The sequence below is a fragment of the Diceros bicornis genome, chromosome 5 (assembly GCF_020826845.1).
Source record: "Diceros bicornis minor isolate mBicDic1 chromosome 5, mDicBic1.mat.cur, whole genome shotgun sequence".
Classification (NCBI taxonomy): Eukaryota; Metazoa; Chordata; class Mammalia; order Perissodactyla; family Rhinocerotidae; genus Diceros; species Diceros bicornis.
In genome coordinates this window covers 72,442,532-73,417,706 of record NC_080744.1, presented here as the reverse complement: position 1 = coordinate 73,417,706, position 975,175 = coordinate 72,442,532, and the positions used below count along the sequence as shown (strand labels likewise).

At 41.5% G+C, this 975,175-nt stretch overlaps 6 protein-coding genes and 1 long non-coding RNA gene across 23 annotated transcripts; 3 read left to right on the top strand and 4 right to left on the bottom strand.

Moving 5' to 3' along the window:
- Nucleotides 1-11,287: 11,287 nt before the first annotated feature.
- OCA2 (OCA2 melanosomal transmembrane protein) lies at nt 11,288-353,254 on the bottom strand. Of its 2 annotated transcripts, XM_058542240.1 has the most exons (24): nt 353,161-353,254; nt 346,251-346,519; nt 284,791-284,889; nt 281,173-281,361; nt 278,547-278,604; nt 276,460-276,532; nt 262,610-262,770; nt 260,742-260,824; nt 259,306-259,459; nt 241,518-241,589; nt 239,980-240,045; nt 237,311-237,367; nt 236,095-236,219; nt 233,144-233,282; nt 222,966-223,098; nt 218,093-218,240; nt 215,689-215,746; nt 212,935-213,043; nt 184,436-184,563; nt 147,600-147,659; nt 146,865-146,969; nt 119,425-119,518; nt 107,997-108,090; nt 11,288-11,963 (listed from the first exon to the last, which is right to left on the bottom strand). In XM_058542240.1, exons 2-24 carry the CDS (start codon nt 346,496-346,498, stop codon nt 11,879-11,881), a joined length of 2,538 nt encoding a protein of 845 aa, XP_058398223.1. In that variant the 5' UTR covers nt 346,499-346,519; nt 353,161-353,254; the 3' UTR covers nt 11,288-11,878. The 2 variants fall into 2 exon arrangements, with proteins under 2 accessions (XP_058398223.1, XP_058398225.1); XM_058542242.1 differs by lacking the exons at nt 239,980-240,045; nt 241,518-241,589.
- A 9,657-nt stretch (nt 353,255-362,911) lies between these two features.
- Nucleotides 362,912-592,438, bottom strand: HERC2 (HECT and RLD domain containing E3 ubiquitin protein ligase 2). 10 transcript variants are annotated; one of them, XM_058542234.1, is made up of 93 exons: nt 592,383-592,438; nt 591,616-591,718; nt 580,588-580,702; nt 549,998-550,135; nt 537,756-537,975; nt 533,124-533,224; nt 532,448-532,604; nt 531,000-531,110; nt 530,309-530,480; nt 524,617-524,790; nt 522,020-522,208; nt 521,242-521,393; nt 518,974-519,131; nt 518,771-518,884; nt 516,131-516,382; nt 509,845-510,038; nt 504,675-504,875; nt 500,830-501,058; nt 500,589-500,713; nt 496,968-497,146; nt 492,833-493,017; nt 491,209-491,364; nt 490,351-490,536; nt 487,620-487,775; nt 487,145-487,248; nt 485,934-486,084; nt 483,548-483,762; nt 483,130-483,262; nt 482,903-483,030; nt 482,619-482,814; nt 480,699-480,832; nt 479,967-480,140; nt 479,752-479,888; nt 479,483-479,634; nt 478,627-478,818; nt 471,623-471,810; nt 470,310-470,502; nt 468,489-468,671; nt 466,320-466,501; nt 465,624-465,771; nt 465,346-465,542; nt 464,889-465,119; nt 463,852-463,990; nt 462,192-462,335; nt 458,923-459,065; nt 455,367-455,634; nt 455,083-455,219; nt 454,505-454,603; nt 452,554-452,722; nt 452,335-452,475; nt 450,661-450,769; nt 450,403-450,542; nt 444,110-444,300; nt 443,248-443,353; nt 443,068-443,159; nt 439,958-440,133; nt 438,174-438,285; nt 436,607-436,688; nt 436,361-436,504; nt 434,778-434,868; nt 434,297-434,474; nt 434,031-434,112; nt 433,772-433,943; nt 432,841-432,985; nt 431,991-432,216; nt 425,981-426,152; nt 424,896-425,127; nt 424,183-424,323; nt 419,981-420,172; nt 417,211-417,364; nt 407,862-407,969; nt 406,227-406,358; nt 405,070-405,228; nt 404,866-404,984; nt 404,143-404,268; nt 403,543-403,698; nt 403,047-403,162; nt 402,749-402,947; nt 398,385-398,599; nt 383,869-384,046; nt 383,169-383,330; nt 380,941-381,032; nt 380,617-380,756; nt 376,393-376,580; nt 375,390-375,587; nt 372,867-372,950; nt 368,726-368,867; nt 368,379-368,573; nt 367,592-367,704; nt 366,726-366,916; nt 365,345-365,450; nt 364,771-364,983; nt 362,912-363,645 (listed from the first exon to the last, which is right to left on the bottom strand). In XM_058542234.1, the coding sequence occupies exons 2-93, from the start codon at nt 591,685-591,687 to the stop codon at nt 363,373-363,375; spliced, it is 14,556 nt and encodes a 4,851-aa protein (XP_058398217.1). In that variant the 5' UTR covers nt 591,688-591,718; nt 592,383-592,438; the 3' UTR covers nt 362,912-363,372. The 10 variants fall into 10 exon arrangements, with proteins under 10 accessions (XP_058398217.1, XP_058398213.1, XP_058398218.1 ...); XM_058542230.1 differs by having other exon boundaries at nt 487,620-487,790; nt 592,383-592,432; XM_058542235.1 differs by having other exon boundaries at nt 424,896-425,082; nt 487,620-487,790; nt 592,383-592,432.
- Nucleotides 592,439-623,555: 31,117 nt separating this feature from the next.
- Nucleotides 623,556-668,827, top strand: NIPA1 (NIPA magnesium transporter 1). The gene is made up of 5 exons (XM_058542229.1): nt 623,556-623,718; nt 638,682-638,729; nt 639,690-639,780; nt 661,435-661,595; nt 665,083-668,827. The coding sequence occupies exons 1-5, from the start codon at nt 623,556-623,558 to the stop codon at nt 665,592-665,594; spliced, it is 975 nt and encodes a 324-aa protein (XP_058398212.1). The 3' UTR covers nt 665,595-668,827.
- A 6,821-nt stretch (nt 668,828-675,648) lies between these two features.
- Nucleotides 675,649-703,346, top strand: NIPA2 (NIPA magnesium transporter 2). 3 transcript variants are annotated; one of them, XM_058542225.1, is made up of 6 exons: nt 675,649-675,892; nt 684,532-684,763; nt 686,243-686,299; nt 696,570-696,660; nt 697,815-697,975; nt 701,867-703,346. In XM_058542225.1, the coding sequence occupies exons 2-6, from the start codon at nt 684,625-684,627 to the stop codon at nt 702,496-702,498; spliced, it is 1,080 nt and encodes a 359-aa protein (XP_058398208.1). In that variant the 5' UTR covers nt 675,649-675,892; nt 684,532-684,624; the 3' UTR covers nt 702,499-703,346. The 3 variants fall into 3 exon arrangements, with proteins under 3 accessions (XP_058398208.1, XP_058398209.1, XP_058398210.1); XM_058542226.1 differs by lacking the exon at nt 675,649-675,892 and adding an exon at nt 675,900-676,052; XM_058542227.1 differs by lacking the exon at nt 675,649-675,892 and adding an exon at nt 676,103-676,121.
- A 1,313-nt stretch (nt 703,347-704,659) lies between these two features.
- CYFIP1 (cytoplasmic FMR1 interacting protein 1) lies at nt 704,660-790,552 on the bottom strand. Its single transcript, XM_058542224.1, is given in 33 exon segments — nt 704,660-705,702; nt 708,168-708,315; nt 708,796-709,034; nt 709,851-709,945; nt 710,485-710,557; nt 716,125-716,255; nt 718,304-718,394; nt 721,307-721,450; nt 730,259-730,346; nt 736,958-737,157; nt 739,183-739,302; nt 740,284-740,392; nt 740,501-740,577; nt 742,514-742,610; nt 743,842-743,998; nt 745,036-745,233; nt 745,236-745,302; nt 745,305-745,601; nt 746,410-746,557; nt 747,851-748,017; nt 753,921-754,046; nt 755,377-755,499; nt 761,641-761,758; nt 764,460-764,551; nt 766,838-766,942; nt 767,931-768,059; nt 768,169-768,265; nt 771,372-771,553; nt 772,634-772,735; nt 773,006-773,083; nt 774,630-774,719; nt 774,793-774,915; nt 790,454-790,552. Coding segments are annotated over 32 exon segments (4,170 nt in total). The 5' UTR covers nt 774,910-774,915; nt 790,454-790,552; the 3' UTR covers nt 704,660-705,537.
- On the top strand, nt 707,711-714,766 carry LOC131406340 (uncharacterized). Its single transcript, XR_009220092.1, has 3 exons — nt 707,711-708,671; nt 710,882-711,121; nt 711,480-714,766. It is a non-coding gene; the product is annotated as an uncharacterized LOC131406340 (long non-coding RNA).
- A 71,444-nt stretch (nt 790,553-861,996) lies between the features above and the next one.
- Nucleotides 861,997-911,777, bottom strand: TUBGCP5 (tubulin gamma complex component 5). 5 transcript variants are annotated; one of them, XM_058542220.1, is made up of 23 exons: nt 911,612-911,777; nt 909,405-909,458; nt 909,182-909,290; nt 894,801-894,897; nt 894,296-894,375; nt 893,775-893,910; nt 885,992-886,109; nt 885,340-885,429; nt 884,230-884,323; nt 883,469-883,715; nt 881,765-881,967; nt 880,587-880,702; nt 878,889-879,157; nt 877,726-877,924; nt 876,889-877,077; nt 875,575-875,757; nt 869,402-869,486; nt 869,189-869,309; nt 868,539-868,717; nt 866,905-867,030; nt 866,238-866,326; nt 863,296-863,396; nt 861,997-862,279 (listed from the first exon to the last, which is right to left on the bottom strand). In XM_058542220.1, exons 1-23 carry the CDS (start codon nt 911,755-911,757, stop codon nt 862,233-862,235), a joined length of 3,078 nt encoding a protein of 1,025 aa, XP_058398203.1. In that variant the 5' UTR covers nt 911,758-911,777; the 3' UTR covers nt 861,997-862,232. The 5 variants fall into 5 exon arrangements, 4 of the variants coding, with proteins under 4 accessions (XP_058398203.1, XP_058398205.1, XP_058398204.1 ...); XM_058542222.1 differs by having other exon boundaries at nt 868,626-868,717; XM_058542221.1 differs by having other exon boundaries at nt 885,992-886,106.
- Between the last annotated feature and the right edge of the window lie 63,398 nt (nt 911,778-975,175).

Here is a 975,175-nt window from a genome sequence, read left to right as displayed (position 1 = left end):
TACAGGAGAGATTTGCATTTCAGGGAGTTTTCCTTAGCACATTAACTGTTAAGGTATATGTTTAATTATAACCTCATTATCTTTGGTGGCTGAGTAATAAGACTGTGAATTGGACACTGTCTTCTACTTTCGTATCTTGAGAACTGCTCTGTTCAAAGATAGCATTTCTATTCACATCTGCTTTTATGAATGTGAGTCACACCACCTGATCTGCTGTGCCCTCAGGTTCTTCTCAGTGTGTTCTTTAGAACAAAATGTCGGTAAGGGTGGAGTTTACTGAACTCTGTGCGCAGCCCTCTGTTTGGGTGTGGCTCATCATGTTTCCAGCAGAGCCAGCTGGGAGTGTTCTTGGGCTCAGAGGACAGAACAGGACAAGGAGCTCCAGCCCCTCCCACCAGATTCCAGCCCCGTGCCCACCCTCCCAGTGCAGAAGCGCCCAAGAGGCAGAGGACACAGTCCTGACCACTAGTCCAGCTGTTCATTTCTCCTCTCACAAGGCCACACAACATAACCAGGCTGCAACCTTGGTACCTTCTCTCTGAGGAGAGGAGAAGTGGAGGGTAATTCAATCTAATTCATCCAACTGAGTCAACAAAAACATATTCAGTGCCAACTACAGACTGGGCATTTCACCAAGTGCAGGAGATGCAAAGTTGAGTTAAACATGGTCCTTGCTTTCTAGGCCCACGGCTCATGGAGAGGACAAATAGGGCAACAAGGGCTTAACAAATCATTAATCATGATGAGTGGAGCCAACAGATTAATTCAGATCCTTCCTGAAGATGCGTGAGCCCTCCCCCGGAGTGCAGCCGAGCCCGGGACAGAGCAGAGGCTGGTGCGAGACCTTGTCAGCCATCTTCTTCCCAGGCTGGCATGCACCCCTTGCTCTCTGCCCTCCGCATGGGGTCATCCACACTGAGCCTGAAGACACTTCTGCGGTGAGCAGGTCAGAGACAAGCTCCCATCCTCATTCCTCGGATCCCCAACCTCCTGAAATGGGCTCTATTTCTCACCCATCCCCACAGCAATCCCAGAGTAGAGGACCTATAGGCAGCCTAGGTGCTCACCAAGTCACATGACCTGAGCAAGGGAGGAAATAGGCCTCTGGAAGCTAAAGGACAGTTCCACAACAGTGGTTACCATCAGGGTTGGGGTGAGAAGTGAGGGTTTCCACCCCACGTCATTTGCAGCACAGCTGTTATCATCTCATACCTATTTATGTCTGAGGCCTCTGACCCTCACCAAGATAAAAACTCTCTGTTAGGAAAAATGGAATTACCACCTCATCAGCTGGACCCTTCAAAAGGGAGATGTTTGAGAAACACATTCCGTACATGGCACATAAGATTTCTATTGTCAAATAAGAAAACAAACCCGCACTTAGGTGAGAAGAGACTTTATTCAAAAGGATTATTGCAACCAGGGGGAGGTGACTTTGCAATAGAGGAGGGGGCTAGTGCAATCGCAGGAACGCTTTGACCGTCAGATCTGCAAGTCTCTCAAAGGTCAGGCTGAAAGGGACTTTCTGTTACAGGGAGGGGTGAACAAGGCTAGAAAAAACGGGGGGGGGGGGGAGGCTGAGAGGGTCAGTCATGATCCCACAGTTGAGCAGGAAATGTTCCCAGCAGGCATTGAGGAGGGTTGTTCTGCTTTGCCTGTTCATGGGTGGGCCCACGTTGAGGGGTCTGGGGGAAGGCATTTTGTTCAGATTGGTGAGTGGGGACAACCAGTTCAGCTAATCACTTATAAGGCAAAGAATAGGACTTTGGAGTGCCTGTTTCTGGCCTTACCCTAGAAAAAGAAGGAGGGCATCCGTGAGTCTTATCTAAGTCACATGGGGGAGGTGGGTTTTTGCAGTAGTAAGTCATTTCCAGAAACACAAGGGGTATGGGGTTTCTTAACTTGTACTCTCCCCTGAGCACAGACTCAGGGAAAGTTTAACAACATCACTCTGAATTGCTTCAAATGACTTTTATTCAAATATCTTATACAAGTTGTTTTGAATAGCACTTTGGTCATTATTGTTACATGAGAAACATTTACCATCATATGGAACAGCTCAGAGCCACAGCAACAGCATCTTAACCAAGCTGCCTTTTCCAATGGACTGGACATTTCGACAACGATTTAAATGTCTCCTTATTGATGATTTCTTTTGTGGAAAATGCTGATTTTAATAAATACACATGGAAGACTTACCTGGACTGTTGACGATACAGGCAGGTGATGTGCATCTCACCAGCACATACTGAACACCCACTAGGTCAAGAGCACCGAGCAAGGCGTGGGGGAAGATGGGAGAGGAGAGCCCCTCTCCTGTCTCTGCTTTAGCTCTAGATGGTGGAGGAGAGATGTGAGGTGGGCTTTGCAAAATCAGAGAGGAGATGGAAATGAGAGGCGCTTGCCTTTCTGGCTGCAGATTGCTAGTTAAATGGTGTTCTCAACTGTTCTAAAGAATGATGTTGACAAATCTGCAAAGCAGCTATGAAGCTGTGAACCAAAGAACATGCCTGGGGAGGGGCCAGCCTTCAAAACGTTTGTCCCAAAGTGGGACCAGATCAGCCCCTACTGTGCATGTGCTGGAGAGGGCATGGGCAGGGCCACGCAGGATGGGGACAAGAGCCGGTGTCTTCTCACCCCAAGAGTTCTGGATGCCACTTTCAAAGGCTGGACCCGGACTTTCAGAGGAAGTGAGTGCAATGGGGTGGCTGGGGCCAAAACGATTTACATGTGATGCATGATGCAGAACTGGGCCATGTTACCTTTAAGGCTTACGGCCCAGTCTGCAAAAGAAGGCTGGGCAAAAACACAGGAAGAGAACCGGCCTTGGAACGCAGAATAGGGAGCACAGCTTGAACCTGGTTTTGTCACTAAGAGAATTCTTGCAGGCTTCCAAGGCTCTCCTTCTATGTATAATAGACAATGCAATGTTGTATTAATCCACAAACATTTTTATTGAGGTCTGGCCACACGCAAGGCACTCTGAGGAGTCTGGATTAATGAGCATGCCAGCATGTGGTCTCCATCTCAGGGAGGGATTGAGTTGGGAAGAAAATGATGAAATATGGAATGCTTCGTGAAAGCTCCTGGAGGGCAGGGGCTGGCTGTCTCCTGTCTCTTCTGTACACACCTCGTGAAGCTGTGTATTAGATCAGGCACTTAATTAGAAAGCTTGTTTTTAATTCATCCACAGTGTAAAATGTCATCAAGGCAGACATTCAAAGAAGGTTCATTTTCCCACCTCTCAGTTCTGTTTCTTCCTGCTCTATCCTGGGAAGGGAGTGCCCTGGCACTGCCCATGCCAGTGAGAGGAAATTGCTAGGGTGCACGCACGTGCGTGCGTGCGCACGCACACACATGGGTCTGGAGGGGCTGACAGTGGTGTGAGGTGGAGATTGCACTGCTGGTTGCTACAGAGACTAATGAGAAAACCTGTGACATTCTGCCATGCTCCCGAGAAAGAGGCAGGGACAGGCTTTGTTCCAGTTGACTTCAGGCTTCCCTGAGGAACATGAGCTATCACCCAACAAAATAACATGCTTATCAATCGTCCCTGCTCCCTGTTTCCTGAACACCAGGCAGAGAGCCTCCTGAAGGCCTTAGGTCGGAGTTTCAGCTTTCTCCCTTCGCTGTCTTTCCGCGAAGCTTATTCCAGAGCCGCAGCTATGGGTCTGGGACACCCCGGACACAAGTCGGCACGTGTCACAGATGGTCTGCCTTACGTCAGGTGTACGAGCACTGTGGGGGCCCAGGGGGCTGTGAATTGGTGAGTTCAGCTGCTAGAAGCCTGCTGTCCGTAGGGTGACGGCCAGGAGTCCCACCACCGCACAGTACGTGAATTTCCATCAAAAACTCTTGTTCTGCAGGCGCAACCTATGTCCTGGCAGCACCTAGTAAGTTAATTTCATTCTGGTAGCAGGGAGGAGGCCTACTTCCCCACACCAGCAGCCTCTGCGCCCCTTCTACATCCATCTGCTTTCCTCTCTCCAGGCAGCCCACAGACTCCGCGGCCTCTCTGCCTTCGCGCTGGCGACGCCTCTGCTTTTCATCTTTTACCAGCTGCTGCTTCCTTTTAACAAACGCTCCCCTAAAATCCATTTCTCCTCGTGAATCTACCACTGCAGGATCCATAAAAGAGTGTGAGCAAGAGCCTGAAGGTCAGTGAAAGGCCAACCCTCGCAGCGGGTTCATGTCTGTGCCTTATTTTAGGTCCCTCGGGACTGAAGAAAGGCTGGTATAATGGGAAGAAAACACTAAAAACAACGATTAAGGTCTGGGTGTTGTAGCCTCTCCCCACCTCACCCTGGGCCTGTGAGACTGTTTGCATCCCTGAGAGAGGCACCACCCAGGCAGGAGAAGGTGGTCTTTTTATAAGTTCATAAGTCACTTAAAATAAGGAGTGAAAAAGAGCTGCAGAGTTTAAAGGAAGCAAAGGCAGGATTGTGGGGATTTTACATTGAAAATGAAGATGGGAGGGCAGGGGTAGAGGATACATCCAGACAGGTAGGAGGTGGTGGGGAAGGAATGGGCACTTTGGGGCTTGAGAGGAAGAGAGCTCAAGGGAAGGCCAGTGTGGTGACCGGGAGAGGGACGGAGAAAAAGGACTTGCTTCACACTGATGTGCTGTGGGTTCTGCACTGGCTCTTTGGTTTTCTCTTAAGATGTCTGTTGGAGAAGCAGCCATCATGCAACCTGTCACACCTCCCTGGGATTCCCACTCCCATCCCCCTCCCTGCTGCCCACCCCACCCCCCACCCCATCCCCATGCCCTGGGCCTCTTGTTCTGGGAACGCAGTGAACTTCCTTGTTCTTCTTAATCATGTGGGTTGTGTGGCACCTGGCCAGCCCTCTAGCACATCTGCCCCTTGGGAGAAGGGAACCGGGTCTTCGCCTGCAGTAGGAGAGGGGAGCGGCAGCCTGGCACCCTGCATCGCCCTGCATGGCTACATGGAGCGTCCCGCTGATCGTTCAAGTCTCTCCTCTCTGAGGGAAGCGTTGCTCCAACCAGTACCTTGCATGTTGAGTTCTGCTTGGCGACTCCAATCCCATAGGTGATGTGGTAGGCAGGCCACTGTTGGGGGTGGGCTGTGTTGTGCTCTTCACTGTCCTCCATATAGTGGGCACCCTCACTTGGGCTTGGTAGCTGGAGCTTCCCGCTCAACAATGCAGGCAAGGATTTACGTTTCCTATTCAGTTATTCTCAGTTGCTGGTGAGTTTTACTCGAATGTTGCTCTATTGAAACAGGATGACCTGGGGCCCTTGATTACACAATTGCTGCTGCCAAGGCCAAACACAGATCCTCCAACTTCCTGTGCTTCATCTCATGATTAATTAGCAAAGATTAAAACTGGTTCTCTTGATTGATTGGCTAAGATGAGAACTGTTTGTCCCCTGAAACTAGCTAACTGCAGAGAAAAGCCTTCTCTGTTCAGATAACTGACTGAGACTTCCCTTTTTGCAAAACAACCTGCCAATTGCCCCATCTGAAGCTTGTTTACTCCTCCCTAAAAAAGGCACAGCCACTCCTCTCAGCCACTCATCTTTGGATCTGGGGTGTTCCCCCCATTGCAATAAAATCGATCTCCTTACTTGTCTGACTTTTGTCTTCGACAGGGCAATGGAGACAGTTTCCAGGACAGCTGAGATGGGACTCCAAAGTCCTCCCCTTGGCCGACAGTCCTACAGGGTCAGACCCCAGGGTCCTCTTCCCCCAGCTCCTGCTGGGACAAGAACATGCCCACAGGCCCCTACCTGGGGTTGTACTCCCTGAGCGCTCTGCTGTGCTCCTTCTTTCTCCAGGTGTCTCCATGGCTGCCCCTCACTTTCCCCTTCTGCTCAGATGTTACCTCCCCAACTGACCTATCTACAACTGCTCACCATTTTTCCTCCCAGAACACCACTGCCTGATGTGTTTATCTAACTTACTGTCTCCTCCACTTGAAGATAAACACTGTTACGGCAGGTACCTAGAAAACTGTCTGGCACAAAGGACAGACTCAGGAGGTGCCCCTCACTCACCTGCAGTGAGGAAGGGCCCCCAGCATGGCTTGGGCACCAGCATAGGTAAGGCACAGCTGTGATAATGACACAGGAGCCCAGGACCCCTGCTGGGGAGTAATGACGTGGGAGATTTTTGATTATATAAAGTAGAACAAAAACATCAAATCTACGATTGTAGTTACCTGTGGGTGGGGGAGGATGTTATTGGGAGAAAATAGAGCAGTCTTGGGTTATATTTAGAATTTTTTTCAAGTAAGCTGGGTAGTGCATACACAGACATTCATTATATTTTCTTATTTTTGTATGCCTGAATTATTTATAGTAATAAAAAGAGAGTAAATTGGAGAAGAAAAAGTATAAATGGTACAGAAGAAAACTGTAGAAATGAGGTGGTAGCTGGAAGAAGATGATGATTTTTAAGATGAGATTGAATGTAAGTTTTAGGAAGTTAGAGATTTTTATTTATTTTTTACTGTCCCATCTCTAGCATCTGGAACAGTTGCCTGGAACATCAAAACCATTAAGTAAATATCTTCTAATGAATGGGTGAGTGAATGAACGAAGTCTACAAAACCATGTTTGAATGTGGGTGGTACTGATATTGTAGATGGTGCAGAGGAGAGCAGTTTCTTACTGGAAAGAGTAAAATTCCTGAGAAAATGAGGGCTTAAGGTTCAGAGTGCACATGAGGAACTTGTCTTTGACAAGGCCAGAGGCACTGCTTTTATTTTATAAGATAAAAGACAGAACATTTGGGTCCAAATGCAGGTAAATTTGTAAAGTTACTGATGACAAAGTTTTTCTTTGAGGGCTTCTGTGTTCTCAGTGAAGTTGGGAGTGGGGGCGGATAAGGTGTGAGAGCTTGGAGGAGAGGAGGCATGAAATCCTCCCAGAGCAGAGGAAACTTAACTTCCTAGGTGAGCTGCATATCCTCCCTCTGACCCACAGGCCCATCCCTGCTTTCTCCACCTTGCTCCGTTCTTGACTGAGAACTCAGAACCACAAAACCCCTCCTGAGCCTTCCTCAGTAGGACTGAGGAGAGCAGCCTTCCCTGCATAATAGCCATTTCATGGCTGCACCTGGGCCAGTTGCCTCCCAAGCTGATATGAATTTGTCTCAAGACTCATCCCAAATACCTCTCATTTTCTCAATGGATGTAACAAGATACCAGAATATCCTGGATAGAGAAGTAGAAAGTCTACTTCAAGACAAACTATCTTGTCTACTGAAAAAGTTAAAGAACTCCACCACTCTGTTTGGGGGGCACATAGGGGAGGGGAGTCCATGGAAACCACACCAGGGAGGATGAAATGTAAGGCTTGATGGGCCAAATTCTTGGGTTGGTGCACTCACCTGGAATTTGAGATTTCATGTGTTGGCTTCAGCACTTGGAAGAGGTGTTAATTCTATGCACAGCTGGTTAATCCTTGGCATACAGACAAAGGAGTCCAAAGGCTCAGAGTGATCGTGCGTAACCACCCAGCTGCCCCCATGCATTCCCTGCAAGAGAATCCAGCGGCCACTTCCTTCATCAAGGCCTTAATCAGTGCAGGCTGTGGAGGAGGAAACCTCTGGGATAGCTGTCCTCTGGAGACTGTTGATGACAGTAGGGGACACAGTAATAGAACCAAGTCGTCTTTTCCTAATGAGAATAATGGGATCCCAAGGTGGGAAAGGCCAGGGAAGGGCTTCATTGTCGCAGTCAAGGTGGTCACAGTTACCACAGTAAGCTTCAGAGACCTATGCCGCAAGGCAAATTGATCATAGAGTTCATAGTAGTAAATTATATGGGCAGCTTCACTTATCAAACTGGAAAAAAATCTGGATCTGGTGAGAAGAAACCTAACTCAAGGATCATAAGAAAGATTAAGGACCTCAGTCACTTCTCAGACCTAAGCCTGTTCCTTGAAGGGAGGCCACGTCCCTTTGAGAAAGAATCCTGCAACAAAGCCTGCCTGCGTTTAGTGCTTTCCCCTCACACCTTCTTCAGAGTAAGGCTGCAGTGAAGTAGCAGAAGCCATTTGTAGCCAATTAACAAGGGACTTGTGCATTTGTTAAAAGAAATACCTTGACTTCCCAGGTGTTAATTTTCTGCAATCCTCAGTGACCCAGAATGCCCTCTAGCTCACTAGACAGAGGAGAGGCCCATGGAGGTCAAGTGGTGGGTGCATTCTTGGGCTACGTCCATACAACAGTTGACCCTGTGGAATGGTGACCCATCCTATGGGTCTTCCCCAGCTCCAGCATGAGTCCTGGGATAGATAACGCATCAAACAGCTGTCAGATCCCCAAGTTGGTTCCCTGTATGTTAGGAAGTTTCCCCATGCCACATCAAGATAGTAAAACAAAAGAAATAGAACATCCTGATGGAAATTTTAGAGACGAGTGCCAAGCTGCTATGACTGACTCCAGGTAGCCACCTGATGCTGCAGGGAATGAGGGGACCAAAGCAAGCAGAGGCCCCTCAGCAGGCCTGGGTTGTCATGCAGCTACCCTGCCACGTGGGCCTTCTGTAGCAGCCAGCACACTGAAGGCGTCCCAAGTGTCTGTGGCAGACCTTTGCGGAAGAATCACAGTGCAGACTCTGAGGATTTGGATAAAGTCCACGCCCTCCTGTTCCAACTATTAGTCTCTACCTGAAAAGCAGCTCCTGGCTGCCACTGGGCCCTGGTGCAGATTGAGGACCAGACTGTGGGAAAGGGTGTGACCAGGCAAGTGGAGCTGTGCACCACACACCAAGTGCCGTCTGACCAACTGATTCATGAAGTTAGACATGAACACTGGTCTTCCATTATGTGGCATTTAGGAGACTGGGCCCAATCTGGTCTGGAAGGCACACACACACTGCAGGAGGAAGTGGCTCGGATTCCCATGGCAGCTGTGTCTGCTGCGTTGCCACCCCTTCCTTCACCCGTCCCTGCGTGTGGCCTTGCAGGGGCTCATCCGAGGCGAGGTACCTGTCAAAGGTGACACACAGCTACTGATGCAGCTCAGAATCCTCATGTGCAGCAAAAGAGCAAATGGACTCTTCCTCTTGATTTTCACAGTGATCTCAGACTATAAACATGTGTCCTTATGGTCTTTGTGATCTTCAGGGGTCATGAGATGTTGGAATGATGCCTAGGAGCATAAGTGACCTGTGGTAGTCCAACATTCATAGCAAAGCCACCATATGTTCCTTCAAGGTTATCTTTTTCTATTGTCACAGAACAGGGTTTAATAAGCATTGGGTTGGGTTGTTTGCTTACTCATTCTGGAGACAATATCAGGAGGGAGCAGAGACAGACTTGATAGGAAAGGTGACGGCACTTTCAATGTTTCCTTTGTTGCAGACATGAACTTGTCATCTGCTGAGGAGCAAAACTGGTGGACAGAGCTGTCTTCCATCCACTCCTCCAGACCCACTCTCACCCTGCTTATCCTGCCCTGTGTCCATAGGAGCTGACCCATGTGGACAGTGTCAGTTCCACTTGACCTCTGGTTTCTGGCTGGCTTTAGCCAATGGGAAGGATGATGGAACTCACAGTGAGGAAAGGGAGTGAAATCAAGGTGATTCCCACAGCCCCTCCCTGTGAAGTGACTCTTGCTGGCTGCAACCCTTCACAGGAGCTCCTGTCAGGGGCCCCTTTCCAAACAGCCCCCTGCATCTCCATGTTCTGGTGACCATTTCCTTCCCTCACCCTCGGAGGCCTACAGGTGCCTCCTCTCATTAGTCCGAAGGATTGCACCATCCCTGATCAAATTCCCTTTAAGTTACCCAATTTGAGCAGCCATCTGTTCTCAGCCAGGACTCTGCCTACTCAAGAGGGAAATACAATAAATGAGCCAGGCAGCACTGAGTGCCCACTTGATGTTTGTGATCTTTATTTTAAAGTGAAACTAGTCATCCCAGCCGAACGATTACCTCAGCAACATTCAGGTGCTTAGATGCAGGGCCAGAAAAGGTAGAGCAGGCCCAGTTTATTGACAGAGCTTTGAATTTAAGAGCAGAAATAGGAGGGAACTGATGTGGGAAGTTAGCAAAAGGGAGAGGCCGAGGAATCAGAGGTGTCAGGGGGATCCGTTTAGGTGGTAATCTGGAGTAAATGCCCGGAAGTGTCAGAAGTTTCAGAGAGAGACACTGAGATGAGGAATTCAAGGTGCAGTTACAGAGGTCAACTATGGGTGTAACAAGCCGAACTGTCAGATCCCAGGGAATGCTGAGAGGGCTGATGGGGTAAGGGGGAGAGGAAGCAAGGAGTCAGGAGCCAAAGGTATTGAAGAATGAGAAGGGGTGACTGAGGAGCTGAGGGTGGCATCTATGAGGAGAGGTGGGAGGTGGAGAGATGGAGGCTGGAGCATCACAGGGAGGAGACACTGAAGGAGGAGAGAACAGATGTGAGTTAGAAGAGGCAGCTGGGCACAAGGAAGGCACCAATGCCACCTCCATGCATGGAAATATGAGGGGGAAGAGAAAACAATGCCTTTTGGTGAAAGAATTCAGGAGAATTTGGGTTGAGTAAGGCAACATGAAAAGGGAGCAGAGCTCGAGTGGCTGGCAGGGCTCCTTCCCTGGAAAGACTGGGGAGGAGGCTCCTCTGGAGCATAGAGTCAGTGCACACAGAGGATCCTGTGACGTTCGCCAAGATTAGATTTTAAAACAAAAATGGGGCTTTGTGTCACCTTTGCTGTCAAGGAATTCAAAGATGGCTCATGAATCCAAAGGGCATAGTCTCATAAACTCTCTCTCGACCTTTCAGGAGGGAAACAGGTTGCCATTTTGCAAATATAGATTCTAAACTGTAGAAAGGGCACAGCCACCCTGAGGGTGCCAGGAAAGAAATGGGACTAGAAAGGTCTCCTACTTTCCTGGGGATCTTAAACCTTTTGAAATCAGACGTTTTGTACAGCTACCACTTCTGAGCAGGGTCCACAGTAAACATCTTCATCTCAAGGCATCAAGCACAGTAGACCGAGAACTGAAGAAGAGGTCCGTTGTCTGGGGCACAGCCATGGTACTGACCAAGCACAGCAGACGAGACCTGAGCTGAAGCACAGCGCTCCCTCCTGTTCTTTGCTCTCGTTATCCTTGCCTCATGCGTCGAGTTCCACAAAAGAATAGCATTTAATAAACGCTGATGGAACCCCCAGAGTTCTGCGGGGTGCGCAGGGCTGAGTGTATCGACGACCACACTTTTGTGTAATTGACGGAAATAGCATGCATCACCTTCAAAACTGAAGATTATTCTAGGCTGTTAGCTATGTAAAATATTATTTTAAAAAAGCACTTACAACCTTCTGCAAGTCAAATTTCTGGACTTTTAATTGATGACTTAAAAACTCTAGAGAAAAACATAAATGGATAAAATGCAATTTTACATAATGTAAACTACTGAAAAACTAATTGACTAACAAATTCTAAGACATTTTGTCAGGGGATAGTTTTTTTTTTTTTTTAATACATAAAATGTTTCCTTACAAACTGTCTGCCTTTTCCCAGGAAAAGAATATATTCAGAGAGTATACAATTTAAATGCTGATTATTTTAACATGAAAAGTGATAACATGAAGAAAAAGTGTGGATAGCCTCAGGAAAGTGACAGTTAATCAGCACAAGCCAATTGGGGTAGAATACTGCATTTGTGTCTTTTCTTACAGCGCATAGTAAGACATGTTTTGAAATACACATATTTTCCTGTAGAAGAGTCTTGGGTAAGTTATCTTGTATTTGCCACGACTGCCCAGCATTCACCTGAATAAGAATGGGGTGCCAAAGGTCTCCTTCCAGACACCCCATGGTAAGCACCTTTTCTTCTCCAAGAGTGGTCTTGGGGGAGTTTTCTACTGATGTTGGTGATGGGTCAAGTTTCCCTTAGTCTTCACATGATGTATATGTATTAATTCCATCCTATCACGACATGAGCAACAAGGAGGTAACACATCCCAACCGTGCAGGAGACGACCATCATGGGGAAGCCCAACCTGAAACACAAAGAGAAGTGCATTGTGGGGTCTGGTGTCTGGTGAGTATTGTAAGATCTGAACTCATTATAATATTATGTTATTGCAAAAGAATATGGCCTTGGGAGCTATATATTTCCACAATGTTAATTACCTCTTATTATTAGAAATCAAAAAGTTGGTTTTAGCCTAGATGATCTGGAGGCATGCCTCCATTAGATATCCCCCATGGTATGCCATTTTACTTGAGACCTGCTTAAAGTTTTTGAAAAATTTTAATTGACGTTTTAGAGTCTCAATTTGCTCATCCATAACATTAGAAGGGTGGTCTTGATGATGACACTTACACTGTCAATGTCATGTAACTGGGCCATTACTTAAATTTCTGGATGATTCCTATGACTGCATGATCTTCCAATTGTCCTTCCAGGAGAACTGGTTTCCCAGAAACGTCATATTCCCCTAGGCCCCTAACGTTCCTCACACTTACATCTTGGGAGAGCTTGAGAGGTAGGATTAGAAAATAATCTCTTGTCTAAGGAAAAGAAGAGGGAAGAACAAGATTTTCTTCTGTATTCAGTGAGGTGCAAGATGTGTGGATAGGTACACACAAATACAAAAGAAGTCAGGAGAAGATGAAAATCTCCCTCATTATATGCTTCCCATAATGTACTTGTGTTTCCACAATTTCCTATGCTAACCAACAAATCCCAGTAGATTCCCACTGGCATTTGGAATTCATGCTTTGAAGCCATTGCTTAGTGCTGCATTGTCACTGAGACAGGTCCCTGCAAAGGTTATAGGTTTTGTTCCAAAAGGCTTAAAAATTCAGTGGTGGGAGCCTAGTGTGTGATAATGATAATAATAAGGATTATGACATTCTTCCCATGGCCATGGACGTGGGGAGTAGCTACTCAGGAGAAAGAGCTACAGCAAGGTTCTCTCTACAAGCTGTAATTTAAACACAAAAACTGCATCCAAGAGTGAAACAGCTCCTTAATTCTAGAGCAGAATTGGACATTTCAAGAAGGTAAAGCAAAAAACAAAGCACAATAGATTTCAGTAAAAATATGTAAATTTCTTGACATTGGTAAACTTTGTTTTGTTTTGTTTTGTTTTTTAAAATAGCTGAACATGTTTGAAACTTGTCAGCCCTGATCATTGAATTCACGGACAGTTTCTGGTCAACTCTAGGCATCAAAGACATCACGGCAAGCCTTCATTTGAACGCAAAGCCTTCCTTGCACTATGACAGATTACGTAGAATGAGTTGGTGTCAGGTAAGATGCTGAATACCTCAACCTGGGTGCTGCAATACCTGGCCGTGTTTCAGAAGCAAATCTGCCTTGCCAAGGGATGGATCCCACAAAAAGCAGAACTTGCTCTTGGGGAGCCCAAGCCCAGAGAAAGTTCCTCATAGATGGTTCTGCCATGCTCCCCAGTGAGAGCTGCTGGCATCTCAGGGATGGCACCATCCCTGAGAAGAAGCATCACCTGAGACTGGTGCAAGCCTTCAGACTTCATCAGAAACATGACTGCTCACTCAGTGTCGAGACACTGAAGATCTTCACACAGATGACCTCATCAACTGCTCATAGCACCTTTTGAGATTGGTATCATCACACCCAGTGTATAGATGGGATTTGGAGGAGTAAGCAGATTTGTCCAGGTTACTCAGCTAACTTGCTATGGTGCAGAAATTCAAACCCCATCAGTCTAACTCTAGAGAACACACTCTTAATCACTACATGTACTGCTTCCCTATGGGTATGAGTAAGTCATACAATGATGATACGCCACTCAAAAATAAGTAATTTACTGAACATCTGCTGTATTCCAAAGACCACAGAGACACAGAAATAGATGTTATCTATCATTTCCCAAACACAATAAGGCAGGTCATATTATCCCTATTTAAGAAACTGAGGCCTCAATATATTAGGGAATTTGATAAAGTCTGCCACCACTAAGAGGCAGAGATGACGTTTTGGCATATTTTCCTGGCTTCAAAACCCACATGCATTCCCCTACTAGACAGGCACCCTGACACAATAGTTCAAGGCTCTGCTCTTGTCCAGCTACATGATCTTGGGAAAGTATTAAATATCTCCATGACCCAATTTCTTCATCTGTAAAATGGGAGTAATAACAATACCTACTTATTAAGGTTGTCATGAGAATTACATGAGTTCATCCCTATAAATCCCTTAGACCAGTGTCTGGACTCATAATGAGCACTCAGCAAATGTTAGCCACCGGCCGGTGCTCCTCAAAGCAGGCACCTGCCCCTGAGTACATGCTGACTGGGATTAGAAAGTGCACAAAACCAAAGGGTAAAGCACGGAGTGACTCCTTGGAGCATGAGTTTTGTTTGATGGTAAGAAATTTAACCACACACATGAGGGTATATTGGAAAAGAAAATATACCTGTTTTACAAACTCAAAACTATAGATCAGGCTTTTGGTTCTGAAGCAAGATGGAGTGGATGCATTTCTTCCTATCCCTCCCACTAAGCCTAGCTAAAGAGCCTGGGCATTACATACAAACAAACATAAGAGACTCTGAAGGTGAAGAGAAGAAAGCAGGCCAGCTGGAGACTTTGATCCTGAAGAATGGCATTGCAATGAGTTTCCTTTTTGTTTCCTCATATATCCCAGACTAAGTACTGGGAAGCTGACAACTGGGAAACATTAATGGATGGTAGAAAAAAAAATCCCAGAGAAGTCTGCTCTCTTTAGCCAAAGGATGAGGAAAGGAGCAGCATAGCAAGACAGAAAACTTTTACATAACTGCCCCATTCCATCCAAACACCATAGAAAAAAAAAACTTACAGCCCACCCTCAACCCCACTGGCAAAGGCCCAGTAGGGAGTCAGAACTTCCACCCTTACCAGAATATAACAAGGCACTCTTCCTATGGTGTCAGTGGAGACCACACAGGGATCCTGGACTTTCACCCCATCTGGAGCTAAGAGGCCCTCTCTCCTCTCGTTGGGGTGGTTTCAGAGAGACCCAGTGGTAAGCCAAGACTTTCACCACCTTCCAGCAGCAATAAGACCTCACTCCCACAAAGTCAGCAAGTTGTTGGTGGTCACATGGGGAGGAAAATGAGGCACCCGTCCACACACCAGCCAGGTGGTAACAGGACAGACCTAGTGGGAGCCGAACTCCCAACCCCACTCAGCAGTAAAGAGGCTCCCCTCCCCCACTGGAGTGTTAACAGGGCTTGAGTGAGAAACCTGGACTTCCACCTCCACCTGGGGGTAATGAGGTGACACCTGCTTACCCCCACCAGTGTGGGGTTAGAGGGGGCATGCTAAAGCAGAAGATTTAAACAACATCCAGAATCTCATAACACAATGCCCAAAATGCCCAGGATATAATAGAAAATCACTCATCATCCTAAGAACCAGGAATGTTTCAACTTGCACGAGAAAAGGCAACCAGCGGATGTCAACACTGAGATGAAACAGATGTTGAAATTACCTGACAAGGACTTCAAAGCAGCTATCATAAAAATTCTTCAACAAGCAATTACAAACACACTTGAAACAAATGAAAAACAGAAAGTCTCAGAAAAGAAATACACATAAAGGAGAACCAAACAGCAATTTTAGAACTGAAAATGTAACAACTGAAATAAAAGTCTAACTGGAGGGGCACAATAACAGACTGGAAAGTACAAAGGAAAAAGTCAGTGAACTTGAAGATACAATAGAAATCACCGATCTGAACAACAGAGAAAAAATAGGAAAAAAATGAACAAAGTCTCAGAGACTTGTAGGACATGAACAAAAGATCTACCATTTATGTCATTGGTGCCCCAGAAAGAGAGTAGGGATGAAAAAATATTCAAATAAATAATAGCTGAACATCTGGTAAAAGATATAAACCTACAGATTTAAGAAACTGAGAAAACCCTCAAAAGGATAGACCCCCAAAAATCTACGCTAAGGCACAACATTATCAGCTCTTAAAAACTAAAGAAAAGAAAAATTCTTGAAAGTAATGAGAGATAAACGACAATTCACCTATAGGGAAAAACAGCAATTTTCTCCTCAGAAACCACGGAGGCCAGAAGGAAGTAGCATAACATTTTTCAACTGCTGAAAGAGAAGAATAACCAACCTAGATCTCTATATCCATCAAAAATAACCTTCAAGACTGAAGGGGAAATCACGATATTCTCTGGTGAAGACAAACTAATGGAGCAGCAGACTTACCCTAAAAGAACTGCTAAAAGAAGGTCTTCAGAGAGGAAATGATAAAAGAAGGAATCTTGAAGCATCAGGAAGAAAGAAAGAACAAAAGAAAAGGCAAAAATATGGTTAAATACAATAAACTTTCTTTCTCTCCTTGCATTTTTAAATTATGTTTGATGGTTGAAGCAAAAATTATAACATTGTCTGATGTGATTCTCAAAGAATGTAGAGGAATATTTAAGACAATTATATTGTAAACTGGTAAGCACAAACAGACTTAAAGGGAAGCAAGGTTTCTACATTTGACTTGAACTAGTAAAATGTCAGTAAACTGTATTAAATTATGTATTTATAATATAATAACTAGAGCAAACACCAAAAAATCTATACAAGGAAGTATATTCAAAAACACAGATACACCAAAATGGAATTCTGAGAAGTGATCAAGTAACCCACAGAAGGCATAAAGAAGAAACAGAGAAACTAGAAAGAGAGGTAATCAACAGAAAACAAAAATAAAATAGCAGATATAAGATATCAAGAAAAATAAGAGAGACAGAAAGTGGCAGAGAGAGAGAAAGACAGGAGAGAGAGACAGAGACTGAGAGAGAGAGAGAGAAGGAATTGATTTCAAACGCCAGCTCTAGTACTTTAGATTCCAGCCTCATCCTCCACTAGTTGGGTCATGATATGCCAACAAAGAATAATAAAAAGATATTTGCATGTACTGTAAGATCCCTGAAAAAGCCCTTAACCCGTAAAGATGCACACAGTACGGATTCCATGAATGAAAAATGTGTTTTTACAATCAAAAGAGAATTCATCCAGGTAAACTGCCCCTTTTTATAGACCAGAAGCCAACAAACTACAGCCCCTAAGCCAAAGGCTGTTTTTATATATGAAGTTTTACTGGAACACAGCCACTCGCATACATTTACTTATGGTCTTTGGCTGCTCTAGAGCTGCCACAGCACAGGAGAGTTGAGTAGTTGCAACAGAGACCATGTGCTCCACAAAGACTGAAAGATTTACTTCTGCTCCTTTACAGAAGATGTTTGCCACCCCTTGTTATGGAGAAAAGCATCCAGTCCTCCAGTCTGGAAGGCGAAGAAACGTGTCAATTTCTTATCAGCTCCCACTCAAAATGCAAGGAAGTCCCAGACCACCAGCCAACAGAAATATATACTGTGAGCCTCTATGTAATTTCAAATTTTACATTACCATATCCTTGAAAAAGTAAAAGAAAATAGGTGAAAGGAAGTTTAATAATATATTTTATTTAACCCAACATATCCAAAACATTACTTTAACATATAATCAACATAAAATTTTAATGAAATATATTACATTCGTTTTTTATACTAAATCTCCAAAATCCAGTATGGGTTTTCTCCTCACAGCACACCTCACATGGACGTGCCATGTTTCAAGCCTCAATAGCTTGAATAGGCTGGGGGCTGTCATGATATCCAGTGCAGCTCTAGGAGGCCCACAACTTGCAGCTGCAAGTACCTGAAAAGGCGGGTTTATGGCTGTGAGTTGATGCAGGGACTGCTGGCTCCGGATGGAGCTTTGGCAGGGGATCTGCTGGAGTGAGGCCCTTTCGGAGAAAGCACGTTGAGACAGGTCTGCAGGGGCTCTGCCACCCTCAGGACACATCTCCACCAGGCAACCAAGCTCATCAGGGCAGCCTTTTCCTCATACATTTTGGAAGTCACATACACACAAAAAGAATCCTCCAATGTTAGGGTCAAGACAAGTGATGAAGCTGTTTATTGGGCAATTTGATGGCAGCACTGCCAATGGTTGCCACACACACCTGAGTACCTGATGAGTAAAGACCAGGATGGGGCAGCTTTTCCCAGCAGAACTAAGGTTGGCGTGTTCCTTCTTGGGGCAAGCCCTTGCTGCTTCTTCCTGTGGGAGTGTGGTTAGCTTTACTGTGTTTCAATGCTTCACTCACTGCCCAGCCAGGAGTCCGCTGGAAGGACATTATTTGAAGAGAGGACAGTAATGACTTCCTGTCACTGCCAGCAGGACTCCGAATACACACATTTATGCTCCACGTTTACCAGGAGCCATTCCATTTCCCAGAAGATCCATTTGTCTTGCTCTCCAGGCCTCTCAGCAAAGCAATAACTTCACCAAAAGGCCAAGGGAGAGCATATTTGCTCAACATCCAGCATCACATTATGCTTTCATTTCCCTCTGGGATTATTTTCAATCCATTCTGGCTCCAAACATCACATTCTGTTACAGAAGACAAAAACACTTGAATGTCAAAGCACAAATAAGATGCAAAACGTCAGATGGGCGCCCATACAAACCCTGCATTAGATGTATTCAGTTTTAGGTTAAAAACATGCCTGTGATGACACAGAGTACTCCAAGGAACCAAGGCTTCCAGATTGCTGGGAAATGAGCTGCCCTGGAACCCTGCCATTTCCAGTGGAGGTCAGCAGGATGCTGAGAGCAGTGCCCTGCACACTGAAAAGAGACCTGGTTTTCAAAAAGAAATGTTTGCTAATGAAGTCTCCTACTTGAGTTCTAGACTGAAACCATTCTTCCCATTTATTTTTCCTTTCCAAAAGGCTTTATAACACACTATGACTATAGTCCTTAATCAAAAAGCAATTTCACTGTTGCCTTTCCGTAAAAGTAATGAAGCACAGCTTCTGCTTCTACAGGCCCATGGAGGTGCACGCAGCTCACACAGCTTGCCCCACCTTTGGTAGACAATGGACTCTTGAGAGCTGTACTCTTCAGCCCCTTGGCCTGTTGGGGGCCCCAGGACAGAGATCACTTTCTTATCCTCAGCCCCAATTTGGAATTTGAAGAGCCTCATGCCTCATCTCCTGGGTCTCCCAGGGTGACAATTAGCTAACCCTCTTCCTGAAGAAAGGCTGAGGAAGTTTCCTGTCTCTTAGAAATAAAGCCCCATCATTGTGTTTCCCACAGAAAGAGGGGTTCTAGGTGGGGGAGATGGTGGTGAACCGGAGGGAGGGCTACAGAAGAGAGAAGGCACATCTGAGGGGTAGGGGGCCTTGCAGTGTGTGCAGTGCCCTCTCCATCACATTGCCCTGGTGCCAGCTGCCAGCAGTAGAGTTCACAAGGCTAAGGACTGGGGAGGGTGACAGAGAAACAGTACAGAAAGCATGGCAAGGAGCAATGCATCAAAGTGAAGAGGCATAGGAAAAGCCACATGAGGATGAATTCTAATAATTTGCTTTTGTTCCACCAAAACAGACTCCAGTTTGGGTGGTTTCTTTCTCATGCATTCAACCTTATGAAATGTATCTACCATCTTTAGCAAACAAAAGAGAAAGAATTCAAGAAAATCATGTCTCAGTCTTTCTCTTTGTGAGAAAAGGCATTTTCATTGCACACTTTGTGCCCCCCTCAGCCAGCTCCCTCTGTGAGGTGCCCCCACCACGCCTGGTCTCTTGACCAGCACCAGTGCTCTCAGCCATCCGTAGGGCTGGGATTCTCACCTCTCCCTCTGTCAGACCTGCAATCAGCCAGCCTCTCGCTTCTTCAAACTTCCCTCCATGTTGTAGAAGCCCTTTTACTCTGAGCGCCCCCACTGAAGACGAGTGGAGAGCCAGACAGCCCTGTGGACATTTGGCATCACATGGAGACTCACTATAAGGTTCTGTCCAACACCTCTTGTGAAACTTCCTGGCTCCTTCTCCCATATTCAGAATACGACCTTCCTTCTGACTTTTTAAAGAACATTACGTTTATCCAAGTTGAGCAGTGGCAATGTTCCTCATCTCTACCCAGCAAGCCTTTGTCTTTTCCTTTCTTTCTTCCCTCTTTTGAGTGTTGAACTCAAACTCTGGACTGCATCTCTTTGCCTCTCCTCTAAGAACTTTCTCCATCAAGTGTCTTCTTCTCCCATACTTTTCATGTCTCTTTTTTTGACTGGCATCTTCTAGTGGCCTATAAACATCTCCAGAGCTTCCTTTATCACAGTAAATTGTGCTCCTCTCCACTCCAAACCCTCTTAAATTACTCAATGCCTTTGTCATTTACATTGCACTCTGTGTTGGATAACATGTTGATCATATAAAGAAAAATAACATGCGGTCCCTATCTACAAGTAGCCCACAGTCAAAAGGGCAGATAGAAAGTCGAATTTGCAATACAATATAGCAAGTATTATGCAGAGGCGTGTACTCAGTACTCTGCAGGGAAGCACCAAAAGCAACTCCTCCACGGGGCGGCAGCCGCCGGTGAATTTGGTGTTCAGCAGTGAGTAGGAATTTAGCAGGCAAAGAAGAATGGGCATGGGGAATCTCAAAGAGAATACCCATTTGTTCCTCCACTTCCTACAATAACTTTGAGAACATATATTTTTCCAGAAAAACATTCATTTTATAAAAATTCTAATTTTTATTAGACATATATATAATATTCTAATATAACTTTAACCTTTACCTCTGCTGCTGTGTTCTTTTTCTAATATCTAATTTTGTTAATTTTTGCTTTTTCATTCTTTCTTGATCGATGCCAAGGCTTAATCTATAATACCAATAGTGTTTACCAAAAAAAAAAAAAAAAAAAAAATCATCTCTTTACATACCAGGTCTACCATTTTTCGTCTTCTAATTCATTCAGTTTGAATTTCCATTGTTGGTTCTTTCCTGTGTTATTTCATTCATAATTATTTTTCCTCAATTTAAAAACAATTAAAATAACTAAGGCTGACTAAAGCCAGAGTTGACTCCCAATTTCCGAGTTTCTTTCTTCTTTGGAGCAGAATAAGCTGTTGGTGTACTATGGGGGCGGGCAGAGCAAAGCCTGGTGGTGTGAATTGAATTTGCTGTGTAACTTCAACAGGCGGCCAACTTCCCTGAGCCTAATATTCCTATCAAATAATATTTTCTGCAAAGAAATTTAAAATATAGTGCATAAAGCAGCTATTAAAAGGTCTAGTACTTTATAAATGCTCTCGAAATGGTGTACATTTCATATTATTATTGTTTTTGTTACTACTACTGCAAATTCTATTAGTACCACAATTACTATTCTACTGTTTTTATTATTACTTCCTTTGATTTATTTTTTGGGAAGTGCATCACTTTTTTTTTCTCTTATTTTTAATTTGCAATTAATGTATTGTGGTCAGAGACTATGGCTTGAAAATATCCAGTTATTAAATCATTGAGATTGTCGTCACAGCATAATATATGATGAGTTTTTGTAGCTGTTTTGTAAACTCTTGAAAAGAAGGCATATTCTCCATGGAAGATATCTCATACTTCAGTTCTCAGAAATGGATAGTATCATATGAAAGTCTTCATCACCAATGAAGTTTACGTTAACTTCTCATTTTATTTCTGACTGAATTTATTTTATACATTTTGATGCGATATTTTTAGCAATTAAAAACGATTATATTGACTGCTGCATTGAATTTTTAACGTGACTTCTATATTCCATATTATATTTGTTTTGTTTCTACCTTTATCTTTTCAATTGTAGTAGCCAGACTTATTTTATTCATAGTTTTATTTTTAACCTTTCTATATGACTCTGATCTCTGTTTTTAAAGCAGAAATCCAGCTAGAAATGGATTTTTATTCACTATTTCTGATTCTTCACTTTTTTTTTTTTTTTTTTTTTTTTTTTTTTTTTTTTTGGTGAGGAGATCAGCCCTGAGCTAACATCCGCCAATCCTCCTCTTTTTTCGCTGAGGAAGACGGCCCTGGGCTAACATCTGTGCCTATCTTCCTCCACTTTATATGGGACGCCGCCACAGCATGGCTCACCAAGCAGTGCGTCGGTGCGCGCCCGGGATCCGAACCAGCGAACCCCGGGCCGCCGCAGCGGAGCGCGCGCACTTAACCGCTTGCGCCACCAGGCCGGCCCCCTGATTCTTCACTTTTAAGGCTACGTCTGGCTTTCCTTATATAATCTTCGCTTATGCTTTGTGTTTTCACATTTTTCCTTTGTTTCCTTTCTTTTGTTTATTCACTTATACTTTTAGCTATATAAATTCTGTTGACTTGCCTTTATCAATACAGTCATTTAAAATTTTTTAATTCTATCAATAGTTCAAATGTTTAATAATAAAAATAAATCTGTATGCCTCAATTACAAAAGCTAAATAGATAAACCAATATCCTTTGACCCTCCTATGCAAGACAAAGAAAACAGGAATTTTAATTTATCTCAATAACACCTCAGCACATTCTGTGGTCTTCATTAATTCAATATGAGATTGTAGACTCAGGTTATATTTGTTAAACTCTTATTATTTACAATATATATCTTCTGTTTAGATACATTTTGATTATCTAATTTAGTTTGATTTAATAGTCTATTTATAAACATTATCTTATTTCTATAAGTACGTGTTTAATTGATCTTAGTGTTTATGACTGATCATTTTCTCACTACAAATTGCACAGCTTGAGTCCTTAATTCTGGAATACATATTTAAGTAATCACTTCCAGGAAATGATAGCAGTGGTGTTTTTCCGGAATCGTTACTCACCTGATATATTGATGATGAGGAGGAAAAGGATGACAAGCTGATAATTATAATAACAGCAGATGACATCTGTGACTGATAATGTATCAGGCAGATAGGTTTACATGTATTAGCTCAGTTAATCCTCACAAAATACTATGAGACAGGTAGTATTATTCTCTCACTTTTAAAGATAACAAAACTAAGGCCCAGAGAGGTTACGTAACTACCTGAGGTTACACAGCTGGTTAGGAACCGAGCCAGTGTTCTGTAACTTTACAGAAAGTTTTCTGCAACTTTAATAAATAGATGGAACTTGATTGGATCTGAAACTAGAACCTCGGGATCACAGCCATTTCCTATCAAAACTTTGTCATTGGGCATTTAATAACGTCCAGGAGTTGGAGGTTCTCTTAATTTTGTTTCTCTTTGTACGTACAAGGTTCTTAGACTCTTGTAGAAACGTGATCTTTCTTTGTTATCAAAAATACTGACAGGCTGTGTCGTGGCTTGAATATCATTCAATTAATTTTATCTGGGACATAGCGAGCATATTTTAATGTACATTCCAAAATCAGTTTTTGTGTTTGTTTTTTTAATACACAAGTATATTTTCTTCAGTTGTGTTTTGATTATTGCTGCTGTTTATTTCCTGTTTAATTTGATCATCTTTTATCTAAGAAAGTCCACTCGGAGCTTGTTTCCCAATAGACAGGCTTATAGATTGTCACTGAACCCCTAAAATCTGCTTGACGAATGCTGGTGTGGTTCCATCTCCAGGTGAAAACACGGAAGTCTCCCTGACGTGCCCAGCCAGGGCTCCCATTTAGTGCCTATTCGCAGACAAGATGAGATCTTTGCTGCCCACACAGGTCTGGCAGCAAGGAAGAGGGTCCATGTTCTAAACACAAATTCAAAGGCCCATGGATGAGGCCTACACATCCCCTCACACTCTGTGCCAGAACTTCCTGCCTTGCTTCCAGAGGGGACCCGGTCACCCAGCATCGTCGAGTGGGGACAGGTGTAGCCTCTGAACCATGACTCCTTTGGCCTCTAGCACCGTGCCTTCATGCATGGTGGGTGGCTCCAGGGTTTTCTTGTCCAGACAGTCTCCACTTCTCTATCTTTGAGCAAACAGTTCTTCTGGCAAGAGATTCAGCCATTGAAGCACATATGGGACCAATTATGTTTCTCAATTGTTATGTCTTCTACTAGTCAGGGTTCTCTAGAGAAACAGAACCAGTAGGAGATACATATATTTATTTTTATATTTTTAAAATTTATCTATCAATTAATACATATATACATGGAGATTTATTAGGAGGAATTGGCTTACAGGATTATGGAAGCTAAGAAGTCCCAAAGTCTGCCATCTGGCAATTGGAGACCCAGGAAAGCTGGTGGTTTAATTCCAGTCCAATTCCAAAGGTCTGAGAACCAGAGGAGCTGATGGTGTAAATCCCAGTCCAAGGTCAGAAGAAGATGAGGTAAGATGTCCCAGCTCAAACAGGAATGCAGGAAGGGAAATCCTCCCTTCCTCCACCATTTGTTCTATTCAGGCCCTCAACAGATTGCATGACGCCCACTCACATTGGGGAGGGCAATCTACTTTATGGAGTCTACCGATTCAAACGCTAATCTCAGCCAGAAACCCCCTCACAGACACACTCAGAAATAATGTTTAATCTGGTCATCCCATGGCCCAGTCAAGTTGACACATAAACTTAACCATCACATGAACTAAATTGTGTTCCTCAAAATTCATACGTTGAAGCCCTAACCTCCAGTGCCTCAGAATGTGACTGTACTTGGAGATAGTGCATTTAAGGGGATAATTAAGTTAAAATGAGATAATTAGGGTGGGCCCTAAACCAGTCTGACTGGTTCTATAAGAAGAGGAGATTAGGACACACAAAGAGACAGGAGGGATGTGCACCCAGAAGGAAGACCGTGTGAGGACACAAGGAGAAGACGGCCATATACCAGCCACGGAGAGAGGCTTCAGAAGAAATCAACCCTGCCAACACCTTGATCTCAGACTTCTAGCTTCCAGAACTGTGAGACAATAAATTTTTGCTGTTTAAGCCACCCAATCTGTGATACTTTGTTATGGCAACCCTAGCAGACTAACACATCAATCCAGTCTTCTTTGTTTTGTGGTTTGTAGAAATTCCTTCCAGACACTTGCTAAACTTAGTTTGTAGAACTTCTATGTATTTATTTTTTTTCTTTGCATCTATTAATAAGAAGCTGGGCTCACAGGGATTGATACTCTGACCCTATGTTAACCTGGAAGCTGACCTGCACTTGCTCTTTGGTTCATTACAGGCAGGGTTGACTCCCCCCACATGTGGAATATGCCGGCTTGAAAGTGGTCTGACAGCCCCACAGTCAGGACTTTTTCTCTCCCTCACCTTCTGCAGTTCCTTTGCTGAAGCTCTCTTTCCACCACCTGCTCTCCTTTCCTTTAATTACAGGGGCTGTGCTGTCCTGCTTGCCCCAATTCTTGGATGACCTTCTCCATGTCATTGGCTCCTCTATTAAAATATATCCCACTATCTATTAAAATATTAACAATTTACTAATAATAGACTTAAATCTATTAAAATAGATCTCCAATATTTTATCCTCAAATCTTCTCTCCTCTTTCTCTGTGCCTTATCCTTTGGCAACCCATTACTCAGATAGTTTTAATCATCTCCTTCCTGCAGAGATGAATACCACTGAGTCCACGGTCACAGGCTCCATCGAGGCCCTGCTGGGCATTGGCCCTGGATGACCCTTTGAAGTCATTATGTCTGTATTAGTTTGCTAGAGCTATTATAACAAAGTACCACAGACCAAGTGACTTAAACAACAGAAATTTATTTTCTCAAAGTTCTGGAGGCTAGAGTCTAAGACCAAGGTATTGGTGGAGTTTGTTTCTTCTGAGGCCTCTCTCCTTCACATGTAGCTGGCTGTCTTCTCCCTGTGTCCTCACATGGTCTTCCCTCTGTGTGTGAGCATGTTATGTACAAATCTCCTCTTCTTATTGGGATGTCAGTCATATTGGTTTAAGGCACACCTTTATGGCCTAATTTCAACTTAATTACCTCTTTAAAGACCTTGTCTCCATATACAGTCAAATTCTGAAGTTAGAGCTTCAACATATGAATTGGTGGGGGAGAGACACAATTTAGTCCATAACAATGTCCAGCACCAAAGCCTTCATATCCACCTTTGAACCAGGGCTACCTCCTGGCATTTCTTTTGGGCATGACTCTTGTTTCAGCATTTAATTTTAATCCTTGAAGTCACAATTTGCTACATAGCCTTTGTAGTCTGTCAGTTATGAAATCCTAAATTTCTGTTTCTTTAAATATTTCAGATCATTTTCCATTAAAAAAAATTCCTCTGCTATAACTATAGCTCTGGTCCATATTTCTGGCTGTATGGGTTATTGCATTCATTTTATTAATGGTGTTTACGTGGTCTGCCTCTTTTTCCTGCAATCCATTCTACACATTGCTCCTTTCTCTCTTCAATTTATCCCCTCACCCCCTTCTTTCCCTCCATTCTACCTCCCTACCCTCTCTCCCACCTTCCCTCTCTTTAATAGATATTGAGACTTTTCTGTACCAGGAACTGTGCTAAATTCACACTCCAGCCAACACATGAGAGCTTTGGCGGTGATGGCCCTCCAGAGTGCCTTACCACTTGCTCTTCTGAATTTTCTCTGCAGCGAAGAGGTAGCCAGCTCTAACTGGAAAATACACAGGGGTCTTTGTCATCCTTTCTCAGAGAAGAAGAGTCTGGAATAATGAATGCGGAGAAGCTTTCTTTAACAAGCCCTGAGGGACTACATTCCACATTATTTTGAGGCCTATTAAATTGGCATTTCAACCTTAATGAAACAAAAATAAATAATTTACCTGATAAAGAGTTCAAAATAATTATCATAAAGATGGTCACTGAGCTCAGGAGAAGAATGGATGAACAAGGTGAGAATTTCAACAAAAAGATAGAAAATATAAGAAAGTACCAAATAGAAGTCACAGAGATGAAGAATTCAACAACTGAACTGAAAAATATAATAGAAAGCTTCAATAGCAAACTAGATGAAGCAAAAGAAAGGATAAGTGAACTCAAAGACAAGGCAGTGGAATTCACCCAATCAGAGCAGCAAAAAGAAAAAGAATGAAAAAGAGTTAAAATAGCTTAAGGGACTTATGGGAAAACATCAAGTGGACTAACATTCATATTATTGGGGTCCCAGAAGGAGAAGAGAGAGAGAAAGGGGCAGAAAATTTATTTTAAGAAATAACTGAAAACTTCCCTACCCTGGGGAAGGAACCAGACATCCAGATCCAGGAAGCCCAGAAAGTTCCAAATAAGATGAACCCAAAGGGACCCACACCAAGACATATTATAATTAAAGTGAAAAAGTTAAAGACAAGGAGAGACTCTTAAAAGCAGCAAGAGAAAAACATCTTATCACGTACAAGGGAACCTCCATAAGACTATAAGCATATTTTTCAATGGAAACTTTGCAGGCCAGAAGCAAGTGCCAGAATATATTCAAAGTGCTGAAAGAAAAAAACTTCCAACCAAGAAGACTCTACCCAGCAAAGCTGTCCTTCAGAATTGAAAGAGAAATAAAAAGTTTTCCAGATAAGCAAAAACCTTTAGCTTGTCGTCCTCACTGAACTGTCCTTACAAGAAATGTTAAAGAGACTTCTTTAAGCTGTAATGAAAGGGCACTAATCAGTAACAAGAAAACATACAAAAGTATTAATCTCACTATATATAATATATGGTAAATAATATAAATAAGATAAATACATAGTAAAATTCAGAATAATCTAATTTTGTAAAGGCGGTAGGTTAATACTTATAAAGGTAGTATGAAGGTTAAAAAATAAAAGTAGTAAAAATAACTATAACTACAATAATTTGTTATTGGAGTCACAAGATGAAATCTAAAACATGACATCAAAAACATAAAATGTTGCAGGGGGGAGTAAAATGTAGAGCTTTAGAATGCGTTGGAACAGAAGTTGTTATCAACTTAAAATAGACTGCTATAAACATAATTTGTTTTATGTAAGTCTCATGGTAACCAAAAAGCAAAAAACTATAGTAGATAAACAGAAGATAAAGAGAAAGGAATCTAAGTATACCACTACAGAAAATCATCAAATCACAAAGGAAAAGAGCAAGAGCAGAAGAAAGGAAGAAAGAAATTGCAAAACAACCAGAAATCAATTAACAAAATGGCAATAAGTATCATAACTATCAATAATTACTTTAAATGCAAATGGATTAAATTCTCCAATCAAAAGACTGAATGGATAAAAAAACAAGACCCATCTATGCTGCCTACAAGAGACTCACTCCAAATGTAAGGACACACATAGAATGAAAGTGAAGGGATGGAAAAAGATGCTCCATTCAAATGGAAACCACAAGAAAGCCGGGGTAGTTGTACTCATGTCAAACAAAATAGACACTAAGACAAAGACAGTAATAAGAGACAAAGATGGTCATTGTAATGATAAAGTGGTCAATCTAAAAAGAGGATATAACTTTTGTAAATATTTATGTACCCACCATAGGAGCACCTAAATATATAAAGCAAATACTAATAGACCTAAAGGGAGAAATAGAGAACAATACAATAATAGTAAGGGACTCTAATACCCCACTTTCATCAATGAATAGATCATCCAGACAGAAAATCAATATGGAAACATGGGCCTTAAACAACATGTTAGACCAGATGGACTTAACAGATATACAGAACATTTCATCCAAAAGCAACAGAATACACATTCTTCTCAAGTGCACATGGAACATTCTCCTGGATAGATCATATGTTAGACCACAAAACAAATCTTAATAAATTTAAGAAGATTGAAATCATATGAAGCATCTTTTCTGACCACAATAGCATGAAACTAGAAATCAGTTACAAGAAGAATACTAGAAAAGTCACAAATATGTGGAGATTAAACATGCTACTGAACAACCAATGGGTGAAAGAAGAAATCAAAAGAGAAATCAAAAATACCTTAAGACAAATGAAAATGGAAATACAACATACCAAAACTTGAACAGATAAAGAAATTGACAAACTTTTACCTAGACTAAGAAAAAAAGAGAAGACTCAAATAAATAAATCAGAAATGAAATAGGAGACTTTACAACTGATGCTACAGAAATAAAAGGATCATAAGAGACTACTGAGAACAATTATATGCAAACCAACTGGATAACCTAGAAGAAATGGATAAATTTCTAGAAACATACTACCTACCAAGACGGAATCAAGAAGAAATAGAAAATCTGAACAGACAAATAATGAGTAAGGAGGTTGAATCAGTAATCAAATACATCCCAACAAACAAAAGCCCGAGACCAGATGGCTTCACTGGTGAATTCTACCAAACATTTAAAGAAAAATTAATATCAATCCTTCTCAAACTCTTCCAAAAAATAGAAGAGTAGGGAACACTTCCAAACTCATTTTATAAGGCCAGCATTACCCTCATACCAAAACTAAACAAGGAGACCACAAGAAAAGAAAATTACAGGCTAATATTCCTAATGAATATAGATGCAAAAATCCTCAACAAAATATCAGTAAACCAAATTCAACAATATATAAAAAGGATCATACACCATGATCAAACGGGATTGAGTCCAGGGATGGAAGGATGCCTCAACATCCACAAATCAATCAAATGTGATATACCACATTAGCAAAATGAAGGATAAAAAATCATATGATCATCTCAATAGATGCAGAAAAAGCATTTGGCAAAATTCAATGTCCATTTACGATAAAAACTCTCAACAAAGTGTATAGAGAAAAGGTAACTCAACATAATAAAGGCCATATATGACAAGCACAGCTGACAGCATACTCAGTAGTGAAAAGTTGAAAGCTTTTCATCCAAGATCAGGAACAAGACAAGGATGCCCAGTCTCACCACTTTCATTCAACATAGTATTGGAAGTTCTAGCTAGAGAAATTAGGCAAGAAAAGAAATAAAAGGCATCCAAACTGGAAAGGAAGAAGTAAAACTGTGGCTATTTGTAGATGACGTAATATTATATAGAGAAAACCCTAAAAACTCCATCAAAAAAACTGTATAAATGAATTTTATACATTTCAACTAATAAATTAATTCAGTAAAGTTGCAGGATACAAAATCAATATCCAAAAACCTGTTGCATTTCTATATAATAATAAAAAACAATCAGAAAGAGAAAGTAAGAAAACAATCTCATTTACATTTGCATCAAAAAGAATAAATACCTAGGAATAAATTTAACTAAGGAGGTGAAAGACTTGTACACTGAAAACCATAAGACTTTGATGAAAGAAACTGAAGAAGACACAAATAAATGGAAAGATATTCCATGTTCATGGATTAGAAGAATTAATATTGTTAAAATGTCCATTCCACCCAAAGCATCTACAGATTCAATGCAACCCATATCAAAATGCCAACGGCATTTTTCACAGAAATAGAACAAACAAGCCTAAAATTTGTCTTAAACTACAGAAGACCCCAAATAATCAAAGCAAATTTGAGAGAGAAGAACAAAGCAGGAGGAGTTACACTTCCTGATCAAACTATATTACAAAGCTATAGTAATCAAAACAGTATGGTACTGGCATAAAAACTGACACAGACCAGTGGAACAGAATAGAGAGTCCAGAAATAAACCTAGGTATACATAGTCAATTAATTTACAATAAAGGAGCCAAAAATATATACAATGAGGGAAGGACAGTCTCTTCCATACACAGTGTTGGGAAAACTAGACAGCCACATGCAAAAGAATGAAACTAGAACACTTATCTTACACCATACATAAAAACTAACTCAAAATGGATTAAAGAGATGAATGTGAAACTTAAATCCATAAAACTCATAAAAGAAAACACAGGCAATAAGCTCCTTGACCTCGGTCTTGGCAATGACTTTTTGGATTTGATGCCAAAAGCAAAAATAAACAAGTGGGACTCTATTAAACTAAAAAGCTTCTGCACAGAAAAGGAAACCATCAACAAAATGAAAAGGCAACCTGCTGAATGAGAGAAAATATTTGCAAATCATATATCTGATAAGGGATTAATATCCAAAATATATAAAGAACTCATACAACTCAATACCAAAAACATAAACAATCTGATTGAAAAATAGTCAGGGGATCTGAATAGACATTTTTCCAAACAAGACATACATGTGGCCAAAAGGTACATGAAAAGGTGCTCAACATTACTAATCATCAGGGCAATACAAATCACAACCACAATGAGATGTCACCTCATATCCATTAGAATGCTATTATCAAAAAGACAAGAAATAAGCGTTAGTGAGGTGGAGAAAAGGGAACCCTTGTGCACTGTCGGTCGGAATGCAAATTGGTGCAGCTACTATGGACAAAAGTACGGAAGTTCCTCAAAAAATTAAAAATAGAACTACCATATGACTCAGCAATTCCACTTGTGGATATTTATCCAAAGCAAACAAAAATGCTAACTCAAAGAGATATCTGCACCCCCATGTTCATTGCAGCATTATTTACAATAACCAAGACACGGAAGCAACCTGTTTCCATCAATAGATGAATGGATAAAGAAAATGTGGTGTATATATATATACACGAATATTATGAGTATATCAATATTATTCAGCCATAAAAAAGAATAAAACCTTGCCATTTGCGACAACATGGATGGACCTTAAGGGATTATGCTAAGTGAAATAAGTCAGATAGAGCAAGACAATTCCCATATAATCTCACTTATATGTGGAAACTAAAGGAAAAAAAAAGCCAATGAACTCATACATATAGAGAACAGACTGGTGTTTGCCAGAGGCAGGGGGTTGAGGGGGCTGAAATGAGTGAAGGTACAAACTTCTAGTTATAAAGTAAATAAATCATAGGGTGTAATGTAGCCTGGTGACTACAGCTAATACTGTGCTGTATATTTGAAAGTTACTAAGAGAGTGAATCTTAAAAGTTCTCATCACAAGAAAAAAAATTTGTAATTATGTGTGGTGATGGATGTTAAGTAGACTTATTGTGATGATCATTTCGCACTACACACAAATATTGAATCATTATGTTGTACACCTGAAACTAATACAATGTTATATGTCAATTATATCTCAATTTTAAAAATGGTTTTTTAAAAAGTGGCCTCTCAATGTAATATCACAGGTGAGGAAAACTTTAAGCACAATTAATCCTTATTAAGTTGACCCCATTTTAGGAATTCAGATTTCATTTTTAAAAATTTCAGGCATACTATGATTACAGCGGCATTGGGGATACATAATTTCATCAGTTAACTTTAGTTTTTAGCATTAATCTTTTGCTGAATCTGACTCTACTAATGTCTACTGGGCATTTTAAAGTCCAAATGGCTTTTCTTTGCAGTTTTACAACACAATGTTCAGCAGAATTCTCACTCGGCAGTATACATTTTATTGTGTTCTGAATTAAAACATATGCACCAGGAGGATGCAACCATAGAAAGAATGGGAGGGAAGAAAAGGAGGAAAAGCCTGTGTGGGAAGCTTTGTATTTGATGAGGTACCTGAGATGAGGTTTTGGGCTGAGTTGATATTAAATCAGTCACCATATGCACCTTTCTCATGGCACCCTGCACAAAAGGAGAGCCCTAGTGTACCTGTTTTTAGAACTATAACATTCTGCTTATATCTTTTAAAAATTGTATATGATGTAGCAAAAAAGGTGTGGTCATGTCAGAAGTCATGGTGTGGCAGGAGGAGAAAAACCTGAGGGAATTTCCCAGGGCTCTTGCCAAGACACCTTCCCGCGCAGCAGCAAGCAAATGTGGGAGAAGAGGGAAGTCAGGTGGGGGAACCTGCTCTGCCTGGGAAAGGCCAGTCACAAAGACTAGACGCAGAGTGCAGGGCAAGGGGATTCAAGAATTTCTACATTAATAGAAAGCTATAAATTAGGTTCCTTGCAGGAGGAGAAAGGAAAGAAAACATGCAGGAATTTCACTTAAGTATTATTATATCCCAAGCATTGTGCTATGAGCTTTATATGTTTCTTTTATTTAATTTTTACAATAACCTGGATATAGTTAGATAGCATCATCCCTACACTGCAGAAGAGAAAACTGAGGTTGAAATAAATTGCTCTAGAGTGCAGAGACAGAAATGGACTAGAACTGTTAGATACTAAAGTTCTGGGAGTTTCCTTCAATACTTAAAGTGTCATAAGTAAAAGAAAGCATTAAGGTGGAATTAGAGACAACATGCCTGAGTGCTCTTAAAGGGATTTATAAAATGTGCCGGACCATCCTCCCAACTGCTTTCAAAGAAATGTTATATCAAAACAGCAGATCCTCTACTCCCTGAGAAACTGGGAGAAGGTGAACTGTGGCCTCTGCAATCCTCTTTGCCAGGCCACCTCCTGCTTCCTGGTGCCCAGGCAGTCTGTCCTGGACCGTGGGCCGTGCCCTGAGGCTGCTGTTGTTCTCCTCCCTCCCAGCCACAGTCAGCCACCCAAGCATCCTTCTTTCGGTAGTGGGCTCTGGCTTCTGGCAAGAGAGCCCTATTGCCCATCAAGATGCTGCAAGCTACCCATGCAACCTATAAAGGCTCCCTGTGCTGCAGCTCCAAGACCCCCAGAGGCACTTGCCTGACTGCCCTGCTCCCCAACCTGGGCTCCTTTGCATTCCTCTGAGTGTCACTCAAAATGAAATTCCAAGGTCAAATAAATTTGAGAAACACTGGCTAAAGAACAACAGTTTACTCAGATAATTAACTACAGGACTCCTTGGAATCTAATCTAATGTGCACTGTGGTTCTCCAAGGGTTGGATGTATTATGCAGTGTTTCCAAAATGATTTTGACCTGGACACCCTCTTGCTTGAGTTACATTGTGTGAGCAGTGTTCTGGGGGATGTTCTTTAGAGAGGAATGGGGGAAATAAGGTTGCAGGACTAAGAATTAGAGAAGTATCAAGAGCCAAAACCTATTTTAGCTACTTTAGGTATGAAGAAATGGATGAACAAGAGGCCCTGGATCATATTTGTGTCTCTCTACAAAAGTATGAGGAAAAACTGCTTAAGCTCTGATCTAATTCAGAACTATTCTGACATTATATAAAAGTACCTTCTCTGCTTCATTCTAAAGAGAGTGTCTCCTCTCATAAATTTCACTCAAGAAATACCAGATTGTGGCCATCAAGAACTTCGCCATCCTTTTATCAAGGCTCTAATCTCAAAGTGGACATTTCCAGGATGAAAGAGTTAGCTGCCTCATAAGGCATCCCACTGCGAGCTCTGATTGTTACAGGTCCTCCCTTTCATTGAGTCAAAAATCCCGCTTGTACTCGTGGCTCCTGTTTCTATTCCCTGCAGCAATACGGAAATATCATTTCTCTTGGCAGGTATTTGAAGGCAGCTACCAAGCCTCCCTCATAGTCCCCTTTCCAGGTCCAGCTCGTCTAGTTCTCCTTCAACTCCTTTTCAGATGAAAAGGTTTTTAAATCTTTGACCATTCTCATTCTGTGAATGAGGGCTAGTTTCTCAGTGTCCTTCCCACCTCAGATATTCAAAGCAAACTGTCCCACCACCGCGTGTGTAGAGTGCCCTCTGCAGAGGGTTTGCTTCACTATTACTTACTCACTCAAAGATTGCAATCTTTTTTGACTTCTATTTTACTATTGATTAATACCGACTCCCTGAGATCCTCAAATCTCAGGAGATTTAAACTGAGATCCTTAAATCCTTTTATTCCTTTTGTGTAATTTATCATCTCAAATAACTGCTTCATCCTTTCTTGTAAACCATATGAGAGGGTAAAACGATCTTAAAAATAACTTACATATTGGACATTAAAATTATAATAAGTTCTAGAATTATAAAATTAGAAAGAACTTTGGAAGTAATCTTGTCTAAAACCTCATTTTACACATGAAGAAACTGAAGCCTGAGTAGTAAAGTGATTTGCTGCAGTCGATTCCTTTAATGCACATTTTTGAGCATCCACCATGTGCTGGGTGCTATTCCATGCCCTGCAGATACATTGCAAGGGGAAAAAGCATGCAGAGCCTCTGCTCTATTGTGACTTACATGCTATTCTGAAGAGGAATTGAGAATGGAACCCAATTCTTTCCCCTTGCTCAGTCTTTCTTTCTCTCTTTCTCCTTCTGTCTTTTTTAATATCATGATAGCCCTTTAAAATTTTCATATATATGATGTCCAAGATGTTGAAAGAACATTTCTATTTAAATTAAAGCTAAATTATCTCCAATAGGTCCAAAACTCCAATGTTTACTATCTCTCTTTCCCCAGCCTTCTACCTAACCCATTTCATGCCCATAAACTTTGCTTCAAGTGACATCAAGAATTCAGATCTAATCAGGAAATGTTGCTTCCTCTGCAGAGATGAGCGCCCCCACCCCCCTCAAGACTTCAGGCAAGGATGCTGCTCCCTGGGGGTGGCTGTGCTCAAATAACTGTACATCCCTCATGGGAGAGCAAATTAAGGCACATTTGGTAAGTTCATTTCTGGGAGAACCTGAGTCATGATGGTGCAACTTTGATGAGACGAAATGGAAGAAAAGAAGATAGTTTGATCTTCCTGGTTACATGCTTCTGTGACAAAATACAGCTGTCTAAACAGGAAAAAAATGTGGAGCGTGCCCAATAGAACATCACTGAGGGTATTCTCTAATGCAAGTTGAGGGGCAATTCTATCACAAATTTCATTGTCAGGGACATACTAGAACTTTTGTACTTTGTTGGCAAAATTGAAAACCACAGCAAGAAATATCAATTCCCATAAAAGCTGACATTCCTAGGAATAATCAATTTTTTATACATCTGTTGTATATTTTACTGGTAGTTAGCTCTTCCATATAATTCACACAGAAAGCCCCCCAAATTGATTTGCAGGCACTGAGCTACATGTATCTTGAAGAGTCATGCCTCAGCAGAGGGGGACTGGGGGACACTTGGCCCTGGGTGTCCTCATGGGCCCTAATTCAGCATCCTTCCCCTTCTCCTCTAGCTCATTATTCCCTTCCTTCCCTCCCCCTCCTAAAAGTGCCACTGGGTGCTCCATCTTTGAACGCCTTTATTTTTTCATTTAATAATATACAATTGCAAGCCTACTATCCCCATAGGGACTGTAAAGCAAATAAGATAATTCTTGTCTTCAGTAGCTCACAAATTTGTAGAGGAGACAGACCTATAAACCACTACTATAACACAATGTGATTATTTTTAACTGGTTCTCACTAAGCCTTGTTCATTAACTCATTTATCAGACTTTTATTATGTTAGGCTCTGAGCTAGGTCTATGGGGTTACAGGAGAATGCACAGAGTGTTCTAAGTAGTATGAGGCATGGGTAATCGTGTCCCAAATGGGATCGGTCAGACTGCATACTCCCCTGTGATGATCCATGAATGTTTTATTAAGAAGGCATTGTTCAAACCGGACCTTGAAACAGGAGCTGTTACCAGCACTCAGGGATGAGCTGGGAGGGGATTCCAGGTGAGAAGCACAGTATGAGCAGAGGACCCAAAGCATAAACAGAAAATTTACTGTGGAAAACACATGTGAAGGTGAATTACTGAAACATTACAGAGAAAGAGAAGGATTGGATCAGTTTTTGGAATGTGTTTCCCTACACTGCACACTTTGATTTAATGGGTGTATCATATTGACTCCCATCCTGGTGAGTCAAATTCCCACGCAGGACTTCTTGCTAAAAGAAAGCTGCAAAGAGCATCACTCCCAACTTTGTAAAAAAAAGTCCAGACAAACCGCAAATTGAAAACTTTTCCTTAACCCATCACAGAGCTGAGATGTTGGAGCAGCTAACTGACCTGAAATCTAACGAAAGGCAGCACTAGCAAGGAGAAATTGGGTGCAAGCACTTGCGCACCCGGGCAGACGGAGGTGATGCCACCACAAAGAGGTCAGCGGAATCTTCCAACAAATTGGCTAAAGCAGAATGTGAGCTAGCCAGAGAATACAGAATCCTGGGGACTTCAGGTAAAAGAGGATCTGTGGTCACTTGCAGCTTCTTCCCCATGGACCTCACTGGGTGCTTACAGAAAGGACTGGTAAGGGGTCTAAGAAAGCATCCCGCGAGGTACAGGCCTGGCAGAAGGGTCAGCACCTGCCGCTGGAAGGCAAGACAGAGGCCCAGATCATTCTCCATCATCTCCTGATGGACCAGAGCCTAAAACTGCTGGGAGAAGAGCAACAAACACCGTACCCCAGGGCACTGAGGAAAACCTCCCGTGGCCAGGGAAAAGGACAGAAATAAAGCTTTAAGCCCAGGAGGTGAGGCCAGAACTGGGGCTGGATTGAGAAGTACAGCCTGGGAGGGGCAGGAATGTAAAAGGCCACACAGTCAAGACCCAGGGATACAGTGCCTGCCCGAGACAGAAGCTTAATGAGATAACACAGAACACCCTCAGGTAAATGAGTGCTGAGCAACAAATAATAGCCCTTATACATCAACTCTATGGAGAGGGACTCTCACTCTGAAGCTCAGTGCAAAGGGAAGGCGTAAAAATGAGGACAGAAAAGACACGGAGAAAAACCTTTTGGCAAACCAGTCCCCATCTTAAACATAAGGTAACACTAGAGGATGGAAGATTATGGTGCACTGAGAGTGATCACAGCAACAACAAGTCACAAACCAAGTCGACTCCTGAATCAAATGTCCACACTAAAGGACTAACAGAAAGAAAAGTGTATTCATTTCCAGGCATAAACGAATATTTGCCTTAGTTTTTACCACTCATCTTTCAATAAAACTTTTGAGACATATGAATAAACTAGAAAAAAAAAAAAAAAACACACTCTTAAGAAATAACACAACAAATGAAACCAGACTCAGGCATGACATTTACAGATTAGAAATTTTAAATAACTGAGATTAATATATTAAAGAGCCTAACGGAAAATGTGGACAACATACAAAAGCAAATCAGTAATTTGAGCCGAGAGATGAAATTATGAGAAGGAATCAAATGCAAATGATAGAAATGAAAAACATATTAGCAAAGGTGAAAAGTGCCTTTGACAGGCTCACCAGTAGACTGGACAAATCTCAGAAAGTAATTAGTGAACTTGAAGATAGATCAATAAAAATTACCCAAAATGAAACATGAAGAGAAAAAGAAAGAGAAAAAATAACAATGCATCCCAGAATTGTGGGACATATCAAATTATCTAACGTGTGTAACTGGAATCTCATAAGTTGGAAAAAAAATGAGGCAGAAAAAATAATAGCTAAAAATCTTCCAGTTAGTAATAACGAACCACAAATCCAAAGAGCACAGAAAGCACCAAGCAGAATAAATGCCAAAAAACAAACAAACCAAAACCAAACCCAGGTATATCATATTGAAACTGCTAAAAACCAAAGACAGAAAAACTGTTCAAGGTAGCCAGAGAAAACCACCATATGACATACAGGGGAACAATCAACAGAATGAAAAGGCAACCTATAGAATGCGAGAAAATATTTGCAAACCACGTATCTGATAAGGGGTTAACATTCAGAATATATAAATAACTTCTACAACTCAACAACAAAAAGACAAACATTCATATTTTAAAAATGCACAAAATCGGGTTGGCCCTGTGGCCTAGTGGTTAGGTTCAGCATGCTCTGCTTCAGTGGCCCAGGTTTGGTTCCCGGGTGCAGACCTACACCACTCAGCAGCGGGCATGCTGTGGCAGCGACCCACATACAAAATAGAGGAAGACTGGCACAGATGTTAGCTCAGGGCGAATCTTCCTCAAGCAAAAAGGGGAAGATTGGCAACAGATGTTAGCTCAGGGCAAATCTTCCTCAGCACACACACACACACAAAAAGTAAATTTCTCTAAGAAATATGCAAAATAAATTTTGCATTCTGAAATAAAGATGCTCTCCTCCCTGGCAGAGCTCATTCAGGGATCGGACGACGTGCTGTTAGAGACAGTGGAAGGGAGGGGGTTCTTACATTGGCAGGACTTTGCAGCAACCCCCACCTCTGAAAGCATGGCTCCAAGAAGGGTGAACGTGGCGCCTCTGCTTCATCTGCCTCTACCCAGCTCAAGGGATAAACCAGGAGCATATCATCCCAGGTGCATGTATAAAAGGCAGAGTGCTCTCAAGTTTGCACAACTGCATCTGCGATTCTCACTATATTCTCTAGCTAAAGTTAAAAGTTGTTTTCTCTGTTCAATATTTTGGATTAGCTAAATAGTTGGAACAGCTTTCCAACTAGTTAATTTCTGATTTTTTCATTTAAATTTGTGGCTCCTGAGATAGCTTCCTTTTTAGAAATAATGTCATAAAAAACCTTCAAAAACAATGCTATAGTTTTGCTTTTGTATTTTGTTTCAAGTGGTTCTGCCCCAACCCCCACAACTCTGTGGTAGACAACATGGCCACCATGTTGCAGATGAGGAAACGGCATGTGGTGACTACCACAGCCTGGGGACACAGCCCAGAGGCCCTCACGTCAGGGCTCTTTTTATCTTGCCAAGATGCCTTCAGTGCAATTTAGCTTCACATGTTAGAGCAAACCGATTCACTTCCAAAAGTTGTGCGCTTCTCTAATTTGGAAATGGGTCATGGACAGGGAGACTGTCTGGGACAGTTTGCTTTCTTTATTTGGAAAACAAACTCTCTAGGTACCAATGTTGTGATAGCAATGCTGATAAAACAGAGAAATCCAACATTTTGATGCTTGTTATGTCTGCAAATTAGCTAAAGTTTATCAATAAATTGGAATGCAAAGAAAAGAAGATATCTACACTGAAATAGAGGAAGGATGTGAAAATCCGAGAGTGGATAATGAAGGGAAACAGGGAAGATGCAGATGGTCAGTCAGGAGGTGACGCCGGCAGAAGAACTGTTGAGCAGGTTATGAAGAATACCACAGGTTTGTTTTGGAGAACACAGAAAAGAAAAAGTTAAGAATTCATTTATACCTCCATGTTTTTCCCAAAAGGAGCAAATGTTTGCAAATGTCCACCGGTGGTGTGGAATAAACTTCCTAATCTGAAAGTTTCTCGAGTCCACTATGCCCCCTCTCCTTGTGGCTCTGCTTCTATTCTGTTTGAGGGGGAGAAGGGGTGACTAACATAAGCCACGGGGTTGTACCGTGTCAACTTCCTGTTGCCTCATCAGCCTAGGAGAAAGTATCCGTGCTTAGTTCCTGCATCCCTCACCATGTACTGAGTGTTCATTACGGAGGCACTGAGCCAGACACTGACAAACAAGAAGCATAACACCTATCCCACTTTTCGAGGAATTGAAGTGTAGGAGAAGATTCTTTCGGTCAACTAATGCTCATAGTGCACGTAAATGGACCAAGAAATATGACATTTCAAAGAACCACAGAAAAAGCCTCATAGTTGGTCTGCTTGCCCAATCCACCTTTCCTTTTCCAACTTTATCCTTCCCATGGCACTGGAAAGCTAATTGAATTTTATGGATTAAAATCATCTAGTGGTTAGTAGATGGAATTTCTCACCTGCACAGCCCTTCCTGGGTGGCCTCCCCACTACCTAGCCTCATCTCTCAAGAAAGCTGCATGTTCCCACTGTAGCCATCCCTTCCTCTGTGTGGTTCTTCTAGAACCATTCATGGGGTCCACACCTTCCCTTAGACCTGCACCAACCATAGCTGAGTTAGGAGCTTTGGTTTTTCACAACTCTGCACCCCCAGAGATCCCATGCACACCTCTATTGAACACCAGGCTGTAATCACAAGTCTACTTGTCTCCCTCCATCAGAGTGCAAGCTTCCATATGCCAAGGAAAGGACCTAAGTTATCTCTGTGTCCCCCGATGGCCCAATGCAACTTGCCTGAGTTCCCCTGAATTGAGGCAACGAGTAGAGTCCACCTTGGGGACTGGAGGCTGGAGAGGAGGGCAGAGCAGAAGAGAGGTGCCCTGTGTGTGCCCATGACCACACCCAGAGGTCCCCAATGTGTCTGTGGCCAAGTATAACGGTGTCCAATATGGTTCTCGGAGGAAAAGCATCCATGGAATTTGGCCGACTCGGTGCCTGCAGGTCTAGCAGCTCCCTGGACTGTTTACAAAACTGGAAATTTCATTTTTATAATCACTGACAATGCCAATTTATCTCCTTTATCCAACCAGCTTTGAATGAAGCAGAACCCAAATGGAACTAATGGAATGACTAATGTAGCCACAGATCAACAGGGCTCTGCTACTCAACACTGGCATTTTACGTTGCGGGACATTTTTTCCATTTGGACCAGAAATTTATCACACAAGTAGTTCAGCTAGGTTTTGAAAATATAAGCTGAGAGCAAATGAGCTATGTGACATCTTACGAGTGTTTGGTAAACTAATGCTAAAATCTGACAATGATAGTGGTATCTATACTCTTCAGCGATGTTTATAACGTCTACCTGATAAAAACAATGAGCTGGCCTAGCAAAAGATCCTGTGAAAACAGCCTCCCACCGTTTAAAAAAATAATTTCAGATGAATCTTAGCGGGACGTTTTCTCCTGTCAAGATATTCAGGATTTGGTTTTAAAAATAAAATAGTGATTCTTCCTTCAGTTGCTGCATTTATTACTGAAATAACTTCTGTGAGATTTTTTTAGCTATGAAGCTTTGCTTGGAGTCTTGTTTTAATTCTTATGTGCATAGAATCATAGAATCTGAGAGCAGGAAATCATCTCAAAGACCACGTCATTCAGTCCTTTGAGCTCGTCTGCTCATTCATTCATTCATTCTTTCACTCAATACGCTTTCATTGATTACTCTAACCATCATTTCTCCAAGTACTGGGAAAGAAAACTAGATGAGGAGACTGAAGGCCAGGATGGCGGTGAGCTAGGCAGATTTGGTGTGGAGGCAGGCCCCTCCAACTCCACTGTGAAACGGCCCTCCCCATGTTCCCATCTGGCTTCTCGGGGCACACATTCAGATCTTGCTGTGCCGGTGATTTCTGACCCCAGGAAGGGTACTGTACAGTGAATGCAATGGTTTCACTACAGATACACCTTCAACTCAGCAGTGATTATTCCACCTCCATGAAAGGAAGATCCTGGACCACTCCTAAACAGACAGGAGTTTCACTAAACCAGGGCACCCTAAAGTCAAAGGTGGTAAGAACAGAGATAACAGGATCTGTAAGTTTCTAGATCATTCTATAGGATGTATGAGCCTGCATGAGGGGAGACCTGTATAGGAGCAGTTCTGGTTTGCCCTAAGGGAACCTGGTCCTTTGTACAAAGCTTTCTTGTGGACTGTGCTATTGTTGTTGAGACGGGCTAGGAGAGGCCCTTATGGGCTTCATGGGCGGGTGTGCCCACCCATAGACTCTGAGACCCTCTGCAACACTCAGGAAAGAGGACGGACACATTGCCTACCCCTGCCATGCACTCCCTGAGGAGGCCCCTCTTGTATCCCCACCCCACACATGGCCCTGCACACAGTGGGGCTTCGGAATACACTCAGTGCAGGGAGTGCCCTGGCAGGGATAAGGCCCATTGTCGAGGTGTGACTGTGCCCTTTTCCATGCCTGTTGACCCAGTTTCTCAAGCCACAAACGTAGGAGTCTCCTTAAATGCTCTTTTCTTTCCCCTCCCTTGCCCAACTCACTAATACATTCACAAATTAGCTGGCTCCACATCTCTCACCCTCTCTCTTGGCTAACGCCCTGTTCCAGACCAGTACCGTCTCTTCAACAACTGTCTCTCTGCTTCGTCATAGCTTTCAAGGAAATCTTTTAAAAATATGAGCCAGACCAAGTTTCCCAGACCTGAAAGCAGGGTTAGTCATCGGAAGCAGAGCAGGACCCTGCCTGGCAGCATGGCCTCACTGTTCTACTCTCCATTCAGGTTCCAAAGTTGTGTTCTCTCACAGCCACGCTCAGCAGCAGTGTCTCCATCCACAAAGCTATTTGTATAAAAGAAGTAATTTTCACAAATTACAAGGCTATATCCTCCGGATGTGTTTCACTTGTAAAATTTGTAACACTACAGAATGTACTTAAATTCCCTTGAATTTGTCTAAGAAAAACATCAATAGCTGTCCTAAAGCAATATTCTATTGTGCCTTCCGCAGCATCTTAAGTGAGTTCCTTGGTCTTGACTGCTTGTACACTGACCTTAGCCTGACTGTGCACTGGCAGAAGGAACAAAGATGCTGTGGGCCATCAACGGTTTCACAGGACCAGGAGCTCCGCTGATGCACACTTCCGCTCTCTGGGTTGAGGAAGAAGCAGCACTTGCTGTCATATTTGTCAGAACACCACCAAGTCCTGAACATACATGCTAATTATTCTCCACTAAGACATGCACTTCAAAAACATCTATGGGAGGAAGCACAATATGGTAGAAAGGGCTTGGACTTGGGACAGAGAGAGCTGTGAAGACCCCAACCCTGCCTCTTCCCACTGGAGGGGCTGTAAGTGAGCTCATGTTCACTGTGAGCAACAGTGCCCTCACCTGATGATGGGCCAAGGCAATGCCTGGGAGACTTATGGAAACAGCACGTGCTGGGCACTTAATATAGTGCCAGGCAGAGCAGGTCCTCAATGAGCGTCGGTTGCCACAACATTTGTAATAGGGTTAATAAGAGAGGCATGTCAGAACCATCACGTGTCATCATCAACAGCACTTCTCAATTCCATCACATGTCACCTTGGAAGCAATGATTGTTGTGCCAAATTGTATGAAAATTCTGCAGCCAGTAAAGGCTGGGCAAAGTGGGCCTGTGTCCCCTTGCTTCCCCTGTTTCTCATTGAAGGTTCCCCCCATCCCCTTTTGCTCCTGCATGTCCTGTCCAATTTCAAGTCCCAGGGCCAGAGAGTGCTGGGCCCAGTGGTCTCACTGGCACGGCCCAGGGCCTGGACCACGTGGCTGACCCTCTCTGAGAGTCGGGGTGTTTTTCTCCAGAGGATGAGAAGGATTCTCCCACTCTTAGAGGAAGGAGCAAGGGGATAATCCACTTCACACTCAGTAATAATAATTACAAGCCATATTATTATTTGTCTTGAGTCATTCAACAAATATTTACTGAGAGCCAGCTGTGGGCCAAACACCATGCCTCTCTTCTTCTCTTTGTCTCTTCACATTCCCCCAGTGTAGAACAGCCGTGGTCCAAAGGGCCAGCTCTCAAAATGGCATTTCAGGCTTTAGGCAGTTCAGGTGGGTCAACAGAAATTTGGAGCCACGGACCTTGGACATCACTACCCTCGAGAATACCCTGAGAGAGAAGTCAAGATGGCGGCGTAGGCAGACTCTGAACTCACCTCCTCCCGTGGACACAGCCAATTTACAACTACTCGTGGAAAAATTACCCCTGAAACTGGATAAGAGGAACTCCTGCAACAAAGGACAATCCTAATTGTGGTGGAAGAGGCAGAAACTCCCTTCTGGAGAGAAAAAACGCCACCTTCACAAGCCACCAGCTTCACGCCCCCCAGGAGCAGCCCAAAGGTACGCAGCCTCTCTGGAGGCACGGGGCCCCGAGCCGGGGGGCGCCCCCACTGTGGGCATTTCGTGGACCCAGCACAATTGAGACGAGTGGCATAATATCTGACTTTGCCTGCTACTAAAACATTAGGGAGTACCCCCAGAAAACCTGGTTCACAAAGAAATTAAAACCGGCTCTTAAAGGGCCCGCAAGCAAACGCACCCATTTCAGAAAGCATCCTAAAATCACCAGAAAGAAAGGTGCACAGTGCTTTGGTGAAAAGAGACTCACCTGATAGGCCCTGAGTGCATCTCGGTGAGAGGTGAGACCTCTCCAGGGACTGGGACATTGGCAGCAGCCATTGTTGTGGCCTGGTGTGGGCGTGCTGACACAGACGCCATTGGAGTTCTCCCTGGGGCCTGCTAGCCCAGATCTGCCCCACCCACTAAAGCACCAATTTAATCCAGCTCAGCCAGGGCAGGCAGCCCACCCTAGAGACTGGCCCCACCCAACAACAAGCCCTCAGGCAACTTGTGGGCCTGCATAGATTGGTGACTGGATTCTCTGCAGCCTGGCAGCTGAGCCCACAACAGTGGGGCAGGGTGTGCACAAGGAGTGGGTGGAGAGTGTGGGGCAGTGGTGGAGTGTGTGGGGCTCCCACTGTGGAGAGACTAGGTCCACTTCAGGAGGTCGGGGCACACACACAGGGCAGGACTGTGTTGACTGTGTGTGTGGACCTGTGGGCGGCAGGGCTTGTCAGCTGCAGAAGACTTGTGCTTCTCAAAGACCCACGTAGGGGGTTTGCCCCACCTTCCAAAGTCTGAAACAATTGGGTGCTCCTGTGCCTGAGGCCAGCCCCACCCAGCTGCAATCCTCAGAGAGCTGACAAGAGACCTAAAGGCTAGAGGCTTATAGCAATTGTAAGCCCCTGAGCCTAACAACCTGCCACGCTGGGGGCCTACTCACTTAAAAGAAATACTGCAACACAAATGTGGTATTAGAACTTGCAGCCAACTGAGCTGGGGCTCCCCACACCTGATAAAGAGACTGACGGGCCAACAACAACTACAAACAGCTGAGCATTACAACAGCAGGCCAGGAGCATCACTCAGCCTACATGGATGCATACAGGGAGAGCAAACAGGCCACAACAGAAGGACACATGTAGCCCACATAGGGGTCACCCCTGGAACATTGAGAACTGAGGGAAGCACAGTGCAGGACTCCTAAGGCATCACTTGTATAAGGTCACCTACCCAAGAGCAGGAGACATAGCTGACCTACCTAATACGTAGACACAAGCACAGGGAAAGAGGCAAAATGAAGAGGCAAAGGAATACATTCCAAGTAAGGGAACAGGACAAAACTCCAGAAAAGGAACTAAGTAAAACAGAAATGAGCAATCTACCTGACAGGGAGTTCAAACTAAGAGTACTAAGGATGCTCACTGATGTGGGGAGAATAGATGAACTCAGTGAGAATGTCACTCACTGTGTATATCATCAAAGAAATGGAAGATATAAAAAAGAACCAATCAGAAATGAAGAATATGATACTGGAAATGAAAAATTTGCTAGAGGGACTCAAAAGCAGAGTAGAGGATACAGAAGAACGGATCTGCGAGCTGGACGAAAGACTAGAAGAAATTACCCAAGCTGAACGTGTAAAAGAGAAAAGAATTAAAGAGAGTGAGGACAGTTTAAGGGACCTCTGGGACAACATCAAGCACACTAATATCCGTGTTATAGGTGTCCCGGAAGGAGAAGAGCGAGACAAAGGGGCAGAGAATCTATTTCAAGAAATAATAGCTGAAAACTTCCCTAACCTAAGGAAGGAAGCAGACATCCAGGTACAGGAAGCACAGAGAGCCCCAAACAAGATAAACCCAAAGAGGCCCACAACAAGACACATCATAATCAAAATGTCCAGAATTAAAGATAAAGAGAGAATCCTAAAAGCCGCAAGAGAAAGACAAGTTACATACAAAGGAAACTCCGTAAGGCTATCAGCTGACTTCTTGGCAGAAACCTTACAGGCTAGAAGATAATGGCATGATATATTTAAAGTGCTAAAAGGAAAAAACTTACAGCCAAGAATACTCTACCCAGCAAGGTTATCATTCAAAATGGAAGGAGACAGCAAAAATTTCCCAGACAAGCAAAAATTAAAGGAGTTTGTCACCAAGAAACCAGTGCTATAAGAAATGTTAAAGGGACTGATTTGAGGGGAAAAGAGAAGACCACAAATAGGAAAAATGATCTATTTCCAGGATAAGAGGGTAATGGATACAAATGCACAAAAAAGAGGTTAGATATGATATCAAAAACATAAAAGGAGGGAGGAGGGGAGTTAAAGAGTAGAGCTTTCAGACAGAGGTCAAACTAAAGAGACCATCAGTTCTGTATAGAAGGAGAAAGGAACAGAGAAGGACTACTAAAACACTGAGAAAAAAAGTTAAAAAATGCCAGTAAGTACATACTTATCAATAGCTACTTTAAATGTCAATGGATTAAAGGCCCCAATTAAAAGGCATAGGGTGGCTGATTGGATAAAACACCATGACCCATATATATGCTGCATACGAGAGACACACTTCAGACCTAAAGACACTCACAAACTTAAAGTGAAGGGATGGAAAAAGATACTCCACGCAAATGGCAATGAAAAGAAAGCTGAGGTAGCAATACTCATATCAGACAAAATAGACTTTAAAACAAAAACTGTAAAAAGAGACAAAGAAGGGCACTACATAATGATCAAGGGAACAATCCAACAAGAGGATATAACACTTGTAAATATCTATGCACCCAATGTAGGGGCACCTAAATATATAAAGCAATTATTAACAGACATAAAAAGAGAAATAGACAGTAACACAATAATAGTAGGGGACTTAACACTCCACTTACACCAATGGATACATCATCCAAACCAATGATCAATAAGGAAACATTGGCCTTAAATGACAGACTAGAACAGATGGACCTAGTAGATATATACAGAGCATTCCATCCCAAAACCGAAGAATACACGTTCTTTTCAAATGCACATGGAACATTCTCCAGGATTGATCACATATTAGACCACAAAACGAGTCTCCCTAAATTTAAGAAGATTGAAATAATACCAAGCATCCTTTCTGACCACAATGGTATGAAACTGGAAATGAACTATAGGAAGAAAATCAGAAAAGCCACAAATACGTGGAGATTAAACAAAATGCTACTGAACAATGACTAGGTCAACGAAGAAATCAAAGTAGAAATGAAAAAATACCTGGAGACAAATGAAAATGAAAATACGACATGCCAGAATTTATGGGATACAGCAAAAGTGGTTCTAAGAGGGAAGTTTATAGCAATACAGGCCTATCTGAACAAACAAGAAAAATCTCAAATAAACAATCTAACAATGCACCTAAAGGAACTGGAAAAAGAAGAACAAACAAAGCCCAAATTCAGTAGAAGAAGGGAAATAATAAAAATCGGAGCAGAAATAAATGAAATAGAGACTAAAAAAAAAAGAAAAAATTAATAAAACCAAGAGCTGGTTCTTTGAAAAGATCAACAAAATTGACAAACCTTTAGCTAGACTCACCAAGAAAAAAAGAGAGAAGGCTCAAATAAGTAAAATCAGAAACGAAAGAGGAGAAATTACAATGGACACCTCAGAAATACAAAAGATTATAAGAGAACACTATGAAAAGCTTTATGCCAACAAATTCGACAATCTGGAAGAAATGGATAAATTCTTAGAATCATACAACCTTCCCAAACTGGATCAAGAAGAAGTAGAGAATTTGAATAGACCAATCATCAGTAAGGAGATCGAAACAATAATCACAAACCTCCCCAAAAATAAAAGTCCAGGACCAGATGGCTTCCCTGGTGAATTCTATCAAACATTCAAAGAAGACTTAATACCTATCCTTCTCAAACTCTTCCAAAAAATTGAGGAGAGGGGGAAGCTCCCTAACTCATTCTACGAAGCCGACATTACCCTGATACCAAACCCAGACAAGGACAACACAAAAAAAGAAAATTACAGGCCAATATCACTGATGAACATCGATGCAAAAATCCTCAACAAAATACTAGCAAATCGCATACAACAATATGTTAAAAAGATTATACACCATGATCAAGTGGGATTTATTCCAGGGATGCAGGGATGGTTTAACATTCGCAAATCAATCAACGTGATACACCACATTAATAAAATGAATAAAAATCACATGATTATCTCAATAGATGCAGAGAAAGCATTTGACAAGATACAGCATCCATTTATGATAAAAACTCTGAATAAAATGGGTATAGAAGGAAAGTACCTCAACATAATAAAGGCCATATATGACAAACCCACAGCTAATATCATCCTCAATGGTGAAAAACTGAAAGCTATCCCTCTAAGAACAGGAACCAGACAAGGATGTCCACTCTCACCACTCCTATTTAACATAGTACTAGAAGTCCTACCCAGAGCAATCAGGCAAGAGAAAGAAATAAAAGGGACCCAAATTGGAAAGGAAGAAGTGAAACTGTCACTATTTGCAGATGACATGATTTTATATAGAGAGAACCCTAAAGAATCCACCAGAAAACTTTTAGAAGTAATAAACGAATATGGTAAAGTTGCAGGATACAAAATCAACATACAAAAATCAGTTACATTTCTATACACTAACAACGAAGTAGCAGAAAGAGAAATTAAGAATACAATCCCATTTACAATTGCAACAAAAAGAATAAAATACCTAGGAATAAACTTAACCAAAGAGGTGAAAGATCTGTACACTGAAAACTATAAAACATTGCTGAAAGAAACTGAAGAAGACACAAAGAAATGGAAAGATATTCCGTGCTCTTGGATTGGAAGAATTAACATAGTTAAGATGTCCATACTTCCTAAAGCAATCTATAGATTCAATGCAATCCCTATCGCAGTTCCAACAACATTTTTCACAGAAATAGAACAAAGAATCCTAAAATTTATATGGAAGAACAAAAGACGCCGAATAGCTAAAGGAATCCTGAGAAAAAAGAACAAAGCTGGAGGTATCACACTCCCTGATTTCAAACTATACTACAAAGCTATAGTAACCAAAACAGCATGGTATTGGCACAAAAACAGACACACAGATCAATGGAATAGAATCGAAAGCCCAGAAATAAACCCACACATCTATGGACAGCTAATCTTTGACAAAGGAGCCAAGAACATACAATGGAGAAAAGAAAGTCTCTTCAACAAATGGTGTTGGGAAAACTGGAGAGCCATATGCCAAAAAATGAAAGTAGACCCTTACCTTACACCATACACAAAAATTAACTCCAAATGGATTAAAGACTTGAATGTAAGACCTGAAACTACGAAACTTCTAGAAGAAAACATAGGCACTACGCTCTTCGACATTGGTCTTAGCAACATATTTCGAGCACCATGTCTGACCGGGCAAGAGAAACAATAGAAAAAATTAAAAAATGGGACTGCATCAAACTAAAAAGCTTCTGCACAGCAAAGGAAACCATCAACAAAACAAAAAGACAATCTAACAATTGGGAGAAGATATTTGCACACCATACATCTGATAAGGGCTTAATCTCCGAAATATATAAAGAACTCATGCATCTCAACAACAAAAAAACTACCAACCCAATTGAAAAATGGGCAAAAGGCCTGAACAGACATTTCTCCAAAGAAGATATACAGATGGCCAACAGACACATGAAAAGATGTTCAAAATCATTAACAGGGAAACGCAAATCAAAACTACCATGAGATATCACCTCATGCCCTATGGCTATAATTAACAAAATAGGAAACAACATGTGTTGGAGAGGATGTGGAGAGAAGGGAAGTCTCATGCACTGCTGGTTGGAGTGCAAAGTGGTGCAGCCACTGTGGAAAACAGTGTGGAGATTCCTCAAAAAATCAAGGATAGAACTACCATATTATCCAGCTGTTCCACTGCTGGGTATTTATCCAAAGAACTTGAAAACACCAATGCATAAAGATACATGCACCCCTGTGTTCACTGCAGCGTTATTCACAATAGCCAAGACTTGGAAGCAACCTAAGTGCCCATCAAGGGACGAATGGATAAAGAAGATGTGGTATATATACACAATGGAATACTACTCAGCCATAAGAAACGATGAAATCCAGCCACTTGTGACAACATGGATGGACATTGCGAGTATTATGCAAAGTGAAATAAGTGAGAGGGAGAAGGTCAAATACCGTATGATTTCCTTCATTAAGTAGTAGATAATAACAACAATAAACAAACACATAGAGAGGGAAAAAAAGAAAAAGAATCCCCTGTGATCACCCTGTCTTCTAGCTGGTCACCCAGGTTCTCCACGTGTACAACAATCCCTGGAGGCAATGTGGGCTGATTTTATAGAGCACGAACTCTAACACTCCAGACACAGAGAAAGGAATTTAGTATTGAGATTGGCTCTACTAGGACCTTGACCTTAGGAAATGAAAAGCAAGGTTGTGCAACTGTGCACATGAAAGAGTAAGACCCCGCAGCTCTGTTCTAGTGCGTGGGTGCGACGTGCATTCAAAAACTCAAACAAGGGGCTGGCCCAGTGGCATAGCAGTTAAGTTCGCCAGTTCCGCTTCAGCGGCCCGGGATTCGCTGGCTCGGATCCTGGGAGCAGACCTACTCACTGCTCATCAAGGCATGCTGAGGCGGTTGTCCCATATAGAAGAGCTACACCTCTACAACTATGATACAGAACTATGTACTGGGGCTTTGGGGAGAAAAAAGAAAAAGAGGAAGATTGGCAACAGATGTTAGCGCAGGGTCAACCTTCCTTGAAAAAAAAAAAAAACACAAACAGGCAGAGAAACCATTCACATTTATTGAGAAGGTTCTCACCCTTTGGAAAGAGTCCAATATAGATACCCTGGATGATGAAATTTTAGTTTAAGTTGTAGAACAAAAATGGTACAAGTTTCATTTATTATGTTTATTTTATGAACAGGTAATAGTATTTGGAATAAGATTAATTTGATGCTGGTAAAAAATGTTTTTCAGAATAAGAGGGAACAAGCTTCACTAAGAACTGATAAAGAGCAGCTGACAGTGTGACATGTGATGGAGGGACAATAGTGACAGATGGAGATGTGATCAGAAAACAAGGGAGCGCCAAGGAGTGTCCCAAACATCCCCTCAGGGGCACTAAGAGGCCAGAGATAGTTCCCAAACTGGCCACCCTAGAGCCCTTCCTGCCTTTTTGCTCCAGGCCTGACTGAAGCAGGGCCCTACTGGGAAGCCAAGCAGGTGAGCTCCTTACCTGGGCGTTTGCTTGAGGACAGCAGTTTGGTGCCAGGACAAGGAGGGCATGGTAGCACACAGCGGTCCGTGCAGGCACCAAGGTGTGCAGCAGCGGAGGACACGGCAGCAGAGGTCCCGCCATCGCTAGGCCACTGTCACCTTACCAGAGAACAGACTCAAAGTCTGTCACAACCCAGAGAAAAGACTTCAGAAGATTGAGATGTCCCCAGTGAGGGGTGAAAGGCTGTACGGTGATCTCTCTACACTCTTCTTCACCCCTTACCATGACTGTCAGGAATTTTCTAAAGTTATGGAAGTCTTTCTGACCCTTTCTTTCTGATTTGAAAAAAAATTCCTGTCATCAAAATAAACAAACACCCAAAAAGCCCCAGGCACACTGAAGTTGCCCTTCATTAAACACTACACAAACAGTGGGTTTGGGGTTTGGATGCAGGCTCCAACGTTCAAAATAATATCGATGGTTACCGGATTATGTGCCCTTCTTTAAAATTCACAAGACTTTGGATTTACAAAGCATTTCACAGAGTTAGGCCAATAAGTACAGAGTCACAATGTAACTGTGTAGGCAGCTTGATTTTTTTAAAAAGCTGCAGCTTTGAAGAGATCCATTTAGAAGATACTTTCCTTAAGGAGAACCCAGATGGGCTTTTAGATAGACCAGCTGCATGCATTCCCAGATCTGCATTACAATTGGATCTTAAGAAAACCAAACAATGTTTTTCATTAAATGAGAGAGCTCTCAATAAGCAGCTTTAAAAAACATGATTATTTCTCATTATTCTACAAAGTAGAAACCATTTTCTTTGCAGTTGTCAGGGTAACTCTATTGGTGAGGTACAGGAGTGACAGCAGCTTGTGCATTTGCACAGAAGGACCAGGCTGAGCTAAATCTGGAGCAGCCCCTAAGGCAAAGTGGCCGTCATTCACTCATTCACTAAACATGCATTAAACACCTACTGCACACAGGCACTGTTCCAGCCCTGGGCACCTAACAGTGAGTACCTCAGGAGCCCTGCTCTCGGGGACCTTCTACTCTAGTGGAGGAGACAGACAACTGACAAACTCATATGCACTCTATGAGGTGGGAAAGCAGTACGGAGAAAAGGAGGAGAGGGAACAGGTAGGGGCTGTATGGCCCCTCTAAGGAGACATTGAGCAGAGACATGAGAAAGGTGAGGAGTCAGTCATGTGCCTACATACTGGACACGAGTCCCAGAGAGAGGAAATAGCCAGTACAAAGACCCTGGGGCAGCAGTGGGCTTAGAATCTTCACAAAGAAGTAAAAAGGCTGGAGTGAAGAAGGAGAGAGTGGTAGGAGATACAGTCAGAGAGGAGGGAGCCAGAGCACAGGAGACCTCACAGGTTGGTGTAGGATTCAATAATGCGAAGTGTATTTATCAGACCATATGGAATTAAACTAGGTATCATTAACTGAAAAATCCTTAGAAAAATGCCCAAGTATTTGGAAACTAAATAACACACTTCTAAATAACCTGTGTATCAAAGAAAAAATCAAAAGACAAGTAGAAAGTACTGTACTTTGAATTGAAAAAAATGAAAAAACAACATCAGAATTTGTAGAATGGCACTAAAGCAGTCCTAAGGAGGAAATTTCTAGCGTTAATCACTTATATTAGAAAAGTATCAAATCAATGACCTCAGCTTCCACCTTAAGAAACTAGAAAAAAAGAAGAAAAAAAAATAAAGCAAAGTAAGCAGAGGCAAGAAAATAATAAAGATCAAAGCAGAAAGCAATGAAAACAGAAAAACAATACAGAAAATCAACAAAATCAAAAGCAGACTTTTTTCAGACTATCAATAAAATTGATAAACGTCTAGCCAGATTGATAGGAAAAAAAGAGAGAAGACACAAATTATCAATATCAGGGGGATGGCCAAGTGGCGCAGCGGTTAAGTGCACGCGCTCCGCTGCAGCGGCCTGGGGTTTGCAGGTTCGGTCAGATCCTGGGCGTGCACTGATGCACCGCTTGTCAAGCCATGCTGTGGCGGCATTCCACATAAAGTGGAGGAAGATGGACACGGATGCGAGCCCAGGGCCGATCTCCCTCAGCAAAAAGGAGGAGGATTGGCATTGGATGTTAGCTCAGGGCTGATCTTCCTCATCAAGAAAAAAGAAAAAAAAATTATCAATATCAGGAATGAGAGAGGTGACAGTGCTACAGATTCTACAGGTAGTAAAAGTATATTAAGAAAATAATATGAGCTATTTCATGTGAATAAATGTGACAATAGATAAAATGAACAGATTCCTTCAAGATACAAATTATGAAAGTTCACTCAAGAAGAAATAGATAATATAAATAGTTCTGTATCTATTAAAGAAATTGAAATCATAATAAAAATATTCCCATAAGGAATATCCCAGCCCCAGATGGCTTTACCGGTGAATTGTGTCAAACATATAAGGATGAAATTACAGTAATTCTATATAAACTTTTCCAAAAATTGAATAAAAGAGAATAACTTTCCAACTTATTCAATGAGGCCAAAATTACCCTGATACCAAAACCAGACAAAAACATTAAAAGATAAGAAAACTATGGAACAATATCTCTAATAAACATAAAAGTAAAATTTCTCAACATTTTTTGCAAATCTAATCCAATAATATATTCAAAGGAGAATATACCATGACCAAATGGAGTTTATCCAGGAATGCAAGGATAGTTTAACATTTGAAAATCAATCAACACTACATTAACAAACTAAAAATATATACGATCATCTCAATAGACACAGAAAAAGCATTTGAAAAATTCAACATCCATTCATAGTAAAAACTCTTAGCAAACCAGGAATAGAAGGTAAATTCCTCAAACTGAAAAAGGGCATCTCAACACACACACACACATGTACACACACATACACAGAGCCAACATCATACTTAATGGTGAAAGTCTAAGTGCTTCTCCACTAAGATCAGGAACAAGAGAATCTGCTCTCACTTCTGGTTGAATAGAACCATTTCTATTCAACATTTTACTGGAGATTATAGTCAATGCAATCAGGCAAGGAAAAGAAAGAAAAGGCTTATAGATTGGAACAGAAAAAGTAAGTATGTTTATTTGCAGACAACATGATTATCTATGTAATCTACAAAAAGGCTACTAGAATAATAAATAAGTTTAGCAAGGCCACAGGATCTAAGATCAATGTACATAAATCTACTATGTTTATTTATCACAATCAGAAATCGAACAATCAATTGAACAATCAGAAATTGAAATTTTTAAAAATAACATTTATAATAGCATCAAACATATGAAGTACTTCAAGAAAAATCTGACAAAAGACATGAAAGACTTGTACGCTGAAAACTACACAATATCACTGAGAGAAATAAAAAGGACTAAGTAATGACTGAAAGAATTAATAGCGTTAAGAAGTCAATTCTCTCCAAATTGTTCTATAGAGTCAAAGCAATCCCAATAAAAATCTCAGAAGGCTTTTTGTAGAATTCATCAGATTCTAAAATTCACATGGAAATACCAAGAACCTAGACTAACCAAAACCAGGCTGATAAAGAAGAACAAAGATGGAGAAATAACACTGCCTTCTTTCAATAATCATTATAAAACTGCAGTAATCAAAACATTATGGCATTGGTGTAAAGACAGACAAATCAGAGCTTGGAAATACACTCACATATTTATGAACAACTAATTTTTTGAGAAAAGCACAAAGGAAATGCAGTAGAAAAAAGGATGCATTTTCAACAAATGCTGCTGGAACAATTGGATATCCACATGCAAAGCAAAAAAAAAATGAACTTGGATCCATACCTCATAGCATATACAAAAATTGACTCAAAATGAATCGCAGACCTAAAGGTAAAACATAAAACTGTAAAATCTATAGAAGAAAACATAGGAGAAAATCTTTGTGACTCTAGTTAAGCAAAGATTTCTTAAATACAACACCAAAAGCATAAACCATAAAAAAAAATGTTGATTAAGTGGGTTTCATCAAATTAAAAACTTCTCTTCAAAAGACACTCTTAAAAGAATGAACAGACAAGCCACAGACTGGGAGAAAATATTTGCAAAGCATATATCTCATAAAAAACTTGTATCTAGAATATATAAAAAATTTCTAAAAATTCAACAATAAGAAAACAAACAGCACACATACAAATTTGTAAAAACACTTACCAAAGGAGAAATACAAACGGCAAATATCCACATGAAAAGATGCCCAACATCATTAGTCAGTAGGAAAACACAAGTTAAAACCACAATGAGACCATATAATCCAGCAATTCCACTTCTGGGTATATACCCAAAAGAACTGAAACTAGGGACCAGAACAGGTATTTGTACATCAGTGTTCATAACAGCATTATTCAGGCGGAAGCAACGCAAGTGTCCATAGATAGATGAATGGATAAGCAAAATGTGGTATACACATACAATGGAATATCATTCAATGTTCAAAAAGGAAGGAAACTCTGACACGCTACAACATGGATGAACTTTGAGGACATTATGCTAATGTCACAAAATGACAGTCACAAAATGACCAATGCTTTATGATTCCACCTCTGTGATGTACCTAAAGTAGTCAAATTCATAGAGACAGAAGAGTAGAATGGTGGTTGCCAGGGACCGGAGGGATGGGAAAATGGGGAGTTAGTGTTTAATGGGTACAGAGTTTCAGTTTCGCAAGATCAAAAGGGTTCTGGAGATGGATGGTGGTGATGGTTGCAGAACAATGTGAATATACTTAATGCCACTGAACTATACACTTCAAAATGGTTAAGATGGTAAATTTTAGGTTTTGAGTATTTATCACAATAAGAAAACCACAATGAGATAGCATTTCACGCCCACGATAAAGACTATAATAAATAAGCAGACACTAACACCTGTCGGCAAAGGTGTGGAGAAATAGGAATTCTCATACACTGCTAATAGGAATGCAAAATGATGTAACCATTTTAGGAAATGGTTTGGTGATTTCTTAAAAATTTAAACACACACCTACCATATGATCCAATCATTCCACTCCTAGTTATTTACCCAAAAGAACAGACATGTCCACACAAAGACTCATACTTGAATGTTCATAGCAGCTTTATTTGTAATAGCCAAATACAGGAAACAATCCAAATGCTCATCAAGAGATGAACAAATAAACAAATTACGGTAAATGAACAGAAAGAAATACTATTCAGCAATAAAATAGCATGAACTATTGATGTAGACAGACAACATATGCAAAATTCAGGATAATTGTGCTTAGTGTGGGAAACACGACAAAAATAAGCGTACATATTGCATAATTTTATTTATATAAAACTCCAGAAAGTGCAAACTAATCTTTAGTGACAGAAAGCACATTAGCAGCTATTTGGGTACGGGAAGGGGCGGGGGCTGGAGGAAATGTCTGGGAGAAATGATGGGTGTGTTAACTACTGGATTGTGGGAATGGTTTCAGAGGTGCATATAGACCAAAACTTACCAAATCTTACACTTTAAACCTTTTTAGTTTATTGTATGTCAATCACACCTCAACAAAGCTTCTTAAAAAAATAGACTGTGGCAGAATACAGCAAAATGTTAAAAATGACAATGATCAAAAGGATTCCTCATTCAGTCCTAAAAAAAGAATTCACTAACAAACCCACAGATACAATTTTCATTCAGAAATTGTTAAAAGAATAGTAAACTGTTACCTTCTACCTTTATCTACCATAAAGGGTTTGGAAAAATGAATATTGGTATTTTGCTCATTGATTGTGGATTTTCACCCAAGCCACACATAAGCAACATTTACACATAAGAAAGGAAAAATTAACCATATTTCAAATATTGGATTCCTTCTACTTAAATTGTCTTCTTGAAACTTAAAGGAAAAGTTTGAGTGCCCAAAAGTGCCCAGTTTGAGTTTGTGAAGTAGGAAGTCAGAATGGCCCAATTTCACGTGGCTGGAAATAGAACCATTTCGTAGGAGTATGAAAAAGGAATTGCCCACAGCACTTTCACATGGAATGTTCTTTTTTATTTTCATTATTTACACCGCAGTTTTATTTCCTTAGGGGCTTTGACAAAAACAGAGTCATAAAATGCTAGCATCACAAAAGCCTTCAGAACCATCTGGTTCAATCTCCGCTTTTTGCGGGGAGTAAACTAAAGTCCAGGAAACTAAAGACCTGGAAGAAGAGGCCAGGCGTTGGCTGGGCTGGGGGCCTGGGGCTGCACTCCTCCCTTAGCCAAGAAAGACAACAAAGCTACCAGTCCCAGGGAACTGACCAGCTCCTCAGAGTCCTTCATTCATCATTTATTCATTCATTCATTCAATTAATAAATATTTACCGAGCACCCAAGGGACACAAAGCTCTGTGCTAGGTTCTCCTCCCACGACACTTGAGACCCAGAACCTCACTGAGCCTGTGTTCTAGCAAGATACACAGGCATTAAACAACTCACTGCACAATTAGTTAATTGTGTCAGTCATCAATGCCAGGAAGAACACCTGGCAGGGGAGCCCTACCCTGGGGCTGGGGTGGGCCAGGCAGTGAGGAGTTAGAGCAGAGTGTGAGAGCTGGAGGGAGGGCCTGGGCCAAGGAGCTGCGGCTGCAAGCCCAGGGGAAGAGCTCGACTGGAGAGCGCTAGCTCGGCCAACAGAGGGCAGGGCGCCTGAGGCGCAGCTGAGTCCACGGTGCGCTGGAACAGGTTACTGGGTTACACCTGATACTTAATTCAATGCAAAGCTGTTTTTTAAATTGTCATTTTGAAAACAGTGCACATACAGTGAGTAGAGGGAGACAAGAGCAGACTAGCAGCTACTTCTGCGAGCATGCTACAAACGGAGGAGCCTCGGGCACCACTGTGGAGCAGAGACGAGAGAAGTGGGTGAGTGTTCGAGATCCTTCACAGGCAGAACCAGCAGGCAGACTGCTACACAATGAGGAGGCCCAGTGCAAAATGAAACTGTGGGCCCCTGGTTCAAAAAATTAATAAGAATTTCAAGACAGCGCGAGCAGAGCACTGACCCTGGTGCGGAGCTCTTGGAGCGCAGGGCCGTGGACTGCTCTGGCCGCATGCCCGGTTAGCCCCCTGCCCAGGATTTGGCCATTGACTGGGCATGAGGGAGGAGGGAAGAAAGGACAATGTTGCGGTCCAGGGATCTGCCTGTGAATGGCAGGGGTGGGCTGGAGGGGGCCGCTCGGGAGATGCTCTGGACATGTCTGGGAGAAAGGCCTGGGCCATCCATGAGCAGGTGGGGAGTAAGGAGGGAGGTGTACAGTGAGCCCCTGATCAGAAGGGACTCCTGTAGTCAGTGTCCAGATGGGAGTCCTTCCACAGGAGTGCACGGATGACCCAGCAGAGAGAGCAAGACAGAAGCAGCTGGACAAGCCTTGGGCACCTGGATCAAAGGTCTACCAGAGGGGACTGAGCTCGAGGTCCACAGAACCAAGAGGATCCTTGGGGCTCCAGCACCTCCAGCCTCCTCTCTCCATTCTGCCTCTCAGGTTGATGGATGGAGCCTCGTCCCCGCCAGGTAATTACAATGGAAGTTTTCCAAGGCAGTGAGAAAAAGTTTTTTTTTTTTTTTTAATTTTATTTATTTTATTTTTTCCCCCAAAGCCCCAGTAGATAGTTGTACGTCATTGTTGCACATCCTTCTAGTTGCTGTATGTGGGACGCGGCCTCAGCATGGCCGGAGAAGCAGTATGTCAGTTCGCACCCGGGATCCGAACCCAGGTCGCCAGCAGCGGAGCACGCGCACTTAACCGCTAAGCCACGGGGCCGGCCTGAGAAAAAGTTCTTTTAAAGATGCGCTTTCAGAAGATGCCCAGTTTTGCACGCTGCCTGGCTAACATGGCACTGCTGGGTTCTGACTCCTCACTAAGGGGCAGGCTGTTCCACACCTGACCTTCTGCTGGCCCTCCTCAGGGTAGCGATGATACAGCTGACAAATGAGAGCAGAGTGCTCATTTCTAGCTTTTGTCTCCAAAATAAGTCTTATACAATCCTGGACTTCTACTGAAAAAGGCTAGAATTTTTGAGAGAAAAAAGATTTTTGTTTTTATTGTGCTGTGTTTAAAATTTCAAAAGTTTGGGAGCCCGAAAGAGTGTGAAGTTTGCATCATGGTTCATAGACACACAAAGAATGAACAAAACATAAAAACTGGTTTCCCACCCAAAAGGATGAAGTACTATGAGGCGAGAGGGCCGAGTTTGGAGAGAAATCAAGGGAGTCAGTTGTGGGGCTGTGCCAGGCCCCACCTCCTTGGGCTGCACCCCAGTTAGAGAAGAGCAGGACAGAATTCCCCTTGGAGTTTGGAAGGTCTGAGAGGTTGCAGGCCAGATTGTTGCCCTAACTCTCCTTGCCTCTTCCTGCAGCCAGAGCACATGCCTCAACAGAGCTCTGTTCCTTAGCTGGCATAGCTCTACTCCATGCAGTGGACATGGCCTCACCTACATCTGCTTGTGTGTTCATTCCTGTGTCCTACCCGATGATGAAGCTATGAAGGGCTGATTTTACCTGGATGGGCACCACTTTAACACGTTTCTCTGGATAGAGGTATGAGAAAAGCTGTCCCCTTGGGGAAACAGTGTTTGCTACCAAAAAAAAAATGTTTCCACTTCAGTGGTGGCCCAGACTTTGGAGAGGACTTCTGGCCACCTTAATCAAAGCTGACAGATAGCAAACAGGGACCGGATGAAAGGTGTGTGTGTCACCAAGCCTGACTGCCTATTTCACCAGCCTCTTCACACTCACACTTCAGTCTGTGGTCCTGCTCCCACCTAGAATGGCCCAGACTATACCTGGAAATCATCCATGATTCCTACCCATCCTCACACCCCACACTGGACATGTTAGCAAATATCCCCTCAGCTCTACCAGGAACTTATGTCCCAGGGCACGCCTAGCCTGTGCCTTCCCCGGTTCCTGGCCTAGACAACTAGAATCACCCCTAATGACTCTAGCTGCCACTCTGCCCGTCTATACAGCAGCCAGAGTGATGTTGGCGGATGAGAACCCAATCACACTACACTCTGCCCAGACCCCTCTGATGGCTTCCTGTAACACCAAAAAAAGTCCATGCTCCTGGGGCTGGCCCCGTGGCATAGTGATTAAGTGCGCATGCTCCGCTGCTGGCAGCCTGGGATCGGATCCCGGGTGCGCACCAATGCACCGCTTGTCAGGCCATGCTGTGGTGGCGTCCCATACAAAGTAGAGGAAGATGGGCACGGATGTTAGCCCAGGGCCAGTCTTCCTCAGCAAAAAGAGGAGGATTGGCATGGATGTTAGCTCAGAGCTGATCTTCCTCACACACACACAAAAAAACATCCAAGCTCCTAACAGGGTCTCCAAGGCCTTGCCTGGCCTGGGCCTCCTCCTCCCCCTACACCGCAGGCCTTTCCTCCTGGGGCTCCTTCACCCAGGTCCTGCTCCCAAGATGTCTGACTTCAGACCAAACAGCATCTCAGAGAGTCTTTGCTGACCTACTTTTCAAAAGGAGCCCCTCCCTGACCCCTACCAGGCACTCTTAAGCACCTCATTGTGACTTATTTCCTCAACAGCACTTGTCACTACCTAGAAATGTAGATGAATGCACACATGCACGTGTGCACACACTTGTGCAAGCACACATGAATTCATGCAGTGTTGAGTGCTGTGGATGCATATGCAGTGGGGAATAAGAAGGTACAGCCCTGCCCTGAGGGAGGGCACAGACCAGCCTCCCATGGAGAGCAAACACTTCCCTATCCAAGGAGAACCTTGCTTTATATCCTAACCCCCAGTTTATGTAACCAGATCAGAGGAACATTTGAAGAGCTTTGCTGTAGAGAGCCCTTCAGTAAGTTGGATGGCATGAGTGATTTTCTTTCCTGAGAATTTCTTCTTTTTTATGGGAGAGAAGATTATTGTTAAAGTCCATTTTCTTCAGGAAAGTGAAAAAGACCAAGCAATAAATCCACAGCTCTGCCACTTATTTCATTGTAAGTCTCCAATCCACAATTTGTTATACCTCTTCAATCAAAAGAGCAGGTGGTAGGCTGTGTCTACCCAATAAAGGGAAGGACAGGCTGTCTGGCAATGGGATGAAGGAGCCTCCTCTGACGATGGAGGTGATAAGAAGGCGAAGGCTCACTTCTTAACTCACTGAGGTAATTGCTCCACGCCTGTCTTCACTCTGCTCTGAAGACACTGTGAAAGCAGCTGGGCAAAGGGAACGGAAGGCAAACACTCGCCTGATCATTTGCTCCAGGGAACTCCCCATCCTCCCCACTCCATGTAGGGATAAATGCAGAGTGGGTTTCAAGAACAGAGAGATAGAGTGCACTACAAGGGAGGAAACGATTCCTTTCTGCTCTGGCAAGCCCACACTTTACGGAGGAAAGGGAAGAACTCACACTGGCTCAGATGGGATGGGTAAGGATGTGATTATCATTTAGGATTTTAGTTGTAGAAGCTAGAGCTCAGGGAGGATTTGCTGTCTGCCACAGGCTGAATGTTTCCATTCCCCCAAAATTCATACATTAAATCATAACCCCCAGGTGACAGTGTTTGGAGATGGGGCCTTTGGAAAGTGATTAGGTCATGAGGGTGGAGCTCTCATGATTGGGATTAGTGCCCTTATAAAAGGGACCCCGGAGAGCTCTCTTGCTCTCTTTTCACCATGTGAGGACACAGCAAGAAGTTGGCAGTCTAAGACCTGGAAGAGAACCTGACCATGCTGGCTCCCTGATCTCAGACATCCAGTCTCCAGAACTGTGAGAAATAAGTGTCTGTGGTTTATAAGCCACTCAGTCTCTGGTATTTTCTTATAGCAGCCTGAGCTGACTGAGACACTGCCCAGGCGGAAGAACTCATAACCGTCTTCCTTTTGGGCTAAGAGTATTACACTAGGAATTATGGGGCAGAGGAAGTGGGAGAGGATCCCTGGGATGCAGATGTACTTCCTTAGGAGAGAAATTGTGCAACTGCAGAACTGTCAAAACCCCAAGTGGGCTTTCTTAGGAGCTGGAAGCCACATGGTAAAAACTAGGAAACAACGCCTGGGGTGGAGAGAGGGTTGGCGAATGACCTGTACATTCCAGTACAGCACTGACATTCTGACTCAGGTTTCTGGCCTGAATATTTAGAAAAAGGCACCAGACTGACAGAAAAGGGGAGGGGTGTGCCCTGAAGGAAAGGGAGAGAGTGAGCTGTGTATTTGGGACAATGGGGCATCAGGGAGGACGGGTCTTAGAAAATTGCGTCTGGGCGTCAAGTGGGAAACTGGAGCTGGGATTGGTGGAAAGGAGCCCACCAGGAGCCCACATGAGCATTATTCCAAACCCAGACTGGCCTGTGCATCTGTCATGTCCCAGGATAATGGATGTCCTGCTCCTGCCCCAGGCTCTTCTAGACCTACTCTCTCTTGGACTGAACGAATCCTCTTCACCTCAACGCTCTCGTTTCTCCACTAGCTCCCATGGTCACCTCTACAGGGAACCATCATGCCATGCTCTTGCTCCAGCCCCCACGGGGCTCCCCAACCTCGCAGCTCCTTCCTCTAGGGCCTCTTTGTGCCTCAAATGAACCTCCTCCTGCCCATGGATGCCCTTCTTCCTACCTTCCAATTTCCCAGATTTCTTCACTTTCTTGTGGTAATTTCCAGTTTGGATAATGCTGAATCTCACTGTTATGGGGAGTTTCACTTACTTTATGAACAATGGCTTTTTTCCCCTCTCTCTTCTGTTGCTTCCCATTTCAGCAGAACCATTCTAATTCAAAAAGGTACCAACTTTTGCAGCATAGGAAACTCGGATCTATTGTTTTTTTTTTTCAATTTATAAGTCAATCAAGAAAAGAAATGGCCTAGTGCTATTTCAGAGTCTTAGAAATACTGTGATGATAGCTCATCTTTTCTCTCTCTATAGGGAAACAGGACAACTGTGTGTCTGGGGTTGACAGTGTCCACATCACTTGAGCAAAGAGGATGATGTAGCTTTGTCATGATGACCATGTCAGGGAATGCATGTGGGCCTCAGTTTCTTTACCTATAAAATGAAGCTAATAAGACCCAGCCATCTGGGTGACCACGTGACCAAATAAGAAAGGGCACCAAATGCGAAGCCGTGCGCCTGGGCAGAGGCCTCGGCAGATGTGAGCCCCTACCTTGCACTGCCCTTGTAGCCAGAGGGTTGATGGTGATTAAACAGGGTTGATGGTGATTCATTTTTATTTCAAACCACTTTATAAAAATGATCTCAAAGTTGGGTTTGGGCATTCTATAAATGATTATATAAATAATTTTCACAAAAAGTTGAGCATTTGTATTAACTGATATTGCATGTATAATGAAGTTGATGACTCAACCATGAGACAGATGTTGAAGACCCACCATCAATTGGATGAAAGTCTTCATTTATCAAAATTCACTACAACCTTCTGCCCACAGAAATACCCAAACTTGTTTTACCAACTAAATATAGAATAACATACATCTAGACTTTACATATTCAATTATAAAATTCTAAGTGCTTTCAAAAAGAAAAATGCTTGAGAGAAAATATTTTCTCCTGTTGAGTTACTAGCAAAAAGAGGAGAATTACGTTTGATACATAATGTTAAGGTGGGGAAAATGTGCTTGCTTCTCTCATAATCTCACTTAAACTGGTCACCATATAATATAACAGAGCGGCGGCACTTTGCCTGGAAAGAAGTTCATGATAGGTTTTAGTATCGACAGGAAGAATAATAAAACTTTTAAAAAAATCTTTCACTAAGAAAAAAAGATTAAAGACAATTATATGGTAAACTGCATTTTTTTTCCATAGCACTGTCATTTTAAGTGAAGTTACCATTCATTCAGGTTTCAGTGGAGCTTCCAGACTAAGACAGACTAGGAAAAATGACCTGGCCACTCAGTTCCGAAAAAATTGGCCACGAAAACCCTGTGAATAGCAGCGGGGCATTGTCTGATATAGCACTGGAAGGTGAGAGGATGGTGCAAAAAGTCCGGGCAGGGGTCTGCTCTGCTGTACACAGGGTCAGCAGGAGTCGGAATCAACTCGACAGCACTAACAACAACAACTATTCATTCCAAGTCCAGGATACAACTGTCAGCTTGCTTTTCTTTTCCTAAAGTGTCCGAATAATATCCAATTCCAGTAGGAACAAAAGAATAATCCCTCTCTTGCTTAGAGGAAGAAACGTGCAATGTATAAGACTCTCTAGGTACGCACCATCCCCATTAAACAGCATCTGTCTCTCCTACTGCGACTTTCTAAATGTGATTGTCTGTTAACCAGAGGTAAAACACACAAGGCCCTCCCTGTCTGGAGTTGCTTTGCCAAGGCCCTCATTAACGCGGGCCTCGTGGTCACCTCAGCCCGTCTACAACTGCTCCACTGTCATAAACACACTTCTTTCCAAAACACACTTTCCCCACAAGCCCACTATAGATGCTCAGAGGCTCTGTGCCCCATCTCCAGACTGGGTCCTGTGCCAGCGCCTTGGCCCTACACTTACAAGCAAAAGGAGAGCAAGTGTGGGCTCAAGGGGTCAGGAGGGGTGCTCCCGAGAACAAGGGAACAAAGAGAAGGGGCTGGTGTTGCAGCAGGAGTGGAGAGCAGAGGGCGGAGTCCTTCACCTAGCTCTCCTCACATCTGGATAAGAAGTGTGAGGCCAGCGTCTCTCCAGGGTCCCAGCAAGTTAGAAGGGCCTCTCTACTCCCCTGCTCCCTCCTTGCGTCTTCTCCTGAGCTCAGCAGGGGTTGGCCCACTCTCATGTGCTTCTTTACCTGCCCTCCACACCTCCTACACACACTCACAGGCACAGCCCAAGAGGAGAGAGCGTCTCAGTCAGGCTCAAGTGACACAGAAAGTCCTTAGTCTTCCAGGTCCCAACAAACCTTTATTTTAAAAATAGAAAGAAGAGAATAAAAACCATGAGATACGCAAGGTACTTGAGCTCATTAAAGAGAACTATTTCATCTTCGTTCAAGGCTTTTCGATTAGGGAGAAATCTCTATCAGATCACTAAGATTTGTAATTACGGTGGCGTCCAGTACTACAATGAACGCCACGATGTAGAAGAAAGAGACTTCTCACACATATTTCATACTCAAAAGACTTGAAATAACAAATCCAGGGTATCTTCAGAAAGCACTGATCAAAGATGATAACGAAACCTCTTAAACTAGAGATGAAGAAACAAATAACAGTATGTTGCATTTTTAAAAATCTGTAGAGAAAAGGTAAACATAGGAGAAAATGAATTTATTTTGAAAAGATAAAAATAAAAAAGCAAGAAAGAACACAAGAAAGATTTTATAAGTAGAGAAGGATGTGATATTAAATGAGCATGAAAAATGGTGACTAAGACTGCAGAAAATAAATATACAAAATGTACAACAATAAATAAAGAACAGTTAAGAGATATCTAAGACATATAATGATGCATATTGACAAAAGACAGAGAAAGCTAACGTGGAATATTTGACATATTTAGAATAGTAACACAATTACTAAAACATCTACAATCATCCATTGACTATTTGTGGAAAAGCTGAACCACTAAAAGCAGGCATTACAACTTTTAAAACACTAGGTAAATTTGATTTTATCCTCCTTTAAGATCATTGTATCATTATACTAAGTACAGATGTGTTCATATTAAAACAAAAATGTGGATGTACCCTGTGGATAAATGAGGAGATGATTGTGACGTCACAGGAGTGCCCAAGATGCTTGGGGAGCTTGGCCCCTGGAGCAGGGTGTTTGCTGTGCCCTTCAGCCACTGACACGGCAAGGAGAGAGGGGGAAGACCGAACCCCAGCTAGCAATCCAAGAAGATACCACAAAATAAAATAAATTATTTTAGGAAATAATTTTTAACTAAATGAATGGGGGAAAATTCTTCCAATTCACTCAACTTCCTCAGCCCGTGGTGAAATCTGTGAGCATGCAGCGAGGGAGACTTGTCTACGGCTGGTCTTTCCTGGCAGACGTTGGAGCAGGGGCTGGGGGCTCATGGGAAAGGCCTCATGATGGTTGAACCCAGACAGCACATGTATGTAGGCCTGGGTGGTCAGAAATAAACTCCCCCAAAGCAGTGCTTAAAGGAATTACACAACGAGACACCATTGTTTATACACCAAATTGGCAAAGATTTAAAAAGTGTGTACAGTACTGGTGAAGGTTTAGAGAACAGGCTCCCTCCTACTTTGTGGGGGGAGATAATTCAGTGCAACTTATTGAGAGAGTAATCTGGCAATATCTAGCAAATTAAATAACTGAGAACCCCTACCCTAGCAATTTCACTTCTCAGACTGCATTCTAGAGACATGCACATGTCCCAGAGGCATAGGTACAAGGTTAGCAAAATCTAGAAAACACTGACATGTCCACCAACAGACAAAGTGTAAAATAAATAATGGTCCATTATATAATGGAATACAATGCAACCATTAAAGAATGGAAGAGTTATGTGAATGTTGACAAGAGCTGTCTTTTAAGTTTTACTGTTAAGTTAAAAACAACAACAACAAGATGCAGAATAGTGTATACAGTATGCCCTCATTTTTATCTTTTAAAAGGAATACACACACACACACACACACACACACACACACGTTTGCCTACTCATTATACATTATCAATGTCAATTATCTCTGGGAGGGAAATCTACCTTAGAGGAAGGAAGAAAGGGAGGGAGGAAGGGAAAGAGAGAAGAAATGAAGGACCGGAGGAAGGAAGAGAGGGAGGGAGAGAGAGAGGGAGCGAAAACTTTTTAAAAAGACCATGAATCAACGCAAACACTCACAATGTTCATGTAAAATCATTAGAAAATGTAAATTATCATTTTCTCCAACACCCCTAAGAAATCTGCTCACACCCATGTAGAATTTCATAAGTTGTATTTCCAGATCTCTGCTCTTCACATATAATGTAGCTCAGTGGGTCATTGCTTCATTTGTTCAAGAAAGACTAAAACGCCAAGCGTGAGGCACCTTTTCTTGAAGCTATTTCTCATTTCAGGAAAGGAATGTCCTAATGCTTAGGTCATCTCTCTCCACAGTCTTAGCAGATTCAATATTCACAAAATCTACTACTATACCAAATATTGTCAGGTAGTAAAATATTTTTTGAAATATAGTCTCTACTTCCAAGAAGTTTACAATCTAACAGGAAAAAGAAGACATATAAAAGAAGGGAAAATGTGATGAAATGCCACAAAAAGAGTTGTCATTCTAGAGAAATTAACAAACCTTGGAGAACCTTAGAGGCTTCTGAACATGGCAGTGACATAGCAGATATTTAAACATATAACCAGAGGCACCATAACCAGAAGGTGCTTTAGAAAGGGGGGCATTAGTGTGCAGCTGGGCAAACTGAACGAAAGGTTGCTGAAAGACCAGAGAGGAGGCTGTTGGGAGACAAATCTCCACTGGTCTCTTGCATTACTGCATGTGTTGTAAGAGGAATTACTGTCTTTGGGCCAGATGACCTTTTCAAGGATCACTGTATGGCAACTAGCCTTGAAATACAGAGATAGCGCCCTCTGGAGCAAAGGGCAGGGATGCTCACTGTCTTGTGTAACAGAGCTGACTTCCCTAGGCTTATGCATGTGCAAGTATTACCTGACCCCTTTGAGTCGCCCTGTGGGAAGTGAGGTTCCGGTAACTAGCCCAGACGGGCTTGTGCTCCTGCTTCCTGCTGTGCCATGAGTAGCAAAGTGCTTTGTGTCTGATCCCAGAGTCTCATGTCTTCTGTCAGCATCCCTGAGACTGTGTCAGGCTAACTTGTTAGCTTACAGGTAGGGTAAAAATTCAGACCCTCTAAAGTTCCTGACAGAGGCTATTGCAATATTCTTACAAAAGGAAATGAGAATCATTCTGTTTCCTCAGCTGTACATCATGGTTAATAATATAGGGCTTCTGTGAAGGCTAAATAAGGAATTCATGCAAAATATCCATCCAAGAGCAGGTGCTCAACCCTCTATCAACCAGCCATTCACTCCTGCAACAAGTGGATGTAGTAGGAACAGAAACAGAAGCAAGGGGCAGGCCTGAGTGCTGAGTCAGAGGTAGAATGCAGAAAATATCAGACAGATACAGTTATGGAGTGTAAGTGCCTGACATTAAGCTTTTTGATTATAATGTAAGTGCCCGACATTAAGCTTTTGATTGCTGAGACATCCACTTCAAAGACATCCATCTCAAATAAACACATTACCAGCTGTGTGACACAGTTGCCAGCTACACAACTAGATAAGGAGCCAGGCCCCCCCCACCCATGAAGTTCGCCTTTTAGAAAGCCATGGTGACCCAGATAACTGATTGCTTGAGTGACCCTGCACCATAATTCTTGCTGTGATATTTTAAATTTGCTAATAGTGAACTTGCGAAACCCTAGGAACTCCCCCAACCCCAAAGAGGGCAGAACCCCAGGTCTGCGTGCACTTTCTCTCTCTCTCTCTACCTGTGACCTCGCTGTGTGGCCCCAGGTGTGCAGTATACCCTCTGGGATCTATGAGTAATAAACCTTGTTTTTTCCAAGTTCCCTGATGGCTGTTGCTGAGTTGCATCTCACAATCATAATAAGAACCACAAGGGTCAGTCCAGCCACAACGTTGGCTCCTGTCAAGGAAACGCCTGTGGGGGCTGCTCACGTAATATGGGCCCCGGCGAGTGCCCCAGGCATTCCTAGCCAATAGCATCACTATAGACAGGCTGAGACTGACACAAAACAAGATGTCAACTGAAGATGTCTAGGAGAATGGAGGAGTCAGCTACAGAGTCACAGAAGACAGTAGAAAACTTCAAAAGAGGGTTATAACACTCAAAGTTCCCCCAATGCCTCATCTATCTCTGAGATGTGATGAAAGATCTGAGGATAAAGGAAGCACAGACAATGACCTAGCGCTCAGTTATTTTGAGATTAAGTTGCTAGTGAGACATCCAGAATTATTTTTTTTTAAATAGTTTAAGAAAAACTGGGGCTGGCCCCGTGGTGTAGCGGTTAAGTGTGTGCACTCCACTGCTGGCGGCCCAGGTTCGGATCCTGGGCGCGCACCGATGCACCGCTTGTCAGGCTATGCTGTGGCGGCGTGCCATATAAAGTGGAGGAAGACAGGCACAGATGTTAGCCTAGGGCCAGTCCTCCTCAGCAAAATGAGGAGGATTGGCACAGATGTTAGCTCAGGGCTGATCTTCCTCACAAAAAAAAAAAAAAAAGAAAAGAAAAACTAAAGAGAGAGTTAATCAGTTTTCAAGGAACATAAATCTCCCTAGAATGTCCTTTAGGGATCTAGAACTTATAAACCCAAGCAGAAAAATTAAAAGCATTAAGTAAAAAGCAAGTAAAAATTAATGAATTAAAAATATCCAAAAGAGAACAATTTGCTTGTAACCTAAGAACTGAAAAACAATTAAAATCTATTCTATATTATTACTACATTTCTTCCCAACTGCTGACAATACATAAATTATAATACAGTTAATTGATGCTATTGACTTAATTATGTCCCCTCAAAATTCATATCTTGAAGCTCTAATCCCCAATGTGGCTGTTTTTGTACATAGGGCCTTTAGGAGGTAATTAAGGGAAAATGAGGTCATAAGGTGTGGAGCCCTTAATCTGATAGATAGGGCTCGTGTCTTACAAGAAGAAGAAGAGACACCAGAGTGCTCTCTCTCTGCCATGTGAGGACACAGCAAGAAGGTGGCCTTCTGCAAGCCAGGAAGAGAGTCTCACCAGGAACTGAATCAGCCAGCACCTTGATCTTGGACTTCTCAGCCTCTAGAACTGTGAGAAATAAATTTTCTGTTTCAGCCACCCAGTCTATGGTATTTTGTTATGGCAGTCCTTGCTGACTAATACAATTGAGTAAGAATATTTTCAAAGGCTTTCATATTTAGGCCTTTTAGTTCTGAAAGGTTTTAAATACTTAATGGAAAATTTCAAAATAATAACATTAACATTAGTATTCTTGGCCATATATGAAAATTAATAGATGAAACTATGATCCTTTAAATTGATTACTCTCCCTAACATCATGGTCTTAGGGAAATAATAGCAAAATTTCCCATTTATAATATTAATGTTACTGACATACCTAACATTCAGAGCCAAGAATGATAAGGTAATTATTGAATCATGGTTTTCTTTATTATTCAATTCTAAAATCTCAGCATTTAGTCTACACGATTTATGCTTTATGCCTTGATCTCAGGTGATGACAAAACTTAGATTCCTGCCATATAAATTATAAAAGTTAAACATATTTTAATCAACACTTGCAAAAAAGTATAGCTAGTTTGGAAGTTTTGGGCAAGTTTTTACAAAGCTAAACATAGACTCATGACAAAATTCAGCAATCATGCTCCCAGGTATTTACCCAATTGATTTGAAAACTTACACCCACATAAAGAGCTACATGCTATAAACTTGCGTGTTTATAACAGCTTTATTTATAATTTATTCATAATTGCTAATAACTGGAAGCCACCAAAATGCCCTTCAGTAGCTGAATGGATAAACAAACTGTAGTATATCCATACAATGAGATACTATTCAGTGATAATAGGCTATCAAATGAGCTATCAAACCAAGAAAGGACATGCATAAATCTTAAATGTATACTTTTAAGTAAAAAAAAAGCCTGTCTGAAAAGGCTACTTACTAAATGATTCCATTAATATGACATTTTAAAAGGACAAAATTATAGAGACAGTAAAAAGATAACCTAGGGCTGTAGGGGAAGGGGAAGATGAGTTAGATGGTGAAGCACAGAGAATTTTTAAAGAGGTGAAACTATTCTATATAATATTGTACTGGTAGATACATAGCACTATGCATTTGTCCAAAACCACTGAAATGTACAGCACAAATAGTGAACCTTAATGTACGCAAATTTTAAAAAATCATTTAGGAGGTCAGGGGATCCTAGGTGGAAATGCAGACTGTGACAAAATAATGTAACTGCATTATAAATGTATGAATCAGTATGATTAAAGGGGGAGGGGAATGCTGATCTAAATAACTGGAAATGATGGAGGCTGTAAGACTAAAGGGAAAAGGAACTATACAAAAGCACTGTACTCTAGTAGATAAAGTTGTTTCCCGTGCGAGTATAAGCTAAGAATTCTGATATTGCTATGCATGTGTATAGGAATTGAACAATTAAGTACGTGGATGGTGGATGGTAGGAGTTATGTCTCACTGTTGGAGTTGGAGGTTACAGATAAGCAAAGGGAGGATGCTAGAATTATCCATACGTTAATGGATTAGAGTTGGAGACATCAGTGTGAACTCCTGTCTAGCTTAATACAGAAAAAGATGCTCGCATTAGAAATATTTATAAATCTGTGTGTATACACAGGTTAGCATACACACATATTTCCATGCTGTATCAGCTGAGGGGATCTAGAATCAATGACATCCCAGTATCAATGAACACACCTAGAGTTTAGATCTTGATTTCTACCACCATCCTTCGATTGAAAAAAAAAAAAAAAAGAGCTCCTGGGAGAAATGGCTGATACTAGAACTGGAACAGGATATACATAAGATGAGCCTGTGGCATATTATAATGCTAGAAAATAAGGAAGAGCTCAAAGACACACACACACAGAAACACAAGGTTGGGGGTACGTCAATGGGACACGGGAGCCAACAGAAAGAGTTGCCAGTGGCCAAAGCTGGAACAACTTGAGTTAAAAATAAAGTAATATTGGATTATAACTCAAAGCATAAAATAAATATCCATGAGTCCACACTGATATGAATAAATAATTGAATAAGTAAATAACTGGGTGAGAGTAAACAAATCTATGTAGAAGAATTCCAAATATCTTCTGTAGATACTCCACCCTCAAGGAGGGGGAGCATAACTCTCCACGCCTTAAGGAGGTCTACGCAACTGACTTCCTTCCAAAGAGGACAGTATGCAGGAGGAGAAAAGGAGGAACTTTGCAGGGGAGAAAGCTGACAAATGCTACTTCGGCCCAGGGATCAATTAACATCAACAGTGATAAGTCATGTTGGTAGTGTGGCCCCTTGACATGACAAGATGAAAAATGACACTTTAACTCTGTGGTCTTCCTCTCTGAAACCCACAACCCCTGGCCAGTCACAAGAATAATGTCAGAAAAATTCCAGTTGAGTGCTATCCTGCAAAACATCTGACTAATGCACCTCAAAACTGCCAAGGTCATCAAAAACAAGGAGTCTGAGAAACTGTCACAGCCAAGAAGAGACTTAGGAGACATGACGTGGCATCTTGGATGGGGTCTGGGAACAGAAAAGGACATTAGGGAAAAATTAAAGACACCTAAAGTATGGATTGAAGTTAATTAAAAAATCAACACTTTCCTTTATTTTTATTAAAAAATGGCCTCAAGTAAGGCCCACGAATGGAAAAAAAATAAATAGCTTGGATGCGTAAACCATACACAGAATAATTTTTCAGTATTCTGGTTATTCTTCCCCCCATTACAGACTTTAAGTATCAACGTGCCTTTGGGATTAACTACCTACTAAAACATTTCAAGATGTTTTAACATAAGTAAATAAGAAGTGTGTGCATATTTTGTCCTGGGTTGCTAGGTCAGGCAGCACAAGAGAGAAACACACACTGTTGTTGAAGGGGGATCAGACTCCCTCCCTCTGACAGAAAGAAAACAACATCTTGAAACAATGTTGCAAATGATTTGCCTTTGATATGCAGTAAATTATTATTCTTAAAATGTAAAATTCCTTTCAAATGCCATGCCTTACAAAACCCACAACAACACGAGAGAAACAACGTTTTCACATATTTGTTTTGTATTAAAGAGTTTATTTACATTCTTGAGATGGCTATTTATTTTATCCAAGGTGAGCAAGACTAATTAGTTGATTTTCTGGCAATGCTGCTGCAGTCCCTGAAACGTTAATTCAGACAGTACTTGCACAAGACAACAGACAAACTTAACTGACAACCTTCAGTTGGAGCAACACACACACACACATACACACAATACTCATACAAGCACACTCACAAATGCACACATATAAGCTCACATGCATACACGAGCATTTGCCTATGTACACTCATGCATACAACGCACAAACACACCCATGCACATATGCATATTCCCACATACTCATGCACACACAGCACACATGCTCATATACACACACACGTGTATATTTGCAGGTCAGTATCTCCTCGTCTGTGTCTTAACAAAACCTGTTTGCATATGTTGAAGTACTGCGGATCTGACAACTTAACTCTGTTATAGTGTGAAAGCAGCCACAGACAATACATCACTGAATGAGCATCTCTGTGTTCCAAGAAAACTTTAGTTACAAAAACAAGTGATCAGCCCATGGGCAGTTGATCCCTGGATAGAGTATAAAAACAAAAATAAGTGTACATAGCATACATATACATCAATAAATTATTACAAACTGAGCATGCACTGTCATAAAATATAACATTACTAGCACCCCAAGTCCTCTCATGATTCCTTCTCATCGTCTCACTCCCCAAGTGGAATCACTATGCTATTGTCTAATAGCACAAATTTAGTTTCTTTATATTTGTACTTTATGTAACTGAAATCATATAATATAGGTTCTTTTGTGTCTGTCTTCTTTCACTCAACATTATGTTTTTGAGATTCTTCCCTATTGTTACATATTGTATATCTAATTTGACTGGTGCTATGAACATTCTAGCACATTTTTAAATGAAAATAGAGTTGCATTTCTGTTAGATTTACCTAAGAGTGAGACTGAGAGTCCACAGTGTATGCAAAGGTCCAGCTTTAATAGATACAATCAAGCCACTTCCAAAGTAATGGCAGCAATTTACTTTTCCCCAGCAATGAGTATACATGAGTTCCATTTGCTTCATATCCTCATCAACATTTGCTATTTTTCATCTTTTTCAGTTTAGTCATTCAGATGGGGTTATAGTAATATTGTGGTCTTAATTTAAATTTCCCTTATGACTAATGAATTTCAGCATCTTTTCATATGATTATGAAATCATAATTCTCTTCTGGATATCCTCTTCTAGTGAAATGTCAGTCAAATGTTTTGCTCACTTTTCTACTGGATTGTGTGGAGTATTTCTTATTGATTTGTAGGAGCTCATTATATTGTTTAATATGAATCCTTCATTGACTATATGTACTGTAAATATCGTCTCCCACTTTTTGTGTGTGTGTGTGTGTATGTGTGTGTGTGAGGAGATCAGCCCTGTGCTAACATCTGCCAATCCTCCTCTCTTTTTGCCGAGGACGACTGGCCCTGGACTAACATCCATGCCCATCTCCCTCCACTTTATATGGGACGCCGCCACAGCATGGCTTGCCAAGCAGTGCGTTGGTGCACGCCCGGGATCCGAAATGGCGAACCCCGGGCTGTGGCAGCGGAGCGCGCACACTTAACTACTTGCGCCATGGGGCCGGCCCCGATTCTCCCACTTTTTAAGTGGCCGTTTCACTCTGTTATTGGTAACTTCTGATGATCAAAAATTCTTCAATATAGTTTGATTTATCTTTTTTTTTCTTTTATGGTTAGTGCTTTTTGGGTCCTGTTTTATTAATTTTGTTCTCTTACAAGTTCACTAATATCTTTTTGTATGTTTTCCTTTAAAAGATTTACATGTTACTTTTCACATTTAGATCTGCAATCCTTGTAGAAATGATTTTTGTGGGTGGTGTGAGGTGGGGGTCAAGATATGTTTTCTTTCCATATAGACAGCCAATTGGCAGCGCACCATCTATTGAAAATAAAATTATTTCAGTACTGAACTGCAGTGTTACCTTTGTCATAAACCACAGAACTGTACCAATTTGGGTTTGTTTCTGGGTTCTCTAGTCTTTTTCATTGCTGAGTTTTTCTCTTTGCACCCATACCACATTGTTCTAATTATTGGAGTTTTATAATAGTTCTTGATATCCGCTAGTATTAGTCCTTAAGCATTGTTTTACTTATATGATAATAAAAAAAAAGAAGGAAGATAGAAAAGAAGGAAAGAATAAAGGAAGGAGGGAAGGAAGGAAGGAAAGAGGGAAGGAAGGGAGAGAAAAAGACAGGTTGTGGACTTATTTAAGTCATATACTGATTATACTATTTATAGTGATTACTTTATTTGCCATTGTAATGACATTTATTTATTTTTTCCCAAAAATAATAAATCTGTCATAGATAAAAATTGATTTAAGGCCATATTTACCTAATGCCAAAACAACCAAGCAACCCAGGGAAAACTCTACTCATATAGCTAAAGATGAAAAAAAATTTTAACTTGAATTTTTTCACTTTTTAATCAGTTATCTTAACATCTTCTAGATAAAATCTCTACTATAAGCATAGTTAATTTTTTAAATGGTAAAAATAAATAATTGGATAATTTATTAATAAATGGTACTGAGATCTGAAAAGCACCTTTATTCAATTACAAAATTAGCACTTTCTCCACATACACACAAAAATCATCTCTAAATTCTGTATCAGTTCATCATACTGCTAATTATCTTTGAAAATTTTAACTAATTAGTTCTATAGTTACAATAACAAAAATAAAATGTAATGTTGACTAATTTCCTAATCAAGATGTTCACTTAAAAAGCATTTTGAAGTAACAAAATGATTTACAACACTGTAATAAAAGAGAGTGTAGAGTGTATATGAATTTGAATTAGATAGGATAATGAAGTTCATCAATAGCTTTAGACTATAAATAGGAATCCATGCATACTTCTTAAACTCCACAAGCTCAAAGCGTATTGTGGCTATTCCAGCATCAAAATATATTTTGAAACCATTTTACAACTTCTACTTGTATTCGTTCTTTATCTTTAAGGTGCTGGAAAGTATGCAGCCCTCAACATGATGCACAAAATAAGAGAAAATTATCAACAGCCTGAGTTTATAGCAGTAAATGAAGATATGCTGATGTAAAAGGAGGAAATAATTAAAATAGAGTGGCATGCACTAATGTGAAATTAAATTGTCAAAACCTAAGTTTTTGTTGCATATAAAAAATTTCAATGTCAAAAAAATTAGGTTGTCAAAACACCAGTTATTTTCTCATTGGCAATTTTAGGTCCAAACATTAGAACAATGGAGCATCAAATATCTAGCCAACTCTCTCTTTATATGTAAAGTAAACTGCTTTCTGACTTCAAATCATTCTCACTTGAAATACTTTAATGTTTGAAGCAAAAGTATTAGATTGACTGATCCAGATAATTTCTCCTCTATAATTATCTGTACAACCCAATCTCATTAAAAAACACCAGTTATGGGGCAGGTCCAGCAGCACAGTGGTTAAATTCGCACGCTCCGCTTCAGCAGCCCAGGGTTTGAAGGTTCAGATCCTGGGCACAGACCTACGTACCGCTTATCAACCCAGGCTGTGGCGGCATCCCACATATAAAGCAGAGGAAGATGGGCATGGATGTTAGCCCAGGGCCAATCTTCCTCAGCAAAAAGAGGAGGATTGGCAGCAGATCTTAGCTCAGGGCTAGCCTTCCTCAGCAAAAATAAAAAGTAAATAAACTTAAAAACAAAACAAAACAAAAACACGAGTTACAACCACAATGAGATACTACTTCACACCCCTTAGGATGGCTATTATCAAAAACACAGAAAAAACAAGTGTTGGTGAGGATGTACAGAAATGGAACCCTTGTTCATTGCTGGTGGGAATTTAAAATGGTGCAGCTGCTGTAAAAAATAGTATAGCAGTTGCTCAAAAAATTAAACACAGAATTACCATATGATGGAGCAATTCCACATCTGGCTATATATCCAAAAGAAGGGAAAGCAGGGACTCAATCAGATATCACCAATGTTCATAAAAGCATTATTCACAATAGCCAAAAGGTAGAAGCAACCCAAGTGTCCATCAATGGATGAATGGACAAACAAAATGTGGTATATTCATACAATTGGAATATTATTCAGTCTTAAAAAGGAATTGAATTCTGACACATGCTATAATATGGATGAACTTTGAAGACATCATGCTAAGTGAAATATGACAGTCACAAAAGGACAATTACTGTATGACTCCACTTACATGAGGTACCTAGAGTAGTCAAATTCATACTGACAGAAAGTAGAATGGTGGTTGCCGAGGGCTACAGATAGATGAGAAAGAGGAGTTATTATTTAATGGTACAGAGTTTCAGCTTGAGATGTTGAAAAGAGTTCCGTGGATGGATGGTGGTGATGGTTGCACAACATTGTAAACATATTTAACGCCACTGAACTGTCTGCTTAAAAATCATTGAAATGGTAGGGGCCGGCCTGGTGGCATAGTAGTTAAGTTCATGCGTTCCACTTTGGTGGCCCGGGGTTCACAGGTTCAGATCCCAGGCGCGGACTTATGCACTGCTTATCAAGCCATGCTGTGGCAGGTGTCCTACATATAAAGTAGAGGAAGATGGGCACAGATGTTAGCTCAGGGCCAATCTTTCTCAGCAAAAAGAGGAGGATTGGCAACAGATGTTAGCTCAGGGCCAATCTTCTTCACACACACACAAAAAAGATTAAAATGGTAAATTTTATGTTATGTATATTTTAGCACAATAAAAACACACACACAAAAAAAATACCAGTTAGAGGTAATCTCTGAAAATATTATTACTAACTCAAATATTTGAGACTCACACTGTCCCTGAGACTACCTCCCAGGTCTCCCAGGTTCAATGATTTGGTAGGAGGACTCACAGGACTCATGGCTACAACTTATTACAATGAAAGGATACAAAGCAAAATGAGCACCTTCCAAGGGTCCTCTTCCAGTGGAGTCCCACAGGCATGTTTAATTCCTTCAGCAACAGTTGTGACCTCACGTGTGCAGTGTTGTCTACCAGGGAAGCTCATTAGAGACTCGATGCCCAGGGTTTTCCCCGGGGCAGGTCATGTAGGCACCTCTGCCTGGCACGTACCCAAGTTCCAGACCCCAGAAGGAAGCAGGTTTCAGCAGAGACCACATTGTTTGTGCAGACAGTTGAGGTACAGCGAGGCCTCTTGTCAGTTAGGGAATGGTGGGAGCCCTCCAGAAATCCAGAGCCCCAGAGGCCAGCCGAGGGCCACCCTTGCAAGTAGGACTTTCCAAGAACAGCAGTCTCAGGCCTGCTCTGTTGGCTCTTTTCTGCACATACACTCACCTAGAAGGCGACACAATTTTTCTAAAGCCCACTTCACACATGCATCAAGGTCTGCACCGTACTTGAGGTCTGCAACAGGGTGATGCTCACAGCCTCTCCGTTGGCAGTGAGACCTTGATGGACTGTCAACAGCATACCTGGCTCGGGGACATGTGGTCAGTTCACCTGCACACGGTATTAGTCACAGGTGACATGCACAAAAATCTCCACCAGTGAAGATAACAGCTATTCTCTATACTCATGAGTGGCCCTGTTGGGCACCAATTAGAAATTTAAAAGTTTTAATTAAGACCTGATCTGTGACTTGAGTAATGAGCAATCGTTACACTGTCGTTAACATAACATAATCAATTACATCAGACAAAATTGAAAACTGACTTTAGATGATTCTCCTAATTGAGAAGTGATTGCTTGGTGACTCGATTCCTCAAGGAAGGCCAACATCTCTGCAGCCCATGTGGCAGCACCGAGGATGGCAGCACCAAGGATGGCGGCCCCTGCAGCACCTGCCGTGGACTTCTTTCTCCTTTACACATCTGCCTCAGCCCAGCCCGTCATGCACCCACTGTTGCCTAAGCACATTTTTGTGTTCAGGAGAGACAACAAGAGACTCGCTCCTGCCAAGCACAGAAGGAGCTGTCAGCCGCTGGGGGCTTGCTGGGGGCAAGAGGCTGCCCTGGCTTCAAGGCTGAGCAGCAGTGAGGGAGGCAGGGAAGGGCCTGAGGGCTGGGAGTGGAAGGGAGGGGGCTCCAGGGAGATAGACAGATGGGTGCACAGGGGCCTGAGCCGTCCCCACAGGGGAGAGGAGGCCGAGTGACAGACCTGTGAGCACAGGCTGTGACAGAGCCTAGGGGCCCGAGGGAGCATAAGCAGGAAGAGAGCAGCCACAGAGGCGTTCTGGGGAGATGGCGCTGGCCTCTGTGGGCGCCTCCTTGGAGTAGGCCGTGCTCCCTGTAGTGCTCCTGACCTCACCTTTGACCTCAGCTTGCTTCCACTCTCTCCTGAGGAGGCGCCAGCCTCAGCTCCTCTTGGACACGCACAGCCCCCGCCAGGACTGCTCCAGCCAGGACAGCAGGAGATGAGAACCCATTTCTACTCCAGCTTCACAATGCACCACCTGAATTTGTGTAATACATTTGCCTTCTAAATTATATTATATTTAAGGAAATAAAATGATTTTCTGGCTCTCAGTTCCAGACTACCAACCAGGTGTGAGAGCTGAGGCGATTGCAGAGAAAGCCAGTCTGGACTGTGCATGTAAATACATATAATCTGCAAAAGCCATCATCGGAGAAGGTTTTTATATAGGCCTGTAAGAATTTGTGCCAATGTCCACCAAAAATGGCAAGCAGTTACCTGCCTTTTACACAGCTTTTCCCAACTGGTGAGTCACAGTTTTGTGGGAGACAGTGGACACTGTCCCCCAGAGAAAGCATTCTTGTTCCGTAAGGTGTGCTGTGGGACCAGGCAGTTTTCTGAGTGCTTTTACCTAAACCAAAGAGTTATTGCATTTCATGCTTGCAACAGCACGATGAGACAGCAGACAGTTATAGTCCCATTTTTCAAATGAGAAATTATGGCACAGAGAAGTCAAGGAACCTCCTCATGCACACATAGCAATAAACAGTAGAATGGGAGTTCAAGCCCAGAGACAGGGCCTTCAGCAACTACACTGTACCATAGCCAACTGGTGCAGCCTAAGCTCTAAGGGCTATAGTGAAGAGGGTAGCAGGCCATCTCACAGGTTGGGGAGGCAGCTGGCACTCAGTGCAGACTGGAACCCAGGCCTGGACACCACTGGGTGCCTCTGTCTCTCCTCTCAGCCCCTCTCTGCACGACTCATTCCTCCTTTCTCAGCACATTGGAACAAGTGCACGCAGGCCTCCTGCATTCACGGCCCCTCTGTGACTCTCAAAATCCTCAGGCCCAATGTCAATTCCCAGGAAAAGAACTCAGAGGGGCCAAACTGTCCCCTACCAGTCACTTAATACCACCTTGCAAATGGGGTGGCATTGACAGTTACCAGGATGGTGGGGAGACAAATCCGTCAAGATGTACCCCAAGGGGCCTGGCAGCTTTGGATGCTCCACATAGCCCAATGTCCCCTTGGAGACTCACCTGGCGCAGGAGCATATTAAATACTCTAAGAAGCTTGGTGGTAAGAAACCGTTTAGCCAGACATTTCCCAAACTTATTTGAACACTCACTTTGTGACTCTTCTATTAACATCTTACAGGAGAATTCAGTTTGATTCTCATGGGAAGCCCTGTGTGACATATGTTCCCCCAAGAAGATTCCAAGTCCTTGAGGAGAGGGGTCTGCTGGAGGTGGTTCAACAATCATCAGAGTGCAGTTCAATGTAGGTAAGTAAGGCCCCTCTCACAATATTTTCATCAGTATACTAAACTCTGCTCTATTCTCTCTGGATGTGGAGACACATAATAAGACAAGACACCAGGCACACTTGACAATACACAAACCTAGAAATTGAACGTAGCAAGCAATGCAGAAATCGCTGAGAACACTGAAGGAGCTCATAAGTCAAGAACTGGAAAATCAGTCTTAACATGCTGTGGATTTGCTCATAAGACCCAGGTCACTGGAAGGTAGAAACAAAACAATTTAAATTCTGGACAAAGAGAAGAGTTTATTTGAAATATTTTGTTTTAATTAGTTTACTTTAAACTTTGTGAAAAACTCACAAAATATTAAAAGATTGTGAAAGAGCTGAATATACAGATATTTCAAATAAGCATAATCATATTATCGTTTCAATAAGGAGAAAAGTAAATCATCTTAAAAATATGAGTTCGGATTTCTGAAATTTGTTGTCCATTCACTTTTTTGCTTTTTTACAAACTGATAGACTTTTCACAATCTTTGTATATACAGAAACTAAGACACTTGAAAGTGTGGTTGGTCGTGGGATAAGATGAGCTCCAGCACACAGCACTCCTTTTATTGTCAATCCTTAACCATAAATAGACAGATTTTGCTGGGCTTATCTTGTGACTTGAACTTGATTTTTTTCTCATGCCTTCCATATTGCTCTGTGTGAGTGGTGGAGTAGAAAATTAACCTGAATGGGCAGAGTGAGGTTAGAGCAGATAGGAAATTCTGACCCTGGATTGGCATCAGGGCCATTTCTGCCCTTGTCCCCCTGTCTTATTCCATGTCCCACGCCATTCTTTTCACAGCCTTTCTCCACAGGCCAAGCACTGAAGTCCATCCTCCTGTGAAAGGCTGCACCCTCGGCCCACGGTCCCTGTTGAGGACTTCATACCAAGGTTCCCATGCAGTTCTCCTTGCCAGTCCCGAGGCCTCTGCACATGGCTGTGTTGGCTCCGCCCCTTCTAAAGCAGGCTGCTCAGGGCAGCGCAGCCTGTGCATTTCTCATTGCTCTGCTCCAACTTCACAGACCATCTCAGAAAGAGGCAGAGTGAGGAATTTACAGGGAAAAACAATTTCTGCCCAAAACATTCAGCTATGCCTGGTAAGTTCTTGAAGTTCTGCCAAGTGTAGCTAGAGACTTGCATGGCCAGACAAGTGCAGGTTGGTGAAAACCACAGTGCTTTCACACTGAATAGAACATCACAGAATCTACATTATGAAAAATATCCACCAAATTGCAGAAATTAAAGTGATGATTTATCTGGGACAAGCTCCTACTCCAGGTTAGAGAAGACGCTTCTTGGAGCAAACCCACAGTAAGCAGGAGACGTCAGGAGCTCTCAGAAGTTCTGTCTGGGTTGATTGCATTAGGGAGGAGACCTGGTTCTCCGTAGCATCACATAAGAGCAAAAGCCAAGCGCTGGGGCTCTGCCACCCACCAAGTGTGCCAGGAGATCCCCCAGGACATGGAAATCAGAGAAGGGCCACGCTGGCCAACTTGCTGAGTGCTATCTTGAAGACAAGCCCATCCTGCTGACAGGATTATTAATGGAACACAAACCTGGGAAGTGCTCAAGAGAAAGAGCAGCTCACACTTGGAGAGGCAGTAACCTAGGGGGAATGCCCAGGACCACATGCAAACAGGGAGCTCCCATTGACTTAAAGTGAAGGAAGAATAGACAGACCTGCAACAAAGGTGGGAGCATTAGAGCAGACAGACAGACAGACAGATAGAGAGATCAGCACAAATGAAAGACACCTTTAGGAATGCAAGGAATTGGAGCACAGACCTGAGGACCTGGTCACTGCCTCTCATCTAGAATTTGGAGCACCAGATGCTCACTTCCCAGACTGCTTTGCAGCTAAAACAAAGCATATGGCCTAGGCTTTGTCCATTAAATGCACTTGCCCAGAACTTTGATCTTTACATACACAGAGGCAGGGGCCACAGAAGACCCATTCAGGAGCTGGCCTCCTCATTCACAGCAGCAGCAACATGGAGTGTCCAAGGAAAGGTAGGGCATGTGAGCTATAGCTATGGCCAGCCTCGCCTTTGTCCCTACACTCAGATTCCCAGCATCATCCATATTGAAATCAGAGAGCCAATTTCAATGGTAGCATCTTCCATTAGCATCCCTGATCTACACATAATAGGCACTAAAGCACTTGCCTATCACATCCCCACTTAGCTCTCCATTTTGGCTAGCGCAGAAGATAGATAGTTCCTAAAAAAGACAGTATATTATGAGAATCTTAACCAAAGGGTGAATCCAGTTACAGCTGCTCTTCTATATGAGATTTACTTACTGGAAAAAAAAATTGATAGTCTCTGGGATACAGCACACAGTATTGAGCCAGCAAATGTGTTTTGTCTCTCATAAGCAGGGAAGAAATAACTCTCACACCTTTAATTAAAAGGTAAGCATCTCAGCCATGCCACAGTTTAATCCTCAGAGAACTGGAGCAACATGACCCCACAGGACTGCAGGCTTTTAAAAACCCACAGAGCATAAAACAGCAGGACCCTAGAAGCTTTGATATGACATAAGCATAACAGAGGGTGATGAGTAAACAGAGATTTGCAGGTAAATCTCATAAATGTGCAGGAAATAAAGCTTCTGTGTGTGAGGTAGTGAGCAAGGGCATGCACAGTACCAGTGACTATACTTTGCTTCCCTGCATTCTATGAAGAAGGCACAACATTTGGTACAGCTTGCTGGGTTTTGAAGGAAACACACATCAGTTTTCAGTGGCTATGCTTATCTACTTGCCAGGTAACCCAAAAGGCTATCTCTGAGTATGGTGGTAGAGAATCAGAGCATTGTTTTTAGTCATATAAAACTAATTTGCACAACTCTCTACAAATACATTTGAAAACATGGATGAAAACATAATTTAACAAAACTGACTAAGAAAGAGATAGAAAATCTAAAGAGACTAATTTCCAAAGAAGATAGGGGAAAAAGAAATTATAAAAGAGATAACTTCTCCCCAAAAATAGTAGTATCAGATCCAAATAGTTTTATAGGGAAAATTCCACCAAATTTTGAAAAACAGATAAGTTCAATGCAATTCAAATTGTTCCAGAGAAGAAATAAAGAAAGAAAACTCTCAAATTAACATTATGAAATATAACATTGACTCCAAAATCTAACAAAGAGTATAAAATAAAAACTATACATTAACTCACTTATAACTATCAGTACAAAACTGCTATCCGAAATATTAGCAGACTGAATCCAGACTGCATTAAAAAATACATCACGTCAAAATGGTACTTGTTCTAAGAATGCAAGGATGGTTCAGCATTAGACAAACCATTAACATGTCACCATATTACATATAAGGAGAAATATCATATAATCATCTCCATAGATATTAAAGGTAGGTGACAAAATTCCATACCCATTCTTGATGAAAAACACTCTATAGCTTTATAATTAATACAGAAATACAGAAGACAACAGTTACAAATGAGACAAAGATATCCACAAAGATATCCATCATTGCTTTTTTAACCTTGCACTTGAGCTATTAACCAATGCAATCAGATGGAAGAAAAAAATCATAAATATAAAAATTGGAAATAACAGGCAAAACTATCACCAAAAAAGTAAATGGAAAAACTGAAGCATTTAATAAAATATCAGCATATAAAAATCAATAGCTCATAACAAAACCAGACAAGGACAACACAAAAAAAGAAAATTACAGGCCAATATCACTGATGAACATCGATGCAAAAATCCTCAACAAAATACTAGCAAATCGCATACAACAATATGTTAAAAAGATTATACACCATGATCAAGTGGGATTTATTCCAGGGATGCAGGGATGGTTTAACATTCGCAAATCAATCAACGTGATACACCACATTAATAAAATGAAGAATAAAAATCACATGATCATCTCAATAGATGCAGAGAAAGCATTTGACAAGATACAGCATCCATTTATGATAAAAACTCTGAATAAAATGGGTATAGAAGGAAAGTATCTCAAAATAATAAAGACCATATATGAGAAACCCACAGCTAATATCATCCTCAATGGTGAAAAACTGAAAGCCATCCCTCTAAGAACAGGAACCAGACAAGGATGCCCACTGTCACCACTCCTATTTAACACAGTACTGGAAGTCCTAGCCAGAGCAATCAGGCAAGAGAAAGAAATAAAAGGGATCCAAATTGGAAAGGAAGAAGTGAAACTGTCACTATTTGCACATGACATGATTTTATATATAGAAAACCCTAAAGAATCCACCAGAAAACTTTTAGAAGTAATAAACGAATATGGTAAAGCTGCAGGATACAAAATCAACATACAAATATCAGTTGCATTTCTATACACTAACAACGAAGTAGCAGAAAGAGAAATTAAGAATACCATCCCATTTACAATTGCAACAAAAAGAATAAAATACCTAGGAATAAACTTAACCAAAGAGCTGAAAGATCTGTACACCGAAAACTATAAAACATTGCTGAAAGAAACTGAAGAAGACACAAAGAAATGGAAAGATATTCCGTGCTCTTGGATTGGAAGAATTAACATAGTTAAGATGTCCATACTTCCTAAAGCCATCTATAGATTAAATGCAATCCCTATCAAAGTTCCAACAACATTTTTCACAGAAATAGAACAAAGAATCCTAAAATTTATATGGAACAACAAAAGACCCTGAATAGCTAAAGGAATCCTGAGAAAAAAGAACAAAGCTGGAGGTATCACACTCCCTGATTTCAAAATATACTACAAAGCTATAGTAACCAAAACAGCATGGTACTGGCACAAAAACAGACACACAGATCAATGGAATAGAATTGAAAGCCCAGAAATAAACCCACACATCTATGGACAGCTAATCTTTGACAAAGGAGCCAAGAACATACAATGGGGAAAAGAAAGTCTCTTCAACAAATGGTGTTGGGGAAACTGGAGAGCCATATGCAAAAAAATGAAAGTAGACCCTTACCTTACACCATACACAAAAATTAACTCCAAATGGATTAAAGACTTGAACGTAAGACCTGAAACTGTGAAACTTCTAGAAGAAAACATAGGCAGTACGCTCTTCGACATCGGTCTTGGCAACATCTTTTCAAACACCACGTCTGACCGGGCAAGAGAAACAATAGAAAAAATAAACAAATGGGACTACATCAAACTAAAAAGCTTCTGCACAGCAAAGGAAACCATCAACAAAACGAAAAGACAACCTAACAATTGGGAGAAGATATTTGCAAACCATATTTCTGATAAGGGCTTAATCTCCAAAATATATAAAGAACTCATGCATCTCAACAACAAAAAAACTACCAACCCAATTAAAAAATGGGCAAAAGACCTGAACAGACATTTCTCCAAAGAAGATATACAGATGGCCAACAGACACATGAAAAGATGTTCAAAATCACTAACTATCAGGGAAATGCAAATCAAAACTACAATGAGATATCACCTCACACCCGTCAGAATGGCTATAATTAACAAGACAGGAAACAACATGTGTTGGAGAGGATGTGGAGAGAAGGGAACTCTCATACACTGCTGGTGGGAGTGCAAACTGGTGCAGCCACTATGGAAAACAGTATGGAGATTCCTCAAAAAATCAAGGATAGAACTACCATATGATCCAGCTATTCCACTGCTGGGTATTTATCCAAAGAACTTGAAAACACCAATGCATAAGGATACATGCACCCCTGTGTTCATTGCAGCGTTATTCACAATAGCCAAGACTTGGAAGCAACCTAAGTGCCCATCAAGGGACGAATGGATAAAGAAGCTGTGGTATATATACACAATGGAATACTACTCAGCCATAAGAAACGATGAAATCCAGCCATTTGTGACAACATGGATGGACATTGAGGATATAATGCAAAGTGAAATAAGTCAGAGGGAGAAGGTCAAATACCATATGATTTCCTTCATTAAGTAGTAGATAATAACAACAATAAACAAACACATAGGGACAGAGATTGGATTGGTGGTTACCAGAGGGGAAGGGGGGAGGGAGGAGAGTGAAAGGGATAATTCGGTACATGTGTGTGGTGATGAGTTGTAAATAGTATTTTGGTGGTGAAGATGATGTAATCTATGCAGAAATAGAAGTACAATGATGTACACCTGAAATTTTTACAATGTCATAAACCAATGTTACTGCAATAAACAAAAAATTAAAAAAAAATCAATAGCTTCAAAATATGAAAACAACAAGCAGTTAGAAGATACAATGGAAAACAAAATTCCATTTACAATTGATATAGGATAAGCAAATATACCTTGGAATAAACTTATGATGACTATGGAAATTAGACACATGGAAAATTTTTAAATATAAATTATAGTTGAACAACAACATGTTCTTGTATAGGAAGACTTGATATTAAAAATATGTTAATTCTCCTGAAGTTAATTTAAGATTTAGTATAACTCTAATCAAAATAATAATTGTTCTTCAATTACTCTAAAGGAGCTGATTCTACAATTCACGCGAAAAGAATAAATTAACAAGAATACCCAGAAAAACACTGAAAAGGAAAATTAAGAAGAAATACTAGCCCTACCATAAAGTAGAACATTCTATAAGGTCTCAACAATGTGAACATCGTGATATTGGCACACTGACACCATAAAACACAACTGAATGTCTACCGACGTACTCAAAACCCCCCAGGAATTTTTTTTTCCATCATAAAGGTGGTATATGAAATCAGTGAAGTGAAGATAAACATTTTATTAAAGAGTTTTGGGATAACTGGGTGCCCATCTTGTAAAAGACGAGTTGGATCCATTTCTCACACCATACACAAGAATACATTCCAAATGGATGAATAATTGAAATATATAAAATGAAATCACAAGTGTCATAAAGGAAAACAAGGGTAAATTACTTTATAACATCGGAGTAGACAGGCCTTTTTAACTATGACTCAAAACAAAAAAGATTGAGGAATTTAACTGCATGAAGAAATATAAATAACTTTTGCATGACAAATTTGAAAAAGAGGAGGAGGAGGTGGCAGGCAAAAGGCAAAAGAAAAACTAGGAAAAAATATTTGTAACTCAAATCACAAAGGATCCATCTTCCTAATTTACAAAGAGCCTCTAAAAATCAATTTTAAAAAAGTCCAACACTGCCACAGAAAATGGAGGAAAACATGAACAGTTCAAAGGGAAAGAAATAAAACTGTACCATACGTTATAAAAAGGTATTCAACTTCACTAAATTTAGTAGAAAAGCACTCTCATATATTGCTAGTTAGAAAACAAAATGATAAAATCACCATGCAGAACAATTTAACAGTATTTATTAAATTACAAATGTATTACCCATTGATCCTGAAATTCCACTTCTGGGAATTGATATATGTTCAGAGTTACTTATTACAATGCTTCCTTCTTTTTTCTTTCTAAACAGCAAAAGTTTGGAAATGACCTAAACATCCATCAATAGAAAATTATGTAAATGAATTATGTTCTATCCACACAATGTATTACTACATAGCTCTTCAAAACAAACAAAAGAATGAGGAAATTCTCCATGGGGAGGTCTTAGGATATAATAGTAAGAGAAAAGGGCAAGGTGCAGAGGGGCACGTGTAATGTGCTAACTTACATGTAAGAAAGGGGGTGAAACAAGGATATATATTCAGAGTTTCTTGTGTCTACAGAAAGACAGACTGAAAAGGTACATAAGAAAGTAACGGAAGTGGACACAAAAGGTGATGGGGAGAGAAATGAAATAAATGCTGATGGGCTGAGAACACGACTTCTCAATGTGCTACCTTTTCTAATTTGTTTCACCATCTGAATGTATTCCCTATTCAACAAAAAAAGGGAGAGATGGTGTCAAGATGGCAGCATAGGCATACTCTGAACTCACCTCCTCCCATGGACACAACAAATTTACAACTACCCTTGGAACAACTACCCCTAACAGAGAACTGAAAACTGGATAAAAAGAACCCTCAGAACAAGAGACAGTGCTGACTGAGGTGGAAGAGGCAGAAATTCCTTTCTGGATAGAAAAAAGCCACCTTCTAGCCACAATGCTTCATGGCCAGCTGAGAGCAAGCTTAAGGTATGAAGCCTTCCCTGGAACAGTGGGGGATCCGAGCAGGGGGCATTATCACAATAAGCAGCTTTTGGAGTCACTACTACTGAGACAAGTGTCATAATATCTGGCTTCACTGGCTATTAACTACAAGGGGAATACCCCCAGAAAAGCAATCAGACATAAGGGGGAAAAAAGCTTGCTCTTAAAGGGCCCATGCACAAATTCACCCATTTCAGAAAGCAACCTAAAATCAACAGAAAGAAAGGTGCACAGTCCTTTGGTGAAAAGAGACTCACCTGATAGGCTCTGGGTACATCTCAGTGAGAGGTGAGATCTCCCCAGGGACTGACATATTGGAGGTAGCCATTATTGTGACCTAGTACAGGCATGCTGACACAGATGCTGGCAGCCACCATTAGAGTTCTTCTCCTGGCCTGTTGGTGCAGGGGTCTGCCCCACCCACTAGAGCACTGATTTAATCTAGCTGAGACAGGGCTGGCAGCCCACTCTAGGGACTGATCCCACCCAACAGCAAGCCCTCAGGCAACTTGTGGGCCTGCACAGGCGGGGTGTCTGGAACCTCTGTAGTGGGGCAAGGGGATCTGCCTCTGCAGGGCAGGGCATGCACAAAGGGCAGGCCTGCATTGGTGGAGTGTGTGGGGCCTCTGCAGTGGGGCAACTGGGTCTGCTTCAGTGGGTTGGGGCACGCGCATGGGGCAGGACTGTGTTAATGGGGTGTGTGGCCCTAGGGGTGGTGGGGCCTTTCAGCTGCAGCAGACTTGAGCTTCTCAAACAGCCACATAGGAGATCAGCCCCACCTTCCAAAGCCTGAAACAACTGGATGCTCCCATGCCTGGGGCCAGCCCCACCCAGCTGCATTCCTGAGAAAGCTGAAAACAGCCTTGCAGGCCAGAGGCTTCCAGCAATTGTAAGCCCCTGAGCCTAGCAACCAGCCATGCTGGGGGCCTACTCACTTAACAGAAAAACTGCAAAAGGAATGTGCTATCAGACCTTGCAGCCAACTGTGCTGGGGGTCCCCACACCTAATAAAGTGACTGAAAGGACCATAGCAGCAACACACAGCTGAGCATTACAACCAGTTGGCCAGGGGGACAACCTAGCCTCCCCGGGCACCTGCAGCAAGAGCAAACCTGCCATAACAGAAGGACACACATAGCCCACACAGGAGACACTCCTGGAACATTTGGAACTGGTGAAGAGAGAAAAGCACACTGCTGAGCCTCGTAAGGCATCTCTTACATAAGGCCACCTCTCCAAGATGGGAGATGTAGCTGACCTATCTAATACACAGATATAAACACAAAGAAAGAGGCAAAATGAGGAGACAAAGGAATATGTTCCAAGTAAGGGAATAGGACAAAACCCCAGAGAAAGAACTAAACAAAACAGAAATAACAATCTACCTGACAGAGTTAAAACAAAGAGTCATAAAGATGCTCACTGATCTCGGGAGAAAAATGGATAAACTCAGTGAGAACTTCAACAAAGAACTGAAAAATATAAAAAAGAACCAATCAGAAATGAAGAATACAGTACTGGAAATGAAAAATTCACTAGAAGGACTCAATAGCAGAGTAGATGATACAGAACAACAGATCAGCGAGCTGGACGAAAGACTAGAGGAAATCACCCAAGCTGAATAGATGAAAGAAAAAAGAATTAAAAAGAATGAGGACAGTCTAAAGGACCTCTAAGACAACATCAAGTGCACTGACATCCATGTTACAGGAGGAGAAGAGAGAGACAAAGGGGCAGAAAATCTATTTGAGAAATAATAGCTGAAAACTTTCCTAACCTAAGGAAAGAAATAGACATCCAGGCACAGGAATCACAGAGAGTACCAAACAAGATGAACCAAAGGAGGCCCACACCAAGACATATTATAATTAATAAAGGTCAACAATTAAACATAAAGAGAGAATCCTAAAAGCCACAAGAGAAAGGCAACAAGTTACACACAAAGGAAACCCCATAAGGCTATCAGCTGACTTCTCACCAGAACCCTTATAGGCTAGAAGAGAGCGGTACAATATATTTAAAGTGCTGAAAAGAAAAAACCTACAGGCAAGAATACTCTACCCAGCAAGGTTATCATTCCAAATGGAAGGAGAGATAAAGATTTTCCCAGATAAGCAAAAACAAAAGGAGTTTATCACCAAGAAACATGTTTTACTCCAGTGGAATGATAAAGAGACTTACTCCAGTGGAAAAGAGAAGGCCACAAATAGGTATAAGAAAATTATCAAAAAAAAAGCAATAAAATCACTAGTAAAGGCAAATATACAATAAAAGTAGCAGATCAACCAACTACGAAGGTAATATAAAGGTCAAAATACAAAAGTACTAAAATTATCTATTTCCATGATAAGAAGGTAATGGATACACACGCACAAAAAAAGAGGTTAGATATGATAACAAAAACATAAAATGTGGGAGAAGGGGAGTAAAAGAGTAGCGCTTTTAGCAAGAGACCATCAACTTAATATACACTGCTATATAAGTAGGTTATTATATATGAACCTCATGGTAATCAAAAACCAGAAACCTATAATAAATACACAAAAAATTAAAAGAAAGGAACCCAAACATAATACTAAAGAAAGCCATCAAACCACAAGGGAAGAGAGCAAGAGAAGAAGAAAGGAACAGAGAAGAACTACTAAAACACCCAGAAAAAAAGTAACAAAATGGCAATAAGTACATTCTTAACAATAGCTACTTTAAATGTCAATGGACTAAACACTCCAATCAAAAGGCATAGGGTGGCAGATTGGATAAAAAAACAAGACCCATATATATGCTGCATACAAGAGACACACTTCAGACCTAAATAGATAAAAAAACAAGACTCATATATATGCTGCATACAAGAGACACACTTCAGACCTAAATAAACTCACAAACTAAAAGTGAAGGGATGGAAAAAGATACTCCATGCAAATGGCAATGAAAAGAAAGCTAGGGTAGCAACACTTGTCTCAGACAAAATAGACTTGAAAACAAGAACTGTAACAAGAGACAAAGAAGGGTACTACATAATGATAAAGGGAACAATCCAACAAGAGGATATAACACTTGTAAATATCTATGCACCCAACATAGGAGCACCTAAATATATAAAGCAACTATTAACAGACAAAAGGAGAAGTAGATAGCAACACAATAATAGTAGGAGACTTTAACACTCCACCCACACCAACGGATAGATCATGCAAACAGAAGATCAATGAGAAAACATCGGTCTTAAATGATACATTACACCAGTTGGACTTAGTAGATATATACAGAAGATTCCATCCAAAAACTGCAGAATACACATTCTTTTCAAATGCACATGGAACATTCTCCAGGATAGATCACATATTAGGCCACAAAACAAGTCTCAATAAACTTAAGAAGACTGAGTAATACCAAGCATCTTTTCTAACCACAATGGTATGAAACCAGAAATCAACTGCAGGAAGAAAATCCACAAATATGTGGAGATTAAACAAAATGCTACTGAGCAATGACTGGGTCAATGAAGACATCAAAGAACAAATCCAAAAATAGCTGGAAACAAATGAAAATAAAAATACGACATGCCAAAATTTGTGGGATACAGCAAAAGCAGTTCTAAGAGGGAAATTTATAGCAATACATGCCTACCTCAACAAACAAGAAAAATATCAAATAAACAATCTGACAGAGTACCTAAAGGACCTGGAAAAAGAAGAACAAACAAAGACCCAAATCAGGAGAAGGAGGGAAATAATAAAAATCAGAGCAGAAATAAATGAAACAGAGATGAAAAAATCAACGAAATGAAGAGCTGGTTCTTTGAAAAGATAAACAAAATTGAAAAGTCTTTAGTTAGACTCACCAAGAGAAAAAGAGAGAAGGGTCAAATAAATAAAATCAGAAATGAAAGAGAAGAAATTACAACGGACACCTCAGAAATACAAAAGATTATAAGAGAATACTATGAAAAGCTATATGCCAACAAATTGGATAATCTAGAAGAAATGGATAAATTCTTAGAATCATACAAGCTTCCAAAACTGGATCAAGAATAAATAGAGAATTTGAACACACCAATCACCAGTAAGGAGATGGAAACAGTAATCAAAAACCTCCCCCAAAATAAAAGTCCAGGACTAGACAGCTTCCCTGCTGAATTCTACCAAACATTCAAAGAGGATTAATATCTATCCTTCTCAAACTCTTCCAAAAAATTGAGGAGGGGGGGAAGCTCCCTAACTCATTCTATGAAGCCAACATTACCCTGATACCAAAACCAGACAAGGACAACACAAAAAAAGAAAATTGCAGGCCAATATCATTGATGAACATTGATGCAAAAATCCTCATCAAAATACTAGCAAATAGAATACAACAATACACTAAAAAGATCATAGACCATCATCAAGTGGGATTATTCCAGGAAGGGAGGGATGGTTCAACATACACAAATCAATCAATGTGATACAACACATTAACAAAATGAAGAATAAAAATCACATGACCATCTCAATAGATGGAGATAAAGGATTTGACAAGATACAGCACCCATTTATGATAAAAACCATGAATAAAAGGGGTAAAGAAGGAAAGCACCTCAATGCAATAAAGGTCATATATGACAAACCCACAGCTAATATCATTCTTAACGGAGAAAAACTGAAAGCTATCCCTCCAAGAACAGGAACCAGACAAGGTTGCCCACTTTCACCACTCTTATTTAACATAGTATTGGAATTCCTGGTCAGAGCAATCAGGCAAGAAAAAGAAATAAAAGTGATCCAAATTGGAAAAGAAGAAGTGAAACTGTCACTATTTTCAGATGACATGATTTTATATTTGGAAAACTCTAAAGAATCCACCAAAAAACTTTTAGAAATAATAATAGAAATAATAAATGAATATGGTAAATTTGCCAGATACGAAATCAACATGCAAAAATCAGTTACATTTCTACACACTAACAATGAAGTAGCAGAAAGAGAAAATAAGAATACAATCCCATAGGGGCTGGCCCAGTGGCATAGTGGTTAAGTTCACATGCTCTGCTTCAGCGGCCCCGGGTTTGCAGGTTCAGACCCTGGGTGCGGACCTATACACCACTCATCAAGCCATGCTGTGGCAGCATTCCATATACAAAACGTAGAGGAAGACTGGCACAATGTTAGCTCAGAGTCAATCTTCCTCACACACACACAAAAAAAATAAAAAAAAAAAGAATAAAATTCCACTTACAATTGCAACAAAAAGAATAAAATACCTAGGAATAAACTTAACCAAAGAGGTGAAAGACCTGTACATGGAAAACTATAAAACATTGTTGAAAGAAATAGAAGAAGACAGAAAGAAATGGAAAGATATTTCGTGCTCTTGGATTGGAAGAATTAACATAGTTAAAATGTCCATACTCCCTCAAGCAATCTACAGATTCAATGCAATCCCTATCAAAGTTCCAGTGACATTTTTCAGGGATATAGAACAAAGAATCCTAAAATTTATATGGAACAGAAGACCCTGAATAGCCAAAGGAATCCCGAGAAAAAAGAACAAAGCTGGAGGTATCACACTCCCTGACTTCAAAATATACTACAAAGCTATAGTAATCAACACAGCATGGTACTCGCAGAAAAACAGACACACAGATCAATGGAACAGAATCGAGAGCCTAAAATAAACCCACACATCTATGGACAGCTAATTTTCGACAAGGGAGCCAAGAACATACAATGGAGGAAGGAAAGTCTCTTTAATAAATGGTGCTAGGAAAACTGGACAGCCATATGCAAAAAAATGAAAGATCATTACCTTACACCATACACAAAAATTAACTCAAAATGGATTAAAGACTTGAATGTAACACCTGAAACTATGAAACTTCTAGAAGAAAACATAGGCAGTACACTCTTTGACATCACTCTTAGCAGCATATCTTCAAGTACCATGTCTGACCAGGCAAAGGAAACAGGAGAAAAAATAAACAAATGGGACTACATCAAACTAAAAACCTTCTGCACAGCAAAGCAAACCATCAACAAAACGACAAAACAACATAACAATTGGGAGAAGACATTTGCAAACCATATACCTGATAAGGGGGTATTCTCCAAAATATATAAAGAACTCATACAACAAAAAAACTAACAATCCAATTAAAAAATGGGCAAAAGACCTGAACAGACATTTCTCCAAAGAAGATATACAGATGGCCAACAGGCACATGAAAAGATGTTCAACATCACTAATTATCAGGTAAATGCAAATCAAAACTACAATGAGATATCATCTCACGCCCATCAGAATGGCTATAAATAACAAGACAGGAAATAATAATAGTTGGAGAGGATCTGGAGAAAAGGGAACTCTCATATACTGCTGGTGGGAGTGCAAACTTGTGCAGCCACTATGGAAAACAGTACGGAGAGTCCTCAAAAAATTAAGAATAGAACTACCATATGATCCAGCTATTCCACTGCTGGGTATTTATCCAAAGAACATGAAAACATGAATGAGTAAAGACATATGCACCCCTATGTTCATTGCAGCATTATTCACAATAGCCAAGACTTGGAAGCAACCCAAGTGCCCATCAAGGGACGAATGGATAAAGAAGATGGTGTATATATATACAATGGAATACTACTCAGCCATAAAAAAGGATGAAATCTGGCCATCTGTGACAACATGGATGGACCTTGAGGGCTTTATGCTAAGGGAAATAAGTCAGAGAGAGAAAGTCAAATACCGTATGATCTCACTCATAAACAGGAGATAAAAATAACAACAAACAAACACATAGAGACAGAGACTGGATTGGTGGCTACCAGAGGGAAAGAGGGGAGGGAGGAGGGTGAAAGGGGTGATTAGGCACATGTGTATGGTGATGAATTATAATTAGTCTTTGGGTGGTGAACAGGATGTAATCTATACAGAAATCGAAATATAATGATGTACATCTAAAATTTATATAATGTTATAAACCAATGTTACCACAAAAAAAAAAAGAAATCAAATTTAAACAGAAAAAAAAAGGAAAATAAAAATAAAACATAAAGATTAACTAAAATAACTTAAAATTAAGAAACATTCTCCTAAATCAAAAAACAAATCAAAATTGAAATGACAAATAGTACAGAAACTGATAAAATGAAAAAACAATTAATACACTTTATGGGACACAGAAAAGGTATACTGAATGAAATATACAAATCTTTTCATTACTTTTTATCTTTAAAGGGCTGAAAAATAAACATTTAATATAATATAACAAAAGAGCATAGTAAATATTTTTGAAAGAGAAGAGAGGTGTATGTTAATGTATCTAAATTCATCATAAAAATGTTTTATTATTTTTCAAAATCGCATATTCTAAGGAGGGAATGTTTAGACCAAACTTCCTGTGCTCCAAAAACATAGCCAATAAATGTGCTGTCTATCATGAAAGGATACATGCAGAGTGGATAGGTTTCTCCCATCCATAAGCACTGAACTGCACTACCTTGTTGTTTCCAGGAAGTTACTAGACTTGCATTTTGTTTGTAGAGATTGTTTTAGAAAATGACTAAAGCTGTCTTGGGACTAATCTGACCCCCAACTCACCTTATTCCACTTTACCAAGGCATTTACTCTTCAGCCATTTTAAGTCCCTTAAGTCTCTTAAGGCATTTTTAGTCATTTTAAATTATTTTAATTTGCTTATTATTTCTGGGTTCCATAACGGTTGAGATTAAGAATTCTCTGCCATTACATTAATAATATATTAAAAATAAGTTGCATAAAAACAATCATTTAGGCTATAAGTGGTCCCATTAGATTTCTTTCTAGCTGTAGGAAATTTGTTCAATGCAAAGACAGAGAGAAATTTCCCATTAGACAACTCCATGGTACCATATTTCAATTTTATATTTTAGAAAATAAAGTTCTAGAGTATAATGAAACACTGGCAGTGAAAGGCTTCCACAGTAGACATCTCACCCCTGCTTTAGTGGGTGGTCTCTACACGAAGCTGCACTGTCCTCTGTGGACACTCACCATCATACAAAGCAGGCACATCACATGCCCTTTTTCCTAGTGGTGGTACATTCAGAAAAATATTTGGTCTCTCTCTCTGGTTCCAGGAATATAGTTCCTAAATCCTTGGAATTTCCTGAATGATAAAAGTGATGAGTGTCTTCGTTCTAATGAGGTGCTTCTTGGTGGGCCCCTGGATAGCTTCAGGATGGGACTCAGTCACCAGAAAGATCAAGCCTTGATTAGAAACTTGGAATTTTCAGGCCCAACCTACCCAACCTCCGGAGATGGGAGAGGTGCTGGAGATTGAGTTCATCACCAATGGCCACAATCATGCCTATGTAATGGAATCTCCATAAAAACCCCTAGGTGATGGGGTTCTGGGAGCTACTGGGTTGGTGAAGGCATCCAAGCGCCAGGAGGGTGGCTCACCTCAACTCCACAGGTTTCTCCCAAGCACCTTTACTTGGGACCCTTCCAGACCTTGCCCTATGTACCTCCTCATCTGGCTGTTCATTTCTATCCCTTAAAATAAACCAATAAGTAAAGTGCTTTCCTGAGTTCTGTGAGTTATTCTGGCAAATTATTGAACCTGAAGTGGAAACCTCCAATTTTGCAGCCACATCACACAGAGTGTGTATAACCTGGGGACCTGATACTTGCAACTGGCGTCTGAAGTGGGAACAGTCTTATGGGACTGACTCCTTAAACCTGTGGAGTTTGTGCTCACTCCAGGTAGATTGCATCAGAATTGAATTGAATTGCATGATACCCAGCTGGTGCTAGAGAGTTGGAGAATTGGTTGGTGTGAGAAAGAGAAAAAACATTTATTAGTGATGGCAGAATTTCATAGAATCAGCCTCTCTTTACCTTTCTTCCATAGTAGAGACAAAGTCCTGCACAGATATATGCACACTCTTCTGACAAGCACGATCTCCTACACGACTTGGCCATCAGTCCCAGACAGTGAATCATGCCAATAACCCAAAATGAGCAAATCACTACCCAAATCTCAGATCTAGGCAGTTCAAAGGCAGAAGTGCCTGGCTCTTGATAAGGCCTCCTTAATACAAACTTGGGCCTTCTGGACAAATCTGTGATCAAATCACTCACCTGGTTGAGAAAACTATATTAGTATGAGTTCCTGAAAAAGATTGTAAAGTGGTGACACACTTCTTTGGGCCTCTGTACCAGTTGGGACTTTTATAGTTACAGGTGACAGAAAAGCCAACCCCAGAATGGCTAAAGCAAAAGATCACACGAGCGACAAGTCTGGGGGTAGATAAAATGATGTGGCAGGTTGTATTTTCCAAATTTGGCTGCACCAATACAGTCTATCTCACATGCTCTTCTCACCTTGTGACATGGATTCTCCTCCATTAGAAGGTTCCTTTCCCTGAATTTGGGAGGGCCTGTGACATAAAGTTACAGACTGATGCCTAGGAACCCCAGCCATTTCAGCCCTCAGCTCCTTGGGTCTCCATAGCCCAGCCATCAGACATGTAAGTGACCAAGCCTCATACGACTCTAGCCTCTGGTCTTTGAGCAGCCCTGATGATTCCAAGTGAAGCAGAAACAAGCTGGCTCTTTCAAGTCCTACAAAGATGGCAGAGTTAAAAAACAAAATAATTATTGGTGTTGCTTTAACTATATTTTGGGGTGACTTGTTATGCAGCCATAGTAACGGTGCTAGATGATGCTACCAAGATCCTCCCCTTGGCTCTGGCTCCTCTAGGCTCAGGCCCCACTCTCAGGCTCCTAGTAATGGCAGCACCTTGGAATTTCCTCATTACCCTAGTCTACCCTACCCTAGCAATGGAGGAACTTCATTGCTCCAACACCTCAACAACAGTTGGTGCTGGTCATCCATACTTGAACTGTGTGTCATTCTTCAATTGTTTCTTGGCAGTCTTACATCCCTCCCCCAATTCTGAGGTGGTGCAGTGTGACTTCCTGGGAAGTACACAATGGGGGTAGGGTGGTTATTCTAAATCAAAATGAGGCCATTGCTTCCAGAAAAATGGAGAGCAAAATCAATAAATGCTTACCAGAATCTTCTCCACACCACCTCTCCTGGTATCCTCTGAATGGGTATCTAGGGCTGTCACGGCTTTCTTGACTTTCTGGAACTGTTTTGCCTTCAAGGGTCTCAAACAGCCCTTCAATGTTACTAACCTGCCTAACTCCTGCCCCCTTAATAGTAGCCATTCTTGGGACCTCTGCTTAGAAGTGTTCAAGAATATACTACTCTACCCAAGTGGCATCACCCTAAGGCTGAAAACTTTCTGTCTCAGTGCAAACTAACGGTGGTGGGGAGGGGTCCCCTATGTTTGTATGAAGGGTAGGAGAGTGAGGAGTGTGTGGTTTTTGGTGTTCCTTCAGACACAAAAGGATCTGCCTGCTCAGAGAAGTCTGAGGACCACCTCTCTAACCAGGAGAGAGCTGCATGAAAATAGCCTTTTTTCCCTTGGTAAACTTAATGTACGCATGAGACCAACTTTGAGATTTACATTCAGAAAATGTTGATCTCATGTTCATGATTTTAATCCTCATGAGGAAAAAAATTATTTGACTTCTGGTTCAGTGAGTTTATAGCATTGAGATTAATACAGAGATTAACCTTAAAAAAGGTGTCTGATATTGCATTAGCATTGGTTTGACCTTTGAGAAAATATGAATGTCTAGCTACATATCTCTGAAGCAGGAGACAGAATGAGGGCTTTATAAAATCTAGTGGTCAAAGAAGTTTATCCTAATTCAATGTTAATCGATGATACTTCTGAGGCACATAAAACAAAGCCAGGACATTTTCAAATATTATTTCTAGAATGGTAGTTTCTAAACAGTTTATTCTCTGAATATTTTTCTCCCTTTCCTCTAATTTACCAACTTGTTCATTTTTTTAAAGCCTAAAAATAATCAGCTGTGTTCCAGTAAATCTCAAAAGGAAACAAAAGAGCAGATGACAAAAGCTTTACAAATTTCCACAACAATATTCCACTTAATGTGTCTCTAAGTGTAAAGAAACAGTAAAAATCTGTATTATTGATTGATAAAACAACCTTTAGCTGACCCATGTGTACTGCCTGGTAGAGCCCCATGGAGAGGTGCCCCATGGAGGAGCATCCCATGGAGGGGTGTCCCATGGAGAGGTGCCCCATGGAGGGGTGTCACATGAAGGAGTGTTCCACAGAGAAGTGCCCCATGGAGGAGTGCCCCATGGAGTAGTGCCCCATGGAGGAGTGCCCCATAGAGGAGTGCCCCATGGAGTAGTGTCCCATGGAGGAGTGCCCCATGGAGGAGCATCCCATGGAGGGGTGTCCCATGGAGAGGCGCCCCATGGAGAGGTGCCCCATGAAGGAATGTCCCATAGAGAAGTGCCCCATGGAGGAGTGCCCCATGGAGAGGTGTCTCACGAAGGGGTGTCCCATAGAGAAGTGCCCTATGGACGAGTGCCCCATGGAGGGGTGCCCCATGGAGAGGTGCCCCACGGAGGGTTGTCCCATAAAGGAGTGTCCCATAGAGAAGTGCCCCATGGAAGGGTGTCCCATGGAGAGGTGTCCCAAGGAGGGGTGCCTCATGGAGAGGTAACCCATGGAGGGGTGACCCATGGCAGGGTATCCTGGAGACTATGTTTCTGCCCAATGAGGGAATCCAACATTAGCATATGGTCCATCCAGAAAATAAGTCTCTCCAAAGAGAAAAATAAAACCCTATTCTCCCCATGCTGTGCAGCACAGGAGACCCCAACGGAGAAAGGAATGATACCACTATCTTCAGAAGGAGGGCAAGGGGCTTCCAGTGGCCAATGTGATGACAGCCACCAAAATCCAAATCTTCCCACACTGTTCACAATAAACTCTACAGATCAACAAGAAGTACAAATAAAATTGCATACATCCTATCTCTTCAACATAACTAGAAGACAGAGAGCACCATAAGCTTCATATTACTTGTCAGCAAAGAAATAAACACCAATTCCCAGCAGAGCTGTCTCTCAAACTCCTGCCCCAAGCCTTTGCAAAGAGATAGAAGAATCCAGAAAAATTCATGAAAAAGAAAAGAAGCAATAAAGTTTCTAGGGTTGAGGGAAAAATAACAGCCAGAAAAAGAAAGTCCAACCTAAGTGTAAAATTACTAAAATTAATCCTGCTCGATCACAGCACAGACTATAGAAAAAGGATGCAAATGTGCACAGGGCAGTAGGCAGTAGCCTTGGCAAGACTCCTTTCTGGGGAAGAAGACAGCAGAAACCATCAGAGACTGGGAGGTGGAGGGGAAAGGCAGCAAGAGGAGGAAATGTAGAATCTTATAAGACAAAAAGAACCAAAATTTGATGGACACTTCCCCACCTAAAAAAAAAATCATCCATTAAAGAATTGCAGTCCATTGCACTGACCACAGAGGGTGCTCTTGAACTAGGGATCTTCAAAGTGACCTCAACAGCCAAGCCCATCCATGAAGTGCATAGATGTAGATTTCATCTATATAAGGCTTTCATAAGAATAAAACAAGAATATGAGAATCTAAACACTGAATATGGTAAAGATTTATCCAAAAATCCAAACATGAACTCAAAAAAAATAAAGCTGCATGGCAACACTCTATCCTGAATTACACATCCTAAACAAGCCCTTGGTGATAAGAAAAAAACACCTTGAATCAGAAACCCAAGTGCTAAGAATATAAATAGACTAAAACATGAAGAAATAAAATGAGAAAACAAAGAAAAAGACCAAATCATGTCAAAAATAAAGATTAAATTACAAGGTGTTCCAAAAATATAAAGTCAAATGAAAATTTAATAAAAGACATTAAAGAAAGGAGGAAAGCAAACAAGGGAATAAAAATAAAGTAAATTAAGTAGGAAAATCAGTCAGAGAGAAAGCGGTTGAAATAGAAGACAAGCCAGGAAGATCCAACATGAATAGATCCATGAAACAATAAAACATAAGTACACTTAAACCTATGATCCCAGAAACCTTTCTGGAACTAAAAGAAGACATGATTCTACACATTAGAGGGGCCCATGGGCTACGTGGGGAAACTGACATAGAACAATCAACTCCAGGGCATGTCTTAGTAAAACTATTAGACTTGAAAGATAAATTAGAAATTCCCCAGACCTCTAAACAAAATGATCAAATAACTTACAAAAGTAAGAGAATTAGGTCTCCATGAGACTTTCCAAAAACAACATACAAATGAGGCAACAATGGAGGAGAATTTTCAAGAAAGTCAAAGGAAGTATGTGTGAACCAAGGATTTTACTAGATATGAAGCCAAGCTCTCCTTCAAATTTCAAGGCTATAGAAAAACAGTTGTAAAGCTACAAAAACCCAGAGAATACTCTACGCAGGAGCTGTTTCTGAGCTCTTCTAAAAGATTAACTTCACCCATCAAGGGATAACCAGGGACACTTCAGCAAAACGACTAATTGTGACCATTTAATATATTTAACTATAGACCTAAGACAAACAAACATGAAGATGATGGCAGAAGAATAATATATAAATGTTATATGCTTTGAAAGTAGAAATAATTCCATTAGTAAATAGGTGAAGAAATAAGAAGGAAAGAAGAAAGTAGAATAAATGTATCGATTGTTACATAGGCAATACATAGAAGTCAAAGGATACCCATAAAGATAGACAAACCAGATATTCAAAATTAAATAAGAAAACAGAGGACTAAAGGCATTCGATAAGGTATGAGAAAAAAGGTAGTCACTAGAACAAAAATATAACATTTTTAATTACAAAGAGAAATTTTAGACAATAAAAAAGCAAAAATAGAGAAACATAGCAACTAAAACATAATATACATAGCAATGTAATTTAATCATATGGCAAATGTGTGAGTCATATCAATAAATGTGAATGGGCTAAACTCACCTATTAAAAGAAAAAATATTTTTTATTTTGATTCACAAAGCAAGCCCCAACAAGATACTGTATATAAGAGACACACCTAAAAGATAGTCACTTCACTGAAAAGGACATACAGATGGCAAATAACGATACGAAAAGATGTTCAACATAGGGAACCATTAGCCATTAGCTATTAGCCATTAGGGAAATTCACATTAAAACTCCAATGATATATCACTACACACCTATAAGAATGACTGAAATTAAAAATTGTGACAATCCTAAATGCTGGAGAGGATGCAGAGAGAAACCAGATCTCTCATACATTGCTTGTGGGAATACAAAACAATACAGCCACTCTGGAAAATAAATTAGTTTGACAATTCTTTAAAAACTAACTATACACTTACCATATGACTCAGTAATCTCACTCCTGGGCATTTATCTCAGAGAAATGAAAACCTGTGTTCAAAACGTGAACATGAATGCCATAGTAGCTTTATTCATAATAGCCCCAAACTGGAAATACCCTAGATATTCTTCAGTGGATAAATTACTAAAGAAACTGTGATACATCCATGTGGCACATGATACCAACTACGGTACATACCATGGAATGCAATAACAAGTAGCAAAATGCTCATATATGAAATAACTTGGATGAATTGCTAGGCAATTATAGTGAGTGAAAAAAGGCAGTCCAAAAAGGTCACATAATGCATGAGTCCATTTACATAATATTTTTGAAATGACGAAATTTTAGATACGGAAAAGAGATTAGTAGCTGCAGGCTTTAAAGAGGGGTGGAGGTGGGAGGGAAGTGGTGTGGCTATAAAAGGGCAACATGAAAGATCCTGGTGGTGATGGGATTCTTCCATATTTTGACTGGTATGAATGCCAGTATCCTGGTGGTGATGTAGTGCTACAGTTTTGTCAAGAATTTACTCTTGGGAGTATCTGGGTAAAGGATACATGAGATCTCTCTGTATTATTTCTTACAACTGCATGTGAATCTACAATTATCTTGAAAGAAAAAGTTTAAAAATTTTAAATTAGGACCGGCCCCGTGGCTTAGCGGTTAAGTGCGTGCACTCTGCTACTGGCGGCCTGGGTTCGGATCCCGGGCACGCACCGATGCACTGCTTCTCCAGCCATGCTGAGGCCGCGTCCCACATACAGCAACTAGAAGGATGTGCAGCTATGACATACAACTATCTACTGGGGCTTTGGGGGAAAAACAAATAAATAAAATTATTAAAAAAATTTTTTTTAATTAAAACTAGAAAAAAATCTGGAAACAAAATAGAGGTGAAGTTAATCTGTTTGGGGGATAGAAAAGACATTCCTAAACTTGAAAACAAAAGTAAGGTCACATTCAGTATGATTTATAGCTTTGACTACATAATGTACAAAAGACCCTTGTAAAATTTAAAATAAACTAAAAAAAAATAGTCACAACATACATATCAGAACTGATTCCTTTAAATGTAAAGTCAGCTTCCAAAAAATAGGAAAAAATCAAATCTCTCAAAAGAAAGACATAGACAAAGGATGTGAATAGAAAGGTTACAAAATAAGAAATGCAAATATCCAATACTTATATAAAAGAGTTTAATCTCATTGGAATTAATTAAAATAAAACATGAATCTAATGTTAGCATGCCAGATGAACCATGAGTATTTAGAATGTCAGTAATAAGTGTTGGTGAGGATCAATGAAGTGAGTGTCAGAGTAACATTTCTGGAGGTCAGCTTGTTGACATGTATCTAGGTTCTTAAAACATCGTTCACTTAGCCATCAATTGTATGTCAGGAAATTTATCTTCAATTATCAAGAATGAAACAAAGTTTTATCTGTAAAGATAGTCAACACAGCACTGATTATGATAACAAAGAATAGGAAGCAACAGAAATGATCAACCGAGGTAAAATAGTGACGTATCCATACATTGTATGTATAAATATACTCTATTTTGGAAGAATAATTAATGGACTAGTAAAATGCTCACAACATATTATGAAAAATAAAAGTTAGGACACAGTGTGATTAAAAGTTTTTGCTAACAAATACATATATATCATATGATAGTGTGAGAAAATGTAAGAAAACACACCAAATTATGATCAGTGGTCATTTCTGGGTACCAAAATTATGAGTTACTTTTATATTTTATCATTTTACATATTTTCCTTTAAATACATATTTATATAGTCAGAAAAATAGTAATTTTAAAAAATCAAGTAGAAAGTCAACATTTTGCACTGTGTATCACAGGAAGCCACCTTTCATGAAATTAATTTTTTTTTTTTTTTTTTGTGAGGAGATCAGCCCTGTGCTAACATCCGCCAATCCTCCTCTTTTTTTGCCAAGGAAGACGGCCCTGGGCTAACATCCGTGCCCATCCTCCTCCACTTTATATGGGACGCCGCCACAGCATGGCTTGCCAAAGCAGTGCGTCGGTGCGCGCCCGGGATCCGAACCAGCGAACCCCGGGCCGCCACAGCGGAGCGCGCGCACCCAACCGCTTGCGCCACCGGGCCAGCCCCTCATGAAATTAATTTTTATATGAGGTAGGTAAATGTCAATTTAGTACATTTGCAATCACAAAGTAAGAACTTCATGCAAATAAGGGCCCTACAACAATTAGACGACCATTTTTTATGAGAAAACTGCTCTGACTGCCAAGCAGCAAGGACCTGGCAAGAAGAATGGTCAGAGCTGGAAGAAAAACCGGAACCAGACAGAAATGAGACATGGCTCTTGACCACTAACTATAGAGACATTTTTTCTCCATCCAAGAAGATTGATGTGATTCATAAGGCCACCACCAAACGAGCTTTTGGAGGAGACAACTGGCAATCTTGCCCCATGCCTTCTATGGCCACCAAGTTACTGAATATTATCCCAGCTTTCACCACCATAACTTTGCACACAGCTGCACGTATTGCATAGAAGTACAAGGCCTACTTGAAAAGTTCAGTGTGCACATGCATCACCCATGGAGCTGAACCCCGGGCACATGTGCATGTCCAGACACTGGACACCAGACATGGACACCAACCCATCTAGTCGGACAGACATCCTGGTTCTTATTTCAAAGAGACCAACCAGAGTTGCTAAATGGCCATGAGAATCCCTACTATCTGGAGACCAGCCTCTGGTCACCAGCAGGTAGAGAGCCCGTGTATCGCATGCTTGGCCAACGACAGAAGAGGAGACTGGGGCATTTGAATGACAGTCTTCCAGCTCTGCAGAAACTGGGCACCTATTCCAAATGAGGGAGCCCTGGAATTGTTGGGCAAAAGTCTGTATCTCCTGTTGCCACCCTGCGCAGAGCACTCGTCTCTGAACCCCCTTTGTTGGCCGTACTCTGGGTCTGGACCCTCACTGACTCTGGAGCGAAGACGAGATGATGGCAGTGTAAGATGTGTCATTCTGCTAGGGCCGATGATACATTTGCTGTAATGAATCCTGTTCTCATTGAGAATCTTGTTTAAGGGACAGTTTTATTTCTTTTATACTCAGCAGAGGCAGATGAGAGCCTAAACAGGAAGAAGCTGGTTCAGCTTCGGATCCTATCCCTTAGCAGCAGGCCAGCAACGTGCCCAGAAGCCTACTGAGAGATGCATGGTCAGTGTCCCTGCAGCCTGCTCTCCAGCCAAGTGCCTCCTTCCTACACCCACGTCTCCCAGGACTGTTATTCAAATTAACGTCTCAGCAAAACTGCCAAGTATCACTAGTTGTTCATGAACAGACATGGCCAGTATAGTAAGTCTGCAAAAGTCAATGTTCTATTATACACAGAGACTGACGTTGGTCTTCGCCTAGGTATGACAGCCAAGGTTCTGTCCCCAAGTCCAGCCCAGGCAAGCAGTGCCCTGCAGAGGTACAGGGCCCGCGGCAGGGCCCGCTGCCTCTACAGGCTTCAGGTCGTTCTGCCACTCAGCCAGAGCTGCTGTTAAAAGCTTTAGTGAGGCTGGTTCCGAGAACCACAGCTAAGCATATACCCAGCTCTGAACTTACAGTCCAAGCACTTCAACAGAAATCTTGTTCAGCACCAAATGAAAGTTCTTTTTGGCAGCACCATTTTACAGGACAGAGTACAGAACACACCTCTATTCTGTCCACTCGCCTGCTGCGGTGTGCAGTGGCGCCATATACAAGTAGGCATGTAGGTAGTCAGGACCCCAGAGTGGGCCCAACTCCCTTGGAGCAAGTTCTCCTTTGCAGGAGCAGGACACCTTGGGGAGCCTAGGCATCAGCTGTGCTCCCCTACCCTGGGCGTCACCTCTGTGCTGTCCTCCTGAGAGATGCCCACACATAGAATGCCCACTCCCAGGCTGCCCCCAGTCTGTAATATCCCTGGGCCCTTTGTTCGCTGGGCAATTGGTAGGAGGATGTCAGACTCTCGTCATGGACCCTCATCGGGAACAGTCAAGACGCAAGCCCCACTGGAATTTTCAAGAGAACAGCAACATAGAATACCCAGCAAGCTCACAACCATTTCGTGACCCCTAGACTCGATCTGAATTATGCAGAATGTCTGAAACATCCTCTGTGTTACGAAGTTAATCCCAGCAATAAATTTTTAATGTGTTTTTTTCCTGAGCTAACTTCACCCACACCAAAGTCTCTCTAATTGCTAAAAACATGCATATCCTAGTGCTTAACACTATGTGTTGCTCTTTTTTTTTTTTTTTTTTTTTTAAGTAAGTAAGCTTAGGGACTATTTAAACAGAATTAAAATGAGGTTTTTTTTTTTTTTCTCTTGTGAGGAAGATCAGCCCTGAGCTAACATCCATGCCAATCCTCCTCTTTTTGCTGAGGAAGACCGGCCCTGAGCTAACATCTATTGCCAGTCCTCCTCCTTTTATTCCCTTTTCCTCCCCAAAGCCCCAGTAGATAGTTGTATGTCATAGCTGTACATCCTTCTAGTTGCCATATGTGGGACGCCGCCTCAGCATGGCCGGACAAGCGGTGCGTCGGTGCGCGCCCAGGATCCGAACCCGGGCCACCAGTAGCGGAGCACCAGTAGCAGAGTGCGTGCACTTAACCACTAAGCCACAGCGCCAGCTCCCTAAAATGAGTTTTTAAAGTACCTGAAAAATTCCATGAAAGAGAATCCATATCCATGCTGCTCTGCAATTCCTGCACAAACGACATTTGCTGAGGCTCCAATCAGTGTTCCATTACCTGGAAACAAAATTTAAAAAGTAAAATAAAATCTCAGTTTATCTTAGTGTAGGCTTCTGTTCTCTTTTGTTCTGTAATATTCGGATCATCTCACGGGCTCTTGATTTGGTGATTACTTTACAGGCACTATCAAAGTGATTGCTTTGCAAATATCTGTAGGAAAAAAACAAAAAACACTGGCATCCAGAAAATAAATTCACTGCTTGTAAATACAGTAATTCATTTACAGACAGGACTACTAGGGCTGTTGTATGTGATAGAGAAAAGCAAATGGTAAGGAGAATTGGCAAATCCCTGTGGGACACGGCGCCACATATCTTTTAGAGGAAAATGCAAGTAGGGCCAACAACCATTGGAGAGGACATGCATGTTCTGAGTAGTGGAACTGAATCTCAGATGAGCACCACTTTCCTCAGGACTCCAGGCAGGAAACCCTTTCTGTGGATGGAAGGATGGATGCAACAACTGGATTAATGAAATGCCTCTCTGGGTGAGCCTTTTTTGACAGCACACATGATTTGCAGGGGAGACATAATGTGCACATACGTATGTATGAGTGAGGCCTCGTGCGTGGTGAGGGATGTGGCCCAAGCCGGCCCCCAACACAGTGACTGGTTCAGGGAAGGGTGAATTTGCTTAGTGAAGCCCATCAGCATCTTCTATTGCCAACCGCAGAGGTCAGTGTTCAGGGATGGACACACGACCCAGGCTCAGGTAGTTTAGCTCAATTCTGACGTGTCATGTCTGCATAAACCAAGACTCTCTCTGTCTCCTAAGGACTGGTGAACTGTGACACACAAATCTGGAGCTGGCTATGGCATGTCAGCATGAGGGAGCGGCCTTTCTGAGACTGAACAACATTAGTAACAGCAGAGCAGGAGCAAGAGGACCAAAGATGGAGTCTGGTGGCATAATCAAGCCCCTTGATGTTGCCTTTTCAGAGAACCTAGCACTATGTTATCTCTGTGTCCTCTGGAATGCAGAGCATGGAGAAAACTGTGGAATAAATAACCTCAGAGCAAAGTTACCTGCCAGTTTTCTCTACTCGGGGAGGCCCACAGCACCTGCACTGTTCCCTAGGAGAGGCCCTTGCAGGTGAGATGTAAGTGCTAATGACACTCAGCTGAACACACGTTCCCCTCCTTCTACTCAGTCCTCACCTCTCCCTGAAACATACAGGCAGCCAAGGCCATCAGGTCTGCAGCCAGGGTCACCCACACAAAGGCTCGTGAAGACCACAAGCTGGAGCATCATCTCACTCTCTCCGCCTTTCCTCCATATAAGACTTAGACGGGGGGTTTTTTCAGTGAAAACCATTGAAACAACATGCCATGTTGTCCATTTACATGCTTGCTCTAAGGATGGGACATGTTTGATGTATCAACAATATAAGACTTTAGATCTCAAGAGCTCAATAAAAACCTCCATTGCCCACAGCCTGCTGAGCCCAAGTTCTATGCAGGCCCTGCCTGCCTAAGGTCGGCCCCGCTCTGCTTGCGGTCCCTGTGTTTCTGATGTCCCATTCTTATAACAATCCCCTTGTTTCTCAGTGCACTTCAGAGCGCATGGCCCCACCCAGAGTATCAGGAAGGGTGACAGGAGGTGGGAGGTGAGCGAGGGGTGGGCCCATCACCAAAGGAGAGGGACAGCTTCCCCACAGTGGGGGGAAAGGCATGACAGACTGACACCCAGGCTGCTGTGTGCAGGACAGACTTTAGGGCAGCGATAGAGAAAGCAGGGAGCTTGGCTAGGAGACAGCCCAGGCTATAGGTGATGCTGGCTTATTCCAGGTGGTAGAATGATGCTCCTCCATTGCAAAGAAGCCCACATCTTAGTCCACGGGACCTGTGATTATGTCACTCTGTTACCCTGTATGGCAAAGGAGACTTTGCAGATGTAATTCAGGTTATGGACCCTGAAATAGGAGGATTACCCTGGATTATCTGTGTGGGCCCAATTGAGTCACATGAACCGTTAAAAGCATAGAACTTTCTCCAGCTGGAAGCAGAAGAGAATCCCCAGAGGGAGAGTAGCAGAGATTCCAGGGGTTGTCGCAGAGATTGGGGCATAGGTGAGACTCCAGGGGGTAGTTGGAGGGATCCCAGGGTGGGGGATCAGAGGGATCCCAGAGAGAGTCAAAGAGATCCCAGGGAGTCGAAGGGATGGGGGGAGTCAGAGATATAGAGGGAGTTGGAGAGAAGCGGGTGTATCAGAGAGATCTGGGGATTCCCACCATGAGCAGGATTCCATACACTGTTGCTGGCTTTGAGATTTAGGCCCACGTGCAAGGACCAGAGAGGCTTCTATGAGCTACGGGCAGCCCCAGCTGACAGCCAGCTAGGGAACAGGGGCCCAGTCTTACAGCTGCAAGGAACAACCTGAGTTGTTCTGCCAACAACCTGAGTGAGCTTGGAAGCAGACCCAACCCCAGAGCCGCCAGAAGGGAGCACAGCCTGAGGACACCTTGATCTTGGCCTCATGAGACTCTAAGCGGGGACCCAGCTGAGCCACCTTTACCTGGAAGGCAAGAACTGTGACATAATAAATCCTCTAAATTTGCCAACTGAGTCTGGATTTCCATCTTGATTCTGAGATCTGCCTCCGCCCCCTCCCCAGATTTCCATTAGCTTCTTGCTAATGTCTCCACACTAGGCGTGCTCTCACTTCTACCCAGCAGGCCCCTCTCCATGAACATCAGCTCATATTTTCCAGGGGCTCACGGGGAGCCTGTTTTTGGAGAGACAGAACAGAGACATCACGTGGGAGTTGCACAGCAGGCATGAGATCAGAGAGGCAGAAAGAAAATGCTCAGAGGCCCGGGGTCACGGGGCCCTGGCCAGGCAGGGGGCTTCCCTGAGGAAGTGGCAGATGACTGGGGACTTAGGAAGCTCCAAGGAGAAAGAGACGGGACAATTAGTTTCAATAGGGCATGCAGGCACACGCAGGCCTGGGTGTGGGGGGAGTTCTGCTGGAGAAGGAGTTGAAGGAAAAGACCAGATGTCTGCTGAGTGTCTCCTCGGAGCTAGAAGCATTCTAAGGGCTTGGCATGCCTTTAGTCTTCACATCCTCACCACAACCCTTGGGGTCCCCAGTGTCTCCCTGAGGCAACTAAGGCACGGAGAAACTGCACAACATGATGAGTTTTCAGGGCTGTGAAGTGGTAGGCCTAGGACTCGAACCAGATGTTCTGACTCCAGAGGAAGATCAGACAGGGCAGGACTCAGGCTGCAAAACGTAAGCCTAAGGCCTTTCTGTAGACAACCAAGAAGAGCATCTGAAGGGTCCCAAACAGGTGGTACAAATTCCATGGCAGTGCTGGCCCCAGCCAGCCTCCTTTGGGCACTTTCTCACCGATGTGTCCATCCCACCACCTTGCCAGCCAGCTGGCTCCCACTGTGGGTGAGTAGACCTGCCCATGAGATTCCACGCTCTTGCCAAGCCATTCTGTCCGGCGATTATTTCCCAGGGTCTGACAAGTCTGTTCCCACAGGGAAGCCCTTGTTCCTCAGAGGGCCCTGCCCTGCTGGTCTCCATCGCAGAGCACGTACCTCAGTGCCTGGGCAGAGTCTGCCCTGCCCCACCCAAACACTGCTACTCCAGGACTTAACATGGAGAGCTGTGCTTCTGGATGACACAGAGCTTCACTCCTGATCCAGGGTCACACGCAGCAATCTGTGCAAGCTCTAAAAATAAAAGGCAACGCTTTTTATCTCTCCTGTGAGGGATTAATGATCGAAAAATACTGCTCTTTTCAGTTAACATGGCAGGCAGGCACAGCCTGGATGAAGCGTCTCGTCATGCTGCAGTTGGTATGAATTCCTCATCCGCTATGGACCACTTGCCAGAAAACCAGAGGCTCTTTCCATTTCCCGTTTCACGTTGGCAGGGTGAACTGGCTCGGTGGGTTAATGTGTTCCTGAGCACTTCTGGAGTCAGGGAACGGAATGGGGAGACTTTCAAGGATCTGAGGGAAGGGGTAGCAGCTTAATCTCCTGGCTGCACGATGAGGAGGGCTGGGTGGGATCAGGGGGGTAAAGCGAGGAGCCCTGTGACTCGAATTCTTTCCTTGGAGAGTAGAGGAGGCAGAGACACGAGCAATGGCTGGGCTGACTTCCCTCACGTAAGGCGGTTCCTCAGCTTTTTGACTTCTATCCACCTTCTCAGGAATGTAGTATGTATGACACTATGGGGAATGCTATTCCCCAAAGCCCTCTCTGCACTGGAACAGGTCCTCACAGCCTGACCTCCCTCCCCTAGACCCACTGTTCAGTCATCCTTTTGCATGAAGTCATTCCCCTCCTGAAGGCCTCATAACCTGGGAGGTAGAACATTAACTGTTTAAGTCTGACTGAGCCCTGTTTCTTTAAGAATGCTCTCAGCTACAGAAACCTGACTAACAGTAGCTTACACACACAGGAAAATCATCTCCTCCCACGTAACAAGAAGCTTGGAGGCAGAGGTCTGATGGGTAATGTCAGAGACAGGTCTCCACAATTCTCTTGGCCTCTCCCTCCCATCACAGATGGTTTCCTGGCCACATCTAAGGCAGGAGGCACAGACGAGAACTGGTACCAATACGTTTTTATCAGGATGGCAAAAGCTACGTCAAGAGGCTGCCAAACACGTTTCCCTTGTTTCTTATTGGTCAGCAAAGTGAGACAAGCAGAGCAGATGAGCAACCAGTGGGCGTATTACGGTAGAGGGAAGCAAAGAGAAGAGAGTAGGAACGGTGTTGGGTCAGCCAACCAGCAGATCCTGCACAAAAATACCGGAAACAGAGTATGTCAGCAGGTATAGTGGAAAGAATGCTAGGTTCGGATTCTGAAGATCTCAATCAAAGTCTCAAATCTGCTAAGCTCTGTAACCATAAGTGATCACTGACCATTTCTGTCATATTAAGATGTTTTTGGTTGGAAGAAAAGGAAGATGCAAAATAAGATGGTGTTGGCAATACAGAGAGTATATCTCCTGTGACAGACAGTCCAAGGTAGAGCAGGTCAGGACTCAGTGGCATCATCCAGGACCAGTTAGCTCCATCTATGTGCTCTGCCACCAACAGCACGCAGACTTGGCCTCACACTCAGGCTGGAATAGGCTCCAGGCATCTCATTACCACACAACAGTGAAGAGTATCCAGAGAAAGAAGCAGGACCACTCTCTCTCCTAAAGTTTGTTCTCAGGATCAGGGAAATCATTACCAGAAGCCCCTCCCTCCCCCACAGAAGATACTCCCTCATGTCTCTTTGACTCCAAATGGCTTTGGCTTTGGCAAGGGGCAGGAAATCCACCTGCCTGGCCCTGCCTCATCATCAGCAGGGAAGAGATGTAAGGGAATCAGCTACATCTGAATTAAATGAGGACTGTTGCCACCTTCCCTGAGCATCTCACAGGATAGTTGTGGGGTTCACATAAGATTAAGAATGTGAGAGCACTATTCAGATATCAATGGTTGTTGCAGCAATTTAATAAGATGCTAGCAGGCTTCTGATGGCACCCTACACCTGGCATTGGTCCCACATAGTGGGGAGAAAGGGGTCCTAGGTGTCACCACTCTGGTTCAAGCCTCCTTTCCAGTTTCCATTAACAGAGGAGCAAATATGCACATGAACAACTGTTGCCTGTCTTGGCGTGTCTGGGTAATCCTATGTGGAAAGATGATATATGGATCTAGAGACAGAACAAGAACACTTTTCAAAACTATTCTCTGCCTTGTTTTTGATGGACATTTTATCAGTTTATAAAGAATCTCCAATCTAATGTCCTGTGTCAGCCAGTCCAAGTTGGATCAAATACGCTCTGCTCTCAGACCAGTGATAATTTCCCACTTGACAGGGAACACAAAAATTAACTCTATGCACTGGCATTCCCTTTGGTAAGTGGAAGAACCACCTGCCACTCAAGATATGAATATGAGCAAAGGGAAGCAACAGGTTTTAATGCAGCCACATGCTTCCTGGATTGTCCACAGTCTCTAGGGTAACTTTGGCAAAGATGCCACATGTGCTTAGACCTAAAGCAGTCTTCATTTTTATTTGTTCTCTATGTTCTACCAGTAGATATTTACATTATTTTTAAAGTTTATTTTTATCCAACCAATACATGGATATGGCAACAAATAAAATAGAGGAGCTTGATTGTCAAGGAAATTAACAACTATAATGTGTTCTATGAGCAACTGAGGCTTCCAGGGTTGGGCACAGGGACCCTCCAACTGGGAAAACCAGTCAGCAACATTTATACTACCCTGACCATGTAAACGCCACCCCTGCAGGGCCAAGACGTGCACCAGGACCAAGGTCCAATCAAGTCTCATTTCTTATGTTCTATCATCTGCTTAAGAGCATATCTCATTTTAATTTGCTTCCAATTTGGACACTAACATTTTTGTACCATTTTTTGCTGAACTTGGCATTTCTGATTACCTGTTTTCAACATAGAGAGTTTAGAAGAAGAAACTCTGGAGCTAGACTGCTGGAATTCAATTCCCAGCTCTGGGGTTTATTAGTCGTATGACACTGAGCAAGTTTCTAAGCCTCCTTGGAGTTCTAAAATTTCACCAAGATGGCATTAGGTATGTATCCACTCATGTGCTGCTTCTACTCTAAATAATTCACTTCTATTATTTCTTGGATAAATTCCTCCCTTCCACTTCATTCTGTCCTTCCTGAGATTTTTCTAGTAGTTGAACATTGGCTTTCCCATATTGACCTTTTATGTCTGTTACTTTTCTCCTGCAATTTCTTCTTGACTTTTGCCTCTAGATTCTGGGATATTTCCTTGAATTTATTTTTCAGTCAGCCCATCTATCTATCTATATTTATTTAGTTTAGTAGTTATAGATTAGTCAATGAGAACATTTTTTCCCTGTAGCTTTTCCTTTTTTAATTATTTTAATTGAACTTTTATTTTGAGGTAATTGAACATTCACATGCAGTTGTAAGGAATAATATCGAGTGATCCCATGTACCATTTACCAGTTCCCCTCAATGGTAATATAATTCACAACCCTGGTATAATTCAAAACCCTAGTACAGTGTCACAATCAGGATATTGACATTGATACAGTCAAGCTATAGAACATTTTCATCACCAAAATGATCCCTTCTGTTGCCCTTTTATAGCCATACCAACTACCTTTCACTCTACCCCATACTTAACCCCCTCCAACCACCAATCTATGCTACATTTCTATAACTTTCTCATTTCAACAACATTATATAAATGGAATCATGCAGCATGTAACCTTTTGGGACTGACTTTTTCACTCCACATAATTCTCTGAAGATTCATCAAGGTTGTCATGGGTATTCATAGTTCATTTCTTTTATTACTGAATAGCACTCCATGGTAGGGACATACCCCAGTTTGCTTAATCATTTACTGTTGAAGGATAGCTGGTTTGTTTCTACTTTTTGGCTATTACAAATAAAGCTTCCATAAACATTTGTGTACAGGTGTTTTGATGAACATAAATTTTCATTTCTTTAGAATAAATGCTCAGTAGTGCAATTGCTTGGTTTTATGGTAGTTGTGGGTTTAGTTTTTTAAGACATTGTCAAACTGTTCTCCAGAGTAACGGTACCATTTTACAGCCCCAACAAAAATGTATGAGTGATCTACTTTCCTCTCGACCTCATCAAAATTTAATGCTGTCACTATGTTTTTATTTTAGCCATTCTTATAGGTGTGTGATGATATCTTATCATGGTTTTAATTTGCATTTCTCCAATGACTAATAACGTTGAACATTCTTTCATGTGCTTATTTGTCACGTACATATCCTCCTTTACACATAAATTTCAGAATAATCTTGAATATATATACAAAAAAATCTCACTGAGATTTTGATAGGAATTATATTAAATCTAAACATTAATTTGGGGACAACCAACATCTTTACTATATTGAGTCTTCCAGTCCATGAACACAGTATGTCTTCCCATTTATTTGGATTTTCTTTGATTTCTTTTATCAGCGTTTTGTAATTTTCAGCTTCAGTATTTAATTTGTTGAGTAATTATAAATAGTATTGTATATTTGATTGTAGTATCCACATGTTCATGGCTAAAATTGATTTTGGTATGTTTATCTTGTATCCTGTGACCTTGCTGAACTTATATATTAGTTCTAGGGTTTTCTCGGGGCTTTTTTTAAAATAGATTCCTTGGAATCTACACAGACAATCATGTCATCTGCAGTAGAGACAGTTCTCTTTCCCTCTAATCTGCGTAGCTTTTATTTCCCTTTCTTGCCTTATTGAACTGGCTAGGACTTCCAGCACTATGTTAAATAAGAGAGGTGAAAGCAGACATCCTTGCCTTATTCCCAATCTTAGGGGGCATTCAGTCTTTCAACAATAAGTATGATGTTGGCTGTAGGTTTTTTGTAGATGCTCTCTATCAAGGTAACGGTATGCTGGACATTTTATTTAAAGAACTGTAGAGACTGAATTAATAATATTTATGCACACACACACACCCTGAAAAGGACATCTCCGTTTGTGCCAGGCTGTCATTGCAGGGCCTGGAGCCAATCTAATCTGTTGCTGACCTGGACCTAGCTTTGTTGCATCCTGAGTTGCATTTAATTTGCTACAAGCTGAAAATGCTTTGAGAGTGGGATCAGGAGTTTCTCTGAAATAGGGATATGAACAGAGGGAGATTCTGGGGTTTCTGCGCTGTATAATTAATTCATCAGTTTTCTAAACCACGAGAGCTTTATCACTGTACAGTCTGCTGATTGCTGAGGATTCTCTATGTTCTGAAGTTCTGTCCTGGCTATCTGCCCTTCAAAAGGTGGCTTTCTGCCCTGCCCTCACTGCAATGCAGTCTGCGAAGTTCTAGCACGTCTTCGAAGCTTTTCTCTCACTGCTTCTGCAGCATCCCCAGCTTCATCACACACTCACTGAAGGCACTGAGAGATTTCACTCAACTTTCTTGCCTGACTCCTAGCCAGAGATGACAGCAGCCATTTTCTCCTCTCCCCTAAGGAGGGCTTATCACTTTCTGGAATTTACTTCATTTTGTTTCTTTGCATCTTCAGCATTCTGATGGGTTTTTTAAAACTGTGACTTTGTAGCTCATGTTGTTTGCTTTGTTTGTTCTCTGTTGTATAGAGAGCAATGGTCTCCTGCAATCTATACTTCCTAACTGGATTCAGAAGTCCCCTGAAGCAAACTTTGACCAACGAGCAACAAGAGACAGCATGGAACTAACAGATAAATCTCTGCCTTCCTCCTTCCCTTCCGAGGCACAATGGTTCCACAGGATCTCTCTATAAATTGCCCCACCTAACTAAAAACCGGCTTTGTTTTCTTTTGAACCTGTTAAAGGTTCTATACTTGGTAAAGTACCATGTATTTGCTTTCTCTCCTTCACTGCCTCACCTCACTTCCTCCCTCAGTCTTCCTGCCCTAAGATTGCACCTCCCAATAAAGCTTTAGCATGCAAACTTCCTGGCCTGCTAGGAAACCCAGGCTAAGGTAGATTTCTCTTAAGACTTATTTAAATTTTTCTTAGCTCTTAGTAAAAAGAGCAACCAAAAGGTATTAGGATCAAACCAGGAAAGATATCTTTGTTTCAGACTAACTAGTGAATCACACTCAATTTATATAATAAATGACATTTCAAAAACCAACTGAAAATTTGTATTTAAAGTGGTCTTTAAAATGCCAAACACTGGGGGAATGGGAAGTTATGGTTTAACAGGTATGGAGTCTCTGTTTGGGAAAATGAAAAAGTTCTGGAGATAGATAGTGCTGATGGTTGCACAACAATGTGAATGCACTTAATGCCACTGAACTGTACACTTAAAAATGGTTAAAATCATAAATTTTATGCTATGTGTATTTTGCCACAATTTTTTTAAAGATGTCAAACTGAGGGGCCAGCCCAGTGGCATAGTGGTTAAGTTCCCACGTTCTGCTTTGACGGCCCGGGGTTCATGGGTTCAGATCCCAGGCACAGACCTACACTCCACTCTTTAAGCCAAGCTGTGGCGGTGTCCCACATACAAAATAGAGGAAGATGGGCACAGATGTTAGCTCACAGACAATCTTCCTCAACAACAACAAAAAGCCAAACAGAGTCAATGAGAGAGGGTCCCTAACAGAATAAGTGTAGAGTCAGCACCCAGTACAACTGGGCATACCACAGACAAACACCATTCAATGACCAGAGCTACGAGGTTACAAAGATCCCGAGGCTTAACACCTTTATTGTTCATTACGGCTGTATCCCTGCTTCTAAAAGGGGCTCAGTCAACAAGTGTTGAATCATATTTTAGGTTATCAGCCATATAAATGGTCCATGTTAGCGTCTGTCCTTGACAACCCCCTCCACATTCATTCCACATGTTCTGGGGGAATCAGAACTAGCCCAGGAGGCTTCTCGCCCTTTGAAACCCAGCTCAAACCTCCCTCTCTGAGAGCCCTCCCTGACTTTCCCTCCAGTCTGCACTCTCGAGTAAGAACTTGAGGCCTCAGTCACTGAATTAGGTGAATTAGTTGTCTCCAGAAATCATAGCAACTTCACTGAATGACATTAATCCCCCTTTACAAATAAAGAGATAAACTAAACAGAAAGTTATTGGATTTAATAGTCAGATCAACTAAAGAACAAAGCAAGCTGGATTATCTAAGCATGCTTGGATGTAAGAATAAAAACTTAAATGCATCTGGTGTGGGTATCTAAGATCTTCAAAATCCTCTTGTGTTCCCAGAGGTGGTGAGGCCTCTCAAACGTGAGACAGACTCTAACACAGCTCCCTCCAAAGACAATCACATCCAAAGTCCTGTGTGCTCACCAGAGGTTAGTCTCTCCTGACCCTTTCCCTGATTCACCTTACAATTTCTCCAAAGGACAACACCCCCTTCCCCCCCAAAATCCTTAATCTTTCTTCTTACTCTTAGGTTAGAGTCTCTACTTCTTAGCTCACCCATTCGTCACTTCATTACTCCTCCCTCTTAAGGAGCAAATGAAAAAGAGAGCCAGCTGAGGCTGGCCTCTGATTCAAGTCTGTTTCTAGACACTGCATCTAGAGCTGCATCTGCATGGTGCAGCGTGGGCACGTTAACTCTGAAATGTCAGTGACGATGGTCCTTAGGCCATGGGCTTACAACGTCAGGGGCAGTTCTGCAGGGAATGGGAAGTGACAGTCTTCACAGAGGAACTGAGTAGCTCTAGAATTGCCCCAGTCAAAGCTGAAGATGGGTTTCCACTCAGGAGATCATCTGGACTCTCCTAATTTACTTTCAATTTGGCACACACTAACCATCACTTCAGGCTCACCACAGTGTCAGTGGCCCCTCACCTCCATGCATCAGCACCCCCTTACCTCCCAGGCAGGCGCCGAGGGCCAGGGCATACATGAGCGGTGGCGCAGGAAGGCTGACCTCGGGGTCTTGGCTGAGGTTCAGGAGCACGGGAATCTGTGGAGGAAAAGGACATTGACATCACATCCATGGAAGCCCAGAGGAGCTACCCACACTGTGACTGACGTGCAAAATCCAAAGCACTTTTTCAGCAAACTGTAAAGAGTATCGGATGTTCAAAAGGTAACCAAAGTGAACTTTGGAAACCACAAAACCTTGAGTTTGAGCCCATTGCTATGTCTTTGTTTCCAGCCATATGACCAACTAACTGGCCCTCCTTCTCCTCAGCTGCGGCCCCCTGCTGCTTTGAATCTTAAATGAGATAAAGTCGTGTAGAACCTCACACAATGGCTGGGACCATAACCATCTAACCAGCATTATTAGCCCTGCAGTGGACCAAGTTCTACAGTGACTCCATGCACATATCATCTTATTTAATCCTCAAGCATCCCTCAGGTGTGGTCGCCATTCCTTCGATTGATAGATGAGGAAATCAAGGCATAGAGAGGCACAGATCTTGTAAGTGGCCAAGACAGAACTTGAACACAGTTCTCTGATTCCAGACTACACACAGTAAATCTGTGCTAAACTGCTGTTCACCAATGCCCTCTGTGCAGTCTTCCCAACCCTGCTAATGTTCCTAATATGATAACAGGTATCAGATTCATTAACTAGGAAGTGGCTTCTCTAGTAAGTCACAGCATCCAGTGTACCTTTCTGATGGACATAAATTTCACATTATTGTAATCAATTAAACATGCAGTGGTTGTAGAGTTTCTGTAAGAAATTTGTGTTCCAAAAGCATGCCCCCTTGTGGCTCATGTTGCTAATGAAGAACAGAAGAGGACGTAACCATCGGGCCTGCTTCCAGCACACTCGGGGGATGTCAGTCCATGTTGTCACTGCTATGCACCTCAGGGAAGCCCATGAGATGTTAAGGAGGGACTCTTGGACCTGCTGCCTTGGGGCAGTTGCCTTGTGTGGATGTCTCTAAAGAGCAGGAGGAGAACCCGTCCAATGGTAACTATCTGGAAAGGATTATTCAAAATCACAAGCAGAAAGCTGAAACCAATGTGGAGATATGTAAGTGACATGTGTAGGAAATATGTAAGGAGATATGTAAGATATGTTCCTAAGTCACACTCTGTTGGACACCAGGTCTCTTGATGTCATGAAAGTAATGCTTCATTGTATATTTGGGAAGATTGGATGACTCCTCAGCTCTCTATCCCTGCAATAAGACTTCACATGGATGCCCTTTGCAGTGGCCCCCCAGTGGGGCACATGAATCCACTTCCCCACCCCACTGACTCTGGGCTTGGCCAGTGGCTTGCTTTGACCAAAGGAAGGTGGGTGGACTAGATAAAAGCATCCCATGTTACTGCAAGCCTCTCTGGAGCCTCAGTTCAGTTGTAAGAAGAGCAAGCCCCAGGAGGTGTTGCTGCCCCATGGGGTCCCCAGAGAGAGGACACATGGAGGGGGCTCCCATCAGCTCCAGTGGAGCCCTGCCCAGCAGCTAACCTATAGACTCAGGTGCCCACCACACACGCTCCTCTGTCAGCCTTGCATACGGTTCTCCAGAGTGGTCTTGTAGGGTCTGAGAAAGAGCCCTTACTATTTGCTGGGTCACAAGGAGCATTTTGAAAAGCTCACTTTTTCATTCTCAGTAGCCCCAAATACTTACTGGAGAGAAATAAGTAACATCCCAGGAAATCTATCTGATGCAGCAATAGAAACTCCTGGCATAGGGGGCCCCTGAGTAGTCCCCATGGCTGGCATGTTTCACGTTTGCTTTGTTGTCTCACGATGAACTCAACTGCTGCCACAGAGGCAATTTCAAACTTGAAGTCTTGGTTCTTTGGAGGAGCAAGTGAGGTGCAGCTTCTCACAGCACCCAGGCATCAATGAGCAGAGAAAACACACATTGTATGGCCCCTAGGCGCCCCCACATGCCAGGCAGCATGCTGTCAGTGCAAAGCCAGCCTCTGCCCTAAAGGATGTCACATGCCGTCTGGCTCGAAGAAACAGACTCAGAACAACTAGGCACAGGACGCTGGGTCCTTGTCAGGGGCACTGAGAGGCATAAAAGGAGGAAGGAATGCCTTTGCCCCAGTGCTGTTAAAAATCAAGATAAGTGTCCCTGCACACACGTTTCAGACCACATAGTTACAAGTGCCAGATTCTATTATAGGCTCATGGCTGCAAAACGTATGCTATGAAATTGTTTTGAAATCAAGCTCTCTGCTGGAATTTGCAATTCAGATGAAAGCCCATGCCCTAAACTCTGCCCCAAATTCAAGGATCTACCTGTGGCTCCCATGGCCTGCTCTCCCTCCTTCTGAGACCAGGTCCCTGCCTTGATCCGGCCCCCTACCCTCCCCCTACATGAATGCAGTGGGGTTTCACTGGCCTCACACTCACCACTTGCCCCCTTCAGTTCCATCCTCTATGCAGCCAGCAGTGACTTTTCTGTCTTTTAAATCTGACTGTGTTATTGGCTCCTTGACCCCAAGCCCTCACTCTGAGCAAGCCCCCCTTCTTGAGGCTCTCCTCTCCTCGCACACTCCGTCCCTTCTGTCTTCACAGGTATGGACCCCAATGCTGCCTCCCACTCCAGTGCCTTTCCCGGTGCCAATGCCTCACTGTGGGTGCACTCGACCTTGTCCTTACGTCAACCTCCCACTCAGCCTGTAAGAGGCTTGGGCATCTCTCCTCTGAAACCTTTCCTGACCTTCCCAAATAGCTGATGTTTTATAATACATTATGCCCAGATATCACATTTAACACATGGTGGGACGACATTGTCTTGTGTGTGTCTTGTGTGTGGTCATTTATGTCTTAATGCACTCACTAATTATTCATGGATGCCTACTGCTCTAGCACCTGTCTGTTAATGCTCTAGATACAGAGGACATAGCAGTTAATACAAGAGACAAAACTCCCCGCCCTCATAGAGCTTACATTATAATAAACAGAGAGAGAAATTTTTAAAAAAATAATGAATAAGGATGTCATAGAAGATGGCAAAGTAGGAAGCTCCAGGAATCCAACCCACCACCTAAACAATTATTGAACAGTCAACTGTCTGAAGTAACTGTGTAAGTTTCCTAGGGCTGCCATAACAAAGTACCAAAAACTGGCTGGCTTGAAACAATGAAAATACATTGTCTCACAGTTTTGAAGACTAGAAGTCCAAAATCAAGGTGTTGGTAGGGCTATTCTCTCCCTGATGGCTCTAGGGGAGGATCCTTCCTTGCCTCTTCTAGCTTCTGGTGGTTACTAGCTATCCTTGGTGTCCCTTGCCTTGTAGGCACCTCACTCCAGTCACATGGCCATCTTCTCCTTGTGTGTCTTCACATTGTCTTCCTTCTTCGCATGTCTGCCTCTGTGTCCAAATTCCCCCCTTTTATAAGGACAACAGTCATATTGGATTAGGGTCCACCCTAACGAACTAATTTTAACTTAATGATCTCTGTAAAGATCCTATTTCCAAATAAGGTCACACTGGGAGGGACTTGGGGTTAGGACTTCAACATATCTTTTGGGGAGACACAATTCAATCCATAATAGTAACTATTTTGGAAGTATGGAGTGTGGTTGAACACTTGCAGGAGCCAGGGAAGAGATTAATGAAGAAGCTGATGAGTTTTGGCCTTTCTTGAAGTGTTCACCATTCTCCAGGCCCCCAGCCCTGTGGCAGACAGCCATGGGGGTAGTAGTCCACCTTTATTTGCAACTTGCTGCTAGCAAAGTGGGTTCGAAGGACCTCATCCTCCAAAAATTGGGTTTCGTGTGTTGATTACTGAGCACTGCTTTTGATCACTGAGGAGCCAATACATAGGCTGGCCATTGTTAAAACCCCCAAGGGATAAAGCAGCTTCCAGGAGATTTAAAGAAACTACTTATTTTTCCCAAATTTTGGAGCCAGATATTTAAAAAAAAAATCCTTTACAGGATACTGGTTGACTGTAGAAATAATGGAAGAGAAACATCAATTCAACAACATCAACATCAGAAGACCACACACAACAAGGAATGCATACTTTGCAAAAAAAAAGTTTGGAAAAGTCACAAATGGATAGCTCCAGCCTTTGACAAGCAAGATTTAACAATCCCTGACAAGGGGAGAATTAGATCTCCAGAGTTACCACAACATAATACTCAAAATGCTCAGTTCTCAAAAAAAAAAAAAAATTACAAAACATACAAAGAAATAGGAAAGTATGGCCCATTCACAGGGGAAAAAAGCGAATTTGACAGAAACCATCCTTGAAGCCCAGACATTAGAATTATTAGTCAAAGATACTAAATCAACTGTCTTACATATGTTCAATTAGCAAAAGAAAACTATAGACAAAGAACAAAATCAGGAAAATGATGTATAAACAAAATGAGAATATCAACAAAGAGACAGAAATTACAAAAAGGAATGAAACAGACTTCTGGAGCTAAAAAGTACAATAACTGAAATGAAGATGTCACTAGAGGAGTTCAAAGCAGATCTGAGCAGGCAGAAGATAAGATCAGCAAACTTGAAGATAAGACATTTGAAATTATCAAGTCTGAGGTACAGAAGGAGAAAAGAATAATGAAGAAAAATGCACAAAACCTGAGAGACCTGTGGGACACCATCAAATATACAAACATATGTATTATCAGAGTCCCAGAAGAAGAGAGGGAAAGGGGCAGAAAAAATATTTGAAGAAATAATGACAAAAAACTTCCCAAATCTGAGGAAAGACATGAATATACATGGAGTCCAAGAAACTCCACGAACTACAAGCAGGATAAACTTAAGGAGACCCACACTAAGATACATTATAGTCAAATTATCAAAGCCCAAAGACAAAGAGAGAATATTGAAAGCAACAAGAGAGAAACAACTCATCACATACAAGAGATATTGGAGTGACATCACCGATACAGTGGAGTACAAGATTCCAGCCTCCATTCCCCCACAAAGATCAGTAATTAGACAGCTATCCACAAACAAAAGCAGCTCTGGGAGAACTCTCGAGTCCACTTAAGAAACTTCAGGAACACAGTGGAACAAAAACCTTGAGAATAATCAAATAAAAAGTGGGAAAAAACAGCTTCATTTTGACTGCATCATCCCACCCCCCAAGCCAGCACTGCTTAGTGCCAAGAGGGAATTTCCCCACCAGAAAGAGGTCCTCTCACTGGCAAAGGGAGAGTGGGGTGAGCAATCTACTTGCCCAGCCTTTCAGGGCACTGCACAAAGGACCCACTTTGGTTTCACCCCACCCAGAGACGGGCAAACCTAAGATATACAGAGATGGCTAAGAATAAGGAAGAAAAATGGGGCTACCATTATCAGTCACACAGCAGTTCACAGTAACCTGCTCTGCAGATGAGCTGGTAGCTTTTGCTACTGAAGAAACCAATGGCCAGCACAGCTGCTGCAGACATCTTGCAGATTTTACCCATTTCTTGCCCCACAGTTATTTGTGTTCACTGACACCAGCCACCTGAGTCTCTCCCCGCTCCCTCCTCTCACACCCCTACCATAGCCTGGGACCTGCATCGGTAGCCAGCCGAAGCCACTGTAGCTGTACAAGTGCAAGACACCAGCTTAGACCCCTGCAGCTGACCCTATCTCTGTGCACGTAGTTGCAGCCAGCCCTTCCAGCTGTGTACTTATGCACCACTGACCTGACGCTTATCACTAACTTCCATTGCTATGTGCACACCCAAGGCAAGATCCTGCAGCCACAGAAGTGCACACCAATATCCAAGGTCCCCACAGCTGCTGGGCTCCCAAAGATGTGGCTCTATCTACTGTCACTGGCCTGTACCACTGAGCTCACCTGCAGCTAGCCCCTCTAGCTATGCACCTGCATGCCCCCCGCCTGACTCCCAAAACTAGCCTCCACTGCCATGTTCCCATGGCAAGAATCAGCAGCCATGATAGTACACACCAACAGCCAGGGCCCTGCAGCTGCCAGTGCAACCTCAGTTGGCCCCAGCCCTTGCTGCTTGCCCTGGCCCCCACCACCATGTGTGTATTTGCAACTGGCTCTTGCCACCACACAGAAAGCTGCAGCTGGCCCCTGCTGCTGAGTGTGTGCACATCACCAGCTCTGAACACCACTTCTGCCAGCCTTGGTCCCTAGCCACAGGACCTAACGGCACCACTGGGGACCACAACAGCCCTTTCAGCCTCTGTGGACCACCCATAGCACTCACCAAGGACCACACAGTGTTGATGCCATGGACCCTAGCAGGCTAAGCCAACAAGTCACCACATACCCTGGAACCAGACCTGCCACAGGCCTCACACTTGGTGCCATGAACCACTATACCCAGCTCATAGCATGCTCTAGCATGCCCTCAACCACAGATGAATGTCTTTCCTTACTGAAGTCAGTCGATGAAATCTGAAGAGGTGACTGCTTCTTCAAATGCACAGACACCTACACAAGGCTACAGGGATCATGAGGAATCAGGGAAACATGACTCCACCAAAGAAATACACCAAACTTTCAGTAATTGACCTCAAACAAATGGAGATACAGGAATTGTCTGACACAGAATTAAAATAATTGTTCTAGGGGCCGGCCCAGAGGTATAGTGGTTAAGTTCGTGTGCTCTGCTTTGGTGGCCCAGGGTTCACAGGTTTGGATCCCAGGCATGGACCTACACACCACTCATCAAGCCATGCTGCAGCAGCATCCCATATAAAGTAGAGGAAGATGGGCGTGGATGTTAGCCCAAGGCTAATCTTCCTCAGCAAAAAAAAAGAGGAAGCTTGGCAACAGATGTTAGGTCAGGGCTAATCTTCCTCACAAAAAATAAAAATAAAAAAAATAATTGTTCTAAAGATGCTCAGAGAGCTCCAAGAGAACACAGATAAACAATTTAACAAAAACAGGAAAACAGAACAAGAACGAAATAAGAAGTTCAACAAAGAGATAGAAAACATAAAAAAGAAGTAAACAGATATTTTGCAGATGAAGAATACAATGATTTAACTGAAGAATTCAATAGAGAGCTTTGACAGCAAACTGGACCAGGCAGAAGAAAGAAAATGAGAGCTTGAAGACAGATCATTTGAAATTATCCAATCAGAGATGGAAAAAGAAAAAAGATTGAAAAGCAATGAAGAAAATCTACAGAACTTATGGGATAACACTATGAGAAACAATCGATGTATCACTGGAGTCCCAAAAGGAGATGAGAGGGAGAAAGGGGTAGAAAGATTATTTAAAGAAATAATGACTGAGAATTTCCCAAACCTGGGGAGAGATTTGGACATCCAAGTTCATGAAGCTAATAGATCACCCCAAAATTTAAATCTAAAATATTCTTCTCTAAGACACATTATAATAAAAGTGTCTAAAGTCAAAGAGACAAATTTTAAAGCAGCAAGAGAAAATAAATTTCTCTCCTACAAGGGAACCCCCATAAGGCTATCAGTGGATTTTTCAGCAGAAACTTTGCAGTCCACAAGAGAATGGGATAATTATTCAAAATGCTGAAAGAAAAAAACTGCCAACCAAGAACACTTTACCCAGCAAAGGTGTCATTCAGAAATGAAGGAAAGATAAACACTTTCCCAGACAAACAGAAATTGAGGGACTTCGTCACCACTAGAGATGCCTTGCAAGGAATGGTAAAGGAAGTTCTTCAAGATGAAATGAAAACATGCTAATTAGTAACATGAAAATAAAGTACAAAACTCACTGATAAAGCTAAGTATACAGTCAAATTCAGAATACTCTAACACTGAAATGGCGGTGTGTGAATCATTTAACTCTAGTACAAAGGTTAAAAGAGAAAAGTATTAAAAATAACTATAGCTATATAATTTATCAGTGGATATACAAGACTAAGAGATGTATATTGCGACATCAAAACCATAAAATTGGAGCAGAGTAAAAGGATAGACTTTTTGTATGTGATTGAAGTTAAGTTACTATTGGCTTAAAATAGACTGTTAAAACTATAAGATGTTTTGTGAAAGCCTCAGGGTACCACAATACGAAAGCCTATAGCAGAGACACACAAGATAAAGAGAAGGAAATGACAGCATACCACTAAGGAAAATCATCAATTTACAAAAGAGGACAGCAAGAGAGGAAGAAAGAAACAAAGGAACTACAAAACAGCAAGATGGTAATAGTAAGTTCTTACCTATCAATAATTACTTTAAATGTAAACAGATTAACTTCTCCAATCAAAAGGCACAGAATGGCTGAATGGATAAAAAAAAAAAACAAGACCCAACTATATGCCCCCAAAAGAGACTCACTTCAACATCAAGGACACACATATATTCAAAGTAAAGTGATGGAAAAAGATATTCCATGCAAATGCAACCAAAAGAGAGCAGGGTAGCTATACTGATATCGGACATAATAGACTTTAAGTTAAAAACTGTAAAGCGACAAAGAAGGTCATTATATAATGACAAAGGGATCAATTTATCAAGAGGTTATAACAATTGTAAATATATGTGCCCCCTACATCAGAGCACCTAAATATATTAAGCAAATATTAACAGATCTGAAGGCAGAAATAGACAATAATATGATAACATTAGCAGACTTCAATACCCCACTGTCAACAATGAATAGATCATCTAGACAGAAAATCAATAAGGAAATATTGGCTTTGAACTAGCCTTTAGAACAAACGGACAAAATATATACACAGGACAGATATATACAGGACACCCCATCCAATAGCAGCAAAATGTACCTTCTTCTCCAGCACACATTGAACATTCTCCAAAATAGATCATATGATAAGTCACAAAACAAGTCTTAACAAATTTAAGAAAACTGAAATCATATCAAGTATCTTTCTCAATCATTATGGTATGAGACTAGAAATCAATAACAGGAAGAAAGCTGGAAAATTCACAAATATTTGGAAATTAAACAACACACTCCTGAAGAACCAATAGCTCAAAGAAGAAATCAAAAAGTAAATCAAAAAATATCTTGAGACAAATAAAAATGGAAAAACAGCATACTAAAACCTATGGGATGCAGCAAAAGCAGTTCTAAGAGAGTCATTTACAGCAATAAATGCCTATATTAAGAAAAAAGAAAGATCTCAAATAAACAACCTAATTTTATACTTCAAGGAACTAGAAGAACAAACTAACCCAAAGTTAGCAAAAGGAATGAAATAACAAATATCAGAGCAGAAATAAATGAAACAGACTAGAAAACCGATAGAAAAATCAATGAAACTAAGATCTGGTCTTTTGAAAAGATAAACAAAATTGACAAACCTTTAGCTAGACTAAGAAAAAAAGAGAGAAGACTCAAATAAATATAAATGAAAGAGGAGACATTACAAATGATACCACAACTGATACTCAGATCATAAGTGACTACTATGAACAATTATACGACAACAAACTGGATAACCTAGAAGAAATGGATAAATTCCTAGAAATATACAACCTACCAAGATGAAGTCATGACAAAATATAAAATCTGAATAGACTTATAACTAGTAAGGAGAATGAATCAGTAATCAAAAATCTCCCAAAAAAGAAAAGCCCAAAACCAAATAGCTTTATTGGTGAATTCTGCCAAACATTTAAAGAAGAATTCATGCCAATCCTTCTCAAAGTCTTCCAAAATATTGAAGAGAACAGAACACTTCCAAATTGGTGAATTTTGCCAAACATTTAAAGAAAAAATTAAAAACATTTAAAGAGAAATTAACACTAATCTTTCTCAAACTATTCCAAAACTTGAAGAGGAGGGAATACATCCTTACTGATTCTATGAGGCCAGCATTACCCTGATACCAAAGCCAGATAAAGACACTATGAGAAAACAACAGACCAATATCCTTTGTGAAATTTGGCACCAAATTACTGAACTTAAGGAAGCCATTGCCTCTCCAAACATGAGACAAATGGAGAGACTCCAGGGCTCAGGCAAAAGAGGACAAGACCACAGAAGGAGCAGAAACACAGGTAGCATCACTCAGGAAATAAAACATAAAATTAAAAAGTAGCAAATGATGGAAAAGGTTTTCTGTGAGAAAAAGAGGTGGGATGAAGGCTATAAAGGTGCTGTTTTCCAAATAAGAAATCCAGATTGATTTAGCACTTTAAACTCTATGAATGTATAACTTGATTTAAAAGTAAACATTAAACAACTAAACAGCTCAAAATAATGAATAGGTAAAACACACAATACGTTATGTGGTATTAAATGCTATGATAAAAAAAATGAAGCAAAAGGGAGACAGGGAAGGCGAGGGGTGTCAATTTAGCACTGGGAAGGTGACATTTTACAAAAACTCAATAAAAGCTGAGGGAGCAAGACCAAGCTCATAATGATCTGTGTGAAGAGAGCCTCAGGCAGAAGAAACAAAAAGTGCAAAGGCCTCAAGGCAGGAACTTGCTTGACATGTCCAAGGAAAACTAAGGAGGCCAGTGTGGCTGGAGCATAACGGGCAAAGAGAAGAGTGACAGGAAGTGAGAGCACAGAGGTGACAGCAGCCATATCTGTAAGACATGTAGGCCACTGCAAGACCCAGCTGTGCTAAGTAAGGTGGGAAACTTCTGTGGAGAATACACGCTTGGGGGTGAAGCGAGAGTGGAAACAAAAGAGAATTTTGAGGTGACTGCAATACACAGGTGGGAAATGTTGGTTAGGATTGCAAGGCACTAGTGGAGATGTTGGGAACTGGCCAGATTTAGAAACTTTGAAGAGCAGCTGGTGGTGGGGTGTTGGTTCTAAGGGTTCTAAGGGATCAGGCTTGTTCTAAGATTTGGGGGCCTGAGCAACAAGAAAATTCAATTGTTATTTATGGAAGTGAGGAAGATTGGAGCAGGATGGACTCAGAATTTTGGTCCGGGACATCTTAAGTTTGAGATGCCTATTGTACCCCATTGAAGAAGTGAGAGAGACAGCTGGATATCTAAGAAACCTTGGAGTGATAGAGTGTAGGTGGCATTTGGAGCGCGAGCTTGGATAAGACCACTCACAACGAATCTCAAGTGTGAAGGGGCCAGAACTGAGTTCAGTGTTTGGGGGCTGTAAGATGAGGAGGACCAATGGAAGGATACTAAGGAAAAGTGCCACATGGGTAGGAGGAGAACTTGGAGGAGCCAAAAAGGAAAAGGGTTTTAAGGAGGAGAGAGCTCACCTCCATCACACACTGCTGATGGGGCAGGGTGGAGGAGAACCAGGAGCATCCCTGGACCTCTCTCAAGGGTGCATACTGTGAGGTCATCAGTCACCTTGGAGGGACTGTTTCAGTGGATTGTAGGAGAAAGGCTTGACTGCAATGGGGTCAAGAAAAATGTGGGGGGGTTACAGTGAGACTGGGATGGTAAGGATAGACAAGGCTTTCAAAGAGTTTGACTATTAACAGAAGCAAAGGAAAAGAAGGTAGCCAGCAGAGATGTGGGGCCCAATGAGGGTCTTCATGAGAGAAGAAATGGCAGTGTATGGGAGAAATGGCAGGGATTAAGAATTGTTTTTCAGGAGCGGAGAGGCAACCCTTCATCCAGTTCAGGTTGGTTGAGACCACCAACCCAGCAACTGGGCTTGTGCAAATGCCCAGTAAGTGACTTTTTTGACTTCAAAGGGATGAAAATCCCACCCTCAGGTCATGTTAACACCACCATTTTGTGAACATGCGTCCTATGAAGAGCCATGAAGCTTGACTGTGCTTGCGCAGATCATCAATTAGCTCACTTCTCCTTACTTGCAATCATCTACCTCCACACTTCAGACTGCCTTGCACTTTATACCATAAATTTTGCCCCAAGCCCTGGATCAGGAGACAGTTTTGAGAGCTTTTGCTTGCTGTCTACTTGCAGGTCAACCTCACAATAAAGCTTTTTTCGTTTCTCAAAAGCTGATGCCATAATAATTGGCTTTTCACAGGCATCAGGCAAAAGAACCCCAACTTTGTGCAGTAACAATTTTGGCAACTACAAAGGGACAAGGTCCTGTGACTGCCTGCCTGAAGCTCTGGAGCGCCCAGCAGGGTGAAAGGTCTCTTTGCCAACCTTAAGCAGCCACCTATACAATTCTGTCTGGTGGCTTGGCTGATTGGGTCCCATTTCCCACCTTTAGAAACTACACTGTTTGTTGCAGCCACCTTGGAAACAGTCCCCTAAAACAGAAATAAATATAAACGCCTGGCAAGATAACCTGGGATAATTTTAAATTACAGTGGCCACTTTTGGCTTCTTTTGAGTTTACAAGCCAAGAAACAAAGAAATCTTTAAAGAGTCAAGTGCGCCACCTCTTGACACAATTGCTCAAAACCTAAAGGTTCCAGAAGCTTTGTAAATATTTACAAAGAACAGCAAAATATTACTAAGCCCGTTTCATGTCCTGAGGGCTTGGCTTGATAATCGTCAGGTGGGGGGGTTCTCAAAATACAGTCAGACAAAAATGCAGTTGCACCCCATTTTGCAGCCAGAGATGGTCAGACAGAAATGCTGGTTGCACTCCCTTTTGTAGCTAAGGGTCCTACCAAACTGCTGTCAGCCTCAGGGGAATTACATTGGCCATTAGAAGGAATGTCCCAATTAGATAAGATCATTTAAAAGTGCACTTAAAAGCAAAGGCTTCAAAATTCCAAAATAACGTTACTGAAAGTTTTGTTGCAAAAAGCTAATAGAAAATTAAGTTATAAAAGGTACCTAAAAGAAAATAATATTAGGTCATGGCTTTACAGACACCCCTATAATCTACCTTTGAAGGAGGGCCCAAATATGAGCCCCTCCCAGAGTTAACAAGACTCTGAGAGATTTTCTGGAAAACTGCTATGTTAACGATTAATGGAGCTGTTCAATACTGCCAGGTATAGTTACTGTTTGTTCTGGCTGAAACCTGACAAGATATTTGAAAGGATTCAGCAACTTACGATCAGAAATTTGGCCAAATGGGAAGCTGATATTCAGAGCCTAATGTCATTTAAGTTACAACCCATTTTCTGAGGAATTAAGAGCAACTGTCCTTATCTTACAAATCCTTGCAAGACTGGAAATGCAGCTCCAGAGGTAGTTCCGATTCCACCCATTTCCTTTATCTCAAAAAGTTTGTAACCTCCCTTGGAATTATTATGTAGCCCATCACCAATTCCTGAGACTGAAAAGAAAAAAAGGAAAGAAAAATGGCCATAAGAGCACCTTTGCCCAAAATCTAGCATCTTGAGTGTCTTTTCCACAAATATTAGAGAAAAAGCTTAAATCAAAATTTGGATTCAATTATTCTTTCATAACTAGTAAGTTTTGTATTACTGTTCCTGATTCATGGCAGTAATTGTAAAACAATAGCTATGGAATCCCTGTGTTTGTGTGTCTATATATGTTATATACATGTGATATTTTAACCTCCAGATGGTATAATTTCTAAAAGAGCTCTATTCAATTGGCTTAAAGTAAATGCTTATATAAATGTAACAGAAACTAACCCAAATGTTTTTCACCCTAACACGATATAAAATAATCTTTGGTAAATGAAAGCTTATTTAAGTTTGTTGGTTTGATTAAAATAGAAATGTGAGTTATCAACATTGGATATGATGCAAACATGCAGCCTTTATTCTACCTGGACTTAATGGTCAAATAAGCTCATGTTATCTCTGTTACAAAACTTGTTAGTGAAAATAATAACTTAGAATGATAGCTGATTTTCCCTAATGTCTCATAAAGTCTTGTAGGCAATCTAAATAATTATTGGGAAGAAGTAAACTAAATAGATGTGAAAAGACAAAAGTTTTAAGTGAACTTTTTAACAATAATTATGTGTTATGGTATATGTACTTAAAATAACCCCAAAACCTTCTGGTAATTGGAAACCTTAGAGTTTTGCTAAATCAAGTTAAATCACAAAATTTATTGAGTATCTAGGTCATTTCCACATGAAATAAAACATTAGATATTAAGTACTAAACATAGATTTATCTACCTTTAGGCTTCTTATTACAGAGAAATTGGAAAAATACTTGAGTTTATTGATAAACATGTTTTGTGCCATGCTGAGAAATTTTCTACAAGAAAGCACACGTTTCTAGACAGTATTTGTAGATCTGTCATTCCACAGGATTCCAATCCAAAAAATTAAGGAAAGTTGGATGTATGTTTTCAACAAAAAATATTTAAGGTGGGGCTGCCCAGTGGTGTAGTGGTTAAGTTCACATGCTCTGCTTCAGTGGCCTGGGGTTATGCATCGTTCATCCAGCCATGCTGTGATGGCATCCCACATACAAATTAGAAGAAGACTGGCAACAGATGTTAGCTCAGGGACAATCTTCCTCACAGAAAAAAAAAGATTTAGGAATGGAGATATTTTTGTTTTGTTAAGAAAGATAAATTTGTCCTAAAGTACTAGCAGGGAGGAAAGAAGGCATGGGACAAATTCTGAATATAAAAAGAAAGTTATAGAAGGTCTGTGGAAGAGGAACCCTGAAGAAAGAGTTTCATGCATGGTCAAGTTGGCTAAGATTAAAATGAATTCAATTAAGTGAATAAATTTTAATATCAAAAGTAAGCTGGTACAAAAATTAAAATTTGGTTTTTTTCACTCTCTTAAAAGGATAATTTTCTTGAACTTTTAGTCTGCTCTTGATAAAGAGATTATAAAAAGTTCGTCTTTGAGTAAATCTACCTAAAAGACAGAAATTCTACGTTTTTGTCAACATAATTTCCTTGTTCTAATAGGTTAGAATCTTTCTATTAAGAGAAATAAGTTTTTTTTAACTGTTTAACTCTGTATATCTTCCTTTAACATCTTCTGTTGTCACTTTTGTTAAATGGATAACTAAGCATTTTTTCACATTCAACTACGATCTTATTTGACCAAGTGTTTCAAAACCTTTTGATATTTTTCACAAACTTCCCCCAAAATTCAAATCTTAAAGTATTTTTTCTGACCTAAAAGTAACAGAATTTCCAATGGTATCTGAGACTTCTCAAAGAATTTGTTCTCTCTATAAAGAGTAAGATATTAAACTATTAGGCTTATTTGGTATGTTAAATTCCATGGGAAGCATTGTCAAATGATGATAAACCTTATAAGGTTGTATTGCATGGGTGAATGTTATTAATATAAGTGTTTTAAAAATTATATAACATTCCTAAAATTCTGATCTGTTCTGGTTATCAGTCATAATTCTAGTTATTTTAAATTGTTATATGTCACGGAAATAACCAAGTTTCTTTATCAATTGCCACTTTTAAGTCTTTTGTTATTTACAGACAGTTATTGTTTTACTCTCATTCTTTTGCTAATATGTTTCATCTTCAGAGAGATTCATGGAAAGGACTCTGACACCTACTCTAGAATACAGGTTTCTGATAAACTTTCAGCTTATAAAACTGAGCTGGTTAAGAAATTACAGAACTCTACCAGAGAAACTGATGGCTTCATAAAACTGCTATCAGAAGATCAAGATCAAGAATTGATTACATGAGAGTGAATGAACTTATGAGGATGATTATAATTTTAATGATTTTTTTGTTTGAAACATTGATTTTTTAATGTCTTATTTTTCCAGATTTAAGGAAACTTTTTCTCTTTTCTCTTAAGCTAAATATGACTTATAGCAATTTGGAAAATTATACCTTTGTAAGCAGAATTGAAACATTTATTTTTTTCTCCTTACTTGATCCATCCAGAATTTGGAAACTCTTTATGAGTATTTTTATTTTCATGGCAACATTTGCATAAGTTGAATAAGAATCTATTCCTTATAACAAGACACAATTGGAAATGTTGGTTATATTACCAAGGCTTTGACTAGAATGTCATATTTGAGAGAGACATACATAGACTCAGACATGACCAGACAGCTTTAAGGAACAAAGGTTGACTTTAGAACAAATAAAGCCACTTGGAAACTGGCCTGGTACCTTGCTTCCAGGGTTCCCAGCAACCTTACCAGGTGAGTAAAGAAGGTCACTCCCTGGAAGGTGCAAGAACCTCAGGATATTTTTGGGGAACCTCAAGAAGAGACGAATCCATCCAGATTTATAGGTATTGCAGGCAGAGCCTGATGATAAGACCTTAGCTTGGCTTTCCTGGCTGCAAGAGGCCTTTTAAAGTTCAATCTGAGATTCCTTATAAAAAGTTCCAGAAAAGCAGATTTAAAAGAGAATTGCTATTCTTGCTGTATTTATGTAAATAATTGGATCAAGTTTATTGAAGCTAGACTTGTTTTACAAACCAACAAGTCTTAATTTGGCAACCTTTGGTAAAAATGAGGTTGATTTTAGAAAGAAAAATTATGTTTCAATAAAAACTATAGTACACATTTATGGAGATTAGATTCTAGTTACATTAATTGTCTTTGAGGTTTTTGTTTTCTGTCTGTAAACTGGACTGGATCCTGAGTTCCTCTAGTCACCTCAAATATCTGGCTAAAAATAATACCCATTTCCAGTCAGAACCCCACCCTCATACCCTTTATAATTCCCAAACAGGTGACACCCTTCATAACAACAAGAAACAGAAGGACCAAAACATTCAAACACTGGGTGGCCACGGAGGCCTGCATTTCCACCCAAGAGTATTCTTATGAACCTCTATCTTATTTTGAGTAACTTTTCAGAAAAAGCAACAAAGCTGAGAAAACTCTTGGATCTCCAGATAAATAAGAAGCTGTTCCTACCTCTAAAGCCAGCCTCTGCATGATCAGATTGAGAGTCTAAAATCAGATGACAGCTGAGGGGAAAACTTACCCAAGATACGGGACCAGGCCTGTATTGATACAACTTAATTCTACCATGTTCCCGTATACACCAGTCTGCACTACCTAATTAATCATCTCTACCTATTTGGAAATTTCAGCTTCCTCCTCAGACAGAATTCCATAATGCCTCACTCCCTGACTGATGAAACACCTCTCACTAACACATCTTTGCCTGACTCTTTTTGGTATATTGTTCCCTCTCTCCTTCTCGTTGTATGTTTATTAGGACTTAATAAGTTTGTCCTCTTAGTCAAGAGTTTGACTCCTTGTCAAACTCTACACTTGCTGTATAACTTCTGTCCTAAAAACTACACCCCTAACTCGCATCATGATCATAAAGGAGGCCCAAAACACAACACCCAATTTACAACCTGGAACTCGTGAGTATTTACAATTAAAAGCTAAATAATTTCATTCTTCAAGTCCTTGTTAGGCCTGTGCTCCTTACCAGCAGGAAGTAGTATAGCAGTTGTCACCCCATTTCTCTCAAGATTGAGAAATGAACAACAAAAGGGGGATTTGTAACCATGGGCCCACTAGGACCAGCTCAACTGACCCGATCTTATCAACAGAGTAATTAAGAATTGTTTTTCAGGAACTGAGAATAGACCCCTTGTCAGTTCAGGCCAGTTGAGACCATCAACCCATCAAGTAGATCTGCACAAATGCCTGATAAGTGACCCTTTTGATGTCAAGGGGCCAAAAACTCCACCCTCGGATCATGTTAACAGCACCATTTTGTGAACATGCATCCTATGAAGAGCTATGAAGCTTGACTATGCTTGCACAGATCATCAATTACCTCACTTCTTACCTCCAATCATCTATCTCCACACTTCAGACTGCCCTGCCCTTTATCCCATAAATTTTACCCCAAGCCCTGGATCAGGGAGACAGAATTGAGAGCTTTTGTCTGTTGTCTCCTTGCAGGTCAACCTCACAATAAAGCTTTTTTCTTTTCTCCAAAGCTGATGCCATAATAATTGGCTTTTCATGTGCACTGGGCAAGAAAACCCCATCTTTGTGCAGTAACAGCACCATGTTTGGATCCTGATAAGAATGATCTAGGGAAGAGCGAAAAATAAACCATGCAGGAGAGAACTGTGGGATCTGACACCAGATGGAGGGACTGGCATTCACTGGAAACAGGAATTTCCCCCATATGACTGGAAGGAAGGCAGGATGCTCTGGGCAGCCACAGTGACCACTGCTTGTGGAAGTTCCCACGATTGCTTTTATTTCATCACAAATGGAAAGCAAGGTCCTCAACTGTGAAGAAAGAAAGGGAGGGTGCTAGAGGCTTGAAGAGAGATGAGAGGTGTACAGAAGTCGTGGAGAGGCATGGGTGGTCGAGGCCCAGGGAGGAGCCGTGTGGCAGGCAGCTCTGAGGGCCCTCGAGGGAAGGGCTGCGGCTGGGAGGTGAGACAGCAGCACAGGCGTGTCCTCCTCTGCCCCATCGTCTGTGCCCGCACGGTAAGTAGGCAGGGGGTGGGCTTAACCTCCAGAGAGCTTTGCCAAGCAAAGACAGTCAAGTCAAATAGGATCAACAGAGCTGAGGGTTAACGCACAGACATAATCATAACAATAGTCATGAAAAGTAAGGCATTTAAGGAGGAAAAGGAGAGTATAAATGAGGGGTTCAGCAGGACGGAACCCGTGTTGTCAGGGCTGTTGACTAGAGGCACGGAGTTATCAGCTGCAACAAACTCTAGGGCAGGTCCAGGACTGGGTTAAGTTTCTCTTTGGGGTACACAAAGACTTTAAGGGAGCTAAAGCACATGGGTAGTATTAGGGAATCAATTTCTAGATCTTTCCTACAACGTTAATGAGCTGCTGTCAGTCCTTGACAATGGATGTCCTGGGGACATGGCCCCAAAGATGTCTAAAGTCCTGCAAGTGTTGAGAAGGCTCTGCTTGGACCCACCCCAGCTGATCCCCAAGGCATCCTCAACACAGAAGGGAAGACAGGTGAGGTCAGATTGCTGCCTACCTCAGGCCCTTGGGGGCCACACACAGTGCCCAGTGTGCCAAGCCAGGACCCTGTGTTCCCCTGAGACCACTCATTTGCCTTTGGGTCTTCACACATCCTTTTCCCCAAAACAGCCTCCCTTCCTGTCTGATATTGCTACAGGGTCGTCCTAGAACAGCCATCACCTCACCCCATGAAATGCTACCCATGTCAGCCCAGCACACAGCGCAGGATAAGAGGACCAGCTGATGCCTGCCCCGGGCTGATCACCTCAGCTGCCCCCAAAGAATTTTGAAAAAAAAAATGTAACCAGCTCATACATTTCAAGTTAATATGTAAAATTTATCATTCTGATTTAAAATAGTTCCCAGGGATGTAATTGCTAGCAAAACCGACAGTCTTAAACGAAAGCATTCCATCCTTTTTTTAATGTATACATTTAAATTTAAATACCATAATAGCAATTCATCTAAAAATACATATAAGACTCCCATCTGAGAGGAGGGCACAGTTCTTGCCACCTGACCTCTAGCCCCTACAACGGGCATCTGATCAAGGACCCTGGGAAGGAGAGCTCCAGCGAACCCAGGAGAATAATGATTAAAGGAGGCTGGCAGGGCTGTCCCTCACAGCAATGAGAGGGACTTGCGGCTGTAGATGCCTGGGGAGGGGCCAAGTGGTCCAGCAGACCACAAGCAGGAAGCAGCGGTGGTCCTGGGGGAGAAGGAGCTGCCCCGGGGCACAGAGTATCACCAGGCCACCCCCAGACAGGGGGGTGCAGCACTTCCAAGGTGGATGGCTGTCCTAGGACAACCCCACAGCAACATCAGACAGTGAGCACCAGGAGGAGAGGCTGTTCTGGGGAAGGGAATGTGAAGAGCCAAAACCAGGCAGTGTTTGTTTAGAAATTTGAATTTATTGCCAACATTTGAAACTTGAGAATTTTCATAGAAAAACAGCGATATCTGCTTTTTAAGAAAATCAGAGTAGTTCACACACTAGGCCTGCTTCTCTATGCAGAGAAGATGCAGTGGTGTTTCATCCCAGCGAAGATAGGAACTGTCCTCCCTCAACACCTATTATACTTGCCCTCTCTGTACCCACCACACCTGGGATCAGTATACACTTGTCCCCAGCCTGCACTCTTGCTGGTTGTCATGTTGCTATTACATCTGCTGACTATCCCCAGGGGAGGCATTTAAGTCTGAAACTCAATCTAGAGAATTGTCCCAGTAGTCTCCCAGTGAACAGAAGCCGTTAGGCCTCTCAGGAATCCCCTGCTCCTGGCTGGATTCCTTTTGTGTGCGATTACTATGTGCCTGAGGCAAGCACTGGGACAATGAGCATCCTCACAGGGGATCCGAGAGCAAAGCGGGTGAGACTGCAGTGATGCACTGGCAGGCATATTTGCAGGTAAGGGCACACTCCACCAGTGGGGCCTTGGCTGAGACCAGCACATCTCCAATGCACATGTGCAGATGGTCACCCAGCATCTTGTCCAGAGGCAGGTTCTGACTCAGGTCTGAGTGGCCAAATGTGCATTTCTACCAGCTCCAGGGCTGCTGACATTCAGACCCCATTCGAGGAGGAACGGCTGCAGGTTGTCAATGCAATGGTTCCTTTTCTTCCTCCTGGAACCCCTATTGTTACCATGCTAGGTCTCTGGGGTCTTACCTAGATCTCCTATCCTTTTTCATGACTCTGTCTGTTTGTACTTTTGCTCTGTACTTTTAGATACCTCTCTCACTTGGCTTCAAACCATTAACTCAGCCCTAACATTAATTTTTCTCTTCTTCAATTCTTTATTCATTATTTTTAGCTTAAAAAGTTATGAGTTTTAGTTCCAGAAACTATTTTTTGTGTAGTGCTTAAATCTCCCTGAGCGTTTTCATAATTTATCCTTTGTTGTCCTACGTCTGTGACACAGGCCATGATTAATCTCTCAGGCCACTGATCCCCTAAATTTGCCACTTTTGTTTTGTGGAGTGCCATAGAGCTAGGATTTGGCAGTGTAGTGGCCAGTCCTCGGGCCATGGAAGGTGAAAGATCCTCACCACTGGGCACTGCAGGGCCCCTCCACAGCTGCTGTCCCCCACCAAAGGGGGAGGCCCCTCCCTAGGAGCCTGTGTACCCACCCCCAGACCAGACTTGCAGACTCGCAACCTGCACAGCCTGTCAGTACCGTAGCCAATGAACTGCAGGAGCTCCCCTAAGCTAATGAAGGAAACAGCATCTCTGTGCTGCTGCCATTTTTGCTCCTTTAACTCTAGTGCTTTCTTAGCATGCACAACAATGGAGCTGGGATTCAAGTCCAGCCCCACCGTCTCCAGAACCTGAGCTGTCAATTCCTACAAATGCTCATGCTGTTAAACCTAATGCCAAACCACTGAACCGGGTTCAACCCTGCACATTATTTTGTTCCTGAATGTTTTAGGAAAGGATGAGTTAAAACAAGAATGAGACTAAGTACAAAGCAAAAGTGAATCTGAAATGCTTTTGAGTTTTCACATCCTGAAAGAGTGCTTTCCTTCATCAGGATTACAGCGCTCTGCCCTCTGCCCTAGCACCTCCTGCGGGGCAGTGGCAGGGAGGAGACTGCAAGGAAATCTCGAGGAGGCAGATGCATGAGAACAGCCAGCCTTGAAAAAATGACCTGCACACAGAGGCTGAGTGATAACACAGATAATGAGGAGTCTCCAAGAAGTCTGTTAGAGAAAACCTACAAAATTATGTGCATAAATTACCATTTTTTAATTCAACATCCAGCACAAAAATAATCACATTTTAACTTGAAAATTGCCTGAGAATTCTTCCTGTTCAAGCAAATAAGGCTGAAAAGATAAGGTTTAAATGGAGAAGAACTGTCAGGGAATTCTCAGTCATTCGCGATGTATTTCAGGTTTCCAGGGCAGTGTACTGGGATGCCCAAGAAAGCTACCACAAAAGCAGGTCTGGGCTCAGGTGTGGCTCCCCAGCTCCCTGTCAACTGCAGACAGAAGAGAAAGGAAGGAAAGGTGGGCGGGTGTCAAAGAGATTTCTGTGTATCAAAATATTTGTCAAAATACTGAAATATTTCCAAACTAATTGACAGCCACCATCCAAGACTCCCAGCCCCACTCACTGCCTCTGCCCCTCAGGGCCTCCCCCACCAAATAATGAATTAACACCCTGCCACAAAGGGTGAAGCTTCCTGCTTCAGAGTCTCTGCATCTGTTCTGATTGCACTACATGTTGATATCAATATCAAATTGATTTAATAGAGTTAAATATGGTTTAATAGTGTCACCATTACACATAAACAAAGGTCAAAATGAAGGGGAGGGCCCAAGGCAGAGGGGCAAGGAAAACTTAAAAGAGCAAATCTAATTCCAAAAAATCCCTGGGATGCTCTCCCATGACCTGGCTGAGCTCGGTTAGAGTTTTGACTGAAGCCTTGTCCAGCAGAGTTGGAGAGATAAACCCATCTATGATCTAGTTCTTTCCACCCTGGACATTGTGAGATAAGCAAAAATTCAATAGCATGATCCTAAAAGCTATTACGATCCTTAGTTATAAACTGTCTTTGGCATTTCCTGAATTACTTGGTGTTCTTTTCTGACCACTGGAAGACAAGAAATATCACAAACAAATGCGAATAGTGCTTCCGACCTGCTGCTCTCAGCTCACAGGTGACAATGTGAATGTGAGAAACACCCCCCAACTAAAGTCGCGCTCTGGAGAGAAGAGGAGATGGGCTTTGCTTTGTCTCTCTGACCTCACTTCCTTGGAATAAGGGAATAATGTTCACAATTCTCTAACAAAAGAACTTTCTGAGCAGATGCCTCACGACCTCGTCAGGCGCAGCCTTGGTCCCCCCACTGCCCTCACCCTGTTGTGAGTGTGCCAGCATTTCTAGTCACTGGAAATGGTGACTGCATCTGCCAGCTTCCTGACCCTTTGCACTAAAGTTTCCACACAGGTTAAAATCGCCACAGACTTGCGTCCCATTGACCTGGTGAATGACTGGCCAGAGCTGTGTCCTCCCAGGGAAGGAGGCTGGGCTGAAAGGCAGGCACCTCTGCAAGCCAGGCAGCAGGGACTGGACTGATGTTCCTGTGTGTCCACTGCGTGTCTGACCGCCACAGGCAGGTCACTTATCTCTACCCCTGTACTGACCCAACAGTGTGTCCACAGAATGTTCTTGGGTATCCTTGTTTAGTCCCCAGGAAAACAGCAAAGCTAAGAACATGCGACTCTCACCAAAATAAAACCCACGCAGCAGCTGGGCTCTGAGCAGGCCTCCCCAAGAGTGTGCGGCGAGGACCAGGTACATACGGGGCGTTTTGCTGGAGCTGCTCCCAGGGACAGTCCAAGAAACCAGATCCTGTAAAGCAGAAGAGGTAGTACTCTTCTAGAGATGCCTGAACTCCAGGTCCATGGAAGCCAGGCCAGGCCACAGAGATTCCAGGATGGGAAGGATGCAGCTTGCATTTCTTTCTACTCCAGCCTCAGGTGCAGAGGGACATGACAGACTCCTGTTTCCTCCCACATACTCCCCACGCACACCCCAAGTTCAGAGGCTTCACAGCCATGCATAATGAAGATGCTCCTCGTCAGGGGTTGGGGGGTAGGAGTTACCCTCTCTAGGCAGGAAACCTAAATCACCTCCCAAAGACCCATTCATACCACTGTATCCACCAGGGGCCAGGACCAGTGGGAGATATTTATACACATATGGACTTATTATGAGGACGAGCCTTACATGATTGAGGAGCTGGCCAGGAAGCGCCACATCCACAGGGCAGGCAGGAAGGAAGATGACGAGCAGCTGCAACCTCATGGGCATGGGCTCAAGCTTGTCACAGGCAGTCAGGAAGGAGGGTCCAGGGGGAGCAGAGCATCTGCAGACCTTTGTAGTGTCTCCAACGTAAGTGGATTCATAACATCTATTTATTCCCAAGCCTTTCCCAGTGCCCATTAGGAGCCAGTATATCCAGTGATCCCCAGTGCTGTGGGGGAACACATCTGTAAAGGCACAGGAGAAACACCAGCACCACGCCAAGGAAAACAGCACCAAGTCCAATTGGAGATGAGGGTAGGTCTCAGACGGCAGAGGAGCCTGGCAGAGGGATTCTGAAGGACACAGGGAGCACTGGGGTGTCCAGTTCCCTCAATAACAGTAACAGACAGTCGTTGGAGGATGAAGGGGGGGGTGATGTGCACAAAGGGTTACTTTGGGAAAATTAAACTACTGCACTTTATTCACTTTATTCATTTGCAAACACTTGCTAAATATCTTCTTTGCACCAGGCACGATGCTAGTGAATGAAGACACAAAAGTAAATAGGATGCAGCTGCAGACATGTCTTGACAATCAGTTTGATGACTACCCCAGCAGAGCCATGCACCAAGCACTAGGGGACCCCAGAGGACAAGCAAGGCCCTGCACAAGGAGGTACAGAAAACATCATGGAACAGAAGAAAGTATTAAGGAGGTATTGAGGAGGCTTTGAGGAACTCCTACCGGTGAGGAACTCTGTTTCATGAGCTCAGGCTCCCCAAGGCAGAAGCGGAAACACTCTCCCCATCCCCTTTGCAGCTGGAAAAGGCATGTGACCTGGGCTCCACCAATCGGACACCCTGCTAGAGAGGCGGGCTTGGAGAAATTGAAGAGAATTGTGACGAGGTGCACTCAGGGCAGAGTGACAGAGGTCCCAGCACTCAACGGCCAGCATTGGGGGACTGAGCCCAGGCATTCATACAAAGCAGCAGAAGCTGGGGGCTTCATGGGGTAGACCCCCACCCAGGATGTCCTTCAGAAATTCCACGAACTGTGCACTATCCTTAAATAAACTTCTATTTTTAAACTAACTAAAGCGGGTTCTGTTGATTGCAACTGTTGATTGAAATGCAGATACAACTACATGCATTACAAATAGAAAGATCCCCACTAAAAGACTTAGGAATAAAATCAGTACATTCCAAACAAGTTGGCAAATGAGATTTATCAATCCAAGAAAAGTGAGGAAATGATAGGGGAAAAAAGAATCAGCAAACAAAATGCATAATAAATGCAAAACCATAATAAAATGGTAGAAATAAACTCAAGTCCATCAGCCAACACAATAAATGTAAACATGTTAAACTATTCTTTTAAAAAACAGAGATTATCTGCTTGGAATTTTAAAAATCCATTTGCATGCTGCTTAAAAATATACAACTAAAAAAGGATTTAAAAAATTTTTTTCAAAAGACTGAAAATAAAGGATTGGAAAAAGATAAACCAGACAGAGGCTGAGAGCACAAATGAAGAGAGACCTTACACAATGGGAAAGAAACCAGCCATCCAGAAGAGACATCAATAATGAACCTGCAGTGCCTAATACAACAGCATAGCATACAGCAAAAATGTGCTGAATTGCAAGTGGAAATAGATACATCCATGAAGTGATCTGCCCTATCAGAACCAATTGATTAGAGAAGCAACGAGTGAATCTAAAGATCTAGTAACACAGTTGATACGCTTGTACCTATGGACACGTATAGAACTCTGCTCACATACACATGGGCCACTGGCCACATGCGAGGTCAAAGGACATTTCAGGGGGTGTGTAAGTATGAAATCCTACAGACCACATCCCCTGACCACCACAATTAAATGAGAAAGAAGTGGTGAAAAGACATGCAAATAAAAAGGAGGGAAGAAGAGATTGAGGGAAAGTGGTGTGCCTCAGTATCCACCCAGGGTCCCTTCCCAGACCTCTGCACTTGGGCAGGACCATGGGTCCACTTCCCACCCAAGACTGTGACAGGTCAGTTCTGGTGCCACTTCCAGACTGAGGCAGAAACCCGAGTGGCTCTCTATGCTCTCCTCTGACCCAGCCACTGTGGACGCCAAGTGCCGACCTGGTGAAGTCACTTGACAGAGATTTGTGGGCTTTTAAAAGCTGTGTGGCAATTATGCATATAGCTGATGATTTGGTCTCTGAGGATTTGGTTTCTGTCCATGATGACTCATATAAACCAAGATCCTTCCCTTAGTTCCTTCCACAGTGTGCCATCGAATGACTGGACATGCCCCAGATTCATGAGGGCAGTTCTCTCAGGAGAGGGAAGGACAGACACTATCCTGTAGGATGAGGGGAGGGACAGAGAATGTCACATTCACCTCCAATGTTTTATTTCTTAAAAATAAAATAAATGAGAAAACCTGAAGCGAAGAAGTTAAAATGCTCACATTTCCTCATTTGGGGTGATGAGCATACGGATATTTTATACTACCGTCTATGATTTCTTTGATTTATTTTTTAAACTTAAAGTAACTATTAAAATCTGAGGAATGAAAATATTGTGTCATATTTTAGAAAATGGAGGAAACTAAATTTCCAACAATAGGGACCCTATCTTTCAGTCTCAGAGAAGATCTGGGTCCTGAAACCTGGAAGGCCCCGAGGAGGTGGGCCATATCAGCTGTGACATGCAGGACCACAAGGAAGGGCAGAGAAAGGTTTGTGGATGAAATCCTGGGGGCGTGTGGCCTTGAGGGTTCTGATGCACTGGATCTTCTGTAGGGTATTTCATCTAAGAACAGGATGCATGCACCAGCTGGCCTGACATCTCAGAAGCCCAGGACCCAGCCACCTCAGCCTCCAAGGGGCCACAGCACCACAGCCACAGTCATGACGGTGCCTGCTGAGCCGAAACCAGGACACTGGACAACATCCACAGGATTTCTCTAACTCGGGACTGCATGAAGAAATAATAACAACAGCCACAGAATTAGCTCAGAATTACCAAATCCAGACCATGGAGGAACAATAGCTAGGTAACTAGAGAGTCACCTGGCAGACATGTGATGCCAGGCAATGAGTGAGTGACGAGTGATGCAGAGTCCCAGGTCAGCCTGAGGTCCTGTGAGAGAGAGAAGTGCCCCCATTGAGGCCTGGCCCACCCTTGTCCTCACTGCCAGGTTCTGTGCTCTGTTCCTTGGGTCCCAGGTGGTCCCAAATATGATATAGGGTGATGGAATGTTGTGGGAGCCCCCTTGCATGGACTATTCTGCAGGGCACGGGAGTGAGTCCTCAAGGTCACAAGAACAACAGAGAAAACTCCCCCATCTAGAGTCCAGCTGTGAGGAGTGTTCACACATGCCCAGCACACTTGGGACCTCAGGTGTTTGTAACAGGACCCCAGGTTCCTATATGCAAAACCCTGTCACATCTTTACTTTGGCACACCAGGGATTCACAATGCTGCTGTAAGGCCAGCAATCAGTGACGTGAGAAGACAGAAGAGGAATGGGGCTCATCAGCCCTATAAAAGGCCTCTAATGGGTATCCCCAATGCTGGCCAGGGTCAGGACCACAGAGTTCAAGGTCCTGTCAGGCCAGGCACCAGAAGCCATGTAGACTGGTTAGAACAGCTTCTGAATTCATAGGGAACAAAGGATGAATGCCTGCAACCAGCCTCTGTCTTTTGGTGTCTTACAGTTTTCTTTAAAAAATAAAAATAAAAAGACTGTCTTTTCCATGAGGTGCGGCAGCTCTCGGTCAGGCTGACACCCCAGGACGTGCCGCCCACTGCAGTTCCTGGCCTGCGGTCTGGGCTCTGCCACGTCTGTCCTCTAAACTTGTGAGTGCAGCAAAGGGTCAGAGTTCATTCTCTGCTTCCTCTGGAAGGCAGAGGGAGCCCAGATTGTGTCCAGGCTGAAAGCTGGGCCCTTATCACAAGGAAGAGATGTGCAACTCACCATAGTAGCAGTGAATGGGATGTTATCAATCAAGGAAGAAGCAATGGCGGAGACCCAGATCACCAGGATGATGGCAGCTGCGAGGCGCCGATCCTCTGGGACCATCTGGAAGGAGCAGATAATAGCAGCACTGTGTATCATAGCTGCATTGTTAAATCACACGCACTGAGGATCTGATGCTAGGACAAGAGAGACTCGGAAGGGACCGGAGGGCTGTGAGTTCTTCCTCTTACACATGAGGAGACCAAGGCAGACCCAGGTGTGCAAACAGGACCAGCCTGGGCTTTCCCGAGCCCTACCAAGAGCCTCGGCTGGGGTCTACAATTAACTGAGTGATTCCCAGCCATGCCCAAGCCAATCAGTCCATGGGAAGGGGAGCAGAGTGGCCCCCGTTCCTCGTCCACATCTGGTGGCAGCACACTGGTCACAATGACCTGATCTCCTGGCAGAGCCCCAGGGCTGGGCCCTCTGCACATTCACTTACTGAGACCGGTGTTTCAATTGCTCTCCTTCTTAGATGGGTTTTCACTAAAAGCTAATGGCAAAATTGCAGGCATTCATAATTATATATTCTTTGGAAAAAGTCTCCCTTCATCTCTAGGCTGCACAGGATAAAATAGGTTCCCTGCTGTACTTTTTTACATAATTAATGTGACCTATTCTTGCCAGATTTTTTTTTTTACAAAATCAAAGGAATAGTGCCTAGAGCACATTATATTGCAGCATTTAATGTACCTTTATTAGCAAAGCAGTCTGTTCTCCGACATATTCTATTAAGTGGAGATGTGCCAAAGCCTAGAAGAAATGAATGTATGATGAGTATCAATTTAAAACTGAAAATATATGCAAATATTTTTAAAACCATGTCTTTAAAATGAAAATAACTGAACATAAGGTAGGCCCAGGCTCTCATTTCTTAAAAAAAAATCAGACTCAAGTACTCAGTCTATAAATAATTTACTGTCATATACACACACTGAAGATTTACTGAGACGAAAGCGCAAGAGTAGAGGCAGGAATTTCTCATTCATTTGTGTTAACGCCCACATTAAATTTAAACTCGAATGAAAGCCCATCTCTTTATTTCAAGATCGGTGCATAGGAGTACTGTTCAATGGTAGATGATGAAATGCCCATCCATATAGAAGGTCTTTCAAGTCAGTGGCATTTCAAATTTCTCTTTAAAGTTCAATATCACAGTTAGGGTTTTAGAAGAATAAAAAGAAAATGCATGGTTTTAATAACTCTCAAAGAAAGGAAGGATAGGTCTATTTAACTGAAACAAGTAACTATTTTCATAGTACTAAGTAAACAGATTTAGAAAATCGAGTCCAGGAAAAGGTAGGAAAAAAGATTAGATAAAGGAGACGTAAGTGCAGGAACCACGCTGCTCAGGCTGCCACCTTTGTCCCAGCCAGGGAGGGGATGCTCTGCTGACTATGACAGATCCCGGACAGGAAGCACCCGCAGGGAACCAGGCATGGGGGCAACACAGCTGCCCAGCACCTCTCAAATGTGGCTTTTTCACTGTGATGTCATCATGCTGAATGACTAAAAATAGTGAAAACATCAGCTTGACCATGTTTAACCATAAGTTTACCATTTCCCCATCCATATGTAGAGTTGTTTGTTAGCCTTAATATAAAAACTGTGGAACCCAAACATTGGGTCTACAATCCAATTCTTAATCAAGTTTGCTATTATATCAACTAAATCCTGAGGATAAATCAATCTTAGCACTGTAGACATTAGGAACTGGATTATTCTTTGCTGTGGGGGCTATCCTGTGCATTGTGGGTGTTTAGCAGCCTCTCTGGTCTCTACCCACTAGACGCCAGTGGTACATCCCTCTGAGCCAATGTGACAACCAAAAATGTCTCCAGACAGTGCCAATGTCACCAAAAAATCGCCTTGAGCTTGATGCTGACCAGGCGCTGAAGTCAAAGCACTGAGGCATAAGCAGCAGCGAGGTGGTAGGCTGAAACAAGGCTTCTCACATTGAGCTGAGATCCTTGAAACAGACTGAAAATTATCCCCTGGCATCCAGCAGAAGCAGACATAAGCTGTTTCTGGAAGAAAGCATCCCAAACGGAGGCTCTCAGGAGTCCCACAGATTAACATCAAGTAATAAAAGATAATCTAGAATCATCAGGACACAAGACAAGCAACATGAAGGAGAAGAGAAACAACCAAAAGAAATGTAGATAGACTCCAAATCTGCATGGATCTGTATTCACAGATACAGAATATAGAAGAGGAATTTTGTTTAAAGAAACTAGTGTTGAAGAGTGTAAAAGTAATTAGCATTGGCCCTTGATGAGTTAAGGATGTAAGCTGTCATCTCTAGAGTAAACCACTAAAAGAGTATATAACTGCCAAAAAGGGGGAAATAGAACTTTAAATAATCTTCAATCAACTCAAACAAAGACAAGAAAGGAGATTGAAAATAAAAATATAAAAGGTCAGACTAATAAAAAGATGGCAGATTTAAACCCAAATGTATCAGTAATGTCATTAAATGTAAATAGAATAAATATATTATCTAAAAGATAAAGATTGTCTGACTGGATTAAAATTTTGAGTTTTATATCCAAATACATGCTATTTGCCAAAGACACATCTAAAAAATAAAGGCACAGAAAATTTGAAAGTTAAAGGATAGAAAAATATACATTTTGCAAATTTTAATAAATGAAAGTTTAGTAACTCTTTTCTGTTCACAATGAAGAATTAACAATTCAAAACCTATATGTGCCTGATAACACAGCCTCAAAATACATACAGTATAAATAGAACTACAGGGTCAATAGACACAACCACAATCATTCAGGGAAATTGGCTAATTAAGAAAAAATAAAATGATTCAAGAAATCACAATAGCAATTAAAAATAGGTTTGAATGAATAAAAATGTAAATACAATCAAATACATTCCAATTTAATCCAGCTCAGCCAGGGGAGGCAGCCCACCCTAGAGACTGGCCCCACCCAACAACAAGCCCTCAGGCAACTTGTGGGCCTGCAAAGATTGGTGACTGGATTCTCTGCAGCCTGGCAGCTGAGCCCACTTCAGTGGGGCAGGGCATGCACAAGGAGCAGGTGGAGAGTGTGGGGCAGTGGTGGAGTGTGTGGGGCTCCCACCATGGAGAGACTGGGTCTACTTCAGGAGGTCGGGGCATGCACATGTGGCAGGACTGTGTTGACTGTGTGTGTGGACCTGTGGGCCGCAGGGCTCATCAGCTGCAGAAGACTTGTGCTTCTCAAAGACCCACATAGTGGGTTTGCCGAATCTTTGAAAGCCTGAAACAAGTGGGTGCTCCTGTGCCTGAGGCCAGCCCCACCCAGCTGCAATCCTCAGAGAGCTGACAAGAGACCTAAAGGCTGGAGGCTTACAGCAATTGTAAGGCCCTGAACCTAACAACCTGCCACACTGGGGGCCTACTCACTTAAAAGAAATACTGAAACAGAAATGTGGTATTAGAACTTGCAGCCAACTGTGCTGGGGCTCCCCACACCTGATAAAGAGACTGAAGGGCCCACAACAACTACAAGCAGCTGAGCATTACAACAGCTGGTCAGGAGCATAACTCAGCCTCCCTGGGCACCTACAGGCAGAGAAAACACGCCACAACAGAAGGACACATGTAGCACACATAGGGGGCACCCCTGGAACATTGAGAACTGAGGGAAGCACACTGCAGGCCTCCTAAGGCATCACTTATATAAGGTCACCTACCCAAGAGCAGGAGACGTAGCTGACCTACCTAACACATAGACACAAGCACAGAAAAAGAGACAAAATGAGGAGGCAAAGGAATACATTGCAAGTAAGAGAACAGGACAAAACCCCAGAAAAGGAACTAAGTGAAATAGAAATGAGCAAACTACCTGACAGAGAGTTCAAACAAAGAGTGTTAAGGATGCTCACTGATCTGGGGAGAAGAATGGATGAACTCAGTGAGAATGTCAACAAAGAAATGGAAGATATAAAAAAGAACCAATCAGAAATGAAGAATACAATACTGGCAATGAAAAATTCACTAGATAGACTCAAAAGCAGAGTAGAGGAAAAAGAAGAACGGTTCTGCAAGCTGGACGAAAGACTAGAAGAAATTACCCAAGCTGAAGAGGTAAAAGAGAAAAGATTTAAAAAGAGTGAGGACAGTCTAAGGGACCTCTGGGACAACATCAAGCACACTAACATCCGTGTTACAGGTGTCCCGGAAGGAAAAGAGTGAGACAAAGGGGCAGAGAATCTATTTCAAGAAATAATAGGTGAAAACTTCCCTAACCTAAGGAAGGAAGCAGACATCTAGGTACAGGAAGCACAGAGAGCCCCAAACAAGATAAACCCAAAGAGGCCCACAACAAGACACATCATAATCAAAATGTCCAGTATTAAAGATAAAGGGAGAATCCTAAAAGCAGCAAGAGAAAGACAAGTTACATACAAAGGAAACCCCATAAGGCTATCAGCTGACTTCTCAGCAGAAACCTTACAGGCTAGATGAGAGTGGCAGGATATATTTAAAGTGCTAAAAGGAAAAAACTTACAGCCAAGAATACTCTACCCAGCAAGGTTATCATTTAAAATGCAAGGAGAGATCAAAAGTTTCCCAGACAAGCAAAAATTAAAGGAGTTTGTCACCAAGAAACCAGTGATACAAGAAATGTTAAAGGGACTGATTTAAGGGGAAAAGAGAAGACCACAAATAGGAAAAATGATCTATTTCCAGGATAAGAGGGTATTGGATACAAATACATAAAAAAGAGGTTAGATATGATATCAAAAACATAAAATGAGGGAGGAGGGGAGTTAAAGAGTAGAGCTTTCAGACAGAGGTCAAACTAAAGAGACCATCAATTCTGTATAGAAGGAGAAAGGAACAGAGAAGGACTACTAAAACACTGAGGGAAAAAAAGTTAAAAAATGGCAGTAAGTACATACTTATCAACAGCTACTTTAAATGTCAAGGGACTAAATGCTCCAATTAAAAGGCATAGGGTGGCTGATTGGATAAAACAACAAGACCCATATATATGCTGCATACAAGAGACACACTTCAGACCTAAAGACACTCACAAACTGAAAGTGAAGGGATGGAAAAAGATACTCCACGCAAATGGTAATGAAAAGAAAGCTGGGGTAGCAATACTCATATCAGACAAAATAGACTTTAAAACAAAAACTGTAAAAAGAGACAAAGAAGGGCACTACATAATGATCAAGGGAACAATCCAACAAGAGGATATAACACTTGTAAATATCTATGCACCCAATGTAGGAGCACCTAAATATATAAAGCAATTATTAACAGACATAAAAAGAAAAATAGACAGTAATACAATAATAGTAGGGGACTTAACACTCCACTTACACCAACGGATAGATCATCCAAACAGAAGATCAATAAGGAAACACTGGCCTTAAATGACACACTAGAACAGATGGACCTACAGAGCATTCCATCCAAAATCCGAAGAATACACGTTCTTTTCAAATGCACATGGAACATTCTCCAGGATTGATCACATATTAGGCCACAAAACGAGTCTCCATAAATTTAAGAAGACTGAAATAATACCAAGCATCTTTTCTGACCACAACAGTATGAAACTGGAAATCAACTATAGGAAGAAAATCAGAAAATCCACAAATACGTGGAGATTAAACAAAATGCTACTGAACAATGACTTGGTCAACGAAGAAATCAAAGAAGAAATCAAAAAACACCTGGAGACAAATGAAAATGAAAATACGACATGCCAGAATTTATGGGATACAGCAAAAGTGGTTCTAAGAGGGAAGTTTATAGCAATACAGGCCTATGTCAACAAACAAGAAAAATCTCAAATAAACAATCTAACAATGCACCTAAAGGAACTGGAAAAAGAAGAACAAACAAAGCCCAAAATCAATAGAAGAAGGGAAATAATATAAATTAGAGCAGAAATAAATGAAATAGAGACTAAAAACACAATAGAAAAAATTAATAAAACCAAGAGCTGGTTCTTTGAAAAGATAAACAAAATTGACAAACCTTTAGCTAGACTCACCAAGAAAAAAGAGAGAAGGCTCAAATAAGTAAAATCAGAAATGAAAGAGGAAAAATTACAACAGACATCTCAGAAATACAAAAGATTATAAGAGAATACTATGAAAAGCTATATGCCAACAAATTCGACAATCTGGAAGAAATGGATAAATTCCTAGAATCATACAACCTTCCAAAACCGGATCAAGAAGAAATAGAGAATTTGAATAGACCAATCACCAGTAAGGAGATCGAAACAGTAATCAAAAACCTCCCCAAAAATAAAAGTCCAGGATCAGACGGCTTCCCTGGTGATTTCTACCAAACATTCAAAGAAGACTTAATACCTATCCTTCTCAAACTCTTCCAAAAAATTGAGGAGGAGGGGAAGCTTCCTAACTCATTCTACGAAGCCGACATTACCCTGATACCAAAATCAGACAAGGACAACACAAAAAAAAAGAAAATTACAGGCCAATATCACTGATGAACCTCGATGCAAAAATCCTCAACAAAATACCAGCAAATCGCATACAACAATACGTTAAAAAGATTATACACCATGACCAAGTGGGATTTATTCCAGGTATGCAGGGATATTTCAACATTCGCAAATCAATCAACGTAATACACCACATTAATAAAACGAAGAATAAAAATCACATGGATCCCATCTGCAGACTTACATCACTCATCAGCCATGCTGTTGCGGTAATCCACATACAAAATAGAGGAAGAATGGCACAAATGTTAGCTCAGGGCGAATCTTCCTCAGCAAAAAAAAAAAATTGCTTTGGTTATTCTAGGTCCTTAGAATTTCTATATAAATTATATAATTAGCTTTTCAATCTCTGCAGAAACACCAGCTTTAATTTTTATTGGGATTGCACTGAATCTATAAATCAGTATGGAAGAATTTCCAACTAAACAATATTGGGTCTTCCCATCTATGGACATGGACTATTTCTCCACTTATTTAGATCTTTTAAAAAAATTTCAGCAATCTCTCAGTATTCTTTTTCCGTGTACATATCTTGGGCATATTTTGTTAGATTTATTCCTAGTTTTTTTAATGTTTTTGGTACCACTGTAAACGCAATTTTTCTTAAATATTTTCCAACAGTTTGTTGCCAGTATATGAGAAGACAATTTATTTTTATATACTGATCTTGTGGCTTGCAACCTTGCTAAATTTATTTATTAGTTCTAGTGGTACTAGTTTCTCTTCTTTTCTTTCTTTCTTTTTTTCATAGATTACCTGGGATTTTGTACATAATAATATAATCTACAAATAGAGACAATTTTACTTCTTCCATTTCCATCTATATGCCCTTTATGTCTTCATATTGCTATATTCAATAACTATGTCCCTTATTACAGAGTGGAATGGAAGTGGTGAAAGTAGTCTTCCTTGCCTTGTTTCCAATCACAGGGAAAAATAATTTTTTTCAACATCAAGTATGAGGTTGCCTCCAGGTTTTTCAAAAATAGCCCTGATCAGTTTGAAGATTCATAGTTTCCTGAGAGCTTTTTTTTTTTTTTTTTTTTTTGTGAGGCGATCAGCCCTGTGCTAACATCTGCCAATCCTCCTCTTTTTTTGCTGAGGAAGACTGGTCCTGGGATAACATTCGTGCCCTTCTTCCTCCACTTTATTTGGGACGCCACCACAGCATGGCCTGCCGAGCAGCGCGTCAGTGTGCACCCGGGATCCGAACCGGTGAACCCTGGGCCGCCACAGCGGAGGGTGCGCACTTAACCGCTTGCGCCACCGGGCCGGCCCCTCCTGAGAGTTTTTACCATGAATTTGAACGCTGTCAAATGCTTTTCCTGCATCTGTTGAGATTTTCAGTTTTTCTCCTGTATTCTGTTAATACAGAAAATTATATTGATTTTCGAATGTTCAATCAACATTGTATTCTTGGAATAAACCCTTCTGCATTATGATGTATTATCCTTTTGTGTTAGATATCATTGCATTAGATCTGATATTTTGTTAAGGATTTCTGGATCTATATCCATGAGGGGTGTTAGTCTATAGTTTTCTTTCCTCATAATGCCTTTGTCTTTAGAATCAGGGTAACACTGGCCTCATAAAATGAGTTGGGAAGTGTACTCCCTCTTCTATTTTCTGAAAGAATTTGAATAGAACTGGTATTATTTCTTAATGTTTGAGAGATTCAACAGTGAAGCCATCTGTGTCTGGACTTTTTCCTGTAGAAAAAATTTTTAAATTATTATTTAATTTCTTTACTTGATATAATTCTATTCAGATTTTCTACTTCTTTTTTTTTTTTTTAATAGAGGAGATCAGCCCTGTGCTAACATCTGCCAATCCTCTTTTTTTCTGCTGAGGAAGACTGGCCCTGGGCTAACATCCGTGCCCATCTTCCTCCACTTTATATGGGACGCCACCACAGCATGGCTTGACAAGCGGTGCATCGGTCCGTGCCTGGGATCCGAACCTGTGAACCCCGGGCTGCCGAAGCGGAGAGCACAAACTTAACTGCTACACCACCGGGCCAGCCTCTAAAATATATTTTTAACTTCTAACCTTTGCATTTCGTTCTGTTTCATGATTTCTGTTTCTCTCCTGAGGATTCCTATCTTTTCATTCAATTCAAGTTCATTTTTCTTTATCTCACTGAGCGTGATATAATAGCTACTTTAAATTTTCTGGTTATTCAACATCTGGGTCATGTCAGGGTTGAGATCTGCTGATTGTCTTTTTCCCTTGAGAATTGATTATATTTTCCTCACTCTTTGTGTGTTGAGTCCTTTGGCATTGTCTCTGGGATATTGTCAATTAAGATATGTAGTCACTGGATCCTATTATAATTTTCTAGAGATTATTTTCTTTTTTTCATTTAGAAGTTAGGTTCACAGTTTTTGTATCACCTTCCATCGGCAGTGGTTCAAATTCATATTTTCTATGATGGTTTGGATCTGCCCTACACATGCATAGTTCAGTAGTCAAAGACTTGTGCATATGGTTCAATTTTTAGTTGAGTTCTCTAAGCCTTGCTATGTTGATCTGTGCCTGTCCAGCATGTACGTCATTTAGGAGTTAGTCAGAGACTTATATGGATGGCTCTAATCTCAGACAGTCCTCTAGGCTTTTGCTAGGCTGGGCTGGGTCTGTAGCACGCATGCACTGTTCAGAAATTAGGCTGAGACTTGTGCGAGTTCATGCACAGAATTGGAGGTGGGGGAGAATTCTCTGGCTTTCTCTTCTGAGTTTCCCCTACTCTCTGGCCCACAGGTGCTACTCTCCCTGGTTCCTCTGGGTGGAAAGATGGGGATGCTACGGCAGTGCTAGGAACCTATGCCACCATGCCACCCCATAACTGAGGCCTGCCCTGGAGGGAAATCCAGGAGAGAGAAAAACAGGAAAATCGCCCCTGAGAGGGTCACTGCTCCAGGTATTGACTCCCCACCACAATTCATCTGGTTTTGTTTATTTTTCAGAGTCCACGGATAGTTGATTTTTGATTTGGTCCAGAGTTTTAGTTGGAATCAGAGGGAGGAATGGACTTTAGTTGTTTTACACCCCCAGAGCAGAACTGGAACTCAACATTCTTACTATGAAACCCAGTCAAAATACTCTTCTTTGGCTAACTTCTAGATTTAAAAACAGATCAAATGTGCTATTTCTCCTGTGCCAAATCCTCCCCAATTGACCTATGCACCTGTAATCACCACCAAGGGACCTGGGCAGGGGCATGGGTAGGACCCTGTGTCCACCTTGGAGCCGTCTGCAGGGTAAGGGAGGTCAGCATGAGTCACACAGCAACTCTGGATAAAGAGAGAAGGATGTGGGTCAGACTGACTGCTGTCAGAACTTGAAAGGAAATGCTTAAAAGTCTCCACGCCATCAACTGTACCGAGGTGGAGGCACAAGTATGTCAGTATTCAAGAGGTCAAGTTGAAAGTCATGTGCTCTTTAGGGTCCTTTTATCAGATGCCCTCTGCTCTACCTTTCCTTGCTGATTTTTCCTTTTTCATTATATCTTGTCTTATTTTAAAATCATCTCCATCAAAATCTGACCTGAGGAAAAAAAATATGATTTTTTTAAATCTCTAAAATATATTGAAAGTTCTTTTATGTTTAACAGCTGATAAGTCTAGGTGTTTTCTCAAACATTTGGAAAACACTGTAGTTGGAATTATTTTAATTGAACGTGAACTACACCACTATTTTTGGAGAATGACAGAGCTAGGTTGGAACCAGACTATTGAAATTGATAAAGACCTCATTATAAATCCTTTCTGCTACAAACGTGCAAAAATCAAAATGCCTATGAGTCCATTTTTCCCAAGAATTATGCACATATCTTCCTAGTGAACTCACTAATAATCTTGTTTGTAAGGCAGCACTTCATTAGAGACTCAGCTACATAAGAAACATAAACGACCCCCATGTTCATGTGCCTGGCAGAAAAGCTGGGTGACCACTCTCATTTTCTAAAAATAAACTTCTTATGTTCCTTCTTCACACTGGAATCAGAGATCCATTTAAAGGCATCTATAATTTAAAAACTAATCCTATCTATTTTTATATTCCATGAAAGACATACATTAGAAGAGACTTGAATAACTATTGAAAAACATTAAACTAAAGGAATAAAATTTATTTTTTATTGAGTGTTTTTGGTAGTGATAGTGCTGTTTTCTTGTGTTTTCATTTGCTTCGTTTTATCTTTTTAAGGTGGTGGTTTCTATATTTGTTATTTTTTCCCCAAAGGCAAGAACAATGAGCCACCGGTGTTTTTGAACTTGTAAGCTGAATGCATTGGTCAGTCTCTGCCCCTCAGGTGTGGGCAACTGTGCCCTCTACCAGCACTCCTCAAAACTGATTTTTCCAGTGAACGAACACTCTGTCATTCATTCACATTATGTTATTTCTCAGCTGATCTTAACATTTCTCAACACAGTCGAGAATATAAGAGACATCGTATGACTTTTATGTTATAGGCCCCAGGGTTTATTAATAAAGGGAACTTATACCAAAAAGTAACTTATACACAAGAAAATGATGGATAACCAAGGAGAACTTGGAAGGCTGCAGTGAAGCCTTGTTTGGACTTTGGCATGAGTTATTAACTAGTAACATAAAATTATTACATGTAACCTACAAATTAGAGCCTTTATCCCGCCTATTATTAGCACTATTATTATTCTCAGTGGCAGGGCCTTAGCACACACATTGGCAAAGACACAAATAAATCTAGATGCACAGGAAGGCTTTCCAAACCTCCTGGACACCCAAAGAAGGAAATGAACACAAAGCACGAACATGCCTGCATGGAGAACTCATTGCTTAGGAAATCACCAAAGCTTTCTAACACTGCCAATACATAGTAAAATTAATTTTTTTCTTCTTCTCAGTTTAAGATTCTGATAAAAATATCCTCACAACAAGCCTTCTTAGATGAATCCATCTGAGAACCACTCTCCACACAGCACCTGTGAAAATTATTGTGAATGACTGTTATACCTCTGGACACATGGTTTGATTTATAAACATAAGTATTTTATAAATGTAAAATCCTCATAAACCAACAGTTCACATTGCTCAGTCCCTTTCATCCCTTTATTTGTTCAACAAATATTTATTGAGTGGTTACTATGTGCCAGGCCCTGCTAGGCACACCGGGGACTCAATAGTGACCAAGAAGAACACATTCGCTGACTCCTGTGGCTTTATATTCTGGTGAAGGGAGACAGACAAAAAGCAATTTACATATACACATACAGACACACACATACACACATATGCACATACATATATACATACACACAATATATATATTTAGGCATTATAATAATGCATAATAGATAATAACCTGTTGGATGAAAAGGAAAGCTCCTAACCTAGCAAGTAAAGCGAGGGCTCTTTCCAAGGGGCCCAGGAAGGCCTCCCTGAGGATGGGGGTTTGAGCAGACACTTGGCAGGAGTGTGCCAGCTGCCAGCATGCTTAGGAGGAGCACACAGGTAGAGGTGACAAGTGCCAACACACAGACACCTAGCAAGGAGGCCATCGGGGCTGGTTCAGTAGCAAGGGAGTGTGTGGTGGGAAATAAGGTGTGAGCGGCAGCTGCAGCCAGGTCACTCATGGTTTATAAGCCATGGTTGAGGCTCTGGATTTTATTCTAAGTGCAATGAGGAGAACATGCTGTTGTCAAAAACACCAAATGCTATTGTTCTTGCCAAAGATTCAAAGAAAATGAACGATGTTTGCAGCAGTACAGAAGGACATCTGCCATTCAAAAGTTTTCCCAAAAAGATACTAGAAGCATTTAAGGGCTTGCTTTCCAATATCATGGGGCAAAAATGGAAGCAGTGTCTCCTTGAAGATTCTCCAACCAAAAGCCTACCTGAGAACTCAATAAATCTACTTAATGTCTCTCAGAACCCAAAAACAACCAACAACTCTTTTATTCTTAGGATTGTAGATAAAGATAGGTTTAAATATGTGTTTTTAAATGTTTAAGTTAATAACCAAAAGAATAAAAATATTATCTATAACTTGAAAACACTGAGAAAGCAGATGCAAAGAAATTTTAACAATATACTATATCAATAGATGGGAAGAGGAAATACAACAATATACCAAATACACACAATATATCAAATATCAAAAATATGTTAACAGTGAATAGTCTAACATTAGACCAAATATTTTTTCTTTACAAGAAGACAATTAAAAACAGAATGACACAGAAATTAAAAAGAAGTGAATGGGCAATTTTAGGAGACTTCTAGTCCAGCCAAAATAGCATAGACCCCTCTCTCCCTGCTCACTCTGCTAAGCACAACTATAAACTCTGGAAACAAATAGAGAGGCAATTAAAGGAGAACTCTTAAAGGTGATAAGAGGAAAGCAAACTGGTTTGGGACCTCAGGACAAGAGGAACAGTACAGCAGCATGATATCTTTCATCCCCCAGAACCAGCATTTCCCGACCCCCAAGATAGCAAGAGAAGGCAGCCAGGTGGGCTTGTTCCTTCCCTGGGTGGAACGGGTCCCTATGACAACACCAGGTGATTATGGCTCCCCTGACAAAAAAGATCAATAGGAGCCCTGCCAACAAAGGTGGCTGGGGAGGCACTCCTCTCTCCGGCTGAGAAATATCTGGTGGGTGGGCAGACCCTGCAGAGGGACCCTGCCACAACACACACCTGGGGTCTCAGGTCTCTTTGACATAGATCTGACACACTCTTCCCTGCCAAGTGACACCTAGGGAGCAATAGGACACCGGTAGGGGTATCCTACCACAGGGCATAGCTCAGGAAGTGTTCTGAGACCCCCACGGGAAAGGGGATCCCATTATAACAAACATAGCCAGAGAGGCCTCTTCATTGCTGCAGACCTAAGACTCCTCTTCCCCCACAGAGAGATATCCTGGCAACCTGGCCTGGGGAAATCCCTTCCATCCCCTGAGGCAGCACCAGCAGGGACCAGGGGGAGCCCCTGAAGCACCAGATAAAGAGATCAAAGTAACACTGCAAAGTAACACTGCAAGGTCTTTGAAAATTAAATTGTCATTTGAACCACAGACTATAGAAGTAGGCCAGAACCTATGTGCTAAACTTAAACAGGGTGACTGCCTGCTGAAATAAGAGATTTAGGTATGACTCAGAGTTTCCTAAAATAATAGATAAAATATCTAGGATACAACCAAAAGTTGCCTGTCATATCAGGAACCAAGAAAATAACAGTTGAATGAAAAAAGATAATCAACTGACACCAACAATGAGATGAATCAGATGTTGGATTATTGAAAAAGGATTTTAAAGCAGCTATCATGAAAGCGTCTCAACAATCAATTATAAATTCTCTTGAAACAACTGAAAAAATAGAAAACCAGAGTTATTTAAAAAAAAGATCCAATGGAAATCATGCAACTAAAAAATATAATAGAAAACTTTTTAAAACTCTTGGGATGGGCTCAATAGTAGAGTGAGAAAACAAAGGAAAGAAGCAGTGAACTTGAAGACAGATCAATAGAATTCGCCCCGTCTGAACAACAGAGAGAAAATAGATTGAAAAAAAGTGAACAGAGTTTCAGAGACCTGTGGGACTATAAAGAAAGATCTAATATTCATATCACTGGAGTCCTGGAAGCAGAAGAGAATGAGGGTGGAGTTGAAAAAGTACTTTAAGATCTAAAGGCTGAAATGTTCCCAAACTTGGCAAAAGACACAAATCTGTACACAAGACACAGAGCCGTAGATTCAAGAAGCTGAGAAAACCCCAGGAACCTGATAACAGGATAAACCCACACCAAGACACATCATAATCTTGCGAAAACTGAAGAAAGAAAAGTCTTGAAGGCATGCAGACACTACTGTGTATTATCTGTAAGAGAACATCAATTTGAATGACAGCAGATTTCTCACCTGAAACCACGAAAGCCAGAAGGAAACGATACAATGTTTCAAGTGCTTAAAGAAAAGACTGTCAACCATATACTCTATATCCAGTGAAACTATCCTTCAGGAATGAAGAGGAAATAAAGATACTCAAATGAAGGTAAACAAAAAAATGTGTTACTAGCAGACCCACCCTTAAATATTGGCTAAAAGATGTTCTTCAAATACAAAGGAAATTATAAAGAGAAGAATTTTGGAGCATCCAGAAGGAAGAGGAACAACAGAATCAAAATATGTGTGCATATAATAGACTATCCTTTTTCTCATGAGTTTTATAAATCATATTTGATGATTGAAATAAAAATTATAATACCATCTGACACTCAAGGCAATGAGATTTAAACACAGAGAAGATAAAGAAACCTTGATGGAAGCGAGGTTTCCACACTTCACTCAAGGTGGTAAATGATGATATCAGTAAACTCTAGTAAGTCGTATATGTATATTGTAATCTTCAAAGCAAATCTATAAAAACTATACAAAGAGATACACTCAAAATACTGTTAATAAATGAAGATAGATGCCCAAGTAATACACAGGAAGTCAAGAAAAGAGAAACATAAGACCTAGAAACAGAGGAAACAAAATAAATCATTAAAATGGCAAATTTAATCATATCAATATTGATATCATATCAATAATTACTAAGATAACATATCAATAATTATCTTAAATGCAAATTTTCTAAAGATAGTTAAAATACAGAGATTGGCAGAGTGGGTTAAAAAAAATAACCCAACATGTTGTTTGCAAGAAACTCATTTCGAATTCAATAACATAGGAAGGTTGAAAGTAAAATGATGGAAAAAGATATATCACACACACAAATTTTAAGCAAGAGTGATTATATTAACATCGGCTAAGTAGACTTTAAAGCAAAGACAATTAGTAGAGACAAAGAAGGTCATTAAATAATGATAAATGGATCACTTTAAATTTCAAAAATCTTACCATTTTTTTTGGTGGAAAAACATGAGCAGAATGGAATAAGTCCATGACACAAACACGTCTTGCCAACAGCACCAATAACTACTGCCTTATAGGATTTGGACCTTTCAAGATAAGGTCCTTTTGCAGGTTCACTGGAACTTAGCTCCAAGTTTTACATTCTGGGGCAATGGCAAATCCCTCTATTGTCTGCACCACCCAAGGGAGAGGAAGCTAAGGAGAAACCAGTCTGGCCCCACTCAACGCTGCAGAAGCCTGCTGCCTCAGCATCCTGATTGCACAGAGGACTTCAACACCAGCATTTGGCCAACAGGAGGAGTGAAGACGAGGGCCTGTGGAAAGCAGGGGGTGGAAGGAACACTGCCCCAGAGGTCAGCTAGGTGTAGGGACAGGTCAGACGCTGCCCTCAGAACAAGGTCATCATCACAACTGCCAGATGAGAGAGCACTTCAGAGTCAGGAGGTGGGGGAGGGGGCGGCCACAGAACACCTGGCCACCATCCCGCCACTCTCCTCCCTGAGGCTGCTGGGTTCAGGACCAGAAGAGCTGTGCTCGGCAAACAGTCCCCTAAGAGAAGCTGCAGATGGCGGTGCAGGTCCCTCCAAATGGTCATACAGACCCTGGATATAAAACCCGGAGGGGTAGCAGACACAGCTATGTAAACTACTCGGGCCCTGCCTAACTGGAGGTGTCACTGGCAGCCTTGTGGGTCTGGGAACACAAGGCTGTCAGCGAGTTCTGCCCAACCATTGAGGGGTTTACGAGGGACAGGGCTACCTGATCCTACCCACCCAGAGCCACTGGGACTGCGGGATGCTGGCGAGCGCTACTCGACACCTCTGAGGTCAACGTTTTATTCATAAAATGAAAGTATTCAACTAAATAACCTCCAATGTTTCCTTGAAGGGAAATGCTATGATTGTATGAGACTCTGCAGCACAGGCTACAGAACTATGGTATGGGAGGCATGAGAACCCCTCTAAAGTCTCCCAGCTAAATAATACTGGCAAACTTTGAAGTCATGAAAGAAAAACTGTTTTGAGGAAATTCCAAGGAAAATTAAAATAGATGAAATGCTTTCTTCTTATGAAGCTTACATGATTTCATAACTTTAGGAACATTAAAATGTATCTATGATTTGATTTACTCAACAAATTATCATGCTTGGTACATTACACTTAAATGAAACTTATTCAGACCTTAATTATAAATTGACTAATTAAATTTACTTTTATAAATGCTTTTCTTTTCCCTAAATTGAAGTATAAATTGCTGAATTGTAAGAAATCTAGTTCTTAGTTTGTTTCAGTTACATTAAAAAGAAATCCAGAAAAATCTGTGAACAGAAGAAACCACCGAGCTTACAGTACATCTTTCACTCCTCAAACATTTCCTGAACATGTCCTGCGTTCTGGTTCCAAGGGCCCGTGGGGCACAATCCTGGAAGTTACCATCCATCCCAGGGAGTCAGACTTCACATACACAATAACTGAGGTGAAGTATCACCAAGAAAATCAAGAGACTATGAATGTGGTGATTTAGGAAGAACCCTGGGAAAGTGACGCTTAATCTGAAGGCCAGGAATAGCCAGTGTCCTGCCGGTGAGGCCTCAATGGGCAGTGTGAAGGACGCCTGGGCAGGCGCTGAGGCGTCAACTCAGAATGTTTCTAAGTTGACTGCTTTCTGCCAGGTCAAGCTGACACACACATGCACACACATTCATTTTCCAAAAGCCAATTTCTCCCTTTGGAAGTCGGCCCTCCTCACTCCCCAGGAGCTGTGTACCCAGGGCCACCTTCTTTAACCCCGGTGGGCGCCTAACACAAACGGCCCCCCTCCCTGTGGATGGAGCAACAGAGGCTGCGGGGGTAGATGGGACGCTGGGAGAAAGTCTCTCTTTCTGAGACATTGTACTGTGGGCTGGACTTCTCCAGATCATCTTGGGAAGAGCCTGCCTGGAAGTAAAGCTGAGCAGAGCCTAGGTGTCAGCAGGAGGGAGGAAGTTCACAGTCCTGACAACATTCTTCGACCTGTTGATCCAGCTGTACCTGGAGTCAGCATCCAATCTACTGGACTTCCCAAGACTTTCTGCCATGTATTACCAACTGAGTCTACTCAACAAGTGCAATGATTTCCCAGTTCTCTGAGACATTATTGCTTCTTTGTAAGAGTGTATTTAATTTAGATAACTTTTTCTAAGGACATCATCAGTTCTTCCTACTTCCTTACCATTTTATCCCAGCATCCTTTCTTCTTGCTTCTTGAAGGCAGCAGAAGCTATATGAGTGGCCATTTGCAAATGCATAGAGCTTGTCTCTTCTTCCACCTGTAGCAAAGACCACAGCCTAGTTGGGGACTCATGTCCTGGTGGTGACATGAGCCCAGGCTGACACCACCTCCAGTGTCCTTTGCTCTGAATGCACTCAGCCAGCACAGGTAAGCCCAGAAGGGGCCCTGGAGCTGGGGACGACCACCACCGATGGCTAGAAGGGAAAGAGAAATCCCTCCTCCCCTGGACAGACTATGATTTGGGAGCCACCATGTATCTGAAGGACCCTGGCTGGATGGGACGTGCAGGGGAACTGGGTGGCCAGCTCCCCAAGTGGACTCCTGTGTAGACCTGCTCTCCCCTCACCCTGTGTTGACTGAACATCCAGTGGCCTGACCCCAGAGCACATGCAGGAACCTGGCCAGGGTTCACTTGGTGGTGGCCTGCAGAGCTGGCATCATCCACCCAGACCTCAGGGATTCTCCAGAAGCACCGTGGGTGCTCCCACCCCCAGCAGTGAGGCCCTGTGACAGGGATACCCTCACTGGCTGTTCAACATCAGACAGCAAGGAAGGACGACGAAAGGGCAGGAGCCCCTGAGAGCCCCTGAGAGAGCCCGTACAGGTCACTAATGCTCCGTGGGCTTCCCTCTCTCCATGAGGCTGCTGTGAGCGTGAATCAGGTTGATGCAGGGCAGAGCTTGGCACAGCAACCGTTGTGAGTGCTGGCCCTCACATCGGCACACTCCACCTTTATGTTGCTGGTATTGTCAACCCACAAGCAGACTTTCCCATGAATCCCAACCTTCTTCAATCACCCCGTTTTTCACTACTGGTACAGAGGATCACACAGCTGTCACTTTGTGCTTCTACAGTGCCTTCACAAGCCCACAATTTCCTTCCTTTTTTGGCACATTATCCACCCTCTTTCACTTCTTGATTAAAGACTCCGGGATTCATGGATTACCCCCCGCACAAATCCCATTATGTTCATATCCCGATTATAAAAGAGCCTGGCTCAGAATGTGTCAACTAGGAAATCAAAATGAAGATTTAAGTAATTTTCAGCCCTCATCCACTTGCTAGGATGCACTTTCTATTACCCAGAAGAGAATCCCTGAGAAATTTGCTGCTCCCCCAAGAGCTTGGTCACAATACCCCTCCACCCTGGCTTCCTGCTCCCCACCCCCAGCCCGTTCAGTGCAGTCTAGCAGGGATAGAGAGCCATCCGTGGATCCTTCATGATGGGTGAGGTATGGAAGCCCCAGGTCCTGATTTAAAACTCTGGAAAAAACTATTTGCACTTGCATTAACCTGGCCCATCCTCTAATAACGCTAAGGAATTATTTTTTAATATTTGTAGACCATTTCTTACAAGAATGTGTCTCCTCATTCTAGAAGAATTTTTAAATTAATATTTCATTCGACAGTATCTGTAAACCGCTTCATTTTTTCCCCTTAGAATAACATGCAGCATAAAAATTCTTCCAAATGCAAGGAATTGGTCTCAGCCTTAACGAGAGGATTTTTAAAAAGGTGAAAGTAGTTTACAGGCTTTGGCATAAAAACATTAAATTAACATGATGCCTTCAGATATGCTTAAACTCTGCCATTCCCCTTATTCGGCTTCAGTGTGAATCAAAGTCACAGCTCAGGTTCTAATTTCCTTCAGAGTCTGAGCCTCTGTGGAGAAGCCATTCCTCCTGTCACAGCAAGTGACACCAGCCATGGTGTCTGCAGGTTCCCATGTTCATTCCTTCAACATTCACGCGGCCCGGGCACCTAAGATGACCAAACACAGGGCCCAGTGTTGAGGAACAGGCGGGCGAGGCAGAGACCCCGCCCTCCAGGGTGGCCTGGTCTTTCAGGGAGATGTTCCGGAGGTCAGAGATGTGAGCACTGCGGTGTGCACAGAGCCTTGAGAGCAGACAGGAGGGATACCTCACCATATTGGGACATAAAAGCATAAGAAGCCTACCCAGAAGAGATGTTTCCAACGTACTTGAAAGACAGAGGAACTGCAGAATGCAGAGTCAGGAATTCATCCTCGACCCAGAAACAGGGCGATTTCAGGGGACTCTGCTATAGGTTCAGCGGGTGAAGAGAGAGCCAGGACGTGAGGTGCTGAGGCTGCTGCAACCTCAGCCCCCAGAGACAAGAAGGTGGAGCTCAGTCCTACCAGACAGGTTCAGTGGGTGCGCCCAAGGTGGCGCAGAGACAAGGGGTGAAGCATATGAAGCACGCGGGGATGTGCCTCGTTCATCAACGGAGTTCAGGACATGTGAGGTGCAAGTCCTTTCCACTGCCAAGGATCCATCTTCCCCCACTCGGAGGGGACATCAAGTCCCAGAGTAAAAAGAACACAGCTAGAACCCAAGGCAGCAACTCCTGATCCTCCCTGCACCCCACACCCTTTCTCCACCTACATAGCCCACTGGGGTAGGGACACTGTCAAATCTCCGAGTGTCTGGCCTGTGGCTGCCCCAGCACAGTGCTTGTTGATTGACTTACAGTGGTTCCCTTTTAGAAATTGACAATGAGAGTAGCTGAGGATAAAGGCAGTGGTATAACTGCCTGTCTCCCAAAATTTCCTCCCGAAAGATAAGAAAATCAGAAAGGGAAAAGTAAACTCTACATAAAATGATGCCTTCCATATAACTTGAAGACAGAGAATCCCAAAAGTGCAAAATATCTATAAACAAAAAGAGAAAATACCACCAAATCCCAGACCTCTATCTCTCACACTGCTGTCCTTTCCCCTCCCTCACAAGGCTTTACAGACACAAACCCAAGAGAAGACAGAGAGGGGACCAGTGAAGGGACAGGGTGATGAGGCAGGGTAGGGTGATGTTGATAGGGCAGGCCAGAGTGATGGGGCAGGGCTGGGTGATGGTAATAGGGCAGGGCTCGGTGGTGGGGAAGGGTCAAGGGGATGGTGATGGGACAGGGCCAGGGTGATGGTGATGTGCCAGGACTGAGGTGATGGAATAGGGCCAAGGGGATGGTGATGTGCCAGGACCGAGGTGATGGGGCAGGGCCGGGGGGATGGTGATGGGGAAAGGCCAGGTGATGGGGATGGGGCAGGGCTGAGTGATGGAGTGAGGCCAGGAGAAGTGACTATGGACACAGGGTTTCAGGGAGGCACTGTGGAAAGGGGCAGGAGATGGACAGGGCCCTCCTGGGAACACCCAGCTTCTAGGGGAAAAAAGAGCAGAGGAAGGGAAAAGCTTCTTTAAGCAACTGAGTGGTTAAGAGGAAAGAAGAAAAGGAGGTGAAAGTGAGGTCCTACAAGTCCAAAGTACTGGGACTTGGCTTTGCTAACAGAAGAGGGCGCCACTAAATAGGAAACATTTAAAAAAACAAGCAAGCCCAATAGCATTAAATTTAGAAGAGAGAAGTGAAGTCATACACACAGAACTAGTGCAAAAAACATCATAAATTGAGATCTCACACATATCAACTGAGGAACATTCCCCAAGAAAATATCCATGAAGCAGAAGTACTGATTGCTTTCCAAATAAGGAATCAAGTCTTCCAAGAAATGTTTTCAAAGATAGAAGAATTAAAAGCATAAAGGCATACAGACAAAAATAAGTAAGTACAAGGAAATTAAACGTCACTATAGGACCACTTTGATGTGACTGATGTGTTTTAGTTCTTTTTTTCATTTAAATTTAATGTTACTTTTGCCATATAATACAGTCCTATATTTCAAAACAAAACTGAATAGAAGTTGTATATTGAGAAATCTACCTTGTACCCCTTTCTGCATCTAATCCCTCCCCAATAGATAATCATTTTTCCTAGTCTCCAATGTATTCTCATCATGTTTCTGCTAACAAATTGTAACAATGCTTTTTAAAGGAGATCAAAAACCAACGTACCTCAAATCATCTTCTTAGCCTATAAAAAAAATTAAAAACTCTGATACACATTCTAATAAAATTATTAGATATCAAGGAAGAATATAATATCATCAAGGCCCACAGGCAAAAACAGAATTAGACTGACATCAGACCTTCTAAAGTCAACATATAAAACAAGGCAACAATGGAACAGCATTTTCTAAAAAATCAGTGAGAGAAAGGTTAAACTAAGGATCTAAATCCAGCCAAGCTGTCATTGAAATACCAACGCTATAGAAAAATGGTTTTCAACATACAAGTGCCCATTTAGTGCTTTCTAAGGAATCTTCTAGAGCAGGCATATTTTTTTGTAATAGGCCACAGATTTTATGCTCTGTGGGCCATAAGGTCTCTATTGCAACTACACAACTCTGCCAATTTAGTACAAAAGCAGCCATAAACAAGAAATCAATAAGTGGGACTGTGTTCCAATAAAACTTTATTTGCAAAATCAGGCAGCATACCAGATTTGGTCCACAGTCCATGGTTTGCTGACCCTTGTACTAAAGAATGAGCTTCATTCAACCAACTATTCCTGGGAAAACTTCACCAAAGGACTAATGGCTAGCATTTAAAAATATTTACATATACCTCTGAGATTAAAACAAATATGTGGATTAGGTGTAAGACTAATAGAAAATCATTATATATTGTGACAAAGTTGAAATAATGCAACCTTTAAAAATGAGAGGAAATGAAAGAGAGAAAGAGGAAAATAGAAAAATCTGTTGTTTAGGCAATAGGTGGTCATAAAGGATACTGAAAAAAACTGAAAAGCCAGATAGTGAAGGTTAAAAAGGAAATTGAGTACTAAAGGCATTAAAAAATATATAAGCACAAAGTAACCACTAGAATCAAAGTACAAACCTTCCCAAATATGAAAACTAAATTATCAATAAAAGAACAAAGAATACACATCTTGTAGAGAAATGAACATAGCTAGTACAACAAAATACACATATTAAAAATATTACTTCAGAGTTAAGACTAAAATTATCAGTCATATCAATAAATGTGAATGGGCTCAACTCACCTATTAAAAGAAAGAGGTTTTCAATTTGGCAGAAAATAAGACCCAACTTTGTGCTATATACAAGAGACATGCCTAAAACAAACAAGGTGATTCCAAAAGGCTTAAAATAAAGGAGTAAGCAAAGGTACACCAGGTAATGGAAACACACAAACAAAACAGCAGGTGTAGCAATCTTGATATCAGAGAAAGCAAACATGACAGAGAAGGACATTTTTAATGCTAAAAGCCACAATTCACAACACAGATATAACACTTAATGAATACTTATACACTAAATAACAGGGAAACAGCCCTTACAAAGCAAAACTATAGGAGATGCAGAGTCAAAGACTGAAACACAATAATTGAAGACATAACTATACCACATCCAGTATAAGACCAATTACACGGAGAAAAAGCAAGAAGATATAAAATTTAAACAACATAATCAGTAGGAAAGATATGAATTTACATTGAACACTACACTCTGAAAATAGAGAATACAAATTCTTCTGTGTTCATGGCTCATTCACAAAAATTGTTGCTATATTAGTTTACAAAGAAAATATCAGTAACTTCCATAAAGTAGAAATATTTAAAAAAAGAAAAAAAAAGCTTTTTGGTCCCAATGCAATAAAACTAGAAATTACTAAAAAAAAAAGCCTTTCTATCTGGAAAGTTAAAAATCTTCTATTAAAACAACTCAAGGAAAGGGGAAAATACAAACAGAAATTATAATTTAAAAAAATGAAAACACTGCCTATCAAAATCTAAGGGATGCATTTTTAAGCAGTGATCAGAGGAAAATCATTTCACTAAATAAAATGAATATCAATAAAAATGAAAACAAAATTAAATTCCCAATTCAAAAACTAGAAAAAGAACAAAGTAAACCAAAATAAAGGATGAAAATAATAAAGTTAAAGCAAAAATTAATGACATAGAAAACAGAAAAACAGCAGATCTAATTAATAAGCCAAATCCTGGTTGGTTGGTTGGTTTTTTTAAAAAGTTAACAAAATAGACAAACCACAAGCAAACTTGATCAAGGGGGGGAAAAGGAGAGAGCACAAATATTCAAAATAAGAAAGCATAAAAAGGAAATAATCACTGAAAGAGAAAAAATTTTTAAAAATCATAAATGACTAATTTAGAGACCTCTGTGAAAATAAATTTTAAAAATGAGATGAAATGGACAGTTCTCTAGAGAAATACAGATTACTAATATTGACCCCATTTGATTTAGAAAGCTTAGACCTATTTTCAAAGAAATAGAGAAAGTTATTGAGGAAATAACTAGTCTGCCATCCAAAAAGAACCAGGCCCAGATGGTTTCACAGGGGAATTATACCAAACCTTTAATGACCAGATAGACCCAATGCTCTGTAAATTATTCCAGATTATTAAAAAGAAGGTAATTTTTTATTTTTAAGTAATTTATTTCAATAGAAATATTTCAGAAAACTGTACTTAAATTCACTTTAAGTTAGCTTATGCAACACACAGAGATTGCACACTCACATTTGCATATTAAACAGAAACAAACAGTGAGAGAGGAACCAAACTGTACATCACTCAAAGAAGTCATAGTGCAATTGAGTGTTTTGTCACTAGAGTACCTCAAGTCAATCAGGACAAAGAAGAATAAAAATGGCTTCCATTTTCCTGTATATGATTATCATTGGGTATTTATCCCCACAGATGTTTATCTCCTTTAGATTCATTGTGAACCAGTTCCCCATCCCTCCCACACGCATCTGTTCAGTCCCCGTATACACCTAAAGTGGTTATATCACTAACCCATACCCCTGTGTGAAACATCTATCAATACCATAGATAATATATTGTAGATAATGAGAGCAAGAGGCAACGAACCTTGTAGTGTTGGATAGGTACTCAAGGTATCAATATGAACTCACGGCATTTAAGATACAGACAAATAGGCTGATATAGAAACAGATATGGATGTGTGCATGTGTTTGTGTTAGTACACATACATGTATGCCCAGCTCTGCTTTCTGACAGGGCCTAAAATCATGAACAACTAAATTTCAACAAGTACACCCAGCACCCATATCTTGGTTTCTAAACACCATTCTCCAATAAAAGGAATAAGAGCTCTTTGAAGAAGCAATTGATTCCAGGACTAGGGCAGGTAAAACACAAAATGAATCAGGAACATTTTGTGATGCCAGAAAATTAGGAAATACTTGAAAATGGATGACAGTGTGTCAAAAGACCAAGGAGCCAACCTGAAGATCCTCCCAATGGCCTAAATTGGAACAATTTGAGCAACAAAATAAACAATGATAGTATTGAGTTGTAAGTCAGAGAGCAAACTAAATATCCATGAGCCTTTACTGATGCAAATAAGTAATTAAATAAATAAAAGAGAAGGATAGCTCTTCCTTACAGATGAACCCCAGCAATAAAGGTAGAAGGAATAAGGATAACACAAAATCATCACTAGGCAAATAGCACAGACATAATTGTTGGAGGCAAAGAGCTACTGACGAATGCTAAAATCAATGGGGAAATGTTTGAGGAGAAACATGATATTAGCTTAGTCTCAAAGTAGTTCCCCATAAAATAATTTACAAATGTTCCACTTCACAGTAGAGAAAACTGGCAGATATCACATTAACCAAGTGACCAATGTTAACATCACCAATAATGAGACATACCAATATCTGTACCCCCAACAAGATAAACTGAGAAGGGCCTCTGTGGTATTGCTAAAACTGTATAACATCAAAATTGTCACGAGGAAACATTAGATAAACCCAATTTGAGAAATAGTTACAAAGTAACTGACCAGTACTTTTCAAAAGTACCAAGACTAAGAAACACTAAAGAATCATCACAGATTGGAGGAGACTAAAGATACACAACAACTACATGAAATGTAGAATTCTAGATAAGATCTTGAAATAGAAAAAGCCATCAGGGTAAAAACTGGTGAAACCAAATCATGTCTGTAGTTTAGTTAATATAACTGTACCAATGTTAATTTTCACATTCTGATAATTTTACTATGGTTATGCAATTTTTTAAGTTTAGGGGAAGCTGGGTAATGAGTATATCATGGTGATGGCTACTCTTTTTATAAATTTCTGTAAGTCTAAAATTATTTCAAAATAAGAAGGTTTTAAAATATTATAATACCCCCAAAAGGACAGAAATGTATTTTGCTGCAATATCTGAGCCTTGCCATTTATTTTCTGTCCTTACTATACAGAAAATATAGTTATCTGATTTGGGGCAGTAATATACAAAATTCTCCCTATTTCCTTGTTGCTGTTGTTTTAAAGAAAGCATTACAAGGAAAAGAAGGGGAACACTGCATATATGAAATATCTCACCTTAAACATTTTATTCATCATTCTTTGAATATTATAACCTAAAAATGTCTTGCTCACTCTCATTCATTATGAATTGTTTCCCTGTGTGTTTTGAAATTTTCGTCTCTGAGCTCATATTTGTAGGGTTCTATCTGTGGCAATATTGAATAGAGGTTTCCCTAAAGCTATTAAATTCTTGTTGTAAGAAGAGATGGCTACAACCTGGGAGGAAGTGGGGCCAAAACTCTGCAATGAAAATCTTCAGATATTTAATGTGTCCCTCAGGTCAGATCAAGACAGTTTCATTCTAAATTTTCTTCTTTTAAGAGCAAATACTTCAGAAGAAAACATAGGCAGTACGCTCTTCGACATCGGTCTTAGCAACATCTTTTCAAACACCATGTCTGACCGGGCAAGAGAAACAATAGAAAAAATAAACAAATGGGACTACATCAAACTAAAAAGCTTCTGCACAGCAAAGGAAACCATCAACAAAACGAAAAGACAACCTAACAATTGGGAGAAGATATTTGCAAACCATACTTCTGATAAGGGCTTAATCTCCAAAATATATAAAGAAGTCATGCATCTCAACAACAAAAAAACTACCAACCCAATTAAAAAATGGGCAAAAGACCTGAACAGACATTTCTCCAAAGAAGATATACAGATGGCCAACAGACACATGAAAAGATGTTCAAAATCATTAATTATCAGGGAAATGCAAATCAAAACTACAATGAGATATCACCTCACGCCCGTCAGAATGGCTATAATTAACAAGACAGAAAACAACATGTGTTGGAGAGGATGTGGAGAGAAGGGAACTCTCATACACTGCTGGTGGGAGTGCAAACTGGTGCAGCCACTATGGAAAACAGTATGGAGATTCCTCAAAAAATCAAGGATAGAACTACCATATGATCCAGCTAGTCCACTGTTGGGTATTTATCCAAAGAACTTGAAAACACCAATTTGTAAAGGTACATGCACCCCTGTGTTCATTGCAGCATTATTCACAATAGCCAAGACTTGGAAGCAACCTAAGTGCCCATCAAGGGACGAATGGATAAAGAAGCTGTGGTATATATACACAATGGAATACTACTCAGCCATAAGAAACGATGAAATCCAGCCATTTGTGACAACATGGATGGACATTGAGGGTATAATGCAAAGTGAAATAAGTCAGAGGGAGAAGGTCAAATACCGTATGATTTCCTTCATTAAGTAGTAGAAAATAACAACAATAAACAAACACATAGGGACAGAGATTGGATTGGTGGTTACCAGAGGGGAAGGGGGGAGGGAGGAGAGTGAAAGGGATAATTCGGTACATGTGTGTGGTGATGGGTTGTAATTAGTATTTTGGTGGTGAACATGATGTAATCTATGCAGAAATAGAAGTACAATGATGTACACCTGAAATTTTTACAATGTCATAAACCAATGTTACTGCAATAAACAAAAAATTAAAAAAAAAAAAGAGCAAATACTTCTATACTGAACTTTTTTATGTACTCCCTACCTCTAAGAGTCATCCAGACAATCTTAAACGTAGCTTTAAAAGCCACTTAACATTTCAAATCCCTATAAAACAACAGGATCGGTCAGATAATATTCCCTAGCAGAGACTAAGGAATTGTTAACTTTAAAGGCCACTAGATATAAGGAAACATGTTTCATTTCCCAAATTTAGAAAGACTCAAAATTGATCTTAAATTCCAGGGGGCAAGGCATCTATAGTTTTCCTTGTACCAGGTCCTCCATGGTTTGACCAAATTTTCTAGAAGACAATCTGATGTTGGTAACAGAAGTCAGTGCAACATAGCTTAATGGACCCAAATGTCTTCCACTGCTTTTCAAAAACAGACCAGTGCTGACTAACTATCTATGTTTCAGAGTGGGGCATGTTTCAGAGTCAGTGGTCACATGAAACAAGAGACATTAGACCCAAAATATATGTAAGAGAACTCAGGTCCAAAATGGCCGGAAAAAGGGTCAAGAAACACTCAAAATCTGGAAGGGGTCAAAGGTAGCATCAGATATTAGTTATGAAACAAGGATTTGGGGCCAAGGTGTCAAGATGAGGGCAGGATAGTCTGAAGGGAATGGCTGCTGGGGCAGGGGAACCAAGTATGTGAGATTTGTGTGGTCCAGAGACTTTGCCTGGGACCTCTGTATACAATAATTCACACTTTTCTGAGCTGACAGTGGGTTGATACATGAATAGGTTGAACTAAGATTTTAATTAAAGTTATTAATAAGAAAAAAGAGAAAAAGGTATTTTTTGAGTGTCAGCTGTGAGCTCAACATGAGGCTCAGCACTTTAAATATATGATCTTATTGGTTCTTCACTAGCAACACTGCAAAATTAGTATTAATAAACTTATTCTAAAGATAAGGAAATTGAGGCTTAGAGGTTTTGAGTAAATTGCCTAAAATTTCATGACTAGGAACTGGCAAGACCGTGAATCACTTTGATGCTAAAATTTGTGCTCTTGAATATTATGATAAATATAACGTGTTAACTTGAGTTGTAAGAGTCATCCGTGAACCTGGGGTTGGTGCATAGACCACCCCTAAGTGTGCCCACTGGAGTACTCTCATGGTCCCGTAGTGCTCACGGCATGGGAGAAAACTTCCCATCCATCCATTTCTCCATCGTGCCAGAGGTTGAATCCAGCTGCAATGAGGTTCTGGTTGAGGTTGATGAAGTTGTTTAGACTAGTCATGGAGAGGAGAAGCAGAGTGAGGCCCTGTTGAGTAAGGATGAGTGGGAGCAAAATCAACAAGAGTATTTGGGGATGAAATCACACAGAGTTGACAGCATCTGAGTCTTAAAGTGGCTCCTAACAGTGCTTTTCCTATTTCCAGAAAGGATGGGAAAGGATCTTGCCCAGTCAATTGTCTCCTCTGGGTCCAGGTTCTGTCAAAACGAGCATTAAGCTGCCCCTCAGCACTGTACTGGGGAAGGCATGCATCTGCACTGGCTTTATTAAGGTTATACTTCACAGCGATTTGGTTAATCCTAAACTCCCCACACTTTAAACTAGTGAAGTTGAAGAAGCATTGAACCTCCTGGAAAACTACAATTTGTATAATGTTTTGAACAAAATTTGAAACGCAATAATAAAAATCTCAGTCTTCTGGTGATTTTCTAAATTGATGATATGGTGTCAGGAAGATATAAGTAATTATGATAGATAACATATTCTGCTGAGGACTCAAGTCAAAACATGGTGGTTGGAAACTAAGGCAAGGAGGCATCCCTTAGCTTTAGTCAAAAATCCTTCCTGCTGGTTTCTGCACCAAAATCACCTGTTTCAATTAATACGTAAAGCAAAATCTATTTTAGAATTTTCTTTGATTAGTAGAAAGCAGCAAGCTTCCTGGGCTGGTTTTGTTGACATTAATTTCAGGCACAAATGAAAGCTCTATTTCTTTTTTCTAGGTGAAAACACATTATACTCCTATAGTTGCCAGAAAATTTTTAAAAATCAACATAAGTAAATTTTACAAAATTACATTCTGACTTATTAAGATGAATATAATCAATGCCTCATGTATCTGAATGATTAGGATATAGATCCTAAAAGAAAAATTTAGACAAATTCTCCCAATTTAGTGCTCACATGTACAAACTACCTGATTCTTATCACTAGGATACTGCTGCAGAACAATGGATATAATGAGAAGAAACTGAGACATAATAGCCTTTCCTAATGCCAAGGTAACTAACCAATTTGTCCAGTTTGGCTCCCCTAATTGCCCAGAGAAAAACAAGAGGCAATTAGAGGGAAAGAAATGAGCTATAAAGATACAAGAAAAAATTAAAGGATTAGAAAGCCCAAAATTGTCTACAAATCAATTAAATATCCAAGAAAATAAACATCATATAGCTCTTTTCAAAGAACCATTATTACTCTCGTACACACAATTGCCTAAGGAGGTATAAAGCATTGGGTGGTAAGGAAACACAAGCATGATCCCAAAAGATTCAGCATGGGGTGTAGGCTAGGGGAGGGGGTTGGTCTGCAGCTCTCATCAGCTCCTGGAGTGTATGCTGAGGACTCTCCCAACTTTGGAGTGCCCTGGGTGTTATAATTATTACTCTGGCCTCAAAAAAGAAATAAGAAAATAAAATAAACACTAGAAAATGTTACCCAGCTAATAATGTATCTAAACATACTCACACAGAGAAAAAAATGTTAGAAACATCATTGCATTTGTGAAACATTCCAGGTCAATTTTAAAGACCATGCTAATTGGTTTTACTTTGCTGTAGACCACTTTGTTATGTTAGAGTGAGATAAATAAACTTTGAAATATCCCTAAAGGAAAATTCAGCTGCTTACATAATTCACGTTGCTTTGGAATTATTACCAGCTTTGGAAATCACCAATCATTGACCTCAGAAGGAAAACAAAAATAAACAAAGAAACAAATAAAAAGGCATAAAGGGGAGCTTAACTTTGGAAGGGTCAGATAAGGAGCTCTGCAGGGCCACTCCCCAGCAAAACAACCATAAGCGGTGGGAAAAAAAAATTTCTTAATGAAAGTCTCTGGAAATTGTCTAAGGGTATACAGCCAATGATGATACATTTATTCAAGAAAATCTTGATAAGAACAATAAGAGTCAGTGGCACTTGAACTATAACCCACTCCCCAACCCAAGCTCAGCATGCTGGATACTCTACTGGTATGTCCAAAAAGACAGAGCTCCCTCTCCCCCAACTCACAGTCAAGAACTACAGTAACTCCCTGAGAGGAACAGGCTACTAGCATTCCTCAACTCCCCAGCTCTGTGTTGCAGAGCCTAATTCCATGAGAGTTTGGCCAAGAAATCAAGGGATCTCTTCCTCCACCCAGCCCCCACTCATAGGGTGTAAGTTCTATCTAAGGCGCATCAGAGCAAGAATACTGGGACACTGATTGTCCTCACCCCTGCTCACTTGGAGGGTGGAAGTTCCACACCGGGAGAGGCAAGCCTAGAAGACTAGAGACTGCTGTCCCCACTCAGTGCCCTGCTCCAAAAGCAGAGGTGTCACTCCAAGAGAAGCAGGCCATTGCCCCTGCCCCTAGCTATTTAGCAGTGATTATGATATTTTGCCAAGGGGGAGAGGCAGGCCACAAGAAAATAGAGCTCTGAAACTCTCCCCAAAGAAAGTGACTTTATTTAAAACAGAGTATGGAGAAGTTAAAGCCTCAGAGTGCTCTAAAAAAAAATGGAGATCTGATGGTAAGCAATTAAGATGAGGCTGATAGCTCCATGAGAGCCACAAGGTAAGCTATAGGCCAGCTAATTTACCAAAGGGAACCAAGGAAAGAGATAGCTGAGAAGAACTCTCCTAGGGTTAGAATAAACCTCAAAGACTAGCCTCAAAAACTACCCCTGCAAAGAGAACCAAATTTAACTGGACCACACTGTGGAGAAATGTATGACCCAGGGCATTGTAAAAAAACAATAGAGCAATAATTTGGGAATTAGTGGAGTCTAACAGCTAAGTGTGATATCAACAGAGACAAACACCTTAACAGAGAGATCAGGAAAAGAGATAGTCAAAGAGACATAAGAAAAAAAACAAATAGAAAAATGGTATACGTAAATACTATCTTCTTAGTATTTACATTAAATGTAAATGGAATAAACATACCAATTAAAAGGCAGATATCAGCTGAGTGATTTTTTTTTAAAAAATATGACCCAACTATATGCTATCTATAAGTACTTTACTTTAGATTCAAAGACCTAAATATGTGGAAAGTAAAAGGATGGAAAAAGATATACCATATAAACAATAACCAGAAGAGAGCTGGTATGGCTATGATAATATCAGACAAAACTTACTTTAAGATAAAAATTGTTTCTAGCGACACAAAAGGACATTTATAACAGTTTCATATAAATAGAATCAACAACAACCCCCCAGGGGGATAAATCAGCAGCCAGAGTCGCTAAAACATATTATCTAAAATTTCCAGTTTTCAACAACAACAAAAACAGGAAAATATAACCTATACTCTAGGGTGAATAAAATAATCAATAGAAATTTTCTATGAGGGGGCATAAATGTTGGACTTAGAAAAGACCGCAAAGCAGAATTTTAAATATGTTCAGAGAATTAAAGAAAATTATGTTTAAAGAATTGAAAAATGATGACAATGATGCATTAACTAGAGAATATCATGAAGAGATAAAAATTATTTTTAAGAAAAAGCAGTGGAAATTCTGGAATTGAAAAATATGAGTGAAATAAAAAATTCACCAGAGGAACTCCACAACAAATTTAAGATGACATAAAAAGACTCACTGAAAGGGGCCGGCCCAGTGGTGTAGCGGTTAAGTGCACACGCTCCACTTCGGCGGCCTGGGGTTCGTGGGTTCGGATCCTGGCCATACACCGATGCACCGCTTGTCAAGCCATGCTGTGGTGGCGTCCCATATAAAGTAGAGGAAGATGGAAGATGGGCATGGATGTTAGCCCAGGGACAATCTTCCTCAGCAAAAAGTGGAGGATTGGCATCAGATGTTAGCTCAGGGCTAATCTTCCTCACAAAAAAAAAAAAAGACTCACTGAAAATGAAAATATATCAATAGAAATTATCTGATCTAAACAACAGAAAGAAAAAAAATGAAGAAATATGAACAAAATATCAAAGACCTACGGGAAACCATCAAGAGAACTAACATGGCTAATGGGAGTCCCAGAAAGAGAGGAGAATAATATATTTTAAAGAAAAAAAGAGTAAAAAATATAACTGAAGGAATAATAACCAGAAACTATCTAAATACTCAAGGTTGGGTGGCCGGCCCGGTGGCGCAAGCAGTTAAGTACGCGCGCTCCACTATGGCGGCCCGGGGTTCGCTGGTTCAGATCCTGGGCGTGCACCGATGCACTGCTTGTCAAGCCATGCTGTGGTGGCGTCCCATATAAAGTGGAGGAAGATGGGTGTGGATGTTGGCTCAGGGCCAGTCTTCCTCCGCAAAAAAAGAGGAGGATTGGCAGATGTTAGCACAGGGCTGATATCCTCACAAAATAAATAAATAAATACTCAAGGTTGATTTTTTTTAAAGTTAATCTAAGGATCTGAAAAGCTCAAAGAAACACAAGGAGGATAAACATAAAGAGATCCACACCTAGATGCATCATAGTCAAACTATTGAAAGATAAAGACAAAGAAAAGTCTCAAAAGCAGTAACAGAAAAATGACTCTACATGCATAGGGGGAAAACAGTATGATTAACAGCTGACCCCATAAGAAGTAATGGAGACCAGAGGGCAGGAGGATGACAGATTTGGAGTACTGAAAGAAAAAAACCCTGTCAACCAAGATAGGATATTGATCCAGCAAAATTGTCCTTTGAAAATGAAGGCAAAATAAAAGCATTCACATACAAAGACTAAGAGAGTCGGTGGCTAGCAGACCTACTCTATACGATATACTAAAGGAATTCCTTCAAGCTGACACCATATGACAACTTAAATTCCTACAAAGAAGCAAAGATCCATGAAAAAGGTAAATACCTAGATATATAAAAGATTGTATGAATATATTTTTATTTAATTTTCCTTATTTAAAATACACTGCATAAAATAATAATGATAAAACTGTATGATGGGCACATAACATAAAGAAATAACATGTGACAATAAAAGCACAAAAGAGGGAGGACAAATTGGAGCTGTATTGGAAGAAGATTTCTGTATTTTACTGGGAGTAAGTTACTATTAATCCACAGTAGATTGTAATAAATAAGAGTTTAACCTCTACAGTAACCAACGAGAAAATAATTCAAAAATATGGTGTAAAAAAAGAAACAAAGAAGAGAATTTAAATGGTACACAAGAAAATATTTATTTAGCACAAAGAAAGCAGTACAGGAGAAGAGAGGAATGAAAAAGAAATGAGACAGCAAAATGGCAGACATAAGTTCAACCATATGAGTAATTTAAATGTGAATGGATTAAACATTTCAATCAACAGAAAAATTGTTAGACTGGGTTTTTTTTTTAAATGATAGCCCATGCAAATAGTAAACAAAAGAGGGCTGAAGTGGCTATATCAATATCAGTCAAAATAGATTCTAACAGAAAAATATTACTAAAGAAAAAGAGGGACATTTAATAATGATAAAAGTTCAATTCATTTGAATGATATAATAATTATAAAATATACGTACCTAACAACAGATCCTCGAGATATATGAAGCAAAAACCGACACACTTGAAAGGAAAAATACACAATTCAACAATAATAGTTGAAGACTTCAATACCCCACTCTCAATAATTGATAGAACAACTACACAGAATATGGGTAATATACAAAACAAACAAAACTATTAATGAACATGACATATCTTACATTTATAGAGCACTCCACCAAACAAAAGCAGAATACACATACTTTTCAAGCACAAGTGGAATATTCTCCCTCAGGAAAAACTGAATGCAACACCGTAAGTCTCAATAAAAGGACCACAAGTCTCAATAAAATTAAAAGGACTAAAATGATGCAAAATATGTCCTATGACCACAATTGAATTAAATTAAAAAACAAAAAGAGAAAGAAATGTGGGTGATCCTCAAATATTTGTAACTTAAAAAACATATTTCTCAATAATCCATGAGTCAAAAAAGAAATTACGAGGAAAACTAGAAAATACTTTGAACTGAATTAAAATGAAGAAAAATACATATAATTTAAGGGATGCAGAGAAGTGGTGCTTAGGGGAATTGTATAGCTTTCAACGCTTATATAAGCAAATAAGAAAGATCTCAAGTCAATAACCTGAGTTTCCACCTTAAGAATCTAGCAGAAAAAAAGAGAATAAGTCAACAGCAATTGGAAAAAATGAAATAATAAAGATTAGAGCAGAAATCAATGAAATAGAAAACAAAAAAAAAATTACAGAGAAAAATCAATGAAATTAAAATATGCTTCTTAAAAAAAAGATCAACAAAATTGTCAAACTTTACCTAGACTGATCAGGAAAAAAAGGAGAGAAGACACAAATAACCAAAATCAGACATGAAAGGGGACATCACTAATGACTTCACAGAAATAAAAAGTATTATAATGCAACATTATAAACTTATGCCAAAAATTAGACAACTTAGATAAAACAGACAAATTCATAGAAGAAAAAATTACTAAAATTACTCAAGAAGAAATAGAACATCTGAATAGACCAAAGAAATTGAATTAGTAAAACAAACAAACACAAAACCTTCCCACAAATTAAATTCCAGGACCAGATGGCTTTACTGGAAACTTTTACTAAATATTTAAAACCAATTCTTCACAAACTCTTCTATAAAGAACACTTCTCAACTCATTCAGTGTTACACTGATACCAAAGCCAGACAAAGACATAAAAATAATAATACGGACCAATATCCCTCATGAATATAAACGCAAAAATCCTCAACAAAATATTAGCAAACTGAATTCAACAACTTATCATACACCATCACCATGTGAGATTTATCCCAGAAATGCAAAGTAGATTTAACATCTGAAAATCAACTAATGTAGCATACCATATTAACAGATTCAAATTAATAGACTCAAGAATAAATACCACATGATCATTTCAATAGATATAGACAAATATGTTGACAATTCCAGTATACATTTCTGATAAAAACTCACAACAAACTCAACTATATCATAACTTTTTCAACCTGGTAAATGGCTTCTACAAAAAAGCCTATAACTAACATTACGCATAATGGTGAAAAACTGAATACTTTTCATTGTATATCTGAGGAAAGATTTGTATCCAGAATATATAAAGGACTCTTATGACTCAATAAAAAGGCAAACAACCAAAATAGAAAATGGTGAAAAGACTTGAATAGAAATTCACCGAAGGAGATATAGAAATGTCTAATAACATGAAAAGTTGCTGAATATCACAATGAGATACCACTTCACACCTACTAGAATGTCTATAATCAAAAGAAAGGCAATAGATGATAGCGAGGATGTAGAGAAACTGGAATCTTATTACATTGCTGATGGGAATGCAAAATAGTACAGCCACTGTGGAAAACATTTTGGCAGTTTCTTAAGCTAAATTTATGGTAAGAGCTAGCATCTACCCAAAAGAAATGAAAATATATGTCGACACAAAGACTTTTATAGACAAATGTTTTGACAGTAATACCCATAATATCCAAAACTTGGAAACAACATAAATGTCCGTCAACTGGTGAATGGGCAAATAAAATACATTATATCCATATAGTGAAATACTATTCGGCAACGAAACAAATGAGCTAAAGATATGTACCAGAACATGGATCAACCTCAACATCATTATTCTAATTAAAGAAACCAGACAGAAAAGACTACACAGTATATGACTCCTTTTAGATGAAATGTACAGGAAAGGCAAATTCATAGGTAGAAAGAAGATTAGTGACTGCCCACAGCTGGAATTGAGTGCTAGCATTGATTGGAAATGACCATGAGGGATCTTTTGGGGGTGATGGAAGTATTCTAAATTTACTAAAAATCATGAATTATAAACTCAATATGGGTGAATTTTATGATATGTAAATCATATCTCAATAAAGTTGCTTTAAAAATTCAAGTGTTTACCCCATCAACAAAAGTGAAGTATAAAATTGAGGAAAATATGTCAAAACCCCAGATGAGATAGCCATTTACACCTAGAGTAAACATGTAATTGAGGCAGAGACTTTCAAAGGCCAATCATGAAAACTGTAACCAGAATTTTCCCCTCCATATTCTATGTGTTCACTGTGGAAAAAACACTCCAAAAAGAAAAGATGAAGTTTTTGAGTAGAGAACCGAGGACACGGAATATAATTCACGACTCCCTGACAGATTTGGAGGGCCTACATGAGTCACCTGGTTACATCTACACAATCCATTATGAGTGAAGACAGATTTCAAAGACGCAAGGGACCTGTTTAAAAACAATTAGAAAAAAAATAGTATCGAAGTTTTAACTTGGAGAGAAGAATGAAAACCTAATGGGTCTGTCATCACCAAGTTAAGGTAATTAATGTGAGACATTTGGTATGCTTGAGGGGATCCTTTGAGAGGAGTATTTTTCTACATCCGTAAACTTCTGTATTTGTGGAGGACACAAGCTTATAAATCAAGTTTCAAGATTGAAAAGTATTGTGAACAATTTTGTAACACCACCTATAACTAAAACAACACATATCATTCACTCTTTTCTCTGATGTAGTCTTTTCCATGATAACAGAATATTTACTTCAAATATTACACAAAATCAAGTAGATCATCAAGACAATAATAACCTGTAAACTTGCTATAACAAGTCACTTCGCTCTAAACCCAACTTAGAGAAAATTCTACTTTATAGCAAATGAAATTAGAGCAAGTTTACAAACCACAAAGATAATTCAAGGGGAAAAAAAAACAACCAAGTAATTTTATCAGAAATATTTAGGTGTCTGAGATAAAAGCTGGTTTAACTTAAAATAGTCTAATTACAACTGTCATCATTTTTCACTTAGTGAATATGTGGAAAGACTTACAGACTTAGGTTTTCTTCATTACTAAATAAAATATGAAATATAAAAATCAAGTAAAAGATCACATTGCAAAAGTTCTAAAGTCTTACCTCCATCAGAACAAAGAGTGCGGCAAAGAATAGGAGCGTTGCCCATTCCACTCGGTGTAGAATTATCTCAAAATCATGGATATCAGCTAAAATTAGCAACCAGATGGCACCCAGAATAGCAATCCACCCTGAAAAACAAATAAATTGACATGTAGATGTAGTTCAATTGTTAACACATTAATCAATTTTCATCTTCTGATTGCTTTTTTCTTTATCGAGGATAATTGATACTCTGCAGACTAAACATATTTAAAATGTACAATTTATATTTTGGCTAATGTATACATCCATGAACCAACACCGCAATCAAGATAATGAATGAAGACATCCACCACTCCCAGCAGTTTACTCATGCCTATGTCCTTGTCTTCTTTCTAGCTCCTCCTGTCACCCCAGCCCACCCCCAGGAAACCATTCATCTTTCTTTCATTACAGATTAGTTTATATTTTCTACATTTTCATAAATGCAATTATACAGCATGTATTTTTTTGTCTGTCTCCATTCAGCACAAATATTTTAGGATTGTTCAATGGGGGTGTGTGGATCAATAGTTCATTCTTTTTCATTGTTTAGTAGTACGTCACAGTATGGCTATGCCACAATGTACACACTCATTCACTGTTGATGGACGTTTGCATTGTTTCCAGTGTTTGACTATTACAAATATATGTGCTATGAATTCTCATATATCATTATCTATAGGTACATACGCTTTCAATCCCCTTGGGTAAATACCTAGGAATGGAATGGTTGCATCATATGATAGGTTATTATTGCGGAATATTTATGTTTTAAGAAACTGTGAAAATGTTTTCCAAAATGGTTGTAACATTTTATAATCCCACTGGTAGTATATGAGAATTCCAGTTTCTCTACATCTTCAACACTTGTCAGCCTTTTTGATTTTTGACATTCCAATGGGTATGGAGTGGTATCTCATTGTGGTTTCAAATTACATTTCCCTAATGACTAATGATGTTGAGCATCTTTTCATGTGCTTATTTGCCATCCATATATCTTCTTTTATGAAGTTTTTGTTCAAATAGTCTGCTCATTTTTTTTCATGAGTAGAGCAAATAAAACCCAAAATAAGTACAAGAAAAGAAACAATAAAGATTGGAGCAGGAATCAATGAAATAGAAAATAGAAAAATATTAGAGACAAGCAATGACACCAAAACCTGGCTCTTGGAAACGATCAAGAACAACGACAAGCCTTAGCCAATCTGAATACGACAAAATGTGAGAAGACAAAAATTGCCAATATCAAGAATAAGATCAGTGACATGCCTATAGATTCTACAGACATAGAAAGATTACTAGTTTTCTATACTTGCCATAGCCCATTACCACAAACATAGTGGCTTAAAATAAAACCTACTTCTTATATCATAGTTTTCATAGGTCCAAAGTATGCTGGGCTCAGTTGGGTCTCTGACTAGAGCCTCACCAAGACAAAGTCAAGGTGTTGGCAGGGCTGCATTCCTTCCTGGAAGCTCTAGGAGAGAATTTGTTTTCTTGCTCATTCAGGTTGTTGACATAATTCAACTCCTTGCAGGTGTAAGACTGTAGTCCCTATTTCCTTGCTAGCTGCCACCCAGGAATTGTTCTCAGCTTCTAGAAGCCACCCATATTCCATGGCTCTTGACCCCCTTCCTCTATCTTCAAAGCCAGCAATGGTGGGTCAAGTCCCTTTCACACTTCAAATCTCTCCTGCCTCTTCTTCTGTCACATCTCTCTAACTGACCCTTTTGTGTTCCACTTCCACTTTTAAGGGCCTATGTGATTACACTGGGCCCACCTGGATAACCCAGGAAAATCTCTCTATATTAAGGTTTATAACCTCAATTCTACCTGCAAAGTCCCTTTTGCCATTTAACATAAGATTCACAGACATTAACATCAAGAATTCGAAAGTGGACACCTTTGAGGGGCCATATATGGATTAATTTGGGAAGAATTAGCATTTTAACAATATAAGGTCTTCTGATCTATGAACATGGTGTATATCTCCATTTATTTAGGTCTTCTTTAGTTTTTTCTAAGAATATTTTGTAGAAATTCCAGCCATTCTTTGTGCAGACATTAACAAACTGATTCTAAAAGTCATATGGGAATGCAAAGGACCTAAAATAGCCAATACAACCTTGAAAAAGGACAAAGTTTGAGAACATACATTACTTCACTTCAGGACCTATTATAAAGCTACAATAGTCAAAACAGTGTAGTATTGCATTAATACAGTCAAACTGATCAATGGAGAGTCCTGACATACACTCACACATTGATGGTCAACTGATTTTTAACAAAGGCTCAATGGCAATTCAGTGAAGAAAGATTAGTTTTTTCCACAAATGGTGCTGGAACAATTGGATATCCACATGCAAAAACAAAAAATTTTTGCATTGATCTGTTCGTTGAATCATATATAAAAGTTAACTAAATGGATCATAAGCCTAAATGCAAAATTTATAACTATAAAACTTCTAGAATAAAAAATAGAAAAAATCTCTTTGACCTTGGGAAAGTTTTCTTAAATACAACACTAAAAGCATGATTCATAAAAGGAAATTTTCATAAATTGGACTTTATAAAAATTATGAATTCATGTTTTTCACAAGTCACCGTTAAATAAAAGCAAAGATAAGCCACAGACAAAGAGAAAATATATGCAAATTATTTATCTTATGAAGGACTCGCATCCAGAATACATTTTAAAAAATTCTCAAAACTCAACAATAAGTAAAGAAACAACCCATTTAAGATAGGGAATATTTTAATAGACACCTCACCAAAGAAGCTATAAGGACGGCAAATAAGCACACAAAAAGATGCTCAATACCACCAGTCATTAGAGAAATGCAAAGTAAAACCACAATGACATTTCACTACATACCTTAGAATGCGTGAAATCAAAAAGACCGACAAAACTAAGTGTTGACAAGGATGTGGAGTAATTGGAACTCTCAGACAGTGCTGGTGGAATTATCAAATGGTACAACCACTTTGGAAAACAGTTTGGCAGTTTTTTAAAACATTATCCATAAATCTACCATACAATCCAAACATTCCACTTTTAGGTGTTAACCCAAGAGAAATTAAAGCATATGATAATACAAAGAATTGAATACAAACGATCACTGTAGTTTCAGTTATAATAGCCAAAAACTGGAACCAATCCAAATGTCCATCAACAGGTGAACTGATGTACAAGTTGTGGCATATTCAAATTATTGAATACTACTCAGCAAATAAAAAGGAATGAATTACTGATGTATACTACCACATGGATGAATCTCATAATAATTATGCTGATGAAAGAAGCCAGACCAAAAAATACTACATATTATACAATTCTTTTATATAAACTTCTAGAAAATGCAAATAGCAGGGTTAGACAAACTACAGCCCATGGGTCAAATCTGGCTTGTAAATAAATTATTATTGGACTATATCCACAGTCATTCATTTACATATTTTCTATGGCTGCTTTAGCACTACAACAGCAGCATTTAGTTTTTGTGATAGAGAGTGTATGGCCTACATAGCCTCAAATATTTACTATACCTGGCCCTTTACAAAAAAGCTTGTCAATGCTTGATCTACAGTGACAGAAACAGATCAAAGACTTTCTAGGTATAGAACTGCTGGGAGAGTCAGGAGGGAGGGATTACAAAGAAGCCCAAAGAAACTTTTAGGTGTGATGCCTGACCACTGCTCTTCATCATGGAGAGGGCCTGACACTTCATCTCTAAACATTCTGTGTCTGATGCCAACTCTAAGGCTCACTGAATTTTACTAGAATATTTTTGCTGTGTCTAGTAAATGTTTCTTGCAAGGTGTGCCTGGAAGACTAAAAGTTCAAATAACTGGGGCATCATCAGATTAACCAAACAGGTTGCACAAACTGATTTATGTCTACTTGTAACTAAATATGTGTTTGATAGATATTTATGTGTGGGGCTTTCATTATAACCATTACAGAGCTAGCCCTCTCCCACCTTCAAGAGTGAGAGGCTACTGTTGTCCACCAAAAAGATGGAGGAGTTCTCCAACACCAAAGTGGATTTGGCCAGTTTGTAACTGGGAGAAGCAGAAAACTTCATTAAAAAAAGAAAAGCACTGGGACCTCAATTGTTTACATAGTTGAGGAAAAAATCTCTTGAATAAGAATTAACTGGGTGAACGAAGTATCCTGTCAACCAACAATTCTTGACAATTCTCCACCTTGCATTTAAAAAAATATTAAAAATTGTATGTGTTGACTGTTTCTAATTCTTTCTATTACCCTTACTCTACCTTTAAGGGCTAAAATATAGATTATTTTCTGGAAAACAACAGTTACTGCATGTGACCTATAGAATTTGAAAATATATCCAAACTACCCCCTTGTCCTCTACTATCCTTACTTATTTCTGTTTTCCAAAGTGTACCCATGTCTAGTCTTCTCACGATGTCAGGGAGAACTCCTACTCACCTGGTCCTCACTGAGAGTTTCCTTAACCTGAATTGTTCTATATGCCATTTTTGAATGCCCACTCCATGCCAGGCTCTGCACTTAAGAGATATGGATGGAAACGGAAGCAATATACCACCGTGAATTTCAAGGGGCTCACCGCGTGGGGGAGAACATGCATATATAAGTAAACAGCTGTACTTGATGTAATAGTGCACATGCATACAATTCATTAGAGAGCACCCAGAGAGAGTAACAAAATGTGGTGATTGAGATAAGGTTTCACAGGGAAGGTGATATTCAGGCAACATCTTAGAGGATGAAGATAATTTTCCGGGTAGAGGGGGAAAGGGCATTCAAGACAAAGGGAAAAGCATATCCAAGGAGAGAGTGTCGAGAAGGAAGACGTCAGAATGCCATCAGCCACATGGTGGATAGGCAGTTCCAACCTCTGTCCTTGCACAGAAACATCAAAAAACAAGCAGAAACTGTTAAAACCAACTTTGTCAAAACTCTAGAAAGCAGCCAAAGATTTACAGCAACAGTACAAATGCTGAATCAAGAAAAAGGCAATTTAAAATGCTAGGAAAGCTTTGTGTTAGTTTTACTTGACCTTGCCTCACCCCCTCCCCAGCACTTCAGTGGTCTTAAAGTAGAGGCAGTTTGTGTTTCCAGTGTGAGACTCTGGTCCCTAGTTCTGAGGAAGCATAGCAGACTTTATTCATAAATTATTGTGTATGTCTATTCTAATCTGACTGGAGGATACCTGAAGACTAATGCAAAACACTCATCTCAGTTTCACCTAACTCAGAACTCAGGCCAGAAAAGTGTCAGGCATTGTTCAAAGCTACTGCAAGCCCAACTAACAACTCACAGATGCCTGGGGAAAAGATTACTATTGAAACATACAATAGGCCAACTGAGGCACAGGAGCAAAAGCTGGGGAGAGTTTCTTTGGGAAATTAAGACATATAAAAGCAGCCGTGTATTCAGGAGAATATAGAAAGACACATGCATGCACAGAGAAAGACCTATGCTCAGAAAAAGCTGGAGAATTCTCTAAGCTTTCACCTCAGGCTAATACCTAGTCTTAACGCAAGCCTGGCTACATGTGAAAGGAGTGCTCCAGCATGGAGTCATCTGTGAAGACTGGGAGAGGTGCTGTTGTTGTTGTTGTTGTTTCTTTATTTCTTTGTTTCTGTTGTTTTTTAGCTCCTGGCATTCAGGAAATCTCTGTTGAAACACTAGCTGAACACACTAAGGAACAGAGATTTCAGTGACCATACCTAACAAGGAATACAGGCATACCTCAGAGATATTGCGGGTTCAGTTCCAGACCACTGCAATAAAACAACTATCACAATAAAGTGATTCACACGAATTTTTGGGTTTACCAGTGCATATAAATGCTATGTTTACACTACACTGTATTCTATTAAGTGTGAAATAGCATTATGTCTAAAAGAATGTACATACCTTAATTAAAAAATACTTTATTGCTAAAAAATGCTAACCATCATCTGAGCCTTCAGCAAGTCATAATCTTTTTTGCTGGTGGAGGACGGTCTTATCAAAAATGCAATATCTGTGAGGCGGAATAAAACGAGGTATGCCTGTATACTCTATGCAAAAATAGTGTGGGAAAGTCACAAAACAAATGAACTACTACAAACTTGAACAATCGAAAATAAAAAACAGCAAACCCTGGTGAAGGGAGAGAATCTGATTTCCAGAGTTACCACATTAAAATATTCAAATGACCAGTTTTCAACAACAACAAAATCACAAGGCATACCAAAAAAAATAGGCCAGTGGAATAGAATAGACAGCCCAGAAATAAACTTCTGCAAATATGGTCAAATGATCTTTGACAAGGGTGCTAAGACCACTCAATGGAGAAAGGACAATCTCTTCAATAAATAGTGTTGGGAAAACTGAACATCCACACTCAAAAGAATAAAGTTGGACTCTTATCTTACATCATATACAAAAATTGACTCAAAATAGATTAAAGACCTAAACATCAGACCTAAAACTATAAAACTCCTAGAAGAAAACATAGGGGAAAAACTTCATGACATTGAACTTGGCAATGTTTTCCTGGATATGCACCAAAAGCACAGACAATAAAAGCAAAAATAGACAAATAGGACTAAATCAAACTTTAAAACTTTTGGCATCAAAACACAATCAATAGAGTGAAAAGGCAATCTATGGAAAGGGAGAAAATATCTGTAAATCACCTATCTGATAAGAGTTAATATCCAAAATTTATAAAGAACTCCTAAAACTCAACCACAGGAAAATCAAACAACCCACTTTAAAAATGGTCATAGGACCTGAATAGACATTTTTCCAAAGATGATATAAAAATGGCCAACAAGCATATGAAAAGATGCTCAATAACACTAATCATCAGAGAAATGCAAATCAAAGTGACAACGATATGTCACCATTCACCCATTAGGGTGGCTACTATCAAAAAAATCAGGAAAAAAAAACGTGTTGGTGGGGATATGCAGAAATTAGAATCCTTATGCACTGTTGGAGGGATTGTAAAATGGTTCAACCACTATGAAAAACAGTATGGAGGTTCCTCAATAAATTAAAAATGAAACTACCATATGATCCAGCAATCCCTCTTCTGTGTATATATCCAAAAGAACTAAAGCAGGATCTCAAAGAGATATTTGCATACCTATGTTTATAGTAGCACTATTCACAATAGCCAAGAGGTAAGAGCAGCCCAAATGTTCACTGACAGATGAATGGATAAACAAATTCAGTATATCCATAAAATGGCATGTTATTCAGACTTAGAAAGGAAAGAAATCCTGTCACATTCTACAACATGGACAAATATTGAGGACATTATGCTAAGTGAAATAAGCTAGTAACAAAAAAAAAAAATACCGTATGATTACCCTTATATGAAGTATCTAAAGTAGTCAAATACATAAAAATGGAAAGCAGAATGGTGGTTACAAGGGGCTGGGGGCAGGAGGAAAAGGAGAGTTGTTTAATGGGTAAGAGTTTCAGATTTGCAAGATAAAAAATTCTGGAGATTTGCTTCACAACAATGTAAACACACTTAGAACACTTAAAAATGGTTAAGTTAAAAAGCAGAAGAAATCAAACAAAAATTCTGAAGCTGAAAAGTATAATAACTGAAATGAAAATTCACTAGAATTCAACAGCAGATATGAACATGCAGTAGAAAGAATTAACAAACTTGAAGATAGGACAATTGAAAGTAATAAGTCTGAGGAGCAGAAAGAAAAAGTGTGAAGAAAAATGAACACAGACTAAGGGATCCATCAAGTGAACCAACATACAAATTATGGGGGTTCCAGAAAGAAGAGAGAAAGAAAGGGGCAGAGAAAATATGTGAGGAAATAATGGCTAAAAACTTCCCAAATAAAACAGAGAATAAAAACAAAATAGAGAAAACCAACAAAACCAAAAGCTGGATCTTTCTAAAGATCAACAAAATCAACAAGGTTTTAGCTACACTCACACAAAAAAAGAGAGAACAGAAAAAACGAAAATCAGAAATGAAAGTGGGGACATTATTACTATCTTACAGAAATAAAAAAGATTATAAGAGAATATTAACAACAATTGTACACCAAAAAATTAGATAACCTAGATGAAATTGACAAATTCAAAGAAACACACAAATTATATAAACTGACTCAAGAATAAATATAAATTTCAACAGACCTAAAACAAGTAAAGAGATTGAATCACTAACCAAAAACTTCCCAACAAAGAAAAGTCCAGGACCAGATGGCCTCACTGACGAATTCTACCAAACATTTAAAGAAAAATTAAACCAAACCTCCTCAAAATGCTTCTAAAAAATAGAAGAAGAGGGAATACTTCCTAATTCATTCTGTGAGGCCAGCATTACCCTAAAATCAGAGCCAGATAAAGACATCAAAAGAAAAGAAAATTATAGACCAATACCTGCAATATCTGTAATACAGACCAAACTATAAACTTTATGAATACAGATGCAAAAATCCTCAAAAAATATTAACAAGCCCAACCTCACAGTATATTAAAAGGATTTATCCCAGGAATGCATGGTGGTTCAACATAAGAAAAATCAATGTAATATATCACATTAATAGAACAAAGGAAAAGACAACATGATCATCTCAATTGACACAGAAAATGTATTTGACAAAATCCAACACCCCTTCATAATAAAACCCCTCAGAAAACTAGGAATAGAAAGTTTATCAATATAATAAAGAGAATTTTTGAAAAACCTATAGTTAACATCATACTCCTTGGTAAAAGACTGAAAGCTTTCCTCCTTAGATCAGCGACAAGAAAAAGATGCCTACTTTTACCATTTCTATTCAACATTGAAGTGGAAGTTCTATGCAGAGCAATTAGGCAAGAAAAAGAAATAAAAGGTATCCGAATCAGAAAGGAAGAAGTAAAACTAATTCTATTAACAGGTCGCATGATCCTAGAGAAAATCTTAAAGAATCCCCAAGAAAGCTACAAATTCAGCATATTTACAGAGTATGAAATCAACACACAATTATCAGCTGTGGTTCTATACAACTGCAATAAATGATTTGAAAAGTTGCTTAAGAAAGCAACTCCATTTAAAAAGCATATAAAACAATAAAATACCTGGAAATAAATAAACCAAGAAGGTGAATGACTTGTACACTGAAAACTATAAAACATTGCTAAAAGAAATTAACAAAGACAAATAATTGGAAACACATACCATCTTCATAGGTAAGAAGACTTAATATTGTTAAGATGTGAATACTACCTAAAAAGATCTACAAATTAAGTTCAATCTCTAACAAAATTCCAGCAGCTTTTTTTGCATAAATGGAAAAGCCACATCTCAAATTCACAGGGAATTGCAAGAGGTCCCAAACAGTCAAAACAATCTTGAAAAAGAAGAACAAAGTCGGAGAATCCACTTTCCAATTTCAAAACTTACTACAAAGCTACAGTAATCAAAACAGTATGGTGCTGGCATAAGAATAGACATATAGACCAATGGAACAGAACTGAGAGTCCATAAATAAACCCATATATCTGTGACCAACTGATTTTTTACAAGGCTGCCACATCCATTCAATGGGGAAAGAATCATCTCTTCAACAAATAGAGCTGAGACAACTGGATTTCCACATGCAAAAGAATAAAGTTGGTCCCCTACCTCACACCATATACAAAACTAACTCCAAATGGATCAATGATTTAAATATAAGAGGTAAAATCATAAAACTTTTAGAAGAAAACATAGAGGTTAATTTTTATGACTTTGGGTTTGGCAATAGATTTTTAGATATAACATTAAAAACACAAGCAACATATGAAAAAATAGATAAATTGGACTTCAACACAATTAAAAACTTTTGTGCATCAAAAGACGTTATCAAGAAAGTGAAAAGACAGCCTACAGAATAGGAGACAATATTTGCAAATCATATGTCTGATAATGGTTTAATACAGAGAATATATAAATACATAAAACTCAACAACAAAAAGGTAACCCAATTTTAAAATGGGCAAATGAGTTGAATAGACATTTCTCTAAAAATCTACAAATGACCAATAAGCACATGAAATGATGCTCATTATCATTAGTCATAAGGGAAATGCAAATCAAAACCACAATGAGATACCATTTCACATCTACTAGGATGGTTATAATTAGGAAAAAAACAGAAAATAGCAAGTGTTGGCGAGGATATGGAGAAATTGGAACTCTCATACATCACTGGTGGGAATGTAAAATGGTACAACTGCTTCAGAAAATGGTTTAGCAGTTCCTCAAAAAGCTAAACACAGAATTACCATATAACCAAGCAATTCCACTCTCAGGCACATACCCAAAAGAATTGAAATCAGGGACTCAAACAGATACTTGTACATAAATGTTCACAGCAGCCAAAAGGGGGACACAACCCCAGTGTCCAACAGATGAGTGGATAAACAAAATGTAGTATATACACACAATGAAATATTATTCAGCCATAAAAAGGAATGAAGTTCTGACACATGCTACAACATAGATGAACAATGAAAACATTATTCTAATTGAAATAAGCCAGACACAAAGGGACAAATATTGTGCAATTCCACTTATATGAAATATCTAGAACACAAGGCAAATTCATAGAGACAGAAGGTAGATTAGAGGTTACCAGGGGCTGAGGGTAGGGCGGAAGAGAACGAGGAGTTATTGCTTAATGGTTACAGAGTTGTTGTTTGGGGTGATGAAAAGTTTTAGAAATAGTGGTGGTGCTTACACAACACTGTGAATGTAATTAATGTCACTGAATTTTACACTTAAAAATGGATGCAATGGCAAATTTATATGATTTTTTTTTTTACCACAATGGCAAAATAAAAGGAAGAAGATGTCCTGGTTGGGAAGTGCATTGTCATTCAGCATGCGTAAGGCAGACGGAAGGCCTTATATAACATGCAAAGGTATTGGGACCTCATTCTGTAGACAGAGAGAAGCCACTGAAGTTTTCTAAGCAAAGGAAATGGAGCGGCCTGATTTTTCCTTGTGTATAGCTTTGCCTGCCTGACTAGACTTTGTTCCTTTTCTCTGAATTCTCCACAGCACCTAACACAGTACAGAAGACAGACACTTGCTTACCCGATCCATCACAGCTAATGGCTGATTCATTGATTGCTCCCCTAAAGATAGATCATCTTATCTTTTCTTTAAGTTCTCAATAAGAAAAAAATTACACCAATTGCACTTTCCCTATGTAATGCTTTTCGTCAACCAGAAATGGCATCCCCTTGTTCGCTCTGCTATGCGGCAATAAGAATCTCTCCCTTAGAGTCAGTAAAAGCACAACTTATTTTCCATGATCCTAAGAAAAATTTCAGTCAGAACAGGAAGATGGAAGCTTCTCTAGGACTCTCTTTATAGTTCTATTTTTCCTTATCGTTTGTGGAGGCCTGAATTTTCTTCAAGCCAAAACTCCTGTCACAGGACTCGTCAATCCAACTTCAGAGTAGAGTCTATATTCACAGAGATTTGTCACGTCAGAAAAATTCCCTGCAATAACCTAGAATTGAAGTCTCACCTTGTCCCTGTAAAACCTCAATTTCTCCCTTAACTTTAATCGCACCGCCTGGAGAGCCAGTGGCACTAATCAAACTGCCTATGCACAAGCATATCTGCCTGGTAATGCCTGGTGCCTTTGCAGAGGAGTATAAACGGCACCTTCTAACGGGTCTCCCCAGGTCACTATCAGCAATGTTTCATTCTGTTCTCACTCAGTGCTGGCTCCCCAATAACAGCCAGCAATAAAGGATAAAGTGGTAGATTCTTTTACAGTGTGCTGGAAGAAAAGACCATTGATGGAAACATCACAATCTCCAGCTTCACATTCTATTATAAATTCTAACAATGTGCCATTGAGACTCTTCTGGAAACTAAAAGTTCGGTTGAGTGGAGATGGATAAGGATAAAAAGCAGCATTCACCTAGGCTGTCTTTACCCTGTGGAGCATCTAACAACCCCCTCCATGAATGGCATTAATCTCTCACCAAGAGATGTGTCATTCCTTAAAGCGAAATCTGTGATAAGCTGCTCTGTGCTTTCTCATTAGCATCTCCAACAGAGCAAAGTTTCAATGTAGAATAAAGAGCTAAATGGGCCTCTTCTCCCCTATTCCTAAACCCTGGGCAACAGGATTCAAAGGAAAGTAGAACAAGGGTTTCCACCATTTGCTGAGCAGCCTCCTTGGCATGGGCACTTGCTGGTCACCTCATGGCAACCCAGCCTGTGAGGAAACTGAGGCTCCCAAAGATTAACTGGTTTTCTTCCGGCTGAACAGCTTGCTGGGGGCAAAACCAGGATTCAATCCCCAGTCTGTGAGAATTTCTTTCCATTCCACCAAGTTGGATTCCGCTCGTGAGCTCAGTCTTAGACGGAACGCTATCACTACTTAAGAATAAATCTGGTAATTCCACTTATGAAATCTCTCCCCAAAAGGTGGTTTGTTTCACACACTCAGAAATGTAACTTAATTTTGTCCTGAAACCACCCTGCGATCTTTTATAAAGAACATACTGTACAGTTTCCTTGCAGTTTCCTGTACAGTTTTAGACCTACCACTGAACCTGTCTTTACCCAAGCACTATGTCTCCAGGGTGCAAGCCCAATGCTCTCTCCTAGGGAGCTCCCAGTCCACAGTGGGGTAAGAAAGAAGGACAGGCAGCATGGGGTGAGCTGGATTAGAAGCTTACAATGAGCCAAGTCACCAAGGGGTTAAGTTCTATTATAACGCCACGCATAGGGCAATTGCCTGGGACCAAAGAAGAGAGCAACTCATTACCTGTGCAATTATTATAAAGACTACACAGGTTTCTTCTCATGAGAAAAGTTCTATTCTTCCTAGTTTCCCTTTAAAATCTAGCAAAAGCAAGACCATTTTTCATCATCCTCTGTTTTCCTGAGCTGCTTAGCAATCAGCCTGAACTGTCCATTCACATTGGACCCAGTTGCACACCGGGCGCTGTTTCTAAGGCCTCTGTCTATATAGTAAGTGAGTCAGTCCTCACGGCAACCTCATACAGGGTACTGAGGTACAGAGCAGGTGCCCACAGGCATCAAGCAAAAGAGCACTGGAGACAGGCTTAGGGCCAAGGTCGTCTGGCTCCAGATCTACCCTCTCCATACTCGAGCCAGGGAGGTGGCTGCAAACTGTCCAAGGTTCCCAGCTGCGGCTGTGACATCAAAGCTCAGAGTAAAGCTAATGGCTCCCTTTCAATACCCAGAAGCTTTCGTGTGGCTTCCAATCAGGCTTAGGAAACACCATGATTATATCAAATCAGTAGTTTAAAAGAGCTGAGGTTGGGAAGAATAAAGGTGATTGAAACATAAGCGATTCTAATTCTAAGTGTTTTGCCTGAAAGTTTTCCACCAATACTGACAAGTGATGTAGGTTCATGGGACTCTGCTGAGTTCCCTTACCTGTCCAAGCTCCACCATCCCTACCTGCTCTCTGTCCCCAAGGCTGACTTGTGTGGACCATATCAAAAGGTTCTCATGCCCAGGATTCTACCTGGGCTCTGCCAAAGGGAAGCCCTAGTGGGAGATGGACTCGGAGTGAGAGGGCTTGGGGCATTCATTACTTTGGATCCCTCCCTGTATGGTCCTTCCACTGAAGGTCACAAAGCTCTTGTCAAGGTGGCTTTATCATCACATCTGTCTAGTTCCTAGGAATCTCCATCCTCTCTCTCCCTATCTTCCTCCTCCTCTCTCTCTTTCTCACACACACATACCCTGGCTCTGGGACACCACACTATCCTTCATGGATTCCTCCACCTTGCCTTCACCTTGGTAAACAGCTCTGTTAGTAAACTCTACTCATATTACCAAATTGGAGTGTGCTTTCTGTTTTCTCGCAGGTCTCCAATTGATACAGTGAACGTATTCATTAAATCATTTTATTGAACTATTGAACAAATCATTAATTGAACTATAGTATACATACAGAAAAGTGTATCAATTTTGAATTACAAAGGAAATACATACATGTAACTTCCTCTCAGGGCCAGAAACAGACATTATCAACATCCCAAAAGTCCAATTAGATCTCCTCCCATTCATTATACTCTCCCTGACTCCTAACACCATAGAGTAGATCTGCCTCTCTCTGAGTTCTTTATACATCAAATCACATACAGTCATGCACCACATAACAGTGTTTCGGTCAATGACAGATCGCATATACGACAGTGGTCCCATAAGATTAGTACCACATAGTCTAGGTGTGTAGTAGGCTATACCGTCTAGGTTTGTGTAAGAATACTCTGTGATGTTCTCACAACCACGAAATCGCCTAACCATGCATTTCTCAGAACGTATCCCTATCGGTAAGTGAAGCATGACTGCAGTATGTACTCTTTCCTATAAGACTTTTCTTTTGCTCAACATGTTTGTGAGATTCAGTCGTGTTGTCAGTTTCGGTAATACATTTATTTTTATTTCTGTATAGTATTCCATTGCATGATTATCTCACAATTTATTTATCCATTCTAGAGTTGATAGATATGTGAACTGCTTTCAGCTTGGGGCTCTTCCTAGCATTATGACTCCAAAGTTAGAGCTATCCAGAGCACCAGAAGAAATGATCTCTTGGTCCCAATTCTTCTGAAACTCTGTAGGTGTCTGAGTTCTCCAGATCTGGTTTTCTATAGCAAATATGAGGATTGTCTTTTTTTTTAAGGTTAAGGGGGGCATATAATTTTACATAGAAAACAATGTTAATACATATTGAGACAATTTAGCATGTCAAGGTTAATGACCAATGAGAAAACTGTAAGTAACAGCCATTTAAGCAGATATGAGAATTCTAACAAGTCTCATGATGAATGCATGTCTAACACCTAGCTCTCCCAACAATAGTTCATAAGTAATTTTGTTTAAATAGATCAGTAACAATCCTGAAAGATCCATGGTTCTCTGTCAAAACTATCCAGCCCTTAAAAACCTCAGTGACCTTATTGCTAGGCACAGACCTATGTAAGACAGGCCATTTGGAATAAAAACATGAAGGGAGGAACAGTCATTAAATTGTTTGCTCTACCTCAAATTCATTGACCACTTTGTGCTCAATGGACGATATTGGCTGCATTATTTAAAACATACTGGAGCTAATAAAAGAGGAAGACCACAAACAATAGTAAATAGTTAAATATGAAGAATCAGGATCAAAATATGACCAACCTTATGAAATGCTTCACTATGTTCCACCATGGTTGTGGTTTTAAGCAACTAGAGGAGAGTAACTAGCCTTCTTCATCTTTATATCTCACAGTGTTTACATGGTGCTCAAGATTTGTGGCTCAATAAAACTGGTTGAGTTGCTCCTGAGTCAGTAGCAAATTACTTTTATAGCAAAAGAAGATTGTAGTTACTGTAAATCACATTTAGAATTGCCAAATAAATGAGAAAACAGGTTCACATGTGATTTAGTGAGAAAAGTATTTCAATAGGGCAGGTATTTGGGGATCCAGCTGTCAGGAGTGGTCACGGACTGATTTTGAAGAAGGTGGGGGATCAGAAGGATGCCCTGCACTCCCTGGGAAGCCACATGTAAATGACTGGAAAGTGTCGCATAATCAGACTTAGCGAGGCCTCTTGCCTCTCTAGTCCCCACCCCATCCCCACCCAAGCCAGCCTTTCACCTCCACTGAAAGGTGGAATTGGGCTGCGAACCCATGCATGACATTGGTAAAGCTCTCTTTCCCTCTTGGTCTTTTTCTTGCCAAGTCACCTGGAAGACCAATCTTGACCAGGTAATCAAATTTCTTAGCAGCATCCAAGAAGAGATGCTACTGGTCACCAATGATTAAAGGACACAAATCACATCCCTCAGAAAAGGAGGTAGTCTTTGTTGATAGTGACACAATAAATATCTACAATCACAGGCACCTAAAACTCAACAATGCATGATGTCAGTGGCAAGAGCAAAGTAAGTAAGTAAACTCCAAAAATCTGCTCCTCCAAAAAAAGCAGTGAGAATACAAAGGGTATCAAAATCAACTGTTTTGGAACTCTGTAAATGAACTAAATGTTTGCAACAATATGAAGCATGTTTATTCAAGAAATACAGCTGAATCTTGATAAGAACAGTGAGCTTTGTGGCATTTTAACTGCTCCATTCCCATCCCTCCCTCTTTGGCTCTGTGGTAGTCTTGAAAACCAAGAGCCCTACAATTACAATGAAAACCAGCAACCTAGCAGCCATTGAAGGGATACAGTACGTTTGGAGTTTCCCAAAAGCCCCATCCCTAAAGAACTGTCACTATTTGACCTGTCTAGAAGTTCCCTGGAAACTCCTACTCCCAGGGTGGGACTTAAGAGTTCACTGTTACGACATATTTGACCTAAGAGCTGACTCACTGGGAACAGCCCTTTTTCCCAGGGCATATGCTGAAAATAATTAGTGGCAATTGTTTACAATCTCAGCTGTTTGTGGCAGCAATAATAGTTGGGACTATGAAGAAGCTTTCCAAAAAACTTAAAAGGAAAGCTGAAGAATGAGATGCCCATAGGGGATTTTGAAAAGTTATAATATATTCCTGGGAATCTAAATGCCACATGCACTTGTAGGGTTGTCTGTATGCCCAAGAAAGACACGAGAAAGACCTAAGCTCTCATCTCTGACTGTCCTTTTAAGGCTTACACAAGCAGGAACTAAAGGCATTGGAAAAGTTGTAAACTGCCTGCTGGAGCATTGAATGCATGCCTGCAAACACACGGAGCCTCTTGGCAAAGGCAGGGGAATTATTAGTTTAAGGCATTTAATGAAGCCTCTATCCAAGCATTAGCTTCCCACTAATCTAAACAAGCACAGACTCCAGTGGTTACACATGACAAAGAATACAGACTTTACAGAATTAGTTCAGGAAAGTCACTAAACAAACAAACAGCAACAACAACAACAAATAGAGGCACACCGTTTTATTGTGCTTCATTTTACTGTGCTTCGCAGATACTGCGTTTTTCAAAAATTCTGGCAACATTGTGTTGAGCAAGTCTATAGGTGCCATTTTTCCAATATCGTTTGTTCACTTTGCATCTCTGTGTCAAATTTTAGTAATTCTTGCAATATTTCTAACTTTTTCATTATTATTATATTTGTTATGGTGATGTGTGATAGTAATCTTTGATGTTACTATTGTAATTGCTTTGGGGCACCATGAACCTCACCCATATAAGATGGCAAACTTAATTGATAAATGTTGTCTTCTCACTGCTCCACTGACCAGCCATTCCCCCATCTCTCTTCCTCTCCTTGGGCCTCCCTATTCCTTGAGACAAAACAATACTGAAATCAGGCCAATTAGTAACCCTACAATGACCTCTAGTTGTTCAAGTGAAAGTAAGAGTCTCATGTCTCTCACTTTAAATCAAAAGCTAGAAATGATTAAGCTTAGTGAGGAAGGCATGTCAAAAGCCGAGATAAGCCAAAAGCTAGGCCTCTTGCACCAAATAGTTAGCCAAGTTATGAATGTAAAGGAAAAGTATTTGAAGAAAATTAAATGTGCTACTCCAGTGAACACATAAATGATAAGAAAGCAAAACAGCCTTATTGCTGATGTGGAGAAAGTTTTAGTGGTCTGGATAGATCAAACCAGCCACAACATTCCCTAAAGTCAAAGCCTAATCCAGAGCAAGGCCCTAACTCTCTGCAATTCTATGAAGGCTGAGAGAGATGAGGAAGCTGTAGAAGAAAAGTCTGAAGCTAGCAGAGGTTGGTTCATGAGGTTTAAGGAAAGAGGCCATTTCCATAACATAAAAGTACAAGGTGAAGCAGCAAGTGCTGATGTAGAAGCTGCAGGAAGTTATCCAGAAGATCTAGCTAAGATGATTAATGAAGATGGCTACACTAACAACAGATTTTCAATGTAGATGAAACAGCCTTATATTGGAAGAAGATGCCATGTAGGACTTTCATAGCTAGAGAGAAGTCAATGCCTGGCTTCAAAGCTTCAAAGGACAGGCTGACTCTCTTGTTACAGGCTAATGCAGCTGGTGACTTTAAGTTGAAGCTAAGTCTCATTTATCATTCCAAAAATCCTAGGGCCTTTAAGAATTATGCTAAATCTACTCTGCCTGTGATCTATAAATGGAACAATAAAGCCCGGATGACAAAACCTGTTTCCAACATGGTTTACTGAATATTTTAAGCCTACTGTTGAGACCTAATGCTCAGAAAAAATGATTTCTTTCAAAATATTACTGCTCATTGACAATGCAGCTGGTCACCCAAGAGCTGGTCACCACCATTCTTCTGAAGATGATACGAAGAGCAGGTCAGCGAGCTGACAAAAGACTACAGGAAATCACCCAAGCTGAATCACCAAGCTAAGGGACCTCTGGGACAACATCAACTGCATTAACATCTCTGTTTTAGGTGTCCCAGAAGGTGAAGAGAGAGAAAAGGGGCAGAGAATCTATTTGAAGAAATAACAGCTGAAAAATTTCCTAACCTAAGGAAGGAAACGGACATCCAGGTACAGGAAGCATGGAGAGCACCAAACAAGATGAACCCAAAAACGCCCACACCAAGACATTTCATAGTTAAAATGTCAAGAGCTCAAGACAAAGAGAGAATCCTAAAAGCTGCAAGAGAAAGGCAACAAGTTACATACACAAAGGAAACCCCATAAGGCCATCAGCTGACTTCTCAGCAGAAATCTTATAGGTTAGAAGGGAGTGGCACAATATATTTAAAGTGCTGAAAGGAAAAAACCTACAGCCAAGAATACTCTACCCAGCAAGGTTATCATTTGGAATGGAAGGAGAGAGAAAGAGTTTCTCAGACAAGTAAAAACTAAAGGAGTTTATCACCAAGAAAGCAGCCTTAAAGGAATGCTAAACAGACTTATTTAAGTGGAAAAGAGGAGACCACAAACAGGAATAAGAAAATTATCCAAAAAAAGGCAATAAAATCATTGGTAAAGGCAAACATACAGTAAAGGTAGCAGATCAACCACCTATGAAGATAATATGAAGGTCAAAAGACAAAAGTACTGAAATTATCTACTTCCATGATAAGAGGGTAACGGATACACATGCACAAAAAAAGAGGTTAAATATGATATCAAAAATATAAAATGTGGGAGGAGAGGAGTAAAAGAGTAGAGCTTTTAGCAAGAGGTCAAACTTAAGAGACCATCAACTTAATATAGATTGCTATATAGGTAGGTTACTATATATGAGTTTCATGGTAATCACAAACCAGAAACCCATAATAAATACAAAAAAATTAAGAGAAAGGAACCCAAATATAATACTAGAGAAAGCCATCAAACCACATGGGAAGAGAGCAAGAGAAGAAGAAAGGAACAGAGAAGAACTACTAAAACAGTCAGAAAAAGAGTAACAAAATGGCAATAAGTACATACATATCAATAGCTACTTTAAACGTCAATGGACTAAATGCTCCAATCAAAAGACATAGGGTGGCTGACTGGATTAAAAAAACAAGACCCATATATATGCTGCATACAAAAGACACACTTCAGACCTAAAGACACTCACAAACTGAAAGTGAAGGGATGGAAAAAGATACTCCATGCAAATGGCAATGAAAAGAAAGTTGGGGTAGCACTACTCATCTCAGACAAAATAGACTTTAAAACAAAAACTGTAACAAGAGACAAAGAAGGGCACTCCATAATGATAAAGGGAACAATCCAACAAGAAGATATAACACTTGTAAATATCTACGCACCCAATATAGGAGCACCTAAATATATAAAGCCACTATTAAATAGACAGTAACACAATAATAGTAGGGTACTTTAACACCCCACTTACACCAATGGATAGATCATCTAAACAGAAGATCAACCCGGAAACACTGTCTTTAATGACACATTAGGCCAGATGGACTTAATACATATATAGAGAACATTCCATCCAAAAACCACAGAATATACGTTCTTTTTGAATGCACATGGAACATTGTCCAGGATAGATCACATATTAGGCCACAAAACAAATCTCAATAAATTTAAGAAGACTGAAATAATACCAAGAATCTTTCCTGACCACAACGGTATGAAACTAGAAACCAGCTACAGGAGAAAATCAGAAAAGCCACAAATATGTGGAAATTAAATGAAATGCTACAGAACAATGATTGGGTCAATGAAGAAATCAATGGAGAATCAAATGACAATGAAAATATGACATGCCAGAATTTATGGGATACAGGAAAAGCAGTTCTAAGAGGGAAGTTTATAGCAATACAGGTCTACCTCAACAAATAAGAAAAATCTCAAATAAACAATCTAACAGTGCACCTAAAGGATCTAGAAAAAGAAGAACAAATAAAGCCCCAAATCAGTAGAAGAAAGGAAATAATAAAAATCAGAGCAGAAATAAATGAAACAGAGACTAAAAAAAATAATAGAAAAAAATCAATGAAATGAAGAGCTTGTTCTTTGAAAAGATAAACAAAATTGACAAACCTTTAGCTTGCCTCACCAAGAAAAAAACAGACAAGGCTCAAACAAATAAAATCAGAAATTAAAGAGGAGAAATTACAACAGACTCCTCAGAAATACAAAAGATTATAAGAGACTACCATGAAAAACTATACACCAACAAATTGGATAATCTAGAAGAAATGGACAAATTCTTAGAATCATACAACCTCCCAAAACAAAATCAAGAAGAAATAGAAAATTTAATAGACCAATCACCAGTAAGGAGATCAAAACAGTAATCAAAAACCTGCCAAAAAATAAAAGTCCAGGACAAGATGGCTTCCCCAGTGAATCCTACCACACACTGAAACAAGACTTAATACCTATCCTTCTCAAACTCTTCCCAAACACTGAAGAGGAGGGGAAGCTTCCTAACTCATTCTATGAGACCAACATTAACTCGATACCAAAACCAGACAAGGACAATGAACATTGATGCAAAAATCCTCAGCAAAATACTAGCAAATTGAATACATCAATACATTAAAAAGAGCATACACCATGATCAAGCGACATTTATTCCAAGGATGCACAGATGGTTCAACATCTGCAAATCAATCAACATGATACATCATATTAACAAAATGAAGAATAAAAACCACATGATCATCTCAATAGATGCAGAGAAAGCATTTGACAAGATACAGCATCCATTTATGATAAAAACTCTGAATAAAATGGGTATAGAAGGAAAGCACCTCAACATAATAAAGGTCATATATGACAAAGCCACAGCTAATATCATCCTCAATGGAGAAAAACTGAAAGCTATCGCTCTAAGAACAGAAACCAGACAAGGATGCCCACTCTTACCACCCTGTTTAACATAGTATTGGAAGTTCTAGCCAGAGCAATCAGGCAAGAAAAAGAAATAAAAGGGATACAAATTGGAAGGGGAGGAGTGAAACTGCCACTATTTGCATATGACATGATTTTATATATAGAAAACCCTAAAGAATCCACCAAAAAGCTTTTAGAAATAATAAATGAATAAAGTTGCAGGATAGAAAATCAATATACAACAATCATTTGCATTTCTATATACTAACAGTGAAGTAGCAGAAAGAGAAATTAAGAATACAATCCCATTTACAATTGCAACAAAAAGAATAAAATACCTAGGAATAAATTTAACCAAAGAGGTGAAAGATCTGTACACTGAAAACTAAAAAACATTGTTGAAAGAAATCGAAGAAGACACAAAGAAATGGAAAGATATTCTGTGCTTTTGGATTGGAAAAATTACATAGTTAAAATGTCCATACTTCCTAAAGCAATCTACAGAATCAATGCAATCCCTATCAAAATCCCTACAACATTTTTCACAGAAGTAGAACAAAGAACCCTAAAATTTATACAGAACAACAAAAGACCCTGAATAACCAAAGGAATCCTGAGAAAAAAAGACCAAGCTGGAGGTATCACTCCCTGATTTCAAAATATACTACAAAGCTATGCTAATCAAAACAGCATGGCACTGGCACTAAAACAGACACACCAATCATCAAGAGCCCAGAAATAAACCCACACATATATGAACAGCTAATTTTTGACAAGGAAGCCAAGAACATACCTTTCTTCATTGTATGTTCTTGGCTCCCTTGTCAAGGGGGAGGGCAAAAGGGGTGACTCGCACATGTGTATGGTGATAGACGGTAGTTAGCCTTTGGGTGGTGAACATGACGTAATCTACACAGAAATTGAAATATAATGATGTACATCTAAAATTTATATAATGTAATAAACCAATGTTACCTCATTACAAAAAAAAAAAAAGCTTTTTACAAATTATAAAACTGCCTAGAGTCAGGCAAGAAGTACATGCATAACTTCTTAGGATTTCTTTTAGTATCATCATGTTTTCTCTCAATATTACTTTAATTTTGATAATTATTTAACATACATTCAAATGGAACAAATGGAGTAAAAATCAAAGTGAAGAGGAAAGTCTCTCCTAATTTTCATGTCATTTCTATTCATAAATTGTTAGATAAGAATAAAAATGCTGTTGTTCTGAAGTTAAAAAAAAAGATGAATATTTGATAAAAAGTAGGAAGGAGCTATCTAGGGATTTAAATATTTTTATTACCAGATTAACACAAACTACATGTAACAATTGCCTCATATGCTTTATATATAAACACATATCAAGGTTTTTTTCTATTATGCCAGTCTTTTCAGTTAGAGCTCCTAATTTCTTTTGAGGATTTTGTTAGCATTTTTGTTTCATTTATAGTGATGGATCAGGTTTCCCGAATTTCTCTGTCCCTGAAGCTTTCCTCACCATCTTCTCCATTTGTTGACGGAGACCCTCCTCCATCTCACTGTATCTGAGCCCAAATCATCCTTCCAACCCAGGTGAGTGTCACCATTCCCTTAAGTCTACTTTGAGGCAATATAAAGAAAAAGCCTTTCTCTGAGGGAGCATGGAGTCCTGGAAAGACATCCAAAACTAGATCATCTCAGCCCTCCCTAACTGAGTGATCATGTGACTTAATCAGAGGCTCAGTTCCTCATCTGTCACTCACAGGCACTCACAGCATGATGCCATTAAACACCCAAACCCTTTGACTGACCCCAAGATCCAAATATACTGTCCCCTTCACAGTTACAGCTCTTATTTGAAATTAATACACTGGTGTTCTTGTTATAATGTACCATTTCACACTACCAGTCTATGTTTATGGTTAGATAACATGTTGGCCAGAAGACAACATGGTCAAATCCTCTCAGCCATAAAAAGAACAGATCCATCCTGTGGGCTGGTGAGTGTCTGAGCTCACTCAGAACAATAACATTTCTGAACCACTCGCCCAGTGTGAAGGGTGCTACTGACCCACCTCTTGGGGCACTACCATCCAGTAGCCAGGCATACACTACGGGCCACTGTAGGCCAATTATTACTGTTTTATATTGGAATTTCTGCAAGGTTCACTTGCTTCCTTGTATTTGCTCAACTTGCTCTGTCTGTTTGAAATCTTTAATCTCATCCTCAACTTTTGAAATCCTACTCTTTTGTCAAAGCCCATGTCAAATGCTGCCTCCTCCAAGAGGCATTTCTTTACCTTTTCTGTTGGATGTGACCTCTTCTTCCTCCTCCTCCTCCTCCTCTCCCACCTCCTCCCCCTCCTCCTGTTCTTCTTCCTCCCCCTCCTCCCGTTCTTCTTCTTCCTCCCCCTCCTCCTCCTCCCTCTCTTCTTCTTTCTCCTCATCCTCCATTTCCTTCCCCCGCCTACTTCTAGTTCTCTTCCATTTTAACACCTACAATAGTTCATCTGTACCTTGATTGTGAAGTTTTCATATTTGTCTTTATAACTTAGTACCCTTGCCCTGCCCCTGCATGAGACTATGAGACCTCTGAAGATCTCAGTGTCTTAATCACTGCACCTTACATGAATCAATATAGATCCATCTTCCTTCTAGGATGGGAGACCTATGAGAGCAGTGACTTGGTTTTTACGTTCACCACACTATCCCCAGCCCCTCGACGACCACCTGCATTTATTGTACAAATGCATGAAGTAAATGATTGGATAAATAAGTGAATGATTTAATTGAAATGAATTACTTACTAGAAGTTAGAGTACCCGGGAAGTATATTAGAAAGTTTTGGGGATATCTGTCCAGCTCACAATGACTCCCTTTCTCTAAGAACTGTAACTCCAGCCACTCCAGGCCGTTTTACCATGTGGCCCCTCTCCTCCTGGTCATAATTTCTGGGTTAGGAAAGGAAGATAACCCAATCTGAGCAATAAGACTACATCAGGAAATTTAGGACTCAAAATAGCCTTTGCTCTCTGTGTGGCTGAAATTAAGATCCTATAAATCGGGAATCTAATGAGACTATCTCTATTCTGCCATGAGCAGAAGACAAGAAAATGATCCATGGAGAAGCATTAGGCTACCAGAAGTGAATGGAGGGTGTTTGGGGGACAGGAGCATGCCCTCTGTCTGGTTGCCTTTCTTCTTCCTGAGTCTGCCCCCTCAGTGCCCATCATCCCTTGGAGTCTGCCAGTTAGCCCAGTATCATTCTAATAATCCCCTATTTTGCTTAAGACTGATCAAGCTGATTGCTTTATTGGTAGCTAAAAATACTTTCACAAAGACAATAAAATTGTTCAATAAGAGGACACCAAGGGACATTGAGAACATTAGCAATTTAGAAACCATAATCAGGGAAAAAAATTACAGAAAGAACTTAAATCTAATCAACTATATTGTGAGAGAACCTAGGGGGACATTCTGTACTAATTGTCAAAGAAAGAGACCTAGAAAATTGCTAATCAAAGTTATAAATTTTAAGGCCACAGATAAAGGCAACTCACTGATTCTATAGTTTCATAATCAGTTGTCCATAATTCTGAAATCCTAAAGTTCAGAAAAGCAAAATTTTTCATAAGTTTTATGTCAAAATTCAACAAAACCTGATTTGAACCGAATGAGGCTATTTGTGGTCTTAATTTATCCCACCTTGTACAAATATTCATGCTTCACTGCAGAAATATTAATGCTTAGATGACAGGGTGCTGGCCCTGAATCTCTGGGGGGGTTTACATTAGATACAATTCAGTATGTGCACTGAATTGTCTTTGTAAAATACAAACAAAAATATCTGAGTTTTGAAACATATCTGGCACCAAGAGTTTCACGTAGGGACTATGGACCTACATATGTAACAAGTGAGCAATCTGGAGTTAATTCTGGTGCACATTATGAGGTAAAGCTCCTTCCTTGCACATCAGGGAAATATCTCTTTGCCCGATGCACATGAATTGTGGCCGTGGCCCTTATTCACTTTTCTTTCTTCACTTTGTGTTACTTCACTTTGTGCTACTCTTGCACACCTTTGGGTCCCTCAGGGCTCTCCTGTCTCTGACTCGAAGCCTGTGGCAGTGGCCAGCTCTGTGTGGATGTGTCCTCATGCAGGTGTACCCTGACTGAATCTGCCCTTGAACTCATGCACCAACATCTGCTTCCCAACTGAGGCTTTTCTGTTGTGTGGCCTTTGTGCGTGTACCAGCCAAATGCACGTGCAAGTTGGCATTCCATAGGGAGAAACTTGGACCAATGGGTGAGGGGGGCCATTGGGTAAATGCTCCCTCTTTCCCTCACGCAACCCATGGACAATCCTGAGACACATTTCATACTTCTTTTCAGACAATCCTATGGGATGGAGCAACCAGTGGCCCATAATGGTGGCCAGATGATGATGCAGCCCTGTTTTGGCTCTCTTCCTTCATATTCTGCTTCCCCATGCCTCACTTCTCTTCCCTGGGATCACAGTCCCCCAAGAACAACTCACACCTAAGCCTTTACCTGAGGCTTTGCTCTCTAGGGAACCCAGGCTGAGTCAACCGCATATGAAATTCTCACAATAATTAAGCTGGAATCTATGAGAATCAGTAAGAAGCTTGTTCATGCATTCCATAAACCTATATCTTGTATCTACTAATGTATTAGATCTAGTATCTACTAGATAGATACTAGATTAGTATCTACTAGATTAGTATCTACTAGATAGATACTAGATTAGTATCTACCAGATTAGTATCTACTAGATAGATACTAGATTAGTATCTAGTAACGTCAGGCATTAACAGAAGGCACTGAGGAGAAAAAAGTTTAGAAGACATGGACCACACCCTTGAGTCTAACTAGAGAGAGGGATTCCAGAGAGCAGAGAGGTAAACAAATGCTTGGAATACCATGTGAGTTCTAGATTTAAGGCATGTACAAGGTGCTGTGGAACTCCAAGAGAGGGAGTCTAATCATGCCATTGCTGGCAAGGATGTAGAGCAGTTGGAATTCCCACACTGCTGTGGGAGTACAAAGTGCTACAGACACTCTGGAAAATGGTGCAGCAATATATACATTTACCATATGACCCAGCATTCCCACTCTTAAGTAATTCCCCAAGAGAAATGAAAACTTAAGTTCACACAAAACCATATACATGAGTGGTTGGAGTAGCTGTACTTACAATCACCAAAAACTGGAAACAACCCAAATGTTTTTCAGTGGGCGAATGGATAAACAAACCATGCTGTATCCATACCATGAAAGACTACTCAGCAACAGAAGGAATGAACTATAGATAAAAACAACAACTTGGATAAATCCAAAAGGCATTATGCTGTTTGGGAGAAGTCAGTCCCAAAAGTTGCATATGGTCTGATTCCACGTATATGACATTCTCCAAAAGACAAACTAAAGTGATAGAGAACAGATCAAGAGTTGCTAGGATTAAGGCAGGGAATTACTACAAAAGGATGACACAAAGAAGCTTTTTGGGTGATCAAGATTTTTTTTAAGTATTGTCATTTATAAAAAGACCACTGCCAAATGCTAACAAAATTGCATGCAAACTCATACACAGTTTATAGTTTTTAAAATACATGCTATATTCTTTTAAAGTGGAATCTCAAATAAAATTAGAAACAAATAATAAACAAAATAATCTGTGAACACCCAAAAGAATTATCTAATGGAACCCCTCTGCCCAGAAGACACCAATTTTATTGTATTTGTTTAATACTACTGGTGACCACCTAACACTCTTGTAGTGATTAAAGCTTTATAATGTCAAAATTACATTATGTCTGGAGTGTAATTAAAAATAATTACACTGCAACCATAATTGATAGATGTAATCCACCAAATACAATTAAAATTCATGACATTTTTACCACTCCAGCTTTGGCATTCTTCATTACTACACCAGGATTCTATGTGGATCAGTTCTCAGGTCTGATAAAGAGCTTGTCAGCTTGGAACCAAGCCCAGGCTGCCTGGCAAATTGGATTTGAGATTATTTAAGAAAACAAATTCTGTGAATACGTGATATAAAGCAGGACACCCAGTCAAAAGTATGTACATCATGTGCTATGTGTGAGACTAGAAATGTGGCTTTCTGCATATGCCAGAAAAGGGAAACTGACCTATAATCTAAACATTTCTCATGGTAGCCAAGAACCAAAGGAGCAATGCAATGATGCAAATAACAAGCTTGCCCATGTTCTCCATCTATGTCATAAAGTTAAGAGGCTTTGCTTTCTACAGAAGTTATATTCTTCAAATGTTGCAGTAAATCAAATCTTTATAAAGAGATATTTAAAATATCTTAGCAGAGCTCACTTTTGAAAGAACACTATAGGTAAAGCTTTTGGTTAAAGAAAATACTCCTTGATACCACCTCAAATTTATCTTTCTCATAAATCTATACTTTCATGTGAGGTGGGTTTCGGAAGTGGTTTTTGTTTTGTTTTGAAAAAGGCCCCCATAGAGATAAATTGTTAAATCAATAAGAAAAGTCTAAGGAATGTGGAAAATGTTGATGAAGAGTGGAAGGATGCGGGGGTTAACAAGCTATGCGCTGAGCGCAATGTGCAAGGAGGCCGTGTCTCAAGAGGGGATGGGCCCTGCCACCTCAACCCAGAGCTTGAGAAAGTGGAGAGTGAGAGTCGTAGTACAGTGAAAGTAAGGGAAGAGAAACCGACAGGAGCAAGTGGGAAAATGGGGTTCTGCAGCATGTGGAAAAGGGATGCACCGTAGAACAAGGAGAGGGGGCTGTGTGGACCTCTTGTAATTCTCCGGTCCTTTCACAAACAATCTCTCATCTAATCGTCATGTCAAGTAGCACAAATTGCAGGACTGTGGCCTTGCTGATATGACCTCCTGTCTCTTCTGGGGGTGCTTCTCAGAGAATAGTTTAAAGATCTGGTTATCAAGTATTACAGAGATGATAATATCTACTCTGTTTCATATCCCTTCTAATGTTAGACCCTGGAGGGGCTGACGACCCGTGGCACTCAGACAGCAGGGGCTGGAGATGCATCTCCCTCTCCTCCTCCTCCCTCTTCTCCAGAAAACAAAACTGGAGGTAGTGCAGAAAGGCTTCCTTCTTTCCATCTCAGTCCTCCTCACCAGTGTCTGGGGAACAAGCTTTGAAATCTTCCCTTCGAGACTGTGACACCAATTGCAAAGCCTATCAACAAAAGCTAACAAAAATTAGACTTACCGAGATCAAGATGAACACCAGGGACAAATGAATTGAGAAAGAACATGAAGATGACAAATCCCAACACCATCAGGCATTTGGCGAGCAGAATCCTGTCTGATATTCTGTGCTGTGAGAGAGGAAAACACAACTCATTTACTTGATGTAATCTGATTCCTGCAATGTGTCCATATTCCTATGTGACTGGAATCACTACAAATTTATCCTTATGACAAAAAACAACACCTTGAACTTGAAAGAAGATGATAAGGTAACGCATTACAAGTAAAACTGTACAGATTCTGGGTTACAGCATTCAAAATTTCTATGAAAAATAAACACAATAAATTTAAAACACAGTATAATCCTTTTATAAAACACCTGACTAAATAGTTTTTCAATATGACACAGAGATGTTAAGGTGTTCCCAGCTCTACCGCCAGTGTTAGGTGAAATGTTGGCAAAGCCATTGGGGAGACAACACACAACCTCCTGGCCCTTCAAGACACATGCATTTCCACAGGTCCTGTGCACTTACAGCCTTTTAGTTCAACTTTCCCTCCTATTACACAAATCCCTGCTCATGGTGGTGCTGAGGTTAACATGTTCTTGCTGAATGCTCTCATCGTTTCCTTTCACATAACACTCACAGGAACCCTAGAAGGCACTTAGCAGTCCCCTAATCACCAAGATGACACCTGTAAGAGCCTGCCCAGTCATTCAGGGGGTGAGGAAAGGTGCCAGAAGGCACACTGTGCTCTGCAGCATCTTTATTAACCTTGGAGTTGCAGACCTCCTTCCAGTGGTCCTGAGCCACAGGGCAAGATGGGGCAAGGTCCCCACAAGGTGCAAAGGGCCATGGCTGTGTGGAGCTGGGCAGGGAGTGAGGTCCCGACAAGCAGGCACAGATGGGCACAGGGTTGTCCTGCCCCACCTAACCAGGCCCCTGTGTGAATGGTGCTCCATCATGTGAACTGACAACTACACCGTGTCTTTTCTTAAGCGTGAGCCTATCAACACATCTGTCTATCTACGTCTATCTCTATCGAGAATTAGATAGATATAGATATCTAGTATAGAGAGATATATAGATATAAACATAGATATGGGTATAGATATGGATATGGACATAGATATAGATACAGATATAGATATAGATATAGATATAGATATAGATATAGATATAGATATGGGTATGGATAAGAACATAGGTATAGACATGGGCAGAGACAGAGATAAAAGTAGAGAGACATGGCACAGGTATAGGTATAGGTATAGAGATAGAAAGACAGAGATAGAGAGATACATACTTTCTCTCTTGATTTCCTGTCACACAGTTAAAGCTGCTGCCATAAAAACTACAAGCTACCCCTATGTGTTGCAGTGGCTCTGGCTACAGCCCCTGACCCGTGCTCACAGGCCATGGGGCCCACCTCCTGAGCATCTGTTCTCTTTCCCCACACACTGCCAAGGCTCATGGCCCAGCTGGCCCCCACTTACCTTCCCCTTCCCACCTCCAAGGAAGGCCAATTTTGCTAGATGAGTCTGTGATGGAGAATTAGGAGGAAAGGGCCATGGCATCTCTGCGGGTGTGAGGGGAGGCACTGCACTGCTTCCCTGGAGCCATGTTAACCATAGAAAGTGGGTATCACCATGGCCAGTCCCAGGATTGGAAATGGAGGGAGCAGGCAGGAAAAAGAACATTCTAGCATTGCTCAGCTGGTATAAGTGGAGAAGATCCAAAGTTTGTATTTGTTATTTTAGGTGTCTGTCAAATTTTCTCCTTTTGGCTCTCTGGGTTATCACAGTAAGAACTCTTAAATGCAATACAGGGATATTGCCAAGCTCCTTGCATCTCCCTTCCACCTCTCCCCAATCCTCATCCACCAGGTACACAGAGAGGTACACAGTCTCTTCTCTAACTTGTGGCCAGAACTACATGGTCTAGCAAGGCAGGCAAGGTCTTTTCTGGGGCCCAGAAAAGTGTCATAGCCATACCCTCCTTTCTTAACCCTAGCCATCTGAATGGGACAGAGATTGGGGACAGAGACCCAAAGAACACATTACCCACCAAGACCCCAACGTCTAAATTTCCCTTAGGAAAGGACAAAATGTTCCTATCATGATTAGAGAGTAGGTATTCAATCTCTCCCTAGGAAAGAAACTACTCAGATGTAAAATTTCACAAAGATACAAATGACTCCCAGCAGATCGTGAGCGGAGCTCTTTCAGCCAGGAGAGGGACACTATGTGTCCTCAGATGGACTGAGAAAGTCCACCAAAGCAGGAAAATGAACAAAAGGACCCAAAATGAGCTTTGTCCCTAGAAGGCAGAGCCATATGATAAAACACACATACACACCCCGTCTCTGCCCCTAAAGCTGTTCACCTCACACAGTATGCCTCTCCATCTCGGGCTCCATCATCTCCTTACCATACACTGGGAACCACAGACCTGCCTTTCAGGGGCAGTGAGGGCTGCAGGAGTCTCAGGTACAGCCAACCTGTCCTGCAGTCACATTAACCATAGAAAGGGTCATCCTATCTTAAAGGGAACATAAAAATCTTAACTTTTCAAGTTCTGGACAAAATAAGCCTCCCATGTCTGGAGAATGACTTTCCCCATTAACTTGGAAATAACTTATGTCTTGTATACAACTACAGGAATAAAAAGAGAAATGACTTCCGGTAATAACTTCACGTGAAGCAAACAAAAGAAATCACTCTCTTCTTCAAGAGGTGAGTCAGAATCCCTGAGAAAAGAAACCACGATACCTTTTTTTGTAGCTCCTGGATATTGGTCTCCCAATTTTTATCTTCCTGTGAGATTTGTCTAAAAGAGAAAAGGTCAGACACTTTATTTTCCTGGTGACATCAGTGATACCCAGCAGTGAGATCAGCAGGGCGGCAGTCAGCAGCACATTTAGCATGGGCCCCTGGCCTGGACGCTGTCCACTGTGTGACACCTGGTGCAGCCACGCAACGGGGCACTCCAGTCATGGAAGGTGCCCAGTGGAGCTGGGTTTATAGATTGGGAAAGAGCATTATGCTCGCTCTGTAATTCCAAATAAAAAAATAATACATGAAATGACAGGAATGTTTAATGAAGTGTGCGCGAGCATGTGCGTGAGTGAGCATGAGCACAGGACACGTCACAAAGAACACTGGCCAAGACATGACCAAGGGGAATAGCGGTAAGCCACCTTTGTTCTCCTCTTTTCACTTTCTACATTTTGATTTTTTTTCCCAAAATGAGGATGTTACTGTTACAACTAAACTAACTAAAGGAAAAAAACAATAAAAGAAATGCCACTTGCTTTAGTGGCAATTTTTATCAATTGAAATTAATTTTGAAGCTCTTTCATTGCCTCTTCCTCCCTCCTCTGGCTGGGGTACCCTCCCATCTCCGTTTCAGTCCCCTCATTGGTTCCAACTTGGCTTTCCTTTTTAAGCTTTCCCATCAGCCCGTCTTTTCTGCTTTATTTTCTCCCTCACCAATTAGGGAAAAGAAGCTGTGTGGTGGGGAATTTAGTTTTAATGAGCACTCATGTGCAGTAAATATCAAAGGCGGCTGACCACGCAGGCAGTGCAGACCCTAAAGGGAATGACAGCAGACCCAGGCGAATGATTCTGAGGACAATTTCTTAAAAGAAAATGTAGAAACAAGACCAGCAAAGTTAGCACTTGCCTTAGATCGCCCTCATTCTAATCTGCTCCTCAGTGACTGTGTGGCCTTGAGAAGCCACTGCCCTCTCTGGGCCTCAGTTTCCCTCTCTGTGATCAACACAGCAGAGCATGAGCTGGTGGAAACTTGGTGAATCTCTGAGCCTACATGTTCCTTCACATTTGTAACCCTGAGCGACACTGAGTATGTCTTTAACACACCATACCAGATGCAGCATGCTGAAACTTGAAGGTCGGCAGATTAAATACATTCAGGGAAATTTACTCTTGCACCTTTCATTTACAAAGTTTCTACTTTTAGGATCTATGCATGTTACTGAAGTTGGTCACTGTGTCCCCAGCCTGCAACTCAGTGCCTTCCTGTGGCCTAAGGACACCAGGTCCTGCATCTCCAGCATCACAGGGTGGAGGTGGGTCCTGGGCTGGGATTCAGCTGATGACACTGAGACAGCACCTCACCCTGGGCTGCATCTCTGGAAAGAGCGAGTCTCCACATGCTCACCTGCTCCATCTAACTAAGAGACCAGGTTGGGAGACAGCCACGCTGGATGACCCTCAGGGGTCAGCACTGGCACTGCACCTGGCTCCTTCCCCAGCCTGCTTGCCCACTCTCTGGCAACGCAGGGCTGGTTTCAGCAAACTGCATGTTTGCTGAATGTTTGCTTACATGTTTCAGCAAACATGTAAGATCATTCCCACTGCGTTCACAAGGATTTGCATTTCCCGTTGCCTTGACAGACTTCTCATCTCCACCCAGTTCCCAGCTCTGTTGCAAGAAGGCCTCAGTGTCCCTAAGGGTCAGGCTCCTGCTTTTCCTGCCAGCGCTTCCAGGGTGAAGACAGGCTGGAACTCAGCACTTTGTCCGAGTGGGGAAGAAAATCTCACCCACTCGTTACCCTTCATGTCTCAGCTTTGATTAAAAACAAATTCCAGGAAGTGAATTGAGTAGGACTTGGGTGTTCTTTGAGCTGCCTGTAAATCAACTACCGAGAGAATGTTTTGTTAAATTAGTTTGTTATATTAATTGTTTTCGATTCTTGTTATGCAACAAGTGTCATGTGTGGAGGTGTGACAGGCAGCAGCTGAGTGTGGACTCAATCCCCCACGTCACTCTTTCCCACTGTATAACCCTGGGCAAGTTGCTCAAATTCTCTGAGCCTCAGTGTTCTCATCCTTAAACTGAGGCTAATACCAGCTCGCATTCCAGAGAGCTAAGGGAGGATTGGATAAAATAATGTCCCACAAGAGGCTTAACACAGTGTAAGTCTGCCACCCAAACTTACTCATTGGCTTGCAGCTAGCTTTACTATTTTGCAGTACCATGAGTACTCTGAAGAACAGTTATTTTAACTCGATTTGTACACTGCATGACATTGGGACACTACTGGGGTGGCAGTAAATAAGCTGTTCACACAATCCAACCATTGAGCACAACTGGTAAAGATGAGAACCACTTTTGGAAACCAAGAGTGGCCCGAGCAGCCCGGCCTGATACCTGCGGAAGGTGTGCAGCCTGCGGGCCAGCAGGTGCTCCAGCGCCAGCACCTTCCCCAGGAGCAGGCCCCGCACCGCCGTCTCCTCGCGGCTGGCTGGGCTGATGCGCTGCGCAGTCAGGCGCCAGACATGGATCTCGTGCTTCAGTTCTGCAGGAAAGGAAAGATGAGGCTTGAGTCTCCCGCAAACCCAGATGTCAGCGGACACTCTACTCCCCTCACTGCCTTCCAAGAATAGGAAACACACCTGATGCCACAAAGACAACCAAGGGCCAAACCAAAGCAGTGGCTTCTTAGCATTCACATTATTGTAATGGAACCAGGAAAAAAAGCTGACTTTTAAAAATTACCATGGACATGAAGAAACGCAATTTCAACTCTTTGAGTGAAGAATAAATTCTTGAATAGACATATCAAAGCTAGTACCCAATAACCTTTTCCCCTCCCAGGAGATTACTTCTTACAGCCAGCAGTTCAGGTCTCTCTTTCAGCCCAAATCCAGACATTGTCCAATCTTTGAAACAGATCTAGTAAACACCAGAAATACAAGTGTAGTTCTCAGTAGGTGATGCTTAGGGCTCCCCGATAGGGCATTTGGTAAGAGCATAAGGTGGGGAAAGCCCTCCCTCCTGACTAGGCCTCCCAAGTTGAGTTTGTGTCTGTGAAAGGGCACAGGTGAGACAGACATAGACAACTTTATGAAATGCTGAAATTAATATAATGGGGTAAATTTTCACCTATCAATGAATTAAGACACCTTCTGATACAGACGAGTAGAGAGAAATGAATTGTCAATTCATCAGCTTCTAAAATACTAACATCTTTTATGAAAATTTACATTTAACCTCTATTTTACCATTAAAGACACTATATAACTTTCTCAAAATATCCACTAAAATAATATAAGGAAGCACCGTATTTTCATGAATCACCTCTTATGTGCAACACACCATGCCACATATCACAAATATTCAAGATGAAATTAAAGGACAGAACCCTTTCAAGCAAGACTAGAACACTTGACAACTAGCTCAGGGTGGAGGCAAGGCAGCCAATTATCCAAAGACCTGTGAGGTAGCATGCACATGCGGGTTCAATGACAAACAAAACACCACCTTTTAGGCTCCCTCTATTCAGTACACAAGTGTTGATCACCTACTACGTGGCAGACCTACTGTAAACTCTGAGAAAACGAATATGAGCTTGGCAGAGAGACGCAGACTGTAAATGAAGCAAGTCAAGACTCAGAAGAGAGAACTGCAGAGTATAGAGGCACACAAACCATCTCAGTTAACACGTGGTTTCTCTAAAGAGCCACCCTTACAAAGATGAAAACTCTTTAGAACTAAGATGCTTAATGTGTTTTCATCCACTACATAGTGATACTTTGTAGCTTGGGTATAATTCAAAAGCCTCTTCAGAGAAACAGATCCATAATTTCCTTTTGGAAAGTCTCACACCTCATTAGACATGCTATGAGGTTATGATAATATAAAAAGGAGGAGCAGGAGGAGGAGGATAGAAACGAATGAACTAGCCTTCTGACATGCTGAGCACGAAAACGCCACGCTGGGACAGGAAACAGGAGAAGAGGTTGTGCAGTGGCTTCAGCAAAGGTTCAGACGGCGCCAGTATTTCATCCAGTGCTCTGAACCTCATTACGTACAAGACATCCCTGTACGTTCCAAGCCCGTCCATAAAGTACTCGAGACTCTCCAGCCATTCCTTCAAAGCATTCTGGTGATGGACACTTTCTCAAGCAGCTGACCAAATTTGAAGGAGTACACAGGAGTGTGGCTTGGCTCCAGGGCCGGCCCATGGCAGCAGACTTGAGTCCTCTCCACGTCTGTGTTTGGAGAAACAGTGACTGGGAGCCACTGCCGGGTCTGTGAGGCTGGCCTTCCGGGTCCCCTGGGCTCCTTTCTGCAGGTGTCCTCTCCAGAGGCAGCCTCAGCCCCTTCATGCACACCCAGAGCCTAGGTGCCTTCTAACCCATCAAATCAAACAGGGCCAGCTGCTCTGCCCAGTTCAATCCATGCATTAATACTCAAGTAGTACACTTTTGTTTTCCTAACTGTGGAATGAAATACATCATCGACTATGAGGGCATTTAGTTGAGAGAGATTTTTCCCAGGAGAAGGAAGCTCATTGCCTGCACCCAGAACTCCGTTTACCCAAGCCCATTCACTCCTCACTTCCCGGGCTTCCTCTGCATCTCCTCCGCCATTTCCCCCACCCTGTCTCCTCTGCTAAGCTCTAAGCCCATGGTCGCACTGGGCTACTTGCTATTGCCCTCTGAACCTTGTGCTGCAATTCACAGATCAACATTTCACCTTCCCCCACAAAACTCTCTCTCCCCTTACATTCCTAGTTTTTATATGACATCATTAATCTTCCAGGTATAAGAGCCTGAAATGTCATTTTGGTCTCACCATTGTCATTCTCCTCTATATTTCTGCATTAACATTATTGGACACGTAACAGGTGTCAGACACCATGCTAGATGTTAAAGGAGAAAAATAAAGTGATAAGTTACAGGACAAGTCTCCAACAACTAGAAAGAAATATAAGATATATCATAAACAAACATGAGCTAGGGAAGTATTGGGCCACAAGAGCAGTTCAGGATATGCTGGTGTGGTTCTTGCAGGGTCCACTTCTTCCTGTCTGAGGTCACCAACTTGTGCAGGTCTCATCTCCTCACACTTGCCGATTCTGATTGCTCCTCACTAACCTTTGAGTGGAGTCACTTCCTACCAATCCATCCCTGGTTAATCATAAAACACTGTTGCCCTATCATCTGTCTATATCACAATTATTATCACCAGGGAGGTTATGGAGAGCTCCACCACAGTCTCCATAGACTAGCTGATGATAAAACATTCTGAACACCTCTAACTGGTTGATATGGGTTGAATCGTGTCCCCCCAACAATTCATGTGTTGAAGTTCTGACCCCCAGTACCTCAGAATGTGACCTTATTTGAAAATAGGATCATTGCAGGCGTAATTAGTTAAGGTAAGGTTATTAAGGTGCCCCCAAATCCAAGATGACTGGTGTCCTTATAGACAGAGGAAAGGTGGACACAGACACACACACAGAGACTGACATGTGAACATGAATATGGCCATCTAAAAGCCAAGAGAGACATGAAACAGATCCTTCCTCACAGCCAACTAACCCTGGAGGCACCTTGATTTTGGACTTCCAACTTCCAGAACTGTGAGGAAATAGATTTCTGTTGTTTAAGCCACCCAGTCTGTAGTATTTTGTTACAGCAGCCTGAGCAAAGTAACACACTAGTCAATGACAAAAGTGGATCAAGGCATCTCGTTGCCAGAAATATTTCTTTTTTTTAAAAAAAAAAAAAAAAAGTAAACATTGATTCAATTTTTCTTCAAAATATAGAAGTAATGGGATCACTTGTAGTTGTTCCCTTCCTTATAAAGCTGTAAGAGGACAACAGCATCTGGGACTCTTTTTCTCAAGGAAGGCACATGTTCTGCTCTGTAGACCACCAGGGATGAGGAATTACCAATGCTATCAAGAAAACAGAGTCCTCTTCCAAATGAAGTAAACTATGCTACATGGCAGGAAGCTTTCACGGCCCTGCTGCCAGAAGGACTTTTCCATTTGGCCCCTAGCACCTGTACCCCCATCCTCCCTTCCCTGCTGCCTCCCTACGCTGGGCTCACCCCCCACAGCTCAGGGCCTGTTTGGTGGGGCCCATGCCGACGCCTGTTCCCAGTGAGCAGCTGGAACAGCAGGCAGTGTGGCCACTTGTCCTGCACTTATGTTGCCTTTACTCAGGGGTAGGCCAGCAACAAATATTGCCTAAAATAGAAATTTCTGCTTATCATCTGCTTTCTCTGGTAGAGGTGGGTGACTAAATCGTACTAGGAACAAGCTTGTTTTGTATAGATGACTCTTGAGAAGGTATATAAGACAATGTTTTCCTAACTAGAACAAAAATAGTCAAATTCTGAATACAAAAGTCACATGTAAAAGAAAGGCAGATCTTCCTTGTACAGATACTATCTGATGAGCAGGAGGGCTGGCAAGAACAAGCTTAGATCCCCAGCTATTCATCTGGAAATGGGATTTGCTTATCTTACTAAAGAAAACTCGAAGTCTTATACAACACGAGGACAGAGGAATAAGACAGGATGAGAGAGCTAAACATACAATCCATGAGCTCTGTGAGGACACCCATGAACCACATCAGCTGAAACCACAGAGGACGAAATGCACCCTCACACTGTGCTCCTGTCACCCAGATACACTGTTACCCAGGCAACCTACACAGTGTCCTACACAAGGCCTTGCCAAGGAGAGGCTGCTTGTTTCCCAAATAATCTATTGCTTCCAATATGTCCTGATCAGTAATGTTCTCAATAAAACACCTACTAAGATTTTTAAGTGGGGAAAATGCAAAGCCAGAAGATGCCCAAGAGCCCTCTTCCTGCTAGCTGGTGCCCCACCCCTGTGCTGGATTATGTTGCCATTTTTGTAATCACACTTAATCTCAAACTACAACACAGTAGAAAACCACAGTCTGTATGCTATGCCATTTGTATTGTATACATGTGATGTTGTCATGATGTCATGACATGTGAGCTGTATACAGCGGCCATTGCTTCCCACATTTCACTCTACGAAAAACTAAAGAGGCATAGGGTTTTAAAGCCCCTGAAAGCACACTGTGTACCAAGAAGCAGACAGGGACATACCAAGCGGGCAGCATCCCAATCACCAACACTTCTCTGATGCTCTACATGTGATAAAACATCCTGCCTTTTTGTGGCAACTTCCCTTGGGAAAAAATAACACTGTGTAGTAACCTCTGAGGCCATATGAGGAGGTGCTTACACTCACCGACAATCTCACTGGGTTCCTTGTTATAAAGCTTTTTGTTCCAGTAAAGGAGTCTCAGGAGCGGAAAGGAGAACAGGAGAACGAAGCAAATACCAACGAACATGTGTGCTGTGAATCCTGCGAAGTCCAAGCCCTAGAGATAGGAAAGGAGCCATGAAACGACAGACAAGCCTCTCCTCTGCACAGGTGCAGCCCCCACTCAGGGATCCCCCCACGTCAGGAATCCATGGAGGGCTGAGTGCTGAGCCCAAGCAGGGGTGGCCAGCCTTAGCTCAAGGACCATGGAGCCCAGCACAAAGCCCATGGGAGAGCAGCTGCTCTTCTCCACGACTCTGAAAATGTCCAAGGTTTGTTTCCTTCATGTCAAAAAACCAATTCTTACTTAAGTGACAAGCAACCTTAGGAGGAAACAAAAACAAAAACAGGCCATCACATCTAATCCCAACCTTGGCTGAGTATATCTTCACCAGTGGACTCATGCATTCCCCCAGAATGAAAAACAAAAAAAAAAAACTGAGGGGGCAAAACATAAAACTATGTGCCAATTATTCGCCCATTTCAAGGTAAATTGGATTTTTTAAATATTTCACATAAGCCCCTGCCATCAATTTGAAAGAGCATCCTCATGCTTGGAGAGCACAGCCCTCTGCAGGGGGTCCAGTGGCCATCAGGACTGTGGCTGCCCAGAGTGTCCTGACTGGCCTCAAGGGTCCCAAGCAGCAGCCCTCTCCTCCTCACACTTCCTTTGCCATGGTCAGCTGCTGGGGATGTTGTTTGGGCAAAATTTGTTGTTGGGCAAAATTCCCACTAGGTTAATATGTCAGGGAATAAGTCAGCAGCATCATTGGTTGGTTTTGTTCTTTCATTAACTTTGTGCTTATACCTTCAGTATGACAGATGAGGCTGCTGTCTGCATGAAGCTGGCCATGAGAACCAGCTTCTCACTGGTGAGAACTCCACGTCTTTTCTGTAGTGTTCGTGGACCACTGGTGCCACAAAAGGAGGTCAGAGGTCCAATGACAAAGTACAGGCGTGCGGGGAACCCCAAGGCATGAGGGACCAGGGGGGTAAAGCAGGAGTGGTTGCACAGAACATGGGCAGTCTGGCTCTGCACTGGAGGCTAGGGGGGCGGGGGGCACTCATATGGGTGGCGAGAGGCTAGGTCCCAGGGCACATTAGCGAGGATCTCAAGAGATGTGCCCAAGAAGGGAGTTAGGAAGATCACCTTCCAAAAGCCTGAGTTGGAAGGAGTGATTTCAACTATATTAATTGTTGTTTATTAAAATTTAACTTATTTGTCCCCCTCACTTACAGAAAAGATCTGAAACCACTTATAACATTGCTAAAGATACAGCACAACTAGAAGCCATTATCAACAAATTGTGTCAAAATTTAGGCTTGCAAGTGTACAATGATCTGAAATTCTTAATCTCCTGCAGTTATCTGCACATCCAGTGAAAACAGCATTATGAACTACAGATGGAGCTATAGGAGCTTATTCATATATAGATAGCAAAGAGACCTACAGAGAGGAGGGACTCACGGAATGTTTTTAATGGCCATATAAGAACTACTTTTGTGTAGTTCTTTAACCAGGATATTACCTTGGACTTTGTGTTTATCTATAGAAATCACGCCCCAGATATCTGGTTTAAAAAAGATCCACATAGGCCAGCCCAGTGGTGTAGTGGTTAAGTGCACGTGCTCCGCTTCAGTGACCCGGGGTTTGCAGGTTCGGATCCCGGGCACGCACCAAGGCACCACTTGTCAAGCCATGCTGTGGCAGTGTCCCATATAAAGTAGAGGAAGATGGGCACAGATGTCAGCCCAGGGCCAGTCTTCCTCGGCAAAAAGAGGAGGATTGGCATCGGAAGTTAGCTCAGGACTGATCTTCCTCACAAAAAAAAAAAAAAAGGTCCATGATACTTTTAGGGGCCCCTTAAAAATCTCTTAATTTCTTCCAAAATCAGAAACAAAGAAAGAATTTTTGAGTCAAAGAAAATGGTTTAAAATATAATAATAATGTATTTGTCTTTACACCAACTCAGTCATGAAATGTAATTATTTTTTTTGGAGGAAGGAGCCCACAAAGGCAGAGGTGCTTGTATCCTGAGTAATTCTGGGTTCCTCTGGAACACAATCACTATAAAGTTTTCTCCCATTAGAAATGATGGGGCAATTGAAGAAAAAAGTGAGGAGTAGATTAAAGAAAGTAAAGGACTAACTGGGTCCTGGAAGTGCCCCACAGCAAAATAACACAGCAGTGAGTGGGAGTATTTGGTTGCTACTAGAGTTGTAATGGGTGAATTTATCAAGTAAGACAATGCAGAATGGAAAAAGTCAAGCTGAAAATTTTAAGAAACAGTACAGGCAGATGCAATGTACAGTGGGATGCGAATATTTTCACTAAGCTTATTCGGTGCATGTATCTGGTCCTCCCTGCTGCTGTTACACCTCTCTACAATTTCCTAAGCTCCTCTCTTTAATGTTTTACGTAAGAAAACCACTCACTATTACACTTACATCAAAACAGTGCTTAAATGCAGCCCTGTCTTGCAAGATGCTGGTTCTGTTTCACCCCCCTAAGTCTTGTTTTTTACTGTTTTGGTTTTGGCTCCACTGAGCCACTTTCTTCTTAATTTCTCACAATGTCCTCATTTGATAGACTAAGGGGTCAAATGTTGAGGCATATAAAACAATCAAGGAGGATCCCCCAGAATCAGATTAGAACATTCACAGCGGCATAGACTACACATATTTAAGGGTGATCCAGCTGAGGAACTCCTGGCCTACCAATATCATTTTCTAGGGACAAGGCTTTCAGGGTAGCTCTGTGACAAGCTAAAACAGTCGATTGGGTTGCAGTAGGGTGATCAAAGCCAAAATGGCTTTTTGAATTCTTGAGTGAAAAACTCAAAGAAATTCTTATTAAGTGTTTAGCTGTATCTATTGCATGTTTTAGTAAATATCACAGTGTAATTTGAGGTTAGAATCACGTCTGGAGACGCAGTAAGAAGAGGACCCAGCGCTGCAGGAGTGGGTGTGATGACAGACAGGAGGGATCGCTGTGGAACACCCTACATGTGAGGTACCAGCGAGCATGTAGGAGAGGTGACCACATACGCGGAGCTGAGGGTGTAACAACCTCTGGCAGAGACACAAAGGTGGGCGAGCCCAGCATGCAGGGCACACAGCAAGCCACGGAGCGCATGAGCTCCGCTACAGAATGCTGCCCCAAGAGGAAAAAGGGTCAAAAAACCACAACCCTCAGGCCCACAGATATTGAAGAAGTGTGCGGAAGCAGACCAGAGAGGCAGAGCAGGAACCAGCAGGGAGTGACACAAAGTTGTCAGCTGATGAAGTGGAGGAAAAACGGTGATGGAGGAGCAGTGGAAGAATGTCCCAGTATGCACAGTGGTCAGGGACACGGTGGCACAGCCGTGAGGAATGTCCCAGCACGCACAGCGCGTGCGGCACCGTGGGAAAGCCACGAGGAACATCCCAGCATGCTCAGCGCGTGGGGCGCGGTGGGAAAGGCCAGAGGAATGTCCCAGCACACACAACTTTTGGGGCACGATGGGAAATGCCTTCCTCTGACCTGTGAGATGCCATTCAGAAGCACAGGGGACAGAGCTCCCCTTGAGATTTTTCAAGCTTAAAAGATAGTTGAATGGTTGTGTTCGTCACTGGTGAGTCTCCCCGCAACAGGCATAAAGGAGCAAATGGAACCAGCAAAAGAGGACTGTATCCCCATCAGCCTGTTGGGAGATGAAAGGACAACGCGTGGTTGCACGTGGGATCCTACAGCGCTGCAGACTTATGCCCACCCCGGGAAGGGCTGGGGTGGGGGAGTAAGTGATTGTCCACGTAGTGGACCCTGGAGGTCTTCCCCACCTACCTATTAAGTACTGGAAATTCGTCCAACAGAGAGCCATCTCAAGAGGCCTGGGAGGCTGTGGAAAGGATAAGTCGGAAGAACCTGCCTCACAACTTCCTGTAACTTCTGCCTAACCCTCAGACACAGAATGTGGAGGATTTTTCAGACGTGACTTCTTTACTGTTTCAAAGTCTAGTACTGGTTTTTTATTACTCGTCTGAATTACACACTGAGTATTAATTTTCTTCCTGAATATTTAAAAAATTAATTTCACAATTAATATTTATTTTATAATCTGTTTTCTTCCTATTTCATTTCATTGATGAACAATCACATAATGCAGAATAAATGTGTCCATCATATGATGCAAATGTGTGGCTGTGCTGTCATTACTGATAATGAGGCTTTATAAATTAATCTCTGCTGAAGACACTATTCCTGGAACCATGAGTTCATTTGTGTCTCCATACAAATAAGTGTTCCCTTATCTCGGAACAACTATAAAATGAATTAAAACCACTCTTGCTTATTCACAGAAAGCCATTCATTAGATACCTTTTCTATGAAATACACTTTAATCCAAAAATTCATGGAAAGTCATTAAGTGGCAGACAGGGAATACTATCATCAATAAAACAAAGACAGCCCTAAGGCCACATCCCCAGAAGACGTCACTTTCGCACAAAGTTATGTGAGGAGCCTAGAATATAGAAAACCATTAATCTTTGTATATTGATCTTGTATCTACACTTCCCAAATTGACTTATTATTTCTAGGAGCTTTTCGTAGACTCCTTCAGATTTTCTACATGGACAGTTATGTCATCTGCAAATAAAGACTGGTTTAATTCTTCCTTTCTGATACGTTTGCCTTGTATTTCTTTTTTGGCCTTATTGTTCCAGCTAGAGCCTCCAGTAAAATGTTGCACTGAAGTGGTGAGAACAGACATCCTTGTCTTGTTTCTGATCTAAGGGAGGAAAGCATTCAGTTTTTCACATATAAGTAGGCTTTTCATAGATGCTATTTATCAGACTGATGAAGTTCTTTTCTTTTCCTAGTTTATTGAGAAATTTTATCAGCAATGGATGATGGATTTTCCCAAATTTTTATTCTGCACCTAGTGAGATGATCATGTGGATTTTCTCAGTTTGTTAGTAAATTGAGTTGGTTGATTTTTCAAATATTATACCAATCTTCCATTCCTAGGATAAATTCCACTTGGTTATGATGTATTATCCATTTTATATATTGTTGACTTGGATTAGCTTATTAAAAAAAACTACATTTACATCTATGTTCTTAAGAAATATTTGTCAATAGTTTTCTTATACCAGGTTTGTCTAGTTTAGGTATCAGGGCCTCATAGAATGAGTTGTGAAGTATTCTCTCCTCTTCAACTTACTGTAAAGCTTTGTGTAGAATTGGTATTATAGCATCATTTCTTCTTTAAATATTTGATAGAATTCACCAAAGAAGCCATCTTAGCCTGTTTTTTGTTTGTTTTTTTGTTTGTTTTCTTCATTGGGGGAAGGTTTTTAACTACAGATTCAATTTCTTTAATAGATATGGGGCCACTAGTTCTTCTTGAGGGAGGTTTGGTAGAGCGTGTCTTTCAAGGAAATTGTCCATTTTATCTAAGTTGTCAAATTTATTGGCATAGAGTTGCCCATAACTATCCCTAACAAGGTCTTTAATGTCTCTATGCGCTGTAGTGATGTAACCTCTCTTATTCCTGATACTGGTCATTTGTGTCTTCTCTCTTATTTCCCAAACTCATGAGTTTGGCCAGAGGTTTATCAGTATTATTGATCTTGTCAAAGAACCAGCTTTTACTTACATTGATTTTCTCTATTTTTTTTTCTGTCCTCCATTCTGGTCTGTGTAATTTTCTTTCTTCTGCTTACTTTTAATTTGCTTTTCTCTTTCTAGCTGAGGTCATTGATTTCAGACATTTCTTCTTTTCTAACATTGGTATTTAGTGGTATAAATTTCCCTGTAAATAATGCTTTAGAGCAAGGACCAACAAACTACACTCGCAGGCAGGAATACAGCCATGCCCATTCTTTTTTGTGTTGTCTGTGGCTGCTTACACGCTGAGTTGAGTAAGTGCAACAGAGACCATGTGGTCCACATGCCTATATATACTAACTAGATGGCCTTTCAGAAACAGTTTGCTGACTCCTGCTTTAGAAGAATCCCACAAATTTTCATATGTTCTGTTTTCATTATAATTCAATTCAAAATACTTTGTGATTTCAACTTCAGTTTCTTCTTAGACTCTTGGATTATTTATAAATGTGTTATTTAGTTTCCAGATATTTGGGGGTTTTCCAAATATCTTTGTTATTAATTTCTAATTTAATTCAACTGTGGTAATTCAACAGAGAACATATTTGTGTTAAATTTATTAAGTTTTTTTATAGCCCAGAATATGGTCTATTTTGGTCAGTGTTTCGTATACACTTTGAAAGAATACAGACACTGCTGGTGTTGAGTGGAATTTTCTACAAATGTCAATTAAATCAAGTTAGTTAATAATAATCATGAAGTTTTATATATCCTTGCTCATTTTCTGTCTGTCCTATCAATTATTGCAAGAGGTGTACTGAAACCTCCAGCTATAATAGAGAATTTTTCTATTGCTCTTTGCAGTTTTCCAGTTTCATGTATTTTGAAGCTCTGTCATTAGTTGCATAAATGTTTAGAATTGCTGTGTCCTCTTTATGAATTTACCCCTTTATCATTTTATGAAATGTCTTTTTTTTTATCATGTTAATATTCTTTGCTCTGCACTCTACTTTGTCAGATATTAATATAGCTATGCCAGCTTTCTTCTGATGAGTCTTTTGCCAGGCCTTTACTTTTAACCCATCTGTGTCTTTATATTTTAAGTGTGTGTGTAAGCAGCATATAGTTGAATTGTGCTTGTTTGTTCAATCTGACAATTCCTGCTTTTTAATTATTCCTGTTAGATATTTAGTATATTTATATTTTATGTTGATTGTTCATATAGTTAGGTTTAAGCCTTGCAATTTGCTTTATATTTATCCCATCTGTTCTTTTCCTCATTTTCCCTCTTTTTCTGCATTCCACTGCATTAAATGAATATTATTTATGATTCCATTTTATACTCTTTGTTGACTTATTAGCTGTTATTCTGTTTTTTCTTTCAGTGGTTGCCTTAGAGTTTATAGTACATATTTTTAACTTGTCACTGACTATTTTGATGTATTATACCAATATGGTATAATTGGTGATGTTATGCTAATATACATATAGTGTAAGAACCTTACATTAGTGTACTTTAATTTCTCCTTTTCCAGCCTTTATGTTATTGTCATACGTCCTACTTATACATACCTTATAAATGCCTTATTGCATTATTTTTGTTTAATTATCTCTTAAAGTGATTTAAATAATAAAAAAAAATGTATATCAACTTACCCATGTAGTTATCACTTCCAGTACTCTTCATTCCTTTGTGGAGATCCATGTTTCCATTAGTGACATTTTCCTTCTGCCTTAAGGATTTCCCTTAATATGTCTTACCACATGGGTCTGCTATTTATGAATTCTTTTAGCTTTCATATATAAGAAGTCTATTTTTTGTATATAAGAAAAATATTTTTTCACTGGGTATAGTATTCTAAGTTGACAGTTTTTTCTTTCAGTACTTTAAAAATGTTGCTCCACTATCTTCTCACTTGCATTGTTTCTAAAGAGAAATGTTGTCATCCTTATCTTTGTTCCTTTGTATGTAACATGCCTTTTGGGGGGGGCAGTTTTAAAGATTATCTCTTTATCATTGTTTTTGAACAATTTGATTATGACGTGGCTTAGTGTAGTTTTCTTCATGTTTCTTGTGCTCTGACTTCATTGAACTTCTTGAATCTGTGGATTTATATCATTCATAAAATTTGAAATTTTAGACCATTTTTTCTTCAAATGTCTTTTTCTGTTCCTCTCTCTCCTTTGGAGACTAGAACTACATATATATTAGGCCTTTGAAGTTTTCTCTTAGCTCACCTTTTTTTTTTTTTTTTTAGCTTTTCATTACTTGTTATTATCTTTTCACACTGGTTTATTTTGGATCTCTGTCTTAAAGTTCACTAATCTTTTCTTCTGCAATTCCTAATTTGCCAGTAATCCTAAGCAGAGTATTGTTATCTCAGACATAGTTTTCATCTCAAGAAGTTTGATTTGGGCCTTTTTGATATCTTTCATGTTTCTGCTAATTTAATGAACATATGGATGGAACACAGTTCTAATAACAGTTTTAATGTCCTTGTCTGTGAATTCTAACACCTGTATCTATTCTGTGTTGGTTTCAAATGGTTCATATTCTCCTTGTCTTAGGTCATATTTTCTTGCTTCTTTGCATGCCTGGTAATCTTTGATTAGACGCCAGACATTGAATTTTACCCTGTGTCTTGTTGGATATTTTTTTATTCCTGTAAATACTCTTGAGGCTTGTTCTCAGATGCAGTTAAACTACTTAGAAACAGTTTAATTATTTCAGGTCTTGATTTTAATATTTATTAGATAGAACCAGAGCAGTGTTCAGTCCAGAGCCAATTACTCACCAATACAAAGCAACCCTTTGAGTACTCTACTCAATGCCCCATGAATTAAAAGGTTCCTAGTCTTGCTGGCAGGAACAGACATTGTTCCTGGTCCTGTCTTTGTTAAACACTCTTCCCTCTCATCTTTTTGGGTTGTTCTTCCCCTGGCCTTGGGTAGCTTCCCTCTACAGATCTCTGGGGTTCTCTCTCTGTGCAGCTCTCTCCTCTCTAGTAGTCTGTCTTGCAAATTCTAGATACTTTGGTCTCTCCAGACTCTCAGTTCTATCCCCCATTCAAGGAGTCTGATGGGTTCTCTCTCCCTGCACTGCATCCTGGAAACTCAAGGCGGTGAGCTGGGGCATCATGGGGCTCACCTCATTTGTATCCCATCTCTCAGGGATCACTGTCCTTTTATTGACTAATGTCCAATATCTTGGTTATCATTGTTTTGGTGCATTTTTGGTTTTTGGTTTATTTTCTTTGTGGCTGTCTCAAGCAAGAGGGTAAATCCAGTCCCTGTTACTCCATCTTGGCCAGAGCAGAAGATGTGCTATCTTTTTTTATCCATGTATATCCACATACAAACATTCTGGTAGACTATATGCACCAAAATATTAAGAGTATTTATCTCTGGGTGGTGGGATTATGACAGTTTTATTTGTGTATCTGTGTTTGTGTGATTTCTAGTTTTTTACAATAAATGTATCATTGTAGGATAAAAATAATAAAACAATATTTTTCTTTAAAAATAGCTCTCTCTAGTGTATGAGGCCCAACCTGGGTGATACCCAAGACAGCTCACAGGGCTCTGCCACCTTCTGATGTGCTCTAGGGTGACATGATTGTGGCCATACTCCTCAGCTCATGCAGTAAGACTGGTGAAGTGTTGTCGGGCTGTTTCCCAGGGTAACCAGGGAGTATTGAAGTTTAGCTAAAGCATCTAAGTTATACCCCGAATCTCTAGAACATGGTGGGCTCACAAAATGGCCATCAACACCTTAGAATCATGAATGCTCAAAGGCTTAAATATTTTTATGTAAGACAGCACACACACACACACACAGTGATACACTCATGGACCCATATAAGTAAACATATCATCTACAATAAATGACATCAATTTGGAAGCATTTTTACTGATACTTCAGAAAAGAGATACTGAGAAAATTCTAATGACCAAAGAATGATAAATTAAAATTATATAGTTCTAATTTTAACTCTTTAAGATATGTAAAATACTATACACTCTCTTTAATACTTTGTCTTTATTTTAGTGTACAAAGAAATTATATATTAATATTTATGAGCTTTAAAAAAATTCATAAAGACCTTCATTTTCTGACCGTTTTTAAAAAAATTCTTAAGTTCTTCAAGAGTGAATTTATCCACCACGGTTGAAAAGTGAGAGGAGACAGATCGTTTTATTCTTGAATATTACTTGGAAGAAACCTCAGTTCCCATTAATATTGTATACTATGACTAAGTAGATATGTTATCCAAACATTTCCTTAAAAATTTATCAGAATGAGAATGAAATCAGTTCAGATCACTTAACTCTACATTGGAGGATCAGTCATCTAACCTCCCACTCTCAAGATAACCAGTAGCACTTACTATGAAAGGGTGACATAGAGGGGGTTGATTTCTAATAAAGGAGTCCACGTTGTGTAGGATGCTAAGTGGGCAAGTAAGTTGAGGTCTATATTTATTGGCAGAAACCCTGTTATGCTGGTACATACCATCTTCCTCAACTCCTGGTTGGAAACAATGATGACATTTGGTGGGTCCCCAATGGCAGTGGCAGCTCCTCCAATGTTTGTGAAGATCACTTCTGCAATCAGGACTTGTCTTGGATCAAGGTTGAGCACCTCACATAATCTGTCACGAATGGAGGAAAATGAAAGTAGTGCCACTATTAATATTATGAGAGTCCCGTTTGCAACCTAAATACTTTTAAAGCACTTGCTTGTACGAGGGAGGCAAACACACACACACATCAGTGAGAAGAGCAATGCTGGGGAACAGACAATGGCAACAACACTACAGAGCTACAGGCCACAGCTGACTCTCAGAATTATATTTCTCCAAAATTTAACCCACAACCCATCTGAACCATCGGTGTGAAAATGTACCCCCGCTACACCCCCTGCAGGTCTGGAGGGGGCACAGTCTGCTGTGTGCAGGCCCCCACTGGAGGACAGGCCCTGGCACACATGAGTGGGCACTGGCCATCAGACCTCTCCAAGTCAGGGATGGGGCCAGAGCAGAAAGCACCACCGCCCAGTGGTTCACACAAAGCTCACACAAAACCTAGCCCCTTACCTACCTTCCCTTTCTTGGATGCTTAGGCCCTAAGCTGTCCCCTTGGCCCTTCCCTTCAACTACTACCCATGGACTTCCTTAGAGAAGGAGCACGCACTCTACAACAGTGGTTCTCCATCTTGGTTGCACACTAGATTTGTCCGGGAACCTTTAAAAGTCCCGCTGCCTAGCCCATGACAGACCAATCCCTGGGAGTGGGCCCAGGCAGCAGCATTCTACAGCTCCCCAAGTAGGTCCAGGGAGCACCCAGTTGAGAAACATTTCTCTAAGGAAAGTTTAGGAAACACATCATGACATCTTCCACACCTGCCCATGTGCATTGCCCACTGCCATACAGAAACCAGGCATTGTGTCTCCAGGCTGACAGGAGGCCCTGCTGCACTCTTGGGTCCTTCCCACCGCCTCCTAGCTCAGAGAGCAGCCAGCAGCTCCTTTGAGGGGGACTGGCCTCCTGAGCTGTGTGGAAGCTGAGGGGGAGCAGTGTCTGGGGACCAGGGACAGGAGGGAGTCCACAAAAGACGATCAGACCTCAGTCAGCAGCAGCAGCAGGTCTCAGCTGAGGAAGCTCTCAGAATCTGTTTCTAGCAAGAAAATAACTAATGTGTGCTAATCAACACCACCAGACCATGCACAGAGATGGCACCCAAACTAAACGGGCCTCGCTGTTCAACTCTAAGGACTAATGCCACTCAATCCAGACAAAGGCAGAAGAATGCAGTTAAGCTTATAAAGTCATGAATAATATGGTAATATAAACAGTGAATCCCAGCACACTAACAATTGAGTCTTGAGAGAAGCAATTTTTAGACTAATAAATGGAATTGCTACTCTCACATAAAATTACAAAGCCAGTTCCCGGAAGAGTGAGGATATAAACAAATCCCAGCAAGGTTGAGACAACCCTCAGTTGTCTGGGCTGTACAAGGATACCAGGAATACAGATGCCCAGCACTCCTCAGCCCTGGAAACTTGCTCTCAGTGGGCTGCCATCAGAGAGCAGGATGATGTGCTGGCATCTGGCACATGTGGGTAGTACTATGGTTTTCAAACCAGTGTCAGCAGCAGAATTGCACTGGTTGGAGGAGGGTGGGGCATGGCCTACCTCTTGCCCCCTGAGGTGTCCCAGGGGCAGGGTTTGGTACCTGCCATTAGTAGTGTATGTTACTGTTTACAGCACCCTTCAAACATGTTCACTCCATTCTTCATTTACCCTCAGAAGAACCCTGGCACTAGGAGGTGCTATGCCCCTCTGCACAGGAAGGCTGAGTCCAGCATCCCTCACCCCAAATCCCTGTCTGCACACGGGGCATGACAATGCAGCCAAGTTTGCAGGAGCCTGGGCAAGAGACAGACTTGCAACACTGCAGGCTGCATTGGGGACGGGTGGGCACTGCCTTGCTCCTCTCCACCCTTCCTCCTCCTCTCCCTACCCCACACTCCAACTCACTCCTCCTCTGAGAGTCTCCACTCTTCAAATGCCAAAGGCATCACTCAGAATTAATCCTGAGCCCTGGAAGTAGTCTGTTGCTGGTAACTTGGAACTTGCCCTGTGTCTCTGGCCTCCTGTTCAAGCGAGTCTCTTATCTCGGGGAATCCTCAAAACACTAACTCAGGTTAATCTTTGATGGTACAGCCCAGATCAGTGCAGCTGAAATGACTTTTCTGAGACCCCTCACTACCCCCTGAACCCCCAAGGGGGCACCTGTCTCCGCTCAATCTCCCCAGGCCCAGCCGAGCACCAGCCGTGATAGGGCCAAGCAGGGGAGGACCAGGATATGCTGGGGAATCATCTCTAAAATAAAGAAAATAAAGTATGGATGCAAATGTAGGTCCATGGCATTGGAAGGGGCCTGCACAAGGACCAGGCCTGAGGCTCAGTCTTCAAGATTCCAGACAAACTTTAGTCTGTGGTGTTCGGTAAATACTGAACGAATGAAGTGGATGGAATTAAAAGAAATGGAACTGAATAAAATTGAATATCTCTTTCCCAGACTTACCCCACAAAGCCTGCCCAAGCTGGTCCCGTGACTCTCCAAGCCTCCCACAGGAGAGGAGCCCGGCAAGAGTGAGATGGCTGCCCCACGTTCCCCACCACCCGGCAAGAGCTCTCACTCCACCATGCCTGTGATCAGCCCAGCGGCCCGAGTGCAGGGGGAGAGACGGTGCCTAATATCTGTCCCCGCAGGACAGTCAGCCTGAGTCTTTTGACTCCTGCGGGCATTTCTGCAGCCGCTGCTGCCACAGCCATGCACGCAGAGCACCAGTGCCGGCGAGCGCGCTGGCTGGACGTGGGTGCACGAGAGGAAGGGAAGGGGCGGGCACGCCGCTGTGAGCCTGGCCTGACACCCATGAGGGGCACTCTGCATACCTTATGGTCACGGGAGTGAAGAGGAGTGATGTGGTGACATTGTCCAGGAAAGCAGAAAGGATGGCAGCAATGAGACACAGCATGATGATCATGGCCCACACTTTCCCCCGGGACAGTCGGTACGCCTGGAACGCACACACATAGGAAGGAGCAGCCAGGATCAGCAGGGTCAAAAGATAGATGCGACTTTTCATTAGGGACTCTAAGAGCTAGGGGTCCGAACAAACACTGCATGGTAGATTAAAACTTAGACCCACGGATTTCTAAGTCTGCTGAGATACGGTAGTGATGGCCATACCTGGACATTCTAAATCTAGCTTGGCCTACATTCCTTCCCTCTGATCCTCCTTCACAGTGCCCTGTGATGGTTCATTTGTCACAGGTGATGGCCCTCTATCCCTTTGACATCATCCAGTATTTTACAATCTCCTTTTGGTTAGACAGCCTGGGCTGTGACTTTGGGATCCATATGACTCTAGAACCTGCTGATCTTTGGGAATCTAAGAAATACTTTTAGTACCAAGGTATTGGGAGGAAGAGGCTAGATATTTACCTGGAAGGTGTAAGATGGTGCACAAAGATGGCAAAAATCATAGCATGGTTCTATCATTCAGAGTTTGCAAAGGGCTTTGTTGAGCAAATAATTTTTTAAAAGAAGTTTTCAATTCTAAAAAAAAAAAAAATCAAGCACAGCACTAGCCTTTGCATTAGCAGGGCACGGCAAGATCTCCTCTCCCCAACCCTGAGTGAAGGACCAGTGCAAATCGTGGCAGTCAGAACCTGCTGGTGGATCCCCCAGGGTTCCAGTTATAAAAGTGGATGTTTATATGTTCAATGTTTAGAAAGTAATCATTGAAATTATTTCACCAAAAAGCAATCAGAAGCTGATGACTTGAAATATTTAGATATTCTAAAATGCAAAACAGTTTTTGATGTGTAGCTCTTACCTGCCAATTTAAATAAGGTTACACAAACATTCAAGTCAAGAGCTCTTTTCCTGATCTCCTTCTTCAGTTGTATATTGAGAAGATGAAAGTGTTGCTCAGAGCCACCTCATTTAGCATAGCAATTGTACCCAGCCTTGCAGCACTGATTTTGAAAAGGAGGATGGAATTTTAAAATATTTGCTTTAAATGGTAGTTTTATTCACTAAATATGTAATAGAAAATAAATATGTCAATTAATACGTAACTATTAAATGCCACATCAAACCTACCTTTACAGCACAATAATCAAAAAATCCAGTTTCTGAAAATATGGCTACTAAGATCATCTGTGGGGAAAAGAGAAAAAGGAGACAAGAAGAATCTTTTAGCAGAGCACATTCCTGAAATGATGTCAGAGGCATCAGTTACAAATCTGAGCTCTGGCCTCGGCAGGAAAACTATCACAGCATCCAGCTTCTGCTCTCTTGCTGAGCGTAGTCCACTTAGAAGCTCCCTGAATGAATCTCTTGCTAGTAGGTTTGCATCTCTATTTTTGTCCAGGGATCTGTGTCCAAGGTACATTATCATTCCACCTAATCTTTACAACATCACGTGTTATTATTCCCCTCTGTTTCATAGGCCAGCAAACTGGGAGGCACTGAGGGGAGGTGACCTGCTCACAGTCACAAAGCTAAAAGCAGGGAAGGAAATGAACTAGAACCTGGTCATCTGCACCTAAACGTCCACACAAGCAAAACTAAATGTTTTAAGATTTTAAAACTGGGCTAAATTTCGTTTCCTAACATAATTAAACAGATTTTTGTTATCAATTTGATCAAGACATGCAAATAAGAGCAATTATATTGAAATGATGATTCTCTGGGTTCTGTATGAACCCAGAAAGCGTACTCACTTGGGTTTCTTTCTAATGATGACATTGAGATGGTGTTGATAACCTTCCTATATAGTAACAAAAAGTAACGTCCTGTTTATTCCAAATCAAATCAACCATACATTACAACCAGCCTGAACTTTCTGGAAGATTCTCTTTTCCACCTCCTAAGATGGGAATGTACCATATGCTGAACTCGGAGTGAGAAGATGCAGGTTCAAATACTGATTCTGCCACTTGGAGTAGTTCAATGTTGAGCAGAAAAATTTTTTAATCCTCTGTACTTCAGTTTTCTTACCTTATGTCTGAACGTTTTGCTCCTTGTAAGGTTGTTGCTAAAATTCAATACAATTATGTAAATTAAAGTATTTGGAAAATAGTAGGCCCAATATCATCTTTCAAATAAACTGTACAAAACAAAAATGTCCAAAAGTTATTTTAGACTCAATACAAATATTTACCTTGTCTAGAGGGACCATTGATGTTCATCCTAACCTAAACAACCACTGTGGGGCACCAATGGGAGCTTCACATGAACATGAATGGGCAGGTCCTGTGTGGCTTTCCATTATCGTGAGGAAGCTGTTTCACATGTTGGCTGCCAGAACCATGCAAGAGAGACTGGAACTCAAGGATTGGGGTGAGTTGCCCCATGTGTGGCTGACTGCCATAAAATAGAATGGAAAATGTAGGAGCCTAGTTATATAGACTCTCTTTGCACCCCCAAAGTTCTAGAATCATAGAACCTTGCTGAACTGATTTCAACTGAGGGAAAAAAATTACACCATTTGTTATGGGCTGAATTGTGCTCCCCCTCCAAATTCATACGTTGAAGTCCTAACCTCCAGTACCTCAGAACGTGACTGTATCAAGGAGGTAATTGAGTAAAAGTGAGGTCATAAAGTCGGCCCTAATCCAATCTGACTGGTGTCCTTATAAAAAGAGGTGATCGGGACACAAACATACACAGAGGGACGACCACATGAAGACATAGGGAGAAGACAGCCATCTACACACCAAGGAGGGAAGCCTCAGGAGAAACGAACCCTGCCTGTACCTTGATCTTGGACTTCCAGTTTCCAGAACTGTGAGAAAATAAATGTCTGTTGTTTAAGCCACCCAGACTGTGGCTTAAACAGACTAATACACCATTTATTTAATTAAAAAAAAATTTTATGAGACATAAGGTATGCCTTTCTTCTTTCTTCCAGATGCCCAAACCCTGTATGCTTTTCAGGACTCAACACAAATATTAATTCCCCTATGAAGCCTGAGTTCAGAGCATTGACCTGCCTCCCCACACTCCACTCACAGAGAAAGCAGTGCTAGTTTAGGTCACACTGATGCCTAGAGCAGCAGGGCCCTCCGTTATGACTGTGAGCCTGAGGAGGAATTAGATGTTAGCATGGAAAATGAGGCTACATGGTGACCTTTACACAGAGTGGGTCTTCTAGCCCAGAGAGGGAAAGCCCTACTTCAAACCATTCAGCTGTTGTGGGGTCTGTTCCAGAACGCATGAGCTATTCCCACTCTTATCAAATTCCACTCATTCTAGTTAAATTGGTTTATGACTCATGTCCCACACTAGCCCACTTGTGTGTCTTAAAGTTCTTTTCCTACAAGTCGACTTGGTGATACTCTTCACAGCATGCGGCAGAATGGCCACTTGACAATGTCTGATAAATCAGCAAACACGCTATTACTTAGGGACAGTTTCTTCCTTTATCCTTATAATTAAAGGTTTTCCAATCACTGAAACTTACGTCGTTCATTTATTTGGGATATTCCATTTTATATTTTAAGGGCAGTAACTCAAGAAATTTGCTCAATTTTCTAAATGGCAATATTATTTCACTATCAGACAGGCCTTAGACAAATTCTCCAGACCACTATTCATACACAGGAGACATTAGCTAGACCTGCACTAACACTTTTCAATCAAGCCCTAACTGTCAAGTTGCATGGTATCTTTAATATAATGAAGGATTATCAGCAACAGCAGCAAAAGAGAAGGTCCTGGGTTACAGCAGGCTTGGAGCCCTGTCCCGCTGGGAGGACTGTAATTACCATGCCAAACAGCAAGGCCAGGGTCTCAAAATCAATCCACTCCACCACATGGGTCAGGCTGGGTCTCTGCAATCAAAGCACAGGTTTGCCAATTAGTCCTGGGCATCGTTCCCCTGGTGATAAGCTGTAAAAATGTGCTGCCCTTTACAGCAAACCCACTTATTGGGCCCAAGTCAAAAATCACACCATTTACTTGCCTGTGAAATCAGATTATATCATTGCTGAAAAATACTCATGACCCAAGGCATCGTAACACCAAGCCTATGCATTTAGTAACAAGAAAAATTTCATAAACCCTGTCCTGGCAACTCTGTGAAAAACTATCACCTGAATTGCAGGATTGGCCCTTGAGGTGAGTGGAGTCCACATATGCCTTTCTCAGTGTCAGGGTATGAGGCCAGGATGATGATAATTGAAGGATACATTTGTCCTACTTGCCATCTGTCCACCCAGTCTCACTTCATCTTCTAATAACCCTGAAGAGTAGGCAAGGCCGGGGTCACGGGGAATTGGGAGCACGGAGTGTAACGTGAGGGCACTGTGAGAGTCTGGTTGTTGGGAAAGGACTGCACGGTAGCCTGGGGAGCTTCCCACAGCAGGCGCCTTCCATGTGCCACGTTAATGATTTTTAAAATGAAATAACTACTATTATACTACTCCTTATTAATTAATAAAGATAACAGTGGTTTATGTATAACTTTTAGGATTCTGGAACATTTTCCCTTTAGGGTTAGCATTTGTTTATACCAATTCTAGCCAAGAAAAAGAAAAAAACAATAAATAACTAACTGAACACAGCCCCCACATAGTTTTTTAAGCCAGCTATTATTCTTTGGTTGACTGGCCTCTACTAGCAGTTTTCAGAACAACCCAATAGAATTCTATAGAGCTGTTTTCAAATCCAGTTCTGTGTGTTGCCACCTTGCTCAGTTCTAGCATTGCCCCTCAAATAACTCCAGGCCTCTATCTCCAGTGGGGACTCGGCCTCCTTTGCTTCCCTATGTTCATTCCCATGTTCCTGCCAGATGAGCCACACTCAGGCTCTGATGGGATGCCATCACCCCCCAAACATGCATCTTCAGGACATGTCCTGTCTCATGTCCTCCATGTCTGCAGGACAGAACCCCAAGCTCATCATCTCTCACGTCTCTGCTCCATCCAGGATGGCCTCCTCTAGTTCCCAAGGGCTGACAGTACCCAGAAGCAGCTCTAACACGGCTCAGCTACATGGGTCTGGGCAAATGTGTGACCACGATGAGCCTTTCCTCAGCTACAATGGAGAATAACATCACTGGGATATATACGTGTGTGTGTGTGTATGTGTGTGTGTGTGTGTGTGTGTGTATGATAAAGTCAAATGAAAAATACTTATCAATACCATAAAGTTTGTTAGTTCATGCCTCTAGCATGGTTCCTGGGAGAAAATGTAATAGTATATAAAAGAGTGAAAATCACCAGATAGCACCTAATCCTTGGACTGCCTTTGAGTCTGACATTGTATCAAGTGGTAGCCAATGATCCAAAATGTTACAACTTACGTCGCCAATCACAGCCAGCACTGCTAATGCCACGAGGGAACCCAACATGGCTGCCAGTGTTCTGTGAACAATCTAAAAAGAAATGTAGGAAATTATTACATTCCAGTCCACAGGGGTTTACAACACACAAAAGCCTATGTTGATATAAATATGTGTCAATATCAGCCATTCTATACCATATCTATTAAGACAATAAATAAATCACAAGTCTTGCTCTTTCAGAGACTGGACACTCCAGAGACACACACAACCACCACCAGTCTCCCTTCTAAAGAAAGCTGCTTTCAGTTTGTAAATAATTAGATGACCTGAAGTAGAAGGCTGGATAAAGTATGTTCTATAAAGAGGCCTGCAGTAAACTGTCATTAATTATTTACCATACAATCCCTAGCCAATTGGACCATTAGTTCCATAACATAAAAGGCAAGGATGTGGAGAAATTAGAACTCCCCAACATTGCTGGTGGGAATGTAAAATGGTGCAATCACTGTGGAAAACAGTTTGGCAGTTCTTTAAAAGTTAAACATAAATTTACCATATGACCCAGCAATTCCACTCCTAGGAAGCCACCCAAGAGAAATGAAAACATATGTTCTGTCAAATTAATTAAATGAGGCCATTAGACTCAGGAGGCTCTAATGCCTTAGCAGCCTATGTAAGCAAACTGAAACCTAAGACTGTCAATGCCTCAAGGTTAAGAAATCAAAACCTAAGGACCACCAATCACAAACAGCCAAATGCTTTTCCTAAATAAGGCAAATGCTTAAGCTGTAGTCAGTTGAATAATTTCCTTGCTTTGCTTCTGCATTTTCGCTGCAGAAGTCTTGCCCCAGCTCCTATGGGTGGAGCACTCCTAACCACTTCTTGTTTGGTGCTGCCCAATTCAAATTCATTTTGGCTCAAACTCTTAAAAGTTAACATGCTCCAGTTTATCTTTTAACAGTCCAGGTAAAGCATGAATGTTCACAGCAAATTATTCAAAATAGGCAAAGACCAGAAACATTCCAAATGTCCCTCTACGGTGGATAATGGATAAACAAAATATAGTACATGCTACAACATGGGACCACTGGTACGTGCTAGGTACTGGATGGACCCAACACACATTGTGCTAAGTGAAAGAAGTCAGACACAAAAGACCATATACTGTATCATTCCATTTATATGAACTGTCCAGAAAGGTAAATTTACAGACAGAAAGAAGATCATGGTTGCCTAAGGCTGAGGGTAGCAATACGGATTGATTGCAACTGGGCCCCAGGGACCCTCATGGGGTGATGGAACATTCTAAAACTGTACTGTGGTCACGGTTGCTGCTATGGTCTGAATGTTTGTGTCCTCCCAAAATTCATATGTTGAAATCCTAACACCTAAGATGATGGTATTAGGAGGTGGGGCCTTTGGGAGCTGGTTAGGTCATGAGGGTGGAGCCCTCAGGAAGGGGATTAGTGCCCTTATAAAAGAGCCTCCAGAGAGATCCCTCACCCCTTCCACTGTGTGAGGATACAACGAGGAGTCTGCGGCCTGGAAGAGGGCCCTCACCGGACCAGGCTGGCATCTGGGACTCCCAGCCTCCAGAACTGTGGGAAACAAAGTTCTGTTCTAGCAGCCTGAACAGACTAAAATAGGTACTAAGTTAGGTCCCTGGGGTCCCTGGACATGGCAGGGAGCCCCTCTGCCCACCAGTCAGGACTCCCCAGCTGAGTACCAACTCATCCCCTCGCATGTAACATGAGCCCTGGAGGAGGCCAGCGCCCCCAAAATGGGATTCAGGCTTCTTCCTACTCACATAACAGTCAAGGTGCCAGGCAACTGTGGTCAGGGAACAGCTTGGAAACTCAAACCAGCAATGCCCCTCACAGAGCTCATGACCAACCTGGGGGCCAGGTAAACGCAGCTGCCCTGTATTTTATCTGACGTGTTCCCACTGCAGGGTCCCTCATGCACTGTGTAACCCAAGGAGTAGGTATATTTACAAACACATATATTTTCTTTTTAGAAATTGTCCATATAGCACTGAGTTAATTTTCTGTCCTGGCTTATATTACACAGAATCATAGATCTTTTTTTTTTTTTTTTTTGAGGAAGATCAGCCTTGAGCTAACATCCATGCTAATCCTCCTCTTTTTGCTGAGGAAGACCGGCTCTGAGCTAACATCTATTGCCAATCCTCCTCCTTTTTTTTTCCCCCAAAGCCCCAGTACATAGCTGTATGTGATAGTTGCACATCCTTCTAGTTGCTGTATGTGGGACATGGCCTCAGCTTGGCTGGAGAAGTGGTGCGTTGGTGCACGCCCGGGATCCGAACCTGGGCCGCCAGTAGCGGAGCATGCACACTTAACCGCTAGGCCATGGGGCTGACCCAGAATCATAGATCTTAAAGCTGAAAGGCACCTCAAGAAGTCATCTGGTGCAGTCCTCAAGCATATAAAACATGTTAACTCTGATTGCAGGACTTAAACAAGATCCCACAGCTGTGGGCTATGAACATGTGGCCGTGCCCAGGTTAGCCCCATCACCAAGTGATCCTTTGTTGCCTGGGAAGACAGCTTAGATTTCTCGCCAAAAAGGAAAAATAAGGATAATTGTACCCCTGAAATTTCAGTGCCAAGTTCCTAAGGTACGAATTCCTATTGCATATTGCAAACATTTCTTCTCAGAAACTATAAAGCTTAGCTACAGCAGTAAAACAGGGAACATGTGAGTTAACTCTTTCAGCTTTGCAGAACCACAACAGCCAGCCACATTTCCACGAGCCATTTGGAGAATTAGGATGTTACCAAAAACCATATATCCTAAAGGTTGAAATGGAGATTAGAAGGACACGTTCTGTTTGAAGCTTCCCAAAACTTCCTTGGGACATTCTTCCAAAATGACTACTCTCTGGCAACACACGATCAAATGGATGGTTTTCCCAGTACAGGATGAAAATCCCACATTGGGCATGTCTGTTTCCTTTTTCCCAACTCTAAAAGAAGCCAGGTGCGACAGGTGGTCTCAGCTGTTCCTGCGCCCTCCCCATCCTATCCCCCTGCCTCAGAGGACAGACAGCACCCCAGGGTCACTCTGGTATCGAAACACCAACATGGTCCAGCTGGGGCAAGGTCTTCACTGTTCTGCCCTCAAAGATGCACAAATGCACCCATGCTGGGGACTTTTGTTTGACAATATACAGCCACATGCCAAACTGTGAGACTAAGGTGGAAACACAACACATGTGCTTGAAAAGAAAGTGGGTTTGTTGATTTCCATATGAAGTGTCCGTGATGCTCAGAGCTCAAAAGCAGCAATGGGACCCACTCCAGGGAGGTGGCAGTGAGGAGGGGCTCAATCATTCCAACCAGCCCCACCTCTCAGGCACGACCCCCTCCTATTCTGTACACAGGAGACTCTGGGCAGGAGGAAAAGCCAAGAGGGCAGCACCTGGCATGAGGGAAGTGTGGGAAGAACGAACAGAGACCCTCCTCGTCAGGCCTGGCTGAGCTCATGAGGACAGCACTGTCACCCTGCAAAGCTCTGAAATCACTCAGGGCGGCACTCCCGCCCTCCCACCTGCCCTGGCCCAGGTGCACTGGGTGAGCCTCAGGACCCAAGGCATCACTCCCACATTACCCAGCAAACGCACCCCCTCCATTCCTTTCAGCATTTTTTAGGCAAACTGCCCTGTTCAATGAAAGGTGATGGTTCACATGGATGTTTGCAGAGCAGGGAGTGTGGGCTTGGAGGAGACCCTGGAACAGTGACAGATGCTGGAAAGTCCCTCTGATGGCAACGTCAATACACGAGAACTGGCAGCAGCCAGGACTTCCTCAAGGCAAGATCCCAGCTCAGCGAGAATCACAAGATTCTCTCTAGCTGTGAAAGAACCAGACTCAGTGGTCTATGAGGGTAGATCACACCATCCCTTCTGGCCGGCGCCTCTTCGCACCCAGCAAAGCTGCAGTACATGTGGCCAGCAGGCTTCTACTCACCTCAGAGACCCAGGCTGCCTCGCACACATGCCCCCACTGAGGCAAGAAGGAGGAGGAGTCGCTCTGCTCACATCCCAATAGCCAGAGCACAGGGCATGACCACGCCTGACTTCAGCGGGAGGGTGGGCAGCTCACCATGCAGTGAAGAACCAGAGTGCCTTCACAACACAGGACAGAGGGACATGGGCCTGCCAGCTGCAAAGTGTTCACTAGAAAACCTTCTTCCTAAGAAACAAGGAAGAGTGAAAAGGGAACACATCTGGCAGGCAGTGCAGCAAGTAACAATATCAGAGCAAACACACAGATGGAAGCCTGGCCCAGGCACAGCATGAGAGCTGTTCCCATCCATAGTCGGACAGGCCATGGCCCAGGAAGGAAGGAGCTGGTCCAGGTGCCATACCAGGACATGGAGGGTGAAGGTGGCGCCTCCAGGGACAGCCCAGCCATGCCCCACTCACGTTGCCACATTCGTCCTTCACAACAAACCAACGAGTTTTGTAGCTGAGGAAAATGAAATGCAGAGAACTACTGCAACTTACTCAGACCCACAAAACCCATATTCATCTTACTACATCATGGTGGAGAGAAAGGACTGGAAAACAGGGCCTTCAACTCCACACAACATGTGAGTGCGGAATGCCCACTATGTGCAGAGAAGTGTGCTACTGAATCAAGACCCAAAACTGTCCTCACCCTCACGGCCCCCCCATTGGTGCGGAATGAGAACACAGGCAGGTGCTCTGCTGGTGTGGACCAGCCGCCTCATACTGCCCATTGCCCAGCCTGCTCCTGTCATTGTTCCAGGTGCTCTGGGAGGGAATGGGCTCAAGAAAGCACAGGCACCACCCTGCATGAGCAGCAGTTCCCCAGACAGAGCTGTCCCTGCTGCCCATTGCTCCCCGCAACAGGGAGAGGTGGCTTGAGATGACACAAAGCAAAGGCTCCCAGACTTTGCTTCCCAGCTCATGTGACATCCACAGAGCCCATGGCATATGTGCAGTGGCACACATCTGCTTGGGGACAGTGTCCAGTGGCCACCATACCACACAGGCAGAAATGGGAGCCCTGGGGGGTTCAACACCTGAACTGAGGGAGTCCTACATGTCTGCAGACTTATGCACCTCCATCTGCCTTCATTTATCCTTCCATTTACCACAGTAGCCCAAGGAAGAACATTAGTCAATTGTCTCATGTTTTGAACATTTAAAAGCGAACAGGGAGGTGACATCAGCATCATGGCGGCATGAGACGTCCCTCCTTTTTTAACAGCTAATTAGGCATCCATCCATGAAGAAAAGTCCCTCTGTTGGAGCAGGGGGATCCAGCACCACACGCCAAGGGATCCAGGAGGAGACTCGCCCACATGTGCATCCGGTAATAAGCAGAAAGACCTTGGTATGGGCTGCAAAAACAGCAGGAACCAACAAACCTGCCCCAACCCCTCTTGGCCACTGTCAGGGAAAACCTGGAAAACGCTGACCTGGACAGATACTTTGGACGAGAGAGAATCTGTAAAAGTCCAGTCTTCTTGAGAGGAGAGTCCATCACGCCATTGGAGGAAAAAAAAAAAAAAAAACCTATGAGTTTGGACACATTGGGGTGGGTAAGAGGAACTTTGCCAGCGCTGCCCCTCCCCAAGGTGACACTGCATGGAGGTGAACTAGCCGGCAATGACCTCTCCCATGGGGAAAAGGAGAGGGGTGAGTAAGCGCTCAGCTCTTCCAGCTGTGTGGGTCGATGCTGGAGAAACCCGTTTCTCTCCCACAGCACCCGGAGACTCAAGCAGGACCTCCATGACTGAGGGAGGAGGGAGATCGGGAAAGACTCAGATAAGAATGTCAAAGGGCATTAAAGGGACATGGTTCCCACTGACTGAGATCAGGACTCCAGCAAGAAGCCCATGAGCTTCTGGGAGAACCTCACCTGAGGATGCCCCCACCTGACCCACAGGCACCCCTAATGCCCTGAGTGCTAAATCCATACCTCCCCCACCTCTGCATCCAGCTCCTTGTGCATGCTCCTGAGTGTGGCGGCAAAAGCAAGCTCTGGAAAATGGACTGCAATCAGAAAAACAGACCAGATATCTGTGGGGAAGGGAGAAAGCTTAAACATGATCTGTAGCCCTACATTCTGGAAAATAAAAGACAGGTTTCCAGCAGCCAGCCTGCTGAGTTGTAAGAACCAGAGAAGACATAAAAGCCTAAGAATTCTGCCACAAGAGGGAGCAAGAAGTGTGGAGGAGGTGTATCCCTACCACATCAGAGAAAGCCTAGAATATAACAGAACCAACAAACAGTATATCCCACCTGAATACAAATAGTGAAGATCTGAGGCAGTGTCTGCTACTTCAAATGCAAAAGCAGCAATGCAAAACAAGGAACATGAAGAATCAAGGAAACGTCATCACCAAAAGATTGTAATTCTCCAAAAACCAAACCCAAAGGCACAAAATTTTGCAATCTAGCTGATAAAGAATTTAAAATAGCTGCATTGAGGAAACTCAACAAGCTATAAGAAAACACAAAAAGATAATTCAATGAAACCAGGAAAACAAGACATTAACAAAATAAGAAATATAAGGAATGGATAGAAATCATAAAAAGGAACCAAACATAAATTCTGGAGCTGAATAATTCAATGAATGAAATGAAGAATGCAGTAGAGATTATCAACAACAGAGTAAACCAAATGGAAAATAAAATAAGTGACCTAGAGAATAGGAACTTTGAAATAACCCATCAGAAAAGAACAAAGAAAAAAGAATGAAAAAGAGCAAAGTAAGCCTACATGATCTATGGGACTTCATCGACCATTCAAATATCAGAATAATTGGGGTTCCAGAAGGAGACGAGAGAGAAGGGGGAAGAAAGTTTATTTAAAGAAGTAATAGCTGAGAACTTCCCAAACCTGGAGGGAGACTTGGACGTTCAAGTTCACTAAGCTAATAGATCACTCTATTATCTCAATGCAAAAAAAGACCTTCTCTAAGACAGATTACAATGCAACTGTCAAAAGTCAAAGGTGAAGAGAGAATCCTAAAAACAGCATGAGAAAAAAAGATTGTAACCTACAAAGGCACCCACATTAGGCTATCAGCAGATTTCTCAGCCGAAACCCTACAGGCTAGGGGAGAATGGAATGATATATTCAAAGTGTTGAAAGGTAAAAACTGCCAGCCAAGAATACTCTATCCAGCAAAGTTATCTTTCAGATATGAAAGAGAAATAAAAGCTTTCCCAGACAAACAGAAGCTGAGGGAGTTCACCACCACTCCACCTGTCTTGCAAGAAATGTTGAAAGAAGTTTGTCAATAATAATGGTAAAAAAACAACCTGATTAAAAAATGGGCAGAGTAACCGAACAGACATTTTTCAAAAGAAGACATACAAATGGCCAACAGGTACATGAAAAGATGCTCAACATCACTAACCATCAGGGGAATGCAAATCAAAACCATAATGAGAGATCACCTCACATGTGTCAGGATGACTATCATCAAAAAGACAAGAGATAATAAGTGTTGGCAAGGATGTAGAGAAAAAGGAACCCTTGTGCACTGTTGGTGTGAATGTAAATTGGTGCAGCAACTATGGAAAACAGTATGGAGGTTCCTCAAAAAATTAAAAATAGAACTACCATATGATCCAGCAATCCCACTTCTGGGTATATATCCAAAGTAAATGAAAATAGGATCTCAAAAAGGAATCTGCACCCCCATGTTCATTGCAGCATTATTCACAATGGCCAAGATATGGAAACAACCTAAGTATCCATGAATGGATGAATGAATAAAGAAGATGTGGGTGGGCTGGCCCCGTGGCTTAGCGGTTAAGTGCGCGCGCTCTGCTACTGGCGGCCCGGGGTTCGGATCCCGGGCGCGCACCGACGCACCGCTTCTCCAGCCATGCTGAGGCGGCGTCCCACATACAGCAACTAGAAGGATGTGCAACTATGCCATACAGCTATCTACTGGGGCTTTAGGGGAAAAAAAGGAGGAAGACTGGAAATAAATGTTAGCTCAGAGCCGGTCTTCCTCAGCAAAAAGAGGAGGATTAGCATGGATGTTAGCTCAGGGCTGATCTTCCTTACAAAAAAAAAAAAAGTTTAAAAAAAAAAGAAGATGTGGGTGTGTGTGGGTGTGGGTGTGGGTGTGGGTGTGTGTAATGGGATATCATTCAAACACGAGAAAAAAGGAAATCTTGACATTTGGAACAATGTGGATGGACCTTGAGGGCTTTATGCTAAGTGAGATAAGTCAGACAGAGAAAGACAAATACTGAATGATATCATTTATATGTGGAAGCTAAAAAAGCCAAATTTGTAGAAACAGAGAGTAGACTGGTGGTTACCAGGGGTGAGAGGGGCAGGGCAACTGGGAAGATGTTGGTCAAAGGGTACAAACTTACAACTGAAAGATGAATAAGTTCTGGAGATCTAATGCACAGCATAGTGATTATAGTCCACAATACTGTACTATAAACCTCAAAGTTGCTAAGAGACTAGATCTTAATTGTTCTTACCACACACAAGACTCAATATTTATGTGACCTGATGGAGGTGTTAGTTAAAGCTATGGTGGCAATCATATTGCAATATATAAATGTATCAATACATTGTATAACTTAAACTTTCACAATGCTATGTGTCAATTATAACTCAATTTAAAAAAAAAAAGATGTGCATTCTAGAGCTCTGGTGCTCTAAAAATGGCAAAAAAAAAAGATGAAGTATTCTGTAAAACATCAAAACAGAATCTTTTAAAGAACACATTGTCAGCAAATAAAATAACTCTCAACAACAAAACAAACAAAAAAGTGAACTGTACTATCAAGAGACTTGCCCAAGCTAGACCATGAGAGCAGGAGGAACCCTAGTTGGGAGAGGGCCACCACAGTTCCCATCACTCTCCCCGTCCCCTGCAGGTCAGCCCTGGTGCCGTGTGCCCCCTTTGGCTCCCCTCCCTGTCTGGTATGGGATCAGGTCCCAAAGCACCAGAAAGAAGGCCCAGGCTGGTCCATACCCTGGGAGGTCTTGGGTGACAGAGGAAAGGAGGTAAGCCAACCCTCATCCTCAGTGTGATGTGGCTGAGCCACACAAAGCACAGCTGCCTGAGGGAGCATGGCAGTGCCTCCTGCACCCTGACCTGCACCCTGTCTCCCAGAGGAGGGCATGTGGGGAGAGGCACAGACTGGACCTCAGCAAGGACTTGGGTGTGGACATTCCCTATGTGTGTGGTCAGGACTTGTCTGCTCCCACTCCTGAGGGTACCCAATCATCCAGGGAACCAACTCTCCAAACCAGAGGGTGTGGGCGACAGGTCAGATCCTCCACCCCTGCCTCAGAACAGCCAGGTAGTGATCGTGGGAGGTGAGCCAGTGACATGAAGGCGAAAAGAGCACTGGGACTCATCTCACACACATACACACTCGTCTCACACTTGCACACATACACAGTCACACACCCTGACACCCTCACTAACTCACACACCCACAGTTTTGCACACTCACACATTCACACAGTCTTGTACACTCATATACCCTCCTCACACTCATTCACACACGAAGTCTCACTTACACACATGCACACACAGACCCCAAATGTCCTTCCAACTGATCCCTCGAGCTCACAGCAGCAAGATCTTTTGACTACAAAGAAGGCCGTGACTGATCACCAAACTGGGGGAAAGGCAAGCCTCCCCTCTGAACCTTAGATTTCTTCCTGTATATAAAATGGGAGTCATCACCTTGAACCACCCACGTGTGTGGGATGTTGGGATCAGGAGGCTGAGAAGCTGAGCACTGAAGCTCAGCAACCACATGGTGTCCTTTGACACCTCCACCCTGCTCCTCAGAGGAGGCACTTGGGCATGGATGAACCTGAACTCAATCCTGCCTCTCCTACTTACCAAGGCTGGTGCTCTAAAGGTCAGCCAACACGGTGGCTAATGTCAAGTGTCAGCAGGGCAGCATTCCTTCTGTGGGCTGAGGGAGGAATCCATTTCCTCACTTTTTCCAGCTTCTAGAGACTGCCCACATTCCATGACTAGTGGCGTCTTTTGCATCCTAACAGCCAGCAACACTTGGTCAAGTCCTCACGTCACCTCTCTGTGACTCTTATTCCATAGTTAATGTCTTCCTCTGATGACAGCTGGGAAAGGTTCTCCACCTTCAGGGAATTGGGCCCACCTGGATAATCCAGGATACTCTCCCAAGGTCCTTAATTTCACCATATCTGCAAAGTCCCTTTTGCCTTGTAAGGTCACATATTCACAGGTTCTGCAGCTTAGGACGTGCATGGCTTGGGGGAGAGGGGTCATTATTCAGCCTACCACATCTTTTTGGATTTGAATAATATAACATATGCAAACACAAGGCTGGACCACAGTAGGAGCATAATAGATATCTGTTCACCTCTGTGTCGCTTTCCCCACTCTGGCTACAGACGTTTCCCTGCTCCTTGAGAAGCAATGCAGCCTAGTATGAAGCATGGGCTCCAAAGGCAGCCCACCAAGGATGGAGCTTTCATTCCATCCTCACCAGCTCAGAGGCTGGGGCAACTGATCTGACTTCTCTGTGCTTCAGTTTCCTCACCTATAAAATGGGGATGATAATAAAGCCCGCCTCATGGGGTTGTGGTGGAGGTCTCATCAACACACGTAGAAGTCTCAGAACCGCACTTGCCCCTCCACACACATTATCTCTACTGGGTGTCAACATCATCATCATGTTCTTTGAAGTCAAAGCCCTCAGGTCTCACTGTGGCTCTTCTTCACGTACTGGCTTCTTTCCCCCACACACACCTCTTATTTGATCTGGCTTCAGATAAGATAATCCAGTTCACCGGCTGCATGTCCAGGAAGAGAGACTCACCACAAGTACTAGAACTCTTCCTTCAAGATAAGTCTGCAAAACACTGGAATTTTTTCTAAGGAATTACTTTGAAAAACTTTGAAATATCAGATTGGGAGCTTGCCAGAAGAAACCGTAGACGGTATGGCCCAGCATGGTCCGAGGTCCTGTGCCCCATTCCGACACCTTCAACGGCAAAAGTGTCTTTGCAGTTCAGCATATTTGTCTGTTAAGCAAAGGCTTGTATTATATAACCCACCGGCTCTCCTGCAGTTCTAAAGTCTTTGATTTCAAAGAAGTGTGAAACAGAATAAAGGAAACCTCATTTAAAATGAAACTGGGAGAGGCCAGAAGCGGAGCCCTCACACACTACTACTCACGTCAATCACAGACCCAAAAGGAAAAATCACTAATTACTACCCCAGCAGGAGGAGTGAAAATTTCCTTCTTGCCCACCCTGAACTCTCGCTTTCCACCAATAGATTTTCTTTCAAAACAACCCCTCCTGACTTCCTCCTTTTTCTCTATAAAGTAACGTTCCTCTCCTTTGTTTGCTAGACTTGTCTATGGCTTTTGCTATAGCTTGCTTGTCCCAAATGGCAATTCCTCTGCTATTCCCAAATAAACCCATTTTGCTGGTAAAATAAATGGTAATTTTATTTGTTTAGGTCAACAGAAGGAAAGGAAAGGTACTTCCGGAACAAGGCAATGGAGCCTGCTAGAGCAAGTTTGGCAGATGTTACCAGAAGCAATATGTTCCATGAATCACAATACTTCCTTCTCAGCAATAAGAAGAGGCTTGCAGACAAAGAGAAGTGGATTAGGGGGCAGAGCCATTGGCCACAGCTGTAATTTAAACTTCGGCCTTGCAAAACATAATAATAAAAATTAGAAAAACCTAACTTGAAGGTTTCCATTGAAAAACAACATTGTGGTAAGTGTATTGCATTCTGAAATATGGCATCTCCCCTCTCTCCAAATGCAGTTCCAATTTCTGTAAATTAAAGCAGAAACTGTCTGGAAGACTAAAGGTGTTCTTTATTCATCTCTCTTGAATTTCATTTCACAGTTAATTTTTAAACCTAACTCTACATGAGCTCCCAGATTAAATATGAAAGGACCCAGAGCAATGAGACACGATCTCACACACAGGCGGCATCATTTTGCTTCAGTTAGATAAAGTGGGTGAAAGGGAAAGAAAAGCCTATGTGTTTCCAGCAGAAAGGAGCCCGTGGTGGCAATCCTTCTTAAAACATAACTCCAGGGGTTCGATAAAGGGCACATGGGGGAAAAGTATTATTTCCTTTATGTTGCGAAATATTTTTAATTAAGACCATGTCAGACTGTTTTAATTTGATTTCATATAGCATAAGAGCAGAGAAGCCTTAGCTGTGATAATGCCATTTTTAGAATGCTGCATTGGGAAATCTCTGGAGAAGCACTATTAGAGATGCAAAGTTCAGGAATTAGGAAGATCAGTCCAATTTTGTTCTTTGGGGCTTTCAACAAGAGCTACTTTAGAAGGATGAGAAATCAGACCCCAAATCCTCAGGTAAGAAAGTGCCACTCAGGATTATCTGCAGGACCAGAAATTTAAATAACCCAAGGAATTTCCTGAAATGATTTTATCCCATCAAGCTATTAAAAGCCGAAGGGAACCCTGGTTGATGCTTTCTTCCCACTCAGTCACTCATGGGTCAGAGGCGGATGATGCTCCTGCTCCCAGCAGCCAGGTGAGACCAGACCCAGAGTAGGACATCAGCACCTAGTCAAATATCTAAAGATGCTCTGGAAACATTCTTGTTTAATAATATTTACTGGACACTTACTCTGTGCCAGGCGCTATCTGAGGCACCAGGAATCAACACTGAACAAAACCAGCAGACAACATACATAAGTGAGTGAACTAAATGGCATGCTAGAAAGTGATAAGTGTGACAAACCTACAACAGAGTGGTCCAAGAGGGATCAGGAAGCATACAACGTGTATGGAGAGCAGCTGGCAGCAGCAAGTATTCACCAAGACAGACCATATTCACCAACATACACCATATTCACCAACGTACACTATATTCACATCATAGACCATAAACCTGGGGCAAAAAAATGTCAACAAATCTAAAGAATTGAAGTCAGAGAATGTAAGTTCTCTGGTCACAAGTGAATCAAACTATAATTCAGTAACACAAAGGCAACAGGAAAATCTCTAAACATTTGGAAATTTAAAAACACACTTCTAAATAATCTCTGGGTCAACGAGGAAGTCTCAAGGAGATTTAAAAAATAGAACTAAATAAAACTGAAAATGCAACATATCAAAATCTGTAGGATGCAACTAAAGAAATGTTGAGAGGGAAAATTATAGCAATAAATACTCACATTAGAAAACAGAGAGTCATTCCAGGTATGCAAGGCTGGGCCAATATTCTAAAATAAATCAATGTAATTCTCCATATCAAATAGCTAACGGAGAAAATCAATTGACACAAAAAAGTTGCTGACAAAACTCAACACCCAATTATGGTAAAAAACTCTCAGTACTCTAGGAAAAGAACTTCCTCAATTTCATAAACAGCATCTATAAAACATACAGCTAACATCATACTTAATGGTGAAAGACTGAATGCTTTCCCTTTAAGATCAAGAACAGGCAAGGATATCCAATCTCACCATTCCTATTTTAGCCACCACAATAAAAAAGAAAATTAAAGAATACAGATTTGAAAAGAAGAAATAAAATTGTCCCTATTGCAAATGACATGATTATATACATAAAAAATCCCACCGAATCTACCAAAAAAACTCCAAGAAATAATAAGCAAAGTAAAAATATTCTTAGTAGTGTTACTCACAATAAAGTAACAGAATACAAGATCAACATACGAAAATCAATTGCATTTATGTATACTGACAATGAAAAAAATGGAAACCAAAATAAAAACACAATATCATCTACAATTGCTCCAAAGAAAAGGAAATACTTAGCTATAAATTTAACAAAACATGTACATGATCTATGTGATGAAAAATTATAAAAGAAATCGAAGAAGACCTAACTAGATGGAGAGACATACCATGTTCATGGACTTCAAGGCCATTCTGAGATGTATACGGAAAGAGAAAGGCCATAAAATAGGCAAAACAATTTTTTTTTTTTAAAAAAAGGGGGGATTCCTTTTCCCAATGTCAAGACTTATGATATATCTGCAATGATCAAGATAGGATGGTACTGGTGGAAGAACAGACACATAGATCAATGGAACAGAATAAAGAACTCAGCCACATAAATATGCCCAATTAACTTTTAACAAAGAAGCAAAAGCAATTCAAGAAACTTTCAATAACCTTTTCAATAAATGGTGCTGGAGCAATTGGACATCCACAGGTGAAAAAACCAATCTCCCCCTAAACTTCACACTTTAAACAAAAACTAACTCAAAATGGATCGTGGACTTAAACATAAAAAGTAAAACTGCAAAACTTTTTTAAAAAGTAAAAATGGAAAAAAAGCGTAAAAAATAAAAATTTTAGGAAGGAACATAGGAAAAAAATCTTTGGGATCTAAGTCTAGGCAAGGAGTTCTTAAACTTGACACCAAAAGCACAATCTACAAAAGGAAAAATTTATAAACTAGACTGAGAGAAAATATTTACAAACCACATATCCAACAAAGCCTTTATGTCTAGAATATATAAAGAACATTTAAAACTCAACATTAAAAAAACATTTTTAAATGTTCATAGTAGCTTTATTTGTAATAGTCCCACACGGAAAGAAAACATTTTTTTAACCCTTCAAAGGATGAATGCTTAAACAAACCACTCCATCTACACCATGAAATGTTATTCAGTAATAAAAAAGAACAAACTACTGATATATGCAACAATTTAGATGAACCTCAAGGAAATCGTACCGAGTGAATAAAGCCAATCTCAAAAGGATGCATACTACATTATTCATTATAAAGCACTGGTGAAATAACATAATGGTAGAGAAGGAGAACAGATTAGTAGTGGCCAGGCCTTAGGGATGGTGGGGGAGGGGTTGGGTGTGGCTATACAGGGCTACCACAGGGAGCCTGTGGTGACGGTACAGTTGGGTATCTTTACTATGCTGCTGGTTACACAAGGCTAAACATACAAAATTAGATAGGGCCATAGACACACACACACACACACACACACACACAAATGAGTGTATGTATAATGACTGAAATCTGAATAAACTCTATGGATTGTACCAATGTCAATTTCTTGGTCTTAATGTGGAACCATCCTTGTGTAATAACATGTTAACACCGAGGGAGGCTGGGGAAGGGTGCACAGGACTTCCCTGTACATTTCTTTGCAACCTCTGGTGACTCTGTAATTATTTCAAAACAAAAATGGTTTTTTAATAGATAATATAGCCAGTACATAATAATACGGAGCAGCAGGGGGGTGATGCCTTATCCTAAGGGGCACCAGTTCACCTGACCGACTTACAAGGAGTCCGAGGGTGCCCTCGATGAGCCAATATCAATGAACCAGTGTATCTGGTTTCCTCTCACCTGTCCACCTTTGGTTTCTACTGGGTAGAAGCCATGTTGAATTGGCCTCTATACAGGACTTTTATAACCTCAGGATGGCTGTTGGGAGGGAGGGAAAGTGTTTTTTTTCTGAATGGCCATTAATTAATGAAAGAGTAATAAATACTTACAAATTACATATCTCCAAAAGTTGTACAATTATACAAAAAAAAGACAAACCAACCTTAGAATAACAGAGAAGTCTTTTCAAAAATAAATTGTCATTGGACTATATTTTTTTGATTACTAGTGACTGTAACTGATTAAAGCACATTGAATTTATTAAATCCATAAGTTCAAAACGATATTCCGAAAAACAGGAGAGAGACACGAAATAAATTCAGTGTACAACCACTGGAAGTTGCTAAGGCAACAACTCATTACTACGAAAATCAACAACTAAAGAAAAATAATTTATCTTGTATTTCTGGCATGAAATGTGTTTCACATTAAAGAAATTGAGTGGGGGAAGCTCTTTAATACAGAATGACTCATTTATAAATGCAGATGGAATGGCAGAATTAGAGAGTTTATTGCAAATGCTGATGAAATAACTGAGTCAGGCAACGGTCCCTGGTGGGAATTAAAACCCTTAGGAGCAAAGGTAACAGGGAGCTTGACAATAAACGGGCCAGGCTGCCGCCACCTAAATTCACTGAGCAATCTCAGCATCCCTGAAAGGGAGACATCAGACATCACGCTCCTCCTCCTCGATGCAATTCAAACTCCCAGCATGCCCATGAAGTACGTGGGCCCCAAAATTGAACCTGAAGGCTTCAGACCCAAATTGTGGTCTGTAGGAAACAGAGAGGATCGAGTTACAAATTAATCCCATGAAGAACCCATCAGCCCAATCCAAGGTGCAGGATACTCCACAGAACAACAGAATAGGATTGTCAACTAGATGGTGGTGCAGTCAAGACAACCTGCAGGCCTGAGGTTGCCATCACTAGAAGGGCCTTTAGAAGAGCCTGCTCCAGGGCTGGCCCTTGGCTGGTATCTGGGTACTTGGCTTTTGGAATGTTCCCTATGTTACCAAGTGATAAGGCTATTCTGTGGGCCTGGAGCACTGCATTCTGCTGTACCAGCACACCTAGACTGTTTGTATAAATATGTGACTTATGGTTTTAATACCTGCTTTCCTTCTGGGAGTCTGGGACTTTGGTGGGCTTAAGGGTGCCTATATGATAAGCCCCTGACAAAACCTTGAGCTCTGAGTCTCGAGTAGGCTGCCCTGGACAGAAACAGTGCTGCTGGAAGAAGGGACATGTCCCATGTGTCCCTTCCGGGAGACGAGACCTTCCAGAAGCCTGCTCCTGGACTCCTCCAGACTCTGCCTCATGCGTCTTCTCCCATTGCTGGTCACAGTAATAAACCACAGCCCAGAGCACAGCTTCCTCTGGGTCTGTGAGTCCTTCTAGAAAACCACAGAGCATGTGGGTCGTCATGGGAACCCCAGAACAGTGATAATATGGACTGAAAAGAAAACAGAAAAACAATGGAGAGAATAGAGCTGCTCTAGAATACGAGACATAAGAGATGCAACAACTAAACCAATGAGTGGACCTTGTGGGACAAGCGGGGGCTCAACTTACTAGAGCCAACATTCCTCCTCAGGCAGACTAGACAACTGCAGGCAAACTTCTGGAACTTTCCTGGCCACTGACAGCTCCAAGGCATTTCTCATCCCTATCCCAAGCTTGAGAAGAAATACCCCTTCAGAGCCACATCCTCTACTGACCTTCCGGGCTCAACCTACTGGAGCCAACACTCCCGTCAATGTGTTGCTGTAAATCTGGTTTCACAATTAAACCAATGATGGATCTGCCCAGCCCAGGGAGGGTCTGCACTTGGCTTCGTGCTATTAAAGTTAGAGCCACACTTAATGTTTCCCAGAAACACTGAATTTATAGGACATGAGATCATTTGTGAAAAGGCCCATTAGCTGAATTGATAAAATGTAACAGATAATCCTTCCCCACACGTCCCCCAAGGTCTCCCGAGTCCCCATCATGTATGCAATCCTATGAAGCAGGTAGGGGACCTGTGAACGTGCCCGTCTTACAGAAGAAGACCCTGCACCTCAGAGAGGCTCAACACTTGTCCCCACAGGGTCACACTTTGAGTGACGGTGACAAAATCCCGTGCATATTCAGTTTTCTCAGGTAACTTTTACCAATGCCTGCCAAAACTCAGCTTGCATATGTCAGTTGCCAAGATTCAACAAATATTCCAGTACGAATCAATTTTCCACCCAGAATGAGAGAAATGTTACGTTTCAGGAAAGACACTATTGCAATGTGATTAAGAAGCAGGACTGAGCCCAGCCAGAGCACCCAACAAGTTAAAAGACACTTACTTGTGGGTGCAGATGAATCAAGGAGAGCAAGCATGAAAGTTACCTCGAATATAATCAGCACATAGACCCCAGCGAGGATGACCGCAGCAATGGTCACTTGTGTTTCCACGCTTGCACGGAGGTACTGATGAGCCATCAAAAGAGGAACAGCCGGGGTCTGCTGCAGGGAGGCTCGAATGCTGATGAAAATGGTCTCTCTGCAGAATGAAGCAAAAGTTTTACTGCTGGTAAAGGAAACAGACCTACATCAACAATTAGTGCCTGCTACCTCGGTGTCCTTCCCAACACAAATCATCCGTGGCCATAACCAGAGCCCAAACTGACCTCAGAGTGATTGAGCCCAATGCCTGACCTGGCAGGCGAGGCACTCTGAGCACAGGTGAACAGTGTGAGACGCTCCCCGACTCGCGGCCAGGCCCATTTGATGTAGGCTCCTCAGCCCCCATCAGGAAGTAGCCGCCTCACTGCAGGTGCCACTCCAACAATTAACAGGGAGCAGGGATGTTCACATTGGTTCTAGCCATTTAATTTTCTCTCTTCCTCCTCACCACACACCTGACAGCTTTGCCTGCTAACAAATAGCAAAGCCAGCTATTCTCACATGTGAAAGATTCAGAAAAGGGCCACGTGCAACCTGATAATATGTAGACAGGTTGTCACCGATAGTGGGAAAAAGCACCAGGAACAAGAAGCATGCAAGTCATCAACAGTATGTGGCATGCTGACACTACAGTACTTTCCTGAAAGTTCAGTCAGTAACTGTTCTGACCTGAATTGTGGCCCCTCCAAATTCCTATGTTTGCATCCTAACACTCAGGACTTCAGAATGTGACTGTACTTGGAGATAGGGTCTTTACAGAGATGATTAAGTTAAAATGAGGCCATTAGGGTGGCCTTAATCCAATCTGACTCATGTCCTTATAAGAAGAGGAGATTGGGACACAGACGTGTACAGAGGGAAGACCATGTGAAAACAGCGAGAAGATGGCCACCTACACGCCAAAGAGAGAGTCCTCAGAAGAGACGAACCCTGCTGACACCTTGAGGAAATAAATTTCTATTGTTTAAGTCACTCAGTCTGTGCTATTTGTTATGGCAGGCCTAGCAAACTCATATGGTAACCAAGAGTACAGACTTAATATGGAGTGGCATTAATTAGAGAAAAAAGAGAAAGGATACTAAAATTTCCTAGAATGCCCATTGTATAGCTTCATGATATTAATGAAATTAAAGCATCAGCTATAAGATACCATTTGCTTCAAAATGGACCCTGCAATCAACCCTCTTATTTCCTGATACGTGTGGTTAAGATGCCCTCCCACATCGTTCATGTTCATTGCCTACACAGGAAGAGCGACTCATCCAAGCCACGTAACTGATCCAGCTATATGCCAAAAATCGGAGTCCCACAGGTCAAACTTCTTTAGGTGAGCGTGTCCCAGAGGACCCTCCCCCAAGACCTCCTCACCTGAGACTCACCTGCTTAGTACCTCAAAGGTCCTGCTCACCACAGAGCGCTCACTTCTTCTCGGATTTAAAAATATTGTCCAATTATGAGCGACCTGTAAAAGTCATAAAACCGTGGTAAGGCTTTTAGCCTGAAAGTAAGCTGGGATCTGGCACTATTCAGTGTAGGTGCTGGTTTGGAATAAGAAAGGAGAAAGAGGAACAGCAAGGTCTCTTACATGGCTCCCACATCCCTCCCATTTCCACAACTTGGAGGCTTGCTTAACAAAGAATACAGAAGCATGAATACAGAATTAGTGTATGAAGGTATAGAAGTAAACACAGATTGATTATGAAACAAGGAAATCATCGCACGTTACTGGAGACTTGGAGTCTCCTGAGGCCTCTGAGGCAACTAAGGAGAAATGCTTGCTTAGAACTACTTCCTGCTCCAAACTGGAGGCAGGAAACTCCACACCTGTGTCACAGGGGCCCATGGGAGGGAGGACATGAGGACAAAGCTTCCTTTGCTGCAGGCAAACCCGCCCCCCATGTTCTCATGGAGAGCAGGGTAGTGGAGAAACCAGCTGAGGGGGCCAGTTATGAGCAGAGAGGGAGGGTTAGTCAGGGCAGAGGTGGGTGACCTGGCCAAGGGGCCCAGGAACTTTTGATGGGAGGACAAGAGTCTTGTCGCCCACAAATCACAAAGGAAATTGAAAATAGGAACTCTGAAATTGATCAAAGCATGAATGAGACACCATAAGTTCTCTTAAAACACTTTGGTGTTAGGAAAAAGCGTATTGGAAAAAATCCTTTAATAAAGATCTCCTGTGTTCATGTTTCTGGAGCTGGATTTGTGTGTGGGCACTGGAGCAGGGAAGCTCCATACCACCCTGTGGGCAGGCAGCTACGCCAGCAGGCTGCGAAAGGTCATGCCCTCCTCCACACAAGGCTCACAGACAAGCAGACAGAAGTGCGCCCACCTCATCTTACTGAGGAGGAGCTCTTGGCAGTGGGCTGTGCACTGCACGTGGGGAAGCCAAGTCTGCGTGCTAAGACCACGGACAGGGCAATGGGTTTAAAACATCAGTGCTGCATCGGCCACCATGCATGAAACTGCAGCTTTGTTCATAAGTGAGACCTGTGCTCTGTGGAGCCTGCTCTGCATGGCAGGAAAATGTGAGGGGTGTGGTAACCCATCAGATGCTCCATTTTAGATGACACAGCCTTGTGCACCAGCACGGTTTTCTTCTATTGGTTACAACAGGAAAAAACTATGAACTAGGGATATTACTTCATACAGCAGCCAGCATCACAACCCAGGGGCCTCACTGAGGCCAGGACTCCGGGGATGGGTCAGGGTGCACAGAGAGGGGCCGGGCCTTGTCTGGGCTCTGGGCCATGGTGACAACACCACTGCTGCCTCTCCCTGCCTTCGCAGGACGGGAACTGAGTCTCAAGACAGGAACTGAGCACAGGGCCTATCACTCTGGAAGCTGAAGCTCAGGGAAACTAAGGCCAGTCTCAGCCAAGCGTCCAGAAACCCCAGGGAACACGCAGCTGGAGCGTCTTCCGTTCCATGAGGAAAGGCCCAGGTTCAACCGCACTTTAACAACAAAAAACTACTTTCAAATACATAACGTTTCCCTGAATTGCCCCGTAAAATCATTCTGAATAAAAAAACTCGCAAGCCTGATTTTACTGAAATGGCAAGAGTTTTATAAATTGACTCAGAGAAAAGGAGTAAAGAGAATCTCAAAGACAAAGCTAAAGATAAGGACTTGCCTAATCACAGTGTCATTGCCTTATGCTCCCCCATCAAATTCATTCAAAGGAAACTCGATTGATGAAGAGATGAAATGCGTTTTTACAATTCCTTTCAAATAACTTATAAGTGTAACCTGCTGTGGCCGCCGCCACCTGGAGCCTGGAGCGTCGACCTGGGTCACCTCCACCACGATGTGCTCTTCTCTTCCAGGACGACTCGGGCCGCTGGCCACGAGGGCCCCTGCCAGGTCCACCTGGAGCAGCGTGGAGTCCCCACGGCTGCTGAGGTTCGCAGCTGGGGGAGCGTCAAGGTGAACCACAAAGCAAGAAGGAGAGGCCTAGGTCCCCCACCGCCTGCCCACTGAACACCCTCCTTGTTAGGTGCACAAGCAAACACACGTCCAGACTGTTTCCTCCAACTGCGCTGCTGCCCTTGACTGACCCTCCTTACCTCTTCAGCCCCTCACTCCTGGCATGTGCAATTGGTTCTGCCTTGTTTAATCGTGTGCATCTCGAATCCTCTGGTTTAATGTCTAAGTGGTGTATCCCCATCCTACTATCATCTCTGCTTCCTCTTTTTGCAGCCAACATGAAACTCCTACCCAAGTTCCTGGACCCACGGGGAGTGGCAGACAGGATGGCTGCACATATGAACAGACGGACTAATCCACTTTCACGGCCAAATCCTAAGGGCTAGGTCTTTACTTATAAGCTGAGAAATCACAAACAGCACTGAAAATGAGAATTCTGAAACTAGCTAATCAGTGCTGTCCATTGTGGTGAGAGGAGACAAATCCCCTCAAAGATGTAAAGGGCTCTTGACCGAGTAGAGTTATCAGGAAAAGAGGCTTCCTCCCTCAAAATGTGATGCCCGTGGTGCTTATCCCCCCTGCACCTTGGCCGCTCAGCTCCCACAGCCCACATTTGGGTGCTACATAAGTGTAGGAGCCTGTGCTACACGGCCCTTCTCTCTGCTCCAGGCCGACTCCTGCCTCTGCGGCAAGGTTCTGGGGTGCACGACATGGAGTCTACACAGCGGCTAGCCCAGTCATTTTGATCCAGAAGAGACAACTGCTGCACGTGGAAAAATGAATCTCAAAATGGTGTATGCTTTGTGTGAGGTCTCAAAAGTCTTAGCAGCAGCTCACTGGTTGTAGGAAGATTCAGTGGCCAATTCCTTTACTCTTCCTTAAAACCCTGAAAGAAACAGGTGGTTTATCGAGCACACTTAGGCAGAAGGCAGAACTTCACTGCTGCCAGAGTGTCTACAGGATTTGCACTGAGTGTTGGGGAGTGCCAGTGAATGGTTAATCCTTTTTCATTGTCTGGTTCCTCCAGCAAAATGTAGTCATGTGCCACATAAGGGCGTTTCAGTAACGACGGACCACATATTCAATGGTGGTCCCATAAGATTAGTACCACGTAGCCTAGGTGTGTGGTAAGCTATACCATCCAGGTGCGTGTAAGTATGCTCTATGATGTTCACACGACAAAACTGCCTAACGATGCATTTCTCTGAACACGTCCCTTTGTTAAGCGACACATAACTGTACTGGTTTAAAAAACATGTACAAAAACATCTGGGTAAAGAAAGTGTTTTATCAGCACTGTTGTCCATGTGAGAGCCCAGAAGCAGCAGCTGTCCCCAGCACTCGGTTGGAAAGCCTCTCCACGCACCTATGCTGCTACTTGGGTTCCAAAAAGGACAAATGGAAAACAGAAGTCCCACATGAGGCAGGATGTACTAAGAAAAGGCCCAAAGAGACACTGCTGCTTCTGCCACACCAAAATTATTCCTGTCCTGGTCTTTCCCCAGAGCAGACACAGGATGGAATGGGGAGAAATATTTCAACACAAAATGGATTCTAGACACCTTGCAGAAACCCAGGAGGTGGAACAGCACCACCTGGAGGCTAACGTTGGAAGAGCAGCAGCTTCTCCCTCTAATTTTTCATTGTTTTTGGAGCGTCTGTTGCGAACCGAGAGCAAAATGAATAAAACAAGGACTTTGTCCTCGGGAGTCTCATGCCCTAGCAGGGAGACGACCTGGGAACAATTAAGGCACCCTATGATCAACCGCCCAAATGAAGACATGCAAAATCCAAGGGTCACGGGACCCCATGCCCTTCCAGCCTTCCTCTCCTGTCTTTCCAGATGCCAACCATGTGCTTAGGATTCAAAGCCCAGAGGGATGTTCTGGTGTCAGCAGGGACTTCCAGATCCCAGCAAACAGAAGCCTCTGGTGGAGCCCCACCCCTGCAGGCAGCTTTGATCCTTCCTTCCCGGCCATGCTGGACTGTCTGCCGTGCTCCTAACACACAGTTCCCTGCTTTTGCCTCAAATGCCTCCCCCAAAGCTGGAGAATCTCTCCTATCTTTTGAGATCTTGCTCAAGCTCTCCTCTCCTTAAACCTTTCCTTGCACCCACGACTCCAGGACCCTCTTGCTCTTTCTCGCGTTCCTCCGTGGACAGGGCATACTCTGTTAAAGCGTTTATTCACACCATACTGGGGTTTGTTTTAGATTTCTCTCCCCAACTGGTCTAGCTCCTCAAGGGAAGGAACTACATCTTATTCATTTCTCTACTCCTCTGGAGACTACTGTACTAATGTACTTGTTGCCACATGAGATGTCCCCAACAAATATCTGTTTAACTAATAAATATTTGTTCACAGCATCATCCTTGAAGTCCTCCAAACCTAGACCAGAGTCCTGGCCAGATGGCGGTGTGAAGGAGAGGAGACAGAGAAATCACCTCCTTCTTCTGGCTGCATCAACGACGTCCTCCTGCCTTTCCCATTACCCAAATTTAAGCCATCTTTCAAGACCTAACCTGACACACCCCCTAAACCCCTTCCCACTCTGTGAGCCCCTAGACCTCCCTCCTCTGAGTTCCTGGCTAATCGTCCCCCTGTTATTCCTCCAGTGAACATGACCTCCTACTGCCTCTGGTTGTCCCAAGTCAGGCGGCTGTCCTAGAGGCACACACCTGGTGGGGAGAAAGACACGTGAGCAGAGCACTTCTGAACAGCAGGTGACATGCTGCTGCCAGGCATGAAACTAGTCCGAGAGAACCTGTGGACGGGCCTTCATTTCTACCTAGACTATAGAGTCCTCTTGGGCTTACCCTTCAGCTTGTAACAGAGCCTATCAAACGTTAGGACTCTCTCCTTGACCAAACTCTAGTCAGGGTCCTCTAAACTCTCTTCTTGACTAGGCTTCATCCTTGGCCTGATGAGCCCATTTCATCCAAAATCCTCCCACTATTGATACCCAAACAAGTTCCTCTTAGTCATTTTCCATCCTCTCCCTCACCCTGCCCATTGGCTATAGATCCCCTGCTGCCCCTGTTATATTCAGGGTTGAGCTCAATCTCTCCCCTATTTTGAGTAAAGTCTTCTTTGACTGTTTAATGCTTGCTGGTGCAATTTTTCTTTGACATACTCTTTGCTGAATTGAATAGAGGTAAGAAAATGGGGCCCCTTTAGACTCCACTTCATGATAAAAACAGGAGCAATGTTATTTGATAAAGTATGAAAGATTAAGGATTGATCAATTTATGAAAAATAAATCTATCTTGTGCCAACGTATTTTCTCCAGCATTTGGGGCCCAATGGGTGAACAATTGCCCTTAATCTCTAGAGTGGCAAGGGTCAATAGAATTCTCTGTGGTGATAGAAATGTTTTACAGCTGCACTGTCTGATACAGTAGTCACTAACCACATGTGGCTATTGAGCACTTGAAATGTGGCTGATGTGAAAGAGGAAGTGAAACTTTAATGTCATTCACATCACTAATATAAATTTAAATTTAAAGAGCCACAGGTGGCCAGTGGCTACCATATTGGACAACGTAGTTCTGGAGTGGTCTAGGGAGCTTAGGACAAAAGTGAGGAAGAACAGGAAGGGACAAAATCATTTAATGTGTATAATGGTTCCTTCACTTACTCTGAGAACCCAGGGTTACGATGCAGGGTGTGATGGAAAATAGACCATATGTCAAGAAAGAAAGAAAAAGAAAGGAAGGAGAGGAGGGAGGGAGGGAAGGACAGGAGGAAGGCTAGTGAGCAAGCCTAGTTAATCTGCTTATATATAACCTGGCTTGCAGACCATTATTCATCTGCCTAATGACCTAGGGGCCTTGGACAGGTCTCCCCCATAACAAGCACAGACAACAATTCAGGAACAAAGAACCTCAAGTGCCTACAATCACAGCCACTTCCTGTTTCACAATGCTTCTAAAATAAACCCTGCGATTACTGACATGACAAAGCTCAACTGTTACAAAGGAGACATAAAAGGGGAAAGGTAGCTTTGTTATTCTCCAGCTAAAGGAGAGTTGGGCTGTCTCCAAAACACACCCCTGTGTCTGTCATCCAGACCTCTCATCTGGCCAGGCCCGTCCAGGGGTCCAGCCAGAATCAGGGAGGAAGGACGCAGGGACTCTTCACGCACAAGGGCAACCACAAGAACATTGTTACTGGCCTTTCAAAACAAAGCCTGAATCACATCCTACCTCAGACCTGCCCATAATGCCCCTGTCCTGAGAATCACCTTCAAAGGTTGGAGCTTGGTGCACAGACTCTCCTCCCATGCCCACACCTTTCATAGACCACAGCAGCCGCTGGCTCTCTGGGGGCATCCAGGAGGGACCGCTGACTTCTCATCTCTCCTTTCACAAACCCCCACAGCGAGTTTTCACCCCAGAGTCTTGGGAGAGGGTCTGTGAGCTTCCGGAAGTCCGTGGGAAATCCAGTGAGAACATGATGCATTTTCTGAGGAGCACGTGGGAAGCTCAAATCAGCCCTTGTAGGGGTCAATGATTGACACAGAGTGTCTCTTTGACCAGACTTTGGTCAGGCTCCTCTGAGCTCTTCTCAATTAGGCCCTGACTTTGGGGCTTCTGTGTTCATCTCCGCATTGTCCAATTTTAGCAAGAATCCTGCTAAGTCAGTTTAGCCAGAATCTCCCACCCTCAACGTCTGATCACCCTCAATATCTAACCAAACTCCTCATCGCCCATCGTCCTCCAGTTGGTGTCTGATCACCCTGGCCTGCCTTTGGCAAGAATCCTGTCAGGTCAGTTTAGCCAGGATCCCCCCTGACCCGATGTCTCCTCTTAGTAATTTTCCATCCACTGCCCCTCACCAGGCTCTTTAGTTATAAATTCCCACTTTCCATTGCTGTATTCAGAGTCAAGCTCAATCTCTCTCCCCTACTACAAGACCCCATTGCAGTGGTCTCTACATCTATTGCATTGGTCCTAACTAAAGTCTGCCTTACCATCTTTAACAAGTGTCACTGAACATTTTTTTTTCTTTAACATTTATGGTACCTGAGACTTAGATAGGATCAGATTCATCACTGAGCTCCCGGACGACTCACTGAGGACCGCAAGTACACACACTTGAAGCCTTGTCTTCACTCCCGACTGATGGATCCAGGATCCATTAGTGAGTCTGATTCCTGAATCCCTGCTCCAGACGACAATCCACTGAAGTTGGTAGCAACAGATTCTTAAGATTCTGAGTATACTCTAGAAGCTGGGTAAGAGGCCCAGGCTTCTTTGTTTGAAAGGTACCTGCTGGGCTGTAAGTCTCTTCCAGGCTCTTTGTTTGCAGTGAGGATCCACTTCTTGACTCCTGGGCTGGAAGACTTTCTTCCCTGGCTCTTTTTTTTTTTTTAATTTTTTATTTTTTGGTGAGGAAGAGTGGCCCTGAGCTAACATCTGTGCCCATCTTCCTCTACTTTGTATATGGGAAGACGCCACTGCATGGCTTGATGAGCAGTGTGTAGGTCCGAACCTGCGAACCCCGGGCCGCTGAAGAAGAGCACATGAACTTAACCACTATGCCATCAGGCTGGCCCCTCTGCCTCTTTTTGAGGCCTCTGTTACCTGCTTCTCCTAGGGGAACTTCTCAGTCAACTGAAACCCCTCTCCTCGAACCCCTGCTGAATTTGGAACTTCAATGGCCTCTTTAGAAAACTTAGATTTAGAAAACTTAGATTTAGAAAAATCTCCCAAAAGGGTCTCTTCTAAAACCTCTCCTTTCCCATCATCTCTGCTTCTCCTTCCTCTTCTTACCATCTTCCATCTTGCCTCCAGTTCCCTTGAAGCCTTTGATACGTCCCACTTCAAACCCCTAACTCCTCCAACCCTCTGTCCACCCTGCCAGACTTCTCCCTTCCCACTTCAGCCACTCAATTCTTCACAGCCACTTGAACTTTAGGCTTCCTGCTCCCATTGGGGGCTTTCAAAGGACTCAGGGACCTCCCAAAAGCAACCACCTGAAAATGAAAAGAGCTCATTACAAATAGACTGGATGTTTTACCCACTTAGATAGCTTTGGAGACATCTAGATGGCCACTAGATATATCCTCAGCCTAAAATGTAGTCCATAATCTACATTATAAGATAACATATCAGGGCAAAATAAAGTCTTAAAAGTCTTCTCCACAAATATTGGTTAAAAAAAAAAAAAAAAGCATTAGCCCTCCTATTTAACAGCTCTCATTAACTTGTCCCATTTGCCAGAAACACAGTTTGGACAAAAACATAAAATGAAGGAAAGATGCTAGATGCTAGCTATTTTACATAAACCAGTAAGTTTTGTATTACTGACTCACAGCTAAAATTTTAGAATGAAAGCTATAAGATCTCTGTTTACATCTGCCTGTATGTTTATGTATATGTACACATGTATGTATGTATGTCATGTGTATGTGATATTTTTCTACCTCCAGATGGTATTACCATATTTATTTATAAAATTCCTTAAAAGAGTTCTAGTCAAATTGGCTTAGAGATAAATGAATGCTTGTATAAATTAAATATTCCTAAAACGCCCAGAAGTATAAAAACTAACCCAGGTGCTTTTCAAGTTCACATGACTTGGGTAATCTTTGGTAAATAAGATTAGTTTAATATTGTTAGTTTAATAAGAACAGTTATGTCTTCTGAATTATCAGCATTAAGTATAATATGAGCATGCATTTTTATTCTACTTAGGTTTACTACTCAAACAAGGTTAGAAATAGTTAACAGGAAAATAACTTCCAATGATGGCTAGCTTTGTTTGGTGTTATCGTATGTCTGCCTAAAATTAGTTTCCAAAATTTTTGAGTAATTTGCAACCTTATAGTTATGATAAGTTAAGTCAATAATAGAGTTTCCTTAATAATTTCTAAGTAAGATCAACTTTAGCCAGCCCTGGTGGTCTAGTGGTTAAGATTCAGTGCTCTCACTGCTGTGACCTGATTTCATTTCCCAGTCAGGGAACCACACCACCCAACTGCTGATTACCATACTGTGGTGGCTGCAAGTTGCTGTGATGCTGAAAGCTATCCCACCAGTATCTCAAATACCAGCAGGGTCACCCATGGTGGACAGGGTTCAGTGGAGATTCCAGACCAAGACAGACTAGGAAGAAGGACCAAGCCACCCACTTCCAAAAAAACTGGCCATGAAAACCCTGTGAATAGCAGTAGAGGACTGTCTGATACAGTGTCAGAAGGTAAGAGGATGGCACAAAAAGACTGGGTAGGGTTCTGTTCTGCTGTACACAGGGTTGTTAACAACAACAAAAATAAACTACTGAAACATTCATTGCTAAGCATAAGTTTAACTTTATATACTTATGGCTTCTGATTTTTGTACAGTATAGAGAGACAAAGTATATCAGCGTCTGTTAATAAACATGTTCTTTTTTGCCAACATGAAAAATTATACTCTGAGAAAACAGCATATACCTATAAGAAATGTGACATGGTATAGTCATAAAATTTGCTAGTCTGCTACACAATATGGGTATATGACAGACAATTCACAATTGCCTATTTCTTAGTTTTGTCTGTAAAAAAAGATTATGAATGTTTAAAATTATAAGAAATATATATAATTAAAACTACTAGAAATAATAAAGGTGAAGAGAAACAACTTTGCAGGAAATATATGAGATATGAAGGATGTGTTTTTGTTCAGGGCAAAAGAAACAAATTTATTCGAAGGTAGAATGACTGGTTATTCCAGAACGAGAAAAAGGAAGACGTAGGGGAAAAAACAACCTGAATGGATATTAGAAAACTGTAAAAGGTTTGAGGAAAAGAGCTCTTATTTCATGTAGTCAAGCTGGCTAAGATTCGAATGGATTTATTTGTAAATTTTTTTTAAATGGGCCTTAATATCAAAAGTGCACTGATACAAAACTAGAATTAGATTTTCTCTTTGTTAAAACAACAAAGTTTTCTTGGATTATCGGTCTGTCCTCAATAAGAGATTGCAAAAGGTTTTTCTTTACCTTTGAAGTAATCTACCTAGGAAACCAAGGTCTTGTGTTTTATCAGAATAATATCCTATGCTTTATGTTAACATTTATCATGTTCTTGATTATTTAAGAGAACCTAAGTATTGTTTCATAGTGATCTGTGATCCTATTTATCAAGAGTTCAAACTTTTTGAAGTTTTTGACTTCCCCAAATCAAATCTTAAATTAAATATTCTTGTTCTTCAACTGACCTTGAGATTTCTCAGAGGGCCTCTGGGAAATCTCAAATGATTTGTTATTTTACCTTTTCAGAAAAATGTTAAAAATAATTTGGTTTATTTGATATATTGAATTGCATGAAAAGGCATTTTCAAATAAGAAGAGATGTTTAACTTTCCCTAGGTTATATTTGTGTGTGTAACTATTATTAATATAAGTATTTCAGAAATTGTATGAAATTCACAGAAATTTGTCAAAACCTTCACTGTCCATGATATGTCTGGGATAATGCTATCAGTCATAAATCTGGTTATTTTGTTAAAATATTGTATGTCACAGGGATAACCAAATTTTCTTGTCAAATGAACTCTCAACAGATCTTTAACCATGGCCATTTTAAGTTGTTGTTTGTTTTGTTTTGTCACCCACAGATAGTTTTCATTTTATTCTGATGCCTTCCTGAAACGCTTGCAAACAAAAATGAAACATTTATCTTTTTCACTACCTGATCTCTCCAGAATTTGGAGACTTTTATTGAGTCTTCTTACTTTCATGGCAGTATAGTTATTTGCATAACTTCAATAGAAATCTGTTTCTACTTGCAACAGGATACAATTGGAAAAACTGGTTATACTACCAAGACTTTGACTGGAAAGTCATATTTGAGAATTATGTGCATGTGAATTATGTGGTTTAAAGAGCTAACGTTGACTTATGGAGCTAATGCTTACAAAGCCTTCTTGGAAAAGTCAGCCTAGTACCTGGCTTACAGGATTGCCAGCCTTACAGGTAAGTAAGGAAGATCACTTCCCGGCAGGCCCAGGAATCTCAGGATATCTTGGAGACATTAAAAAGAGAAGAATTCACCCAAATCTCTAGATACTGAAGGTAAAATCTAGTAGTGAGTTCCTAGCATGGCTTCCTAGCATCAAGAGGCTTTTAAAAGTCTAATCTGAGATTTCTCATGAAAAGTTACAACAAAGCCAACTCAAAAAGGCCAACGTGATGAACTACTATTCTTCCTGCATTTATGTAAATAATCAGGCCAAACCTAATGAGATTATACTTATTTTGTAAACAAGAATAACCTTACTTTGGTTGTTTTTTAATCAAAAAGGGGGGGAGTGACTGTAGAAAGAAATTTATGTCAGTGGAAAACTATAGTGCACTATAATTCTTCTAGTTTCCTCCAAGGTCTGGCTACAACTCTCCAAACTAACATTTCCAGTTTTTCTCCCACCCTCCTGACTTGGCACCACTAAGAACTAAAAACCTGACTGCCCAGATCCTTATTGGAGCTATCTAAAGAAGTTCTCCAAGCTGAAGCTGGATGCTTCCATGCCCTGCTCCGAGAGAGAACCATGACTATGACACTGATGTCTATGCCATCATCAGAGACATCCAAACTACAAACCAAAAAATTCCTTGAATTGCCACTGCCACCCTCACTCATTTCATCTAAAGATACTTTGTGCCCAACATCTAGAAATCATCTTGACTGGCTACCCTCTAGACTCAGAAACTGGGTTTCCAAACATTAATCTTTGTTTTGTTTTGTTTTTTTATTTTCATAAGAATCCCCCCCATTAAATTCCTGACTGCACACATCACCCAGCAAATATCCTCCACTACCAAGTCCCAACAGACGGTTCACCTGGTCCTTAATGAACAAAAGGTGACTAAGGAGAAATGGACTTATATGTTCAGAAGAAAGAAAAATGTCTCCTCTTTCCTTGAACAAGAGGAGGGACTGACAAAGTCTTTCCTTGACTAAACTTTGTTCAAGCTGTTCTGAACTCTTTTCACAACTAGGCCCTGACTTTGCGGCTTCTGTGTTCATCTCTGCATTGTCCAATTTTAGCAACAATTCTGCTAAGTCAGTGTAGCCACAATTTCCCATCTTCCATATTTGATCACTCTCAATATATGATCACATTCCTCATCTCTCACCATCCCCAGTTGGTGTCTGATTACCCTGGCCTGCCTTCAGCAAGAATCCTGTGAGGTCGGTTTAGCCAGGATCCCCCCGACCCCTGATGTTTCCTCTTAGTAATTTTCCATCCACTGCCCCCCCACCAGGCTCCTTGACTATAAATTCCCATTGTTGTATTCAGAATCAAGCTCAATCTCTCTCCCCCTTGAATAATTTTTTCTATAACATGATCCACAGAAATGTAAGAACCACTCTGTAGCATTCCTATCATCTCACACAACTCTCTCCCATCTCTTCCACTTCTCTTTTTCTCTCTTCATGCAAATACACAGGCTACTCAGAGAACAGGAAAGAGACCTGCCCAGTCACACCTGCTACCAAGAAAAACCCACTTGCCTGCCAGTCACTAGGATGGGCCTGGGCCTGTTCAAGTCCTGGCCAGGGCCTGGTGCACTTGGGCTGCCCTCGAAGAAACGTTTTGCAAAATACTTTAGAATAAAAATGATGTGGTACGGTTCTTGGTGGGATGAATAGACAGCTTTTATTTATTATCTGATCTTAGTATCCTGACTTGTTATGCCAACTTAGGATTTCTCCTGATCGATAAGGTTCACGCGGGAGTTGTCACAGTATAATCACCCAGCTTCCCCCAGATATTTCCCTCTCCCTGTCTGGATCTCACTGGAGACTGTTTCTGGACGGGATCCAGCCTCGCCCTCCATGTTCTGGGGTTGGCCTGGGAAGCAGGGTATGACCACCTGCAATGAAGTCACACTAAGGGAGAACAGCATCCATCTCCTAGGGGCATCATGAAGCCAGGCCTCCACCCTGACAGTTGCTTTGAGAAGGCCCCAGGGGGAGCTGGGGACAGCAGCAGGACATCTTAGTTTTTTCAACCTATAGATGTGATCTAGAGGTAAGACGTGAGAATGAGAAACAAAGTTTATCAAAATCATAGAGCTCTTCAGTTCTCTCACAAGGAGATACTTCTTTGACTAAAGCTCAGACACAATTTTAAGGTGGTAAAGCAAATATAAAGACCTGAGCAGGCTCTCAGATGGACATCAGAGGTACCCCGTCCCGAGAGCAGGTGTGGATGAGTGCTCCCATTCATTTAGGGGCGGGGTGCACCATGCACTGCCCACTAGGGCCACCTCACGGGCTCACCTGAAGGCCTGGAGTGCCAGGTCTTTCTGGAATGCTGCTGGCACCCTGTATGTAGACAGTGGCTCAGCTGAGGGAGAGGGTCTTCTGGGAAGATGTGGGGGGTGGAATCTCCAGAAGGACTCAAGAAAACAAAATATGCAACAGACTACCAGTGACTGCAAGGAAAACTACCCAATTTCCTAAAATTTCAGTTCACCCAGATTATCAACTAAAGACACTAACGAAAAAAATTTTTTCATTTAGTTCTCTGAATAATTTAATTCCTTTTTAAAAGATAATAATCAGAACTATTTGAACTGACCAGAGCTGCTTCCTCCTCTCCTTCGTCTCTTTCCCTCTCCTCTTCCACCCCTCTCTTCCTCCTCTTCCTCTCTTCCTTCCCCTCCCCTTCCTCTTCCCTAGCTCACTTTCTGGGATGCCTCCTCTTCCAGGACCCAGCACCAACCCCACTGCTCTGAGCAGGACTGGGAGCTCTAGGGACTTTCATGCTCAAATGTTCTAATCTAAATGTCCATTCTAAGGAGGTTCTGGACTTTCAGTTTCAGCTGGGATATGTAGGGAGCTGGAGATGCACCACTCCCACTCTTACAACCAGAAAAGGCTGGGCAAACGTACGTTAATGACTTATTCCATGGAGAACGAGGTTGCATCGCAAACCCTCAAACTGAAATCTGGAGTGAGACAGGCGACTGCTGGGAGGAACAGGTCCAAGCATTTGCTTCCCTGGGACTGGTGCCAGCACCACACACAGAAGCAGGTAAGATTAAACCAGAAAATTTTTAAATTGTTGGAGGTCAAGTGCGGGCTAGCATGAGAGTGGGAGCCCCTGGGAGCCACAGAATAGGGGTGTTCACATCTTCTTACAGGCTTTTCCTCCAAGAACCCAGCAGGTGCTCACAGGGAAGATGGGGAAATTGGGAAGACCTCTGAAAAAGCATTAATTTGCTGGAGAAGCATGCCAAATCTGGTAGCCTGAAGGCACAGTGGAACCCCGGCAGCAGGCAGCAAGTAAGAGGGGAAAGTCGCTCTACCCCTGCAGGAGAAACAGGAACAGTGCAGGGCCCGGCAGACAGCTGGGGAGAGGCCGACAATTTCAAGTGTCTGCGGCACCAGAGGTTACCATGGCAACCACAAACTGCAACTTGTGACTAGATTTACACAAACCCCCAACCAATGCCCACAGAAGTTAAGGTGTGCTCATCTCCAAGCTTAAATGCTGTTTACTCAGTGCTATAGACTGAATGTCCGTGTCCCCCCAAGTCTGTATGTTGAAGCCCTAACCCCCAGTGTGGCTATGCTTGGAGACAGGGCCTCTAAGGAAGTAACTGAAGTTAAATGAGGTCATAGGGTGGGGTCCTGATCTGAAAGGATTAGTGTTCTTATAAGAAGAGACAGCAGAGGGCCGGCCCCATGGCTTAGCAGTTAAGTGCGCGCACTCCGCTGCTGGCGGCCTGGGTTTGGATCCCGGGCGCGCACCGACGCACCGATTCTCCGGCCATGCTGCGCCCACGTCACACATACAGCAACTAGAAGGATGTGCAGCTACGACATACAACTATCTACTGGGGCTTTGAGGGGAAAATAAATAAATAAATAAAATCTTTAAAAAAAAAAAAAAGAAGAGACAGCAGAAAGTGCTCCTTCTCTCTTACACATGCGCACACACACACACACACACACACACACACACACTCTGAAGAAAGAAAGGCCCTGTGAGGACACAGCAGGAAGGCGGCCATCTGCAAGCCAGGAAAAGAGCCCTCACCAAAAACCAAATCAGCTGGCACCTTGACCTTGGATGTCCAGCCTCCAGAACTATGAGAAATAAATGTCTGTTGTTTAAGCCCCCCAGTCTGTGGTATTTTGTTATGGCAGCCTGAGCTGACTAACATTCAGTATCTACTATCCCGAACAACACACCCAGCTTTTAAGGACAAATTACGAGGCCTACAAAAAGGCAAGAGAAAACACGGTATGAAGAAACCAAGCAATAATCAGACTCATATGATACAGCCAAGGAAAGAACCAATGAACTTAAAAGTAGGCCAGTAGAAACCATCCAAGCTGAAATGCAAAAGGCGGTGCGGGGAAGAGACAGAACAGAGTATCTAAGAGCCACAGGAAAGCCAGGGCCTGAGTAGAATGTGCCACTCAGCTGTCATCACCCTTCTGTGGGAACCTGACCACCAACCACCCATCTCAGTTTCACTAGCACTCCCTTCCCATTCTGTTCCAAGGCCCCATCTTTCATCAAACATCCTGGAGGAGCAAATATGCATGGAAGGAACAGCAATCCTCGATGCCACGACCTTCAGCAACAGCTGTAATTGTTCTTGGGTGTCTCTTCACTTTGTGAATCTCAACCATCGATGACTGTCCCTTTCAGTGTATGGTTTGGATACAGTAGCTTTCCAGCGGTGACACAGCCAACAACTGCCAGAACTTTCCTTGATCTGGATACAGGCTAAATAAAATCTGTAATAATCAGAAACATTTAATGACAGACTTTTGGTGAGAGCAATAGGATTTTAAAAAGTCTGATAACAGCTAAATATAGAGGTATGATAACGGTGCTGATTGATGTATCCAAGATTCACCAGCTTACTCTAAATAGCTTTTCTGAGATAGTAAAAGAAAATCCTGATTCATTATACTATTTTCCACTACAATGGACCTTGATTATTGATATTTGCCAATTTTAAGGATTAAATACCTGGTCACAAAATTAAATCATCACAGCTGGGTAAACATGGTTTTCCCATACTGGAGAGTAGGGAATACAACCTACGTGATAGTGGGAGCACAGGTTTGTGGAATTTGCAGAATACTTTATACACCATCAGAAAGTAAATTAAAGTGAAAATAAGATGACAGATTTTAGAAGTTCAAAACAAATTCCTCAAATTCTACTTTGGATGTATTTACAAATCACCACACAGAGCTCAGGTCAGCTCTCAGGGGACCAGGGGAGGCCTGGCCCACTCTGACCTCCTCCTTGGAAATCCCAACGCACCATCCACCCTGCTAAACAGCAGGGGCTTCAGAACCACAAAATTGTGTGAATAGGAAGTAGAGAGGCGAATTGGTAGCCAAAAAAGTAAAATCATGAAGTTTTCAGAATTCCATGTAATTGTTTTTTGTCTCATAGATAGATTTCCTTTCTCTGGGCCACTGCTCCCCTCCCTTGTGGATTATTAAAAAGTTACCTTACTCAGTTCAACTTAGCCAGTATTGACTTCATGTACCACCCCTGCTCAACCACCAGATGCAACACTGCTCTCTCTATGGCACACTGAGAAGAGGAGACTCCTCTCACACATAATCCTGCACATACGTAGAGCCCCAATCCCCATGCCTGCATATGAAATAATGAAATGAAGTATTCGCAGCTGCACATGGTCATGCATATAGCTTCCAGTCATGCAGGGCGCCCAGCATGTCCATCACCACAGGCTGCCTGCATAGCAGAGCCACGGACACCCATGGAGTCCACACGGCACAGTCATGAAAACACCACTCACGTACCCCATCCCCGCTCACAGTCTCACACTCTGTCACAGCAGCATGCACCAACCATCCACTGGGGTCCCCTAACAATGGCACACACAAACTATCTTTATGCCAATGCTAAAAATTGATACACACCCAGAAATAACTCCCCAACCATAGATGACCTCAAAATGGCCACAGAGCACAAATGATCCACATGTCCCATACAGGCACGCACACACACAAACACACAGACCAGCACACAAACACACAGACCTCATACCCGCATGCACACATACAGACACACAGCCAGAAACAGGAGACCACATACCCGCATGTACCACACACCCGCATGCACCACACACACACACATACAGCCAGACACAGGGGACTTCACACTCATTCATTTGGCAAATATATTTTGAGTGCCTGTAATGTGATCCTGGCTAGGGCTACATCAAAACACATCAGAAGGCACACTCAGGTCACCTCCAGAGCCCTGGCTCTGCAGCCCTCCTTGGGGATGCATGGGCAAGTAAAATGGGAGCAGCCTCCAGGGAAGGTACAAACACAGAGCTTCAGTCCCTCCCAAACAAGGTGGCCCAGCTGGGCAGTGGCCCAGCGCACCATCTCAAAGGGACACTGAGACATTCCTGGGGCCACCCATGATCACCAAACATGTCCCAACACAAATAAAGAGTATTTACTACATGTGGTTGAAAAGAGAATTTGGTAAGCCATTTGAGGTGGGAAGTGAGAGCCAGGGGGCAAGCTAACTGCCTTATATGGAGCAATGCTAGGTCTCCAGGGCTTCCATTGTGTAACTGTGGACAACAGCAGAGGAGCATTGCTAAGGACAGGCCTCCCTCACCACCCCCAGCCCACCCCGTGCCCTCAGCATCTCCTCCAAAGAAAGGTGTGAGCCCCACACCTCAGATGCCCAAGGCACCCAGGGGCTCTGCTGAGCCAACAGCAGAGCTCGGGGGCCCACGGTACTCACGGAGCACACCACCACAAAGACAAACAGGCCCGCAACTTTCAGCCACTGCACACAGCGCCTGCAAGAGAAAAGGTAGGCCCCAAGTCGCACCAGACTTGCCAAGCCTCAGACACCTTTCTGAAGCCTTGGGTAACCTCCATCTCAAAGCACATGTTTGGAATTCTTTCCAGAACACGGTATGAAGAAGGACACTGCTGACCTGTAAACCTACAGCCTCAAGAAAAGCAGCTTGGTGGAGGTTATGGAGGGGAAAAAAGTTAACCCCAAGTGTTTGCACATGGCTTCCTGCCGGAGATGTTAAAGTTCAAGATTTGGGGCTCTTCACTACCTTTCAAAGGCTCCAGTTTCCTGGAAACAAGCCTTATCTTGGTTCTCAGATTCATATTTATCAATTATTTTCCCCTAAGTTTTCTGGAAGGTAGGAATATGGATTTGATGAGCAAATATAAAAACACTGACTGAGACATAACCAAATAATTCAAGAAAGAAGTTGCAATGATGTGACTGGTTGTACTAGCAGAGTCTTCTAAGAATTCCTTAGGAGATAATTTAATAGACAATCAGGACACATGCTTGGCCCCCTCTGAGAACTCTTGATGGTGTCCTGGCCCAGTCACCATTACGCACTTCTTAAACATGGCCCTAAGGCCCTCAATGAACCTGGGCCTAGCCCACCCTTTGCTGTCCCACAGCCCTACCTCTGCTCACCTCCCTGGGGTCCACCAGATCTCATCTCCTAATGACACTACCACTGCCGAGCTGTGGGGTATGCTGTGCACTGGCCACTCCTTGAGAGCAGACACTGGGGTGTCTGTGCTCTGTCCCTTCACACGGAAGGGTGCTGGTACATACCCTGTGCTTCACACATATTTGTAGAACGAAGGAAGAAAGTCTATGTTGGGACATCTTTTTCAAAACCTTTCTGATCCTTTCAAAACAGTAAAACTTTGTGTTGCATTCTCTTAGATTTAATGAATTTAATGAAAAATCATTTCACAGTTCCAAATTATGATTCCACATCTCTTATTTACATGGGAATCAAAATGACACTTTTTTTAAAGCATGCAACATTAGTTGAACTATTCTAAATACAAATTTCTTTCTACATAACTGACATATACAGCACAGCTGACAATCCAAAATACTCTTACAAGTTTCTTCAACGATCACGCATGATACTTTCTAGACATGTTAAAAAGAATAGCCCTAAGTCTTTTAGTTCAGTGGCAAGCTCAATGCAGCTATTGCATGAATCACAGAAGATAAAACAACCACTGAAGGTAAAGTCTCGAATGTGCTTGAATCTATTTTCCATGGTGTGGGACAGAGAGGGACCCGGCATGCTCTGGAGCTGTGAGCCAGCCAGCTAGGGAAGGGCGTGACCATTCCGGTGACCCATGGGGCCAGATCCCTGCTCACACACTTTCACATGGTTCACATAACTTCATAGTAGATTCATCAGCCAAATATCTGACACACCTATGAGGGGGGCTGAGAACCAGTCATCGTGAAGAAGCTACACATGGCTGAGAGGCACGGTGGGAAAAGACATCAGGCCAAGCACCTGTGGGGGATCTGGAGTCATATCCCTGTCCCCCAGCTCAGCTCACGAGCCAGCATGACCTTGGGCAAAATCCTCATCCTTCCCGAGATACCTTCCTTCATCTACCTTCAAATGGCTTCAGAAAAGATGGATCCCCTTATATGGAGAAATAATAATACTAATATTTGATAGCTGCATAGTGTCTTCTCACCTATCCACAGGCTTTCGCACAGACTATCTGTGTAGAAGCCCACGGAAAGCTGTGGAGCGAGGGGGCACCACGCGACAAGGAGACAGTCGCACAGAGGTGCTTGGCGCTGATGGTCCCTCAGCTACCTAGGGGCAGGTCCTTATTCTGTCCCCGGAGATTCTGCTTTCAAACGCATTGCTGCCAATAGAATCTTCAGATAAACGTACATGTGGAAGCCCAGAGGACAAAGCAAGGGAATAAGAGCGCTCCTGCTTGAGCTTGTGCAGGAAGTCCAGCAAAACGCCCTCAGCTCTCCCACTCGTGTGCGCCCTTGGCCCTCCCACAGGCATGCGTGCCCACGGCCTTCCCTCACACCAGACACACACACACCACCCATGTGCAGCCTCAGGCTCCCAGCTCCCACCAGGCCCCCAAGCGCAGAACCCTCAGGATGCGCCCTGGCCCTAGAGCCAACCGTTCTGATAATGTGCTTCATCACTACTAATGATATCAGCTTCCCAACACCACGGGGACTGCCGAAGTGAGTCAATGCCATCTGCAAACCTCATGGTCATGAAGATCCCCCCTCACAAACAGGAAGGAGGAATGTAGGCCATTAGTCAATTCAGGTTTGTAACTGGGCTTTCTAGGAGCTTCACAGGCTCCATGGATTCGCAGCACCACCGCCATGTCTTCCAGGGCCTGGAGAAAAGTTAGATACCCTTCCAGGAGAAGTGCAGCCTGGGCAAATGTGGAAACCCTTCTTCCTCACATTCACCCTGTCGATTGGGAAGGATGTAGGGAGGACGAGATTCCCAGCCTGGTCCCAGTCAAGTGGGATGCGCTGAGTGACCATCACCCTGTGCCAGTGCTGGCCCCCCAAGGCTTCCTACCTCAGCTTCGAAAGACGGAACCTGATGAGAGCGCTGTCCAGAAGCTCCCCCTTCTCTAGGGAGGCAGATCCAGATGAACCAGCTGACTCTCTGCTCAGCAGGGACCTTGGCTCCCACTCAGCTGAACTGTTTTCCCAGGATTCTTCAGCAGTGATGAACTCTGGGTGGTAAACGGGCATGCACCGTGACCTGGAAAGCAAGACTTTGTGGTTATTTTCACGGACATAGCAGCATCTCCAAAACAAGATTTCATCTCAGTGGTGACGTGTGACCTGTGAAACGTGGAATCAATCCTGGTTTTTAAAAAGATCACAGACATTGTAGGGGCCGGCCCAGTGGTGCAAGCATTTAAGTGCACGAGCTCCGTAGCAGCGGCCGGGGGTTCACCGGTTGGGGTCCCGGGTGCACACCGACGCACCGCTTGTCAAGCCATGCTGTGGTGGCGTCCCACATAAAGTGGAGGAAGATGGGCACGGATGTTAGCCCAGGGCCAGTCTTCCTCAGCAAACAAGAGGAGGATTGGCAGATGTTAGCTCAGGGCCGATCTTCCTCACATAAACAAAAAAAAAAGATCATAGACATTGTAGTGCCGTTAAACTGGTGGGAATGGGCCAGTCTTGACATCACAGAACACTCTGCTCAAGGGAAATCTTCTGGGGTCACTCAAGTCTTCAAAACGAATTGTAGACCTTCAAGAAACATCAGATTGTTCTGAGTTTGTAACTTTCCAATAAAGCTGTTTCTGTCTCAGACCAGCTCCAACTCATTTCAGTATTTGCTTTCTCTTTGAATATGCCGGAGTTCTCAATACCTAGTTCTGTTATAGTCATTCTGAAGCAGGGTGAGTGGTGTAAGACTTTCCTCCTCTATGTAGATATCTTTCTATATCTAGGAGCTGTAGGAAAGATGTTCTACCTAGCTTTCCCACCCAACATTCAGTGAGCATGAGCAGGAGTGGGGAACATCAATGTTGGACTAGATGGGCCCAAGAACTGGACCTATATCTAGAAGGATGAATCAAAGGGAATCATAAACTTTTATCAAAATTACATTTGGGTGCATCGATTTACTTTTGGTTGAATCCCTGAGTTTCTGAGCAATTCCCTCAGTACAGATGCACTTGACTCTAGTCAGGTTGCACCAAAGCCAAGAATTTGCACGTACTGCATGGAATACTCACGGGATCACAATATTAACGTAACAGTCATGATCTATAGAAACAAGTGGTGCCACTCAAACCCAGCTAGCTCAACAGTGCATTGTGATTCTCCTGAACACTCATAACTGCTTTACAACTGGTTTACAGCAAGAAAAAAATATTGTCTTATTCATAAGAAGAAGCCCAGAGACACAAAATAGACTGTGTAAAACCAGTATGTAACAGGATAATAAACGATGTTGACAGTGTGCAAACTTTGAAAATAATCAATAATCTTTTCTAACAATTTTGTAACTGAGAAATATATGAGGAATAATATCACAACCGCCTCAACTGCTGAACAAACACAACTGCAGCTAAAATTGGAACTAAGGAAACTGCTCTCCTATAAGTAGAAGGAGGAAAGCTAATGTCAGTGTTTCTAGAGCAGTGCTATGCAATAGAACTCTCCATGGTGACAGATATGTTCTCTGCTCTGTCCAGTATAGAAGCCAAACGTGCTCACTGGCCACTTGAAATGTGCAACTGAAGGACTTAATTTTTAATTTTATGTAATTTTAATTAATTTAACTTAGAATAACCACATGGAAGAAGTGGCCATCATACTGGTCAGCACAGATGCAGGGCATGCTCTGACCTTTGCACCATTAGCTGCACATTCCTGCCCTCACACCCTGAAAAGGACCCGTTCTCTTCCACAAGTATGTAAATCAATGGATGTTATCCTAATAAGCCATTTGTTCAAATTAAAACTACAACAAAATTAAGTTGGCAAAAAGTAAAGCAATAAATGACCTTCCCACCACCAATACCTCAAATAGCTTCCCGCAAAAAAAGCAAAAAGGAAAACCCTCTGTAAGAAACCTGACCTACGTTCTGCTCCTCTGAAATGGTTTTTGTGACAGGAGGCACAGCTCAGCACCCTGGGACATGTCTCTGCTCCACGTGCCCAGGACAAACACTTACACATTATTGGTTTTCCAATGAATCATGAGTTCTAAAATGTCTCCGGTCTTCACAGTTTACCAAGTAATTCAAAGGAAAGCATTAAGGGAATAGATGTGTGAAGTGTTTGTTTTCAAAGTTATTGATTAGGAGAGATGGAGGAGAATTAAGTTATCTCCCTGGTGGCAGGGGCTGTGCTGGGCACTGAGACGTGAGATGAAGAGAATGCAGGCTGGAGGCATAACCGTGGATAACACAAGGGAAAGTTCCAAAGTAAGAGCATGAACGCAGTGTTTGAGAGCACAGGAGAAAAAGTCTTGAATCCTAGGGGATTGGGGGGAGGACCAAGGCTTCACAAAGGAGGTGCCATTTGAGCCCCCTGGAACTTGAGTGGGACTGCCCTGGAGAGCCAGAGAGGGGAGGAGCTTCCTCTTGTCAAAGGGCTTCCTTGGAACTTTTGCAGGGAGACACAACTTGTCATCAGGAGTTACCTGGAGGGAGCCAGATCGTCCTTGCAATGGGAGGTGATAAATCCAGATTCCCACGTCCCATCCAGATCCTGGGAATTCAAGTCTTTGGAGAGTGAAGCCAGGAACCCACATGGTATCTGAGCACACCCAGAGAATTCTGATGCACCCTAAAGTATGAAGCACCCCCTCCAAGTTATCGACAGGGCTGGGGAGAGGGTGGGCAGCTTCTCAGAGGGAGGCAAACGCAGGAGACACAGCAGCCCACCTGCTGATGCAGGTAAGTGGGCAGGAGAGGGAGGGTCCATGACGATGTCACCAAGTTTGTAATGTGTGGGGAGCCAGGGGACACCGAGCAGGTGGCTCAGGCTTCCAGAAGTTTGCCTGCAGAAGGAAGAGGCGATGGGGCTAGAGGCCTGGACCAGGGCCCTTCATCCTGGGGGAGAGAGTCTGCAAGGAAGTTATTCTCCAGATCAGCTCTGCTTGGTGATTCCAGAACCACCCAGGTTTGTCCCCAAAAGGACCTGCAAACTTGCAGGAAGTGGAGTTTTCTTTTAAATCATACATTTTTCTATCTCATCACTATTTGACATTTAAGCCAGATAATTCTTTGTTGTCGGGAGTGGTTCTGTGCATCGTGGGATGTTTCCCAGCACCCCTGGCCTCTATCCTTAAGTGACAGTAGCACCACTCCCCTAGTTGTGACAATAAAATATATCTCCAGACAGTTCCAACCTCTCGCCTGGTTGAGAAGCTCTGACCCGGTGAGACGGCCTGTCAGATCTGTGTGCATGCATGAGTGTGCACTTGTGCAATTCAATCATTGCAGGGTTATGCTCATGGTTATTTGGAAATTCATAAGCCACAGAAAACAACCACTAGAATCATGAACATCTACTACCTTGAACTGACAAGGATCTAGCAGAGACCAAACATGTCAAGTAAAAATTCATTATTTCATGAAGAAATTTTCCAACCTAAGTGCCAAGGGCAATGTACAAAGATTTCTTAATTTTATAAGAAGGAAAAAAAAAAAAAAACACTCACCCTTTCTCTTGTGAGGAATTCCTCAGCAAAGGAGTATTTTCTGTAAAGCAGGGGTCTTTAGACCTGGAGCTGAAGAACTGGGGGAAAGGAGAGTGAGACCTGAAAGACACAGTAAGGAAAAGAGATCACCAACACAAAAATGAGGAATGCCTGCACCAGTAATTGGGGCTAGATTCAAGAATGTGCACAAGCTTCGGTGATAAATTTTACATGAGAATTTGACTAAAGTTATATATGAATTATAAAAACTTGGAGTTTTAGGAGAGACAATTAGAAACCACTCTCCTCCCCAGCATAAACCAGACTGTAAATGCAAAGCAGAAACTCACATAGGAGACCAGATCCTGTGGCATCCATCCTTTTAGGCTCACTTTAGCATTAACAGTAGAGTCCAGCCAACTTTGCCATTCTAGGCAGAACTCTTCATCAAGAAAACCATTTGGAGTCTGATGGGCCCTTTTATACTCAGAAAATTCTATTTCCTAGATGACAATATTTAAATATCACACATCTAAAATATCCTAATGGCTTCCCTTGGGAGCCCAAGGAGCAGAAGTCAGGGCCAACGGAGTCATAATGAAATGATAACCAGATTGGCAGGGAGGGGGCTCTCAGGGGGACAGAAGCCACAGCTGAAGCAAAGCAAAGGTTCACACTGCATGGGATGCCCCTCCACTGTGCTGGCCTGTCCACTGGAGAAAGGGTCACCACAAACTTCTTATCCAGGTCAGGCACTATTCCAGAGGGAAATAATTGCACAGGCAAAACAGAGCCCACCAGCATATATGCTCACCAAAGGACACATGATGTTTCAAAGCAGCTAGTTTTTCATGAAAAGTTGCAGAAATCATTTTAATTCCTAATTATCGGAAATATGTCATTTTATATGGTGCTACATTGCCTTTCCTAAAGGAGCCCAGGCCACGCAGAGCTGCTGTGGACGCCGTGAAACACTCACCTGGGGAAATAACAGTAATTCAGATCATAAATGCAAAGCAAAAAGAGAATTTTAAGAAAATATTTCCACCCACTTTCTCTTTCCCATTCAAGCTTGCACCTGTGACATAGACAATAAGACTCTGGTCTCGTGAATGAATGAAACTAGGGTCCCTGAGCCCCTGAGCTGTGTCTAACAACACCCACCACATCACCATCAGAAAAGAAGTCTGTCTCAGGCCAGCAAGTGTCCTCTGGGCACCACCTCCAGGTAGCCCTGGGCACTTCCTGTGGGGAACACAGGTAACTGAGGACTCTGTCCTCAGGGGTTTTAACAGCCGGTGGAGGGCAGCATGGCAGCAAAGAAAGGGTACAGTAGATTCGCTAACTAGGACAGATGAGAGCGGAGAGGTGGAAGATGAATTCTGCCTGAGGGATTTAATAATTAGTGTACTTTTAGCTGTTGAAATTGGCTTCAACAATTAGTTGGGCTTTTAAAATTTTCATCTCTCATAACTGTAAATCCAGAAAGACCTCAGGTACATGTAGATAAATGTCTCGATGAGTCAACTAACATCCAGGTATTTTCTGTCACTCCCTGGGGTGGTTTGTTACAGAGCATTACTGGAAGAGCTGTTACGGTAAACTTACTCACATTATTTAACAACCCTGAGCTTCCATTTTCTTAGCTGTAAAATGTAGATTAAAAGAAAAAAATAAAAGCTCAGTTTTGCTGCATTAAATAAGGAGATGTAAATGGAAAGTGTAAAGAAAGAGTTTGGCTATCAATTCAATTTTTTCCATTTGACTATGAGCTCCTTCTGGATGGCTGCCACGTTATTTCCATCTTGTTTTGTCTTGTACCTTACGTGGTACCCAGTTCAATGTAGGGTCTTAAAAAATACTTCATAATGAATGAGTTAAACCCCAGTGATCATAGCTTGTTTGCGTGAGACTGGTTTTTTGACTCAAAACGGTTTTCTAAACCATTAAATCGATAATGTGCTTAGAATCACCATTGACCCTCTAAAGAGTGGAGAATGACCACGAGAGCAGAGGTGCTGTTGCCCCTTAGAAAGCACAACCCACAGGCTCTCAAAAGGGCTCACAGTGACACCACATTGCACAATGCAGAGAATTCACCTTGTTGCCAGGAAGAAGGAAAATTAGAAATGGAGGAAAGTCAAAAGTGCAATTTTATTTTCTCTGAGGTGGCCATATCCGGCTGATTTCATTATTTAACATTTCTGTTGCATTTTATGTACACAAAGTATTTTAAAATTGTAGTTAAGTGTACAAAGAGTGGTCTCTAAGCTTTTATATCTAGTTATGTTTCTAAAGAGCCAAAAATAAAATGAGTTTCACTAGGAAATTTCCCGAAGAGACTTTGGGCCATTCCAAATTTAAACTTAATTTGACACTGTCCAGATATTATTTTCCATTGTTCCAACTCCATGCCTCTGTGTGAAGAGGGGAAGCACAGAGAGGCCTTCAGGCCCCGTTACTTGACAGGATCCCTGGCCTGCCATCCTGGAGGATAGAGAACTCAGAAACTACACATAGAGAAGATTCAGGATTGCCTGAGAAACACATATTCCAGAGTCTGGAAATAAAAATGGCAGTCCACAGAACTGAAAGGCCAGTGTTTCTCTTACTGATTTAATTAAGATAGAAAATATTGATGAGATCTACACTATTCCTGACCTTTACTTCTTATGAAAAAAAGAAATCACATTAACATTTCTCAGACCTCACATCTAAGCCTTGGTGCTTTCAAAATTCACAAATTTCAACAGTATCTACTTTCCCCCGTGCCTCAAAAACTCTATGTATACATTTGCAAAATTCATATGCGCCTGTAAATTTATAAGTGGGCAATACTTATTTTGAATAACTTGGAAACTAAAGAAGAGGATAACAAATAAAACAATTGTATATAATTCTATGATTCAGAGATACCAACTTTTAATATTTAAAAACTTCCTTTCAGTCTTTTTTTTCTATATATAAATGAATATTTTTAAAGTCAAGTTCAAATATATGTGTGTATAGACATACATTCACATACATAAATTGCTTTGTCCTCTGTTCAACTTAGTCATGTCATTAGCATTTCCTGTGTTATTACATATTCTCCTACAATATGATTTTAATGTTGGAATCATATTCCATTACATGGATCAGCACATTAAGGTTGACCATCCATTTATTGTTGGAAATTTAGGGAATTTCTAGTTTTTCAGTAAGATAGGTAACAAATGTTATGAGAGTCCTGGTAGATAAGTCTTTGTGTGTGCCTCTGATAGTTCCTTAGGACAGATTCCTGCAAGTGGAGTCACTGGGTCTAGAAGTGTCTTGGTGCCAATGATCCATAGAGAGCCTGCCTCTATTACTCTGCATTTCATTTATGTGAGGTGTTGAAATTAATAAAAGAAAAACCTCAAATAAATTGGAGTCAGGAAGACCTGTAGGGGAAGCTCTCACACCCTATCACACATTGTCAATTACACCAAACAGGAAGAGACCTACACTTGCATCTTTGACAGGAAGTAAAACTACTCTACTACTGAAGAAGATTTCTCTCCCCAACCAGCAGCAGCCCAGCCAATGAGAAACACCACAGCTCAGCCAATTAGAAGCCGCTGCTGCCCTGAACTGTTACTTTTCCACAATGGACTTTCTTTAGAACAGCCCCTCCCTACTCCTCCTTTTTCTCTATAAAAGCAAACTCCCCTCCTTTGTTGTCTGGATTTGCCTATGGTTCACCATAGCATGCACATCCCAAATTGCAATTCTTTTGGCTATTCCCAAATAAACTCATTTTGAGGATAAAATAACAGGCAAATTTGCCATTTAAGTTGACATACATACTGTCAGAAAAGTGGGATCCAAAGGAGGCAACCTCAGAGAGAAGGCGACCACCAGAATCAAGTGAGGTACCCACACTGAGCCCCTTGTGCTCATCGCATCTGTGAGTTGCTCCGTGCTTTCAGTTTGGTGAGTCTCCTCTTAGATTTCGAGCTCTGCTCCCTTTGAGCTCTGAGCTCTCAGACTTTATTTGGGATCTGGAGAGGCTTTATCCTCTTAAGGGAGGGACTTTGTCCTCCCGGTTTAAGGCTCTGTCCTTGAGTTCAAGGCACCATCCTTGGTGAGTACTCAGCTATTTTCTGAAGGTAGCACAGTTCCTTTCAGGGCTCAGGCTTGCTGAAAATCCAGGAGCTTTTCTTTGGTTTTCTGATTCTTTTTGGAGTCAGGGCTGGGAATCCAGCAACTTTCTTTTGTTTTTAGATTCCTTTGGAGATCAGGGCTAGGACTCTAGCAACTTTCTTGGGTTTTCTGAGGAAATTTCAGAAATGGGATCCCAGTCACCTAAAAGTTCTGAGGGAAATCTTCCTTCACGGGTGCCAGCTGGGTTTATGTTTAAGAACTATGGGCCCCCTACATGTACGTTTTTAACTAAAAGGGCCAAACTGACCCAAAGCAGTCTGGAATTGCAATGGCCATTATGGGAAACTTTCAATCTCCCCAAACTAGCTTTTCTTAAAACCAAATTGGCAGACCATGGCTCTAAAATTAAGGGAAAAAATGGTATGTCTATTTTCACTGGTACTTGAAGGCTTATGGATATGCACAAAGCTCTAAAATTGCCTCATTACGAGATACATTGTCTAAATTAGCCAAAACACTGAGGGAGAACAAAATGGCTTCTGAAGGCTCATGTTCCCCTTCCTCGTCTTTGTCTCAGGCGCCATCTTGTTTGTCTTCCCAGACTCCTTTGTCTCAGACTCTGCCCCAGCAGCCATCTTGTGCTCAAGCTCCGCCATCCGCACCATCCTCCTCTCTTCCCCTCTGTGAAAACCTGCCCCTTTAAAACCAGACCCTCTGAGGATTCAAACGCAGGGCCCCTAATTACTATTTCTAGGTTAACTGGAGCAAACAAATAACCAGAAGGAAAATTTTAAATAGCAATTACCCTAGACTTTTGATAATAGACAAAATGACTCCAAAAATAGCTCTAAAGGGATCCTTACAACATGTAGGTAAAATTCATTAGTAAAAGACTTTGGCCATCTGAAGAAGTAACCTTACCTTAGTTCATCTGCCAGAAATACAATTTGGATCCAACCATTCTTTTGAGTTTTATACCCGAGACGTGGCTAAAAGATTTAAAATAAAAGCTATGAGATCTCTGTTTATGTATGTATCTTATAGAGATGTGATATTTTTCTACCTCTGGGTGGTGGTAGTGCTAGAATTGATTTGTAAAAAGCTCTATTTAATTGGCTTGAAAATAAGTGCTTATAAATTAAGTATTCCTAAATCTCAGAAATATAATAGAAACTAACTCAAATGCTTTTCAAGTTTACATGACCTAAAATAAATCTTTAGTAAATAAAAGCTAGCTTAAGGCTGTTGGTGTAAATAAAAAACAGGCATGTCTTCAGAGTTGTTAGTATTGGTGTAATACAAATGTGCAACTTTTTTCTCTGGCTGGGTTTACTAGTCAAGCAGGCGCAAGCTGTCTTTGTTACAAAATTTGTCACCAAGAAAGTAACTTAAGGTGATGGTTGGCTATTTAATGTCTAATCCAAGCATGATTGCTAAAAGCAAGTAAATAAATATAAATAAGATCGAAGTTTATACTAAGTAAAACTAAATAACGGAGAGTCATTGAACATCTAAATCGTTTTCCAAACAAGATAAAATACTAAAACATTAATTATGGAACATAGGTTTATCTATTTTTGGCTTCCTATTGCAGAGAAACTAAAGATATTCGAGTCTGTTAATGAACATGTTTTAGGCGAGGCTGAGAAATTTTCTATGAAAAAAGGCACGTGTTTCTAGAAATTTATAGAAGGTATTTATAAGTTCACTAAGCTGCAAAATGATAATATAGTTCACAACTACTTACTTCCAAGTTTTCACTAGAAATTAAGGATTCTAAGGGTTAAGAATACTAAACAATATATGTAATAATAAGGAAAACATCTCTGTATGCAAGGAAAGTAGGATGTGTATTTTGATAAAAGAAAGTATGAGGAATGGAAATGCATTTTGTTGAGGGTAAAGAAAGTAATTTTGTCTTAAAGACAGGCTGGTTATTTTGGAATGGGAAAAAGAAAAACATAGGACAAAATCTGAATGTAAAAATAAAGTTATGGAAGGTTTATGGAAAGGGATCTTGGAAGAGGAATTTAATGTGTGGTCAAGCTGGCTAAGATTAAGATGAATTTATTAAAATAAGTTTTAATATCAAAAATAAGATGATGCAAAATTAAAAATTGGCTTTCTTTTCTGTTAAGAGGACAAGACTTTCTTGGCTGTTGGTCTGCTCTTGATAACAAACTGTGAAAGCTTCTTTACCCTTAAGCAGTATGCCTAGAAAACAGAGATTTTGGGTTTTGTCAAAATAACTTCCTGTGTTGTTTCTATCAGGTCTTTAATTACTTTAAAAAACGGAGTCTTCTTAGTATTGAACGAGTTAAGTTTTGCTTACAACTACGTAACTTTTTATATTTGCCTTTGAAACCTGTTATTGTTATTTTGGTCAAATAGATACTTAGGTATTATTTCATAATGATCTGTGATCCTGCTTGGTCAAATGTCCAATCTTTTGATATTTTTGACAAGCTTCCCAAAATATTCAAATTCTAAATGAAGTCTTTTCCACCTGGATGTAACTTTGGGATTTTCCCAGATGGCACATGGGACACCTTAAAAGATTTATTCACTCTCCTTATAAAAAGAGAGATATTACACTAATTAGGCTTATTTACTATGTCAAATTACATAAGAAGCATGGTTGAATAAGTGATAATAAACCTTTTTAGGTTACATCGTATGGGTGAATGTTACTAAAAAGTGTTCAAGAAATTGTATGAAATTCCTAAAAATCTGATATGTCCTAAGATAATGTTATTACTTGTAATTCTAGTTACTATCTAAAATGTATGTCACAAAAACACCCAAATTTTCTTCTCAATTGTATTTAGCCATTTCCTTTTTTTAAAAAAAGTCTTTTGTCAGTTACAGACAGTTATTGCTTTACTCTGATGCTTTTACAAATATGTTTCATTTTCAAAGAGATTCATGAAAATCTCTGGAATACAGGTTTTGACAACTTTAATATCATAACACTGAACTGGGTGGGGGTTTCTGGAACTTGAGTGAAAGACTGATTGCTTTGATGGTTTGTTTTCCAGATATAAGGATCCCTTTTTCTCCTCTCCTTTAAGCTGTCTATAACTTACAGGAATTTGGTAAAGTGTATCTTTGCAACAAGGGTTGAAACATTTATCTTTTTCTCTCTATCTGATGCCCCCAGAATTCAGAAACTCTTAAGTATTCTTTTCATGACAATAGGTATTTGCATGGGCTCAGCGAAGGTCTGTTCTCCTTGTAACAGAACACAATTAGAAATACTGACTACATTAACAAGGCTTTGACTAGAATGGCATATTCAATAAAGATGTACACAGACTCAGAAATGACCAGACAGCTTTAAGGAACTGCTTGGAAAAATTGGCCTAGCACTTGCTTATGAGGTTTCAGCAAAACAATCTTAAAAAAGAATTTATGGGGCCGGCCCCGTGGCTTGGCGGTTGAGTGTGCGGGCTCCGCTGCTGGCGGCCCGGGTTCGGACCCCGGGCCTGCACGGACGCACCGCTTCTCCGGCCATGCTGAGGCCGCGTCCCACATACAGCAACTAGAAGGATGTGCAGCTATGACATACAACAATCTACTGGGGCTTTGGAGGGAAAAAATAAATAAATAAAATCTTTAAAAAAAAAAAAAGAATTTATATGGTCACTATTCTTGCTGCATTTATATAAATAATCAGGCCAAGTTCAATAAAAGTCTTTATTTTAAAAAATGGGAGTTGTGAAGAGAGAAATTTATTTGCCCCTTTATAGATATTAAATTCTAGTCCTATTAATTGTCTGTAAAGTTTTGTTATATACCTATAAACTGGACTGGATCCTAAATTCTTCTAGTTTCCTTACATGTCTGGATATGATACTCCAAACTGATGTTTCCAATTTTACTTCCCTTGAAATCTCCTTGGAAGGGACTATACCAGGTCCCCCTCACTACCCAGATGGCAGCCAAACTTCAGGAACTCAAGCCTTGGGTACACATCTCACAGATAAAGAAGGCCCCACCTGATATCTGGTCTTGGACAAATGCTGGAAACTCCAAATCAATTTGACTAGGAAGAGAAGCAGGTGACATCTGAGGCAGACAGCCTTCCCAGATGACTGGACCAGGACTGCATGCCCTCTTCTCACTGTTGTTTCTTACTTTATTTTCTCCTTCTCTTTCCTGGAAGGACAACGCCCTTGCCCACATTTCCCAACCCCTTGTGAAAGGGGGAAACCTCTCTAATTGCTGGATTTGCCATCAGAAACCTCAAACTGTCCAAGACAGTAATGACCCCTTAGTTCACCCTATAAGTAATTTCACTGGGATTCCGGATGCTGTTGTTTGTCTAAATTTCTCTGCTGGCCCCTTTTACCAAGTCAGGGTGCTAAGCCTGCCTAAACTTGTCCCTTGCTTTAAGTTAACCCAGCCTTGGGAGAGGTAAACAAGATATTTATATGAAAAGTTTTGTGGGACCATCAATATAAGTTGAATCATTTGTATATTTCTTAACATGTCCATGTGTTTAGGCAACCTCTCAGTATGTAACAACATAGTATCTGAGCCTTGTTATATAATGCTAACACCTCTATGCCAATGAATGAATCTACAGATGATATCACTTATGCAGGAGCTTTATGTACACACCCTGGTTACGTCTTCATCTGTGGAGGTTTCAGTAATGGCCTTATGCTTGGGCAACTCATTGGCTTAACAGCAGGAGACTACAAGGAAAGTGTGCCCTTGCTGTATTCACTGTCTTGTTCTCTCTGCATAACCAAACAGAGGCCTCTCATTGGTCTTGCTCATTGAATCTCCATAGTTTCTTTAAACAAGAACTTCCAGGAGGCATGCGTGACTCTGGGTTTGCCTCCATGGGAAGAGCTTTCTTCCCGTGGATGGGAGTAAGTGCCAACGAATGAATGACCAGGAATCTCTCCCCGACATTAGAAAAGTTGGCTGACTCCACAGCCAAAGCAATTTCAGCTCAGCAACAGTCATTTACTCACTGGCCAAGGTAGTTTTGGATAATCGTACAGCCCTCAATTATCTACTTGTTGAGCAAAGAGGTGTCTGTGCAGTGGCCAACACCTTCTGTTACACATGGATAAATGCCTCTGGGGTAGGAGTAACACAATTACATAAGATTAGACAGCAAGCACATTGGCTACAACAAATTTCACCTAACAATTCATTATCTTTTGATTTGTCCAGCTGGTTACCTTCAAGTCTGGTTTCCTGGTTTAGAAACAGCCTGCAAAATGGGCTTAGAGTATTGCTCTTAATCTCACTCTAAATATTTGATGTAAAGTTCCCCTATGCCTGTTGAACTTCTGTAAAGATAACATACCTAATAAGGTGATGTTAGCTCAACAATTTGAAATGATTTCCAATGTTTATGACCTTGGACAATGATAGAATTTGAATAAGAAGTGCCTGAGAGTTCTCTCTCCTAACCTTCCTTGTTACTCAAACATGGCCTAAATGATTTCCAACCACTAAGTACTTCCCCTCCAACAGGCGACATGACAACCAGGAAAGGTCCTTCCTGGCACCAAGGGACAAGACCACTATGTGCAAAGAACCTGACTGTTGATCAGCGATGCTTTCAGAGAAAGACCTTGATCAAAAGGGGAAAATGTGGAAACTAATAAAAGAAACATTAACTAAACTGGACTCAGGAAGGCCTGTAGGGGGAACTCTCATGCCCTATCCTATATCATCAATTACACCAAACAGGAAGAGACCTACACTTGCATCTTTGACAGGAGGTAAAACTACCCTACTACTGAAGGAAGATTTCTCTCTCCAGAAACAGCCCAGCCAATGAGAAATGCCGTAGCTCAGCCAATGAGAAGCTGTTGCCACCATGAACTGTTACTTTCCAACAACAGATTTTCATTTAGAACAGCCCCTCCCTACTTCCCCTTTTTCTCCATAAAAGCAGCTCCCCTCCTTTGTTCTCTGGATTTGCCTGTGGTTCACCACAGCATGCACATCCCGAATTGCAATTCTTTTGGCTATTCCCAAATAAACTCACTTTGAGGATAAAATAAGAGGCAAATTTGCTTTTTAAGTTAACAGAGGGAACAAATTCCTGTCCCCACAGCCCTGGGTATTAGCCACATTTTAGATCCTCAAGTAGTCAAGTTTAAATAGCCAGAATTGATTCAGGTTCATATTGTCAAGAAACCCTGCTGCCGTGATTATTAACAAGACTCATTTGTACCAACCTGGGAGATGGATACAGTGTATTTGGCCACATCTTCCAGCCCTCCTTTGTCCACACCAGTTTCCTCAGCTCCAGACTCCCTAGGTCTTTCTAGATCCAAATGCTTGATAGTCCCATGATGCATATGTCACTTTACTGAGAAAAAAATGATCTAAGAATGTTGAAAATATTGAGTACCTAATATATTAATGCTTCCAAGAGAATTTATATGTCTGAAAGCCAGAAAAGAGACAATGGTTAGTGCAAAGGACATGCTGGGGAGGTGGTGGTTTGGGTATCAGTGGTGAAGGAAGAGGTTTGCTCTCAGTCTTTCTCAAGCCTTATGTTGTGTAGACACCATCAATGCACACACAGCAGTCAGCATGCTTGGCAGGGGGCCCAGAGCCAGTAACAAGGAGTGCAAAGTTCTGTCGTTGGGTTCCTTTCTCTCCCTCTCTCTCTCTGACTCTTGTTTGTGGCCTGTTTTCATCCCAGCTTCACTGGCCCAAGCTACCTTTCTAGAAGGAAAAAAGCAAACTAGCAGGCAGAGGAAAAACTGGGTTTGCCCCAAAAGTGATCACACAGAAAACAGCCAAATGTCCACTGACAGAAAGCAGGTCTGAGGAAGGAAAGTGAGCAGGGAAGCTGCCACTCACTCAGGTGCAATTTTTCGGAAGGCTTGGGAGGAGATTGCAATTCCTCACCTGAATATAGTCAAAGCCTCTGAGAGTCTGTCACTGTTCTGTCCAAGCAGGGCCAGGCCTTTAAGTTTAATTAAGCACAGAAATGACAGCCCATAGTCCAGGCTGCTCAGAGGCAGCATTTGTATTCAGTTGTCAGCAAAGAAGCAGAAAACATGAGGGCAGGTTTCCACTTCTTCCGCCTAACCCCCACCACATGGACTAGTAAAACCAGAAGGCCACAGATGATCCTCTTAGTGTCTACCTTTCTGAATTGGGGGGGAATACACAAAGAGAAGGAAGCTGTAAAGTGAGTGGTGGTTGATGTGAATGGCTGTGACAGGCTGTGACCCATGGCTTCCCGGCAGGCAGCATGTGCACTGAGGACATACTCTGGACCCCTACCCTGTATCATGGATTCCTTGCCATGGACCTACCTATGTCCCCATCTGTTCAGCTGTAGGGAGAAGAGCAATAGCAGCTACTTCACACAGTTACTGTAAGAATTAAATGAGGCACAGTAGCCCTACTGACTGATCCCAGTACCTGCTGCAGGATCTGGGGCACAGCTATGGTTTAAAGTCCAGTGCTCCCAACCAAATAGTAAAATCCCACCATAAAACACCCAAGGTTTTCAGTGTGTCTGTCCTGCATCTGTGTCTGGCACTTCCCCTCACTGGGCACAGAAGGCACACCTTCTGCTCTCCCACTCCATGAACTTTGTTGAGCATCTGTTCAGAGTAGAATTGCTCTACTTTCAATGTCTCTCCCACAGCTCTTGTCCTCTCACAAGGGGAGGGCATCACCACAGGCATGGGATGGAGTCATCCCTTCCAACACATACCTCCGGAATTGAGAGGCATGGTGTCTGGGACAGACCCAGTGTGGGTGGTGGCCATGGGCTCTATAGTAACACTGACTCTTATAATGATCTTGAGAACAAAATAAAACCAAGGAATTCATTTTTTATGAGAGAGAGGAAAATACACTTTTAAGTTTTTCTTTATGTTTGAATACAAAATAATAGGGAGAAAGAAGCATCAGATACAGCTGATAATTTAAAGAGTTTATCAGATATACTGAAACCATGTTTCAATAATTTAGGTCCATATAAGCCATAATGAATGTTCTCAAATATCATTCTCCTATTATTTGTAATATGAATAGCTGAAGAGAAATGTCATTCCTTTGATCATTTACATGTAGGTCCTCTATTACAGTTTCTAGAATGAGAATGAGCTGGCATAAATAATTATTTGGAGGTGACTTTCATTGATAGCTCTGAAGCTCTAAGGCATGTCTAGGGAAATCCAAAGGCCATCATCTGGATTGACCAGAACGGCTGGGAATCCCCAGCTTCATCCTGAAGATCAAGACTGGATGTCTCCATGACTTACTTTACTTGTACATAACCTGATGTAAAAACCTGTGGAAGAACCTCAGCCTGGAGGCTTCTGGCCACTTCTGCAGACCCAATACCTGTTCCTTGAGATCTGGAAGCGGGTCAAAAAGAGTTGGTGGACTAAGCCTGGAACAAGGGACAGTGCAAAGATCAGCCCATCTTTCTGTAGTGGGCCAGTATGTACATTCTAATCATCTAAGGCCATGTCAAGAGATGAAGCCACAGAGCAGGGTGACTACAGACCTGCAGGCTCCTGGGTCAAGAGATAAAAGGTGGAGATGTACAATAGACCATCTAAGACACTCAGAAGAAGCTGGAGTGAGACTCCTTGGGAAATGAAAATATTTAAAAGCAGCCAGGTATATCAGGGATTTGAAAAAGCGAGACACAGAACAAATCAAGATACATGCTCAGAAAAGACCTGAGAAAACTTTAAGCATTCACCTCAGGCTAGTCCCTAAGCTCAAAGCATGCCCAGCTAATTAGCGAAGGAGTGCCCCAGCACAAAAGCACAAAGCCAGCCTGCAAAACATGGGCAAAGAACTAAAGGAAATTAGGCAGATGATGTATGAACAAAATGAGAAAGTCAACAAAGAGAGAAATTATCAAAAAGAACCAAGCAGAAATTCTGGCACTGAAATATACAATAAATGAATTGAAAAAAATCACTAGAGGTGTTCAACAGCAGATTTGGGCAGGAAGAAGAAAGAATCAGCAAACTTGATGATGGAACAAATGAAATTATTGAGTCTGAGGAACAGAAAGAAAAAAGAATGAAGAAAAGTGAACAGATTCTAAGGGACTTATGGGACACCATCAAGTGGACAATATATGCATTATGGGAGTCCCAGAGGAGAAGAGAGAAGGTCCAGAAAAAATATTTGAAAAAAATAATAGCTGAAAAATTCCAAAATTTGATAAAAGATATGAATCTATAAATTCAAGATGCTCCATTAACTCCAAGAAGGATAAACCTAAGAAGCCCACACTGAGACACTTGATAATCAAACTGTTGAAAGACAAAGACAGACTCCTGAAAGTAGCAAGAGAGAAACAACTCATCATGTACAAGGGATTCTTAATAATATTATAACTTGATTTCTCAGCAGAAACCTTGGAATACAGAAGGCAATGTATGTGGATGATATATTTGAAGTTCTAAAAGAAAAAAAAAAGCTGTTAGAATTCTATACCCAACAAAACTATCCTTCAAAAAGAGGGAAAAATTAAGACATTCCCAGTTAAACAAAAACTGAGGAACTCATTACCAATAGACTTGGCCTACAAGAAATGCTTAAGGAGTCCTTCAGGTTGAAATGAAAGGACACTAAGGAGTAATTCAAAGCTATATGAAGATATAAAGATGTCTTGTAAAGGTCAATACATGGGCCAATATAAAAATCAGTATTATTGTAATTTTGGCTTGTAAGTCTACTTTTTATTTTTTACAGGATTTGAAAGACATATGCATAAAAAATAATTATAAATTTATGTTAATCGGTACAAAAGGTACAAAGATGTAATTTGTGATATCAATAACATATGGGGGGAAAGAACTACACAGGAGTAGAGTTTTTGTATGTAATTGAAGTTCAGTTGGTATCAATCCAAATTAGACTGTTATAATTTTATAATCTTATATCTAACTGCACAGTAAACACAAAGAAAATATCTATAATAAAAGATATACAAAAAGAAATGAGAAGGGAATCAAAACATGTCACTACAAAAAATCAACTAAACACAAAGGAAGGGTAATGGAAGAAGGTAGTAATGGAGGAAACAAGGGACAAAAAGCTTTAAGACATACAAAAAACAAATAACAAAATGGCAAAAATAATTTATGTATCAGTAATAACCTTAAATATAAATAGACTAAACTCCAATCAAAAGGCATAGGACTAGCAGAGGGATTAAAAAAACATGATTCAATTACATGCTTTATACAAGAGACTCATTTTAAATCTTAAGACACAAATAGGTTGAAAGTAAAAGAATGAAAAAAAATATTCCATCCAAGTAGTAACCAAAAGAAACCTGGGGTGGCTATATTACTACTAGACAAAATAGACTTTAAGTCAAAAACTGCTACAACACAAAGAAGAGCAATATATAATGATAAAAGGGTCAATTTTCTAAGAAGATATAACAATTATAAATAATATGTACCAAACATCAGAGCTCCAAAATATATGAAGCAAACATGGACAGAATTGAAGGGAAAGATGTCTCTACAATAGCGGCTGGAGACTTCAACACCCACCTTCAATAATGGAAGAAACCAGACAGAAGATACATAAGGAAATAGAGGGCTTGCACAACACTATAAACCAATTGTACCTAAAAAAAAAAAAAAAAAAAAAAAAGATATATACAGAATACTCTACCCAGCAACAGCAGAATACGCATTTCTCTCAAGTGCACATGGAATATTCTCCAGGATATGTTATGCCACAAAATAAGTTTTAATAAATTTTAAAAGGTTGAAATCATACAACGTATCTTCTCCAATCACAGTGGAATTAACTAGAAAACAATAACAGAAACGTAACTGGAAGATTCAAAAATATGCTAAAATTAAACAAAACACTGAAACTATCAATGGGTCAAAGAAGAAATCACAAGTGAAAATATAAAATATCTGCTCTGAGCTGAATTGTGTCCCCCACAAAATTCATATGTTGAAGCCCTAACCTGCAGCACCTCATAATATGACTACATTTGGAAATGTCTTTAAATAGATGATTAAGTTAAAATGAGGCCATTAGGGTGATCCTAATCCAATTTGACTGGTGTCCTTATAAGAAGAGGAAATTTGAACACACAGAGAGACACCAGAGGTACACATGAACAGAGGGATGACTATGTGAAGAAGAAGAGGATGGCCATCTGCAAACCAAAGAGAAAGGCCTCAGAGGTAACTAACCCTGCTGTCACCTTGATCTTGGACTTACAGCCTCCAAAACAGTGAGGAAATAAATTTCTGTTGTTTAAGGCATCCAGTCTGTGGTATTTCATTATGGTAGCCCTAGCAAACTATTATAATACCCTGAGACAAATGACAATGAAAACACAATGTACCAAAATTTATGGGATACACCAAAAGCAGTACTAAGAGGAAAATTTACAGCTGTAAATGCTTACATTAAAAAAAAAAAAAGATCTCAAATCAATAACCTAACTTTACCCCTTAGGAAACTAGAAAAAGAAGAACAAGTTAAACCCAAAAGCTAACAGAAGGACGGAAATAATAAAGATTAGAGAGGTGACTAATAAAATAGAGACTTGAAAAACAAGAGAATGAAATGAATGAAACTAAAAGTTGGTTCTTTGAAAAGATCAATAAAACTGACAGACCTTTAGATAAAATGACTAAGAAAAAAAGAGAAACTCAAATTACTAAAATTAGAAATGAAAGCAGAAACATTACTACCAATTTTATAGAAACAAAAAGGATTGTAAGAGTATACTAAGAAAAACTGTATGCTAACAAATTGGATAACCTAGGGAAATGGACAAATTCCTAGATATACACAACCTACCAAGACTGATAATGAAGAAACAGAAAGTCTGAATATACCTGTAACTAGCAAGAAAATTGAATCAGTAATCAAAAACCTCCCAAACAAAGAAAAGCCCTGAACCAGACAGCTTCACTGATGCACTCTACCAAAAGTTTAAAAGGAATTATTAACACCAATCCTCCTCAAACTCTTCCAAAAAATTGAAGAGAAGGGAACACTCATTCTACGCAGTCAGCATTACCTTGACACCAAAGACACTACAAGATACAAGGACATTATAAGAGAAGAAAACTACAGACCAATATCACTATGAATATTGATGCAAAAACCCTTACCAAAATTCTAGCAAATAGAATTCAGCAGCATATTAAAATGATTATACACTATGACCACATGGGATTTATTCCTGGAATTCAAGATGGCTTGAAATATGAAAATCAATCAGTGAAACACACCACATTAACAGAGTAAGAAGGGGCCGGCCCAGTGGCATAGCCGTTAAACTCGCGCGTTCCGCTTTGGCAGTCCGGAGTTCACAGGTTCGGATTCCGGACACGGACCTACTCACCGCTCATCAAGCCATGCTGAGGTGGCATCCCATATAGAAGAGCCACAACTCTACAACTCTGAGATACAACTAGGTACTGGGGCTTTGGGAGAAAAAAGAAAAAGAGGAAGATTGGCAACAGATGTTAGCACAGGGTCTATCTTCCTCAAAAAAAAAAAAAAAGAAGAAAGTACATTTATAAAAAAAAAAGAGTAAGGAAAAGAAACCCACATGATCATCTAAATTGATGCAAAAAAGAGCATATGACAAAGTTCAACACCCTTTCATGATAAAAACATTCAGCAAACTAGGAACAGAAGGAAACTACCTCAATGTAATAAAGGCCATATGTCAAAAACTCACAGCTAACATCACAGTCAATGATGAAAGACTGAAAGCTTTTCCCCTAAGGTGAAGAACAAGATGAGGATGCCTGTTTTGCCACTTCTAATCAACATAGTATTGGAAGTTCTAGCCAGAGCAATTAGGCAAGAAAAAGAAATAAAATGCATTCAAATTGGAGAGGAAGATGTAAAATTATCTCTGTTCACAGATGGCATGATCTTATATGGAGAAAACTCTATAAAGATTACAGACACACAACTGGTAGACCTAACAAACAAATTCAGCAAAGTTGAAGGATACAAAATCAACATGCAATGGTATATTTATACAATGGAATTTTACACAGCAGTAAAAACGGACAAACTACAAGTAAACAAAGAAATATGGATAATTGTTAGAAATATAACGTTAGGTAAAGAAAGAAATTTGTAGAAGAATACACACATGATGTAGCTTTTATAAAGCTCAAAAACAAGCAACACTAAATAATACATTGTTAAGGATCCATTTATGTGGCTTTAGATAGATTAGATAGAGAGAGAGAGATGGGCATGCATACACACACACACACACACACACACACAAGAATTATAAATATAAAATTCCAGAAAGTGGCCCCCATATTTGGAAGCAAAGAGATGGGGTAAAAGAGGAGCCAATTGAATGGTGCGTGCACAGGGGTTTGTGAAAATTAAGCTTCATAACTTACTGATACGTTACATATATTATTTCGTCTATATAAAATATCATACACTATCTTTAAAGGAAGAATAAACTTACCAACTTGAACAGAAGGGAAGTTACGCACAGAAAAGAAACAGTACAGAGATGATTAGATAGAAAATTGGAATTCAAGAAATAAGATGGAAGGCTGAAATACAGGATGAAAATAATATATTTTCACAATATATTCAAAAATATATTTTATAATATATTCAAATAACTGATTATTTCCACCTATTTCTAGTTAGTCTAGGAAATGAAGAAACATTTATTTTTAAAAGCCTCCTAAAAATTAAGCAACAAAAAAGGGGAAAACAGGTATTAATAGGAATACTGAAGTCTCAAAGGAATTGCCAAACCAAGACGCCCTGTGTGCTACGTTGAAGTAGAAAAAAGAAACTAAAAGGATTCACTCTTTACAAATTAATAGTCCTTTTACTTTCTCTGCTTGCCAACATAATAAAATCTTAATCGTTTATACTCCACTAATCTTAGAACTGTCCCCTAATTGAAAAAAATGTTAGGGTTAATGTTAACCTTTGTTTAAAGAACCAGTTTTGTTACAGATGGTGCAAATTAACTATTTAAAAAGAATTTCTAGAGACTGTTTAAAAACTGTCCCAGAAGATGTATAAGGACAGCTAAAAAGAGAATTGTTGAATATGAATGGATATTACTAATCTCAAAAAAAGTCTAATGGTGTCCCCAAAAACTTGGAGAGGTCTTTACTAAGATTTACAGGAACAATTTTAGGGTTTGCTTGAATGTAAGAAAATCAGAAGTATTTAAGATCGAATTTGAATTGTTCTTTCCCATAAAGAAAGTAGTTCAAATAGCTAGTGACCTTGTGGTGTAATTTTTGAAGTTTATAATTCAAGTTAATAATTCAAAAAGATGGGTTTGGGATAGTCAGGTGGTGACTGAGCCCAGTGGGACATATAAAGTATTCATATCAGTAATAAAGCCCAACATGCATGACTGTTCTTAGCCACTTTGCTGCAGAAGCTGGTGGTTGCTCGGTAAATGTGAAAAAAAAAATCACAGTAAAAAAGATTGGTGCCCATTTTTTCCAGGGCTTACAAACAGGTAGTAAGATAAAACAATCGATCGTTAGGCTAAGTAATCCCTCAGATATAAAAGATGCAATCCTTTCTTTTCAAAGCAAATGATTGGAACAGGAAAGACTCCTGTTTGGAGGATCACTGCACCATAATAAGTTTTCAAATAACCCAAGAAGCAACAAAATCAGTATTGGAAAGGTCGTTTTCAATCAGAAAAAAAAAACCTGTGGGAGGAAATCAGACCAGCATTCACTCCAGTTACGTACAAAACTCAGAAAATTAATCATTAACATTGGATAGGCTTATGACTGGGCTGGTTATTGAAGAGATAAATCATTTTTATTGCACACAAAACAAACATATACTCCCCCCAAAACAAACCAGATGGACTTATATGTTTCAAGAAAGATGATGTAAGACTCTCCATATTAATGAAAGGTGTACAGGCTCTAGGTAAAAGTTATATTTTTTCCTAATAGTCATCCTTTCCCAAAGAGACTAATGAATGCTTGAGTCCAAGGATGGAAAACATTCTGCATTATCAATAGAAATACAGATGGGTTGAAAGTGCCTAAATATGTTACTGTATGAAACCTAAAATCATTATTATTTTGATGGAGTAGACAGCTCTCTGGAACACCATTTTACAACTTTTGTTAATATTTTTCATATCATATGCATGTGTGCGTACCACTTGCCCAGAAGTGATATCCATATAAGAAAAGGGAAGTCTATTTTTAAAAAATTGTTCTGACCAATCTCAAATTTTAAATAAATAAAATACTTAAGCATGCATGAAGCTGTTGGCAGATTTAGTCCTTATCTCATGTTCCTAGGTAGACCCTGCCAGTGACATATTTTGATATATTTCCTAAGCTCTTCTTGGGAAACCACCTGGATAAAGGGAGATACCTGTCCTGGTTTCCTGCTGGAGACAGATGGATTGGAGACTCACCACAGAGAATGATGGACAGCACCAAATTTCTCTGCAGACCACAATTCTCTCCCCCACATGCTATGTGCATTTGAATAAGTCCAGGCTTTGAAGGGTTTTCTGTCTACTTGTTCTATCAATGAGAGAGGGTCCTGAAATCTCCAACTATGATTTTGGGTTTGTCTATTTCTTCTTGTATTCTATCAGTTTTTGCTTCTTGTACTTTGAAGCTCTGTTTTTAAGTCCATAAATGTTGAGAATTATGCCCTTTTGATAAACTGACCCCTTTATGACATGGCCCTCTTTATCTCTAATAATATTCTTTGCTCTGCAATCTACTTTTTCTGATATTAATGTAGCCACTCTACTTTTCTTGTATTCATTTTAGCATTATATGTCTTTTTCCATCTTTTTACTTTTAACCTATCTGTGCTTTTATATTTAAAGTGGGTTACTTGTTTCACTCCTACCCGTTCCTCATTTCTGCTCCCAGAGACCACATTACCAACTAAACCTCTCAGGCATAAGCCCTTGTCTCAGGCGTAGTTTCTGGGTAAGGGTGACACAGTCTGAGATGTGATTCCGTGGGTGTCCTACTTTAGCACCCCTTTGGCCTTCAGTCTACATCAGGTAGCTCCAAGCAACCCTTGCTTGACCTTTGGCTTGGGATCATGTAATTAGATTATCCAATCTTGGGGAATATTCAGAAATTTATATCCCCAGAGAATGATCTTAGGGGAAACTCAGGGATAGCAGACACCTCTGTCTCATTCCTCCCTGGCTCTGCATATGGCTGAAATCCCAAAGGAAATTCAGATTGTTTTCCGAACTCCTGTGGGCATTGTTTGTGCTAATCTCCGGGAAGTGGTAAAATCCCTGTTTCTAGGGAATAGACATTGAAGTCAATTTCTTCAGAAGATTTACAGTGTTTTGGTTTGGCTTGGTTTCGGGTTTATGTTTTTGGTGATTCCCCCCGCCCCCCTTTTCTGTGGTTACGTATACACATAGGGGAAAATAGCGGTTGCTCAGATCATTTACTGTGGTTTACTACAGAGGTGAAAATGTCACACAGCGTCCCCCCACCCAGGAATGTGTCGTGTACACATTTGTCACTGACTAACAGAATGTCATTACCAGGTAGAATGCTAATTGTTTGTACTGATTTATGGACTAAACAAATGTGATGTTATTCCTGTCTTCTTTTTGGTAATGATCTATACGCTGTGGGAAATTCATGACAGTCCTGAGTTCTTGGACATGCAGGCTACTTTTCTACGTAAAGAGTTTTATCAGTTTATTAGGTAATCAACTGTCCATTCTTTGTAGGCCACATGATCTTTAAAATTTTATTAAATGCAGTGTCTTTATCATAAAAATAATATGCAGAAAATGTGGAAAGAATTACGCATTATGTATTCAGAAAGCTTTAGTCTTCAAGGATCAGGGGATTAAAAAGTGGGTGTAAGTATTGAAATCAACAGCATATATTATTAATAAGAAATCTTCACGTATTCAATCATGAAAAAAACTGACATACTATAAAGGTGCATAAATAATGGTATAATGGTATTTGTACTAAAATATATTCCTATATGCAAATAAACAGCTACAGTGGCTAATTGGAAAAAAAATTAAATAAATAAAGTGGGTTACTTTATAGGTAGCATATAGTTCTTACCCAATCTGACAAAAACTGCTTTTTAATTGGGGTATTCAATCCATTCATATAAACTGTAATTATTGATATATTTGTTTAAATCTACCATCTTGCTACTTGTTTTCTATTTGTCCATCTGTTCTTGTTCCCTTTTTCCTCTTTTTTGGCTTTATTTTGCAGTAATTGAGTATTTTGTATGATTCCATTTTATCCCCGTTGTTGGCTGGCTTATTAGCTATAATTCTTTTTTTGTTATTTTAGTTGCTGCTTTAGGGTTTACAGTAGACATCTTTAGCTTCTTACAATCTAACCTAAAATGATATTATACCTGTTTTTATATAATGCAACATTAGTAATACATACATATACATATATATAACTTATATATATCTAAGTGCACAATGGTACACTTACATGGTCTGCTTCCATTTCTCTCTTCCCAATCTTTGTGCTATTGCTGTCACACATTTACATGTGTTATAAAACCCACACTCAATTTTTATTATTTTTGTTTAAATGATCAATTATCTTTTAAAGATAGTAATAAGAAATGTATATATTTACTAAAGCCATGTGTATTCCTTTGTGCAGATCCATTTTCCTCCAAAGGAGTTGGAGCTCACCTTCCCTCTGCCCTGCCTGTACCTTGCACTCACCTCTGTTGTCTCATTTAACTCAACACTTTGCAGCTACTTGTTTATATATCTGCTCCCTCAACTAGACCGTGAGCCCAATACCCAGCACAGCATCAGGCACATAGCACAGAAAATGCCAGAACTACTTGGATCCAGTCTTCCAGAATTTCCCTCCAACAAATATTTCTCAGTTGTCAATCATAGTTTCCTCTAAACTCGTATATATCAGTTTCTAACACAAAGAGTTTTATGCTACATTCACTCTTAAAAGACCTAAGACATCCAGACAATATCATGTTGAGTGATATAAATATTCATACCAAGACCAACCAGTCCTGAGAACTGCCCCAGCTGCTCCTTCCACAGTATGGAGTTGCTGTTGTGAAATGGCTGCCTGGTCAGGGACCACATGTCCCACCCTGTCCATCTCAGTGAGGCCACAGGACCAAGTTCCAGACAGTGGCCAGAGGGAGGAAGTGACATTCAGCACTCTAGGCTCTGTCCTCCTGTACGTCTTCCACCCTCTGTCTTCTCCACACACTGGCTGGATGTTAATGCACTGCCATCCTGAAAGCCATTTTACCAGTCGGGAAACCAGAAAGAAACAGGTAGCCCACTAAATCAGAATGATTCAAGGAAGATTTAATAAAGGGACAATTTGCAAAAGTGTGGGCAGAGCACAGGAATAACATACTTGCAATAGGATGGGGTCAGTAACAGCAGACTGTTACCACCCCTGGCCTGAAGGGGATAAAGGGAGAAGGCAGTCGCCAGCAAAATCGAGGATGAAGGAGTTAAAATTTCCCTGGACTAGGGTGACACCTTGCCTGTACCCACAAGGTTGACATAGGAAACAAAATAACCAAAGTTTCTGAGCCTGCTTTGCAGAACAGCACAAGGACTGCTGAGAAGAGAGTAGCTTGCTGACAGCAACTCCCCACTCCCCAACCTCCCTGCCTGACTAAGCATTGTGCAGGAGCACTGAGAAGCTAAAATGACCAACTGTAAACTTTAGACGTCACAGACTAAAAATCCACCACATGCAACACATAGAACCCTCCCAAATTTGCACATGTGACCCATGAAGAAATACGAAAGTCATGTTTGCACAGAGGACTCTTAAAACTTCAGCCCCCAAGGCCACATGCTTCCCCCTCCCCTACCTAAAACTCCAAATAAAAACCCTTGCTTGTAGCTTTTTGGGGATTTCGGGATTACAGTGTTAGCTGCCGGTTCTCCTTGCTCAGCACTTGGCAATAAAATTCCTACTTTCTTCCACTACACCCGGTGTCAGAGACTGGCTTGCTGCTTGACAGTTGAGTGAACCCACTTCAGGTTTGGTAACACCAGAACCCAGAAGGAAAGAGTTGTGGAAATTAGCAAAAGAAATCTTAACTAAATTGGAGTCAGGAAGGCCTGTAGGGGGCGCTCTCATGCCCTATCATACATCATCAATTACTCCAAACAGGAAGAGACTTGCACTAGCATCTCTGACAGGAAGTAGAACTACTTTACTACTGAAAAGATTTCTCTCCCCACCAGGCAACAGCCCAGCCAATGAGAAGCCATTGCAGCCTTGAACTGTTACTTTCACAGAATGAACTTTCCTTTAGAAGAACCCCCTTCCGACTCCCCTTTTTTCTCCATAAAAGCAGCTCCCCTCCTTTGTTCTCTGGATTTGCCTATGGTCTGCCATAGCATGCACATGCTGAATTGCAACTTTAGGCTATTCCCAAATAAATTCATTTTGATGGTAAAATAACAGATGAATTTGCTTTTTAAGTTGACAGAGTCTTGCGGAGAAGGCCATTCTGAGATGAATAGAGGTCTCTGGTTGATGGACACATCAGCTATAGGGGTCCTTCTGGAAGAGGAGGAAAGAGAGGGTTGAAGAAATAAATACCCAATCATGTCTTACTTCCTCTCCTGCCATGCTCCCTAGGGGCCAAGCCCAACAAAAAGCCAGAGCCAGGGAACACTAGGAAATCCCGAGAGGTCAGTGTCCTACGGCAGAGAACAGGGGAAGAAGGATAGAGAGTAGATGGAGGTGGTGGGTCAACCGTGTGTTGAAGATGACAGGGCTACTTTCATCCTGGTTCCCTGCATACACCACTAATCACTACTACTAAGTAGACTTCATACGAGCAAGAAACAAACTGCTATTGTGTACAGCTACTGGGACTCTGGGTTATTCCTTTTACAGTGGCCCATAGCACTTTATATGATCACACACTTGGCTCAAGGAAAACATTCTACAAACATTTGTTCACTGATTTAATAGATGTGTGTTTAGTTTGGACAGTGCCTGATGGAGTGAGGTGGAAATCTGGAGAGGGATAGTCTCTGACAACAGTAAGCTTAAGACGTAGGGATGAGATCAACAATAAAGCCTGAAGTGATAAAGGTCAGAGAAAGCCATCAATTCCATGAAGCAAGAGGAGACAGTGGGGAGTTAACATGTTTTAGCACCTCCCACGCGCCAGACACAGTAGATGGGACTCCATCCTGGCTGTCTCTCACCACACAGGATAGGCAGCTCTGGCCTGGCTCTGCTCTCACTTCAAATCAACATGCCTAAAAATGAATTTGTGTTTTCCTAAAAGCCATCTGCTCAAGATTTCCCTCTTGTCACCCTCTTTTTGAATTTTGGGCTCCTGGAATTATCAAGAATGTAGATCTGGAACAATTCTAAGGGTGTCGAATTCCCCCTCCCGAGTTTGCCAGCACATCCTCCTCCTGCCATTCTCATCTCATTCTGTCTCACCATGGCTTACAACAGCAGCTTCCAAATGTCTGGGAGTCTGCTTCAGACAATTTCCCGGGTCCCTGTCCTGTAGATTCTGATTCAGAGAAGTGTGTGGCACAGGGAACTATATTTTTATAACACCCAGGAGATTTTGAAATAGTAACACACTGGGAGAAACATTGGCATAGAGGATGAATTTCAGACTCTCTCAGCATCTGCTCACAGCACCAAACTTTAAATCTTCCCAACATCATCTCCTTTGAGCTGTACAGACAGACTCCAGGGAATAATATGGTCTGGGTCACTGTCCCCCAATGGTTATGTTTTCCTGTCATCTTCCACCTTAAGCATAAAATCTCTGGGAGTAGGGTGAAAAAGACTCAGAAAACTAGGAATAGAAGGGAACTTCCTTGGGGCCAGCCCCATGGCGTAGCGGTTAAGTGCGGGGCGCTCTGCTGCTGGTGGTCCAGGTTCGGATTCTGGGTGTGCACCGATGCACCGCTTGTCAGGCCATGCTGTGGCAGCGTCCCATACAAAGTGGAGGAAGATGGGCACAGATGTTAGCCCAGGGCCAGTCTTCCTCAGCAAAAAGGGGAGGATTGGCATGGATGTTAGCTCAGGGTTGATCTTCCTCACAAAAAAAAAAAAAAAAGAAGAAGGGAACTTCCTCAAGATGATAAAGGGAATTTATGAAAAGCCCACAACTAACATTATACTCAACAGTGAAAGACTGAAATATTTCCCCCTAATATCAGGAACAAACCAAGGATGCCTGCTTACACCACTGCTATTCAATTTCTATTGTACTGGAAGTTCTAGCCAGAGCAATTAGGCAAAAAAAAGAAATAAAAGGCATCCAAATTTGAAAGGAAGAAGTCATTAGAGAAATGCACACCAAAACCACTATGAGATATTATTTACATCCACTAGGATGGCTAGAATTAAAAAAATGGAAAATAACAAAAGTGGGCCCACAACGGAGAAAGTTGAACTCTCATGCATTGCTAGCGGGAATGTAAAGTGTGGAAATATCTGTGAAAAGTATTTTAGTGGGTCCTCAAAAAGTCAAACATAGAGTTCCCATACAACCCAGCAATTCCACTCCCAGGTATATACCCAAAATAACTGAAAACAGGGACTTAAACAGATACTTGTATGTCAATGTTCATTGCAGCATTATTTACAATAGCCAAAATGTGGAAAGAACCTAAGTGTCTGTCAACAGATGAATGGATAAACAAAATTGGGTATATTCATACAATGGAATATTAACTGTCCATAAAAAGGAATGGAGTTCTAATACATACTAGCACATGGACAAACCTTAAAAAACTATGCTGCGTAAATAAGCCAGACACAAAAGGACACATACTGCATGATTTCACTTATATGAGATATCTAGAATAGGCAAATTCATAAAGACAGAAAGTAGATCAGAGGTTAGCAGGGGCTGGGGGAGGGGGAAATGGAAAGTTATTGTTGACTGGATACAGTGTTCCTGTTTCCAGGGATGACAAAGTTTTAAAATTAGATAGTGATGATGGCTGCACAACATTATGAATGTAGGTAATACCACTGAATTGTGTACTTAAAGATGGTTAAAATGGCGAGTTTTATGTCATATATATTTTACCACAATGAAAACAATTTCTAAAAATAGTTTAAGCTTCATAACTTAAGAGCTGGCATTTTTATACCCATCTCATAGATGAGCAAACAGAGGATCAAGAGGTCAAGTAGCTTTCCAAAGACTGAGTAGCTGAAAAGTGGTGAGGCTGAGAAAGCAAGGTGTTATTTCTTAGCTGAGGACTATGATCCACACCTACCACACAGATATGTTCAACGCAGGAAAATAGCTGCGCGGAGCAGCCCTCGGTCAGGCGTAGTCCCTGAGAAGTGAGCCCTCCTCTCCCCAGAAACGCAACCGGTGCCAGCCCCCTCCGGGCCTTATCCCGGCCCATCCCGCCCTGTCCGGCCCTCATCCCCCGCCGCATGCCCGCTCCCTCCCGGCCACGTCGCCCCACCCTGCGCCTGGTGGCCCCGCAGCGCTCGGCACAGCCGCTCCGAGCCAGGTGCACGCGGTCCCGCCGGTGGCGCCGCGACTCGGGCTCGCTCGGAGTGGACCGGCGTGGAGGCGGGGGACCCAGCCCGGCCGGGGTGGGAGGGAGCCCCCTGTGCGGGTTCTCGCGGGGAAGGGAGAACCTAGCTCCTGGCTTCCAGCACGACCACTTGCCAGGGTGCTACGCTTTCTGGGCAAGCAGCAAGAGCGGCTGAAAAGACTGCAGACATCTGCCCATACTTTTTAAAAAAATTTTTATTTTTAAAGAGCGATGAATGCCCCCCTGGACACTACTTTTAATTTGGACGCTGCTGGTCTCAGAAGCGAAGGTCCTCCGGGACCTTCCCCGCAGGGAGAAGGTGGACAGGGGGCTCTCCGGCAGGCGCCGGCGGAGGGCGGGGGCTGCTCATGCGAGGCTTGTGTGGGCTGCGTCGGCTCCAGTCCTCACGTGCCCAGGTGTGACCCACGCTACCGTGCCCACAGCCCTGTGCCCTCTAGCACGCCATGCTGCAGAATGTTCCGGAACGCAGACATTCCGCGAAGAAAAGCCAGCATGCTGTAGCTGATGTCTAAACCCCTCTCTTCTTCACTGAGCTGGAGAGGGTCCTCATATCTGACGCCGGGCACTGCCTGGGGACCCACCGCGCCGTGATCGCTTTCAGGGACCGGATGGGAGGCAAGCCCAGATGATGGACGGTCCTGACGACTCACACTGTGCTCCTCACCCTGAATCCTCCCGCTGCACAGTTCTCAAAAGGCAGGCTCCCGCCCAGCCCAGCTCCACCCTCCCTGCACTTGACCAAACTCCTCCTGTGAGCTCCGGCACCAAAACTCCTCTTGGGAATCCACAGTTCAAGTTTGCCACAGGCTTATAAGAATCACATATATCAGAGATACTGTGGATTATACACCAGATGGACCCAATTAACTCCCCAACTAATGTGAGTGGGGAAGGAAATAGCTCATTAGACACTTGTAAACTCACAGCTGTGTTCTAATTACAGTACATTCACATATAAAAATAATTACACCTTTGCTGATAGGCTGTTCATGACCCTTCTAAACTTGGAATCAGCAATGCCCAACTTCAGTCTAACTAGGAGGACTGTTGGCCTAGGGGAGAATCCACCAAATGCTAATCTGCAAGTTAAAGATGGAAACCAGTAAGAGCTGACAGGGGAACATGAAAATATACCCATAAACCCCCAAAATAATTCCACCCCATCATATACTCTATAAACTGATAATAGATGCAGAGCAAATAATAATACTATATCATGCTATAATACTATTTCTCCATTTTTCACAGAGGTCTAACGCCCCATATTAAGAAAGCTCACAGGCATAGACAAAATTCCAAGCAGAAAAATGTTAAATTTTGTAATTCTGTGTTTCATAAGAGCATGCAGTCTATAGTTCCTCCGTGCGTATTAACCTAGGCACTGTTCTAGAAAGGGGGATAATGAAAATGTGAGTTGGCTGGCCTATTTCCCTAATCAAGCAGGTAAAACTCAGCCATAAACAAGCATAACACAAAGTAAGAACTGTAAGAAACTGTAAGGAAGCAGACAGAGGAATGACGGAGGACTGCCCACAAGAGCTGCTAAGTGAAGCTTCACAGAAGGAATTTGAGATGGATCTTCCAGACAGAGCACATTTTAACATGTAGATAGGAATGAAAATATCAAATGGAATTCCATTTTCAAAAATCAGATCCAAAGGCAATTCTGATGAAGCCAAGTCAGTATGCATATGAAAGCATATTATCGTCATAAAATCACCAAGGACTGTTGGTCTGAGAGGCTTGTAGCCACAACTGCATCGTCAACACCACTCACCAGCGTGGTGTGCGGTGTCCACTTCCATGAGGAAGTGTCCCCAGGCAGTACCCACGTGGGAGAGCCAGGGAAAGCACACTGTAGCCGTGCGCTGACCTTCACAGGCTTGGGAAGGAAGATGCCCTCCTGGGAAGCAAGGTAAGACAGAGAGGCAAGAAAGTAGCGAGACTACCTCAGCAGCGAGACCTAGAGGACCTGTGCCTCCTTCATCCCAAGGGGTATAGCGCAGCCCTCTCCCAGCCCGAGTGCCAGAAACCAGGCCCCTCAAAGTACCCTGGCTACTTCCAGGCGTTTCTCATGGTACCACCCACACTGCCCAGGAGGTGGTCACTCCTGGGCACAGCTGCTCTGCTCAGTGCTGCCACAACCACCTCCTTCCAGGCTCCTGAAGTGAGCCTGGGCTCCTGCTGGTTAGGCCTGCTGAGTCCAGACATACCACCCCTGCTCCACGAGGCTCCCCTAAGAAAGGCCCCAGCTCAGGGGTCCCTCTCCAGGGCAACATCATACTCGTGGTGATTGCAACCAGCCAGGCCTATCCTAAGCACTTTGCACATGTCTCACAATGCTCATGGCAACCACCAGGCAGGGACGGTTATGTCCACCTAAAATAAGGAGGAGGAGACTGAGACCTGGTGTAAGTGACAGCCCAGGCTAGGAGCCCAGGTTGCCCAGCACTGAGGTCTGCTCTCAGGCAAGCAGACACAATCTCTGCGTCATCCTATTCTAAACTCACTTAATCCAGGCTAATAGAAATAATTGTGTGTGTACATGTATAAATATGTGTATGCATATGAATGTGTGCATGTATGCATATATGTATGTATACGTATTTGTGTATAAATGTGTATATATATGCATGTGTGAATGTGTAATGCGTGTGTGTAGATATGTGTATGTATGTATCCACACACAAATGTGCATGTGTGTATATCTGTATATAAATGTGGGTATATGTGTGTATATGTATGCATGTATAAATGTGTGTATGCATGTATATCTACATGTATAAATGTATACGGATTTCCCCTGAAAGCAATGAGAGGGACCAGGGAAGACTGAGAAGAGAGCTAGCCTTCTCCTCGCTGTAGCACCCAGGGCTGATGTGGGCCCAGAAGGCTGAGCAATGAATCAGTGCTAGGAAACGGAGGCCCCTTGACCACTCAGCCCCTTGAACACCTGTCCCACCCTGATGCTCCAAGGTGAACAGACAATGAGGGAGCCCCCCATTTCTTAGGCTGGCTCTCTAGAGTCAGCTTGCCCTTGGGCCTCAGACCCAAAGTTCCAGTGATAACGCTTCCAAAAACTCCTTCCGCTCAGAGTCAAGAGTCTGCAGAAGCCAGGGGTCAGAGGCCAGGGCCAGGGACAGGCTGCGTGCCTGGAGTGTGTCCACTATGGACACAACAGAAACCACAGCACAGGAAAGCCAGCTCCACCAAGAAGCACCGTCCCAGAGCTCTGAGATCCCTCTTGAGTCCGGCAGAGCCCTCGTCCCCCTCCTATGGCACCCTCACAGTAAGGAGCTTCCCCTTATCCTTGTCAGGACCCACTTGGCAGCTTGTCCCTCCTGAGATGTCTTGGAGACCAAGGGGCCCCTCTTGCTGCCCAACCACCATCACCACTGCAATCCTCTCTCGGCAGAGACAGATCCCCATTGACAACACTTTCAGGGTACCTGCTTCCTACCTGGAAATCGCCCTGCTATACACCCCCCCAAAAAAATTGGCTCAAAAATACATATAAGTTTATCATGTATTCAAATATTTATGGAGCATTTACTACACAAGGTAAGTGGATGGGGAGACTTGAGTAAGACATGTTCACTGCTCAGAGAGAGCCAACCTTCCCTGGGGTGTAATCGATCCCAGAACAAGACAGGGGTGTAAGTGGCAGCTGCAGTAAGAGCACAGGTGAGAACCACGACCATCACCCCAAGACAGGACTGAGAACTGTACTCGGAAAACTCAGAGGTAAAGTAGAAGGGAAAGTAGACTGTCCAACAAGATGACCTCTCCCCAGATAAACATAACTGCATCAGGGTGGGTCCTGAGACACAAATCTGTAAATAGCCACCATACACGGCGAGGCAGTACGCCTGGCTTGGGGTCGCAGGGGGTGGACACTGGGGCCCCACCCAGGGCTAGGGGTGCTGATCCACAAAAGTCCCATCTGGTGCCCCTTGCTGGGCAGACAGATGTTTTCTTGGGGATGTACAAGGACCTGAGGAACTAAGGAATCCTGACCTTCCAAGCTTGAGGGCTCACCCAACAGCGAAAAAGTGATATTGAAATGCTCTGTTTACATGCTTATCTCCTTGAATGCAAACTCATGTGGTAGGAAAGGTGCCCAGCCACGTCTGTCCGTCGATGCAGGGCTGGGCTCCTGCACTCGTCCACCACAGCCCACAGTGAAGGGGTGGAAACATGGAGCCACTGCTGCCTGGCTGCTGCCTTCTCTCTTTTGCACCCATATCTCCTCTGAGAATCTTCCTTTCTCTGTGGCGGGGTCTTTATCCATTTTTTTCTGAGCTCCTCCTCTTTCATTTGCCTCTTACACACACACACAAAATGAACAGGAGGGATATTGGAGGGAGGAGAGGCTTCCTCTGCATCTTTAGGCAGCACATTTCCAAAGGTGCAGGAAGTAGTTGGTGAGGGCCAAGCAGGGCGCCTGGGCCCCCACCCTGCCACCCGTCCCCAGCCCCGGCACCCTTGTGCCTCTGCACTGCTCTTGTTCTGGACTCAGACTCCATGACCTCCTGATCTCCCTTAGGTAGCAAACCAGGACACTCAGTTCAGTGGAGCAAGGCCGACTCCAGGCTGCCCTGATTGTATAATGCTGTGCCACTTCTCTATTTCTTAAAGGTCAGTGCTAGTTATTTCATTTCTGTTGCTCTTTTTGGATAAATAGTAATAATCCTGGTGACCACACTACTGCTGTCAAAAGCACACAGAAAAAATTAAAATCTGGAGATTGAGAAACTGCTCTTGTCTCGAAATTTGGAAGCCAAAAGTTTTTTTGTTGGTTTGATTTTTTTTATATATATATATTGTCTTGTCCAAGAAAAGATTTAACAGGGCTTATAAGGCTATAGAAAAATGTTGCAAATTTAAAACTGGGACAAAAGGATAATAAAGGTGGAGACACAATACAAGGGGGGCAGCTTAAAACCAGCCTGAAAACAAGAGTGAGGGATCTCAAAGCCCCAAATGCACATCTCACTTCATGTTACTTTTCTTCCCCAGGGCCCACACAGCTGCTCTCTGACTGCGACCAACAAAGGTGAGGCATTTGAGTCTGAGAAGGAAGGCTGATGTAACTTGCCTGAACTTCTCAAATGGGTTTCACAGTCCTACAGGTTGAAATGAATTCCCCAAAATGTAAGAGCAAATGAGACTGCGGTGCCAATGAGATACGTGTGGTCCAGATGAAAACCGGCAAGGGGAGAAGACTTCAAATGTTAGTACCACGTGATTTTTAAAAAGCAAGATCAACCACACACAAAAATTAACTCAAAGTGGATTAAAGACTTGAATGTAAGACCCGAAACCATAAAACTCCAAGAAGAAAATATAGGCAGGATACTATTTGACATTGGTCTTAGCAGCATCTTTTCGAATACCATGTCTACTCAGCCAGGGAAACAAAAGAAAAAATTAACAAATGGGACTACATCAGACTAAAAATCTTCTGCAAGGCAAAGGAAACCATAAACAAAATGAAAAGACAACCCACCAACTGGGAGAAAATATTTGCAAATCATATATCCAACAAGGGGTTAATCTCCAAAGTATACAAAGAACTCATACAACTCAACAACAAAACAACAAACAACCCGATCAAAAAATGGGCAGAGGATATGAACAGACATTTTTCCAAAGAAGATATACAGATGGCCAACAGACGCATGAAATGATGTTCAACATCACTAATTATTAGGGAAATGCAAATCAAAACTACAATGAGATATCACCTTACACTGGTCAGAATGGCTATAATTACCAAGACAAAAAAACAACAAATGTTGGAGAAGATGTGGAGAAAACGGAACCCTCATGCACTGTTACAAACTCGTGCAGCCACTATGCAGCCAGTATGGTGATTTCTCAAAATATTAGAAATAGAAATACCATACAATCTAGCTATCCCACTACTGGATAGTTATCCAAAGAACTTGAAATCAATGATCCAAAGAGATGTGGATAACAGAGAGTTATCCAAAGAGAATAATATTGCAGTATTATTCACAATAGCCAAGACATGGAAGCAACCCAAGTGCCATTCTACAAATGAATGGATAAAGTATATGTGGCATATTTCACTGGAATACTACTCAGACATAAAAAAAGACAAAATCATCTCATTTGCAACAACATGGATAGTCCTTGAGGGTATGATGTTAAGCAAAAGCCACACAGAGAAAGACAAATACTGCATGATTTCACTCATATGTGGAAGATAAACACACACATGGATAAAGAGAACAGATTAGTGGTTACCAGAGGGAAAGGGGGTTGGGCGTAGGGGAAAGGGGGAAAGGGGCACATATGTACAGTGACCGACAAAAATTAGACTACTAGTGGTAAGTACGATGAAGTCTATTCATAAATTGATAAATAATAATGTACACCTGAAACTACACAATGTTATAAACCATTATGATCTCAATAAAGTTATTGGGGGGGGGGAAGCAAAATCAAAGTCTCGGACTGTGTTTTTGAAATAAATTTATTTACATTCTGATTTACCTTATTTAACAACCCATCCTCTAGATGGAGTGAAACTCACATAACTGAGCAGAATGAAACAATTGCTTCATCATTCGTCTGACTGCTATTTCGTGGAAAAAAAAATGTCAAAATGTACACCTCATGAGGGTGTCATCAAGTACGGGAATGGAAATCCTAAAGGGTCAGGAGATTTGGGGATGACTCCTGCTCCAGCTTTTGCCAGAGAAGATGGGCTGGGAGCAAAGATCGGGGTGCTGCTGGGAGCTCTGATCAGGTAGAGATCAAGCAAGAAGATCCACAGCACAGCCGACAGTAATGATGCTCCCACAAAACCAGAGCACGGATTACAAAGTGGGCAACTTCAGAATGACCTGACATGAGCAGTGATCACTGGAGAAGCTCCCAGAGTGATGGTGAGAACGTAAGAATGTGAGAACACTCACATGTTGGGCAGATGGCTCTAGGGAGCAGGCTTGCTGGGCCCATGCTGGGAGAAACCTTAGAAATGCTTCCATTTAAAGAGTCCAGTCCGAATGCCGCAATGTTCCAATGTGATAGCAAAACTTCACACACACGCACACAAAAACACCGAACTATTTGACCTTTGCTGATGATTTTTAAATTGGTAGATATTTCAAATAATTTAATTTTTAATTATAGATTTACAAAATAAAAGAAAATGTTGGAGTAGAAACTTAGAAACAAATGACTGTACAGTTGCTCCACAAACATAGATCAGAGTGGAGTTTTACAACATTGTGAATTTTTTTTGCAAATTGAGTTTTTGGATTTTGTTTCAAAATCAAAATGTTTTGATTGAGTTTCTTTTATCTATTGTTATGTAGATATCAGAAATCAAAGTATGTACATCGCCAGCTGTGGATATGTTTATGCTGACAATAACCCAACTTCTGTTGTGAAGGAATTAGAAGCCTAGCAATGCAAATATGCTCTATGCTGTGTAGTCAGTTTTGACTTTATATACTTCTTGGCATTATAAATGCATATGAAGACAGGATGGTAAGATTTCCACTTTGAAAACAAGACCCACCAAATATACTTCTTGTTTCAATGTATGCATTTCTTAAACATATTGTTTTACAATATTGATATTTAAGGAAATACTGACAACTCATAAAATTACATAAATCAAAACAGACCTACAGCTTATGTGAAATGAACAAAGGAAACTTCAACTAAATTGGAGTCAGCAAGGCCTGTAGCAGGCACTCTCATGCCCTATCATACATCACCAATTACTCCAAACAGGAAGAGACATAGGCTTGCATTTCTGGCAGGAAGTGCAACTACTTTACTACTAAAGGAAGATTTCTCTACTTGCTTAGCAATAGCCCAGCCAATGAGAAGCCGTCACCACCCTGAACTGTTAATGTCCTCCAATAGTCTTTCATTTAGAGCAGCCCCTACCCATGGCCCCTTTTGCTCTATAAAAGTAAACCCATTGCTTTGTCTCTCCAGATTTGCCTATGGTCCACCATAGCATGTACATCCTCAACTGCAATTATTTTGGCCAGTCCTGAATAAATTTGTTTTGTGCATAAACAACTGGCCAATTTACATTTTTTTTTTTTTTTTTTTGGTGAGGAGATCAGCCCTGAGCTAACATCCGCCAATCCTCCTCTTTTTTTTTGCTGAGGAAGACGGCCCTGGGCTAACATCGGTGCCCATCTTCCTCCACTTTATATGGGACGCCGCCACAGCATGGCTTACCAAGCAGTGCGTCGGTGCGTGCCCGGGATCCGAACCAGCGAACCCCGGGCCGCCGCAGCGGAGCGCGCGCACTTAACCGCTTGCGCCACCGGGCCGGCCCCCCAATTTACTTTTTAAGTTGATATACATGGTGTCCAGAAGTGGGATCCAGAGAACACCCTCAACAACTCCAAGGCCTAATGAGCAAACAGGTGCTGGTATTCACAGAGCCCATTGAGCTCACTGCTTTCTCGCCGACCCAGGAGTTTGAGGGTAAGTTTGCTCCCGGATTTGAGCTCTGCTCTCTGTGTGTTCCGAGCTCTCTGACTTCATGCAGTATTGAGAGAAGCTTTATCCCCTCGGGGGAGGGACTTTGTCCTTCCCGGTTCAAGACTGTTCTTGGGTTCAAGGCTGCATCCTTGGTGAGTATGCAGCTATTTTCTGAAGGTAGCACAGTTCCTTTTGGGGCTCAGGCTTGCTGAGAATCCAGAAATTTTCTTTGGCTTTTCAGATTCCTTTTGGAATCAGGGCTGGGAATCTAGCAACCTTCTTTTGTTTTTAGATTCCTTTGGAGATTGGGGCTAGGGCTCTAGCAACTTTCTTGGGTTTTCAGAGGAAATTTCAGAAATGGCATCCCAGTCATCTAAATGTTCTGAGGGAAACCTTCCTTCAGGGACCCCAGCTAGGTTTATGTTTAAGAACTATGGGTCCCCTATATGCACGTTTTTAACTAAGTGAGCCAAACAAACCAAGGGTAGTCTAGAATGACAGTGGCCATTTTGGGGAACTTTTGATCTCTCAGAATGTGCTTTTCTTAAAACCAAATTGGAAGACCACAGCTCTAAAATTAAGCAAAATGAGTGGCATGTCTATTTTCATTGGTATCTTGAGGCTTCTGAACATGCACAAAACTCTAAAATTGCCTCACTACAAGATACTTTGTCTGAATTAGCCAAACAACTAAAAATTGAGGGAGAACAAAATGGCTTCTGCAGCCTTGTCTTCCCCTCCTCTTTGCTCTTTGTCTCAGACACCTTCTTGTTTGTTTTCCCAGACTCCTTTGTCTCAGACTCCACCCCAGCAGCCATCTTGTGCTCAGGCGCGGCCCCAACGCCATCTTCTTCTCTCCCCCTCTGTGAAAACCTGCCCCTTTAAAATCAGACCCTCTGAGGATTCAAATGCTAAATCCCTAATTACTATTTCTAGGTTAACTGGAGCAAATAAACAACTAGAAGGAAAAACTTAAATAGCAATTACCCTAGACTTTTGATCACAGACAGTCTCCAAAACTCCTAGGAGAAAACTTGCCTTCGGTTTCTGTCTTTTTCTTGAAGCTTCTTGGTAAGTCACCCAGCATATTCAAAAAGGGGGGAAATGCATGATTCCTGGTGTTTTGGAACAGCTATTGGAAAACAGGGCCCCTCATAGTTAAGATGTTTTCGGGAATCCAAAGGCAAAGCAGGTTCCATCTGGTCCTTGGACCAGGATCTTGTGCCTTTCTGGAAAAATGGGTGAACATCTGGATGATTTGGAATTGTAATGGCCATTCTGGGGAACCTCTGTTTTAAATAAGTCTTCCTTAAGGGACACCCTTAAAAGAGAGGATTCGAAACCTCTCGGGAGACAATGGAATGCACTCTTTGACTGGCATGCAGAAGTTTCTAAAAGAAAAAATGACTCCATAAACAGCTCTAAAAGTTTCCTTACAATGTGGAAAGATAAAAAAAAATCTTTAGTAAAAGGCTTTGGCCATCTGAACAAGTAACCTTAACTTAGTCCATCTGCCAGAAATGCAATTTGGATCCAACTATTCCTTTGAGTTTTGTACCTGAGACAAAGCTAAAAAATGTTTTTAAATGAAAGCTATGGGATCTCTGTCTGTGCCCATCTGTGTGTTACGTATGTCTACGCATGTATCTTATAGAGATGTGATAGTTTTCTACCTCCAGATGGTATTGCCACAACTAATTTGTAAATGAGCTCTTTTTAATTGAGCTCTATTTAATTGGCAAAATTAGGCACTTATAAATTAAGTATTCTTAAATCTCAGAAAAATAGAAACTAACCCAAACGCTTTCACATTAGTAAATAAAAGCTATTTTAAGGCTGTTGGTCTAATTGAAACAGGCATGTCTTTAGAGGCATCAAAACTGAATATAATGCAGACATGCAACTTTCATTCTACCCAGGTTTACTAAACTCATGCTATTTCTCTTACAAAATTTGTCAGCCAAAAGAAATAACTTAAGATGATGGCTAGCTGCTTTCATGTCACACATAGTTTTCATGAGTAATCTAAACATAATTGTCGGGAACAAATAATTTAGATATATGAAAATGGGATAAGAGCTTTGGGTGCAATAATTATGTTTTATGGTATGTGTGCTTGAAAAAATAGCTTCCAAAATCTTTTGGTAACTTGAAATTTTAGAGTTTCGCTAAGTTAAACTAAATGATGGGTGGTCATTAAATATCTAGATCATTTCCAAATAAGATAAAATACTAAAACATTACTGAACATAGGCTTATCTACTTTTGGCCTCCCAGAAAGAAACTGAAGATAAATTTGGGTCTGTTAGTAACCAGGTCTTGTGTCACATTAAAAGATTATAAATTTTTTGCCGGTCCACAATCACTTACTTCTTAGTTTTCACTGGGAATTAGAGATTTTAAAGGTTAGGAATTCTGATATAGGTAACTAAAGCTACTAGAAACAAAAAGGGAAACATCTCTGTATGCAAGGGAAGTAGCATGTGTGTTTCTATAAAAAGGTATGAGGAATGGAAATGCATTTTGTTGAGGGAAAAGAAAGCAATTTTGTCCTAAAGAGAGGCTGGTTATTTCAGAATGGGAAAGAGAAAAACATATGACAAAATCTGAATGTGAAAAAAAAAAGTTGTAGATGGTTTGTGGAAAGGAATCTTATATGCACTAAGGACTAGCTAAAATTGGAATGAATGGGTTTTAATATCAAAAGTAAGCTGATGCAAAAATTAAAATTTAGCTTTCTTTGAAGAGGACAAGGTTTTTGGGGGGTAGTGGGGCTATTGGTCTGCTTTTGATAACAGATTATGAAATCTTTACATTTCTACATAAAGCTTCTTTACCTAGAAAACAGAGATTTTGTGTTTTATCGAAATAATTTTTATTCGATGTCATTTTTATCAGGTCTTTAATTACTTGGGAAACAGCCTTCTTAATATTATAGGAGTTGAGTTTTGCTCACAACTATGTAACTTTTGTAATTGCATTTAAAATCTTTTATTGTTACTTTTGTCAAATAGATATAATATTATCACTTGTAATTTTAGTTACTATCTAAAAATGTATGTCACAAAAATATCCAGATTTCCTTGTCAAATGTATTATAATGAACAGTACACCCTGAACTGTTGCTTTCCCCTTATGGACTTTCATTTAGAACAGCCCCTCCCTACTCCCCCTTTTGCTCTATAGAAGCAAGCCCCTTCCTTTGTCTCTCTGGATTTGCCTATGGTCCACCATAGTATGCACATCCCAAATTGAAATTCTTTTGGCTATTCCCAAATGAACTTGTTTTGCAGGTAAAACAACTGGCCAATTTACTTTTTAAGTTGACACTTATCTGATTAAAACAAAAAAAATCACATTTGATAAATAAATGACAAACAATAGGATATAGTGGAGTATATGAGGAAGCCATTTGGGTTAAAACTAATCAGCCTGGCCTTGTTTTTCCAAAAGGGCCTGATGTGGCCTGTTGAGCATGCATTGTATATCTGCTTTAAGTATTTACTATGTCCCAAAGATAAGAACAATGCCCTTAAAGATAAGGATGTAACTTTGCCCACATCGGCATTTCCTTAAGGATAAGCATCTCTCCATAAACTAAGGATTGATTGCTGACTTGCTGCGCTCATCTTGTGACCACCCACCTTGCGACCACTGACTTGCTGTGTTCACTGAATTGCTGTGCCAGCAAAGCAAGCTCATGTCTATTTGTAAAAGGGACATTCCAATCATATGTGATGCACATTGTTTCATGGTATAAAACCACTCTGTACACCCCATTCTTTGTGAAAGGACTCTCCCAGGCTAAATGGTCCTCAGGGTTGGCTCATAATAAACTCACCCCAATTTTGATTTATAGGTTGTTTATGGATTATTTGCATGGACTCATTCTCAACCAATTTAGAGCTTCTCCCCATGCTAGGCTCAGGACCCTCTTGGGCTGGGAAAGTGCAGTGAGAGGAGGGTCTCCAAGGCCACAACTGCATTTCTAACTCAGGCTCCAGGCCCCTGTGAGGGGCAGCGTGTAGAGGGAGTGAGGGCAAGGGAGGAAGGTGGTCATCTGCTGAGACCTGGCTCTCCCACCAGGGGGTTTTCCCCTCAACCTTACCCAAGGCTGTGCGCCCCCTGGTGGTCCTGATGAGCAGGTGCATCTACAGACTCTCAAGTCCAGCTTCCTCCTGGGCCCTGCTCAAACTTCCACTTCTGTCCCCCAGCACCTTCGATCCTGGGCTCCTGGCACAGCAATTCAGGGTTTACTCTGCACAGTCTCTCACTCTCAGACCTTTCCAGCATGAGAAAGAAGTGTCCCTCCAATTCCCTAGAAGATCCCCCTGGCTAGGGAAGGATCTCAACCACATACCACATTCCCTGGTGAGCACGGACCCTCCGAGTCTTACCCCTGGGCCATTACCCTCAGCGGCACTGGCCCCTAGAAGGGTGGTGTCGGTGAGTTCAGGCACTGGCACCGTCTCTTCATCTCTTAGCATGCCCTGCCCTAGGCGGCTGAGCACCTCCCTTTGGGGCCTCTGCCAAACCCCAAAGATAAATGGCATTTCAAAGCCTTTTACAACAATCAATAGAATTAATATTGGCAACAAGCTTAGATGTCTAGGAGGAGCTTCAGGCTTGCTCTACCCCTGCCAGCTCCCCCAAGCCTCAATGGGCGCTCAGCCAGGAAGGTGAGGAGCCAACAGCTCCTCTCTCCTGGGAGGCCAGTGCAGTGTGCCCTTAGAAAGGTACACAGGACCTGAGTGGGGCCCAGGGTGAAGGAGCCCACCTAGCATGCAGGCCCATCCTCTGCAGCCCTCCAGCAGCAGCAACTGAGGAGCAGGCCGCTCCACCAGCCCTAACTGCTCAAGGTGGTCCAGCTGGCTCCTGGGGGGAGACAGCCTGGGGCGTGGAGAAGAAGCGCATCAGTTCCTCCACAGAGTGTAGGCTCAGGCAGGTATCACAGGAACTAGGAAGACTCCCAAGGATGTCTCCAAATGTTTGCACAAGGGCCTCAGTGAGGAGAAGCCAAGTGGCCAGGTGGGTGGCAGACACGAGCGACAGCTGGGAAATGTGGTCACCCCCTAATAAGAGTAAAAATTACTGGATTCACCACCTTACAGCAACACCAAATGGCACCAGCACAGGATGAGAGAGGCATAGTTTATTGACTGCCTGAGTGGTGTGCACACAGAGCATCCTCAGGGACACAGGCAGACCAGGCAACATGGAAGGGAAGGTGGCTTACAGATGGGTCGGGACCCAGGGGCAGGTGACGCAGGGCAGCAAAGGCGAGGGAGGTGGAGGGTCCTAGTGCTGGAGACTTGGCCGGCTTGGTGGGAGGGAGGATAGCATCCCCACTTGCTGTGACCGCTGCACAACAGGCAGGGCTGGAACTCCTTCCTCGCACACTGGGGGGCACTCCAGAGGCAAACATTCTCAGGAAGACCAGAAACGAGGATACTGACCTCCACACCCAAAAAAAATGGCAATGAACAGCACCCCTCTTGCAGGCCAGTGGGACTAGAAGATGGGCACCTTGGAGCCCAGCCCAGCCTGGGTGGATGTTCAGCAAAGAGTCCACGTTGTGGTGAAAGGCTGTCCTGGGGATGTGGTGACAAGCCCCCAAGGGGCCCAAGGCTTAGGACAGCCCTGATGGTACTGGGTGAAGGGGCACATTCCTGTAGGGTCCAGAGAAAGTACCATGATGGCTGCCCTCCACAGGAACAGGAGAGCATGCACGACACTAGAAGATGACATGTCTGTATAAAATGCACCTCCCTGTTTAGAAGCTGACAAAATGGCCCTTCCTGAAGCCATTTGAAAGCCTGCACCATCCATTTGATCCCAGGTTCCTCCCTGTTCCTACAGAGTGCAGGAGAGATGGGAAGTGAGGGGCTGGCCTACAGGGCACCCTGAGGATGTGTGTTTCTAGGGTGACAGGGAGACACAGAGCTTGGGCAGTGAAGAGACAGAGTCAGTCTGCATTTTGGGAATGTTCAGACAGCTGCAGGGAGGGTGGGGTCAGGTCCAGGGGCCTTTCCTGCAGGACAGAGTGGGGACCAGGCAAGACCTCTCAGTGGAAGGACTCCTGATCCAGGAGTCGTTTCCTGCTTATACACCGCTGTTAGAAGTGATGCTGAAACCAAACTAATGACTTGACTCCTTGAGATGACGGAAAAGTACTATCAAATTGCCACAATTTGCACTGCCTTAATTTGCTGCGAATGAGTAGAGATGGGAACAAGCCCCCGGGCCATCACAGGCTTCTGTCCTCTACTGATGACACTGCTCTGTCACAAACCTCCACCAAAAGCCACTCAGCACATGACAGCAGAGAGCAGCTCTCTCAGTGTGCTTACTGCCGTCACAGAAGTCCCTGGGTACCTCCCGCCATGATCCTGGCAGGTGGAATTGATAGTGCAGGAAAGACAGGATCCAGTCTAGGTAGCCCCTGAGTGACAGGTCAGCCCTACCGCAGAGGGGAGGGTGCAAGCTATGGATGATGGGCCCAGAGTTAGAGGGAAAACCTGAACTCTGCAGAGTTTAGCCCTTCCTAAAGCCATAGAGGTGACAAGATCCACCAAGCTTCACCCAGCGTCACCAGCCAGTTATGTACACATAAGTGAGACACAGAGTAGAAGGCATTAGAGACTCGTGGCCCGAATTCTCTCTCTAAAGTAGGAGACAGTGCCATTTGCTGGAAGAGAGGAAGATTGAGAAGAGCGGGGAAGGTTTGGGATAGCCCCCGTGGGTCATAAAATTGAGAGTACAGAATCAACTCATGAAAGAGTTGCTGCCGAAAACCCTGTGGGGTGGAAGCTTGCAAGGGTAATGACTCTGCGCAGGCAGCGGCCAGTCTCTGCCAGCAGGTTCAGCGCCCTGAGGGTCGGAATGGGAGAGCCAAAGCTGAGGCGAAGCTCAGGGGGCACGAGGTAGCGAGAGAAAGCCAAAGTGATGCAGCCCTGGGAATAGGCTGGAAGAGGAGGAAAACAGACCATGGAGCCAGGAGGAAAAGGGAAGTGTGTGCGTGCGAGGAGGCTGAGAAGCTTGATGAGCTCAAGGAAGTGCTGGGCATAAGAGGATAACAAAGCCAGAAGGGCAGGACCTGAAACTTTCACGTGGGCAGCTCCAGGGCAAAGACAGCCAAGGGTATGGGCCATTGATGCTGCAAGTGAAGAGAAGCCACCAGGGCCAAGGAGGTCAGGGAAATTCAGAGTTGGAATGACTCATGACAATGACCATGACTGGAGGAAAAAGAAAAACAAAGACTTCAGTGTCAAAATCTCTATAGGGACACAGAGAAGGAGCAGGTTACCAACGATGCCTGCCGGGAAGAGGGTGCTAAAGAGCATGTAGACAATCTGGTACTGCCATAGTAAAAATTAATTCAGACAAGAAACACCAATAGATGTTAAAGCTAATGGGTGAACAAATCGGATGAGAAATGAGATACCGACATTTTTCACAAATATTAATTACAGAAGAGAAAAGAGCAACTTCATAGTGGGGAAGCCTGGTGGGCACCACCCTGATCAAGTGATCAAAGTGAACATTATCAGTAAAGGGACAATGTGAAATCACGCTCCACCTAATCAGATGGAATGAGACGAGCACAGCAATCACTTCTCTGATGTCCCTGCCAAAAACGCATAACCTGAACCCAACCAGGAGGACACATCAGGCGAACAAAACTGGGTAACCTTCTATAAAATAACTGAACCCTAATCTTCAAAAGGTTCAACATTATGAAAGCTAAGAAGAGATTGAAAAAATGTTCCAGACTGAAAGAAACTAAAGAAACAGCACAACAAAAAGAAACATGTGCTTCTGATGGGGTCTTTTGCTATAAAGGATGAGCATTATCGGGAGAGTTGGCAGAGCTTGACCAGAGTTTCTGGATGAATGATACATGCAAGTTTGTCATACTATTCTGTAACTTTTCTGTAAGATTAAAATTGTTTCAAAATAAAATAATTTTTAAAATTAGAAGTAAGCTTAAAATCAGCAAAAAAATAAACTAAAACTACTGATAAATCTAAATAACTCATGAGATGAAATGGTATTCTACATAAAAAGGATACTAATTTTTAAAGACTTCCCGGTGTCTTTTACTTCCCAGTAATAAAGTCTTTTGCAGATTTTCTACCGTATTGACCCTTGGAAGGGAGGGGCGAATGCCATCTTAGATGGAACACTCATGTGTAAATAATTAATTAACTCTACTTTCTATAAGTGGGCCTCTAGTCCCCTTGACGAATGGGAGAATGGGAAGTCAATTAATAGTTTCTCAGTCTCCTCCTATTTAAAACAGCCTATTTTTATGTATGCATTCATTCAATTCAAAGTTCTGACTCCTGATCATGACAATTGCTCCCCTCCAGAAAGTGCGACACACACACACACACACACACACTTGCACCTCATGAGTGGAAGGTTGTGGGGAACAAGCACACACCCACATGCCCCTCATCACAACTGTGCTGCTTCTACGAAGCCCTGGGGGCACTGTGCAAGCTCCCAGAACTGCCTGTGTTATCTCTGCTGCAAAGTCTTCACATTTTACCTTTCTAGGCCCTGCCAGGCTCCTCAGGGGTGCTCGCAGGTGGGAGATGTAGGTCCCCAGCATGCCTGCCCAGGATTGTAGACTAGGGATCTGTTACAGACCACCCACATGGACACCTCCTCCAGCAATGCTAACATACCCTCTACATGGAGCATTGCAAGCAGTGATGTGCCCAGCCAAGGCAGCACTTCCCTGCCAGCCTTGCAAAGCTATCACCCTGATGCTATGGATTTTTTTTTAATCCTAATTTGAAATACAAAACTGAGCAATGACTTGTTTGTTCTAAGCCAAATCCAATCTTCCTGCACCCTTGCAGGCATAAAAAAGTACTTCCGCTTAGTATCTCAAAAACATTATGAGATGAGATTTTTCTTTCAAATAAAAGTGACAGGAGGTAACAGCAGGAATGGCTAAGGACCTGTGAAAATTCTCTCCTCCATAAAAGCAACCAAAACACTGACAAAAATTGTCAAAATAGTATTTTCAGAACTTTGAAAATTAACCAAAGTCTGCAACAATTCAAGGAGAATTTATTTAAGAAACATAACTGAGCTTTAATAAGAACGTGGCATTTTAACTTCCCCTATTCCCATATCCCTTTACTCAGTTCCGCAGTAGGCTTAAAACCAAGAGCCCTACAATGATGGTGAGAAGAGCAGCCTGGTACCCACTGAAGGGAACAGAGTGGGATCGGAGCGCCGCTAAATTTCCATTATCAGAGAAATGTCACTTTTTGAGCTGTCTGGGCAGTACCCTGGAAAACCCCACCCACAGGTATTGTTATTGTCTGTAGTTGACCCAACTCAGTGTTCCCATAGTGAATAGCCCTTTCCTCAAAAGCTTTGTCACAATCAGCAGCAATTGTTTAATATCACAGCTACCTGAGGCAGCAATATCAGTTGGGGCTAACAAGAAGCTGACCAAAAAACTTAAACGAAAAGCTGGAGAACGAGCTTTCCATCAGGGGTTTTGAAAAGCTCCAAACATTCCTGGGAATGTAGAACCCACATGCATGTGCAAGGCTGTGTGCATTTCCAGGGCTGTGCACAGGGCCAGGAAACACCTGAGAAGGCCCTAAGCTCTCATTTCTGGCTGACCTTGAGGCTCTGCACAAGCAAGAAATAAAGAATAAGGGAGAGTGCGTGGCTAAATGTTGAAGGCTTATCCCATCAAGCACACATAGCCCCTTGGAAAAAGCAGGGAAACTTAATGGCTCCAGCCACTTAAGAATATCTCTGTCCAGTCACTAAGCTAACTGAACAGAGAATTCCATGGCCACACACAATAAAGAATACAGATTTTACTAAATTCAATCAGGAAAGTCACTAAAAAACAGCAACAACCACAAACCCTAGGAAGGAAGAAGAATCTGATTTTGAGAGTTTCCACATTATATTACTTAAAACGTCCAATTTCAACAAAAACTTATGAGACATGCAAAGGCATGTGTGGCCCATACACAAGGGAAAAAATAGTTAAGAGGAACCCTCCCTGAAGAAGGCCAGACACTGAACTTCCTAGACAAAGACTTATCAGCTATTTTGAATATGTTCAAAGAACTAAAGGAAACCATATCGAAAGAATTACATGAAAGTATGAGAATGACGTCTCACAAAATAGAGAATATCAATAAAGAGAAATTATAAAAAAGAACCAATAGAAATTCTAGAATTGTAAAGTACAATAAATGAAATGAAAAATTCACAAGAGCAGCTAAACAGCAGATGTATGCAGAAAGCAAGCCTGTCAATCAAGAATTCTACAGTCAGCAAAACAATACTTCAAAATAAAGGAGAGATGGGGCCGGCCCCGTGGCTTAGCGGTTAAGTGCGCATGCTCCGCAACTGGCGGCCCCGGTTCGGATCCCGGGCACGCACCGGCACACCACTTCTCCGGCCATGCTGAGGCTGCATCCCACATACAGCAACTAGAAGGATGTGCAACTATGACATACAACTATCTACTGGGGCTTTGGGGGACAAAGGAAGAGGATTGGCAATAGATGTTAGCTCAGAGCCGGTCTTCCTCAGAAAAAAGAGGAGGATTAGCACAGATATTAGCTCAGGGTTGATCTGCCTCACAAAAAAAAATAATAATAAAAAATAAAAGAGAGAGCGAAACGGCAAACTAGGAAGCTCCAAGCTTTCATTCTCCCACAGAAACATCAAAAAACCAGAACCTGTCTGAAACTTTGTAGGAGCTCTGGAAAACAGTCAAGGTTTACAGCAATCAAGCAGAAGCCCAAACAAGAAAAAGCCATCTTCAAAAGAGTAGAAAAGTTTTGGGGCATTTTACTTGCCTTTGCCCCACCTCCTCCCTAGAGTGAAGGTGGTCTTGGTCTTGAGCAGGTGACAGTCTGCTTTCCAGTTCCCTCCAACCCTTCCAACTAGAGGGAGCAGAAAAGACTTCATTTGAAAATTATTGTGTATGTCTGTTTTGAGTTGTCTGGGGGATACTTGAAGGGTTGATGCATGATGAAAGGTGCTCATCTCTGTTTCACATAGCTCGGAATGCAGGCGGGAAAATCAGCAGGCACTGCTCATAAAAGCTACAAGGTATACTACAAACTCACAGACACTTGGGACAAGAGATTATAGGTAGAGATATACAATAGATCATCTAAGGCCAGAGAAGAACCTGGGGTGAAACTCTGGGACATTAGGACATTCAGAAACAGCCATGTATACAAAGGAATTTAGAAAGCCACATACATATCCAGGCAAGACATACACTCAGAAAATTCATGAGAACTTAAACTTTCACCTCAAGCTGATCTGTAACCCACAGAAAGCCGAGCTAAGTCATGACAGAATGCCCCAATCTTCAAAGACCGAGAGGTGGCTGTTCTCTGTTTTGTTTTTTTGTTTTTGGTGTTTTATTTCTTTGTTTGCTTCAGCTCCTAGCATTCAAGGAATTTCTGTCAAAACATTAGCTGAACACAAGCTAAAGGAACAAAGACTGCAGTGATCACACACAACAAAGAATAGTCTTTCCAAAAATAGTTTGGAAAAGTCTCAAGATAAATGAACTACTACAGCCTTCAACGATTAAAAAAAAGAAAAAAACAGCAAACTCTGGAGAAGGGGAAGATCAAATGTACAGAATTACTACATTATACTAGCCAAATGCCCAATTTTCAAAAAAAGTCACAAGACATACAAAGAAACAGGAAAACATAGTTCATTCAAATGAACAAAATAAATTTATATAAAGTGTTGCTGAGGAAAACCAGACATGAGGCTTACTAGATAAATACTTAAAACAACTGTTTTAAATATGCTCAAAAAGGTAGGGAAAGTAGGGGCAGAGAACTAAAGGAAATCAGGAAAATGACATATGAACAAAATGAGAATGTCAAGAAAGAGAAAGAAGTTATAAAAAGGAAGCAAACAGAAATTCTAGAGTTGAAAAGTACAATAACTGAAATGAAAAATTCACTCGAGGGGTTCAAAAGCAAATTTGAGAAAGCAGAAGAAAAAATCAATGAACTTAAAGATAGAAAACTGAAATTATTGAGTCTGAAGGGAAAAAGGAAAAGAATTTTAAAAAGTAAATAGAGCCAAAGGGACATATGGGGTACTTTCAAATGGACCAATATATGCATTATGGGGATCCAGAAGGAAGACAGAGAAAGAGTTAGAAAGACTTTTGAAGAAATAATTGCTGAAAATTTCCCAAATTAAGATATACATGAATCTACAAGTCCAAAAATCTCAACAAACTCCAAGCAGGATAAACCCAAAGAGACTCCCACCAAGACACATTATAGTCAAACTGTCAAAAGACAAAGAGAGAATCTGGAAAGCAGCAAAAGAAAAGTGATTTGTCACGTACAAAGAATACTCATAAGAGTATCAGCTGATTTTTCATGGTGGCCAGAAGGTAGTGAACTGATATATTTAAAGCACTGGAGGAAAAACTGTCAAATGTGAATTCTACATCTGGAAAAACTGTCCTTCATAGATGAGGGAGAAATTAAGACATTCCCAGATAAACAAAAGCTGAGGGAGTTCGCTACCACTAGACACACCCTACAAGAAGTGCTAAAGGGAGTCTTTTGGGATGAAATAAAAAGACTCTAGACAGTAACTCAAAGCTGTATGAGGAAATAAATATCTCCAGCAAAGGTAAATACATGGGCAAATATACAATCAGTATTATTGTATTTTTGATTTGTAACTCCACTTTTTTTTTTTTTGGTGAGGAAGATTGTCCCTAATCTAACATCTGTTGCCAATCCTTCTCTTTTTGCTGAAGAATATCAGCCCTGAGCTAACATCTGTGCCCATCTTCCTCTATTTTGTATATGGGACGCTACCACAGCATGGCTTGATGAGCAGTGCATATGTTCGCGCCCAGGATCCGAACCCATGAACCCCGGGCTGCCAAAGCAGAGCACACGAACTTAACCACTATGCCACCAGGCCAGCCCCTGTAACTCCACTTTTTATTTCCTACAGAATTTAAAAGATAAATGCATTAAAAATCATTCTATAATCCACATTATTGGGCACACAATGTACAAAGATGTCATTTGTGACATAAATAGCATAAGCAGGGGGGACAGAGTTGTATAGGAATAGAGTTTTTGTATGCAATTGAAGTTAAGTTGGTGTGACATAATAAGAAACATATACTTGGTCTTTGCCTCTGGTTGCTGACACACAGTTCATAAATCCATTAACATTTCCTGAGCGATAGCAGCATCTTTTTTTCTAATGAGGCAACTCTTGGAGGACCTCTAGATAGCTTCAGAATGGGGGCTGGTTGCTAGAAAGAACAAATCTTAACCAGAAGCTTGGAACTTTCAGTCCCACCCCAATCTCCCAAGAGAGGAGAGGGGCTGGAGACTGAGTTCATTCACCAACGGCCAATGATTTAATCAATTATGCCTACCTAATGAAAACTCCATAAAAAACCCTAAGTGACAGGTTGGGAAAGCTTCCAAGCTGGTGAATGCATTGAGGTGCTGGGAGGATGGCACACCTGGAGAGGGCATGAAAGCTCTGTGCCACCCCCATCCTCACATCATGCCTTATGCATCCATTTGGCTGTTCCTGTATCCTTAATAATAAACCAGCAAACATAAGTAAAGAGTGTTCCTGAGTTCTGTGAGCCATTCTAGCAAATTATCAAACCTGGAAAAGGAGTCATGGGACCCTTCAATTTACAGCCAGTAAGGCAGAAGTACAGGAGGCCCAGAACTTTTGGCTGGCATCTGAAGTAGGGGCAGTCTCATGGGACTGAGCCCTTAACTTGTGGGATCTGACACCAACTCCAGGTAGACAGTGTCAGAACTGAATTGAATTCACACCCAGTTGAATGCACACCCAGTTGACGTTTGCAGAGATTCAGAGAATTGTTTGGTTTCAGGAAGAGGGGGGGAACCTCTCAACTGGTGTTAGAAGTGTTATGAGTAAAAATAGCTCAGTTGATATCATTTCAAATTAGATTGTCATAACATTAGGATGTTAGATGTAATACTGATGGAACCACAAAGAAAATATCTATAGAATATATAAAAAAGGAAATAAGATGGGAATCAGAATGTGTCACTACAAAAAGTCAATTATACACAGAAGAAGCAGTAATGGAGGCAATGGGGGCCAAGAAATTATATAAAACATACAGAAAACAAATAACAAATTGGCCGAAATAAATCTTTCCTTATCATCAATTACTATAAATATAAAAGGATTAAACTCTCTAATAAAAAGGCAGACTAACTAAGAAAACAATATCCAACTATATGCTGTCTACAAGAGAGACATTTTAGATCTAAACACAAATAGGTTGAAAGTGAAAAGATGGAAAGTGATATTCCATGCAAACAGTAACCAAAACAGAGCAGGGGTGGCTATATTAATACCAGGCAAAATAATATTTAATTCAAAAACTATTATAAGAGGAAAAAGAGCACATTATATATTAATGAAATGGTCCATTTATCAAGAAAATATAAAAATTATAAGCATGTAATGCACCAAACAACAGCATATCAAAACATATGAAGCAAACTTTGACAGAATTGAAGGGAGAAATAGACAGTTCTACAATAACAGTTGGGAACTTAATACTCCACTTTCAATATGGATAGAACATCTAGACAGAAGATCACTAAGGATATAGACGGCTTAAACAACACTATAAACCAACTAGTCCTAATAAACATATATAGCACAATCTACCAAAAAATAGCAGAATACACAACAAAAAGGCAAGCAATCCAATTTTAAAATGGGCAAAGAACTTAAAAAGACATTTCTCAAAGAAGATATACAAACAGCCAACAAGCACACGAAAAGATGCTCAACATCATTAGTCATTATGGAAAGGCAAATCAAAACCACAATGAGATACCATTTCACACCTACTATGATGACTACTAAAAAAAGAAAAGAAAAAGAAAATGGGGCCAGCCCAGTGGCAGGGTGGTTAAGTTTTGCACACTCTGCTTCAACGGCACAGGGATCATGGGTTCGGATCCCTGGTGCAGACTATGCACCACTTATCAAGCCATGCTGTGGCAGGCATCCCACACATAAAGTAGAGGAAGATGGGCACAGATGTTAGCTCAATGCCAATCTTCCTCAGCAAAAAAAAAAAGAAAATAACAAGTGTTGGTAACGATGTAGAGGAAGATACTTGTACACCAATGTTTATTGTGTCATTATTCACAATAGCCAAAAGGTGGAAACAACCCATGTATCAATCAACAGATGAATGGATAAACTTACAATGGAATATTATTCAACCCGTAAAAAAGAATGACACTCTGATACATGCTAAAACATGGATAAATCTTGAAAACATTATGCTAATTGAAATAAGCCAGACACAAAAGAACAAATATTGTATGATTTCACTTAAATGAAATATTTAGATAGGCAAATTCATAGAGACAGAAAACCTATTCAGGTTACCACAGGCTGGAAGGAGCAGTAATGGGAAGTTGTTGTTTAATGGTTACAGAGTTTCTGTTTGAGGTGATGAAAAATTTATGGAAATAGAAAGTGGTAATAGTTCCACAACATTGTGAATGTAATTAATGACAATGAACTGTATACTTAACAGTGGTTAAAAAGGCAGATTTGTGTTACATATATTTTACCACAATTTGTAAAAATTAATAATGTAATATTCAAAAACTATTGAATTATGTACTTTACATGAGTGAACTGTATGATATGTAAATTATATCTCAATAAATTTTTTTTAATTACAAAGCTACAGTAATCAAGACAGTGTGGTACTGGCATAAATATAGACATATAGATCAATGGAACAGAATTGAGAGCCTAGAAATAAATTCTCACATTTACGGTCAATTTATTTTCAAAAAACATGCCAGGACAATTAAATGTGAATAAAAAAGTCTTTTCAACAAATGATGCTGGGACAATTGGATATCCACATACAAAAGATTAAATTAGATCTTTACTTCACACCATACACAAAGATGGATCACAACCCTGTCTCCCACCTCATCCCCAGTCTTTCTCTTAAGTGCCCAAGGGGGTTGACGGAGAAGACCCTGCATGTGTGCGCACATACCCCTTGCATCTGTGGTACCCACGGTTCTATACTCTCATGTTAGCTGACACTTGGGTATTAGCAATTCATTAAAAACTTTAGCTGCTTTTTTCTTACCACCTTTACTACGTCCCATATTCCTCCTGTACTCTGCCATGGGTTAGACAGTTCTAGTATTCCATTTCTCATTGTCTTTTCTTAGATTTCTAGCTAGCTAGTGGGCCTGTGTCCTCAGCTCCTTGATGTGTTCCAAAAAAGCTGCGATTTTGGAGATTATCTGACTTTTTCTCATTTTCAGAGTGTGAATGACAGTCTTGAGGCCAGATGTCAACATTATTATTTATAATGCCCAAGATATTTATTTTTATTAAACCCATAGATTACATTAACCTATACATTAATTTAGGGAGAGTGTTCATCTTCTTTATATTTACCCTTCTTATCTAAGTGTATGAATCTGTGTCTCCATGCAACTCTTCTTTGATATTCCTGCTAATTTTAAGTTTTGATTAATAAATATCATATATCTTGTTCAGTAAGAGCATTTTCAGATATTTTTATTACGAATGAGATACATTTTAAAAGAATATTTTCTGGCTCATTATTGCTAGTACATACTGTTCCTTTACTGAATAGTTTCAATAGTTTTTCAGTTAATTCCTGTAGATTTTTAGCAACGGTAATTACAAATAATTATGATTGCATTGCCACTGTCTTTTCAGTCAGTTTGGGACTCCCATAGCAAAGTACCACAGATTGGATGGCTCATAAATAACAGAAATTTATTTCTCACAGTTCTGGAGACTGGAAGTCTGAGATCAGGGTGCCCACCTGGTCTGGTTCTGGTGAAGGCCCTCCTCCAGGTTGCAAACTGATGACTTCTCATTGTAACCTCACGTGGCAGAAAGAGGGTGAGAGAATTCTCTGGGGTCTCTTTTATAAGAGGGCTCCACCCTTATGATCTAATTACCTCTTGCAATATTGTGATTTATAATAAGTATATATTTTGGTCTTTGTCCACAGTTCCTGGATCACAGCTCCCAAAGCCCTTGGAATTTCCTAAGTGATAAGAGCAATGGGAGAATCTTCTGTTATACTATTTGGTCTCTTGTCCTCAGTTCCTGAAATCACTTCAGAGCCAAAAAGGTAAAATGGGTGTCTTGTTATCCATAACAAGCCTCTTTCAACCACAAATGATTTATGTTAATGAGGTGACTTTTGGAAATCCCCTAAAGATAGGGGCTGGTTGCTAGGGGAACCAACCATGTAATTGGAGGGCTGGAACTCTCAGTCTCACTCCCTGATCTTCAGGGCATGGTGGTTGAATCAATCACCAATGGCCAATGATTTAATCAATCGCGCCTATGTAGTGGAGCCTCCATAAACACCCAAAGGGACGAGGTTCCGAGAGCTTTCAGGTTGGTGAACTAGAATGCACCCATGTGAGGGGCCACAAACTCCACAGGGACAGAAGCTTCTGCATTAAGGACTTCGCCCTATGTATCTCTTCATCCGGCTTTTCATTCATATCCTTTAACATCCTTTGTAGTAAACCAACAATCTAGTGAGTAGGCGAGTTTCCTGAGTTCTGTGAGCTGCTCTAGCAAATTAATTAATTTAATTAATTTAATTAATTCAAATATGAGGACCAGGTCGTGGGAACCTCCAATTTACAGCCAATGAGTCAGAAGTACAGGTAACAACCTGGACTTGTGATTGGCCTCTGAAGTGTGGGCAGTCTTGTGGGACTGAGCCCTTAACCTGTGGGATCTGTTGCTAACTCCAGGTAGATAGTGTCAGAATCGAGTTAAATTTGTGGGACACTCAGGCAGGGTCTGCGGAGAACTGGAGAACTGTTTGGTGGTGGTGAAAAAACATATATCATACTTCTCAAAGGCCCCAGCTCCTAATACTATCACATTGGCGTTTAGGATTTCAACATATGGATTTGGGGGAACACAAACATTCAGTCTATTGCAGTCACCACTTTAATATTCTTAACTTATTACTGTGGTCACAATAGCAGTGAATAATACCAACCTGCCCTGACTTCCTCCCATTGTTTCCAAGATCAGACATCATACCCCCTTGCTTTTTTTTAGTGTACAATTCAACGGCTTGTAGTCTATTCAAAAAGTTTTGCAACCATCACCACTACATAATTCGAGAATATTATCATCACCCCCAAAAGAAACCTCATACCCATTAGCAGTCACTCGCCATTCCTCCCTCCCCTCAGCCCTCGAAACCACTAATCATCTTTCTGTCTATAGATTTACCCACTCTGACATTTCATATAAATGGAATCATATAATTTATTGTCTTTGTGACAATATAAGTGCATATATATTTATAACTGGTATATCTTTTTGATGGATTGACTCTTTTATCATCTTCTTTGTCTCTAGACAAAATCTTCCTTGTCTCTAGTAGCAATTTCTGTCTTAAAGACTATTTTTGTCTGATATTACCGTATTCTCTCCACCTCTCTTTTGATTACTGTTTTCATGATATATATTTTTCCATTCACTTTCAACCTATTTGTGTCTTTGATCCTAAAGTGTGTTTCTTGTAGATAGTATATCATTGCATCAATTATTTTATCCTTTTTTCCAATTTTTTCCTTTTGATTGGAGTGTTTAATCCATTTGCATTTAATGTAATTACTGATAAGGGAGGATTTTTCTCTCATTTTAGTATTTATTATCTATACATATATTTTTTTCTATATATTTATTTTTTGTTCCTCAATTCCTCCATTACTGCCTTCTTTGAATAAAACAGATGTTCTCTAGTGTACAACTTTGATTCTCTTCTCATTTCTTTTACTACATATTATTTTAGTTATTTTCTTAGTGGTTGCTGAGGGAATTACAATTATCATCTTAAAACAATCTTGTTAGAATTAGTATCAACTTAATTTCAATTATATACAAAAATTTTGCTCCTATATAACTCTGTTCCCATTCACCAACTTTGTACTATTATTGGTTACGTAATACATTTTTTGTGTGTGTGTGTGAGGAAGATGAGCCCTGAGCTAACATCCATGCCAATCCTCCTCTTTTTGCTGAGGAAGACCGGCTCTGAGCTAACATCTATTGCCAATCCTCCTCCTTTTTTTTTTTTTTTTCCCCAAAGCCCCAGCAGATAGTTGTATGTCACAGTTGCACATCCTTCTAGTTGCTGTGTGTGGGACGCAGCCTCAGCATGGCCGGAGAAGCGGTGCGTCGGTGCGCGCCCAGGATCCGAACCCGGGCCGCCAGTAACGGAGCACGTGCACTTAACTGCTAAGCCATGGGGCCGGCCCACGAAATACATTTTTATACATTGGTATACTCTTCAACACAGATTTATAATTACTGCTTTATGCAACAGTCATTTAAAGCAGATGGGAGAATAAAAAGTGTTACTTACAAAAAATACATTTATACAGTGTTTTCTATTCTCCTCTGTAGGTTCCTTTACTAGTGTTTTTTTTTTTCTTCATGTGGATTCAAGTAACTGTCTAGTGTGCTTTCATTTCAGCTTGAAGGAATCCCTTTAGCATTTCTTGTAGGCAGATCAAATAGCAATGAACTCCCTCAGCTCTTGTTTATCTGGAAATGTCTTCATTTCTCCCTTATTTTTGAAGGACACTTTGCCAGATATAGAGTTCTTAATTGACAAGTTTTTTTGTTTATTTCAACATTTAAATATGTCATTCTCCTGCCCTCTTCCATGGGTTCTGATGAGAAATCAGCTATAAATCTTATTGAGGGGTGGGCCCCGTGGCTTAGCGGTTAAGTGTGCGTGCTCTGATGCTGGCGGCCCGGGTTCAGATCCTGGGCGCGCACCGGCACCGCTTCTCCGGCCATGCTGAGGCCGCGTCCCACATACAGCAACTAGAAGGCTGTGCAACTATGACATACAACTATCTACTGGGGCTTTGGAGGAAAAAATAAATAAATAAATAAATAAATAAATAAATAAATAAATAAATAAATAAATAAATAAATAAATAAAAATCTTATTGAGGATCCCTTGTAAATAACAAGTCACTTCTCTCTTGCTGCTTTCAAAATTCTCTTTGTCTTTCGCTTTTGACAGTTCAATTATAATGTGTCTTTGTATGTGTCTCTTTCAGTTTAGCCTACTTGGAGTTTATTGAGTTTCTTGAATTTGTAGATTTGTGTATTTTGTCAAATTTGAGATGTTTTCAGCCATTATTTCTTTAAATATTTCTTCTGGCCCTTTCTCTCTCTCTCTCTCTCTGTCTTTCTCTGCTTGGAACTCCAATAACGTATATGTTGTTCTGCCTGATGGTTTCCCACAGGTCCCTCAGGCTTTTATTCACATTTCTTCACTTTTTTTTTTCTTTCTGCTCCTCAGACCAGGCAATTTTAATTGTCCTATCTTCAAGTTCACTGATTCTTTCTTCTGCTTTCTCAAATATACTGTTGAATCCCTCCAGTGAGCTTTTCATTTCAGTTATTGTACTTTTCAGCTCCAGAATTTCTGTTTCATTCTTTTTTACAATTTCTATCCTTTCGTTGATATTCTCATTTTGTTCATATGGTGTTTTCCTTATCTCCTTTACTTATTCGTCCATGTTTTCCTTTAGCTCTCTGAGCATATTTAAGACAGTTGTTTTAAAGCCTTTGTGTAGTAGGACTAATACCCTCGCTTCCTCAGGGATATTTTCTGTCAATTTCTTTTGTTCATTTAAGTGGGCCATATTTTCCTGGTTCTTTATATGCCTTGTGATTTTTTTTGTTGTTGAAAACTGGGCATTTTTATATTATAATGTGGTAATTCTGGAAATCAGAGTCTCCCCCTTCTCTACAGTTTGCTGGGGTTTGTTTGTTTTTGTTTTTTCTTTTTATTATTGAAGCCTATAGTAGTCCATTTATTTAGATACTTTTCCAAGCTATTTTTTCCAAAGACACACTTCTCATGTGTGATCACTGAAGTCTTTGTTCCTTTAGCTCATGTTCAGCTAACGTTTTGACAAAGAATTTCTTGAATGTCAGAAGCTTAAGAAAGAAGAAGTGAGGGAGGGAGGGAGGCAAGGAGGGAGGAAGGAAGGAAGGAAATACACATACATACACACACACACACACACACACACACACACACACAAAGCAAACACCTCTCCCAGTCTTTGCAGATTGGTTCTGTGCTGGGGCACTCCATTAACACTTAGCCAGTCTTCTACTTGGACTAGGGCTAAGCTTGAGGTAAAAGTTTAGGGCCCTTCTCCATTCTTTCTGGGTATGCATTTTGCCCTGACTATTCTAAATTCCCCCATATACATGGTTACTTTTGAATATCCTAGTTTCCCAAAGACTCTTCCCAGATTTTGCACTTGGGCCTTAGGCAGTCTATTGTACGTCTCAACCAGTAAGCTTCTGCTCCAGGCATCAGTGGTTTGTCAGATCCCCTTCCAGTGTTTTCAAGCAACGCCCACCACTTTTCCAACCTGTGTTCCTAGTTAGGCAAAACAGAGATGAGAGTCTCGTGTCAGTCCTTCAGGTAGCCCCCAAATAGTTAGAACAGACACACACGATAATTTGCAAGCAGGGTCTACTCTGCTCCCTCTGGAACCGGGAACCTGATTTTAAGACCGGTCTGCCATGGCTTTAAGACTGCCACCATGATGGGGAAGGGGTGGACAAGGGCAAGAAAAAATGCCACAAAACTTCAAGTTGCCATTTACTTGGTTCAGCATTTTCTTGGTTCCTGTAAATTTCTGACTGGTTTCCAGAGTTCTGACAACGTTGGTTCTGCGAGTTTCTGCTTGTTCAATGTTTCTGCGGGGGAACAAGAGCTAGGAACTGCCTACTCAGCCATTTCACTGACATCATTCTTCTGATGTAAGTTTTGAAATCTAGAAGAAAAAAGTCTTCGAACTTTGTTCTCCTTTTTCAAGATTGTTTTGCCTATTCTGGATCTTTTGCTTTTCTATATAAATTTTAGGAGAAGCTTGTCAATTTCTGCCCCTCAAACAAAAAGCCTTGCTGGGATCGCTTTAGGGATTGTGTTGAATCTATAGATCAATTTGGGAAAAACTGTCATCTTAATAATATTGTTTTCCAGTTCATGAACATGGAAAGTCTCTCCATTTATCTAAATTATCTTCAATTTCTCTCAGCAATATTTTATAGTGTTCAGTGTATGAGTCTTCACTTCTTTTCTTAAATATAATCCTAAGAATTTTATTCTTCTTGATACTTTTGCGATGGAACTGTTTTCTTAATTTTATTTTCAGATTATTTATTACTAGTGTATAGAAAGACAATTGGTTTTGTTGTTGATTCATAAAAAAGTCCTTATTCACAGACACGATTATCTACTTAGAAAATCCAAAAGAATCTACAAACAAAAATGTTACCAGAATTAATAAGCAAGTTTAGCAAGTTTGCAAGATACAAGATCAATGCACAAAAATCAATCATATTTTATACACTAACAGTGAACAAATGCAAATTAATGTTTTAAAACACCATTTGAAGTAACATCAAAAATTGAGCTATCTGGGGCCGGCCCCGTGGCTTAGTGGTTAAGTGCGTGCGCTCCGCTGCTGGCGGCCGGGTTCGGATCCCAGGCGCACACCGACGCACCGCTCATCCGGCCATGCTGAGGCCGCATCCCACATACGGCAACTAGAAGGATGTGCAACTGTGACACACACCTATCTACTGCGGCTTTGCGGAGAAAAAGGAGGAGGACTGGCAATAGATGTTAGTTCAGAGCCGGTCTTCCTCAGCAAAAAGAGGAGGATTGGCATGGATGTTAGCTCAGGGCTGATCTTCCTCACCAAAAAAAAAAAAAAATTGAGCTATCTGGAGATGAATCTAACAAAGTATGCCCAGCATCTGCTCACTGAAAACTTCAAAATATTGCTGAGAGAAATTAACTAAGAACAAAATAAAGGGAAAAATATACCATGTTGCTGAATCAGAAGACTCAATACTATTAAGATATCAATTCTCCCTAAAGTCATCTCACAGATTCAATGCAGTTCCAATCCTAGCAGGAATTTTTCTTTTTTTTTTTTCCGAAAATTGACAAACTGATGGTAGAATGCATGTGAAAAGGAAAAGGGCATAGAAGAGCCAAAACAAGTTCGAGAAAGAACAAAGTTGGAGGACTCACACTATTTAATTTCAGAACTTTTTACAAAGCTGAAGGAAACAAGAGAGTGTAGTATTAATGACACGATAGTCACATAGATCAATGGGACAGAACAGAGAGCTCAGAAACAGACCTACAGATATATGACCAATTTATTTTTGACAAAGGTGCAAAGGGAATTCAAGGGAGAAAGTGTAGTCTGTTCAACAAATGGTGCTGGGACAACTGGATGTCCACAAGCAAAATATAGTCCTTGACTCACACCTTGCAGCATATGCAAAAATTAACTCCAAATGGATCATACACCTAAATATAAAACCTAAAACTACAAAACTTCTACAAGAAAAAAAACAGGAGAAAATCTTTGTGACCTTGGGTTAGGCAAAGATTTCTTAGATACAACACCAAGAGCATAATTCATACACAAAAAACTGATGAGTTGGACTATATCAAAATTTTAAATTTCCACTCTTCAAAAGATATTATTATAAGAATGCAAATACAAGCCACAAACTGTTGGCAAATATTTGGAAAACATATATTCGATAAAAGACTTGGATTGAGAATATATAATGAATTGCAAACTCAACAACAGGAAAACAAGCAAACCCCACCTAGAAAAACATAAACACCACAAAAAGATACCTCTGCACACCTATTAGAATGGCTGAAATTAAAAATAAAGTAAATATTCAGTGCTGGCAGGATGCCGAGGACCGGAACTCTCATACATTGATGGTGGAAATGCAAAATGGTCCAGCTGCTTTAGAAAACAGTTTGGCAATTTCTTATACAGTTAAACACATACTTACCAAATGACTCAGCAACCCATTCTTAGGCATGGCACTTGGCCCATTTCTAGGCATTCACCCAAAAGAAATTAAAACTTAAATTCACACGAAAACCTGTATGCAAATACTGATAGTGGTTTTACTCATAATCACCAAACCCTGGCAACAGTCCAAATGTCCTTCAACAGGTGAATGGATAAACGAAGTGTAAAAATTCACTCAGCAATGTAAAGGGGCACACATCTTAGATGAACCTCAGATGCAGTATGCTAAGTGAAAGAAGCCAGACTCGGTGATCCCATTTGTATGACATGCTTGAAAAGGCAGAAGTATAGGGGCACAAAACAGATCAGTGGATACCAGGTGCTGCCAGAGAGAAGGAGGGGCTGAAGGAATTTTTCTGGAGTGATAGAAATGTTTGATATCTTGAGTATGGAGATGGTTACATGACTAGAAGCATTCGTCAAAACTCATAGATCTAGACATTATTTTTGGTGAATTATACCTCAATTAAAAATATGAAAGGGGGCCAGCCCAGTGGCGTAGTGGTTAAGTTCACGCACTCTGCTTCAGCAGCCCAGGGTTCGCAGGTTCAGTTCCTGAGCATGGACCTATGCATTGCTTATCAAGCCATGCTGTGACAGGCGTCCCACATATAAAAAAGTAGAGGAAGATGGGCACAGATGTTAGCCCAGGGCCAATCTTCCTTAGCAAAAAGAGAGGAGGATTGGCAACAGATGTTAGCTCAGGGCTAATCTTCCTCACCAAAAAAAAACTCATATATAAAAAGAAAAGATGAGCTTCTGGCTGGGAGAAGACCCTGCAACACGAAGAGGGTTAATAGACAGAATTTTTTTTTAAACTGCAACATGGTGAGAAAAATATAAATCCATTAGAAAAATGAGCAAAAGGTACGAGGCAGCACACTAGGAAAAACAAACCCGAACATCTAACACGTGGAAAGAAGGTCAACTCTGCTGGTCAACAAGGAAATGCAAATCAGGACAACCGGGACACAGTACGTCACGTGCATCACATCTTCCCTGGTTGAAGTCCCCAGTACTGAATGCTGAGAAGGTGCTGAGACCCTCCCCTGCTAGTGGGAAGGTAAATAGATACAATTATGAATCTGGTAGCATCTAGTAAATTCCAAGGTGCACATACTTTAGGAACCAACAATTCCATTCTCAAGTAGAGACATACTCCCAAAAACCTCCTACTTGTACCCTAGAAAAAGCTGTAAGAGAAAGTTTGTTGTGGGCCATTTTAATAGCAAAATACTGATGGGAGAAACAGAATAGCCACCAACAGGAGAAGATATATAAAGTGTGGCATATTTATATACTGACATATTATGCAGGCAGTCCAAATGCATTAACAAGAGCTACAGGCATCCACACAGATAAATCTCAAAAACATGCTAGACAAAAAGAGCAACTCAAAGTTTCACCATTTGCAAAACAAGAGCATATCCTATTTAGTGATACATAAACACGCAGTGAAAGTATGAGCATGTGCACTGGTGAGATGGACAGTAAATCAGGATAGGTCTTACCCTGGAGAAGGGGAGGGCATAGGGTCATCACAAGTGGCGGGGTCATCCGCCATATTGCATGCATTTCTGTGATACTCGGCGTTTTGCAATGATAGACCGTCAGTACTACGCGAATCAGGCTTCTGACTGAACAACTGCCCAGAGCAAGACTTATCACCTGTGGGGACAAGGGCACCCAGATCTGCAGGGTACATGGACACGCATAGATGTTCGCTCACAGGATGCTACTTTTATGTCTATTTATTGTTTTTACATTGGTAAATACTTAAGGGTTTATCAAAAGGTTTTCTTTTTTATGTAAATCCAGATTTTTCTGACATGAAAAACAATATTCAATTGATTCACTTGACATATTTATAGGAACAAAATATGTTCTAAGATACATATATATACTTTTAAAAATCATGTGATACTTTTAATGCCTTAATCAATACAGTGAATGCTAAGTCTTCATGCTAAAAACTCTCTTTTCTATTTTTATTATCTTTTGGAGTTAGTTAGCTACATTTTAGAAATAGCATTTATTCAAAGCATTTATTCATTTATATTGAATAAATAGCATTTATTCATTTATATTGAATAAATAGCATTTATTCATTTATATTGAATAAACAGCATTTATTCAAAAAGTGATGTAATGCTGTAAAGATTCTTGCATAATTTCTGGAAATTTCTCCCACTAAAAATGTGGGGGAACTATGTTCATGGAAATCCAATATTTGTGAATTCCACATTTACAAAATAAAACTATTTTAAACTCACCTCCCCTCTGTGAGGAATGAGCCAAATTCCGGATCCAGAGGAGCCCAGTGGCTCCACGTGGCTGCACTGCTGGTGTAGGGGCTCAGGGCGTCTGCCCTGCTGACTCCCTGCTGTGGCCTGCGGTTGCTCATGGTGTGTCCTGCCAGCCCTGGCCCTTCCAGGCCAGCACAGGTGGGAGCAGACGTCTGATGTAGCTCCATCTCCAGTGTGCCGGAGGTCAGACCGCCATCTTTGCTCTCTAGATGCATTGTCTGTTGCCACTCTTCTCACTAGAGTCAGCCAAAAAGAAAACATCATTGATTAAAAATAAACTGAGAGTATCATCTACACCTTGGGGAATCCACACTTCTAAAGGGTACCATAGATGCCTCTTATAACTAGGCCCTTCCAGTGTTCCAGCATTCTAATATCATACAGGAAACAGAGTATGCTCATCTCCAAGGATGAACATTCTAGCACATTTCATACTAGTCGTGACCTAAGTATTCAACAACAGAGTATTAGTTAAGTTGTGATATGTGCATAGCATGAAATACTATGCAACCATAAAAATGCTCTAAAGGAATATTGACTGATATTGGGAAATGTTAAGGATATGGAAAAAAACATTGATACACTGGGATATTTTTCTTGAAATAAATATGTAGGTATTATATGCATAAAACAGAAAAACAAAAAGACACAGCCTCCTCCAGGTGGTGGAGGTACAGACAGTTGGGGCTTTCTCTTCTGTCTCTGTCTATGCTATGATTTTAATGATTTCTACATCTAGGAAACTAATTCTTTTGTAATGATAAAATAATAATACCTATTACAAAAATGAGAAAAAAATACATACTTGTAAGGTTATGGTGTACTACTTTACGGATTTTGTTTTAGACCATCACCATTCTATTTTTTATCTTTGGCAGCATCCCACAGCTTTAATTTGCAGCATCCTGGTTTGCTATCAAGGGTTGCTGTGAAGCCAAGAATTACTGTGAGCTTTGGTTGAGTAGGATTTGCAGCATTGAGAACATTGCATACGCTTGTGGGTGGAGTGAGTACAATTTGTGGGTCCACCACTCCTTGTCATTCAGTCCACATAGTGGCTGGAAATGCCCCATGATCACAAATTCTGGAGGACCTAGGGTGTCTGGGAGTTCAAAGCAAGTACAAGGTAAGTGTGTTATGTCTACAACTGAGTAAGTAGGGACACTGAGAAGCCCAAGAAGTGCCACTTTCTGGTGAGACCAGAATTTACTTCAAATACAGAAAGGCAATGGCCTTTGAAGAAACCCAAATGACCAAGAGAGTCTTACTACTTCCTTACTATTATGATTTCCCTGCTTTACCCCATCAGTTGTGTTGAAAACGATGACTTACTCATCAGTAAGCAGAAGGCAGACAGTGTTGGTAGAATATGATTGTATCAAAGAGTGAAATAAAAACATTTGAGTTAGTTTTATGCAATTCCACATACATACAAGTTAAACACTCTTGTATTTGCATTTTAAACCAATATTGCACAGTATAAAATGAGCAATAAAATTCATGCTAATAATTTAAATTTCTCTCAATAGAGGCAGGTTTCAATAAAAAAAATCACCTGTGATGCCCAGGAAAATCTCAACTTGAAAGAAAATAGATGACAATACTGAGATGACAGAGATGTTAGAATTATCTGACAAAGGTTTTTAAGGCAGTCAAAATAAAAATACTTCAACAAGCAATGACAGACACACTTGAAACAAATGAAAAAAGTCTCAGCAAAGAGGAAGTCTCAAAGGAAATCAAAATTATATTGAACTGAATAAAAATGACAATACAACATATCAAAATTTACAGACCACAGCTAAAGCAGTGATGAGAGGGAAATTTTAGCACTAAATGCTCATATTAGAAAGGAGAAAAAGTCTCAAATAATTTAAGCTCTCATCTCAATAACCTAGCAAAAAAAGAGCAAAACAAACCTAAAGCAAGCAGAAATAAGAATATAACAAACATAAGAGCAAAAAAATCAATGAAATAGGGGCCAGCCCTGTGGCTTGGCGGTTAAGTGCGTGCGCTCCACTACTGGTTGCCAGGGTTCGGATCCCGGGCACACACCCACGCATCGCTTGTCTGGCCATGCTGAGGCGGCGTCCCACATACAGCAACTAGCAGGATGTGCAACTACGACATACAACTATCTACTGGGGCTTTGGGGAGAAAACAAAAAATAAAGGAGGAGGATTGGCAATAGATGTTAGCTCAGGGCCGGTCTTCCTCAGCAAAAAGAGGAAGATTGGCATGGATGTTAGCTCAAAGCTGATCTTCCTCACAGAAGAAAAAAAAAATCAATGAAATAGAAAACAAAAAACAACAAAGAAAATCAATGAAACAAAAAGCTGATTTTTTGAAAACATCAATAGAATTAACAAACCTCTAGCATGACTGACAAGGAAAAAAAGAGAGAATACAAATTACCGGTATCAGAAATGAAACAGGGAATATCACTACAGACCCTGCAGACATCAAAAGGGTAATAATGGAACAACTCTATACACAAAAATTTGACAACACAGATGAAAAGGACAAACTCCTCAAAAGCACAAATTAGTGCAACTTACCCAATAAAAAATAGGTAATTTGAATAGTCCTGTAACTACTCAGAAAACTGAATGTGAATTTTTAAGTTCCCAAAAAAGGAAATCTCCAGGCCCAGATGGTTTCACTGGAAAATTCTACCAAACATTTAAAGAAGAATTAATACCAACTCTACTCAATCTCTTCCAGAAAATAAAAGACACATTTCCCAATTAATTTTATGAGGCCAGTATTACCCTGATACCAAAATCATATAGAGACAATAAAAAAAAGAAAACTACAAACGAATATCTTGCATGAAAATGATGCAAAAATATTTAACAAAATATATATATATATACATATATTTTTTTGTGTGTGTGTGAGGAAGATCAGCCCTGAGCTAACATCCATGCCAATCCTCCTCTTTTTGCTGAGGAAGACTGGCCCTGAGCTAACATCTATTGCCAATCCTCCTCCTTTTTTTCCCTTTTTCTCCCCAAAGCCCCAGTAGATAGTTGTACGTCATAGTTACACATCCTTCTAGTTGCTGTATGTGGGACACCGCCTCAGTATGGCCAGACAAGTGGTGCGTCGGTGCGCCCCCAGGATCTGAACCCGGGCTGCCAGTAGTGGAGCATGCGCACTTAACCGCTAAGCCACCAGGCCGGCCCTTTAACAAAATATTAACAAAGGAAATTCAGCAATATATAAAAAGAATTATTACCATGCCCAAATAGAGTTTATTCCAGGGATGCAAGGCTGGTTCATTATTCACAAATTAATCAATGTTAAATGTAGAGTTACCACATGAACCAGTAATTCCACATCTAGGTATATACCCAAGAGAAATGGAAACATATCTCCACACAAAAACTTGTACATCAATATTCATTGAAGCATTATTCATAAAAATCAAAAAGTGGAAACAATCCAAATGTCCATCACTCATTAATGGATAAATAAAATGTGATATACCCATATAAGGAAATATTATAACACAATAAAAAGGAATAGTGTACTGATGCATGCTACAACATGGACAAACTTTGAAAACATTATGTTAAGTGAAAGAAGCCAATCACAAAAGAGCACACATTGCCTGATTCCATTTATATATGAAATCTTCAAAATAGGTAAATCTCTAGAGACAAAAAATAGATTAGTGGCTGTCTAGGGTAGGGGGAAGAAGGCATGGTCCGAGGGAAATGAGCAGTGACTGCTACAGTGTATGGGGTTTCATTTTTGGTTGGTGGAAATGTTCTAAAATTGATTGTGGTGATGGGCACACGATTCAGTGAATATTCTAAAATATTCTAAAACCATTGAGTCATACCCCATAAATGGGTGAATTGTATGGTATGTCAATTATCTCAATAAAGCTAATAAAAACATCAATCAATATAATCTATCATATTAACAGGCTAAAGAAGAAAAATCACATGATCATATTAATTGATGCAGAAAAAGCATCTGACAAAATTCAACACCCATTCATAATAAAAACTCAAGAAAAACAGGAATAGAAGAGAAGTTCCTCAACTTGATAAAGAATATCTAACAAAAAAACTATAGTTAACATCATACTTGATGAGAAACTCGAAGCTTTCCTGCTAAGATCAGGAGCAAGGCAAGGATGTCACTCTCACCACGGCTATTCATCGTGGTACTAGAAGTTCTACCCAGTGCAATAGGGCAACAAAAGGAAATAAAAGCAGAGCAGAAAGGAAGAAATAAAACTGTCCCAATTTGCAGAGGGTATAATTTTATACATGAAAAATTCCAAGTAATCTACACAAAAATTCTAGAACTCATAGAACTAATAGAACACAAGACAAATATTTTAAAATCTAGAATAGTTGTATATACTACCAATGAACATGTTGACATCAACATTAAAAATACAATATCATTTCCAATTGCTTAAAAAATTAAATAATTAGGTATACATCTAATAAAACATGTATTAACTCATACGCTGGAAACTACACAAAGTTGATGAAAGAAATCAAAGATCTAAATAAATGGAGAGATAAATTGTGTTCATGGATTGGAAGACAACATAGTCAAGATATCCATTCTACCCAAATTGATATATAGATTTAATGCAATGCCTATCAAAATTCTGCCAAGACTTTTTGTAGATACAGACAAGATTATTCTAAAATTTATATGGAAAAGCACATGATCTAGAAAAACTAAAACAGTTTTGAAAAAAACTAGAATGGGAGGAACCAATCTACCCAATTGCAAGACTTACTCTATAGCTACAGTAACCAAGAGTGTGGGTGGTGTGGGCAGAGATACACAGAGATCAACGGAACAGAACAAAGGACCCAGAAACAGACCCACACAAATACACCCAGTGGATTCTGACTAAGGTACAAAAGCAATTCAACATAAGAAAGTCAGCCTGTTCAACAAGTGGTGCTGGAGCAACTGGACATCCATAGGCAAAAAAAATTAAAACAGAAGAACTGCGCCTCGACGATGGGCCCAGATGAGCCTGCTCTCACAGGGAAGTGCCTCCGCGGGCCCCGCCAGGCAGGACAATTGGAAACAATAACAAAAGCCAGACCAGCGAGCTCCCACAAATGCTAACCGGAGAGACTCGGTCTATGGGGTCTCTGCTCGTATTTCCAATGTATGGGAAGTTGGAACAGTCTCAGAGCCGCACACTGGCTGGTCCCCTGCTGCGCAGGCAGCCTCCTTCAGAGCCTCTAGGCTGTCCTCCCCCTCTCTGGCCTCTCCTTTCTCCGTTGCAGGCCCACCTCTCCACGCCTCAGTTAAAAGGTCCTTCTTCTCTCCCCTCTCTCAAGAGGTCTCGATTTCACCCATGGACAGGTGACCCCCAAGCTCCCCTCTGCAGCCCAGACCACTGTGCCCAGCTGCCTACTTGTCTCCCTTGATGTCTCAAAGGTACTCAAACGCCCTGGCAGACGTCTGAGGTCACTTCTGGCCCTTCCCCAGGGTCCTGTGACTGGTCCCACCATCCATCCAGGTGCACCCATCACAAACCTGGAGCCCCCCAGGACGACCGCCTTATCCCTGCAAACCCCTCACCTATAAAGTGCCCTCTGCCCTGGCCATGCAGCCACCCTCTTAGTGGGCAGGACTCAGCAGTGGCTTTCTCGAGCGCCCCAGCTGCTCCCCACCACCCAGCCACACTGATCTTTCCAAAATGCACCTCTGTTCACATGGCCTTGGGCTTAAAACCTTTCCTGGCTGTTCCAGGCAGCCAGAGCCTCCCTCTTCCCCATAATTCGTGATGTCCTCAGACCTCAGCTAACCCCATGGGGGTCGTGGCCTTCTCAAGAACAAGAACAGAATCAGGATTTGCTTTTCATCAGTGTAATAAAACTTTGCAAAGTTTTGTTGCTAAATCACTTCCACTTTACACCTGTTGTGAACTGCACTCAAGTGTTTGTAAACTAAATTTGCAATAATAAGCAGTTTTTGTGCAATCCTTTACGGCTTACCTAGAGCTTTCACCTCTGTTGTTTCTAAGGAGATTTAATCCTCATTAGCAATTATGTGCGAGTTGGTATCACCAGATGCTTTCAAGATCCAGCCCCCGAGGCGGGCAGGCCTTGCTCCAGGGGCCTGGACAGCAGACCGCATGCCCATCCCGGACAAGCAAACCTCAAGTAGAGCATTTCCTAAGTGGTTGAGGGTATAATTGACTGCCTTGTCTTCAGGAGATAGCAGCTGCCCACACTGCTAACAGCCTCCTGTTTCCTTTCCCTCAGAAGCACTACACCTTGCGGAGCTGTCACACCTCCTAAATCCCTGCTCAGAGGATGCCCTGGGGAACTTCACAAGCAGCCAGGTCCTGTTCCTCGGAGTGCCTGGCACCCTGCGCCCCTGAGCAGGCCTGGGTCTGTAAACCCAAGAACGTCCACACCCGGGGACGCCTGTGCCTAATGTCCCTGTCCTTGGAAAGAGCTGGCGACTTCAAATCCTTTATTCACCGTGTGTGGCAGAGTGAGAAGGGCTCTGCGGATTGAATGTTTTCGCCCCGCGCATTCCATTCCGCAGAACGCCTGACCCGCTCACGTGTGTGCGGCAGGGAGCAGATGCCGCGCTGCAGCTCAAGCGGAACATTCGCCGTGAAAGCGCCTCCAAACCCCCGTCCTGCGGCCCACCCGCTCTGTCCTGCGACCCGCCTCCCAGCGCGCCGCTCCAGGAAACCCAGACACCGCTCAGGGCGGCAGTGGGCGCCGGGTGCTCACGCCAGACACTCAAGTCTTACACGTATCTGCACACTCTCCTTGCTCCATAGGCAACAGCTCAGCACAGGCTTGTTAAAACCCTGCCTGCTCCCAGAATAGCTTAGCTCCTCACCTCCTCCCTCCCGACTAACCTGAAGACTTGAACTTTCTCCAAGAGTGAAGTTTAACGTCCAAGCTGAGAGCTCCGAACGGTGAGCGCAGCGCAAACCTCGAGTAAGGAGAGTGTGTAGGAGCGCGGGCGCTGGGGAGCGCGGGGCGGGGCCGGTGGGAGCGGCGCTCCGGGCTGGCCACGCCCACAGGCATCACCGCGGGCACGCCCCCAGGCGGCCTGCGGGACCAAGAGGAGGGTGCTCCCCGCCTGGCCACGCCCACAGGCATCACCGCGGGCACGCCCCCAGGACGGCCTGCGGGACCAAGAGGAGGGTGCTCCCCGCCTGGCCACGCCCACAGGCATCACCGCGGGCACGCCCCCAGGACGGCCTGCGGGACCAAGAGGAGGGTGCTCCCCGCCTGGCCACGCCCACAGGCATCACCGCGGGCACGCCCCCAGGACGGCCTGCGGGACCAAGAGGAGGGTGCTCCCCGCCTGGCCACGCCCACAGGCATCACCGCGGGCACGCCCCCAGGACGGCCTGCGGGACCAAGAGGAGGGCCCTCCCCGCCTGCGCACGCCCCGTGGGCGGCCCGCAAAGGGCAGGAGGAGGACGCCTCCGTACCCTGAGAGCTGGAAGAGAGCCATCAGGGAATGGAGGGAAGAGGTTCTTGGTAAAAGGCCAGACCAATCTCAGTGCCTTCTCCAAAAACTGATTGACAGTCTCCCCTCGCTTTGCCCATTTCAAGCTCTACTTTATGGAAGGTAGCCAAGTACTTGTAACAGATTTTTCCGTATGAACAAGAATTGGGGAAACGTAACTGAGTGAATATTCTGCCTACTTTTTACTGTTCTGCATTTTAAGAGTTCTCTGCTAGAGCTGATAAACCTGACCATCGTTCCTCTTATTCTCATTGCCTGGTTTCCCCTCCAGCCTAGGGCTGTCGCCAAGGTTACCCTTGTGGAAAGCGCATTCTCTCTCTCTCTCGTACACGTGCACACACACACACACACACACACACAGACATGCACAGACCCCACACAGACACAGAAACACAGACCCACAAACTACACACAGACACACTCATGTACAGATACACACGTGCATGGACTCACACAGACATAAACTACACACTGACACACAGATACACGAGGAAATATGACACACACACACAGAGACACATAAACTATACACTGCCACAGCTATAGACACACACACTCAGGCACACAAACTACACAGACACACACACGCACACCGCAAACTACATACACACAGATGGAGAAACACACACAGAAATATAAACAGGCACCCAGAGAGACACATAATTACACACACACCAACACATGAACACACGTGCACAGACACATAATTACACACACACCAACACATGAATACACATGCACAGACACACACAGATGCATAAGCTACACAGACACACTTTGGCCTGCAGTGGACCAGGCAGCCCCACTGAGGCTTTAGCCCACCGGGCACTGCCTAGGGATTGGCAGGAAGTCCAAGGCTCTTGGTTCATCCACTGTAACAGGCAGAAAACGAAAAGGTCTCCTTGTGGCAAGCACCTCTATAAACCTCTCTGGGAGAGTCGTTTATTCATGGAGCCCGGCTGTGTTAGGTGTTTGGAAGGCACAAAGTTTGTAACAAACACGTTGCACAGGACAGAGCGTGGTCAGAGTTGCCCAGGGCCGAGGACCAAGGACACAGGGCCACTAGGCCTCCCAGAGCAAGATGGGCACCACCACACCACAGTCCCAGCGCCAGCTGCAACAGCAGGAGAGCCTGAGCTCTCTGAGATGACACCCAGATTCAGGCCACCAGATGAGTCTGGTGTGGACACGGCAACAAACTCCGTCCTTGTGGAGCAGGGGGCACTGTGAAGCCTGTGGTCACCCCAGAAACGCAGGCACATCAGACTCAGCCCTGCACCTGCGAGTCCTCCTCCAGTGCCTCAAGGACACGGTTACAGAGCTGAAAGTGGCAAGGGGGCACCAGAGCGTGAATGTGCAGGCACTCTGAGTGGACAGAAGGTTCCAGGCTGCCATTGCCCTTCCAGAATGGCATCCACGCACTGGGACCCTCGATATGCAGGCCGATTGGTCCAAAATAGGGTCCTGAAGCACCAGCAGAGCAATTGTGGCCAAGTACATGGCTCTCTGTGCCCAATGCCTGTGTCACTAACGTCCATGTGCTGACCCCAAGCCTGGCCGATGTTCCTTGTGTAGCTGCTAAATGTTTGCAGTGGGGTCCACCCTACCCTCCTCCAGGGATGAGCCTGTGTGGCCCCAATTATGGAGGAAATCCCATCCCTGCCAGGGATTGGCATCTACCCCGTGCAAACCCACATGGCAGTGAAGCCCCCACAGAGCAGGACAGTCTCTGAGACCAGGCACCACGCTGGACCAAACCACCAGCTCTCCATCTCTAGGCTCCTTAGTCATTGCCAACCAATCCTCTTGGTTGTTGAAGCCAGGTCCAGTTGAGGGTTCCCTTCCTGGCAGCGAGAATAAAGACTGGATACAGATAGCATCATTAGAAGCCTGCAGCGTAATTCAGGGTGACTGCTGTACCGTGAAGGCGGACTGGATTTCTTCAGGCAGAAGTGATTGGAGCCAGCCTCAGGTATGAATCGGTGATTTGACCAAGATATGACCATAGAGTCACACTTTTCTTAGATGGCTTAGGAAATTCCTGAAGGAAATTCTAAACCTGCCTGCAGCTTCCCTTTAGGAATCCTACCCTCTCCCAGGGGTCTCTGTGGTCACCCTCTGTGCAGGCCTTGTGGTCCCCAGCCTTTGCCTGCTCTTACTGCACAGCCCACATGTCCTGCTCATGCACTGGTGCCCACAGGTGGCTCTGCCCCACCTGTGCACTGACCCCTAAGAGATGCGGGAGAGGGAAAGCTGGGCAGACACCCAGGGCAGCTTCCTTCTGCCTCTTGGCCCAGGTCAGAGAGTGACCCAAGAAAGAGGAAAAATCAAATGCAGATTCACACGGGGTCCCTTTATCTACTGCTGTAACAATCCCCTCCTCAAGTTTAGTGACAAAAATAGCGACCATTTATCATGCCCTAGATTCTGTGGGTCTGGAATTTGGAAAGGCACAAGGGAAACGGCTAATCTGCACCCCCAAGACAGTCATAGTGGCACGAAGGCTGGAAGAGACTTGAGTCTGGGGGCTGGAAGCATCTGAAGGTGCACTCCCTTACTTCTGGAGTGGGTCTGCTGGCCCCACCACATAGCCTCTGCCCTGACTCTTGGACTTCCTCACAACATGGTGGCTGGGGCCCAAGAGATAGGAGTGGAAGCCACCAGTTCCTTGAGACCTGAACCCAGGACTGGCAGGTGTCAGTTCTGCCATATCCCATTAACCAAGCAGTCACAGAGGCCAGGTTCAAGGGGAAGGAGACAGCCCCCAATTCTTGATGGGAAAAATGTCAAAGAACGTTAGAGCCATGTTTTAAATCACCACAGATTTCACCCAGCCAAGGATGCAGCAAATGAACAATGAAGGCATGATGCAAGCAATGGGAGGAATTCTGGACTTAAATTACACACTTTTCAGGCATTTTAAAATATAATAATCTGCGGAGCAACAGGAACTCTCATTCAGTGCTGGTAGAAATGCAAAATGGTATAGCCACTTTGGAAGAAAATTTGGCAGTTTCTTACAAAACTAAACATACTCTTACCATACCATCCAGCAATTTCACTCCTGGTATTTACCCAAAGGAGTTCAAAACACATTCACACAAAAACCTGTACATGAATGTTTATAGCAGCTTTATTCATAATTGCTAAAACCTTGAAGCAACCAAGATGTTCTTCAGTAGACATAAACTATCATACATCTAGACAGTGGAATATGATTCAGCACTAAAAAGAAATAAGCTATCAAGCCATGAAGAGACATGGAGGAAACTTAAAGGCATTGCTACAGTGAAAGAAGCCAATCTGAAAAGGCTACATACTATATAATTCTGTTACTGAACACAAACACAGGTTCTTTTACCTGCCACACAAGAGGGGCCAAAAATAAAAAAAAAAAACTGGAACGCCAGGCTTATGGCAAGGAAAAGGGCTTTTATTATCAAAAGGGAGCCAGATGAGGAGATGGGAGCTAAAACTTAGATCCACCTCCTGGAAGGGAAAAAAAATAGGGGTTTTTATTTGGGGTTTTAGGTAGGGGAAGGGGAGCATATGGCCTCGCTGGTTGGTGCCCTCCCACCAGCCTGTGTTTGGCCTTGTGAGGCTGCTTGCAGGGAGGGGGATGGCAAGATAACGGAATCTGCAGGTGAGTATCCTTGGTTATCTGCCTCTGAGATGGTTGGTAGATTCTGGCACCAGGAAGCCAAGGAGTTGGGGTCTGGGAAGCTTCAGTTTCTTGATAGTCTCTCTCAGTTCCCTGTAATAAACTTCAAGGACCCGTAATTAGCAAAACCTTTAGTATGAGCCCAGCCTGAGGCCACCTGGGCTTTAATAATTTGTAACTTCTATTTTCCTAGTGAAGCTCAGGGATACAAAGGTTAAAGAAACCAACAGTTACATATGAATGTAACTAAAGAAGCTTGGAAAGGGGATGGGTGCTTTTGGTTTTGACTCCATATATGCTGGGTGTAATGTAGGGGAATCGACATCAGGGCTGGTATCAATTCCAACTGTATGACATTCTGGAAAAGGCAAAACTATGGAGACAGTAAAAAGATCAGGGGTTTTGGGGAGGGAGGGAGGAATGGAAAGACAGACCACAGAGGATTTTTACCACAGTGAAACTATTCTGTGTGATACTACAATGAAATATGTGTCATTATATGCTTGTCCAAACCCATAGAACGCACATCACTGAGAGAGCCCTAATGTTAACTATGTACTTTGGGTGATAATGATGAGTCCATGTAGGTTCATAAATTGTAACAAATGTAGCACTGTGGTGGGCGATGTAGATAATGGAGGAGGCTCTGCATGAGTGGGAGCAAGGGGTATATGGGAAATCTCTGTACCTTCTGCTCCATTTTGCTGTGAATCTAAAATTGTTCTAATAAATCTTTTTTTTTTTTAATGTAATAAGCTAGAGGAAAATTCATTGGGTAGAATCATCAGAGGAAAGTCTCTTTAGCGTATGGGGGGGGGTGAAACCTTTGAAAAGTGGCTGGAGTGGGGCCCACCTGCCTGGGCTCCCTGCGACTGGCACGACGGGCCTGCCCCTCACACCCCTCACCCTGGCGGAGTGTCCTGAGGCTCAGGCCAGCATTAGGTCGAGCCCACTCCAGCCAGGGAGAGAGAAGAGGCCTGGTCCCAAGGCTGGGACACACAACGCCCAGCGTCCCTGCAGCTGCGGGCTCCGCTCCGTCCGACGTGTCAGCTGCAGATTTCCCAGTAGCCCGGACTGAGACTGGGGGTCACTGCTTCGAGAAATCGTCGTCCCTCCAAGGGGCTCTTTCCATCGGAGCCGGCTGAAGGACGGGTGACAGCACGGCCCGGGAGCCCCGGCTTCCATGGGCGCGCGTGCGCGCAGCGAGCGCAGAGCTGGGCTGCGACCCGGCAGTCCCTCACAAGGAACCTCCCCAGAGACGACGGTGACGCCAAATGCCTGTGGCCCCCACGACAATGACAGCAGAGCAAGCGCAGGAGGCCAAGGACGACTGTCGGCCGGTGGCAGAGTTTAGGGTGTGTGGCGCGCGTCGCTGCAGCAGAGCCCGCCGTCCACGAGCCTCAGCGCCGCCGCAGCGCGGCCCAGTGGCCTCGCCCCCCACGCTCTCTCCCTGCAGAGCCGAGGGGCCCGCGGGCGCAGGTCGCCGCGCCGCAGAGACGGGTCAAGACAGACGGCGGAGCCCGCAGCTAGGGAGGAGGGCCCCGCCAGACGTGCCCTGTGCCTTCCGGGCAGGGTCCGGGCTACCCCCGGGCGAGGTGGGATAACGGGGCGCTGCCGCGCGGAGGTCTCAGGAGCCCCCACGTTCTGGACCCCCTTCCTACCCGCGAAGGGGGACTCCCCGCGGGCGGCCCGCCGTCGGAAGGACCTGGGGCTAACACGGGACAGGAGTGGTGACGACGCCTCGGCGCCCTGTCCCTGCGGTCCTGGCGACTGCACGAGCCCAGCCGCCCGCCCGCCCTGCTGCCCTGGCAGGGACCCCTGTAGGCGCCGCGCCGCCGACTTGCGCCGGGATTTGCGCCCTTCTCAGGCCGGGTTCTCGCGCCCACCGGGATTTGCAGGAGACGGGCCCCCGCAGGGATTCTTGCTGTAAAGTATCTTCCTACAAAACAATGGGTGCTTAATCGGGGTTGGTGGTGCTCACGCCAGAGCTGCACAGAAATTAGACGAACCCCCACCCGCAGAACACCCCCACAGGACCCGGCAGGAGGGACCCAGCCCGGCGCCGCGGCCACGTGCGAACTGCGCGGCGTGTGAAAGCCCAGGCCCGGAGCCGCTCTGGGGCTCCAAGAGCCCGTCTGCGCCGCTAACTTAATTCAGAGCAACTCAAAGCGGATTTCACAATGAACCATGACATTTCAAAAGGAATGTCATAGCTCAGACTTCTGCCTTCTCTTCAACTGCCCCCAAATGCAAGTATCTTGGCTGGTTTTGCAAGTCAAGACGCTTCACACGTGCATGGATTTAGGAAGCTCTCTCTGGTGTTCCCAGATTTCTAGTTAACCCTGAGGTTTCCACTTAACAACCTCAGAAGCCAGTGGTCACCGTGAGGCCGGGCAGTATTCCATGCTGATGAAAGTGGACCATCTACAGTACAATGTGTAGTTGAACACCTGTCCGCAGAGTACAGCCTCCACGCGCTCTCCTGCTCAAACAGCCACTGGGGCGGGTGCTGCCATTTGTAGATGATGAGATACTGCTTCCAGAAGTGCACCTGCCAGAGCTGGGCCCATCGCCCAGCGACAACACAGAGCCAGTGGCCAATTCTGGGGTCCTGCATCAAGGGTGGAGCAGGGGCCACCCCCTTGGCATCCACTGTACTGCTCCACACTCACCTGGGCGCAGGGTGGGACGTGCACCAGGATGCCGATCCCGGGACTGGAGCTTGTCCTTGGGCTTGGAAGGACAGAGTGCCAATGGAGAAACCGCAGAGCAAGGGGACGGCCACGTGGCTGTGAACAAATGTGAGCAGGGTGGCTGTGCAAGGGCAGGCAGGGAGGAGCAGAGATAGGAGAGGCCAGCGGCCCCTTGACCAAGCACTGGGGAAGGGAGGCTATCAGGCCTGGAGGGACAATATTGGGGACTGTCTCTGCTGAGAAAACCAGGAGGAATTTGTCAGGGACTCTAAGGGTCAACACGGGTGTCGGATACCATATGAAGTTCTTGTAAATCTAAGCAGATTGCAGCTTCATACACATTATAAGTGCACATCCACCACTTTTATTGGTAGAAAAACAAACATGATGCATCACACCATCTTATTGCCTCAGACAGGATTAATGCATGATTCAAAATGTTGGTGGAAACTGCCAACAAAATCAAGGAGCCTTTATCAGTGTGACTGATGAGTTCCATTCCTAGCACGGATGAGCCTGCCTTCCCCAGTTTACCTTTCCATAGTTTCTGCTGCACAAGTTTCAATCCGCCAAAATAAACTATAACTTTAGGCTTCATAAATCAGATGAGAATAAAAAATTGAAGATGACATCTAACTGTCCTAGAGATTTGTCTTGGGCAAAAATGAAGAAACTGTTACTATGAAAATCAAAGTGCTTCCTCTTTTTTTTTCCTGAGTGTGAGTGGAGTAGTATAAGAGGATGTAGATAATCCTCCAGTATTCTTGAAGTTAAAAAAAAAAAGTGCTCATAACGAGTATATCTTAGGCAATTGCTTGTGAACAGTGCAAAAACAGTAGAGACAAGCTGGCCTGGTGGAAGGCACGGTTGTCCCACGTTGGCACCTCCCTAGACCACATCACCAGTCGAGAATTTGCGGGTCCTCCCTCTGGAGGGGCAATTTTAGTCTCAAGACTCCTTTTCACTTTTTTTTAATAATTTATTTTTTCCCCCAAAGCCCCAGTAGATAGTTGTATGTCATAGCTGCACATCCTTCTAGTTGCTGCATGTGAGACGCAGCCTCAGCATGGTCGGAGAAGCGGTGCGTCAGTGAGTGCCCGGGATCCGAACCCGTGCTGTCAGCAGTGGAGCGCGCACACTTAACCGCTAAGCCACGGGGCCGGCCCCCTTTTCACTCTTAAAAGCTCTTTGGAATCCTCAATAATTTTTATCTGAGTTAATCTATCAATAGTTAACATATTGCAAATTAAAATGGAAAGGTTTTAAAATATTTATTCCCTTTAAAATGAAAACAAACCCATTACTTATTAACATACTATTTTTGAAAAATTATTTTCCAAAACAAACAACTTTAGTGAGAAGAATAGCATTAACATTCTTATCAATCTTTTTACTATCTGGATTGAGAAGACAGCTGGATTCTCATTTCTGCTTCTGCAGTCCACATATCGCAACGTATTGTTTTGGCTGAAGGATATGAAGGTCTGGCCTCGTGCAGATATGTAGTTGGAGAAGGGAGGACCTCATGGACACCGTGAAAGGGATTTGGGAACCCCAGGGATCTGCAAACAGGACTTTGAGAACCGCTGTTCTAGAGACAGAATACATCTGCCAGCCCATTGATTTTGGGGTTGGCCACATGCAGAACATAGGTGGAGGTGATGGTGTAGTTCTGAGCATGGCCCTCACTGTTTTCACTTGCTCTCTTGCCCTGGTCAGAGAGGCATGCGAAGCCGAGCCCTACCTAACCTGTTGTCGAGAGCCATGCAGCCAAGACCAGCCAGCCCAGATGCATGAAAGAAAGAAATGCTGCTTCTTGATGCCACTGACTTTGGCGGTAGTATGTTATGCAGCAAAAGCTGACTGACAAGAAGAGGGTAAAACACCTCACAGCTTATGGAAATTTTGAGCCAAGTTGAAAAAAAGGCTAATCTGGGCATTCACCAATTTGGTCATGGATAAATTCCCAGAAGAAACTTTCTCTCTTTGGATCTTCTAATGTGAAATATTGTATCCCTGAATAAAGAAACAGTCTCCTACTATGAAATACCCAACTTTTGTCTCCGTGTGTACCGTTTACCTCAAGTTCTAGTGCACTAGACCTGTTAGCCTGTTTTCCTACCCTAGTTTCAGTCCTTCCCTTTGCAGAGAGCCTGCCATACACACGACCCTAGAACAAGCAGCTCGTATCCTGCCCCATGGCTAACTGGATCAGAAACACACCCCTGACCCCAGGCCAATGAGACAGGAACCAAGACTGCACAGACAGACAGGGATGAGGGAAAGGGGAAGGGACCCTGAAGGCTCCCCTTGAACCTCTCCATTCTCCTGATGACCACTCCTTCATCACTGGACTGAGTTTGGTTTTTGTAACCAAAAAAGTCTAACTAGACTGGAATGGCTTTAACTAATGTTGTATCAAAGACTAGTTTATTTTGGGTTGTAGCACATCCACCAGTGCCAGTCTGACCAGATAAGAAAGTTCAGCTTACAATTTTGTGACAGATGTTTTATTTATAGGGAATTAAAATGTAGGCATATACATGACACAAACATTATATACAGTATACTTTCCATGACAGAAGTTATGACACTGCTCACAGAAAGGCCTCAATTCAAGTTACATACTGCATATGCTACAATGTGCACCGGGGGAAGAGGGAGACCAATGGCCTTTTTGTTTTGTTTTGGTTTAAATAACCTCTGGATGCATTCAAGTAATACTGATCATTTAATGTTCAAAAAACTTTTAATAAACAAATTCAGAAAATTAATTGAAATATTTATAATATGATTTAATTGTCACACAGTATTTCCAATGTACAATCAAGACAATGCACAACACTAGAAAGGAAAAAAAACAATCTATTGCACCCACTAGTAAAAAGCCTTTTTATTCATTTTTGGGACGCTGCAATTCAGTATTTATATAAACATTTACACACTTTAGTAAACACAGAAGTCCTACATGTAATGCAGCATTATGGGTGAGAAAACCCTTTTAAGTCTCAAAAATAAATGTCAGTGTCCACATAGTGCCCATGTCAAGGCTGATTCCCCATCATTATTCCATTCATTATTCCCATCACGAGCAACCACAGTCTCTCTGCCCGCTCCCCAGAAATCTAGAGGACTGTATTCTCATCAGACACACCAGACTGCCCACACTCAAAACCGCAGTGCTCTCCTCCTGCTCAGCCTTGTGGTGTCTTGCAATGGATGGCATTTCTCCATCTCAGTGTCCTGTTAAATAATCCTGCGTAGAGTCTGAAGCAAATGAATCCACATCCTCATTCTCCGAGTCATCGCTGCTGTCATCGGCGGCTGGCTCTCCCGTGAGGGCTATTCGAGCATAGTCATCTGTGTCTATCGATTTGCAGAAGTGGATGGCATATTTCAGTTTCTCCTCCAGCACCTGCTTACAGGAATACCTGGGCAACTTCAGCAAAAAGAAGCAGGTGTAGGATTCAGGAAGGAAGTGGTCAGGAGGGTTGTATTTATCCAACACCTGTTGATGAAAAATATTAAATAATCAGAGACTATGTACCAGGAAAGGAAAAACTGCAAATCTATTTCATTATGTTCATTAGACTCTTGACTCTCACAAAAATCATCATATTTTTGGCTAAGAATAATAAAATATCAGGAAACACATAATCTAGCCAATTTTAGAAAGCAGCAGCTCATTAATGCCTAGCACTTGTAGTAAAAAATAGCAGTTGGTTACTGTGACAATTACTTTTTATAAATCAACGCCGTGAAGAGAGTCAGATGGCTCCATCCACCCTCAGTCGACACAGGTGGGACCCCAGCCTGGTGGGCACAGGCCTGGCTCAGCACTCCCCACATGGGGAAGCTCTCTGTAAATCCATCAGCCCACCTGCAACCACTACAGATTAAGATACTAGGAAGCCAGCAAGAACTGTGGGAAAAAACCAGGAATTACCTACCTTTTGACAGAAAAACTATATGTGCTCTCAAAGATCTCCCTGAGAGATGGCTACTTTTGTAACTCTGGCTACAGACACAGGTCAGGCTGCCCTTGGGACAAGGAGCCCGTCCCTGCATCCTTCCAGGCATGCAAGGAGAGTGGACGTCCCACCCCTCTGAGGAAGCCTCCCACCCCCACGGTATTGCTACCAGGAAAGTCACACCTGAGGGTCTCGAGGGGGCAGAGGGGTCAGGTCATTTCACCTCAGTGACCTGGCAAGACAGAGACTATTTCTGACCATGGGACCACAGAGTTAGAACTCAAGGCAAAACGCCTGCTCTGACTCTGATGAGCACTCTGATTTTTCTCAGTAAGCAGCATTACTTAGTGATTCACCTAACCTGAGCAGAGAATCAAACAAATGCTTTAAATGATGTGTGTGCTCAAAATCTAGAACACACTGACATAATAGCAGTATATTCTGGTGGTGGCCAGATAAATTTTTTAAAAGTAGGTACCGGTACCCAAGACCTGTTATAAAATTCTGAGCTATCAAATCAAAGAAGGTGGGTGTTTTTCAGTTTTGTTTCCAGGGAGAAGGAAAACCACATAACACAAGAGACCAATTTTCCAATCTGCTGCAGGATTGTGTGCGAGGATCACGACCCCTCAGCTGACACCCAAGTCATGCAAGAGCCACACCTGGATGACAAAGTCTCTGCCCCGGAAGTCGGCGATGGTCCTGGGCAGCCTCGTCCGGCCCCACACAAAGCGAAGGAAGAGGGAGCGCTCTGTATTGGAGAAGGACTCCATCACCTCCCAGAACCACTGGATCAGGGATGCAGAAGGCTCGATCCCTTTGTACGTTGCCACTGACTTCAAAAGATGCAGAGGGATATCTGGGCTGCCACACACCTGTGGAGGGACACAGTCAGGGTGGGCTGACGCTTAAGACTCTTCACTGCAGCAAAGAATCAATCATTCTTTCTACCAAGGCCTGTTTGGGGAGGGGTGGGTGTGGGAGGCAAGAGAAGACAGGTGCGAGGACAGGTCCTGCATGACCTCGACCCTGTGGCCCACCCTTGTGTGGGGTGGGGGCTGTGACGGAGGGAGGCAGGGTACCCTTGTCTCCCAAGCATGTTTTCACTTCATTCAACAGGTATAAGCATATCTCAGATTTCCAAAATTTAACTGAGAGGTTAACTAGTGGCACTGATTTCATGGGTCACCACGCAAAAGGAAGTCCCAGGGAGGCAGCTTGTGGGGATTGGCATACCATCGTCTCTAGTTCGTATCCAGTGAACAGAGAAAGAAGGGGGACAGGCACGACTCGGGCCATCCCCTCCCGAACGGCAGCCACCTGCTCATCAAATTCATGGAGTCTGAAAGATAAAACTCACTTTGCATTTCTATCTTTGGTGAGGTAGATCTTTTTTTTTTTTTTTTTTGAGGAAGATCAGCCCTCAGCTAACATCCGTGCTAATCCTTTTTTTACTGAGGAAGACCGGCTCTGAGCTAACATCTATTGCCAATCCTCCTCCTTTTCTTTTCCCCCCAAAGCCCCCCAGTAGATAGTTGTACGTCATAGTTGCACATCCTTCTAGTTGCTGTATGTGGGACTCGGCCTCAGCATGGCCAGAGAAGCGGTGCGTTGGTGCGCGCCCGGGATTTGAACTTGGGCCGCCAGTAGCGGAGCGCGCGCACTTAACCGCCAAGCCACGGGGCCGGCCCCTGGTGAGGTAGATCTTGCTCTGCTCATACCAAGCCTTACCATACAGATGACCAAGACGTGTGCTTTACAGACACAGCATTACAGAGCTTGTCACACGAGGAGTTCATCTCGACTGGCACATAGACGATAACTTCAAAAACTACCTGCGGCTCTACACACTCCAAGGCACAATTCTCCACATTTCCTTCCTTCCCAGGAAGGAGCCAGAATTAGACACCCAGACTCAGAGAACCAGGCCCCTCAACACCCACAGTACGGACCCTCTGGAAGCAGATGCTGTGTTCAGGGCCCTCATGACTGGCGAGTTGGGGCACAAGGCAGAAACAGACACAGGGGACAGCATAGCACAGGATGCCTGCCAGGACCACCTTCAACCAGAGCCCAGCAAGCAAAGGCCACTCGATGTGCATGGCCTCGTCCCAACACCCAGCGAGGTGCTTCTGGAGGATGAGGCCCCCGAGGACCACACCATGTGGACTTGGGACTTTGGGCACAGGCAGCGATGAGCAGAAGTTATGGGTGTTGGTGCTGACCTGTCACGCAGCAACAACACCTGAATGCCGGCTGAGGGCCATGTCGGGGGCAGAGATGGCCCAGACATAGTCCTGCCTCAGGAGAGGTGACAGAGCACAGAGGGGCATACATAGGCCGCGTGACCTCTGCTGGGACAGTCTCCAAAATGGAGAATTCTATTCACCTCAGTATTCTAGTCAGAGCCAGGTATCTCAGGTGACAATAATAAGTACTCTGACCCTGATCACAAAATAAGTTTTGATGACCACAGATCAGCAGTAGTTGGAGCCAAAACCATTATCATTTTACTATATATGACACTTCTAAAAGAACACAGCCATCCAAGCGAACCATTTTCTGCTATTTTTGCTATTTGTTGAGTCAAAACAATGGAGGGCAGATGACCACGCACCTGTAGTTTATTGCCAGCCGGACGTACTCTGCACGGTTGTCCAGGGTGATGTGCGTGTACTTGGAGCTCAGCTGGATGTCCTGGCCGCTTGCGCTTGGCACCGTGAAGGGCAGGCTCATGGCTTCAAACTCTTCCGAGGTGGCTTCATTGTCACGAATGTACATGAGCCCAGGGATAAAATCTTTATCGACCTTCCAAGGGGGAAAAGGGAGTCCATGTGTTGAGTCAGGTCTGTTCCTGCACCCCAGGCCCCAGCTCACACCCTGGTTGCTTAGCTGAGGGGCCTTGGTCTGCCTCAGGTGTGCTGCGAGGCTGTGAGCGCATTGCACATGCTGGGAAATAAAAGAGCAGCAACGAAGAAGTACTTCACTCAAGGAAGGAAGAAACTGTAATTCAAGGAAGTCCTTAAAATTAACCACCAAGAGAGCAATAGCCACTGATCAGAGACAGACTCCACCCTGCAGTCATGGCACTGAGGGAAAGGCAGCCACAGGGAGGGCAGGGTGCTGACAGTAGCCACCTGGGGTCTCACCTTCCCCGAGAGCCTGAGCCACAGCCCAGCTGCCTGCAAGTTCAGCACCTCCACAGGGAAAATGGTGAGATTTCTTCCCTGACAAGACTGTGCAAGTTGCAAAGCAACACAAAAGAGATGATCTATCAAGTTCTAGAAGCAAACTAGCCTTGTATCCACATGCCTTCTTTGCTACCAGAAGGTGGTCTGCGGCCAGCAACCTTATCACCCATGAGTGACGCAGGACCTCAGGACAGGCTGTGCCTCTTAACCAGACCCCAGGGGACCCCCCAAAGTGCTCTGTACCTGGCACACAAGGTGTCACATTTCCCCATCCCCTCCCTCCTATGGTTACCTCGCTGAGGTCTGCAATTGTCAGGTTCATCCCAGCCAGCTGCTTCCAGACAGGCTCAGCCAGGTTGAGGCTCAGGGGACTCCCAGTCCGGATGGCAATGCCCAGTAACACACCTGTTCGTTCAAGGCACAAGTGACAGGAGATACTTGAAATTGATGACAGAACATCTAGTTCATTCAACAACACAGTGGAGACTAGCTCTACCCTGGGGCCTCAGTGCCTTCTAAATCAACAGCACCCAAATTCATGGAGACTTAGGTCCATCCTTAACACATCTGTCCTCTTCTAAATTCATTGTTTCTTTTCGTTGCTACGGGCCAAGTTTCTAACTCTTCTACTCTTTCAACCAATAGGTGGTAAGACACACAGAGGCTAATCCTCATTCCTCTGATGGCAAAGCAAACAACCGGAACTTCTCAAGGAGGCGGCACGGTGCCTGGAGAGGTGCAGGCAGTGCCAGGAGTGCATGGTACAGACTCTTAATGGAATAGGAGGGAGGGGCTGGCTGACCACCAAAACCCCCTCAGGTCCGATCCCAAGTTTCAGATACACTGAAGAGGCAGAAACACGGTATTTCAGATCCTCTGAGTGCCAAAGCACCTTTTGGTCCTTCGCACACAGCTGCTGACAGTAGGGCTCTGCTCATCCCTGCTGCTACACACTGAAAAAGCTAAAAGCAGATATTCAAAATATCTACCACCACTCCCAAGACAGAGTAGGCATTAAGCTAACTGAAGGTGCACACGGCTGCATAACTACAGCATCATGCCCATGCAAGAAGGCCCACCAAAGAAGCGGAACATGTTGGTGTGCACGGGCGCCCTGGCGGCCGGGCTGAACAGGTAGCAGTCACGGTTGGCCCCCGACTCGTCTCTCCCGTTGGGTGTCACGATCAGAAGGGGGGTGAGTCCATTCTGCAGCTCTTCACAGATCTCAGCTATGGACTCGCTGTAGCCACCACCACAGTCATCCACAGATTCACCTTGAGGGAAAGGAAAGTCAGCAACTCACAGTCACCCCAACACAGCCCCGGGGGAGGCCACCGAGTGGGCTTCCCAGCTTTCCCTGCACTGCTCATCACACCACTGTGCAGGACCATCGTACCACAGGCCCTCCAGTGCACAAAACTCTCACCCACAAACTTGACTTTCCAGACGCGGTGAGGGAGGAGGAGGCTGTCAGGACTAAAGGAACTCATCTTTGCACACATCTGCCCAAAGACAGACTTGGTGCCATCAGGGCCCGCCAGGCCGCCTTTACTCCTCGAACGTTTGACCTGGAGAGGGAAGACAGAAATCTGAAACAGCGGACACAGCAGAAGCATACAGCTGCCATCTCCAGCAGCTGACTGGCCTGGGACACCTGCGCCAACGCCAAACCTGGGGCCGCTCACCCCTCTATTCCCCTTGACTCTCCCTCTTGGTCACCAGGTGAGAGTCCAGCCAGCATGCTGTTGCAGGACTTGGAGAGCTGTTGTGAGTGCAGCCTACAGACAGCAAGCAGCACTTAGGCGTGTGGTATCACCCCTACAACTTTGTACCTCTGCGAGCACCAGGCAAAACAAAGCAAAACCCAGGGGACACGCCTGTGCAAGGGTGATGGCTTCTAGACTACACACACCTCTTCCTCCACCATGACTCCTCTTCTGGGATTAACTCATGTTCCTCACTTCCTGCACCCGAAGCCTCTGAGAACCTCAAAGACCCACCTCCATCTCCTTTACCCTCACTTGATGCCACATGTTCACTTGCTCGGGACTCACACACAGGATACCCACCAGATGGCTGTGCTGATGGAAGCTCTAAACACGCGAGGCCAGGCCCTGGCTCACCTGCACACATCCAGCAGGTCACCAGTGACAGCACAGCACCCCTCAGGACTGGTGGTGTCTAAGCAAACACACCCTTGAGAAATCACAGACCACAGTGATAACTCTGATCAGCCACGTGGTCAGTAACTGCAACCTGGTTCATCGTCACGCTTTATCACCCTAACCCCTGCCAACCACTTCACCACATCACCCCGGCCTCCACGAATGAGATGCCAGGAACTCCAAAAGTGGCCCTCCTAGCAGACTATCAGCACTCGGAGATTCACCCCAAATGGCTCTGAGACCTAACCCAGATGCACTTGGGCCGGAACAGAACCTTCCTTCCCTCACTCACCTGCACGGATCCTACTCCAACCCTCAGGGTCACTGCATCTCCCCCAAGCATGATCACTTTTCCTATCTGTTATTTCTCATCCTAAGCTAAGATTTCTGAACAGATCAGACCAAGGGTCCTCAAGGCCCTCACTCAGTGTGGACTCAGTAACCCTACAGCTTTGCAACCTAGGCTGTGTTTCAGAATCACCTGGGAAGCTCAGTCTGAAATGATGACAAAAAGAGAAGTTAAGGAAAAAATGATCATGAGAATGTGCTTTTATATTTTTTTTGCTGAGGAAAATTCGCCCTGAGCTAACATCTGTTGCCAATCTTCTTCTTTTTTTGCTTGAAGAGGATTAGTCCTGAGCTAACTAACACCTGTGCCAGTCTTCCTCTATTTTGTATGTGGGCCACCGCCACAGCATGGCTGACAAGTGGTGTAGGTCTACACCCGGGATCTGAGCCTGCGAACCTGGGCTGCTGAAGCAGAGCATGCCAAACTTAACCACTACACCATGGGGCCGGCCCCAAGAATGTTCTTTTATATTGACTCCTTTGGCTAAACTCCCACCATCCTTAACTTCTTAATGAGTTCTTGGTTCGGGTTAAACAGCTAATTCTCTTACTGCACCAATTACCATACTCAAGACTAAAAGTATAAGAAGAGTGACAATAATAATAATAGTTTCCTGAGCAATGAATTTTTCTGTGTGCCACACATTTGGCTGTATGTTCACAAGTGTCATTTCATTTAGACCTCATAGCAGTTGCTTAAGGCACCCAATACCTTGGAGGAAACTGAGCTATAGGAAGAGAGGGATGTGTCCATATGTGAGGGACGAGACACAGGCCTGCTTCCCAATCTGAATGGAGGTAACATCACCATTTACAACACCAGGTTCCAGAGACTGATGCTTCCGGCTTCTATGAAGGGACATGGCTATGTGAATAAAGCTATGACATTGCAAGGACAGGCACCTGTGTGCTGATGGTGGCTACCTTTGGACAGTAGGAATATAAGTAATTTTTTAAATTGTCTTTAATCTGAATTTTCAGAAATGAGCATGCATTAATTCTGTAATAAACTTAAAAATTTTTTAGGTACACTGATTTTCAGATCCTGTTACAAAACTCAATCAAATTCAAACAAACAAAGAAAACTCCTCCAGGAACATGGCCTGTGTTTTGGTGTCTCCAGAACACTTTCCATAGACAGTAGGAAAATATTCCCAAAGGAGAAGGCTGATACCAGGCATCCTGTAGGCATGGACGCCTAGGATCGGGCAGGGAAGAGGCACCTACACCACCTTTCTGGATCATCACTGGTATCTGCCTTCAACCTGGATTCACAGAATGTCCCACTCCCGCTCTGCGCTCTGTTTTTGGCCAGAAAAATAATTCTATTTCCATCTTTGTCGAAGATCTTCCTAGCTTCAGGAGACGGGTATGAAACTCTGAATGAAGGGACCTGGCTCTGGTACCTCAGGGCCACCGGGTGTTAACAGAGCAGGCCCTCCGGACATCAATGTGCATTGCACACTGCCTTGAAAGTTGTCTATCTGCCTTTAAAAAAAATTTGTTTGTCCTACCCATTCTGTTCTTTCAAACATGTACTGAACACTTTCATAACACGAGGCCCTGTGCTGGGGAGGCAGAGATGGGAAGGAAGGAGGTACCCAGCACATGGTGACTGAGAAAGCTGAGGCGAGAGAAAGAAACAATAGGTCTCGTGTGGTTCCAGATCATCATGGCCCACCAATGCCCAAAGCCCCCAGACTTGAACTTTCAGGCCGCTGGCCCTGAGGAGGTGCCTGTGCACGGCTGGGGAAGGCAAATGATACAGGAACACCCAACTGTCTGCATTAGATGATCTGCAGCCATCAGCTTTCCTCACTTACAAGCTTTAGTATTTAAGACTCAATGCAGAGCACACAAAAATGATCCTCCAAGGTGGGGAAATAAAAGCTTTTTTATGAACCTAATTAAACAGCCCATTTGTTTCTGGAATGGGCTGACTGACCTCCAGTTTGGCATTAACCACTGTGACGTCAGTGAAGGGACCACTTCCATCAGCGTGGTCACATGTTTTCTCCAATAAATGACAAGGGTTTGATGTCTTAATTCCAAATGCCCCCAAGTACATCTCTGGAAAGAGTTGGAGTCATGTAACCAACACCAGGGTAAAAATCATGTGTTAATACAAAGGTACAGAAACAAAGAATTTGTTCTTCATAGCACTGTTTCCGTTCCAAGAGGCGGGGCCAATTTCACTTGCATGCTAAATGTCAAGTGCCGCACAACATCAGTGCTGGGGTTCCTCTGGTTTTTAACTAATTTTTTTAACTGTAAGCTTATACACACTTGGCAGCAGTACAAATTCAGAGAAGGTCTACTTTCATTTCTTTGATTACTATCATGAGACAGTATTAATGATTCTGGCCTATTAAATTGGCAAAGTAAGCTACCAGAACCAGGGAGGGTGTGATGCTAGCCGGAACAGAGACTGTCACCACAGACAATTCCATGCATCAAGGGCCTCTGACCCGCCCCACTGCTCAGAACCTAACCCAAGGGGGCGACTGAAGGCACACCCATAGTCGGAGCTATGCCAAGCAGCCCTGCTGTATCCCAGAAAAGCAGGCATGGATTTCCAGCCCCAGCAGAAGAATCTGACAGAGAGAACAGGGGCACTGGTAAGCACAATCCCACAGCCCCACTGCACAAAACAGAGAGGTGCTTACAATGCATTAAGGGGAAAAAACAGCAAGTCACGAGAGAGTCATCCAGTTCAGGTTATTACAAACACACACATATCCCCAAATGTCTGCAGTAGTTACCACTATGTGGTGGAAATATGGGTCATTTTTACTTTTCCCTTTTTGCTCATCTGTATTTGTGCTTCTAGGTTATCTGATATAAGACTTTCTTTCTTCTGTTATAAAGAAAACAACTTACATAACCACATGGAAGCGTCAGCGCCACAGGCCATTGCACACAGGTGGTGCCTTGCTCTCTAAAGCATGGGCTAGGTGAAGGTCTGCGATGAGCATGCTTACCCCACTGCAAGGAAGAGACTTGCAACCACGCAAACATGACATCTAAGAACAGAGAACCACCTCCACTCATTACCTGGATTCGGTTCAACTCCACCACGGGCCCATGCTGGCGGTCTCGCACCATAGTGGCTTGTACTACTTTTCGGAAAGCTGCCTCCTAAAACGTGACAGACAGATAAAATTTAGAATCTGATAAAGTATTACCCATAGATAAATGTCATAAATTTATTTAAAACCTTCTATTCCTAAAAGTCATATTTTATTAAGAACAGGTAACTGCAAACTCTCTTTTTCAAGTTGTGAGACAGCCTTAGGGGAGCAGCCTGGCATTGGTGCACAGACCCACCCAGGGGGGCTCAGCCAGCTGGCAGGGCAAGTGCTTGGCGGTGCTCTGGGCCTGCCATCTGGAGGCAGGAGGAGCCCAGCTTGCGCTGCGCAAAGAGGAGGGAGGGCCAGAGCCTGGCGAGCACCTGCTCTGACTCAGGTCTTGGGCCAGGCTCTGTGGGTGGACTACAACACCAAAGCTTCCCAGCCAAACCGCAAGGCCACTAGTGGCAAGACAAGACGTTAAACACTAACTATGCCTCAGTGTCACTGTCCTGACAGAGATACCAACCACAAAGCAGCAGCAGGGCCGGGGAGAGGGCCAGGCCTGGGGTGGGGATGGGGAGACTGACGAGGGAGGGAACACGCACTGACAGAAACCTGGAATACCCAGGGTGAAGAAGGCGAGGAGAGGGAACGAGCCCAACATCACTCAGGGGGAAGCAGGCCCATTGTGCAGGTATGGAGCTGGGCACCAGGAGCATGTCACTGTACATGCATGAGGACGAAAAGAGGGAAGTGACTCAAGAGACACTCAAAGGAGGTGGAATCAGTGGGAGTCCCAGGTCTCTGCCAAGTTGACGACCGTGCCTTCTTCTGGAGAAAGGGTGGCTGTGGGGGCACAAGGACCCACAGCAGGGTCTGGCCTCCTCTCCCAGGTCACAGCCTGAGAACTCCAAACCCTAAAAGCTGGAAGGCGAGGGCCCAGGCAACCTGAGGACATGGCCCCAGAGGTACGAGAAGATCAAGTGAGGATATCACAGAGCTGTACCCATCGCCATGCACCCCTGTACACCAACCAGCTAATTCTGCCCTCCACGCTGCCTGATCTCTGCTTTCCAGACTGCTCAGCGCACACCCAAGGGCAGCTCTTCCTCCACGGGAGCATGCGTATCCCTTTTCCTCCTGTGGTGCTCTCTCTCTTCTGTGCTCTGAAGTCACTCCCTCCCCAAACTTTCCAGCAGAGGCGATCCTTTCTGACCCATCACCAGAAGAGAGGCTGGCTACGCATTCCCTGCTGCTGAAGGTGCCTTCTGGACTCCCTCAGCACTCCTGCCGCTCCACTCCTGTGCTCACAGCCTGCAGGACACTCACAAAATTTGTGTGGGACACACCCTGCCTCTCACTTTGCTTTCTCCTTACGAGGAAAGGCTTTCTTCCCTTCACTGCTTGGTATCACCTCCACTTTAAAGGAGAAAAAAAATGGTGGAAATAGTCAAATTTGCTACTTTTTATTATTGAAATATGTCTGAAGTTTCATATAAATTTTACCTGCCTGCAATTTTTTCCTACTCCAGATCACCAGAGAGATCTAATGTTTACCACAATCCTTATCACTGTCCAAGTGTCTCTAACCACACATGAAAATAAAATGTGTGCACCAGTCTCCTTCAGCTAGGTGGAAACAAAGTCAATCCTAAAAGAAATCTGTTTGGACAGGACTCCAAAACATCTAAATTTATTATCATTAAGAACAGACCATAATCTTGGATAACAAAATATATCATAGAATCACAGACTCTTCAGAATTAGGACTCTTCAATCTGACCTGTATACCTTTTTTCCTGACACAAATATTCCCCCTACCATACAATGACTGAGCCTCTTCTGGAACATCTTGTCAAGCTGCTTGCCAGAAACTTCATGACTTCCAGTAAGGGGAAACCCCCAACTCCTGAATCAGGCATTCCATTTCTGGAAAACTCAAATTATTATAAATGTCAATGGGTCAAAATCTGTCCAGTGACTTTCCAATGCCTTCATTCATGATGCTATTCATGGCCTGTTAAATTATCCTTCGACTAGGAATCTCCACATATCCTGGTGCAGAACTATCTAAGCCATCTGTAACTTCTGGCACCCTCTGCTGGACATCCCTGGGGAAGAAATTATTCATTATTTTTCCTTCCTGCTGCCAGTGGGGATTTGCCCTAAGCCTCAAGGCCAGGCAAGCAGAGAGCACTGCAAGAAGAGAGGCTTCGTTTTACAGCCCACTCCACCCTTTTGGGGAGGTGGAGACAGAGGTTATAACAGGGAAATGCAGCACCACACTACTGACTGTTAATATAAGCTCCAAAAGAGGAGAGATTTTTGTCTGTTGGTCATTGCTGCATCCTAAGCATCCAGAATACAGCCCGGCACATAGCAGGCACCCAGTGAACACTGGGTGAATGAGCTGTAGTCTATATATTCTCAGTTTAGGAATTTTTGTTGGATTACAATTTACTGAAGATACTAGCTTCACCTACAACAAAGACTGCTACAAGTATACCTTTCCCTGGGATATCAGAATTCCTCGTAGCGTGTCAAAACCCACAGAAGGCCCGAGTCCAGTTTCATCGAGAGAGCCCTCGAGGTCGAACATGGGGATGCAGGGGCAGAAGAGCTCTGAGATGTGATGTAGCAGCAGCAGCCGGTTCCGCAGTGCTATTATGGGGATTTCCTGCAAATGATTGTACTCCATGGGGACCTGAAACGTTGAAACTGCATTAAGTCAACTTAGGTGTCAAATGCCACAGATAAGCCACAGTTTTGTAGATGAATTCTGAAAATATTTTTTTCAAAAACAGAAAAGCATTATGATCTCTGAGTTTGGTTTGAAAAATCTCGTTGTTTTTAAAATAATACTCTGGCCAGTTTGCTTGAGTCAAGTAACATAAACCAAGTTGAATGCTAAAAAAATTAGTCCATAGAAATATATTTACTCAGCCTACACTATCAGAATGGTTTTGTATAGTTTATAAGATTTTGAATGAAGGTGACACATTGATGTATATAGAATGTTGATTGGTGTGAATATTGAGATTCTTAAAAGTATCATTTTTAACATTATGAATCTGTATTATTTTCAACGGAACACCTCTGTAAATATATATTTTTTTTAAACTGAGCTTTTATTACAACTTCTTTTCTTTTTCTTTTTTTTTTTTGTGAGGAAGAGCAGCCCTGAGCTAACATCTGCCAATCTTCCTCTTTTTTGCTGAGGAAGACTGGCCCTGGGCTAACATCCGTGCCCATCTTCCTTCACTTTATATGGGATGCCGCCACAGCGTGGCCTGACAAGTGGTGCGTTGGTGCGCACCTGGGGTCCGAACCCCGGCCGCCAGCAGCAGAACATGCGCGCTTAACCGTTACGCCATGGGGCCGGCCCCCACCTCTGTAAATATTAATGGAAGAATGAAGTGTGTGTGTGGTTGTGCATGCATAATTCAATACATAGTAATGTTGCCGCTACTTGCACGCCTCCTAGCCCACTTGGCCCAACCAGTACTGACCTGTGCAGGGAGCTTCCCAGCGCTGGCAGGCTTGCTGGTCGACCAGGCGAGAGTGTGTGCTGAGCCACAGGCCACACGGTTGACCTTCTTACCCTGAAGGGCAGGTACCAACCGAGGCCTCTGGATGGCATTTGTTGTTCCATCTCCCAGTTGTCCCTCATCATTGTCGCCCCATGTATAAACTTCACCTAAATGAAGTGAATTTAGAACAAGAATCTGTATACTAGTGTATACTAGTCTACTAGGACCACTGGATACACAACCACCAATGTCTTCCCAATACACACAATCATCAGTGCCCTTCAACTGGGTATTGGCAGTCAACTGTGTGGATGTTAACCTCATGTGTGACCCAGATGTCTCTAATCACAGCATTCAAAGAGGTAGCACGCTTCCCAGGAGTCTTGACAGCCCCTGGGGGCCAACACGCCTTTCCTAGTAAGAGGCACAAGACTCTGGTCTTAAAAATCCAACGGTGTTTGTTCATAGGACTAGTATTTAATTGCAGCAGTTCTTTAGCAGAACAAATAACATTAAAACAGATGGTAATATCCTTACCAACCCAAATTGATTCGGTATGTTAAATGGAAGGGAAAAAGTCTGTTTTTAGCTAAACAAAACCCATGTTTTTAAAGGAACATGTAGTTCTTCGTATTGTTATTCATATCATAAACACGAGATCCATCATTGGGGAGAAACATCCTTTGCTGTGTACCATGAGAGATCCCAACCCACACACTACCATGAAACTATTCTAAGGGTAAGGTCACTCACTGACTAGAATAGAAATGAGGTTAGTTCTTTGGAGACGTCATCAGCCTTGCCAAATCTGCAGACTCCTTGGGTGCCATGCAGCCATAAGCACCACTCTGTAAAGTGCGTGCCTGCCTGACCAAGGACAGTGTCCTGTGTCCTGCCCCGTCCCACTCTCTACAGTTCAGCACTAAAGCCACTGGTTGGGTGTCAGAGCACAAGCAAGGAGAAGGGAGCCTCTCTGCAGAGACCAGTCAGGCACAGGGAATCAGAGTCCAGGAGTGACAAGGACTTCCACATGGGGTGGCCCGTGTAGGGGGGTGGCTCAGACCAGGCAGTCACAGCCCAAGTAGGATGAGGATCCACACAAGGAGAGGGCAAAGGTAATGATGTGACTCTGGTCACACACAAGAAGAGAGACCAAATCACAACATTAAGGATAATGGCAGGCTTCTCATCAAAAGAGAAAGGAGTTACAAGTGTGAAGAGAGAAAACTGGAATGAACCCTGTGGCACAGACTGGAGCTTGGGGTACTGGTGTGAGTGTGTGGTATTCAATACACATATATAGATAGAGAAATAAACATAGGTGTCAATTTGTGTATTATTTACATATATGTTCCCTGGCTCTGTCCACTGAGAAGGCTTGGGAGCAGTGACATTCCAATAGCAGTGAGCACACCTATCAACCAAACCTTGTCTTCCAAACACCATTCTCTTCTAAAAACATCAGGGCTCCTTGGGAAAATGGTCAATTCTAGGCTTGGGACATGGAGAGTCAAGATGAGGATGGAGGGCCGGCCCCGTGGCTTAGCGGTTAAGTGCACGCGCTCCACTACTGGCAGCCCGGGTTCGGATCCCGGGCGTGCACCGACGCACCGCTTCTCCGGCCATGCTGAGGCCGTGTCCCACATACAGCAACTAGAAGGAGGTGCAGCTATGACATACAACTATCTACTGCGGCTTTGGGGGGGGGGGGCGGGGAAAGGAAGAGGATTGGCAATAGATGTTAGCTCAGAGCCAGTATTCCTCAGCAAAATGAGGAGGATTAGCATGGATGTTAGCTCAGGGCTGATCTCCATCACAAAAAAATAAATAAATAAATAAAACTGTTAAAAAAAAAAAAAAAAAGATGATGGAATGTCCTATTGTGCCAGAAAGCAAGGAAGTACTCAATGAACGAGGGGGACACATCAGGAGATGCAGCTAGCCAAATAGGGCACAATCTGAGCATCAAAATAAATAATAGTAACCGATTATATATAACTCATTGAATAAATGAGGAAACCATGAGTCCCACACAGATATAAACAGCAAATATTAAATATTTGATAAGAATAAATAAAATATTCAATGATAAAAGGGATATTTAAATAGTTTAAAATACCCTCCCAGATACTTATTAATTACAAAGGATGTTCACAGTGGAGAAGCCTGGCAGATACCATCTTAATCAAGTGATTGAAGTTAACATCCTTAGTAATAGGACAGAGAAAAATTGCATGTCACCTGATGAATTAAGAATGAATTAAGAATGCAGCATGAATTAAGATCAAAGATGCACAACTTGAATCTACCGAGGAAACAGACAAACTCAAATTGAGGGACGTTCTACAAAATAACCAGCCTGTAATCTTCAAAAGTGTCAAGGTCCAAAAAGCCCAGGAAGACTGAAGAAGCGGCAGAGAATGATGCCCAGGGATGACGGAGGATTGTCTCAAATAGAGGAGACAAGGACGTGACAGTTAAATGTAACCTGTGCTCTGACGTGAATGGGTGTGAAGATGAGGAGGAATAACCACCACTGTGAACTTCCAACTGCATGGCCGTGCTGTGATTGTGGAGCAGAGTTCCCCCATTCACAGGAAACAGACACTCAAACGTTTGGGGTGATCCGGCATTAGGGTAGCACCTAACTCTCACATGGATCAAAAAAAAGTTCTTTGTGCTGTACTTCCAACTGCTTTCTAAGTGTGTGATTTGCTTCAAAATTTAAAGAATTAAAATAAAGCAAATAAAAAGTGTGTTGTAAGTTCCTGATCAAGAACTATACTGTCAGTCCCACCACAGGCCGTAAGAATTGCTTATTCATATATAAAACTCTTCTATCAATGAAATAATTAAAGAGTATCCATTCATGTAATTCACCAAAGGCTTTATAACAGAGCAAAAGTGGGGGGAACTGTTTCAATGAAAGTGGTGCTCTAGTTTTCTATTGCTGCCGTAAGAGATCAGCACGACCTCGCTGGCTTAAACATTATATATTATCATCTTTCAGTTCTGTAGGTCAGAAGTCCAGCATGAGTCTCACTGAGCTAAAATCAAGGCATCAGCAGGTTGCATCCCTTTCTGGAGGCCCGAGGGGAGAACCTGTTTCCTTACTCCACAGGCTGTTGGCAAAATTCAGTTCTTTGTAGGACTGAGGTCCTGTTGCCTTGCTGGCTGTCAGCTGACAGCTATCCCCAACTTCCAGAGGCCACCCACACTCCTTGGCCCCTTCCCTCTAACTCAAAGCCAGCAATGGTAGGTCAAGACCCTCCACACTTTGAAAATCTCTCCTTCCTCTTTTCCCATCATGTCTCTCTCACTGATCTTCTGCCTCTTTTTCTGCTTTGAAGGGGTCTATGTGATTACACTAGGCCCACCCAATAATCGAGAATAACTTCCATATCACAAGGTCAGCTGATTCACAACCTTAATTCCCTCTGTAAAGTCACTTTTACCATTGTTTTGGGGTCCTTTAGACCACCCTCAGATTTGATGATTCACTAGGAGAACTCCCAGGACTCAGCATATATTATACTCAGAGGTTTGATTTATTCAGTGAAAGGACATGAAGCACAATCAGCACAAGGAAAAGGCACCTGCGGTGAAGTCCAGAGGAAGCAGGTACAAGCTTCCAAGGTCCTCTCCCAGGGGAGTCACATGGGATGCACTTAATTCCTTCAGCAATAGCTGGGACCTCATATGTGCAGTGTTGTCTACCAGGGAAGCTCATTAGAGACTCGATGCCCAGGGTTCTCACTGGGGCAGGTCACGTAGGCACCTTTGCCTGGCACGGACCCAAGTTCCAGACCCCAGAAGGAAGCAGGGGTCAGCAGAGACCACGTTGTTTGTGCAGACAGTTGAGGCACAGGGAGGCCTTTTGTCAGTTAGGGAATAGTGGGAGCCCTCCCAAAATCCAGGATCCCAGAGGCCAGCTGAGGGCCACCCTTGCCAAGTAGGACTTTCCAAGAACAGCAGTCTCAGGCCCGCTCTGTTGGCTCTTTTCTGTACAGCCATGAAATGTAACATATTCACAGGTATTAACACCAGGGGCTAAAGATCATGAGAGCCAAAACCCTGCTCACCACAGAAGCATTCTTAGGATATAGTACAACTGCCCTCTACCTTACAGCTGCATATATTATCCCTGAGCAGACCTCTTAGATTTAAAGGCCTCTGTGCTGCAACATCAGGCCTCGCACCTACCGTCCTCGGTGCAGCACACACAGTGCAGGGAGCCGGTGGCAATGGCAATGACTTTCTTCCCCTGCAGCCCTTGGACCTGCCGAGGTCTTCTGACATGGTCGTCGGATCCATGGCCCAGCCTGTGATAATCACCTTTGCCCCTACACACAAGGAAACATGGAACTTAGGAGCGCAAGGCCGTCTCGTTTACCGCCCTTCCCCACCCTCCTGGTGCAAGCACAGCCTGCCATAGAAGTTACATTTCAATCTACAAAAAAAGGCAGTTAACCTAACTTCAAATTAACAATCTAGTTTTGGTGGGATTAAACAAAGAATCTTGCATACCAAGTATAAACAGCACCCGATTTGGTAAGGGCGACAGAAAACTGGGATCCACACTCCACTTTAACCACTCCAAGGCCTGTGAGAGAATCGATCTGGAAAGGGAACATGTTCAATCAGACCTACTCAATCAAGAGTTTTGCTGACTGCTGCACCCACACAATGACTGAACTAAATCTAATAAAGAACTCTGAAAACCTTACCCATATCAAATTTCTATTACAACTTAAAATCTTACTCCACTTAACCACATCAGTGTTCTCAGGAGAGGCAGGAACACTGGGCTCTGAAGGCACCCATGCTGACACAAGGCCATGAGCCATGCCACTGCACCATGTGACCCAGCGTGTTACTGGAAATAGACATTTCACAGTTGAAAGTCTGTGATCACTTTCCCCAGAATTTACTCTCCCAACTCCATTTCTCCTTGTGATGTGGTGGCCCCATTCACCAGCAAGTCCTGTACTTCCCATCTGCCCTCCTACTCTCTCAGATGCCTGAGGCCCACAGGGGAGGAGCAGCAGGCAACAGGGCGGGGTATGGCCAAGAGGACCAGGATTCTGGCCTTCAGACACTCCCTATCCATCTGTCCAGGTTTATCCAACTACACATGATTGACCTTGGTGGTGCCAGTACCTACCTCCACCCTGCACGCTCAGGGGTCCAACCCTTCACAGTCAGCACCCTGGGGTCTCGTTGGAGCTCAATTACCTAGTCATCATCTTTCCTCACCCAGCAAGCTATGCTCCGTTATCTGGGACTGTTTTCAGACTGAAGTTCTCATATTTAATTTTAAATTTAAATCAATTAAAACCTAATTCTCTTAATTAGTTGTCTCCTCACCCTACCCCTAGCACTATCACATCAGTAATGGCCTCCATCCCCGCCAACACCCAATATCCTAGTCCTTGAAAGTGCAAAGCCTGTGTCTAAAGCCTCCTTAGCATAAGAAAGTCTACAACAATTTTTTCATAAATGTGAAAACCCTAAGTAATTCTTAATGTGATTAAAATACCATATACCCATAAGGGAAAAAGAGCAAGAGCTAATAAGGACAAGACGGCAGCCCTGAGCCCCTGGTTGGCCAGCAGCACCTGCCAGGGTGCAGGGGCACAGTGTGGCCTCTAGGCACGTCCCCTCCACCAGGCTTTGGCTCTGGGCAGCACCTGCCAAAACCACTCTGCAGTGATGGAAACGTGCTGTGTCCACAATGCCCAATATGGAAGTAGCAGCCACATGAGGTTCCTGAGCGTGTTAAATGTGGCCAGCGCGAGTGAGCGAGTGAACTTTAATTTTACTTACTCTAAACTGATTTACATTTAAACTAAAATACCCACGTGCGCCCTACTGCGCCGGGCAGCACAGCTCTAGGAAGAAAAGCTACACAATTCCGGCTCAGGCTCTTGTCGATCTGAGGGCGTACGCCATCCCCTGAGGCCTGCCTATGCACTGTGAAGGTCTCTATTCCGCACGTGCAGTCCTAGTGCCCCAACAAGAGAGGATGCCAAGCAGAGATGGTTTCTAGTTTTCTTTCACAGCACCTACACCCCCAAGTCCACAGCCAATCACCTCAGCTAAACAGCCCTGTGGTGTTCATGCACTGCAGGCCACTAAGCAGTCAGTACCTGATCTAAACATATCAGTAAACTTAACCTCTGCCAACTATCCATTAACAAAGGCAAAAGACAGTCTTGCAAAGTTACGAAATTGCTGAGTCACTCAGCTCAGAGTGGAGCAAAGCGATCTGGCCCCTGACCCAAGCCTGCAGGCTTTTAGCTTCTCACAGGATGTCCCCTGGCTAAGCAAGATGCAATCCTTTCAGCAAGTACTATTACATTCCACAGCTACAGACCTCTGTAGACTGAAAAGAGTGTGAACAATCTGTTATCCTTTTCTTCAAACAGGTCTACACCCTAAATAAAACCACAGGCTCTGCGGTACCCACTAGATTACACACATTTCTCAAGAGAGCACAAATAGCACTTAAAATATCTTAATACCTTTGGGCCTTTCACTCACTTTTTACCCAATTACCCATTATATTTTCTGCAAAGAAGGTAAAGATGAGGTTAGACTCATCTTTATAATAAAAGATGAGGTGGCGAGCCCAGGCGGCCTCTGGGGGCTCTGTGCACTTGGACGGTGCCCACAAGCGGCCTGAGAGACCTCACACCCGCAGGTCCTGGAGCACCGGGAAAGGCACTCTTCTCCCGCTGTGTAAACAGAAATACCTTCATGGGCACTTTACAGCCGTCGCTGCCTCCTCTGCCGAGCTTGCCGTAGTCCCCGTCCCCCCAGGACCAGACAGTGTCATCGTCGGTGAGGCAGAGGGTCTGAGCGTCTCCACTGCCACAAGCAACATCAACCACGCGGTGGCCCTGCAGTGCCTCCACCTTCAGAGAAAGGGGCATCAAGGTTATCTGATGGCAACAGAAAGGAGGTTCCCCCAAGGAAAGGCTTTCAAATGCTAAGATTCTTTCTGTGTGGCGGTGTCTGTTTTAAGTCTTTACAGAGAACAGGTAATTTTAATAATCCTGTACAACAAAACAGAAAACACTTTCATCTATTTGAACTATAAGCATCTCAACTGTAGGAGGCAGGTACCTGTCCCCAATAAGCCAGTCCTACCACACCAGGAAGCCTCTTATTCCATTGCCTCACCCAAAGTGCAGTGGGCCTTCTAGAAGACAAAGCATTTGGCTAGATGCCAAGTAATATTTACTAGTATAAATAAAAGGTTATTTCAAACACTATTCTGTTTAAAAGACCCATGGAATACATATCAAAATGGTTTATTTCCACCAAAGCTACTTGTAAATAATGAGGCCATGACCATCAACTCTAAAACTAAAAAGAATCTGGGACAGGAAATACTTTCGACTTCTAAAAGTTATAATGACCATGGCAAGCTGCCCCTTCAGGCCTTCTCACCAGCTTTGGCTTTAACTGGTCCTCACTGTCGCTGTGCCCCAGGCGGCCATAGCGGCCTTTGCCCCACGTGTAGAGGTCCCCAGCTGCGGTGACACAGGCACTGTGGGCTCCGCCAGCAGCAACATCAACCACCTCAATTCCTCTCAGAGACTCAATGACACGAGGGCGGTCACATGGACTGCAAAAAAGGTCACCAAATATAACTGAAATACAGTTTAATTCTTAAATGTTTTAAAATTTTTAAATACTAGGCTTTTGGTTTGCTGCTCACTTATTTGATGTATACCTCTCGATCTACATGCTTCAAATCAATTGTTAAATCAATCAAAAGAATCATTCAGACCTGAACTCAAAATTTCATAATTTCCTAGCTCCTCCTTTTACATAAGCTGCCCTAATGCCAAAGAATAGGAGTCTTTCAGTCTAAATCAGGTGCTGGAAGACTAGTGCCCACACATGGGCCAAGTATGACCCCACGGTCTCTTTTTGAAAGGCCAGTGAGCCGAGAATGGGTTTTACATTTTTAAAGGGTTGTAAAGAAACAAACCTGAAAGAAACATACACATCAGAGACTGTATGTGGCTGGCCTAAAATATTTATTACTATTTGGTCCTTTATAGAAACAGGCTGCCCACCCTTGCTATAAATCAACATTTCATTTAAGGAGTTTCATCGTATGAATGTCAACTAGCCTACAGTGTGGCAAGCCCTGATAACAAACTTGTTTTCTTATTATTGAATTTTGAAAGCTCTGTATAATTTTGGATATAAGATCTTAGTCAGACATATGATCGCAAATATGCTTTCCAGTCAGTAGCATGTTCTTTTAATCTCTTAATAGTGTCTTTCAAAAGGCAGAAGTTCACAATTTTTATGAAGTCTGATTTATACTGTGTTTCTTTACTGGATTGTGCTTTTGGAGTTCTAGCTAAAAATCTTTGCCTGACCTAAGGTCATGAAGGTTTTCTCTCATGTTTTCTTCTAGAAGTTTTTAGTTTTAGGTTTTACGTTTATAAGTATGAATCATTTTGAGTTAATTTTGGATATGGTGGAAGATAAGAATTTAAGTTTACTGCTTGTCAAATGGTTATCCAATTGTTCAAAACCATTTGTTGAAAATACTATCTCTTCTCCAATAAATTATCTTTGCACTTTTGTAAATTGTGCATTGGAAATTGTAGGGAGAAATCAATTTTCATTTTTTTCCACATTCATTGTGTCTGTATCTGGGGGTACATTTTCGGACTTCTTATTCTGCTCCACTGATATATTTCTCTATACCAATACTACACTGTCCTGATAACTGTAGCTTTAAAATGAAGCTTGAAGTCAGGTAGTGTCAGTCCTCCAATTTTGCTCCTCATTTTCCAAGTTGTTTTAACTATGCCAGGTACTCTGCATTTCCATATGAATTTTACAATCAGCTTGTCAATTTCTACAGAAATTTTGATTGAGAAGGGTTGACCCTATAGGTTAATTTGGGGAAAGCCGACACATTAACAATCTTGAGTCTTCCAATCCATGAACACAGCATACTGCTCCATGACTTAGGTCTTTTAAAATTTCTCTCAGCAATATTTTGTAGTTTTCCGTCTAATAAGTCACCCACATTTTTTAGTCAAATTTTTTCCTTACTATTTCAATTTTGCAGGGAGGGCACTGTAACAGTACTTTTAAATTTCCATTTCTGATTGCATATGTACATGTATAAAGACATACAATTGACTTTTACTTATTATTTCTACCCTGCAACCCTGCTAACCTCACTTATTAATTCTAGTAACTTTTTTGTAGATACATTCACATTTTCTACATAAATAATATTATGTATAAATAGACAGCTTTAATTTTCTTTCCAATATGAATGCCTCTTCTTTCTTTGCGTTGTTGCAGTGCCCTTGCCAAATCTGCAGCACTGCTGAATAGAAGTGGTGACAGCAGATGTCCTTGCTTTGTTCCTGAAGTCAGGGAAAGCTTTTAGTCTATCACCATTCAGTACTGTGTTAACTCTAGATTTAACAGAGATGCACTTTATCAAGTTAAGGAAGTTCTTTTATTCCTAGATTGCTGAAAGTTTTTGTCTGAAACAGAGGTTAAAGTTTGCTAAATGCTTTTTTCCCCCTCCATCCACTGAAATGATCATATGGTTTTTCTTTTTTTTTCTAATGTTAAAACAATTATGCAACTTCTGGCATAAATCTCACTTTGTCATGTTGTATTATCCTTTTAGATATCATTGGATTTGATGCTCTAAAATGTTAAGAATATTTACATCTATGTTCACGAAGGATATTGGTATTTTCCTAATAATGTCTGAGTCTGGTTTTGATATAAGAATAAAGCTGTCCTCAAAAAAATGAGTTGGGGAGAATTCTCTCCTCAATTTTCTGATGTAGTTTGTGAAGAACTGGTACTATCTGTTACTCACATGTGTGGCAGAAATCACCAGTCATCTGATTCTGGAGATTTATTTGCGGGACATTCAATTTCTTAAATAGACACAGGGCTATTCGAGTCATCTGTTTCTTCTTAAGTGAGCTTTAAAGAGTGTGTGTCCTTTGAGGAACTTGTCCATTTCAGCTAAAAAGTTGAATTTGTTGGCATAAACTTGTTCATTATACTTCACCTTTCAATAACTGTACATTCTACAGTGACGAAAATTCCCTCATTCCTGATATGCTATAAATTTGAATATTCTTTTTTTTTTATTGATCAGTCTAGATGGAGGTTTTATCAATTACATTGACTTTCTCAAAGAACCAACTTTTGTTTTCTTTGATTTTTCTCTAATTTTCTGTTATCTATTTCATGGATTCTTGCTCTGATCTTTATTTCCTTTCTTCTGCTTACTTTGGGTTGCATTTGTCCTTCTTATTCCAGTTTCTTAAGGTAGAAGCTGAGGTCATTGTTTAGAGACCATTTTTCTTTTATAAAAAAGGCATTTCATGCTATATTACCTCCTTTTAAGGATCCTACTGCTTTTGCTGGATCCCACACATTTTTATATGTTTTCATTTTTACTCAATTCAAAATTATTTCCAATTTACCTATGATTCCTTCTTTGACCCATCAGTTATTTAGAAATATTTTATTTACTTTCCAAATATTTATGGGATTTTCCAGAGACTTTATTGTTATTGATTCCTAATTAATTCCATTGTAGGCAGAGAATATATTTTGTATAACTTGAAACCTTTTGATTTATGAGATTTGTCTTCTGGCCCAAATTATGGTCTGTATTGGTAATTGTTCCACGTGCACTTGAAAAGAATGTGCTTTTATTAAGTAGAGTTTTCTATAAATGGCAATTAGATCAAGTTGGTTGATAGAGCTGTTCAAGTCTTTTATCTGACAGATTTTCTAATTGTTCTATCAGTTATTGAGGGAGGGGTATTAAAATCTCCAACTGTAACTGTGGATTTGTTATTTCTCCTTGCAGCTCTGTTATTTTCATTTCATGCATTTGGAAGGTTTTTAATTGTAAATGTTTAGGATTATCATGTCCTTTTGATGAACTGACCACTTTATCACTACAAAATGACCATTTTTATCCCTGTCAATACTCTTTGCTGTGAAATGTACTGCGTATGATATTGGCATTCCAGCTTTCTCTTGATTAGTGCTAGCATTACCTTTTACTTTTAATCTATTTATGTGTCTATATTTAAAGTTAGTTCCCTTTAGGTAGCATATTGTTCAACGTTGCTTTTATATCCATCCTGACAACCTCTGACTTTTAACTGGGATATTTAGATCATTTACAATTGATGAATTGTGAATATATTTCAGTTTATATCTACTGCTTACTATTTGTATTCTATTTGTTCCATTTGTTTACTCCATTTCTTCTTTTTTTACTTTCTTTTGAGTATATTTTATGATTTCACTTTACCTCCTTTGTCGGCTTATCAGATAAAACTTCGTTGTGTTATTTAGTGGTTGCTTTAGGGTGTGTATAATACATCTCTACCTATTACAGTTTAGTCTGAAGTCACATACTGAGTCATGTATAGTACCATAACTTCACAACAGTAGACTTCCATTTCCTACCCCCCAGCCTCTGTGCTGCTGCTGTCATACATTTTACTTCTATGCATATTTTAAGCATCTCAGCTCATTTTTATTATATCCTTGAAATATTCCCTTATCTCTTAAAGAGATTTATATAATAAGGAAAAAGTCATGATATTAACCCATGAATTAATATCCTCATTCATTTGTAGAGATCCCTAATTCCATCGATATCATTTTCCTTCTGTTTGAAGTAATTCTGTTACCATGTTTTTCCTGCAGGTCTGCAGGTGAATTCTTTCAGCTTTTGTATGTCTGAATAAGTCTGCTTCAACTTCATTCTTGAAAAAACATTTTTACTGGCTAAAAAGTTCTAGGTTGACATTTATTTTTACTTGCAGCACCTCCACTGTCTTCTAGCTTGTACTGTTTCTTATAAGAAATTCACTGTCGTCCTTTATCTTTTCTTCTATATGTAACATTTATTTTCCCTCTGGCTGCTTTAAAAATGGTCTTGAGAAATTTGATTATGATGTTCCTTGGCATAGTTTCCTTCATGTTTCTTTTGCTTAGGGTTCTTTGAGATTCCTAAATCTGAGGGTTTATACTTTTCATCAAATGTAGAAATTTTTCAGCCATTATTTCTTCAAATTCCCCATCCCCCTCTCCTTCCGTGACTCCAATTGTGTATATGTTAGGCCATTTGAGGTTGTCCACAGCTCACTGATGCTTTGTTCATTTTATATATCCTTTTTTTCTCTGTGTGTTCTATTTTGGATAGTTTCTTTTGTTACAGAATCTGATCTGATTCTATTGTTATAGAATCTATCACTGATCTTTTCTTCTGCAATGTTTAATCTGCCATTAACCCCATGCACTATATTTTTTTTTTGTCTCATTGTATTTTTCATCCTTAGCATTTTGATTTGGGCATTTAAATATCTTCCCAGTCTCTACCTAACATGTTCAAGTCTTCCCTCTATAGTTTCTTGAACTAGAAACTATGTGGTTAAAAAATGTGGTTAAAATCACTGTTTTAATGTTTTTATCTAGTAATTCTATCACTTGTGTCATTTCTGAGTCAGTTTCAATTGACTGATGTTTCTCCGTATCTGGGTTGTATTCTCCTGCTGTTTTGCATGCATGATAATTTTTTTTATAGCTTTATTGGGATATAACTGAAAAATAACACTGGTTAAGTTTAAGGCGTACAATATAACGACTTGATACACATACATATTGTGAAATGATTACCACAATAAGGTTAGTTAACATCTCCATTAAATCACATAACTACTTTGTTTTTTTTTTTGTGGTGAGAACATTTAAGATCTACTCTCTTAGCAACTTTCAAGTACACAGTATAGTACTGTTAATTAGAGACACCATGCTACACATTAGATCCCCAGAACTTATTCATCTTATAACTGGAAGTTGGTACCCTTTGACCAACATCTCTCCATTTTCCCCACTCCCCAGCCCAAGGCAACCACCAATCTACTTTCTATGTGTTCAGCTTTTCCAGATTCCACATATATATATATATATATATATATATATAAGTGAGATCATACAGTTTTTGTCTTTCTCTGACTCACTTCACTTAGCATAACATCCTCAAGGTTCATCCATGTTGTCACAAATGGCAGGATTTCCCTTTTGGTGGCTGAATAATATTACATTGAAATATTTATATCACATTTTTTATTAAGAATTTTTTTTATTGAGGTAACAACGGTTTATAACATTCCACAAATTTCAGGTGTATGTCATTATATTTTGATTTCTGTGTAGACTACATCGTGTTCACCACCCAAACACTAATTACCGTCCATCACCATGCATATGTACCCAGTTACCCCCTTTCACCCTCCTCCCTCCCCCATCCACTCTGGTAACCACCAATCTAATCTCTGTATCTATGTGTATGGTTGTTGTTGTTGTGTTTATTTTCTATTTAAGAGTGAGACAATATAGTATTTGACTTCCTCTCTTTGACTTATTTCATTTAGCATAATAACCTCAAGGTCCATCCATGCTGTCACAAATGGCAAGATTTCATTTTTTTATAGCTGAGTAGTATTCCATTGTGTATATATACCACATCCTCTTTATTCATTCGTCCCTTGATGGGCACTTAGGTTGTTTCCAAGTCTTCACTATTGTGAATAATGCCACAATGAACATAGGGGTGCATGTATCTTTACGCATTTGTGTTTTCATGTTCTTTGGATAAATACCCAGCAGTGGAATAGCTGGATCGTATGGTAGTTCTATTCTTGACTTTTTGAGGACTCTCCATACTGTTTTCCGTAGTGGCTGTACCAGTTTGCATACCCACCAGTGCATGAAAGTTTCCTTTTCTCCACAACATCTCCAACACTTGATATTTCTTGCTTTGTTAATTACAGCAATTATGACGGGTGTGAGGTGATATCCCATTATAGTTTTGATTTGCATTTCCCTAATAATGAGTGATGCTGGACATATTTTCATGTGCCTGTTGGCCATTTGTATATCTTCTTTGGAAAAATGTCTGTTCAGATCTTTTGCCCATTTTTTAATTGGATTGTTTGTTTTTTGTTGTTGTTGAGATCTGTTAGTTCTTTATACATTTTGGATAATAACCCCATAACAGATAAATGGTTTGCAAATATCTTGTCCCAATTGTTAGGCTGTCTTTTCATTTTGTTGATGGTTTCCTTTGCTGTGCAGAAGCTTTTTAGTTTGATGTAGTCCCATTTGTTTATTTTTTCTATTGTTTCCCTCGCCCTGTCAGATATGGTACTTGTAAATAGGCTGCTGAAACTGATATTGAAGAGTATACTGCCTATGTTTTCTTCCAGAAGTTTCAGGGTTTCAGGTCTTACATTCAAGTCTTTAATCCATTTTGAGTTAATTTTTGTGTATGGCATAAATAATGGTCTTCCATTTCTTTACATGTGGCTGTCCAGATTTCCCGACACCACTTATTGAAGAGACTTTCCTTTCTCCATTGTGTGTTCTGGGCTCCCTTGTGGAAAATTAGCTGGCCATAGATGTGTGGGTTTATTTCTTGGCTCTCAATTCTGTTTCATTGATCTGTGTGTCTGTTTTTGTGCCAGTATCATGCTGTTTGGATTACTATAGCTTGTAGTATATTTTGAAGTCAGGGAATGTGATACCTCCAGCTTTGTACTTTTTCTCAGGATGCCTTTGGCTATTCGGGATCTTTTGTTGTTCCACATAAATTTTCGGATTCTTTGTTCTATTTCTGTGAAAAATGGTGTTGGGATTTTGATAGAGATTGCACTGAATCTGTAGATTGCTTTAGAAATTACGGACATTTTAACTATGTTAATTCTTTCAATCCATGAGCATGGAATATCTTTCCATTTCTCTGTGTCTTCTTCAATTTCTTTCAACAATGTTTTACACTTTTCAGTGTACAGCTCTTTCACCTCTTTGGTTAAGTTTATTCTTATGTACTTTATTCTTTTTGTTGCAGTTGTAAATGGGATTGTATTCTTAATTTCTCTTTCTACCACTTCTTTGTTAGTGTACAGAAACACAACTGATTTTTGCGTCTTGATTTTGTATCCTGCAACTTTGCTGTATTCATGTACTATTTCTAAATGTTTTTTTGGTGGGTTTCTTAGGGTTTTCTATATATAAAATCACATCATCTACAAATGTGTGACAGTTTCACTTCTCCCTTTCCTATTTGGATCCCTTTTATTTCTTTTTCTTGCCTGATTGCTCTGGCTAGGACTTCCAATACTATGTTAAACAGGAGTAGTGACAGTGGGCATCCTTGTCTGGTTCCTGTGGATAGCTTTCAGTTTTTCCCCATTGAGTATGATATTAACTATGGGTCTGTCATATATGGCTTTTATTACGTTGGAGTACTTTCCTTTTATACCCATTTTATTAAGAATTTTTATCATAAATGAATGCTCTATCTTGTCAAATGCTTTCTCTGCATCTATTGAGATGATCATGTGATTTTTATACTTCATTTTGCTAATGTGGTGTATCACATTGATCGATCTGTGGATGTTGAATCATCCCTGCATCCCTGGAATAAATCCCACTTGATCATGATGTACGATCTTTTTAATGTATTGTTGTAGCTACTTGCTAGTATTTTGTTCAGGATTTCTGTATCCATGTTCATCAGTGATATTGGCCTGTAATTTTCTTTTTTGTGTGTTTTCCTTGTCTGTTTTTGGTATCAGAGTAATGTTGGCCTCAGAGAATGAGTTAAGAAGCTTCCCCTCCTCTTCCATTTTTTGGAAGAGTTTGAGAATGATAGGTATTTAGTCTTGTTTCAATGTTTGGCAGAATTCACCAGGGAAGCCGTCTGGTCCTGGACTTCTGTTTTTGGGGAGTTTTTTACTACTGTTTTGACATCCTTACTGGTGATTGGTCTATTCAATATCTCTATTTCTTCTTGATCCAGTTTTGGAAGATTTTATGAGTCTAAGAATTTATCCATTTCTTGTAGATTATCCAATTTGTTGGTGTATAGCTTTTCATGGTGGTCTCTCATAATCTTTTGTATTTCTGAGGTGTCCATTGTAATTTCTCCTACTTCATTTCTGATTTTATTTATTTGAGCCTTCTCTCTTTTTTTCTTGGTGAGTCTAGTGAAAGGTTTGCCTATTTTGTTTATCTTTTCAAAGAACCACCTCTTAGTTTCATTGATTTTTTCTATTGCTTTTTAATCTCTATGTCATTTATTTCTGCTCTGATTTTTCTTATTTCCTTCCTTCTACTGATTTTGGGCTTTTTTTGTTCGTCTTTTTCTATTTCCTTTAGGTGCACTGTTAGATCGTTTATTTGAGATTTTTCTTGTTTGTTGAGGTAAGCCTGTATTACTATAAAATTCCATCTTAGAACGGCTTTTACTGTAACCCATAAATTTTGGCATGTCATATTTTCATTGTCATTTGTCTCCAGGTATTTTTTAATTTCTCCTTTGACTTCTTCATTGACTCAATCATTGTTCAGTAGTATTTTGTTTAATCTCCACATATTTGCTGCTTTTCCAGTTTTCTTCCTGAAGTTGATTTCTAGTTTCATATAATTTTTGTCAGAAAAGATGTCTGGTATTATTTCCATCTTCTTAAATTTATTGAGACTTGTTTTGTGGTCTAATATGTGATCTATCCTGGAGAATGTTCCACGTACATTTGAAAAGAATGTGTATTCTGCAGTTTTTGGATAGAATGTTCTGTGTATATCTGCTAAGTCCATCTGGTCTAGTGTGTCGTTTAAGGCCAATGTTTGCTTATTGATCTTCTGTTTGGATGATCTATCCATCGATGTAAGTGGAGTGTTAAAGTCCCCTAGTATTACTGTGTTCCTATCTATTTCTCCTTTTGTCTGTTAATAATTGCTTTATATATTTAGGTGCTCTTATGTTGGGTGCATAGATATTTACAAGAGTTATATCCTCTTGTTGGATTGTTCCCTTTATCATTATGTAGTGCCCTTGTCTCTTGTTACAGTTTCTGTTGTAAAGTCTATTTTGTCATAGATAAGTATTTCTACCCCAGCTTTCTTTTCATTGCCATTTGCATAGAGCATCTTTTTCTACCCCTTCACTTTCAGTTTGTGAGTGTCTTTAGGTCTGAAGTGTGTCTCTTGTGTGCAGCATATATATGGGTCTTATTTTTTTATCCAATGAGCCACCCTATGCCTTTTGATTAGAGCATTTAGTCTGCTGACATGTAAAGTAGGTGTTCATAAGTATGTACTTATTGCCATTTTGTTACTTTTTTTCTGGGTGTTTTAGTAGTTCCTCTCTGTTCCTTTCTTCTTCTCCTGCTGTCTTCCCATGTAGTTTGATGGCTTTCTTTAGTATTACATTTGGGTTCCTTTGTCTTAATTTTTTGTTTATTTATTATAGGTTTCTGGTTTTTGATTACCATGAAGTTCATATATAATAACCTATGTAAATGGCAATCTATATTAAGCTGATGGTCTCTTATATTTGACCTCTTGCTAAAAGCTCTACTCTTTTACTCCCCTCCTCCCACATTTTATGTTTTTGATATCATATTTAACCTCTTTTGTGTGTATATCCCTTAACCTCTTATCTTGGAAACAGATAATTTGAGTACTTTTGTCTTTTGACTTTCACATTAGCTTCATAGGTGGTTGATATGCTACCTTTACTATATATTTGCCTTTACCAGTGATTTTATTATCATGATTTTTTTGGATAATTTTCTTATTCCTTCTTGTGGTCTTCTCTTTCCCATTTAAATATGTCCCTTTAACATTTCTTGTAAGAGTGGTTTCTTGGTGATTAACTCCTTTAATTTTTGCCTTTCTGGGAAACTCTTTATCTCTCCTTCCATTCTTAATGATAACCTTGCCAGGTATAGTGTTCTTGGCAGTAGGTTTTCTCCTTTTGGCACTTTAAATATATCATGCCACTCCCTTCTAGCCTGTGAGGTTCCTGCTGAGAAGTCAGCTGATAGCCTTATGAGGTTTCCTTTGTATGTAACTTGTTGCCTTTCTCTTGCAGCTTTTACGATTCTCTGTCTTTAGCTCTTGACATTTTAATTACGAAATATCTTAGCATAGGCCTTTTTGGGGTTCATCCTGTCTGGTGCTCTCTGTGCTTCCTGTACCTGGATTTCTGTTTCCTTCCTTAGGTTAGCAAAGTTTTCAGCTATTATATCTTCAAATAGATTCTCTGCCCCTTTGTCTCTCTCTTCTCCTTCTGGGACACCAATAATATGGATGTTAGTGCCCTTGATGTTGTCCCAGAGGTTCCTTAGACTGTCCTTGTTCTTTTTCTTTCTCTTTTCTCTTTAGCTTGGTTGATTTCCTCTAGTCTTTTATCCCACTCACTGATCCGTTCTTCTGTATCATCTACTCTGTTATTGAGTCCCTCTAGTGAATTTTTCATTTCCATTATTGTGTTCTTCAGTTCTGACTGGTTCTTTTTTTATATTTTCCAATTCTTTGTTGAAGTTCTCACTGTATTTATATATTCTTCTCCCAAGATCAGTAAGCATCCTTATGACTATTAGTTTGTACTCTTTATTAGGTAGCCTGTTTATGTCTGTTTCATTTAGTTCTTTTTCTGAGGATTTGTCCTGTTCCCTTATTTGGAACATATTCCTTTGTCTCCTCATTTTGCCTATTTCTCTATGCTTACATCTATGTTTTAGGTAGATTAGCTACGTCTCCCAATCTTGGAAAAGTGGCTTTATGCCTTATGAGGTCCAGCAATGTGCTTCCCTCTCGTAACCAGTTCCAAATGTTTCAGGAGTGTCCCCCTGTGTGGGCTACGTGTGTCCTTCTGTTGTGGCAGGATTACTCTTGCTGAACTGGGGAGGCTAGGCTGTCCCCACAGTCAGCTGGTTGAAGGCTCAGCTCCGTGCGGCTGCTACAGTCCCTTCAGTCACTTTATTGGGCATTGGGAGCCACACAGAATTGGCTGCAAGGTCTAATAGCACATTCCTGCTGCAGTTTTTCTGTTAAGTGAGTAGGTCCCCAGCGTGGCTGGTTGCTAGGCTCAGGGGCTCACAATTGCTGTAGGCCTCCAGCCTACAGGCTGTTGTCAGCTCTATCAGTAGTGCAGCTGGGTGGGGCTGGCCCCCACGTGTGGCGGCACACAATTATTTCAGGTATTGGAAGGTGGGGCAGATTCCCTATATGTCTGTTTGAGAAGCACAAATCTACTACAGCTGACAAGCCCCACCACCTGCTGGCCCACACAGTCATGCCCTGTGCACACACCCTGCCCCAATGAAGCAGGGGCCACTTGCCCTGTGCAGAGGCCCTACACGCTCTGCCAATGCATGCCTGCCCCTCACACATGCCCTGCCCCGCAGAGGCGGACCCACTTGCCCTGCTGCAGAGGTCTCACACACCTCACTTATGCAGGCACACAAGTTGCCTCAGGCTTTGCTGTTGGGCGGAGCCCGTCCCTAGGGTGGACTCCCTGCCCTCACTGAGCTGGATTAAATTGGTGCTCTATTGGGTGGGGGAAACCCCTGCACTAACAGGCCAGGGAAAGATCTCCAAGGGCATCTGCCAGCATCTCTGTCAGTAGGCCTGTACTAGGTCACAATAATGGCTGACGCTAATGTCTCAGTCCCTGATGAGGTGGTCTCAGCCACCTTCTGCCTCCCTGAGATCCACCCAGAGCCTATCAAGCGAGTCTCTTTTCACCAAAGGACTGTGCACCTTTCTTTCTGGTGATTATATGTTGCTTTCTGAAATGGGTAAATTTATGCATGGGCCCTTTAAGAGCCAGCTTTTCTGGGGGGATTTCCCATTGTTGTTAGTAGCCAGCAAAGCCAGATATTATGACACTTGTCTCAGATGTGCTGAGTTCAAAAGCTGCCTATTGTAGCATAGCTCTCCCTCTGAGATCCCCTGCTCCTCCAGGGAAAGCCTCGTACCTTAAGATTGCTCCCTGCTGTGAAGCGCTGCAGCTAGAATGTGGCTTTTTTCTCTCGAGAAAGGTACTTCTGCCTCTTTCACCTCAGTCAGCACTGTCCTTTGTTGTGGGGGTTCTTTTTATCCAGTTTCTGGGTCTCTCTCAGGGGTAACTGTTCCAAAGGTAACTATAAATTTGTTGTGTCCATGGGAGGAGGTGAGTTCAGAGTCCTCCTATGCCACCATCTTCCCAAGCAATCTAACTCTATATATCACATTTTCTTTATCCATTCATCTATTGATGAACACTTACGTTTTTTCCACATCTTGACTATTGTGAATAACGCTACAATGAACATGGGAGTACAGGTATCTCTTCAAGATAGTGATTTCATTTCCTTCAGATATATACCCAGAAGTGGGATTGCTGGATCATATGCTAATTTTATTTTTAATTTTTGAAGAACCTACATAATGTTTTTCCATAGTGACTGCACCAATTTACTTTCTCACCTACCATGCACATGGTTTCTCTTTTCTCCACATCCTCACCAGCACTTCTTATCTCGTTTTTGATAACAGACATTCTAATAGGTGAGAGGTGATATCTCCTTGTCATTTTGATTTGCATTTCCTTGATGATTACTGACATTGAGCACCTTTTCACAAGCCTGTTGGCCATTTGTATGTCTTCTTTGGAAAAACGTCTATTCAGGTCATTTGCCCATCTGTTAATTGGATTAATTTGCTTTTTTTTGTTTTGTTTTTGCTATTAAGTTTTATGATTTCTTTATTATTTTGGATATTAACCCCTTAGTTATATGATTCGCAAATATTTTTTCTCATTCCATAGATTGCCTTTTCATTTTGTTGGTTTCCTTTGCTGTACAGAAGCTTTTTAGTTTGAGGTAGTCCCACTTGTTATTTTTGCTTTTGTTGCTTGCGCTTTGGTGTCACAGCCAAAAAATTTTTGCCAAGACCAATGTCAATGAGCTTTTTCCCTGTTTTCTTCTAGGATTTTCATGGCTTCAGGTCTTACATTTAAGTCTTTAACCCATTTTAAGGTAATTTTTCTGAGTGGTGTAAGATAGGGGTCCAATTTCATGCTTTTGCATTTGAATATCCAATTTTCCCAACACTACTGAAGAGACACGTGCCTGATAATTTCTGATTGGATGAAAAACATTGTGAGGTTTATCTTGCTGGGTGCTTGATATGTTTGTATTCATAAAAATATTCTTGAGCTTTGTTCTCTACAATATGGTTAAGTTACTTGTAAACAGTTTAGTCCTTTCAGGTCTTGTTTTTAAGCTTTGTTGGTGGGATCAGAGCAACAGTTAGGCTATGGTTAATTTTTCCCTCCACTTTTGAGCAACATCATTCTTAGTCCTCTAACCAATGCCCTGTGAATCATGAGGTTTGAGGCGGAGGCTCTATCCTCTGCCCTCGCGAGCTCTGGGAACTGTTTCTTCTAATCCTTTGGGTAGTTTGTTTCTTGGCCTCTCAGGTAGTGTCCTCACACACATGTGATTGTCAGTATTCACCTCTGCAGATGACTGTAGGGACTTCATTGCCTGTTATCCAGTGTCTTCAGGGCTGCTGGTTCACATAGTTTGTCTGGTGCTTTAGTTATTTCAGATACGAGGGTCTCTGTTACTCCAACTTAGCAGGTAGTTCCCATTAACTTTTAAAAACTAGTGGGTTTGGTTGCTTTGTTTAAAAAACTGTGTCATTTGTGTGTCCCTTCCCCCTCACACCTTTTATTTCCTCTGTATTTACAGTTTTAGTATCATGCACATTACAAAATGCGAATTGTGACTAGGTGGGTGACTCAGGATCAAGGGAAGGTGCCCTGAGGAGAAGGATAAAAAGAAGCTCACCATACTTAGTACTTGAAGTCAAAACTCAGAACTGATTTCCCCCAAAGGGGGTCATGTAGGCAAGCCCACATATTGTCACATGAACTCATTTCTAACATGAGTCATTAACATTTAATTTGAGTAAATTATTGTAAATGTTGTTCTGAAAAACAAAGCACCAATACACTATACAAGCATTAAAACAAATAAACAAACAAGAAAAGGAAAATGTAACATTGAAAATGACATTTCATATAATACCTTCTGTTGCCATGCCCCAACTTCCCATCTTCTGCCTCACCCCAAGAGTAAACTTCTCCTTCTGAAGAGAGGGCAAGACAGTGTTTTCCTCCTGAGTTCACAGCTACTTTCTTAATAAACACATGCTGAATGGATTCAAGTAATGTTGGGGTAGATACCGACTCTGTCCCTCCAATTCCTAGTCTGCCGCCTGCACCATACCCAGTGGCATACAGCTAGGACAAAAAAATTAATATATGGATCAGATTTTTATCTAAATATCCTTGTATTTTAGTAATTAATAAACCCAATCAATGCCCTACACATTTTTACCACAGAGAAATGAAATTTAAAAATCACATAAATGTTTAAGACTTTATTTGTGCTTTATCAGAGCTCTACAAATGAAAGAAAAAGTTATGATTATTAGAAATCTCAAATTCACAAAATGTATTTTGAAAATAAGGTCTTTTTCCTGGAAGCATGTCTATTTTTGTCTAGAATATCAACTACAATTAATAAAAGAAAAACAAAAAAGATTTAATTATCTACTATATGCAAAACCCTGATAATAACATCCACATAAAAATTATATTTAATATTCCTGTAAGGCAGCATATAAATTACCCAGAATAGCACTCTTTTTCTTTCACTCTAAGTGGGTAATTGTTTTGAGACACCAAACATCTTTACCATTAATTAAAAAAAAAAAAAATCAGACTGTCATTTCAAAATGCATATCAAACATCCCTCCTATAAAAATGTCAATGCCGTTTCAAATGTGTTGCTGCACTGACACAACAGGAAGGCAACCTCAAGGACTAAAACAGGAAGTGAAACCAAGAACTCAGGCGGATGAATGAGCCCCAAAGCCAGCTTCCTCTGGGAAGGTTTTGAGGATCTGGAGTGCACAGAGTGTGGGGGGTGAGGTGCCAAGCCTAAAGGGAGACTCTCCGTAGAAAGGTGAGGCTCCAAAGGGCTATAATCTCAGACTGTGAATGAGAACTAAGACAACAACAACGAAGAAAGCTGTGCTTCTTAATCTGAGCACTGAATGAGAAGCGGGAAAAATCTCTCCTGAGAATTCATAACCACAAAAGTTGATCGTTAAGTTAGTTTTCAGTTTGAATTTATGCTACCTATGGTCTAAATTCCTTAGGTGGAGAATTTAACTTACAATGTCTTAGGTTGGTAGTAACCCACAGTCATACATTCTCTTTTGATTAGTGATTTCAAACTAGGCCTCAAAGGGTATCTACATAAAGTTTTCCAAGGAAAATAGCTCATAGTTTGAAAAATTCACATCATACAAAAGGAAAGAAGGCACCACAAGTGCGAGTCAGCAGACCAACAGTCCAATGTTATGTTTAAAGAAGTAGCAGCTTAACAGTATCCCCAAGGAACAAGAGACTATAAAATAACCACAGCAGAACTTCCAGAAATTAAAAAGATAATAATTGAAATTAGAAACCCAGATGTATTAAACAGCAGATTATAAACAGGTGAAGAGAGATCAGAGAACTGGAAGATGGATCTGAAGAAATTATCCAGCATATGGCACAGAAACACACAGAGAAGAGGAGATAGGAAAGGAGGGTTAGAGATACAATGGACAGACCATCTCACTTGAACATCAATCAGAACTCAGAGTCTCAGGCAGAAAGCAATATTTGAAAAAAATGCTAGGAATTTACCAGAGTTGTCGAAAAGACCACTTCTCAGAACCAGGAAGCCCACCCCCCAGCCCTCACCACCTGACAATAACAAAACAAAACAAAAAAGGACTGGAAAAATAAAAAGAAATTGATATCTAAATACGTCACAATGAAACAGTACATTACTAAAGAAAGATCTTAAAAGCAGCCACAGAGGGGCCACGCTACTAAAGAAAGATCTTAAAAGCAGCCACAGAGGGGCCGGCCCAGTGGCGTAGTGGTTAAGTGCACGTGCTCCGCTGCAGCAGCTTGGGGTTTGCAGGTTCGGATCCCAGGCATGGACCTATGTGCAGCTTGTCAAGCCATGATGTGGTGGCGTCCCATATAAGGTAGAAGGATATGGGCACGGATATTAGCTCAGGGCCAATGTTCCTCAGAAAAAAGAGGAGGACTGGCATCGGATGTTAGCTCAGGGCTAATCCTCCTCACAAAAAATTTAAAAAAAGCAGCCACAGAGAAAAGATTTATTACCTTCATTTGGGTAAAACTTAGTCTGACTGCTGACACCCCATTAGCAACAATGAAGGCCAAAAACCAAAATAAAACTTTTAATAGCCTAACTGAAAATAACGGTCAACTGAAACTTTCATACTCTAGAACAGAGGTTGGCAAATTACAGCCAATGGGCCAAATCAGGCCCACTTTGTAAATGAAGTTTTATTGTTAATACAGCCACACACATTCATTTACATATTGTCCACAGGCTGCTTTCACAGTTGCAACAGAGACTTTATGACCTACATAGCCGAAAATACTACCATGCCCTTTACAGAAAATGTTTGCAACCCTTACTCTAGAAAAGGAACAAAATAAAGATATTCTCATATAAACAAACAAAAACAATCAGAGGATTAACCAACAAAAGATCCTCACTAAAGGAAACTGAAAACATATGTTTAAAGTAAAAGAAATAGAATTGTGGATAGAAGGTCTGAGGTGTTAAGAAATAATGGTGAGCAAAGATGTGTGTAACATTTGGGTAAATCCAGAAAAAACATGGATTATATATATAAAATAACAATAATAATAATAATGCCTACCCTTAGGGGCATAAGGTAGTGCTAAAACACAGCATAACAAAGAATCAGCATTTGTATTATTTGGGAGGAGGGTAGAAATACTAATTAACTTTAGATTTTAAATATGCAAGTTAAAATAATCAGGAAACTAAAAGATACAGAATTCTCCAGAGAACAGAAAAAGAGGGATACACTTCAACCCTTTTTATGAAGCTGGCACCACTTCATACTCTTGGCGGATGGCCTCTGACGTGGTTCCCAAGGGTCCCTGCTCGAAGGGATTCCTGCCCCCATGTAATCTCCTCTCCTTGAAAGTCACTAGACCTAGTGACTCACTTCTAATGGACACAATATAGCAACAAGGATGGACTGCCACTTCTGAATTAGGTCACACAAGACCGTGACTTCCATCTTGCTATCACTCTCTCTTGCCCCCTCCCTTGCTCGCTCTGAAGAAACCAGCTACCATGTTGTGAGACGGCAAAGAACTGAGGGCGACCTCAGCCAACAGCCCACGAGGAACTGAATCCTCCTCAGTACAGCCCCGAGGCAACTGCAGCCTGGTGAGAGATTCTGGGCTGGAAGACCCACCTCCAGAGTCCTGACCCAGAGAAACTGTGAGGTAACAAATGTGTATTGTTTTAAGTTAATTGTTGTAAGTAAAACAAATAACTAATACAGTACTAAGATCAGACAAGGAGTGCATAAGACAGGAAAATTATGATGATGGCACTCATGATTTTGGATCTCCCCAAAACCACAAACAAAATATTCACCAACACAAACCAAAAACCTATAAAATATATACTGACCAAGCTGGGTTTCTCCAAAGAATGCAAGACTGTTTAATATAAGAAAACCAATTAATACAATTCACTATATTAATCCAATAATGGAGAAAACATCCATAAGAATATTTTTTTAAATGCAGAATGAGTGTTTGACAAAAGTAAATATCTGTACATGAATAGAAACAGAAGGGAACTTCCTCAATCTGATATAAGGCATCTACTGAACCACCACAGTAAGTATGTGAAACATTCAATCACAGTGTTTCCTTTGCAGTCTGGACCAAGAAAAGAACAGACCCACTACCACCACCCCTGTTCAATATTATACTGCAACTTCCCCCAAGCGCAAGGAGCAAGCAAAATGAAAAAAATAAAAGATAGGTAAACCAGAAAGGAAGCAACAAAATTCATTTACAGATTATGGTTCTCCATAAAGATACAAAAAAATCTTGAGACACATAAGAAAGAAAAGGGTAGAATAAGGTCACTAGATGTAAAGTCGATACATAAACATCAACTATTTCCACACACCAGCAGCAATTCATTTTTTAAAAGATAGCATTATGATAGCAAACAAAAAAGGAATACATCTAACGAATTACTGTAATGCAAACAATTATAATATACTTCTGTATGCATGCTGCATTTCAAAATAAAAATTTAAAAGTTATAGAACACATTACAAATCATACAGAAATATTCTAGAACAATGACTGCTTCTAGCACAACTTAAGTACTATTACTCTTGAGATAATGTTTCAGTACAGAATCCTGACACACACTATGGACCAAACAATGCACTCTAGACACGGTTGTCGCTCAGTTTTAATGTCCATATGACACAGAAAATGCACCCTTACCTTCCCATCAGCTGTCACTGCAAAGAGAGTCTGTTCTCCTCCAATTAACTGCACGGGTCTGAGAGTTGCAAGGGCTTCACATGGGGTGGGAACTTTAACTTTTGCACCTTCAATGCCCCCAAGCTGCCCCCTATGATTGTGTCCCCATCCATAAATTGTTCCACTGCCGCCAGCAGAGAGAGTCCAGTCATCTGGTCGCCTACAACAAACATTAAACGAACAATGGACATGGGAAGAACTGCCTGTGAAACACCTTGCTCTCCCACACAACATTATTTCTTGCTTCTGATATAATAACCTGTTCATCCACTGCACCAGTTGTTCATCTTGCTCTCTCTTAAAAATGTCGTGGCTCTCATGGAGAACATCCATGTTTTCGCTGTCTGCCATTAACTCACGAATTTTCTTAGCCACCTAGACAACATTATTATGAGATTATAAATCAAACACTCATCTCTCAAGAATAAAATAAATACTATTAAGGTAAGAAGCCAGGAAGAATCCTCAACTGAGAACATGAGGGAATGCCAACATCAGCACTGATTTTATGGTTAATAAGCAAAATCAATATGATTATATCAAGTCTAAGATATTAAAAGAAAGTCTAGGCGGTACCATTATGTCTTCAGTTTACTACAAGTAAACTTTAACTGAAATTCACAATGTCACTTCATTCACTTTCACCTATGTGCTTTTTCCTTGAGAAATGTTGCTGTGTCTCATAATATTGTCATCTTTTTATACTGTAGCTGAATAAAGAAAATGCTTTTGCATTCCAAAATAACATGCAATACCTCATCGAGAAACAGACGGGGCAATGGTGTTCTTTTGTCCAGTGCCACAGCAACGCGGGAGGCCATGCAGTACCTTCGAAACCAAGCCCACTTGTGTGTCTCAGCACAGCAAGGGAGAGTGTCTAGTTCCAGGTCACAAGCAAGAGCTACCAGTACCTGCAGCCACCAAAAATTAACACAGGGACACTCAGAAATGCAGCTTACATTCCACTTCACCAGCACTGCACGCCAAAGATGACCACCATCACAGGGTTTCCGTGGGTCCTCATTCAGGAGCTCCTATTTCAGGCTGACTGCCAGTCGCCCAGCAAGTGTTTTCCCACCAGTGATGTGAATTATTCCTACCCAGTTTCTAGCAATGCACCTGACACAGAGGACCTCAGATTCACAACTGGTACAACACTTGCTGCCTAAGTCAATGCACCTCAAAGCATGCTAATACTTCAAGTATAAGGGCTTAGATCATACAGTCATTTTTGGAAATTTTTCATATTCAACTTCAGCAATACCTACACCTGTCCTCAAGGAGGCCTGAAACTCGATACACTGCACAGAGCTCTCTGTGGCTCTTCCATCACTTTAAAACAAGCCGAGTATTACCTTAAAGAACGGGCTGTGGAGCAGCTGTTTCCCACCTCTCACAATAGGATCTTCATATTCAAACTGCCTTTGCAAAGCTTCTGGGAGGCCTTTCACCAAAGCAGCAAGAGCACTGCCTGTAAAACTCTAAGAAAATAACAAAATTATATCCTATTCCAGGAACCTAAAAGGCAAAAGTTGAGTGTTTGGTTTCTATGAGTTAAATGTTTTATTATATTGGTACTATTTGCCCTAAAAAATACATATATTAATATTTTCAAAGAGGAAAAAACCTAAAATGACATAATGAGTACGAAAATAAAAAAGGAGCTTGAAAATTCACTTCAGAAAGTTTGGTCTCAATTTCAGTATAGCAACTCCCAGGGAACCAGTTCTTTTCTGGCCTACAAACCCCTGTCTCCTAAAATGGTTAGGATTAAGCATTCTTTTAACAGCAACCACCTCGTCCAGCAAAACAAAGGGGATGTGGTGAGTCAGACCCACTGTAAAGTACAACAGACACGATCCTATGCTCACAGCCATCGACACATTACTGTTTTTAAAATCAAAGTCCAGCCTGCACGCAGTATATACAGCAACATAAGAAAGTCTGGATGTGACAACAGCCGCCTATTCTGATGTGGAATTTCCCAACTCTTCTCGGTGATTTAGAAGTTTCAATTATTAAAGCATTTTATTCCCAATGGGTCAAATGTCTAGAAACTATAATGTAATGTTCCATACCAAAGCCCTTGTTTCCCCGTCATTATCTCCAAGGAGCCTGTTTATGTTAATTGATTGCCCAAATTCAGTTGTAAGCAGCTTCCTCAGTCTCTGAAGGGCCCACATTCTGTGACTGGCAGCTGAAATGAGTAGACAAAAACTATCAGAAGTTTGACCATCTTTCCCATTGAGTACGACAGACATGACGATAAAGGTGCCGTTTACCTAAGGCGCTCAGCTGTGCGCACGCTGCCAGTGATGCCGCGAGGCGAGGGACGATGCTTCTGTTTGAGGCAAGATTGAGCCGGAAGTCTAACAGACATGTCACCAAGTCCATGGATGGACAGGAGAGGACGCAGCGATCGGAAAGAAGGTCTTTAGGGCCTAAGAAAGGAGCACTATAAATATCCCTATAACAGCTAGATCTTAAGTTAGCATGAGGGAAGCCATCTTAGGGAAAAGAAGCAATATTAACTGTGACCTTGACTCAGTAGACTCTGAGAATGCACTCTAGCCTGCACGTAGCCTAGATGATTAAGCACCTCTTGCTTTTGCAAAATACATGATCTGCTAGTTCTACGACTTGCTTACGATATCTCCCAGCTGTGATAAGTCAATAACTTTGTTCTCTGAGTCCCCGAGGAACATGATGACCTCCAGAAAGAAAAACTCTGTGTTGGTACCCATCACAAATGACAGAAGAAAGAGATAACGTGGCACCTTGAAGTTCGTCATACCAGATGATCAACATCCCTAAACCCCCTCTTCCCTGCCCATTTCCCCCTATGTTAACTGCCTCAAGATTCTGTACGATTTTAAAATGGTTCTTTAGGACACTAGTCCACCATCTTCCAATTATGCTAGCTAATCGTACAAACTTTACCTTCTCAAACACCGACGCGTCTGCAATTGATTGGCACTAGATTGCGGCAGGCAGAACGAGTCCCTTTTTGCTCAGTTACATCCCCGTACTGGACAGAGCGAGAGCTACCCCACAAGGAGACTTCCACAAAACTGACAAATAAGGACTGGGCCTTGTCCACCCGGATGCCATGGTTAGGGGGGTGCTGTAGTACGGCCACTGTCTATGTCACATAACTACGCTCCGTACACTGACACTTTACCTGAAAATCAAAGGGCTTAAGAATTGCAACCAGCAACAGCTTCTTTCCCATTGGGTGGGGATGAAGTGCTAACACCCTAACAACTGGATGGCTGCAGCGGCTCTTTGCAGTTCTGATGTTTGCCCTGGTGGGACCTTGGGCAGCGCTGGCTCCCAACACAACAGGAGAAGGCAGACCACAAAGTATTAAATGTAAATGGTTTGTGTGTGCACCTTGCTTGGGTCATCAAGCCTTTGTCCCTCTAAGCAACCCCCTTACCTGCAGCTGGCATGATGGGATAAACTGTGAAGCGCCAGCCCCACCCATTCACAGACCCGTCGCTGATGAACTTCCACTTCAACTCATCCCCTGGGATGCGCAGCTCGCTGGACCAGTCAGACCACTCTCGGCCTGGTGGAGAAAAGCACACCTTGCTGTTAGTTTCATTCCATCAACACTAACTTCTTCAGATACAAAGCAAAATCATTCACATGTCTGAAGAACAGCAGGCTCCTCTAACCCAAGTCTTCCCAAATTTGAGTTCACACCATTCTTGGTGAACCACATTTTAATATATACCACCCTTCAACACACACTGCACCAAGTACTGGGGAAACATGGCAGGCGGGCACCACCTGATGGAAACACTCACACAACTATAATGCAGTGTGAGAGGCCTGTGGAGCAGCCAGCACCCACATCCAGATCAGGGGCCCAGGCAGGTTTCCTGGGGAATGTCTGAGATGATGGCAATTACCCAGGTAACAGGAGAAAGAGCCCTAGTTTTCTCCACAGAGGGTGCAAGTGTGCAAAGGTCTGAGCAAACAGGGTGTCCCTGGGACACAGGGGCAGCTCAGCACGGAAGGGCTACCCTGAGGTAGAGTGGAGCAGCACAGCCAGAGCCCGGGGCTTGGGGTGGCATGGAGGGGAGCCAACGAGACATCTCTGCGGTATGCTACCCCGACCAGGTTTCTACTTAGAAGGGCTGTCTGGAGCAGTGTGGGAATGGCCTGGAGGGGCTTCCTGCTGGAAGCAGAGAAACGAGGCACATCTGACAACACTATTGAAAACTATTTCAACATTCGTCAAACTGCCAGGAAAAATCCGTGTTCATCTGTAACCACACCACTTCATTCAAAGCTTTAGACCAGGGTTTAAATAGGTAACACCTTGTGAGTAAAGTTCTGTGGGGACACAGCCAGGTCCATCGTTTACATTCAGTCTGTTGCTGCTTTCACTACAAAGGCAGTGGGGAGTAGTTATACCAGGGAATGTGTGCGAGATGGAGGATAAAGAAGTCTGAAAAAGATACACACACATACATACACCCCTACACTAATGATTCTAAAAAGCCCAGTGAAAGAGCATTTAACAAGCACCCCAGATAAAGTGATTTGCTCAACGTCATGGCACACATCAGCAGAGCAGAGACAGGTCTGGAGGTGATGTCTCCTATCTACTCCAGCGCTGTGTCTACCACATGTACAGAACACTCACTCTGCGCAGAGCCCAGCCCTCACTGCAATCAGTTAAAAAATGAATCCCTTTAAGAAGTTTTGTAGTATGTCAACCTTTACCTTGCATGAGCCTGGCACTCTCACATATCTTACAGCACAGTCTCCCACTAATCTCCCAGGAGGCTAGGACTCCTGTGTCCATGACAAGGACCAGCTCTCATGCCAGTCCCCCAGTAGTCCCAACCAGTGGTGAGGTGCACTTATCACTTGGATAATTATCTTACTGAAAGTACTCTAAAGAAGCAGACAAAACCTACTATATTTTGCAGCAAAATAGCTTATTGTCCCTTCCTTAAGTCTCACATAAAAAAGAAGTAGTAGTATTCTGTTTAGTAATGTTAATGATTCCATCTTACACCGGTGAGCAGATCGTGCCCTGTTCAACCTCCCTTCGTACCTGACCGCACCGAGACAATCCTATTGACACCATCCATGACTGTGAGAGGATCATGGCGCCTCTCTGTGGAGCACTGCCGGTCAAACTCCACCCTGAGTCCTTCTGCACCTGGAGGACAAGTGAGCACAAAACACAGAGTCACCACTCCCAACTGACATACCACAGACAAGGCCAAAAGCCACAACACACCATGTAGAAACAGTGAGACTAAAATGTTTAACAGCTAATGAAAGCAGAAAGTCAGGAAGAACTGACCTCAAAAACAAGAACCTAAGACTGACCACCACCCTCCCTGCACGCTGCATCCCACAGAAGTCTTTGCCTGCAATGGCAAGGCCAGAATACACTTCTGCTTGGCCAATTCATTTTGTGCTCTCACTTCTGGGCAAATCTTCATGCTGCAACTCCAATCACCAGAGCAAGCTTTATCATCCTGCCCACTACATTCAAAATGCCATATAAAATCATATCCCTCAAGCATTTAACATTAGATCTAGAGTCTTATATGGGTCAAATTAGCTTACAAAAGAATTAATGAAGGGCAAGACCTCAGTTATGCTGGAGGAAAGAGGCTGGCAAATCCTCTTCCCCCAAAACAACTATAAAACCACACAAAATTCTAAAAACGACAATTCCAGGGCTCTGTAAATCCATTAAAGGCAAACAACAAATTGAGAAGTATCTACTCATGAAAAAACTGCTAAACTTGAGTAGAGACAGTGAGAACCTATGGTGTTCTGGCCTGGGCTGCTCTCATCTGAGCTGGAGTACATTCTCACCAGGACAAGACTCTGCCTCCAGGGGAAGATGACTGGGGTAGAGGAGGGGACAGAAAACACATGCCAGGGCAGTGCCAGTAAAAGGTCCAATAGGTGAGCCTGGATCTCTACTGGCCCAAGGACATGGTGTGACTGGGTGAGTGTCAGACCTGAGAACTAGCCAGAAATTTAACAGGGAGATTCTAGGAAGAAGTCAGCGAGCACAGAAGGGCTAAATGAGGGCGTCATGGAGGCCTAGACAAGTCAGGGCACAAACACACGAAAAAACTGCCAAAATGCCAGACTGAAAACTGCCAAACTAGTTCCAAGCCCTTCCCACCCCCACCCACATGGGGAGCCATCAGCAGAAGGGGAAACCAATAGGCCTGATCACTAAACCAAGCAGATATGAAGCAAACCCTAGAAGTCAGGCTAGAAAACAAAAATGAGAACAGAAACGTGAAGCTGGACATCCGTGGCTATGTGCTGTGGGGGAGACAGATTTCAGAGAGCAATTCCAGGCATGCTACAAAACAAACACACAAAATAACCCAAGAAACACAGCAAGAATACAAATCTTAAACAAAGAAACCATCAGAATCCAGATGATACAATATATTATCTAAAATGTCCAGTTTTCAATAAAAAATTATGAGACATGCAAAAACACTGAAAAGTATGAGCTACGCTCAGGAAGAAAATCAGTCAATAGGAGCTAACTCTGATGGGCCAGATGCAGGATTTAGTAGACAACAACTTCAAAGCAGCTATTATAAATATGTTCAAAGAGTTCAAGAAAACCAGAGAAAAGATGATAAAGGAAAATATGATTATAATGACTCAACAAATACAGAATCTCAATAAAGAGAACTATGAAAAAGTACTAACAGGAAATTTTTGAGTTGGAAAGTATAATGACCAAAATGAAAAATTCACTAGATGGGCAAAACAGCATATTTTAAATGGAAGGAAAAAATATTCAGTCAACCTGAAGACTATATAATTTCTATTACTCTATCTAGAGAACAAGAGAAAAAAGATTAAAGAAAAATGAGCAGTCTCAAACACCTGGGGGACAACATCAAACATACAAACATGTGCACAATGGGAATTTCCCCCCAAAAAACAGGGAAGAGGAAAAAAGGGGGCAGAAAAAGTACTTGAACAAACATGGCCCCAAACCCATTAATTTGATGAAAAACATTAATCTACAGTTCCCCAAATTAATAAACTTCACGTGGGATAAAGACAGAGATCCATACCCAGACACATTATACTGAAACTGTTGAAAACCAAAGACAAAGAGAAAATCAAGAACTCAGCAAGAGACACAGAGTAACATACAGGGGTACGAAATATAATTAATGTTTACTTCTCCTCAAAAACAATGGAGGCCAAAAACGAGTAGGATGACACATTTGAAGTGATAAGAGGGAAAAAAAATTCTAACAACTATGAAAACAATCCCTCAAAAATGAAGACAAAATAAAAACATTCCCAAATATGCACATACAAAAGTAGAATTCACTGCTGGCAGACATGCTTTAGAAAAACCACGTAAAGTATTTCAGGCTGAAATCAAATGACACCAGATAATAACTTGAACTCACAGGAAGAAATAAAGAGTACTGGAAATGAGAAATGTGTGGGTCAAGAGATAGGATAAGTATTTTTTTCCTTTCTTTTTCTTAATATTTTTAAAAGACAAAAGGATATATAAAGCAGAGCTTAGGAAACTATAGTCCATGGGCCAGATTTGTCCTACCCACTGATTTTGCAAAGCCTGTGAGCTAAGAATGGTTTGTTTTTACTAAATGGTTGGAAAAAAATTCAAAGTAATATTCTGTGACGTGAAGTTTGCCAATCCCTGGCATAATGTAATGATTATTATATGCTTATATTTCTAACACATATGGTAACAAATATGTTGCATAGATTTGTAACATATAGATGCAATATGTATGACAAATAATAGCAAAAAGGAGGGCGGAGAAAATAGAACTATACAGGAGAAAAGTTGATACATTTTACCCGAACTAAGGTATTATCATGAACTAGACTGCAATAAATTAAAACGTATATTTTAATCCCTAGAGCAACCACTAAAAAAAGTGGTTGAAATTCAACAAAAGAATTAAAATGGTACACTAAAAAATTTTTGTTTAACACAAAGAAAGCACTAAAAGAAGAACAAGAAAAAGACATGAGGCATAGAGAAAACACAGTAAAACAGCAGATGTAAATCCAACAATATCCACAATTACATTAGATGTAAATGGCCTAAGTATGCCAATCAAAAGGCAGAGATTGTCAGGCTGGACAATAAAAAAAGCAAGATCCAACTAAAAGATGCATAACCAGAGACAAACTTTAAATTCAAAGACAAAAAAGCTTCGAAGTAAAAGGATGGCAAAGATCTAGCATGCAAACAATAACCATAAGAGAGCTGGAGTGAGTGGCTATACTAATATTACACAACATAGACTTTAAGACACGAAATGTTAACAAAGACAAAGAGGGACATTTCACAGTGAAAAAAGGCTCAAACATCAGGAATATTTAACAATACAAAATACATACAAAATTAGGTAAGCACACCTAACAACAAAGCCCCAAAACATATGAAGAAAAAACTGACAGAAATGAAAGAAGTAGACAAATCCACAATTATAGCTGGAGATTTCAATACCCAACTTTCAACAACTGACAGAACAAGTAAATAGAAGATGAGTAAGGATACGGAAGATTTCAACAAGACTATCAACCATCTTGACGTCACAGACATTTACAGAACACTCCCCCCAACAAAAGAAGAATGCACATTCTTATTAAGCAGACATAAAACATTCTCTAGGATAGACCACATGCTATAAAACAAGTCTCAACAAATTTCAAAGAATCTAAACCATTCAGTGTATACCCTCTAACTATAAGGGAATTAAATCAGAAACCAATAACAGAAAGAAATTTGAGAAATCCCAAAATCCTTCAACACTTCTATATAATCTATGGTTCAAACAAGAGATCTCAGAAAGGAAACTAGACATATTTTAGGCTCAGGAAAAATGAAAACACAGCATTAAGAAACTAGAAAAAACCAAATGCTACCTAAAGCAGCAGAAAGAAGAAAGTGGTAAAGATCACAGTGAAAATTAATAAAAGAAGAAACAGAAAAACAACTGAGGGGGGAAAAAAAAAATCAATGAAACCACAGTTGGTTCTTTGAAAAGATCAACCAAATTGATAAACTTTTAACATGACTGACCAGGGGGCAAAAATAGAAGACACAAATTATCAAAACCAGGAAAGAAAGAAGGGACATCACTACCATGGTGTAAGAATATATTTGATCTTGTCCCACATGCCTGGCACAGAGCTCCTAAAACTCTAGAAATGTCATTTATAAGCAGCTCTTTTGAGCCCACCTGAGTTTATGCTAATGAGGTAACTTAGGGTGGGGCACCTAGATAGCCTCAGGATGGGGCTGGTCACCAGAAAGACCAAATGATTAGAGGGTTGGAACTTTCAACCCTACCAACCAATCTCTGGGAATGGGTGGGGGGTTGTTGCAGATTAAGTTCCATAAAAACTCTTGAACAGGGAGATTTGATGAGCCTCCACATGCTAGGAGGGTGGAGCACCCCAGTTCCACAGGGACAGAAGCTCATCTGTATGGCTGCTCATCTGTATCCTTTATAATAAACTGGTAAACCTAAGTAAATGTTTCTCTGAGTTCCATGAGCCACTCTAGCAAATTAATGGAACCAAAGGAGGGTTTTTAAATCATGGAAACCTCTGATTTACAGCAAATCGGTCAGAAGCATAAGTAATAATCTGGATTTGTGATTGGCATCTGAAGTAGGGGCAATCTTGTGGAACTGAGCCCTTAACCTGTGGGATCTGATGCTATCTCCAGGTAGATAATGCTAGGATTGAGTTAAATGGTAGGACATCCAGCTGGTGTCACAAAATTGCCTGATGTGTGGAGAAATCCACACATCTGGTGTTGTAGTAGAATTCTGGAGTAGAGAAGATACACAGGAGTGTGTTTTTTCATTAGAACCATCAATCCTGCAGAAATTTAAAGGATTTTGAGTGATACTATGAACAAATTTATGCCAACATATCAGGCAACTTTAGATGAAATTAAAAAATTCTAAAAAGACACATTTACCAAAACTGATTCAAAAAGAAATGCAACATATGACAAGATCTACCTTCTCACAAAGAAAAGCCCAGGTCCAGACAGCTTCACTCGTGAATTCTACCAACTATAAGAAGAATAATACCAATCCTGTCACCAACTAGTGCCCCGAGGAACTCATGGGTGGGTTTGGAAGCATTTAACTGTTTTTCCAAGTTGTTTTTTTATGTTAAGGAGACACAACCAGCAACCACCCTGAAGCTAACCAAGCATCCCTACAAGAGCTACGCCCATGACCTTGCCTTATTTTTAATGTGAAGATCTCTTCAGGAGGAGATTAAACCTCATTACCATAAACTGCAGTGAACCTGCCTCTCCCTTTTGAATATTCATTCCCATTCCCCAATAAAAGTTCCTACTTTCCTTTGTTCGGGGATGCCACAACTTGGGAAATGATTCCTCATGGCTTCCTATTTGCTGCAAATACACTTTACTTTGTGAGACAACTTCCACTGGTGTAGAGTCTTATTTAGCTCACCAGGAGGCAAGCCCACTTGGTTCAGTATCAATCCTACACAAACTCTTTCAGAGAACAGAGGAGGAGGGAACACTTTGCAACTCAATCTGTAAGGCCAGTATTACCCTGATACCAAAACCAGACAAAGATATCAAAGAAAGGAAAGCTACATAAATAAATTAAAAATTTAAAAAATAAAGAGAAAGAAAAGCTACAAACCAATACTGTTCATCAAAACAGACGCAAAAAATCCTTAACAAAATATTAGCAACATATAATAAAGATTATACATTGTGGACAATTGTGATTTTACCAGGAATGCAAAGTTAGTTTAATATCCAAAAATGGACTTATGCAACGTGCCACATTAACAGAGTACAGGACAACAGACACAGTATGTCAATAGACACAGAAAAAGCATTTGACAAAATCCAATACCCGTTCATGATAAAATCTCCCCCACAAACTAGGAATAGAAAGAAACTTCCTCAACCTGATAAGGGCATCTATGGAAAACCTATAGTTAACACATTTAATGCTGAGAGACTGAACATATTCTCCCTATTGGAACAAGGCAAAGATTTCCCCCTCTCACTCCTCATACGCAATATTGGTTCTAGCCAGTCCCTGCTCTAGTGTGAGACAGAAACAGATGGTGTCTGTTAAATGTCACAGGGTATAACTGCTATGAAAAAGGAAGTGTGTGAAATGAGGTTTGGAAAAGGCTCTTTTTGTGTATGGTGGTTAGGAAAGGATTTTCTGAGCAGGGAAGATAGAATCAGAGATCTATAACTAATTGTCCAGGGGAAGAATATCTCAGGCAGATGGCAAGTATGAAGCGAGACAAATGGCCTGAATCTGGAAAATATTCAAGGACTAGCAAAGAAGACCGGAGGGGCCAGGAGAGAGAGGGGGGAAGGAGTGACGTTGGAGAGGCGACTGGGGCTCATACGAAGTCAAGCAGGCCATGGTCAGGGGTTTAGATTCTATTTTAAAGTTATAGGGGTGTACTGGTGGCTTTTAAGCATAGGATCAGTATGTTCTGACTGGTTTTAAGAGAATCTCTCTGGATGTCATGTGGGGAGTTGATTCTGGGGGACACAGGAGGTTAGCAGTGGAAGTGGGAACGTAGTCAGCCAGCTAGTGTATGACGCTAGTATAAGAAACCAGTGAGACCAGACCGTTGGGCCCAGGATGGTCTGGAGTTGGTGAGAAATGGCTGAATTTGGAATATATTTTAAAAGTAAAAATGACAGGATTTGCTGGTGGACTGGATATGAAGTAAGAGAGAAACAGAAAAGTGGAAGAGGGCTACCAGATTTTTGTCTTAGGCAACTGCTCAGTGGAAATATCTCCTGTTTTTAAAATTCCTATCATGAAAGAATAATACCTTAAAGTTAAAAAAGCTTTTCTGAACCCCATCTCATTCTAAAAGTTTAAGAAAACTAGTTTCACATAAAAGTGAGCAAGACAAAAGTATCAAGGCAAAATCCAATACAAAGATATTGTTAGAAAAGAGACAATAAGTAACAGAATAACATCTCTATAGACAACAAAAGCAGGCCAGAAAGATGTGCCCGCAAAAAAGATCAAAATTGTAATCTATTAGTTCAAAACAAGTTAAAAGAAATCAGGACAATGACACAAGCTAATGATAAAATTCAGGGAAGAATTACAGGAAAAAAAATTCAGAAAAGAAGACTAAACTAGAAAGATCATAGGAGAAAATGAATACAACAGATAATGCTTTAAGACAAATAGAAGGAGAAAGGGAGACAGAACTAAAAAACATTTGAGAGAAGTAGCAGCCTACGTGACTTTAAAAGGCATCCAATGTACGATGGTGACCACGTGTATGTGAAAGAAAACTAAAGCAAGGATGCCAACAAACACTACAAACTGTCATGCAGGTAAACTGTCCTGAAGGAAAAGACTTGAAACTACATTTTAAAGGAACACACCCCTTATCTGAGGATATTGCCTATAACAACCAATGTAAAAACATATTCTAGTAAAATTACCGGAAAAAAACACAACTTATAAAGGGAAAAAACAGATCATTATCATACTTTGACAGGGGAAGAATATGTGATCCAAGGATTTACTATCCAGAAAAGCTAATTTTCAAGTCTGAGCACAAACTCTTGTGGACAAGCCCATCTCAGGGCTGCTGTCCTCTGAGCCCTGCTGAGGAGCTGACTGGAGGGAGCTTCAGACAATCACCATGAGGAAAGACAGACAAAGGACTTGAAGTGAGCATTAAACTGAGTAAAACTAAGACTAAATGAAGATTAAAAGGAAGGAAGAACAGTATCTAATAGCTATCATGCTCTGGTAGATATAGTGCAATCATTTAAATAAAGTTGGAAGAATGAAGAGAGCATAAACAAAAAAAATTTTTTTAACTATTTTCAGTAACTATTCATGTTTGCTAGTCTCCTGAGTCTGTTGTGTATGTAATGTGGGATAAAGCAAATGAATAATTATGAGATATTCTAATTCTGCCATCCCCTGTCTTGGAACCAGGATTTTTGTTATGGAAGAAAAGTGACACAGATGTAACAGAAGAGGGTAAATAGAAACCTTGTAGCTCTGAATTTGAATCTAATGTATCAGCAGGAACTCAAAATAAAGTCAGTCAGTCAGTCCGTCTGTCTGTACCCATTCATCCTATCTCCGTCCACTGAAAAAGTCTAGAAACGATGACAGCCCAGTGATCTGAAATGCCATTTCCACTAAAAGACACCAGGGCAGACACCAGGTGGAGGGTAGAAACTACACGACAAGCCTAAAGCACCTTGTCATATCAGATTGCATGGAAGTTATCAATGGACCACCAGAGTCATTTCAAGAGCTAAACTCAAGGGGCTCCTGATGTCCAGAGATGTGACAATTTGAGCCGCAACAGGATAATAATCACAATGAATTAAAGCCCATCATATATATTACTAAATCCATGAGCTCATAACGATACAAAAGAAAAAAAAAAAACCTAACTAGTCACCTTCAAAGAATGATAGGGAAACAATTCACTCTCTTGACAATGAAAATAGAAGAAAAGAATCAAGCTTTATTCTGTCTTTCTTACACAAACAGCACACCTGAGTAACCAACTAAAGGGTGAGGGGAAATGACTCTTTATAAAGAATTCTAGCTAATAAATAAGAAAGAAATGAAACAATTAGAATAGCACCATTTTGCAACTCCCAATGGGCGCTGAGCATCAGTAGCTGCTGAGCTCACAAAAGGAGAGACAAGCAGATACCAGGTGCTTCCAGATGCTGGATCACAACCACCAATGGTCTTGCCATCGGGGCTGAACTAACTGGGCCTGGAATCAGGGCAAACCTGTAGAAAGACAGGGCTGAGGAACAGACTGCTGTGCAGCAGGAGTGTGCAAATCCAGGCTGCAGGGAAGCCTGACAGGTCATAGGCCAGGTTCCTCAACAGGTGAATTGTTGAAAAAAAAGGAAAAAGAAAATAAAGGAAAAAACTACAGGTTACATGAAACAAAAGATGGAAATTATTAATTAAAACAGACTTAAGAAGAGGATACACACTTGAGTAATAGAAACTGTACAGAAATGCAAGTCAGCAATGGCTCCAAGTCAGGACAGCGTCACTTTATGGGGGACAACGGAGGGCTTCTGGAGACTGGCACAGGACTACTTCTAGACCTGAGTTTTGGTGACTAAGGCATCCACTTGATAATTGTTAAGCCAAACACTTACTTTGCATGGTTTTCAGTATCAAGTTTTCTTTTGCAAAAAAAAAAAGTTCTTTAGAAAAGGAGGGGAAAGTGATTCTAAAGCAATTCTGTAGCTTCTTTTCTATAAAACAGTGATGGTTGCTTCTCCTGATGCAATTACAGAAATGAAGCTGTTCTACAGGCAGAGACCCCGTCTCCTCCCCAGGGCCAGCTCTGAGTACCTGGTATCTTCACTGTGCCGCTGGAGGAGGTGTCGTCCGTGTAGGGGTGGCTACTCTCCACCACCACGGGCTGAGAGGACAGGCGGCCACTCTGCGAGTCTGTGGCTACGTCCTCCAGCTCGGTGACACAGAGCTCCAGCAGCATATCTGCCACCTGGGGAGGAAGCAGAGATACAAATCAGGAGGTCGTCAGGATGCTACCCCTGCGCATCCTGCTCCAGATCTTTCTGCAGGGACAGGGTACAGAGTGGAGGACTTGGGGGTTTGAGAAATCTAGTTTAAATCAAGGCCCAGTTTCCTTGCCTATAAAATCAAGACAGCACAGAGACGACAGAGGCGCTGTGAAGCTTGGAGATGATCTATATACAAGTAGTCAAGAGGTGCCTGACACACACACACAACACTCAACATATGCTGACTGATGAAATGCCTGTGATCACACAGTTTCTTTTTACACCAAGACAATATTACTGCACTTCCTAGTGAGGAAAGTCTGCCTCAGAACAAAAATATCAAAGGAAGGAGCAGAAAGGTGGTAAAAATGATTGAGATCCTGGAAGACACTGGGGGTCAAGCAGGAGGGAACAGGAATCGAGAGGAATGATCAAGCCCTCTAGGACAGACGGTGGCAGACAGAGTAGGTGAAACAAGGGGCTACAAATAACAAACACAGTGGGAGACTTCTCAACCCAGGACCTGAAGGGTCAGCCCCCACACCATACGCTCTCAACAATCCATAATGTTCTTATTTCATTCTAAAATTTTAGTGATTCACACCATTTAAATGGTCAATATTGGTGACCATAAACTCCTTGATTGTTATTTTTAAAAACAAATGAGAACATGTTACTATAGCAACAATATATCAATCTCCAAATTTTTGTAATTTACAAAAAAAATAAAACTATTCTCTATTCTTTACTTAACAGGAATAAATGATTATTTTTCTCTATTTTTCCTCATACTTAGATAACAGATTAGCTTAGTAAACAGTTTTATTGATGACAAACTAGTACCACTGCCATCTAGGCATTACCATTATAAATTCAAACGTCTTTTTTTTAGGAGTCCCAAATATTACATCAGGGTAGGACACAGCAGTAGCATCTTGCCACTGCCAGGACAGTTTGAAGACAATCCTATCTGTTTCTGCCTTTCCATGAACCTCGTATGCCTCACTGAGACAAAGGTGTTAGCATCGCTAAATCCCTGCACAGCCCACCAGGGTCTTCTGTGCTTCCGAACCTTCCTCTACAAAGACCGTCAGTCCCCCAGGAGAGGGTGACAGAGGGGTCACAGATGTGGCTCTGCCCTCAGAGCACTCAAGGTCCAACCCCGTTTCTACCACCCACCAGCAACTTGAATGTCCTTGAGCCAGTAACAACCTCTCAGAGCCTCAGTTTTCCTCATCGTTGAACAAAGGGAATATCTACCCTCTGTACTGAGAGAATGCCCCGAAACTGGGCCTGGCAGGTTATGTGTGTGACAAATGCTGGGCATTATTACTTTAAACCCATGTTCTTCTTGTTCATGCTCTTTCCTCCCACAAATGCAGTAAACTTGTAAGAAAATTAATATTTTGCTTGTGGCAATTCACCCTGATTTAATCTCTCAGAATTATGCCAAGTAGCTTGCCTTGAAAAACTAGCAAGTAGGAAACCTATAACTTTTTAGTTCTTCCTGAATATGATTAAGAAATAACAAGCCACTAAAATATCTACCAAACAATTTACTGTTTTCAGGACTACGCAACTATACGTAAATACTTTATGGTTTTAGTGATGATGATATGGGGCCCAGAGAGATACAGATAATGTATCTGCACAGGCATCAGACCCCCTGACATGGCCAGCTCTGAAAAGACAGAGCAAGGCTGCTGATAAATAAGAGTCCTTAAGGAAGCCCAAGGACTTTAGGACCGATCAATCGTATTTCTAAGATATATTGATATGATAATAACTTTATACCCTAGATTAGCCACATGTGGCTATCAAATTTAAATTTAAGTTAAGTAAAATGAAAATTTCAGTTCCTCAGGTGCACTAGGCATATTTTAAGTGCTCAACAGCCACATGTGGCTGGCAGCTACCATTCCGAATGGCTCGCGTACAGAACATTTCCCCCAGGGCAGAAAGGCCTATGGGACCCAGTGCTAACAAATATTAAAACCTATTTTAAAGCTATAATAGTAAAACACTGTGATATCAGAGCCTAAGGACTTAAATCAACGGGACAGAAAAGAGTTTGTAAATGGACCCAAATACACACAGGAACTTAGAATATGATAAGTGGATTTCAAATTACTGGGAAAAGCAGATTATTCAATAAACGCTGGGGCAATACGTTTGTCATCTAGGAAAAAATAAAGTTGGATCCCTACTTTATCCCTTACATCAAGATAAATCCCAGATGGCTCAAAAAGGTAAATACAACAAATAAAATAATAAAAATGATTAGAAGAAACTTGGGAGAATTTCTTTAAACACTGCCATGTTTTCAACATAATACAAAATCCAGAAGCCATAAAAGAAAAAACCTGGCAGATCTGACTTTGTAAAAACTAGAAACTTCTAAATGGCAAAAAATATCAAAATGATGTCAAAAAGGAAACTAGGGGGATAACTGTAGCACATATGATAGAGAAGGGACTTGTTTTACAAGGAGTCCTTCTAAACTGCTATCCGCTATTATAAAATCAAGGAGAAGACAAGGTGTGAGGTCACCAGCAACACCTCACTGCCCATCCTGCCCTGCCTACCCCATGGCTCACCTGTGGGTAGGCCGTGCCCATGCCAGACAGCACGGCTGACAGCACATCCCTGCCCTTGTCCCCCGCCCGGCTGCACACGGACAGCTTGAGCAGGTCCACCACGACACGGGTGTCATCCACGACCAGCAGACTGGTGAACTCATCCAGGGACTGAGGTTCTGGGCCTGATGCTTTATTTTGGCTTTCAACATCCTAAAAAATCCAACAATTAAAATGAGTAATAATATGTTAAGAAATAATCATTAGTTTACCCATAAACTCAAAGGATACATGACTACCAATGATGAATAAAGGAATTTATGAGGCATTTAAGACCATGAAATACCAGATTAAGAAATGACAGACCCCTAAAATCTCCACCATGTACTGTGCTTTCAAGACCATTTAACTGTTTTACAAGTTAACAACAGCATCTGTCAAAAGGAATGCCTAAACTATAAAGAAATAATTATACTGTCACCAAGTCTGTATCACAGGTGTACGTTACAAGGGGAGGCTAGGAATAAAGTCACATCATGTAAAATCTACCCCCACCCTTAAGACATGCTTGGGAACTTTCTATCAACTAAATCTGTACGCTGTACTTTTACATATTTTGTCTACATCCTCTCCATAATTCTCCTTATTTATAGCAATTCGTTAACATGTAAGACATTGTCCATAATCTCTTGTTCCTTGGTTTCTTTGAAAAGGAAAATATACAAAATAAGTCTTCTTAATATTCCCCTTTTACTTCCCATTCACAGTATGTCAGCTAAAACATATCACACTTGCGATCATTTACCTCTTTCTCCTCTTTAGCAGAGGAAAGAGGCTGTTCACCTGTGGCAGCATCACTGCCCTCCCTGCCCCTCACCCGCCCACTTGTGAGGGTACCCCACCTGGGATGGCTACCCTACAGCCTGCCGCCCACCACACAAGAGCCTCTTGGAGATTGGCAATAGGGTTTGGCCTATAGAAACAAATGGGGAGCTGTCAGAGCTGGGAAATTCCACAGCTTTGGAGCTTAGAGGGAGCGGGAATTACTAAGACCCTGTCCTGAATGGGGGAGGACTCAGACCCTTCCGGTTCCCCAGGCAGAGGTCTGGCTTGCCACAGGAAGAATCAGATGCCAGAAGTGTCTCTTCTCTCTTGCTTTCTGGATCTCAGCAAAACCAGTGTCAACTCTTTCCAAAAACAGAAATGAGTGAGGGGAGCACAAACCTCACTTAGGAACCTTAAGGGGAATGTGACCCATCCAATGTGCAAATTCTATTGGACGTCCAAGTTGGCCCTGGAAACTAGATTTCTCCAACCTAGGAACACGGTTTCTCCCTTGAAAGAAAGAGACCCTGCTTCTACCTCTGTGTAGAGACCCAGGGAATTCGTAAGTGAAATTCACCAGAAACAATGACAGTCCAGAATCCCACTCACTGAAGAGCAGCAAAAGATTCAGTAGAATATATTAATCATAGGTGACACCTTCAGTTTTACGATTGAAATAGTACCCAACATTTTTCAGGTGGGGGTGTTAGAAAAAAAAACAGAGAACAATTCTACAAGGAATTCATAACAATTCTAAAGGAATTGCTAAAAAAGAAAATCATAGTTGCATAACCTTGAATGTAAATTATAGCCTATTACCAACATGAAAATTATTTTGCCACAATTTATGAATCAAACCAAAACTGAAATGACAGGAATTTAGGGGTATTATCTGGATAATGCCTATGCCTCATGAATAAATTGGTAGGAAAAAAATCATACCATCTCTTTTCTATCTAAAAGCAAAAATTTTGCATAATTCCGAATAATTTCTGCATTAAACCCTCATTCTAGGAGATTGCCAAATATCAGAAGCTGAGTCTAGACACCTAATTTATAAATAGCGATTTTCTTATTACCACAAATGGTTATGAATAATTTCCACAGGACCTATTTTTGCCAGCAGTAACAGCATAATAAACCAAGAGCTCCAATTAATTTAAAATAATGCTTGTTTGTCCCCAAGGGGGGCATGCTGGCAAGGGGAAGAGTGTGAGCAGGTGAGACGGCCTAGCATAGGCTGCACCTGAGTGGGCTGGGGAGGGTGTCCACCTGTGGGGGTGGCTCGTGTGACAGAGCCAAGGCAAATGGAAGGTGTCCCTGCTTTGGACCAGCCAGTATGGGTGGGAAGGGGAAGTCATGGGTCAGGCAGGGTAAGAGGATGTCCCTGCAGAGAGCAGACTGATTTTGAATGCCAAAAGCTGTGCAGGGCAAGGAGGGTGCCCATGTGGAGGAGTGGTGGCAGCCAAGATGGGAGACTGGCTACCTCAGAGGAAGTAAATAAGCTGTCAGTAACAGGAGCCAGGTTTCTCCGTTTCAGAGAAGAGAGTTATAAATACAGAAAGAAGAAAACCATAATGAATCCTGGGCAGTCAGAATTGATTGTATTGCTGTGAACTGGTGGTTTTTAATATATGCAGACATATAATGAAATAAATATTAATGTATATAGCTATTGTGTGGGTATATACACGCACACACATTTATTCCCTAGTCTGTCCACTAAGAGAGCTTGTGAACAGCAATACCCCAATAGCAGTGAGCACATGAAGGCCCCAATTTTGGCTTCTAAATGCCATTCTCCACTAAAAAGAACCAAGACTTCTCGGAGAAACATCTGATTTCTGTGCTGGAGCATAAAACATCTTGTTGAGCCTAGAATTTTGTGTTGTGCCAGAAAGCAAGGCAACCCTCAAAGAATGATGAGAACATGTTAGAAGGACAGATAAAATTCTACCAAATAATTAAAGAATTAACACCAATCCTTCACAAACTTTTCTAAAAAAAAAAAAGAAGGAACACTGTCCAACTCATTCTATGAAGCCAGAATTACTCTGATACCCAAACTAGGCAAAGACATCACAAGAAAACTACAGATCAGTATCCTTTATGAACAGAGATGCAAAAATCCTCAACAAAATAGCAAACCAATCCAGCAACACATAAAAGGACTATATACCTCAAATACAGAAAGCGAGAGAGCAAGGACAAACCCTGTGGCATTGGACTGGAATGGAAAATATTGGTTTGAATGGCGCATGGTTTTTATAAGATAGATAAGATGCCTAAGGAGAAACACACGCTCATGTGCGTGCATGTCTGTTTGCTAAGAGGGCCTAAACCGAGGACACCCAGTAGCAATCAGCTTACCAAGCTCCCAGATCTTGTTTCTAAATTCTATGATCCATTCTATGATCTACGAAGAAATGGCTGATTCCAGGGCAAGGGCAGGGTAGGTGAAAGATGAGTCTGGAACACACTGCTGTGCCAGAAAGTAAGGAAGTGCTCAAAGAATTATGGGGACCAGTCAGAAGGAAAAGGAACCAGCCAAAAAGGGCTCCCAATGGCCAAGTCTGGGACAATCTGGGTGTCAAAAATAGAAATATATGTCATTATTTGAATAAAATAAGATCCTATGAAGTTATACCAATATAGACAGACAGACAAGACGAGAAGGGAAAGTTCTCCCTTACAGGAGAACGGCAACAATTACCTTCCAAAATGAATGACAAAATCTGAAAAATTATGATGTGACAACTACCACAGTAATAATGGATTCAGCTAGAATCATCAATAGATACCAGAAACTGGTGAGTGAAAATATGATGAGGAACAAGGTATTTACATAGCCTCAAAGTACCTCCCATTAATACTTATTAACACACTTTTATTAACTCCCAGTGGAGAAACCTGGCAGACACTCTTAACTAAGTGGTAAGAATTAATGTCACCAGTAATGCAGCAAATCAACAATGCACACACCCCAATGCACTGATAAGAACGCTGCATTGCTCCTGTGGTGTTTCTGTCAAAGGAGGGACTAAAGAACTGTTACACGTTGAAGACTAAAGAGACAACATGCAACTCTGGGTTGGGTCCTAGACATATAAAGGATACTATTGGGACAATGAGCAAAATCTGAGTAGGTCTGTGTGTTAGAAAGTAATCCTGGATCAGTGTTAACATCCTGATACTCAGGAAATACGCACTGGAGCACTGAGGAGGAACAGGGACTGTGCCCTGCAGCTCTCCTGCCAATGGTTCGGAAATGCTAACAATTGGAGAACCCACGTGAACGGTACACAGGAGTTTGTGTTCTATTTCCATGTACTACTTCTGCAACTATTGTGTATATTTAAGATTATTTCAAAATAAAATGTTAAAGAAAGCCTCTTGACCTCTTTGGTTTTGGTCATGGTTTCTGCAATGATGCTGGCAGCTCCTGGGTCATCTGTCACCGGGATAAATGGCCGAGAAGAAGCTGAGGAAGCAGACGGGGTCACTGCGGAGGGGGTCACGGCATCCTCAGAAGAAATAATCTAGATTAAAAATATACAGGAAGAGGAAAAGCTCAGCAACATGGCACACTTCCCACACAACTCCAAAAAGGCTTATCTCAAACCCTTTGAGCTATCTGGAATGTCCCAGATTTTATAAAAGTAATAAGGTGCTTACACCACCAGCTACCACCTCCAGTGGGGTCTGGATAGCCCTGCAAAGTCAAGCACATTCATATTCTCAGGAAAACCTATTAATATTTACAATACGTCACATGAAGAAGACTAAAATGAGCTCACATCTTTGACTTCAAGTTGGGTTTTTCCCCAAAATAAGTCAGAAAAACTTTTGGCTTTCGGAGCTTCAAGGTTTCAGAACTGCAGATAAAGGACTGTGAACTTGCATTCAGCAACCTTAATAAATCTATTTCTATTTAAGCACCAAAAAATCTCCTTTTTAACAGAATATTTTCTAATTCAAGCTAAAAATATAGCAGTAGGCACAAAACCACTCTGAATTAAGTGAAAGAATGACTTATACTTTCCTAGCACAAAGTAGCTACCTTTTCCTTTCTGATCTAATTTTGCTTTATTGCTTTATCATTTATTTTTACCTCTCCTCTCTTCTCTTGCCATGGATTTGGACTCAGTCTGTCTTCAATATCAATGGGCAGCACACATTCCTCTCCATTCATGGGACTGGCCATGGCAGACACATCAGAAGCGGGTGCCGAAGAGAACGAGGGACACTCCATCGGGGAGATCATGCCGGCTGGCATCAAGGCCCCGACCACCGCGTCTCTGTCAGGAGAGAAAGCCAGGCCTGCGGTGAGCTGCTCTTCACCACTGCAGGACAGCACAGTCAGGGGGAGGGACAAGCGCTCCCTGAAGGACTTCCTCATTTTCACAGGATACATAGAAAAGAGTTCTGGAAAAATACTGGCCATTATTACTATGTATTCATCTGCTAAAAGCTAAAATGTTTACTCTTGATCTTATTTATTTGAATGACCATAGTGATGACAGGTAAAAAACTGCCAAACATAAAAGTCAGACCAGAAGAAGCCTCTGGATTTCCCTGAGAAATCCCTCTTGGGTTGTTGTTAGAACCTGACGGTAATTTTGTGTTTACTGAAAGCCGTGAACCAATGGCGCTTCACAGGAGGCAGCAAGGACTAAATAATGTCCTCTCAATGACTGAGTCGGCCTTTGGTCTGTAACTAATGTTCCTGTGTAAGTGTTTATTTCTGCTCATCAGGACCATAACCACAATACACTGATAGATGGGCAACTTACTTAGGCTGTGAGAAAACAGCAGCAAAATATTGGAAAAGACAGCACTATCGACACTCTGCCTTATTAAGTATTTGAGTGAAGGGGATGATAAGTGGCCTTAAACATTACTGTATATTATTATCAAATAATTCTTCCTCTCGTCCCCTAAATATTAACGCTTAGAGTTTACTGGCCATAAAGAATACCGAAAACGTTCTTTAACTTGGTTTTCTGATTAATATTTCAACCCCCATTAAAGAAAGCATAAAGATACCATTATTCACGTTTAAAGGGTATATGAACTAAAACTCACAGTATTTAAAAATAGTAACAACATTCTCTGAGACATTTGATCAATCAAAAAATTACAAAAACCCAAAGCTTACATAATTGCAGGTTTTCAAAAGTTAGCAAACAAGCCTACCTAGCATACATGATTTGCAATGCTGTAAGAATATGAGATAAGGCCTGCTGTTTGGCCACATTTCCATCCAATGACAGGAGAATCTTGGCAAGAGAAGGGCGATTTGGTTTAGAATTATTTGCACCACTGATTTTATTACTGGCAGCAGAAGAATCGGCATCTGAAGGCACACCTGGAAAAGAAAAATAAAATTTGGGTTCAATTTTTAATATCAAAGTTTGTTCTATTTCTATAATCTGACCTTTCAGTTTAGTTCCAAAATAGATTGCAATCTGCATTTTGCTATTTCACAGATTAGGTCTTCGGTTCATTAATGGTCTTTCAAAGTAAAAAAACCCACTTATTTTATCTTATCTATACTTCTATAAAGGAGCTATTTTCAGCAAAGGTTCACTGTAACTGCAAAAAGATGTAGATACTTTTGCGTAGTGTACTTATAACAATTTGTTATACATATGTAAGCTGTGAAAAGGCTATAATAACTACCTGTATTTACTTACCATTGAAATGCAAGACAAAAAATAATCCAAAACAATTGGAGAGAAGACAAGATATTCACCAGTAAACAGTCTTATTGGACACATGTTCCAGCTCATTGCCCTGAGAGTTCCCAAGCCTCGCCAGGGGGAAGGAAACCAGGTGGAGCCCAGTGGTGTCCGTGCATAGAGGAGGGGGAGCTCAGAGTCAGGGAGGTTCACAGGATGGGACCAGAGAGGAGAGAGTTGCCCGGAGAGTGTCCTGGAGATATGGAAGTGCCCTCACTCATCCCACCTGAGGATGCAACAAAAGCTGAGGGGTGCCTACGTGAGAGGGACCTATCAAAAGCCAAAGAAAGAACTACATGAAAGGACTGGAGGCCCAGCACACAGGTTGCAAGAACACCAAGGGCCCAGCAAAGTACCAACTCCTGTCTGCCAGACAGGAAGACCTCATAATTCACAGGGCACTGAGTAGAGTTCTCACAAAGGCCATGCCTCAGTGGTGAGAAATACCAGGTCTGAATCCACTTGATAAGTCCAAAACCAAGACCCAAAAGGATCAAACTGTTTCAAAGTAACTTAATTATATTTAAGCTCAAGAAGATTTATGGACATATAAAAATCTCCAGCAAAATCCGGAGTAAAACTCACAATACATGGCATCCAACCAAAAGCTACCAGGTAGGCAGAAATGTAGAATTAAGAAATAAGAAGAAAGAAAATAATTCAGAAATAAGAAGAAGAAAAATCAACTGATCTAAACAACCCTAAACAACTAAACGACTGACTCAGACGTTAGAATCAGCAGACAAGGAAATTAAAACACTTATTATATCTGTATTTCATATGTTCAAAAAGAGAACTAGACATGGAAGATATAAAAATACCCAAATCAAATTTCTAGAGAGGAAACTCCAATGTCTGAGATTAAAAGAGTTTGGTGACATTAACGGCACATTAAAAAATGGAGAAAAGACTAGTGAATTTGAAGACAAAGCAACAGAAACTATCCAAAATGAAATGCAGAAGAGAAAAAAAAGTAAAAAAAAGGGACAGAGCATAAGTTACCTGTGGGACAACTTCAAGAGACCTAATATATGTGGAACTAGAGTTCCCAAAAGAGAGGAGAGAGGAAGGTACAGAAAAAAATTAAAAAAAAAAATAGTGACTGAGAACTTCCAAATTTCATGAAAATTATAAACCCAAATATCCAAGAAGCACAATGAACCAAAAGACCATGAAGATAACCAGGAAGTTGGGCACATTTGGTTCATTACAAGGCACATCGTAATCAAATTGCCCAAAACCAGGGGGTAAGAGAGAAAATCTTAAAAGCAGTCTTCAAGACACATTATGTGCAGAAGAACAAAGATAAGAATGACAGCACATTCACAATGAAAACAATGCAAGCTAGAAGACAGTGGGACAGTTTCTTTAAAATACTGCAAGAAAAAACTGTCAACCTAGAATTCTATACCCAGCTAAAATATATTGCAACAATGAAGCAAAATAATGAGTTTAGACATAAAAAAGCTGAAAGGAAGAATCCCCAGCACATAAAGTCATAAAAAAGGAAGTCCTTCAAGCAGAAGGAAAAAGATGCCAGGTGGAAACATGGGTCTCCACAAAGGAGTAAAGAGCACTGGAAATGTTAACTACGTGAGTAAATACAGAGACCTTCTCTTATTCTTTAAATCATTTTAATACATAACCTGATGTTTAAAGACACCTAATAAAAAATACTGTGATGCTTACAACATACACAGAAATGTACGACAACAGCAGCACAAAGCCTGGGAGGGAAGAAATAGAAATCTACTATTGTATGATTCATATTCTATATGTGACATAGTGTAGTACCAGTTGAAGGTGGACCATGATAAGTTAAAAGTGTATAATATACCCCCTTAAGGCAATCGCTAAAATAACACAGTGAGTTAGAGCTCACAGAAAACAGAGAAAAAATTAAATCATAAAAATGATTAATTCATAGGAAGGTAGGAAAAGAGAAGAGAGAGAACGATGACCAGAAAGGACGAACAGAAAACACACAGCAAGATGACAGATTTAACACAAAGACATCAATGATCACAGGAAGTGTAAGGAGACCACATACACCAACAGAGATGGTCAGAGCAAATTTTAAAAGCAAAATCTATATGTTGCTTACAAGGAAGCCCCTTTTAATATAAAGACACAAACAGGTGAAAAATAAAAGGATGGAAAAGCTACCATAGCATATCATGGTCTATGGAATAGCATGGTTTATATAGCATATAGCACTGATCAAAAGAAAGCTGGAGTGGCTATATTAGTATCAGACAAATTAGACTTTAAAGCAAAGAGTTCTGAAGCAACGGGATAAAGAGGGAAACTGTCATAATGACAGCAGAGTCAGTTAATCAAGGAGAGAAAAGTAAATGTCTTACATTAGAAAAGCAGGAAGATCCTAAACCAACAACCTAAGCTTCTAATATAAGAAACTAGAAAAGAACAAATTAAACCAAAAAAAAGAAGAAAAGGATTAACAAAGATTAGAAGAGAGATCAGTGAAACAGAAAACAAGGGAGAAAATCAAGGAAACCAAAGAACCATTAGTTCTTTGAATTAATAAAACTGATAAGCCTCTAGACAAACTGGAAAGAAAAGATAATTACCAATATGAGGAATGAGAGAGATGATATCACTACAGATTCTATAAATATTAAAAGACAAATAAGCAAATACTGAGATCAACTTTATGCCAATAAATTCAACAACTCAGATGAAAGGAACAACTTCCATCGAAGACATAAATCTTACTAGAAAAGAAACAGATAACCCTGTATCTATTAAAGGAATTAAATTTGTGGTTAAAAAACACAAAGAAACCCCACAAAGATAGTGCACGTATGCACAACTGACTCAAAAACCTATACATGAATATTCACAGCAGGTTTTATTTGTTAATAGCCAAAAGCTAAAAATAATCCAAATGTCCTTCAGTGTGTAAATAGTTAAACCATAGAACAGTATTCAAGTAATAAAAAGCAATGAACTATTGATACGTCAACAACTTGGATGATCCCCAGAGAAATACAGTGAAAGGAAAAGGGCAGTCTCAAAATGTGATGCACCGAATGTGACATGAAAAGAGCTGTAAGTTAAGAAGACCAACATGGAACCCCTGAGTAACAGAAACCGGAAAGGACAAGACTGCAGTCAGTCCTCAGCTTCATCTACCTCAGAAAAGGAAACAGCACAGGAAGGTGAAGTAACTTGCCCCAGTTCATACAGCGGGTGAAGCCAGAAGACCACATTTCAGTTATTCATAAAAGCAGACGGCAGTGGAGACTAAATGTCCCCTCATGAAAGATAGAGGAAAAAAAAGGTATTTATATTAGAATAAAGAAAGATGAAGTTCCCTTAAAAAATCAATTGTACTTCTATACACTAGCAAGGAGCAACTTGAATATTTCTAAATAGCAAGGAACAAAAGAACTTTTTAAAATACCATTTACATCAGTACGAACAATATGAAATATTTAGGGATAAATATGACAAAAGATATGTGAGACCTGGACACTGAAACTACAAAATACTGCTAGAAACATTAAAGACCTAAACAAATGGAGAGAAATACTACATTTCTGGGTTAGAAGATTCAACATTGTGAAGATGTCCATGCTCCCCAAACTGCTCTATACAGTAAACGCAATCAAAATCCCAGAGAGGCTATTTTACAAAAACTGACAAGCTGATCCTAAAAGTTATAGGAAAATGCAAAGGGCCAAGAATACCCAAAACATATTTGGAAAAAAAAAAGCTAAAGAATTACCATGGCCTGAATTCAGGTCTTTTATAAAACTTATTGGTATTGGCATCAAAATACAAAAATAAATAAACAAAACAGAAATGAGAGTCCAGAAATAGATCTACACATACATAGACAACAGATTTTTGACAAAGGTACAAAAGCAATTAAATAGAGAAAGGATAGCTTTTTCAACAAATGCAATGGAAACTGGATATCCATATATCACCCGCCCCCCAAAAAAAAAACAGAATTTCAATGCATACCTCACATCATAAAATTTAACTCAAAATCAAGCACAGGACTAAATTCTAAAACTATATAACTTATATAAGAGAACATAGGAAAAGAATCTTCACAATCTTGAGTTAGGCAAAGGGTTTTTAGATACAACCCCAAAGTATGATCCATAAAAGAAAAAAATGAACTAGACTTTATTGAAATTAAAGTTTTCTGCTTTTTAAAATTCACCTGTGAAGAGAATGAAAAGACAAGCCACATTGGGAGAAAATACGTGCAAATCATATATCTGACAAAAGACTTGTACCCAGAATATGTAAAGACCACTCAAAATTCAATAAGAAAACAAACAACCTAGTTTTAACTACAAGCAAAAAGATGAATAGCCACTTCAACAAAAAACCATATATGGATGGTAAATAAGCAAGATGCTCAACATCATTAGTCATTAGGGAAAAGCAAAGTAAAACCACAATGAGATACCACTACACAACTACAACAATGGCTAAAATTAAAGACTGATCAATCTTTCACAAAAACGTGGAGCAGCTGGAGCTTTGGAACAACCACTCTGTAAGACAGTTTGTAGGTATCTTAAGAAGATAAATATGCACCTATCGTATGATCCAACCATTCCTCTCTTAGGTATTTACCCTAGAGAAATGCAAGTGTACCTCCATATAAAGACCTGTACACCAATGTTCATAGCAATTTTATTTGTATAGCCAAAACCTGGAAACAACTCAAAAGTCCATCAACAAGCAAATGGGTGAACAAATTGCAGCATATCCATAAATGAAATACTATTCAACAATAAAAAACGAAATACTATTCAACAATAAAAAACAATGAACTATTGATACATGCAACATGGATGAATCAAAAAATAATTAGGCAGAGTGAAAAAAGTGAGATTAAAAAAGTACATACTGTATGATTTCATTTATATAAAACTCTAAAAACTGCAAACTGATCTATAGTGACAGAAAGCAAGTCAGTGTCTGTGGGAAGTAGGGAGGGTGTGATGGGGCCCAAGGAAATTCGGGGGTGGTGTGTACATTCACTGTCTTGACTGCAGTGATGCTTTCACAGATGCACACATGTCAAAGCTGATGAAATTACACTTTACACGTGGAAGGGCTACTGTATGTCAACCACACCTGAATAGAGCTATTGAAAACACCAAGCAGTCCAGCACAGTGCCTACACATGTCCAGTAGTTATTACAAAGTCTTCTCTGTTAGCATGTGTACAGCATTGCCAGAGTTGACTTGATCATGACACAAGAATCTGCATCATGCTTCCTTCTAAAATTTTCATTCCAGCATGAACAAATCACAGCAAAGCAAACCATGATTATTCTGCGGGTTTGGTTCAGAAAGCAGTTAACATAGTGCTACAACCTCTAATCTGGTTGTGCTATTACCATTAGACGTTCTATCTGCGACATTGCTGTACCACACAGAAGGATCTCATATAAAATACAAATCTGCTTTACCTAAATAGGAAGCACCTAAAGGGTCTCTTGCTGTCTGGAAGAGGACAGGCTCATGGACAGAGGGCGTCGCCACATCGACGGTTGTCCATGCCACACTGTGTGAAGACCCACAAGCCACTCGCGTGATCTTCTGGCCTTCTAAACCCTGCACAAGTGTGGGCTTTCGATTAACTGTGGTTGTGCCATTGCCCTGCTGGCCATGGTCATTGTCACCCCAAGCATACACCTGTACGGGAAAGGGGGAAAAAAACAGAATTTTTCAACATTTCAGAACATTTTCCTTAAATTTACTTTAAAATTCTTGCCAATGACTATAAATGAGTATTTACTTAATATCAATCCAATGAATTCATCTATTCTGTTTTGTTATAGGAAGCAAGGAGATTCTCCTCTTCGCCTAAGTGCAGTAACACTTTTTCCTTTACTTTGCAAAGAAAAATGATCAAAAATAATATGTTCACTTTTCAAGTAAATCACTTCTTGGCTTTACAGAATTAGAAGGTATACTTCGTTTTTAATTTATTTTGATTAAAGGTACATATATCTCCCCATCAGCTATCAATTTCTAAAGTAAAATACTGCTAATACCTTAGCAGTAGGAGCACCTTCAATGAGATAATCTCTTCCCATTTCCAAGTGGACTTTAGAGTGGGGAGTCCACCACTTTAAAACATGCATCAGTCAGCAACTCTTTCCCAGGTGCCCTGAGCCCATGCTGACAACCGGGCAGATATACACAAGAACAAAATGCACGAAGCCCAGCTCTGGTTCTTCAAGTACCAAGATTCATCTCATTTCATCACGAGTTACACTGGGGACACGAGAAAGACTTATCACGACCTCAGCTTACCTGCCCTGCGTCTGTGACCGCCAGGCAGTGCAGGGCCCCAACGGCCACGTGCACAATCTTCTTCCCTCTCAGCCCTTCCACCACCTGTGGCTTCCGCACATGCACATCAGAGCCGTGGCCCAGCCTGAAGTAATCCCCCTTACCCCTGCAAGGAGGTCAATAGTGCCCATTTTAATATACAGCTATAGTCTGGCAATGCTCCACAGGAAAACACTCATTGTTTACAGCATTAGAGCCATCTCAATGGTAACATCATACAGAGTGCCTAAGGTCTTTGAAATTATGTTATAAAGTAGTATAATAATAATAATTCAAATTAATTCACTAATTCTGTTAGCAAGATCCTAATGTGTGTTTTACAATATTTAAGTTACTGCTGTAGGTTTTCATACAAAGAGATTAAAAACATGACAAAGAACCTCAAACGCCTCTTAAAAGTCCTCTCTGGTGTAATTGTCTCTCAAGCTGCCTCTGGGTCATGATAGTTAAGCTAAGGCCCAACAGACTGTCCAATGTCAGGTGGGTGCCCCACTCCTTTTTGATTTAATAAAATAAGCTTTCACAAGAAACACAGCTAAACTTTTTCAGGATCAAAGAAAGCAGAAGTCTGTTTTCTGCCCATTTGGTCAGTAGGCTTCTGGCATGGTAAGAAAGCAGAAGAAACTCTCTACACAAACCTCACCTAAACAGGAAAGACATGTTGGGCTAAAATTTCTCTAGTGTTCTTTTCTAAACAACCCAGTTATAAAGGGCAATTTCCTCTTATAACGTTGTCACTAATCCCAAAAAGATAGTTTTACTATCTTTGAAAGGACAAAGATACCTTGATGAGTAAGAAAATGAAGGTTTTACCGTCCCCTCAGGGTGGTGTGGGGTAGGGTCGAGGCCCCCTGACACAGACACATTGGTGGGTGACAGGGAGTTTACGTACCATGTCCACACCACTCCCGACTTCGTGAGAGCCAAGGAGAACTGAGCACCGCACTCGATCTGGCACACTCCCTGCCCATTTAGTCTCTCAATGTTCTGGGGAATGTTACAGCCTTCACTTCCTCCTCGGCCCAATTTTCCAAAGTCACCATCACCCCAGGAAAATACCAAACCTAAGGTTTAAAAAAAATATACTTCAGGCCAACTCTTCACCATGTTCCTACCCCCCCCAGAAACACAGAATCAGGACAGGAGCTCACCTTCATCAGTCAGAGCCAGGGTCTGTGCATCTCTACTTCCACACGCAACCTGGATTACTCTGTGACCAAGAAGGACTTTCACCTACTCAATTACAAATGTAAAAACAGAATCAAGCACAGGCACTAAGAAAGCAAGGGAAATTTTTTCCACAGATTGAAAGCCAATAATGCATGTTTTTATGAACTTTCCTAGACTTGAAGCTTATCTTCTCTTGAAATCAGCAGATGGTAAGCTTTCTGTAAGCAACAAAAATGTGTATAATCACCATTTTGGGCTTCAGTTGTGTTGTATTATCCCCATGTCCCAACCGGCCATACTCTCCGAGGCCCCACGTATACAGTTCACCGCTGGACGTGAGGGCTGCACTGTGTGAGCTCCCACAGGCAATATCCCGGATACGCTTGGTTTTCAGGGCCTCTATTAGCCGTGGCTTGTCACAGTTCCTAAAGCAAGATTAAATAATATTCCCTATAATCAATCCAGTCTTTTTTTAAGAAGACAAAAAAGGACACCTACACTGACCCACATTTAGTCAAAACAACATCTGTAGATCAACTTAACTATCAAACCTTAAAACAGAACAGGTGAGGCCAAACCACATTCATAGATATTTAAAAAAATAAATTTAAATTCTATTTTCATAAATAACCTATCCTATTTAATTTTCTGCAAAATAACTATCAAAAGGCATTCATTATTATCATCAGTAACAGTTTCTTATTAGCAAGTAATGAAAATATTCTTACATTCTGCTGAAGTGTCCAAGTTTGCCATCATCACCTTCACCCCAGGAAAATACTTTCCCATCGACAGTTAAAGCCGTAGCGTGCCGGCCACCTGTAATGTTCATACAGAGATGGGCTGCCAAACTGGTTTACCAAAAGTTCACAGCATAAATACCTATTTTGCCTGGCATGCAGTGTGTACTCAATGAACATGTGTTGAATAAATGAGTAAATAGGATCAACATTTCAGTGTGACAAATACATGAAATAAGTAAACTTTTATTAAATTACAAAGTTTAAATCCTAGAAACAATTTCACTTGCAAAGAGGCAAAATAATGCTGCTTATTAATGGGGTTCCTATTATATTAAATATATAAAAGATCAAAATTCAGATGGTGAAAGTAAAAACAAGTACATTTGTGATTAGGCAAATTATCAAATGCAGTGGCAATTAAGCTTTTGAGAAATGCACCCCAATAGTGGAATTATTTAAGCAAAAGTACCATCACTTGCAATTAAGGCACTATACTCACTCTTCCCACAACACATCAGCTCATGCTCTTTCCCCAGCATGGACCATTCTCTCCCAATCCATCCACCCTACCTCAGACTGAAGAGCACTGTCTTTACTGGTATTTCCTGTCACCTGTGTCCCTGCCAGCTCCTGGGCTCCCAGTCCCCTCAACACTCTTTCTGCCCTATTCCTTACCAACAGAACCCATACTATCGAGGGCAACAATGTGCTCAGCTAAAAACTACACTTCCCAGACTCCCTTGCCAGAGAAGATGGTGACAGAGATGCGATGAAATGAGTGAGGCCTCTGGAAAAGCTCTTTAGAGGGGCTGAGTGGGCTGGAGGAAACGCCCGTCTTATGCTTGCCTAGAGCCGCAGAGCCATCTGTCAACGAGGGTGAACAGAAAGAGCAAGCCTGCGCCCCTCATGGGCTGGAGCTGCTGGACTGGCCTTGGACCCCACCTCCAGACTTGCATGGAGGAGAAGAGTAAAACTGTATCTTGCTCAAGCCACTACTGTTCGGATTTTCTGTTATATGGGGTTAAATCTAACCCTATTTGGTACAGGCACAAACTGATTTTTGTACCTAATTCAGTTCCATTCCTCAGAGGCCAGCACAGTGCTTTGAAAGAATACTCAATAAAGGTTTCCTAAATTGAAGGAGGGTGATTTTTTTTTAAAGGATCTTTCTTATCAGTGGGGTTCACAGAGACTTTGGGAGTCTGATGAAAGTTATATAGGCTCTTTCTCCAGAAAAATAACACATATTTCAGCACAGAACGTGATGATTTCAAAGATGCTATGAACCTGAGACCACAGCCCCAAGACTGAAAACCCCCTCTTGGAGCAGTAGGCCCCACGCCTGGAATGCCAACAACTGCTGGTTTCCAAAAAGCCTTGTGTAGCAACAATAATTCAATTCTAGACCACCTGGAGATTTACATTGTCCAATTTTTATTCCTAATAATTAAGTAAAACTCGAAAAAGAACACAAGGACACCTTAGGGAAAACTATTCAAGGGCCCTAGTTATTTGCAGAGCATGAGCAATAGGCTTATCTGCATACAAGTGCCATCTCGGCCTGGTACCTGAGTGAACGGCCACCTTCTTGACCACGTAACTGCTGAGAGCCGTGACCTGCCGGGGGATGGGCACAGTCCCGCTGGAGATGCCCAGCCCAAGCCGGCCATTCGTGGCCTCTCCACAGGCGTATACCTTCCCTTCCACAGTCACTGCAAGGAAAAGAGTGAGGAGAGGGCTCACTTTTTACAACCTAACTATGTTTTTAATGCTAAACGTGATTAAAAAATTATTTAATACTAGAATAATCATACCTGCAAACAAACTTTTAGAACCACCAGCCACCTGTACTACATTCAAAGCAGACAGTGTCTCAGAGAATGAAGGAACCTTTATCTAGAACAGAATGTTTTTAAAAAGCAAAAGAAAAAGATCACTTTATTTATACTTTTAAAATTACAAGTAACCTTATTAAATGATATAAGGAATTACTGTTAATTTGCATGGTTATATTAATCAAAGTTTTTTTCTCTTAGAGAGACACACTAAAGTATTTTAAGGATGAAATGATACAATGAGATTTACTTTAAAATAAACAGGAATGGGGGTGTGAAGAAAATAAAGACAAAAAACGTGACCACCTGATGGTAACTACTGAAGCTGGTACAGAGACATGAGGGCTCAGGTCCCTATTCTTTCTACCTGGGTACGTTTGAATATTCCATAATAAAAGATGAAAAATAAAATACACATAATGTAAAGATATAAACAAACATCTGGTAAACTACGTTTTATTTCAGGTCACGTCCTGCTCATTCTTGTTGATTATGACATCTCAAAGAAATTATACACTTAAATTTCCCATTGTGGATGGGTGTGATTTAATTTAAAACTCCTAAAGCCTTTGTCTAAGAAACGCTTTATGATTCTCCTGTGTCAAAAACTATCAAATAGTCACTCCTACAGTGGAAGAAAGGATTCTCATGATGGCCGTGGAACACTAAATCTGTCCTTCACATGCGAACTCCAGCAAGGGCCCTGTGCTTCAGGATCCCCTAGACAGCCCCACACCATCACAATGGAGACTCCCAGTGCTTACTGCCCCCTGCTCACCTCCAAATGGATTCCAGGGGTCTTAAAACACAAATGTAATTCAAGGCAGTTCAAATAAAGACAAAAACCCATCTTACTTGAAAGGAGAGACTTAAATAAATGAGTTCTAACTTTCCTTCCTTCTCAGCCTCTCAAAAATGCAGGCAATAAGGGATCTATGATGGGGAAGTCTCACAGAATACTAAAAGGAAGCAGAGAAGCTCATCTGAAAAGAAACTGTTTCCAGGCACTAAAATTTGGAGGAATCTGTTTTATGGTTCCTTGGTTAAAAGACACTGAGTAATATAAGGGACACGGAATTCAACTTTGGTTCAAATGCATCGTTTTGTTGTACCTACTCTTTAAAAAATCACATCTTGCTCATCTTTGTACCACTACGGCATTTTTCACACATTATTCTGTTCGTGGTAAGCAAAAATGTTTATTGTATGAAGGCAAGATAAATATCATTACAGTCTAGAATTTCCATCTATATGCCTGTCAGATCTTTTCAAAAGTGTATTTTCTAGTTGATAAAACAGCAATAATGCAGCTATATCTAAAGTGCACTATTTTCCAAAGACAGAGGCTTTTCAGAAACTAAATGTGATAATGTCTATGAGTTCATGTCAAAAATTACTTTAGAAAAAACAACTTAAAAAACAACAGATAGAAGGTAAAACCATTATAAAAACTTCAAAAGAGGTCTGGCTATCGTTGGGCCAGCAAAGCTCCTCCTCAGTCGTGTGATGACAGGTGACACGGGAACTTCAGGCAGAGGTGGGATACCTTAGAGCCTTTCAGCCCGCCCAGCTGGTCCTTGTCATTCAGTCCCCACACAAACACTTTGGTTCTTATTGTAGCCGCTGATTCCAGCCCTGCAGCCTTCTTTCTAATAAGACTAACCAAAGAAAAAATAAAGATAGAAATAGAGGTCATTCAGCATAAAAAACTTTTAAAAATAAAAAGGAAAGCAACCTCAAGCATGCAAAGTTTGCTGATTACTATGAGAAACTCTTAAAGTTTTGTTTTAATATAATAAAACCTCAAGTATATATGGGAGTAAGAGTGCCAGAGAGTCCAAATCTGTAGAGACCAGCATGTTACTAAAATTTAATTGTAGCTTTTTATTTTTGGTGGACATCTTTCTATGATACACTAGGCAGCTCTCTTTCTTCTTAACTACCAAGTTGAACATAACAGCTACTTTACTGACTCAGCGTGGTTCCTGCCCATCACCTGGACAAACAGCTACTATAGATGTAACTGGAGAGAACACTGGTTGGATGGTCCCATGAGTCACCACTGGAACTGGTATTGTGGCAACGTCCCTAAAGGAGACATCTGTTTGGTCATTCTTTTTCCCCTAAAGAAATAACAGATGTAGCCATATGACCCTGGAGGTACTACTCTAACACAGACACATGTCCTGAGGCACAATGCTGTTTTCTTCCTTTACAACCTCTGCCAGCTGGCCTGCAGGTCCACCTCCCTTCTCTTCCGGGAGCCCTGCCCTGCACCCCGGGGCTCCTGAAGTGTAGGTCTGGCAGCTGGCTCCACCACCTTGTTAGTCCTATCTCCTGACCTGCCCTCAACGGATTGGAAGTTGAATCAATAAAGCACTCCAATTCTTGAACTTGGGGAGATCATAAAGTGCCCAGGACAGTGTGAGATTTTCTTGGTTGTTAGTCTGACGTCAAGTGCCAAGGAATTGCTTCTTCTGTGTTTGCAGCTCTTGACTTTTCATTTGCTCTTGTTCTATTTTTATCAGCTAGGATAGACAACCGAACACTTCACAGACCAGGTTCAAGATAGGTAAGATTTTTAACATATTATATACTAACAAGTATTTACTTTAAAGGATCAAAATTTTATGGTTTGGGGATAAAAATGTAGGAAAACTCTTTCATCTGATACCAGGCACAGGAGAGCAAGTACACTGTAATCACCTGAAATACCTCGTAACACATTATTAGTCAAAAATATGTACAGGACACCAGGAGTGATATTCAAGATAAGTAACAACTAGTACCATCTAAGTATGAACCATTCAGAATGGAGGCCAGCCACGTGTGGTCAGTGTACACACGTCCTAGCTGGGTGCCTGCTTAGTGGGAGACTGCTTGGATCACTCATTCACACTGAAGTTATTAATGGTGAAGACGGTAAATTTTATGTTATGTGTATTTTATGATAAAAAATTTTTTTTTAATTTAAAAGTTAATGATAAAATACTTAGCAAAAAAGGCTATAAAATATAGACCATACCATTTCCATAGGAAAACACAATTAGGGACAGATAAAAAGAAAACTACAAGGTTACCAAAATATTAACAGTGATATTTCAGGTATAAAAATTAAACATTTTTATTTCACCTTTTTAGTGGTATTTTTCTAAATACAATGTGTTTTTGCATTAAATAGTTCCCTAATAAATTATAATTTTTGAAAACTCAACTAAAACTTACCAAACATTCAAAACTACTCTCATTATGAGATACATTCTAATTAAATATTTACTTTTGAAAGTGAGAATTTTGGAATCAGCACCACCAATAACAAATGGCTCTCACCTCCCACTGTTGCCTTTTTCGTCTTCTTCCTCTTCATTATCTGAAGCTAAGAAAGGAACTGCAGCCAAGTCTTCCTCCTCTGCACGGATCCGTCCCAGCAGGATGAGACCATGGATTTTACAATCAATTCCTGAGCTCCTGCACTGCTTTATCGCAATTTCAATATACCTGTGATACTAGACACAAAAACAGTGAGCTACAGACTTTTTAGAATCAAACACAGTAGATACCTCAAGTGGAGCAGGAGATTTGAGACCTGGAATGTGTGAAAAGTTAGAGTTTCTTTACTAACTTCTGGAAATATCAAGCAAATTAGGCAGAGTTAATGCAGCCACATTTGAGTAGAGTCTACCTTTAAAAGAAGTCATTAATTCACCAAGTACGTCTATCCAAGGCATGGGACTCACACTGATTTTCTTACTAAAATGAAACAGTATGATAGCCTTACTGAATGACTGCAAACCTTTCTGTCTTAAAGCTTTCTGAAACCAAGATGTATTAAAAGATTAAACGTCAGGTGGTTCACAGAGCCTTCATAATTTTTAAAACATAGTAAAAATAAATGAATATATACAAATTAGAGAAAATAGTACAAGAAGCCCCGTGACCCCATCACCTAGTTCAACAACTATCAACATATGACCAATTTTGTTCATATATGGATTATCATGAGAAAATTCCAGGCAGCACATTGTTTCAAAACTTCAGTATGTATCACTGAAATATGGGCACTTAAAAAATATATCCACATTACTATTATCATAGCTAAGACAATAATTCTTTATATCATCTAATATGCTACCAGCGTTCAAATTTTCTGATCGTCTCATAAACTTCTTTCTATGTTGTTGGCTTGTTCAAATCGGGATCCAAAGAAGACGCAACCTCCCTCGATTACACCTCTGCCATTCATTTGTTAAAGCTGGTCTCTGTCCTGCAGGATGCCCTCCATTCTGATCTGGCATCTATAGTATTCCTCTATCCTCATATTTCATATGAACAAAGAATGACACACCAGGAAGCACACACACCACCAGTGACTCCTTACTGGCTCAACTGGATCTGATCAAACCTCAAGATCTACCTATGATGTCACAGGAAGCTCAGGTTGAATAAAACCATTGGGTTGCAAAAGACAAACTGAGAAATTAAAAATTCTACAGGAAAAAAAGACCCAGTTTCTTTCTTTTGCAAGGAAAAACCAAGAGAATTAAGAATTAAATGAAGTGCAAAGTGCAGGCATCATTTGAATCATGATTCACACAAACCAGGACATTTATGGGATAATTGGGAAAATTGAAACACTGGCTAGATATTGTATAATATTAAAGAATAATTGTTAGGTATGATAATGGCACTGTGGTTACATTTTTAAGTCTTTGTCAGAGATGAATATTGGAGTACACACTATTGAAATAAATTCATGTCTACAACTTGTTTTAAACACTCAAGGATAAAAAAAATGGGGGTGGGGGGACACATGGAAGGAGATAGTGAAACACGATTGGCAAAAATGTTGATAATTGCTGAAGCTAGGTGATAGGTTTATGGGGGTTCAATATACTTTCTATTTCTGGTTATGTTAGAAAATTCCCATAACGAGCCATTTTTATAGGAAAGGCAATGCTAGAGAGTCCGGTAGCTTCACAGAAACGATATTATTCTAGTTCTTAAGTTAGTTGGAGAGATGGAGAGTGGATCATGAGTTTTCCAGTTACTCACAATGCTTCATATTTCTCATATATATGATAGACACTTTTGTACTTATCAAATGTTATATAATAAATTGCTTTAAATTGAAAATTTATTGGATTAAAGTTGATACACCCTTTATGAATAATAATCTTAGTTGGCTACTGACAATTAAATCTGTAGTTATTAATTTACTTAAAATACAAAAACATTCAGGAGTATAATTAAGACATTAGACAAGCTGTATTTAGTTACCTAGCAATAAGTTAAATAAAATGCACTAAAATTCAATATTATCTTTTCTCAGAAAATTAATTAATTAATCAGTGTATCACAAAATAGTTCAATGACATTCAAGAATGAATGTTGTCCCACATTTCTATTTATTAAAGATTGGAAGAAAATAAACAAAATAAAAATCTTTCAGTGTACAAAAAGGTTGGATCATCAAATCTTGGACCTGGGAAAAAGAGTTGGTATAGTCCAATAGACTCTAGATACAAGTTACCAACCTTTCACCCCTGAATAAAGTTAACCTATGGCTGTATATCAGCTTCTTTTAAGCAACAGACTGGGATCACCTTGAACTTGTCTGCCCTTATGTAGGCAGACCAAAAAAATAATAATAACAATAATGAACAGTGAACTGCATTTAAAAATTTAAAAATAAACTCACTTATAATAAACTTTAGATAAATAACAAGTCAATTATTTAATATCTTTATTCACTATCATTATACCAATTAAACAAGTCCTCATGAGACAACAGTATAGGTAGTACAAAAAACTGTTTTAATTTGTATTATTTTAAATATATTTAAATTAAAATAGTGTTGACATTGTGTGGAAGGATTTACTGGAAGATGTGAGAGACAGTCTCACTGCTCTGTTAATGTATGGGTGCTGTTTAAAAGAATCTCCACCAATTCTCCTAGAATTTTCAAGAGATACAACAAACTTGGATTCATTTTGAAAATTACCTTATTACCAATCAAAACACACTGATAACTCAGCACTTCATGACAAGTTCAGCATTTGATGCCAACAGGTGTGAAAACAAAAAAGGAATTTCAGTGTCACATGTATGGTCAGAAAAAACCATTGCACACCAATAAATATTTAATTAACATGAAACTGCACTGGATACAAAAAGCAACCAGACATAACTGGTAAGGACTTTGGTAGGAACATTTACCTCTACTTCTTACCAAAGATAGCGAGAATGAAATTTATTTTGTTTCCTTTTCAAGCTGATCTGATAAGCAGCAAATTCAAGTTGTGTACATGTCAACTTTTCAAATAAATACAATTAATTAAGGGAGAAAAATGGGCCAATGTTAGTACAGAAATGTTCAAAAAAAGTCACCTCCATTGTCATGTGCAAACCATCAAAGAGGAACACTATCAAACTCACTTACCTCTGTGCAGTCACTCAGAAGGGACACTGTGGTGTCAGTGGGGTTAATATTGATTGTCTTCAGTTCAATTAGATTATTTAGGGAATTTCCACCTAGGGGGAACAAAAGGGTAAAGGAATCAGATGAAATAGTTTTTATGGTATGATAGAAGATACTTTTTGAGTAAATTAATTCAATTACCTGACACCACAACCAGGGATGGCATGTAGCTACTGTCAGCAGGATCTACTATCATTTTTAACCTATGAACAAGAACATCTGGGAAAATCTCCAAACGAATCCAATGCTGTAAAAAAAAAATGCATTCTCAGTTAGTAAAATTCAGCTATATTTTAGCTACTAAAATATTATCACTAAAGCTTGAAACTACACGAGACTTTTTTTAATATATAATCTGGCATGAGACAGACAGAATTTGCCTTTAAGCTGGCAGAAACAAGAGTATTCTACGCCATCGCTTGCTTTTTAGAAGAAAGTCTCACTCTAAGCCCCAGAAACGTGTTCCACTCTAAGCCCCAGAAACATGTTAATAAACTCCTCTTGACCTAGGATGGTCCCTTTATACCCATCAAGCAGTGGATCATAGAAAACACTAGAGTCAACATGGAGAAAAAGCCCCTCTCCAAGACTGACCTGCATGTCCAAATGATGGACACCCACATGTCAAGGCAATTATGATAGCATTCCAAACAGCAACACATATTTGTTAGGATATATTAGAAAAACTTCTAACCAGAAGAGAATCTGAACACATACATTTTATATGGGGGAGTAAAAAAACACCACCACCCTCTTACACCCTCTATCAATTGCTCAGTTAGATAAAATATGTTACCTATATTGTTTAAAATCTCTGACAGTAAAAACTGGATGGTATACTACTCTGTAACTTTAAAATAATTATGAACTAAAATATAAAATGAGTACCGACAGGTGCCCTCACAGTATAACTTACTAGGTTTTTCAAACTTCATTTTGAAGCTCTAAAAGGCAAAGCCACCTAAATAAAAGTGGTTCTGGAAGTGCCCCCAGGAAACACTACCTTTCCTTGCGACCCAGAGGATTGCCAGCAGGGCTCGCTGCCGTCAATCAGACGAGAAGCCTGGTTCACGGAGGATGAGACATTCAGGCTCTTCACCATCCGGGACCAGCTGTCCAGCAGCATTCCTGGCTGACTGTTGTGACAACGCTTCAGCTGTTTCCCAGAACGGCCACAAAATATTGCAGACTGTCCTATTTAACAGTGGTGAAATAGTGTTAATACTTGTGGGGCAGAACCTTCACAACCAAGAAATAAAGAATATTACACAGTGATGAGCTTCTTACTTCAAGAAAAATATTAAGTTTTCAAATTAAAAGGAGCTAACAGATACCTAAAATGACTTCAAAAAACCTAGTCAAGGTATTTTATACCAATTTATGAGATGAAGTTCATATAATGCTATGATTTATTCCACTTGACTCTCTCAAGTAATAACAGAGTGATATATTTCCAGATGGAAGGACACATATAAGCGGGGGGTGGGGAGTTTAGTAACAGTGCTTATAGAAAACGTTCTCATTAAAAATGCTTTTTATAAATGCAAAGCGAAACAAATTTGTAAAGAGTTTCTACTTCCACTAATGGCAAATCTGGAAATTCATCTAGCCCTCCCACTGAGGAGAGAACATTTCAAGATGAATAAAATCACAAAGTATCAGAGTTGATAAGACAGTAAAGAGATGAAAGGAAGTGTGCAGGTGAGCTACACTGCAGGTTAGAGGCTGCTTTTCCCGATGGTATTGTCAGTTTCTAAGAAGAGCCTCGAGAGGACGCATGGTACTTCTGACAGCCTCATGGGGGTATGGTGGCCAGGAACCACCAGGAGAGAATGGTATGGCCAGAGAAAAACCCACACTTGGGTTGGGATCCCCACAGGAAGAACCCGAAGAGTAAGGGTAAGAGTGAACTATGCAGGGTTGTTTTTTTGTTTGTTTTTACAGATTGCGCTCAGCATGAAATCATCTCGATCAATGAAACTGGTCTGAGGTAAGCCCAGAGAGTTACTTAACCCAATTATCTGGAGGACCAACCCTCTCTTCCCCAGTCTCTGAAGAAACATAATATCTTAGGCCTCAAACTGATTCAAGAAATAATTTTTTAAATACAACGCAAAGTGCATAAGGGCATATGAGGAGACAAGAAAACATAATTAAACACCACCAGAAATGATAGATGATAGAAACAGACCCCACAATTAGAGTTATAAGACACAGATTTTACAATAACTGTACTTACTATGTTCAAAAAGATAAGACATTAAATATTTCAGCAGAGAGCTGGAAACTATTAAAAAAAAAAACAAACAGAAAGACTAGGACTGTTAAATACAGTAATTAAAATTAAGAACTCAATGAAGAGATTTATCAGTAGACTAGACTCAGATGAAAAGAGAATTAGTAAAAAATATCTAGAAAGAAGAACTGAGGAGTAAAAATTTAGCAAACATAAATGAGAAGGTGAAGGACTTACAAGATAGAAATAAGGTCTAACACCAGCGAAAGAGGAGGCCCAATAGAAGAAGGAAGACAGAATAGGGCAGAGACAATATCTAAAGAAATACTGAATGACTGAAAATTTTCCAAAACTGACAAAAGACATCAAGCCACCAATTTTAAAAGCCCTACTTTAAAAGTTGCTGAGCGTAGATCTTAAATTTTCTCACCACATACACAAAAAAAAAGGTAATTATGTGAGGTGATGGATGTGTTAACTAACCTTTACTGTGGTAATCATTTTGCAATATATATGTGTATCAATTCATCACATTGAACACCTTAAATTTACACAATTTTGTATGTCAATTATGGCCCAAAAAAAAAAGCTGGGCAAAATAAATAAAAATAAAAAAACCCTACTTACCCCCAAAAAAGATAAAGAAACACATCGCTGTACATATGTAAAATTTGTGTAAGATAAAAACAAAAGAATATCTCAAAGGCAGACTAAGGGAAAATACAAAGATTGACTAGCTTTTTAATGGAACAATAACTACACTTCCAGCTGACTTCACCAGAAATAATATAAACCAAATTACAACAGAATAGTATTTTTAAAGAGCTGAAAGAAAATTCTCAGCAAAAATATTTTTCAAATAATGGAGAAATAAAGACATTTTCAGATACACAAAAACAGAATTCATAACCAAAGAGACATATTAAAGAAAATACTAGGGAATATTCTTCAGGCAGAAGAAAAATGATGATATTTGGAAAGTGAAAGATACAGAAAGAAATAGAGAAAAAGTACAATGTTAAGTATGTGAAAAAATCTAAACAAATACTGACTATATACAGTAACAATAATGTGTCTGGTCTGGTTAAAAATGTACACATATAAAATTTTAAAACACGATAATAAAAACATAATTTAAATCAGAATGAGGGTAAATAAAGTTAAAGGGATCTATGGTCTTTGCATTGTTGAGGAAGAGGGTAAAAATACTAAATAATATGAGACTTTGATAAGTCAAAGAAGGATGTTACAATATCTTGAGTAACTGCTAATACTAAAAATGCGTATAACATATACACTACTAATATGGCATATAAATATACACTAAAAATATGTGTAACTTCTAAGCCAATAAGTGAGGGGGGAGTTGTGAAATAATGAAAAATACATCAGTCCAAAGAAAGGTGGAATGGAGAAAGGGGAACAGACAACAAGAGGACAAATAAAACACACCGAGAAGTTGGTCAATTTAAATAAAAGTGTATCAGTAATTGCCTTAAATGTAAATACCTAAATCATCCAATAAAATGACCCTAAATGTAAATCCTAAATGATCCAAACAAAAGATAAAGATCATCATATTGGAATTAAAAAAATACAACTATCTACAACTTACAAGAAATATATCTAAAATATGGTAATACAAAAAGGTTGAAGGCAAAAGGCTAGAAAAAGATACACTAAGCAAACACTAACTCAACCACAGAACTGTAGGAGACTTTCTTTTAGGCACACATAAAAAATTTATAAAATCCCATCATGTGCTGAGTCATATGATCATATGAAAGTTTCAGAAAATGCCAAAGATCAGAGTACAGACTCTTAAGGCAATCATAAACCAGTAAGAAGATACCTAGAAAATGCTGATATGTTTGAAAATTTAAAAACCAATGAACACAAGAAAATAACTCCAAAGGAATTTAAAAAATACTGTGAAATGTATGTTAATGAAATATTACTACATATCAGTATTGCAGGATACAGCTTAAGCCTTAAAGATCAACTTAAAATTTTAAGTTTATATATTAGAAAAGATGAAAGTGAAAAATTAATGAGCTCAGCATTCACCTCAAGAGGACAGAAACAAAAAATCAACCTAAACCCAAATTCCATAGGAAAAAGAAAGAAACAATAAAGATACGAGAGACAGCAAATCAAAGCCAAAAGTCAGTTCTTTGAAAAGACTACTTAAATTTGTAAACCCATGGCAGGCTGATCAAGAAAAAACAAGAAAGTATTCAAAGTTAGGCTTGAAAAGGAGATAGCTGTACAGATTCTACAGCTCTCCCACATAAAGATAAGAGAATCTTGCAAATTAGGACTAGAAAAGAACTTCCTCAACATGATAAAGGCCATTATGAAAATCTCACAGCTAACATCATACTCAATGGTGAAAGATCGAAGGATTTCCCCCTAAGATCAGGAGCGAGATGAAGATGCCACCTTTGCCATTTCTAGTCAACAAAGTACTGGAAGATCTCGCTGAAGCAATAAGGGGAGGAAAAAGAAATAGAAGGCATCCAAATTGGAAAGGAAGAGGTAAAACTATCTCTGTTCACAGATGACATGTTCATATATGTATGCTTTAGAGTTCAAGAATCCACACCAAAAAACCTGTCAGAGCTAATAAACAAATTCTGCAAAGTGGCTGGATATAAATTCAACACACAAAATATGTTGAAAACGTGTAGTGCATATGTATAGTGTGTATTTCTATACACTAGCAACAAACATACCAAAAAGGAAATTAAGAAAACAATTCTCTTTAAAATTGCATGAAAAACAAATACTTAGGAATAAATTTAACCAAGAAGGCACAAGACTTGTACAGTCATGCATTACTTAACAACGGGGACATGTTCTGAGAAATGCAACGTTAGGTAATTTCGTCGTTGTGTCAACTTCATAGAGTATACTTACACAAACCTAGATGGTATAGCCCGCTACACATCTAGGCTACATGATACTAATCTCATGGGACCACCATAGTATACACCGTCTGTCATTGACCAAAACATTGTTATGCCACACATGACTGTACATTGAAAATCACAAAACATTGCTGAAAGAAATTTAAAAAGATCTAAGTAGATGGAAAGACATCCCTTGTTCATGGATTGGAAGACTTAATATTATCAAAATGACAGTTTCACCCAAAGTGATATACAGATTCAATGCAATTCCTATCGAAATATTGTTTTTTAAAGAAGTAGAAAAATCATCTAAAAATTCATAACGAATTTCAAGGAACACCAAATAGCCAAAACAACCTTGTAAAAGAAAGATTTCACATTTCCCAATTTCAAAACTTAACTGCAAAGCTATCCTAATCACAATGGTGCGGTACTGGCATATGGACAGGCAAATAGACCAATGGAATAGAATTGAAAGCCCAGAAATAAACTCTCACATCTAGGGTCAACTGATTTTCAAAAAGGGTGCCAAGATCATTCAATGTGAAAGGACAGTCTTTTCAACAAATAGTGCTGGGAAAACTGGATACACAAGTAAAAGAATGAAATTGGACCCTCACATTATACCATATACAAAAACTAAAGTAGATCAAAAACCTAAATTTAAGAGCTAAAACTACAAACCTCTTAGAAAGAAACACAGAGGCTAATCTTCACGATTTTGGATTTAGCAACGGTTCCTTAAATTAAAAGCAAAAGCAAATATGACATGAAATGCACAGGCAACAAAAGAAAAAAACAAATAAATTGGACTTCATTAAAATTTAAAACTTTTGTGCACCACAGGATCCTATCAAGAGGGAAAAGATAAACCACAGAATAGGATAAAATATTTGCAAATCATATATCTGATAAAGGTTTAATGTCCAGAATATATAAGGGACTCCTACAACTCAACATCAAAAATTTAAAAATGGGCAAAGGACTTGATAGACATGCCCTCAAAAAAGATATACAAATGGCCAAAAAGCACATGAAGAGGGGCTCAGTGTCATTTGTCATTAGGGAAACACAAATCAAAATCACAGTAAGATATTACATTTCACCCATCAGGACGGCTGTAACAAAAAAAAAAAAAAGTGGAGAACAACAAATGTTGGGGAGGACATGAAGAAATTGGAACCCTCACACATTGCTGGTGGGAATATAAAATGATGCAGCCACTGTGGAGAACATTTTGACAGTTCCTCAAAAAGTTAAACAAAGCTACCACACCACCCTCCAATTTCAATGCTGGTTTTGAAAATAGGGACTCAAACAGATTTGTACACCAATGCTCACAGCAACGTTGTTCACAAAAGCCAAAAGGTAGAAACAACCAAAATGTCCATTAATAGATGAATGTATAAAGAAACTGTGGTATATACATACAATGGAATATTACTCAGCCATAAAAAGAAATGAAGTTCTGACACATGCTACCTGAACCCTGGTAGCATGAACCCTGAAAACATAATGCTAAGTGAAATAAGCCGGATACAAAAGGACAAATTTTCTATGCTTCCACCTCTGTGAAATACCTAGAGTCATCAAATTCATAGAGACATAAAGCAGATTAGAGGTTACCAGGGACTGGGGGAGGGGAGAATGGGGAATTATCACTTAATGGGTACAGTTTCTGTTTGGAGTGGTGAAAAAGTTTTGGAAATAGATAACGGTGACAGTTGTGCTATATTCCCTGAATTGCACACCTAAAAGTGATTAATATGGCAAATTTTATGTTGTATATATCTGCCACAATAAAAAAATATATTAGAAGACAGACAAATAAAAAGACTCACTCTCCATCTATCCAATTCCAGACCCCATGCAATGAAACAGTTTCCTGAGATCCTTTTAACACTCTTCATGGAAATACAAGCAAACAAACCCTATTATTCTAATTCCCACGGCCCCTCATTGCTAGAAAAAAAATATAGCAAGTCATCAGTGAGTAGGACCATCTTTCCTGTTTCACCGTGCACAATGTACACTGCTCATCATATAAATATGAACTTTAAAAGAGCAAAATTGAATACATTTGTGCCCAAAATAATTCTCATTAATAATATTTTTGATGAGAGAGAGAACGTAACCATTCTACCATACCTGGTTCATTTATTCTGCCAAATGTATGCCTAGTGTTGTGTTTTCTGGTCTTGAAACACGTTTCACAAAAATCAAAGTCATCACAGTTTCTGCATTTGAATCTAGATCCATTGATAGGAAACATCTGACAGCCATCACACCTATTTTTAAAATAGCCATTGAGTTGATAAGAAAAAGATGATGTCATTTATTAAACTTAATTCCAAAGAAAACCATTCCTCTCAAAACAAAACTAGCAATGTAAAAAAGATAACTCACGTAACCCCAGGATGAACACTAGGCACCAACTCCATTTCTGATAACAGGCCGGTCCAGTGAGACTGTTGAGGAAAGTCGACAATGACATCTTTTCCATTGGCACTGAAAGCTAGGGCAGAACAGAAATTGCCTGAAACATCTTTATCACCAATAAAAACCTAAAATTAAATAAAACTATACCTAGCCATGTGACATTATATATCAGTTACTTATGTTTTACAAAGAGTACTTATGCTTTAGAGAGACATACTAAGATACTTATGGATGAACTAACACATGATGTCAGTCAGGGATTAGCTTCAAAGTAACTGAGGGAAGGGTCATAGCTGAAACAACTTTGGCCAGGAGTTGACAATTGTTGAAGCCAGGTTATGGGTATATGGAGGCTCATTATGCTAGACTCTCTACTTTTGTATATGTTTGAAATTTTCCACAATAAACAGGTTTGTTTGTTTTTAATTACACCAAGTCAAAACTCCATTTAGTATCTTAGGGAATAAAACTCACGTTAATAACGTTAAGACATCTCTTGTCCTTTGGGTAAGAGCACTCTGCTACTTAAAACATTAACTTCTCAACCAAGTTCCTGTTTTTAAAATTTACCTTTGTTTTAATTTGTAAAACTTTTAAGAATCTCTTAAGAAAAATGTTAAACTCAAGCAAAAAGTTAAATAAGCCATTTGTTCTTATGTAACTGAGAAACACTAACACCCCTATCCACTGGGGAAGCACCACCATTGTGGCCTTTCTTAATCTAAGCCATTTGATAGTAAGAGAGTTTTCTACAAAGCTTAAAACAAAATAAAACAAAACAGGATCTCTTTATGACTTCGAAAGAGTTTAAAAATAAAATAAAACCACACGCCTATTTAATTATTTCTCATGCAATTGTTAAAATGGACATAGTTTGCCTTCTAAAGTGTACCACGTATTTGAGGAGAATTTCGTGTTTCCAGTTCCTAACTCCATCTCTATTTCTTAAATTCAACCCTAAATTTCTATACAGCATTAAAAAAAAGAGAAAAGCAGTCTCTGACCACAGGAGCTAGCCTGACACTCAGATATAGGCCATTTGGCAGAATGACTGACAGAACACCAACATCAGACAAGGCCACCTTGTGACTCTGATGGATTGAGACAAAAACAAAAACCACTCCTCAGTCGTGTCTGATCAAGTCCAAATCTAATCCAAACCACAAACATGACCAGCCGCCCCTGTCCTGGCTAATGGGAACAACTTGCCAATTGTAAATTCATCCTAGCTCCAGGATTAAGATATTTATTTACTTAGATAACCGGTCTTTGATATTTATTTATATAAGACACCTAGTCTTACAGTTTATTAAGATATCCAGTCTTAGAATTACCCTGCTTCCTTGCACCCTCCCCAAAATCCCTGACACAAGTCCCATTAGTCCTCTGTTACACCTGCTATGGAGATGCCCCATTTGCCAGGGCATGCATCCTCCCGAGTTGCAATGAGTTAATAAACCTGACTCTCTTCAACTACAGGTGTGTTTCTAGTCCAGAGGGCACTGACAAGCAAAAGAACACTACTTATATATCATAAAGTTTTCTTCACACTTGTTTTTCTAGCCCTTGAATGAAAAAAAAAGAGTTTATATTAGTTGATGAAAAGTTAACATTTGGAACTTTGTTCCCTATTAATATTACCTTTCACAACCCCCACACTTTGATGAGTCACGGATCCCCACTTGTATTTTGGTGTGGTGACTGAGGCTTTGACTCGAACTTTATCACCAATCTTGATGTGAGAAGGAGAACTTGGTGGAGGATAGCCTAGAGATTCCAACACTATAATTAGCATTCATTTCTGGGAACTCTGTTTCTAACGAAGAAAAAGCAAAAGAACTTAATAAAGAATGTGCTCACCAATAAGTTCCACGTGAATATACCTAACCCAGTAAGTGCCTCCTTTCTGCTGCCAATCACACTGCACGTTGAGGTCATGTAATCCATCTCTATCCAGTTTGATAACTTTGCCCACGTCTCCTTCACACACTTCTTCATATGTCCGACAGCATCTAACCATCATTCCCACCTACAATTAAAATTAAATTAAAAATTCAGCCCAGTGAATAAGTAGCATTATTCTATTCCTAAGAAAGGATCTCCTCTAGCACAAAGCGTGTGCTCTCAATATCATTTTACACTAAGTGGAACTAGGGATCTTTAGAAAACTTGCTGGCTTGCTGTCTGGGGCAGGAAATATATAAGATGAGCCTGGATCAACTTGTGCCATAAAGCAAAGGAGCTAGCAAAGATTAATGGGTTCACCCAAAAGGACAATCTTCTCAAGAGAAATAATGGCTAAAACATCAAATTCCTAACAGACAATAAATACATCATCATAATAATAAACAAAACAAAGGTTCCTGGTCACCTTTATAAGTACCAGAGCACCAATTCACCATTCTGAAAATTGATAAAGCCAAAGAAACAAACAAACAAAAAAAAACAAGCATTTATTCTGCCATTCCTATACAAACTATATTATAAAGAGTGGCCAAAGCCGATAAGCAAGGTTTCTTCAAAGAACAGAACTCGAGCTAAAAAATTTGGAAGGGATGACCAAGTTAGAAAAGCACTACTGTGCAACCCCTCCTGATGGGCCTAGGTGATTACACTAAAGGCTACTGAAGTGCCGAGATGAACAATTAATAGAGAACTTCTTAATGGATGGAGCAGGCTGACAAGACCTATCCCAGCGACACTGCGCACTGGTCCACATAACGCATTCTTGCCTAAGACGAAGCCTGAGTCCAGTCACCCTCCAGCTCTCGCTCTGACTTGATAGGAAATGCAGAGGAGGGAGGAAGATGTGGGCCACCATAGTTTCAGCTACAAGTAAATGGCATGAAAAGGAAAAAATGAGGGAGACGCTGTTCTAGGTTAAAAAGACACTTCAGAGACACATCACCCACATGTAAGGTGTATAATATTTGCGTCCAAATTCAAAAAAATTATTGTAAAAAGCCATTTTTGAGAAAACTGGGAAAATCTGAGCAAGCATTGAATATGAGATGATATTAAGGAATTACTGTTTATTTGTTAGGTAATGTTAGGTAACAGTAATGTCATTATGTTAAAAATAAACTCCTTTATCTATTAGGAATACATACTGACATATTTACAGGTGAAATGAGATGATTTCTGGGATTTTCTCTGAAGTACACTAACAGAAAAGAATTAAAACAAGAAAAGATTTAAGGTGGAAAAAGGACTATATAAAAAGCAAAACTAGATTTAAAATTAGATGGCAGCGAGAATGATATGAGAAAAGCAAGCAAAAATAGATTAAAGTGTCCACAATGGGAACAGTGGACAAGCACATGTCTCTGTGTCCCATCACTGTGGACAAGCCACCTTTTGCTCTTGGCCCCTCCTGCTCCTCTCCTGCTCCTCTGTTCTCTGCTCACTCGGCTCCAGCAACAGTGGCCTCCCTGCTGGGTGCTGCACACACCAGATGTGCTCTCTCTTGCCAGGCCTCTGACTTTCCCAGTAGCTGCTGAGCCAGCCCCTCAACACCCCGCAAGCCTGTGCACCCAGCTCACTTCTCAACACCGCTTGCCCCCACCACTGATCCCACTCCCTCTCTACCTCCCATCCCTCTAGTCCACTCTCTCTCATTTCCACAGTATGCACCACCTTCTAATAAATTATAGTCTGTTTGCCAGGTTTGATTACTATCTGTCTTTCACATCTAGAATACAGGCTCCCTGAGGGCAGGGACCTCTGTCCACTGACGCTTGGCACATAGGAGATGCTCAAACATTTGCTCAATGAAACCTGAGCAAGGCTCCTGCCTAAGACAATTACTCACCTGAATATTCTCTCTCACATACACAGCATAATCATCATTACTCAAGAAATCAGCTCGCTTTTTGTAAGTTTGGCTCTCCGTTACAACAGCACTAGTAGACTACAAAAGATAAAGACAGCTTTTTAAAATGGTGAACCAGATAAAGCTACTTAAAAAGAAAGTATGTGAAATCTATAATATTAAAAACTGAACTATCAAATACTGTATTTTCACTATAAAAATCTTCACTTAAAAAAGATTAATAGTAATAGCACAGAAAGCAGAAATGAATCTCAAAAGCTACCAATATAGAAAATTTCTGAAGCATTTCCAAATTAATCCCATAAAACAATTTACTCAAGTCAGAAATCAGTGTGTCACATAAAACATGATTTTTTAATGAAGTATCTTCAAATGACAACCCAACATCATTAGATGTTTCAGCAAAGGTCTGTTTTAAAGCTAAAAGTAATTAAGGCACAGAAAACCCAGTCAGCACTTAGTAGTTTTGTTATGTGCCCCATGGAGCAGCGCAGAGGAACCCAGAGCACAGACTAGGCAGACGCGAGCACAGGGGTGGCCGCAGGGGAAGCACTGACCATAGCGTAGGCTGTGTCGTCCACATCCTCCACAACCTCCCCATCTGAACACTCCTCAGACCCTGTGTCTGCATCCGAGAGATCTGTGACCTGCACATCGGCGTGGTCCAGCAGCCATCCAACCAAGGCCTCCACGCCTACAAGCACACACACAGCGCATCCACAGTGAGGACTCATAGCACCTGCCTGCCCAAAGGGCCTCTGATGGTGGTATTGCAAGATAAACCTACAAACAAACAGGGGTGGGAATGTTAAGCGAAACATCCACAAGGAAAATGCAGTACCTGGTAAGCCAGCAGCATTCCCAGAGGCACCAGTGAGCGACTTCAGCGCAAACTCTATGTTCCTTCTCGGAAATCCCATTTCCATGAGTTGAACCACAATAGGCAGAGCAGGAACAGGTGACTGCTTGCGCTTCTTTGCTCTGACAGGGCGAACATGCTGCACAGGGACAGGCGTCGTGGCCTCACTGGAGCTGCAGTCTTCAAACACCGGGCTCGATGGGTGAGTGGACTCCACAGCCAAACACTGACACACAGCCAACGCGGCAGCCTGAGGAAACAAGAGCGGAGCCAGGACGTCTGTAGAAGTCAGGTGACTCAAGCAGTCTAAGAAAATGGAAATTATGGACTTCTACTATGAACTGCAGTGCAGAAGTAGGGAAAACACAGACTTACATGTGTATTTTAAAATGAATGGATAAAACATGTTAAAAAACGACAGACAAGTTTCATAGTTTAATGCAGAGGGGAGACTTGGTGGCCACATAACTCCTGCTTCAGCACATACGGAGCCTAGCAGATTAGCCAATTATCAATGTCCATTAAGGGAACCTTCACAGCAGCCCTAAGCTCTGAGTGTGAAGCAAGCTGTGTAGAGTGAGAGGGGCCCGATGGGACAGAAAGAAAGGCATCCTCCCCCCGTCTCTCTGGGACCAGGCAGTATCCACAGTCTCCTGCTCTCTTCTCTCTGTAAGACAGGCCAGAGATGACACGGGACTCTCTCATATACCACCAAATCAACTCTCAACAACTCAAGGGTAAAAGAACTGCTCTGGGATTAAATATGGTATAAAAAAACAAGGGAAATAAAAAATATTGGGAAACAAACTGCGACGACTCCATGAACACATGCATCTCTGGGGTCTGCACGTGGGTCCCTACCTCCAGCACACACAGCCCTCTCTCTGATCCACTTGCACCTCTCTGCTCCTCATCTCCAGATGCTCTCAGAGCACCTAAGATTTGCTATTGTTTTTAACAGAGCATGTGAAGAAGGACTTAGGAAGAAACTGAGGACACCAATGAGCCCTCCAGTGCTTAGGAAGTATCAAAACCTAGGGTTTTGCTGTGAAGACTAAGTAACTCGGAAGAGACCAGCTTCATCCTAAAAGCTTACAATTCAAAACCAGACTGAGCTGGTTCCGGTAATGGGGAGTTAGCGTGTACTGGATTAAACCTCTGCTGATGATAACTATGAACTCTGGATAAAATATTTTTAAAAACTGCTTGAAGGCACTGGAGAACAGCCAAAGCAATCAAAACTGGAACAGGTGCAATCCTTGACATAAGGGAAGCCAGTAGGCAAGCTGCTGACAGAGGCAGTGTTATGGGACTGTAGTCAGAGGCTGAATTCAGGCTTGCCAGAGCAATTAGAAAATGAGGGAGGAACTACAGAGGGAAAAACCACAAAATGTACACACAGACTACCCTCAAATCCTTGGCTGATTCCAACTGAGCATGTCTGAGACTGCTGGAAGGCTGGAGGGATTTCTACAGCTGCCCAGTGCTGGGGAGACAGTTTGAGGTCCAAGTCCAACCAAGTTAGAGGGAGCTAGCTGATCAAGACGTCGAGGTTTCCACTGAAACCCCAGAAGAAATTATGAAGCCCTTAGAATTAGGGACCAGGAAACCAGGACTAAGGGCAAAACAAAAACAGACCATCATTAAAAAGTCTAGAACCAAGCCTCCACAGGACTGAGGAGAACGCCAGGTACTGAACCGTCTTCGAGAATAAAATTCCACTTCCTCCAGAGGCAGCTGAGGGAACCCAGAGCCAATACAACATAATATCCAAAACTTCCAGAATACAATAAAAATTATTAGATACGTGAAGAAGCAGAACCCATAATTGACTATAATCAAGAGAAAAAACTGCCAATAGGAGCAGACCAACAGGTGGCCCAGGTGTTAGAATTAATTACACTAAATTTATTGTTTGCTATCAGAAATACGTTTTAAAGTATACAGACACATGTAAGGGGTGAAGAGATGGGAACTGTCAGGAGAGATATAAAACTATAAAATAAGAGGCAAATGGAAATATGAGATATGAAAACATAAAATAAAGCATTTCTTGCAGGGATTTACAGATTAGACCCGACAAAGCAGAGACTCTGATCTTAAAAACATAGCAAATACAAATTAACCAAGCAAAAAAGATTAAAAAATAATAAACTCACTAATAGTCTAACAGATGTATAATGGTAGCCTTAGAAAAAAACAAAAAGAGAGTGGGACAGGAAAAAATATAATGGCCAAAAAGTTTTCAAATTTGGTGGTGAAAAAAAAAAAACAAGCCAGAAATGCAAGTAACTTAAGCAAATCCCACAGAGGATGGGGGAAAGAAACACACACACACACACACACACAGAAGCACATCTTAGACAAATTGCAGAAAATATTAAATGCAGCCAAAGGAAAAAAGGCCATTTCATAGAGAAGAATAAGAATGTTGGCTTAATTTCCATCAGAATCAATGGAGACAAAACAATGGATGATTTCTCTTCAGTACAACAGCCATTCCCAATTCTTAAAGGACAACTGTTGCCTTCTGCATCATTCCTCTTAGCACTGGGCACCACCAGCGTGATTCTGGGGTGCACTCCGCCAACACCCTTCTTCATTACTCAGTGTCCTCTTATCATCTCTACAGATGACTGGAAACACCACCACACTTGAACCTGATCTCTCATCTTAGAGGGTTTCAGACCTGACAAGTAGTTGGCATTCGGGCCAGGTCAGAAAAGGCATTATATTTCCTTCCCTCCTACCCTATGCCCAGCATTTCCTGCCCTCTCCCTTGCACCCCACCGTCTTCCTACACTCTGGGACTGCTATCAGCCCTGCCACTGGCCTGACACAGCTGCCTCCTCATTCTGGATCCTGGCTCCCCTCAGGGTCTTGGTTGCTGAGGATTTCTATTAGGGTACTTTCTGCCAGCCAAATTGAGCACTCAAGGTTTTGATTTTGTCTTTGATATTTTACCCAGAATTTTTTATGTATTACCTAGCAAGAAGGATATTTTAAAATACCTAGCCTTCCATGTTGCAGGCCATGAAAGTTCCCATCACTCTTAGACCCGGTCCCATGTCATCTCTTCTATGGGAACGTGCCCACAATCCCGGCCCCCGGACACATGTGCTCCGAAATAGGGTGAGGACCAAGAGCCTGGCAACAATAGAGTGTTCCTAAGAAAGACTTTGGAGCAAGTGACACAAACAGGCCTGTGCAATATTCCTAAGTCTAATGGGGCTCCTTCGATAGTAATATTTCCTGGGAAAAGATCCCTCCACCGATATTTGAGCATCTGACCCATGTTGAATCTAGTTAATTTTTTCAAATAATTCACACAAATTCAAAATAAGGTTAAACTTCAATGCATTCATTTTCTAACTAGTATAATATTCTATGACAAATATGGTTAAAGCTTAACTAGTCATAAGAATTATTTTGGCATATCATTTAAAATTCAGAATCTATCCTTAAGAAAATACACATCTAGGAAAGAAGTTCACAATTTACTGCACCGGATTAAAACTGCCAAGGCTGCCAAATGTACCTCAAGCTCCTGTTTGTCAAATATTGCCTTCACCGGGGATGGCTGGGTGGCTGAGGCCAGTAACTGCTGCAGGAGGATCATTGGGGGCTGTGGCCCTTCAGGAGACATGTCCCCAAGGTCAGGGGACGCAGCTGCTCCATCATCTGAATTTAAAAACAAAATATGCATGTGTTATATTTTCAACTGCAAGCATCTCTACTATTAAAGATAACGCATTGAGCATGTTAAACCACATAAGATTTCTACCTCTTCAAGAGCTACACTACCAAAATCTTCAAGGCTGAGATACCAAAAACTAGCCTCTGAAGAATTTTCCACTCTCTCCTTTTTGGCCTCTGTCCTTCATTAGTTCACGTGTCTCCTTAGAGCCAACAAAAGCTGCCTCCCAGATTTCTGACCAAGGGCATCAGACACTCTCTTTCCTAGTGCTCGTTCACTCCTTCAGTCACCCCTAACATGGACACTCCCAAGCGTGTACTTCTAGTCCTGGCTTTTCCTGTAACTTTGTTCAGACCATAAACTGATACCAATACGAAATCTGCCATGGGGTCAGGGTGTTATCCTTTTGTCTGTTTTAATCTGAGGAGCTTAGGGTGAGGCAGTTAGCACTTCCCATTTGCTCCAGACTCACTGACACCCAGTGCCTCAAGCCAAGTCAGTCCCACCTAGCATTTGGGTTTACTGGTTTGGTTTGGTGATAACTTCTACTAATCCTCTAGACCAGGGGCTGGAAATCTTTCTTTCTTATTTATTTATTTATTTGTTTGTTTGTTTGTTTGTTTGTGAGGAAGATCAGCCCTGAGCTAACATCCATGCTGAATCCTCCTCGTTTTTTTTAGCTGAGGAAGGCCGGCTCTGAGCTAACATCTATTGCCAATCCTCCTCCTTTTTTTTTTTTTCTTCTCCCAAAGCCCCAGTAGACAGTTGTATGTCATAGTTGCACATCCTTCTAGTTGCTGTATGTGGGACGCGGCCTCAGCATTGCCGGAGAAGTGGTGCGTCGGTGCGCGCCCGGGATCCGAACCTGGGCCGCCAGTAGCGGAGCGCACGCACTTAATCGCTAAGCCACGGGGCCGGCCCTGGAAATCTCTCTGTTGGAGGGCCAGAGAGGAAACAGTTCAGGCTCACCAGCCACATGGTCTGTCACAGCTACTCAATTCTGCCACTGAAGAGCAACAGCGGCCAGAGATGACACGTCAACAAGCGAGTGTGGCTGTGTTCCCACGAAACTTTATAAAAACAGGTGGCCATGGGAGTGTGTCAAGCCCCGCCCTCGACAGCTCTGTCTAGAGCCCCCACTCTGCCCCAGGTGTGGGATGGTAACCCAGATTTAGCACTGCCATAGCTACTCATCCTGGTGACTACAGAACAGCCAGTCCAATTCCCTGGGCTCGGGGTTCCTTCTACAAGTGTGGGTTATCTTCAAGGTTCCCACCACCCAATATGGAATGAATCTGCACTTTCACTGGATTTACCTCATACTCAGAACATTTAAACTAAATTCACAATACCCTCTTCTCTTAGGGTTAAGAAACAAAACAAAACGCCCCACACTCCACTGGACTTACTAATTTTTGTCAAAGGCACTCCTCACTGTCCTCCCTATAACTCAGGCTTGAAACGTCAGCCATCTTTGACTTTTTACTGGTTTTCCATAAAGTTATCATCTAAAAGACTACACCATCACAATGTCTACTGGAACTTTCTTCCCACTTTTTACGCCTTCCCCTGGAAGACACCTCATCACGTGACACAAGAGTGATTCTCTCATCTCCATGATCTCCCTGTTTCAAATACTTGTAGTACGAGTAATAGTAACACCCTGAATATCACTCCTTATCATGTGGATCCCTGCCACAGCTTTCCAACTCATCCTTAAGGTTCACTCTTCAAGGCAGTCTATCACATGACTTCAGCTGACCTCTCCAGCATTAGCCTCACTTTCATCGATAAACTGAGCTCCTTGCAAAGCAGAGTGCCTCAACCCTCTCTCCAACACTCACTGCTCTATTTCCGTGCTCCTACCATCTCCTCCACCAGGACAGAGAGTCCTCGTCACCCTGCACCAAGGGTTTGCCACACTCTTCATAGGCTGCCCTCCCCAGCTCTCAGCTGCTGGGGTGCCCAGGACACCTGTGGAACTGTGCCCACACATCTCACAGTGTACTGGCCCAGAACCTACACAGAGCCATCTGTGTTCATTTTCTCCCCCGACCCTGATCCCAGAGAGGAAGAATCACAAACAAAAACTACCTTGTCCCCATAATACTTAGCACAATGTCTTTCAATAGTAGATGATCAAAAAGTATTTCATAGCTTTGGTTTTCTCCTATTCAAAGGGATATGAGCTCATTCTAGAAAACTGAAGTAATAAAGAAAAGTATAAAGAGAATAAGTCAGCTGAAATTCCACTGTCATTATTTTGGTAAGCAGATGAATCTATGGCCTATCTACGAACAGACAGACATAGTAATATGCTTTTTTGTTTATTTTATCATTTTCATGTTTCCACGGCAATGAACACATATACATATCATCACTGTCAATGCTGCCATGGTATTCTACTGTACAGATACACCACTTAATAATGGCATTTAGGTGTCTCCAATTTTCAACATAAAAACAATACCAACAAAGAAGCCAAAATGAGCATTTGTAAACACGTATCTTCATGCCTTTTTGTGTGATAAAAAAGGTCATCGCACAAGATGACTTGCTAGTCAAGGGATATACAGACATAGATATAGATAGATAGGCAAACAGACAGATTTAGATAGACGTGTGTGTGTTTGTGTGTATGCATTTTAAAGTCTAACATTTCCTCAAATGCCCATTAGATAGTTGTACCAACTTAAATTCCCACCAGCAATATGTTAACACAGTGATGCTTTATGTGTATATGAACCACCTTAGGGTCTTGTTAAAATGCAGATTCTGATTTCTTAGGTCTGGGGTACGGCCAGAGAGTCTGCATTTCTAACACGTTCCTATGTGCTGTCACTGCTGCTGGCCCATGGCCACACTTTAAACACTGAGGCAAGGAAAGCACTGTTTTCCCTCCCTCCCCACCAAATAGCCTGATCTTTGTCTAACATAATGACAACATCATTTGCAGTTCGTTGATTACTGGCCGGGTTGCACATCTTTCTTGTACACTTAGAAACCATCTCTATTTACCTTTTTATGACTGCCTGTTCGTGTTCTTTGCCTGTTTTCTACTGGAGTATCTGCCTTTCTTACAGATCTATCAGAGTTTCCTTAAGAGATACCTGTATGAGCAGCTGTGGCCTCCTGAACAGCTGGCTGAGACAAGATTTGCCTGAGCTGGTCCTGGTGAGAAAGCAGTGCACGACCAGCCTTCAGGATGTACAGCTTTAACTGCTGGCACCTCAGCAGGTCCAGGTCAACTTGTCCTGTGGGAGAAAAGGACTCAGTAGGAATGGCACACCCTGCTCGGGCTCTCCTCCTCACCAGTTGTACGACCCTGGGGAAGGCGCTCTGTTCCCTGCACCTCGGTGCCGCTGCTGCAACATGGCAGAAAGAATGACCTGCCCCGCGGGAATTAGCTGACCACGCCAAATACTGTCAGTAATGAAGAAACCGTCTTTCCCGGTATTAGGACTGGTGCTTCTGGGTGAGCATCCTCTACCTCCCCCAGGTCTTCTTCCCCCTTTCCTGTTCCCCATGCACCTACCTCAATGGGTTGGGGTAAGGATTAAATGGCTTAACACAGTTAGAATCATGTTAGCTATTAGTATAATCAAATGTTTCTCAAATTGCTGAAATTTCAACCAGATACAAATACCTTAACCTTTTCTTGCCAAGACTCGTCCAAGACAATTTTGTCAGATACTCACAACATATAGCTCTCTACCTCATCCAGATGGCAGCACCCCCTCGAGTCCTATCTAATCAAATGCCTGCATGATGCCTGTGGGCCGACTGTAGAACAGTGAAGGAAGACACCACACAGGTGCAGGCAGACCACAAGCAGAGCCGGTATAGTCATGGCAGCAGTGCTCCAAAGCAGGACATGCTGGAGGCCACAGAAGGCAGCACCAGGATATGGGATGGGAGGGATGAGAGGAGCACAGGTGCCTCTTGGGCACTGGGCCTGGCTACCTGTTTTATTCACTGTGACGGGAAATGTTGGCTAAGGAACAAGGTTAACTAAATTCTGGACATGCTGTGGTTTACATGCACATGGCCCTCCAGCCAGAGATGTGAATTGGAGAGTCAGAGTTAAAGGTGGTCACCATCATAAACACTGCCACAGCAATCACAGGAGTGAGAAGAAAGGAGTGAGAAAACTCAAGAAGAGTAGGTAGAATAAGCCAGAAGTTACTGATGAAACCAAAAGGATTTCCAATGTGCAAAGAATAGTCAGGGAGAAGAACTCTCCAAGAACATGAAGGGACAATGTAAGGAAAATCAAGGGAGTAGTATTCCAGACCAAAAGAAGGCAGAGTTCAAGCATGGATGGCCTCAGTCTTAGCCCACCGTCCAAAGGTACAAAGCAAGGCGAGTCCAAACACACACGCCCTGCTGGATCTGGCAGTGAGGAGACCAAGAGCAAAGCTCCTGAAGGCACTTGGGCCAGAGGGCCCCGGCTGGAGGGTTGATGGGGAAGGAGAGAGAACAGACTCTCTTCAGAATGCTTGCTTAAAATCAATGCTGGCACAGGGAAGCAGGGTCAGATTGGGGGTTCTCCAGGTGCCACCCCCACCACAGCGTCTTGTCTTTGTATCACACACTCTGATCAACATGCCCAAGGTTCCACCATACCCAATGTAACTCAACAAATCATCAACCCATCTGAACTCAAAGACTTTAGCAATGACAGGAACTTGCTCAGACAAACAATAAACATTGTCCAAACACCACCAGTTAAGACCATAGCTGTTTCATCAAGAAGCACCGTGGACTGACCTGCAAAACCCTGTTTAGGTGATTTCTTTACTTTGTGCTTTTCCAATTTGCTTCCAGCGAGGTTCACCAACTGAGCCCAGACAGAGAGCATGGGCTCTGTGAAAGGTAGGTTGGTGACGCTGAACGCCACAGCGGGGAGCTGGAGAGACAACACAGAAACCTTCAAAGTGTGTCCAGTGAAATGCACACATGATATGTTGTGAAAGTTATCATAACCATGAGTCTTAATTTTGAAATACTAAATCTTTTTATATCTGAGAATAATAATTTTAAAAGATGACATTAAAGGCAAGATAGAGACTTATATGTGTAGTAAACATAACCTTTAACTTCACCAACTTTTCTTTCCCAACTTTTACTTTTTACCTTTTACCAACTTTTCAACAATAATTACTAGAGTAGTGGCTATTATTTTCCTAGGTATTTTCTATACATTTTAAATTTTCTAAAATGTGTATATATTCCTATAATAATCAAAACCAGTATTTTATAGAAAGGTAGAGTCAGATTGCACTTAGCTGACATCAAAGTCAGATAAATCACTCACTTTCCCTATGCATCCCTAAATCACAGATTTAAGATGACAGTAGCTGCTACGTAAGTCATATCACTCAACACAATTAATAAGCAACTTCTTCATGAAGAAAGGTCATTTTTTTAAAGAAACCGTTTTTAGGTCTTTTTAAAAATTGAGTTGTTCAATAAAAAATAAACTTCATAAATTCACATTTTAAAATAATTAAAACTAACTTATAGTTACAAAGTACCTTCTAAGTTGCTAATGCCCTTTCGATCTTTTGACACTAAAATAAGACATATGAACTACTACGCTGTATAACTCTGTGAGACAAGCCCTATTGATCACAGGAGCTTAAGGCAAACAAGGGAAGTAGGACAGATGATTTTCCTGAGGTTGGATGGCTTCCTAGAAGGCAGACATGGACTACAAGAATCGAGTTCTTCCCAGCACAGATGTTAGCACCCAGTTCTAGTATTAACACTCTTACTACCTAGTAACCAAGCACAAGTTCACCTACTGGTTTCAGCTGATTCAATGGGCAAACGCGACACGTCCGCATATCTGAGAACTGCACAGTGATTTTGCCCTTTGGGGTGATGCGAGTCACAGTGCCTTCTCCAAACTCATCATGCATCACTTGTCCCCCCAATCGCAGGCGACCGTCGATGCCCCCGATCACAGCCAAGACTGCCATGAGGCCCCCCACCTCAGGGTTCTCAGAGTCCGGAAAGTAGTCCTCTAACAAGGCCTGCAGACAGACAGCAAGCTTGAAGAAGAGAGCCAGGGAGCTACCTGTTTCTTACACACTTACAATTAAGGCAAATTCATTTTTACATTAGTTTCTTCAATATTTCCAGTAAAAATATTTTAAAATATATCTTTCAACAAAATACAGAGTATTTAAAAAGATAACTTCAAAGTTAAATCAACATTCTACAGAGAAAAACTAGCAGGTTTGAAAATGTAGCACCTACCCCCTCCGATGGCTTTCCGGCGCAGCTGCGGGTGACGGAATGGAGCTGCGAGTTAATGTACTTGTTTATGAGTCCGTTCCACTGACCCAGGGAGTGCAGCGTGCGGAGCAGCGCCACCACCTCTTCTGCCAGGGTGCTGCTGTGGGTGGCGGTCAGAGAGGCCTGAGGGCGGGCCCTCCGCCTCCTCAAAGTAGATTCTGAAAGAAACACCCAAAAGAGGAGCTACATGAAGCCCTGCTCACTTAACCAGGACACAAATGAGGAGGAGAGCCACTCACCTCTGAGGAACGGGACGTCTGAAGAGCAGGTGGTGAGCAAGCTACCCAAGAAACCAAAGAGCTTTTCTACAAGGCACTTCATGTCTCTTGCCCTTTCCGTCTTGTCCCATGATGGAAGTACTGCTTGCAGTAAATGCACAGCTAAGATCTGATAAGAGGCAATTTAAAATGGCAAGCATTAAAGAAAATGATTATCTTACAGATTGAGAGAACAGATTTTTATTTATTTTTTGTACCTCTAATGCAATTAATCATAGGGAAATTCTGATATTCATTATTTTACAGCCAGATAGTCATACCCAAGTTGACTAATGATATGGATTATCACGGGTTAAAAAAATAAGCTACATTACAGATGCAGGTATCCATTTAATTAAAAAATAATTCCTTTTAGTTTCTTAAGACAATTATACCACAACTCTTGTGAAGCAGATGAGAGCAGCTAGTACGATTTATCATTTAATACAAAAGCAAGTTGATTAAAATTCAGCAACTTAATCTAAAATAAACAAGAACCTCAGCCCCTTGCCTCCAGAAAATCTACTTTATGTTAGATCTAGCTCTTTTCTACACTCATGACTGAATACAGGCACCTAATTATGATGACGAGAGCATTGGTAACTTGATGCCACCCAGTAAGAGGCTCCGACATTCCCTAAAGTCACAGAGTGTGGACCAGCCTGGCACAACAATTACCTGCCGCTGCAGCGAGGCAGCAGTAAAGGGCGCGTGTCCCTCCACGACCTTCATGAGCAGGGCGATCCACTGAGGGGAGCTGAGGGCGGCACACATGTGCGGCGTGAGAGCGATGCTCCGCACAAAGCCCAGCGTGCACCAGCTCCGGTGCTGCTCCCGGCACACCAGCCTGTTTGGGGAAGCTGCCAGAGCAAAGCAAACTAGCTTGGTACCGAATTTCTAGAAACAGATACTCAGTATAATCTTTACTTTTAATTTACCTACTACATTATTTTCAATAATAAGCTACTTTACAAATATAATTTCATGAATTCCAAGTGAGAAGAGCAGGAGAAGACTTTCAAGTTAATTTAAGGAACATTTTACAAGATTTTTAAAACCTTTAAAGTAAATGTAGTACTTCCTCAAACTAGGGAAGGCATTTCATCTACTTACTGTTTCTAGGCAGTAGGAAAATGATTCACAATTCAAACAGCAGTTATTTGTGAGAGTGCATCTATTTTATATTTTTTGATCTCATGTGTTTTAAATATCCCCCATGATCTTGTTCATATAACCTGCACCATAAATTTCCAATCCAAGTTTAAGAAGTCTACATTAACAGATGAGAGTAAGAGGCTTTCAGGAGGTTTATCCAATTTGATTCTGATATAACCATGACCCCATTTGCTCCTCCTAACTTCCAAGTCTCCACTCGTGGGCACCCTGGGGCTTCCACTTTCTCCTGGCAGTGGCCCTGAGGCAGGGGTCACACCACGTGACCTTCTCAGAACCCACCCCCCGCCCCAGCTCACCTGCCCCATCACCTAGGGCCCAGCCTCCTGCTCTCCTGCCTAACAGGGACACTACCTCCTCACTCTCCCATTCAGTCACACTCACCCACACCCACACACACACAAACACATACATACTGACCTTCATACTCTCACACTCATACCCCTACCACAATCACACACGCTCACTCACACTCATAAACACTCCAACATGACCCCTTACTCTCTCATACACACATACTCACACTCACTTCCTCACTTCACAAACACACCCATACTCACTCACATCATCTCACTCTCACAAACTCTCATACACTCACATGCAGTCTCTCACAATCATTCAGTGACACCCAAACTCACTCTCTCACACAATCACAAGCACTCTCACACGTACACACATACTCTCTCCCTCTACTTTCTGAACTCATTTTCCCCATACTTAACACTCATATTCACACAAATTCAAACACTTTAATGGGTTGAATTATATCCCCCCAAATTCATGTTCACCCAGAACCTCAGAATGTGACCTTATTTGGAAATAAACTCTGCAGGTGTAATTAAGATAAGAATTGAGACAACACTATACTGGATTATAGTGAACTCTAAATCCAATGAAAGTCCTTATAAGACTCAGAAAAGGACACACAGAGACACAGAGGAAGTGGCCAGCAAGGATCCTCTCCTAGAGCCTTCGAAGGGAGTGCAGCCCTACTGACACCTTGATTTTGGACTTCTGGTCTCCAGAACCCTGAGAGAATAAAGTTGTTGTTTTAAGCTACTGTTAAGGGTTGAACCGCGTCCCCACCAAAATTCACATGTTGAAGTCCTAACCCCAAGTACCTCAGAATGTGACCTTATTTGGAAATGGGGTCATGATAGATATAATCAGTTTAAATGAAGTTAAACTAGATTAATGTGGGTCCCTACTCCGACATAACTGGCGTCCATATAAAAAGGAGAAATTTGGAGACTTGGAGACAGACAGACAGACACACACACGGAGAATGCCGTGTGAAGATGAGGGTAGAGATCTACAAGCCAAGGAATGTCAGAGATCATCAGCAAATCACCAGAAGTTAGAGGAGAGCCTGGAACAGATCCTTCCCTCACAGCCTTCCAAAGGAACTAGCCCTGCCAACACCTTGACCTGGAATTTCTAGCCTCCAGAACTGTGAGGAAATAAATTTCTGTTATTTAGGCTACCCAATCTGTGGTACTTTGATGTGCCAACTCAAACAAACTACTACAGCTACCAAGGTTGTGGTAATTTGTTATGGCAGCCCTGGGACACTAACACACACACCCACGTGCACACACCCACTGACAAGCAAACACACGACAAATTCACAGCCCCAATAGTGACTCTGTGGGCCCACAACTATTCACTGCATACATGTCTTGTCCGTCGTTCCACTTTCCACTAACATTCGCAGCAGTCCACACAGAGTTTTGGTGGCTTCACTCTGCATGATTTCAGCATGAACTCCCGCAGAGAGACAAAGAGTTTGCAGTAAATTAACAGTGCTGGTAAGCATCATTGCAGTGGGGTGAATGTTCCTTTCAATTTGTTCAGCTTCTGAAAAAAAGAATCAAAATAAGAAACCACACTCCCAAATAGAACTGGAAGATGTCCCTACATGTAATTTAAGGGATTTAATATCACTTTTTTCTTTTTTTTACTGTGGAAAGAGAAGCAGCTCTTCACAAGATGGAATTGAAGATGCACAGAATGCTCATCCTAATCATCTCTGTCCCCACCTTCCTCAAAGAAAACAAGCCTTTTAAATTACAATTAATTTTTTTTAGACAATCTCAGTATACAGGCCAGGAGCGCTAAAACTCTTTTCAGGATTCACTCCTTTAGAAAGATAACTTTTCAAAGGTCAAAAGCTGTTTGCTGCCAAGCTGGCTACTCCCTGGATGAAGATGAAGTGCCAGCCTCCACGGAGGGGGAAGAGAGGCTCACACGTCCAGGCCATGACTTCTGGACCAGGAGGCACGAGGCAGCCAGGCCACTTTTCTGTCATGTGGCCAGGCCCCAACTTCCCTGAGTGAAGACCCTAGGCAGAGAGCTGGGAGGAGAAGGGGCACCTGGCCCAGACACGGTGCCGTCAGATGCAGTGATAACAAAATCAGCACTGACCTTCTAGGCGGCACTACAGGGCTTCACATACATTCCTCCTTGCAGCCCACAAATGACATGCATGGAGCACAGCCTTTCCCACTCACCACAAACCTGAGCTCAGCCTCCCAGGTTTCCTCTCCTAAGCATAAAAGTGATTTCGGAAGCTTGACTGCACTGCGCATAAGGCCAGCACTGAGCCCTACAAGGCAGTGTAGGCCTCTTGGATGGTTTCACCGAGACCAGCTGTGGGGAAGACTCATTCAAGTATCCGAAGCTCTTTTGGACAATCTAAAAAACCATCATGTAGGGGCCAGCCCCATGGCCTAGTGGTTAAGTTCAGCGTGCTCCACTTTCGCGGCCCAGGTTTGCAGGTTCAGATCCCGGGTGCAGACCTACACCCCTCCTTGGCGGCCATGCTGTGATGGTGACCCACATACAAAATAGAAAAAGACTGGCACGGGTGTTAGCTCAGGGTGAATCTTCCTCAGCAAAATAAAAAAAAGAAAAGTCATGAAGCCCTCCTCCTACAACCTTGGATTCCCTCAGCTAGGATTTAACTTCCTGGATCCACTCCAAATTCTCATCTATGCTTTCCTTAAGGCAATAAAGTGCTGACTAACTCCACATAATGTGCAGCATTCTGAGTGAAGGACCTCGGAAGACAGGCAAAAGAAGGAGGAAGACGCGGCCCATGTTCTGACTGGGCTCACAGCACTGCTAGGCAATGCCTACTCCACCAGGCACTGGCTCACTACCTTAGACACAGGCTCAGAATCAATCCAGAAGGTCCACTACAGATGAAGACTCAGCAAGCCCTGCACTGCCTCACCCTACTGCACTGTCTCCAAGGAAGCAGGAAAGTCAAGTCCAGCTAGGTCACCGGTTCCCAGGGCCATGCTGCACTCCTGGATCAGAATCCCCTGGGGCTTATTTAAACTAGACCTTCAGAAGCAAGCCCAAAGCTACAGAACGCTGTTTGCAGGTGAGTCCTGATACACCATTCTCACTCCCAGATGCAAAGGATGGCCAGCCAGCATTTGGACACAGCTTGCTGGGCACACTGGACTAAGTGGCCCCCAAGGCACCTACCCGAGTCATCTTCTGTGTCCGAGTCCTCTGCTGAGGGCTGCGTGGAGGTCGGCAGCTCCGCCAACTTGAGGTCGTACTTGCCCTCTTTCCCCATCCTGTAGGAGTTGGTGCTGCCTGTGTCCCACTGGACCCTGATCCATCCATCCTCTCCCAGTTCACCAATCACACGGCCGAGGCCAGGAGGAGGGCCATCCTGGGGGAGGCAAAACAAAGATCATTTATATGCTGCATGCCCATCCTGCCACACAGACATTGCCTGTAAGGGCAGCTGGATCACTGTCCACAAACTTCATGTCTGCAGACTGCTCCAAACCCACCTGCAACATGCACAGCTCACATCATCACCTTAAATGGAATGCCAGGAAATAACTTGCTCACGCTCCTTTACCCAAGAGGTAAGTAGGAAAAGTATCATCTCAATTAGTGCCCTCTCAAAGCCAATGCAGAGACAAAGCTTTCCAGCCTGATCCTGGTGCCCTGGTCCTTGGTCCCCTCAATCCCTCATGGGGCTTTGGAAACCTGACACAAGAACCAGTGTCTCCTTGTTCCCTCTCACTCTTCAGTGTTCCCTCTGGATTCTAAAAGGAAACCTCCATGTCTCGTTTCTATGAGTGAAAGCTGTTTTCAGGATGCTGCTACCTCTTCTGTGACACTTTGATTTCTGAGACGATTCTGGCGAAGCCCATGCTTAAAAAGTGAGGTTGAGAAAACCTAGATATGACAAGAATGCTATCACATCACAGGAAGGGGTACACTGTCCTCAGCGAGTGACTATGGTAATGATGCAGAGACAGACCCATGACCTCTACCTGGGGAGACCTGACAAGAGACTCGGGAGCAATGTGCTATAAGGAGAAACAACAAGGTGGTCACCACCCAAGGAACATGCCTGAAATTGCCGGGTCAGAGTACTTATTGGGTTTGTGGCCACCAGCTCACAGAGGTGGCATCTAGGTCTTCCAGCCTCAAAGCTTTCATGACACTATTATTCAGATGAGGTTCATTCTCTCCTGCTCACTCTTGTTCTTCTTCTGGGCTACACCTCAAATTAAGCCCATGCCAGGGAGTTTTCTGAAAATAGCTGCCATTCCTCGCAGACTTGATCCTGCCTAAGGTACTCCTATGGCAAGCCATTGTCACTCTCTACTTGTTTTGACTCTGTTCACCTGCCCAGGAATCAACAACCACGTTATCTGTCAATTGCACATGTCCTGAGTTAAGGTTGTTATTTATTCCAATTTCCACCCACTAATAGCACACAAGTCAGGATGTGCAGAAGGTGGCTAATGTGTTTAAATCAAATCTCTGAGTACCTGATCGCCCCATTTCCAATCCACGCCTCTCATGACCCTGGTCCCAACCTTCATCATGGCAGCCAGTTCTGGCCCTGAAACAGGGAGCTGCACAGGAGCTGTTTCCTTCCTTGTCTCTTCCAAAACTGTGGCAGAAGCTCCACGGGCAGAAGCATTCATGTCGTCTTCAACATTATCACAACTAGGGCCTAACAGGGCATCAAAAACATCAGCTGAACCAATAAGTAGTTACAATTTCTTAATATCTTTTTAAAAAAATTGAAAAATTTACTGATAAGAATTAAGATTTAAAAATAGGTAAGGGGAAGACAAAATATATAAATATGTATCAGAAGACATAAAAGATATAAAAATGCTCAGAAGAGATAATTATTCTACTTCTAAGAATTACGCCCCCCTCCAAAAAGCAAAATGATTAAGTTAGAAAGATACTCATCACATATCTTTACCAGAACAGAAAAACAAAAGATAACCATCTAAATGTCTAACCATGAGAAATTAACAAACTTTAATTATGGGACTGTGCAGAAAAGAGCCAAGAGAGCAGGCCTGAGACTGCTGTCCTTGGAAAATCCTCCTTGCAAGGCTGGCCCTTGGCTGGCCTCTGGGAATCTGGATTTTGGGAGGGCTCCCACGATTCCCTAAATGACAAGAGGCCTCACTGTGCCTCAAATGTCTGCACAAACAAAACAGTCTCTGCTGAAACCTGCTTCCTTCTGGGGTTTGGAACTTGGGCACACGCCAGGCAGAGGTGCCTACGTGACCTGTCCCAGTGAAAACCCTGGGCAATACACTTCTGAGATTTTTAAAAGCAATTTTTAGTTGCTAATGAGGTATTAAGAAATTAGATGTATGACTTGTAGAGGCTAACTGTTTTCCAGCCTGATGCATATTTTTGAACTAGTCATGTAAGCACAAAGGCTGACAAGATCAAAGAGCTTAGGAAAGCCTTGCTTTTTCTCTTGGACTTGGAACACTGGCCCTGCAATATCTTGGACTTTCAGGCAAAGAACGACATTATAAAACAATCAGATCTAAGAGAAGCAGACCAAACACTCCACTCAAATAGAGTAGAATACACAATCTTCTCAAGGGCATGTGAAATATTCTCCAGAATAGACCTTATGTTACACGGCAAACAAGTCTCAATAAGCTGAAATAGACTAAAATTATACAAATTATCTTCTCTGACCACAATGGAATGAAACTAGAAACTAATAACAGAAAGAAAACGGGAAAATTCACAAGTATGTGGAAATTAAACAACACACAATTAAAGAACTAGCCAAGGAAAAAGTCACAAGAGAAATTTTGAAATACTTTGAGACAGATGAGAACAAAAACACAACACACCAAAACTTTTGGGATACAGCAAAAGCAATGCAAAGGGGGAAATTCATACCTATACAGATACGCACTGTGTAACAATGTTTTGGTCAATGACAGATCATATATACAATGGTGGTTCCATAAGATTACTACTATATAGCTTAGGTGTGTTATAGGCTACACCATCTAGGTGTGTGTAAGTACACTCTATGATGTTCACACAATTACAAAATGGCCTAACAACACATTTCTCAGAACACCTCGCCATCGTTAAGTGATTATTGAAACAATAATCAAAAACCTCCCCAAAAAACAAAAGTCCAAGACCAAATGGCTTCTCTGGATAATTCTACCAAACATTCAGAGAAGATGTAATACCTATCCTTCTCAAACAATTCTAAAAAAGACACAAGAATACGCTGCCCTCAGGAAACATGTATCAGCTCCAAAGACAAACATAGGCTCAGAGTGAAGGGATGGAAGACAATACTTCAAGCAAATGGCAACCCAAAGAAAGCAGGTATTGCCACACTCACATCAGACAAAGCAGACTTCAAGATAAAAAAGACAATGAGAGACAAAGGGGGGTAGTACATAATGATTCCACCAAGAAGACCTAAAACTTATGAATATATATGCACTTAACACATAAGCACCAAAGTATATAAAGCAACTATTAATAGACCTAAAGGGAGAAATTGACAGCAACACAATAATAGTAGGGGACCTCAACACCCCACTTACATCAATGGATAGATCATCCAGACAGAAAGTCAATAAGGAAACAGTGGCCTTAAATGAAACACTAGACCAGATGGACTTAACAGATATATATAGAACATTCCATCCAAAAACAACAGAATACACATTCTTTTGAAGTGCACATGGAACATTCTCAAACATAGACCATAAGCTGGGAAACAAGGCAAGCCTCAACAAATTTAAGAAGATTGAAATCATATCAAGCATCTTTCCCGACCACAACGCTATGAAACTAGAAATCAACTACAAGAAAAAAGCTGGTAAAGTCACAAATATGTGAAGACTAAACAACACGCTACTGAACAACCACTGGATCAATGAAGAAATCAAAAGAGAAATCAAAAAATACCTGGAAACAAAAATGAAAACATAACATACCAACTCTTATGGGATGCAGCAAAAGCAGTCATTAGAAGGAAATTTATAGCACTACAGGCCTACCTCAACAAACAAGAAAAATCTCAAATAATCTTAAACTACACCTAACAGAACTAGAAAAAGAAGAGCAAAGAAAGCCCTAAGTCAGGAGAAGGAGGGAAATAATAAAAATTAGAGCAGAAATAAATGAAATAGAGACTAAAAAAACAATAGAAAGGATCAATGAAACTAAGAGCTGGTTCTTTGAGAAGATAAACAAAATTGACAAACCCTTAGCCAGACTCACTAAGGAAAAAAGAGAGAAGGCTCAAATAAAATTAAAAATGAAAGACGAGAAATTACAGCAGATACCAAGAAATACAAAGGATTATCAGAATACTATGAAAAACTACATGCCACCAAACTGGATAACCTAGAAGAAATGGATAAATTCTTAGAATCATACATCCTCCGAAAACTGAATCAAGAAGAAATAGAGAATCTGAATAAAACAATCAAAAGTAAAGAGATTGAAACAATAATCAAAAACCTCCCAAAAAACAAAAGTCCAGGACCAGATGGGTTCTCTGCAGAATTCTACCAAACATTTGAAGAAGATGTAATACCTATACTTCTCAAACTATTTCACAAAATTGAAGAAGACGGAACGCTTCTTAACTCATTCTACGAGACCAACATTACCATCACACCAAAACCAGAGAAGCACAACACAAAGAAGGAAAATTAAAGGACAATATCGCTGATGAACATATATGCAAAAATCCTCAACAAAATATTGGCAAAAAGAATACAGCAATACAGTAAAAAGATCACATATACACCAAGATCAAGTGTGATTTATACCAGGATGCAGGAACGGTTCAACATGTGCAAATCAATCACTGTGATACACCACATTAACAAAATGAGAAATAAAACTCACATGATCATCTCAATAGATGCAGAGAAAGCATTTGACAGGATCCAACATCTATTTATGCTAAAAACTCTCAATAAAATGGGTACAGAAGGAAACTACCTCATTATAATAAAGGCCATATATGACAAACCCACAGTCAACATCATACTTAACAGTGAAAAACTGAAAGCTATCCCTCTGAGAACAGGAACACGACAAGGGTGCCCAATCTCACCACTCTTATTCAACATAGTACTGGAGGTTTTGGCCAGAGTAATTAGGCAAGAAAACGAAATAAAAGAGATCCAAATTGGAAAGGAAGAAGTGAAACTCTTGCTCTTTGTGGACGACACAATTCTATATATTGAAAATTCTAAAGAATCCACCAGAAAACTATTAGAAATAATCAACAACTACAGCAAAGTTGCAGGGTACAAAATCAACTTACAAAAATCAATTGCATTTCTATACGCCAATAATGAACTAGCAGAAAGAGAAGTCAAGAATACAATCCCATTTACAATTGCAACAAAAGGAATAAAATATCTAGGAATAAATTTAACCAGGGAGATGAAACACCTATACTCTGAAAACTATAAGACATTATTGAAAGAAACTGAAGAAAACATAAATAAATGGAAAGATATTCCATGTTCATAGATTGGAAAAATAAACATAGTTAAAATGTCCATATTACCTAGAGCAATCTACAGATACAATGCAATCCTAATCAGAATCCCAATCTTCATGGAAAAAGAACAAAGAATCCTAAAATTTATATGGAACAACAAAAGACCCCGAATAGCCAAAGCAATTTTGTGAAAAAAGAACAAAGCTAGAGGCATCACAATCCCTGACTTCAAAATATACTACAAAGCTATAGTAACCAAAACAGCATGGTACTGGCACAAAAACAGACCCAAAAATCAATGCAACAGAATTGAAAGCCCAGAATAAAACCACACATCTATGGACAGCTAATTTTCAACAAAGGATCCAAGAACAGACAATAGAGAAAGGAAAGTCTCTTCAATAAATGGTGTTGTGAAAACTGACAGCCACATGCAAAAGCATGAAAGTAGACCATTATCTTACACCATGCACAAAAACTAACTCAAAATGGATTAAAGCCTTGAAAGTAAGACATGAAACCATAAAACTCCTAGAAGAAAATATAGACAATATGCTCTTTGACATTGGTCTTAGCAGTATCTTTTTGAATACCATGTCTACTCAGGCAAGAGAAACAAAAGAAAAAATAAACAAATGGGACTACATCAGACTAAAAAGCTTCTACAAGGCAAAGGGAACCAAGAACAAAACAAAAAGACAACCCACCAACTGGGAGAAAATATTTGCAAATCATATATCCAACAAGGGGTTAATTTCCGAACTATATGAAGAACTCATACAACTCAACAACAAACAACCCAATCAAAAACTAGGCAGAAGATATGAACACACATTTTTCCAAAGAAGATATACAGATGGCCAACAGGCACATGAAAAGATTTTCAACATCACTAATTATTAGGGAAATGCAAATCAAAACTACAATGAGATATTATCTCATACCCACCAGAAGAGCTATAATTAATAAGACAAAAAAATAAATGTTGGAGAGGATGTGGAGAAAAGGGAACTCGCCTACACTGCTGGTGGGAATTCAAACTGGTGCAGCCACTATGGAAAATAGTATGGAGATTCCCCAAAATACTAAAAATAGAAATACTATATGATCCAGCTATCTCACTACTGGGTATTTATCCAAAGAACTTTAAATCAACAATACAAAGAGATTTATGCAACCCTATGTTCACTGCATTATTCACAATAGGCAAGACGTGGAAGCAACCCAAGTGCCCATCAACTGATGAATGGATAAAGATGTGATATATAAATACAATGGAATACTAGGCCAGCATTACCCTGATAACAATAAAACTATAAAATACTGCTCAACAAAAGAAGTCCTAAATAAACACAAAACCACCCCACGTTCATGGAATGAAAGACTTAATATTTTGGCAATACTCCCCAACATGATCTACAGATTCAACACAACCCCTATAAAATCCCAATGGCATTTTTTTCAGAGTGGAAAAGCCAGCCCTGAAATTCACATGGAAATGCAAGGGACCAAAAATAGCCAAAATAATCTTCAGAAAGAAAAATAAAGTTGGAGGACTCACTTGTCAATTTCAAAACTTACCACAAAGCTACAGTGTTCAAAACAATCCTGGCATAATGACAGACAAACAGACCAACAGAATAGAATTGAGGGTCTAGAAATAAACCCAAATACCTATGGTCAAACGATTTTTGACAAGGGTGTCAAGACCTTGGGAAAAGAAGAATCTTTTCAACAAATGGTTTTGGGACAACTGGATAACCAAAAGAAATAAACTGAACCCTTACCTCACACCATATTTAAAAATTATCTAAAAATGGACCAAAGACATAAATATAAGAACTAACACTATAAATCTTAAAGAAGAAAACACAGAGAAATCCTCATAACCTTGGATTTGGCAAAAATTTCTTGGATATGACACCAAAAACAGGAGCAACAAAAGAAAAACAGATAAATTGGACCTCATAAAAATTTAAAATTTCTGTGCAAAGTAAAACACAACCCACACAGTGGGAGAAAATATTGTCAAATCATGTAACTGATAACGGTCTAGTATCCAGAATATGTAAAGGACTCCTACAAATCAACAACACAAACAACCCAATTTAAAAATGGGCAAAGGATATGAATAGACATTTCTCCAAGAAAAATATACAAATGGCCAACAAGCATATTTAAAGAGGCTCAATGTCATTCGTCATTAGTGAAATGTAAATCAACCCACACTGAGATACCATTTCATACCAACTAGGGTAACCTTAATCCAAAATAAGAGGAAATAACCAGTATTGGCGAGGATGTAGAGAAACTGAAACCCTTGTCCATTGCTGGTGGGAATGTAAAATGGTACAGTGCTATGGAAAAGTTTGGCAGTTCCTCAGCAAGTTAAACATAGAATTACCATACGCCCCTGCAATTCCACTCCTAAGTATGTAACAAAAGAACTGGAAACAGGTGTTCAAACAAAAACTTGTATACAAATGTTCCTAGCAGCAGTACTCTCAATGGCAAAACGGCAGAGGAAAGCCAAATGTCCATCAATGGATGAATGGCTAAATAAGATGTAGTATATTTATACAATGAAACATTCTTTAGCCATAAAAAGGAATGATGTACTGATACATGCTAAATGAACTAAGCCAAATACAAATGGTTAAAAATTGTATGATTTTATTTATATGAAATATCCAGAATAGGCAAATCCAGAGACAGAAAGCAGACTTGTTGTTGCCAACAGGTGGGGCAGTGGGAAATCAGGAGTCACAGCTAAATGAGCAAAGGTTTGCATTTGGGGTAACGAAAAAGTTATGGAACTAGATAGTGGTGATGCTTGCACAACACTGTGGATGTGCTTAACGCCACTGAATTATAAACTTAAAGTGATTAAATGGGAAATTGTACCTTATTTGTACTTTACCACAATTTAAAAAAAATGTTTCTTAGAGAAATCTCAAGGCAAAATCCTGACATTTTCATAAAGGACGTAGGGCGGTGCTGACCTACCAATCAGCCGAAGTGCTGTCTGTGTGAGGGCAAGGGTGCCAGAGTTCAGCAGGAGGTTCAGGTTGTTTGCGCCATGCTGCAGGGTGAGCATGCTGAGCATCACCAGGAGAAAGCGAGCTTGTGGGGTCGTCCCCAGGCTTGGTCCCGACGGATTCTCGTTGGTAATGGTTTGTAGGGGGACAGGCTGGATACCTAAAGAGCATTGGCACCCACGTTAATTTCTCGTGTATGGATATAAGAACATATATGATGCAGAAAGCACTAACAATTTTTTAAAAATTCTGTTTTTCAGTTGATTTCCACAGAGTGTGGACATCCGGCAGCTCCGCATTGCTTTGCAGTAATCCTACCAGTCACTCCATGTACAGCTATCTCCATTTGTCTACAAAACTTATTACTCTGCTCCTCTAAATATCTTGAGTGGCTTATTCATTTCATTTCAAACACAGCAGATATATTTCACTTCTCTTCCACAAAAATAATCCTGGCACTTCTCTGTAGATGCTCAAACTATCCAAGGAATTAAGTATTAATAAAGGATATACATTTTAGAGTAAATGGTGTGATAAATGTTAAAATGTAAAAGCTTTATATTAGCTTTATACTACAAGATTGTGCATTCTGTCAAATTTTGAAAGTTTTGTTTAGAATTTCAGAATGCTTAAAGCAGCTGAGATTATCATTCAAACATACAAAGTTATTAAAATCTTCCCAAAAGCAAAAATCAGCATTTGCAAGTTTCTACAACACATAATTAAGAGCCAAACTATGAAATAATGCTCATGTGATCATTGACATGACTTCAATGGCAATTTTAACATAGCCTTTTAACCATCAGAATTTTTTTTTAACTCACCAAGCTCTTTAAATTTGGCATTTGCATCTATCAAAACATTTCGAATATTCTGAACAGCCCAAGCATACAGCTTTCCAAAAGTTACTTCCAGCAGCATCCGATTAAAAGGTGGGATCAAATCAACGTCCTTTAAACAATCTGTAAGGGGTTCCCTTTCAAACAAAGATAAAGAATTTTACTTAAAATGCTGCCAGACTTTTAACTTAAATAGAACAATGTTTTGTTGCCACAGCTTCCCTTAATTAAGAAAAAATGTTATAAAGTTTTACCCTATATCAATCCCCTCAGGAATAAGTCTTTGCCATCCACAGAACATAGCATACTGCACAGATGGAAGTAAGAAATTTTTGGTTGCCAGTTTTAAAATGGTATCTATCCCTTCCAGGCGAACCTCTGCTCTTTCCAACTGCAAAATATCAACGCATACAGTTAAGTGTTGGGTGTATTACCCAATGAAGAGAAGAACGTTCTTAGCAAATTTTACCTGTTTTAGTAGGCATTTTCTCATTTTTTCCACATCCACTGGCTCTTCTTTAAGGGCAAATTCAGCAATTGTACTGAGGAGTGCAGACTGTGGATAAAGACCCTGAACATTCTGCTTCAACCATTTGTATTTGTGAACACCTGTAACAGTACTCAACAGTGGCTGCCATTTATCCTGACAAAGGAAAACCAGTTTCACCATTAGTTTACCCTATTGATATTAACATGTGCTCTGAAACAGTTACTCGAATAAAATATAAATAAATGCCAGTAGGTTTAAATTGGTAAAATATTTTAAATTTAGTAACTAATTTATGGTAAAAAGAACTGTGTCATAAAGAGGGTTATAAATGATTTTATAATCTCTATACTTATGTACTTTGGCCTGGGCTATCTTGGCATACAAAGCTAAATTAGCATTGATATTAACATTCTCAGGGACCAGGATAGTTTCTGGAGCAAAGGATATATTCAATGAATGATTGGTGAATGAATAATGATATAATGTACTACTAAAAGTAAAAGGAAACACTTCTCCAGCTATGGATCTGACCAGGGCACCATAAGTCAAGTGCATTAAGCATCATGGGGGCAGAGTTACCCATACTTTTAATAACCCACTATACTCTCCACCCTACAGATGCTCAAGGTCAAAGTGACAATACTTGTAGATTCCTTTGCTATGTGCTGTGTTTCTATTCAGCTAGTCTCAGAATCACAGAAAATACTTCACCTTGGGTGATTTAATTGTAATGGGTCTTCTGTCCACATTTATAGGACTGTGAGGCAAAATGCAAGCTTCTTCTAAATCACTCTCTTCGTTTCCAATTTTTTCTTCATCATCAGTAGATTCTGGCTTCTTAGGAACTACGTTTAAAATCATCATTCATTATAAAAATCATTTACTTAAATATAATTTAAAATTAAGAAATATTTAAGTTTGCATGAGGGTAAAGGACATTAATACTTTATTCAAAGAAACATGTGAACATCATTGTCAACTGAAATGCTCAAACTAAAAAAGTAAAAACTATCACAATTCTTCTCACATGACATCTAGTAAAAACACTTTGCCCTCCATGTCACAGACAGAAAGACAGTGAGCGCTACAATGGGGAGAAGCCCTCAAGAAGGGGAAGCCCAGGGGTCAGCAAACGTTTTCTTAAAGGACCAGATGGAGTGATTAGGTAACCAGGTAGTTTATGCTGACAATGTGACTTAGGTGATCCCTGTTTCTGCTCTGGGGACTGGAGTCTGAGTAACTGAGGGCAGTCGTGCAGGCCCTGCATGTCTATGTGACTGACCCCTAATAACAACTCTGGTCACCAAGGCTCAGGTAAGCATCCCTAGCTGACGACCCTTCACACATCACTCCTGAAAGAACTAAGCACCCTGTGCAACTCCACTGGGAGGGGAAACTAGAAGCCTGGGCCCAGTTTCCTTTGGATTTCCCTCCATGTGCTTTTCCTTGTGCTGATTTTAATCTGTATCCTTTCACAGTAATAAACCATAACTGTGAGTATACCAGCTCTTCTGAGTCCTGTGGAGCCCTACCAGCGAATCATCAAGTTTAACGGTGGTCTTGGCAACTCCTAACACTGCACCAATAATATTAATTATTTATGTTACTTAATTTTCTTAAAAAAAAAAAAAAAACAGCTTCAAACACTACACAATTAAATATATAAACCCACAATTAAGAGGTGATAATGTGGGCTCAGAATCCATGAAGGCAATGGCCGAGTGATAAGGGGAATCATTCTCTATCAAGCTGAAGTGGCTGTCTCCTGAGCCTGTGCTTCTGCCTTGAGTTTACTGGCTACCTGAATCAAAGGGATCTCAGAAGTGTTCTGCCATGATTTCCTAACCCAGGCCATCTCTAGGATTCAGACAAATTGTTGGGGTTTAAGGGTTTTCTCAGGAACAATCAATTCAGGATGTCTTCTAAAACAAGTTAGTGTTTGATGACACTGTTCATAACGTCAATCAAAAACTCAGTAAATTAATATTGTTTAATAAGCTGGTCTGTGAATAAATCAGTTTAATTCATAAGAATATAATCAAAAATTTCTGCAGACATTTATAATCACAAGTGACCAAATTCTAAAGTATTTTATGTATTTTAACTCAAATTTTTGTTATTTAATGCAAAAAATCTTTTCCATATCCCTAGACATTGCTTCCTGAAAATATTAGTAACTCTTCTATTTCCCTTTTATAGCAATTCTCTATGTATCAGAATATTCAGTATTTCCAAAGAAAAACATTAAAACATCTTTTTATAAAAATGGCAACATTAATTTAAAGATTAAACATTCCCAAATATCTCATTCCCAGGACAAGTGATTAAAAAAACACTTCTTTTTCCCCATTAATTTAATAAAGTTCATAGTATTTACATTTTTCAGCATCAATTTACCAGTGACCAAATCATAACACACACAATCCCTAAGTTGCATCATTGTCTAATGTCTTGGGAAAATAAGCAGGATTTGTATATTTAATCATAAATACACATAACAAATATGATGGCATTTGTGGAAACACCAGATGTAATGAGCAGTAGTGAACAGCTTCACTCAAAGCACAGACTCAACGATACCAAGGGAAGGCACACACTTTGATAGCATTTTTCTACCTTTGACATTCTTACCTCTCTTTTTCCTTCGTTCTCGAATTATCTTCTGAGCTATCCTCCTCCAACGAGGCAGGGAACTTAACATTTTAAACTTGGACATTATAGAGAGGTCATTACAAACTGCAGGTCTCAGTTCATTAAAGAGGAATCTTAAACGTTCAATGACTGGAGCGCAGACTTCCTTGTAAGAACGACCCTGTTCTTGATGTGTCTACAAAGTTAAGTATGAAAGACAACTTAACAAATATTTTACCAGCAGTCTGCAAAGCACAAAATAAAGAGAATCAAAATCTATTTACCTTAATGAGTGAGCACTTTGCTTGGTAGACGACTCTACAAACATCCACCACTGATTTAGGCAACGTTCTGTGCTTTACTTGCTCAATACCAAGTGTACCTGCATGAACTAAAGACAATGCCACGTGACCTGTAAAAGACATTTAAAAGAAAGGGTGGAGTAAGAATGAATGTGCATTGCACGCCAGTAGAAAGGTCAACAGTATAGCTAAAATATCGAGCTTCATACCTAAATCTTCATGTTTTAAGAGGCAACATAACAGCAAGCGGCCGACCTCTTCCACAGGATGCTCGGGAGGAAAAGTGATTGGTGTGGTCAAGTGGCACTGCCTACAGTACCTTTCTATTTGACACAGAAAGTCCTGCAACAGAAACAGCTGGAGGTTAACTTCAGAGCCACCCTAGCACATCGTCATGAACCCTAAACTACGTGCCACAGCTTCTGATGCACTTGCAATCAGCAATGCTTCTAAAACCTCACTGGCATATTGAATTGAACCAGCCTCTCACCTCAAAACTAGCCCTCCAAATAATATGTAAACAAAGTCTGTGCTAAGCTAATCAAAGAGCATGAAGGTGTTCACATGTCGAAGTCCTAAGGTAAACAGAGGGACACTGAGGCAGCAGTAGGGGAAGGCCTCGCTCACCTTCACATTGTGATCCTGGATGTTATTGTCAGCGATGGCCTGCAGGAATGCCTGGGAATGGTCGCTCAGGGCCCGTCTGTGGGAGCAGAGTCGGGACTTGCTGGCAGGAGTGCCCCCAGGAGAGCTACAGTGGTCCTCATCTTTCTCCTCGTTGTAGCTGTAGTGGATCTGGCTGGTCTGCAGGCCTCCAGAGAAGATGGACGACTGAAGCCACTCTAGAAAGTGTATATGCAAACATTAAAAAGAAACTTAAAGGCACTATTCAGAAATAAATACGGGAAAAAAAGATAAAAAACTGAATACCTGATTTAGGAGGTGAAATTCAGCATCAATCATATGAAAGAGTCACATCAAACATATTTACATAGACTGGCTTATAATTTCTATATTTACATGAAAACAGGTAACACTTGCTGGTTATCCAACACATTTTAAACATAGTATCAGAACTCAGTGTAACAGTTCCAGTCCAACATTTACTGGATACCTGCTCAGGCATGGAGCTGTCTGGTTCCAGATACTGTTTGAAGACTGGGGCTTTGCATTCTAACAGGGAGAGGAGTAGTAAAGCACCACTTACACAAGTAATCACTCAATTTCAGTTGGGATAACTGCATACTACCAAGTACTACAGGGGGTACAAGAGTGTGCAGCAGCAAGACCGGCACTATGCAGAAGGTCTGTAAAGGATCTGCTGTGGAAGTGACAAATGAGCTGAGATCTGGATGAAAATGAAGACACTGACCATTCAGATAGGAGAACAGTGTGTGTGAAGTGTTCTAGGAAGAAAAACACACTCAGGGCAGGCCATATCTACCTACAGCATTACTCAAGTAATAAGAATGAAAGACTACTGAACATACAGCACACGATCTTTAGTAAGGGACAGATCCTTGGAGATCAGAGATCCAGTGGACTATAAAGGAGACATATGGGAGGCACAGGCAGGCCCCATGAGAACATGCCATCCATCAGTGCAAATGGGGATGCTCATTTTAAATGTAATGAAAACTGGAGGGAGATACCAAAAAATCAGTTTGTACATCATTACACATTTTTTTCAATAACTTTTGTTATCAAAATATTCCTCCAAAACCCAAGCAATCAAGTCTGGGATGTACTCAATGTTCTTTTACTGGAAATTTATATTTTAGAGCATTCAGAGGCATTCTCCAAAGTGCCACGTTAATTATTCTAAAACACAACTCTCATCATGACCCTCCCTGGCTCTCTCCATTTAAAACTCCTTCTTATCTCTCAAAGATACTGCTCTGATGGTGGCTTTTGTTGCCCTAGAATGGATTAGGCCCCCACCCACCACGGCCCACAGCACCTTCTGCTCCCCTCTACCCTGACACTTTGCTGTTCCTACCCTCTTTGCTGAGTTAAAACAAGCCTACTTCCCCACAGTACTATAAGCCCTTGAGAAAGGGGCCAAGTCCGTCCACTTACAGGCTCTGCCAGCAGCAAAGCGCCCAGCACTCGCACCAAGGGTCTGCTCCAGAAGGCAGGCTGACCAGGCACCACGGCCATCCTTGCCCACTAGCCTTCTCCCCTGACGGTCCACATACACAAGCAGCTCAAAGCCCCTGTTTTTCTCAATGATACCCCTCACACACCAGTGTTTCTGCTCAGAAGGTTCACACATCCAGTTTACTGGAACTCCAATTTCAGGATTGTTCCACCTCTGTGAAGCCTTTCTTCTTCTAGAAACACTTCCAAATGTCTCCATTTTATCCTCTACCACTGTGTTTCCTGACCTGCCTATAATGTCTGGCTCCTCATCACGTAGGAAGCATCTGAAGGCAGAGGTGTGTCTAATTCCACACCTATTGTACCCTGAGTGCCTCGCATGGTAATTCACACAAGTAAATACTCAATAGATGCTTACTGTATGGTCGGTAGACAGATGGAGAAATGTACAAAACATGAGGAAAAATTTAAACCTGTCTTATGGGATATGGAGAAATTTTATTACTTTAGGTGATTACAAAGGTGGCCATCCCAAAATGTGTCTAATTTCAGTCTGGTAAAAACACACAAACAGAACACTATTCTCAATAGGAACAGCCAATCCACATCACGTGGATTTCTGAGCATGGAGGGAGACGAAAGGCAAGTTGAGCCCAGGTGGTAGAGGTTGTGAAAGTGAGACCATGCACAGAACCGACCTTCCTACACACTTATTAGCTTCCTCTGCTGCAACAAATCGTGAGAGCAAACGAAAGCCACTCACAGCTATTTCTAATTAACTGGTTTAGTCTCACTATTCTCATTTTTCCTCATCAACAACTGTGTTGATTCTTCCTCTCCTACTCTTAATGGCACTTATAGCTCAGCTAAAATAACCCACTAATCTGTTGGAAGAAAACAAAATTTTTCTTACTGGCGCATTCAACCTCAACCGGAGACAGCGGTGTGCTCATAGCTAAATAGGAAGCATGTAATCCGAGAAGCAGGCCCAGATTCCTCTCTGTGTCTATCAGAGGTGAAGACAGACTTCCCAGATCTGGTATGGTAACAACTTCTTGGTCAGGCTGGGAAAGATAAATTTTATCATCAGTCTGAGAAAACAGGGTTAATTAAAAACATAAAACCAAGAAGAGCAACAGCTTATATCCTTAAACAAGACGTACTGCCTAGAGGAAGAGAAGCAGGTGCTCTGGGCACCCTGTTCCTACATCCTGTAATAGTGAGCTCATGCTGCTGCCAAAATAACAGAAGATATAAACCACACACACTCTACAAAGCAAACAGTAAGTGCATAGCTCTACTGGTGGAAAAACCAAAGCACAGATAAATGACTTAGCTGGAAAATTCCTTAGGGAATCAAATAGAAGTTTCCAGACTGATTGTATACAACGCTTCAGAAAATATACTGAATTGTTACAAGCATAAAGAACCCAAAAAGAAATAAAAATATGACATGACAAATATTGCTGTTAGTGAACTGCGAGCATACATATGGAGGAAATAAATTTGAATCAAAGAGCAAACCCAGTTAGAAAAGAAAGAGCTCAAATGAAAATCATTTTAAACTTTGCCAGTCACATTAGACAATTTACAAGCAAAGTTAATTTTCCCCTTCATAAAATGCTTTAAGCCCTACCCTTGTGACATTTAATCAATTTTATTACCTCTGGATCCATACCTGAAAGCCAATCCCAAAATATAAACTCCAATGCTAATGAATATGTAGGAAAGACATATTTTTATTCTAAATAATTATTCTACTAGATAGTTCCCCCCCCCAAATATGTATTTCAAGATGGTAAGCCATTCCAAATTTCTACATAAGCTTACAATAAAATTGTAAAGATCACAGGATAACCTCTATTTTTTGTAGAACAGCATCTGTATTTTTTACAAATTAACAATTTTTAAACTAGTTTTTCAAGAACAGCTCATCATAAATCTTCACGAGTAAATGTAAATTCATTTATGAAAAAACCTCTACAGGATCCTCATGTTTATCACTTAACGACTACCCACCTCAAAAGGCCCAGCTATCAGTACATCAGGGTAAAAACCACCTATCACAGATACACAATGATGGTCTCCACTGACAGCTACCATGCACTCAGTGCACAGCCTCACCTCCAGATACTGGCCAACACAGAAGGCATGCATTGACTCTCGAGTGTCTTCAAACTGCAAAGCAGCTTCCAAAGCTACCACTGGGTCTTCCCCTACAAACTGAGCTGAAACAAAAAAAAACAAAAACAAAAAGGATTGTATGACTTCAATGCAATCCGCCTAGACATCCATGGTAGAAATGGTGAGCAGGAAATAGATGAGGCAGGTTACCTCCAAAGTATAATGATCTCACCCTCTCCCAGGGCTGCCTGGACTAACTCAGAACTAGGAACAAGTTCCAACAAGTGTTGAACAAAAAAATGCATAACGATGAGAAATTCTTCAAAGGTGCCTGCATTCACACATCTAAGTCAGAGACAGATCAAAATGTGCAGGGGCTGGAGCAGTACTAAATCGATCATTTAAAAGCCAAATGCTCTGCCTAAAATGACTCACGCTACAACTTTTAACCATGAAGTAAAAAGTGAGGCCTTACCGAGAATACTATTTCCTGTTAGTGACTGCGTCTGGAAGTCCTTTATGTCATACACTTTCCCATCAATCACAGTCCAGAAGCCTCCATCTTTATTGTGGTTCTCCAAGTCAGCTTTGCGTATAAGTGTCACCTCCTCATTATTTCTACAGTTCTGACCTGTAAAAAATGACTCTGTATATACAGAAACCAAAATCAATGAATCAATAGATCAATAGATAAAACGACTACAACAAATTGTGTGAAAGAACTACGAGGAGAAATAGACAAATCCACAATCATAATGGCAGATTAATATACCTCTTGCTGTAGCTAACACCACAAACAAAAATTCAGCAAGGATATAGAATGATTTAAAAGACAAAAACACACACAATACCACATGAGCAGCATGAATAGCAAATCTGACCATATACCAGGCAATAATCTCAAGAATTTCAAAGAAATGAAGTTACAGAGCACTTGTGCTAACTACAATGCAGTTAAATGAGAAATAGGTAACAAAAATAAGGATTCTTTACATATTTGAAAATTATGAAATATATTTATAAGTCACCCCAAACTCCCAGAAAAAAATTGACTATGGAAATTAAAAAATGTGTTGAAATGAACCATAATGAAAATACTACAGATCAACACTTTGACAAACAGCTCAATGTATGGCTGAGGGCATTTATACCTTAAAATGTATATATCAGGAAAAAAAAACCAAAAAGTACATAATTTAATAAACTTCAATAAAATTCTAGTTCATAGGGATACTAAAAAAAGAAATAGAAAACCTCATTGGTCACCTTTGGAAGCGCCAGGACACCAACTTAATATTATGAAAAACGGTTAAGGGGGGGTGGGAGGAATCAAGCTAGGATCATGTCCTTCCTGTGCAAATTGTTACCTTGTGCTAACCAAACAGCTGAGAGCAAGGTGGCTGGGGAATCTGATAGAGGACAGACTGTACATAAACTCCCTGGGCCATCTGAACAGAACTGTAGGTGGGGCCACCCAGCATCACAGGCCTGAGCCGATGACACAGGATGCACACCGGATGACCTCGGACACACTGACCCGCCCCAACTGAACCCAAATCTCATCAAGCCTATACATGCAACCACCAGGTTAGAGAAAATGCAACTGATAGAAGATGTTAGACTAGAAGAAGAGATGTAAACAGCCAAGTTCAGAAAATGTGAAATTCTCCAGAACAAACGTCCTGCTTCTTTGAAAAATAAACAGTATGACCAAAGAGAGGGAGAGGAGGGCCTGGAGATATGCTGTTAGGGGAAAGAGACTAGAAGCACATTATCAACCAACTGCAGTGTGCAGACCTTGTTCAGATCCTGATTCAAAATAACCACCAATAAAAAGGCATTTTCAGATAATCCAGAAAAATTGAACACAGACTGTGTGTTAGATAAAGGAATCACTGTTAATCTTAGACAGGATAATGATATGGTTTTATTACCAAAAAAAAAGTTCTTATCATTAACAGGTAAAGTGTATTAAAACGTTTTAAAGACAGAGATATGCTAGATATGCTTTAAAATAATTCAATCAATCAATAAGAACAGTATAGAACAGTTGGGGAATGTGAATACTTGTTAATCTAGGTTCATTATACTAATATCTATGTTAGAAAATTTTCATAATAAACAGATTACAAAAACATTAGTGTGCTTATTAAGCATCACTTCTCAAAAAGTTAGAAAAATATCAGATTAAACCATAAGAAAGAAGAAATAATAAAGAACAGTGTGGTACTGGCATAAAGACAGACATTTACATCAATGGAACAGAACAGAGAGACCAGAAATAAATTCTCACATATACAGTCAAATGATTTTCAACAAGAGTACCAACACCATTCAATTGGGAAAGGACCGTCTTCAACAAATGGTGCTGGGAAAACTGAACATCCAACTGCAAACAAATCAGGCTGGACCCTTACCTTACACCATATACAAAAATTAACTCAAAATAGACCAAAGAGCCAAAGGTCACAAACAGATGAATGAAAATTTTAGCTATATTAAAAAATAAAAAACTATGCTCGATATCTTAAGGTTATTTTCCTCAGGACAACTGTTACTTCTTGTTTTAAGCTACGTTGTAAGGATGACAGTCTACAATGGGAGAAGAAAAAGCCCAGCCTGCTTGAGCTTTCCTATAAAATGAAAGTTGAACCACAACTTTAATTAATTCTATGAGTCTGGGAAGTCAGAACCATACAGAGTATGGTTACTTAGACTCATTCAAAAACGTCCAAGCTCAAAACTTTGAGAAGACAAGCTTCATTCCAACTTGGTAAGCACTACAGACAGTACCTATATGGAAGTGCTCGGCTGACTACGACAATTCCATAACTCATTAACATCAGATAACACCAATCCGTTCAGAAAGTCATCCCATATCAATGTCTGCCTCTAAAGCTGGACCATATCTAACCACCTCAACAGTACCTTCTGGAGATACCTCCCAAGAAAGGGTTTCCCAGAACTTTCTAAAATAATCCATTTCAGGATACTACAACCATTACTAACAGAATAATCTTCCTTAAATATAATCCAAATCTCTTCTGATTTGGATTATCTTCATTTTCCACTTATACTACTACCAGTGAAAATGGCAAATAATTAGTATTCCTTTGTCAAGTATTCTTTCAAATAAAAAGGCAAGAATAGCTTAGACTAGGACATAACTTTCCTCAGTGAAAGTCCTCTAAGTTAAGATGCCATACCCATGATGCCGGGCCAGGCTAACTCTTCATGATCATCCCTTTCCTTTCCTGGTGCCAGGTGGTTGAATCGATCCAGATGTTCTAACAGGCCACCCAGCAGAGGGACAGCTCCAGCCTCCTGCATGAGACCAGCATTTTTACTGAGCAGAAGCACTATAGAAACGACTAGTTCTGGAAGGAGAACACCTACATTTAAAAAGAAAGAAAAAAAAGGCATTAAAATTTAAATAAAAGCGTTTATCCTATAAAACCACTTTATAAGCTTGCGCTATGTTTAAATTCTGATAAATCACAAAGAAATGCTAGTCCTTTAGCATATTTCTACAGGATTATTTTATCTTTCACTTTGAAGGAGACAAATACGGGTATCAGACAGACCTTTTGAGTTACAAGGATACTTTCCAAAAGCACTGTTCCAACACAGAAGTATTAACTAGAGTCTTTTATTCAGAAAACTAAGTTTACTATCAGAAAAAAGCACTCAATAATAATGCCATACTGTCACAGAATTAATTCGAAAAATTTTTAAGCAATGTTGGAATTTATTAAAGTCCTTAAAGGGGCAATTAATTTTTATGTTGCTGAAATATTAGACAATTACCAATGACCTCATTATTGAAGTGTTAATAATGGTGGTATGACTCTAAATCACTAATTATATTTACAGTGATACAATTTCTGTACCAGGTTGCTTAACAACAGAATATCAGTAACTAAGACAAACAAAAGGAGAAAGGCAACAGCACTAGAAAACGTATGAGGTAAAGGCATGCAGGTTTAACAAGAAATGATCAATTTTAACTCTCATCAATCTCTGAAAATAAATACATGTCCATAGGTAGGAAACAAGAAAGGTACCAGTGAAGTCCCCTTCCACAATGCAGGCCACCTCTGCAAAGTGCCGCCAGCTGGTGGAAGCAATGCTGGATGCCACGGGCAGGATATCTCCAATGTGTGTGCACAAAAGGGCTGTGTACTTCTTCAGCAAGGAACCCACACCCATTAGCTCAGGACCTTGAAGAAGGATTTAGCAAATTTCATTTCCACTACTAAAATTTACTATGTGAATAAACTGAATTGCTCCACTATTCCACTCTCATCTATACACCTTTTACCTATATTAATTTTCTCAAATGGGAGCTATTAACCCTTAGTCCTTGGCTCTTTTTATATCACATAATTTGAGAAACAGTAAATTTGGTTATGTTGATTTTTATACACTGCACTACACAGTACCTAGAAACTTTGGCTATATAAATACTAAAGTCATAACTTATAGAATTTTAAAATCTTATATCCAATACACAAATGTTTTCTAAGTCCCAGTCTTAATGCTTGTAAATTATTCCCAATGAACAAAAGTTAGGATCTCATTTTTCAATCTCATAAAATCTTTAACTTTTCTTCCTACAAGGTTCTTAATAGCTTTCCAGTCTTTGTGACTTTATATCTTTGAGATGATCACCTCTTTCAGAGTATATAGTTCACCTATTTCAATCCAAAATTTTCCAACATCTACAAGTGCCTAACTCTTTTCAGGAAGTAACTAAGTTATTTTAGATTATACTAGCTATAAAAATCAGTCATGTGTTGCTTAACGACGGGGATCCATTATGAGAAATGCATCATTAGGTGATTTTGTCATTGTGCGAACCTCATACAGCGTACTTACACACATCTAGATGGTATAGTCTACTACACACCTAGGCTGTCTGGTACTAATCTTATGGGACCACCGTCGTACATGCAGTCCATCATTGACTGAAGTCTCATTATATGGCACATGACTGTATTAACAAAAGCAGCAGACCTTTCCAGTCCTGACAGAGAGAGTTACCTTATGGAGAGCCAGCCACTACCTTTGGAGCTTGTGGAAAGTGTTCTACTCCACATCACGCGCAGAGCTGAGCACTTACATATCATCTTATTTTAATCCTCATAGGCACCCTTGGGCGTTATCCCAATTCTATAGGTGAGTAATCTACAGCCCCCAGGAGACTTAGTCCCAAGTCCAGCAGCTAATAAACCAGAGCTGTAACTAGGACCTAGTCTTCCTCCAACGATGATTCATTCCTCCCACTACACTCAGCTGGCTTCCCAATGTGACATACAAATACTATGTCACTATTTCATTCCCACATTATGTCAGTCTCCAACAGTCTATAACTAACACGTGGAATAAGTCTGATAAATCTTCTATAAGACTAACCTAAACATAAGGGATGCTATGCTACTTCTGATGCCTAAAGAATTTAAATATTAAGACAATGAAATAAAAAATATCAATGAGTCTAGTATAGAAATATTCATCCAAAAATAAAAAGTGGTTGCAAAATGAAGTCCCTAAAAATTGGTGCATTTAATAGTATAAGAACCACACATCTGGGCATGCAGAATAGGCACATGAAGAATAAAGAATTTGGTTTCTAAATAAAGAAAACCAAAATACCCATAAGACACTTGAACATTTTAAGCAACTTACTAGAAATATCTGAGATCTGACCAGTACTTTCTCCTGGATAAAGTTTACTGATAAGTAAGCGCTGGAAACGCAGCAACAAATCCAATGAAGCAGATCTTTCCCGACTATGTTGCTCAAAGTCCAGACATGATGAAATCCGACGGGCAACGTCTTTCAATCTGGCCACGGTCTGAGAAGCAATGTTTCTAGGCAGGGGAAAGAGGGTTGCAAATTTAGACAAGTTACGTCTGTTTAAAAAAAGGGGTTAAAAGAATGACAAACTAAATCAGAAATACAGGTCATATACCCAGGTGACCTGCAGCTGGCTTCCTTCCCCAAATGTGGGTCTGGTGTATCTGCAATAAGTCAACCTCAGTCAAAACTGAGCAGAGGAGCACCGAAGACACACAAGATGTAAAGATACCCTTTGCTTTACAAATGTAAAGCAAGCTGCATGGAATGGTCCAAAATGATAGAAAACTCCTGTCCAATCCTTTGGAAGGAAAAACAACTTGTGTGATTATTTTTTGTCCAAAGCTGCAGTTCAAACATAAATGCGACACTACTCTTAAAGACAAGAGTCACTCGCATTTCTGCACCTGCCTCACAAGTCGGCCTTCAGACCTACTCAAGTAATCCCTGGGGTGGGCCATGTGGGTGTACAGGGCTCAGAGAGCACAGGAAGGAAGACAAAGTGGGTACAAATAGAACAAGTCAGGGAACGGTGCCCCAAAAACATGGCAAGGAAAAGAACAAAGGCTCCAGTTTCAACTGCAGGATCTGACTTAAGCCATGAGCCTTCAGTAAACAGGAAGAGAGGAGAAGAAATGCGAGTCCTGGAAGGTACAATTAGATGAGTAGTAATTGTTCTGGTTCCATGAGCAGAATGCAAAGAACAAGGGCAGGGAGGTCAAGAAAAGACAAGGGAGGGTAATGGACACTGTAGGTGACGGAGTGCCAGGCTGCTGGGACTAGATTGTGCAATGCTGGGCCACCAAGGTTTGGAAAGGATAGTGACATCCTGTTTGTCTTTGAGGAAGGTAACTCTGATGTCAGTGTGAAGGCAGATTAGAGGGGATGGGGAACACCAGACAAGACCCTGCCACCCAGGGACAGTCTCAGTGCCAGGTGAACAAGGCCGGATCCCTGGCACTGAGAACAGAAGGAGGAAGTGGGTTAGTGGAGGAAAAGAGCCACAGTACAGCCTGGTTCTGGGGATGCTGTCAAAGCAGCTCCATCACACCAGCTTTATCCCAGCCAGGAGGCAAGGGCCAGCTGGCTAACACCTGGTACAGCCACTGAGCAGGCAAGTCTGGAACCTCTGCACAATCCCAGGCCACAGACAGGCATTCTGCTCCACTTCTGCTCCATTCCTAATGTGACAGCAGGTTTGTGTAGAACCTCTGTCAATCATATCTGCCCCCACGGTTCATTCCAGAAACTAACAGCAGTGTGAGTGAGGACAGGAGCAGGAGACATTAGGAATCCCAACCCAACTCTTCAACACCCATCCACAGAGTTGCTAAGAAAGAGCAGCCAAGAGCCCTTGGCTGGTACACGGTGCCACTCCCTGGTCACACAAAACCAAGGTGGGCACTCACTGGGTCTCGCCTCTAGTTGCCGTGCACCTTTCTGCTCCACGACCTAGTAACCCGCCCTGATAACCACACCACAATAGAAGAAAGAGGTCTAGAATCCGGGTTTTATGCTATACACGAAGGAGTAAAAGACAGTAATAAAATACAATAAAACTTTTAACTTATTTCCTTAATATAAAATTCAGAACCATAATCAAAATGTGTAATTCTGATAGAGTTCACTAATTAAAAAATCTTCATAGCTCTGTATTTTCAAATATAAAAGGTTTTCCGTGGCTCCTTGCCAGCAGAAGACTAAAGAGTTACTCTGAAATCTGTTTCATGGCTTATTTTTGGCAAGCTACAATTTCTTCAACTTGTTTTCCAAGAAATGAAAGGACACGCAATGTCTCCAAAATCTGTTACATCTTTAGACTATTTTTCAACAACTGCATCACCTAAGTCAACACATTGAGTCTCCTTCAGTCACAAACACTTAAGGTAAGAAAATCAAACGTTAAAGTCTATCCCTACAAGGGGAGGGGCACATTATCTATGCTTGTGAAAAGAGCCTGGATTATAGGCATTCTGCTAGTGAGAAAGCTGTAGATGTTTTATCTAGTTTCCAAAACTTTCACAAGGTACTATTTACTTCCATACTTCAGTTTTTGTTTTGTGTTTTTCAAACAGGTACATCTTTATTATAAACCTGCTGTGGCGCCAACTCTTCCTTGCATGCCAAAGGGATCCAAAGTAAAGAAGAAGGTTCAGGAGACGACCCGTGAGGATGGTCTAGAGAGTGTTGTCCAACAGAAACATAATGCCAGGGAGCCATGTCATTTAAAATGTTCTACCAGTCACATTAATAAAGACAAAAAGAACACGTAAAATCAGTATTAATAATGTATTTATCCCAATATATTGAAAACATTATCATTTCAACATAAAACCAATAGAAAAAGCATTAAGATATTTTATATTATTTTTTTCACACTAAGTGTTGAAAAGTCAATGTGTATTTTATACATATAGCAAATCTCAGTTTGGATAACTAAATTTTCATTAAAAATACTTGACTTGCACTTAGAGTCATAAAATGCACAGTTGAAAAAGTAAATTCATATGACTAATTTATTCCAAACATACTTAAAAGTTTTCTAATAGCTGAATCAGGTCTAAGTTTTTACATGTGAATTTTAATTAATAAAAAATAATTCAATTAAAATAATTGATTTTGACTTAATAAAAAATAAAAACTCAGTATCTCAGCTACACTGGACACATTTCAGGTGCTCAGCAGCCAAAGGTGGCGAGTGATTGCCAGACTGAGCAGCACAGGCACAGGCGGGTGGACAGCCAGGTCTCTCCACACCAAGGGAACAGTCTGAGCCAGCAGGAGAGCTGGCCCTCAGGAGAACAGCAACTACCACCGCCCGAGGACAGCAACTACCACCGCCCGAGGTCAGGGACCCAGCACTCGCTCTCTGTCAGAGACACCAGAGGCCGACACATCCTCCTCAGCAAAGGGTGGGGCATTCAGAACTCAGCAAAGCCCTTCACAAGATACATACTTTACAATTTAAAACTTCTGCCTAGAACTTTACCTTTCAATTACAGAGCACTCAACGTCCGTTTTCTCATCTGATCCTTAATTACCTCTGCGAAGTACACCCTGCTCCTGTTCCGACTCCCACAGTCACCACTCTGGGCAGAGTGCCACCTGCCAACTCCACACAAGTGGTCACAAATAGGAACAAATCTCAAGCTCTTTCCACTACCACCAACTACAGTGAGTTAATTCACTTTATTTCAATTTGTTATATTAAAGATCAGAATGTGAGAAATATTGATCAAAGGAAATAATCTCCATCAGATTAGAAAAACAAAACAAACAGTAAAAAGGTTTTAAAATTAGCATTTACTAAAATCTACATAAGGAACTAGCTCTAAAATGTCTCCCTTAAAAGTTCCCTGTGTGCCCAGTCAATTCTGGGGTTCCTGGGAGTGGAGAGCAGGCCCCTGCCAGCACACCACTTGCACAACTCGACACACATGCAAAGCCGCCTACTCTCGGGGCTCAGCTGCCCTGAGCCAACCTTCCAAGCTCTACTTTTCTGTGTAGAAAATAAAACAAACCATGATCCAGGTTTACACAGAGCAGTTTTGTTAAGTAGAGGGGCAACAGTTTCTCATGGTCTAACAAATGCCTTCCAGAAACCACCTTGCTTTCTTGCTCTTTCTGAGTGGCACTGAAATGCTGGCTGACCTTTTTCAGCATTTGCTTCTCCATTTGCACCTACCTGCTTCCTAATGAAGGCAAGAACCTTTCCCTGCATTCACTGCACACGCCAACTTTCTCTTCTGTGAAAACCTATAGAACCTCCAGTTCTACCTTATCCACTCCAACCTCTCACCTATATTTCAGAGTCTGCTCTTACCCTAAAACCCATCCGAGGTAATTTTCAGAGTATTTCCTCAACAGCCAAACACATTTGGAGACCCTAGTGCTAGATCTCATTATCCTAATATGAAAACAAACAATCCTCCTATTAAAATAGAATGTATATAATACTATTTACCTAAGAAGCTGTTGAATGAGCTGAACCAGAGGCAAACACTGTTTTCCAGAAGATTCATAGATTCCTGTATTAATAAGATCTTTATCCAATGGAGTCCTACTTCTATGAAATGTCGAGGCATTCACTTCCTGTTCATCAATTTCTTTTTCCTTCTGTGCTTCTTTTTTGGCTTCAATATCCTATAATTCATAAAACAGAAACTGGTTACCAGTTATCCCAACAGCAAGTGTGAAGGCACCCTGGGCTGAGCCCTGATCCCACAGCCTAGGTGTCTCAGCCTCTGTGTGCTAACTCACACACCTGGTGACACTGGCCCACACCCACCTGTCAGAAATCCTGTAGCTCAGTTGCTCAGTTTTTAAACAGACTATTCATCCTGCAAATCCAATGTTCAGGCTGCCACTGCTAATGGTCTCCAGCCTCCTTCTATAAAGTCCCTAAAATCTTTACCCCTGCTACTCGCTCTCACACACACCCAATGTGATCTGCCCCATACATACAGAGTCTATCTGCTTTCTAAATATGAAACAACAACAGAATGGGAAAATATATTCCCAAGTCATATATCTGACCAGAGACATGCATCCAGAATACAGAAAGAATTCTTACAACTCAACAATTAAAAGATAACCCAATTTAAAAATAGGCAAAGGATCTTAAAGACATATCGTAAAAGAAGATACACAAATGGCTAATAAGCACATGAAAAGATGCTAGGCATCATTAGTCATCAGGGAAATTCACATCTGCTAGGAAGGCTATAATCAAAAAGATGGACAGCAGCAAGCACTGGCAAAGATGTGGAGAAACTGGAACCCTCATACATTGCTACTGGGAATATAAAGTGGTAACACCACTTAAGAAAACAGTCTGGCTGTTTACTGAAACATTAAACATAGAGTTACCATAAAATTCAACAACTCTACTCTTAGGCATATACTTATAAGAAATAAAAACATATGTCCATACAAAAACCTGTACAAGAATTTTTATAACAGCATTATTTATAATAACTTAAAAGTGGAAACAATCTAAATGTGCATCAGCTGAAGAAGGAATAAACAAAATGTGTTATATCTACACAACAGAATATTGTTTAGCAATTTAAAAAACTGAAGTACAACATGGATGCTACAACTAGGATGAACTTTGAAAACACTATGCTAAGTGAAAGAAGTCAGACACAAAAGGCCATATACTGTACAAATCCATTTATGTGAAATGTCCAGAACAAGGAAATCTTTTGAGATAGATCAGTGGTTGTCAATGGCTAAGAGAAGCGGGGAATGGGGAGTGACTGTTAAGGGGCACAGAGTTTCTTTTTGGAGTGATGAAAATGTTCTGAAATTAGATAGCGGTGATGATGGTGACACCACCTCTAAATATAAGAAAAATCACTGAATTATACACTTTAAAAGAGTGAATTATATAGTATGTGAAGTTCAATAAAGCTATTATTTAAAAACATTTTAAAAGGAGGTATCTTTTGCCAGTCAAATGCAACCAATATTCCTGAGAACCTACTATGTAGCAAGCATTGTTCTAGTAACCAAATTTACTGTGAAAAAGCAAACAAAGTTCTTTACCTCTGGGCTTTATTTTCTAATGGCAAAAGTCAGAAGAGTCTAAACATAAATTGTCTTCCCCAGTTCTGAGGGGTGTGGGGACAAAGACCCTGACTCAGTGGTGGGATTGGAACTGGGCTAACCACTCCTAAGGATAAGGCAAGCAACATGGATCAGAAAGCTTAAAAATGTGCATGCTTTTGACCCAGCAATTTCATTTCTGGAATTTTTTCCTAATAATCATTCTTATACTCAATGACTTATTATCTACAAGAATGTAATTAAAAATTATTTATAGTAGTAAAGATATCTAAAACCTAAATGGTCAACAACAGAAGGTTGTTTAAAAAAAAAGAACGAAGTGATTCCCTTTCCATATGAAAGACTTCCCCAAAGCAAATGGACAGAGCACTTGAACATTCATCAGAGGAAACACAGCAACCTGAGGAGTGAAAAAGATGCAACTCAACAGATCATTGAGATCAATTCTGGCACCATACTCAATATCATGAGTAAATATCTGCATTTTTAAAAGTCTGGAAGACTATACACCAAAAATATTAACAATGGTTACTCCTAAATGATGAGTTTTTTTGATTATGCCTTTCTATAGCTTCAAAACATTTTTGTTTTGAAATAAATGGCCTTTTGGCTATTCTTTAGGGACCTTAATTATTACTGTAGAGATCACAATCTGCATATCTCTGCAGCCACCCCCCTCTGCCCCCACAGGTCCCTCTCTTCAGCAGTAAACACAGAATAAACATCTGTTAACTAAATTAACAGGTTGTAAAAATACTGCTTGGATCATGTCAAGGTTACTTGCCTGGCCCACAGGGGAACAGCAAACATGCCACTCACTAGTCATGACACCTTAGCAAATCACTAAACTTCTGTGGTACTTATGTCCACATCTATAAAATGGAATTTTAAAACAATTTTTTCCACTCAACACGGTTGACAAGGTTAAAAGAAAAAAACAAAGTAAAGTATACAGGACAGTCCCCAGAAACTAATAGGTACATAAGGAATGGTGGTTGCTACTAACACTGTTACACAGACGATTTCTTCTAATGTTTTTCAATTTAATCAAAGTATTTAAGTATGTTTTCAAAGATATTTTTAATACATTCACTTCATCTAATTTTATCAGTGTAAGTTTTTCAATCAAAAACTATAACAACAATGAAAGCAACAAAAGAAGCTATGAATGGCCAATAAGCACATGCAAATGCAAATTATAACCACATTCCCCAAGAACAGCAAAAGTTAAACAGATTGACAAGCATCATGTTGGTGAGGTCCAGAAAGAGCTAGAAGCCTCATGCAGGCTGGTTCAAATGTAAATGGCACAGTCACTTCAGGAAACTGTAAACACACACTTATTCCAGGACCCAGCAAATTCTAATTCAAAGTATTTACCCAAGAAAAAAACACGTGTTCACTAAAGGGTTTGTACACAGCATGATCAAAGCAGCTTTCGAGTCAAAAACAATCAAATGTCTGTCAACAGGAGAATGGACAGACAAATAATCATACCATGGAATACTCCTCAACAGTGAAAACATAGTAATGATACATGCAACACAGATGATCTGAAAATCCTTATCAAGGCAAAATAAAAAAGACACAAAAGAGTACATACTACATGATTCTATTTATGTGACATTTAGAACAGGCAAAAGTAAATTAGTCTGAGGGAGGCAGGGGAATGTCCTAACTTCAAGTGCAAAGGGACACAAAGGCACCTTCTGGGGTGATGGAAATGATTTCTAAGATGATTGGGGTATTGGTGAAATTCATTTAAATTGACACTTAAAGTAGGTGCATTTTATCATATTTAATACCTCAATAAATTTTTTAAAACTCTTAAGATAAAAAAGTTTTAATTACAGGAAATATTTGGATGTTACTAAAAGTTTTATGCTTCAGTTTTTCAACAATTCTGGCAAAAAGTTGTTATTTTTTCACGAGTATGAGTATGGTGTTTCAATCTCAGCTCACTGCCAGGTAAAATCACCTCTGCAGGCTCACTGACACACTCCTAGGGCCATACCTGGATTTCTGCAGTAATGGCTGCATTTAAGGCTGACTCTAAGCCTCCATCAGCCATCAAGCTGCCCACCAGAAGATCAATCATGAATCGACGACCTGGACTTATGTTAACTTCGTTGCCTGAAACTGGAAAAGGGAAAGTGTTTTTGTCAACGTGAGGTAAGTGCCATCCTCTCCCGGCACCCTCTCCTGCGCCCAGCCCCCTACCCCCTCCCTCACCCCTGCTCCTCCCCTAAGCCCACCTGCACAGGGCAAGAGAGCAGAGAGTGCCCGGGCCCGCTCCTCAGCAGTGGGCAGCAGCATGGACCACCCACTCTGCAGCACAGCCTGGGCGGCTGCCTGCACAGTACTCAGCACGCCCGCACTGCTGGCCAGGGCCACCACGGTCTGCTTCAGGCTGTTGAGGAGGACGCTGCCCAGACCTAAACCAAGGAATTCTGGGTCAACCTGGTGACTAATGGCAGCATGCAACTGAAAGGAGAAGAACAATTTTCACTTAGAAGCCCTAAAAACAAGTGAATTTCAAATCTTACTAAAGATTAAATAATACCTTAAATTGAGTTTTATTCAAATAATAAAGGAAAAACTTCCAGTATATGTATTTTTTTAAACTGGACTAAAGAAATTTTAGCCATAGTTGTAGAGAGTCCATAGTCAGGTATTTTATAAGAGGAATACTTTAAACCCAACTATAAATATATATGTACATAAATATGTACATGGAAAAGGTCAAGATCAACAGAGAGGTTAAATCATGTGGAAGTAGCAACCTCTACCCCACCCTCAACCATCTGCATCAAACACAAAGAAACAGTGAATATAACAGACCCCCAAAAATATTAAAATATTATATAGCCAAGCTGAGAGTACATAAGGAAACTCCTCAAGGGCCAAACCAGAACTCACACAGCAGGAGCCAAGAGGTTCTGGGGTCTGAGAACAGATCAAAGCCTTGGAGCTTGAGACCCAAACTGCCCACAAGATCCCAATGAACCTGAGCTTCCTGTAGAAGGCTGGGAGTCACTCAAGATCACCTGCCTGTCAGCCAGCCAGGGCCTGAGGGCACCACACTGCCCACTCAAGGCTTTGTGTAGAAAAAGACCCCACAGGAAATCAGAGACCCAGCCTACACTGTGAGCAGACGTGAAATCAAATTTATACTCACCATCTAAGTATAGATATCACAAGTCAAACACCAAAACTCATCTAGAGCCTGAGAAACTCATGGAACCTCGGAGATACAAATACAAAGCTGCCTGTCTTCTGTGGACATCGCCATAGCCAAGGTCAAAGGGGTACCCCTAGCACACCCTCCCCTGAAGGCGGCCTCACAGTAAGAAAGGACAAGCCACACTAGGTCACCACGACAGAGAGTCACAGAGTAAGAGGCAAAACGCATGCCCCAAGAGATGGCAGCAATAAAAACATTGGAATGAATCCATAAAATAAGTAAATGGTCTTAGAGCTCAAAGAAGGAACAGAACCCAGAAGATGAGAGTATAATGAGTAAAACAAAAGCCTTGGAAAGAACCCAAATATAAATTCTAAAAATGAGAAAAACAGCTACAGGAATAAAAATGTCAAGGCAGAGGTGTGAAGAGCCTGGACCCCAGGCCTGAACCTCCATGCACTGGGTAGTCAATCTGGGCAACGTGCCTGAACATCTCGTGCCTCCAGAACATACAGATAAAGGATCTCACCTCAGAGGGCTGGCACAGGGATTTAGTGAGATAATATGTGTAAAGCAGGATTATAAGTATTTCTTAAATAAATGGACAATTCAAAAGTATGGAAGATTCAGCTAAAGAAAGGATTTGTGAACTGAAAGAGAACACTGAGTAAACCATCCAGAAGGCAGAACAAAAAGATTAAGAAATGAGCATTAAAAGAGATAAAGAGATTTAAAAATATCAAAGAAGTTGTGATACTTGGGAACATAAAACGAGAAATTTCAACATACATTTAGTAGGACTCCTCCAAAGTGAAAAATAAATTAAAGGAAAGAGCAATTTTCAATGATAAATAGTGAAGACTTTTCAAAATTTAATGAAGATATATACTCTCAGATTGAATGAGAATCATAACCTCAAGTTACATATACAAAAATAAATCCTCACCTAGACGTAATGTACTAAAACTACAAAACAAAGACATAAAAGTCTGAAATGCTACCAAAGAGAAATACAAATTAGCGACGAAGATACAATAATTGCACAAATTTAAGATTTCTCATAGGAAACAATAAAGGTCAGAAGACAGGAGAACATCTTCAAAGTGCAGATAAAATAACAGGTAACCTAAAAAGCTAAGTCCCATTAAACTATCTTAAGAGGGGGTGAAGCAAACAGTTTTCAGACTTTATAATTCACAGACCTTGATGAAGAAACTTCCTAAAGGAGGCACCCAGGAGGGAGAGGATATAAGCAGCAATGACAAAACAAACTGGTTAAAACAAACAAACAAAAAAGACTAGATAAGTAAGTATGGCCTCTTAAAAAAGGATGAGGATGATGATGATAGTAACTAATTGGAGGAAAGTTAAAAAATAATTTCTATATTTCACCAATCCCAAGAGGCATTTTTTTTCATGTCTTAACATCTCTAAAATCAGAATGAATCTTACACATTTGAATTGCGAGCACTTTTCTTTTAGCAGCACACACAAAAAAACAGTGTGCCTTGGATCCAAATAAGACTACCTGACAATTAAAAGAGTGGAGGAGGAAAAGGGAGTTTAGATTTAATGCATCCTATGATCCCTATATTTTTCAGGAAGAGAAGTACTGATTAACCTAACACTCTGTGGAATTAACAAATATTTAATTTTCTTATATATGACTAATGCCCAGAAATCAAATTAAAAAATTAGAAACAATTACAGGGATTTGAAAAGAAAAAAATTTCTTTAGAAACATGATCAATAGAGAATAAAATGAAGAACAAACTTACACAAAACTAAATCAGAAGACCTAAATTGAAATACATTAGGAATCACAATAATTGTAAAAGAATTAAATTACCTATTGAATAAAGACTCTGAAATTGGATTCTTTTTAAGAATCAAACTTCACAGGTCAATTTAAAAAAAGACACAACTAAAACATAAGGACCTAGAAACACAGAATAAAGCAATGGAAAAACATACGGCACCAGGCAAACATGGACTAAAAGGAATCGAGCCTAAGACGTGTACAAGGTCTTTCTCCATAGCACTGACCAGGACAACACTACAAACCATGGGAAGCGACAAACAACTGGGCAGATCCATGGAAGGAACACTACACCACAGGCGTCCTAATAAATGAGCTCCTATAGAAGACTTCCCAGAGAGAAGTTTCTCCAAACTTCCTCTAATTTGATTAATACAATGAAATATTACATTCAGTTCTGTGCTTTTTAGAAGCCAAGGTGAAAAAGGGAAAGTCATGGAAGGGAGACATGATGGGTTACACAGAAATCCTTGTATTATAAAGGGGAAAAATTACTTTTTCGAGAAAAACTGTTCTCTTGACATTAAATCATACGATTTTATTACAAAGGAAAATATGATGACCAAAGATGTCAGCTATAGTTTTACTTAAAAAAAAGAAAAGAAAAGTATTTTTGTAGTAGTTTTTCTTATTTTGACCTTTGACTTGAACCTTCCCTGATGAAGTGGAAGTACTATTGGAGGGAGCTGAGCTTACTGAGTGGAGTTTTCAGAGTCCAGAGGAGATTGGCTAGCACATTCTGCTGGTCTCTCAATCACCTACTGTCTCACTCAGTCATTTCTCCACACACAACAGTAAATTCAAGACTGACTCTCTGATAACTGCGAACAAGCTGATTACAGCAGAAATAACACAATCTACACACTCTTACTTGCAGGCAGACGCTGACTTCCAGGATAAACACAAAATAACTAGACTGATTTTCTTAAGCCTCATACACATTACACTCCATCATAATCGTACTTTAAAATACTTTAAATTTTTCATTAGCAGTTCACGTAATAGGCTAAAACCCATACCCTTCAACATGCATAAACATTATTACAAATACCTAAGACACTTATAAAAGGAGGGAGAGGAAAGGAAAAAATTAATACCTGAAGTCGTAGAAGATTCAGCGTTGCCACGGCCATGCACTCTTTCTCTTGGGGTGGGGGCCAATCAGCAGTGCCGTCCATCCCTTCACTCACTTGCCGTAGTAGGAGGTCCAGCTGCTCAAAAGTCATTGAGCAGATGTCCACCACAAAAGGAACACGGAGGCCAATGGACCACTCAGAGCAAGATGACCAAGCAAAACTCTACGGAAGAAACACAAGAACCTAAAATGAATCTACATATTCCGCTACTGGTCTTCCACAGGAGAGATTCACCATTATGAATGATGAAGATGCCTTAAATTATTACTTATTCATCACTCTAATTGTCCAAAATGCATATGTACTTTCATGGTTGTCTAGCTCATACATTAGCAATTTCTAATTTTCTCTCTCATTTCACTACCCCATCTCATTTTGCCACAAATAAAAAGGCAAAAACTTTTTAAAATACCTTTTCACTCTCAAAATTATTAATTCACATTAAAGGATGGCAGTGAGGATTACAACCTACTTGAAGAGCTACAAAAGTAACTCTAAGTAGACAGTGAAAGGTTAGGTATATATATCGTAATCTCTAGAGCAACCACTAAAACACTAAACAAAGAGATAGACAACTCAATAAGTTAAAATGGAATACTAAAAATTATACAAAGAAGTCAGGAAAAGATGAAACAAAAAAAAAGAGAGAGCAGACCAAAAACAAAAAAAACAATGGTAGACATAAATCCAACTTATAAATAATTACATTAAATTTAAATGGCCTAAACATACAAACAAAAAGATGGAGATTATCAGGATATATGAAAAACAAAACCTAACTATATGATGTCTACAAGAAATCTACCTTAATTATAGAGACAAAAAATGGTTAAGTAAAGGGATGGAAAGTGGCTATATGAATATCAAAGTAGACTTCAGAGAAAGGAAATTATCAGGGCTAAAGAGCAACACATAACGATAAAAGAGTCAATTCACCAAGAAGACAAAACAATGCTGAATGTATAAGCATCTAACAAGAGAACTACAAAACACAGGGAAGTAAAAACTCAAAGAAATGAAAACAGAAAGGCAAATCCACAAATACAGTTGAAGATATCAAAACTATTCTCCTAATAACAGATATAGTCCAATAATAATCCTTACAGAAAATCAGTAAGGATTTAAAAGAAATGAACAAAACCATCAATGAACTAGATCAAATTGACATTTATAGAACACTTCACCCAACAACAGCAGAATACACATTATTCTCAAGGACACAAGGAATAATAACCATGATAAACCATATTCTAAGTGATAAAATAATTCTTAACTATTTAAAAGAATTGAAATCATACAGAATATGTTCTCTGAACATAATAAAATTAAGCTAGAAACCAACAACAGAAACTACAAACTAGAAATAAAAATAAACTAGATGTAAATAACTGGAAAAAATCTCCAAGCACTTGGAAATTACACGTTTCCACATTCCAATTAAAGTGGTAAAATATTGATTCTAAGTAGCCTGCAAAGAGTTAACTATGTATGTGGTTAATCCCTACAGCAACTAAGAAAACTATAAAAAGAGATAAAGTCAAATTCAAACTAAATAAAGTTAAATGGAATGCTAAAACAATGTTCATATGCTCCCAAAAGAGCAAGAAAAGGGAAACAGAAGAACAAATAACAGAAAATAGACAAAAGCCAAATAATAAAATGGAAGCCCTAAATCTATAATTTATGTCAATAATTACAGTAAATGTAAATGATCTAAATATACCAATTAAAAGACACAATGACAAAAAGATTAACAAAAAAAAATGCAGCTATACATAGTATCCAAGAAACTCACTGTACACATAATGAGACAAGCAGGTTAAAAGCAAAAGGTAGAAATCTAACAAAACACGTTCATGACTTGTATGCTGAAACTGATGACAAATGAAATCAAAGATGTAAATAAATGGTTAGACATACCATTTTCATAGACTGGAAGATTCAATATAGCAAAAATGTCAATTCCCCACAAATTGATAACAGGCTGAACACAATTCCTATCCAAGTCCAAGCAAGACATTCTTGCAGATATAGACAAGATTATTCTAAATTTTATACAGAAAGGCAAAGGAACTAGAATATAGACTTCTCATACAGCTGTACTGAATAAGACTGTACTGTATGGGAACTTCCTGTGAATGTGTATTATTTCAAATTAAAAAAAATTTTTTTCAAGTGAAAGGATGGAAACGTTACAGTACACAAACACTAATTAAATGAAAAGTGGAGTACCTACATTAAAATAAGACAAAACACACTTCAGAGCAAGGAAGAACTACATAAAGATGGGACATTACATATTGATAGAAGAGTCAATTCACCACAAAACAATCCTAAATGTGTATGCACCTAAAAAAACAGCTTCAAAACACACGAAACTAAACTGATAGGTTTTAAAATTCTAAAATTCATATGGAATCTCAAGGGACCTCAAATAACCAAAACAACCTTGAAAAAGAAGAACAAAGTTGGAAGACTCACAACTCCTACTTCAAAACTTACTACAAAGCTACAGTAACCAACAGTGTGGTACTGGCTTAAAGACAGACATACAGACCAACGAAATAGAATACAGGGCCCAGAAATAAATCCTTGCCTATATGGTCAAATGATTTTTGATGAGTGCCAAGACCATTCAATGCGGAAAGGACAGTCTTTTCTACAAATGGGCTAGGAAAACTCCAAAGAATCAAGTTGGATCATTATCTCACACCATACACAAAAATTAACTCAAAACAGATCAAAGACTGAAACATAAGAGGTAAGACGATAAAACCATAAGAAGAAACCACTGGGGAAAATCTCCATGACTATAGGTTTCTTAGATATATATGACACCAAATACATATAGCAGCATTATTATATATATGACACCAGATACATATAGCAGCATTATTCACAATAGCCAAAAGGTACAAACAACATGTGTCCACTGAAAGAGGAATGGATAAACAAAATGTGGGATATATATATAATGGAATATTATTAAGCCTTTAAAAGGAATAAAACCCTGATCCATGCTACAACATAGATCAAGCTGGAAATTTTATGCTAATTAATTTCATTAAGTAAAATAAGCCAGAAACAAAAGATCAAATATTATATAATTCCACCTCAAATAGGCAAATTCCTAGAGACAGGAAGTAGATTTGAGGTTACCAGGGCCTAGGGGGAGAAGAAATGGAGAGTTACTGTTTAATGGGTAAAGAATTTCTGTTTGGGATGATGAAAAGGTTCTGGAGATGGATAGTGGTGATGGTTACACAACATTGTGAATGTACTTAATGCCACTGTATATTTTACCATAATTTTTTTAATGATCAAAAGCATTAATATTAAGAAAAAAACCTGACAGAACCAAAAAGAGAAATGGACAAATCCACAATTATACTTGGAGATACCAACACTACCCTCCTAGTAAGAGACAGAACAAGTAGATAGAAAATCAGCAAAGATCTAGAACAACTAAATAGTACCATCAATGAACTGGATCTGATTGACATTTATAGAACACTTCACCCAACAACAGCAAAATAGATACTCTTTGTTTTGTTTTGTTTTGTTTTGTTTTGTTTTGTTGGTGAGGAAGATTGGCCCTGAGCTAACATCTGTTGCCAGTCTTCCTCTTTTTACTTGAGGAATATTGTCCCTGAGCTAACATCTATGCCAATCTTCCTCTATTTTGCACGTGGGACACTGCCAAAGCATGGCTTGATGAGCAGTGTGTAGGTCCGCGCCCGGGATCCAAACCCAAGAACCCCAGGCCGCTGAAGCAAAGCACGTGAATTTAACCACTATGCCACCAGGCCAGCCCCCTACACGCTCTTTTTAAGCACACTAAGAGAACACATCCTGAGACATAAAACAAATCTTAACAAATCTAGAAGAACTGAAATCATATAGAGTTTGTTCTCTAATCACAATTGAATTAAACTAGAAATCAGTAACAGAAAGATAACAAAACAATCTCCAAACACTTCGAAATTAAACAACACACTTAATAATCCATAGGTCAAAGAGTAAGTCTCAAGAGAAATTAGAAAATATTTTGAACTGAATAAAAATGAAAATATATCAAAATTTCTGGGTGCAATTAAAACACTGCTTGGAGGAAAATTTACAGCATTAACTGCTAATATATTATGAAATAAGAAAGGTCTAAAATCAGCAATCTGGGCCGGCCCCGTGGCTTAGCAGTTAAGTGCGCGTGCTCCGCTGCCGGCGGCCCAAGTTTGGATCCTGGGCACGCACCGACGCACCGCTTCTCAAGCCATGCTGAGGCTGTGTCCCACATACAGCAACTAGAAAGATGTGCAGCTGTGATATACAACTATCTGTTGGGGCTTTGGGGGGAAAATAAATAAATAAAATTATAAAAAAATAAAAAAATAAATAAAATCAGCAATCTAAGCTTCCTCCTGAAGAAACTTAAAAAAGAGCAAAGTGAACCCAAAACAAGCTGAAAGGAAGAAAAAAAAATAACAGATGAGAGTAGAAACCAACGAAATGGAAAGCAAAAAACAAGGGAAAAATTAATGAAACTAAAAGCTAGTTCTTTGAAAAGATCAACAAAATGGACAAACCTCTAGCAAAACTGACAAAGAAAAAAGACACAAATTCCCAATATCAGGAATGAAAGAGAGGATATCACTGCAGACCCCAAAGATTTCAAAAACAGAACACTAAGGAAAACTTTAAGGAAACTTCCTTAATCTAATAATAAGTCATCTATTTAAAAAAAAAAACAAAACCTACAGCTAACATTACAGTTAAAGGTGAAAGACTGAATGCTTTTACCCTACAATCGGGAACAAGGCAAGGATGTCCCCTGTCACCACTCTTACTCAACATCATATTAGAAGTCCCCACCAGTGCAATAAGGCAAGGGAAAGAAATAAGAGGTATACATATTGGAAAAGAAGAAATAAAACTGTCTCTATGTACAGACAGCATAACTGTTTGTGAAGAAAATCCCAAGGAATCGACTGAAGCTTCTAGAACTAGTGAGTTTAGTACAACTACAGGATATAAGGACAACACACACCAAGCCAATGGTATTTCTACATACTAGCAATGAATGATGGGAAACCAAAATTCTACAAAATACCCAACCAAGCTCTACACTCAGTACCTGGGCAGGTCCACAGGCAATTCCAACTATGTGTTTGGTATCCAGTCCTGGCAGCGCAGCAGGTTCTGGCTTAGTCACGCGCAAGGTGTCAAAGTGCTGGCACTGGTCATTGCTCCCCCAGCTGTGGACTTCGCTGTCCTCAGTCAGAGCCAGGCAGTGGGTGGAGCCTGCAGCCACATCAATCACCTTCTTCCCTAGGAGGAAAGAGTGATGCAGATACAGCTTCACGTCTATGACTTCTGTTGCAATAAAGATATTTACACCAGGCCACTCAGGTCAGAAGGCATTCAATGTCAACTTCTAAAGGATAATTCATTGCTTTAATATGATGCACAACTCACCTGCTTCGTGTATGTTATTAAAACCCCTGTTATGTTTTATTAGCTATAATTTATTAAGACCTACAGCCTGCAAATAAAATTCTAGGGTATGAAAAGGATCTGCTATTTTTTTCTCCTCCTTATTTAGATTTTCCTTCAGAAAGAAACAAGCGTATTTTTAATTAACTACTAGATCATATTCTCCTGTCCCAAGGTATAACCGTGCAAAGTATACTCCTTTTATGTATTAATACTTTGTTTTTAGAGCAGTTTCAGCAAAACTGAGAAGAAACAAAGATTTCCCATATACTCCCTACCCCAACATATGCATAACCTCTCCCATTATCAATTATTCATTTTTTTGCATGTTAATGTCCGGTTGTTCCAACACCATTTGTTAAAAAGACTATCATTGATCCATTGTGTTGCCTTTGCTCCTTTGTCAAAGATCAGTTGACTGTATTTATGTGGGTCTACTTCTCAGCTCTTTATTCTGTTCTAGTGATCTATTTGTCTATACTTTTGCCAATACCACACTGCCTTGATTACTGTAGCTTTATACTAACTCTTGAAGTTGGGTAGTATCAATACTCCAACTTGTTCTTTTCCTTCAATATTGTGTTGGCTATTCTGGGTCTTTTGCCTCTCCTTATAAACTTTAGAATTAGTTTGTTGATATCCATAAAATAACTTGCTGGGATTTTGACTGGGATTGCACTAAATCTATAAAGTTGGGAAGAACTGACATCTTTTTTTTTTTTTTTTTTATGAGGAAGATCAGCCCTGAGCTAACACCTGCCAATCCTCCTCTTTTTGCTGAGGCAAACTGGCCCGGGGCTAACATCCATGCCCGTCTTCCTCCACTTTATATGGGATGCCACCACAGCATGGCTTGCCAAGCAGTGCGCTGGTGCACGCCTGGGATCCGAACCAGCGAACTCTGGGCCGCCACAGTGGAGCGTGCGCACTTAACCACTTGCACCACCGGGCCAGCCCCAAGAACTGACGTCTTGACAATATTCAGTCTTCCTATCCACGAACATAGAATATTTCTCCCTTTATTTAGTTCTTTGATTTTGTTTATCAGTTTTGTAATTTTCCTCATATAGACCTTGAATATATTTTGTTAGATTTATACCTATGTATTTCATTTTTTTGGATGCTAATATAAATGATATTATGTATTTAATTTAAAATTCCACTTGTTTGTTGCTGGTACACAGGAAAGGTATTGACATTGGTACATTAACCTTGTATCCTACAATCTTGGTATAACCCTATTAGTTCCAGGAGTTTTTTTGTCGATTCTTTCAGATTTTCCACATAGACAATCATGTCATCTATGAACAAAGACAGTTTTATTTCTTCCTTCTCAATCTGTATATCTTTTATTCCTTTTTCTTGTCTTACTGCATTAGCTAGAAGTCCCAGTATGATTTTGAAAAGGAATGGTGAGATGGGACATCCTTTCCTTGTACCTGATCTTAGTGGGAAGACCAAGTTTTTCACCATTAAGTATGATGTCAGCTGTAAGTTTTTTGTAGATATTCTTTATGAAGTTGAGGAAGTTCCCTTTATTCCTAGTTTACTGAGAGTTTTTATCATGATTGGGTGTTTAATTTTGTCAAATGCTTTTTCTGCATCTATTGATATGATCGTGTGATTTTTCTTCTTTCATCTGTTGATTTGAGGAATTAACATTAATTGATTTTTGAATGTTGAACCAGCCTTGCATACGTGAGATAAATTCCACTTGGTTGTGATGTATAATCCTTTCTACATATTGTTGGATTCAATCTGCTAATATTTTCATGGGGATTTTTGCATCTATGTTCATAAGATATTGGTCTGTAGTTTTCTTTTCTTCTAAAGTTTTTGTCTGACTTTGGTATTAGGGTAATGCTGGCCTCACAGAATGAGTTAGGAAGTACTCCCTTTGCTTCTATCCTCTGACAGAAATTGTAGAGAACTGGTAAAATTTCTTCCATAAACGTTTGGTAGACTTCACCAGCGTACCCATCTAGGCCTCATGCTTTCTGTTTCTATTACAGATTCAATTTCTTCAATAGATGTAAGTCTATTCAGTTTGTCTATTTCTTCTTGTGTGAGTTTTGGCATATTGTGTCTTTCAAAGAATTGGTCCATTTCATCTAGATTATCAAATTTGGGGGCACAGGGTTACTCATAGCATTCCTTTATTATCCTTTCAATGTTCACAGGATCTATAGTGAAGTCCCCTCTTTTCTTTCTGATATTAGTCATTTGTGTCCTCTCTTCTCTTTTTTTCTTAGCCTGGCTAGAGGTTTATTGATTTTACTGATCTTTTCACAGAGTCAGCTTTTGGTTTCATTGATTTTTTTCTATTGATTTCCTGTTTTCAATTTCGCTGATTTCTACTCTAATTCTTACTATTTCTTTCCTTCTTCTTACTTTGGATTCAATTTGCTCTTCTTTTTCTAGTTTCTTAAGGTAGAAACTTAGATTATTGATTTTACTTTTTATAGCCATCATCACATGTAATTACAAATTTTTTTTTCTGATGAGAACTCTTAAGATCTATTCTCTAAGCAACTTTCAAATATACAATACAGTATTTTTAACTATATTCACCATACTGTACATTACATCCCCAGGACTTATTTATTTTATAACTGGAGGTTTGTACATTTTGACCACCATCACCCATTTCGCCCACCTCCCAACCCCTGCCTCTGGCAACCACCAATTTGTCCTCTGTCTCTACAAATTTGGCTTTTTGGCGTTTTTTTTTTTTCTAGATTCCACATATAAGTGAGCTCATACAGTGTTTGTCTTTCTCCATCGTGATTTATTTCACTTAGTATTATGTCCCCAAGGTCCATACATGTTGTTGCAAATCGCAATATTTTCTTCCTTTTCTTTTCTTTTTTTTTTTTTTTGTGAGGAAGATCAGCCCTGAGCTAACATCCATGCTAATCCTCCTCTTTCTGCTGAGGAAGACCGGCTCTGAGCTAACACCTATTGCCAATCCTCCTCCTTTTTTTCCCCCCAAACCCCAGTAGATAGTTGTATGTCATAGTTGCACATCCTTCTAGTTGCTGTATGTGGGACGCGGCCTCAGCATGGCCGGAGAAGCAGTGCGTCGGTGCGTGGCCAGGATCCGATCCCGGGCGGCCAGTAGCGGAGCGCGCACACTTAACCACTGAGCCACGGGGCCGGCCCCAATATTTCCTTCTTTTAATGGCTGAATAATATTCCATTGTGTGAGTCTCTCTCTCTATATATATATACACAGAGATAGATACAAATTATACTGATATAAATGTGTGATATATACATACCACATTTTCTCTATCCGTTCATGCATCAATGGACACTTAAGTTGTTTCCATGTCTTATCTATTATGAATAATGCTGCAATGAACATGGGGGTGCTTTTCGAGTTAGTGTTTTCGAGTTAGTGTTTTCGTTTCCTCCAGATAAACACCCAAAGTAGAATTGCTGGATCATATAGTAATTCTATTTTTAATTTTTTGAGGAACCTCCATACTGTTTTCCATTGTGGCTACATGAATTACACTCCTACCAACAGTGTACAAGGGTTCTCTTTTCTCCACATCCTCTCCAACACTTATTATCTCTTGTCTTTTTGATAACAGCCATTCTAACAGGTGTGTGGTGGTATCTCATTGTGGTTTTGATTTGCGTTTCCCTGATGATTAGTGATGCTGAGCACCTTTTCATGTGCCTGTTGGCCATCTGTATGTCTTCTTTGGAAAAATGTCTATTCAGATCTTCCCATTTTTTAATAGGATTGTTTGGTTTTTTGCTATTGAGTCGTATGAGTTCTTTATACATTTTGGATGTTAACCCCTTATCAGATATATGATTTGCAAATATTTTTTCCCATTCCATAGGTTGCCTTTTCATTTTGTTGATGGTTTCCTTTGTTATAAAGAAAGACTTGATTTTGGATCTTTTTTCTATTTTAATATATGCATTCAATGCTAACACTTCCTTCAAAGCAGTGCTTTCACTGCATACCACAAATTTTGATAAGTTGTGTTTTCATTTTCATTTAATTCAAAATATTTTAAAATTTCTCTTGAGATTTCTTCTTTGATCCATGTGTTATTCGGAAGTTTGTTGTTTAATCTCCACATATTTTGAGATTTTCCAGCTATCTTTCAATTATTGATATCTAGTTTAATTCCACTGTGGTCTTAGAGCAGACACTGTTGGTTTCTCTTCTTTTAAATTTAAAGTGTGTTTTATGGCCCAGACTGTGATCCACCTTGGCAAATGTTAAAGTACACTCTTCTTTGAGGAAGTTTTCTAAAACAAAGTCTATTTTTCTCCAAAGTCAAATGATATGCATATAAAATACATTTTTTTCTATTTAAATAGTATTAGCAAAGTATTCTACTTTTGCTTATTAGTAAATCTAACAGGACCAACACAGGGAGTGTTTTCAGAATTGTCAACAAAAATAATTCAGCTGAAAAACTCTACTACAGTAAGGGGAACTATTCTGTCCTGAGAGTCTATCATAAGTTAACAACAACAATCAAAACGATTGTATCAACAATCACTTAAACATTCTCATTGTAAGCTACCTCTGTATCTAATAAATGTAGCTGAGGAAGTTGATATCTTTCATGAAATGAAGGGAATATAAACATGGCAAATGAAATTCAAATACAGCTCCCGTAACATACAACCAATTATATTACTCTACAACTTATCTCAGAAGCTTAGAAAATAATGAACATCATATGAGCACACAAACTTCTGGTCATCAGGGTATGAACATGTTTTAAAACAAAAATGATGGGGAAAGGAACTGACAAGTCCCACAAAAAGTCTCACTTCCAAACTTCCTTAACAAAAAAACAAAAACATAAACAAAGAAGAATCCAGCTCAGGGATCCAACAAACTTCATCCCTCATGCCAAATGCAGCCTAAGGCGTGTTTTTGTGAACAAAGTTGTATTGGGGCACAGCCAGACTCATTTATTTACATATTGTATATGTCTGCTTTTGGGCTACAACAGAATTGAGGAGTTGGGACAGACATCGTATGGCCCTTAAACCCAAAATGCTTACAATCTGGTCCTTTAAAAAAGAGTCTGGGGGCCAGCTCCGTGGCGTAGTGGTTAAGTGCGTGCGCTCCACTGCTGGCGACCCAGGTTCGGATCCCGGGTGCGCACCGATGCACCACTTGTCAGGCCATGCTGTGGCGGCATCCCACATAAAGTGGAGGAAGATAGGCACCGACGCTGGCCTAGGGCCAGTCTTCCTCAGCAAAAAGGGGAGGACTGGCATGGATGTTAGCTCAGGGCTGATATTCCTCACAAAAAATAAATAAATAAAATAAATAAAAAAAGAGTCTGCCCACCCCTGAGATCAGGCACTACCAGCCCCACTTGATACACCTATCACCAACCTCTCCCACACTTTGGAAAGCACCCGCAAGGTGCTTGGTTCCCATTCATCCCCTCTACCTAGAATGCAGGCTGAATGCCCTTGAAACCAAACAAGGAGGATCCACCCATCAAGGATGAGTTCAAATGAGACCACACCAGGCAGACCCAATCCCATCTCCCACCGTGCTCCCACAGCACCATGCATATCCATAGCCTTAGTGATGTCTAGAGTGCAATTACCGGTGACCTCACCAAACAAAAGCTAATCTCACTGAGGCCAGCTTACTCAGTGATGAATGGGTGCCTGCCACAAAAAGAACTCTCCAATATTAGTAAAACTGAATGTGTTTCAAATTACATTTGGTGAGAATAATTCTAGGCCATTTTTTAATACAGACAATCCACTTTCCATTTCTTATCTATACCTATCAAAATGTGAGTGACAGCTTCTAATGACTGGTCATTCATGGAATGTCAGGTGAAGAAAAGAAAAAACTGCAAACTTTAAAAGACTAAAGAAACTGCCTCAAACGGTTTTAAAAGTTTATATTTTGCACTCACCTTGCAAGCCTTCCAAGAGTTTGGGATAACGCACATGTTCCTCTGTTCCGTGACCAAGTCTCTGGTTGTCACCCTTTCCCCATGAGTAAACTTGGCCATCTTTGGTCAAAGCAATAGAAAATTGACTTCCACATCGGACTTTGACGACATCCAAGTCTTGAAGCTTTTCAATCAGCTTTGGAGTTTTGCAGCCATCACTACCTCCTCTGCCCAATTTCCCATAGTCACCATCTCCCCAAGACCATACTTGACCTAAAAAATACAAATATATTGAAGTAAAAATAACTATACACCTTAAGGGAACTTTTAAATGGCTGAAAATAATAAACACACCCCAAAACACACAAAATCTACACCACTAATGTATACCGTTAGCACTACACAGATGGTTACTGACCAAGTGAAATCTAGTTTAGACTTCAGGTTGATGTAGAAGCAATTAAGAAAAGGAAAGCTGGGTTTTCTTTTTGTTTTAACTATAAATGAATAATAAAGTCCTGACCCTTATAGTTTGGGCTCAATGATACTGCTTCAAGTAGGAACTGAACACAAAATAAAAACTCCACTGCCTCCACACAAACCGGAACTGGGCCCATGGCACACCACTGCAGCTCCCCAGCCACTATCAGGGCTGCCTGGACACTCTGTTCCATCACGCTGACCACGAGTCAACCATACAATGTATTTATTCCTAATAACATTTGTTAGTGTAATTTAATTAAATATTACATACAGAAATAAAATAAAATCGTAAAAATGTGCGGGTTTTTTTTACTTTGAAAACTAAGCTGAATACTTCGTAAAAACTCAATTAAAATGAATTGCTAAAAAAGAAAAACCTGCTAAATTAGGTGTAGGCTAAAATCGTAGAAAATGAGAAAAGAAATCAGATTGCTCCATAAGTGATTAAGTTTCCCCTCTATTTTAAATAATATAATTCAGGGCCGGCCCCGTGGCTTAGCGGTTAAGTGCGCGTGCTCTGCTACTGGCAGCCCAGGTTCGGACCCCGGGCACGCACTGACGCACCGCTTCTCCGGCCATGCTGAGGCCGCATCCCACATACAGCAACTAGAAGGGTGTGCAGCTATGACATACAACTATCTACTGGGGCTTTGGGGGAAAAATAAATAAATAAAATTATAAATAATATAATTCAAAGATGAGCAAACTATTTCTTAAAGATGAGACGTTAAGTATTTTTAGGCTTTGTGGGTGATACCATCTCTGCCACAACTACTCAACTGTGTCATTGTCGCAAGAAAGCAGCCACAGACAATATGTAAGCAAGCTGGCATGGCTGTGTTCCAATACAAGTCATTTGCAAAAACAGCCAACCCCTGATCTAAACTGATATTGCAGACGATACGCTAGTAGGTGGTCAAGGAAAGAAACACAGCAATGCTCAACTCAGCAGACCCATGCACAAATATCAGAGAGTGTGCGCACCACTTATATGCTTTAGCTAAAACGCCTATTGTTCACATAGCCCAGCTAGCAATCCTCACTTTCACCAATGTTTTCAGTGAGCCTGTCACCCAGGGCCAGACTGCACAGGCCAGGATGCTCTACTGTAACAGCCGTCTCAAAAAATAATCATGTAGCATCACAGGGACATTTCCCTGTGACATCTGCACCAGAGAAACATGGGTATGAAGTAAACAGCATGCATAGTCCCCAGTCAAGGCAATTTAGTCAACCCATCACCAAGTGGTTTTACTTACATAGCAGTTTCACACAAAGAATGCAAGAACAAATCCTAAGAAGACTTATTTAAGAAAAGACTTCCTGGTTAAGAGTTTTGTAAAATATATCAATCACTCGATAATGGACACAACAACAACAAGATGGCACTTGCTGGCCATCCTCACACCAGAAGAAGAGATCTTTCAGACGACTGAGGAAACCATCTTTTCTCTAAGACTGAGAGAAGCAGAAGGAAGATGACTCTATGTCTATCCCTTCAGTGAGGGAGGCCTCTGTGGACATGAAGGTGTCTGAAATGATCTTTGATCTCTCACCAAAGACACGCCCAGAAGTCAGTCAATTGCCAATCTGCCATTCCACTTCTGCGAGAGAATGTAGGCTGAGAGGCTCCCCAGTGATTCTGACAGACAGACCCCACGACTCTGAGGACAGATACCCACAATACTGACAAACAGTTTTAAAAAATCAACTTGATTCTAACCATCAAATCTGATAAATGCACCCTCAAAAAATGTAAAATGAGTACAATCTCACTAATGAACACAAACACAAAACTAAATTAAAAACAAGTACACAATGCAGTATCATACTGTGGAATATACACAGACTAAGCAGGATTTTCCACAGGAAGTCAAGCAGGGCTCAGCATTAGGAAATGCCAGGAATCACTGAGAAAGTCAATCATTCAATTTTAACTCTCATTTTCTGCTAAAACATAAAATGCTCAAATAGGAAGGATGATAGCCACTAACTAGCTCTCGGGCTCCAGGCAACGGCAGCTACAAGTCCTGTAACTTCTGGACCTTTCCTGAGAACACTGAGGTGCACACCCACTTAAAGATGGAAGATGAGGTTCACTCTACTCCCTCGCTCCCTCCAGGGGAGCAGTCCTCCTCGTCCCAAGAACCTGCCCAGGGCAGTATGAGCCCCACGTACCGTTCTCAGTTACGGCCAGGGTTTGAGCGTCCCCACTCCCACACGCCACGTCGATGACCTTCAGTCCTTTAAGCCCAGCTACCAGCATTGGAATGGCCTCGTCTTCACTGGAGCCTTCAAACAGATAGGACTATCATTACCACAAGTCCTTCATAAGAGGCGCCCTCGCACTGCATGCTTGAGCTGGCTCAGAGCAGACGTACCATGGCCCAGTCGGCCGTAGTTCCCTCGGCCCCAGGTGTACAGCTCCCCCTCAGCAGTGATGGCTGCACTGTATGTGCTTCCACATGCAATGTGCACCACATGCTTCCCGGCCTGCTTTCCAGAGAAAGCAGAGATCACCTTAGGCTCCTCCAGAGGCCTGTGGAGAGAAAGGGAACAAACGTGAATGCCCTTCTAAGAATTTCCTATTAGTGTTAGCAAAGAAAACTCACTCTCAGAAATAAAGTACCAGAGCATCAAGACAGTTTTGCCTTTCAGGTGTCTTATGAAATAATTAAGGAATACAGAATTCAAACCCATAACGCTTCCATGATTTTTGGTTAAACAAGCATCCAATGCCAAGCATGACATTCAGCAGGAATATCAAAACAGTGTCTGTTAAAGACACACACAATCAAGTCCACAGCAGCTTTGTTCACAGTAGCCCAAAATGGTGGTCCATCCATAAACAGACCACCCAGCAACAGGGAAGAAGGAACTACTCACAACAATTCAGCTGAAGCTCAGGAACGCTGCTAAGTGAAAGAGACAAAAACAAAATACCACATAGTAACAGACAGCAGATCAGTAGTTGCCAGGAGCTGGAGGTGGAGAGCAGGGGTGACTGCAAAGGGATCCAAAGAAAGTAGCGGGGGCAATGGAAATGCTCTGTGTCTCAGTTGTGGTGCTTCCCCAACAGTATGCATTTGCCGAAACTCATCATACTGTACACCTAAAACTGATGGATTTGTAAACCTCACAGAGATGGTTAAAATTTATACATATTTGTTAAATAAATGAGGAGGAAAAGAAGGAGCAATGTTTACTAATCACACTGCAATTTATATTTTACAAATAAAAAGCAGGAGGCAGTAAGGATTAATTGGGTAGAAAAGTCTTACTGGTTGATTCTTCACTTTCAAAATTAGCTAAATACCCCATGCTTATAATCCAGAATATGTTTACTGTGATTGGTAACACTCACTCTAGTCTCTCTAAAGACATGGTTTACTCACTTTGACCCACCACTCTGCAAAATAAATTAGTGCACAGAGGCAGGAGCACACATGGGCACAGGGACAGCCAAACCACTTACTCTTGTAGCACTTCTCCCTTCTGTTCAGCTCAAGTTTCAACTCCCACAAAGTTTCTCTCCAACTCCGGTCATTTGCACTGATCTCTATTCCTTCCCTCAACTCCTCCAGCAACGAACAAGTTACTCAATCTAGCACTTAATCTCCACTGAGTATTGTTTTATTATGAAATACTTTATGCATACTAAATTATAAATAACATAAGAATGTTAAAAAGACCAACGCCTCCATCCTGTACCTCAACGCTTTCAAGTCCTGACTGCTCTATGCCAACCCCACCCCCTTCCATTCTGAGAGTAACAACTATTCTAAATGCTGTACTTATCACCCCTTTGTTTTTCACTATCATTTTACCACAATTGTCTGAATCCCTTACAACACTCACTGTCAAGTTCGGAATATTTCTGCTGAATGCTAACACATGGTATGCATCACTTTGCTTTTTTCATGGTTTGGGATTCGTCCAGCAGATGTCCATTCCCACCCCGAAGTGAGAACGGGCCAGTCTCCTACTGACTCTGCGGCTGCCCACCCCTGCTCATGGCCCTGACACCCTTGCAGTGGCTGCATCTTCAACTTGATCCTAAGGCCAAAGTTTTCTTCACCAGGCTCCACTCACAACAGCAAGGTATAAAAGGGTTCCCATCGCTGCGTGGCAGCTATCGCAACTCTCCGTTTTTATAACCTTGCATTTAGAACAACGACTTTCTGTTTAATTTCTGGTCTCTCACAATGAACAAAACCTTCCACAAAATAGGATATTAAGAAACTGTTGACTTTTGTATCTGTGAAAATGATATGCCTCTAGGAAGAGGGGACCTTATCTGATAGAGACATATTGAAGTGTCTATGAATGAAGGAACAGTAGTGTGGGATTTGCTTTAGAAAACTCCATGGTGGAGGTGTGATATGTGTAGCTATAACAGGAGCAGCAAAAGCTGGCGGTGTTGAAGCTGGGGGAGAAGAGTGCAAATGCCAATTGATGTCACCCTCTGTGCTATAGGGACAGCTCCTGCGGTGTCACCCAGGGCTGACACACATTGGTAGCCCTCTCCATCCTAGCCCTACACATCTTAGCAGCTGGAAAACACCTAGCCACGCTTTTCTTTCCCACCCTATTTTGGATACAGCAACACAAAAGGGAGGGTGTCAGTTACAGGAATGGGCCGTACATACACAGTATCCCCGTGGCCCAGCCGTCCGCCATCCCCGCAGCCCCAGGAGTACACTTCTCCAGTGGCTGCCAAAGCCAAGTAGTGGTGACCATCGGAATGGGCAGCAATTTTTATAATGTTTCTGGAGGCAAGACCCTGGACAAGCTGTGGGGCCTAAAAGGGTAAAAATAAGACAAAAATTAGTAAGCAGTCCAAAGACAACAAAAACACTATGACTCTCCCCGCAATTGTGTATCTTGCTTTAACAAATCTTTCTTGAACTGAAAGAACGTGAGTCTCTGGTGGTTGCCAGGCCAGTTGTCCAGCAGCCCTGCCCAGCACTGACAGCATGGTAGGCAGCCTACAAGCAGTCTGCAGCATGACTAGGCTGCCCCTGCACAACGGAAATGCACAGCTCAAGGTGAAGAGCACCTTCCTTTAGCAGGAATATGCACGCCCCAATCTGCCATCATCCCCACGAGGCCCAATTCCCTCATTTGTTACTGCCCAGACCCCAAAGTCAAATGAGTTTGCACCTGGCAAGTCAGTTTCCATAGGGAATCGTGATGGGCAATGAGTGTCACTGTAAGGAGTTCCTGATCTTAACAACTAAGAAATTCTGCCACAAAATCTTGACAATAATGATGATGACTGAGATTATTAAAACATGACTAATAATATACAACGAACAGACGCTTAGAAATCAAACGATTTAAAGAAAGACTAGATCTCTATAGCATCCACAGTAGAGAATCCACCCTCAAGGGAAGCGATTCGGGCACACGTCCCAGAACACCCACCAGCGTGTCACTGTTGTACGCCTGCGTGTACACGCGGCCGTTCCTCGACAAGATCAGGAAGCGCTTCTCTGCACAGGCGATCTGCGTGACCCCCAGGTTGGCAAGGCCTTCACATTGAATTGGACCAATCACATTGGCATAGTATTTCCATCCTATTAAACCCCAACCTATGACTTCTTGCAATGATCCCTGTAAGATAACAAATTAAGTCAACTTTTTCTTTTTCCAGCAGCAAAAAAATGCCTTTCTTAGCCAAAAGAAAGAATAATTAATGCTAGGAGCAACACTGAGATACTGTAAGATAAAAACAAAGCAAGTAAAGAAAGGAGCTGATTCAAAACATCAAAATAACCCATAACATTCCATATTATCTCACTTAACAGGTAAGGTAAGTGACTAAAGAGGTTATTTTTTTTACAGCATTTCATTTTAACAGAGCCTTGAAAAGTAGTACAAGTAGACCTTAAACATATTTTAAAATACCGAAACCATTATCAGATTACCATTTTGTGCCATTAACAGGCAGAAACCCAAAAGCCTAAGCACAAGGCTAGGAGACAGGTGTCCCTACTGTGAGAGGGTGAGAGGGATCAAGCCATGTGAGCAATTTTGTGATAATCAGCTAATGGGTCCACCCATGTCAGGTACGTCACTGCTGGCGCATGTGCGCATACACAGAGGAACAAAGGTACAAGGTTAGTCATCGCAGCACCATTTGAGCAGCAAACTTCTGGCAACATAAGTGTGCACCAATAGGAGACTGGTTAAAAAATCAAGATACATCCACACATGGAATACTGAGCTGCTTTAAAAAAATAAACGGAAATTAACCCCTTGTCAGATATAAGACTTGCAAATATTTTCTCCCAGTTGGTGGGTTGTCTTTTCATTTTGTTTTTTGTTTTTGTTTTATTTTAAAGATTTTATTTATTTATTTTTCCCCCCCAAAGCCCCAGTAGATAGTTGTATGTCATAGCTGCACATCCTTCTAGTTGCTGTTATGTGGGACGTGGCCTCAGCATGGCCGGAGAAGCAGTGCGTCGGTGCGTGCCCGGGATCCGAACCCAGGCCGCCAGCAGCGGAGCACGCGCACTTAACCGCTAAGCCACGGGGCTGGCCCCTCATTTTGTTGATGATTTCCTTTGCTGTGCAGAAGCTTTTTAGCCTGATGTAGTCCTATTTGTTTATTTTTTCTTTTGTTTCCCTTATCTGAGTAGCCTCGGTATTTATCCAAAGAACATGAAATCAATAATTCAAAAAGATACATGCACCCCTATGTTCATCACAGCATTAGTCACAACAGCCAAGACATGGAAGCAACCCAAGGGCCCATCAATAGATGAATGGATAAAGAAAATGTGGTATACACACACACACACAAACACAATGGAATACTATTCAGTTACAAAAAAAGAAAAAATCATGCTGTTTATGACAACATGGATGGACTTTGAGAGTATTGTGCTAAGCGAAATACGTCAGACAGAGAAAGACAAATACCATATGATTTCGCTCATATGTGGAAGATAAACACACAGATAAGGAGAACAGATTGGTAGTTACCAGCGGGGAAGGGGTGGAGGGACAGGAAAAGGGGTAAACGGGCTCATATGAATGGTGACCGATGGAAACTAGTCTATTGGTGGTGAACACAATGCAGTCTATACAGAAACTGAAATATAATAATGTACACCTGACACGCACACAATGCTATAAGCCAATATGACCTCAATAAAATAGTTTTTAAAAAAATAAATAAGGGAGAAGCTCTATTTATTGATACAGAAAGCTCTTCAGTACATACCGTTTAGTGAAAAAAACAAGCTACCACTAATATACTCATTCCAGAGAACAGTGAAAGGACACATAAGAAACTAGAAAAGTGAGAAGCAGCAGGTGAAAAACTGGGTAGATAATGGGCAAGAAAGCATGTCTTTGCATTTAATTTTGATTTTTGAACGATGGGAATTTATTACTTATTTAGAAAAAATAAATGACTGTAAAATGAAATAAATACTGTTCATGTTAAAAATAAAAAGTTAGAAAAACCTGGATTCAAAACCAGGATTATTCTGTGTGACCATGGCAAAGTTCACTGCCTCTCAAAGCTCACGGCCATTTCCCCATCGATACAATAGGGCAATGCTATGATGACCGGATGCGACCGTGTGTGAGGTCCTCAGTGAGTGTGCACCGGCAGGCTCTCTACACATGTAATTAGTGTTGTCACTGCTATAACTAGCATCATTATAGAGAGCCCACATTCAGCACTCCTAGTGTACAAAAAAGGCACTGGAACCTCCCTGGGAAGGCAGGGTGGCATGTGGTTGTGTGGATAAAGGAGAGCTCTCTGTGGGTGTGCCTCCTGAATATGGAACCTGGGACACCAGGTTGGGTCCTTAACCCTGTGCACCTCAGCTTGCTCATCACTCGCTCTGACCACTGACAACACCTGAAACTGTATACGTGTTTAAAAGCTGTAAGCCAGCTCCACCCTTAATACCAGAGAAGTGAGTCTCCACACAAGTGCAGAATGAGAATCTAGGAGTGGTATAACTGTAGAACATACAAAGAATAAGCATCACTATCACACACACCTTATGAGATGTTGGAGAGCTACACAGAGGCGGCATACAGGGAGTAGCCAGGCGGTCTAAATGGGCCATGACAACAACCGCAGTTTGTCGTAGGTCAATCGCGAGTTCATTGTCTTGTGGAAGAGTAAGGTACCTCAGGAAACTCTCATTGGGGCTCAGGGGGCCGGACAGAAGCTAGAAAAGAAAAGTACACAAGCATCTTCAGAAACAGCGGAAAAAATCAAAGTGAGCTCTAACCGCTCTTTATATTTTGGTATTCACAGTTAATACATTATCTGTAAATCTGCTCCTTTGGGCCATCAAATGAGAAATGCTGCTGATGCATTGGCACTGCACACCTATACACTTACACACTTGCTGTACAACTGCATACATTCATCACCCATGTGCCAACTTCACACAGGTCAATGACACCGCCCAGCACCCTGCAGGCTCACTGCCCCAAAGACCCTTGGAAGAACACAGAGCAAGCTTCCTGGGAACACAGCATTGTACCTAAACCTGGCTTGGAAAACTGAAAACAAAAACCACTTATATTTTTATAAATGCCCACTCTGAAGAGAACCTAATTTTATTTGCCCATTAAGTAATAATTCTAACTCCTCTAAAGGCAGAATAGCCTTATTATCATCAGAGACTGCCAAGCGATAAAAAAAAAATTAGGCTGCAACTTTATAATGGAATGGCTAAGTCTTTCCAGAAAAGACCTGCAAAATCAAATTTGTACCTCTAAAAAGCAGTAGTCCCAGATTATCATTGAGCATCATGGCGGAGTGAGCTTTCCTGTGAACTCTTCCCCCGACAAGATACAACAAAAGCAACAGTCACAGACCAACAACGGAATCCCAGACAGTGAAAACCTAGAGCGGAGGGATCCACACTGCCACACATCTGAGAGTGAAACGTGCTGGGCCCCCGGAGGAAGTGGGGAGAGGTAAGGAGAACTCCTCTCCCTCCCCATCAGATCAGCGATCCCGGTCCACGCGGCTCCCAGAGAGGGCGGAGGGGCGGCCCTCGGCGGGGAAACCGTGGCTCTTCGGGCTCTCTCAGCCAGTGGGAAACTCCCGCACAGAGGACTCAGAGGAGCCACAGGGCTACCATCAACATCTGAGCACCCCAGAGAGCGGATAAAGAGGGGCAAACGAGAAGCCTCCCACGTCAGGGACCCAGAGGGCAAAAGAGAGAGCTCCCCCCTCCCCGCAACCCGGACTCTACAGCTCAACCGACCAGAGCAGACCTAGCGATCCGAGGCAGACCTGATCAAACGACTGGACCCGTGGATCGCAGCGGGAAAAAACAAAACAAAACTGCGGATCGCAGCAGAAAAACCAGGGCAGAGCGCAGGGGGCTTAGACTACACAGCCCTTTACCACCAGACAGTGGCGGCAGGTGGAAATGGCAACCAGAGACTTCCAGGATAAGGAAAAACAAAACCAACACAGGAACCACAATGCAAAAATATATGAAATCACCAGACCAGAAACAAAATGACAAGCATCCAGAAATCAACCCCGAAGACACAGAAATCCATAAACTAAATGACAGAGATTTCAAAATAGCTACCATAAAAACACTCAACAAAATACGAGACAACACAGACAAACAATTAAATGAGATTAGGAGTTTCTTCACAAAAGAGATTGAAATCATAAAGAAAAACCAATCAGTGCTGATGGAGATGAAGAACACAATGGAGGAGATAAAGGAGAATCTGGAATCTTTAAAGAACAGAGCTGACAATATGGAGGAAAGAATTAGTACTTTAGAGGATAGGAATACAGATATACTCCAGATGGAAGAGGAGAGAGAACTAAGACTAAAAAGAAATGAAGAAAGACTCCGAGAAATATCTGACTCTATTAGAAAATGTAACATAAGAATTATAGGTATTCCTGAGGGAGAGGAGAGGGAAAGAGGAACAGAGAGCCTATTCAAGGAAATAATAGCTGAGAATTTCCCAAATCTGGGGAAGGAGCAGGAAATACCAGTAAGCGAAGCCAACAGGACAACTATATATATTAACAGACAAAGGCCTTCACCACGACACCTAGTGGTAAGGCTAGCCAGGGTCAACGACAAAGAAACAATATTAAGGGCAGCTAGACAAAAACAAAAAATAACGTACAAAGGAACTCCCATCAGGCTCTCAGCGGATTTCTCAACAGAAACTTTTCAGGCTAGAAGAGACTGGAATGATATATTCAAAATACTGAAAGACAAAAACTTTCAGCCAAGAATACTCTATCCAGCAAAAATATCCTTCAAATATGATGGAGAAATAGTAACTCTCCCAGATAAACAAAAGCTAAGGGAGTTCATGGCCACGAGACCCCCACTACAAGAAATACTCAAGAAGGCCCTCAGGCCTGAAAAAAAGAAAAGAAACGGAACACAAAGCTTGGAGGAAGGAGAAAAGTAGGTAGACAAAATCAGAGAAATAGTAGATCTTTACCGCAATAGGTTAGCAACCACTTATATACTAAAAAGCAGTAGTCCCAGGGGTTCAGACCCAGGGCCCGGGCAGGCCCTGCTCCACCACCAGCCTTGGCATCCTGGGACTAGACACAGTGACAACTTAGGTGACGTGCTTCATGAGGTACCCCACACACAAGAAAGGCCAACACAGTGAGCCACTCTGTTCAATGCTCTTTTTCTAATATTTATTTAAAAATATGCAGGGGCCGGCCAGGTGGCGCAAGCGGTTAAGTGCGCGCGCTCCGCTGCGGCGGCCCGGGGTTCGCTGGTTCGGATCCGGGCGCGCACTGACGCACTGCTTGGCAAGCCATGCTGTGGCGGCGTCCCATATAAAGTGGAGGAAGATGGGCACGGATGTTAGCCCAGGGCCGTCTTCCTCAGCAAAAAAAAAAAGAGGAGGATTGGCGGATGTTAGCACAGGGCTGATCTCCTCACAAAAAAAAAAAAAAAAAAAAAATATGCATTTCATCAATCTACAAAAATCAGTTGCATTTCTATATGCTAATAATGAACTAACAGAAAGAGAGCTCAAAAAGATAATACCATTTACAATTGCATCAAAAAGAACACAATACCTAGGAATAAATCTTACCAAGGAGGTGAAGGACCTATACAATGAGAACTACAAGACATTATTGAGGGAAATCCACGATGACATAAAGAAATGGAAAGATATCCCATGCACGTGGATTGGAAGAATAAACATAGTTAAAATGTCTATATTACCTAAAGCAATCTACAGATTCAATGCAATCCCAATCAAAATCCCAATGACATTCTTCACAGAAATAGAAAAAAGAATACTAAAATTTATATGGGGCAACAAAAGACCCCGAATAGCTAAAGAAATCCTAAAGAAAAAGAACAAAGCAGGAGGCATCACAATTCCTGACTTCAAAACATACTATAAAGCAACAGTAATCAAAACAGCATGGTACTGGTACAAAAACAGACACACAGATCAATGGAACAGAATTGAAAGCCCAGAAATAAAACCACACATATACGGACAGCTAATTTTCAACAAAGGTGCTAAGAACATGCAATGGAGAAAGGAAAGTCTCTTCAATAAATGGTGTTGGGAAAACTGGACAGCCACATGCAAAAGAATGAAAGTGGACCATGTGCTATCACCATTCACAAAAATTAACTCAAAATGGATCAAAGACCTGAAGGTGAGACCTGAAACTATAAAACTCATAGAAGAAAATATAGGCAACACACTATTTGACATTGGTTTTAAAGGAATCTTTTCGGATGACATGCCTACCCAGACTAGGGAAACTAAAGAAAAAATAAACAAGGGGGACTTTATCAGATTAAAGAGCTTTTATAAGACAAATGAAACCAGAATCAAGATGAACAGACAACCAACCAGCTGGGAGAGAATATTTGCAAAACATACATCTGACAAGGGGTTGATCTCCATAATATATAAAGAACTCACACAATTGAACAACAAAAAAAACAAACAACCCGATCAAAAAATGGGCAGAGGAAATGAAGAGACACTTCTCCAAGGAAGACATACAGCTGGCCAATAGGCACATGAAAAGATGCTCAACATCACTAATCATCAGGGAAATGCAAATCAAAACAACACTAAGATACCACCTCACGCCCGTTAGAATGGCTATAATCACCAAGACAAAAAACAACAAATGTTGGAGAGGATGTGGAGAAACAGGAACCCTCATACACAGCTGGTGGGAATGCAAATTGGTGCAGCCTCTATGGAAAACGGTATGGAGATTCCTCAAAGAATTAAAAATAGAGATGCCCTATGATCCAGCCATCCCACTACTGGGAATCTATCCAATGCACCTGAAATCAACAATCCAAAGAGGCTTATGCACCCCTATGTTCATTGCAGCATTATTCACCATAGCCAAGAAGTGGAAGCAACCTAAGTGTCCCTCGACTGACGATTGGATTAAGAAAATGTGGTATATATATACAATGGAATACTACTCAGCCATAAAAAAAGACAAAATCGTCCCATTTGCAACAACATGGATGGGCCTGGAGCGTATTATGTTAAGTGAAATAAGCCAGAAAGAGAAAGACAAACACTGTATGATCTCACTCATATGTGGAATATAAACCAACACATGGACAGAGAAAACTGGACTGTGGTTACCAGGGGCAGTGAGGGTGGGGGGAGGGGGGTGGGAGGTCGGCACAAGGGGTGAAGGGAGTCATATATATGGTGATGGACAAACAAAAATGTACAACCCAAAATTTCACAATGTTAGAAACCATTAAAACATCAATAAAAAAAAAAAAATATGCATTTCAGACTTGGGTCTGTGTTGTCCACAGAGATGGTGCTCACTGATCTGAGATCTGCTCCATAAATGGCATATGGAGGAGGAAGACTAACCTGGCTCCTCTAAGCAGGGTCAAAACAAATAAGCATTACCCACTAGGCAACTGCATGCATGCGCACTTTCAATGTGGACAGAGTGAGACCTCACAGTAGAGCACCTCCTCTGAACCGGACACATGCTCCTTCCCTCTCCAGGTGAGCCTCAACTTCTGCACTGCCCTCTCACCCCTGCCCCGTTATCACTGCAAGCGCTCATAAGGAACTGCTTGACTCGCACGCTTTGTTCCTGAACTATCACCAGGATCTTTACCCATCTTCATGCCTCTACTAACTCGCTCCCTTGTGAAAGTGAGCATGCCTTCTTTACACCTTCCACTGCATCTTAAACTCACTCCCCATCACAGCCAAAGCACGACACAAGTGGCTGCTGGGAACATGCAAGTACTAAAGCCATAAACACAAAGGCTCAATGGCTCAAGTTCAGCAGAAAGAAACCTGCGTGGTCAACAAGGCAGCAGATGGGTCTCTCAAAGAGTACAAATTGATAAATATCAACAAATACATTCCTCCTACTAAGTATACACAATTAAGAACAAACAGAGCCCAGGGTCTGTAGAACAGAGCAAGCTCTGGCCAATCCTTAGTTGCTTCAAAGAATCCTAAGGTGCTTGTGTGATGTTCTGCCGCATCAACTGTAACTCACCCCATGACCTCCCACACCTGTCCCACATCTGACTCACTGTTGTAACCACCAAATACACCCTCCCTCCTAGAAACAACCACTGCCACCAGACATGTGCTCTGGTCTTGCTTATAAAAGTCTAACTCTTTTAGGATAACTGAAATGAAAAGAGCTACTTAAATGCAAAGCCTCATTCTGATACTTACGTGAGTGTCACCCTCTGTATGAGGGGTGTCTTTACTGCAGATGATGCTCTGGAATCTCTGCAGCAAAGGGAGAAGGGGGGCGCTGGTGCCCTGGGCAGACCGCTCATTGTCAGTTTCCTGTGTCCCACTGTCCCACAACTGAAGCAACAACAGGACAGCAGATAACATTTGGCTGAAAGAGAAAATATCTTTAATCTCTAGTAAACACAGGTTAACATTTTTTGCCACAGTCTGTCAAACATAAAAGCAGACAGCTAAATAAAATTGAAGAAATACTTTAGATTTGAAAGGAAACTAAAATAATGCCATGAAAACAATTCTTGGCAATAAAATCAATGAATCAACACCAAGCTTTTAGCACAAGACCTCTCCCTTCTGTGGATGAGAAATATAAAACCAGTTAAGAAGCTCAAACAGCACTTTCTACAGGGACTTTCTAGGACCTTAACTTAATGGAATAAAAATAATTATTTGAAGAAAATTAAGAGGAAAGAAAACCAGTTCCTAGACTACTAAAAGTGGAACATAAAAAAGGAAGTGAAGAAAACCTAAGTGTACACAGGTTTGAAAGAAGAGAGGGTCCTGGGACAGGGTTCTTTGATTACAGAACACCACACGTTTCCTACAATCACAAATGATTCAGATGTTTGGGTACAGAGGCATGAGGTACTCCTGGCCTATGGCACCTCACCTCAGCGTGCCTCGCTGCACAGCCAGCTCTAACAGGATGGCCAGGGCCAGGTGCTGGTCCTGCAGGGGGATGCTTCCTGGCCCTTTGGTACCAGGCGTTCCGTGAACATCCCTGAAATGACAACAGTGGATAAGGAACCAAGTAACGTCAGAGCTTCAAGACAGCACACGCTTAAGATAACACTAAAACCTCGTTAATTATGTTCTCTCTCCCATGCAGAAATACATTTTTAATATTTAGAATCAAGTTTCTGAGACTTGCTACTCAAATTTAATCAGAGATTTTAAAGTGTACAATTAACTTGTAAAGATATGTTTTTATTAAAAGTATTAATTCAGATACTATAAGATGATTACATTAGAAGATATAGTCCAAGTTTCCGTAACATAAAATTATTTATATCATTATTTAATCCATGAGTAGAAAAATGTTTAGATATGTTTTCAGTTTCAAAGACATGTAAGGCTACTAGAATGTCAATATTTCTCTAGAGAATTGGAGAAGAATCAATTTCTAAAACCACCTAAGAATCTATAGGCAAAAAATGTCCATGCTTATTTTTATCTCTGATCAAAGCAGTAATTAAAAAGTTTCCTTGTTCTTCAATAGTAAATACTAGGTCTTCTTAACCCAAGACAGAAGAGGGAGGCTCCTCCAACATCACCATTACAGTTGAACTTTTGACATTAATTCCAAGCCTATTTTCAGGGCCCCTAGCCCTAACCCCGTGGCAATCCCTTCACCAGCACTCTGGGAACCCAAATTCACAGCCCACTGGCATGGAGACCACAGGTGTCCCTCCTTGCTGGAAGGGGCATAGAAGTGACCACTGGTGAAGGGAATGGGAAGAGACTCACTTGTCTTCTAAGCCTATCTTGGCTGTTGAATTTTGTACTGACTATATACATTTTCTTTAAATTTAAAAACCATTAACAAAAATACATAGGACTCAAGACCAGAGTTCATGATTTTCCTTACAGAAAAATGATTCACATTCAAATTTTTTTTACACTGAAAAGACTAGATGTAGGTTTAAACATTTTGATCTTGAGTAGTTTTTTAATTCCACATTGTCTATTAAGATAACACCCATCATTCAGAATGGTGGCATCCACATTCTCACTGAGAGGCACACATAGGTGCTCAAACACTTCAGGAATGGCTGATCCCCGAATCATAAAATATCCGGAAAAAATAAATTACAAAAGCATCTTTCGTTTTCCATCCCATTCTATATGACAGCTTCATGGGTCCAATCAGAATATCAAAAATCAAACATTTGAAAAGCTGAGAACCAAGAACTGGAATCACAGAGCTGAGGATGTCCTGGAAACACACACCAGGAACCAACCTACTAAGTTTCTTAGCTCTAAAGAGAAGAAGGGAGACAAGACTTTGAAGCATGCTGGAACTGTTCACACAGTAAGATGTGAAAAGAAAGAACTCACCCCGTCACGACGGACCTGAGGAACCTGGTTGCTCTTTCTACCACCTCCAGCCACACAGAGGATACCGTGCTCTCATCGAAGAGAGAGGCCTCAGGCAGGGCTCTCAGGGCATCCAGGGACTCCTGCAACAGCTCACTGCAGAGGTCTGCGTCCTCCCCTGGGCACACATACATATCAGTGGAGGCCACCCACTCCTCGGGCAGCACTGACAAGCAAAGCTCTCTTCACCTTCCCAGATAGGCCTCCTACCCCTCAGCGTGAGAGGACACCATTGTCACATTTTCAATCCCTCACTTTCCTCTCAATGAGATACCCCAAGAACTCAAATTTAACACAGTTGCCCCAAAGTCAGTTCTTTATTTTATGACTCTCACACAAGCAATTCTAACTTCTTGCTCTCCTAGAAAATAAATCAGTACTAAGGCACTGCAGTGGTTTACCTGAGATGTGTGTGCATACACACTCTTTTTTTTTTTTTTTAAAGAAGCACAGACCTGAAAGATCCAACAGACTCTGAAGTCTCTCACTTTGCAAAGAAGGAAAATAAGGCACAGAAAGCATATGGGATGCTACCAGGCCTCAAGCACCCAGGCCCAAGGGCATGTGGTGGCAGAACTGAGAGGAGAACCTAAGTCTCCTGATGTGGTAGGGACACAGAACACCATGCTACACGTACCTGACCGCCAGGCCCTGCGTAAGAAGGCAAAGGCAAAGGAGAGAGCTGCTCGGGACCCGACTCTTGCAAGTCCTTCCACCCCTTTGCCTGTGGGCCGGGAACTGCAGACAACACACATGAGGGTTGTGAAACTGATCAGTCAGAGGAATGTGCAAATACTAAAATAAAATAAATTACATGAAAGGATTTGTACCAATATGCGATCAATGGGTTTCTTTAGATGACAGGATCACAAGTGACTTTTAGTTTCGTTTTTTAAAAACTTTTTTTTTTGCTGAGGAAGATTCACCCTGAGCTAACATCTGTGCCAATCTTCCTCTATTTTGCATGTGGGTCGCTGCCACAGCATGGCCGCTGAGGAGTGGTGTAGGTCCACACCCAAGAACTGAACCTGGGCTGCCAAAGCGGAGCGTGCCAAACTTAACCACTAGGCCACAGGGCTGGCCCCCAAACACTTTTATCAAATGTCCTTTGTAAAGGAAGTTTTCTCTTTAAGGAAAAGAAAAAGACATTTAAATGACTCGTAAAAATGCTCTCAAAAAAATCTCTGAAAGCTGATATTATTAGTTGGGGGGAGATAGATGGTAAACAGAAAATTAACAGATAAATACATAAATGGTGGAATTAAACCTCATGTAGTAAAGAACAGGCAGGTGAAGTGAGTGAGGAGCACACAGAGACTACGACCAATGCCTGAGACTCTGCGCCAGGTCTGTGGAATCGGAACGCTTGGTCGTACTTGCTCTGGATCTTTCCCTTTTCGGGCCTGTATGACTGCTGGCTTTGGAGGCCCCACATACTATCCTATTCCCTTTCATCCCCACCCTGCTGAGGTTACCCTCTCTTGAATTTAGTGATTATCATTCTCATGTGTCTTTTTAAGCTTTTCAGTATATATATGTATATAATGTATTATATACATTAATTTAATAAGATGGTTTCATTTTGCATGTTTTTAAAAAGTTATACAAATAACAGAAAAAAATCAACCTAAAAAATACTAGAATACAAAAATGTGTGGACAATATAAACTCAATCATGCATAACCAATACTTTTATTTTCAACTTGACACTATTGAATATTTCTACTATACACAGTATTCTCCAAATTTACTATAATTTGCTTTCATAATCACGCAGAAACGCTACTAAAAACGGGTAATGATATGGAATGATCTCTCCAAAATACAACGTCAAGTGAAATAAGCAGTGAAGGAGGTGATGATCCAACTGAGGCAGCTAGTATACAGGTATCTGTGAATCCTGAACAATACACGTGGAGCTCTATGAGGAGACATAAGAAACTGTAATGCATGGCTGCCTCTAAGCAGAGGACTGGGTGCCTGGAATACAGGAAAAAGGAGGTACAAATTTTATTTCTGAATGAGAAACACAAACATTACAAGATACAGATGTATAATAAGACATGTGGTCTTTAAAACAGAGAGAACACATGCTAAGTTTATTCAGATGATGTGGGAGGAGCACCCTAGACAAAGGGCCCTCTGAGAAAGCTGCTCCAGGAGAAGCATGAGCTGGGGCTCCCATTAGGCAATTGTGACCTTGTCCCTGGAGAAAAATCCCAACAGCCTTAAATTTGTACCGTGTAACAACTGCTAAATCTTCGACAAGTGGCTCTCTATTTTAAAGATATTCAAGGGGAAAAAAAAAAAATAGCTTGGACCCACTCCCATTCACACCAGTCAACTATCCAACACACAGCTAGTTCTACAAAATAGGTAAAACCCACCACTATCCAATTAGTTGAGAAAAAGAAATCTACAAAAATTTAGGAGATATCACTACACATCTAATAGAATGGCTAAAATTAAAAAGTGACAATACCAAATGCTGACCAGGATGTGGAGAAACTGGATCACTCACACATGCCTGGTGAGAACGTAAAATGGTACAGCTATCTGGGAAAAGAGTATGGCAATGTCTTACAAACCTAAACGTAAGACCCAATAACTGCACTTCTAGGGCATTTATTCCAGAGAAATAAAGTCAGGTTCACACAAAAACCTATCTACTAATATTCAGAGCAGTTCTATTAATAATCCTCAAAAATTGTAAATAACCAAGATGTCCTTCAACATTGAATGGTTACAAATGTGGTACATCCATACCGTGGAATACTCAGCCACGGTGATACATGCAACTACTTGGAAGAATCTCAAGGGACTAATGCTGAGTGAAAAAAGCCAACGTCAAAGGGTTACATGATATGGGGCCAGCCCAGCCGCACAGTGTTTAAGTTTTCTCACTCCACTTCGGCGGCCCAGTGTTCACAGGTTCGGATCCAGGGACTAGACCTATGTACTGCTCATCAAGCCATGCTATGGCAGGCGTCCCACATATAAAATGGAGGAAGATGGGCACAGACGTTAGCCCAGGGCCAATCTTCCTCAGCAAAAAAAGAGGAAGATTGGCAACAGATGTCAGCTCAGGGCTGATCTTCCTCACCAAAAAAAAAAAAACAAAAACAAAAACAAAAACGGTTACATAACAGACTCAGAGAACAGACTAGTGGGTGCCAGAGGTTAAGGCAGGGGTTGAGGGGAGAGGAAGGAGGTGAATGTGCCTATAACAAAGGTCCTTGTCCTGTACCCTGACTCTGGCAGTGGTGATAGAAATCTATACCTGTGATAAAATCATATGGAAATATACACATACACAGAGTTGAGAGCATGTAAAACTGAGGAAATCTGAGTAAGACAGGTAAACTGTATCAAAGTTGATACCCTAGTTGGACACTGTACTAGTTTTGCAAATCGCTACCACTGGGGGAAACTGGGTGAAAGGGCATCTATCTGTACTATTTCTTATAACTACCTGTGAATCCACGATTATCTCAAAATAATTTTTTGGGGGGTGAGGAAGATTAGCTCTGAGCTAACATCTGTTGCCAATACCTCCTCTTTTTGCTGAGGAAGATTGGCCCGGTGCTAACATCCATGCCCATCTTCCTTTACTTTATATGGGTCGCTGCCACACACGGCTTGATAAGCGGTGCGTCAGTCTGCTCCCAGGATCCGAACCTGGGAACCCCAGGCCGCCAAAGCAGAGCACGAGAACTTAACCGCTATGCCATCGGGCCGGCCCCTAAAATAACTTTTTTTTAATTTAGGAATTTCCTCCATTTAATGAAAGATAGATTTCAATTAATCCATCAACCCTATCTCACCACAAAGGAAAGAGCACAGAGAAGAATCACTTGGGCTTTCAGCCACTTCTGCATCTTGGGGAATTCAGTTTGATTCAACAAACATAAAGGAGTGCTTAGAGAATCTTAGGATCTACCACCCACATCCACAGAACCCCTCTCAGATCAATGACCATCACAGATGGCCACCCATAACCCAGTCAAGAAGGACAGAAAGAACTGTTCCACTGTCTATCATCACAGGCAGGAATCTTCCTCTCTCACTTGGTTTGATTTATCTTAAAACTGCTGCTAAAATATATGACATGTAATGTGATTTCAACTAGATTTAAAAAGAAAAAAATAAGTAAATATGCTACATTTAGCCCTTCTTATCTCAGGGTAGTTCCCCGTTTCTTTCCGCCTCTTGGACTTTCCATGTGTTGTATAGAGAGTAAAAGGCAATGTTACAATCAAATAAAACCAACTCTCTTAACTACATAAAATATGAGTTCTATATGTAAATTGTTTAGTCCAGCCTTCTGAGAACAAAAATCTGGAAGATAGCTACATTTTGGAAAAATACAATTTTACACAAGCTTTAAGCATTTTAGTGGCTGTTAGTTAATGCCTCAGAGAAAATCTGCTGATGTATAACAATATATTAAAAATCATATGCCTGAGGGGGCCAGCCCTGTGGCGTAGTGGTTAAGTTTGGCAAATTCCACTTTGGTAGTCTGGATTCGCAGGTTTGGATCCTGGGCACGGACCCACACCACTTATCAGTCATGCTGAGGTGGCAACTCACATACAAAACAGAGGGAGATTGGCACAGATGTTAGTTCACAGCGAATCTTCCCCATTCAAAAAAAAAAAAAATGTCATCAAGAAAAAACTAGACTATTGGTGGTGAGCACGCTGCAGCCTATACAGAAACTGAGATATAATAATGTACACCTGAAATTATACACTGTTATAAACCAATATGACCTCAATAAAATAAAAAAAAATAAAAAATAAATTAAAAAATCATAAGCCTGAAAGCATCTCTTGTAGCAAAAGAATAAGAAAATCACATTAGGAAGAAAAAAATGAAGCATCTGAACTAGTTAGGCACTAAATATTACAATCTGACTACTCCCTATCCAGTAGCAAAACAAAACAAAACGAAAACAATATAATGTTCAGATCCCATTTTCAAATTTAGACACGCTGATTTAAACCTTTGGCTGGCTTCTACAGAGACTGACAAAAAAGGATCTTTAAAATAATGGCACAGATCACACAGCATAGCCTGTTACCAAGTGAACAAACTGGCAAAGCCATTCTCCAGATTATATGAAACATACAAAAAGGGAAAGAAAGAATAAAATTTCATAAGATGAAAAGAGAGACTATATTAAAAGCCTTAATTAAACTTTCCTAAACAAAATAGCCTAAATTTTATTTTTAGCTGGTATCAGGATTCTTTCTTCATTATATATTACCTTTTTTTGTCCACAGGAGGCAAAGAAATGCTGCTGCTTTTCCACTTAACTTTGACATTCTCCTGGAAAACCGTTCTATTCAAGGCAATGAAATATCGTTCCAAGACGACCAGCCTCTGCTTGAGTCTCAGAGCTGAAAGGGTGGTGGTGGCTGACTGGATGGCCAGAGCTTGCTGCTCTTTAACCAGCACAGAAAGACACTCCTTCAGTTCATTCACATCTAGAAAACAAGATAAGAAAACAGCCAATCTCTCTGCATCTTGGGCATAGTTTGTTGTAAAGTTGATAAAATGTATGATAATAATAGGTAATACCAGAGTGCTTAATATGTGCCAAAAACAGTTTTAAGCACTTTACACATATTAGGTAACCCGCACAGCCACCTCAAGAGGTAGTACTGTAAGTGTATTTCATGGAAGAGGAAACTGAGGCACAGAGAACTTGCCCAAGGTCAACCAGATAAGTATGGCACGTGGGACAGACCACTCTTAGCCACCATAATATACTGCCTCTCTGTAAACGTTGTATAAAACTTTTTAACACAAAGTTATGAAGTCAATACTTATCAGCAGCACATTTCCTAGACAGAAAGAAAAACTCTATCCATTATTTTCATGTTATGAAATGAAATTCAAAATAAAAACAATGTTTCAATAAAATTGCTCAGCTTACATGACTCATGAAAGGTAATACATTTATAGAACTATTACAGAGGAAGATAAAGCACTAGTTAAAATGTGCAATGGGCAAGTGGTATTTCATTATACAGTTCTCTCTACTGTGTATGTTTGAAAATTTCCACAACTAAGGAGATTTTTTTAAGTACCTACAAGACAATTACATGATGAAAATAATTCAAAGGATTCTGGTCTTCCACTTAAACATAGGTTGCCTTAAGTTGAACTCTAAATTAAGTTGCCTACCACGAATCCACTACACCAGTACAGCTCCCAGTGGTAGTATCCAGAGCTAACACATAGAAAACTAGATGAACACTTTAAATTCCACATTGGGTTCAAGATGGAGAATCAGAAACATTTACACATGAAGTACCACCCTTATGTTCACAGGCATCCTTGCGGAGTCACCCTTAGCCCAGCACTGAGAGGTGTCCAAGCCCTCGCAGACAAACGGGAGCCTTCAGTGACTAACAGGAGCCTTCAGATGAGCCATCCCTGTCAAGGATGGCTCATTTACACATCCCCTTGGGGAATTTCTTTCAGAAAACAGGTCTAGGAAAAGCTTTACCTTCCTAAAGAGGTACTATGTTTTCTACTTTTAAATAATAATATGTCTCTTTTTTGCTTAGCTGAAAAGCCCAGAGACAATCAGAAGTTGAAAGAGCATCCTTGTCCTTGAGCATCTGTATGCTGTTCTTTGGATGTCCTACCTCTGTCCCAATCCTGAATGCATAGTCCAACAGTCATTTATTATAGGATACTCTGAAACAAGTGGATGAGTAAATAAAAAAACAGACAAACAAATCGTGGAGATCATGTGAGGAGCCAACAGAACTCCTACCTCCATCTGTCAGTAACAAAGTGCAGCACACCATTGCTCTGCCAGAGTGGTGTCACAGAAAGCCAGCTAAACAGAGTATCAGAACATAACATGAAAATATCTATGTTTCAATAGAGTCGCTCATCACACCAAAAACCAGAAAGATCTCAAACTTAATTTTAAAAAGACAATCAATAGATGGAAATACCAAGATGAGAGAGATCTTAGAAAAATCTGACAAAGATTTTAAAGAAGCCATGATAAAAATGCTTCAACGAACAATTACGAACACACTTGAAACATATGAAAACACAGAAAACCAAAGACAAGAAAAAGAAGACTTATAAAAAAGAACCAAATAGAAATTTTAAAACTGAAAAATATAATAACCAAAATTAAAAGGTCAGTAAATCGACTCAACAGTATAATGGAAAAAAAGAGCAAAGAATCAGCGAACAGGAAGATAGAAGTTGCCCGATCTGAATAACAAAGAGAAAATACACTGGAAAAAAAACGACTTTAAAAATACAATAGAGGAATTCAACATCAGACAACATGAAGCAGAAAAAAAGATGAGTGAATTTGAAGAGAGAGCAGTAAAACTCACACAATCAGAGTAACCAAAAGAAAAAAGAAGGAAAAAATGTGAAGATAGCTTAAGGAAATTAAGGGATAACATTAAAAGGACCAACACTACATTATAGGGGATCCCAGAAGAAGAAGAGAGAAAGAGGCAGAAAACTTATTTGAAATAATAATGGCTAAAAACTTCCCTAACTTGGAGAAGGAAACAGACATGAAGATCTAGGAAGCACAGAGAGTTACAAATAAGAGGAACTCAAAGAGTCTCACATCAAGACACTTTATAATTAAAATGCCAAAAGGCAAACACAAGGAGAGAACCTTAAAAGCACCAAGAGAAAAACAACTTGTTACATACAAGGGAACTCCCATAAAACTATCAGCAGATTCTTCAGCAGAAAGTTCCAGGCCAGAAGGGAGTGGCACAACATATTCAAAGTGATGAAAGGAAAAAACATCCAACCAAGAATACTTTGCCTGATAAAGTTATCAATCAGAATTGAAGGAGAGATAAAAGAGTTTTACAGACAAGCAAAAGCTAAAGGAGTTCATCACCACTAAATTGGCCTTAGAAGAAATGTAAAAGGCACTTCTTTAAGCTGAAAAGAAGGGGCACTAATGAGAAACAAGAAAACATATGAAAGTAAAAATCTCACTGGTAAAGGTAAATATATAGTAAAGGTAGTGGACTAATCAATTATAAAGCCAATATGAAGGTTAAAAGACAAAAGTAGTAAAAATAACTATAATTACAACAACTGGTTAAGGGATACACAAAATTAAAAAATATAAAATGTGATATCAAAAATTTTAAATGTGGGAGTGGGGAGTAAAAATGTAGACTTTTAGAATGTGCTCAAACTTAATATGCTATCAACTTAAAGGACATTGGTGTATATATATACATACCATATATATACCATATATAGCACATATATATATATGTTGATATGTATGAGCCTCAGGGAAACCACAAAGCAAAAACCTACAGTAGATACACAAAAGATAATAAGAAAGGAAACTAAGCATACCACTAAAAAAAGTCATCAAACCACAAAGGAAGAGAGGAAGAGAAGAAGTAAGAAACAAAGGAACTATAAAACAGCCAGAAAACAATTAACAAAATGGCATTAAGTACATACCTATCAATAGTTACATTAAATGTAAACGGACTAAATTCTCCAATCAAAAGACACAGAGTGGCTGAACGGATTGAAAAAAAAAAGCATCTATACACTGCCTACAAGAGACTCAATTCAGATGTAAGGTACACACAGAGTGAAAGTAAAGGGATGGAAAAAGATATTCCATGCAAATGGAATCCAAAAGAAAGCTGGGATAGCTATAGTTATATCAAACAAAATAGACTTTAAAAGAAAGGCTGTAATAAGAGACAAGGGCATTACAAAATGATAAAGGGGTCAATCCAACAAGAGAATAGAACGTTTGTAAATATTTATGCACCCAAGATAGGACCAATTAAATATATAAAGCAAATCTTAACAGACCTAAAAGGAGAAACAGACAGCAGTACAATAATAGTAGGGGACTTTAATACACCACTTACATCAAAGGGTAGATCATACAAACAGAAAATCAATAAAGAAATGTCACCCTTAAATGACACGTAAGACCAGACAGACAACAGATATACACAACAGAATACACATTCTTCTCACTTGCAAATGAAACAATCTCCAGAATAGATCCTATGTTAGGCCACAAAACAAGTACTAATAACTTTAAGAAGACTGAAATCATATCAAGCATCTTTTCCTACCAAAATATTATGAAACTAGAAATCAATTACAAGAACACTGGAAAATTCACAAATATGTGGAGATTAAACAACATCCTACTGAACAACCAATGGGTCAATGAAGAAATCAAAAGAGAAATCAAAAAATACCTTGAGAAAATGAAAATGGAAATACAACACACTAAAACTTATGAGATGCAGCAAAAGCAGTTGTAAGACGAAAGTTCACAGTAATAAATGCCTGCCTCAAAAAACAAGAAAAATCTCAAATAAGCAACCTAACTTTATACCTCAAGGTACCAGAAAAAGGACAAATGCAGCCCCAAGTTAGTGGAAGAAGGAAAGAACAAAGAACAAAGTGAAAATAAGTGAAATAGAGAATAAAAAGACAATAAAAAAGATCAATGAAACCAAGAGCTGGTTCTTTGAAAAGATAAACAAAATTGATAAACCTTTAGCTAGACTCAGTAAGAAAAAAAAGAAAGAGGATTCAAATAAATAAAATCAGAAACAAACAAAGAGACATTACAACTGATACCAAAGAAATACGGAAGATCATAAGAGACCACTATGAACAATTATATGCCAACAAATTGGACAACCTGGAAGAAATGGATAAATTCCTAGAAATATCATATCTTCCAAGACTGAATCATGAAGAAATAGATAATCTGAACAGACTGATTACTAGCAAGGAGATAGAATCAGTAATCAAAAACTTCCCAACAAACAGAAGTCCAGGACCAGATATCTTCACTGGTGAATTCTACCAAACACTTAAAGAAAAATTACTGCCATTCCTCCTCAAACTCTATGATCCAATGGGATTTATTCCAGGGATGCAAAGGTGGTTCCACATCCGCAAATCAACTAACGTGATACACCACATTAACAAAATGAAGGATAAAAATCGTATGATCATCTCAATAGACACAGAAAAAGCATTTGACAAAATTCAACATCGATTTATAATAAAAACTCTCAACAAAGTCAGTATAGAAGGAACGTACTTCAACATAATAAAGGTCATATATGACAAGCCCACACCTAATATCATACTCAGCCACGAAAAGCTGAAAGCTTTTCCTATAGGATCAGGAATAAGATAAGGATGCCCACTTTCACTATTCGTATTCAACATAGTATTGGCACTCCTATCCAGAGCAGTTAGGCAAAAAAAAAAACTAAGAACTAAAAAGCATCCAAATTGGAAAGAAAGAAAGAAATCTGTCACTATTCGCAGATGACATAATATTATATAGAGAAAATCCTAAAGACTCCACCAAAAAATTCTTAAAACTAATAAACAAATTCAGTAATGTTGCAAGATACAAAAATCTGTTGCATTTCTATACACTAATAACGAACTATCAGAAAGAAAATTAAGAAAACAATCTCACCTACAATTGCATCAAAAAGAATAAAATATCTAGGAATAAACGTAACCAAGGAGGCAAAAGACCTGTACTCTGAAAACTATAAGACATTGATGAAAGAAACTGAAGACACAGATAAATGGAAATATATTATGTGCTCATGGTTGGAAAAATTAATATTGTTAAAATGTCCATACTATCCAAAGCAATCTACAGATAACAGTGAAATCTCTTTCAAAATTCTGGTGGCATTTTTCATAAAAATAGAACAGAGGCAGCCCTGATGGTCTAGTGGTTAAAGTTTGGCACTCTCACCGCTTCAGTGGCCTGGGTTTGTTTCCTGGGTGCAGAAGCACACCAACTCTCCGTCAGTTGCCATGCTGTGGAGCAGCTCACTTGGAAGAACTAGAAGGACTTACAACTAGGATATACAACCATGCACTGGGGCTTTGGGGAGAAAAAAAAATAAACCTACACATACACAGTCAATTAATTTATGACAAAGGACCCAAGAATACACAATGGGGAAATGACAGTCTCTTCAATAAATAGTGTTGGGAAAACTGGACAGCCACATGCAAAAGAATCACACTGGACAACTATCTTATACCATACACAAAAATTAACTCAAAATGTATTAAAGACTTGAATATAAGACCTGAAACAACAAATGACCTAAAAGAAAACACAGGCAGTAAGCTCCTTGAGGTTGGTCAGATTTTTTGAATCTGACAACAAAAACAAACAAGTGGAATTATATCAAGCTAAAAAGCTTCTACACAGCAAAGGAAACCATCAACAAAATGAAAAGGCAACCTGTCAAATGAGAGAAAACATTTTCAAATCATATATTTGATAAGGAGTTAACATCCACAATATATAAAGAACACATACAACTCAATAGCAAAAAACTAAATGATCCAATTAAAAAACAGGGAAAGGATCTGAAAAGACATTTTTCCAAAAAAGACATACAGATGGCCAAGAGGTACATGAAAAGGTGCTCAACATCCTTAATCATCAGGGAAATGCAAATCAAAACCACAATGAGATATCACCTCACATCTATCAGAATGGCTATCGTCAAAACGACAAGAAATAACAACTGTTGGCAAGGATGTGGAGAAAAGAGAACTCGTGCATCGTAGATCGGAACGTAAAGTGGTATAGCCGCTAAGCAAAACATTATGTAGGTTTCTCAAAAAATTAAAAATAGAACTACCATATGATCCAGCAATTCACATCCAGGTATGTATCTGAAGAAAACAAAAATACTAATTCAAAAAGATATCTGCACCACCATGTTCATTGCAGCATTATTTACAACAGTCAAGAAATGGATACTATCTAAGTGTCCATTGATGGATGAATGGATAAAGAAAATGTGGTATATATACACAATGGAATATTATTTAGCCATAAAAAAGAATGAAATCTTGCCATTTGCAACAACATGAATGGACCATGAGGGCATTATGCTAAGTGAAATAAGTCAGACACAAAAAGGTAGATACCATATGATCTTTCCTGTATGTGGAATCTTAAAAAAAAAAAAAGAAAACCCAAGCTCATGGATATGGAGAACAGATTGGTGGTTGCCTAAAGTGGGGTAGAGGGTGGGCAAAATGGGTGAGGGTGGTCAAAAGGTACAAATTTCAAGTTATAAAATGAATAAGTCATGGGAATGTAGTGTTGTTCAGCATGATGACTATAGTTAATACTGTGTTGCATATTCTAAAGTTGCTGGGAGAGTGGATTATGAAGTTTCTCAACACAAGACCAAAAAAATTATGGTAACTGTATGGTGACAGATGTTAACTGGACTATCGTGGTGATCATTCTGAAATATATACAAATATTGAATCATTAAGTTGTACATTTGAAACTAATATAACGTTGTACGTCAATTATACCTCAATAAAAAAAAGTAAAACAAAAAAAAGAACAGTCCAGGCATCTGTGGGACTATAACAAAAGATCTAACATTCTTGTCCTTGAACTCCACATAGGAAAGAAAAGGGTGGGGTTAAAAAAGTATTCTAAGAAGCAATGGCTGAAAACTTCCCAAATTTGGCAACAGATGTAAATCTATAGATCCAAGAAAGTCAGCAAATTCCAACAGGATGAACCCAAAGAAATCCACACTAAGACATCATAATTAAACCTCTGAAAACTAAAGACAATGAAAATACCTTGAAAGCAGCCAGAGAAAAACAACACCTTAACTATGGTGCAATAACAATTCAACTTACAGCAAATTTCTCATCAGAAATGATGGAAGCCAGCTGAAAATGGCAAAATATTTTTGAAGTGATGAAAGAAAAGAATCATTAACCCAGAATCCTAAATCTGGCACAAATGTCCTTCAGGAAAGAAGGAGAAATCAAACACTCTCAGATGAAGGAAAACTAAGAGAATTTGTCATCAGCAGATGCAACTAAAAGAATGGCTACAGGGAGCCCCCTAAACAGAATGGAAATGATAAAAGATGGAACCTTGGAACATCAGGAAGAACACAGTAAGAAACATATGGGTAAATACAACAGGCTTTTCTTCATCTCTTGACTTTTCTAAATTATGTTTGAAGCTTCAACCAAAAATTATAACATTGCCAATGTGGTTATAAATAAATGCAAAGGAAATATTAAAGGCAATCATAACATAAACAGGAAAGCATAAAGGGAGGTAAGGTTTCTGTATGCCACTCAAACTGGTAAAATGACACAATCAAAAGACTGTGGTAAGTTATATGTATATATAATGCATCACCTAGACAAACCACAAGAAAAGCTACACAAAAAGAAACACTCGACAGCACTGTAGATAAATCAAAATGGAATTCTAAAAACGGTCAAGTAAACCACAAGGAGGCCGCAAAAACCAAACAGAGAAATGAAAAACAGAGCAAACAGAAAACAAAAAATTAAATGGCAGTCTTAAGCCCTAATTTACCAAAAATTACATCAAATTAAATGCAAACAGTCTAAATACACCACTTAAAAGACAGACATTGGCAGAGTGAACTAAAAAACATGCCCTAATTTTATGCAATCTACAAGATGAAATAGGCAGATTTCAACAGGCAAGATTGGCAATAAAAGTCAGATTGAAAGTAAAAGGATAGGAAAAAAAAAAATAACATGCAAACATTAATCAAAGGAAAGCAGGAGTGGCCATATTAATATCAAATAAAGTAAACTTCAGAGCAAAGATAATTACCAGGAACACAGAGCAACATTACCAAATAAGAAAACGGTCAACTCACCAATAAGACATAATAATCCCAATGTACACGCACCAAACTGCAAAATATGGGACAAAAAAAAAAAGAACTGAAAAGAGAAAAACACACTCAACTCCTATAGTTGGAGACCTCAACATCTATCTCTCAACAATTGACAGAATAAGGAGACAGAAAATCAGCAAGGATATAAAAGAATTCAACACCATCAACCAACAGGATCTAATCAACATGTTGACAACACTCCAGCCAACAACAGCAGAATATGCAATCATTTTAAGTACCCACATAACAAATTCCAAGAGAGACCATATCCTGGGCCACAAAACAAACCTCAGCAAACTTAAAAGTGAAATCATATGGAGTGTGTTCTCCAAAACAATGGAAACAAACTAGAAATCGGTAACAGAAAGATAATAGGAAAATCTCCAAATTCTTGGGAACTAAACACACTTCTAAATAATCCATGGGTCAAAGAGGAAGGGAAATCAAAAATATACTGAACTGAATTAAAATGCAAATGCAACACATCAAAACGTGTGAGAAAAAGCTAAAGCACTGCTGAGAGAGAAAAAAGTATATACTAAGTGGGTCATTAGAAAAGTGAGAAACTTCTAAATCAATCAATATAAGCTCCCATCTCAGCAACCAAGAAAAAGAATAGCAAAATAAACAAAAAAAAGAAGTAGAAAGAAGGAACTAATTAAAATAACAGGAAAAACAATGAGAATGAAAATGGAAAAACAACAGAGAAAAAAAATCAACAAAACCAAGAACTGGTTCTTTGAAAAGATAAATAAAATTGACACACCTCTAAGCAAGACCAACCAAAAAAAGGAGAGACATAAATTATCACCATCAAGAAAAAAAGAGGCTCTGCAGACATCAATAACATAATCAGGATAACATAATCAGGAATTACTAGGAACAACTCTACCCACATAAATATGACAACTTAGACAAAATGGACTGATTGCTTGAAAAGTACAAACTACCAAAACTCAGCAAATATGAAACAGATCACTTGAATAGCTGTATATCTATTAAGAAAATTCAATTCATAATTTTAAGAATCCTGAAAAGGAAATCACCAGGCCCAGTCGGCTTCACTGGAGAATGCTACCAAACATTAAAAAAGAATTAACACCAATTCTAAACAATCTCTTCTGGAAAACAGAAAAGGGAATACCTCCCAATTCATTTTAAGAAATTAGTATTAACATGATATCAAAACCAGACAAAGACAGTATAAAAAAAGAAAATCACAGAATATAGTTCTCATGAATATAGGCACAAAAATTCTTAGCAAAATATTAGCAAGTAAAATTACATAAAAAGAATTATACACCATCCCCAAGTGGTGTTTACTGCAGGAATGCAAAGCTGGTTCAACAGTTAAACATCAATCAGTGTGATCTCTCACATTAACAGGCTAAAGAGAAAAAAAAAAAATCACATGATGACAAATCAGTCAATGTAGAAAAAGCATCTGGCAAAATTCAACACTGATTCATGATCAAAAACTCTCAGGAAATTGGAATAGACGGGAACTTCCTCCCTTTTATAAACAGCATCTACAAAAACCCATGCTAAGATTATACTTAATGATGAAAGACTGAATGTCTTTCCCCTAAGATCAGCAATAAAGTAAGGATGTTTGCTCTCACCACTCTTATAAACATAATACTAGAAGTTCTAGCCAGAATAATAAGGAAAGAAAATGTACTAAAAGACACACAGATTGGAAAGAGAGAAATAAAAGTGTCTAGGTAAAAAATCTCAAGAATCCACCAAAAAAACTCCTAGAACGAAGTCAGTTCAGCAAGGTTGCAGGATATAAGATAAACATATAGAAATAAATTGTATTTCTATACACTAGCAATGAAGACATGGAAATCAAATTATTCAAAATTTATATTGAAAGGCAAAGGAACTAAAATAGCCAGAACAATTTGGAAGAAAGAGAACAAAGTGAGAGGAACCAGTCTATCTGATTTCAAGACTTAACTCTTTAGCATAGTAATCAAGAGTGTGGTATGGGCAGAGAGATACACATATGAATCAGTAGAACAGAACAGAAAACCCAGAAATAAACCACACAAATACGCCCAACTAATTCTTGACAAAAGTGCAAAAGCAATTCAATGGAAGAAAGACAGTCTTTTCAAAAAATGATGCTGAAGCACATGGATATCTACAGAGAAAAAAAAAAAAAAGAAACTTGACCTAAACCTCACATTGTACACAAAATTTAACCCAAAATGGATCAGGCACATAAACAGAAAACAGAAAACTATTAGGAAAAAACATAGGAGGAAATCTTCTGGCTCTAGGGATAGGCAAAGAGTTCTAATATTTGATAAAAGCAAAATCTATAAAAGAAAAAACTAATAAATTGCACTTTATCAAAATTTAAAAACTTCTGCTGCACTAAAGACATTGTTAAGAAGATGAAAAGACAAGCTGTGAACTAAGAAAAAATATTTGCAAACCATATATAGGACAAAGAACTAGTATCCAGAATATATAAAGAACTCTCAAAACTCAACAACAGGGGCCAGCCCAGTGGCGTAGTGGTTAAGTTCATGCGCTCTGCTTCGGAGGCCCAGGGTTCGCAGGTTCGGATCCCAGGCACAGACCTACGCACCGCTTGTCAAGCCATGCTATGGCAGGCATCCCACATATAAAGTAGAGGAAGATGGGCATGGATGTTAGCCCAGAGCCAATCTGCCTCAGCAAAAAGAGGATTGGCAACAGACGTTAGCTCAGAGCTAATCTTCCTCAACAAAAAAAGAAAGAAAGAAAGAAAGAAAAAACTCAACAATAAAAAAAAATCCAACTAGGAAATGGGCAAAAGACATGAAGAGGCATTCCACTGAAGAAGACACATAGATGGTAAATAAGCACACACAAAGAGGTTTATCATCATCAGCCATAGGCAACAGCAATGGGATATCACCACACAGCTATCAGAATAGCTAAAATAAAAAATAGTGACACCACCAAATGCTGGTGAGGATACAGAGGAACTGGATCACTCATACATTGCTGGTGGGGATATAAAATGGTGTAGCCACTGTGGAAAACTTTCCCAGGTCCTCAAAAAGTTAAACAGAATTACCACATGATGCAGCAATTCCACCCATAGGTATATACACAAAGAATTGAAAGCAGAGACTCGAACTTGTATACACCCATGTTCATAGCAGCATTATTCACAATAGCCAAAAGGCAGAAGCAACCCAAATGCCCATGCACGGATGAGTGGATAAACAAAAGGTGGTATAAATATACAATGGAAATATTACTAAGCCTTAAAAAGGAAGGAAATTCTGATACATGCTACAACATGGATGAAACTTGAAGACATTATGCTAAATAATGAAATAAGCCAGACACAAAAAAATAATTATTATACAATTTCACTTATCTGACATAACTAGACTAGTCAAAATTCTCAAAACAGGAAGCAGAACAGCGGTTTCCAGGGGCTAGAGGGTAGGGAAGAAAGGGGGTTATTGTTTAATAAGTACAGGGTTTCAGTTTGGGAAGATGAAAAGGCTCTGGAAATGGATGGTGGTGACGATTGCACAATAAACTGAACTGTACATTTAAAAACAGCTGAAATAGTAAATTGTATATTATGTATAATTTACCACAATATAAAAAAAATTTAAGTTAAATTTTTAAAAATTCCACAACCAAAAAAAAGCCCATCTGTGGTGTATAGAAAATGAGTGCCAGACCAAGCTTTCCAAAGTACCAGAAACTCAGATCATAATACCTGGTTGCTTGCCCCATACCCAGCTCTCTAAGATTGATTTCGCCCTATATGCAGGTGCAGGCATTTCTTCTTCATCCTTTTTCTCTTTGTCATTCAGATCTTCTTTCTTTGTTCCACTCTGAGTATCAACACCATCATCTGGAAAATTAAAAATTAAAAAAAAAACTATAAATTGTTTTTCAAAATGCAACATCCACTCGTCAGTCTCTTCACAAATATCCCTCCCAGAAATGGAAAGGTTAAGTTACAACACACATCATTAACTGAATGTTTGATGATTTAAAAAAATTACATGAATCATCATCATAACAGGTACAATGTGACTTACTAAGTAATGTAAGGCCCAGTGACCCTTTTAATAAAGAAGTCAATATATCACTCAAATTCTTCTTTGAAGCATGTCTTCCAAAATATTGTCTCAATTTCCTACTACATTTCTCCACTAAGAAACTTAGTCTTTGATATTTACCTACTTGAATTTTATACTAATTGCTTTCATCCAGTGACAGCCAATTGCTGTGTGTCCATGGGAAGGGAAGATGTGGAATGAGAGTATGATTCAAAAATAATTTTTAACTCCATACATTGCCCTACCCCACCACCAACTGAGAACCACTGCTACACAGGGCCACTACCATTCACAGAGTATAATTCAGGAGCATTGGGACACCAAAGAAAAGTTGAAAACCATGACTTCTGGCCACTGACAATTTAAAATTTCAATTAAGAACAAATGTCATGAAACTTCTTACACAGCAAGTGAGGAGAGAACTAACCTTCACCTTGAACTGCGTGTCCTATTCCTAAAGACCCTTACTAAATGAATTATTTTCTAAACGATACAATTAGAAACACACATCTAAATCTGTGAAAGACATTACATCATATTACAAACAGTAAGGATATCTAAAAATATCTAAAACCAACAGGGACAAATAAATATTCCCAAGAAACTCCTGCATTCTATAGAAAATATCAGACATCCAATAGAGGGAATCCCAAATGGCTAATGCTATGAAGAGATACTAGAAAAATATAAATTAAAACAATAAAATACTAATTTACACTCACCAAATTGGCAATTGTTAGAAAGCTAAAATATAAGCTCCAAGACAGGATTTCTTTTTCCTTTTTCATCTGGTTTTGTTCATTGATATATCCCAAGTGCCTAGAACAACACGTGCATCTGTTCAATAACTAAATAATACCAAGTGTTGATAGAAAGCCAGGGCTGGAGACACAAATCTTCAGGCACAGCTGGCAGGAAGGCAGACCCTGCAGCCAGACTGGACAGCAGTCTAGAGTAACTAAGTTATACGGAAGTCCCCTCCAGGGGCTATGCCCACAGAGCTCTCCCACAGGCCCATGATTAGGAAGATGTGGAGGACAGAAAGCCACAGCAGTCATACCCACCATGGATACAACTCAAAAATACACTGCTGAATGGCAAAGAGAACAAACTCGGGCTAAGGAACCACACATTCCATTTTTACGCAAATTAAAAATTCGTGCACGTTGAACACTAGTATGTTTTAGAATGACATAAAAACAAAAGGATACACAAATACAGTCATGCGCCACATAATGACGTTTCAGTCAATGACGGACCACATATACAATGGTGGTCCCGTAAGATTAGTACCCATATAGCACTGGTGTGTAGTAGGCTATACCACTGAGGTTTGTATAAGTATGCTCTATGACGTTCACACAATGAAATCGCCTAATGATGCATTTGTCAGAACATGTCCCTGTTGTTAAGAGATGCACGACTGTACATCAGAAAAGAAAACATTTAAAAAGATGGATTTGGATGATGGTATGCCAGAAACTGGGGAGTGTAATTAACTCAACCCTCTGCCCCTGAGGCCCAAAAAAGGGTCCCTGTCACTGGTACACTTCAAGTGTCCCATTCTTTCAACCTCCTGCCATAGCTATCGTTAATGGCAGCTGTCTCGTTTACAGAAATATCCAACAAGCTCCCAGGAATTAAATATAGATGTTTTCTGCAATGTGTACATTTTTATACATTACAAATGTACAATCATATAGCACCTCTAAACTAAGCACTGCAGTTTTGCTTAAATCAGAAAAAGTCAGGCTTGGAATCAGCTTCTCAACCTTCACTGTACATTAGAAGCATGGGATGAGAGACACACACACACACTCGCACGCACAGGCATGCATGCATTTTTAATTTCAAGCCAGAATTCTATTGCCTGAGATTCTGATTCACTTGATCTGGAATATGGCCTAGGCACTAGCATTTCTAAGTTCCCAAGTATTTCTAATATTCAGCCAGGATTAAGGGCCACTGGCATAGAAGAAAAAACACTACTAAGACAATGCAAATGTAACTGACCAAACAACAACGGTAGTTTTAGATACCACGGCCACTCTTAATGCAACAAATTAAGGCCATGCAGAAGTAAATACAGCTTTTTTAAAAAATAGAACATTGAGGGCCCAGCCTGGTGACATAGTGGTTACGTATGCACGATCCACTTCAGCAGACCGGGGTTCACAGGTTCAGATCCCAGGCATGGACCAATGTACCACTTGTCAAGCCATACTATGGCGGCATCCCATGTAAAGTAGAGGAAGACAGGCACGGATGTTAGCCCAGGGCCAATCTTCCTCAGCAAAAAGAGGAGGACTGGCAACAGATGTTAACTTACGGCTAATCTTCCTCACAAAAAAAAAAAAAAGAAAGAACATTTATCTCACCTTATACCATTAGAATGGCTATAATCACCAAGACAAAAAATAACAAATGTTGGAGAGGATGTGGAGAAAAGGGAGCCCTCATACACTGCTGGTAGGAATGCAGACTGGTGCAGCCACTATGGAAAACAGTATGGAGATTTCTCAAAAAATTAAAAATAGAAATACCGTACGACCCAGCTATCTCACTACTGGGTAAAATCCAAAGAACTTGAAATCAACAATTCAGAGAGACTTATGCACTCTTATGTACACGGCAGCATTATTCACGATAGCCAAGATGTGGAAGCAACCCAAGTGTCCAGCAACTGATGAATGGATAAAGAAGATGTGGTATATATATACAATGGAATACTACTCAGCCATAAAAAAGACAAAATTGTCCAATTTGCAACAACACGGATAGACCTTGAGGGTATTATGTTAAGCAAAATAAGCCAGACAGAGAAAGACAAACATCGTATGATTTCACTCATATGTGGAAGATAAACAAACACACGGATAAAGAGAACAGATTAGTGGTTACCGGGGCTAGGGTGTGGGCATAAGGCGTAAAGAGACATATACATACGGTGATGGACAAATAATACTGTACAACTGAAATTTCACAATGTTATAAACTATCATGACCTCAATAAAATAAAAAAAAAGTAGGACAAATGATAGGACAAGTAACTTCAGCACTTGGGTTTTTTACAAATTACTTATCTTTTCACTAAAAACTGAATAACAAAATAATTGTTACTGAGTTTTCTGATTAAGACTGGAGGTTGCTGGGGACCGCTGGGGTCCAGCCCCACAGCCTAGTGGTTAAGTTCAGTGCACTAAACTTTGGCGGCCCAGGTTCGGTTCCTGGACACGGACCTACACCACTCGTCAATGGCCACGCTGTGGTGGCGACCCACATACAAAGTAGAGGAAGACTGGCACAGATGTGAGCTCAGAGCAAACCTTCCTGAGCAAAAAAGAAAAAAAGAACAGGCGTTGTTAATTTTGGCTTTTGCACAAGTGTCAGAGAAGTGTCCTGGACTGGAAACTTGATTCTTGGAATTCAATCTTTTACAAGCAATTAGGCATAAGGTCAGTTAATGTCTCTGAGCTTCAGTTCTGTCATGAGTGAAAGCTCAGAAGCCCACCTCCAGCCTCTTATGTGACAGGGGAATACCAGCATCTGTATGCGGGACTTGGCCCCAGCTCCCATGCGTCACCCCATTTGCTCCTCATCAGGGTACAGACAAAATGACCTTACTAGATGTGGACCCCGACGCCAGGGAGATTGACTGGCATTGCCTGGAGGAAGAGGTGGGCCACCAGGACCCCAAATTTTTCCCATAACCACCCAGATGATCCTCACTATGAGTGATTAGTCAGAGACAGAAACCAAAAGCCCTGACTTTACAAGGCTAGAAATCTACAATACTAAGAGAATTTGTACGGGGGGGGGGGGGGGGGGAAGATGCCCGCAGAGCAGGAAAAGGTGAGGCTACAGCAGAGGATAGTTTCGATGCACCACCCTCTGGGTTTTGGGCACAGCGCTCTTCCACTGGGCCACTCTGCTGCCCACATCTGTCACAACAAAGATCCTAATCCCCAGGGTTGTAGGGAAAATAACTACGGCAGCTGAGGGCAGAGCAAAGAGGTTAATTCAAGATCAACTTAAGTCCAGGGTCCTTAAACCCTATAAAGTAACCTTTGCCATGTGGGCACCCCCTAACCCTGACTGATTTGAGGTTCTCTGGAGGAAAAAAACAATTAAATTGGAACAAGAGTCCACAATTTGACCCAATTGGGACTCCAAAGTTTACTGAAAGAACTTATACAACAAAAAGATAAAAGGGCTCTTATGCCTCTATGATATAGGTTCTGAATTAACTTTAATATCTGCTGAAATGCACCAATTGGTAAACCTTCACGGATTTAAATCAATACTGGGCTCAAATTACGTTTCTACCTGGAGATCCCACTAAATTTAAACAAGGTATCCTCTATAATCTTAGGGGAATTACTGGATATAATTTAGAGGACAAATAGGTATGTTTCACCCTAACCATCAGAACTACTCTCTTGCCTTAATTCCCCATGGTTATAGCACCCACTGCCCTAAAATATCCAATAGTGGGCATGGACTCTGACATTATGAGTAATAAATTAAAAGTAAAGTAAGTCTTTTTTTTTTTTTTGTGAGGGAGATCAGCCCTGAGCTAACATCCGTGCTAATCCTCCTCTTTTTTGCTGAGGAAGACCGCCTCTGAGCTAACATCTATTGCCAATCCTCCTCCTTTTTCTTCCCCAAAGCCCCAGTAGATAGTTGTATGTCATAGTTGCACATCCTTCTAGTTGCTGTACGTGGGACGCGGCCTCAGCTTGGCCAGAGAAGCGGTGCGTCGGTGCGCGCCCGGGATCCGAACCCGGGCCGCCAGTAGCAGAGCGCAAGCACTTAACCGCTAAGCCACCAGGCCGGTCCTAAAGTAAGTCTTTAGCAACTACAAATTGGCTTGACAAATATGGGACGTGTTATCAGTTGAATTGTGTCCCCTAGAGATGTCAAGTCCTGACCTCCAGTACCTGTGAATCCAACCTTACTTGCAAATACGGTCTTCACAGATGATCAAACTAAGATGAGGTCATTAGGGTGGGCCCTAATGCAATATGACTTGTGTTCTTACAAAAAGAGGAAATTTGAACACAGACAGATATGCACAGAGGAAAGAATGTGAAGACACAGGGAGAAGATGGCCATCTGCAAGCGAAAGAGAGAGGCCTGGAACAGAACCTTCTTTCATGGCCCTCAGAAGGAAACAACCCTGCTGACACCTTGATTTCAGACTTGGAGCCTCAAGAACTGTGAAACAATACATTTCTGTTGTTTAAGCTACTCAATCTGTGGTACTTTGTTACAGTAGCCCTAAGAAATTAATACAGATAGTCCCCTTAGTGCCCTCAGAGACACCACTCAAGAGGCTTTAGCAACCTCCTCTCATGCCCCCTGGAGTCTCTGGACCACCTTTGATGACTACATGTTGCCCAGAGGTTCAGAAGCAAGGAACTGCCCTTCTCAGCCCTGCACTATACATCATTAGAGTAGAAATCGCTGGCCATATACTGAGCTTTCCTGGAAAGAGAAACTCTCAAAGACCCTGAGCCTGTGACCCTCCATACCCAGGTCCCCACTATGCTGTGGGTCATGGAAGCAACAACCCACAAGCTCAGCAAAGCTATAAGATGGAACCAAACCTGGGCACCCTGGCCTATCGCACCTGCAGGAGGCAGTAGTCTCCCCTGTCCTAGGGCCCTTGCCAGAGGCCACGGTGCTAGAAGTCACCCCTCTCCCAGACTCCACGGCTACGGGAGGAGCCCCTTAGATCACCTGACACAACAGCACCAGAAGTTCACACACCTTACAGATGGCATTGCCACCATCGTACGTGATGGAGCTCAGCGAATGCTGCTGCTTTCTTCACTTAGTCAGGATGTCCCAAGCAAAGGACAAGACTCAAGGGTCAGCCCAATTGACCAAACTTCTGGCAGTCATCTTAGCACTACATGTCCTGGCCAAAAAACAGCCCCATGCGCACATTTTCACAAATCCTTGGGCCACAGCCTTAGAGTTCTCTTTTTAGGGTAAAAAAACCATAGGAATCTCTTGCCTCACTGATACCCAAAATAGAAATCAACACGATACATCTCTACATATACTAAGGCCACAATACGAGGCCTCACTTGTCTTCTCTTTGTAAAGGCAAGGACATTCCTCACCCCTTTGGAGTTCCAGACATTACTGATACTGACTAAGGCACTCATTCTGCTTCTCAGAATATACAACGCTGGGACCCTGAAGAAGAGATTCAATGACATTTCCACCTCCCCATAAGGGGAGACAGCCAGTTTAACTGAGGGGCATAATAGACTCCTCAAAGAACTCCTATTTAAGTTACAATGTGGCAAATGGGATTTTTGTCACTATGCCATAAGCACTGATTAACCTAAATTCACATGACCTGGAGACACATACTCCCCACACAACGCCACACAGGTCACTCAATCACTTGTATTGACCATAACTGAGGATACTTACAAAGTTTGTGTTTTTGACAACCTCACCATGTGGTCCTCTCTCTCCTGGTCAAGTGCCACCTCACTTCCTAATGGGCACTTTCTTACTCCCTAAAAGTCTCAGTGATCACCAGTGTCATGGCATCAAAAAGCCAATTGTGGTATAAGGCCTGAAATTAAGGTTCTACATTTTTTAAGTGCTGTACCAAAACAATTATCAACTAGAATTCTGTATCTAGCAACAATATCCATCATTCTCAAACAAAGAAAAGCTAACAGAATTTGTAGTCAGCAAAACTGTTCTAATAGAGTTGCTAAAGGAAGATCTTAAAAACAAGAAAAACAACACCAGAGGAAAATTTAGAACATCAGGAATGAAGAATGAGCAACAGGAACAGTATATACTAGAGTAAACATAATAAATTGTTCTTCTCCTCTTGGTTTCTTTAACTTTGCTTGATGATTGACAGCAAAAACTTCAACATTGTCTAATAAGGTTTTCAAAGCATGTGGATGTAATACATAATACCACTATAATATAAAAGAAGAAGGGTAAAGATATCTATAGGTGGTAACGTATCTACAGTCCTATTAAAGTGACTCTAAATAAACTGAAAAGTTTAAGTATGCATTTTGTAATCCCTATAGCAACCATTAAAAAAACTATAAAGAGATATACTCAAAAATGACAGAGACGTCATCATCATGGCAGTGTGAGAGGATCCTTCTGTCTCTCCCCTTCAATCTGCAGCAAGTAAAACATCCATAACCCAACAAAGGCTACACTGCACATCACACCAGGATGCCAGAAAGATCCATACGTCAGTACATACAAAGGTGAGTGAATTGGAGCATGTAGAGGAGGTTAAACAGGGGAACAGCAGAGGCAGAGCCCAGCATTCTGGATTCTGGCCGCAGCATCTGAGAATACGGTGGGTATCAGCAGAGGCGCGCATGCAACTCCAGCCCGCCAGCTATGGTGGCGCCTGTAGCCACGGGAAGCAGAGCAGCAGTGTAGGTGGAGACCGACAATCCCGGGCCACTCAGCCTCAGCCCAGAGCCTAGTACCAGTGGCAGAGATGCATACAGGACTCCTACAACCCAACTGCAGCAGTGTCTGTGACCACAAGGTAACAGACAACAGCTGAGATGGTGCCCCATGTACCAGGCTCCCTACCCACCCTCTCCCTCCCCACACCACAGTGGCAGACCTTCCAACCCAGGTGATCCCAGATGCGGCTGAGATGTCAGCCATCCCTGTGGCCCCAGCAACAAAGCCAGTGACTACAGCAACACCAGCAACAGCAAGCCATCAGTGACCTCTAGAAGCACAGGTGGCAATGACAAGAATACCAGTGCCACCCCAAATTAAGGCAGTGGAGGGTGGAACACGCAGGATCCTCAAATATAGCCAAAGGTAGCTCTGGTAAGAAAAAACAAAAACTAAGGCTCCAGCACAATAACGAAAAACAAAAGAAAGGCTTCTAATTTCCAAGCAGTTGAAAAATTTGAATCGAAACAAAGCTACACCTAAATAAAAAACATGTTTGCTAAAACAAATGCGTTGGCAGGGGAATAACTCAACAAGCACAACAAAAAGCCATAGTACCAGGCATTATAAAAAGAAAACAATTCTCCACAAACCAAACATAAAGTCATGGAAGATTGTGATCTAACTGATAAAGAATTCAAAATAGCTGTCATGAATAAACTCAACAAGCTACAAGAAAACTCAGAAATGCAGTTAAATGAGCTCAGGAATAAAATCAATGAACAGAAGGAATACTTAACCAAAGAGATTGAAACCCTTAAAAAAAAACAAATTCTAGAGCTAAAGAACTCAATAAATGAGATGAAGAATGCATAAGAAAGCACTGGAAATAAAGCAAATCACATGGAAGAGAGAATTAGCGAGCTCGAAGATAGAAACCTAGAAATGATGAAGGTAGAAAAGGAGAGAGAACTAAGACTTAAAAAAAATGCAGAAATTCTACAAGAATTATCTGACTCCTTGGGGCTGGCCCAGTGGCGCAAGCGGTTAAGTGCGTGTGCTCCACTGCGGCGGCCCGGGGTTCGCTGGTTCGGATCCTGGGCGCGCACCAACACATTGCTTGTCAAGCCACGCTGCGGCAGCATCCCATATAAAGTGGAGGAAGATGGGCATGGATGTTAGCCCAGGGCCAGTCTTCCTCAGCAAAAAGAGGAGGATTGGCAGATGTTAGCTCAGTGTCGATCTTCCTTCCTCAAAAAAAAAAAGAATTATCTGACTCCATTAGAAAGGGCAACATAAGGGTAATGGGTATCCCAGAAGGAGTAGAGAGAGAAGGGAGCAGAGAGCTTATATAAAGAAATAACAGCTGAGAACTTCTCAAACCTGGGGAAGGAAATGGATATACAAATCCATGAAGATAACAGAACACTCAATTATCCCAATGCAAAAAGAACTTCTCCAAGACACATCAGAAAACTGTCAAAAATCAATAATAGAGAGAGTATTAAAAGCAGCCAGAAGAAAAGGAAACAACCTAGAAAGGAATCCCCATTAGGCTATCAGCAGATTCCTCAATAGAAACCCTACAGGCCAAGATAAAGTGGAAAGATATATAAATACTGAAAAATAAAAACTGTAAGCCAAGAATACTCTATCCAGCAAAGTTATCTTTCAGATATGAAGGAGAAATAAAAGCTTTCCCAGACAAACAAAAGCTGATGGAGTTCACCACCATGGGAAACGTTACCTTACAAGAAATATTGAAAGGAGTCCTCCTACTTGAAATGAAAGGCAACGACAGACAAAGCTTTGAGCAAGGTGATAAAGAGATAGAATCAGAAAATTGTAAATGTGTATCAGAATAGGATAGTATATACTTAATTATAACAAAAAGGTTAAAGGAAAAGGAAGCATTAAAAATAACTATTAACTACTTCAATTTGGTAACAAACTCACAATACAAAAAAGCAAAAATTTCTGACAAGGAAAACTTAGAAGGGAAAGAAGAAAAAGATGGAATGTGCGTAGGCAAATAAAGATGAGAAGCTATGAGCAGAAAAAGGACTATCTTATCAATGAGACCTTTTATACAAACCACATGGTGAGCACAAAACAAAAATTCAGAGCAGAGTCAAAAAACATAAAAAAAGAGGAAACTGAGAAACAACATAGAAAACCACCAAACTGAAATGGCAGAAAGAAACACAAGGAAAAAGAAACAATGGAAATATACAACAATCAGAAAATAAAAGACAAAGTGGCAGTATTAAGTTCCCACACATCAATAATCACCCTAAATGTAAATTGACTGAATTCACCAATCAAAATACACATGATGGCTAGATGAATTAAAAAAAAGACCCAACAATATGCTGCCTCCAGGAGACCCATCTCAGCTCTAAAGAAAAACATAGCCTCAGAGAGTGACGTCAGGATCATGATGAAGTGAGTTATTCCCTTTGTCTCTCCCCTCTAAGTTACAACCAATTGGACATCCACTGACTAACAAAGGACTCCCTACTCAGTACAACAGGACACCTAAGAGATCTACGCATTTATACATTTAAAGGTGGGTGGACTGGAACTCCAGGAGGCAATGGAACTAGGAAGCAGCCCCCGCCTCCATCTCCAGCAGCAGCAATCCAAGGCATGGATCCTCACACTGGCACACATGCCTAGCACAGCGGCTACAGGGGCAGAAACAGCAGGCACAGCTTGGCCCCTGCCCCGTCCACCCAGCACTGGCAGTTGGTGCACACGCCCTGAGAATTCAGGACACAGAACAGAGCTGGTGACCCAGCCTCCTCCCCCTCCACCAGCAGTGGTTGGGTCTTTCCAACAGTGGGGATAGTGTACAAAACTTGGATTTTCCCGGCTGGGGTGAGGTGCACTGACCTCAGGTTTTACAACACACCAGCTCATGCCAGAGACCAGAGGCCGCACAAGTCAGCAACAACAACAATCTCTCCCTGCTTAGCCCTTGCACCCCCCCACCCCCAAGCAGTGGCAGATAGAACTTCCAACCAGAGGCTTCAGGAATCACATCAGAACCAGCGACCCAGCCCCCAGTGGCAACACCCCCAGCGTTGCTCTACCAGCAGCGGGGGCAGCATACAAGTCTCCAGGTCTCCGGGAGCAACAGCAACACCTGTGAACCCAGCACCCCTGGCAGTGGTACAGCCAGGACCCCCAGACAACTCAGGAACAGCAGTGCAGGTGGTGTACGGGGCAGCAGCATCCAAGCCCATGGAGAGCCAGTGAGGAACATGAGACCCAGATGACCCCGGAAGCAGCAGAAGTGCTCACAGCCTGGTGACCCCAGTGGTGAGACCTGAGACTACAGTGACATCGTAAGCAGCAAGGTACCACCAACATCAAGACACAAGCAGCACATGGAGGATACTGACAACGCCTCTAGCAAAGGCAGTGGAGGATGGAAAATGCAAGCTTTCAAGTACAACCAGAAGCAGCTCAGAACCAAAGTAACCAAAGCCTTATCCAAACAAGATAGGTGGTTACTACCAAAAATGAGCCAGCAGAGGATCAACTCATCAAGTACCATGAAGAACTACAGTAACATGGCAGAACAGAAAGAAAATGACAACTCTCCAGAAACCAAACTTGAAGTCACAGAAGATTAAAATCTAACTGGCAGAGAATTCAAAATTGCTCTCGTGAAGAAACTCAACCAGTTACAAGAAAACTCAGAAAGACAGTTCAACAAGTTCAGGAATAAAATTAATGAACATAAGAAGTACTTCACCAAAGAGACTGAAACTCTCAAGAAACAAACAAATTCTGAAAATGAAGAAACCTACACACATATGGACAATTAACTTATGATAAAGTAGCCAAGAATATTGAATGGGGAAAGAAAAGTCTCTTCAATAAACGGTGTTGGGATAACTGGGCAGCCACATACAAAAGAATGAAACTAGACAAATATCTGACATCCTACACAAAAATTAACTCAAAATAGATTAAAGACTCGAATATAAGACCTGAAACTGTAGAACTCCTAGAAGGAAACACAGGCAGTATGCTCTTTGACATCAGTCTTAGCAGTATCATTTTGAATATGTCTCCTCAGGCAAGGGAAACAAAAGAAAAAATAAACAAATGGGACTACATCAAACTAAAAAGCTTCTGCACAGCCAAGGAAACCATCAACAAAATGAAAGACAATCTACCAATTGGGAGAAGATATTTGCAAATCATATATCTGTTAAGGGGTTAATATCCAAAACACATGAAGAACTCAAACAACTCAACAACAACAACAAAAAACCCAATCAAAAAATGTGCAGAGGATCTGAACAGACATTTTTCCAAGGAAGATATACAGATAACCAACAAGCACATGAAAGGATGTTCAATATCACTAATTATTAGGGAAATGCCAATCAAAACTACAACGAGATATACCTCACACCTGTCAGAATGGCTATTATTAAAAAGACAAGAAATAAGAAGTGTTGGAGAAGATGTGGACAAAAGGGAACTCTCATATATTGCTGGTGGGAATGTAAATTGGCACAGCCACTATGGTAAACAGTATGGAGAGTCTTCAAAAAATTAAAAATAGAACTACCATATGATCCAGCTGTTCCACTCTGAGCATTACTCCAAAGAACATGAAAACACTAATTCTAAAAGATATATGGAGGGGCGGCCCCGTGGCTTAGTGGTTAAGTGCACATGCTCCGCTGCTGGCGGCCCAGGTTCGGATCCAGGGCACGCACCGACACACCACTTCTCCGGCCATGCTGAGGTCGCGTCCCACATACAGCAACTAGAAGGATGTGCAACTATGACATACAACTATCTACTGGGGCTTTGGGGGAAAAAAGGAGGAGGAGTGGCAATAGATGTTAGCTCAGAGCTGGTTTTCCTCAGCAAAAAGAGGAGGCTTAGCTCCTCTTTTTGTTAGATGTTAGCTCAGGGCTGATCTTCCACACAAAAAATAAAAAAATAAAAATAAATAAAAATAAAAAAGATATATGGACCCCTACGTTCATTGCACCATTATTCACAACAGCCAAGACTTGGAAGCAACTCAAGTACCCACTGACAGATGAATGAATAAAGATGATGTTGTGTGTGTGTGTGTACACACACACAGACTGGAATACTACTCAGCCATAAAAAAAAGTTGAAATCTTGCCATTTGCGACAACATGGTTAGACCTTGAGGATATCATGCTAAGCAAAATAAGTCCAACAGAGAAAGACAAAGACTGCGTGATTTTGCTCATATGTGGAAGATAAATAAATGCACACATAGATACAGAGAACAGATTAGTGGGTGGTTACCAGGGGAAAGCCAGGGGGGAGGGAGGGCAAAAAGGGTAAAGGGGCACATGTATACGGAGACAGATGGCAACTAGACTTTTGGTAGAGGACATGATGTAGTCTATATAGAAGGCAAAATATAACGATGTACACCTGAAATTTATACAATGTTATATATCAATGTTACCTCAATAAAAAAAACTAACTAGGGGCCAGCCCCACGGTGTAATGGTTAAGTTCAGTGCGCTCCGCTTCGGCAGCCTAGGTTTGCAGGTTCAGAGCCCAAGCATGGACCTACACCACTCATCAGCCATGCTGTGGCAGTGACCCACATACAAAATAGAGGAAGACTGGCAACAGATGTTAGCTCAGGGCCAATCTTCCTCATACACACAAAAAAATTAATGGATAGAAAAAAATATATACCAAGAAACACTAATCAAAAGAAAGTTGAAATGGCTATATTAATATCACAGAAAACAGACTCCAGAGCAAAGAAAATTACCAGAAATATGACATAATAACACAGGGTAAATTCACACAGAAAAAAAATAACAACCTTACACCTACATGAAGTCAGTAATAAAGCCCCAAAACACACAAAACACTGAAAGGAAAGATGGACAAATCCACAATTATATGAGAGATACCAACACTACTCTCTCAGAGCAAGCAGAAAGAAAACCAGCAATAACAAAGAACTGAACATCAGGATCATCAACCTGAATGATTACAACCTGAAAATGGATGTAATCAACATTTTATACAATGAGCCACCCTACAATAGTAGAATATACATTCTTTTTAAAGTACACATTGAATATTCACCAGGACAGACTACATCTTGGGTCATAAAACAAATGTTAACAAATTTAAATGAATTGCAATTAATCATCTAAGTATGTGCTCTGACTATATGACATTAAACCAGAAATCAATAACAGAAAGATAACAAGACAATCTCAAAAGACTTGGAAATTAAACAACACATTTCAAAGTTATGCACAGGTCAAAGAAGAAGTCACAAGAGAAATTAGAAAATATTTTTAATTGAATGAAAATGAAAATACATTAAAATTTGCAGGGTGCAGTTAAAACAGTGTTTACAGGGACATTTGTAACATTAAATGCTTATACTGGCAAAGAAAAAAAGATGCCAAGTTAACCATCTAAACTTCTACCTTAGAAACTAGAAAGAGAAAAGCAAAATAAACCCAAAGCAAGGAGTAGGAGGGGAACAACAAAAATAACAACAGAAATCAATGAAATTGAAAACAGAAAAATAGAAAAAAAAATAAACGAAACTAAGAGCTGATTTGTTGAAAAGATCAATAAAACTGATAAACCTTGCACAAGACTGTTAGGGAAAAAAAGAGAAAAGCCACAAATTACAAATATCAGGAATGAAAGAGGGGTTATCTCTGCAGCCCCTGCAGATATTCATACTACATCAACTCTAAACACATAAATTCAACAACTTTTAGAGGAAATGGACCAGTTCCTCAAAAGCGACAAACTACCAAAACTCAACCCAAGAAGAAATGGGTAAGCTGAATAGTGTAGTAACTGTTCAAGAAATTTAACTTAGAGTTTAAAACCTTTCAAAAAAGAAACCTCAAGACCTAGAAGGTTTCACCTTCTACCAAACATTTACAGAAATCTACCACACATTTACAGAAAAAATAACACCAACTCTACACAATCTCTTCCAGAAAATAAGGAGGAACACTTCCCAACTCACTTTACAAAACCAATATTACCCCAACACCAAAACCAGACAAACAAGAATACAAAAAATACAGTTACAGATAAACATCCCTCATGAACATAGATGTAAAATTCTCAGCAAAATATTAGCAAATCAAATCCTGCAATACGTAAAAGGTATAATACACCATAACCAAGAGGAGTTTATCCCAGGAACACAATACTGGCTCAATATTCATAAGTCAATCACTGTAATCCCTCATGTAAATAAGATGAACTGCTTGATACTATCAATTGACGTATAAAAAGCTTTTGACAATATACATCATCCATTCAGGATAAATATTCTCAACAAATTAGGAATAGGTGGGAACTTCCTCAACCTGATAAACAGAATCTACAAAACCCTACAGTTTACATCACACTTAACAGTAAAAAGCTGAATGCTTTTCCCTTAAGATCAATAACAAGGCAAGGATGTCCATTCTCTCCACTCCTGTTTGATACTCTACTGGAAGTCCTAGTTAATGGAATAAGAGAAGGAAAAAAATGCATACACACTGGAAGAAAAGATGAAAACCTTTCTTATTTGCAGACAACATGATTGTCTTTATGAAAATCCCAAGAAATCTACAAAAAAGACCTCCTAATGTGTTTAGCAAGGTCACAGGAGACAAAGTCAACACACAAATGCAATACATAATACTAGCTACACAAAATTTTCTACATAATAGATATATTGTAGAGTGTATACGATATAATAGCACCATACAGTTGGAAACCAAAAATTTTTTAAATACATTTACAATAGCTCCAAAAGAAGTAAATACTTAGGTATAATACTAACAAAATATGTTTAGGTACTGCATGCTGAAAAGTACAAAATCTTGATGAAAGAAATAAAACCCCACCTAGGGCCGGTCCCGTGGCTTAGCGGTTAAGTGTGCGCGCTCCGCTACTGGCGGCCCAGGGTTCGGATCCAGGGCGCACACCGACGCACCGCTTCTCCGGCCATGCTGAGGCCACGGCCCATATAGAGCAACTAGCAGGATGTGCAACTATGACATAAAACTATCTACTGGGGCTTTGGGGGGGGGGGGCGGGAAGGAGGAGGATTGGCAAGAAATGTTAGCTCAGAGCGGGTCTTCCTCAGCAAAAAGAGGATTAGCACGGATGTTAGCTCAGGGCTGATCTTCCTCACACAAAAAAAAAAAAAAACCCCACCTAAACAAATGGAGATATATCATGTTCATGAATTTAAAGACAAAACACAGTAATGATGTTAATTCTTCCCAAACTGACCTATAGACTTAACAGAATAGCAATCAAAAACCCGGCAAGATTTTTTTGTAGATATTAGGTAAGCTAATTCTAAAATTTATATATAAGGACAAAGGAAATAGATAAAACAATTTTGAAAATGAACAGTAAAGTTGGAGGAATCACACAAACCAATTTTAATACTTACTATATAAAGCCACAGTAATCAAACAGTGCGGCATTAGCAAAGGGATAAACACCTATCAGAAACAGACTGGTGAGTCCAGGAATAATCCCACACAAATTGAGTCAACTGATTTTTTACAAAGGTACAAAAGCAATTCAATGGAGAAAGGACAGTATTGGAACAACTGGATACCCATATGCAAAAATAAAAAATAAGTTCAACTCAAACCTTATACCTTATACAAAAATTAACTCACAATGAGCCACAGATCTAAGAATAAAATGTAAAGCTCTAAAATTCTTAGAAGAAAACACAGGAGGGCTGGCCCCGTGGCTTAGCGGTTAAGTGCACACGCTCCGCTACTGGCGGCCCAGGTTCGGATCCTGGGCGCGCACCGACGCATTGCTTCTCCTGCAATGCTGAGGCCGCGTCCCACATACAGCAACTAGAAGGATGTGCCACTATGACATACAACTATCTACTGGGGCTTTGGGGGAAAAAAAAAAAGGAGGAGGATTGGCAATAGATGTTAGCTCAGAGCCGGTCTTCCTCAGCAAAAAGAGGAGGATCAGCATGGATGTTAGCTCAGGGCTGATCTTCCTCACAAAAAAAATAAATAAATAAAAATACATTAAAAAAAAAAAAAAAGAAGAAGAAAACACAGGAGAAAATCTTTGTTACCAAGCACTAGGCAAAAGAATTCTTAGACATGAGACCAAAAGCACAATTCATAAAAGAAAAAATTGTAAAAGACACTATTAAGAGAATGAAAAAGCAAGGTATAGACAGAGAAAATATTTACAAATCACATATCCAACAAACAACCTGTAATGAGAATACAAAGTATAAAAAACAGGATATAAGAGTAGCAAAGAAGCACATGAAAAGGTATTCCACATCATTAGCCATTAAGGAAACGCAAATTAAAACCATGATGAGATTCCTATATTATAAGAATGGCTAAAATAAAAAATGGTGATAATACCATGTGTTGACAAGGATACAGAGCAACAGGCACTGTCACACATTGCTGGTGGGAATGCAAAATGATCAAGCCACTTTGGAAAACAGTTTGGCAGTTTTGTGTAAAGTGAAACATACACTTACCATATGGCCCAGCAATCACACTACTAGGTACTTATCCTAGAGAAATGGAAACTATATTCATGAAAAATCTGTACAAGAATGTCCATAGCAGCATTATTATAATTACCAAAAAATGTAAACAACAAAAATGTCCTTCAGTAGGTGAACAGATAAACACACTGTGGTACATTCAAATGATGGAATACTACTCAGCAATAGAAAGAACTATTAATACACACAACAATGTGGATGAACCTCAAAGATATAACTGGCAAGTAAATGAAGCCAGTTTCAAAAAGTTACATAATGTATAATTCTACCTATACAACCTTCTTGAAAAGACAAAACCACAGTGATGGACAACAGATGAGTGGTTGCCAGGGACTAGGGGTTGGGGGAATGTGTGACATAAAGGAGCAACACAAGTGAGTTTTCTGGGGTGATGAAAGTGTTCTGAACTGTGATCATGGTGGTGGTTATATGAATTTATATATTGGTTAAAAATTCACTGAATTGGACACCTAAAAGGAATAAATTGTACTACATAATTTAAAAAAATAAAAACTTTTTAAATGTTTAGTTTTAAAACTAAAATTACAGTAAAATTTTAATTAAGTTCAACAAACACATATTAATCACCCAGCACATTCAAAGTACCATGGAAAACACTTTTATACAAAAGTAAAAGATACCTTCTACAGCCCTAAAGAACCTCTAGAAAAGACATATCACATGCACAACTAATCAGTATGAATCAGACTTTGGCAAGGGTGCTGAGTGCTATATCAAGGACCAGGGAGGACAGCTGGAAGAGAGTCTAGAAGAAGCATTTCAGGCAATAAACGGGGACCTGAAGGCTGGAGTGAGGCATGGCCTCAGGCCAGGGAGACTCACTAGGAAATGTATTACAAGTGAGACAAGATCAGGTTCCTGTTCTGCAACAGATAATCACCTATCTTGACCTAAGAAACTAAACGCAAATTTAAATGTCTGATTTAGCCACTTATTTTAACCTAACAACATGGGAAGTGTGAAAACAAAGCAGAATCTTAAGAAAGGAGATATATTTAATTTAGAAATCATACTCAAAAAAGTAGGACATTAAGTAGGGGGGAAAAAGAGGAAGCAGCTAATGGAAAGTGAAAATAAGCTTAACAGGTACTACACAAAGCAACTGGCCAAACAACAGGACATTATCCTTTTTAATCTTTACAAACAACCTCTCTAGTTCACAGATGTAGAAACTGTGCCTCACAGAGTAGGTCCTGCCAGGGACACAAGCTCGGGCTAGAACATGGTGCTGGCTCTAACTGCTGGGCTCTGCTCTGCCCATGAGGTCCGCTGACAAGGCCAAGGGCCAACTCCAGCCTGAGGCCAGTTTGTGTCAGGCCCGAAAGCTAAGAAAAGATTTTACATTTTTAAATGTTTGAAAAATAATCAAAAGAATATTTTGTGGTATGAATATCATATGAATTTCACACTTCAGTGCCATTAATAAAAGTTTTAATCCATTCGCTTAGTTTTCTCTGTGGCTGCTTCGGCACAACAACAGCAGGGTCCCAAAATTACCCCATATTTATAGTCCATAAAGCTTAAAAATTTACTACCTGGCCCTTTACAGCAAGTTTGCCAACCCCTGATCTACATCATCTATAAATTTTACAAATAATAAATGAATGCGAGCCAGCCCTGATGGCCTAGTGGTTAAAGTTCAGCACACTCTGCTTTGGCAGCCTGGGTTTGGTTTCTGGGCGCAGAACCACACCACTCGTCTGGCAGTAGCCATGCTGTGGCAGCGGCTCACATGGAAGAACTAGAATGACTTACAACTAGAATATACAACTATGTACTGGGACTTTGGAGAGGAAAGGAAAAAAAAAAAGAAAGAGGAAGACTGGCAACAGATGTTAGCTCAGGGCGAATCTTTCCCAGAAAACAAACAAACAAACAAACAGAATGCAAAATTCTCATTTTAAACGCAGTACACTGGTCATATAATCTCTTGTCCAGGATAAAAAGCCCTGACAGTCACCAGCGAGCAGCCAAGAAGCATCACTAAGCACATCTCAAGTTTTATTCTCAGGAGCATAAATGAGAGCACTTACAATAGTACAGGCAGGATGAAGTCACTGGAGGTTATGACAACAACCATGAAGAATAATTAGCACAACCAGCTCAAAGACAACACACACATTAGCTTCAGTATTTGTCTTTTCATCAATGCAGGGTTCATAGTTTTGAGAGAAAACAAATAGAACACAAACTGCCCAAACACGTTGCAAATTATGGAAAGCTGGAGGGAAGGGAAAAAAGCAGGGGAGCTGACCTTCCTAAGGTCAGCTGACCTAAGGGAGCTGACCTTCCTATTGCCCCAGGGCAATACCATGAAGGGCCACTGAAGGGGAGAGCAGATTCCAGGTACTCTGCCACCTGGTCTCTGAGGACGCAACTAGGACTGGGTGACCTCGGGACTTTAAGACATTCCCGTCCAGTTACGGTGAGGAGTTTTTACAAACCACCCAAAGTGATTTCCACTCAAAGCACTGTCTCTAGGACCTACAAGGAGGAGGAGTGCCAAGGTGGGAAGGCTCGGGGCCTGAGAGGAACAGCAGCCTAGAGAGGTAGGAGGCACCTGCTCTGTGTGGCTCCCCCCAGGGGGGGCAGGGGGCCACAGTGGGAGGGATGCACCTGCAACGACAGCCCAGGGTCACCTGCATTCCACTGTTCAACAAGGTTCACTTGTGTTTTGTTTTTACTTTAATCACTACCTTTAAGCAAGATTGTTCACTATCATTTGCTTCTCAAAAATAGACTGGAGGAAAAACACTACAGGTAACTAAGTATTAGTCAGGGTTCTCTACAGAAACATAACCAACAGAATGTGTAGAGGGAGAAAGAGAGAGATAAGGAATTGTCTGACACAACTGTGGAAGTGCAAGTCCAAAATCTGCAGGGCAGGCCAGCAGTGGAAACCCAGGGAACAGCTGATGTTACAGTTTTAGTCCAAAGGCAATCTGGAGGCAGAATTCCTTCTTGCTGGAGGGAGGTCAGACTATTTTCTAGTCTGACTCTTCAACTGATTGGATGAGGCCCACCCACATTTTGGAGGGTAATCTGCTTTACTCAAAGTCCATGGATTTAAATGTGAATCTCATCCAAAAAACACCTAGAATAATATTTGACCAAATATCTGGGCACCATGGCCCAGTAAAGTTGATACATAAAATTAACCATCACACCGGACCTGGGGGGTATTATGTTAAGTGAAATAAGCCAGACAGAGAAAGACAAACACTGTATGACCTCTCTCATATGTGGAATATAAACTAACACATGGACAGAGAGAACAGTTTGGTGGTTACCAGGGGGAAGCGAGTTGGGGGGGTGGGCACAAGGGATGAAGGGGCGCATTTATATGGTGACTGACAAATAACAATGTACAACTGGAATCTCACAATGTTATAAACTGTTATGACATCAATAAAAAATTTTAAAAAAAATTAACCATCACACTAAGGGTCCCAATTAATCAAATATTTGTTAAAAGAGATACTATATTTGTTTTCGTATGACACTGCAATTTTTTTTTCTATTTACAAATGAGTACAAGTACAATTTTTAAGAGATTTTAGTTGAGAAAACTTTCCAATGGAACACCAACATAGAACTGGCCATTCAAATTTTCCTTGACTCAACTGCATTACAAAGATACAGTGCAATATTTACTATGTCTAGCTCATTTTATTACGGATGTAGTACTGGTAACATGGCAACCTCACAAACAACTCAAAGATTTTAGCAGCAGATTAAGGAAAAATAAGCCTGTATTCATGTAACAGGGAAATTTAATTCTCAAATGAAAAATAACAAGTGATTCATCAAATCAACAATGGGATCTAAAAAGATGGAGAAATAAAATTAAAGATATTAGAGTAAAACAAGCTCAAAGTATCCACCTGACTGACACATGAAAGGACACTCATCTTCAGTGTCCCAATCTCCTCAGAGGAATCTGCACAGACCGAGTCGGCCTAAAGCCACGACAAGTCAGGAGACAACTCATGACACAACCAACTCATGACACAAACACTTACTGGATCCCTTCTGTGTACCAGTACCTTGTCCAGTTTTGGGGGTACAGGGAAAACAACAGAGCCTGTCCTGACAGGTCATGGCTGATAACAGAGTTGTCACCGGCAGGGTGAGGGATGTGAGTGTGAAAAGAAGGGTCCTTGGCACCTGATCTCAGGGACCCTCCCTGGCAGCTTCTCGCATCACCCTGTTCTGTTTTCTTCATACCTATTTTCTTCATGCTGCCACTTTGCTTTATATCGGTAGTCCCAGTTAGAATGTAAGCTCCAAGAAAACAGGATCCATGCCTGGCTCATTCACCACCACATCCCAGTGCCTACAACCACCCTCACCAACACAGGAGGACCCCCAACAAGCCAAATGAGTCTGTAAATCAGTGAGTGAATGACTGAATGACCCACACACTGCACAACTCACTGAGTCTCCCAAGGGCAGAGTGCATTTGAGAGAAGTTCCTGGGACTGCAGTGTGGAGAAGGACCTGGAAGGGCTGACACCGGGAGCAAGGAGGAAGCTAGGATTCCACAGCAATGACCACGATGACCCATGGCCCCAGCAGCTCACCCACAGTGCGCAGGGCTGCTGCAGTCTGGGCTGTGCCTCTCACCCACTCACTCATCTCTCCTCGACTCAACACAGCAGGGCCCAGGAGGGGTAAATTCACCGATTTCAAAGAAGGATAAAATAAAGTCAAGCCAGAGACTGAGGGTTAGACTCTACATGCTGTACTGTTACACTCTGTTGTACATTTCTCCTAAATTCTAGTGTACCTCACACCCTAGAAGGCTTTAATTTTTATTTAAAATAAAGTGTGTGTGTTTCATATAGGTACTTATATACCCATATATTATGTCTGGAAAGATATTAAAACTAGTAACAATTCCTCCAAGAAGGAAAAAAAGAAGCAGGTGTCTGGAGAACAGGATTGGGAAGGCACTCACTCTACCGAAAACTCGGTGTAAGTTGGTGAATGCTATAACCTGGGCATGCAATATAAGTATTTTTTAATAAGGTAAAAATGTTAAAAAGTTCTAACACTGAATTTGAAAATAAATATGTGATATAAAAGATTTTCATTCATTCCTGCTGCAATTCCTCTTATCAAAAACAGGAATTTCCGGTCTCTCAGGCAGGCGTGTTCCTTCACAAGCTGATTTAACATGGGAATGTGGACATCATTCATCCTAGGTACTGGTATCTCCTATGTGCCAGGCATTGGGTTCAGCGCAAGGACTCACAAGGACCAGAGAACTTATGAAGAGACAGGACACTGACACTTCTGCCTGCACTTAAACAACCACTATGAGAACCACAAACCCTTAAGTAGCACAGACTTGGAACCAGGCACTGTTCTGCACACGTCATAAATCATAATCAACTCATTAATCAACCCTACAACCCCATGAAGTAGGTGTGTGTTTCACCAATCCTGAGATGCACCTTTTGCAAAGTTCAGCATGTCAAATCAAGGTGCATCAGATTTATAGGCAGCATATTCTCTCTTGGTGGTAAATAATAGTGCATCTTACTAGTGAGGCATCACAAGCTTGCTAAAATGCCTTTCTTACCACCCAGCGAGTGCACAGAGCATATATCTTGCCAAAAGCCCTGGGCTGGTAAGGAGAGCCACCCCACTGTTGGCCCCAAAGTCTGTGTGCCTCTTCGCCTCACAGCCAACTGCAAGACCAAACACCAAAATTCTGACCAGATATGTTTTGGGGTGGATGAGACCATGGAGGAACTTCAGATGACTAAAAATAATTCAGACTCATTCAATAGAAAATCCTATACAGCCAGCAGACCTTTGATATAAAATATCACTATAAGCACCCTTCATTGTATATGTGTACTTTCTTACATACAATAATTTTCTTACAATTTAATAATTACGTAAGGAATTATTAAACTAACTATGAAGTCTACTAAATCTGGTGGTACTCCTATCTAATTTGTTTAAAAATAAAAACAAAGGCTTATATAATCTAATAAGATGGAACTCAAGAATCCCCAGAAAAGAAATAATTTTTTTTTTTTTTTTTGCAGGGAAAGATTCACCCTGAGCTAACATCTGTTGCCAATCTTCCTCTTTTTTTGTTCCTCCCCAAAGCCCCAGTGCATGGTTGTATACCCTAGTTGCAAGTTCTTCCAGTTCTTCTATGTGAGCCACCATCACAGCATGGCAACCGACAGACAGGTGGTATGCTTCCATGACCTGGAAATAAACCCAGGCCACCGAAGCGGTGACAGTGTCAAACTTCAACCTCTAGGCCATCAGGACTGGCTCAGAAATAAATTTCTGATACTTAAATAGTGGTTAGTCTTTTAAGGGGGAGAGAAAAAACACTTCTCAAAAAGGGAACCCATGTACACTGTTGGTAGGAATGTAAAGTGGTATAGCTACTGTGAAAAACAGTAAGAGGTTCCTCAAAAAACTTAAAAATAGATCCAGCAATCCCACTCCTGGGTATATATCAAAAAAAAAATGAAACCACTATCTCAAAAAGATATCTGTACCCCTGTATTCACCTCTATATTCACTGCAGCATTATTCACAATAGCCAAGACATGGAAACAACCTAAGTGTTCATCTACAGATGAACGGATAAAGAAAATGTGATTTATATATATATATATATATATAAATATTATATAAATATTTTTATATATATATAAATATTATATAAATATTTTTATATATATAAATATTATATAAATATTTTTATATATATATATAAATATTATATAAATATTTATATATATTTATATATATATATATATATATATATAATATTTAGCCATAAAAAAGAAGGAAATCCTGCCCTCTAGAGAATATGGATGATTAGGACATTATGCTAAGTGAAATAAGTCAGACAGAGAAAGACAAGTACTGTATGATCCACTTACATCTGAAATCTAAAAAAGCCAAACTCATAGACAGCAGATTGGTGGTTACCAGGGATTGGGGTGTAGCAGAAATGGGGAGATGTTAGTCAAAGAGTATCAACTTCTAGTTATAAGAGGAATAGGATATAGGGAATCTAATGTACAGCATGGTGACATAGTTAACAACAGAATCTTGTATACTTGCTGAGTAAATCTTAAATGTTCTCACCACACACAAACAATAGTAATTATGCAAAGTGATGAAGGTGTTAAGTAACCTTATTGGGGTAATCATTTCACAATATATACGTATATTAAATCATCACACTGTACACCTTAAACTTACACAATGATATTTGTCAATTATTTGTCAATAAAGCTGGGGAAAAGAAAAAAGAAATCTCTCAGAAACTGCTAACTTTGAAGCATTTTTACATACAAATCTAAATTCACAAAATCCAAGTGAATCCTTGGAGAAATCAGACTGACCTGAAAACTGGTTACAAACAGCACTAAATCCATTCCCCGATGTGCTAACAGTGTGGCATATAACACAGCATACATGTTTTCTGAGCCTTGGGCTTCTTTTCTCAAAGAAAGCCTAGTTAATCCAAATTTTCTAAATTTCCTATGAGTTTTACTCATCAGGTAACTTTTTTTTGACATGACTTCCACATTTTAAGACAGTGAAACTGAAAGATTACAGACTCACTCTAATTGAATTACAAAATTCTGACAAAGTTTTTTGTGTTAACAAAAATCATGTTGTTCTGCAGTGTATTAGCTTAAAAGCAAGGTTCAAGTCTTTCATTAACTTAAAGACACTGGCCCAATATTAAATTGATTTAATCAATAGCTAATCTGTGAACCCCTGAACAAATGCAGAGAAAATACTAGATCATCAGTCACCAAGCACAGGTTAACAAACACATGCACACATGGCTTTGTCTCCCATTGCTACCGCCATGGCAGGATGCAAAAACATCTTTGCACCTCTTAATGAGCACGTTCTTCTTGCCCGTTAAATATGTAAAATGGGGCTCTTACAATGTGGACTCCAGAGCTCTGCTAAAATGCTCTAACACCTACTTACCACTTTTTTATCTGTGGTATGATAAAAATATATATTTGATCTTTGCCCCAAGTTCCGGCACAGAGCTCCTAAAACCTTTGGAATTTACTGAGGACAGGAGTGTCTAAGAGTGTCTTTTGTCATTCATAATGAGCCCCTTTCCACAACACCTGAGTTTATGCTAATGAGATGACTCAAGGTGGTACCTCTAGATAGTTTCAGGGTGCGGGCTGGTCATCAGAAAGACCCATCAGTGATTAGAGGGAGGGAACTATCAGCCCCACCCCCTGACCTCCAGAAAGGGGAGGGTGGGCTGGAGACTAAATTATAAAAACTCTTGAATAACATGATTTGGGGAGTTTCTAGGTTGGTGAACACATGGATGTGCTGGGAGGGTGGAGGGCCCAGAGAGGACATGGAAGCTCTGAGCCCCTTCCCCAATACCTTGCCCAATGCATCTCTTCCGTTTGGTTGTTCCTGAGTTGTATCCTCTATAATAAACCAATAAACATTAAGTGTTTTCCTGCATTCTGTGAGTCGTTCTAGTGAATTATTGAATCTGAGGGGGTCATGGAAACCCCTGAATTTGTAGTCAGCCAGGCAGAAGTGTGAGTAGTCTGAAAACCACATTTGCGGCTGGCATCTGAAGTGTAAGCAGTCTTGTGGGACTAAGTCCTTAATTTGCGGGGCCTGAGCTAACACCAGCAGTTAAGTGTTAGAATTGGACTGAATTGCTAGACACTCAGCTGGTGTTGGAGAATTACAGATTGGCGCATAAAAATGACATATATTTTATGTCAGAAAAAAATATATACTATTGAACTAGAAGTTATTTAATTTGGGTAAAAGTTGTAATTAACACGGATGATGGCTGAGATTACACCAGAAAGAATGGTGGCAGAAAAATATAAATATGAATGCAAGATGATGAATGTTTCTATCAAGGAAGATAGTACTTTTTGTCTTAACGAAAAACATCTAGCTATGCCAAAACCTGAAAGAAGATAGTAAGAGACAAGTAAGCGGATACAGCAAATTGTAGAGGATTTGAGGGAAAATGAACTTTATCTGCCTTGGTTTATAAAACCTGTAAAAATGTGTCAGAATTGACAACGTTAATCAGTAAACAAAAGTGTGAGCCCTGAACTACCAGACTGGGCTTCCTCTCTGTGACCAGCCAGCCTGGAGAAGTCACAGCACAGCCATCCCTCTCTCGAGCCCAGGTCAGCCTCCTCTGGAAGATGTGTGATGCCATCTTCCCAGGATCAGACCCTGTCAAAGTGTTTTTACATCCAAATGGTCTTTGGCGCTTCCTGCAGGACCAGAATGACAATTACTAGCTCCCACATCGTGGAATTCATGATGCAACACTTCCAAGCAGGAAAAAACTGGAAATAAAACGAGGTACAGTTGGGATGCTCCTTATTTCTTCATTAACTCACTGCTATCATTAGAGCTTCCCTGTACTTCAGGCCCACAATATGGGAAGAGCCAGCAAATCAAAAAGAGAAAATTCATGTTCTGTAGATTAACTTCATACAAGTAGAACAACACACTGTACTTCCCAGGACAGTGGGAGCCCTAGAGATGCATCCATGTCTCGCTGCTCTTGCTATGTTCTAACCCCCAGGGTGGACAATGACCAAACCCTCACCCAAGAGCCATGAAGCCCACCCTGTGAAGAATTTTATTCCTGTCCTTTCTGATACTGTTACCAATCAATTAACCAGAGCCTTGAGTCTTATCGTCTGCTTCCTTCCAAAACTAAAGGCTAGAAATTGGGTCTTCAACAAACAAGAATAATCGCAGAGCCTCAATGGAGTTACCAATCCCATAGGGAACAAACTCTAGCAGAAGCTGACAGCACTGCTTCCAGTAGATACTGGGCAGACTCCCAGGGGTGGGTTAAGCTTTCCACAAAGAACTCAAAATCCAAAGCAAAAAGAACTAATTATGGAGGACAGAATAAATTTATGAGGGAAATTTAATTGTGGTCATTTGCTTTGGAATAGTGTTGGTTTTTTTAATGTTCTATTTGCTCAAGAGCACTTTTCCTTTCCTCTGGGTCTCTAGCTCCCAACGTAATACTGTGCCTGTGCAGACATGACACACACTTCGAAAAGCAAGCATCGTCAGTGGGATTGGAAACATGGTAGGAATCCTAATTCTCAGCCCCACTCCAACTCTAAAGAATCAGAAACTCTAGGGGTGGGGCCAGCCAAGGGTGTCTGACCAAAGAGTAGCCCAGGTGATCCTGATGAGCAACAGAGTTTGAGAACTCTTGGGCTAAGGAATCAGGATAGAATTCTCTGAGCTCCCACTGTTAGGAGGATAGAGACCTGACTACTATTCCTAACATTCATGGCCCTCTGTGCCGTGCCTTTTAACCTTTAGTGTATAAACATGTTACCTGGGTCCACTGCATCAGCAGGCGCACCCTCCAGGATTTAGATGCAGCAGGGCACTCAAAGGAGTATGGTTACCTCCAGTTTGGCCCAATACACTTCTGCTACTCCCTGCTCACTGCTCCCTGTCACCCCTGCACACCCACTGCCAGTTCTGCTTTTCCCAACCCTCTGTGCCCGCTTCTCCCTTGTGACCCCACAGGCCACTGTCCCTCGAGCCCAGGCCAGGTTTCCCTAACGGCTGCGCAAACCACAGGAAATGCTCCACCCCAGGACTCCTCCAGTTGTGTGTGTGGCTGACATCACAAGGTCTTTGCCATCCTGTTATATACCTTGCTATGTGGACGCATTTTTTGTCTAAATAATCACTAGTTACTTGAAGGGAAAGGCCACATTTAATGCTTTTTTACACGCTCCAAAGAAAAACTATAAAACCAGAAGGAAAGTTGTCAATTGGCACAAGACATAATGGAAAAATTCACATTCCAAAAGAAAAAATCAAAAACTCATCTCTGCACTCTTAAAATTGGAACACATAATAACTAAAGAATCCTGACCGCCCCCTAAAAAAAACTCAAAACAATTACCCACTTATGTACCATATGAAGTCAGAAAAAGCCAAAAAATAAGCTCCATGGAACTACAAAAAGTTGGTCCTGATGTCAGTAAACTACATTTGTAGTGTAATGGAAATAGCAATGAAACTTTTTTAAGAGGTCTGGCTTCAATTTCTAGCTCTGCCCCTGTTATTTGTGCAAACTGTAGCCTCCATTTCTAGGTAGAGTTGAGGATTAAAGGAAATAATGAGAAAATACTTTCAAGAAAAGATACAGCATCTAAGCAAAGTACTGGCTAATATTATTTCTACTATCTGCATAGGTTGAAAAGGTTTATGATACACGAAACAGCTCATGATAAATTCTTTACACAAGGCCAGCCCTAGACAAAAATGAAAAATAAGCTTAGTGTATCTTTAGCAGCCTCCTAATTTTCCTTTCTTTACATCTTATTCCCTCCTCCACTTTCCCTCAAAATAATAAATACAAACAACCCCAAAGAAGGTGTTAATAATAAACGTTCACCTGAAGAAGTATAAGATTATAATCCAGCCTTATCCCAGGCCTGTCTTCTGTGGGGCAGGCCCCAGAAAAAGTAAACACAGAAACTTATTACCTGGGACATAACTTTCTTTCCTCATCAGTAGGACCAGAAAATTCTAAACGTGATTGCAAAAGAAAGTAAGGAAAGTTTATCCCAGGGGAAGTGCAATTATTAGAAGCCAGTATTTCCCAGAAATAAACCACGAAGGGATCAAACTTGACAACAGTAAGAACCCACTCTCGGGTGGTCGTGTGTGGAAGAAAGTAATCGACCCCTTACTCACAGCAAGGACAACTGTGCACTGAAGGAACTTCTAACTCTAATCTGTATTTTCCTCACAATTGGCTACAATACAACCAACATATAAGTATATAGTCTTAAAAATGGAATTTGGTATGTAAAACTTACCTGTGAAAAAGTATTTTCTAATAATACTAATAATAGAAAGTACACATCATGCCACACTAAAAATAGAAACTTATACTGAATGCCAAAAAAGGACCCCCCAAAACTATTCAGTTGGGACCTACATAAAGAACAATTATGCTTTGCTTTCTAACCACATGATTTTTAAATTAACAAAAAATATTCATCAAATGTAATGAGTAGGAAATATACTTTGTATTTTTCCATGTAATTAGTTTTTCTCAGAGCATCTTTTAGAACTAGCGTTTCACAAAAAAACATTTTGGGAAACACTGTTTTAATTCATTAACAAATACTGGAGGGCTGGGAAAATGAGGTATAAAACTTAAAAATATATAGAATGAACTACTGAAACTGCTAAAACATTACAGAGCGAAAATAGCCCAACACAAAAGAACACACATGACTACATGGTTACATTTACATGAAGTTGTAAAACACGCAAAACTAATCAACAGTAGAGAGAGTGGACCAGTGGCTGCCTCTGGGCAGAAGCGGCAGTGATGGGCCAGGAAGGGGTACCAGGGAACTTTCTGAGTGAGAGTAACATTGAAAGAGGTTTATGTTACAAAGAATACATTTGTCAAAACTTGTGGAATAGTAAACTTAAAGTATATGCATTTCACTGATAGACGAGTGGTGTAGGTCCGCACCCAGGAACTGAACCTGGGCCATGGAAGTGGAGTGTGCCAAACTTAACCTTAGCAAAAAAAAATGTGCACTTCGTTATGCATAAATTTTACCTTAAAGACAAAAGACAAAACTGAATTCTGTTGAGTTAATGATATGCATGAAGTGTCTAAGGGAGCCAGGAAAGAAGCACTGATGGACAGAAGGATGGAGAGCCAGGGAGCCCTGAGATAAACAAGTAGAGAGAAACGGTGGTGGTAGGATCTGGGGGGTGGGTGTGCGGCTCGCTGCATAGATCTTCAGTTGTTCTGTGCGTGTGGAAATTTTCACAATAAAATACCAGAAAAAAAGAGATAACTCCACTAATAAGGCAAGACTTATTTCAAAACTTAAAAGAAGAAATATTAACTGGAGCTCCTGTAAGCTGCAAATGAGACATCAGGGGAAGGACACCACAGTGAGGTGGTTTTCCAATGAAAAGGCCTTCAATTCACACAGAACAATGAAATCCAGGCAGCTCATAATATTAACTATCATTTAGACAAGAATCACCAAGGTGAAAACAAAACTTCAAAGAGTTATGCTCAGATACTCCTATTCCTATAGCACATTCCAAAATTTCTACAAAATGCAATTTATAAAGGTCTTTACAAAGTGAAAAATACTAGTTAAAGACCCTTACCTTTTCTAGGAGGAAGCTCTCCATTCTGGGTTAATTCTGTCCCAGTATACACAATTTCTCCATCTTTAACCATTTCATTCCACAGACCACAAAGCCCATCTCTTGTGAATGCAAGCTGGCAATGATAAATAAAATAACCTTACAGAGTGATCATACTCACAACGCAATTCTTAAAGAATGATACAAAAAAAAATCTCATTTCCTCTTATTTATTCAGTCATTCAACATTTAATGAAAATATCCCAAAAAATACAGTTAAGTGAAAAAGGCACAGTGCATAATAGTGTATATACTATGCTCACTTTCACATAAGATACAAGAAAAAAGCCACAGGAGCGCATGTGCTCTAGACAGAGAAAACAGAAACAAATGACAATGATCATGTAGGGGTAGATGGGAAGGGCAACATGAATGGAAGGCAGGAAAGAGGAATGAAAACAAGATTTTGAGTAAACCTTATATATTTTAACTTCTAAAACATATAACTATATTTTCATCTTCAAAAATTAAATCATAAAAAAGCACAACCTACAACTGGTTAACAAGCAAATCAACCTATGCTTATCAAAAAGAAAAGTATTTCAAGGGCCTTTTGAACTATACCCCTTTAGTCAGATATACTCTAAGGGAAAACAATCTTGAACTTTTCTCATTGGTCTTATTGATAATCATAATATTGACATTAAAATTTTAAAAGTATTTCATGTTATATAGTATAATAAAGCAATGTTAATATAATAAAACATATGTTTATGATAAAGTATGTTAGTGTTACTAGAAACTAAGGTTTTAAGTGTAAAAGAGATGAAATCAAGGAAATTTTTAAGAACAATTTGAATTAGAAATCTCAACATAAATTTATATTTGAATATATCTACTTGTTCTATCTTTGGAAAGGACCTAGAATCAATGGCACTGGGACAGCAAGGAGTACACCCAGCATCGAGATATTGGTTTCTACATACCACTTCCGACTAAATGAAACCTAGGTGGTTGGAAAAAAAGGCCGACTTGAGGACCGAGGCAGACAAGATGAGCCTAGAATATCTTATGTTTGCACCAAAAAAGTGGTTGTTCACAGCCTGATGGGGACTCTACTGGCCAAATTTAGAACAATTTTGAGCCTCAAAATACATAAAAACAGCACTGGACTGTAAATAAAAGTAAATAAAAACACAGGAGTCCATAGTGATATTCAAAGAAAAAACAAAAATGCTCTTGATTGTCAGCATTTGGGAGTCAGAAAAGGCTTCCCAGAGCAAGCAGCCAGCGAGGGGAGGGGGTGTGGTGGACACCCAAGGCATCCATTCTGAAAACTGCAGGTGCAACAGAAGCCCTCTTATCAGACACACAAGACACTTTACATTAAAGTAGAAATACCTGTTTGCCCATCTTTTAATGGAAAGCCGGGGCCTTTTCTTTGTTCATGAGTCCACTAACTCTTTCCTCATCATCATTCCGGCATGCACTACACTCATTAAGCATCCACTATTTCCATCTCAGTTTCTTTAAATGGAGCAAGAATTGAAGGGCAATTTGTGAGCAATCTCAGTATAGAATTCTTCTAGACTTTCAAGACTTTTCTCCCAATCCTTTACAGTTCTCTCTTACCTAACCTGCACAAGTAATTTTTTTAGCATCTCACTTTTACCCAAAGCATGTGTAGTAGGCAAAACTCAGACGGTCCTCAAGATCCTCACCCCATGATGCACACACACCCTGTGGAATCCCCTCTCTGAGCGTGGGCGGAACCTGTGAATGGGATGGGACATCACACCTCTGACTAGACTTCGTTTCCTTCTACGGCAAAGGAAAAGGAATTTCTCACATAAAATTAAGGTCTCACACCAGTTGATTTCTAGTTAATCAAAAGGAAGATTATCTTGGGGGTCCTAGTTAATCAGCTGAAAGCCCTCAAAAGGATGGGGTTTTCCAGAAGAGACACTCTCTACAGCCGTGAAGAGCAAACTGCCATGAGCTGCCTATGGAGAATGGCAGCCTCTAGGAGCAGATGAGTCAGTCCCACAACCGCAACAAACTGAATTCTGCCAAAGAGGACCACAACAAGACCCCAGATGAGAGCACAGCCTAGCCGACACCCTGACTGCAGCCTGTGAGACCCAAAGCAAGACCAGCTAAGCCATGGCCAGACTCCTGACCCACAGAAACTGAGAAAGAGAATAAACGTGAGTTGCTTTAAGCTGCTAAATTTGGGGTCAGTGACTTGTTACATAGCAACAGAAAACCAATTCAGCATCCAACTTAGTTTTCACAGAAACAACAGCTTTCTTTCATCACTCATATTTTATCTGTTCACATCGCTAACAAAATAACTGCCATAAACGTACTTGGGACCAAAACAAATGACTGTTGGCAAAAGTATCAACTGACAGGAGGAGAAGTAAACTCCTTCCTAAAAAGTGAGCCACAAGCATTCAGGGCCCAAGGTCTTAACGAGGGAATGAAAAGGCCTGGCTCATCCGCTCATTCGGGTAAGAGAAGGGTAGCTAAGATCTGCTGCTGGGGTTAAGTCCAGACCCCACATGGCCACAAGAGGCTAGGAGATGATCAGATAAACAGCCCCGTGTGTACCATGCTCCAGCGGTGACACGCCATGTTTAGGCACTCCAAGGAATAAATGATCACACCTTATGTCATAACTCTGTCAGTGCAATGGATGGAGACGGAAGAAGAAACTAGAAAAAGAGAAAATAACTTAGGTTGGCCTCTGTCAAGAACCCCTCAAAAAAGGATGAGAGCCTACACCAAGACAAGAAGAGTAGACTACTTAAGACATTTCAGATAATGGGACAGATCAGATGCCAAAAGTGAAAAAAGAGGTAGGGAACAGAATCAGAATGAGAAAGAATTAGCTCAGTTTAACTGCTGAGATTTGCACTAATTGTACACTTCAGATTTGCACTACTGAACATAGAGATCCTCTCCCCATGCAAACCCGCATGTGCACACACACACACTGTAAAAACAAATTTAGATCTTAGCAGAGTATTCTGGGCTAGAAACTCAAATCTAGCAGCTGTCAGCAAATGGACTGTAGACCATGGCCTGGAGAAGATGCCAAGACCCAAGGAGAGAGGGCAAAACAACGTCCTCAGCCCCAACTGCACATTGGGATTACCTCAGGGTGGGTAGGGTCCGGGCATCAGTGTTTTTGGGTGCAGCCCAGGTGGAAAAACATTGGTGTTTACAGCTATAAAAAAAAAAAAAGCCAAAAGACAAACCATTTAAAGAATAAGCCAAGGAAGAAGCCCAGTTTACTTGGAAACAAGAATTATTACTAACACTCATTCTTTCATCACTTGGGTAGTGTTGGGAGAGGGGAGGGTAGACTGTGTGGAAGGTAGAGACTGGGTGTCTGGAGGGCCACACACACTGTGGAAGCCTCCTGGGAACTGAGGACCCAAAGGTAGAAATGAGCCAGGGACTCGAGTAACCACCATTCAAAGTACAAGGTTCAGGCATCTTCAAGGATTTGAGCAATGAGGTACATTACTAAGACAACAAAGCAAGTCTCCAGGGAGAAGGGCTTGAAAGAGCTAAACTGTGGAAGACAGAGATGATGCCCCTGAGAGAGCATTCTACAACCCTGGGAGGGAAGCACAGGATTCCTGAGGAGAAAGAAGCCAGGAAAACTGCAAAAGAATCACAGCATTGTAAGAACATCCTATACAGGAAATAAAAATCACTTCAATTCGCCAATTTGAGTATTTTTTACAACTGTCTATGATTAGCTAGCCTTCATTAGTAGCAAACTTACATAAAAGTTCCCAATGGGTGATAATACAGGTTTTAAATTTTAACTTTTTTTGTACAGAATCCAGATGCTTCTAATTAGTATTATTTGGTCTTAGGACCCTTTTCTGATTTGCTCTCACATTCTTACCTCACACCTCTAAAATGATATAGCAGTTAAAGCCATTTTCATCCTGAAAAGAAGCCAGCAAAGGGGGTATTAATAAGCCTAGTTTTGAGGGACAGTAAACTGAAGCTCTGATGTTCAATGACTTGACCAAGATCACACAACACCGAGGTTATCAGAAGTAGGATTTGGGAAGAAGCCTAACTCCCAAGCTTGTTCTCTTCTCACCAACACCACAACATGCACCCATACGCACAGTGAGGAGGCCTGGGGGAGCCATCAAGTCCCCCACACGACTGCGACCGACACTTGACACCAAACAGGATCGAACAAGCCAATCCTTAAGGTTAAGGTATCTTAAATGACTACTTCGGAACTGTATAATTACACAATATAATCCAAAATAGAATACGCCAAATGAATAAATGGCATTTAGATGAGAAATTTTTTTTTCCTATCTTTAATATATGCCTGAAATGTAATCTGTTCAAATATTTGCAGATGACTAAAGTAAAGGTATCTGGCTTTTTTTCTTAGCCTTGCAGAAAAATACTTACTAAGCACCTATCGAACACAGGACGAAATAACCAATTCCAAAAAATTTTAAGAACAAGTTTCTAGAACAATTGGGAAAGTTAAGAGAGAAACATAAAGTACATCTGTTTGAAGACATTCAGCAGAGAGGAAGAGCAAGCCTGAGCCCAAGAGAGGAGGACAGCCCCAAGAGCCGCAGGCTGCTTCCTCAAGAGGCACCTGCCAATTCCACAAGCAGGGCTGAGACCAAGAGCTGCGTGGAGATGGTGCTGAGAAACAGGCTGGAGGTCCTCACAGGAGAGACGCCTGGTAAACACACCATACTTTAAGTGGAATCTCAAAGGGCCATATACACCAGAAGTATGGGTGAGATGGAAGCAGACCACCCCTCCCAGGGCAGGAGCCCAGTTTTGAATCATCTCAGTTCCCAAGTGCTCAGCAATGACCTGGGAATGCTAGTGCTGCTAGTCTGACAGATCACCTCTAGAGGAGGATATCATGACCCAGGGCCTCAAGTGATCACAATGTTTCACATACAATATCTAGAACTCAAACAAAAATAACAATGGATAAGACAAGACCACATGATTGAAAAATGAAAAAAACAGAACACAATAGAAACAGATCAAGAGCAGATCCAGAAAATAGAAATATAGACACAGACTTTGTCCTAAAAAGAGCCTGAGAATGGACTTCAATCAATGGACTGAAGTGCTGACACTTTACTTGGCAGATGCCAGCCCAGGGCAGTGAGGGGAGGAGGGGAAAGGAGGAGGCAGGAGAAGCAAGCATGTGAAGCACAGGATGCAGCACCTTACCACAGGGGACAGCAAACGATGGCCCGGCCCACAGGCCAAATCTGACCCATCACCTGATTTTATATGGCCCACAAGCTAAGAATGGTTTTCACATTTTTCAATGGTTGAAAAACAACCAAGAGAAGGAAAATATTTCATGACACATGAAAATCATGACATTCAGACTTCAGTATCCATGAAGTTTTATTGCAATCCAGCCACACTCATTTATCTATCGTCTGTGCTTACTTTCACATGACAATGGCAAGGTTGAGAAGCTGTTACAGAGACAGTACGGCCCACAGAAATATTTACTATCTGGCCCTTTACAGAAAGTTTGCTGACTCCTGTGTTACTGCACTGGCCCCATTCCACAGTGAGCTGCAGATACAGCAGGCACATTCACTAGGCATGGGGAGCTCTTCCACAAGACTTGCAAGAGGAAACCACAGAACAGTCCAAGGAGGGAAGAATTAAAATACCCAGTTCCCTTATCTCTCCTTGCTAACTGGTGAACGTTCACCCTATGGTGAGCTAGCTCCTGCTCTCCCACCTTCCAGGCTGTGTCACTGGCTCCATGGTAGGCAGCTGGGAAGCCATAACCCACGCCTGTGGTGTGACATTACATCCAAGACTGAAAGTAGAAGGGCGGCCCACAGGCATGGGTGTCAACTCAGAGGGAAAGCAGGATGCTGTCGAGGAATCTAAAGAGACTGTGCAAGGTTTGATTGTTCAGGCAATTAAGAGATTAGATTGAAAATTTCAAGAGAGAACTGGAAATTATGAAAAAAACACAATGTGGCAGTTAAACAAACTGTCAAAACATTTCAAACTAAACATTTAAAATAGATGTATTTTACTAAATATAATTATACCTCAATAAAATTCATTTGAACAAAAATGTGGAAATTCTAGAACGAAAAAATACAATATCTAAAATTAAGAACTCAATAAATGAGATTAAAAGCAGATTGGAGAGGGCTGTGCTTCTACCTATAAAGGATTAACTTCTTGAGGAATTACCTCTCTGCTGTAATCAACTAGAAAACCAGACAATATATCAAACAGCTATTTTCAAACATTGGCCAACAGACAGCCCAGAACTGTGATCCCTGAGAAGGGCAACAAAGGAAGTAAGACCTACAATTGCTCAAGTTTACTGCCTAGAAGCAGCTTCCAGGCTGCAGCACAGGAAAGGGGAACCCAAACAGAGCCCAGAGGTCTTGCTGAGTTGAGGAGACAGGTCAGCTATAAGGTCAAAATGACAAGAATATAGGCGAGGAGGGAGCTACAGAGAGAGAGAATGATTTCTAAAGATGGGCAGAGGGGACCCCTTGAGTCTGGCTGAGTACTGATCTGGGCGTGGGTTGAGAAATCTATCAACGCTGGGGAAAGAAGCAATAGAAAGGAGTAGGCAGAATCCCCATGATTCACAGTCTGGGAAAAGCTTGTGTTTCTACCAACCAGAATGGAAAGACCTTCCAACACACCAAGCATTAGGTAGAGTTCTAAGAAGAATATTGCCTTAATAAAGCAGATAAATTAGCCCAAGACTAAAGGCTGTGCTAGATCAGCCTGAACAAACCTTAGGATCAAGCTTTGAAAAGGTCAAATTGATCCTAAGTAACTTACATGCATGCCAGACAAAACTAACAATCTTTAAAGAAATAAAACAAAATCCAGCACAGAATAACATAATATTTAGAATGTCCAGCATTCAACAAAAAATTACAGGCATGCAAATATGCCCCATAACCAGAGCAATCAGTCAACAGAAATAAATCCAGAAATGACAGAGATGATGGAATTAGCAGACAACGTTAAAAGCTCTATTATAGATATGCTCCCTATGCTCACAAATAGAGAGGAAAATATGAACATGATGACAAGTGAAACGAACATACAAAAAGGACCCAAATGGAACCTCTAGAAATGAAAAAATAAAACATTTGAAGGGAAATCTTCAATGCATAGGATTATTAGACACCGCAGAATAGTTATACTATAATCTACCACTTCAAGCATACAGCTATTACATGTTATGCTCACTCCCTTTTAAAACTCACTTACTCTCGGTTCTATCTACACATTAACTATAGGTTTAATGCCCACCACCAGTCTCCATGTCAATCTACAGTCATTCAGTTATCTAAAGATATCTCTCTACTCAATTCCTCAGGAAGGGCTCATGGGAACAATATTTCCTGAGTTCTTGCTCATTGATAAGTTTGTGTCTTTTTTACCGGAAAAGCCAGTTTTGCTAGAACATAAAATCCTTGGCTTACATTTTCTTTTCTTGGGTGCCTTAAATACATTACTCAATTTTCTTCTGCATAAAGCCTTGTTGTCAAAGTCTGATAGTAAACTCATTTTCTTTCCTTTGTAACTATTATTAGTCTTTTCCAAGAACCAAAGCTAAAAGTTAGTTCTTTCAAAAAGACTACAAAATGGATAAACCCCTGACAAGATTGATCCAAAATACAGAAAAGATACAAATCACCAAATCATGAATAAAAAAGTGAGCAATGCTCCCTATACTACAGACACGACAGTAATCACAAGAAGTCATTATGAACGTCAATTAAGTGACCTGTATTTACAAAATTCTTTTATTTCTACATCCCATCTATCAACTGGAATACCTGAGAACAGAATTTAGCAAGATGTTCATGTTTACGTTTTTTTATCTACTGACATTTCTAAGCATAAAGTGACAATAAGTACATTTAATAATTTCAAGTTTAATTTTAAAAACTAAATTTTATGCTTAATCATTTTAAATTAATGATTAGAAGAAGAAATGAACAAATGGTCCGAGTTTAATTACTGATATAGTCAACAACTTTGATAGACCCCAAGGGCATTATGCTGAGTGAATAAAGCCAATCTGAAAAGGTCACATACCATACGGCATTCTCAAAATGACAAAATTAGAGAGATGGAGAACAGATCAGTGATTGTCAGGAGTCAGAGATGGTGGAGGAAGGAGAGTGTGACTATAGAGGGGCAGCAGGAGAGAGATCTTTGTGGTGATGCAACAGTTCTGGATCTTAATTATGGTGGTGGTTACATGAATAGACCCGTGATAAAACTACATAGAATTATGCACACATTGCACCAATGTCAATTTCCTGGTTTTGATATTGTACCACAGTTACATAAGATGTAACCACTGGGGGAGTCTGGGTAAAGCATATACAGTGACCTCTCTACTTTCTTTGCAACTTCCTGTGAGTCTAGTATTATTTCAAAATAAAAAGTTAAAAAAAATTGCTTCATAATATCTAATTTCATGCTCCACTTCAAAGAATCCAAAAATAGAAACTGTAGGAGATTCACGAGTACAGCTTATGCAAGAAAGAACTGGATAACACCATTCTTGGACCCATGCTCAAAGACAAACCCCTAGCCTTACATCAAGACTAGCAAATAAATATGCATATATGTGTTAAGAATAAAAAGCTTTTAAGGTATCATGTACTATCTTTTATAGTTCCTTTGCTTAATTGACTTTCTGGCTCACTGAAAAACTACCAATCACTTCAGAGAGAAGGACTTTTACTGTAAACACAAAAATGGTAATGGTATTGACTACGTAGCTAACACCTCTTTGCTCCATATTTTATTGCCTCTTTAAGAGAATTGTGAAGGAAAACATGGCAATTCAAGAGACTCCATACTCAATCAGAAAAGAGTGTTGAGAAAGTAAAAGTATTACATATGCAAAAACCAGATACGTCTGCTATATAATAGGCACTCCATTAGAGGCAGCTGGTTGCAAGGTCCTAGGCCTGATACATCTAAAATCTACTATCAAGAAAGTCTAGGACCAGTGTCTTTGTTCTCTATAACGTACATACACTACAAGTTTTCAGTCTCCAAAAATTTTTCCTTTCTAAAGTCACTAAAAACTTCAAGAGCATTTCAAACAAAAATGGCCATAGAAAACAGATTTGCTAAATCCTCTGGTTAAGAAACATGTTACTACCCCACATGTTATTCATTACCCAATTCTGTTCTCAATACAAAAGCCCTACCCAAGGAATGAGATGCTTCCCACGCCAGGTGGGAGAGATATCCCCAACAAGGCTGGCATCTGCAACGTGTGTCTGCAGGAAGGATTCCAAAGAGTGAAACTCTAATAATTCCTTAGGGTAAAACAACAACATTCATTCCTCACATTTTATAAGCATGCTGGAGAAGTGGCATAAAACCAAGGTCAGCTATCACTTTTTTCATGATATTAAATAGCTTCAATATCCATAACACATTTTTCCTCTGGTGTACTACCTAAAACCTAGGTGTCTTCACTTACTCCTAGGAGGAGTTGGGAAGACTTCTGAATAATATGCAAAATGTCTAAGAAGGGCCAAGCATCATAAATTACACTGAATAAATCAAAAGTAAAATGGTAAGCACTCTAAATCATAAGCGGTGTTTCTTTTTACATATATCTGCCTGACTCATCATAGGCACTCAACTCAGCATTAAATTGGTTTTAGATCAAGATGTTACAACTCATATTTAGCAGTTATTCAATTATGATTACGAAGAGACAAAAACTTCTTTAGGAAGTTCTTTACTTCAACAAGTTTCACAAAATACATAAACGCTAACATAAAAACAATTCTTAAACTCAGTTTGCCTGAATCTCAAGATTTCAGAAATAAGAAATTACTCATCCCTCACCTCCCTGTACCCCACTTAAAAAAAAAAAAAGAGATGACAAAGAAAAATAGACAGTAATTGCAACATAAAAGGCAATGTTTAAACAAAAACAAACCAAAAGAGTCACTACTATGCCAATTCTTGACCCAATTCTTTGTGCTTTTCTTATCTAACATGACACCACTAATAAGAATCCCATCATCCATAAGATAGTTCTGAACACTTGGCTCTCATACCTACCAGGGCTCAATACTTTAAAAAAAAAAAAAAACCTCAAGGAGGAACAATAATGCTTCACTACAAGTACCTACGATCAACTGCTTACATGACTCTTGGTAAACTGTCATGCGATATGTAAGACTGTATTAAAAAAGGCAGACTACTTGAGAAATACTTAAAATGGTTAATCTCAGGGAAGAGAAAAAAATACATATATACTACAAAATATTTCAGACACTTCTTTTTGCTGGTAATTTGCAGTTACAAAAGTAGTTTCTCCAAACCATTTGCAAACTAACTTGAGATAAAGAATACTCTATAGAAATATTACTGTTATTATTTATTTGATAATTTATGGGCAAGCTTGCAATTACTTTATTAAATCAAAACATGAGAGAGTCTAAGGCCAACAATGTGTTTTCACATGTTCTTGATGTGAAAATCTGGGCATTCCTCTTATTAACACCAAACAGCTCAGCTGAACTCCTGTCTGTCCAGAAGCACAAACAGAGGAGCCCATAAAATGAGTGAGTTTCTACAGGACATAATTACTGCATGTCACTTCTCCCCCACATAATAAACTGAACATCTCAAAAACTATCACTAAACAAACAGTCACTGAGATACAGTTAAAAATGATACAGACTTCTTAAAAAATGATAATAAATAGGAAAAATTTCGGCATAACTAGATCTCAAGTTTCTTGCACTTACAAATGACTGCAACTAAAACGGAGCCACACAAAATCTATAAAAACTGCAATAAAAGTTGATACAATAAAAGATACATTTTAATTTACAGAAAATAAACCTGCTTCTCTAATATGGCAAGATCCGATTTGCATCCCCTTACAAACAGTAAAGAAAGACTTAACCAGAAATTTAAACATGGAGGCAGAAACACCAATAAAAAGGTATGTCAAAAACCCACCTGGATATCTGTTTTCAACCATTTGGAGTCCAGTCGAGCCTGGGCAGCCAAACAGAAAGAATCAGAGGGCATCTTCCCTCCAGTTTCCTCCCAGTTGTCAGACCTGCAAGTAAAACAGAAATGTTGAAGATCTAAAGCTTTTCAGCATTTTACAAAGACCCTCCTCCTCCCCCAAGGTTTAATGCAGCAAAAGAGAAGCACAGAAAGGAGAGAGAAGAGCTGGGGGAGGCGAGTGAGACGAGGACAGCGGGAAAGAGAAAGATGGATAGTGGGGAGGAGGACAAGGAGGGAGGAAGAGCCCACTCCCAACACAGGTAAGAGCCACAAGCGGGATTCGCCCGCTCTCTGCACTGCGTGGGCGAGACCTTGAGAACGACGGTCACAAGAGACCAAACCACAATGTCATCCCCTTCCCTTAAATCCCAGAGGTAAACACGCCAGGAAGCCCACATTTCAGCGACAAGTGACATCAGCACGCATCTGCCGCCTTACCCCAGACCTCTGAGTGCTGTGGGAAACGAATTAATCAAATTCCCGTCTGCAGAAAACCCCAACAACAATCACTTAGGAATGGAAAGACAGCCGAGCCGCGCGCCGCGGGCGGTCCGCGCAGGCCCAGGTTCGCCTGCCGCGCCAACGCCCGCCGCGCCCCGCTGACCTGGCCCTGGCCCCGGCCCGCACCGCCCAGCGGCCGGCCACCCTCGCCGCCCCTGGACGAGGACCTGCCGTGCAGGGGCCCTGCCGCCTCGCCCCAGCGACGCGCGTACACAGTCTCCAAGCCGCCGCTAGCTCCGCCGGAGCTCGCGATCCCGGCGCCTCTCGCGGCCGGAGGGGCGGGCCGAAAGACTGACGCCCCCACCGCCAGCCAATCGCAGCGAGGCTTCTGCGCGGGCCCAGCCAATGGGGAAAAGGATCCCTCTCGCCCCTCCTCCGGACTCTCCTGCTTCCGTCCATCCCGCTCATCTTCCTTCTTGGAGCTCACACCTTGCAGTCAGAGCCAACCGCAGGCGCCGGGAGGCGGGATTTCCGCTCACGCACACACGCACTCCCATTCGGACTTCGTACAGCGATCCAGAGAAGCCAGCTGGCGTGGTGCTGTCCTCGAGGATTTGAGTGCTTCGGCACCCGGCGGCTGTGGACCCGACGGGCGCCTCTGAAGGGAAGGGCACACCGCGTGAGGCTGGCTTAGGTCTGCAAGAGCCTCCTCCTGTCTGTCGCGCTGAGTGCAACTGAAATCCTGGGCAGAATACATGGAGCAGCTGGTAACAGGGGAATGGGAGAAGGAAATCAGAACTTTCAGTACCACAGTGTCCATAAAACAAATCCTAAGAAATGTGAAACAATTGAAGTCATACCAAGTACGTTCTCTGATCATAAAGGAATTAAACCACAAATCAGTAACAACAAGACAATCTCCAAACATTTGGAAATTAAACAACACACTTCTAGATAATCCACAGGTCAAAGAAGAAATCTCAAAGGAAATAGAACTATTTTGAATTGAACAAAAATAAAAATTGATCAGGCCGGACTGGAGGCATAGTGGTTAAGATCGTGTGCTCTGCTTTGGCAGCCTGGGGTTCACCCCAGGCTGGGACATAAACGCTGTTCATCAAGCCATGCTGTGGTGGTGTCCCACATATAAAAGAGAGGAAGATGGGCACAGATGTTAGCTTGTTGCCAATCTTCCTCACCAAAAATAATAATAATAAATAGAAATATAGCATATCAAAATCAGTGGGATACAACTGAAGCAGTGATTAAAATGAAATTTATAACATTAACTGCTTATTGTAGAAAAGAAGAAAGGTCTAAATCAACCATCTAAGCTTCCATTTTAAGAAACTAAAGAAGAGCAATATACACCCAAAACAAAAAGGAGGAGGAAATAATGGAGGAGCAGAAATAAATGAAATTGAAAATAAAAACAATAGAGAAAAATCAATGAAACTAAAAGCTCGTCCTTTAAAAAGATAAAAAGAAAATATGGTAAGACTGCCAAACAAAAAAAAGAGAAAACACACAGGTTACCAATATCAGGAATGCAAGAAAAGATAGCACTGAAGACCCCAGAGACTGCAAAAGGACAGTGAGGGAATACTAAGAACAATTCTTTACATACAGCTCCAACAATTTATATGAAATGGACTAATTTCATGAAAGTCATACACCACCAAAACTCACTCCAAAAGAAGTAGATAACCTGAACAGGACTATACCTATTAAAGAAGCTGAATTCACAGTTAAAAACCTTTCAAAAAAGAAATCTTCAGGCCCAGATTGTTTCATTGATGGATTCTGGTTCTACCAAATATTTAATAAAGAAGTAACACCAATTCTACACAAACTGTTCCAGAAAATTGAAGAGGAATGAACATTTTTAGTCTATAAGCCCAGAATTACACTGATAAAAAAAAACAAAAAAAGACATTACAAGAAAACTTAAGGGGCTGGCCTGGTAGCATAGTGGTTAAGTTCAGGCACTCAGCTTCTGTGGCCCGGGACTCACAGGTTTGGACACTGGGCATGGACCTACACACTGCCCATCAAACCCTGCTGTGGAGGCATCCCACATACAAAATAGAGGAAGATTGGCATGGATGTTAGCTCAGGAACAATCTTCCTCACCAAAAAGAAAAAAAAAAGAGAAAGAAAACTTAAGACCAATATCCCTCATACACATAAATGCAAAAATTCTTAGCCAACTTTTTTAACATTTTTTGGTGAGGAAGATTGGCACTGAGGTAACATCTGCTGCCAATGCTCCTCTTTTTGCTTGAGGAAGATTGTCGCTGAGCTAACATCTGTGCCAATCTTCCTCTACTTTATATATGGGATGCTGCCACAGTATGGCTTGGTGAGCAGTGCATAGGTCCACGCCTGGGATCCAAACCTATGCATCCTGGGCCGCCGAAGCAGAGCGTGCAAACTTAACCACTACGCCACAGGGCCGGCCCCTCTTAGCCAACTTTTTGCAAATGGACTCCAACAATGTATAGAAAGGATAATACATCCTAACTAAGAGGGGTTTATCCCAAGAATTCAAGATTGGTTTAACATTCAAAGCTAAGTGTAATTCACCATGAGATCATCTCAATAGATGCAGGAAATGCTTTTGACAAAATCCAACATCCCATTATAAAAACTGAGCAGACTAGAAAGAGAAGGGAACCCTTCAACCTGATAATGGACATCTATGAAAATGTACATTAAAATAAAAACAGTCTTGAAAAAGAACAAAGTTGGAGGACTCACACTTCCTGATATCAAAACTTACCACAAAACTACAGTAAACAAAACAATGTGGTACTTCCATAAGGATACACATAGAGATCAATGGAGTAGAATACAGAACCCAGAAATAAACACTCACGTATCTGGTCTATTGATTTCTGACAAGGGTGCCAAGACCATTCAATGGTGAAAAGATGGTCTTTTCAACAAATGGTGCTGAGAAAATTGGATGTCCACATGCAAAAGAATGAAGTTGGACCCTTATCTTACACAATACATAAAAATTAACTCAAAATGGATCAAGCCTAAGCATAAGAACTAAAAATATAAAACTCTTAGAAGAACATGTAGGGGGAAAGCTTCATGACATTAGATTTAGCAATGATTTCTTAGACATGACACTAAAAGCACAGGCAACGACAACAAAAATAGATGAACTGAGTAAATTTAAAGCTTTGTATATCCCTAATCTTATTTAGGTCCCTACTTCTCTTCTGTTCTCCCCACCTCCACCCCTGAACCTTGTGGGATTTACAGACTGTCACCAGCAACATCTTCAATTTATTTTGTAATATTCTCATCATGTTACTGGTCTAATGAAAAACCTGTTGTTCCTTGTGGAAAGCAGTGGCTTTTTATTCTCCCACATCCATATATCTTAAGGCATGAAGTGGGTCCCTGCCACTTTTAGGCCATTACTCCTCCTGCTTCACTTAAAAAAAAAAAAAGCCCTGAACTTCTTTGAAACACTTGCTGTCAGATTATACCACCGCTTGCTCCTTACTGCAACAATCCACAATCCCTCCCATTACTTCCCATGTTCATTGAAGATTTAAGCACTTGGCTCACGATCTTTATCCCACTGCTACCACTGGTCCCATTAGGGCCTTTCCTAGTACAGGAGTCACCCACCCGGTGCCCTTACCTCTTAGTTCCTCATGGCCTCGCTTTCAACCATCCTGCTTCCTGCTCCACTGAGCCACTTACCACCGTAATCAGTTCCATTCACCAGATCACCTTGAAGATCACAACTGTGAGCCTCTGTTTGATCACTACATCTTATATTTCTAGTTCACTTCTTCTAGTAACTATGCCAACAGACTTTAACTCCTCTAGGAGTCTTGACTCACATCCTTGCTTCCCTTTTTTGCCAAGTTAGATTTTGCAGCCCAGCGTATCTCTTGCCCATAATCTCTAACCATTTGTTCCTCTCTCCCTCCATTGTACTTGCCTAGAAAACCTCAATGCTGGGTGAGTCCACTCAATTCAGTTGGAACATGGCTGAATTCCTGAGGCACACTCAGAATATCGACTCAATAGTCCTTTCCCTTCCCTTGGTGCTGCACAGCCATCAATAGGATACAATAGGCCTGAGGAAGAAAAGCCAACCAGCTGGAGGCAGCAAAGTGGAGGGATGGCTGGAAGGAGGCCCAGGAAAATGTACATGTACCACTGGCCCAATCTTGGGCCTGTCTACCTCCAGGTTTACTGAGGTTAGGAGTAAATAACAACTGGATATTATTGCATGCAGAGGCACTTGGACTGATGAAACTGTTCTCACCAGGAAAATTATCACCACAACAGTGTCTGTAGTTTCTTCCTTTTCTTCTGTTACTGCAGATAAAGATTCCCATATCTTGTGAGTGGACAATCCTCCTACTAGCTCTGGATCCACCCTCTGACCTATCAATGACTCCACTCAGGTATTAGTCCCTGCCTCACCTCCCCTCCACCCTTCCATGAATGTCTCCATCTCTGCTGCATCTGTTCTATCAACTTATAAATATGCCCAGGATCATGGCTTTAAAGACCCTCCTTTGAACTCCATATATCCCTCCAGAAGCCACCTCATTTTCCTGCTTTTTTTTTTTTTTGAGGTAACATTGGTTTATAACATTCTATAAATTTCGGACATACATCATTATATTTCAACTTCTGTATAGACTACATTGTGTTCACCACCAAAAGTCTAGTTGCCATCCGTCACTGTACACATCTCCCTTTACCCCTTTCACCCTCCCACTACCCCCCTTCCCCTCTGGTAACCACCAGTCTGTTCTCCATATCTATGTGTTTGTTTGTTTATCTTCCAAATATGAGTGAAATCATTGGGTAATTGTCTTTCTCATCTGACTTATTTTGCTTAGCATAATACCCTCAAAGTCCCTCCAGGTTGACGCAAATGGCAAGATTTCATCTTTTTTTATGGCTGAGTAGTATCCATTGTATATGTATACCACATCTTTTTATCCATTCATCCATTGATGGGCACTTAGTTTGCTTCCAACTCTTGGCTATTGTGAATAATGCTGCAATGAACAACACTCATCATATTACTATTCTAATGAAAAACCTGTTATCCCTTGTGGAAAGCAGTGGCTTTTTATCCTCCCACATCCACACATCTTAAGGCATGAAGTGGGTCCCTGCCACTTTTAGGCCATTATTCCTCCTGCTTCACTTTATTTATTTATTTATTTATTTACTTATTTATTTTTAAAGATTTTATTTATTTATTTTTCCCCCAAAGTCCTAGTAGATAGTTGTCTGTCATAGCTGCACATCCTTCTAGTTGCTGTATGTGGGACACGGCCTCAGCATGGCCAGAGGAGCAGTGCGTCGGTGTGCACCCGGGATCCGAACCCGGGCTGCCAGCAGCGGAGCACGCGCACTTAACCGCTAAGCCACGGGGCCGGCCCTCTCCTGCTTCACTTTAAGAAAAAAAAAAAAAACAAAACCCTGAACTTCTTTGCAACACTTGCTCTCAGGTTATAACACCCTTTGCTCCTGATTGCAATAATCCACAGTCCTTCCCATTGCTTCCCATGTTCATTGAAGATTTAAGCACTCGGCTCATGATCTTTATCCCACTGCTACCACTGGTCCCTCTTGGGCTTTTCCTAGTACAGGAGTCACCCACCCGGTGCCCGTACCTCTTAGTTCCTCATGGCCTCGCTATAAAAGCGTGGCCTCATACACGCTTTTATACGCGTGCATATATCTTTTTGAATTAGTGTTCTCATGTTCTTTGGATAAACACCCAGAAGTGGAATAACTAGATAATATGGTAGTTCTAGTTTTTATTTTGTGTGTGTGTGTGTGTGTGTGAGGAAAATTAGCCCTGAGCTAACATTTGTTACCAATCCTCCTGCTTTTGCTGAGGAAGATTGGCCCTGTGCTAACATCTGTGCCCATCTTCCTCTACTTTATATGTGGGATGCCTGCCACAGCATGGCTTGATAAGCAGTGCATAGGTCTGCGCCCGGGATCCGAACCTGCAAACTCAGGGCTGCCGAAGCAGAGCATGTGAACTTAACCACTATGCCACTGGGCCAGCCCCTATTTTTAATTTTTGGGGGAATCTCCATACTGTTTTCCATAGTGGCTGCACCAATTTACATTCCCACCAACAGTGCAAAAGAGTTCCCTTTTCTCTACATCCTCGCTAACACTTGATATTTCTTGTCTTTTTGATAATAGCCATTCTAACAGGTGTGAGGTGATATCTCATTGTGGTTTTGATTTGCATTTCTCTAATAATTAGTGATATGGAATATCTTTTCAGATGCCTCTTGACCATCTGTATATCTGTATATCTTCTTTGGAAAAATGTCTATTCAGATCCTTTGTGCACTTTTTGATCAGGTTGTTTGTTTTTTGCTGTTAAGTTGTATGAGTTCTTTATATATTTTGGATTTTAACATTTATCAGATATATGATTTGAAAATATTTTCCCCCAATCAGTAGGTTGCCTTTTCATTTTGTTGATGGTTCCCTTTGCCATGCAAACACTTTTTAGTTTGATGTAGTCCCACCTGTTTATTTTTTCTTTTGTTTCCCTTGCCTGAGGAGACATATTCAGAAAGATACTGCTAAGACCAATGTCAAAGAGCGTACTGCCTATGTTTTCTTCTAGGATTTTTATGGTTTCAGGTCTTACATTCAAGTGTTTAATCCATTTTGAAATAATTTTTGTGTATGGTGTAAGATAATGGTCTAGTTTCATTCCTTTGCATGCGGCTGTCCAGTTTTCCCAACTTTCCTTTCTCCATTGTATGCTCTTGGCTCCTTTGTCACAAATTAGCTGTCCATAAATATGGGTTTATTTCTGGGCTCTCTATTCTGTTCCATTGATCTGTGTGTCTGTTTTTCTGCCAGTACCATGCTGTTTTGATTACTATGGCCTCATAGTATATTTTGAAATCAGGGAGTGTGATACCTCTAGTTTTGTTCTTTTTTTTCAGGATTGCTTTGGCTATTCGTGGTCTTTTGTTGTTCCATATAAGTTTTAGAATTCTTTGTTCTATTTCCATGAAAAATGTCATTGGGATTCTGATTGGGGTTGAATTGAATCTGTAGATTGTTCTAGGTAATGTGAACATTTTAACTACTTTAATTCTTTCAATCCATGAGCACAAAATATTTCACTTCTTTACATCTTTTTGGATTACTTTCAACAATGTCTTATAGTTTTCAGTGTACAGGTCTTTCACCTCCTTGGTTAAGTTTATTCCTAGGTATTTTATTCTTTTTGTTGTGATTATAAATGGGATTGTATTCTTGATTTCTCTTTCTGCTAGTTCATTGTTAGTGTATATAAATGCAACTTATTTTTGTATGTTGATTTTGTACCCTGTAACTTTATTGTATTTGTTAATTATTTCTAACACTTTTTTTTGGTGGATTCTTTAGAGTTTTCTATATATAAAATCATGTCATCTGCAAATAGTGATGGTTTTACTTCTTCTTTTCCAATTGGGTCCCTTTTATTTCTTTTTCTTGCCTAACTTCTCTGGCCAGGACTTCCAATACTGTGTTGAATAAGCGTGGTGAGAGTGGGCATCCTTGTCTTGTTCCTGTTCTTAGAGGGATAGCTTTCAGTTTTTCACCATTGAATATGATATTAGCTGTGAGTTTGTCATGTATGGCCTTTATTCTGTTGAGGTACTTTCCTTCTATACCCATTTTTTGGGAATGTTTATCATAAATGGATGTTGAATCTTCTCAAATGCTTTCTCTGCATCTATTGAGCTGATCATGTGATTTTTATTCTTCATTTGGTTAATGTAGTGTATCGAGTTGATTGATTTGTGGATGTTGAACCATCCCTGCACCCCTGGAATAAATCCCACTTGATTGTGGTGTATAATCTTTTTAATGTATTGTTATATTCAATTTGCTAATATTTTATTGAGGATTTTTGCATCTATTTTCATCAGTGATATTAGTCTGTAATTTTCCTTTTTTGTGTTGTCCTTGTCTGTTTTTGGTATCAGGGTAACGTTGGCCTTATAAAATGAGTTAGGAAGCATCCTATCCCCTTCAAATTTTTGGAAGAGTTTAAAAAGGATAGGATTAAATCTTCTTTCAGTGTTTGGTAGAATTCACCAGAGAAGCCATCTGGTCCTGGACTTTTGTTTTTTGGGAGGTTTTTATTACAGTTTCAATCTACTTACTAGTGATTGGTCTATTCAGATTCTCTATTTCTTCTTGATTCAGTTTTGAGAAGTTCTATGATTCTAAGAATTTATTCAATTCTTCTAGGTTATCTAATTTGTTGGCATATAGCTTTTTTTTTGGCCTCAGTGCCAGCATAGTTTCCCATAATCAGAATCTTAGATCCAACAAGCAGAGAAGAAACCTTGGTGCCCTAGGTGTACCTGCCAACTCCAAGATTCTAGAGACCTGAGATCCACAAAGCCAAATATATGAGACCTTCTTGCCTGGGGATGAGTTGCCACTATTGAAAACATACAGACCTGGAATCCAACAGAGGACACAAGGCCTTGGTGCCCTGGGAGTAGTTGTCCACACTCAGACCAGAGATCCCAGGTGTGACAGGCAAAGGAGACAGCTTGAAATAGTACCCTTGAAATATTTGTCCTACTCATAGAAAGGGATTTGTCAAGGAGAAGAGACAAGGCTTTGATGTTCTAGGAGTAGGTTCTCATATTTAGAAAGAAGAACATAGGGATCAAACATGTCAAGGAGGCAGGCTTTGGTGCCCTGGGAGTAAGTTGCTCACAGTCCGAACCTGGAGGCCTGGATTCCTTCAAGCAGAGGAGCCATGGTTTTTGTGCCCTGGAATAGTTGTTTATGCTCAGATCATAGAGATCTGAAGTCTGTTGAGGAGAAGAGACAAAGTCATGGGTGTCCTTGGTGTTGCTGCCCATTCTATGATCCTAGAGACCTGGACTCCAACAAGCAAAGGAGACTATGCCTCTCTTCCTGGAGATTATTTGCCCATAATCGGAACTTAAAGATATGAGATCCATCAAGCAGAGGAAAACAGACCTGGTGTCCTAGGAGCATGTAACAATTTTTGGAATCTAGAGACCTGGGCTCCAAGAAGCAGAATATATGAGACCTTATTGTCTGGGAAGAAGTTGCCCCAACTCAAAACATAGAGACCTGTTGGAACAAGCATAGGACACAAGACTTGGGGGCCCTGAGAGTAATTGCCTATACACAGATGAGAGACCTGGGGTGCAATAAGCAAAGAAGACACAGCTTTGGTGACCTTTGAGTAGTTCTTCTGCCACTTCTTAGAAAACTAGGAACCATCAAGCAGGGAGACAAGGTCCTGTGCCTTAGAAGGTAAATGCACTGGAAACTTAGAGACCTTGAAAATAAAGAGCAAAGAAGGCAAATTCTTGGTGCTGTGGGAGTAGTTCTTCATAGTCTGAACTTAGAGACCAGGATTCCAAGAAGCAAAGGAGACATGGTCTTCTTACCCTGAGAATATATGCCCATACTCAGAACATAGTTACCTGGGATCCAATAAGCTAAGGAGACAAGGCATGATGTCCTAAAAGTGGCTTCCTGTACTCAGAACCTAGACATCTGGGATTCGACAAGGAAAAGAAAACAGGCCTTAGTGCCCTGGAAGTGTTTTTTTTTATTCAACCCCTAGAGACTTGGGATCCAATAAGCAGATTAAAAAAAAAAAGTTTTGATGTTTGGGGAATAGTAGCTCATATTCAGAAACTAAAGGCTCATTTTTAATAAGAAGATTTGACCAGGTCTTGGTGCCCTGGGAGTATTTTCCCAAACTTGAATAGAGACCTGGGGTCCAATATAGAGGACACAAGCCTTGTTTCCCATAATTTGTTCTTAGACACCAGAGATCTAATAAGCAGAAAAGAATAGGCCTTGTGGAGCTACAAGTAAAAGCCCATATTAAAAACCTACAGTCCTTCTATCCAAGAACAGAGAATCAAGGCCTTAGACTCAGAATAGTTGCCAATATTTGTAACCTAGAGGCCTGAGATCCAATAAGCAGAGGAGACTAGGTCTCTGTGTACTCTGGTTTGTCCCTGTACGGTGAACCTAGACTTTGGTACCAACAAGAAAGGAGGTCAGCTCTGGGCACCCTATGAGTAGTTGTCTATACTTTGAACCTAGAGACTGCAGATCCAAGTATATAGCACAAGGTCTGAGGCCTAAGAAGTAGGTACTCGTACTTAAAACCTAAACATCTTGTGTTGGTCTCAGCTGGTTGATAGTGATGCTATTGGCTAGGAATGCCTGTGGCACTCACCTGGGCCCATACTACTTGCAACAGGCCCCATAGACATTTATTTCCCCAACTGGAGCCAATGTTGTGGCTGGACTGATCCTTGTGGTTCTTATTATAATTGCAAGATGCAGCTCAGAAACAGCCATCAGGAAACTTTGAAAAAACAAAGTTTATTATTCATAGATCCCAGAGGGTACACTGCTCACCCAGGGCCACACATTGAGGTCACAGGTAGAGAGAAAGAGAAAGTGCATGCAGACCTGGGGTTCTGCCTTTATTCGGGTCATAGGTGGGGGCTTAGGGTTTCATGGGTTCACTCTTTATTGGTGAATTTAAAACATAAGAGCAGAAATTAAAGCACAGGAAAGGAAAAGCAGGGTCACTCAAGCGGGCAGTTATCTAGGTCACCATGGGCTTTCTAAAAGAGAAACTTCATGGGTGGGTGGCTTGTCTTTTTATCTAGTTGTGTAGTTGGCAATATATTTATTCAAGATGGATATCTTTGAAACGGATGCCTCAGCAATCAAAAGCTTAAGGTCAGAAACTTACATTACAACCAAAAAAAGCTAATTGTCAGGCACTTACACTACACATCTAGGATCTAATAAGCATTGGAAACCAGTCCTGGAAATAGGTACATACTGGGAACCTAGAGGTGTTCAATCCAACAAGCAGTGGCCTTGCTGACCTGAGAGTCATTTCCCAAACTTGGAACCAAGACCTGGGACCCAACAAGCAGAGGAGACAATGAGAAGTGGGTCATACTTGTAACATAGAGAACTGTTACTCAACAAGAAGAGGAGACAAAGTCTTGATGCCCTGAAAGTAGTTAGCCTCCTTTAGATCTAACAGTTATAGGAAATGAGGTCTTAATGCTCTGGCGGAGGAAGGGGGTTAATACCCGTACTTGAATCCTAGCAATTTAGGATCTAATAAACTGTGGAGACATGGCTTTGTAATACTTGAAATAGGTGCACATAGTCAGAACTTAGAGATGTATAAGCCAACAAAGAGGGAATAATTGTGGTGGGAGTTGAAACCTACAGATCTGAGATATAAAAAGTAGAGAGGGCAAGGCCTTGATGCCCTGGGAGCAGTTCTATTTATTCACATTCTGGAGACCTTTGAGCAATGAAGCAGTGAGGCAAAGATCAGGGTATCTACAAGTAGTTGCCCATTGTCACAATATATATATTTGTTTTCTACCAAACAGGGGATTTAATGTCTTGATGTCCTGGGTATAGTGCCCATCCTCAGAACCTAGATACTGTGGATCTAACACAAAGAGGAGATAAGGCTTTCTTGCCTAAGGAATACTTGTCTAGAATTGGATCCTAGACATTGGAGATTTGCAAGAAGAGTAAAAGAGGTCTTAGAGCCCTGGGTGTTTGCTGTAGACTGAATAATTGTGTCCCCCCAAATTCATATGTTGAAACAAATTCTATTTCTAAGTTTTGAGTAAAGGCAATTACTCCTGGACATTAAGGCCTTCTTCCCTCTGTGTGTTAAATCCCAAGTTATAGGTTCTGAATATGAGCAAGTATTCCCAATGTGATGGTATTAGGAGATGGGGCCTTTAGGAAGTGCTTAGATTATGAGGTTGGAGCCCTCATGAATAAAATTAGTATTTTAATAGAAGACATCCCACAGAGCTCCCTAGCCCCTACCGCCACATGAGGACAAAGAGAAAAGACAGCTGACTATGAGAAAATGGGCCCTCACCAGACACTGAATCTGCCATCACCTTGGTCTTGGGCTTCCAGCCTCATGAACTGTGAGGAATAAATTTCTGTTGTCTATAAGCCATCCAGTTTATACACGCAGAAGACTTTTGTTACAGCAGCCTGAACAGACTAATACACTGTTGTTGCTATATTCAGAACCTAAGAAACGTGGATCCAAGAAGCAAAGGCAACAAGGCCATGGTGCTATGGCAATAATTGCTCTTCCTCAGAACGCAGAAATATTGGATCCAACAAAAGAGGAGACAGGCTGTGTTGTCTAGGGAAGAGTTACTAATAGTCAGATTCCAGATGTTAGAGAAATAATAAACAAAGAAGACTGGATTTGGTACCCTGGGAATACTTGCCCATACTCAGAACCTATAACTTGGGATTCATCAAACAGAGAAAACAAGGCCCCAGACATAAGTCTGGGAGTAATTGCCCTTACTTGAAACCTAGAAGATTGAATAGCACAAGCAGAAGAGAAATGGTTTTCTTGCCCAGGGAGTAGTTACCCATACTCTGAACCTAGAGATTTTAATTCCAATAAGCAGAGGAGTCAAGACCTTCTCGCTCTGTAGTAGTTGCTCTTACTTGGAATCTGGAGAGTTGGGACCCAAAAGGTAGAAGAGACAAAGTTGTAGTGCCTCAGGAATATTTGCTCCTACTTGCAACCTAAAGAACTAGGACTCAACAAGCTTTTGATCTCTTGGAGTAATTGCTCAAACTTGCAACCTAGAAACCTGGGATACAGCAATCTAAGACAATGTTTGGGGCCTATACAAGGTGGAGAAGCAGAATTTAGACAACCTCCTTCACACACACACACATGAAGCCACAATCATTATAGGGATTTGAGAACTTGTAGACTAGAAAAATGCTGCCTAGTGCAGAAAATAAAAACTGTTTTAGCATTTAATGAAAAAAAGTTTAAAATGTCCTCTAAGAATTTTCAAATATAGAACTACATAGTTTTAAGGTTTGAAGTTGACACTATCTTCATGACCTAGAAAACTGAAAGCCAAGGACTTGTCCCATATTAACAGCACCTTGGAGAGCCTGGCAGAACCAAATCTAAATCTTCTCTGAGGAACACATACTATGAATTCATTACCCTTAGTATTCCCACAGGTCAAATCAGCCAAATATGAACTATAAAATTTGTATAATTATAGATTTTAAAACAGACAAGGAAACAAACTACCATGCATGATTGTCAATAGACAAATAAACTGCTGATTCTGACCACCAAGGACTTCAGATGGTAAATTGAGCAGATAAAAATATAAAGGAAATATGTTTAATATACTTAGAGAAATAAAAGATGGAATGAAAATACTAAGAAAACAAGAGAATGAAAAACAAAAAACCTCTAGCAGATATGAAAAGGAATGGAACTTCTCACAATAAAAAACAAAATTATTGGGGCCAGCCCTGTGGCCTAGCGATTAAGTTCATCACACTGTACTTTGGTAGTCCAGGTTCACGGGTTTGGATCCTGGGTGCAGACCTACACCATTCGTCAGCCATGCTGTGGTGGTGACCCACATATAAAATAGAGGAAGATTGGCAGAGATGTTAGCTCAGAGCTAACCTTCCTCAAGCAAAAACAGAGGAAGACTGGCAACAGATGTTAGCTCAGGGCTAATCTTCCTCAGCAATAAATAAATAAATAAATAAAATCATTGGAATTTGAAGCTCAAATAATGGTTTAAATGAAGGATCAGCAAACTATGGCCTATGGGTTGGCTGCCTATTTCTGTAAATAAAGTGTGTTGGAACACAGCCACACATTTGTTTTTGTATTGTCTCTGGCTTCTTTTGCATACAATTGCAGAGTTGAGTAGTTGCAACTATGCCTGTATGTCTAAAAGCCTCTTTGGCCCTTTAAGAAAAAGCTTGCCAATCTCTGATTTAAACAGATAATACAGAGCTGCAATAAACTAAAGTTTAAACTGAAGTTATAGCTGATGAAAGCACCTAGTATATGGGATGGAGGCAAGGAGATTTAAGATACAAAAGGTTAGAAGACTTTGAAGAAAGAATGAGATAGTCTAACACAGGGGTCAGCAAACTTTTTCTGAAAAAAGGATAGTTAGCAAACATTTTAGGGCCATTTGTTCTCTGTCACAAGTCCCCTCTTCTGCTGTTATAGTGCATAAATATTCATAAAACACACATAAATGAATAAATAATGCTGTGCTCCAACAAAACTTTATTTACAAAAATAGGAGGGAAGCTGGATAGGGTCCATGGGCCATAGTTTGCTGACTCCTGATCCAACATACATCCAAATTGGAGTTTCTAAAAAAGAGAAATTAAAATAAGTGAGGGACATTGTTTGAAGAAATATTTGTGTATTTGCTAGAATTGATTAAAATACCATGAATCATCAGATTGAAAAAATAAAGCAAATCTCGAGAAGTGTAAACATAAAGAAATGAACATGTAGTTAATGCAGAATATCTAGGACAAAAAGAAGATCTAAAGCATAACCAAAAGAAAATTACATATTATCTCAAATGAATGACAATTAGACTGACAGGCAGCTTACCAACAGCAACAATGGAAACCAGAAAATAATGGAATAATATTTCAGAGCTCAGAAAAAAGAATTGTCCACAGAGAATTTTATACCAGTGGAATGTTTCACTTCAAAATGAGGGCAGGGTGACATCAGTGAAAATGGATGAAAGCACCTCTGAATATTCTCTCCTCCACAAAAGCAATGAGAAAACTGTCAAAAATTGTCAGAATAAACTCTTTCAGAACTCTGAAAATTAACCAAAGGCTTCCAGCAACTGGGGGGGGGGGGCTTTTGTTCAAGAAAAAAAATACTGAATCTCAGTAGGAATATTGAGCTTTGTGGCGTTTTAACTGTCCCATCCTACATTCTCCAGCTCAATGGTAGCCTTTAAAAATAACAGCCCACATTAGTGTGAAATTCAGCAGCCTCACAGGTACTGGAGGGAACAGAAAGGGGCTGGAGCTCTTTCAAAGCTTCATCCCCAAAGAACTGTCATTATTTTACCTGTCTTGTGGTTCACTCAAAGACCCCACTTGCAAGAATGTCTGTATTTGGACTGATTTGTACCTCTTCCAGTGCAAAAAGCCTTTTCCCTGCAGATGTTTGTAAAAAAAAATTACAGGCCAATGTTTAACTTTGAAGCTGCGTGAGGCAGTGGATAACATTTGGGGCAAAAAATAAACCAAGTGAAAATTTTAAAACTTGGAAAATGAGATGTCCATAGAGCATTTGAAAAGCTCTGATATATCCCCAGGAATCTAGAAGGCCACATGCATGTGTGGGGTTGTGTGCATGCTCAGGAAATATTTGAGAGGGACCTAACATCTTACCTCTGGTTGACCATGAGGATCTGCGCAAGTAGGAAGTGAAGGCTAAGGCAGAGCTGTCAACTGCCTGTCTGAGTGTTGGAGGCATGCTTTAGCTCACACACAGAGTCCCTTAGCAAAGACTGGAGGAGTTTTTGGCTCCAGGCATTTAAGAAAATCCCTGTTCAATCATTAACTGCCTACTAAGTGAAAAGAACAGAGACAGGGTCAGCCCGGTGGCGTAGTGGTTAAGTTCACACGCTCTGCTTCAGCAGCCTTCATGGGTTCGGATCCCAGGCATGGATCTATGTGCCACTCATCAAGCCATTTTCCTCAGCAAAAAGAGGAAGATTGGCAACAGAAGTTAGCTCATGGCCAATCTCCCTCAACAAAAAAAAAGAACAGAGACTTTGGCAGCCATACCTGACAAAGAATATAGACTTTACAGAATTAGTTCAGAAAGGTCACTAGATAAACAACAACAACAAGTAGCAATAACCATGTGGAAAGGAAAGAATTTGATTTATATAGTTGCCACTTATATAAATTAAAGTGTCCAGTTTTCAGCAAAAATTATGAGACACTTAAAGAAACAAGAAAGTATGGTCCATACATGGTGGGGGGGGGGAGGATGGGAAGAAGTCAATAGAAACTGTCCCTGAGGAAGCCCAGATGTTGGACTTACTAGACAAAGATTTAAAATAAACTATTTTAATATATTCAAAGAACTAAGGAAAACCATATCTAAAGGAAACTTTGAGAATGATGTCTCATCAAATAGGGAATATCAGTGAAGAGACATAAATTACAAAAATGAGCCAAATACAAATTCCATGTTGAACAGTACAATAACCAAAATGAAAAATTCACTAGAGGGGCTGAACAGCAGATTTAAGCAGGAAAAAGAAAAAAAATCAGTGACTTGAAGATAGGTCAATTGAAATCATCTACCCTGAGAAACAGAATAAAAAAAGAAAAAAGAAAAATAAACAGTCTTAAACATGTGTAGAACACCATCAAGTGTACAAATATATCCATAATGGGAGTTGCAGAAAAGGAGAAAGAGAAAAGGAAGAAAAAATACTTGAAGAAATAAAGGCCAAAAACTTCCCAAATCTGAGGAAAGGCATGTGTCAAAGAAGCTCAACAAACTCCAAGGAGGAAACTTGAAGAGATCCACACTGAGATTCATTATAGTCAAATTATTGAAACCAAAACACAAAGAAAGAATTTTGAAAGCAGTAAGAGAGAAATAACTTATCACATACAACACATCTTCAATAAGATTAATGCCTGGTTTCTCATTAGAAATCATGGAGGCAAGAAGACAGTGGGCTGACCTATTTAAAGTCCTAAGAGAAGAAATTTGTCAGCCAAGAATTCTATACCCAGCAAAACTATCCTTCAAAAATGAAGGAGAAATTAAGACATTCCTAGATAAACAAAAACTGAGAGAAAATGTGGCTAATAGACCTACTTTACAAGAAATACTAATGAGAGTCCTTCAGGCTGAAATAAAAGCACACTAGACAGTAACTGGAGTCAACATGAGGAAATAAAGAGCACTCATAAAGGTAACTACATAAGTAAATATAAAAGAAAGTATGAATGTAGTCTTTGTTTGTAACTTTCCCCCTATTTGATTTAAAAGACAACTGCATAAAGCAGTAGTTATACATCTATGCTGATGGGCACACAAAGTATAAGGATGTAATTAAATGACAACAATAGTGCACAAGAGTGGGGAAGAATGGACCTATACAGAAGCAAAGTTTTTGCATACTATTGAAATTATGTTGGTATTAATCCAAACTAGATTGTTATAAATTAAGATGTTAACTATGACTTCTGGAGTATCCACTAAGAAAATAACTGAAAATTATATAGTAAAAAAAATGACAAAGAAATTATAATGGTACTCTAGGAAATATTCATTTATCACAAAATGGCAGTAATTAAAGAATAGAATAACAAAAAGGACATAAAACATATTGAAAAAATAGCAGAATCAAAGACATAAGTCCCACCTTATCAGTAATTATGTTAAATATAAACTCTCCAATCTAAAGGCAGAGACTGGCTGAATGGATTTAAAAAGGAAAAAAGAAAACATGACCCAGCAATATACATGACCCAGCAATATACTATCTGTAAGAGACACACTTTAGATTCAAAGACAAAAGTAGGTTGAAAGTAAAAGGATACAAAAAGATATACCATGAGAACAGTCATCATAAAGAGCTGAAGTGGCTATATTGATCTCAGACAAAATAAACTTCAAATCAAAAACTTTCTAAGAGATAAAAAGGACATTATATATTAATAAAAGATTTAATATGGTAAGAAGGTATAGCAATTATAAACATTTAGGTACCCAATAACAGAATATATGAGGCAAAAAATTACAGAATTGAAGTGAGAAATAGACAATTCAAAACAATAGTTGGAGACTTTGATACCCCATTTTCAATAATGAATAGAACAACTAGGCAGAAGACCAACAAGGAAATAGAAGATGAACAGCACTATAACTGAATAGACTTAACAGACATATACTGAACATTCCACCCAACAATAGCAGAAGACATATTCTTCCTAAGTGCACATGGAACATTCCCTAGGATGGATCATATGTTATGTCATAAAACAAGCATTAATTAATTGAAAAAGGATTGAAATTATAAATCAATAAGAGAAGAAAATGGTGAATTCAAAAATATGTGGAAATTAAAAAACACAATAAACAAATGGGTCAAAGAAGAAATCAAAAGAAAATTATAAAATACTTTTGAGATACATGAAAATTAACACACAAAATACCAAGATTTATGGCATTCAGAAAAAGCAATACTTAGAGGGAAATTTATAGCTGTGAGTGCCTATATTTTAAAAAAACTCAAATAATCTAAGCTTCCAACTTAGAAAGTAGAAAAAGAGCAAACTAAAGAAGACCAAACTAAACCCAAAGCAAGCAGAATGAGTGAATAATAAAGATTAGAGTGGAAATAAGTGAAATAAAGAATAGAAAAACAATAGAAAAAGTCACAAAACCAAAAGTTTCATCTTTAAAAGGATCAAGAAAATTGGCAAGCCTTTTGCTAGACTGACCAACAGAAAAAGAGAGAGCACTCAACTTACTAAAATCAGGAATGAAAGAGAGGACATTACTACCAACCTTACAGAAATAAAAGGGATTATAAGGGGATATTATGAAAACCTGTGTATAGTACTGCCCCCTTATCCACAGGGGAAATGTTCCAAGACCCCCAGTGGATGCCTGGAACTGCAGATGGTACTGAACCCTATCTATACTATGTTTTTTCCTTATGTACATACCTATGATAAAGTTTAATTTATAAATTAGGCACAGTAAGAGATTAACAACAACAATAATAAAATAGAACAATTATAACCATTTATTGTAATAAAAGTTACATGAATGTGGTCTCTCTCTCAAAATATCTTATTGTACTGTACTCACCCTTCTTCTTGTGGTGATGAGAAATGATGCAATGCCTACGTGATGAGATGAAGTGAAGGGAATGATGCAGACACAGTGATGTAGTGCTGGCTACTATTGACCTTCTGATGATATGTGAGAAAGAGGATCATTGAGCCATGATGATGTCAATGGTTGGATGTCAGGAGCAGATGATGCATTTGGATGGGAATCCAACATAGAGATGATTCATTTTCTGGGTGGGATGGAGCAAGACATTTCGAGATTTCATCATGCTAGTCATTACAGCACACAATTTAAAACTTATGAACTGTTTATTTCTGGAGTTTTCCATTTAAAATTTTTGAACCACATTTGACTGTGGGTAACTGAAACCATGTAAAGCAAAACCACAAATAAGGGAGGTCTACCGTATCAACAAATTAGATAACCTAGATGGAATGGAGAAATTCCTAGGAAGACATAAAAAATTAAACTGACTCAAGAAGAAATAGAAAATCTGAATAGAACTATAAAAAGTCAAGAGATTGAATTAGTATTCGAAAAACTTCCCACAGAAAAAAGCTCAGGACCAGATGGCTTCATTGGTGAATTCTACCAAACACTTAAAAAAGAGTTAACATCAACCTGTCACAAATTCTTTCAGAAAATAGAAGAGGAGGGAACACTTCCCAACTCATTCTATGAGTCCTTTATTACCCTGATACCAAATCAAAGACAACACAAGGAAACTACAAACCAGTATCTTTTATGATATAGATGCAAAAATTCTCAACAAAATACCAGCAAAACAAATCCAGCTGCATGTAAAAACGACTATATACTGTGACCAAGTGGGATTTATCCAAGTTATGCAAGGTTGTTTCAACATATGAAAATAAATGTAAAACACCATATTAACAGGAAAAGAAGGAAACATATGATCATCTCAAGAGAGTCAGAAAAAGCATTTGACAAAATCTAACATCCATTCATGATTAAAAAAAAAAAAATCTCCACAGCAATCAAACAAGGAAAAGAAATAAAAGGCATCCAGATTGGAAAGGAAAAAGTAAAACCATCACTATTTGCAGATGACATGATACTATATATAGAAAACCTTAAAGACTCCACCATAAAATTACTACAGCTAATAAATAAATTCAGTAAAGTTGCAGGATACAAAATCAATATACAGAAATCTGTTGCATTTCTTTATACTAACAATGAACTATAATAAAGAAAAATTAAGAAAACAATGACATTGACCATTGCATCAAAAAGAATAAAACACCGGGGCCGGCCCCGTGGCACAGCGGTTAAGTGCGTGTGCTCCACTGCTGGCAGCCCGGGTTCGGATCCCGGGCGCGCACTGATGCACCGCTTGTCAGGCCATGCTGTGGCAGCGTCTCATATAAAGTAGAGGAAGATGGGCATGGATGTTAGCCCAGGGCCACTCTTCCTCAGCAAAAAGAGGAGGATTGGCATGGATGTTAGCTCAGAGCTGGTCTTTCTCACAAAAAAAATAAAAAAAATAAATAAGAAAAATAAAAAAGAATAAAACACCTAGGAATAAATTTAACCAAGGAGGTGAAACACACGTACTCTGAAAACTATAAGACAGTAATGAAAGAAATTGAAGACACAGATACATGGAAAGATATACCATGCTCATGGATTGGAAGAATTAATATCGTTAAAATGTCCATACTACCAAAAGCAACCTACAGATTCAATGCAATTCCTATCAAAATTCCAATAGCATTTTTCACAGAACTAGAACAAATGATCCTAAAATTTGTGTGGAACCACAAAAGACTTGGAATAGCCAAAGCAATCTTGAGAAAGAAGAACAAAGCTGGAAGGATCACACTCCCTGATTTCAAACTATACTACAAAACTATAGTAATCAAAACAGTATGGTACTGGCACAAAGGAACACATCGATCAGTGGAACAGAATAGAGAGCTCAGAAATAAACCTACACATATATGGACAATTAACTTACAACAAAGGAGCCAAGAATATTCAATGGGGAAAGGACAGTCTCTTCAATAAATGGTGCTGGGAAAGCTGGACAGCCACACGCAAAAGAGTGAAACTGCACCACTGTCTTACACCACACACAAAAACAAACTCAAAATGGATTAAATACTTGAATGTAAGACGTGACACCATAAAACTCCTGGAGGAAAACATAGGTAGTAAACTCTTTCACATCCATCTTAGCAATATTTTTTTGGATCTGTCTCCTCAGGCAAGGGAAACAAAAGAAAAAAATGAACAAATGGGACTATATCAAGCTAAAAAGCTTTTGCACAGGGAAGGAAACGATCAACAAAATGAAAAGGCAACCTACTGAATGGGAAAAGATACCTGCAAATGATATATCTGATGAGAGGCTAATATCCAAAATATATAAAGAACTCATACAACTCAATATTGAAAACCAAACAATCCAATTTAAAAACAAGCAGAGGACCTGAATATACATTTTTCTAAAGAAGACATTCTGATGGCCAACATGCACATGAAAAGATGCTCCATATCACTAATCATCAGGGAAATGCAAATCAAAACTACAATGAGATATCACTTCACACCTGTTAGAATGGCTATTATCAAAAAGACAAGAAATAATATGTGTTGGAGAGGGTGTGGAGAAAAGGGAACCCTCGTGCATTGTTGATGGACACGTAAATTGATGCAGCTTACTGTGGAAAACAAAACAGAGGTTCCTCAAAAAATTAAAAATAGAACTACAATAGGATCTAGCAATTCTACTTCTGGATATTTATTTGAAGAAAATGAAAACACTAATTCGAAAAGATATATGCACCTGTGTGTTCATTGCAGCATTATTTACAATAGCCAAGATATAGAAGCAACTTAAGTGTCCATCAATAGATGAGTGGATAAAGAAGATGTGATATATATATATATATACAATGGATTATTAGCCATAACAAAGAAGGAAATATTGCCATTTGCAACAACATGGATGGACCTAGAGTGTATTATGCTAAGTGAAATGTCATATAGAGAACAACAAATACTGTGTAATTTCACTTATATGTGGAATCTAAAAAACAAAACAAATGAACAAATAAAACAAAACAGAAACAAATTCATAGATACAAATAACAAACTGGTGGTTGCCAGAGGGGAAGGGGGTGGGGAGATGGGCAAAATAGGTGAAGGGGATTAAGAGGTACAAACTTACGCTTATAAAATAAATGTCACAGGGATGTAATGTTCAGCATAGGGAATATAGTCGATAATATTGTAAAAAGTTTGTATGATGACAGATAATTACTAAACTTATCAAGGTAATTATTTTCAATGTATACAAATATCAAATCACTATGTTGTACACCCAAAACTAATATAATATGGTATATCCACTACACTTCAATAAAAAAAAAATCTCTCCATATGCTAGAAATAGAAGGGAACTTCCTCAGCCTGACAAAGGTCGTCTACAAGAAACTCATAAGCAACATCATAGTCAATGTTGAAAGACTGAAAGCTTTCCCTCTAAAATCAGGAATAAGACAAGGATGTCTACTCTTGCTACTCCTATTCAACAAACTCAACACGCAGTTCTAGCCAGGGCAATTAGGCATGAAAAAGAAATGAAAGGCAACTTAACTGGAAAGGAAGAAGTAAAACTCTATTTGCAGATAACGTGAGCTTTACATAGAAAACCTTAAGGAATCTACTAAAAGTTTACTAGACCTAATAAACGCATTCAGCAAAGTTGCAGGATACAAGAGCAATATTTAAAATTAATTATATACACTAGTATCAACAATGCAAAAGTGAAGTTAAAAGACAATTCAATTTATAATAGCATCAGTTGACCAAGGGTTGCACCAAGGTACTCTCTGGCTGGGTTTCTCCCATACAGCTGAGAGAAGTTACCAGAGAAGTGGGCAGTGGTGAGAGCCCACAGCAGCTGATCCTCCCAGCAGCTGGGAGAACTTGGTAGAGCATTCTCTACACCAGGGGGCAGCAAATTTTTTCTGAAAAGAGCCCGATAGGGAATATTTTAGGTTCAGCTGGCCATTCAGGTTTCTGCACCAACTAGTCAGCTCTGCTCTCATAGCATGAGTATCTATAAACAGTACATAAAGGAATGGGTGTAATTATATTCCATGAAAACTTTAAAAACAGGCTGAGTGCCAGATTTGGTCTGCAGGCTATAGTTTTCTGACCCATGCACTACTCTCAGGATATAAAACTCTTAAAGAAAAGGAGAGTAGGTCCCTCTAGTGTGAGAGGAGGTGGCTGCGAGGCAGAAGGAGCAGGCAGGTGCTTCTGGGCTGCTGCCAACACTCTAGGTCTTGGCCTGGGAAGTGGTTATCTGGGAACTGACTTTATAATGCTTTGTTCCATTATACATTTGTTTTATGTACTTTTCTGTAAGTGTTATATTTCACAATAAAATATAGAAACAAAAAGAAGAACTAGTAGCTCTGTACAATCAAAGGCATTTAAATTTCACTCACCACAAAGAATGCTTTCTTCTCCTTACCTAGGTGGTTACCTCTGTGGAAATGCTGGGAGAGTTTTGGAAGTTGGAGATTTTTCCAAAAAAATTTTTTAACGTGTCTAGCTCAAAATGCTTTTTGAATCTACCCATACCACCCTAAAATATATTGATCTTTCTTGTTCCTACAACCTTAAAGCCCACCCCAATGACTCCCATTGCACTAATGAAATCTAATCCGCTTGCCATGGCCTCCAAACAGGCTGCTGCTGGCCCCTATGGTGTCTCCAGCTTGTGTAAAACGCATGTATTGATTTAGAATAGATAATCCCAAGGCCCTTCCTGGTTCTAGAAATCTGGTATTCACTAGTTGGTGTGTGGGTCAGTATTTCGGAGTGTGGTGAGCAATTATAGAGTAGGTGCCCAAGACACACCTAGACCTGAACCTGGGAGGGCTCTGCCCCTTTCAAGGTTACAGCCATTGGGCCTCCCTCTACTCAGCTCAGCCCTCCTCAGAGCTGGCTGCGTCAGCCCAGCATTGCACACTCCCGGTCCTCCTCTCAAACTTGCTTAGTGCTCTTTAAGGTGGGACCTTACACTGACTTCTCAAGGCCACTTTGCTCCATCACAGGCCCTGAGGCCTGATTGGGTCATCATGGTGGGCTCCCTGACCCAGCCAAGGTGGCTTTCCCTAGGCAGCCTTAGCTCAATTACAAGACCTGGGGGCCCACAGGCTCTGACCAGAAGGCTGCCTCCTTCAAGAAAGGACCCCTTGTCCAACACAGCTCCCCTCATGGGGACCCACCCAACAGAGCTGGGGAAACCTTGTTTTAAACCATGTTTAATTAATAAATATACTAAGGACCTATGGCTTTCATAATTCATGAAAGAGTTGCCGAGGGGCTGGTCCCTCACACTATTCTGGCCACTGGCTGTCAGAGTCTCTCTTTCTCTCTCTCTCTCTCTCTCTCTCTCTCTCTGTCTCTGTCTCTGTCTATCTCTGTCTCTGTCTCTCTCAGAAGCCCAAGAGCAAGAAAAACCAGAGGAGACCAGCATGCCCAGAAGGAACTTTCTCCACCCCTTCTCTTCCTCCTGGGACTGGGACTTGAGTATATGGGATGCATAGCCCACTGGAAGGACATGTGCCTCACTGGGAGGGTTCTGCCAGGCTTCCTTCCCTGACTTGGCTGCACTGTGGTTTTTACTACCAGAATTAGATGAACAACTTCGGCACTTTACTGAGTCTTCTTCAGGAACGTGCATACTACTTTGGGTCTTTCCATTATTTTATTTATGTTAAAAGTTAAATGCTGTGTTATACTGAGTATTGGTGAAGATGTGGTGGTGCAGAACTGTCAAACAATGCTGGTGTGTGTATAGAATGGTATAATCACATTGTAAAACTGTTTGGTGGTTTCTACTAAAGCTAAACATATGCCTACCCTCAGAAATTCCACTACTAGGTATATACGCAAGAGAAACGAGTGCAAATGTCCACAAAGAGACTTATAAAAGAATCTGCAACAAAGAATACTAAAATTCATATGGGGCAACAAAAGACCCCGAATAGCTAAAGCAATCCAGAGAAAAAAGAACAAAGCTGGAGGCATCACAATCCCTGACTTCAAAACATACTACAAAGCAATAGTAATCAAAACAGCATGGTACTGGTACAAAAACAGACACACAGATCAATGGAATAGAACTGAAAGCCCAGAAATAAAACCACACATCCACGGGCAGCTAATCTTTGACAAAGGAGCTAAGAACATACAATGGAGAAAGGAAAGTCTCTTCAATAAATGGTGCTGGGAAAACTGGACAGCCACATGCAAAAGAATGAAAGTAGACCATCTGCTTTTGCCATTCACAAAAATTAACTCAAAATGGATCAAAGACTTGAAGGTGAGACCTGAAACTATAAAACTCCTACAAGAAAATATAGGCAATACACTATTTGGCATCGGTCATGAAGGAATTTTTTTGGATATCATGTCTACTTGGATAAGGGAAACTAAAGAAAAAATAAGCAAGTGGGACTTCATCAGATTAAAAAGCTTCTATAAGGCAAATGAAACCAGGATCAAAATGAATAGACAACCCACCAGCTGGCAGAAAATATTCACAAATCATATATCCAACATGGGGTTAATCTCCATAATATATAAAGAACTCACACAACTGAACAACAGGAAAACAAACAACTCGATCAAAAAATGGGCAGAGGAAATGAACAGACACTTCTCCAAAGAAGATATACAGATGGCCAGTAGGCACATGAAAAGATGCTCAACATCACTAGTCATCAGGGAAATACAAATCAAAACCACACTAAGATATCACCGTACACCCATTAGAATGGCTATAATCACCAACACAAAAAGCAACAAATGTTGGAGAGGATGTGGAGAAACAGGAACCCTCATTCACTGCTGGTGGGAATGCAAACTGGTGCAGCCACTATGGAAACAGTATGGAGATTCCTCAGAAAATTAAAAATAGAAATACCCTATGATCCAGCTATCCCACTACTGGGAATCTATCCAACGAACCTGAAATCAACAATCCAAAGAGGCTTATGCACCCCTATGTCCATTGCAGCATTATTCACTATAGCCAAGACTTGGAAGCAACCTAGGTGCCCATCAACGGACGAACAGATAAAGATGTGGTATATACACACAATGGAATACTACTTAGCCATAAAAAATGATGAAATCTAGCCATTTGTGACAACATGGATGAACATTGAGGGTATTATGCTAAGTGAAATAAGTCAGAGGGTGAAGGTCAAATACTGTATGATCTCACTCATAAGTAGAAGATAAAAACAACAACAAACAAACACAGAGAGACAGAGATTGGATTGGTGGTTACCGGAGGGGAAGAGGGGAGGGAGGAGGGCAAAAGGGATGATTAGGCTCATGTGTGTGGTGACGGATTGTAATTAGTCTTTGGGTGGTGAACATGACCTAATCTATGCAGAAAGAGAAGTATAGTGATGTACATCTGAAATTTATATAATGTTATAAACCAATGATACCACAATAAAAAAAATAAAAAAAATCAGGTTAGCTTCAGCATTTAAAAAAAGAAACCACACATACTTTAATTATGAATGTTTTCAAATACATAGATAAAAAATAGAGAATAGCATACCAGTTACATACACTTTATACTCATCACCCAACTTAATTAGAAACTTTCTTCTGTTCTTTTTATTTTTATTTGTTGTTATTTATTTTTTTGTGTGAGGAAGATCAGCCCTGAGCTAACATCCATGCCAATCCTCCTCTTTTTGCTGAGGAAGACTGGCCCTGAGCTAACATCTATTGCCAATTCTCCTTTTTTCCCCCTTTTTCTCCCGAAAGCGCCAGTAGATAGCTGTGTGTCATAGTTTCACATCCTTCTAGTTGCTGTATGTGGGACGTCGCCTCAGCATGGCCTGATAAGCGATGCGTCGGTGCACGCCCGGGATCCGAACCCGGGCCGCCAGTAGCGGAGCTTGCGCACTTAACCGCTAAGCCACGGGGCCAGCCCCTTTAATTTTTAATCTTGATGGGAAAAACAGTCACATGCATGCAGACTTTTGACCCCTGCTTGACTGCATGAGAACGGGCCTTGGGCCTGGAACACCTCTATAACAAGAGATAAAGAGCCTACCTACACAGCCTGTGCTGGGCTATCATGTTGTGTGTTTCAGACTTCCCTGTTTCAGACTCAGTGTGCACTCCTATGTTCTACTTAAGCATGTGCATCATATGGCACTGGGCCAACCCCACTACTATATCCATTCCCGGCAGGGAGAGAAGAGGGTCCTTTGCTTGCGGCACAAGATGGGTGCATGCAGAACATTGCTCTGCATTGGCTGCAGGCTGGGACTTGCTTACCATGGGGGACAATGCCCACTATTGAAGCTGATCTTGCTCTGCCTCTTCTCTATGTGAGTAAAGTGTTGTTCCATCCAGCGCCTACGTGAGTTGTGTCTCTCTTGGTGACCCTGACATCTACAAACCATGGAGTAGACATTCTGGGACTGCTGCTCTTGGCGGCAGGCATTCTTCAGCTATTTCCTATCCTCCATGCGGCAGGACTCCTCCCCTGGAGGTGGTAACAGGTGTCATTTTCTTGACAAATCCACTTCCATGCTCACTAATTTTTTTCCTTGTGAAATTTTACAAAGCAAATCCCCAACATAATCGTTTCACTTGTAAATACTTCAGTAGTTGTCTGTAATAGATAAAGATATTAACATAACCACAACTTCATTAGCACACCCAACAAAACTAACAATCATTCCTTAACATTATTTATACCCTGTTTGTGTTCAATTACCCCTGATTGTGACCTCAGACTTTTAAATAACACTTAATGCCAGAAGACAACAGGACAATGCCTGTAATGTTTTAGCAAAAGAAAGTATGGTCTGAAAATATTAAACTTGTTCATTTTGTAGTTCAGGCAAACATTCTATAAGATAAAAGAACTCAAAGATTATAGCACCCATAATTATTTTTAACACACACTTATTGAAAAATTTCTAGTGAAGTGAAAGATGAATGGGAAAACTTGGTAAAAGGGTGATGTGAACAATGAACCCACTTATATATATAAGATCATAAATAGAATTACGAATACAGAGTAATATCTAAATGTTATATGCCTTGACAAAGTTAAAAAAATTTGCAAGAAGCTTGAAAGTGAGGTGATTTCCTCATTTCTCATTGAAGGAGTCATTTGATACTGTCTAAAATTGAAACACAAAGTTAAGAGAAACATAACAACTCCCACCTTTTAAACTTTTTCACTAACTTTAATTTTTTTGTGTGTGTGTGTGAGGAAGAGCGGCCCTGTGCTAACATCTGCCGATCCTCCTCTTTTTGCTGAGGCAGCCTGGCCCTGGGCTAACATCCATGCCCATCTTCCTCCACTTTATATGGGACGCCTGCCACAGCATGGCTTGCCAAGCAGTGCATTGGTGCACGCCCAGGATCCGAACCGGCAAACCCCGGGCTGCTGCAGAGGAGCGCGCACCCTTAACCGTTTGCGCCACCGGGCCAGCCCCACCACTAACTTTAATTTTAAAGGCATCTTTTAGGAGCTAATATCTCTTGTGGTAAAACAGTATTTATCTCAGCTTCAGTAGTTACATTAGTTTCCTTTCAGTTTTTTTAATGTTAAATCTAAGTAATATATAGTTCTACCTTTTAAAGTAAAATACCATATGTGCTTCCCATTTGATCAAATGTCTATCCCATCACCCGTATACTCACCTGGAAAAACGTCTGGAGTGGAATTCTTAATGATAATAACAGTTATTTCAGGGTGATGAAATTTGGGGTGATATTTTCTATTCTTTGGCATTTACTGAATTTATTGAGTTTTTTTAAAAAAATGAGCATGCCTCTTTTTTGTTTTTGGGGTTTTTTTTTGGTGAGGAAGATTAGCTCTGAGCTAATATCTGTTGCCAATCTCCCTCTTTTTGATGAGGAAGATAGGCCCTGAGCTAACATCTGTGCCCATCTTCCTCTATTTTATACGTGTGATGCCACCACAGCATGGCCTAAGGAGTGGTCCACAGGTCCGCTCCCAGTAACTGAACCTGTGAACCCTGGGCCGCATAAGTGGAATGTCTGAACTTAATCACTACACCACTGGGACGGCTCCTGCATGCCTCTTTTTGCCAAAAGCACTGAAGTCATTATTTTTTTGGTATTAGCATTATTAGAAAAGTAAATAATTATGATCATGTTGGCAGTGCTTTTGCTGCTGTTTTCACTTGCTTGCTTCTGCTGAGATTTATGATAGAAGTTATTTATTTCAAGAAACATCATTGATGTTCAGAAGTATATTTAAAAAGAATAAGCAACCACTTCACACCTACTAGGGTGGCTATTAAAAAGAAGACAACTGGAAAATAACAAGTATTGGTGAGAATGAGGAGAAATTGGAACCCTCGTGTATTGCTGGTGGGAATGTAAAACAGTGCAGCAGCTGTGGAAAAGTTTGGCAGTTCCTCAAAAAGCTAAACATAGAATTATCATATGACTCAGCACTTCCACTCTCAGGTATATATTCAAAAGATTTTTAAATTTTATTTATTTATTTATTTTAGCGCGCGCGTGCGAGGGAGAGGGAGAGGGAGAGGGAGAGAGAGAGAGGAAGATCAGCCCTGAGTTAACATCCGTGCCAATCCTCCTCTTTTTGCTGAGGAATACTGGCCCTGAGCTAACATTCGTGGCCATCTTCCTCCACTTTATATGGGACGCTGCCACAGCATGGCTTGATAAGCAGTGTGTTGGTGCGCGCCCCGGATCCGGCCGGGCCGCCAGCAGCGGAGCGCGAGCACTTAGCGGATGCGCCATGGGGCCGGCCCCTATATTCAAAAGATTTTAAGTCAGGGACTCAAACTTATGCCAATGGTCATTGCAACATCATCCACAATAGCCAAAAGATGTAAACAGTGCAAGTGTCCATCAGCAGAGGAAAGAATGAACAAATGTATATCTATACAAAGGAATGTCACTCAGCCATAAAAAGGAATGAAGTTCTGACACATGGTACAACATGGATGAACCTTGAAACCATTATGCTAAGTGAAATAACCAGTCACAGAAGGACAAATATTGTATAATTCCACTTACATGATATCTAGAATGGGCAAATTCATAGAGACAGAAAGTAGATTAGAGGTTACCAAGGACTAGGGAGAAGGTGAAATGGGAGATGCCTGCATAATGGTACAGAGTTTCTGCCTGGGGTGATGGAAAAGTTTTAGAAATAGGTAGTGGTGAAGCTTGCACAACATTGTCAACACAATTAATGCCACTGAATTGTACATGTTAAAATGGCAAGTTTTGTGTTACATATATGTTACCACAACAAAAAAGAATAAGCAATGAACTAGATTCATTCAGCATAAAAGTTTTCACACAGAAATAGTATTTTATATTGCTTCACAAACTAATAATGCTACATATAGGTATAGGTTTATACTGTTTAATCCAGTATTTTCAAAATTTATGAAGATGTTCATTATGGCATCATTTATGATAGGAAAAAACCAGTAGCAACCTACCAACCAAAAACAGCTCAACAGTTAGACAAATTATCATTAACTTCATGGGAAATTAGACCGTCATTAAAACAATCATAATTATGTAGCAACATGGAAACTGATTATGATATATTAAATAAAAAGGATATTTTGTATATTGTAATTGGAAAAATGTAAAAGTATTTATACTTTAGGTGGGAAAGCACCTAAAATAATTAGGCTAAGGTTGTGGGATTGAGTAATTTTTAAATAACGATTTCCTGTTTTCCATGCTTTCTGTAATTTTGATATATTTTACTAAAAATAAGTTAGGAAATTAGACGGTATGATCACAAGCTCACAGCTCCAGTGTGGAGGTGGCTGACTTCACCCCATTCCGTGGTCCCTCTGAGTTTCGACAGCTGACTCGCGCTGGTGTCAGGCCCAGGTGCGGCTCCCTGCTGGCCTCGGAGCAGAGGCTTTGGAGGGGACCGTGGTCCCAGCGACGGCTGCGTCCTGCCGGCGCTCTTCCGGTCCCAAATATTGCATGGGACAGACACTAAGAAATTATTTGTTGTTTATCTGAGATGCAAACTTAACTGGGCGTCCTGTATTTTCATTCGCTAAATCTAGGAAGCCTACCTCCTCATCCACAGGCCCCCCGCCTCACCGCTTTCCTCTCACCGCTCTCTCCTGTCCACTTTCACTCTCGGGGCCCCGGGGCCACCTCCGCGTCCCGGCTCCTCTGAGCCCGGGCTCCACCCCCACTTGCCGAGCCCCGCGTCCCCGCTCCGCATTCTCGCGGAAGAGCCCCTGTTCTCTCCTCCCCACATCCCCACCCCAGACCCGGCCCCGCGGATCCCTGGAAGCCTCCCCACACCTGACCCCGCGGATCTCGGGTCCCCGCCCTCCCAAGGGCCGCCGGCCCTGCGGAATCCCGGGTCCCTGCCCCCACCCCGTTCTGGCCCCGCGGACCCCTCCCCACACCCCCGACCCCTACCGGCCCCGCGGATCCCAAGTCCCCGCCGCCCCACCCCGACCTGCCTCTTGGACCTCGGGTCCCCACCCCCCATCCCGTCCCAGCCACGCGGATCCCCGTCCCCGCCCCTCGACCCGGCGGGCGCGGCGCGCAGGCGCAGGCACGGCGGGCGGGCGCGGGCAGAATGGGGACTGCAGCGGCGGCAGCGGCGGCGGCCGGGGAGGGGGCGCGCAGCCCGAGCCCCGCCGCTGTGTCGCTCGGCCTGGGCGTGGCCGTCGTGTCGAGCTTGGTGAACGGGTCCACGTTTGTGCTGCAGAAGAAGGGCATCGTGCGCGCCAAGCGGCGAGGTAGGGCGGGGGGCTGTGCTCAGGTGGGGGGAGGAGGGAGCAGCCGCCGGGTGGTGGGGAGGGGAGTGGCCGCGAGTTGGGGGATGACAGGGTCGTCGCTCCGGGCCAGGCCTGGAGACAGGGTGGGGGCTCATCGGGGGGGCGGGCTGCGCGGGCGCGAGGCCCCTGGTCCCCCAAGCGCAGTCACGGACGCGGCCCTGCGCCCCAGAAGCGTCTCTGCCGCGGCCGTGCCTCGTCCTCAGGCGGCTCCAGAGGTGGCCCGGGAATCCCCCGGTGCGCCCTGAGCGGTGGTAGTTGTGGCCGCCCCGGTTTTTCTCCCTTCCCAGCGTTCAGAGAGGCCTCGTTCGGTTTTATAGGGTTTCTCCAGCTGACTCCTTTCCTCCTTCCCAGACCCTCCCGCCCCCTCTGCAGCCGCGCAGCCCACCGACCTGTCCTTTGGTTGGAGCCCGGGCGTCCCTGTCACCCGCATCCACCCGCTGCTAGGGAAACCTTCCTGTTTACAGTATCCCCAACATGGTCAGAGCCCAGTGCCTGCCCAGAGGGGCGACGGCCTGGGTGCATTGGGGAGAACAAGACCTGCTGGTTTCGCGCCCCCTGCAGTGGCCATGCCAGGGCAGAAGGAAGAACTGTGCGCTGGGCAGGCCCGGCGGGACAGGCGGCCGCGGGGGCGCCGCACTCTCAGCGTGGAGGGAGACCTTGGTCTCTGCTGTCCTGTGGCTTCTGTTCCGCGGGTCCTTGGTTGAGCCATCTCTACTTTAGACTTAAACCATTGACCTGTAAGTCATCTTCACTGCGAGAAAAACGCAACGCAGGTTAAAAAAAATGGGAAACTGAGCGTTCCCCAGGTAGATACACCACCGAGCACCACTCCTTGGTAATGTGGAAAGTGAAAGATGTAAGAGTTCTTCTTTGCCGTTGTCCCTCTATGCTCACAGGGGCCTGGGGTACTTTACTGAACACTGGATGTGGCATGCTTTGAAACTGAAAACAAAGATTGCGTCCTGGAAGACTGAGAAAATTGGGTAGTTGTTAGTGTATTCTCACAAGAATAGTTTTAAGAGCTCTCTGGGAAGGATGAGATTGTCAGGTCATGGGTTTGAGAATAAGTAGACTCATTTAATAGTTTAGATTCCAGAACACAGGGGAAACTTCCTCTGAGTGCCCTGGATCATGAGCCAGGAGTGCCTTCAGGATTGAGATAAAGAGACCTACAATCTGGAGTGGAAATATGCCATCATGGATATTTGTTTAAAGAATTCAACCTTGAAGTGAAAACATTGCAGTCTGTACATAAAATCTAAATAAAACCAAGTCTGATTTCCCTAGGATACAGATGTGTCTTTAAGGTAACAAAGACGTCTGGCAGCTGGCGCATTCTTCAGGGAGCACCTGTCAGTTCCACTGACTTCAGGGGTGGATAAAGTATTTGCTGTGACTCAAAAATAAGTAATACATGTGCCCTTGATAGGATGGCTGAGAAGGGCATTTCACCTCTGTGGTCATCCTGCAAAAAACCATGACCCCAGTCTAACCGTGAAAAAAACATCACACAAACCTGAATTGAGGAACAGCATGCAAAATACCTGACCACTCTTCCTGTCAAGGTCATAAAGCCTGAGAGACTGTCACAGCCAGGAGGAGCCTAAGGACACATGACGATAAGACACTAGGGAAAATCTAAGGAAACCTGAATATAGACTTTAGTTAATAAAAAAGAAACAATTATTGAGTAAAACTAAATGTGTTATTTCAGCTCAGCTTATATGTTCAAGAGAATTAGTAAGAAAATAAAAAACACATTAATCTAAAGAAAAACATGATTGATGCTGTTATTTATACCTACATACTATGCCTTAAATTGATAAAAATGAAAATGTGATGTTTGCTAACTTCATACCTCTCCAGTTACCACCCAGTGCCACTGATTCTAGCTGGCTGGGTTGCTCATGGTGGTGGAAGATAGACTTATAGTCTTGCTTTAATAAATTTAGTTTTGATTCGTTCAGCAGATACTCATGAAGCTCTTATTATGTGCCACACACTGTTGTAGGTATGGAGGATACATAGTTTTAGAATCTATTCCCCCTAAAACCTTTTTCCACCTTTGCAGACAAGCATTAGAGTTGACCATTGTAAAATAACTGAAATGGAGGAGACAGGAGGAAAGAGGAGGTAGCTGAGAACTGGAAAGTCAAGTTCTTGCGTTAAGGGAGACCTGATAGGTTTCTTACACTATAAAAAGCTCAGTCTCACTGCAAGTTTCAACTTTAAATGAATTGCCTCATGGCAGCGTTTCTCTCAAGTCTCAGCTTCAGGAGAGCCAAGTTCTGGTCGCAGCCCTTCTGTTGGGGGATTTGGGGTGCGGCTTCCTGTGTTACCAGCTTTCACTCACTCTTGAAAGGACCTTCCCAGGTAGGCCAGGAGCGCTGTCCACAACGTGGGCTCAGGGTGGACTACCTGACTCCTGGGGTGCCTTTGAAGGACTCTGAGGATGGGAAAAGGCAGGGGGAGTACCTGGGGCCGCAGGTCGTTTATAGTATGTCCAGTGTTAGAGCCCAGTTGAAGCAGGGCTTAGATGAGAGAAACAAGGTAATCATTGGATGTGAAGGTGTTTGTGGAAAGCCAGTTGTAACATTAGAATTCGTATGCATGTGTGCGAGGATGGCCAGAGAATCTGTTTGTATGTGGGGATGGTGTCCTGCCTTGGGACAGACTTTGTGGAGACAGTCTCAGGAAAGTCATGTGCTTAAATTTGCTGGAGGCTTTGGAGTATTGCATAGGTAAGTAACTCTATGTAGAATGCCCTAGACTAGGATGAACCAGCCAGTCTTTTTAAAATCCTTTTCATCAAAACTTGGAGATACACTTCACACCCATTAGGACTGCTATTGTTAAAAAAAAAAACCCACAGAAAATAACAAGTATTGGTGAGGATGTGGAGAAATTGAATCTCTTGTGCACTGTTGGTGGGAATGTAAAATGGAGCAGCTGCTCTGAAAATAGTATGACAGTTCCTCAAAAAATTAAACATAGAACTACCATATGATCCAGCAATTCCACTTCTGGATATATACCCAAAAGAAGGGAAAGCAGGGACTCGAACAGATGCTTGCACACCCACACTCACAGCAGAGTCATTCACAATATACAAAAGGTGGAAACAACCCAAATACCCATTGATGGATGAATGGATAAACAAATTGTGGTATATGCATTCGAAGGAATATTATTTAGCCTTAAAAGGAAACACATGCTCCAATATGGTTGAACCTTGAGGATCTGATACTAAGTGAAATAAGCCAGTCGAAAATTCCACTCAGATGAGCTACCTAGAATAGTCAGATTCACAGAGACAGAAAGTAGAATGGTGGGTGCAGGGGCTGCAGGAAGGGGGGTGTGTGGCGAGTTAGTGTTTAATGGAGACAGAGTTTCATTTGGGGAAGATGAAAAAGTTCTGGTGGTGATGGTTGCACAACAATGTGAATGTACTTAATGCCATAGAACTGTACACTTAAAAATGGTTAAAATGGTAAATTTTCTGTTATGTATATTTTACCATGAGTGTCTGGCCAGTCTCATTTCATGTGTACCCCAGGGCCAGCCCCCTAGTCTCACCCCAGTGGAATTTTTGAAACAAATTCCAGGCAGAATACCATCTTATCTATATATTTCAGTGAGTATTTATTTTTAAACATAACCGTAATACCTTTATTACACCTAAAAATTAACAATTCTTTAATATTCTGACATATCAGTGTGCAAATTTCTATCATTATGTCATAAGTTTTTCCCCCGTTTATCTTTTAGAATCAGGATCCAGTTTTGACCCATACATTGCTATTGAGTGGCACACCTCTTCATCATGTACTTTAAAAACTGGACGGAACACACAGAGTCCATGCTGTATGTGCCAGTTTATATCCTGCAGCTGCGCTCCGTCTGTCATGAGCTCATCTTCATGTTGTTAGACATTTGAAGAAACAGTGGCTGCATGAATGTTACCAATTCTCCTTTTGTAGAATATGGGTGTTTCCGGTTTCTTTGTTTTTCTTTGTTAATATGTCATATTGAATATCCTTGCATATAAATCTTTGAATATGGATTATTTCCTTTGGATAGCTCCCTCAAGATAGAATTTTAAAAGTGATGATGTTTGGAGCTGGGCTGGCCTGGTGGCGTAGTGGTTGGGTTTGTACACTCCGCTTTGGCGGCCTAGGGTTTGCGGGTTCGGAACCCGGGCGCAGACCTACACACTGCTTATCAAGCCATGCTGTGGCAGGTATCCCACATATAAAGTAGAGAAAGATGGGCACAGATTTAGCCCAGGGCCAATCTTCCTCAGCAAAAAGAGGAGGATTGGCAACAGATGTTAGCTCAGGGCTAATCTTCTTCACCAAAAAAAAAGATTAAAAAAAAAAGTGATGATGTTTTTATAAACTCTATATGTATATACATATATGTATATATGGCCAAATTGATTTCCAGGAATATCATACCTATTTCCATTCCCACCAGCAATGCTTGAGAGAGGCATGCCCATATTTAAGTGTAGGGGAAATATTAACATGTATTCCAAATATTTGTTTTTCCATCATTTTGGGTTCTCTCTGCTACAGTTCCTTTCTAGTAGTCATGACTGAGAGCTCATTATCGTAGATTTTTCTGTTCACAGCAACAGAGCACACTAGTGCAGGTATAAATAGCTGACATCTACCTGTCATGGAAGCAGGAATCGCCATCTTGGCTCTTCTGCCCTCAGGATGCGTGGGGGCAGCCTTCATCTCCATGGTGGAGAAAGGGGAGAAAACTCTGTGGTTAAGGTGAAGAGGAAGAGGATGCTCTTTAAGGGCAGACACTATGCCTTGGGAGTCTTCATAAGTCTTTGTATCCACTAAGGACTGTGTACATTGATGCTTCTAGTAAATATTTGACGTGTGGACAGAGTAAGGAAATAGAATACAACTATTGCACTGAGCTTCCCTGGAGGGAGTAGGGTGAGGAAGGAGTGTATATATATATATATAGTAGGGTGTTTATATATACTGGACTCTTATTTTCCCTTTGAAACACAGAATGTCATTTCCCATAGAAACTGTCGGAAACTTTATCACAGCTGTTACTGCATTGTGGTCAGCATTGTATGGGCTAACCTAGAAGTTTATTTATAAACTTTTTCTTTTTTAAAAAATATTGGAGTATAATTATGTAGAGTAAGCTACGCAGATCATAAGGGTACAGTTTGACGAGGTGTGACAAATAAATATACCTGTGTAACCAACGTCCCAATAAAGAAATTGATTTTTGCCATCACCCTAGAAGTTCCTCGTGTCCTATTTTGTTCTCTCCTCCCCACACCAGAGCACCTGCTCTTCTGATACCCGTCCGCATAGAGTGAATTAGTTTTGCCTGTTCTTGAACTGCATCTAAATGGAATCATACAGTATGTATTTTCTTATGTCTTCTCTTTTTTTTTGGCAGAGCATGGTTTGAAGATTCATCATTCCTTATATTGCTGAGTAGTGTTCCATTGTTTGGACATACCACAATTTGCTTATCCATTCTCCTGCTGATGAACATTTTGGTTGTTTGCAAATTTTTGCCTTTTGAATAAAGCTGCAATGACAATTCTTATGTAATTCTTTTTAAGACTTAATGTTTTCATTTCTTTTGGGTAAATACCTTGGAGTAACAGCGCTGGATCATGGAGTAGTTATATAATTAAATTTAAGAAACTGCTAAACATTTTCCCACTATAACTGTATCATTTTACATTCCTATTAGCAACATATGAGAATTTCAGGTGCTCCACATTCTCTTCAACATTTGGTAGTGTCATCTGTTTAATTTTAGCCATTCTGGTGAGTGTACAGTGGTATCTCACTGTGATTTGTAATCTGCATTTCCATAATACTTAATGATATTGAGCATCTTTTGATGATTTTATTGGCCATTTGTATGTGCTCTTTTGTGAGGTGTCTTTCCAGGACTCTTGCCTGTATTTTATCGGGTTGTGTCTTTTTATTATTGATTGTTAGTTTACACACACACACACACACACACACACTCTGGATACAAGTCCTTTGTCAAATATAGTGACTGCAGATCTTTTCTCTGTGGTTTGCCTTTTCATTTTCTTAATGGTGCCTTTTGAACAGCAGAAAGTTTTAATTTTGATTTAGTATAACTTATCTTTTTTTTCTTTGTGGTTGGTGCTTTTTGATTTGTCTCTCCTCAGGTCACAGTGGCATCCTCTTGGAGGATGCCTGTGTTTTCCTCTTGGAGTTTTAAAGCTTTGGCTTTTACCTTTAGGTCTGTAAACTGTCTTGAGTTAAATTTGTGTATGGCTGAGGCGTAGATCAAGGTTCTGTATTTTGCTACCGATACCCAGTTGGTCCAGCCCATGCAGAAGGGACTTCCCCATTGGACTGCCGTGCTGCCTTGGTCCCTGATCTGACTGCACATCTGTGGGTCTGTTTCTGAATGCTGTTCTGCTTCATTGCATATGTCTGTCCTTATGCCAGTACCACACTGTCTTGATTATGTAGTTTTATAGTAAATCTTAAAATCAGATACTGTAAGTCCTACAACTTTGTTCTTTTTCAAGATTGCCGAACTATTTCTTTAGCAAAATAACTTCTACATATCTAATAAGCAACATACAAAAGAACTTCAAGTACTAATCCCTTCATACATTGGTGAATTCCAGTGCTCAAATTGATTCAAATTAATACCCTCATCTAGCTATCTTGGTGTCAGGAAGGAAAATTTCTTGATTCTTAGTCCTTTTTTAAAAACTCTGTAAAAACTGTGTTACACATTTTTTGAAGTCAAGGCATTAATTAATTAGTAAAGGACATAGTGATCCACTCTTTGCTGTTAGCAACAACTTCTATTGTTGCTGTGAGGAGCACACATGAGTGGAAGCACTCATTTTTTCTGTGGTATAGTTAGAAGGTAAATAAACTAGATGACTGTCTGTATTTTTGTGCTAGAAAGTCATATTTTAAGGACATTTCTGATACACATTTTAACTAAAAGCTTAGTTTTAGTTAAGGTTTTAAAAGTCACAAGTCCGTTGTTGGACAACATCACCGCCAATTGATTTTATCATCCTGACAAGTCTCTTTTGTATTTGCACAACACTTCTTTGTCTTATAGTTCAGCTGTTATAAACAACCATTCAGCTCTCGGTTAGCATCCAGGGTTTCCAGCGTGAGAAAAAAAACCCCTAGAACTTGGCTATTGCTGTCTCGACAGTCCACATCAATAGTGGAGGGGAGGAGGCAGGAGTGGAGGCAGACAAATGGAGGATCCTCAACGTTGTACAATTCTGTGGCTCCCTGTTCTTGCTGAGGCCAAAGGACTTGGAGAGTCCTGGGCATTAGCTGAGAAGAGGAGGAGTGAGGGCATAGGCTTAAACAGGTGCCTCCTGAGGGTGTCAGGTGACTTTATGTCAGGTGACGATGCTTGAAGGTGAAGCTATAAGGAAACCAAGTGTTTTTAGGACATAAGAGAAAACTATCTATTTATGACAGGACCTGAGGGCTAATGTGGAATGCAGGTGCCCAGGAGCTCCTGGCTACAGAAGGAGGAAGGACCCTGGGGCAGCCAGCTCAGCGAGAAGGCTGGACACAGGTGGGTGGGCAAGCAGAGCCATGGACTTCCTTCAGGGCAGAACACAGGGGATACTACTGGACTGAGGCCCTCAGGGACCACCTAGAGGAGCTTCACTTTGATCTATAGCTAGCCAGGGGTGTGGGGCAGGTACCCAGACAGAAAATCTGACTTATTTATTGTCCACGGAAGCAGAAAAAATTTGCCTAATATTGGCTTAAAAGGTGAGGGTGACCTAAACATCTTTTGGATTTCAGCAAATACAGGCTCCTCCTGGGGAGTATAAGGGGGAGGGCCTGAGACACTTGGAACTGACCTGTACCCTGACAAAAGGGAGACCAAAAGCTTGTCATTTCCCCATCCTTGCATACCTGGTATCCTAGGTTCCTCCCCATTCTAGTAACACAGTCCATTTCAAACCACCAAAATCACATGCTATATGGTGGTCAGCGGTGTTGGGAAAACTGTAGCAGTGAAAGAGGAGGGCCCATGGGTCTCGTTGTGCTGGCCACTGGCATCCTTGGACCAGTTCTCACTTCTAGAGGGTCACCCAGATTCCAGCTGCTGCTGTACCAGTGATCCCATGACTTCATAAGCACTCATGACCAAACTATATTCATCACAATAAAAGAAGTTGACCTTACCCTGCCCCCAGCATAGACCCCAACAGGAAAAATTGTGAGTGATTCCTCAACTTCAAAGTTCATAAAATCTTTTTTTTATTGAGGTAACATTGATTTATAACATTATATAAATTTCAGGTGTACACCATTATATTTCTGCTTCTGTATAGACTATATTGTGTTCTCTACCAGAAGTCTAGTTGCCATCCATCACCATACACATATGCCCCTTTACCCCTTTTGCCCTCCCCCTCCCCCTTCCCCTTTGTTAACCACCACCATGTTCTCTGTTTCTATGTGTTTGTTTGTTTATCTTCCATATATGAGTGAAATAATAAGGTATTTTTCTTACTCCATCTGACTTGTTTCACTTAGCATAATACCCTCAAGGTCCATCCATGCTGTCACAAATAGCAAGATTTCGTCTTTTTTTTAATGGTTGAGTAGTATTTCATTGTGTATATATACCACATCTTCTTTATCCATTCATCCATTGATGGGCACTTAGGTTGTTTCCAAGTCTTGGCTATGAATGATGCTGCAGTGAACATAGGGGTGCAAATATCTTTTTGATTTAGTATTTTCATGTTCTTTGAATAAATACCCAGAAGTGGAATAGCTGGATCATATGGTAGTTCTATTTTTAACTTTTTGAGGAATCTCCATACTGTTTTCCATCAATTTACATTCCCACCAGTAGTATACGAGGGTTCCCTTTTCTCCACATCCTCTCCAACACTTGTTATTTCCTGTCTTTTTGATAATGTCATTCTGATGGATGTGAGGTGATGTCTCATTGTAGTTTTGATTTGCATTTCCCTAATAATTAGTGATGTTGAACATCTTTTCATGTGCCTGCTGGCCGTCTGTATATCTTCTTTTGAAAAATGTCTATTCAGATTCTCTTACCATTTTTTAATCAGGTTGTTTGTGTTTTTGTTGTTGAGTTCTTTATATATTTTAAATATCGGAAAAATCATTTGCAAATATCTTCTCCCAATTGGTAGGTTGTGTTTTCATGTTGTTATTGATTTTCTTTGCTGTGCAGAAGCTTTTTAGTTTGATGTAGTCTCATTTGTTTATTTTTTCTTTTGTTTCCTTTGCCTGAGGAGATATATCCAAAAAGATACTGCTAAGACCGATGTCAAAGAGTGTACTGCCTATGTTTTTTCTAGAAGTTTTATGGTTTCAGGTCTTACATTCAAGTCTCTCACATGCGAGGGCCTCAGCCAGCATCTGCTCCTCCTGAAGTTGAATAGCACAGGAGATTCCAAAGGTCCAGGGCGCAAGGACTAGTAGATGGCAATAGCATCAGTGTAGGGTCGGCTGCAGACACGTGAAGGCTCCAGGCACTCCTGCCATGGGCCTTCTGGTTTACCACTCAGAATGCTACAGGCTCATGTATCAGTCAATTCATACCCCAAGATGATAGGGGCGTTACGGGGCTTAACATTTTCAGGCCTCTGTACCTTTAGCAATTTTTTTTTTCTTGTGGTAAAATATACATGACATAAAATTTACCATTTTAACCATTTTTAATTGTGTAGTTCAGAAGTGTTAAGTACATTCACATTGTTGTGTAAACATCATCACTATGCATCTCCAGAACTTTTTCATAATCCCATTCTGAAACACTGTACACGTAACAGTAACTCCCCATTCTCATCTCCCAGCCTCTGGTAACCACTGTTCTGCATTCTATCTCTGTGAATGTGACTACTCTAGGTACCTCATATTAGTGCATTCATAAAATATTGGTCCTTTTTGACTGGCTTATTTCACTTAGTATATTGTCTCCAAGGTTCATGTATGTTGTAGCTTGTATCAGAATTTCATTCGTTTTTTAAGGCTGAATAATAGTCCATCTTGTACTGTTGAGTGCTGTTTTGTGTGTAACAAAAAGTAACACATGTTTATTTGTTTATCCATTCATCCATTCATAGACACTTGGGTTGTTTCTGCCTTTTGGCTATTATGAATAATGCTGCTATGAACATGGGTGTACAAATATATGTTCAAGTCCCTGCTTTTAATTTTTTTGGTATATACCCAGAAGTGGAATTGCTGGATCATATGGTGATTCTATATTTAACTTTTTGAGGAACTTCCATTATGTTTTCCATGGCAGCTGCACCCTTTTGCATTCTAACGAGCAATACACAAGGGTTCCAATTTCTCCACGTCCTCACCAACACTTGTTGTTTTGTTTTTTTTTTCAGTAGTAGCCATTCAAATGGATGTGAACTGCTATCTCATCATGTTTTTTTTTCTTTTTTTTTTTTAATTTTTTGTTTATTGCAGTAACATTGGTTTATAACATTGTAAAAATTTCAGGTGTACATCATTGTACTTCTATTTCTGCATGGACTACATCATGTTCACCACCAAAATACTAATTACAACCCATCACCACACACATGTACCAAATTATCCCTTTCACCCTCCTCCCTCCCCCTTCCCCTCTGGTAACCACCAATCCAATCTCTGTCCCTATGTATTTGTTTATTGTTGTTATTATCTACTACTTAATGAAGGAAATCATACGGTATTTGACCTTCTCCCTCTGACTTATTTCACTTTGCATTATACCCTCAATGTCCATCCATGTTGTCACAAATGGCTGGATTTCATCATTTCTTATGGCTGAGTAGTATTCCATTGTGTATATATACCACAGCTTCTTTATCCATTCGTCGCTTGATGGGCACTTAGGTTGCTTCCAAGTCTTGGCTATCGTGAATAAGGCTGCAATGAACACAGGGGTGCATGTACCTTTGCAAATTGGTGTTTTCAAGTTCTTTGGATAAATACCCAACAGTGGAATAGCTGGATCATATGGTAGTTCTATCCTTGATTTTTTGAGGAATCTCCATACTGTTTTCCATAGTGGCTGCACCAGTTTGGACTCCCACCAGCAGTGTATGAGAGTTCCCTTCTCTCCACATCCTCTCCAACACATGTTGTTTCCTGTCTTGTTAATTATAGCCATTCTGACGGGCGTGAGGTGATATCTCGTAGTTTTGATTTGCATTTCCCTGATAGTTAGTGATTTTGAACATCTTTTCATGTGTCTGTTGGCCATCTGTATATCTTCTTTGGAGAAATGTCTGTTCAGGTCTTTTGCCCATTTTTTAATTGGGTTGGTAGTTCTTTTGTTGTTGAGATGCATGAGTTCTTTATATATTTTGGAGATTAAGCCCTTATCAGATGTATGGTTTGCAAATATCTTCTCCCAATTGTTAGGTTGTCTTTTCGTTTTGTTGATGGTTTCCTTTGCTGTGCAGAAGCTTTTTAGTTTGATGTAGTCCCATTTGTTTATTTTTTCTATTGTTTCTCTTGCCCGGTCAGATGTGGTGTTTGAAAAGATGTTGCTAAGACCGATGTCGAAGAGCGTACTGCCTATGTTTTCTTCTAGAACTTTCACAGTTTCAGGTCTTACATTCAAGTCTTTAATCCATTTTGAGTTAATTTTTGTGTATGGTGTAAGGTAGTGGTCTCCTTTCATTTTTTTGCATGTGGCTGTCCAGTTTGGATTTGCACTTCCCTACTGATTAGTCATGTTGAACATCTCTCATGTGCTTATTGGCCATTTGTGTATCTTTGGAGAAATGTCTAAGTCTTTTGCCCATTTTTGAATTCAGTTGTTTGTGTTTTTTTGTTGTTGTCTCATGATTTTTTGTTGATATCTGGACAGTTTAGGTAATATACTCTAGATACTGATTCCCCTCCCCCCATGTGTTTTTGTTCACTTGTTTGTTTGTTTAGTGACTGGGCTGGAGTATTTTGGTAAAGTCTTTTTCCCTGCAGTGTGAAGCCTGTGATGTCACACCTCAGAGGGGCAGCCTTGTGTATGTGCACCTTTTCCTGGGATGATAGTGCTTTTAGCTGGGCTATCTTTGTCTCTTTTCTGATTTCTCTATTGCCTGCGTTATTGGGTATCACATCCAGCTGTTAAGCTCTACTAATTGCCGGCTTGTTGCTCTATTGTTTTTGACAAGGCTTTGGTGCATAAATTGCTTCACAGTCTTATCTAGTTAAATTCAGGCATATGTGTTTGTTGAAAGCAGTTACTAGGAGAGGTGGTAGCTTCTGATCTTCTCTGTTTGCCTCGCCCGGTGTGAGACTTTGCTCTTACCTTCAAGCTTGGGACAGGATGATCAGGGCTTGCCATGCCTGGGGTAGAGCCTCCACCTTCTAGGTAGGGGCTGGGGGAGGAAGGGTGCCCCCAAACTCTTGGATGTGCTAACCAGATATTTCGCATCTTCTAAGGGGATGAGAGGGGTGAGAAATGCTGGAGGCGCTCCTCCTGGTGATTGGGAGCTAAGGGGAGAGGGAAACCCATCTTCTTGGTCACACCAGCCTGGAGTGGAGCTTCTGTTAAGCTAAACTGAGGGAGGGAGGGAGAGAGGGAGTGGGTTTTAGTTTATGTGCTAAAGCTCACTGTTCTTACTGAGATTTAGATTTTCTTGAATAGATGTTTCATTTGCTGTATGCTCTTAGGACACTTTGCAGAGATGTAAAATTTTCTTTTAAATCCTTTATTCACCAGTTAGGTTGTTTCACTGGGGAACTGGTCCATGGGGCTCCTCACACCAGCGTTCTGAAAGTGTACTTCATGACTTTTCATTATTAAATATCCAGTATGCATTTTTTGGGGTGTAGGCACATTCTCTTAAATAGACATGGTGTGATTAGCGCATTCGGGAAATTCAACATGGATTCTGTACTAATAGCTGATGACTGTTCGGCAGTGCTCACTCGGGGGCATTCTCAGGCTCAGCTATACTTTCTGACTCATAGGATACCATGGGCCTCATTAGCATCAGACACACCCAGAGGGACACAGGACAGGAGCCATAGCCAGTGTCAGGCCCTCTCCTGCTGGAGGCTGGCAGCAGGGGCAGAGCATGGCTCAGGACCGGAGGCAGAGCTGCAGCAGGTGTGCCACACCTGCCCTGCCTTACAGGCCTTGTGCCCCCTCAGCATCAAGTCACAGAGGCGGAGCTCCCAGGCTCCACAGGAGATGTGCCTGTTCCCAGAAGTATTACACCAGGGGATCCCAAGTGATGGGATCTCCACCAGGTGTTCACAGGCCTCCAGTCAGATGCCATTTGCCCATCAGAGGTTATTTTTACCTAAGTGATGTCACCTGGCCACATGGCTATCAGTTTCCTAGAGCCAGAAAGTGAACCATAAGTCATTCTCATGCACAAAGGGAAGGAGTTGTGTTAGTCTTTTATCTACAACAGTCTGTATGCACATTTTGCCAATTGCTCCAATACTGTCCTCTATAGCAACCTTTTCTCCCATCTAGCCTCCTGTGTTGTGTTTAGTCACCAGGTCTCCTTAGTTTCCTTTCATTTGCAACAGTTCCTTAACGTTTCTTTGTCTTTCGGGTCCTTGCAGTTTTTGAAGAGTACAGGCCCGATAATTCATAGACTGTTTCATGGTTTCCTCATGATTAGACTGAAGGGATGTGCTTTGGCAGGAAGACCACAGATGTGGTGTTGGGTCCTTCTCAGTGCATTTTCTAGGAGGCATATGATGTTGGTTTGTCCCATTGCTGATGATGTTACTTTGACCACTTGGTTAAGGTGATGTCTGTCAGGGTCTGTAGAGTACTGTGAAGGTAACTTGTTCTCTTTATGATTAATAAAAAACTGGTGGAGGTGATTCATGGAGACCATGTGACAGTTCTGTTCCTCAGCAAACGTTAATCCATTTGTTTTAGTATCCATTGATGATTCTTGCCTAAATCGGTTTTTATTGTGATGTTGCCAAATGGTAATACTCCAACTCAACCATTCCTCCTGTTCTGTTGTTACTTATTGCCCCCATTTTGTTTTTTTAAGTACTTATTGTGATACCTGTAGTTCTGCTCCTCCATGAAGCAGGCTGCCTTCCTGTGTTCATTATACCAAATTACTGAGAATTAAAACTTTCAATTAGAATTAGGTACTTTAATCTGAAGTGAAAAAACCTCTCAGACAAGGAGTATTTTGACATATCTGAAGAAGGACAAATGTGTGTCTCAAAGGTTGGGAGACCCTGTCCCTGAAGTTGCCTGTCACACAGGCAGGAGTAGGCACCAATTAATGGGGGCCCTGGGGAGCTGCTCTCATCTCTGCCTGCCCATGCACTGGGGCGCCTGAGGGTAACTCAGGAGAAGATAAGGGAAAGCAGTATGTACAGTGTCAAAGCATTGAGTCAATGTGGGGGTCTGCTTTAAATCGTTTTCAAATGGTTGCAAAAAGAGCCATATCAGAGATGTTCTAAATTATGAAAATTGAGTAACCTGTTTAAGCAGCAAGCCATTGAACCCTATCCTAGTAAAATTATCACGTAAATGGGTTACAGTAAATGCATGAGAGAATTGGACTTTGAAGACCAAATCTCATTTGAAATCAACATATAAAACCTCATTCCAAAAAATATTTGTGTCTCTGGGTGTCATGTTGAGCCAAAAAAACCCAGTTTATAAAGATTTCATTTGTTTTTTTGGGTTAGCCTGTGTTGGTTGCAAAAAAAATCTTTGCCACTTTTAGTGGTTTCTCATGCTGCTATTTATAGACTAATTTAAAGATTCTTTGTAGGGTGAATAAATAGTATGACATTGATTATTGTTTTCAATTTTAGTTTTTATGTAAAAATTCCTCTTTTAGGTGTGTAGCTTTGTAAACCTCTTGCTGTGTACTTGCCTGACATTTGTATCTCACTCTTTTGTAGGAACCTCCTATTTAACAGACATTGTGTGGTGGGCAGGCACAATTGCAAGTAAGTACTCTGGGTGGTGAAAAGCTGGGTCTTATTTCTTAAGATCAGTCATCTGTCTGGCAGAGCTGCAGGGGATGGGATGAGCTTGGCCCCATTCTTTGGAATGAGGCCCAGGAGAGTGGGAGGCTGTGGAGGGAGGCGGGAGAGGTTCCTTTGCCTGCAGTTAGCCCAGGTCAGACTGCCCTGGGCCGGAAGAAATTAAAAAACTCTTGCTTACTCATCTGTAGTCGGGCCATTGGCACTTGGTGAAATTCCATGTTTTTGCCCAGCACAATTGGTTTCACAAGGGAGAGTTTCTTCCCTCAGCCTTAAGTACCAGATCAGAGGTCATGTGCTATAATATAAAAATAAATAATGAAAGTAGAATTCAGAACTTTAAATATATAAAGAAAAATTATGTTAGATATTTCAGAAATATTATGAGGTCTATTTGTCACACACTGTCTTTTAGGCAAGAAATTCTCTAGCAGACATTGATTCCTTTCATCTTTAAGCTCTATCTTGGTGCAGCCCCAGGGGCAGTCCTGTGCAGGCAGTAGTGTTTCCACTTGGTGTGCCAATAGCCTGTCACTGGGGCCCAGTGGCCTACACTGGAGTAGGTCCCAGGCCACTTGAAGGGACACGAGAAGCTCTGCATGATTCATCTTAAAACAGGAAGTGTTAAGGAGAGAGTGGAAATATACCCTGTGTTGTACCCACTGTCAGTCACTGCTAGTTAGGTTGGGAATTTCCACAGAGGGAAACTACTCCCCGACTAATTGGGCCAGTGACACTATGGGGCCTGCTTTCCTCTGCTCTCAGGACCCTTAAACATGCAAATGATGCAGCACATTTCCTTCCTCACAAGTACTGGAAAAGAAGTAGCCCTTTCTGAGCAGAGCCTTGCAAAATTCAACTCTGTGCCCTTGCTTGAGGAGAGCTCTGTAATTGCAAGTGATATCCTTGTGATTCTCTTGACAGTGGCTGTTGGCCAGATTGGAAACTTCCTGGCTTACACGGCGGTCCCCACGGTCCTGGTAACTCCCCTGGGTGCCCTTGGAGTGCCGTTTGGGTGAGAGCTGGGGTTCTGTGTTTTGGTTTTTAATGCGTGGTTTAGATATAAGAAAACTTTTTATTTTAAATGTTTCTGTTAAAATAATAAAAGTAAAATAGTGACTGAAGATAGGTCTTCAATATTACACTCTATGTGGTTTAATTTTATCCCTTCAAATGTAGTTGTATGAATTATTGATCCTTCTCTTAGACTTTTGCTTTAGCATATTTCAAATCCTAACTTATTTATTGATATCAATGAATATGATGGTATCACTCTTCTGGTCTTTGCCCTGGAAGACTTCCCAGCACCTCGGCAAGTGGTTCTGAGAAATTATTAAGCAAAATAGTCAGTTGGTGTTTTATTTGGGTGCCTGTGATCCCCTGCTGGATGCTGGGCAGTCCCTCACCCCACCCCAGGAAATTATAGAGGTTGGGATGAAAGACACATGGGCACCAAAGGGTGTGAAATAGGATTAATGACTCAAAACAGTCAGCAGCAAGTGGATCACCCAAGGAGAAGGGCTCCGGTTTGGTCCAGTGGGGCTTTGGGTTGTTATTGCACTTAGGAGGTGAGCTGGGTGGAGGTTCCCACACTCAGGCTGGGGCTTGTATGGTTTGAAATTTCAGCACCAAGGGACTGAGAATGCCAGGGCCTGAGGGTGTGAGCAGGCTTTCTTAATAAAGGTTGCCCAGATGTGGGGCAAAGGAGAAAAGGGAGGAGTAAAGGCTGCCAGCCACCATAAATGGAGTCTTTCTCTTTATTACACTTGGCTTACCTACAAAAATGATTTTATGAGACATTTATTAAACAGCTTAACACATATCCTGTTCTGAACGTATTTATATTGTTTTACCTTTGAAAAAATCGTTAATAAACAGAGATAGGATAGAAGAGAAATAAAATCCAAGTTTCTAACTTAATGATACATTGGTATTCTGCTATATTCCAAATAGACCCTAAATCCTTGCAGAGAAGTGGATCTATGATGGATGGATTTAATCGTATGCCTTAAAGTCACTTAGGCTTTAAGGTTCTTAGGCCTAAAAAGCACAAATATGTGATTCACATGTGAACTGTTGAAAATGTGTTTGTAGTACATTGTTCTTATCAAAACACAAGCCTAATACCACACATAGCTTGATGTCACTTTGCATTTTGGACGGCCCTGAAAAGCTTGGATTGCATGAGTGGTACTCATGTCAGGGACTCACTACTCCAGCTTTCCAGAGCCCAGCCTCACTCCTCGACTCGTTCTCGTGAAAAATATTCAGGCAAACAAACAATCCAACCCTGTGATCTTTGCACATTGCACATTTAATGTGCACGTGTTAAAATGCCTTGCCTCGTTAATTTCCAAAAAACTGTTCTCATGGACTTTGATAATTAAGTCTCCTCTCCAGAAATCTTTACTGCTCCAAGTCTTCAGGAGATGTTACTCACCCAAAGAATCATGTGAGATGGTATTATTGATAAAAAGACTGCTTTCAACTCAAGATCCCAATAAAAGATATTTTAAAAATAAGAAAAATAGAATTCGTTTGGGAAAAGCAAAGATATCAAATTGTGCATATGTATCTTTGTACATATGTATATATACTTGAAAAGAAGTTCTTTTCTTGATAATGGGATGAGAAATGGTGAAAGGATGTGGCGCTGGAAAAATGTGTCTATATATCAGGGAAATAGAATAGAGACCCCCAAAATAGCTCCACTTTTCTCTGCAGTGGTTTAATGTCTGATAAAGTAATCATCACAACATAGTACTTTTTTTTTTTTTTTTTTTGGTGAGGAAGATTTGCCCTGAGTTAACATCTGTTGCCAATCTTCCTCTTTTTCCTTGAGGAGGATTGTCCTTGAGCTAAAATCTGTGCCAGTCTTCCTCTATTTTGTGTTTGGGATGCTGCCACAGCCTAGCCTGATGAGCGGTATGTAGGTCCACATCCGTGATCTGAACCCACGGAGCGGAGTGCACCAATTTAACCACCATGCCACCAGTCTGGCCCCTGTATAGTACTTTTAAAAGAGGTTTTAAAAAACTTTTTATTTGGAATTAATTTCCAAATTACAGAAAGGTACAAGATTAAGAATAATCACAATAACTTCCATATTCCCCTCACTCAGACACACCAATTGTTGACACTTTATCCCGCTCGCTCCATCATTTGCTTTCTCTGTCTCAGGGTTTTTCAGCTTTAATACTATTGACATTTGGGGCTGGGTAATTCTTTGTTGTGGGGACTGACCTGTGCAGTGTAGGGTGCTTAGCAGAATCCCTGGCCTCCACCTACCAGATGCTAGTAGCACTCCTGCCCCCCAAAATGTCTCCAGGCATCAGCAAATGTCCGCTGGGGGAGCAAATCACCCCCAGTTGAGAACCACTGTTCTATATCAATGTGGGGTTTGTTTTGGTTTTTGTTTTCTGGATTTTTTTTGATCCATTTGAGAATAGTTAAGTATATCATGATCCTTTACCCTTAAACACATCGACTTGTCTTACCTAAGACTAGAGATATTCTCTTCATAACAACAGTACAATTATCAACTTTGATAAAGTTAATGTTATAATACAAGTATCTCATCTGCCTTCCTTATCCCAACTTTGTTAATTGACCTATTATACTATTATTCTATAGCATTATCCTTTATACCATTATTTTTCCTTCAAGTACAAGATCCAGTCTAGTATTAGGAACTGTATTTAGTTGTCATGTCTCTAGTTTAAATGAGAGGGTCTTTTTTTTTTTTTAATACACAGTGTTGGGTAAGCAATTTGTAGGCACATCAGTTTAAATCCTAATCATAGCACCATCAAAATATGATCTATGTGAATTAAGCATTATATACAGGATAGTCATCAAGTATGAAAATACAAACAAATACAACACTGAATGGTCTGTTGATACTACATTCAGTGCAGGACTTGTGTGATGACATTATGTGATATTTTCAAGTATGTTGTTCCACTCAGCAATGTAGTGTTCAGTGTGCTGTGTAAAGGTGCAGTGAACCCAGTGCATTAACTAGCATCTCCTCAATACCTGCCCAGGCATCTGTGGCATGTAGCTACAAATGATTTGTGTCTCTGATTTTCACTGCACAAACCTGCATCTCTAGTGTAACCCAGAATAAGTCATGTAGAGATTTAATCTGTACAAAAGGAGAAAAAAAGTTTAGCTATGTTCCCGGAGTTTATGGCCCACATATACAAAATGTGTTTTCAGATCTTAGAAGGATGAGCAGATTCTAAAGCATGAAGCAATAAAAATGAAAAGGTTAATTTTCTACAATAAAAAAATAGAATAGAAAAAAGATTTCAATCAAATATGACTATGATATAAAGACTTCTTGAATTGATCAGAATAATATGAAAATCTCAAAAGATAAAATGACAAAGGGCAAAAAGCACCACTTCATACATAGAAAAATACATTTATTCCACTAATGATAACCTCATTTTCCATAAAATGCACATAAGCAACCAGATATAATAAATTTAATATATATATAAGCACAAAAAGGAGGAAGAGGAAATAGAACTATATAGGAGTAACATTATTCTCACTGGAGTTAAGTTAGTATCAATTTGAAATGTATTATGATAAGCCTTAGAGAAACCACAAGGAAAATAACTCAAAAAAGTGTAGTGAAAATAGTTATTAAAGGAATTAAAATTTTACACTGTAAAGATTCTCTTAATGCAGAAGAAAGCAATAAGTGAGGAATAGGGAACCAAAAAAAGATGTGAAACGTAGAAAACAAAAAGTAATATGGCAGACATGGTCTAACTATATCAATAAAAACATTAAATGTCAGTGGATTAAACAATCCAATCAAAAGGCAGAGATTTTCAGGCAGGATAAAAAAACAAGATCCAACTATATACTGTCTACATGAGACATACTTTAGATTCAAAGATACAAATAAATTGAACATAAAAGGAAAGAAAAAAGATACATTATGCAAATAGTAGCCAGGAGAAAGTTGGAGAGGCTATATATCAGACAAAATAGACTGTAAAACAAAAAATGTTACTAGAGATAAAGAGGGACACTTTATAATGACAAAAAGTTCAATCTGTCAAGAAGACATAACAATTATAAACAAATATGCACCTAAGCACAGAGCTCCAAAATATATGAAAGAAAACCTGACAAAAGAGAGAAACAGACAATTCCACAGTAATAGTTACAGCCTTCCAATACCCCACTTTCTTTTTCTTTTGTTTTTTTTGTTTATTGCAGTAACGCTGGTTTATAACATTGTATAAATTTCAGGTGTACATCATTATACTTCTATTTCTGCATGGATTACATCGTGTTCTCATGTTCACCACCCAAATACTAATTACAACCCATCACCACACATATGTGCCTAATTATCCCTTTCACCCTCCTCCCTCCCCCCGTCCCCTCTGGTAACCACCAATCCAATCTCCAATACCCCACTTTCAATAATGAATAGAACACCTAGGCAAAAGATCAAGAAGGAAATAGAAGACTTGAGTGATGCTATAAACCAACTAGACAGAACAGACGTCTATGGAATGCTCCACCCAACAACAGCAGAATTCACGTTCTTCCCAAGTGTACATGGAACATCCTTCAGGATAGACCAGGTGCTAGGCCATAAAAAAAAAAATCAATAAATTTGAAAGGATTGAAATCAAGTGAAGTACTTTCTCTGACCACAATGGAATGAAATTAGAAAGCAAAATCAGTGAAATTTGTGAAATTCACAAATATGTGGAAATTAACTTACTACTAAATGACCCACAAGTCAAAGAAATCACAAGGGAAATTAGAAGATACTTTGAGATGAATAAAAATGAAGGAACAACATACCAAAACTCATAGGATTTAGCTAAAGAAGTACCCACAGGGAAATTTATATCTGTAAATGCATACATTTGAAAAAAAAAAAAAGGAAAGATCTCAAATCAACAACTTAACCTTCCATCTTAAGACATTGGAAAAAGAAGGCAAACTAAACCCAAAGCAAGTCGGAGGAAGGAAATAATAAAGATTAGAGTGTAAATAAATGAAATAGAGAATATAAAAACAATAGAGAAAATCAACAAAACCAAAAGTTCATCCTTAGAAAAGATCAACAAAATTGATAAGCTTTTAGCTAGACTGACAAAGGAAAAAGAGAGAAAACTGAAAATGCTAAAGTCAGAAATGAAAGAGGGGATATTACTACCAACTGTACAGAAATGAAAAGAATTATAAGCAAATAAAATGAATAACTGTATGCCAACAAGTAAGATAATTTAGATGAAATGAACACATTCCGAGAATGACAGAAACTACCAAAGTGGTTTCAAGAAGAAATAGGAAATCTGAAAAGACCTATAAAAGTAAAGAGATTGAATTAGTAATCAAAAAATTTCCCTCAAGGAAAAACTCAGGTACAGCTGGTTTCACTGGTGAATTCTACCAAACATTTAAGGAAGAATTAATAGCAGTTCTTTACAAGAGTCTTCCAAAAAATAGGAGAGGAGAGAATCCTTCTCAACTCTATGAGGTCAGTATCTCCCTGGTAACAAAACCAAACATAGCACAAAAAAAATAAAAACCAATTCTTTTGTGAATATAGATGGATAAATCATCAACAAAATACTAGCTAATTAAATCCAGCAATACCTAAAAAGGATTATACATCATGACTAAGTGGGATTTATCTCAGCAATGCAAGGTATATTTGACATCAAAAATAAATGAATGTAATACACCATACCAATAGAATAAAGGATAAACACCACATCTCAGTAGACACAGAAAAATCATTTTATAAAATTCAACACTCCTGGGCCAGCCCTGGTGGCCCAGTGGTTAAGTTCACCATGCTCCACTTCAGTGGCCTGGGTTTGGTTCCTAGGTGCACACCTACCCCACTCTGTTAGTGGCCATGCTGTGCTGGCGGCCCACATAGTGAAAAATAGAGGAAGATTGGCATGGATGTTAGCTCAGGGTGAATCTTCCTCAGCAAAACCAAAAAATAAACAAACAAAAAAAACCCTACTCCGTCATGATGAAAACAATCAATATGCTGGAAATAGAAGGTAACTTCCGAATCTGACAAAGGACCTCTATGAAAAAGCCCCAGTTAACATCATACTTTGTGATTAAAGACTGGATGCTTTTCCTTTATGGTTAAGAACAAGACAAGATGTCCACTTTTGCCACTTCTCTTCAACATTGTACTGGAGGTTGTAGCCAAGGCAATTAGGAAAGCAAATGAATTAAAAAGCATCCAGATTGGAAAGGAAGAAGTCAAACTATCTCTGTTAGCAGAATGATCTTATCTATAGAAAATCCTAAGGAATCCACTAAGAAACTATTAGAACTAATAATGAGTACCGCAAGGTTGCTGGATACAAAATCAATATACAAAAATCAATTGTATTTATATAAAGTAGGAGTGAACAAGCCAAAAATGAAATTAAGAAAACAATTCCATATACAGTAGTATCAAAATGAATGAAATACTTAGGAATAAATTTAACAAAAGAAGTACAAAAGTCATACTCTGAAAACTGTAAAAACATTCTTGAAAGAAATTAAAGAAGAACTAAATGGTCCATTTTCATAGAAAAGAAAAATTAATATTAGTAAGATGGCAATGCTCCTCAAATACAGCTACAGATTCAATGCAATCTCTATCAAAATCCCAGCTGATTTATTTGCAGAAATTGTCAAGCTGAACCTAAAATTTATGCAGAAATGTAAGGCACCCAGGATAGCGAAAACAATCTTGATAAATAAGAGCAAAGTTGGAGAATTCACACTTTCTGATTTCAAAACTTTTTACAAAGCTACAGTGATCAAACAGTGTGGTACTAAGATAAGGATACACATGTACATCAATAGAATAAAATTGAGATTCCAGAAATAAACTCTAATATTTATAGTCAATTGATTTTTGCCAGTGGTTCAAAGACAATTTAGTGGGGAAAGAACTGTCATTTCAACAAATAGTGCCAGGCCAACTGGATGTCCACATGCAAATAAATGAAGTTGTTATGCCCTCTCACACTGTATACCAAAATTAACTCAAAATGGACCAAAGATGTAAATTTAAAAGCTAAAACTATAAAACTCTTAGAAGAAAACATAGGTATAAATCTTTGTGACCTTGGATTAGGCAATGGTTTCTTAGATATGATACATAAAGCACAAGCAACAAAAGAAAAATAGATAAATTGGACATCATCAAAATTAAAAACTTTTGTGCTTCAAAGGATGCCATCGAGAAAATGAAAAGTCAGGAAAAAAGGTGACATCACCAAAATGGCAATATAGGAAAACCCAGCCTCCATCTCCCCACAAAGATCAACAATTAGACAGCTATCCATGAGCAAAATCAACTCTGGGAGAGCTCTGGAGTCCACTTAAGAAACTTCAGTGACATGATAGAACAAAAAAACTGAATAACTGCATCAGTTTTTGTGTGTGTGTGAGGAACAGTGGCCCTGGGCTAACATCGGTGCCCATCTTCCTCTACTTTATATGGGACGCCGCCACAGCATGGCTTGACAAGCGGTGTGTTGATCTGCTCCTGGGATCCGAACCTGCAAATCCCGGGCCGCTGAAGCGGAGTGCACGAACTTAACCGCTATGCCACCAGGCCAGCCCCTTACTGCATCATTTTGACTGTGTTATCTCATCCTCCAAGCTGGCAATGCTCAGCGCCATGAGGGAACTTCCCAGATAGAAAGAGTTCCCCTCACCAGAAAGGGAAGAGTGGAGTAAATGACCAGTTTCCCCAGCCTTTCAGGGCACCACAGGAAGGTCCCACTTCACTTTCACCCACCCAGACTGGCAAAACCGAGATGAATTTGAGATGGCTAGAAACAATGAAGAAAAGCAGGGGATAGCAATGGCAGCCGCACAGTGGCAGCGATGGTGGTTCCCAATGACCTGCTCTACAAAAAACCCAGCAGATTTCACCACTGAAGAAACTAACAGCCAGCACAGCTGCCATCAACCCCCTGCAGGTTTCACCAGCTTTTGCCCCACAGGTATTCACATTCACTGATGCAGGGCGTGTGAGTCCCTCCTTCCTCTCTCCAACCCCGCTGCCCTTGCTGGAGCCCAGAAACCACACTGGTAGCCAGCCAACACCACTGAGGCTGTGTGAGTGCAAGACACCAGCCTATACCCCTGCAGCTGACCCCCACCACCATGTGTGTGCTTGGCGCTAGCCCCTCCAGCTGTGCCTTTCCACACTGCAGGCCAAATACCTGTCATAGGCCTCCACTGCAGTACACATGCCTTGGTGGGGGGTGTGGAATGTGCAGCCATGGGAGAGCACTCTGACAGTCAGGGCCCCCACAGCTACTTCTTGGCCTGGATTAGTCCCTGTCTTCTGCCACTGGCCTGCACCACTGTATTCATCTGCAGCTAGCCACTTGAGCTGTGCACCTGTATGCCTCCAGCCCGACCCCTGTCACCAGTGTCCACTGCACTGTACATGCCTAGGGGGGGAGTGTGCAGCCACAGTAGAGCACACAACAGCCAGGGACCCCAGAGCTGCCAGTGAGCCCATAGTTGGCCACATCTTTTGCTGCCTGCCTTGACCTCCACCACTATGTGTGTCTGCAGCTGGCCCCTACAACTATACAGGCACTTGCAGCTGGACCCTGAAGCCAAGTGTGTGCACACAGCTGGCTCTGGCCACCACGTCTGCCTATCCTGGTCTCTAGCCACCAGACCTAGAGGTGCCACTGAGGACCCCAACAGGCCATGCAGCCACTATGGACCCTCAACAGTGATTGCCAAGGAACACACAATTATTGAAGCTGTAGACTCTAGCAGCATGAGCCCAAGAGACATGACGCGCCACCAGACCTGGTGCCACCACATGCCCCCGCTTTTGGCGCTCTCTACCACTAGACCTAGGATCACAGCACACTCCAGCATGCCCCTACCTGTAGCTGCAAGTCTTCCCTTACTGACATCAGTCCATAAAGTCTGGAAGAGGTGACTGCTTCAAATGTACAGACACCTACACAAGACTACAGGGATCATGAAGAATCAGGGAACCATGACCACCAAAGGAGGACAGTAAACCTCCAGTAACTGGCCCCAAAGAAATGTAGATCCAGGAATTTTGCAACAGAGAATTCAAAATAATTGTTCTAAAGATGCTCAGAGAGCTACAAAAGAACACAGATATCAGGAAGATACAAGGACAAGATGAGAAGTTCAATGAAGAGAGAGAAAACATAAAAAAAAAAAATCCAGAAATTTTGGAGCTGAAGTATAACAGTGATTGAACTGAAGAATTCAATAGAGAGCTTCAACAACAGACTTGACCAAGCAGAAGAAAGTATCAGTGAGCTCCAAGACAGATTAATTGAAATTATCCAATGTGAGGAGCAAAAAGGAAAAAGAATGTAAAGGAATGAAGAAAGCCTATGGGACTTATGTGACACCATTAAGAAAAACAATGTATGCCTCATTGGAGGAGGAGAAGAGAGGGAGAAACGGGTAGAAAGCTTATTTAAAGAAATAATGGCTGAGAACTTTCCAAACCTGGGAAGAGATTTGGACATCCAAGTTCATGAAGCTAATAGGTCACCCCCAAATTTTAATCTAAAATGACCTTCTCCAAGACATGTTATAATAAAAGTATCTAAAATCAAAGACAAAGAGAGAATTTTAAAAGCAGCAAGAGAAAAAAAATTTTCTTATACAGGGAAACCCCCATAAGGCTGTCAGTGGATTTCTGAGCAGACACCTTGCAGGCCAGAAAATTAAAGTGATGAAAGAAAAAAATTGCCAACCGTGAATACTATACCCAGTAAAGTTGTCCCTCAGAAATGAAGGTGAGGAAAACACTTTTACTAACAAACAAAAGCTGAAGGAGTTCATCACCACTGGACCTGCCTACAAGAAATGCCAAAAGAAGTTTTTCAAGCTAAAATGAAAGGATGCTAATTAGTAACATGAAAATATACAACACACTGGTAAAGGTAAGTATATAGTCAGATTCAGAATACTCTAATACTGTAATGTGGTGTGTTAATTACCTAACTCTAGTATAAAGGTTGAAGGATAAAAGTATAAAAATAGCCATAGCTACAATAATTTGTTAATGGATACACCATATAAAAAGATATAAATTGTGGCATCCAAAACATAAAAGGGAGGGAGTAAAACGGTAGAGTTTCTGTATGCAATAGAATTTAAATTGTTATCAGTGTAAAATAGACTGTTATATCTCTAAGATGTTTTATGTCAGCCTCATGGTAACCACAAAATGAGACTTACAGTAGATTCACAAAAGAAAAAGCGAAGGGAATCAAAGCGTACCACTATGGAAAATCAACAGTGCACAAAGGAAGGCAGCCAGAACAGAAGAAAGGAACAAGGGAACTACAAAACAGGCAGAAAACAATTAACAAGATGGCATTAGAAAGTCTTTACCTATCAATAGTTACTCTAAACATTAATGGATTGAATTCTCCAATCAAAAGACATAGAGTAGCTGGGTGGATTAACAAAACAAGACCCAACTACGTGCTCCCTCTGAGAGACTCATTCAGCTTCAAGGACACACATATGCTCAAAGTGAAGGGATGGAAAAAGACACTCCATGCAAATGGGAACCAAGAGAAAGCAGGAGTAGCTATATTTATGTTAGATAAAAATAGACTTTAACCCCAAAACAGTAATAAAAGACAAAGAAGGTCATTATATAATGATAAAGGGGTCAATTCATCAGGAAGATATAACAATTGCAAATATATACACACCCAACATTGGAGCACCTAAATATATTAAGCAAAAACTAACAGATCTGAAGGGAGAAATAGACAGCAATACAATAATAGTAGGGGCCTTCAATACCCCACTTTTAACAATGGAGAGATCATCCAGACAGAAAATCAACAAGGAAACATTGAACTTGAACACTACATTACACCAAATGGACCAAAGAGACATATACAGAACATTCCATCAACAGCAGCAAGATGCACATGGAACATTTTCCAAGATCGATGATATGATAGGCCACAAAACAAGTCTTAGCAGATTTAAGAAGACTGAATTCATACTCAGTATCTTTTCTGACCACAGTGGTATGAAACTGCACATCAATAACAGGAGGAAAGCTGGAAAATTCACAAATATGTGGATGTTAAACAACACCCTCTTGAAGAAACTGTGTCAAAGAAGAAATCAAATGGGATATCCAAAAATATATTGAAACAAATGAAAAGGTAAACAGAACATATCAGATCCTATGGGATGCTGCAAAAGCAGATCTAAGAGGGAATTTTTTTTTTTTGATGTTTTAATGGTTTCTAACATTGTGAAATTTTGGGTTGTACATTTTTGTTTGTCCATCACCCCATATATGACTCCCTTCACCCCTTGTGCCCACCCCCCACCCCCACTGCCTGGGTAACCACAGTCCAGTTTTCTCTGTCCATGTGTTGGTTTATATTCCACATATGAGTGAGATCATACAGTGTTTGTCTTTCTCTTTCTGGCTTATTTCACTTAACATAATACGCTCCAGGCCCATCCGTGTTGTTGCAAATGGGATGATTTTGTCTTTTTTTATGGCTGAGTAGTATTCCATTGTATATATATACCACATTTTCTTAATCCAGTCGTCAGTCGAGGGACACTTAGGTTGCTTCCACTTCTTGGCTATGGTGAATAATGCTGCAATGAACATAGGGGTGCATAAGCCTCTTTGGATTGTTGATTTCAGGTGCGTTGGATAGATTCCCAGTAGTGGGATGGCTGGATCATAGGGCATCTCTATTTTTAATTCTTTGAGGAATCTCCATACCGTTTTCCATAGAGGCTGCACCAATTTGCATTCCCACCAGCTGTGTATGAGGGTTCCTGTTTCTCCACATCCTCTCCAACATTTGTTGTTTTTTGTCTTGGTGATTATAGCCATTCTAACGGGCGTGAGGTGGTATCTTAGTGTTGTTTTGATTTGCATTTCCCTGATGATTAGTGATGTTGAGCATCTTTTCATGTGCCTATTGGCCATCTGTATATCTTCTTTGGAGAAGTGTCTGTTCATTTCCTCTGCCCATTTTTTGATCGGGTTGTTTGTTTTTTTGTTGTTCAATTGTGTGAGTTCTTTATATATTATGGAGATCAACCCCTTGTCAGATGTATGTTTTGCAAATATTCTCTCCCAGCTGGTTGGTTGTTTGTTCATCTTGATTCTGGTTTCATTTGTCTTATAAAAGCTCTTTAATCTGATAAAGTCCCACTTGTTTATTTTTTCTTTAGTTTCCCTAGTCTGGGTAGGCATGTCATCCGAAAAGATTCCTTTAAAACCAATGTCAAATAGTGTGTTGCCTATATTTTCTTCTATGAGTTTTATAGTTTCAGGTCTCACCTTCAGGTCTTTGATCCATTTTGAGTTAATTTTTGTGAATGGCGATAGCACATGGTCCACTTTCATTCTTTTGCATGTGGCTGTCCAGTTTTCCCAGCACCATTTATTGAAGAGACTTTCCTTTCTCCGTTGCATGTTCTTAGCACCTTTGTCGAAAATTAGCTGTCCGTATATGTGTGGTTTTATTTCTGGGCTTTCAATTCTGTTCCATTGATCTGTGTGTCTGTTTTTGTACCAGTACCATGCTGTTTTGATTACTGTTGCTTTATAGTATGTTTTGAAGTCAGGAATTGTGATGCCTCCTGCTTTGTTCTTTTTCTTTAGGATTTCTTTAGCTATTCAGGGTCTTTTGTTGCCCCATATAAATTTTAGTATTCTTTTTTCTATTTCTGTGAAGAATGTCATTGGGATTCTGATTGGGATTGCATTGAATCTGTAGATTGCTTTAGGTAATATAGACATTTTAACTATGTTTATTCTTCCAATCCACGTGCATGGGATATCTTTCCATTTCTTTATGTCATCGTGGATTTCCCTCAATAATGTCTTGTAGTTCTCATTGTATAGGTCCTTCACCTCCTTGGTAAGATTTATTCCTAGGTATTTTATTCTTTTTGATGCAATTGTAAATGGTATTATCTTTTTGAGCTCTCTTTCTGTTAGTTCATTATTAGCATATAGAAATGCAACTGATTTTTGTAGATTGATTTTGTACCCTGCAACTTTGCTGTAGTTTTTGATTGTTTCTAACAGTTTTCCAACAGATTCTTTAGGGTTTTCTATATATACAATCATGTCATCTGCAAATAGTGAGAGTTTCACTTCTTCGTTACCTATTTGGATTCCTTTTATTCCTTTTTCTTGCCTAATTGCTCTGGCCAAAACCTCCAGTACTATGTTGAACAGGAGTGGTGAGAGTGGGCAGCCCTGCCTCGTTCCTGTTCTCAGAGGAATGGCTTTCAGTCTTTCCCCGTTGATTATGATGTTAGCTGTGGGTTTGTCATATATGGCCTTTATTATGTTGAGGTACGTTCCTTCTATTCCCATTTTATTGAGAGTTTTTATCATAAATGGATGTTGTATCTTGTCAAATGCCTTCTCTGCATCTATTGAGACGATCATGTGGTTTTTATTCTTTGTTTTGTTGATGTGATGTATCACGTTGATTGATTTGCGGATGTTGAACCATCCCTGCGTCTCTGGTATAAATCCCACTTGATCATAGTGTATGATCTTTTTGATATATTGTTGTATTCGGTTTGCCAATATTTTGTTGAGGATTTTTGCATCAATGTTCATCAGCGATATTGGCCTGTAATTTTCTTTCTTTGTATTGTCTTTGTCTGGTTTTGGTATCAGGGTGATGTTGGCCTCATAGAATGATTCAGGAAGTGTTCCATCTTCCTAAGAGGGAATTTTATGGCAATAAATGCCTCCTTTAAGCAAAAAGAAAGATCTCAAATAAACAAGCTAATTTTACACCTCAAGGAACTAGCAAAAGAAGAACAAATGAAGCCCAATGTAGGCAGAAGGAAGGAAATAACAAAGATCAGAGCAGAATTAAATGAAATAAGGTCCATAAAGACAACAGAAAAGATTAACAAGACTAAGAGCAAGTTTTTCGGAAAGATAAACAAAATTGAGAAACTTTTAGCTAGACTGAAAAAAAAAGAAGACTCAAAATTAGAAATGAAAGAGGAGACATTACAGCTGAATCACAGAAACAGAAAGGATCATAAGAGACTACTATGAACAAATATAGGATAACCTAGAAGAAATGGATAAATTCCTAAAAACAACCTACCAAGACTGAATCATGAAGAAGTAGAAAATCTGAACAGACTAATTACTAGTAAGGAGATTGAGTCAGTAATTAAAAACCTCTCAACAAAGAAAAGTCCAGGAACATATGCCTTCACAGATGAATTCTATCAAACATTAAAGAAGAATTAATACTAACCCTTCTGGGCCAGCCCCGTGGCTTAGCGGTTAAGTGAGCGCGCTCCACTGCTGGCGACCCGGGTTCGGATCCCGGGCGCGCACCGATGCACCGCTTCTCCGGCCATGCTGAGGCCGTGTCCCACATACAGCAACTAGAAGGATGTGCAGCTATGACATACAACTATCTACTGGGGCTTTGGGGGGAAAAATAAATAAATAAATAAAATGTTTAAAAAAAAAAATACTAACCCTTCTGAAACTCTTCTAAAGAATTGAAGAGGGGGAACACTTCCAAATTCATTTTACAAGGCCAGCATTACTCTGATACCAAAACCAGACAAGGACACTACAAAAAAGGAAATTACAGACCAATATCCCTGATGAACATAGATGCAAAAATCGTCAACAAAATATTAGCAAAGGGAATTCAACAATACATTAAAAGGATCATAGACCAGGATTAAGTGGGATTTATTCTGGGGATGCAAGGATGTTTCGACATCCACAAATCAGTTAATGTGATACATCACATTAACAAAATGAAAGATAAAATCATATGATCATCTAAATAGATGTAGAAAGAGCATTTGACAAAATTCAATATCCATTCATGATAAAAACTCAACAAAGTGGGAATAGAGGGAACATACCTCAACTTAGTAAAGGCCAATATGACAAGCTCACAGCTAACATCATACTCAATGGTGAAAAGCTGAAAGCTTTTCCTCTAAGATCAGGAACAAGACAAGGATGCCCACTCTCACCACTTTCATTCAGCATAGTACTGGAACAATTTAGGGCAAGGCAAGAACAAGAAATAAAAGGCATCCAAATGGGAAAGGAAGAATTAAAACTGTCTCTATTTGTAGATGACATGATATTATATATGAAAAACCTTAAAGACTCCACCAAAATGCTGTCAGAACTAATAAATGAATTCAGTAAAGTTGCACATAGAAAATTAATGTACAAAAATTAGTTGCATTTCTAAACACTAAGAACAAACTATCAGAAAGAGAAATTAAGAAAAAAGTCCCATTTAACAATTGCATCAAAAAGAATAAAATACCTAGGAATAAGTTTAACCAAGGAGGTAAAAGATCTATACACTGAAAACTGTAAGACATTGATGAAAGAAGTTGATCAAGACACAAATAAATGGAATGATATTCCATGATCACAGGTTGGAAGAATTAATATTGTTAAAATGTCCATACTGCCCAAAGCCATCTGTAGATTCAGTGCAATCCCTATCAAAATTCCAATGGCATTTTTCACAGAAATGAACAATCCTAAAATTTGTATGGGACCACAGAAGACCCTGAATAGCCAAAGCAGTCTTGAGAAAGAAGAACAAAGCTGGAGCATCACTCTTCCTGACTTCAAACTATATTCCAGTCATGCATTGCTTAATGATTTTGAGCTTTAACCACAATTGCTTAATGGCTTTGAAAAATGTGTTGTTAGATGATTTTGTCATTGTGCGAACATAATAGAGCGTACTTACACAAACCTAGACGGTATAGCCTACTACACCCCTAGGCTACATGGTGCTAATCTTATGGGACCACTGTCGTATATGCAGTCCGTCATTGACTGAAATGTTGTTATGTGGTGCATGACTGTACAAGCTATAGTAATCAAAACAGTATGGCATTGGCATAAAAACAGACACATAGATTAGTGGAACAGAATAGAGAGCCCAGAAATAAACCCATGCATATATGAGCAATTAGTTTACGACAGAGGAGCCAAGAATACACAATAGGGAAAGGATAGTCTCTTCAATAAACAGCGTTGGGAAAACTGGACAGCCACATGCAAAGGAATGAAACTGGGCCCCTATCTTGCACCACACCCAAAAATCAGCTGTACATGGATTAAAGACTTGAACATAATAACTGAAGCCATAAAATTCCTAGAAGAAAACGTTAAGGGATAAGCTCCTTGATATTGAAGGTTTTGGCAAAAATTTTTTGGATTTGACACTGAAAGCAAAGGCAACAAAAACAAAAATAAACAAGTAGGACTACATCAAACTAAAAAGCTTCTGCATAGCAATGGAAACCATCAACAGAATGAAAAGGCAACCTACAGAATGGGAGAAAAAATATTTGCAAATCATAGATCTGATAAGGGGTTAATATCTAAATTATATAAAGAACTCATACAACTCAATAGCAAAAAAATAAACAGTCTGGTTAAAAAATGGGTAGAGGATCTAAATAGACATTTTTCCAAAGAAGAGATACAAATGACCAACAAGTACATGAAAAGATGCTCAACATCACTAATCATCAGGGAAATGCATATCAAAACCACCATGAGATATCACCTCATACCTGTTAAAATGACTGTCATAAAAAACAAAACATAAAAACAAGAGATATGTGTTGGTGAGGGTGTGGAGAAAAGGGAACCATCATGCACTCTTTGTGGGAGTATAAATTGGTGCAGCCAGTATGGAAAACAGTATGTAAGTTCCTCAAAAAACTAAAAATAGAACTACCATATGACCCAGCAATCCCACTGCTGTGTATATATTCAAAGGAAATGAAAACAGGATCTTGAAGAGATATCTGCATCCCCATGTTCATTGCAGCGTTATTCACAATAGCGAAGATATGGAAACAACCTAAGTGTCTATCAATGGATTAATGAATAAAGAATATGTGGTATGGATACACAATGGAATATTATTCAGCCATAAGAAAGAAGGAAATCCTGCAGTTTGCAACACTGAGGAACCTTGAGAGCATTATGCTTAGTGAAATAAGTCAGAGAAAGACAAACACTGTATGCTATTACTTATATGTGGAATCTAAAAACGCTGAACTCATAGAAACAGACAGTAGAATAGTGGTTACCAGGTGCTGGGAGTGGGGAAATGAGGAGATGTTGGTCAAAGGGTACAAACTTCTAGTCATAAGATGAATAAGGTCTGTGGATCTAATATACAGAGTGGTGATTATAGTTAATAATACCGTAGTATATACTTGAAAATTGCTAAGGAGTAGATGTTAAATGTTCTCACCACAAAAAAGAAATGGTAATTATGTGACATGATGGAGGTGTTAGCTAACACTATGGTGGCAGTCATATTGCAACATACATGTGTATCAAATCAACACATTGCATACCTTAAACTTACACAATATTCTCTCAGTTATATCTCAGTAAAGCTGGAAAAAAGGTGAAAAGTCAACTCACAGAATGGTAGAAAAAATTTCAAATTATATATCTGATAACAGACTTGTATTTAAACTATATAAAAACTCTCACAACCATCAATCAAAAGACAAATAACCCAATTAAAAATGAGCAAAGGATCTGAGTAGACATTTCTCTGAAGAAGATATACAAATGGTCAATAAACATAAGAAATAATGCAGATCATTAGCCATCAAGGAAATGCAAATCAAAACCACAATGAGATATCACCTCACACCCACTTGCATAGCTATAGTCAAAAAGGACATTAACGAGTATTGGCAAGGATTTGTAGTAAATGGAACCCTCATATACTGCTGGTGAGAATGCAAAATGGTGCAGCTGCTTAGGAAAATAGTCTGGCATTTCCTCAAACAGTTAAACATAGAGTTCCTGTATGATCTAGCAAACCTGCTGCTAGGTACATACTCAAGAGAAATGAAGACATATGCCCATGCAAGGATTTGTACATAAATGTCCATAGTAGCATTATTCATAAGAGACAAAAAGCAGAAACAACCCAAATACCTATCAACTGATGAAGGACAAATAATAAATGGTATATACCTCCAATGGAATACTATAAGAAAACAAGTGAAATAGTCATATATATTACAGTATAGATAAACCTGGAAAACATTATTTTATGTGAAAGAAGCCATTCACAAAGGACTATATATTGTATTATTCATTTATATGAAATGTCCAGAATAGGCAGATACATATATAGAAAGTAGATTCATGGTTGCTTTGGGATGGGGACATGGGGGAGATGGGCGAGTGATGGCTAAGGGTGATAATGAGTTTCTTTTGGTGTAATAAAAATGTTCTAAAATTGATCGTGGTGATAGATGCACAATTCTGTGAACATACTAAAAGCCATCGAATGTACACTTTAAATGGGTGAATTTTATGGTATGTGAATTATATCTCAATAAAGCCGTAAAAAGAAAAGAAAAGGGGCCAGCCCGGTGGCACAAGTGGTTAAGTGCATGCGCTCTGCTGCGGTGGCCCGGGGTTCGCTGGTTTGGATCCTGGGCCCGCACTGATGCACTGCTTGTCGAGCCATGCTGTGGCAGCATCCCATATAAAGTACAGGAAGATGGGCACGGATGTTAGCTCAGGGCCAGTCTTCCTCGGGGGGGGAAAAAAAGAGGAGGATTGGCATCAGATGTTAGCTCAGGGCTGATCTTCCTCACACACACAAAAAAGAATAGAAAAGAAAGAAATAGAATGGGTGTCCATTTCAAACTAGTACAACCTTTCAGAAGGCAGAATGGCAGTGGTTATCCGGAATCATGCAGGTGTTCTTGATCTTTAAGCCAGAGTCCTGCTCTGGAGAATTTAATCTTAGAAAATGATTAGGGAAAAAAATATTTATTGTAGCTGTATATAGCAATCTGAATTGCAAACAATATTGAATAGTCAAGGAAAATTACAGTTTTATAGCATATTTGGGTGGCTTAATAAATGAAAGAAAGAAAACCACATTTCTTGAGCTCCCTATACACTGCTCCCACTCCACCCTCCCACCCCACCCTACTCCCCAGCCCTCGCCAGTGGGGACTCTGCTCCTCTGTGTTGTGGTGGCCCTGATGCCAACACAGAACTTGTGCCTCCACCTCAGGCCAGCTCTTCAGGTAGCTGTGTGATCAGTTTTGCTGACCATTTAACCATTTAACTTAAGGAATGGCAAATTTTTTCTGTCAAGGGCCAGATGGTAAATATTTTAGGCTTTGTGGGCCATGTGGCCCCTGTTGCAACTGCTCAAGTCTACCGTTGTAGTAGAAAGTAGCCGCAGACCAGACCAAACACGTGGACATGGCTACAATCCAATAAGACATTATTTAAAAAAACAGGTGGAGGGCTGGATTGGGCGTGAGGCCATTGTTTGTTGACTCCTGATTTAAGTGAAAGAGCTTTCAGATGCCTTTCATTTAATCCAGGCTCAGAAGTCAGCAGGCTCTAGTTACTGCAGCCTGGGAAGAGGGAGAGGAGAAAGGTTTTGAGCTGGACAGTTGGTGATTTCCTGCTAGGGGAGGCCTGTCAGGCAGATGCTCTGCCCCCATTCCAGCCACCTTGGGGTTGTCCATTCCAGGCCACAGAGGGGAGGCAAGGACTAGTTCTCCATGAGGAACAGACTCAGAGGTAAGTAGCTGCCCAGATCCCTTCTTAGTGTGTCCTTAAATGACATAGTACTCTATGGACACTGTTTCTAGTTTCTCTAAACCTGATGCTTTAACAGCTGCCCTACATGCATATGCCAGACACGCCTTGTTCTGGACAATCCAATAATGTGCATGAGTCACCTTGCCTTGGTCTCCTGCCTCCCTCATCACTCCCGGCCCCTCCTTAGGAGGAGTTCTTCCCTGGCCATGAGGTGGGGGGGCATGCTTTTCAAATATAAACCAACCAGTCCAGAGCCCACTCCCCAACCACCTCCTTTATCAGACTCTCAAACTCACAGCCACTATCCACTTGCCCTAATCTCCCCAGGGGAGGTACCAGACAACTAGGGACAGCCCCTATACCCCAGAGTCCTGAAATTATTCAATCTAGCTAATCTTAAACCTGCTTACCCTGCCTCACCCATTCCTTCCCATGGAAACCACAGTAAAGGCTGTTGCCCATGTTTTCCCCTCACTCCCTCTCCCTCTTGACCAGCCCTGGTGCTTCCCTGTGTGGCTCTGCATGTTGTGTTTCATGGTGTGCATGGTGTGTTATGACTATCATCTTGGAAACTGTAATAAACTGGCAGTTGTTTCCTGGTCTATTGGCCTTAATATACCTCAAATTTTCTAATAATACACTCTATTTTATAGATAGTTTCTATTCATACATTCTATGTTGTACTACTATTTTATAGTACTGTTTAATTTGTACTCTGGTATTTTACCGTGGAATAAGAGATGAGCTGGCCTCATGGTCCAGGCTCATTCCTGCCTCTCTGCTTCCAGGCATGGCAGCCCCTTCCCACCTTAGCAGAGCCCACCCATCATCCCAGGCCGGTTCCAGGCCCACCTCTTGCTCTGGGAGCCCCTCAGTCTTCTGGTGTCCACCTCTCTGCACAGCTACATGGAGCCCCTCAAGTGAACGCCCAGGCGTGTATCCTTGTATCATGTGTTGGTTCTTTCAGTGGTGTTGCTTATTTCCGCACCTACACTGCTAGGGTCTCCTTGTGGACCAGGCTGTCTAGGGACAGAGATGCAAAGTGGTATAAGGGAAAAGAAGGGACCTTTGGCCTTACGGGTGTGTCATCGCCATGGTTTCACCTCTAGTTAGCTTTGTGGCCCTGGGTCAATGCTAATCCTTTTTCTGAGGCTCAGTTTCTTTATCTGTAAAATGAAGATTAAACAGGAAATAATCTAGTATATTTCTGTGCCTGGTTTGCCCTCCTCATGGATGTTCATGTTCCCCAAGTGCCCTTGGCATAGACACCAGCAAAGTGACAATGACCAGTCCCGTGATCTACTAAAAGCTCAGGTTTTCCAATTTAAATTGTATATTGATGTTATACAGGGAAATGAGAGAAGAAACATCACCAGCCTTAAGATTATAGATATTTTATGAGGAACACTTTTTTTTTTTGCATTAAAAAAGTAATGTGACCACATTTAAAAAGTTTTGGGTATTAGAAAAGAGAAAAATAATAAATCATCCATACTCCTACCATAATGCAGTTACTGTTAGCATTTTGATTTTTTTCTTGTTTGTGCATTTTCTATATTTAAGTGTTTTTATCATGAATTACTTGTAATTATTTTACCAATTTTCATATCCTACTTTCCCACTTAGTTTTTTTCATTATTTGCCTTTATAAATAAGGATGCAATATTTTTATTTTTGGTCAATCATAAAACTTATTTTTCTACTCTGGTATATTTTGTATCTACTGAAATAATATGTAGCAGTATGTTGAGTCATTAACATGTACTAGCTATGCATAGAATTGGTATGAAAATCCTGTGTGTGTTGAAATAACTTGAGTAAATTCTTGTTCTTTTCTACTCTTAAAACTGAATTAAAAATAAAATAAAAATATGGCTATAAAGAAAATGTGGCTTTTCTAAAGTAACTGCAATTAGTAGAAACAGGTCAGATAATATGATTTAAACTTTAATGATTTCTGTTCTTTAATTGAAGGTCCATTTTAGCCTCTTATCTTCTGAAGGAAAAGCTCAACATCTTGGGCAAGCTGGGGTGTCTGCTAAGCTGTGCAGGTTCTGTCGTGCTGATTATCCACTCCCCAAAGTCGGAGAGCGTGACCACTCAGGCCGAGCTGGAGGAGAAGCTAACCAACCCAGGTAACTCCTGGCAGCGCTGCGACAGAGCCACGTGTCTCCAGGACAGCCCTCATGGTAGCCTGCGGTCTGCCCTTATCAGACTCTTCGTTCGTCCTTGTGCATGCGTGTCCGTGGCCTGTGCCTCGCAGCCCCCAGTGTCCCGCTCTCCTGCCACCTCAGGCGTGGGAGGAGGCCTGGGGTCCCCGCATTCTGGACCCGCACGGCTCCCGCCCTTCCTCCCACGGGGCTGCCTCCTCTGGACCTCCGTGCGCACTACCCTCCCGCCTGGGGCCTGCAGCTCAGAGAGCTCAGGAAGCTCTCTGCTTCCTTTCTGGACCTCTGGGACCTTGTGCATGGGCGCTGTCGACGTCCAGGCCCGCTACAATGCCCCTCTCCACAGGGGGCTCATCCAGGCCTGGCTCCCACAGACTTCCCACCTCCCACCGCTCCCACTGCCCATGGCCCCCAGCCCATCTCCTTCCTGCATTGCTGCTCACTGGCGCCAGTCCTGCTGGGGACTGCTCTGGGCAGCACTCTGCTCAGGACCACCACATGCTCAGGCCTCCCGTCTTCCTTCTGATGGGAAGCTCTCTGAGCAGAGACCCGGTTTGCTTTATCTTTAGATACCCCATAGAGGTCTCTCCATATTTTTCCTACATATTTTTGACTTAACAATACTTTGTTTGTTTGACAAATGCAATAAAAAACAACAATCTGTGTAATTATACAGGCCCGAAAGCATAGAGTCTTGTAAATTACTTCCAGTAGACCATTGTATGTTACTTACCAACAATTTTAGACAGGTGCCAGCCCAAAACTGCATCCACACCAGTATCCCAACTGGATATCTTCTGGCTACTGGAAATGGACCACTTTGGCAGCTCTCAACCGGCAGTGATTGACAGCAGCAGAAATGTGTAAAATTTGAAAAGGGATTCATAGTGAGATCAGCCAAGACTGTATCTCCCTATAATTTGTTATCCCCAAACACTTTGCATTGTGATACTCATTTCCTCCTGTAAAAGCCAAAATATTTCCAATACTGTGAGAAACGAGAATACAAAGACATGAAAAAAGATCAGAAAACTAGTTTTGAGTGTCCTGAAGGATTTACTTCATGTAATTTTCAGAACAATGTATCCAAAAACTTCTTACTTTTGATAAATGTCGATGATAACACTATTTTTAGGTCCTGATGTATACAAAAACTGTCTAATTTGAATACTACTATAAAAATTTGGCATGAAGTTATAATGGTAGCAAAAAGATTTTTTTTTTAAATGAAAAACCTTTTTTTTTTTTAACCTGGAATATAAAATGGTATTATTCTGGCCACTTAATTTATTAAATTAAAGGTATTTCTAAATTGTTTTCTTATTTTTTTTTCTAGAGCTAAAACACCAGGATGAATTTTTGTCAAATAATTGCCTCAGAAGAAATTTCAAATCAGGACTTATTTATATTTCTGAAACTGCTGATATGTGAGCTCTAATATTCAAAGAGGGGAAGGAAAGGGAAGGTTTGGAGGAAAGGTCTCGGGAGAAAAAAACGTAAAGCCTGCATTCTCAGTGGGGATAATGTCACCCCAGAGGGAGAAACAAGTTCTTGGCAGTGAAGAAATATCCTACTTTTTTAATGTATAAAGCATAGGTATAGATATAATACGTAAACAGATATACAGTGTATCTGTGAAATTAAAATTTCATGGGGATAGGCGATTAGGGGAAGAAGTGTAAAATGGATCCTTAGGGGCATGATAATGAAGAAAAAGGGTTGAGAAACACTGATGTGAAGTAAGAGTCACAAAGCTGGGAGGCATCTGGCTCCTTTCTCTAAAGATAAAAATAAGAAATGAAGGTTGATCACATGAAAATAGACAGGTTTTCTTGGATGCAGGTTTTTCTTTTCGAGCTGCCCAATTCTCACATGTGGCTGCTGAGGCTCATTGTCCACCGTCCTCTGGTTGTCACTCCTGTCCCCTCTTTGCCCACATGGCCACTGCCCACCTTTTCTTCCTGTCCCTTTGTACTGCCTGCCTTTGAGTGTGGCCCCTCATTGCCCCCTCCCCCAGCTGTCTTGATGCCTGGGACCCTTCTGAAATGTGGTCTGATTATGTTCCTTTCCAGCTAGAAAGGCCTTTGCAGCACCCTCTTCCCATGGGAGAAAGCCCAAACCACTCCACTCTCAGGCCCAGCTGCTTTTCCTGTAACAATGCCTGCACACTTGCATTCAAGCTGCTTCCAACTTTCCTCCACACACACCCACACTTTGGCAGTAGTTTGTGTTTGCACTTGCTGCTCTCTCTGCCCTCCACTGCTCATCCTTCAGTTTGTAGGTCAGGCTCCCAGGCACCTTTCAACTGTCTTTCCATTGTCCTTTCCCTGTAGCGTCTTCCTGAATCCTCCCCCAGAGCAGGGCTCCATAGTTCCTTTTTCTCACCTTTAGGGAATAGGGGACTCCTACTGCCTGCTTACTGGTGTGCATGTCCTGGCTGTTCCCAGCCTTGTTAGGCTCAGCTCCTAGCACTGCCTTTACCTTCTGGGAATGAAATTCATGGAAAATAAAACCTCCTTGTACACATAATTTCAAAGCAGATTTTCAATATAATGCCTTAACTGTAACATGAAGGAGAAATAGCAGGACAGTACTTCATAATAAAATAGAATGCTCAGGTACAACTACAGGAGAAGACATAGTGAAGCCAGCAGACTCCACACCATGTGTGGAGTTGCTGAGAATCTGGCAGCTGCAAACACAGACTGATGTGAGGGTGTCATGCTGTTGACTCAAACAGGGGGTGTTGCCATCAGCAGTGGGATCCTCTGAAATGGAGAATAACTCTTGATGAAGTTCCAAAAAATTGAGTGTATATTAAATCTATGCAAATATTACTTTGTTTTATACACAGAACAGATTCTAGGCTCTGATTATTATAAGCATGTTTTAAGCATTCAGAAGTTGTGAGAATAGGATAATTTTTGATTATGTGGAATTGCCTGCACATCCCAAGGCCTCTGGCCTCTGTCTACTGTATGCAGCCCCCATCACTGCAACAGCCACAAATACTTCCACAACTTTCCCACATATTTCTTCAGACCTCCTGTCCGGCCCCCAGCCCCCGCAACAGGAACACTGTCTGCCTAGGGTTTGTTGAATTGACTCTAAAGTGAGAAAATCCATCTTGTGGATGACTCTTTTATTTTTAACCTCAAAGCATCTACATTGACTTTTGTTGTTATGAAAATATTACTGATAGAGAGAGGACTTATTTATTGACATGTAAACACTTAGGAGCTACGAATGTTTTAATGGTAAAAATAATGATGGAAATAATTTATGTGGAATGAACTCAGTGAATCTGGTAAACTCAGCCCGGAGCAGTAGTGTGCCCATCTGCCTGGTGGAACGCCACCGTCACCACTATAACGGCAGGGGCAGGTGTGGGGGCATATGAGGGATGCTGCTTCTGCTGTGCCCTCTGGGTCACCATTTGCCATCTGTTTTCCAGTGTTTGTGGGCTATCTGTGCATCGTGCTCCTCATGCTACTGCTGCTCATCTTCTGGATTGCGCCAGCCCATGGGCCCACCAACATCATGGTCTATATCAGCATCTGCTCCTTGCTGGGGAGTTTCACTGTGCCTTCCACCAAGGGCATTGGGCTGGCAGCCCAAGACATCTTCCACAACAACCCGTCCAGTCAGCGGGCCCTCTGCCTGTGCCTGGTGCTCCTGGCCGTGCTCGGCTGCAGCATCATCGTCCAGTTCAGGTACATCAACAAGGCGCTCGAATGCTTCGACTCCTCCGTGTTTGGGGCCATTTACTATGTCGTGTTCACTACACTGGTCCTGCTGGCCTCGGCCATTCTCTTCCGGGAGTGGAGCAACGTGGGCCTGGTGGACTTCTTGGGGATGGCCTGTGGGTTCACCACTGTCTCTGTCGGGATTGTCCTTATACAGGTGTTCAAAGAGTTCAATTTCAACCTTGGGGAGATGAACAAATCCAATATGAAAACAGACTAGGAGATAACAGGGGGTTGGGTGGCTCGAGGAACAGGAAATGGTTGTGGTTTCTGGTCCTAATTTGATGTGAAATAGAAGAGTCCCTAAATTGCGGGTATTAGAGTTGTCTGTGTATTAATGGGTGGTCTGGTGGACAGTGGGGAGCGTTGCTCAGCACCAGGGTGGGGCCCAGTCCTCTGTAGTCTGAGGTTGCTAGATGGTTGCCTGGGTGTCAGCTTTGTCTGATGAGAGGAATCTCATGTTCATTGTCATTAACCTGGAAGCTTTCATGAATACTCTTTCCCTTTAAAACATTTTAACATTATTTGAATAGGAAATAAAGATGAGCTCTTTCTGGTTAGTTTTTGCAGGGGAGCAGATATTCTTACTTAAAAGATTACTTTGGAAATGGGAGAAATTGTTGTCTTGAGCTCCAACTCTGTAAATGCGTGTGTAGTTGTACTATTTTGCATTAAGCATGTATAACATTCAGGTATCTCATCCAAACAGGAGGTGTATACATGTAATTGTTTTTAATCCTTTAATGAGCTGACCCTCCCAGCCCCCACTCCAAGACATTTTAATTGCAAATAGAGAAGAGTGAATGGACATGATGTAGTGTTCCATTTACAAGATGACTTTCAATAGTTCAAATCAATTTCAGTGCCTTTATCACTTGAAGTATTCACTTAATTTGACTATTACTGTGTGTATGTTCTCTTAGGTTAGAATAATGCCACCTCCTTGATTATACTTTAATATTTCACTATTCAAAATGTAAACGTTTAAAGCAGTTAGAAATAATAGTATATTCATTTGTTGGAAGAGAGTCAAGACTGAAGACACATTAGAGCAAGTTGACCCTTTTAGCATGTAGTTATTGTCCAGTTAAAGATAATTGACTTCAGTAGCATGAGATATTTTTTTTGCATTCAGTCTCTATAACTGGGATCCAGTATTGGATATATCCATGTTCTCTTCCAGCAAGCACTGTGGCCACTGAGAAGAAAAAAGGCTGTTAGATGAGGGGGTAACTGTTCAACAGCACATATATTGAGTTCGCTGTAATACAGGAACAAGTTAAAGGACGCAATTAAGCTTAGGCTAGTTTCTACAAATTGGCGCACACACAGTGAGTTTTCAAAAGAATTTCTAGCAAAAATGAAAACAACTTAGCCATCTCCCTGTTGTTTGAGATGGCAGAGCACCCTACAATTTCTCACCTAACCTCTCATTAAACTTCTGAAATGCAAAATAGCCATTAATTATGCCAGTATCCGGATCAAAGAGATCATTTGTCTATAGTAACCTTCCATGTGTATTAAATGGGAACAAAGCACAAAGTGATGCAAATATTTCATCAATAGTTCATATCATGTACTTCGTGTGCAATGTTTTATCTAAATAGGGACCTCTGCCAACTGGAAAGATGGGATAAGGTAAAGTGGATTCAGTGAAGTAGAACATGAAATTTAATAATACCCAATTAAAGTTAGTCACTAAGGAAAAAAATGTGTTTTTCCAGACAAAAAGAACATTTCTAAAGATCTAAGAGATAGTTCCCTAAAGTATTGAACAAAGAGGCTAAATAAAAATAGGATAGTTTAACATAGAAGAAAGAATGGCTTTAATGAGTTAAAAGTGCACGTGATGATCCTGGGTTGTCAGTGATTTGTGAACTAAGAGCAGCAACAAGATTATTTAAAATTTAAAAAAAATCTTACGTTAACTGATGGTTAATAAATGCTCAAAAAGTCCATTCCTCTTTTTATCAGCTCTTGAAAGTTTGTTTTTTTATCATCAGTATTTTTAGGAATGCAGGCCTTTATTTATTGAACTGAACTTTCTGAAAATTTAATGTAGCAGTGTCCATATACTTTTAGGCATAAAAATAGTCTCCTAGGTAAGGAGTTTGAGATAGTCAAAGAATACGTGTGGCCATACAAGTCTAATGAGGAAGTTCATGTGTCATATGGAAATTATCATGTTTATTTTGTTACATGTGAAGCTAAGTTTAAATGCATCTGTTGGTGTTCCTTATTACAGCTAATCCACAATTATACCACGGATACTCGGTGATATTTTCTGAATGATCTTCCTATGATTTTTTTAGAGGAAAACAAAATCTCAAAGTATTAATAGCTTGTCTCCATTTGAAGGTCCTGGAACAGTTAGCCTGTTCCAGGTTTATACCTGTTCACAGATGGCTTTGGTAGGATGTTCCTTCCCGTGGAATGAAGTTCACATCATTCGTTGTATTTCAAGTGTGTGACTCGAGCCTCAAAGTAATTGATGTGACCAGCAATCTAACAGCCTGATTTTCAAGTTTGACATCAAGCATATAATTTCTGATTTAATAGTATTTATTTTACAAATTCATGTTTTCATAATTCATTTGGAATTGCAAAGGAAAAAGAAAATAAAGGCCTTAAAGTGAGAGTTTTAGGGGAGAGCCCCCAGAACGGGGATGGGTCTTGTATTGGTCTTTCCAAAAGTAAATACATGTGAAACATTTCATTATTATACTGTTCTTTGGGTTCTATCTCCTACAAAATTGAGAAAAATATGCCTGCTGTCTACTAGTTTTTGAGCCTCCTCTAAAATCATGTTTCTGATCACAATTTGCAGATCTACTCTGGATAGATACTTAAATAGGCCATTTCTGTCCTCTCCTACTTGGACAATGCCTTGTCTTCTCATCTGAATCTTTGCACTTAACAAGATTGCTTCCTATTCTGCTCATTTGTCAAGTGTAGGGCCTATTAAGGATTCTAACCCAAAACCAGCACCGAGACAGCCCTGGGCATTTTGCTATTGTACAGAACCACTCCATCTCTGTGGAGGAGGTTCTGGAGAGGAAGGGCAGTCTGCTCCCTGCCACACGTGGAGCCAGAACTGCCCACAGCTGGGACTTCAGGGAGGACTCATCACTCAGACGTATTATGGTCTTTTCACATTAGAACGTTAGTGAAATATACTTCACTGCTCTTGGTTCAGCAATAAGAAATATTCTTTCAATTCCTACTTTTCAAGCCAATTTGTTATACTCAGTTTTATTTCCAGAAGTTGATTCCACCAGTAGTAGGTTGGTTTTTGTTCTTTATCTTTGGGTTTCATGTCTAGTAGAAGAGACCACTATTAAAATGTGCAGTCACCTCTCATCTTTCTTATTCCTTGACAGCTCAGCTCTTTATAAATACTGTGCTCACTTCTAGAGGCCAGTTCCTAGACATCTGTAAAGTGCTTGAGATGCAGTGTCTCCAGGCATGGACGAGCACCAGTCCACGGAGACCGAGGTGTTGGTGAGCACAGGCCACTGCCGTGCTGCCTAATTCTTGTTGGGAGATGTTACTTCTCTTTTCCGAGCCACTCAGCTGATCTAGAAGAGTGGCGAAAGTGCTCCAGTGGTCTACAGAGCTGCGCCCGCTGCTCTTCTCCGATGCCTCCTTGATCCTGACTTAGGCTGACTGAGTAGGAACCTTGAAAGAGAAGAACGCTTCAGTTTAGATCTGTTCATGACTGTCTAATTGGCTCCAGTGGTCAGAAGGAGTTGTCCTCACTGTGTCTGACACCAAGGAAGTAGTTCGCCCATCAAGCAGGATTAGATGGAATCTTGGTGTTCTGCCTTCTCAGGGACCAAAAATGTAACATTAACTCCTTAGCATCGACCTTCCTCCCAAGGACATGTCCGTGTTAGTTTTTTGTATGTTTTACTTGTATTCATAGCTAGAGGTCTGTTAACTTGAGTTGGAAAGAGAAAAGAATCAGTTTGCACACCAGTCACACCATAAAACAGTTTATCATATAAAATACCTCAATTTTCTGTATTCCTCACTTCCGCCTCACACTTGTACTGGTGATGAATTTTAAGGGTCTGTCCTTTAGCTTATAGGTGATTTTTCACATCTGGCCAGATTCTTATACCTCCATCATATACTTGAAAAGATGAAGAATTATAGGAATGGAAATGAGAATTTGGCCCAATATCACTACTACTTTGTTTTCGTACATATTTCTCACATGCTATTAAATACAACAAGAATTATATTTTAAGAAAATGTAACTTTATGTTACATCAAAAAAAACGTTGAGTAAAAAAGTTAATACTTAGTAGAACAATGATCATGTAAATAAACATCTATTTCAAATGTACCCAATGTAATAAAAAGCGTAGTCTAGGGCCCAGAGCATGAGCCGGGTAGAAGGGTTTGTTTGTTCTTTTCTCTATTTTTTCTTGAATTGTGCAACTATGGGTGAGTCACTTAACCTTTCTGTGCCTCAGTTTCTCTACCTCTAAAGGGGTGGGATGGTTCTCCAAGTCAACTAGTTTAGAGCGCTCGCACCTTTAGTGTGTGTTGTAGTCTCAGGCGACAGCATCCTGTGCAGGACTGCTCTGGAGCGAGCAGTGGAAACTCAGCTCAACTGGGCATCCTGTCTACTCAGGACTGTGCTACAGACATGCAGCTTTAAGCACTGAGTAAGCAAAGGAAGCACTGGGTGTAATGTTTGCACGATTCCATGAAGCTTTAATTTTCCTTTTTTTGTTTTAAAAGGAAGGGTTTTATATATTCCATTGTAAAATATAGAAACTAAACAGGGACTTAAAAAAGCTGCACTGAAAGATCACATTCTGATGGTGTGATGAGCTTCTCTGACATTCTGCATAGGTTTTTGTTCTGCAGAAGATTCACTGACCTGGGAACCAGGTTGATTCTGTTGTGTTGAATTTGTAATGAGTGATGCTGAACTTCCTGCTTCCAAGCAGCTCAACCCTGACCATGAACTACCTGATGAGCCACCAGGTGAATGTCAGGAGCTCCCAAACCACTAGTGCCAAAGGGTCACGTTGAAAAGTTCAGAATATATCTTTTATTTGTCAGAATATAATAATTTGCCCCACACCTCCATGTCAGTGTTTTTGCACCTTGGAAAAATTTAAGGGTACTATTTTTCAGTAGCATTCCTGAATGTTTTTGCCTTTTTAAGCGATAACTATTACTTTCTTGTAAAATGGAATATAATCATGAAAGAGAGGAGGAAGACTAGATAAAAAATGTAAAATGTTGATTGGTTGCATAAAAGTTTTTTCATGTAAATGTATCAGGGGAGCTTCCAATTAGCATACATACACACATTTGTTGATGGCTAAGACTTGCTTATATTTTGCTTTATAGAAGTAGTCATAGCATGTTGTAATTGCCTTATGTAAATAAAAATGGCTATTTATTAAGTTTTCCAATAATATTTATTAATCTGTATGTGTTTTAAAATAAAATAACTTATTTCTAACTGAACACTTGTTTTTTTACCCTTTACTTGAAATGTTTGTATAGTCTCAGGTTCAATATCATCTTTATTCTTCAGTCAAATATTTCCCATTTTCTTTGTAGAAATGAATAGCCCAGGTCTCCATCATGATGTAGAAAATGTCCACCTGTGCATATCTTAGGGAGCAAACCCATGATACTTGAAGGAATTCACCATCCAGTGATTACTTTCTGATACAATGAAATGATGGTATTAAAGAAAACCAGCTATATTTTAATATGTTAATACCATTTCCATGTTTTTGAGGTATATAACATAACATGTGATTATATTTTAAGCACATAGAAAATTAGAGAATCATAACACATTTTAATACACCAAGTGTCATCAGAAATGTTGTCATTAATCTCTATTAGTGTCCTGTAAGTCATTTTATTAAATGAAAAAATATTTTATTTGAGCAAAAATATTTTTTCTTAGGCTCTATCCAACAGGATTGAATTACTCACATTTTGATTAAAGTATACCTATACAGAAATCAGGAACAAACATTTTAAGAAACCACCAAATGTTTCTATGGATAACTCTTTCCACACAAGTTTTTGGAGTTGTGAAAATTTAAGTGCCAAATTCTACAAAAACTTACCCTGGTTGGTTACTATTACAGAACTGTTAATTCTGGCTGCCAGCAGAGCACAGTGGTTGTTGAACCCAGGCTCCACTCCTAGTTCTGAGGTGTCTGTAGAATCAGGTGTGCTCTCTGCCCTCCAGGAGCTCATGCCCTAGTTCCTCTGTTGCTGAGTCACATCCCTGCCTGATGACCTGCAGGCATGACATTGTGATCATCTTTGGTGTAATGTTAATCACACTTGTATACCATATTTTGAACCTCATGTGATAGTTTCAAAAAGCTGAGGCAAAGTCAGGAAACAAATAGAAATTAAAAGATACCTCTATTTGTATTAGCAGTTCGGAGAAGAGAGGGATTAATTCCAGTTGAGGAAGTTTGGAAGAGTCGAGATTGGAATTGCACTATGGCAAGCAGGATAGGAGAGATGCCAATCAAGTAACAAACACAATCAATCCATATAAAATAACTGTGATAATGGGCTGGAAGATGGAAGAAAGGTCAAAGTAGGTTGTCTGTCTATAACATGGAATCTTTTTATTTTTGGTGAAGATGTTTGGGGGACCTCAGTGTCCTCCTTCCCCTAATTTGGTGTGCCTATTCATTGTATTGGGTTTCTATTGCTGCTCTAACAAATTACCACAAACTCTGTGGCTTACAACACAAATTTATTATCTTACAGTTCTAGAGGTCAGAAGTCCAACACAAGTTTAACTGGGCTAAAATCAAGGTGTCGGCAGGATTACATTCCTTCTGGAGGCTCTAGGGGACAATCTGTTCTCTGTCTTTTTCAGCTGGTAGAGGCCTTGCACATTCTTTGGCTCGTTCTCCTTTCTCCATCTTCACAGCCAGCAATGTTGCATCTCTCTGACCCTTCTTCCATTGTCATATCTCGTTCTCTGACTCTGACACTCCTGCTTCCCTCTTACAAGGACCTTTGTGTTTATTTTGGACCCACTTGGACAATCCAGGATCATCTCCCCATCTCTGGATCCTTAACTTAATCACACCTGCAGAATCCTTTGTGCCTGTAAGGTAATATTACCGGTTCTAAGGATTAGGACTGTGGACATCTTGCTGGGGTGGGGGTGGGGGGCATTATTCTGCCTACCACATCTACTCACCATTTCATCAAGTGAGGCAATTATTAAAACCCAACTCCTAGCTTTTAATGAATATCCTAGCGCCTAGTGTTCTACCAAAATTCACTTCAAGTTATTACTATCTTTTTCAGAGAGCTCTCCCCTCTCACTCCAACAAATGTTTTGGAAAATGCCCCACTACATTTGTAGGTCATCTATGGCCTTGAATAAACTAATTGAACAACATGTATATAATACCTTTTAACATGCTGGAGAATGCCACTATTCACTTTGGAAGGACAGGGCAAATGTAACTAGTAATAGTGGGTTGAGCTCAAGAAAAAATGATCATCTGTTATGCTGTTCTCATTCTAGCTGGTATTTGTGGTAACAAAACCAAAACATAGGGGAGTAATTGCAGAATAATTTATACATTAGAAAACTATTTGATTTACTAATACATGATTTTAAAAAATACTGTTTTAATAAGAAGTCTTGCCCATACTTCTACAACAATGATAAACAAGTAGATTTTAACAGCTTTATTAAATGTATAATTGACATACAATAAACTGCACATATATAAAATAAACAATTTGGTAAGTTTTGATGGATGTCATATGATGAAAGCATCACCACGGGCAAAACAGTGAACATATCCATCACTCCAAGGTTTCTTTTTGCCCCATTATCATCTCTCTGCTCTCCTGGTCCCCTCCACTCCCAGTCAACCATTCATCTGCTTTCTGTTGCTATTTATTACCCTCCATTTCCTAGAATTTTATATAAATGTAATCGTTTAGTATATACTCATTTTGGTCTGGCTTCTTTCACTTATCATAATTATTTTGAGATTCAGCCATGTTACAGCATATATCAATAGTTCATTCCCTTTTATTGCTTTGTAGTATTCCATTATATGGATATACCACAGTTGTTTACCCATTCATTTGTTGATGGACATTTGGGTTGTTTCCATTTTTTTGACTATTATAAATAAAGCTACTATTAAATGTTCATTTACAAGTCTTTTAATGGATATGTGCTTTCATTTCTCTTGGGTAAATACGTAGGAGTAAAACATCTGAGTTATATGATTGGTATGGGTTTAACTTTTTAAGAAACTGCCAAACTGTTTTCCAAGGAAGTTGTACCATTTTACAATCCCACCAGCAGTGTATGGAAAAGGAGTCAGATTTTTAAAAGTTTAAAAATATCTCATGACCAGTGCTTGAGCACTGGCAGTATGCAAGATGTGCAACATCATGTGCTGGAGAAATGATTTGGCATTTAAGGAGCCTGCATCATATTAGTAAGGTATATACACTTATAAAAACAATGCACTGTGCAATGTGACAGTTAAGTGTCAGGGGGGAGGTCCAGATAATGAATATGAGAGGAGTCTGTGGGCTACAATGATGAGAGAAAACTGATTAGATGTTAGGGCTTATTTGGGATGACTAGAATACTGGCAGAAAAGAGCTGCAAGCAAATTCATTTGTTAGGTTAAATTAACATAATTTGTAAGTATTCTTGTTCGTAGGAACCAACCACTACTTTCATTACAGTCATCTGCCTCCTAGAGGTATCTGTTGGGGTTTATTAGTTATTGCTACATACCAATCCATGTCAAAATGAGTGGCTTAAAACGAGAATCCTTTATTCTTTCTCATATGTCTATGGGTCAACAGTGCAGTCCTGTGGACCTCAACCAACTTGGCTTAATCTCTGGTCTCAATCAAGGGTCAGCTGGGTGGCTTTGCAAGTTGCTCTGCTCCACATCATGTCCTACTCCTGCAAACTCAAACTAGTCCAGGCTTCTTCTCATCATGATTTAGGTTGGGAACCACCACATTTTCTTGGCCAAAGGCAGTCCCAAGGCCAAGGCAGAGTCAGGGGATGGAGTGGAGCTGCAAAGCCACTCTGCAAAATGTGTGGGCACATGGATAGGTAGAAAATCAGGGCCATTTTTCATCAATCTACCACATCATTGCAGACCAGCCTGCCAACCATGTTCCAATGTTCAATGTAATTCCTTATTTGACGATGTCATCTAGCTAGAATCTGGCTGAGACCAAAGTAAGGAAAAAAGGTTCTCTGAGCCAGTTCTAAAATGCGTGGTTGTCTGGATGCCAAGCTCACAGAAAATTAAAAGCTTTTAAATTAGAAGTTGCATAGTTACCTACACCAAAACCAGAGTGGTCAGGGGCTGTGTAGGCAAGAACATAACAGTCCAATGGGATTACAGTCTGAAAAGAGCAAATTATATTTGCCATTTTCTGGTTCAATAAGCACATAATTCATTTTATAAAGATTCCCACCCAAAATGATTTAAATTTCGTATACTAGTGTTTTTGTATCTAGTCAAAAACTGAACAACATCCCCAAAGGACCTACGCACCTGTAACCTGTAATATTCATTTATTAAGAGGTCTCATTCACGATCTAGCTACTTTTCTGCTTCTTATAAATGACCCCTTTAGAGAAAACCGTGACGGTGGGTCCCAGGGAATTTCTCCATTCCACGAGGAGCCAAGGCGAGATAGCCTAATAGTAGGTTTCCTATTTTTCCTATCTCATGAAAAATAAACCTCTGCTCCAAGTGTCGAAGACGGGCTTTCACCAAACCACAAACTCGCCCAAAGAGTGCATCTTCGGTTGGTTAACGTTTGGGAAGCAGGGGCCCTACCCTTAGCCCCGCCCCGCCCCCGCACTTGGCCCCGCCCCCGGGCTGCTGGCCCCGCCCCTTACCTTCTCAGAGCACCGTTTCCCTAGGGCACCGCTAGGAACTCCGCTTAAATGCAGCTTCACACGCTGACCGCGCGTGGGAATTCTCATTTTAAGTAAACAGCACACGGTACTTCAATTTTGATCACTTGGTCGGCAAACGCTACCTTGCAAAACATTGCATCCAACACTTCGCCCTCCGCCCTCAAGACCTGCGAGGGAACCCGCACCCGACCAGACAGCGCGCCACGGGTGGGGCCTTCGCCGCGCCGCGCCGCACTGCGCGTGCGCGCGCCGCCTCTTGCGTCACTCTGTCGCGCCCAGCTTTTCCTCGGCGGTGTCTCTTGGTCCCGGCAGTGGCGGCGGCGGCGGCGGCGGCGGCGTCGGCGAGGCCTGCGGTTGTTGGGGGCGGGTTCCCCTCGGCGCTCCCCCATGGAGGAGGCGAAGCGCACGGCTGCAGCCCCGAATGCCCAAACTTCCCACTGGACGGCGAAGAAGCGGGTGGCCTCGCGAGCGCAAGAGAGGGCGGCCCATGCGGCCTGTGTGGGAGTGTGAGCGGAGGTGACCGGAGCGGAGAGCGGAGGGGAAGCGGCGCCGCCGGCCCGCCGGCTGGGGTGAGGCCGCCGCTCTTTTTCCCTTTCCGGCAGGGGCTAAGGGGCTAACTCTGGGCGGGCCTGCCCGGCTTGAGTCGCCTTTCTTTTCCCTGGGGACTGAGCCCCGCGCCTGCTGAGATGGACGCGGTTTTCCTCGTACCCTGCATCGGGGAATCCCATCGTGAGTTGAATTGCCATTAAGTACCACGGAAACCTGGCTTGGCCCTGTCGGGGGCGCGTGTTCATTAAGGTCATTAAAATAGTTTTTCCTCTGTCGTGAGTTTTAGAAGATTGTTTCTGCTGCTCAGAGATAGTAACTGACAATGGAATAAGCTTTAGAAGTCTGCTGTAACGTTTGAACCGGGCTGTTTTAATTTTCTAACTTTTATAAAGTCACCGAATCCGGGCTCCCTCTCTGTACAACTGTACAAAACTCAGTATACGTCTAATTTTGTGTTTGTGTGTCTTTAATCTCTTTACTAGATTTTTCAATTCATTTAATACAGGACTACGTCTTAGTTTTGTTTCTAGAAAGTCTCTAAATACCATATGCCCAGTTAGTACTTCTTTTTTTAAAGTAATAAGAATATGAGAGGATAGAGATCTTTGTTTCATTCCAGTAGGCTGTCTGTTGAAGCGGTATGTTATGCACGGTTGAGTAGGTTTCATGTTACTTGCTACGTACAACGAGTATGGCGGCTAATAACCACATTTTAAAAAGTACTTAGTAACTGTTCAGTCCTTTTGCCTACTTCTGTATTTTCTTCTTTCCGGGCCGGAGTCACTCTGCTAGGGTTTAACACTTTAAATGAGAATAAAGAGTATTATTTACTGGGAAATGAGAGTGAATAAGTCATCTCTAACCTCTTCCAGCCTTTTTTTTTCATAAGAGAGAACATATTAAACTCACATGTAAGTTAAATTTTTAGTTTATAATTAATGTTGCTAAATTAGGGTTGGAGATTTAGGTTCTGCAGTATTTATAAGTACTGCTTTTAAAAATAATTAGTCAAATGAGAGGTCAGAAAAAAATGAAAGCAGTGGAAACCAGGTGGAAGTAAAGACTAAGAACTCTGAAGTTTTAATATGATGTGGGCAGCCCATATAGAAGTAAAGTCCAGTGAACACTTAGGTTCCATTTCAGGCTAACTTTCTGTGTGGTCCTCTGCATGTGATTTAAGCTCTGGGAGATTTAGTTTCTTTAGCTGTAAGGTGGGGGTAACGATACTTTCTTCTCATTATTGTGTGGATTAGAAATAATGTATACAATCACCTAGAACAGTGCCTCCATAGGTGTTCAGTAAGTGGTAGCTGTTACTATTAGAGAGAAATAACAAAGAAAGAACTACACTAGTTTTCAGGATATTTCTAGTGTATAGAAATACTCTGCGGTGGTAACCTACCTACCCTTGCTCACTCAGTGTCAGCCACAGTGGCCTTTCTTTTCCTAGAAAACTGCATACCTGCTCATACCTCCGTGCCTTTGCACTTGCTGCTTCTCTCCTTTGTTCTTTTCCTGTCTCTCTTAAGCCTTTGCTCAATGTTACCTTCTCCACTAGGCCTCCTGACCAACCGAGTTAAAATAGAAGTCTCGCAACCCAACTCCCCATTGCCCTTAATAGGCTTTACTTTTCACCATAGCATTCACCACCTTCTATTATAATGTCTTTATTTATTTTTCTATTGTCTTGCCTACCTCCAACAGAAGGTAAACTCCATGAGGGCAGAGTTTTGGTCTGTTTTATTCACTGCTGTATCCCTGTTTCTAGAACATAGAGTGTATTCATGTAAATATTTGTTGGTTGAGTAAATAAGTATACCACCTGTCCACAGGGAGCCGCAGTGAAGCTGATATGAGTCATGTACATAAGTAATCATAATAAAGGCTAGTAAAGAGTCCAAAGAGAGGTACAGGTCAAAGGCTAGGGAATTCAGAAAAGACTGATTACTCTGGCTTATGGAAGTCAAGCAGGGCTTCATTGTGGAGGTGCTTTCTGAACTGGGTCCTTAAAGACAAAACAGATAATGTAAACAAAGATATGGAGGAGGAAAAGCAATAGGTAAGAATGGCAGCAGTGTGTTGATCTCTGGTAGAACACAGGGTATGTGAAATACTGTATTGGGAAATAAGATTTAAAAGATAAGTTTGGAACAAATGGTGAAAGGTCTTAGTTACTGGCTTACAAAATTTGGTCTTCCTGTAAACAGTGGGTAGCCATTCTAAGTTTTTAAAAGCTGAATGAGATGGCAAAGACGTGTATTATAGAGCAGTGTGACAGCATCATGTGTTTAAACTGGATTAGGGTAAGGAGAGACATGGAGGCGTGAGGCCGTATTTCACTGTAGACTCCGTCTGCCACCCTTGGCGCTTGTATCCAGGTGGGGTGATGAGGATGGTGAAGCCACGGTCAGAACACAGGGTGGAGCAGATTGGGTAAGAAGACGATGACCTAGACTGAGAGCCTGGTTTGAGCTGCCACTTGTTCGTGTTCCACCTCTGGGACTAAAGGGAGACTTCAGTGGGAGAGGGAAAAGGCTGAGAATGAGGAGACCTGGGTTCTAGTCCTGGTTCTGCTACCCACCAGCTGCAAAACAACTTACTTAACATATCTGTGCCTCTTTTCTCATCGTGCGGCCTTTCCACATATCTTTTCAAGCTTTTGTGAAAATGAAATGTCAGAAGTGCTGTGACAAGTTTTAAAGCAGTAAATGTACCTTAGTTGGTATAATTTTTGAAGTTAGCTAACTTTGGTGATGGTGTTGCCTACTGTTAGCCATTTTGCAAAGCAAATCTTAGTTTAGGCTTTCCTTATAGATATTAGAATGTTAGTTCATGTTTTCCTGTTCCTTAAATTACGTGTTTTCCACATTTTAGAAGGTGGACCAATTTTATTTTCTTTGAGATGTATTCCTTTCATTTTGACATACTTGCAGTTAATGAAAGTTAACATTATAAGTATTTGTAAATATTAGTAAAATCAGTTGTGAAAATTATGTTAAAATATAGAAAGGACAAACTGGAAATTCTTTAAAAAATTTTTTTTAAATTTTTATTTATTTATTTTTTTTGGGAGGAAGATTAGCCCTGAACTAACATCTGTTGCCAATCCTCCTCTTTTTGCTGGGGAAAATTGGCCCTACGCTAACATCTGCCTATCTTTCTCTATTAGATATGTGGGACACCTGCCACAGCATGACTTGATGAGCAGTGTGTAGGTCTGCGCCCGGGATCTGAACCCGAGAACCGCGGGCCACCGAAGCGGAGCATGCAAACTTAACCACTTTGCCACTGGGCCGGCCCCTGGAAATTCTAGAAGTCTTTAAAAGTGTGTTTAAAATTTGAATAGATATTTTCAGAATTTTCAGTTTCCTCAGCTGTGGAATCCTTGAGGACGGGGACTTTTGATCATCTTTAGAACTCCAGTACCTGGCACATAATAGCTACTCAGTATATGTTTATTGAACAGATGGCTACATATAAATAACAGTAATAGCCATGGGGTGGGAAAGTGGAACCTTCCACCTGATTTCCTCTGAGAGGTAAGATGGACAGGTTACTACTTGGAGCTTGTTGTCTCTGGTTTGAAAACCTAGTTGAAGTGAAACTTAGCAAGTTTTCTTGTTTAGCTGTCTTTAAACCTGGCCCTGCCTCATAGCTAATCCTTAAGACATAAAAAATAATCTCTGTTTCAGGCTCTCCCACGTGTGATTGACCTTCGGTTACAAAGAGTGGGAGCAGAGCATTATCAGGTCTGAGAATAGCAGAGCAGCTCATTCCTTTCAGGACATTCACATTGATGTCCTATTTTCAAACTGTAAGTCAAATGAGATAATTCATTTACTTAGTGGCTGAAGCCTGCTTTATAATTGACAACAATTTTATGTTGCTTGTCATCCTTCCCTCCCTGCCTCCCCCCCATAGTTCCATGAGTGAACAAACAAAGCAAATAACCTTAATTCTAGAAAGGCTTATAAATCAAATTCACCACTATAAATGAGTGCCTTTTGTTTGGAAACCACCACAAAGATCCAAAGTCATTGTCTTTAAGGACCTTAGAGTGTATCTTCAAAGATAGAACAGTAATTGAGAATTAAATTTTATGAGGCCAACTATAAATAAAATAAGTGCAAAGGAGAGAAAAATGCCTGTGGACTGGCGCTGTTGGAGAAGTCTTTGTAGCACAGCTTGAAGCATGACCTGGCCTTGTGTGAAGAGCAGGCTATAAGTAGTGGGTAGGAGGACAGGAAGGCCATGGTGCGTCTGGGCAGTGATGACACTTGTCTTAAAGGAGCCACGATCCTGTATTGGGAAATGAAGTGGGCAGGAGGGATGTAGCTCTCCAGCCACATGCATAAGATGGACCAAAGTGGTCAAAAAAGGCCTTCTCTCTACTTTTGTGTGTTTGAAATTTTCCATAATAAATAGATAAAAATAAAAAAGAAAGAGGGAAATAGCTTTTAAATGGTATTGTGAAACTTTACGTAAAATAAATGTGGAGAAAATTTGTATATAGGTATAGTAAAATTAGGAGCAATGAACTTTCAGTGACCTAAGGATAAAATGAATAAGATTCTATTATAATGCATTGTTCTAATCACCTCTTCTTCACCTTGTTGGTAGGGGAGGGATTCTTTCCCCACGGTACCTGACACTGGGTAGATGAGAGCGTCCGCAGTTTATTAGGCAGTTATACTTGGTCTGGGAAGGAGGACACCGAACACCACACAGGGCCACACGGGGGCTGCAGAGTGAAGAACCAGGGGCTGTGGGAGGCAGGCTTTGTAATAACGAGAGGTTGAGGTGCCCCTTGGTTCTTGCAAGAGGATGTGTTTGGCTTGCTTTAATAATTCTGCAGTCTGGCAGGGCAGTGAAGCCCACTGCTCTTGGATAAGCAGGAACTCTGCCCAGCCCCCATGATAAGTAGGGTTGATTGGCCTCAGGACCTATCCACAGGAGCAGAGTAGGGAGGAGAACTTGTGGTTAGGCCATTGAAAAGCCTTCCGGTTTTACCAGCTGTCAAGGCAGCACATAATATTGAGTCTTAATTTTAGACCTTACACCACATTGTATGTAACTTGCATTTAGTGAAACTTAACATTATTGGTAAATATTAGTAAATTAATAGTTACACATTTGGTATTTGCAAGTCAGGTTTATGTAAGTAAAGTCTGAATTTAGATTTGTGAGGCTATCATTATCCTGGGATTGGAATTATAGATAAACTTGACTTGTTTCTGGGTATCATTCTTGCAGATAGCAAAGTTCCATTTTATTGATTCTAGAACTGTAAGTTGGCTTATTCTGTTTAGACCTTCAAAAGGGAGATTTATGAACCAGGGAACTTTAAGTAGTCACTTTCTTAGTAGAACTTGTGTGGTAATTAAGAACATTGCTCCACGAAGATGATGGTTAAAAGAGGAGGATGATTTCATTAAAGTTAGGTGACCCTTGCTTGTTAGAAGGATATACCTGCCAAGTGGGCTGAAGTGTTTGGTAGCTAGGTTTCTTTACTCCCAGATTTCCAGACTTTATTACTATTATCTTTGCATTTTCACTTGTATGTGATACTATCACTTCCCAGCATACTTTGGCAGCTTTTTACAGTTCTTAAGTTTATAGGCTATAAAACTGGTTACATTTTAGGATGCTGATCTAAATGATGCAGTGGTTTTCTATCTAGTAATGACCACTCAAGAATAGCCAACTTTGTTTTTTTAGGGCCAGTTACATATGATTCCATTCATCTGTAGTCACCCAGAAAATATACATTAAGACATATTTTGAGATTGTGAGATAGCTAGGTGCACAGGATAAAAAAGGTGACTTGTGCAGGAGCCGAGGAGCTAGCAGTCTGCTGAGGGACACTGGGTTGTAAATAGGGCTAAACAGTCGTTTAAGGTGTAGTGAGGACACTGTTAGCACACTTTTTTAATTACATAATGTAGAGAAATAATGCTTGCCCCTAACCATTTTGATCCTGAATTCTCTGCCTCCCCCTCTCCCTGCATATGTCTGCATCTCTGAACAAACTGATTGTCACAGTCAACGAGGCTCTCCTATCAAATTATTCCACAGGCAAGCTGCAGTTAAGTTGAGGATTGAGGTGACCAGTGTTTGGCATATAAAGAGGGCAATAGCTTGTTTTATTTTAATTTAAAAATCAGCAATGATCTTATAGATTGTTTAGCTGCTTTCTTTTTTTGTGTGTATCTGTTAAGGTTGTGACTCATCCAAGGTCGTGCACCCAGCTAGAGGCAGAACTATCTCCAGATTCCCCACCTAGGACTTTTCTCAACACATAACTTACTTTAGGAGTGGCATTGGGAGGACTGGGGGTACTTTTCCAAATCCCTTATGAGAGAGATCAGTTCTGAAAAGGTTTCAAGTTGATAGCTAATCTTATGTGTATTGAATGTAACTGGGGATACTTACAAAAATTCAGAGCACCTTCCCGACTTTAGTGTCTTATCTTCTTTCCATGTTGCAGTATTATCTTGTCCTGGATTATGGGGTTACCTTGCTTTGGGGACTTGCTAGTGGTTTCTATCCTGGGATCCCTGCAGCTCTTGGAGCACTGCAGGATGTGTTGTAAAAACCTTAATATGGAAATGTCCAAACATACACAAAAGTAGAGAGAATAATACAGTGAACCCTTGTGTACCCAGCACTCATCTTTAACAGTGATCCCCATTTTCTGCAGACATGTTTTGGTTTTTAAAAAATCTGATGGGAATTTTATAGTTACCTGTAGTAAGCCTGTTCAGGTGTATAACTTAGCTGTCTCAGTGGCATGTAGCAATAAGCTATGATTATTTTATGATCATGCTCACAGGTCTGTGGGTCAGCGGGGATGGCTCTGGTCTGTGTGTTTTTGCTCTTCACACAGCAATGGCAGGGTGCAAAGGGGCAAGCAGAAGTATGGGGGTCCTCTTAGGTCTAGACTTGGAACTGGCACTCTGTCACTTATACTCACTTCCTGTTGAAAACAAGCCACATGGCCATGCCCCAAATTAGCGGGGTGGGGAAGACTATTCTCGTGGAAGTGTTCCGGGAACCATAATGTAACTCAATAGGCAAATCAAAACAGTGGCCCTTTCCCTTTATTTGGAATGTCAGCTAAGTGTGAACATACTGTTTACCATTATTACAGTACATTATCACCCCTTATTTAACTGTCTCTTGTCTGTCTCCCCAGTGAAGACTAAAAGCTATCACCATTCTGTCCAGAGAGCTTAGCATAATGCTTAGTGAACACAGCATAGGTTCGGTAAATGCTGTTTGAGTGCATGGATAAAGTAATTGAGGGGCTAGGTGGATAGGAAATTAAGTTGCTTTTGTTAAAGGCCAGAGTCTTGTAACCTGGAGAAAGGAAAAACTTGTCTAGTCAGTGAGGATTAATGAATGAGCGAGGATCCTGACTGAATTGCAGATTAGTTCTGGGACTCAGTAGCTAAATTGTGGGACTAAAATCTCAAGACATACCAGATAGTTGGGCTGGCAGTTAGTTATAATCAATCATAAATCTTGTTGCTGAATGTTTTTCCCTCAGCAGAGTACATGAGTTGGCCATTTGGAAAAAAATTTGCAGTCTGGTAAGCCTCTGCTTCCTGTCTAGTCTCATGGCTTGAGCCCTCTAGGTCTGTGGCCCTCATGTTCTCTAAAAAGTACATCAGTGCCACACCTGTACCCTGGCAAATATCTGGCTGCTAGAATCATCATCCTCTGCTAACAAAATAATGTGGAATCTCCCTACACACCCCCAAATAGGAAATAAATTACTATATGCTTATATCTACATAGATTTCTGAGAAGAAAATGTATGGATGAGAAAATTTTGAGTTTTTCTGTATAGGTTATTTAAAAAGGACATGTTTGGGTGCTGGCCTGGTGGCACAGTGGTTAAGTTCACGTGTGCCGCTTTGGCGGCCCTGGGGTTAGCGAGTTCGCATCCCCGGCATGGACCTACACACCCGTGGCTCATTAAGGCATGCTGTGGCGGCATCCCACATACAAAATAGAGGAAGATTGGTGCAGATGTTAGCTCAGGAACAATCTTCCTAACCAAAAAAAAGGCCATATTTCTGAAATTGGTAATTGTATTTTTAAACTAGATTTGTGTATATATTATGAAATGATTACCACAATAAGTTTAGTTAACATCCATCACTCACATAGTTACAAATTTTTTTTCTTGTGATGAGAACTTTTAAGATGTACTCTCTTAGCCACTTTCAAATATACAATATAGTATTGCTAACTATAGTCACCGTGCTGTACGTTACATCCCCAGAACTTATTTATTTTATAATTGGAATTTTGTACCTTTTGACCACCTTCACCCATTTCCACCACCCCTCCCCATCCCCCTGCCTCTGGTAAGCCACCAATCTGTTCTCTGTTTCTATGAGTTCAGTTTTTAAGTATAGTTTTATATCGTGATCCCATCTTTTACCGTAATTGGAAGAAATAGAATTAGTGTTAAATATAAATAGTAAATATATTTATTATCAATAGTAGTAATAAACGAAGTATTATTCCTTTATGAGAAGAGAATTGGAGTAAAATTTTGAACTGCATATGAGCTGTCATGATTTTGAACTGCATATGAGCTGTCATGATCATTCTATGAAAATCTCATTTTGTTTTTTGCATTGTTTAGATTTGAAGACTGCATCATCCTGCATCCAGTACCAGCAGTTTCTCTGTTCTGTGATCAATGTGATTCACAAGAACTTCTTAAGTAACAAACGAAATGAGCCAGGGGCATGGAAAATATGACTTTTATATTGGTCTGGGATTGGCTATGAGCTCCAGCATTTTCATTGGAGGGAGTTTCATTTTGAAAAAAAAAGGCCTTCTGCGACTTGCCAGAAAAGGCTCCATGAGAGCAGGTAGGTTATGTCCTATGTGACTTTGAAATGACATCATTGTGTGCTTATGTACTCAAATTCTTCGCCTGTAGGAGATCACATCTTCGTTCCTAGTGAGTTTATTCACAAGTTTGAACTGTGCAAGAGTTGTGAATGTTTATAGAGAATCAGTCATCAGTTTTGTAATGAGAAAAATAAAAAGTGAGATGTCAAAATAAGTTAGTTAGTAAATAAATCACTCCTGCAGTTATTATCAAAGTGGGAATAGGGACCAATGCCCAATTAGCATCCAGCCATTTCTTTAAATTTTGATATGTCTGCAGAGAAGGAAATAAGGGTGTATCAATAGAAGCAGAATCTTATTGAAGGTTAGGATCTTTTGTCTACGATAGTGGAAGTTTGACGTTTGCCTTAGACATTTTTCTTGATGATCTCAAATTGGCAGGAAGGAAAGAGAGGGCTTCCCTGGGTTGAAGAGTACTCAGTTCAGTGAACTTCTGAAGGGTGGTGTAGCTTGTTTCCCCAGAAACTGCTGACAAGTCTTGAGACCCTGGGGGATACTATCGTATGTGATTGAACCCCACTCTGACTTCGTGTGACTTCCCAGCATTATGTTGCATTTGGGTCATGTTCCATCATTCAAGCCTCTGCTTCACTTCTAGACCTGCTTCTCATAGGAAGACCTGCTTTGGCAGTGAAAAATACCACCCTCTTTTTCTTTCCTGTGCCATCTCTATGGTCAAACCTAATCGAGCAATCTTTAAACAATAGCCTCTATTGGAGTTTAGTGGACAGAGGAGAAAGTATTGATGTATACTGCTTGAACAAGTATATTTCTCATTCTTGGTCCTAAGGTAGGTATTCTCATTGTTTGTGGTGGATATACTTGTCGAAGTGTTCTTTTGCAGTGGCTTTTTTTTTCGGACAATAGCTTAAGTACCGACTGCTTCCTGATTTTATCAGTTTGGTTGGGAGGAATGTCAAGTGAAAAAGCAGGATGAGCATCCTAGCAGCCCCAGACTGTGAGCAGTGCGCAGTCTTTGTATGTCTGTTCAGTATAGGACCCCTTTCTCCAAAGTTACTACCTCATAAGTAGGGCTAACCCACACCTAAATGGCTTATTCACTTTCAGACTAGTTCATTTGAAGTTGGGCTACTTCTTATTGGTTTATTTTCTTTGCTTTGTTTATTGAAGCTGAGTTCGCAAAACAAAAGAATGAAGTATGATCTGAATATAAGGATTAATTTAATTCCTTCACTCAACAGTATAGTACAAACCTAAATATTTTTGACATTCTCATGGTCCTCACATCCCTTTTCTAAGATAATCATAAAAATTTTATCTAAGAAATTCCCTTATACAGTCATGATGAAACCTTTGTTCAAAGTAGTAATAGTCAACAAATGAGATATTTTGAAATCTGTCATTACTAATAGTTGTCATAAATTTACAGGAGTCTAATAATCTTCCAAACAAGTGAAATATTTTTTCATTCACAGGTCAAGGTGGCCATGCGTATCTTAAAGAATGGTTGTGGTGGGCTGGACTGCTATCAAGTATGTATAGAAAACATTTGAAGAAAATATAGCTGTATATTGAAATATTTGCATATGCTAGCAAATTTTAAAACTTTAAATAAACCCTTTAAATAAATAAAAGTTATTTATTATATAATAATAAATAATAAAACATAAATAAAATTAAATAAATAACTAAAAAATTTTAAAAGGCTTTTTTAATGAACAAAACTCAAAATATGTAAAATTTAAGCCTGGTAAAAGTCATTTAGCAGTTTAATAGCTCATTTAATTAGAATGAGAAGACTTTGTTTTACCTATCTGATTGAAATGTCTGGTATACCTCTGTGTTTTTTAAAATTCTGCTCAGTTTAAGAAGGTAATTTTGAAAGTGAATGATCATAGAAAACATCCTGTTTTTAATTTCTGCCCCTCCATTGATTTTCATTCCAAATTGGAAAGGAGGTGTGCATTTGATAAGACTATCCATGCTTGTTTTGATGATTACTTTTAAAAAAGTACATAGAAAAAATGATCCTTAACACACTGAGCCTTAGCGGTTAAGTGCACGTGCTCCGCTACTGGCAGCCTGTGTTCGGATCCCAGCTGCGCACTGACGCACCACTTGTGGGGCCGTGCTGAGGCAGCGTCCTGCATAAGAACACCTAGAAGGATGTGTAACTATGATGTACAACTATCTACTGGGGCTTTGGGAAGAAAAGGGGGAAAAAAAAAAAAGGAGGAAGATTGGCAATAGATGTTAGCTCAGGGCCCGTCTTCCTCAGCAAAAAGGAGGATTGGCATGGATGTTAGCTCAGGGCTGACTTTCTTCATAAAAAAAAAAAAGACACTGAGCCTTCAAAGTATTCAGAATTAAATTATGGAAATATTTTTTCTGAGCTTAAAAACAGTTGAAATAACAGAGAGACTGATTTGACTGTTCATTCAACAAATATTTATTGGTCATTTCTGGTATGCCAGGTGTTGTTCTTGGTGCTGGAGATACACTAGTCAAATAAATAAACAGGAAAATCCTCACCCACATGAGACTTATTCTAGATGGAAGACAAACAATAAATAAGATAAATACATTAGAATGTGCGTGTGTTAGTGATAAATGCTAACGTTTGCTAGGAGTAAAGTAGGAAGGGTATGTAATAAAACGAAGAATAGATAGGTTTCAATTTTAGATGGGGGGACAGGGCAGGCCTCACTGAAAAGATAATATTTGAGTAGAAAATGTAAAGGAAGTGAGGGAGCTGACCATATGGATATTTGGGGGAAGAACCTTTTAAGCAGGAGGAAACAGTAAATGTGAAGGCCATGAGGCAGGACCATGCCTGGCCTTTTAAAGTGTGATAGGCAGCCTCCAAGATAGGCCACAAAGATTCTTTCCCTCTGGTATTCACACCTTTGTATAATTCCCCCTCACGCTGAATTATGGCTGGTCCAGTGTGACCAAAGAATACAGCAGAAGTGATGATGTGTGACTCTGAGGCTAAGTCATCAGAGGCATTGTGGTTTTGCCTTGATTGCTTGGATTACTCACTCTGAGGGAAGCCAACTACTGTGCTGTGAGGACACTCAGGCAGCCTGAAGAGAGACCCCCAGGCTACAGCCAGTACTGACTTGCCAGTCATGTGAGTGAGCCACCTTGAATGTGCCTCCTCCAGCTCCAGTCCAGCCTTCAGATGACTGCAGCCCAGATTATATCTTGACTGCAACCTCTTGAAGAACTCTGAATGAGAAGTACCTACCTGTCCCTTTCTGAAGTCTTGACCAACAGAAACTATGAGAAATCATGAAGTCTTGACCAACAGAAAACATGGCTTTTGCTGTTTTCAGCTGTCACATTTTGGAGTGCTTTGTTGTGCAGCACTGGATTACTAAAATGTCAGGAAACATTAAAGAGGCAAGAATAGTAAGGGAGTGAATGTGGGGTGAAGTAGCAGGGGATAATTTCAGAGAAGTAATGAGGGCCTAGATCATGTGGGGCTCTGTAGGTCATAGAAAGGCCTTTGATTTTTGTGTTTGATGGGAAGTCATTGAAGACTTTTTTTTTTTTTTTTTGGTGAGGAAGATTAGCCCTGGGCTAACATCTGTTGCCAGTCCTCCTCTTTTTGCTGAGGAAGATCAGCCCTAGGGTAACATCCGTGCCCATCTTCCTCTGTATGTGGGATGCCAGCCACAGCATGGCTTGATGAGTGGTGCGTAGGTCCGCCCCCAGGATTTGAACCTGCGAACTTTGGGCCGTGGGAGTGGAGCATGTGAACTTAACCACTACACCACTGGGCCGGCCCTCTCATTGGAGACTTGAGCAAAGGGGTGACATGATCTAACTTAAGTTTTAATAGGATCTCTCAGACTCTATGTTGAGGCATAAAGACTGCATAGGGGCAGAATCAGAGAAACCAGGTAGGAGGCTATTGCAGTAATCAGGCAAAAGGTAGTGACATGGACCAGGATGGTTGCCGTGGGTGTGGTGAGACGTGGTAGAATTCTGGATATGTTTTGAAGGTAGAACTGATAAGATTTGCTGAAAACAAGTTAAAAGGCTGGACAGCATATAAAAAGCATCCTCTTAAAAGCATCAAAGAGCCAACAAAATAGTGAAGAATTACCAAGCCAAGATCAGGAAAAGGTGTAGAGCTCAGAAGGGTAAGCTCGAGACACTTCTGCCCTAAAGGTAATTGCAGACTCCAGAGCAGGAAGCTGAGAGAGAAACTGAACCTTTAAACTAGGTTAATAAGGGTGAGAGTCAAGTGCTGCCCAGAATGGGAACCACGACGTGCTCTGAGCTGGTACTCAGGAAAGGCTGTACCTTGGGATTGAGGTGAAGACTGTGCAATATCTGGTCATTCCTGAAGACTATATCATCTCTAACCCTGGTCGTGAACTGCTAGTGCTCTCTGCACTTGGCAGAAGAAAGCAAAAGTTTTCTCGTGAAGATATACTATCCTGACCTTAAACTGTTTATTTAAGTAATTTTAAAATGTCCAGGAAAAGAAAAAAACGAGATTAAGAAAATTTAGCAAAAACAACAGGTAGAAACTGACCCACAGCCTCTCCAGATATTGGAAGTATCATGACCATAAAACCACTGTGCTTACTACAAAGAACTGTAGTTCTAGCAATAAACTGGGAACTATAATGGCATTGCAGATTTGGAGAAGAACTAAAAAGAAATTATGAAATTGAAAAATGGACTAACAAAAATGGGATGAATTAGTTTAACAGTAGATTAGGCATGGCTGAAAAGAGACTTAGTGAACTGATGACAGTTTGGAAGAAATTATCGAAAATGAAGCAGAGACAAAAGGATGGAAAATATAGATAAGAGTGTTATGGAATGTAGAGGATTCAGTGAATAATTGCAGTCTTAGAATAAGAAGGGACAAAGGGAATGGAGGAGAAGTGATATTCGAAGAGAAGATGGCTGAGAATTTTCCAAAACTGTCCAAAGTTATCAAATCACAGATTCAAGAAGTCTAACAAGACCTACTCAGAATCTGTAAAAAGAAAACTGGACCTAGACACATCGTAGTAAAACTGATGAAAACCAAAGACAGAACATCTTAAAAGCAGTCAGAGGGAAAAAAAAGAGTACCATCAAAGGAGTGACAGATTGATGGCTGAGTTTTCAACATTTCAACGCTATTAAACAGTAGAATATGTAGTGGAATATACAGTGGAAATGTATCTTCAAAGTGCTGAAAAAAGTAGCTGGCAGAAGAATATTCAGTGAAAATATCCTTTAAGAATAAAACTAAAGATGTTTTGGACAAACCGATGCTATAACTACTGTGCAAATTTAAAAAGGTGTTCTGTTAGCACCAAGAAATCTATCCAGAAATCTGTCCACAAAGAAATCTATCCAAATGTTAGAGATGCAGGAAGAGAAAGTGGTGAGTACATTGTATAGAGTACATCGGAGTGAATGTTAATAAAAAAAATAAAGTGGTTCATGGACTTAAAATATCCACACATAAAATTAAAATACACAAAAATAATAAGTTGGAAGGGAGAAAATGGATTAAAGTGTTCTTTGGTTCTGGCATTGTCTGGAAGGAGAATAAAGCAAAAACATTAACATTAGAGTTGCAGGTTAAGGATACATGTTGTAAGAGTATTCAGTAAAAAGAGAGAAGGAGCATATAACTTCATAATTAATGGAGGAAAGAATAGAATAATAAAAAATTTTAAAGCAAGAAAGATGAGGAAAAACATAGAATATGCAGGACAGATAGCACATAAGAAAATGAAAGTAACCAAAATCCAGAAAGTGAGACTTTCTTCCAGTTTTTTTTTTTTTTAAGAAGTCAATGTCATGGATAAATAGGAGTGGGAGACTATCCTAGATAAAAAGGTACTTGAGACATTGCAGATAAATTCCTTGATGAATTCTAGAAGGAACAGACCATCTGTAAAAGACATTTTGACGATTATAGGGGAAATTTGAATATGAATTGCTTATTAGAATATATTAGATGGTATTAGAGGTTTATTGTTAATTTTATTAGATGTGATAATGGTTTTGAGCTTAAGTTGGAAGTATCTTTTTCAAGATATACATATTTCCATGTATGTGGAGTGAGATGTCATGACACTTGTAATTTGTTAAAATATTAGCAAAAAGAAAACACGTTTATTTTAAAAAGGGAAGATCAAAAACACATTTGGGAAAATGGTTACATCTAAGTCTGGGTTGTGGATATATAGCTGTCATTTATATTTTGTTTTTCTGAATATTTGAAGTGTTTCATTACTGGTCTTTAAAAAGTTTGAAATAAAAACCTTTAAAAATGAATGATACATTTAAATCCAGATATATCAGTAACTACCTTACACGAAATGCCCTAGTTAAAAGGCAAAGAGTATTGTACTGCAATTATAAAAAGAAATAACAGAAACCAACTACGTGCCATTTACAAGATGCACACATAAAACATAAGGATGTAGAGTGGGGGGCCGGCCCCGTGGCGTAGTGGTTAGGTGCACGCGCGCTGCACTGCTGGCGACCCGGGTTAGGATCCCGGGCAAGCACCGATGCACTGCTTGTCAGACCATGCTGTGGCGGCGTCCTATATAAAGTAGAGGAAGAGGGGCACAGATGTTAGCCCAGGGCCAGTCTTCCTCAGCAAAAGAGGAGGATTGGCATGGATGTTAGCTCTGGGCTAATCTTCACACACACACACACATACACACAAAAAAGATGTAGAATGGCTGAAAGAGAAAGATGGAAAAACACTCCTGAAGAAAGGTGAGATTTTTGTTATTGATATTAGACAAAATATACTTCAAGGCAACAAACAGTACTGGAGATAGAGGATTATTTCTTATAGATCAAAGGTTCAACTCATCAGGAAGCTTTAACAGTTCTAACTTTATTTAATAATATGGCCTTGAAATATGCAAAGCAGCAGTTGACAGAACAGCAAGGGGTAGTAAACAAATCCAAAATCTTGTGGTGAGATTTTATTCTAACATTCTTAGCAGTTGATAGGGCAAGCAGAGTAAAACCATTAAGGCTATGAAAATTTGAACAGCAAATTTAACAAACTTAGTGGACATACGTCACTGAACTCAACTTCAGATTTACATTCTTTTCAAGTGCATATGGAATATTTATACAGATTGGCTATTTGCTGGACCATAAAGCCAGTCTTAAATTTTTCAAAGGATTTAATGAAGTATTTTCACAGATTATAATTACATTAGAAATCAATAACAAAAATATAACATGAAAATCTCGTGTGTGGAAATATAGAAATACACTTTTATGTAACCCATGGTTCAAAGAAGTCAGAATGGAAATTAGAAAATATTTTTAAAATAGGCTTAAATTAGAAAATACTTTAATATGTTGATGCCAAATACAAAATATCATAACTTGTGGAATACAATTGGAGTAATTAGAGTAAAATTTATGGTTTCAAATAAATATAATTGAAAATAAGAAAAACGAGGCATCTAATTCAAGAAAATAGGAGAAGAGTGGCAAAATAAAACCAAAAATGTAGAAGGAAGCAAATAAAGAGAAGAGCTAGAATTATTAAATAGAAAACAAAGGGCATTAAAGCCAACGTTTAGCTCTGTGGTCAGAATAATGAAATTGATAAACCTTTTGTTGAAATTGATCGAGAAAAAGAGAAGGTGGAATAGCTAAGTGATGTAACTCGGGTTTTGTAGATATTAACAGGATGTTATAAACATTTTTATTCCAGTAACTATAAAACTTAGAAAAAATAGACAAATTTTTGGGGGGAAATAGAAAACTAGAATACTCCTCTAACTTAATACAGTTGAATCTGTAGTTTTAAAACCTTTGCATATGTTAAACCCTGGGCCCAGATGGATTCATTGGCAAGTTCTGCAGTCATTTAAAGAAGAAATAATTGCAATCTTAAGAAATTTCCTAATAATAGAAAAAGGGATATACGTTCCCCATTCTTCTTAAACAGGCTAGCGTAATCCTAATACCAAAACCTGACTGGGACAGAATAAGAAAGGAAAAATACAGTCTAGTCTCATTCATGAATGTATATGTAAAAATCCTAAACAAAATAATAAATCATGAGCAAGTTAGATTTATTCTAGGGATGCAAAGTTGGCATAACTTGGGAAACCAATCACCATAATCTGCCATGCAAATTATATAATTTCAGTGAAATTCAGCAACTATTCGTGACTAAAAAGAAACCATTTCAGGTAAGTAATTTAAGTGAATTTCCTTAATATGATAAAGGATTTCTAAGAAAAAAAAAGTTCAGACAATCACACAGTAAACACCAAAATGGGGAAATATTGAAGGCTTTCTTTTTGAAACTGGAAACAAGCAAATGACCTCTCATCACTCTTTCAATACATTACTGGAATTTCTAGCCAATACAATAGTGCAAGGGAGGAAAATAGAGGATTAGAAAGGAATATATAAATTTGTTATTTGCTGGTTGTATGATTGTGAGAATATACAGATAAATTATAAAATTAAAATTTAGCAAGGTTGTTGGATACAAAGTCAACATACAAAACTTAGCGGTGTTTCTATATATCAGCAACAAACAATAGGAAATGTTAAGATGTTATGATCTACATATAAGTTTTAAAAACTGGAATTACTTAGTTTTAAATCTAACAAATGATAGGAAAGATTCCCACAAAATGAAAATATTTCTGAGAAAAAGAAGAAAAATAGAGGGATATATGATTTTCATGGATTGAAAGATTCATTATTGCCAAGTTGTCATTTCTCTCCATTCTGACTTCCAAGTTAAATGCTATTCCATTTAAAACCCTAGGTGGTTATGTGGTACATGATAAGTTGATTTTAAAATTTATATGGAAATACAGAAGTCCAAGAAAAGCAAAGATACTCTTTAAGAAGCAGAGGTGAAAAGACTTGCTCTACTGGATATCATGACTTATTATGAAGTTACACTGATTAAGTCAGTATGGTATTGTGCCAAGATAGATACACAGACCGATAGAATAGAGTGGGGAACCCTGAAACAGACCCATGGACAGAATATTTATGAGACAGGTGGCACTGAGGTAGGGAAATGTGCTTTTTAGTAAATATTGCTGTAATAGTCCATATGGAAAAGAATAAAGTTGGATTCTTACCTCACTCCATTAATATCAACTCCAGATTGTTCATAAGCTTAAATGTGAAAGCCAGAACACTAAAAGATTTAGAGGATAAAGAATTTCAAGAAAGCTTTTTTTTTTTTTTAAATTATAATTTTTATTTATTTATTTATTTTCCCCCAAAGCCCCAGTAGGTAGTTGTACATCATAGTTTAACATCCTTCTAGTTGCTGTACGTGGGACGCGGCCTCAGCATAGCGGGAGAAGCGGTGCGTTGGTGCGCGCCCGGGATCCGAACCCAGACCGCCAGCAGCAGAGTGTGCGCACTTAACCGCTAAGCCACAGGGCCGGCCCATCAAGAAAGATTTCTTATACAAGTTGTATGAAGCACTAACCATAAAGGAAATTTAAAAAATTTTTTTTAATTGATGTTTTAATGGTTTATAACATTGTGAAATTTTGGGTTGTACATTTTTGTTTGTCCATCACCATATATATGTCTCCTTTCATCCCTTGTGCCCACCCCCTACCCCCATTGCCCCTGGTAACCACAATACAGTTTTCTCTGTCCATGTGTTGGTTTATATTCCACATATGCGTGAGATCATACAGTGTTTGTCTTTCTCTTTCTGGCTTATTTCAGTTAACATAATACCCTCCAGGCCCATCCATGTTGTTGCAAATGGGACAATTTTGTTAGAGGAAAATATTTTAAAACTTGACATCAAAATTAAGAACCTTTGATCAAAAGAGTTTAAGAGAATGAAAAGGCAAATCACAGAGTGTAAAAAAAATAATGACAATGTTTTTAAGCTACAAAAGATTCATGTCCAAAATATAGAATTACCTGAAATCAGTAAGAGAAAACAGCCTAATAGAAAGGGGGAAAACTTGAACAGCTACTTCACTGAAAGATTTCACTTAGCCAATAAACACATGAAAAGGGGAAATGCGGGTGGGCCCCGTGGCTTAGCAGTTAAGTGCGCGCGCTCCGCTACTGGCAGCCCAGGTTCGGATCCCGGGCGCGCACCGATGTACCGCTTCTCTGGCCATGCTGAGGCCGCGTCCCACATACAGCAACTAGAAGGATGTGCAACTATGACATACAACTATCTACTGGGGCTTTGGCGGGGGGAAGGAGGAGGATTGGCAATAGATGTTAGCTCAGAGCCGGTCTTCCTCAGCAAAAAGAGGAGGATTATAATTTTATTTATTTATTTCTTTTTCCCCAAAGCCCCAGTAGATAGTTGTATGTCGTAGTTGCACATCCTTCTAGTTGCTGTATGTGGGACGCGGCCTCAGCATGGCCGGAGAAGCCGTGCGTCGGTGCACGCCCGGGATCCGAACCCGGGCCGCCAGCAGTGGAGCGCACGCACTCAACCGCCAAGCCTCAACCGCCAAGCCACGGGGCCGGCCCAAGAGGAGGATTAGCATGGATGTTAGCTCAGGGCTGATCTCCCTCCCCCTCTCCCCCTCCCCCCCCTCCCCCCTCCGTCTCCCTCTCCCTCTCCCTCTCCCTCTCCCCCTCTCCCTCTCCCCCTCTCCCTCTCCCCCTCTCCCCCCCCCCACACACACACAGAAATGCAAATTGAAAGCATAATAAAGTAATCCAATGCCCCATTAACACATTAGCAAACTTTTAAATCTAACAGTACGGAGTGTTGGGGAGAGTGGGACAAAGGGAGCTCTCCACACACTGCTGAGTGAAATTGGACATAACCATTTTGGAAAACAGTAGCAGAGAGTGATCCTTGTATGAGATCACCTCCCTCCCCTGCATAAGATTCCCCAGTGGCTTTTAAATTCAGATGAAATCCTTATCAGGGCTCAAAAAGGTCCTGTACCATGAGGCCCTGGCTGCCTCTGACTCCCCGGCCACTCTCCATGTTAATTGCTCTGCTGGAGCCATCCTAGCTTCCTTGGCTCTGATGTGCCAACCATTGTCTTGAGTCAGGGTTTTGTACTTGCTGTTCTCCCTGCTTGGGATGCTTTCCCCCCACATAGCTGCAGGTAAATCCTTCACTTCATGTCAGGCTGGTCAGTTTCCATCAGATACCCTTGCCTGGCACCACGATCCTGCCCTCACCAGCAAGCACTCTGTTCTTTTCCCTCGCTTTGTTTTTCTACAAAACATGTTTACCCACTAGACATGTATGTTTTCCCCCACTAAAATGTAAGTTTTAGGAAATAAATAAGTATAAATAAATACCTATTAAAGTTTTTTATTTAAAAAAACCAATATGGAAGCATAAATTAGATCAATTAAAATTATAGATTTGTATTATTTTTTTTTTTGTGAGGAAGATCGGCCCTGAGCTAACATCTGCCAATCTTCCTCTTTTTTTGCTGAGGAATACTGGCCCTGGGCTAACATTCCATGCCCATCTTCCTCCACTTTATAGGGGATGCCGCCACAGCATGGCTTGACAAGCGGTGCGTCGGTGCGCGCCTGGGATCTGAACTGGTGAACCCTGGCCGCTGCAGCGGAGCGCGCACACTTAACCGCTTGCGCCACCGGGCCAGCCCCTAGATTTGTATTATTTTTAATTGGTTTGGACTCTATTGATAATTTACAGGAGAAGCCTTATGAATGGAGAAAATGTGGAGATTACTAAATACAATTGAAATAGTATATAAAAAATATGTAAATAAAATGCAAGCATTTCCATTTTGAGTAGATATCTTCCTATCTGAGAGTTTTCTTTTGTTGTCCCTCTCCCAGTGGGAGCAGGCGAGGTGGCCAACTTTGCTGCGTATGCCTTTGCACCAGCCACCCTAGTGACTCCGTTAGGAGCTCTCAGCGTACTAGTAAGGTAAGGGACTGCGCTTCACGTGTAGAAACAGCGGGCAGTGTTTTAGTCCCTGAAGTGTTCAGTACCATCTGATTACACATGTTCAGCATCATTGACATTTAAACAACCTTGAGAACTTTTTTTAATTACTGTGTAGTAATTTGCTTTTAAAAAGTTATCTTCTGTGCATAGACAAGCTATCAGTTTGTGTGGACAATGCACTTATGCTTTGTCTTGCTTGTATTTAGAGCCAGCACTAGACCTACTTTGATTTCAATTTTTTTAGAAATTCCAAGTTCCACCTCTCAGAACATTTATCATTTGAGACATGTACACTTTGGTAAGTGGTGGTTGGTGCTGAGCAGATTTCTATACCTACTACAGAAAATTATTGATTGGGGCAAGGTTATGTACCCCTGAAGACTGGCCTGGGGTCCTCATTTGGAAGGAGCAGTCCAAGACTTACCCTATTTCTGGTATTTCAATGATTAGCCCAAACAGCTAAGCCCATACTAAAGTTGATTTTAGTTGCTACTCCCAAAGTTGATTGCAGATACGTATTTTTATTTTTTTTTCAAGATAGCATAAAACAATGTTATATGTAAATTATAATTTTTCAAGATTATGTATATTATATATACTGTATAAAGATATATTATGGTACATGTCTTTTACCTTTAATTTTCTGTATATTATGCCATTATTATATTTATAGGTTTATACAGTATTTTTTTTTAGATTTGGATAAAACTATAAGTATTAAAACGATAATTTAATTAATAGGCAAATTATATAGAATTAAATGAACATGTAAGAAGGATACATCAACCAGTGGGGATAAATTAAATTTGAGCAAATTTTAAGCATTGGACTGGATGTAGATTCTGAATTAGAATATAAATTTGTACCATAGCTCCACTTATTGTAAATTTCATATTGATTTCCTACAGTAGAGAGATGGTAACTATGCTGGTTATTGTGGGATGAAGCAGATGTTCCCTAGAAACTTCCATCTTATGATTGTGCATTTTGTTTACCTTGTCTGAAAGCCAGAATCTTTATAAACTCAGTGTTTTAGTTTGAGTTCAGTAATTTAAATTCTGAGTTGTGTTGATATTTAAAAATGAGAGAAATAGCTGATTATTTTAATGTTCTTCACCTTCCCCCCATTTTAGTGCCATTCTTTCTTCATACTTTCTAAATGAAAGACTTAATCTTCATGGGAAAATTGGATGTTTGCTAAGTATTCTGGGATCTACAGTTATGGTCATTCATGCTCCAAAAGAAGAGGAGATTGAGACTTTAAATGAAATGTCTCACAAGCTAAGGGACCCAGGTAAGAAAAAAAGAAAAGCTTTATTATTAGTCTTACTATATTTTACTTTTTAATTTAGTTTTTATTTTAATAAAAATTTTATGTGCATGTAAAGAGGCAAATTGTTCTACGTGGCTTATTATGAAAAATAGAAGTTGTTCTCCCCCGCCAACCCCTAACCCCTTGTTTCTTTGGCTTTAGGCATTATCTGTTATATCTATTACTTGTTGTATCTATTTAGTTTTGTTTAAATGATTTGTTTACATTATCATCACTACTTAACTTTTATTCTCAGCTTAGACATATAATACATTATGATTACTTTTTCCTTCTTGTTTGACTTATATTTTTCATAAACTACTAATTATCTTGTTTGCTTAGTTTTCTGTGGATTTATCAGTCCATCTTGAAGCTCTTCCCCAGTGGTCTAATTCTGCCCTCAGTAATTTCACACAGCTTAGGTGTTCTTGCAGTCTCATCTCTTTTGGAAATCTCTCTCCCAGAGCCTTGTGAGGCCTTAGTCTAGACTGATGTCTTGAGGCTGCCATCACAGGTATCCTGGATTTTCCTTCATCAGCATCCTGGGGGATCCCTTCACTTTGTTTTTTCTTGGATCTCTTGTCTCCTGAATCCTGGGTTGGCTCCTTCATTTTGGTGGAGCCACTCTTATAAGAGACAAGAAAGGCACAGAAAAGATGAGACTGTTTGAGACCTTGTATATATCAAAATGCCTTTAATCTACTGTGACCACATTGTCTTCTTACTTGCAGTGTTGCTGCTGAGAAATCAAACAACAGCTGATTCTTTATCTTTTACATGTGACTGATCTTTTGTCTTTGGAAACCTTTAGGATATCCTCTTTGCCCTCATTGTCTGACATTTCCCACTGACATGCCTAGATATGGGTCAATTTTTATCCATTGTGCTAGGTACTTGATGGATCGTTTTAATTTGAAAATCCATGCCTTACTCTGGGGAATTGAATTACTCCTTTGATATTCTTCTCTGTTTTCTTTTTGTAAAATTCTTCTTCTATTGATTGGACCTCCTGAACTAGACCTTTAATTTTTTTTTTTGTTTTATAATTTTATTTATTTATTTATTTATTTTTCCCCCAAAGCCCCAGTAGATAGCTGTATGTCATAGTTGCACATCCTTCTAGTTGCTGTATGTGGGACGCGGCCTCAGCATGGCCGGAGAAGCAGTGCGTTGGTGCGCGCCTGGGATCCGAACCCGGGCCACCAACAGCGGAGCACGCGCACTTAACCGCTAAGCCACCGGGCTGGCCCTAGACCTTTAATTTTCTTATGTATTTTTTCCTCATATTTTTACCATTTTGCCTTTTTGTTCTGTCTTCTGGGAGATTTCCTCAGTGTCATCTTCCAGCCTTTGAGTTTTTATTTCTGCTATTATATTTTTAATTTCCAAATGCTTGCTTTTGTTCTTTATTGTTATTTTATTTTTTTATTGTAGCAAAAAACATGTAACATGAAGTTCACCCTCCCAACAGTTTTGAGATGTGCAGTACAGTATTGTCAGCCACATGCATGGTGTTGTGCAGCAGGTCCCTGGAGAGTCTTGTTTTAAATTCTTTGTCTGCAAACGTCAATATCAGGATTATTTGTGGGCCTGTTTCTATGATCTGTTTTTTCTTTTGTTTTCAGTCCTTTAGTTTTGTATTTTGGCAGTTTTGATTGAATGCTGGACATAGTATATTAAAAAGTGTAAAGGCTCTAAGTGATGTTTTTTTCCTTCAGAGAGATCTTAAATTTCTTTTGGCAGATAAGAGTACAGCAGCTCCCCTTCAACCTGAAGCATTGTTTCAAGCTTTGTTGGGGCCAGTTTCTTGCCAGTTTCCTTTATTCTTGGTCATAGCCCTTCTGGCTATCAGCTGATAGCCTGGGATGTTTATTTGGACCCCTCCACTTCAGTGAGCTGTGAACACCAGTGTCTGTCTCAGCACCCCAAGACTGTGGGTCTCTTGCTCAGCCCTCTGGCCTCCTTACCAGGCCTTCCGCTTGGCTCCTCTGACCTAGACATGTGTGGCTTCTGTGCGCCTGCAAACACCTTAAGGGGAACTGCACACAGAAATTTGGGCTTACTTCCCTTCAGTTCCATCCTTTCTGGAATCCTGACCCATTATGTCCCAGCTGCTTAGGCAGCCCAAAATTCCAACTTTTTTTTTTTTTTTTTTTTTTTTTTTACCTAGTCTACTGAAACTTCCACAAGCCTCACGTCACCCCTTTCTGCTGGCTTTTATGCCCATCCTTACTCTCTGCTCTGGAATTGGCAGTTGTCTCAAGGGAAGAAGCAGAGGTGATTGTTGGCCTAATTTCAAGGTGCTTCAGTTTTCTCCAGGTTTTGGCCCCTCAAGTTCTGGCTGCTTTGATTGCTCTGGTATTTTATCATTGTCTCTCTGAGTATATTAATGGTGGTTTTCATTGTTTTTGTGGGATGGTGATTTATCTGTTTTGAAGTTTTCCTCTGTCTCTGTGGAGCAAACAAAGGCTTTCCTTTTCTATGTTTGTTTTGGTACCTCTCCTAGTGATCCCTGGCTGCCTTCTGAAAAGCAGGGTGGTCAGATCCCCAGCAAGGTCTCTTGCCTGGCTGCCAGCATCCTGGGAGTTGAGTGGGGAAGAGGGAGTTAATGTCATAGACGTATGCCTTACCCCAGCCCCCTATTTTTGTGTGCTACCCACACACTCAGCTGGCCCAGACTCCTCCAGTTCACTGTGGCAGGGGAAACAGTCACTCAGATGTCCGGAACTGGGCAGGGATCTGGGGTCTCATTGCTTCTTTTTTTTTTTTCTTTTTTCTCCCCAAAGCCCCCAGTACATAGTTGTATATCCTAGTTGTTCATTGCTTCTTGAATGGACTTTCAGCCAGGCCTTGTCTTCAGTCTCCCCTTCACTCTGCTTCCAGAGGTACTTTGTATCTTGAGAGCATTCTGTGCTATAAACTGGGTCACTTGCTAATCTTTAATCACTGCTGATGTGGGAGTCACCTTTCTTGGATCTGCTTTATCAGTTAGTTATTAGTTATCTTCTGCTTTCTGTCTTCCATACATTGTTGCTATCATTGCCTTACCTGTTCTTGTTTTTGTGTGTTTGCTTCTTTAAAACTCCTATTACTATTTTTTTAGCAGAGTTTGAGGAGTGAACAGAGTAAATGCATGTGACTTCTGTGCCTGTTCCCTCATCTTAAAATGCAGATGATAGTATGTGTCTTACAGGATAGTTGTGAGGATTAAATGAGTTAATCAGTGCAAATTGCTGAGAGAAGTGCCCAGTCCACAGTGCTACCCAGTTATCAGCCGTTATCATGCTGGGTTCAGTTCTCCATGTTCAACCAGAACTCCGACAGTATTCAAGTTCTTTTATTGATTTGCTTTTTACCCCAGAGGTTGTCCCTAGATTTAAATTTTAAAAATTTACTTGTTTTAGGACAAATTTGATTTGTAACTCCTGTTCTTTTTTAGTGGCTATAAATTGTTGAGCATTCAAGTTCATCTCATGATTTCTCTCCACTAGTTTCTGATTGTTCTGTGTATCTGTCCTTGGAGTTAGAGCACTCCAGTGGGTGGGGAGTAGTGAGATGTTCTAGGATAGACGGCTCTGAATCAGCCTGATTCCATTTTCTTTGATAGAATTATCATGAGGCCTAAAATGCTATTTTAAAAATGTTAGTGGTATAACAATTTGTGAATGTGAAGGATAGTTTAGTCTTCCAGTGTGTACATCTAACTAAATTTTTATGAGTGTACTTTTGCTGGGGCAGCAAAAGAAAGCTGATTTTTATCTTAGGGACACACGTTTTCTCCTTCCTATTGAGTTAATATTTTGTTTTGGATTCTCAGTTTTCTTTTAGTACTTAAACATTTGACTAAATATAACTTTACTTTGCCTCCTCCAGGTTTTGTGGTCTTTGCAACACTTGTGGTCATTGTGTCCTTGATATTAATCTTCGTGGTGGGACCTCGCCATGGACAGACAAACATTCTTGTGTACATAACAATCTGCTCGGTCATTGGTGCATTTTCAGTCTCCTGTGTTAAGGGCCTGGGCATTGCTATCAAAGAGCTGTTTGCTGGAAAGCCTGTGCTGCGACATCCCCTGGCCTGGATTCTGCTGCTGAGCCTCATAGTCTGTGTGAGCACACAGATTAATTACCTGAACAGGGCCCTGGACATATTCAACACTTCCATCGTGACTCCAATATATTATGTGTTCTTTACAACATCCGTTTTAACTTGTTCAGCTATTCTTTTTAAGGAGTGGCAAGATATGCCTGTTGATGATGTCATTGGTACTTTGAGTGGCTTCTTTACAATCATTGTGGGAATATTCTTGTTGCATGCCTTTAAAGACGTCAGCTTTAGTCTAGCAAGTCTGCCCGTGTCTTTTCGAAAAGATGAAAAAGCAATGAATGGCAATCTCTCTAATATGTATGAAGTTCTTAATAATGAAGAAAGCTTAACCTGTGGAATTGAACAACACACTGGTGAAAATATTTCCCGAAGAAATGGAAATTTGACAGCTTTTTAAGAAAGATGTAATTAAAAGGTTCATCTATAATTGTGTTATAAAGCGAATCTGAATATCAGAATGTGTCTGAAAAAAGCATTGTTCTCAAATTAATATTCTCTAGAGACAATCTTTTTTAATATTTCACTAATTTGGACCAAGAAATTACTTCTCTTTTATTTAAATGATGGTGGCTCACTAAAATGACCTCCGTATGTGGCCAATTTCTATTAACATTGTATTATTGTAGAGGTATTTTAAATTTTCCTTCACCAAAATCTAAAAGCACTACTAATGACAGTTTTAAGTCTATAAAAATGCTTTATTTTTTCATTGGTGATGAAAGTCTGGAATGTACATCTGTGATCCCTACTCTATCAAACTCTGACCATTTTAAGGCTTTTTGATTTAAAAAAGAACAAAATTATCCCAATATATTATCCTATAATTTACCTTGCCTATAAAAATGACTCCTGTTTGATGAATTATTTTAATTTTGAAATGTTAGCTTGAGAGAATCTGAAGTTATCAAATGAAGGAAACTCATTTACAAAACAAGGGTAAGAAATCACCCCACAGAAATATTTCTCAGGCTGTGACTTGTCACCACACACATTCAGTGGCCTTCCTAGACAACACCTTGTTAAACCAGTGCTGCAGCCCAGCTGGTTTTATTCTTAGTTACTGTAATCCCCTGGTACCTGGAAACTTGATTAACCATGTTACATCAGCTCTTGTACTTTTCAATATATTTTCATAATGAGTTATGTCATTTAGATCTTCTAACAACTCTGGGAAGTAAAGTCAGAAGACTAGGGTAATTTCTTAAATTTAGCTCATGTTATAATAAAAAGACAAATTGAAACAAAGTTCTTTTCTAAGTCTGAATGCTTAGAACAAACTTAAGATGTTTGTAGAATATGGTTTCTTTGTACCAAGTATTTTACTTAGCTTAGGAGGTCATTTGGACCACTATATATTTTGGCCTTTTAAAAACGTCCGTGAAGAAAAATGTTTATAGAAAATTTCCAATGTATGCAAAAAAGGTAGACTAGTATAATGAACTCTGTCCAGCTTTGAAACCTATCATCATAGCAATTAATTGGTAGCAATTAATTGGTCTTAGGAAAAAAGTTGACAGTTTCCACCTGGGTAGTAGGAAGAAAATGGGCTTCTTCCTACTCTGCTGCTCCTGCCCACAGTCACGCAGCTTGACCCCGTAGTGTAACCAGCCACCACGCGCACCTCGCTGTCCTTGCTTGGAGGGTGCAAGAGCCTCCCTTGGTGATGGTGCCGACAGCCCACACAGCTCTCCACTGGCTTTATCAGGGCAGAGTTGACAGTGTCTAAGTCTCATGAAATAAATACCCCTTTTCCCAGCATTTATTATTGACCCTGTAAGGAGCTGTTTTAGACATTTTTTGTAACTGCCTCTGCCCATGTATTTTTTTTTTTTTTTTTTTTGTGAGGAGATCAGCCCTGAGCTAACATCCGCCAATCCTCCTCTTTTTTTTTTTTTTTGCTGAGGAAGACAGCCCTGGGCTAACATCGGTGCCCATCTTCCTCCACTTTATATGGGACGCCGCCACAGCATGGCTTACCAAGCAGTGCGTCGGTGCGCGCCCGGGATCCGAACCAGGGAACCCCGGGCTGCCGCAGCGGAGCGCGCACACTTAACCGCTTGAGCCACCGGGCTGGCCCCCCATGTAATTAATTTTAATACCACAGATAGACTATATATTTGTTTATGTGCTGTTTCTATCTGTGCGTCATACAAAATAGAGTGAGAACTAGTTTTCACCCCCTTGGGTGTGATATTGCCCTCAGTGAGAATGCATAGGTTAGTAATAATACATCTTAGTAATTATTTAACATCCTGCAGCACTTGAAATAGTCTTGTGTTTACCACATTGTGTTTGGTTTATAATTAAGTCTTATAAAACTCAGTAATATGAATTATTTAAATTTAGTCATTTATCTTAAAGTAATTTCTCATCATATTCTATACTTTTAGTATAGGGTGAGCACAGAGACTACCTCTTAATCAATCTGTAGCAGAATGCTGGTTATAGTTCACATTACCAAAAGGAACATTTTTAGGTAACTTTTTGTAAAGAAAACAACCAGTCCTGTTTTATGTCACTCGAGATTAAACAGTACAATGGAATAGTTCACAGCCTTTATTTCCAGTTGCACAGATGATGCTTCTGGACTTTGGTGTTAACGTTTCCAAAGCCATATGGAAGTTACTCCCCATCATGATCTCGTCCCTTCTCGCAAGGCTGCTGGTGACCCAGACTCAGACCTCCTGGCCTTGTCTGTGCACGCGGCTAAGCAGAGGAAGGACCTTCCCAAGGCCAGGGCACACATGGTCACAATAAATGAATGAACACAAATAGGTTTCATTAGTTTTATTTCTGTAAACTTTAAATCATACCTCACAAATTAGATTTTGTCACAACTGGATTTAGAAGCAGAGGACTCAACTCAAGTTCACTATTTTCTGAAACACTGACACAAAAAAGGGCAGGGAACAATGACTTAGAAAAGGTTATTCATAAAAGACCATAAGAAAAATCCCTAAACAAAAGCTAAATAATTATTAAGTTTAATTCTAATTGGTAACGGATTTTATTAGAATTAGCTGGTATTAAGTTTCTTGCTTAAGTCCATAAATCTTTCCCTAAACATTACTGATCCTTTGCTAAGGGATAAATGGATGAACTCAGCAGCCCTTTATGATGTAGCTAGCTGTGGAACATTCCATAGAAAAGTGGAAAATAATTTTGTAAGAACATGATGGCAACAATCAGCAGCCAATATTCTCAGACTTTCTAATTACCAAAAGCATATACAATTTTAGTCTAGAAAAATAAGTCAATTTTATAAAATTAACCTTTTGGATTGAAAAGCACCCCCTTTAACAGGCACAGAGATACTGAAAAATAGTCCCTAAAAAATCTCACTAAATAGTGTATGGAAAGAAAAACATGCCCTTGTAGTTATTAAATGCAGTCAGTCCGTACTGAGACGCTTCAAAAACAGGTGATACACATGCGCTCAGCTGCTGGCCAGCGACTGGTGGATAGGTGGCTGAAAGCAGCGAACATGCTCCACAGGCGTGCTCTCTCCATCGCCTGACTTCAAGTACTTGTCCAAGATAGTGATTATCTCATCATTTAGAATCTGGAACTTGCGAATTCTCTCCACCATCTTCTTTAAAGGCTACAACAGTTAAAATTAGGATGTTTTACTATTAAAACTTACATATTTTTCATGTTTTAAAACATCAGGATTTTCATATTTTCTCAGAAAAATTATGACACACTATTGACACACCCCACCTCTTTAATGCAACTATAGGAACAATGAATATATTTTGAATTTAAACACATTTCTCTGTTGGTTTCGTGCTACTAACTGTAGATTCTCTCATTTCTACAACTGACAGACCTATTCATTCAACAAACAGGTATTAAGAACCTACTGTGTGCTAAAAGCCGTGAATATAAAGATGAAGATAATATGGTCAGTGGGGCAAGACCAGTAATCCAATATAATACAAGTATTAGATTTCCAGTTATTGTGGATAGGATGCTTTGACGGACCCTTCTGCTATAACCAAACTGCATAAAGAACAGATGAACACACACACACACAGGAAAAAAGAAAAAACTTTTAAAAAGCATGGCTGGTTCTGCCTATGCAGGAGGTAAAGCAGAAGCCAGGATTTCCTCAGGGACAGATGCCACCAGTAGCAGTGGGGTGAGGGGACAAGCCTGGGCTGTAAGCAAGCCAGACTACACCTAGAGACTCCCCATGAAGCCAGGACCCTCTAAATTAGGCTAAAGTGGTCTCAAGTTGGTAACAGCCCCTGGAGGTGAGAAGCAAATGAAAATCTTGGAAGAAAATCAATCCAAATTAAGTTCAAACAAGAGCTGGCAAATAAAAAATCCAACACACAAGGAAACATTTCAGAGTTTTAGATACCTCTCAAGGCCTCAGATACTAGAATTAAAAGATATAGAATATAAAATACATGAAATGTGTAAAGAAATAAAAAATGGAAAAAAATTCAATGAAGATAAAATGATCAATTACCAGCAAGATTTGAAGAAGAACCAAATCGAACTTCTAAATGTAAACTAATGATTTTCCAAAGTAAAAACACAGTAAACACAGTAAACAAAGCTGAAGTGAATTAGTTAACTGAAGAAAGTACTCTGGGTACACACCCCAGGGAGCCAAGGAAATGGAGGTGTATGTTAGAGTGGCCCCTCAGAGATGTCGATGCCCCAATACTTGGAACTTGTGAACGTGTTACCTTCCCTGACAAAAGGGACTCTGCCATGTAGTTAAGGTCACAGAGAGAGGACCCTGGATGATCCAGGGGGACGCAATCTAATCACATGAGCAGAGAACTTCCTCTAGCTGGAGGCAGGAGAGAGGATGTGGTGGAAAGGAAAGTTGAAAGATGAGAAGTGTGAGAGGGACTTGACCTACTGTGTCAAGAGGGGGCCACGTAGAAAGCATGAGAAGGGATGTGGGCTAAATAGCTAGCAAGGAGACGGGCACCTCAGTCCTCCAACTGCAAAGAACTGAATCCAGCCCACCACCCGAATGAGCCTGGAAGCAGATTCATCCCCAGAGGCTCCAAGAGGGAACACTGCCCTACAGACACACTGATTTGGGCCTTGTTAGACTGTACACAGAGGACCCAGCTAACCCACGCTGTACGCAGACTTCTGACGTAGAGAACTGTGAGATAATAATGGATGTTGTTTTAAACCACCATGTCTGTGGTAATTTGTTACGAGGACAATAGAAAAACTAATATAATAGTATATTATAAAAAACACACTTTGACTATGACAAAGGAAGCCAGATGACTGGAATAGTATGCCAATAATCTGAAAATGCAGATCCTATAAGGCTCTATAATATGAAGTAGATCTAAGTACCTTGAAAAGAGAAGGAAAATGGAACATTAGTATTTTAACCTTTTTTTTGGTAAGGAAGATCAGCCCTGAGCTAACATCTGCCAATCCTCTTCTTTTTTTTTCCTAAGGAAGACTGGCCCTGGGCTAACATCCGTGCCCATCTTCCTCCACTTTATATGGGACGCCGCCACAGCATGGCTTGACAAGCGGTGTGTCGGTGCACGCCCAGGATCTGAACCGGCGAGCCCCAGGCTGCCGCAGTGGAGTGTCCACACTTAACCGCTTATACCACTGGGCCGGCCCCATCTTCTTTTTTTAAAAATTTTTTTTCAATTTTTTATTTTTGTGAGGAAGATCAGCCCTGTGCTAACATCTGCCAATCCTCTTTTTTTGCTGAGGAGGACTGGCCCTGGGCTAACATCCACACCCATCTTCCTCTACTTTATATGGGACGCCTCCACAGCATGGCTTGCCAAGCGGTGTGTCAGCGCGCGCCCTGGATCCGAACCGGCGAACCCTGGGCCGCCACAGTGGAGCGCGCACACTTAACCGCTTGCGCCACTGGGCCGGCCCCCCACCCCATCTTCTAAACTACTTTACTTAGCAATTATATTTAGATTTATTTTAGAAATGAAAAGAAAACTTACGAACTGGGATAAAGAACACTCCCAGAAAAAGAAATTTGAATAAGCAGAAAGTATGTTTTTTTGTGAAACTTCCACATATGGTGGAAGATTTTCTTCCACATACCACGTTTTTGATAATCTCATCTTTGCCATCATGTTTCTGGACTTTAAGTAGATGGTAGCAGAAATCCAGTACAGCAAAGCGCCGCTGTTGCCCAAGAAGTACAATGATCATACAGCCAGCCCAGTGGAGCCCATCGCCAAAACACTGCCTGGAAACAAGAAGCAGTAAGTAGAATGGGTGATCAATAAACAAGTATGACGTCTTTCATGAGTCTGTCCCCAGATGTCAATGACCAAGCCATCTGCTGGGAACGGGCCAGGAAGGGAATGCTGAGCAGCAGGTGGTATGCCCCTGCTTTTGGTAAACACCTCTTTTGGGTTCCTCTGGCACACTCTTTCCTAACTTTTTTTAGATCATGGACCCTCCATGAAGAATGACTTCATGAAACTGTGGACCTCCAACCTAGAAAAATGCCCACCTGACTTGCATATGTTTCCATGGGTTCAGAGACTCCCAAAAGCCTAGCCCTGAGTCACCTCCTGGGCATCAAGTAAGAACCTCCATGTAAGGGGCTTTACAGCAGCTCAAGCACATTTCTAGTCCATTTCTAGAGGAATGCGGTCTTCTGTGTTAGCCCAGTGCCAGCTTCTGCTCTTCCCACCTCCCTGTCCACTGAGCACACACTTACTCGACCGTAAACTCGTGTGTTCCCACAGGAATGCAGTAGACAAACTGCATGGCGCTCCACAGTCTGTGAAACTCGACACACTCGTCCACATGCATGACTCCATTGCTGGGCAGAGGCCCACGCCAGATGGGGTCGTCCAGAAAAGTCCGGATGCGAGTCAGGATGACTTCAAACATAGACAGGCCACAGCAGAGACGCTCCTTTGTCAGCAAGTCCCCCTCTCTCGCGATTGCAATTTGCTGTAGGAAGGACAGAACGTTGAGGCCACGACAGGAGGTGGAGAGTTGAAACCAGACTACTCCTGTTTTGGTCTCACTTACTGGAAACTATCTTAGCCCGCAGAAGAGGATTTTTAGAAATAAGCACCAACAACGTAAAAATGTCAGCTCTTACCTATATGTCTGATTAAACATATGTTAGAGTCAAGGAGAACTGTCGAGTGCAGCTGTTCTTAACCGGAGTGGTTTTCCCTCCAGAGGACATTTGGCAATGTGTGGAGACATTTTTGGTTGTCACAACTTAGGGTGGGGCGAGTGGCATCTAGTGGGTAGAGGCTAGGGATACCGCTAAACATCCTGTAGTTCATAGGACAACCTCCACAACAAGGAATTATGTGGTCCAAAATGGCGACTGTGCCGAGACTGAGAAACCCTGATCTGCTTAAACTGATACAGAATCGTGGAACTCTACCCTGACTCCTTGCCTCCCATCTCAGAGACTCCCACTCTCTTCTGTTCTTAAAAACCTATGAAAAGCCTTCTTCAGGAAGGGAGGGACAACAAAAACCAGTGACATTTACTGTGTAGTCTTATGTGCCAGGTGATGTTCTAAGCCCTTTCATGGATGTGTTAGCTCATTCAAACTTCCCAACCACCCTGTGCCGAGCTCCTGTTAGGAACACCCCTGAGACACTGAGGCCTGAGTGGACCCATCAACCTCATGGTGACTTCAGTCTGTGTCTCATCCAGAGCCTGTGCTCTCCAGGCCCAACCCTGCCGATGGCCTGGTATGGATGCTCAGCTTGCAACAGCGACAGCTGTCACTGCATGAGTTACCTGAGGGGTCCCCAGTCTCTCAATCAGAGGGACGAGATGCAGCGGGGCATACTTTGATTCTAGTCTTTTCATTTTGGCATCAAGTCTCTCCCCCTCTGCAGTGGAAAAAATATATTATACTCTGTTCTTTTCTATGAAAAACAATTGCAAAAGGTTAATTTTGTCAGAAAAATAAATGACAGATTTTTAAGTTAGCATCATACACAAAGATTCTCTTTGAAAATTCTTTTAGAGAACTGGCTCATTTGAATTTTAGTTCAAACGGACAGAATTGCTTTTCTGTTCAATATCCACTTTTTAAAACTTACTGGAAATTACAAATGTCATCAAAAGCAAAGACTAGTAGAATGAACCCTCTGTGCCACCTGTTGCAATGATTATCAACTCATGCCGCTCATTTCCTCTCAACACCCCAGTTCTGGAAGTACATCCAAGATGTCATATCGTTTCAACCCTAAATATTTCAGTTACTCAATACTCATTTAACTATGTTACATTACCAATTACCCCCGGTTATGACTGAACAGGTGCCAAACTCAAACAAAACTGGCCTTTAGTTCTTTGGCCACACAGACCGTGCGTCACCACTGCAAAGAACAGTTTGGAGTCCCTGGTCAGAGGGACACAGGCTCACCTTTCACGTGGACTCTCGGCAGGATGTTCTGAAAAGGGGCTGCGTGCAACAGGTCACATACTTCTTCTAAAGACTAGAACGAAGAAAGAGAAGGTTGCATTAGGAAGTTTATCTCACAGTGAAGTTGGAGAGATAAAATGTGGTGCTGAAAACAAGATATATCTTTGCCATTTAGTCTAAGAGAAACAGTCTAAGCAGCACTGTACAATAGAACTCTCTGGGCTGATGGAAATGTTCTACATCCGTGCTGTCCATTAAGGCAGCTGCCAGCCACATGTGGCTATTAAGTACTTGGAATGCACCTGAAAAACTGCATTTTTAATTTTATTTACTTTTAGTTAATTTAAATATAAACATGAGTAAAAACCCAACACTGAATGTGGCCTTTGTTTTCTAGGATTTACCAGTCTGGCAGCCCTCCCCACGAGTTTGCTACCAGCCTCTTGAGAACCAGAGTTTATAACAAGACACCACAGCAGAGACAAAAGAAGGGCGCTTCCTCTGCAAACAGTGCAGGCGGCAGAAGCAAAGGGGCAGCATCGCCCTTGTATGCAGCATCAACTCATTCCCCACAGAACCCCAAAGTTCTGGGCAGTTGCTCTGAATCTGTTGTTGGATCACAAACTCCTTTAAAGAGGTAATAAAACCCTACACTGTACAAGGCTTGTTCTCCAGAATAACATAATGTGGAGAGAAAATTTACCTCCAACATCACAAGGGTTGCAGAACTCCTAAGAACCCACCATGAGCCCAAAGATGGTCTAGAACTGGGTATCACTCCAGAGTCTGAGGGCTCCTACTCCCCAGTGAAGGCCCCTTGGACTGCGGTACATCCACGAGAGAGACGCAGGAGATGAGAATGGGTTCTTGTGCCCCCTACTCTACACCCAGCCTGAAATCTTATAATTCCATTGTCATAAAGCAAATTATTAAACAAAGAACTGGTTATCAAAATGACAAGACATATACTGACTGATGCGATTTTCCCTCCTGAGGATCTCCCCGAAGATGATGCCAAAGCTAAGATCAAGAGGAGGAAGAGAAGACTTCGCACTCATCAAGTGAGTGTCCCATTGTCACCTAACGTAAACGTAGTGAAGCAGCCAGTCAGCCGCCACCTGCTCCACCAGGACACTACAGAAGGAGACTGACCCCTCCACACCCTGTCTTCCGTTCCTGAGGCCAGCAGCAATGCTTGAGCCCTTCATGCAGAATATATGTAATGGGAGCCACCTCTGGGCCAGTGCAAACAGGAGGACCTTCTCCCCTAGGCCTTCTATTCTAGGTGAAGGAGGTGTAGGGGAAGGAGAAAGGGACAAGCTAAAACAGTGCAAAGGATCAGATGGTGACACTCGCTATGTATAACACATAAGAGGATGTGACATTAGCAGAATACTACACAGCTATAAAAATGATGAGGAATGTCACCACTTACCAATGTGCAGTGATCTCTAGGATGTATTTACTATCAAGTGAAAAAAGCAAGGTAGAGAAGGGCGATTGGCCTGCCTGCACCCACAGAGGGTAGGAGGGCAGCTGGAAGGTGACTGACCACAAAAAATGGCCAGGCCAATGGACGGAAGAAGGGAGACTTTGATAAGGGAAGAGAGCTGCTGGGTGAGAAGGCTGGGGCAGAGCCACACAGAGGGAGGACGCTGCGGGTGGTAAAGGTGCCTGCCAGCCGGCAACACCACCCCAAAGGGGCTGATCAGCCATCTGTGCTGCTTCCAGGCACTCCTGTCAATGAGCTCAAATCTTTGCCCCCAAATCAAACCAGAAAAAGAGTGAGAACAGCTATAAAAACCAGCATTAAAAACAAACAAACAATCTAAAACTACTCTAAAACAAAAAGTTGATTAAACACACACACACACAAGCTAAAAAAAACTACACTACCAAAATTTTCAGGTTGGGTTTAGGGAGTCCTTCAAAAAGCTAGAAGATATATCTCCTCAGTGCACAGATTCAGAATAAGATCAACATTTTTGGTTACTGAACCAAATCCTGGAGCCAGCGGGGGCCACCACTGCATGGCCTCACTGGACAGGCCCCCAGGGGCCCCACCCACACGCTTGGTGCCCTCAGCAACTGGGTGACGGTTACCCCACTTTTCTAATGTTGTGACAAGTTGAAGGACACATTTACCCTTAATATCTTCATTTACAATAGTGGGAGCCTATGCAGATGCCAAAACATACTTTATTACCACCTTCCTTGGAGAGCCCCAAATAACCACCAAGAAGAGATCCACCCCTGGGTTTGACGGGACTTGGGTGTAACCCTCCGAGATGGAGTGAGAGGAGCCATGTCATCTTCTACCTTGGAGAGCCCCACCCTGGCAAACCTACTGGAAAACATCACCCCTTATTCCCAAAAGGACAAAAGCAACACCACAGAACTCTAATCTGGGGCTGGGCCTGGGAGCAGACCTGCCCAACACAGAAGGCGTGGTTTCTCGCCACCTCCACAAAGTGCACTGACAGGAGGTGCCAGAGAAGGGAGAGGCGAAGGGGTGACGGAGCAGAGGGTGGGAGGAGCAGTGGCGACAGACATCCCTGCAGGGCAGGGCCACAGCGTCCACAAAAGCCACGCATGGTGCTCACAAGAGCCCTCAAGCGTGGGCCACGGAATCTGCAGTGAAAACAAAATTGCACTCAACTGAATTGTAGGTTGCTCTTTTTATTCATCGTTTCAGAAATATCCATCCACTCATTAGCCAAAGTTTGCTTTAAGATCAACTGACAACAATTTATAGTATCTTTCCCAGGTGGCCAGCACTATGCTCGTCACTCAAGGGAGCTAGGCACAGACTTGAGACACAGGCCTTGGTCTCAGAAGGGAGAAGACACCGGGGATCCACATTAGCTGGGCGCTGGAGACCTGGCACTCACCAGGCTCCCAAGACCTAGAAGATCCCTCACTGAGGCACCATCCCCAAGGGACTGCAGTGAGCCTTTCGGAGTGTTGGACGACTCGCAGAGGGATTTTGCGTGAGAGGCAACAGGTATCATTTAAGGATCTGGGTGGGCAAGGATGGCATCGGTTCCAGATTTCTCTTTCCCTAAGTTTCTAATAGAGCATCACACTCCTTCCAGAAGCCAACAAACGTCCAGTCATTGCCCTGACGGTGAGTACAGACTGTTCCTTTGAGCTGATGAGAGAAGGTACTGTCCCTTCAGCTTCAAACCCCCGTGGTTCTGTAATTATTTTATGTTTATACAAGGCCTTCTTGACATCTATTTTGGTGAAGAAGAGCTTTTGACAGTTTATCTTATTTCCTAAAGGGGAAGCTAGACCAGAAGAGAAACTAGCCCTCTAATGGTTCCCTGGCACTGACTAAATCAATTCCATAAGGCAGTCCCCTCTTCAGTAAAACTTGAGGCTCCCCCACCCTGACCGAAGCAAGTGACTAAAAGGCATCTTCAGGCTTAGATACACGTAGATGAGAGAGACTGCACTTTATGTTGTAGGTTCAGGAAAAGTCACATGAAGGAAATATTCCTACATTAAATATCTAAAATTCATGATGAGAGATTACTATTTAAAAGAATTCTTCCTAACTTATCTGGTTGTTAAAAATTTACATGTATTTAGGTAAAAGATTCAGTCCTCCCTAACGTGTTCCTGGAGGAGGCTGCCCTAAATGTTGGCTGCTTACTGGTCCACAGTCAGCTGCCTGCTCCTTGGGAACCGCAGGCCTGCCCTGCGACTCTGGCAGGTTCTCCAGCTCCCGCCATCACTCCTGCTGTGGGAGCGGGCAGCACGTGAGGGGCTGCTCACTCGGGGTCCATGCTGAGTCTCGGGTGGTGGGGATATGAGGGCCTGGGAGTCCCCCCTCTTTGTCACCACATGGAAAGGGTCTGCCTAGGAACGCAACAACATAGGGAGAAGCCAAAAGACCCAGGTCCTGACAGGAGGCGATCAGCTCCTGAATGTGTCCATATCCGACCTTGGACTCCCTGTCAAATGAGCCAACATGTTTTCTTTTTTTGTGTACGCGGGTGTAAGGTGGCCAGTCCAGTGGCTCAGCCCCTGGAGGCCTGGCAGTCTGACTGCCATGCCCTGAACTGTGTACTAGGCACCCTGGCCCTGGTCACTGCAAAGCAAGACCCTGGCTCTGCCACGACCCAGGGCCCTGAAGACAAGACACTGCTTTAAGAAGCAACATAGCAAAGATCTCCCCAAACAGGTCTAGAACGCAATGCAATTCCCATCACAATGCCAATGTGCTTCTTCAACACAGTTGGCAGGCTGGTTCTCATACTTGCAGAGCAGAGCAGAGCAGAGCAGAGCAGAGCAGAGCAGAGATCCATGAAGAGGCAACACACACTTGAAGAGGAAGAAGGTAAGAAAACATGCCTTGGCAGGTATCAAGACTTAAGTTAGAGCTATCATGAGTAAGACAACATGTTATTATGCCACGGACAGACATGATGATGAATGGGACATGGCAGAAAGCCAAGAGACAGACCAGCGCATCCACAGAAAGCAGGCAGGCAACAGAGTGACACTGCAGATCAGCAGGAAAGAAGGAGTCCTTCAGCCACTGGAGGAGGAACAACGGGTTATCCCAAAGAGAAAAAAAGAAACTTCACCCACATCTCACATCACACACAAAACCAGTTCCAGAAGGATTATAAAATTAAATGTAGAAAGCAAAACTTAAAACCTTTAGATAAAAATATAAAAGAATATCTTTATGAGCTCTAGGTAGGGAAGAACTTCTTTAAAAAGATACAAGTGCTAACCATAATAAAAAGAGACTATATTCAAAATAAGAGTATCAGTTTATCAAAAATGACCGCTATGGGAATGAAAAGATAAACCACAAACAAGCCACACATATTTGCAATATGTGTAACACATAAAGGATATACAACGAACTTCTATAAACAAGCTGTAGACAAATGAGCAAAAGACACAAACGGAGCATTTAACAAAACAGGGAGAGCCAAGCAACAAACCAAGATGCCCACCCCCTTGGTCACGAGGGAAAGGCAGAGAAGGCTTATGAGATTCTGTGTTATACTCGCTAGGCTTTGCAATTCAGAACTGCCGGTTGACATGACATACAAGGGACAGATGGACACATAAATGACACCACAAGGAGGCAATCAGTGGAGAAAGCCGCTGTCCCACCATGGGATTCCTTAGTGGTGGTGGGCTGCCAGCGTTTACTTTCTTATGCTGTCCACCACAGTAGTCATGGGGCATGTGTAGCTACTTACAAGTAAAATAATTAAAATTCAATACAATTTAAAAATCAGTTCTTCAGTCACACTGAGCCACACTTCACACACAGCCTCAGATGTGGAACTTTCCATCACTGCAGACAGTTCTCATGACAGCCGTGCTTTATACCTTCCATGTTGCAAATACTACACAATAAAAACACTCTTGCAACGCTCATGGTAAAACATTCTTAAATGATGAACTACATGGCATTTTTGTTTTTTAATTGTAGGAAACAAATTCAAATTAAAGTCTAAATAGTCATGAAAGAATGGAGCTTTAGAACACTTACTCCTCTTACCCCCATGAAATAACCCCAATGAATCAAGCCTCTAAAAAACGTCTTCTTCTGTCACCTGTGGGGAGTGACTCAACACGGCCTGGGGTGGGGTTGGGCTGACCACTCACCAGGCTCTGCTCGATGAGCAGGCAGAAGAGGACAGCGTTGCCCACCTCCCGCAGGTTCTGGAAGCACACCGTCTTCAGCTCCGCATACTCAACGATGTCCTTCAACTGGTGGTGGAAGAACTCCAGGATGCCTGTGGCGGCAGAGTGAGTGGTGGGGTTGGGGAGGTTGGGGGGCCAAACCTCAGCAGGGCACAGGGTGCAGCCTGGGGTCCACAGCCAGGAGCACCTGTGCTGGCCACAAAACATTCTCTGACACTGCTACCATGCCCGCTATGGAGATGGCCACATGTCCCCTCACCCCAACATCTTCCCTGCAACAGTAGTTTGTCCACCACCTGGGCCCTGGGCCTCGGCTCCAAAGCTTCTTTCTTGGTCTAGCTGTTATCTTCCAAGGAGGGACCACATTACAAGCATAAATGAGAAAGACCACATCGTCATCTCCAGCAGAAGCAGAAAAGATATTCGATAAAATTCAATATCCCTTCACAGGCACAGAAGGGAATGTACTCAATCTGATCAAGGACATCTACAAAAAACCCGCAGCTAATGTCATATTCAGTAGTGAAACCTGCACGCTTTCTCCCTGAGCTCCAGAGCAAGACTACGCCTCTTCACCATTGTCCTGGAGGCCCTGGACATTGCAATAAGGCATGAAAGGACACAAGGCATAAAGACTGGAAAGAAAGTCAATATTTTCTAACTTGATCTATACTTTCAATGCTGACCCACTCAAAAACCCACAAGCTGACTCCAGAATTTATATGGTCATGTAGAAGACCCAGAATAGACAGAACAACCCTGAGAAGAATAAAGTGGGAGACTTAACAGGTTTCAAACCCCTCATCCCAACAGGTCAGGCCCCAAATGCTGTTTCGCAAGGATCGCCATAGCCCTGCCTGCCCGGGAGGCTGTTCCTTCCTCACCATCGTCCGCATCCCTGCTCTACCCACCACGTTCACCCCTCAGTTCTCAACATTCCTTGGTGTGAACTCAGACCCTCTAGGGGAGGCAACACTTCTTCACGTGCATCATCCCCTAACAGGCACACATGGGCTGGAGCTACAAGCAGCACGGCTTTACTCACACGGTGGTGCCCACGGACCTGGGCGACGCCAGCCTCTGCGCTGACATGGGGTGGCAGTGGGCAAGAGATGTGACGAGCAGCCCCGCAGTCCACAGCTCTGCCCTAGACCAGCTCTGAATTTGGCCTAAATGACTTCGTCTTCAACATTTGAAATTTCCATCTCTAGTCAGGATATGAGCGCTAGTTTTATTTTCCCAACATTACTCATCTACTTTCTGACAGTGAATTGAAACTAGGTTCTCCTAAGCAAGGTCACGTCGATGGTTATTTCCCTTCAGCTGAACGGGTCACCTCACCATCTCCTCAAACACCAGTTAACAGCCCTGGGCGGTGCCGGGTAGTGCCTGGGGGCTCAGCCACACCGGCGACTGCTCATCAGAATGTCGCTCATCAGTGACCACAGGTGGGCCCAAGTCACTTAACAAGACAGCTATCCAGCTTTCAGGAAAGTGTTATCAGATAAGAGACAAAAGGCAGTTTTGCTGAGACAAGGGCTCCCGTCGTAGTCCAATTTTATCATGAACAACACTTCCTGGGATCATTAGGCTATTTATCTGGATAGCTCCAAATCAACTTCCGTCAGGCACGTGGGCCTGGCACGCTGAAGGGCCCATCTGCCCGAGGGCCCCACAGCCCCAGAGAGGAAGCCTGCCAGACAGAGGGACAGACTGCACTGTGGGGGAGCAGTGCCTTCAAGGGGCGCCCTGAGGCCTGGTCCCGTCAAGCCCAGCAGAGCAGCTGGACTGGGCAGTCAGCTCCCTGCCCCTCCCTGGTTGGTGATCCTCAAGGTCCTGGTGTTGTAGGGGAGCTGAGGGGCACACGGTTCGGAGCCGTGTCACCCCTCGATGACTAAGGGGCACTGGCCTCTCCTACAGCTTCCTCACCCAAAACGACGACTCCAACACACCTTCCGCACCCCTGCTCCAGCTGACAGGCTGGTTTGTTTGTTCTACTAGAAACAATCAGGCTCTAGATGGGCTCCTACCTCCTCCCACCCAGGGAACGCAGATGGGATCCCTGTCAGTAATGTCCTTTACCGCGGCCCGAGGACTGATGCTATCCTCCCCACCGCCCCCAGAGAGGCACCGTGTTTACCGGGAGAGCCGTACTCGTGCCGGGGCAGGCGGCAGATCTTGGGCATCACCTCCATCAGTGTCTTCACATACTGCAGGATCGTGCCTTGCAGCTGTGGGAGAGACAGGCTGCGTCAGCCTCCGGCTGCCACTGTCCTGGAGGCTGTGGGCAGGGCACGGGGACTTCTGAGAAAGAATCTGTTAGTAAAACCTCCGGTTATGACCAGGACTGAGAATCACTTCGGCTGAGAAAGGAAATCCCATCCACAGAAAGAAAGCAGCCTCCACCAGGGTGACTTGACACAACTGACTAAATGTTGTTCTGAAACACAACTCCCCTTTCAGGAGGCAAGTGGCCTGAGGTGTGACACCGAGTGGGCAGAAAGGTCTGGTCACACTCATCTCCAACACTAGGAAGCACAGTGGTTCTGCATTTCTCCCACAGATTAGGCGCAGCTCCAAAACTGGGCCATGTCACCTTGTGTGCCTCGTGGTAACACCTTCCAAGTTACCACGTGTTTTGGGGAAGAGGCTCCAGCTGTGGGTCCTGGCAGGGCCTGGGTGGGTCACAGGGTCATGGCTGTGCCAAACTACCCAACTCCTATACAGTCATGCACTGCATAAGGACTTGTCCGTCAATGACGGACCGAATTTACAACGGTGGTCCCATAAGATTAGCACCATACCCTCGGGGTGTAGTAGGCTATACCACGTAGGTTTGTGTAAGCACACTCTATGACGTTCACATGACAAATTCGCTTAATGACACATTTCTCAGAGTGATACATCGTTAAGCAACATATGACTATATTCTAATGGATTTTTGATCCTGACCTACACAGCCGTAGATTCTGTCAACTTTTCAGAATTTTGTCAGCTTTTGCTTTGCACTGTTAATGATCGTATCATTTTCCTGATGGATTACTACTTTACTTATGTGGCCATAAATTCAGCTTCAAGCTTCCTCCTGACTAGTGTGTGAATCATGGAAAAGACACGAAAATCTATATTTGGCAATGAAGAACGTTAAAGAAATGGGCTCACAGAAAGATGATTAAAATAAGGCAAAAAGATTAAAGATTAAGATTTTATAAAGTTCTCTCTCAGTTAAAAACAGAAATAAATTATGTATAGAAAACTAAATCCAGGATAGCCTACAAATATTCTGTCTCTTTCCCTTTTCAAAAAGATTTAAATAAAAGACTTTTGTGCATTAACTTATGACCTCAAATATGAGGTTAGACAGACGCGTGTCTGAGTCCTTCATTACGACTTAACACTGGCTCCCAGGAAAGGGGCACAGGCCGTCCACTCCACAAGTGGGAATCAGCTCTCTCAAGGTGAGTGGAGCCTTCGCGCAGCAATGGTATCCTGCCTGCACCACTCCTCACAGCTGAGCCCCCTCTGCTCTAGCTCAGCCCTCCCCCATCAATAGCGCAGAGCTCCTCGTAGCCAACACGCTCAACTCCACCTTCCCCAGCATAAGTGTTTCTTTGAATCTTGTGTTTTAAGAAAACTCGTATTTCACAAATGAAAATGGGGGTCCTCACAGGACTGTCTCCTCCCAGACGCTCACCAACTGAAACATGGTCTTTCTATAATGCCCTCCTGGTTTCCGTTTTGTCTTCCATCTCCAGAGCACTGTTTTTTCCTATAAGTCTTGGGCAACAGCGGTGGTCCTTTACAAAAGGGGTTGGGGGGGAGATTAGTTCTGCATCTAAAGGACAATATTCTCTTAGAAGGAAGGCTACATTTTGGTACTTAACTTTTTCTATGACTTAGTTAAAATAACACAGATCTATTCTCTTGAATTCAGAAAGATGGGGGAGAAATCAAACTAAATAGGGTGAGAAGTGTTTGGAGCTAAACTGAATAGTCCAAACACAGAGAAAGACCCCCTGGCTTTGAATTCAGCGCAGTGAATTCAAAGCCGTGTGTGATTTATAATAAGAAACATATTTTGGTCTTTGTGCCCCTTTCCTGGCATAGAGCTCCTAAAACCCTTGGACTTTCCCAAATTAAGAGAGCCTTAAAGGTGTCTTTTGTTATGTTAATTAGGTGACTTTTGGGAAGCACCTAAGGATGGGGGCTGGTTGCCAGGAGAACTCCCTGATTAGAGATTGGAACTTTCAGTCCCACCCCCAGGCCTCCGGGGAGGGGAGCGGGGAGAGGGACTGGAAGTTGAATCAATCACCAATGGCCAATGATTTAACCAAGCATGCCTGTGTACCGCAGCCTCCAAAACACCCAAAAGGACGGGGTTCAGAAAGCTTCTAGGGGGCTGGCCCCGTGGCTTAGCGGTTAAGTGCATGCGCTCCGCTGCTGGCGGCCCAGGTTCAGATCCCGGGCGTGCACCGACACACCGCTTCTCTGGTCATGCTGAGGCCGTGTCCCACGTACAGCAACTAGAAGGATGTGCAACTATGACATACAACTATTTACGGGGGCTTTGGGGGGAAAATAAATAAATAAATAAAAAGGAAAGTGTTCCATTTAAATAAATAAATAAATAAAAAGAAAGCTTCTAGGTCGGGGAACCAGAAGGCTTCCACGTGCCACTGTCCCAGGCCCCAAACTCCATGAGGACAGAAGCTCTTTTGTTTGGGACCTCGCCTCTGTATCTCTTCATCTGGCTGTTGATTCATATCCTTTAACATCCTTTGTAATAAACTGGTTATCTAGCGAGTGAACTAGTTTCCTGAGTCATGTGAGCCACTCTAGCAAATTAACTGAACCCAAGAAGGGGTAGAAATCTCTGATTTATAGCCAAGTTGGTCAGAGGCAGAGGTGACAACCTGGAGGTGTCAACTGGCACCTAGGGGGAGGGGGGCAATCTTGTAGGACTGAGCCTTAACCTGTGGGATCTGATGCTATCTGCAGGTAGATAGTGTCAGAATTGAGTTGAATTGTAGGACACGCAGCTGGTGTCTGAGAATTGCTTGGAGTGGAAAAACTCCCTCTCTATATTGGAATTGGGTGCAGTACCCTTCACTGTGTGAAGGAAGCACATCAGAGGGAAACATACCAGGCTCTTGACGACCTTCAGCAGCTCCTCCATGACCACCGCGATGCCCTGGTACCCAAGCAGCCGGCAGATGACCTGGAAGTGCGGAGGCCCCACGAAGTTCCGGTAGCTGCCGTAAATGCTAGAGTAGGCCAGGTTCAAAGCCTGGGGGTAGAGAACATAAGTGTCTGATGAAATCTCCAGAGTCTTCAACATGTCCCTATACACACATGAAAATGAAGAATTGCTGTGCAAAGATGCATTCAACACACAGCACCCTTAGGTGGAGAGATCCAGAGAATGTGTTAGACTGCCTTTTCTGGTGTTTATGTCTTCAAACTGATGACAACGAAAAGCAAGCTGCTAAAACAGAGAAAAGAAAACAAAACCATTTGATTTTTCAGCATTTATTAAACTGCCAATTCTACAGAAGCCATTTTGAGGTCCTGGAATGAGAAATGAATACATCTTAGAGCCTCACTGCTGCCTCCATGGAGTTGTTCCAGTCTCCCGGAGGAGACAAGCTGAGGACAGACCCTGATGGGCAGTGGGAACTGCCTTCTGAGGGAGTCACAGGGAGCTGGAGACAGCAGTCCCTGCAGGGTGGGCAACTGAGAAAGGTAGTCAGGATGGTATCCTGTAGGAGGGGACCTCCAAGCTCATCTAAGGACACAGGCGCACATTCAGCAGGGAGACTGCTAATATATGCATTCAGTGCTATGGACTTCCCTCTCAGAACTTCCTTAGCTGCATCCCACAAATTTTAATATATTTGCATTTCATTCAGTTCAATGCCTTTTTTTTTTTAATTTCCCTTGATACTTCCTCTTGTCCCATGGATCATTTTAGAAATGTGTTAATTTCCATGTGTGTGGAGTTTTTCTTGTCATCTTTTTGTTACTGTTTTCTAGTTTGAGCTCATGTGGAGAGAACATACTCTGTATGATTTCAATTCTTTTAATTTTGTTTAGGTTTGTTTTATGGCCCAGGATATGGTCTATCTTGGGGAACGGTCCATGGGTACTTGAAAAGAATGTGTTCTGATGTTGTTGGGTGGAGTGTTCTAAAAATGTCAGTAATATCCTGTTGGTTGATGGTGTTCAGTTCTTTATTGTTGCTGATTTTCTGTCTATCTATTCTATCAATTACTAAGAGAGAATAATGTTGAATTCCCCCACTATTATGTGGAGTTGTTCATTTCTCCTTTCACTTATGTTAGTTTTTGCTTCAAGTATTTTATTTTATTTATTTATTTCTGTGAGGAAGATCAGCCCTGAGCTAACATCTGATACCCATCCCCCTCTTTTTTCTGAGGAAGCTTGGCCCTGAGCTAACATCTGTGCCCATCTTCCTCTAATTTATATGGGACGCCACCACAGCATGGCTCAACAAGCAGTGCGTCGGTGCGCACCCAGGATCTGAACCGGTGAACTCCAGGCCGCAGCAGCACACACTTAACTGCTTGCACCAGCGGGCCGGCCCCCTGCTTCAAGTATTTTAAAGCTCTGCTGTTTGGTGCATAAATATTTAGGACTGCTATATTTCTCGGTGGCTTGACCATCCTATCATTATGTAATGTCCCTCTTTGTCCCTGGTAACAGTCTTGGCTCTGAAATTTACCTTATCTTATATTAATATAGTCACTCCTGCTTTCTTCTGATTAATGTTTGCATGGTATATCTTTTTCCATTCTTTCACTTTTGACCTACATATCATTAATTTGAGGTGAGTTTTGTGTATAGTCATGTTTTTTAATTCTCTCTGCCAATCTCTGTCTTTTCACTGTATTTAGATAATTTACATTAAATACATTTACATATAATATAATTATTAATATTTAAGTAAGCTCTGTTTCATTTTCCTGTCTTCCCGTGGGTCACTTAAACATGTTTTAGAATTACATTGTGATTTTATTCCATTGTGATAAAGTATTTTTGACAGTGTCTCTTTGCACACTTCTTTTAGTGGTTGTTCTAGGTGTTAACATTATGCATTACATAAGTTATCACAATCTACTGTTATCAACATGTTACCACTTTCTAAGTGAAGTGTACCAACCTTACCTCCATTTAGGTCTCTGTATTCTCCACGCCCCCTTTTATAATTGTCTTAGCTATTTCCTCTGCATACACTGAGAACCACATTAGCACAGCAAGGATTCTAAAGAATCAGCAGAGCAGGCCTGGTTGCTCAGCTCTTAAGCATCTCCAGGAGGCCTGCCTGCAATTTCTGGGAGCTCAGTCCTTGGAATGTTGCCCATATAACCAATTGATAAAGTTGTCTTCTACACCTGGGACACTTAACCATGCTATATAAGCTTGTCTAGGTTGTTTGTACAGTGATTTATGGCAAGCTCCTCCTTTCCTTCTGGGGTTTCAGTAGCTGTGGCCAGTCACACGGGTGGCATGTGCCTATGTGCCCAGCTCTAGTGAAAGCCTTGGACCTAGGCGTTCATGTGGGCTTCTCTAAACACTCTGCATGTCCCATGTGATCCCCAGGAGGCTGACTTTGGTAGCCTGCGCCTGGTTGCATCACCATCTGATGCATCTTTTTCCCTCAGTGATCATGTTTTGTAGCCTTTTGCTGTAATAAACTGCAACTTTGAGTACAACTGAGTTTGTGAGTCCTCCTGGAGAACCACCAAATGCGTGGGTGGTCCTGTGACCCCCCAAAACAGAAAGTCTAAGTCTAAACCAATTATTAGGTACCACACTGACCAAGTTGGAAGCTCTGCCAAGTGCCTGTCCCACGCCCACCCCATGACCCTATAAGACTTGAAAGGGCCATATCTCAATCATCGGCTCTGACACATCCTCCTCCCACTGCCTCCTCAAAGCACCACACTGTGCTTTAAATGCTGGGATTATGTGAGGTCTTTGCTTGATAATAAATTCTAACGTTTGAAAAGAAAAACATGAAAATCATTAGTGAAATCTAACGGCCTCATGTTACAGGTGAGAAAATTTACTCCGAAAGTCACCCTGACTTGCTTGGGGCCCCTCTCAATAATACCTGGTCCCTGGCCCATTGGCCAGTGTCTGGCTTCCCTGTGGACTACACTCACCCCAAAGAGGGCACATCCCAGGGACAACGCAAGTAGAGTAATGTAATTACTCAGAGGGAGGGGAGGAGGTACTACCTACAGATACTACATGGTAAAATACTCAGAGGAGGGAAGCACTCGACATCCAGCCTCACAGCTCAATTCAAGAAACACTGTGCTGGCCGTGCCTGCAGCAGAGACGTGGGCCTTGCCTGGAAACCAGACGATGTGGGCTCCAGGCTCACTGGTCGTGTGCCCTGGGTTCTTTACCACCCTCGATGCTGTGTAACTTCAACTGTGAATCAGGGACCACCTTACTTACCTTATAGGAAAGAACATCAGTGATGTGCTGAAGAGAGTTCACTCAGAGTGGCGATATTACCAAGAACCAAAAAGACAACGCCATACACAGACCATTCATCTAAGTCAATTCTATTCCCATAAGACACTAGGCCTAGTTCATCATTCATAAAAAAAAGAACTAACTGGATTTTTGATTGGATTCCTGTGTATTCCATAATCTCACAGGTACAAACACTACAAATTGCATTGCAGCAAAATGACATGCAGCTTCAAGTAAAACGACTGTCTTTTGAATACAATATTCAACTGTGATATCATGATGTTTTGGCATTCTGCCTTTTTTTGATCCTCAAAAGTATCATATAAGATGAACAGTCAACATCAATGTCACACATCCAAACTTTTGTTAGAGTCCAAATAAGCTAACAAAAACACTGGTTTATGTTGTAAGAATAAAAATTACACAAACGTAATTTCTCAAACTGAGGCTGAAATCAGTTAAGATCAAGTTCAGTCACATCTGGTTGCTTTAAAAAGAACAATCAAATCCAATTCATCTAATCCTTCTTTCCCCCTAAATGGCCACCTACTTTGCCCGTAAAGTGCCTGTTTCCCTGTGGACACACGTGTGAATGCAGACCCTGGGCCCCTCAGAAACTGTGGGCTCACAGCTGTGTTGTATGGGAAGCAGAAAACACTGCTGCCTCCCTGCGTTCCTGGAGGAAAATCCTGCAGAATAAAAACGTGTCTCCTGAGCCTTTAACACCATGATGGACAGATGGACACATCTGGGCAGCAGGATGGACACAACAGTCCTAGTGGGGAACCTCTTTCAGAACCAGCTCCGCAAGCCCTCTCCCCAGGAATCCATCCCTCCAGAGGCCGAGAGGGAGGCCGGCCTGACACCCCCATGGCCAGATGCTGTGCAGATCAGGGGGGGAATCGCCAGCGTCCACCTTCCCTCACTCCTTGTCATCCTCTCCAAACGCTGGGGCAGGGGAGGAACTGGAGGACAGAGAACGAAAGAACCACCTCATTTCTTGGTTCCTCTTTCCCATGGACACTTCTCTGTTTGTCAGAACGTAATAAAAACTTATTTTGTGGTCATGCCTAAAAGCGGGATTAAAAACTTCAGAACCAAGCCAACTTCATAGCAAATCTTTTAGTTAATAGAAACCCAAGAAATTTCTATCTTACTTGCCAAACTTTCTAGTCCTACCTTCTAAAATTACATAAAACTTCTTTTAGTTCTGAAACACTACATTTTAATTTCAGAAAAGGGGCATTAGAGCACTTATTCTAATCCTTTTAAAAATTATCTAACTCACACCCTTTCGGGGCGCAGGATGTGGGCAGCATGCACCAATACACCAGCCTGGACTGTAGTGCTTGCCCATTTCCAGGTGCAAATGCTCCCAGCACGGCCAAGTTCAAGCTGCCATCTCTAGTGAGGAAAGCAGGCAACTCAGAGGATGGAAATGAAAGGTTCACACTCTAAGGAACAGAGAAGTAGGAAAGAATGGGCTAGAAACATCTTTTCTACTTCTCAGATCCAGCTGGCGCCTTAGAAAGTGTCCTGGTGCAGGTTGTGTGTGTGGGGGGGCAGCCCCTCTGCTCCCTAGCTACATCCTGGCCTCTATCGTCCCGAGTCTAAAAGGCGGGCTGGGGGCCGGCCCCGTGGCTTAGCGGTTAAGTGCGCGCGCTCCGCTGCTGGCGGCCCCGGTTCGGATCCCGGGCGCGCACCGATGCACTGCTTCTCCGGCCATGCTGAGGCCGAGTCCCACATACAGCAACTAGAAGGATGTGCAACTACGACATACAACTATCTACTGGGGTTTTGGGGGGAAAAATAAATAAATAAAGTTAAAAAATAAAAATAAAAATAAAAGGCGGGCTGGGCGCCCCCGGGTCTATCCCTGCCGCCAGCCTCACTCAACCGGCAGCTCAGAGAGCGTGAGAATGGGGTCCAGAGTGCGGGTGTCACCTAGGGGTGGGGAAGAGGCAGTCTGGTAACTGCCTGGACCTGGTGTCCCACCACCAGTGAATGTCACCTCCCGAGTGTCCGACGCAAGGGTCCTCCCAGCAGCAGCCCTGAGTCAGGTGCTTTCATCTCCCACCTCCCTGCTCTGAGGCAGGAGCCGCTGGGGAACCCTCTGTAGGTGAGACATCTTCGGCTGAGAGGGAGGAAGGAGGATGGTGGAGGAGTGAGGCCCTCGCCTGCATGTCACCAGCTTCAGCCTCCTTCCTGCCCTCCAGGCCTCCATGGTCACACGCCCAAACCCGCTGGGGTCCCTGGCCAATGCTTCGGGCCTCTCCAGAGCAAGCCTGCACCCAGCCCCTGCTGTGCCAAGAACCCTGTTCCCCGACCCGAGGCCAGCACAGCCCTCAACACAGCACACGCTCAGGACATGCTTGCTGAGTGCGCCCTGAAACTGTGACTGCAACTTGATATCTGTACAAAGAAGACCACTACTTGGTGGCGCAGGTGGTTAAGTGCGCACGTTCCGCTGCGGCGGCCCGGGGTTCGCCGGTTCGGATCCCGGGTGCGCACCGACGCACCGCTTGTTAGGCCATGCTGTGGCGGCGTCCCATATAAAGTGGAGGAAGATGGGCATGGATGTTAGCCCAGGGCCAGTCTTCCTCAGCAAAAAAGAGGAGGATTGGCATTGGATGTTAGCTCAGGGCTGGTCCTTCTCACAAAAAAAAAAAAAAAAAAAAAAAAAAAAAATAAAATGACACTCAGGGGCTGGCCCCGTGGCTTAGCAGTTAAGTGCGCACGCTCGGCTGCTGGTGACCCGGGTTTGGATCCCGGGCGTGCACCGAGGCACTGCTTCTCCGGCCATGCTGAGGCCGCATCCCGCATACAGCAACTAGAAGGATGTGCAGCTATGACATACAACTACCTACTGGGACTTTGGGGGGGAAATAAATAAATAAAATCTTAAAAAAAAAAAAAATGACACTCAGTCCAGAACACAGCAGACGGGTCAAGGACGCCTGGCTTTCTTCTCTCTTGGTCGTCATCATGAGGCTTAAAACAGCCGCCCAAACCCTGATGCCAACCCAGGGGAGCAGCATGACCCTCCAACCCACCCCACGCCCTTCCAGCAACCCGACCCCGACCTCAGCCAATGGGGAGTGGCGCAAGGCCAGCCTGGCTGTGGCTCAGTGGATGCCCAGCAGGGCAGTGTCCTCCCAGCTCACAGCAGGGCGGGCAGCCCCGGGAAGGGGAGTGGACACAGGCCCTGAGATGAAGGCCTCTTCCCTTTATCCTCCCCAAATCTAGCCCCCTCTTACTTAAAAAAGTCGCACTTCCTTCCCAACCACCAAGAACCTAGGAAATACTGCTGGGTCTTCCTTCTCCCTCACCCTCTATCTCCAGTTCACCAGCAAGCCCAGTCAAGTCCACCTCTAAAATACACCCTGAATCCATCTACTCCTCTCCATTTCTGTCAACACCACATGGTCCAGGCCACCATCTCTTGCCTGGCCTAGGGTAACATCTTTCCACTGGGCATCATTCTCTGCCTGCTCCCTGACACCCCTCAGGCCTCGGCCTCATGCCCCACGCTGCCTGCCATCCCCACAGCCTTGGCCTCCAGGCCCCTCTGCAGGCTGGTTCCTTCTCAGCATCCAGATCTTGCTGGAGCAACATCACTCCCCAACCACCCAAGGCTGTCACACTGGTCCCTTTCACAGCATTCCTAGAAGCACAGCTTCTTAGAGGGGCGATGCCCACCCCCCCCACCACACAGAGCACACGTGGCCTCCCAAGCGCAGCAAACAGAAACAGCACCACTTTCACCTTGAAATTCCACGTATTCTTGTAAAACACAGGCAGTTTCTATTTTTACCAACATTGCTTTCCCTTTCTTTTCCTCCCAAATGTATCCTCTGCTAAACACTCTGGTTCGTCCCACCAATACATCTGTCATTTCCTTCTTGGCTAACAGGTTGAAAACTTTAAATGGACACACTAGCTCACAGTGTTGTGATGCTGTGATTAAGACAGAAGTGGGCAGCCGAAGGGCCCATTTACAAGACGCGCCATGACAACACTGTGAGCTTGGAGAAGCTGGAGGGAGAGGAAGGCAGGGCAGGCTGAGATGTCTCTCTCCAAAGACTAGTCAGAAAGGAAAGACTGATGAGCTGAGCACCTTCTGAGCCACAGCTGGGGGCCTGAAGAGTGGTCCTTTCATGCCATTGTGTTAATAGACTCATTTCTGCATCTGCGAGAGAACGTGCAGAAATACGGAGAAGATGTTGCCAAATTTCGGGCCCTCAGAGCTTCAGATCAGCATGAAGTGGCAGCTGCTCAGAGCTACAGGCTCCCAGGCCGAGGGAGGCTGGAGTCCCTGATTGGGGGGGGGGGGGTGCCGTGAGCCACTTCCCCACACAGCCTACAGGTCAGGCCGTGTGAGACCGAGGCTGACACCGACATCAGACAGAAACAGCTTAAAAAACTAGCGAGAACAACGCACACACACCACAGAGTTGATGTCAGACTCAGCCCTCCCAGAGATGGCCGCTGCTTCACATTCCAATACTCTTTTCTCTGGTATCTTTCTGTAAGTAGGATCATTGTGTTTGGAGTTTGATATTTTTTCACTTAATAAAATACAGGCCCCAGGACCCCACAGTTAATAAGATCTATGTAATTATTTTCAATGGCTGTGCTGCATTCTGCTGGACGGTAAGTCATTCCTGGTGTCAGGTTGGCTGGTTCCCTATTTTTTATGACCATGTAGTATGACCACTCCCATAACAGACATCACTTTGCACTCATCTGATTTGTTTACTTAGGTGTCTGGTTTCCTACAAGTGAGAGCATTTAAACATTGATAAACGTAGGCCGATGGCCCCCAGCAGCACACAGTCCCACGTGCACTCCTGCAGCAGCACTCAGGACAATTTATCCCCCTACAGGATGAGTCGGGTACCTTAACCTTTTCCGATTAAGGGTAAAATAATTCTTACTGCTGTCATTTATTTTTCCTCAATTACTGGTAAGGCTGGATATCTATTTTTATTTTTTTACTACATTTTAGGGAAATGTCTGCTCACTGCATCTGTCTCCTTTTTACTACAAGAGTGACTGTCTTTTTCTTATTAAACTCAATGTTTTAAGTATTAACAACACTAACCATTAAAATACTCTTAGCCTCGACACCTCTCTTATCTTACTAGACGGCAGGTATTTTGTGGCTTTCACCAGCTTGCCTGTGGTTTCTGGATGTCAACTCTTTTCTGCATGCCCCCTCCCACGTCAGCTCTTCCCTTCATGGCGCCACACCTGGACTGGCCGCCCAGCCGCTCCACCACGCATGTGCCCCGAGCCTCTTCCACACACTTTCCCGGCTTGATGTTTCTAAACCTGTAAATCTGTCAACAATCTCACTTATTTTAGTACCAGGAGTGAGGCCGGGCCCAGCCTGATGCCCACCACACGGCCAGAGGGCTGTCCCAACAGTATGTTACTTTTCAGGAAGGTGCTAATGGAAGAAAACAATAATATTTTATATATGGCATGATACATTTAAATAATTGCAACAAAGTGATTTAAACTAAACTTCAAAACATGCTTCATTGTGAACTTAAAAATCATAACACAAACACAAAAGACCTACCTTAGATCCATGCAAATACTGGGGTTGTGCATTAGGCTGTTTATCTCTTTGAAATTCTTGAGAAAATGGTAATACTGTCCGAACAAATCTAAACAAAAAAGATTTAAAAGAAAAAAAAAGAAAACCAAAAATTTAATTTTTTAATTAAAAGAAATATTTTTAAAGTTCAGAACTTTTCCATTACCCATCAAGTAAATCTTCCTCCCAGTTAACTGATGTAATCATCACATAGGAAAAATTCTAGGAAATCAAAAACCACAGTATGAATGAGATATAAATACTCACAAGCATGATAAATGTATCCAAGTTCAGGAACAGAGTGAAAACTTAGAGGTCCTTCCAAAACCACTAAACACAGTCTCCAAACTCAGGGAGAATCTGGTCTGTTGGCATCAGAACCATTTCAAGACTAATTCAGTCCTTGGACAAGGGGTAGTGACCAAGCACTCAGGCCTTGCTGGCCTCTGGACACCACACTGACAGTGAGGACAGGGGCAGGAAGGCAGACCCAGGCAGTGATGTCCAATTATTCAGATCACCAGTTCCAAGCTAAAGGGAAGAAGGAGCTAACTACGTGTTTATAAACACACTCATCTAGCCAAGAGACTGTGGCTTAAAAATGGATTAGGAGCCACTGAAAATCAAATGCTTGGATTTTAAAGCAGAAATGTCAAACTCGGCTAACACTCAGATCAGAAGGGTTCATTTAAACATATAAAACTTTTGGGGCCGGACCCATGGCGTAGTGGTTAAGTGCACACGCTCTGCTGCTGGCGGCTGGGGTTCCGATCCCGGGCTCACACAATGCACTGCTTGTCAGACCATGCTGTGGCGGCGTCCCATATAAAATGGAGGAAGATAGGCACAGATGTTAGCCCAGGGCCAGTCTTCCTCAGCAAAAAAAAAAAAAAAAAAAAAGAGAGGAGGATTGGCATGGCTGTTAGCTCAGGACTGATCTTCCTCACCAAAAAAAAAAAAAAAACTAAACATATAAAACTTTTGCAAAGAAGCATAATAAAGAAAAATATATGGATTTGCTAATTCTTAAATTCTAAGAACTTAACACGTATTGCACTTTAATAAATAAAAAAGGATGTAACCGTCAAAATGCCATCAGTGCATAAAACGAACACGTGTCTCTGAGGGGAGACCAGCAGCCTGCAGCACTGAGTGCGTTTACACAGAAATGTCACGTGGCTGAGTGTCTGGATTTCGCTGTTATCCTTTAAACAGCACTGAATTTTGCGGGGAGCGGGGGGGGGCAGGTCGTTAAATTGCTTGCAAGTCAGCTAGATCCTTTGATGGTTTGTTAGGGTGGCAGAGCAGTCACCATCCCTAAGGCAGGCCCTTCTGGCGATTCTATCTAATGCCTAGGTCGTCAATGAGGCTTCCCCATTATGGCTGGCAGGGCCTCCAATGACTCCTGGCTCTGTGTGAGCTCTGGGAATTAGCTTACGGCTCCCCAGCAGCTGTTCTTGGCCTAGCCTTTTGGATTTCCACCCAATGCACATGTAGTTTAATAGCCAAGCAAAGACTAAAGCGGCCCTAAGCTGGTTTCAGGAGCTGTTTCTCTGCGTAGCTCTCTCCTCTCCTGTACTCTGCCCTGCAAATTCCAGCTCTCTCAGATTCCTTGATTTCCAATCTCTCTCCTCTACCAAGCAAGACTTCCAAGCTGTACGTGGTTACCCGCTTCTGCACCGCAGCCCAGAAAGTGCTTCCAGGCAGAAAGCCAGGGAAGTCAGGACTCACCTCCTTCGTTTCCTTTCCCTCAGTGGAACGTCCAATTGTTATGAAACAATTGTTTCATAAATTTTGTCCAGTTTTTCACTTGTTTAAGGCAAAAGAGTAAATCCTAACCCTGTTACTCCATTATCCCAAATAACTTTTAAATACCGTATTTTGACTATATATATTCTCAATCTAAAGACAAAAAAACTGGAAACAAATATTGAATTCTAGTTAGTAGTTTTGTGTTTGTGGTAAGGATTCGTAATTCTGAAACTATTTTCTGCATTTTCTAGAATTGAGAAAATGAGTAAAAAGAAGAATGAAACAAGGATTCTCGGTATAGAAGGAAGTTACAAAAATATAAAGGGAGAAGACCAGAATGAACCCTGCGGTGTTGAACTGGAAGTGAAGATATCAGTGTGAATTCGTGGTTTTACTATATATAGACAGTTTTAGAGAAGCGCACGCACACGCACGCACACGTCACGGGTTTAATTGTGTCCCCTAAAATGATAATTTGAAGTCTTAATTACCAGCACTTCAGAATGTGCCCTTATTCAGAAATAGGGTTGTTGCAGATGTAATCAGTTAAGATGAGGTCACAACGGAGTAGAGTGGGCCCTCAATCCAAGATGACTCGTGTCCTTACAAGAAGAGAGACACGCAGGGAAAAGGCCATATGACGACAGAGACGGAGACTGAAGTGGGGCAGCTGCAAGGCAAGGAAGGCCGGGAGATACCACCAGAAGCCGGGAAGTCAAGAAAAGATTCCACTCAGAGTCTTAGAAGCAGCACAGCCCTGCTGACACCTTGATTTCGGACGTCTAGCCTTCAGAACTGTGAGAAAAGAAATTTCTGTTTTAAGGCCCCCAGTTTGTGGTAATTTGTTACAGCAACCACAGGAACCTAATACAGTACATGAGCAAGTATTTCCTAGCTCTGACCACCGAAAGGGTCCAGAAACAATGACACCCCAGTAGCAATGAGCATACCTAACACCCAGACTTACTTTTTAAGTATCAGGCTTAGTTTTAAAATACTCTCCACTAAAAGGAATCCTTGTAGAAACAACAGATTGCAAGGATAGAGCAGAAGTACAAGATGAACCTGGAACTTCTTGTTGCGCAGAAAGTAGGGCAGTGCTTAAAGATGACGGGGACAGCCAACAGGACACAGCAAGTAGGCAGAAGGGGCTTCCGCTGGCCAACGCTGGACCGATTTGAGCCACAAGAATCAAGTAATGATAATAACAGATCATAACCCTGAGTTAGAATCCCTGAGGCCTTACTGATAATAAAGAAACAAAGAAATAAATGCTAACAAGCACAGCAGAATGCTAACTCATATATGTAGATGGAATGAAGAAGTTTGAAAATCTATCATCTATCATCATAGTGATAACTGATTTGGGTAAGAATCGTCAACAGATGCTAAAATGAGTGGGCCAAATTTTAACAAGGAACAGTTTATTTACAAAGTTTCAAATTATCTCCCTATAAATTACTTATAAATTTCAAATATAAAATGCTTAACATGCCAGGGAGAAACCTGGCAGCCACCACCTTAACCAAGGGCGGAAGTGAACACCACCAATGACGGGACAAAGTGACTGAGCACATCCCTCCCTCTGTGGTCTGCTGGCCAGAGGCTTGACTCCAACCCAACCGCTGGCCTGTTTCCAGGCTATAGCACTGTCACACAATTATTAGCTGTCAGGTTATTCTTAAGTCACAGGCCACCCTACGCCACTCCCCAGAGTCACCAGGCAGAAGCACTGATCAGAAATAAGAAGCAATTAAGCAGATATGTGGAGGAACAAGCGAAGTTCTGGCTTCCCTCTAGCAGCTTTCAGAAACCCTCAGGCGTGGAATTAAAACACGGGGTGGCACAGTTTTGTCTGTCTTCTCAGGCTTCCATAGATAACTTAGACACACAAAATGCTATTTTAAAATCTGGAAAAAGATTATGAAGCTACAACGATTGCCCTGGAAGACCTGTTAAAAATGAGAAGTAATAGCATCTGTCAACACGAATGCAGGGTGGAGGTCGCCCAAGTAAGGCAGAGCTCCTCCAGGGAGGAGAGGGCCCTGTGACAGACAGGGGTCCCTCCAAACGGCATCTCAGGGCCCAAGGAGGCTGAGGTCACTTCACGCTGGCCGCTGCCAACAGATGTGCCCCAAGGGCAGCAACCCTGACACAGGTGAAACTGGGCTCCAGGGGTGATCAACCAGCTGCTCAAGGAGGTCCTGCGGCTCTCCGCGGTGGGCAGAGCGGCCTCCTGCTGCCCAGGTAGGGCCCACACGCAGCCTCCCAGAGCTCTGTGCCCACTCTGCAAACAGGAACGTTCACAGTGCCTCACGGGCCAGTGGGGGACAAGAGACAAAGGCACCCAGTGCTGTCTCTTCCGCTTGCTGTCATTTATGTTAGATGCTGTGTTGTGTGAACTCAGGGAACCGAGGGCTGAGGTGCCACTTGGTGCCTCTGCTGTTTAGCTGGCGGATGCCTCAAAGTTCATCCCACAGACAGATCCACAAAGGCCCTCCAGTTGACGCTGGCCTGGAGGTTTCCACTCTCCATCAGGTCACCGGGTTACGCAGCACCAATTTCCTGACCTGAGCCCTGGCAACTCTGTCTTTGACAGGGAGACTCCTGCTGCCGGCAGGCCAGGCAGCCTTGGATGGCGGGATGTTCTCCATCATCAGCCCCACCCAAGGTGAGGACACTGACACGGGCCAACCTGGCGGGCAGGGCCTCTAGCTCCACACTCCTCACCCAACTTTCATTCAGATGCCTGGAGCGTCTTCCAGAAAACAATTCAGCAGAAGGGTTTAGGGCACCTGCTGAATTTTATCACCACGTGCTCCTGCCCCTTCCCTGCAGTCCTTCCGCTCTACCCACTGGCCCATCACCAGGAGAGGCCGCAGCTGTGTGGCCTCTCAGTGCAGCAGGCTCACAGGCACTCAGGGAACATCTTTCACTGTTGCCAGACATCTAGCAAACCCTTTAAAGGGTGACAAAACGCTAGATAATCAAAGATACAACCTAAAATAATACAGAAAGTCACAACTCCCTGTGTTGTCCAATTGTCACCCCACTGTAAGCCCTTTTCTCAGCCCACTGACAGCGGGGTTCTGTTGCACTTCACCTTTGGACACGCCAGTTCTAACCAGACGCCAGTTCTAACGATTTAAGGAAAGGTAACAGAAACCAATCCCAAAGGTTCCAATGTCCAATGGACCAACCAAAACAGAGAACCCTGTGAACACTGGCCATCACTTAAACAGATGCTCAGCAGGAGAAGAAGCACGTACGTATCCTCACTAACATGGGACGACCCTCCTCCTAATACATCACGTGAGAAAACAATGTGTATCTAACAGTACGCCTGATGACACCCATGTCTGCAGAATAAAAGTACCTACATATATTTGTATGGCAAAAACTCGAGAAGATAGACACGTTTTTTTACAAGGGAAATCTCTGGGGATTTAATCAGTTTTCCCCTCATATATATGATCTCTAGCTTTTCTATAATTATGATGCATTATTTCTGTAATAAAAATATACTTTCAGTTAATTCAGACTCTATAACAACTTGAAAAATATCTGTTTCAGAAACTGGGCACCTTAAAAGGAAGTTAAACAGGGAGGAATAGTCTCTAAAGTTTGGTTCTGGTGGACCGTACCCAGCCAGGCCTGGAGGCCCCCCGAATGGAGGCCGACTGGGGCTCCTCCACACACGACTCTGGAGGCCTTCACCACGTCCCCACCACCACTGCCTGGGGACCGCCATCAGCCACCTGGGGCTGGGCGGACGGCTCCGATGGAACAGCTCCGTGCACCAGGAGACACGCCTGCCTCCCCACAAGGAAGTCCAACCCCGGGGCCCCAACTGACAATGGCAACAGTAGATATGATCAGACTGCAGGGGGGCCTCCCTTCTGTCCTCAGCCCAGAGCTCAGCTCCCCCGTCTCGAGACACAGAACTCTGGGCCTGAAAGGCAGTAACAATTCAGCCAATACGTGGATGTTCAGATCCAGTAGCAAAGCAAAACAAAATAGAAGACACTTATTTTTAAAAAGTGGTCATAACACTCACACACTCTCTCACAAATGCACACACTCTCTCACATTCACACTTTCTAGGTCTTACACTCACACACTCTCATGCATACTCACACATCCATGTTTATTCTCACACACTCACATGTGCACATACTCTCACTCAAACACCCACATTTTTTCTCGTACACTCACACGTGCACACATATGCTCTCACATACACACATTCTCACATGCATATTTTCTCGCTCACACACACCCATACTCTCACACACACGGCCCTGGCACGGGCTGACATGGAGCAGGAACCAAGCTCAGTGCAGAGAGAACAAACCTCCAACAGATGGCAGCCCAGTGCACAGAGGCCAAGACAGGACCGTCCCAGGACTTGGGCCGTATTGTAAGCCTGGACCACAGGAAACTGCTGCTATCAACCATGCCACTGTCCAATTGGCTATTTTGTGTTGTTCAACATAGTAGTAAAATGGTGGGAGGGTGGGAGAGTGGCAAACCGAGGATCCTCACACATTCTAATATCCCAGAAGGGAAACATGAAAAGCAGAGTCGCCCACCACATTCCAGTGTCAGGTAGACTTAAAACTGTGGAGGTGATGCAGACCCAGCAGCCGCTGTCCACGTGCATGAGATTCCACCGTGAGCCACAAGCAAGTGCCCTAGACAGGAACCCTGGCTTGCCATGCAGTCTCCACATGCAAAGCCATGACCACATGCCCCAGGGCTGGCCCAGGCTGCACCTGTAAATGGAGGAGACCAGGAGGGCCTGAGTATCCTGATGGGAACAGAGGAGGGCACAGTGACCCAGCGGACATGGTGGAGGCCCTGAGACCATCTTGTTTAGATATCCTTTCGCAGAAGCATCCGGAACCATCCGTGAGGAGGCACGCTCACCGGTTGGTAGAGCCATTGTAGCAGTAGTTGGGCAGGAAGTCATAGTTGAGTTCCCAGAAGACGTGGAGGGTGATTCTCCCATAAGGCGCCGACACGTTGTGGTTGGCCTCCCGGAACATGGCGTCAAAGCTGTCCAGCGTTAGGTACCTGCTCAGCAGCTTGTGGGTCATGCGGTTGATTTCCAAGAGGCCGTCCAGCTCCTAGGGACCACAAAGACAGGGTATGAGGACAGAACTGGGCCCAGTGCAGTGACCTCCATTCTCCACATGGACAGTGGGGGGGGGGTGCGCAAGGGGACAAAACAGAGCAGGACACACTAAGGTGGGGCCAGTGAGCTACGCCAAGACCACACACGGCAGGGGTCTGGTAGGCAACACAAGCTGGTTTCTCACACCTAAATTCATCGTGCCCTCCCAAGGGCCCTTAAAATGCCCCTCCTTTCCACGGTCGCCCCTACGGGGCCAATTGTCTTTTCTCCTCTGCAGTCACCCCACCACTGGCCTCCAACCACCTTACAGGGCAGACACTACTGACGTGTCCACCCCCACCTATGTACTCAGTGTTAGGCTGAGTCACCTTCTCCAATGTGCCTGGGGTTATTCATAAGCACGGCTGTGTGGCAGAGCTGGCAGGCAGGTTCACAGAAGCTTTCACACTGATGGCTCATAAAAACCTGCCTAGGTCTGCGCTATCCCCTGCAGCAGCCACGGGCCATGTACGGGAACAGGAACGTGGCTGGTCCAAACTAAGGTGCACTGTCTGTGTGAGACACACACCAGACTTCAAAAACCGAGTATGAAAACAAAGAACGTAAGATATCTGTGTCAATAATATATTTTTTTGTGTGTGTGTGAGGAGATCAGCCCTGTGCTAACATCTGCCAATCCTCTTTTTTTTTTTGCTGAGGAAGACTGGCCCTGGGCTAACATCCGTGCCCATCTTCCTCCACTCTACATGGGACGCCGCCACAGCATGGCTTGCCAAGCAGTGTGTCGGTGCACACCCGGGATCCGAACCGGCGAACCCCGGGCCGCCACAGCAGAGCGCGCGCACTTAACCACCTGCGCCACCGGGCCGGCCCTCAATAATATTTTTATAATGATTACATGTTGAATTGTTAATTTTGGGATATATTGGGTTAAATAAAATAGATCATTAAAATTAATTTCACCTATTTCTTTTTGCTTGTCTAACGTGACTATGATTAAATTTAAAATTATCTATGTGGCTTGCGTTATATTTCTGATGGGTAGTGCTGGTCTAGGTCAAAGCCTCAACCAATGATTTCAATCCAAATCATATACGGCCAATGACAATTAAAATACCATGGCCCCAGACCCTATGTGGAGATGCTGAATCCTGCAGCGTGTCCCGAGGAGATGTCCCCCCAGTCCTCCGAGGCTTCTGACGCTCTCCTGCCCGAGGCTGCTTCTCTGATAATGAACAATCTTCCTCGAGATCTGGCACGTTCACCACCATTTGTCTGTGACCACTATTCTTGGAAGATGGATTTGGCTTGGCACAAAATCCTTAATGCTCACTTCCTTTCCTTGGCTTCTGGCATGAAGAGCTGCTGGCAGTGTTCTGACGACAATCAGATGTTCTTTCCCTGATTGCTCTGCTCAGATACCCAGAGGACTTTTTCTTTTCCTATGAAGTCCAATACTTTTACTGCAATATTCCTCGGTGTTGCCACTTTGGGTCAATTTCCCAGGTACATGATGTATGCTTTTAATATATATTTATAGTGTGTTTTTTATTTTATCAATGTTTTCTTGAAATACAATTTTTAATATTTGTTCCATCCATTGCTCTGGTTTTCTTCTTCAGGGACCCCTATGTCATCTATGTTGGATCTTCATTGTCCATCTTCTATATGCTTTTCTCTCAAATCCTTTTTCTCTGTCTTCATTTCTTCTTGATCCTTAAAACTTTCCCCCTTTCATTCTTTTGTCATATCTTTTGCCATAGTTAGGTGTAATTTATTCAAGACTGGGATTATCTGTTCTTTGAAGTCAATTTAGAATTGTGACTACTAAGAGCAGATGCTTAAAAAACATACTGAGGATAGCCCAAGCTCAGTTAGTGTATACCTTTTGATTTCTGTGCAAAAACCGAACCTACTATTGGTTCAATTTATCAATAAGGACAAAGTAAATTAGCTCCAATCCTTGCGACCAGTCTCCCCCAGATCTGCTAAGCCTGAGAAAGGGGAGAGCACTTACCACTATTGACGTCAGGTCCTCACTCTCAAATCGTCCAATTGCCAGTTCCAGAGACTTATACATGGCTGCGGAGACACGCTGAGTAATCAGACGATTGAGGTCTATGGACCTGCCCAGGAGCTGCGGGATGAAGAGGGCGGAAAGAGAGAACGAGAAAAACAAACAAGCAAGAAAATATATATATATCCCCCCAGAAACCAATTCCAAAAGAGAAGACAAGCAAATAATGTACAAAACTTAAACATTTTAGATGAAATTATATATACAGGTGTCACAATCAAATGCCCTACCTTCCTGGAGCTGAAATGCTGCCAGTCAAAGCCATAGAGGACTTCTGCAGTGCCCTTTGCATTGAATTTACACTTACATCACGGACAGAAACCCCAAGCCTCACCAGCGACCCTGGAGAATCGGGTCTGTCAGTGAGCACACCCCTTATGACAGTGTTCAGGACCATCTCCCACCACAGAGCTGCCCGTGCACACCTGACCTCCAGTGTTATAAGGATGAGTAAGAAAATTACTCCATCTCTATTTCAGAGTCTAACGACATATGTGTACCTCAATATCATTTCAATACATAAAAACACAGACAAAACTCTGGTGAAAAATGTCCCAAAATGTGAATGGTGGTTATCTGTAGATAGACAGACTTATATGGAATTTTCCCTACTGTTTTCTGTATGTTCCTAATTTTTTTGTGATGTATACATCCTGTTTTTAAAGAAACAAAAAACAAGCACTGTGTTCTTTGTGCCGGCCGAAGGAAAGCTCCTCTCCAACACTCTGCACTGACAAGCGTTTGTCACCTTCATCCTTTACAAACTCGGGCTTTCGGGCTCCTCGAGAGGAGCCGAGCCCTGTGGGGCCGAGCCTGCACTGGGGGCCCAAGCAGGCCTGGGGGCAGAGCACTGCAGGTCTTCCCTTGTGTTTCAGGTTATCCAATAGAACCTGTTTGTCTTTAAAATCTTAACACTTCATAAGGATGTTCCCACAGTCACATAACATATGACATCTATTAAAACCTAGTGAGCTCTAAGAAAAACCCACTACTTCCGATGCCAGCTCCACACCTCGCCCCACTAGGAGAAGCTTGGCTCACCTGCACGTGCCTCTGCTTGAGCAGCGTCTCATAGCGGTTAGATGGCGGGAGATGGATTGTCGCCCCCTGATTCTTGCATTCTGATCGTAACCGTTTATCAAGAAGCAAACTAGTATAGAAGGAAAAGAGGACGTTTCTCACACACTGTGAATTTTAATGGAAATGTCACATCAAGTTATCCAAGATTTCGTACTCAAATCACAAATCACATACTCACCTTCCTGCCATAACCTTATAATATGCAAATATCTGGTCTGCCAGCTTGTAAACAAATTGGTCAAAGCATAGATTCACCTGAAGAAAAAGAAAGCATGCATTAGACTTTGATTCCCTAAATCAGTATCAAATAACACAAAAAAATCTCTTTTGATCCAGCAATTCCACTTTTGGATATATATCTGAAGGAAATGATATCACCATCTCAAACACATATCTGCACCCCCGAGTTCACTGCAGCATTATTTACAAAAGGCAAGACATGGAAACAACTTAAGTGTCCACTGATGGATCAATGGATAAAGAAGATACAGTACACATACACACACACACACACACACAAACGCGATGGAATATTACTCAGTCATAAAAAAGAAGGAAATCTTGCCATTTTGCAACAACATGGATGAACCTTGAGGGCATTATGCTAAGTGCAATACGTCAGACAGAGAAAGATAAATGCCATATGAGCTCACTTGTATGTGGAATCTAATAAAAGAAAACTGAGGGGCCGGCCCAGTGGCATAGTGGTTAAGTTCACACACTTCATTTGGGGGCCTGGGGTTCATGGGTTAGGATCCCGGGCACGGACCTATGCATCGCTCATCAAGCCATGCTGTGGCGGCATCCCCTACACAAAATAGAGGAAGATGGGCACAGATATTAGCTCAGGGCTAATCCTCCTCAGCAAAAAGAGGAAGATTGGCAACGGATGTTAGCTCAGGACCAATCTTCCTCACCAAAAAGAAAAAAGAAAACTGAGCTCATAGATACAAAGAACGAACATATTGATGGTTGCCAGAGGCCGGGGGTGAAGGGGGTGGGCAAAATGGGTGAAGGGGATCAAAAGGTATAAACTTCTAGTTATAAAAAAGTCCTAAGGATGTAAAATTAAAAAAAAAAAGTTTTGTTAAGGCAACTAACAGAGGTTCTTACCAGGAAAGAGAAACAAGAAACAACCTTATTGTCCAAGAACAGCAGATTAAATACATTGTGGTGTAGCCAGGAGTAACCACCACACAGCCACTGAAAATTAGGTCAGACCTTTTCTTACTGATGGAGAAAAATGCTCCTATTCTCTTCAATACAAAGGAATATGAAAAAGTCTCTCTTCATCATGTGTTCCCAGGAGGTTAATGCGCATTGCATTTCAGGTCCCCGCTCTGGGGGCGGCTTCTGCCACCAGGCTGTGTTTCTCAGGAACCATAGCCCAGGCCTCCCCTGGAGCAGGGCCAGTTGCTCTGGGCACTGAGGTCAGTCAGGAGACACAGGGTGGACACAGCCCTGCAACTTCACCCTTGAAATCATATCCTCGCTTGCAAATGGGGCTAGCACCCCCCGCCCCCGGAACTGTGACAGAGGATAGCCGCCCCAGGACCTGCGGGTCTCTGCCCTGTGCCCACCCTGCATTACCCAGAATCTCCCTGAAGAAGTGCCTTCTGGGGGTCTTTGTGAGGAGCTGGAGAAGGAGACCCAGCTGCACGGTGCAATTTGTTGAGCTTAAATTCTCTTAAATCTTAAGCTAGAAAATAAGATTTATCTCCTTAATTGTGTATCCACAGCTTAATCATTCCACCTACAGGAATTTGTCCTCAAGAAATAATCCAACACAGCTAAAAAATTATGAGCCCAAAAGTTAATCAAAGCATTATTTATAATAAGAAAAATAAAAAGCTAAAATGAAAGAAATAAAACAGGCGTTGGTCCCGTGTGTCTACTATGTACCATGCGCCTGCGTCAGACCGCATCCACAACAGGAGACAGGCGGAAGGGCTTGTGACATGCTGTCAAGTGAAGAAGCATGTCACCCCACAGCTTATATTGTAGGACCCCACTTGTCACACGTGTAGATGCACAGAGAAAAGTGCAGATAGTAGGGTTCACCCCAAAATGTTTATTTCAAAAGTTCAATCCATTGTTTAAACTTGCTTGTATTATAAAGAAAGTCTGCTTCCTCTAATACCAGAGAAAAAGGAAAGTAAGGCAAGTTTGTGTGCAGTGCGTGGGCCCTCACCTCCGCCTCGATCTCGTCGTAGAGAAACTGCTTGTTGAACCTGGTGAGGGCATAGTGGGCGCTGTCGTTGTACAGGTCCAGGGAGTAGAGGACGTACCTGCAGAGGGCGAGCCGTCAGCCAGTCTCCCCGTGGGCCTTCTCGGCCCTCACGCCCCGCACACCTCGAGAACTTGAACTTTCCCCGTTTTCCTCTCACGTGAGGAAAAACAATCTCTTACTTCAAATGCCCAACTCGGTTCTTGCCGAGGGCCTTGATGGCACGCTCCCGCCAGGCCGGCCAATTCCATGGGAGGGACACCTGACTCAGGCCCCGGCACCTGGTGGGTCCACAACGCCCTCCTGTAACTGCAGCTTCTCACCTGTCATGTTTCAAAGTTGTTCACCACAAGTACGTAGTATTTTTTATAACCACAAAAATAAGTTATTTTCTTATTTTTAAGAATAGACTATCTGACTTAAAAAGAAAAATATATAAAGGTTCCGGGTCCCACAGTTGACCACGAGCATGTCCAGTGCGGCCGAAAGCCCCTCTCTCCCTGCTCATGCCTAGACAAAAGGTGGTGGCCAACAGTCTCCAGGAGGAAGGTCCCGCTGAGGGCACCAAACTGCTCCTGCTTGGCAGGGGGAGGCCACGTGAGCAGCAGAACCAACCCCAGAAGCACGACACAGAGGCACGTCAATGCCTCTATGTTGGGTCTCCGTGCTCCTCACAACATCTCTGACACTGCAGAACAGATGCCACGGCCACTCCAGAGAAAGTGGAAGGCCACCTTCCTGACCGCCACGGGAGAACTGATGCGCATGGGCAAAGGCGAGGTGCTAACCATTTGCCCGGTGAACGGAAGAGGAACCTGCTGGGTCAGTCCCTGATCTGGTCACCACAAGACACTCCCCTTTGCTATTACTTTCCCTCCATGGACTTCATATTTTGAAAGTCTCTGACCCCTGCCCCAGCCCTGAGGCTGGACCTGAAAACAAAGCCGTCCAATCAACACTTCTTCTCCCAAATTCATCTGGGTTGGAGGCTGCAGCAAGCGAGAGGCCAGGCCACATCTTCTCTCCCTGACCTTGGCTGAGTCCCCAGGGCCTGGCCAGCACCTGGACATGGTGGGACTTCATCAGTTCTACTGCCCAAGCTCCTGATTTCAGTTCAAAGCCAAGAAACCTGTTACATGTATTAATCTCCGAAGTCTCACCCCAAGAATTACCACCTCAAATGAAGTGCTAAGAACAGTCTGGCCCCTTCCTCCACCTCCTAGCTCCCAAATGCCACCAAGGACCCCGGTCACCATGAACAGAGAGCCGAGACAGGCCCGCAGGACACTCACTCCATCATCGACGCCTCCTTGGTCTCCAGGATGTGGTCTGTCAGGATCCAGGGCATGGACATCTCAATGGGGAACTGGATCCTCCTGCCCATCGTCAGCTCCAGGAAGAACTCTCGGAACCACAGCTGTGAGAGGTCACAGCACTGCTGCAGTGTTTCTTAAAAGATTCAAACAACACCACGTTAATCTTATGCAAGCAGAAAAGATTCAGCAGGGTGATCTCGGGGCCGCATGCCAGGCGCCAACTCCTTCGCTCTCAGCCCTGAGCCATGCGGGAGTGGACGTGAGCGGGGAGGGGGCGCAGAGCGCCTCACACTAGGGATCTTTGCAGGCAAAGACCCCCTGGACCTTGCACATCCTCGCTCATGAAAAGAGTCAGCGTCCCGCCCCCACTGGACACTACCACCCACCAATGGGACCTTGTCAGCCCTGTGAGCCTCTTGGTGGGATTGGGAGAAAAAAAATTGTCCTTTTTAAAAGGAGAAATAAAAACAGTATTACTTTGTTTTACTTAGGATATAGACGCAGCATTACATGCATAATCAGTGCAAGTCTATCTAATGCAAAATGGAGACAGATTTTTTAAAAAAATATTTCTGTCCTTTCAGAGTGAAAAACAAAAGCCTTACTATAATTTACTCCAAACCTGCAGCATCCCCAGCCAAGACAGAGGCCTCTCGCTCTGAGCAAGCGGCTGTAGCACAAGAATAAACGGGGACAATTCCATGATGACAAAGAGCATCCACCTGGCATCCTGGGCACAGTGACCAGCGTCACCCCAGGACAGGCTGCCTGCGTCAGCTCACCTACCACCTTCCATATGTCACTGCCCGTGGGGGCTGTTTTTGATATTTATCATTGTCTTGGTCTTGAGCCAGGAGATGGATTACATTCGCCTGTGTTTCTGACCCCGTGCAGGTTACAAAGACTTGGTATTCAGGTCGCAGGGCCAGCCACAGTTCCATGGCCCCACAGCCCTCACCCTCCTAAGGGCCACACCACATGGAGGGAGCCCCTGGCCAGCCGTGCATTTAAAGCGACAGGCGAGGGGACAGCACAAAGGTTAGGACACGTCACCGTCTGGGTGCGTGAGGGGACCACAGCAGGGGACGGTCAGGCAGGCGGAAGCATTCTAGATGGTGTTAGCAGTGTTAGAACATGCTGGGCCGGACGCTGGTCAGCAGTATCTCTTACCACTGAAATTTATCAAGTGAGTGTAGAAGAATGACTCTCGATGAAATTTTTCTATGTCCAATATGGTGGGCCCCTCAAGGCTACTTCTCAGGGTTTTCTTGGAACCACTTTTGTCTGCAATGAGGGACTCTAGCATGGTTCTCACCATGTAAAGCTGCATTATCCAAGGAAACATTTGTGGGGGAGAAAATATACATTAGTTACGCCAAACTCAGGTAAACCACGAGAGAAGGACTGCTCTGCCGTGCCCTGACCAGAGCGGGCTGGAGTGGGCGGCCCGCCGCTAGCCGGCTCCTCAAAGGGGGTCTGGGCGCCCATCCAAGTGGCCAAGTTCCTGCTGCTTGGGAGAAAGAACTGGTAGCGGAGCAGTTCACCTCTGTGCCATAAACGTCAACAAGAAGAACAAAGGATGTCTTACCACCAAAGGTTAAAAGAGGTGGATAGGTGTAGGACTGCCTCAGAAACGCGTTTACCACATGCAAGAGCCTTTCCATGCCCAGAGACTTGAGCTGCCTCAGCAGCTCGGCAGAGCTCAAGGACTCGGCCATGGTGCGCACCAGGTAGAGCTAGACACGGACAGACAGGGGAGAGGCGGAGAGAGCCGTTAGTCACAGACACACACGTCACGGGGTGGGGAGGCGCACGTGGGGACGGAGGGCGGGGAGGGCGCGTGCACGTCAGAGAGACCCAGGACCTATCCTTCTTGAGTGGGCCCAATGCCTTCCTCCCAGATATCTTGGAGGTTTCATATAGAGCCAGCAATGTGCTTTGCTGGTAATTCTCTGAAAGACTGGCAGAAGAGATTATAAAAGTCCCCAAGGGAGAGGTGATGAGTAAGAAGTGCCAAGTCCCAAAAGAGGAGGAGAGAAGCAGAGGGAATATTAAATCAGGTCTGAAGAGTCAAGGAAAGCCGCTTGGGGGTGCTGAATGTGCCAGGAGAGAGAACAGCGGTGGCGGCTTAAGGCTGGGGACACACAAAAGTTACGTTGTTAAGTTGCCAAAAGTTTTATCTTTAGAAATGATCAGTTTTAGGCCCAACAAAAAAATTATAACCATACATTTAACACCCATCAGGAAACACAGCATAAATACGGACACACAGACTTTCATTCACATTTTTGGGACAGGAGTTGATGCAGTCAAATTAAGTTCTGCATGCAAATGGGCAAATCCGAGAGTCACAGGGATGTCTTGGCTAACGCTCCAGATTCGCCCGGATGGGGACAGAGGAGCAGAAACAATAGGGGCAACACTTGATCTGCTCAGCAGGCAGCTGTGGTGTCATTTCGCTCCTGGCCTTGCTTAGCGCCCCCCAGCTCAGGGTGAACCCGCTCGGGGGAACAGGTAGGGCAGGGGAGCAGGGGGGATGAGAACCTGTGTGCTGGAGGGTCCCACAGCTCGCCGGGGCACTTTGATGTCGAAGCCACTCTTGGGGTCCTTCTCACCCCGCAGGGCTGGGTCGTTGAAGGGCTCATGCCCTGTGTCCCAGTCACATACAGTCTTCCTGATAGCCTGCAGGACACTAAACAGCCCCATCAAGTCATCAGCGAGGCACAGAGCACTGGCACCCTAGGGACACTGACAATCACAGCATCTCCTCACCTAGCACACAGCTCTCGGAACAGCCAACTCTCACACATGAATTCCCCTGGGGGCAGTGGGGGGACATGGTAATAGACCAGTTCAATGTGAAATTTTAAAAATAGATAATTTTCTTGGGGACATTACTAGCCCGAGAAGATCTGATGTAGTTGCAGTTTGCATCAATTAGTCCAGAAGTGATACCTTATTTCCTGAACACTGAGTCATGCTAAGGGCAACAAGAGGACAGACCACAAACATCCACCTAGAGAGCTGAAACTTGACCTCCCTGCGGCTGATCCCCTTTTCTAACAGGATTGTGAAGTCACCAACATAACTGCGGTTACTGGGCCTGTGTCCTGGCCTCGTCTGGAACGTGTCCCACCCCCTACAGGGCACCACCATGCAGAGACCCCCTGGACACCACAGTAGGAGATGAACCCATGCACCCATCCTGATCACCTCGTAGGGAGTTTTAGCTAAAACCTAAGTTACCCTTAGACCACACTGCACATTTCCCACGTAGTGAGCCTCCCATTATGGCAAGCATGAGCAAAAACAGAGGGCGTGACTGAAAACATGAAAACCTCCACCCAGCCCTACAGGTGAGCGAACATTAACTGGTAAGCCTCACAGTGTAAAATTTTATTAATGCTAGAAATCACACCACGCTGGTGACAAATCTATCAACTATACAGCCACAAAATGAAACCAATGCACCGTGAGCCCTTGTAAGCTCCATTTTACATAGATGTCTCTGAAAGACAACTTTATCTAAAAGGCTCAACACTGAGAGAAAACTAGCTCAAGGTTGCTACAGCATCTCTGTACTATTTGTGTAGTTTTCCACCAACTTGTAGGACAGGCCCAAAGGAACAGAAGTAAAAATACTGAAGACGACACACTGAGATGGGAGGTGGGATATTGGCCGCGAGTCCCTACAGGCCTGGTGACCAGAATCTTTGGACAGATTTTGAGACACTCGTCATCCAAGATAAACACACCCTTGTCCCTGGGTCTACAGACAGCTTAGACACTGTTCTTGATTTATTGTAGGCTATTCAGGTTAATAACTGCCCTACATTTAGAGGAAATTCACCAGAAGGGCATCTGGAGGTTGAAGACAAATGCACTGAGTGTATCTATGAAAATGCAACTCTACAGCTGTTTAAACCTAAGATGATCCTACAATTTCGGATGCTGAGCACAGGGAGGTGCGTGCAGTGAGGCTGACCTCTGGATGACATTCTTCTTCTTCTTGATGGCCTGCCTGAGGGGCTCTCTGAGGGTGACCTGGGAGAAGTCCTGCAGCGCGGCATAGACGGTGTGCCGGATGGCATGGTTGAACACGCTCTCCATCCTGCCCATCAGCACCTGCAAGCCCTTGATCATGGCGATAACCTGTTGGGGGCATATGTGACTTTCAGTGTGCTGGAGGGTGACAGGACACAGCTCCTTCTCAGGTAGTCTGAGCTCCATCGGCTGACACACTCCCAGGAGGCTGCCTCTCCCTCTGCACAGCGCCTCTCTGGGCCTCCTGCGTTCCCACTCTGCAGCTGCTGTCCTGTAACCATCTTCCTCAGAGCAGCTCTGTGTCATCAGCCGTCCCTGCACCTGGGTCTGATTCTATCAGACCTCGAGCACCTTGAAGGCAGGGATGGCTCTGCTAACAGGAGCGTTTGTAACTGGCTCAAAATCCTCCCACATCGCTAAGGACACATCCCTGTGAAGGACTTCAAATGAAAAAGAAGAAAAAAGATTTAGGAAAGCAAATATGTTACTATCTGGAAAAGAACAAAGAAGTTATAAGAGTTTGTAGTCCAAATATCATCTATTAAACAATAATGGCATGCTGAATTAATATGCATAAAAAGGCCTGGAAGAAAATGCATAAACTGCTTAAAGTTCCTCTCTGTGATGGCATCATGGACGCTATACCGACCTCATTGCACATCCATGTTTTCTGTTTGTTTGCTTTGGGGATTTGTTTGATGAATCTGTGTTGCTTTTCTAATGAGGGAAAAAAGGGAAAACTTCTATTTAAAAAAGTACATTCTCTAAATTCAAATTGAACTGAATTCAAATTCATACCAATCTGAATGAAAATGAAAATACTACATATTCAAACTTATGGGATATAGGAAAAGATGTGCTGAAAGGTGAGCTTTAGATGCACATATTAGAAAATAAAAAAGCCTGAAGATAATAATAAACTAATATTCATCATGAATTTATAATAGGAAAAACAAAATAAACCCCCCCAAAGTAGGGGGAAATAAATTTCTAAAAGGAAAAATTAATGAACCGGAAAATAAGCCTCTAATAGAGGTAGGTAATGAGCTAAGAAAAAGCTGTTTTAAAAACAAATAAATTGACAAATGCCCAGCAAGACTCATCAAGAAAAAAATAGACAAGTCGTAAATTACCAGCATTATGAATAGAAAGGGGGAATTACCGCACAGTTGACAGATATTGGGAGATTATGAGAGTATACTGGCACAGGGTAAACATATAGATCAATGGGAGAGAAGTAAGATTCCAGAAATAAACCTTCGCATTTACAGTCAACTGATTTTCAACAAGGGTGTGAAAACAATTCAATGGGGAAATATTATCTTTTCAACAAGCAGTCCCGGGACAACTGGATATCCACATGCCAAAGGATGAGGGTGGGGTCCTGTGCAGGAAAGGGTTAACCCAGCAGGCCTGGGATGATCGAACCCCGCAAATTCCCGAGAAAGGCCTGTCTTCAGGTCTGGCCCTCCGCTGGCTCCTAGGAACTGAGCTCTGAGCCACTGGAAGATTCCGCCTGAAAAGAGTGCGTGTGTGTCTGGTTTTGGGCCCGTGCGGAAGCAGCTTGACAGACAGTTGATGCTAACAACACGGTTCATGGCGAACACCTGTTTTTGCTCTGGGGGTCTGGAGTCTGAGTAGCTGAGGTCAGTCCCATGGTTGCTGCATGCCTACATGCAAAAACTCTGGACACCAAGGCTTGGGTGAGCTTCCATGGTTGGCAGCACCGCACCTGCTGTCACCCCTCACTGCTGGGAGAGTAAGCACATCCTGGGCAACACCACCAGCAGGGGACAGCTGTTTTCTCCTGGATGTCACCTATGCACCTTTTCCCTTTGCTGATTTTAATCTGTGTCCTTTTGCTGCAATCAATCATAATCTTGAATAGAACAGCTAATAGTCCTGAGTCTTTCAAGCAAATCTAGCGTGAGGGTGGTCTCGGGGACCCCCTGACACAACCTCGACCTCACACCATAAAAAAAAACCATCTCAAAGTGGATCATACATTTATACATAATAAAACTCTTAGAAGAAAACATAGGAGTAAATCTTTGTAACCTGGGTAAGGCAATGGTGTCTTAAGATATGACACCAAAAGCACAAGCAACAAAAGGAAAAATATAGAAAAACTGAACTTTATCAAAATTAAAAACCCACAGAATGGGGGAAAATACTGCAAATCATATGTCTGATAAGAACTGGTATACAGAATATATAAAGAACCCAATAATATAAAGACAACTCAATTAAAAAATGGGCAAAGTGGAGACGGCCCCATGGCGTAGTAGTTAAGTTCACACGCTCTGCTTCGCCAGCCCGGGGTTCGCAGGTTCGGATCCCAGGTGTGGACCTACACACTGCTCATCAAGCCATGCTGTGGTGGCATCCCATATACAACACAGTGGAAGACTGGCACAGATGTTAGCTCAGGGACAATCTTCCCCAAGCAAAAAGGAAGACTGGCAACAGATGTTAGCCCAGAGACAATCTTCCTCAAAAAAGGGCAAAGGATCTGAAGTGACATTTCTCAGAGATACACAAACTGTCAATAAGCACATGAAAATATGCTCAACATCATTAGTTGTTAGGAAAATGCAAATCAAAAACCACAGTGAGATACCATTTCACATCTAGCAGGACAGCTGGAATCAAAAAGACAGACAATAACAAGTATTGACCAGGATGTGGAGAAAGTGGAACCCTCATACACCGCTGGTAGGAACGTAGAATAATGCTGCCACTTTGCAAAACCACCCGGTAGTTTCTCAAAATGTTAAACACAGAGCTACCACATGACCCAGCAATTTTACTTCCAAGTGTATCATCAAAAGGAATGAAAATGTGCGTCCATACAAAAACATGTACACAAAAGTTCACAGCAGCATTATTCATAATAGTGAAAAACTGGAAACAACCCAAATGTCCATCAGCTAATAAATGGATAAATAAAATGTGATATATCCACACAATGGAACATTATTTGGGAATGAAAAGAACGAAATACTGACACACGTGTGAACCTTGAAAACATCACGTTAAGTGAAAGCAGCCCATCACAAAAAGCCAAGTATCGCATGATTCCATTTACATGATGTGTCCAGAACAGGCAAATCTACAGATTCAGAAAGTAGACTGGTGGCTGCCCAGGGTAGAAGGGAGGGGAGAATGAGAGTGACTGCTAACGAGTATGTGGTTTCTTTCTGAGTTACCAAAAATGTTCCAAATTTGATTGTGATTGCACAACTCTGTGAATATACCAAAATAGCACTGCATTTTACACTTTAAATGGGTGAACTGTACAGCATGTGGGAAAAAAAGCTGTTACCCAAATAAGATGAGAATTTATGATGAAAAACTTTATGCCAAAAAATTAGAAAATTTAGAAAGATTCTTAGAAAATCCCTGAAGATACAACTTACCAAAAGCGATACAAGAAGAAATAGAAAAATCTGAATACTCCTATACATAGTCAAGAAACTGAATGTTTCAAAAACCATCCCATGAAGGGAAAGCTTTGCCAGTAAACGTTAGCAAACATTTAAGGAAGAAATAACATCTCACACAAACCGCTGCAGACAGCAGACAAGAAGGAGCACCCCATGAGTAGTTTTATGAAGCCTCATCCAAACACTAGAACAGAAGGTTATAAAAAAGTAATGTTATCCACTCCTTAGGGTGGTGGGCTGAGCACAGTGACTTCCTTCCCAAAAGTACACTATGGAAAGCGGGGGCGGTGGTAGGTGTAGGTAACCCCACGATAGAGAAACATGATGACACGCCCTCAACCAAGTGGTCAAGTTCAACATCAGCAGTGATAAGTCACGTGGACAGTATGTACCTCTGAGGTGATGGGATGACAAGGCACTTCAGCTCTGTGGTCCTCTTCCCAAAACCTAGAACCCTAGTCTAATTGTTAAAAAAAAATCAGATAAATCCCAATTGAGGGACATTCTACAAAATACCTGACCAGTGCTCCTCAAAACTGTCAAGGTTATCACAAACAAGGAAAGTCTGAGAAACTGTCATAGCCCAGAGGATCCTAAGGACATGTGACAACTAAATGGAATGTGGGATCTGGATCAGAAGGACATTATGGAAAAAGCGAGGAAATCTGTTTAGGAAATCTGTAAAGTATGGACTTGAGCTAATAACGCAGCAATATTGGCTTATTAAGAATGTAACAATATTAATGTAAGATGCCAACAATAAAGGAAAATGGGGTATGAGAATTCACTGCACCATCTTTGCAATTTTTCTGTAAATCTAGAAGTGTTCTAAAATAAAACATTAAAAGTAAAAAGTAATATTAAAAGCCACTCTCACTCATTAACTTTGATGAAAAAATCCTAAGCAAACTATTAGCAAACTATATCCAGCAATATATAAAGAGGACAATATATCATGATCAAGTTGAGTTTACACCAGGAATGCAAGGCTAGGTTAACCTCAAACCTGATCAAAAAAATCCTATCAATGTAAATTCACCACATTAATAGAATAAAACAGGAAAGTCATAGGAGTACCTCAATGGATGCAAAGTATTTAATAAAATCAATATCTATTTATGATAAAAACTTTTAACAAACAAGAAATAGAAGGCGACTTCCTTGAGCTGATAATGGGTGGCTTCTAGAAACCTACAGCAAATCTAGCATATGGTGAAATGCTGAAAGCTTTCCCTTTGAGATGAAAAATGAGACAAAGATGACTTGTGCCTCCTATTTAATGAGTAGGGATCCTACCCAGCATGATTCGAAAGAAAAACACAGAAGGATGAGAGAAACGAAATTGTCGTCATTTCTAGACGATATGGTTGTATAAGTTAAAAAACCAAAAGAATCTATGGGTAATTTTATTATAACTAATAAGTGAGTTTAGACAAGTTGGTAGACATAAGGAAAAATACAAAAAATAATTTATATTTTAAATACCAGCGACAAACATTTAGAAAAATTTAAAAATATACCATCTACTATCAAACACCTAGAAATAAAGCTAACAAAGGCTGTGCAAGAGTTTTACACAGATTATAAAAGAGAAATTAAAGAGAATCTAAACAAATGGAGGGATATATCATATTTATAAAAGACTTAATATCATGAGTTTGTCAATTCTCCCTAAAAATGATCTACAGGTTTATTCATAGCCTCATAAATTGCAAAGGGATATGAACAGATGATTCTAAAATTTATATGAAAATGCAAAGGGCAAGAATAACTGAGGAACATTTAAAGACAGAAAGACTTGCTTTACCAGACCCGGAACCAGTGATACTATTATTAAGACAGAAGGGTGTTAGCACAGGACAGACATACTGACCAGTGGATTAGAAGAGTGAGCAAAAACAAACCCACATGTGTATGGTCACTTGTTCACAACAAAGGCGGCAAGGCAGAGCAGGGTGGCAGGGGGAGCGTCTCAAAAACTCACTTTGGGTGAATTTCAGCTCTAAATGTGAAAGCAGAATAATAAAACATCCAGAAGGCAATGGAGGAGAATGTCTTCACGACCTTACAGCATGCAAAAATTTCTTGAACAAGGCAGGAAAAGTACAACTACAAGGAAAAGAAACTGGGTGGCACTGAAATTAAGAGCTTCTGTTCATCAAGAGGCTCGTGAAGATAATGCACAACTGAGGGAGCCACGGCCGACGTTTGTGAGAGCAAACAGCTGGTGACTCAACAGCTAGAAATGCTGGAGGGGTGGGGGGCGCTTCTCTCTCAGACCGCCAGGGTCCTGTCGTGTCCTCTTGCATTCCACACCAAAAGCTGCTCCCCGCTCCCAGACACTCGTGAGCGAAGCCCTGATCAGCCCAGGGGAGATGTCAATGCAGAGACCATGAACCTACTTTATTCTCTGTTTTGACAACTGTGATAGATGCAAAGGGCTGCCCTACACAAAAGCAATGACACGAAATGGGCAGTTTTATTCATGTTTTTGCCTTTGCTTTTGAAAGGGAAGACAGTTTGAGACCAGAGTCATAAGAGGAAGAGAAAGCAGACAGACCGCACCTCCACGAGGGCGAACTTCTCCTCGCTGGTGTAGTTGTAGCGGGTGGCGCGCTCGTACTCCTCGGCGTTGTCGGGGCAGTCCTTGTTGGAGTACTTGTCCGTCGGGTGCACAAGTTTCCACGAATACTGGTATGGTCAGAAAGAAGGGAGACATCCACACTGAACGCACAATGCTTAACTGCTTCTCTGACTCACCAGTGTCAAAACTACCAAAAGGTCAGCCTTCTAGTATGTGCTGAGTCTGAAAGTCACACACACACACAAACTACACGTGCATGCATGCACACACCACACACACACACACACACACACACAGAGTCCATCTCCATAAAACTGCAAATGTTCTGGCCATTGGACTTCAGGTTTAAGAAATATACCAGAGATTTAAGAAATACATCTTAGTTAATGGCCTGGATATTCTATTTGAAATATCTAAGACTCTAGGCATTTCTCATCATTTAAAAAAAAGAATTAGTCTTTCAAATGATCACATACTCATCCAATATAATAATTTTTGTGTGTGTGTGTGAGGAAGATCGGCCCTGAGCTAACATCCATGCCCATCTTCCTCTACTCTATATGGGACGCCACCACAGCATGGCTTGACAAGCGGTGCGTCATGCGTGCCCGGGATCCGAAGATGCAAACCCCGGGCCACCGAAGCAGAGCGCACACACTTAACCACTTGCACCACCAGGCGGGCCCCTCCAATATAATAATTTTGGTCTGAGCAAAATAAACAGCAAAAGAGAAAACCTTCTATGACTTATAGGTATCCAAATCTTTACATGGCATCAGAAATCATTTTACTAATGCTAAACAAAAGAAAGTGATGGCTAGAACACCACAGAGAAAACATTGTTTAAAAAAATGAGAATTAGAAATCAACGGGGCCAGACTGGTGGTGTAGCGGTTAAGCTCGTGCGCTCCGCTTTGGCGACCCAGGGTTCGCTGGTTCAGATCCTGGGCGCAGACCTACTCACCACTCATCAAGTCATGCTGAGGCAGCATCCCACACAGAGCAACTAGAAGGATGTACAACTATGACATGCAACTATCTACTGGGGCTTTGGGGAGAAAAAAGGAAACAACGAGGAAGATTGGCAACAGATGTTAGCTCAGGGCCAATCTTCCTCAAAAAAAAAAAAATCCTAACGGTACTTAAATTTAATTCTATCAAATGTTTTAAGAGATGAGGCCCTTTATTTGTAACATACATACGTGAAATGTACCTTGAGTCATCTTAGAAACATTTAAATTGATATATATTCTTATTTTTAGGGACAAATATAAAAAGCCAATTTGTTCTTGATCCAAAGACCAAAGTTAATGCAGAAAAAATATCCCTTAGTCAATTTCTCAGAGCTTGGGAAGAAAAGCACTTCTAACCGGCTGGGGGGTGGATGTTCTTTCAGTTCTCTGCATTTCCAAATAAAAGCGAGCATAGAGGGCCTACCACTTCCATCACGTGGGCGCTCCACTGCGACAGCAACTGCAGGCCCTGCAGTGCCAGGTCGAAGAGCTTCCGGTACTCAGCATCTGTCTTCTGAGCCTCCTGGCGGCCCGACCCCGTGACAACCTAGAGCACCACAGAAGCATCAGGAAGTCACTCCATATCCAGAAAAACCACCTATGCGTTTACCCCGTGACCCATCAAACCCACTCTAGGGACCTACCCCAAAGGTACCCTCTAAAATATGAAACGATATGGGCACATGAGCCTTCACTGCAGCAACAGGCTGTGCCCACAGAGCCCCCGGTGACGGGTGCTCTGTAGCTCGCAAAGCAGAGAAAGGATGCTGTAGACTGTGTTCAGAGAGGCCTGTGCACAGTATGTTTCCACTTGGCCCGTAAAGGAAAACGTGCACATCATGTGTATTTGCCTATATCAAATAAAACAGATTTAAGAATGGTGACCTACAGGGCAGGGAGGCAGAGGGTGGAGGGTAAGGCAGCTTCTCTGAATACGCCTCCTTTGAGACAACTGACTTGGGAACCACATAAACAGTTTATATACTATGATATAACATTAAATTAGGGGGGAAAAGGGATCCCTGAAACTCAAAAGCAAAATGAAGCAATGAACTGAACTGTGTACTAAGTTGGCATCATGGCCACACAGAGAGACCATGTAGTGTGTCTGATAACTAGCTTTTTGGATTATAATGTAAGCGCCTGACATTAAGCTTTTGATTGCCGAGGGATCCATTTCAAAGACATCCAGCTCAAGTAAACACATTGCCAGCTACATAACTAGATAAAGAGCCAAGCCACCTCCCCCGCTGAGACTCCTTTCCTTTAGAGATCTTGGTTGGTTTCCATAACTGACCATTTGGGAAACTCCTTTTTTCTCTTCGTACCCTTTAAATTCCCACTCTTGCGTTTTAAATTCACCAATAAAGAGTGAGCCCGTGAAACCCTAGGCCCCTACCCTCGACCCCAATAAAAGCAGAACCCCAGGCCCGCATGCATGCTCTCTCCCCGCAGGTTGCCACAAGTAAGTATAGTTCTGGGTGAGGGTCTCAGCATCACTGTCAATAGGCTGAGACCAACACAAAACAAACCACTTCAAGTGACTTTGAAAGACAGTGATTTGATTTAACAACCCAGAGGAAGAAACCTAAAGACAAAATTCACTATAATATAAATCTTAAACAACTTTTAGTAATTGTATTGTTATTACAATATAAAATAATGTTATATGTTACAATATATAACTACATCGTTTCTAGTAACTATATTATTATTAGCAGTGCCAGTATCGCTATTTTAAGATTGCTGCGTGTATACTGAGAGAGCAAGTAAAAATCTGCTGGAATCACTAAGAACCAGGATTTTCGCAATGAGAGAAAAAAGAAAAAGACAGAAAGAAACTGCAGTAGATTGACTTCAAAACAGTACTCAAAAAAATTGATTTGTTACCTTAGATGATGCTAGGGGATCAATTATTTTAACAACTGATACATAAAGCAAAGGAACCCAGCCGCAATCCTGTCTCTCCTGGAGGATGGATCCCACAGAGCAAGGCACAGCAGGTACGGCGGGTTGAGGAGAAGGGACAGAACTAGAGTATCACCCTTACAGACGCATGTGGCTAGGCAGTGGACAACGCTGGCCACATCCCAGAGAGTCAGCCAGACGCTCCAGCAGTCTGCAGCACGGCCGACGAAGGGCTGAGTGGGCTGAAAGAACGGAAGCTGAGTCTGATCAGGCCTCCAGATCTAACTACCAACGTATAGGAAACACAAGGACACAAGTCATAGCAAATGACGCCACCGGGAGTGAGAGACATGGAGGGGGACACATCTTCAAGGAGACACATCAACCACTGCAGTATATGGAACTTATTTGGATCCTGAGGCAAACAAACTTGGAAAAACAAACCATTCATGAGTCAACAGGGGAAAATTTGCACAATGACTAGCTATTCAATATTAAGGAATACTTGTTGATTTTTTTGGTTGATAATGACATTAAGTTTGCATTTTAAAAGAGCCCTTATCTTATAGAGACACATGGGAAATCTTTTCAGAGGAAGCAATGTATTGTCTCAGACGCAATTCAAACCAATCCAGGCCAAGGCAGGGTGCTGGAAGACTGTATGAAAGGGTATGGTCACAGACTGAGTGATGGTACCTGACGGGCCACACCAGTCTCTTTCCCTTTGTAGGCTTGAAAATTCACATAATGAAAAAGTTAAAAAAAAAAAACAACTTTGCCCAGACCATGCTGCTGGTCACTGTCAGAAGGTGACCAGATATGGGGCCCTCAGAGGCCTCAGCAGCCTGTGTACGTCTGTCTGCACTGCTGGCCTTCTCTTAGTGACTCAAACCCAGCTGCTGGGCCCGCTCAGAACAAATCCTCACCCTCTGGTCAAAAGAAACTGACCAAACAACTGCAAAATGAAATTAATAAAATAACTCCACTTATAATAGCATCAAAAAGAAGAAAATATTTAGAAATAAATTTAACAAAAGAAGTATAAAACTTATACTCTGAAAATGATAAAATATTGTTGAAAGAAATTAAAGAAGGTCTAAATAAATGGAAAGACATCCTGTGTTCATGGATTGGAAGATTCAAGATTGTTAAGCTGGCAACCAATACTCCCCAGACTGACGGACAGATTCAATCCAATCCCTATTAAAATTCCAGCTGCCTTTTTTCACGGAAATTGAGAAATTGATCCTAAAATTCACATGAAAATGCAAAGGATCTGCAAACGATCTTGACAAAGATGACAAAACAATCTTGAAAAAGACAAACAAAGCTGGAAATCTCTCATGTCCCAATTTCAACCATACTACACAGCTGCCGTTTCATGACAGCGTGGTCCTGGCATAAGGACAGACACGGAGACCAACAGAACAGAACTGAAAGTCCAGAAATAAACCCTGTGATCACCGTCAATTGATTTTCTTTCTTTTTCTCCCCAGTTTTATTGAGATATAATTGACATGTAACATTATATTATTTTTACGGGCACAACACAATGATCTGATACATGTATATACGGTGAAATGATCACCACAATAAGTCTAGTTAACATCCATCACCTCACATACTTACAAAATTTTTTTTCTTGTGATGAGAACTTTTAAGACCTACTCTCTTAGCAACTTTCAAATATACAATACAGTATGAACTATAGTCACCGTGCTGTACATTACATCCCCAGGACCTATTTCTTTTATAACTGGAAGTTTGTACCTTTTGATATCCTTCACCCATTTCCCTCATCTTCACCCCCTGCCTTTGGCAACCACCAATCTGTTCTCTGTTCCTATGAGTTCAGGTTTTTTTAGATTCCCCATATAAGTGAGACCATACAGTATTTGTCTTTCTCTGTCTCACTTATTTCACTTAGCGCAATGCCCTCAGGGTTCATCCATGTTATTGCAAATGGCAAGATTTCCTTCTTTTTATGGTTGAATAATATTCCACTGTGTATATATACTATATTTTCTTTATCCATTCATCTGTCAATGGACACTTAGGTTGTTTCCATGTCTCGGCTATTGTGAATAATGATGCAATGAATATGGGGGTGTAGAGTCAATTGATTTTTGATGAGGGTGACTTCAGTGGGGAAAGAATAGTCTTTTTCACAAATAATGCTGGGAAAACTGGAAATCCACATACAAAAGAATGAAGTTGGACCCTTACCTCATACCATACAAAAAAAGTAACTCAAAATGGATCGTAGACCTAAATGTAAGAGCTAAAACTACCAAACTCTTAGAAGAAAACAAGGGATAACTCTTTTTCACCTTGGGTTAGGCAATGGTTTCTTCAATATGACACCAAAAGCACAAACAACCAAAGAAACAATAGATAAAATTGGACTACATCAAAAACTTTAAATTCTCCTTCAAATGAGACCATCAATGGAGCTAAAAGACAACCCATAGAACAGGAGAAAATATTTGAAAATCAGATATCAGGTAAGGGATTGGTATCTAGACTATATAAAGAACTCATACAATTCAATAGTAAGAAAGGAAATAACACAACTAAAAAAAGGGCAAAGGATCTGAATAGACATTTCTCCAAAGAAGATATAGGAATGGCCAATAAGCACATGAAAGGATGCTCAATTTCATTAGTCATTAGGGACACGCAAAGGCAAACCACAACCAGATACCACTTCACATTCAGGAGGATGGCCAGATCCAAAACACAGACACTAAGAAGTGTTGGCCAGGACGTGGAGAAATCAGCACCGCACTCACTGCTATCAGGAACGTAAAATGGTGCAGCTACTGTGAAAACAGCCTGGCAGTTCCGCAAAGTGTTAAACAGAGAGCTGCCACATGGCTCAGCAATGCCACTTCTAGGTCTCTATCTAGGAGAAATGAAAGCTTATGTCCACGGAAAAACTAGGACGTGGATGTTCGCAGCAACACTATTCATAACCCAAACGTCCACCAATCAGCAGATGAATGAATGAACAAAGTGTGGTGTGTCCATACAACGGAATAGTATTCAGCCACGAAATAAGCCATCAATTGTTATAAGAAGCCATAAAATTATCACAAAATTATTGATACATGCTACAACATGGATGAACCTTGAAAACATTATGTGAAAAAAGCCAGTTAGACATGCATAGACAGAAAGTAGACTGCTAGGAACTGGGGGCAGGGGAATGGGAAATGACTGCTAACGGGTGTGGAGCTCCTTTTGGGAGTAATGAAATGTTCATAAATGGACTGCAGTGATGGTTACACAACTCAGTGAATATACTATAAACCCTTGAATTGTACAATTTAAATGGGTGCATTATATGATATGTGGACTATATCTCCATAAATCTATTTAAAAATAAACTGAGTAGGGCCAGCCCTGGTGGTCTAGTGGTTAAGTTCGGCGTTCTCCACTTCGGTGGCCTGGGTTCAATTCCTGGGCGCAGACCTACACCACTCTGTTAGCGGCCATGCTGTGGTGGCGGGCCACATACTAAAAATAGAGAAAGACCGGCACGGATATTAGCTCAGGGCCAATCTTCCTCAGCAAAAAAATTAAAAAATAAACTGAGTAAAGCATTCAAAGGTGGATCTCTTTTCTCTTGTTAAAACCATCATCTTATCCTAAAGGTACTACAGCCAACACCAGAAGGAAGATGACAGGAACCATGCATGATATCAGATGCTCTCATCTGGAGTAGAAATCAGCTCTGCATGTTGTTTGAGAGCTTCCCGTGAACACGGTTCACAATTATACCATGACCTGAGGGCTGTGCTGGTCGCTGGAGAAGTGGGTAGGTAACGCCTCCTCACTGGGGCCTCCAATGCCCACCAGGAATCTGCTGGAGGCAGCACATGCCCTGAGGCATCTGGGCTGTCTTGCAGTCATTCTGGTTACACAAGGACTAGTGTTGGGTGGGTAGGGGAAGGGGCGCTCACTGTCCTGCAATGGGTGGGTCCAATGCACAGAGCTGTTCCCCATAAATGTTAATGGTCCTCCTGAGACCCCTGAGGTACCACAGTCTCAAAAACCAGACCAGTGTATGTGGCCCCAAGTCCCCGGGTTCTTCTTGACTATTCGCAGAACCTATACCACTGACCACTGCTGACTTTGCTGCCTTGTCTGCTAAGATGTGAGAAGTGTCACTCCTGATGCTCCTGCACACTCAGACCCCTCCTGCACACCCCACATGCTGGCAGGGCTAGCCTGGAGCCACGCTTGGCAGGTGGAGGGAATGTGACCGGCCCAAATAAGGACACAGGAAACCTGGCTACAAAGCTGGAAGGAATTAACAAGGCCTGAAGCCAGGGAGACAGTGCTTCTTCCTATACCCAACTCCGGGCCTTCCCCTGGGCACCAGGATGTCCTCTCACTGTGCCTCTGGCCTCAGGACTTCCTCCCTCCAGACACGAAAGGGCCAAAAGCCATAATCACCCCTTCTTTCCCTTCTAGCAGCTTGGAAACGGGACTAGACTAGGAAATGCACTTAATTCATGGTCTCTCCTCAATCTTTTCTTTTGGGATCCCTATTATGTTTTTCTGCAAAAAGAAGGTGCTTTTTGTACAGCTGAACAGATACAAACAGTGCTAACTGCACTGCAGTCCACTATAATGCGTGCTTTTCAAGTATTTGTACTAAACTATGCTTCTCAAAGCAATTAACATTAGTACTTGGGTGCAGAGAACACAAGTGACACTCCAGGGCCCTCTGTCCTCGGGTGTCGGCGCAGGCGGGCACGGAAGGCCCACTCACCTCACTGTTGCTGTAGCGTGCCAGCTCCGAGATGAAGCGCATGTGGTCCTCCCGGATCTGGATCATCTGCTCACAGATGTTATACTGTGGGCTGCTACTGGAGGATGTGCACGTCCACCTGCAGTGAAGGGGAAACGCCATGTCACCTGAGGGCGACTGCACAAGGCTGACGCAGCACCACGCTGTGGGGCCAAGGACATAAGCACAGCAGGTGCGCAGGACAGCCCACCCACTGTCCCCAGGGGCCTGCCTGTGGGCGAGGAGATGGAGGCTAGGAAAGAACGTGGAGTTCTCAGCAAGGAAACACAGCCGCCCCAGCCCCTTCTCCCTGTGTCGGGGTCACTGCCCTACCTTCTCATACCTGTGTTTTGGAAAAGGAAGTATAATTTCTCTGTAATCAACAAACTACTTTCTAAAACGCTAAGAGATGCTGCTGGATTTAGGACATTGCATCACCCTTTTGAGGACCTCTTGACACATTACTGCAGAGCTGGCAGGAACTAACATTTCCTTATTACTCACATGTGAAAACATAAGCTAGAGGTGGAAACAAGTCAGCCACAGACCCAGGAACAAACGTTATCCTTACAGGGAGAGTTGAAAAGTGACATTACCTGCAAGTTAGACAGTGTCACCATAACTACCTACATGCACAACACACCATTTCAGCAGCAAACAGACACAATTTACTGGGAAAGAAGTTTATTAAGAACTGAAACTGTTGGTGCTCTTGGGCAGAAAGCACGGACCTTGGGGCTCAGGCGGCTGCCCCCTCACATGCAGCACCAATACTCTTGCTGTGTTTTTAACAAGTTGGCCTCCTTTTCGTGAAGGGATGAAATGCAGGGTACCACTTTTTGAGACGATCAGTGCGCTGTCTCAAGCAGTATCTCTTTCTAACTTTCTGATTCCACTACAGGATGATGTGATGATTATGTTGGCATCATCCCAGGCAGCTCCTCAAGTCTGCAATGAGCATGCAAGGCCCAGGCCCTGCACTGGGGTCTAGCCTCAACACAACTGCCTCCCCTGCAGAACCCCAACAGCACCTCCACCTCAGGCAAGGCACTAGAGCCCAGAGCCTGATGCTGGCATTCCTGCACTCTGTGCCTGCACCTTCTGGGCCCAGATGCTGGTGCAGGGCCGCTGGGCCAGGTTCCCAAAGCTGACTGCTACATGCTCAGGTACCTCCCAAGGTGGCTGTGAAACATGGCCATTATTACCAATTAAATGCTACTAACTTACAATAAATCATATTAAAAACAGACAATAAGTACATAAACTCATGGTTTCCTGATCCTCTTACTGACTTTCCCATCACTTATGATCTAGAGCTCATCGTGTCTGTTAGGGCAGAAGCATTGTGTAACGTCACGCTGTCAGCCTGAACTCAGTCACAGCAGGACATTCACGCCATGGGCATCAGTTCATGCTCCAAATCAGAGCTTGAGGTGGTGCTGAAGCAGAAAGAAGTTTCAGCTTAATGAATTTAATGTAGAGGAGGGTGAGAAGTCATCTAAGAGTGGATCACATATCAGATTTAATGGCAGATATATTAGGAAATAAGCTAGCACAGAGGTCGGCAAACTACAGCACGGGCCAAATACTGTCAGCTATTGAATAGCTCTAGGGCTGTACAAAATGGTTTTTACATTTTTAAAAAGTTGTTTAGGACTGGCCCAGTGGCATAGTGGTTAAGTTCACGTGTTCTGCTTCGGCGGCCCCAGGTTCGTGGGTTCAGATTCCAGGCATGAACCTACACCACTCATCAAGCCATGCTGTGGCAGTGTCCCACATACAAAACAAAAGGAAGATTGGCATAGATGTTAGCTCAGCGACAATCTTCCTCAAGCAAAAAAGAGGAAGATTGGCAACAGATGTTAGCTCAGGGCCAAACATCCTCACCAAAAAAAAAAAAGTTGTTTAATAAAACAAAAAAGAAAAAAAACAAAGGAGAATATGTGACAGAGACCACATGTGGCCCTCAAAGTCTAACGTGTTTACAATTTGGCCTTTACAGAAAAAGACTGCCAACCTCTGAGTGAAAAGATTGAGATGCAACTGTGTTTTTCAAAATCATGGTTGAACTGTGGCCACAGGTTGGCTATGGATGCGTGCATTTGACAAAAGTCAATGAAAGCATGCCTTGAGACTCACCTGGCTATGCGGAACCTACAATAAAGAATATTGTATACTTAACTGTGAGCTACAGATCTTATATGGCAGGGTTGGCCACCTATCTCTGTACAGGACCAGAAAGTAAATACTCTAGGATTTGTGGGCTACACCGTCTCTGTCACATAGGCGTCATCATCTTCTTTTAAAAACAACCCTTTTAAAACGTAAAGACCATTCTCAGCAATGGAGACTCTAGGAAAACAGGCCTAGGCTGGATTTGGTCCACAGGTTACAGTCTTATAAACTCTGTAAGATACATGCAAACTTCCCGCTCCCAACCAGGGCGACTGTTAACAATTTACCAGCACACCACAAGCCCCGGAGAATTTGTTTACGCTTCTTTCAGTGTCAGCACTATCCAAGAGAACTCTCTGGGATGATGGAAAAGTTCTGTATCTGTGCTGACCAATACGGTAGCCACTAACTATTATATATTTGAATGGCTAGTCTACTAAGAAAACAAATTGCAATTTTTTAATGAATTTAAATGTAAACAGTCACATGTGGCAAGGGCTACCATATCAGGCATTTAGTTACAGATAGCTGAGAATGTAAATGTGTTATCTCGGACAAACAACTAGAGTTATGAAACGACAATGAGAACACTGCAGAATGCTCTAACGGGCAGCTCACTCTCCTACCGAGATTTATTTTCCTCGTAGTGGGCGCTGGTCTTGATGTATCTTGCCAGTTCTATTTGCATGTCCCCAAACAGTGGAACCACCTGCAGTTGCTGTAATCAAAGAACAACAAAAACAGGGTCATTATGTATGTTTAGTCACCAAATACGTACTCACAAGAAGAATGAGTAATACTAATAATACTGTGCGTTGAATGCTATTTCTGCAAATCACTTACTGCAAAAAAGTTGTAAATAACTTCTACGGGGGCTGGCCCTGTGGCTTGGTGGTTAAGTGCTCACACTCCGCTACTGGTGGCCCGGGTTCGGATCCCGGGTGCACACCAATGCATCGCTTCTCTGGCCATGCTGAGGTCGCATCCCACATACAGCAACTAGAAGGATGTGCAACTATGACATACAACTATCTACTGGGGCTTTGGGGAAAAAAAAGGGAGGAGGATTGGCAATAGATGTTAGCTCAGAGCCGGTCTTCCTCAGCAAAAAGAGGAGGATTAGCATGGATGTTAGCTCAGGGCTGATCTTCCTCACACACACAAAAAAAGTAATCAATAACTTCTACGTTCACTTTAAGAACAAAACACAAGTTAAGAACCAACATTCATAAAACCAATTCAAATATTAAAGTTAACCTACCGTTTGCTAGATTCATAGCTATAAAAAATCAGCTGCATTTCTATATACTAGCAACCATTAGAAAATGAAAATTTAAAGAGGAACAATTTGCAATAGCATCAAAAAAATAAAAAATATGTATGAATACATAAACAAAATATGTACAAGACCGCTAAGCAAAAATACTACCAAAAATTCTAGAGAAAATTTTAAAGTTCTAAGTGAATGAAGAAATATATCAGGTTCATGTATGGGAAGACATGGTATTTTAAAAATGTCCATTCTCCCTAAACTGATCTACAGATTCAATGGAACTCCAAACAATATTCCAAGAGGAAAACTGGTCTATAAGTAGTGGGTGCATGTGTTTGTGTGTGTGAAAATCAGCAAGCCAATTCTAAAATGTATGTCGCAAGGTGAAGGGACAACACCCAAGACAATCTTGAAGAACACAACTTGAAGACTTCCTGATGAGCAGGCCCATTCTATTGGAAAACTAAGACAGTGTGGCTCTGTAGCATGGATGGAGACCAGTGGAGCAAAATAGAGAAGCTAAGACAGAGTCACACACATGCAGACACCTGCTTCATGACCCAAGCAACACTGCAGAGCAATGGGGGAAAAGATGGTCTTGGCAATAAATGTACAGGGTCATCTGGACATCCATAATGGGGGAAAAAAACCCCCAAAAATGTCAACCCGCTACCTCACACCATACACAGAGGAAAGTTCCAGGGGGATTACAGATCTAGATGGAAAAGAAAACGGTGATGCTTCTAGAAGGTAACACAGCAGAAAATTCTCATGAGCCTGTTGTATACGAAGATATCTTAAAGTGGACATTTAAGATTGATATATTGGACTACATTAAATACTGAACTTCTGTTTACCAAATGACACCTTTAAGAAAGCGAAAAGGAGAGCCACAACGGGTAGAAGGCATGTATTTTAGAACACATGTATCCAGCAAAGGACACGGACCCAGGATACAAAGACTGCAAATCCACGGGAAAAAAAGAGCAAGAGATTGGAAGTGACACTTCACCAGAGAGAACACACAAAAGGCTAACAGCATGAAAAGCCACCAAGGAAACACCAACTAAACCACAGGACATGCTACCAAGGAAATACAAGGAAACACAGCCTTCAGGATGCCCCCTCTCCAAAAAAGTGACAGCACCAAGTGTTGCCGAGGATGTGGAACAAAAGGAATGCTCACTCATCGCTGGAGGGAACACAAGCCAGCACAGCCGCGTGGGAGAATCGTTAGGCTGGACCTACTAACACTGAAATGTATATGCCCACGACCCCCAACCACTCCCCACCCTCGCCCGGTATACGTCCAACAGAAACGAGCACAGATGTGCACTAAATCAGAGCAGCCGAAACCCAGAAACAATCTCATGTCCATCACAACGGAATGGATAAATGAACTGCGTCTAATCGTAACAAGGACTGCTACACCACAATATAAACCTAAGGACGAGAGCTGCAGGCTCCCACAGGGAAGACTAACAAAGTGAGTGAAAGCAGCCAGACACAAGGGAATCCACGCGGCTTGATTCCCTTTCTACAAGGTTCAAACCCAGGCAACACTGGTGCCCGGCAGGAGGGTGAGCAGTCGCCTCTGTAGACGGGGGTGTGAGCCCCGCCAACCAGCACCCCCCATTTCCCGATACATGTCACAGTCACAGGGGTTCACCTCCCCAAATTCAAGCTGTATACACGTCAATAAAAAGGTTTATCTAATAAAATGCAACTCACCTTGAAGTACTTGTCGATTTTGGATAAGTTTATCCTTTTCTTGGCGTCTAGTTTATAGATGTTGCTGACACTCCCATCCATCAAGTATAGACCAAAGCCCATGACCTGAAAATCACATAAAATTCAGCTCTGCAAGTTTAATGACCCATAAGCACTTACTGCTACAGTTCATTTTGAAATGACAAGTCACTCTTCTTTCAAAAAGCACTTTTAACAGCTCCTCTGAAACAAACAGCTATCCCTCCACGAGAAGCCATTCTCTTACGTGTGTCATTTCTTGTGGCTATTTCAGTGTCCTCCCCAGGCACACTCACCAGCTCCCCCTCTCATCAAGCACAATGCAGTGCAAAATACGGATTTCCACAAGCACCCCTAGCCAGGGGCCCCTGCACCAGCTGGCACCGACAGAATGTTTCAGCCACCACAGAGCTATCCAGTGGGCTCTCCAGCACGAGGAGGTCTTGGGGTTGGCCCACTCTTGCAGGGAGGGCTTCGGGCAGCAGGACATGCAGCACAGGGTCCCCAGGGCCGCCCTCCACAGAGTTGGAGGGCAGAGCCAAGGGAAAGGCAGAACCGCCTTCTCCTGTCCCCACGAGGAGCGTCACTGAAAACCTCCCCAACGTGAAACAGAATAATAATGAACAATATGGTGAACGGCCATGTTTCTTGAACAACAAGTCCACTTTAATCATAGTGACACAGTATACTTAATTCCTAGGAATCACATCCTTGATAGGTGGGATCTGGTATAACCTGTACTTTAGAAGCTTAATGCTGGGAAAAACCCTGGACCCAGGAGCTCCTCGCCCATAAGCACCTTTTCTAGGGGTGGGCATGTGATCCACCTGGCACTGGGGTCAAGCCCAGGACACATTCACAGGAATGTGTCGAGAGCCTGTAGTGCAACTGCAGGCTGTGTGCAGGGCAGAGGATGCTACATACACACACACACACGCACACACACACACGCATGCAGGGCAAGCGTGAAAATAAGAAAAGGTGGGCAAAAAGGTCTTAGACAAAGCGCAGCCTATTAACGAGAGCAAGGCTATCCCTCCCTCCGAGGTATGATGGGCAGCCACCCCACACGTACTTTGAGAAGCATGTGTTTCTCACTGGGTGTCAAGTACATCCTGTTCTCATAGTAATCCACACACAGGTTCACGATGTCGGCGAGGAGCTCTTCGTAGCCAGAAATCACTTCGAGCTGTTGCTGCAGAGACTGACACACACAGCAGGAGACCTGTGCCACCGTCCGCTCTCGGACCCCCGGCCCCACACCCCCAAGCCACGCACCCTGCCAGCCAGAGCGGCGAGGGCTCGAGCCTTACTTGTGTGATCTTGTTGTGGTTGGCCAGGAACATGGACAGATTCTGCGACTCCTGGATGGACTGCGGGTCTGCCATTTTCCGCAAAAACTGAGCAGCCCTTTGAAAGCAAAGAACAGAGTTAATCAACCAACATGCTTAATCATCAAAAAAGAAAAAAGCCTGGAAAGTCAGGATTATTTCACTCTGCCTACAATTATCTGTAGAAATGTGGGTCTTCATTTCAGCCTCCTCTAGCCTCTCCACCCTTCGGTCCAGGGCAGTCTTTTGCCAACCTGGACAGCTCATAATCCCGCTGTCCGCAGTTGACGAGCTTTCTCAGACATGTGGCGGTGCCGCCCAAAGGCCTTCCCAAAGGGCCCCGGCACACCAGCTTCTCTCTGGGCAACCTGTCCTCAAGTCTGAGAAAGGCCGCGCCCTGTTCTGTGACTCCTAGAGCCCAGTGACGAAGATGGCCAGCACCGTTCAGGGTCTCTGCTGGGAACCCCCTGGGCCACCAAGCCTCCCACAAGTCAGGGACCACGCACAGTTTTGATGCCAAAGGTCTGAGACAGAATCCTGGTTCCAACACCAACACACAGTTCCATCTTGGACAAACCTCCTGAACTCTCCTGAGCCTCACTCATCACATGGGTAACTAACAACAGCTGTCCGGTCGGCCTACCCACAGGGCTGCCGTGAGAACAGAGAGGGAACGGCACACACAGAGGGACCTGTACACTGAGGTCCCATAATCCTGCAAGGCATGCACTGAGTCTCTGAGTTCTTCAAAGCAGTGTGCAGGGGGAGTGTGAGGATCCTGCATACCTATGGTTGGCCTCCAGAAAGTTCATTGGAAACTAACTTGTCCCACATAAGGACATGTCTGTGCAACCTAGAAACTTGGGGGTTTTACTAAAGAAAAATTCCCCTGGCAAAGACTGATAATGTACCCCAACAGTCACTTCCTCCTCTGCTTCCTAAGGAATAAACCCCAAATTTCCATGCAGCAGCAATGTGCCTCATCTCCACGTGACCAACGTCTGGGCCATGAGATATAATGGCCCATTATTTTCATGAGATATAATGAAAAACACTACAAGGCACTTGAAAGGTTTTATAAGGGAGAGTGGGCCCTTCTGTTCTCCTTCCTCCTTGTTGGCTGGAATGCAGAAATGACAGCTGGAGCTCAAGCAACCATCTTGAACCACGAGACCACACACGAAGACAGCAGAAGCCCTAGGTCCTGAACACTGTGGAACCCCCTCATCAGCAGCAGACCACCTACCTCAGGGCTTTTCAGGTGAGAGAGAAATAATCTGCAATCTTGTTTAAGCCACTGTTATTTCTGTAAGTTTTTAACAACTATATAGAGTTAAACTAATATTAACTGATACGGTAACATTCCTTTTCAAAGTGTTCACTTTATTGATCTGAGTAGCTGCTGAGACTAAGGAAGGGATCAAAGATGCCGTCTTCTCTTTTCTTCAAGCCTCATGATAACCATATGATTATCTTGGCATTTACACTCAGAAGAGGTTGTACTGGTAGCTACCAGCTGGGTGCAAATCAAAAATGTGTGTCAGTGTGGGTGTGTGAGGGCTGGGAAGGAGTGGGGGTTACCGTCTGGGAAGATGAACCAGCAGGGGGTTCCCAACAGAGGTTGCAGGGAGAGGCTGCTGGAAAGGGTGAAGGGGTGGCACAGGCCCTCTCTGTGCTCAGAGGAGCCTGAGCGCTGGTGAAGACCCCTGCGGTTCCTGGAGGGGGTGGCGGGGGCGCCCACAGCTTTCCACAGAACAGCCCTACCTTTAAACTATTTTACAGACTGGGCTTTGGAATAAAAGTGCTGCTGCTAAGAGAAAAAAACAAAAAGACAAACCTTTCTGAATTGAAAAACCACCGATGCTGTCCCCCTTCCCCATCTCTGTGACAAAGTCAGAAAGGCAGAGAAAGCTTCTCGAAATCATAGCAAGTGACCTGTGCAGCCAGGAGCAGCAACTACTCTCCCGGGCTGGGCTGGGCTGGTCCGCCCTGCAGCCCTCAGAGACCCCCCGCTCCGCACTGAGTCACACACACTTGGAATCCCACAAACACTGTCACCAAATGGGGACAACCACAGACCTTCCTACCCAAGAGGGGTAACAGGCCAACTCCAAAGACTCCCTAGTTTTGAAGATCCAGGCTTCTGCACAGAGCTGATTCTAGGTGACGAATGGAATGCCTGTACTTATTCACACGAATAAGGCTTAAAATCCATGTGACCGAGTTCGACTCCCACAGTCACCTCATCCCCAAATCTAGGCTTCGCGCTGTGTCCCAAGTCGATTTTATTTTAAAGACATGGCAACAGTTGCATCATTTTTAGATGCAACGTAATTACAGCCTATTCGGATGCAAAGTAAACTCTCTTCAAATTTAATTTCACAGCCAAGATTCCCTGTCTAGAAGAAACAGATGTCAGCATCTCATTCCAGACAATCATGCCTTCAAGAGGACTGCACACACTTTCTAAGAAAGTCGACCAGAAGACAGCTGGCTCTGCTCTGACCAACAGCCCTCCCTCTGCCTGCCACCAACTGCCCCTCACTGTTTTCAAGAAGCACAATGCCCTGCCATGATCGCCTTTTCCAAATCTCTTCTCCAGAAGTTCTTTACATTCAAAAAGAAAACAACCCTGGAGGAGAGCTGGTCCGGGACCTGGAAGCTCCAGCTCTGCCCACTGCTGTGACGGATGTCCCACCAGCCCCACCAGCAGGTGTCGAGCAGAGAGGGCGCCCTCAGGCCACAGAACCTGCCTGCCCCCTTGCCAAGATGCTCACTGGGCCAATGCCTCGCAGTGACCCCAGCGCTCCGTGAGCAGGGACTGGTCTTGTACGCTTCTGTCTTCCCACGGGTGCTGAGCACCCAGGGGTCCTCAACAAACATTTGGGGATGCCCAGGACGCACAGATCCCACTCTACCTTCATGAAACCACAATATACACACGCCCATGAGGACACAGCGCTGCACTGCGGCACACACAATCTGCAGGCTACTGCCCACTTCGTACTCAAGTGTGCGTATTGAAACAGTTCTAAGACTGGTCAGTAACTGCTACCAACCCAGAGGAGTTATTTCAGAACATGTGGGATACGCACCGACTATGTGCAGGGCAGATGCATGACTAGGCACCCCCCTGCCTCCCCAACACTCTCCGCGTGGCCCAGGGGCACGAGGCTGGAGCTCACCTCTTGTAGGCTGAGTGGTCATTCTTCACGCTGCACTTCATGTTCTTCAGCTCGTCCAGCACAGCGAACATGTTGATGAACTTGCCCAGAGTGATCAGGTAGGCCTCAGACACGAAGTCCTTCCTCCTCTCTGCGTGGCACAGGCGCCTCACCTCCCCGCAGAAACGCTCGATGGCGTTTCTCTGCACACAGGAGCGAAGGCAGAAGAGCCACTGTCAGTGACGGGCTGACTCCACACCCAGCTTCTAGCACAGCATCTGGATTCACTGTCACTCGTTGATGAAATACCCACCCAAACGAGTGGATATTTGCAGCTCAGGTAAAAAGACACGTTTCTATAAAGTAATTCCCACACGCCAACTCATAAAGATGACAATCATCATTTATTTTGCACTTTTGCACTTTACCAACGACTTCCCTAAATAAAAGAATTTTGTTGATTATTCCAGCAAAGTTACTGAGCAAAATGCTCCAACAGAATGTTTATAAAACAGATGTTTTGGCTTTCAGAGGTGAAAAAGATGAGAGAGATTTTTCCTCTGGACAACATTTCAGATAAAACAAAAATTCATTTCCTAATAAGGTCTATCTTCTTCCTTTGCTAAAGCAATCTATAACAAAAACCTTCACACATTTCCAAAGTACATCTTTAAAAAGCCAGCAAGTCCCCTCCCTGTGGCCACTTTGCTTAACCAAAGGGCCAGAGGAGCCAAGGCCAGGGCGAGGACTACCAGAGTGGAGGTCAGGGTGAGGACCACTGGAGTGGATGGTCAGGGCGAAGACCACCGGAGTGGATGGTCAGGGTAAGGACCATCGGAGTGGAGGTCAGGGTGAGGACCACCGGAGTGGACAGTCAGGGTGAGGACCACCAGAGTGGAGGTCAGGGTGAGGACCACCGGAGTGGAAGGTCAAGGTGAGGACCACCGGAGTGGAAGGTCAAGGTGAGGTTGAGAGAAAGAAACACCTGAGAAATCAAATGAATCACAAGTAGGAACCAGCAGAAAGACAAAGGTGCTTGGAAGGATAGAAAGCAGTCTTCATGGAGGAAATGCAAATTCACTCTCAGAGAGAAGTGACATGCAAGAGAAGTATCTATTCTGAAAGAGCCAGCGAGGTTTTAGACCTTCAAAGGCTTAGTTCCCTTTGGTCACAAGCTGTGTGGTTGCTTTAATTTACATGCGCTTTGTTATTGAGTCCATGGTGAAGGATGAGATAGTGCCACTTCTCTGCATTAAACCCTGAGGATTACTTCGCTGTTTTACCTGGAAGTACATAAAATTCATCAGTTTTGTGACCTCCGGCTCGAGGACCTCCACAGTTTTCTCATAAATTTCCACTCTGTTAGGCTGCTCGTTACATTTCACCTGGGAACAAGCAAGTATGACATAAAGAGGCTTCAACCCAGCTAGAAGTGAGCAGACAGGGCGCTGTTAGAGCTGGGGTCCCAGTGGACTGGAGAGTGGGGGGGGGTGCTGGCGGTGTGGGGGCGTGGTCTGGCTGGGGTGGGGCAGGGCTGGAAGGGATAGGGGTGTGGTCTGTTTGGGATGAGGGCATGGCCAGTGGGATGAGGGAGGGGCTGGGTGGGGAGGGCGGGGCAGGCAGGAGTTGGGCGTGGCCGGTGAGGTTGGGGGCACCTGTGGGATGGCCCGAGAGCAGCTCCTCCAGGTGTACAGCATGACAGCATACTCTTGGCCTTCCTCCAGCATCTCATTCTGCAGGCAACACAGGGCAAATCAAAGGCACGCAGGGGAACAATCATAAAAAAGGAGACGCCAAATCATTAAAAGCTAGAGGCATCAACTATCCTGACTCTCCCTTTGAGGGACAGACAAGCACAGACATGCGTGCCATGTCTGACATGCGTGCCAAGAGAACTGCTAAGAAGCTGGCGACACGGCAGTGCGGTGGTGTGGCCACAGTGACTGCCCACAACACCTCTGTGGTTTCTGCAGCCTGGAGAGGGGTGTCAATGACATGCACGCACCTCTGCACCGGGCCAGCACAGGGCATCCCCCACAGCTACTACACTGCAGCTCCACTCAACCCTAAACAACCCGCTGGCAATGCAGATCTGAAGCTGGGGACACGGGGGAGGGCCCAGGGCAGTGCGAATGTGCACGGGGTCCTCACAGCCTCTCCATCAGGCCACAGAGAGCCTCCCAGCTCACAAGGAAGATTGAAGCAGCTCTGCCGTCCCCAGCGCGGGGAGGAAAAGCTAGAAGTGTTTCTGCAGCACTTAAACCCAGAGTATCCTTGGGAAGAGGACTGCTGTCATTTTATTGTTCCTTGTTTTTTTTTTGGTTTCTTTTTTTTGAGGAAGATCGGCCTTGCGCTAACACCTGTTGCCCATCTTCCTCTTTTTTTTTTTTCTTTTTTCTGCCCAAAGCCCCAGTACATAGTTGTATAACATAGTTGTAGCTCTTCTATATGGGACGCCACCTCAGCATGGCTTGATGAGCAGTGAGTAGGTCCGCGCCCAGGATCTGAACTGGTGACCCCCGGCCGCCGAAGCGGAACGCACAAACTTAACCGCTACGCCACCGGGCCGGCCCCTGCTGTCATTTTAAAACTGCTTTAGTGTCTACTCTTCTTCCACATTGTTTCCTTTGGAAAAACAGTAAAAAGTGCATAGATGTTCTTGAAAATGTCAACTACAGTTTGATAATGCTTTTAAGATGCCTTATACTGTTCACATCCTTTGACCCAGTAACTTCACTTCTATACATCCAGCCAAAGGGAATAATGATGTATTTAGAAAGATGCTTACCACAGCATTTTTTATTATAAGAAAAAAAGAGAAACTAAGTAAATAGGCAAAAGTAGTTAAGTTGCGGTCATTTACAAAATGTACCAGGAAGCCATTAATTACTTTAGTACATTTTCACGACATGTAAAAACGTTCCTGAAATCATTAAAATACACAATTATAGTAATACTGCAAGTGACTTATGCAGTCTAAATCACATGTGGGTGTGTACCTGGCATGACGAGTACAGGTATATAAGTAGGAAAGATAATGGATTCCCTCAGAACGCTGACAAAAGTTCTGTCTGGGCCACACTTGTTAAATTTTCAGAGAGAGTATGTATTGTTTTTATAATAAGAAAAACAAAGGGTTTTTTAAAAGCATAAGGCATTTCATTCCCTTTCCTCTCGTTTTCCTCACTCCATATCCTGTCAGGATAATAGCCAAAACATGTACATTTGCCATTCAGAGGTGCCATTCCAAGGAAAACAAAGACGTGTGGACAGAATTACCATGCTAGAATGGACGGTCGCCTGTTCAATGTATCTTGCAATGCCAGTGACAAATGCATTTCTGTCTTCAAAGTTAGTGTTGAAATTTGGCTGAAAGGAAGAGAACAATAATCACGCGGAGGTCAGCGTGGCGGGTGGCGTACCCACGGTGCCCGGCACACACCTGGTAGAGCAGTGAGGAGGGGGGAGGCTCAATGCAGGGCTGCTGGTCAGGCAGAGGCAGCTCTTCCAGGAGGTCCACGTTGGACAGCGCGTCCTCCAGTGTCACCTGGGCCGCCATCCTGGCCTAGAACAAAACACAAAGCCACCTGTGTGTGAGGAAGGGCAGGGGCACCTGACAACCCTTCTGGGGTGGGGAAATCAGGCGCCCACTGGCCTGACCCCTCTCCTGAGGGCACCAAGGATGGCTGAGGTGGTCACAGTCAGTCCCCGGGGTCTAGTGTCTCCCCCAGGGCTCACTGGCAGAGGAGTCACGATGTCGCCTCTCCTGGCCTCCAGGAGTGTCATGGTGCAGGGCACATGGGCCACCACATATGCAGTCACTTCCTGCCACCCTTCCCACCTTGGGGCCATGGTCCCTAGAGGGCTCTCTGGGAGGGTCTGACAAGCCCCTCACTGGGCTAGAGGAGGGAACGTCCCCTCTAACACCACATCTACCCCAAGGAGGCCAGCACAACCTCCACGTGTGGTTCCCTAGACGCAGATGCTTCCTAGGCGGTACCTCCAAGCAGGGTGACGTGCTAGGGATGGAGATGGAAATGGCCAGAGCCCCGCCTCCAGGAGTACAGGGGCAGCCTGCAGGGACTACTGAGGTGAGGGCAGGGGCCAAGTGAAACACGGAGGGGGCTGTCAGCAGAGGACTGAAAGCAGAACTCCGAGGCTGGTGAACAGAAGCATAGAAACGGAGGCAGACCTCATCTAAATACATATCTGTGCCGGCTCTGGGGGAGAGGAGTGGACATACTCCAGCCTGCCTCCCGCTGAATGCTGCTCCAACCCTGGATGGGGCACAGGGAGTAGCTCTAGTCCTAGATAAGACACACCAAGCAGCTCTGACCCTGGACAAGACATGAGGGGCTGCTCTGACCCCAGACAGGACGTGTGGGGCAGCCCTAAGCTCAGACAAGACACACGGGGCAGCCATGTGTGTTCCGAAAAGAGTAGCAGGCAGGCTGGATGAGAGCACTGAATGGAAGAAGCTCCCAATCGCTCCTCCCAGAACCAGGCCCCAGACAAGGCACGGGTGTGGAAGTGCGCAGCGGGGCAGGTTACCAAAGCCCAGCACCGGGCTGGAGAACCAAAAAGGGAACCCCACGGCACTGGAAAGCCCCAGGGGCAGTGTGGAGAGGAAGAAGCTCAGAGGAGCAAGCCCACGAAGTTGCTCATGAATGTCGGGCCCACCCCCAAGCTGTAAGTACATGTATCTGATCCTCTCACACCCAACCCTCGAGCCCACAGCCAGATCCCAGAGCGCACAGGCAGCACACAGGGGACAGATCCAAATGGCACTGCGGAGGCTCTGAGAACGGAACTGACACCGAATCACAACCCACACAAGGCAGGTCGGAACCGCAGTCTAAAATCGAACCAGGTTGTTTGACTGCTAAAATAAAAAATCAGCATTCTCCTAGGATTTAAACAAGACCCAGAGTCTTACATCATAATATCCAAAATGTCCAGTTGCAATCCAAACTACTCAGCACACAAAGAACCGGGAATGTCATGACTCCTATAGGAAAAGATGAACAACAGATAGCAACGCTGAAAAATCACAGATGTTACAATTATGTACCAGACTTTAAAGCAATTACTATAAAAATGCTCTAACAAACAATAACACTCGCAAACGGAAAGAAAAAATTGAAATCCAGCCAAAAAAAAAAGAAAGATATATTTACACAGTCATGCACCGCCTAACAACATTTCGGTCAGCAATGGACTACAATGGTGGTCCCATAAGACTGTACTGTATAGTCTAGCTGTTTCTATTGTTTATAAACAAAAAAAGGAGGGGGATCTAACAAGAATCAAATAATAAAATGGTAGGTTAAATCCAAACATATCAATAATTACACTGACCATAAATAGTCTAAATACACTAATTAAAAGACAGAGATTGTCAGAAAGGATAAAAAAATCCTGACGCAACTATACTCCAGCTACAAGAAACTCACTTCAAATATAACGACATGGGCCAGCTGAAACTAAACGGGGACGAGAGAAAGCATACAAGCACCAGTCAGAAGGAAGCTGGAGTGGCTGTGAGTGGCAGATGCCAGAGCCAGGGCTAAGGAGGCCACCGCATGATGACAGAGGTCCTTCACGAGGAGACAGAACAATGCTCAGTGAGGACGCATCTACCAGGAGAGGCTTCAACTACAGCACGCAAACACCGCCAGGATGAAAGGAGGAAATCCACACGCACAGCAGGAGACGGCAACAACTCTCTCAGTCACCGACAGGAGACTGGCCAGAGCACAGCGGAACTGAACACCATAGGACCAAAATGACCGCACATGCATTTTACAGAACACGCCTCCCGACAACAGCAGATCTGTTCTGCACGTTTCCAGCTATAAATTTAAAACGTAGCAGATATTTTTCAAAATATCTGGTATTTTTCAAAACAAGGAAGACGGCCTTTTCCCTTCCCTCATCAACTTCCTTCGGTCATCACAACTTCCTGTTCCACACGCTCAAGAAAGGGGGAGCCCAGGACAGCAGAGCACTGAGTCACAGACGCTGGTCTTTGCTCTGGCCACTGCCTTGCAGAGCCAGTGGGAGCCTCAGTGCTGTCCACACAGGGCACCTCAAAGCTGACAGTCCCTGAGGGGCCAGGCCGCCAGGCAACGTGCCTCCTGGGGATCCAGCCCTGAGAGCCAATTTTGGTGCTTTCCATGGCCAGAGCCCAGGCTGTGCCAGGAGAGGCCTGGGGGCCCGTGCAGTCCCTCTGTGTCCCGGCCCTCATTGGTCAATGAGAAAACGGGCTGGGCCAACCATCCTGGGACAGCCACATGGCCCACGTGACCAGTCACTGCAGCCTCCCGCCCAGCGTCCACAAGACCCTCCCTGCTCCCCAGCCTCTGCAAGAGAGGCCAAGACATCCACAGTGAGCAAGAAGCAGAGCAGGAGGGTTGCAGAAAGGTTCAGTGAAACACTTAAGTCACATCCGAAAAACATCAAATGCTCAATGTATTTCAAATCAGTGTTTAAAGCTATTTTTATTTGTATAAAAATAGCACTATTTATGTGGTCTATACACACCATGAAATATTATTCAGCCTTAAAAAGGAAGGAAATTCTGACACTGCTACGAGATGGATGAACCTTGAGGCCATCATGCTGAGTGAGATAAGCCAGATAGGACAAATACTGTATGATTCCACTTCTATGAGGTACCTGGGGTAGTCAAATTCATAGAGACAAAATAGAATGGTGGTTGCCAGGGGCTGGGGGCAGCGGGAATGGAGAGTTAGTGTCTAATGGGTACAGAGTTCCAGTCTGGGAAGATGGGAAGAGGTCTAGAGATGGATGGTGGTGATGGTTGCACAACAATGTGGATGCACTCAATGCCACTGAAGTGTACACCTAAAAATGGTTAAAATGGTAAATTTTATGTTATGTATATTTTACCACAATAAAAAAAATTGGGAGCAACAAAAATAGCAATATTTATTGTATATAAATCAGAAAATATAGAAAAGGAAAAAGAAAAACTATCCATAATCCTCCCATCCCCACAGAAACAAGATAATATGATACGAGCTGTTTTATAAGCCTCTTTTTCTTCCAACTTCCATAAAAATGTTCACATGGTTAAACATTCTTTTGCAGCATCTTTTCAGCTCCGTGTGGACTACTGGCCAAGACCCTGTTGTTGCCCACTGCTGTTCTTCCCTGTTGGTCAAATTTCCATATTCCATGTTTTTTAGGGTTATAAACACCCCCCAGCAAACATCCTGCCGTGTAGAGCCACGCAAGTAAATGCACACTTGTTTGGACACACCCGCACACAATCCCAGGCCTGCTCGTCGGGGCCTCACAGGTGCTTCTACGTCTCTCCATCCTGTGCATCGCCCTCAAATGCGCACCTGCACGGCCTCCGCCTCGACCCCATTAAGGAAACGGGATAGTCAGCTCTGAGTCCAAGTCTCCAAAGTCTCTGTCCTGACTCGTCCTTTGCCACCTCACAATTCCACCTCCAAGATTTCCTCTAAATTCATTTCCTTTCCTCCATCTCTAACTGCGCCAGCAAACCCTGCGCTCACCACCGGCGTCCCGCTGCCCTGGGAATGAAGCCCACGCTCACTTCGCCCACTCTAGCACCCCAGGCCCTGGGAACTTGCCAGCCCCTTCCTGCCTTGCCCCCTCAGGCCCAGGGTGCTTTCCTTCCAGTGTGAAGCCCCCGCGTGGCCTCTTGTCCCCCTCCTTACTCACTGCCTACACTGCTGCCCGCCCCCCATGGAGCCTGAATTCCCAGGACAGGGGCACTTTGTCTGTCTGGTCACTGCACCACCCCTGGGACAGAGCCTCGACTCTACCTGGAGGGCTGACGAGACTTCATAACCAACTTCCACAATTCAAACGTCCAACAGCATAATTAAAATGACACATTGGAACGGTGCTCAAACCTGCCGGTGCTGTGGGGTGGGAGTTTACAGTTTAACAACTCAATCCCATTTCTGTCTCCACTGCTTCCGCTCACACCCACATGTACAAGAGATGTACACCACTTGGGGCCTGGTCACAGCAGGGCAGCACATGACCACGGATGCCAGGGAAGGTCATATGGGGACAGAGTGAGAAGGCGGCCATCTGCAAGCCAAGGAGAGAGGCCCTGCAGGGAGCCAACCCTGCTGACACCTTGATCTCAGACTTCCAGCCTCCAGAACTGTGAGAAAACACACTGCTGTTGCTTAAGCCATCTGGTCTGCAGTATTTGTTCCGGCAGCCTGAGCTGACTAACACAGAGCCAAGAACAAGGGGAGCAGAATGGCCCAGAGAGGGTCCCTGCGCCCTTGCGCTGACTGGCTGCTAAAAGCCACCATGTGCTGAGGATTTTCTAATCACGAAACAATACCTGCTCAACCCAGAAAAAGCAGACTGCTGGAGGCAAAACAAAGGCTGGCAGGGAAAGCTGCTGCCATCAGCACTTCTGGTCTCGGGCTGAACCCACCGCAAACAATGCGCTCTCCTCGGTTACGGTTACCTCATCCAACAGTGCGAAGCCAGGCCTCTCTTGCCCGACTGAATTTCTATCGGCGGCAGTCCCCAACTCTCAAGGTTGTTTCCAAGTCCTACAGCTTGTCAAGTTACAAGACTGCTGTATTCACAAACCATCAACTAATTTATTTTATAAATTTAAGAGTTTTTAAAATAAAGATTTCGAAGAAGGACACACTGAACGTACTTTGCTGCTCTTCCAATGACTGTCCGAGTGTCCCTGAGTCAACCGTGAGGAGCCCCTTGGTTCAGGGGGCCCCTGTGCTCTGGGCAGCGACTCACATTTTCACCAGCAGTGGGTGAGAGCCAGCCTGTGGTCTGAGGTGTGCCACACTTACCCTGCTTGTTCCTCCTCCACTCGGCCTGTGTCCAGGGCGGGCGCTGTGCTGAGTGCTCAGCAGGGGTCCCTCCAGAGCCCTGGACCATGGACCACATGCCCATAAGTGGGTGCTGGAGAGGAGGGGAGCTGGCTGTGCTGTGACACACTCACACTCTCAGCCCAGTGAGTCCTCCCCCCACGCCCCTCACCCCTAGCCCTCGGGTGAGCTGCTCCCAGGGCCCAGAAGGCTCTTCTGACTCAGCCCGGAACAGACACACCTGTCTTGCACCCAGAACCCAGACTCAGCCCTCTGCAGGGTGGGGTCTTCAAAATCCTGCTGGCGGGTCTCTGTAAAGGGCCTCTAAACACAGAGGCTCCCCTTTCCCGCTGTGACGTGGACCACCACACAGGAATGCACAAATCCCACTCTTCACAGGGCCGGCAGCCTGGACAATGCTGCCGGTGCAGCTCCCGAGCGAGCAAGCCAGGGGCATCCCTTCCTTTCATCCCTTACCTGGACTCGGAGTCTGTGAGCGACCGCAGCTGGGGCCCAAGGATGGTGACCCACGCACCTCAGGCGGCCACCACAGGTGGGCATCAGGGGACTGCAAGTTGGATCAGGGGACCCCAGGTGGGGGTCAGGGGACTCACGTAGGCTGGAGGCCGGGGTTCCCAGCACTGGACTGGAGTGCCTCACAGCTGCCTATTGGAAGAGCAGTGTCCACCCCGTGTGCTCGAGGCCCCACGGCTGCTCACCTCCTTCCTCCCTCACATGGCAATGTCTGCCCTTCAGCCTTGGATTCACCCTGACATCTCAACAAGGCATCCTCCAGGCTGCCCGCAAGGTAGGGTCCTCACACTCTGACAGATGAACAGAGAGAGGCTCAGAGGCCTCACGGCCACAGCGGGGACAGAGCCACTGACCCCAGCGCCGGGCACTGCGTCCACTCAGGTCGAGGCCAGACGCAGACAGAAAGGTCAATAAAGCAACTTTCACAAGGCTGAGTGCAGGTATTAGGAAGCTGGCCTAGGTCTGAGGGGCAGGAGAGAGGCAGCAAGAGGCAGAGACCCAGACAGAGCCGCCCAGGGCAGGCGGGCAGCATGAGGACAGGGAACAGGGCCATGGTGAGCACCTCAGGGAAAAGGTAACGTGATTTCTGTAAAATGTAACAGTCACCACATGCCTCGAAACAAAAAACAGTGACTAATACAACTTTTTTTAAAAAAATAAATATGATTTGATTGTTTTCCCTGTTTCTGGGGAGCATGAGGGTGGGCGAGAGGGAAGAAAGGGAAGCCTCCTCTGTTTGCTGGCAGTTCACTTCAAAGACAGTAACAGACAATGGATCCTTATACAACTCAACAGTCTTAGAAAAGAAAAAAGAACACTTAGGCTGCAAACAAATTAAAGCAGTGAGACTGATTTTCAACCTGGTAGGATGGATGGTGCCAAGAGATTAAAAGGGAAAGAGAAAAAAAGTGTGAGTATGTGTGAGTGTGACTAAGTGTGTGTGAGACTGAGTGAGTGTGAGTGTCTCCAATAAGCCAGGAACCCTGGGAGAACACAGGCTCCCCACCAGAATACCCACTGCAGAGACAAGACAGAACAAGGGAGCAAGATGAGACAGGTGCCTTCGGAGATGGGCATCGCAGGTGAGGCGCAAGGACAGGGGTCTAGGTGCTGGTGAGTAGGGGGGCCTCAGAGGCCCAAAGTCCAGACTGCCTTGCCAAGCTCCCCTGAGAGCACAACGTCGAGGCATCCATGCCTCAAGGGCCTGGCCCGGTTCAGACTCCCGACGGCACCCTGGGGCAAGGGCAGGGCCCGAGGAGTGGTGTCATGGAGCTGCCACCCACACACGAGGCCTCCTCCGGACCCGGACAACCTCAGTCTGCACTGCCCGATGGGGCCGGCCTGGTGCATGACACAGGCCATGGAGCAGGGCCTTGTGTTTTACCAGATTAGAGGACAAACTTCTATCCCCATAGAGATGGATTTCGTTTCTATCACCATCCCCTTAGTACTGTTCTGGAAACAAAAAACATCTGAAACACTTCTTGGTTAAATAATCTGCATGTATTTGGAAGAAGGACATTCAGCTACCAGTGTATATGGCTAAAAACGAAGAGCAAGGGGCCGGCCCAGTGGTGCAAGCGGTTAAGTGTGCGCGCTCTGCTGCGGCGGCCCAGGGTTCGCCAGTTCAGATCCCGGGCACACACCAACGCACGGCTTGTCAGGCCATGCTGTGGAGCGTCCCATATAAAGTAGAGGAATATGGGCACAGATGCTAGCCCAGAGCCAGTCTTCCTCAGCAAAAAGAGGAGGATTGGCAGATGTCAGCACAGGGCTGATCTTCCTTACAAAAACAAAAAAAACAAAAAATGAAGAGCAGGAGGAAAGAGATACCAATAAAGGCCAAACCCAGGGATGGATGGACATCAGCTTGGGGAGGGCGATCATTTAGATGGCTGGGTTAAAAACACTAAGAGAGACAGAGACAGTAAGCAAATTGTTGTTCTAGTTACTTCTGTTTCCAAAAGTAGCCTCTAAATGTAAATCTTCACAAATCAAACATTTAAATCTAATAGGTCTCGGGCCGGCCCCGTGGCTTAGCGGTTAAGTGCGGGCGCTCCGCTACTGGCGGCCCAGGTTCGGATCCCGGGCGTGCACCGACGCACCGCTTCTTCGGCCATGCTGAGGCCACGTCCCACATACAGCAACTAGAAGGATGTGCAACTACAACATACAACTATCTACTGGGGCTTTGGGGGAAAAAAAAGGAGAAGGATTGGCAATAGATGTTAGCTCAGAGCTGGTCTTCCTCAGCAAAAAGAGGAGGATTAGCATGGATGTTAGCTCAGGACTGATCTTCCTCACAAAAAATAAATAAATAAATAAAACTGTTTAAAAATAAATAAATAAATAAATAAATCTAATAGGTCTCAAATACCCCAAAGGAATTCAGCATATAGTTTCACAGAATCTATAACTTTTATCAAGACAAGGTCTCAATTAGATAAATTACTATCCATGAAAACAGAAATGAAATTAAGACTGTTATGGTAGGTACATGCCTATTAATAAATATTAGCCTTCCAGGGGCCGGGAACCAGACTGGGGGGAGAGGGAGTGCGAGTAAGTTGGGGTGGCAGCTAACTCAGCTCACAAACAGGACTAAATTTGACCCCGAGGCCCTGGAGGGCAGGCAGCGATGTCTGCAGCAGCGGCCAGCTCCTGGATGCCCGAGGAAGGGCTGAGGGGCGGGGACGCCAACCCAGAGGCAGGGACTCATGAGCACGCCCAAACAGACAGGGCAGGGACAGCAGGAGGCAGCGCCATGGAGTCCAGCACAAACCAAGGCCCAGAGCCTCCCTCCAGGGGCATCTGCAAGGAGCGTGGCCCAGTGTCAGACACAAGCAAAGAGAGGGTACATCCCACCCAAGAGCCAGCAAGGGGAAGCTCTGCATGGCACTGTAATCTTTGTTTAAAATAGAAACTTCCAGGGCAGCTGGACACCAAGGTTGCAAACATAGTGAAAGCACAGGCGGGAAAATGCAGAACTGACGGCTCTGATGCCCATGCAGGCCTCCTGCCTGCGGCCCCCACAGTGAGGGTGCTGTGAGTGCCAAATGTCAATGCCCCGCTATAAGTTAGTTGTGGGGGGAGGGCAAGGAGAGGGGAAGGGGAAGACAGTCTTCCCCGCATTTCCAAACTTCTTATTTTTTATTTTACAACTTGAAAGTATTTCGCTTGTCAAACTCTGCAGCATAACGAAACAAGGACAAACTACAGAAGGTTTCTGCTAGCGTGTGCAAGACGTATGCTGATTTTCTTCCTCTTCTATATGCAAATAATGGTATTTCCCAGAAGAGTAAAAACATTTGATATTTTTGTGCAATCTGTTCACATGTAAAATAAATCATCTGAGGAAGAGACATACACTTTATTGAACTGCGCCTTTTTTTCTCCCATGCTTTAAAACCGTGTATCACCAACCAACAGGGACTCCAGCTTGTTTCCCCAGATTACAGGGGGCAGGGTGAGAGGGGAGCTGCTGTGATTGCTAGGAAGAAGTTCATAATGGAAACCAAACATCATCTTCCAGCCCAGCTTCACTACTGAGGAAATTCAATTGTTTTAATGCACAGAAAGTTCAAATTCCATTCTCAAAAGCAGTACTGGTCTCTTTTGCAGTTACCTCAAAAGAACTGCTGCATCAACAGAGAGACAAAAGTCAAGCTCGCTTGAAAATCATGACAATAAAGTGAAGTCTGAGAGGGCGCTTGCCGGGGAATCTTGAGTCTCTAGGCCCCTCCCTCCGGGACACTGCTCTCTAGCCCCTCCTCCTCAGTCTGCAGTCTCTGGCGCTGGGGTCAGGCTGCCCCTGCAACAGGGTCTTCCCAAGACTGAGTGGTCTCTCTGCCTCCCAAATGCCTCCTCCCCAGGCTTCCTGCTGCTGCCCCACTCCACCTGACCGGCCCCTCGCCAACCTGGAGCACTCCAAAGCTGCACTCACGCCTGCCACTCTCCTTTTTAACTCCTTTTAACTGTGCAAAGCAGGACTCTGATCTGTCACTCTCCTTACATTTGCACTGGCTCCCTCTACCTACAGCTGTGGTTTTCAAAACATGTTCTGTGGAACCCCAGGGCGCTCGGTGATGGCAAGGGAGAGCAGCCTTGCCTTTACCAATTTTATATCCTGGGATGCCTCCTGAGATTTGTATGAAAAAACTACTCTGAGGTTAAAATAAATCAATCAATAAAAGGCGGAAATGTGTCCAGGATTCTGGAGGGTAAACTCTCACTCCTGAGGTGAAGTCAAGGGCCCTGCTCGCAGCCTGCAGCCACTCTCCCTCGGCTCCCCCATGCCCAGGCCCAGCCTCGCACCACTGAGCCCTGCTCTCCCGCTCCCACCACTCCAAGCGGGTCCCTAGGGAAAATCGAAACGCTCGACATGGGCCCTACAGCTGAACACCAAGCACACAGGTTAGTGCCACAGAACCTGATTCACTGCCATGTGATGGATGCTCAGATTGGGCAGGATTCCCTTGGGTGGGGTGGTTGTTTGCCTCCATGGTCTGGCATCCAGAGAGACAGCATGGTCTACTAATTACTGAAGGTGTCTTTGTGATTGTAGTGGTCCTTCAACTTTCACACAGAATCCAGTGCACGTCTAAGAAACACGAAGGGAAGATAAGAGTATGTCTAGCTGAGTGTATTCTTTCTGGTAGAACAGACCCGACTGCAGCAGTCTCTGGAGTTCAGGGGGTGGTCACACCATACAGAGGGCGCTACCAACCTCCTGACTAGACTAAGGGGCTCCCCATCCACAGTGACACAGTGACAGCTTCAGGCCCTGGGAGACTGAGCCACGCACATGGCTGACACCCGCCACACAGGCCCACCAACAAACCTCGAGACCCGCCCTGCACCAGGGACGATGACCCTCTTCACTTCACAGCAGAGAACCGAGTGTGGAGGGCCCTCTGTTCTCCCCTGGAGCAGCACAGCTCCCCCCATTGGCCCACGCTGTCCCCGAGACCCCAGCTCAGTGGGGCAGCCGCCCTTGCTTGAGCAGTCCTGCCTGGACAGAAAGAACAACACAGTGACTGCCACGTCCAGGAGGCCAAGCATCACATCAGGGCGGCGCCGTCTTAGACACTTGGTGAAGTAACACCACTGCTCATCATTCAGGCTGGGCCTTCTCAGCGTTCTCTAATCCCTGCTGCTTTAGCAAGAAAAAGCCTGCCTCACCCCCCTTATCATGTGATGAGCTCCCACAGGCTGGATCCTGCAGGGGCTGAGGAACAGGTCCCGCGAGGATCAAGTCCCCGGGGCCTGCCTCTCCTGGGCCCTCCCTGTGTGTACCACGCCAGCCTCCTCAGGTCTTCTCCCAGGGCAGGGAAAGCTGTGGGACGATGACAAAAGGGCACACAGACACCCCCGGGTCAGCCTTCACCAGGCCCCCCACACCACCTGTGCGTGCCCTTTCTTCTCTCCTTGTCCACTCCCTGACCCAGCAAGGGCCCTCGTCTGCCCCATCTCCATCTAGATGTTTGAGTATGGCTGGGCGCCCACCAGGGTTCTAGAAAGCCCCACAATGGTTCGGGAGCAGCCCAGAGCAGCCAAACCTCCTCTCATTCCAGGCTCACCCCTGGAGGCCCTCCAGACCAGCATGTGGCCCAGAGCCAGACTCTACTTGGTGTCCTCTGAGCTCCTCACGGCATCCAGCCTGAGGTCAAGTCTGTGGCTTTGGTCACCACCTTACCTACACCCCACTCCCCAATTTCTACCAATGATATCACTGTTTAAGCCACTCATGCTGAAAGTGTCCACATCAGCCTTCTTGTCTTCCTCTGTGCCCTGTGACGCCCTGGTTCCCACGGAGCAGGCGGCCCCCTAGGTCCCGGGTCAGGTGGGAGGCTTTCCCACAGAGGCACCAACTCGAAAAGTGGGGAGGGAGCTTAGACGAGGAGAGCTAGCTTCTCAGGGAACCAGAATCCTGCTTCTTACAGCCGGCTGCCTCTGGTCCTCTCCAGAACTACGGGAAATCTGCCCAGGCCAGCAAAGCTGTCCTCTGGCTCTTAGTCTCGATGGCACAAAAGCAGAGAGCAGCTCCTTTACTGAGCTCCTACATATCTTCTCCACCATCACAGAAATGCCTGCACAGTCCAGAACACCTGAAGAAGGTAACACACCGGCCCTCGACCCCCAGGAGCGCACCAGGCGCACCCTGCCCTTCCAGCCTGTCCCAAGCTCAGTTCGCACAGATGTGGACCTAGACCTTCCCACTCAAGCTCCGTCACCAAGACCCCTCCATGCTGGACGGCAGCCTCATGCTCACTTTCATGGCCTCACCAATGTACACCAAGGACTCGGACCCAGCAGTCCTCCCGAGCCTTCCTTTCGTGTTACACCACTTAAGTTAACAAATTTTTCTCTTCTACGGAAAAGTCTAAGTTTCCATCTCTGGGCAGAAAAGTTCAGTATGTATTTTCAGATGACTTTCCCTGCAACGCATCCCAGGAGGGGATTCTTAAATCACACAACTGTCTTTAAAGCTGCAGGTGATGATCCAGCAACCCCACCTCCGGGTCTTTATTAGAAGGAAACGCAATTACCAACTTGAAAAGATGTCTGGGCCGGCCCGTGGCTTAGCGGTTAAGTGCGCGTGCTCCGCTGCTGGTCGCCCAGGTTCGGATCCCAAGCACGCACCGACGCACCGCTTCTCTGGCCATGCTGAGGCCGCGTCCCACATACAGCAACTAGAAGGATGTGCAGCTATAACATACAACTATCTACTGGGGCTTTGGGGGAAAATACATAAATAAATAAAATTATAAAAAAAAAGAAAAGATGTCTGCACCTCATGTTCACTGCAGCATTATTTATAATAGTCAAGACATAGAAACAACCATCGATGGATGAATGGATAAAGAACTGTACACACACACAAATATTATTCAGCCATAAAAAAGAAGGAAATCCTGCCATTTGCAACAACATGGACGGACCTTGAGGGCATTACGCTACGTGAAATAAGTCAGACAGAGAAAGACAAATACTGTATGATCTCACTTATATGTGGAATCCAAAAAAAAAAAAGAACAAAAAACGAGCTCATAGATACAGAGAACCAATTGGTGGCTGCCAGAGGTAGGCATGGGAGGTGGACAAAACAGGTGAAGGGGATCAAAAGGTACAAACTTCCAGTTACAAAGAAAATAAGTCATGGGATGTAACATAGAGCATGGTGACTATAGTTAATAATACCGTATTGTATATTTGAAGGCTGCCAAGAGAGGAGATCTTAAACGTTCTCATCACAGGAAAAAAAATTTCTTAACTATGTAAGGTGACGGATGTTAAGTAGACTCATTGTGGGGATCATTTTGCAATATATACAAATACGAATCATTATGCTGTACACCTGAAAGCAATATAATGCTATCCGTCAATTATACCTCAAAAAAAACCAAAAGCTGCAGGTGGATTTCAGCACGGAGCCTCCCACAGCATCCAGAGATCACTTTCATTTTTACAATTTAATAAATGGAACTACATCTAAATGTTTTAAAATTTGCATTCATTTTATCTTACTAAGGTTGAACACATTTCTATACAGTAACTCGTTTTTCTTCTTTTGTGTCTTGCCAGCTTGGTCTGTTCCCCTGTTACTTCGTCCTTTGAAACCTCGGTAGTAGTTTCCTCATCATCACTCACAGGCGCTCACTATACTACTGACATTAAAGACATTAAAAGTGTGTGAAAGTGGCAGCAAAAATTTTTCCCAGGTCAGACTACTTGCCTTTCTATGTCACTGACTTTTTTCTTTGAAACTTGAGTTTTAAGTTTTTACCAGATTAATCTTTTCAGCCTTTCCCTTTGGAATTTCCTCTTTCACTTCTAAATTTACCAAGTAAGAAGAACTCTGCTAGCCCGGCCCAGGGAACGAAGCAGTTTAATCCCCAGCCTCATCTCAGCAAACTGCTGACCCACTCTCAGAAGTCAAACAACTGCCCATCTGAGAAACAGATTTGAGCCGACAGGTAATCTCAAAGAATTAACTTAAAAGTAATATAGAGACCCATAAAAAGTTCAATAAACTGACGGTAGGAATTCTTTTATTGGACCTCAGATGAACTGCTCTCAACTTAGTTATGTTTAATAATGCCATAAAGACAGGTGAACCGCTATCTACAACGAAAGCTGGGGTCCTGCCTGTGATCCCCATCGACCCCTTGCTTTCTTTAGTACAAGTTGCATCTCATCTCTACATATTCTTAAAAGGCACTTTTAAAATTTAGTCTTTGTAAAGGGGATATTATGCTACATATAATCGTCTGACTTACTTTTTCCATTGCTGTTATATCACTAACATGCATCCACACTGTTACATGTTGCTCCGAAGCGCTGGGGTTTTTTTGTTTTTTGGGTTTTTTTGGTGAGGAAGATTGTCCCTGAGCTAACATCTGTGTCAATCTTCCTCTATTTTATACATGGGATGCCACCACAGCATGGCTTGATGAGTGGTGCGTAGGCCCGCACCCCTGATCCAAACCTGCAAACCCCGGGCCACCAAAGTGGAGTGTGTGAACTTAACCACTACACCACTGGGCTGGCCCCCTGAAGCACTGTTTTGACGGGTGCATACTATTTCACTGAACAAACGGACTATGCGCCCAGTCTCCCGAGGCTGTTCACAGGGTCCTTGCTACTGTGAACTGTGAGGAAAATTCTTGCACATTAAAACATGCGTGCAATGAACTCTCTAGGTCAGGGGTCAGTGAACTTTTCCTATCAGGGTCAGAGTTGATAACTGTCCTGTAGGTATACAAAAGAATACCCTGATTCTTAGGAAATACACACTGAGGTGTTTAGGGGTAAAGGGCCTCAAATCAATGGAAAAGGGTTTTGTCTGTATGCGTTCTTTCTACTATTTTTATTTTTGCAATGTTTTGTAAGTTTGAAATAATTTAAAAAGAGTAAAAATGGAATATCCCTCTGAAAACTTTTTGTGAACATAAAAGAAAAGGAATTAGAAATGTTCAAAGCAGAGCTGTCATCAGTCCTTGAATGCAGGTGTTTCGGTGGCTCCTCATTACTGTGACCCTTGGCAGGTTTTACACCTGCATCCACTTCAGAGTGAAAAGCATCTTTCCAACCAGAGCACCTGCCTTAGAAATCCCTGTGTCTCGGGCCGGCCCCGTGGCTTAGCGGTTAAGTGCGCGCGCTCCGCTGCTGGCGGCCCGGGTTCGATCCCGGGCGCGCACCAACGCACGGCCTCTCTGGCCATGCTGAGGCCGCGTCCCACATGCGGCAACTAGAAGGATGTGCAGCTATGACAGACAACTATCTGCTGGGGCTTTGGGGGAAAAAATAAATAAATAAAATTTAAAAAAAAAAAAAAAAAAGAAATCCCTGTGTCTGTCCAGAGGAAGGTTGTGCTCAGATCCTCACTGCTGGAAGTAAGCTTCCAACAAACCCCGTGGAGAGCTGGGTCCTCAGGCCGGGCTGTCAGAGAGGCTCTCCCAGGCAAGTCAGCCCCAGGGGGGATCACGTCAGTATATCATCAGAATGCTTCAGACCACTGCAAAGTGCTGGCTTTGTTTAAAAATCCACATACTCCAAATTTATAGCTTCACTTACTTAATAATTTTACATTTCCCCAATATTTAGGATCTAAAAGAAATCAGCTTATAAAAAATAGTGAGAGATCTTAAAAATGCAAAACCATTTCTACTTGTGGCGCAGAAAAAAGCAGAAAACTCCAACACCACTTACGTTGTTAAAAAGAACTCCTACAGGACCAGGCCGGTGGCGCAGCGGTTAAGTTCACACGCTCCACTTTGGCGGCCCGGGGTTCGCAGGTTCGGATCCCAGGCATGCACCGACGTACCGCTTGCCAAGCCATGCTGTGGCGGCATCCCATATAAAGCAGAGGAAGATGGGCACGGATGTTAACCCAGGGCCAATCTTCCTCAGCAAAAAAAAAAAAAGAGAGAGAGAGAAGGATTGGCATTGGATGTTAGCTCAGGGCTAATCTTCCTCACAAAAAAAAAAAGAACTCCTGTCTCTTGGAGAGAAGTACTGAAGCATTTATGAATGAGATGAAACGCTGCATCTGGGATTTGCTCCCCAACAGTGCAGAGTGGGCAGGGGGTGACAGATGAACCAAGATCACCGTTGAGAGTTGACAACACCATTTTCTGTGCCTTTGTACATTTTGCAATTGCCCACAAAGGGCAGTTTAATATACGTACACATGAGATTTTTCATGTTTCAGGCTGAGCTAGAGTGTGCAGCCACCCCCTTGTCCCTGCAGGGAGAAGGCCGCAGCTAGTGGCTCTGCCTGCAGACACGAGGGGCCCCGAGGGCTGGCAGAGGGTCTGGCAGCCACTCCTACCTACTTAAAACTCTTAAGTTCCTTCCTGTCTAGTTTTAATTAATTGTCTACATCTTTTATTTCCTGCGATAATTAAAAAGTCTTCAAGAGGTAAGAGTTTTTTGCAAACAGACATTTTCAGGCTGCTACAAAGCTGATAAGGTGAGTACTTTATTCAGAGAATCACAAAATCCTGAGAGTGGTCTCTTCTCGCCCAGCACCCCAGGGTCTCCAGGGAGCTGAAGTATGAGCTGGCTGACCTCACCCCGACTTGGTAGAGCTGGGGTGCTCTGGGCACCGGCATTTTTAACGCCCTGCCCACACCCCCTCCTTGATTCTGAGGTGGGGGTTCTCTCTTGCCCACACCTTGAGAAACTGTTTCAGGGCAGTGGTCTCCAATGTGGGGTACACCATATAATCCTTTGAAATGATGGAAGGAAACACTGGAGCAACTGTATTTTTACCTGACAAGGGCGAGGAATGAAGCCTCCCTGATGACTACACACCTGGCCCCGGCCTCCTCTCTTGTCTTCAAGGAGCAGCGGAAGCCCAAGGCTCTGAGGGGTCACAGGAGCCCCATACCTGAGGGCCCAGCCCAGGGGACTGAGGAGTGCTAACGGGAACACCAAGTTTTAACTAAATGAACTGCTATGGTCTGAATTGTGTCCCCCATCCCAAATCATTATGTTGAAGCCCTAACCCCCAGTACCTCAGACTGTGACTGTATGGGAGATGGGTCTTTACAGAGGTAATTAAGGTAAAATGAGGTCATTCGGTGGCCCTAATACAATATGACTAGTGTCCTTATAAGAAGAGATTAGGACACAGACAGGCACAGAGGAAAGACCATGTGAAGATAGAGGGAAGACGGCCATTTACAAGCAAAGGAGAGGGCCCTAAGAGAAACCACCCCTGCCAACACCTTGATCTTGGACTTCTAGCCTCCAGAACTGTGAGAAAATAAACTGTTGTTTAAGTCACCCAGTCTGTAGCAGTTTGTTACAAGAACCCTAGTAGATTCATACACAGACCCTCTGGAAAGATTTCATTCCTGCCAAGATGCTGGGGATGGAGGAAGGCAGGAGTACTGGCAGCCCCAGGCACGCACAGGCCCCACTACAGTTAACCACCACCTCGGCTCCCTCCAAGTGTGTAGGCCAGGGGGTTCTAAAACAGCCAGCACAAGGCCGCCACAACCAACTAGCAAATGCAATGCTGCCTCCTACATCTTGGTGGCATCCTTTTCAAACTCTCTATTACCTACTATTGACCGCGCACACTTTATGATTCACCCAAAATGCCTGGACAGAGACGCCGTTTACATTTACAAACACATACACCGACTGCAGCACATACTCAGAGACACATTAGGGATGGACAGAGCAGCTGAAAGGACTGAGACGTGAAATGCTGTGCTTCCCAAAATCACCTCTTTTTTTTTTTTTTTTGGCAGGGGAGCTAATAAAGAAGCAGATAAAAGATGAAAGGAGAAATACTCAATACGTATGTATAATTTATTTAAACTTTTCAAGCAACCTGAGGTACTTGGAAGCATGGACTTGGGCATGTGGGTGGGGATGTGGGACAAGGGGACAGTGCTCCCCTGTCATTCCTTCCTGAGAGCTGCTGGCTGAAGGGCAGAAGGCTGTGAACCAGCATGAGGCTGCAATCAGCAGGGAGCCCCCAGTTCTAAACTTTGGAGAGCTGCACAGGAGCGTGAAGACAGCCTGGACAGACCACAGCGAGCCCGGGACAAGTTACGTGAACCTCAGGTGTGCGTGTCTCCTCCTGTGGCTAACGAGTGATAACAGGACCTTCTGGGAGAGCCAGGGGGGCTGTCCAGTGGGGGTGCACTCCCCAATCACTAAATGAAATCACAAAGCTCCCAAGGCACACAGAGTTCTATGCACACTTCCAAATACTACACCATCTTGGCTAACTTTGCAGGAATGCACCTGACCTAGGTAAAAAACGAGAATTCAGAGGGAACTCGAGCTGTCATGCTCGGAGTCTGCAGGAAGGGCGTGCATGGGGTTGCATCTTTGCACACACCTCCTGAGGCCCACAGGGCCACAGTGCCCAGGGCCGCCCCACCCTATTCTGTAGGGGGCCCCCAGGCTGAGTCTCACCCCAGAGGTCTGATAATACAGCATATCTGCCCTCCTGCTTTGACCTCGGAGCAGAATCAGGGCAACTGAGAGCTCCAGAAGCTTTACAAGAGCCCTTTCAGAATCACAACCAATCCCACACCATCTATGAGGTAAGCCCCAAATGTGCAACTGGAATACAAGTGAAACACAGAGAACTCAGCACAGGGTCACACGGGAGGTGCAGGCAGGAGGTCACATCTCCCGTGGCTGCTGCCCCAGAACTCGCCATCCTGGCAGAGGCACCCTGAGTGGATTCACCCCACTCTGTCCACCTCTGGTATAAGCTGAGAGGGTGACAGGTCCTCATGTCTCTTAGAGTGTGCAAGGTCTGACAGCGACGTGTTCCCTCTTCCTGGCGGAGGGAGGGTGGACGTGTTGATTCTCCCCTTGCTCAGCTGGCAGCTCCAGAGGGCAAAGACCCTCTCCCCTTCCACCCTTTGCATGGGGCTTACCGGGCAGTATGTACTCAGTCAATCTTTGCTGGAGGAGGCAATTACTAAAATGCAAATTACTAAAATACAAAACAAAAATTACCCCCTGTGATGGTTAATTTTATATGTCAATTTGGCTATGCTATGGTATGATCCAGTTTTTGGTCAAACACCAGTCCAGATTTTGCTGTAAAGGTATTTTTTAGACGTGATTTACATTTAAATTGGCAGACTTTGAGTAAAGCAGATTACCCTCCACAATATGGGTGGGCCTCATCTAATCAGCTGAAGGCCTTAAGAGAAAAGACTGAGGTCCTCCAAAGAGGAAGGAATTCTGCCTTTGGATTCAAGCTGCAACATCAGCTCTTCCCTGGATCTCCAGCTTGCCTACTCTGAATTCAGACTTCCCAACCTCCACCATCATGTCAGTCAATTACTTTAAATAAATAAATCTCTCTCTATATACACACATCCAATTGGTTCTGTTTCTCTGGAGAATCCTGACTAATACACATACCCCCATCCACATCAAAGCAAAGGAAAAAACATAATTTCTGTGTACAAAAACCTTATCAGTGTGGCATAAAATTCTGGCTACAAAATCAGGTTTCAAGATGAGAACATACTACTCTCTAAGCATTGGTTTTCCTCCCCTGTGGAGCAAAATCCACCCAAGGGAGAGCAAAGAACAGGGCCTGACAAGTTTGGCTAGTGGAGTATCTGAGATATAAAGACAAATCATAGATACGCTGGTTTCAAGGTCACAGTAGCTATCACTGTCCATTTGTCTTATTCACAACGAAAAACTCTGAAAGCCACAGGTAAAGGCCCATCATTTCTGTCACCACAGCCATGCACAGAGGTAAGGCAGAAATGATGAAGTTGGATGGGGGGAGCAACCAGGTAAATGAATGCTCAGTGACCTGCTGAACATCACAAATGCACACCAGGCTCAAACCAACAAAGAGGTAAAAAACACATCCCTATTTTCTTGAGCCCATGTTCTGAGAGGCCTTTAATACAAAAAATTCATATAAATGCAAATCTTATTCCTGGAATGCTCTGAAATCCCCCTATTAGATAACCTGAAATCAAGCCAGAGCTGCTGTGTTCAAGCCCCACTCACCGCCCCAGGTTCTCCACTGGCTCCTGCGCAGGTACTGTACTTAAACCCCCACTTGCAGCCAAAGGTTCCCCAGATAGAAGATATAAAGAGAACAAATAATCAAATGGCAGATATAAATCCCACCACATAAGTACCTACATTAAATGTAAATGGACTAGACAATTAAAAGGCAGACATTGACGGAATGGATTAAAAAAATGAACCAATTATATGCTGTATATGATGGACACATTTTAAATTCAAAGATACAAATAGAGTGAAACTAAAAGGATGCAAAAAGATATACCATGCAAAGAGAAACTAAAAGTGAGCAGAAGTAGCTATACTAATATTAGACAAATATCAGACAAAACAGACTTGAAGACAAAAATTGTTACTAGAAATATTATGATAAAAGGGTCAATTCATCAGCAAGATGTAACAGTTATAAACATATTCACCTAACAACACAGCCTCATAATACATGAAACTGCAGAGGACAGGATCTTCTATGTAGAAAATCATAAGATTTCACAAAAGAACTGTTAGAGCTAATAAATGAATTCAGCAAAGCTGAAGGATACAAAAGCAACACATAAAAATTAGCTGCATTTCTATACATTAGCAAGGAACTATCCAAAAAAGACATTAAGAAAACAATTTCATTTACGATAGCATCAAAAAGAAAAAAATATTTAAGAATAAATTTAACCAAGGAGGTGAAAGATTTGTACACTAAAAGTTACAAAACTGCTGAAAAAAATTAAAGACACAAATAAATGGAAAGATATTCCATGTTCATGGATTGGAAGACTTAATATTCTTAAGATGACAATATAACCCAAAGCCATCTACAGATTCAATGCAATCCCTTTCAAAATTCCAACAGCATTTTTTGCAAAAATAGAAAAACCCATCCTAACATGGATATGGAATCTCATGGGACCTAGAACAGCTAAAACAATTTTGAGAAAGAACAACAAAGCTGGAGGACTCACATTTACAGACTTCAAAGCTTACTATAAAACCACAGTAACAAAACAGTGTGGTAGGGGCATAAAGACTGACACATTGACCAATGAAATAGAATGGAGCCCAGAAATAAACCCTTGCATATACGACCAAACGATTTTCAAAGAGGGTGTCAAGACCGTTCAATGGAGAAAGTACGGTCTTTTCAACAAACAAAACTGGGAAAACTTGATATCCACACGCAAAAGAACTAAACTGGACCATTACCTTACACTATATACAAAAGTTAACTCAAATGAAGAAAAAAGCTAAACATAAGAGCTAAAACTATAAAACTCTCAGAAGAAAACATACGGAAAAAGCTTCATGACACTGGATTTGGCAATGACTTTTTGGATATCACACCAAAAGCAATGGCAACAAAAGACAAAATAGATAAACTGAACATGAAAATTAAAAACTTTTGTGCACCCAAGGACACTATCAAGAGAGTGAAAAGATAACCCACAGAACGGGAGAAAATATTTGCAAATCATATATCTGATGAGGGATTGATATCCAAAATATATAAAGAACTCCTACAACTCAACAATAAAAAGGCAAACAACATGATGAAAAAATGGACAAACAACTTGAACAGACATATCTCCAAAGAAGATATCCAAATGGCAAGTAAGTATATGAAAAGATGCTCAATATCACTAATCATCAGAGAAATGCAAATCAAAATCAGAATGAGATACACTTCACGCCCATTAGGATGGCTATTATCAAAAAACTAGAAAATAACAAATATTGGCTGCTGTGGAAAACAGTATGACAATTCCTTAATATAACTAAATATTGAATTACCATATGATCCAGTAATTCCACTTCTGGGTATATACTCAAAAGAATTGAAAACTGGGTCTTGACGAGAGATCTGTGTACCAATGTTCACAGCAGCATTATACAATGGCAAAAGGTGGAAACAACCCAAATGTCCATCAACAAATGAACGGATAAAGAAAATGTGGTACACACATACAATGGAATATTATTCAGCCTTAAAAAGGAATTAAATTCTGATACACACTACAAAATGGATGAGCTTGAAGACTGTACTAAGTGAAATAAGCCAGTTACAAAAGGACAAATACTGTATGATTCCACTTACATGAGATATCCAGAAAACAGTCAAGTTCACAGACAGAAAGTAGAAGGGTGGTTACCAGGAGCTGGGGGAATAAGAGACTAGGGAGTTAGTGTTTAATGGGCACAAAGTTTCAGTTTGGGATGATGAAAAAGTTCTGGAGATGGGTGGTGGTGATGGTTGCACAGCAATGTAAATGTACTTAATGCTACTAAACTGTACACTTAAAATGGTTAAAATGGTCAATGTTAGGTTATTTATATTTTATTATATAAAAAAATCAGGTATGGAGATTTCCCCAATTTATTTTTGTTTTTAAACAGTTTTTAAGCTATTCTAGTTTATTTCCCCTTCACATAAATTTTAGAATCAGCTTGTCTTTTATCTATAAAAACATCCTGTTGAGGTTTCTTAAAAAATTAAAAATAAATATCTTATGATCCAGCAATAACACTTCTCGATTTCTACCCAAAAGAAATTAAAACATATGTCCACATAAAGACTTGTACATAAGTCTTCATAGCAGGATTATTCATAATAGGCAAAAAGTGGAAACAACCAATAGTTCATCACCTGGTGAGTGGATAAACAAAATGTGATCTATCCATACAATGGAATACAGTGCAACCAAAATGAATGAAGTACATGCAACAACAGCAATGAACTCCAAAAAACATTATGCTAAGTGAAAGAAGCCGCACATAAAGACCACAAATTGTATACTTTCATTTATGTTAAATGTCCAGAAAAGGCAAATCCGTAAGAGACAGAAGCTAAATTAGTGATTAGCTGGCATGGGGGTTAGCAAGGGGGATTAACTGTAAAAGGTCACAAGGGATCTTCTTGGGTTGATGAGCATGTTCTAAAACTGGATTATGGTGATGGCTGCACAACTCCCGAAATCTACTAAAAATCACCGTACAGTTAAAGTAGGTGAATTTTGGGGCCGGCCCCATGGCGTAATGGTTAAGTGCGCGCACTCTGCTGCTGGCAGCCCGGGGTTCGGATCCCGGGAGTGCACCAACGCACCACTTGTCAGGCCATGCTTTGGCAGCGTCCCATATAAAGTGGAGGAAGATGGGCACAGATGTTAGCTCAGGGCCAGTCCTCCTCAGCAAAAAGAGGAGGATTGGCACGGATGTTAGCTCAGGGCTGATCTTCCTCATAAATAAATAAATAAAAAATAATAAAGTGGGTGAATTTTACAGTATGCACATTATACCTCAATAAAGTTGTTTAAAATATTTTTTTGCTAGGATATTTGATTGGAATTGTGTTAAATCTATAGATCAATTTGAGACAAGTGACATTTTTACTATATTGAGTGTTCCAATCCATGACCATAACATGCCTTTCCATTTATTTACAGGATCTTCGATTTCATTCATTATAATAAATTCATTAGCATTTTGTAGTTTTCAGCATACAGATTCCGTATGTGTTTAATTAGACTTATATCTAAGTATTTGATTTTTTTGAAGGTACTGAAAATGGTAGTTTTAAAGTTTCACTTTCTAACTGTATATTGCTAGTATATAGAAATAAGATTGCCTTGGGCCGGCCCTGTGGCTTAGCGGTTAAGTGCGCGCGCTCCACTGCTGGCGGCCCGGGTTCGGATCCCGGGCGCGCACCGCTTCTCCGGCCATGCTGAGGCCGCGTCCCACATACAGCAACTAGAAGGATGTGCAGCTATGACATACAACTATCTACTGGGGCTTTGGGGGGAAAAATAAATAAATAAAATCTTTAAAAAAAAAAAAAAAAGAAAGAAGATTGCCTCACATGTGTTGACTCTATTTTGTGACCTTGCTAACCTCACTTACTAGTTCTCGTAGCTTTTTCAGATTCCTTGGATTGTCTATGTAGATAATCATGTCATCTGCAAAGAGGGACAATTTTACTTTCCCTTTCCAATCTGTACTCCTTTTGTTTCTTTTTCTGCCCTTGTTACACTGGCTAAAATAAAATGTTTAAATTATATAGATATCATTAATCCATGCTCTACCAGTGGCTAATAAATTTTGGTTGCAAAAACAATGAGAGCAGCTGGGACAGGTAACTTACTTAAAACCTGACACTATAAAATCCATTTTTCTAATATAAAAGCCCTAGAAAACATAGCACTAATAGTAACTGTTCCTATATTATACAGTACTTTTCCTCTACTATCTCGTTTGATCTTCATAACAATGTAACAGGTACTTTTTCCACATTACCGAAGAAGGAAAACGGGCCAGGTAGGCAAAGCAAAGTGCCCACCTGGGCTCAGATGATCATGTCAGAGCAGACATCAACAGCAGTCAGAGCAGGAGACTTGCCAGGACCCACTGGATCGCGCCTGCTGAGGTCTCTGTCTTTCCTCCCATTGGCTAGTTGAGTGGCCCCAGGCAGTGACCGAGCTGACTTCTCTATAAGCTGGGCTCGTGAAACACCGATCAAAAGCCAGGACACAGACAGTCACACAGTGAAAGTGGCTGAGGGAACATTGGCTCACCTGGGCGGCTGAGAGGCAGTTGGGCTCCTGGAGTACCTGAGCAAGCAAGATGCCTTCAAAGAATCATAGGTGAGTGATTCAGTAGGTGTGTGAGGGTCAGGTCCCAGCATCTAACATTTTGGGGAAGGTATTTTTAGCAGCTTCTTTCTAGTTTTTAACTTAGAGTGTGTGAGTCAGATGGTTGGATTCAAAGTCTGGCTCTGCACTTACCAGGCATATAATGTTGGCTGCATACTTCATCCCTCTTTGTCAGTTTCCTCATCCATAAAGTGGGAATAATAATTGCACCTATCTTTGAAGGCTGTGAGAATAATTAGTATGTAAAGTACTTAGAAGAGGAGTTTAAAACTATAGCTCACTGCCTGTTTCTGTAAATAAAGTTTTATTGGAACATGGCCACACCCATTCATTACATATCGTCTATACTGCTTTGGTGGTACAACAGTGGAATGGGGTAGCTGTGACAGAGACCATATGGCCCAGAAAACCATAAATATTCACTGTCTGGACCTTTACAGGACAAATAATCCTGGCTTAAAACAATGCTGGAACAAAATAAGTACTTAAGAAATGTTAGCTATTATTTAAACCCAAATTCACTTCCGGAATAATCAACTTGAGTATGTGCACAAAAATATAGACACAGGCATTGATCATGGTGGTGACAAACGTGAAATTACAGTGTCATTCAACAGGACGCTGATTAAATAAATCATTGTATATCTTTACAGGGAACACCATACAGCCATTAAAAAGAATGAGGAAAATCTGCATATATATATACTGTATATGCCACCATGTAAAGATTTCCAAGATGTTTAAGTGATCCAAGATCATCAAGTGAAAATGTATGATGATATATGCAATATAATCTCATTATGTTACCAACAGAAAACAAAAAAACAAAAACTGTATGTATGCACAGAAAAGGCTATATGCTATGACAGAAGTATTGAGGAAATTTCACTTTTAGCATACATCATTCTGTACTGTTAAAATTTTTTAATGAGCTGGAGTTTTGTAATTTTTCTCATAACTTAATATTATTTGAATCTCTCAGGTTGTACCTTAGAGGTACACTTCAAATCTTCATGTCTTTATCCTTCAGGGACCAACTAAAGTATGGATGAATCTCGAATGCATTATGCTAAGTGAACGAAGCCAGACTCACAAACCACATACGATATTCTAGGAAAAGCAAAACTGTAGGAATGGAGAAGAGCTAGCTCAGTGGTTGTCAGGAGCTGAAAATGGGAGCAAGGGTTGCCTACAAAAGGACAGCAGGAAAGAATTTTGGGAGTGATGGAACTGTTCATCTTGTTTGTGGCGGCTGTCACACGACTCTCTGCATTTGTCAAAACGCACTGAACTGTACACCAAAAAGTGAATTTTACTACATGTAAATTTAAAAATAAGTTCAAATAAAACACATAAAAAAAAAAAACTTGGGGAGTAAATTTTCTTTGAGCGACCTATCAGCACACAAACATATGTATTAACACGCGAAACGTTTCCAGCACAATTCCCTGTTTGCCTCTGTCAGAGAGATGACGCCGCTGGGGAAGAAGGCAGCAGCGAATGGAACAGCATTAGCACCACTTTCATACTGAATTCCTACAAACGCATACCTGAGGTTTATTTAAATTTTTTTATTTATTTAAATAAATAAATCACGTTTTTTTAAACGTGATTACTTCTTTTGGGCTCTGTGCCTGCACATCTACGCTCTACATGGAAAACCACTAACGACCTGCAGGGATAAGGAAGAGCACGCGTGGGACCCTCCCTGGTCCAGGCACACGAGCACGCAGGGACAGAGGCTGCCGCCCCCGGCTCAGAAACCTGGACAGGATCCTCTAGCACAATCACCAAGCTGCTCCGAGTTGGTGACGAGCTGTCAATCACAGCAATCTGTGCTACAGTGCCTGGTATCACTGCTGCTTCAATCACGAATCATTTAAGGAATCACGTGAGACAATGGCCAAGAAACACCACCGGCTCACGAAACTTGGCAACAAAACCCCGTCCGATGTGGCCCACAGTACCCTCTGCTACCAGAAAAGAAACACTCCCAAGTCCCAGTCGCCCACAGAAGCGCAGATCATCCAATAGCGGGTTTGATAAGCAATCGCCAGCTGTCCCGTTTAGCCAGAACCCTAGAGTGGACAGGGTCCGGACGCCTCTCTAAGCTTAAAAATCGCTCCTTAAACTCCATTTCCAAATTACTCTCCCACCCTTTTTCTCACGCCCGCAATGTGCTGCAAATTAAGAGCACGCATTTCAGACTTAAAACACACAATTCACGGCTGTGCGGAACAGCGCTGCCCCCGTAACAATCCTGGTTTCTTAACAAAGCCCAAAACTCATCTCTCCAAGAATCTGCAAAATGGTTTCGCTTGGCCAGAGTCTCCCTCATTTTCTCCGAGAGGGGCACAAGGCAAAAGCTGGTTCGGGTCTTGTCGCACGACCTCCGTGCAAGCTGTCTGCCCCTTACTTTCCAACAATAACCGCAAAACACCAACGGACCCCTCCCCATTGGAGCTCTGCCACGTGCCGGGGGCGCCGGAATCCGGGATCCGGGGGCGCGGGGTCAGGAGACCAGGGGCGGGGACGTGAGAGTCAGGGGCGCACGGAAAGGGAGCGCGGGGGCCAGGGCTGCGGGGGCCGGGGATACAGGGGCCGGCGGCCGGCGTGCGCGGGCCGGAGCGATCCGGGAGGCCGCGCCTCCGGGGAGGCCGCGCCGCTGAGGGCCAAGTCCTGGCCGCCCGCGGCGCCCCGGCCCGGCACCGCCGCCGCCCTGCCCAGCCCGGTTCCGAGGGCGGCCAGGACCCCACGGGGGCCGCGGGACGGGGCGGAGCGGCAGCGTTCCTCACCTGGGTCCGCAACGGCGGCGGCGGCTCGGGGGTCCCGAGCAGGGCCTGGGAGTTTCCTGCCTGAGTGAGTCACTCGGGCGGGCCGGGAATGCGCCAGGAAACACCCGGCCTCCTCCCCTTCCTCCCGGGGCGGGGGCTCTCCCGGCTCGGCCCCTTCCTCCCGGCGCTCCTCCTTCCGCGCTCGGCCACGGCCTTGACCGCTCCCTCCTCCGCGCCCTGCGCCCTTCGCCGCCCCCGCCTCCCGGGAGCCCGCCGGGCCACGCGCGTCCGATGCCGGTCGGTGGGATGAAGACGCCCAAGCGGCCCTGGCCGCGCTCCCCTCCAGCTGCCAGAGGTGCTCCCGAGAGAGGAGAGTCTCCGAGGGCCACCTGCTGGCTTAAGCGACCTCAGCTCTGCCTGGGACCGCGGGGAGGCAGAGAGACCGGCTCCCCCTGGGAGCCGCCCTGTGCTAGGCGTAAAAGGAACTGGGGTTTGTACCCTGTCCGCGGGGCTCACGGGGTCTGTGAGGTGGGGGGGATGAATTGCATAAGGGACTGTGGGGACACCCAGGGCGCGCCGGCCCGGCGCCCCACCACCTAGGAGGAGGTGCGCACACTTGCGCTCCGAGGGACGAACACACCAGGCAGCCGGGTGCCGGGTGCGACAGGTACACGCCAAAAGAGCCTAGCCAACTAGGAGAAAACGACCCCGTCGAGCCCCTGCAGTGATCACACCTGTACAACCCCATCTCCCCTCTGAGCCAGGGGCGGATGCATGTGCCTGCTTGTGAGAATGGCTGACAGAAGAAAATCTGACTTGAACTAGTCCCCAAAAAACAATCTTGAGAGAGGGAATTAAGTAACACATCATGTGGAAACACTGAATGGAGTGAGCTTGTCACAAGCATGCTTAAGAGAAAAATTGCTCTAAACTCTCCCACTTACCCCACCAACCCACTACCCCTTCAACCTCCATCCCAAATCTAATGGAGAACAATAATGATGGTTATCAGATATTCTAATCTGGCCACTAAACTGTGAAAACCACAAGAAATTTGATTACCCCCTGGCTATTCTTGGATAATGCAAAAAATTACAGTAAATGGATCCGGACTAGGCCTGAAACTACCACTTGTTTAAATATTCAGAGAACACTTTTTCTAGAAGCTCCTAGAGGTCTCTTACACTCCTGCAAAATGTGGGCTTTGAGTGACTTTCTGGTTCCCAGCCTACACATTTTCAATCAGCAGATTACTTCTTTCTGCCCAGGGCTGAGCCTCAAAGTTCGATTCCAAAGGGGTTTTTTACACTGCAGGTGAAGTGATAGAATACCAATTCAAGGTATAATGTGATAATTTAAAAATATTGTAATCCCTAGAGCAATTAATAAAAAATAAGAGGCATAGCTAAAAATCCAAGAGAGGAAATAAAATGGACTGCTAAAATATACTCAGTTAATCTAAAGAAGGCAGCAAAGAAGGAGGAAAAAGCACATAAGACAAACAGTAAAACAGAGCAAGCTGTTAGGTTTGAATCCAACCTTATATGTAATTACATTAAATATAAATGGACTAAACACTCCAATTAAAAGACAGAAATAGTCACATTGGATAAAAACAAAACCTAAAAAAATGCTGTTTAAAAGAGACATACTTTAAATATAAGGACACAAAGAGGGTGAAATTAAAAAGATGGAAAATGATCTGCCATGCACATGCTAATCATAAGAAAGTTGGAGTGGCTATGTTAATATCAAGTAGACTTCAAGACAAGGAGTGTCACCAGAAATTAAAAGGGACATTTGATAAACATAAGTGGGTCAATTTATTCAGAAAAAATAACAATTTTTAGTGTGTATACACGAAATAAATTTTGAAATACTTGGGAAAAATTGATAGAGTCAGAAGAAGAAATAGGCAAACACACTCACATTTAGAGATTTTAACACACCTCTCTTAGTAATTGATAGGACAGGCAGACACAAAAATAAGTAAAGATACAGAAAAATTTAAAAAGCAATTAACTTATTTGACCTAAACAGTACCCCAAAAAACAGAATATAGAATACATTGTATTTAATGAAAGATGTTCAAAACCTTTATACTGAGCCCTCAAGGTGTTACCAAGAAGAATTAAAGTTTTCAAATACAGTCACAAAATATACCATATGCTAGGAAGTAAAACAAGTCTCAATAGATTTCAAAGGGTTAAAATTATATTGAACCTGCTCTAACCACCATGAAATTAAACTAAAAAGCAGTAACAAAAAGATAACTTTTTATTTATTTTATTTTTTATTTTTTTCCCCCAAAGCCCCAGTAGGTAGTTGTACGTCATAGCTGCACATCCTTCTAGTTGCTGCATGTGGGACGCAGCCTCAGCATGGCCAGAGAAGCGGTGTGTCAGTGCGTGCCCGGGATCCGAACCCAGGCCACCAGCAGCGGAGCACACGCACTTAACTGCTAAGCCACGGGGCCGGCCCAAAAAGATAACTTTTTAAATGCCCAAATATTAGAGAATTAAATAATACACTTCCAAATATCCATTTGATCAAAAAAGAAATCACAGTGGAAATTGGAAAGTATGTTGACCTGAACGATAATGAAAAAAAAACATCAAAGTTTGTGAAATGCAGCGAAATGAATGCTCACAGGGAAAGTTTATAGAAATGCATATATTAGAAAACAAGAAAAGTTTTAAATCAATAATATAAGCTTCTAGCTCAAAAGATTAAAAAAAACAAAAGCAAGTTAAATCCAAAGAAAGTAGTAAAGAAATAATAAAGATAAGACCAGAGATCAATGAACTAGAAAACAAATGACCAAACAAGAAAATCCAAAAAAGCTGGCTTTAAAAAAGGAATAGAGGGCCGGCCCCGTGGCTTAGCGGTTAAGTGCGCGCACTCTGCTACTGGTGGCCCGGTTTGGATCCCGGGTGCGCACTGACGCACCGCTTCTCCGGCCATGCTGAGGCCGCGTCCTACACACAGCAACTAGAAGGATGTGCAACTATGACATACAACTATCTACTGGGGCTTTGGGGGAAAAGAAAAGGAGGAGGATTGGCAATAGATGTTAGCTCAGAGCCGGTCTTCCTCAGCGAAAAGAGGAGGATTAGCATGGATGTTAGCTTAGGGCTGATCTTCCTCACAAAAAAAATAAAAATAAATAAATAAATAAAAGTTAAAAAGTAATAGAATTGTTACACTCTAGCAAAATTGATTTTAGAAAAACATAAATTACCATCATCAGAAATAAAAATGGGGACACCAATAGTTTCTTATCAAAAATAAAAGGATATTAAAAGGAATTGTGTGAAAAACCTGATGGCAGTAAATTTAATAATTCAGAAGAAATAGATAAATTTCCTGAAAAACATGACTTTTCAAAACTGACACAAGAAAAAAACATAAAATCTGAATAGTCCCATATGGGTAGAAGAAAAAAATTGATTCTGTAATTTAAAACCTTCCCACAAAGAAAATCTCCAAGTCAATACACCTTCAGAGGTGAATTCTATAAAACATTTAAGGAAGAAACAATACCAATTTTACTGAGCCACAGTAATTAAAGTTGTGTGGTCTTGGCATAAGGATGTACAAAAAGACCAATGGAACACAATAGTGAGAAATAAACCCTGCTGTAGACTGAATGTTTTTGTCCCCCCAAAATTCATATGTTGAAACCTAATACCCAATGTATGGATATGTGGAGGCAGGGACTTTGGGAAGTGATTAAGTCATAAGGGTGGAGCCCCCACGAATGGAATTAGTGTCCTTAGAAAAGAGACCCCAGAGAGTTCCTTCATCCATTCCACTATGTGAGGTTACGGGTCTATGAAGCAGGAAGTGGGCTCTCACCAGACACCAAATCTGGGAGCACCTCACATCTGTGAGATGTAAATTTCTGTTGTTGATAAGCCACCCAGTCTATGGTATTCTGTTATAGCAACCCAAACAGACTAAGACAAGCCCATACCTATGTGGTCAGTTGATTTTTCAATAAAGGTGCCAAAGGAATTTAATGGAGAAGGGAAAGCCTTTTTTTAATGGTGCTAAATAACTGCATAACCACGTGGAAAAAACTGAACTTTGACACCCTTGCCCACACCATACACAAGAATTAACTCGATATGGATCACAGATCTAAATGTGAAAGGTAAAATACAAAGCTTCTAGAAGAAAATATGAGAATAATTTCACAACCTTTAGGTGGAGGTAGGCAAAGATGTCATAGAACAGAAAATGTACTAACCTCTTTGGTCAGTAACTTTAGGAAAAAATGATAAATGATTTGTTCACAATTTTAAAACTTCTCATCAAAAGACAATGTTAAGAAACTGAAACACCAAGGCATAGACTGGAGGACAATACTGTTTTCATATAACTGACAAAGGAGTTGTATCCAGAATATACAAAGAACACCAACAAATCAACAGTAAAATGACAACCCAATAAAAATAGGACGCTTCAAAAAAGAAACCACTTTGGAAGTCTCTTATAAAGTTAGACATACATATATGCTATGGTATAGTAATCCTACATCTGTATGTTTACCCAAGAGAAATGAAAATTTAGCTCTACACAAAGACTTGTACATGAACATTCTATGAGCCTTATTCATAATAGCAAAAAACTAGAAACAAAGAGTGCGTAACTAGGAAAATGGATGAACAAAGTGTGGTATATTCATACAATGGAATATTATTAATTAATAAAAAGGAAAGAATGATTGATCCAAGTATTATCACATAATGGATGAATCTCAAAATTATTAGGTAATTTTACCAGATGCAAAAGATAACATATTGGTTGGTGTGACCAAGATGGCAGAGTAGGAAGCTCCGGGCCCTTGTTCCCCGACAGAAACACTAGGTAAACACCATAGTGACCAAAGCAGCTTTGTGAGAAAAACCAAGAAAAAACAATGCATAACCAAGAAAAACTTGCACTTAAAACATTTCAAACAAAAATATCATATGGCGTTTTTGACCACCCTTGCCCACTCGCTCTCTAGCGCGGAGTGGTTAGGAGGAAGCACTCAATTTCTGGTTCCTCCCTTAGCGGGGAACGAAAGAAGTAGAAGTTGTTCGCAACGTTCCAACTTGTCCGGGGGCCGTTGGAGGGACTGGTTTTTGTCTTGCCTGACTCAGAGCGCTAACAGGGTGGTGGATTAGTTTGGATGTCAAGTTGGAGGCTGATGAAAGCGGTGGCGGGTGCCAAGGCAAGGGGATTTCAGACCTGTGGGCACCTGGGGGCAAGAGATTATGGGCAGAGGAATACAATAGAACATGTAAGGCCCTGAGAAGAGCAGGGTGAGACTCTTAGGGACATAAGACATTTTAAAAAGCAGCAGTGTATATAGAGAAATTGGGAAAAAAGCACACACACAGGCCCAAGAAAGATGGACCGCCAGCAAAGCCCGAGAAGACCTTGGGCTTTCACGCTGCACTGATGACTGCAGGTCTTCCCCTGCGTGGAATCAGTCCGCAAAGACTGGGAGAGGTACCTGTTTTTTCAAATGTCCAATTTTCAACAGAAGATCACAAAGCATACAAAGAAGCAGGAAAACATGATCCATTCAAAGGAATAAAATAAATCTCCAGAAACTGACCCTAAAGAAACACAGGCTTCAGACTTACTCGACAAACACTTGGAAACAACTGCCTTAAGTATGCTCAATGAGCTAAATTAGAACACCTACGGAGAACTAAAGGAAATCAGGAAAACAATATACGAACAGAATGAGAATATCAGTAAGAAGATAGAAATAATAGAGATCCAGTTTCTGGACTAGCATACCTGGAGCTTGAAACTTGTCACTCTGTCCTAACAAGTAAAAAGCTGAAGGAACTGAAAATCAACAATTCTTTTTAGACCCATTAGAGAAGTGAGGTCACAGGGCAAACTGCTGACCCATAAATCGGGGAGACAGACAGGTGGATACAGAGAATCAGAACTTATCCAAGCAGAAGCCCATGAACAGAAATCTCTATGGGAACCAGTATCAGAGTAAGAAAACCTAAACTGAAACTGATGAATTGTTGGAGGCTTAGTGTGCACAAGTCTGTGAGTTAAAAACTCTGGTGGGGGGGCCGGCGAGGGGCCCGGCCCAGTGGCATAGTGGTTAAGTTCATGAGCTCTGCTTTTGCAGGTTTGGATCCTGGGCGCGGACCTAAGTACCGCTTATCAAGCCGTGCTGTGGCAGGTGTCCCACATATAAACTAGAGGAAGATGAGCATGGATGTTAGCCCAAGGCCAATCTTCCTCAGCCAAAAAAAAAAAACTCCAGGAGGGACCCACTCTTAGTGTGCCCACAATTTTATGAGTTTCTTTTCCAGGAGCCTTACTCGGTTCTCACAGTGAAGATCAGAGAAAAAGCCCCCTGTGCTTCCAGCAGAGGGTGAGAAAAAAGGAACCATTTTGAAATAAGCCAGAACATTCTGTTCTTACAAAGCCTACCCTCAAGAGAACTATTTCAACAAAGCCTAACTTATTGGGGTTTTATCAGAGCATAACCAACCTGAGTGAAGGGAAATACTCAATGCCAGCCCCCTCTATCCATCCCGTCTCACCCAAAGGAGGGAGAAATACTGAGAAACACTTGTAAAGTTCAGAGCTCGGAGGCACAGGCCCGCTAAAAGACTGAGAACTAATCATAATTTCATGGACTACGAAATGCTTCCCCTCCACCCACACCTTATCACCACATCAATAAAGGCCTATTTACCACACATCTTTTTACCCAGTACATCATATATGTGTTTGAATAAATATTACAAGGCATACTCAAAGGCAAAATACACAGTTTGAAGAGACAGAGCAAGCATGAGAACCGGACTAGATACGGCAGGGATGTTGGAATTATTAGATCAGGAATTTTTTTTAACTATGATTAATATGCTAAGGGCATATTGTTCAAGTACTCTATTTCCTTATTTGGTAAAAAATCATTCAACCGTATATATGAAGGTTTATTTATGAGCTTTCTATTCTATTCCATTGGTCTGTATGCCTGTCTTTATGCCAGTGCCACATTGTTATGATTACTGTGTATTATGATTACTATAGCTTTGTAATAAGTTTTTGAAATCAATTGGACCTAAAAGACATGTACCGAACACTCCAATCAACAACAGCAGAATATACATTTTTCTCCAGTGCAAAGGAAACATTCTCCAGGATAGACTGTATGTTAGGCTACAAAACAAGTCTTAAGAAATTTTCAAAAATTGAAATCATACATAGCATCTTTTTTGATTACAATGGAATGAAACTAGAAATCAATCGCAGAAGGGAAATGGGAAAATCCACAAATACGTGGAAAGAAAACACACTCTTAAACAACCAATGAGTCAAAAAAGAAATCAAAAGAGAAATAAAATATATCTTGAGATAAATGAAAATGAAAACACAATATACCCAAACTTATTAGGTGCAGTGAAAGCTGTGTTTAGAAATGTTAGCTGTAAAACTTACATTAAAAAAGAAAAAGAGGGCCGGCCCCGTGGCTTAGTGGTTAAGTGAGCGCGCTCCACTGCTGGCGACCCGGGTTCAGATCCCAGGCTCGCACCGACGCGCTGCTTCTCTGGCCATGCTGAGGCCGCGTCCCACATACAGCAACTAGAAGGATATGCAGCTATGACACACAACTATCTACTGGGGCTTTGGGGGGAAAAAATAAAAAAATAAAAAAAAAAAAAAAAAAGAAAAAGATGTCAAGTCAACAACCTAAATTTATACCTTAAGGAACTAGAAAAAGAAGCACAAACTAAAACTAAATGTAGCAGAAAGAGATTAGAACAGAGATACACAGAATATAGAATAGAGAAATAGATAAAACTAATGAAACCAAGAGTTGGTTTTTCAAAAAGATCAACAAAATTGATGAACTTTTAGTTAGGTTGACAAAGGAAAAAAGAGAGAAGATTCAACTAACTAAAATTAGAAATAAAAGAGGGGACACTATAACTGATTTTACAGAAATAAAAAGTATTATAACAAAGTACTATGAACAATCATGCCTCAATATTATTGTGCAACCTAGATCAAATGGACAAATGCCTAGTAACACACAACCTACCAAGACTGAATGGTGAAGAAATAGAAAATCGGAACAAACCTATAATCTGTAAGGGGATTGAATCAGCAAAAACTTCTCAAGAAAGAAAAACTCAGGACCAGATGCCTTCACTTATGAGTTCTACCAAATATTTAAAGAATTAACACCAATCCTCTCCAAACTCTTCAAAAAACTGAAGAGGGAACACTTCCTAACTCATTCTAGGAGACCACCATTATCCTCATACCCAAGCCAGACAAAGACATTCCAAAAGAAAACTACAGACCAATATCCCTGATAAATATTGATGAAGAAATCATCAAAAAATTCTAGCAAACAGAATTCAACAGCACATGAAAAGGATTATATACCATGACCAAGTGGAATTTATTCATGAAATTCAAGGTTGATCCGATATATGAAAATCGGTAGGGCCGGCCCCGTGGCTTGGCAGTTAAGTGCGCACACTCCGCCACTGGCGGCCCAGGTTCGGAGCCCGAGCGCACACCAATGCACCGCTTCTCCGGCCATGGCGAGGCCACGTCCCACATGCGGCAACTAGAAGGATGTGCAACTATGACATACAACTATCTACTGGGGCTTTGGGGGAAAAAAAGGAGGAGGATTGGCAATAGATGTTAGCTCAGAGCCGGTCTTCCTCAGCAAAAAGAGGAGGATTAGCATGGATGTTAGCTCAGGGCTGATCTTCCTCACAAAAAAAACCCCGAAAATCGGTAATACAATGAAAGAAAAAAACCATCATCTCAACTGATGCAGAAAAAGCATTTGACAAAATTCAACACTTTTTCATGATAAAAACCACTCAACAAACTAGGATTATAAGGAAACTACCTCAACATAATAAAGGCTGTAGTTAACATCATATTCAACGGTGTAAGACTAAAAGCCTTTCCTTTGAGATCAGGAACAAGACAAGGATGTCCACTTTCACCACTTCTATTCAACACAGCACAGGAAGACCTATGCAGAGCTAGGCAAGAAACAGAAGCATCCAAAATGGAAAGAAGTAAAATTCTCTGTTCGTAGATCACATGATCTTATATGTAGAAAATCTAAAGATTGCACACACAAAAAAACCTGTTAGAAGTAATAAACCAAATTGGCAAAGTTGCAAGATACAGAATCAACGCAGAAAAAAATCGGTTGTGTTTCTATACACTAACAATGGGTAGTCTGAAAAGGAAATTAAGAAAACAATTCCCTTTATAATAGCTTCAAAAAGAACAAAATATTTAGGAATAAACTTAACCAAGAAGGCAGAAGACTTGTACACTGTAAACCACAAAAATTTGCTGAAAGAAATTAAAGAAGACACAAATAAATGGAAAGACATCTCATGTTTATGGATTGGAAGACAATATTTTTTTCAGCTTTATTGAGATATAGTTGACATACACTTGTCTATAAGTTTAAGATGTACCGCATAATGACTTAACATACATATGTTTTGAAATGATTACCACAATAAGTTTAGTTAACATCCATCTCCTCATATAGTCACAGAAAAAAGAATAAAATTTTTTCATTGTGATGAGAACTTTTAGGATTTACTCTCCTAGCAAGTTTCAGATATACCATACAACGATGTTAACTATAGTCATCATGTTGTGTGCTACATCCTTAGTACTTATTTATTTTATAACTGGAAGTTTGTAACTTTTGATCACCTTTATCCAATTCCCCCAAACCCCACCCCTTGCCTCTAATAACCACAAATATGAACTTTTTCTGTGAGTTTGTTGTTGTTGTTGTTGTTTTAGATTCCATATATAAGTGATATCACACAGTATTTATCTTTCTCTGGCTGACATTTCACTTAGCACGATTCCCTCAAGGTCCATCCACGTTGTTGCAAACGGCAGGATTCCCTTTTTGTGGCTGAATAGTATTCCACTGCACATATATATATACCATATTTCATTTATCTACTCACCTGGCAATGTACATTTAGGTTGTTCTGTGTCTTGGCTATTGTAAATAATGCTGCAATGAACACGGGAGTGCGGATATCTCTTCAACACAGTGATTTCATTTCCTTTGGATATATACCTAGACGTAGAATTGCTGAATCCTATGGTAGTTCTATTTTTAATTTTTTGAGGAACCTCCATACTGTTTTCCATAGTGGCTGCACCAATTTACATTCCTACCAACAGTGCACAAGGGTTCCTTTTTCTCCACAGCCTCACCAGCATTTATCTCTTGTCTTTTTGATGATAGCCATTCCAACAGGTGTGAGGTGATATCTCATTGTGATTTTGATTTGCATTTCTCTGACGATTAGTGATATTGAGCACTTTTCATGTACCTGTTGGCCACTTTAATATCTTCTTTGGAAAAATGTCTGGAAGACTTAATATTATTAAGATGTCAATTATACCCAAATTGGTTTATGGATTCAATGCAACGTGTATCAAAATCCCAATGGTAATTTTTGTAGAAATAGAAAAATCCATCCTAAAGTTCATATGGAATCTCAAGCCACCCCAAATAGACAAAACAATCCTGAAAAAAAAAGAGCAAAACTGGAGGACTCACACTTCCTGATTTCAAAACTTATTACAAAGCTACAGTAATCATAACAGTGTGTTACCAGAATATAGGCAGACATACAGGCAAATGGACTAGAGTAGAGAGCCCATAAATAAACCCTCACATATGATTTTCTTTTTACAATATGTATTCATTTAAAAAAAATCATTTTATTGAGGTCATGTTGGCTTATAACATTGTGTAAATGTCAGGTGTACATTATTATATACATCATTATTTTATATCATCAGACACAGCCACTCTGTGTCTTTTGATTGGTGAGTTCAATTCATTTACATTTAGAGTGATTATTGATATATGAGGGCCTAATATTGCCATTTTATTTCTTATTTTCCAGTTGTTCTATATTTCCACTGTTTCTTTTCTCTTGTATTTCTGACTGCCATTTCAGTTTGGTGGTTTTCTGTGAGGGTTTTCTCAATTTTCTCTTTATGATTTGTGACTCTGCTCTGATTTTTTGTATTGTGGTTACCATGAGGTTTGTATAAAAGATCTCATGATGAGATAGTCCATTTTCTGAAAGCCTCACCTCCACTAGCCTGAGCAGTTTCCATCTCTTTCCTCTTGCCCTTCTATGTTTTTGTTGTCATAAATTATTCTTCTTTGTGTAGTGAGCTTGTGAGTAAATTGAGATGTTTATAGTTATTTTTGATGCTTTCTTTCCTTTTACCTTTTATATTATAATTAAGTGTTTGCTAACCTATTCTGATAGAGAACTGCAATTTTCTGATTTTTTCCATTTATCTCTTTGCTCAAAGCTTTGTAAACCTTTGCCTTTTTGTTTCAGGTAGGAGGGCTCCTCCATCATTTCTTGTAAGGGAGGTCTAGTGGTGATGAACTCCCTTACCTTTTATCTGGGAAAGATTTTATTTCTCCATCATATCTGAAGGATAACTTCACTGGATAGAGTATTATTGGCTGATGGTTTTTGTCTTTCAGTATTTGAATATATTATTCCACTCTCCTAGCCTGTAAGGTTTCTGCTGAGAAATCCACTGATAGCCTGATAGGGGTTCCTTTTAGGTGATTTTCTTCTCTCTTGCTGCCCTTAATATTTTTTCTTTGTCATTGACTTTTGACAGTTTCAATATTATATGCCTTGGAGAAGGTCTTTTTGCATTGATATAATTAGCTGTTCTGTTGGCTTCATGTACTTGTTTGTCCAGTTCCTTCCCCAGGCTTTCGAAGTTCTCAGCTATTATTGCTCTGAACAAACTCTCTGCTCCTTCCTCCCTCCCTTCTCCCTCTGGGATACCTATAACCTTTATGCTACTTTTCCTAGTTGAGTCAGATATTTCTCAAAGAATTTCTTTATTTTTTTTGAATCTTAGTTCTCGCTCCTCCTGCACTTGAAGCACTCTATGTTCCTATCTTCGAGCTCACTAATACTTTCCTTCATAAGGTCTACTCCATTTTTTATTCTTTCTACATTATTTTTTATCTCATTAGTTGTGTTCTTCATATCCAGAATTTCTGTTTGGTTTTTTTTTGTAGAGCTTCAATCTCTTTGGTGAGGTATTCTTTCTGTTCATTAATTTTATTCCTGAGCTCATTGAACTGTCTTTGTGAGTTTTCTTGTAATTCATTGAGTTCCTTCATGAGAGCTATTTTGAATTCTCTGTCAGTTAAATTGTAGTCTTCTGTGACTTCAGGTTTGGTTTCTGGAGAGTTGTCACTTTCCTTCTGTTCTGCAGTGTTACTGTAGTTCTTCATGGTGTTTGATGATTTGATCCTCTGCTGGTGCATTTGTGGTAGTAATCACGTTTTCTTATTTGGGTACAGCTTTGGTTACTTTGGTTTCAGTCACCTGGGTCTTGTGTTCTTCCACTAGCTCTCTGTGGGCTTGGACGCTGCTGTCCCATGCACCACCTGTGCTGCTGATCCTGGGTTGTCTTAGGGTGCTGGTTGCACCACTGACAAAGGTGCTGGGTTCACAGGTGTCACTGTCACTGGCAAGGGCCTGGGGACCCAAAGACCTGTATACAGCCCCCACTGCTGGTGGAGCTGGTATTGGGGTTGCTGCACTGGGGGCTGGGTCACCAGTTCTGCTGTGGTTCCTGTTGCTTCTTGTCACAGATTCCGCTTGCCACCACTGGAGGAGCAGGGGCTCTTTTTTCTGTTCCTGCTCCATCTGCTCGTAGTTATGCCAGTTGACAACTCTGTGAGCCAAGCTGCAGCTGCTGGGTGAGGTTCCTTTGCATGGGCTGAGCCACCTCCACTTGGTGGGGAGCATTCACATAGGTGGACTGCCGTGGCAGGGTGAGAGCTCCACGGCTGGGCTACATGTGCAAGTGTTTGTGCGTGGGCCAGGCCACCCCCACCTCCACTCACAACCACACTGGCTGCTATGTGAGGATCCATGACCTGGATCACTGACACTGGGGAGGGGCTGCTCACCTACTTCCACTGCTTCTCAGGGATCCAGTCCACCCACCTTTGGATGTATAGCTGCATGAATCTCAGACTTCCTGTTGTGCTGTGGAGGGAATCCTCTTTTGGTTAATGGATGCCTGTTTAGTGGTAACTTAGAGGAGAGAGACAAAGAGAACAAACCACTCCTCCATGATGCTGACATCATTCTCTGGTCAAATGATTTTTAACAAGGGTGCCAAGACCATTCAATGGGAAAAGGATGGTCTTTTCAACAAACGGTGTTGGGAAAACTGAATATCCACACACAGAAGAGAGTAAAGTTGGACCATTATCTTAACCCATATAAAAAATTTACTCAAAATAGATCAAAGACCTAAATGTAAGAGCTAATACTACAAAACTCCTGGAAGGAGACATGAAAGCCTCATGACACTGGATTTGGCAACGATTTCTTGGACATGACATCAAGAGCACAGGCAACAAAAAGAAAAAATAGACAAATAGGACTAACATCAAATTCAAAAACTTCTCTACATCAAAGAACACAATCAACAGAGTGAAAAGGCTACCTTTGGAATGGCAGAAAATATTTCCAAATCATATATCTGATAAGGCATTAATATCCAAAATATATAAAGAACTTGTCCAACTCAACAACAACAAAAACAAACGACCTGATTTAAGAATGGGCAAAGGACTTGAATAGATATTTCTCCAAAGAAGATATACAAATGGCCAATAAGCACATGAAAAGATGCTCAACATCACTAATCATTAGGGAAATGCAAATCAAAACTGCAATGAAATACCACTGCACACACATTAGGATGACTACCATTAAAAAACAACAGAAAATAACAAGTGTTGGTAAGGATATGCAGAAATTGGAACACTTGTGCACTATAGTAGAGAATGTAAAATGGTGCAGATGCTGCAGAAAACAGTATGGTGGCTCCTCAAAAAATTAAAAATTCAATCAACATATGATCTAGCAATTACTTTTGGGTATATACCCAAAAGAATTGAAACTAGGGTCTCAAAGAGGTATTTGTATGCTCATGTCATAGTAGCTTTGTTCACTACAGACAAATGGTGAAAGTAACCCAAATGTCCATCCATCTGCTAACTGACAGATGAATGGATAAACAAAATGTAGTATATACATACAATGGAATATTATTCAGCCTTAAAGAGGAATGGAATTCTGACACATGCTACTATGTGGATAAACCTTCAGGACATTATGCTATGTGAAACAAGGCAGTCACAAAAAGACAAATACTGTATGATTTCACTTCTATGAGGTATCTAGAGTAGTCAAATTCATAGAGATAGAAAGTAGAAGGGTGGTTGCCAGGGGCTGTGAGGAGGGGAAAATGAGAGTTATTATATAATGAATACAAAGTTTTAGTTTTGTGAGATGAAAAGAGTTCTGTAGATGGATGATGGTGATGGTTGCACAACAATATGAATGTACTAATACTATTGAACTGTACACTTAAAAATAGTTAAGATGGTAAATTTTATTTTATGCACATTTTACCACAATTTTTAAAAATCACATAAACATTCTCAACAAAATACTAGCAAACAGAATCCAACAAAATATAAAAAGAATTATATATCACGACCAAGTAGGGTCTATCCTAGGAATGCAAAGTTATTTTAACATCCCCAAATCAATTAATGTAACACATCATATTAATAGAATAAATAACAAAAATCACATGACCAACTCAATAGTTACAGAAAAAGCATTTGATCAAATCCAACAACACCCTTTCACGATAAAAACATTTAACAAACTATGAATAGAAGTGAACTTCCCTAACCTGATAAAAGTCATCTATAAAAAACCCACATACTTAATGGTAAAAGATTGGATGCTTTTCCCCTAAGATCACTTCTACTCAACGTTGTACTGAAGTTCTACTCAGGGCAATTAGAAAAGAAAAATAAATAAAAGGCATCCATATTGGAAAGGAAGAAGTAAAAACTATCTCTATTCACAGATGACATAATCTTGTATACAGAAAATCCTAAAGAGTCTACTAAAAAACTATCAGAACTAGTAAACAAGTTTGGCAAGGTTGCGGGATACAAGATCCATATGTGAAAATTAATTGCATATGTATACACTTGCAATGAACAATCTGGAAAGGAAGTGAAGAAAACAATTCCAATAGCATCAAAAAGAACAAAATACTTAGGAATAAATGTAACCAAGGAGGGTAAATACTTGTTCACTGAAAACTACAAAACTTTCATGAAATTAAAAATGGTCAAGTAAATTCCATCAAGGCAGCTGCTCCAGAATGGTGGGCAACATGGTAAGATGAGTTAAATCCATGAGCGTGGGCCCACTGCTACACTTTATTTGTTCTGAAGTTAGTTCCTTGATCAGAAGGGATGCTGTATGGAGTACCATAATGGCAGATAAGGCATTCTGTAAGTCCACAGATGGTAGTTTTGGCAGAAGAGTTGCATGCAGTGAAGGCAAATCTGTATCCAGAGTAAGTGTCTATTTCGGTAAGAACAAAATGCTGCCCTTTCCATGATGGAAGGAATCCAACGTAAACAGCATGGGCAATGGTGCCATATTGGGTACTCAGTGTTGGTCTCTGCTGCTAGCAAATGGGCACTCACCAGCTTGGCCTTGTTGAGTGAAAGCCCATATTGCTGAGCCTAGGCACAAGCTCTATCTCTGCCACTGTTGTCACTTTGTTCATGAACCCATTGGGCAATGACAGAAGTGACTGGAGAAAGATGCTGACTAGTATCCACAGAATGGATCATACTGCCCATTTAATTATTAACACCATTCTCTGCTGAGATCATCCTTTAGTGAGCATTCTCATGGGACACAAATATCTTCTCAATCTTTTCCCATACAAAGATGTCTATCCACATACCTCTTTCTCCAACCTCCTCATCACCAAGTTTCCAATCATGTTCCTTCCATGTCCCTCACCATCTAGCCAAATCATTGGCTACAGCCCGTGAATCAATATATAATCGCTTCTTTGGCCGCTTCTCCTTCTACGCAAAATTAACAACCAGCTGTACTGCTCAAAGTTCTGCCCATTGGGCTGGGAAGGTTTCCCTTCACCACTGTCCTTCAGGAATGTCCCGGAAAGGGCTGCAGCTGAAGCTGTCCACTTTTGAGTGGCCTGCATACTGTGCAGGCCATTTGTTAACCAGGCCCAGTGTTCTCTTCCTTGGTCAACTGCTCTTAGGGAACTCCCTGTGAGGTCATAAGTGTGGGCTGGGAGAGAGAAGGTAGTGCAGCAACAGTGGGGGCCATGGGCATTTGGGCCACTTCCTTATGCAACTTAATTGTGCCTTCAAGGCTTGCTTGATCTCCATCTCCTATACTGGATACCATATCCATTTGATGATGGAGTGCTCCTGTGCATGCCAACTTTATGGCTTTGTGGAGCTGTACAGTTCATGATACACAGCTCAGGTCAAATAGTAACTTGGTGGCCCATGGTTGTGTTCAGTCTCTACTTAGGCCCAGTAGCAAGCCAAAAGCTGATTCTCAAAAGGGTAGACACCAAACAATGCTCCCATCTGCCAATGGCACTTCAAGCACCATTTGATCTGCTGGATCTCATGGCCCAAGAGGGAGAGCAGCTTACCCAGCAGCCTGGACCTGTTGTAGAGCTTTCTCTTGTTCTGGGCCCTACTCAAAATTAGCAGCTTTTTGGGTCATTCAGTAATTGGACAAGAGTAGCACACCCAGATGAGGAATATGTTGCCTCCAAAATCCAAAGAGGCCTACTAGATGTTGTGCCTCTTTTTGGTCAGAGAAGGGGCCAGATGCGGCAACCTATCCTTCACCTTAGAAGGGATATCTCAACGTACTCCACACCAGTGCACTCCTAGAAAGTTCACTGAGGTGGTAGGTCCCTGAATTTTTGTGGGATTTATTTCCTATCCTCTGACATGTTTTACCAATATATCTAGAGTTGCTACTTCCTGCTCACCAGGTTCAATCAGAATAATATCATCAACGTATTAAACTAGTGTGATATTTCATGGAAAGGAAAGGCATCTAATGTCCTTGAGGACTATACTGCAACATAAGGCTGGAAAATTGAGATACTCCTAAGATAGGAGAGTGAAAGTGTATTGTTGGTCTTGCCAGCTAAAAGTAAACTCCTTCTAGTGACTTATACTAAAAGCTATTGAGAAAAATGCATTTTCCAGCTCAATAGCTGCATACCAGGTGCCATGGGATGTGTTAATTTCCTCAAGTAACAAAACTACACCTGGAACAGGAGATGAAATTGGAGTCATCACTTGGTTAAATTTATGATAATCCATTGTCTACAGGATCCCTGTCTTCTGCATGGGCCAAACAGCAGTGCTGAATGGGGCTGTGGTGAGAACCACCACCTCTGCCTCTTTCAAATCCTCAATGGTGGCACTAATATCTGCAGTTCCTCCAGGAATGCAGTGTTGCTTTTGGTTTACTAGTCTCCTTGGTACAGGCAGTTCTAGTGGCTTCCACTGGCCTTTCCCACAATAATAGACTTCCCTCCAAAGGTCAGGAAACCAATGTGGGGACTATGCCGGCTACTGAGTACGTCTATTCTAATTATTCCTTCTGGAACTGGAGAAATAAACCACAGGATGGGTTTGGGGACCCACTGGACCCATTTTGAGATGAATCTGAGCTAAAACTGATCACGTGACCCCCATAAGCAGCTGCTCTGACTGGAGGGCCACAGTGATGTGTTAGGTCTCCAGAAATTAGTGCCAGTGTTCACTTTGTCATTTTCCAGTCACTTCTCCATCATGAACTTCTGGTTCTGTCCCACTCATCCACTGCAGTCCCTCATGGCAGGGTCACCAGCTGTCTCCACCACCCACAGGACACATTTCTTTGTTTCACAGTGCTGCAGTGTCTAAAAGCGACTACTCCTTCCTTTTCTGTATATTTTTTTATGATTATAAAAGTAATACATGTTTATTGTGGAAAATTTTGGAAAAAGACATGCAATCTCTATCCAGAAAACATTTTCCTTGTTAAAACGTTTCTATGACAACTGTCTGCATCCTTTCCTCCTATTTCTTTTAGTCAGACCTGTGTCAAACTGCCTCCTGGATATCTCTATCTTGCAGGCGCTCAGGTCAAACATGCGTTAAAACTGTTTTCACCTCTGCCTCCCTTGCTCTGAATCTGCTCAGCCGCATTTGTCACCATCTCATTGAAGGGACCCATTCTTCATTCTGTTGCTGAAGCCATAAAATGAGAACCCACCCTTATCTCCTTTTCCTCATCCTCCATTTATAATCAAATCCTGTTTGTTCTTTTCCTTAGGAATCCATTAATCCGTTATTATTGTTATTTACTGTGGTTATGAAACATTGAATAAAGTTTCTCTATCCATGAAGGGTCTCCGATTTACTGAAGAATTTAACCGAGTTCCCCAACATACATACACATACACAGCTGCTCCCAGGCTCCCGCATTACCATCCTGTGCCTGTTTGTCAAAGGAGCCCCTGAACACTTTCCAAGACCCCCTCCGGAGGCCGGGATCTGCCCGAGTGGGCTTGGGAGTCCCAAGGAGGGCGTCCTTGTTTGGCTTGAGACTATGGAAACGATCTCAGTCTATGACGGCCGGCCGAGGAACTGCTAACACCGGAGGGGGCTCCCGCCCGCCCCGCCCGCGCAGTGTTCTCAGTTCCCGGAGCTGCGGAGCCGCGTCGCCCGCCTGTGCCGCCTTCTGCCGGCGGGACGCCCCCCGATTGCTCCAGGCCGAACGGAGCGGGCAGGTAGAGCAGGTGCCTGAAAGGCCACCGCGGTTCGGCCGGGGCCGGCGTGGGCCCCACACCTGCCTGTTGAGCTCCGGGAAACCCGCTCGGGCCGCGGGGCAGGCCCCTGGTGGAGGTCCCCCCCACCCCACCCAACAGCCCCCAGGCCTCACCCCCCTGTGGGTGGCTTTTTCTCCTTGCGTTGCTGCTTCTCCTTCACCTTCACGGAACGTGTTTCATGGTGCAAACCTAGGACTCGGACTTCAAATCACCGCCTGAGACCCGATGTGGGTACCTGGCCATTCACTCCCAGGGTCTGTACTTTTTTCTCTCTTCTCCTCCTATTCATTTTTTTCTTGTGCTTCTCCTCCTCCTCCCCCGCGGCTCTTTTTCTACTTATCGCGATCATCATTATGATTGTTATTTATCATTACTGTTATTTTTACCATTATTACTATTTATTGTTTTTATGCAGCATTGAATAAAGTTTCTCTATCCAAGAAGGGTGTCCAATGTACTGAAGATGGGGATGGAGGGCTCCTCCACATCTCTACCTAGTGCCACCTGGTGCCCCTCTTAGAGTGAGACCTTGGAAATGTTCCAGGTCCTTCCCAGAGGGTGGGTCTGCCCCCTGTGGAGGAGGCGGGAGGAAGGCTCCTTGGCCCACTCGAGCCTCTGGAAACTATCTCATCACCACCACCACCCCCAAGCCGGGTCGCGGCAACCACTGATGCCTTTCTGGAAGGCTGGGAAGGGCATCTGTGGCTCTTTTTCTATGTCCCTCCAGAGCCTGAAAATCAGCCTCATAGGCCTGGTGGGGGCTTCCTGGCCTCCTGAGCCTGTGCAGAATATTCTAATTCCTGGGAACCTGGAAACCCTGGTTCTGGTCCGTGTTGCCCCTACACCCCAGAATCACTAAGGATGATGCCCTGGTTGCCCTCCGGAAGCTCTGGGCCTAGAAATGCAAACTGAGATTCCCCAGTTTGGAGGGGGCAGGCTAGAGCAGATGGCAGGAGGATACCAGGCAGTCAGGACTGAGATAATTTCCCTTTCCCCAGCACATACTCACTCTGGTGAGTGAGCCCTGCATCCTTGGGTGATGTTTTCTCTTCTCCTTTTTATGCTGCAGCTTAAATATTAGAATGTAAAGTTTACTACTAATAACATATCTTACGTTAGATGATGAGGACGAGTGAGGGAAGAAAGCAAAAATATTTGGTTAACATATACAAACATTCATATCAAGACAAGGAGAGGCAGAGCGCTGGGTAAGGAGAGGTGGCAGGAGAGAAAGGAGCTGGAGGGACAAGAATTAATTCTAAGGGTCTTCTGAGACCCCTGTCCCTTTCCCTCAAAACAGTGAACTCTGCCCTTTCCACCTGGCCTGGTTGACTGCTAAATGACCGTTCAAATTGGTCCAAAGGACCTCAGGTGAATATTAAAAAAAAAAATTATTTTGAAAACCAGAATTAAAAATGATGGTAGTAAGTTTATCTCCTTGGAGGTCACACTTTGCACCTTACCCTTTGGGGCCTGCTGGGAGTTAGGTCTAGTTATAAGTTTAGAAGGAGAGAGGGGTGGTGGGGCAGGTCTGGAGGAAGATCATCAGTGCCTCTCAAGGCTGCCTAAGGGGAGGCTGTTACAAGTGTTACTGACCACAAGTGGGTCCATTTGCCCGATACACCAGGGAAAAACCGGATACTGAGGCAGTTCTTTTGTGGAAAGAAAGGGCTTTATTGCAAGGCAGCCAAGCAAGGAGACAGAAGACTAAGCTTAGATCTGCCTCCTCGAGCGGCTTTTGCGTGGGTTATTTATCAGGGAAGTCGAGAGTAGGAGGGAGGGCGTAGGAGGGAGTTGGGGGCTGAAGCTTTAAGAGTCCTCTGCACAGGCCTGACTTTCATATTTCTTCATGGGTGGCATGTGCAAATTCAGGGGGGTTCTATGTGTTGCATGCAGTGGATTTTTAGTCTGTGATGTCTAAAGTTTACGATCAGTCATTTTAGCTTCTCAATGAACCTGTGCCATGTTTAGCTAGGTGGTGGTGGTGGGGGAGCTGTCAGCAAGCTGCTCTCTTATCAGTGGCCTTCCTGTTGTTCTGCAAAACAAGCTCAGAAACTTTGGTTACTTTGCTTCCCACGTCGACCTTGTGGGTAAGAGGCACAGTTATCACAGGTTCTTTAAGCAAAGGAGGGCTAACCTCCTAAGGCAGAGGTGGAAAGGCTGCTTTTGCTGGCAAAGAAGACTCAGCAGCACTTAAGGGTTGGATGTCTCCAGCTTCATTGGGATCGTCTCACATGTCCCTATTCTAATTTTTAGGATCCCATTTCTTCCCAGTCAACGCCCTGACTTTAACAAAAGAGAGCCTGTTGGGAATTCAATTTATATTGTTTGGTTTTCAGAAATCTTGGCCCTGCAGCCATAGGAGATAAGATTTCTTTCAGGGCAGATATAGAAACTCTGACATCATATGTGCAGAGCTTGAGCTAGGAGTTTGAGATCATTCTTTAATTTCCATGCTTTCTCTGTGCAGTTGCGAGCGACCATTCAACTGCATTATACTCCTTATTTTGACTAAAATGTTCTCAAGTCACAAATACTTGGCCACCTAGAACTGATACCAGCTCAACACAAAGTTGACGTAAGGGAAGCCATATTGCAGAAAAAAACTGTGTTATAACTTTGAATGACCTCTGACTAACTAACCCAGACATGCTCTGTGGATTTTATGGCACCTCCAAGCTGCTATAAGTTGATAACTTTGTTCTTTTGAGTTCCTTAGGAATGTGATGACCCCCAGGCAGAGAGCCTATGCTAACAGCCATCATGGATGACAACGGAAAGATCAGGGCATAGGGTGTTGCTCCAGTCTCTGATGCATATCCAGTAAAACAAAAGACTCTCAGGAACTGAGACGAGATGCCTCCGCCACCCAGAGACCAGCCCCCTGTGTAACTGGCCTGTTGTCTTTGTTCTGTAAGATGGTTCTTTGGGACCGTAGTAGGCCATCTTCCCCCTTGCTAGCAAGCTGTAATAAAGTCCTTTCTCACTCACCTCCTTGCCTCTTGATTATTGGCATGCCTTATGGCAGGCAGATGACCTCCTGCCCCGACTCCCCTGCCCTACTTGGGTGGTAACAGAACCCCACCTTCTGTCACTATTGACTATAGATATCCAACAATGAAATTTAAGTAACTCTCTGTCTCATCATAGTATGCACTTCCAGTGTCCTCGTTTTCACTAGAACAGGTGCTTGTAAATTCAACCAGAGGGGCCTGCCCGATGGCGTAGTGGTTAAGTGTGCACACTCCGCTTTGTCAGCCCAAGGGTTTGCAGGTTCGGATCCCAGGCGCACACCGTCACACCACTTGTCAAGCCATGCTGTGGCGGTGTCCTGTATAAAGTAGAGGAAGATGGGCACGGATGTTAGCCCAGGGCCAATCTTCCTCAGCAAAAGGAGGAGGATTGGCATCGGATGTTAGCTCAGGGCTTATCTTCCTCACAAAATAAATAAATAAATAAATAAATAAAATAAATTCAACCGGAGAGCCAATTCCAGAAAACTCAGGACCAAGTCAGAGAATTTACTCTTATGATTCTATTTCTCTGGAGTCACTTCCAGTACCAAAATATGTATCAATCAGAGTTCAACCAGAGAGGTAGAAAAAGTAGAAGATATATATGTATGTATAACACTTATATTAGATTTATTACAGGAATTTTCTTACATGATTGTGGAGGCTAGAGATAAAAAAGTCCAAAATGTGTAGGACAGGCCATCAGGATGGGAAGTTAGTGGGCAGGCCAGAATCCATGGGCACGGGCCAATGCTGTCATCGACATTCTATCAGAAAGGGATGATCATAAGCAGGATGGAACGTCACACACTCAAGCTGAAGTTGTTGTCCACAGGTAGTCAGGAAGGGAAGATCCAGGTAAGGGAGAACAACTGTAGTCCCAGCTGCTGTTAAGAGTCTGGTTCAGGGAATGCCTAAACCTTCTTTTACAGGGCTTCCACTGATTAAGTCAGGCTCACCAGGATAATCTCCCTAACTTAAAGTCAACTAATTAGGGACTTGAATTACGTCTGCAAAATTACTTTCATAGCAGCACCTAGATCAATATTTGGTTGATTAGTGGAAGAAGGTGTGTGTATACTACAAAAAGGCTGCTGCCCTCAGTTCCATCCTTATGATTTAGCCAACCAAGCTGACACATCAAAAACCCATCACTCTGGGGCTGGCCTGGTGGCGCAACGGTTAAGTGTGCGCGCTCTGCTGCCGCGGTGGCCCGGGGTTCGCCGGTTCGGATCCCGGGCGCACACTGACACACCGTTTGTTAAGCCATGCTGTGGTTGCGTCCCATATAAAGTAGAGGAAGATGGGCATGGATGTTAGCCCAGGGCCAGTCTTCCTCAGCAAAAAAAAGAAGAGGATTGGCAGATGTTAGCTCAGGGCCGATCTTCCTCACAAAACAAACAAACAAACAAACAGAAAAACCCCATCACTCTACCATTGTCAACGTGCTTATTACTTCATTCCTGTCTACATAACTGGAATAATCTCCTATTTGAAATTTCTGACGTTAGTCTCCCTTTTTTTTTTGTCTGCATACCACTCCCATATTAAACTTTCTAAAACACTGCATTTCTATGACCATGGTTACATATCACATGTCAATTTAAATAAACTAGCTAAAATATAAATATGCATGGAAAATATTAATATGACAAAAATTAAGAACGATCAATACAACAGTTTTCTAAAATTTTGAATTAGTGCTATTTAAAATCTAGGATCAGTTTTTTTAAATTGAGGTGAAATTCACACAACATAAAATTGACCATTTCAAAATGAGCAATTCAGTAGCATTTAGTACACTCACAATGTTGTGCAACTACCATCTCTATCTGGTTCCAAAACCTTTCATCATCCCAAAAGGAAACCCCAATCCATTAAGCAGTCACTCCTCATTCTACCTTCTCCCCAGCCCCTGGCATCCACCAATCTGCTTCCTATTTCTATGAATTTACCTAATCTGGATATTTCCTACAAACAGAATCATACAATATGTGACTTCTTGTGTCTGGTTTCTTTCACTTAGCATAACATTTCATCAATGTTGTATCATATATCAATACTTCATTCATTTTTATGGATGAATAACATCTCATTGTATGAATAGACCACAGTTTGTTTATCCATTCATCTATTGATGGACATTTGGGTAGTCCCAACTTTTGGCTAATGCGAATAATGCTGCTATGAACATGTGTGTACATGTATTTTTGGAGTACCTGTTTTAAATACTTTTGGGTGTATACTTAGCAGTGGAAGTACTGGGTAATGTGGTAATTCTATATTTAACTTATTGATTAATGACTAAACTGTTTTTTGTTTTTGTTTTTGTTTTTTTTTACCGTGGCCAAACCATTTTATATTCCACCAGCAATATGTGAAGGTTTCAATTTCTCCACATCCTCACCAACATTTTGTCTGTCTTTTTTAGATTAAAGCTATCCTAGTGGGTGTGAGTGGTATCTCATCTTGTCAATTTTTTGATATTTTCAAAGAATCAACTTCTGGTTTTGTTGGTTCCTTTGCTTTACTCTTTTCTATTTCGTTTATCTCTGCTCCAATCTTCACTATTTCCTTCCTCTGGTAGCTTTGGATTTAGTTGTTCTTCTTTTTCTAGTTCCTTAAGGTGTAAAATTAGGCTATTTACTTGAGCTCTTCTTTTTTAATGTAGGCTTTTACTGCTATACATTTCCCTCTGAGGAGTGCATTCAGTGCATCCCATAAGTTTTGGTACATTGTATTTTTGTTTTCATTTGTCCCTAAGCATTTTTCAATTTTCCTTGTGATTTCTTCCTTGATCAATAGGTTGTTTAAGAGTGTGTTGTTTAATTTCCACATATTCGTGAATTTTTATTTTTTTTCTTCTGTTACTGATTTCTAGCTTTATTCTATTGTGCTCAAAAAAGGTACTATGTATGATTACAATCTTTTAAAATTTCTTGAGATTAGTTTTGTGGCCTAACATATGATCTATTCTGGAGAATGTTCCATGTGCACTTGTAAAGAGTGTGTGTTCTGCTGTTGTAGGGTAAAATGTTCTAGGTTAAAATGTCTGTTAGGTCTAGTTGGTTTACAGTGTTGTCCATATCCTCTATTTCCTTATTGATTTTCAGTCTGTTTTTTATATCCATTATTGAAAATATAGTATTGAAATATCCAACTTTTATTGTACAACTGTCTATTTCTCCCTTGAATTTTGTTACTGTTTGCTTTATCTATTTTGGAGCTCTATTCTTTAGTGCATATATGTTTACATCTTCTTTATGAAATGACTCCTTTATCAATGTACAATGTTTTTCTTTGTCTTGTAACAGTTTTTGAATCAAAGTCTATTTTGTCTAGTATTAGCATATCACCCTAGCTCTCTTGGTTATTATTTACATGGGATATCTTTTTCCATCTTTTCACTTTCAACCTATTTGTGTCTTTGGAGTTAAATTGAGTCTCTTGTAGACAACATACAGTTAGATTTTTAACAATTTATTCTGCCAATCTCTGCCTTTTGATTGGAGAGTTTAATTCATATGCATCTTTTTCACTTTATATTGTGGTTAAATACAAATAATATAACAATTACCATTTGAGCCATTTTTAAGTGGTGCTGGGAAAACTGGATATCCACATGCAAAAGAATAAAGTTAGACCCTTACCTAACACGATTTACAAAAATTAATTCAGAGTGGATCAAGGACCTAAATATAAGACCTAAAACAATAAAACTCTCAGAAGAAAACACAGGACAAAGTCTTCATGACATTGGATTTGGCAATGATTTTTTGGATATGACACCAAAGGCACAGGTAACAAAAGACTTCATGAAACAATTTGGACTTTAAAAGAAACTGAAAAGAAAATTGTGCATTGAAAGACACTATCAGAGGCTGGCCCAGTGGTGTAGTGCTTAAGTGCGTCCGCTCTGCTGTGGCGGCCCGGGGTTCGGATCCCTGGCACATACCAATGCACCGCTGGTCAAGCCATGCTGTGGCAGCATCCCATATAAAGTGGAGGAAGATGGGCACTGATGTTAGCCCAGGGCCAGTCTTCCACAGCAAAAAGAGGAGGATTGGTGACAGATGTTAGCTCAGAGCTAAGCTTCCTCACACACACACAAGACACTATCAACAGAGTAAAAAGGCAACCCACAGAATAGAAGAAAATACTTGCAAATTATATATCTGATAAGAGATTAATATCAACAGTATATAGAGAACTTCTAAAACTCAACAACAACAGAACAACTCCATTCGAAAATGAGCAAAGGACTTGAATAGACATTTCTTCAAAGAAGATATATAAATGACCATTAAGGACATGAAAAGATGCTCAACATTGCTAATCATTAGGGAAATGCAAATGAAAACCAGAACAAGATAGCACCTCACACCCATTAGGGTAGTTACTGTACAAAAGCAGAAAATGACAAGTGCTGGTGAGGATATGGAGAAATTTTAACACTTGTGCACTGTTGGTGGGAATGTAAAATGGTAAAGCTGCTGTGGAAAACAGTATGGCAGTTCATAAAAAAATTAAAAATAGAATTACCATATGATCCAGCAATTCCACTTCTGGGTATGTACCCAAACGAATCGAAATCAGGGTCTCAAAGAGATATTTGTACACCAATGTTCATAGTAGCATTATCCATAACAGCTAAAACATAGAAGCAAACTCAAGTGTCCACTGACAGATAAATGGATAAGCAAAACATGGTATATCCATACAAGAGAATATTATTCAGCCTTGAAAGGAAATAAATTCTGCAATATGCTATAACATGGGTGAACCTTGAAGACATTATGCTAAGTGAAATAAGTCAATAACAAAAGACAAATACGGTATGATTCCACTTATATGAGGTACTTAGAGTAGTCAAAATCATAAAGACAGAAATTATAATGGTAGTTTCCAGGGACTGAGGAGAAGTGAGTATGGGGAGTTATTGTATAGTCAGTTTAGAGTTTTAGTTTTATAAAGATGAAAAGAGTTCTGTAGATGGATGGTGGTGATGGTTGCACAAAAATGTAATGTATTTAATACCAATGAATTGTCTTGATCTTAGAGGAAATGCTTTCAGTCTTTCACCATTGAGTATGATGTTCACTGTGGGTTTTTTATACATCGCTTTTATTAAGTTGAGTTAATTTCCTTCTATCCCTAGTTTGTTGAGTGTTTTTATCATGAAACAGTGTTGAATTTTGTCAAATGCTTTTTCTAAATCATTTGAGATGATCACATGTTTTTTTCCCCTTCATTCTGTTGATGTGGTGTATTTTACTGATACACTTTTGTATGTCAAACCAACCTTGCATTCCAGGAATAAATCCCACTTGGTCATGGTGTATAATCCTTTTAACATGCTGCTGAATTTGGTTTGCTAGCATTTTGTTGAGGATTTTTGCATCAATGTTCATAAGGGATATAGGTCTGTAGTTTTCTTTTATTGTATTGTCTTTGTCTGGCTTTGGTATCAAGGTAATGCTAGCCTCATAGGATGAGTTAGGAAGTGTTCCCTCCTCTTCAATTTTTTTTGGAAAGATTTGAGAATGATTGGTATTACTTCTTTAGATGTTGGTAGAATTGACGAGTGAAGCCATCTGATCCAGGGCTATTCTTTGTTAGGAGAGTTTGATTACTGATTCAATCTCCTTACTAGTTATAAACCTATTCAAATTTTCTATTTATTCATGATTTAATCTTAGTAAGTTGTGTGTTTCTAGAAATTTGTCCATTTCATCTAGGTTACCCGACTTGTTGGGATACAATTGTTCATAGTACTCTCTTGTAATCCTTTTTATTTCTGTAGAAGTGGTAGTAATGTCACCACTTTCCTTTCTGATTTTAGTTATTTGAGTCTCCTCTCTTTTCTTGTTAGTCCATCTAGCTAAATGTTTGTCAATTTTGTTGATCTTTTCAGAGAGCCAACTTTTGGTTTCATTGACTTTTCTCTATTGTTTTTCTATTTTCTATTTCAGTTATCTCTGCTCTGTTCTTTATTATTTCCTTTCTTCTACTAGTTTTGGGTTTAGTTCTTCTTTTTATATTTTTCTAAGTTGTATAATTAGGTTGCTTATTTGAAATCTTTCTTGTTTTTTAATGTAAGATTTTACAGCTATAAATGTCCCCCTTAGTACCACTTCTGCTGCATCTCGTAAGTTTTGGTATGCTGTGTTTTCGTTTTTATTCATCTCTAAGTACTTTCTAATTTCTCTTGTGATTTCTTCTTTCATCCACTGGTTTTTTTAAAAGTGTGTTGTTTGGTTTCCATAATTTTGTAAATTTTCCAGTTTTTCTTTTGTTATTGATTTCTAACTTCATCTTGTTATGGTCAGGGAACACACTTAACACACTTTGTATGACATCTATCTTTTTAAATCTATTGACACTAATTTCTGGCCTAACATATGGCCTATTCTGTAAAATGTCCCATGTGCACTTGAGAAGAATGTATATGCTATTGTGGGGTAGAGTTTTCTGTATATGTTTGTTACATTTAGTTTTTTACTGTGTTCTTTAAGATCTCTATTTCCTTACTTAACTTTTGTCTGGTTTTCTATTTATTATTGTGAGTGGGATATTGAAATCCAACTCTTATTCTAGAACTGTCTATTTTGCCCTTCAATTCTGTCAGTTTTTGCTTTATATATTTTGATGGTCTGTCTTTACGTGCATAAATATTTATAATTATTATATTTTCTTACTGTATTGATGTTTTTATTAATATATAATGTCCTTTTTCTATTATTACCTTTTAAAATTATTTATTTATTTATTTGTTTATTGCAGTAACATTGTTTATAACACTGTATAAATTTCAGGTGTACATCATTATACTTCTATTTCTGCGTAGATTACATCATGTTCACCACCCAAATACTAATTACAATCCATCACTACACACATGGGCCTAATTATCCCTTTCACCCTCCTCCTTCTTCTCTTCCCCTCTGGTAACCACCAGTCCAATCTCTGTCTCTATGTGTTTGCTTGTTGTTGTTATTATCTACTACTTAATGAGTGATATCATACAGTATTTGACCTTCTCCCTCTGACTTATTTCACTTTGCATAATATCCTCAATGTCCATCCATGTTGTCACAAATGGCTGGATTTCATCTTTTCTTATGGCTGAGTAGCATTCCATTGTGTATACATACCACATCTTCCTTATCTATTCATCCTTGATGGGCACTTAGGTTGCTTCCAAGTCTTAGCTATTGTAAATAATGCTGCAGTGAGCACAGGGTTGCATGTATCTTTACGCATTGGTGTTTTCACATTCTTTGGATAAATACCCAGCAGTGGAATAGCTGGATCGTATGGTAGTTCTATCCTTAATTTTTTGAGGAATCTCCATACTGTTTTCCATAGTGGCTACACCAGTTTGCACTCCCACCAGCAGTGTATGAGAGTTCCCTTCCCTCCACATCCTCTCCAACACTTGTTGTTTCCTGTCTTGTTAATTATAGCCATTCTGATGGGCGTGAGGTGATATCTCATTGCAGTTTTGATTTGCATTTCTCTGATAGTTAATGATGTTGAACATCGTTTCATGTGCCTGTTGGCCATCTGTATATCTTCTTTGGAGAAATGTCTGTTCAGGTCTTTTGCCCATTTTTTAATTGGGTTGTTAGTTTTTTTGTTGTGGAGACACATGTGTTCTTTATATATTTTGGAGATTAACCCCTTATCAAATATATGGTTTGCAAATATCTTCCTCAAATTGTCAGGTTGTCTTTTCATTTTGTTGATGGTTTCCTTTGCTGTGCAGAAGCTTTTTAGTTTGATGTAGTTCCATATGTTTATTTTTTCTAATGTTTCTCTTGCCCGGTCAGACATGGTGCTTGAAAATATGTTGCTAAGGCCGATGTTGAAGAGCGTACTGCCTATGTTTTCTTCTAGAAGTTTCAGGGTTTCAGGTCTTACATTCAAGTCTTTAATCCATTTTGAGTTAATTTTTGTGTATGGTGTAAGGTAGTGGTCTCCTTTCATTTTTTTGCATGTGGCTGTCCAGTTTTTCCAACACCATTTGTTGAAGAGACTTTCCTTTCTCCATTGTATGTTCTTGGCTCCTTTGTCGAAGATTAGCTGTCCGTAGATGTGTGGATTTATTTCTGGGCTTTCGATTCTATTCCATTGATCTTCTTGTCTGTTTTTGTGCCAGTACTGTGCTGTTTTGGTTACTATAGCTTTGTAGTATAGTTTGAAATCAGGGAGTGTGATACCTCCAGCTTTGTTCTTTTTTCTCAGGATTCCTTTAGCTATTCGGGGTATTTTGTTGTTCCATATAAATTTTAGGATTCTTTGTTGTATTTCTGTGTAAAATTTTGTTGGAACTTTGATAGAGATTGCATTGAATCTATAGATTGCTTTAGGAAGTATGGACATCTTAACTATGTTAATTCTTCCAATCCAAGAGCGTGGAATATCTTTCCATTTCTTTGTGTCTTCTTCAATTTCTTTCAGCAATGTTTTATAGTTTTCAGTGTACAGATCTTTCACTTCTTTGGTTAAGTTTATTCCTAGGTATTTTATTCTTTTTGTTGCAGTTGTAAATGGGATTGTATTCTTAGTTTCTCTTTCTGCTACTTCGTTGTTAGTGTGTAGAAATGCAACTGATATTTGTATGTTGATTTTGTATCCTGCAACTTTACCGTATTCATTTATTACTTCTAAAAGTTTTTTGGTGGATTCTTTAGAGTTTTCTATGTATGAAATCATGTCATCTGCAAATAGTGACAGTTTCACTACTTCCTTTCCAATTTGGATCCCTTTTATTGCTTTTTCTTGCCTGATTGCTCTGGCTAGGACTTCCAATACTGTGTTAAATAGGAGTGGTGAGAGCGGGCATCCTTGTCTGGTTCCTGTTCGTAGAGGGATAGTTTTCAGTTTTTCACCATTGAGGATGGTATTAGCTGTGGGTTTGTCATATATGGCCTTTATTATGATGAGGTACTTTCCTTCTATACCCATTTTATTCAGAGTTTTTCTCATAAATGGATGCTGTATCTTGTCAAATACTTTCTCTGCGTCTATTGAGATGATCATGTGATTTTTATTCTTCATTTTATTAATGTATCATTTATATAATGTATCATGTTGATTGATTTGCAAATGTTGAACAATCCCTGCATCCCTGGAATAAAGCTCACCTGATCATGGTGTATAATATTTAATGTATTTTTGTATGCGATTTTCTAGTATTTTGTTGAGGATTTTTGCATCGATGTTCATCAGTGATATTGGCCTGTAATTTTCTTTTTTTGTGTTGTCCCTGTGTCTGGTTTTGGTATCAGGGTAATGTCGGCTTCGTAGAATGAGTTAAGGAGCTTCCTCCACTCCTCAATTTTTTGGAAGAGATTGAGAAGGTAGGTACTAAGTCTTCTTTGAATGTTTGGTAGAATTCACCAGGGAAGCTGCCTGGTCCTGGACTTCTACTTTTGGGGAGGTTTTTGATTCCTGTTTTGATCTCCTTACCAGTGATTGGTCTATTCAAATTCTCTATTTCTTCTTAATTCAGTTGTGGAAGGTTGGATGATTCTAAGAATTACCCATTTCTTACAGATTATCCAATTTGTTGGCATATAGCTTCTCAAAGTATTTCCTTATAATCTTTTGTATTTCTGAGGTGTCCATTGTAATTTCTCCTCTTTCATTTCCGATTTTATTTATTTGAGCCTTCTCTCTTTTTTTCTTGGTGAGTGTAGCTAAACCTTTGTCAATTTTATTTATCTTTTCAAAGAACCAGCTGTTGGTTGTATTAATTTTTTCTGTTGTTTTTTACTGTCTATTTCATTTATTTCTGCTTTGATTTTTATTATTTCTCTTCTTCTACAGATTTGGGGCTTTGTTTGTTCTTCTTTTTCCAGTTCCTTTAGGTGCATTGTTAGATTGTTTATTTGAGATTTTTCTTGTTTATTGAGATAGGCCTGTATTGCTATAAACTTCCCTCTTAGAACCACTTTTGCTGTATCCCACAAATTCTGGCATGTTGTATTTTCATTTTCATTTGTTTCCAGGTGTTTTTTATTTCTCCTTTGATTTCTTCATTGACCCAATCGTTGTTCAGTAGCATTTTGTTTAATCTCTACATATTTGTGGCTTTTGTGATTTCCTTCCTATAGTTGATTTCTAATTTCATACCATTGTGGTCAGAAAAGATGCTGGGTATTATTTCAATCTTCTTAAATTTATGGAGACTTGTTTTGTGGCCTAATATGTGATCAATTCTGGAGAATGTTCCATGTGCATTGGAAAAGAATGTGCATTCTTTGGCTTTTGGATGGAATGTTCTGTGTATATCTGATAGCTTCAGCTGTTCTAGTGTGTCATTTAAGGCCAATGTTTCCTTATTGATCTTCTGTTTGGATGATCTATCCATTGTAAGTGGAGTGCTCAAGTCCTCTACTGTTATTGTGTTATTGTCTATTTCTCTTTTTATGTCTGTTAATAATTGCTTTATATATTTCGGTGCTCCTACATTAGGTGCATAGATATTTACAAGTGTTATATCCTCTCGTTGGATTGTTCCCTTGATCATTATGTAGTGCCCTTCTTTGTCTCTTGTTACAGTTTTTGTTTTAAAGTCTATTTTGTCTGATAGGAGTATTGCTACCCCAGCTTTCTTTTCATTACCATTTGCATGGAGTGTCTTTTTCCATCCCTTCACTTTCAGTTTGTGAGTGTCTTTAGGTCTGAAGTATGTCTCTTATATGCAGCATATATGTGGGTCTTGTTTTTTTATCCACTCAACCACGCTGTGCCTTTCAATTGGAGCACTTAGTAAACTGACGTTTAAAGCAGCTATTGATAAGTATGTACTTACTGCCATTTTTAAACTTTTTTTTTTCTTGGTGTTTTAGTAGTTCCTTTCTTCTTCACTTGCTCTCTTCCCTTGTGGTTTGATGGCTTTCTTTAGTATTATGTTTGGGTTCCTTTTTCTTAGTATTTTGTGTATTTATTATAGGTTCCTGGTTTGTGATTACCATGTGGTTCATATATAGTAATCTACGTATATAGCAATCTATATTAAGTTGATGGTCTCTTTAGCTTGACCTCTGTCTGAAAGCTCTACTCTTTAACTCCCCTTCTCCCATATTTTATGTTTTTGATATCATATCTAACTCTTTTTTGTGCATTTGTATCCATTACCCTCTTATCATGGAAATAGATAGTTTTTCCTATTTGTGGTCTTCTCTTTTCCCCTTAAATCAGTCCTTTAGCATTTCTTGTAGTACTGGTTTCTTGGTGACAAACTCCTTTAATTTTTGCTTGTCTGGGAAACTTTTAATCTCTCCTTCCATTTTGAATGATAACCTTGCTGGGTAGAGTATTCTTGGCTGTAGGTTTTTTTCCTTTTAACACTTTAAATATATCGTGCCACTCTCATCTAGCTTATAAGGTTTCTGCTGAGAAGTCAGCTGATAGCCTTATGGGGTTTCCTTTGTATGTAACTTGTCTTTCTCTCGTGGATTTTAGGATTCTCTCTTTATCTTTAATTCTGGACATTTTAATTATGACATGTCTTGGTGTGGGTGTCTTTGCGTTTATCTTGTTTGGTGTCCTCTGTGCTTTCTGTACCTGGATGTCTCTTTCCTTCCTTAGGTTAGGGAAGTTTTCAGCTATTATTTCTTCAAATACATTCTCTGGCCCTTTGTCTCGCTCTTCTCCTTCTGGGACACCTGTAACATGGATGTTAGTGCACTTGGTGTTGTCCCAGAGGTCCCTTAGGCTGTCCTCACTCTTTTTAATTCTTATTTCTTTTATCTGTTCAGCTTGGGTGATTTCTTCCAGTCTTTCATCCAGCTCGCAGATCCCTTCTTCTGTATCCTCTACTCTTTTTTTGAGACCCTCTAGTGAATTTTTCATTTCCAGTATTGTATTCTTCATTTCTGATTGGTTCTTTTTTATATCTTCCATTTCTTTGTTGACATTCTCACTGAGTTTTCCATTATTCTCCCAAGATCAGTGAGCATCCTTAACACTCTTTGTTTGAACTCTCTATCGGGTAGGTTGCTCATTTCTGTTTCACTTAGTTCCTTTTCTGGGGTTTTGTCCTGTTCCTTTACTTAGAACGTATTCCTTTGCCTCCTCATTTTGCCTCTTTCCCTGTGCTTGTGTCTATGTATTAGGTAGGTCAGCTACGTCTCCTGCTCTGGGAGAGGTGACCTTATATAAGTGATCCCTTATGAGGCCTGACAATGTGCTTCCCTCGGTTCCAAATGTTCCAGGAGTGACCCTTATGTGGGCTATGTGTGTCCTTCTGTTGTGGCATGGTTGCTCTTCCCATAGGTGCCCAGGGAGGCCGAGCTATGCCCCTGGCCAGCTGTTGTAATGCTCAGCTGCATGTAGTTGTTGTTCAGTCTCTTTATCGGGTGTGGGGAGCCCCAGCACAGTTGGCTGCAAGTTTTAATAGCACACTTCTCTTGCAGTTTTTCTATAAGTGAGTAGGCCCCCAGTGTGGCAGGTCGTTAGGCTCAGGGGCTTACAATTGCTATAAGCCTCCAGGCTTTAGGTCTCTTGTCAGCTCTCTGAGGATTGCAGCTGGGTGGGGCTGGCCTCAGGCACGGGAGCACCCAATTGTTTCAGGCTTTGGAAGGTGGGGTTAACCCCCTATATGGCTCTTTGAGAAGCACAAGTCTTCTGCAGCTGACAAGCCCCACTGCCCACAGGGTCATGCATACAGTCAACACAGTCCTGCCCCACGTGTGCACCCCACCCCCTGAAGTGGACCCAGTCTCTCCAAGGCAGGAGCCCCACACAGTCTACAACTGCCCCACACTCTCCACCTGCTCCTTGCTCACACCGTGCCCCACAGAGGTGGGCCCACTTGCCAGGCTGCAGGGAATCAGGCAGCTCACTTAGCATGCCCACAAGTTGCCCAAGATTTTGTTGTTGTGGAGGCGCCAGTCCCTAGGGTGGGCTGCCTGCCCTGGCTGAGCTGGATTAAATTGGTGCTCTAGTGGGTGGGGCAGACTCTGGGCTACCAGGACCCAGGGAGAACTACAATGGTGTCTGCCAGCGTCTGTGTCAGCACGCCCACACCAGGCCACAACAATGGCCGCTGCCAATGTCCCAGTCCCTGGAGAGGTCTCACCTCTCACTGAGATGCACTCAGAGCCTATCAGGTGAGTCTCTTTTCATCACAGGACTGTGCACCTTTATTTCTGGTGATTTTAGGTTGCTTTCTGAAATGGGTGAATTTGTGCATGGGCCCTTTAAGAACCGGCTTTAATTTCTTTGTGAACCATCTTTACTGGGGGTACTCCCCAATGTTGTTAGTAGCAAGCAAAGTCAGATATTATGCCACTCATCTCGATTGTGCTGGGTCCAAAAAATGTCTGTAGTGGGAGAGCTCTCCGGCTCAGGTCCGCACTCCTCCAGGGAAGGCTGCGTACCTTTGGGTTGCTCCCAGGCGGCCGTGAAGCACTGTGGCTTGTGAAGGTGGCATGTTTTTCTCTCCAGAAGGGAGTTTCTTTCTCTTCCACCTCAATTAGGATTGTCATTTGTTGCAGGGGTTCCTCTTATCCAGTTTTCAGTTCTCTCTCTGGGGTAATTTTTCCAAGAGTAGTTGTAAATTGGCTGTGTCCATGGGAGGAGGTGAGTTCAGAGTCTGCCTATGCCGCCATCTTGACGTCTCTCGAAAAAAAATACCTTTTAAAATTTAAAGTCCATTTTGTCTAATATTAGTATAGCCAACCCTGCTCTCTTTTGGTTGCTATTTGTGTAGAATATGTTTTTGGTTACTATTTGTGCAGAATATCTTACCTTCAACCTGTTTGTGTCTTGGATCTCAAGTGAGTTTCTTGTACATAGCATATAATTAGATCATGTGTTTTTAACCATGTTACCAATCTCTGTCTTTTGATTGAAGAGTTTAATCTATTTACATTTAAAGTACTTACTTATAAGGAGGGACGTACTTCTGTCATTGTGTTGTCTGTTTTCTATATGCCTTATAGCTTGTTTGTCCCTCATTTCCTGCATTCCTGTCTTCTTTTGTGTTTAGCTGATTTTTTGAAATGAAGTGTTTGGATTCCTTTCTCATTTCCTTTTCTGTATATGCTATAGGTATTTTTTTAATGGTTACCATGGGGATTATATTTAACACCCTAAAGTTATAACACTCTAGTTTGAATTTATACTAGTTTAATTTCAATAACATAAAAACTCTTCTCCTTAACAGCTCTGTCCCCATCACTTTCAGTGATTGATGTCACAAAATACATCTTTATACATTGCGTGCCCTTGAAGACAAACTAGTAATTCTTTAAATGCATTAGTCTCTTAAATTATGTAGAAAACAAGATTTGGAGTTACAAACCAAAGTTACAATAATAATAGCTTTTACACTAATAATTGTCTTTTTCTTTAAACATATTAGTCCATTAAATCATGTAGAAAACAAAAAGTGCAGTTACAAACCATTGCTACAATAATACTAGCTTTTATAATTGCCTATGTATTTACTTTTATTGAGGTTTTTATTTTTCCTTTCTACTTCGAGTTACTGTCTAGTGTCATTTTATTTCACCTTGCAAAACTCCTTTGAGCATTTCTTGCTGTCTTGTTTCTTTCAGGATTCTCTCTTTGTCTTTGTCTTTTGAAAGTTTAATTATAGTGTGTCTTGGTGTGGGTCTCTTTGGGTTCATCTTACTTAGTGCTTTTTGAGCTTCTTGGATGTTTATATTCACATCTTTCATCAAATTTTGGAAGTTAGCCATTATTTCTTCAAATATTCTCTCTGCCCCCTTTCTCTCTCTCTTCTCCCTCTGGGACCTGCATGATGTCGGTCCTCTTGACGGTGTCCCACACATCTCTTAGGCTCTGTTCACTTTTTTTTTTTTTAAAGATTTTATTTATTTATTTTTTCCCAAAGCCCCAGTAGATAATTGTATGTCATAGCTGCACATCCTTTTAGTTGCTGTATGTGGGACGCAGCCTCAGCATGGCCGGAGAAGTGGTGCGTTGGTGCGCGCCCGGGACCCGAACTCGGGCCGCTAGCAGCGGAGCACACGCACTTAACCACTAAGCCACGGGGCTGGCCCAACTCTGTTCATTTTTCTTCAATCCTTTTTCTTTATTTTCCTCAGACTAGATAATTTTCATTGTTCTACCTTTGTTTATTCATTCTCTTTTCTGCCTGCTCAAATCTGCCTTTGAATCTCTTTAGTGATGGGTTAGAACATATAAACACAATTCTTTGCAAATAAGATGTGCTCTGTTCCTTCTGGAACCAGGGACCATGGTCCTGCAGTGAGAACGTGGTCTCCTGTTTTCAAGACACCAGCAAGCTGGAGATGGGATGGGACAAGGGCAAATAGAAATGTACAAAGTTGTTGTTTTTAAGTTGGCTTTTTCTTGATTCAGTGCTTGCTTGGTTGCTGTTAACCTTTGACTGTTCCAGAGTTCTGGCAAAGTTGATTCTGACAGTTTTTGCTTGACTTTTGCATGTTTTTGTTGGGGTCAGGCCCTTTGAGCTGTCTACTCCATTTTTTGCTCCCAGAATTGGTTTTTAAAACAATAAGAACCAAAACCAAAACAAAACACAAAGGAAAATCTGGGGCTGATCATTTCTCTCTTGCTCGTACTGTGGTAGAAATTGCTAGTGCCTCATCAATATCTACTCCTCCTGTTTCCTGGTTAGTAGGTGGATCACCTCCACAACCTCTTTGCCTTTTCAGCTGGGGGTACTTTTCCCTGCCTTGCTGACCATTAGGTGTAGTTAGATACAAAGTTCTGGCCAATGTGACCTAAGCAGACGTAGGCGTGCAGCTTCTGGAAGGGTCTTTAAGGGGAGGATGTCAGTCTTCAGCACTTCCTTTTTCCTGCTGGAAGGTAAAACAACCCCCATGAAATACAAAAGGAAAGCTGTGTGCTGAGGATAGAGGGCCAAAAAGATAGAAGCCTAGGACCTTGTCACCAAGAACTGCCATATCTGAGCTGCACTAATTCCAGAGTTTTGTTTTGTTTTTTACATGAGAGAAAAACAAACTTCTAATTTCTTTATGTCGTTGGTATTTTTGGGTTTCTATGGTTTTTGCTGAATCTAATCCTAATACATTCCTCATTCTACACAGGAGAAAGTCCACACGACTTAAATTGAATGTAGTAGAAATCTTTTGGGTAGGGGTTATTTTACTCCAGTATATTTTCTAATGTATTATTGGTATATAGGAAAGCATTCTTAATAGTTTTAGAGCGTTGTCCTCTGATGTTGAGAGGAGGAGGTTCTAGGAAGACAATATTATCTCAAATGATGATAATTTTGTCTCATTTCTAATATTAATGTTTTTTTCTTATTGTATTAACTAGAACCTTAATTTCTTCTTAGCTGATCCCACCATTCCTTAGTGGAAGGGTATCAGTGGCCATATTTGTACAACCTGATCTCAAATTTCTTGCCACACTTTCTTAAATGTGGGGTGGACACCTGCCCCAAGTAGACTCAATGTGCGACCTTTTGCTTGGAAGTTTAGAGCTGGAACTAGATCAGTCACATCTCAGCCTGTCCCCAGGACCTTTGTATCATCTGCAGTAGGTCTGTGTGATCTCCAACCATAAACTCAAGGGCATCTCTCCTCAGGTGCCCATGTGGACCTTTCACCTCCTGCCCGGGGGCTTCACTGTTGACACTGAGGCACAGGGTCTGTGGAACCTGAACGTGGACCTCATGGATGGAGAGGGTATACCTATCCCTCCTGGGCAAGCCTTTGAGAGGTGGAGAGCTAGCAGATAAATTCCTCTCTTTTCTTCGTGATGCAGTTTATGTGACCTCTTGGGGTGTATCCAAGAGATAGAGCAGGCATCCTTAGCTTAATGATGCACTCCCACCCCACAGCTCCCCTCCTTCCTTGACTCACTCCTCTTCTCTCTGACTCCTGCTACTGGGACTGTGCTCAATTAGAAAGTGGAAACACATGCGTCTTCTTCCCAAGCTGAATTTTCTGAGGAACACAAGCTAAGACAGGAATCAAGACGTAGTCATGTGCTTCACTTATATGTGGAAGATAAACAAACACATAGACATGGAGAACAGATTGGTCGTCACCAGAGGGGATGGGGATGGGGATGGGGAGAGAGTGAAAGGGGTAAAGAAGCACATGTGTATGGTGATGGATGGAAACTAGATTTTTGGTGGTGACACGATGCAGTCTATACAGAAGTTGAAGTATAATAATGTATACCTGAAATTTATATAATGTTATAAACCAATGCGACCTCAATTAAAAAAAAAATGGTCATGTGCATTTGGGAGCTGTGAGCATCCATCTTCCAACCACCACAGACACAGTGCTGCAGAGAAAGGTGTTCTCCCAAGATCGATTGTAAGGTTAATAGGCTTAGAGAACTAGAAACCAGAGATGGAGAGAGTGCGAGTGCCTTGAATGTGGAACATATTTCCATTTCTGGGTTCAAACTCCTACATTCCTGCCTTCGGGTTATATGAAGCCTTCCCCTTACAATAAATTATCCTTTCTTAACTTAATGGCACCTTGGATTCCTGTGGTGGCTTTGTAATGTGTCAAGTCTGCTAAGCTGACCTACATTTACCAAAATCCTCCTTCCTGTATGTTCCTGAAGGGTCACAAGAGAGGTTCTTAAGGGACACTTGGTGGGGGTGGGGAGTGAAGCAGCAGCTATTTTGAAGCTCACACACGTTCTGTGTCTGACAGTCCACGTCACTGACATGAGACAGTGGCCAGGCTGGCAACTGCGGCCTTCCACTGGATCCTCTGACTCCTGAACGAGGTCCTGAGTTTAGCTTCACGACAAAGGGCCCCAGTTTTGCAGGACACCCACACCACCAAGGTCAGAAGCCACAAGAACTGACACAGGTTTCAGTCCATTCTTATGGGGTTCTGGCACGTGCTCACAGCCTCCAGCTTGTTCTTGCTCTCTCTCACTTCACATCCATCTTCCCCTCCCAGCTGCCTGCCCTGTGAACAACAAGCTCGAGTATCAGATGCAGACCACATGGAGACTGACAAACTAGATCCCACAATTGTGTGAGGCCAAATCTCCGAAGCAAAGTCTCTGTGACAAATCCATATATGTTTATCGATATATACATGGATCATATATATATTAGTGGTTCTACTTCTTGGATTTAACCTTCGAAATTGCTTTGAAGAAAGTAAGAAAAATGTTATTGGATACTGGAGGAAGACCTTTGTTATGTACAAGCAGAAAACTTAGCAATGCTGCCTGCAGTTACATGAAAAGAAGAAAATATATCTAATGAACTGAGTGATCTAGCTAATGAGGTTTTCTTTTCTTTTCTTTTTTTTTTTTTTTTTGTGAGGAAGATCAACCCTGAGCTAACATCCGTGTTAATCCTCCTCTTTTTTTTTTTGCTGAGGAAGACCGGCTCTGAGCTAACATCTATTGCCAATCCTCCTCCTTTTTTTCCCCATAGCCCCAGTAGATAGTTGTATGTCATAGCTGCACATCCTTCTAGTTGCTGTATGTGGGACACGGCCTCAGCATGGCTGGAGAAGCAGTGCGTCGGTGCGCTCCCAGGATCCGAACCCAGGCCGCCAGTAGTGGAGCGCACGCACTCAACCGCTAAGCCACGGGGCCAGCCCTAGCTAATGAGGTTTTCAAGAAAATTATTGAAGATGCTGCCTGGTTTCCTTCTTTCTGGTTATAGAAAAATGTGAGAGGAGAGTGATAACTTGAGAGAAGGACTCTTAAACAAAAAGGAGCCTGAATTAATGGTTTTCAAAATGTTCAGCCTCTCCATGTGGCAAATGATGCTAAAATTAAAAATGGCTATTGAGCAAAGATGAAACATATGGCACTGCCAAGAAAACGTGGTCTAAAGACAAAGCTGGGATGTGGCTGTAATATCTTTTCTTAAGAGTTCTTAAGACTTTTTAAGACTTTCAAAGAAATTTGTGGGTGTGAGTCTTGTCTAACAGAGTGAACCTGAAAAGATTCACAGGAGACCCACACGTTTTTAATAGTATTATGTCACCAGAAGAACTGCTAGCTTGGACTGAAAGGAACAGAGACTGTATGAGTGAGGAAATGCCTTGGACCCCCAGAATTCTATTGCCAGGAGGCAGGCTGAGAAAACAACTCAACTGTAGGCATGACACCTTGCAGGAAAAAGGAAGGATGATTGAGTGCAGAGCCAAGAGACCAGAGGGCAGAACCAAGAGTTTTGGAAAATTATTCCCAGGTCCTCAGAATTTCCATGTTTGGTCCGCTGGATTACAGAATTGTTATGAATCTGCCTCTCATCTCCTCACCCCCATCCCTTTTGAACAAGAATGACCCTGACAATTATCTTATGCTTGTCCCACCATTGCATGTTGGGTGTGTGTGGGGTAGATCGCTTGTCTCTTTAGTTTCACATACGTTCAGAAAAAGAAACCTGAGTGAGGAGCTGTACTTAAGGAATTATCCCGAGGTGCCCCATCAGCTCCTGAACTTGGTTTAGAGATGAGATCCTGAACTCTGAACTGATGCTGCAATGGGATAAGACTTTTGGGAGCCTTGGGAGGGACAGTGCATGTATTTTGATGTTTTGAGTGACATGAATGATTGGGATACCAGAGGGCAGATTGTGATAGATAGCCTCTAAGATGCCCCCAAATCCCTGATTCCTGATATCCATTCCCTTATGTAAGCCCCTCCCCTTGAGTGTGGGCTGGATTTAGGGATTCACTTCTTCTTCTTTTTTTTTTTTTTGAGGAAGATCAGCCCTGAGCTAACATCCATGCTAATCCTCCTCTTTTTGCTGAGAAAGACCAGCTCTGAGCTAACATCTATTGCCAATCCTCCTCCTTTTTTTTTTTTCCCCCAAAGCCCCAGTAGATAGTTGTGTGTCATAGTTGCACATCCTCTAGTTGCTGTATGTGGGACGTGGCCTCAGCATGGCCGGAGAAGCGGTGCGTCGGTGCGCTCCCGGGATCTGAACTCGGGCAGCCAGTAGCGGAGCGTGCGCACTAAACCGCTAAGCCACGGGGCCATCCCCCATGGGATTTCACTTCTAATGAATAGAATACAGCAGAAGTAATAGGATGTCATTCCAATAAGAGGTTATAAGAAGACTGTGGCTTACATCTTGAGTCTCTCTCTTTCATCCCTTGCTCTGAGGGAAGCCAGCTGCCATGATGTGAGCAGCCTTGTGGAGAGGCTCACATGGCAAGGAACGTACATCTCTGGCCAGCAGCCAGTGAGGACCTTGAGACCTGCCAAGGCTCATGTGAGTGAGTGTGGAGACACATGCTCTCTGTCAAGCCATGATGTCCCTGCAGCCCTGGCTGACACTTTGATTAAGCCAGGAGCATCCAGTTAAGCCACACCCAAACCCCTGACTCACAGAAGCTGTGAGATAATAAATGTTGTTTTAAGACACTAAGTTTGGGATCATTTGTTTTGCAGCAATAAATAATACAGTTGGTTTCTGTTACTTGCAACCAAATGGGTCATAACAGACACATTAAATGATACCCAAAGCCCTCAACAATTCAATGCAATTCACCTTTCCAACTTTCCTACCATGCTTCGTGACTCTCCACAAGACCCAGACTGTGCTCAAGCACACATTTTGATGTTTTACTTTTATGCTAGGTATTCCCAAAGCAGATGACCCTGCCCTCCTGAGCCTAGCTTAATCCTCAACTGACGCTGCAAGCTTTTTTGATCAGCTCATCTGACTTAATCTCTTTATCCTCTAACACTCATAAACCCTTGGCATTTTACTCACTAGGACAGTGGTTGTCAAGATGGGATCCCTGGACCAGCAGAAACAGCAGCCCCCGGGACCTGCAGATTCTTGGGTTCCACCTCAGACCTGCTGGATCAGAAACTCAGGGGTGGCACCCGGAAAACTGTGTTTTAACGAGCCCTCCATGGGTTCTGATGCACGCTCAAGTTGGATAAGCACGGCGTTAGGATATTATAGCAAAGCTAGTTTTTCATAAATGAATTTCAGGTCTCTTTACCTAAATTACAAGCTCTTCAAAGGCAGAAATCAGGACGTGTTTCTTTGTATGTCATGGTACACTGAGAACTCGATGTGTCAAAGGTATCAACCCATTTGTTTATTACTGTTTTCACTGGGACGTACTCCAGAGAGGTCACTGCCCTGTGAGCCTCAACCTGGAGTTTTTTAGGCCTTTGGAATCCCTTAGAAGTTTTTTTTTTTTTTTTTAAGTCTTTTACTATAATGATAACAAATACTAGCCATAAAATATCGGTAGGATGCAAGAGATTTTTAATTGACTGTTTTATTTTAATTTGACATCCCAGCTAAAATGAACAAGGGAAATAGAGAAAGGATAGGGTTTCAGATCATCAAGTCACCATTTAGGATGCATTATAATGAACTTGGACATTCCTATGTCTGTTGGTGGAAGTGAAAACGTGGCTAATTTATTGAAGATAAATATGTCCTTTTTGTTTATGATGTATTCGTTTATTATTCGTTTGTCCTCCTTGCTGCCCTGTGAGATCCTTGAGGACAAGTCACTGTCTACCTGTCCACCAGGTCGACACCTGGCATGGGGCATGGTGCACAGCAGATGCTCAGTATTTGTCAAATGAGTGACTACCCAGCACAACGAGACACAGCGCTATCTGTGCCGTGAACCTTCATGTCTTCACATAGACTGGGATCAGAGCTACATGCTGTCTTCCAGCACGGGAGACAAAAGTTGAGCATGCTGCTGCTACTGCTGTTTTACAAATAAGGTCAGATTCTATTGAACTTCAGTTTGAATTAAGTTTTCCATTTACTGGCTTGTAAAATGACTTTCTCTCTCTTTTTAAAGTCAAGTTTATTGAGGTATAAGTTATAGTAAAATTCATCCTTTTTAGATATGCAGTTCTATGAATTCTGACGTACCCACTACTCTAGTCAGTTTTACCACCTCAGAAAGTTGCCACATGCCCCCTTGCATCTGTCCCCTTCCCTTGGCCCTAAGCCCTGGCAACTGCTTATCTGTTCTCTGTCCTATGGTTTTGTCTTTTTCAGAATATCACATAAAAGGAATTATACATTATGTAGCCATTTGAGGATGAATTCTTTCACTTAACATTATTTTTGAAATTCATCCAAGTTGTTATAAGTTCATGTCTCCTCATTGGTGAGCAGTGTTTCATTGTATGAATTGGCACCATTTACTCGTTCACCAGTTGATGGACATGTGGATGGCTTCTAGCTTTCGGCATTTATGAACAGAGCTGCTGCAAACTTTTGCGTACAGGTCTTTGTGTGAACACACATTTTATTTCTCTTGGGTAAATACCTAGGACTGGGATTGCTGGGTTATGATGAGTATATGTTGAACATTATAAAAAACTGAAAAACTTTGTACCATTTTGCACACCCAGCAGCATTGTATGAAAGTTCTACTTGTTCCACATCCATGCCAGGACTTGATATTGTCAGTTTTTTGTTTTGTTTTGCTGTTCTAATAGGTGTGTAATGGTATACTATTGTGCTGAATTAAAAAAAAAATTTACTTTTTAGAATTGAGGTATAATTTATGTACAGTAAAAATGCACAAGTCTTAAATCAGTAGTTCAATGAGTTTTTTTTAACAAATTTTTTCTCAATTATTTTATTGAGGTCATAATTGTTTATAACATTGTGAAATTTCAGGTGTACATTATTATTTATCAGTTTCTATATAGACTGCATTGGGCTCACCACCCACAGTCTAATTTTTATCTGTCACCATATATGTGCTGCTTTAACCCCTTCCCCCACTCTCCAACCCCCTTCCCCTCCGGTAACCACTAATCTGTTCTCTTTGTCTATGTCTTTGCTTATATTCCACATTTGAGTGAAATCATGCAGTGTTTGCCTTTCTCTGTCTGGCTTATTTCGCTTAACACAATACCCTCAAGGTCCATTGATCTTGTTGCAAATGGGATGATTTTGTGTTTTTTAATGGCTGAGTAGTATTCCATTGTATATGTATATACCACATCTTCTTTATCCATTCATCAGTTGGTGGGTACTTGGGTTGCTTCCACATCTTGGCTGTTGTGAATAATGCTGCAATGAACATAGGGGTTCATAAATCTCTTTGGATTGTTGATTTTGAGTTCTTTGGACAAATACCCAGTAGTGGGACAGATTGTATGGTATTTCTATTTTTAATTTTTTGAGAAATCTCCATACTATTTTCCATACTGACTGCACCAGTTTGCATTCCCACCAGCAGCGTATGAGGGTTCCCTTTTCTTCACATCCTCTCCAACATCTGTCATTTTTTTGTCTTGGTAATTATAGCCATTCTGACTGGTATAAGGTGATATCTCATTATAATTTTGATTTGCATTTCCCTAATAATTAGTGATGTTGAACATCTTTTCGTGTGTTTGTTGTCCAATTGCATATCTTCTTTGGAAAAATGTTTGGTCATATCCTCTGCCCATTTTTTGATTGAGTTGTTTGTTTTTTTGATGTTGAGTTGTATGAGTTCTTTATATATTTTGGATATTAACCCCTTGTTGGATATATGATTTGCAAATATTTTCTCCCAGTTGGTAGGTTGTCCTTGCATTTTGTTCATGGTTTCCTTTGCCTTTCAGAAGCTCTTTAGTCTGATGTAGTCCCATTTGTGTGTTTTTTCTTTTGTTTCCCTTGCCTGAGTATACATGGCATTCAAAAAGTTGCTGCTAAGACCGATGTCAAAAAGTGTACTGCCTATATTTTCTTCTACGAATTTTATGGTTTCAGGTCTTACCTTCCAGTCTTTGTTTTGATTATTATAGCTTTATCGTATATTTTGAAGTCAGGTATTGTGTTGCCTCCAGCTTTGTTCTTTTTTCTCAGGATTGCTTTGGCTATTCAGAGTCTTTTGTTGTTCCATATAAATTTTAGGATTTTTTTGTTCTATTTCTATGAAGAATGTCATTGGGATCTGATTGAGACTGCATTGAATTTGTAGATTGCTTTAGGTAATATGGACATTTTAACTATGTTTATTATTCCAATCCATGAGCATGGAATATCTTTCCATTTCTTTATGTCTTCTTCAATTTCTTTCAATAATGTCTTATAGTTTTCAGTGTATAGGTCTTTCATTTCCTTAGTTAAATATATTCCTACATATTTTATTCTTTTTGTTGTGATTGTAAATGGGATTATACTCTTGAGTTCTCTTTCTGCGAGTTCGTGGTTAGCGTATAGAAATGCAACTGATTTTTGTAAGTTGACTTTGTACCCTGCAAATTTGCTGTAGTTGATTATTTCTAATAGTTTTCTGATGGATTCTTTAGGGTTTTTTTATATATAGAATCATGTCATCTGCAAACAGGGAGAGTTTCATTTCTTTCTTTCCAATTTGGACACCTTTTATTTCTTTTTCTTACCTACTTACTCCGGCCAAACCCTCCAGTACTATGTTGAATAGGAGTGGTGAGAGTGGGTGCCCGTGTTTTGTTCTCAGAGGGATGGATGGCTTTCGGTTTCTCACCATTAAGTATGATGTTGGCTGTGGGTTTGTCATATACGGCCTTTATTTTGAGGTACTTTCCTTCTATACCCATTTTATCGAGAGTGTTAATCATAAATTGATGTTGGATCTTGTCAAATGCTTTCTCTGCATCTTTTGAGATGATCATGTGATTTTTATTCCTCATTCTGTTAATGTGGTATGTCACAATGATTGATTTGTGAATATTGAACCATCCCCATGTCCCCGGTATAAATTCCATTTAATCATGGTGTATTATCCTTTGAATGTATTATTGTATTCAGTTTGCCAGTATTTTGTTGAGGAATTTTGCATCTATGTTCATCAGCAATATTGGCCTATAATTTTCCTTCTTTGTGTTGTCCTTATCTGGTTTTGGTATCAGTGTAATGTTGGCCTCAGAGAATGAGTTAGGAAGTATTCTGTCTTCTTCAGTTTTCTGGCACAGGTTGAGAAGGACAGATATTAACTCTTCTTTGAACCACTGGTAGAGTACTCCAGAGAAGCCATCTGGTCCTGGACTTTTGTTTTGAGGGAGGTTTTTGATTACTGTTTCTATCTCTTTACTTGTGATCAGTCTATTCAGATTCTCTATTTCTTCTTGATTCAGTTTTGGGAGGTTGTATGAGTCTAAGAATTTATTCATTTCTTCTAGGTTATTCCATTTGTGGATGTACAGTTTTTCATAATATTGTCTTATAATCCTTTGTATTTCTGTGGTATCTGTCGTAATTTCCCCTTTCATTTCTCATTTTATTTGTTTGAGCCTTATCTCTTTTTTTTCTTAGTGAGTCTGGGTAAGGATTTGTCAATTTTGTTTATATTCTCAAAGAACCAACTGTTAGTTTCATTGATCCTTTCCACTGCTTTTTTCTTTTTGTCTTTATTTCATTTATTTCTGCTCTAATTTTTATTATTTTCCTCCTTCTGCTGACTTTGGGCTTTGTTTGTCCTTTTTCCAGTTCTGGTAGGTGTAGTTTAAGATTACTTATTTGAGATATTTCTTGTTTGTTGAGGTATAGGCCTGTACTGCTATGAATTTCCCTCTTATAACCACTTTTGCTGCATCCCATAGGAGTTGGTATGTTGTATTTTCAATTTCATTTATCTCCAGGTATTTTTTTATTTCTTCTTTGATTTATTCATTGATCATAGTATGTTTCTTAGTCTCCACATCTTTGTTACTTTCCCAGCTTTTTTCTTGCAGTTGATTTCTAGTTTCGTAGCATTATGGTTGGAAAAGATGCTTGATATGATTTCAATATTCTTAAATTTATTGAGGCTTGCCTTGTTTCCCAACATATGGTCTTTGAGAATCATCCATGTGCACTTGAGAAGAATGTGTATTCTGCTGTTTTTGGATGGAATGTTCTATATATATCTATTAAGTCCATCTTATCAACACTTTCATTTAATCACTATTTCCTTATTGACTTTCTGTCTGGGTGATCTATCCATTGATGTAAGTGGAGTGTTGAGGTCCCCTACTATTATTATGTTGCTGTCAGTTTCTGCCTTTAGGTCTGTTAATAGTTTTTTTTATATACTTTGGTGCTCCTGTATTAGGCTCATATATATTTATAAGTGTTATGTCCTTTCGGTGGAATGTCTCTTTTGTCATTATATACTGCCCCTCTTTGTCTCACATTGTCTTTTTTATTCTGAAGTCTGTTTTGTCTGTTATAAGTACGGCAACACCTGCTTTCTTTTGTTTGCCATTTGCTTCAAGTATCATCTTCCATCCCTTCACTCTGAGCCTATGTTTGTCTTTAGAGATGAGATGTGTTTCCCAGAGGCAGCATATTGTTGGGTCTTGTTTTTTAATCCATCCAGCTACCGTGTGTCTTTTGACTGGCAAATTCAATCCATTTACGTTTAGAGTCATTATTGATATGTGAGGGCTGAATCCTGCCATTTTATCTCTTGTTTTCCCAGTTGTTCTATGTTTCCATTGTTTCTCTTCCTTTGTATTTCTGACTGCGATTTCATTTTGGTGGTTTTATGTGGAGGTTTTCTCAGTTTTCTCTTTTTTTATGAATGTGACTCTGGTCTGATATTTTGTTTAGTGGTTACCTTGAGGTTTGTATAAAAGATCTCATAGATGAGATAGTCCATTTTCTGATAGCCTCTGACCTCCATTAGCTTAAGTGGGTTCCATCACTTTCCTCTTCCTCTCCTGAGTTATTGTTGTTACAAATTATTCTGTTTTGTGTTGTGAGTTTTTGACTAAATTGAAATGTTTATAGTTACTTTTGATGCTTTCCTTTCCTTTATCTTTTAAGTTTTAATTAAGTATTTTCTTCCATGTTCTGAAAGAGAGCTGTAGTTTTCTGATTTTGTCTATTTATCTCCTTGCTCAAAGCTTTGTAGACTGTTGACTTTTTGTTTCAGGTATGAGGCCATCCTTAATCATTTCTCGTAGGGGAGGTCTAGTAGCAATGAACTCCCTAAGTTTTTGTTTAGCTGGGAAAGCTTTTACTTCTCCATCATATCTGAAGGATAGTTTTGCTGAATAGAGTCTTCTTGGCTGAAAGTTTTTGTCTTTCAGTATTTTGAATATATCATTCCAATCTCTCTTAGCCTGTAATGTTTCTGCTTAGAAATCTGCTGAAAGCCTGAGAGGCATTCGTTTGTAGGTTATTTTCTTCTGGCTTGCTGTCCTTAATATTTTTTCTTTGTTGTTGACTTTTGCCAGTTTTACTATTGTATATCTCAGAGAATGTCTTTTAGCACTGATGTAATTAGGTGTTCTTTTGGCTTCGTATATTTGTAAGTCTGGTTCCTTCCCCAGGTTTAGCAAATCCTCAGCTGTTATTTCTTTGAACAAGCTTTCTGCTCATTTCTCCCCCTTTTCTCCCTCCAGAATACCTATAATCCTCATGTTGCTTTTCCTAATTGAGTTGGATATTTCTTGAAGAATTCTTTCATTTTTTAAAAATCTTAGTTATCTTTCCTCCTCCACCTGAAGCATTTCTATATTTCTATCCTCTAAATCATTAATTCTTTCCTCCATAACATCAGCTCTATTTTTTAAGGATTCTAGAGTATTTTTTAATTCATTAATTGTGTTCTTCATATCCAGAATTTCCACTTTTTTTTTTATAGTTTCAATCTCTTTGGTGAAGTATTCTTTCTTCTCGTTAATTTTATTCCTGAGCTCATTGAACTGTCTTTCTGAGTTCTTGTAACTCCAGTTTCTTTACGACGGCTATTTTGAATTCTCTATCATTTAGATTGTAAATTTCTGTGACTTCAGGGTTAGTTTCTGGAGAATTGTCATTCTCCTGCTCTGAATTGTTGCTGTAGATTCTCATGGTGTTTGATGAACTAATCTTTTACCAGGGCATTTGTGGTAGTGTCAGGTTGCAGATTCCACCTGCTACTGCTGGGGGGAAGCAGGAGCTGTGTTTCTGATCCCACTCCATCTGCTGGAATGTGTGGGGTACTATGGGCACTTGCACCAGCCAGGAAAGCATTCACCTGTGCACATAGATCTGCCGCCGCCTCTTATGGTCATGCTAGCTGCTGTGCTTGGTGGCAGGGCTTCCTCACAGGGTCTGAGCCGGGGCCACTCCTTGCGACTGCAGTGGCACTGTGGGCTCTCACACTGCGTGGTAAGTGATTCACGCAGGGGCTCAGGGCTGCCGCTGCCTGTTGCCGCAGTCGCACTGAGGTGCACTCCCATTTTCGGGGCTGCAGTGGTCCTATGGGTGCTTGCACCACCAGGAAATCATTCATTTGGGCACATAGATCTGCTGCCGCCTATTCTTACAGTTGCCCCGGCTTCTGTGCTTGGTGGGCGGGAATTCCTCATGGAGTATGAGCACGGGCCACTCCTTGGGAGCACAGCAACACTGTGGGCTCTGCCACCAGAAAGCGATCACGTGGGGGCACAGGGCTGCTGCCACCTGTTCCCACAGTTGCACCAAGGTGCTTTCCCACTTTTGGGGCTGCAGCGGTACTGTGACTGCTCATGCCAGCCAGGAGAGTGTTCGTGCATGTGTGCAGGGCTGCCAGGGGGGGTGCTCACCTATCTCCACCACTTCCCGGGTGGCAGTCCATCCACCTTCAGATGTATAGCTACGTGGGTCTCTCAGGTGTCCTGTTGTGCTGTGTGGGTATCCTCTGTCGACCAATGAATGTCCATTTAGTTGTAGTTTAAATGGCGAGAGATAAAGTGAACAGCTCGCTCTGCCATGTTGATGATGTCACTCTAGAAATATTTTTTGTATTCACCTTAAATCCCATGAACTTATTAAATTTACTTATTAGTTCTAGTAATTGGAGATTCTTTTACATTTTCTATATACTCGATTATGTCATTTGTGAATAAAGACAATTTTTACTTCTTAGTTTCCAATCTTTGTGCCTTTTATTTCTTTTTCCTATTTATTGCACTGTCTAGGACCTCCAGGGTGATATTGCATAGAAGTGTTGTGAGCAGACATATTTGCCTTGTTCCAGACCTTAGGAGTAAAGCATTCAGTTGTTCACCATTAAGTATGATTTGTTCTTAAAGATGATCTTTATTAGGTTGAGGAAGTACTTTTCTAATTCCTAGTTTGTTGAGAGCTTTTATCATGAATGGACGTTGGCTTTTTTCAAATACATTTTCTACATCTATTGAGATGATCAGATGATTTTTTGTCCTTTATGTTGTTAATATGGCGAATTACATCATTTGATTTTCAAATGTTGAACCAACCCTGTGTTCCTGGGATAAATCTTCTGTGGTGAATTTGATTTGCTTAATGACCTGAATTCGTTAGGGAATTTTGGGTCTATTTCATGAGAGATTTTTTTTTCAGTAATTTTCTTTTCTCATAATTCCTTGTAAATTTCTGTTATCAGAATTATGTTGGACTCATAATTTTTTTTTCTCTTTCATTGCCTTATGCCTTTATCTTCCTCATTATCCAGCTTCGGTTTTTTTTTTTTTTTTTTCCATTTAATTTGCTTTCTTTTTTTTCTAGCTTTTTTGAGTCTAACCAAATGGGTCTCGAACTTAACACTTTCTCTTCAGGGAGTATCTTTCAAAATCTTTGTTCAGCTCTTTTGGTAGCCAGCTGTTGTTTTACTCCTTGGCTCTTTGAGCTCTTGCCATACACATGCATAGTTTAGGAGTCAATCAAGGATCTGAGAGGAGTTTAATACAGATGTTGGGACCTCCCTCCAGGGCTCACGCCTTCATGGCAGTCCTGAAGTCCAAGGTCAATGAGACTTTAGCTTTCTGGTTGAGATCTGTCTGCTCTGTGCTGTGTATACTGGGAGTGGTCTTAGAGAAAGCCATATAAACGTGAGTCTCACCCAGTGTGGTTCCCTTCTGCAAGGGCAAATACACTTAATTTTCTGCCTGCTTTTTTTCATTCTCTAGCCCTGTTTCTTAATATTTTGTCCAGAGGTTGTCATTATTGGCATAAGTTTTAGTCCAATACACACTACTCTGCCATCACTAGAACTAGAATCTCTCTGAATACTTTAAAGATGTTATTCCAGTTTCTTCTTGGTTGCTTTGCTTCTGATGATATGTCAGTATCCTTGTTATTGTTACCTTGTATGTAATGTATCTCTTTTCCTCCAATCCTTTATATCCTAACTAGCTGCTTTTTAGAATTTTCACTTTACTTTTGTTTTCAGCCATTTGACTATGATGAACCTCGGTATGGTTTTCTTTGTTTTTATCCAACTTGAGATTCATTGAGCTTCTTAGATCTTTGTGTTCATGTTTTTCATCAAATTTGGAAAAGTTTAGGCCACTACTTCTTAAAATGTTTTTCCGGCACATTGTCTCCGTCCTTTCCTTCTGGGCTGTCAGTTACATGTATGTTAGATCACTCACTATTACCCCACAAGTATTATTATCCCCCTTTTCATTTCCAATTTCTCTCTCTATCTCTTCCTCGTTATAATTTTTAGTGACCTCTCTTCAAGTTTATTAACCTTTTTGTTTTCAGTGTCAGCAGATTTGCTGATATATCCATGCACGAATTTTTTAATTTCAGGATTTGTATTTTATAGTTCTACAGTTTTTTAGAGTTCCCACCTCTCTCCTGAAATACTTGTCTTCTTCACTGCGTATGCCGTCTATTCCTGCAAATTCTTCAACACATTTATAACAATTATTTCAAAGTACTTGTTTGCTAATTTTAACAACTGAGGCAACTGTGGGTTGCCTCTTTGACTATGTTTTTCCTTGATTATGGGTCACATTTTATTATATGGGTCACACTTAGTTACGTGTCTTTTAAGTTTTAAAATTGTATTCTAGACATCATTTATAAAAGAACATTGGACCCTGTAGAATAATATTGCTTTATTTTATTTCCTGGGGAACGCAAGTCTGTCCTTGTGATATTGTGATTTATAAAAAGAAATATATATTTGGTCTTCTTCCCCATTTCTGGCACAGAGTTCCTAAAACCTTTGAGATTTACTATGAAAGCAATAAAGGTATTTTTTGTTATGTTAATGAGGTGACTTTTGGAAAGTCCCTAGGTAACCCAAGGATAGGGGTTGGTCACCAGAGGAACTAATGTGATTACGGGGTTGGAACTTTCAGTCCCAACCCCCACCTCTGGGCGGGGGAGATGGTCTGGAGATTGAGTTCAATCACCAATGGCCAGTGATTTAATCAATCATGTCTATGTAATGAAGCCTCCATAAAACCCTAAAAAGGACGGAGTTCAGAGAACTTCTGAGTTTGTTAACACGTGGAGATGCTGGGAGAGTGGCACATGTAGAGAGGGCATGGAAGCTCCTGGCCCTTTCCCCATACCCTGCCCTATGCATCTCTTCCATCTGGCTGTTCCTGAGTTATATCCTTTCATAATAAACTGGTAATATAGTAAGTACAATGCTTCTCTGAGTTCTGTGAGCTGCTCTAGCAAACTAATCAAACCCAAGGAGGGGGTCATTGGAACCTCTGATTTATAGCCTGTCAATCAGAAGCACAAGTGACAGTCTGGACTTGCGATTGGTGTTTGAAGTGGGAGGGGGGCAGTCTTGTGGGACTGAGCCCTTAACCTGTGAGAATCTGACACTATCTGCAGGTAGTGTCAGAATTGAGGTGAACTGTAGGATACCCAGCTAGTGCTGAAGAATTTCTTGGTGTGGGGAAAAAATACACACATGGGAATTAGAATAAGCCTCAGAATCTGAATCCTATATTTGGTGACCGGAAAGGAATCCTCAGATTCCTCCTAGATTTGAGTTGAATTGCAGCTGGGCCTCAGCTTTAATTATATTAAATTCACGTGTGATGCCCACTCTCTATGCTCCAATACCACTACCTTTTTAATCTTGTATTTGAACTAGGAGGGTTTCACCTTTGGATTTAGCTTTGATAGGGCTCCAGAATCCAATCACTCTGAGAATGCACAGGACTACACTCCCAGTTTTGTGTCTACTGCCACCTTGTCAGCAAAATTTGGGCAGAAAAAGGGGGAAAGGTTGTTGGGACAAGTGATTGATTTTGTATTTGCAGTTTTCACATTCCAATCCATCCTACCAGACCATACTACTCGTCAGAGACTCAACTGATTTCTTCTCATCTCTGTATGTTCTCCATCTATGGCAGCCTAGGTCCAACTGCTAACCCACACCTTCACCATTCATTCCTATGGGTATGGAAGTTGCACAGCTCTTCGCTCTCTTAGAAAGGGCTTGTTTCTCTCTGGAATTTACTTCAAGGTTTCTCTATAGACAGTCTGTACCAATCCCATAGAAAAGTATAAATTTTATTTTGCCTTGTTTTTTTCTTGTAAACTACAGAAGTGAAGGTCTATAGTGTTCTTTATATTGTAACCCAAAGTGAAAGTATGGTATTTTCTGAGATAGAGATTTTGAATCAAGTCTCAAATCAATTTCTGATAAAAGAGAATAAGTGTAGGTAAATTATATCTCAGTATTTGAAAAAGGCTGGAACTTCAGGAACCTTAACTAAATTCTCAGCATCCTTGCAATTAGTTGTGTAAGGAAGTTGCTTACCCTCTGCTTCCTCTCTCCCTCCCTCCTGTGGGCTGGAAGGAGGACAGGGGCCATCAGCCAGCTTTGACCGTGCAAACAAGGGCAACATCCCAGGCGATGGCAGAATAACAAGCTAGAAGGGACCTGCATCCTGAACAACCTCATAGTGCAGAGCCACTCATCCACCCTGAACCACTCTCTGACCTCTGCACTATTTATGGGCATTATATTCTATTACGGGAGTAGTATTCTATTTTCTTCATGGAAATGAGTTTTGGTCTTGGTTACAGAAGTTGAGCCTATGCTCTAACTCAGTGGTCTTCAAACATTTTGTCTCCTAAATAAAAATTTTAGAAATTTGTATCCCCTCACACATTTTAAATTTGACATCTATTTGTTTTTCATATTTTAAAACTTTGCAAAGGGTATAATTTCTGCTCTATTGGTTTATCACAATGCTTTAAATATGTCTTCATTAAATTTTCAAAGCTACACATTACTTATGCAATTTATGGTAAATGTCCCCATGTTTAATGTAATTGACAAACCAGTTATTGTCAAATCCATCAGCCAAGTCAGAATACTTCCCATCAGAAAATGTCTGACTTTTGTTTTTTAATTTCATAGATGTTAGCCCAGGCCAACCATGTCACTTCCGAATCCTAATTCTAGGACTGATAGATACAGAAATTCCTTTAAACTTTTCATGCCCATATAACACGTGGAGAGTCTTCATGTAACCCAAGGGTACATAAACTCCACTTGGAAGGCCACTGCCCTGGGTAGCACACACTCAGTCTTGGCCCTATCTGTGGCACCAGCTTCCTGTCCAGGGGCTCCTCCTGGATTCTCCTCTCTCAATCCCAACATTTGATCCGTTAGCATGACACAACCCCACCTACCTCTCCAACCCTGTCTCCTAACATGCCCTTTGCTCTTGAAGCTCCAGCCACAGTGGTCTTGCTGCTTTGTCTTGGACACATCAAGCTTGTTCCTTCCATTTCCCATTCCTGGTATGCCTTCTCCCAAAGTTTTACATGACTGATGTGACATGACTTTCAAATGTCACCTACTCAAGGAGGGTTTTTTGGATCAGTTCATCCAGGAAATAACTCCCAAGTTGGTTTTACACATTATACTTTATATCAGGATAAATTCTAGATGGAACATATATTTAAATGTAAAAAATGAAAACCTAAAATTCCTAAAGGAAATAATGGGAGATGAAAAAAAATCTGAGTGGGGAGGACCTTTAGTTTTTTTTGTGTTGTGTGTGAGGAAGATTAGCCCTGAGCTAACATCTGTTGCCAGTCCTCTTCTTTTTGCTGAGGAAGATTGGCCCCAGGCTAACATCCGTGCCCATCTTCCTCTACTTTATATGGGATGCCGCCACAGCACAGCTTGACAAGCAGTGCGTCAGTGTGCGCCCGCGACCCGAACCTGCAAACGCCGGGCCGCCACATTGGAGTGCACACACTCAACTGCTACACCACCGGGCTGGCCCCTAGTTTTTTTTTTTTTTTTAATGAAAAGTTGTATGGGATACTTTCAAGGTTCTCATCTAGTTCTTAAAATTTTTATGATAATATTTGGAGATGAAAAAATCTTATGTATAAACTAAAAGTTACAGTAGAAAGGTGCATGCTCAAATGGTTTATTTATTGCTCCCATATTTGGGAGGCCTGGTTCTAGAGTAATTAATTCACTTTTAATGGGAAACTTGTTTTGGTTATTGGCAGGCTAGGTTTTTTAGAACAAACTTTTCATTGAAAGCAAATAAACATGCTGGTTAAAATGTTTTAGGAATCTTAAAATCTTAAGGACAGCTGACAAAATAGTAAGGAATTATCATTCCACAACTAAAAGAAAGCCAGAACTTGATAGAGGCAAAGGGATGGACCGGAAGCAACATTTATCCTGAAGATATTTGCCAATCCAGGTGAAATTAAGCCTGGAGCAAGAGGTCCATATACTTGGGTGTCTACATTTAATAACCAAGTTAACAAACTATTAAAGTATATTCTATCTTCTTACCTTGACAATCATATCTTCATAACAACAAAATTTAAAGTGAGCAAAATATGAAAGACTAACTTTATTTATACTACATATTGAGTTCTGCTGATGGGCAAGCAATGCTAGGGTAATAAAATAAATGCATAAATAATTTACAACTTCAAATCTTTATTTCATTCAATTTATTTTTTGCCTTGATTTCAGCAAATCATTTCATTTATTATGTTAATAAAGATTTTTCATATAATTGCACTCTATTAAGTGGTCTGAGAGCATACTTTGTAGGATTTCTATTTTATAACTTGTTAAAGTGTGTTTTATCAAAAATGTGGCCTATCTTGGTTCTGTAAGCTTGTGGTGTACTCTGTGAAGGAATTTACAAACGTCAATTTGATCTAGGTGATGTTTAGTTCAACCATGTCCTTCCTGAGTTTCCATCTCTCCGCTAACATCACCATCTGTTCTTTGATGGTGTCCACCTTTCCCACTAGAGCCCTTAGCACATTAATCATAGTTGTTTTATATTCTATGTCTGATAATTCCAACATCTCTGCCACATCTGAGTCTGGTTCTGATGCTTGCTCTGTCTCTTCAAACTGTTTTTTGTATTTTAGTATGCTATGTAGTTTTTTGTTAAAAGTTGGACATCATGTACTGGGTAAAAAGAACTGAGGTCAACAGGCCTTTAGCGTGACGTTTTAGATTTATTTGGGTAGGAGTTAGACTGTTTAGCATTTGCTACAGCTGTAGGTTTGAGGCTGAGATTTCATCTGGTGTCCTGGTTTTTGTCTCCTGTTGTCACTGGATTTCCCTAGAGACTTCTTAAATAAGGTTTTAGCTTGCAGTTCCTTCAGTTGTATTCTTTATTATAGAGGAGCCCTATCGAAGTGGTGAGGTGAGGGGGAGGGAAAGCATTTTGTAGTCCTACGTGCAGGTCTGTCTTTTAGTGAGCCTGTGCCCCTGGGCTTGACCTTCACAAGTGCTTCTGTTATCTCCTCCCTCCACACACACACTCAGGTGAGACGGGAAGGCTAGAAGTGGCTGGAGTTGGGTATTTCCCTCCCTCCAGGTTGGTTAAGCCCTTGACTCAGGCCTTGCTAAGAACAGAATTCTCTGGGCATATTGCAAAATGAACCTTTTCCCCCTTCCTCCTGCCAGAAGCACAAGAGGATTTTTCTCTGATCTTTACTGTGAGAACCTGGTGTGCTCCTAAAACGCACAAGTTTGCCCCACCTCCCAAGACTGGGTGCGCTGGAGTTTTTAACTGTCAATCTTGTCCACAATGAGCCTCTAGCAATTTGTCAATTATGGTTTAAGTTTCCTTAGCCCGGTACTGGCTCCTGCAGAGTTTCCACTTCTACTCTGGTGTAATGTGATTCTCTGTATCTGCTCCTCTCTCCAATTTTGGGGGCAGCAGTTTGCCCCGTGACCTCAATTCTCTAATGGATCTAAGACTTGCTGATTTTCAGTTTGTTCAGCTTTATTCTTGTTTTGAGGATGGGAGCGATGACTTCCAAGCTCCTTACACGCCAACTGAAAAGCCATAAGACCCTTTTAACGTCCCTTTTAACGAACCATTAGAAAAATTAAGCAAAGGAGATCCAATCTATTTCACACATAAAAGAAGGTAATTTAATGCACATCATAGTATTAACTTTTCCACACAAACTAGTTAAGGAACAGCTCTTAGTTACATTTAGTGTAAAAGTCAGTCCTTGCATTTAGAAGATTTAAGATTCAAAGTTGACATGATGTGCTGGCCAGATCCCTCTTCAAGGAGTTGCTGCCCAGCTCCTGAGTGTTGCCAGCAGACAGGCTTCAGCTCCAGCTGCTTCTGGACTGGCCTCAGCTAGAGGTCATGCTCTTCCCAAGGACCCACAACCAATGACTGATCAAGGTGGGGTACGTAAGCCCATCATCTCAGCCCAGCACAGGACAACCCGATGGGCTGATTCTGCTGACCCGTACTGCAGGCCAGCTTTTCTCTCTGGCCCATAGGTCTCCCTTTCCCTTCTTTCCACTGGGCATTCTGCATGTCTAACTCCATCTTAGAGGCTGCCTCCCAAAGAAACCAACTGGTGACAGTTTGTAAAGTCTATTCTTCTCCCAATTTAAACTTGCTAATCTTCTCTTGGAAACTCTTGACTCTTGGAAGGCTCTCAGATGACTCTTAGAAGTCATGAGAAAAGGTCAAATATAGGTACAGTATAAAAACAGTTGAGGTAACAACAAATTCCAAATACTCATTTTTTTAAAAATGAAAATATTTCCTTTCCTAAACATCCTATAAATACACTTACCTTCTACCCTAGGTTTAGAAACACTGAGGCCGGCCCTGTGGCCTAGTGGTTAAGTTCAGCGCACTCGGCTTTGGCGGCCCAGGGTTCGCAGGTTAGAACCCCAGAGGTGGACCTATGCCCTTTTGTATGTGGTGGCGCCCCACATGCAAAATGGTGAAGGAAGGGCACAGATGTTAGCTAAGAGCTAATCTTCCTCAGCAAAAAGAGGAAGATTGGCAACAGATGTTAGCTCAGAGTCAATCTTCCTCACCAAAAAAAACCCCAACAAACGAAGACTCCTTCATCGTGACTGCTTTATGGGAGCAGACACTCCCATCAACTTCTACAGGATTTTGACTTAAAAGGACCAGATCACAAGAGGCCTCACAAATCTTATAGTTGTTAGGTTATACTGCAGTATTTCTTGAGACCTGGAAGTAGTTGTTCATCCCCTGGCATTTGAAGGCCTCCTCAGTGAACTTCTTCCAAGACTTCAGAGTAAAGCCCCGGATCTGGGATGGCTCCCAGGAAGGGTTGTTCCTAGACTTTGCCATCTAATGCAGGAAATACTGATGCTGCAAAATGATTGGGATTGGGTCTGAGGGCAAGGGGGCCTGGTGCTCAGCTTTGAGGCTACTTGGAGTTCAGTGGCTGTTTTTTTAAAAATACGTAGTAAATACAGTGCTGAGTCATAAGTGCTAGAGACATGCCAAGATGTATACAAAGAAACTGTGGAAAAATTGAATGGTAAGCATAACTTTATTTTAGATATAACGTGTTAGCTCACAAAAATTGCTCAGAAATGTTGGCCCTAAGTAAAGTTGGCTTTTACATTTATTGATATTGATTGAAGCTATTTTCCATTTTGGAACTTCCCAGGCACATAAAAATACATTTTTCAGGGGCCAGCCCAGTGGTGTAGCGGTTAAGTTTGCACACTCTGCTTTGGTGGCCCAGGGTTTGCAGGTTCGGATCCCGGGCACAGACCTATGCACCGCTTATCAAGCCACGCTGTGGTGGCATCCCACATATAATGTGGAGGAGGGTGGGCACAGACGTTAGCCCAGGGCCAATCTTCCTCAGCAAAAAGAGGAGGACTGGCAACAGCTGCTAGCTCAGGGCTACTCTTCCTCACCGAAAAAAAGAAAAACAAAAACAAAAACGTTTTTCACACAGCCAAATCTAAGACAAACCTTTAGGGTACACAGCATGTAAAATTCTATATCAAAAACTTCTGTGACCAAGCAAAAAGAGAAGAAAAGAATTTAAAGTGCTTTATTTTTAATATCAATAATTACATTTTCAAAAATGATATAATTCACATTATCAATACCATAAATCTAGCGCTTACAGTAGGAAATATAAGTGTAAACAGCCTATATACACTTTGCATTATTAATACAATTTTATACACATGATTTCCACTTCTCACCTGCACGTGGTGGACATATATATGTATGAAGATTAAATCTGAGGTATTTATTACATTGAAGATATTTAACTCTGTTCCATGCCAGCCATGAGTGACAGTGCTAGAGATTCCACTGTGGGAAAAATAAAAATAAGGTTAAAAAAATAAGTTTAAAATGTCTGAATAAGGCTTTAATAAATTCAGAACTGAAAGTATTTAAAGACTTTTCTATTTCTAATTAAAATGCTGATTATTTTTAATGTATAATACAGATAATAATCTTTATTTATGAAGCACAAACTGAAAAAGTATGATTTATTTCTATTTCAGATCATTTTAATTTTGAAAACAAAAAATCTGGGCGATTCATTGAACAAATTACATTGGTCCCACATGTCATGAAATCATACTGGTCAGTTCATAACAGAATGCCATGTTCTAACCTATGAACGGAATCTACTTGCATAACAATCACCCAATGCAAAAATGGACAAATGCATCAATGCTTCCTCTAACACATTTCTAACAACATTTTTAAAAATGTTCAGCTACTCTTAATCAATATATCACAATTTGAATATGCAGAAATATGGAAAAGATTAACCCTGCATACTTTTCCAAGAAAAAGATGTACAAAGAGATACTATTTAGCTCTTTGTTTCTGCAGATTAAACAGCTCTCTTCTCCCTGTGACTCACCCTACAGACTCTGCCTGCGTCACACACTGTGTTCTAAACTGTCAGGCTTGCGTTTCCTTTGCAAGAGGCAGCCTTGGGAGTTTTTAAATTGCCAAAAAACCACCCTATCTTTTGAAAAGGAATCGTTACAAAGGTTACACATGATAGTAAAGTGCGACTGAAACCTGTTCTGCCATCTGCTTTATTCAGCAACAGTTCTAGAAACCCACTGGTAACAACTGACACGCCAGACAGCAAGACCTTTAGTCTCAGTGTCTTACATCTGATATTCACTTGTCCCACTGCTATTCTGAAAACACAGTTCAAAGCACGGCACAACTGCTGAGGGACCTTCCAGGTTCGAAATGGTGAAAAATTCTAATTCTTCATGAGATCAGTACCAAAACAATAACACGTAGACTTAGCTACAAGAAAATATAAAAGCGGTAATATTTTAACAGGGTGTACTCACGATGGGGAAAGGATCCTCTACAGACGGCTTTGTTTAAAATGGTTACAAGAAACATATGGCAGTTTTTAAAATCAGACTCCATTTTCTCTATAGATTCCATTCTAGGAAAGAAAGTAAATTGCAATTTAAGAAGTGCATTAGGGGTCAATAGGTAGGCTGCAAAATACCTTTGGAGTAATGTCAAATGTACTTCAATTTAATTATTTAGAATCCTAAGTCTAAAGATTATAAAGTAAAATATAAAATTTCCTGCCCTACTTTAAAATAAAAACTTGCCAAGAGTCTGAAGGAGAGGTTCATCAGGATAGAAAACTGCTGCTTCAGGACAGCACTGAGTCCTGGAGCTAGGATGACTGGGATATTCCCTTTTCCATTACATATGTCTATGTTTTTACTTTTCACAAGTATATCTTCTTTTTGAAATAAAGAACACATTAAAGATATAAAACCCTAAATTTTAAAATTATTAAAAAACTTTTTATTATGGGAAATCAAACATACACAAGAGACAACTACTCAGTGGACTTTCACATGCCCACACTCAGGCTCAGCAGTCATGCACCCCTGGGCAGCCCTACGTACACCCCAGCCCCACCACATTTAGAAACTAAACTAAAAAGCTTCTGCACAGTGAAGGAAACCATCAATAAAAAGAAAAGACAACCTAACAATTGGGAGAAGATATTTGCAAACCATATATCTGATAAGGGGTTAATATCTGAAATATATAAAGAACTCATACATCTCCACAACAAAAAAACAAGCAATGCAACTAAAAAAGGGGCAAAAGATCTGAACAGACATTTTTCCAAAGAAGATACACAGATGGCCAACAGGCACATGAAAAGATGTTCAACATCATTATAATTATCAGGGAAATGCAAACCAAAACTACAATGAGATATCACCTCACGCCCATCAGAATGGCTATAATTAACAAGACAGGAAACAACAAGTGTTGGAGATGACGTGGAGAGAAGGGAACTCTCATACACTGCTGGTGGGAGTGCAAACTGGTGCAGCCACTATGGAAAACAGCATGGAGATTCCTCAAAAAATTAAGACTAGAACTATCATACGATCCAGCTATTCCACTGCTGGTATTTATCCAAAGAACATGAAAACACCAATGTGTAAGGATACATGCACCCCTGGGTTCATTGCAGCATTATTCACAATAGCCAAGACTTGAAAGCAACCTAAGTGCCCATCAAGGGACGAATGGATAAAGAAGATGTGGTATATATACACAATGGAATACTACTCAGCCATAAGAAACGATGAAATCCAGCCATTTGTGACAACATGGATGGACACTGAGGGTATTATGCTAAGCGAAATAAGTCAGAGGGAGAAAGTCAAATACTGTATGATCTCACTCATAAGTAGAAGATAAAAACAACAACAAACAAACACAGAGAGACAGAGACTGGATTGGCGGTTACCAGAGGGGAAGGGGGGAGGGAGAAGGGCGAAAGGGGTGATTAGGCATGTGTGTGGTGATGGGTTGTAATTAGTCTTTGAGTGGTGAACATGATATAATCTGCACAGAAATCGAAATATAATGATGTACACCTGAAATTTATATAATGTTATAAACCAATGTTACCGCAATAAAAAAAATAAGAAAAATAAATAAAATAAAAAAAGCGAAAAAATATTACAAAAAAAAAAGCAAATGAGATATCACAGCATTTCACTCATAAATATTTCAGTGTGTACACATTAAAGATAAAGACTTTTTTTAAAACAAAGCCACAATGCCATTTGCTTAAAAATATTTAACAATGATTTTTTAGTATCATCAAATAATCTGTTCAAATTTCACACCGCTTTTGCAATTTTTCACTTCTCTTCTTTAAGTCTGAATCAAGATCAATTAATTTCCATAAATTGTGATGGTTGTTATGCCTAAGTCCTCCTCATCGCCTGCTTTTCTCTTACAATTTACTTGTTGAAGAAACTGAAGCAGTTCAATTTTAGCAAACTATATGCAGCAGTGTTGTTACTTTATCCTCCACCCCATAGAGACATGGACAGAGAAAAATGTTTTACACACTTTGAGATGGCAAAATGCAATTCTATTTTCATCCCCGCAATTATGAATTTTACCTACTGTCTTAGTTTCTTCATTCAGAGTATTTTGATACAGCCATAGGTGAAGATTTTAAATTAAATTTGCACTATAATGAACTCTCACTTCCTCACTAACACAGACTAAGAACAAGCTATTATTGCCACAGCCAGTCACCCAGGCTTGCACTTTTATTTCAGGGAAGTAATAGCAGCATTATCATTGCACTGATTTTATAAATAGGACAGGGACAAACTACTGAGCTGCACATTCAAGCTAACAGTAGAGGATGGTGCTCTAGAGAGAAGAGCAAGCTCCTTCTCACCTATCCGCTGACTGCAGGGCACCTGCCTTTCTATGTGACAGGTGAGAATAAACACTCTAAAAGTAAAGTACAACTTTGGACTATAATCTAGCATGATATGGAGAATTTGCTTTAAAATAATTCAGCAAGTATGTGGGTGTGGGCGGTGAACACAGAAGAGAAAGGCTGCTGGTAAGTGCTGAAGAGGGGTGATAGGCACCCGGGGTTTGTTTGCTGTTCTCTCTACCTCTGTCTATGTTTGAAGGTGTTCATAATAAAAATTTAACAAAATTTATAAAACAAAACATGAATGTAATCTAAGAATATTTCCTTGTCATAATTAAAAGACGTCAGATTTTCATTGTTTTACCAGTCAGAAAAGAATCGCACAATTCTTGATGCAGTCTAGTTTAGATGAATAAATGTGATTTTTCAGTTCTTTCCCTGAATATAAGTGATATGTGATGTATTGCCAAGATGGAAAAAAAGGCTCCTAGAATGAAGCCAGTTAAAAAGAAAGCTGAAATGGTCACAACACAGAGGTTCCACAGGCCACATACTTACCGCCAAGCCCCCAGGCCCGCCTGCCAGCCCTCCGCAAACATGAGAGCCAAGTTCAACACCTTCATGATGGCTTCCTTCACGAAGCTGACCTGGAGAGCAAAGCCATGGCTCTGTAACTATGCTTGGACACTGACACCAACACTTTTATGTAATTTAAATGAGTCACAGAAAAACCTCATCACTGCAATGACTGCCTTCTACGTAATAAGGAAGGGTGCGAGGCTCTGAACAGAGTGCACTTGGAATTGGGCCACACATCTACTGCACCTGCAATATAGGTAGGCAGTATTAGCAGCAGCGTCTGACAAATAGAGCAAGCAACGATTTCCTGGGATGGCCATTTAAATTCACCACTGAAATGGAGCTAGTAAGTCCGATGGCTGTAAAATGATTTAATCCTATGTATTCAGACTAAGCTGGATGCACTTCCTGACTAAAGCACTATTATTCCACAGCTGCAGATACAATTTTCCAATTGATCCAAGTGCAGTGCAGGGTGGGTGCAGACTGTCACAGTATGGTTCTCATCTGTTTCTCTCAGATATAATTTCTGGTAATATGGCACAAATTTATAACCTCATTTGATCTGGTTCTTCCTTAAAGAATATTCTGCAAAAAAGAAGCTTAATAAGTATACAATTCCAAAGCAGAGAGACATCTCATGTACCTTTTCTCTCAGCAAACATCGGTCATGGATGGTTGACAAATATCTATAGTGAATTTTAATCAACTGATCTAAATCCTTGGCTTCCTCGACTTGATGTTGAAACTCCAGCCCTGTACTGTGAAGAATCTTGGAAGAGAAAGATGAAAAGTTTAATCAGCAGACTTCTTCTTTGAGGACTTCTAGGCAAGACACAAAACTTTTTACCAACCTCTTCTACTCCTCTCAAATTCCTCCTTCAATAATTTCATCTGTAGAGTTTATAAAGTACGTTCTTTAAAGGCTGACATTCTTATCCTAGAATAATGGTGGGGCCAGTCTTTTAGGACACCTCCTTCACAGCGAATAAATGCCTCACTTTGAACTAACAGACTGTTCCTGGCAGGGAGGGGCAAATACATCAAACCATACTGACTTTTTAAAAACAAATTACCAGTTAAATTGAATTTATACTTTTTTTTGTGTGTGTGTGAAGAAGATCAGCCCTGAGCTAACATCCATGCTAATCCTTCTCTTTTTGCTGAGGAAGACCGGCTCTGAGCTAACATCTATTGCCAATCCTCCTCCTTTTTTTTTTTCCCCGCAAAGCCCCAGTAGATAGTTGTATGTCATAGCTGCACATCCTTCTAGTTGCTGTATGTGGGACGCGGCCTCAGCATGGCTGGAGAAGCGGTGTGTTGGTGCGCGCCCGGGATCCGAAGCCGGGCCGCCAGTAGCGGAGTGCGTGCACTTAACCACTAAGCCACGAGGCCGTCCCAAATTTATACATTTTCGTAAGTTCCACTGTTTGTATATTGGTCTTTCTTTAAAAGGAGCACAGATACATTGCAAATAGAAAACAAAAAACAAATTAAACAAATACTTAAACTCCTACCATTTACTCTCAACTATTAAAGGCTTAGGGCTGGCCCTCTGAAGGCCACTAACGCCTGGGAAGCAGAAAGTACCTCTGCTTTATGCGCCATGTCTAAAACAAAGGCTTCGAAGGCTCACTTCATCCAAACAAGATAGGTTTCAGAACTTATATGCCAGAATGACAGCAAATGAGGTTTTTTTAGCAACCATTTTAAACCTCAGATGAGTACTAGCCTCCAATAATACTGCTACTGTTCAAATATCTGAACTCCTCTTCCAGACTTCCTTCTAGATCTGGTTTTAAGATGTATATGAAAAGTAGTTTCATTTACTTTGTAATGAGTTGCTTCTTAAGAAAAAAAGTATATAGTCTGGCTGTATCTTCATCCTTACATACTACACTAGCCTGACAGATTCTGGCTGTTACTAAAAACTGAAGCCATTTTCCAGGGACAGCTCTGTCACCACTAATGAAATTTAAAGAACTATGCGGCAAGTTCTGAAGGCAATTCCAAAAGAGGAGCTCTGGAAGTGCCCGTCCCAAGGGCTCACTGGACAGGAGGGGCAGCAGTCTCAGGACACATGTGCTCTGGCATGTTTAAAAAAAATTCCCCCTGCTGCCATGTTATTTTATGATCAAATGTTTTGTATGTGCTCTCTTCACATTTATAGTCTACAAGTATTTTGTGGGCTCCTTTGTATTTATAAATATACCAGAAGTAACTCTCTATGATGAGCTGTATACAGGGTGACAGAACTTCGGCAGACGGACAGACACGAACCCTGGTCATGATGTAGTTGTGTAAGCTGTTCACAAAGTGCATGAGCTTCACCCTTAAGAGGAACATACGATGAATCTGCTGTCTTACTGGTTCCTTTTGTGGTCCAAACCTAGCAGCTGTGTCTTGTTCACATAAAAGTTCTTCTTTAAGTTGTGGTTTCTCAGCAGTACTAGCCAGTTCTGTAAAAGGTTGAAAGAGCAGAGAGTGTGGGAAGAGCATCTACTCAAACCCCACGCGCACACGGCACAGTCCACCCTGCAAAGGGCATTCAGCCCGGTGTGCAGCAGGGACTCACCTCCAGTGTGTCTGGAAGGTGAAGCAGTGAAAAGGTCCCCACATCACTTTGATTATCACTGTCATTAAAATGTAAATGCAAAGTCCCATTAACTTGTTATTAAAAATTTCTGCATATTCTATGAAGAATATTTTTCTGGCTAAATTCCTAATCAAGTTATTGTATTTCAGATTGACTGTAGTATAATTTCCTGGTATTTCATTCAGGGAAGTGAATTCTGATGTCTGTAAAACTGTGGCTATAAATACATGTCATTTGGGCACTTGCATATACACAAGAAATGACCAAAGATCACCACCTCTTTTTTTCAAGGCTAAAATTAAATTATAATTTATCTCTTGAAAACAAATCTTACCACCAAAGAGTAAAACATCCAGACTATATTTGGCCCACTTTATTTGCAATAAGAGAAGGAACACCTGATTATAAATTTTTTGACATTCCAAACTTATAACAATGTCCACAGGCCATGGGACCTATGAGAACAAAACAGAAAATGAGAGGAGAAAGTAACCTATTACTTGCACGAATAGAAAACAAGAGTCTTACAAAGAGAATCAAAACATACCTTGTAGCTCAGGGTCAGACCATCTAAAATATGAACAGGGAGTTTCTTCTTAGCTGTGTCAACATTTTCAAAAGATATGGATAGACTAGATAAAGAAATTTCAGTTTTAGTTTATGAAAGTACTATGTTCATATAAAAATGCTCTTTTAAAAAAACCTTTAGCATTTTAACATTTATTTTATTTACACCATATTCCAAAAAAGACATTGTATTTCATAAAAGGAATGCAAATATTCCAATAAAGGCATATTTTCTAGCATATATTCCAGAATAGGAATTTGGTTTTAGAAATAAGGAAGAGGGGCAAAGTTTTTAAGTAATGGGTTTAGCTACAAAAGAGAAGAGATACTTAAGTGTGGTAAATTAATTAGGAAAAAAAGACGAAGTCAGGGAAGAAGATACTATAGTTCCCTTTATCCACAGTTTTGCTGTCCTCAGTTTCAGTCACCTGCAGTCAACTGTGGTCCGAAAATATTAAATGGGTGAGAGAGAGACCACATTCACACAACTTTTATTACAGTATGTTATAATTGTTCTATTCTTTTAGTTATTGTTGTTAATCTCTTCCTGTGCCCAATTTATAAATTAAACTTTATCATAGGTATGTATGTATAGGAAAAAAAATAGTTTATATAGGGTTCAGTACTATCTGTGGTTTCAGGCACCCACTGGGGCTCTTGAAACATATCCTCTGCAGATAAGGGGGGACTATTGTATAACGGTAAGAGGCTGGGTGCTTAATTCTGGTAAAATTCAGGCAACAGGCTCAGAAGATGGACTCTCTGCTGAGAGTGGTGGAGAGGGACTGCTTTCCCCATCCTGGAGAGTGTGTGCGTGCAAGTGCATCGACGAGAATGGGGTCTGCTTTTTCTACGCTTTCCTAACACTGGTTTGAATGTGACTCTCAATACAAAGAAAGCAACCAATGTGGTGCCTGGAAATGTCCCTGTGCCAGGCACTACGTGGCACTTAAGTGTCCTCATTTACCCTCAGAGTAGTCCTGTAAGGGGACAGAGGAATTACGTAACTCTCCCACAGGTACAGAGGCACCAAGTGATGACGCCTGGATGCAGACCATGGAAGGTCTAAGTGTAAGGCAGAGACGGGGAGTCAGCCTTACAACCAGAGATGTAAAGAGTGGCATGTGATTTATGAATTAGCCTATTCATTCCATGTCACAGGCATGTTCTAGTCAGATTTTAGCTCATAAGTCTGTTACATGTGCATCCACTAAGTACTCAGTAGGCACCTACTGAAAACCTTGTCAGGCGCTGTGCTAAGTAGGTGAAAGAAAGTCGATTCCTTCTCCTCCTCCAGGGGCTCACAGCCCAGAGCAAACATGCAGAGTCACCCTCCTGTCACTGAGCAGATGCAGGTGCTGCAGCAAGCCAGGCCGAGCAGAGTTTTGTAGGAGAGCAGATCACTGCCAGGCCATGCAACTGGGGGAGCACGTAACTGGAGGAAGTGGGACACGTGAAGACTCCTGTGGGGGAGAGTACAGCTTTTGGGGACACCAGAAATATTCTGAATCCCTGAAATGTAAAGTGTGGTAGGAGAGAAAACATGATGTGTCTGTATGTGTGTGTACAAGAAATGAGGCTGGGAAAATGAGCCAGACAGTAAAAAGTTTTCTCTCTCATGAGAAGCAGCTCAGTCCCTCTGGTTATAAGGTGCCAACGGAGAGCCTGAGTATGAGTGGTGGTGGGAGTTGCTGGTTTATTGCAGTCACTCTGGTGGCCCTGTGGGGGTCAAGTGGAAGGCAGAGACGCTGAGGGACACAGAGAGGGTCGCGAGGCATCAGAGAGGAGCTCTCAAGTGAGCACTGAGAGGTAAGGGAGAACGTTATCGAGGAGGCAGAAGTGAGCAACCAGGGATGTGTGGGAGCTAGGAGAGAGGAAGGCATCTAGGGTGAGCCACAGACTGCCTTTGGGCACCGGGATGAACAGTGGTGCTGACTAGAAGAAACAAAGGGTGGTTTGGGATGAGACGACGATGAGCTCAGTTTTGGATACATGACATTCGAGTACAGTCATGAGGTACTGACTGTGCAGACACCTAGGCTAAAGGTACTGATTTACAGGTCATTAATGGTCGCTGAAGCCATCAACATGGAATACAAGTGCCCCAGGCAGGAGTGCTGAGGCAGGAGAGTGAGAAGCTACGCCAAGGGCAGGTGGAGGGCAAGGGGCCTGCAGGGAGGCTGCAGAAAGAGCAACAGGGACGTGGGAGGGGTGTAAGGCAGGGGACATTGGGGAGGGCAAGGGAACAGTGTTGGCCTTGACGCTGGAACCGAGGAGACTCCTGGGCCAGGACTCTGTGAACCTGAGGGCACAGACAGGCACCTAGAACACACAGAAGCTATAGCAGAAAGGGTCCCTGGGGGTGGCTCATTTGTCCTGAGTTAATTTGTGAATGGAATGCAATCTCAATAAAAATACCATCAAGGTTTTTGTTTTGGTGGAGCTTGTCAAGTTAATGATAATGTACATTTGGAAAAATAAATAAGCAAGAATGGCCAGGAAAACCCTATTATTAAAAAGAATGCTACCAGCACATGAATAAACAGATGGAACAATGAAACAGGATGGGAAAATCTACAAAGAGATTCAAGTACATATGAAAATTTAATGATAAAGGGGCATCTCAAATAAATGGGACAAAGATGGATTTTTATTAAAAGAAATAAATGATGGGAACCAACTAGTCATTTGGAAAAAGATAAAAATGGATCTATTTCTCATGTTTTTTAGCTGGATAAATTCCAAGTGGATCAATATCTAAATGTAAAAAAGTCCATCCAAGCACTAGAAGAAAAGATGAGTGAATTTCTTTAAAACTTGGAAGAGAGTAAAACTTTCTTAACTATGACTCAAAATCCAGAATAAGAGAAAAGATTGATACACTATAAAACTGAGAAACATCCACATGACAAAACAAAAACAAAAACTGTATCACAAGCAGAATAAAAAGACAAATGTCAAATTGGGAAACGCAGCTTCTACAGATGGAGAGGCTGAAGACCGGCAGCCTGACACTGACAGAAATGCAAAACAAACCCGTGGAAAGATGACTCAGTGCACTCATAATTAGAAAGACGTAAATTAAACTGCAGTGAGATACCATTTCTCACCATTAGACTGGCAAAAATCCAGAAGTCTGACAACATATTCTGTTGGTGAGGCTGTGCAGAAAGCCACTCTACACGTTGTTAGGAATTAGAAACGACACAGCCTTTATGAAGAGGAATTTGGTAACGGCTAGCAGAATTACACATGCATTACCCTTTTACCTGGCAATCCTATTCTAGGAATATACTCCAAAGTTATACAGGCAAAAGCACGGCGTGAAATGTGTAAGACTAGTCATTGCATACCTGCACCGCAAAAGAATAGAAACCCAAATGTCCACCAACAGGACAACTGTTTGAAAGAACACAGTGGGAAGCCAGTCAGCTGTAAAGGACTGAGGACAAGCTCTCTAGCTGCAAATGGAGTGGGTCTGGGATATATCAGTTATGTAAGAAAAATAAACCAGGTGTCGGAGAATACGCCCTGCACGCTACTTTTCATGTAACGTGATGAGGAAAAGGAATACACATACATATGTTTTTGGTTCTAAAAAATAAACACCAGAAGGATAAAACAAATCTAATAAAAATGGTTACCTATAGGGAGGGGAGAAAATGGGCAGGGACAGGAATACAAGGCATATCTCCCTAAAAGCACCTTTGTACTAGTGATTTTTTTGTTGTTGTTGTTAAAGATTTTATTTATTTATTTTCTCCCCCCAAAGCCCCAGTAGATAGTTGTATGTCATAGCTGCACATCCTTCTAGTTGCTGTATGTGGGATGCGGTCTCAGCGTGGCCGGAGAAGCGGTGTGTCGGTGTGCGCGTGGGATCCGAACCCTGGCCACCAGCAGCGGAGCGCACGCACTTAACCGCTAAGCCACGGAGCAGGCCCTGTACTAGTGATTTTAACTTAAGAAATATATACTGTCTTACGTAATTAAGAAACAAAGTTCAATCAAGAAAAGAAAAAAAAAAGCAATTTCTAAAAGTAGAAAAGAAACTAAAACAAATGAACTTGACCCTATATCAAGTTGGTGGCATAATCACACGGAGAATTATTTCAAGTGACCTTGAAATACAGGATTCTGATGACTTGAAAGTACAGGAAAACAATCACAAGCATGTTTTAAATTCTCAGTGGGCTTGTTGCTCTTATTGTTACTTTTTTAAAATTATTACCACTTACTGTGGAATAAAACTAGTAAGTATGTTAATGTGTTAGTAAGCACTCAAGGGAAGAGATACAAAGGAAAATCAAAGAAGTGAAATCCTGTAATCTTTAATATAAATTGGAAATATCTATATGAGCTTATGACTCATTTTTCTCTTTCTACTTATTTCCTAGCTCCGTCCACGGAGAGAGTCCAGAAGTAGCAACAGTTCAGTGCTGAGGAATACTCTGGCACCGAGATGGAGGGCTTTTTAACCCACCAAACAGACGGGACCAGTGCTCATGGGAGAGGCGCACAGGCCAGGCAGGAAGGGCACAGGATGAGCCTGGACATCCAGTCTTGAAAGCAGGGACACTCTCTGAGACTACTAGGGTCAAGTGAAGGGGTTCCCTCTGGGTAAAAATGGTACAGTCTGAGCAACAAAAAAAAGGATAACTGTAATAGACTGAAATATATTAAATATAACAAAATTCATGAGTTTCTGCTGATAATGAAAAACATAACCATCCCTGGCTCCTTCTGGGGGTTTCTGGGCACCAATTTCTTATTATGAAAAGAATCCAGCAGTTACCCTCCTTTTACTAACCACATAATCGATGAAAATTCTGCTCTTATGGAAGATTAAAAGTAATAAAAGAATGACATAGAAATAAAAGGAATAATCTACTAAGTAGTAGACTGTTGGTAACCTGGTATGGCTGAGGGGAGAGAATGCCTTACATGGCATGTAATGAATGCTAAGTATTATCATGACGACTTTTGCAGGACCACTAAGGTAGCCGAGAAAGGAAGCTGAGCAGGGATGTGGAACAGGAAAGAGGACAGCTAAACGGTGTGGAAGATGAGCCTCTGCTCCACAGAGATGTGGGGGCATCAACCCCCAGCCCTGGCCAGTCGCTCAGCAGGCAGATTGATGTGAGGAAACGGCTGGTTAGCTCCATGTCGGGGATAAGCTGATACAGGTTTCCCCCATGATCCAAAAGTTAGCTTTATGCCACTTAATTTTTACGAACAACCTATATTAGTACCTGGTTTTGCTAAGTGAAAGAAATCCAAAGAGGATGTTCGCTTTTATGAAAAAAGGCGAAAAGCAAAAACAGCGTTCAGCACTTGTTTTGCAGTGAGTCGTTACAGAGGCTGTGCCCCCCAGGAACAGCAAGGGCAGCGCCGCCAAGCTCCTTCCCTGGGAGCTACACTCAGCATCAAGCCGCCAGAGCTCTGAACTGTGTCTGTGAGCATCTGTGCTTTACCTCAATTTATTTTGGTAGGTTATTCTTGGGTCTGGAACACTCAACGTTTTTTCCCATATAAATTAACGGTAATTGCTTCTTCACTTCTCGCGATTTTGACTTATGAAAGGTTTCACAGGAAAGGTCTACTTTTGGATAGTGGGGGAAACCTGTATAACAGCGTGGAAACATGCAACTCTGCCCATTAAGTGATGGAATCTATTTCCCACCACTGAACCTGGGCTGGCCTGTCACTTGGTCTGACCAACCGAGAGTGGAGGTGAGGGTCTGTGAGGCCTGGAGCTCAGGCCTCAGCAGGCCCTGAGGGTTCTGCTCTCACTGTCTCGGAATGCTGCCTAAGACTACTGTGTAAGGAGGTCCTTACGTGCAGCTGGCTGGAGGGCGAGGCACGTGGAGCAGGGCAGTGCCACAGCCAGTGGCCGGCACGGACTCTAGTCTCGTGAGGGAGGCCGTCAGACTCTGAAAGTCTGCATGGTCTCATCTCATCAACTGCTTTCGCTCAGTGGGCAAGTCACTTAGCTACCTGCTGTCTCAGTTTTCTAATTTGTAAAATAATATTAGTGAAATTCATAGGGTTAATGTGAGGATTAAATAAGATAATAAATATAAAAATTCATAGAAGAGTTGTGGCACATGGATTATTTTATAATATTTGAAATAAAAGGTGGCTCCCATATTTTACCGTGAACTGTCTTCAGGATAACGTTGTCCTACTGCTTCTTGGAGCTGGACGTTAAGAAATGACACATTCTGCCAGGTTTCCTTTTCTCTTATTTTATCAAAAATTGATGTGTAGAAGTCATACATGGTATCTCCACCTTCCATTAAGAAAAAATTTCTCATCGCCTGCAAGTACTCGACCAACCTGAATGGAGAGAAAACTAAGTGACAGAAAGATCTTAAGCTCATCAGACAGGGTTCTGCATCAGTACCAGATTTTGCATGCTACCATTTTTAGTGAAAACAGATTTACATTCTACATTTACTAAAATCAGAAATACTAACACCTCTTAAAGAGATTTTTCATAAAAAAAATAGTATGTGTTTTACTTTAATAATCAGAAAGAAATAAATTATTTTTCTATAACATTGTAGAAAATTGGGCAAAGTCACAGAAGAGTAACAAAAAAAAGTTAATCCAAATCCTACCATTCATAGTGAATTTCCCCTGTTAATATTTGGGGTATTAATTTCCATTCTTTTTTCTACACATTTAAAAAAATATAGTTCCTGGGGCAGGCCCGGTGGTGCAAGCGGTTAAGTGCATGAGTTCCGCTGCGGCGGCCCGGGGTTCGCAGGTTTGGATCCCGGGCCCGCACCAACGCACCACTTGACAAGCCATGCTGTGGTGGCGTCCCATATAAAGTGGAGGAAGATGGGCATGGATGTTAGCCCAGGGCCAGTCTTCCTCAGCAAAAAAAAAAGAGGAGGATTGGCAGATGTTAGCTCAGGGCTGATCCTCCTCACCAAAAAAAAAAAAAAAATAGTTCCTACCATATTACATATCCTGCTTTTTAAGATTTAAGAACATTTTACAACTCTGTATAAACATAATTTGTATAAACTTTAAAAAGTTCATACATGATACTGATATGCCATATTTTAATATGGATACACCATAATTTAAAGAACCAGCCATCCATTACTAAGTAATTTCATGTTTTCCCCTCTGATAGCAAACTCTGTGATGGACATTTTTTGTGCAACAAGCTTTTTCTTTATTTCTTTTGGGATAGAGTCTCAGAAACAAACAACTGAAATTAAAACAAAGAATTAAATTTCACAATTTAAACAATTAAAACAAAGAATTAAATTTCACAACAGTTAAGAAAACATTGATGGTTAATCGAGTCTCTCAAAAGAAAACTGTTTATTGCATATCCATTTCCTACTCCAATAAAAATTAACTTGAAATGCAGGTTTTAAAATAATTTCAACTGTTCTTGAAGTACAATAAACTACTGATTACTTCCAAAGCTAAACCACTCCCTTATACCTGTAATCTTTTTTTAGAGTTTGCATGAGGTTTCCACAGCAATCTAGATACTGCTTGTCAATATGAGGATAGAGGCAAGATCTCAGCGTTAACTCAAAAGTCTGGCACGTCACAGATTCCGATGATCTATCCACACATATATCTCCACCAGCAAACTTCTCGTGAAAGTCACTCTGTTCCAAATACAATCTTTAAGATAAAAATGTGAGTCCATTTTTTTATGAATTGCTTTCAACAAAATTCCCTTAAATCAAAACTCCAGAGTCCCGTTTTTACCTTTAGTCTTAAAATTACCAACTATTACACAAACTTTCTTCCCCCAAAATTGTCCTTTAAGTAAACCAGTTGTTTCACTTCTGTCTTTTGTGTCAAGTACTGAGTAGGTCTTTCTAGCCATTAGGGCCACCGTCAGTGAATGATGGCCAACAGACAACAGGGCTTTGTGTAGGTATTAATGACTTATTTCATTGGGCTAAAAGTACATAAGGGCCAAGATGCATTTTAAGCAGGGGGAGGGTCTGACTCAATGTGTGTGTCTGAGGCCTGCCTGTGACCCAGCTTTTCCTGAGCATCTCCTGTATCAGCGACAGCACTCCCCCTGGGCATCGCGCACACGATAGATAGTCTGTGGACTTGCACAAACAACAAGGAGGACAAATTATACATCTGAAATAAGTGAAAACAATATCTTCTTTTATTTCATTCCTTAGGAAGGATAGGCTACAACGGTTTTTATTTTTAAGGCTGGGAAGCCCTACCTGGCAGGAATAAACAGTTACTAAACATGGCACAGATTCTGCCATTTCGATCATGGAAAATCTTGCAAGTGTGCATCACCTTGCAAAGTTAATTGCCAGCAGTGGATCATGAACGTCATCCAGTTCCAGATGCCTTTCAGCTATGGACTGCATCTTAATTAGGTTCTCTTTGGTCGCCTGCTGCTCAGCGAGGACTTGTGCAGTGGGATCTTCCCCGTGTCGAAGACGCGACTGTACAGATTCCAGAAAGAGGGTGTACAAGCTTTTTCTTTCTGCATCTGAAACAGAAAGAAATATGCAAGGTGAACTAATAACATTAAACTATATTAAGTAATTTTATCTTAATATGGCGTGGTCTTTTCCCCTTGGCCTATGAGGGTCTATCCCTGTTTCCTTACCTTTACGTTTAGTATAGCACAACTAAACATTTTACATCCTCTGTTACACAACTGCAAAGTTCATGGTTAAATAGTCAAAGTACAAGCTAATTTTTTCTGAACAGAGTAATATCCTAAGCAGGATGCTGGAAAGTTAAGTTACCACCGTACTGAATAGCACTATGATCAGACTAACAGGAATCATAATTTCACTGGAAAAAACACTTCTGACAGTGGCCCTGGAAAGCTCACTACATTTTATTACTTGGTCAAAAAAGAAATATTCCATAAAGTGAAAATATTATTTAAAGTAGATACAATAATACAAAATGATTAATGTAACATTAAGGTGATTCACAAACAAAACAACTAAGGTCACATCTCTCTCTCATCTTTTTAGTCAGTTGATAAAACTTTAAATATATTGCTTAAATTGCAACAAAAAAGACCAGAAATTATATCAAGATTTTCTCAAAATCTATGTTCAAGTCTGAACTGCTCATCAACAAATTCCTATCTGCCAGGGTTCATGGCCCTCAACAGCTAAATGCTGTACTGCATTAAGAAATGCCAGAAAATTATTTTTTAAAGGACCAGTCCTAAGGAATCAAGAGTAAGGAAAATGCATGTGGAACTTACATCACTGCCTTTCAAACTTAGTGCTGAAAGTTTCCAATGAGGACAATCTTTTTTTAATCAGGAGCAGCATGATCTACTGATTTGATCATGGTGATAGTTTCCATTAAAATAAAAGGTTTTGATAATTTTCAAACTAAAAAATAATGATGTATCTCAGGATGATGATAGTGAAGAGAGAGCAGTGGCCCCAAGCCTGATGGAGACACATGAGGAAGGGACTCACTACCTCTGGCTGTGGCCTGGCACGTGGTGCTCTCCGCACACTGCAGGTTCTTCAGCAGCTGCATCGACTTGCCAGCCATTATGATCTGCTTAAGGACAGGTTTGAGGAAGGACACCATGGTGTGCTGCCTGCTGGAGGGCCCCTGGTCACTGCCAGAACTTGCACTGGCGTTATCACTCATTTTTTCTTCATTTTCTGTCTTTTCCGACACACTGTATAGTGTATAAGTTGCATACCAAAAGTCTCTGTGATTTACTGGAACATTTTTGTTTCTATAGAGATGCAAAAGAATTTGAAACTTTAACTTTTTTTCCTTAAAAACAACAGTATATCTGTTCTAGCTTAGGAATGTTGTCCAGACATTCCAAAATACAGTAATATCAATTATTAGTAAAACAAAGCAATCTTCAGACAAAATGGGCAGGGGTTTTATCTGACTTCAGTTTAACATAGAAAAGCAGATAAATACTCTGAATGACATATGTAAAATTTAACTAAGTAGTAAGTTTCCCAAATTGGAATTAAACAAAACAATTAATTTGGTCTTCTTTGGAGGCAGAATAAAAGTTTATCCATTTGCCTTCTCCTATGAAAGTAATCTCCAGACTTCCACATCTTTTTACCCACAGATTCTCTGCTTTTTTTTTTTTGCCCTGAGGAAGATTCACCCAGAGCTAATATTTGTGCCAATCTTCCTCTATTCTATATGTGGGTCGCTGCCACAGCATGGCTTAACAAGTGGTGTAGGTCTGCACCTGGGATCCTAACCCACAAACCCTGGCCACCGAGGTGGAGTGCGCTGGACTTACCCACTACACCACGGGGCCAGCGCCTCCCCACACAGATTCTTAACTGAGCAGTTGTTAACAACAAAACGATGGCCACTTATCACTCTCTAAGAACACTCAGAATCCCCTTTTTACAAAAATTCTCATGTGAGATAGATGAAACAGGATATAATGACAGACGCAAGATTTAGTTGAGAGGCCAGCTCAATTATATGAGCACTGGGTAAACAGGGTTACCTTTCCAGAGCTCTAAGGACTTAAAGTTATCCTTGAGTTAAATGGATCGCTCTCAATAAAAACCTACATCTAAACAGAGTGCACAACTTAAAACTGAGTTAAGTAAGAGAGTGCAAACAGTTCTATATTGCAGTTTCTATGATTCTGTTCAGAACAATCAATTAACTGAAGGGGAATCATAAGTGGATTAAGATTTTTCCTTAACTGTTTTATTAAATATTATACTAAGAAGGGAAAAAAGAGTATCTATTTTGGAGAAACAAATACATTAGAGGCATATTCTGTACTATTTTCATTCATATCTTTTATCATATTGATAATTTATAATGGGAATAGTTGAAGCCATTTGATATCACCTAAATTCATTTTATGGGGAGCAGTGCACCTTTTACCAGACCAGCCCACCATAAACACACTGTCATTCAAAAATATAATTTGCTAAGCAAAGCTGTAAACTGACATGAAACTTGGAAAAAGACAATTTGTGGCTGGTACCTGACGTCTTCTATAAAAATGCAATAGAACCTGCGTATGGTGGCCACACAGCTCTGCCATTTGAACCGCTCTCCCTCAGTACCACCAGAAACTACTGAAAGTGCACAATCTCCCTGTGAGAGAAAAAGGGGTAAAACCAGGGCCCAGTGTGCCTCCTGCACTGTGTGTCGCTGGCCCACACCTCTGGATGATGAACTCCTTGGCGCAGTCGCATAGATGCCCGTGTGCAATCCACTCGTCGACGGTCTGCAGGTAGGGCCGCACTGTCTCCACCCAGAGAGAGAAGAGCAGGGAGACCTGCGAGAGAGCATGCACAGGTCACTCAGATCTCTCTCATCTCTGGACAAAACGAGGTTTGAACATTTTTGAAACACCTTTTAAAGGGTTTTTTGAAACAAGGTAATAAATTAAAAATCTAAAACATGCTATAAAATCCTTATGAAAAACTCACCTAAATATGAGCTAACCACATTGTCTGTAGTCCATACCAGAACCCTCTTGAAGTGAAAGTTAACCAGGGACAACAGTTCTACCCTGGGCAGTCTAAACCAGGATATCGTTACCCCTATCTAAATAGCGCTACTAGCAAAATGTCCATGAAGAATGAGGAAATGATTTCATTCCACTGTAGTTCCCAACAGGAAAAAAATGCATAGCTGAAAGAAATCAACCTTCTTTATATTAAAGTGCAGTACCTAAATGGTGAGAAACAGTTACACCAACAAACTGGGAAACACACCTAAAATAGGTACCAAAAAAACCTGCAGCTTTCTAGATTACAGATTCTAGTTAGGTTGGTATTTTTTTAAATTGTGGTAAAAAAATACGTAACATAAAATATACTACCTTAAACATTTTTAAGTGTACAGTTTAGTAGTGTTAAGTGTATTCACATTGTTGTAAAAAATGACTTCCAGAACTTTTTCATGCTGCAAAACTGAAACTCTGTATACATTAAATATCTCCCCTTTTCTCCTCTCCCCACTGCCATTGTAACTACCATTCTACTTTGTTCATATGAATTTGACTACTCTAGACACCTCGTATAATAGATTTGTATTTTTATTTAAGAAGGAGTTATTGCAAATATCTATATAAGTCAGCTAGGTATTTTTCACATCTTGCTTTTATGTTTTGCTTTGTCCTTGCCTCATCCTTCTGGTGATCTTGGAAATTATAGCTGAAAAGCCAGTTTCCTGCAGCCTCGAATTTAGAAGCTAATTTAAAAACTCTGAACAACTGTCTGACACACCATGATTTAAGCATCACTTTTACAAAGAGCTATGAAAGGCTTTCCACCACTCCTTTGGCTGAGCGAGAAGAGTCACATATTTTAGACTAGACAAGGGTCCCACATACGGTTTGCTCAGAGGCTTCTCCAACATTGTCATATTCCAGAATGGCCTTGTACAGTGTGTTGAGCAGGTGAGATGCCCGAACAACATTTCGAGTGTCAGGTGGAACTTCTGCTACTCCAGTACTAAACACTTTGTGTAGAACCTTGAGCTGAGCCAGTCGGGGTGACAACTTGTCTACCACTATTGCAAGAGTTACTGTAGTATCTGCAAATGCCAAGAAATTAAACTCATTAGCAAGGAAAAATATCTGCATTCAAAATGTGATATAAATGCTAACCCACTAATAGAAAGGCATGGCAAACTGGAGGGTGGTAGGTTTTAATCTCATATCACAAGGAACTAATTACCCTAAAGAAAGAACTCCCTAAAGAACGAAAGGACAACTCAGGGGAAAAATAATGTATAAATGAACTGACAGTTCACAGAAAAGGAAATATAAGTGATTCTTAAACATATAGAAAGACACTCAACCTCACTTATAATAAAAGAATGCAAATTAAAACTACATAGGCAAATAAAAAACAGACTACAAGGGGCTACTGTTTGTGGGGGGTGGTTATTAAAAAGAGGTGACAAGAGCCAGTTCCTTCATCAGGACGGCACAGCTCTGAATCCTGAACATGGAGGTGGCTATACGCATCCACATGTGATAAAACGTCACAGAACTATACACAAAGATATCACTCCCCTCCCCCAAAAAACCACACACCTGCAAAACTGGTGAAACCCATGTCAGGTCTGCAGACTAGTTAACATATTATGCCAATGCCAACTTCCAGTTTTGATAATGTACTATAATTATATAAGGTATCACCCAACTTGGGGGAAGTTGGGTGATAGCAACATGGGACTTTTTTGTACTATTTTTTGCAGTAGTTGTAAATAACAGTTAAGGGAGAAAAAAACCTACATTGGGTTACCATTTTACACTTATCACACTGGTGGAGACCACAAAGTTTGATAACACAATATGGGCAAGAGCATGAGGAAACAGGTCTTCATATACATTCCTGGCAAGACGTAAAGTCATTTATCTGCACTTCTGTGGAGAACAATGCAGCAAAATTTATCAAAATCATACATGTCATCACATACTCTTTGACCTAGCAAGTCCACTGTTAAGAATTTATGCAATAGGATAACTTGCTGTACACACGTACAATTACTTACATGTCTTACCACTGCAGCACTGTTGACAACAGCAAGAGATCACAAACAACCTAACTGTCCATCGAAAGGAGAGTGGTCTATGGTATACCCATACAACAAACACCCAACTTGTAAAAAATAATGAGGAGGCTCTTTACATACTTGTATGGTATAATCCTCAAAATTTAAATCAGAAAACAGTTTGACGAGAGCAGTTAATAGACTACTAGGCATGCATATATGAATATGCATTGCTTGTATAAGTCTAAGTTATTTCTGGACGGATGCAGAACAAACTGATGACTTGGTTGCCTCTGGGCTGGGGAACTGGTGCAGGAGGAAGAATTTTCACTGTAAATCTTTTTGTACTGTTTGGATTTTTAGAGATATGAATGGCTTAAAAATATAAATTTAAAATAATTAAAAAAATGAATGTAGTCATAAGAATTACTCATTTGCCATGTAATTTTCAAACCTTATATCAATTAATAACCTAAATGGCATTCAAAATACAAGTTATGCATCTTATGAGTAAAAGCGAAAAACATTTAAATACCATTATTGATGATACACTTCTCAATTTCTGTGAGTTCCTCTTTAAAACTAATGAAGTATTTGTACAGGGCCCACATGAAAGCCTGGTATGTCCTAAAGGGAGCTTCAGTCGACTTCTTAGGAACGGAACCATTCCCAGGTAACACGCTTTCAGAGCTGTGCCCCATGACTTCATCGATGAACTCCTGGAGTCGAAACACAACCTGGCCATACGCGGCTATTTGTTCCAGCACTGAACGTAAACAGCTCTACAAGAGAAGCAAAGGGCAGTTACTTAAGTCAGTCTCCTGGAAGCATTCAAATTCATATCCCCTCACTGTAAAATATTTTTTTTGTGACTGTTTTAAACAGTATGCTTAGAAGAAGACAAAGTAATAAAACAAATACTTAGTTTTGTATTCAAAGGAAATAGTGTTAAGCATTAATTTCTACAGAATACAGAAATGTGGCTTATACTTTTTAAAACACATATAAGATAAATGTACTACAGGCAAAACATTACAGTATATATACTTTCCCAATACAGAATGACAGAAATAAAAATAAACACAAATCAAAACTAAACATGAACATCACAAACAATATTAAAGAATTCTCTAAGTACTGTAAAGATGCACAACTTAATTTTGCCTTTTGGATCTTAAATATATTTAGCAGTTAATTTTAATATTGCAAAATGGTCTATAGTTATATAACCACCATTATATTTATAAAATAAATCCTCTTATTTAATTATAACTACAATAAATACAAATAACTTACATGTGTCAAATGAGTTACTATAATATTGTTTCTCACAGTTATCTTCCCATCTATCAACTGAAATATAAAGAGCTTTTTTACTCCTGAAAGTAACCTGAAATGAAAAAATGATGAATGTACTTTAAAAGTCTAGAAAAATATTCACTACAGTAATGCCTAAGACATTTTAAGGAAAGATTCAGAAGCAGGGGAGGCAAAGAGGTCAGATAATTAGAGAACAGAAGACATGAATCTTTTTATCTGAATACCTTAAGACAAAATATTTCTATATCATCTTAGAGACAAGGCCAAAACAGTGTGTCCAAGCATCTCCTCCCATATGTGATGGTCCAAACAGATCTTCCCATTTTCTTTTCTTTTTTCTTTTTCTTGTGAGGAAGATCAGCCCTGAGCTAACATCCATGCCAATCCTCCTCTTTTTGCTGAGGAAGACTGGCCCTGAGCTAACATCTGTGCCCATCTTCCTCCACTTTACGTGGGACGCCACCAAAGCGTGGCCTGACAAGCAGTGCATCGGTGCACACCCCGGACTCGAACCCGGGCCACCAGCAGCAGAGCGCGCGCACTTAACCGCTACGCCACGGGGCTGGCCCCTTCCCATTTTCAAGAATGCCAATATTACACTTTATGGCAGAGAGGATCAGAACCTGGAAATCTCAGTAGTAACAGCACTACATGCTGCATTTCTCATTTTCATTTCTGTGCGAACATAATCTAAATTCTTAGATTCCTGGTTTCCAGGTACGAAGCACAGGCTAACTCTCATTAATATGCTGTCTATTACAAGCAGGAAGCAGCAAACCAGGAACCCTGCTTTGCACTCAGATATTAAAAAAATGATGGTCTAATCTAATTAAATCATATACTTAGTTATTTAAAATGGAAAAGAAGTAAATAAATCAAAACGTTACAATCTCCATGGTTGCACCCGAAGTTTGGGCCTCCCAATCCAAGTTTAGGTGCGCACTGGGAATAGTTTTCAGTTCATACCTAACGGCCTGTTTCTAGTTTGCATGTGAAAAACTCCTGAACACTTTTCATTAAAAAACCAAAATTCTGCTTCTCAGTAGTAAAGTCTTCTAGATGATTAATTAGGTGTATAGATCTTACCATAAAGTTTCCCGAATAACCTGAGTCTCAGTAACAAAAACTCTGTCATCTGGAACATATAACGGGTCACTGCTATACAAGTGTTGGTCCCTATTAGAGAACAAACATCAAATGTCAATGAAAAGGTTTCTCATTAAGTAAAATTACTTGTCTCAAAGAATATATGCAACTTAGTGGTAATTTAACCAGTAGTCAATAAGCAAATAAACATAACATTATGCTTTAAATGCTCTCCCATGTTCATTTTCACAAGTCCACTGAAATACTCTCAAAGAAGCACTTTAAGAGCAACTCCTATTATTATGTTTATTGCTGATTTAGGCAAATGTTTCAAACTATGTATTGTTGTTTTTGGGAAAAGAGTATCTATTTTTTGCAATAAACGCACTAAAATCGAAATCAAATAAATGGCCTAATATATACCAATCCATTCACTTTGAAAATAACAGCTCAAAAGACAGATTATAATTAAATAATTTCATTCTAAAAATAATATTTAAATAATTAAATCCAGTGTTCAATTAGAATTGTTAAAAAAAAAACAAGTTTAAATTTCAGGGAAGTACTCGATTTAAATTGCACATCAAAACTAAATAGTAAACCATCAAAGTTTCTTCTATCAACACATTAAATGAAAAATTTAGCTTCTTACCAGACGGCTGCTAGATTGGAGTGCAAATGTAAACTATGAGGGAACCTCGAGGACCGGGCTGTCCAGTACTGACGGACCACATGCTGTTCTAGCCAGCTTCGGGCATCCGGTTCATCTACTGGAAGGAAATTTAATAAGTTTAAGTTATAAGAGTTAACAAAAAAACACCTGATCAACTTTGCCACAATATCCAGACTTATGGCTCCTCTCAAATATTCAATTGAAAAAGGCTCTTTAACAGCTACCTGAAAACATCTCTATATATAAGCATTTAAAACCATATATATATTGAGACATACATACAAAATTTAATTAAATGTCGTTGGCTAGAAAGTAAAAAAAATTAATACTCAATTTTAAAATGACCTCATGAATAAAAAGACACAAACAGTATATTTGAGTAGGTCAATAATCACGTAAGAAATTGAAATGGTAACCAAAGATGTTCCCAGGCACCCCCAAACCAGTACCAGGACTGGTACTAAGCTTTGAAGGATTAGATAACTTATACAGGTTGTTCCAGAAAATCAGAAAAAGGGAAAGCTGCCTAACATTTTATGAAGCTAATATAATTTTGCTTCTAAAACCAGATAAAGACATGATAAGAAAAGTAATTCATCAAAGAATAAAGATGGAAAATCCTAAATTAAAAAATAGCTAACCCAATCCAATAATGTAGTAAAAAATAACAGAATGATCAAGGAAGTTTAGCACAGGAATTCAAGGATAATTCACTATCAGAAAATCTATCAATATAGTAATAGAGTAAAAGAGAAAAATTATAGGATTATCTTACAGATAAAGATTAGCACTTGATAAAGTTTAATATTTATTTATGATTAAAAAATCCTTGAAAAACAGGAATAGAAGGAAATTGTCTTAATTTGATAAAGACCACATATCAGAACCTATACCAAAAACCATCACACTTGATGGAGGAATTTCAGATGCAATCCTTTTAGGATAAAACTCATGCACCAGGAAACCCACTCCCACCGCTGCTGCCCCCCTGCAGACTAGGGGGCTGGCCAGACAACAGACATTGTTAACATGTCATGAAAAAGATAAAAGGCATAAGAACTGGCAGAAAGAGATAAAACTGTCAATATTTGCAGACGAGACTGATCATCTACACAAAAAACCCAATGCAATCAACAAACTATTATAATTAATATGAGAATTCAGAAAGAATGTTGGCTATAATGATAAAAGGGACATTCCACCCAGAGGAAATAACCCTTATGAATATATATGCATCTAACACAGGAGCATTAAAGTATATACAGCAACTATTAACAGACCTAAAGGGAGAAACTGACAACACCACAATAATAGTAGGGAACCTCAACGCCCCACTTTCATCAATGGATAGATCATCCAGACAGAAAGTCAACAAGGAAACAGTGGACTTAAATGAAACACTACACCAGATGGACTTAATAGATATATATAGAATACTCCATCCCAAAACAACAGAATACACATTCTTTTCAAGTGCACGTCGAACATTCTCAAAGATAGATCACATGTTGGGAAACAAGGCAAGCCTCAAAAAATTTAAGAAGACTGAAATGATATCAAACATCTTTTCCAACAACAAAGCTATGAAACTAGAAATCCACTATAAGAAAAAAGCTGGGAGTCACAAATGTGGAGATTTAACAACATGCTACCAAACAACCACTGGATCAATGAAGAAATCAAAAGAGAAATAAAAAAATACCTGGAAGCAAATAAAAATGAAAACACAACATAGCAACTCTTATGAGATGCAGCAAAAGTGGTGCTAAGAGGGAAGTTTATGGCAATACAGGCTCACCTCAACAAACAAGAAAAATCTCAAATAAATAATCTTAAACTACATCTAATAGAACTAGAAAAAGAAGAACAAATAAAGCCCAAGTCAGCAGAAGGAGGTAAATAATAAAAGTTACAGCAAAAATAAATGAAATAGAAACCAACAAAACAGTAGAAAGGATTGATGAAACTAAGAGCTGGTTCTTTGAGAAGATAAACAAAATTGACAAACCTTAGCCAGACTCACTAAGAAAAGGAGAGAGAAGGAAGGCGCAAATAAATAAAATTAAAAATGAAAGAGGAGAAATTACAACAGACACCAGAGAAATACAAAGGATTATAAGAGAAGACTATGAAAAACTATATGCCCACAAATTGGATAACCTAGAAGAAATGGATAAATTCTTAAGACTCATACAACCTCCCAAAACTGAATCAAGAAGAAACAGAGAATCTGAGCAGACCAATCACAAGTAAAGTGATAGAAACAGTAATCAAAAACCTCTCAAAAACAAAAGTCCAGGACCAGATGGCTTCTCTGGAGAACTCTACCAAACGTTCAAAGAAGAGTTAATACCTGTCCTTCTCAAACTATTCAGAAAGATTGAAGAAGACAGAATACTTCCTAACTCATTTTATGAGGCCAACATTACACTGATATCAAAACCAGATAAGGGCAACAAAAAGAAGGAAAATTAGAGGCCAATATCGCTGATGAACACAGATGCAAAAATCCTCAATATTGGCAAACCGAATACAGTAATACATTACAAGGATCATACACCATGATCAAGTGGGATTTATACCAGGGACACAAGGATGGTTCAATATCTGCAAATCAATCAATGTGACACACCACATTAAAAAAATGAGGAATAAAAATCACATGATTGGGGCCGGCCCGGTGGCGCAAGCGGTTAAGTGCGCGCGCTCCGCTGCGGCGGCCCGGGGTTCGCTGGTTCGGATCCCGGGCGCGCACCGACGCACTGCTTGGTAAGCCATGCTGTGGCGGCGTCCCATATAAAGTGGAGGAAGATAGGCACCGATGTTAGCCCAGGGCCGTCTTCCTCAGCGAAAAAAGAGGAGGATTGGCGGATGTTAGCTCAGGGCTGATCTCCTCACAAAAAAAAAAAAAAAAAAAAAAAAAAAAAAAAAATCACATGATCATCTCAATAGATGCAGAGAAGGCATCTGACAAGATCCGACATCCATTTATGATAAAAATTCTCAATAAAATGGGCATAGAAGGAAAATACCTCAACATAACAAAGGCCATATATGACAAACACACAGCCAACATCATACTTAACGGTGAAAAACTGAAAGCCATCCCTCTGAGAACAAGAACAAGACAAGGGTGTCCACTCTTGTCACTCTATTCAACACAGTACTGGAGGTTTTAGCTAGAGTAATTAGGCAAGAAAAAGAAATAAAAGGTGTCCAAATTGGAAAGAAAGAAGTAAAACTCACACTGTTTACGTAGGACACAATTCTATATATAGAAAACCCTCAAGAATCCACCAGAAAACTATTAGAAATAATCAACAACTAAAGCAAAGTTGCAGGGTACAAAATCAACCTACAAAAATCAGTTGCATTCCTATACACTAATAATGAAGTAGCAACAAGAGAACTCAAGAATATAATTCCATTTACAATCGCAACAAAAAGAATAAAATATCTAAGAATAAATTTAACAAAGGAGGTGAAAGACCTATACACTGAAGATTATAAGACATTATCGAAAGAAACTGAAGATGACATAAAGAAATGGAAAGATAGTCCAAGCTCATGGACTGGAAGAATAAACAGTTAAAATGTCCATATTACCTAAAGCAATCTACAGATCCAATGCAATCCTCATCAGAATCCCAATGACATTCTTCACAGAAAAACAACAAAGACTCCTAAAATTTATATGGAACAACAAAAGACCCTAAACAGCCAGAGTGATCCTGAGAAAAAAGAACAAAGCTGGAAGCATCACAATGCCTAACTTCAAAACATACTACAAAGCTACAGTAATTAAAACAGCATGGTAATGGCACAAAAACAGACACACAGATCAATGGAACAGAACTGAGAGCCCAGAAGTAAAACCACACATCTACAGACAGCTAATCTTTGATAAAGGAGCCAAGATCATACAATGGAGAAAGGAAAGTCTCCTGAATAAATGGTGTTGGGAAAACTGGACAGCCACATGCAAAAGAATGAAAGTAGACCATTATCTTACACCGTACACAAAAATTAACTCAAAATGGATTGAAGACTTGAAGGTAAGAAAGTGAAACCATAAAACTCCTAGAAGAAAATGCAGGCAGTACACTCTCTGATATTGGTCTTAGCAGCATCTCTCCAAATACCATGTCTACTCAGGCAAGGGAAACAAAAGAAAAAATAAACAAATGGGACTACATTAGACTAAAAAGGTTCTGCAAGGCAAAGGAAACCATGAACAAAATGAAAAGACCACCTACCAACTGGGAGAAAATACTTGCAAATCATATATCTGACAAGGAGTTAATTTCCAAAATACATAAAGAACTCATACAAGTCAACAACAAAAAAACAATCTGATGAAAAAATGGGCAGAGGATATGAACAGATATTTTTCCAAAGAAGATATACAAATGCCCAACAGGCACATGAAAAGATGTTCATCATCATTAATTATTAGCGATATGCAAATCAAAACTACAATATCACCTCACATGTCAGAATCGGTATAATTAACAAGACAAAAAATAGGAAATGTTGGAGAGGATGTGGAGAAAAGGGAACGCTCATACACTGCTGGTGGGAATGCAAGCTGGTGCAGTCAGTATGGAAAATAGTATGGAGATTTCTCAAAAAATAAAAAATAGAAATACCATACAATCCAGCTATCCCACTATGGGTATTTATCCAAAGAACATGAAATCAACAATCCAAAGAAATTCATGCATTTTTAAGTTCATTGCAGCATTATTCACAATAGCCAAGATGTGGAAGCAAACCAAGCACCCGTCAACTGATGAGTGGATAAAGAAGATGTGGTATATATATACATAATGGAATACTACTCAGCCATAAAAAAGATAAAATTGTCCCATTTGCAATAACATGGATGGCCCTTGAGGGTATTTGTTAAGTGAAACAAGCCAGACAGAGAAAGACAAATACTGTATGATTTCACTCATATGTGGAAGACAAACACCGGGATAAACAGAACAGATTAGTGGTTACCAGAGGGGAAGCGGGTTGGGGGGTGGGCAAAAGGCATAAAGGGGCACATATGTATGGTGATGAATAAAAACTAGACTATTGGTGGCGAGCATGATGTAGTCTAAACATAAACTGATATATAATAATGTACACCTGAAATTATACAATGTTATAAACCATTATGACCTCAATAAAATAATTTAAAAAAAAAGAATGTTGGATATAAGAACATTTTACAAAAACCAATAGTGTTCCCTTACACCACCAATAAACAAAATGAAAAAGAAACCATTCACAACAACAAAAACTATTAACAGATGTAGAACTTAACAAATACTTAAGATCTTTATAAAGAAAACTTCCAAAATCTAGTGTGACATAAAAAATTAGAAAAAATTAGATACTTTCATAGTAAAGATATCAAATCTCCCCAAGCTAAATGTATAAATTCAATGCAATTCCAATAAAAATTCCAGGTGAGTTTTTAAAAAGGAACTTATCACACTGCTTCTACAATATCTATGGAAGAATAAAAGTCCACAAATAGCTAAGTCAATTTTGAAAAAGAGTAAAGGAGGTGAGTGGGAAACTTGGCTTCTACCTGTTGGGACATATTACAAAGCCATGTAAACAAAAACAGCCTGTTCTTCGGCAACTCACACTAAGGGAAGAGAACTGAATGTTCAGAAATAAATATACATATTGATATATAATAATAGTAGAACCACAAAGCAATGTGGAAAGAATGGACTGTTCACTAGATGCTGCTGGAAAATCAGCTCATGACATGGGAGAAAAATAAGCTGGATCCTTTAATCTCACTTCATACATAAAAGCGGACCTGGTGGTAGTACGTACAAACAATGAAATAGTATTCAGTCTTAAAAAGGAAGGAAATTCTGAAGACACCTGCTATAACACTGATGAACTTTGAGGACATTGTGCTAAGTGAAACAAGCCAGTCACAAAAGGACAAATACTACAGTTCCCCCTTATCTAAGGGGGATATGTTCCAAGACCCCAAATAGATACCTGACACCATGGATAGCACCGAACCCTAGATATACTATGTTTTTTCCTATACATACATTCCTATGATAAAGTTTAATTTATAAATTAGGCACAGTAAGAGATTAACAACAATAACTAATAATAAAACAGAACAACTATAATAATATACTGTAATAAAAGTTACCATAGAGCTTAAAAAAAAAAAGTGGACCTGGTGATCACTGAAGACCTAAACATAAGCTATAAGAAAGCTAACGGAAGGAAAATATAGGAGAACGTTTTTGTAGAGAAAAATATCAAGACCCAAATACTAACCATACCATGAAAAACTCACAGGTTTGAGTACAATAAAATATTTTTTAAAAAATCACAGATTCTGTTTGAAGGATACCATGAAAAATGTTCACAGTCAAGTGACTAGAAGATAACTGCAATGTCTAAAACCTAGGAATTAATATCCAAACATACAAAGAACTCCGAAGGGCAGGGGTGGGCAGGAAGGACATGAAACCCAGAAGAAAAACAAGCAAAGGATGTCAACGGGCACTTTACAGAAGGGGCAGGACCAAGGGACCCGAGGGACCACAAGTACTTCAGCCTAGTAGTCAGACAAATGCAAATGAAACCCACAGCGGCCCAAATCAGAGGGGCGGATCTTATCAAGTAGGGATGAGACTGTGGGCCAGGTACATATGGGCATGGCACTAGGTAAAGGGGGTGACAGCAGCTCAGGGCCTGTCCACAAGGAAGTGATCATAGAAATGTGGTGTTGCAAACTGCAGAATCCTATGCAGCAGTCAGGAGTGAGAGATGTTCATAGGGCAACATGGACAGATTTAAAAAAGTTAAATGAAAAGAGAAACAGAACCAAGTTTACACATAGCATAATACCAGTATGTAATTTAAAAACAGAATATATCAACCAATACAATGTATTTTACAGGAACTCAGCATATCTGAGAACACAGATATCAAATACATTAGAACAGGTGCCTGTAACTGGGCTGGCAGAGAAAGGAAAAGCGAGTGAGAATCAGAAATAGCAGAAGAGAAGAAATAAACTAAACCAAAAGGCCCTGCACAGACTAGTGATGATAATGTGCTCTGAACTGATTAATCCACACTCTGTCCTAAACGTTCAATTCAAGAATTAAAAAGAAAGGAAAGAAAAAAGAAAATCAGAAAATAATTAGGATGCTAAATCAGCTTTAACTACTTTATGTCCACTTGGCAAGGTTCAAGTACAGTGAACAGGGCCTGGTCAAAGACCCCAGCTTCTGAGGTTAGCTTCACAGCCATGTGACCACAGGAAAACCACTGTAACTAGGCCTTTGTTTCCTTATCTACAGGTTGCTTCCAGCTCTTTCTGGATTCTACCAATTCAGAGTTCTTCCCTAAAAACTGAAAAAGCAGACATTCAAATTTAAAATTAAATTGTATAGATCTTTTCCTTTCATTTAGTTACTAACTTTAGCAGAGTCAATCATTCTCCAACAAAAAATAAATTGAAACATTTAGGACTAACAAAGTTCTCAGAACTATAAAAACAGAACAAAATTGCACTCTAACTCCCTTTTCAACATTAATTTTGTAGTGTGACTTCTTAGGCACTACAGAAGAAAGATCTACTAATAGTTGAAGAAGATTTATTTTATACGATGGCAGAGCTTACTAATATCTTAAATCACATGGAACCACTCTCAAAATGTGCCTGTCCTCCTAGAGAGTTCTATTAGAAAACGCTGCCAGCATCCAAGAACACACGTACCTTTCCAGCTGACACGAGGCGCCAGTTTCCTGTTTTGATCTTGTTCTTCTAAAGGTGTCCTATCTACCTGAATCCCCGAGTCCTCTCTGCTTAAGGGCTGTTGATCATCTTCGTCTTCACTTTCTTCAGACCAATTCTGATCAAAAAACGAAATACACCTTACCCTTAGAGCATATAACAACTGGAGCTATTTAGAATAAAAGATTAAGAAAACTTCAGAGGAAACCCAAAACTATACCATACCAAGTGAAACTTTTTTCTAAATGTCCTGAAAGTTACTAGTACAGGATGGAATTATTTTTGGTGGTAAAAAATCCCAAGAGTCACAGCTCCTTAAGGGATACTTATTCATTCTGTTCAACTTCCTAGTACTAATGATTTGGTACAAGATTTTAATAAATCTTCCACAATAAACTACTCTAGTTTAGTGGAGCGTTCCTGTTTTAGTTAAGTTGCTGTAGGGCAGAAGGACCCACAGAAATCATCTCTATCACTTGGCATGTATTAATATTGCGACTTACCGGTGTGTCTACATTTGGACCAAGGTCAATTTCTTCACCTTCCATCAAGTATTTTCCCCAGTCAAAATCATCTTTCTTTTCTAAAATGTAACAGAAGAATCTCATCAGCTTTATCAAAAATATGTAAAAAAACCAAAAAAATAAAAAACAAAAAAACCCCCAAAACTACAGGAAAAAAGTCTAACAAAGCTCAAAATAAAAGGTACTCGGGGAAAGCAAGTTCAAAAATATTGAAACCCTCGATAAATTGATATGCTAATACATTTAAAATTTTTATTTTTCTTCAAAAGTTATTTTTCTCCTTATATAATTGAAAGTAGTTTAACTTACAAAGTCAGAATTTATGTTTTAAATGAAAATTTGCAATTGCAATTGCATCCAAGGCAACAAATATTTTAGTTTCATAGATTTTTACAACTTTATATAAAATCTCAAAGTCTAGTAATTAAGTAATAAAACCAATTTCCCTTTTATTTGTTATATATTAAAGCATTTGTTAACGTACCCACTTCTTTCTCTCTTGGTGTTTCCACATAATTGCTGTTTGAAGGAGAATCAGACAGACACAGAAGAAGTGACAGTATGGAGTAATGTGCATCTGTCTTTAAAAGAAAAAGTGAAGAATATGAGTCACTCAGGTCGATAAGAGCTTTCTAAACCAGTCTGAGTAAAGAAAACTGCATGACAGTTATGTCCCCAGTTGTTTTCCTGGTTTGACAAAACAAGAATTATACCTAAATAAATCCTAATCTCTAACCTTTTTTTATAGTTCAAATGTGTATACATAAGGAACCTGTCAAAAATGCAGTACCTGAATCATAATGAGGAATTGTCAGACAAACCCAAATTGAGGAAGAAGCTACCAAATAACTGGCCTGTGCTCTTAAAAAATGTCAGTCACGAAAATGAAAGACTGAGGACTGTTCCAGATGAAAGGATACCGACTGGTGAACATGAGCAAAGGGAAGAGGAGTTCCTCTGACTACTCTTCAACTTTTAAGTTTTTTTAAAACTTAAATTATATTTTAAAAATCACATTAAAATGTTACGAAAAAATAAAAATACCCCAAATGTGCTAAAGGTCATAAACTATGCATGGAAAGGAGAGAGGAGATAGGTTAAACTCAAGGAAGGTAAGGGAAGTCTCTGATTCCTAAGGAGCAGCGAGCTCTTCCTATTATATGTTCTATAGTACCTTATATATGTCTTTAGTGTTTATAATTATAATTAAGTAACTCTTTGGGCAGTGATAATCATGTCTCCTTTATTCTGTATTCCAACCACCCAGTTTGATGCTACAGACACAGCAGACACCTGGTCAACTTCCTGGGAATGAGAAGACAGTGTATCATTAATAAAATTGCAAGGAGCTGCTCTTGTTTTGATAACTTCTCACCTGCTTGGAAATGCCTGAAATTCCTTTAACAAAGAGAAGAATTTTTAGAAGTCAAGATGGCAGCATAGGTGGACTCTGAACTCACCTCCTCCCACGGACAGCAGATTTACAACTACTCTTGCAAAAATTACCCCTGAGAGAGAACTGAAAACTGGATAAGAGGAACCCCTGCAACAAATGACAATCCTAATTGAGGTGGAAGAGGCAGAAATTCCCTTCTGGAGAGAAAAAATGCCACCTTCACAAGCTGCAACGCTTCACAGCCACAGGGAGCAACCCACAGGTACGCAGCCCTCACTGGAGGAGTGGGGGACCTGAGCCAGTGAGCATGACTGCTACAGGCATTTTTTGGACCCAGCACAACTGAGACGAGTGGCATAATAACTGACTTCGCTTGCTACTAACAACATTGGGGATATCCCCAGAAAAGCTTGTTCACAAAGACATTAAAGCCAGCTCTTAAAGGGCCCATGCATAAATTCACCTATTTTGGAAAGCAATCTAAAATCACCAGAAAGAAAGGTGCACAGTCCTTTGATGAAAAGAGACTCACCTTTAGGCTATGAGTGCATCTCAGTGAGAGGTGAGACCTCTCCAGGGACTGGGACATTGGCGGCAGGCATTGTTGTGACCTGGTGTGGGTGTGCTGACACAGATGCCATTGGAATTCTCCCTGGGGCCTGCTAGTCCAGGGTCTGCCCCACCCACTAGAGCACTGATTTAATCCAGCTCAGCCAGAGCAGGCAGCCCACCCTAGGGACTGGCCCCACCCAACAACAAGCCCTCAAGCAATGTGCGGGCCTGCATAGATTGGTGACTGGATTCTCCACAGCCTGGCGAGTGGGTCCACCTCTGTGGGGCAGGGCGTGCACAAGGAGTAGGTGGAGAGTGTGGGGCGTTGGTGGAGTGTGTGAGGCTCCTGCCTTGGAGAGACTGGGTCCACTTCAGGGGGTCGGGGCGTGCACATGGGGCATGACTGTGTTGTCTGTGTTGTGCGGACCTGTGGGTGGCGGGGGTTGTCAGCTGCAGAAGACTTGTGCTTCTCAAAGAGCCACCTTGGGGATTGGCCCCACCTTCCAAAGCCTGAAATAACTGGGTGCTCCTGTGCCTGAGGCCAGCCCCATCCAGCTGCAATCCTGAGAGCTGACAAGAGCCTTATAGGCCGGAGGCTTATAGCAATTGTAAGCCCCTGAGCTTAACAACCAGCCATGCTGGGGGTCTACTCACTCAATAGAACAACTGCAGCAGGAATGTGCTATTAGACGTTGCAGCCAACTGTGCTGGGGCTCCCCACACCCCATAAAGAGACTGAAGGGCCCACAACTACAAGCAGCTGAGCATTACAACCAGCAGGCCAGGGGGACAGCCTAGACTCTCTGGGTACCCACGGCAAAAGCAACCCCGCCACAACAGAAGGACGCACGTAGCCCACACAGAGGTCACTCCTGGAACATTTGGAACCAATGACAAGAGGGAACCACACTGCAAGGCCTCATAAGGCATCACTTACACAAGGTCACCTCTCCAAGACAGGAGACGTAGCTGACCTACCTAATACATAGACACAAGCACAGGGAAAGAGGCAAAATGAGGAGGCAAAAGAATACGTTCCAAATAAGGGAACAGGACAAAACCCCAGAAAAGGAACTGAGTGAAACAGAAATGAGCAACCTACTCGACAGAGAGTTCAACAAAGAGTGTTAAGGATGCTCACTGATCTTGGGAGAAGAATGGATGAACTCAGTGAGAATGTCAACAAAGAAATGGAAGATATAAAAAAGAACCAATCAGAAATGAAGAATACAATACTGGAAATGAAAAATTCACTAGGTGGACTCAAAAGCAGAGTAGAGGATACAGAAGAATGGATCAGCGAACTGGATGAAAGACTAGAAGAAAACACCCAAGCTGAAGAGATAAAAGAAAAAAGAACTAAAAAGAGTGAGGACACTCTAAGGGACCTGTGGGACAACATCAAACGCATTAATATCCATGTTATAGGTGTCCCAGAAGGAGAAGAGAGAGACAAAGGGGCAGCGAATCTATTTGATGAAATAATAGCTGAAAATTTCCCTAACCTAAGGAAGGAAACAGACATCCAGGCGCAGGAAACACAGAGAGCCCCAAACAAGATAAACCCAAAGAGGCCCACACCAAGACACATAATTAAAATGTCCAGAATTAAAGATAAAGAGAGAATCCTAAAAGCTGCAAGAGAAAGACAACAAGTTATATACAAAGTAAACCCCACAAGGCTGTCAACTGACTTCTCAGCAGAAACCTTACAGGCTAGAAGAGATTGGCACGATATATTTAAAGTGCTAAAAGGAAAAAACCTACACCCAAGAATACTATACGTGGCAAGGTTATCATTCAAAATAGAAGGGGAGATAAGAAGTTTCCCAGAGAAGCAAAAATTAAAGGAGTCTGTCACCAAGAAACCAGTTCTACAAGAAATGCTAAAGGAACTTATTTAAGGGGGAAAGAGAAGACCACAAATAGGAAAAACTATCTATTTCCATGATAAGAGGGTAACGGATACAAATACACAAAAAGGGGTTAGATATCGTATCAAAAACATAAAATGTGGGAGGAGGGGAGTTAAAGAGTAGAGCTTTCAGATAGAGGTCAAACTAAAGAGATCATCAATTTAACACAGATTGCTATATGTGTAGGTTACTGTATATGAACCCCATGATAACCACAAACCAGACACTGATAATAAATACACAAAAAACTAAGAGAAAGGAACCCAAACTAAGTATATACTTATCAATAGCTATTTTAAAGGTCAACAGACTGAATGCCCCAATTAAAAGGCATAGGGTGGCTGACTGGATTAAAAAACAAGACTCACATATATGCTGCAAACAAGAGACACACTTCAGACCTAAAGACACTCACAAACTGAAAGTGAAGGGATAGAAAAAGATACTCCATGCAAATGGCAATGAGAAGAAAGCTAGGGTAGCAATACTCATATCAGCCAAAGTAGACTTTAAAAGAAAAACTGTAACAAGAGACAAAGAAGGCCACTACATAATGATCAAGGGAACAATCCAACAAGAGGATTTAACACTTGTAAATATCTATGCACCCAGCATAGGAGCACCTAAATATATAAAGCAATTATTAACAGACTTAAAAGGAGAAACAGACTGTAATACAACAATAGCAGGGGACTTTAATACTCCACTTACACCAATGGATAGATCATCCAAACAGAAGATCAATAAGGAAACACTGGCTTTAAATGACACACTAGAACAGATGGACCTAGTAGATATATACAGAACATTCCATCCAAAAACTGAAGAATACACATTCTTTTCAAATGCACATGGAACATTCTCCAGGATTGATCACATATTAGGCTACAAAAGAAGTCTCCACAAATGTTAGAAGGTTGAAATAATACCAACTATCTTTTCTGACCACAATGGTATGGAACTAGAAATCAACTATAGGAAGAAAATCAGAAAAGACACAAATATGTGGAGATTAAACAAAACACTACTGAACAACGACTAGGTCACCAAAGAAATCAAAGGAGAAGTAAAAAAATACCTGGAGACAAATGAAAATGAAAATACGACATACCAGAATTTATGGGATAGGGCAAAAGCAGTTCTAAGAGGGAAATTTATAGTAATGCAGGCCTATCTCAACAAGCAAGAAAAATCTCAAATAAACAATCTAACAGTGTACCTAAAGGAACTGGAAAAAGAAGAACAAACAAAGCCCAAAATCAGTAGAAGAAGGGAAATAATAAAAATCAGAGCAGAAATAAATGAGATAGAGACTAAAAAAACAATAGAAAAAATTAATAAAACCAAGAGGTGGTTCTTTGAAAAGATAAACAAAGTTGACAAACCTTTAGCTAGACTCACCAAGAAAAAAAGAGAGAAGGCTCAAATAAGTAAAATCAGAAATGAAAGAGGAGAAATTACAATGGACACCTCAGAAATACAAAAGATTATAAGAGAATACTATGAAAAGCTATATGCCAACAAATTGGATAATCTAGAAGAAATGGACAAATTCTTAGAATCATACAACCTCCTGAAACTGAATCAAGAAGAAATAGAGAATCTGAATAGACCAATCACTGGTAAGGAGATCGAAACAGGAATCAAAAACCTCCCCAAAAGTAAAAGTCCAGGACCAGCCGGCTTCCTTGGTGAATTCTACCAAACATTCAAAGAAGAGTTAGTACCTATTCTTCTCAAACTCTTCCAAAAAATTAAAGAGGAGGGGAAGCTCCTTAACTCATTCTATGAAGCCAACCTTACCTTGATACCAAAACCAGAAAAGGACAACACAAAAAAAGAAAATTATAGGCCAATATCACTGATGAACACTGATGTAAAAACCCTCAACAAAATACTAGCAAATCGCATACAACAACACATTAAAAAGATTATACACCAGGATCAGGTGGGATTTATTCCAGGGATGCAGGGATGGTTCAACATCCACAAATCAATCAACATGATACACACATATTAACTAAATGAAGAATAAAAATCACATGATCATCTCAATAGATGCAGAGAAAGTATTTGACAAGATACAGCATCCATTTATCATAAAAACTCTGAATAAAATGGGCACAGAAGGAAAGTACCTCAACATAATAAAGGCCATATACGACCATATATGATAAACCCACAGCTAATATCATCCTCAATGGTGAAAAACTGAAAGCTATCCCTCTAAGAACAGGAACCAGACAAGGATGCCCACTCTCACCACTCCAGTTTGACATAGTATTGGAAGTTCTAGCCAGAGCAATCAGGCAAGAAAAAGCAATAAAAGGGATCCAAATTGGAAAGGAAGAAGTGAAACTGTCACTATTTGCAGATGACATGATTATATATATAGAAAACCCAAAAGAATCCACCAAAAAACTTTTAGAAGTAATAAATGAATACGTAAAGTTGCAGGAAACAAAATCAACATACAAAAACCAGTTGCGTTTCTATACACTAACAACGAAGCAGCAGAAAGAGAAATTAAGAACGCAACCCGATCTACAATTGCAATAAAAAGAATAAAATACCTAGGCACAAACTTAACCAAAGAGTTGAAAGATCTGTACACTGAAAACTATAAAACACTGCTGAAAGAAATTGAAGACGACACAAAGAAATGGAAAGATATTCCATGCTCTTGCATTGCAAGAATTAACATAGTTAAGATGTCCATACTTCCTAAAGCCATCTATAGATTCAATGCAACCCCTATGAAAGTCCCAACAACAATTTTCACAGAAATAGAACAAAGAATCCTAACTTTTATATGGAACAAAAAAGACCCCAAATAGCCAAAGGAATCCTGAGAAAAAAGAACAAAGCTGGAGGTATCACACTACCTGATTTTAAAATATACTACAAAGCTATAGTAACCAAAACAGCATGGTACTGGGATAAAACAGACACACAGATCAATGGAAAAGAATCGAGAGCCCAGAAATAAACCCACACATCTATGGACAGGTAATTTTCGACAAAGGAGCCAAGAACATACAATAGAGAAAGGAAAGTCTCTTCAACAAATGGTTTTGGGAAAACTGGACAGTCACATGCAACAAAATGAAAGTAGACCATTATCTTACACCATACAAAAAAATTAACTCAAAATGGATTAAAGATTTGAATGTAAGACCTGAAACCATGAAACGTCTAGAAGAAAACACATGAAGTACACTCGTTGACATATTTAGCAACATATTTTCAAGCACCATGTCTGACCAGGCAAGAGAAACAATAGAAAACCATATATCTGATAAGTGGTTAATCTCCAAAATATATAAAGAACTCATACATCTCAATAAAAAAAAAACCTAACCACCCAATTTAAAAATGGGCAAAAGACCTGAACAGACATTTCTCCAAAGAAGATATACAGATGGCCAACAGGCACATGAAAAGATGTTCAACATCATTAACTATCAGGGAAATGCAAATCAAAACTGCAACGAGATATCACCTCACGCCCGTCAGATTAGCTATAATTAACAAGACAGGAAACAACAAATGTTGGAGAGGATGTGTAGAGAAGGGAACTCTCATATGCTGCTGGTGGGAGTGCAAACTGGTGCAGCCACTATGGAAAACAGTATGGAGATTCCTCAAAAAATTAAGACTAGAACCACCATACGATCCAGCTATTCCACTGTTGGGTATTTATCCAAAGAACATGAAAACGCGAATGCCTAAAGACACATGCACCACTATGTTCACTGCAGCATTATTCACATTAGCCAAGACTTGGAAGCAACCTAAGCGCCCATCAAGGGACGAATGGATGAGGAAGATGTGGTACACTATACACAATGGAATACTACTCAGCCATAACAAAAGATAAAATCCAGCCATTTGTGACAACATGGATGGACACTGAGGGTATTATGCTAAGTGAAATAAGTCAGAGGGAGAAGGTCAAATACCGTATGATCTTACTCATAAGTAGAAGATAAAAACAACAACAAACACACACATAGAGACAGAGACTGGATTGGTGGTTACCAGATGGGACAGGGTTGGGGGGCAGGGAGGAGGGCGAAAGGGATGATCAGGCACATGTGTGTGGTGATGGATTGTAATTAGTCTTTGGGTAGTGAACATGATGTAATCTATGCAGAAATACAAGTATAACGATGTACACCTGAAATCTATACAATGTTATAAACCAATGTTACCACAATAAGAAAAAAGTAGAATTAAAAAAAAAAAATTTTTATTCCACAAAGTGGTCTAAAATGTAAATACTTGAAGAAAATGACTCTTACTATATAAATCTATTATTTAGTAATAATTGCTAACGTCAGATTGTTTTCTTTGGAAGGACTTTATGCAGCTGAAAGAGGTGAAAGATGAAAGAAGTATGCAAAGCAAACGCAAAGGTGAGCACTGCACTGTTGCACCAGGACTTTGCCCTGCAGCTGGAGGCACCTGCGTGATGCCTCCCCCCAATTCCTGTGCCTTGCTCGTTTTTTTGCTAACAACTCTAAGGAGCTTGACACCTAGAGGACTCATTAATTAAGTTACCACCAAACTACAAATTAGCACTAATGGTCAAAATATAGCCTGTCCACCAGCTATACATCACACTTTGACCAGTCAGTAATTGTATTAAAGAAAAAGAAGACTGCTGGGTGTTAGGACTCTGGCACTTACATTTAGAGGATATAAAGTATCTTACTTAACCTTTCAAACACAGGCTAAGCTGTTCTTTTATGCTATCTGTTTACCTATGAGATGAAGGTAGTGCTGGAACTCTTTCTCCACATCAGCCACATGCCCCCATCTCCTGAAGCCCTGCACAGCGCCTGCTCCTCTGTGGAGAGTCAATGAACACATGTACACAGGTGTGAAAGCAGCAGTCCCACGTGCTGTACATTATACCAGAGGTGGTCTTGAATCTCAAATTTAGAGATCACTTCACTTCACTTCCATATTCTCTGAAATCCAAGATACAGAGTCAGATTTCCTAGTTCCAGTGGGGTTTTATAGATATGCCAAAGTCCTTGCTTATTTCCGCAAGAGTATCAAACCACCCCAAATTCTCCTTTGCCAAATATCATCAAGAGCCTGGAGGGTGGTAGACTGCCATTTACTAACTCCTACGGATACTATATATCTCTATCTATTTATAAATTAAAATACAGTGAGGTCAGAGATTCGCTTCTGGCATGATGTAGGGAGGTGGTCTTCAAATCCTCTCCCCAAAAAGTAACAATAAAGCTGGACAAAATTGCCAAAGACAATCATTTCAGCACTCTGGATCTCTGGATTCAGCAGGCATACAAATGCTGAGAAGCATTTATCCACGAAAATGACCTCAGGTAAAAACAGCGTGAGTGGGTGGCATATTAGCCTGGAGCTATCTCCCTCCTCCCTCCAACTCTATCCGAGTGGCAGTTCAAGGAGGGCTGGACAGGAAGTGAAAATTAGCAGCTTTGTTGCCCTGTTGTCAGAGGAGGTTCACTTGAATCCGACGGCTGTCAGTCAAAGTGGCATCGGACGGCTGTCAAAGTGGCAACAGCAATGGCAAGTGAGTGTGGGAGCTGGTGGCTGCAGGCCTGTGTGGGGCAAGTAGCACGGCAGCAGAATGGTTGAGGGTTTATCAGGAAGCTTCTGGATGCAAGACAGCCAGAGGGGGCTTGCTAAGCTCTCCACATGTCTTGGGTTGACTAGAGGCTGTAATGCGCACAGCAGAGACTGGAGAGGACCCAGGCCACCTACACATCCTTAGCCAATGGAGCCTGAGTCCACGCACAGAGAAGATGAGAGAGAGCCAACACAAAGTATAAGCCAGGACAGTCTTGAAAATGGCTTTAAGTATGAATGTACTTCTCAGTCCACACACAAATAAATCAGATTAATATTCAAAAATCATTTAATGTAGTACACCATATGGTATGGATTGAATGTTTATATCCCTCTCAAATTAATATGTTACATCTATGAAACTCTAACCCCTGATATGACAGTATTTGGAGATGAGGCCTTTGGGAGGTAATTACGTCATGAGGGTAGAGCCCTGGTCTGATGGGATAAGGAGAGACACCAGAGAGCTCTCTCTACCATGTGAGGACACAAGGAGAAAGCAGCCGTCTATGAGCCAGGAAGAGAGTCCTCACCAGCAGCTGAATCAGCTGGCACCTTAATCTTAGACCTCCTGGCCTCCAGAACTGTAAGAAAATAAATTTGTTTCTAAGCCACCCAGTTTGGGGTATTCTGTTAAGGCACCCTGAGCTGCCTAAGACATAATATTAATAGAATTCAAGGCAAAAAACATATGATTATCTCAAACACGCACAAAGAGATTTGACAAAATCCAACACTCATTCATGATAAAAACTCTCAACAGACTAGGAATAAAAGGGAACATCCTCAACTTGATAAAAGGCATCTATGAAAAACCTACAACTAACAGCATAATTAATGGTTAAAACTGAAGCTTTCCCTCTAAGACTGGGAACAAGGTGAAGAGGTCCACTCACTTCTATTCAGCATTGTATTGCAGCTTCTAGCCAGTGCAATAAGCCCCAAAACAAACAAACAAAAAACACTTCACAATGGAAAGAAAGAAGTCAAACTGTATTTATTCCGAGATGAAATGATCCTAAGTGTAGAAAATACTAAGGAATCCAGAAGAAAATTACTAGCATAAATGAGTTTAGCAAGGCTAAGTATACAAAAATCAATATAAAAATGAATGAGATTTTTATATGCTAGCAATAAGAAAACTGCAAATGAAATTAAGAAGATAATTCCATTTATAATAGCACCAAATAGAAGAAAATATTCAGGAATAAATGTAAAAGAAATGCAAGATTTGTACATGGAAAAACAAAATTGCTGACAAAAATTAAAGATGATCTAAATAAATAGAGAGTCCATATTCATGGATTAGAAGATAATATTGACAAGATTATGTATTAGTTTCCTAGGGCTGCCATAACAAAATACCACAAACTGCGCGGCTTAAAACAAAACAAACTGATTCTCTCTCAGTTCTGGAGGCTAGAAGTCTGAGATCAAGGTGTTGGCAGTCCGTGCTTCCTCCGAAGGACTGAGCGAAGAAAGCTTCCTTGCCTCTTCCTGGCTTCTGGTGGTTGCTGGCAATCTTTGGTTTTCCTTGGCTTGCAGCTGTATGGCTCCAATCTTTGCCTCTATCATTGCAGTGTTCTCCCTGCGTGTCCCTGTGTTCAAATTTCTATTTTCTTATAAGGACACCAATCACTGGATTAGGGCCCATCCTAATCCAAGTTTGACTTCATTTGAACATGCTTACATTGTCAAAGACTCTACAATAAGGTCACATTCACATATATCAGGGGACAGGACTTGAACGTATCTTTTTGGGGAACACAATTCAACCCAACAGATGGCAATACTTCCCAAACTGATCTACAGACTTACTGCAATCTCTGCCAAAATCCCAGCAGGCTTTTTGCAGAAATTTAGCTGATCCTAAAACATGTATGGAAATTCAAAGGGTCTAGAATAGACAAAAGTTTTGAAAAAGAAAAAGGTTGGAGGACTTACATTATCCAATTCCAAAACTTACTATAAAGCTACAGTAATAAAGACAGTGTGGTATTTGTGTAAGGACAGACATATAGATTAATGAAACAATTGAGAGTCCAGAAAGAAATCCTTATATTTACAGTCAATTTGTTTTTGACAAAGTTTCCAAGACAATTTAATAGGTAAAGAACAGTCTTTTCAACAAATGGTGATAGGACAATTGGATATTTGTAGGTAAAAAAAATTAACTTAGATCTTTTCCTCACAACATATACAACAATTAACTCAAAATGGATCACAGATCTAAATGGAATTTGCTAAAACTGCTAGAAGAAAACATAGGAGAAAAGTATTTATAGCTCTGAGTTAGGCAAAGAGTTCTTTTGAAACCAAAAGCATGAGTCATAAAAGAAAGAAATAGATAAAATGGACTTCATTAAAAATGAAACACTTTTGAGCTTCAAAAAAATATGACTAAGAAAATGAAAAGACAACTCGGGACTGGAGGAAAATATTTGTAAATCATTTTTCTGATGAAGAACTTGTATGAGGATTATATAAACAACTCTGACGACTAAATAAGAAGACAAGCAATCCAATTTAAAAATGGGTAAAAGATATGAATGGACATCACAGAAGACATACGAACGGGAAAAAAGCACATGAAAAGATGCTCAAGATCATTAGTCACTAGGGAAATGTAAACCGAAACCACAATGAACTATTACTACATACTCTAGATGTCTATAATCAAAAACACAAACAATAACAAGCATAGACGAGGATGTGGAGAAACTGGAACCTTTATACATTGCTAGTGGGAATATAAAATGATACAGCCCCTTTGGGAAATAATTTGGCAGGTTTTTAAAAGGTTAAACCTAAGCTAACCATATAAACCAGAAATTCCACTCCTAGAAATCTAAGAAGAGCGAAGACTTATGTACACACAAAGCTTGTACGAGAATGTTCATAGCAGTTCATTATTCATACTAACCAAAACTGGCAACAATCCAAATGTTATCCACTGGTGAATAAGCAAAATGCAGCATATCCATACAATGCAATACTATTCAGCAATTAAAAGGAATAGAATACGGGCACATGCTACCACATGGACGAACCTCAAAAACATCATGAAAGCAGCAGACACAAAAAATGCATATTGTATGATTTCATTTATATGAAATGTCCAGAAGGGCAAATTTATAAATACAGCAAGCAGATCACTAGTGGGCTGGGGCTGGGGTGGGGCAGGCAATGACTGCAAATGGGCTTGAGGGAAACTTTTGGGGTGATGAAAGTGTTCTAAAACTGGATTGTGGCTGCATAACTACGTATTAACTATAAATCAGTGAACTGTACATTCACAATGGATGGACTTTTATGGTATGAAAGTTATATATCTATAAAGCTGAAAAAAAAGTGTGAAGTTATTGCTACACTACAACACATGTGTCAAAGATACCACAGAAAGGAGAAAAAGGCAACCAATGCTGCCTGTGTAAGTAGGGCAGGACAGAGAGGGACAGCAAGGCAGAAAGGACTGCACAGATTTATTTCTTCAACAAATATTGTCCAGTCTGTTCCAGGTGCCTGGGAACAAGTCAGATATATGCACAGCCCTACACTTGTACAACTCACACGTTAAAGGGGCAGACAGGAAATAAACAATAACAAACAGTAAACCAATGAAATATACAGTATCTACGGAGACAACACTTGATTTTAATATTAAAGGATGAGATTCCTCAGGCGGGAGAGAAGGGAAGGGCAGTGCAGGTACAGGACACAGAATGTGCCCCAGCAGACCTAAGGCATGTGGTTCCACTGTGTTCAAGGAACCCTATAGCTGGAAAAGCACAGAATAATGACCAGAGATGGCAATGAAAAGGTCAAAGTAGGAATCAGAAGTGACTCTTACTGTTTCATTTAATTATTCTGCACAACATAGGTGTTTTCACTGGTACAGATGAAACTGAGATGAAGGCATTTGCCTTACCAAAATGAGCACAGTAATAGTACCTACTGAATACGGTCTTTATGGGATGAATAGCGCCTGACACGTGGTAAGTGCTCTAAAAATGCTTGCCATTATTTTTATTATTAATATTATGGTGTCATAGGGTCTAAATTATTAAACTCTATAGTCTACACAGAAAGCTATACAAAATGAATCAAGAAGAGATCTAACAAAGATTTGCCTCCTTTTCTTTCCCAATGGTCCTTGCAGGGACAATCCACAGAAGTGAGTTTCTAACTCTCAGGGCATGAATTCAGAGCACTGCGGCTCTCTCTTTTCCAGAAACAGCTTTATAGCCCTTCCGTAAACTGATGGACAGTTTTAAAAATTACCTAAAGCTTTCTTCCTTAGGATATCAATTCCCACAGCGTAGACAAAGGGAAAGCCTATCAATAATAGAATACTCCACAGAGGTTACTGTGAAGAATAAATGAGTTAATATACATGTGCAATAAGGGGTTAACTCAGGAGGCCTGGGTTGCCCAAACCCTGAACATCTCAAAGGTTTCAGGACTGGCTCTTGACTGGCTCCTGAGAGATGACTTGTGAGCCCTTGGAATATCCTGCTGAGAAGAATGCTTTTTATGTGAGAGGCTTTGGGCCACACGGTATCAGCCTGACCAGACAGTTTATGCTAACAATTAGACTTATGTGAATGCTTGTTTTCATCTGCCAGAGGTCTTCGGTTTGACCTCTGGGTGGCTGGAGACTGAGTAGCTAAGGTCAGCCACAAGGGCACTGCACGTCCATGTGACTGAAGCCCAACAAAAACAATAGACACCAAGGCTCAGGTGAGCTTTCCTGGTTCGCAACATTTTGCATGTGTCGTCACTGGGAGAATTAAGTGCATCCCCACGCGACTCCCTGGAAAGCGACATCGGAAAGCTTGTGCCTAGTTTCCGATGGACTTCACCCTATGCGTCTTTTCTCTTTGCTTGTTTTAAGTCTGTATCCTTTCACTGTAATAAACCATAACAGTTAGGATAACAGCTTTTTTTGAGTTCTATGAATCCTTCTAGCAAATCATCAAGCCTAAGGGTGGGCTTGGGGACCCATGACTGAATATAAAAGTGCTTGGAACAGCACCTGGCATCTAGCAAGCATTATATAGGTAGTTATTATTACCATGTGCTGAGAAGCCATCCAAAAATTTTAGGATAGCCAGACGGTGCTATTATTTGTGCCAATCTCTGATCTGAATTTTCATAGTAGGTTAAGATGATTAAACAAGCACATGCTTTTTCTTTCCTCACAAGCCAGAGGCACACTGGATTTGATGGCATACTTAAGTCAATTTCCAGGAGATTCTGCTCTAGACAGTGGACAAGACTAAAGTAGAATGTTTAAATATTAACAGAAACAAACTGAAAACAATCAGATTGGAAATGGTAAAATACACAACAGAGACCTCACAATATAATGCATACCTTTATTTCCTTTATGCTCGGAAGTGATGCATTTAGAAATTCCTCAGTTAATCTCTTCCAACTAGCAGCTTTGCTGAGATCAGAATGAATGATGAATTTTTCATAAATTCTAAAATACATTAAAAAAATCAACTGTTATAAAGCTATATTAATAAAAAACCTATAAGAAAACATATTTATTTCTGAATATACACTTACATACATACACATACAACTGCCTTACCCTTCTATTGTCTTTTCTACTTTGTGGCTGTTGACATCCAAGAAATTATGAAATCTAAAAGAGAAAATGCGATTGTTATATTAATTTTGTCATACAGCTAAGTAGGCTAGTCTCACAGCTCTCCACGTCGCCCTAGACCCCCTATACTCAGCTATACATTTCCAGGAGTGCATCTCTCTGCCTGCATCACTTCTACCATCCAGGCAAACAAGAAGTGCATCTCAGAGACTCCTCAAGTACCCTTTCCGCAAGACACAGATCATCATCCTGAGCTTCCCCAATCCTGTCCTCTGGCTCCTTTGTCTTCCCATAATGCCCTGTGTCTAAGTTCAGCAGAGCACATTCTATATCAGGGGTTCCTAATCTGTTTATGCCACAGTGAAGCCCAGCGAAGCCTAGGGACCCCTTCTCAGAATAATGTTTTTAAATCATAAAATGAAATACAAAGGAAACTAAGTATACTGAAATATAGTATTTTTAAAAGTTTGTGATATAGTAACAGACATATTTCTTTATTAAAGCATTAAATAACAAGATCTAGCATGGGTCTATAACTACCATAAAGTAACAGCAAACAATACTTAGAAATATATGCAACTATAATATGATGTGAAATACATGATTTCTACCAGTGACATAGTCATAAGTAAGCTAATACTGCTTGTTGCTTTCATTCATGATTGAAGGAAATGCTACTTTTTATTTAGAGGTTAGTGTAATTATTTTCTTGTCCAAATTCAGAACACCTAAATTCTATCGTCAGGCTCTCAGGTTAAGAACTAGTCTACATCATACGTAATTAACTTTTGTCTGTGTTCTTTAAGGATGGAAGCTACATGTCACTTATCTCTGAATTCCAGGGTGTAGAACATGTTCACAATTTTTAAAAAAGCAAACATGAATTGTTCATTTTTCTGATAGATTAAAGCATCATAAAATTATAGTATAGCTCACTCAACTTTTATTTTCCATTTTTTAGTATCAACGCCAACAATCTGTACTTAAAAGAAGTAAATTACACTAATAAATAAATAATAAATAAATTAAATAATCTATCTAATTCTATCCCAGTAAATGGCTGAGTGGAACATCACTTTACCTACTACAATTTAGTTTTTCAATGTGTAAAAGGAAATACTGACTTCTACTGTTTCTCGCAACTCTAAAGTGATGTCCATCTACCTACTGCGATTTATAAATATTAATAAATTATTTGGGATACAGCATTTAAATTTCTCTGTCTTATATGACCTAGTCAGACACAGTTACATTTAAGAACTGAGTTTATTATTTCAGAAACTTGGTGGGCTTTTAGACTCATTGTTTATTCTCATTATAAACCAAGTAGGCGTTTTATGTATGATCATTGTTTGATAATCAAAATTATAGATTTTGAAAAACTGTTCACTATTCAAGATTTCTACTGAAATAGGTAGAATATTAACACTAACATTCTTTTAGTAATAATTCCATTACAGGTAAAGATCATAACAGTCTCGTCTAATTTACATGTTCCATAAAGAAAAATGGGAGCTCTGACTTCACCTAAGTAGGTAAACTAGATAAATTTTAAAAAATTAATTACATGAGAAACTGTATTAGAAGCTATATCAGGCAGCTTAGTGTACTCTGTGCCAGGAACTGTTCTAGGTGCTGGGATAAGAAATGAACAAAACAGACCAAGACCCCTACGCTGGCGGAACTTGCATTCTACCTGGAGGTGGGGGCGAGGAGATATACAGTAAACAACAGATAAGTTAGCCCATGTGTGATGCCATACATCACGGAAAAAGAAAGAGGAAAGCAGGGTAAGGGAGATGTGGAGCGGCCCGAGCAGGGTGAGGGAGCCGGTGGGAATACAGTTTTAGATACGTGTGACCACTCACTATTGTGCTCTAGAACTTCACTTACACAACCATTCACAGCCGTGTGGAGCGCAGTGTACTCGCTAGGTGCGGTGGGTGGGGCGGGGACCAGGACAGACAGACCCTCCCCAGGAACGCGCTTCCAAGGCAGGAGGCTGACCTCCAACGACCCACAACCCACTGCTTCAGCACGCGTGCCACCCGCGTCGGGACCCAGGGGCACTAGGGCCCCGAGCTGCAGCGGCAGCAGTGGACGCGGGGGCTCTGCGAGGGTCGGCCGCTCTCCCAGCCCCGCCTGACCCCTTCCCGTCCCAGGCGCGAGCCCGGCGCCGCGCCCCCCACCTGAAGTTGGACCAGGCGAAGTGCAGGGCGAGCTGGAAGTTGGGGTCCGCCTCGTCCCGCAGGCCTGCCACCCGGCGGATGAGCTCCCGCACGTCGCGCTCCTGCTGTCTGTCCAGCCGGCTCCAGAGCGGCTCCGGCCGCGCCATGCCTCTCCGCTCCCGCCGCCCTCCGCTGGCTGGCGCCCGCTCTCGCGAGAGTTCGCGCTCCTGCCGCGTTGCGCCTCAGAGAGGCTGCGGCCGCTGTCGCGAGAGTTCGAGCTCCCGCCGCGTTTAGTCTTGGCGCTGATCCTGGTTGGCGGCTTGAGTGTCCCGTTTCCAGTCTTATCTGAGTAAATTTAGGAGCGTCCTCAAAGGGCTACCCATGATTTTTAATCATATTAATAATAGTCTCTGGCTAACCTTAATTGATGGCTTGATTTGTGATGTTTTGAGAGCATCCAGTTCATTCTCATTCAGTGTGTCTGTTTTCCACCTGCGTTTTCAGGTACCATGACTGGTTACTTGTCCATCCTGCTCCAAGCTTCACTTTACTTCTAGAGGTAATCTCTAATGATCTCTCAGTTCCCCTCTGTCTACACAGGCGGTACTATATGGTCCACAGCTCAGCAGGCGTTAGCGAAGCGGGTTGTCCGGCACACAGGTGAGCGCTGCGCCTCCTGCTCTCCCTGGCTTGTGAGGGTATAAACGCTGTCGGCCAAAGTGGAGTGTCGGCCAATTCAAACTGTGCCTTTAAACTGTTTCCGTTACATATTGCTCATAACCATTCTGAAACCTGTTACATAGACCTCTTTAATTTTTTTTCTTTTAGAGATCTACTAGATTTTCGTGTGTTTTATTACATTGCTTTACTGTAGTAACAGATAGCTGATAGACCACTGTCTTGGTCCGTTTGGAGTGCTATAACAAAATACCACAGACTGGGTGGCTTATAAACAACAGAAATTTATTTCTCACAATTCCGGATTCTGGAATTTGAGATCAGGGTGCCAGCTTGGTTGGGTGAGGGCCGTCTTCCAGGAAGACTTCTGGTTGTGTCCTCACATGGTGGAAGGGACAAGGGAGCTCACTGGGGCCTGTTTCATAAGGACACTAATCTCAATCATGATGGCACCACCCTCATGACCTAAGCACCTCCCAAGGGCCCAAGCTCCTAAAACCATTACATTGGTCATTACGATTTCAATATACAAATTTTGGGGGGACACAAACATTCAGACCACAGCACCTCCCTAATACGTAGACTGCATATGATTGCACAAATACCATAAGGAGAAAATCATGCAGTGAAATGAGTCTACGGAACGGAATTTATACTCTCCCTGGGCGATCTTTTCTTCTCCAGTGTCAACTATCATCTGTATGTTTATAACTCTCAAATCTGTATATGCAGCTCACATATTTTTTAGCACCCCAAATCTGTAATTTCTTGTTGTACATCTCCAAAAATCAAAGTATATGTGCACATGTGTCTCCTCTACCTCCCTGTCCAGCTGCTAGGTTTTGGCCTCTGGATGGAGATTTAGAAAACTTTCCATAGGGCACTCCCAATGACTTGGACTTACTGGGGGCTGAGCCACTCTCCTGGGCCTCCCTGGCTGGACTGGGCCAGTGTCCCTATCTGGAATGGGGAGTTGGAGGAATTTTCCAGAGGTGCCTCTGATGACCGAGCCACATTCAAAACACTGTTAGGCCTGAGACACCTTCTGTGGGCCTCTAAGTTTGGCCCCAGATGGTCACCCCCTCTACAGGGGATGCAGAAACATTTTTGGGAAGTACGTATGAAAACAGGATGGCAAACAGGTCTGGTACACTGGTATGTGTCCCTTGCTGGCCAGGGCCAGTGCAGCCCTCCAAAATGGGCCTTGGATAAATTTTCTGGACGTGCATGCAAAAACCAGGCCCCATGCACAACTGCAGCCTGGCCAAAGGAGACATCCCCAGCTTCCTTATCCAGCCTGTCCCAATGTCCCCTTGGAGGGACTTAGAAATATTTAAGGGGTGTCTCTGTTGAATGTGCCACACATGGGACTATGCCAGTCTGGAAATGCCTACCACAGACCTACATGCCAGGGCAAGTCTGTCTTGGCTTCTGGAGGGGACTTAAAAAATTTGGAGGAGGTGTAATATCCTTCCCTTTGATACCAGCTCGAGACAAGGTTGACATAAGAGAAGCCATACTGTAGAAAAGAAAAACCCTGTTGTAACTTTGAACGACCTCTGACAAACTAACCCAGCTGGATTTGTACCCTCCAGGAGATCTAACTGCTCTGTAGATTTTACCACCCCTGCTTGTGCATGTACTTCCCAGCTGTGATAAGATGATAACTTTGTTTTTTTGAGTTCCTTAGGAATGTGATGACCCCCAAACAGAGAATCTATGCTGATAGCCATCATCAGTGAAAACTGAAAGATCTAGTGTGACACTCCCAGTCTGTAACACCAGAAGGTCAACATTCCTAACCCCGTCCCCAATAACCCAATGGCCTGTATAACTGCTGTAAGATTTTGTGCCCCCTTAAGATGGTTCTTTTGGACATGAGTTGGCCGTCTTCCCTCTTGCTAGCAAGCTGTAATAAAAAAGTCCTTTTTCTCCTACCATCTTGCTTCTTGACTATTGGCATGTCTTGTGGTGAGCAGAAGGCCCCACATTGGGGGGTAACAATTTGGCGACCCAGATGGGACATGAAGTCCTGCTCGTGGCCAGCTGACCTCGGATAGGCGGCCTGTTGGGTAAGTCCCTAGTGGCTGCTGAGGCTCTCTTTGTCTCGGGGATCTGCCATACCTGCTCTCCCGTGCTGATGCCAGCTGCCTCCTAACGCTGATGTGGTAGGAAGAGAAATGGCTACATCTGGTGGGTTGATGGGCTCACATCTGAAGTAGGGTGAGTCACCTCGGGGGTCCACCACCGAGAACTTTCCTTCCGCTCCATCCGGTGTCCCCTCTTTGAGAAGGGGGACCATCTAGTTAATAGGGTGCCCTACCAGAGTGGGAAGAGGAATAGGACTTCACCCAGAATCTAGGAACTGGTTTCAATGGTGTCTGTGTCTGTGTCTGTGTAAAGAGCTCCAGGATCAGACGTCTTTTGGGTTCGGGTGAGTGACGTTGTTGAAATGTGCCTGTGCCTAATTGTCTAATATCTCACCAGGATAGTGGGTTAGAGGCCCCACTGGTGAGATTAGGTTGCTGGGTTAAAGTCCCAAGGCTAGGATGTGAGAGACAATATAAAGGTTACAGCTGCTGAGGCACTCAAAAGGATCGGGTTCGAGTCCCGAGCTCTGGATCAGAGTCCCAGAGTACCCTGGGTTAGAGTCCCAGAATGCTGGATTTTGGTGTCTGTTCATGTTTGTCTGTGTCTGACTGTTATTTGTTGAAATTGGCTGCTTGGGGACTGAGTTTCTCGGTGATCATAATAAACTTCCTTTTAGACTAATCTTATGAGGGTCTTCTGACTCAGAAGGAAAGAGGCATTGTTCCCTCTGGTCCTTCAGGATGTTCTCAGGTGACTGGGGACTTTATAGAGGTGTCGGGGTGTCTGCCCATGACGTGCAACGGCCTCACAGGGACTCCTCCTGAAGAGTATATCTTAATGGGCCCTCATTGTTAGTGGTGAGGCAGTTGGCAGTGGCAGCTCATCTGGAGCTTAAATCACCTGAACTTTGTGGGTGCCGGGACACATAAGGGAAAGAGCCAACCCCTTGATTATTCTTGAGAGAACTGCTCCCACTAGCTCACTATCAGACCTTTTTGGTTGAGGCCACCTTGATAAAAGCCCCAAAAGGGAGATAACTATAAACAGCTGGCAAAAAAAACCCAGGATAATTTAAAATTACAATGGCCATTTTGGGCTCTTTTTGAGCCACCAAACCAAGGAACAAGAAAAAATCTTTAATCTTTAAAGAGTCGAGAGCTCCACCTTTCCACCAAAAGTTTCCAAAAGGTGTAAATGTTTACAGAGAAAAGCAGAATCTTACCAAGCTTGTTTTGTGTCCTGAGAGCTTGGCTTGATAATTTTCAGGTTGTGGGGGGATCCCAAAATATGGACGGACGAGAATAGGGTGCACCTCATTTTGCCGTCAGAGATAGACAGAAAGGCAGGTTGCACTCCTGTTTGTGACTAAGAGTCCTACCAAACAGCCGTCAGCCTCAGGGGAATTACACTGGCTATTTGAAGAAAGCCTTGGCTGGGCCTTCATTGTAAGGGTCTTGATTTTAGGGATGCTTTAAACTTTCGCAAGCTGATTCTAGCTGGAACATAAATATACTTTTGACCAGTCATGTCTAAATTCTGAAACAATGAGAAACACTAATTGGATCCCCACCTGAAACCCCTTAGGCTGTATTCTCCTGAATTGGGTGACTTTCAGCTACAGGTAAGCAGTAGGAGCTACTGAAAACTCATTGGTTTATTGATCCTTCTCCTCCCAGAGACAGTCACTATTTTCCCTTGTTCCTGTTTTTTGTGTCATTTGTCATAAAGGAAAACCCATAGAGCAAGATGCAGGCATCTCCATAAGCCTGTTGTCTGGGTGGGGCCACCGTAGACTTTGCTGTAGGGCCCCGCCTGTGGAGTGTGTGCATAAGCTGGAAGCTGTTGCTAACAGGGAATCTTGGAAGCCAAAAAAGCTGCAATATTGGTGGGCACAGGTTGAGCAGTTAAAAGCCATTAGGGTGCTCACCACCTCAAGAAGTCTCCATGAAAGGATAAGTTGGGTCACGGAACGGAGTAGATGACACAGGTCCCCTGCCAACTTCAAGAAAATGTCTGTGCAATGATGAGGCACTCTGTAAAGCACACACAGCCCCAACCCCGCGGCACCTCCCCCTTAGGTATTAGTCTGGCTCCAAGAGACCCAAAGCATAGCTAAAGCTGTTAATGTCCATATAAGATGAGGGTTTTTTTCTCTTTTTTCTCTTGTTCTATGTCTTGAGAACTTGGCTTTGTGATCTCTTTGGTCATGAGGGGTCCCAGTCCATCAGGGACATTTGTTGTCTCAAACTTTCTGTTTGTTGGTGCACTACCACCTGTGCAGTGGAGGCCTTTGCTTTCTTGGGCTGTTTTTTTTTGGAGTGAACTTTCTGGATCTTGTGAGGGCTACTCCTTTTGCACCCTCTGTTGGAGACGCCTCGTGTCCATAGTTAATAAATGTTTGTAGATATCAGGATATTAAAAACTGACAAGGCAGATATCCCCCAGAAACTCCATCTTGGGGAAAACTTGAGTGGCTTCTCTGTGCCTTTATGATGTAGTTGGACAGGTAGATCAATCTATAATGTCTTTTCAGTTTCAACCCAATTTCTGAGAAATTAAGAACAATTGTCCTTAAAAAAATCCTTGTAAGACTGGAAAAGCAGCTCTAGAGGCAGTTCAGAGTCCACCCAGTTCCTTTATCTCAAAAAGGACTATCGCCTCGCCCCTCTCTGGAAAGTGTTATCTAGCTCATCACCAATTTCTAAGACTGAAAAAAAAAAAAACAAAAGTAAAAAGGCCAAAAAACGGCCACAGGAGCACGCCTGGCCAAAAATCTAGCATCTCGAGTGTCTTCTCCACAAATATTAGTAAAAAGGCTTAAAACAAAAATTTGGATTCATAATTGGGGAGCCTTGTACCTGATTCATGGCAGTAATAGCTGTGCAGTCTCTATGTATACATCTATATATGTTACCTATGTGTGATATTTTACCTCCGGATGGTATGGTCAAAATTAAGAGCTCTATTCAATTAACTTGAAGTAAGCGCTTGCAAAAATTATTTCTAAACGCAATTAACCCAAATGTCTTTCAAATTAACCTGATATAAATTAATCTTTGGTAAATGAAAACTGGTTTAAGTTTGTTGGTTTAATTGACAACTGTTGGAAACAAATGAGTTAGGTAGATGAAAATAAATAAGAGTTTTTTGGGTACAATAATTATGTTTTGTGGTCTGTATACTTGGGAAAAACAGCTTCCAAAATTTCTTTTGGTAGCTTAAAACTTGAGAGTTTTACTAAATTAAGTTAATGATAAAAGTTTGTTGACTATCTGGGTCATTTTCAAGTAAGATAAAATACTGAAACATTATTGCTAAACATATGTAAGTTTATTTACTTTTGCCTTATTATAGAAAACTAAAAGGTGTTTTGGGCCTATTAGTAAACATGTCTTGTGTTTTATTAAAAGATTGTACTATAAAGTAACATGTTTCTGGAAATTATGAAAAGTGTTTGCCAATAATTTGCCAAGAAATAAATTTGCCAAGCCACAAAATGCTAATATAAAAGAAAGTTTATAACTGCTTACTTAATTTTTACTTAAAAATTAAGGTTTCTAAGGGGTTAAAATTCTAATTTGTAATTAAAGCTACTAAAAATTAATAAGGAAAAGAGCTCTGTATACAAAGAAAGTAAGATGTATATAGTAAGGAAGGTACAAAGGATGGAAATATTTTGTTTGGTTGGTTAAGAAAGATAAATTTGTCCTAAAGTACTAGAAGGGGAGAAAGGCAGGCATGGGACAAATTCTAAATGTAAAAAGAAAGTTATAGAAGGTTTGTGGAGGAGGAATTCTGAAAAAAGAGTTTTATGCATGGTCAAGTTGGCTAAGATTAAAATGAATTTAATTAAGTAAATGAATTTTAATATCAAAAATAAGCTGGTACAAAATTAAAATTTGGTCTTCTTTCTCTTGAAAGGATAATTTTCTTGAACTTGATAAAGAGGATATAAAAGATTTTTCTTTACCTTTGAGTAAGTCTACCTAAAAGACAGAAAAACTGTGTTGAAATAACTTCCTATGTCTGAAAGGACTGAAGTCTCTCTATTAAGGTTTTTTTTTTGACTATTTTAATTCTCTGTTTGCCCTTGACTGTTTAAATGGGTCACTGAGCATTGTTTCACAGTGAACATTATTTCCTATTTGATCAAGTGTTTTAAGACCTTTTTTTTAAAATTATTTATTTATTTATTTTTTTCCCCCCAAAGCCCCAGTAGATAGTTGTATGTCACAGCTGCACATCCTTCTAGTTGCTGCATGTGGGACGTGGCCTCAGCATGGCTGGAGAAGCGGTGCGTCGGTGCGCGCCCGGGATCCGAACCTGGGCCACCAGCAGCGGAGGGCGCGCACTTAACCGCTAAGCCACGGGGCCGGCCCCAAGACCTTTTGATATATTTTTTTTGACAAGCTCCCCAAAATTCATATCTTAAATAAAGTCTTCCTTTTAACCTTTTTTCTTTGAGAATTTTCAAAGGGCCCCTGGAATTTCTCGAAGAAATTTGCTCTCTTCCTATAAGGAGGAAGATACTAAACTTATTGGGCTTATTCGGTATGTTAAACTACATGGAAAACATTGTCAAATAAGTGATGATAAACTTTCTTAGGTAATATTATGTGGGTAAATGTTATTGATATAGGTGCTTTAAAATTGTATAACACTACTGAAATTCTGATCTGTCCTGGTTGTCAGTCTGGTTCTGGTTATTATTTTAAAGTATTGTATATCACAAAATTAACCAAATTTCTTTGTCAATTGCCATTTTGGGGTCTTGTTGGGGACAGTTATTATTTGATGCTTTTACAAAATGTGCTCCATCTTCAAAAATATTCATGGAAAGGACTCTGGTACTTACTCTAGAATACAGGTTTCTGATAAACTTTCAGATTATAAAACTAAACTGGGTAAGATACAACCAAACTCTAACAGAAAAACTGCAGACTTCATGAAACTGCTAACAGAAGATTAAGATCAAAAATCAATTACACTGGACTGAATGAACTGATGGGGATGATTATAATTTTTATGACTTTTCTTTGAAATATTGCTGATTTTTTTTTGATGTTTTGTTTTTTTAGATTTAAGGAAAACTTTTTCTCTTTTTCCTGAGATAGCTATGACTTAACGGCAATTTGGTAAATTATACCTTTGTAAGCAAAATTAAAACATTTATCTTTTTCTCCCTACCTGACCCCTCCAGGATTTGAAAACTCTTAGTAAGTGAATATTGTTGTTTTCATGGCAATATAGTTATTTGCATAAGTTCAATAAGAATCTGTTCTCCTTATAACAGGACACAATTGAAAACATTGATTATGGTACCAAAGCTTTGACTAAAATGTGACAAGATAGCTTCTGAGAGACAAAGATGGGACTTTATGGAATAAAGCCATATGGAAGTATTGGCCTGGTACCTTATGTTCAGTGTTCCAAGCAGCATTTACCGGATAAGTAAGGAATGTCACTTATCTGACAGGTGCAGGGAACCTGAAAATATTTGGGGGGACCTCGAGAAGAGAGGAATTCACCCAAATCTGTAGGTATTACAGGCAAAGGCTGATGACAAAGTCCTTGACTTGGCTGTCCTGGCCTTGAGAGGCCTTTAAAGTTCAATCTGAGATTCCTTATAAAGAGTTCCAGCAAAGCAGATTTAAAAGAGCCTATATGATCCATCCCTATTCTTGCTGTACTTATGTAAATCATTGGGCAAGTTTATTGAAACTAAACTTATTTTGCAAACCAGTTAGTCTTAATTTGGCTACCTTTGGTAAAAATGAGGGTAATTTTAGAGGAAAAATTCCTGTTTCAATAAAAACTGTAGTACATATTCATGGATATTAGGTTCTAGTTCTGATAATTGTCTTTAAAGTTTTTGTTTTATATCTGCTAACTGGACTGGATCCTAAATTCTTCTAGTCTCTTAAAATATCTGGCTACAAATCTCCAAACTAATGTTTTCAATTTTTTTCCATCATTTTCATTTGAAATCACCAAAAGCTGAACCTGCCCTTTTTCCTAAAGCCTTGCAAACTAAAGCTGGTGGACTTAATATAAACTTAAGAGAAATTCATGTCTGTTGCTGTTTAAGCCACTCAAAAACATACCTGAATACCTGATGACATCATCAGAGACATTTAAGCTACAAAAAATGCTTTGGTGCTGACATCTAGAAATCTTCTTGACTGGCTGTCCCCTGGACTCAGAAACTGGTTTATAATTTGCTCCCACCATTAACTTTTTTTTTCTTTTTGTCTTATTAATTACCTGGTTGCTTGCTTCCACAATGTAGGCCTAAATTTGGGAGCCCACCTGCATCACCGTCTTACTAATAGGATGGAACAACAGGACATCCCTCAAGATTGAGGGGTTAAACAGCAAAGGGGGGGAATTGATACCGGCTCAAGACAAGGTTGACATAAGGGAAGCCATATTGTAGAAAAGAAAAACCCTATTGTAACTTTGAATGACCTCTGACAAACTAACCCAGCTGGATATGCACCCTCCAGGAGATCTAACTGCTCTGTAAATTTTACGACCCCTGCTTGTACATGTACCTCCCAGCTGTGATAAGATGATAACTTTGTTTTTTTGAGTTCCTTAGGCATGCGATGACAGAGAATCTGTGCTGATAGCCATCATCAGTGAAAACTGAAACATCTGGTGTGGCACTCCCAGTCTGTAACACCAGAAGGTCAACATGCCTAACCCCCCTCCCCAATAACCCAATGGCCTATGTAACTGCTGTAAGATTTCGTGCCCTCTTAAAATGGTTCTTTTGGACATGAGTCCGCCATCTTCCCTCTTGCTAACAAGCTGTAATTAAAAAGTCCTTTTTCTCCTACCACCTTGCCTCTTGACTATTGACATATCTTGCGGCAAGCAGAAGGCCCCACGTTGGGTGGTAACACCCTCATCTGTGGCCAGCCTGAAGTGATGCCCATCTCTGGAGGGGAAATTGGAAATATTTTTGGGAGTTACTGCCAATGACCAGGACTGATGCAGGACTGTGGCAGCCCCGAGTACCCTCCCTAGGCCTGTCTATACTAACTGGGCTAGTCCTGGCCTTTGGAGGGGGAATTAGAAAGTTTTTGGATGGGGATCCCAATACCAGGACCCATCAAGCCTCCTTCTCCAGGCCTCCCTGGCCTGCCTATGCCTTTCCATGCCAGAGAGAGACTTAGAAATGTTTCAGGGGTGCCTCCAAAGACCAGTTCCCAGGCAGGACCACAGCCAGGCCCAAGGTGTCCTTCCCAGACCCGCAGACCTGCCCTGGTGATTGCCCCCTTTGGAGGGAGACATAAACATTTTTAGAATGTGCATCCAACTTCTCGTCTCCAAGTGGGACCATGGCCAGGACTAGGGTGCCCCCTGGGCCTCCCCATCAATCTGGGCTGATACCTGACTCTGAAGTAAAAAGGTGCCTCCCAAAAATATTCTTCTAGTGGCTGAGATGGAAACAGCCTGCCAGGGACACCTAAGAAGGGGCCCTGGGCCCTGCCACAGTCCCACAAGGGCCCAAGCTGTCAGAAGTGTCCACCTGAGTGTTCCTAAGTTCCACTCTATTGGCAGGGACTGGCCCAGTCCAGACAGGGAAGCAAGGGAGGGCAGAGTGGACACAGCTATGGTCCTGCATGGGCCCAAGTCATTAGTGGGCCTCCAAAACATTTCTAAGTTGCCCTCAAAGGCGGGGCACTGCCGTAAACCTGGCAGGGAGGCCTGAGAGAGCACTAAGGGTCAAGCCCTGGTCCAGTGTAGGTCTGGTTATTGGATGGCCTCTGGATGTCCACCTCTGGAAGATGTGGGCACCAGCCTGGGCCAGCAAGGGCTGCCCAGGGAGGGTGACTTGTGACATCTAGTTTTTGAGGTACCCCTAAAAACTTTTTCCATGTCTCCTTCTGTAGGTGGAAAATAGCCCATGACCGACATGGAGGCCCCAGAGGGCGCCTTGGTCCCAGCCATGGTTGCTAGATGCTCCTTGCAAATGGGGATTGGTCTGAGCCAACAAGAGAGGCCCCAGGAGAGTGCCTATGGCCCAGCCATGGCCCCACGTGGGACCAGTCATATGAGGCACCCCTAAAACACTCCTAAGTCCCACTCCAATGATGGAGAGCCAGTGAGAACCAAGAAAAGGGTACCCAGGCCTGGTGGTGTCCCACATGGGTCTGGTCATTGCATATAGCCCCCCAAATATTTTCATGAGAAGGGGGCCCTGCAGGCGGGTCAGATACCCTCTGAGATCACACCCCAGTCTCACTGAGGTCCTGTGTAGGGCCAGTCACTGAAGGCAGCACCCAACAAATTTTCTAAGCTCTCTTCGGTGGCAGGGACTGGCCTGGGATGGCCAGGGAGCTCTGTGGAGGTGTCCTTACCATGGTCAGGCATGGGCCTGGTCACCTGATGCACCTGTGGAAAACATTTCTAAGTCCTCTCTGTGGGTGGCACCGGGCAGGAATGCCAAGGTATGGTCTTGGGGCCCAAACACAGTCCTACATGGGCCTGGTCACCAGGTGTGCTTCTCAAAATTTTTTAAAGTACCCTTTGGAGTCAGACATCGGCCTGGGGTGGACAGGGAGGTCCAGTGATGGCACTGTCCTGGCCGCAGTCCCAAGTGTAGCTTGGTGGTAAGATGTGCCTCCTAAATATTTTTCCATGTCTCTGCAGTGGCCAGCCAGAGATGTCTGTGGAGGGGTCACTGGTCTGACCACAGTCCTGCATTGGCCCCTGTCATCACGTGCCCCTCTAGAAAATGTTTCCAGGTCCACCTCTGCGCTAGACAGGGAGGCCAGAAGAGGGCGCCTGGGACTGGCTTCCCACTACCAGTGTTGGGAGCACCTCACAAAACGTTTCCTAGAGGCCTGGAATGATCTGGCTGGAGAGGGGTGACCATGAGAATTGTCAAGGCTCACCCACTGCCCCGCATGGGGCCCATCCTCTGTTTTGGTGGGAACTGGCCATCCTGGGAGGCCCAGGGGGTGATGACTGCAGAACTTTTAGCACAGAACAACTCTGTCCAAACCCCTGCACTAAGACACTTGACCAAACTCTCACCTGGCTTCTGGCAACACAAGGCTATGTCTCTAAGATGACCTCAGCACCCAACCCCTTCCTCCCCCACCAATAAAATGCCTGCCTGAGAAAGCTCAATGCTGACAGGAAATTTACTATTTGTTCTAGCTAACACCTGATGATAGTCCCCTGCACTCCTTTTCTTAGAGCACTTACTAAAAGGGCCTGTAATTGTAAGTACATATCTCTTGCAACTCAGAAACATCCCTCCCAAGGACTGGAGAGCCATTTCTTAGAAATGTAATTGTTAAAAAAGATAAGGCATCTGTCTCCCAGTCTCTGTGGGAAGATAGGATCCTAACTTCCCTAACTGCCAGTTGTTAAAAAACAAAATTCAACTGAGTAAATTTGAAGATCTAACTGGCTTTATTACATGATTCATGAATCGGGCAGCATCTCATCTGGCAAGCAAAGAGATACTCTGAGGAGTTACACAACATGGAAGGCTTTTATAGTAAGGAAGACAGAACAAGGAAAGGAAGTCATCAGCAAGGAAAAAGTGAAGGTTTATTGGAGGAAAGTAAAAGTTTAGGTGATGACAACTTCTTATTGGCTGAGTGGTGTTTTCCATTTCTGGGATTGTTGCTGGGCAAGAAGGAAGTCTTCCTTCCTCCTGCTGGAGCAGTAAAGTAGTTGCATTTGCTGTTGGGATCTGTAATTGATATCTTCCTGTTTGGGGTAATTGACAATGAATGGTGGAATGTGAGAGCTCTCGCTACAGGCCTTCCAGATTCCAATTTTGATTGAGATTTCCTTTATTAATTTTAACAATTTTCCCCTTTTGATCAAGATCTTTCTCCAGGAGCCATCCCGGTGGCGCAGCGGTTAAGTGAGCGCACTCCGCTTCAGTCGCCCAGGGTTCACTGGTTCGGATCCCGGGGACACACTGATGCACCACTTGTCAAGCCATGCTGTGACGGCATCCCATATAAAGTAGAGGAAGGTGGGCACGGATGTTATCCCAGGGCGAATCTTCCACAGCAAAAAGAGGAGGATTAGCATTGGGTGTTAGCTCAGGGCTGATCTTCCTCACACACACAAAAAATCTTTCTCCAAAAGCATTGCTGATCAAGAGTCAGGTTTTCCTAATTCAATAGCCTCCATCCCTTGGTGCCATAAAGGACCTTTCTTGGGTGTCATGTCCCATGTGGGAGGGAAAGTACATGGACTGGAAACTGCTTAAGGCCACATTTGAGTAACAAGGAAGTGTAGGGAGACCTCTCAGGCATTTCTTATTCAAAATCTGTATTCAATTGAGGTCATAAGCATTGGAAATCATTTTGAAGCACTGAGTTAGCATCACATTATTAGACATGTCATTTTTACAAAGGTTTGACAAGCAGTAGATACAGTACTTAACAACAAGTATACAGAGCAGAATTAAAAACAACCTTACAAACCCAGTTTTTAAGATGGTTCTAAACCAGAAGCCCAGACCTGAAGGTAACCAGCTAAATAGATCAAAATACCATAGATCATCAGGTGAAATTTCTTGTAGCCACTGTGCTTGTTCCCTAATTTTATGCAATTGGGTTTATACTTCTCCAAAGGCATTTATCCATGTGCGACAGGAGGTGCTTGCTATTGCACAGACACCTCCTTGCTCTGCAAGTAGATAATCAAGGAGTATATAATTACAAAAACCATTTTAACCAATGAATCAAGGGGTCATTGCTGAGCTGAGACTGCTTTGGCTGTGGAATCAGCCAACTCTCCTAATGTTAGGGAGAGGTTTCTGAACATTTGTTCACTGGCACTTACTCTGATCCATGAAGAGAAAGCTCTCCCTGTGGAGGCAAAATCAGAATCACACACACCTCCTGGAAGTTCTCGTTTAAGGTGGTTATAGAGGTTTGATGGGATTAATCAATGAGAGGCTTCCATTTTGTTATGGAGAGAGCATGGAACGGTGAATACAGCAAGGGCACACTGTCCTTTTAGACTCCATCTGTCAAGGCAATGAGTTGCCCAGGCATAAAGGCCATTACCAAAACCTCCACATATAAAAATAAAGCTAGGAGGTGTGCATAAGGCTCCTACATAAGGGATGACATTCAAGGACCTAGTCATTGGTACAGTATAGAGGCATTAACATCATTCAACTAAGACTCAGACATTGTATTATTACATATTGCCAGGATTATGGATCTGGCACGTCAGATATTGCTGGTAGACTGTTTTCACAATTTTGTAGAAGTCTTTCTACCAATGTTGATTTATAATTTGAGTCATTTTAAATGCACCATGGTGGTGAAAGAATGCAAAAACTGAAAAATGGGGTTTGCCGGGGAGCTAGGAAGAACCAAGCAGCTGTCTTGGGTTTCCCATAGCCCTGACTGTTCATTCAATTTACAGCTATTGCTTACCCACCCTAATTTCACTGACTCAGGAGTAGACTGTTGACATGTTACAAGAACATCAGGATGGCAATAGTCTGGCAATGAGGGGTCATTTTTTTGCAGAAGCAGAATGGATTCATCTACATGTGCTAAAATCTTTATCGATTCCGTTGCTGCTGTCTTTGCATGAAAGCCAGCTAGAATATTTTCCTGATACACAAATTCAGGCCTTTTAATGTGAGTCTCAATTTTGATGACAGACACATTTCAGTTTTATGAGTTTCTTTTCTATGAATCTTCTTGAAGATGAAGCACCTTTGCAGAGGCACTAGGGTAACTAAACGAAAAAAGACTTTTAAAAAGGTTTATTATAATGCAATTGACAAAGAAATTTAGTTATTTCTGTGATGTACAACATTTTAAGATAATAAGTAGAATTATGACTGATAACATTATACCAGTGTGGGGCAAGAGGGAAAATCCGCCTCTGCCCTTTCCCTTAAGGTTCTTCTGGCTGGCCAAATAATTAACAAGACAGGTTAGCAGGAGAAAATAATGCCAAGATTTTTTTTATGAGGAAGATCAGCCCTGAGCTAACATCCATGCTAATCCTCCTCTTTTTGCTGAGGAAGACCGGCCCTGAGCTAACATCTATTGCCAATCCTCCTCCTTTTTTTTTTTTTCCCCAAAGCCCCAGTAGACAGTTGTATGTCATAGTTGCACATCCTTCTAGTTGCTGTATGTGGGATGCAGCCTCAGCATGGCCGGAGAAGCGGTGCGTTGGTGCGTGCCCGGGATCCGAACCCGGGCCGCCAGTAGCAGAGCGCACGCACTTAACCGCTAAGCCACGGGGCTGGCCCCAATAATGCCAAGTTTAATAACATGTATACATGGGAGAAACCAGGGACATTGAGTTTCTCAACACAATAGCGGAGATTCTCATCTTAAATACTATCTTTAGCTAAAGACAAAGGAGGATATTGGGGGTGGGTGGTGTTTTGGGATTTCAGAGGAGAAGAAGACAATTTACACGAAGAGGGAAATGTAAATGATTGTCAGACAATGCTTTGCAGGGCCACCTATAGAGAATGTGGCCGGAGAGACAGGAATTATAGTAATCAAGAATATGTACATTTAAATCTTCTTCTTCCATCCTGATAAGTGTTTTCACAGATAAGGTCATCCCCCCCTCTTCCCACTACACAGAGGGAGATACCTTTACAAACGTAAATATTTGGTAAACAGAACTTTGAAAAGAATGGGCTTAGTGAGGACCCTGCCAGTCTGTCTACAACCAGAGTTAAATTCCTTTAGGCAGTTTGGGGGAAGTCAAATGTCCATCAGAGAAAATAATCAAGGCAAAGAGACATATTTCAGGGTGGCCAAATTTTGATCTCCCACACCAGGACATATCAGGATTTTAGGAATTTCATGCAATTTCTAGAACACTTATATGCCCAAATAGATAGAACATACAGAAGGATTCCAATGTGAACCAGCCCTGACCATACATAAAATTTCTTTCCCATATTATTTCCAGTAGGTTTAATTACATATGTTAGAATTTTTAACCCTTAGAAAACTTTAATTTCTAGTGAAAACTAAGAAGCAAGCAATTATGAACTGTCTTTTACACTAGCTTTCTGTGGATTAGCAGACTTATAAATACTTTTTATAATTTCTAAAATATGTGCTTTTTCATAGCAAAATTCTCAGCATGACACAAGACATTGTTACCGAACCAAGGTGGGTTCACCCCCTGGCGAGTTAAAATCAGACTCCCCACTAGAAGTAGTTGTCACACAAAGTAGGGTGTATTTGCAGCAAATAGGAGGCCAGGACACAACACAGGACAGCAGGGGCCTTTTATTTCAGATGGGGAATGAATATTCAAAAGGAGAGGTGGGTATTCGCTTGAGCAGGCTCAGTTGGAAAATATGTTTCCACATACACTGCAGCTTATGGTAATAAGGCCTAAGCTCCTCCTGGAGAGGAGATCTTAGCATTAAAAATGAGGCAGGGGCCGGCCTGGTGGCGGCGCAAGCGGTTAAGTGCGCGCGTTCAGCTGTGGCTGCCCGGGGCTCACCTGTTCGGACCCCAGGCGTGCACCGACGCACTGCTTGTCAAGCCATGCTGTGGCAGTGTCCCATATAAAGTGGAGGAAGATGGGCACGGATGTTAGCCCAGGGCCAGTCTTCCTCAGCAAAAAGGAGGATGGTTGGCAGATGTGAGCACAGGGCTGATCTCCTCACACACACAAAAAAAGAGATAAAAATCATAGTTGTCTCTCTTGTGGTGGGGCTTGGTCTGGTTCAGGGTGGTTGATGATTACACCTCTTAACATAACAAAAAGAGAAAAACAATTTGGAGAAACAGTTAAATGCTTTTGAAAACTCCCTCGAGTTCCTCTGGACAATTAGTCTGTGACAAAATGTTTACTAATAGACCCAACTTTATATTTAGTTTTTCTGTCATAAGAGGCCGCAAGTAGATAAATCTATCTTCAGTAATTAATTTTCAATATTTTGTCTTATTAGTGACAATAGGTTTTCACATATTGGGGTATATGGATAACTCTTCTGATTCAAAACTGATTTGGCTTGAACTAAACAAAAGCTTGACTTATGGCCTATCAAACACACATTGTACATCTGCTTTAACTGTTAAAATAAGAATGCATACTTCCCGTCCTACAAAGCCAGTAATGCCCTATTGATAATGCCCATATTAGTACTCCTAAAATAAGGTCCTTTTCCCAACATCTGGGTCATGTTGACCTGCAAATTTGCAACTGAATGCCCCTTTGAAACTTTGGTGAATATGTATCCTGGGTGTGTTTAATGTACATTCTTTGTTCTAAAAAGTTGTAAGACTGTACTGAAAACCATGCTTCTCTGGAGCGCTTTGTTCTTTTCTGGAAAAGGCCTTCGTGGCTTATAATCCTCACTCTGGCTCAAGTAAAACTCATCTCTTATCTATACAATGGTTATTGTTATTTTGGTTATTTTGGTTATTTGGTTATTTTGGTTATTGTTATGTTATGGTTATTTTGCAACAACATTAGGGAATGATCTAGATAGTGAATAAGTCTCTATCATCTAATTTAATTTAGCAAAACTGTAACGTTTTGCATTGCCAAACATTACATGGGAAACTTATTTGAAAAGTTTACCTAAAAAATCTTTTATTCTACTTACATTTATTTAGTTTACTTGCTCTTAATAATTAGGTTCAGATTCATCATACTGAGTTATTTTTCTTGTTGACAAATTTGTAAGACTACGTAGAATAAAAGTATTATATTTAATGCTGATAACTCTAAAGTCATGTCTGTTTTAATTAAATCAATGGACTTAAACTAGCTTTAATTTACTAACAATTATCTTAGATCACGTGAACTTGAAAGAACATTTAGGTTACTTTTTTTATATTCCTGAGAACTTTAGAAAGCCCAATCCTTAAAAGCACTTGCCTTCAACTCAACTAAATAGACTTCCTTTACAAATCAATTTTAGCAATACCATATGGATGTAAAAAAAAATCTCACATTTACAACATACATATATGGACGTATAGGCAAACATACAAACAGATGCAAACAGAGATGTTATAGCTTTTGTTATTGCTAATATTTGTGGAGAGGACATTTAAGTTTTTTGTTATTAACCCAATTTCCAAATACCTCCCCCCTTTCCGAAGAGAAACATTTACATTTCAAAGAATGGCTCTCAAAAAAGGACCTAGAGAAGATGGGGATAGAAAATTTACATCACGAAGGCACAGATTAAATGCAAGACAATTCTATTTCCAATATCCTGATCTTTCTAAGCATTGTGAGAAGAATACCTGAGGTTTGGGGAATTGGAAAAAGGGTAGATAAACTTGGAACTTTTAGAGCCATACCTTTGGCCCTGCAGAGATTTACAAGACAAAGGCAGTTGTTTCCAGTTCCCCAAAGAATTGGATTGCAGCCTGAATGATAAAGAAGCTATTCTGCCCTTCCAATTACCTTACCTCCAATTTTCTTCTTTCTGTTTGGGTACATAGTTTTATTTTATCACAGGGGAGAAGGCCAAAAAACAATCCCTGTCAGGCTCTGAATGTCAGTTTCCAATTTGGCCGAATTTCTGATCATAAAGTTATTAAATCCTTTTAAATATCACATCAGGTTTCAGCTGGGACAAACAGTAAATATTTCTGGCATCAAATAACTCCATTAATTTTAATTTTAGTTTCCCCTTGCCAGTTTAGTAAACTAACCTATTTACAGTTACAACAAAAAGAATAAAATACCTAGGAATTAATTTAACCAAGAAGGTGAAAGATTTGTACACTGAAAACTACACAACATTGTTGAAAGAAATTGGGGAAGACACAAAGAAATGGAAAGATATTCCATGATCATGGATTGGAAGAATTAACATAGTTAAAATGTCCATACTTCCTAAAGCGATCTATAAATTCAATGCAATCCCTATCAAAGTCCGAACAACATTTTCACAGAAATAGAACAAAGACTCAGATAACAAGGCAAAAATTCAAATAACTAAAATGAAAGTGAGGATATTACTATGGATTTTACAGAAATAAAAAGGATTATTAGAGAGAATTGTTACCAAACCAGGTTCATTTTTGCCCGTTGCCCGGAAACCCAAACACTGAGACAACAACATTGCAGCAGAGAGAGGGTTTAATCACAAGGCAGCCAAGCGAGGAAATGGGAGAACGAGTCTCAAACCCGCCTCCTCTCTTCATAAGAGACTTTTCAAACATTACAACATAGGCCATAAAGAATGGCTGTCGGGGCTGGCCCTGTGGCTTAGCGGTTAAGTGCGCGCGCTCCGCTACTGGCGGCCCGGGTTCGGATCCCGGGCATGCACTGACGCACCGCTTCTTCGGCTGTGCTGAGGCCACGTCCCACATACAGCAACTAGAAGGATGTGCAACTATGACGTACAGCTATCTACTGGGGCTTTGGGGAAAAAAAAAAGGAGGAGGATTGGCAATAGATGTTAGCTCAAAGCCAGTCTTCCTCATCAAAAAGAAGAGGATTAGCACGGATGTTAGCTCAAGGCTGATCTTCCTCACAAAAAAAAGAAAAAAATAGAATGGCTGTCACTCACAAACAATGAAAGAATGCTCTTGCTGAACCCGGCTTTGCGGTAGCTATTTGGTATTATCTTCCTTTAAGAGTTTTTAACTTTTCACTATAGCTGTGCCCGAATGTCTATAACATCTGTTCAATGAAAGAACACTGTGGAGAAACACTCTTGCTTGTAGCTGTTTAGGATCATCTTCATAAGAGACTTCTCAAACATTACAGTTCATGGATACAGTCAGGCTCTTACTCGTGTATAATGAAAGAATAATCTCACTGAAACCAGCTTACAAGCTGTTTAGGAGCTTCTTCCTGTAAGATGTTTCAAACTTTTCAATACAGCTGGGACAGAATATCTATAGCATCCATTCAATGAAAGAACTCTGTGGAGAAACACTCTTGCTTGTAGCTCTTTGAGAACATCTTCAGAGAAGACGTTTCCAACATTGCAGTTTAGGCTGGACAGAGTGGCTCTTAGTCACATATAATGAAAGAATGCTTTTGCTGAACCCAGCTAACAGCTAGCTGTTTATGGCCAACTTCCTATGGAGAATTTCAAACTTTTCGGCACAGCTGGGACAGAATATCTGTAACATCCATTAAATGAAATAACACTGTGGAGAAACACTCTTGCTTGTAGCTCTTTAGGATCATCTTCCAAAGTGACTTTTCCAACAGTGCAGTTCACGGCATGCAGACAGGCTCTCACTCGCTGAACCAAGCTGACAATCAGCTATTTAAGAACATCTTCCTATAAGAGATTTCAAATTTGGCTACAGCTGGGGCAAAATATCTATAACATCCATTCAATAAAAGAACACTGGGGAGAAACACTCTTGCTTGTAGCTATTCAGCAACATCTTCAAATAACACTTTTCACACATTGCAGTTTATAACATAGAGACAGGCTCTCACTCATATACAATAAAGGAAGACTCTTGCTGAACTCAGCTTGCAGGTAGCTGTTTAGGAACTTCTTCCTATAAGAATTTTAAACTTTTCACTACAGCTGGGACAGAATATCAATAACATCCATTCATTAAAAGAACTCTGGAGAAACACACTTGCTTGTAGGCCTTTAGGATCATCTTCATAGGAGACTTTTCAAACATTGCAGTATAGGCCATACAGAATGGCTCTCATTCACATATAGTGAATGAACCCTCTCAGTAAACCCAGCTTACAGCTAGCTGTTTATGAACATCCTCCTACAAGAGATTTCAAACTTTTCACTACAGTTGGGACAGAATATCTATAACATCAATTCAATGAAAGAACATTGTTGAGAAACACTCTTGCTTCTAGCTCTTTAGCAACAGCTTCATGTAAAACTTCTCAAACATTGCAGTTTACAACATAGAGACAAACTTGCATTCACATAGAATGAGAAAATGCTCTTGCTGAACCCACCTTGTGAGTAACTACTTAGGAAAATATTTATATAAGTCTTGTCAAACCCTTCAGTATATATCATACAATAAGGCTATCACTTTCAAAGAATGAAAGAATACTGTGCTGAACCAAGCTTGCGAGAAGCCGTTTAGAAACACCTTCATATAAGTCTTCCAAACATTTCAGCACATGCCATACGATGTGACTATTACTTTCATACAACGAAATAACACTGTCCTGAAACCAGCTTGGAAGTACCTTTTAGGAATATCTTCAAGTTAGTATTTTTAACGTTTCAATATTTGCCATACAGAGTATTTATCACTTCAGTTCATTTAAAGAACAGGGTGCTGAACTCAGCTTACAAGTAGCTATTTAGGAACAGCATCATACAAGTCTTTTCAAACATTTCCCTATAAGCGGTATAGAATAACTATCACCTTCATACAATTAAAGAACACAGTGCTGAACCCAGCTTGTAAATAGCTGTTTAGGAACATCTTAAAATAACTCTTTTTAACATTTCAATATGCGCTGTACAGAATATTTATCACTTTCATTTGCTTAAAAAACAATGTGCTTATTCCAACTTGCAAGTAGCTATTTAGGAACATCTTCATAAGCCTTTTCAAACATTTCATTAGATTCTGTACAAAATGGCTACCACATTCAATCACTAAAAGAACACTCTGCTGAACCCAGCATGCAAGTAGCTGTTTAGAAATGTCTTCATATATGTCTTTTCAAATTTTCACTGTAAGCTCTAGAAAATAGCTATCACTTCCATACAACAAAAGATACTGTGCTGAACCCAGCTTGCAAGTAGCAGTTTAGGAACATCTACACACAAGTCTTTTCAAACATTTCAGTATATCTCTTACAATGTGGCTATCACTTTCATTCAACAAAAGAACACTGTTCTGAACCCATCTTGCAAGTAGCTTTTTGGGAACATCTTCATACAAGACTTTTCAAACATTTCAGTATATTCTGAACAGAATGGCTACCGCTTTCAATCACTCAAAGAACACTGTGCTGGATCCAGCTTGCAAGTATCTGTTTAGAAACATTTTCAGATATATCTTTTCAAACATTTCACTCTAAACTGTGCAGAATGGCTATCACTTTCGCACAGTGAAAGAACATGGTGCTGAACCCAGATTGCGAGTAGCTTTTTAGGAATATCTTTACATAAGTCTTTTCAAACCTTTCAGTGTATGCTGTACAGAATCTCTATCAATGTCATAAAATGAAAGAACACTATGCTGAACCCACCTTGCAAGTAACTGTATAGGAACACATTCATATATGGCTTTTAAACGTTTCAGTATATGGCATATAGAACGGCTATCATTTTCATGCAACGAAAGACTACTGTGCTGAATCCAGCTTGCAGGTATCTTTTTAGGGACATCTTCGTATATCTTTAAAGCATTTCACTAGAAGCCATACAGAATGGCTGCCAATTTCATATAACGAAAGAAAACTGTGCTGTACCCAGCTTGCAAGTACCTGTTTAGCATCATCTTCATATAACTCTTTCCAAACTTTTTACTATAAGTTGTACAGAATGGCTAACACTTTCAAACATTTGAAGATCACTGTGATGAATGCATCTTGCAAATAGCTGTTTATGTACATCTTCATATAAGTCTTTTCAAACATTTCATTATGGCCCATACAGAATGGATTTCTCTTTCTTATAATGAAAGAACATGAGCTGAATCCTGCTTGTAGGTAGCTATTTAGGAACATATTCATATAAGTCTTTTCAAACTTTTTGGTGTATGTGGTACAGAATGGCTACTACTTTCATTCACTTAAAGAACACTCTGCTGAATCCAGCTTGCAAGCAGCTGCTTAGAAACATCTTCTTATAAGTCTTTTCAAACATTTCAGTATGTGCCCTACAGAATGGCTATTACTTCCGTATAATGAAAGCACACTGTGCTGAACCCAGCTTGCAAGTAGCTGTTTAGGAACATCTTCGTGTAAGTCTTTCAAACAATTCGCTATAAGCCGTACAGAATGACTATCGCTTTCATACAATGAGAGAACAATGTACTGAACCCAGCTTGCAAACAGCTGTTTAAGAGCATCTTCATATAAGTCTTTTCAAACATTTCAGTATTCTAGGACTAGAGATCTGAGACCAAGCTGGTGTTTGCCTCCAAGTTACTTACAGTCCATTTCAAGGAGACAGATTCGTCAACGAGCCTCTCCCACAGACTTAGCGTAACTTTGGGGGCTATAAGGAGCTCTTAATGCAGAGAGCAGGGGTGTCAGCGAGTCTGCGTACCCTCAGCAAGCTGTGACCTGCAGTACAACGATAACAGTGAACATAGCATGGTCTTCCTCTGAAGTGGTCACTCTTCTAAATGCTTTAGTGGATTGACCTCCTCAGCCTCTAAATGATGCTGTCAAGTGGAGAGAGTCCTCTCCATTTTACAGATTAGTAAGTGAGGCAGAGAGAGGTCCACTTACTGGTCCAAGATCACAGGGCCAGTGGGTGGTAGAGCAGGGATCTAACCCAGGAGCATGGCTGGAGTCAGCGCTGTACACCACTGTGCCTCACCATGAGAGGGTAGGCCCGGGAGGGAGAGGAGGGACAGCCATCCAGTCAGGGAGAGTAGCCTATAAGTAGGCTCAGAATCAATGGAGACCTAAGAGGGGTTCAGATGTACATTCATTGATGAGGGCTGGAGAGACGAGTTCCAAACAGAGTCACAAGAGAGCTTTGGGGGAAGGATAGGGCCCATCCCAGTCTGTTCTCATTATCTCATTGTCCAAATGGATGGGAACCTCCTTGAGGGCAGGGAAAAGATCCAAGTCATTTCATTATATAATTATTCTATAATCTTCCTCCACCTGCCCTCCTCACCCCCACTTCAACAGATGCCATGATTTCTTGTTGCCATGTTTAGGTTCAAACTGGGCTCTTGGAACTGAGCTATGTCAGAGATGACATCACACAGGACTTGCTGGAGGACTTGGAGCTCACTCAGATCCCAACTGCTCTCAGAGAGGTTGTGGATCCGAGATCTCCCTGTGGGACAGCGCCTGTAGCTGCTGAGTCACAGAAATTCAGGACTAAATCAGAGTCCCCAATCCAAGAGAGGCTGAGTTTGGGAGGAGGGAGAGAAATCCTTCTGGATTTAGGTGAACTAAAAGGATGGTCCTTAGACCAACCTAAAAGGTTCATCCTTAGACCTTTCTCTAAGACTCCAGTTAAGAAGAGGAGGAAAATGGTCTGACGGATGGGAGCTGGGCAGCCAGGGGTCTGATTTCCCAGAGCGGATGGCCAGCAGAGTGAAGATGAAGGATTTGGCCTGAGGGCTGAGGCTCATTGAGGCTTTTACTGAGAAGATACTGTCACTTAGTAGACAATGAGCGTAGTGTGTAACTTGAATGAATAAATGAAGGAGTGAGTGAGTGAACCTAAGAATTTCCTACTGTGAGTCTGAGGGTCTTTCAGGAATTGGCTCAGACAAGTAACTCGAATTTTCAGCCCTGAGACCTTCCTGTTTCATGTCCATGCAAAAGAAGGAAGCAAGTGAGCACGTGGGGCAGAGGGTGTAGGGCTGGGGGGAAGAGGTAATGGGACTTGTCCTTCCTTGTTATCACTTTTTCTGCTGAGAGTGATTGATACATCACATGAGGCATTAAATAAAATTGATCAGGAGGTTATGGGAATGGGTGGCATGAGGGGCTCATACCCCATGCAGGCCTCAGTGTCCCTGTCCTGGTGAGCTCTGCAGCTGCCCCCAGCCTGAGAAAAGGAAGATCTGGGCAGATCTCATCCTGCAGCTCCAAGGACCTCCCCAGCTATGTCCTCTCGTTGCTTCTTGCTAGGGCTTAACAACCTGGCACACACAGCTCATATCAGAATCGCATGGGAAATCCTTATGTTAGTTAACATGAGCTGCTGCCATGAATCCTACTTCCACACCTTTTCCCCAGGCTGGTACCCCAACAGGGACCCACATCTTCCTGCTTATCCCAGTGCTCCCTCCACTGGCCCAGCCCTGAGTCCCACTCCCTTCTTGGCCCTCTGCCTGGCCTCCTGACCCTCCCTAGGCACCCTCCCTAGGCTCCTCTCCATGTCTTTCGTCTTCCTAGACCTTTACTTCTCTCTCTTCCTCATAAACATGCCCAAACTACTTCCATCTCTTTTCTTCTGCATCCTGAACTCTCCATACTACTCTCATCCTCAGAAACATGTACAGACCCTGAGGCTGGCCCTGCAACCAAGCAGATGCACTCACTGAGGTTTTCATGTATTGACCATAGAATTTAGGGATCAGGGTGCTCAGATACTGGGAAAGTCCAAGATCAAGATGCTGGCAGATTCATTGTCTGGTGACAATTCTCTTCCTGGCTTGTAGTGGCCTCCTTCTTCCTGTGTCCTCACCTTGTGGAGAAAGGAAGCTCTGTTGCCTCTTCCTCTTCTTATAAGGGCACTAATCCCATTAGGAGGGCTCTGCTTTCGTGACCTCTTCTAAACCTAATTACCTCCCAAAGGCCCTACCTCCCAATAACATCACATTGGGAGCTAGGGCTTCAACATAGGACTTTTGGGGAGACAAACATTCAGGCCATAGTATCCTCCTTCTTCCATTGATTCCATATTGTCCGTCTCCTGTGGCTTTTCTCTGTCCTCTCTGATATCTGTTTAGGTGCTTGCTTGGCGTGTCCTTCTCCTTAGGGATCATTGCTCCCTGGGGCTCTGTCCTGGGCCCTCTTCCTGCTTCAATCGGTGCACAATCCCTTAGACATCTCACTCACCCTCATGGCTCCATGGACCATCTCTCTGTTGACAGTTCCCAAACCTCCACCCAGAGCCTCCCCCTTTCCTGACCTTCAGGCCCACACCTCCAATCACCACTGGCTGATGTGGGCAGTTCTATCTACACGTGTCTATGACCCAACCCATCATTTTCTTTTCTGTCCCTGCTCCTTTTTCTGAGTGTCCTATCTCATCAGTAGCACCACTCCCCACCCACTTTCTCAAGTCAGAGATGTGGGAGTCGTTTGTGAGACCCAGTTCACTCTTACTCCACATGCCCAACGATCAAGCCTTGGTATTTGTGCACTTCTTTCCATCCCTGTTGCCTTCACCATCATCACCTCTCACCTGGATATTGCAGCAACCTCCTAACTTTTCTTCTTTGCAGGCTGGACCTTCCCCATCCCATTCTTTATTGTGCAGTCGAAATGATCTTTAAAAGTGTAAATCAGATCATGTCATTCTCCTGCTTAAAACCCTTATATCACTCCAATCTCCATTGGGGTAAATCAAAATCTATGAATATAGAGATATTTTAGGACCTTACTGAAATCCATGTCGAGTCCACTCTTTGTCCTAGACCTAATTTCAATTCTCGTATAATAAAGTAATAAGGAGGGAATTTCAAGACGTGAAGACACAGAGACTAGAAAAAGGAGTTTTCTGCCACTCCTTCACCCTCTACCCAAAGTAACCTCAAACACAAGTCAGATGTTACCCACTCTACTTTCAACCTTTTGGTGGTGAAATGATTTTTTTTAAGCCTGAGCAGTTCTGGACACTTATATTTTAATATTTTGAGGGGGATGGTCACACCCCGGGTTTTGCCTGCAATTGGACAACTGCCTCAAAGGTAGAAGTTATTTTAACTCTTTCTTTGCCTCCCCTGAGGCAGGAATGATTGATTATCTGTGATGAGATTTAATGACACCTGCCTTACTCTACATGAGGTGGATATAGTGGGAAGGGCTCTGTTCCATGGTTGACAACAAACAGAAAGCCAGCATAATTTCTACGCAAAAATTTTCCCACAGGAATTTTGTAAACATGACATGTACTATTTGCTGCAATATGTGAAATGTATCTTTTCTGAAAAGGTGTATACATATGTTGCCATATCTTACTTAAGTTCAACAACATAATTTGATAATGTCTTTTGTTTCTCATGAGAGAATAAATTATTAGCAGCATGATGAATGTTAGAGAGATGCAGGCCTGTGGGGGAGCTGACCAAGGATCTCCCAGGAAGAGTTTTAGGCCTTTCCACACATCCTACGCCAAATAAGGAACTTGTATCCAGACTGTATAAAGAACTCTTACAACTCAACAACAAAAGGACAAACAAGCCATTAAAAAATGGGCAAAGATTTGAATAGACATTTCTCCCAAGATATATATATATAATATATATATGATAGAATATATGTATCGATACAAGATGAACAATAATCACATGAAAAGATGCTTAACATCATTAGTCATTAGGGAAATCCAAATTAAAACCACAATGAGATACTATTTCACCTTCACTAGGGTGGCTAAAATAAAAAAGATAGACAATAATGAGTTTTGGCAAGGGTGTGGAGAAATTGGAACCCTCATATACTGTTTGTGGACATGTAGAATGGGGCATTTACTTTGATAAGCAATTTGGCAGTTCCTCAAAATTTCAAACATAATAAGAGTTAATATGTGATGAGAAATTCCTCTCCCAGGTATATACCCAAGAGAATTGAAAACATATGTCCATGAAAAACTTGTACAAGGATACTAACAGCAGCATTATTAGTACTAGTCAGAAAAATGGGAACAACCCCAATGTCTGTCAACTGATGAATGAATATATAAAATGTGGTGTATCCTTACGATGGAATTTTATTCAGCCATAAAAAGGGAATGAATGAATTACCAGTATGTGCTACAACATGGATGAATGTTGAAAACATTACGCTGTGTTAAAGAAGCCAGTCACAGAAGGCCACATATTGTATGATTCCATTTATCCCAAATGTCCAGAATAGGCAAATCTATAGAGACAGATATAGATAAGTGGTTTCCAGGATCTAGGGGAAAGGCAAAAGGTGGGGGGTGACTGCTAATAGGTATGGAGTTTCTTTTTGGGGTAATGAAAATATACTGAAATTAAATAGTGATGATGGTTGCACAACTCTGTGAATACTAAAAACCACTGAATTATATACTTTAAAAGGTGAATGTTGTGATATGTGAATTATATCTCAATAAAGCTGTATATACAAAGAGAAACAGTGAGTAGGGCAGTGTGGCTGGCACAGTGTGGGATGAGGATGGGGCCAAGTCATAGAGGGGTGGGGGGTCTGTGGGAGACCCTGGAGCATCCTGAATATGAGGGTGACGTGGGTAGAGTTGTGCCCTGGCAGGAGGCACTTGGCCGGGATGCATAGAGTAGGTTTGAACTGGGAGGTGGTGGGGACCATCTTATTAGTGACCAAGGATGTTTATTTGCAAGAAGCTCCACTGGGGTGCGAGTGGCATCTGTGTTCAGAGAACTGAATAACTTTGTGATCTTGGCCTTAGCACCATTTGCCGTGTGCCAAGCTGAAAAGGCTTCACAACCACTGAAAAATGACTCACACCTCTCCATCCTCATGGTCCTAGAGAAGACTGATTATTCCCCAGCTCCCTTCTCTTGTCATCACCATGTGGGTGGTGGCCTGGCTCTCTGCCATTCTCCTTTGAGAACAATACCAGTGGCATGTTGGCCCCATGGACCTGACCCTTGGCCACAAGCTGGTTGTTCTGTGGTCACCATTGACCCCAGCTGGGACTCCGAGAGAGAGACACAAGCAGAGTTTGTCTTTGGCAGTGGCACTGAGAGGAGTTGTGGACTTCTAGTGCTGAGGTCTCTGACACCGCCTTGGCCCTGCCCTTCATAAAACCTGGGCAGTGCTTGGCTATCCCACAGATGCCCTGAGCGGCCCCAGTCTCCTCCAGTATGTCCCTCTTTTGGCTCCATGGGCTAGAGAGGTTTCTGAGACAGCATCTGCCAGACTCCTCTTCTCTGCACATTTGGGGCAGCTGAGCCCCCATGGCCTGAGGGATAAGCTCAGTCACCAAGGACGTCCAGTCTCAGGGCTGAGGCCACCAAGGAGTCAGCTTTGCCTCCAGTGAAGGTGTGTGTGACAAAGAGCAGGTTTTGGAAGCTCTCTCGAGTTCTGTTTCTTTCTAAAATGCACTATTCCTCTGCCCCTGGGAAAGGTTAGGGTGATGCCACCTCAAGAAGGAGGGGGACATGGTGTAGGGACAGGGACATTGTGAGAAGGAGCAGGGAGACATGCGGCTGGCAGGTGGGTCGTGGTTTCCTCCCTCCAGGCCCGAATGCTGGAGGTAGGGGGAGGGAGGGAGTCCCGAAAGCTGGGGGCTTCTGCTTCTCTCCAGGCTGAGGCTCTGGCAGGAGCCTGCGGTAGAGCATGCCCAGCCCTGCCCTGAGCATCTCCCACGTGCACACTCGGCACCTCCTGCTCTCAGCGCAGGCACACAGGGGAGGATTGCCCCTCTGCCAGCACAGCAGGAATTTCATAGCCTGGTCTGGTGGGCATGTGATGTGCCTCAGATCCCCCTCAAGAAAGGGCCTGCTGCCCCTGCAGGATGGTGGCCTCTGCTGTTGGCTCCTTCAAGGACCGCCTCAGCCTCAGAGACCTGCTCGCCCAGGGTCCTGGACTTCTCGGGGACTGAGTGAGGCAGGGGTATGAAGGCCTGGGCATCCGGGCCTGATGCTGGACAACTCTGAGGGACACTTCTCACCCCAGAGTGACCAGCTCAGTTGGCTGAGACTCTGTTGAGCTGGCAGCACAGGTTGACTTTCCCTCTGCCTGGTCCTGCTTCCCCCTTCCTTTCACAGGTGTGATCCCTGATGAATATCTTGCACCCCAGGCTCCGTTTCAGAATCTGCTTCCAGAGAACCCACCCGTAGCACCTGGAACGTGGGCACAGGTCAGGATGGCACAAGCCCTGAGCTAGGAATTTCTGCTTCACTTGGCATCTGAGCTGTGACTAGGGCTGGCTGGCCGAGGAAAGGGACAAGACATGACCCTTGTTCCTCTAACCCAGCACACAGCTTCCTCTGCGTGGCTGCAAAGACCACCCACCTCCCGTGTGGAGCAGGAGAAGGGCAAAGAGGGAGCTCTGAAGGCTGAGAATTCACCTCCCAGGGCCTTTTCTCAGGGCCTAGGGGATTGTTTAAACCATTGACATCACCCAACTGGGCAGGGCTTGTGAAGAAGATTAAATCATCGACAGAGCTTACAGGGACTGCCTTTCTTTGCACATCTGAGTGATCCCAGTGCATATTCAAACATAAACTTGCATTGTCGTTTTTGAGCCAATTTTATTTTTCGTGGGGTTTTGAGTGATTTTATCTACTGTAAATTACACATTTGCTATGCATCTCTGGAATTATTTTTCCTCCTCTTTAGGAGACACATAAATAGACAAATTTCAGGCTTCATGGTAGGGAGGTAGAGGAGAGAGAGAGAAAGGAGAGGTGAAGGAAGAGCGGAAGAAAATATGATGATAATGAGTTTGGGAGTTTTGGGCAGGCAGGCGTGAGGATGGGTCTCTTAACCCTGGGAAGGTGAAGGATTCTACCAAGGCCAGCCCTGGCAGGCCCACTGCCCATTGTGTGGGGGAATTTGCAACTTTGTGATTTCTTTTTTCAAATCCACTATGGCTAGGTCTCCTCGGAGCCAGGGTCATGGGTCCATCCTGATAAATCACGAAGGACTTGGCGTTTCTTAATCATGCTGTGATGGCACCATGTCTGGCCTCCCCATCAGCCTTCCTTGGCTGGTGTCAATGCCTGCCCCGTCTCGAGAGTCCTCCCAGGAGTTGGGCCAGCCCCTTCTGCCTCACTCTCAGGAAGGGCGTCCCCTTCTCCACCACAAACCAATATCTGCAGGGAGCTGCTATGACCCACAGGGGACTTGCCACAGATGCAGTGAGAAAGAGGTAAAGTAAGGTCATTTACCTGGGTGAGAGGGGGAAACAATTGGTCTGAAGGTTTAGTTTGATCTTAATAAAACCAGCTCTGTAGTGCGCCATGTATTGAAATTCTTCATGAAAAAAACCCATCAGGAGTCCAAAGTGAACTTAGTCATGTTGTCAGGGATGAAAGAGCCTTGGAGGCCACCCGGGCCATCCTTTCCTTTTCCAGGCCCAGGGAAGGTGCTGCCCAAAGTCACATTCTGAGGGAGTCACAAAGTCAGGGCTGGGGCGATTCTGGGACTTCTGATTGCCAACCCAGTAGGAGTTTCTTATCTGGAGGATTTTTAGCAACTACTGACAGATGAGTGGTGTGGTTCCGCGCCTGGGTTCGGAACCTGGGCCACAGAAGCAGAACACACTGGACTTAACCATTAGGCCATCGGGGCTGCCCTGGGAGTCATTTTTAAGTCTTCCTTTTTCTCAACCTAGGCCTCACAATGTGTTGTCTGTTTTACTTCCCTCACGTGTCTTGGGTCTGCCCCTTCATCTTCATCCCTTCTACCACTGTTAGAGTTCGACTCTTCATTTTGCCTCCTATCTATTTACATTTCCATGGCATATTTTGGCCCTTTCTTTATGTTGAAATCTTTGGGTCACTTTAACTTAGCTATGTCTCTTGTCAACACCAGAGCTGTGCTTTTTGTTGTTATTTGTCGTTGTTTATAACCTGCTCTGCGAGTCTGCCTTTTAATGGCCTGAGAAGCAGTGTGGACTTGATGTGAACCCTGGCGAGCTCGTGTAACAGAGGGTGAGTTAACGTGTTGCTCTGCAAGTCTGCAACTAGAAAGAGCTTGGAGTTTAGGCTCTGACGCCTCAGGGTCTCTCTCCGCCTCTTATTAGCTGCATAATTAATTAATTAATAGCTTGCAGACAAGTTACTTCAACACCTCAGTCTCCTCATCTACAAATGTGGGTTGGAACAGGACCTACCCTGTGAGGTTGAGGTAGAAACTGAATAAGTTAACACAGGTGAAGCCTGCGGAGCAGGACCTGGCCCTCCGTGTACGCTCTCTTGTACTTTTGCTTTTATGCTTTCCTATTTCTTTTTTCCCAACGATTCTTTGTTGTGTTGCTGATATTTTTCATGCTGCTTTTGTCCTTGTGTGTTTTAGAAGTGCTATATCTTATTTCAGTATACTCATTATTACCTTTAAGGAAAACATATATTTGAACCTGTCTTTCTCTACTTAAGTGAAAAATAGCTCTCCCTAAGTAAAACCAGAAATTTAAAATGCCTCTAAATCTCTCATTCTCCCCCCATTTAACATGATATTTTGTTGTAATAATCTAGGCTTTTAAATCTAGATTATTATTAACAGCCTTTTATTTCTAGGACTGTTTTTGAGGATGTATGTAACGTTCGCATTAAGTTAATGTCCATGTTAATGGGAGTTCTTTAAACTTAAATACCCATTTTATAGGTTTAACATATCAAGTCTTTTGTAATTTGTCTCTACCGTTTCTGCAGTCTTAATTTTGATGGGCTGTGATTGGGGGGGGGGCGGGGAGTGAGTAGTGCATTGCACACGGCCCCCCCCAGATCCACACCTGGGCCCTGGCTCACCTGGGCTGTGGCACTTCTCCTTCCTTTTGGAAGGACTTTGGGCTTGGCCATGTGACTTGTCTCGGCCAGCGGTAGATGAACCAAAATGAAAAGATATCAGTTGTGAGTCTGGACTTCAAAAGTCCCTGCCCTTTTCTGCTTGCCCTGTCCCCCCTGCCCCCACCAGGAGAGGAGAGGCTCTTGCTCATCTGTTGGTCCCAGGCAAGGATGAAAGACACATGGAGCAGAGCCTCTCTGTTGACCTGCAGACCTACAGTGAGAACCAATGCTGTCCAGCCACATCCCTCCTGGATCAGCCAAACCCAGTGACCACAGATGTGTGACAGTCCTTAAGAGTTCTGACAGCTTTCTCTGTCACTATCCTGGGATGGAACCTCCTATGCGGAGAGAGAGGCCCAGCTAGCCCCTGCCTATTCCAGCCACCCCAACTGAGGCACCAGATCTAGCTACAGTAGTTCCCCCTTATCTGTGATTTTGCTTTCCGTGGCTTTAGTTACCCATGGCCAACTGCAGTCCAAAAATATTAAATGGAAAATTCCAGAAATAAATAGTTCATAAGTTTTAAATTGCCCACCATTCTGAGTAGTGTAATGAAATCTTGCACTCACCCAGTCCATCCCGGCCAGGCCATGAATCATCAATGTATCCCTGCTGTATACACTACCTGCCCATTAGTCACTTAGTAGCCGTCTAGGTTGTCAGATCAACTGTCGTGGCATCGCAGGGCTTGTGCTCAAGTAACCCTCACTTTACTCAGTAATGACCCCACAGTACAAGGGTGGTGACGCTGGCGATTCAGATACGCCAAGGAGAAGTGGTAAAGTGCCTCCTTAAAGTGCTTCCTCTAAGTGAAAAGGTGAAAGTTCTCGACTTCAGAGGGAAAAAACCTGTATGGTGAGGTTGCTGAGATCTATGGTAAGAATGAATCATCTATCTGTGAATTTGTGAGGAGGGAAAAAGAAATTCGTGCTAGTTTTGCTGTCACACCTCAAACTGCAAGAATTACAGCCATAGTGTATGTTAGGTGCTTAGTTAAGATGGAAAAGGCATTTAATTTGTACAATAAGACGTTTTGAGAGAGAGAGAGAGACCACATTCACACAACTTTTATTACAGTATATTGTTATAATTGTTTTATTTTATTTATTTATTTATTTATTTTTTATTTTTTTTTGTGAGGAAGATCAGCCCTGAGCTAACATCCAAGCCAATCTTCCTCTTTTTGCTGAGGAAGATTGGCCGTGAGCTAACATCCATGCCGATCTTCCTCCATTTTATGTGGGACACCGCCACAGTATGGCCTGACAGGCAAGTATCGGTGTGCTCCCGGGATCCGAACCCTGGCCCGCCAGCAGCGGAGCGTATGCACTTAACTACTACGCCACGGGGCAGGCCCCTGTTTTATTTTATTGTTAGTTATTGTTGTTAATCTGTTATGGTGCCTAATTTATAAATTAAACTTTATCATAGGTGTGTATGTTTAGGAAAAACCATATTATATATGGGTTTGGTCCTATCTCTGGTCAGGGCATCCACAGGGGGTCTTGACACACATCCCCTGCAGATACGGGAGGACTACTGTACTAGCTGAGTGCCTCCTGTCTATACCACATCGGGCAGGGAACAGCCTCGCTGAGCCCAGCCAAGCCACTAAATTGTGAGAAATATTAAATTCTTGTGTAAGCCACTAAGTTTCAGGGTGGTTTGTGGGGCGGCAACAGATAACTGTTAAAGGGAGAACAAACATTGGGTGACGGTGAGCAGTCTCAGCCATGACATTTCACGGGCTCTTGTGTACTTAATAGCTGCCTGGAGTGGTATGCAGCTTCCGTTCCTGTGAGGGTCACACACCCAAAGCTGATACTTTGTCGGGACCCTGAGCCAGGTGAGGGTGTGAAGCAGCCACCCTCACATCTTACAAAAGCCTGTGGTCCCTCTGTCAGCAGACACACATTTGAGGACCAGAGCTTGGTCCCTGGATGTGTGGCTCAAGACATGCCTCTCTTGACTTGCCAATGAAATACTTAGAGACAGAGAGCAAGAGGAGAAAGAGAACCGCACAGTAACCACACACTGAACAGGCTGAGGGGCAACCTACTTCTAAACACTGGAAGGAATCCTCAGCATTAATAAATATAGTGGGACGGGAAAAATAAAATAAAAAAAAATAACTGCTTGAGGATACTTCTGCCCTCTAGGGAAGTGGGAAGTTTCCTTTCCGAGGTTGAGAGATTTTTTGTTTAAGGAAAGATCTTGCTGGGTTGTAATGGGCCTTGAGAAGTCTGGACGTGCCGTGTGAGCCCTGAAATGCAAAGGATTTGGGGGAATTTTTAGGAAAGTGTAGGGGAGGAGGGGGTGCAGGATTTGAAAAACAGAGGGAAGTGGTGAAGACGTCAAGACAGAGAAAGAGCAACATGGAAAAGAACAAAATTCTGGATAAGAAATTCCCTGTGTCAGGAGTGGCTGAAGAATTTTAGACAAGGACATAATAATACTCAGTTTAAGTTGTTTGCTTTTGTAGGGTCACTTTTTAAAAGTTTTGTGCGGTAAAAACACTTTGCATAAGGTCTACCCTCTTAACAGATTTTTAAGTGTCCAATACGGTGTTGTTATCTACAGGCACGATGTTGTACAGTGATCCTTAGAATGTATTCATCTTGTGTAACTGTAATTTTATACCCATTGATTAGCATATCCCCATTTCCACCTCCCCCAGCCCCTGGCAATCTCTGGTCTACTCTCTGCTTCTGCAAGTTTGACTATTTAGATTCCTTTTAGAAATGGAATCATGCAGTGTTTGTCCTTTTGTGACTGGCTTATTTCACTTAGCATAATGTCTTCCAGGTTCACTCATGTTGTTGCATATGACAGGAGCTCCTTCTTTTCTTTTTTTTTTTTTGTGAGGAAGATCAGCCCTGAGCTAACATCCATGCCAATCCTCCTCTTTTTGCTGAGGAAGACCAGCCCTGAGCTAACATCTATTGCCAATCCTCCTCCTTTTTTTCCCTTTTTCTCCCCAAAGCCCCAGTAGATAGTTATATGTCATAGTTGCACATCCTTCTAGTTGCTGTATGTGGGACATGGCCTCAGCATGGCTGGAGAAGTGGTGCGTCCGTGCGCGCCCAGGATATGAACCCGGGCCGCCAGTAGCGGAGCGCACGCACTTAACTGCTAAGCCACGGGGTGGCCCCGGATTTCCTTCTTTTCTTGTTTTTTTTTTGTGTGAGGAAGATCAGCCCTGAGCTAACATCCATGCCAATCTTCCTCTTTTTGCTGAGGAAGACTGGCCCTGGGCTAACATCTGTGCCTGTCTTCCTCCACTTTATATGGGACGCCGCCACAGCATGGCCTGACAAGTGGTGCGTGGGTGCAAGCCTGACAAGTGCTGCGTCAGTGCGCGGGGGTCCTAACCTAGCAGGAGAGCATGTGCACTTAACCGCTACACCTCGGGGCCAACCCCAGGATTTCCTTCTTTTCTATGGCTGAATATATAATACTCCATTGTATGTATACATCGTATTTTAAAAATTCATTCCTCCATTGATGGACATTTGGGTTGTTTCTACCTCTTGGCTATCGTGAATAATGCTGCAGTGAACACGGGAGTGCTAATATCTTTTCAAGATCCTGATTTCAATGTTTTTGGATAAATACCTGAGAATATATTAAAGAAAATTAATTAAGTTATGCCTTAGATACAGGCACCCCACACCCCAAGGATTCCTGGTACTGGGGCGGGTGTTTATCGGTCCTGACTGACCCCGGGTGTCCAGATGATGGATGGGATTGGGAGGCAACCGCCCTAGGCAATTCGGAGACAAAAAGCTGCCCCATATGATAAGCCCAAGAAGACCCTAACTCGCACCATAAGTTGTAAATGTTTAAATTAACCAATCACATGGAACCGCGCCAGCTTTTCCCGCTTTGTGCTTCCGAACCCTATATAAGAGTTTACCCTTTAAGGTCCGGGGTCGACTCCTCTGTCTCCTGCGAGAGATACGTGTCGACCGGAGCTCCGCTTAATAAACCTCTTGCGTTTGCATCAAGCTTGGTCTTCTGTGTCTGTGGGCCCGCGCCTTCCCGAGACTTGAGTTGGGGTCTCCGTTTTGGGATCCTACATACCCACAGATGGGATTACTGGATCTTCCGACCCGCACCCAAATCTTCAGTGAGAGTCTACCATACGCACACTAGGCTTAGGCTGCCTGCACTTGAGGGAGTTGCAGGACTCGGGGCTGGTCCTTCATGCAGATCGGAGCAGCTTGGAGAGCTGAGAAGAGCTGCAGGAGGTGAGAGGCAAGTGACATGGAAAGTTCACTGGGAACAGGAGATCAAAATGAGGTGTGACCACGGCAATATGATTTGGCTGGGGTCTGAAGACAGCCTGAGGAGGGCCCAATGAGTTAAAAAATTAAATATGGAAAAAGGAAAGGTGGAGACATTTAGGTGACAGTTGAAGTTGGAAAGAGACAACACCCGTCCAGGCATTTCTTCAAGAAATAGAGAACCCCGGAAAAGGCAGTCCTTTCTCCTTCTCCCTGTCTCTTCGTCCCCATGAGGAGAGCCATTGCCTGACCAGCCAGAGAGTCAGGCGGGCTTTCCTTTGTCCGTGAGTGCTGATCAGAGGGTGGCTGGGTCCTAGCATAACTCTTGCCATATTTCTACATCCAGAGTCTCCAGAGTCTAAAAGGAGATGTGGCAAATGCAGAAAAAGCAGTGAGGTGGGGCCTGGCCTTGGCACGTTGCGCGCAGAGTTGTCTCCAAAGGAAAAGGCAAGCAGGACCAGAGGAAGACACATCTGGGTTAACACGGTTCTTCAACATGACGGGGAGAAACTCCCAAGACGTGGCTGGTGTGTGATGGCTTTCCCCTCAAAGCTAAGAACAAAATAGAGAGGACTGTTACACACCACTGTCAATATAACCTCATTCTTGAAAGTTCTCTATCACTCAACCAAGAAAGTGAGGGAAGTATAGTCATGAGGAAGAAGGAAAAAGTGTCATGACTTATTTACAGGACGTACAACTGGCTACTAGAAAACTGAGAGAAGAAATTGAAAGACTGGAAGAACTAATACAAAGTGGCTGGCTACAAACAAATATTCAAAAATCCATAATCATCCTGGTAATAGTTAGATAGAAAGTATAATGGACTCCATGAACAAATGGCAGTATAATTTATAAAATACTTAGGAGTAAACTCGACAAGAAATTGGCTGGGTTTTTATTTTTAACAATGGTATTTTTTTTACTGAGTGACGTTAAAAACAACTTGAAGAATTGAAGAGCTAAGCCTCGGCAATGGAAGAGTTCTTGCCAAGATATCAATTCTCCCAAAACTAATTTATAAATTGAATGATTCTAATGAAGATACAAGAAGGTCATTTTTGACCTCGTCGAGTAGATTTCAGCTCATCTGAAAGAAAAAATGCTTGCAAAGGACCAAGAAATTTTTGAGGAAATAAAAATAATAATTCCAGCACTTGTGCTACAAGTTTTGGCTGAAAGCTACGAAAATTAAACTAGTTTGGTCATGGTTCAGGAATAGGCAGATAAACAGAAGAGAAACTAGATATTTCAAGGAAGTTCGTATGTGAGAAAGGTGATGTTTCATAGCAGTGGGTAAAATAATGTTAATTTTTAAAAATTGAAAAAAAAAGCTAGAACCTCAAACATATATATCAAAATGAATTACAGATGAATAAAGCACTTATATGTGAAAATAAATAAAAATGTTAACAGTGAAGCCATGGAAGTACTATGAGGAAATGATGGTATTTGTGTGACTGAGTGATCACTGGAATGCAGGTTTTCTTGTTCCCTGCTCTGGCCCAGCGCCTAGAGCAGCACCTGGCTCAAGAGGAGCAGCAATGTATACTTGCTGCAAGAATAAATGAATAAACTTCAGTGTGCACAATTCTAAAGCTTTTGCTGCTTTGAAACAACAACAACAAAATATAAAAACACAAATCCCCACTGGAAAAGATATTTGCAGCATACGCAATAAAGAAATAATATTTTTAGGTTATGAAGAACACTTCCAAGTCAATAAGGAATGATAATCCTCCCCCAATAAAAATGAACCATTCACAAAGAAGTATTAACACGGTCAATAATAGGAGAGTGTGCTCACACTTCTTAGAAATACAAGTTTAAACAACAAAATACCAATGGGAAGATATCAACCGCTGGTGAAGTGGTAGGAACACAGACTCTTTCAAATGCTGGGCAGCGACGGGAGGCTCATTTTCTGGAAGGTAATCTGGTATTCTGTAAAATGTCACTGAAATCAGTGTATGTGCAAATCATTTGACTCAGCATTTCTTCTCTTAGGAATTTTATCTGCTCTCATAGACGTGCTCAAAGATTTAACTATTAGAACGTTCATGGAAATGGGCCACTTAAATGATCAGCAATAAAATATTGTCTACATACACTATGGTAAATCCATATAAGGAAAGAACACTTGACATTCTAGAAAAATGGTCAAAAGATAGCTCTCTAAGTATAAGGAGGAGCTCAGCGTACATGCTGTCTTATCCCCTTGTTGTAAAAATTACACTTACATAGGTATTAAAATAGACTGAAGAGATAGGTGCTTCATCTATGCATATTAGGATTACAGATAACTTTTATTTTCTTCTTTTTGCTCTTCTGTAAATTTCTAAATTTCCTATGATTTGTGCAATAAAACTTATGTGATTAGAAAAAAATAATCATGTGATTAAAAAAAGAGAAGTTGAGGTGCCTGGCCAGAGAAGCTCATCGTGTAAAGGAAGGGCAGACACATGAAGCAACATCACTGATGCCTGGGAATGGGGCTGCAGGAGAGGCCGTACTGAGGAGGAAGTGCCCAATGCCATCAGCAGAAGGGCCAAGGTCTCCCTCAGTAGTGGTGGTCCTGGCCTGGTGCCCTCCTTAGCCTGCCTCCCCCAACCAGCTCTTTGTCCTGAGGCCTATTTACAAGAAATCCCAGAGCCTGAGCCTGGATGTTCTCCAGAACCTTCCTACCCCCGCCCACACATCGTTCCTAATGCCCAAGGACTTCTGGCCACTGAAACTAGTTGAACTTGATGCCAGGCTGAGTTATTCTTCGATCCCTACTTTTAAAATGAAAATAAATTTGTCCTTTAGCAGGAGAATTAAAGAATGCACCACGTCTTGTATTTTCTTCTCGTTGCAGATTTGCCTGGTTCTCCCAAAATATATTTCTGCCTTTGATAGTGTTGGTTTCTAATAAACTTCTTTAATGCTATTTTCTTTCGTTCATTCATTCTTTTTTTCAAACAATGGAGAATAAGATTTCTGTGTGACATGACAGAGACCCATATAGCTTGGGTGCTGGAGGGCGTCCAAGAGCCCACGTGGTTCAACTGTTATCCTTGGTGCCTGCTTTACAGAGGAGCACATTGAAGCCGAGAGGCTTAAGTTAATTTCTTATTGTCCCGAGCAGTTGATGGCTGAATCATTGTGACCCCTAGGCTAGGGTTTTTCCATTGTTTTCCTTGAATTAGGTGATATCCTGTACTCCTGTCTCTTTTCCACCTCCCATCTTCTTTTCCACCTTAAGCTGCTCCTTGGCTATGATGTCCCACCAACCTCTCTCCCTGACAGGTCTTCTAAACAGCACCTCGGGTTCTATATCTGTTACCGAACCATGTTCGTTTTGCCTGCTGCCCAAAAAGCCAATAACTGAGATGACGAGATTACAGAGCGGGTTTAATCACAAGGCAGCCAAGTGAGGAAACGGGACAATGAGTCTCAAATCCGCTTCCCCGAAAATAGGGACTCAGGGATATTTACGGGTTAGAGAGCGAGGTGGTAGATGATTGGAAGTGAGGAGAGGTCAGGTAATTGATGATCTGGGCAAGCGTAGTCAGACTTCATGCCTTGTCATAGGATGCATGTTCACAAAATGGCGTCGTTGGCATGACCCGAGGGTGGAGTTTTAGCCTTTTGATGTCAAAAGGTGGCTTATTGGACGTCTGCGTGGGCCCAATTGATAGGTTGGTGGTCTCAACCGGCCTGAAGTGGACAAGGGGCTCTAATTCCTGAAAAACAGCTCAAACATCCATTACCATGGTGACTCAGGCTTCAAGGAGATGTTATGTAGTGGGAGTCAGATAGCAGATTGCCTAAACAGCACAGTTAACAATGGGCAGGGGAACAACTAAAAGCTACACTCAGTAACTGCAAAAAGGAAAAAAAAATTTTAGTCCCTAGATACTTAATCATCAATTGCTAACTGTTTGCTTGTTTCATTTCTTTGCTGCTCCTATGAGAAATCTTTCCTGTGATCCTGACAGAAAACTAGATAAAATGAGCATTGACGCTGAGTTTTAATTGACTTTAAATCAGAGTCTGTAAGAAGTCAAGATTATCTAGTCCAACATCACCTTTCCCGAACCCCTCAACATACTTAGAGACAGTGAGGAAGTGACCTCTTCAAAGTCACACAGCGTCAAGACTGGATCTCATGCCTCCCATGTCACTGATCTTCCTCCTTATTTTCCCCTGTCAGTGGCACTATCTTATGGTTTCTAAAAACAGAAGAAAAATATTGCTCCGATGTGTCTTTAAATAACTAGGTACTATAATGTCATTTATAATGGGATGACATCTTTTGGAAAATATTTGTGTGTGTGTGTGTGCTCGACCAAAAAAGGCATTCCTTTGCATTCCTGCTGAGTCCCCTTTATGTGCAATAAACTTGATTTAATTCCAAGATGTCATTTTGACAATCTTGATGTGTTCTTAGTTTGTATCATTTATAATACGGTTCTCATGGCTGCTATCTTTATTATTTTGTCTGTCGTCATTCTTTTATATTCTGCATAAAACAAGCTCAAGAAGTCCAAGGTTTTGGAGAGGGAGTTAATTTCTCAGGTACGCATATGGCTTTCCATCTTTCTAGTGACCTTCAATTATTCATTCAACAAATATTGATTAGATTCCAGAAAGTAGAATGACTAGGACGTGGTGAGTGATTAGATACAAGATGTGGGGATACACCATTGAGGAATGCTGGATCTCTTAGGTTTCTGGTGGTGAGAAATATTGACACTGGGAAGAGAGAGGATGGAACAGGTGGAGGTGTGGGAGGTGATTTTGTGTTCAGGTTTGGACATGTTCAGTTTGAGGCACCTATGGCATCTCCAAGGGGACATGAAGAGTTGGCAACTGCGTAAGTGAGTTAGGAATTCAGGAGAGGGAAAATGTGGGGATCATTACACAGACAACAGTGGAGGATGAGAATGAAGGGGAATGGAGAGAGAGAGAGACATATGGGGAGGGGCCCAGGGAAACTCCAGACTTTCAAGGCTCATCAGAGGGACCCAGCAAAGGGGTGGACAGAGGGAATAAGAGGAAAACAAGCAGTGTGTGAAGTCAGAGAAATCAAGAGAAGAGAGGGATTCAGGGTGAGGTCAAGGATGCTCAAGACTTAGGATGCTTGATTAATAAGCATTGGAGGTCAACAGTTTCAGAGGAGTAATGGGAGTAGAAACCACAAGCCAGATCTGGTCAGCCATCCGTAACTGAAAATAAAGCTTTACTGGATCACCGCCACATCTGTTCATTCACGTATTGTCTGTGGCTGCTGTCCCGCAACAATAAGAGAATTGAGTTGTTGTCACAGAGACTGTATGGCCTGTAAAGCTCAAAATATTTACTATGAAGCCTTTATAGAAAAGATTTCCCACCCCTGAGCTAGTGGGTTGGGAAGCGAAGGGATGGGAAGGGATGCAGACCGTGAATGTAGACAATTCTTTAAAGAGCTTCAAGAAAAAGAGAGAAATAAGGTGGTAGTTTTTGGAGAACTTGAGATGAGTGAGAGGATATTTAAATTTTCTCTTTGCTTTTTAGATAGAAAGGATTCGAGTATGTTTAAATGTTAATAGGATGAAGCTAGAAGACAGGGAGATGTTGAAGATACACCAGAGAGCAAAGAAACTGAGAAGGGGAGACTGGAGGGCGTCCCAGGCACAAGCGGAAGGGAGTGGATAGAAGAGAGGCACGTCCTCCATGACAGCAGTAGGAAGGGAGGAAGGGTGGGTGGCAAGGCTGGATGTTTAAGAATTTGGGGGCGGGCAGTTGAGAGAATTTCTTTCTGAATGGCTCTATTTGCTCTGTAAATTAGGACACGAGGGAGATGAGGTCATGTGTTAAGAGTGGAGAGGGAGGGGCCGGCCCGTGGCTTAGAGGTTAAGTGGGTGCGCTCTGCTGCTGGCGGCCCGGGTTCGGATCCTGGGCACGCACCGACGCACCGCTTCTCCGGCCATGCTGAGGCTGCGTCTCACATACAGCAACTAGAAGGATGTGCAACTATGACATACAACTATCTACTGGGGCTTTGGGGGAAAAATAAATAAAATAAAATAAAATAAAATAAATAAAAAGAGTGGAGAGGGAGGAGGGGGGCCAAATTCGAACCTTAGTCCATACCTCCATTCATCATCTCCACCAAGCACAGCTCTGTTCACATCACTTGACAACCCGCATCCCATGATAAGATGGGGAGCATCTCAGGAAAGGCAGAGGTGGCCCTTGGAATGTGCCTGGAGTCCATCCATCCAGCAAGTGACAAAAGTGAGACTCAAATCCAGGCACAGAGGAGAGCTGACCTGGGCTCGTAACAGCTATGTCAACTGCTCTACATCATGCAATTCTTTTTTATTTTTCCCTCTCCAGCTGGTTATAAATTTCAGTGTACATATTTTTTCTCCTAATTTTATTTTTAAATTCATAATCTCTTGCCGGAAATTTTCCTAATTCTTTTAAATTCCTAACAGGAAACAGTTTGGGACTTCCCATTCTCCTTGAGGGTTGCCTCTTTTCTGATGGCTCAGCCTGTTTTCATTGGTGTGCTCCCACCACCTCCCCCCAACCTTTTTTGTAGCAATACTCTTTGCAAATATCTTTTTTCCTCCTAACCTGATCATTTTATGAATGTTTTTTCCTTTGGTAACAGCTTTATTAAGATATAATTCACATACCGTACAGTTCACCCATGTAAAGTGTTCAATTCAATGCTTTTTAGTGCAGTCACAATTAAGCAACTATCCCACAGTCTATTTCAGGACATTTTCATCACCCATCCGGAAAAAGCTCCACATGTTAGCAGTCATGCCCCATGTTCCCCTCGAACCCCCCAGTCCTAGGCAATAAGTTATCTATGTCCTCTGTCTATAGATTTGCCTCTTCTGGGCATTTCAGATAAATGGAATAATATAATACGTGGTCTTTTGTAACTGGCTTCTTTCACTTAATGTAATGTTTTCAAGGTTCATCCATGTTCTATCACTACTTCACCTTTTGTTACAGAAAAATGCTCCATTGTGTGGATATGTCACGTTTTGTTTATCCATTCACCAGTTGATGCACATTTGAGTTGTTTCCATTTTTTTGGCTATTATGAATAGTGCTGCTATAAACATTGTAGCATAAGTTTTTTCATGGACCAAAACTAAGAGTGGAATTGCTGGGTCATATGGTAATGCTATGTTAAAACCTTTCGAGGGGCTGACACTATTTTCCATAGCGGCTGCACTGTTTTACACTCCCGTCAGGAAGGCATGAGGATTCTAATTTCTCCACATTCTCATCAATACTTGTTATTTTTTATTTATTTATTTTTTGTGAGGAAGATCAGCCCTGAGTTAACATCCAAGCCAATCCTCCTCTTGCTGCTGAGGAAGACCAGCTCTGAGCTAGCATCTATTGCCAATCCTCCTCCTTTTTTTTTTTCTTCCCAAAGCCCCAGTAGATAATTGTATGTCATAGTTGCACATTCTTTTAGTTGCTGTATGTGGGACACGGCGGCCGGAGAAGTGGTGCATCGGTGAGCGCCCGGGATCTGAACCTGGGCCTCCAGTAGTGGAGCGTGCACACTTAACCGCTAAGCCACGGGGCCGGCCCTCATCAATACTTGTTATTATCTGTCTTTTTTATCATGACCATCCTAGTGAGTGTGAAGTCTCTCATTGTGGTTGTGATTTGCGTTTCCCTGAAAGCTAATGGTGTTGAGCATCTTTTCATTTACTTATTGGCCATTTGTACATAGTCTTTGGAGAAATGTCTGTTCAGATTCTTTGCCCACTATTCGATTTGGTTACTTGTCTTTTTACTATTTAGTGTTTAAGAGTTCTTTATATATTCTAGAAATAAGTCCTTTATCAGATATATGATTTGCAAATATTTTCTCCTATCCTGTGGGTTGCCTTTTCACTTTAAAAAGATGGTGTCCTGGGCCGGCGCGATGGCTTGGCGGTTGGGTGCGCGTGCTCGGCTGCTGGCGGCCCGGGTTGGGATCCCGGGCGCGCACCGACGCACCACTTCTCCAGCCGTGCGGAGGCCGCGTCCCACGTACAACAACTGGAAGTATGTGCATCTATGACATGCAGCTATCTACTGGGGCTTTGGGGGAAAAAATTAAAAAAAAAAAAAAAAGATGGTGTCCTTTGAAGCACAAAGTTTTTAATTTTGATGGAGTCCAATTTATCTTTTTTTTCCCTTTGTTGCTTGGGCTTTTTGTGTCACATCTAAGAAATCACCTTCGAATCCAAGTCACGAAGATTAATGCTTATGTCACCTTGTAAGAGTGTTGTACTTTCGCTCTTACATTTAGGTCTTTAATTCGTTTTGAGTTAATTTTTGTATATGGTGTAAGGAAGAGGTCCAGCTTCATTCCTTTGCATGTGAATATACAGTTGTCCCAGCACTGCTGGTTGAAAAGAATATCCTCTTCTCATTAAATCATCTTGCCAAAAATCAACTGACTGTACATGCGAGGGTTTCTTTCTGGACTCTCAATTCTATTCCATTGATCTACGTGTCTGTCATTATGCTGTCCTAGCTACTGTAGTTTTGCAGTAAGTTTAAAAATCAAGAAGTGTGATTTCTCTGATTTTATTCTTCTTTTTCAAGATTGTTTTGGCTACTGGGGATCCCTTGCAATTCTATATAAATTTTAGGATCTTGTCGATTTCTGCAAAGAAGTCAGCTGGAATTTTGGTAGGGATTGCATTGAAGCTGTAGATCAATTTGAGATGTCTTGCCATTTTAACAATATTAGGTCTTCCAGGCCTAAACATGGATTTTCTTTCCCATTTATGTATATCTTCTTTAGTTCATTTCAACACTGTTTTGTAGTTTTTAGTGTATAAGTTTTACACCTCTTTCCACAAATTTATTCCTAAGTATTTTGTTCTTTTTAATGTTATTGTAAACGGAATTGTTTTCTTAATTTCATTTTCAGAGTGCAAGTGTATAGAAATATAATTGAATTTTATATCCTGCAATTTTTGTTGCTGAACTTGTTTATTAGTTCTTGTAATGCTTTTTGATTTGTGTTTCCTAGTCTACTTCATCTACCATTATGAGATCCTCTCTTTCATTCTCCTTCTACCATTTCTTTAAAAAAAAAAAAATCATTACATTCCAGTCAAATATACCTCTACTTTAACAGAGAGATAAAATCAAATAAACAGGCTGATAGGCAAACTAAACTTTTGAAAGAAGCTAAAGTATTGAAATCTTTACCGAGACAGAAACAGCCCCAAACTGCCCAGCTCCCTACTGGCAACGTCAGCATTGTGGTTGCCATTTGCTACAGTCTGAATGTTTGTGTCCCCCAAATTCATATCCTAAACGCTATTTGAAGAAAATACAGAAGAGCTACAGTGCTTTTCATCCCAATGAAATATTTATTTCTGATAAATGGGAAATTTCAACAAAACAAATCATGGGTCCTCTCTCAACAAATCATTGCTTGTTTTTATCCAGGAGACCAATTTCCTCTACTTTCAGCACATGTCCCGGTGGATTCTTTCCAAGATCCTGATAATAAATCTGCAGTCTTCAGAAATCTTCCTCTCCAAAGGACCATCTCTGTCCTTCAGGCAGAGAAGCAGCTGCGACCAGGGCTGTATTTACTTTCAGTCACGTGTGAGCAGAGCCAAGCACTCGAATTTACATGATCTGACCCTTTCCAGTGTCTTCTCTCTAATTTGCCTTACTTCTCTTTTTGGCACCATCTGAAATCTGTGTCAATTCCATCCTGCCCATACAGAGGTACGGATAGGATGCAATTAGCCCTAGCCAGCTGGAATAGCTGAGGGACGACAATGAAAAATCTTTCTGAACAATGCAACGAATTATCAGTGATGGATGATTACATGTCACACTCGTCTGAAGAGAATACTGATTCTAGTGTATTATGAGAAGCAAAATTTCTGGTGTCAAATGAGGTGGAGAATGAATGTGAGTTTTTCTAAACTTTCCCCTATACTTTCAACTTTTGTCCTGAGCTCGTCAGAACTGATTTATAGGAAGTTGCTGGAGACATTTCCAAGTTTATGGAAGGAAGGTTCAATTCATTTGTCAGAAAGACAAACTGAGTGCGTTCTTAATTAAAAATATAGACTCAACAGATAAAAATGCGCAGCCACATTTGTCTGTGCCGTGTAGTCAGTATGGCAGAGCAACTCTATGCTGAAAGTCGTTCAATTACTAATATGCAGGCCATTCTTTTGATTTTGTAGAGCTTGTAATGTCTTGCAAACCAAAAGCCTGAGTGTTAGTTGTGTAAGTGGCTCATGTCATGAAGATCTGAGGATGCCGGTTTCTCAAGGGAAAGTCTAGTGGACTTCCTCTAGAAAGCTCCAAGTTCAAGTCAGATCCCTTGCGCATCAAAACAATAGACCAAACGCTGAGTTGAATTCTTTTTATTCTTTTCCTCCATCTCTCCTTTCTTCACTCCTCTGTTTCAGACCAGCCCTGGCTGTAACTTTAGCCTAGAGGTCCTACTTTTGTCCTTTGGAGACACATGGAACAAGTGTGAGGTGGACAGCCTTGCATAGATATGAAGATATCTCATAGGTCTCCTCTGACGCTTCTTTCTTCTTGAATCTCTCTCTCTCCGTTCTTCCATCCACCCGTCTCTCTATCTCCTCACCCCTACATCCGCTGTCATTAATTACTGACATATCTCTCCAGAGTGAATTTAAGTGCGCATTCTCCCTCCTTTATACAAAAGGTAGCATATTATTCACACTGTTGTGCACTTGGTTATTGTTTTTAACTCTCTAATTCAGGAAGGAGAGATTAGTTTTCTTCCCCCAGTGGCAGACTATTCCATCATATGGAAACTATTTTCAATATATATTTTTTTAACCAGTATTCTTGTGATGGACACTTAGGTCATTTTCAATCTTTTCGACTTAGAACTACATTGGATAACTTGGCATATATGTTCTTTTGTACATGTGCTAGGGTATCTGGGGGATAATTCCCAGGAGTGGAATTGCTGGATGAAAGAGTGAGTGCATTTATAACTTGGATAGATAGCGCCACAATCTTCCATAGGGGGTGTTGTACCCATTTTTGCTCCCTATTTGTGGCATCCTGAGGGCAGGGAGGTGGGGAAAGTAAGCCCCTGGTGAAGCCAACAAGGGGTGCTTTGTCTGTACAACACTTAAAAGCCAATAATAAAAGCAACTGAAAATTGGTGTGCTTCTTTTTGACACCGTGAACTGGAAATTCTACGGTTGTGATAAAATATTTCATCCCCTCCCCAAATTTTTGATTGGTCTAAATTCTAAATAATTGCGATAATCTACATGGAATTGTTGGAAGTTAATTTGGAGGATTCACAGTTGTACAGTCGGCCTCCTTCAGACTGAGCTATTGTGTTGTTGAGTAAGAGGGGAAGGTTCTGGAATCGGAGTAGACAGGTCCATGGGGCTCAATTTGAGGAGAGTTGTGTCTCCAGCCACCGGAGTCTTACACATGCCTGTGTCTCAACAGGAGATTCACAAATAAACCAGGAGAGTGCAGCGACTGTAGAGATGAAGACACAGAACTCAAGTCACTTCAGTTCTGTCATTCTGTGTGATCACTTAAAGCTTCTATTTGCATTTAAAACTTAAAAATGTGCATAAATTAGTCTTAAAAACAGAAACTGCAATATTATTATTTGTTACTGTGACGGACCAATAGGTAGACATTTTTTAAAACATTAATGAAATTAAAAAGCATTAAGCCATTATTTTTTGTGCTGTGATGTTTCTTTCATCTTTTCTTTTTATTTTTTTTTCAATTTTTTTTGTGAGGAAGATCAGCCCTGTGCTAACATCTGCCAATCTTCCTGTTTTTTTTGCTGAGGAAGACTGGCCCTGGGCTAACATCCGTGCCCATCTTCCTCCACTTTATATGGGACGCTGCCACAGCATGGCTTGACAAGCGGTGAGTCAGTGCACGCCCGGGATCCAGCGAACCCGGGCCACCGCAGAGGAACGCGCGCACTTAACCAGTTGTGCCACTGGGCCGGCCCCATCTTTTATTTTTTCTTTTTATCCTTTTCACTGACACGATTCATTACATATGTGAAGTTCAAGAAGAGAAAAAAATAACTGCGTTTGTTTTCTGACCATAAGAGTAACTCTTTGTTTCATTCCATTTTTACTGAAAAGAATTCATATATAGAGAGGAGGAGGTATTAAAAAAATGACCTGCTCTGGGTGTCAAAATATGCCTGGTATCTACTCCGACCCTAGCAATGTATAAGGGGGACCCCGATAACCTTATCAGCGGATTCTGTTATTCCACTGCAGGGTGTCTGCCAAGCTGGACACCGGACAATGGCCCCTCAGTGCTGCCTTTGTTTGTGTTCCTCTTATCCTGGGAGAGGGTGGGCATTTTTTCCTATGTGTAAGAGCCCTTTACATTTCCTCTAGTTTTCTAAACTTGGGACACTCACTCCTCAGTTCTTTTATTGTTCTCTTTTCTCCTTGTTTTCTTCTGGGAAAATTTCACTTAATTAATATGCCTCGAAGCGTGGTACCCAGAACAACGAGATATTCTCAGTGGCTGATCGTTGAGTGAAGACCAAGACCGTCTGCTCCCTTGCTCTGGACTCTCTGCTTCTATTAACACAGCCTCAGCAACCACTTTCAGAAGCTTCCCCAACTACTGATTGGTATTAAATTTAGAGTCAACCTAACCTCTTAGTTGCTCTGGATAACGACCTCGCTCAGCTGTAACATCCATATTTCTGTACATGTGCACTTAGCTTTCTGACCCCAATCAGGAGCACACTGTTTCATGTGTACATTTTGTTTCGTTAGATTCATGCCATCGTTCCAGCTTGCTGAGATTATTTTGACTTTTGCCTCTGGCACCTGTGGTAGCCTCTAAGGCTTTCAGCATCACATTATGGCAAATTTGAATAGTCAGAATTGTCTGTCCTTATTCTGATCACTTAGAAAATGGTGCCGTGAATGCCAAGGCCAGATCCTTGGGGCAGATTGGGAGATATTTCCCATCGGCTGGCATCATCCTGCTAATGAGCATTCTGCAGGAATGACCGTGACACACTTTTACTACTTTTTCGTTATTTAGGAAGAAATACATGCTCATTATGGAAAATTTAGAAGATTCAGGAAAACATAAAGGAGAAAATAAAATCCCCTCTCTCGAAAAGACACTGTTAACATTTCATAATGTTAACATTTCTTTATAATATATACCTGTGCTGTCTAATAGAGTAACTCCTAGCCACGTGTGACTATGAGACAAATTGAGATGTGCTGTCGGTGTAAAACACACACAGGAGTTTGAAGACTTAGCATGAAAAAATGTAAAATGTAAAAATCTCATGCATAATTATCTATATTGATTACATGCTGAAATAATATTATTTTTGATATATCAGATAAAATTATATTATTAAATTAACTTGAGTTGTTTCTTTTTACTTTTTTAATTTGGCTGCTAGAAAATAAAATTTAAAATTATGCCTGTGGCTCATTATCTTTCTGTTGGACACTGCTGTGTATTTTCTGTACATTGGACCTTCCGAGTTTGAATATGTCTGAGTCCTCCTGAAGGTCCACGACACGGATGGGTCATCCATGTTCTTGTTTAGGCGTGTGTCTGATCACAGGTGCTAGAGTAAGTAACTTTTTTTTTTTTAAAGATTTTATTTATTTATTTTTTCCCCCAAAGCCCCAGTAGATAGTTGTCTGTCATAGCTGCACATCCTTCTAGTTGCTGTATGTGGGACGTGGCCTCAGCATGGCCGGAGAAGCGGTGTGTCGGTGCGCGCCTGGGATCCGAACCCGGGCTGCCAGCAGCAGAGCGCACGCACTTAACCGCTAAGCCACGGGGTTGGCCCTAGAGTAAGTAACTTAAAAAACGTCCAGCACTTCACCACCATCTTAGTCCACCCGACTCTGGTGGAGCTAACTCCACACCCACTCAGAGATGCACAGCCATCCAGGCCCAGCCAGACTGGCAGACTCCACTTTCCATTCAACACTGGGCATGTGACCCAAGCCAGGGCAATTACAGCCAGTTCCCGGACTTCTACACCTGCTGGAGAAGGATGTGCTCTTTCCATTGGGGTGGCCCATAGAATAGAAGTCTGCATTTGCTAGGGACTATTGCTAACCACACACAGAGAATGGCTGCCTAAGAAAGAAGGAAACAGAAAAGGAAGCAGTGCAAGAAGCAGATGGGTACAGACCACCTTGTTTGGGCACCTGGGTACAACCATGCCTGAAGCTGGAAACCTCCTGACTTTTCAGTTACAAGAGTCCGTATATTCTGCTTCCCACTTCCCGCTCCCTAATTCTGTTTCAGTTAGGTTTCTGTCACTTGCAACCTGAAGAGCCCTGACTAGTGCATGTGCTGTGAGACTTTTTTGTGGAATCAAATGTTTTAGCTGGTAAGAGAGTCTGGCACTGGTCCAGCATCTGTAACTCATTGGCATTGCCCCTCTTTACCCATTTTGCCTATGCTGTAAACCTTCTGAAGTAACAAAAACATAATTTCTTCGGAATTGCACACCCACCCCCAACACCATGTCCCAAGCCAACTGCTATACTGATGATGTAAGTGAGGAAAAAGTGTTGTAACATTTTATTGTATTTTCATGCAGTTGTTAAACGTTATCAGCAAAGCTAGAAGCTGTTGAAGATATCAGGACATATCCCTCGACCCAGCCAAGGGTCCATTTTTATCTTTACTTGCCCCTATCCATACACGTTTCGCAAAGGTCTAGGTCTATTTGAGATCATGCTGTCTGTAAAGAATGTTTATGATTATTTCACTCATAGTTGTATCATGAGCACTTTCCCATGTCAAAAATATTTGAAAATGTAATTTGTAATCACTGATGATACTCAATTATATTAACATGGTATCTTTCCCGCTCCTTTATCCTGTAGAATTTGGGGGACTGTTTATTATCCAGTTGGGTCTTTGGTTTTACATTTTATAGTTTTACTGCTCCATGAGTGTTAAATGTGTTTCCTGCAATTCCTCCTTTTTGGATCTTAAAATTTAAGATCAATTTTTTGTAAATGATTAATTATAACTTGAAAGTATGGTATGTTAGACTGAAGGGTACAAAGTTTGATATATATATTAGCATGTGCACGCATATATATACGTATAGTTCTATTGATTCAATAATTATTCAACCCCTCAAGTCTCTCATTTAGTCTGTTTTGTCTGTAAGGCATTGATAGCGTTGTGTTAAAAACTCCTGGTACTAAGGGCGATGCCAATTGTCAAGGCTTTTATTTCTGCACATCCTCTATCAACCACCAACTTCTAAAATCACTCTTAAGAAACATACAATCTAAATAAAAATCTGCCTTGCTGTCCACGTATAGCTTCTGGATAAGGCTCTGAGGACTTTCTTGCAACCAGAGTGCTACTGCCAACGTCATTCTAAATGGGGAATTTAAAGCAGACTGCAATTGTGATTCTGGCAAGTCATTTAAAAATCAGTCAAGAAATGTTTGGTGAGCACCCATTGTATTTTAGGCAGTGTGCAAGATTTTAGTTCCTCTTTGTATACCAAACTAATTTTGCTTTATATATTTTTATGTTATCATTTTGTGTATAGTTTCAAGGCCGTTATACCTTTTATTGTTGATTATACTTCTCAATTTAAATGACTTCTTCCCCCTCATCCACCCAGCATACCAGTTATCAATCTATTTCCTCTCAACTCCCAATATTGCCTTCACTGCTCTGCTTTGTGCTGCTGAAGCTCGACTCTGTAAACAGTATATTTAAAATGTATTTGCTGTTGCTGCTTGAATGAAGAATTTTTCTTTGTATCTTTGTAATTTAAACATTATGCCTCCAACCCAGTGACTCCTTTCTGTCAGCACGGTCAGTATTACCTGACTCCACGCAATACCCCTGCCATCAATATAATAACCTTGGTGTACACTGACTGGGGTCATCTATTTAATAAATAACCAATAAATATTTATTGAAGCCCTTATATGTGCACAGCACTATTTTGCAGGAACCTTGGGAAAGTATTGAAAATTCATTCATTCTAAAGTATTTACTGTTTGTTGGATTCCAGCCTGGGCGTTGAAGACACAGGGTGAAAGCGGTGTGTGCTTTGACCCTCTGAGGGGGAGATGAGAGGGGACTAGATGCTCTCTAAGCTCTCTTGTGGCCATGAGAACAAAGAACCAGGGGGACAGAAAAGAAGAGAAGGGAAGGCTTCCCTGCAGGAGGGAGCTCCGAGGGTTCCTTTGGCCCTCAAGGGCAGGGGCTGTTCCTCATCTTTGGAGTTCTTGGTGGCCAGCGTGGAGCCCAGCAGAGAGCAGGTCCTCGGTAATGTCAATGAATCAGTGTATGAGCGGAGTGCAACATCAGAGCAGAAATAAAAGTCATAACAGCGTCACACTGTGAATCTCATACTACTTGCTGGGGCAGTGGGATCTGGGCTCTTCCACAGAGGGGCACAAGGGTCTCCAGACTGGGACACACCTGGTTATGTTCCCAGAGGGTCACTGCCACATGCCATTCTTTGGAAACTCTTTCCATGACCAAGAAAGGCAGACTCGACAGGCATACCGTGAAAGATGATGACCAGTGAAATGTAGTGGGATAATTGGACTTTACAGCCATTCGGTCTTTTAGATCAGTGATTTCAAAATCAGAGAGTAATACTCACAAAACAATTGAGATAGAAAATGGAGAATACAAGAGAAATGATTTGTGCCCAAATAAGAGTGATTCACGAACTACTAGTTTTTAATTTCCAGGAAGCTTGTCTGATCTCAGTTCCTGTGCCATAAACTGAAATATTAAGTGTGATTTCATCACATTTATTCGTAGTGATAGTAAAGAAAACTGAGAGTTCGACAGCTCATTAATATGCACCCAGAGCATGGTCTGCAGCTTAATAAACCTAATTTAAAAGAACAGAGCCAGCCCTGATGGCTTAGTGGTCCAAGTTCGGCGTGCTTCGCTTCGGCGGCCCAGGTTCGGTTCCTGGGCGCAGAACCACACCACGTGTCTGTCAGTAGCCATGCTGTGGCGGTGGTTCACACAGAAGAACCAGAAGAAATTATAGGTATACACAACTATGTACTGGGACTTTGTGGGGGAAAAAGGAAGAAAAAAGGACAAAGATTGGCAACAGATGTTAGCTTAGGGAGAATCTTCCCCTGCAAAAAAAAATCCTTTAAAAAAATCAAAAAATAAAAGAACTCAAGCTGTGACATTTATCTTTTAATCAAGTAGAAGAAGAACTTGGATGTATTCTCTTGAGCAAATGCATCTCCTTCTTTAAATGAACCTGCATGTTTCACTCCAGCTGTATAATACAAAAATGCATTTCTCCTAAAGCTTATACTTTAATTTCTGATTCTGTGATCAATAATCTACAAACACAAGGCTTAGAGACTGTCTAGATGGCAAATCACACTGTCCCTAGACATCAGTGATTGAGATGTCATTTCATTCCTCCTTCATGTCACAGATGAAGGATCAGGCCTGGGTGTGAGGAGTGACTGACCCACAGTAGACAGCTTCCAGCTCTCCACGGCCCAGACAAAATGAAAATAAAAAAAAAGTGATTTGGAGAGCAGCAAGACACTTAATTCAAACAAAAGCAAGCATGAAATAGAGCTTTTAATTCAAACTCTGAAATGGTTGGAAGGCTAGATGTTAGAGCAATTCAACAGGAATTTTCCTTTGGAAGGAGTTTATTTCATTGGAGGCCATTTGTCTTCCTTCTTTAATACTCTCCAGCATGAATTTAATATCTTTACTCTAAAACAAATAGTTCCTGTGAGGCTCAAAGGACAAGAAGGATTTTACAGTCTACCAAGTCCAGTAAGATCATTAAGTATTTTGCTGACCAGTAAGCACTGGTTCTCTGAGTTGGTGGAAAACTTATGGGCTAAACGATGCACTTTTCAGCATGTCCTGTGTTACAAGACTCCATTACCAAGGCGCTGGGTGGTTCACTGGTCTTCAGTGGACCCTCTGCCCACCTGTTCCCCCCTGCCATCTCTGAACATCTTTCCTTTGGCCTTTCTAGGAGCTCAGCCCTCAGGATGTGTCTGTATTTCCAGGCTCTCAACAAATCTCTCCCTAATCTGCAGTCTGGCTCCTCCCTCTTGGTCTGGTACTCATTTCAGACTGCCTCAAACAAATCCACCAGCCCAGGCCCCAGAAGATCTTTTCCTGAGAACTCTGTGAACACCCCAGAAGGGGAAGGTCTGTCTCTCTGAGCTCCATACCCCTCTCCCTAGCTCTGTTCCCAAACAACTGTTCTAGACCCACATAGATTCCCACAGGGAATAGCAGAGAGGGGATCTTGTTTTCCCTTTTCCTGAAGTGCAGGTGCTACCAGCCACAGCCCCAAGATGCCTGATGGCCCTAGAATAGCCCATAGTGGGGGCTCGAACACCTACAGCTTGGCGAGAAGTCCCTAATGCAACCTCGAGACATGTTTTAGGGAAGAGTAAGAAACAAGCAGAGGAGAAAGGATCTCTAAATAATCACATAGATTCTTCCAGGAAGAACTCAGCCCCACAAAGCCCCTTTGTCTTTCTTTAAATCAGGTAGGAGGACCCCCTTCCACCACAGCAGCAGGCATAGTGCAAGTGAGAACCAAGTGATCTTGCACTGATCTCTGAAGTGCTAGAGCAAGAGCAGTTCAGACAGGGAACTGCACAGTGAAGGCCAGGAGTTTCTGCTCCTGGGATCATGCTCAGGGCATGTGCTGACTGAAAGGCTGAGAATGTTCTGGAACCAGATTGCCAGTTCTGGCACACCAGCACACATCAGCTTGGGAAGCAGGAGCAGATAGGACAGGTGTGATAAATAAATGGTAAGCAATAGGATTATATTGGAGTATATGAGGAAGCCATTTGGTATAAAACTAATTCGGCCTGACCTTGTTTTTCCAAAAGAGACTGACATGGCCTTTGAGTATGCATTGTATATTTGCTTTAAGCATTTACCACGTCTCAAAGACAAGAACAAATGCCCTTAAGATAAGGATACAACTTCCCCCATATTGGCATTTCCTTAAGGATAAGCATCTCTCCCTAGGCTAGGAATTGATTGCTGTGCTCACCCTGTGACCACCCACCTCGAGACAGCAGACCTGATACCTGCTGTGCCCATCAATTGCTGTTCTGACAGGATAATCTCGTGATTATTGTAAAAGGGACTTTGCAGTCATCTGTGATACATGCTCTTTGATGGTATATAACCACTCTGTACACCCCCACTTCTTTGGAGTGTTCCATTCCTTTGTGAAAGCACTCTCCCAGGCTATATGGTCCTCAAATTTGGCTCATAAGAAACTCAACCCAGTTTTGATTTATAGATTGCTTAAGGATTATTTGTGTCAACAGGTAGAAAAGGAATAATGCAGAAGAAGGATAATGAAATAGGCCGAGGGCCAGGGCACAACCAGAACGTAGCTGTTGCCTGAACTTCTCCTGGCTGAGAGGAAATTAATTCCCAAAGGAGGAGGGATTGTGAGACCAACTGCAGTGGTCCGGCAGCAGGGCCTTGAATGAATTCCAAGTCACCTAGTATAGGTTCAAGCACATATGTTTTGGGAAGGAGGAACTTACAAAGGTAGGTTCATGGAGAGAAGAGGTTGAGGGTCTCCCTGCTCCACTGGCTCCCATGGTGCTGGGCAGGGCACTCTGCCTGTGGGTGCGTGTTCTGCAGGACAGCGCAGGCCACTCTTGTCAGGCAGATGAGCAGACTTGCCAGCAGAGGGCACACAGACCACGTGGACCAGCAGTGTGGACTTGGGTGCAGCTGCTAGAGCAGTTGTCTGATAATGTGGCTCCAACAACCTGGAAATCTTAGGTCCCGTGCGAAGCTAAAGCCATCTATCCCGGTACTAGTTAGCTCAGTGCCTGAGCAATCAGAGTGAGCCCCAGGGTCACTTTCTGACCCTCCCTGTCCCTTGTATCATGGTAAATCAGGGTAGTCACTTACAATGGTGGCAGATGCCAGGCCAGTGACACTGTGAAGGGCCCAGGTGGGAAGTGTGGGAGCTGGAGAGCATGAGTCCCAGCCAGGGGGACAGCCACCACTGGGATCTGCATGATTTTTTCATGCGGGAATGTGGGCCCACTGTTGCCAGGAGTCTGGGTTTTGTAAAAGAAATCTGACTTCCAGATTTTTAAAAATCTCCTGATTTTGCATGTTGCTAAGTCACCCATTTTTTTAAATGCTGTGTGAGCCTAATAAAATCATTCATGAACTGGATGCAGCCTGTGGCTGTCAGTTTTAGTCTGTCCTATAAGTTATAATTTGCGATACGTTTTAAGTCAACAAACATTTTGTTCATTATTCATTTTTGCAAATTTCATTTTTTCCCTGAAGAGGTATCAATCTAGTCATCTGGAATTTCATGGGCTTGGGGGTGGGGGAGGAAGGCAGTATTGTCTAGAGTAGTGCTTCACAGAACTGTTTTCAAATAAAACCATCAGTGGAACTATAATATATAAAGCTGATAAAGTGATAAATAGATTCTTTCATTTCCATGGTGAAAATAGATTTTTTGTCTCCCTCACCCCCTACACAATTATGTAAATAATACATGTTTGGTGGGGGAAAGAAATTTTAAAAATACGCAGTATAAAGAAAACAATGAAAGTATCTGAAATCAGAACTCCTGAGAAAGTCACTATGACATTTTCTGTCGTCATCCTTTTATACACCTCATGCACACACACACACACACACACAGACATAAAGTTTACACAAATGAGATTATGCTGCATATTCTGAGGACACCATTTTTTTTTTTTTGTATGTGTGAGGAAGATCAGCACTGAGCTAACATCCATGCTAATCCTCCTCTTTTTGCTGAGGAAGACCGGCTCTGAGCTAACATCTATTGCCAATCCTCCTCCTTTTTTTTCCCCCAAAGCCCCAGTAGATAGTTGTATGTCATAGTTGCACATCCTTCTAGTTGCTGTACGTGGGACATGGCCTCAGCATGGCCGGAGAAGCGGTGCGTCGGTGCACGCCCGGGATCCGAACCCCGGCCGCCAGTAGCGGAGCGTGCGCACTCAACCGCTAAGCCACCGGCCGGCCCATGAGGACACCATTTTAAATGCTCATTTAAATTCTCATTTTGTTTTGGCCCCCCACCCCCACCCCGTCTCTCCCCTGGCTCTGCCTCCACCCCATCCCCAGCTTATGTTAAGAACCTAATGGGTGTTTTTCCATTTCCCTCTCTCTCCTTTTCTGTCTCTCTCTTATGCATGTGAGTGAAATGGATTGGGGTCATTGTTTTCTATGGATGAGGTTGCATCATGCAGGATCCCTGTACCTCTGTTCCCACTCAACGTGGAACTGGCACACAAACTCAGTTAACTGCACAGGACTCCAGGTCATCGATGCCCCCGCCTTACTCAACGTCTCCTTTACTGACACACAGTTCACACTGTTTCTGGGTTTGGCCAGTATAACGCGCTGCAGTAAACATCCTTGTACAGGAAGTTTCATGTTTTGGTGCTTTTATTCCCTATGGGTAGAATCTCAGGAGTGAGATTATAGGAGCAAAGACTATGTTTTTAATTTTAAAACTTACTGCCAGACTGCTTTCTGTTGGTCTAAAACGATTCCCATTTCTATCAGTGGTATGTCAGTCTTCTTTTCCCTGAAGGCTTACCAGAAAGAGAGTTCACAATTCATTTTAATTTTGTCAGTCTCATGGGCCTAACATGATAACACGTTATTTATTTTGTAGTTTTCAGACTTCAAGGGGTTTTGAGCAGCTTTTCATAGGCTTATTGGCCAGTTGGCTATGCTTTTCTGTGAACTGCCTAATCTTATCCATTTAAAGCTAATTTGTGCATTATAGATAACTAATTCTTTACCATATGTGTTGATTTTTTCCCAGTCTACCACTTGTCTGTTAAATTTATAATATAGTTTTCTCTCTAAAATACAAGTTAGTTACTTTGAATTTTATATCTTTTGCCATATAAAATTAAAACAGCATTATTTTTAAAACAAATGTTTATCTTTTCTCTTATAAATTCTGATTTATTATCTTGTTTACAAAAGTCTCTGCGTGACTATACGTACAGAAGTGGTGAGATACGCTCAGAGCAATAGTAACTGTGCTCTGTGGCTTAAAACAACAACATTAACTATCTTGTAGCTTCTGCAGGACAGAATTCTGGTTTAGTTGTGCTCTGCTTCCGGGTCCCTCCCAAGGCTGCAATCCAGCTGTCGGCTGGGCTCCCGTCATCTCCTGGGGGACCGGGGGAGGGTCTGCTCTGAGCTTACCTGGCCATCGGAAGGATTCTGTTCCTCACTGCCTGTTGGCCACAGGCTGCCCTCAGGTCCCTGCCCGTGGGCCTTTCCATGGGGCAGCTCATCGCATGGCTGCTGGCTTCATCAGAGCAGGGGAGCAAGAAAGGTCAGAGAGAGTGTCAGCCAAGGGGGAAGTCATGGTCTTTTATACTCGAATCTGGGAGGTGACATCAATCACTTTGCCTCTCCTATTCTATTCTATTCTATTCTATTCTATTCTATTCTATTCTATCCTATCCTATCCTATCCTATCCTATCCTATCCTATCCTATCCTATCCTATTCATGAGAAGCAAGTCACTAGGTGCAGCCCACACTCAGGGGGGTGGATCACAGAAAAGTGTGAATACCAGGAGATGGAGTCACTGGGGACCATCTTAGAAATCTGTCTGCCACAGTGACAGAGAAATGCATCAGTGTATGTGTCTCCATTTTTCAAGGAAAATAGTTTGGTCCTAAAGTAGTGATTTATGCTTGATTTTGTGTTTGTTTGTTTTGACCTCTAGACTTTAAATTGAGTCAGTTTATTTTTATGAAAAATTACTGCACTGTCTTCCCTCTCCCTCTTTTGTTTTTTTTTTGTGAGGAAGATCAGCCCTGAGCTAACCTCCATGCTAATCCTCCTCTTTTTGCTGAGGAAGACCGGCTCTGAGCTAACATCTATTGCCAATCCTCCTCCTTTTTTTTTGTTCCCCAAAGCCCCAGTAGATAGTTGTATGTTATAGTTGCACATCCTTCTAGTTGCTGTATGTGGGATGCGGACTCAGCATGGCTGGAGAAGCGGTGCATCAGTGCGTGCCCGGAATCCGAACCCAGACCGCAGTAGCAGAGCGCGGTACACCTAACCGCTAAGCCACGGGGCCGGCCGCCCCTCCCTCTTTATTAATAAATATATCTTCAAGGACCAACATCAATCCAAAGGCTGAACTGGGGAACCATTGGACTAGAATGGTTTTCAAACTCTTTCTTGCTTTTCCAGCCAGAAATCAGCTTTCAAATGCAGCAGTGCTCAGCAAAGTGCATGCTATCCGTTACAAACGTGTCTTTATCGTCTAATGCAGCTGCTTAGGATGTGGTGAGCAGAGAACCCGTGACTGTGCCCTCTCTCTCCACTCATTATGCAGATGCTGCTTGATGTGCCTTTTGAAGCTGATACACTGACTTTTTATATCTTCATTTCAAAAAGAAAAGCTTTAGCTGTGTGCAAACTACAGCAAAATGAAAACCCAGCTTAGCAATAGGCACAGAGACGTGGGACTTAATTAAGCACCAAGGAAATCAAAGATTACACTCACACCCATATTTTCTTGGAAATTAAATGTTTATTTCAATCACAAAACTAAAACAGAAAGGCATCATTATGTATTTATAATTTGATTTAGCTCTGCATGTTTGTCTCTATTTGTTTACTTGCTGGAGTTACAACAAGCAGGATAGGGTGCTGTTTGGAAGCTGCCTAGAGAACCAAACAGTACAGAAAAGAGGATTTATTTTTATGTGAGGAAAATATCCATATTTGGGATGGTTTATGCTATCTTTGAATGCAAATAAAAGATTTGTGAAACATATGGTAAGAAATTTTTATCATCAGAAGTAGCCTTTGTGTGTTGAAATCAACTATGCTATTTAAAATCATTTCAAGAAGATATCCATTTGCATAATTAACCAAGTAGTATAGACATCAGATAAACATAGGGGTGACAGATATAATTTGGAATTAAAGTTATCAGAAGCTAGAAGTCATGTTAGCAATTTTCAAATGTATATTTTCTTGCTATTCACAGAATATCTGACCAATTAATGCGGTCAAATGCATATACTCTCTATTTATTCTAATTTAATTTAAATTTTTACAGCTTTATTGAAGTATAACTGACACACAATAAATTGCACATTTTAAAGCGTATAATTAGATGAGTTTTGACTTGTACACATACGTGAAACCATCAGCACAGTCAAGATAATGAACTTGCACATCAACCTCCAGAAGTTTCTTTGGGCCCTTTGGACTCATCCTCCCTCAATTACCCTCAGCTCCTTCCTCCCACCATTCCTAGGCTAACCTCTGATCTGCTTTTCTGACACTATAGATTGGTTTGCATTTTCCAGAATTTTTATGATTAGGATTGTCCAATATGTACTGTTTGTTGTCTGGTTTCTTTCACCAGCATAATTATTTTGAGATTCAGTCATGTTATTGAATGATCAACAGCTGTTCCCTTTTATTGCTGAGTCATAGCCTATAGCAGCCAGCTCTGGTGGTCTAGTGGTTAAAATCTGGCTCTCTCACCACTGCAGCCCGAGTTCGTTTACCTGTCCAGGAACCACACCACCCACTCGTTGGTTGTCATACTGTCAGCTGCATGTTGCTGAGATGCTAAAAGCTATGTCACCAGGAATTCAAATACGAGCAGGGCGACCCATGGTGGACAGGTTTCAGCAGAGCTTCGAGACTAGACAGACTAGGAAGAAGGACCTGGCCACCCACTTCCCAAAAAATTGGCCATGAAAATCCAATGGATACCAGCGGAGCATTGTCTGATATAGTGCCAGAAGTGAGAGGATGGCACAAAAAACCCGGCAGCATACAGAGTCTGTAGGAGTCGGAATCGGCTTGATAGCACTAACAACAAAGTGGTCAATAGCATGAATATGTCAAAATTTGTTTATCCATTCACCTGTTGATGAGCATTTGGGTTGTTTCTAGCTTTTGGCTATAAATAAATAGAGCTGCCATAAACATTCATACGGAAGTGTTTTGTGGATTTATGCTTTTATTTCTTTTGGGTAAATAGTATGATAAGTGAGTTTTATGGTAGGTGCAGTTTTAACTTTTTTCTAAAATGCCAAACCATTTTCCAAAGTGGCCACACTATTTTGCATTCCCACCAGCAGTGCAGGAGAGTTCTAGTTCCTCCACATCTTTGCCAACACTTGTGGAATGAATTTCATAATTGTAGGCTTCTTGGTGCGTATAGAATATCTTACCAACTAAGGTTGTCAAATATACATGGTCTCCATTTATTTTTTATTTTATTATTTTTTTATTTTGGTGAAGTTCTTTTTATCAACTTTTTCTTTCTTCTTCTTCTTCTTTTTTTTTTTGCTGAGGAAGACTGGCCCTGAGCTAACATCTGTTGCCCATCAGCATCTTTCAGCTTAAGGAAGATTTTCCCTGAGCCGACATCTGTGCCAATCCTCCTCTATTTTTTGTATGTGGGATACCACCACAGCATGGCTTGACAAGCGATGTGTAGGCCCACGCCCAGGATCCAAACTAGCGAACCCAGGGCTGCTGAAGTGGAGCATGTGAACTCAATCCCTATGCCACCAGGCCGGCCCCGACACAGTCCCCATTTATTTTTAATTCAGTGAGGCTCAAAAGGATCCTATTTTAATTTTAAGAGTTTTCTTTTAAACCAGCCCTATATATTTAATGGAGCGGGGGGGAAGTTGCACTAAGAGTGTGAGCTCAGAAATCAGATTGTCTCATCTGAACCTCAGTTCTGTCACTAATTGTGTCGCCTCATTTTCTTCAGCTGCAGAATGCAGTTAATAACAGTCTCTATGTTATGGGGTTGTTAGGAAGATTAATACTTTAATGCACGTGAGCCACCATGGGCTGGGCACAGAGCAGTGAGTACATATTCCTTACACATAATGCAGATCAGCTACTGTCTCTTCAGTTCTTATGAGAAAAATAGTCCTTCAGCATTCATCCTAAATATTATGAAAGGGATTATTTGTAAAGTTAATAACTTTTTACTGACTTTAATATATATTCACTACAGAGAATTTGGAAAACAGGGTTTGGTCACATGTCAGGCTTAGCTACATGGAAATGGTGGATAAAATATAACAAAACAATTTTGGAAAATACATAGCTGAAACTCTGGTAATGGTGAGCTAGGAAATTTTGATTGATATTCTTGCTGAGGAAACTGTGAAAGCTTAACAAAATACTAAAACCAAAACAAAACATCTACTTGAGGTTTCCTATTGCTAAGAAGATAGAGAAGAATTACCAGACCACCACACAGGGAGATGGAACCCTGGTAAGCACCCCTGGTTTGGGGGTTGGGCCTTCAGGGACTGTGAGAGAAGAGTGAGTGACAGCTGCAGGCAGACAGGCTGTCATGGTGACTGAGCTCAGTTCTAATCACTTCAGCTCTGGAACCTGGTTTGAAGGGATCCTGGATCAGTATTGACCCTAGGGGGCTGGCAGAAACAAACATAAATTTTCTCGGGGGGAGAGAAGAACCTTTTCAAATTATTTCTGTAAACATTTTTGCAAAGAACCTTTTGGCATCAATACATAATAACCAGGCTATGAGGAGACACAGCAACATGGAGAAAACACAGCAGAAACAATAGACAGTGGAAACAGACTCAGAGAGGTTCACTTATGAGTATGATCAGATATGACTTTAGAATACCTGTGCTTGGGCCGGCCCCAAGTTAAGTGCGTGCGCTCCGCTGCTGGCGGCCTGGGTTCGGATCCCAGGCATGCACAAATGCACTGCTTCTCCAACCATGCTGAGGCCGCATCCCACATACAGCAACTAGAAGGATGTGCAGCTACAGTATACAACTATCTACTGGGCCTTTGGGGGAAAAAAAAAAAAGAATACCTGTGTTTGTTATATATAAGGAGAAAAAAGATAAGATGGAGAATTTTTGCAGAGAACTTGAAACTGCAAACTAGAAAAAAATTGTGAATTCTAACATGTAAGATATAATCAAAATAATAAATCCTCAATGGGTGGGTTTAACAGTAGATTAAACACAACTGAAGAGAGAATTAGTGACTTAGAAGAGGGTCTGAAGAAAACACCATGAAAATGAAGCATGGAGAAACAAAAGGATGGTGAACACAAACGAAAAGATACAAACCACAGAGGATGTAATACTAACATATGTGTACTT

Coding starts and splice junctions, on each gene's coding strand:
- OCA2 (XM_058542240.1), bottom strand. CDS start 346,498: ATGCATCTAGAGAGCAAAGATGGCGGTCTGACCTCCGGCACACTGGAG. Junction 237,368..239,979: donor TGGCCTTGCTGTTTGGCATG/GTAATTACAGTC, acceptor TTTTCCCCACAG/ATGATCTTAGTAGCCATATT. Junction 108,091..119,424: donor CCTCGGCGCCTGCCTGGGAG/GTAAGGGGGTGC, acceptor TTTTGTTTCCAG/GTAATGGAACACTGATTGGA.
- HERC2 (XM_058542230.1), bottom strand. CDS start 591,687: ATGCCCTCTGATTCTTTCTGTTTGGCTGCCCAGGCTCGACTGGACTCC. Junction 510,039..516,130: donor ACTCTTGGAAGGCTTGCAAG/GTGAGTGCAAAA, acceptor CTTTCCTCCTAG/GGAAGAAGGTGATTGATGTG. Junction 470,503..471,622: donor ATTGGAAATGGGGCGATCAG/GTACTCAGAGAT, acceptor TGCCTCCCCCAG/GATGGCCCTCCTCCTGGCCT.
- NIPA1 (XM_058542229.1), top strand. CDS start 623,556: ATGGGGACTGCAGCGGCGGCAGCGGCGGCGGCCGGGGAGGGGGCGCGC. Junction 638,730..639,689: donor GTGGGCAGGCACAATTGCAA/GTAAGTACTCTG, acceptor TTCTCTTGACAG/TGGCTGTTGGCCAGATTGGA. Junction 639,781..661,434: donor GCCCTTGGAGTGCCGTTTGG/GTGAGAGCTGGG, acceptor CTTTAATTGAAG/GTCCATTTTAGCCTCTTATC.
- NIPA2 (XM_058542225.1), top strand. CDS start 684,625: ATGAGCCAGGGGCATGGAAAATATGACTTTTATATTGGTCTGGGATTG. Junction 696,661..697,814: donor GCTCTCAGCGTACTAGTAAG/GTAAGGGACTGC, acceptor CCCCCATTTTAG/TGCCATTCTTTCTTCATACT. Junction 697,976..701,866: donor TCACAAGCTAAGGGACCCAG/GTAAGAAAAAAA, acceptor TGCCTCCTCCAG/GTTTTGTGGTCTTTGCAACA.
- TUBGCP5 (XM_058542220.1), bottom strand. CDS start 911,757: ATGGCGCGGCCGGAGCCGCTCTGGAGCCGGCTGGACAGACAGCAGGAG. Junction 893,911..894,295: donor GTCCAAATGTAGACACACCG/GTAAGTCGCAAT, acceptor TTTTTTGATCAG/AATTGGTCTGAAGAAAGTGA. Junction 881,968..883,468: donor GAAGTGTATCATCAATAATG/GTATTTAAATGT, acceptor TGGCATTTGCAG/ATACTACAGTAACTCTTGCA.